Below are 1153433 nucleotides of genomic sequence, written 5' to 3' on the forward strand. Positions count from 1 at the left end.
TTTTGCTCTAAGAAATCATGTGATCACTCATATCTGTGTCCTTGTGGACTTTGAAGACTTTCTCTGTTAAATAGGTATCAGGAAGGATAAGACTTATAGGCCCAAGAGCTGATTAAGATATAAATCCAGAAGGGTAAAATAAACACTGGGGCTAGTGTATTTCTTATATGAATATCTGAAGGCTTCAGGAAGGCAGCTATGAAACTGAAAAACTGGACAGCAATGTTTGTAATCATTGGAGTCAAGGCTGTGCAATGGAGGAGCCCATGACAAACTTTCAGCAATTTCATCAGGGCCCCATCTACTCTATAGATGTAGTGAAAAAAAGGTCCACATGCACCCCAATGTTCATGGTAGCAATGTCCACAATAGCCAAACTGTGAAAGGAGTCAAGATGCCCTTCAACAGTTGAGCGGATAAAGAAGATGTGGTCCATATATGCAAGGGAATATTACCAAGCCATCAGAAAGAATGAATACCCAACTTTTGCACCAACATAGATGGGACTGGAGGAGATTATGCTGAGTGAAATATGTCAAACAGACAAAGACAATTGTCATATGGTTTCACTTATTTGTGGAACATAAGGAATAGTATGGAGAACATTAGGAGAAGGAAGGGAAAAAATGAAGGGGGTCTGATCAGAGGTAGAGATGAACCATGAGAGATTATGGACTCCAGAAATCAAACTGAGGGTTTTAGAGGGGAGAGAAGCAATGTGGGATGGCTGAGCCCAGTGATGAGTATTAAGGAGGGCACATATTGCATGGGGCACTGGGTGTTATATGCAAACAGTGAATCATGGAACACTACATCAAAAATGAATGATGTACTATATGGTGACTAACATAACATAATAAAAAAAGTATTTAAAAAAAGAGTAAGGGTGAATAACAGTCAAAATTGAGATAATAGTGAACAGAGAAATATACATAAAGGGAACCTAGACAATTTATTCAAGAGAAAGGTCTAAAAAAAATCTATTCTTACTACGTTAAAGGAGAAAAATGACAAGATGAGAATCTCATCAGAAAGCTGGAAAATAATGAAATTAGCAAATATAAATTCTAGAACTGAAAAATATAATAACCAAAATTAAGAACTCAGCTGGTGGCTTTAATAATATAAGAGACACAGCTGAACAGAGATTAAGTGAACTGGAAGATAGATCAGAAGAAAATATCCAAAATGCATACCAGACTCATAGAACAATATGGAAGACCTATAGATTACAGTGAAAAGAACTAATATAAGTGTGACTGGAGAAAAAAGTAACAAACTGTGTGTCATTATCAGCGTTTAAAGAGTATTTGTGTAAGAGAAAAGAAAGGGAGAAGACAAGGCGGATAGGGCACAAAATGACAGAGGTAGTGATTAGAGTTAAACTGCACAACCAAGAGGAACATCTGGAGCCACCAGAGGCTAGAAAAGTTGAGAAAGGATTCTCCACTAAGGTCTTCAGAGGGAACATGGCCCTAATGATCCACTTAATGTTGGACTTTTGGCATTCCTTATAGGAATGTATAGGAATGTATTCCTATAAGGGAATACATTTCTGTTGCTTGAAGTCAATAAGCTTGAAAAACTTTGTCATGGAGGTCCTAGAAAACTAATATGAGACAGTAAAGTCAGAGTGAAGAAAGCAATTAGGCTTTTTTTTTTTTTAATATATTTTATTTATCTGAGAAAGAGAGAGAAAGAGAGAGCACAAGTAGGGGGAAGGGCAAAAGGAGATGTGGGGCTTGACCGCAGGACTCTGGGATTATGACCTGAGCCAAAGGAGGACACTTAACAAACTGAGCCACCCAGGTGCCCCAGAAATTAGTCTTTAATTGAAAAATGTGAACTTTGTTCTGGACATGCTTGACAGTAGCCTTGTAGCCATGAATAAGTCACTTGGCCTCTCTGGGCTGTTTTCCTTCGCAGCTCACAAGAAGGTGGGACTGAATGATCAGTGAGGCCTCTGCCCACTCCAAGGTCCTGGGAGTTCCTTTCAAATTCTTTTCTGGCTAGCCTCAGACCCCTGGTCTTCCTGAGGCTCTCAGGAGCCTGGGCAGTGGGCTGAGGCATGGCCTCTCCCTATAAAGTGACCATCAGGGCTTAGATGGCAGGCATTCTCCCTCTAGAGACCAACATTGGGCCTAGAACTCAGTCTTATTTGATGGGACACCTGGATAGACTGATATCATAAGTTTCCTTTTCATAGGATACCAGGCTGAAAATAGCCCAGCCCTGTACACAGGGAGAACAGTTTTCACTGTGTGGAAGCTGAAGCTTAAATCACAGTCTGCTTTATTCTCTGGACTTAGTGGCACTGGTGGAGTGTCACCAGTCACTACTGTGGGGGAAAGGAATGAGGTGATGACTGAGATTGCAGAGACTGTCTCCATCTCCCATCATGGGAGTCTGGCTTGGCAGAGAAGAATTTTAACTCAAACAGTGTTCCTTAGAAGCTGTGGCCCTCTTTGCCCACCCCTCACCCCCATAACCATCATCTTCCAGGCTGGCCCATGGCAGGCCTGTGCCAAGTGTATGATCCTCCACTGGGGTGGAATCAATTATAACTGATTGAGTGAAGAGGATCCTGGGGCTTGGTTTGGGGTAGAAACAGCCATCCTTGGCCACTTCAAAAGGTCGAGATTGTTCCTGCAGACTTATGCTGGAGTGCTGCACACCAGGGCTGTGCTCTGCTCACACCATTATGGAAGTGTGAGGTTGAGTCAAGGCGGTCTGTGCTTCTAGGCCCTAGGATGCGCCAGGTGGCCCAAGCTGCCCTGTTTCCTAGGGGGTCTGTAATTGTTATATGTTAACTTGGTACTGTAACCTCAAGTCCCTGGTCAGCAAACTAGAAGCAGCTGTCATTAGGGTAAGTCGCTCTGGTACAATTTGTGTCATAAAAATCATCTTTGAAGTGTCATTACAGCCAATGCTTATGGAGCAGTCACTGTGTACAACCCTGCTAAGGCCTTTCATAGATGGTCTTCTCCATCATCACAAAAATTAAGGGAAGGTACTATTTTTATCAACTCTATTTTACCGTGGAGGAGAATGAGCCACAGGGATGGGAAGTGACCAGCCCACAGTCCCCCAGCTAAAAGGTGAAAGAATCAGAACATGAAGCCTGCCAGTCTCTCCCTAGCCTGGGCTCTCAATTCTCAATAACAGCAAGATATCTGGGGCATTGTAAAACAATGCAACACAGCACATTTAATCAATATATAAATTAAATATATATTCTCCCTCCCACAAGACTTCCCAACAAGAAATGAAAATATTGTGTCCATGCTACTTTATTTTTTATACAACTGAATATTCTAGTGAATAAAGAGCAAGAGAATTATCTTTTATCTCTCACAGAAAGTTGACATGTGTTCAAAATAATCGCCCAATTTCTTTATCTAATCCAGTTTCTCTTTGCCACTGAATTCTGAAAGAGAAGAGAAAAATGCAGTGCTTAGATCAAATCATTATCAGAATCAAGAAAAGGCCTGTGGCCATGTTATTGTACAACATATTTTAAAATTATGCCTCAGTCTGACAAGTCATAAATGCCCCAAATCGGTACTTATTTATTTTTGCAGTATCTAATTGGGCCATTTAAGCTGAGTGCCATGGCCTCAGAGAACCTCTTCCCCAGCTTTCAGCTGTGGAGCTCTGTCTCCCAGCATCTGGACAGGTTTCTCAGGTACCCTGGCCTGCCCAGGCCCTGGCTGGTTAGGATCAGGCTCCAGGAGGGAGGCAGTGACACCTCCGAAGGAAAGCCACCTCATGTCCCTGGAACCACACCATCATGAGAGGGAGTGGAGGCCCAGAGCTGTCCTTGTACATGGACTTCACCTCCATAGGCCTGAAGACCAAGAATCCCCGCAGATTTAAACTCTGGGTCTCAGAACACTTTTGAATGGAGGGAGTAGCCTTGCCTCAGAGATGTTCCCACTCTAAGGTATTGCTCCTCCCCTGCCAAGCCTACCCAGGACGGGGTGTGCTTTTCCCTCATCAGAAGGGTCAGGTGAGACGTCCTGAGGATCAGCTGGGCCACATGGGGCTCTTACTCCCTCATAGCTCTTGCTGGAGACCCCTGCAAAGAGCCAGCAAGCAGGCAAAGGCTGCTTTGGTGTGCTCGGGACAGCTTCTACCAGACTGCGGTGGGGGTCTTTGTGGTGTGGAGCAGGAAAGGGAGGGTATGGAGGGCTTCTGACATTCCACGTGGCCCTCCTCCTTTTGAACTGCCACCCCTCTGGCTGCCTCTCCCTCCCCCTCGGTCAGACACGTTTTCTTGGAGAACAGTTCCAACGGCGCTGACCTCGGACTGTCCTACTGGGTGTTATCTTCAGTGTTTCTTCCGTTCCTTGGCTGGGGAGGAAAAAAAGGAGCAACTTACAAATACTGAGAAAAAACTGCCTGGAACCTGCTTCTGGGTTTCAGATCCTTCCTCAACTGGGCCCTAAGATCTTGTTCTCCCAGCTGGGATGTCAGCAGCGTCCTTGGGAGTTCACCTGGGAAGCCCTCGCCCAGGGGAAGTATGTAGGTCCCCTGTGGCAGAAAACCAGGACCCTTGCTGCTCCTCCAGCCCTGACACTGTCCCCTCCCCCACCCCTCCACCCCCCAGCCTCTGTTTATGTGGCACTATGGTCTTCAAACTGTTTATTACAGGACTTCTCACCCTGAAGACATCGTGGAGACCCACTGTTTCTCAAAGTACTTTCTAGAGAACAACCACTAATAGGTCACACAGGAGGCGGGGAGGTGGAAGAACTTCCATGATCAGACATGGAAGGAACTATGTTTCTCACAGCTTTCTCACACATGCTGGTGTATACTGTGAATCTCCAAGAGTGTTGGGTGCACTGTTTCACAAACTTGTCTGATCTTTGCAGAGTAATCTCTTAGCACCAGTGACCTGCAGAATACAGTTTGAAAGGCAGGAGTCCATCTAATTCATAGTCTGATTTTTTAGATGCAAACCCTTAAGGCTCTTAGGGGATAGAGCATAGCTAGTGAGTGGCAGATCACAAACTAAGACAGTTTCTGATTCTTTGACCTTTGCTTGAGGATCCAAAGGGAGGAGGAGAGGGTGGTGCCTATACTATTTGAGGGTATCTTGGACCTTCATGCTCAGGGACACAGACACCAATTCTGGTTGGCCCCCATGTCTGTCCATCAGCAGCATTCCTATCACCCAGTCATGCTCACAGAGCTCTAGTTCTCTCAGCCTATGTCCTTCTGAACCCTTTCTTCTATAAACATCAAGTTTCTAGGAGGAGACTTTGAAAGTCACTCCTAAGGAAAGGATGAGAAAGTCCCCATAATCATTCACCAGCTTGCCGTGGGGTGCTGGGCTGTGCTCATTCTGGAGGAATTCATAATTGCATGCCAGAAGGGAATTGGAGTTAAAAACAGAGAAAAAGGAATACTATACCCTGAAAAGGAAAAATGGTCGTCCCCAGGTGGCAGTGTGATCCTGCAACATAAAAATCAAACCATTATACAATCACTTTGTGCTCAAGTCTTCTGAAGATGTCATGACCGCAGGTTTCAAACTGTGGTCCCCAACCAAAAGCATCAGCGACACCTGAGACTTGGTTAAAAATGCAAATTCTCAGATCTCTACTGACTACCTGGAGTTGGGGCCCAGCCATCTGAATTTTATAAAAACGTCCTGAGGTACGGATGACTCATGGTCAACTTGGAGAGTCAATTGCTGGTAGACGGGGCTTACACACTTGCAGTACCTCTCCCCAAGTTTGTACAACGGCCATGTGGGCCCCTGAGTCACATAAAGCAAATCCTAGGGAACAGATGGGTCCAGGTGACTCATCTGCAAGGCTGGAGATGAAATATCAACAGCCAGAAGCATTGCCCAGTGAGTCCTCACTGCCTCAGCAAAGCTCAGGAAAACCTGCAAGTAAACGCTGAGACTCAGAGAAGATTTTCAGGGGGCATACTATGATACCAGCTCTTTCCTAAAGGGGTGACAAGATTACCCAGCTCCAAGCACTTCTCTTGCAGATTTGCAAGAGTTGGAGTTGGGTTCTCCACAGGTCTTCCATACCTTCTTGGTGAAATCCACTGCAGCAGTCCCTGAATCCTGTGAGTGAATGAGGCACAGGTTAATGTAACAGGAACCGCATCCCCCAGGCTTACTGTCAGTTGGCTGTGACCCCGTGCCTCCTGGTACCAGAAATCGGATGCAAAAAAGCAGTTAGGGAAGGGCTAACCATGTAGCCAATTATAATTGCCTGTTCTGGAAGACAGGCATGTTCTCTTGATTGAGGTACCATTTGTGTCCAGGACAATGGACACATTGGCTTGCTCTTCCCAACAGTGTCAACTTGAGATTGATGCCCCAGTACAGAGGTATGTCCTGGCAGCTTCCTAACAACGGATCAGACTCAATCTGGAAGGCTGCAGGCAGCAGCTGGATCAGACAAGACACACTGCTGCTGGTGCTTAAAATGACCAACCTATTTTCCAGGAACTGAGCAGTTTCCTTGGGGGGGTCTGGGGATTTTCAGAGCTAAAACTAGGAATGTTCTGGGCAAACTGGGATGAGTTTCAGCATTTGGAAGAAATGTTCTTTTTCTAAGAAATACTCTTTTCTTCCTTCCTTCCTTCCTTCCTTCCTTCCCTTTTGGGCTACAATGTAATAAAACTTCGATGGGCATTTCAATCAACTATACTTACTACTGAAGCTGGTAATTTCTAAAACCCAAAAACAAAACAAACAAACAAAGAACTATATTTAAAAGAAACAAAGTTCCGAGATAGGACAAAAGGACAGGTGGAGGAACAACGGAGAGCCCAGGGAATCACCAAGGCAATGTCCATGTCAAGAGGAAGAGAAATGGTCGGGGAAAGTGAAAAAACAGCATGGAAATGAAAAGGAAATGAATGGAAGATGAGAGCAGAAGAGAAGAGGATGTCTTTATCCTAGGGGCCTTCCTGGGCCTGCAGCCACTCTGTAGGGAACTGTGGCCCAAGGCTGGGCCAGCTCTCCTTTCCAAGGTGGAGGCTGAGATTCAAAGACAGCGTGCAAGTGAGCCCCACCCCCCCAGTCCCCAACCCAGTTCTCCCCTCCCCCAGCGCCCAGCGCCCACACGCATTTACCACTTAAAGTGAACTTGCGGTGGCATAAAAAGAAGGCCCAAGAGAAAGTACCTACGCGCTGTTGCAGAAATCTTTTCACCTTCCGGTTGGCGAGTTGCGCAGCCATGCGCATTAACGGGTGCACGGGAGGAAACTGCAACAGAGGGGGGGGGGCGGTTGGACGCCTGCCGGGTCTCAGCCCAGGCTATGCTGTCCTCTCCATGCCCTCCCTTAGACGGATTGGATGTCCAGAATAAAATCCATGTCCAAGCCTAAACTTGAAACTTAGGTTTTCACTAAAGAACGGCTTGCCTTTATAGCAGGTTACAATTCCAACTCATCACTTACAAATATTTCCTTAGACTGAATCAGATTTTTCTTTGCCTTCTCCCCAAGTATTCTGTCCTTCTAGGGTGGAGTGCACCGTCCTTTTTCGCTCCAGGCCTCTCTCCTAGTCCAGGGGAGGAAGTGGAAGGACAGCACCCCAAATGTGCTTTCCATAAGGTGTTTGCTTTTCCTGTCCCTGTCTGTGATTGTGGCACACATTCAGAAATACATACCTGTGTCTTACTCCCAGTTTATGTGAATCCTCCCTGAGTATTTTGGCTCAGAGTAAAGGTTCATTTGTGTCACAGAGTTTTTTTTCCCTTCCATTGTCTTTTCTCCTTTTATAGTGTCCTTGGCCCTTCCTGATACTATCCTCATCCTCACTTGGAATCCTCATTCCTAAACCTACACTACAGATGAGACTATGCCTCTTAGGGAAAAAACACTTTACTAGTATTTTTTTTAAGGTGTTCTTGAAGACTTGGAAAGCCTTGATTATGTAAATAAGTGACTTTCGAATGGTAGAATTTCAGTTACTGTAACAGAGCCCCTGAATTAAAAAATATTATTTTTTTAAAAGATTTTATTTATTTATTTGACAGGCAGAGGTTACAAGTAGGCAGAGAGGCAGGCAGAGAGAGAGAGGAAGAAGCAGGCTCCCCGCTGAGCAGAGAGCCCGATGTGGGGCTCGATCCCAGGACTCTGGGACCATGACCTGAGTTGAAGGAAGAGGCTTTAACCCACTGAGCCACCCAGGTGCCCCCCAAAATATTATTTTTTGACATTCCTAATATTCCTCAAGTCATACCCTGCAGAAATTCACTTACACACTCTGCTTCTGAGAGTAACTCAAGTTTCTAATAACAACAAGGTGACCCACATTATTCCCATAGCACATATACACAGTGATGGCTACAGAAGGTGCCCTTGCATGGATCACTATGTGGGATAGGGCACTTTACACATCACAAAGCACTTTTTAAAATAAAAATAAGGTAATATGATAAATGTAAATTGAGCTCAGTATTTATCAGGCCTTTCTCAAACATCTGTTAAAGTGCATAATAAAAAGTTACTCCTCACTTATTTTTCCTTTTCTGGAATATATGCTCTAACTTTTCAGATCTGTCAGCGTCTTACCACCTCCAGTGCAGACTGGGAGAGAGAGAATCCCTGAAGCCCCAGGAAAAAGCTCTTAGAAAGCTATTACATAGACAGTGTCTGCAAGCCCCCAGCTTTTCAGCTTATTCGCACATATTAATGAAGACAGGATAAAAGACAAGCAGACAAGAGTCACATTTACAGAAGGATGAGTATAGTAAAATACTGACCCCACTTTTAACTGGATGTATTGGCTTCTGAGTTCTGGAGTAGTGAAATAAAAACTGAGTTAAAAAAAAAAAAAGTTGAGTTTAGCACAACATTACTTGTTATCAACATGAAATTCATATGCCTGCATTGCCAGAGGACTGGGTGGTACTCACCCTTTTGTGTATGTCTTGATCATCCTAGAAAGAGAATTGTGAGGGTAAGTTACATGGAATTTTACTGAGGCAGGCAATTGATGAGGTTTTCAATACAAGTTACACCATGGACCTTATTGAATTTAATGGAATATTATGAAATAAATTGGCAGTCTAAAATGAAATCCAAACTTAATAAGACTATAGTTGATGCTGGGTCTTACAAAAGAGCAAGTTGCCAGCAATACATCATTATTTTCAGACTGAATCTAATTTTACCTTTCTAATCTTGGGGAGAAAAACATGCTCTGTAGTGGATAGAAGCAATCCCATAAGCAATTCCCAGATAACCATCAAAGAGTGGGAATAAAATTAATGATAGCAATTTTTAATTTTTTCCTGGGTGTACTTTAGAATTCAGGTTTTTGTTTTTGTTTCTGTTTTAGGGTTGGCTCAAATCGACCAAAGTCTCCCCCTGCAAAACAAAGCCTTCTACATGAACATCCACTCTTTTTGTAGAAAGCCTAACTCTTCTTTTCTAAATCCTTTTTAGAGCACCATCTTGCCCTTGTTTGCACAGATGACCGGTGGGGATGGTTGTATTTGCAGGATATTCTACTCCAGGATCCTATTGTGAAGAAGACATCTTACAAAACAATAAATCAGGTTTCCATGCCCGCATTTTGTAAAATTACTTGAGATGATTACTGTGAAAGATATTTTAAATAGGCTGATCTGGCTAATATAGATCATTCACATCTCAATCACACTGAAACATTTTTGAATCAGCTCACACTTCAATCAAGACAGAAATGAAATTGTTAATAACATTTTTAATTTGTGGCTGTTGATACAATTACATCATCTTATAAAATGTAAAGCTTCTATATGGGAAGCAGCCCATGCTTATGTATACTACACACACACACACACACACACACGCACACACCTGCCTTGTTGTGTGTGTGTGAGTGTATGTGTGTTTTCTGGACATGTATTGGGCAAACAATTGATTTTATGTACCATATTCATCAGCTTTATACTGTTATGTTTCAAGCCAAAAAATAACAAGGAATATGAAGATGCTTTTCCAGGTGCTCAAACTCCACATTTCATATGCACCTTCCTTGCTTCAGTTTTTTCTTTTTACAGAGAAAAAAAACATTTCAAAATGTACTTACCTATCTAGTTTATTATTTACTTCCCCAACAGAACTTAAGTTTCATGAGAGCAGATAGTTTTGTCTGTTTTGATCAGCACTGAACCTTTAGCACTGAACACACGGCATGCTCTCAATAAGTATTTATCTTTGAACGGATGAATAGAACTGCATTGACAAGAATCTATTGCTCCCTTTCCTATCTAAAGTTCTGATCTCACCAGAAACATAAAACAGAAGACTTTTTGCAGGTGCCATTATTAGTAGAATGTAACTCTGCTTTCTGAATTGCTTAAAGATAAAAGTGCCCTGGAGGCACAAACCTGGCTTTTCTGGATCCCAGAATGGGAAGTGGACTTAGAGCCCAGGTAGCTCATCTGGACGTGGAATAGATGAGGGAACCAGAGTTCCAGGAGAGGAAGTGACAGGACAAATGCCCTATTTTAATGCAGTGGCAAGACCAGGAAGAGCCACAATGTCTCTGATAATTGATGTAAAATATTGATAGTTTTGTTCACTGAACAACTTTTTGCTCTTCTATAACTGAAAATGATAAAGAGGTCCAGCTTTACGAAAATGGAGAAAGTGGAAAGAAATTCATTTCAGGTGAGCCCTTGCACTTGGGGAAACCCACATGTGACAGCTACACTTCCACTTCTTCTGCTTTGCAGGGGACACCCTCCCAGCCTTCATGTGAGGGACAGGGAAGCCTATCCTGTGTGATGTGAAGAGGCAGTAGCAAAGAGATGGAAAACTTTGAATCTTTGCCCTAAAGTTTTGCTCTGGGTAGCAAGGCTGTAAAGATTAGTTTTAAAGATAAGAGATGACAACCCTCTTCAGACATGTGCATAAGGATAAACTGAAAATAAGAAGAAATAGGCATGATATACTTATGAGGTTGAAGAGAGAAAGTAAGGGCACCTGGGCAACTCAGTCCATTAAGCTCAGGTTATGATCTCAGCCAGACTCATGGGATCGAGCCCTGCATCAGGCTCCTGGCTCAGTGGGCAGCCTGCTTCTTCCTTTCCCTCTGCTGCTCCCCCTGCTTGTGCTCTCTCAATCTCTCTCAAATAAATAAATAAAATCTTTCAAAAAATTTAAAAAGAGAGAGAAAGTAATGTTCGAGACTAGAGAAATGGCCATTAGTTTTATCAGGGACAATGGTAGCAGCTGGTACTGGAGTGCTTTCATTTACTGTGTTCTAGACACTGTTGAAAACACTCCACAGAGATTCAAGCACTCAAACTCCACAATGACATTATGAGGCTAGTAAAACAATTATTCCCATAGGACAAATGGGGAAACCAAGACAAAGAGAGATTAAGAAACTTGCCAAAGCTAAGGAGATAGAGGTTTTGAACCCAAGTACTTTGGTTTTAGAGTCTGAGCTCCTAACACAGCCTGCAAAGATATTTTTGGCTACGGAAAAGCCTGTGCACAGTTACAAGGGCCTGGTGCATTTGGAGAATAATGAAAAGTTCAATGTGGCCAGGATGCAGTATGCTGTGGCTTGGGAGAGGGGAAGGAGAAAGAAAAGATATAGCTCAAGGTGAAAACATTAGAAACATGAAAACATTCGGTTTATGCTTCAGAATCATGGACTCCATCCTAAGACCACCCTCTTGCACTTTTGATTGAATCAACATTTTTGTTGATTTTTGTATCAACTTTGTATCCATGGAAACATTTCTGTTGTGGTTACTATCACTGTTAGGTCCTTTACATGAGATCTACTGTTTTTGAAGAACTATTATATTATAGTGTATCAATCTGTAACGTATGTCACGATATGTCACAACATACATAATTAATGTAATTACACATATATACATTATAATGATAATTGTAAGAATATACACGAACTACCCATAGTTTATAGTATTTTGTATTTGAGAGATTCACTTGTTATTTACTAAAATTGCATTCTTATCCACTTACTTAGACACACACACAGATTTCTCCTGTAAGCAGCAAAAAAGTATGCTTTTATTACAGATATCAATTATAGTATAAACATGTTCACTTACAACTAAAAGAATTATTACATGGGGGCACCTGGGTTGCTCAGTCAGTTAAGTGCCTGACTCTTAATTTTGGCTCAGGTCATGATCTCAGCACCCCCTATTAACAGGGGTCCTGACTCTCTTTCTCTCTCTCTCAAATAAATAAATAAATCTTTTTAAAAAATAAAGATAAAAAGAAAAGAATTATTACATATATATTATTTTTCTTTTACCTTAGGTTGCCTAGAAAGAGCTGCCCAATATGCCAGCCGCTAAAGAAAAATACGAAGAATGAATCAAAGGTTAGTATAAATTCCTTAGTCAATAGCAATCTATTAAAACACACATAAAATTCTAAAATTGCCCCATTTATGAACTTTGCAATATCTTCTCATACAATGCCAGTGAAATTCAACACAACTCTCAGGATGCCTTAAATGAGGTCATGAAAATGGCAACATGAGTTCCTGCTGCATCCAAGAATCTGATCCTAAAATCATTTCAAGTGAACATTATCCACAAGATATTCTCAAGGCCAAGACTAAATAAAAAATCTCACATCACTAAACAGCATGTACCTCAAGCTGCATGATATCCAAGCCATCTGGGGGATCAGCTAGAGGTCGAGGAAATCCTATTGTGAGAAATCATAAAAGTATTAATGGGGGGGAGTCATAGCATTAGTTTTTAAATTTTCATCATGAAAAACCTATAGAGATTCTAAAAATACAGTATTTTTTTAAAGATTTTATTCATTTATTTGACAGAGATCACAGGTAGGCAGAGAGGCAGGCAGAGAGAGAGAGGAGGAAGCAGGCTCCCCACTGAGCAGAGGCGAGGCTCGATCCCAGGACCCTGGGACCATGTCCTGAGCAGAAGGCAGAGGCTTTAACCTACCGACCCACCCAGGCGCCCTCAAAATACAGTATTTTTTAAAGGATTTACACAGAAAACACACTTTTACCTACCAACAGTAAATTGAGATTTGTACCAAAATTAATGAAAAACAGTGTTTTTTTATTTATCAGGAGTTAGCAGTATAAGAGTTAGTAACTCCAGAAAAAGGGAAAAGACACCTGGGTACAATATAATTTGTATTTTGATGCAATTTATGAAGATAGACTATCAGGAAATGTGGGCGCCTCGGTGGGCTCAGTGGGTTGGGCCTCTGCCTTTGGCTCAGGTCATGATCTCAGGGTCCTGGGATCCAGCCCTGCATTGGGCTCTCTGCTCAGCGGGGAGCCTGCTGCCCCTCTCTCTCTCTGCCTGCCTCCCTGCCTACTTGTGATCTCTGTCAAATAAATAAAATCTTTAAAAAAAAAAAGAAAGTATGTGCATCAAAATCACTCTTGTAACTTTTAAGAAATACAGATACTCATCTCTTTACCTCATCAGACTCTTCAGGGGTAGATTCTGGGTAAGGGTGTTACCAGCACACAGTGGCACCCTATGCCAGTCAATCTTTAGCTGACTTAAATGAAGTCTTCCTCTCATTGGTGCATGACACAACACTTGGGAGAATAGCTAATACAGCAACTGAAGGAATAAATTGGATAGATGAAATTAAATGGGATAAATGCAAACCCCTGAACTTAGATTTTTAAAATGTAGGACAGGCTCAAGATTAGTATAGATCTAAAATACTGATATTTTACTTCTTGAAATCTCTCTAGGAGCCAAGAAAAAGCTGAGGCAATCTTGTGCTATACAGAAATAATAGTATCCAACTTTGAAAGGTGATAATCCTACTTGAAATGATAGAATATGTAGTTGAGTTAGAGGTACTAAGAATAGTCCTCTTTGGCAAAGAGGAAAATTAGGACATGCATGCTAACTGCCTTCAGTTATTTTGAGAACTGTCATAAATACAAGATATTAGTACTCTTCTGTATTCCCAAAGGATAGAACTAGGGCTAATGGTTAGAGGTTACATGTAATCAGATTTTAGTTTAGTGTAAAGAAAATTTTGATGATTAGAGCCATTCAAAAATGCAAAGTAATTTGAACGAATCTTATAAGGATTTATTAAGAGGTTCTGTGTTAACAGTACAATCATAAGACCGTAGGGACCTACTCTTGGGAAACATAAAATCAAGTAGGAAAAAGGGGAAGTGGATATAAATATATAGACAGATAAAAATTAATAACAAATTCCCAAAAGTGTAACACAAACAGATTCTACTGGACCCCAGAAGAGGCAGCTACTTGTTCTCTAAGTTTGGTAGTGAGTTGGGTATCACAGAAAGTAATCAAATAGGGAAATCACAGATCCCTGCTCTCCATGAAAGGTTAAATGATTTCCAAGGTTCTTTACAATGCCTAGGTTTTGTGGTTACACTACAGAACATAGCAAAACAAACATACTGTTTAAAAATATTTTCTGTTTGAATATATTTTCAAAGATTTTTCTACACCCCTAGATCAAATTTCTAATGGCAAAATCTGAAATTCTGAAATAGTTACTGCTTCCAATTGGAGCTACCATTACATACTTCCCTGCATCATTTGGCAAATTACCTTGAAATGGGTAGCACATTCCAACAACTGACTCCACACCCCACCCTTCCCTTGTCCCCTGCAATCATACTGATTCTTAGAAGCTAATGAAGCAACACCCCTGTCTAGTCAGCACCTCGGACAGCGGCCACACCCAGGAAGATTCTGGGTCTCTGACGGTCTTTTGGGGATCCTGCCTCCAGGAAGCCCACAGAAAGGCTATGAAAATACTCCTTTTTTCCCTGTTTCTGCTTCCTCCCCACCCCTTTCCAACTGTCCCTCAGTCCTCAGTCTTTGGGTCTGTAAATACTGTTTCACTGTCTCTGTTCTCCTCTCGTCAGAATTCCCAGAGTATAAATGGCTAAGACATTGGGGTCCCAAATCATATCCCTCACAGTTTCAGTGACACATCTTTGGGACAGCCCTGAGTCAAGAATTGTTTGAAGAAAGTTCCACAAGGGAAAGTTTTCTCTTTTGGTAAAAGGCTGCAGCATCTAATTCTGTCCACCCTTTCTTAAAGATTAGAGACAAATGAGAAGCCATTTCAAAAGGGTGGAAATGGGGGTAGGTGAGGGGATTATGTTTGACTCCCTCCAGAACTTCCCTGAAGGATCAAGGTCTGTCTCAGTCTTCCTGAGAGCTCAGGCTAGATGGGAGTCTGATGAAGGGGTCCCCTTACCTGAAGAGGGAATCTGTACCATGCAGAAGCAATAGATGGCCAAGATGGAAGGGAATTGAGGAATAAAGTGCTTCATCTTCAAAGCCCAGTTTCTCTTTGTTGACCACAGATGTAGTCTGCTAGGCCAGGAGTTGGAGCATTTCCTGAAGTTTCATAGGCAGAGGCAACACTCTGCCCTGCTTCTGATCAGGCCCAGTGGAAAAGGTACCTTTATTTGCAATGCCTTGGAACCCATTGGCTGAGCACCAATCAGTTTTGCACAGAAGGACCCTGGCTTTCTCATAAATGTCACGCTGGGCCCTTATTTGTAGAATAATATCCTCCTGGTGTAGGCATTGTACAGAGTCATCTTTTTCAATCCAGCAATAAAAATAAAAAGTGGAGAGTCATAATTGTTATTCTATAGTGGTTTGAGAAAAAGCCGGAAAGGCTTTTTCTCTTTTTTTAATCAAAGAACTGGACATAAATCTATATACTCTTGCATGATGAAGTCTTATTTCCTAAGAAGCTATTTATTTTCCACCATTAACAAAGGATATTTTAGTCTTTGGTTCATCTGAGAACAAAATTTGGAGTCCTAGATATAATATTACAAGAAATTCAAACATTCACATAGATTTTTTAAAAATCATGGTTGGAAATTAGACTCCTTGAGGCAGACTAATTTCCATGAACAAGTTAAATATTTCAAATTATATCAGTATGCAAGAAAATATGACAGTGTTTATTAGTAATAATAATATTTCATCTACTGAGCTCCTATTTAGGATTTCATATAAGTTATTTCATGTACTTCTCATAGAAAATCCATAAGGAATGTATTATTATCCTAAATTTATGAATGGGAAAATTGAGGATGAGAGACAACAAGGAACTTGCCAAGGTCATCAAGCCATAAAGGATGCAGAGCAGGGATTTAGACATAAGGGTATCTGAGCCCAGTCATGTCTGTAAAAGTCTGGGATTTTAGTCAATGTGCTCATTTTTTTGTAGTAAGACCTCCCTTGACAGAGAATTCACTCAATCTATAGATCACTTTGCATGGTTTGGACATTTTAACAATAGGGTATTATGCTAAGTGAAATAAGTTAGACACAGATAAAGACTATATAATTTCACTTATATGTGAAATCTATAAAACAAAACAAACAAACATGTTACAACAACAAAACCCAGAAACAGATAGACATAAATACAGAGAACAACCTGGGGTTGCCAGAAGGAAGGAGGGTGAAGCAATAAAAGGGAATTAAGAGGCACAAACTTCCAGTTACAAAATAAGTAAGTCATAGGATAAAAAGCATAGCATAAGGAATACAGGGAATAATATTATATTATAATTTTATTACATAATATTATAATAATGTCATATGGTGACAGATGGTACCATAGTACCATAGTGAACATTGTGTAAGATAAAAAGCTGTCAATTCACTACGTTGTATACCTGAAACTAAAATAATATTGTGTGTCAACTCTACTTCAATAATAAAAAAGTTTTAAAGAGTCTCCTTGTGATTGGATATGGATTAGAAAGGAGAAATAATGAAGTCTTCTTTCTTGCAGAAAGGGTAACCTATATAAGGCATATATCAAGTATCCTTTTATCATCATGAGTATCTTTAATTTTTGCTCTTTTAAGGATTAGGAGGTAACTAACAATTGTTGAAAGTTTACAATGTGCTTAAAACACATTAATCCTTTACCTAAGTCATCTTATATCATTTTTTTCAATGAATGAAAGTTTTAAGAATAATTTTCAGTGGGAGTTGCTCAGAGTAGACTGTTTGTGACTTAAAATGTGGTATTTTGCCAAAAATTTCTAATTCATAAGGGAGTAGGAATTATAAACTACTGTGTCACCATAATATTTCACCTATTTCCTTGAGATAGCAAGAAACTGAGATTTGCTTATTCCAGCATTTACCACTTTAGTTCAAGGAGAATAACGTAAGGTCTTCAAATACCAGGAAGGGATGATGTCTTTGTATTGAAGAGGGTGCACCCACTGTGCAACTGCAAATCTTTACTAAATGAATAGGAAAACATGAATGACTGTTTTTTTTTTTAACATAAACCACTTATCTGTACGGTATTAAACACAATTACTTATGGACATTTTAGACACAACACACACATAATAACAAAGTTTTGTGGCAGTTTTACTGTCAATCAATAAGTATTTTTTAATTTTGGTCTGTCTCTTCCATGAACTAGGTACTCTATGCACAAACATATCTTTTTCAAATAAACCTATGTGATAGCTCTTATTTATATCAAATTGATTTTGTTTCTTTTGCACATTTTGCCCACATTATTTCTCAGATATTCAATAGAAAATAAAAATATTATTTTTTAAACCATTTTTTAGAAGATTTTTTTTCTAAGTAATCCTTACATTCAATGTGGGGCTCAAACTCACAACCCCAAGATCAAGAGTCACATATGTCGCCACTGAGTTGGCCAGTCACCCCTAAAAATATTATTTTTAATGTTAATTCAGAAATGGGATTATAATGATATCCCAGAAATGGAGTATGTTGAAGCTCTGATCCCTCGTGTGATTGTATTTGGAGATTTGGCCTTTAAGGAGATAATTAATATCGCCTTTAAGGAGATAATTAATATCTCCTTTAAGGAGATAATTAAGGTAAAATGAAGCATAAGGATGGGACTACTCTGTGAGAACTCGTGTCTTTGTAAGAAGAGGAAGAGAAATACCAGAGCTCGCTCTCTAAGCGCACACAGAGAAGGGGCGAGGAGAGGATGGTGAGAAGGCATTGTCTGTATGCTGAGGAGTGAGGGCTCATCAAAAACAATCTTGTTGGCACCTTCATCTGGGACTTCCAGGCTCCAAACTATGAGAAAATATATTTTGTTGTTTAAGCCACCAGACTGTAGTCTTCAGTTATGACAGCCTGAGCTAATATGAACACACAGGGGGTTTTTAGCAAATTCAGTATCAGAAAAAAAAAAAGTAAAATAATGAAATGAAAGGTAAAATAAAAATAAGAAACTCTCATGGTTTTAAATGATATGATTATCTACCCAGAAAATCCAAAGGAATCAAGTGGCAAATTCTTAGAATGAATGAGTTTACCAAAATGGTCAAATTTAAAGAAAACTATTTTCAGGATTAATTTTCTCAAACATGAGCAAAAATAAATTTTAAAATGTATTAGACAGGGGGAGGAGGGTTTGGAGAGGGTGGTGGGGTTATGGACATTGGGGAGGGTATGTGCTATGGTTAGTGCTGTGAAGTGTGTAAACCTTGCGATTCACATACCTGTATCCCTGAGGCTAATAATACATGATATGTTTACAAAAAAATTTTTAAATAAAATAAAATGTATTAGAAAATGTAAATAGCTTTAAAAAACCATGTAATTCAGAGAACTAAGTCAATGAATAAGAATGCAATATATTAAAAAAGAAAACCGTAACATTTTACCAAAGGACATAGGAAATACGTGAAAAGGCATATCATGATCATTGACAACAAGAGTTAAGGTTGTTAGAAGTTCAACTGATAGCAAATTAATCTATAAACTTAATGGAAGCCTTATGAAAATTCCAGAATGACTTTTTCATGGAATTTTAACTGACTCTGAAATTATTTTGAGAGAGAAAATACTTAAGAATACTTAAAACATTTTTGAAAAGTATATTTTGACAATATCAAAACATACTATAAAGCAGTATGTTACATTGTAGTGCCCTTTTGTTACTGATCTGGTAACAGGCTACTAAGTAGATCAATGGAACAGAATAGAGTCTTGAAGCAGATCATCTAAATGCAGAGTGGAGGTGGTATTTCAAATCAGTGCAAAATGATTTAACTACCTTAAATGGTGTTTAGAACATTTGGCCATCCAGTCGACAAAAATATTCACAATTTCACACTATAAAGTCAAATAAATTTCAGAGGATTAATGAATTAAACCCAACACAACCACACATACATATAGATACTTACATAAAATTCTGTCTTAGAAAGAGAGTATATTTATGGTTGGGAAACTGCTCTTGAGCAAAATTTAAAATAGGGAAGCCATTAAGAAAAAGAGTGATACATTTTATTATATTTTTAAAATGTCTATGAAAAAGATAACCCTTATAAGCCAAGAAAAGACAGAGTAGGGGAAGTATACAACAACTATAGAGATACTTACAATACAGTAATAGAGGGGAGATGGAGAGAAGGAGGCAGGCACAACCTAAATGTCTGGCATAGAGCAAATGATGAACTGTAGAATATCCAGAAATTCATGAAATCTAGAAATTCATGTAACTCTTAAAAAGAAGAAGATGGATCTTTATGCATTGACAAGTCAAACTCTTTGTAACATAGTGAGTAAAGAAAAAAAGTTATTAGAACTACATACTATATGGTCTAGTATCAGTTTGCTTCTGCTCATAATACAACCAGTCTCCACACTTAGTTGTTTAGAACAACCATTTATTTAGCTCAAAATTACGCAGGTCAGTAATTTGGACTGGACCCAGCTAGGTAATTCTTACGGTTTGGCCAGGGCTCTGCTAATCTCAGGTGGGCTCACTTAGACCCTTATATTCATCTGGTAGATAGACTAGAGCATCTGGGACCTCTTTCCATGTGGTCTTCTGGTCTCCAGATGGCTAGTCCGGGTTTGTTCCCATGCTGGTTTCTGAGTTCCAAGACAGTGACAGTAGAAGCTATGAAGCCTCTGGGTTTGGAACTAACAAAACATCACATTATATTGGTCAAAAAAACTGCATTATATTGGTGAAAGCAAGTCACAAGGCTAGCTGGATTCAAGGGGTGGGGGAAAAAAAACTCCATCTCTCAATGGACGTAGCTGAAAAGTATACAGCCAATTTTGCAATCTATAGATCTCCACTTCTGTACACATGTTTTTCAAAATAGCCCATGCAATTCCACGAATGCATATGTTGGTAACACAAAGAAAAAGGGTCAGGATGTCACAAAGACACACAAATAGCAGTGGCTCTAGAGAAATGGGATTGTGAGGGGGTCATATAAACCTTTTACATTATCTGCACTTTTGAATTATCACACTGGCTATCTGTGAATTACCTGTATGAGTAAAACTAAATTTTAAAAATATAATAAACTTCGGGGTGCCTGGGTGGCTCAGTGGGTTAAGCCTCTGTCTTCAGCTCAAGTTGAGATGTCAGGGCCCTGGGATGAGTCTTGCATTGGGCTCTCTGCTCAGCGAGGAGCCTGTTTCTTCCCCGCCCCCTGCTTGATTCTCTGCCTACTTGTGATCTCTGTCAAATAAATAAATAAAATCTTAAAAAAAATAAAAATAAACTCCAAACACTATTATATTATTTCGTATTTAAACTTCTGAACTTACATATATGAAAAAGCAACTTTCTTTTAATTATTTTTATTGTGTTATGTTAGTCACCATAACAGTACATCATTAGTTTTTGATGTAGTGTTCCATGATTCATTGTCTGGGTATAACACCCAGTGCTCCATGCAATCCATACCCTCTTTAATACCCACCACTGGGGATGCCTGGGTGGCTCAGTGGGTTAAAGCCTCTGCCTTCGGCTCAGGTCATAATCCCAGGATCCTGGGATCAAGACCCACATCAGGGTCTCTGCTCAGCAGGGAGCCTGCTTCCTCCTCTCTCTCTGCCTGCCTCTCCGCCTACTTGTGATCTCTGCCTGTCAAATAAGTAAGTAAAATCTTAAAAAAAAAGAAAAATACCCACTACTGGCTTAACTCATCCCACAACCCCTTCCAACCCCCCACCTGCTCCCCACCCCCGCCTTCTAAAACCCTCAGTTTATTTCCTGGAGTCCATAGTCTCTCGTGGTTTGTTCTTTATTTCATTACATTTATTTTTCCAAAGTCTGTCCTTTGTTAGGCATTATTGAAAAGGTTGCAACCAGCGGATTTGTCAGTTCCAAGCCAACTTAATGAGGTATCTTTTTTTTTTTTTTAAATACATGAACTCACCATGGGGAGCTCCCACACCATTTGAAACAAAACTGAAGGCCGAGAATTACACTAAAAATTCCTCTACTTCCCACATCAAATTAGCTCCCACTTTGTAAATGGTTATTACAAAAAAACTCAGCAGGCGTTTAAGGAACTAGACTTTAATCTGTAGGCTATTTTGAAGAAATGTAATTTCAAAATTGATTATAAGTTTCTGTGTTCAAAACATAACTTCCTGAGTTCTTCAGTGGATTCCAACGTCCTTCGAGAACCCTCTGAGACTACAGCAAGTGAAGATGCAAGTAGGCAGATTAACGTTTAAGGGCTTCTATCCCTAGCAGGGTTTCACAGAAAGTAGTGACAGGTATATTTGAGGGGCGGGCTGTTAAATTCCCAAAAAGCTGTCTGGTGATGGAAAAGGCCAGCCTCCCACATCTGTTAGCCCCGTTCCCACTCATCTGAATGGACCCTCTCTTGTCCTCCCAGCTTCTGAGCCTATATCCTGTCCTCTTCTCCTGGCTTTTACATGCTTTTCTGGTGGGCTACTTAGTGGAGGCAGGGGATGGGAGAGCTGTGTAACCTCAGGAGAACCAGGGTATGCTATTGGACCAGATGCGTGAAAGTAAGAACCATAGCTTTACTTACTGTATATTTTCCTTTGCCTAAAGAGTTAGAAACCTACAAAATAAACTCTCTTCCCAGCTGGCTTCCTGGTAGTTTAGAGGATGGGAGAAGCTTGGAAGACAGAAGGGAGAGCCATTTTTTTTTTTTTTTCTGCTTTGGGTGACGCTCCCAGCAGAGACAGCTCTCCAGGGCTCCACAAGCACCCACAAGCAGCAGCACTTACACATGACTTCACACTCCTGTGGTCCTGTGGTGTAAAGAGAGTGTGTGCCCCTGGCTTCCTGGAGAGAAGGAGAAGTGATAATTGAAACAGCAGTTCTCGTAGAGACCCCATTAATCTTAGTGACCAAGGAACATAGGCTCTGTGAACACCATTTTTCTTTGTGTTCCTCCAACCCTAGGGGTAAACAGGGGCTCTCTGCAGTTTCTAATCTCTGGGTAATGTTGCCACTTTTCAATTCCAGCCTCCTTTTGAGATTATTTATTTACAGTTTTATTGAGCTATATCACGTGTATTTAAACTGTATCATCTGATGAACTTTAATATAAGTATATGCTGTGATACCATCATCACAATAAAAATAACACGTTATTTCTCATGCTCCAAAAGTTTCTCATGCTCCTTTGTAGTCTCTCCCTCTTCTGACCCCACCACAGATCTGTCTTCTGTCACCATTGCTTGTGTTTTCTAGAATTTTATATAAACAGATTCATACAGTATATGCTGCTTCTTTTTAATTTAAATTTTTTAATCAGCATAATTAAACTGACCCATGTTGCATATTTTAATCATTCATTCATTCATTTTTTTGTTGCTGGACAGTATTCTGTTTATTCTATTGTATATATGTATCACAGTTTGTATTTCCATTCACCAATTTTTTTTTCCCCAAGGAAGAGAGCATGTACCTGCAGAGGTGGGGGCAGAAGGAGAATGAGAGAGAAGATCTTAAGCAGGTTCCATACCCAGCATGGAGCCCCATATGGGGCTCAATCTCATGACCCTAAGATCATGACCTGAGCTGAAATCAAGAGTTGGACATTCAGCAGACTGAGCCACGCAGGCATCCCTTCATTCACCTTTTGATGGACATTTGTTTGTTTCCAGTTTTGAGCTATTACTAAAAATAAAGCTATTTTGAGCTATTACTAAAATAAATAAAGCTGCTATGATCATTTGTGTATGAGTCTGTGTACGAATATCTGCTTTCATTTCTCTTAGGGAAATACCTAAGTGTGTTTAGATTATTAGGGTATTAGATTATTAGTGTATTAGATTATAGGGTAGTAATAAGTCTCACTCTTTAAGAAATAGCAAAGTAAAAAAAAAAGAAAGAATGGAAGAAAGAAGGAAAGAAAAAAAGAGAGAAAGAGCAAAGTAATTTCCATAGTTGTATTATTTTCATTTCCACCAGCAGTACATGAGAATTCCAGTTGCTCTAGATCCTTGTCAGCCCTTGATATGGTTACTATTTTTAACTTTAGCCATTCTACTCCTCCCAACACTTTTGTAACCAACTCCCTAAATTAACTTCCTCTGTTATTGATACTTATCGTGATGTCTTTTTTTCCCTGGTTGGGTGCAGGTTCAATATAAAAATGAAGTGACTCCACACTCAATATGTATTAAATGAATGAATGAATGAAAAACTTATTGAGAGGAAAGCTCTCAGGACTATGAAAGGATGAAAAATCAAGTATAATGTCTAGGATGAAGTGAGCATATGAAGGCTCTTTTTGAGGTGAAGGCACAGGAGGGAAGCAAGAATCTCTAGCAAACACATAGGGGGAAGGTCCAGAGGTATCCGATGGGAAACATTTAACAGAAAAGAATAAATTGCTAGTGTTTAAAAATAGAGACCAAATAATGGAAGAGTATAGATGAGAATCAGTAATTTAGCAAGCAAGAGAGGGTAACTAGGAATGGCAATCAATAGAAAAGACAATGGCTTATGTTGAGTGGAGCTCTATATAAGGATAGATTTGAATAAGAAGGAGGGGTTTCATGGGGGCCAATTAAAATAACTGAATATAAGAAAACATAAACAAGCAGCCCACATGTCCCAGCAAAACCTCAGGAGATCAGAACAGTAAATCTGATGGTGACATAGTCCCTGGCTCTAGTGGCTCTCCCAGCCTGTGTCTTCTGCACAGGTGCCTGGGGTGGGTGGGTGGTGGGATGAGTCAGTTTGCTGTGGGCAGGCACACAGGTTCATCTAGCCTGATGTTTCAGGAGCTGGAGAAGGAAGGACTACCAGAGCGGGAAAGAAGGGATGACTCTTGTTTGGAACATAGAGCAACCTGAAACAGTGCCTCCTCTTAACTGCTCAATTTATTAGTTGATCCCACTGCCTTGTCTGTCAATGGCATCTGGGACAATAAGAGTCACTCACTCACTCATTCATTCTTTTCTTTACGCATTTACTGAGCTCCAACACTATGCCAGGTACCAGGGATAGGAAGATGAGTGAGAAAGACTGAGCTCAAGGAGGTCATGGCATAGCAGGAAAGGCAAACACATCAATAATTTCCTAGGAGAACCCTAGAGAAGGGTTTCCATTACAGGGGAAGCAGAGAAGATGCCACAGTGGAGTTGGTTTTGACAGGCGGTTTGAAAGTCGAGAGTTTGCCAAGCAGAGCAGGCAGAAGAGGGGGTAGTATCATAGGTACATAGGTGGGAAAATAACAGGCAAAAGTGAAGTTTGGTGTATCCAGGGGCTGGGACAGAAGCATGGTTGGTAGCTAGAGTAGGAGGAGCGATAGCTGTGGCATCTTTTGGAAGGTTCTCATGACAATGACAAAGGTATTAAGGGAAACAGAAGGAAGGGTGCAAACTTATAGAGAGAGTAAGAAATGAATGGTGTCATTTTTATAAGCTAACTTTCTCCCTCTGCAAGCAGAGTGCCTACTACCAGCTGGGTACCTCTGATGTTAGAACTTGGCCTCACTTCTGATAGAGAAGGGAAGCGAGAAAAAGAGAATCACACTGGTTAGAGACATGGAATGCTGTACTGGAGAGCCCAATATGCCATTTCAGGAGTGGGCTGTACGGTGGACATCTCAGGAAGTTATCAAGGGTTAAAAGCAGGGGTTGTGGGATCTGACCCATCTGTGGTTACAGAGAGATGCTTACGTGGAAATCTATCAGGAAGCATCTGCAAGTGAAAAATAGTGAGCACCAGACCCAAGGTAGCGTCAGCAGGAACAGAAAGGAGGGGGAGGACTCAGACATTTTAACTGGAGAACTGGCAAGAATAGGGGATGATTATCTGGAGGCTAAAGGAAAGGAAGGAGCTAGAGAAGCCTCCAAGGGGTCAGGTCTGTGATATAAGAGCAGAGAGTGGCCGCCTTCACAGAGACTGAGAATGGAGGTGTCCAGGATGTACCTGGAGATGAGTGGCTCATGCTTAAGAAGGAAACTGAAGTCACATGTGTAGATTTAATCATCAGGAGCATGTGTGTGGTGGCTGATGTCACTAGAGAAGATGAGATCGCTTTGGGAGAATGAAGGGAGTGAAGGAACAAGAGACCCTGGTGAATATCTGTGCTTGAGCAGAAGCCAAGAGGCAACTGTCAGGGAAAGCCCCCTGCAGGAGAGAAGTGGATTTAGTGGTTAGGATGTCCCTGGTGAGCAGCACTGGTAGGGGCCAGCCAGGTTGAGGGTGTGCAGAGAAGGACAGAAAGTGTAGGGCTTGGAAACGAGGGAAGCTTTGTAATAAACGCAGGATGAGGGAGACGTGAACATGCAGACATGCAAAGGAGAGGAAGGGGGCACACAGGAAAGAGAAAGGAAACTAAGGAGCCAAAGTCATGGAGTAATTGAGAGGGATATAACCACAGGCCAAGAGGAAGGATGAGTCTTCTACTCCTGAAACAGGAGGAAGGAAGGTAAAGACACAAGCAGATCTGGGGATGGTAGGAAGGAATCTGAGCAGGCCATCTGATGGGGAACTTCTCCTTTCTTTGTAAAGAAGAGGCTAAGTTACCTGGTTGGAAGCTGGCAGGAAGAAATGGGAAGCTAGAAAGGGTAAGCTAGCTGCTCAACTTCACATACTCCATAACCAATTCGTTAAATTCTTTCTTTTTCCTGCTCTGTGTTTTAAGGTGTTTTTTTTTTTTTTAAATAGACTTTATTTATTTATTGGAGAGAAAGAGAGAGAGCATGAGCTGGAGGAGGGATAGAGGGAGAAGCAAACTCCCTGCTGAGCAGAAAGCCCAATGGAAGACACTATCCCAGGACCCGGGATCATGACCTGAGCTGAAGGCAGATGCTTAACTGACTGAGCCACCCAGGTGCCCCTATATTTTAAGTTTTTAAATATATTAATAAAGCAGGTCCGTATTATTTCTTACAGTGTTAAGTAAAGGAAATCAAAGTCCTAGAATAACAGACCCTTTGAACGGTGGGGGAGAGAAATCTCAGCTAGTTAAGAAGAAAATATATCTTCTGGCTGAAACAAACCAAACCAAATGAAAACACAAAGAAATTATCCTTTGACATCTTTAACTACACTTGCCATTGTTATTTCTAACTCAAGAGTAAAAAACACGGGATGCCTGGGTGGCTCAGTTGGTTGAGCAGCTGCCTTTGGCTCAGGTCATGATTCAGGGTCCTGGGATCGAGCCCCGCATAAGGCTCCCTGCTTAGCAGAGAGCCTGCTTCTCTCTCTCTAACTCTGCCTGCTACTCTGCTACTTGTGCTCTCTGTCAAATAAATAAATAAAATCTTAAAAAAAAAAAAAAAAAGAGTAAAAAACACCTGAATTTCAGAGTTCATTGCTATGACTTGAAGATGTTGCTGTAGCTTCCAGGAAGCTGGTAATCCTCATAGGTCTTGTTTAAAAATGTGTGGCTCTGGTAATGTTCCATTTGAGACATGTTCTTCTGAAAGCATACATATTTGTGAGCCTTCTGAGTCAGAAGAGGGTTATGGACACTTCTCTCATCTCTCATTTATACAAAGGTAAGAATATAATAATGATAATAATAATATTCTTTTATCTTGTTTAAACAGTTCAAAAGAATAATTCATGTAAATTAACAGTAATAAATGCTTAAGAAGTCATGTGGTAAATGAAAAAAAGAAGTCTAAAGGCAGACTTAAGGTGAGCATGGTCAATGGGGATACCCTGTGTAACTGTGGGCTGTTCTTTGCAGTTTTACATAGCCTGAGAGACAGGAGAGGAAGGTTCTAGAAGCTCAAGGAGCTGTGGAGGGGGCTCTGGAACTGAAGCCACAGGAATAGAAAGACCTCTTTTATAATCAGAACTTTGACTCTGAAGGTTCTTTTCCAGGCCCTGACCAGAACCAGCAACTAGGAGAGATCCTTGCTCCTCTTATCTTTGGAAGCCATTAGCAAGGCAGTCTGGTGCACAGAACTGAACTGCTATCTTTGTTTGCAGAGACAAGCTGCCTATCCTTCTCAGTAGGATGCCTCTTTGAGTCACTTTCCCAATAGTGACAACAGAGTCACAGAGACCTGGCCATTCTCTCTGATCAGAACCCTCTCAGGGCCAAGTATGTTCATAATTCTGTGAGATGCTGGATGGTTCTGGAGGAGTTACCTGAGGTTGGAGGTGGAGAGAAGTTAAATACCTTCTGTGAAAATAGAGATCAGATCATTAGCTCCATGGACACTGTATGCTATCATGATATGTAACTTCTGAGGGGACATGGATCCTTCTGAGTATGTGAGGAAAGGTATGGATTTTCATCTCTTAAAAATGCACAGGCATATCTAGATGCCAAGTTTTCACAGCATTTTGGGAGGGTCAGGTGTATGATTCTTTTCCATAGTCCTTTTTCATGAACCTCCACCACAAACAACCACCCACAAGCAACAGAGGGTTTCCTCTGAATATAGTATAGTCCCCAGACCACATGCTTCAGAAACACTTGAGATGCACAGGTTTCTGGATCCCACTCAGACTCTCTGAGTCTGAATCCCTGGGAGTGGGGCATAGGAATCTGCATTGTAAGCAAACTTCCCAGGGGATTCTGTACAATCTGAGTTTGAGAACTCCTACCTATGGGTTTAGACTCTAGGTGGAGAATCTCAGTTCAGCAGAATTAGGAATTTTCACGTTTGCTCAACAGCTCATTCTTAGCCCATTTGGGGCTCTTTCTGTGTTGTCTCTAGCCAGCATGTTCCTGGACTCTCCTCTCTCCATCACCTTAGAGACCTAAGGACACCCAAAGGTATTTGTATATTGGTTCTTGAGAAACACTTACAAAGATAAATTTTATACCCCAAATAAATGAGTAATAGAGGACTCCCCAGAAGCCACGTGGACTGTCTTGGGTGATCTGTGCCACAGCCTGGCTCCATCACAGCTGCTGGCATCCATATGATCTGTGCATAGCCATCTGTACATGTAAAAATATCGTTTGTGCACTTGCCTAAGCAGCCCTGGTGAATGGAAAGTTTTGAGAAGCCTTTGATGAGTACAATTTGCCATTTAGAGAAGCATTATGCAAACAATACCCAAGAATTGCTGGCTGCTCTGCTTGGTGGGTATCCTGGCCTTTCCATTTTATGACCTACTATGAATAATTCTCACAATGCTCCATCTCCCTATTAGCTGTCACAGATTTTTTTTTCATCCCAGAGCCATATTTTAATACCCTGTAACGATGCTCTTCCTCAGGATTCTGTGTTTTTATTATCCATTATGACTCCATAGGAGCATGCTTCCCAAAAGGCACTAAGGGACCTGTTGACCATTACTAAGGAAGCAATCAGTTCATAGGAAATTAAACTGGACCTGGGCGCCTGGGTGGCTCAGTGGGTTAAGCTGCTGCCTTCGGCTCAGGTCATGATCTCAGGGTCCTGGGATCGAGTCCCACATCAGGCTCTCTGCTCAGCAGGGAGCCTGCTTCCTCCTCTCTCTCTCTGCCTGCCTCCCTGCCTACTTGTGATCTCTCTCTGTCAAATAAATAAATAAAATCTTAAAAAAAAAATTAAACTGGACTATAACCACACATTGATTCCTTCACTACTCATGTTAATAATTTTCTTTGTGGAGAGTTTGGTGACCAAGTCATAGACTGACTTAGTTCCCTACTGTGGGAAGGCTACAGAATTATTACAATTATAATTACCCACTATAATATGTGACACCACTATATTTATCAGAAGGCACAAATCCAAGTCCTAAGCCCATGTCATACCATTAGGCATCTGTATAAAAAGGCTTTGGATGGTGTTATGAATCTTTAAAACCTGGAATATGTCATCAAAAGGAAAATGAGGATTTAGTTTCCTTTCACTTCAACTCTGAAGCATTTGGATATTGATGTTTAGAATCCACAAACCAAAATCAAGATGGCCAACATTTGAAGTTGTCTGTTAGCTATTGTATTATATTATATTATATTACATTATCTATTGTATTCACAGACATTGTCTATAAGGGGTATTTGGTGTGGAAAATGTTACTAATCATGGGGAAGGATTGGTCAATAAGTGGAGCTGGGGGTTGTCTCCTAGCACTGTAATTTCAAGGATGCCCAATTTGAAATGGAATAGAACGTTCACATTGTACCATATCTTTATGATACCACAGGGTCATCCTTAAGTGTTGATGCGACACGCCCCACCAAAGCCCTCTCAATTTCCAAGGTGATATAAAAGGCAAGCTGCCTTGATTCTATAGCCTCTGGCACTTTTCCCTCCCTGCAGGCTGCTGAGACCACCAAAATTCAGAGGCACTTCCACACTGACAAAGGAAATTTTGGAGAGCTATTTCCTCAAAAGCGTGTCCTTAAGCTCTGTGTCCCTTTGTCCTGATTGTTGACTGGCTCAATAATAAACAAGAGAGAAAGTAACCCAAGCTAAGTGAGATCACCGTTCTCACCTGTCCTACACCAACAACGGTGGTCTGGCCTTGCTCAGCTTTCTACAAGGAAACAAATTAGTTGTATACTTCCTGACACCATATCAAATAAACTCCAGGGAGGTTAAATATCTAAATGTGAAATTTAGAAATTTTAAAACAATGAAAGAAAGTATGTCATAACATTTTATTAGGTGACAGAAAGATGATTTCTTTATAAAGACAGTGGATGGGGTGCCTAGCCGGCTCAGTCAATTCAGCATCTGACTCTTGGTTTTGACTCAGGTCAGGAGATAGGGCACCCACGCTGGGCTCCCTGCTCAGTGGGGAACCTGTTTTCCTTTTCCCTCTCCTTCTGCCCCTCCCCACCAATCATGCACACATACGCTCTCTCTCTCTCTAAAATAAATAAATAAATCTTTTGTTTTTTTTTTTAAAAGATTTTATTTATTTATCAGAGAGAGAGAGGGGGAGAGAGCGAGCACAGGCAGACAGAATGGTAGGCAGAGGCAGAGGGAGAAGCAGGTTCCCTGCCGAGCAAGGAGCCCGATGTGGGACTCGATCCCAGGACGCTGGGATCATGACCTGAGCCGAAGGCAGCTGCTTAACCAACTGAGCCACCCAGGCGTCCCTAAATAAATTTTTTTTAAAAAGATGGCATAAAATATTTATATTGTTACAAAAATGTTAAACTAAACTAAACTAAAATAAAAATGTTAAACTCCTATATGATAAAATATGTTATAAATTAAATTTAAAGACAAGCCATGTCAGAGAGAACATATTTATAATGGAATGGATGGGAATTTATATCCAAGTACAAATTAATATATATGCTATGAATTAATAATAGTTAGCACACTTGAAACAAATGAAAAAAAAAAGAGCCTCAATAAAGAAACAGAAAGTCTCAAAAAAGAAATAGAAGATATATATAGGAAGCAAATAGAAATTTTAGAACTGAAAAACGTGATAACCAAAATTGAAAACTCAGTGGACAGAGGGGAGAAAGGAAATAATCAGTGAACGGAAAAAAGACAATAGAAATTATCCAATCAGAACAACAGAAAGAAAATAGACTGGGAAAAAAAAAAAAAGAGCAGAGCCTCAGGGATCTGTGAGACTATTTAACAAAAGATCTAACATATAAATAGAGTACTCAAAACTCAACAATAAGAAAAAATCCAGTTAGAAAATGGGCAAAGGATTTGAAGAGTCATTTCGATGAAGAGGGTATACAGATGCCAGTTAAGCACATGAAAGGTATTTAACCTCATCAGCCAGGAAGGAAGAAAGGAACCATTTATTGAAGACTGGTGTGTTAGGTATTGTACGAGGCATTTGTGGAGAAATCTTGGGCACTAAGACAAGGATCCTTCTTTCAGGGTCTTTACAGTCTACCAGGCCAGGGAAAGTCTCAGAGAAATATTATGTAAAGACAGAAAGTGGTAAGTGTCCCACTGGGGAGAAAATAAACCCTTTGGGGTTCAGAGTTTCTAGCCAACATGGACCAAGAAAGATGTTGTGTCATGGCTGACATCTGACATACAGAATGAGTAGGTCTGGGGCAAAAGGAAATGTGGGAGAGAAGATGTTTCAGGTGGAAAGAGAATCAGAAGCAAGCCTTGGAATTAGTACAGTGGAGAGGGTTCATTTGGGCTGGTGCAGCCAGGATGAAAAGGAAAATGACAAGGAAATGCTGAACCAAGTGAGACTGGAAAGATAGGAGGGAGCCAGAGCCTGGAGGACTGTACAGATATTATTTGGAAATGTGCTCCTTGTATGAAAGTTGGCATGATCTCTGTTGGTTATGTATGAAAATAACTTCCTTTGGTAACTATTCCACAGTAGCAAGCTAAATGGGTCTTCTACTCTTAGGCTACTCTTAAACTTGAGAAGAGAGGTGTCAATTGCGGATACTATTGTTCTACTAGGATAAAAATGTAGATAAAAATACAGAGCCTGGAGCTAATGGAGGCAAGCTAAGGACACAAAGAATATGTATCCATCTTCTCAAGAAATATATGCTGCAGCCAATAATCAATCTGTTATAGATTCATTTGATTTCCAAGCTCCTCTTAAAATTCAAATACCCTCAGGATTTGGGGATTGAAAGAATGGTGGGTTAAATAATTTCTTGAGTTGGGCTTTATCTTCTTTGACTAATTTTTTTTTCTAGTGGCCTGTTCCATTTGCAAGTTCTTAGATAATTCACCATATTAACAGGTAAGAACAAGATCACAGACAGCTCTCTAAAAGGAATTCAATCACCCATGTTGCTTATGTCCATGGAGCTTTCAATCAACCTCAACATAAATTTGGGTAATAAGTGTGCTACTCCAAGCACACAGGAGAAACAGATGCTGTACTGGAAGCTTAGGTTAACCACTGAAAATCAACAAAGCCACCTTCCTATCTAGCTTAGCAAATAATTAGTTTCAACACTGAATATAAGCGTATTTGGTCTCCCAACACCATTATAGAGCAGAATAGTGTTGTATGCATAACAGCACTTCTCAAACTTTAAGGTGCATGCGAATTACCTGCTGATCTTGTTGAATTATAGATTTTGATCCAGTAGGTCTAGATAGGACCTAAGATTCCACATTTCCAGCAGCTCTCGGATGCTGGTACAGCTGGTGTGTGGACCACACTTGAGTCCTGAAGATAAAGCCTAGGTTTGGGCACCAGACAAAACTTCCAGCTATACAACTTATGAGTTTTGTGGCCTTGGGAAAATCATTTAACTTTTCTGAGTCTTCATTATCTCATCTGTAAGATACAAACATATAGACTTATCTTGCAGAGTTAGGGAGAAAATGAAATAATATGTATTAAAGCCATTTGGACAGGGGATGACACATAGTAGTGATTCAATCATGACAACAGGTAGGACTTAGGCTCAGTGAGCAGCATTACTATATATTTGCAGCTGGGTGGAGGAGAGAGTTGTGAGTTATTCTTTAAGTACACAGATAAGAGACATATTATCATTGTTTCCCACTGGGGAGAAAACTTCAAGGTATTCATTTGTTTGTTAGGACTATTGACATACCCTTATGAGCTATTCTCGGCTTATATACATGTGTTCCTGTGTATCAGACCTTAATATTTTATGCATTTTAACAGTGAGCAGTATATCTATAATTTTGAGTTGGCCTTTATCTTCTTTGACTAGTTTGAGCAGCATAATATTTCATGCTTAACAGTGAGCAGTATATCCATAGGAAAGGTCTATGTCAGAGAAAAGTGAACATAAAACAACTTAAAATGATGATATAAAATTAATCCTAACATTCACCCAATAATTTTATGTCTAGTCTGTCTCATCTTTACCCCTATATACATCCAAAGCAAAAAGGGGCTAGTGTTGTTTTTTTTATTATCTTGGAGAAGTCTGGAGAGCCATACAGGATAGACAACTTGCTCATGGCCCTCCAGTGGGTTAGTAGCAAATAGAGGACATAGTGTGTCAAATGAATAAATAAAATCTTTTTTAAAAATCTGCATAACTTTTGACTCCCCCAAAACGTAACTACAAATAATCAACTATGAATACTTGACCAGAAGCATTTACGGAAACATAAACCACTGATTAATACATATTTTGTATGTTATGTGTATTATATTATATACTGTATTCTTATAATAAAGTAAGCTAGAGAAAAGAAAATGTTAGTAAGATAATCATAAGGGAAAATACATTTACAGTTTTGTATTGTAAAAAAATTCACATGCAAGTAGACTCATGCAGTTCAAACTCATGTTGTTCAAGGATCAACTGTGTGTCTCTACCTGGTTTGTAGAGAGTCGAGTGTGGTTGCAGACCATGACTGAGACTGCGGTTCTTCCCCCCACCTTGGTGTGAGGAAGCAGCCAGACCCTCAGCTCTTCCAGCTCCAGCTGCATTCCTCCTCAGACTTCTGGGTGTTCTCCCTCCTGCCAGGGGCACATTAGCTTTGTGACAATGGGCACGAGTATCTTCTTCAGGTCATCACTGAAGTCAAAGGAATGAAGGTGGTGAAAGACTGATATGGGTTTTAGTTCACTCTTGCGGGTTCCAGTTTGTCCCTGCTCTCTCTCATTTCATGCTCTTTCTTTCCTCACGGCCTTCCCTACTGACATGAGGCCCAGCTCTAGATACAGAGGCAACCTCTGTATATTAATTAGCTCCCACAATGGTGTAAGGCCAAATTCCTATAATAAATCCTATATTCTCTATCACTCCTACTGGTATGCTGCTCTGATTGGACTCTGATGGAAATAACCAGATTTTTCTACCTTCCATAACCATAATTATGATTAACAATCTGTCAAATACCTTCTTATCTAGGCCTACAGAGAAGGTAATTCAAAAGGAATTAAACACTTGGGGTGCCTAGGTGTCTCAGGCAGTTAAGTGTCCAACTCTTGGTTTCAGCTCAGGTCATGATCTCAGGGTCATGAAATTGAGCCCTGAATGGGTCTCTGGGCTCAGCTTGGAGTCTGCTTATCCCTCTCTTTCTGCTCCCCTACCCCCAGTTTGTGCTGCCCTCTCTCTCTCTCTCGCTAAAAGAAAAAAAAAAAAAAAGGGGAATTAAACACTTTAAAATGTCAGTCAATGTCAGATACCAGAAAATTCTCATTCATCTCTCAATTGCTCTAAAGCAATTTATAAAGCAATCGCTTCTGTTTTTCCGTATCACAAACATAAAGCATGGACTTTTTTTTAGAAGTTATTTTAAGCTGCAGAGAACCCAAAAGACAAATATCACCCATATTCCCCACTCTAAGAGATAACCACTGTCAACATCATATATCTATTCCTCATGGTATTCTGTCAGTGCTTACAACATATAATGTGCCATGTGCCCTTTAAAAAAAATAATAAAAATGGAATCACATCATATATGATATTTTTCTCTTTAAAATATAGTACGGATGTTTTCTGTATCATGATATATTCAACAGAAGCATTTTTGGCTTTATCATATTCCAATATGATGAATTTCTATTACCTAATTGAGAATACCTAGGCTTTTTAAGTTTTTACAGAATTCTAAGCCACATTACCATGGGCATCCCTATAGTTAAATCTTCACACACATAAATAGTTATTTCCTTAGACCAAATTCTTCCTAGGTATGGAATTACTGAATCAAGGAACTGCAAAATGTTGTCTTCTGAAGCAAATACTTTGACTTCCAACAACCAAGATCATGTCCTGCTGCTTCCTAAAAACTTTGTACTGCAATTAACTGGGCCAGTGTTTAATCCCACTGGTGAGTTGAGTAAAGTGGTATCTGTTTCAGGATTTCCTTTAGTGCCCAGAAGAGGCAGACTAGATGAAGAGTGGTAGGCAGCAATGGAGAGTTTATTGAGGGATAGTAAAAGGTTCCAGACGAGGAAGGGGACCCTAGTGGATTGCTGCTAGAGTTTCTAAGTCCAGGGTTTTTATGAGATTGTTGGCGAGCTGTTTTAATCTGATTAACCCTCCATCATCCCACCCAATCAGGATTTGTCCACAAGCTCATCTATCTAGAGGTAGTTGTTCATGTGGGAAAGGGTGGAGGGCTCCTTTCAGGGTGGCAGACTAACAGGATGGGGTCTTTTTCCTTTTAAGGGTAGCTTCCTCTTAGGACAGGGCGCTCCTTGCCCTGCCTGTCTTTGTTCTGACTATCCTCTATTATCTTTTTTTTTTTTTAAGATTTTATTTGTTTATTTGACAGACAGAGATCACAAGTAGACAGAGAGGCAGGCAGAGAGAGAGAGAGAGAGGGAAGCAGGCTCCCTGCTGAGCAGAGAGCCCGATGCTGGACTTGATCCCAGGACCCTGAGATTATGACCTGAGCCGAAGGCAGCGGCTTAACCCACTGAGCCACCCAGGTGCCCTATCCTCTATTATCTTTATCAGAGGGTAAAACTGTTCTTTACGGGGCATTCCATACATGAGATAATGACTCAGAATTATTGAGACAAACCAGCTCCACTTGCTAATAATTCTATTCTACCCTCTTTTCATATTATAAGTTTTGAGCCTCCAAGGGTTGCCTTTTTCTCTCAGTGCTAATGCAATTCCAGTATTTAGCCTTGAGAATGCAGACCCTTCTAGCTATGGGTGAGAGACATCGCAGGAAGAAAAGAAAGCAGAATCTTGTTTGTCTCCCCACCTCTGGGTAAACAGATTGTTTAGCATAACAAAACTATTCTTACAGGGGTGCTTGGTGGCTCAGTTGGTTAAGCAACTGACTCTTATTTTGGGCCAGATCATAATCTCAGGGTCCTGGGATCCAGCCCCAGGGCCAGCTCCTCACTCAGCAGGGAGTCTGCTAAGGATTCTCTCTCCCTCTCCCCCCCAATCATACATGTACACTCCCTCTCTCAAATAAATGAATAAATAAATAAATAAATATATTTAAAGCTGTTCTTACAGATATTACTGGACTTCAGAAGTTGTTACCATGAAAGTAAGCTTTTATATCCAAAACTCTGTAATTCCAATGGGATATCTTTACGTTTTGCCCTGACTATAATATTTAGCATTTTCATTTTCTAGAAAGTTTAAATACATTGAGTTTTATGAATTAAGACAAAAGAGGAGGGACGCCTGGGTGGCTCAGTTGGTTAAGCAGCTACCTTCGGCTCAGGTCATGATCCCAGCGTCCTGGGATCGAGTCCCGCATCGGGCTCCTTGCTCAGCAGGGAGCCTGCTTCTCCCTCTGCCTACCATTCTGTCCGCCTGTACTCGCTCTCTCTCCCTCTCTCTCTCTGACAAATAAATAAATAAAATCTTTAAAAAAAAAAAATCATTAAAAAAAAAAAAAGACAAAAGAGGATCATTGTCATGTCCTTATTTGCCCTAAGAGGTTAAGAAGAAGCAACACTTAATAGTTCATATTTTTAAACAAGTTTGAAATGTTATTTCTCACAGATTTTAGAGAAGCAGGGAAGAATCAAAATGTGCTCTTTGTAGAGGCTACTTTTAGGCAGCAGGCTTGAGCACTGGAAACCTAATGGGGCTCACAGTGACCACTAAGCTGAATGCCAACAGGCTCATTAGGTGATCCACCCTAAAAAAGCCATACACCCTAGCTGACCAATGGGTTACTTACAACCGAGCATAGTTACCAAAAACGTAAAATTCCGTATGTTCCCAAACCTCCTCACTCCCTCTGGTAACTACAGCCCCTCTACCACTGCTTCCTGGCAGATAGTCTCTTCTTTGCGGTTCTGTCCACTGCTCCCTTACAAGGTATTCAATAAGCCTCTCTATATTTAGTTCTACCTTGGGTGAATTCTTTTACTGCCTGTGCTACTGGCCTCCACCTAATCAGGTCATCCCACACTCTCCTGATCAAAGCCATTTCCTAAGATTCGATGCCAAAATTTGTTTTGTTAGATAGATATATTTTAAGTAAAAAAATGAAAGAAATTAAATAGAACAAATCAAACAGAACAAGCATTGGATTATTGACGCTAGAAGGCCAGGTACAGGGACCCAGAGGGGGTCCTGATAGACCAACCTGCAGGGTCCTTGGCTTCATAAAGTGTAGATAATCAAACACAAGCAAGCAGGAAGTGAGAGCGGAGTTTATTGAACATACAGAGAGAGCAGATATAGATGAAGCATCCAGGAGACTTGAAAAGGAAAGGAGCATCAGTCTGATCTTTGTTTGGGTCTGGGGTTTTTTAACTGAAGATTGTAGCCTCATTTATGTGTCCTCTCAAGCATCCAAGACCTGGTTACAACAAAAACAGGGGCCCAAGTGTTACTCCTTGGAGACAGGGGGCCTTGCCATTGAGATGTCTAGTACCTGGTGGTCTAGAATACATAATACGAGTGGTCTTGACCAGTCATTCTCACCTGGCCCTTCCTTGGATGTTACCTATTCTATAGAAATCATTAACTCCTTATCCCTTACAAAGAGGACATACACTATTTGCATGATGAGGCATGTGTGAAATGAGGGTGCAGGTCCTAAACAGAAGCAGGAAAAGGAGCAAAAAGCAGATTTTTTTATGGAGTCTTTCAGTTTCCCCGTCTCATTATGACCTGTAATATTTACACATGCAAAACTTACAGAATGTAACCAAAGTTGTATTAAGAGGGATATTTATACCTTTAAATGTAAATATTAGAAAAGACAAAAGTTGAAAATAAATGATCTAAACTTCTATCTTAAAAAGAACAGCAAATAAATAGATAAGAAAAAAGATAAAAACAGGAATCAATAAATAGAAAGCAGACATGCAAGAGAGAAAAATCAAGAAAATCAATTTAAATAAACAACACATTTTTAGAAATTAATAATAAATTGTAAACATTAGCAAGACTGGGCAAGAAAAAAAGAAAGAAAACACAAACAACCAGTATCAGTAATGAAAAGGGAGACATTAATGTAGATTCCACAGATATTAAGATAAGATAAGGTACTATGGATAACTTCAAGCAAATAAATTTGAAAATTTAGATGAAATGGAAAAAATGCAAAATGCAACCAACCAAAAGACCAACTTACTCCAATTCAACCAACCTACACAAAATAAAACAAAAATTCTGAATAGTCTTATGTCTGTTTAAAAATTGAACCTATAAATAATGCATATTAATGCTTCTAATAATAATGTTCTAGATCAGTGACTTTATAACTGTTTTGACCAAAACAATAGGAAATACATTTTATATTGTGACCCACTGGACATAGATGCATATGTGTATGTGTTTATTGTTGGGTTCCCCAATAATGGGTCCATGATTAAAGGAGCGATACTGATACAAAGCAAAGGTCAAGCAAAGCTTTATTTCGTACCAAGCAACGAGAATCAAACCAATAGGCCGGGGCCACGCCTCTTACAGAGAGCTTGACCCCTCCCTGCCTCACAGACTAACTTTTATAGAGCAAAGGCCATGTGGTTGGGCCTGGCCATACACAGGTGGTGAATGAGATTGCAAAGCACAGAGGAAGCTGCACAGTCATGCTAGGTCACACGTAAGTGACCAATTGAATTAAATTTACCCTATAGTAGACATCTGAACTAGTCTAATACCTTGGTGAGAATTGGTGCCCAAAAGGTGGGGCCCACACTCCTTGGTAGCTAGGGAGACCGTAGGCATGCTTTACTGACTGAATGTCTCTACCTAACCCGACTCATCCCTGCATTGGGCTGTTATCTCTACCTGGCCTGACCCACCCTTGTATTTGGGCTTTGTTACCTGGGACTGGTTTCCGGGACTTGCTTTTAAATAAGTTTCCCTGGAGGGGGGGGGGCAGGGTCAATTTAAGTTTTACTGCATAAACAACAAAATGGCTGTTCAACCAAGGTGGGGCCACTCTGGCTAAATAGGCCCTTACATTTATGAAATAAAAGTTTTATGAAACCAATTCTTACTGTTGTTGAGAAGGAAGAATTTCCTCTGCCCTTCAAGATCCTTCTACCTGGACTAAGAATCAAGTTGACTTGACACAGATTAACAGGAAAAAATCAAATTTAGTAGTGTACACATGGGAAATCTACACGGACATAGAAATTCCAAAGACAATGAGGCAACATGACACTTATATAAGTGTATATGAGTTCATGAGTGAGTTCATGAGAGTTCATGTACATGAGTATATGAGTTCTTGGACCCTGAGAACATGACCTGAACCAAAGGCAGAGGCTCAACCCCCTGGGCCACCGAGGCGCCCTTCATAGGTGCCCTGTTATGCAAATAACATTCTTAGGTCAAGAAGAATCTCTGTTGATAGCTCTCTTCCTTGTACTAGCAGGCAGTAAATGGGGAGATATAGAAACTTTCCTCAATCTGCTGGGGTTTGATCGCTTTTAACTCAAAATAACGTTCATGCCAAAATGGCCCATTTGGGTGCAGCTGGCAGTAAGACCTATCATCTTAATATGAGGGAACCACCCTGTTACTTCAATTCTCTTATGTTCTTTTAAATGATGGTTCTGAAGCACTAAATTGATTTTGTGACCCACTAATAGTTTGCTATGTGCAGTCAGAAGAACAGTGCTTGCATGTAGTAGTCACTACATAAATATTTGCTATGATTACTATTATTCATCTAGGGATCTCCAGCATTTGTGTAATACCTGGCACATAGTAAGTATCTGATAAATGTCTATAAATTAATTAATTTTGTTATTACTGGCCTTTAAGAGAGTCTCAATAAAGAGTTGGGAACAGTAGCCCCTCTTAAGACATTCTTCTTCTTAACTTCTACTAGGAACTAGGGTATCACCAACATCCATATCTGCCTCTTATAACTAATAGCAAAAGAAATTTGCCAGCCATTTGAATGAAAAGGAGGCTGTCATGTAGTTGTTATTGGCTGTGCTTGTACAAATTCACGCAGACAAGGCATCTGTTCACCCCACTGTCATCTCCAGTAAATTACTTTGATGGCCCCAAATGTGGCTGAATTCTAACTTGAATTTGGATTACCAATTTCCATTAACAAAGAAAAGGCTTACCACCATGATGTAGTATTGAAACTGGGTCTTCAGGTATACAAAGCAAGTGAATTCAAGACAGAGGGAATTATCAAACCTCTCAGATCAGAGAATTTTCAAAGCTTGGTAAGTTAATTGTAAGCAACACATATATTGCAATAGTCTATTCCAATGCCTTGAACTATCCTCTGTCAAAAACTTTGAAGAGGAACATTTAAACATCCAGTCATGAGTGAGTCAATTAAGGGAAGAGGAAACAAAACAGATTTTAACCAAATGGAAAATACAAATAAAACACTAGTATTCTTCAGTGTGTCTTGAATCACTCAATCCTAAGAGTTTTCAAGCAATCAAGATCATGAGCATAGGTTAATAATGGCAGCTTGTTTCCATGCTGCTGTCATTACCAGGGAATTAGTAGACTCTTAAGACTCTGGAAACAGAATTTAGGCTAAAACTTTGAATGTGGTGCTAAAAAAGGAAGGGTATGTAATTGTATGGGTGCATGATTACTATTTTCACTTCATAAAGAGTTTTGGTACAATTAATACAGTGTTTCTCTGTCCTGTACCCAAAATTAAATAGAAATTAACATAGTTTAACTGGGGCACAAGGATGCAGTAGCACCTGGCTCTCGAATGGACCAGGTTCAGCCCACTTGCAACTGATAAAATCCAAAGGCAGAGAGATGATTGGCAGTGGAAGAAGGAAAGAATTTATCTCAGTGAGGCAAACACTAGGTAGACATTGGACTATCATCTCAAAGACTTCCTCCAAAGTTCTGAAAATACTTCGAGGTTTACGTAAGGAAAATGTGGGACAAAGGTCAGTGGGTACATGCTGGGGCAATAAAAGTCAGGTTGATCATCATCTTTTGGAGTCAAATAGATGCGGCCTTGCCGGCAACATGGCAGTAGCTATTGCTACAGCTGTAGTTTCCATTCCCATCATGGGATGCTTTGCCTGCTAGGTCTTTTGCCTGAATTAAGAGATAAGCTGGAAAGAATAAATTAATCAATTAGAAAGTACAGGCTGAGGTCAAAATGAAGGTGGTTGAAGTCCTCCATCAATAGTATTTTACAGTCTGCGGGCTCTGAGTACTAAGGATATCCAGTAATTCAAGGCCTTGATTTGATAAGTATTCCCAAACTTGATAGCTCATAGTCATCTGAGAAGATTTTAAAAATTAAGGTCTTCAGGGGCAACTGGATGGCTTAGCTGGTTAAGCGTCTGCCTTCGGCTCAGGTCATGATTTCAGGGTCTTGGGATCGAGCCCCACATGGGGCTCCCTGCTCGGCTAGGAGTCTACTTCTTCCTGTCCCCTCTTGCTCCTCCCTGCTGCTCATGCTCTCTTTCTCTCTGTCAAATAAATAAATAAAATATTAAAAAAAAAAAATTAGGGACTCTAGTCTTTTTACCTGGACCTATTGAGAAAGAATCCCTAGGGAACAGAGCCACTGACCTGTATTATTTTTAATACATCTCCCTGATGATCGGCAAGATTTGAGAATCAGTAGTAGATGGGAACCAAGTAGTGCTCTCCTGGTCTGAAGAATCAATGCACCTCCCTAACTTATTACTAATGGAAGATTTGGATGGTAACGAAAATAAAACAGATGTGTGGTGAATTTCCAACTTTCCACCTGACGTAGAGTTTTTCTGATAACAATCCTAAAACAATCTTTAGTCATAAGACTTCAGGAGTTTGTTACTTCTTGATATTCTCAGCCTATGCATGCTGTTATTAACATATCTTATCTGAGAATGCTACATTTTTCCATGCTTTGTAAGTTCAGTATCGGAAGTGAGGACCAGTTTTTCAAAGGGCCGTCCTAGAACTACATTACTTACCATGTTGCCTTCTGAGAAGCATTGCCTATATAAAAAAAGAGAACAGTAACTTTATTTTAACTGGCAGTTTCTTATCATAACTAAGAGACGTAAAAGTAGGTCCCATCTTGCAATGACTGAAAAGAAAATAGTAATTATATTTTCAACCAGCTGGATGGATAGTTAATTATGTAACCGTATGCCACATACACAAAAAAAAATTACTTGTTTTTTTTTAATCTCCTTGTTTTTCCATATTATTTTCTTCTTAGATGAATGCTTCTGACATTTTTCCTTCCACACTTTGCTATTTTCGTTACAGGACTTAAACCCAGATATAAATGTATATCCCCCACAACAACTCTTCACAGATTCAGATCTGGCTTCCATAGAATAATTGGCTATTAGAGCTGGAGGGGAACAGAGCAGTCATTCAAAATAACAGTCTGATTTCCTATTAGAAAACTGGGGCTCAGAAGTTAAGTGATTTACCAGACTACATGAAAACCAGATTGGAAATCACATCTAAGTATTAGCTGAGCATTTTTCCACCTACCATTCTGTTCAACAGATACAGACAATGAAGCGAACTACAATATATGTGAAAAATATATTTTTCTAAATCATTACACATCCACATTTTAAATTAACATTTTTATTGAGCTATAATTCACATACCCTAAAACTCATCCATTAAAAATTCAATGGCTTTTGGTATGTTCACAGAATTGTGCAGCAATCACAATCTAATTTCAGATTATTTTTATTCCCTGTTTCTATTAATAGTCACTCCCAATTCCTGACCTCTACTCCAGTCCCCAGGCAACCACGATTCTACTTTCTGTCACTATAGACTTGCCTATTTTGGACATAGGATATGTGGTCCTTTGTATCTGGCTTCTTTCAATTAGCATAATGTTTTTAAGGTCCATCCATTCCATTCTTTTTTTTTTCTAAGTCATATTGTACTGTATAGATATACTACATTTTGTTTATTCATCATTTGATGGACATTTGTTTCCACTCTTAGGCTATTATAAATAGCAATGTGAACATTTACGTACACGTTTTTGTGTACACTTAAAAGTCTTCATTTCTCTCAGGTATACACCTCAGAACGAAATTGCTAGATTATATGGTAACCTCTCATCTAACATTTCAGGAACTGCCAAGTTTTCTGTGACAGCACCATTTTATACTCTTACCAGCAATGTACAAGTGTTGTATTTCTCCACAACTCTGTTTTCATCTTTTTTGATTTTAGCCATTCTAGCAGTATCTCCTTGTGACTTTGATTTTCATTTCCCTACTGATTAATGATGTGGAGAAACTTTTCCTGTGCTTATTGGCCATTTGCATATCCTCCTTGGAAAGATGTCCATTCAGATCCTTTACCCATTTTTATTGAGTTTTTTATCTTATTGTTATGGATTTGGAGAAGTTCTGTATATATTCTAGATACTAGTCCTTATCAGATACATGATTTGCAGAAATTTTCTCTCATTCTATAGACTGTCTTTTCATTTTCTTGATAGCATTCTTTAAAGCACATTTTTCAATTTTGATGAAATGCAACTTAGCTATTCTTTTTTTGACCCTGTGCTCTTGGTGTCATAACTAAGAAACCATTGTTTAACTCAAGGTTACAAAGATTTATGCCTATTTTTCTGCTTGATTTTTAGTTTTGGCTCTTGCAGTTAGGTCTATCATCCATTTTGAGTTAATTTTTGAATATTTTATGATGGAGGGGTTTAAATCCATTCTTTTGCATACGGATACCCAGTCATCCTGACACCATTGGTAGAAGAGAAAATTCTGTGTTCATTAATTGTCAGAAACTTTGTCATAAATCTATTGACCATAAATGTGAGAGTTTATTTCTGTACTCTCAGTTCTACTCCATTGATCTTTATGTCTCTTCTTATGCTCGTACCACACTCTCTTGATTACTGTAGCTTTGTAGTAAGTTTTAAGATTGGGAAGTGATTCCTTTGACTTTGATCTGATGCTTTAAGATTGTTTTGACTACTCTGGAGTTTCTTGAATTTCGAAGAGAATTTTAGGATCACAGTGCCAATTTCTGCAAATAAGCCAGCTGGAAATTTGATGAGGATTGCAATGAATCTGCAGGTCAATTTGGAGAGTATTGCCATCTGAACAGTATTAAATCTTCTGATACGTGGACATGGGATGTCTCTACACTTATTTAGGTCTTCTTTAATTACTTTCTGAAATGTTTATAGTTTTCAGAGTTTTAGTTTTGTACCTCCTTTGTTAAATTTATCTGTAAGAACTGCATTACTTTTGATGCTATTATAAATGGAATTGTTTTCTTAATTTCATTTTTGGATTGTTCATTGCTAATCTATAAAAATACAATTGATTTTGTAGGTTGGTCTTACATGCTGTAACTCTGTTCAACTCATTTATTAGTTCTAATAGTTCAGTGAAATTGTTAGGATTTTCTGTATGCAAGAGTGTGTCATCTAAAATAGAAATAGCTTTGCTTATCCCTTTCCAATATGGATACTTCTATGCCTTTTTCTTGGCTAACTGTCCTACCTAAAACCTCCAGTAAAATGTTGAGTAGAAATAATAAGAGAAACAATAAAAACATCTTGTATTGTTCCTGATCTTGGGGGAAAGCTTTCAGTCTTTCACCATAAGTATGATGCTATCTGTGGGGCTTTGTAGATGCCATTTATCAGGCTAAAGAAGTTCCATTCTCTCCCTAATTTAGTGCATGCCTTTCTCATAAATGGGAATTGAATTTTGTCAAATGCTTTTTCTGCTTCTAGTTAGTCATGTGATTTGTCTTTATTCTATTGACATGGTTGCATTACATTAATTCACTTTCAAATGTTGAAGTGATCTTGCATTTCTGAGCTATATCCCACTTGGTCATGGTGTATAATCCTTTCTATATGTTGCCAGATTCAGCTTGCTTTTATTTTGTTGAGGATGTGTGTGTCTATAGTTATAAGAGGTATTGGTCTGTAGTTTTCTTGTGATGCCTATGTCCAGTTTTGGTATCAGGGTAATACTGGCCTCACAGAATGAGTTGAGATGGATTCTGTCCTTTTCTATTTTTTGGAAGAAATTATGAAGGATTGGCATTAATTTTTCTTTAAATGTAGAATTCAACAGTAAAATCACCTGGGCTTGGATTGTTCTTTGCAGGAAGTTTTAAAACTACTAATTCAATCTCGGAAGAGATTGAATCCATTCAGATTTTCTTCTTGAGTCAATTCTAGGTAGTTTGTGTCTCTCTAGGAATCTGTCCATTGTGTTAGCTTATCTAATTTGTTGACTTACAATTGTTCAAATATTCACTTATAATCATTTATATTTCTATAAGTTTGGTAGTAATGTTCTCCCTCTCTTCCTGATTTTAGTGATTTTATTCCTCTCTTTTTTTCTTGGTAAGTCTAGAAAAAGGTGTATCAATTTTGTTTTCTTTTCAAAAAAACCAATTTTTTGTTTTGTTATTTTCTCCATTTTTCTTCTATTTTCCTTTTCATTTATTTTCACTTTAATATTTATTATCCCCCTCCTTTTTCTTGCTTTGGGTTTAGTGTGCTGTTCTTTTGCTAGTTTCATAAGGTGAAAGGTTAAATTTGAGATCTTTTCTCTGTTTTAATGTTCTCATTTATAGTTATAAATTTCTGAGTACTGCTTCCTTTGTATTCCCATAAATTTGGGTATGCTGTGCTTCTGTTTTCATTCATTTGAAAGTATTTTCTAATTTCTTCTTCGACCCATTCATTATTGTATTATTTAATTTTGTGTATTTCTCAAATTTCCTCCTGTTATTTCCTTCTAATTTAATTCCATTGTGGTTAGAGAACTTTCTTTGTATAAATTCAACCCTTTTAAATTTATTAAGGATTATTTTGTAGCTTAGCGTTCAGCATATATATCCTGGAGCATGTTCTATGTATCCTTGAGACAAGTGTGTATTCTGCTGTTATTGGGTGGAGTGTTTCATAGATGTCTATGAGGTCTGAAGTTTGATAAGAAAAATGAGATACAGAAGGTATTAGTGGATTACTCAATGTTGCATATCTACCTGATCACAGAGGTGGAAATACTAGGGTGAATCGTGCCATTCTTGAACATCAAAAATGAACAATTACCAGCAATTTCTCATAGTTCAACTTCACACAACTTAAGTCTCCTAACTTTCAGTTCAGTGTCCTCATCATTTAACCAGAATATTATGTTAGGATAGGCTGTGCTACATAAGGCATATGCCCTGAGCTATTCTTGGCTTACCACAATGAATACTGATTTTGTGCTCATCTTATTCTATTCAGGTACTGCAGCTCTCCTCCAAATGGTGACTCAGGGATCACAGCTGCTTCTATTTTGTATGCCTGCCTTCCAGGGGCACATGTTGGGGGAAGAAAACTTCAGGATCGCCTGGCATGTTCTTAATGGTGAGCCCTAAGATGGTGGCTTAGATAACTTCTGTGTACATCCTGTTGGCCTAGTCCAGGGCCCAAACCTACTCTGGATAGCCGCCTTACTTACAATGTAATCTCCTATTCTTCAGCCAATTACATGGAGAATGTAGTCTAACAGTGCAGCCAATTACATGGAGAATGTAGTCTAACAGTGGGGTGTGCCTTCCCATCTCAAAAGTCCAGCATCTCTTTGGCTTTCCTCATTTTAATCATATTTAAATATATTTTCAACAATTCAAAATGTAGGTCTTAAAAATGCCTCAGAATTAAAATATGAAACAAATCCTCTTGGCAAATTTTTTCTAATGGGAAGCCCTATCATATTTTAGCTAATTTAGGAGAAACTATTAACAAGATAAAACCACCCCTCATAAAGACTGTAATAAACTCACTGGAGGTTTTCTGAGGGTCAGAGCCTGGAATCCAGCCTATTTCACTCCACTGCCCCCTGGTAAACAGACGAACAAATGAAAAACCTTTGAATTACAGGGCCAGCTATAAATTGGAAAGGGACACCAACTTCTGGGGGTCTGAATAATCCCTACCTCTCTGCAACATGTCTACTGAGAACCCTCTAAGTAACTGAACATTTCACAGTTCTAGGGCTACATAGAGATGCCTGATTGTGGCCACTACAGCTCTTCTAAAGCCTCAGCCTGGGGGGAAAAGAATCTCACTTTGACTCCATTTTTAAAAATCTCATTTTTACTCTCCTCATATACCCACCAAGGGAGCCAAGTGCAATTTTTCAGTGCATTCGGGAAAGGAACTTGGATGTGTGCTTTCTGTATGCAATTTTTCATTGCCTTTACAGTCCAGGGTGGCTGAGAAATAATATCCAAACACATTCTTTAAAAGAAAACCCCAAGTAGCCTGTGAGTGGCTGGTGTCAGTTGTGAACACTGAGATAAGAGCTCAGGAAGGGGACAGCCAGTATTGTGGGAACTGTCTCCTGCCTGGGTTGACATGGACAATGCCTATGGCATAGTGAGAAGACGGGAAAGTGGTAAGAAGAAAAACAATGTACCTAACATTTGGACCCCAAGTCCACTTGTGCTTAGGCCAAAACAAAGTACTGGAGAGAAATTTATAAAATCTTATTACCATAGAATGCTCAGAGGAACTGGCAAATTCTTACTTTCATAGGATGTTTCTTCATATATAACCCATATCCCCATAAGGACACCTAAGTTTAGAGAAATAGATGTATCTATTTGCTTATTTCACTGATTTGATTCAAACAGATGGTAATATTTTGGGTCAGTGGTTAACGTCCCTTATTTCATAGTATCATCTCCAGCTTTGACTTTAAAGATATACACTTGGTAGTTGTGGAAGGTGAAAGAATCTGGTACATTTTTCTTTTACCATTAAGAATCTGGGTTTCTTTTAGTACAGCAGTTCTCAAGTATTTTGATCTAAAGATTCATTTACAATCTTAAAAATTATCAAGGAATGCAAAGAGCTTTTGTTCATCTGGATATCTATCTTAACTTACAGATTCAGGAATTAAAACTAAGGAATTTAAAACATTTATTTATTAACTCACTTGAAAATAATAACATTCCCATCATATGGTACCATAAATAACATACTTTAAGGAAAAATAGCTATATTATCTAAACCAAAAATTTAGCATTATCTTTTTGCAAATCTCTTTAACGTCTTGCTTACTAGATTTCTGGATTCATATACTTCTTTCTGCACCTATCTGTTGCAATGTTATTTTGGACAAAGCATATGAAGAAAATCCTTTTTCATGCAGGTAAGTAGAAAAGGAAGAAGTATTTTAATCTTTCAGATAATTTTGAGTGTTTTTCTTTAATACTAAACCTGAACTCAGCAAGTCATAGTTTCTTAAAGTTTAGTATGATATGGAATCTAAAACCCTGTCAATGAACTTTCATACTCTGTGACATTAAAATTCATCAGCCTAGGTGTTTTCTAACACCAAAAACCAATTCTCTGATTCTCCAGACACTAACTGAATGTCCTACAATTCAATTCTATTCAGACACTTCCTGGAATTAGCGTCAAACTCCACAAGATTAATGGCTCAGTCCCACAAGGATGTTCCCATTTCAGACGCTAGTCACAAATACTGGGTCCCCAATTTAGGACTACAAATCAGAGGTTCCCACAACACCTTCTTCTCACTTTTGTTTATACTAGAATGGCTCACAAAACACAGGGGAACTGTTTACTTATTATTACTGATTTATTATAAAGGACACAACTCAGGAACAGCCAAATGGAAGAGATTCCTAGGCCAGGTTATGGGGGGCTGTGAGCACAGAGCTTCCAGGCCCTTTCTATATAGCCACCCTTCCAGCACCTCAATGAGCTTACCAATGTGGAAGCTCTCTAAATCCTGTCATTTAAGTGTTTTTATGGAGGTTTCATCACATCAGCAGGATCGATTATTAACTTACTGTCCAGCCCCTCAACTCTTCCCACAGGTTGGTGAAGGTGGGGCTGAAAGTCCTTGGCTTCTAATCAAGGTTTGTCCTTGCAGTGACCAGTCCCCATCTGAAGCTAGCTAGAAGAGTTGCCTCATTAGAACAAAAGATACTCCTATCACCCAGGAAATTCCAAGAGTTTTAGGAGCTTTGTGTCAGGAACCAGAAACAAAGCCACCTATTAGAACAAAAAATGCTCCTTTCACTCCATCATTCAGAGGAAATTACAAAAGTTTCAGGAGCTCTGCCTCAGGAACCCGGGAAAGGGACAAATATTTCTTACTGAGCCACAAGCTACCAGCATACAATATACCAAGAAAGAAAGAAAAAAATAATGAAAGAAAAAGTTGTTAGCATCACCACTGATTTTATCAGAAAAACTGTTAAATATTGGGATGCTGTCAAACTCCTAGTGGCGGACACAGGTTTTCCAAAAGCTTGAATTTTCACTTGAAAGCCTGAATTTTATCACTGGTAACAGATACCATCAGTTGTTTTGCTGAAGTGACAGGCTCATTTAATTCATTTTGGAGAAAATGTCTGCCAAATACCCAAGACTGTGTAACCACAGTTTGTCTGTCAGTTCTTCTTTCAAGAAAAAATGTTCTTCCATGAAAAAAAAAAAAAAAGACATTGCAAACCATCACCCAAGAGCTCTGCCTCCAGACAACCACCATACTTTTGGTATGCAGCAGGAGGCCTTGTGTATACTTCCCATCCTGTTCCAAAGGGTATGACCACTTCATGGAGGGCATTCTTCAGTGACATTTTTTGTTTGTTTTTATTGTAAGTGTTTGGTGGTGACAAATGCAATGCCTACCAATCCTCTTTTATTCCATTGCCTAGATTCATGTTAACTGTCATCAATTTCACCCACCATTAGTTTTGTTCCATTAGGACAGATGTCTAAATAGTGAAGACAACCAAGGCCATAGCATTACTGGGAAAACAGTCTTGACATTATAGACCAAAGGGTCCAAGGATCACACTTTGAGAACCACTACATTACAAACTATCCTCCGGGAATAAAGACTAAATGTTAATACTTTCCTGAAGCCCATTTATAGAAACAACAAACAAAAAACTAAAATAACTTGGTAAATACACTAAGAAAAATACTCAGTTAGGGGTGCCTGGGTGGCTCAGTCAGTTAAGGAGCTGCCTTCCATTCCGGTCATGATCCCAGGGTCCTGAGCTCCTTGCTCAGCAGGGAGCCTGCTTCTCCCCTGCCTGCCTCTCCCCCTGCTTGCGCTTGCGCCGAGTGAAATAAACAAATAAAATCTTTTTAAAAAGAGAGAGAAAAATACTCAGTTACTTTAGTCACCAATATGGAAGCCCTAAAAAGAACTGTATTTTTTAATATTCGAACAGCACCTTAGGAATGCAATAAATAAATAATAACAATAAAAGTAGTTTATCATAATATTTACCACTGGGAGAGAACTGTGCTATGCATTTTTCAATGCATTATCTCCAACATTCTCTAGTACCATATCCTCACTTCATAGCTGAAGAAAATGGGGGCAAAGAACAATAAAAGAATTTGACAGGGTCACAATCTGTATGTGGTGCAGTAAAGATATGAATCTGCAAGGCCTAATTCCCAGAGCCTGGGCCCTTCAACCTTGCATTATGTTCTGTCTCATCTGAGCTCCAAACTTACTAATTGTGTTTCTCCCGTGTCTGTGTGTCCATTGAAATCCTCAAGGAAAAAGGAAACGGTCTCCTGTCAACCATAGCTCCCAGAGAAAGGGCTGAATAAATACCGGGATGAGTGAGCAAAAGACCAAGTAAACCATCTTGCCGTCCTGAAGCTACAAGGGTCAGTAACCATGTTAAAAGTGAAATTTTGAAATGGGGTACCCCATCCATAGTACGTTTAACTTCTTAAGAAGGGAACCAACAGGGTAGGCAAAAAACAGCACAACACACACACACACACAGACACGAAACAAAAAACAAAAACACCTGGTTCCTTGAAAGCTTGACAAATTTTATGTGTGCATTCACATATCTATACTACTTCGTTTGCTAAATGGATACAACTAGGGAGTTAACAAGCATGCAGGTTACAGCAAAACAAAACTAGTTTACCTTTTCCAGGGCAATAACCGCCCCCCCCCCAACTTTGGGACCGCCTTCTCTACCAGGCTCTAAAACCTCAACGTCTTACTTCTGCAGGTTAAGAAGGCACAGCGCTATAGGGCAGGGGACTGCTCTGGCCTCTCTCAGCTGTGCATTAACCAACTACACCCAGACAACAGTAAACATCCCCTAGACTGTCAGCTGAGGGGGGTCTGAAAAGAACAGAAGGTCCTGCGTTTACTAAGAAGGGTGATCCGAAGATGCTGGGATGTACCCCAAACTCAAGCAGTTTTGCCTTTTTCAAGTTTGGATTTTTTTTTTTTTTTTCTCTTCATTTTTCCAAGTTTGGGCTTTTTTTTTTTTTTTTTTTTTTTATTCTCAAACATCGTACCTGTGTTCTGAATGCAGACCTGGCGGGATCTGGTTCGGCCGCACATCTCTCTCTAATTTCCTGGGATGGAGTTTCTTTACGGCGGGGAAGACGAGAGGCACAAGGACTGGGCGCACAATCAGACCACGGAAACGCGCGGGGGTAAACCGAGTCCTGGAGCCCCTGGGCCGCGTCTCCCCGCGCGGCCTCGGGCGGCGCGCGCGCGGTGAGGGAAGGGGGCGGAGGACGGCGGCGGGGGCGGAGGCGCGCACACTCGGCAGGGCCGCGCGCTGGCCGGCGGGCGGGGGCCGCGTGGGGCGGCGGCGGGCCCGCCCCCCCCACCCCGAGAGGACCTCGCGCGCGGGGCTTTCTCCTTCCGGCGCGCCGCCGCCACATCCCGGGCCGGGCGGGCCGCGGCGCGGAGGCCGCCGGTGGCGGCGCCCAGGCCTCCGGGCGGCGGGGCGGGCCTCCCGCGCTCCCGGGACGCCAGGACCCCGCGCGCTTCGCCCCAGGGCCCGCGAGGTCCGGGCTGAGCTTCGCGGCTAGCGGCGCGGAAGGGCTAGAGGACCCCGGCGAGCTCGGGCTCCGCAGCGGGTGAGCTCTGGGACTGGCGGGTGTGGGTTTCGTAGACCCCGGGGCCCCGGCCCCCACCCCATCCCGGGTGGATGGGAAAACGGGGCGAATCGGCGTTACTTTGTGAGCACCATCCCTGTGTGTTTTGGTGACTTGAGCACCTCTCTAGTTGGTGGGATTAATGAGAAGAACCTCCATCACGTTAATTATGCAATAAGGCGGCGTCCTTGTTGCGCGGTGGTGTGACCGGTGAAATGATAGATACTTGGTGATCTGTAATTTACTTCTTTCATTTTTGGCTGAGACTTTGCATTTGTGATTGGGTGCAGAGAGGAAGAAAATGTTCCTCTTGGGTGCAAAGAACATGCAGAGAGAGAGAGAGGGCAGGGAAGAAGGAACGTGTACACCCTTTCCTAAGTGCACTGTTAAGTATGTCTTTGGCGGGTGACAGGGGAAAGGATGGTTGGAAATGCTTGTTTCCTGCCAGAAAGGCTGCAGAGTGCCCTCAGCCCTGATTTTCACAGTCGAGAGACTGGTCAGAAGTTGGAGGTTCAAGTATAAATTTCTGCACTTCTGGCTGGGAAGATGAACCAGGTTTTCCAAAAGCTGTCGTTTTTGTTTTCCAAGTCTCTGAAGGCAGGAAAGGGCTGGGCAGTGAATAGAAAGCAGTGCAGCCAGGTTCTGTCTGGTTAGCTAAGGGGGAGGACTGTCATAAAGGGCTTTTTTGTCTGAAACACCCAGAGAGTCTGGGGCTTTGGGCCATGAAGAGTTGGGTATTGGTCAGTTTTAACTGCCAGGATGAGAAATGTCTCAGACATTCTTAAAATTAGGCAGCTCACTTTAGGTCCCCTTGCTGATGATCTCCAGTACCTATTCACTCTGAAATTTTCAGGGTCGGGGTGAAAAAGAAAAGATACAAGGAGAGAAAATAGTCTTCTCTGTTTTCTACCACTGTAATGATGAGTCCATCTTGGCTCAAAATTGGAATTTCAAGATGGAAAGAAAAATCTTTCCATTTTTGTTCTTGACCCCAAAGAAGAGAATCTCAAAGAAATACCTGAGAGAAAAATCCTTTCCTTGCCCAATATGAAAACTGGAGGGTTTGCAAAATTGAACAAAGGAGAGAATGAATCAGGCAATCTCTTAGGCAGTTTGCAGGTATATTCAGATCTGTATTCAAATGCTTGAGGTTAGACAATAAAAAGGTGGGAGAGAGCCAGAATAGAAACGAGAGGGATGAATTCAAGACCTTCAAGACTGCAGAAATGAAGAGTCTTTTCTTCTGATACAGGTCTGGAAGAATCTGAATGTTGAGTACATAAAGCTTAATCTTTCCATCTGCATAACATGAAATTGCTTTTAGTTTTAACACTGAGCTTTTCAGAGTAAAAGGAAACACAGCTAGACTGTGCTACATGTATCTCAGGCAGTTTGGGCTATATTATGTGTTAAATGAGTTGTATGTTTATTTTGCCAGCCGACTCTATTAAATTTGTAATCTCTAATTCCACAAGTTCGGCTTGTTTCCAGTTATTCACTCATGATGTGTCATTTGGCTAGAATTTGCCAGGGTGTTAAAGCCTAAAGAAATTCAAAATCCAGAGAACATCTTGCATTGGAAGATTTCATCATCCCATCATCCTGTATAGGAATTCTTTACCCAATGTCAAACATATTTAATTCTTTTTGCTACAAAACTTATTTCATTTTTCCTTTGAAGTTACAGGGAAAAGTCTTTTAAACACGTATCTCTTTTGGCACTTTTAGAATATTTATTCATTTGCCAGGAATTCCAGGTATAACCCACCTCTGTAAGAGACCTGTTGTGCAAAATGCACTTGAATAATCAAAATGGTTAACTATTTCCCAAGTGTAAACCAAGTTGTACTAAGTAGGTCAATCTTATCACTTCTAATGGTGCTTATTTTTTTTTTTTTAATTTTCCAGTACAGTGACGGGAGGAACCAGGAATCTCAGGCAAAGCAAATACTGCAAGCAAATGTGGATCCCAGGCCTCAGAAGGTATGTGAAGGAGAATGTGAGCTCACTAGTTATTTGAGATTCATGTCATTCACTGATCTCATTGCCTCTTGCTTATAAGGAGATTTTATGAAATTTAAAATTCTTAAATAGGAGTGTGTACACTTATACTTAGAAATCTTTTCTTAAATATAATAGTAGAAGCATCCTCCCAGGCTGTGGATTAGGTGTCTTTGGTTTGCTAAGAGCAGTGCCTAACATGTAGATAACCCCAGGAAGTTTATTATTGTTCATTATTGTTACTCATGAGAATCTTTTTTTTTTTTTTTTAAGATTTTATTTATTCATTTGAGAGAGAGAGCAGAAAGAGAGACAGAGAACATGAGTCGGGGGAGGAGGAGAGGGCAGAAGGAGAGGGACAAGGAGACTCCCCACTGAGCACGGATCCTGACCCCAAGGCCCCTGAGATCATGCCGAGCTGAAGGCAGAGGCTCAACCAACTGAACCACCCAGGCACTCCCATGAGAATGTGTCTTAATCTCAGATACATCCTTCAGCTGGACAGAGTAAGGAGTGTGTTTCCATGCTGATAACTAAGGAGGATCAGTTATTCTAAGACAGTAAGTTGTAATGATTATGACCAAGTAGACAAAGTTCCTGAACTTAGATTGAAGAAACCCTATGAATTTAAAAATCACCATGAGTGTCGTGGCACTTTACATATTTTATAAATTCACTTGCAGTGTTTTATCACGTTGTAATTTAATAATTTTATTGATTAGGTGGTAACATTTTAGTTCAAAATCCAAAGATACGGAAAGTTTGATTGTAGAATGTCTCTGGTTGCTCTAGCCCTTAACTACTGAGTTTCCCTTCTTGCTAATCCCCCACCCCAGGGCTACCAACTCCTTGTGCATTACCAGGCTTTTTTTGTGAAGTTTCCTTTAGTGCCTGGCTGTATTTTGAATGAATGTTAAAAACTGAACACCAGATACGTGGTTCTTTCCCTGGGTTATGTATGTGTGGGGGTGGGGGATCCAGGAGTTTCCAGCTCAGTAAAGGACCCTTGACAGGATTCTTTATCTGGGCTACTCGGCATGAGGGTCACTGTCTCCTTGCTGCTTTTGGAACCCTGGGACACAGACCAAGCTGCTGCAGGATTTCCCTCACTCTGTTCCGTCTCTTCTCAAGATTCCCCTTAACCATGGCCCTTCTTACTTTGTGTAATCTTATATATTAACAGCTCTGTTTATTTCCCTGTCTGCCTCTATAGAAGTACCATGAGAGCAGGGTGTATATATGTTGCCATATCCCCAGGGCCTAGAACAACTCCTAGCTTAAAGTGGGCACTTGGTCAATAATGCTGAATGAATGACAGACATTTGGAGAAAAGCTATTTAAACAATTAAATGAGCTTATTTACCACAGAACTTTGCAGAACTTTTAATAAGTGAGTATGCATAGCAAAAGTAGAACAGGGCAGGTGGAAGTCAAGCTCTTCAGCAAAAACCCAAAAAGGTTTTGATTTGTGCTTTTGGAGGACAGCTCAAACACAAGGAAAAGCCACTGCCAGAAATATTATTGGCAGCTGACCAAAGTGGATTTACAAGCATCTTTTTGAAAATGTAGAGGAGAGAGAATTTGCACCAGAAGATGGTAACAATACCAAACCAAATCCATTGTTAGTCATTACAAACATGAAAATGTGTGCTGTCTTCTTTAGTTTAGAGGACCAAAAAAAAAAAAAAAGACTGAGATTTCTGGTAGGTTCAGCTATATTTTTGCTTCCCTAACCCTGCTTTCCCCGTAAGAAGGAAAACCACCTTAACCATCATTTCTGACTTGTGGGTTTTCTAAGAGCCCAGCCCTCTGGCTTGGTTTCAGAACCTGACATCTCCAAGTGAAAAATCTCATTTAATGACTGGAAATAGGAAAGCTCAGAAGACAGGTATGCTGACTCCTGGGGGCCCCAGGGGCTCAGTACAGGGCAGCACACCATGACCAACAGGGGGCCTGGGGCACACTCAGGTTTGCCACCATTAGCTGCAAGAGGTAACTTGGGAGTTGTCTTGGCTCCTTGAACAAAGGAGAGTTAATTACAGAAAATGTCAAGCTTTTTAGAGGGCATTTGTCACTGGGCTGCAGGAAGAGCAGTGGCCCTTGGCAGAGCCATGTTGGAAGGACTGTTCATTTCAGGCCAGTCTCTGCACACAGAAATCATGAGCCTTGAGGGTGTCATCTTTGTACAGGAGGCAAACCCCATGGAGAATTGGTATATTCAGGCAAACAAGGCAGTTAGTGGGGTGGGTTTAGAGGGGCTGGGCCTAAGGGAATTTGGAATGCCTTTCATTTTGTTCAAATAAATAGGGCAAATTATTATGATTTTTCCAAGGTCAGACCAAATCCTAATTCTACACAATCTAGTTACCTATAGGTAGGAGGGCTAGAAAGAAGAGTAAGTAGGAACAGTGATGGAGGTCTTTGATTCTAATTAAACCTTCTTAAGCTGTTTTACCGTAGCATCAAAGGATGCTCCTTGACAGATATGATGTTCTTTTGCTACTAGTTTTCATTCTTATAAAGGAAGGAGGTGGAAGGAGAATGGTTCCTATGTCAGAAGGCCTAGAATCTGCATTTTAAAGGGCTGGGGGCTTGGACCAGCAGTTCTCAGCCCTGGCTGCTCATTAGAATCCTGTGCAGAGCTAATAAAACAAGCCCTGGATCCATCTCCAGCGATATGTGTTGTCTTGGGTTCACTGTTCTTGGGGCCCAGCACACTGCTATATTTTTTTAAGCTCCCCAGGTGATTCCAGGGCTGGAACCTCTGGCCTACACATACAGTTAGCCATGTTAGGTAGATACCTAGGTACAGAGTACATGAATTTATAAAGCAGAAGCATGCTATGGCTAACTGGAACCCCTAGTCCTCAGGATTTGTGAAAACCCAACCTGTCAGATATTGTGGATCTTACAAGTTTACATGCTAATTTTTAGAGACCTTGATGGAGATGATGATGATGATGATGATTGTGGTGGCGGTGGTGGTCGTCATTGTCTAGGAGGTTAGGTCCAGGTGGTGATGTGGAACACTTAGCTGTGTTAGAACGCTCCTGCTGCACTAATGGAAATGATGTTGAGGCTGGGGAATGGCCAAGTGGATAGTGCTTTACATTTTTGACTGTGCTGTCGGAAAAATACCTTCAAAATTTAAATCAGAATCATGACACTGCTACCGTTCTTCTCATGGAAAACTCTTCACTGGCTTTCTATTGCTCACAAGGTGAAACTAAATTCCATAAATGCCCTATAGGAATCGGTGTTTTCTGACCAGAGCTGCTTTGGCTCATCTCTAATGTTGACCTGGAAACTCCAGCCACTGGGGATTTCTTTGGTTACTCAAGGGCCCCTGTCTTCTCCTGCCCAACACCCAGGTCTCCATTCCCTGCTGGTCCCCTGGTCTGGGTACCTCCTTACATAACTGCTGTCCCTGACCTCTCCACCCAGGTTCTGTCCTTTCTTCCCTCTCATAGAGCCATGTGTCTACCTCATACTACTTCTGGGATAGACTCTTTGATGCATGTGGGTTCTCTCTTGTCAGACAGCAGGCTCTGTAAGGACATAAACTGCATATGTGTTTGGTTTGGAACAGGGTCGTATCCCTGGCACCTGTTTTGTGTGGTGGATGAATATACCTTTTCATGATCAATTTGGCAAATAATTATTTTTTAAATTGTGTCCTTAAAAGTATATGCAGATATACATCTACTTGTGTTTGTGTGTCATATGTTATGAACTATAGCGATATTGGGCCTAAGGGGAGGGGTGCTTGAGAGGGACCAGGCTTTATCCTTACTGGTTCTGGTTGGGGCACGTAGTACATGACTCCGTGAACAAGTCCTGGTTTATCTAAATTTTTGCCTCAGCAGCTCTTTTCTCTTAAGTCTCTGTGTAATGTGTGAATTTTTTCACTATAGACCATGAAGGGGAAAAGGTAGGCACTTAAAAATAGTGCATCTTTCCACCCTAGGCTTTCTTCGCCCAGCAGGAGCCTCCTAGAAAGCTCCCAGGCCCTGGGTGAACATGCTTTCCCAGCTTCTGCAGCCAGCCCTGCCTTTCTCTTTGCAGGGAAGACCATCTTCCAAACCCCTGCTGCTGCTTCAGTCAGAGGACTTGAGTCTGACAAAGTGAAAAGCCTTTATGGAAGAGTAGGTCTGGGGTGCAAGGAGATTAGAGCCAGGTGGGGGCAGAGAGGGGCTCCAATCTTCTTTTCTTAACACTTTCTTTCCTTTAAAAAAAAAACACTCAAGTAAGTACAGCAAAACTATTGATCCAAGAATCTGTTTTTGTTACAGTAGTCTCTGTACTTTATGTTTTAAATGTTAGATCATTTTTAAAAGCTAAATAAAAACTAATGAAGACGGGTGCCTGGGTGGCTCAGTTGGTTAAGCAGCTGCCTTTGGCTCAGGTCATGATCCTGGGGATCAAGCCAGAAATCGGGCTCCCTGATCAGTGGGGGTCTGCTTCTCCCTCTGCCTCTCATCCTGCTTATATTCTCCCTCTCTTTCCCTCTCTCTCAAATAAATAAAATCTTAAAAAAAAAAAAAACTAATGAAGACAGAGATGTGTTTACAAAATATTCAGATACATGTTGATTTTGTCACTTAACCACATTTTCTCTCAGCTAGGAAAGTATTTACCATCCTTTCTCACACTTTACCAACTGGTAAGGAAACTGCAGACAGTAGTGATTAGGTAGGAAAAATAAACAGCAGAAATAAAACACCAGGGGACATGTATATGAGTTGCATCTTTTATATTTTGTTAGTTTCTACTATAAAATGGAAACATGTTTGTTGCAAATTTTTTTAATATGTAAGTGTGCAAAGCAAAAAATAACTGCTTTCATTGTCTCAAGATTTTATTCTGTGCATTATATGCATGTATGTATTTGGATATGTATATAATCACATACATTCACAAGTATAACTTTTACAGAGAGGCTCATAAGTCCAATTTTGCAAGTTGCCCTTTTCATTTATGGATATAAGTTGACATTTTGGATCTCTGTAATTGGCTTGTCCTTCAGCACATGGTTTTATTTAAAATTTAAAAAAAAATTTTTGGATTCCAGTGAGATTTCTTAACCACCCCTCCAGTCAGTATATTTCAGTTGTATATCTGTTCAAATGCATGTTAAGTGCTGTGATTTATAAAATGTAATTTTATTTCCAAGTAATACTGAAGTCCTAGTAGCTTTTGTTTTCTAGTCTCAGATAATAGGTATTAAATATGTAACTACTTTCATGTGGATACTGGAGAAATATTTTGAGGTTGTTGAAATTGGTGGCTTCATCCTTTAAAGAGTTTGGGAACTCTCAGATAGAAGGTTGGAAAAGGTGCCTTCAGAAGTACCTTTTAGCTCTCCTGAGTTTTCCTAATAAGTTTCTAGGTGGATATAGGCATTCAGCAAGTAATGGTTGATGTTTTAATGAGTTCCGGGCACTATTTCAGTCCTTGGTGTACTCGGGGGCACTTAACATTCTAGGGGGGTGGTGAGGGCACAGATGGTGAACAAGTGAAAACAGGCTGTGGTAGGTACAGTGCAGGATGTGAAACTAGGTAGGGTGATGGAGAGAGGCTTTGGGGGTTCCAACAGAGTGGGTGGTAGAGCTGCATCTTCCTGTGCTGTGCAGGGGTGGGCCCTGCTTACTTCCCATTTACAGAAGCCAAGCCTGCTGGCCAGCACAGAGCACTCCCTCCCTAGCTGCCTTTCACAGTGACCACTCTCAGGCAACAGGGCTCAGAGTCATTGTCAGACTTCTATCTAGTCTGGGCAACCCTACCCAAGACACTGGTCAGGGCCTGTGACTTTATAGTCCTTTTGTCAAGAGAACATTTTTTGGCAGGGGGTAGGGCTTATGCACATGATCCTTTCCAAATGTGCTGCCCTTATCAGGGGCCCCAGATGTCTTGGGCTGTCCCTGCCCTGTCCGGGTAGGCTGTGACAGGGATGAAAGGGAGGTGGGGGCCCTTGCAGACCTGCCTTCTCCTGACTCGGTGCAGCGGCCAGGCACAGAGCAGGAAAGGGCACTCTAGATGTCCTAGTTTAGTAGGGGTTTACTTGAATTCACTTTCAAAGTTGAATGTGTTTGAAGTAAAATTCCCTGTTGGAAAGAAGACATTTGCTTGATGGACTGTAAGTTGTAGAGGAGGTACTTGGGCAGGCTCTCTTTCATGGGGGCCTCACAACACACTGGTAGGTAGGTATACAGTGGTTTTATCCTTACAGATGTGAAAAATTGGGTAGATTTTCTGGGAGAAGAGAATTAGACCCTCCTCACCCCCGACCCCAGATCTGAGTGAAAGAGTAAAGCATCCCTGGCTTGAAATTAAAATCCAAGCCTTAGGAAGGCAGGCATGGCCTCAGCATGGTGCAGATCTTACATCTCAGTGTACCCAGATATAGAAATCCTATCCCTGAGCCGCTTGGCTTCCTGAAGAACAGATGATATGACCCTTCATTTTCATGTAAGTCTCTGTTTATTCATGGTCTCCCTACTTTTTTGTAGAGGTGAGCTCAGAGGGCACACTCAGATCCCTTCAGAGGACTAGCTCCCACTGGAAAGATTAGATTCTTAAGCCATAAACACCTCCCAGGTGCCGGCTTGATGCCCAAGGGGGTGCCTAAGGGATGGATGTCTAGGTCTGAACAGAGCAGGGCACCATGAGCCAGCAATGCCAGCAGGCTCTCTTGCTCTGCAGAGTAAGTGGGTGTGAGGGAGGCAGCCCCAGGTGGCTCCCCTCATCTGTATTCGCTGGTTCACAGCACTTCTTGTAACGAAGCATGGGTTGCAAGCCCCAGGCCACTCAGCGCCCAGAGTGTTCCTCAGCCTCTAAGGCTTCCCTTAAACTGGTACAAGGGAACAATACCCCTGTGTTCTGGTTGCCTACCTCCTGCCTGGTACTTGCCTCCTTTCTTTTTTTTCCTATTCCAGTCCACACTGGCTCCTTTACCCCGCTGCCCTTCTGTTAGAAAAGGCCTGCATTTGGGGTTTCTCAATGGAGTGCTCCCACTGTGATCCATAGGGATGGACCCCTCTGAGTATCACTGTCTTATAGGGAAAGGACTGCAGTGCCCTATGCTGCCGGGCACAGTCTGTGCCTCACTGAAAAAAAAGTGCCTCACTTTTATTGGCGGGGGGCAGTCTTTATTGGAGCTGGAATGTCACTGTGAGTGACCTTTCTCAGAAGCAGCCTGTGCGGAAATGAGCAGCAGGGAAGTGGACACCTGGCACGGGCTGTCTAGGCTGCTTGGGAGACCCTGCTCACCTGCAAGCAGTACATGGACATACGCACACATGCACACACTCCCACACAAACTCACACTCTCTCAGGGGTTCTGAGGCCAGGCGCCCTGCCTGCTCCGTGGGCTCCCTGCCTCTGGGACAGGACTTCTCCCCTCTGGGAGGGACCTGCTGAGCTGTGACTGAAGGAAACCTCTTGAAGACAAGGTCGAAGGAGCTAGAAGCCACAGGCATTTAGCAATTTGGGGGAAGGGGGATCCAGGAGGACAGGAGAGATTGTCAAGGGCCAAGCAAAGGGAGCCCCACCAGGCCAGGGCATGGGGCAGAAGATGCTGGAGAGCAGCATGCAGGGGACAGGGGAGGAAATTCTTCTCTGGAAGAGAAGAATTAGGACCCTGAGTCCTCTGGGATGAGTCTGGCTTTCTTTTCCCCTCTTCTTGGGGCAAACTACACTGTTACATTAATTTCTCACCACTACACTTAGAAGGCTATTTTGCAGATCAAATTGGAAAGTCAGAGAGGGTCAGTTTCTGTTCATAGTGGCAGAGATACAGGCCATTTAATCCTCACAACCACCCTAGAAGGAGGAGGGCCTTGTCTCAGAGGTGGGAAATCAAGGCTTAGGGAGGTTAAGTGACTTCCTGAGTCACAGAGCTGGTGAGTGGTGGGGCCTTCTAGGCGCTCTCTGTGCCCTGCTGCCTCAGAGGAGCAGGACTGAGGGAGGAAGGGAGACTCAACTCAGGCAGGCTGGTCTCAGGCAGCTAGAGAGGGGTGGGCATGCCCTGTGTTGGGCACGACAGCCAGAAAGAATCTGGGACTCCCAGTAAAATTTGAAACTTAAGAGAGACAAGTCACTCTTTAAAGTGTAAGTATATCTCATAAATATTTGGGACATACTTCTACTAAGACATTATTCACAGTAGTCCCCCCTTATCTGCGATTTCACTCTCCATAGTTTCAGTTACCTGTGGTCAGCCATAGTCTGGAAGCAGATGATCCTCCTTCTGACGAATGGTCAGAAGGTCGGTAGTAGTAGCCTAACACTACATCACTGTGCCCACGTCCTTCCTCTCACTGCCTCTCATCTCATAAGCAGTTTACCACCTCACATCATCACAGGAAGAAAGTAAGTACAGCACAATAAGATATTTAGAGAGAGTCCACATTCATGTTACTTTCCTTATGGTATATTGATGTAATTATTCTGTTTTATTTTTAGTTATCATTGTTAAACTCTTACTGTGCCTCATTTATAAATTAAACTTTCCCATAGGCATGTATGTATAGGAAAAAAACAGAATATACAGGGTTCAGTACTATTCTGCAGTTTCAGGCATCCATTGGGGGTCTTAGAAAGTATCTCCACTGGATAAAGGGAAGCTCCCGTATTTATCTGACGTTCAAAGCTAACTAGTGTCCTACATTTTTATGCAGTTAATCTGGCAACCCTGTTTGCAGACCCCAGGAAACACTCTGGGTCTCATGTGTGGCACATGAGGGTGCCAGGATGGCTCCCAAACCACCCAGTAGTGTACAGGCTGAACTCAGGTGGTAAGCTCCCCACTACAGGATATATTCAAGTCTAGGTGGATAACCACTTGGTGGAGGGAATTCAGGTTTCAGATGCCTGGTTCCAGTGAGATTTTAGGAGGTAAATGTTGTTGAGACAAGGAGGAGAGTTGTTTGCCTGGGTCCCCACTGCTCTCTGTCCCCATCTAGCATTCAGAAACTTTCTGAAATCATATGTTGGCACCACCTCGTTGAGAGGACCAGTTCTCCCTGCTGCCCAGGAGTGATGGCCTCAGTTGGCTAGTGGAAACCAGCCCAGTCCAGCATGGTCTCTTTAAGTGTTTTGGTTTGGCTTGAAGAAGCACTGTGTTAAAGGTGAAATGAAACACGTTTGTTTTTTTTTTTTGGTCTCTCTTGCCAAGAATTGACTGACTTCCCGGCTCTTTGTGTGTCTCCTTCAGCATGACCTGCTGAGGATTGGCATGCCGTGCCTCACTCCCGGGCAGTGACAGCATGAAAAACACCCACCCCCAGGGTTCTGCGCAGACTCTTGCAGGCAAGTGAATGGAGATAGAGATGCTCTGGTGTTGATTTTCACTGCTGTAGAGATTCTGGGTTTGGCTACATCTATCTTGTCAACATGTCAGGATTTTACACAAGGCCTGCTTGTAATTGTCTCAGTATGGCTTCTGCCCTCTACAAATTACCACAGCAAAGGTCTGACCCTTGGCAGACTCCTGCCTTCCTGCTTCCAGGTGCCGGCTCTTGCTGGGTACTAAGAGTATGCTTTGATGTTAGCTTGGGCCAGAAAGGAGTTCCGAGGCAAATCTGCAAAAGCAAAATCTTATTGTGTATTCCAAAAACAAACAGAAATGGCTCCTTTCCACTAGAGTATTTTAAATTTGCTTGAATTATCAGATCGATGGGTTCATATTATTAAGAATAAAATTTAAATACTTAGTAAAAATACCCCTGTATCAATAGAAAAATTATTTCAAATTATTTGTACTGAAGCTGTTAACTAAAGTCACCTATTCTTTTTATTACTTTTTGTTTAATTGATTTATTTATAAGCACCAGGGTCATCTCACTTTTGTTTTCCAGGAAGAATTACTGAATGGCTGACATTTGACAACATGCACCACCAGTGGCTTCTGTTGGCCGCATGCTTTTGGGTGATTTTCATGTTCATGGTGGCTAGCAAATTTATCACGTTGACCTTTAAAGACCCTGATGGTAGGTATGCTTCCTCATGGAATGGATTTCACCTAACCCAGACAGTGCTGTGGTATTGTTCCTAGGTACAGGCACAGATGACCTTTGTGCCAGAAGTGACCTCGAAGGTCATGGTATCCAAACCCTTCATGTTATAGAGGTGCAGAAGAGGAGGTGAAAAAGGACAAGAGTGTCTTCCCTGCATCTCCCCGGGGGATGGGTGGAGCATGCTTTCTCTGTGGGCTTCTTTGGCGGCCTCCTCCCAGCAGTACCATTTGCCAGGACATCTCCTGGGCCACAGGTTTGGGACTTTGCCCTGCTCGGTATCATCATGAGATGCTGCCGTGATTGACCAGCATCCCCATGTTCTAGCTGGTGCTGCATGCTGGTAGTCACATGGTTGAAGGTCACCTTCACTTCACAAGGAGGTGATTTAAATATTGTGTCTGGTAGTCTTTGAGATAACTCCCCTTGACTTGATGATGTAGGTGGTCAGATGAAGACATCCAAAGAGCAAACCCAGGTTCAGAAGAACTTACTTTAGTTTATGCCCTTGACCTTTGCTTACCTTGGCGTTAGTGGTTTTTTTCCCTACAAAATGGACATGCTCTGACAGCCCCAAGACTGACCTGAGTACAGTGAGGCTCTCTGATCTGTGCGGTTGCAGGTGTACCTAAGGAGATGCACCTGCCACCCCAAGGCAACTCCTTTCACAGCAGAATGAGGCAAGGCAAACAGGAGATGTTGAAAAGACTCACAAGCAGCTTCAGGCTGGCCTGACCACCTCTGCCTAGTAGGGAGGATGCTTGTGGACGTGGGTGTGCACAGCATCTTCACTCCGTACAGTCTTCACACATCCTCCTGTAGGTGGTGGCCCTTAGGAAGAATATCCTACCCTCAGGAGAATATCCATCCATTCCAGCCATTCTCCCTGCTTTCTCCCAGCAGTTGCACGAACGGTGCCCTCTGAGTGGCCCTCAGGCTCTGGGCTCCACTTCAGCCCAGAGAGCTCCCTTCTGTGCCGAGGCTGCCCAGTGCCCCACCCGTCCTGCTCCCATTCATTCTCTTTCTTTCTCCCTCTCTCACGCTGTTTGTAGAGGAAAAACAGGGCTGGAAGGCAGATGTGTAGGCCAAAGATGGAGGCCCTAAAATTAATCACAAGAGGTGGTTCTCACCTCTAGGGTTTCCACTCAGTAACTCAGCCTCTTTGTGCTCAGGCCTGGCAGGCCTGACAGGTACACACTCCCACCTTCCAGGAGCTCTTGGGAGAACCTGAAATGTTTTCACAGCCTTGGAATGGGTGTGTCAACTGCAGGTATAGAGGGTGGTCAGGAGCATCACAGAGCATTGTGGGTAATCACAGATAATGATGGCTCCCACTTGGGACCTGGGCCTTTGTTAGAACAACAGGTACCAGATCTGCGGGGGTCATTGGACTCAGATGATCTTAGCTTGACCATTTAGATGTTTCTCCAGCTGCTTCAGTCCAGTCCCACTTACCTCTGATGGAGATCCCTCATTAAGAGTTAGAGCAGTGGTTCTCATCCCCAGGACACTTTAGAACTATCTGCAGGACTTCGTAAACCTTTTTCTCCTGGCTCAACCAGAGACCAAGTGAGTTAGAATCTCTAGGACTGCAGCTCTAGAGAACCGCAAATGTAGAAAAAGCTGCAGCTGCTCTGACTATGAATTTGTTGTTACCCCAAGTCCACACGCTTTACTCATGATTCCCTTAAATGTCACTTCCTGGTAAGGAAGGCACTTCAGAGGCAAGTCACGAGGTCATATTGTTTATGGTTTACTTCGTTTTAAAAACTAGGAGTATAGGTATTGTATTTTATGAGACTTCCACCAAAAATAACTAAGTGAGATGTGTGGCTTTGGATTACAATGTTTTCTGGCAGAACTGCCTCTGAAGAGCACATCATTCCTCAGTGGTATCTGAGAAGTGACATGTCATTCTGCTAGGATGTGGCAAGTTTTATGCTGACCACTTTCAAGAAAGTGTAGAAGCTCTAGAGGGTTTTATGATATGTGGAGCAAACAGTTAAAGGGGTAGAAGGTGAAACCTACAGGGAAGGATGAAAAGCTTCAGGATTTTAAAGCTGGAGGAAAGATCTGTGGTCATCTTGGGTGCTGCTCACCAACTAGTTCTTGCACCCTTGGATGTTCAGTGTGGACCTGTGGTTAGTGAATGGGAGCACAGTGATGCAGACAGCTTCTGGTGGGAACCCTTGAGCCAGTGCACACTTGCCCCACTGCCCTCTCCCACCTCCAGGAAGCAGGGCGGCTGCCAGTGAGGACAGTGTTAGCCCCATACTGTGCAGGAAACTTAAGAGTGAGAACCCTTTGTTGTCAGGCCCAAAACATTACCCAGCCTTTCTTGAGCACACAAAACTTATCTAATTGTCCCTAAGTACCTGGTGGGGATCATGAAGATGGATGTTTACTGGCTGAGTTCTGAATGAAGGAAATGAGCTTGCATGCAGTGTGTCTTGCCAGTCTGGGTGACTGAGCAGGGATGGAGCACCCATGAGAAGTGAAACACACAGTCTCCGAGGAGGTCATCCGAGAGGGCATCTCCTGCCCCTCTAGGGCTGTGGTTTCGGGGGTATAACCACTTAGCCTTAGGGGGCCCCTTTTGTCCAGGGAGGCATTTAAGCTCCCTGGTGGATCTGGGAGTTATACAGGAAACTGAAAGATGTTTGTAAACATGTGTCTGGAAGAGATTTTTCTCAGGTGCCGGGATTTATTTCGCTCATGTTTACAATGTTTTGGTTTTGGAATCAAAAGCCCAATGTGAAGTGTCATCACAAAGAAGAGACTGACAACACAGCAGTCTCCCAAATGGTGAAGTTCCATTTCCTGTAAAGCAGATAGCAGATCTTGGTTTCAGCTTCAGGGAGCCGATTGTAACTCCGGTGTCTGGGGCTGCTCCTTGCATCTCTGACCTCTAGGATCCTAGCAGGGCTCTCCTCCAGTCTGTTGCTGTGCGTGTGTTTTCTTCTCACCTACCTGTTCCTCGTGATTTTCCTGCCACTTAAACTGATAGGAAGAGATTTGTTTTGAAATGCTGTTTAAAGCCTTGCTTACCTTTTTAAATTTTTTTATTTAGTGTTATGGTCTGTCTTCAGCTCAGCAGTGAAGCCACAGAATTATTTGTAGCAACGACTCCCCCTTGCTTAACAAACCTCAGTGTCCTGTGGAACCAAGTTTCCGGTGTTATAACTAGACTGTATCACAGGGAAATAAAGCCCATTCAGTGATGGGAATTTGATGGCATGGTGTGGTGAGACAAGAAATTAAAAACGACATCCAGTTATGAATCTGGTATGTATGTGTAGACACTGATTTTTATTCTCAGCGCAGTTCAACTTCCTAATCCAATCTTTTGTCTCCGCTCAGCCCCTCGCTTTGGCTGTAAGCTACTTAAGGGCAGAGCCCATGCCTTGAATGTCTTTGCCTGACTTCTGCCAAGCATGTGATGGGGAGGTGACTGACATTGGGGGACTGATGCAGGCTAGTCAGGGAGATTTGCAGATGTGTTCACTTCTAGAGGAACAAGGTGGTGCATCCCTTGGCACTTGTAAAGACATTTTGTAGAACACTGTAAATATAACAATGAGTGTAACAAAGTGATCTGAAACGTTGAGGACACCTGGCCATAACTACAGGCTGAGAATCCTTGATTCTGGAGCTGGAGGCTTGCTCCTAAGGGGTCAGGATGGGGAAAGAGACTGCTCTTCAATCATAGCAGGGGTAACAGAATCAGCTGAAAAGAAATGGTTGTCAGCAGAGCAATAGAAACAAACAAAACCAAATGTAAACCATGTTACCACTTTTACTTGAAGCTACTTGAATGAGGACCCAGGAGAGGGGGGGGAAGCAAAGGTCAAGAAGTTCAAAATCATAAAAACTGGTGGTGACTGGCTGGTGTGTGTCATGTTGGAAGATGAGATGTTCCACGGCTGCCAAAGCCTGTTCTCTGTGCTTCCGAGTACTGGAAACAGGTTGGTTCAGAAATTCATTGATAAGTCAACTGTTTAGAATTCAAGATACATTGTCCCATCTAAAATGTTATTAAGGAAGGTTAGGATTCTGCAAAACCCATTCAGGCCTGGGGCAGAGCTAAGCATTGCAGTGCTCGTCTTAGAAGACACTGTCAGAACACGAAGTGACCAGACAAGCTTAGAATGTGAATTTTCTCGTTAGCATGTGAGTGCTCAAAAATGACAGGGTTGCAGAGGAGGAGAATGGATAGAGCATGGTCTCTTGGAGTCCTCAGAGTGCATTCAGGATCTCTGGGGCCTGAGGGTACTGATGTTTTTTCTGTTTCATACCGCAGATAGGGCTCTCTGACCTTGTCACAGCTCCTGCGTACAGCTTTGGCTGGGATGGTGTTTTGAATCGCACATAGAATAGACCAGAGATTTTAGTGGCATTGCTAAAGGTGTGTGGCAAATGTTTATATTGGAGTCTGATAACCTAAAGGTATTTAATGAGTAGGGAGATGGGATAATTATTGTTGTCGGATACTTGGAAGATGTCTTTACCCTCCCTTAGGAGGGAGGACACCAGGCCATAGTGTGTACTTACAGCATGCAGCTGGGACCTACGGGAGGTGTAGCAGCCTAACCTGTGCAGGTGGAAGGCTGCAGGTCAGTGTGTGTTCATGACCAAGAGGAGGAGGTTTTGATTGTTTTTTAAATGAAATAAATGTGCCTTTTTTCATGCTTTGTTACGCTGATTTTTTATGTTTTCTTTTGCTACCTACTTTTTCTAATTATGTTTTTAGACATTGCACAGTTTCCAAAGTAAATGTTTCTTTGGTTGTAGAGATCTGAAAATTATCTTCAAATTCTACCCAAGTGTTTCTCCCAAAGCAATTTTTTGTAAATTATTACTCTGGACTAGAATTTTATAAGATTGGTCTGATCTCATCTCACTTTGCATGAATTTTTAAACTAATGTGTAAATACTAACTTGACTGCTAACTTGGGTTTATGGTTTTTGGTTTTTTTTTTTTTTTTTAAGATTTGAGAGAGAGAGAGAGAGAGAGAAGTGGGGGAGGGGCAGAGGAGGAGAATCTCAAGCACAGAGCCCAACTGGAGGCTCCATCTCACAACTCAGATCATGACCTGAGCCAGAACCAAGAGTCGGACACTTAACCAACTGAACCATCAAGGCGCCCCTAACTTGGTTTTTTTAAATTACACCTTTAATTTTGAGATCACTGTAGAGTCATATGCAGTTGTGAGAATGCAGAATCCTATGTACCCTTTACTCTACCCCAACAGTAACATGTTCCAGAACTGTAGTGCAGAGTTGGAATCACAGTATTGACATTGATACAGTCAAATGCAGAACATCTCCATCGCCACAAGGAGCCCTGGGGTGCCTTTTTTCCTTTTTCTTTTTCTTTTTCTTTTTTTTTTTTTTAAGATTTATTTATTTATTTATTTGGGAGCAAGAGAGCATGAGGAGGGAGGCAGAGAGAGGCAGAAACAGACTCCCTCTGAGCAGTGAGCCCCATGCAGGGCCTGATCCCAGGACTATGGGACCATGACCCAAGGCAAACACAGACACCCAGCCACATGAGCCATCCAGGTGCCCTGTAGCCATATCTACCTCCCTCTCCCTGTTTCCATCCCCTGGCCCCTACCTGCCTTGGAAACAACTAGTCTAGTCTCTCCCTAATATATTTTTTAAGAATGTTATATACAGGGGCACCTGGGTGGCTCAATGGGTTAAGCCTCTGCCTTCAGCTTGGGTCTTGATCTCGGGGTCCTGGGATTGAGCCCCACATCAGGCTTCTGCTCAGCAGGGAGCCTGTTTTCCTCTCTCTCTCTGCCTGCCTCTCTGCCTACTTGTGATTTCTGTCTGTCAAATAAATAAATAAAATCTTAAAAAAAAAGATGTTATATACAGTATATGATCTTTTGGCCTTGGCTCTGTTTGTTCAGCATAATTTCCTGAAGATTCATCCAGCTATTATTGTGTGTCTCGATACTTTGTCCCTTTTTATTGCTGAGTGGCAGTTCATCATATGGATGACCCACTGTTGTTTATCCATTCACCTCATCTGGGGTTTTTTTCCAGTTTGGGGCTATTATTAATGAAGCTGCTATAAACATTTGTGTATAGGTTTTTATGTGGATATAAGTTTTCATTTTTCTGGGATAAGTGCCCAGGAATGCAATTACTAAGTCATAGGGCAGTTAAAGGCTTAGTTGTTGTTGTTGTTGTTGTTTTTGTAAGATTTTACTTATTTATTTGACAGAGACACAATGAGAGAGGGAACACAAGCAGGGGGTGTGGGAGAGGAAGAAGCAGGCTTCCCATGGAGCAGGGAGCCTGATGCAGGGCTCGATCCCAGGACCCTGGGATTACTACCCTAGCCAAAGGCAGACTCTTAAGGACTGAGCCACCCAGGCACCCCTAAGTGCTTAGTTTTTAAAGAAACTACCAAACTTTTCTAGAGCACCTATTCCATTTTACATTTCCACCAGCCATGTAAGTTCTTCAGTTTCTCTGCATCCTCATTAGCATTTGGAGTTTTCGCTATGTTTTATTTTAGCCATTTTGATAGGTGTGTAGTAGTATCTCATTGTGGTTTTCATTTGTATTTGCCTGATGACTAATGACATTGAATATCTCTTCATGTTTTATTTGTCATCTGTAGATCCTTTTTGGTAAAATGTCAGTCCATGTCTTACCCATTTTCTTGTTTTTATTTTTTTTTATTATTTTTTTTTAAGATTTTATTTATTTGACAGAGAGAGAGAGAGAGATCACAAGTAGGCAGAGAGGCAAGCAGAGAGGGGGGGGGAAGCAGGCTTCCTGCTGAGCAGAGAACCCGATGTGGGTCTTGATCCCAGGACCTTGGGATATAAGTTTTAAAAAAGTTTTATCACATTGAAGTGCTGATTCATTTTGAATTTGTTCTTAAATAAAGTGTGAGGTCAAGTAAAGGTTCTTTTTTTCTATAGATGTCTAGTTGCTGAAGAACCATTTGTTGAAAGGACTCTCCTCCACTGAACTGATTTGGCACCTTTGTCAGATGTCTGTCGGGCATATTTGTGTGGGCCTATTTCTGGGGCCTTTGTTCTGTCCTGCTGATCTGTGTGTCTGTTATTCCATGAGAAGACACTTTAACCTCTCTGTCTCTTAGCATACAGTGCCAAACAGGAGTTCCTGTTCCTGACAGCTGTGCCAGATGCGGGGAAGTTGCCTGGAGAGAAGCACTTTCCTGAGGAACTGAAGGTGGGCACAGCAAGGCAGAGGGCACTGTCCTCTGTGACATGGTCAGCGTTGGGGGAGGTGCAGGGTTGATGCTTCCTTAGTGAGCTGTGGTGGCCCCTTCTCACCCCCTGTGGCCCCAGGGGGTACTCTTATCACATGGAACTAGCCACATGGAACTAGCCTCCCCTCTGTCTATGCTCACATCAGCTGGTGTCCTCTGACCGTCACATTCTCCTGCTGTGGAGTTGTGCCTTGTGTCACTTCAGCACATTTCCGCTCATCTTTTTAGCTTCTCCTAGGAGGTGGCATGGTCACATCTATTTTTATGTTCCTCAAAGCACTTTGTACATCATGGATCCTCTGTAAATGTTGATTATGTTGAATCCCTGACCAGCGGAGAAGGAGCCTTGCGGGGGAATGGAAGATGTTGGACTAGGTCAGGAGAAAACTAAGGGAGTGGGGAAAGGTCTGTGACCCAGAATCATGGACTTTTCAAATTAGAAGTGTTCTTGGACAGAAGAGCAGCCAGTCTCACCTCTGGATGGCATGGATGAAAGAACAGAGTTTAGGAAAAAGGCTAATTATTCCAAATTGTGTGGGACTTAGTGGCAGGGCCCAAGGCTGCTGACTTTTACCCAGGACTCACCTTCCTTGGTATTCTGACTCTTTCTCCTCAGTCTCCTTTGTCACAAAAATTCCCAATTGTTCCCCAGCCGAGATGCAGGGCACACTCTTGAGATTCCCCTCTCGCTCCCTACCCTACCCTACTCTGGGTCTGGAAAGTTTGGGTTGCAGGTATGTCTAAAGGAATGAAATGGGTAGATTGAGCTATAAGACATTTACCAACCCAGCATTAAGCCACAGAGAAAGAGATAATTCCCGTCCTTGATTTGCAGGATAAGGATAACAGATTAGAACCCAACAAAGTCTAGTGAGTATGCATGTGGTCAGAGTGACATGCTGTTGGAGTTTATAGGTAGCAAGTCACTGATTGATGGGTTAAGTCTGCAGAATTCCATGAAGCAGGCCTGGAATGTGGCTTTTAGGTTGAGGCTTTCCAGGATAAGGAAAGAGAGTGGATAAACCCCAGAGACAGGAAACCAGAAAAACCGGTAGGAAGTAATAGGGTGGCCTTAATAGAAGGAGGTAAGGAAATAAATGTTTAGTTAATGGGATCAGTAGTGACCAGGAGGTTGGGCAAGAGTTTGACAAGAGGAATAAGGTGCTGTGAGACTTCAGGGGTGCTGCTTGGCTGCTGAGGCTCGTAAAGAACAAAAGTGACCATCCTGGGAGGTCACTCTTGAGGGACGGAGGAGCACTCTTCCTGCAAAGACTGCGGGCCTGCGGAAGTAATCGTGGTTGGAAATACTGCATCAGAACATGCCTTGTGGTCCACAGAAGACTTCACTGGGTTTTAATCTTACTGGTCCTCAAAAACAGCCCTTTGAGCTGTAAGTATTTTTTTTTAAAGATTTTATTTATTTATTTGAGAGAGAGAGAGAAAGTACGAGTGGGAGGTGAGAGTAAAGTAGGCTCCCAGCTGAGCAAGGAGCCCACGTGGGGCTCGATCCCAGGACCATGGGATCATGACCTGAGCAGAAGGCAGACGCTTAACCAACTGAACCACGCAGACACCCTTGTGCTGTAAGTATTTTTACTCTCATTTTGCATTTGGAAAGTGTGAGGCTCAAGGAACAGAGCCAGTATGTCAGGGACAGCAAGTAGTGGGCTGGGACTTTCAAGTACATGTCCTCTGTTCCCTGTTCTTGCTTCCCTGTCCCCTTGATGCTCCCGAAACTCAGATGCAAGATAAAGAGAGTAGGAAACAGCGGTCAGACATAATTCTCTGAAACCAGGGGTCATTAGATGTTTAAACTCAGCATCTGTCTTTCCAAAAGAAAGGAGACTTATAAATGTAATTAGGTTGTGTAGCTTGCCTTTAAAAGTCTATTTCGTGCAGCTGTCGAATCAATGTGTTTGTATACCTGAAACTAATATAATGCGTTTCTCTTAGTATATTTGCAAAGAAAGAAAACAAAACCATGCCAGTCTATAAGCACAACTGAATGAGAAATGGTTTTTCTCTATATACAATGCTTAAGCTTGAAGAAGAACAGCTTTGAAAATGAGGGAGATTTTTCTACAGTTTCTCAAGAGCTCTTGTTTGGAGGTGCCCTGAGAAGCACAGCTCCTGAGTGTCATCCGCAATTCAGGTTAGAGCTAAGGTTTGAAGCAATTGGAATAGAGTGAGGAGAGGAGAGAAGTGAGGAAGAGTTGGGGTGAGGGAGGGAATGAGGTTAAATTAGACTCCATTTATGAAAGCAGGAAGGCAGGGGCCAGGGTGGCAGGCCTGTGCTTGTGTGCCCTGGGGAGGAAGGGAGGTCCCTGTGAAGGCTCAGAGCCAGGTAAGTCTGCAGGTGCCCACCCTCACTTCCAGAATGTGTTGACCTAAGGAAGACACTTCCCTTCACCAGGGAAACCCAGGAAATTGAGTCATACATGTGAGAAACTATGTCAGGGAGTTTGGTTATGGTATATCCATGAGGGAAGACCAGGGAGCTGGGGTGGAGGGGTAGAAATCTCTGTTATCCCAGTATTTCCAGGGTCCTTGTTCTCATGTGTTCTGGAAGAACATGCTCTTCTCCCCATTTTGTAACTGACCCAGTCCCTGGGGGAGGACTGGTTTTACAACTGCCCCATAAATTGATTGCCTAAATACACTAGTGCTTTTTTTTTAACCCTAGTGCGTTTTAACAGACAAAAGGGCATTTTGGTCCATTTAGTAATGTTAAGTTAGGGGACCCTCTGGTGTGAATTCTTGGGAAGAAATTCTGTGTAACTTAAAGGGAATGACTAGACAATAAACAGCAGCAGAAACATTTCAAGGAAAAGGGCTGAGGAAAAGGGCCATGACTGAGGTTGCCAAAGGAGTGGACTTGGAGGAACAGACTCTATTCAGAACTACCTTTTGGGATGCTTCTTGGAAAGCCAGAAGATCTCTGTGGGCAGACATTCCACCATGATGTGAATGGGGAGGGGTTAATAAGTCACTGAGGACACAGTGGCACTGAACTACTGGCATGTCTCCCACTGACCACTCTGTCTTCTTCACCTCCTACCCCCACCTCTGCATGTACACACACATACGTGGACAGTGCCACATGTTCTTCCTCAGCTGAGGCTTTCCCAGTGTCTCCACACAACACTTGCAACTACATCCAAACACAGAGTAAAGACTGGTAAATATTTTTCGAACAGTTCATTCTGCCGAGTGACAGAGCAGTAGTTTTGAGTCAAGTGTTAACAAAAGCCCTTTTCTGTTATAGATACTGTGTTAGGTTCTAAAGCAGTCCCAAAGTGTATCTGGCATGATTTGGAACTTGAGCTTTTTCGTCTTTTTTGTTTTTTTAAGTCAACTTTCTCATAAGAAGGAAAGTCAAACCCATTTTGCGTCTCCTTTCCTTGCCAACCATACTGACTCATCTTTGATTTATGGGGCACTTCAGGAAGTGGCTAGAAATAGTGGCTGTCTTTCTGTAGAAAAGGGGAAGAGGGAAAGATGAGAAGGGGCCCATGGCTATTAAGAAAGGGACAGGTAAGCCCTGGAAGGAAATTCAGAGGGTGTTCTGGCAGAGTTGTGGCTTTTAGTTGCTGCAGATCATGCTGAAGGAAGAGAGACATAAATGTGTTTGCAGAGCCACCTTTGGATACAAAAAGTACCCAAATGTGGTAGAAATCACTCACAGAGGACTTGAAACAGTTTAATAGAACTTTGTAGAAGTCATTATAGGTGCTCCCCCACCAGCTAATATTTTTAAACCAAGTTTTTTTTTTTTTTTTGATGAAGAAGGAAGATATACTCATGTATTTTAAAGAAATATCCTGCATTATAAGGAAAAAACAGCAACTATGGCCCATTGCAATCCATAGCTCTCTTCAACCACCGTCAGAACTTTTGTATGTCTCCTTTTTTAAAGACGTTCATTGAGGTATAACAAATATATGGTATAAGACTCCCATCTCCTGAGTAAGCACACAATTATACCTCTTAAACTATTTGTAATCAGAGGGGACAGGTTATACTTAGTAGTGGTGTCCATCGTATGTAAGCATAGCCAATGTGAGCAAATGCTGGGGTACATTGGTGCTGGTTTCTGCTCTAAAGAGTCCTCCCACCAGGTGGGAAAATCTATGTGAGATGCGGGACACTCTGACCCAGAAACCCCCACCTACCTCCTAACCTCAGATGACTTCCATACTCTGCCACATGTGAGCTCCACTCCTGCCTAAGCATCCTGAGGAAAAAAGACATTTTCTGAGCTGAGGATGCAGGTAGACAGGGCTCCCTGCTTTCCAGGAAAATTGGCAGAGAAGCCCACACTGATTTATCCTGGCAAAATGTGTAATGTTCTGGAACATTATGGAAAAAACCTAACCAGCACCTAGGTATTAAAAATGGGTTGCCCACAAAGAGTGGCAGTTGAGGCAGGGGTGGGTAGGGTGGGCTGCGGACAACCGCTGCAGTGTTGGGTGCCTGCTGGAGCCCACATAGGGAGAGTGATGACTCCGTGTGTGCAGGCTGCAGAGGAACCATCCTAGCACACACACACACACACACACACACGAAATTACACTGGTTTTGAGGGGGAAAGCTTCTGAGAGACCTGTTTGAGATAACTCCGAGGTGATCAAACACTTCAGAATCGAGACGTCACAGAGTAAACACAGCCCCAGCAGTGCCCTTGTGCAGGTGCACCCAACCTCAAACCCAGCTGGAGACCATGCCCCCCCCCCACCCCCAGGCCCTGTGGTCCACGTCTGCTCACTTCCAGGCCTGCTTTCCTGGCAGACAGGGTTTCTGGATCAGTGTCTTTGGCCAGTGCTCATATGGACTTCCCCGCCTGGTAGGAGGACATGGCAGAAACCAGCACCGGCATGCTCCAACACTTGCCCACAGAGGCCATGCTTCCTGGACAGCAGACACCACTACCACACAGAGCTCTCTTCTTAAACTGCATGCCAGAGAGGCATAACTACGTGCTTGTCACTGAGGAGATGGAATAATGGCTTCAGCATTTTGAAAACTCATACTGAATGACCTAGGGTGTGTTTCTCTAGTTAACAAACCATTCTACCGGTGTACCAGAGTCTTTGAAACAGCACATATGTAGATGACTGGTCCTCACGTACTGTCCGCACATGTACACTCAGAATTATGTGGAGGGAAGTGCTAGGGAGAAGGAGGGGGGTGGAACCTGGCCTTCACTGAAATCCCAGAATGCAAAGTATCCTGCTGTGTCCAGGACACTATGGGCCCTAATGCCTACCATCAGCAAAGTGGCAGGCAGAACTCAGCCGCACCTCCTCCTCGGTCTGAGCCGCTGAGGGTGAAGGAGCCTCCTCGTGTCTCTGGCTGAGCTTTGGTCCAGCCCATCCATGTCACCTGAATGCCAGGCCCCTGAAGGAGTCTCCCCTATTCTCTTCCCCCAGCTCTGGTTCTCACCGTTGCGTGTCAGCAGGCAGCATGAGGTCAGGGGGCAGGGCCTCCCTGGGGGGCTCCTGGGGCTCACTACTGTTTGCTATTGACTGAGCCCGTGGGCTGCTTCTGTCTCCTTGTTACCTGCAGCCCACCGGGAAGGTGCCTTCAGACAACCGGCTTGTTCAACCCCTCGTCTATGTGGAGCGCCTGGAACTCATCAGAAACGTCTGCAGGGATGAAGCCCTGAAGAATCTCTTGCACACCGCGGTCTCCAAGTTTGTCCTGGATCGGATATTCGTCTGTGACAAGCACAAGATTCTTTTCTGCCAGACTCCTAAAGTGGGCAACACCCAGTGGAAGAAAGTGTTGATCGTGTTAAATGGTGAGTGCAGGGCTGGGTGGATGTCTGTGGTCAGTGGACAGCAGGGTTTGCCTGGCTGGGGGCGTGGGGTCTGGGGGGCGGCAGCTTGGGACTGGGCAATGGAGGCAGCAGAGCGGGGCCAAAGGCAGGGACAGTTGTGGAAGGGCTGGTAACCTTATGGATGGTTCTCTGGAGTGTTTCCCCTGTTGGTGTTTACTTCTGGTTTAAAGCTGGTGGCTTGAAAGTTTTATATACTGAGGTTTTCAAAGGGCCACATCTGTGGTTGGAATCTCCTTTCCTCACTTTCCAGAATGGAATTCCTGACTCAAGCAGCCTGTCCACCCCCCTCCACCACCACCCTCCCCTGGGCTGATCCCTTTTCTTCTCTTCAGTGCACTGCCTTGGCGCCTTACTAGTGGTTAGCTCTCTCCTGATACGTTGAGGCTCCACACTCACTGGCCTCCCGGCTGCCCCTCTGTAGGGGAAACGCCTGCACCCATGCCTGGAAAGGGAGCCCTGTCAGGTGGACCTGGGGGCCCCTTCACCCACAGATGAAGTATTCTGTGCAACATGGCTAGAAAGAAGGGTCCCCATTTTATACTGAGCTTCCATATTCAGAAGATTGAATCAACTTGCTTCAGGAAATCAGATGTTTATTTGGGAACAAATTAGATCGTTGAAAAGTGACCTCATACTCTACTGGTTTTGATTACTCACTACTCTTTTCAGATACCATGTTTGTTTGTTTAAATCCCAATTACCCTGAGTTGGTCCAAGATAATTATGGGCTCTGTCTATTAACTTCAGCCTCAAAAGGAACAGAATTCCAGTCGACAGCAGTTGACTTCAGGACCAGGAATCAGCCCTCAGAGCTCTGTGGGAGGTGGCCCTGTGGTCTCTCTCCTCCAGCCCACCACTCCTGCTACTGTTCTCAGAGTTGGTGGTCAATGGTCCTTTTCCTGGTTGCTTTATTCGGCCTTTTTGTGGCTCTTTGGGGCGGGAGGTCGGGGGGAGACACTTGCCTCATCTTATGGTGTATAACTAATGTGTTTCTTGAGTAATCTGAGAGTGTATTGGATTTTTGATATCAAAAAAATGAGGTCACAAATCAAATTTAAAACAATGAATACACAAAAGTCTTATAAATCTGCCACCACAGTTCAAAACATTAGACTTTAAAGAAGTAAACACCAATTTATAAGTACAGGATAAAAATAGGGGCAGGTTTGCCAGGTCATAAAATAGAAGATGGGCCTTGTGGCTCTCTTCAGTCATCCCTAGAGACGCTTGCATGGGGACAAGTACTTGAGCAGGTCCAGAGCTAGTTCTTCCATTACCCCTCGAGAGCAGATGTTTGTCTTGCTCATTTCGTGGCCATCCATAGCACTTAGCACAGAGTTCTGGAGTGGTGCTTACATACTTGGGAGGAGGGGTGAATCAAACAGTCAAGCCAGTGGCTGCTGTGTAGATGGCCCAACAGAGATCCTTCCCTGCCAGACTTCAACACAACAGGATTAAGACAACGATAGATGGGAAGGTTTGTGGAGGCTTGGCTAGAACCTTTGTGGATACCGATGCTTTGTGTCTGTTTGTCTTGAGAAGAGAATGAAAAACCTGCCCAGTCCAGCAACCTGAGGATGGGGTCCACCCAAGACCCCAGCACTGACCTGGGTGCTGTGGCTTTGATCCTGTCCTGCCTTCCTAGACACTTTGTCTTCCTCGTCCCCTGCCTCAGCTATATCACACTATTCCCACAGCATTGGTCAGGTTTTCCCAGCACCAGTCGGCTTTGCCACTTATAGTCTGGTACATGGTAACATTGCCTAGGACCACCTTAGGCTTAGGGATGTGGAGCTGGGAGAGCCAGGCCTATTGGAGATGATTGGCCCCCAATGGGGGCATCAGCCAGCAGTATTTCTTGGTCCTGCTGCTCTGGCATTTTCCCCCAGTTTCAAAGTAGAATGAGTATTGCTCATTTTAGGAATCCTTTCTGCACACAGGGATCTTTTTTAAATGTACAATTTCACCTAATTTAGGTGTTTTGCCAGGGGTAGGTATTAGCAGTGTTTACCGCCCGCCCACCCCCGTTTCCTGCTCTCCCCACCCCAACTCGTCTGTTTCCTCTAGTTGGCTTATGGATTACCAGAAGATTTTCTTCACTCTCTCATCCTGCTGGCAGAAGCAATTGGAATTAAAGACCTAAACTGGGATTTAAGGGGAGCTTGCAGGGAACATGGAGGCCAAAGTAAGAGACCAGGCATCTTCCTTTAAGGGTAGCACTGAGGCAGCCAACCTGTTCTCCCATGTTTCCTTCCCAGGAGCTTTTCCTTCCATTGAAGAGATCCCTGAAAATGTGGTTCATGACCATGAGAAGAATGGCCTCCCTCGTCTCTCTTCCTTCAGTGATGCAGAAATTCAGAAGCGGTAGGAGTAGGTTCCTAAGGGGAGGGGAATTTGGGTAAGACCCGAGGCTCATGTCTGTCCTTTCCATATGCCTCAGATTGCTCCAAGGACTGCTGGGGGCTTTTGGTTTACATTTGTGAGAGGCAGCTGAGCATATGGCCCATGTTCAGTGCATTTAAATTCACAAAACTCTGTGAGAATTTCAGAAAATCTTCTCCACCCTTACCTTCATGCAGTCCATTGAAACAAAGGTTATATAATTTTCTTAATAGAAGTGAGTAGTCATTTTTGTTCTGCTTTGATTCTGTTAAGTTTTATGGATTCTTTATTGAATATAACCTTTAGGTCACAGGGAAGGGATTTGGATTACAGGGGAACCCCACTTAGTGTTTGAATTTTTTTCCAGAGGCCTTGCACCTGCTTCCGTGGTAGCTGCCCAGAGGACAGGTGGTGGGGACTGGACCTAACACAGGCAAAAAGAGTCAGACCTCACTGATCACAGTGAGGATAGAGACTAGCTAGGCATGTTAAAAATGACTTAGCTAGGAAACTGAAAATTTCTTGTTATTAGCTGTGAAATGACACTGCAGAACAAGACTCAGAAGGAATCTGAACCCTTGAGCAGCAAGTCGATGTCAGGGCACCAAAGGAACTTTGACCTCCCTTGCTTTTTGGCTATTTGATTCTCATTACTTCTAGTGCTGGTTGTTTAGTCTTCCCAGTTTGTGCAAAACCTGTAAAACACAGGTGTTAGGCAGCATCTGAGAGGCCCCCAGCTAAGTGCGGGCCTCTCTGTCCAGCTGAGCGCTGGTGTCTTGGGAGCTCTTGTGAGAGAAATGAGCTCAGGCGTATAAGGCCATGAGCCATTTTCCAGTATGGAGTAGGCGCTGTAATTATGGCAGTGGCCAGTGTTGTCATTATTCTGTCAGCACCATAATAGGCCTGTCCCGCAGCTGCCTCTGCGCCACCCCCACCACTGTGGGCAGTGCCCCGGTCCGCCTTCCTGCCAGCTAGAGCTACAACCTCGCCGCTCCCCCTCTCACCTGCACCCTACTCTGGCTGGCCCTTCCCCTGGCAACTGCAAATTGTGTTTATACAGAGATCCCTTAGAGTATCTTCCTTTGGTCTCCACCATTCCTACCTCACTCAGGGTTCCTGACCTTTTCGGGTCTGTACCCCAAAACAAGTCTTTCAGACATCTTTGAAGTTTTGCAATATTTGTGTATCTGTTGAGCTAAGTAGTGTCTTCACAGTGGCCCTCTGGGGTGATGAGTCCTGTGGCCTGGGACAGTTAATGGTTTCTGAACCTCTCTTTCCGCACCATAAGGTGGGCCAGTAACAGGCTTTGCTGCCGGAGGCAGCTGGGTGGATTCAGAAATGTGTGGAACTCGCTCCTCACCAGAGGGCGCGTTCTGGCCACCGCGGCTATGGCTGCTCCAGCAGGCACTCTGCCCTCGTGCCCCCTCACCCTGGCTACCACTGGCAGCCAGTGGCCTAACTGCATGTTTCTCTTCATTTCTCTTCTTAGCTTGAAAACGTATTTTAAGTTTTTTATTGTCAGAGATCCCTTTGAAAGACTGATTTCTGCATTTAAAGATAAGTTTGTTCACAACCCCCGCTTTGAGCCATGGTACCGGCATGAGATTGCCCCGGGCATCATCAGGAAATACAGGAAGAACCGCACGGAGACCAGGGGCATCCAGTTCGAAGATTTTGTACGGTACTTGGGCGATCCAAACCACAGATGGCTGGACCTTCAGTTTGGGGACCACATCATTCACTGGGTGACATATGTTGAACTGTGCGCACCCTGCGAGATAAAGTACAGTGTGATCGGTCACCATGAGACCCTGGAGGACGATGCCCCCTACATCTTAAAAGAAGCCGGCATAGACCACCTGGTGTCTTACCCCACCATCCCTCCGGGCATTACCGTGTACAATAAAACCAAGGTGGAGCGCTACTTCCTGGGCATCAGCAAACGGGACATCCGGCGCCTGTATGCACGTTTTGAAGGGGACTTTAAACTCTTCGGGTATCAGAAGCCAGATTTTTTGTTAAACTAATATATAGAACTGTGAATTCAAATATCTGTTAGACCAGAGGCTAACCAGGTGGGAGATGGGAGTACAGAAATGTCCTGTCCTCCATTCCACTCTTTGTGGAGACGCTGCAGCCTCGCATGGACCTGGGCATGCCTCAGCTGATGAAGCTGGACCCTGACCGTTACAACTTAGTTTGGACATAAGATGCACTGAGGGCCCTGGCAGATCCCCCCTCGGTTCCCTCCCCTATCAATGCCATTAGGCCTTTACTCTCCTCAGAAGAGGAATGGGACCAAACATTTGCAGTTCAACAGTCTGGGAAGAAAAATTACATGGTGGAGGAGTCATTTCCCTCTGTCAGACCCACTGGAGGCTCCCCTGGAGAGGGAGGTGGTCCCGCCTGTCACTGAAGGATTGCAAGAATGGCACCCAGCACTTTGAGGAGAGATGGAGAAGCTAATGATCTGCAAAAATCACACAGGGCTAATACAGGATCAAATCTGAGTAATAAAATTACACCTGGCTTTCATCTTGGCACTGCTGTAATCACAGAGGCAAACCATCCTTTCCATGACTCTTTTGTTCCTGTGAAACTCAGAGGTGACCCGAGGGTACTTTTCGGCAGTCCATCTTTCCAGGATCTATGCCTGGGTACCTCTAGTCCATGTTTCTAAACTGCCTGCCAAACAGTTGTCTCCCCTCAGCCCAAGAGATGCAACTTTGGAAAGAGTGGTGTGTATATTCTTTCCCACCTGAGAGAGGGAACATCTTGGGGGGCCTTACGGGACATGTAGCAGGGGGAAAGGGAATGCTGGTTGGGTTCTGGCGCTCCAGCTGCTGTGGGATTGAGCACGCCTGCCCTGATTATTCTCCTCTTTGTCGCCTCTGGATGGACAATGCCTATCTCCAGGGCCCTTGGAGGCCCTAGGCAAGCCTGGGCCCCAGGCTGGCACCGCAGCATCAGTGCAGTGTACACATGCCAGTTTCCTTTCATCTCCTCAAAAGGCTTACCACTGGGCCCATTTCTGATAAGGCCATTTCTCCTGGACTCTTAAGTTGGATAATCAAATTCACCAGCAATAAAACCCCGGGCTGAGGCGTCTTCCAGGCATGGAGGCTTCCAGGCTATAAGCTACTATTTCAGATGTCTGTGACAGTGAGGGCTCCGGGGAGACTGGCCAGGCTTCCCTGCGAGAAGTCCTGAGTGCCCAAGTCTGTCTGGTGCCCACGCGCCCAGGTTTTCTTCAGGCACCCTCAACCTCCCCCTTCTCCAAATGGCTTCCTGAGTTTGTAAATGTGAAAGTAAAAGGAAATAAAAAATATGTGCCAAACCTGCCATGTGCTGCAGTTTCAGGGAATGTGCTCTGTGGCTACACATGGTCCCTGAGGCCCGGCGAGAGTGAGGGGCGGCTCTGACCGCTTAGGTGGCTGCTGGAGACAGGACTTGTGGAGGGGAGGCAAGGCTTGAGTGTGACCGTTGGCTGCATTGACGAAGGGCAGCCAGTGTGGTAAGCCTTTCATCCTCAACTGACGCACAAAGGATGTAAAGGAGTTATTTTCTAGAAAGTTTTAGCGGAGTCTTGTTAAAATCATTTCATACCTGATGAGCTGATTATCTCTTTCTGTTTGAAACATAATAGTCTGAATAACATATGTGAATTTAAGTTAAAAGTTTAATGATCATAGGCTGACTTAATAGGGTTGTATCTTAAGTTGCTTTCTCTTACTGGATTTCTCTCCTCACACGTTTTAGTTTTATTGGCCTTAAAGTCAGTCCTAATTTAAAAAGATGGCACTTCCTTTTAGAAACAAAAGGTTGGACACTGGGGTGCCAGCCCCACCCCCTATATCTGGCATTTAGATTTAGGTCATTTTTCTCTAGCATTTGGTTCATTTTCCTAACATTTTGCCAAAGGAGTAGAGACTGCCACCACAACCTCTCCTGGGCATTCCACAGTGTGTCCAAAACCTGCATTCCTGCAGCCCTCCCTACCCAGCGGGGCTCCTGACCCTGCACGGCCCCCTGGAACTATGCAGCCCCTTAGCCCTCACCCTTCACTGAGGTCGTCTGGCTTCTTCGACCTCCAGAACCCACTGCCTCCCTTCGGAGCCTGAGACAGCGTCCATGCCTGTCTCCTGAAGCAGCTTCCCCCCGCCCCACTGCTGCTCAGAGGGAGATTAAGGGCAGAAACCTGGAACAAACCTGACTGCCTCCTTCCTGGTGTCCTTACTGGCAACAGTCAGGACCTCCCTCTCCCAACAGTCCCAATCAATGGGGGCCTTCTCCGCTGCCCCCCAAAATCCCCCACCCCACCACTGCTGTGGGGGTGGGGCGAGGCCAGGCCAGAGGGGTGCCCCACCTGCCAGGGAGCATGTCCTCTGCCTCTGGGTAAGGAAGAGATGGGCAGCCAGAGGGCAGCCCCTGGGAAAGTCTAGGTGAGAACTCAGAAGTAACATTAAGCCTGGATTTAAAAGAACTAAAAAGCCACTCTGCGTCCCAGGAGTGGTCTTAAGATAGGAAGGGCAATCCCTAGCTTAAGTTTAAAAGTTTAATGATCATAGGCTGACTTAATAGGGTTGTATCTTAAGTTGCTTTCTCCTACTGGATTTCTCTCCTCACACGTTTTAGTTTTATTGGTCTTAGCTCCAAAAACCATTACAGTGAAGGGTTGAGAGCCAAGATGAAATTTGATTTTCATAGTGGCTAACTGTACACAGAGATGCAGCAGATCACCACATGCAGACAGCCTTTAATGCAAGGGTGTGGGAGGAAGAGCCTCTGACCAAGGAGGGGTCCCAGAAGGTTTTCAGGGATGTTGGTTTCCCGTGCCCCACACTTGACCCTTCACCCTTTACCCTACTCCCCCCGCACTCACACCATATCCCTGCTTCTCCCCTCTAAACCCCAGTATGGCCTGTTCAGCTGGAATCTCCAGAAGCAGGAAACAGCAGAAACCTGGATTAGGAGAAGGGAATAATCAAGACGGTGGCTATGTGAGAGGAAGCAAGCCTCGCCACCCCAACTGGATGAAATTTAAGTTGTTCAAGGTACATTTTCTGAGCCTTACCACCAGGGTTGCGAGGTTCCAGACCTGAACCCGGGACAACAAGCTCACAAGAGAGGAGAGGTGTGGGAAGTGGTGCAACAGGGCAGCACAGGCCCTCTGGTAAGTGGGGAAAGTTTCAGGTAGAAGCAGCAGGTATATGGGAAGGAGCAGGGGAGGTGTAGGGAGCAGAAAGTATAGCTTTGCTTCCTTGCCCCCAGGGCAGTCTCCCTGTCAATAGTTGTTACCTTAAAGCCATCTTAAATAAGGCTTGGATGAGAATATCACATCCATAATCTTTCTTCTCCTCAAGCTGAGTCACTGTTTACCTGACAAATCTAAATGGACCATTGTTTCAGGTATTTTTCAATCTTATTTCCTATTGTCTGGAATCTTTAAACACTCAATTTTTATAACCAAACAGTCTGTTTTCTTTTTGTCATTTTTATCCCAGGTGACAGTTTCACTCAGTATTGTACCACAGTGTGACCTGAGTCTCAATCCTTCTAGTCTATAGTATCTTTTTCTTTTTCTTTTTTTTTTTGGCACCACTGAGCACCTAACTAGTAGGTTATGTATATAAGTAACTAGCTCCAGTATTAAGGTATTAATTTCTTTATTAGATAGGATAACACTAGCTGTTGTAACAAACACCAAGATTTCAGTGGCTTAAGACAATAAAATGATTTTCTTGCACACATAACAACCAGTAGTCTTCCTTGTAGGCAGGGATTTTTCTTCCATCATATAGTTCCATCATTTCCAGGGTCTCATCCTCTCCTTCTAGGAGAAGGGTAATGAGCATGGAGGAGCATTGGAGACATTATTATGGACCATTTGGGCACATGTCTCCTACTTCATTCTTCGGGAACAGAACAAGTTCAAGGGAGCTAGGAAATGTTATTCCTGGCTTAATAGTTAATTCCTGGTGACAACTCCACAAATTTGTGGGGGATGTTGACAAGTTGGTAATAACCCCTATGTAACTTAGTGCTTTACCATTTATAAAACATTGTAAAGTAAATAATAACATGAACGAGGCCTAAAAGGTTTATTATCTCCATGTCATAAAGGAAGAAATGGATTCAGAGATGTTAACTCTGAAAGACCGTTTTCAGGGAGGCTTTGATGTAAAAATTGAAGTTAAGAGCTGATCACAAGCACAAATCTTTCCCACTAGCCATTTAAAAAGTTAAAAAAAAAGATACAAAAAACAAAAACCTACTAGTCTTGAATAAACTGTCATACGTATGGGACCTACACTTAATCTATATGCTTTACACTAGCTTTCTGCATTTAATAGGTTAGAATGTAAATTTAAAGTGTAGCAATAGCAACAAAATATGCTACTGTAAATGACAAAAGAAAAAAATAAAAATTGAGCCTTGGGACGGGCCCATTTTTACTGTAAATTATGATTCCATAACTGACTCATAGTAAGCAGTGTTTCTGGCCCCTGAGTATTGCTGCCTTGTGGATCTGATGTGATGTACAGTTCTGTAGGTGCACACTCTGGTCATTTCTCAAGCCATGTTTATTGCATCTGTTTTCTACTGTATGTGAGCAAGGTTTGCTGTCCAAGGTGTAAATATTCAATGGAAATAAAACTGGCATGGTACTTTAAAAAAAAAAAAAAAAGGATTATATAACCAGACGCTGGTTTCAGATCCAATGTGTAAAGAGCTTGCAAGTTATCGCTCCTGCCCTTATGACAATAATAGCAAAAAATGAAAAAGAAAAAAAAAAGCCCCTGAAAATCAATACCTTTTCTTGTACTCATCAGAGATGTGAGGTTGCAAGAAAAACTGCTGTCGTGAAATTCGTAGGGAAGGGTGAATACAGAAATTCACAGCTGAGCTCTCCTTACTTAAGGTAGAGGCTACCAGAGTCAAACTGGCAGGATCACTCAGATGGCAATTTTAACAAATTACTGGGTGCTGAGTGTGGGCTAGCTTGAAAGTGAGAATTCCTGGAGGCCACAGTCATAGGGGATTTTCCAGAGTTTCAAGGGTTTTACCTCCAGGAATTCCACCAGTTTTTTAAAGCAAAGAGTCAATAGATGCTTCCTGCTGGCTCTGGCAGGTGGAGGAAAAAGATAACCATTTTGAGATATGCCCTAACCATTCTCCGTGAGAAAGCCCTACTTTCTAGGAAGAGACTTTAGCAGAGCCTTCCCTTCCTGCAGGGAAGAAGGGCTTTAATCCAATTCCAGCCCCCTCACGCCTTCCTATCTCACCCTAATGGTAAAACAACAACATCAATAATAATAGTAATACCAAAAATCCCTTGTGAAGGTCAAAGCCCAGAGACACAGGCCCTAAAAGACTGAGATTTAATTATTAGAATTGTAGAATGCTTTCACTCCGCGCTACAGCTTGCCACCATATCAACAGGAATCAGATATAAATGAGTTACAACTGAAAGAGTGGAAAGAACAAGGTGTAGACTGTGAGGAGGAAGTCTTAGGGAAGACCCAAAACAACAGAGGACACAGAAGCAGGGACCATAGAGGAAGCTGAAGCCTCTGACCCCTGCAGTTACAACAAAAGTTAAACACAGTCCAGCTCCTAGCCAGATTAACATAAACCTTCACAGTAAAGGCCTTTAGGGCTGGAGTTTAACAAAAAATCACAGGGCATGCTAAACAAATGAAAAAAACCCACAATCTGAGGGCATTGACACCAAACTCAGATATGACACGGATGTTGGAATTATCAAACAAGGAATTTAAAACAACTGATTAATACACTGAGAGCTCCAATGGAAAAAAGTAGACCCCATAAAAGAACAGATGGGTAATGTAAGCTTGGAGATGGAAACTAAGAAAAATATGAAGAAAATACTAGGAATCCACAAAAATGTAACAAATTAAGAATGCCTTTAAAGGGCTCACCAGTAGACCCTGAAAGGTATCTGCAGCTCTAAGGTGCTGTTTAAAGGCAGCCTTAGGTTATTTATTCATGTATATGCAAACAAATTTAAGGACAATTGCTAAACAGTTTAAAAAGCAAATGTAATTGATATTCTAAGAGAAGAGATAAAATGGAGAGAATAAGACTAAAGAACTAGCCTTAAGCATGTTGCTCTGAGAAATTATCTGGAAACTAGAAGGATGATAAGAAAAATATCAGTGATGTATTCTCCAGTCTCAAGTGGGTCAGTAGATACTAGACAGTTGTGACCAAAAGCTGTGGACTTCCAGGCCAGGGACCACCCCATAGGAAAGCGTGATCACCCCCATGTAGGTCAGGAAGTCGGGGGAAACCCCAGTACCTCCAATCCGCTATGGCAGAAAGAAGTGAAAACCTGTTTCACCTCCCCCAATATATATGCACGAAACCTCGTTTCCTGATGTTTCACAATTTGGGCATTCCCATTGATGGTATCTCTTACTGATCTTAAAAAACAGCCAAATATGGGAACACATAAAATTTTGGATAAATCTCTAGTGGTTCCTTAGAAGGAAAAGGTCAAGAGCCTCTGATCTGCATGGTATTATTACACTCTCAAGTATAAGAAGATGAACAGGAAGACTGATGTGAAAATACCTATTTTACAGTGGGGGATATCACAGAACAAGAGCTGCAAAAGTTAAGGGGGCTTTAGGGCCACCCCTCATCCACCAGCAGTTTCTCCGCCAACTTTGTTTCACCAACTTCCTCCAGGGGGTGCTGTTTCCTATTCTCGATCCCCCACGCCCCTGCCTGCCCCAAACCTAGGTTCCCTTTAATGTAGGCAGGGAAGTTCCGTAATATTCTTAGCACAGTCATGACTGTTCAAAACACTACTGTACAGAAATTAGGCCCAGGATGTACATGGACAGATTTCTCTCTGCTAAATTACCCGTAGAGAATAAGAGGTCACATCAACAGAGGGATCACCGAAAATCTCCGAGCCATGGAAAAGAAATCTTGTCTATTTCATTAAATGGTAAACTCTAGAAACAAAGAGTGGAATCTTCCCTTCTCAGGAGGTTATTCTTAGTGGAAAATGCTGAAGCTTGCAGCTTTTGTTGTTGGGTGGGGGAGGCAATGGTAATGGTTCATTTTAAATCTGGAACCCATTGCTTTCGGTCTTCATATGATTCCCCTGTGATTTTACTCATGCTCACCCCAGGGATAGTTGGTGCAAATCAAGCTAACTGTATGTCTTGTTCAGAAAGGAATGGGGACTGACTGGGAGTCCAGAGCAGCTGTTCTGTTTGTGGAGGCTGGTTTTCAACTGCAGTGGAGAAAATGACAGTCCACTGCAGAGGCTCAACCTGCCCCTGCCTGGGACACCTCAGTGGCTCAGTTGGTTGAACAGCTCCAGTCAGGCTCAAGTCATGATCCCAAAGTTTCAGGATCGACCTCCCACATGGAGCCCTGCATGGGGCTCCCTCCTCCCCAGGAAGCCTGCTTCTCCCTCTCGAACTCCCCCCCCCCCGCCCGCCCGCTTGTGTTCCCTCTCTCGCTGTGCCTCTCTCTGTCAAATAAATAAATACAACCTTTATAAAGATGCTTCTGCCCAAACAGACACTCCTCAAGGCTTTGGTGTGAATTTCAAAAGAAATCTTTCCCCATGTCTGTCAACAATTGCATACTCACTGACGTCGATAAAACCCAGCTAACTGAAACCAAGCAATGAATGGTTAGGCATGTAGTTGTGAGCAGTTTCTTATTCGACAGCTTCTCAAACTTACAGATAAACTAATTATTCTACAGAAAGGCTTTCCTGCTTAACAAGACCCCAGCAACCAGTAAAAATAATATATGCAGTAAAAGCTTTCTGTGTGTGTGTTTGTCTGTGTATGCATGTGCATCTATCTATAAATATATGCACATATCCCTCTATCTGTAGTTACGTGTAATTTAGGTTCATTTCAGCAGGCCTATAGGTTACAGTCTTGGCAAACAGATAGGAAATGCATGCTTTACTTTCATGCGCTCACTGGGGTTTTCCTTCTGTAAAAGCTGTGTGCTCCACACATTGGCTGGTGTGTTGCTTCCCCTGTTACTGCATGGACACTTCACTGACAACCTTCAACCTGTACCACCTAAGATAATTGTCTCCTGCGCACAGAAGTCACAGCATCCTGTTGATTTCGCCTTCCCAATATTAATGGAAGGTGGCTTTAAAAATGTAGGTGGGAACCTGAATGTGAATGCAGTCACCTGGAGAGGCCTGGTGGATACAATCCTTTAATGCCATAAAGCAAAGAGGAGATAGGTATATAGTGAGTCCAAGAAGTGAGGACATGGTTTTTTCAGAAAGAGCTGTGAATGAAGACAATATAGAATAGGTATGATGGCTTTATACCTTTAATTTCTTCTTAGCCTACTTGCTTGGTTTTTACCAGATGATTCTGGAGATTGGAAATCAATTGCTAGGTGGCATATGAAACCGAGTTATATATTTAAAGACTACTTTGTGAAGAAGATTTGCTAGGGCATTTTGGAAAGTATTTGTGAAGAGAAATGTCCATTGTAACTCTGTGCAAGCTCAGGCTCAGAGTTTCCAAAGAAGAAAAAGGCCACGGAGTTTTTGTCCAATCAATAGCCTCATTACTGCTCAGCCAATAACTCCATTAACACTGAGAGCTGGTTTCCGCTTTTGGCAACAAGTTCTAAGTTTGAAGAATGACTGATGGTCACTTTCTACCGGCATCCACACTATCTCCTGCTCACTGTGCATCTGTGTCCCAGATGGTTGCAATGTTTCCCATAGTTTATTTTTATACTCTATGAAGCCTGTAAAATCTGTGCCTGATTTAAAAAAAAAAAAAATCTGCTAATGGCCAGTATATAAATGAAGTGATAGGGGATGTTAACTGTGTTGATCAGCTTTCACATCACCGTCCTATAGGAATTCCTCATCCATCATTCAGCTTTTATTTTTTTTAAGATTTTATTTATTTATTTGACAGAGATCACTAGTAGGCAGAGAGGCAGGCAGAGAGAGAGGAGAGAGAGGAGGAAGCAGGCCCCCCGCCGAGCAGAGAGCCCACAGGATCCTGGGATCATGACCTGAGCCGAAGGCAGAGGCTTTAACCCACTGAGCCACTCAGGCGCCCCCCATCATTCAGCTTTAATGCATAGAGTGTCCTACTCATTTCGGCATCAGCGTGTCTTTGCAATACAATTGTAGTGTAGGTATAATTGTGAGAATAAGGAGCAAGTATACTCAGTGCTCATCAAAGGTTGGCATCAGAGTCTATTGGGTCGAATAGGGGTTTCCCCATACAAAACATCTTGTTTTATTTCTTTCCCGCCATTAGCACATGATTAATTACCTCACCACTGTGTGTTCCTTTTGTTTTTGTTTTTGTTTTTCAATAAGAACAATAATGCCAGCTACAATGCTGGGATGTGATGCTATGAAACCCAATGACATTTCCTCAAGTGTTAGTATATAAGAGGAGATACAGGCTAAAAATACAACCAGGAAAACCTTGGATGCTTTAGTATAATAATAAAGCTATAGAATTTATAATGAAAGCATTCTTCACTTTAAGGTTGATAAATGGACACACCAATAGGCTTTCCAAAGTACTGTCCGCTCAGTGACCCTATCAGAAACAGAAGGACACACTGAATAGAGCATCCCAATATTCTTGCCATCGTTACCATCAAATAGGAATCATTTTGCTATCATAAGATCATTTATGCTCAACATAAGATCCACAAAGAACTTGTAATCTAGTGATAGAGCCTATCTTCAGGGAACATACACTCTAAATCAACTAACAGTGTCCTTTGGGTAAATGAGAAAAATGTAAAATTGAGCAAATATAGTTTTGGAGAAGTCAAACCTCTTATAGGAAGTAATCTCAGGATGGCTATTTAAATGCCAGCACCATAAGTCTGTAGTGGGATGAAGTTAAAGTAGTTGAAATAAGAATAGACATAAAGGTTGGATCAAGAGGGCTGCCCAGCTCCCCAGGGAGCAAGTTTTCCTTCTTCCTCTAAAATATTAGAGGCAGAGTGCCGTAAACAAGAACAGCAGCTACTGACATGTGAACAGGGAAACCTAACGATGAATGGGAATACAATCAAGAAACATCAGATACGTGGAAGAAAACAGCACAATCAAGGGGAAACCAAATTCCCTAACAATAACAGAAAAAATTGTATATTTATAGAACAAATCAATAGTAATGCCAGAGAGAGAGAGAGTATGAGTGGGGGCAGGGGTAGAGGGAGAGAAAATCTTAAGCAGGTTCCATGCTTAGTAGACCCCAATGGAGGGCTCAGTCTCACGACCCTGAGATCATGACCTGAGCTGAAATCAAGAGTCATGTGCTTAACTGACTGAGCCACCCAGGCGCCCCTGACAGCTAATATTTTAAACCAATGATTGAAATCAAGAAAGATAATTTTCTTATCTTTCTTTGTCTCATCTGAGCATAAAGCAATGTTGCCCATTATTTTCTGTGCCCTGGAACAGTTTGTATAAGATATTTGTTCCAAGAAATTTCAGAAACTACACCTAAACTATTAAATGTACCTTAAACCTTTGGCAGGGAGAATAGCATTTTGAATTTTATTTCATTTTTTTCCTATGGTTATTGGTCTGTACAAACTTTTCACTTTACTTTCAGCCAACTTTGATAATTTCTATGATCATGTTATCTCTTTCATCCAACTTTTAAAGTTAATGAAATAAACTAATATCTATTTCTAATTTAAAAATCTTTTCTGTATCTGAACTTAAGGCTTACAGATATCTCATTCACCAGCTTTTACTTTTAGGCTTTAGGGTTAGTCTGCTGACCTCCTCAGGCAGCTGTAAATTGAGCAATTGCTTCTAAATGTTTTCTACAACTGCCCATAGAGGACAGGCTTTTCTGTACTGGGTGAGCTACAAATCATGTCAAATAAAGATAACCTTGTAAGTAGGATCTTCTAGAGAACCACCAGACTTGTTAATAATGACAGTTCTCTATGAATAAGGCTTTAAAGGAACTCCCTAATCCCATTCTTCCTTCTTCAGTGGCTGGCAGGTGCTAGGTTTCACTGTGATTGTGGACTCTTGCTTTTCAAGGTTACTCTGGGGCTGACAAGAGCAGAGGGGACTGGGGCACCTTGCTGGCCCAGGCAGTTAGGCATTTGCCTTCAGCTTGGCTCATGATCTCAGGATCCTGGGATTGAACCCCAAGTCGGGCTTCCTGCTCAGCAGGGAGCCTGCTTCTCCCTTTCCCTCTGCCTCCTCCTCTGCCTGTGTGATCTCTCTCTCCCTCAAATAAATAGGCAAAATGTTAAAAATAAATAAATAAAATAAAATAGAAGAGGAGGGAGGAGTGTAGACCAAGTTAAAACACCAAAGAGCTCAATGTTCTTACTGAGATTCCAACATTTAACTTAAATACATCCTGGATTGCTGCAAAACTTTGCCAAAGTTCCAAAAAAAAGTTGATTCTGAATATTTTTTTTTTTTTGCCAGTTTTCTCATTGCTTTTATGGAGAAGATAGTGTTTGAAGGTACTTACTACTACATTTCCCTTCATGTCACCCTCTTATTAGCTGTTTAATGGCTGTAGAATCTATAGTGATGTCCCTACTTAATTTCTGATGTGTGTCTTCCTTCTTTTTTATTGTTGTCCATCTTGCTAGAGCTTTATTAATGTTAATGACTTTTTTCAAATAAGCATTTTTTGTTTCATTGATTTTTCTCTTGTTTTCCTATTTTCAATTTCATCATCTTCTACTCTGATCTTTATTTTTGCCTTTCTTATACGTTTTCTGAAGTTATTTTTCTCCTCTTTCTTTCCTTTTTTTTTTTTTTGTCTTTGTTTTTTTGAGATAAGAACTCAAATAACTGATTTGAGACCTTTGCTCTTTTCTAGTGTCACCACTTTAGTACTATGAAATTTCCTCTCAGAATTGTTTCCAGGATGCCTGAGTGGCTCAGTTAGTTAAGCATCCGCTTTTGGCTGAGGTCGAGATCCCGGGGTCCTGGGACTGAGCCCCACATTGTGCTCCTTGCTTGGCAAGGAGCCTGCTTCTCCCTCTCCCTCTGCCTGCCACTCTGCTTACTTGCGCTCTCTCTGTCAAATAAATAAATAAAATCTTTAAAAAAAAACAAAACTGTTTTCAATGCATCCCACGTATTTTGATATGTGTTTTAATTTATTTTCAGTTCTGCATATTTATTTTAAATTTTCTTTGAGACTTTCTCTTTGATCTATGGGTAATTTAAAAACAAAATTTTTTTTAATTAACATATAATGTGTTATTTGCCCCAGGGGTACAGGTCTGTGAATCATCAGGCTTAAACACTTCACAGCACTCACCATACATAGCACATACCCTTCCTAATGTCCATAAACCAACCACCCTATCCCTCCCCCCTCCCCCCTCCCCCCAGCAATCCTCAGTTTGTGAGATTAAGAGTCTCTTATGGTTTGTCTCCCTCCCAATCCCATTTTGTTTCATTTTTTCCTTCCCTACCCCCAAGCCCCCCACTTTGCCTCTCAGATTCCTCATATCAGGGAGCTCATATGATAATTGTCTTTCTCTGATTGACTTATTTCACTCAGCATAATACCTCTAGTTATATCCACACCATTGCAAATGGCAAGATTTCATTTCTTTTGATGGCTGCATGGTACTCCATTGTGTATATACACCACATCTTCTTTATCTATTCAACAAACTTAAAATAAATTGCAGCATAAAGAATATATTTTCTGACCATAATAGACTCAAGCTACAAATTAGAACAACAGAATAATTAAACAACACACTTCAAAATTACCCATAGGAGACCTATATTTAATTTCCTCGTGTTTATAACTTTTTCTGTTCTAAAATTTGTTTTATGACCCAGGTTATGGTCTAAATTATGAATATTCATGGGTTTTTTGGGGGGAGAAATGTGTATTCTGCTGTTATTGGGTACAGTATGCAATACATATATCAATTAGATTCATTGGTCAATGCGTTATTCAGATTTTCTGTATCCCCACTAATTTTTAGTCTGGCAGTTCTATTAGTTGCTGAAGAAGGATATTAAAGTTTCTAAATATAACTGTGGATTTGTCAGTTTCTTCTTTTTTTTTTTTTAGCTCAATAAGTTTTTGTCTCATTTCTTCTAAATGGTTTGGCTGATACACACTTAGGATAGTTACATCTTTTGGTGAATTGATTCTTTTATCATTATGCAATTCCTTTCTTTGTATCTGGGAATTTTCTTTCCTCCAATTCTACTTCATCACATATTAGTAAAGTCCACTGTCTAAAAAACTAAAATTCTAAATTAAAAATAAGTAAATTTTAATCATTTAAATGTAATATCAAGAATGAAATAGGAGATATCACTACACATATTTTTAATAATCTTAAATTTAATTTTTAAACTGATGTTTCCATGGGATATATTTTTACATCCTTTTACTGTCAACCTGCTTAATGTTATTGAATTTGAAGTGAATTTCTTTTAACAGCATATCATTAATCTTTTTATCAGACATTCTGCCATTTTCTGATGTTGGATAGCATATTTGCTAGTGACAAATTCCTTTAGTTGTCCTTCATCTGAGGTCTTTATTTCCCCTTTATTCTTTAGATCTCACTGGTGATAATGAATTTTGCAGCTGACTTTTTTTTTCTTTCATCACTTGAAAAATATGTGTCACTTTCTTCTGGTCTCCATGGTGGCAGATGAGACCCACTGTCATTTTAATTGGTGCATCCCCATAGGAAGTGCTTTATTTATCTGTGCTTTCAAGACTTTTTTTTCATTGCTTTTGGTTTTCAGAAGTTTAATTACAATGCCTGTGGTAGGCAAAATAACACCTCCAAAGACATCTAGGCTCTAATGCCCATTACCTGTGAATGTATTACCTTACATGGCAAAGGGGCTTTGTAGATGTATTTATTAGGTTAAGGTCTCTGAAGCGGGAAGATTATCCTGGTTTATCTGGGTGAGTACAACCAAATTTTCCCATTTATAGTCAGAGAACAATGTGACAGCTAAAGAAGGCACAGAGAAATGTGACATTGCTGGCTTTGAAGATGGAGCCAAATAACATGGGCAGCCTCTAGAATCTGGAAAAGGCAAGGAAACACATTCTCCCCCAGTCTCCAGAAAGGAACGTAGCAACCTGATTTTAGTCTGATGAAATTTATACTGGATTTCTGACTTACAGAACTATAAGGTAATAAGCTTGTTATGTTTTTAATTTGTGGTAACTTGTTATGACAGCTATAGAAAACTAATACCATATGTCTTGATTTCATTTTCTTTGGGTTTATTTTATTTGAGATTCATTATGTTTCTTGAATCTGCAAGTTTGCATCTTTCACCAAATGTGCACTGATTATTTCTTTTATTCTTTTAGTTCGACTTCCCTTCTTGTCTCTTTGGGACTCCAGTGATAATAATGCCAGATCTTCTATTATTCATAATAATTCTGTAGGGCTCTGTCCCTTCTTCTGAGTCACTTTTCGCTGTTTAGTTTGGGAGAGTTTTATGGATCTATCCTCACATTTATCAGTTCTACCCCCTGTCATCTATGCTATTAGAGAATATACTCTGAGCTTACCCAGGAACTTTGAGACTGTTCTGTTCTAATTCTGTAGAGACTACTCCCATTCTGCCAATTTTTTCAGACCCACTGTACAGGTTTCCACACAAGTGGGGGTCCATTGTTGCACTCTTCTTTCCCCTCCACAAACTGCATATCTCATGTGGGACCTGTGAAGGCCTTCTTTTTGGCAGATGGTCTGTCCTACTTATACATACTTTAGGTCTTGTGGGATATCTTGCCACTTAGTTTTACTGAAGATGTGGTCCATGGGTTTTCTTTTGCTGGCTTCATTTTTGTGTCCATTTTTAGGAGGAGATTTAAAGGAGAGAGAAAATTATGATGCCATTAGAATTTTGCATCCTTCTTTCAGAATAAGAAATCCTTCTTTTTATTTTTTCCTCAAATTTATTTTTCTGAACTTAGTCTTGAGTTGGGATTTTTGACCCTGAGATTCAAACTTTAATTCTAGCCCTTATCCCTCAAACATGGGTTTATGTTGGCCTTTCTAGAGCCCGAATGTGGCCATTTCAAGCAGATAGACTTGATTTGCCCCTTGTTCTGAATACTTCACCACAGAACCCAGCTCTGACAGTGGGTATCCTGTCCAATTCAGCTATGCTCCCAGGTTCCCTCTGAGTCTCATCATTTTATTTATTCTCCTTCCTATAGATTAGGAAATTTAGGCTTAAACAAATTAGGAAAAAAATGCAGATTCCCAGAGTTTCTTCATAACAACATGAACTAACTTACTAGTTTATCCAATATGAACCAGTAATCTCTGGCAGAAATCAGTCCCGCACTACTTCCCACTGAGCCTGAATAGGACCACAAAATCCTCATGAACACAATGTACATGGCATTCACTTTTAGAAACTCCTAACCCCTATCCAGTGCTCTTTTTTTTTTTTAATTTTTTTTATTTTTTATAAACATATATTTTTATCCCCAGGGACAGGTCTGTGAATCACCAGGTTTCCAGTGCTCTTTCTAAAACACACTGTATTCTTGTTTTTAACCATGACAATAAATACACTTATTTTTTACACTTAACTTTTATCTAAGTATACCATAATACTGCCTTAATTTTTTGTGTGTGAGGTTCACTATGAATCCTAGATCCTTTTCTTTTGTTATCTCAAATAGAAAGTCCCAATTTTTTTTTCCCCACAGTTTCTCTTCCTCCCCTTCCTCCTTCCTCATTTGTGTACTTTTTTCTTTTTTCTGAGCATTCCTCCCCCAGCCTTTTTTAAACAACAAAGTGAGTGATTTAGAAAAGGAAAAATAATTTAAAACCCTAAATGTGTTCAAAATTGCCCACCAACATCTGTGAGCGATCAGCATATTTTTTTTCCCAAGGCATTTCATAAAATCTTTTAACAATATCTTCAGCATGATTTACATGGATTTGAGTGTTTTTTCCACCCACTTGTTAAGCCATACTATTTATTAAATTGCACATTTTTATGCTTCAGCACATCTTGTATTGACTATCCAGTGAGAAGAGGCTTTTAATGTTTTATTAATGACTCATTCACTTGTGGCCCGTACCTTCCTTGCTCTCACTGTTGTTGCATTACGGGCTGCATGAATGAATATTCATTTGGCTCAGCATGTAGGTTTATAAAATCTGCTACCTAAGTCTTATTTTGTAATCAGAACTTCTCTCAGTGATTTTACCTCTTTTCTTCCAGTTTATTTTTTTCTTTCCTTTTTACTCGACTAACAATAATACATATAAATTTTCTATCCGCCTCATACGCTTGATTTTTTTTTCTTTTCTTTTCTGGTTTTCTGCTGAGACTTGCAATATATCAAAATACCTGAATCCCTTTTATATGATCAAGTTAGCTATAAAATAAAATTGAGAGGAGTGTATCTAGGTCCCTTTGGGCTGAGAAAAAGCAAGTTCTCCATGTTAAGCAATATTGCAGAAAACATATAAATACCTGGAGAAAAGTGAGGGAGTTTCATATTTTTCAAAATTGAAAAGATGATTTTCACTTTTGTCTTGGATCTTTCTGGCCAGTACAGGGCTGGGATGGGTCCCTACTCTTGGGCACATTAACCAGAACTCCACCCAAAGACCTGAAAATGACTCCTTTCTAAAAGAGACTGTTTGATGTTACAAGAGACAGGAGTTATATCCTGCAGCATTCCCATGCCCAAGAGTGCTGCCAACCCCAGGCCCTGCTACGAGCAACATCATCTTGCATTGAGGAATGAAGGAATGAATTATATACTGTACACTGATGAGGGTGCCAGGTAAAGCTGGTGTTTTCCAGCTGTCTTGGCTGATTCTCACAACACCCCCCTTTTAATCCTATTTTATCAAAGATTGTCAACAAAATTGAAGGCATGAAACTATTGAGTATTAAGGTGGAAACAAAATTCAAAGCCAGGTCTTTTAATTCCTTATCTCAACTTTTTCCCACCATTCCTCTGTGATGACATCTTCTTGACTGTTCTCCCTGATACCAAGACGACAAACACTTAACAATAGAGTATATAACTGTTGTCTATTTTAATGTATTCTTATTCTTAGATTTTGACTTTTCTTGGCTTTTTGGTATAAATCCTTGCTTCATTCTGTACACTCTTGCTCATTTTGATCTTGTTTAAGTGTGTTAGATGAATATTGCTGTTTTGAAATTAAAATTATTCAGAAACCAGGGTTTATTCATATTAATATGTCTTAGAGCTTATTTGGGTAGGTGGGCTGTCCCACTCAAATTGTCATTGCCCCACTGTTGATAAGGGGAACTTCCTCTGCAGGTAGTTGGAACCCTCTGGTTCTGGCCTTGAGAGTGATCCACTGCCTTTCCCTTCAAGCCGGTGGTAACTGTCTCCCCCTTCATTCCTCCAGCGGTCATTGTCCGTTTGATCTCTTTCTCACATTGTGGGAGTTGCTGTCCTTGTATGCTTGCTGGTGCCTCTGGCAACTTTCCACTGCTCTCTGAGGGGTATGGCTTGGTCTAGAACAGAGCTTCTCAAACTCAAAGCACAGCCACTCTGGTTAAAATGCATAATCTGATTGAACATATCTGAGGCAGGACCTGAGATCTTTCATTTCTAAGTCGCTCCAGGTGATGCCAGTGATCTGGTTTGTAGACCCCCTCCTTCTGAGCAGTAAAGTTTGAGAAACCCCACTCTGCTTTCCCTATAGTATAGGCTATTCCCCATTATCCAGATTACCAAGGGGGAGCCAATTTACAGATAATCAAACATCATGGTGAAAACAAGGCCATAGTCAGCCCTTGATTATCCAGGAGTAAATTAACTGTGACAGCTATAGCAGGAACCTGGATCAGAGGGGCCGATCTCCCTAGCAGGTGTCCTTAATTAGTTGATAATTAGGCAGCAGTTAATTAGAGTTTCTGACTGTCACAGTCCAGAAGAATGCCAGCTGGTTGGGTGGGCAGCCCAGGAATGATACTTCTTAATGGGGGCGGAACAATAAGGAGACGACCTGAAGTCTCCTCAGCCAAGGATGTTGTGGGAGGGAGCTGGGAAGGGCCATGAGCACTAATTGGGAAGGACAGAGCTTGCTACAATAGTAGCAAAGGAGACAAAAGGAGTCTTTAGAACAACATGGAGGAGGGGTGCCTGGGTGGCTCAGTTGGTTAAGCGACTGCCTTCCGCTCAGGTCATGATCCTGGAGTCCTGGGAGGGAGTCCCACATCAGGCTTCCTGCTTAGCAGGGAGTCTGCTTCTCCTTCTGACCTCTCTCCTCTCATGCTCTCCCTCAAGTAAATAAATAAAAATTCTTTAAAAAAAAAAATAGCACAGAGGAGAAAGCATTCAATAGGCTTATATCTGAAAGTTGGCTTCTGAGGGGTCCTATCATGACAAAAATAGGGGTACCTACAATCTGGCCTTGGAGTACTTGCCTACCACTCTGCTCAGACTCTGAAACCCTTGTCAAGGCTACTGACCCTTGCCATGTTCACGATGTTTAATCTGACTGGCTTCTCCTAATTGGACGTGTCATTATGGATGCCTTAAATTACTCCCAAAATGATTTAATCTTGATCATTCTAATAATCTTTCAGTCTGACCCTTCCTTTATAGTTTATAACCACTTCCATGTATACTAGCTTATTCAATCCTGAAAACAGTTTGGGATTGGGCAGGACATTGGTCAGTGCCTCATTTATAGATAAGAGAATTGAAGCCATAAATCACAGAGTAACAGTTTATAATTGAAACTAGAATCTAAGTTTCTTTATTCTCAGGCTGGTCATCTTCCCATCATGTTTCCTGCATTGTCATTTCACTTAACATCCATGCTACACTGAAATAGTTTTAAATTAATCTTACTGAGTGAAGATGCTGAAGAAAACTTTAAAATATCAGTTTCTTTTTTCCCTCCTTTTCTTCTGGAATGCCTGGGGGAAGAAAAGTTGTTTGCTTAAATAGCTTTCTTCTATGGGTTTACTTCATCTACTCATCAGATTAACCTAAAGCTTAGAGAAAATTAGATTCTAAAATAGGAGAGGGGTTGTTTCTGTTTCAATAGTAAATATTGTATACATGAGACAGCTTATTCTGTATTATTCCATTCATGCAAAAAGTATGTATATATTTATCCCCATAATATCCCAACCATCTACTTGTTTGGATCATGGAATGGGGAGGGTATCCCAAACATAGAAGAAAACTCTCATGGAGTTTAGGAAACAGAGATAGGAGTACAGGCCACTAGAAGTTGTGGGGCAGAGTACAAGAGAGAAGAGAGTAACAGAATGAAAGAGACAAAGGGCCACAGAAATTTGCATGGATGTCTCCTTGAGTCTTTCCTGAATAATAGGATATAACTCCATGAGGCAGGACAAAAGTCAGAGAGTAATGAGCTGAATGGTTCCCAGAATTCAGACAGTCCTAGAAATTATGTAAATTCACCATTAGCCAGAGTAAAGAGTCCTCCATAATCATTCAAGCCATTCAATAGAAACTTCAAAAAGAGGGGTACCTGGATGGCTCAGTGGGTTAAGCCTCTGCCTTTGGCTTGGGTCATGGTCTCAGGGTCCCGAAATCGCGCCCTGCATCGGGTTCTCTGCTCAGTGGGGAGCCTGCTTCCCTCTCCCTCTCTCTCTCTCTCTCTGCCTATTATGATCTCTGTATGTCAAATAAAGAAATAAAGAAATAAATAAAAAGAAACATCAAAAAGAGCCATATCTTAGAAGCAGGCCAGCCCTTAAATAAAAAAATAAATAACAATTTAAAAAATAAATAAAATATTTTTAAAAATATATTTTTAAATGAGGCTGCCCTATCCCTAAAATAAAAGGCAACTCCAGATGAATCATAACAAAACTTAAAAAAAACATCCAAAAGAGTTGAAGATAACCTATCAGAAAAATCCCCTACACACATTTAAGAACAAACAAAAATCCAGACACTCATCAAAATAAAATTTACAATTTCCAGCATCCAATTAAGAATTACCAGACATGCCAGGAAACAGAAAAATGTGACCCATAACTAGGAGAAAAATTAGACAATAGAAGCAGGTCCAAAAATTATAGAAATGATGGAATTGACATTAAAGTACATTAAAAGAGCTACTATAATTCTGTTTAAATTAATAAAATATTAATATAGATTAATATACTAAGGAAAGAAGTAAAAAATATATAAAAGAACCAAATGGAATTTCTAGATATTAAAAACAATCTTGAGATTACTAGATGGGGTGGGGGTGAGAGGTAGGGAAGATGGTGGAGTGAGAGGACCCTAAACTTAACTTGTCCCATGGATAGAACATAACTCCAAAATAACCTCCAAAATGATCTGAAGGCTGGCAGAACAAACTCCACAAATAAAGAGAGAAGAGGCTACATCAAGGAAAGTAGGAAGAGGAAGATATGGTTTGGGACTGAAATGGACCGTGGCGGTCCGTGGTGTGTAGGGAGCAAGTGGCATGGAGAAGGGCAAAACAGACTATCACACTAGGGAGTCTGCACTGGGAAAACAAATCCCCATAACATTTGGCTTTGAAAAGTGAGAGGGGCCAAATCTCATGAGTTCTTATAATCAGCAGGACTTAGGGCCTAGAATTTTAAAAATTAGAGGGCTCGGTCTGGGTGAGTCTACAGGGCATTAAGAATCTGAGACCCCATTGTTAAGGAGACAGCATTCAAATGGCAGAGATATAGCAGGGAAGAAGCAGTTTGAAAAAATGTCATGGGCAGACTGGAGGGAGAGTGTTTACTCATCTCGGAGGGTGGCCCAGAGAGGCAGGAATCACAGGAAGACCCCTCCAGGAACAAAAGAACTGTCAGGCACCTTTTCCCTCCTCTGCCCCCAAGCACAAACACAGTACCACTTGTGGGAGCCAACATGGCACCAATATTTCCTACCTGACTTGCTTACACCAAGTTAGCCCCCCATGATGCTTCAGCAGATCCCCACTTCCCAGTCATGTTTGCCTCAGTCCTGGTGCTGCAGGGTTCCTACCTGAGAAGCAGCAAAAAACTTGCCAGCACCCTGACTTCCCACCTGCAGTTTTGGCACGGCCTTAGTTCCAGTGGCAGTGGTAACAGGTCTCATTTTGTAAGCCGACCAGCACAAATCTTGTTAAAATGTACTCCACTTAGCCAGGGAACAAACACTGCTCACAACAGGCAAAGAGAGCCTCTCCAGACAACTGGATTGAAGGGTAAATATGCCAGAACTAAACAGTAGGGCATGAACAACACACCCAGGAATCACTCTGAAGTACCATTCCCTGGGGAACAGGACACACTGCACTGCAGGGCACTACAGGACCTCTTTTTCATAAAGTTATTACTTTCAAGGGCAAGAGATGTAACCTACTTTCCTAATACACAAAAAATAGACATAGAGTTAGACAAAATGAGAAGATAGAGGAATATCTCCCCAGTGAAAGAACAGGACCAAACCACAACAAAAGACCAAAGTGAAAATGATATAAGTAATACGCCTGATAGAGATTTTAGAGTAATGATCATAAAAATACCCACTGAACTTGAGAAAAAGTGGAGGACATTAGTGGAACCCTTTATAAAGAGATTAAAAAAAAAAGAACCAGTCAGAGATGAAGAAGATATAAATTCACTTTAATATACACTTGATGAAATAAATAGAAAGCTAGATGAAACAGAGGAATGAATCAATGACCTGGAAGACTGAAAATTGGAAATTAATAAATCTGAGCAAATTAGAGTTATGCAAACTGAGAATAGTCTTAGGGAATTTGTAATTTCATCATACATAATAGCATTCATAATATAGGAGTCCCAGAAGAAGAAGAAGAAGAGAGAAAGGGGAGTAGAAAATTTATTTGAAGAAATAATAGCTGAAAAATTTCCTAATCTGGGGAAGGACACAGATATCCAGATCCAGGAGGCACAAAGATTCTCCCTAAAAAAACTGACCCAACAAGATCCACATGACACACAATAATTAAAAGTAGTGATAAAGAAAAAGTTTTAAAGGAAGCAAGAGAAAAGACAGTTAAATACAAGGGGAAATCCCAAAGGCTTTCAGCAGATTTTTCAGCAGAAACTTTTCAGGTCAGAAGAACTTGGCATGATATATGCAGAGTGCTGAAAGGAAAAACTCTGCAGCCAAGAATACTCTACCCAACAAGGCTATCATCAGAAAAGAAGGAGACATAAAGAGTTTCCAAGACAAACAAAAGCTAAAGGAGTTCATGACCACTAAATAAGTCCTACAAGAAATATTAAAGGGGACTTTTAAGTGGAAAGGAAAGACCAAAAGTGAGAGTATGAGAAGTAAAAAACAAAGCAGTAAAAATAAGTATTTCTGTAAAAATCAGTCAAGGAATTCATAAAAACAAAAGGATGTTATGATGACACCATAACCTAGAACATGGGGTAGGGAGAGAAGTAAGAAATGGGTCCAAACTTGAGCAACCATCAAAACTTGCAGAAGTTGTTATATATAACCCTATATATAGGTTATATATATAAAAGATTATATATATATATATATATATATATATACATATGAACCTGTATAAGGTTATATATATATACATATATATGTATATTTATAACATAAATACATATGTATATATATACATATACATGTATATATATGACCTATTATAGGGTTATATATAACAACTTCTGCAAGATATATATATGTATATATATATAACCTTACATAGGTTCATATATATATATGGGTTATATATAACCTATATATAACTCTATATATACTCCTATATATAGGGTTATAAAACAGAATATATATATATATATATGTGTATATACATATATAAAACAGAAGCAACTTGCAGAAGATGTTATATATAAACCTAATGGTAACCACAAATCAAAAACCAGTAAGAGATATGCAAAGAATAAAGAGAAAGGAATCCAAGTATATCACTAAAGAAAGCCAACAAACCATGAAAGAGAGCAAGAGGAGAAAGGATCAGAGAAAAACTATAAAACCAACCACAAATCAAGTAATAAAATGGGAATAAATACATATTATCAATAATTACTTTGGGGCGCCTGGGTGGCTCAGTGGGTTAAGCTTCTGACTTCGGCTCCGGTCGTGATCTCAGGGTCCTGGGATCAAGTCCCACATCAGGCTCTGCTCAGCAGGGAGCCTGCTTCCCCCTCTCTTTCTGCCTGCCTCTCTGCCTGCTTGTGATCTCTCTCTCTGTGTGTCAAATAAATAAATAAAATATTATTTTAAAAAAATAATAATTACTTTGGATGTAAATGGACTAAATGTTCTAATCAAAAGACTTAGGATGATGGAGTAGGCAAAATATAAATAAAATAAATATAAAATATAAAATAAATAAGACCCATCTATATGTTGTCTACAAGTGAGGAGATGAAAAGACACATATCATGCAAATGATGTCAAAAGAAAACTTGGGTAGCATTACTTATATCAGACAAAATGGACTGTAAACAAATACTGTAACAAGAGAAAAAGAGGGATACTAAGTAGTAAGAAAGGGGACAATCCAACAAGAAGACATAGAAATTATATACCGAACATAGGAGCACCCAAATACATAAAAGTTAATAACAAACATAAAGGAACTAATATATAGTAACACAATAGTAGTAGGGGACTTCAATAATCAATCTACCTGGATGGACAGATCATCCAAACAGAAAATCAATAAGGAAACAATGGCTTTGAATGATATGCCAGACCAGATGGATTTAACAGATACATTCAGAACTTCTACAAAATACACATTCTTTTCAAATGCACATGGAACATTCTCCAGAATATATCACATATTAGGCCACAAAACAAGTCTTAACAAATTCAAAAAGATTGAAGTCATACCATGCATCTTTTCTGACCACAACACTATGAAACTAGAAATCAACCACAAGAAAAAATCTGGAGAGAGCACGAATACAAGGAGGTTAAATAGCATGCTACTAAACAATGAATGGGTCAATCAAGAAATCAAAGAAGAAATAAAAATTTCACGAAAATGAAAACACAATGGAGCAAAACCTTTGGGATGCAGCAAAAGTGGTTCTATGAAGGAATTTTATAACAATTCAGGTCTACCTTAAGAAGCAAGAAAAATCACAAAAATCACAACCTAAACTTACGTCTAAAGGAGCTAGGAAAAAAACAAACAAAACCTGAAATCAGCGGAAGGAAGGAAATAATAAAGATTAGAACAGAAATGAATGATTCAGAAACTAAAAAAACCAATAGAACCAGTAGATGAAACCAATGAAACCAGTAGATGATTCCTTGAAAAGATCAACAAAATGGATAAATCTCTAGCCAGTCTCATCAAAAAGATGGGGGGGGGGGCAAATAAACAAAATCAGAAATGAAAGAGGAGATCTAGCAATAGACACCACAGAAATATAAAGTATTATAAGAGAATATTATGAAAAACTATATGCTAATAAATTGGACAGCATGGAAGAAATATGTAAATTCCTAGAAACATATAACCTACCAAAAGTGAGGTAAAAGAACATTTGAACAGACTGATTACCAGCAATGAAATTGAATCAATAATCAAAAAACTCCCAACAAACTAAGTCCAGGATCAGAAGGCTTTTAGGGGCAATGATACCAAATATTTAAAGAAGAGTTAATCTTTATTCTTCTCCCAACTATTACAAAAAATGAAAAAAGAAAAACTTCCAAATTCATTCTCCAAGTCCATTATCACCCTGATACCAAAACCAGATAAAGATACCAAAAAAGAGAGAGAGAAAGAGGCAGAGAGCACACTACAAGCCAATATTTCTGATAAACAAAGATGCAAAAAACCTCAACAAAATACTAACAAACCAAATCCAAACCAACAAAATACTAACAAACCAAATACATTAAAAAAATCATCCACCACAATTAAATGGAATTTATTCCCAAGATGCAAGCGTGGTTCCATATTCACAAATCAATCAATGTGATATATTGCATCAATAAGAGAAAGAATAAAAACTATGTGATCATTCCAAGAGATGCAGAAGAAGTATTTGACAAAGTCCAACATCCATTCATGATAAAAACCTTCAACAAAGTGGGCTTAGAGGGAACATACTGGAACATAATAATGGCCTTATATGAAAAACCCACAGCTAACATCATACTCAATGGGGAAAAACAGAGCTTTTCCCCTAATGTCAGGAACAAGACAGGGATTTCCATTCTCACCACTTTTATTCAACATAGTACTGGAAGTCCTAGCCACAGAACTAGACAATAAAAAGAAATAAAAGTATCCAAACTGGTAAAGAAGTAAAACTTTCACTATTTTCAGATGATATACTATATATGGGAAACCGTAAAAACTCCACCAAAAAATTACTAGAACTGATAAATGAATTCAGTAAAGTCACAACATAAAAAATCAATGTACAGAAATCTGTTGCATTCCTAAACACTAATAGTGAGGCAGCAGAAAGGGAAAGTAAGTAAACAGTCCCATTTACAACTGCACCAAAAAGAATGAAATGTCTAGGAATAAATTTAACCAAAGAGGTAAAAGATCTACACTCTGAAAACTATAAAATCTGGGCAAAAGAAATTCAAGACAATGAAAAGAAATGGAAAGACATGCCATGCTCATGGTTGGAAGAACAAATATTGTTAAGATGTCTAAACTACCCAAAGCAATCTACACGTTTTATGCAGTCCCTATCAAAATACTAACATTATTTTTTCACAGAGCTAGAATAAACAATCTTAAAATTTGTATAGAAACACAAAAGACCCAAAGTAATTTTGAAAAACAGAAAAAAAAACTGAGGATACCAAAATTCTAGACTTCAAGAGATATTTCAAAGCTGTAGTAATTAAAATAGTAATATACTGGCATAAATATAGACACATAGATCAATAGAACAAAATAGAAAAACCCTGAAATATACCCACAATTATATGGTCAATTATTCTTTGACAAAGCAGGAAAGAATATCCAATGGAAAACAGAAAGTCTCCTCTACAGATGGTGTTAGGAAAACTGGACAGCTACATGTAAAAGAATGAAACTGGATCACTTTCTTAAAAAACACACAAAAATAAACTCAAAACAGATTAAAGACCTAAATGTGAGACATGAAATGTAAAATTCCTAGAAGAGAGCACAGGCAGTAATTTCACTGATATCAGCTGTAGCGACTTTTTTTTTAAAGATATGTCTCCTGAGGTAAGCAGAAATAAACTATTGGGACAACATCAAAATAAAAAGTTCCTGCACAGTATAGGAAACAACAAAACCAAAAGACAATTTACTGAATGAAAGAAGATATTTACAAATGACATATCTGATACAGGGTTAGTATCCAAAGTATATAAAGAACTCATGCAACTCAACACCCCAAAACCAAACAATCCAATTAGAAAATAGGCAGAAGACATGAACAGACACTTGCCCCCCAAAAAGACATCCCACTGTCCAACAGACACATGAAAAATGCTCAACATCACACATCATCAGGGAAATACAAATCAAACCTACAATGAGAAATCACTTCATACCTGTCAGAATGGCTAAAATCAACATCACAAGAAACAACAGGTATTGGTGTGAGGATTTGGAGAAAAAGGAACCCCTTGTGCACTGCTGGTGGCAATGCAAACCCATGTAGTCACTATGGAAAATGGTATGGAGGTTCTTGAAAGAGTTAAAAATAGAACTACCTTACAATCCAGTAATTGCACGAGTGCGCATTTACCCCCCAAATACAAAAATACTAATTCAAAGGGATACCTGCCCTCCTATGTTTATTGCATCACTATTTATAATAGCCAAACTATGGAAGCATCCAAGGGTCCATCAATAAATAAATAGATAAAGAATGGTAATATGGGGCACCTGGATGGCTCAGCCATTTTGTACTGCTTTTTAAAAAATGAATTGTCGGGGTGCCTTGGTGGCTCAGTCAGTTAAGCGTCTGCCTTCAACTCAGGTCATAATCCCAGAGTCCTGGGATTGAGCTCTGTATCAGGCTGCCTGCTCAGCAGAGAGCCTGCTTCTCATTCTGCCTCCTGCTCCCCCTGCTTGTGCACGCTCTCTCTGTCTCACTCTTGTTCTATCTCAAATAAATCAAATCATTAAATAAATAAAAAGGGATTGTCATTCTTACTTTGAACGCAATATAATGCTCTCTGTAGAAGTTTTGAAAGTAGTAACAGTATAAGGAGACCAGAGAAACAGTTAGAGTACTCATATGATCCTGTTTCCTGGGAACAACACCCATTCTTAATATTTGCAATATTTTCTGCTGGTCATTTTTCTTTGCATTTTAAAATTTGAGGTCAAATTGTATAATTTCGGTTTTATTTTTTAATTTATGCTTTTAATGAATATATTTTATTGTGTATCATCTCATAAACTATGTCCTAAAAAATCCTTTGTAAATCTCACTTCTAATAAGTGCATAACATTCTTTAAGGGGCAAAAAAAACTCTGAAAATTAAGAAAAAATCACCGGATAGGAAAAAATGTATGGATTAGATCCTGCAAAAGAATAGATTAGTGAATTTAAACACATAACAGTAGATGGTAATAGTATCCAAAATGCATATAGAGTATCCAAAAAACTATCCAAAAGGAAGCACAGGGATATAAAAGACTGAAAATAAATGAACAGGGCCTCAGTGACCTATGGGGATAATATCAAGTACTCTACTGTACTTGAACTACTAGAAGGAGAAAAGGAGGGACAGAAACATATATTTGAAGGAATAATGGCTCCCTAATTTCCCAATTTGATCTAAACTATATACATTCATTGAGTCTAAGAAGCTCAATTAACCCAAAAAGGGAAAATAACTACCCTCCAAAAAACACAGTAAGACACATCAAATTCCTGAAAACAGTGTTAAGCAGAAAACCTTAAGAGTGATCAAAAGAAAAAAAAGACATCTTACCTAAAGAGGAACAAAGAATAATCATAGATTTCTTATCAGAAACTATGTAAGCCAGAGCAATGGAAAACATTTTAAAATTGCTGAAAGAAAGTAATTCTACTTAGAATTCTGTGATCACTAAAAATAATGAAAGGCAAAATGAAGGTTTTTTTTTTTTTCCAGAAAAAAAATCTAGGACAGAATAGCACAAAAGGTGGGATGGAGAGTGGAAGTATAAGTTTCTTATGTTATTATTGAGGTTGTACAATAACCTGCTATAGGTTAACATAACAACAAGTGTGAACATTTTCAAATGTAAGTCAAATCATGTCAGCTCTCTGCTTAAAACCCTCCAATGGCATTCTGCTTCACTCAAAATGAAAGCTACAGTCTAAAACATCATGTGAAGTTGGGTGTAATCTGAACCGACCCTCAATTCCCACTGCCACTGTGACCTCAATTAACAATACATTGGCAGACAAAATTAACAAGACAGTAAACAACAAGTGTTGGAGAGGATAGGGAGAAAAGGGAACCCACACTGTTGGTGGGAATGCAAGTTGGTGCAGCCACTTTGGAAAAGAGTGTGGAGATTCATTAAGAAATTAAAAATAGAGGGGTGCCTGGGTGGCTCAGTGGGTTAAGCCGCTGCCTTCGGCTCAGGTCATGATCCCAGGGTCTTGGGATCGAGCCCCGCGTCGGGCTCTCTGCTCAGCGGGGAGCCTGCTTCCTCCCCTCTCTCTCTGCCTGCCTCTCTGTCTGCTTGTGATCTCTGTCTGTCAAATAAAGAAATAAAATCTTAAAAAAAAAAAAGAAATTAAAAATAGAGCTTCCCTATGACACTGTAATTGAACTACTGGATATTTACCCCAAAGATACAGATGTAGTGAAAAGAAGGGCCATCTGTACCCCAATGTTCATAGCAGCAATGGCCACAGTCGCCAAACTGTGGGAAAGAGCCAAGATGTCCTTCAACAGAAGAATGGATAAAGAAGATAATGTCCATATATACAATGGAATATTACACCTCCATCAGAAATACCCAGCTTTTGCATCAACATAGACGGGACTAGAAGAGATTATGCTGAGTGAAATACGTACATGAAGCAGAAAGAGTCAATTATATGGTTTCATTTTCTTGTGGAGCATAAGGAAGAACATCAGAAGGAAAGGAAAAGTGAGTTGGGGGAAATCGGAGGGGCAGATGAAGCATGAGAGACTGTGGACTCTGAGAAACAAACTGAGGGTTTTAGAGGGGAGGTGGGTAGGGGGATAGGTGAGCCTGGTAGTGGGTATTAAAGAGGGCAAGTATTGCATGGAGCACTGGGTGTAGTGCATAAATAATGAATCTTGGAACACTGAAAAAATAATAACAATAATACACTGGCAGAAATTAATGTTTACGAGTCTTCTTTCTGTTATAAAGTTTCATCATAATTCATGATTATCTTTTCCTTGGAAATTATGAAATATTCTTTTTAAGACTTAAGGTACATGCTAAATAATACTACTTTCTTTTTCCTTGTCTGTAATTCACTCTAACAAAGAATTTCTTGCAAGTTCACATCACTCCCACTTTGCCAAATAGTCCTTCCTCCTAGAATTGAGGTCAGAGCAGAAGTTCCTGCTTGCTGGGATTTTGGTTGAGATAGATTTGAATTCATAAATCAATTTAGGGAGAATTGACATCTTAATACTGATTCTTCAAAATATATGAAGCAAAAACTGATAAAACCGTAAGGTGAAATAAATTCATAATTATGGTTGGAAATTTCAATATCCTTCTCCCAACAATCAGTAAAACATATATACTGACCATCAGTAAGGAAGTAGAAGACTTGACCAGTATTACCAACCAACTGATTAACATATATAGAACATTCCACCCAGCAACAGAATACACATTCTTTCCAAGTGCACTTGGACAATTTACTAATATATTACACAGTTGAACGATAAAACAAGTCTCAGTAAATTTTAAGCATAGTCAAGTCATAGAAAGTATGTTCTCTGACCACAGTGGATTGAAAATGGGAATCAATAATAGAAAACTACCTAAAAAATCTCAAATATTTGTAAACTAAGTAACATACCTCTAAGTAACCTATGGAATGAATAATTGGATTCTATATACTAGCAACAAGCAGAAATTGAAATTTAAAAAACAATGCTATTTACACTATTACAAAAATTATGAAAATTTTAAGGATAAGTGTGAAAAAAAGTATAAGATCTGTACACTGAAAACTACAAAACATCACTGAGACAAATCAGAGCAGACTTAAATGGAAAGATGTGTTAATCTTTAGCGTATGGTCTTTGTAGTACTAACTTCTCAGCTTTTTTCTCCTAGCTTTCTGTTGCTGGTTGTGAATTTGTTAAATAAGCAAACTTCAAGTAAATGAATTGTTACTGTATAAAAGTAGATTTAAAAACTCAAAAGTGATTAAAAAGAGAGTTTGGAATAATTCAGTAATGAGAAACACATCAAAACCTACTTTACTGTAACTGTTATTGGTCAAAATAGAGACCTTCGCGCGCTGTGACCTTGGAAATCATTCATGGAAGGGGCTGGGTAGTCGTGGGATGTACCCTGCATTGATTATAGGACTAGAAGGTTGGCCAAAATTGTCTCTTTTTTCCCTTTGTAAAATAGTCTAATTTTTCTCTCTTCACCTAAGGAGGAGGCATTTCCCCTTCCCCTCAACCAGATTTGATTAAGGTATTTTATATTTTCTTAGTCACTAGCTTTAATGTTAAGCCTCACAAATTTAGAATAAAGAAATTTCGACTTGACATAACGAACATACAGATTTTGGCATATTGCATTTAATTGCATTCAAATACATAGAATATATACGGTGGAACAATAGAGAAACAATAGGCCAGGTCTAGTGAGGAATTCTAAAAGCTGGGTAATGAGCACAGACAGGACACCATTGCTCATACACCAATCTAGCTTTTAACTCCTTCTTTCCAGCAACTTCTGTCTGCAGTACTCCAAGTCAGGAGACATTTTTAAAAAACCTATTTCTGCTTTTCTAAATCTAGGGCGCAGTACAATTGCCATTTCTCAGACTCCTCCTCCCAGCACCTAGCACAGGATTTCTTTAGGCTCTCTATTAAAACTACTGTTCTAGGGGCGCCTGGGTGGCTCAGTGGGTTAAAGCCTCTGCCTTCGGCCCAGGTCATGATCCCAGGGTCCTAGGATCGAGCCCCACATCTGGCTCTCTGATCAGCAGGGAGTCTGCTTCCCTTCCTCCCTCTCTGCCTACTTGTGACCTCTGTCTGTCAAATAAATAAAGAAAATCTTAAAAAAAAAAAAAAACAACAACAAAAACTACTGTTCTAAATTCCAATCCTAAAATATCCGGCGCAAAATTTAGAGTTCCATTAGGAAGCTTGCTGGAGATCTGTTCAGTGCCCATTCAGGCTCTCCTGTCACCTAAGAGAGTTTCCTGAATCAAATTCGTGACGTGCTTTGTAACTGCCTCGGCTAGAGGAGAGCTGGGCGCGGGGCCGGCACCCGACACCTGTTCCGGGCGCGGCCGCGGCGGCGGGAAGAGAGCGCGCGGCGAAGGGCGCGTGTAGGCGAACGCGCACGCACACGCGCGCCCGGCCGCCCTGGGACCAGGAGGGAGAGCGTTTCCAGGCGACGCGGACGTGGGGAGGGGGTCGCCACGTTCTCACAGGCGGCCTGGGTTACATAAGCGAGCGTGGCGAGGAGGGCGCTCGGATTGCGCGGGGACTCGGGCTGTGTCTGCCCTGCCCCCGCCCGGGTGGGGTCGTGGCCCTGCGGGACTGGCCTCCCACGCCGCGCGGGGGACACCGCCCCAGCCTTGCGCCCGCCTCCGCCAGTGGTAGCCGCGGCCGCGAGCGGCCGCCCCCAGACGCGCGTGGCTTTCTGCGAAGGCGGCGGCCGCGGTCCCGCCGCCCGGCCCCAGGCAGCGGAGCATCCTCTCGCCTAGGCTTCTTCCGTCCCGGCCTACAGCGCCGCAGCCTCGCAGCTATGAGTCCCGAACCGGTCCCGCCGCCGCCGCCCCCGCCGCAGTGCCCCGGCTGCGACTGCGGGGAGCCGTTCGCCAAGCGCTTGGAGAAGGGCGACGAGGCCTTCCGCGCCGGAGAGTATGAAATGGCAGCGGAGCTCTTTCGCTCGATGCTGGCCGGGCTGGCGCAGCCCGACCGCGGCCTGTGCCTGCGGCTGGGGGACGCGCTGGCTCGCGCGCGCCGTTTACCCGAGGCCCTGGGCGCGTTCCGTGGCGCCGCGCGGCTCGGGGCGCTGCGGCCCGAGGAGCTAGGGGAGCTGGTGGGCAGCCTCGCGTGCGCCCTGGGCCGGCGCGAGTGGCGGCTGCAGGATGGGAGGCCGGGCCGCGCCCCCGAGGAGCCTCGTGAGGAGCAGCCGGCCTCTGCGCCCGTCGCGCCCCGTGACCTGCTGGGCTGTCCGCGCTGCCAGCGGCTGCTCCATAAGCCGGTGACCCTACCGTGCGGGCTAACGGTGTGCAAGCGCTGCGTGGAGTCGGGGGCGGCCCGGCCGCAGGCCCGGCGAGTCAACGTGGTGCTGAATGGCCTGCTGGAGAAGTGCTTCCCGGCCGAGTGTCGCGTGCGCAGGCTGGCGGGCCAGGCGCGGACTCTGCAGCGCCAGCAGCAGCCCGAGGCCGCGCTGCTCAGGAGCGACCAGGCTCTGGATCTGGGTAAGTCGGCCTTGGGAGCTGGCCCGCCAGCCTTGCCCACCTGTCGAGTAGCAGAGGTGGACATGGAGAGGTTTGTTTAGGCTTAGGGGCTGTTTTCTTCCGAAGATGGTAAGGTCAGACAGCAACCGGGGTGTTTGGTGTCAGAGGCCAGCTGGGCCTCCGTAGTCCTGTCTTTGGCAGAACCTGCGAGGCCAAGCCTGCCTTTCACTCCCATCTGAGCTGTCTAGAAGTGAGAGGATGATCAAGTATTTTTATTTGTCCCGCAGGAAAATGCAAATAACTAACACCGTCGAGGCGCACAAACGGAGGGCCTTGGTGATGAGGATTTGCTCTGGGGGTTTCAGCTAAAGAATTCAGGAAGGATCCCCTTCTGCTTTTATTACTTGCACATTCTCTCTCAAAGTGCATTAGATATTGTTATGAGGTGATTAGCTTATTAGATAGTTGTATTAACTGGTGTCTCTGTTTAATTTTTAAAAAATAAAATCTGCGACCACCACCAGGCTCTTTGTCCCCTCCCCCCACCTGTTAAGAATGTGTAGTTTAAAAGACCAGGTTGCTACAGGTTGTATGTGATTTAAACCACTAGCCAAGAAGAATTGGTTTAATTTTTTGTTACTAAAAGAATCTTGTGTGCTGTAGTAGTCATTATGCATTTTATTTTAAATTTAAATTTAGAGTTAAGGTTTTCCCTTTTAGCGGGTGCACCTGTGTTTAAACTGGGGGATTAAGTACAGCAATGAAATTGCGTTATATAACAAGTATTCTGTACTATTTTTGCTGCCAATATATCCACACTTAGCAGGCTGATTATTTTTGAATTTTCATCTATCTTGTTTATGTATATGTAGCATGGAGCAGCACTATCCAGTGGAAATACTGTGTAAGCCACATAATGTAGTTTTAAATTTCCTTTTAGCCACATGTAAAAAGTGAATAGAAGCAGATGAGATTTATCTTAATATTTTTAAAACATATACATCCAGAATATTATTTCAACATACCTTCAATGTTAAAAAAAATGGAGATTTTACTTAAAAAACCTTTCAAATGCATTGTGTATTTTACATGTGCTGCCTACCCCAATTTGGATACAAAATTTTCATCAGAAATACTTCCTTTATATTTTAGTTTCATAGAATTTAGAGTTGAAAAAGTGGATTGTCATACTGAAATTGTTCCAAATTCAAAGTTTCAGCTTTTAAATTTAAATTTAAATTAGTTGAAATTAAAAAGTAAATATCTCTGTTACCCTGTTGCTCCAGCCCCATTTCTGTTGCCTGCTAGCCACACTAGTAGCTAGTGGCTACTGTCTTAGACAATAGAAGTATAGAATTTTTAAAAACAGTTGTTGGGGTTCCTGGGTGACCAAGTCAGTTAAATGGCCGACTCTTGATTTTGGCTCAGGTCAGGATCTCAGAGTCCTGAGATCATACCCAGTGGCAGGCTCCCTGCTCAGTGGGGAGTCTGCTTCTCTCTGTCTCTCTCTCTCTCCCCTTCTCCCCATCTGCCCCTCCCCCTGCTCATGCTCTCTCTAAAATAAATAAATCTTAAAGATTACAAAGAAAACAGCTGCTGGAAATGTAGAAGATCACAATATCAACTGTTGGAGATGATGGAGAAAATGAGAACTATCATATGCTACGGATGGTCTGCAAATTATACACCTGAAAAATTGTTTGGTAGTATTTGAAATGTTAGATAGGTCCTTTGAGCAGTTTCAGTAAGGTTTGCATGTATGTGCACTGAAAGAATGTACAAGAATGTGCAAGAGTGTATATCTTTAAGTAGAGATAGCCCTGAAGGGGAAGCAACCCAAATGGCCAATAAGAATGCAGTAAGGGACTATATTATGATGTCTTTTGAAATACTATACAGAAAGAAAGTAAACCAGCTACAGTTGCACACTACAATGTGAAGAAATCACAAACACAATGTTGGGTGAAAGAAGCCAGACTCAAAAGCATTTCTACTGTCTATTTCTATTTGAAAATCCAAACAGGGAAAATTACTATAGCATATTATAAGTAAAATTACTATAGCATATTATAAGCAATGGTTACCTTTGGGAAGCAAAATATTAGCAGACTGAATCCAGTGGTACACTTAAAACACATCATAATCAAATAAAGTTTTCATTTAATCCTTGTATATCTGCCAATGTAATTCATACATCTATAGAATAAAGAAAAATCATATGACCTGTGTTAACATCTTTTAGGAAAGTAGGAATACAGGGGGACCGTCTTAATATATTAAGGAATATCTACAAGAATCTGTAGCAGGGAAATACAAATCAAAACAATGAGATATACCACACAGTTGTGAGAATGGCTAAAATTAACAACTAAGGAAACGACCGATGTTGGCGAGGATGTGGAGGAAGGGGGACCCTCTTACATTGTTGGTTGGAATGCAAGCTGGTGCAACCACTCTGGAAAACAGTAGGAGATGCCTCAAAACTTTGAAAATATAGTTTCCCTATGACCCAGCAATTGCACTACTGGGTATTTAGCCAGAGGATACAAAAATAGTAATTTGAAAGAGCACATGGACCCCACTGTTCATAGCAGCAATGTCTACAATAACCAAACTATGGAAAGAGCCCACATGTCCATTGACAGGTGAATGGATAAAGATGTATATATATGAAATGGAATATTCCTCAGCCATCAGAAAGAACGAAATCTTGCCATCTCAAATGACATGGATGGAAATGGTATTATGCTAAGTGAAATAAGTCAGAGAAAGTCAAATACCATATGATTTCACTCATATATGGAATATAAGAAGCCAACAGATGAATATAGGGGAAAGGAAGGGAAAGTAAAATAAGATAAAAATGGAGAGAGAGGCAAACAATCAGAGACTCTTAACTCTAGGAAACAAACAGGGTTGCTGGAGGGGAGGCGGGTGGGGGAAGGGATAGTTGAGTGATAGGCCTTAAGGAGAGCACTTGATATGTGTAATATATGCAGCTGATGAATAACTAAATTCTACCCCTAAAACTAATAATACACTGTATGTTAACTAAATTGAATTTACATTTAAAAAAGTCTTAAGCAACCATCATAATGATGAAATACTGACTGTTTTCCCACTGAAGGAAAAGGTGACAATGGTGTTTGCTGCCATCGCTGCCATTTTGAATTGTGTTAAGATTCTAGCTGGTGCAACGAGGAGAAAAAAGATATTGAGATTGGAAAAATAAAACATTATTTGTAGATGACATGTTGGAGTACATTGGTACTTCAGAGGAACATTTGAACTCTTAGAAATTATAAGTGGATTATCAAGATTGTTGACTAGAAGGTAATACAGAAAGATCAGTGGTAATTATATATACTTAGTAAAATAAAAAAGAATAGAAAATCCACTTATGTAATTATGTAATCAAAAAAATCATCAGAGTAGATCTTGAAATACCTGAAAGTTGTTCAAGAACTTATTTCGAGAAATTAAATAAGTGAAAGACGTCAGTTTTGTGCATATTGAACCACAGATTCAGTGAATTCTCAGTCAAAATCTCAGCTCATGGTTTGGGTGGAAATTGATGAATGGCCAAGGCAATAATGAGGAAAAAAATAAGAAAGCTGGAGAACTGACACTGTAAGATACAGAGGCTTAGTATAATACAGCTACAGAAATTAGCACAGAGTTGTATTGGCCCAAGTATAGATAGATAGAAAAGAGGGGTGCCTGGGTGGCTCAGTGGGTTGGAGCCTCTGCCTTTGGCTCAGGTCATGGTCCTGGGGTCTTGGGATTGAGCCCCCCGTCAGGCTCTTGGCTCTGAAGAGAGCCTTCTTCCTCCTTTCTCTCTGCCTGCCTCTCTGCCTACTTGTGATCTCTGTCTGTCAAATGAATAAATAAAATCTTTTAAAAAATTAAAAAAAAAATAGTCTTAGTCTGTTGCTTATCCATTTGGGAAAAAATGAACCTAGATGCTCATTGCACATCACACATGGAAATTATAATCAGATTATCTAAAAGAAATCATAGAATATTTTCATAAACTTAGGGTAGGTGATACTTTTTAAGACACAAAAATCATAACCATATAGGAAAAGATAGATAAATTTGATTTAATTAAAATGAATAATTTCTGTTCCTCAGAGACTTCCGAAAAGAGTAAAAAGGTGATGGGTATTTGTAATATGTATCTAAATGAGAATGTCGTTTCAGAATACTGTAAAGAATGTGTGTACTTCAAGAGCAAAAAAGGAAGTCTGTCTAATAGGCAGAGTTGAACAGGTGCTTTGTAAAACTAGATATCAAAATGGGCAATAAGTATATGGAAGGGTGACCAATGTAATTACTTACCAAATGCAGATTTAAATCATACCTGAAAATGAAAAAGAGTAACTGTATCTAGTATTGGAAGCAATCGAAACTCTTACATTGCTGGTGGAATGAAAACTGGTGCAAGTTAAGTATGTTTGGGAGTGCCTACTAAAGATAAACATAAACATAACTTCTGGCACAGTATTTCCATTTTTTAGTATGTGCCAAGTAGAAATTAATGCTTATGCCAACAAAAGACATCTGTAAGAATCTTCATGGCAGATATATATACACACGCACACACACACACACATATATATATATATACACATAAATATATGCCAAAAATATTTCGATAACAACCCACCAGTAGAATGAGTATATAAATCAAGTCATACAGTGTATTATGCAGCAGTCTTTTTTTAAAGAAACAGACATACAGCAATATGGAGGAATCTCAGAAAATGATAGTGACAGATACAGAAGAGTACATTCTATTCATATAACCTTGTGTATAAGTTTAGAAGCAGGTGAAAGTAATCCATGGTGATAGAAGTCAGAATGGTGGTTACCTTTAGGAAAGGTGTACCACCTTGGAAAGTATGCAAAGGAGGCTTCTTAGGCCCTGATCTGGATAGTGATCACTCAGGTGTATATGTATATAAAAGTTCAAGATACACACTTAAGATTTGTAGCCTTGACTTTGTAAGTCCTACATCATTTTGAACAACCCATGAGGAGTACTGCCGTTTATTCTTTCTATTCACCACGACCACTACTTAGCTGTCATTGCTTTGTGTATCAATTCATTCAACTCTTCCTAAATAACACTTGTGGAGTTCTCTCCTTCTCATCACTGCCTACTCATTTGACACATCTTAGGGTGGTAACTCTAGATCCCAGCATGATGATGACCCTGGGTTGCAGTTGGAGAACAGTCTTTGATTAACCTTAAACACAAATGTAGAGAGTAGACTTTCTCTTCTTTGCCTTACAAAGCCTGGCTCTCAAACCGTACTCTTGTTGACTCCTTTCCTCATACAGGGGATAACTGATCAACTGTTCGGATATTTTTGTCAGTTTCTTGGAAGGTGTGCACATGCAGTTTTCTTCCATAAGCTGTCTCCACACAAAGAATTTTAAGTTGCTTTTCCTTTTCCTTATTTTTTGTGATTCCTCCAAAAATTCCCTCAGTTTTATTAAACTTAAGGCCTAATGCTTAGGAAATGTACAGAGATTGATTTGAAATGTTTTAAAAGATTAAATTATGAAGTTCTAGCTTCATAAATGGATTGCCAAATGGTGGAAGTCAACAAAGAAAATGGTTTGATTCCCTGGATGGGAAGTGATTGTTTTGGACTTGAGTAAAAAGAGACTTTAGAATGTGAGGAGTAGAGGGGCACCTGCGTTGCTCAGTGGCTTAAGCCTCTGTCTTCGTCTCAGGTCATGATCTCAGGGTCCTGGGATCAAGCCCTGCATCAGGCTTTCTGCTCAGGGAGCCTGCTTCACTGTCTCTCTCTGCCTGCCTCTCTGCCTACTTGGGATCTCTCTCTCTCTCTCTCTGTATCAAGTAAATAAATAAAATCTTTATTTAAAAAAGTGTCAGAGTAGAGGTTTAAATGTATTCATTAGAAAAGAATGGTTAAAAATAAAGGTAAATGAGGAGTGTTTTTAACTCCAAAAATTTTGTCAAGATCAAGTAAGCTAACATAAATGTAAGCAAAGAAATAATGCAGAAAACATGAGTGAAACAAAAAGCAAAAAAAAATTGAGTTGGCTAAGAAGTCAGAAATTGGTTACAAAGACCAATAAAAGAAATGTTTGGCAAATGTGATGAAGAAAAAGCATAGTTGCAGTTATAAAAGAATATATCAGATTTTAAAGTCTATGTGAAAAGGACAATTTTGAGGAAACTATAAATTATCATAATTGACCCAAGAAGAAGTAAAAACCTGACACTGACCAATAATCATAAACAAAATAGAAGTGTTACTCAGGGCTTTTCTCTTGAAAAAGACACTGGTCAAGCAAGTTTTCACAAACTGTCAAGGAAGATTAACTTTCATCTTATTTCAGATCATAGAGAGATATGGGATATTTTGCATTTAATTTTGTAAGATTAATGTAGTTTTGATACTATAATCAAGTAAAGCTTAAGGGAAAATTTATAGGCTAGTCTTAACGTATGTACATGAGTTGCCAAAATCTTAATTAAATTTCTTAGTATTTGAATCCAGCCATACAGTAAGACCGAAGGTCAAGATGAGCTCATCCCAAGAATTTAAGGGATTTAATAAATTTCAGTATTAGACAAATTATTCAATGTAATTCACTATAAAGACAGATTTAAGGAGATACACTCCCAAGGAACCTCTCACATACTGTTACAATGCTTTCGTAGAAAACTAGGAATAGAAAAAAATGTAACTAATTTGATGAATATTCTCTGTCAGGAGCTTACAGTAAACATAATTTATGTTAAAACATTCCACGTGTCCTTTTTTAAATTCAAGAATAAGAGAAAAATGTCTGCTATCACCACTGTTACAGCAATGTGGAAGTAAAAAGAAATGCAAGAAATAAAACCTAACATGCCAGAGCATGCCATGCGCATAATATGGTTGTTTAGAAGAGTATAGAGAATGAACTCTGGCAAAGTGGGAACAAAGTGAGAGATCTTCAGTCTCACCCCATTTGCAGCATGAGTATTTAAGTTCGAACTATAGTTCTAGCAGGCTTTTTTTTTTTTTTTTTTTGAGATTTCCAAAATCTCTACAGGTTATTTCTGTATTTGAAAGTAAATTTAATTGTGCATTTGAGGAACTTTCACTTAGTCTTCAGTTGGAAATGATTAATCTGTAATTATATTTACTGTATAATGACATACTCCAGAGATAAATCTGAGAAGAATCTAATAGAATTCTATAAAGAACTTCTAAGCAACAAAATGCTCATTTTAAAACCATATGCTTGTAGATTGACATCCATATTTCATATTCTAAGATGAAAAACATAAAATCTCATTAGAGATCATAACCAACACATGAACATTTTCAATTTATTTTGATTATAGGGAACACCAACTTTGAAATTTAAGGAAATGTCCCTTCTCCCAAAGAATTCCATTCTTCTAATTAGTAGACCAATGTTAACAAAAAAGTACTAAATTATTACTGTTATTTTTAAATTTTGTCAATAAAAAATTTTGTGTGAAAATTTGTTTTCTCTTTTGTTATATAAGTACGTGTACAATAGCCTTAAGTTTCTTCCTGGCCTACAAAACCTAAAATACTTACTGTTTGGCTTTTTGCAGAAAAAAAGTTGTTGATCTTTACTCTAACCAGTCAATGTTATTTTAAAAGATTCAACTTTTCTTGCTAGATTCTCCATTTCTGCCATTTCTTTCCTCTTTTTCCACTTTTTTTCCTTGTCAGATCTTATATCACACATATGTAGCAATAACACAGTCATAAGTAGTCCCACCATGTCTTGATATAATATCCTTTTGCATGAGTTTGTTATGTACACTTGCTCACTTACCTGCATAAACTAAGAGGAGACATGGTGGCATTTGGAAAGTAACAAGTGCCTAGTTTGATTGAGCGTCAGGGTCTAGGATTTGGAGCAAACTGAAACAGGTATTAGGTAGAGAAATGAGAACACATTAGGTACTTAGAATATTTATTGTCAATTAAAATGCATGCTGTTGCTCTATAACAAAGATGCTGTGATGAGTATAGATAGACTGAACCAGGTCCATCAGTATGAAAATGGCTGTGATGGTTTTCCTTTCATGAGCTCTGGCTTTGTCACTTTCCCATTGTACCTTGCCAAATCAAGGACTTCATGTACCATACATCAGCTCACAGTCACTTTTGACTTCTGTGTAGGTAGGTGTTTCCCCATAGTCTCATACGAGCAGTTTTCAAGCTTTCTTCTGTTTGAGAAAGGTTTTTTTCCCCTTCTTTTCTCACTTAAGAGGACGTACTGTAGATACAATTATGATGGTAAGTCCACATCCGTGCAGTTGTAGAAGAAAACAAATTATGCGTTTTTGTTTCTTGAGTATGAATTTCCTTGTGTACTTTCAAGAAATTTATTTATTAAAGATTTTATTTATTTATTTAACAGAGAGAGCACAAGCAAACAAAGGGAGAGGGAGAAGCAGGCTCCTCACTTAGCAAAGAGCCTGATGCAGAGCTTAATCCCAGGATGCTGGGGTCATGACCTGAACTGAAGGCAGATGTGTAACCCTTTGAGCCACCTAGGCACCCCTCAAGAAAGTTATTTTAACTCTTCATTTTTAAGGCCTAGTTATAGCATTAAGATGATTCAGCATTTACTAATTATTGTAGATTATGCTATGCCTAGTGTGTTTTCAGCAGTCTGTATTTCTTGGTGCATTTTGAAGTCTTGTTGATACGCTTTCTGTTTTCCTGAGAGAAGCTATGTAAAGTATACTTACCAAGCTATTAAACCAACCACATATGATTTGAGGGAGGAAAGATTTATTTTGCCTTTATGTTTATTTTCCAATTTAATTTAATACTTTTTAGTGACCTAAAGATTTATTTTTAAATGTAGTCATTTTAATTTTTTTCTATTGCCCATGTCTTTCAGCTCCTAGAGATAATTCGTTATTGCTGCTGCGAGCAGAGTTATATTTAACCATGAAGAACTACGAGCAGGCTCTCCAGGATGCCAATGCAGTTTGTCAGAATGAACCTCTCTTAACTAAGGTATTTGACTAAGGTATTTGTTGGCTTTGGAGATAATAAATGTAATTTTATGGGATTTTCTTAAGAATAAGCTAGTGATTGTGATTAAGTACCTACACACAATGTTCATTTCTTTCATGATAGTAGTCTAAATGTAGCAATCCACTTCGTAATAAGCCAACTCAGTTTAAAAGACCAAAAAGTCTCCGAAATGGATTTAGTTAAGAAACGCTACTGGGTATTTACCCCAAAGATACAGAGGTAGTGAAATGAAGGGCCATATGCACCCCAGTGTTCATAGCAGCAATAGCCACAATAGCCAAACTGTGGAGAGATCCAAGATGTCCTTCAACAGACGAATGGTTAAAGAAGATGTGGTCCATACACACAATGGACTGTTACTCAGCCATCAGAAAGGATGAATGCCCAACTTTTGTATCAACATGGATGGGACTGGAGGAAATTATGCTGAGTGAAATAAGTCAAGCAGAGAAAGTCAATAATCATATGGTTTCACTTACTAGTGGAACATAAGGAATAACATGGAGGACATTAGAAGAAGGACAAGAAAAGTGAAGGAGGGGGCATCAGAGAGAGAGATGAACCATGAGAGACTGTGGACTCTTAGAAACAAACCGAGGGTTTTAGAGGGGAGGAGGACGGGGGATGAGTGAGCATGTGGTGGGTATTAAGGAAGGCACATATTGCATGGAGCACTGAGTATCATATGTAAACAATGAATCTTGGAACACAACATCAAAAACTAATGATGTACTGTATGGTGACTAACATAACACAATAATTAAAAAAGAAAAATACTTTGATTACTTTTAGGAGATATTTAGCTGAATAATATGACTTTTTAATAAGTGAAGATATAAACACAATGATAAAATTAGATAAATTTGTGAGTAAAGGGGAAATGCTTAAAATTACACTTTAGTAAGTTCCTATAATAATCATGATTAACAGTTGGGCCCTAATATGCATGGAACATATATATGTTGTTAGTGAAAGGTAAGTGTTTTGTATGTATTTTGGGATAATTTTAGCCTATGTGGGAAAGGTCTAATATTGCTTTCTGTGATGACACAAAATAAACTTTGTTAATATAAAAATGATAGCTGAGAGGTGTTTGGGTGGCTCAATGGGTTAAGCCTCTGCCTTCAGCTCAGGTCCTGGGATCGAGCCTCACATTGGGCTCTCTGTTCATCAGGGAGCCTGCTTCCCTCTCTCTCTCCACCTGCCTCTCTGCCTACTTGTGATCTCTCTCTGTGTCAAATAAATAAATAAAATCTTAAAATATATATATATATAGTTTAAGTTGTCACTGAGGATTAAAAAGATAAACAATGATAGTTGTAGCTTTTTCATGAATCTCTGGATTTATAAAACCCAAAAGAGATTTTAAGGTTTTAAGGAACTCGTAATGAAATTAACGTGGATCACATGCTGTATTAGCTAGTACGTAAAAATACTTTGTTCCTCTGTATTACTTTTTTTTGTTTTAGAAACATTGAAGAGGCATTAACTCATCTTAATAGAAAAGATGCCCTTCTTTCCTTCCTTCTATCCAAACTTCCCCTCTTTAAAACAAAATGTTTTCATCTTAGATTGAGTGTTAAATTGGAATTGGGGATTAGCCCAAGAATGGGAAACAAATGTTTGTTGGACTAAGCCCAGAAATCTGTTTTTTTGCTTGCTTGCTTCACTAAAAACACTTTCTCCTCCTTTTTCTGATAACTTTTCTCCTGTTCCTTGATCTACTAATCTTCTGAGTTAATTTCTGTCAGTAATGATTGAGCCTTAATTGTTATGAATTATAAGTTTAGTATTTCTGACTGACAGTAGACCTGTATTATCCTGTGAAGCTTGTTTCTTCTCCACAGTATTGATTCTTTGAGCTAAAAACTTGGCAGTGTCTCTGTGGTGAAAGATAGACTTAGATATTACAAAGTTACATAGGTAATTTTAACTGTAAGAGAGCCAGAAAAAGAGTAACTAGTTTTGGTGATTTGGATTATGCCTTTAGGGTTTATTGCAAATCTGTGGACCTCAATTCTTGGTAAGTGCCTAGTGAAAAACAACGTTAATAGAAGTATACCCTAGTAAATCAACTTAAGATAATGAAGGATAGAAATTTGTTTCCAGGTTAATACTATACCTAAAGGATTAGGGCAGAAGTGACTTTGGAAAGAAAGTAAGTTGAAAGGACTGAGGGAAGGATGAAGTGTTTAACTGTGGTTGAGATGACGGAAGCACTTGTAGAACCAACTTTGAGTTTTCAGTTGGAGACTCCTATACCAATGTGTTTTATCTAGGCAAAACCTGTCCTTTCAAGCCATCCATCATGGCGGATACTGATTCAAAGCTTTTGGTGCAAATGGAGATAAACCAGTACTAACAAAATATTTGCCCATATGAGAAATACAAGTAGGCATGTGGTAAGTTTGATCTTATCCAAATGGGTAAGCATACCTGTGCTTTTTATTTTATTTTAAAATTTTATTTATTTATTTGAGAGAGAGAGACAGTGAGAGAGAGCATGAGAGGGAGAAGGTCAGAGGAAGAAGCAGACTCCCCGTGGAGCTGGGAACCGCATGTAGGACTTGATCCCAGGATTCCGGGATCATGACCTGAGCCGGAGGCAGCTGCTTAACCAACTGAGCCACCCAGGCGCCCATACCTGTGCTTTTTAATGCTCATAAAGTCCTATGCTGGTAAAATAAGTCTCAACAGATTTCAAATTATTGAAATCTTGAAGAGTATGCTTTCTGATAATAGAATGAAAAGAGTAACTGATGACAATAAAATATTCAGGAAATCCTTAGATACCTGTTTTAATCAGATTACCTCTAAACAATCCATGGAATAAAGAAGAAATCACAAAGGAAACTAGGGACTATTTGAAATCATTGATAATAAAGGCACATTACATCTAATTAGTCATATGCAGCTAAGCAATTCTTTGAGGGAAATTTATAACAATTGTAAATGATTAAATAAGTAAGGTCTCAAAAGAGTGATCTGTTTCCTCCTTAAAAAACTAAGAAAAGAAGAGCAAATTAAAATAAAAGTAGAAAGAAAGAAATAGAAGAGCTAAGAGTCAATAAATAGAAAACAGAAAAACAATAAAGAAAGGCCAATGAAACAAAACCTATTGTTTTGAAATGATCAGTGAAATTGATATACTTCAGATTAATCAGGAAAAAAGAGAAAAGATACAGATTACTAATATCAGAAATAAGAGGAGCTATCACTAAAGATCCCACAGACCTTAAAAGAGTAAAAAAAAAGGAACAATTTTATGAACAACTTTATACCAATACATTCAACAACCTAGAATTAACAAAATCCTTGAAAGATACAAACTACCAGTATTCATTCAAGAAGAAATAGAGAACCTCAGTAAACTTATCACTCTAAGTTGTAGTTAACCACCGCCCCCCAACAAGATATCATGACCAGATGGAATTACTGGTGAATTCTATCACACATTTAAGGACGAAACAATGTCAGTCCTTCCAAGACTCTTCTGGAAAACAGAAAAAGAAGTAACACTTATTTTATGAGAAAAGCATTATTATGATTAAAAAATAACAGGCAAAAATATAAAAAAATTTAAACTGATATCTCTCATTATCTCATTTGAAAATAAATTTGTATGTATTGACAGAATGAAAAAAATGCAATAAATGAAGAAGATAAAGCACTTGATAAAACTGAATGCCCTTCATGTTAAAAACTTTGTATGAACTAGAAATGGGGGATTTCCTCAGTCTGATAACCATTATCTATGAAAACCCTTACAGAAAACATCATACTTGATGGTAGGGAATGGAATGCCTTTTTGCTAAGACCAAGAAAAATAAAAGGTGTTTGCTTTTACCACTTACCAATAAGGTACTGGAGGTCCTAGACAGAATGGTAAAACAAAAACAAAAACAAAAAACAAAGATTAAAAAAAGAGAAAAGAAAAGAAATAAAAGACATAAATAAGAAAGAGGAAAGTGTAATACGGTCTATTCACAGTTGATATAATTGCTGGGAAATCTCAAGAAATTTACAAAAAGCTTGCAGGATATGAGGTGGTATGCATAAATGAAACTAATCATATTCTACTCACCAACAAGAAACAATTATAAAAATGATATTTGAAAAATAATACTGTTACAGTAGTTTTTAAAAAATGACATATTTAGGGATAAAGTTAATGAAGTACCTACAAGATCTGTATACTGAAAACTACAAAACATTGCTGAGAGAAATTAAGTATCAGTAAATAAGTATAAATATGGACAATGTTCATGGATCAGAAGACTCAATGTTAATAAGATGACAGATTCCCCAAATAAAAACAACACAGCCCCAATTAAAATTCTCGTATTTTTCTTTGCAGATTTTGACAAATTGGCTTTAAAACATACATATATTTATGTTTGTATATATTTCCGCACATTTATGGAAATACAAGGGACAGAAGAGCCAAAACTATTTAAACAAATAAGAATGGATTGCAGGAAAGACACTACCTGATACCAAGACTCACTATAAAGCTACAGTAATGAGACCTGTTTAGATTACTAAAACAGAAGACGGTACAGAAATACACCTACACATAGGTGGTGAATTAGTTTTTTACAATAGTGCAAAAATAACTCTACAGGGAAAGGATAATTTTTCATGATTTTAGTAGGAGACAATTGAATATCTATTTGCCAAAAAAAATGAACCTCAACCCTCTCTTTATATTGTATATTAAAATTAACACTAAATGAAGCATAGACTTAAACATATAGTCTATAACCATAGCATATCTGAATCAAAACATAAAAATCTCTGACACTTTTTGTAAAGCAAAGATTTCTTAACCAGGACACAGGACAAATTGTGAAAAAAAAAAAAAAAAAGGTAAATTTGTCTTCATCAAAACTGAAAACTCCTTTCTTCAAAAGATGTTGCTTCAAAGACAAAATGGCAAACAGAATGGGAGAAAATGTTTGTAAGACATATATCTGGTAAACCATATATCATATATAGCGCATATAAAGAACACTTACCAATTCAGTCATAAAGTAAATAACCCAGTTAAGTAATGGGCAGGGACAGATACTTCACTAAACAAGACATAGGAATATCAACTGAACACATGAAAAGAGGCTCCACATGATTAGTCACTAGGAAAATTGCAAATTAAAACCTCAAGGAGATACCACTAAATACCCACCAAAATGGCTTAAACTTAAAAGATGGATCATACCAAGTGTGAATGAGGATATACAATGTGGTGGGAATGCAAAATAGGGCAGCCACAATGGAAGACAGTTTTGGAAGTTTCTTTAAAGTTAAGCATACAGCGGTGTCTGGGTGGCTCCGAGGGTTAAAGCCTCTGTCTTTGGCTCAGGTCATGATCCCAGCGTCTTGGGATCAAGCCCTGCATCAGGCTCTCTACTCAGCAGGGAGTCTGCTTCTCTCTGCCTGCCTCTCTGCCTACTTGTGATCTCTGTCAAATAAATAAATAAAATCTTTTTTTTAAAAAAAGACTTATTAAGAAAAAATAAAGTTAAGCATACACTTCTAATGTGACCTAACAATCATGCTTTTAGATATTTTCCCAAGAGAAGTAAAAAGATGTTAATGTGATATTTATAACAGCTTAATTCGTAATAGTCAAAGACTGAAAATAATCCATAGGCCCCCATCAACATTTAACAGAACATTTGTCAGCAAAAAAATTGCAGACTGGGGCGGGGGGGTCCCAACACTCATTTCCCCCACAAAATCAACAAAAACAATAAATAAACAACTATAAAGCAATGAAAACAGCTCTGGACTACAGTAAAGCAGCAGCAGCAGAAACTCTGTAGAGCCCCAGAGCTAAGGATGGCCTCAAAGAAAAGTGTAGGAAGTATTTTACCTCTGTCACTCCATCTCCCAGTCCAGAGCAGCTCAACAGCAAGAAGAATCCCCTCAGAGGAATTTCATCCCATGGGGTAAAGAGAACCAGAGGACTCTTTTAATCCTTGTCATCACCATGAGCTTCTGCAGGCTTTGCTATTGAGGACCGCAATACTCTTGAACCAATGCTGAACCCTGCTGATGGAGCTGCCCAGAATTCTGCCTCAGGGTTTCCTTCCCAGGGCTAGCATTGTTGTTGTGGTGACACCTGCCCGCTGGAGTCCAAGTTACTGCCCTGCTCTCCAGGACTAGAATGCTACAGGGCCTCACCATCTACAGGAAGCAGAGCTGCCTCTGTGTTGTGGCCAACCCCCTCAGTCCTAAGCCTTGTCACTGACCTACCATTTCAAATCTGAGCTTCTGCTGCTCTGCACCCTGCATTCTGGGTCCGAAGTGATGACTTTGACCTGCTACCATTGGGTCAGGCTGCCATTGCTGTGTATCCCACCCCCTTGGTCCTGAGTTGAGGCTATGTAGCTGCTGTTGTGCCATCACTGGGGGCCATATAGCTGCTGCTCTGTGCCCCACCCCCTTGGTCCTGAATTGGGATACCTCTTTGCCCTGTTACCACTAGGCTATCTGCTGAGGCATCTCACTCCCCTAAACTCAAGTCACTGCAAGAAGGTCCAGAGACCCAGATGCCAGTTCCACAGGTGATCTGCACACACTCTTATACCTCAGATAATGTCATCAGAGCTAAGGGAGTCTGTGACCCAGACCATGGGCTGAGGTAGTTCTGCATATCACTGAGCCTGTGACCCCAGCTTCTCTGCTGCTGTGAATGCCAGCACACCATCACCAAAGGGGATCCTCTTGGCTAGAATTTAACACCCATGGACAACATAGAATAGGGTGATCCCTGCAGGCTTTACCACCAAGGACTCCAACGGCCCTAGCCATCACTGCTATCACAGACACCCACAGGATGCCTACGGTCTTGGGTGCTGAGTATTCCCACAGCCTTCACCAGTGTTGGACTCCATTGCCAGATCTGCATGGAGACTGCCACGGCACCCTAGCCAGCCTGTGCCCTTGCAGCCAACTTTAGAGGAAAGTCTTTCCCCCTTGGATCTACCTTGTCCAGTCAGAAAACCAGTAAGGAAATAATGGACTTGGACTACATTTTAGGCCAAATGGATCTTATAAATACATATAGGATATTCCATCCAAGAGCAGCAAAATATATATTGTTTTTCAAGAGCAAACAGAACATTCTCCCGGATGGTTGATATGTTAGGTCACCAAACAAGTCTTAACAAATTTAAGAAGATTGAAATCTTCTTATTAATTAAATCAGGTATTCTTTCCAGACAAAATGTCATGAAACTAGAAATAGTAACGGGAAGAAAGCTGGAAAATTCACAAATATGTGGAAATGAAACAACAGACTTATAAACAACCAGTGAGTCAAAGAAGAAATCAAAGGAGAAATAAAACTTGAGACAAATGGAAATGGAAACACACATACCAAAACTTATGGGGTGCAGCAGACGCAGTACTAATAGGGAAGTTTACACCTACATTAATAAAAAATACTTTAAGCAACTTAATCTTATTCCTCAAGTAACTAGGAAAAAAAAAAACTAAGCCCAAATTTAGCAAAAGGAATAAAAATTAGAGCAGGAACAAAATAGAGACTAGAAAGACAATAGAAATGATCAATGAAACTACGAATTGGTTTCTTGAAAAGATAAAACTGACAAACCTTATGCTAGACTAAGAAAAAAAGATGACTCAAAAGAACGAAATTATAAATGGAGGAAGCATTACAACTGATGCCACAGAAATACAAAGGATTGTAAAGGACTTTGAATAATTATATGCCAGCAATTGACATAACTTCAAAGAACGGGCAAAAATTCCTGGAAACGTCCAACTTACTAAGACTTATGAAAATATAAAAAATCTGAACAGACCAGTAATGAGCAAGGAGATTGAATCAGTAATCAAAATCTCCCAAAAAATAAAAGCCCAGGACAAATGGTTTCACAGGTAAATTCTACCAAACATTTAAAGAAGAACTAATACCAATGTGTCTCAAACTCTTCAAAGAACTCAAGAGGAAGGAACACTTCCAGACTCATTTTATGAGGCCAACATTACCTTTATCCTGAATCCAGATAAAGACACTCCAAGAAAAGAAAATTATAGGCCAATATCTCTGATGAACATAGATGCAAGACCCTCAACAAAATACTAGCAAACAGAATTCAGGAACATCTTAAAATAATTGTATACCATGATCAAGTGGATTTATTGCTGGGATGCAAGGATGACTCTACTGTTGCAAAGTAATCAATGTGATACACCACGTTAACATAATGAAGGATAAAAATCATATGGTCATCTCAATAGATGCAGAAAAATATTTGACATAATTCAACATCCTATCAGATAAAAACTGTCAATGAATTAGGTGTAGAAGGAATATTCTTCAACATATTTAAAGTTATATGTGCAATCCCACAGCTAACATCATACTCAACAGTAAAAATTTAAAAGCCTTTCCTCTAAGATCAGGGATAAGATAAGAATGCCCTCTCTTACCACTTCTGTTCAACATAATACTGGAGAAGTCCCCACCACAGCAATTTGGCAAGAAAAGGGAGAAAATAAAAAGTATCTAATCAGAAAGGAAGAAGTAAAATTATCTGCTTGCAGATGACATGGTTTATATATAGAAAACCCTGAATACTCCACCAAAAAACTGTTGGAACTAATCAATGTATTCTCTAAAGTTGCAGGACACAAAATCAGCATTCCAATGCTATCTGAAGAGAAATTTAGAAAGTAGTCCCATGTACAATAACATCAAGAATAAAAAAAATAGCAAAAAATTTAGCCAAAGAGGTGAAAGACCTGTATACTGAAAACCGTAAGACATTGAAAGAAGTTGAAGAAGCAAATAAATGGAAAGGTATCCTGTGTTCTTAGATTGGAGAGTTGATGTTAAATTGTCCATACTGCTCAAAGCAATTTACAGAGTCAATGTAATTCCTTTAAAAATTCTAATGGGATTTTTCATGGAAGTAGAAAAAACTATTCTAAAATTCATAAGGAAGCACAAAAGATCCTTAATAGCCAGGGCAATCTTGAGAAGAACAGAGCTGGAAGCATCACGCTTCCTGATTTCAAATTATGTTGAAAGTTACAGCAAGCAAAACAGTATGGTACTGACATAAAAAATAGCCACACAGACCAAGAAAACAAAATTTAAAGCTATAAATATACCTATGCGTTTGTAATCAACTAATCTTATGCCAAGGTGCCAAGAACATAAAGTGAGAAAAGGATTTCTTCAATAAATAGTGTTAGGAAAACTGGATATCCATATGCAAAAGAATGAAACCGGGCTCCTACCTTATACCACCCACAAAAATGTGCTTGGTTTAAAGACTTAAATGTAAAACATGAAACTGTGAAACTCCTAGAAGAAAACAGGGAAAAATCTCCTTGAGATTGGCCTTGGCAGTTATTTTTTGGATGTGATCCCAAAAGCACAGGTACCAAAAGCTAAAATAAACAAGTAGGAGTGTATCAAACTAAAAGCTTCTGCACAGCAAACAATAAACTAAAAAGGTAAGCAATGGAATGGGAGACAGTATTTGCAAACCATATGTCTGAGAATGGACTAATATCCAGAATATATGAAGAACTCCTCCAACTCCATAGCAAAAATTGAATAGTGAGATAGACAAAGGTCCTGACTAGACATTTTTTCCAAAGAAGATCTACAAATAACAAATAGGTCCATGAAAAGGTGCTCAACATTACTAATCAAAGATGCAAATCAATACCGCAATGAGCTAGCACCTCACAACTTGTTAGGATGGCTAGTATCAAAAAGACAAGAGATAATAAATGTGGGCAATGATGTGGGGGAAAGGATACCCTTGTCTTCTGTTAGTGAGAATGTAAATCAGTACACCCATTATGGAAAACTGTATGCAGCCCCTCTTCAGGTAAAAAATGGAACTACCATATGATCCGGTAGTCCCACTTCTAGGTATATAGAGGAATGAAGCCAGTATAGCTATACTCAGTTAGTTAACAGATAGCTACACTCCCATGTTCATTATTGCATTATTCCCGGTACCCAAGATATGGAAACAACCTAAGTGTGGGCAATTTAAGAAGGTGTCACACACACACACACACACACACACACACACACACACACACACAGGATATTATTCAGCCTTTAAAAAGAAGGAAATTGTGTTATTTCCAATAATGTGGATGAATCTGGCAGGTACTGTGCTAAATGAAAGAAGCCAGACAGGAGATAAATACTGTATAGTATTTGTCAAACAAAAAGTAATTTCCTAGAAACAGAACAGAACAGTGATTGCCAGGGCCTGGAGGGAGGGGAATATGGGGAGATGTAAGTCAAAGGGTACGGAGATTTTGAGGATCCAATATACAGCATGGTGACTATAATTAATAATGCAGTATTACATACTTGAAATTTTTCAAGAGTACATACTTGAAATTTTTCAGGAGTAGATCCTCACTGCAAAAGAAGGAAGGAAGGAAGAAGGAAAGAAGTTAAGTATGTGAGGTGGTGGGTGTGTAATTACCTTGATTGTGGGAATCATTTCACTGTGTATGTGTATATCAAATCATCATGATGGATGCTATATTTTATATACATTTATATTTGTCAGTTGTTCCTCAATAAATCTGGATTAAAAAATGAATTCAGCTATCATTTTGAGGAGGTTAAATTCTTAGTTTTGGGCTTCATGACAGTATTTTTTTTTTCCTATTTGCTTTAACTCTCAAAATGTATCATTCTGAGACATTTTGAGGGGATGAACAAGGTAAGCTGTACTATGTACATTACCTATCATAACTGCCATCTGAGTAAGGTTACTGGCCGGCAAGTATCAGGTAGCTTAAAAATTTCTGGTTCGGGACACCTGGGTGGCTCAGTTGGTTGAGCAGCTGCCTTCGGCTCAGGTCATGATCCCAGCGTCCTGGGATAGAGTCCCACATCGGGCTCCTTGCTCCGCAGGGAGCCTGCTTCTCCCTCTGACTCTGCCTTCCACTCTGTCTGCCTGTGCTCGCTCTCACTCTCTCTCTCTCACAAATAAATAAATAAAATCTTTAAAAAAAAAAAAATTTCTGGTTCACCATATAATTCACTTGCCTGAATGAAATACTATGAAACTAATAATATTTCTTTTTAAAAATTAAAAAATATAAATAAATAAACAGATTTTAGTATAATCATTCATTGACACCTACTTGGTAATAGGGAATAATGAAGTATTGATCCGTTCAGCAATGTGGATGAACTTCAGAAGCATCGCATTAAAATGAAAGAAGGCACACAAATACATGTGTGATTTCATTAAGTGAAATTCTCAAAAAAAAAAAAAACTGTAGTGACTGATCAGTGGTTCTTAGACTTGGAAAGAGGTGAGGATCGACTTTGAAGAGCATGTGAGAACATTCTGGGGTGATGGAAATGTGCTACGTTATCATTGTGGTTGTACTTACACACTGTGTACATTTGTCAAAAGTCCTATATTATACATTTAAAATTGGTGAATTTTATTATATATAAATTACACCTCCATAAAACTGTGGCAGCAAGAAAGTATAAGCAAGTATAAGTCTACCACGGAAGAGAATAGGGAATATTTATGGGATGAGAAAGCTCAGCAGATTTTTGGGATGCAGGTAAGTGGACGAAAAAACAGAGAACATTATAGTTCAAATAGTTCAAATGGGAGCTGACCTCATGTCCTAAAACAAACTCCAGAGAAGATTCAGTTTAAGCTCTTGGGAAAGGAATGAGAAAGGTGGGTTGCTTGAAACACCAGTTCATCCTGCCATGCAGAACAGTAGTGGGGCAAAATAAATAAATAAATAAAAATTAAAAAATTAAAAAATAAATAAATCATATTGCCCCACCCCCACCTCCTGCAAAGAATTTGGACAGACTGCTTGGGAAAAGTATGGCTGGCAATGCATGCAGGAGGTCCCCCGGCCCCCTAAGTAAGCCCCTCTAAATCCTGATACATGGGGCTTCCAGCCTAAGGCTTGATTTCCCTACTATATACCTGAAAATCAAACCTCTCAAATAGATCCCCCTTACGTAGATGAAGGACCCAAAAAGTCTTCCATTTGGCAATGAAGTCTCTATGAGGTCAAGGGTCTGACTCAATGTGAGATAAAACCAGTTGGAAACAGCACATCTTTTTAAAAATAAGAATGAAGAAACAGGGACTAACAAGAAAAAAAATTCAATAAAATAAAGAAGAAAAAGACTAAAATGCATGATCAGGACTGACCCAAATGGAAATATATGAACTGACAAATTACAGTATTGACAATACAAAACAAATTACAGTATTTACAATGATTTGAGAAAACACTGCACTCACCACAAAAAAACAAAAAACAAAAAAAACCTTCTGGTGGAAAATACTGATCCATATTGTATTTTGTTTATTTCTGTTGTAGTATTTTGTATTATATGCTTTATGTTATAGCTATTTCTGGTCATATTGGTCTTCTCTCACAAGACTATGCTCCTGAAACACAGGAACATGGTTGTGATCTGTGATGACTGAGTATCTTTAAAATTGGTAGATAGCCACTTCTCTCTTACTTAGCATGGCCCTTGAAACTGCCTTGGGCTCAAATTCCTGGTCTGGTGACTTCTGTGTTCTGTTTATAGATTGTGTTTATGAAATACTCGGATTTGCTCCAGTTCCAGGGTAGTAGACCTAGAGCCATTCCGGGTGGGTTTTTGTTTATTCTAGCTGATATGAAAATTCAGTAGTTCTAATGATTTTTTTCTGGGGCTCTTTGTATGCAATTATATTATCACACTTTTAAAAAATGTATATCTTGTCTTTTGATGAATCCAGGGACATCATATGAAGGCTCAGGCTCTTTCTGGATTGGGAAGAAGTAAGGAAGCATTAAAGGAGTTTCTCTACTGCCTTGCTTTAAATCCTGAATGTAACTCAGTGAAGAAAGAAGCACAGAAGGTGTGATTTTTCTTTAAATGAATTTCTTTCTTAAGTCTCATTTATAGCCTTGATGTCCATGCTGAGTAACTCCTGAATGTCAGGTAAACAAAAAATATAGTTCTGAATATTCATGACAATGTGATTAAAAACACAAGGATTAATGATGAGTTTCACACGTTTGATAATGTTCATCCAGGGATAAAACACTACGTATCATGAGATAGCACTAGTACACTCCCTGCTCCACTGAAGTAATGACATGAGCTAAGGAGGCAGGGTTGATGTGTGAGGCTAGGCGAAGCAGAGTGAGTTTTCTTAGAGTTGTAATTTCAAGCGTTCTAGTTTCTATAGGAGCCCTATAAAAGACATTGTGATAATATACAAAATATACCAGTTCAGCTGGAAAGTTTGACTTAAAATTCTCAGCCACGCTTAGTCAGTATGATGCAGAAATATCTTTTCTCTTATTCAGGTCTTTAACCCAGTCATATTAAAGGTCACCGAGTCACATTTACTGTGGGAATCCACCCTATGTTTAAGAGGCCTTACAATAGTTACAAGGTTAAAAGGTTTCCTCCTTTGGATGCATTCTCGTGTCCCCCAGCATCCACATCTGACAGCGACAGATATGTTTCCCTTTTGTTCATACCATGAGGTATGTTTTTTTGTTTGTGTTTGGTTTTTATTTTAGGCTAATACCATCACACTCTTGGCTCCTATAGGAACTGTAGTTAGCCCAAACACCTAGATCATTTTTTGTTTTCTGTGAGAACCTTCTAGCAATACTTTTTATCCTTGTATTGTGCAGGGCACTGGTCTTTCTTAATGCTGTCAAATGATCACTTATGGGTTTTGGCCATTGTTTCAACTTGTCAAAATAATACTGAATCTTAACATTGGCTTTTCTATCCCTGACTGCTTTGTCCCACCTGCAAATTTCACAGGAACCTTAAAACATATCTCAACTGCTCCTTATAACAGCTTAAGAAACTCAGCCTGAACTCAAAATTAAGCAGATTTACAAAGGTCTCAGTGCCACAGTCCAGGTCTGGTGATGCTTGAGGTGCTTCTTGTCTTTGTGGGTGATACTTTCTCCCTGTAGCATTCTGTGAGTGGTAGGTATCTTCTATCTCAGTGCCCGAACACTGCCAGCCTGTTGATGCCCATGAAATGCGGTCATCTCCTGGGCAGACTTCTGCTGCTTTGTTGGAGCCCCTCAGAGCCAGTGCTGGGGACATTGATGTCCCTAATGAGTGCTGTTCCTTCTTTATACAGGGGTCATGGGTGCGGATGCACTGACCTGTCACATGAAGAACAGTGGCAGGTTCTTTATTATGTTTCTGTTTCTCCTTTGTACCTCTCTTAGCCTTTGGATTCAGCTGAGTCCATGAGGTTTGGCAGGACAATCAAGTGACTGGCAGTTACTTTCCACCACCACCAAAGGCTAGTTCATGGCTCTTGAACTAGAATTATAGCTCTTCATCTGGTCTCCCTTAAAGTTCTTTATTGGGTGGCTCTTGTGGTTCTCTTGTACATTGAGCGGTGTTCTAGAAATATCTCAGTCCTGTGGGTGATCACAACTCGAATTTAATTTAGGATCCTTGCAACCTTTGAACCTCTAATTTTCTCTCTTAATCATGAGACTTTTAGGGGTGATTTTCTGTAGCAGGTGTGTAAGGACCCAGCAGGAAGAAATGGTAATGTTCATATTTTGTAACTGATAAGGCTAAGCTGGGAAGGGACTGGTAGATAACATGCCTCATCAATGCTTTATAGTTTCAGAAACTTGAGTTTTGAAATAGTGGCAGTTGGAATATGGCAATTATTCTTTTCAGTGTGTTAGGTCTACTTGGCCTTACAGTTTCCTTTGGATCTCTAAGGTATATTATGTATTTTTCAAGAGTTTTAAAATAGTTTTTTTTTCTTCTTGGAAATTTTATAGGTAATGTGTGAGGTATTTTTTCCAGCTTCAGAAAACACGCATCAGAATTTGACATCTTCCATCCAAAGCAGAATATTGAACAGCAGGCTAAAAGCTCAGTGTGCCAGCCATGTAAACACCCAGCTTCTGGAAGAAGGCAGCGGTGCTGGGGGTTCTAAGGTAACATGTGTGTTTGTCAATATTACCTTGATTAACCTTTACGTAATTTGTAATTTTGAACACTTATAAGTTATTCAGATTGTGGCATTATGTTAGTTGGAATTACTTCTCAAGACTGGTTTCTAGCTCCTCAACCTGAAAGTTGAATCTTTTGAAGGAAGTTGGTGGAAGTAATGAAAACAACTGAAAGAAACATGTAGAAGCATTCAGGACGTCACATGTTGAGAACCCGAGGCATCAGGAGACTCGTTAATTTTGGCTTGGAGAAAAGAAAGCAAAAGGGTGATTTGAATATACAAAGATTGATGTTCAGTTAATCTGTCTCAAAAAGAATTATTCTTTTTTTTTTTTTTTAACCGTGGGAAGTGTAAAGCTCATCTTCAAAGTTAACAGATGAAACCTATCATGAAGGAAGAGCATAAGCCCTCTTTTTTTCCAGAGATTTCTAAGAAAGGCCACTACAGGATTCTTGTTTTCTGTTATGCTATGATTTCTTAATACTCAGGATTCTTTTTTCCTATTTAAACAGAATGCATCTGAGAAATCTGATGTGTTTAGAAATACCAATTCTTCAGTTTTGTATTTTATACTGGGTCTGCACTTTGAAGAGGATAAAGAAGTGTTAGAGAGCATCCTTCCAGTAGCACCCAGCACCGGTTTAAAGAGACAGTTTCCAGATGATTTGGAGGACATGCATGAGCTGAATGGCCCTGGGAAAGTACCCAAGAAAGGTCAGCAAGTGATTTTGTCATGGAGTTGTATGACTCCAGAGTGATAGACTGTTAGTTAACATTCAGTATATTAAAAAAAATTATACAGATAGTTTAAAATGAATAATGAAAGGAATAGATCAGCTTTATGATGATAGAACAATTTAAAATGACTAAGCCTACAAAGGCTTAATAGTCAGAAATAGGGAAAATTGAGTTAAAACTTTAAATTTTATTCATGCTTACGGTCCAGATAAATTATTGTTGTCTATGGTTAATCTGATAGGAAACATCTTACCCAGCATGATTTGTTATATTGGTGTGACACATTTTAGCCAGAGAAAATGCAGTTGTTGCATGTTCTTGTCCAGGTGAGCAATGTTAATAATAGCATTTTAAACTTTTTCAGAGGCAGATTCCTCACCTCAAAGGAACATGACCTCTAACGTAGGAGAAAGTCCAGAGCTCTCCATAGATGTAACTGACTTTGAGTGTGCCCTCTGCATGAGGTAAGATGACAAAGAACCTGTGTAACTCTTTGAAAAGCTCATCCTTTCTGAATTGGATATCCTAACCATAATGGGCTTTTTATTATCAGAGAAATTATGTATACCTTAGTAATGAGTGATTTATTTTCTAAAAATTTGATAAGGAAAATCTCAATGGAAAATGGATATCAGTAATTTCTGTAGTCATGAGGGAATTTTCTTAAGGAATTCTTTGAAAATAAATAGATTATTTGAAGATCTCTTTTGGACACTTTCGGCTAAAAACTCAGATATATTTTCCAGGTTGCTTTTTGAGCCTGTTACTACACCATGTGGACATATGTTTTGCCTGAAATGCCTTGAGCGCTGCCTTGACCACGCCCCACACTGTCCACTGTGTAAAGAAAAACTCTCAGAAGTAAGTATTTCTTCTGAAACAACAGGACCATTCGGCCCCTCTTCTCATCCCTCAGTAGATGCTCATTTCTGGGGTTGGCTTTGCTTATACAACCCATTTACTAAAGAAAGTTGGATTTCTCAGTCAAAGAGAGGTCTTTTCCTCTCTGATTTCTCAAAAAGAGAAAAGGGAAGTTTAGACACAGAAGCAGTTAAACTTGAGGGAAATTTTTAGGCATGAATTGTAGTTGAGATACATTGAAAACGGGTAACATAATTGGAGCTCCTACAATGTTATAAATAGTTGAGATAACAATATTGAGTCCTCACCAGGTGTTAATCATAAAGGGATGAGATAACATTATGGCACACTTAATATGTGCTAAGGATTCTGTCCTTTACTTCATCTCAAGGGGAAGCCATATTGTAGTACTCAGTTTTGCATAGGATCAAAGACTTGATCAGTTTTGACTACTAGGAGATTGTTTTGGTGTGTTATCAGTTGTGTCTTTTGTCTGTAATCAAAGCCGGTAACACTTGAGATTCCATGGAGGGAAGCTATTTAGTTATGTCTAACTCAAAAATAAACTGCTAAACCCATACCTTACGTATGATAAATACAAAAAAATAACACTTAAAAGCTTTTAAAGGCTTTCTGATCAACTTTTCAAATTGTGGATATGTATCAACTCTCTTGGGCTCTGGTGCCACTAACCTTCCATGAAGCAAATTATTTAACTTCTTGGAGGGGGGGAGTTTAATCTATAAAATAATACTAATAATATTTTCCTTAATTACTTCTAGAGATTATACTCAATATATTTTAAGTAGGACAAAGTGGTGTTTTAAAGATTTATTTGTCTATTTTTAGAGACAGAAAAAGAGTGTGTGTGCTTGCGTGGGTGTAAACTGGGGGAGGAGAGTGGAGGGAGAGAGAGTCTCAAGCAGACTCCCCGCTGAGCATGGGCTCTGATGTGAGGCTTAATCTCAAGACTCTGAGACCATGACCTGAGCTGAAATCAGAGTCAGATGCCTCACCAACTGAGCCACCCAGGCGCTCAGGGATTAAGTGTTTTTTTAAAACAAATGCCCAGTAAAATTAATTTTAAATTTGATATGGTAGGGCATCTGGGTGGCTCAGTGGGTTAAAGCCTTTGCCTTTGGCTCAGGTCGTGGTTCCAGGGTCCTGGGATTGAGCTCCGCTTCGGGCTCTCTGCTCAGCGGGGAGCCTGCTTCCTCCTCTCTCTCTGCCTGCTTCTCTGCCTACTTGTAATCTCTGTCTGTCAAATAAATAAATAAAATCTTTAAATAAAAAAATTTGATATGGTAAAGGAGATGTTATACGTATGTGAATTTTTAAATAATTATAACTTCGTTTACTGCCAAAATTTGTTAAAATAAGTTTTTATAATTGAAATCTTTGTAAATCATTCTATGTACATACTTGCTTTTTTAAATTGCATACATCCTGAAACTCTAGGTTAATCACGGCTCTCATCATGGGAATGAATCATTGTACTATGCACCATATGTCATGATGGTGGGTGATTTTGAGTCTGTGTGACAGTTTCCTTTGGCGGTTCCTCTGCAGGTCTGCTGCACTGTGTTTGCTCTCTCTTCTTGTTAACAGTAGAATAACATTTGGCCTCTTGCCTTGTTGCACCCATGCTTGTCTGGGCTGGTGGGCCTGGAGGGGGTTTATTCTCAGACAGTAAAATGCATGTCTTTATGACCACTGTTTGTAACACAAACCTTTGGTTCACTTCCGTGTTTGGTACTCTCTGATATAGAACTATGTGATGAAGCAGTGTGTTGAGGTTGACACTGTCGTGTAAATTCCTTAGGGACAGAGACAACCTCCTGTCTTGTTTTCACTCTATTTCCAGGGCCAGAACACATAGCAGTTCAGGAAATCCGTGCTGAATGAAAGAGTAAATGAACAAATGAATGAGTGAATGATTGAGGGCAAGCTCTGCATAGATTGCCATTGTGTAGAAATTAGAATATAACAAAACTAAGTAAAATAAAAAGTCACAACTCATTCTTTCTTTGATGCAGAAACTGCTTCATGAGCTTAGACTTTCTCACATGCATTATCATAAACATGAACCACCAGCTATCTAGGTATGCATAGAAGCCTTGGGTAACATAATGCCAAATAAAGCAAGTTGTTTTACTCTACAAGAAAATGGTGCCATAAACTAACCATCTAAAACACAGATGTCATTAATAATACTTACTGTGAATTAAGTTAAACTTGTTTCTGCTGGCTATTCTGTTACTGAGTGTCTCAAACACAGTTGTGTCCCCGAGGTTGAACTCCTAGTTCTTAGTGACAGCAATACCCATAGCTTGTTTCACACAAGCTTAAGGGAGATGAGGCAGGATGTCTAGGACTTGCCCAGATGTAACTGTTAGAAATATGTAGAGCAGCCCAAGCAGAGGAATGCGACAAGTTAACAAAGCAACAGCAGCACATTGAAAACTACCAGCCTTGAGGTCCTGGTGCCACTGTGGCTTGAAGCTAGTCCCTAACCTTTCTGAGACCCCCTTCTCTACTGGTGCACTGTATACATTACTTCTGAAATGGGGCTCTTTTAAGGCCTAACTTAATTTATATGAAGCATCTGCATTTGGTATCTGATATATATTAGGGTGTTAGTGAAAAAAGCTCTTATTTGCAAATTTGTAGGCCTAAGATTAAAGTAGTGCACACACATGCTCACACAGAATAATAATAGATCCTCAGCTACATAGGACCCCTCCAGCCACTGATCCTGATACATTTTAATTCAGGTTCCACCTATTTCCCTTCTCATCCAGCTTGAATTCCTTGGTCCCTCTGTCCCTTTCCCAATCCAGATAGAGTCAACTTTGCCTCTTGCACATGTCCAGATAAGTAACAAAGCAAAGCTAGAGCAAAAGCCACAAAATTGGGAAGATTGGTTTCAGTTTAAATTCACAGTCCTAAATCTTAGACTCAAAACATTAGTAGTCATTCTTACTGTGTGTCTCTAGTAGCTTCAATTTTCCACTTTCTCAGATGATTATTTCCCATTTCTCTTCTTTTGCAACATATCCTACACGCTTCCTCTCCCTTCTCTGACATTGTGATACTTGATTAAGAATGCAGAAGCTAGTCAGGCTGGGATTCACTCATCCTTCCTCCAGGTGATGAACACCTTCTCCTGCCCTTTCATCAGAGGGGAGGAACTGTCTTGCCCCTGTCCCTACCCCAGGCTGGCTGACCTCCAGGCTCTCCATCCCCCATCTCTTTGTCTTCCGAGAGACTCTACCCCTTTCCCTCTTTTTTAACTGTTTCTATTGGGGAGAGAGTACTTTGTCCTCTAGAATTAATTACCATGTGGTATTACTTAACATTTCCTTTTGTTACAGTTGTTGGCAAGCAGAAACTTTAATATAACTATTCTGGCTGAAGAATTAATATTTCAATACTTATCTGATGAACTCTCTGATAGGAAGAGAATTTATGATGAAGAAATGACAGAACTATCAAAGTAAGTTCTCAAGTTGTATGTACTTGGTCTTGAGTTCAGATTAAAGAAGGAAATCCTTGCTTTCATAACTTTATTTCAGGTACACACACCCAGCAGAGAAATTAGACCTAAAATTAGAAAAAAATATCAATTGCAAAAAATTTATAGAAATTTAATTGAAAAGGGTCATAAAAAATATTTCAAAAGTATGTCTTCATGGGACCCCTGGGTGGCTCAGTTGGTTAAGTGTCTGACTTTTGATCTCAGCTCAGGTCTTGATCTTGGGATCATGAGTTCAAACCCCATTTTGGACCCCATGCTGGGTATGGAGCCCACTTAAAAAAAAAGTGTGTCTTCACAAAATTATATAGTTGCTTTTTGAATCTAAGTAAGTGGTACTGAATTTTTCAGAATTGAAAAGACACAGTATATAGAAACAGGAGGGAGAATAGGATTATCCCTTGAAATAGGCTTGAGGGTTGTTTTTGTCTTTTAAAGTGATCAGAGTTGTGTGTTGTAGCAAACTTTAACTATTGAAGTCTTACAATTCTTCCACTCTTTTTTATTTAGAACTCATTACCTTTGACTACTGTGTAGTTTTTGCTTTCGTCAGAACTTTTTTCTCTTCTTATTATTTATTTTTATTAAGGTAAAATTGATGCATAGCATTATATGAATTTCAGGTATGTAACATAATGCTTTGATATTTATATATATTACAAAATGACCATCACATTAAGTCTTAACATTCATCACTAAACATAGTTAGCAAATTTTTTTTCTTGTGGTGAGAGCTTGTAAGATCTGTTCTCTTATCAACTTTCAAACATGCAACACAGTATTATTAACCGTAGTCAACATGCTGTGCATTACGTCCCAGGCCTTTTTATTTACAGCTGGAAGCTTGTACCTTCGACCCTCTTCATCTGTTTCACCCACCTCCCCACCCCACCTCAGCCTCTGGCAACCACCAATCTTTTGTCTTTATCTATGAGCTTGCTTTTGTTCTTTTTGAAGATTCTACATGTAAGTGAGGTCATTCAATATTCATTTTTCTGACTTATTTCACTTAGCATAATGTCCTCAAGGTCCTTAAAATTTTTTTGTTATCATAGTTGTAAGCTGTAACTTTTTCTAAGTAAATTAATACAATTCAGCATGTTCTATCTCATCAAATTAAATACGACAGGCTTGTCAGGAAATCTGGTAAGCTGAGAACTTTCTCATGAGGTGGTCCTTGGCTTCCTTTCCCCACTAAAGACCGAGACAGGCCTGAGGGTTTTCTGTTGTAAATGAGGAAATTGAGGTTGGCTAGCTTTTGCTATGTTACAGTGACTAATATTCCCTTTTGTTTCTAACGGCTCCTATTTATAAGTTTACGTTTTCCCTTACCCAACAGTCTGACGAGAGATGTCCCCATCTTTGTGTGTGCCATGGCCTTCCCCACCGTCCCGTGTCCACTTCATGTCTTTGAGCCCCGCTATCGGCTTATGATAAGAAGATGCATGGAAACTGGCACCAAACGGTTTGGCATGTGTCTGTCTGCTGAGCACGCAGGGTAAGACTTTTCAGCATCCAGAGGGTCCTAAATAAATACGTAATTTTTCATTTTTTCTCAAAGAACAGTTTAAGATGATGTTGAAAACTTCCAGTGGCTCCCATTACATAAAAATGTGTAAGTCCGATGTTGCATTATGATGTGAGCCCAGCCTTCTTTCTAGCATCATCTCCTACTCCTTTCTCTCAGACATCATACTTGCTAGTCCACTATCATATTGTTTGCTTTCCTCTAAATACAGTTCATATCCATTCCTTCATGCTTCTCTCTGGCTATAATTCTCTTTTAGTTCATCATCATGCAAACAAATCTAATCTAACTTTTAAGGTCTAAAAAATTTGCTAAAAAATTAGTTGAGGGAAATTGGAGGGGGAGACAAACCATGAGAGACTGTGGACTCTGAGAAACAAACTGATGGTTTTGGAAGGGAGGAGGCTTGGGGGGGTTGGGTGAGCCTGGGGCTGGGAATTAAGGAGGGCATGTATTACATGGAGCACAGGGTGTGGTGCATAAACAATGAATGCTGGAACACTGAAAAGAAATAAAACAAAATAAAATGGAAAAAAATTGAAGCCTTCATCTACACAGCCAGGCAAATTTCAGTCCTACAATAACCGCAGCTCTTAAGTTTTTACCTCTCCTTGTTTTACATCAAATTGGCAGGCAGCTCCCTCCATGGCTGCTCTGGGGTCTCTGCATTCTTCCCAAACTGTTAGATTCCTTAACCCCTAGGGCTTTGTTGTTACTGCATGGTTATCATGAGGTCACTACATGCAAGTTCTAGCTAGTAGAAGAGACACATATGCTCCAGGATTCTGGAGAAAAGGAGGACTCATCCCTGTTGCTCACACCTATTGGAATGGAGGCTGGGAAATGTAGCCCAGCCATGTGCCCAGGAAGAAAGGAAGAATGGATATGTAGAACCACCCTCTAGTTTCTACTATATATACCTAGGAATAGATCTTTTGAAAGATTGGTGTAGGACCTTTATAGAAAAAAATCTACAGCTTTATTGAAAAATATTTGGGAAGATCCAAATAAATGGAGAGAAATAACGTTTCTGTGAATGTATGCATAGACTTGAATATCATGGAAATATTAGGTTTACCCAAATTAGTCTATAGATCTGAGGTAGTTTCAGTCAGCATTCCAAGAGGGTTTTTTCATGGAATTGTTCAAAATAATTGTTTAGAATTATTATGGAAAAGCAAAAGACCAAGACCATGACAGTTTTGAAGACATCAGTTGAGTAAGATGGGAGAACACTCTCATAATAAATTTAGAAGTCCTAGTAAGTAGACCACTAATATAGAATATGAAGGTAAGAAATGGATCCACGCACAAATGGACCCATATTTACATATAATTTTGTGAGAAAAGGCAAGCTGCTCACTTAAAAGGTGCTTAGAAAATTAGTGGGCAGTCCAAATGGGAAAAAATAATCTTTTCTCTGCCTTGCACCATATACACAGATTACACGTTATTTACATTTTCAGTGTGAAAAACAACATATAAAAATGTTAAGAGAAAACATTGGAGACTATAATTAGGAAAAGGGAAAGAATTTTTTAATACAAAATGCTGAGAGCACATACTATGGAAGAGGAAATTAATAAATTTGAATATATTAAAATTTGATTCATCAAAATCAGCAAAAGCAGAGTGAAAAAAAAAGTTCCAGCAGTTGTGCTTCCATAAATGATACAGCACACTAAGAAGAGCATTACGCCAGATAAACCACAGGACGTAAGTTTCCTGAACTCGTCAGTGAGCAGATGTTGCTCACCACACATGCGGAAAGCCAAGTCCCTCCAGGGAAAGCAGCAGACAAAAGTGTGGCTTACCTGTGGCACAGCCCAGGAGAAGGAAACCTGTAAGTGTGTGGGAAGAATTCATCTAGTTTTGGGGGGGCCATGTTCTAACGACCCCATGTGGACAAGCTTTAGAGTACAGATGCAAGGACAAGTTCTTATCTACAGACAGGAAAGGACAGGACGCTCATTAGAAAGACAGGTGCTGCAGCGGAGATAGGCTTTGAAGGAGCTGACATTTGAAGGCATTTTTCTGCTGATGGCTGGGAAGTCCTCCCTTGAAGGGGGTCTTCAGGGCACCTCCATCCATGCCACGGCCTGTTAGGTAAGCAGGAAGAGATAGTTTTAGGAGAGATCCAAGAAGAGGTGTCCAGCCGTATAGCTGGAACCATCACTCATCGTTAGCTTGAAGGTATGTGATGAAGTTGTTCATTTAATTTCGAATCACATAGCGTTGGGTTCAGATCTCAGGTCTAAATCTTACTGTGGCCTTATGTATATTGTTTGGTTTTAACCTTCCTGCTTTTGTGAGGCCTGAATGAGAACATATTATAAACTGCTCCATATAGTGCTTGACAGGAAATGGGCTCAATTATTAGTGTCCTCAGGAAGTTAGAGTGAGAGTTAAAAGAGTGAGAGTGGTTAAGATCACACGGGAGAGCATCGGAGTGAGGATGCCACCCTTAGCGGGCCCTGTGAGTGAGAGACATGTGGAGGACGGAGGAAAGCTGTGAAGGGCTACACTGGTCAGGGAGGGCACCGGAGAGCAGCAGAAGGTGTTGGGTCAGTGACAGATCAGCAGGCTCATGCCAGAGTCATGTGTGACTTCCAGTGGGGTTATTTCAGTGGAATGGAGGGGTATGGAGGGAGCAGGAGATGAAGGCAGTGACTGTAGATGCCTTTGCATAGTGGTTTGTTGGGGAGGACAGGGCTGCATCATTGGAAAATGGCGGCGGGGGGGGGGCAGAATCTGTGAGGGACACGGGGGCCCCAGACATAACTTGTGCTCTCTGTACCCCTTGACGGTACCCTGACCAAGAGTACTGAGGATTCTCTCTCTACCTCTCGGGTCCTTCCAAAGCACTAGCCTGTTTGAAAGACGGTGGCACAAGGGCCGTTTTCCCTCCAGCCCTCCCCATGCAGCCCTTGTACACCCGTATGTTTTGCATTTAACAGAAGGAACTGTCTGCAGGTATTATTAGAGAAAATAAGCTTGCTGGTCCCATGTGGAGACACCATTTGTTTTGTTTGGATCTTCTGCATTTATAAAATCGTTGTTATTTCTCTCAACTGTCCTGTCAGAATTTCGGAGTACGGCTGCATGCTGGAGATTAAGGATGTCAGAACATTTCCTGATGGGAGTTCAGTTGTGGATGCCATTGGGATTAGTCGGTTCAAAGTTCTAAGCCATCGTCACAGAGATGGCTATAACACAGCTGACATCGAGTATCTCGAAGATGAAAAGGTGAGGTTGATTTTACAGCTGTGTGTTCAGAGGTCAGTCACCTTGTTTTCCTGTGCATGTGGAAAAACTTGGTCAGATTTTTACAGATAATATTACTTATACCTTCCCTAATTCAGCACCTCAGTTATTTATTACTTCAGTGAATTTTTCACCTGATTTGAAGCTGGTGGACACGTGTCCTCCTCAGAAAAATTACCTTACTGCTGCACATTGCAAAATGCCTTTGTGGTTTGTTGTCTTGGCGTTCTGGCTCAGGAGTTGGCAGACCTTTCCCACAGAGGCCCGTACAGTCAATACCAGAGAATTTCCAGGTCAAGCAGTCTCTGTGGCAACGACTCAGCTCTGCCGTTGCAGCACAGAAGCAGCTGTAGACAGTCTGGGAATGAGTTGGTGTGACTGGTTTCCAAGACAACGCTGTTTATATAGACATACGCAGTGAACAGGATTTGACTTGTGAGTAGTAATCCATCCCTGTTCTGGATCCTGGTGTTAGTTCAGAATGAGATATGATATAAAAAACAATGCTTAAAAATGCCTTCTAAAGTTCAGTGTAAAAGGTTTAGATCTCTTACCCCTTGAGAAATGTTAGTATGTCTAATAGAAATATCAGAACCCATATTTTGACAGATTAACAAAATGTTTTGAAGGGATTCTCAGAAAGATGGGTAAAAAGATGTCCCTAGCCATCTTATCATTTATGGCCAAAACCAAGAAATAGTGCAGAGACTCGTCAGGAGAAGAATGGATAAACAAACTGTAGTCCATTTCCATAATGGAGAACTACTTGGCAATAAAAACCAAGGAACTGATCACACACAGAATAATGTGAAAGAATCTCCTAGGTCTCTCAATGAACACGTCTCTCAGTGTGATGCTAAGCCAGGGAAGCCAGACACACAACCACACATGCTGTGTGGGTCCATTTATATACTTCCAAGATGAGGCATCACTTGTCTCTGGTGTTAGAGGGCAGAGACTGGCTGGGGGTGGAGGGCCATTGAGGGTGATGGAAATGTCCCCTGTCCTGTTGAGGACTGTGATCCCACTGGTGCATACAGCAGACAGTACTCTGAGCTAACCATTAAGATCAATGCATTTTTCTGTATGTAAATTATCCTGCAAGAAAAGCATTACAACCATCTAGAAAGAGGAAATCCTTGGAATTATTGTATACCCATTTTGAATTCTTTGGTTAACATTTAGAAACATGGAAAGTGAGAGTCTTCAGCTATCTGATATCACACCGGAAGTCACTTTGGGGACAGTGATGTACATTCATAAGGCCCATGAGGAGAGCCACACCCCCAGCACCAGCACCTTCCCTTTTCCAGGTGCTGGTTCTGGTCATCCTGAGGACAGGACCTCACAGTGTAGGGGCCAAGAACAATGAGTCAACCCTAACATCACAGGACCAGGGAGTGGGGGTTTAAAGGATGTGACTGAGTGTGATTGTTCTCGGGGTCCCTCTGCTGCCCCAGTAACAAATCTGAGAGGGTTTGCTGACAGTTGTTGTGAATGGCAATTTTTGGTGGTATATGTTTTTAAAATGGACGCTTACATAGCAACAACATGAAATAATTTTGGTGGTTTTTAAAAAAAAAAAAAAAAAAAAGAAAATCCCCTTCTACATATGAATATTTAATTTGTGTAAGTCAAAATGAGAATGGTTGTATGCATTATAATCTAATTCCTCAGTTTATCCTAGTTTTCAGAGATAGTGGTATTTTACAACCAGAGAGCACCTGAATGGTGAATTCCCATTTTGTAGATGAAAAAAACCCCTCCCCTCAGGAGGCTGTGTGACTGGCTCATGAGAATGAGCAATGAAGCCAGAACACACCTGGGTTCCCTGGTCCCCAGCCCAGTGCTTTTCCCACTTAGGTGTTTCTGAGTAGGACTGGGGCATACTTAAAATGAATGACTTGGCAGTGAGGTAGGCACCCAGAAGCAAAGCATGGTAAATCTATAGCATCAGGGCCTACTGCTGCATAAGGCTAATGAAGGGAATGTGTGATTGCTGGAATATGTCTTTTGGAATGTAGTTTGGTGATAGGGAATGCAATATTTTAAATGTCTCCTTCTTTGACTTAGCAATTCTATTTCTAGGAGACTGTCCTGAGGGAATGGTGGTCCCTTCTCTCACCTCCACCAACAAAAATAAAACAACCCCCCTTCCCACATTTGCTTAAATATTTATATTGCTGTGTTATTTTTAAATATATCTTATCTGGATGGTAGAGTAAATTTTCCAATGTAGGATTGCATGTAGCCATTGAAAATTGTTCATCGTAACCTGGGATATGTTTACATTGTTAAGGGAAAAATCAGGATGTTATAGATAGACAAGGCAGATAGATCTTCATTGTACAAGAAAAGTACAGATTTGTATGTTGAGCCTATAATAGGTTTATAAACACTAATCAGTTATCTAAGAAATAAATGCCACAAGTCCACTTAGCAAATGCGGCAGATGTCACTGCGTAATAAGGAACTGTTGAAATGGTGGCCCTTTTCCCTTGATCAGGTGGAAGGTCCAGCCTATGAAGAACTTACCAGCCTTCATGATTCAGTTTATCAACAGTCGGTTTCCTGGTTTACTTCACTTCAGGATCACATGAAAGAACAAATTTTAAGCCATTTTGGGTTAATGCCAGACAGGGAAGCTGAGCCTCAGGTATAGTCTCCTTATTTCTTTTACAATGCTATTATTTGCTACTGTAATGTGCTAAGGCATATTATTCTGAAGGAAAGTTAGGCAGTACTATGCTGCCATCACGATCACTTATGAACCAATTCATCTATCAATAGAACGAAGAAGCACCTAGTATATTAGCATGTGCCTTGAAGCAAAACAGTCAATGCTTTCTGAGTAATACTGCATAAAGGTAATTTGTTTTCTATCACAAAAGAATTTATTCTGATTGGCTGTCAGCTTTAGTACTTCTATTTCTCTCTAACTATTTAATCTAGCTGTTTTATTTCTTCTCCCTCATTTAAATCAGCTGTTTAAATCATTTAAGTCAGCTGTTTAGAGAGTAGTAAGCCTTGTATACTGGCTGAACCCTCTGTGTTTTGCCCTTAAGATTGCCTTGTACCTGGTAAACAGGTGTTGAATAAATGAAGAGAAAATCTAACTCTTGTTAAATTAGAAGTGTTCCTGCCTTCTATCCAGCCTGGCTTTCTCTGGTGCTCCACAAGTGTGGAGCTTTCTGGGAACCTGGCTCTTCAAGCAGTGCCTGGCTTCAGGCTGTGAAGACGTTGTAAGTGCAAACGAATCCTCTCCCCCTTCTCTGAGTGACAGAGCCAGGCAAGGATTGCTTGGGCTTGTGGCTGAGAGTATGGATTTCCTTCCACTGTGTGTGCTCACCTATCTTGCAGAGAGAACAGGGCTGGAGGACCAACTCTCAGCAGGTTTGGGGGAAGACGAACTGTCCTTTGTATTTCCCATCCATTTTTTTTTAAGATTTTATTTATTTATCTGACAGACAGAGATCACAAGTAGCCAGAGAGGCAGGCAGAGAGAGAGAGGAGGAAGCAGACTCCCTGCTGAGCAGAGAGCCCGATGTGGGGCTCGATCCCAGGACCCTGGGACCACGACCTGAGCCGAAGGCAGAGGCTTTAACCCACTGAGCCACCCAGGTGCCCCTCCCATCCATTTTTACATTCTTTTTCTATCTCTTGAGGATTTCTGCCCACCCCCCACCTATGTCTTTTCCAAAACTCAGGAGCATCCTCCTGTAAGCCAAAAATTGTCTCAAATATAATAATCCTGGTCTTTCAGTAGACTCTTCCTCTCCTAAGGTAAATTGACACTGGTGTCCACCCTCTCAGTTCCCAGTAGGGATTCTGTATAAGTCTGTATACATTTGGGGTAGGATTGGGGGAAGAAGCCAGGACAGGAAGCAGGGAGGCCTGGACATCTTGGCTCTTAATGCCAGAATTACTGAGAACAACTTTTTGACCAGCTTTACTTAGAGCTCAATCCAGAAATGTGTGCTTGGGTATGTGAAGTAAATGCTATCAGTTAGCATAATAATTCTTATACAGTTAATTCATGGTGATTCCCATATATATAAATCTCATATATATATACATATAACTCATATGTAGATTTTCATCTATGTCTGCACATTCATCACATAGCTACTAAAAGCTTTATTACAAATTTTATTATAATAATCAAACTTGTACACATATTTTTAGCCTTCCTAATATAGAGTTTTCTATGATGTATTTAAAACTTAAAAAACAAGAACACAGAATACTGGGAATAGATTAAAAATTATGGTCCCCTTGTCTGAGTGGTGTATACTCCCAACTAGAGCTTTGAGAGAACAGAAGCAATTAATTTGTGGAATTTCCCCATGGAAGTTGCTTCTCCTTGCAAGCGCTTTGTTTTGTGAGTTCTACAACATTTAAATGTGTAACAGGAAAGTACTTTCTATGTCAAGGGCTAGATGGATGGGAAATAGACCTAAAGTAGAAGGTGGCATTTAATTCTGGCTCCTGCCTTGTTGGTGGAACAAAAGGACAGTATTGGGGAAGGAGGAGACTTGTATTTTAGGTGATAATTTCGTTTTGCTTTCGTTTCTTCTGCAGAGTAACCCTAGCGGTCCCGCGTGGTCCTGGTGGATCCTGGCAGTGTTGCCGCTGGAACGCAAGGCTCAGCTGGCTATTCTTGGCATGATCTCCCTGAAAGAGCGTCTCCTCGCCATTCGGCGCATATTAGTCATCATCACGCGTAAGATGAACAGTCGGCAGGAGCTGGTTAATAGCAGGGAGAGAAATAATTGATTATCTCTCTCTGTCAAGGTTTCTGGAAGCACTTGTACTTTTGTGAGGAGCCGCTAGGCATGGAGAGTAGTGTCGCATTCATCATGCTCTGTAAAATGCTTGTTGATAGGGTTACAAAATGGAACACTTAACAAACACTGACTCCTTCTCAAATCTTAAAAGTCTGTGCCTCGTGGAACCTGACTCTGTGCAAGGTTAGCCTGAAGTTTGAATGGAGCTCATGATTGGAAAAGAACCTAAGAGAATCTCTCTGAAGCATTCGCTCAGGGTATCGTTCGCCGACAGCAGGGAACACCACAGGTGGTTGGCAAGTGGTTTAGGTTTTGCAAGAAAAAAAGGACCCCCTCCCTGGTACAGTGTCTTGCTGCACCAAATGAAAACAGCATACTTTGGTGGCTAGACAGGATAGGGGAAACCACATTTTTATCTGGAATCATATTTCTCAGAGCACAGGCTAACTGAAAATCCGCTTAGGCTTTGTGTGTCGTTGTGAAGTTGTCTGTGAAGTTGAGGAATCAAACTGTGGTCCTGTGCAGGAGCCCAGATTAGTCGTCACCCAAGAAGTAGCGGCTGCCAGATAGAACTGCATTTTGTGTCCTGCGGTAGTTCAGATGCTGTGCATTGCATGTTGTAATCAAACGAACGTCAGAATACACAAAGGTGTAGAGAAAAATCTGAGAACCAGTGTAGTTGAACTGAAGATATATATCCCTACACACTCAAGAAAGAGTGAGCAAAAGTTAGCTAAAACTGTATGTGCATTGGGGTGTCAAACATTCAGCCAAACTAGCACAAAAAAATTCCTTGAAAGCATAACCCTGTCTCATTAATTTGGTGGGTACTAAGCATTTAGGAAATTGCCCTCTTGCTACTAGGATTTGCATTGGAAATTAGGCCCATCAGTCATTTGAGTTCACCATCCATCCACTCATATACGAAGATGTGAAAACCTGCTATGGAATGGGCATCTATTCCAGGAAAACACACCAGGACAATATGCAAGAAGCGGGAAGTAAGAATAGGATGTAAAGATTCAGCAAATTTTTCCTCCATCCTCAACCTAAAACTTGTCTTTGTGTCTTTTAAAAAGAAGTTTTAGAAGTGATCAGACCTGGTGTTATCTATTAAAGAACAATATATGACAACTTTAACCTCTGATGCAAGTTGGTAGTATTAATTGGGATAAACATTTGAACCTGAAATACTGAATAGTTCTCACTGGCCTCACCAGCTTGTGCATTGAGTTAGCTTCTTGGTGTATGATATGGATATTCTTAATGGAAAGACGATGAGAACCAGACCAGGGAATAAATCACAGCTGTAAGTTTTGCTTTATTCGTTCAAGGTGTATGATATTTGAGTTTTAACAAATATATTTCACAGTGTCAAAAGTTGGTTGTTTATCAGTCCACCAAGCATTTTATTATGATCGTGTTTCACTGTAATCATTGGAGTTTTCAGTAGCTAAAGGTCAGTTTCATTATGGGAGTGAGAAAATATTATTCTTATATAACTTAATCACAAAGAGAAAATGTGAAAGTACTTCTAATCAGATGTTTCTAGTGCCTCACTTGCTGCAAATCTCAAATCTCATCTTGAATATGTTTTAAAGGCAATTTGGCCAAGTGATTTCTAAAATATTTTATTGATTTATGTGTTCAATAATATTCAACCTTCTTAGGCATTGTATCTTAGCCTGATCATCTAAAAGAAAGCAGAACTGTGTCTAGTATGCCAGAGGACCTTTCTTGGGAATGGTTCACGAAAATAGGTATGCACTGACCATTCTCTTTCTTTTTCTTCTGAAGAATCTTTCCTACCTTAAAACATATCATTGCTGTTTCCAGTGAGAGTGTGTAAAATAACCACCATGTGATCAGTTTCCCCAGGAGCCTTCCTGAAGTTAAGTCTCTGCGCTCAAAGTACCAGTGCTTGTCTTGTATGCATCAGATGCTGTTGCTTTCTCAACCTTACTCTGGAGATGTCATCACTGGCCCAGGTCTCTGACCAGAACCACTAACTTATCTCTTCCTGATTCTGTCTGCCTCTTTCTGAGTTGTCAGCTTGTTCTGAGTGTTCTTGTGTAAAAGCCTGTTTGGCAGTAATGATGTAGATAGAACAACAAAAGTTTCTGTTGTCTTTGTCTTTTGACACCCAAGGGAATGGACTGTGACTGCTTCATGCTCTGTCCAGTGTCTCACCTCTGCTTAGAGCAGAGCAGCTGATGGACACTTCCTGAGCACTTAGATGGTTTCCTTTTTTTTTTTTTTTTGAAGATTTTATTTATTAGAGAGCACACGCTCAAAAGCGCCCAAGTCGGGGGATGGGGAAGGTTCAGGGAAGGAGAGGGAGAAGCAGGCTCCCCGCTGAGCAGGGAGCTTGACATGGGACTCAATCCCAGGACCCCAGTCATCACATGAACCGAAGGCAGACACTTAACAATTGAGGCACCTGGGTGCCCCTTAGATGACATTCTTAATCAGGAAGGTGGGCCAGGGAAATAATATCTCAAGTCGTATTATAAGGGAAGCTAACTTTTACAAACTTTAGGAAACGTAAACTCCAGTTTGCTACAGATTTGCTACAAATTTAGCTAAAGCAGTAGAACAGATCCCCCTACGGCCCCCACAGCTCTTTTCTATCGTGAAGATGTCATTTCCAATATTTCTCAGAAAATAAGATCTCATTCAGCGTCAGAACATTCAAGTTTAATTTTACTGAAAATGTTCCAACACTAATGGTCTAGTTACATCAGAATAAAAACAGAATCTACTTAGAGAGTAATAATAACAGTGTGGGGGAGTAATTTTTCGTCCTTAAGTATATTACTTGAAGTACATTCTGTACACTCTGTTAGGTGTTTTTCCATTTCACTCTCCTTAGTGGCTTGACTCATAATTCCATCCCTGCCTGTGTCTCTGGAATACAACTGATACTCTGACCAGCAGTATTTTGAAAGCTCATGAGATTTTTAGGGTATCACATTCCCTATGTGTCTTCATCTTCAAAATTGAAAGTTAGAAAACATTTTTTTAAAAAAATTTTAAGATTTATCCATGCAACCACGTACGTAAGTGGTTCATAACAAATTTATGTGCCAACTTTTGGAGTGCTGTCCTGTTTTTATAACCACAAAGGTGTCCTTTCTTCTCTTAAACATCACCCCTCTTACCTCCCAAACCAAAAAGCACCAAAACTGTTTCATAAGTTGTATCTCAATTATTAACATATATCAAGTCTTACTATAGGACTTTTGAATCATCAAGGAACAAAATTATAGATGGTAGCATTACCATGAACTACGATAGTATCACTTTGTCCTAAAATTATTTGAAAATTGGTAGTTGTTGTAATCAAATAGTCTGTTCCCTGGACTAACTGTATTACATAGAAGTCATTATGATTTTTAAGTTGCCTTTACCAAGTACTCATCTGTTTCTTCTTCCTTTCTCCTTTGATATTAAATTACTTTGATAGATACCACTCTAAATTTTAGATGTTATCTATAAAATAATGTGATAGATATGAAGAAGAAAGAGCATTAGGAGGGAAAATAAATGTGGGTGAGTTTTGTTTGCTTAAGGCATGAGGTTTTATTTTTCCTAAATACCCCCCACAGAATAGGGTAGAGAGGTCGCCATCTCCAGTTCTCAACATGAATAGCAGGCACAGCTTGCAGAAAGCTCTTTTTCTGTAGCTCTGCCCCAATGAGAAGATCCTGTACTGATTCTGGGTTCATCAAAACTAAAAAACCAGAGAAGCTAAATCTGAATGAGTAGAGAGCTGTGCCAGCCATCTGAGAAAAATTGAACCCTGACTGTTGCCCAGTATCGCCTTGTCCCTACTGGAGCTAATGCTTTGTTCTGAGCCATTGTCTTCAGACTCATAGGAGGTGTTACTACCTTTGCAACTCATCGCCTTAACTTCTCCTTAACCTTGGCCTCTCAACCGCTAAAAAAAAAAAAAAATTACCAAGTCTACCGAATTCCATCAAGTAGCTTTTAGTAGTGGATCTGCTTTTAGGTGAATATTAGCATATTGAGTATTAGAATATTGCCATAGCATAAGCTATTGAAGAAATTCATGAGCCACCACTGTAGATAGACCAGTTGAGGATATAGCTCTGATTTGTGCCCAAGACTTAATTTCTAAAGTTGGCTGGGTGACAATGCAGAGAAGTCCATGCCGTTGGAAGAAAAATTTATTGTTACTCGTATTTCTACTAGAAATGAGAGGCATGCACTCAGGGCCACATGGGGAAGAACCAGAGCCAGAAAGCAAAAGCAGGAGTGAGGGTGAGAGCCTTTATTGTGTTTAGTGGGAAATACCAGGCAGGGCAGGGGAAATAGCTTGGGATTGTCTAGTTTGGATGGTGGTGGTGGGTTCTGGGCTATAAGGGCAGGTTCTATTTCTCTGGTATTGAGCTCTGGTTGATTAAGGCCAACGACTCTTTTCTCCTGGACTGTAAGAGCCAAACAAAGGAGGTGGCTCAGAGTGTGGGCTCTGGATTGATTGGTTCTCATATGAAAGGTATGGACCCTTCCTTATGGACCCTTTGCTGCCTCTGACTGGTCAGCCTGTACGGGGCAGTCTTACCAATTGGTGAGGCCCTCAAAGATATCAAAACATCATAAGCCTTTTTTTAACACATGATTAATATGATTGTCCTCTGATGTTTTAGCAACATATTAAGGAAACTTTGGAGTGATGATAATGGAGACATTAAAGAGTAAGTCATACATTACCTTGAACAGCACAGAAAGCATTTGTTTGTTTGTTTGTTTTTTAATGTGGCATTAGTCACCATAGAGTACTTCATTCGTTTTTGATGTAGTGTTCCATGATTCACTATTTGTGTTATAACACCCAGTGCTCATTGCATCAGGTGCTCTCCGTAATACCCATCACTGAGCTAACCCATTCCCCTACGCTTCTCTCCTCTGAAACCCTCAGATGGTTTCCTGAAGTCCATAGTCTCTCATAGTTGTCTTCTGCTCTGATTTTTCCCCACTTCAGTTTTCCCTTTCTTCCCCTAATGTCCTCCAAAGTGTTTTATTATGATAGTTCAAAGGAGCAGCATGGGGGGGGGGCGGTGCAAGGAGTCCTTAAGGCCGGTCCATAACTAAGGTTTCCATTTATATACATTAGCCAAGATCATAGATCTGGAGTCTTGTGCGGGGGGTGGAGGGGGGGGGGGAGTCTTCAATGCTGTCTTAGCAGAGTTGTAAAGTATGAGTGTGATAATAATATCTTGATCTATTTCTCGAGTCCAGACAGCAGGTCCAACAGTTATGCTCTTGGAGTATATAATTTAGTAAATACATTAACAATTAAGTGGTAAGTGCTTGTAACCAAGGGAAAGGAGTGTTACGATTTGAGACACAAGGTAGGAGGTGCTGGTGGAAAGTTGGAGAGGGCAGCAGAAGAAGGCAATGGAGAGTGAGTGAACAGTCCTCTCCCAGAGACTTGAGGGGTTGACTGAGAGAAGGCAAAGTGCTTCCTGAAGGAAGTAATAATCAACATTCAGTTTTTGAATAGTACAGATAGTAATCTCCAGATTTCTCTCTGGAAATCTTTTAAGCATTTTTTTAAGCATGGGAGTGTAGGGGTCTGTGTTTGGGCAGAGAGCAAGGAATATACCATGGTAATGTGCTAAACAGGCAGCAAGCTCAGAAATGAAATAGAATCCCTAATTTTGGAGGAAGAGAAGCAAAAATGCCCTGTATCCAATTTGTGGCTTAACAAAGGCAGGCTATGGGCGTAAGTTCTAGTGTCCAAAGCAGAGTTGTCTCCAGTTAGCAAGCTCATGGGCTGGGAAATGTCATCTGAACAGTGAGCTTCTGGGCCAGAGTGATGTTGTCTGGGGTGTGGGACTTGGGGTATTCATTTTAAGTGGGTACCCATTCAGGTTGATGTGGGTCTCAATGTTTGCTATGTTTGCTTGAAACAGAGGTTTACTTGAGGTGTTTGCAAACAAATGAAAGCAACCAGACCAGCAGTAATAAGACCAACAGTCAGTAGAAGAGTGAATAGCTACACCTGGCAGAGTTTTTGTTTTTGGTTTTTGGTTCAGGTTCACTTGGGTCCCTTATCAGTTGAGCAGCTGCCTGACCTATGGGAATATCTGTGATTAATGGGTCCCAAGAAAGTACGTGCTCTCAGTCTGGCCTTTAGCACCTGTGGGATGGGGGCAAGATACAAAAATTTATAGAGAATGAGAAACCTTGTTAAACAGACTAACATGTAATGAGTTTCTAATATACACGAAGGCAACACATATCCCCCTTTAATTTTTTTAATTTAAATTTGAGGTAGTTAACATACAGTACAATACTGGTTTTTGGAGTAGAATCCAGTGATTCACCACTTACATACAATACCCAGTGCTCATCACAACAATTGCCCTCCTCAATACCCATCACCCATTTAGCCCATCCCCCACCCACCTCCCTCTATCACCCCTCAGTTTGTTCTTTATCATTAAGAGTTTTTTTTTTTTAAGGTTATTTATTTATTTGACAGAGCTCACAAGTAGGCAGAGAGAGAGGGGGAAGCAGGCTCCCTGCTGAGCAGAGAGCCCGATGCGGGACTCGATCCCAGGACCCTGAGATCATGACCTGAGCCGAAGGCAGCGGCTTAACCCACTGAGCCACCCAGGCACCCAGGGTAACTCTATTTTTAACATTTTGAGAAACCTCCATACTGTTCTCCAGAGTGGCTGCACCAGTATGCATTCCCACCAACAGAGCATGATGGTTCCCTTTCTCTGCATCCTCATCAACACCTATTGTTTCTTATGTTGTTAATTTTAGCCATCCTGACAGGTTGAGATGCTATCTCTTTGTGGTTTTTATTTGTATTTCCCTGAGGATAAGTGATGTTGAACATCTTTTCATGTTTCTGTTAGCTGTCTGAGCACATACTCCCCTTTAAGTAGAGGAGAGTACAATTAGAACATTTTTTTCCAGCTTTATTAAAAACAGATAAATATAATTACATACATTCAAAGTGTACAACATGATGATTTGATATATATGTACATTGAGATAATTAACACATCTGTCACTTCACATAGTGTGTGTATGATGAGAATGCTTAAGATCTACTTACTTTCAGTCACTTTCAAGAACACAATACTATATAATTAACTAGTCTCTGTGCTATATATTAAATCCTAGGAACTTTTATAACTGAAAGTTTGTACCCTCTGACCTACATCCTCCCATTTCCCTCTCTCCCCAGTCCCTAGCAAACACCATTCCATTCCTTATATCTATCAAATCAGGTTTTTTAAAAAATTCCATATATAATGATACCATACAGTATTTGTCTTTCTTTGTCTGACTTGTTTTACTTAGCATAATTCATCCCTGTTGTCACAAATGACAAGATTTCCTTAAGACAGAATAATACTCCATTGTGTGTGTGTGTGTATGTATCAGATTTTCTTTATCCATTCATCCATTTAGGTTGTTTCCATATTTTGGCTGTTGCAAATATGCTACAGTGAACATGGGAGGGCAGACATTTCTTCGAAATATGAATTTTATTCCTTATGTGAGTTCATTTAATTTCCTGTATGGTTTATAAATATTTTTCCCTATTCTATAGGTTGTTTTTTCAATTTATTAATTATTTTCTTTGCTGTATGGAAGCACTTTAGTTTGATGTGGTCCTACTTGTTTATTTTAGCTTTCCTTGCCTGTGCTTTGGGCATCTTATCCAAAAAGACATCATTCCTTCTCTTCATTTTCTTCTTTGAGATTTATGTTTTCAGATCTTGCATTTAAGTCTTTAATCCATTTTGAGTCAGTTTTCATGGGTATAAGATAGCTATCCAGTTTCGTTCTTTCGTATGTGGATATCCAGTTTTCCCAACCTCATTTATTGAAGAGGTTATCTTTTTCTCATTTTGTATGTTTTCTTGGCACTCTTGTCAAGGTTATGTGTCCATCTCTGCATGGGTTTATTTTGGTGCTGTTTGTTCTATTCTACTAGTCTACATGACTGTTTATGCCAGTGTGACACTATTTTAATTATTGTAACTTTATAATGTTTGAAATCATAAATATAATGCTACCAACTTTATACATCTTCCTCAAGATTTCTTTGGCTATTGGGGTATTTTGTGCTTCCATATGAATTTTGGGATTCTCTTTTCTATCTCTAGAAATACCATTGGAATTTTGATAGGGACCACATTGAATCTGTAGATCATTTTGGGTAGTATGCACATTGTTACAATACCTATTCTTCAAATGTAAGAACATAAGATACCTTTCCATTTATTTGTGTCTTCCATTTCTTTCCTCAGTGTCTCATAGTTTTCAATGTACAAGTCTTTCCTTTCCTGGGATAAATTTATTTCTATGTATTTTATTTTTGATAAAATTATAAATGGGATTTTTTAAAAATTTCTCTTTCTGATAGTTTGCTGTTAGTGTATAGAAATGCAACTGATTTTGTATCCTGGGACTTTACTGAATTCATTGATTAGTTCTATGAGGTTTTTGGTAGGACATTTGGGGTTTTCTATTTATGAGATAATTTTACTTTTTCCTGTCCAGTTTGAATGCCTTTTATTTCTGTTTCTTGCTCAATTGATGTGGCTAGGATTTTCAGTATTGTCTTTAATAAAAGTGGCAAAAGTAGGCATCCTTGTCTTGCTCATGATCTTAGAGGAAAGGCTTTTAACTTTTCACTTTTAAGTGTGTTGTTAGCTGTGGGCTTGTCATACATAGCCTTTATGATGTTGAGAAACATTCATTCTACATATAATTTGTTGAGAGTTTTTATTATGAAAAGATGTTGAATACTTTTCCTGAATTATTGAAAACATCACATACATTTGATCTTTCATTCTGTTAATGTGGGTATCACATTGGTTGATTTGTATATGTTGAACCTTCCCTGCATCCCAGGGACAAACCCCTCTTGATCCTGATGAAAATAACTTAAATCATGGGTAAATCTTTTCCACGTGCTCCTGAATTTGGTTTAATAGTATTGAGGATTTTGTGAATCTATCTTCATCAGATATATTGGTCTGTAATTTTCTTTTAAAGTGTCCTTACCTGGTTTTGTGTCAGAGTAATAATGCCCTTGTAAAGTAAGTTTGGAAATGTTCCCTTTTCTTCCATTTTTCAGATAGTTTGAGAAGAATTGGTATTATTTAAATGATTGATAGAATTTGCAAGTGGATCATGACCTGAGCTGAAATCACGAATCGTATGCTTAACCAGCTGGGAGAGAGAATCTCAAGGAGACTCCCTGCTGAGCCTGGAGCCTGTTGTGGGGCTCAGTGTCACAACATTGAGATCATGACCTGAGCCAAAATCAACAGTCAGACGATTAACTGACCGAACCACCTAGTTGCCTCATCTTTGTCTTTCAGTTTTGAGACTTTCCTTATCATGTGTCTCAGTGAAGATCTCTCTAAGTTGAATCTGTTTGAGGACCTTTGAGCTTCATATACCTGGATGCTCCCTCTCTCACAGTTTTGGAAGCTTTCTTCCATTATTTCTTTAAATGATTTTCTGTCTCTTTATCTCTTCTCCTTTTGTGGTATTCATAATATGAACATTTAAAAAATTTTTACTTATTTGAGAGAGTGAGTGAGAGAGAGGGCATGAACTGTGTGGGGGAGAAGCAGTGGGTGAGGGAGAAGCAGACTTTCTGCTGAGCAGAGATCCTGATGCAAGGCTTGACCCCAGAACCCAGAGATAATGACCTGAGTGAAAGGCAGATGCTTAACTGACTGAGCCACCTACGTTCCCCAGTGTGAACATTTTTTGCTTACTGGTGTCTCATAACTCACATAGGTTTCCTCTAATTTTTTCTTGCCTCTGATTGGGTAATATCAATGCTCTGTCTTTAAGTTCAGAGATTCTTTTTTCAAATTGTTCAGCTTGCTATTGGAGCTCTCTGTTGCATTTTTCATTTAATATACTGTATCCTTCACATCTAGAATTTTTGTGTGGTTCTTTTTTTTTATGGTTTCTGATTTTTTGTTGAAGTATTTGTTTCATTCATGCATTATTTTCCTGAATTCATTGATTTGTTTTCCTGATTTTCACTGAGATTCCTTAAAATAATTATTTTGAATTCTTTTTCAAGTTACTCACAGAATTCCAGTTCTTTGGGGTCAGTTGCCAGAAAGTTTTTGTGTTCTTTTTGACATGTCGTGTGTACTTGTTTTTTGAGTGTGTTTCTAGTGGGTTTATATTGGTATCTGAGCATTTGAGGGAGAATTTACTTCCTCCAGCCTTTTTAGACTAGCTTTGGTGGGGAAAGACTTTTACCTGAATGTGGGCTGTGAGGGCACTAGCTGAGTAGGGTATATTTCTGTTCTGGGAAGAGGACTGTGGCGTAGTCTTCATGTGGGTCTGTTAGATGAGATCAGTGTCAGTAAAAGCTGTGGGGCTCTTTGGTGGCCCAAACTGTGGAGGGCTTGCTGGTGTCAGTTGTGGCTAGGGCTACTGCAATCCTTGGTGGTAAAGGCTGCTGAGGTTGTCCTGTTCTCCTTTGTTGCCCATGGAAGGAAGTTCTAGTTGAAAGCATCCCTTCTGGCACCAAGTCAGCGCAATGATCGTCCTTGAAGCTGTGTCCAGAGCTGGGTTGCGTGCACAGCCACCATCGTGCCTAGGTCCTGAGGCGAAGGAGCACATGCTACAGTTGGGACAACCACATCTTAGGTTTTGGCATTTGCAGCTCTCCCATGGATCCAGGATCTGGGTCTTGGCTTGTGCATGACTTGAGCCCCAGGTGCATGGTATGCAGTAGTGGCACAGAGCCTAGGATGAGAGAGTACAGCAGTGGCCTGGGCCCAGGGGAAGGGGATAGTGTCAGTACACCCTGGGGAGAATGTGAAAGTTCCAACTCTGACCCCCGGGGGCAGAGGGCACAGTAACAGCAGCCTCGCCCCAGTTATGTTGGATCGAATCTCTAGCTCAGGAACCAGAGAGAGAACACAGAACTGTAGTGGTGTGGCCTGGGACTTGGACTTGGGTCAGCACCTGGACTTGGGACTTGGGGGCAGGGCACAGAGCAGTAGTAGCAACAGCACAGCTCCTGCATTGGAGAACCAATGCCCTAACTTAGGACATGGGAGGTGAGTCAGAGGGTAGTGCAGCAGCATTCCAGGGTCATGGCAGGCCGAAGCTGTGACTTGGGGTCCAGCAGCAGCAGCTCGGCCTGTGATGGCAGGTCAAGCTGTGACATGGGGACGAGGTGTAGAGCAGTGGCAGCTCTACCCCAGTAACCGTGGGTCAGAACCCTGACTTGGACTGCTGCAAGAACACAACTGTGTGCTGGTGGGTCAAAGCCATGACTTAGGAGCCTGGGGGCAGCTCTCACCCAGGAAGGAGACCCTGTGTGACTCTGAGCAGCTCCGTCCACTAGACTCAGCATTGGTGAAGATTGTTGGGGTCCTCAGTAGAAAGGCTATAAATGTCCACTGCTGGAGGCCCCTGCTCTCCTTTGCCTGTGGGGTGCAGTACCTCTGAGGGATCCCTCCTGGTGCTGAGCAACTCTGGACTGGGGGTCGGGATAGTGCAGGTAAAAATGATTCTCACACTTTTCCATGTGGCCGTCCTTTGGTTTTGAGCTCTGCAAGGTTTTTTGTTGCTGCTTTTTTATAGTCTAGAGCTTTCCCAGAGCTGTTTTCATTGGTGTGTAGTTATTTCTTTGTTGCCTTTGTTGTTTTTGTGGGAGAGATGAGCATTGGGACCACCTATCCCAACAACTTGCCAGATACTTTGGGGGGAGTTTTTTAAGGGTTGATTGAGGGGTGAATCAGCCACGATGTCCTGAATTAAGAGACATTAAGTTCCGGGGCATGATTGGGCCTCTTGAGGGTCTGTTTGCTAGACTCGAATTTGAAAAGGAACTGAGGAGATCATTATTTTTCAATTAAACCGGTTATCTGGAACCTAGCAGGGACATGAAAGTTCTATTGAACACCTTTTCCAAAAGCCCAACATTGCATATTCTGAGAAGTGACGTGTGTGTCTTGATTCCTATTCATAATGCCTGTAACCTCCAGCGGAGTAAGGAGTGTCCTGGCAAGGACTTCTGTTGTGTGCCTAGTATATGTGTGAATTTTGTTTGTATTGTAGATATCTGTGAGAGACAAGATTCCCAGAGATTTTTATCCTGACAAGGACAACCCTTAGGCAGTAGCAACAGGTGTGATATGGTCACTGAGCAGAACATCTAGTGCTAAGATGACTGCCTAAAGTTTAGCCAATTGTGCCTACACTTGGGGTCCCATCTTTTAGTTAGAGGGACATCCTGGTTAGGAAATAGAAAGTTGCTGGGTTCCTCTGAGTTCTCCATCATTTTTATAAAAGTGGGCAATGCCATTTATATGGTTTATGAACGTTCACTGCTGTTCACTAAGTTAATCCTAAGGGCTCCTCAGGTAGTCAAGGGTCTGGGGAGGGTGACCTCCTCCAGCCCAGTTGCATCTGGCAAGGGATTGAGGACAGGGGACAGCCCCCACCTGTAGGTGGCCTGTATGTATTCCTGTAGAATGGAGCCTGAGTTTGGCTTCATTCTAAATCAAGGAGGACTCACTACTCATGCGGGCCTTGGGGGGTGCTACTTTCATGACCTGGGGGCATCTGGATCCAGAGATACAGCCCAATGTCTTTGAGAACCTCTGTCTGCAGGAGAATCTGGCATGTGGCCAGTCATTTTTTGTTTCAATGGAACATAGCCTGAGGCTGAAAGGGTCAGTTTCTTTCATCTAAAGCCTTTAGGCCACTTAACAGTCACATCAGGGTCCAGAGATGCCAGGTGACCGGAGAAGAGGTTGCCCAGATCTGTTGAGTGAGGGAGTCTCTGAGGGCAGTGCCTATTGATGTTAACTTGGTCAGATTTCAGAAGTTTTTTCCGAGGGAGCCCCATTTAAGGGGGCTGATTTGTAAGTAGCAGCATCAATGAGATTAAGCACAATTTGTAAATGAGGACTCCATGGTCATCAGAACCCAAAAAGTACTGAAAGATGTTAGGCCTGTATGTTTTTGGCGAATATGTCAGATGACTCGCAAGGTCCTTGTGATGCCATGCCTGTGCTCCTGGAGAGGATGAGTGGAGAAAACATCTTGCCTACAAAGTTGCTGTGGTACCCCACAGGGAGCCTGGAGAAGGTGGCTATGTCCCTCCAAGGTGAAGGTGAAGTGTGCTTGAGAGACCGTTGCATTAGGCACTGAGTAGAGTGTACTAGCTGAACGTCTAAGAGCGAGATATTTACCAGTTACTGATTCAATAGAATTAGTGATTTTAAGAATATTGAATATTGGGTATCAGGGACCTAATGTATGGGACCACAGCAGTAGGATGGCAGTGATCCATCATGAAGGACCTTTATGTTCCCTGGGTTTAAGAACAGGCAAATTTGGGCTATAAAAGTGGAGAAGCAACTGTGATAATCACCCCTTTGTGAATTAGGTTTTGTAGAATAAATTTTAATTCTTGAAGAGCCTTATTACATTGGGCTAGGTAAACTATTTAAAGGGTGTGGGGGAAGATCATGGAGTCCCATTTTTATCAATCTAATTTGTAAGTGACAAAGACTTACATTACTTTTAATTTATTATTCATTGTGTTAGAGTGTCTATACAGGTGGTATTTTAGGGGAGTTGGTACTGTTACTACAGGAAATTGAGACAAAACTACAGTTATGGTGAGGCAGACCTATATTTTTTTCTGTTTCCTATTCAGTTACTTTTTTTCAGATTATAAGAGCTGTAGTGTCTAAACTTAGTAGAATCCTCAGGTGTAATTCCCCCTGCCGTATTGATTAAGTCCAAGAAGTTTTGTCATTGAGGCACTTTAGCAAAATGTTCAAGTTAATTTAGAACCTACATCTAAGGTTGTAGAGGCACAAAAACCAATGAGCACTTTTTAAATTTTCTGGTTATAGAAATCTTCTGGTATATAAATCTTATATTTGCTCCATACATAACTATGCTGCATAATTTGTTACGTAAAATTTTGTTATATCATCTGCTGTTGCATCCAAGAGAGTGGTGCTGGCAGTATCCTGAGTTTGTGACCATGTAGATTTAAGGAGGAGGCACGTATCCTGTTGATAGGCAGCAGCACTTATGAGTGCCCAGATGTACTGGCCAGGACATTTGCCATCTTGGATGAGTTGAGAATCTTCCTCAGGTCCTAGGGGAAGCAGGAACAGACTACTTCTCTGCCCTTGTCCTTTTTCTTCTTCTTTTTTTTTTTTTTTTTTTTTTTTTTTGAGATGGAATCTCCTTTGAACATTGAGCTACCAGTCTCCTTGGAAAGGATTCTTTAAATTGCAAATCACAATGACAGAAATGTAAGTGACAACAACAAAGAGATCTACCCTCGAAGTAACTTTTCTTTTTTAGAGAGACAGAGAAAGAGCATGAGTGGGGGCGGAGGGAGAGAGAGAATCTTAAGCAGTCTCCACACCTAGTGACCCAATGTGGGGCTTGATCTCACAATCCCAATATCATGACTTGAGCTGAAACCAAGAGTCAGATGCTTAACCAACTGAACCACCCAGGTGCCCCTTGAAGCAACTTGTTAAGCCTTATGGGGACCGTGGTTTCCATGAAGAGGGCACTCAGCCTCATGTCACCAATAGATTGCTATAGTGTACTGGCGACTAACACTTGGACTTTTGCCAGCGACACTTTCTAAAAGGGAGATAGTCTGGAAGAAGTTGGCATCAGTGTGATGGGATCAGTTGAGAAGGGAGTTAACAGTTGAGCAGCCCCGACTGACTTTGCCATTGCTGGCATAGACAATCGGCTCACATCCCAGTACAGTCTGTTGGAGGAAGTCACTCAATGCTCCTGGTTGGGAAAAGCCTCTGCCCTGGGTGTTGGGCAGTTATCCTAGTCCCTGAGGGGTCCTCAGTCTAGAAACAAGGCATATCAGGGCAGGGAATCATGTGGGAGCTATGAGTCCAGTTATTTATCCCACAAGGTGCCAAGTAGAGAATGTGGGTTACCATCAGCTTAGGCCACAGCACTTGAGAGTGAATGAGGACCATGGACATGCACGCATTGAGGTCCTCCTCCAAGTTAGGCTGGAACGCCATGTCAGCAGATGGTAGCTGACAGGGGACACATGTGCCAGCACCTGGCGGTATAGACTACTTAGTGAGTCTGTTTAGTAGATCAGGAGCAGTAAAGAGGAGGTCCCTCTGTCAAAGCCAGTCACCCTTCTTGCTCTACCAGTTGCAATAAACTCTACCTACAGGATTTTAATTTATGGAGGTGACTGAGTGACAACATGGAAAAGCTAATGCTATGCCACAAAAGGCCACAGGGAGATGCCAGAGCCACTCAGGAGGCAGCAGTAGGAATGCTGGGAAAGTATGGGGGGAGAGCCTTTAGTGTTTTTGCAGGAAATGCCAAGCAGGGCAAAGGAACATCTTAGGATAGGCTAATTTGGGTAATGTCAGGGGCTCTTGGCTATAAGACTGACTCTTGGCTGATTGACCTCCAGTGGTGTGGTGCTGATGCTGGGTGATCAGGACACGAGGACTTTTGCCTCCTGGCATGCAAAAACCAGATAGAGGAAGCAGCTGAGAGTGGGGGCTCTGGTTTGGTTGGTTTTCATACAGAAGATATGCACTGTTTCTAAGACTTGGCCAGACCAGGAGGAGCAGTCTCTCCGTAGTCAGGGAGGCCCCAATGTTGCCAAAATGTCACAAATATTTCAAAAAATATGATTAAAGGAGCTCATTCTAGCATTCTAGCTATAGCCTCTGTAATAGAGTCATACTTTCCAATGAGTAAGTATCTCTCTGCAGAAGTTGGACCCTAGACCCATGAGCACAGGCCTCTGGGTGTGTGCAGAGCTCAGGAGCAGAACCGCTGTTGTCGTCTTGCAGCAGGGGAACAGCTCCCCAGAGCAGGGAGGCTCCTTGGCATCAGACAGCCCCTGGGTAGAGTGCGATCCTAGGTCTCAACGGAATCCACTGAGGGAGTCTAAGTCATGAGGCTGAGTTGGCAGATGTGGCCCTTAGGACAAAATGGCGTTTGCAACATGGATTGTCTCTAACCTTTTACTTTGAGGGATCATTTGAAATATCGCACTGGGGCCTTTGTCATTTACCGTAGTCTTTTAACTTGAATGGTTTGGTCAAGTTTTGTATGCTAGCAGTTTGATCAGTGACCGGCTCATCTTACCTCTCATACTACTCATCTCCTACCCCCCAACCCATACACAGTTTTCCACTGAACGCTAGAAAAAATAATTGTTAATAGGTTGGAAAGCTCTATTTGTATATTGTTCTTTGCTAGTGGAGGGTGGTGTCAATAACATCTTTTATAGCTGTGAAATTATTTTACCAGTTAAAAATTTGATGTGTATTTTTTCTTCTTAATTAGAAGAGCAGGTTTGAACCAATAAGTTGCTGTAGATAAACTTAAAAATTATGGCTTTTATCTGTTTAGAGATAAATAATGTGTTATCACATTCATGTAATGTAGATTATTCTTTGGGACTTTAATTTTTTAAACTTAAGTCAGGGTTAAAGATGTAGTAACAATATTTGGCATTTCCTGTTGCTTAAGTGAGGCCAGTCTTAAACGTTACGATATTTACTTCATGTATTCTTGTACTGTTGATTTTCATTCGTTGGAATTCTAGATCTAAGATGTGATATTTGGACTAAATAAAACTTACAGTGTTGTAAGTGCTCTTTAATAAATAATTACACCCAAGTAATAGGGTACAGTGACTGGAAATTAGATCAATTCAATACATAGAATATTGTATTCATTTCCTATAGCTGCTTCAACCAATTACCACAAACTTGGTGGCTTAAAACAACAGAAATGTAATCTCTCACAGTTCTGAAGACTTGAAGTCCCAAATGAAGAGATCAGCATGGCCACACTTCCTCCAAAAACCCTAGAATCCTTCCCTGCCTCTTCTACCTTGTGGTGGTTGCCAGTTGTCCTTGGCTCATGGCAGCCTGACTACATGTCTCTGTCCCTTTCACCACATGGCCTTCTTCCCTGTGTGTGACCATGTCTCCCTCTTCCTATAAAAGGACACCCATCATTGGGTTTAGGGCCCACCCTAATCCAACAGGATCTTAACTTGATTACCTCTGCAAAGACTGTTCCCAAAGAAGGTCACATGCACAGTTCGAGATGGATATGAATTTTGGAGGATCACTACTCAACCCAGTACAGATATGGAGCTATTCCAGGTTCATTCAGTATTAGAAAAATCAGGGAAGAGGCCATCAGTGGCTTTGCCTTAAAAACAAAAATTACTTTTTAAGAATGGGCCTATCAAGGCATATAAGATTTTATCAGAACTGAGGCTTATACAGTGTTTTGGGGAATGAGTTGCAGGGGGAGATAGGACTTCATAAGAAAAAGAATGTAGAAGTCCAAATACAGAGGTAGGCTATGAAAATATCTATTAATGTGAAATTTAGAAGGAGTAAGTTAAAAATTTTAAAAGTGGCATACCACACTCATTGCTAAATACTGAAAACTATTTTTATTAATGGTCTGGAACCTTCAAGATACATTTTCTTCCCTTTTTTTCCCCTCTTTGGTTACATTTACTCTACATTTACTCTGATCACACCTCTTCCTATGATAATTCTGTATTAGTTTCTCAAGAGAATGATATTTAAATTCTTCCTCTCTTGTGGTTGTTGAAAGAACTTTATGATTTAGAAGTTTCTTTTAGTTTCCACAAGTTGTTTGTTATGCCATTTAAATTATTAGGATTGCTGCCAAATTTGGGAAAACCTAAACTGATATTCTTCTATATATGAACTAGAAGATTCAGGCATTTGCCAAGGTATTTCATGAAGTGCCTAATCTTAAATTCTTTAGCACTGTCCCACATAATTTTCTGGAATGATGGAAAGGTTTACTTGTACAGTCCAGTATAGTCACCACTAGCTTTACGTGGCTGTGGAGCACATAGGCTGTGGTTAGCATGGCTAAGAAATGGAATTTTTTATTTAATTCAGTTTTAACCTTGGCTTTTCATCCAGACATCTGCCTACTCCCAGGCCTTTCAGTCCCCTCTTTTGGGCCTCCCTCCATGCCTGGTGACTGTGTTAACAAACTGGGGCCTGGGCCAGTGAATTTGGTAAAATTAACCAAGGAGGTATGAAGAAAATTGTCCACCTCACCTACCTGATGTGTGCTCAGAATGTCTATTTAATCAACATGTTTAAAAAAGAAAATGCATACCATTCTGGGGAAAAAGTTCCTTTTTATACTCTTGAGACTTGAAAGATCTTTTCCCTTCTTTCAGCATAAAGTCAAATATGTCCGTCAGGATAGACTACATGATGCTGCAGGGACAACCAGCTCCCCAATCTCAATGTCTTCAAATGAAAAAAATCTATTTTTTTATTTACGTGATGTATCTACAGAGGTAGATTAGAGATGATAAAAATGCTCCTTCCTATAGGGGCTAACACCTTGTACCCCTCAGGATCTTCTGATACCCCTTGTTCCCCACTTACCCTCTTGGTCACTAAGCCTATAATAAGGTTAAATCACAGTAAAATTCACCCAGGGATATTCTTGAGTCTGATAAAGGGGTTGGGGAGAGTACTATATCCCAAAGCAATAGAAAGACCTAGCCCATGTGTACGAGCAGAAGGCAGGAGGCTTAATGGAATGGGATTCTGCTCCATCAAAGGGATTGGAATATATCCTGCTTAAAAGAAACCTGGTCAATTTGAGAGCAGTCTCCTAGGATTCGGGATTTATTTAACACATTAACAAGGAACCTAGGAGATGGGAGAGTGCCCAGTGAAAGGAGTCCCAGCAGCCCTAAAATCCAGCCCAGACCTATTGATAGGAAAGGGCATTAGAGAACCCAGCCCACTGATGGCAGTTAGGATTATGGACTTCCAAAGCAATAGAGGCCATGTGACAGCAAGGAACAGCCAGCAGCCAGGTGAACAGTTACCATTTGTGGTGGCGGTGGCCAACGTGTGGAGGGAGGGATACTGCTGACCCATAGACATGAAGATGGATATCAAAACAAGGTATTTCTAGGGCAAAATAGACAGACATCCAACAAGAGAGCTGCTCCGCCTATACTACCAAAAGAAATCAGAGGTGAAAGAGAGTTGCCCCAATACAGATTCACATTCCTTTGCCCAACTTTCATATCTAGTTTCAGGCCCAGAACCTGTTGAATGATGAAGATAACCAGCTCTCCACGAGGGGAGGGGACTGTAACACTATGGTAAGTTTCCCCAGGTCCTTCTCCAAGGACACTTTCAGACATTCATTCAGCTCACAGCACACCAGGAGAAGAGGAATACTTGACATTTCAAGGACTCTTGGACACAGGATCCCAGTCCATATTGTTACCCAGGCACAAGAAGCACCATTGTGGCCCTTGGAGTGAAGCAGATGAGGACCAAGTAGTAAATGCAATCCCGGTCAGGATCCAGGTCACCATGGGTCATTTGCTTCACAGACCCTCCCAGTGGCCATTTCTCTGGTGGCTGAGTGTATAAACAGATTAGACCTACTTTAGTGTCCTTGGCCTGCAAGGTCAGAGCTATCTTATTGGGGAGGGCCAAGTGGAAGCCTTTGACACATTTCCCCTCTCCCTCAGCCAAGATGGTAACTTAAAACAATATCCTATCCCAGCAGGATAGCAGAAATGTATGCCACTGTTCAATATCAAAAGTGTGCAGAGACAGTGGTCCCATCATTTCTCCATTTAATGTACTAGACTAGCCCTGGAAAAATCCTGGAAGATCCTGGCAAATGAGAGCAGACTCCGCTAAACTCAACCAAGTATTAGTCCTGACTGCTGTCTGCCATGCCCGATGTTCTGTCTTTGCTAGGACATGGTCACTGTGCTGAGGTACATGGTATACTGACACTGATTTAGCCAATGCATTTCCTATCAGAAAAGAGGCCCTTTGCATTCACATGAAACAGGTTGTGCATACATCTGCAGTCTTGCCTCTGGACTAATGTTGACCTTCGGTCCTCTGTCGTAAGATAGTCTGAAGCACCCTGGGCCATCTAGGAGCTCTACAGAATATCATAGTATCCCCGGCATGACCAATCCGATCCCAGTCAAACTGGATGAGCAAGAATGGAAGGTCCAGGTAAAATACGCATTCCAGAAGTTGGGAGAGAAACCCCACAAAGACCCAGGGCTTAGAACAGCAGTGATGCTCAATAGGGGTTCAATAATGAGAGGCATCCAGGACATCCTGTCCGAAGTACAGGACAAATTATTGCACCTCCCACTGTGAAGAAAACACAGTGGGAGCCTTAGATTGAAAGTCTTAGATTTTGGAGACACCATGTTACATATCTAACTCACATGCAAGGGGAGACATGAACTGCCGGCTCTCGGTGGTGCCCAGAGAGGACAGGGAAGGCCCCTGCAGGGATCCCTGACCTTGAGGCCAAGAACCAGGCAGTGTGTCACTGCTGGGTAAGGAGCTGGGCAGAATTTATAGCAGACCACAATAGGAGAATCACAGCACACATGCTCTTTTGGCCCCTGGAGAGCAAACCTGTACCTTTTCTAGCAGAAAACTATACATTTTAAAACAAACAAAAAAACCCTCCTGACATGCGAGTGGGGCGAGTGGGCCCCGACAGAGACAGAACACTTGACCATGGGGCATAAAGTGACCACACTGCCACACATGCCTATGGTGAGCTGGGTTCTGACAGACCCAAGTTGTAAGGTTAGGTGGACTGGCAAGAATCCATTTGAAGATGGACATGGACATCTACGGTCACACACAAGCAAGAACAGAGGACACAGCAAGGGAAACAGCCAGTGGCCTTAATCTCTTCTTCAGCCCCCACCACCTGCACCAGCACAGCTTTGCAGCTCCTACCTAGGTCTGTTGTGGGAATTCTGTATGACCAGGGGGAGGAGGAAGGAAAAGTCCAACCTTAGTTCATGGTCAGGTAGGCTTCATAGGGACATGTAAGCCAAAAACAGGTGTAGCTGTCTCCAGCCTCGACCAAGGGTGGCCTTCAAAGAGTAAGGAGGGGAAAACCTCTCAATGGGCAGAATTTGAGGCAGAATGCCTGGTCATCCATTTTGGTGGAAAAGAAATGTAGGCCCAAATTGGAATATATATGGACTCATGGGCAATGACAAGTGGCTTGTCTGGCTTCAAGACAGAAAGGGCCAGTAAGACACCCTGACAGAAATAGACACTCTGGGTATTGATTTCCCTTTCCCAACAACAGAACAACCATTACGTGCTTAGGGAGTATGTGATACACAGCATGGGGGGGTGGGTCACACATCACAGAATGCTCTAGAGACCTCTTCACAACAAAGAGGCAGGGGTGGGCCTGTGCCCATGGATTCCTAACCCACTGAGGCCCTGATGGCAACTTGTTATGGCCTGTTACAGGAAGAGTGCTCCTCAGAGGCACTGCTTTACATGAAAGGGACGCCATCCCCTGGGAGGTGGGATACACATGGGATCTAGCATCTTTGTGTGGGGCATGTTCCCAGTGGAAGAATGTACACGTCTGGGAACCAAGAGCTGAACTCCCAGTGAGCCACCTGGAGCATCCCTACTTCCCATAGCCTTGTTTCAAGCTCTATAGTTTGAGGTGTCCTGGTTCCAAAGGCAGATTTCTTTCATTTTTTTTAAGATTTTATTTATTTATTTGACAGAGATCCCAAGTAGGCAGAGAGGCAGGCAGAGAGAGAGGAGGAAGCAGGCTCCCTGCTGAGCAGAGAGCCCGATGTGGGGCTCGATCCCAGAACCCTGGAATCGTGACCTGAGCTGAAGGCAGAGGCTTTAACCCACTGAGCCACCCGGGTTCCCCCTAAAGGCAGATTTCTGCCTGGGAACACCATCAGACTCATTGGATCACAAGCTGCCATTTCATCGAGAAGCAACAAAGTGACCAGCAAGTAGGAAGAGAGTCCCCATCCTGATGGAGGGTAGCTGACTCCGATCAGAAGGAGACAAGGCTGTTACACCCTGAGGAAGAGAGGAATGTGCGTGAAACCTGGAGGATCCACAGGCGGTGCTCCTTGGAACTCCCTTGCTCAGTTTTGATGGAAAATGAGGAAGTGCCGCCACCCCAGCCGAAGAAGGGTGTGTAGACCAGGGGTGCAGTCTTCCGGGTCAGTAAAGGCCTGAGAACAGCAGAGGCGCTGGCAGAAGTAAGGGAGTGTAGAGTGGATGGGGCAGAAGGGAGATGCTGATCTTTGACTATGGCTTTGGGCCCAGCAACAGAGGCAGGAGCTGCAGAGCACCCTACCTGTCTTGTTTTCAGTTTACTCCAGGAGAAGAGGCCCTCCGGAATCTGGGAGGAGCTGCTTTCCAAACAGAATATGGACAAATGTGTCTGAGAGGCACAAGGCATGAGCTGCCGTGAGACTGGGATGTGCTACCCAGCTCCCTTGCAGTGGAGGACCGGTCTCTCTAGTGACTGGGAGCATTGGCAGCACGTAGCCTTCAGCCCTCGGACCCTGGGAATTGTCTCCAGTGCAGAGAGCCCCCCAGGAGCTCACATCCCACGACTGACCAGTATGGGAGAACAAAGGCCTGACCCTCTCTGCCACACTTGGACATCTCTCAGGGATCATTCTGGCTCCAGAGCTGTCCGGGGGAGTCAGTCCAGGCTGCTATTGCCTTTGCTGGGATTTGGCTTCTCCCTCTGCCCACTTCTGTCTGCTTCCTTTCCCTTCCATAGTGTTGATTCCAGGTACATTCCTTAATAAACAATCTGCACACCACACGCATCCAGAGTCCGTTTCCCAGAACCATGCCTGCCATGTCCCTCATATCACTCACATCAAATCAGACATTCGGTGCCATTAGCGACCAGGAACAGAACAAGGGGGCAAGGCAAGGACTGGATGGGCATCTCTTGGCCAAAAATATTTCCTCAAATCCCAGACTGAGCCATGGAAGAAAGCCTTACTTAGGTTCCCATGCTCCTGATGTCTCACAGCCTACAAGCTCAGTGCCTGGCTAAGCACCTACAGGCTGACTATTGGGAGCCCATGGGGTAGGCAGAAGAGTGACCCCCTGAAGATGTCCTTGTCCTCATGTCAAGACCTGTGAAGATGTTTTACACGACAAAGGGACTTTGTGCAACTTGAATGAATTAAGGATTTTGAGATGAGACTGGCCTGGATGATCTCAGTGGGCCCAATATAATCACAAGGGTCCTTAAAAGTGTAAGAGGGGGACAGGAAAGTCAGAGGAGGAGAAGGGGTAACAGAGCAGAGGCCAGAGGAGGAGAAGGAATGACAGAAGCAGAGGCAGAGTCATGCGGTTGCTGCCTTTGAGAACGGAGAGCGGCAGCCTGGAGAACCTGGCCAGGGAGAAGCTGGAGATACTGGAAAGAGGGTTTTCCCCTTGATGCTCCAGAAGGAAGGCAGCCTGAGGGCACCTGGATTTGGGCCCAGTGAGACCCATGTCGGACTTTTGACCCCCAGAACCGAAAGATAAGGAATTTTTGGTCATTTGTGCCAGCAACAGCAGGACACTCCAGAATGGCTGTTTCTCCAGGACCTGGTGTACCCCCTTTGCCACCCTCCGGGCAGGAAGGGTGAGACTGCTCTGTCAAAAGAAAAAGCGACTTCTTACCCCTTGACTCTTCACCTAAGATTGCTTTGAGATGCACAGCCTGGCACTGTCAGCGCTCTACATTCAAGTGAAACCTGGGAAGCTGGCTTTGGAAAAAGAAAGTGATGGGCCATTGTTTCAGAAAGAAGGGGGAGAAAAGAAACGGAGGGGCTTGGACAGGAAACAGAAGCAGGCAGCTGATTTCTTCCTCTAGCAGCCACAAAGTGGCTGGCTCCCCCAGACAGAGCCGTAGGTCAGCATCAAGTGCAGGGGCTTCCCAGGGACAGGCGCCACCACGAGGAAGCCACACAGGAGAGCAGGTCCATGCTATGTTTCAGGGTCCCTCTCCCTTTGCTTCTTCGCCACCTCAGGACCCTTTCAGAAATGCATTTTTGAGAAAAGGGCTTATTTCCAGTAAAAGCCTGAGGAGCAGAGCCTAGCACATAGCACAAACACAACCCTAGAGATAAACAGCAGATCCTTAGAAGCTCAGCATACCACTGAGGGCACCAGAATCCAACCCATGTGGCTGGAGATTGGGCTTGCAGCTGGAGGGAGGGAGCAGGTCCTTAGGTTGGGGGATACCTGGTTTGTACCCAGAGCTGGTTCTATGGTGCTTTTTTCTGGCCACCCACCTCTGGACAAGGCAGGACCCTGCTCCCTCCGGAGCTGCTATTTACAGGAGAACAGGCCCTGGGAGGCCCTGACACCCTCCCTAGGTCCCTGTCGTAATTAAAATCAACACATGAATAAAGCTACATACAAGCAAAATGTAGCACCAAATAAGTTACGATTCTGGACTGTTCTTCAGCATCTGGCCCTTTGAGCCATTCCTGTGCATGGTTGTGAGGGGAGAGCTGCAGAGACCATAGGAGATGAGCTAGCAAAGCACATTCTGAAGCCTCAGCTCGACTCAGGGCAGGGTGCATCAGCAAACCCAAGAGGAAAAGAAGCTCAGGGACATCTCCTCAGTGTCCACCCCAGCCGAGTGACTAAGCCACGTCCAGTGGTGTCAAGGCCCCCATATCCAGCTAGTGAGAGGGGGGCCTTAGGCTGGGCAGAAAGAGAGTCTGCCAGCCCAATGCTCTGCTGAAACCACTTGAGGGTCCTCAGTGTCCCACTCCTGGAAATTGCCACACCCAGATCGGTGGGAAGAGAAGGATCCTAAGCCCCTGTGTAACCAAAAGTGCCCCTCCTTGAGCTCCACTGGATCTGGGGGCACTTTAGTCTATGGACACGTGGAGCCATTGTCAGTGATCACAATGAGTCTGGGGTCATTAGTATGTTGTTTTGTCAGTTTAGTGGGTTGTGATCATCATTTCCAAGCAATGACCTAGAACAGAAGAGAATAGAAAACTGCAGAATGTGTTACATACAGAATATGTTCAGCTACAGTCCTGAGCAACTATGGTATGGCATGGGTTGTAACGTGAAATGTATTTTTTTAAAGATTTATTTATTTTAGAGCATGAATGGGGGACAGAGGGGAAGAGGGAGAGAATCCCAAGCCCACTCCCCACTGAGTAGGAAGCCCGATGTGCGGCTCAGTCTCACACCCATGTGATCATGACCTGAGTAGAAACCTCAACCGACTGAGCCCACCCAGGTGTCCCCCCACATATTTCACCAGACTCACAACTTGTCCTGCTGGATACTCGGGTCAGATTTCCGTTCTTGGAACCCACTTTTCTTCTTCCTCCCAGTCGTGAAATGGGGGCTCTGACCGCAGCATCATGAATGCTGGGCTCTACTTCTAGAGAATAAGACAGCGGCCCCAAGAGCCCAACTGGCCAGGAAGGAGCACATCCCTCACCCCTCCATACTCAAGGAGAGTGAGGGTCCTGGTCCCCCATAGGCCATTGTGCCCTACCATGGCACTGTAGACACACTCTGTGGCACAGAAGAGCAGTTACCACTGCCTGGCAAGCAACCGAGCTACCAGCCACTGAATCAGAACTAGCAGCCCCACAGGCCTGCAAAGGGCCAGATTCATGTATTGGTCCAGGTCCCAGACATGGAGCATGAGGTACCCTCAAACCCATGTTCTAGACGGCACAGGCTGGTCCTGCCCCAGAGCGCACTGCACCTGGTGGATTGTCTTCCACTGTCACTGGACCTGGGAATCAGCATAAACCTGGAGGATGGTGGGGACGGGGGCCCAGGGGTGGGGTGCACAGGGGGGCGGTGGAGGCAGGGAATGGCCTGAGGCCTCTGTGCCCCCATCTGTGAGCTAACACAATTCCTATCCCAAGGATGCTCCTGGAAGAGCGGAGTGAACCTCCCTTTTCAGAGGCACACCCTGTGGTCTGACAAAGTGCTGTTCATTGCCTGGGAGGACATCCACAGAGCCACAGAGCACTGCTCCACGAGAAAGAGGGTGGCGGACTCTTAGATGGCGCAGCCACCTTCTGCAGGGTGTGAGGAGGGCCTAGGGAATGGATCCGTGGTGTGCTGGCTGCTGCTTCCAGCAGGAGGAGGAGAACTGGGTTAGGATTAGCTTAGAGTAGTGTGCCCTCGCAAGCAACAGCAATTCTGCTTTTGGGTGTCCCTTGGAGAAGAGGAACAAAGTGGGTCTGGGATGTCAGAGGTTCGATGGCATTTTCCTGTTGCAGCCTGACCTTTGGAAGAAATGCTGTTTCCCGGGAACCCTGCTGCTGGCTCTCTGAGTCTGTCCTCGCAGCCTGGCTAACATCAAGGCTGCTTTTATCTTAGCTGGCTTTACAATTTCAGTTCTGACAGATTGTTACTCTCTCCCTGGGGATGGTATTCAGAAATACATTGAACAAGTATTCACACTAAGCACAACTCCCTAGAGCACAGGTGTGTTCTTGTACCTATAACGGACCTCTCAAAACAAGGTTGGTCTTTTTAACTTGGTTACATACAGCAAATGCTTATGTGAGTTATAAATCCATACATGGGAGAATGAGTTACATGTGTTAAACAACATTTGGAGGATTTTTATGTGCTAAAGGCTTCATATATATTAACTCATTTATTCCAACTCTATGAAAACCTCATGTGGTGATCTACTGTATCCCCATTCTGTGGATAAGGAAACTGAGGCTTTGAGAGACTAAGGCATTTGCACAAGGTCACAGTAAGTGTGCAGTTGGGGCCTGAAGACAGACAAGACAGATCTAACTCCAAAACCTTGGGCTGAGCTCAAGAATACTTCTACTCCCTTAGCAACCTGTCAGCCTCAATTGTCATATTTCTCTTCACATGCTCTGGGCTCCTCAAAGGCAAGGACCTTGTCTTAATTCATTTCCCCACAATCTTGCACAGAGCTTAGCTTAAGGCTTTCATAGATATTTGATGAATCAATGAATAAAAGAAGAAAGGGAGGGACAGAGAGAAGGGAGGCAGAGAACAGAAGGGAGGAAAAGAGAGAGGGAATACGGGAGGAAATATCCAGTTTTAAGAGCCCTTCAGAGGGACAAGAGATGTCTTGCGCCATCTGCTGGACACACTGCATACTGCAAAGGCTTGAGTGCATTTGCCCGCCGGCGTTCCCGTCAGGATGGCCGCCTGCCTGCAACTGATGGTTTTTCAAAGAATTTCACCAAAATAATAAAGGTCTTAAGTGAGATCCCATGACAAATGGCTTTAGTAGAACAAAGCACAAACGCCATTGCCCAGGCAATTGATTGTGGAGCGGAGTGCTTCGAGAGGCCTGTGTGTCAGCGTTTCTCTTCATGATCAGAAATGCAGGGCAGTGTCGGACTTTCCCTTATAGGAGAGATGAGTGGGAAAATTCTGGTTGAAAATGCAACTCCATTTTCCCGCTGATCTATATTGTGCTGTGTTGGGATTTCCATTTGATCATCACTTTGGCAATATGTCACACAGTCTCATTTTAGGTTTCTCTGTCCTAGGGCGATTTTGCCAACTAGCTAATACTTTAAAATATTTTATACTCAAAAATCCTGGAGACCTCCAGTTAAAGGAACCCTAGAAGGAGTTCTATTCCGAAACCTTTTTTTTTTTTTTTAACAAGCAAAGGATGGGTCTATTTTATACATTTAAATAACTTCTTACAATTCTGGACTGAAGTGTCCAAACAGTAAAAGATGACAGGCTCTGAAGGAATGTCAACCTGAAATAGCCGAGAGTCATGTGGAAGGTTTCACGGTGTTACAAGGTCAGCAGAAGAGGAAGTGGAGGAAGAGTCTGGATGAAATGCACCTGGGCGAGTTCATTTAGACCAGGCTTGGATTTCATGCTCTGTCCTTTACAACAGTGGTGGCAGCAGCAGCAGAAACGCCCTACTCAAAAAAAAAGAGTGTTTTAGTGTGGTTTCTCACTGCTTCAATGAGGGATCAGTGATGACTGCCACGGATAAATCAATGATAAATGTCCAGGGAGCAGCTGTGGAATGGAGCCCTTCCAGCAAAATTCACGGTGGAGTCCTACGGTTCTGCCCCTGCGCCTGGTGCTGTAATGTTAAGACTGTTACCGAAAGCCAAACTCAGCTGCTCTTTGCTCAAAAACCAGTACTTGAAAGACAAGCATTGGTTGGAGAGGAAAATTGCTTTCTACAGGAGGCCAGCAAACTGGGGAGACCGCAGACTGATGTCCAAAGACCATGTCCCGGGCTCTGGGTTTTTTAAAAGGGAAAATTCAGGGTAGGAGATGAAATATGTATTAATGAGAAGGGCAGGAAAACTTAGGACTGCTCATGAGGAAAGATGGAGTGCACGCATTGAGCAAACATACAGGCAACATGCATGTCATGTTCACTTTTGGTGGAGATTTAAAATCAGAACGAGGTGGAATTCAGCTCTTGACATCAAGAGGGGTTATTGGCATGCTCTGAAAACCAGTATAAACTGGGTGGGTCTTGGGATCCTTATCTTGGATAAGAAATAGGAAACCTTGCTTGTTCCCAGGCTGGAACCCTATCAGCTGACCTCTCCCTCTTTCTTTCTTAGAAATGTGCCCCGCTTACAAAACTACAGTTCCAAACCTCTTTTTTGCACATAGAGCTGACCAATAAGAAATAAGGGAAGTTATTAGAAAATAGGAAAAGCTATTCATTGATTTATTGATTTTTATGTTCAGTTAGCCACTGTATAATACATCATTAATTTTGATGTAATGTTCAATGATTCATTAGTTACCTATAACATCCAGTGAGGAAAAGCTATTTCGAAGGAAGTTTTCACCTCTGGCAATTGAGGTTTTACTCTTGCTCTTTCTTTTTTCTTCATGGAACTCAAAACCAATGGGTGAGTCTCTAGCAGCCATATTGTGACCATGCTGTAACCCTGTAGATAGAATTTATTCTTCAGGGATGATGAAGCAGAGGTCAGAGGAGCTGGGGTCTCAGATGACACAGCAGAGCCACCATAACAGTCCTGGGCTCCTACCTCTGAAGGACTGCAGTTAACATGGAGTCAGACAAGCTGGGTCTGAAGGACCAGCTGAAATGGTCATTTGCTTTGCACAGGATAGAAATCAAATGTGAATTGGAGAAAGTGAAAACAGAGTTTATTGAATAGTGATAGAATGTATCAGACACAATGTCTGGGAGACTCGGAAAGGAAAGGAGAAGGAGTCTCCCGGTCACATGGGTTTAGGGGTTTATATGAAAGGATATGTGTTCCTTCAGGAACCCAGTGTAGGGTCCAATCAAAGGCAAGTGACAAGTGAATGATAGGTGTTATTTCATAAATCACCAACGGCAGGGGTTATAAATGTCAGCATCAGCCAAGTTTTGCTCAAAGCTAATGTCCTGGAACATGTTTGGAATCTGGCTCTTCTTACATGTTATCAGGTGCCTGAGGGCCTAGGACAAAACTCAGAGAATGATGAACTTTCTTGCTTTCCCCTTGAAGTGGGATCATGGCTTCCTTGGTTTATTCAGATGCAATATATGGAACATGAACAAATAGGGCCTAGCAGAAAACAGCAGAGAAGGAGCCTTTCTAAAAATGGAGTCCCTTTTAGTTTCCTCATCTCAGTATGAGAGAAAACAACCCCTACCTTCTTTAAGGCACTGTGACTTGACAACTGTATGCAAATCCTTGCTGGGAGGCTTTAAGGAGAGACTTCCGAACACTTGTGGCCCTTACTTTTATTTATAAAATAAAGGGGTGTCTTAGATCACCCTCATGGGCCATCCCAACTCTTGCTTGACAGGCCCCCATTTCCACTTTCTGAGTTCTGGAAGTTCCAGATGCTTCAGCCTGGTCTGGGGTGGGGGCGGTGGCCTTGTGGAGGAAGGAGCCAGGGGGAGGGGTTCATAGAGGACAGAAATGGACCCGGAGGATAGGCGTCCACAGCATCACGGTGTTGCTGTACTTCCAGTGCTGCCTTAAGGGGACGCCCTCAGCCTACTGCCTGAGCTCAGGGGTTCCCGTGGTTAGCATGCTGGAATGCTATTTGTTCTTGAAAGTTCAGCCTGTCTCTTCTCAGTCAGAGCTATTTGTTTTGCCTGCCTCCTTGGTGGAATGAAAGCAAAACTTCTGGCCAAGGACATCAATCTTAGATTTTTTAAAACAATGAATTATCAGCCAGTGGCTGCACTGGGAAATGGCCACATGGGGTCACTGCACACTCAGGAATCAAGGGACACCAGCTTGGGGGGGCGGGGGGCGGGGGCTGTCAGGCAGGGCTGGATTTGAGAAAGAAGCAGCCATGGAAGGGATGAAGATGTTCCTTTTCTGCAAAGCTGAGCTGACCAGGACACAGCTGAGCCCCTCCCTAAAGTCAGGGGCCAAGTGTCTTAGTGTAGAAAACAGGCTTCTGGAATACACTGTTTTATTATTTTCATTGTTATAGGATTTTGGAATTCCTTTGTGATCTTTTTTTGGCTCACAATGGATAAAAGCTATCAGTCTTTTCTCTAAAAAGGTCGAATATCCACTACAATAAGTCAAGGCCAAAGCCCTTGACTCCAAGAGTCCTGACATGAGTGAGTGTCTGGCTTTGTTTGCTGTGTGGTTGGTTTTGGTGAAAATGATTGCTATGCCACCCCAGTTATGGATTTGAATCTCACACTGGCTGGGTGACCTCATCTGAGACCTTCCACTTCTTGGAACCTTTATTTTCTCATTTACAATGTGGGAAATCTTTTATCTACTTTGGTTTGGAGTTAATGTGCAGAGAGCACCTGTCGGTCCTAGGCTCACGGTGAGCAATCAACATGACCACCTTGCTCCTAAGGTAGGGAGCCCAGAAAGAACACAGGTCTGGGGAAGAGAATGGCGGACTTGGACATGAGTCTGGATATGTTCGCAGTGTCCTGGGAGGCACAGGTGGGGGAGCAGCAGACAGAAAGCTCAGGATAGCTGGGACGACTTTAGGGTGGTCCAGACACCTCTGTTGATGTCATTACTGTTAGAGAAACACTGGTACAAAGGAAGTGTGGGGCCCAGTGCCCATGCTCCGGCCATCCTTCTGCTGGCAGAGGTCCTTCTAGGGCCATTCTCATTAGTGGTTCTTCTGTGTCTGGCATCCCAGCCCCCAGCCTTCCCCTGCCCTCATCAGACTCCAGGCATTGCTCTTTGTCTCTTAGCTCCAAGCTCGGGCCCTTGGCAGTGGATAGGGAAGGGCTACCCAGGCACACTTATTTCTACTGGTCCCATAAAGTGAGTAATGAAATTCTCTCTCAGATTTCCACTTGCAACAATGCATGTTTCCTTAAGAATCCTAAAAAGCAGGGGCGCCTGAGTGGCTCAGTCGTTTAAGTATCTGCCTTCCACTCAGGTCAGGATCCCAGGATCCTGGGATAGAGTCCCTCATCAGGTTCCTTGCTCAGTGGGAAGTCTGCTTCTCCTTCTGCCCCTCCTCCTGATTGTGCTGCTCTCTCTCTCTCTCTGACAAATAAATAAATAAAATCTTTTAAAAAAGAAAGAAGTAGGAGCCCACAGGGCTAGATGTGGATGCTGGGATGTTTCGTGGCCTTCTGACACATTTTCAGTGGCTAAAGGTAACGGTCTTTATTGGTTGCACAAGTGATGATAGCAGTAATGATAGCAGGACAACAAAAACAGCCAAGGTGTCTGACATTTGTAGGTACTTTCTGGGTGCCAAGCCACTGTTCTGCAACTTACTGGCCACGAGCCACAAGGTTCTCAGAACTGTTATCCCATTTTACCCAGGAGAGCAGGGAGGCTTGGAGAAGTGACCTGGCCCTCATTCACACATCTGGTAAGTGGGGGAGCCGCCTTTGCAGCCCAGCTCGGGTGACCCCTACCCCACACTGACCCCCCCATCCCAGCGCTCTGCCCACGGGGCTGCATGGAGATCTCTGAGGGGACAGTGATTGTAGGACAACTTACCAGGACTGATCAGGTCTACACCTCTTAAGTTATCCAGATACTCCTGTCAACTGAACATCCTCCCCATCCTCATCCTCCCCCAACTGAACATTCTCAGATCTAGAAAGACTTTGTGGGTTCTGGGTTCCCATGTCTTTCGGGAGGCAGCAAAGATGGCGAATCAAAGCACAGACACGACTGTTACACTTGGGAGGCACACTCGGGTCAGCTTCTCCCTGCACTCAGGTTCCCCCTGTAAAATAGGGATGAGAACGGCGCCTGCTTTTCTAGGCGGGGAGCATCCGTGAAGCATTCAGTACAGAACCAGGTATCTAGTTGTTACTATGGGCAACCAGCCAACCATACTATCAGTCCTTCCTGAGCAGCCTGGTGCCAGACAGAAACTTGGTTCTCATCAGACCCCAGGGGTCCTTGTCATTGAGCAGAAGAGAGGAAAGAGGCTCCTGCATTCCCTGAGCTCATTGTCCCGTGTCAATGTTGCCGACCACCAGCAGTCCTGAGAGCAGAGCCCTTCCAGAGCCCCTGCTCTTGTCTATAGACAGCCACCATTCTGGCTTCATATCTTGGGAGCTCGGGGCAGGGAAGCCAGGATAAAGGAGGAGGGCAGCGATGGCCTGACTCGAAGAACCAAAGGTGGGGGTGAGTTGAGCGCACTTTTTCTGTGCGGGGCGGGCCCTGATGCCCATGGCTTTACTCCAGGCCTTGGGGAGACCTACCTGTCCCTTGTGGGCATTTTCTAGGTGTCAGGTGTTTCTCTTTATTTGCTCGCTTGCTCTTCCAACTGCATGTGTCTTCCATTTATAGCTTTATTGTATCCACCATGCCATCCAGGGAGAGAGTTCGTGAAACTCAGTGATGTCTGGAGTCTTCAAAGGATTTGCAGCCTCTGGTGTGGAATCTCAGCCACGGCTGCGACCTGGTAGCCCTGCAGGGGACGTCCAACTGCTCCTCAGCATCTAGCCTTGTCCTTTGCAAAATCTGATCCCAAATTCCTCATCTCATCACCTGCTTTTCAAGCTTGGGTACCGCACTAGGGTTTCATACCAGTCCCTGACTTGGGCGGTTCACTTTTCAATTCATCGGGGTAGCTTGCAGAGCAACCCGGAGAAGCCAGATGAGTCCCTGCATTTTGATCACGGCTGTGATCACTATGAACACACCTGCTGGGGTGTGGCCATGTGGAGTAGGGCCCTGGCCCTCCACTGGCAGGACTGACAGAAGCCAGGCAGACACGCACACAGGGACGGGTGGGACTCACCAGGGACGGGGGCTGGTGACCATCTCAGGTGTTCTAGATGGGATGTTCTAGATGTTCTTTGATGGGAGTTTACAAGTAGAATATTCCTCAACACAACTGAACGTATGTCTACTCAGATAAATGATACAGCAGTTCATGCAAACCATGGTTCTAGAAACAAAATGAAAAACATGTCCCAGCACTACCAAGTGTTCTGGTGACTTTTCCAAACACCAGGAGGGGGTTTAGTGCAGAATGAATAAACAAGAAAAAATAGGTACAATGATATATGCATGGAAAAGAGTAATAAGAGAGATAAAGAAAAATATTATAAATAAAACATAATAAATATTAAATAATACATATAATTATATTAGTTATATATATCTATATGTAAATATACACACACTTTATCTCTTTCTCTCTCTCTTTTTTTTTTTTTAGAGAGAAAGAACAAGAGCCTGAGTGGGAAGAGTGATGGAGGGTGAGGGAGAGAGAATCTAAAGCAGGCCCCCTGCTGAGCACAGAGACCTACGAGGGGTTCAATCACAGGACCCCAAGATCATAACCTGAGCCCAAAAGACTGCATCACCCAGGCGCCGCCCCCCTCCCTTTCAAAGGAAAGCTAGCCCTATTATTCTACTTTAGGAAATCCTTACTACTCTTCGGTGCTGAAAATGTCCTTTCTCTCATGAAGTATCACTGAAAATTTATGGTAGTTTTCTTTCTTTTTTTTTTTTAAGATTTTATTTATTTATTTGACAGAGATCACAAGTAGGCAGAGAGAGAGGAGGAAGCAGGCTCCCAGCTGAGCAGAGAGCCCGATGCTGGGCTTATGGGATCATGACCTGAGCCGAAGGCAGAGGCTTTAACCCACTGCGCTACCCAGGCACCCCCGATGGTAGTTTTCTAACATCCTCGCTCGGTGAAATCAAAAAGTTAGCAATCTTAGGACTCTCTCCCCAGATATTTCTGAAATTTGACTCGTCCGTTAAATCTAAATCTGGGTACTTGTCCCAGGGCCCCTTCCTCTTTCTAATTTCCTCCCACAGCCCCTACACCCACTGCCCAGGGCCTGCCCTGCTAGCACTCCAGCTACAGTGAGGGGTCTGCCGGACCCCAGAGAAGTACCTGTCTGGAACTAGGTGCTAAGGAACATGTGTACACCACCACCCACACACCCCCAACCCTGCGGAGCTCCACAGCCTGTGGGACTATCTGAAGATCTTGGCTATCATTCTCCCCATCCTCCTCCAGATGGAGCTCAGTGCAGTGAATGGGCAGATGAATGGTTTTCAGTATTCTCTGCATACAATCCAGCCCCAAGCATGCATTTCACATCTGCCTCATGGCCCTTGCCACCTTCTCATAAAATGAGTACAAGCTGCTAGGCGAGGTTCCGAAGCCAGGCCCATGCATTGCTGAGGGGGCTCCTGTCCAGGTCACTCTTTGCTCCCTAGGAGTGCTTCGCACAGTGTCTTGGGCTAGAATCAACTGTGCCTGACCTCCAGAGCTCCGACTAGAAGACATAAATGCCAAGTTTCAACAGCCATTCTGGGAATAAAGGCACTGATTTTCTTGTAGTCACCCACGCTGGAGTGGAGGACTCGGGTTTGTCCTGGTCCCCTCTGAATCTGTCTTTTTCAGATCCAAACCCCAGAGTGGTGTTTCAGCACAATGTTGGTGGGTGCCTCCAGTCAGAAACACCCCAATGCCAGAGAAAGGCCAAGGCAGGAAGCAAGAAAGAGGGGGTTGGCTCCACATCTGCACGGAAGCCATCCCATTTGCCTACCCTGTTTCCTGGACCACATTGTCACGTGGGTGGAAGGACAGCTGAGAAGGAAGTACCAGCTCCTCTCCTCTGCAGGGAAAACTGGCCCTGGGCCCCTGAGAGCACAATGAGCATGGAACCAAGAGTAAAAGTTGGGAAGGGAGCAGGGTGCCCACCGGTGCATGGCGCCAGGCAGATGTTAAATTCTCACCTGTCAAATGATGGGGGCCCCCTCCCTGGTGCGAGAGAGGATGGGAGATTCCTTCCTCTTGAGCCAAGAGAAAGGAGAGAAGCCCCCACCCCCTATCCTGTGTGCAGTAGGTGCTCAGTAAATACATATTGGACCCATGACAGTTCACCTACACAAGACCCCTGGGGTCTGGATCACTCCTTCAGTTTTTCCTGCAGTCCTGGTTACTGAGGACTCTGCTTCCTCCTGCCATGAAAAGGTGCCTATTTTAAGCTTCAGTTCTCCCACACAGCCGCACTATTGTATCACTTCAGACACTCAGCTAGGAGGAGTTCAATTAGAGAGCGGGGTGGGGGCAGGGGGTAAGCCAAGTTCAGCCTCCTGGACATAAAGGCAGGGTTGGGAAGAACCTGGGACTCAGGAGGTGCAGGAGCGTAGGGAATGCCTGTGCCTTGCTGAGGAAGTGGTTCTAGGCCTCCTGGGTAACTGACCCACACCTGTGTACCTAATCCAGGAAAAAGCAGGTTTGGGACACAGTTTTGCAATCTGATGAAAATCTGCCTTCAAAAGGCCCTGGACCCAAAAGTTAAAATGCAATGAATGAAGCTGCAAAGCCACAGGAAGTAATCGTGAGCTTAATCAGAATCTCCCCCCCAGCCACACTATAAAACTAACAATGGTGGCACCCAGGACGCGGGGGATGGTCCTGAGCACTTTACATGTGTGGCCTGTAGGTGGATAGGATCACAGTCCCCGTTGTACTGAAGGGGATGTGGGCACAGTGAGGGCACATGACCTGCTCAGGATTGTGCAGCAGGCAGTTCTGTAGCTAAGAATTTGAGCCCATATAGTAGGCTCTTCCTTTTCTTTTCTCTTCCCTGGCACTAGCCTGTGAGGTGCTGTGAAGGTTCATTCTACGTGTCAAATTGGCTGGACCCTGGTGCCCAGATATTTGGCCAAACATTATTTTGGGTGAGTCAATGAGTGTTTTGGATGAGATTAGCATTTGAATTGGTAGACTTTGAGTCTACCTCCATAATGTGGGTGGGCCTCAACCAGTCAGTTGCAGGCCTGAATAGGAGGAAAGACCGAACCTCCAAGGAAAAGGAATCCTTCAGATGGTTAAGCGGCTGCCTTCAGCTCGAGTCATGATCCCAGGGTCCTGGGATGGGGCCCCGTGTCAGGCTCCCTGCTTGGCGCAGAGCCTGCTTCTTCCTCTCCCTCTGCCATTCCCTCCACTTGTGCTCTCTGTCTCTATTTCTCTGTCAAATAAATAAATAAAATCTTTTTTAAAAAAAAGAAAAAGAAAAGGAAATGGGATGTTGGCTCTTCTTGGTTCTACACAGCTTCTGGACTTTGGACTTGAACAGGGACATTGGGTCTACAGATTTGGGACTTGCCAGGCCCCATAATTGCATGAGCCAATTCCTTATAATAAATCCTTTTCTATTCATACACATCTTATTGATTCTGTTTTTCTGTAGAACTCTGACTAATACAGGAGCCTTTCCTGAATTCGATGCTTTTTATAGCCCCAGGGCGCTTAGTGTAGCACCAAGCCCATGGTGGGGGCAACAACTCCATTTTGGAGGGTCAGTGGGCATGTGGGGTCAGGAGAAGTCAGTGAGAAACTCAAGTTGGAGAGTCAGTGTTCATCTGAGGAGTGGGGGGCTATAGGAGACATTCACGTAGGCAGGAAAGAGCTATCCATCCCTGACGTTGCTTATAGTATCAACCTGATTGTGATAATAGAAAGCAGACTGACCTTTGGTTGAGTTTTATTATTGTTTTTGAATTTCCTACAGACATTACATCCCTAATTGGCCACACCAGGGCAGCCAGTCCTACCACCCTTGGGAGAAAACCCTTGGAATATCTGGGTCATGGAAGCCAAGTGTTTGGTTTAGTGGTTGTGATATTTGTTACTCATTTAAAGCCTGGATTCTCTTGGAATATATAGGTGAATATTCCCTTAAAACAACTGAAGCGGGCACCTGTTGCTCCTCCATATTCCGCCCTATGAATACACAGAGGCATTGAGGCTTATGCTTAAGATCCTTAAGATCGGTGAACTTGATGTACCCCACTGTTACTGAGTTTCCCCTCAATTTACAAGGTTTAAAAAGCCATGTGAGGGAGGTGTACCACTATGAACAAAGGCAGACAGCTGCACACAGCTGAAATGCTGTCTCACTCATTTGAATTCTAGAAGCAAACAATCTCTTCATGTCTATGGAACCTATTGGTTTCCACCCTGTTAAGAGTTATTTCTCTGCATCTTCCATTCTGTACTGTTAGATCCTAAAGGGCAGGCAGCTTAGAGGCTTGGTATCAGTGGTGTGATGGTAAATGATCAATTACTGACTCTCCAAAGTAAGTGTACATAAGTACATATAAATAAGTTGATTATAAATTTTACTGATATAAAGGACATATAGCACACAACTTACAAATAATTTTAAAACATATAATATTCTTTATTATAAATTCTATATAGCTAATTGATTCTCACAGACTTAAAAAAACATTTTTCTTGAACCCTGTATCCTCAGCCAACCTGTGATTGCATTTCAACCGTGAGTTGACAAATGGAATTGTTTGGTACCTCCCGTGATGTTTGTTTTTATTTTCTATACCTGTTTTCACCTTTTATTTTTGAAACTTTAACAGATTACTCTTCATTTTGGTATTTTAGGGGTCCGGCTCTAGAAAATAATTTTACATTTACAGTGAAATTCACACTCCTTGAGGGTTAGCAAAAATTTTTCTATCAGTGATATTGTTATTTAAGTTTAGAAATGATACGATTTTCCAGTTTATGTATATAACTTCAGTGTAACTTGCTATTTCTTGTAAAATCTACTACTACAATAGTGTAAGAAAATCAGACTACAAATAGATGCTTGATACTATCTGATTTGGCACAGTAGTCACTTATGACATTGTAAACGAGTGTAGTTTCACTGGAAATGTTGGTTGATATTTTTGTTTTATTAAGTTTTTGTTTTTGTTTTTTTAAGAGAGAGAGAACAAGTGGAGTGGGGGAGCTGGGAGAAGGGGAAGGAGCAGAGTGAGAGAGAGAGAGAGAATCTTAAGCACACTCCACATTGAGCATGTAGCCTGACTCAGGACTTGATCTCATGACCCTGAGATCATGACCTGAGCCGAAATCAAGAGTCAGATGCTTTACCTACTGAGCCACCCAGGTGCCCCTATTTTTGTTTATATTAATAAGAAGGTGAAACAACAAAGATGGATATTAGAAATTTACTCACTTGTCCATATGAGCAACTTCTTTGCTAAACTGGATAATAGTTTTCAAATACTAGAGGAATAATTTTGCAATTGTAATAGGTACAGGTACAACTACACAACTTCTTCCCCATCACTTTTTCAAGTCTAGACAATCATCAGAATAATACACCAACCCTTGGTTCACATTATTTGCCAATTTCCTCGGTGTAAATACTCCCATCATGGTTGATTTCAAGATATTGACATGTCACAAAGAAGTGACATCTAAGCTCACTTTTTAAGTATAAGCAAGGGTTAACTTGATGGACAGAGGAGGAGGTGCATTTCAGGCAGAAAGAAAGGCATGAGAAAGTGTGTGGGGCACAGACAGAGCATGAAAGACTGTGTCCAGCCCCTGGAAGGCCTTGTCTACCCACCAGAATTGATAGTAATTGAAGGTTAATATTCACTGAAAGAGTACACTGTACCAGTCATTGTACTAAGGATGATTTCGCTTGATCCTCATTAGAACCCTGAGATAGACTTTTTTGTTACTCCTTTTTGCACACAAGGAAATTGTTGTGATTTAGAGCAGATGAATAACTTACCTGTAGTCATTTAGCTAGTAAATGGCAGAGCTGAGATTTGAACATAGATTAGTCTGACTCTAGAACTCTGAAGTTCCCTACAACCTCCTTATAGAAGTCCAGGCAGAAAGTGTTGGGGCCTGAACCAAAGCAGGCTGTGATGAGGGAATAGGGAGGAGGGAAGCAATAAAGAAGAAATAGCCTCAGACTAAATCCATAACCAACAGGCTGAGGGAAGTAAGAGAGAGGAGGAGGGAGGACGACAGCAGAATTTTTAACTTGAACAGCCAGGTGAGCACTGTTGCCATTAACCAAGGTAAGGAGTAGGGGAGAGGAGGTAAGTAGAGGAAGTGGGTAGGGAGTGTTGAAGTGGTTTTGGATATGCTGAGTGAAAGGCATCCAGGTGGAGAGTGTCTAGGAGACTTTTGAAATATGGCCTGAACATTTGGAGGAAAACCTGGCCTGTTGGTCTGGAAGTGGGTGTCATAAATAGTGGGTGGTAGTCTCACCTGTGAGCATGTGAAATCCTTCAGGAGAAGTGACAGCATTTCCCTTTGGTAAACAAACACGAAGAACCAACATGGAAGGTTGGAAGGATATCTCTCACATCTTGGTATGTTACTACTTGGTTGAGCATTCCTGGAAGACTAATTTTAATTACTACAGATTCTATTAAACATTAAGAAAGCAATCTTTCTGGGAGCTGCTGCAGTACTTTATTTTCAGAGATAAGCCATCTGTTACCTTTCACTTGAATGTAGAGCCTGCTCCACAGACCCACACTGAGGGCTGCCTTGCCCAGACCAAACTCAGAGGCTATTTTTCTGAAGGCTCTCGTTTCACTCGGTCTGGGGAAGAAGAGGGAATGGGGGACTTGTGATCCTGCTAGGCAAAAAGGGAAGATACTGCAAATCCATGAAAGCTCTCTGATGGCCACAAATCACAGAGAAGAACCAAACAAGACCCACCACCCCCACCCCAACTGTGGTGTCCATAAGGTGCTGATTTGTGTGATACTCCAAAAATTCTGATGCATTAAGTCTGGAACAGGGCTGAAGAATCCACATTTTACTGACTACCTGTATCAGTTAGTGTTCTCCAGAGAAATATGTATATATAAAAATATTCGTTGTAAGGAATTGGCTTATAGAGGCTGAGAAGTCCTCCAATCTTCTGTCCGCAAGCTGGAGGCCCAAGATAGCTGGTGGGATGATGCATTCTAAGTTCAAAGACCTGAGAACCAGAGGAGTTGATGGTGAACGTCTCAGTTCAAGAGCAGAAGACTGATGTCTCAGCTCATGCAATCTCTTAGAGTAGGCACAAATTCTCCCTTCCTCTGCTTTCTGTTTTTATACAGACCTTCAAATGTTTGGATCATGCCCACCCACACTGGGGATGGCCATCTGCTTTACTCAGTCTACTGATTCAAGTTCTAATCTCATCCAGAAACACCTCACACCTACACCGAGAATGATGTTTTACCAAATGTCTGGACACCCTGTGTCCTAGTCAGGTTAACACACTTAACTTACCATCATACTACGCCGGGTGAGTCTGAGGCTGGGCAGTCCTGAGAGGACCATGCTGGGAGAAGAGGAGAGAGAGAGAGAGAAACTAGAAAGGATATTGAAGAGGGGCAAGCAGAGAGTCTGAGGAGGTTTGCATCCTTATAACCTTGGGAGGGTGTCAGGAATGGAGAGAGGTCAACTGTATCAAGAGAACTCAGGCCAGGCAGGACTAGAGAGGGTCTGTGGACTCTTGCCACAGAAGGTCACTGAAGGGCTTGAGTCAGAGCAGCCTTCATGAGATGGTGGACAGAGACTGACTGGACTATGAACTGGGGTGAAGAGTTGGCCAGGAGGAACAGATAGTTTCAGGACACTAGCCATGAAGAAGAAACACAGGGTCATGGCTTGTTCTGTCACCGAATGCTGAGGAAACTGAGGAGTTTTCCACTGCTTTAATTCTAGCCTGGCTCCCCAGCTGGGGTGGGTATAGGGTGGGCATAGGTGTCTCTGTGCCTCTCTCTTTCCTTTCTCTGTCATGGTAGGTCTGGGGGATTCAGTTTCCCTCTCCCACCTCTGGGAGTGGTCTTCTCCAAGCCGGCTTGCAGAGCCAGTAGGGGCTCCCTGGCACTCTTTCCTTTCTTCTGACCCCCAAAGCATAGAGACAGGGCTCCTCTGTATGGAAAACTGCCTTGATAATCCCTGCAATGGGAGACAGGATTAACTTCTATTTGGGTTAACAAATAGAGAGGTGACAGATTGACAGGACCTAAGGACAGATTTTTTTTAAGTAAAATATTGCATAATACAGAAAAGTGCTGAAAATATATACCACACCATTGGCTCCATTATCAGCTCAGTCAGATTCTAACAGGTTTCCAGTATTTGATTTGTATTTATTTCTAAGAAATGAAAAGTGATAATAGGTGTTTAAGTGCTGGTATATTTTCTCTCCAAAGCCTTTTTGGGGGCACGAGGGTATGTGCCTGTGTGGCCCCGTGCGCAGGCATGTGCTCACGCACTATCTCTCTCTCTCTCTCTCACTCACTCCCCACTAGGCAGTGAGTGCTAGGATCCAACCTTCTCTTTCTCTAGCCTGGTAAACTCTTCCTTCTGTGTAGAGTACCAAGACCACTGAAGGTGGGGCTCTTTTGAAGAAACAAACAGATAAAAAGGAATCTTAGCCGCTCGCTTTATGCTTAAACTTGGGTACGGCCTTTGCACTGTTTGTCTGCTGTTCCTCAGTAAAACAAAAAGTAACCTTACCCAAGTACATGTTTTCGAACCTCGGCCACCTTTCACATTGTCCTGCCTCTTTCCCTCTGCAACAGGCTGCCATGCTCAGCTTTGTGGGGAATCCGTGGTATGCGCCTATGCCTTGATATATAGATCCATCCTCTCTGATGTATGTTTAGGTTTTTTCTATTCACTGTACTAAACAAAGCTACAGTTAACATCGTTTACCAGCACTGGGCATTGTTTTTAATTTCAGATGATCTGACTTGATGGAAATGGTGGCTCCCAAGAGTTTTAATTTGCATTTCCCCACTCCTGGTGAGGTTGAGGATCATTTCATGGGCTGTTGATCATATTACTTTCTTCTGTGAACTGCCCGTATGCCCTTGGTATGGATAGTTTCTTCATGTAAGAGAGTGTCCATCCATCGTGTTTCTGTCCCAGGGGAAGTCACTATAGAGAGGGAGAGATGATAGAGACTGGCTAAGGGTGAAACATTGGTCCTGAGGAGGCAGAAGCAGATGGGACCCAGAACCCGAGAGGAAGGTTAAACTTGGATTGGAGAGAGGAACATTCCTCTGCCAGGAACTGTTCACCAAGTGGAAGCCCCTGATGGGAAATTGAGGACACTCAGCCTGGGCCTCCATTATCTCCACTTGCGTGGTTGTGGCTGGATGTGAGGCAGGCTGTGGGACTAGAGAAAGACCCTCTGGGGAACACAGTGGGAGAAACTAACCGGGCTGTATAAGAGAAGGACCAGGTAGGCTTTGAAAGGCCTGTTGACAGTTTGGTTTGGAGCAACATTAAAACCAGTGTGTACTCCTTAGGTACCTTCAGTAAAGGTGTGAGGGGGTTTGTCCGGTCAGTTCCCCAGGCACCTCTTCCTTTCACTGGAAATAATTTTCAGGTGTTCTAATAGACTGGGGCTAATCTTGATTTCAGTCACGGTAATTCCACTGAATACTTCCTCTTAGGAACATTTATAGATGAAGCCAACTTGTGTTTTAAAAGTGAGCATGTCTTCATATAAAAGTATTTATATTTGTTTCCTGAATGGCTACCAGAACAAATTACCACAAAATGGGTGGCTTAAAACAGCAGGAATTTATTCTCTCACAGTTCTGGATGCCAGGAGTGAAAATTCTAGGGGTTCTGTGGCTGGGCTCCTTTTGGGGGCAATAGGAAAGAATCTGTTCTTGGTCTCTTCCAGCTTCTGGTGGTTGTTGGCCTTCCTTGTCTTGTGGCCACATTTCAGTCCAGTCTCTGCCTCTGTCTTAACATGGGCTTCTCCACTATGTGTCTGTGTCTCTCCTAAAAGACACCTGTTACACTTCGGTAATTCAGAATGATCTCATCTCAAGATCTTTAAATTAATTTCATCTGTAAAGACTCTTTTGTTTTGTTTTGTTTTTAAAAAGAAGTTCACATTCACAGGTTCTGGGGATAAGGATGAGGATATATCTTTTTGTGAGCAACCATTCAACCCAGTATACTACTTGCTTAGGCAAACCTTCTAGAAAGCAGATGTAACCTGAAGCATCTAAGATATGTGACTCAGGGTCCCCTGCAAAGTAAGAGCTGTTGGGGTCCTAGAGATGACCACATACAGTCCCACTGTACAGAGGAGAATGTTGAGGGCACAAGAGGGGAAGTGGCAGAGCCCAAGAGAGGATGCTGATATTTCCTCTTTTCAGAAATAAATCTTCTACCTGGAAACAACATTCACTTGCACTGTCTGCAAATGGAAAACGTTGTTTGAACATCTTTTCCTCAATCCAGTAGTCAAGGCCATGAGCAGACTCTGGCATATATTCAGGGCCGAGTATAGGGAATAGTAACATATTGATTTTGGCTGAAGCTCTTAATGCTTCTTGGCCCGTGTAAATGATTGTCCTTCCCTTAAATTGATGCCTGGAATCTGTTTGATTTTTCTTGAAGAGCATAACTGATTTTAAATGCCATGTGTTACAAACCCCTATAGCTAAACTGCAGTGTATGTCAGAACAAAGGCTTATTTGTCATCGTGAGATTTTTATAGAGGGAGGTAGGGAGGTTGTGTGACAATCTGGGGGAAGGACCTGTGTTCTAAATCATCTCTGATCTTTTAATTACTAAGCTGTGTGGCCTGGGCTAATTAATTAACCTCTCCAAACCTCTAATTCTCCACCTATAAAAGGGTGCCAGTGACCCCTAGTTCTCAGAGTTGGCTCCAGGATTGGTGAGACAGTGGTTGTGAAAGCACCTGGCATGTAGCCATGACTCAACAAATTACATTGAATTTTGCTTTTTAAAGGAATAGTGGTTAAAATCTAGAAAGGAAAGCAAGATGCGGAAACTGAGGCTTATGGCAGTGAAGTGATTTGTCCAAGGTCACAGAGCTCTATTAGAGCTGAGACTTGATCTGAGGCTAATATACTCCTGAGTGTTGCTCTGTGCTGCCTCTCCAGCATTTCAGAAGGAACATGCTAAAGGAGGTGAAAAGATGCTCAGGGTAGATTTGAGGGTTCAAAGCAAGAGGATAGATCTGGTTGAAGACATCCGAGAAGGCTTCAGGATGCTGGTGGCATTTGAAGTGCTGGGCTGGATTTGAACAGACATGGGTGTGCAGCATGAGCTTTTATATCTCTGCACATGGACAGGGTGGCTCCTTCTCTTACCAGTGCATCTGTTCACACTACCTCATTTTACCCTGACTTTCCAGAACTTCAGGAAGCACACTTAGCTCTCTCCAACAGGAGTGGAGATGCCTTAGACTGACCAGAATTCAGAGGCCAAGGAAATGGTGCTATCCCTCAAATCTTCCTTACCAAGTAGGGTGACCATAGTTATTGTCCAAATCAAGACTGTAGAGTTATTACTCCAGGACAAGAAGTGTCATTGGAGACTGTCCCAGCAAACTAGGCCATAGAGTCATGCTGTCCCTGAGCATCCAGGTGCTTGGGCCTATAGAACATACTGAACCACAGTCCAACACAGCCCCTCTTGACAGTGTGCTCAGTTTCAGGGTGGCAGGCCTCTCTGGGGAATGTGTCCAAACCAGACAGGATGTGGCTGACAAAAGGGTCTTAAATGGCCTTTGCTGGGGGGAAGCCAGGGAGGAGTGAATGAGCCTCACCACCCTTGTCACACTGTAACCACACCCTGCAGCCCCTCTGTGCTTTGGGAATTGAGAGGAAGGTAGCCCAGGTATAAGATCTCAAGCCTAAACTTTCCACCAACAAGGGACTTTCTCACTTGTGAAAGGAAGACACCACTGGGGTGGTTATTTGAGTAATAGAGGCAGAAAACCCCCAATGTCTGCTTCAGTCAATAGAATAACAGGTAAAAATAGCCTTGTGGGTTTCTTTACTTCTTTTCACTCCACAGGCCTTTGAGAGGTTTGTGGTATGCCCCACGTAGTGATGTGCCCCAAGAACTCTCAGTTCTCTTTTTCAGTATCTCTGAAGAGGAGAAGTGGCGCTGCTCCTGTGTCCCAGGAGCCACAGCTGTGCCTACACCCCTCTCTTCTTGTTCCCACCCAGCAGCTAACACCCCTCCAGGAGGCCCTGCCTGCAAAAGGGGATCACAGGCAACCTTGTTGTTAAGTACTTGTATGTCCCTGAGGGGAGAAGAAGACCAAAGCAGGGCCCTGAGGATAGGATGAGGACAAGTTAGTTTTGCTGGAACAGAGAAAGGGTGGGTGATACTGGGGTGGAGAGGAGGAGGGTGGAGATGACAAACTTCCTTCCTCACACTGGGTCCCCAGTCACAGCATTAGTGAAGGACAGGAGGAGAACAGGTTCCTGAATTTTCCAGGGTTTGTGTGGTGGAGTAGGAGCAGGGCTAGTGGACACCAGCATAAGGACTGAGGCCTTCCTGCAAGTCCTCACCCATAGCCCCACTCCACATCACTGAGCCCTTTCTGAGACCACACTGTGGTATGACTAACACACAACAAATGCTTGAGCTTCTCTCCGGAGCAGAATTTATCCACTTACCCTCGGCATCCCATGAATTTGCTTTGTCTCCTAGGGAATAATTAACTAGTGTTAGTATGATATCAGAAAATTGCTAATTATGGCAATGAGCTAGCACAGCGATCTGAGAACTTGTGGAGCTATAGTTAGTGATGACAGAAGAGGAAAATATTTGACTGTTTTGTGCTGCACCCAGGTTCTCGGGAGGAGGTGAAAGACAAGGCTTGGCACAGTGCCACGCATGGCACCCTGATCCCCTCCATTTCCTGAGAGTGTGAGTTTGGAGCAGAGATAGTTAGCTGGCAGTACAAGATCGTGTGAGGAATGAGGATGGTTGGGGGCTTCTGTCACTGGGACTTGTCCACACCCCACATGCTCAGTGTTTCACGCACACTCACACACACACTCACATTCATTTACACTCTCACACAACCTCAAGTTTATATACCATAGTGACACACACTTGCACACTTATTCTCAGCTATACACATTCACCTGTACTTACACTCACAGTTCACACACGATCACACATATTTCTCATGCTCACAGGTACTCACGTAGTCTCTCTCTTTCTCACATACATACACTTCAGATCAGATTAGAGTTCTCTTCCTGGTCCTGGAAAGAAAATGGTCACCTCAGTGTCTTGGGATCACCCACGACTTGGCGTTAGATCCTGACCTGACCTTGGTGCCTTGAGAGTAATTTCTCCATCTTTCATATTCTTTGGGTGTTGAGAGAAGAACTGAGTTCTGGGGGTGTTGGGGGGAGGAAAGGGGGTGGAGCAGGGAGAATTCTAGCCACAGCACCAGATGTAAATTCTGCTAAGATACTTAAACTCCGGGAAACATTGGTATAAATAGTATTTACAAATTGCTGCACAAACAACAAAAAACCCTTCAGATGAATTCGTGGGTATCTTATGTGGTAAATGTTAGGGTCCGTGATCAAAGGAACGAGACTGATACAAAGCGAAGGTCAAACAAAACTTTATTTCGCGCCAAGCATCAAGAATCAAACTGACCGGTCAGAGCTATCTCTTACGAAAAGGCGAGGACGATGATCCCAACAAGGTCACTCCCAAGAAGGCCGCTCTGGACGAGGCCGCTCCATGATCGGAGCCTCTCCCAAGAAGAGGCCACTCCCAAGATGAGGCCGCTGCTCCATGAGGTTGTTCCCCAGACAGGGCTGCTCCCAGGAAGGGGCCTTTCTGGACAAGACCGCTTCCCAACGAGGACGCTCCCGGCGTCAAAGAGGCAACAATGACAGCGACGATGACAAGGAGGACAACCCGGATGACACAGACTCTGCTCCCCACAATGCCACTATGACAAGGTTGCCACCCAGAGGAAGCCACCGCTGTGGACAAGGCCGCTCGTGGCGGCAAGGCATTTTGCGGCAAGGCTGCTGGTGGCTAGGGGCCGTTGACATCTCTGGGCCACTGGCATCTCGGGACCGCTGGCATCCAGGGGCTGCAGGCATCAGGATCGCTGACCGCTGGGCTGCTGGTGTCTCTGCACCGCTGACGTCTAGGGGCTGCAGGCGTGCGGACCGCTGACCACTGGACTGCTGGACCACTGGTATCTCAGGACCGCTGACCACTGGGCCGCTGGACCACTGGAGTCTCAGGGCCACAGGCATCGAGGGACCGCTGACAGCTGGACCACTGGGGTCTCAGGGCCGCAGGCGTCGAGGGACCGCTGACAGCTGGACCGCTGGTGTCTGGGAAGCTCGGGGCTGCTGGAAGCTGCATGCGGCTGAAGGCTGCAGGTGGCTCAGGACTGCCGAAGGTGGGGCCTCAGGCAGCTTGAAGCTGCAGGCGGCTGGAGGCTGCAGGCGGCTGGAGGCGGCAGGTGGCGGCTCTGGGCCGCCAGAGGCAGGACGGCCGGAGGCGGGGCCTCAGGCTGCTGGAAGCTGCAGGCGGCTGCAGGCTGCAGGCGCAGGGACCACCGGTGGTGGGATGGCTTGCAGCGGTTATAGCTCTTACAAGAGCTGTTATAGCTCCTCCACTCCGCCGACTCTTCTCTCCCGTCGACTCTTCTTTTGCTCCCGCGCAGCTCTCCTCCTGCTCCCGATGCAGCTCTCCTCCCGCTCTGCTAGCCTCGCAGCAACCTTTATGCGGTTGGTTGAGACCCACCCCTATACAGGTGGCCAATCGGATCTCAATCCACCCGAGTGGATATACACATGCTGCACCGATTGGACATCTCCACCTGGCCTGCCCCACCCCTACTTCGGGGTCCACAAGCAAGTTCCTCTGGGAGGGGCAGGCCCTTACAGTAAATACTTTTGATATGTTAAGTGTTGCATGCTGTGGAGCCTCATGGACCTATGGGGAACCAACTGCCATGCTGTAGTCAACACTCAAGGTGCTTATTTATGTGTAGTAAGGGTTGAGAACCATTGTGAGTTTAGCCTGTAGCTCCCCGACTTTATTGCACATTAGAATGACAAATCCTGATGTCCAACCAAGCACCTGGATGTGGGTTTCTAATATCCTCCAATAAATGAACCATGGCTCGTTGAATAAATCATTGATTATGGGGTTGGGACAGGAAAGATTCAAGATAAGCCTGGAGCATCTTGTAGTATCAAAGAATAAGGAAGTATTCACTACAATGATGGGGATATGTCAAAGGGGCACAGGAACCACCTGATAGAGCACCCAGTGGCCAGAGCTGGAACAATTTGGGCAATGAGATATTAGACCATAAGCAGTGTGTAAAATAAATATCCATAAGTCCATACCGATACAAATAAATAATTGAATAAATCAGTCAGAGAGTAGACAAATCTCTCATACAGAAGAATTCCAAATAATTTTTGTAGGTCCTCCTCCTACGAAGGGGTAAGAGTTGTGTTCCACCTCCTAAGTGTGGGCTATGCATAATGACTTCCAAAGAGTCTAATATGAAAACAGGGGAAAAGAGTAACTTTATTTTGGAGAAACCTGACAAGCTGAACCTCAGGCAGGTGACCAGAATTAACATAAACAGTGGTAAGTCATGTATCTTTCGTTGGTGGGGTTTTCCTCCCCAAAACCCATTAATCCAGTCTAACCATGAGATGAACATCAGACAGACCCATGTTGATGAATAGTCTATGAGACACCAGACCAGTGCTCCTCGAAACTGTCAATGTGATCCAAAACAAGGGAATTCTGAGACTCTGTCACAGTCTAGAGAAGCCTAAGGAGACATGATGACTAAGTGTAATGTGGCATCCTAGGCAGTACTCTGGGATAGTGAAAGGACACTAGGCTAAAAACTGAGGTCCTCTGTATAATGAACAAACCTTCATTAGTAATAATGTGTCAAAATTGGTTCAACAGTAGTGACATAGTAATGTGAGAGGTGAGAGGTCAACAGTAGGTGAGTAGGGAAAACATGGTGAGGAGCATATGGGAACTCTCTGTACTATCTTCTCAACTTTCCTGTAAATGTTAAAGTATTCTAAATAGAAAAATTGAGTATTAAAAAATCCTGATTCCGGGTGCCTGGGTGGCTCAGTGGGTTAAAGCCTCTGCCTTCGGCTCAGGTCATGATCTCAGGGTCCTGGGATGGAGGGACCTGCTCAGCAGGGAGCCTGCTTCCCTCCCCCCCTTTCTGCCTGCCTCTCTGCCTAGTTGTGATCTCTGTCTGTTCAAATAAATAAATAAAATCTTGAAAAAAAAATCCTGATTCCCAGCATACCCATATCAATGAACCTAGAGTTTCTGGTGTAGGAGTGGGCATCAGGACTTTTTAAAGCCCCTGGATGCCTTTGATTTGCAGCCAAAGTGCGAACCTTCAAGCCTATTTGTGCTATAGCAACAAAAAACTGTAAAGTGTCAGGTACTTAAAACACAGATTTTTAGATTTTTAGATTTTTATGCCCCTCCAGCTACACAAGTATTATGGGAGGCAAGGGCGTGCTTTTCATCATAAATGACTCAGAGACCCAGCCTGGTTGTGGCAGCTGTCTCCAGTGTTGAAGGAGATCTCCTAGGGTCTTAGACCAGTAATTCCAGACTCTGGCAGAGGGGCTGCCTGCCACTGGCTCTCACGACTCATTAGCCAGACTAGTCACGTGATCCCATCCAACCACAAGGGGGACAGGAAATACAATCCTACCATATCCTCAGAAGGTGGTGGAGAGCAAAAATATTTGGCAAACGCTGCAGTGGCTACCACAAACATGCAGCCAGAGCTTAGCAGGAGGGATCTTAACAGCAAAGTCATTCTTCCTGACCTGTGGTATTGACTGAGAACCTGGATCTGCCGCATGCCCAAACCCTACCTCATACCTTGTTGGTGGAAGATGGCTGCCTATCTTGTATCCTGTGCCCCTATCTCTGTCTCAGTGCCCTATTTAGAGCGCCACCTGGCCCAGCAACTGGGGAATGAGGTCACACCATCTGCTGACCCTAAGGCTGCCAGAGACGCAATTTCTGATGAGGGTTTGCTCTGAACTCCCTATTCTTGGGCTCTGCCCAGCTGTCAGCACACCTGTGACTGCGCAGAGCCTGCTGACCTGACAGCTGGGCTGAATGATTGGCCACCTCTTGTCAGTGCCCACACAGCAACTGCCACATGCTGCTGGGGAGACCAGATTCCTTCTAGGCACAGGACCACCCCTAGGATCTGCCCCATCCTAAAGTTCTGAGTCCTCCCATGTTCTGGGGGTTCAAACTACATGCCTGGTGGGCTCCTGAAACATGAAGTCCTTTCTTTTAGACAGCTCAGGGAGGCGCACGGTCAAACTGATGACAAGCAAGGTCACATGAAGAGGTTGCTGCATAAAGCCACACCTACATTAGTTTCAACCTTCGTACAAATCTTTCTGTGCTCCCTCCCTTGATCAACTAAAAATCCAACATCAGTTTAGTTCAGTTCTGAAGTTGAACATGATGCCAGACATTGTATGAGTGCCTGGGACCAATAGTGAATAAAAGACATGGTCTATATCCTTGAGGAATTTAGTCTGTGGGGAAGATAAATATTAAACAAATGTGAAAATATGAAAAGTGGGGGCGCCTGGGTGGCTCAGTGGGTTAAAGCCTCTGCCTTCGGCTCAGGTCATGATCCCAGGGTCCTGGGCTCTCTGCTCAGTGGGGAGCCTGCTTCCCTTCCTCTCTCTCTACCTGTCTCTCTGCCTACTTGTGATCTCTGTCAAATAAATAAATAAAATCTTTAAAAAAAAAAGAAGAAAATATGAAAAGTGTGTGTGTGAGAGCGAGAGAGTACGAGAGCACTATACAAGCATGTACAAAAAATACGATTACTGGGGCGCCTGGGTGGCTCAGTGGGTTAAGCCTCTGCCTTCAGCTCAGGTCATAATCCCAGGGTCCTGGGATCGAGCCCCGCATCAGGCTCTCTGCTCAGCGGGGAGCCTGCTTCTCCCTCTCTCTCTGCCTGCCTCTCTGCCTGCTTGTGATCTCTCTCTCTGTCAAATAAATAAATAAAATCTTAAAAAAAACAAAAACAAAAAATGATTACTGTAGCCTAGGGGGTGATTACCCTTGCTTCCCTAAGAAGATGGCATTAATATGAAACTGAAAGCATCCAGTAGTGCTTGGCCAGACAAACAGGTTGTGTGGTTTAAAGATGGTCACAAATTCTTTGCTCCTCCTCCCACTGAAATATAGAGTCTAATTCTTCTCTTCTTGAATCTGGGCTGACTGATAGAATGTAGCAGAAGTGATGTTCTGGATCTTCTGAGGCTAAGTCATAAGAAGTCTCCAGCTTCTTCCCAGATCTTTTAGAACATTTTTCCAGGGGGAAGGCAGATGCCATGTATGGAACACAATTCCTCTGAGTCCACCCTGCTGTGAGGAAGCCCAGCTAGCCTCAGAGAAGAGCAACATGGAAGGAGATATTCAGTCAGCCCCTGGCTTTTGTACCCATCCCAGCAGCCCTAGACATGGGAGTAAACAAGCCTTTTAAGCATTCCAGCCCCAGCCTTTATCTGACTATAACGGATTAAGAACTGCCCACATGAGCCTAGTCAGCTCACAGAATCATGAAAAATAGTAACAAGCTATTGACTTAACCCATTGTGGTTTGGGGTGATTTGTTTTGCAGCTATGGATAGCTGGATATTAGGGGGTGGTAGAGCATTCCAGGTAGAGGAATAGCATGGGCAAAGGACATTCTGTGCCCTTAAACTTTCTGTAGAGAATAAGGCATCTGAAAACATATTAGAACCAGCTCTACAGGACCAGTTGCAGTTTGCAGTATGTGTCCAGGCATAAGCTGTCCTACAGAGGGATTTTTAATCCATCCATGGATGGATTGGGGAGAGGAATGATTCACACATCCCTTGAGACTAGGGCTAAATTAACTTGGGTATGGGGGCACTAAATTTCTTCTGGGCAGAGGGTCCCCCAGATTTAAAAGGAGTCTGGGTACTCTAAGAACCAGGGGTGGTGTTTTAGATTTCTAAAACGGTGTTTTCTAAGCCAGCCACAATTACAGTGGGAACTAATAAGACACACTCCTAGCTGGACACCAAATAGATTCTTTAAAAGAAGAATCAAGAGAAGCAATAGTGTTTGGGCCAGGAAGTATGTGTTTTACACTTACTCTATGTTGATTTAGTTTATAAAAATAAACTGTCCCTCTTGGAGTTCTAAGAGTCTGTAGGGTTAAAATACATTTGGTAAGACTAAATGTGAAAAAAAGAACAAAAAACAATATTCGAGAGGAAGCTGTCAGAACTCGGCTCTGCTGGCTTTTCCCTCTGTCCAGCTTGCACTTGGGGCCTTGGGAGCAAGGGACCTTGGCTGTGCTTGAGCCTTTCCAGGGAGGAGGGCTGAGGGCTGAGGGCATGAGGCTGAGGCTCCTAGGCCTCACTAAAGCAAACAAATGAAGGTGGGAAAAGTGGACGCGATCTGGCTACAGTGCTTGTTCTGGCCCGAGTCCCTCCGAATATTTAGCCACTTCTGCCTCTAGGTGGCACTCTGTAGCCACCTACTGCTTCTATAGGAGCGACAGCCTGGTGACCCCCATCAGCCCTCAGACAGTATCTACCAGAGAACCTGGGGGCTAAGCCGTCCTGTGGCAATTAGGAAACTCCATGCAGTGCTTTCCAGAAGTGAGGGGGAGAGGAAGGTAAAAAGGCATCCTGCTTTCTCCAGGCGAGGTCCCCGACTGAAGCTTTGCCTTGGGTTTTTTCTTCCTGAAGTAAAATAATTCACATCTTAGACTCTTTCTAGCCAGCAGAACTAGAACATTCATAAAAGGGCCAAGCCTGTCTGATATTTGCTTTCCTTTTCCCACCCTGTCACATTTTCTAACTCCTGGGCAAAAAGCTCTTTCCAAAGCCAGGAGGGATTGCCAGCTTCCTCCCTTTTTTATTCCCTTCTATCAGCACCTCCCATCCTTCCCAGAGGTCACATTCACTTGCTTCCCCGAGTTCTGAACACCCAACCACACAGCCAGGATGGCTGCCTCCACCTTCTTTTAGCTCACACTGCTTCAGACAGGAAGTAGTTAGTGAAACCACAGTGCTGCCTGAAGGAAGGGTGTTTTGAGTTCAGGAAGAGAGAGGACACTCTTTCTGTTCCATGAACCTCTTTTCAGCTCAGATTCAGTCAGGAAGCACCTCTTCTCTGCAGAGGCAAAGGATGGATCTCCCCTCTGGTCTTAGTAGCAGGTCAGCGCCTAGAGCAGGGACCAGAGATCATCAGACCCAGGGCAAGCCTGGAGCTATACAGGCTGCTGGGGATGCCAACAGGGGAGCTCCAGACTTACTTTGCAGAGAGTACTCGAGGGAACCAAGCCTTTTAAAACACTGGGGCTCAGCTTTGAACTTGATCCTAGAAATGACATCCTAGCACAAACTTTGTAGGACAAGCAAAGTCCAGAGGAGAGAAAATGCAGGACTGCCCAATGAAAAAAAGCCAAGAAATCTGGACCAGCCCAGAGCAAGTACAGTATTTTCTCCACACAAGGTTAAAGAGGTTCTCATGTGTGAGGAACTGAAAATTAATATTAGAATCTTTTTACATTACCTAGAGATAGTTTTGTGTAATTATACATAAGTAATAAACTATCTTTTGCCCTCAATCTAGAGCAAGAGGCAACTGTTCTTTTAGAGTCCTTATGGAACCCATGTTCATCGAAGCTCTTCTGGGATTTGTCACAAATATATTTTTTGGTTCGGGTATCCAGAAGAGCAAAATGAGCCAACAGTTATGCTTATAGAATGTCACTTTAAGAAGCCACATTCTTATCTGATTCTCCAGGTAATCCATACGTGTAGTAGGGAACATTCAGAAACAACCTTTTTCTTCCTGTTTTCCCCCAAAGTACATCCCACAACAAGAGTTGATATGCAGGGATGTGGTCCCAAGGAGAAGGAGGGAAGGACAGGGGAACGGCTTGTCATTAAGAGGGGGGCACTACAAAGGATCACCAGATGCTTGCTCTTTGGAACTCTGAAGAATCTTCTGGAGTAGGACTCAGAACTGTTCACCTGAGCAATGAAGGAGGAGCACTGCCTCCCCCTCTCATGCCTCACAGGTCAGAAGGCCCCTCACAGGGCATTACCTCTTTGCACTTGTAGGTGGTAAGTGTGTGAGATAGTTCCCAAGGGGCCCACAGCTCAGCAGCAGTGAGAAGACCTGAAACAGTTGTGGTGAGGGAAGAAGCTGGCAGTTCACTCCTGTGGGAAGTTGGTTGCAACCTGCAGGGACCTGCTTTCTATAGCAGTGGCTGTAGAAGGTGAGGCTGACAGGAGGGGAGGTGATGGACAAAAGGTGGCCCCCTCACAGGCACCTAAGCAGTGTAGGGTGATCGGTTGATGTTCAGACCACACTTCTCCATGGAGAGTATTACAAATAAGTGGTGGCTAGCTTTCCTGGTGAGCCAGCTCACAAACAAGCTGAAATCTGGATAAACTGCACAGGGAAATGTAACAACACCAAGGATTTTAGTATGGAAGACAACAGAAAAACAATCAGTGAGTAAAATAGTATTTTTAAAGTCTATCTTGAGTACTAGTGTTTGAAGAAAGCAGGTTTCCTTAGTGAAATAGAATGAGGTCATTAAAGACTCCTGGAGATGGAAAGGTGCTTCTGGGGACTTCTGAGAGCTTCAGAAACAGCCCTAGAGTGTCATCACGTTTACCTCCAAGGCAAATGCAGGAATGTCCCTTTTCTGGATGCATTTGGATTATCAACGCCACTTTTATGTCATTCACCCCTAATTTTGGTTAATATTTTTTTCCCAAATGGAAGGGAAAGAGGATTAGAAAGAGGACAGAGATTTGTCTAATACAGAAACTCCAATGAGTTGCAAGAAAATGAGGAGGGAGAGGTTCAGGAAAGTATGGATGGGCATATGAGAGGGAGAGTGTCCATGGGGAATTAACTAGTTCTAGATAATTGTTTACTGTATACTTTAAGACCCAAGGGCCCCAGTGGGAAGAATGAGGACTGGGGAGAGGCATGTGGTGTACATGGGCCCTCCTCTCAGAAGGAAGCAGGGAAGCAGTGGGGAGCCAGCTCTAGGAGCTGGTACTAGGGGGCACTGTGGACCTGGGAGAGCTTGGCTGGTGCCTGCCAGATGGGTTAGCGGGACTTGGGATGCAGGGCAACTGCAGTAATCGTTCACGTGAATGGAAACATGTTTCTTAGGGTGATGATGCAGGGCATGTGAATCCCAAAGGTTAACTTGAATTTTTAAAAATGTTATGCTGATATCGCAATGCAGCAGAGGAAATGCTTTGGGTGTTCCATGGAGTGTGGATTCTATCTCTGAAATGTTCTCACAGGTAAAGATTTACATAAAATGCCCAGAGGAGGCTGTAATAGATTTTGATACATATTTCATATTTTCAAGCCTACCACTTGATCTCACAAACAGATTTATGAAAATGCAGTCTTTATTGTACAATAGTCATGTTTTATTAAATGTGATTACATAGCGAGGAAGGGAGAGCCGCGTAGCAGCCTTGCTACAGAGCTGGAGTGGGACCAAGCTCTCAGAGGCCCAGGTGGGACCTCCCTCCTTGGGTTTATAACCTTGGGGTCATCCTGCCTTGAGGAAGTCCCTGTCTCTTCTGACTCTCACTCTGGAGGAAAAGAGCAGTACTAACTCCTTTTGAACCAAATAAGAGTATTAATAACACCTTCAGAGACCGAGGCCTCATTCTTATCTGAGGTAGAAAGGAGTTTGGTTCCTTATGTAGTCTGCGGCCCTCGGCTTCTCTAAGGAACCACAGAGCCTGGAATTCCTCCTTCAGTACACACTCCCAGCTCCCCAGCAAACCTTCCCTTCTTGGAAACCTGAGAGCGTTCGCTTCAAACACGGCTTTCTGGGCCTGGAATCAAATTGGCCCGGCTCCCCTCTGATCTCCCCAGTCTGTGAGCAGGGGGTCCAGGCAGCTGGAGTAACTCTACCCTACACAGCCTGACTTCTTTTCTTTTCCTGGACAAGATTTATATGGCGGGTGTAGTCTTACCACAGACATTCCCAAGAGAGGCCCTGAACACCCCCAGCCCCCCAGCTCCCTGCAAGTTAACTTTAAGATGGGGTTTTTAGATAAAGTTGGATTGATACTTAAGGAAAATTGAATTTCTGTGTGATTGAGAAGCCACTTTATACAACTTGAAGGATTGTGTGAACTCTTATGGCAGGGGTGGGGGGGTAGGTGGGTTGAGGAGAGATGAAAGAACCCAACCTACAGCCTGCCGTTTAAGATGCTTTGTCCTCCTCCTTGCTGAAACACAAGCCTGGGCTTGGAGTCAGAAATGAGCCAGACTGGAGTCCTGGCTACCTCAGTTACTGGCTGTGTGACCTGAGGTAGGTGACATACCTGCCCTGTGTTTAGTTTGCTAACCCGGAAGATGAGGAGAATGATGTCACAAGGTTGTTGTAACATAGTGAATGTTAAGCACAGTCCTTGGCACAGAGAAAGATGTCAATAAATGCTAGCTCTTATTATGAAGTCATTAACTCATTTAAGCTCCAGAGCGAATGGCTTTACTATTGTTGCTTGATACAGGTCGTTTTTGACAAGTGGTCAGTGTCACATGCTGGGGATATGAGTCAGGGAACCAAGAAAGAGACTCCGAGGTTGTTACCAACCCCCCGCCTAATGCTAGAGTCCAAATGGGCCAGGCATTTGACTATGGTATTGGGGGTAGAAGAAGTGCTAAGTGATATAAAATAATCAATCACATTATGTACAAAGTGTACCCTTGCACCTGGGTGCCAGAGACATTTTCCACAAGATGGCTATGGAGGCTGGGGGTGCATACATACACTGTTTCCAAGACGGGACATAAGAACATGCACAGTCTATAGTGAATGCCCTTTTATTTACCTGGAGATGTCAGTTCCAGACAGCCTGGGCCTCGCTGCTGATCTGAATAGTAATCAGATTCACATGTCTCCCTGTCTTTACAAGAGCCTCAGACACTAATAGCATCCCCAGGGAGGGGTTGCAGTTTTCCAAGTGTCTGCCACGAATGTACAGTTGCCTTGCTTGTCCTCATAGGCAGCAGCCGGGGATAAAACGGATTTTTCAGTGTGGCTGGCAGTTTCATTTGGAAAAACAAAACAGAATAAACACTTGTTTCTGTTGGACATAGTGGAGTGATATTTGTATTTTTAAGCAATCACTCTAAATTACTTTCGATGGAATCTCAATTTTATTTTGTTTGCTTTTAAAGTCACCCCAGAAAATGCCTGCCCTCTACTGATTTGTAGCTCAGTGCCCTCAGAGACTGTGACGACAGCCCTGTACCATACCGTAGGACTCATAGACAAAGGGTCCTGCACTGGAGGAAACTTCACTGTGTACAAACACCTGGAGAAAGGACCAGAGCTGTGGTAAGAATGGTTTTATTTTAGGATGTGAGGGCGATCTGGCTGCGACATCTGTCACCCCATTGATCGCCAGGGTTGATTCGGCTGATCTGGCTGGCTAGGCGGGTGTCCCCTTCCTCCCTCACCGCTCCATGTGCGTCCCTCCCGAAGCTGCGCGCTCGGTCGAAGAGGACGACCTTCCCCGATAGAGGAGAGGACCGGTCTTCGGTCAAGGGTATACGAGTAGCTGCGCTCCCCTGCTAGAACCTCCAAACAAGCTCTCAAGAATGGTTTTATTTTAATGTCCATGAAATTAGATCTAGCTACACTTCTATGCAGCATGTGTTTGCTGTGTGCACACCTGGATGGATTGGGCTCTGCCCTCAGGGCTTCCATTCAAGGCAAGAGTCTGGAAGCTTCAGCCTGAAGATCATTTGAGCACTTCTTGCTGCCCAGGTCCTAGTGTTCAGGAGCCTCTGTTAACCCCCCCTCCCTAGCAGGTTGTGCTGGGGGTGCAACAGGGGAAGGGAGGTGGAGTGCTCAGGAAGGAGTTTGGAGGCCCTCTCCTCTGTGAAGCTGGGGCCTCCCTGTGGACTTCAGGCCTGTACCAGGCCTGTCTCCCAGCCCCTGGAAGAAGACAGATAATTGCTGTGGGGACCTCTGGAGAGGTTTCCATTCCCACATCTAAATTTATTCCATCCGAGTTTTTTCGTTGCCTAAGTCTAATTGGTGCAGTCATTATGTCAGAGCGAATGTTATTATTTTAGTCAAAAGCAGTAAACTAGGAAAGACATTCTGTATGACAGTTCTTTCTGTCCTGAGGTCAGGAGCTTGATGAAAGAGTCGACATGACCTGATTGTGTACCATGCCCACCGTACCAGACCTTCCCTCAAAGAACAAAAAGAAAACTGCCCCCAAAGAATCTTAAAGGAGGTGGTGAATCTACACATACGTGGATGACATCTGCATTGATAGAAAAAGGGCTCTGCCTCGCTTTACTGCTTGGGTTTGTTTATTCTGTCCTGCAGGGTTTTTTCCATATGGAGCGCCCAGCACGGTCACAGGGAGCAATGTGTGTGTGTTGAATGAATGAATGAAATATGCAGTGTCCATGTGTGTGGCTCTGTGCCATGTTTGTGCTTCACAACGCAAATTAAACACTAGCCTCACCTTTTAGTGAGCTCGTGTCCTGACAGCCTGTCAGGTGTTGTATAACATGTACCAGTGATGGAAAAAATACAAAAAGGAATTCATGTTTATCCTTTCAGCCAGCAACATGAATATCAGATTGCAGAAGAATTAAAATGTCTGTGGGTAAAATTACAGCACAAAGTTTTATGAAGTCATCAAGGTAAATCCTACTTTGCAAAATTGCTTCAAAATTGTGAATGTTCTCATGGCCCTAATTCAAGATACATTCCTAAAACAAAGAACATCTTGGTTTGATTCCATTTGTTTTGAAGCCTGTATTCTACAGAATTATTTCTTCAGTATGGTATATAAATGTAAGAAAAATTAGATCATTTTGCCAGATGTATAGCTTTTCAGTTGACAGTTATGGAAATGCTTTGGGTGTTCTGAAACATGGTTTCAGAGGGCGCTTCAGAGAGGGCTGAAACATGGCTAAATGCAACCAATATGCATTGAATCTAATTTAATATTTGGGACTGTATGCTTCAGGTATCAGCTCCCTGTCTTTTTGTTTTTATTAATAATTTGCCACTTAAGACTCAAATCTCTCCCTTAGGTGACATAATGCTGCCCTCAGTGGAGGGGTGGTTCTTGGAAGCCTTCCTAAGAAGTGAGGAAAATGTCATGGAAGGCCCATGGTCCTATTTTGGGTTGAAAACACATAACTCTACCTTTACTGTATTTTAAAGATTTATTTATTTGAGAGAGAGGGAGAGAGAGAGAGAAAGCATGAGCAGGGGGAAGGGCTGAGGGAGAGGGAGAAAGAGAATATCAAGCAGACTCTCCACTGAGCACAGACCCCAATATGGGACTCTGTCCACAACACTGAGATCATGGCCTGAGCCGAAATCAAGAGTCAGGCACTTAACAGACTGAGCCACCTAGGTGCCCAGCCTTTGCTGTATTTTAATGTGTAGCTTTATACCTGAAAACTCTCATTTAACTCTTTAGCACACTTGCTCTCAAATTGTGTGCCTCAAACCTTCACTGCCAAATTGTGATCAGTGTGTGGATTTTTTTTAAAGATTATATTTATTTATTTGAGGGAGATAGAGTGAGCAAGAGAGGGAGAGAGCAGAAGCAGCGGGGGAGAGGAAGAGGGGGAGGGAGACGAAGACTCTCCGCTGAGCAGGGAGTCTGATGTGGGGCTCAATCTCAGGACCTGGGATCATGACATGAGTGAAGGCAGATGCTTAACTGAGCCAACCAGGCACACCCAGTGTGTAGATTTTTATAAAAGTATACGTTTGTTCTATCACCCTGCTGGCTCTCAAAAGGAGTATTGTGTTGGTGGGCCTGTGAGCTGTGGTGAGAGCCGGCATAATGTGCGGTGAGTAAAAGCTGAGAGGTGGGAGATAGGGTTAGGCACGTTCTACTTCCTCCGTGTAGATGGTGGGAGCTTGGAGTGTGGATGGTCCCACTCAAACAGGGATGTGGGTCTAAAGCTGAAATGACCCGAGATGCTCTTTTAGGTTCTGAGAAACATGTGACATAGTAAGAGTGATTGCTTTGTAATTACTGCAGAGGTTTCTAATTGATTTTTTGAATATCGATTAAGATTAACCTTCTAGTATGTGCAAAAGGACATCACAAACAGAGATATATGGAAAAAGCCTGCTTTTGGCATGTCCAGCTTTCCTAGTGGTTGGCTCACAAGTGTAAGACAGTATTGTGAGGCCCAGGAAGGAATGGGAGATATGCCTGGAAAGAGCCAAAAATCAAAGACCGCAATATCAGAGCTAGGGGAACCAGGTGAATCTGGGTTTGAACAATGACCCAGTTTCTTTCTGGATGGATGACTTTGGACATCTGACCTCCCTGACCAGCCGTGACCTCCTCATCCATTCAATGCATGTTGTAATGCCTGCCTCATGGACTTGTGATGAGGGTGAGGCTGGCCCAGAATGTCCACAACGTCCACTACAGTAGCTCTGATGTCACTGACCACATCGTTCTCTCCAGGCCCAGCCCTGGTGGCAGTAAAAGCACAAGCTTTGCAAGGTTGTCACAGGTTCCCTCAATGCCTGTGTACTGTCCTTGCTACAAAAGCTGTTCTTACCATGAAAGGGGCCTGGAGCTGCCTGATCCAAGGGCTCCTGACCTGCCATGGAATTCTGCAGTTCCGCATGCATGACCAGGACTGCACAGCTTCCTGAGCAACGGGGGGTAGCTGTGGGCAGGAAGGGGAAATGAGAGTGGCCAAGGCTGTGCACACCTGGGCTGCATCAATGGCCACGTTGTGGAGTAGGACCTCCAGGGTGGCCTGGAACGTGGGGCTCTGGAGCTGTGCGTCAGTCATCACCTCATTGGGCCTTGGTCTGTTTTACAAACTTCTGTTTGTGTGATTTACACCTCTAGTAACTCATCTTAACTGCCCTCCCTCCTAATGACTCAGTTCCCTTCTTCGTTTATATTTTCTTTTTCTTAACGCATGCGCGCGCGCACACGTGAGTGTCTTTCTCAGTCTCTCCAGTTTTCTTTAGTCATAATAGATGGGGAAGCAGAAGGCCTGGGATGGATGAGAGAAAGTACTGGAGTGGGAAAAGCCACCTAGGTTATTCGAGAAAGCTCTGAGTTTAGCTAACTCAGAGGAGGACTGTGAGCTCTCGTGGCACTGGTCCTAGCTGACAGGAGCAGCAGGCAGCTGCCATTGCTAGGAGGCATCACTGCCCACCCTCCACTTAACTGTCTGCTGAGCCCCTTTCCAATAGACCTTAGAAGGCCCATCTGCAAGATACAGATAAGGAAACAAAGACTTCAAGAGACTTAAAAATTGTATGTTCAAAGACCTACAACAAGTGCAGTTCTTGATGTGGGGATCTAAATAAACCTGGCAATATAGACTTGTCCATATGGCTCCTTATTTAGTCACACTAGAAACTAGTGTCTTAAAGCCTCTATGAAGTGTCACTTCATATGCCCACATGTTTACAATTGTCATGAATAAGTCTTGCAAACACTCATCCAATGGCTGTGTGTTTCAGAACTACCCTAAGATGGGCTTTACCTCTTTTTTTTTTCTGATTAAATCGTGCACATTTATGTAAAATTCCAAACTGTGCAAGAATGTACATAATCTCACTTCGAGAGACACGCTGCCAAAAATTGGTGCAAAATTCTCCATCCTGGGGTGCCTGGGTGGCTCAGTGGGTTAAGCTGCTGCCTTTGGCTCAGGTCATGATCTCAGGGTCCTGGGATCGAGTCCTGCATCGGGCTCTCTGCTCAGCAGGGAGCCTGCTTCCCTCTCTCTCTCTCTCTCTCTGCCTGCCTCTCCATCTACTTGTGATTTCTCTCTGTCAAATTAAAAAAAAAAAATTCTCCATCCTTTTTTTACAATGATATTAATTCTTTCTGTTGATTATTTTGGATATGAACTGATACCATTAATGCAGTACTGAGTTTGCATGTTTCACTTTCCACATTAATACAAAAAAGTCTAATGCATTAAGTCATGTATAGTATTCCACTGTGTGGACATCCCAACATTTACTTAATTTTCAGAGTTCATCTGGGTTAATTATATGTTTATAATACTTTTAAGTTTTTTTTTTTAATTTTTTAAAGATTTTATCTATTTGACACAGAGAGAGATCACAAGTAGTCAGACAGACAGACAGAGAGAAAGGGGAAAGCAGGCTCCCTGCTGAGCAGAGAGCCTGATGCCGGGCTTGATCCCAGGACTGTGAGACCATGACCTGAGCTGAAGGCAGAGGCTTAACCCACTGAGCCACCCAGGTGCCCCAATACTTTTAAGTTTTTAAACAAAGCCACAGGAAACATACTTCAGTCTTCTAGCACTTATAGAAGGGTTTTGGAGGCATAAATCCTAAAAGGACAAAAACAGGTTGAAAAGGTAGCAACTTTTAACATTTCAGTAGATACAGCTAAGTCACAAAAATGTGTATGGATTTACACTTGTACACTAGTACCACCAAAGGACCCAGAGCACCCATTTATTTCCTACACCCTCACCATTGCTGAGCTTCTTCAGCCCATATTTAGCTGTGCCAATCTGATAAATGAAACAATAGGTCATTGTAGTTTAATTTGCATATCTTGACTATCTCCTCAGGAAAATGGTGGCTGGGGCTTTGTGGGCAAGGGGTGATTTCTTCCTCCTGGACAGTACCTGCTTCTTGACGCTTTTCTTGTCCCTTAACATGTATGTGAACGTTGGAAACATATACAGGAAGTGCCTGTGAATTTTTTTTCAGATTGCTCTTTATTTTTTAATTTTTTTTCTTAATCTATAATGTATTATTTGTTTCAGGGGCACAGGTCTATAATTTATCAGTTTTACACAATTGCCTATGAGTTTTTAATGGAAGCCTCAGCAAAGCCTAATCAGAAAGGCAAATCTGATTCAAATTCATACCCTACAGCCATGTTCACCTCTAGAATTTTGATGGATTCTTGCCTTACAGTGAGGCCTTTCATCCATTTTGAGTTTATCTTTGTGTATGGTGTAAGAGAATGGTTCAGGTTCATTCTTATGCATGTGACTGTCCAATTTCTCCCATTTATTGAAGAGACTGTCTTTTTTCCACTGGATATTCTTTCCTGCTTTGTTGAAGACTAGTTGACCATAAAGTTGAGGGTCCGTATCTGGGCTCTGTATTCTATTCTGTTTATCTATGTGTCTGTTTTTATGCCAATTCCATGCTGTCTTAATGATCACAACTTTGTAATGTAGCTTGAAGTCAGACATTGTGATGCCCCCAGCTTTGATTTTCTTTTTCAACATTCCCCTGGCAAATTGGGATCTTTTCTGATTCCATACAAGTTTTAGATTGATTGTTCTAGCTCTGTGAAAAATGTCAATGGTATTTTGATAGGGATTGCATTGAATGTATAGATTGCTCTGGGTAGTATAGGCATTTTAACAATGTTTATTCTTTCAATTCATGAGCATGGAATGTTTTTCCATCTCTTTGTGTCTTCCTCAATTTCTTTCATAAGTGTTCTGTAGTTTCTAGAGTATAGATCCTTTACCTCTTGGGTTAGGTTTATTTCTAAGTATCCTCTGGTGTTTGGTGCTATAGTAAGTGGAATCGTTTCCTTAATTTCTCTTTCTTCAGTAACATTGTTAGTGTATAGAAATGCAACTGATTTCTGGGCATTGATTTTGTATCCTGCCACATTGCTGAATTGCTGTAGAGTTCTAGGAATTTGGGAGTAGAGTCTTTTGGGTTTTCTGCATGAACTATCATGTCATCTGCAAAGAGAGAGAGTTTGACATCTTCTTTGCCACTTTGAATGCTTTTTATTTCTTTTTGTTGTCTGATTTCTGAGGGCTTCTAATACTATGTTGAACAATAATGGTGAGAGTGGGCATCCCTGTCATGTTCCTGACTTTTTCCCCATTGAGAATGATACTCACTGTGGGCTTTTCATACATTGCTTTTATGATATTGAGGTATGTTCTCTCTATCATTATACTTTGAAGATTTTTAATCAGTAGAGGATGCCGTCTTTTTCAGTATCAGTTGAGAAGATCATGTGGTTCTTAGCTTTTTTTTAATTAATGTGTTCTATCACGTTGATTGATTTCCGAATGTTGAGCCACCCTTGCATGCCAGGAATAATATGTGCAATGGAATATTACTCAGCCATCAAAAGGATGAATACCTACCATTTGCATCGACATGGATGGAACTGGAGGGGATTACGCAAAGTGAAATAAGTCAAACAGAGAAAGACAATTATCATAGAGTTGCACTCATATGTAGAACATAAGGAATAGCATGGGAACCACAGGGGAAGGGAGGGAAAACTGAATGGGAAGAAATCAGAGAGAGAAAGATAAACCATGAGAGACTCTGGACTCTGGAAAACAAACTGACAGTTACAGAGGGAGGAGGGTGGGGGATGCGGTAACCAGGTGATGGGTATTTTGGAGGGCACATGTTGTGATGAGCACTGGGTATTATATGCAACTAATGAATCATTGAACACTACATCAAAAACTAATTATGGTACTATATGTTGGCTAACTGAGCATAATAAAAAACAAAAAATAAAAACACAAATTCGTCCTTATAGTCCAAAGCAGAGATTAAGTGACTCTCAGACTAGAGGTACCAGAGGTACTAGAGGTGCTTCTGTTAGCCCAGCTAAGAAATAGGAAAATATCTTTATAGCTCATCACTGAGACCCTTTCTGGTGGTGCCTTGATGCAAATGTGAATGATAGTAGAAGGGATGGGAGCACTAAAGATGATTCTGTTTCATACAAAGGTGTCTTCTCTCCTGCCATTCAGGTGGCCATTCAAATAACCATTCAGAATGTGATGTCCCATATCAAGTCAGACTGGTGCGGGGAGGAGCATAGCCATAGAGACTCAACCCCACTAGACTGCTGCCACGTGACCTTTCCAGTCTGTTTCCCACCTCTGACCTGTGGAATGACTTCTCAGCTCAGCACAGGCATGTGCTCGCTCATTGTTTCCTTTGACAGCTGTGGGTCTTACCTCCCTGAGACAACTAAAATTCTTGAGGGCAGAGACCAGCTCCCATTTTCATTCAGCACCTACCCAACCCCAGCACACCTTGTGTGTGCCAGTGGTGAAGAAAAGTTGTGGGGTGGATGAGTTCTAGTTCTACGTTGGATCTGAGGGCTCTGATGTACACACTGTCCCACTCTGTCCAGATTCTCCAGACAGTTTGACCTGCCTTTCCTCTCACTGGCTCTAATTTAACCTCATTTAATTAGGCCTGGAAATGAGCCACTTCCAGAAATGGCAAGAAACCTGACTGGTCCACATGGCCACAAGACCACCCCCAAAGCCAGCTTGGACCTCTGCCCCCAAGTGAAATTTTTATAAGACATGTTCTGTGTTTCTCGTCTCAGACACATATTCCTGAAATTAGCATGTCACCACCCTCATTGGGGTCACTGCCTGATGGAAGACAAAACTGTATATACTCCTGTACCTGCAACTATATCTGATTTTTTAAAAAAGAAAAATGTTCACATTTGTATCACCACATATATTTCTTTAATTTCTGAAGATTAGTTTTTAAGTTCCATGTTGCTTTCATAGTACTTGGCCTAAGCATAATTAAACCTACTTTAGCTAAGATTCACACTTGAAAGGTGTGAATAACATAACTCATTCAATCCCACTTATAAAAAGAGGAAACATATGCAAAGCTCATTAGAGTTTCTCAGGCATTCTTTCAGGAATTAATTGCCAGATTTTATACCCCATTAGAACCATTCCAACTCTCTTTAGAAGCCATTCCTAAAATGAGGACTTTATTAACATTTTTGAGCACACTTGCTCTATGACACCTTCTAAGAAAGGAAAAATTCCTCTCCTTAAATTTTCATGCCTACATAAAAATATTGTGGACTATAATATGAATGAGAACTTGTTGAGGGTTATTCTTGGTGAGGAGAGATTGTGTTGCAAAGAACCTAAAAGATGATCGAGGGATAAGAAGATAAAATGGCAAGACACTGAATAATTCAGCCTGAGGAAGAAAGGCCCCAATGAGTGACTTAAGCCAATAAAACTCATTTAAGTTCTCTTCACTATATAGTTAATCATGCTAATTTTAGAGAAGAAAATTTAGAAAGAAGGAAGAAGAAAAATATCCATGAACCACCATATAAAGATTACATTTTAACATTTTCTTTATTTACATCCAGTCCTTATGTACACACATACTTTTTACATTGTTGTGATTAGATAATATGCATGAATTACAGAGTCATGTCAGTGTACTCTGATTTAGATTGCCAAGACAATTTGTTTCATGATTATGGCTGTGGTTGCCCACCTCAAACCCTGTTCATTTATTTGTTCATTCGATAGGTATTATGGAGTCCCTTGTTAAGGGCCAGCCAGGTCTTGAGAATACTGGAGTGAACAAGACATAAAGATTTTTCTCTCTCATAAAATACATAATCTATTTGGAGAAGATGCAGTAGATGAGCAAGCAAATGTGAAGGGTGATGCTAAGTCACTAAAAATTTGTGAGCAGGGAGTAGCATAATCTGATTTATATTTTTAAAAATGATGTCCTTCCATGTGGGGAATGGCTCATAGTTAGAGAAGACCAGAAACAAGGAGAGCAGATTACAGTCATCTAGATGAGTAAGATGGTGGCAGAGATGGAAAGGAGAGGATTGTTTAGGTAGCTGGGTCTATGGAGCTTGTCATGTGTATCATGGATGTATTATGGATGTGAGGCAAAAGGAGCAGCCCATATTGGGTGCTAGGATTCTGGCCTGAGTAACTGGGTGAATGAGGGTGCCAATTTCAGGAGAAGATTGAGGAGAAGCAGATTTGAGGTAAAATCAAGAGTCCTATTGGAGATGGGCAAGGTGACAATCAGACATCCAGGTGAACATGACAGGATTGCAGTTCGATGAATAAGTCTGGAGTCTAGAGCCTTGAGTTGCCTAATTAAGAATTACTGATACAGGGGTAATATTTATAGCCGTAGAACTGGTTGAGGTCACTTGGTGAGAGAATATAGATGGAGAAGAGAAAGGCCTTGTAAGAAGATACATTAACTTTTAGAAACTGAGTAGAAGAGGAGGAACTTCTTGCTTTTTGCTCCAACCACATGCTTCCTGACCCCTACTAACAGGCTAAGGGATTATGTGAAATAGGAGATAGGCTCTCTTATGAAACAGTTATCCTATTTTTTTGATGAAGAAATATGTTGCAAAACCATCCCAGAACCTCTTAAAAGTGTGTGCATCAAGGCAGTGTTCTACAATTTTGATTTAAAAAGATGACGGGTATATATTTACAATCTAGTATTTAAATTACATAATAAAATATATTGAAATTATAACTCTACATCATAAAAACATTTTATTTTCAAGAGGTGATTTTAAAATTGGTGAGCATGTTCATGCCATTCTGTGTATATTTTAAAATTTCCTGTGAGGTTTCCTTTTTGACCAACAAATTGCTTAAAAGTGTGTTGTTTAATTTCCAACTGTTTAGATATTTTCCCCATTTTCTTTATCTTATTAAGTTCTAATTTGATTCCATTATGGTCAGAGAACATAATGTGTATGACTTTAATGCCCTTAGATTTTTAAAGATTTTTTTTATGGTCCAGGATATGGTATTTAGTTCTTAGTGAATGTTTCATGAGTGCTTGGGGAAAAAAAAAAAAAAAGGATATTCTGCCATCATGGAATGGAATATTCTATATGTGACAATTATGTCATATTGGTTGAGTGCATGGTTTAACTCTTCTCTATTCTTGCTGATTTGCATTCTAGAAATTTCATCAGTTGCTGAGAGGAAAGAGTTGAGGTTTCCAACTGTTGCTATGGCTTTGTCTATTTTTCCTTTCAGCTCTATTAGTTTTGCTTCATGGATTTTTAGTCTCTGTTATTTGGTGTGTGTACACTCTTTAGGACCATTTTTTTTTTTCTCAGAAGATTGATCCTTTTATTGTAGTGTAATGTCCCTCTTTGCTTCTGGTGATTTTCTTTGCTCTGAAATCTTTTTTTAAAATAAGATATTAATATAACTACATCTGTCTCCATAATACTGTTTATATGCTATATATATTTCCATAGTTTTGCTTTTAACGTACCTATATCATTGCATTTGAAGTGATTTTGAATTTTTAATTTTGCAGAGAGCGCTATATATGTGTATGTGACTTTTTGCAGTGTACTGTTATCAACATTTTGCCACTTAAAATGCGATGTAGAAACACTACTTCCATAGAGGTCCCTTAATGCCCCCACCACTGACTTAAGTATCAAATGGTGTCATTTTCCTTTCTGTAATCAAATATGATTTATGAAACTCATATGGAGAAGGATGTCTGTTTTATGTACCCTTATATGTTCTCTTTCCATTGCTTTTTCTTCCACCCTGATATTCCAAGATTCTTTCTTTTATTATTACCTTTCTGTTTGAAGAAATTGCTTCAGCTATTTTTTACAGGATTTATTTTAAAAGATGTATTTATTTTAGAATGATATAGAGAGAATACATGCAAGCTGGGGAGAGGGAAGAAGAAGAGAGAAAATCCCAAGCAGGTTCCACATGCAGCACAATGTAGGGCTTGATTTCACTACCCTGAGATCATGACCCGAGCCAAAATTAAGAGTTGAACACTTGGCAGACTGAGTCACCCAGGTGCCCTGCTTAAACCATTCTTTAAGGGTAGGTATGCTAACTTCAAATACTTTTTGTGCTCTAGTGTCTGACATTTTGGTTATTTCCTCTTTATTCCTGAAGTATATTTTGCCAGATATAGAATTTGTGGTTGGTAATTTATTTTCTTCAGCCTTGAAAAATATGCCACTTCCTTCTGACATCTGTGGTTTCAGATGAAGACAAGTTCACAATTTATCATACAATTGTCGTTCCTTTCTAGGTAATTTATCATTTCTCTGCCTGCTTTCAAGTGTTTTTTTTTTATCGCTATTTTTCAAAAGTTTAATTATAATATGTCTTAGCGTGGATTTTTTTGTTGTTGTTCTGTTTGGAAATTCACTTAGTGTCTTGAATTTGTAGGTTGATGTCCTTTGCCAAATTTGGGAAGTTTTCATCCATTATTTCTTTGAATTATCTTTTAGCCATGGTCTTTCTCCTCTTCTCTGGGACTCTGATGTTATAAATTTTTGAATCTTTTGTTATTGTCATACAGTTCTTTGAGGCTTTGTTCATTTGTTCTTTCTTTTTCTGCTTATTTTCTCTCTTTTGTTCAGATTGGGTAAAATCTGTTAATATCTCCTCAAGTTTATGAATTATATCCTCTTGCATCTCTACTATTAAGCCTAATACTTTTTAAAAAATTTTTAGATTTATATTTATTTATATATATTTAGATTAAATATTGGAGTTTTCAGTGCTGTAACTTCCCATTGGCTCTTTTTCATAAGTTCTGTTTCTTTACTGAGATATTTTTATTTTTTCATTTGTGTCAACAGAATTTCTAATTGATTATTGAAGCATTTTTATAATGACTGCTTTAAAATCCTTGTCTAAAAATTCCAGCGTATGATTTATCTTAGTATTGACATCAGTTGATTGCCTCTTTTCATTCAAGTTGTGATTTTCTTGGCTTGTGGTATGCCTGGTAATTTTTTTTATTGTATCCTGGACTTTTTAGGTATTATTAGCAGACTATCATTTTAGGTTTAGCATCCAGACTACTTATTGTGGTCTGTGGTTACAAAGATAATTTAATTTCTGCAGGCTTCGTGGTGTTATTTTGATCTGCTTGGTTTCTCTGGTGCTGGTGGAGCTCCCAGTGGTCCCTCCTGGTGCTGTCATGGGGAAATTGTCACTAGGCTGGTACCTCTCGCTAAGAGACAGGCCCTCCAAACCCTGGAAATAAAGAGTGCTTCCTGGGCAGGATCCCCCTTGCTGATGCCACCCTGCCATCTGGTGTTTCTGGGTGGGAGAAAGAAGTCTCAGACCTTGGAGACAGATTTCCTGGACTCAGAATTCCTATAGCAAGATCTCCCTTGCCAGTATTGTTAAGCTTCCTGGTGATTTTCAAGCTTATAGGGGGTGGGGGGAACCACTTCTTTTAGCCACTTTTTGTCAGCAAGGCTCCTGACCCATCCCTTTCAGCCCACTTGGGTGGGTCTCTTCTTCCATCCAAGGGAAGAGTGAGCTACATGGGCCATTTTCTGTTGTAGAGTTGGGACCTGAAACAGGGACCTGAGTCACTTTCCCCTGGTGGGTGGTAGATTGTGGGGGGGGGAAAAACCAGCCTGTTGTTCTTTCAGTTCAAAGTCTCTAATCAGTTCATCTCTTTCTACCTTTCAGTTTACCTTTCTTTTTTCCATGCTCTTCTTTGGTTGCCTCTGACATTAAAGAGAAGATGTAACTTTTGTTCAATGAAAGACCATGTGAAGAGGATAATAAACTATAGACTTGGAGAAAATATTTCCAAACCCCTATCCAATGAAGCAGTAGTATTTCAAAATTCAGTAGTATCAAGAGAGTGAGAAGACAAGCCACAGAGTACGAGAAAATATTTGCAAAAATCACATTTGATAAATGACCATTATCCCAAATATACAAAGAACTCTTTAAACCTAGCAATAAGACAAGAAGCAACCTGAATTTTTAAAAATGGGCAGGCAAAGACCTGAACAGACACCTCACCAGAGAAAATATACAGATGGCAAATAAGCATATGAAAAGATGCTCTACATCATATGTGATCAGGGAATTGCAAATTAAAACAGCAATGAGATATTATCACCCACTTATAGAATGGTCGAATTCTAAATCTTTGACAACACTAAATGCTAGTGAGGTAGAATGACAGAACTATTCATTCATTGTTGGTGGGAATGCAAAAATGGTATAGCCACCTTGGAAGACAGTTTGGCAACTTCTTAGAAAACTAAACATACTCTTACCATATGTTCCAGCAATCCTGCTCCTTGGTATTTACCCAAATGAATTAGAAACTTATGTCCACGCAAAAACTTGCACACGGATGTTTAGAGCAGCTTTACTCACAATTGCCAAGACTTGGAAGCAACCAAATTGTTCCTTAGTAGGTGAGTAGATAAATAAACTGCAGCACAACTAGGCAGTGGAGTAGTATTCAGCACTAAAAGGAAATGAGCTATCAAATTATGAAGACATGGAGGAAACTCTAGATGCATATTACTAAGTGAAAGAAGCCAATTTAGAAAAACTATATGACATTCTTAAAAAAGTATAACTATGGAGATAGTAGAAAGATCAGTAGTTGCCAGAAGTTAAGGGAGATGAGGGATTAGTAGAGCTCAGAAGATTTTTAGGCAAGTGAAAGTTTTCTGTATGATACTATAGTGGTAGACACAGGTCAGTATGCATTTATTCAAATCTACTGAGTGTATAGCACCAAGGGTGAGCCCTAATGTAAGCCATGGACCTTGGATGATGAAGTGTCACGTAGGTTCATGGATTGTAACAAATGTGTCACTCCAGTGGAGGGTTTTGAGAATGGGAGAGACTGTGAGTGTGTAGGGACAGAAGTATATGGGAACTCTGTACTTTCTGCTCAAATTTTCTATGAATCTAAAACTGCTCTAAAAAAATAAAATCTAGTTAAAAAGCCCTAAATAGTAATAAATAAATAAATTCAATAATAAAATGAGTAAAAGACCTGAAAGACATTTCACCAGAAGGTATACTGATAAATAAATATACATATGCACACAAATAAACCTATGCAAAGATGTTCAACATCATTGACTTCCAGGGAGACACAAATTAAAACCACTACAAACCTATCCAAATGGCTAAAATAAAAAATAGTGTGACACCACCAAATACTGGTAATGATGTGGATAAACTGGGTCACTCATACATTGCTGGTGGGAATATAAAATGGTGCAGCCATTATAGAAAATAATTTGGCAGTTTCTTATAAAACTGAACATGCAGTTACCATATGACCTAGCAACTGCACTCAGACATTTATCCCAACAAAATGAAAATTTGTATTCATAGAGGACCCTTCTCATGGATGTTTGTAGCAGCTTTCCTTATAATAGCCAAGAACTGTAAATAACACAATGTTCTTCAGTGGATGAGTAGTTAAACAAACTATGGCACATCCATGTCATAAAATATTACTCAGCAGTAAATAGGAACCAAATATTGATATATGCAACAATTTAGGTGAATCCCTTGGATCTGAGAAAAGTAAATCTCAAGATGTTACACATTATATAATTCCATTTAGATAATCTTGTTGAAGTGAAAAAAATTAGAAATGGAAAACAGACTTGTGGTTGTTAGAGGATAAGGACAGTTGGATCAGGTGAAGGAAGTGGATGTGTCTATAAAAGGTCAATAATGGGATTCTTGTGGTGAGGGAGCTATTCTGTGTCTTGAGTGTGGTGATGGAAACATGAACCTACACATTTGATAAAATTGGGTAGAAACACACACACACACACGAGTACATGTAAAACAGCAATCTGAATAAGATCAGAGTGTATTATCATCAATATCCTGATTGTGGCATTGTACTGTAGTATTGCAGAATGTTATCACTGGAGGAAACTCCACAAAGGCATGGTTATTCTAGTTATTTATTTATGTTATGTTATGTTAGTTACCTTACAGTACATCATTAGTTTTTGATGTAGTGTTTCATGATTTATTGTTTGCATATAACTCCCAGTGCTCCATGCAATCTGTGCCCTTATTGATACCCATCATGAGGCTCACCCATCCTCCCAACCCCTTCCCTTCTAAAACCCTCAGTTTGTTTCCTGGAGTCCATAGTCTTTCATGGTTCATCTCCTACTCCTATTTCTCTCCCTTCATTTTCCCCTTCCTTCTCCTAATGTCCTCCATGCTATTCCTTATCTTCCACAAATAAGTGAATATGATAATTGACTTTCTCTGCCTGACTTATTTCACTTAACATAATCTCCTCCAGTCCCATCCATGTTGATGCAAAAGTTGAGTATTCATCCTTTCTGATGGCTGAGTAATATTCCACTATGTATATGGATCTCATCTTCTTTATCCATTCATCTGTTGAAGGGCATCTTGGCTCTTTCCACAGATTGGCCATTGTGGCCATTGCTGCTATGAACATTGGGGTGAATATGGCCCTTCTTTTTACTACATCTGTATCTTTGGGATAAATATCCAGTAGTGCACTTGCTGGGTCATAGGGTAGTTTGATTTTTAATTTTTTGAGGAACCTCTGCACTGTTTTCCAAAGTAGCTGCACCAACTTGCATTCCCACCAACAGCGTCAGAGGGTTCCCCTTTCTCTACAACTTTTCCAACATTTGTTGTTTCTTGCCTTGCCAATTTTTGCCATTCTAACTGGTGTAAGGTGGTATCTCAATGTGGTTTTGATTTGAATTTCACTGATGGGAAATGATGTTGAACATTTTTTCATATGTCTGTTAGCCATTTGTATATCTTCTTTGGAGAAGTGTCTGTTCATGTCTTCTGCCAATTTTTTGATTGATTTTTTGGGTGTTGAGTTTGAGAAGCTCTTTATAGAACTTGGATATCAGCCTTTTGTCTGTAGTGTCATTTGCAAATATCCTATTCTGTGGGTTGCCCCTTTGTTTGGCTAACCGTTTCCTTTGCTGTGCAAAAGCTTTTTTCTTGATGAAGTTCCAAAAGTTCATTTTTTGCTTTTGTTTTCCCTGCCTTTGGAGACTTGTCTTGGAAGAAGTTGCTGTCGCTGATGTCCAAGAGAGTACTGCCTATGTTCTCCTTCAGGATTCCTGTCTCACATTGAGGTCTTTCATCCATTTTGAGTTTATCTTTTTGTATGGTCTAAGAGAATGGTGGAGTTTCATTCTTCCATATATAGCTGTCCAATTTTCCCACGACCATTTATTGAAGAGACTGTCTTTTTTCCATTGGATATCTTCTGTTATAAAACAAAACAGGATATCCTGTTTTGTCGAAGATTAGTTGACCATAGAGTTGAGAGTCCATATCTGGGCCCTCTATTCTGTTCTGTCCATCTGTATGTCTGTTTTTGTGCCAGTACCATGCTGTTTTGGTGATCACAGCATTGTAATATAGCTTGAAATCAGGCAACGTGATGCCCCCAGCTTTGTTTTTCTCTTTCAACATTTCCTTGGTGATTCAGGGTCTTTCCTGGTTCCATACAAATTTTAAGATTATTTGTTCCAGCACTTTGAAAAATACCATTAGGACTTTGATTGGGATGGCGTTGAAAATATAGATTGCTCTGGGCAGCATAGACATTTTTTTTTAATTTTTTATAAACATATATTTTTATCCCCAGGGGTACAGGTCTGTGAATCACCAGGTTTACACACTTCACAGCATAGACATTTTAACAATGTTTATTCTTCTGATCCATGAGCATGGAATGTTTTTCCATCTTTTTGTGTCTCTGTGGTATTCTAAATGTGAATCTAAAATTATGTCAAATTTTTTAAATTATTTTTTAAAAACCAGTGAGCCATTCAGTTTTTTAGGTGAACTGAAGCTGAGATCTGTGTATGGGTGCACATGTGTGCAACAGAGAACAAAGCCTCATGTTTAGTATTTATGATTTTGGGATTCCTTCTGGCTACCTGGAAACTCTCTTGTCCCTTCAATTCCTACTGGATTTTAAGTGGTAGGAAATGAGAACATATGATGAAACCTGTCTTTGTCACTTCTCCTCTTTCAAATACCATTGATTCCAACAATCCATACACACAGGAATCATTACCAATCCTAAGAAGAGAGAACTTGTTCTAAATGAGGCTTTTCCTATAGGTAATACTTTTCTGTGGTTGTTTGCATTAATGAGAAGAATGGATGCATTATAAAAAAATTAAAGTTTATATATTTTAAAATTCATTTATAGATGTGAAATATTATTACTTACTAAAATGCTAATAATACTTTATAGTTTAAAAATTAAACATAAAACCTCTGACATGATTAACTTAAATAATTATATGTAGTACTAATGAAGAAGGATAGCAGTAGGAAGTGCATAGTGGAATCTTTATCTTTTATTTGTAACTGAAAAGAGCTCAGCCAAAACATTGTGTGAATATACAATAAAACTTTCAGAGGCACAAATAGAAAACATCAAATAGAAATAGGCACAAATAGAAAAGGCACAAATAGAAAACAAGTCAATAATTTTGAGCAAAAGTAAAAATTCTCCAGGCTCCTACAGGATCTTTGTGGATGATTTTACTCCTTATCTGGATAATCTAGTGTCTTCTCCAGGGCTGATATTTTAAAATTTAGTATCATATGATGTTGTCAACATTTCTCCAAGTCAATAAAACCTTTAACAAACTTAATTTTAGCAGCTTTATAATGTTCAATAGAGTAGATACATCATCATGTTCCTAACTATGAGACATGCAGATTATCTGATACATATATCTGATATATTATCTGACATATTGGCTGATATATATTATCTGGTAAATACATACATTTCCATAATATTTATCATGTTCTTATGTGATATTCCCAGCAGAATTACCAGATGAAAAAGAATGAACATCTTGATGTGATATTACACATTTTTTGGTGCAATTTTTTTCCCAAAGGTGTTCTTTAAATTTATATTCCCCAGGAGAGAGCGCAGCACCAAAAAGCCTTTCCAGAGTCTGGTGGTGTTTGTTTAAAGAGAAACATGTGTTAATTTAGTAACGGGAAAATGGTATCCCGTAGTTCTTTTAAATTGCTTTTCCTTGCTTGCAAGGTGGGTAATACTTTTCCCCTGTGTGTCTGTTAACAATTTGGAGTCTTTCTGAAAATTGTTCATGTCTTTGAGTAATACCTGTAAGTGATTCCATCAATTTTATTGATTATCTAAAATTCTATTGAGAAGTGAAACTGTAATTTAATCATTTTTCTGCTGTTGGACACAAGTTTTTTGTAATGAATTCTATTATAAATTAATTATTTTATTCATACAGAAGATGTTAAAAGGGTGTCTTCTATGTGTTAGTCGCCATTTTTATAGCAGTATACCAGTCAGGCAAAGGGATTACTTTCAAGGAGCTTACATTTCTCTGAAGGTAGGTAAGAGAGACTCGAAACAGATAAGCATGTGATATGTCAGCAGAATCAAAGTTAGCAGGGCCAAAGTACTATGAAGACAAGTAAACAGTGTAAGGGGAATTTGGGGGAGTGGTTGGGTAGGTGGAATCTATGCTGTTTTACAGAGTGTTTAGAGAATGTGTGACTAATGAGACAGAAAAAAGTCGGGGAACAGCAAGGCAGATGTCTGGAAGAATGTATTCTGGGCAGAGCATACAACAAATGCAAAGGCCCTGAGGCAAGTATTAGAAAAAGGTCAAGGAGACTACAATCTAGTTACTTTGAAGAAGGAAGAGGACTCAGTTGTAAGAATCAACTCTGTGGGGTCTCTGAAGGGGTGCCTTGATTTTTTAAAAGAGCTCCCCAATTACAGAAAAAAAAAAAAAACCAACAGGAAAATCTGAATATTCAGACCTATAAAAGTAGAAGGATTAAATTAGTAAAGAGAAAGCTACCCACTGAGAATGGCCCATGCCCAGATGGCTTCCCTGGTAAATTCTACCAAATATTTGAAGAAGATTTAATGCCACTTCTTCTTTTTTTTTTTTAAAGATTTTATTTATTTATTTGATGGAGAAAGATTGCAAGTAGGCAGAGGGGCAGGCAGGGGGAGAGAGAGGGTAAAGTTAACTCTCTCACTCTCTCCCCGCTGAGCAGAAAGCCTGATGTGGGGCTTGATCCCAGGACCTGAGCCAAAGGCAGAGGCTTAACTCACTGAGCCACCCAGGCATCCCAAATTAATGCCAGTTCTTAATAAACTCTTTCAAAAAGCAGAAAAGGAACACTTCCCAGTTCATTTTATGAGTTCTTTATAATCTTAACATCAAAACCAGACTGAAGTATCACAAGAAAATTACAGATCTATATGTCTAGTGATCTGTGAATATGTCTAGTGATTCTAGTGAATACAGATGCAAAAATCTTCAACAGAACACTAGCTGATCAAATCAGGCAACATATAAGAAGAATTATATACCATGGCTTATCACAGGAATCCAAGGTTGATTTATCATCTGAAATTTGATCATGTCAAACACTGCATTAATAAAATAAACGATAAAAACCACATGATAGATCAGTGGAGGTGAGGAATAAATTGTACAAAATTCAACACCCTTTTATTGTACAAACAATTGACAAATTAGAATAAGAGGGGAATTTTTTCAACTTGATGAATGGCATACATAAGAAACCCCTTCATACTTAATGGTAAAAGACTGAATGATTTCCCCCATAAAATCAGGAAGAAAGACAAGGATGCCCACTTATACGACTTCTATTCAACATTGTCCTAGAGGTTCTAGTCAAGGCAGTTGGTCAAGAAAAAGAAATAAAAGGCATCAGATTGGAAAGAAAGAAGTAAAACATGTCTATTTGTAGGTGATATGATCTTGTATAAGGAGTCCACATGAGATGTAATAAAATGAGTAAGGTTGCGGGATAAAAGATCAATCTGTAAAAATTAGTTGTTATTTCTATACACTTGCAATAAACAACCTAAAACGAAAATTCCAAAAATAATTCTATTTGTGGTAACATCAAAAAGAAAAGTTTCCCACTGTTTTCTCAGAATTTGGATGTTGACATTAGGGTAAGGAGCCTCAGTCAAGACCACAGCTGCAAGTAGTCCCAGTAAGGTGATATTCTCAGCAGTTGTGAGATAGAACTGGTTCAGATGTTGGTGAAAGTTACTCTGTGTTTTTGTGAACAATTTTCAGATCATACCCTTGTGACCCATAGGGATGTCCATAAAATATCCATAAGCAGGTAGTTACCTATTGTTAGAATTTGGGGAATCCAGTATGCCTCCCTACCCTCTCGCCCCAGTCTCTCACTCAGAGAATTTTAGCACTATAAAGTCTTTGTTCCTATGACTAAGAAAAATGTTTTTGCAAAAGACATTTATACCTTAGTATGAATGAATTTATGATTCACTTTATGCTTTATGCAGAGATGAAAATGGGAAGAGATTGGCTATCTCTGAGTACCAAAAGATAAACTGGGAAGCAAAGCAGGATAAAAATAAACTTGATTCTCAGTGTTGATTTTGACCTTTCTACTAGTGAATAAAAAATAAAGGAAGATCCCTTATCCTTAGATAAAGTTTTATGGTTGATAAAGTATGTGCATGATCTTATTTGGTCTTTATAAATAAGTCAGTGAAGTAAGCATGAATGTGATTCCCACTTACAGGGAAGGAAAGTAGAACATGAAATGTAATGGCCACCCAATGCCACCCTGCCACTAAATGGCAGAGTCAGGACTTAAGCCCAGGTCTCTGAACTTGAGATCATGTGCTCTTGCAACTACACTGATGTGGAAAGAATCTGCTCTGTTTACATTTCCCCTAAGGATTAAATTATAGCTAGTACTCTTTAATACAATTTAATAATTCTTTAAAAATAATTTTTTTTCTTTTTTTTTATAATTTTTTTTTATTTTTTATAAACATATGTTTTTATCCCCAGGGGTACAGGTCTGTGAATCACCAGGTTTACACACACTTCACAGCACTCACCAAAACACATACCCTCCCCAATGTCCATAATACCACTCCCTTCTCCCAAACCCCCTCCCCCCAGCAACCCTCAGTTTGTTTTGTGAGATTAAGAGTCACTTATGGTTTGTCTCCCTCCCAATCCCATCTTCTTTCATTTATTCTTCTCCTACCCCCTTAACCCCCCCATGTTGCATCTCCACTTCCTCATATCAGGGAGATCATATGATAGTTGTCTTTCTCCAATTGACTTATTTCGCTAAGCATGATACCCTCTAGTTCCATCCACGTCGTCGCAAATGGCAAGATTTCATTTCTTTCTGTGGCTGCATAGTATTCCATTGTGTATATACACCACATCTTCTATATCCATTCGTCTGTTGATGGACATCTAGGTTCTTTTCATAGTTTGGCTATTGTAGACACTGCTGCTATAAACATTTGGGTGCACATGCCCCTTCGGATCACTACGTTTGTATCTTTAGGGTAAATACCCAGTAGTGCAATTGCTGGGTCCTAGGGTAGTTCTATTTTCAACATTTTGAGGAACCTCCATGCTGTTTTCCAGAGTGGCTGCACCAGCTTGCATTCCCACCAACAGTGTAGGAGGGTTCCGCATTCTCCACATCCTCGCCAGCATCTGTCATTTCCTGACTTGTTGATTTTAGCCATTCTGACTGGTGTGAGGTGATATCTCATTGTGGTTTTGATTTGTATTTCCCTGATGCCAAGTGATATGGAGCACTTTTTCATGTGTCTGTTGGCCATCTGGGTGTCTTCTTTGCAGAAATGTCTGTTCATGTACTCTGCCCATTTCTCGATTGGATTATTTGTTCTTTGGGTGTTGAGTTTGCTAAGTTCTTTATAGATTTTGGACACTAGTCCTTTATCTGATATGTCGTTTGCAAATATCTTCTCCCATTCTGTCAGTTGTCTTTTGGTTTTGTTAACTGTTTCCTTTACTGTGCAGAAGCTTCTGATCTTGATGAAATCCCAATAGTTCATTTTTGTCCTTGATTCCCTTGTCTTTGGCGATGTTCCTAGGAAGATGTTGCTGTGGCTGAGGTCGAAGAGGTTGCTGCCTGTGTTCTCCTCAAGGATTTTGATGGATTCCTTTCGCACATTGAGGTCCTTCATCCATTTTGAGTCTATTTTCGTGTGTGGTGTAAGGAAATGGTCCAATTTCATTTTTCTGCATGTGGCTGTCCAATTTTCCCAGCACCATTTATTGAAGAGGCTGTCTTTTTTCCATTGGACATTCTTTCCTGCTTTGTCGAAGATTAGTTGACCATAGAGTTGAGAGTCTATTTCTGGGCTCTCTATTCTGTTCCATTGATCTATGGGTCTGTTTTTGTGCCAGTACCATGCTGTCTTGATGATGACAGCTTTGTAATAGAGCTTGAAGTCCGGGATTGTGATGCCACCAACTTAGGCTTTCTTTTTCAATATCCCTTTAGCTATTCGAGGTCTTTTCTGGTTCCATATAAATTTTAGGATTATTTGTCCCATTTCTTTGAAAAAGATGGATGGTACTTTGATATGAATTGCATTAAATGTGTAGATTGCTTTAGGTAGCATAGACATTTTCACAATATTTATTCTTCCAATCCAGGAGCATGGAACATTTTTCCATTTCTTTGTGTCTTCCTCAATTTCTTTCATGAGTACTTTATAGTTTTCTGAGTATAGATTCTGTGTCTCTTTGGTTAGGTTTATTCCTAGGTATCTTATGGTTTTGGGTGCAATTGTAAATGGGATTGACTCCTTAATTTCCCTTTCTTCTGTGTTGCTGTTGGTGTAGAGAAATGCAACTGATTTCTGTGCATTGATTTTATATCCTGACACTTTACTGAATTCCTGTATAAGTTCTAGCAGTTTTGGAGTGGAGTCTTTTGGGTTTTCCACATATAGTATCATATCATCTGCAAAGAGTGATAATTTGACTTCTTCTTTGCCGATTTGGATGCCTTTAATTTCCTTTTGTTGTCTGATTGCTGAGGCTAGGACCTCTAGTACTATGTTGAATAGCAGTGGTGATAATGGACATCCCTGCCGTGTTCCTGACCTTAGCGGAAAAGCTTTCAGTTTTTCTCCATTGAGAATGATATTTGCGGTGGGTTTTTCATAGATGGCTTTGATGATATTGAGGTATGTGCCCTCTATCCCTACACTTTGAAGAGTTTTGATCAGGAAGGGATGCTGTACTTTGTCAAATGCTTTTTCAGCATCTATTGAGAGTATCATATGGTTCTATTATAAGAACATACTATGAGCAACTCTACGGCAATAAATTTGACAATCTGGAAGAAATGGATGCATTCCTAAAAACATATAAACTACCACAACTGAACCAGGAAGAAATAGAAAGCCTGAACAGACCCATAACCAGTAAGGAGATTGAAACAGTCATTAAAAATCTCCAAACAAACAAAAGCCCAGGGCCAAACGGCTTCCCGGGGGAATTCTACCAAACATTTAAAGAAGAACTAATTCCTATTCTCCTGAAACTGTTCCAAAAAATAGAAATGGAAGGAAAACTTCCAAACTCATTTTATGAGGCCAGCATCACCTTGATCCCAAAACCAGACAAGGATCCCACCAAAAAAGAGAGCTATAGACCAATATCCTTGATGAACACAGATGCGAAAATACTCAACAAAATACTGGCCAATAGGATTCAACAGTACATTAAAAAGATTATTCACCACGACCAAGTGGGATTTATTCCAGGGCTGCAAGGTTGGTCAACATCCGCAAATCAGTCAATGTGATACAACACATCAATAAAAGTAAGAACAAGAACCATATGATACTTTAAAAATAATTTTAAGGGGGTTTCTTAGATTGACTGGAAAATGAAGGGAAGAAAAATGACAGTACTCATTTTATAAATTCATCACTAAAATGTTTCAGCCATTTTTTGCCCCAAAAGGCCACATCCTGTAGAGGATATAGAAAATTGTTGTGCCATGAGCCTGTGTTTGAGAATTTGTTGAGTTAATTCAGGACCTAGATGCAGCAGCCATGTTCTGACAAGTGAATTAAGGTGTGTTTCAGAAGCGGCCCTTGCTGGGAGGGGCTTTGATTGAAATACTATCAGCCCTAGGAGAAATGTTAATGATACTAGCATTTTGTGCTGTTCAGAGTCAACAGGAATCTGCCTTACCCAGGAGTACCTGTGTTGGTGACCTGAAAGTGGGTCAGGAATTTTTTTAAGATAAACTTTCTTATATTTCCATATTAAACACTATGTAGGTCATTGCCTTCCTAAGGGCTCTGTTGATACTGAAGCTGCTAGAGTCAGAATTGTGTGTGCTTCTGCTACACCAGGGTTTGGTGGCTGAGTAAGAGGATGCATTTGTTATAGGGGGTGGGGTGCAGTGAATTAGGATGGGAGAAATAAGAGAAGGAAGTGCATGCCGATCCCAGGTCCTCCTCCTGATAAGCAGCAGCTCTGAGAGACACACAGTCTCTAGTGTAGGGCACTCAGATAAAACAGAACCTCCCAACCCTTCATGAGCAACTACAAACCATACCCTCACCGCAGTAGTCCCTGGTCATCTCCATCCTTTTCCTTTATCTGGCAAGGGGGCTCCTTAGGGGGCCTCAAGGGGGGCCACTGAACCTAGAGAGGAGTGCATTGAGTTTGGGGGTGCTATTAAGGGATGAACTGGGCACTCATTTAGCAATGCAGTTTGGAATCTCTGCTCCTCTGTACATAGGAGCCTCGAAGTGAAACCTGGAATCTTCCACCACCCTAGTTAGGACTCAGGTGATGACAACACCAGATGGAGGGGAAGGATGTCACCTCCTTGCCTGCTAATTAGGTTTTCTGTGATCTTGGGGTTTCCTGTCTGCCTTTATTAAAACATTCAAATTAGAGAAAAGCCATTCTGGAAAACAAAGGGATGTGTGTGGCATTGTGCTTTTACTGAAGCATCTGGCTGTTTTGTTTTTTAAGATTTTATTTATTTATTTGACAGACAGAGATCACAGGTAGGCAGAGGAGCAGGCAGAGAGAGGGGAAAGCAGGCTCCCTGCTGTGCAGAGAGCCCGAAGTCGGGCTTGATCCCAGAACCCTGGGATCATGACCTGAGCCGAAGGCAGAGGCTTTAACCCACTTAGCCACCCAGGTGCCCCTGGGTGTTTTTTGTTGTTGTTGTTGTTGTTTGTTTTTGTTTTTGTTTTTAAACGTACACCTTTAGAGAGTCAAACTTCCAAGGAGTGGAAAAGAACAAATCATGTAAAGTAACCTTGGCTATGTGACTTTATTTCCTCAATTTCTTCATTAGTAAAATGAGGAAGATTTAGACCAGCTGGTATAATATCTGGGGGATTCCCTGAAGACCTTCTTCTGCTTAGGAAAGCCTGGAGTGTAAGTATGTCAGGGGGATGATGGCCAAGCCCTTACACTGAGGCAGTACATAAAATTATGGAGAGGACTCTGCATGTTAGCAGCCTATGTGACACCCTGGATGGCTGAGACAACGTTCCTCTAATGCCAGCTTCAGAAGGATTGTTTAGTTCTCTGCACCTGGTCTCCCTTTCGTAGATGGGACCCAAGACCCAGCTTTCATAGTGAGCTCTTCTAACTCTGGTGAGCAGCAGGTCAGATTGGCCCGAGTTTTCATTCAGCCTCGACTACCAGCTGCATAGGGACATGGGGCAACTTGCTTCATTTCTCTGACCATCTCTAAATCTCTTTATCTGTAAAATGGGATAAAGATTTTGTAGATTCTACTTCATGGGTATGTTGTGAGGGTGAAATACACAGGAACTTTCTAAGTAGAGGGCCTGGTATATAGAAATTTTTTCAGTGACTAATAGTCATAATAGTGACCTTAGACAACATCAGGCACATTGTAGATTTGAGTCCATAGAAAGGTCACTGCCTCCAAACATCTGCATGACCATTACATGGGAGGACCTTAATAGTGGCCTTTGGGGTCTTAGCTCCAGCACCAGGTACAAATGGCCGAGGCCAGGCTGGAATTTGGATCTTGCTTTGTGGGCATAAAGGAAAATGACAAGGATCAGCCGGGACATCTATGCGCCTTCAGTGGCAGAATATGACCTTGGAGGAAGGGCTAGATGTTTCCCCAGCTGAATGGTCCTTGCACATCGAAGAGGTTATACTATTTAGTTGCGAAGAATTATGGAAGGGGATGAGAGCTGGAGGTCATGAGAACTTTAGTGGATTGGATTTGGATTATCCTTCCAGCCATTGGGGGAGAACAACTGCCTGAGAAAGTGGACTTTGTGTTGTTGGCTTCAGCAACAGGTACAAAAAGGCAAAGAGTTCTGAGTGTAGGACTAAGGGCAGTGTGGGATTTGGCATTTGCCTTTCTGGGCATAAAGAAAAATGACAGGGACCAGACTGGACATAAATCTTTCACAGATTCAACCCTCATTTAAAAGAATGTCAGCACCCACAGCTTACCTCTTTTCAGCCCAGCAGGCTGTCCTCACATCATCGGAATGAAATGACCTCCAGGTTTGAATGGTTCTGCTGTTCATATTTCCTGCCAGGCCTTTTACTCCACATAGATTTTTCTGAAGAGGTAATTTACACAGGTTATATTGAAAAGCATGAGGGTCAAAGATTATTTGCAACATTCAAATGCAATTATCAGAGGATGTTGATTCCGATCCAAAAAAGGAAAAACCTCTAATCGACTATTAAATATTTATAGGTCACCTTATTATTAATTTATTTCAGTAGGAACTCAGGAAAGCACCCAAATTTTATAGCTGAGCTAGTCATTCAGGTCTGAGCCTGGCCACACAAAATGAGTATGAATCATATCAGGAACTCGAGCAGTGAAAAATTCAAATGTCAGTTTTACAGTTCTCTTAGTCACTTCATTAGCTGGCTTGCAGCCTTGCACCCAAACATTTTCTCTCTCATCAGTCCTTACTTCAACAAGACCATAGTCAGGGCAACGTGCTCAGAGAAAAGCATGTGCTTTGGGGCACACAGACCAGTGTAGGCATCTGGGTCCAGCACTGGGTAGATCTGTGACCTCAGGCAAGATGCTGCCCCTCTCTGAGTCTCAACCCCACCCTTGCCAGTAAAAAGGGGGCTTAAAAACTCTTTCCCCAACAGATTTCTTATGGGGCTCCTGACATGGAAGTTGCTAGCACATAAAGGGCTGAACAAGTGACTACTATTCTTCTATCTTCCAATGGGATTAGCTGTACCTGGGTGCACAGTATGCAGTTAGCTACCTGCTCCTGCCCACAATTGGCTTAAATCTCCAGAGCCAGAGGAGTACTTGTTGAGGGTAGATAGGGTATGACGGTACTTACCACCTACCCTGGGAGGGAGAAACAAAATGCCAAAAGACAGTATGAGAAAGCAATTAGCATTGAATGAATGGCAAATATTAGTATTCCAGGATTAATATTCTAGAAGTACAAGACCTTGGAGGCCCAGGATGGCTTTCTAGGGCAGTGGTTCCTACAGTAGTATCATCTCAGGAAACTAAAAAGAGTGCCAGTGCCTGAGCCTCACTCCCAGGAACTCTGATTTAATTGGCCTGGGGCAGAGCCCAGACATTTGTATTTCTTTAAATCTCTCCCTTGATTCCAGTGTGTGCCAGGTGGGAATCTGCTGTGCTAAAGAACAAGGTCTGGAAAAGGCAGGATTTATTTACCTCTGACATTTGAACAGCACTTTCCCATTCCAAGCATTCTCACCTACATGGTTTCAAGAGACCCAGACAGGTGGACAGAAAGGGAGGAGCTGGAGCAAAGGCCTGAAGGCCAGTATGTCAGTGGTGTTTCCATTCTAGAGTCTGGGGCTCCGCCTTGGGTTCCCTCCTCCTGAATGTTTTCAATTCCACTATTAGCACTTATTCCTTAGGGAGGAAGGACTGTCCCTTCCAACAGGTAATTATTCCATAGAAAAGAACAAATGAATCCACATCTTTGGACCTTACGCAGTTTGAGGATGCCCTCTCAAACCAATGATGCAAAATTACAACTGCAAAAATCTTAAGCCTCACTAATTTAGAATAGACTAGCCCTTGGGAGGGGATAACATACATTTAGTTTCTCATCGGGTTAAATAACTGCCCAAGGTCCTAGCTCTAGTAATGAGTAGAACTGGCATTGGAATCCAGGTCTAACTTCAGAATCTTATAATCACTATTGGAAACAGTATTTGCTCTATTTTGAATCACTGAACTATTCTTATTTGAATGTTGGTACCACAAGTAGAAATTATTGCTCATTCACAGTGTTTCAGATGAACGTCCCTGATTTGAGTCCTGAGTTGTAATTTCTATTTTCCCCCTAAGTACCATCCCAGAGGTACTTCCCAGGAAAGATGCCAGAAAACATCTGTTACAGTGCACAGCTCATGTCTACACTCTAAAGCCCTCCCTGAGAAAGCCACCCCAGGCAGAACTCCAAAGCAAAGCGTGCAGGGGCAAACCTCTGGTGTGGCTGGCTGTTGCCTCCAGCCAAGTTAGGGACATTTATGAGCTAGCCCTGCCAGAAGATTTTCTGGGATTTAAAAGCTGAGAACTGGAACTAAGTTTTTTAGAAGCCAGTGAAGATGTCTCTGCTGGCCAGCAGGGAGCTCAGGGCCCTGCCTGAGGAGCCCTCCCAGCACTGGCTGGTGGTGGAGGAGAGAGGCCTGTGAAAGGACAAGTGGGGCTGGGCCAGGTCCAGGGACAGGAGAATGTCCCTGCCCTGAGAACACAGGCCAACCCAGGTGATAGGAGCAGGGGAATGAGAGCACAATGCCCCTCCCCTCAGCTTTTTGGTCTGTAAGGGTCCTTTGCCTCCCTGCAGAGGAGATTCCGGCTTCAGAGACTGTGGGTCAAGGGGCAGCTCTCAGCTCTCTCGCTTCCAACACCCTGAGTGAGATTTTAGGTGAGACTGCCTCTCTCTTTTGCCCCATGTTTTTCCACTGAAAAATGGGAGATGAGTATAGCTTCTTTGCAGGGTTATAGAGGAAGTATGCAAGAGACTGGGCATGGATCAAGGTCTCAGTAACCCCCAGCTACACTTGCAACTAGCTCTTTAGGAAATTGTATTTATTATTTTTTAATGAGAAAGGAGTAAGCCTGCTTACCTTACTGTGAAATAGACACTGAGGACTTCAGGGCAAAGATGGGGATTTTGCCCCTTGGTGAATCAAGGCAGCCTCAAGAACCTAGTGCCCCTGCAGATAGGCGTAATGATCATGAAACTTTTACAGATTGGCTTAGAATTAGCAGTGTGCATGCTCAGAACTTGTGGAGCCTGTGGCAGGGTATGACTGCTAAACTACAGCCCCATCTGGCAACACAGAGTCAAAAGGCTTGTAGTAAAACCTGTGAGCCATGGTACTGGGGGAGCATGCCAGTGTGAGCCTGGGCCAAGCCACACCAGGGAAGGCTTTGGAAAACCTCTTCTGTTAATCTTTTTGGCATCTTATTACAAACGGTCCTGGTGAAAGGTATATGATGTGGAGGACTCTGAGCCGGGAGGGCTGGAATCCAGGCCTGCCTCTGCTTCTGGCCAAGTGTGTGACCTTGAGATGGCATGCCCCTCACTGAGCTCCAAGGGATGTCATTAACCAAATGGAGGAGTGGCTTGTATGATCTCCAAGCTGCTCATGCACTTTATCTTACCTATTTGAAAAGCTCGAGAAAATGCATTTAATAAGCTAACTTTGGCTTTATTATTGAACAATAAATATGTCAATGAATGAATGAATCAACCAAGTAGGTACTTATAGAGGAACTATTAAGGGCCTAGTTGGTATTAAACACTTTGGGCATCCTGGAGAAATAACTGCCCACAGCTGGCCTCCTAGCCTCTAAAGAATCTATGGTAGAGCTGCTATCCATTGTCCCATCCACTGCAGGGGCCTTTCCACGTTCTGTTGCCCACATCTTCGCTTGAAACCCTCTCAGGCACACTGATCTTGGTTTCTAAATGTCATTCTCTGATCCAAGGAACCAGGGCTCCTTGAAAAAATGACTGATTCCAGGGCTGAGGCAGGGACGTACACATGGACCTGGATCATCTTTTTGTGCCAACAAGTAAGGGGATATGTTAAAAGGACTCAGGAGATAGGAGCCACCTTGAAAGTGTTCCTGCTGATGAAATGTGGGACAGTTTGAGCATCAGAATAAATAAAGACAGTAATAAATTTTAAACCAATAAAATAATTGGAATCCATGAGTCCGTACCTGTATATACATACCCACATACAAATGTACATATATATCCACATACATACAGGAAGAGGGGAAGTCCTTTCCTACTGTAGAATAATGCCAGCTAATAAAAGTGGAAAGAATGATGGAATTTACAAAACCACCATTTTGCGAAAATCATGGTAATTATTGATGCAGGCAAAGAATCATCAATTTTGTTAAAATTATTGGGTGAAAACTTGATGAATAGCAGCCTATGACTTAATAATTACAGAGGGGGGGCACCTGAGTGGCTCAGTGGGTTAAAGCCTCTGCCTTCGGCTCAGGTCATGATCTCAGGGTCCTGGGATCGAGCCCCACATCGGGCTCTCTGCTCTGTGGGGAGCCTGCTTCCTCCTCTCTCTCTCTCTCTCTCTCTCTGCCTGCCTCTCTGCCTACTTGTGATTTCTCTCTATCTGTCAAATAAATAAAATCTTTAAAGAAAAAAAAATAATTACAGAGGGAACATTGGTAAACTTACTACAGATGAGAAATCTAGTGATACTTTCTTCACCAAATGATCAGAATTCATATCACTGCTAATGGGACAAACTGACAGCAGGTGCTGATACATGGAGAAGGAATAGTATCAATGTTAAATGTCCTGAATTTGTTAATGGTATGTTATGGCAGACAGACACATAAGGTGCCCCCCATGATCCTTACTTCTTATGTTATTGTCTTGTATGATCCTCTCCCCTTGAGACTGAGCAGGACTAATGACCTATTTCTAACCACTGGCTTCTGACAAAAGTGACTGGAGGTACGAGATTACATGTCCATCATTAGATGGTTGCATTACATAGGACTGTAGCCCCATCTTACTGGAGTTTCTCACTCCCTTGCTGGTTTTGAAGAAGCAAGCTGCTGTGGTTTTGAAAAACAGGCCTTTGATTTATTTAATCATTTCCTATCCTTTCCTGTAATTAGGAGGTAAATTAATCTTATCCTGATTTCCTATTTGCTAACATTTTGAATTTGAGTTCACCTTGATTGTCCATTCTACTATTCATTTGTGTTTAAGGGTCATAGGTTGAAAAGTTCATCTGAGGCATTGTGGTGAAACTTGAACACCCCATTATTTTCAGTGTTTCAAGGAGAAGAGAGCAGGCGTTCATTGTTTTTAAAGGCACGATTTTTGTAAAGTCAGTTGGGTTTTACAGAATTGGGCTATTTAATGCAGTGGTCTGTAATTTGGGGGAAGGTTCAGGCCACCTACCGGCTCAGGTCGCCCAGGGAAAGCCATCCTCTGCCAGACTTGCTGTGGATAACCCTCAAACGCCAATCAGAGTATTTTTGTTCACACTATTTATGCAAATTTTGCTCCTGAAGGCTTCTTAGAACCATTCTAATAGGAAAGCCTTCCTGGCAAGATGATGATGATACCAGCTGAGGTCATTTGAAACAGCTGAGAAGGGAAAGTCTAAAGAAGAATCCCCCTGGTCATTGAAATCAGGACAAAGGGAGCTGAGCCCAGCTGTGGAGGTTCCTGATCAGTAGACAGAATGCCATAGGCACTTAAGCACTTTTCAAAAAGAAGTGTCACAGAACTTCAGTGAAGATGGAATCTAGGGAAGGAGGGGCTCAGGAGAGCTAGATAGACCAGGATGTGTGGTAAATGAACTTCCCCAAGATTACCTATGCATAGGTGGGTCATCTATGTGCATGGTCCCTAGGAAGGCAATGAAAATGAAAGGCATTTGTGGCCCTTGCAGGTGAGGCAGAGCAGAAATAGCTGGTCAACATTGCCCCAGCCTCACCCCTGCTCTTTGATCCGCACCACGCTGACTCAGACGCAGCTGTGGGTCCTGGATACTAGGGCTCGGGAGTGTCTGAGAAAGGGTCATTGGCCTTTTAGTCCATTATGAGCCAATGGCTGGCTGTGCTTTTCTCATGGAAATGATTCCTTTATTCCCAATGCTCCAGTTTTCTGATAACTTTTACACATGGATGGGTGTTCCTTTCTTTTCCTGGACAGATGATGGCATCGTAACACTTCTGTAGGAAACAAAGCCCAGCAGCATCTTCCTGTGTTTAATTGAATCCAACATTCTGGAAAAGCCTGAGATTCACTGTTTTGCCTTTCATGTTCTGGGAGAAGCAGATGAATGCCATAATTTGTGTGTTTTCTGAAAGGGAGATATGAAAATCTTGCATTTATACTAAAAAGTATTCTCACCTCATTGAAATTCCGGCTTGAACTATCCACCCTGAACACGTCCAGAAGCCCTTTTCTCTAATTTTGGAAGCAGTGATCTCGGGAGAGAAGTTTTCCATCTGTCTCCTTACGATGCTAAGCTGTTTGTGCAGTTCATTATTTATTACATCTTCCACTTTATGTTAAATTATGATTTTCTTTTTTGCTGGGCTTTAAGAATGCAGCCTGTTTGGTATAAAAATAGGGTTGGCATCTACTTTGCAGACTGATTTTTTGAACAACATATTTTGGAAGAGGTTTGTAATTATGCCCAAACTGCTTACTTTCTTAGCCAGTACTTGATACTGTTCACACTCATGCCGATTTGTCTGTATGATGTGTGTGTGCTCAGAGTCAGCAGCACAGAGCCGTGTCTTCCAAGGCTCTGCACAGGTGTTGGGGGCTGGAAGCAACAAGGTGACATGGGAGCTTGTCCACACAGCACAGTGCAGCGTCTCACGCAAATTCATAGCCTCTGAGCAGGCAGTCTGTGGCAGGTACTTTGGAAAACAAACACATCAACAGACAAAACAACCGACATTCAAAATGTCCGCTGGCCTTCCACGGCAGCCAGTGATGTGGCAAGGATGTGTTTATCAGGGCGAAGCTGCCCGGGCCCATGTGGAAAAGGATGCTGGGCCTCTCTGGCCTGGTGCCTGTAGCTGGCTAGTGCTCTCCAGGGCAGCCTGCCCTTCCAGCCTGGCAGGGGCACAGCTGAGCATACCTTGGGGCGAGGGTGCAGTCCTGCGCCTTCTAGCCACATCGGTGAAAGCTCTCTCGGGGTCTGGAGGAAAGAACTGGAACCAAGAACACCAGCATTCTTACAGTTAATTCATTACTATCCACTCCTTACGAGCTCGACAGTTCTCTTCATAGCAAACCCTGGCCACTCATGTCATGCTGACAGAGGCTGAGGATTGTAGAAATAGCTGAAAAGGATGATTATTTCATTGCACTGGAATGGGATCATTTTCCATCCAGCATCTTGTTTATAGAAATATCCTATCAGACCCAGGGAGGGAAAGATCGGTATGTTTTGCACCATAATTAACGTATCACTTTTCTCAATGAAATATTATTTATAGATTATTCCTAACAAAACAAAACACAAAAAGCCATGTTTACAACAGTGACTATAAATGTAACATTGCCAGTTTGAATTGTATAGAAAATGTGAGCTACCGCACAGCTTCCCACAGTTGTTCTTTTGATGTGCTAGTTCAGAATAAACAGACTTATCTTTCCTGTCATACAACACTGTCTTTAATTTAATGGAGATGTTATTAAGATAAAATCTCTATTCAATTCCATATTGTACCATATTAACACACACAATTAGTAATGCTTTATCAGTTATGAAGAAAGATGATGACTGCTTTTAAGCTAAATTACCTTTATCATGGTAGCACACGAAGGAAACTACAAATATTTACCCGAGTGTATGTTAATTCTTATTTAATTTTAACGCTGCTTTTATCAACCAAATTAACCAATGAGTTTTATTAAAGGGAATGTTATTATAGGAGAGAGCTTCCAATACAGTGTTCCATCTGCTTTTATTTATATAATTTTGATGGTTTCTTTTTCCCTTTCATTTCGTTTTTAATTAAGAGGAACACATGGGAAATTGAACATTTGGGCTTTATTTTAGCAGAATTTGGAATAATTAGACCCATGTTCTTGCTAAGATGAAGATTGTCGGTGTTGGGACTGCAGGGTCCATATCAGTTCATTAGAACCCTTGGAAAAGACGGCCAGTAAAGAGGATGGGGTGATGGTGGGGGCCACAAATTTAAACCGTCAAAGAACATGTGGCTAAATAAATAAATAACTAAATAATTCATCTCAGTGATTTTGCCCTTTAAGGAAGCCGAGCAGTTCCTGTCTATAGTTTAAGAAATGAGAATTATGGTCTAAAGGAGGAGAACATTATGGCAGAAAGCATCTAAAAATTCAGCAATATATAAAGAAATTTTGTTTCCTTTGGCTCCAGATCTGCCTGGGAACTTAGGATTCTACTATTCTAATTGTAAGGTGTATATGTAGATGGGAGAGACTGCAATACAAGAAAAACTCTTATATTTTGTTTCTTGGACTAGAACCTTTTCGACCTAAATTTTCTTGACCTTTTCTTCCCCAAATAAAATATCAAGTGTATGAACAGCATGTTGGTGGGAATAAATATGTTGTTGGGGTAGCAGTTTGTAATCAGAATACATGAGCTCAGATCTTAGTGTACTTTAGATTTTGAATTATTTTGAATTTTTTACTTGCTTTTTGGGAACCTTCTGAGAGACAGAACTTATGCCCACCTTTAACTGCTTTTAGGAAAGAAAACCAGAATGACTGAACTCCTCGAAAAGTGCCTCAGCTCAGACTCAGTGAGTAGGTGGCCTTCAAGGCCCTGGGATGGTGGGGGTACAGCTGGTGTCCCACTCCCCAGACATTGGGGAGTGCAGTTCGCCTGTCTGAGACATGTTTTCACCTTCATCAGATGCTAACTGTATAAAAAATAGGCACTGTACAATGAATTGGGTCCTTTGCATGGGCCTGGACTGACCAGATCTAGAACTAAAAGTTGTGTGCTTATGTAAGATTGGTTCTCAGAGAGATTGTGATGAAAGTGTATATATTTTTTAAAAAGTTAGTGAATAGAATGATGTACACTTTGCATCAGAGTCATTTCATGCTACGGTTGAAAGGTTGCTGCTTAGGAACCTGGATCGTTCTAATCTTATTGTAGACACTTGCATGACCTTGAACAAGCCATGTGGTCTCTCTAACCCTCACTTTCTTATCTTTAAAATAGGACAAATAGCTGTCTAATCTACAAAGCTTAACAGCACATGGTCTCCTGTTGTCCTAAAGAGAGAGTAAGAAAATGAAATTGTTTTTGAATAGTTGAAAACTCTGTACAGTGTAAACTATAATTGCCATTTTTAAATGAAATCTGAGTTATTTCTTACTCTAAGCTAAAAAGACCTGAATATATTATTGAAAAATAAGTTAAAAACAATGTCTGTGGGGGCGCCTGGGTGGCTCAGTGGGTTAAAGCCTCTGCCTTCGGCTCAGGTCATGATCTGGGATCAAGCCCCATGTCGGGCTCTCTGCGCAGCGGGGAGCCTGCTTCCTCCTCTTTCTCTGCTTGCCTCTCTGCCTACCTGTGATCTCTGTCAAATAAATAAATAAATAAAATCTTTTAAAAAAGAAAAAGAAAAAAATCTTTAAAAAAAAATGTCTGTGAAGAAAATCAGGTTTAGTTACAGAAGAACCAAAGCATAGCTCTGACAATTCTTCTCTTGTTAGGATGCTCAGGACATTAATGTTATAAACCTGAAAATAACCAAAGAATGCCTTATCAATTGGAAACAATTTAATCTAGTTCATACATGCCAATATTGAAGTAGCAATGTGCTAGTAGTTGTAGTAGGAGTAGGAGTAGCAGTAGCAGTAGAAGTAATAGTAGCATCAGTATTTCTGTTGAGTTAGGATAGCCCACTGAAAGCCAGAGTTATAATGGGCAGCCTTACAAAACTTTATAGCAGTCCTAAATAATAATAACAGCATATCCAAAGCCTCTCTACCCCTTACTTAAACTAGTACTCCACAGCTATGGAAGACTCATAAAATTCAGAGCCTGGAAATTTATTCTTAATCTCTATGAAGATTCTGTGTTCAGGGAAGATCCCCACTCCATGAGATGGCATTTGAGCATCAACATGTTCAGCTGGATAAAATGGCTTATCCATAGTGAATGTATTAATTTGACCCCCAGGGAAAGAAGGTGAGAGTAAACTAGAGCAAGCCATTTACATTTTTTTTCCCAAAGAGGAACACTTCATTTATGTTCATCCTATCATCAGGCATTTGCCAAATACACAAAAATCTCATTTTCTATCACTACAGCCTGTGTGTCTCCTTACTTTGATATGTCTTGTTTTTAGGAAATAGTGATGTTATAAAATTACATTTTAAACAGGGGGAAAAAAATCAGTCTCCATATAATTAGTGAATGTAACCAGATTACTTGCAATCAACATCTACTTAATGCCTTATTACCCTAATGGAAGTTATTGTAAGTGATGATAAAATTGTCAGAAAGGAGTTATGCTAAGTGATGATAAAATTGGCATTATTAGGTGATGAAAACCTTTTACGTTCTCCTTGGCTTTTTTTTCCTTTTTTTTTTTTTTTTTCATCTCTAATCTACCCAAATTCATTTCTAATGAGAGAACCTGGGAGACCCATTTATGTCATTTTGTCCAGCGAAGATGCTATGGACTGAATGTTTATGTCTTTCCAAAATTCATGTCAAAGCCCTCCTCTCCTCTGGGATGATATTAGGAGGTCAGACCTTTGGAAGGTGAGTAGGTCACGAGAGTGAAGCCCTCATGATGAGATTAATGCTTTATAAGAAGACAAAGCAGAGAGGTGATCTCCTTCTCCCCCTTGTGAGGACACAACCAGAAGGCAGCCATCTGCAAGCCAGGAAATAGGTTTTCAGCAGGAAGCAAACTGGCCGGCAGGCACTTTGATCTTGGACTTGTGAGCTTCCCAAACTGTGAGAAATAAATGTCTGTTGTTTAAGCTGCTGTTAGTTATCGTCGCCCATGCTGACTAAGACAGATAGGAGTACAGCAGTTTTTATCTGCAGGCGATAGAAGGAGTCAGAAGACAGAGGTGAGATGGACAGTTGGAAGAGCTCTCCTGCTATTGTCAGTGTGTTTTGTGTGGTTTTGCCCATTGGTGCATTTCTCTTTGTTCCTGATCTGCGGTTTTGCTGTGGTTGATCTATGACTACTAGGCTCTGGGTCAGAGAAGGAATCACAAACAAAATGATTATTCCATAGGCAGAAGGAAAACAAAAGCAACCGTGTGTACCATGTGAAAGAGGGAGGTCCTCTGGTCAGGTGAGATGGCCCCAGGCTAGGAAGGGACAGCAGAGGACTTGCTCTCCCTCTGAGGAGACTCCCTCACATGCATCTGGTACCCACGTGACTCCCTCTCTTTTTCTTAACACTTACTTGATTAACTGAAAGGAAAAATAAATAAATACAGATTTCTAAGTTAGTCCCAACTGACTCCCACTCCTCCGCTAAAAGCCTTGAAGCCATCTTCATTTCTGAGAGAATGACATGGACGATGGAAATGCTTTTGTCTTCAGGGGTGAAATGAACAGCAAGTGCCTGGAGAAGGGTTTGTGGGGGAGTCTTTGGCTTGCAAGGCCTGAGTTATGATGCTCTGTAAAGAAAAAGGAATGTGATTTGAAATGTGTTCCCTGCTTGAGTATAAGCTCTGCCCATCCTGTTTGTCCGCTCCTTACTTCTCAGCACTTAGGACAGGGTGGGGAGGTGCGCAGCAAATATATACTTTTTGAATGAAGGCTCCCATGATGATTACTAGCACACTGTTTGAAAATCAAGAGTGAAGAAGCCAATTATCTAGGCACCCTGGGTGGCTCAGTCCATTCAGCATCTGACTCTTAATTTCGGCTCAGGTCCTGATCTCAGGGTAGTGAGATCGAGGCCCGCCTGGAGCCCTGCGTCAAGCTCCGTGCTCAGCATGGAGTCTGCTTGAGATTCTGCTCCCTCCTTCTTTCACCCCCTCTACTTCTCCCCCTGCTCCTCCACTCTCTCTCAAATAAGTGAATGAATAAAATCGTTTAAAAAGTCAATTGTCTCCTACTTCCAAACTTCACATCTTTTCATCACTCCTCCTTCTGCCTTTGTTACCTCTCTGCCTTTTGAGAGGCCAGCATTTGGAAGCTCTGGGTCATTTGTTCTTCTTCTACTCACCATGGTTCATTAGTTGGCTAGTCTTGCCTTTTCTGACATGTGGTGCCTTTATTTCCCTCCCCAGTGGCCCTGGGCCCAGCCCTCTTGCCTAGCCAGTGGCTCCAGCGTTCTCACCTGTCCCCCTGCCTCCACAGTGCCTCCCACAGTCTGAGGCCAGATGGAGCTCTCTCAGCTATAGCTGAGATCATTCCCCTTCACTCAGGAGTTGGCTGAGGTTCCCCACTGCCCGTGGAATGGCAGGCATGTGAAGGCCCTACCTCATGGAGCTCAAACTCACTTTCTGAGCCTTGCCTTTTCTGGGTGTGTGACGTTTTGTGGGGCTACTTTGATGCCAGGGATATTTGACAGGACTGTTCTAAAATGGAGATTTTATTATTATTCAGGTATGGTGAGGCCAATATGTTATTTGAAAAGATAGTTCATTAGGTTCCTTAGAGGAGAGGGGGCATGCCATGCTAAGCAAGGCCACATGGGAAAGCCCATGTGAGTCAGGAGGAAGAGGGAGTGAGGGGCAAATGCAGGTGAGCAAGAGACTTTATTGTTGTTCCTGTAGGAAGGAACAAGTGAGGCAGGGTAAACACCATAAGCAAGTTTTGGATTCATTGTCTTAATAATTTCAAGGGGTTCTTGATCATAGGGGCTGTACCCTAGTTTTCTGGTACTTAGCCCTAGAATTATTCTTTGGGCAAGGGAACAGTGGTCCTGCATGTAAGAGCCTATAAGAGGAGGTGGTTGGGGGTGATGGCTCTGTGTATGTTAGTTTTCAAATGAAAGGCTTGCTCACAGGCCCAGGAATTGTCTCACCCTGAGGAAGGGTGTTCTCTCCAGACTCATTCAGGTCCCAAGAAATGAAAGCATCAGGAAATACAGAAAACAAATAAACAAACCAACCATGATTAATACAGTGGTCTAGGGGTGCCTGGGTGGCTCATTTGGTTAAGTATCGGTCTGCCTTTGGCTCGGGCCATGATCCCAGGGTCCTGAGATAGAGCCCCTCATTGGTCTCTCTGCTCAGCAGGGAGCCTGCTTCTCCTTCTCCCTCTGTCCGCCGCTCTGCCTACTTGGGCTCTCTTTCTCTGTCAAATAAATAAATAAAACCTTTGAAAAAAATACAGTGGTCTAAACACCCTCTTTCCCATCATCAAACTATTGAATAATACCTATAACAGTGAGCCTCCTCCCATTAGTGGGCTTTGGCCATTCCTAAGACCCACTCCAATGTGGACATCCCCATCCCCACCCCCCAGTTCCATCTGGACTTAAACTTAATTTGCTAGAAAATGCTCAACAATTGATGGGAAGTAATACTTGGCTTTTCCTGTTTGCTCCCTGGGGAATTGCTGATCCTTACACTTATATGGACCCCAGGCCTCGGTCTCTGCACTGACTGCCACGTCTGTGTCTGAGAGCTTGTCGTGGTCCATTTCCTTTACAACTGGCTATTAAGAATTCAAACCAGTCATCTGTTCTGCTAGGTATTTGCCATTTGCCAAATCATAATGCTTAAAATAGTAATCTCAAACTATTTTGTTAATTTTTAATAGACTCTGTCTGTGCTACTGGACGCTGAGCCCTGAGAGCAACCACTCTGCTCAGCCTCCTGATTATTTAGGGACTTGGCCAAGCCCCCAAAGGCTTTTTTTCCCATGCCATAGACTTTTATTCCAGCTTTAGAATAACATAATTTCCACCTGATTACTCACTTCCCTATTTTGCTCACACTTAGTCGTTAATCAGTTTTATTGAAAATGGTGATGGATCTAACTCACCACTGCATGTAAACATCGTTTACCTGCAGAGTTTGAGGGGCACCCATTAATGGCTAGCTTCTTATTTCAGGTGTTTTTTGTTTGTTTTTTTTTTTTTCTTTGTTGTTGTTTTTCAGAATACATGTATGGGTAATAAAATGATGAGTGTGGGAGATTGTTGTTTCTTAGGTATTCTTCAAAATCTTTCTTAAAAGAGGTATGCTATTCTACCTTCTTAATCATTTTATTGTATTTCAGTAGCTTTTATAAAACTTCCTATACATGTATGTGAAACAGAGGTCAAGCAGACTTATTAAAAACTATAATTCCAAAGGGAAAAAAAAACTACAATTAAAGTCTATTCCCTAATCTGACATTTATGTAGAAGAATAGTTGTAAAAAAAAAAAAAAAGTTTTATGATTGAATTCTTCTCATCCAAATTTCTTATGTAGCTGAGGTTGAAAAACACTCTCAGTATAATTTTGTTATCTGCTATTCACTATGATGGTGTTTTTAGTGCTCTGTAGGTTTCTAGTCTGTGTGCAGATGCATATGAAAAAATAAAGGACATCCAGGTCTGAGCAGTTAATCCCGAGGATGCAACCATTGCACAAAACACATAGGATCACTTTATGTCGAATTTGCTTATTACTGACGGTGGTCAATGTGGAACAGAGCTTGCTTGAGGGGATGATGATAATTCTGGTCACCATGCCAAATATCTTTCATAGACCTTCTCATTTAATTTTCAAAATAACTCCATGAGGGTAGGTACCCTGATGATCCCCATTTGACAGATGAGGAAACTGAGCTGAAGCTCAGAGAGACTGGTCTCCTGACTCTGCCAAGGACGGAGGGTCCTCTCCACTGGGCTCCCTCCATCATCCGACTGAGAGTCAGCCATGGCCTCTTTCTCACTGCAGACATGTTTGTGCTCACCAGAGGGCACAACTTAGCATCACAACAGGCCTTTGAAGAAAATAATATAATTCATTAGAAAATGACGGGGAGATTTCAGGAATACACGTTGGTGGCCATTTGGACAGGGAACTGTAGCACTTTGATAGTCCCCCTATAAACTAAACTCCCAGGGGTAGGATATATGTGCCTCTTTCTTTTATCCCCACCAGCCATCAGCCCAGTGCTGCCCATGCTGCAGTGCTCGACTGAGGAAGACCGTGTTTTTGTGGACAGAGTTCCTGTCTGGGAGATCACACAGGAATCATAACCCCTGCTTTTGACTCTTGGCTCTATTCTTCGTTGTGTGACAATAGGCAAGTCACCTAACCTCTTCCAATCTCAGCTTTCTCATCTCTAAAGATGGGGATGAAATCTGCTTCCTGTGATGGTTGTGAAAACAAGTGAGAAAATTATTGTGGAAGTGTTTTGTAAACTGTAATTAATATAAATATAAGATTGCAAATTCCAGGGCGCCTGGCTGGCTTAGTGGGTTAAGCCGCTGCCTTCGGCTCGGGTCGTGATCTCAGGGTCCTGGGATCGAGTCCCACATCGGGCTCTCTGCTCGGCAGGGAGCCTGCTTCCTCCTTCCTCTCTCTGCCTGCCTCTCTGCCTACTTGTGATCTCTCTCTGTCAAATAAATAAATAAAATCTTTAAAAATAAATTTAAAAAATAAATAAATAAATAAAAAGATCGCAAATTCCAGTCAAGTTGTGACACACTTTTGCCTAGGCATGGAGACCTCAAGCCACCTATTCTCCAGGCATCTTTACAGCCCCAGAAACCCTGATTTCTAAGCCCACAATAGGTAGGTTCCCTGGGAATGCTAAGAGTAAATGTGGATATGCTTGGAATACTATAGGAACACCAAGCCGAAGCTCCACACAGCTAAGTCTACTGTCCATACTCTGAGGTGGCATGAATTGTGATCTCTAACATTTACTGTCATTGTCACTCACTGCAGGCTAGCCCCTTCTCATGACCTAGCACTTTCAATGGCCAGATGAAGCAAATATTATTATGATCCCCATTTAGAGGTGAAGGGACTAAAGTACACAGAGGCTGAGAGGTCGGCCAAGGCCATGGAGCAAGGAAGAGGCAAATGTGGTTTACTGATCAGTAGAGTCCAGTTCCAGAGCCCCTGTACCTGACCACTGGGCTGTAGATGACCTATGTCAACTCTCTAAAAGCTTAAGTGATAGAGGGCCAGGGAGACCTACCTATTCACGGGGGCCCAGTTATATAGGGGATGGGATGGCACAGTTACCACTGGCTCCTTAAAATCGTAACTTCCCCATGCATGTCCTTACTCCCTGTCCCACCTCACCTGAGTCCCTGGAACAGAGAGAAATATCACACTTTTCCTCTGACTGACCTTTGTAGAAGGTGGATCAGGCCAGGCCCCATAAAGTTGGAGCCCTGGAGGCTTTTGTGTAAGCAAGTGTGGGCACCCCAGACCTGGGCGCAGGGGCGCGGTGGCCAGCCTGGGAGAGGGCAGAAGACTGAGGTGAGGGAGTCTGGGCTGTGCTGGAGGGGAGGCCCGGAGGGGAGGTGTTGGGTTTTTGCTTTACAGTAGGATGACATTCACAGAACATACCATGAACTGCTTTAAAGTAGCATTTAGTACACAGTGTTGTGCAACCATTGCCTGTGTCTGGTTCCAAAACATTTTCATTACCTCCGAAGGACATCTTGTGAGGGGAGGTTTTGAAACCGCGAGCAGTGAAGTGTATGATAGAGCTCCCCAACTGTATCCCAACCTCCATCTCCAGTCAGGCCCTCTTGGCAGCTCGTCGTGCTGTTTCTGCGTAAATGGATTCTAGTGGGGGACCCACAGGGAGCTCCCACCTGACCCCACATGAAGACTGAGAACATAAGAGATGAGGCATTTAAGATCCAGACTGAGAGGAAATCTGGGGGTGTTCCGAAGTCAGCAGCAGGCTGCTGAGGATTTGGGAAGCTAAGGTTACCTCAACTCCAAGGTTAGCGAGGCCCCAGCTGACATCTGGGTTATATAAGCAATTTGTGTGCTTTTCAAACTAGGCACAGAACGTCTCTAGTACATAAAATGCCTTCCTCAGAGCTGTACCCATTATACCTTGCATCACAGAAGCAACTGTGCTTCAGACAGCTGCCGTAAATTGTCCATGAAGCAAAGGCTGTTTTCCGATTGGCTCTAGGATCATCTGCAGGGCGTACTCCCATCTCTCACTGTTTCTGCCTTGGGCTGATAATGGTGCAAAGCAGACAGAGAGGGAGGACGGGAAAGGAGCCAATAGCTCCTGCCCTCGCTGGCAGTGACCCCCTTGGGCAGGTGTGGTCTCTGGCTTCCTGGGGCCACAGACAGTTCCAGCGACAGAGTAGCAGACTTCCTTCCACAGCCAGGCTGAGGCCAAGCTGTACCCATCCCCCAGGCTGCTGCTCCTGCCTTCCGCCAACATCCCCCCCCCCCCCATTCCCTCCTTGTCTGGAGTCTGAGCCACATTTTTTTTTTTCCCTTTTGGTGCATTTCTGGTATTTCTTAGTTGCTTTACCAAAAGTCACTTTGAGGAGCATCTCTATTCTTTAAAGCAAGGCATCCTATGTCCTCCTGAGCTAAAATTGTATTTTATTGAGGATGCCCTTATATTGTGATTATTTAATGAACAGTCTGCCCTGCTGGGAATGGCAGCAAATACAACTGTTGGCACACACACACACGTGCACACACACACAAACGCAAAAACAAAACAAAAAACAATCATGCACTTTCTGAGACACATTTGGCGAAGTAAATCCAGCTTCTTATAAGAAAAGAATGTAATGAATTTTTCTCTATTTTTAGTCATGCATAAATCCCTTTAATACGTTTGAGCTCAAAACTCCATATTTTTCTTGGTTTGGGGTTAAATCTACAGGATAAGTTTAAAGAACAGCGTATTTGTCCAATGCAATGTCTCAGGGCTCCCCAAGTGGAACGAGAGGTTTATAGGGGTCTGGTGTCATGGCAACCCCAGAACTGGGATCCTTGAACACATATGGGGTGGGAAGGAAAGGGCTTTCCTGGGAACAGACAGGTTGGAGACAAAGTACCCCCTGAGGGCCTGAGAACTCCCAATTTTGATATCCAGTCAGCATAACTGGGAGAAGATGATTTTGAACTTGGCCCCTAAAGATTTAAAAGGAAGTCTCAAGTGGCGGAGGAAGGGAGATAACTATATTGCAATGGAAGATGAAGGAGAGCTGTAGCACAAGGATCCCTTAAAGCTCTAAGTCTTTTTATTTAAGGATTAATTTTGTTTAATTAGTCACAATTAGATGGAGAGCCCTTGCCTTACCCTGTGGTATGGACAGGCTCATGTAGAATAAAGGAGGTGTGTGCACCTTGGCAATCAGAGGTGTGACTACATGGGATTCATTAACACGGAAGGCCAAGTCATGACAAAATCCAGAGCTGAGCAAGGGCCACACCATGTTGCTGGCCCCACAGCAGGCAGAGGAATGGGGTTGGGAATAGTGACCAGGGAAATGGGCTGAGAAAACGGACTCCAGAGGTGAAAGTTTCCAAAAGATACACATACAAGGAACCACAGAACCCAGCCAAGAATCTAGAAAGACTTTCATGTGTATTGGGGGAAAGAAGAGGAGATAATAGGCTAAGGGTTCAGCAGACCCACAGCCCCTTGATAATACCCTCAGGTTGCTTGAGTTTGAGAGCTCCACCCATATATTTCTATCTCAGGGCACCAAAATTGGAATGGAAGAAAAGCACTATAGCTCGGGTTGTCTGTAGTCCAGAGGTCTCCTCACATGTACTGTATTTAGTGGATACGCAGAGTTCAGAGTGTCTCAGACCCAGAAGATTATGATATCACTAGCTGGAGAGTATGCCAGCAGCTCACCTTCCTCTCCCAATCTAACAGGCTGTTTGGTACCTGCAGCAGATGCTCCTTGCAACAACGGCCCCATCCTACTGCCCTCCTCCCCAGGAACCAAATCATGTTATACCAGTATGTCTGGCAAACAGGCAGATGAATGGTCCTGTTAGCTTGGGTGATGCTCTGTGCTTCTTTAAGCACCTGAACACGTAGGTTCTCATTCTTTCCCTGTTGGCTCCAGATGAAGCAAGAGAGGCAGAGATGTTTATCTGAGCAGTCAGGCCACAAAGAGGCTCAACCATTTGCCCAGGGTCAAAAGTCTTTTGGTAGAGCACAGGTTACTCTCGCCTTTTCTGATGGATTTTCCATGGCCCCACCCTGAGTACAGGGACATAGGTATCCCATTGGAGTGATTTTAAGAATATCCTTTTGAAATGTACCTGGCAAGGATTAAAAAACTAATTTTTAAAAAACCTCCATAAATGTAAAGATGACAAAATACATAGACTATCCTCTATGAGACTGTTTGCTATTGACAGCACAAACCAACAGAAAATTGGAAATCAATCAATTTGCCAGGTGAAAACACTTTAGCATAAGCTCCCATTAAAGCCTTTTAAAACGTACCTTTCCAAAAACAAAACAAAACAAAATGTACCTTTCCTACTACCTTCCAGATCTTTAAATGCCTTTGTCTTCTTACTGAACATTAAGTGTAAAAAGCAACACCCTGAGCCCTTTTGATGTGGTCACCAGGTGTGACTGCTGGTCTAGCCATGGCTAGGAACCTACCCCCTGGATTTCTGAGGGGGAGGCAGAACAGTGCACAACTGTTGGCTGGTGTCATTACCAGCCAAGTATTTTGGTCCATGTAGAGTAGACATAGGGTTTGAGCTTTCTCTAACTGAATCACAGTAAGGAATATGCTCCAAATTTTACATCCAAACTTGCACAATTTGAATAATAACGAGCACCTGAATCCCTCCCAGTCTACCGCCATCTTCATTCCCTTACGGACATAAATTGACCTTCTGTTCTTTTTATAAGGATGAGAGAACCACATCCTTCACAAATATTCCTTCTTTTATATGAGCAAATAAAATAACCTAATCAATCCAAAACTCACTTCTTATGGAATTAAATTTTGAGATGAGGACATTTAGGGATGTTTTCTCTTAATTCAGAGCTAGAAGGAAATCTAGATCATGAAAGTAGTTTCCAACCTTTCCTATAGTATTAAAGACAACACATGTTATGGGTGTGCCTGGGTGGCTCAGATGGTTAAGCATCTGCCTTCAGCTCAGGACATGATCTCCAGTTCCTGGGACTGAGTGCCACATCAGACACCCAGCTCAGCAGGGAGTCGGCTTATCCCTCTGCTCCCTCTCCCCCCTGCCTGTGTTCTTTCTCTCTCTCAAATTAATAAATAAAATCTTTTTAAAATAGTAGTAAATACAAATAATACAATACATATGCCATTATTGATGCCTGCCCTCTAGCTAATGTACCTGGTACCTGAAGAAACAAAATCCCAAAATCACTGAGTACTTTTAATTAGATTTTTATTCCTAAGACCAGTTGTTTAAGTGCAGATCTTCTGCCTTGTGAATGAACGTGTAGCTGTGGTCTGCAAAAGGCAGCTGCCTCAGCAAACTCACTTACATATGCTAATAAGTGCAAACCAGGCAGAAACAGATATATATATAAAATAACCAACAGATAATCCAAACTACTACCATCACCAACAACAACAACAAAAAACCCCTAAATTAAGCGAAACAAAAAATCTTGAAAGCAGTATTTTCCCTCCCAACTTCAGCCTCAGCTCCAGCAGGACCTTTCCTTGGAAAGACTCTTGTATTAGCCGTCCTCTGTTTACCTGCCATCTTCCAGGTCCCATCTTTCCCCTCCTCTACCCTGTTTTGTGCCCCAGGAGGCTGACCTCTATAGAATAAATCACTCTGACACCCTTCTTGGTGGGTTTCTGGTTGGTTTGAGCCAATGGGAGAGACTGTTAGGAAATGGGAAGGCAGAAAGAGAGAAAGAGAGAGAGGTTGGAGCAGTTCTTTCGTTGTTTATCTCATACATTGGTATGAGGTAATTTTGCCCAGGTCCCCCAATTCCAGCTCTTATAGGCTCCAACAGCATCATTTCTTCTTCTAGTCCTCTATCCCTAGGAGAGGGAATGGCTTCCCAGTGTAACTACAACAGCCCTTCCTGGTTCCTTAACTTGCCCACAACTCTGTGTCTGGTCCCTTCCCCAAACTCTTTGCTTGAGCCATCTGGAATGAATTCTGTTTCCTGCTGGGACGCAGACATAGGTTCTCTTTACCACCCACGATAAATCAGTCACCTATCCTCCAGTGCCTCTCCACATTCTTCTCTGATCCCATTTATCACCTCCATTGTAAACATTGCCTTTTTTGGTGTGTGTGTGTGTGTGTGTGTGTGTGTGTGTGTTTGTCTCTGTATTAGACGATGGCCTCACTGAGAGCTAAGCCTGACTTATTTGCCTTTTCCCCTCAACATCTAGCTCGCTATCAGGCCTATAATGGGCAGTTAATTGATATTGCTTCAGTGAACATGTAATTGTAGGTTAAACAAATAGAGCCTAAATGCTCTTCTGAGACAAACAACATACATTGTACTTTTCACTTTCGTCTGTACATGCACTAAGTACCTGCTACATGCCAGGCCCTGGGCTAGGTGATAGGGACAGATTCATGAGCAAGACTTATAACCCTCAAGGACTTTATAATTTAAGGGAGTATTAAGGGAGCTGACCAGAAAATGGGTGGCTACGATAATGTGATAAGGGTTTTGAGTAGGGGAGGGAAGGGTGCTTTGTAAATAGCCAAGGAGAAACCCAATCCAAATTGGAAGCTGGCTGTCGGGGCAGTCTAAACCAGGATTAGGGGGCACCTGGGTGGCTCAGTGGGTTAAAGCCTCTGCCTTCAGCTCAGGTCATGATCCCAGAGTCCTGGGATCCAGCCCCGCATCGGGATATCCACTTCTCGGGGAGCCTGCTTCCTCCTCTCTCTCTGCCTGCCTCTCTGCCTACTTGTGATCTCTGTCAAATAAATAAATAAAATCTTTAAAAATAAATAAATAAACCAGGGTTGGCCACCTCCAATGCCTACAGGGCCAGGCAGGCTATAGAGATGAGTTAATCCAGCCAGGTGGGAGCTTCGTGAACTTGAGGGAACGTGCCCCATTTACAATGTGCCACTGCCTTCAGCGTGAGTGATTGGAGTTCTGGAGCTATGTGGTGCTAGAGTCTCTTCCCAATTTTTTTCTTAAAGATTTTATTTATTTATTTGACAGACAGAGATCACAAGTAGGCAGAGAGGCAGGCAGAGAGAGAGGAGGAAGCAGGCTCCCTGTTGAGCAGAGAGCCTGATGCGGGGCTCAATCCCAGGACCCTGGGATTATGACCTGAGCTGAAGGCAGAGGCTTTAACCCACTGAGCCACCCAGGTGCCCCTCTCTTCCCAATTTTTAAGGGAAGTGAAAAAGCTGGATTTTTATTTTTCAAAGTCTAGACTGAATCCAAAAATATAAAAATACTAAGGGAAACAAACAAAATGTTAATAGACCAGGTGCTGCCAGCTTTCCACTCCTGGCCTAAACCATCATTGCTCAACAGAATGAGCAAGAGTTAACCAGGTGAAAATCTCTGTGTGTGTGTGTGCGTGTGTGTGCGTGTGCACGCGCGTGCGCTCATGCTTGTTGGGGGGCAGGAGGCAGCTGCTGCAGTGAGGGTTCCAGTTAAAAGAAACAGCATGAGTGGCTACCCAAAACAGAATCACTCTGCTAGATTGAGAAATTTTGTGTAGCTAAAGAATAGAATGCAAGAGAGATGTAGTAATAGAGAAGGCCAGATACATAAGCAGGGCCAGATGATGAATAGCCTCACAGGCATGGTGGGTGGGCACTGCTGATTGTCTAACTTCTGAAGCCATCCTTCTTTGCTATGGGCATCTCTACGTTGTTGAGCTACTAGGTAGCATGTGATTGAGAGAAGTGAAAGCCCCTCCAGAGACCTAGGTCTAGGCTAATCATGATAATCCCATTAGCTTTCCAAGGGTTGGTTTAACATTGTCAAAACTGCAGTTCTTGGCTGACAAGACCGGAAGGAATGCTCATTCAGAGAGGTGCTTAGAGGCAAATGTAACTCCCTCTTTTACCCTGTGGTTATATCCTAGTTCAAAAGGAAAAGCAACTCCAGAAGACAAATCAATATGCTGGAAAGACAAGACTAGCCAGATGGAGAGATCTGCTTTCATGGTGAGATCAGTGGGCTGATGAATTAACCAGAGGGCCAGAGCTTCTCTGCCTGGGACTTCTGGTTATATGATAATACATTTTCTTATTGTTGGCCACTTCTGAGTCATATTGTTTAATCATTACTGCAGGAAGGGTATGAAGTGAATCACCAAGTCAGTGAGTTTAAATTTTATTCTGAGGGTAGCAGGAAGCCACTGAAGGATCTTAAGGAGACAAGTGTCATATTCAAATCTACGTTTTAGAAGGATCACCCTTGCTACAGTGAAGATAAATGATTGGAGTCAGGCAATACTAGAGTCAAGGAGGAGCATGTATGTTTCATTTGGCCTAGGAAACTCTAGATTCCTTGAGAGTAGGAGTCAGGTTTCATTAGTCTGTCACAGTGCTTTTCATATGGTTGGCTCTCAGTGTTTGTTCAGTGAACAAGGCCAGTTACTAAGTGATGTGCTGTACTCCTTCCTTTACTGTGAGAACAGCTGCAGGCTGACCTCCAGCTGGGTCACATAGAAAATACCTAGAGGTTTCGTGCCAAGAATTGCCAGTTAACTTTTTTAATTTGTTCTTTCTTTCTTTCAATTTTTAGTATTTCTTCGTTTTTTTTAAAACTTAATTTAATTTTGTATTTAAATTATTTTTATATTTTTATTATAATAAATTATTTATATTTATTAAATTATATTTATTTCATTTTAAATTATTTATTTATTTACTTGCTATTTAAATTATTTTTACTTTATTTTATTTATTTCTCTCTTTTTCTCTTTTTTCTTTTAAGGTGTGCAGTATTCTTACAGTCTAAGACAGCCACATAATTTATGGCACCCAATGCAAAATAAATATTATAGGGTGCTTTGTCAAAAAAGAAAGAGAAAAGTATCATTAAAGATACTCAAATGTATAGGCTTTCTTTTCTTATGTGGATCTCTCTGTCATGCATAAGTGCTGTTAGACTCTACTTATAAAACACAAGTTTAAAAAGTTACTAAGAATTTAAAGATGGTAAGAACAGAGCCTTAGATCCCAACCCTGAGACCCATTTGAGTATGGGGCTCTGTGGATTGCTCAAGTCTTACACCCATGAAACCCATGCTGCCTCAACTGCAAGGTACACGGTGAGATAAGAGGGGGTGGTAATGGGGAAGGGCACACAGGGGTGGGTCTCTAGAGTGCCAACTACATTCTTGTTCGTGACTTAAATGGCTTTATAATTACTGTTTACTGCAGATGTATTTTTTATGGACTTCTATTCATCTTTGTGTATTATATTTTCCAATCATAAAAATTTAGGTGAATGACAAAAATTAAAATTTGAGTGAGGGTAATTAATTTTCTGAATTTCCCTCTTGGGGATCTTTCTCTTTGTTTCCATGATCATCTGGGGTCTTTCTACCTTTTCATTCATTCCCTTCTAACTTCTCAGGAGTAATTCAGACTGGTAAGTCCCAGGTTGCACAGTTCTTTATGATCCTACCCTACAATAAGTAAATCCAGAAGGGAATACAGGGAGGGATTAAGGGTTTAACCTTTTCCAGAAGCATTGCCAGACCAAGAAAGAACCCTAGAGCACAACCTAGGCATAAGCAAATCTCTTCAAGGCACAAGCAATGTTTGTTCTGCCCCCTCATGGCCAAAAGAGACCTTCAGTGTTTCTTCCATATAGGCCTTGTTTTTCAATGAAGGACTAGAATGACCTCCCTGTCTTAGAGTAATAGGATCATCAGTCATCCAACAGAAGGATTTTGCATCCCCCCACCCTGCTGGTGTAAATGGCCCTCCTCCATTTGTGGAGAGGACACTATTGTTTCTGTCCTTATGGGTCCAGGATAAAAAGTACTCTAGTCTTATTTGTTGGGGGCGGGGTGTGGACTCTGTGCATCTTGCCCTCCTAAGTTATTAAATGATAATTTCAAAATGAGGGAGTTGGACTTAGAGCAGAGTCTCCATATCAAGTGATTCATGTACGAACATACTTACCTGTCACCCTTAATCAATATTTGTCATCATTTTGACAGCACACGTTCTTTTTTATTTTTATTTTAACCTTTCTGAAATTAAGCTTTGCGACTGGTAACATCTCACCTTCTTTGGCAATGGAGAAGACATAGCTGCCATTGCCTGGACAGGCATTGATTAAAAGCACCAGCATCAGAACTTGCAAAATGGATATCAGTGGCCTGGAGGAAAATCCCCAGATCACAGCAGACCACTGCATTCCTGTGAACCAAGTGGCTACCAGGACATGGTGGGGGAGGAGGTAAACCGGGCTAGTTAGCAACATTCTCGAAGCAGGCATCACAAATGTGCTGACTCTACAGAAAAGCAATATTAGCTGAGGAGCCTAGGACCACTTGTGTTTAGCGCCTGTTAAAGAATGCTGCATCATCAGTGAACTTGATGGCCCTACAGCATAGGGTTTAACATTGCATGGGAAGCATCATCATCTTTGACTCACAAAGTGACTCAGGAAAGCCAGACAATATGAAAAAATTTTAAGAATGTCTGAAACTATTGGTTTTGTATTTTCCTTTTTATGGATGCACAAGGGTAATATATGATTTTTTAAAATCTACATTTAATTAGAATGGCTATTAAGAAAAAGAAAAGAAAAAAAATAACAAGCATGACAAGAATATAGAGAAATTGCAACCCTTGTACATAGCTGGTGGGAATGTAAAATGGTGCAGCCGCTGGGGAAAACAATACAATGAGTCCTCAAAAAAGTTGAACACAGAATTACCATATGATCCCACAATTACAGTTGTGAGTACATGCCCCAGAGGGTTCAAAGCAGACTCAAACAGATATTATGCACCCATCTAGGTAGCAATACGTAATTCCCAACAGCTAAAAGGAGGAAGCAACCCAAGTGTCCTTTGACAAATGATTGGATAAACAAAATGTGGTATATGTATATACAGCAGGTTGTAATTTATCCCTAAAAAGTAATGAAATTCTGATACGTGCTACAATAGGGATGCCTCTTGAAGACACTATGCTCTATGAAATAAGAGAGTCACAAAAGGACAAATACTGTTTGAATCCACATTTGACTGGAGTACTCAAATTCATAAAGAGGGGAAGTTGACTAGTAGTTTTATCAGGGAGCTTTGTTGTGGGGGGACATGAGGGTGACTGCTTTATAGGGGCACAGTTTCAGACTGGGAAGATGAAAAAGTTCTGGTGGTTATATGCAACAAGGTGACTGTATTTGATGCCATCGAACAGTACGATTAAGAAATGACTAAAATGATGGGAGGAGTCAAGATGGCGGAGAAGTACCAGGCTGAGGCAACATCAGGTAGCAGGAGATCAGCTAGATAGCTTATCTAAACATTGCAAACACCTACAAATACAACGGGAGATTGAAGCGAAGAAGAACAGCAATTCTGGAAACAGAAAATCAACCACTTTCTGAAAGGTAGGACTGGCAGAGAAGTGAATCCAAAGCAATAGGAAGATAGACCACGGGGGGTGGGTGGGGGTGGGGTCTGCTCCCGGCAAGTGGCGGAGCAACGGAGCACAAAATCGGGACTTTTAAAGGTCTGTTTGGCTGAGGGACATCACTCCAGAGGCTAAACCTGGGTGAAGCCCACGCGGGGTCAGCGTGGCCCCAGGTCCTGCAGGGTTACAGAAGGATCGGGGGTATCTGAGTGTTGCAGAACTTGCAGGTATTAGAATGGGGAAGCCGGTGACAGAGACGGAGCTGAGGAGTGAGCTCTCAGCTCAGGGTTGCCTTGAACTGGTTGCATCCTGGGTGAGCTTGGAGCGAGCCAGAGGCCATGGAGACGGGACTTATTGGGTGCTATTCTCTGAGGGCGCACTGAGAAGTGGGGACCGAAGCTCTTGGCTCCTCTGGGCTGGAGACTGGGAGGCCGCCATTTTCATTCCCATCCTCAGGAAATCTACAGAAAGCGTTCAGGGAACAAAAGCTCCCAAAAGCTAACCCAAGCAGATTACTCAGCCCAGCCCCTAGTAAGGGCGGAGCAATTCTGCCTGGGGCAAAGACACTTGAGAATCACTACAACAGGCCCCTCCTCCAGAAGATCAACAAGAAATCGAGCCAGGACCAAGTTCACCTACCAAGGAGTGCAGGTTCAATACCAAGGAGAGCAGCGGAATTCCAGAGGAGGAGAAAGCAAAGCACTGAACTCATGGCTTTCTCCCCATGATTCATTAGTCTTACAGTTAATTTATTTATTTTTGTTTGTTTGTTTTTTTAAGACTTTATTTATTTATTTGACAGACAGAGATCACAAGCAGGCAGAGAGGCAGGCAGAGAGAGAGGAGGAAGCAGACTCCCTGCTGAGCAGAGAGCCCGATGTGGGGCTCGATCCCAGGACTCTGAGATCATGACCTGAGCCGAAGGCAGCGGCTTAACCCACTGAGCCACCCAGGCGCCCCTCTTACAGTTAATTTAATTGGGTTTTTTTTTTTTCCAAATTTTTTTTCTTATTCTAAATTTTTTTTTACATTTTACCTTGTCTTTTTAAATGTTTTTTAACTAGTTTATCTAATATATATATGTATTTTTCTTTTTTATATTTTTTCTTTTTTTTTTGTTTAATTGTTCCTTTTTTTTCTGAACCTCTTTTTATCCCCTTTCTTCCCCCCACAATTTGGAGTCTCTTCTGATTTGGTTAAAATGTATTTTCCTGGGGTCTTTGCCACCCTTTTAGTATTTTACTTGCTCCTTCATATACTCTTATCTGGACAAAATGACAAGGCAGAAAAATTCACCACAAAAAAAAAAGAACAAGAGGCAGTACTGAAGGCTAGGGACCTAATCAATACAGACATTGGTAATATGTCAGATCTAGAGTTCAGAATGACGATTCTCAAGGTTCTAGCCGGGCTCGAAAAAGGCATGGAAGATATTAGAGAAACCCTCTCAGGAGATATGAAAGCCCTAAAATCTAACAAAGTTGAAATCAGAAAAGCTATTAATGAGGTGCAATAAAAAATGGAGGCTCTCACTGCTTGGATAAATGAGACAGAAGAAAGAATTAGCAATATAGAAGACCAAATGACAGAGAATAAAGAAGCTGAGCAAAAGAGGGACAAATAGCTACTGGACCATGAGGGGAGAATTCGAGAGGTAAGTGACACCATAAGGCAAAACAACATTAGAATAATTGGGATTCCAGAAGAAGAAGAAAGAGAGAGGGGAGCAGAAGGTATATTGGAGAGAATTATTGGAGAGAATTTCCCCAATATGGCAAAGGGAACAAGCATCAAAATCCAGGAGGCGCAGAATAGGTCCACACCGCGTCACCTAATAGTAAAATTTACAAGTCTTAGTGACAAAGAGAAAATCCTGAAAGCAGCCGGGGAAAAGAAGTCTGTAACATACAATGGTAAAAATATTAGATTGGCAGCTGACTTATCCACAGAGACCAGGCAGGCCAGAAAGAGCTGACATGATATATTCAGAGCACTAAACGAGAAAAACGTGCAGCCAAGAATACAATACCCAGCTAGGCTATCATTGAAAATAGAAGGAGAGATAAAAATCTTCCAGGACAAACAAAAACTGAAAGAATTTGTAAACACCAAACCAGCTCTATAGGAAATACTAAAAGGGGTCTCTAAGCAAAGATAGACCCTAAAAGTAGTAGATCAGAAAGGAACAGAGATAATATACAGTAACAGTCACCTTACAGGCAATACAATGGCACTAAATTGATATCTCTCAATAGTTACCCTGAATGTTAATGGGCTAAATGCCCCAATCAAAAGACACAGGGTATCAGAATGGATAAAAAAACAAAATCCATCTATATGTTGCCTACAAGAAACTCATTTTAGAGCCAAAGACACCTCCAGATTTAAAGTGAGGGGGTGGAAAACAATGTACCATGCTAATGGACATCAGAAGAAAGCAGGGGCGGCAATCTTTATATCAGATCAATTAGATTTTAAAACCAAAGACTATAATAAGAGATGAGGAAGGACACTATATCATACTCAAAGGATCTGTCCAGCAAGAAGATCTAACAATTTTAAATATCTGTGCCCCTAATGTGGGAGCAGCCAACTATATAAACCAATTAATAACAAAATCAAAGAAACACATCAACAATAATACAATAATAGTAGGGGACTTTAACACTTCCCTCGCTGAAATGGACAGATCATCCAAGCAAAAGATCAACAAGGAAATAAAGGCCTTAAATGACACACTGAACCCGATGGTCATGACAGATATATTCAGAACATTTCATCCCAAAGCAACCGAATACACATTCTTCTCTGGTGCACATGGAACATTCTCCAGAATAGATCACATGCTGGGTCCTAAATCAGGTCTCAACCGGTATCAAAAGATTGGGATCATGCTCTGCATATTTTCAGACCACAATGCTCTGAAGCTAGAACTCAATCACAAGAAGAAATTTGGAAAGAACCCAAATACAGGGAGACTAAACAGCATCCTTCTAAAGAATGATTGGGTCAACCAGAAAATTAAAGAAGAACTGAAAAAATTCATGGAAACAATGATATTGAAAACACAACGGTTCAAAATCTGTGGGACACAGCAAAGGCAGTCCTGAGAGGAAAATATATAGCGGTACAAGCCTTTCTCAAGAAACAAGAAAGGTCTCAAGTACACAACCTAACCCTACACCTAAAGGAGCTGGAGAAAGAACAAGAAAGAAACCCTAAACCCAGCGGGAGAAGAGAAATCATAAAGATCAGAGCAGAAATGAATGAAATAGAAACCAAAAAAACAATAGAACATCAACAAAACTAGGAGCTGGATCTTTGAAAGAATTAATAAGAATGATAAACCCCTGGCAAGACTTATCAAAAAGAAAAGAGAAAGGACCCAAATAAATAAAATCATGAATTAAAGGAGGAGAGATCACAACTAACACCAAAGAAATACAGGCAATTATAAGAACATACTATGAGCAACTCTATGCCAACAAATTTGACAATCTGGAAGAAATGGATGCATTCCTAGAGACATATAAATCACCACAACTGAACCAGGAAGAAATAGAAAACCTGAACAGACCCATAACCAGTAAGGAGATTGAAAGAGTCATCAAAAATCTCCAAACAAACAAAAGCCCAGGGCCAGACGGCTTGCTAGGGGAATTCTACCAAACATTTAAAGAACTAATTCCTATTCTCCTGAAACTGTTCCAAAAAATAGAAATGGAAGGAAAACTTCCAAACTCATTTTATGAGGCCAGCATCACCTTGATCCCCAAACCAGACATGGATCCCATCAAAAAAAGAGAACTACAGACCAGTATCCTTGACGAACACAGATGCAAAAATTCTCACCAAAATACTAGGCAATTCAACAGTACATTAAAAGGATTATTCACCACGACCAAGTGGGATTTATTCCAAGGCTGCAAGGTTGGTTCAACATCCACAAATCAATCAATGTGATACAATACATTAATAAAAGGAAGAACAAGAACCATATGATACTCTCAATAGATGCTGAAAAAGCATTTGACAAAGTACAGCCTCCCTTCCTGATCAAAACTCTTCAAAGAGTAAAGATAGAGGGCACATACCTCACTATCATCAAAGCCATCTGTGAAAAACCCACCGCAAATATCATTCTCAATGGAGAAAAACTGAAAGCTTTTCTGCTAAGGTCAGGAACATGGCAGGGATGTCCATTATCACCACTGCTATTCAACATAGTACTAGAAGTCCTAGCCTCAGAAATCAGACAACAAAAGGAAATTAAAGGCATCCTAATCGGCAAAGAAAAAGTCAAACTTTTATCACTCTTCGCAGATGATATAATACTATATGTGGAAAACCCAAAAGACTCCACTCCAAAACTGCTAGAACTTGTACAGGAATTCAGTAATGTGTCAGGATATAAAATCAATGCACAGAAATCAGTTGCATTTGTCTGCACCAAGACAGAAGAAAGAGAAATTAAGGAGTCAATCCCATTTACAATTGCACCCAAAACTATAAGGTACCTAGGAATAAACCTAACCAAAGAAGCTAAGAATCTAGTCAGAAAACTATAAAGTACTCATGAAAGAAATTGAAGACACAAAGAAATGGAAAAATGTTCCATGCTCCTGGATTGGAAGAAAAAATACTGTGAAAATGTCTATGCTACCTAAAGCAATCTACACATTTAATGCGATTCCTATCAAAATACCATCCATTTTTTTTCAAAGAAATGGAACAAATAATCCTAAAATTTATATGGAACCAGAAAAGACCTCGAATAGCCAAAGGAATATTGAAAAAGAAAGCCAAAGTTGGGGGCATCACAATTCCAGACTTCAAGCTCTATTACAAAGCTGTCATCATCAAGACAGCATGGTACTGGCACAAAAACATATACATAGATCAATGGAACAGAATAGAGAGCCCAGAAATAGACCCTCAACTCTATGTTCAACTAATCATCGACAAAGCAGGAAAGAATGTCCAATGGAAAAAGGACAGCCTCCTCAATAAATGGTGTTGGGAAAATTGGACAGCCACATGCAGAAAAATGAAATTGGACCATTTCCTTACACCACACATGAAAATAGACTCAAAATGGATGAAGGACCTCAATGTGAGAAAGGAATCCATCAAAATCCTTGAGGAGAACACAGGCAGCAACCTCTTTGACCGCAGCGGCAGCAACATCTTCCTAGGAACATCGCCAAAGACAAGGGAATCAAGGACAAAAATGAACTATTGGGATTTCATCAAGATCAGAAGCTTCTGCACAGTAAAGGAAACAGTTAACAAAACCAAAAGACAACTGACAGAATGGGAGAAGATATTTGCAAACGACATATCAGATAAAGGACTAGTGTCCAAAATCTATAAAGAACTTAGCAAACTCAACACCCAAAGAACAAATAATCCAATCAAGAAATGGGCAGAGTACATGAACAGACATTTCTGCAAAGAAGACACCCAGATGGCCAACAGACACATGAAAAAGTGCTCCATATCACTTGGCATCAGGGAAATACAAATCAAAACCACAATGAGATATCACCTCACACCAGTCAGAATGGCTAAAATCAACAAGTCAGGAAATGACAGATGCTGGCGAGGATGTGGAGAATGCGGAACCCTCCTACACTGTTGGTGGGAATGCAAGCTGGTGCAGCCACTCTGGAAAACAGCATGGAGGTTCCTCAAAATGTTGAAAATAGAACTACCCTAGGACCCAGCAATTGCACTACTGGATATTTACCCTAAAGATACAAACGTAGTGATCCAAAGGGGCATGTGCACCCAAATATTTATAGCAGCAGTGTCTACAATAGCCAAACTATGAAAAGAACCTAGATGTCCATCAACAGACGAATGGATATAGAAGATGTGGTGTATATACACAATGGAATACTATGCAGCCACAGAAAGAAATGAAATCTTGCCATTTGCGATGACGTGGATGGAACTAGAGGGTATCATGCTTAGCGAAATAAGTCAATTGGAGAAAGACAACTATCATATGATCTCCCTGATATGAGGAAGTGGAGATGCAACATGGGGGGGTTAAGGGGGTAGGAGAAGAATAAATGAAAGAAGATGGGATTGGGAGGGAGACAAACCATAAGTTACTCTTAATCTCACAAAACAAACTGAGGGTTGCTGGGGGGAGGGGGTTGGGAGAAGGGGGGTGGGGTTATGGACATTGGGGAGGGTATGTGCTTTGGTGAGTGCTGTGAAGTGTGTAAACCTGGTGATTCACAGACCTGTACCCCTGGGGATAAAAATATATGTTTCTAAAAAATAAAAAATTAAAAAAAAAAAAAAGAAAGTGTCTTGCCCAAGGTAATTAACAGCATTTTTCTTTTTTAGTAATAAATAAAATAATGATACATCTTCCACCATTGTCATCCTAGATTTGTGAAATATGGCTGTTGCTTTCCTTTACCTCCTCTCTCCAGGTAAAAGGGGCCCATATGAGAGGGAGCTTTGAAGAGGAAAAATTGTGCCCTGCAACTTTCCCTCTGATCAATTGTTAGGCTTTTCTCCTTGTTGAGCTCCATTCTGGGAGCTAGGATTAGAGACCTATTCTTGACCCTGATGAGTATGATTTGTCAGGCAAAAATAATGCAAAATACTTGGAAAGAATTGTAAGCTCTGGAGGAGGAATGGGTAGAGCAGAGTTCTAGTCTAAACTTTGTATTGGGCAAGTCCCTTTGCTTCTTTGGGCCTCGTCTGTAAAAGGCAGTGTTTGCACTGAACTTCTGAGCTTCCTTGTTACTTTTATGCATCTGTGGGAATAATTAGACAAAATATAATCAAAGTGAGACATCAAAGAATTTAGCAGAGACCATGCTTATGTGCATCATGAATGGGGCCCTTTTCCTCCTAGGGAAATAGCACAATGACATCTCCCAGTGTCCCAACAGCTAATAAGTATGGCCAGGTGACTCATTTCTGGCCCAGGGAGCCTGGTCAGAAATTAAATATGCCCCTCTCCAGCCTGGCCTCTGGAACATCCCTGTGAGACCCTCTACTCTGTGTCCTACTATAGTGACTTCAGATGCCACAGGTTGAAGATGGCTGTGTTGTGATGGAGGGTGCGTCATTCTGGGTCACCATCTGGAGAGGTGCTACCTAACCCACGTGGACTGCACTATGAGCAGGAACTACATCAGCATTATTTTAAGCTATACAGATTTTGTTTTGTTCATTTGAATTAACCTACAAAAAGCAAACTATGCGTTCAATAAGAATTCTTGAGATTTGGGAAAGATCAGAGGAGCTGACATTGACACTGGCCCTGAAGGCACAGTCAAAAAGGGAAAGGAAGGCATTCCAGCTCTGGCAGGAACAGGATTCAGAATTTGGAGATTTGAATGTGGTTTGTCTGAGAACTAGAGATGAATGGTTGATGTACTAATCTGTCTCCCTCCATGTTCCTTCCCCCACCATACACACACATCCAAAGATCTCCATCATCTAATAGTATCACCTGAAAATAGTCCAGTGACTCTGAATGGATCTGGTAACATGGTAACAAAATATGAATCATCGTGAAGAAGCCAAGGCAATGTAGAGCCTGTGTATTAACTGTGTAGGTACTGACAGTGCGCACCTGAAATCAGTCTTCAATAGTATAGGCCAGCAGTCCCAGACTGAGAAGAGGAGACCAAACAGAGACTAGATGGAGTAGATGAAATGCCAGAGGTACATCTTGCTAGAGGTCTTCCCGTGAAGGAGAAATCTGAGACCCCCTATGTAATTAACAGGTAGTGTTGCCCCTGAGAAAGAGAAGTCACATCCACAAAGCCTTGCCATGAGGACCCACCACCCCAAAACTGGGTCACTGGGTTCATCCTGGGGCACCAGATAGGGAATGGGAGGGGAGTGCAGGTGAGGGAAGGAAGGAGGGAGGAACAGAGGAAGAGAGGGAGTGGGAGGAATAAGGGAAGGATGGAAGGGAGGGAGTGAAGCTAGTTGAGAAGAACTGACTTGATGGAAGAAAGCTTGTTAAGATCTTAAGTAAAGGGGAAAACCTCCCTAAATCTTTCAAGAGAAGATGTCCAAAAGGTTTTTTGGCCCCTTCTCCATGACCAGTCAACCTACCTATATTAGTAAGAAGAGTCAACATCTAGATAGAAAACAACAAAGCTGGCTTCTCTTAATCTACATATAAGCTTTTGAGCTCTGGCAGCTTCTGGGAGAGAATTTGGCCATCTAAACCCTTTATGATAACCTCAGACCCAGAGGTGATGGTGAGAATAAACAATACTTGCACAGGTGAGCCATGACTGCAATGATTGGCTTTGGCCAAGAGTGGAAAAAGGGATGGGGCAGTAAATTGGGATCAGATTGGGTGGTAGAGATGGCAGACAGATTCCTTGAAGCCTTCCAGCTCAGGACCTTTGCACTTCTATTCCCTTTATCTAGAAGAATCTTCCCCATTGGTATTTGCATGGCTGGCTCCCTCATTTCTTTCTGTTCTCTACTCTCTGACCACTATTAGGCCATTTCTTCACTCTGCTTTAATTTTCATTTATGATATTGTTTCCCCTATCTGACATTAAATCATATACCTATATATCTGTCTTCTCTCCAGGCATGGGCTTTATTGTGTTTTCTGCTATGTCCCCAGGGCTTAGAAGAGGTGGTTACAACATAACTGGGTTCAACAAATTCTTACTTGCTGAGCGATCTTACTTGCTAACTCACATCAGTAATTAGTGACCATTTGGAGGGCTGTGTTGAGACAGATTTGGAGCATCAGAGAATGGTAATCAACAATTGATATTTTGCCCGGCCATGGGGAGGTGGAGCCAGAGGGTAGGTTGGCAACACTTTGGTCTGGTATTAGGATTGAAAATGGTGTTGAGTTTGGCTATCCTAAATGCTAGCTGGTAAGTCAACATTCTAGCTTTTTTTTTTTTATTTTTTTTTTATTTTTTATAAACATATATTTTTATCCCCAGGGGTACAGGTCTGTGAATCACCAGGTTTACACACTTCACAGCACTCACCAAAGCACATACCCTCCCCAATGTCCATAATCCCATTCTAGCTTTTTGAGTGGGAGAAATATCAATGAAATCTGGCAGGGGAAGAGCTTTCAGCCAACAGGGTTCATAGGTCAGAACAGAATGGAGGGAAAAACCGTGGGCTTGGGAGGCTGCAATGGGAAATAAGCCAGGTCTGGGGTGATGAAGCTTTCCGCAGAGAGAGTGCTCTGAGGCTGCACTGGGAGCAGGGCTTATTTGAGATTTTGACTGGGCTTTGGGAATGCGAGTTGAGACAAGGAGGGACCATTCCATCCACTACCATCTCGGCCTCCATGGCATCCTCACATCTTGCATGTGAGGCATCTTGCCATTCAAAGCAGAGCTATGAAGAGTTTATGAAAGAGGAGTAAGCAGGGAATAAATAAACCCACAGGTTAATTTGTCATTGGGTAATAGCCTTCAAATACTTCTTAAATTTGGACCAGTGGCATGATGTCTCTTGTCCCATTAAACAAAACTGGACAGAAAGGAAATCTCCCTCTCCTTTTTGGCTTAGCAAGTCTGCCAAGGCAGGCAATGCCAGATTTCTTTTTCATCATATTTTTAATGATAAATTAATTGTGAGCTCTAGAATTATTGTCCTCAGAGTCATGACAGGACTCAGCATGATGGTGCTGGCTTCTCAGGGCTGAGTGGCTTTCTATCTTGTCTCTGTCTATCTCTGTCTGTCTCATTCTCTCCAAAACAAATTAATGAACATCACTGAGCATCTTGGAACTGCATCACCCAATTTCTGGGGTAGGACACAGAATGGATGGGTACATCTTAATTTCTCCCTACAATATGCATTCTTGTGGAATAATCTCCTTCCCATTTCCTACAGTCTCTACCAGCCAAACGATGACGCATATAATACAAACACCACTTGCAGAAGTGATGGTCTTTTATTAGTTCTTAGAAAGGCCTTAATTTCCTTTCAGGCTCATCTTCATAACTGGGAACCAGCTGATGTTTGGGAATGAAGCAAATAGATCAGAACAGTAAACACCAAGTTTGAGAAATATGGTTATGCTTCTAATGGTAAAATAATTACAAGCAGGGACCTTGAACAGGCTTTAGTTTACCCCCAGGAAGAATTAACACTATTATGGTTTTATGCTAGATTAAGATTGGAGTTTTAAATGATTTGTGTCTCTCTTGAAGTGGTGCCACTTTATCTTTAGGAAGAGGGAGAAAATAATACTTAGTTTCATATTTATAACTTTTTTTCCCTAAATTGTTTGGATTTTAGAACCAGTTTCCTGTGCAGAAGAGACATGGAAATGTCAGGAAACTATGCAGAGTTCCATTTTAGGGATCACCACTTGGGATGATTTAGTCAGATCTAATGATCAGAATTTCTGGTCCTGGTACATAGGTTCTTTTTGTGCAAATGGAATTTTACACAAATGATCCTAAATCCCATGTTATTTATTTCTCAATTATTTATTGTTCACTTTTAAGCCGTTGAGCTTAAAACCATCCTAGTTATAGACTGTACATATAGTTCATGCCACCTGCATACCCTCTTTCTGCCTGTGTGACTTGGTGATGCTACTTGAAATTAGCAGCCATTAGGATTTATTTCTGCAAATCTATGTGCCTCAGCCCAGATATTGCAGATCATTAGCAGGTGCAAATTGAGGCTTAGAAAATGAGCACCCTCCAGCACTTGTCACTTCACTTTGACTGTTGTGTGGTCTGATAAAATGGAACAAGCCAGCAAGTGGGACTTTTCTTCCAGCCGAGGCACTGAACATGAGACAGTGCACTGGGCCAAGGCAGTAAGATCTCACTAGAGAGCCTGGCATAAAGGTGCCTCTCCCCAGCCACTCAAGGAAAAGATTCTAGCAGATGGCAGGAGGCCAAGTGACAAGGAAAGCTAAGGGCACAATGGGAAATACCATCTGAAGCCACACTCTAAAGAGGTGAGAAAGACACTCACAATGGACCAATTACTAAAAAGAAATCAGAGGCACTGGCTGTGTCCCTGGCACTGAATTTCTGAGTGACTTGCCGAACAGAATGGCTAGTCCAGTGTGCACTAACAGATACAGGAGGTGCATGTGGGCATCATCTGGGCCTTGACTGATCTGTCCTTTGTCAGGCCTGTGCTGAGAGAGCCACAGGAGAAGTTCCTGCATGGTCAGAGAGGTTGGACCTTCTGGACAATGTCTGCCACTCCTAAAGACTTTCTCTTCCCTGGGAGAACTCTCCATCCACCCAGCTGTGTCTGCAGTGGGTTAGAGAGCTTGGGGATCTGCTTGCCTACACTCTGCACTCAACATTAAAACAAAACCATCCCAGGATGGGAGCCACCGCTTAATGAAAAATGAACAGGGGCCATTTTATTATATGATAGTTATTAATTAATGCCAGAGACAAAATGTAGAAATTACTCTGGTGATGTGTTTGTTGACAAAACAAACTGGTAGAAGTCCATAGAGGTAAATTTATTCATTCTTTTGTTTGTTTGTTTGTTTTCATTTTATGTAGGTTCTGTACCCAACATGGGGCTTGAACTCATGAAATGTATTCATTTTAAATAGGATTCCTTTTAGGATGACCAACCATCCTGATTTTCCTGGGATGTTCCCAGTGTTGGCTCCTGACCAAACTGGGGTGGCTGGCCACCAGCCAATGTAGCTAGTTTAGGATAGTGTAATATAAACAATTAGGTTTATTCAAACCTGGATAACAAAAATCTAACAGTTTACTCCTTTAGCTTTATCCACAGAAATAAATGCCTTGAGAAAACCCTCTGTGAGTCAACTGAGCACATAAACCCCAGTGACTGGACTCAGCTACAGGCACTTGAATTTTGGCTTCACCACTTACTGGCTGTATTAACACTGGCTAGTTACCATTCAATCGTTTTGTGCCTTGGTTTCTTTATCTGAGAAGTGGGGATTATAGAGCATATTTCAGAGGGTTGTTATCCGAATTAAATGAGCTAATATATGTAGGAAACTTAGCACAACACCTGGCACACAGCCAGTGGTTAATATATCTTGGTGTGATGATGATGATGATGATTATATCTCTTTTCATAGGCCCTGAATTACCACCAAATACAGCAAGTGTTAAACAACCTCTAAATACTCAGTAAGGTTTCATGTCATTACTTAACTGTGTAGTCCCTATGTCATTCAACATTATCTTCTTTGGGACATAAGATGTGATTTTTTTTTTTTTTTCCTTCTTGACTTTTCCCTGGCCTGAAAACTTTTCATATCCTTTGGCAGCATCTGCTTCATCCTGCTCAAAGAAAAGCTTCAGTTAGCTTCCTTTTTTTTTTTTTAAAGATTTTATTTATTTATTTGACAGATAGAGATCACAAGTAGGCAGAGAGGCAGGCAGAGAGAGAGGAAGAAGCAGGCTCCCTGCCAAGCAGAGAGCCCGATGCAGGGCTTGATCCCCGGACGTTGGGATCATGACCTGAGCCGAAGGCAGAGACTTTAACCCACTGGCCCACCCAGGCGCCCCATCAGTTAGCTTCCTAACAGCCCCTCTGCCAAAGCTTACTCCTTAACCTTCAGTCCAAACATCTTTAGCCCTGCTGTGGGGGCCTAGCTGCCCCTTCTACATACGTATACACACACCATACATGCACACACACCCATATCACATGCACGTGAAAGCACATGCATACAAATATATACACATAATGTTGTATGCCACATTCCTAGTGAGCTCATTCTCAGCATAGCAGAATGATGTTTTTACCATTTCCATATGTAAAGGCAGATCTTTTCCTAATGAATCTTTAGGAAGGAAAAAAAAGACACAAAAAGAAATTATATGTGATTTTCTTTACTGTCACTTTACAAATATCAATTATGTAAAAGACTATTGCAAATATCAAAACTTTTGTGAACATGCTGGTCATTTACTTTAGCTAAGAAATACTCACAATTTCATTGTTTGTCTATAGCACTTTATAGTTTACAAATTCTTCCTGAAATATCATTTCATTTAATGAGGAACGTCATGCAAGGTACTTCATGTAACACTGTAAAATTATCTGGCCTTGGAGTGAGTGTGTGTGCTCTGGGGCAGGTCAAATGTGAAATATTGTGGGTAGGTAGAGGTCAATAATATCGATTGGAAGTAGAAGGGAATGAAGACTGATGTAGCTCAAAAAGTACAGTTGCCAATCAGGCATCATGCAGGCCTGGGTACAGTGGTTCTGATTTTAGAAATGATCAGCTCCAAGTGACTAATCAGGTAGCTGAGGGAAAGTATAGGAAGACTGTGTCCTGGCTCCTGCTGATCTGCCCATGGTATCTAGAGAAGGAGATTTGAGGACTTTGAGCCATGAAGAGTCTAATAGCCAGGTGGGCTAGATCTCAGAGCAAGACCAGTGACAGATGGAAATCAAGGAAGGAGAAGACCACAAAAAGAAGCTCTAGGCCAGACAGGAGCTGGGAAATACGCAGGTTGTGTGGATACTTTTGGTTCTCCAAATCCTTATCTGAAAGGAGAGGGACAGGAAGGGTGGCAGTGGCATTTTTGGCTATAACTTCCATCTACTTTATCTCAGACCCAAGCATCCCCAGATGGGGGTTGGAAACTATCTATCTATATATTATTGAGGGTACCAACAGGACACAGAGAGCACATGCAAACATGATAATTAGGCAGTTTAATAAAAAAAGCTAATTGTAGTGAGAAACTGAGAGCTTTCCCTCTAAGTTCAGGAACAAGGATGTTCATGCTTGCCACTTTTGTTCAACATAGTGTTGTAAGTCCTAGCCATGGCAATCAGACAAGAAAAAGAAATGAGATATCCATATGGTAAAGAAGAAGTTAAACATTTCTGTTTGTAGACCACATGATGTTATACATAGAAAATTCTAAAGATTCTACTGAAAACTACTAGATGTAATAAATGAATTCAGTAAAGTGACAAGATAGAAAATTAATACCCAGAAATCATAACATTTCCATACACTAACAACAAAGTTGCAGAGAGAGAAAATTTTTAAAATAATGTATAAATGCACCAAAAAGAATAAAATACCTAGGAATAAACTTAACCAAGAAAGCGAAAGACCTGTCCTCTGAAAACTATAAAACAATGATACAAGAGATGAAAGATGACACAAGCAAATGGAAAGATGTTCCATGCTCATGGATTGGAAGAACTAATATTGTCAGTGTCCATATTACCCAAAACAATCCACAGATTCAATGCAGTCCCTATGAAAATACCAACAGCATTTTCACAGAACTAGAACAATGATACTAAAATTTGTATGGAACCACAGAAGACCCTATATAGTCAAAGCAATCCTGAGAAAGAAGAACAGAACTGGAGGAATCCCAATTCAATATTTCAGAATATACTAAAGCTGTAGCAATTAAAGTAGTATGGTACTGGGCACAAAAATAGGCACATAGATCAATGGAACAGACGATAGACCCCAGGAATAAACCCACATTTATATGGTCAATCTGTGACAAAGAAGGCAAGAACATACAGTGGGGAAGACAGTCTTTTCAATAATTCGTGCTGGGAAAACTGGACAGTTGCATGTCAAAGAATGAAACTGGACCACTTTCTAACACCATACACAAAAATAAACTCAAAATGGATTAAAGACCTAAGCATGAGACCTGAAACCCTAAAGATCCTGGAAAAGAACACAGGCAATAATTTCTCTGACATCAGTCTTGGCAACATTTTTCTAAATATGTCTTTTAAGGCAAGGGAAACAAAAGCAAAAATAAACTATTGGGAATGCATCAAAATAAAAAGCTTTTGTATAGCACAGTAAAGGAAATCATCAAGAAAATGAAAAGACAACCTACTGAATAGGAGAAGATATTTACAAATGATATATCTAATAAAATGTTAATATCCAAATATGGAAAGAACTTTTACAACTCAACACCAAAAAAAGAAAGAAAATCAATCTGATTAAAACATGTGCTAAGGACTTGAATCGACATTTTTCCAAAGACATACATATGGCCAATAGGCACATGAAAAGATGGTTAACATCACTAATCATCAGGGAAAAGCAAATCAAAATCACAGCAAGATCCCGCCTTACACCTGTTAGGATGGCTAAAATCAAGGGGTCCTGAGTGGCTCAGTTGTTTGAGTGACTTTAGTTCAGGTCATGATCTTGGGGTCCTGGGATCAAGCCCTGCAATAGTCTCTGTGCTCAGTGGGGAGTCTGCTTGTCCCTCTCCCTCTGCCCCTCCCCCTACTCATACTCACTCTCTCTCAAGTAAATAAATACAATCTTAAAAAAAAAGAACGGCTGTAATCAAGAAGATAAGAAACAAGTGTAGGTGAGGACGTGGAGCAAAAGGAACACTTGTGGACTGTTGGTGAAAATGTAAATTGATACAGTCACTATGGAAAGCAGTATAGAGGTTTGTCAAAGAATTAAAAATAGAAATACAATATGATCCAGTAATTCCACTATTGAGTATTTACCGGAGAAAAACAAAAAAACTAGCTCAAAAAATATATGCACTCCTATGTTTATTGCAGCATTATTTACAATAGCAAACTAAGTGTCCATCATTAGATGAATGGATAAGGAAAATGTAGTATGTGTACACCACACACACACACACACACACACACACACACACACACACAGGAATACTACACAGCCATAAAAAAGGATGAGATCATGCCATTTGAGACAAAACGGATGGACATAGAGGGTATTATGCAAAGTGAAATAAGTCAGACTAGAAAGACAAATACCATATGATTTCACTTATAAATGGAATCTGAAAAAATGAATAAACAAAAAGCAGAGTCAGAACTATAAATACAGAGAACGAACTGATGGTTGCCAAAGGTGTGGAGGGGGTGCTGTTAGGCGATTGGACAGGATGGGTTAAGGAGAGTGCAGACCTGTGGTTATGGAATGAAGATGTCATGGGAATGAAGAGCAGAATACAGAGAGTACAGTGATATTGTGATAGCAATGTAGTGGGACAGATGGTGGCTATACTTCCAGTGAACATAGCATAATGTATGAACTTGCCAAATCACTGAGTTATGAACCTAAAGATAATGCAACATTGTGTGTCAACTATACAAAAAAAAGTTTTTTTAAAAAGCTACTTACAGTTATGGGCAGATTTTAGAGAAGTCAACAAAGAAGAGAGAGGTCCCCAGCATCCCTAAGCTTGAGTAGAACCCAGAGAGAGTAGTGGTATATGGAGAAAGCTGCCTGATAAAACTGTGGCTTTCTGTGGAGGGATGCAACCAACCCAAGACAATTCAGCATAGCAGGAAAGTGCCTCCACTTCACTTTTCTCCCATCCTCTGATCCTTTTCTGGTGCCTTCTATTGGCCAAATGAACCAAAAGGCAAAAAGCAAGTATGTCTGTTTATATTCTCCATATAAGCACAGAATAGGGAGGAGAAGGGTGGACAGTGGAGCTGAAAGGACAATGGAAAATAGCTAAAATATTGCACCTCCTTTGCATCTTAGCTTCCTCACTGTCTTTTATTTTATGGGAAATAATTGGTATCTGCAACACAGACTATATTTTGATGGGAATTGGGAGATCTGACATAGCTCATAGATCTTAGTGATGTGACTATTCTTTTTATGCAAACTGATTCTGATTACCTTGTTGATGTGAATGAGAAAAAGATTTGCTGGGACATAGGATTTGCTACATAGCAGATACCAGGGACCATGCTGATTTGCTTTAGTAATTATAGTAATTATACCACAACCAGAACCACAGCTGTGATCATCATCACCATCTGGTTAAGTTTGTGATCATCTCAGTTATTCTCTAGGAGATATCAGTCTGTTTCAACAGGTGATTTAAATAGAGATATGGCTGGATGTGTCAGATCCTTGATAGCAGCATTAATCTCTGCAGTTCCCAGAGACATGGCATTCCTTTAGTTTATTTTCTTGATGATGGGGTTGGGAGCACTTTTAGGGACTTGGCTCTTCCTATCATAATAGTCTTCATTTCACAGGTTGAGGAACCAATGTCAAGATTTGTCTAGTTACTGAGTACATCTAGTCATGCTCTACTTCTCATGGTGGGAAAATTAACCACAAAATGGGCGGACCCACTAGGAGACAGATTAAAGACTTTGTCTATCACTTACCTCGCAATATTTCCACTGTGACTTTTTGGTTCTCCAAGGATTCGTACCACTTCAGAACAAGTATCCAGAAAGTCCTAGAAAGTCTGGTTATCTTGGGGCACAATCCTGGAAAAAGGACCGAGGACTCTCTGGGAAAGGTTTGGAAAAATATTCACAAATGTTGTATTTCTGTGTACATATCACTTGATCCTTCCTCAAAGGGACACAGTCACCTCCCTGATTTGAGGTTTTTGATCTGTGAACTGGCCTATGTCCAAGACCTGTATAAGAGATCTTGAATTCCCACTATGGCAACCCAGGTTGGGTTTTTACTCATCAGACCTAGAATTTTTTCACCTATATATGTCAAGCAGCATCCTAGAAAACTGTTCATCTATTTAATCTCTAGGGACCCGAGAGACCCACCTCTTACATATTCAGGTAAAAACATTCTGATAACAGTTCTGTCTCTTTTACTTATTGTAATCATTATATTTACCTTGCTGTGAAAGTTAAACAATACTACCTGGTCTCTAAATCTTCACGTTCTTATTGAGATCAGAAAACCCAATAAGTTGCTACATCAACCAATATCTCCACCCTTTAAAAGTTCCAGAGGAGGGGCACCTGGGTGGCTCAGTGGTTTAAAGCCTCTGCCTTCAGCTTAGGTCATGATCCCGGGGTTCTGGGATTGAGCCCCACATCGGGCTCTCAGCTCAGCAGGGAGCCTGCTTCCTCCTCTCTCTCTCTCTCTGCCTGCTTGTGATCTCTGTCAAATGAATCATTAAAAAAAAAAAAAGTTCCAAGAAGAATCACCTATCATTTGTCCTGTTAGTCATCATTTCAAGGTTTCACTGAGCCACATAAAAAAATGAAATAACTTGGCTCTGTTGAAGTCTAGAAATAAAAATATCCTCGAGAAGCATTCATGAAATCTCTATTACTGGAATGTGCATTAAAAATACTTGCTGGGTGAGCTGCTAAATCTTTACACATGTTTAGGATAAAGCAGAAAAGAGAAAACCATGTTCAATTCTGCTCTTATATTTTGGCTAACTGTGTTATTAATTCTCTCCTGCTGAAATATAAATGTTACAAACAGGACAAATGACTGCAGGCCACATGGGTGAAACCACTGTCCTACTGTACTTGGGGTAATTTTTCCTCAAGGTTCTATGCTCTCCATTTCTCTCTGACTCTTTCTCACTTTCTTTCCCCTGCCCTCTCTCTCCCACTACCTTCCCTTTCTCTCCCTGCCCTCTCACTCATGACAAGGAAAGTCAGTATTTTGAGTATTATTATTAAACAACTTTATAGTGAATATAGGTCACAACACAATCTTCTAGGCATGGGCTGAGGTTTTTACTAATTAGGACAGCTGAAAAGCTGGTATAAAACAGCAATGAGAAGAAAATAATTAAATTGTTGGGTGGAGAAACTGGACTTTCCAGATTTTTACATAAAATACTTCTTGAAGTATAATATATAGCAGATTATACAAATCATAAGCATGTAATTCAATGAATTTTCACTGAATGAATCATGTGTAACCACCATCCAGGTCAAGAAATAATATTGCTAGCCCCTTAGGAACCCTGTTTGTGCCCCCCCCCTTGATCATTACTCTTACCTGCAAAAACCCCGCTATCAAGATCCTTAGTTTTTTAGTTTTCCTTACAATGGTAAGTATGCACTCTTGTGGGGATGGGGGTTCCCTCATGTTAGTGAAATTAGTGAAATTCATTCGTATTATTGCATGTGGTAGTAAACACTTGTTGGTCTAGAGCGGGGGACTGGTAGACTAAAACCCACTTTAGCTCTTCTCGTACAGCCCACAAGCTAAAGACTGCCTTCTACATTTCTCAAGAGTTGTGAACAAATGACACAAATACGTAACAAAGGCAATTATACAACTTGTAAAACCTAAAATAGTTATTCTCCAACCCTTGACAGAAAAGTTTGCCGACCCCTGCTATAGAGTGTTGTGTTATGGGAATATACTACAACTTACTATTGCTTAATTCCACTACCAAGAGATATTTGCCTTGTTTTCAGTTTTAGCTATCACAAAGAGTGCTGCCATGAACATTCATACACGTGCCTTTTGATGTACATGTAGACACCTGTCTCTTGGGGATAAACCCACAAGTGGAATTACTGGAGCATAAGGTATGAGGATACTCAGTGTTAGTAAATATTGCCAAGGAGTTGTACAAATCAACACATTCAGTAGCCATGATTGAGAATTCCAGTTGCCCCACCTCCTTGCCAACACTTGGTATTGTTTGTCTTTTTAATTTTGATCATTTCGGTCTATGTATAGTATTATCCTCTTGTGGTTTGGGTTTGTACTCACCTGACACCTCATGATGTAAGCACTTTTTCATGTGTTTCCTGAACATTTGCATATTCTTTTCGTGACATAGCTGCTCACATGTTTTGTCCACTGTGGGTCTGTATTTTCCTTATTGACTGGTTGGAGTATCAAAGTCTTTGTGAACAATGAGTTACAGATACCTTACTGTATTCAGTGATCTGCATTTCCACTTCATAGAGGTATCCCTTGACAAATAGAAAGTCTTACTTTTAATGTGGTCTAATTTATCAGTTTCCCATTGTGGTCAGTGCTTTTGTATCCTTCTTAAGAAATCTTTGCCTACTTTTTGTCACCAAAATATTCTCCATTGTTCTATTCTGTGTGTGCTATTGTTACCTGGTACATTTAGATCTAAAATTCACCTAAGTTTCTTGGTGTGAGGTAGTTGTCAAGATTAATTGTAGTCTCTTTATCCAGTTGGTCCGGCACTGCTTTTGGGAAAAATTATCATTTCTCCCTTCTACTATAGTGTCATCTTCATAATAAGTCAGGTACAGAGAATGTGCAAGTCTGGCTCTGGGCTCCTTAATGTGTTCCATATGAATTCATCTATGGATTGGCAAGAATGTAAGCTTTCTTCTTCAAGATTGTCTTGACCCTTCTTGGCCCTTTCCATTTCCATATAAATTCACTGAATTGAAGAGGAAGAATGAAATCTTATAGTAAAAAAATGAGGGATGCCTGGGTGACTTGGTCGTTAAGTGTCTGCCTTAGACTCAAATCATGATCCCAGGGTCCTGGGATTGAGCCCCACATCAGGCTCCCTGCTCAGCAGGAGCCTGCTTCTCTCTCTGTCTGGTTTGCCTTCTGCTCCCCCTGCTTGTGCTTTCTATCTCTCTGTCTCTCTCTCTCTGACAAATAAATAAAAGTCTTTAAAATATAAAAAGTAAATAAATAAAATAAAAATGAAGATGATATATCCTTCCATTTATTTAGGTCTTCTTTAATTTCTCTACATGCTATTTTGTAATTTTTAATGCAGAGCAATTATATAACTTTCATTAACTTTATTTTTAGTTATATGAAATTTGTTGATGCTATTTCAAATGATATTGTCTTAAAGTTTTATTTTGTGATGTTTCCTGATGTACAGAAGTATAGTTGGTTGTTGTATGTCGATCCTGTATTCAGTGGTCTTGCTAAATTCATTATTAATCCTAAGAGTGTGTAGAATCTTTTGGCTTTTCTACAAACACAACCATATTGCTGTTAATAATATGTTTTATTACTTACTTTCCAATTCTTGAATTTTTTTCTTGCCTTCTACTGGTCGTATTATACTGTAAAATATTAAATAGAAATAGTGATGCTGAACAGCATCTTTGTTTTATTCCTGATCACAGAAGGAAAACTTTCCCTATTTCACCATTAAGTTGTCTACTACAAATTTTTTTGTAAATTCTCTATTGTATCAAGGAAGTTCCTTTTTATTTCTAGTTTGCTAAGTGTTTGGGTGTTCTCTTTTTTTTAATAAATACATAGATGTTGAATTAGGTCAAATACTTTTTATAGATCTGTTCAAATAATAATATGATTTTTCACATTTATTCTGATAATTGGTAATTTTTCAAAATGATTCCTGCAACCCGCCTAACTTCTTTGTGACATGCTACACTTTATATAAATTACACTTTGTGACATGTTACACTTATATATAAATATAAGTTTGCTAAAATTTTTTTTAGGGTTTTGCATTAAAAGAAGGATTTGGCTGGCAATTAATTTTTTCTGTATTACCTTATTTTGTCTGCTTTTGGCATTAAGGATATGCTGGCCTCACAGAACAAGTCGTGAAGTATTTCATTTTTTATCTCCTCTCTAAAGGAGTTTCCATAAGATGGGTGCTATTTCTTCCTTAGTGTTTAGAAGCATTCACTGGCAAATACATCTAGGCCTGAACGTTTCTTTGTAAGAAAACTTTTAAATTAATATTTGAAACAGGGTTGTTTTTTTTTTTGTGTGTGTGTGGTATAATTGACAGAGAACAAACTGTATATACTTAAAGGGAATAATTGGATACCTTTGAGTATAGGTTCACATGCATGAAGCTGTCAACCAGTCACCACAATCAAGATAATAGAAATATCCATTATTTCCAAAAGGTTCCTCAAAGTCCTTTGTATTGCCTCCCCATCCCCGTCCTCCAGCAACTCCTGACCAACTTACATCACTCTGGATTATTTGCCTGATCTCAAATTTTATAGAAGTAAATTATACGATTTCTTCTTCTTCTTCTTCTTTTTCTTTTGGTCTGTCTTTTTATCCTCAGCATAATTATTTTGAGATTTATCCATGTTGGGCTGTGTTTTAACTCATTTCTTTTTAAGCTGAGCCGTATACTACTGTATGTACCTACCACAATTCAGTTAGCCAACCACCCATTGATGTATATTTAGGTGTTTCCAGCTTGGGGCTAGGATAAATAAAGCTGCTATAAATATTTACGTACAAGTCTTGGCATGGACATATGCTTTCTTTTCTATCTGGGAGCAGAATGGCTAGGTCATGGGGTGGGTAAAGCTTACCTTTTTAAGAGTCTGCCAAACTGTTTAGCAAAGTAGTTGTGCCATTTTACATTCTCATCAGCAGTGTACAAGAATTACAGTTGCTCCCCATCTTCTCCAATACTTGGTATGATCAGATATTTTAAATTAGAAATTCTAAATTCTGATTACCTGAGGTTTTATTAGCTTCTCTTATTTTGGTTTCTTAAGGTTTAGTCTTTGATTTGAAATATGTTTTCTTGTCTAATACAGGTGTTTAGTATTATGAAATTACTTTTAAATATAGCTTTAGCTGCATTCCACAAATTTTTATAGTTTGTGTTTATTTTCATTCAGGTAAAAATACATTGTAACCTCCCTTTGTATTTCTTTTGTCTAAGATTCACAGGTTATTTGGAAATTTCTTAGTTTCTAAATATTTGGGGATTTTCTAGGGTCTTTTGTTATTTATTTCTAATTTAATGCCATTGAATAGAACATACTTGGGATGACTTTGTTACCTTCAAAAATTATTAAGAATAGTTGTATGGCCTAGAACTTGATGTGTTTTGGTAAATGTACTTGAAAAAAATGTACTTTCTGCTATTATTGGTAGTGTCCTTTGATGTAATGAAGGTACATTGATAGGGTTGTTCAGATCTTCTGTAAACATCTGATGCTCTATATACTTTTTCTTTCAATTATGGACACATAGGTGGTGAAATCCTCTAGCACAAATGTGAATTTGTCTCTTTCTCCTTGAAGTTTTTTCAGTTTTTGCTTCTTATATCATGAAGGTCTGTTTTAGAAATAGAAATGTTAAAATTATATATCCTCCTGATGAATTGATCTTTTTATCATTATAAATGACCCTCTATGTCCTTGGTAATTTTTTTCTCTGAAATTGACTTCACTTGATATTAACATAACAATTCAAGCTTTCTTTCAACTATGGTTTAATGAGGTATATGTTTTTCCATTCTTTTATTTTTTACTTGTTGTCTTTACATTTTAGTTTTTTGTAGTCACATATACTTGGGTCTTGGTTTTTTTAAATCCCATTTGACCTGTGTCTTTAAATTAAAGTGTTTATGCCACTGAATATGATTTTTTTTAAATTATTTTTATTAACATATTATGTATTATTTGCCCCAGGGTTGCAGGTCTGTGAATCATCAGGCTTACACATTTCACAGCACTCACCATCGCATATACTGTCCCCAATGTCCATAACCCAACCTCCCTATCCCTATCCCCCGACCCCTGAGCAATCCTCAGTTTATCTTGTGAGATTGAGTCTCTTATGATTTGTCTTCCTCCTGATCCAATCTTGTTTCATTTTTCTTTTCCCTACCTCCCACAACCCCTCCACCTCTCAAAGTCCTCATATCAGAGAGATCATATGATCATTGTCTTTCTCTGATTGACTTCTTTTGCTCAGCATATATCCTCTAGTTTCATCCACATCATTGCAAATGGCAAGATGTCATTTCTTCTGATGGCTGCATAGTATTCCATTGTATATATATATACCACCTCTTCCTTATCCATTCATCTGTTGATGGACATCTAGGTTCTTTCCTAGTTTGGCTATTGTGGACATTGCTGCTATGAACATTCAGGTGCATGTGCCCCTTCAGATCACTACGTTTGTATCTTTAGGGTAAATACCCAGTAGTGCGATGCTGGCTCATAAGGTAGTTCTATTTTCAACTTTTTGAGGAACCTCCATGCTGTTTTCCAGAGTGGCTGCACCAGCTTGCATTCCCACCAACGCATTCCCACCAACAGTGTAGGAGGGTTCCCCTTTCTCCACATCCTTGCCAACATCTGTCATTTCCTGACAACAATTGTTAATTTTAGCCATTCTGACTGGTGTGAGGTGGTATCTCACTGTGTTTTTTTTTTTTTTTTTTTAATTGTATTTCCCTGATGCTGAGTGATGTGGAGCACTTTTTCATTTGTCTGTTTGCCATCTGGATGTCGTCTTTGCAGAAATGTCTGTTCATGTCTTCTGCTCATTTCTTGATTGGATTATTTGTTCTTTGGATGTTGAGTCTGATAAATTCTTTATAGCTTTTTGATACTAGCCCTTTATCTGAGATGTCATTTGCGAATATCTTCTCCCATTCTGTCAGTTGTTTTTTGGTTTTGTTGACTGTTTCCTTTGCTGTGCAAAAGCTTTTGATCTTGATGAAGTCCCAGTAGTTCATTTTTGCCCTTACTTCCCTTGCCTTTGGCGATGTTTCTAGGAAGAAGTTGCTGTGGCTGAGGTCGAAGAGGTTGCTGCCTGTGTTCTCCTCAAGGATTTTGATGGATCCCTGTCTCTGAATGTGATTGATTATTGATATAATTGGATCTTACCCTGTCTTCTTATTATTGTTTTCTGTTTGTCCTCTAATATTTTGTTTCATTTCCCTCTTTTTCTGCTTTTTTGGGGTATTAAATGTGTGTATTTTACGTTTTATCTTTTTCATTGGTTATTAGCTAGAACACTTAGTTATGTTATTTTAATGGTTGCTTTTGGGTTTATAGTACACAGATTTTATTATCATAATCTGCCATCAAAAGGTATAGCATTTTACATTACTGTTTGAGAGTCTTTCAAGAGATTATTTTAATTCCTCCCCTTCTGGCCTTTGAGCTGTTGCTGTCATATATATATTTTCCTACATGTGTTATAAAACTCACAATACATTGTTACTGCTATTTTTTTCACAGATATTCCAATAATAAGAAAATGTCTTTATATTTACCCTTATACTTACGTTTTACTGGTGCTCTTCTTTCCTTTGCTTAGATCTAGATTTCCAACTCCTATAATTTTCCTTCTCCTTGAATAATTTCCTCTATCATTTATTATAGTACAGATCTGATTGTGATGAATTCTTTCAGCTTTTGTATGTCTGACATATCCTCATTTTTGCTGAGTAAAGAATTCTACATTGACAGATTTTTTTTTCAATTTCAGCACTTCAAAGTTTTTGCTCTACTGTCTTCCAATTTGCATTGTTTCTACCAAGAAATCTGCAATCAGCTTTATCTCATTTCCTCTGTACATAATTTGTCTTTAGCTGGAAGCTTTTAGGATTTTTTTTTCTTTTTCATTGGTGTTAAACAATTTGATTGTGATATGACTAATTAACAAATAGTCATTTGTTTTTGTTACTATTATTGTCCAGGTCTTTCTAGTATTTTGCCCAGAGTTTGTAATTTTTATCTGTGGGAGGGTTAATGCAAGTTTCTCCACCATTACTTGAAATAGAAGCTCTTCTTAATCGCTTTATAGTATTTATTGATTTCTATTACAATTCTTAGACCCATAAATTATTTAGAAATTTTAAAAATTTCCAAACATTTGAGAATTTTCAAGTTATCTTTTGTTACTAACATATGGCTTACTTTCACTGACAAATATTATACTTTGAGTGATTTCACCCCTTGTTTTATGGACCAGAATATGTTAAATTTTAGTAAATATTCAATATGCATTTGAAAAGGTTAGCTATCCTGTCATTTTTGGATGCAGTGTCCTATATAGAACAATCAAGTCAAACTTATTAATCATGTCGTTCAAGTCTTTTATGCCCTTACTGAATTTCTGGTTGACCTGTTCTGTCAGTTAATGACAAATGCATGTTTAAATGTCCCAGTAGAATTGTGGATCTGGTTATTTCCACTTTTAGTTCTGTCAAGTTTTGTTTTATGTATTTTGTAACTATGTCATTAAGGGCATACAAATTTATAATTTTTGTGTATTTCTTGATGCTTCATCCTTTTGTTATTATGAAAGTCTCTCCACACTTCTGTTGTTGTTTCTTACCATAAAGTCTGCCTTGTTCCTTGATTAGTACTTGGTAGATTAGACAGCTATATCAGCTTTCTTCTGCTTTGTGTTTGCATGGTACAGTTTTCTTTATCTTCTAATTGTCACCCCTTTTGCTTTGTCCTTATACTAAAATGTGTGTCTGGTTGGCCACATATAGTTGGTGCTTGTTTTTCTGAAATCCAGTTCTCTACTAATTTGCTTGGGTAGTTGCCATCCTGCCTTTATCTTTCATTATCTTTTTTTTTTTTTAACCTCCTTTAGACAATCAAAAATATTTTATTATTTTATAATTTTCATCTTGCTTTTAGTTATGTATTCCTCTACTATTCGTTAAATGACTACCTTAGAGAATACTCTCTATGCTTTTTACTTCTTAAAGTTCAATATAAATTAGTTTGTTTACCATTTCTCATGCTAGAATTTTCAATTCCATTTATTCATTCTCTGCTTCTTTTGGTATGATTGTCATGAATTTAATTGTACAAACGTTTCAAATCACATGAATTGTTGTTGTTGTTGTTGTTGTTAACATTCATTTGTGTGTATCTCCTTTATTTATTCCTTTCTATATTTCAATCTGGATTTATTTTCTTTCTGCCTAAAAAGCCCAGTTTAGTGTTTCTTGTGTGGTACTCTCTGGCAAAAAATATTCTGTGTTTATCTAAAAAAATCTTTATTTTTCCTTAATTTTAAAGAATATATATATATTTTAAAGATTTTATTTATTCATTTGACAGAGAGAGACACAGCGAGAGAGAGGGAACACAAGCAGGAAGAGTGGGAGAGGGAAAAGCAGGCCTCCCGCTGAGCAGGGAGCCTGATGTGGGATTGATCCCAGGAGCCTAGGATCATGACCTGAGCCAAAGGCAGATGTTTAACAACTGAGCCACCCAGGTGCCCCAATAATGTATTTTTTTATTATAAAATTCTAGTTTGGAAATTACTTCCTTTCAATAACTAAAGCTGTCTTTCCGTTGTTTTCTGGCTTCTGAAGTTTCTACTGAGAAGTCAGATATTAGCCTTATTGTTCACTATTTGAAAGTGTTCTTTTTTCCTTTGGCTGCTTTTAATAATTTTCCTTTGTCTTTAGATTTCTTCATTTTTACTATGATGTAGTGAGTATATAGGTTTTTTAAAAAAAATTTTTATTTTTTATAAACATATAATATATTGAGTATATAGGTTTTATTCATTTTAGTTTCTTTATACTGCTTGAGGGTTAGAGTGATCCCTGTACCTGTAACATAATGTATTTTGTAAGTCCTGGAATGCTGTTAGACATTATCTCTTTTAAATATTACTTTTTGGGCGCCTGGGTGGCTCAGTGGGTTAAGCCTCTGCCTTCGGCTCAGGTCATGATCTCAGGGTCCTGGGATCGAGTCCTACATCGGGCTCTCTGCTTGGCGGGGAGCCTACTTCCTTCTCTCTCTCTCTGCCTGCCTCTTTGTCTACTGTGATCTCTCTCTCTGTCAAATAAATAAATAAAATCTGTAAAAATAAATAAATAAATAAATAAATATTACTTTTTCCCTAATGTCTCTATCTTCCTCTGAAGTCCCAGGTACACATATTTTGGGCCTTTTGGTTATAATTCTTATGTTTTTAACATTTTTTTCCTCTCCATTTTTTCTCATTGTGTCAATGTGTGTATTTTTCAACAGATCAATCTTTAAATACACTAATTCTCTCCTCAGTTGTTTTCAGTCTGCTGGTATACCTATTTATTGAGCCCTTTCTTAATTTCAGTTATATTTTCAATTTTAGGAGTTTCCCTTTAGTATATTACAATTCTCTGTCGAAATTTATTCCTCTTAGAGTCTAGTTTCATAAACATATTAATCAGATGTGTGAATGCATATAACTGAAATATCTCGATCACCTCTATTTCTATTGCCTATTTTATATTGCCTATTTCTCTCTTGACCTTGTTTCCTATATACTTGATATGTTTAATTGAATGTCAAATGTGTGAAAAATTGAAGAGGGTGAAGGTAATTTTTTCTGCTTCAGAGAGGATTAGTGCTACACTCTGCTAGACAGCTCAAATATGGGCAGTTTACCTTAATCCTTGGTTCAAAGCCATGTTGTAGTCTTTGTAAGATTGAGTTTATTTCTGATTCAAACCTACCTTTAATACATACTCCATACTCTCATTGAGACTTTGGGTGTTTTGCTAGAGCTTAGAGGGTATTGGGCTCTAATTTTCATTTCTCCATATATACATGACCAGTAAGAACTTTTGCTATGTTTTCCTGCTGTTTTTTTCAGGGATTTCTGAGCCTTTTATTTTATTGCAAAAATTCTATCAATCAATCAATCAATCAATTAATTAATTTTATTGCACAAATTAAGAGTCAACAAATGCCTCGAGGGAGAAACTACTGTGGAATATCAGGCTTACTTTTCTGAGCTTCTCTTCTCTTTGAGTGATTGGTCTTCATGTCTTGGCTATCTTGGCAACCCCAAACTCTTGTTTTCCATCTCCATTCCTGTGAGATTATCAGACGTTCTTCTGGTTTATGTGATTCTTGGTAGTTTTCTTTTGCCTAATTCAACTTTACTTTCTCCATGTCAGGAATCAGCAAGTGTCCTAAGAAGAATGGAATGAAAATGGTTAAGTTCTCCTCAGTGAGCTTCCCTTTTCTCTAGGACCTTGGCCCCTTCAAGAACTGGCACCTTTCCCAGCATTTCTCCAATGCTATCAAACAAATTTACTTTGTATTTGCTTTTCCACTTGTTTTCAGCTGAATCATTAGTCCACTCTAACTCATTCTATCGTAGCCTGTAGAGCTATTTTATAGGATTTAATAAAAGTTTAATAAAAATATTTAATAAAAATAAGTTTGAATGGTAAGCACACAGATGTCAAAAATTATATTACTTTTAATTTGATTATTGTTTTTCACATTTATTAGTACTAATGTTCATGAGTGTTGTCACAATAATGTTTTCTGTTGCACCCACGGTAATAAAATAACTAATGGTAGTATAGATAACAACAGTGGTGGATTCTATAGAAGGATAAAATTTTGAGATAATAACTGCCTCTCCAATATTTCCATCTTTTGCTTTTATCCATTCATATAGATGGTTTGTTCTGTGTTCATTGTCCTGTGTGAAAATATGATAGAATAGAGAGGTAGGGAGGTATGTAACTCTCTGACTTTGGTGGTCCCAAAGCCTAGGCCTTTAGGACAACTTAGAGAATGTGAGGTCTCAGCAAACTTCTTGAGAGAAACGGGTAGAGAGTAGAGGCCTCTCCAATCCAAGACAAGAAAATAAATCCTCTGAGTTGATGACAATAGGGAGAGAGAGAGAATGATGGGAGAAAGAGTCTTGGTGTAGCAGATATTGGTGCCTTGCCCCTGTACCCTGGCACTAACTTACTACCTTTGAATATGCCAGTCTGATTTCCAACTGCCAATACTTTTCTTTTTCTTTGCTTTTGTGCTTCTTTGCTTGAAGGTCTTCTCTGGCCTCCAAATCCCACTTTGCCTTCATCTTTGGCCAACTTGAAATGCCGGCAAACTAGTGCCTTCAAGTAGGTTTCAACCAATGACAGAAATTGGCATAAAAATACTCCAGCTTTCAACTCTTGAGTTGTGTGTTCTACACTGGCTCCCAGGTCATTTTTTCAAAAATTAGGTTCTCCTTGGCTACAGTGTTTTGATAATATCTCCTTTTGGCTGTTTTCTCTTCCCTATCTCTCTTCCAGCTCCCTCCTGGTGACTTCTTAGCCTCCCTAAAAAATAATTTACACTAGAATCCATGTCTCAACATCTGCCTGTGGGGGAACAAACTATGACTTGGCTTAGACTAGTGAAGATGCAGACCTGGCTCCCAGAGGAGATAACAGGACTTCAGAGATGAAAGGGTAGAGATGCATGAGGTTTGGGGGGCATGGGCCATTTCCTAGTTTTCTGATTGAGTGGGTAGTGATAAGTTACGTCTTGAAAACAGGTGAATGACTCGCCAGTCAAAAACAAGTGTTTTTCTCTACAACTGTAGCCTAGACTAAGCTTTTTGTCAGAATGATGTGTTCTATTCCTTTCGCCCTTATTGGTCCTGTTTTAACCATTAGAATATTTAAAAACAGGCAAATTGTCCTGAATGTATGGAAGCAAATAGGGATTAGTGATTATTCTAGATAGCATTCATTTCAGATCTCCTGAAAGACTTCAGAAAGGAGCCAGAAGTAACTTTTTTTTCTTTAAGATTTATTTATTTGAGAGAGCAAAAGAAAGAGAAAGCACTCATGTGCATGAGAGAAGAAAGGGATGGTCAGGGGGTGTGAGAGGGACAAGCAGACTCCACTCTAAGTATGGGTCCAGAAGCGGGACTCAATCTCATGACCCTGGGATCATGACCTGAGCTGAAATCAAGAATTGGACACTTACTGACGGAGCCACCCAGGAGCCCCTGTTTTTAAAAAAATTTTTCTTAAGTCATTGCAAATGATAGAAAATGGAATGATTTCCAACTTAATTTCTTTCTGAAACTTTCATTTTGCTCCTTAAACCTGGTAGGTCAAGTGAGATCATGAAATTGGTAGTTAAGTGAAGGCTTGAAAGTTTAAATATGGTCTCTTGGATTCAAAATGTCAGAAAGCATTTTCTAGCTATTAAAATGTCCTTTATTTCTAGCTGACTCAATAAATTCACCCATGCTGTATAGAGATATTTTTCTGTTATGTGTGTGTATATATGTGTGTGTGTGTGTATGTATGTATATATACGTGTATATATGTATATATAGAGAAACACACAAATATGTCCCCAAAGCACATGTGTTCAATCTACCCCTTGTTCAATTTCTTCTCTTCAAAGTAGAAAGGAAACTTCAGGAGATCAAATTAATCCAATATTTATCATGCAGATTGCTCTGGTTATGATGTAATATAGGAAGGACAAATTAGAAAACTAGAAGATCCATAATGAATTGAGCACCTGTGGGGCTTGTTCTCATTCAAATATCACTCTCCACTTAATATCAGAATCTACTGAGTCAACAAATCAACATGTCTCTGGTCAATATGATAGATACTTTTATTTGTCCCCCTAGATCCAATCTCTCCTTTTCTACCTCTCTTTCTCCTGAGAGGCTAAACTCTAGAAATGTATTCAGTGGGCTCCCTTCCTCTCTGGATTCCATCTGGGTTTAGCCAATGGATGTCCCTGGCAGGTGACCAGAAGACAATAGAAGAGAGATAATAAGATAATTACTGATAATTACTCTCCCAGCTCCTTCTCAACTGGATTATTGTGAATGGCCTGTGTCTCTCTACCTAAATCACAACTTCTTTTTTTTTTTTTAAAGATTTTATTTATTTATTTGATAGAGAGATAGCATAAGAGGGAACACAAGCAGGGGAAGTGGGAGAGAGAGAAGCAAGCTTCCCAGCAGAGCGGGAGCCTGATTTGGGGCTTGATCCCAGGACTCTGGAATCATGACCTGAGCTGAAGGCAGAAGCTTAATGACTGAGCCACCCAGGTGCCCATAAATCATAGCTTCTTTGTCACAGCCCTCTCCTCTGGCTATAGCTATGTGTTTTGGGTCACAGGTAGGGGTGTGGGGTTTACCTGTGGCTAGCAATGGCTTCCTGCTATTGTTAATCCTCATATCCTTCAGTATCCTTTACTGGTTTCTCCAGCCCTGACCAACAACATTTTTAAAGGTTTCTTTATTAAACTCTCCTCAATTACACAGTCTGAGTGAGTATGCCATCTGCTTCCTATAGGACCAAGTCTGGTACAGTGTGCCCCTCCCCATTTGTCATATATAAGCAGAACAACACAATGTAATACAATGGATATAAGATGTAAGTCCATTGCAGAGTGAAATTATACATTTTGCAAAAGATGGTAAAATTTCATGGAGCAGATGGAAGTGGTGTTGCGGAACTGCTCAAGTCACATGTAAAACAATTATCTAATGCAGGTTAACAAAGTTTCTCCAGTGAAAAATTGAAGAGAAAATTAACACTTAGACATTTCAAAAGGGAGTGATTTTAATGTCAAAGGATTAAAAGAGACATTAGGCAAATACATGAATTCTTTGCTGCTGCTCCTTCTCTCTCTCTCCCTCTTCCTCCTCTCATTCTTCTTCTTTTCCTTCTTCTTCTCCTTCTCCTCCTCTTTCCTCTTCTTCCTTTACTCCTCCCCCTTCTTCTCCTTCTTCAATAAAAGAGATTATTTCTTTATGTTTATACCATAAAACTACGTGAAGTGAAGGATGTCCTTAGGTAGTACCCTACTCTTTTATCAAGAATGTTGCACCAAAATAGAAAAAGCCACCCAAATAGTACTCAGTTTCTGTCTTCTTTGTCTTAAGAATTAGCATATAATTACAATTACAACCTACATTTTAATAAATGTAGAATAAACTTACTTTCACAGTTTTTCTTTTTTTAAAATAAAATCACAATGAAACTTCTTCTCTACTGAGTATCAAATTTGGACCCCTACTTTATTTTTTTTAATATTTTTAAAAATTTATTTGACAGAGAGAGATCACAAGTAGGCAGAGAGAGAAGGGGAAGCAGGCTCCCCGCTGAGAGAGCCTGATGCGGGGCTCGATCCCAGGACCCTGAGATTATGACCTGAGCTGAGGGCAGAGGTTTAACCCACTGAGCCATCCAGGATCCCTGCCCCCCCCCCTTAAATGGATTCACTGTAAGTGGCTTTTTTCCAGGATCAATTATCTTTGGCTATGAGACCCTCTGAACATCCTTGATTGAGTTCTATAGCGGGTCACTGGGGCAAGAGAGGACATCGCTTCCTTAAAATATTTTGAGGCATCCCTTTGGATTTGGTGTTGGCCTCTGTAGTCACACAGCCCAGGGTTTAGATCCCTGCTTCATCTACTGATAACCCCTTGGACTTGGCTAGGCTTCAGCCTTGGGAACCCCACCACTGAGTTCCATCTTTGAAAGACTTGACATAGGTTTCTGATATGTGTAAGCCCTCAGTTAACATCAGTTCCTACCAGAATTATTGAAATTATCATGTCATTAGTAGTTCTATTTAATATGTTGCTCTATTAAGCATTTTATCCATCTTACTAAAACTAAAATAGTAAATAATGCTTAATGTTTTTGTCAGTTTCAAAATGACTAGACTTAAAGTACAAAAGACCAGTGAAGTTAAAACTGAATTTCCACCTTTCAAAGAGAGTAATGCCTAATTTATATAGAAAAATCAAAACAAGAAATATAAAGAAGGAGAAGCCTGAAAAATAATGGAAGAAACAATAAGTAAATTAATTTAGACAGTAAAAGTAAATAAGGGAAGCCAGGTAAACAAATACCAGGTGAAACATAAACTCTTGGGTGCCTAAGTGGTTCAGTTGGTTAAGTGTCCTATTCTTGGTTTCAGCTCAGGTCATGATCTCAGGGTCATGAGAAAAAGCCCTAAGTCGGGCTCCACACTGAGTATAGAACCTACTTGGGTTTCTCAGCCTGCCTCTCCTTCTGCCCCTCCCCCAACTCATGTGCTTGTTTTCTTGCTCGCTCTCTCTCTCTCTCAAAAAACCCCCAACAACATAAAGTCTAACAAACTACTAGGCTCCTAATATGTAAACCAAAATGACAAAGAAATGTTAAAATTAAACAAGTAAAGACAAGGAAAATGCTAAATATAAGGAATGTGATATTTCTATTCATACAAAGTCAAATTTGATGTCATGTGCACTACAATTATAATGAAAATTGAATCATCTTATAAATTAGTATAAGGTATAATCAATAACAAAATTAAATATTTTACAGGAATATCTATGTGTCCAAAAAATAGCATAAAATATACAAGCACCTAAATGTCTATCAATAGATGAGTGGATAAAAAAGATGTGGTACGTGTGAATACACACACACTGAATATTATGCAGCAATATAAAAGAATGAGATCTTGCCATTTGCAAAACATGGATGGACCTAGAGAATCTTATGCTAAGTGAAACAAGTCAGATGGAGAAAGACAAATACCATATGATCTCACTCATATATGGAATTTAAGGAGCAAAACACATTAACAAACAAAGGAAAAGAGAAAAACAGACTCTTAAATACAGATAACAAACTGGTGGCTGCCAGAGGGGAGAATTATCAGGAATGGGCAAATGGGTAAAGGAGAGTAGGAGGTGCATACAGGCTTGCAGTTGGGGAATGAGCAAGTTTGGGGGATGAAGGATACAGTATAGGGAATATAGTCAATTGTATTATTATATCATTGTATTGTGACAGGAGGGAGCTACACATAATGGTGATCATAACATAATGTATAGCATTGTTGAATCACTGTGTTGTACACTTGAAACTAACATTGCATGTCAATTATATGTCAATAAAAATATATAGAAACAAACATCTTCAGATGATCAGAGTAATTAACAAAGTCCAAATTGAGGGATATGATAACATGCAATAATATCTTTAAAAATAAAAGTTATTTTAGCAGCAAAAACTGGAGTTATTTAGGAGTAGCAGGGAATTGCAATCAAGGACATGAAGGTATGGCAAAACCATAGGCAAGTCCAGCAAACAAAGGAGAGGAAAGTGTTTTTATGGAGCAGAAGTTTGGAGTTTTTGTTTTGAACAAAAATCCTTTAGAAGAATCACAAATTCAGGGTGATGGTGGTTTCTCATTGGCTGAGTTGAAGGAGTAGTCGAGACGCAGTATATAACTTTCCCTGGTGGGGTCCGTAGCGGATGATTCTTTCCTGTTGATGATTCTTCCATTGGGTCTATAATTGACAATTCTTCCTATAATTGATGTTAAATATTAAGGTTCCCCTAGCCTCCCAACTTCACTTTAGTGAGATGTCCCTTTATTAATATTCATAGTATGTGTCCCCTAACAGCATATTGAGCATGAAAGTAATAACCAACACTTAGCTTCCAAATTTTAGAACAGTGTTTCCTGACCAATAAGCACTCTTGTGCCTTGGGTCTCCTGAGCCGTGAAGCCATCTGCAGAGATGAAGGAAGCCGAAAACTTCAGGTTAGCCACCTCCAGTCTTGAGTAGCCTTCTCTGGCACTCTCAGGAGAACTGCTTGAGTAGATGGGAGTCTGATGGCATGCCCCACAGTACCTGAGATGAGATAGAAAATACAATGAGTTACATCTGGCTCTGTCATGGAGCAGGAACATTCAGGTAAGGTGTCCAAGCAGCACGGAACAAACTACAACAAGGATGTAGCTGGTAATTGGGGAGGATGAACAGGGATACACCCAGGCCCCAGCCCCAAATCTCTGTCATGGGTTTTGGATACTCCTTTCCCTTTTGGTAGATTTGCCTTTCAATGCTAGCAACTGAGTGATTCCTCTAATGATATATGCACAAACCAAAAATGAGCGCATCATCACTATTTTCAAATATTGATATGAAGTTTCATTTGATACAAAATTCACTTCTACTTCACAATGTATTTCACCAAAGCAACTTTCAAGACAAGCAAAAGAAGACTTTTGGAGTCCTTAAATATCATTTTAACTATTTTAGAAGTTTCAATGGTTATTTATAATGGTTTAAATAATGGTTATTATTAAATAATGGTAGTAAATATTAAATAATATATAACTAAATATATAACTAAACATATAATAAATATATTTATATTTATATATTATATATGTTATATATAATGTGTTATATATATGTATTTATATTTGTATATTTTATACATTATATAATATAAATATATAAATATAAATAAATGTTAAATTAAAAATAGCATAATGATTATTTATAAAAGTTGAATTTTTTCTGATCTATTAATGTAAACAAAGTTTACATCAATGGTAATGATGAAGTATTTTGAAGAAATTATTCTTTAAAAGTTTTGTCTAGGAATTGCACACAACATATAACAAGAGCATAAAAAATAGTGTTTGTGAAAGTTAAAAGAATGATTACATTTAACCTATAGGAGAACTAATAATCTAGTCTTTATGTTAAAATATTAGTTTATAAAATAATAAGGCCAAGCAACACAAATAACAAGATAGACACATACAAAATATCAGCTAACTTTCTGAATTGAAAGCCACATACCTGTTTTAAAGCTCAGGAGACCATTTGAAAATTTATTTTTGTAATGTAATGTAGTTAAACCTACATGGTATCAATTTAATGATTGTTTTTCCCACTGACATGATTTAATAACACGTATGAGGTCTTATCACTGTCCTGTTCCTGTATTTTCAGCATCTCATTTGTATGCAAATTCTCTGGCATGCAACTTACTCTCTGGTAAAAGCAACCAACGGATTGAGTGTCTCCGTAATTATGTTCCATCCTTGTCTACCCTATTTGTTTCTTATTATATCACTGCAGCACTCCCTGCTTCATGTTCCAACCATGAATTACAGAGTGGATCCAGCGGTAATTTTTCTTATGGGTGATGGGCCACTCTACCTCCTTTGCCTTAAAGCGTTACACGCTTACTCATACTTTCAAGACCAAGTGTATGAAGCTTGTTCCATCTTCCTTCTGATTGTTTCCTTCTGTTGCTTATTTATTTCTTAGCTAGAAGTCTTTTGGTTCTAACAGAGAGAAGTTGTCCAACTAATTAATTTAGCTCCTTCCCATCCCCTCCTTTGGTTTGATTTGTGTGATCCTGACATATAAGGTAAAATTACTATATATAAATGTGTATGTTTTGGGGTGCTCACTAGGGCTGAGAAATCTAATGAAAATTTCACACAGGATAGCCATGCCAGGAATAAACATAATGCACATAGATTTGCTTATAAATACAAGCACAATGTGTCTGCCTGTCTTTACATAAGCATGTAACAGTATATGAATAAAGTATGTGTGTGTGTGTGTGTGTTTAGGGAGACTGTATGTATTCTGAAAGAGTAACACCTGTGTTTGAACCCTGCATTTCATTAATTATCTGTGTGACCTTGGGCAGTTTCTTAAACTGGGGTTCATTTTCCTTATCGGCAAAATAAGGATAGGAATAGTATCTATCTCATAGGATTTTGGAGAATTAAATAAGTTAATACAAAGTGCTTCTTGGTACAGCATAAGCATTCAGTAATCGCCCTCAGTGATTTCTATTATCACATGAGATAAATAATAGATATAGACATATACACATAACAGACATTGAGGAGATCGGATCCTACCTATTCGCTCAGCCAAAATTTGCAGCACCTTCTGAGTGCCTGATGCCATACTAGAGTGCTTGGGGATGCAAAGATGGAGAGTCTCCGCTCTCTGATGTACCTCCATGATCTTGTACAGTCCTCCCTGGTGTGGACCCCAGTGGGCCTTCTCCCTTGGGACTTATCCTCTCTACCTATTCCAGCTCTCAGACAGGATAGGCTGTCGGCACCCATTCTGGCTGAGAATTACAGTAGAGGTCCCAGGCAGCACTAATTAGTCCTTCCTCACCCTAACTACCACTCTAGCTGTTGACCCAAAAAGGAATTGTAAGATTCCCAAACACACTTCTTCATCCCAACTCTGTGTAGAGATTTACTCAAGAGGCCCCTCGGTGTCCAGTGAGTACACCCAGTTTGGGCTTCTTTCCAGGTCCTGGCGGACAGGATAAGCCATATTTCTTGTGCTCTTGTCCCCTATCACAAAGCAGAGCCGCTTTCCTCCAGGGAGGCCTCCAGAATTTTGCATAGTAAACAGAGAATGGGCTCAGGGGAACAGCAGCCCCACAAACACAGCCTTTCCTGGTTCAGAAGTGAAATCCTGGCTTTCACGCTGGAGAAGTAAGGTGTCCTTGGAGTAGGACATTCTGCCACTAACCTGCTTAGGCACATTTGTCCCCATCTTCTTTGCAACCCTCTATCATTGCTTCTTGCTTCCAGCTCAAAATACACCCAGTGGCATCGGTCTTGTAAAGGGCAGGCTTTACAGTTTATGACCTGCCTTGGAAACGGCTCTGTTCCCATGAGAGGGTGTGTTTTGTGCTTCCCATTTTATGAGGCAACTGAGCTCTGAGATACTACAACTTGCTCAAGGCCACACAGCATGACAAGGTTAACACATGACAGAATTTGAGGTCAACTTTGGTTTTACACAACTGCAGTTTATTTTCATTCATACACTCACTCAACAAATTTATTGAGGGCCCACTATGTGAGACAGAGACCAGTACCAACTTTACCTGGCAGAGCCCCTGGTCTCCTGGAGAAGATGCTTGAATAAGTAATTGATTGTTATTCAGCATGTTGGTGTTGTGTCAGAGGAAGTACTTTTGTTAAACATTGTGCCAGAGATCTTGCCAGAGGCTGGAAAGAAGTTTACATGAATGCCCTGCCTCTAGGGACCTGTTGCTCCTCACATCCTATGTCTGCCTTCTCTTCTGCCCACCTGTTCACCCAGGGCGAGGCACATGGGGATGCTCCCTAAGAGGAACACAGGTGGGCTCCCCACCAGTGTTGGGGCAGCAAGCTTATAAAGAAGCAAAGTGGGGAGATCAGCCACTAGTGTTCAGCAACCTGCCAGTTGTGGGTTATTGCTGTGTGGGTGGTGAGAGGGGCCAGGAGGAGGAAAGGGGAGGAGGCGTGGCTGGGAAGTCCGCAGAGGTCGGTGCATAAACAGCTGGCAGAAAATGCCTTCTTTGAATTTCTGTTACAAATCCACACTAAAGAAGTAATTTTTTTTTTTTTAATAAAGTCATTCTGCCTCATTGAGAGTAGGTCTCCCTTGGTAGGAGATTTACAAAATATTCAGAGATTCAGAATAGTAAGAGAAACAATTGTTCCCCTCTACTTATTGAATACTTATCCCATGCATGCATGATGTTGTTTAATTTATGCAACTACTCTGGCATGGGTATTGTAGAGGTGAGGAGATTGAGCTTAAGTAATGTACTTAAGGCCACCCATGGAGAACATGAAACACTAGTTTCCACAGCTAGTAAATGGTAGAGGCAGGACTCAAACCCAGGTCTTTCTGATGTCAGAGCTCACCATCTTAACCACCAAATTGCCCATGATACCCTTCAACATGGAGACAAATGCTGCAGGGCTCGCTGGCATGTGTCATGAATGACACCTCAAAGAGGAGTAATGAGGAAGGATTTTTAGTGTCTGTGGGGACTTGCCAGATAGTCCATGGAAGTAAAGGCATTCCCCAAAGAGGAATAACATGGGAAAAGAGTGACTTAAAGTAGCCTGGATGTTCAGGAAATTGCCAGTGGTGTGGTCTCGGGTGTTGAGGAAGGAAGGAGGTAGCGAGCGTGACAAGAGATGATACTGGAGAGAGGGCAGAGGCTACTGCATCAAACACCTTGTCCCCCAGTGCTGGAACTTTGGGATTTTCCCATAGGTGATGGGGAGCCACTAAAGAGTTTAAGGACTGAGACTGGGGTGCAGGGATTGTAATGTTACATCATTTTTGCAGTCATTTCCAAAGAAAATTTGGAGACAGTTTGGAAAGCACTCTAGAGCCTGTCATCTGGGAGATGAGTTTAGAGACTAAATGTGTCCATGTTTCCTATCATGCATCCTCCTCAGTAAAGAAGCTTTCATGACAGATTCCCAGTGGACGTATGACTATTCACAAATGGTCACAATACAACTGTATTCAAACATTACCTGCATTAAAATGTACACAAAAAGAAGACACTAAAAATATAACATAAAAATAAATGTGAGTCTGGGACTAGATGGAGCTGATAGTTGCACAATATTGCAAGTATATTCAATGTCACTGGATTGTACATTTTAAAATGGTTAATGGTTAATTTTATGTTATGTGAATCTGACCTCAATACAAATAAATCAAGTAAGCATGAGTAGATATTTAAGACTTTTCTTACCCCAACTCTGAATGTTCTTGCACACCTTGGGTACACATGCCCCTTTGGGGGTGGGAGAATTGTTAATGAGACCTGAAGTCAGGGCCTGGCTATAGGAAAGGAGAAGAGGGAAGAATTTGAGGTGTGGTTTAAGAGGTCAATTGACAGGGCTTGGTAATGAAAGGTTGACAGGTGTGTGAGAAAGGAAAGAAGGCAGGAAGACTCCCCATTTCTGGTTTGAATATTTGAATATAAGAGAAAGAAAGGTTTTCCCCTGGTTACCAGGGACCTGATGTGGTCAATACCTGGATAATTTCCCTGTGGTTGGCATAGACTGGGGTGGGCAGTTTCTAGATATGTCCAGAAGTGAATCCAGCCTGAGGATACAGATGAATGGCCCTGTTTGGACAAGGGTGATTGAGGGTCAAACCTGAAGAAGCTGTTTTAGCCAAGAACAAAACAAGAGGCCAGAAGTGGGCAAACTCAGGAGTGGGAAACAGGAGCAAGTTGGGAGCAAGGCAGGAAGGATTTCACAGGTTTCATGGAAAGGTTAGAGGCCAGGGTTTCACCATTTGAGCCAGGGTGCCTGGGGAACATCCTGGGAGAATAGCAGAGACTTGTGAATATATGGATGTGGGCTTGGGAAGAGCCACTTGTGGAGAACATTAACCACTAGACTAAACATAGAGCCCTGGGGAAGGACAAAAATTAAGATGTTGGCAGAGGAATGGAAACCTAACAATGAGAGAGATCACCTGACCTGAACCAGGAGAGGGGAGGGAAGGAAAGAAATGGTTCCTGGTGTCAAACACTGCAGGGGGACAGATAAGATAGGAACTAAGAAAGTGTCCATCTGTCAGCTCCTTGGTGACAGAAAGTATTCTAGAGACGAATGGGGTAGAATGGAAGGGTGTGGGGCAAGAAGCCCTACTATTGTGTGTTGACTAGTGAATAGAGGTGAGTTGGTAGAAACCCTGCAAATAGAGCAGTCTTGGGTCATCTGATTACTGATCTGGTGGTTCTCTTTCTCTGGGCAACACCTGCATTTATTGTTTAGTTGTGTCATGCATAGTTTTCATTTATTTTGCATTTAGAAAGTGGATAAGTCTTTTGGTTCTGGTCTCCTATGTATGGGCAGTTTGAGAAGCCAGCAGTTTCAGACAAGTCAAGTAGGCCATTTAAATCAATGTACTTGATGATAAGAATATATTTAAGGGATTCCAGAAATGTTCCTGGGATTCTTTTAAGGAGTCTGCACAGAGTTAGGGAGAGGCAGAATTGAAGAGAACTTCATTCCTGGCCTCCATGACCAACCACATTCTTCTGGTTTATGTCAGGTGGTCCCCCAGAATGCTTCCAGCCTTCTGGCAGACCTTGCCCTACAGTGGGTAACAGGAGGGCAGTTGGGTATCTGGTGAGGAAATGCCATCGGCTGGTTTAGTCACTCGCCTCCACACTTTCACATCCTCTATCAGCACCTGCACACTTTAGTCGTGACCACACATACTCTTCCTGTTTATACAGAAAGTGTCATTCAGATAGCTTGCCAGTGAGACAGGAGCTCCACACACAGCCTCAGAAGAAAGAAGCTGAACGACTTATCTGAGAGGGAAAGAAGAGGAGCCTGTGAGTTGAGAGGTAAGATCAAGCCGGAGAGCATCTGGATCATCTGGGCTGCCATGGGTGGAGAAGAAGTAACCCTTGCTTTGTACCTTTTTTGGGGGTTGCATCAGAGTAGCCTGGCAGCAGGGAGCACCCCATTGCACCCCATAGAGATAATTCAGCCTCGGGTGAATGGCTGGATAAACTGCTGAGACAGACTCAGAACGCTATCAGAAAAGGTCACAGGAGGGGCGCCTGGGTGGCTCAGTGGGTTAAAACCTCTGCCTTCGGCTCAGGTCATGATCTCAGGGTCCTGGGATCAAGCCCCACGTCGGGCTCTCTGCTCCGCAGGGAGCCTGCTTCCTCCTGTCTCTCTCTCTACCTGCCTCTCTGCCTACTTGTGATTTCTCTCTCTGTCAAATAAATAAAATCTTAAAAAAAAAAAAGAAAGAAAGAAAGAAAGAAAAAGTCACAGGATTCATGTGGGCACACATGTGAGGGATATGTAGTCTTGGTATGGACATGCTGATACCCTTCATGATGATAGCTGGACATATGGGCCTTATGAACGGTGTGTCTGAACCTTATTTAGGCTGTTAGTTATACCCCCAAGTAGAGCCTATGACATGGCCACAGACTGGACCCCAGTGAATGGTCACAGAGAATGACCCAGAGGCCTGATTACAGGAAGGAAAGAATTGTGTGTGTTTTACCTTAAGGCCACCACTGCTTCTGTGTAAATAACTCAGAACAAATGACCTTCTCAACAATAGGGTCTGACAGCCCTAGCTCCTATTCTTTGGACAGCACATCATGTACACGCATGTATGTATGCTTGGGTGTGTGGACGTAGTGCATATACATATGGTACATTACATGTAATGTACACACACTTGTGTACACACATAGACACACATCTAATACAAAATAGCAATAGTGACAATATTTTTGAAACTAATGGTGTGATAAAGGATTTTTCCCCCTACTATATGAATTCCTTGCTACTCATGCTCTTACAAATGTAAAAGTGAAATCATGTTTGGATATGCAGTTCATAATCCCTTTTACTCAAAGGGCTGGAAATTCTGAGGTAGAACCTGTTCAGGTACTCTGTGACCTGATACTACCACTAAAATAGCGTAAGCCATCTGTTAACTAATACCCACAACAGCAGAGAAGTGGCAGTAAGCTCGTTCTTTGAGTCTCGAGTGTACAACTAATTTTTTTTTTTCAAATTATGCTCTCTGCTTTTCTCAGAAGCATTTGCCCCTTAGTGCAAAGTGATAAAGAGTTCCTTCCTTTACCTAGGTCCATCAGGGTTTCTCACCTCAGTGCTGATGTGAGGTTATTACAGTGAAAGTAACACAAACAGTATGCTAAGGTTTGGGGTTTGCTTCTTCTGTGGTTCTCTTTCTCTGGGCAACACCTGCATTTAGTGTTTAGTTGTGTCATGCGTAGTTTTCATTTATTTTGCATTTAGAAAGTGGAAAAGCATACATTGTTCAGTCACTGGATTTCTGGGTTCCAATCTTTACTCTGACACTTGCTGTGACTTTGGACACGTCATTCATTGTACCTCTCTGCATCAGAGTACTGGCATCTGTACAATGGGTATAACAATAGTCTCTACCTCTTAAGTAAGGTTTAGCAGAGTGCTTAGGAAGGTGCCTGGCTTATTGAAAGGGCTCAATAAGTCTTAGTGATCATTATTTATTATTATTACTATTAGTAGTAGTAGTAGTATCATACCCTTTGCTGCAATTAAGCTGTCAGATTTGAAGGGAAATGGTAGGTGAGTGGGAAAGATTGAAGGTGGAGTGTGGGGTAGGTAAATGAGTGTATGGGGAGATACAGAGGAGGTCAGAGCAAGGATACCCAAGTGCAAGCCCTAACAAGGTGTAGTGGCGGGGGTGGAGGGTGGGAGGGCTGGCTAGGACAGGAGCCCTGGGCAGACCTACCCCTGAGTCCTGCTGGTGATCAGAGCAAGCTCTGGAGCTTAGCAGATTTGATAACACAGACTTCCATGTGCACAGCAACCTGGGCGGTAGAGACCTGTAACTGGCATCCAAATGAGAGTACATGGCATGGGGTTGGTGTCTGTCACGTGTGTGAACATGTTACATGTCATCTCATGTTGTTGTGTGAGAGCCCTTGGGATTGTGCCTAATTTAGAAGATAGCCAATAACTGGCCCAAGGGTGCAGAGCCAGGTGGGACCAGGCAGAGCTGGGTGGGACCAGGCAGAGCAGGGGTCTGACCATCTCCGACTCTGTGCTCCTGGCTGCCAGGATCACCTCTACAGTACTATGTGGTATTGAACTGTGACTGATAAGAAAGCCAGGTCCCAGAGAATTCAGGAACAAGTTCAAGGTCATGCTGAGATTTAACACTCTGGGGAGGAGCTAGATGCTGGTCTCTGATTTCTAGACCCTTTATTCTACACATTGGTTCACAGGAAGAGCTTGCATCCTTGCATCCTGCCTCCTGAGGTTGACAGCTATGGGACTCCTTCGATAAATCACTTTCTCTTCCGCGCTTCAGTTTCTTTTTCTGTAAATTCGGTATAATAGCCTGTCCTACTCAGTGCACAGGGTTTTAGGAGATTCCAGGGATGGTATATTTGCAAAACATGATTCTATTATTTCTTATTCATGTAGGAAAAACATGTGGAAAGTCACTTTCAGTCCAGGCAGTTAAAAGAAAAGGGAAAGGGAAAGTATAAATGATAGTGGTTCTTAATGATGCGTCATTAGGTACGATTTAGCTCATTCTTTCAAATAGCTGTTTTGCTCCCTGGTACTGATGTTCCATAATCTGTTGAGTCATTCCCATATATGGAAAGTTAATTTATTGCCAATTTTTGTAATATTACAAATCAAACTGCAGCGACTGTACTACAAAACCTGTAGTACATTCTACCAGTTCTATTTTTTTGCAGATCTGATCAGCAAATGGTGTTCTCATTTTTGTTTTCATTGGCTTTTCCTTGATTATCAATGTGTTGATTACCAATGTTTTAAAACATAACTTCAAGAAAATAAAAACATTATCCCTCATCCAAAAAACAGCCCCAATCCATGTTCCTTTTAAAGTGAAGTAGCACCATTTTTCTCATGATTAAAATACAGACAGGTGTTTGTGTACAAATATGAACCCATTGAAAAGCGCCTTGCCAGAGATTCCTCTTTATACCTGTTATTGGTGCTAAAATGGGGGGGGGGGCTATCATGAATACAAGACAACAAGACTCCTGCAATAACTAATAAACATGACAATTTGATTTATTAATGGTCCTCTGCTGTAGTCTGTTGACAGATTTTTCTTTATGGAAGAATTACCATAGTTTAAATATCTATCATATGGCACTTAATTCAATTGACAATATGTTACCAATTAGACCCTGCTTAAACTACCATCAGCCAGCAGACCAGGGAACATGTTAAGTAGGGTGACAATCAGATAACTAGTAAATGCTGGTGGCAGCTTTCTCAGGCCCAGGGAGCAGTGCTGAAACAATGGAAAATGGAGAGTGGAAAGGCAAATCTAGCATTTACTTTTCCCCATTCTGAACAAAGAAATTATTTCAGGTTCTCCTGAAAACGTATGAAGCCTTTGGGTTTGAGTTGATCATCACATGTGTGGATACTCACTCTCTCTTTTCCACCCCTCCATCCTCTTGCCTCCTTTGGTGGTAAATTTGCAAACTGAAAAGCATTCTACTCCCAAATCCTCTCTAAGGTGATAATGTCGAACTTCAGCTCAGTCATGATGTACCATTTAGTCATGTGTTTTATGAGTGCCCCTTTCCCCAAGCACCAACTGTTGACCATGGTAAGAGAATTCTTGCTAAGTGGGATGAGCTGCTTTTCTTACCTTTGTCTTGGAATCTGGCTGTATCAGTCATGCGCTGTTGCAAAAGAGAAAAACCAAATTGAGTTGTGCTAAACAAAAAGGCAATCTTTTGGAACAGTTTGGGGGACAGGGGTTGACCAGATATAAAGGAGAGCAGCGAGCGGGTCTGAAAGCCAAGTAGCCAAAACCAGTAAGAACACCATTAAGAACCACAGTAAAGGAAATGTGAACACTGTCTGTGTCCTGTAATATGGCCACCACTGTGACAGATATGACCTCAGTTGTCCCCACTGATGCACACCTATAGTGTGCATTTCATAGTCAGAAAATTTGTCATTTTCTGACTATGAAATGCACACTAGCCACAGCTTAAAGCTGTGTAGGCCACAGCCTTGCAAAGTAGATATTCACATAGAGAGAATAGAGGTTCTGAGGTTAAGTGACTTGCCCAAGTGTGTACAGTTAGAGGCAAGGTCCAAACCCTGGCTTCCTGACTCTGAAACCTTCCACACTAGCCAGCCTTAAGGTGATCCTGAGTCCAGGCTGCATAGCAGCCCACATGGCATTATTTGAATTAAACCCTTTTTCCTCCAGGACACCACTGTGTGTGTGTGTGTGTCTGAGTGTGTGCACGTACACACATGTGTGTACTCTAGGCACATATACCAGGAAAAATGCTAAGAGGAAAGTTAGAGGCTCAGAGGAAAAACATGCCATATGTTATAACTTTGCCTGGGCTGTCCCTGTTTCTAAATACCGTGACAATATTTTTTGAAGCAAAGATCAAAGGACATATGGTCTGACTCGTGGGTTAACAAAGGGAAAATATTTGAAATTGGAAATATCTGGGACAATTTGAGATGTGAGGCTACAATCATTCTCAGAGCACCTGGAAATCATGGAGTTCTTTGTGAAACACTTTGAAATACTGGCATATTAAATCCCATTCTTCAAACTAGGAATAATTTTATCAGCAGAAATTAGGACAGCCTTATACACTGGCTATTTGATTCCATAGCTATGAAATTTTATGCCCATGAAAATAATAAAGGTGTGAAATCTGTTTGCATCACCTGTAAAATCATTAGAAATAATAAGAGAATTCTTCATACAAAAACAGGTTTCTTAGAGCAAAAAAATAGCCAGTAAGAAAAACATAATGAGAAAAAGGGGATGTAATTCACAAAAGCCACAGCAATTTAAATACCTAGAAAAGAACTTAAGAGAAAACACATGAGACTATATGAAAAAAAATCTACTTAGGTTTGTGAAACATATAAATGGAAACACATAATGTGTGGAGACTAGATAAGCAGACTCAGTAATCACTCTCCAGACTAATTTGTATGCCAAAAATGTATAAAATAAAATTTCCAGTGCATTTGGGGAGGAAGGGGAATTGAAAAAATTCCAATCTAAAATTCTGATGAATTTTAGATTAGAATAACCAAGATATTCTTGTGGGGGGAGAAGAAAAAGGGAGGGGGCAGGCATGGTGCTTGCCTTGTGGAGTATGAAAGTTTCAGTGGTCATATGATTCCAGATGGTTACACATATCAACGGGAGAGAAGAGAAAGTTCACACACACATACGCTCACACATAGGCAAATTTAGTATATGATAAATATATTGAATTGGTAATATCAAGAACAAGGACAGTAATATTGAGAATGGTCTGTTCTCATTTGACTGGATTCTCTGGCAGATCTGACACAGTTATCACTCCTTCCTTACCAAAGCAACTTCCCCTTCTGTCTCCAGAACAGCACTTCTCTTCCTATCTCACTGGCCATCCTCTTCACTCCTTTGCCCCCTCCATTTTGGGTTCCTTCTCCAACTCTAACACATCCATAGAAGGTGGAGTGCTCAGGGCTCAGCCCCCCAACTTCAGATTTAATCCATCAACAACTCCCGTCCACGTGTCCTTTGAAATATATCCAGAACTGGATCACTTCCTACCTCATCAGCCTCTACCACTCTGGTCTCTTACCTGTTCTGCATACTGGTTTCCTTTCCACACTCTCTCTTCTTCCCTCTGTTCTCAGCACAGACCCAGAGGAATTCTTATAGAACAGTCAAATATTATGACTGCTCAAACTCCTCTAAGAGCTTTCTTCCTCATTGTTCCAGTTCTCTATTGCTGCATGACCAACTATCCCTAAACATGGTGGCTTAAGACAACATTTCAGTTTTGCTCAAGATACCATGGATCAGGAATTGAGGCATTTAGGTGTTGGACAGGCTAGAGGATCCCCTTCTTCTTCTTCACCCATGTGCCTGGTGCTTTGTGGCTCCTTGGCCTCTCTTTCTCCTTATGTGGCATCTCATTTTCCAGGGCTCCCCATGTAGCTTGGGCATTTTTTCCATTGTGATTGTCTTCTATGAGGCAGGAAGAAGCTGCCACACCAGTTAGGGGCTATTCCCCAAACTGTTACAGCATCTCTCCTGACATATTTTATTGGCCAAAGCGGTTGCAAGGTCTGCCCAGATTCAGAGAGGTTGAGGGTACGACAATGCCTTATTGTAGACAAGCCCACAAGTTGTGGCTGTGGCCATTTTTGGGAAATGTGATCTGCTATGCTTATCCAGGGCCCAAATCCATTTTGCTTATAATAACCTATCAGATCCTACATAATCTGACTCTGGCCATCCCTCTGACTTCTTGTAGTACTGTCTCCCCTAATTTGTGGTACTGCTTCAGCTAGAGTGGTCTCTTTGCCATTCTTGGAACACAGCAAGTATAATCTGACCTCATGGCCCAGAACCTACTGTTCCCTCTGCCTGGAATGCCCTTCTCTGGGTACACAGGTCACCTCTCACTTCCTTTGGGTCTCTACCCTAATATCACCATTTCAGAGAGACCTTCCTTACAGACCTTACAGACCTACCACTCTGTGTAAAATAGCCATTCCAACCCCACCTTGTCCTCTGCATTTAACACCATCTAGCATACTTTATGTTTAGTTGCCCTTTTTGCCCCTCCCCATTATAATGTAATGTATCCCCTGGACCTAGAAAAATGTCTGCTCATTATAGGTTCTGGATAAGGATCTGTTGAATAAAGTTATGATTGGAAAAGTAACTTTCCAGTAAACAATACTGGGATACTGTCTAATTGTTGGGGGTGGTCAGCAGTAGAGTAAAATTAGATGCATACTAAACTAAAATGAATTCTAGAAAGATTTTAATGTATTAAAATAAAGCTTGAAAATTACTGGAGAAAATTTAGGTGAAGATTTAATAACCTTGGAGTGAGAAGAGTTTCTGTAAGTCTGATACTAAATAAGTGAAATATAAATAAAAATAATGATAGATTTGACTTTGTCAAAAACACCACACACACAGAAAATTAACAGCAAACTTCGAAAAATACTTCAATATATACTGTGTACATACTATCATTAATAGATATGAAGCTTTATCAAATAAACTCAGATAAGTATATATAAAAGACTAATAAGCATTTGGGAAGAAAAATCCCATCAGCTCTGAGGTGGTGGGCAAGCTACACAGTTCTGTCAAAGTTAGTGCCATGTGGCTTCAGTGAGCAAATATCTGTCCCTTTCTTAGAATAGCACTTGGCATATAGTTAGTGCTTAATAACTACTGGCTTTTCCTATTATTATGATTTTCTAATGCCATTCATGACACAGAGATGGATCTTCTAAGTGTTTATTAATTGTTTCATTCCTTCATTCCCCGGGTGCACCTGTTAGCTGACTTCAGAGGCAGCACTCCGCTTTCTTCCGCCCATTGACTCATAAACATAATGAAGAGAAGGTGAAGTAGAAACCCTTTTATTCTTGAGAAATCTATTTTAAAAGGCAGCCTCTCTCAGGAAGACTGCATTTAAATCAAATCAATAATACTGACCTGAAAATCATACTCATTTGAGTAGTTAAGGGCCGAGAAAATACCATGTCATGCACTGAACCAATACTTCCTCTGTTTGGTAAGATCATCATCATCATCATCACCATCATTAAGTGTGTCTGTGAAGTCTGAGTTGCACAGGAGTAGTAGGCTGCCCTGCTCTTAAAGATATTGGGGATATGGGGCGCCTGGGTGGCTTAGTTGTTAAGCATCTGCCTTCAACTCAGCTCATGAGCCCAGGGTCCTGGGATCAAGTCCCACATCAGGCTCTCTGCTTAGCAGGAAGCCTGCTTCTCCCTCTCTCACTCCCCCTGCTTGTATTCCCTCTCTCACTGTGTCTTTCTCTGTCAAATAAATAAAATCTTAAAAAAAATATTGGGGAGCTGGAATGTTGAGTCCATTTTTTTTTTTTCAAATGGCATATTTACAGTCTGAGGTCTGAGAAGCTCTGGGCTGAAAATGTTGCTATGGAATTTCTGGCCATTAATTTTATGAGCCTGTTATTCAGTCTTCATTGTTGTCTGACCTGCAATTATATTTTTGTGCTTTAGGAGATGCTCAACCATCTTTGTTTAGAAATAAAGAGTGAGCAGTTAACCTTCCTGACTGGTAAATGCCCTTTTGTTGACTCAACTGTCTTTGAGAATTGACGATGCCTCCATTGGGTTGTCCCATGAGGCAGTTCAGTGATCACGTCTTCCAAAACTACATGGAAGGACTTTGCTCACAGACCTTCTGAAAGAACCCCAAAAAACTTCGTACTTCTAGGCTTTCTGGAAATCAGTCTTTGATACTGCCCCTTAAAAAACAGAAAGCCATGAGCCTTTGTTTCAGGACAATGAACATTTTAAGGATTGTAATAAGATTGGTGCAGGCAATGACCTGCATAGTGGCACACTGCTGAGTGTGTGAACAGGACTAAGATTCAGCTCACACTCCATTCACTCAGAGAAAAGAAAGTGTTTCTCCAGTTCTCGCGAAGGCCTCAGCATCTCACTAAGCCTCTGCCCACTGGCTACACCCTTGGGAGTGGTGTCTCTTATGCATGTACACAGGATAGGCATGGGTGAGAGGAGTACCCTATATGGTAGAAATCTGTGGTGCAGGGGAGGCAGGAATGGAGAGATAGCATGGAGCCTTGCCCACAGAGCAGTCTTGGGCAAATCAGTTTTAGAAAGGATGACATCCACAAACAGAAGATAGATGTAGATTCCATGAACCCTGATTGTATCATTGAGCTTCTAGAAACTTTTAGAAAATTCTTTGCATACCCTATTCAAATTTGGAGAATTCTGTGTTATTCATTATATTTCACATGCTACATGCCCTACCTAATAAGGAGCTACTGAAGGTGTGACGTATGCAATATGCCTCCCTTAGGACAAGGATTCCTGCCAATGACACCTGGCCATGACACACCTCTTTCTCACAGACAGTGTGATTTGTATGAGGCAGAACAACATAGAGGCCATTGTAAAGGCTTTGATGAGGTTACATCTCAGCTCTAATCCCAGCTGTGCCTCCTAGTAAAAACTAACTTTAACAATCACTCATCTAATGCTTCCTATGTACCAGGCACTAGGAGCTCTGTAACCATGGGCAAATGACTTTCCTTTCTGAGTCTCAGTTTACTCTTCAGTTCAAATAGAGATAATAGTACATCTGGGTTGTTGTGAGGATTTAATGAGGTTGTGTGCAGTGCATTCAGAGTACCTGGAACACACAGAGCACTCAGTAAAAAGCAGCTATTTTTTCTTATTTAGACACTGGACCCGTATCAACTTTAACGTACCTATTACTTGAAGACCAAGTAAATTAGACATGTTGGGAAGAGGGTTAATTCCTGAGATTGGTGGAGCATTTTGTGAATAACAATAGTAATTTTCTAAATGGCTCTGAGCAACTTGGAAAAGAGCATGCATCTAGCACAGGCCCTGGTGGTTTCCTAGAGAGTAAATTACCCATTGGAATGGCCTGACCATTACTTGCTCATAATGTGGACTGTTTTATATATATACTTAGTTATAGCACATTTGCCGGGAAAACTACTAGGGTGATGTTTTTGCCTAAATAGCCAATTTTTTTGGTCTTGAATAAAGTGTCAAATAACTGTATATGATTTAGATTTTATGTTCAGCTGATTATTTACATCAGGAAGCATCAATCCAGAGTAATTGGCAAGTGGGTACACATTCAAATGATATGATGATATCTCTGCTACATTTTCCTACGATTCTGGGGAGAAAATCATTAGGGTTTCTTGTTTCAGAATCTCATCAAAATAGATCCTTTGGTTTTGTTAAGTGGTTGCTGCTGCAAAGATTGTCAGTGGTGGGAATGTAGCTGAAATCAGGAAGACTCTGACCCATTAGCTGTGGGCCTGTTTTCTGCCCAGCTGCTCTCTTGGTGCCACATTCCTCGCTGGACTTCGTGGATGAACAGCTTGGGTTAGCAAAGGCGACAGATGGACTGAAGGTGCGTGACCATTGACCCTGACCTCTGACCCAATTCCTTCTGTCTGTACTCCAGAAATGTGTTTATGGAAAGAATAAACAAATTGAATATCTCAGGGTTGAACCTTAGAGGTCATCTGTTCTAACCATACTCTCCTTTTCCAACACATTTCAATAAATGGTCATCGATTCAGTTCAACTATCTCTGGCAACAAAAACCTCATGGCCCCTTGATATCACCATTTCTCTTCCAAAGAGTTCCAATCACCTGAAAGTTCTGCATTTCAAAGCGAAATCAGCCTTTTTGTCATTTTGACTCTTGTTTCTCATTTTGCCTTCTGGTGTAACAGTGAATAAATACAAGAATATGAGATTGACTTAGGCAAATCAGCCAAGCATCCTCTGAGCCAAATAACAATAACCAACATTTATTAATCTCCAGTGGCATGGGTTGGAGGAAGCAGGTTCTGGAAAACTCATTGCTTGAACTCTGAAATTAACCTTCCTTGAGTGGGTCACTCTGGTCATCTTTAACCAATCACAAAAACTATCTGAAGCCCCTTGAGAGTTTTTCCTATGAGAATGGGCAAGGCAGGGAGGGAGAGGGTAGAGAGAGAGAGAGAGTAAAAGAGAGAAATGAGGGGTGTTATAGTTCATACTAAGGGAACTAGCAAGAGAAGCTCAAAGAGCTACCTACTTCATGATTGTTTTCTGACTAATGCCGACTCCTACATGAGATGTACACCTTCCTGAAAGTTACTTTGCCACTAGGTAAGTCATCAGCATCTAGTTGGGAGCAGGAACTTTTAGGGGATGGTCTTCCCATGCCATGTTTGTTCAGACTTTCAGAACACTTGTATGGTAGGAGTGGGGTGCAATGGCTGAAGCTGAGAGATCAGGCAAAGTAGGGCCTGAGGTCACCTGAGGTCCCGGAGTCAACAAGAAGTGTCTGCAAGGAATTGAAAGACCTCAAGCCTTGTTCTGACTCTACTACCCAGCAGCCATGTGACCTTAGGCAAACATCCTCAACTTTTTTTTTTGAAGAAATTATTTATTTACTTGTCAGGGAGAAAGAGCACAAGCACAGGGAGCAGCAGGCAGAGCAGGCAGAAAGAGAAGTGGGCTCCCTGCTGAGCAAGGAGCCTCATGTAGGACTTGATCCCAGGACCCTAGGATCATGACCTGTGTCGAAGGCTGTCACTTAATGGACTGAGCCACCCAGGGGTCCCATCCTCAACCTTTTTGAGCCTAGTGTTCTTTACCTTTAAAAGGCAAAGAACCACCACCACCACCTTCCTCTCTAGGCCAGAGTGATGATGTGAGAATCTTAAGACAATGGGAGTAAATGACAACGAGCACCCAGCTGAGGTGACAGAGGGATCAGAACTGAACTTTTTAATTGAAATGTGAGAAATGCAGATCAGGCATCTTGGATTTTCTAAATAGCTGAGTCATGGGCACTCAACACTTGGCTGCATCATTTATTTTTTTCTCTGGATGAGTTGTGATTGCAGACTTACCTCCCAGTGATGATGGAATGATGAACCACTGTGCCACCCCCCAGGATTGCCAACAATTTTCCTATAACCTCATAAAGCAGCTGGCAGCTCATTGAAACAAATTTATATGCATCAGCACTGTTTTCATCTTATACTTTAAACAACTTTAATTAATAATACCCTCCTTTCCCAGTGTGTCAACAGAACTCCACCTTTTCATTTCGAAAGAACTTAAATAAATATAGAAATAGAATATTCAATTATTGGAACTAGAAATGAGAAAATATAATTGATTTGAGAGGTTTTTGCTACAAAAATTCCCCAGGGCCACTGACTAAATTTTATTAAAAAATATCACACACTTATATTTCTACATTTCTTATGTAATAATTTTGAGTTTCTCAGGGGGAAAATAGCATTATTGAAGGAAAAATAATTATGACAAGTGTTAAAGATTAGTGAGACAGATTCCCCTGGTGTGCAACCAACATCCTGGGAGTAAGTTAAGTGCCTTAGGAAGCTACATGAACTCTTGTCATTGAGTAAATTACTGCTTTGATGCACTAACAAGGACCCTAGTGGATTGGAAGAGTTCATTCAGCTTCCCAGAGCACCAAGCCTAATCCCTGTGCAGCATTTGTGCTCTGAGAGAATCTGGATCTGTGTTCATCCACATCTATTTCTGTATTCTAAGAATAGGCATTTCTTCAGGGTAGCACCCATATCTTTACAATTATCATCGGCATCTGGCCTGGCCCCATGCTCCTGAGAACCCAGTGAACACTCCACTGGCTTCTTGAATAGAATGTGCCTTGCTACTGATCAATGCCTAAATTGCCCTCATAGTGTTTCTCTGCCTCCCTGTAAATCAGTACCACAACTTCCTGACAAGCATTAAAACTTGGATGAGAAAATCCAACTCTTCCCCACAACATTCTCTGCACATCCTCTTCGACTTATGCAATGAAGACACATAGTATGCTAAGTGGACCATATTCTACTTAGTCACTTAGTATGTATTATTTTCTCCTTCTTTGGGAATTCAAAGTTATGAGATACTGAAAATCAAGTCCAGGAGACCAGTGCATTCCCGAACAGAGTTGTGTGCAAGCTGGTCCCAGGTGTAAGCACAGAGCCAGGAGAACCCAGCCTCATTGGTGATAAGGAAACAGAGAAGTCAGAGGCCTCACTTCGTTTTTCTTAAGCAATTCATCAGCATCCCTACATGGCCTGCCAAACCCTGTTAGACTTGGCCCCTGCCTACTTGCACAGGCTCACACTGAGCCTGCCATAGAGCACTTTTGCTCTAGTCACCTGGATCTTTTCTCCACCCAGGGTCTACACACGTGTTCCCACAGTCTGGAACTCTTTTTCCTCACCTGACTGATTTCTTTTCCAGATCGCCTTACTTTTCAATTCCCCAAGGAGCATCCCCATTAATGGCATGCTCCATTCTCTTGTGTTCTTTCACTATTATATATTTTTTTCATCAAAATAGTACCTTTATCTGGTAACCATTCAGAAGCCTCTGACCCTTCTCCTCCACACTCATATATTGTTTCCCAGAGTCACCTTCTTCCCACTCACCATTTATTAGTAGGTAGGTGTGCCCAGTGCCATTTTAGGCACAAGGGATACAACATTGGACAAAGGAGACAGACAATGTCCCGTTCTAAGAGGTCATTTCCATTTTCATTTCTTCTGTGCTTTGCTCTATATAGATAATATGCCTATAACTCTATTTTTTTAAACATGTATCAATAAAAGACATAATTTACAGACTCTTCAATATGAAAGTTCATCATTTGGCTAAGTTCTACGACCCTTGCCCCTTCTGCACAATCCTAGACATTCCCATTTATGGGCTACATTCCCATTCCCTTTTATGGGACACATTCCCAAAATAAATGTGTCTGACATTTATTTTGTTATCTTTTGTTATATTTGTTGTCTGTTGTTCTTCCTGTGTTTGGATTTGTAATATAAAATATTATAGTAAATCTATTTTCTGTTTCATTAACTTTTGATAATACTGTATCTCTTGATTTCTCACTTTAAAAAGTAAAATTATTGATGACCCTACCCTTTTACCCACCTTCCAAATCTCATTTTTCAGGTAAACATGTGCCTTACATTTTGTCCAAAAGTCATAGCCTAATCTCCATGATTCATCCATAGATTGATCAAGTCATGTGTTAGGAGTATTTTTAAGAAGTCTAACATTGTAAGGCCTGGGCCCATTGAGAAAGGATGTTCCCAGACTAAGGTTCAATGGAATTTCTCTCTCTTTGTTTTATCCTACAATATTGCCATGTTTTAGTTTGCTTCATGTGTGAATTATTATTTTATTAAACATTCCATTTTATTATACATTCTTTACCCTACCAGTGATCTCTGGAGTTTCCAATGGGTGCTTTTGGGGGTCTTTTTAAATTTTTGTCTTTGTGAATAATTTTCCCTAAGCCTATCTTTTCTATCAAGTCCCCCTTTTCTCCTAGAGACCTCCAACTCCCTACCATCCTTCTGTTCCAATCTGTACTTGTAGCTCTCTGTGCCTTCTATTCAATGGTCATGGTGCCAATTTTTCCCACTGCTCTCAGGAGTCTGCATTGTAACTACAGATTCCTGGACCCTAAAACCTTCTTCTTCTTCTACTCTTTAGTTTCTCTGGGTATATATTCAAATACTTCTCAAGGAAAGGATGTATGGTAGATAAAGTTTCTGAGACCTTTTTGCCAGAAAAAATTATTCTGCCCTCATACTTGATTGACATCTGGCTGGGTATAAAAGCCTTTAGAAGTTTCCATTTATCCTTGGTATTCTGCATATCAAAGGTGTTTCTAGGTATAGCTTTGTTTTCTTTAGTTGTTCTGGGCATTCAGAAGCTCTTCTAGTTCCGAAGAATTTTGTCCTTCAGCTTTGGAAATTTTTTCTTCAACTACTTTTTGATAATGTTTTTCATCTCCAAAACTGCATGAGAGATTTCCTAGGCTGAATTTCTGGTTTCTAGACTAATCTTTTCCCTCATAGTTTTCAGTTCTTTATCTTTTCCCCTCATGTTCTAAGATAGTAGGAAGAGTCTTTAGGTTTATTTTCTAGTTCTTTTGTAATTAATTTTTTTCTCAAACAGTACTATTTTTTAAAAATCTACAAGTATTTTCTTTCATTCTCTAATTGTTTCCTTTTCTTAGCATTTTGTCCCGATTTTAAGGATATCATATTTTCTCTAAAATTCCCCTTGCATATTAATTAGAGTGTTTTTGGTGTTGTCTTCTATTCCCTAATTGTCTTTTATCCCCCTTTCTGGGTTAGTTTCTGTCTTTTGTTGTTTTGTTGTTGTTGTTGTAGGTGGTGGTGGTGGAGTGTGTGTGTGTGTGTGTGTGTGTGTGTGTGTATGTGTGTGTGTGATTTTGGGGTTTTGTTGTTGTTTTGTTTTTTGTCTTTTTTTTTTAATTTAATTTTATTTTTTCAGTTTTTTTTTTCTTTTTTTTTTCATGCTGCAGTTTTCCTTGTATGCCTGGTAATCCTTAGTTTCACATTTCCATTTAAGGGAGAAGGATTAAGTGACTTGTGTATTTCAAGTGTTTATCATTTGTAGGTCTATTTTCTGGCTGGATCTCTCTCCTTTAGAACTGTGAGTGGGATGGAATAGGGTGTGTCTGCTAGAAAACTTTTCTTTAGGGTAGCATGAGGGTGAGCTAAAACCATCCTGAGGACTTCTAAATGCTAAAATCAGGAAGGCTTTATTCTAGTTTTCCAAATTGTAATGCCATTTTACAAAGAGGAAACTGAAGCTCAGAGACTTGTCTGTGCTTAAATAGCTAGAAAGTGATTAAGTCAAAATCTGAAATGCAGTTTGCCTGATGAACACACTTATTCTCATTTGACAAAACTAAATAAATTTCAGTGTAAATTGAAAATTAGTGTTAAATGAATAATTAGTTCTATCTTCTGTGTGAATATACACTTTCATATGCTATCTACATCAGGCTTCTGCCTTGATGGTCATATCTACAGTGGCACACCAGGGACTCTGTACCTTTCCACCCATGTAACAAGCCATTTTTTCTCTTGAACAATTAATCTACTCTCTGCTATTAAAGAAAATGAGATAATTAAATTTCACTCACACTCAGAAGGTATCTAAGCAGAATTAACAGTTTCAGAGGAACTATATGCTATGGAACTGGAGGGAATAATTTATCCCTGAGATGGTAGAAATTTCTTTAACTATTTTTAGTAGATGTTAAGAAAGCCACATTCTTTCTAATTCTAAGGTTCTGTCCTGATTCTGAAGGTCATGGCTATTTTGCTTTTTTAAAATCTATTTTTTGAGAATACTGTTGATAACAGATAATGATTTTGTTATTTGAAAATTACTTGTAAAAATTCAAAAATAAGTTTTATTTATCACCTAGTTTGTTTGAGACACTATGAAATTAAACATGGTTTCCTAATTCAACAATTCCCACAGCTTTCAGGGAAGTTGTACTAGATGTTCCATGACAAATACATTCCAAGGTCAAATAAGTTTGATCAAATTTGGATAAAATAAAGTTAGTTTTCCTTTGCTACTGGTGTTCTCAGAGCTTTTCACTGCTAATATTTAGCATTGTGAACCTTCAAGAGAATCTCTCCAGGAGATTTGGGAAATGCACATTTTGGGAAATACTTAATTTAGAAAATGCACATTTTGAGAGACATTGACTTAATTTATTAAAGAGCCATTCTGCTTTTCCTCTCCTCTCTAGAGACATGTTCTCAATTACACATGCTCAGGCCGTGTCTCCCAGCCATGTGCATTTCATTCCAGAGTAATATTCAGTTTTCACTACTTTGGGTTGGGTAACCTCACTACTATATTCACCTTTATTCTCTGCTTTTGTCCTATGACTATCTTTTAATTTACAATTGACATCTCTCCCAAACCCGGCACTCTGTCTACATCCTTGAATGATGCTGTATTTTAATATAGTTCCCTCATCTACAAAATACCAACACACAAACACATTAGGCTTTAGTGAGAAATAAAAGAAATAACAGCCTACCTATTACATGAAGGTGAAAATAAGATCATTGAAATAAAGTTTTTGCTTTTAGAGAGTACTCTCATTCCATCTTAATTTTTAATAAACAATATCCCATTTTAGTACGCAACAAAATCAAAACAGAGCTCTAGAATAATCAGAGAGTGACCAATAAGAAAGGTTACAAGAGGATTTCAGTTGTGTAAATATGGAGAAAGTAATTTGAGAGAGTAAGATCAGCAAGATGCACCAATCTCTTCACCATGAATTCCCCAATTTGTGACAAAATATCATGTGTTTGTTATTAATTTGACTGATGCCTCTTCCTCCATCCATCACCTTGTTTAGTTTATGGCACCATTGCCCATCCATCTGCCCGAGTGGGAACTTCAACGTCATCCTCATCCCTTTGTTTGCCTCTCTGATTTGGATGAATCTCTTCCTCACTGGCTAAACTCCTCCTTTAAGATCCAGCTCAAAGCCTTGACCAGTTCACTTTCTAAGTAAATGTATTCGCCCAACAAGCATTCTTTGAGCATTTAGTGTTCCAGGCATTATCTAGGATTGCTGACTGGTAGTATGCCCAGTAAATACACAGAAACTTCGTTTTTATACCTTCATTGTGGGAAGCCACTGCTATAGATGATATGATTCCTCCTCCTTCATCGCCATCATCTTTGAAATGGTTATTTTACACCACTTTACCTTCACACCTAAACCTTGATATTAGCAGTCCTTAAATCGATTTCTACACAGAGTGATCACATTAGATTAAAAGGCTAAAGTGAAGGAAGTATTGTTTAGTTTCATAATATCTTTCAAAGCTATATTTTAATTGTTTCAGGATGTTAAAGGTGGAATTTATTTCCATCCCTCAGGTAAATGAGGGTAGCCAGACTATTTGGGAAAATGTGGGCCTAACCCTTCAGATTCAGTCTTTTACTTGGTTAAGTATTCATAGGAAAAAAACAAAATCAAAATCAAGTCTTAGTAGGCAAGGCAGCAGAACCATTAAGTAACTTAATAAATTTTATTCTTATTATAATTTCATTTCTCCTCCATAAAGAGCCTCAAGTGTAATGATTTGGGTGGAAGGCCTTGGTTTGGGCTTTTAGAATCCTTAATGATGGTAAATTCTGTAATATGGTTACCCACTGAATGTGTCTACTGAGAGATTTTGTGGAAACACATATTTCAGTTGGGCCTAGAAAGTTAACTTTTCACAGTCTTATACTGACAAAAGTATTACCTTTCATTTCGTCAATTATAAGCTTCTCTAAGAAGCTTCTCAAGACCTGCTAATGCCTCCTCTTCTGGATTTTTATTGAACATCATCACTTACATGACCAGGTGCTTTCCAGACTATTCTGTCCCTGTTCTTATGGGTCAGTTTTGATGCTTGCTAACCTAATTGTTTTTGTTAGATCCTTAGTCTTTATTCTTAACAGGATAGTCTTTGAAAGCATAATCCGCCTCATTTTAACAGAGCAATTCTGTGGGATAACTACGGACCTATTAATTTGCTGGATGTTCCCTCAGAGCTTCACGACAGCTTTCTCTTCTTGAGTTTCCCTACCTAATAGTCTACATGGAGAGCACACAGATTCAGGAATGACTGACATGAACCCTGTGGCTGGTTTGTGGCCTCAGGTTAAGTACTTTGCCCCTGTAAACCACAGTTCCTCCCCTTTAAAGGAGGGGTAATGACAGTGCCTACCTCATTTGGGTGTTATGTGACTCAAATGACCGCATGTGTGCATATTATCTGCTACATTGTAAAAACTCAATATTTGTTAGCAAGCAACTATTAAGCCATAATTAACTTTTGTTAAACCCTCTCATTGTTGTGCAAAGTCTGCCAAGAATAATATGACATTGTTTGCTACTTTTATTGACTTTTCACAAAGTTTTGCCGCTAAGGTCAAGACTAGGTTAAGACTTAAGCAGCAAGAGGTCAATGAAGACTCCTAGTCATTGATGTTTAAATGAACCTGCTTTCAAGTGCCCAACAGGCAGAATTGGCAGGAATAGTCTCCTGATGAGTTGATAACCTCTAGATGTATAAAAACAGGGTCAGATAGCTTAAAGTAGGGCTATAACAACGGCCTCCCTGAGGGTAATCATAGGGAATTTTTGCTAGTGCACCTTTGGCTTTACCTGTATGTAAAGAGGGAGCTAGTAAAGGCATTAAAACAATTAGGGCAATTGTAGAAACTTAAACACTTGAACTCTTACACATCTGTGCACAGAAGCATGCTTTAAGGCTACATGTGAGGAGAGCCAGAAATTTCCTTAATTGGAGTTTTTAATTAACCCCAGGATGCAAGGAAGTATTCCACTGGGTTCCTGACTTCTACAGAATAAACACTGCTAAGATTTGGGTATGGAAAAATTACAAAGTGGGTATTGCCAGAACCCCAAAGCCATGACCTAAGAGTTCCTTTCTGAAATACAACACCAGGAGAAGAATCTCATCATTATAGTCATTTTAAATCTAAAATAGTTATCCTTGGTAGATGTTATTAAATATTTAAATAGTTCATGTTAGTAACAATAGTTGCCATTTGATGGTGCTTACACTAGATGCCAACTCTGTATTATATTTTTGCAATATTATTCTATTTATTCGTCAACAAAGCATCTATAATCATCATTTACATTTTACCAGTGAGAGCAGTGGGAATCAGAAAGTTTAAGTAAGGTGCCAAAAAAATCACACTGCTACTAAAAGCAAAACAAGGATTTGAACCAGATTTGCTGGCTCCAAATCCTGTGCTCTTAACCACTCTACAGGATAGCTTACATTCATCTTGTGAAGGTCATTGTCAGAGCAAATTACCCAATACAAATAAAACTATTTTTCATAGCACATATGCATCTATTCAGTTAATCTAAAATGTTTTTAATAAATCAGGACATAAATTAAAGATATAAAAATCAAATGAAGAATTGCAGAGAATTTCTCCAGAAGGAGAAAGACATTAAGGAAAGTGAATTTGGTATTTAGGGTTACGCTTCCCTGGAGGACAAACCCAGTTTTGGAGGCAATGGTTGAAAGGCTAACACAAGCTGTTGACAGCATTTTGGGGCTCAAGTGATGACAATAAAGTCAGAGTCCACAAAGGAAAAACAGCATAGTTATTTCCCATTATTTGGATTGGAAACGTGAAGAGTGTACCCTAGAAGAAATGGAAACTTGAAAGTGGATATACCCCTAGAGCAACTTTAGCATAAATTCCCCTCAACTTGTGAAACTATATAAAGATAATCCTTAATTGCTACTGCTTCTAAGAACCTGGCAGAAATAGACATACTTTTTTGGAGAAAGATAACATTACTGTAATCCTCAAATTATTTCCAAAACTCATTTTGCAAATGCTGTGTCTACCATATAATTTAAAAGAATAACTAGATATAAGGAGGTTAGACATTATGAATGACATGCTCTCAGAAACAAACAAACAAACAAACAAAAAACAAATATGGAAATATAGGGGTTCCAGATAAAAGAGCCATGATACACAAAGTTTAAGATAACTATGTTTACAAAGTCTAAGATAAGATAGAGAATTTGGGCAGAAGATGAGAAACTACAAAAAGGAATCAAATGGGAATTCTATTACAAAAAAGCATGATACTCCAAATGAAGAATTCAGTGAATGGGTTTAGCAGCAGATTACATAAAGTTCAAGAAAGAATTAGTTAACTGGAAGATATGTTAGAAGAAAATATTCAAAAAGAAGCTTTAGAAAAGCAATAGGAATTAAAATTTCAAAAGACAGAGTAAAAGAGAAGACAGAAATTCTAATGTGCATAAAATTGGAGCCTCAGGAGAGGAAAGAGAGAATGAGCCAAACTCAGTAACTAATGATATAATGGCTAAGAATTTACCAAACTGCTGAAAGATGTCAAACTCAGATAAGAAGCCCTATGGACCTCAAGTAGAATATAGAAATAAGAAGCTACATTTACACACATCATAGTAAAACTTCTAAAAGCTGAAAACAAAACAGATAATCTTAAAAGCAGATAGAGGAAAAAGGAGGGTTTACCTATACAGGAACAACAATATAATTGACAGCTGACTTTTTAATGGATGTGTTAGAAGCCAGAAGACAGTGATATAAAATCTTTAAACTGCTGGAGAAAAAAATTCTGTCAACCTAGAATTTTAAACCTAGCAAAATTATCCTTCAATAATAAAAGTAAAATAGAGACAATCATGACCGAGATAATGAAGGCTGCTTCCCTCCTCCCATGGCAATACCAAATGTATACACAGCAGATACCTCTGAAAGAAATAGAGAAACTATCTGAGAGGCTCCAATACATTAGGCAAATGAGAAAACACTCACATTGGAATGGGTAGGAAATGTTGACACACACTCTTGCCATAAACCCCACCCCTGACACAGCACCATACAGTTGGATGGGAACGCCAACCTCCATATTCCTACCAAGGAGTGAATGGTTTGAACACCGCATTTAGCACCCCAGCTTTTAAGACTCCCATCTGAAGGACAGGCCTGCAAAACACCTAGCTCTGAAAACTAGTGGACCTTGTGTCCTGAGACCCACAAGAAGATAACAAACAAAGAAGCAATTATTAATGGGCATGCAAGCGCTTGCTGTGGCTATCTCCCCACGACTCAATGCAGAAAGAGCAACGAAAATCACCCAGCTCCAGGTCTTCCTGAAGGGGACCATCTGCATACTTTGAAAGCTATTGCCTCAGGATCACACTTCTAATTTAGTATACATCTTGGGCTATTATCTGTTCTTAAAAGTAGAGAAACCAGCAGACACCTCCTTTTTTCTCCCTCTAGCATGCTCCAACTTACCAGTATCTCCCTGGAAGGAATGTGCACACACATCTGCATCCAGTTTTTGCTCTGCTGCCTGAGGGATGAATTCCCAGATCACCAAGCTCTGAGAGCCAACTGGGCTTCCATTCACAAGTCCCACAAACACCCCACTGTACACCTGGGCCCAGCGCAAAGGGAGTAGACAATAACACCCTCCCAGTTTCTGCCTGGAAGAGGCTTAAATACCTACTTTCCTGATTCCGTTTGAGGCTCTAGCTTCTGATTGTACTGCATCTAGTTGTTCACTACAATTCTTCCATTAGGACACTGACAGGTCTTGATACACCCTCAAATACAGAGAGCCACTTAGAATAAAGAAAGCAGGTTGGACAATCACAAAAGTTTGAGACACAATCAGGAGTTCAGGCCAGGCTGATTGACAAGTTTTATCTCCTAGCAAGACAACTCTGTCAGGACTGGGAAGAGTGGTTGTTTTATGTAATACACAAAAACCAACATAAAAAGTCAAGAAAAATTAATAGAGGAAAATTCCTTAACATAAGATCAAGGTAAATCCCCAGAAACAGATCTTAATAAAGTGGAAGTAAGTGATTTACCTGACAGAGAGTTCAAAATAATAGTCAAAGGTGTTGTCTGAGGTCAGGAGAACAACATATGAACAAAGTGAGAATTTCAACAAAGGTATAGAAAACATAAAAGAACATCAAACAGAAATCACATTGCTGAAGAATACAGTAATTGAACTGAAAAAAAAAATCAGTGAAGGAATTAAAGAACAAACTAGATCATTTAAAAAAAGGATAAAAGAGCATGAAAATAGACAGTAGAATTCAACCAGAAGACTAATAAGAAAAAAGTATGAAAAACACAGAAAGATAGCTTAAAGGACATATGGGAAACCACCAAACAAAACAAAACAATATACACAGGGGTGCCTGGGTGTCTCAGTCTGTTAAGTCTCTGCCTTTGACTCAGGTAGTGATCTCAGGGTCCTGGGATTGAGTCCCTCCTCGTTAGGTTCATTGTTCACCAGGGAGTCTGTTTTCCCTTCTCCCTCTGCCCCCAATTGTGCTTTCACTCTCTCTCTCAAATAAAGAGATAAAATCTTAAACAAAAAATACACATTAAAGGGGTCACAGAAGGAAGGCAGATTGTTCAAAGAAATAATGGCTGAAAATTTCCCTAACCTGGGGAAGGAAACAGAAATCCAGATCAAGGAAGCCCAAATAGTACTAAATAGATGAATTTAAAAAAATAATAACTTTTTTCACCAACACATTATAAATAAAGGGTCTAAAGTTAAAGACAAGGAGAACATCTTAAAAACAGCAAGAGAAAGGCAATTTGTTACATAAAAAGAACCCCTATAAGACTATAAGCAGATTTTTCAGCAGAAATCCTATAGGCCAGAAAGAAGTGGGATGATATATTTAAAGTGCTGAAAGAAAAACACTGTCAATCAAGAATACTCTACCAAGCAGAGTTGTTCAGAACTAACAGAGATAGAGTTTTTTCTAGGCAAACAGAATCTGAAGGAGTTCAGCACCACTAAATGGGCCCTACAAGAAATGTTCAAAAGAGTTCTTGAAGCAAAAAATGGAAGGGCACTAAATAGTAACAGGAAAACTTAAGAAAGTATAAAACTCACTGGCAAAAGAAAATATGTAGTTAAATTAAGAGTACTCTAATGTGATGGTGGTAGGTAAATCATTTATAACTCTAGAGTGAAGATTAAAATACAAAAGTATTAAAAATATCTACAATTACAATAATTTGTTAATGGATACACAATGTAAAAAGATGTAAATTGTGGTACCAAATACATAAGATGAGGGGAGGGTGAAAATGTAGAGCTTTTGTTTGCATTTAAAGTGGACCTGCTATCAGCTTAAAGTAGACTGCCATAAATATAAGATGTTTTATGTAAGCATCATGGTAACCTCAAAGGAAGAGCCTGTAGTACATACACAAAACAGAAAGAGAAAGGAATTAAGCCCATCACTACAGAAAATAACTGAATCACAAAGATCGAGAGGAAGCAAGGAATAAAGGAACAAAGACATTACAGAGCAACCAGAAAATAATAAAATGGCAAATATAAGTTCAAACTTATCAATAATTACTTCAGATATGAATGGACTAAATTCTTCAATCAAAAGATGTAGAGGAGGAAGAAGATGTAGAATGGTTAAATGGATTTACGAAACAAGACCCAGCTATATGCTGTCCACAAGAGACTTACATTTGCTTTAAGGATTAAAGGTACTGAAAGTAAAGGGATGGGAAGATGTATTCCATACAAATGGAAACCAAAGGAAAACAGGGAGGGCTGTACTTATGTCATATACAATAGACTTAAGCCAAGAAGTAACAAGAGACAAAGAAAGTCACTATATAATGATAGAGCACTCGATTTATCAAGATGATGTAACAGTAAATATCTGTGTACCCAACATAGGAACACCTAAATATATAAAGCAAATATTAATATATTTGAAAGGAGAAATAGCAATGCAGTAATAGTAGAGGACTTCAGTACTCCTCTTTCAACAATGGGGAAATCATCCAGACAGAAAATCAATATAGAAAAATCTTATTGAAACTACACATTGTATCAAATGGACCTAACAGACATTTATAGAACATCACATCCAACAGCAACAGAATATATATTTTTCTCAAGTAACTTGGAACATTCCCCAGGATAGATCAATTGTGAGGCCACAAAACAAATCTTAATAGATTTAAGAAGATTGAGATTGTATCAAGTATCTTTTCTGACCCCAATGATATGGAACTAGAAATCAGTTACAAAAAGAAAACTGGAAAATTCACATATATTTGGATACAAACATGTGCTACTGAACAGCCAGGGAGACAAAGAAGAAATCAAAAAGGAAATTAAAAAATATCTTGGGACAAATAAAATTGAAAACACAACATATCAAAGCTGATCAGATCCAAAAATTGAGAAAAATTGAGAAAAAAGAAAGATCTCAAATACACAATCTAACTTTGTACCTCGAAGAAGTAGTAAAAGAAAAACAAACTGACCTCCAAATTAATAGAGTAACAGAAATAATAAGAAATGGCAATAAATGATGGAGATTAGAAAGAGAATAGAAAAGAATTATGTAAATAAGAATTGGTTTTTTTTAAAGATAAACAAAACAGACAAACCTCTAGTTAGACTTACTAAGAAAAAGAAAAGAGAACAGACTCAAACTATAAATGAAAGAGGAGATAGTATGAATACCATATAAATACAAATGATTTAAGAGACCACTATGAGCAATTATATGCTAACAAATTAGATAATGTAGAAGAAATGGACATATCCTAGAAACATACAACCTAACAAGATTGAATCATGAATAAATAGAAAATCTGAATAGGCCAATTACTAATAAGGAGATTGAATCAGTAATCAAAAATCTCCCAACAAAGAAAAGCTCAGCATTGACTGGTGAATTCTACCAAACACTTAAAGATTTAATACTAAGCCTTCTCAAACTCTTCCAAAAAATAGAAGAGGAAGGAATACTTTTGAACTCATTTTTGAGACCAGCATTATGCTGATACCACAGCCATACAAAGACACTATAGGAAAATTATAGACCAATAGCCCTGGTGAGGACAGATTCAAAAAGTCTCAACAAAATATTAGCAAACTAAATGCAGGAGCACATTATAGATAGAGAATTTATTCCCAGGATGCAAGGATAGTTCAACATTCACAAATCAATGTGATAACCACATTAATAATATGAAGGATAAAAATCATATAATTATCTCAATAGATGTAGAAAAGTCATTTGACAAAATTCAACATCTTTTCCCAATAAAAACTCTCAACAAACTGGTTATAGTGGGAATGTACCTCAATATAATAAAGGCCATATATGACAAACCCATAGCTAATGTCACACATGATGGTGAAAAGCTAAAAGTTCTTCCTCTAAGATCAAGAAGAAGACAAGGATGCCCACTCTCACCACTTTTCTTTAGCATAGGACTAGAGGTCCTAGCCAGAGCATTTAGGCAAGAAAAAGAAAGAAAAGGCATACAAATTTAAAAAGATAATGAAAATTCTGTACATCAAAACTTTTGTCTAACCAGAACTTTAGCTGCAATATATAAGGTTTGATGTACAGAGAGGGAGAGAAGCCATAAATATGTGAAGAAGGAATGAAAAGGAGCTAACTACCAATCTGACAGATATTAAGGAGTTATTAAGTAAATATCATAACTTATGGCAATCAACTTGAAAATTTTCATAATTTAGACACCTTTCTAAGATAATACAACCAAAATGGACAGAAAATTGACTTAAAATGATTAAAAATTGAATTTGTAATTTAAAATTCCCTTCAGGGATGCCTGGGTGGCTCAGTTGGTTGGGTGGCTGCCTTCGGCTTGGGTCGTGATCCCAGCATCCTGGGATCGAGTCCCGCATTGGGCACCTTGCTTGGCTGGGAGCCTGCTTCTCCCTCTGCCTCTGCCTGCCACTCTGTCTGCCTGTGCTCACTCTCTGTGACATATAAATAAAATCTGGAAAAAAATAAAATAAAATAAAATTTCCTTCAAAGAAAACTATAGACTCAGATGACTTTACTGGTAAATGCCACCAACTTCTTAGAGAATAATCATGCCAGTAGTACACAACTCTCCCAGAGAATATAAAGAAAAAGAGGTAAATCTCCTCAATTCATTTTCAAGGACTTTCTTGGCAAAAGCTAATAAGGTCACTTCAAAATAGGAAAATTGGACTCACTTATTCATGACCGTTGGTGCAGAAATTCCCCCACCTTGGTCAAGTAGCACATTGATTCTAACAATAAATATATAACAGATAATGCATCATCACTATGTTTTATTTACTCCAGAACACGAGGCTGGTTTAACTTTTGAAAATTAATCAATGTAATTAACTTCATTAACCATTAACAGAAAAAAAAGGGAGTCGAAGAGTAGAATCATTTCAACAGGCCACAGAAAATATTTTTTAAAATGCAGCATCAATTTATGATTTCTTTTCTTTCTTTTTTTTTTTTTTTTAAAGATTTATTTATTTATTTGACAGACAGAGATCACAAGTAGGCAGAGAGGCAGACAGAGAGAGAGGAGGAAGCAGGCTTCCTGCAGAGCAGAGAGCCCGATGTGGGGCTCGATCCCAGGACCCTGGGACCATGACCTGAGCCGAAAGCAGAGGCCTTAACCCACTGAGCCACTCAGGCGCCCCTGATTTCTTTTCTTAATAAATATTTTATTTATCTGTCAGAGCCCAAGCAGAGGGAGTGGTAAGGGAGAGGGAGAAGCAGTCTCCCCATGGATCAAGGAGCCAGATGTGGAACTCTCATGACCTGAGCTGAAGGCAGACACTTAACAGACTGAGCCACCCAGGTGTTCCCAGTTCATGATTTCAATAAACAAACAATAATAGCTATAAAGTTAACAAAGGTGCAGAAAGGGAATTTCTTAATTTGATAAAAGTTCTACAAAGAATCCTTAGTTTTGAAGCCAGGAATAAGGCAAGGGTGCCCATCATTACTGCTTCTCTCAATATTGTACTTAAAGTTCTAGCTGATAAGTTACAGTGTCAGGATTGCAGAGGGGGAAAAAAACAGCTATCATTCACATGATGATATTGTTGAAGTATTGTGTACATAGGAAATAATAAAACCACAGAAAAATTATTAGAATGAATGCATTTAATCAGACATCTAGAGAAAAAAATCTAACAAATTATATGTAAGATCTCAACACAGAAAGATGTGAAAAATTAATATAAATTTATATTATATTAAAAAGGGAAATCTAAATAAACAGAGGCATGGTGCATGTTCAGGTATAGGAGACTCCGTATTGTTGAAATACTCTCCCCAAGCTATTCCTGTCAAAGTGTTACCATATTATTGTTGTTTTTTTTCTGTGCATGTGTTTGTGTGTAACCTGACAAGCTGATTCCAAAATATTACTGAAAAACAAAAGAATAGGAATAGAAGATTTCTTTCTTTCTTTCTTTCTTTTTTTTAGTATGTATGTATGTATTTATTTATTTATTTATGTAAATAAATTTCTACACCCACCTCACAACCCCAAGATCAAGAGTTTGCATGCTCTTTCAACTGAGCCAGCCAGGTGACCTGAAGATTATCTTAAAGAAGAACAGGTGGAAGTAACTGGCTCCCCCAGTCATCGGAGTCTTTTTCTAAAGCAACAGTAGTTGACGTGTAGAACTGACCCCAAGGGTAGACAAATAGACAAGGAACCAACTATCATCTGGAGAGCAAAGAGACAAATAGACCAAGGGCCACCAAAGAAAAAGACTTGGGCTAGGGCCAAAATAGAAGCCTTATCCCGGCCAGTGGTGTGATAGCTTCCCTCAGTCAGGGACTCTCCAAACTATTTCACACCAGTTCATCCTCATGCTGTCTTGGGGTGGGGCAGGCCATTGGAATTTTCCCCTAGATAACTCTGATCTGCCGCTGTTTGAAAACCATCTCCCCTAAAACACACACACACACACATACACACACCCTGCCTCTGTCTCCTAAACTTCATTGAGCAGTGCAGTTTTTTATTTGAGGCTCATTAAGAGGCTGGAGAATGCAATTACATCATATTCCAAAACTTTCTGAAATCCCATTTAGATATTTCTGTCTTTCCCCAAATTTCTACTCCTTTTAGTTGCTGCCCCTTCTTTTCCCTTTCTCCTCTGGCCAAGTTCTTCATTTCTCCCTTTACGCCTGTCATTTTTTGTTTTATTTTGCAGAACGATTTCCTCCTTCCCTCAGTTTCCCTCTCCTCCATTTCTATCATCACCTTGCTTAGCAAACCCAAGTCTTTTTGAGGACCTGCTCTTATAAAGGGGAGAGAAAGATTGAAAGTACTTCTCGTTTAATGTTTCCCTCTGAGACATACAGCTGGGCATGGCTTGAATTGTACTCCTTGGTGCATATTTTCAATACTATCAGGAAAAAGAGACTTTTTCATTTTGGAATGAGCTCAAGTGCAGGGGACTTGCCTGGTGCAAACTGAATGGGTGCAGTGCTATGTTCTCAAGGCACTTCCCAGCCAGTCCTGTGACAGGCCCCAGAGAGCCAGCATCCACTCACGTTGTTAGTGAAAAGTTGCCCCAGAGCACAAAAGTACCTCGGCAGCCCCAGGTTTGTGAACGTGTGATCCAAGCAGTCCCACAGGACCCCACACTTAGAAGGGTCCTGTGCTTGTCATTCTTTGAAATTCTTACTAATTTATGCACAAGGGGCTCAACATTCTCATTTTGCTCTAGGCTCTGCAAATGATGTGGTCAGCCCTGTGCTAAGGAAAGGGCTTTATAGTCTTGCTTGATTTTACAAAAAAAAAAAGAAAGAAAGAAAAAGAAAGACAGACAAACCTCTGGGCTGAGTGCTTTGTGAAATACTTTCTCTGGTTTCTCAGAAACCATTTCCTCTTTTCAGCTCTCAGTTGTCCCCTGGGTTTGGCAGCTGCTGTTCACTCACATGCTCCTTTACTGAATCTCTGATGTTCGTTTCCTGCTCCCTTAAAATGTTTTCACAAGAGCAAAACAGGGTTTTTTTTTTTTTTGTTTTTTTTTTTTACCACCTGGCCCCAATCTCTTGCCCTGTTCTTGGCTCCTTTTCCCTTCTCCCTTCATTCTACTTCTGCTCCCACCCAAACACGACCTACTGAATACTTCAACCCCCTCCCCCAGCCCAAGGCAGGCTTTGACCACACAGAGCCTTCTCTGTCATTGGAACATTACATGTTTCTCGCCTCTGCACTCTGTCGTGTACTTTTCCTTCTGCCCGGAATGCTCTTCCATCACTACCAACTACCCAACTTAGCTCTCATTCTTTTAGACCCAACCTAAATGTTCTTTTTGCTACTAAGCCCTTTAAGAGTGCCTCAGGCAGAAATCATCACCTACTTGCTCTAATAGCTTTGAAGACACACACACCTCTCTCATAGCAGGTGGCACAGAATGGCATAAAGAGGTTGTTATGCTTTTTTGTCTTCTCCCACCCACCTTATGCTGGAAAAGTCCATTTATGACCTGGAACACAAGTCAGTCATTCTTTCTAGAAAGATCTTCCAGGGTATGTGCACTTCTCTCATCATAGCACTACTCACATTGTAATATAATCGGTACCCCTCCTCACTGAGACCATGTCTGTTTCACTTAGGGTGGTAACGTGAGTGCCAAGCACAGGTTTGAGCACAAACCTGGCTCGATAAATATTCGTTAATAAGTAAGTGAATGAAGATATGTGTATTATTGTCTAGACTGTGGGCTTTGTGACTTTTTTAAAAAAAATTATCCTTCTCTCCTTATTTCTTAACCCAGTGATTGGCATGAATTAAGTATTCAGTAATGTTTGTCAGGTAAATAAATATCTGCAGGGACTTATCTGGTCATGCAGCCGGACCCCAAGGCTTGGGCTTGGGTAAGTATCCCCAGTGACTTCATCCTTGACTTGGGGTTGTATTCTTGAGAGGGAGACAACAGGGATGACAACACAGGGATCTGGGCTGATACTCACTCAGGACTAAGAGGAAGAATCTCCCTTTATGTTTTAATAAACCTCCTATTGTTGTCTAGAGAATGACAGAAAGCAATGCTAAATTCATAAAAATGTAACTGTTTAGGTATATAGAATTATAATAAGCATCACAGGAGAATTGGAGCTTTGGAAAAACATTGGGAACCATCCCTTGAAGGAGCTGCTGTCATTATTTAATGTTGGGCCTGACCCTTAGACTCATAGGTTTAATCAAGGCTCCTTCCTCTCCTCACTGTCATCCTCCTCCTATGATCTTGGACTTCTATTTTCTACCTCCCAGTGTGCAACTTCTTCCCTGAGATCCAGCAGGGAGGTATCTTTCTTTTGAGGAGTTTCCTGATGCCCTCTCTGCCCTCCATCTTGTGGTGTGCATTTTCCTTCTTGTGGCCAACTTAAGTTCTTTTGAAGCTCCATTCTTTCAAGGAACCAACTATTATTTGGAGAAAGGTGGGGTTTCTCTCATTCCCCTGTTCATGTGCTCCTTTTGAGAGCCTGGCTCTCCTTCTCTGTATAGTATTCCCAACTGGGCAGGGAATTCCCTCTTCCAAAGGTGCCAGTGAAATTACTTGAACCCACATGTCTCAATATATGGAGCACCCAGAGAAGGAATTCAGTGAAACTGAGCTTTAATTGAGTACTTACTGCAAGTTAGTAATATGTTAGACAGTTACAAGGAACTCGATTTGGGATTCGTAAATATAAGGAAGAATGTTGTTCTGGAATAGGAAGCCTTTCAACAGAGTGAGCTACCTATCATTAGAAATGCTCATTTGTAGGCTGAACATACCAGGGCTGATCTGGAAGTAATTCCTCTATGGGGTGGAAGGTTAGCTAGAGAGTGTCTCCATAGTTTCTTCCAAATTTCAAGCTTTTGCAATTTTATTATAGGGTTCTAATTCTGTTATGTAGTTTATATTTCAAAATACTGTGCTTAATTAATTGTTTTTCTAAACTCCTTCTGAAGTAAATCAGCTTCATACAGTGGTAATTAGTTTATTGGTAGAAACAATGACTGAGTCTGAAACATGCATATTTTTATGTATGTGGCAAGGACACAAGAAAGGCTGACTATTATTATTCCTGCACTATTTTCCAGAAATGAGATTTTCTAGTATCCCTGTGAAGATGTGACAATAAATTAACCAAGTTAATAAATAACACAAAAATAAAGAGACAGTTATTAATATGGAATATTTTAAAAAGTGCTGAAGCCAGATTAATCAGTCTTCAGACAACCAAGCATAGTTTCTTACAAGTGGAGTGAACCCAGAGGATTCTGGCAGGATTATGCTTAGGAAAATAAATGTAAGCTTCTCCGAATCATGGTTGGGCCTCTTGCAATGCTGCCTCTGCTGGGGCATGTAGGCTGGGGCACATAGGCTAGGACATCTGGAAGACCTGACTATATGTGATAGTGTGTCAGGCACATTGGAGGGACCATGACTTACTTCTCTATCTGTTAGCTGTAAGAACCGAAACATGACTACAGTGGCTCAGCCAAATAGAGTCTTGCTTTGTCTCCAAAATCCAGAGATAGGTGGTTTGAAGATGGTATAATTGTGTGAAAAAAAAAAAAAACCCAAAAAACAAACAAACAAAAAAACACCCAGGTTGTAGCTTCCTTTTAACTTCAGTTCTGTAAACCCTAGTCTGTGGTTTTTGCCCTTAAGGTCCAAGATGGCTGCTCCACCTCAGACATTTAAATACATTCTGGACAAGAAGAAGGAAGTGACCTAGAGGAAGAGATGGTGCCTATTTCAGGAAAGCAAAGACTCCGAAGAAATTCCAGAACTTGAACTATGTCTCATTGGTCCAAGCTGTGTTATAGGCTCAGTTCTTGCTATAATAGAGCAAGCTGGGCTTATTAGTTCCCCAAACACAACTTGGGTTTTGTTTGTAAGTAAGAGGAAGATGCATATTGGGTAGGCAACTGGCAGTGACTGTCATACTTGTTGGTCTCCTGATGAGGTAGACTCTACTATTTCTTTTTTTCTGGATGGAGGACATTCACTATGGACTTTGACCTACAGGAGATACCGCTACCTGAAAGACCTTGTGAGGATCTTATACTGTTGCCCTTTGTCCACGTCAATATTTAACCCATCAACATATAATTTTGGAATTTCTGTGTCTTCAGGCTGTGAGCCATAGTTGGTCCATTTGCAACTCCAATGTCCTCCACCGGCTCTATGGGGACCGTCATTCCATGCCTGAAAACCTTCTGGGGTGCTATAGAGCAAAAAGTCTGACACCTTTAGTCATGTTATGACTTCTTTCTCACATTTCCCCCCAGACCAAAGTCATGTCTCTTCCTCTTGGGAACACTGGTCTTGCTGTCTGTGAACACTTAACAGAACAGCAAGCGCTCTTGTTTGGAACAGACCAACACCTTGATATTTGTTTAAGCCAAGGAGGCGGTCCTACCTTTAAACAAAAAAAGATTTATGGCTTTCCTGATGTACTCCAGGGATTCCTGTCTGGCAGTGCTTAGGAGGAACAGCTGAAACTAGAATTCTAACATTTTAGAACTGTCAGAGACAAAATCTGACAAAGACAAAGAATGGCCAACTCAGCCCTCTCGTGTTGCAAAGGAAGACACTGAGACTTGGGAGAGTGTGTGTCTTTCTCCAGCTGTGGCACGGCAGAGCTCAGAGGTCAAAAACTAAAGGAAAAATTGTATGGAGAGAGTAGAGGGCTCTCTTTTACCTTCTGAGTGGGTGCATATTACATTCATTCTCTAAGCATCTGCAGGCATAGAAACACTCCAGAGCTATAGATTATTTAGCGAAAGTTATGGAAGGTGGTGTGGTATGTGGCTACTAGGTCTAATCCCCTATCTGCCATGCTTTGGTTTGTGATGCTTATCCATTCCTTAAGTTTACTCACCTGTAAAATAAAAACAATAGTAACACCCTGTGTGGTGTTAGGAGGAGAAAATGAAGTTGCCACTTAGAGCAGTACCCAGCGATAATATGGAAATATTATAATATGTAAATGTTTGTAGTCATTATGATTAATTGTTTCCTATTCTCAATTTATTAATAGTCTTTAAATCTTGCACGGATGGCCAGTGCACATCTTGAAGAAGTACGCCAAAGAGTCAGTGGGGATATTAAGTTTTAAACTTAAATCAGGATGGTTGGTTCTTGTTACCAGCACTAAGGGATTCTTGAATCACAAACAAGGGGATTATCCCCCAAGTAGGTCAGTGTGGCATGAAATACATGATCTGTGATAAGGAATACTTTTCTGATCTACTTTAATGACTAGCCTATGCCTTTTCTGCCAGTATTTTCATCTTCAGTAGATATGCCTGCTTTGTTTCTTTTCTTTTTTAAAATGTGGTGTGCTTCACGCACTAGTCTTTTGTACCAGCTATATAAGGAGCAACTAACACCAAAGACACATACGCGGAATTCTTCTACCAAATTAACTTTTTTTTTTTTTAAGAACTCTTTAATTGGACAATACTTTAAATCTCTAAACAATGTTATGGTAGTTGACCACATTTTGAAATTTGTCTTATTTGGTACTTGAATGGCATGAAAAATTTCCCTCTGCTTCCTTACCCATCTCCCAAGGGGTCATTTTCCCCGCTCTTTTTTCTGCCCTGCCTGGCCTCTGACCCTGCCCAACTCTGCTGTTTCCATGGACTTCTGAATCTAATTAATGTCTCAGTGGCTATATAAGTGAATTATGTAGGCAAGAAGATGTTGGAAAGTTTGAGGAAGGTACATACATTCCTTAGAGAAAACCTGGTTTTGTACAAAGGAAAAAAAGGAATGCACTTGGAGGAGGTAGCTTGTCAATAAAGTGTATACAACACTAGTAACATGCTTACATTCATTAAGTCTCTTGCCTGATGAGCAGATGCAACCTTAGGAGCATCTCTTTCGACGTCTGGGCAATAACCAGCCATGACAGCATCTGGCTGAGGGGACAGAAAATCTAAATATGCCACCATTGCAACACAACTGCTGCACAACTAGGCTATCAGCACTCCTTCCCCTCCCCCTTCTTTCTGCAGTCAGTTCACAACCACTTGTGGGGAACATGTCCTCAGATGATCTCTGAAATGACCCTGGCTACCAGGGCTACAAGTCCTTCTCAAACTCTGCAGGATGTGGGCAGGCAAGGGGGAGGGGGCCAGAGTGCTTAAGTTCTCTGCCAGAGGATACTGTCAGAGAGCCCAAGGCAGAGATGGTCCCTATGCCCCGTGTTTCCATGGCAACATAGGAGGAGTGATGACAGCCAGCACAGCCACACCATCTGCTCGGGACCTGGTGAATGATGAAAAAAAAAAAAAAAAACAAAAAACCAAAACCACAGAAAAAGAGAGGCATCTCAAATCCCAGGCTAGAACCACTCAGATACCAGTGCAGAGGGAAAGGCCTGAAGACATTAGAACTCCGAGATGGATTAAAACCGAAGCTGCCCTGGAGCTCGACATATTAGCATGTAATTTGCAAGCAGAAAGCCTAGAGGGTTTATCCTGCAATCCCTAGATACAGTTACAAACACTCAAGAAACCTCTGAGAGAAGCGGACTGTGATGTCTGCAGCCTTGCTGGAACAGGAGAGAAGGTGCAGTGACAAATAATGCTGTACGACATGGGGTGGGGGCTCCTCTGACCTTCTGGCAAGAGGGCCTGCCCATCTGACTTTTAGCCAGGTGTATTTTTCTAGGGGAACGGTGAGATTATAAAAGGAAAATTCCCATCCAGTCACTTGAGTTGCAGCCACATCTTCAGAATAAAGCATGAATTAATAAAATCCGTGCTAGATTTCTCTCCTTTCAGTTTGTATCCAGAAGGAGATCTTAGGTGGATGCCACAGATTTGCATCTGGGTCTGTTTTGGAGGCTTTTAACTCCAGGTTGGTGGAATGTGAGTGGGGCCCTTGCTGAGTGCACTTCTAGGCCTGCCCCAGACTGAGGAGGATTCACTTTTCAGTCCCTTCCATTCATAGATTTAACTCAGAAAAACACCCCTGATCTAGGAGCCTAAGCTCCTCCCTCAGCTAACTCCTCGCAGGGACTCTGCAGACTCCAGAGCTGGGGGGTTTCATTCAGTTCTCTGGAGGGTTATCTGCCTTTGTCCCCAGAGAAGAGTCTCTTAAGTCACCAAGTCTTTAACATGCACAGAAACTCCACCCCCTTCAGAGGAAACACTAGCTTTTATTATTTTTATTTTTAATTTAGGTAGTCCCCTATTCCTCTACAAGTTTAAAAAAACAAAAACAAACAAACAAAAAAACCCCAAAACCAAAACCTCCAAACCTCCCTTTTAGTTCTGGAATTTCTAATCCCAGGAAGTCCAAACTTTTTGCTTTTTATTAAGAATTTAACATTTTGACAACTGGATTAAGCACTTGTTTTGGTATAATGGCAAACATCTTGCTATACCAGATAAATAAAAATAATTTAAAAATAGAAAGATTAATAAAAAAATAATAAAAAAGATCACCATATAAAGGCTCTCATTAACTGTTCTACATTTTCCTTGTAAATATTATTAATTTAGATTTATTTTCTATGACAACTTAATAAAAATGATATCTATGAGTATGATTTGGGCTTCTTCAAAAGACCATATTCTCCAACTGGATACTATACACAAAAACATACACTGGAAGTGAAAGTATTAATGCAACTTCCTTTACGTTAGGAGGCCCCAAACAGAAAATAAAGGCTATTCCTGAAGAAAAATATTTAAATACCCACACTGAAATTGCGTTAGGCTCAAGTACATTCATATATTAACACGAGGAACTGTGTTGAAATTCAAATACAAATCTACCCATTCCTATGTGGCTTTGGGGAGAGGCCTTTTATGAGTAAACCACTCCACCAGCTCTATACCCCTCAGTGCTTTCCCTCTTTCCTTTTCCTGGGCCATCTATTTATCTTCAACCTCTGTAGTGAAGGCAAATCTGCATCTTAAGCTTCAAGCTTAGGATGGGACTCCCAGTAAACATGGTTCTGTTTTTCTCCAGCTGCCCTCCTTTGTATAAACAGATGTGGTGGGAAGGGAAGGAAAGCCAGGTCTCTGTAAGGGGTGGGAGGTCTCCTTTCTGGAGAAGCTTCCAGGCTGCAGCCATGAGCACAGGACAGGATGCATTTCTTGTTCAGGCCAAGGAACTTGCAGTTCTTCCAGAGAGGGGCTGTTCTTTCACTCTCCTCCACCCTCCACCCCCATCCTTTGTTCCTGGGAATGCTGTCTGGATGTCTCAGGCATCTCACTTTTGCCAGAGCAAACATTTCCAACAAGGCTTATGCTAAGGAGACATTAGGAAGACAGATTTTTTTTTCTTCTCTCCAAATGCACTGTAGGCTGGGATTTGGGAAGACAGCCCTTCACACCTGTACGTTCTCCTCTATTCACATTCTCTTTGTTCAGTTGTAGCCTTGTTACTACCTTCAACTAATGAGGGAGGTTTTTAGGGGCTGGGAGTTGTCAGTTTGTAAAATAACAAAGCCATTTTCTCAAACTATGTTAATACTCTCTCTTAATTTAGTGTTTTACATTTGCACACTAGTTACGGATGCTAATAAAGCAAAATACTTCAGAGCTAGGGGAAGAAAGGAGGGCTGAGCATTTTGTAATCAGATCCCAAATAGGTAAGCATTCTTATTGGTCTTTTCTTCTTCTATGTGTTCTCAAAACTTCATTTGCTAATAATCCTCATTCAGAGGTCAGGGAAGTGAGGAGGTTTGATGGAGGGATCCTGTGACTTTCACACAAGAGTCTAGATTTCTGGTGGCCCCAGTCGGTGGTCCTTCTTGAGAGTGAACAAAGGGGAGAGTATCGGAAAGGACTTATGTGCTGCAGAAAATTAGGGGTTTGGTGCAAGTGATGAGATATAACCACAATGCTCTTGTGGCACTCTCTCCAGGAATTCTCTGGAATCCTGAGCGAGGCTTCCAGAACTGTGGCCAAGAGGATGAGAGAGTCAGGGAACTGAGAAGGGGTTTTGATTTTGGCCAACTGTGGATAAACAGAGCCATGGCCCTGATCTAGGCATGGACTTCTCAGCATGTCTGTAAAAGTGAGGAGGGGGGTGGGGATGTTCTTTACAATCAAGGAAGTAATAATAAAAAAGACCTGAATTTTAGGAGCCACAATGATACTCTATCATCCTCCAGCTGACAGTTTTGTCACTCAGGAGATGGGGTGAGAAGTTAGCAGTCTACACCCAGAGGCCTGCCCCACCCCCGTAAGAAAGAAAAAGGAGGTTAGTTTTCAGGGACGGCCAGTTGGAGGATGGTGGGGCCCCCACTGTAGGCCAAACTGCAGGTCCTGTCAGAAGAGGTTTCCTCCCTTTCACTTAACTTACTGACTCCAGATATTTTAAACGATTTGTTTACAGCGCGGCTGCAGGCAGTTCAGTTAACTCTCCCCGTGCCTGGGGCGGCCAGGGAATTTCCCAGCACCCCCTCCAGGGCTGCAGCTGGCACACCGCCCGCGGGGGCGCCTGGCAGGGTCGGGGGAATTCTGGGCCCTAAGAGAAGTGCGTGCTGCCTGGCCAGGGCCGGGTGGGGTCGGGCGAGGGCGAAAGGCTGAAGATGCGGCAGGCCCGGCCCGGCTCAGCATCCTCCTGCGCTCGGCACCATCGCCTTTCCCTTCGCCCCGACTCGCGGGACTGCCCCGGGCGGCCCTGGGCGGCGGCGGGTCAGGCGGGTGGCAGGGTCGCGGGGCGAGGGGGCGGCGCGGCCTGCGAGCGCCGCGGGACCCCGGGGAGCCGCGCGGAAAGCGCAGGGGCGCGCGGGGCGGGCGCGGCGCGGGGCTCACGGCGCGCGCGCGCCTTGGCCTCGCCCGCGCACACGCGCCTCCCCGAGGAGAAAGAGGCGGGCGGGCGGGCGCAGAGCACCGCGGCGGCGGCGGCGGCGGCTGCAGCGGGCCGGGCCGCCGGGAGGGAGGGGAGGAGGGGCTGGCGCGGGGAGGGAGGGGGGCGAGGCGGCGGCGGCGGCGGCGCGGCGAGCTCGCCGCTCTCTCCTGAGTGTGCCTGCGCGCGAGACGAAGAGCGGGTGAGTGCGCCGGCCGCTACCGCCCGCACGGCGGGCTGGGAGTCGGAGGCGGGGGACGCGGGGAAGCCCGACCCGGGGGCGGGCAGGGGGCAGGCGGCGGCCGCTCCGGCGCGGCCGGGATGCACCTTGAGCGGCGCCTTTCCTTGCAGCGCGCGGGCGGCCCGAGCCTCGGCGGCAGCGGCGGCAGCGGCGGCGGCGGCGCTGACACCTCCCACCATGGACAGCTTCGACTTAGCCCTGCTCCAGGAATGGGACCTCGAGTCGCTGTGGTGAGTCCCTGTGCCGGCCGCCTGGGCAGGCGGGAGTGGCGAGGGGCGGCCGCGGCGGCCCGCGCGCCCTTACCTGGGCTGGGGGCTAGGAGCGGTCGGCCGCCGTGGGGGTGGGGTGGGTCGGGGGCGCCCCCCGGGCCCCCAGCTGGCTCCTTCCTGTCTCCCCTGGGTGGATGCACGGCCGCCTCCCCGTCTTCTTGCCCCCTTTCCTGTTCTCTCGCCCGGTGCTGCCGCCCCAGCCCAGGCGCTGGTGATCTAGGGAGCCGGGGGACAGAGCGCAGCCATGGAGAGAAAAAGACCCGATTTCTAGAACGTGTCACTAGTGCCTGGGGATCCACCCCTCGGCCCCCAGCCCCTCTCACCTCCCTTCGCTTCATTTGCGCCCTCCCTCTTCTTTAAGAGCCTCTGGTTCACACCAGCGACCCCCTGGAGTTGGTGCTGCTGCGAAGTGCCCTTAGAGGATGCTCCAGCCTCCTCCCTGGAGGCGCCGGGTCTGGGAGGCTGCATCTTCTCTGTCTGCTACCCGCTCCCACCCGAGATGGAAAGTGAACACCGGGGGCAGGGGGCGAGTGTTTCTCCGTGCGGGAATTCCAGAGGCCTTGGCCCAGGGAGACTCATTTCCTCGAGGTTCACAATTCCTTTGGGTCCTTTCTTCACACCTCACTACAGTTATACTCCTCCTCCCCACCCCGGCTCCCCGCGTGTCCCTTTATTCCACGCTCACAGCTCGTAGCCTGGGGAGCGGGCGGGCGGCCGGGGAAGCACTCCGGGATCTGTTGCTCCGCGTTCTCACGTTGAAGAGCTGCTGTAGGTAAATCGCCGCTAGAAGCAGTTTAATTCTCGTTGCGGGTTTCTTAAAAATCCCATTGGCTGCTTCGGCATCCCTCTTATTCCCCCCCCCCCCCCAAATGTTTCCAACCAGCCCTATTCAGGTGGTAAAATCACTGCCCGCATATTCCTGGAGGAACTTGTTTTATGTTTAATATTTACGGGAATGAACATCTGCTGGAACAAGCATATTAACTGCACTCTGTTCTGCCTCTGGTATTTTTTTTTTTTTTTTTTTTTGCTTTAATTCAGTAAAGAGTTCACATGTGTCTAAAACTGCAAGTGGTGTGCACATGAATATGCAATGTACAATTTTAAAGCTAAACTGTTCTAAGATTTATAGATTATGTGGATGATATGTGGGTTATTTCCAGTGATTTTTTTCCAGTGATAGCCTTCTAGTGACTTTTATCTTTCTAAAGCCAGGTGTAACAAACTAAACTGGACACAAAGCTAGTGCATTATTGAGCAGTTTCTTATAAAAGATCTATTGATGAGTAACTACAGCATGCTCTGCATAATGCTGGTGCTTATAAAATACACAAGGATGGGCCCTAATGTAATAAAACTTTTATACATTACACTGGAAACTTCAAAGAGCCAGTGTAGAAAGAATATGAAACACGTTATTACTCTATAAAAGTTGCTAATTACTGTCTTGTTGCTCCTGGGGTTATTTCAGCCTTTCATTTACAGATACCCATTATTTTACAGGTTTACATTTAGAAACGTCGGTTTCTGGCACAAATTCAATAGTTTTCTAGATAGAAACTGTGCTTTAAAGATGACTTTTGCTTTTAAAAGACAGTGTTTCAGTCAAAGGGAAGAACTTTTATTGCTTTGGCATGTTTTTATGGTGCTTGTCAGTTTGCTGATTCAAATTGAAACCCCCTCATGACTTTTACAAGTAATATTTTGAAATTATCAGCTCTAATATGTGGGCTTTTCCAGCACAGGGTCTAAGCTTTATTTCTCTTTGCATCCTTAGCTGCCAGCTGGGTTACCTGGAGCACAGTTACACAGTAAATATCTGTTGCATTGACTTGAAATTTACATTACCAACAGTACATTTATTCTTTTTTTGAATAAATATTTCAATGAAGTTTTAAATGAAAAAGTTTTAAGTGAAAGAAAGTTTCATTTGTTTTAAATGAAAGAAATTAAGCATTTTTAAAAAGTTGCTGTACATGTAATCAGCACTTAATCAGTGCATCAGTTTATCTTTGGCTTACAAAAATGTGCAGGCCTTCTTGCTTACAGTATAGTGGGAAATTTTGGCTTGACAGAGAGTGTTTCTAGTTTGCAGATGTAAAATTTACATTTTACAAAAGCTTATATAATTCTGATAGGTTAATGATAAACCATCCTTCTTGAGGATGCATTTCTAACATAGATATGTTCTCAATTTAGGGATGAGTTTTTGCATAGTATTTTCTAACTTAGTGTTATGGTTTATTTATAAGTTTATAAGTGATCCAAAATAACTAACATTTGAGTACTTTCTGTGTGTCACATGTTTTCTTAACCATTTTTTTCTTATTTGAATCTTATAATCTTGGAGGTGATAAGTTATAGGAATCCCATTTTATAGATAAGGAGATGGAGTTTTTGAATGGTAAAAGGACACTACTGAGACCATAAAACAAATGAGAGAGGAATTTTTTAAAAAGATTTTATTTATTTATTAGAGAGAAAGTGTGCACATGTGTGTGCACAAGTGGTAGGAGGAGGGGCAGAGTGAGAGGGAGAAACAGATGACACTGAGCATGGAGCCCTGGACCCTGAGATCATGACCTGAGCCAAAGGCAGATGCTGAACTGACTGAGCCACCCACGTGCACTGAGAGCAAAAATTTTAAACTAACATTGGCTGATTGCTTACCATGTACCATGCACTGTTCTAAGAGCATTACATGTTATAGCTCATTTAGCTCTTACAGCCACCCTAGGAAGGATTATCTGTTACTATTCCCATTTTACAGATTGGCACATTGAGGGTGGGGACAAAGGGGTAATCAGCCCAAGGTCACACATCCAGAAATGGAGCAGCCTTTTTGGAACCAACCATTAACTTCTCAAAACTCAGTTTTCTGACTCTAAACCCTGTGCATTTTCTACAGTACTGCAGATGTTTCCCAGTTTATGAGGGCGGCTCTGAAGTTAATTACAAAACAAAACCTTGATGGACTGGAAGTTAAGGTTCTATTAAAATACCAAAGAAAGAGAAGGTCAGAACCCTAAAGATTCTGATCTTAAATTAAAAATCTGAAAAAAAAAATACCATGATTTAGCAAACCATGTCTGCCTGACATGAGTTAACTTATAAATATCTATAAATTTAAAATAAACACTAAAAACTTGTTTTTAGTTCATTAGGAAAAAATGTTTCTTTGTATAGTGTGGGGGAAGGTACAGGTTAATGGCAAAGGAGAATGGTATTTTAATTCCTAATAGTTCTTTCCAGTTGGTAGGCATTGTCTTCCCAAAAAAAAAAAAAAAAAATTGTGGTTTATTAGTTGTGACTATGGCTTTGAACCAGACCTACCTGAGTCTAGTGGCCACAAAAAGTGCCTCCAAATGACTGTATAGACAGTCTGAAGAGAAAAGCTCAGTATCGTTGAAAAAAATCAAGTAATTCAAGAACTATCTCCTCCACCTTCTTGTACCTGCCCCCCATTCTGCCCAAACACCCATACTTATTTTTCAAAGGAGGCCTTTTGGTCTAGATAGCTCTTTTAGTTTTTCCTTTCAGTCTTAAAGTTGAAAAGGGTAACCCTAATTTCTACTTCTAATTTCACTTTACATTTCTGGTTTAAAGCCAGAGTAGAACTCTTGGAACAAGGTGAAGGCACTTATCCTGCACCTGGCTCCATAGCTTCATTGGATAGAGTTGGGTCTCCAAAGAGTTGGGGATTCAGTAAGTTTGCAGGGACTAATAGCCTGAGGAACAGCACCTTTTGTCAAATTCTCACTCTTTTGCCATCTGCTCCTTTCTGTTCTCCACCAGCTTTTGATAAGCTGCTGGACATAGATGCCTTTCCTTAGGGCCTTTGAAATAATGCCCATCCCTTTTAGCAGGCTAACCATTACTTTAATTTGTTCACTTAAATATTTGTTCACTTTAATATTAATTTGATCACTTAAATATTAATTGATAATTTCTTAAGTGTATGACTTTGTGCTGATTGCTATAAGGAGTACAAAGATGAGTGAACTGTGGGTTATACATGTGATTATCTAGTGGGGAATGAGAGGAGTATACAAATAAAAAAGGAAGTTTTCAACCCTCGTGGTTCAGAAAGACCATATTTGGGACGAGGGTGGCTGGTAGAGGAAGAAAGAGGAAAAATTGAGTTAAAACAACAACAACAACAACAAAAACGCTTCCATGGAAAATGTGGCCTTTGAACTAAGCCTTGGAAGATGAATGGGATTTTTACAGATGGTGGGGGTCGGAGTATTTGGGCAAAGAAAGAACTTGAACAAAGGCTTTCATGCTGTCTCTGAAAGATCCTTTTATGAATCATGATGGAATTACCTATACCAAGCATTTTAAAGATGCAGAACTTTTGTAATCAGTAGGTAGTTTCAGTGAATGGGAAAAGTTTTACAAATGAAGTTGGACAAAATTGTCTTTAATCTTCTTTAAATATAAAACATTTTAGTTATTGGGGGGAAAGTCCATCGAAATACAATAGAAATATTCAGATTTCTCTTACCGCACTCCCCCATAGCTTCCCATAGGCCAGAATCCATCTACTTTTGTTCAGATAGGCATTATACTTTATATTCTTTCAAATTGGAACCTTTGAAGTTGTGATAAATGGATTGTTTCGTATTTATCAATTTGCTCATTCAGCAAGCATTCATAGAGTATTAAGCATTATTATATGATAGGTACTATAGAACAGTGGCTTTCAAACGTTTTAGACCATGACTCACAATAATAAATCATTTAACGTTTTGACCTTTTGTGGGTACACATACACATAACTGCAACAACTGTCACAAAATAACACTTATCCTTACTATGTGTGATGCACTTTGATATTTATCTTCTATTTCCATTCTATTTTTTACAGATTTTTCCATCTTCTCATGGGTTGAAAACCCTTTGCACCCCCATGTTTCTATGGGGGAGGCGGAGTGAAGCAGAGCCACTAACAACACAGGGGTGTTTCCCAGTAGTACCTACTGACACATTTGGTCCTCTTCAAATCAGTTGCCAGTGGACATGCCCAAGCCATGGCTTCACTCATGCCTTCTTAGTTAGGCTTCCTGGGTCCTGTATAGGGTCAGAAAACTGCTCCAAATTCCTCACCTTGACCCTCAGCTACCTTGACCCTTTTCCTACAGCCCCAGCAAAGCAAACCTTTTAAGGCCTACCACTCTCCCTGTTGTGGTCTCTTGGGGTTAAAGCAGTTCATTAGAACACAGAAGGCAGGAGAGAGGCAGGCAGGGACCCTTCACATGCTCTCTGCAGGGTGACTGGTAGAGGGCAGGCGGGTTGATTGTGCTCATTCTGAGTGGCCCACAGTGGCTGTATGGTTGTCAGCAGTGGTTCTCTTTGTTTGAGAACCCCAGAGCATACCTGGAGCTCAGGAAAGACCTTAGCATTTGCAGGGATGAAAATGTTTCTACAAGTGACTTTCAGGGCTAGGAGCTTGAAGCGGGGCTGTAGGCTGCAGCCTGGAAGGGGTCTGGTTGCCTAGGTGCAAAAGGCAAGGAGGTGTCCATAGAAAGCTGTGGAGTGCTGGGGGCAGGGTGCTGAGTGCTGCTCCCATCTGTAAGGAGCATCAGCCTGGCTGTGGGTATGTGTATTTTGGAGAAAACCAGGTGGGAAGAGTGGCTAATGCATGGTATTGAAGTGGAGGACTCAGGCTTTGGCTGGGGGCCACACTGACCAGAGAGGATGCACACTGGATGTGCAGATGAATTTTAACCACATGCTTTCTGATGACAGTGAAGATGAGTATTATGTGTGGGGAAATGGTTCCTTCCTGTGTTCTAGATTCTCTTTTGTGAAAATGTAGGAGGGTTATAAAATGCTCAGTATCTATTTTGGGAGAATGTCTCTGTGAACCAGAATGGGTCTAATCAATGACACTTTAGATGGAGCAACTTCTACGAGGCCCTTTGGCATAATACTGGTTAGCTTAGCAGTCAAATTAGGGAAAAAATAATCTCAAAAGGAATGCAAGATTTTTTGGGTATAAATGGAATTTTTAACCTGGAATAATTTTGCCTGTTTAAATTTTCTTTATTTTGAAAATAAAGCCTTGGTAGCAAAATCAAGGCCATAAAAGACTATTTTAATATCATTTAATGGTAACATAATGTTTCCTTGTTTTATTTCAAAGTGAAATCCATAAAACTTATTTTAAATGTTGCCCGTTTTCTTTTGTCTGGGAATTTAATTGAGGTTTCTGAATTCAGCTGGCTCCAACCTTGCTTTCTGTTTGGCCCTGGGCAGCTCACAATTTTTCTCATTTCCTATTCTCAGTCTTGGTTTAATCACTTATAAAATGACAGCACTTATACTGGCCAACCTCATAAGGTTGTGATGTTAAGTAATAAAAGTGTCAATTGCTTTGTGAATGCCAAATGTAGTTCTTTTAATATCCTTCGCTTCCTTAAAAAGTCTCTTTATCATAAACAAGGAGGGATACAGAAAGGCCACGCTGGGTCAGGTCATCCATCTGGTATAGAATTCTGTCCCTGGCAGTGGGATCCAGGGGCGATTTAGAGTGGAGGTTGGTAGTTTTTCTTAGTTGTATATCATAGTCTAGCAGACAAATATACCCTTACTTGTGGTTGTATTACTAACATATGTAGATATATTAACCATTACATAATCTTTGATGTTTCACTGAGAATGTATTGAATTACCACCCATTACATCAAATGACTTCATTTGGCACTGTGGGTCTCATTAAATTATGTCAGGCTAATCATAATTTAGTTTCAATAGAAACAAAATACACAATTATTACCAGGGTAAGAGGACACCACACCATCCAAGAAACGAAATGGGTTTAGTCCATAGAAACTAACCCCAGGGGACATGATAGGGGCCCTGGAGGGGTTGAAGGAGTTTCACTGGGAAGGGAGCCTTGAGCTGTTCCGGGTTAAGGGCACCGGTAAGGTCAGTGGGTATGAGAGTACCTGAAGGGGTTATTTCCTGGCTGTCTTGGAGGGTAACAATTACCTATCAATATGAAGCTATAGATGCCCTGCTAGCTACATGGTAGAAGAAGATTCCTGGGTCAGTGGACCCACAACAGTAAGTTATGAGTTCTTCCAACTTAAAAATCTTTGATCATTCCTATTGTAGGAGAGTGGGAATCAAAGTACAGACGTCATTAATTTTCTCTTATGTGTTTTTCCCCTTTGTAATTCTCCACTCACATGTGGAGGATGGCATAGAGGATACTTAAACTTCTTCACATAATTTCTTCCCAGGGGGCTCATTGTTAGCTGAGGTAAACAAAAGGAACCGTAATTTGAAGACCACTAATATAACAGCTAAGCTTAGAGTTGTGTGTTACCTTGACGCTGAAAATAATGTTAATTTTCTTTTTTTTATGGACAGGAAATTCGTTTTCAGAAATCCTTTGGAGTGCTGTAATATAAGCCTGGTGGTCTTGGTTAAATTTTTGTTGTCATGCCTCTACTGTTTACCTGAGTTATGAAGTGACAGAACAAATTTTCTGTCAGTGTTCATTGAAATGTTAATTAGTTACATGGCAGTTTAGATAGAAAAAACCTTTAGTGGATCATTACCAGTTCTGGGTAATAATCTGTTTTTATTTTCCAATTTCAAGATATATTTGTTTTTTCTATACGATGTATCTTGAGAAAGAAAAGACTCCGGGCTTAGAAAACTATTCTAAGAACACAGGTCAGTGTACTTAACTATCATCCAGGCCAGTGCTTCTCAGACAGTAACGCGTCTTCAGATAGCTTAGGGATCTTGAGAAAATATACATTATGATTTAATAGGTCCAGGGTGAGCCTGTGATTCTGTGTTTCTAACCAGCTCCATCGTAAACTGCTGGTCCATAGACCAAGCTTTGAGTAGTGAGAACTAAAAGGACAAAAATTTGTTTAAAAAGAAGCTCTTTTAAAATACTGCTTTCTTCTCTTTATTTTGGGGGGCAGGGTTTGCGTTATAACACTACAATTCCATAATGTCAGGAATTTACGTTTAGATGCAGCATTTATTTTATTTTTGTGCGTCTTTCTGATACAACTTTGATGAGTGAGGGGGTGGTTAATTGTATCCTAGTGGGGATACAGTGGTAAATAAACATAAAAGCCTGAGTAAACAAAGTTTGTGATAAATAGGCTAATCCCTTTTTACAGCTTTACAGTTCTTGTCAGTCCTTCCGAAGGCCAGGCCCTTTTGTGTCAGGAGCAGGCCAGGCCCTTTTGTGTCAGGAGCGAGTGCTCAGAGTAACTGGATACCTACCAGGTCTTATAGGCACCTCTGGATTTGTCAGGGAATCTCAGTCCTTCCTGTAGGTGCCCAGGACTCAGACCAAATGTCTGCATTCTCTTCCAGCCACTCTCTCTTTGGAAGGGAACTGGGGAGGCAGGGTGTGGAGGGAGAGGGAGGTGGCAGTGGTGGGGAAGAGGGGCAGCTATTTGCAGAATGACGGCACTACCCTGTGGCCATAGCTGTAAATTGCAACTTTCCTCGTGTCCTGGGAGAAATCAAAACTCAAACTCTAAGTGGAACCAAGGACGAGTGTCTGGCACCTCAGGTGGGAGCCTTCTCTCCAGCGCTGCCAGCTACCCTCTCCCTCAGCCCTGACCACAGAGTGCCCTGAGTCCACCAGGTGGTCAGATAGTGCTGCAGTTTCCGGGCTTAATTTCCAGTCCTATTTCATTAGAAAAATAAGTGCCGATAGAAATGATTATGTGAGCAAATACAGCACAGTTGACTTTGAATGTGCAGTGAGACTGGAAAGGAGTTTATTTACTTTATCTTCTTAATGAGGTTTTGTGTGTGTGTATGCGCGCGCGTGTGCACACATACCCATTTCCATTCTCTGAAATGGCATAGGAGACTGTTGCTGATAGGAGCAAGCCACGCTGGGTCTAAACAATTATGACTACTTTAGATTTGGAAAAGAAAGGTGGCTTCTCAGGAGTAATAGTGACCAGTTCAAATCTTGCAGTCTTGGGACTCATGTGAACCGACAGAGGAAATGCTTATGGTAACTTTTAGCCTATTGTTCGTGGCAAGACTCATTTATACCTCTAGTGGACATGGTGCTAATTGTGTTTAATAATTTCTTGTAATTATTCCACTAATTTAACTTTTCTTTAAGATTGAGGAAGGGAGGGAAATGATTTCCCTTAAGCATGAAGATAGATCAGGCCCCTAATAAGGAAAGCAAGTGTTTGGTTTTTGCCTTGGTTTGTACTAGTATTACCAAATTAGTGTGTTTTCTTTTACAGGAGAGAAAACACTGTTTATTGGCTGTCAATATATAATACAGATAGCAGAATAGTCAGGTAATTTGGACAACTCTCAGGGGAAAAAAAGGACTCTCAGAGTCTGGGGTGTGTTCTCTTGGGTCTGGAGAAGAAACACACAAGAGTTCCTTAAGAACTCCTTAAGAACCTTAAGAAAAGCGACTGGTGATGGTCAGCTAAATCCTGAACTTTGGTTACATTATTCAGGCTTTTGGCCTTTGAGTGAGAAGACAGGCCATCAGCATGGTCCTTCCTTGCTTGTTCCCTTTTATACCAATGATATTCCATGGCAGGGATCTGACTGGTGTCATTTTTCAGAATTGCCAAGCAGGAAAATGCTGTTGGAGTTTGAGGATGTTACCTCAGGCTAAGAACCATGTATCTTCATGGTGCATGGACTCTGCATGCAGCTCACTGAAACAGAGGCTTGGGTTCTGGAGTATTTTGGTCCATCTACTATCTGGATTGTCCTGTCAGCCCTTCTCATGGTCTGCAGTGGTGGTAGAAATGAGAACTTACCTAATGGGAAGGTGGGACACTTTGAGCAAAATATATGGGTTGTCTGTTGTCCTGAGGAAATATGTAGTAGCATCAACAGTAATGGGAAAACCATTATTCCAGCTGACATCCGTATGTGATAGCCTCCTCTTTTTGATGTAAAATCAAATGGTTTAATAGTTTACTGTGGTATACCAGTTGTACCTCTGGATGTATAACTCTGTAGGATGAAGCCTTTGACCTGGCCTGTATTGTCTGGGCTCAGGTTAGGGTGATGCAGATAAAGTCCATGCTGCGTCTGAGCACCAGACACATCTGCTGCTATAGCATATTCAGAGCTCAGGACAGATGTTGTGTGCAGAGCCTGCTGAGTCCTCAGAAGTGTGTCCATGTGTAGGACAGGATTGCTCAGCTGGTACGACATGGACTCTCCTACTTCTTTTCCGTTCATTGAAGATTGGTCCTTCTCCAGAATATGGCATGGCTTCCCCTGAGAACTGAATCTTTAAGGTGACTTTCCTTTAGAGTGTTTTTTGTTTTGTTTTGTTTTTAATAAGTAGAGTTTAATCTTTTACTGTGAGTGCAACACCTGAAAAAGGTCTGTTGTGGGAAAGCTGGCGTATTTTACCTGCTACCTAGCCGTCCTTCCCCTCCCTCCCCTCAACTTGAATGAATACTCCAAGGCTGAATTAACAGTTCTCAGTACGGAAATTAAATGTTTATAGTCTAAAAAGGAAGTATGGTATTTTAGTTTCTAATATTTAGGTAGATAATTAGTTACATAAATTAGTTTCTATTCTTTTCCTAACTCTTATTCCTCAGCAGGACAAAAGTAATATTTTAAAGTCCTAAAACATATACAATAATGTAACACAGTATGGATGCTTTAAGCTGCTCTTTGTAACTTTCTTCCTCTAGATTTATAGGTTTCTGGGTTGAGATGAACAACCATTTATTGAACCAGACACAAAAGTGAATAGATCACTTTTCCAGACCTTGGTATGTTTATGCTTTAGCCTGGAGCAGATTATTTCAAATAATCTCAGTAGAGTTTTTATATGATCTAATAGGGAATCCTGTGGAGTACATAAAAGGATGCCCTTCCCAGTGTGGGGTTTTAGGGAAGATTCCTGAAGATAATGACATCTAATTAGAGTTTTACAGGATGAATAGGAGTTAAGCTGGGAGTAGGGGGAATATGGGTAGGTACTGTAGTGCAAAGGGTAAGCAAAGACAAAATGTGGAAAATAGCATGTTGTGAACAATGATGAATGCAGGTAAGTTGCCGGTGTGAAGCATTTAAGATAAGGACTAGCAGGGGAGGAGTGGGGGGAAAGGATCTCTGGGAGCCAGGCCTCGGAGAGCCTTGCTTGTCATTCCAAGGAGCTTCAACATTTTCCAGTAGGTGATAGCCTGCTATTGAGGGCTTTGGGTAGGGAACAAAATAGTCACATTTGCATTTTACCATTATTTCTAGAAGGCATTGTCCTTGGTTGAGTCTGGTGACTGTAAGGATCCAGAGGTCAGTCAGGGAATCGATTGCCACCAAGTTGAGGCCAATGAGGATGGAGGGGAGGGGAGGCCGGGGAGATGTGTTTAGATGATTACGTGGGCAGAACTTGGTGACTGACTGAGTAAAGAAATGAGGGAGGATGAAGAACCAAAGATGCTTTTAGAACTTTTAGCTTGTGTGATGAGGTAGGGAATATAAGAGGAGGAGCAAACTGAGTGGGGAAAGATGAAGGGGTTGGAGTTAAATAGGTTGCACTTGAAGTGCCTTGGGCCATCCAGGTAGAATTGCCTGTAGAGAGTTTACTGTATGATAATGATGGTTGAGAAGGTTAGGACAGAAATAAAGATTTGGGAGTTATCTGCATACAGGCGCTGATGAGAGCTGTGAGATTGGGCAAGATTATCCAGGAAGAGGGAGAGAGAATGGGAGTTTAGCTGAGGACACAGAGGGGCAGTGGGAGGGAAAGCAGCCCTTGAAGAAGGTTGAAAACAAATGGAGAGGTAGGAGACCATGAGAAAGTGGGGTCCCCTTGCTCAATTGCTTTAGAGAGTTAACACGAGAAGATTGAGGTGGTTGAAGGGCTGGCCGTGGGGGTGCAAGAATGAACAGGGAGTGGGGAAGTAGAGATTAAGAGGGGAAAGAGGGGGCAAATGGATGGAGGCATGTCTCAGAAAAGGAAGAGGGCAGGCTGGGCCAAGCCAAGAGGAAGAGCTCGTGGGTGGTTATAGATATCGATACGTTGGGGGTGGCAGAGACTTTTAAGCAAATATCTGTGAGAAATGGAAGTTTTGGAGCATGGAACCATAGAGAAAAAGATAGTATCAAATATTAGACTCTAAAATGTAAATAATAAATGCTTTATGGACAGTTTGGAATAAGTGACTAATGAATGAAAAGTCTGCGTACACCACTTTAGCATAAATCTCTGTCACACCATCTGTAATTTAATTAGAGTGTTTTTAAAAGTAATTTTGATTTGGAAGTAATTGGATGAAGCTCTGTAGCCAGGAAAAAATTTGTAGACTTTTCTAATTGAGGACTGTTTAAAATGGATTTTAAAAAAGTGTTTTCAAACACACAAGACTGACAGTGAGGTGCCCCATGATGGTATTCTGACACTTAATAGCTGTATCTCCTGAGAAGGACACTTAGCCCATCTGGCCTCAAGAATTCTTAGTTTTTCTTATATGCAAGGAAGTGTATTGAACCCTTTACAAGCATTGTATCTCATTTAATCTTCATAACCTGTGAGTAGGTTCTGTTATTCTCTATTTTATATCAAGAGCAGGAAACAAAAGTGTGAAGTAACTCAATCTAAAGGCTCATAACTAGTATTTATGGAGCTGGGGTTTTAGTCCAGATGGCCATGCTCCAGGCCTTGCATGTGGTCACCAGCAGAGAAGAAGCGTCTCTTGGTGACAGAATCATAGGGCACGAGTTCTGAGGTCCCTCCCAGCATTACAGTGTTTGTGATTTCATGTGCATTTATTTATGGTCTGTAGCAGGTACAGTGAAGTACATATGAAAAAACATCTGAAGAATGAGTTTGAACTTTTTAATTCAGAAGGAATAGTATATTGTGACCAAGTTATTGTGTATTTTGGACTAGAATTCCAATTAAACAGGTTTTACTGTACAAAGATTGTAATTGCCATTTCAGCTACTAGTTTTTGTCAGTGTTTAAAATGTATAAAAATATATCGTCTATATCTGTTTTCTCTTAATTATTTGTATTCTCATAAAGCCGCTACTTTGACAAGCTTAATGGATGAAGAAAATGGTAATAACTATTTACCACAGCTGGTCAAATCTACCATTAACCCCTAAATATAACTTTATTAATAATGATAATGATGATGCAGCAATAAAATGATTACAACTACTATATGAAAGTAATCTGAGATTGTGTGTGAGGTGATTCTTTTTTATGTAGATTATTCTACAATTTCTTTTTCATTTCTACAGAAATACTGTCTCTTCTAGCTATAGGAATGGTTCTGTAAAAAGTGTTGCTTTGATAATGGAAAGAGTAAATGGGCTTAATTTATGTCAGAAGCACTTCAGGGGAAATAAAATTAATAGATTCTTGGCGTAAGGAATGGTGACATATTGAGACAGATGACAAAGATTATTTTAAGTCTGTAAAAATCCTGGAATATAAGACAAATTAGACTTCAAGGTAGGTTAAAAATCTACTTGGTGACAAAATTTCAGAAAGACACCATTTGATAATGGGAAGGCCAAGGGCTTTGGAGCCAGCATGCGGTGGGTTCAGATTATGACTGTGCCATCTTCTAGTTGAGCAAGTGACTTAACCTTTCTGAGCCCATTTCCTCCTGTATAATATGGAGATAATGCCTGTGCCACTGATGCATCTTGAAGGTTAAGTGAGATAATAAACACAGATAGCCTGGCACATAGTGGAGCCTCAGAATATGGTAAATTTATTATTAATTCTTTATTCTTTTCTCATGGTTACTTAATGTTTTTATTAGTAATTGTTTTCAAAGGCTGTATCCATTCTGTGGATTAAAACATTTAGAAGCATTTATGTGAGTCACTCTTTCAGTTTGTATCTTTTTTAAAAAAAATTGATAAATTTTTTTTCAGGTCTGGGCTTATGTTTATTTAATGACTACAGCAGATAAGAACAGAAAATAGTCCAATATTTTCTTCAGTTGAGAGTAGAAATATTTTCTTGTGACTTCACAATCCTCTTTAGTGTTAGTATAAGGATCCCTTTGTATGTGCTAAGAAACATCTATTTTTTTAAAAAAAATTATATGCATTTCAATTAAAATAAAAACCAATTAAGACAGAGAACTTGAAAATTGGTGAAGGAGTCATATTATTGAATTGTTTTAGGTGGACTTAGGAACAATGACTTTGGATAGTCCTGGTGACAAAATTTCTAGTAACTTTTCATCAATACCAAACTGAGTTTTTTCTACTATTTCAGATAGATGACTGTACCTTGACCTCATATCTATGTCTGTTTTATCTATACCGATATGATTGCTCCCCGGTTTCAGATTTAGAATGACCTCAGATTCTCTAGCTGGATGACAGCCTGTTGCAATCTGTCCAGTGAACCTAAGTGATATATTCATTGTTACTGTAGACTTTGGATTTGGGTGCTTTCTGTTCTCTTGATTCCCTTCTCTTATCACTACATTAATTGCTGTTACAGAATATAGGGATAGCTTTACATCAAATTGCTTGATTCTGGCAAACTAAGATGAGTCAGTACATATTTCTTTCATACTGAATTGTGAAATCAACATTTCCTAAAGGTGGTTTATGACATCCCTCAGGTCTTTCTACTTACAGATAAATTAAAATGACAAAGTGGGTTAAGTGCTAGGGTTGTAGTTTGTATTAGTCAGCTTTTGTCAGGCAATGCTGTGGTCATAACCCTTAGATCTCAGTGGCTTACAATCTCAAAGTGTAATTCTTACCCATATTACGTGGCAATTGAAGGTCAGCTGTGCCCTACTGTGCCTTTTTCATTCTAGGACTTAGGCTGACAGAGTATACCTTTTTCGGAACATGCCATCTTCTTGGTGGAGGGAATGAAAGAGCTTTTGCAGTATGTGGCATACATCATTAAGGCTCCCATTTCATTGGCCTAATAATCAGTAATAAGCCCAAGCCTTATATCAGTAGGAAATGCAGATACCCTCCTTTGATAAAGCAGTCCAAGTTTCCATGTTATCATCTTTACAATAGTAGGGAGATTATTTTTGAAAGCATATGTTTACTTATATTTCATTTTTAAGCAATTTGCCTTATTTTATATATGTAGAATATGTTCTATATATGTAGAGAGAGAATATTATTATTTAATTATTATGTCCAGGTTCTTCAATTAATAACTTGACTTTGTTTGCCACTTAATAATAAGAATCAAATTGTGAATAAAGAGTAAATTCTCTATATAAATTGGAAGGGAATCAAGCAATAAACTACCTGATTTATAGGAAAAGAAAACCTACATTAATGTTTTATTTAACTGAAGCTTTGCTTATAACTTGGGTCTGGTTTTGATTTTTGTTTAGAACACAATTGAACAACAAAAGATGTGGTAACTTATAAATACAGAGGGAACGATAACTGACCATTGATGTGAGTGAATGAATTTGTGTTTATTGAGATCCTGTGGATAAAGGGTATGAAACGATTTTTTTGGAACCTAGCAGGACCCCCTCAGAGCTTAGGCTTACTCTTGGTTCACTTTACACCTTCTAGATTTTAGAGTAGGCTGCTTCTGTATTCAGATCTTCAGAAAAGAAACAAATGTAATGCTTTTCTGAAATAATGAACAATTTTCCTTTCTATGTATGTTCAGTTTGTGTTATCTAAGACACATGTTCAATATTATTGGAATGAGATACCACTTTTATGTTAATTCTAATGAAATTGAAGAAGGAAACAGTCCACACCAATATTATGAAGTACTTAATGGTGTTTAGAATCTCTGGGAGACTGGGCCAAAGTAAGAATATAAACAAATAACTGAAAATGTAGCCATTACTTTCTAGTTTGTATGAACACCAAGATGCAATATTTTGAACTAATTGCAACAGCTCTGGAGTATTTTGAAGAAAACCTATTAGAAGAAAAGTAAAACCTGAACAGCTTAGGGTTCTTTAGTGAGCCTGGAAGAATTTCTTTTGTTGCTTCAAAATCTTTTCTATTTCTCACTACTTAATTTTCTTGGCTCTATAAACAAAAGTATCTTTCCCTCCACATTTTCCAGAACTGTGGTTATACCAGGAAACATTTCTCTTAATCAAATATTATAGATAGTTTTGAAGCCAAAATAAATTCTGAATTTTATATTCTACATCTCAGGTTGAGATTAATGAAATTAAAAGAATAAGCTTTTTAGTTGCTAGTATTTAGTGATGGGATTGTGGGTCCCTGATATTTTTACTTTCTTTTTAGTATATTGATCTTGTGTCCTGCAACCTTGCTGAATGTGTTCATTAGTCCTGATGAGTGTGTGTGTGTGTGTGTGTGTGTTTGTATATTCCTTAGGATTTTAGATCATTTGATCTGTTAATAGAGATAGTTTTGCTTCTTCCTTTACAATTGGATACCTTTTATTCCTTTTTCTTGACTAATTGGCATGTTAGAATGTTTAGTACTATGTTGATTAGCAATGGTGAAAGTAGACATATTCTTTCTTTGCTTATTCCTGTCTTAGAGGGAAAAACATTCAGTCATTCACTATTACCATACTGTTTGTGGGTTTTCATAGATGCCTTTTATCACGTTGAAGAAGTTTGTCTCTGTACTTCTGGTTAAGTGTTTTTATCATGAAGGGTGTTTGATTTTGTCAAGACTTTAGACATCTATGAAGGCAACCCTGTGGGTTTTGTTTTTTATTCTATTTATGTGGTCTATTATGTTGACTGATTTCTCATATGTTGTATCAACTTTGTATGCCTGGAATATTTCACTTGGTCATGGCATATAATCCTTTTGTATGTTGCTGGATTCATTTTGCCAGGATGAATAACTTCCTTTTTTTGGGAAGACTTTCTGCCAATTTATTATTTGATATTAGAAACTCATGAACACTGGAGAGAAAAACAGAGGAACATGAGTTTCCCAGGACTTGGCCCCATGGAAATATGGAAACTTCATTTCTTTTTTTTTTCCCCCAATATTTTATTTATTTATTTGACAGAGATCACAAGGAGGCAGAGAGGCAGGCAGAGAGAGAGGAGGAAGCAGCCCCCCCACACAGCAGAGAGCCCGATGTGGGGCTCAATCCCAGGACCCTGGGATCATGACCTGAGCCGAAGGCAGAGGCTATAAACCACTGAGCCACCCATGCTCCCCGGAAACTTCATTTCTGAACATACTCCAGATGACTGTCCTTTTAGTGATAATCAAACTTCAGAATATGCCAACCTAAGTACCCAAGTTCAGACACTTATGTAATGGTTATCTAAAAAGAACGTTACCTTGGCGTATGCTTAAAAATTCCCACATCATGTTATTTCTTACATGACACATTCAGATTTTAGGTCCTGACCCTGTGGAGGTCACTTTAATTTTTATTCTTAGGTTAGTTTTATAATCAGTAAACAGAATTATGAGGAACAAATAAAATATGATATGTGAATGTTCTCAAAAGATATTACATAATATGGTAAGATACAATTATTTATATTTATATAAGCAGGTAAATATAATTAGCACAGGGGCACAAATTCAAATAACTTTAGGTGCCAAAGAGACCAAGTAAATATCTGGAGCAGTTACATAATTGGATGTGATGGGGCCTGTGGCCAGTTGGAAATTTTGCAACCTTGCTTCAGTATACCCAAATTCAAAGGAAAACAAACAAAATAAAATGAGCAAAGCAAACTCAAACCCCCACTGTCCTGGCCAGGTATCACATATCTGCCTCCCCTCTGTGATACTCCGATTTAGTGATAGAATGTGAAGACCTGGGGTCTCATTCCAGTTCCACCATTGAAAAGTTCTTAACCTCTCCTAGGCTTCTTTTCCTCATTTGTAAAATGCAGTTGATGTATGTCTTGCCTGCCTCTAAGGGCTGTTGTGAGAGGCTTAAGGGAAATAACATGTGAAAATGACACAAAAACTATTCAAGCCTATATCAATGTAAGGAACATTATTGTTTCTTAGTTTCTGTAAACCTTAACTTTCCAGTGATGGCACACTTCTTTGTTGAAAAGGTTTCCTAGCCAGACATTGGGAAACTCCAAAATGCCAGCTGGAAAAGCCTCTTTTTGATAGAGTGAGCATGGTAATAGATGCAAGCCCGTTTAATGTATTTTCTGGACTTAAACTGTTACCTGGATCATACCATTATCATTATGGTAAAAAGAACCATTGTCTTGTTTTTCTCACTATTATCTTCTATTAGATATGTGAATTATTATGACAGTACAAGAGGCTTCATAATTCTCTCAAATCAGTTATGTTATTCATAAGGGTTTTCTGTGGTTTCCTTAACAAATAAACAAAGTCAAAACTGGTACTTTCTTGGTACCCTAAGGTTAGAAAAAGTGATTGCTTCAATTTTCTGACTGTAGTCAGTCAAGTGCTCATATCTTGAAGCCTCTGTAGGAGATGATTTTGGAGCAAAATGTAAACCAGCATCTGCATAGCATTTGCCAAATAGCCATTCAGTGGCATCTGTGGCTCAGCTTACCAGTTCTCCTCAGCCAGCAAGACATAGTCATAGTTACTCATGATCCTAAGTTTATTGAGCTCCTACTAAGTGTAAAGCTAGCTTGGAAACACAGAAGAGTAATGTGGCCCCTCCTTTGAAGAAGCATGAAGTTTTGGTTGGTGAGCAAGCACTATCTATGAAATAGCTCTAGAATCTGGACTCACAGGCTATTAGCTTGTCTGGAAGAAGCCCTGGAGGTCATCCACCCAACTATTTCACCCAGTTTACAGCAAATAACACTGAACCTATCACTAAGTGTTAATATTTATCTGGTAGTCCAGGTGTTCTCAAATCTAGCTGCTTCCCAGAATCATGTGTGGATACAGTCTCCTGGTAGGGAACCAGGAGTTCATAGTGAAGTACAAAAGATCTATAGTCCTGGAAGATTCTGGCAGACCCATTTTGCTTAATGGATTTGGGAATGGTACCAGTCCTGTGGTGTTAGTGGTTTTGGAATTTAGGGTTTAGGGAGTTCATTGAAAGGTTGGTAAAGGGCCTGATGAGGAGCTTTCATGTTGTAGTAATGGGTGGGTAAGATTGAGGTGACTAGGACCGTGGGTGAGGGCATGGAGTTGGGGATTGGCATGGCTGAGGCGATGAGCGAGATGTTTTACATCATTGTCCCTCTTGAATAGCAAGGTGCTGTAGGGGATTTCACACATTTGCTTTGAAAAAGAGCTATGACGTGCTCAAGACAACCTGATAGTTACTTGGAGTTTTTTTTTGTTTTTTTGTTTGTTTGTTTGTTTGTTTTTGGTGAGTGTTTTAATAAAGTGTTTGATTGAATTACAGGTAATTCTATAATCCTAAGCTTTTTTTCTAGTTTATTATTAGTATCATGGTTAGTATCTTCATTGCCTTCCCCAAATTGAGATGGACATCGATAAATTTGTATGCTCCTTTCCTGTATTTTTTGGTAATAAAGTAATTGACATGCAGTAGCCTAATAAATATGTCTGGATAAAGAAGTGTACTATAAACAGCCAGTAAAAACATTAACTCTTATAAACTATTCTTTGTTGAATATAATTTCTCTCTCTCAAGAAAGTGAGTTATCTCTATGACATTTTAAATATTATTAAGATACTAGTGTGTATAAGACAGCACAGTTTCCTTTTTGTAAAATGTCTGTCCACTTTATATTTATATGTATAGTAATTTTGTAGTTATGCATTCTGTATGCATTTTATAATTTCATTCATTCCACCGTCAAAATGTTAAACAGTTTGTTTTTGTACAGCAACAATTCTCCCTAGTCTGTGAGTTGGTTGAAGGCAGTAACAACATGGTAATGATTAAAAGCCTGGACTTTGAACCAGATGATCTGAGTTGTTATACCCTGCTTTGTTGCTTGCTAGTTATGGATAACTCTATTTTGTCAACTGTGAACTCTGGAAAAAAATAATACCTATCACAAAGGATTGGTGTCAGGATTAAAGGAGTTAATCTGTGTAAAGTGCTTCAGTTATCTGGTTAATACCCTTCCTTTTATACATTGAGGAATTGAGGGCTTATTCTAAGAACTCACTCAAGATCATTAAGAAATGATAACCTGGACCAGAACCCAAACTATCTGATTCCCAGGCTAGGTGAGAAGGGCAGAAAGTTGCTTCTCTCTGAAGCACTTTTTTCAGTGTGCTGTCACTTGGTCTGGCTCTCTCTCTGCGTCCCTCTGGCCCTCCTCCCCACGCCCACCCTCCTCCTGCAGCTCTCACCTCTCCTCTCCATCCCATTCTTCCTCCGTAGCCTTATAAAGCCAGATTTTAAACCTGGAAGTCAGGGGAACCCCTAGCATCATATGCACATTTTTATTTTTCTTTTTTCTCTTTGTCTTTTCTGAGAAGAGAGCCTACAGAGAGCCTTCATTAGACTCCCCAAAGCAACTGTGCCCCAACTTCCCTGAGTATGGAAGCGGCTCTAGCTGCAGATGGTTTCCATTATGAGCAGAAGCTGAGGTGGTGCTGGAGAAGTCTAAGAACCATATTCCTTTGTTAGTGTTTCCAGCAGAGGAAGGAGTGGGCACTAATAGGGCTGCTGGACAGAGCCGTTCTGCCAGGCAAAAGTGATTTTATCCTGAAGAAACAGCCGAATGTCTTCTTGACTGTGTGAACAAGTGGGAGGCTAGGAGTCCTTCAGCCAGAACATAAAGACAATGCAGGCTGTGGTTTGGAAAATAAGCCTGTAAGAACTTAGAGCCAATCGGGCACTCTCTTCCCCTGTCACTTGGTTAAGGTCACGGCTGGAGTCCAGTGGCTTAGATTTGCCTTCATTGCAGGTGAGCTGATCAACCTGGGCTTTCTCACAGTGATACATACCTGGTAAAAGATAAATTCTGCTGCTCTGTGTTTCACATAAAATGAGGGAATCTGTGTTGTGTTTAAGGACTTAGGAATTCAAATGCATTATGATGTTAGAAGAGCGATTTTACAAGAATGCATACCATCTTGTATCCCAAGGCCTTCTCAAGTTGGTTGTTGTTTGAGTTATCCTGCATGTTAGTACTCAATAAAATCGTGACCAAATAGCTTCACCTGTGCCTTTTGTAGCTATAAGGTAGCGTAAGATTTTCTCTTTCATTGTGTAATATTCAGATTTATCACACAGTAGCTTTAGCATATCTGATGGCAATGCACATTTTGTTGCAGCGGTGGGATCAAGGACATTTTAATATAGTCCGGCTAGACCCCAGTTGTATAGAAGTGATCCATTTCTTCCCTGGCAGTTAGGGGGGAAAGAAGACATGTTGGGGGCATTGAGTTAAGCATGGCTGGACAGGACGTCTTTATCAGGTTAACATTCTTTTGCCAAGTATGTGTGATAAAGTCAGGGTTAGGCTTTAGGAATTTGGGCCTGGTCTGTAGTTAGCATCCAGAAATCACTATGGGGCTGTCATTGGTTGGGAGTTCCCAGTCACCGTTCTTGCTGAAGTTGGGTAATTTAGGGATTTAGGACAGCAGGGCACTGTTCTAGAGTTTGTTAGTTCATCCATTCTTTCATCAGTTTATATTTCATCATGTCTCAGTTTTTCCTGACATCAGTTTTACTTCTAGGGCACTTTTACAAGGATCTGAATAATTTTTGAGATCATGAGAGAAACTCATGATGAAAAATTAAAATTAGGAAAACATTAGAGGGCTTATATACTTTCACAAACCCTCTTAAAAAGCTTTCCAAGGAAATAGATATTAAAAATTACTAAATGAAAGAAAGAAATGTCAGTAGGAATTTTTTTATTTAAATTGATTTTTTAAAAAAGATTTTATTTATTTATTTGACAGAGAGAGAGCACAAGTAAGGAGAGCAGCAGGCAGAGTGAGAGAGAGAAAAGCAGGCTCGCTGCTAAGCAGGGAGCCTGATGCAGGGCTCGATCCCAGGGCCCCGGGATCATGACCTGAGCCGAAGGCAGCTGCTTAGCCAACTGAGCCACCCAGATGCCCCATTTAAATGGATTTTTGAAAAAGCCCTCAGATACACAAGATCTTTCAGTTAGGTTACATCTCATTTTTTCCCCAATAGAGGTATTTTTGGTTCTATATAGGTTGCCTGTTGACTGTTATGGGAGAGTTGCTAATCATTGAAAGGTCAGATATGGGCTTGACTTCTGTCCATGCCACTCATTACAATCTGATTCTTTATTTCTATACCTATAAAATTGGGATGGTGATACTGTTCTGTCTACCTCATGAAGTTGTATGAGTATTAAATGAATGAGCAGTGCCTTACTCCCAGCCCCTGATAAGTTGTAACTATTTTTTCCTCTCAAAGATTCTGTGCATCAAAAGGCAAATCAGTCAACTGTGGAGGTCCTATAACCCTAATCAAAGTTGTCTCTCTTCTCCTTTTATCTGTGAATTTAGAATGTGAGTGGGTTATGGGCCAAACTTTTGCTAAGTCAGCTGGGAGAGGGACTGTGCAGGCCAGTGGAAATCTGGGAAGGTAGACCAAAGTGTGGATTTAACCTATCTGTGGGAGGAACTCATTAGGTATACAGGTGGTCACTGAAGTTGTGGGGTATTTCTTGTTCTTCCAGCTCTGTTTGATGTGGCTGTCCAGGGACTTTCCTGTCTCTAGATCTGAATGAAGGGGAGAAAATTGCTTTTAGGTAGAATCCACATGCTGTAGTGTGGAGATAACTTCACGCTAGAGAGAAAACAGTCCTAAGTATCAGGATCTTTTCATTTATTGAAACTGAATCACCCCCCTTCCTGAGGCAGTTTATGGGATTGTGCTTGTAGACCGTGGGCTTGACTTACTCTGTAGCTGGCCCTGCTCCCTGTGGTAAACTTAGCAGTATAAGCTCTTGTTCTTTCTGTGGCTTTTGGACCGCCGTTCAGGCTGCATTTCTGGTTTCTACAGGTGTCTGCTGTTACCTGACTTTTTCGCTGTCAGCTCAATCCTCATTTCTAGCTTCTGGATTCCCCTCAATTCTAGCTTCTGGATTCCCCTCAATCTACTCATCTCTCAGAAAAGTAGAAAAACTTACCCACTACTCAGAAAAACCATCTCACCGTTGGTTCTCAGCCTTGTCTTGATCATCGCCCTTGTTTCTTTAGAGCTCTTCTCTTTTGGAGAAGTATAGACTTCACTCTCAAAGTCCTTTGGCAGCACCCTGGGGCAGGGAGCGGCATTTATGTGTTTTCCTAGAGGCAGAGGTGAGTGACCCAGCTGACAGGTCGCAAGTTAACCTGAATGCTTATCATAGACAGCTCTATGTGGAGGCTCTCTGTCCCACTTGACAAATGGGGCCAACAGGACTTTGAGGGATTAAATACATGTTTAAGTGTTGCTGCCAATGAATAGTGGAATCAGGGTTACATCCTTGTTCCTGTCTGATAGGCAGACAGCTTTTCTTCCCTTTGTCCCCAGGAGAGGACAATGCCCTCCTGCTTTGAAGTAGACATTTACCTGAAAAGTCTCCCAAATGCACTGATTCTTTTTTTTTTTTTTAATTTTTATTATGTTAGTCATCATACAGTACATCATTAGTTTTTGCTGTAGTGTTCCATGATTCATTGTTCGCGTCTTAACACTCAGTGCTCCATGCAATCCGTGCTCTCCTTAATACCTAACACTGACTGGGCTGATTCTTAATCTTTATGTATGAAATGGTCATTTAGCCCAAACAATACAAACTGTTTCCTCCAGAGAGAATAACTGAGGCAAACTTGTTAGAGCTTGGTGTGTGTGTATGCTTTTTTTTTTTTAAATCAGTTTTACTTTTACCTATTTTTTTTTTTTGCACTTTCCTTCCTCTCTGTCCTCCCCTTCTTTCTTCTCTTCATTTCTTTCTTTATATAGCCAAGATGGTAGGTTTTACTTTGGCCTCTATTCTCCAGGTTTCAAGAAAATAATTTATTGAGAAATCTGCATGTGATTTTTTTAAAGCTTTAGTCAAGGCCTTGAATAAAAATGTAAAGGAAAAGAAACCTTTCCAGATATACCATGTTAATGGTTTAATTAGAAGTAATTTATTCTTTGACAAAGCTAAGCAAAATTGCAAAAAATCCATGTAATACTGTACAAATAACAATGATGGTTAAGAGCTACTAATAATTAATAGCATCCTATCTACATTCTCCCTAGTCATCACAATAACATACCCACAGCAGGGAGAACAGGTAAAGAAACCAAGGCACAGTTAGATTTAAGCCCAATTGTGACACTGGATATAATGTCATTGTACTATGTCATGCGATTTTAAAGCAAAGCAGGTGCTCTGTCTCATTGTTTTAAAGGACATTGCAGCTTTTGTAATCCTTTTTTTATATGGTGGTTCTTGGTCAGTTTGCTCTGAGTGCTAGATATCTAGCACGGTAGAGTGATAATGACAAGAGTAACTGTGAAGGGTAGGGTTAGTCAGAGCAGGGAAGCTAAGACCAGGGTTTTCTGTCTACATGACCAGGAGCACAGGAGCACCAGACTCGAAGGAGACTGACTTCTTACAGTGAGTCTGCTGCACCCCATTCACCCAGAGCTTAGATGCAGCAGACTAATCTTGGACCCGGATGAAAATAAGCTTCAAGTTAAGGAACACACACTGGTACAGGAACCTGGACCACCACAGAAAGTTTAGATCGCTTGGGCAAGTGTTTATGAAGCTGGGGAACTTCAGTGTTTATGAAAGCCAGAAGAAAGCACAGTTCACATTGTGGAGCTCTTCCCCTTTCTGAGAGCAAAGCGGGGACGGACCAGTCCATCCCAGTCGAACTCACCATGTCCTGGTCATGGGCCCATCATAAAGTAAGGGTGGCAGGCAAGAAGGAAGAGTGTGTCCAGATGGTGGCTGCCCGGAGGAGTTTACATAGTAGCCCAGAAACTTCACATCTGCTAGTTTGCTTGTTTCTAGTGGGCTTTCCATTTTTTCAGGCTAGTATACTCTCCTATACACAAAACTTAATTTCATTTGACATCATATCATTCTCAATTCAGTTTTTATTCTTTCTTCAGGAGACATTCAGGAGTCCATGTGACTCCATTCAGTGTGCAGCCAAGTGAGCCTGTTCTCTGTGTTCTCTTACACCCCTGCTTGAAGGCAAGATGTGATGCTGCGGCTGGGAGCAGAGCCCTCCCAGACATTGTCTGAATTGTGCTTCTGAGTCAAGACTGAGGCATACATACAGATGAAGAATCCTCAAAGGGAGGATTCTTTGACTAAATGAAAGATTGAACTGATGGTCTTTAAGTCTCTTCCAGCTCTAAAGATATAATTTTGATTAAAAATAATAAAAACTAAGAAGCCTTGTAATAAGCTGCGAGTTTAAAGTGGTAAAAACGCTCTTTAGTGTTTCAGATGGTGTTTGTAGAACCAACAACTTGACAAACCTGTCCGTTGATTTACAAAATCTTCTGCATTTCAGCAGAAGCTGAGTTCACCTGACTTCCAAAATGTCTGTCTCTGGCATCATAGTAGTCCTCCTCAGTGCATGAGCTGACCTTCTTTCTGTCTGTCTGGCTGGTTATGGATTTGCTGGCCAGTCTCTATTGGTTCCTAGCTGGAATATGCAAAATGTGTACACTTTACTGATTGCAATATTTATGTCTGAGAAAAATTTGCCAAGGGAAATCAGGGAGGGAAGAATGTATTCCTGAGGGATGGAACTGTTCACAATATAAGCAGGATATAGGAAGTTGAGGAAACTGGATCAGAAAATGAATATAAATCAGCAATGGACTGGGTGTCCATGGGAGTTCTGTGAACCTCTTTGAGTTCTTATTTTCCTCTTGGATAAAATTATGGGTTTGGCTTATCGAATAGATTCTCTAGCCTTAAGAATTCTGCAGTTCTCCAAACAAAGCACACTGTACCTGGTCAGTTTCTGTTGATGGAACAGATAATCCAGAGTTGGAGTAGTAGACAAAGAGTTTGGGGATTAGCTAGGTGCTTCCCTCACCTGCTTCCCCAAAACTCCTAGATTGGATTAGTCAGGACGGAGGAAGTAACATCCTGTACTAGTTTCTATTGCTGCTGGAATAGATTACCACAAACTTACTGGCCTAAAGCAACACACAGTTATTACCTTATAGTTCTGAAGGTCAGAGGTCTGCAGTAGGTTTCACTGGGCTAAAATCAAGGTACCTTTCTGGAGGATCTAGGGGAGAATCTGTTTCCTTGATTTTTCCAACGTTTGGAGGCTTCCACATTCCTTGACTTGTGGTCCTTTCCTCCATCTTCAAAGCCAGCAGTCACCTCTCACTGACCTTTGCTTCTCTGACTCTTCAGCCTCCCTCTTCTAAGGACCTTTGTGATTAGATTGGGCCCTCTGGGATTATCCAGGATAATCTCCTCAGCTCAAGATCCTTAACTTAATCCCGTCTGTAAAGCCCCCTTTGCCCTGTAAGGGAATGTATTCACAGGTTTGGGGCATTAGGTGGTGGACATCTCTGGGGTGCCATTTTTCTACCTACCACACATACATGATGTTGATAGTATTGCACTGGCCCAGGAGACCATGCTTCTCTCTCTTGAAATATTGCTAGCAGATTAAATCATTTTTAGCATTCACAAGAGACCTTCAGTAGCACTGCTCCAGCCTCTTGTGCCTCAGCAGGAAGTTTATTAAAAGGAAAAAGAGGAGAAAATGGGAAAAGAACCACACAGCTGGGAGGCAGTTTTATCAACTCAAATGGAGTCAACATCAAGGCCTTCAGAAGGAGAGTGTACCATATGCTCTGATTCAGTTGTGCAGAGAAAAAGGCAAACAGGTTCCCAGGGTCAGAACCACAGGTATTTTGTGACTTGTCTCTTAGGAAATGTGGTCAGATATTCGGTTTTAGGCTCTCTGGGAGTTCAAGCTTAGTGGGCACTTTGCATTTGAGGTTGAGGTAATGTGGATTTACTTTCTGGTGGTAGGGCTTTTTCTGGGAAGGCTTTTTTCCTGAGAAGGTGTCAGATCCTCAGTGGGAAAGAAGCCCCTGCATAAAGTCCAAATGTGACACCATCAGTGTTTATAGTTCTCTAAGCAGAAGCCACAATGAATCTGTGTTCTTAGTATCTCAAGAGTGACATTTTAATTGTCATGGCATGAGATAAGGCGTTATCTCGGTTTGTAGTTACAGACGTAATTGAGGACAAGTTAGAATGTGGAGAGCAGATGAGTGAGACTGACGCCACATCTTTCCCCCCATAAACTCCAGCCAGTTCACATCCGTACTCTGATTTGATGGAGACATTCATGTCACCAGAAGAAACTCGTTTGGTTCCTGAGGAGTTTTGTATTTCTCCAGTCCTGTTTGACTTTCTGATGTGCTTCAATAAAGCATGCTAAGCTGCCTGCAAACACTCTCTGGTAAGCGGTGGGAAGCACAGACTGGTGTATCAGAGCAGAGTCTGGGCTGTATTCAGGTGTGGGGTGTGGTTGTGTCCAGTTAGCCAGGTGATCTGGGCTCTATCACCTGAGCCCCAAGATGTTCCAACAACACAATGCCTTCAAGGTGTAAAACATCTTACAGAGGAGGGAGCTGCAGAGACACTAGCAACACGAACAACTGGAATATGATATCCTGTTTTTGCCATCCTTTGAAACATCATCAGATAAATGTATGCTGGGAATTTGGCCAGAACCTCTAGGGAAAAGTGAAAGCTGGAAACATTTACAAAATACGATGGTTTTACATTTTCCCTAATTATAGAGAAATTTTCTTAGCTATTTCCCTAATTAACAGGTTTTTTTTTTTTTCATTCTAGAAGTAAATGTAATCTTTGAAACCAGAAACAAAAAGGTCTTTATTTTATTTTGTGGCTTGTTTTTTATTTATTTTCTTTTATTGAAGTATAATTAATACACAGTGTTATATTGGTTTCAGGTTTCAGTATAGTGATTTGACAATTCTGTACATTTTTCTGTTTTCATCAAGATAAGTGTCCTGGTAATCTCCTTTATCTATTTCACCCATGCCCCTGCCCACCCTAAGTTTTTTGATACTGTTGTTGCTATGTTTAGAAGTAGGATTGTTCTGATCTGAAAATTTCTAGGAAACATACATGCTTATTCTTCAAGCTCTCTCTTCATTGTGCTCTGTGGAAGGCTGTTTTCAGTGAAGAATCTTGAATTGGGCATTCTGAGAGAAGCAAACAGCCTTGGCCATCATTTGTTGCTCTGTGTATTGTTTTCCTTCAGTTCTCAGAGCTTTAGTATAAAGGAGTAGTTATGCCCAGACATAACTATTTCCCTAAATTTTGTTGTGCTTCTTATGGAAGGCATTGATTTTGGTGTTTCTTACCAGGGTTTTAGAGGAGGTTGGTTGAGGGCACAGGGATGTTTGCCATATTTTACTTGGGAGCCTTGACATTTAACTTAGTCCATGGCCCACTTCTGTGCACCTGCTGTTCGCCTAAATGGGTCTGCTCTGAACTTATCTGATCACCCACCAAGAAACATGATCAATTAGCTCAGGTTATTCTTTTGAAAGCAAAGGATACTCCCTGGAGCAGAGAACTCTATTCTGTGTTTCCTTTCTATAGGGGTTATATTTATAGCTCATTGTCATATAATTAAATGCTTTATTTACTGGCAGGAATTAAGATCCAATAATGGTTCTTTTGAACATTTAAATTAGAAAATTTTTTTCAATCTATCCAGGCTTCCTGCTGCCACCCTTTACCGCCTTCTCCACCAGTGCCTCGAAGGTGGGCTTTAATTTGCCTCCGAGTGGCAGGGACTGTCTCCAAAATATTCCTTAATTCTCCAAGGTCAGAGTTTGTGTTCTCAGGATAAACAAGGCTAACAAGCACTCTTTTGGGCCTCTGCCCCTTAGCTCTTCCCATTTGTTCAGTCTTAGGGAGAACCTGCAGATCCTCATGTTGGTTGCTATTAAACTCATGTTGCCTGTGTTGTACCCCTCTGATTCAAAATTGAGAGGCAGAGTGGGCTTTAACTTTTTACCAGGTAAAGTGAGATGAAGACATCTGCTAAATGGAAGAATACTATAAACAAGGTGCCAGGATGTCTTAACCTTCTTTGAGAGACTAATCTAGTCACAGGCCATTTTCCAAGTCACCTTATCGCTTTATGGCGTGTTGATCCTGTGGTGGATCAGCTGTAAAAACACATGTAAAAATATGCAGCTCTGAGTATTTGTAGGTACCAGGCATGTTGCTAACATGCTACGATCATTAGCATAACTGTTCCCCAGAGATCACTGCTTGGGAGCTATGAGCTAGGTTGGGCCTAGGAGTACAGGCTTGGAGATGGCATGGCACATAGGGTACAGGAGGGAGAGTGACAAGTATGAAAGAGAGTGAGAGGTGTCCCTGGCAGGTGGAGGAGGAAAAGATACAGAGACAGGAGGAGAGCCAGGAGGGGACAAAGTCCAGAAGCCCAGGAAGCAAGAAATTTCAAGGGTGTGGGATGGGGGTGTCAACAGAATAAAATGCCACAGAGTCACCAGTTCAGTCAGATCTGGAAAGTTTGTGTTGAGTTAGGTGGCCATACCTGAAACATTTGACAGACCCACATGAGGAAACCAATACTCAGAATGAGTAAGTGTCTGATCTATGTTGAGACAGGGCCTGGTAGGGGTCTTCCTTCTAGAACTTTCTATTCAGTCTCCTTCATATTATGGGACTGGCTCTTCTCTTATGACTTGTTTTCAGTGCTCCATTATAGAGGCCACATGTTCTCATTTTTCATAATTTAAGAATTTCTCATTTTATTAGTCTCCCCACTAGATATATAGTGTGGATGGAGTAAAATGCTGCTTTTTTGCACAGTAAGTTGCTTATTTATAGTTTTAAGCTTAGATGTAACACTTTAAATGTAAAATAAAAAAGGTCTGATTTCCATGAAGTAGCCATCTGAAACTCTGTCAAGAAGCCTTTGTGTTGTAGGTGGCAACAATTTTTAATTTTTAATTCTGATCATGATGTAAGATCTTGCTTATATTTGTTAAAGAAGTTGGTGTCTTATTTATGTGGCTCTGTGTTGTGTTTTATTAGACCAAATAACACATTTTGTTGAGCACCCTGGGTGAACAGAGAAAGTGCGTGGTGTGTGTATTAGTTTGCTAGGGCTGTTAAAGCACCACAGACAAGAAGGCGTTAACCACAGAAATCTATTGTGTCACTGTTCTGGAGGCTAGAACTCTGGATCAAGGTGTTGGCAAAGTCATTCCCTTCTAGAGACTGTGGAGGAGAATGTCTTCCTGCCTCTCTCCTAGCTTCTTGTGGCTTGCTGGCAATAGTGGCTTTCCCGGGCATGTGGAAAACATCACACTGATCTCTACTTTCATGCCCAACTGGCAATTTCCTCTTTTTGTAAGGATATCACTCATAGTGGATCAGGGGCCCACCCTACTCCAGGATGACCTCATTTTAACTAATACAGTGGCAGTGACCCTGTTTCCAAATAAGGTCACATTCTAAGGTAGTAGGGTTAGGCCTTCAGCATATGAATTTTGGGGGACACAGTTCAACTCATAATGGACTACAGCAAGTAAGATTCTCTGAGACTGAGGTTAGGGGATCTGTCCTCAGCATTCAGCCTTCAGGTGTAGGACTTCATCTTCGCTGAAAAATGACATTTCAGTGAAGTTTGACAATAATTTCTTCATATTTGTAGATTAATTAGCCAAATCAGTTAATATGGGAACAGAAATAGGGGAAGAAAGGACTCAGTTAAAGTAGGGATGGCAGGAAACAGAAATGCAGATAAAATGGCAGAGATAAAGAAAACATATACTTGTTTTGATGAGCACTGAGAAATGTATAGAATTGATGAATCATTATATTGTATACCTGGAAGTAATATAACACTGTATGTTAATTATATGTCAATAAAAAATAAAGAAAATACAAATAAGAAACCCCAGTGATGGTTATGTTTGGAGCATATTTTGGATGGAATTTTCTGTGTCCAGAAAATCTATGAAGTATTCTAAATACACTTTATCGTCAATGTTTATGCTTTGTTGTGGTGGATTCTTGGCATTTGTGATGTTAATCTCACATGTAATAAACAAAAAGCCCAAAGTGTAGTAATTAGTATTACTTTGGAGATATTTCAGTTCATTAATAGCTCCCTTCCTAGTCTAAGACTAGCGCTTTCCTGGAGTGGGGTTTGGGGGCGGGGATGTGTGTGGTCCAGCCTTTACCAATAGAGCAGGTACCTTACACTGTGGCCCAGTCAGCAAGTCAGCTCCAGCTGGACTCACCTCTCCATGGGTCCTTCTCTTCAAGGCCCATATATATTCCCTTAAAGCCTGAGGGGTCATTTAGAGGACAGCCTGAGATCATGGACAGAGGGAGGCCAAAATATCTAATTTTGTGGTTAAAACAGAGGTGATTTTTCTAGCCACCCTATCTCATAGATTAGAAATCTCCAGTTGTCAGTGACTCTTCCCTTGTTTATATTTAGTAACAGACGTCAGAAGGCATAAAAATACATGATAAATGCTGTTTAGTTGAGCAAGCTGGATTTACTGACTGTACTACCTGCAGATAACCACATCTGCTGTGCAGTATGTGCCTTGAATATATACTCACTGAGCCTCTGAAAGGGAGAGGAAAAAGGCACAGGAAAAATGCCGCTGATTCACAGGCAGAGAAAGGAAAAATAAGACACAATTATGGTTTCTTAAAGAAAGTGCCAGCCAGGGGCGCCTGGGTGGCTCAGTGGTTTGGGCTGCTGCCTTCGGCTCGGGTCATGATCTCAGGGTCCTGGGATCGAGCCCTGCATCAGGCTCCCTGCTCCTCAGGAAGCCTGCTTCCCCCCCCCCCCTCTCTGCCTGCCTCCTCTCTGCCTACTTGTGATCTCTGTCTGTCAAATAAATAAATAAAATCTTTAAAAAAAAAAAAAAAGAAAGAAAGTGCCAGCCACTTACTTCATCATTTGGTATTTATCGACAGTTCTGCTCAGAGCATTTTTAGGGGTGCTCTTTTCAGTTCCTTCCAGTACCCATGCAAACACCAACCCCTTTAAAGGCAGACCCTAATATCGAGCCACCTCATTTGTTCAGCTTTAGGCTGGAGCCGAAGGTTGGAGGTTTCTTCAGACCAGAGGCCTCACAGAACCACATTGCCTCCTCCAGCAGTGTTTCAGAGGTAGACAAAGTGTCCATCCATATGCTTCAGTGCACTGTGACTTTGTTCCAACCCAAGTCCATATTTGTAGAGTAGAACGTCATGGAGGCACCTCAGTCGCAGGTGGTTTGGGTTCTGTTTCATAATTCATATTTCGTATACTGTTCACATAAACCCCTGGAACTTGGAACTTCAAAACCCTCCTCTATCTTTCATACTTTCATTACTGTTGACCCTGGAACTCTGCAGGTCCACTTCTACATGGATCTTTCCCCCGATTAATACCATGTAGTGCTATAAAGGTATTTTGTCTTTCTTATGATTTCTGAATAACACTTTCTTTTCTCCAGCTTACTTTTTTGTAAGAATACAGTATATAGTACATATAACCTACCAGATATGTGTGTTAATGGACTGTTTATGTTATTGGTGAGGTTTCTGGTCAATAGTTGGCGACTAATTAGGTTTTTGGGGGCTCAGCCATTATATGTGGGTTTTTGACTATGCAGGGGACTGGCACCCTGTACCCCAATGTTGTTCAGATGTCAACTATAAAAGATACCTCAGGCTTTTCTCCTGTCAGCCATTTTTGTTCTCCATTTTCTATGACAATTACAGAATTAAAAGCTTTTGCATGCATGCTTATTTTTTTCTTTTAGAAATAGGCCATATGCTCTTAGATCATTGTTGATAAGAAGAAATTTATGTTATTAAATTGTAGCATGTTTCAAGTCAAGTGTTTTAATGTTATAACTTCTAACATGTACAATCCTTTTAAGCAAATATTTGAGCACTTGTGTTATCCTGGACAAGAATAATACTATAATTTTATCCTATTATGTGCCTTCATATGTTATAAAATGTTCATGCTTACCAGTAACTTTAAAACTGAAAACCAGAAACAGTATAATTCATTTTAAGAAAAACCTCTGTTTATTAAAATTAAAAATGATCAAGCAAGTTCACTAGAGATGGTGATTTACAATAACAAAAAGATTTTACAAAAACTGTCTTGAGGGAGTAGAGCTTTGAGGTGTTATATACAATTACTTCATTCAGCGAATCTTGATCAAGCGTCTACTGTAAGTCAGACACTTGTAATTACGCGGTAGAAGCGGGCATAGAAAAGTAGGAGGAAGCAGAAAACTGTAGTTGCTGTGGCCAATTAGGAGAACTCAGAAACGAAGATAATGCACTTCTAAAATTATCATGTATGGAACAATGTGAAAATATAACTGATGATTAAAATTCAATTTATAACTTTTCAAGAACCCATCTGTAGAATAATGATGAACGCTTTATAGTAATTCAGGGGAACCAGAGTGTAAGCGTAAATGAAAGGCAGCGATTCTATCAGTCATGAATGGGAAAGTTGACCCGAGGCATAAAATGACTGCTCCTAAATGTGATGTATCTTCTAAAAATGCTCAGATTTCTGCTTATAACAATTACAGCAACAATGATTTCACATCTGTTAGTCAGAGGGTTTTAATCTGCAAGAGGTGAAGTATTTGACAGTTCCTTGTTCTCACATACAGATGAGCTCCTTGGAGTTTAACCTTTAGACTCCTTAAGCAATCACGCTTCACAATTTTTTTGTACAAACCACCCAAACAGAAACAGTCTAATAACTCACAACCAGGAATACAGAAATCGGGAGACATTTTTTCATTTCGTATAAATTTCTTCAATTAGTTTGTTCTTTCTTTCTTTCTGGGGCTATTTTTAACATTCACCCTAGTGTCTAGGGTGAATGTTAACCTTTAGCCTTACAATTAAAGAATTGAAGCCATTTGTGCTGATAGAAATGTCAGAACAGGATAATTCTTGCATTTCAGTGCTTTGCAGGATTTTAAATGAGTGACTATGGCTGTTTGATACAGGGAAGATGAGAAATGGGGTCTTCTTTCTTTACCCGAGTATGCTAGAATAAATATGAACTTGAAACTCATCTATGGAGAGAATTTATATCTTGAGCTTTTTATTGTTGTGAAAGACCAAAAAGTCATAAGCTTTATATAGTGCTACAGTCAGTTTTCAAATGTAACTTTATGTTAAATTGATTTTAAGGCAATATTCACATAGATAAGACATTTCAACTAATTCAAATTATGTTGCATCAGGTGTTGCTCATGTTGCCAGAAGAACACAGGATGAGAAAACAGGAGATGGCCAAGCATTAACTCCACATAAGCCACATTGTCTTTATTTTTAATCAATGAGTGCTCTTAAGTTAAACTTGATCATGTACTATGGAGAACACATTTTTTAAGGGACACTGAATGTTTATTAGAGATAGGCACCAAGCTAAGTATTTTACATGTTATCTTACTTAATTATCTCCGACTCATTTAGGCAAAAACTGTCATTAAGTCTGTTTTACCAATAAAGATGTAGGCTAAAAAAAAAGTTTATCAGTGGTCCCCAAATTGGTCTGCTAGCAAGTCCTGAGGGGAACTTTTTAAAAATGGAGATTCTTGGACCAACTTCTGGTGGGTAGGCTTTAGAAGTTCTAGAGAATAGGTCTGAATGTCTTCATGGATCAGTAGTTTCCCCAGATGATTCTAATGAATACCCAGGTTCGGAGGCCACACATTGTTGGAAGAGCTACCACGTGTCACACAGCTGTGAAACAGTGCGGCTGAGACCGGGACTCAAATCTGTGTGATTCCAGAGTTCCCATAATTTGGAAGTAACTGCCATGGGGGCCTGTGCAGAGATGTTTTAAAACCACCATAGAGTCCTAACATTTGAAAGAATCCTAGGTTTTATTTTGTCTGACATTCCCAGTATGGAATTCCCCTCTCAATGTCCTTTACCTTGTGTTTCTGAGCTTCTGCTGCATGCAGTTCGAAGATGAGGCTCTGATTTTTCCAGGCAGCCCCTGCTGTTGCTGAGCAGTTCAGATTATTCACAATGCTCTGCTCTGGCTGCTTACTGGGTTTGCCCCCTGGAGCCATCCAGAATAAACCCACTCCTCCTTATGCATGACAGCCTCTGTGTTATTAAAAAAGATGTGGCTTCATCCTACTGTGGCTTTCTACTCTAGGCTACCTGTGTCAGGAGCCAAATTCAAGTCCCCTGCAAAAAGAAACCACTGCAGCCCCCACCACCAACCACGATCTCAACCATGGACTCTCCCCACTCCTTCAGAAAGCAGGTATCATGCTGTTTCCCATTGAATTTAATGTGATATTTTCTCAGCCTCCTTAGATCCCCAGTTAATTTTCTTTTTCTTTGGTATCACTTAACTATGTCAGAATTAGGAGACTTGGTCATTATTGATAACACAAATCAAAATTTTGCTTGTTGAAAGAGATCTCTCGCATTCCAAATTAAAGATGTGGTTCAATTGAAAGCATGAGAACTTGGGACTTTAAGAGAGGAGTTAGTTGTGCTGATAAGCAGTAGGTGTCTTGGTTCCATTTTGCCCATGAGCTTGTGGCTCTCTGCAGCCCAGGCCAGCCTTGGCAGGAGGACAGGCTCTTCCTGAACCGCTCCTCCACTGTAGTAAAAGCAAACATATTTTTCTCCTATACTGAACCCTTCAGCCTTTTGTGTTTAAACTACTTCCCATCTTGTTTGAACTATTTTTTCTGGAACAAATATTTATTGTAGGCAGTGTAAATAACAGCTGACACTGTTTGTGTTGACTTTTCTATGACTCTTCTGGGCCTTTATTTAGTTAGCAGAGAGTTTGGAGACCTGAATTCATGTCTCTACCTTGTCACCAGTTTCTAGCTTCGACGAGTCTTTTAATTTTCTAGGCCACAGTTCTTTTGTGAAATAGGGCTAATAAATACCTTTGCCCTATCTTGTGGAGAGAGGTGTTAAATGTACCTAGAGACCTGAGATGTCCAGAGAAATGAGTTTACATAAAATGATGTGGTGCCATTGTGAATATTTATTAGCCATTACTAGAAATGAACTTATTGGCTTATCAGTGGAATTTAGACCCTTTCTCTAGCATGCCATTTAGGGTTTTTTGTTTTGTTTTCTTTTTCTTTCTTTTCTTTTTTTTTTTTTTAATTTTGCCATTGCGGTTAGTTTAGACAGGGTGGAGTTATCAAAAATATGTACCAGAAAGTCTGACCTTTCAGGGAACAGACTGATCACTCTGAAACAACTCCCTTAATTGATCTCAGATGAGCTTGGAGAGGGGCGTGCGTATGTGCACACACACACCCTCGGGTCTGTGTGCTCACCCCATTAGCTCTCAGGAAGGAAACAGATAAGAGGCCCTTCCCCTGCAGGTTTTTCAGCTCTTTTCTTAGCTGTGGACTGGACTGGAAGAAGTGAACTTCTCACATTTCCCTGGGGACAGGCAATTTAAGGTTATCTGTCTGGCCTTTTGAACAATACCTTTTTTTTTTTTTTTTAAGCAAGTGTTAAAGTATGAACAGCTCTCCATGTTTGCTAGCTGGGAGGGAGATAATTATGAGGAAGATGGTTTGGATGAAGATGCAAGTCAGTGAATCGCAGTTGCCCAGGATCACGAGTAGTAAGTAGTATTTCCTTCCAGATAGCACCCTAGAGTTGGAGATATGAATAAAAGTGGTTCCCTCTTTTGCAGAAGCCCTCAGACTCTTGTCACATTTTCTGAATCTATGTCCCCACTTCTCTGTTCTGTAAAACTGTCATTTTGGACAGTATTTCCTCCAGCAGTCCTTGCCGAGATGCTGTGGGGGGTTCAGTAAATAGAGCACTAGCAAATGCTTTGACAATCAAAAGGTACTTCAAAAGTGGTGAACATTGTTTGGGGCTCATTTGGAGTGAACGAGAAGGATATCTCGTTTCTCCAGAGTAATTTAAAGAAGATGAAAGAGAGAACATTCCTTGCCTTGTAGTGATATGAGCCACTTTGTCTCAATGCACTGCTTAGGTTGTATTATCATGTGCAGGCTCTAGAAGTGAGAAATAAAGGGAACCTCACTGGGTCCGCCAGAACCCTTCGACTGTAGGCCATTACAAACGCATTCCAGTATGATTGACATCTAGTAACTGTATACAGTGTGCCAATTAGAGTATTTAACTGTGCAGTAAAAAAGGAGTTAATGAAACACACCTAAGAAATGGGAAATAAGATTAGAAGTGGTGTTTTGGCCTTTATTCAAGTGGCAAGGAGCAGAAGAGGGTGTGGACACCATGCTTGGCTGACTTCTTGTGTCTTTATTTACCACGGGCTTATGCATTACTAAGTGTCTATAGATACATAGCTATCACAACCTCACCCCAAATATCCTGGTCTCAGTTTGATTCAGTACTATTTTATTGTTCAGCAATGTATGGAAATTTTTAGAATTTAGATTCAAAATAAACAATAAAATGAATTAAAATGACAATCCATTGATTTCTTTGTTGGCTTTTCTGCTTGTAACACACATTGCATGTAACACACATTTCCCTCAGAAGTCACTATGGACACCCCCCTCCCCCCAAAATACCTAGAGATGGGATTTAAAAACTTTTTTTTTTAACCACAAGTGAACTGCTGTTTAGCAACATTGACTACAAGTGTGCTTCTCGGAATTTCACCACTATATAATTGCCTTCTTCATTTCTTTTCTGGCTTAACTAGTGTATATAATCACTGATTTATAAGTGTGAGCTGTAATAATGTCAGCTGTCTGCTGGCATGATTGGAGAACGTATTATGAAATGAAGTTAATTTTCTATCTTCTTTTCTTGGAGACTCTTTTACACTTAATTTTGAGCAGATAAGTGACATAAAAGACCAAGCCACTTGAAGATAATGCATTTAGAAATTACTGATTGATGAGCTTATGCTTATCTAATTTTGTTTTAAAAAGATCCTAATATATCTTTTGAGAATAGATTTTTTGAATGGAAGAACAAAAATACTCCAGGATAGGTGGATAAGATACCAGAAAAAGGAACGTTGAAGGGCTCTGACTATGTTTTTCTCTGACCAAAAATTATTTTAATATTAATCCTGGAATGCATGTTTTAGTCATGGCTGTCAGTGGTGGAAAATATTATTTAGCTTAATAGTTTTAATTAAAATAAATGTTTGTGTTTTAAGCAAAACAGTTTATGTTGTAATAAGATAATAGCAACATTTTATGCATCTCTTTCTTTGTTGGATTATCTTTTGAGATAATGATCTTTTGGGCTCTTTTCCATAAATATGCATATCATACTCATGTTTTTCTTTAAATGCATGCATGAGTAAGAAGCACTGAATTTGATTAACTTTATTAACCGTAAATAATGAAGTGTACTCTTTTATGTTAACCCTTATTTTATTGTGTATCAGCCTTTAGACATTTGGCTATCTGGACAAGCAATCATTTATATCCTTTTAAAAAATATTTATGGCTTCTTTGACTAATTGCTTCTTATACGACTTAAAGCCTTTTGCAGTGGTACCATTTGTTAAAACACAGCCAGAAGCAGGCAGAGCAGTGTCATTTTTCAAAAATTTAGTGTCATTTTTATAGACAAATAACACTTGTAAATGATGGATAATAGCTAGCAGGATGCTGCATGGTATAAAACGTGCATGAATTATATTTTCTGGGAGTTAGAAGGTTAACTTGCCTATGAACTAATTGAAGAGCTTTATGGTAAATGCAAAATGTTGTATGCACATTATCAGCAAGACTTAAACCAGCTGAAAAAGGGATTTCCTTCCCTTGGGTATTATTCATTATCTCATCCCTTTTTCTGGCTAGATAGTGTGTAAGGAGAGCATCTGATCATCATGCATCTATAGAATTTATAAAAGAGAGCACGGCATAGATGCTTTTCAAAACGATTGGCAGATTAATACTTTGCACATTAGAAATGGGAGTGGAGGTGAATGAGGGCACTGAAATTATCACTACATAATGATACATTTTTGGATTTACACAGAACGCGTTTATCAGGCCAACTGTGGTTTCTGGCCCTGGGAAAACAAACAGTGGGAGATAGTGCTGGTCTCTGGCAGCTTGCAATATAGAAATAACAGGAATTTATCACCTCCTTTCTGTTGAGGAAGGCTAACTCACGGTTCTCTTTTTATACTTTTTACACTGGACAGTTCTGTTAAGTTGAAAACACACTGTCTCACTGTAGTAACAGTTAGAATGCTCAATAAACTATCATATTATGTTAGTGAAAACCTCAGAAACTTCACTTGTTCAAAGGTGAGACTCTTCCTGCCCAGCTAAGACCTGATTGTAGACATCCATCCATCCATTCTAATTATGGGAGAAGAGGTGCATTTGGTGTCTTTTTCATTTTTCCCTGCATTTTAACTGCTCCTTCTCAATGGGTTTGCGTTGGGGGGAAAAGGAGTTGAGGGAAAGAAGGTAATTATATAAGAAATGGACAGGATTTCTTACTTGACTGGTCTGGTCATAAGCTGGCTTTGCGTTTTCTGGGCTTAGTTGCTGTTTAACATCCTTTGTCTTTGGGGCTCTTCTGTTTCTCTACAATATGTCTAGATTGGATTCCTTTTTATTTACCCTGATTAGTTTGTCCGTGGATTCATGTCCTACCACCTTCAGGAAGGTCTCATCTGTTCTCTATCGTTTCTGTTCTTTTCTTCTAGGACTGTGATTAGACTTTTTTTTTTTTTTTAAGGTTTTATTTATGTATTTGCCAGAGAAAGAGAGAGGGAGAGAGCATGAGAGTATAAGCAGGGATAGTGGCAGGCAGAGGGAGAAGCAGGCTCCTCACTGAGTAAGGAGCACGACGTGGGACTTGATTCTAGGACACTAGGATCATGACCTGAGCCGAGGGCAGATGCTTAACAGACTGAGCCACCCAGGCATCCCAATGTGATTAGACTCATGTTAGACCTTCTCATTGTATTCAACCTGTAGGTTAACTTATCTTCTGTATTTTTCATCTCCTACTCTCCATGGATGGCCTTTTAGGCAACTTCTTTAGCTCTTTCTTCCAGCTCATTAATTTCCTTTTCAGCTTTGACTGATATGCTACATAATTTTGCTAGTGCATAGTTTCCAATAGTTATAATTTTTTTAAAAGTAGGTTCCATGCCCAGCAAAGGGTCCAACGTGGCACTTGAACTCATGACCCTGATCAAGATCTGAGCTGAGATTAAAAGTCAGACACTTTACTGACTGCACCCACCCAGGTGCCCCCATAACTATAATTTTTATTTTTAAATGTTTTATTTGGTTCTTCTTAAAAATGCTGGTCTTAAAAAAAACAAACAAACTGTGGTCTACACACAAGACTTACCATCTTAACCATTGTTAAGTTGTACAGTTCAGTTAAGCTCAGTTATTAAGTACATTCACATTGTTGTGCAACCAATCTCTAGCACTTTTTTATTTTTTAAGATTTTATTTACTTATTTGAGAGAGAGAGAGAGCATAAGTGGAATGGGGGCAGAGGGAGGCAGAGGATCAGGCTCCCCTCTGAACAGGGAGCTCCAGTGTAGGATTATTGTTTTCTTAGGCTCATAGGAAGCAAGAACATGACTTGAGTGGAAGTCAGATACTTACCTGACAGCCACCCAGGTGTCCCTCTAACACAGTTTTAATCTTGCAAAACTGAAACTGCCTGGTCATTTTTGAAAGTCACTTATTGCATGTTTATTTTTATGATTCTATCTTTTTGCATCTTTAATATTTCATATATAATTATTTTATAGGCTGTCTCTGGTAATTGAAACTTCTGAAGTCCATGGCCGTCTAAATCTGTTGTTCGCTATCTCTTCTGACTCTCATGCATGGCGTTTTGTTTCCGTGTGTACTTAGTAAGCCTTGACTGCTAGTTCATATTTGATTTGATTGATCTTAATCTGTAGATGAAGCCTTGGGACTTAAACCAAGGAAGCTTTTCTGGGAGAGTATTTGCATTTGCTTCTGCAAGTAGCCCTGGGGTACTGCTGTCCTGTGACAATTTCACCACCTTCCAGGTGTCCCCAAGCTTTTCTTGATGGCTCCAGCCCAACCACATGCATCAGGCCTTCCCTAATGCCAGTTTGAAACAACATTGTCCCTTATAGGACCCTTTCCTTTCTTGTGCTCATTGCCTGGGGTTTTTGTTTGATTGTTTTTTCCTTTGTGCCTGTTGGTGATTTTGCTTGCTTCCTCTGAACATAAAAAAACAATAGTGATTGCATTTTTATCTAGAATATGATTGTTTGACCGGTAGGCCCCAGAGTAGTTGGTCTGCCATACTTCTGGAAGCGTTAGCTGCTTTTAAAGCACCTTTCCCATGGACACTGTTTTGGTTCCTCTCCTGGACCCATCATACCATAGCACCCTTGCTAGGGCAGGATTCTCCTTCAGTTGCATCCAAGCTTCTGACTTTATAGAAGTCTGTTCTCCCCAGACCCTGTTGGGATAACCTTATCTCCTGGAAGGAAGTCTGTGGGGCAGGATGACCTCTGGCCAGCATTCCCACCATAAATTCTATTTCTGGCTCCCCAGATTGAGTCACCTTTGTCCCACTTTAGGCTGATAATGGGATGCGGGCACTTCTCTTTGCAATTTTTTGCTAGCCTGGGGTCCTCTAGCTGTGTGTCAGCTGCCAGTCCAGTAGGCCTCCCAGATTCTAGGGAAATCATCTCAAATGCTCTTCTTTTCTACCTTCTTTTCTTTCTACTTTCTGCTTTCTTGACTCTTTCTTTTCACTGAAGTGAGAGCAGGCACTCAGCCCCACCCTGCTAGCCCTTACTCTATTGGTAGTGGTGGGTCATAATCATAACACAGCTTTTTGTTCTCAAAGAAATATAAAATTCTCTGCTGGCTTCCTTTTTTTTTTTCCTACTCTGAGTGGGCAAAGCTTATGTAAAATCATGAAATCATTGGATACATTAACTTTGAAAAGTTCCTTTAAAAAACCTGATACCTGGGCGCCTGGGTGGCTCAGTGGGTTAAAGCCCCTGCCTTCGGCTCAGGTCATGATCTCAGGGTCCTGGGATCGAGGCCTGAATCGGGCTCTCTGCTCAGCAGGGAGCCTGCTTCCCTCTCTCTCTCTCTGCCTGCCTGTCTACTTGTGATCTCTCTCTGTCAAATAAATAAATAAAATCTTAAAAAAAAAAAAACCTGATACCTCACTTTCGACGTTTATATCTATATGGCTTGATAGGCTCATTTGAAACTTCCGGTTTAATATTTGTCCATACAAATATGTACAGCATGTTTCATCTCCTCTATCACAGGTTATTTTTTTCCTTCTTCTGCCCTCCTATTGTCTATTAAACATCTTCTAGAATGGAATGTATTTTCTACTTTCTCTGCAAGTTGGTTGGTTCACTTTTTTATTACATTGCAGAAAGTGTATTTTACTCCAGTGACTCTGAGACATGAGAAGCTGGACAAGCAGTGAGCCCTCAGAACCATGACAGGGTCACTACAAACAGCGTGGGGCAGTACTCGATCATTTGGCATGTTTCATTTTTTTAAAATGTCATGCCAGATTAACTCCTTTGAAACTAAGATTATGGTTATATAATCCCGCTGCCTCCCTAGGAGATGGAACCTAACTCCCCATCCCTAAAGTATGGGCTGCATTTTGTGTGGAGTGACAAATGCTTCCTCAGCCAGGTGATCCAGGTGGGTATTAGCAGGGTAAGTCATGGAGATAGTAGGTAACCTTGATAAGATATGATGACAATGACACTTCACCTCCTTTAGTCTTCTAAAAACCTATAATCTTGTTCTAACAACAAGAGAAAACACCAGTAACACCCAAAGCGAGAGACATTCTACACAGTGCCTGACTAGCACTCTTCAAACTGTCAAGATCATCAAAAATAAGAAAAGGCTGAGAAACAGTCGCAGGTGAGAGGAGGCAAAGGAGCCATGGCCACAAACTATAATGTGATGGAATTTGGGAACAGAAAAAGGACATTAGGAAAAAAATGTGGTGGCATTTAGTTAATAAAAGTGTGTTATTGTTGGTTTTTTAGTTATGGAAGATGCACAGAGTGACGGGAGATGTTAACAGTAGGGTAAACTGAAGGATGAAGTATACAGGGATTCTTCTCGCTGTCTTGGCAACTTTTCTGCACACCCAAAAGTATTGTAAAGTAAAAACGTTACTCAAATTAAAATTTTAAATAGATATCATTAAATAAAAATAGGTATTTAAACACTTTTCCTAATAATGCTGAGAAATACTATATATATTATTCAGAAGAACATTCGACTGTTGTCTAGAAGAGATAAGAAATTCTGGTGGAAAAGCACATAGCATAGGTGAGCTGACAGCAGTTAGCGTGGTGATGAAGGGCATGACTGAAGCCAGACTGACAGGCTTTGAAGTGCAATTTTATTCCTCTTAGCTGAGTGACCTTCGGCGAGTTAGCATTTCCGTGCCTCAGTATTCTCACCTACAATATTATTATCCTACACTGAGTGGTTGAGGACACATGAGATAACACACATCGAGCTCCCTGGCATAATCCACATCCCCACTGTAGTGCCAGGACTTTCACTCTATTCCTCCGACATCTCTACTACCTATTCAGAGGACTCTGAGACAAGTTAGTGGATAACCAGATAGAATCCAGGCAGGTTAATGTGAAAACGTCTGTTCTCAGAGGCCGGTGTTGAGCTGAACAGGAATAGAGGGTGTGTTTCGCACAGTGTTTGGTAATAACATCATCCCTTGTGTGTCTTGGATCCTTGGGGTACTCTCTAAATGTTAATGAATGGATCAGATTAATACATCTGGTCATAGGCATTTTGTGTTTGTGGTTTTGGAGAACTTAATTTATTTATAATTTTGAGGAAACCCATCATATGGCTGGGATCATAAAGCTTATTCTGTGGACACTGCTGTGTTTCATGCCAGATAAGCTTTCATTGTCCTCTTTCAAAGGTACTTTGCAAGGCATCAGTGCCAGATCTGGGGTCATCTTCTCGTCCTGACATCTGGCTTCTTGGCTGACTCTTTAACCAGATGGGAGCATTGATGTGGCCTCTGGATCAGAATTAGCCCTGTTTTTCTCATTGCCCTTCTGTTAACTTGAGTTGGATTAGAAGAAATGAAGACATAAAATTTTCTTTAAAAAATAGCTGTATTGAAATATAATTCACATACTGGTACAACTCATCCATATAGAATATATGTTTCAGTGGTTTCATTGTATTCACAGGGTTGTGTGACCCTTTACACACTCAATTTTGTGACACCTTCATGATCCCCAAAGAAATCCTATATCCTTTAACCATTGTCCCGTCTCCCCATCAACTTCCAACTCTAGAAAACCACTGATCTACTTCCTATCTCTGTAGATGTTCCTGTTTTGGACCTTTCATGTAAGTAGAATCCTATAATATGTGGCCTTTGTATCTGGCTTATTTTGCTTAGCATAACATTTTTAGGTTTTATCCATATTGTAACACATATCAATACTTTGTTACTTTTTATTGCTGAATTGTATTTCATTGAATATACCAATGTTCTATACCATGTTTTATGTATTTGTTCATCAACTGATGAACATTTGAGTTTTTTATACTTTTTGGATACTACAGTAATGCTTCTTTGAATATTTGTATACAGGTTGTTGTGTGGATGAGTATTTTCAGTTTTCTTGGGCATATGCCTAGGAGTAGAATTGTTGGTTAGTATGTTGCAACTATATGTTTAGATGTTTGAGGAACCACCAGACTGTTTTCCAAAAGAGCTGCATCATTTTATATTTTCACTAGTAGCTCCTTAGGGTTCTAATTTTTTACATTTTTGTCAATACTTATTATCTTTTTGATTATAGACATCGTAATGCTTGTGCAGTGGTATCTCATTGTAATTTTGATTGGCATTTCCCTAAAGACTAAGTATGATGACGCCTTTTCATGTGCTTATTGACCATTTGTGTATCTCCTTAAGAGAAATGTCTATTCATATTCTTTCCTCATTTTTAAAGAAGTTATTTTCTTTTTATTATTGAGTTGTATGAGTTCTTTGTATACTCGAGATCTAACTCCCTTATCAGAAATGTGATTTGCAAATATTTTCTACCATTCTGTGTGTCTCTTTTTTTTTTTTTTTTGATGATAGTCTTTGAAACACAAAAGATTCTGATGTTGATGAAATCCACTCTATTTTTTGTTGTTGTTACTTGTACTTTGGTGTCATATCTAAGAAAGTTCATGAAGGTTTACTACTGTATTTTCTAAGATTTTTATAGTTTTAGATCTTACACTTAGGTCTGTGATCTCTTTCACATTAATTTTTGTGTATGATATGAGGAAGGAATCTCTTGCTTTTTTTTTTACCCAGAGGGTCTGTAATTTTGGTGTGGGCTAGGAAGAAGGTGCCTCTGAGATCAGCTTTCCTTAAAAATCTTGGGTGCCTGGTCTCTAATGGGCTTTCTTGGGTAGAAGCATTGTACACATGTTGCTACCTTTTTATTGCTGGGAGAAAAGTGTGCTCTGTGTGACCCCTCATGAGAGGGAGAGAGCATAGAAAGTCTGCACATGGGTTCCTTCAGACTCCCTTGTGTCTTTTCCTCTTATGATCTAGCTTTGTATCTTTACTATGTAGCTGTAACAAATCTTAGTAATGAGTGTGACTATACACTGAGTCACTGTCCTTTTAGCAAATATCTGAACATAGTGGTGGTCTTGGGTCTCCATTACACAGGGTCCAACTTCATTCTTTTGTATTTTGATCTCTAGTTGTCCTAACATTATTTATTGAAAGAGGACATATATTTTTTTAGAGAGAAATTTAAATCCGGAGGGCCCAGGAACACCACATGTCTTATACAAAGTCAAACATGTAGCAAGTATATTGACAAGGATAGGAGCTTATCTTAGTTCAGGCTCCTATAACAAAAGTATCCATAGCCTGGGTAGTTTAAACAACAGACATCTGGGCCTCACAGTTCTGAGATCTGGGAAGTCTGAGATAAGGTAACAGGCAGCTGATTCCATTTCTGAGGAGGCTTCTCTTTCTAGTTTGTGGACACGTCTTCTTGCTGTATCCTCACATGATGGAGAGAGGGGTTATGGATTCTTCCACTTCTTATAGGTGCATTAATCTCATCATAGAGGGGGGGCAATCCTACCACATGACCTCATCTAAACTTTATTACTTCTCAAAGACTCTGTCTCCAAATACTGTAATACTGGGGACTAGGATGTCCACATTTGAACATTCAATTCATAACAGAAACCCATCTTCTAAATTTAAGACCAACCCTGGGCCATTTCATGATGTTTACCCACTTTCTCTTTGGTACACAGGATGAATCAAAGTGATACCTTTCTTGAGTCTCCTGGAATTTTACTTCATTGTAGTTATCTGTTTCAAAGTACTGGCCTTGTGTGTATTATATAAGTCTTATGTTAAAAAGCACCCTTGGGATACCTGACTTTCATCACCAAAATTATTGATTAAAGTCAGCTATCCATTTAATTAACAAGGTTTATTTATTTCTCTAAAATACATAAAAGTCTTACTAGTTTTGTGTTTTTCATGGAGGCTTTCTATTTTTTCAACTGTGTCTAAAAACAAGTTTGAATTGTCTTCATAAAAAAAGGCCTGGTATATCTGATTTTGTGTGCAAAGGACCTGAGGTGAATGCTATTCCTGCCATTTATTAATTAGGCACCTTGGGTGTGTGAATCCTCTGAGCCTCATTTTCCTGCAGAGATCCTGAGAGGAATAGGTGTGATAACATTTATAAAATGCCTAGGTTATCATGTCTTGGCATGTAGTAGTCACTCAATAAATGGTTGCAAATTTTGTAGTTGACACTGAAACCCCAGCAATCACTGTTTTCTGTCTAGCCCTTTTTCTTTCTTTCTTTCTTTTTTTTTAAAGATTTTTTATTTAGGGACACCTGGGTGGCTCAGTTGGTTAAGCAGCTGCCTTCGGCTCAGGTCATGATCCCAGCGTCCTGGGATCGAGTCCCACATCGGGCTCCTTGCTCAGCGGGGAGCCTGCTTCTCCCTCTGCCTCTGCCTGCCATTCTGTCTGCCTGTGCTCTCTCTCTCTGATAAATAAATAAAATCTTAAAAAAAAAAAAAAAGATTTTTTATTTATTTGCCAGAGGCAGAGAGTACACACAAGCAGGCAGAGAGGCAGGCAGAGGAAGCGAGAGAAGCAGGCTCCCTGCTGAGCAAGGAGCCCGATGCGGGACTCGATCCCAGGATCCTGGGATCATGACCTGAGCCGAAGGCAGCGGCTTAACCAACTGAGCCACCCAGGCGTCCCTATCTAGCCCTTTTTCTAATGCCCTTATCTGAATATGGCTTAGGTCAGTCTTTATTCTCAGAAGATTAGTATAGTCATACTATCCAGCTAGAGTGATTTACTCTGGCTCTTTGAAAGTTGAAATCTCCCAAGTTTTCAGGGGGTGTTCCCAAGGAAACGATGAAAGAGAGTATATTATCTGGTTCCAGGAAATAAAGATGCTGAGGGATTCATGGAATATGTGTGTGCATTCCTGCTATAGTAGCTCTCAAATTATGTAGGTTATAGATACAGGTTGCTTCTTTGCCAGAGGAGAAACTTCTCTGCATGTTGTAGCTTTCTTTGTCTCTAGTGGAGACAAAGATTTCTTCACCAGGATTGGAGAGACTTTACAAGACTGTGGGGAGGTAGACTTTAAATGGATAGAAAGAGATTGGTGAGAAGAAAGAATGTGACTATGGAAAAGGAAGGACAAACCCACAGTAGAGGGTTACATACTGTGACCCTGTGGAGGGGGTTGAGGAAATTAATAACATTAGCAATGATGCTTCTAGTAATAATAGATAACATTTACTGGGAATCTGCTCCATGATATGCATACAGTGCTAAGTGCTTTGATCATGTTATTAGGTTGTATAATAAAAGGTTCCACAGAATCTAGTCAGTAGTTAAAGAGAGTAAAGAACTCATTCTGAGATCACACAGCTAGTAAATGGCAGATTCAGGAAATGAATCCTAGATTCATTTCTAGAATCTAGAACAGAGGCTAGAGACAACAGAGATGTTTTTCTCTTTTGATTGAGTGCGCGAGAGAGACCCGAAAACTCATCAAGCCTGTGAAATGCGGTCTACCTCCATTTCCTCAGCTTTTGCTATGGAGCCAGCTGTTCAAACTGGATACTTTTCCGAGTAGAAAGGGCTCTATTAACATTTACCTGAAGGCAACAGATATATACCAGACTGTCCCAGGAATGTGGTCACCTGTGTGTAGGGATTTCAAAACAAGCCATATGAAAAAGAATAAAAAAGACATAGCTTTATTTACAACAGATGATGGTATGGTATAAACAGATGACATGGAAAAAGCCGAACTGCTTGACTCCTGCTTTGATGTTGCCATATTTATCAGGAAAAATGATTTTGAAATTGGTATGGGTAGAATGAAGATGGTTACAAGAAATTAAAGCCAAGATAGAAGAGATAATGAGAGCTGCTAAAAATGCATTTAGGTCTCCTGGGCACTGAAAGAACTTGCAGATGTGATTGTGGAACCACTTTAGATAATATTTTGTGAATCAAGGCAAATAGAATGCCAGAAGATTGTAAATGATTTCAGTGAACATGTATCAGTTTTCAAGGGGGAAAAGCGTAGTTTAGAGACTACAGATGGGTGAGCTTAAGTCAGTGTCTGATGAAATTCTAGAAGCAATATTAAACAGATGTTTGTGAACGTATAAAAAGGCAGCAGTGATTACTGGGAGACACAAAGGATTCTCTTAAGAACAAGTTTGTTCCTGTTTGGATGGGATCAGTAGTGTGACACAGGAAGAGGTTGCCAGATAGTGAATATTGATTTTAACAAGACATTTGAGACTCTTTTGTGACATGGCAAGATGGAGAAATGTGAGGTAGGTGATAATGTAGTTTGATGAATTTCTTTTTTTGCTGCAGAGAGAGCAACAGCCATTTTAAAACTTGTGAATGGATGAGCTGACAAATATGGCCTATGGGCCAGTATGGCTCACTGCTTGTTTTTGTAAATAAAGTTTTATTGGAACACCATCAAGCCATTCATTTCTATGGCTGTTTTTCTGCTAAAGGGAGCAATTGAGCAGTTGTGACAGAGACTATATGGCCTGCATAGCCTAAAATATTTGCTATCTGGCTCTTTACGGAATAAGTTTGCTGAACCCTGGCCTGGAAAGAACACTGGATTTCAGACCAGCTGCGTATTAGAATCACCTAGGTTCTTATTAACGTCCTAGCTTGTGTTCCTCACCTCCCCCAGCTGAAAAAGAATCTCTGAGGCTAGGACTGTCTTTTGTTGTTGTTGTTGTTTGTTTGTTTTTTTTAACATTTCCAGGTGATTCTAATGTGTAGTCAGTCAGGGCTGGAGACCTTTGACCCAGAGACAGGGTATACTAATGGGGAGTGCTGTAGGGGATCAGGAGCCGTGTCATGTTTCTTGTTAGAGCTAATGATATATAATTAGTCTCTGAATGACAGAGAAGGGAGAGGAAGAGATAGTTCTCTAGATGATGGGATAAGAATTATGAACTTTCTGCCCCTAGGGTAAGAAAATGATGTTGGGGGGCGCCTGGGTGGCTCAGTGGGTTAAGCCTCTGCCTTCGGCTCAGGTCATGACCCCAGGGTCCTGGGATCGAGCCCCGCGTCGGGCTTTCTGCTCTGCAGGGAGCCTGCTTCCTCCTCTCTCTGCCTGCCTCTCTGCCTACTTGTGATCTCTATCTGTCAAATAAATAAAAAAAAAAAAAAAAAAGAAAGAAAATGATGTTGGTTATAGTATTAAATGCAACGCGCTGCATTTATATACTAAATGTCCCTGTGTAAGTATTAGGTGATGATTTAACCTCATTGTAATTCATGTGAAAATAAGCTAAGGGTTAACTGCCAACATTATGATATAACCAGGAAAACCAAAATGAAACAAAGTCAACTATAACAACCAAGGTGGTCTCAGCCTACATTAACCTAATTATAATGAAAAGCAAAGATACTATATGCTGTTCAGGTCTGATCACATCTGTTAGAAGTAAGCTCCTTATGGCTGAGTATATGGCTGATTCAGCTTTGGATTCATCCCAGGGGTGGGATGAGCTGCCACAGGAGACAAGGAGGTCTCCTCCTCTTTGGGAGGTATTCAAGGGAAGATTGTATGACCAGTTGGCATGGGTTAGAATTGAAAATGTTCTTGGTGATTATATTAGGGTTCTCCAGAGAAACAGACTCAATAGGATGTATGTGTGCATGTCCATATATTCATATATTTATAAAGAGATTTATCGCTCATGTGATTATGGAAGCAAGGAAGTTCCAAGGTCTGCAGGGTCTGTCAGCAAACTGGAGACCCAGAAGAACCAATGATGTAAGTTCTAGTCTGAGTCCTTAAGGCTTGTGAGCCAGGAGAGCTGTTGGTGTTAGTTTCAGTCAAAAGGCTTGCATGCTCGGGGTGCCTGGGTGGCTCAGTGGGTTAAAAAGCCTCTGCCTTTGGCTCAGGTCATGATCCCATGGTCCTGGGATGGAGCCCCGCTTCGAGGTTCTCTGCTCCGTGGGGAGCCTGCTTCCTCCTCTCTCTCTCTGCCTGCCTCTCTGCCTACTTGTGATCTCTGTCTGTCAAATAAATAAATAAATAAAATCTTTAAAATTAAAAAAAAAAAAGGCTTGCAGGCTCAAAATTGAGGGAGGTGATGTTTCAGTTCAAATCTGAAGGCAGGAAGAAGCCCTCGTCCCACTTTGAAGGTAGTTGGGCAGAAAGAATTCCCTCTTCCTCAGAGGAAATCTGCCTTTTTGTTTTATTCAGGCCTTCATTGGATTGGATGAGGTTCACCCACATTGGGGAGAGCAAACTGCTTTCATTAGACTCCTAATTCCAGTGTTAATGCAATCTAGAAACACCTTCACAGACACACTCTAAATAGTGTTTGACCAAATGGCCAGGCACCTGTAGCCTGGTCAGACTGACACATCAGATTAGCTGCTATCACAGTGACCATCTACTCAATGTCTTCGTGGAAAAGAAAGCAGTCGCAAAGGATGTGACTTGCCCAAGGTACTCTGGGGACCAGAGCAGCTCTAGAATTTGGGTCTCCTCAATCCACCGGCCTCTGCTTTTCTGGCCAGACTGTTTAGTAGATATAGATGGTGTGTCAGTGACCTCCAAGGGTCCTCTCTTAGTTCTCAGGGTTAAACTGACCCTGTTAAAAGAAATGAAGAAGAACTGCCTAAGGGCGAGAAACCTTAACCAGGACAAAGCACTGCAGCCATTGGACAGTAGTGTGCATTCTGAGGAGCACACCTGTCAGCTAGATACAGAGGTGGTCCTTATCCACCCAGGTGACAGCCACAGGCTTATTTACTTGGATTTTATCCATAACCCCCCTTCTGGCCTCTCAGGGAGCCCCAAAGGCTACTAATCCTTTAATACTCTGAAGTGGAGGAGGAAAGGGAATCTCTAGATAGGATTTCATGCTGGCATGCATAATTAGATGAGGGGCAGTCCATCAGCAGGGGTGGGGTTATAGGGGCAGCTCTGCATCTGACCTCGTTGTGATGAATTAGCAGGGGATTGGCCAAAAAGATGCAGGACATTCAGAGGGGAGCTCTTCCTCTAGGATACTGCTCCTGACAGCTGTCAGAATAGGCTAGGCACCTACCTGGCATCAAATACCCTTCTAGGTACTACACATACATTATTTTTCCTAGTTCAGAAACCGCTCTTCGGGGCACCTGGGTGGCTCGGTGGGTTAAAGCCTCTGCCTTTGGCTCAGGTCATGATCTCAGGGTTCTGGGATCGAGCCCCGCATTGGGCTCTCTGCTTGGTAGGGAGCCTGCTTCCTCCTCTCTCTGCCTGCCTCTCTGCCTACTTGTGATCTCTATCTGTCAAATAAATAAATAAAATCTTTAAAAAAAAAAAAAAAGAAACCGCTCTTCAAGTGCCCATTGTCATCGCCACCCCACAGACAAGAAGACTGAGCTCTAGGTGCATTTTTCTTCATTTTTGAAGAAGGTCATTGGAACTGACAGCCTAGATTCAAGCTTCTAATGTAATGCCCCTGCATGTTTCCATGCTGCTGGCGCTGAGCCCATCTGATTTTAGGGAACGATAATAATGCAGTTATTCAGAAGATTGCTTTCCAAGTCAGCTCCCAGTTACTGTCAAACAGCAAAATTTGAAATTCCACGGTGGCTAACCTGCTAACACCCAACACAGTTCAGGTGTTGTATAAATAAAGTCAACAGGCTGACTTTTGAGTAAAACATAATTTTTCAACTGCTGCCAAGAGGAAGATAATTGATGATAAAAGGCAAATATAAATGACTTTCTGATTACCTGTTGTTTTAGATTACCTCGGCTTCTCTTCATCATTGCTACAGAGACTTAAAAGCTATGCAAAAAAGCCTCTTAGTATAAATTTCCCCCCTTCCACTTCCCCTCTTGTCACATTTCCCCACACCCTTTAATAGAAGCCCTACTCTTGGGGAAGTCAGGAATTAGTTGCTTAACTTTCTAATTATTGCAAGTATGTTAAACAAATCACTGGTAAGAGGCTTGCATGTTGCAGGTGCCTATGCCCAAGAAGATACTTAAGAGGGCTGCTGGAGAAAATGCTAACAGGTGCTGCTGCTCCTGTCCTGCAGTCCAGGAAACCTAATTTAGGTTGATAGTGGGTGGACTTAGAATGTTTTGGAGAGTGTTCTGTCTAGAGGAACAAATGCATTATCTTCAGACTTTCAACCATACGAATTAGTAAGTCAGCCCACTACGCTGAAGGACGGTCCTAAACCCAGCTCTTGCACTTGAGTAGGCAGTCGGAAATTTTGATTGTTAGCATGGGACTCTTCTGGATCCATTCTCAGCGAGAATAGTCTTAAAAGGCAGCTCTAGGTAGTCCCCAAACAAATTGAGTATGGCATCCCCTTTCTTTCCCCTCCTCCAAATTCATTCCTGGAGGACAGATAATATGTGCATGGGGTGGAAGAGAGATCTGGAGTTGCTTCTGGCATTTTACTTTAAAACTTCAAAATTTAGGGGTGCTTAGGTGGCCCACTCAGTTAAGGTTTGGCTCAGGTCATGATCTCAGAGTCCTGCAGTTGAGCCCCACATGGGGCTGCCTGCCTGGCAGAGAGTCTGCTTCTCCCTCTCCCTCTGGCCCCCACACCCTCACTTGCCCTCATTTGTGCTCTCTCAAATAAATAAATAAAATCTTCTAAAAACTTCACAATTTAAGTTTTGTCGATTTCTTAAACTGTAAATAGAAATCTGATTCTTTCCCCTATCAAATTAGACTCAACATTGAAATCTTAAATAGAAACTGAATGGCATGGCTCCTTATCCCTGGATTAAAGCTTTATGGTAAAACAAATTTAAGTTATATGAACTATAAGACAAATGTGAACATAGCACACAAAGGAGGGAAGGAAAAGAAGACTCCATATAGCAAGCTTAAAACTGGGTTTTCTTCCTTCTCCCCTCCCTCTCCAGTTTTCTTCCCCAGTCTGTGATTGAACATCCTAAGGTCCTTTGAAAATCCATTTGTGTTTGCTGAATGCATCTTAGGTCTTGAGGACTCACAGCCTGGAGAAGTATTGATTGCCTTTAAGGATCCATTACTTAGGTAAACCAAATTATGTAACTGATCTTGGCTCTAATTGATCAAATCTCTCCCACAGTGTTGGAAAGATTGTAATCTAATTACTCCAGTTACCTGGTTTCTAGGCGAAGGTTACATTTTGCTGAAACTTACCTTGCTTCAGCAACCTCTCCTTATCCAGGTTTCCCTTCTTGAAACACACAGTGTCTGTTGTACAGCTATAAACTGGGAGGTACGGACACACACACACAATCTATGCCCGTAAAGCTGCCTGGGTTTTATTTTCAACTCTCTCTGTAAATGGTAGATTAGAAACGTAAGCCATCTTCATTTTTTACCTTTTTCCTTTTAACTTTACAGCTTGGTAAAGGGGAGTTGGGTCACTATTAGCCTCTCTTGTTTCTCCTACTGAGCTTTGCCTCAACCCAATACTTTCCTTTTCTGGAGCCAGAAGTTGTGTTTGCAGTTTTAGAACCTGTAAGTGCAGTGCGTTTGAAGACTGTTGTTAAAAGTTGCTGAGCTGCCGATTTCTGCATGGATTGGCTCCCTGGTCTTAACTTGTTTTTTACCATCAGCCCTCTGTACCTTCCTGAGAGCCATTACATTGGCTCAGCTTGGCTTTTCCCCGTCGTTTTGCTTCCTTAGGTAGGCCTGGTCTACCTCACAGGTTAAAATCCAGGGCTGGGCTAGGAGTGGGTTGACACTTAGCAAAGCAGCTTGTTATCTATCCTACCCAGCAGGATAACCATATTTAATGAAGACTGCCAGAATGACTGAGTTGGAAGAAAAAGGCCCTGCCAATGGAGAGAAATCAGACATTTAATTAAAAGATAACTTCCCTAGCATTCCTAAAAATGCCATCGATTATTGGAAAGCTTTGCGGCAGGCTAAAACAGTAGCAGAGAATGTACTGTATATAGTTCCTCTGCCTGAATAGGGGAGGACTGAGGACAGGGCCCCTCCTCCTTCAGTGGGACTGTGTCACCTTATTGGCTGTTAATCCACATGAATCATTGCAGCAGGCATGTCCCCAGCAGAGATCCTCAGTGTCACCTGCTGTGAGGGAATGAGTGGGTGTCCAGCGCATGTGCATTGATAGGAGCCATGGGAATAGAAGCCGGGACTTACTGGGGATGAGCAGGGAGTGATCTGACTTCTAGGGTTCTGGGGGAGTTCTCTTGGCCAAGCAAGCCCTGTTTGCTTTCCTTTATTGAGATGTTTGCTTTCCTTTAAGAAAGGGTGTTTCTATAAATGCAGAAACTGTGTTAGGGAACTTAGAGTAACTGTCTTAAAATTAAAGAACACAGACTCTAAAGATACTTCTTTTCTGATAAAACTAAGTACTAGACTTCTCACCTGGGCTGGTGGAATACATGTCTTTAGTGAGAAATATCTCGGCTGCTCCACATAGCATGGATTCTTTCTGGGGCCTAAAAACATAAGGTGACTGGAATGTGCTTCATGGGAACGTTTGAATCAATACATTGAGACACAACTGTGAAGCCATTTTTAAGTGTAACTCTGCCATTTTAATGGATTTAATATTCATGCTAAAAAGTTTAAATTCGGAGTAGTGCAATAATGTTTCTTGCAACTCTGTCTCTAAGAAGTTGTATAGAGAGTTTTCCTAGCTGGGCCTCCCATTCTGCCAATTGGAGCTCTCATATTTTACTAATTTTTGATATCAAGCTTATAGAAAAGTTGAAACAAGAGTGTAATGAGCATGATGGACTTTTTACCCACACCCTGCCTCACACCCCTGTGTATCAGTCGTTTTGCTACACTTGCTGCATTGCTCCCACTTTGTTCTGGGAAAATTCGAAAGAATGCAGACCATGACAGTTCATCCCTACCTACTTCAGGTGTATCTCTTAAGAATTAGGTTTTCTGGGACACCTGGGTGGCTCAGTGGGTTGGGCCTCTGCCTTCGACTTGGGTCATGATCTCGGGGTCCTGGGATCGAGCCCCGCATCGGGCTCTCTGCTGAGCAGGGATCCTGCTTCCCTCCCTCTCTCTCTGCCTGCCTCTCTGCCTACTTGTGATCTCTGTCAAAAAAAAAAAAAAAAAAAAAAAGAATTAAATTTTCTGTTACAGAATCTATTACCATTAAAACCCCAGGAAAATTTAACTTTAACATAATAATATCATCTAGCATAAGTTCATATTTAAGCTTCTCAGTTTTGTTGTTGTTTTTTAAGATTTTTATTTATTTGATAAATCACAAATGGGCAGAGAGGCAGGCAGAGACAGAGAGAGGGGAAGCAGGCTCCCTGCTGAGCAGAGAGCCCGATGTGGGGCTCGATCCCAGGACCCTGAGATCATGACTTGAGCTGAAGGCAGAGGCTTTAGCCCACTGAGCCACCCAGGTGCCCCTAAGCTTCCTAGTTTTATCAGTTATTTTCCTTATAGCTATTTTTTAAAAAAACAATCCAAGATATAGTCAAGGATCACATATTGTATTTAGTTGTCACATTTCCTTATCTCATTCATTCATTCATTCATTCATTTATTGTGAGTGCATGTACTCCCCATGAGGGGTGGGGAGGGGCAGAGGGAGATGGAGAGACAGTCTTAAGCAGACTCCATGCCCAGTGTGGAGCCCTATTCACGGTTCTATGTCATGACCCTGAGATTATGACCTGGACAGAAATTAAGAGCTGGCTGCTTGAGGCACCTGGGTGGCTCAGTGGCTTAAGCCGCTGCCTTCGGCTCAGGTCATGATCTCAGGGTCCTGGGATCGAGTCCTGCATCGAGCTCTCTGCTCAGCAGGGAGCCTGCTTCCTCCTCTCTCTCTCTGCCTGCTGCTCTGCCTACTTGTGATCTCTCTCTGTCAAATAAATGAATAAAATCTTAAAAAAAAAAAAAAAAAAGAGCTGGCTGCTTAACTTACGGAGCCACCCAGGTGCCCTGCCTTGGTCTCTTTTAACTGGTCCTTAAGTTTTTTCGTCTCAAAGTTTTTTCAAAGTCTTTTGCGACATCAGTATCTGTTCAATTGTTTCTTCTTATAGGATTCAAGAATGCTACCTCAGGAGGGTTACCTTCCTGTGGCGATGCCTCAGGAAGCACAGAAAGTCCGTCTGTCCCACTGATGGTGGTGTTGGCTTTGGTCATGTGGTTAAAGTGCTGTTCATCAGATTTCTCACCTGTAAAGACACTTTATTTCTCCTGCAATTAAGTAGCTTGTGGGGTGCTATTGAGACCAGGTGACTATCCCATTCTCCAACAGTCTTTCCCAGGAGTTTTAACATCTACTGATGGTCTGTGCCTAAATCAGTTATTGAATTGGTGGTTACCATACCCCAATTTTGGGAAAGAAAAAGTCAATTGTACTTGGGGTACCAGAGAAATGACTCTAGAGAGAAAAAAATGCATGTCCTTTTATTAAAAACATTAAAAGTTTTTTCCATAATTTAAAAAGCAGGTTTAAAAGAAATTTGTGAGTGTGACTATCAAATAAAAGCCTGCGTTCATTTTGAGTGCAGATCATAAAATTGGGAGTTTATAAATTTATAAATTTTGTACATCATATCTTAAAATTTGCATCAAAAATTTTAGGGTTGAATTCTTGTTGCAGTATTTAGAACAAAAGTGGGAAAGTATTCTGTGCGCATGAGTGAAAGATCTCCATGTAACTCTCTCTGTCCCTGTAGAAATATCATCTAAGGAATTTACAAAACTCTGAACCAATCTGTTGTATTTTTTAAGCAGCACTCATTTGAGAAATTGCTTGTGATAAATGGGCTTCACTAATTAAATCATACACTTCCATAGTACATTACATATAAAACTAGACTAGGAAATAAATATAATTAAAGTAAACATGCCCTTCTAATTAGTAATTGTTTCTGCCATTTTAAGCAAATTTCGGAGTCACAGAGAGCTGCTCCACTATAAACCTAATAATGAAGCTTGTGATAACAGGTGTAAATTAACACAATGGAAAACATTTACACTGTAACATGCTAAATTAAAAATGACATTAACAAGTCTCATTTTCAAATTCTGTATAATTAACATTTGTTCAACCCGGAGATGAATAAGTGCAGTACAATGGTAGATGTCTTTATTTATAGCTTATAATATTTGTCATAGCTTTATCTTTGTTAAATTGTAAACAACAGAGATGCATTCCTTCTTAAAATATATCATGTTTATATAATCTGAGACAGTTCTGACAGAGGGTAAAATGTGATTATTTACTGGTGTCATTAACCGTGGGTAATATGCAGGTGTGCCACCAGAATGGCTCTGGTCGAGGATAGAGATAGACATGAAATATTGAGAGTGGCTTGAGTATGGAGATATGCAGGTACTACAGTAATCATATACACGACATGATAAATATTAGGATTCCCTTGAGTGTTTCCCCTCAATGCACATATGTGCTTCTAAGTGCTTTGAATCAGTGTTTGTTTCTGCAAATAAATATTATCTTAAAGGCTTTCTTTTATGGCACTCGTTAATATAAGCTAGAAACCAGAGAACAGAGGAAACAGCTTTGTAGCTTAATTTGTCACAAAGGACATGATGTTTTACTCCTTACAGAGAATTTCATCACTACACTAATGATTGAATGAAGAATTAAGTGTTATTGCATTACATTGGCTTAGATCTTATAGTTGACTTGTTTTTTTGTCTGTTTGTTTTTGTTTTTTATAGTTGACTTTTTAAAAACTCAAGATTTTAATTACTGTAACTGAATTAAAAAATTGTCAAGGACACGTGCTTTGGATTATTTTTTGAGGTTTTTTAATTTTTTTTTAAATTTTCAGTTGATTTTATTTAGGTTGCTTTGGGGTTTGTCCTACAGGTATGGAGGATGGGAAGGTTTGTAAGGACAGAGTCTGCATTGTGTCCTTGTTAAGCCTGGCCTATAGCAGCTACTCAATAATACTTGGTGAATTTTAAGACTCAGTATCTACAAGTTCTGGAACTTATAGTCTCATGGAGGAGCAAAAAAAGTAAAACAGTGATTGTTTTACACCATCGGCTCTCCTGGTCCTCAGGTCCTCAGACTGAGACTGGAACTACAGCATTGGCTTTACTGGATCTCCAGCTTGCCAGCTCACCCTGCAGATCTTGGGACTTGTCAACCTTTATAATTTCATGAGCCAAGTCCTTTTAGTAAATCTGTTTACAGCACACGCACATGCACACACACCCCTTGTTGGTTCTATTCCTCTGGAGAAACCTGATTAATAACCAATAGAACAGGATTGTAAGGTAGGTTAGAAATTATGACTATCTATCTAATATATATGTGTATGTATATATATATGTATACATACGTACATATATATATATGTCAGAATAATAAATATTTATTGGTACCCTTAAAGGGAAGATTTAAGGCAGCTCTTAGCAGAATAGCTGACATGCAGTGAGCACTCAATAATGGTGGCTGTTCTTCCTATTAAGAAGTATATTTGTCTGCAGTTGCTTGGCCATTTTCTGTGCTGCTTAAAGGCAGAAAAAGAACGCTGGTAAAAATACGATTGCTGCTGCTGGAGAGTAGCAGCTCCATAACTCATCGATCGCTTGCTTTTCTGAGGTGATTTCACAATATTCTTTGGCTACCACTAGCCACCTCATGAAAGAAAATAGTCAGATTCCCCCCTCCTCCCATTCTTGCCCCCTCCTTTCCCCCATGGCCATGGCATATTCCTTCCCTTCCATTTTTTCTCCTTTCAGACTGATGATTATGGCCCCAAATTTGGTGAAGATGGCTGGTTAGGCTGGGGAGGTGCATAGGAGTCCCTGGGCTGAGGCTCTTTCTCCCAAAGCAGATTCCTGTCCTGTACTTGTTACCCTCCACCTACCTTGTTCCAGCCCATCTCTTTAGGTCTGCTTCACTACTTGATGTCTGACCTGCAGGATAGTGAGACAGCCGTGGGATAGAAGGAGTCAATGAGCCCCTGAATGAACAATACTAGTTTGTTTGTTTTTTTCCTCTTTGGCACAACCATAGGTATTTTAGAATGAATCTAAACACAACAATCTGCCCCAACCTAAATCTCAAAGATCAATCAAAATTGAATACCATGTCAAACTTCTATTAGCCAGTGTACCGGCGAATTGTTGGCTAGCCCATAGTGAAAAAAAAAAATGAGATAGTATGCATTTCTGTTTATTTTTTAGGGAACTCTCCTTAGCTGTTGGCATTGGGCCAGGAAAGTGAACTTACACTGGATGTTGAGGATGAAAAATATCTTGAAAAAGGACCTTGAGGTTCATTGCACTCTTTGACTCCTACAGACAGATTTAAAGGAACAGAGCAATGGGAGCGATTCTGATTAAATTCAGTATTCCCATCTAGAAATTTTTTCCTTTGTACCATCCCCAATATTTAGAGGACAGGGGCAAATAAATACAGAAAGACCTATTTCGCTCAAAACATGTAACTGTCTATGAACATATAGACATTATTACTGCTGGGAAGTTAATGTTTTTCAGCTGTCTTCCACAAGAGGAGATTCTGCTAGGTGCACAGAGAGAGCAGAAATGGAGGATGTGTTCCTGCCCTCCAGGCACTCACCATGTAATTGAGAACCTGGCCATCCTGAGGCAGAGAAGGGCGGGGAGAAAGGGCAAGACATCAGTGCTCCCCACAGTCACGGCTCCTAAATATGTTCAGTCCCGGCCCAGTGGCCAGACAGGAAGGCAAGTGCTGCCATGAGATCTAATTACCAGAGACAGAAATGCTCAGGTGCGAGCTGCCTAATTATAAAAGCCCAGGGCACACAAGCTCTCATAAGACCGGCCAGTGTTAAAGATACTGGAAAAAATAATTTTGGCAGCAAATTTAAACTCAGATGAACTCCACTAGGAGCTGCAAATATGGGAATGAAGACTAGGTATTCTTAAAAACACACAAAAACCTCAGCAACAACTACAAAAACCCTTTGGCTGCATTATTTCAAGCCAAATCATCATTCTAGTTTCACAAGCATGTGTGAAAAATGAATGCACATGAATAAGTCCTTTTAAATGCTCAGAATTAAGGCAAAAGATCACACAGTTGATAGTTTGGTAGATGGCAATGGTAAAAACAATTGCTTTTTGTTGTATATAGTGGTTAAAAAGCAAAGTTGTATTTTCTAGTATCCTGCATCATGAAACTTTTTTTGAATGTGGCTGGTTTTTTTTCTTCAACTATGTTCAGCTTTTCTGAAAATAAAACTCTCAAGTGTGATGAAGCTATTTTGCATCTTTTCCAATGTAATGTGCTCCCCATGTGATGGTGCAGAATTCATTTTGCATGGCCCCAGACCAAATCCCTCCAATTCCTATCCTCAGATACAACAGAGCCATGTGTTTGGCATGTGATGCCAAGCCTGGTAATAACACAGTGTTGCTGTCAGAAGATGCTTGCTAAGGGGACTGGGATATGCATTGTATACCATGTCATTCCACCTGCCCTTCCTGTTTGGGGCGAAGGCCACAGATTCGTTCCAAGCCAAACTGATATTCTCTTGAAACAATTATCTGGCTTGTTGGCAGCTCCACAGAAAGTTATCTTGGTCATTTGAGAGTTTCTTCTGCATTTATCACATATTTTAGATATTGAAAGGATTCCTGGCATTTTAATGTCCCAATTTCTGGGCATGAGAAATGTGAAAAAGCTGAAGTCTGTTTGCACTTGCAAAGGCTCTTTGAAATTTGTAGGGCTTGAAAAAAAAAGTCTTCCAAGTTGTATCTTACCTACATTCATGGATAGTTCTTCTACTGCCTAATTTTAATATCCACAAATCTGGTATTTATGCTGGAGAGGAACATCAGTAGGAATTATAGAGAAGTGGTCTTTAAAAATATTCACTGAGAAAACTATAATAACATTTTAGGTTTTTCTTAGTTTGAGTATTTCAAAATTCAGTGATATTTATTGAACAGCTATGATATTCCAGGCAGTAGGTGCCATACCAGATACTTTGTGTATTAGTCAGCTTGGACCACTGTAACAAATGTACCATAGACTGGGAGATTTCAACAACAGACATTTATTTTTCACGGTTCTAAACGCTGAAGTCCAAGATCAAGGTATCAGCAGGTTTGATGTTTGGTGAGGTCTCTCTTCTTGGCTTACAGAAAGAAGGCTGCCTTCTGGCTGTCCTTACATGGAGAGGTGGGGAGAGAGGGGAGGTGGAGAAAGAGATGTTGTCTGGTCTGTTTCTCTTCTTATAAGGACATTAATCCCATCATAGGGGCTTTACTCTCATGACCTCTTCTAAACCTAATTACTTTCCAAGGGTCCCACATACAAACACCATCTAATTGGAGGTTAGGTCTTTAACATAGGAATTTGGGAGAGATAAAAATACTCAGTCCATAAGATCATGTTAGAAATTTCATCAAGTTCTTTGTTATTAAATTTCAGAAAGCCTTCCTAGTCCAGGCCACTTACATTTCCATGTGACCCTTTCTTCTTTGTTTATTTTTTTAAAGAGTTTATCTTATTTATTTGAGAGTGTGTGAGAGAGAACATGAGCAGGGGGAGAGGCAAAGGGAGAGGGACAAGCAGACTCCTTGCTGATCAGGGGGCCTGATGCAGGGCTTGATTCCAGGATCCTGGGACCGTGACCTGAGCCAAAGGCAGTTGTTTAACCAACGGAGCCCCGCGACCCTTCTTTATTTTATTAAATAATTTATTCATGTTGGATACCTTCAGCTGACTTTGATTAGTCATAATTTAGTGTCCAACTGCTAAATATTTTTCTATGTTTCCATTTATTTCTCAGTCATTAGATAGTTTCAGGCATGTGGATTGCCACATCTGTAACTTGCTTTATCTTCCTCCTAGCCCAGCATTCATTTAGGTAACAAATACTATTGTGGACTTATTGTATGCTAGGCAGCTTCCAGACTCGGCAATAAAAAGAAACAACTTTCCTATTGGAACTCACGTTTCAGTGGGCTTTCAGATTAAAATATATTTGTGCTATAGAGAAAATAAAATGGGTGACAAGGGACATGGTAGAGGGTGTTTGCAATTTGAGGACAGCAGTAATTAGGATGGCCAGGGAGCCCCACTGATGAGGTGACATTTGACCTAAGAGGTCTTGGGGAAAAGCTTTTCAAAAAAAGGAAACTGCAGGGATGGGGGCTTTTTTCTAGCTCATTCATGGGACAAAGAGCAAAGAAAGAAGGCCAGCGTGCCTGGTGGGGATGGGTATGGTGATGAGTGATGGTGGGACAGGGCTGGGGGCCGGTGAGGTTGCAGGATGGGGTGCAGGTGGTATGAGTTGGGCTCAGAGAGTGGACAACAGCTGGAGCTTGGGGGGCAGTAGTTGAGGAGTTGGACATTTAGTCCAAAGGCAGACAGAAGCTACGTGTGGGTTGAAAGCAGGAGAAAAATAGGATTTTATTAATGCTGCAGGTTTATTTGGTAAATTCCATGATGATAGTAGTATTGATAGTGGGTATATAATTACGTGTAATAATAGCATATGCACTTGCTAGGATGTGAAAACTCCCTCAGTCTGTGTGGTTGAAAACAAAAAGAAACGAGTAAGTGAATTATAACTCTCTGTTTCTAACAGTTTAATATTCATCATTTGGATAAGATATATACATTTTTATCCATGGGTAGGCATAAATTGTTCATTCGAGTAGGGCATGCCAATTTTAGCTAGGGTCTCCTCTTAATTTTGATTGTATATCCCTTGTGGCTACATGTCAAAATATGACATATCAGCATAAGCCAACCTGGATTTAATGAATAGGAAACCATGGAATTTATATGATTTGGGGGCACATGGGTGCTTTTCTAATGCCAATTCCAAGGATAAGTGCCAAGGAGGTTATTTGATTAATTGGACAAGCATAAACTCTAGGTTCGGCTGCCTGCCTGTCATCTGAACACAAAACATTGAAGATTAGTTGACTTAGCACTCCAGAATTAAAATCATAATACTCCTTTTACTGTTAACAGAATATTTTGCTTAGCTTTACACTGTCTTTTGGATAAGCACTGACAGTACCCTGAATATATAATTTTTACTTACAAGCGAGGTATTTTCTGAGGTATATTTCAAAAATACTCTGCTCCCTGAAGTTCAAGGGTAGTCAAAGCCATTCCTTTGAGATGAGACCTGATTCTTCATTTCTGGTTACACCCACATGCTGCTTTTGAGGAACTGGAGGATGCCATATGCTCAGGAAGCTCTTCCTGAACGCCTTTGCTGACATCTTCCTGGCAGAGCCATCAGTCATGCACAGGACTTTTATCCTCATAAAAGGTGTGGCCTAGCCCTTGTGTGACCTTGTTGCGGAAGACCCAGAGACCCAGATTGGCTTAACTTTCAAGGTGGTGAGGAAGGAGGCTGGAGCCCTGATAAGAACCCGACTGGGCTGAAGTGATCCCGAGTGCCACGCTGATCCCCTGGGATGATGCAGCCCTTGGCCTCAAGAGGTAGTGTTGAGTTTGGCCATTTCTCACCTCCAGGGACTAAGAGAAATAAAGACTCTGAGACTTACCCAGTTGGTAACCCAGTCCCTTTTACAATCATTAAGAAGATCCACCACTGAGACCCTCCTAATGCATTCAGATTTAACTCATATATGTTTTTAAATTCTGAAAGTTGGTGCCTTTTTTTTTTTTTTAAGTAAACTCTCTCTCCAATGTAGGCTCAAACTCACAACCCCAAGATCAAGATTTGCATGGCCTACCAACTGAGCCAGCCAGGTACCCCCCATGAAAGTTGGTGACTTCTTAAGAAACACAGAAATAAAATTTGGTAGTTGTTGAGACAAAAACTCATAGCCGCTTGACAGAACCTTTCCTACAGATTTTACTGTTTTGTTATTAATATCAGTTTTTCTTCCTTGCTCAACTGTATTCTGCTCTTTTATCTGAAAAATGTTTTACAGCACAGGATCAATTTCTTATTTTGTCTTTTCAGACATACTCAAATCATATAGAATATCAGCATTATGATGGCCACCGTAAAGATAAAAGATACTGATGGTGTTTCTGAGGGAGCTGTCCATCCATCCAGCAGGTGCCATCCCTGATGTGAGGCTATCAAGCATTGTGCTTTTACCACCGTTCCATGCTAAATTTCAGTTTGCCGGAAGAAATTTGCCAAATGCCAAAGTCCACAGAGCTTACCTCTTTCCAGTTTAGAAGGTGGCATAGGATAGTACAGGTTAACCCTTAGCATTTTAAGATTTCTTTTGCACTGCTTTGCTGGAAGTTCAAGGTGGTCAAGAGGATGCTGTCCTCAGGATTGGGGACTGTCTGTGTTGAGATTGAAGTTTCTCTCTTTTAGAATTCGTAGACTAAAATATGATGTGATTTGGTTTTTGCTGTATTCTGTTAAATTGATGACACATAGAAAGATGGTGGGATAGCATGGGATGGTAGTAGAGGGAAGGGGTGAAGAGTAGTTGAACACTGTTTCCCTTACACATCTTTATTTTTTTACTTCTTACTGAGAACTCTCCACTTTTCTGTTTACAAATCCTAATAAAGTGGGGTGGGGGAGACACAGTGAAGAAACTGGCCACAGTAAGAGACAGACTACAGTTGGAACACAGTCTGACCCTGTCACGGAGCACATTCCCCAGCTGACGGGGGCTTTTACCCTTCTTGTTCTCCTTCGAGGGTTTATCCAGGTGGAGCTCTCTCCCTCCGTGTGATTTGTCCTGTCATCACTGAGTCTGACTTCCCAGCTAGCCTGGTAAAATGACACATCCCAAGCCCTGAAACCATGTTTCCTAATACTGCTTTCACTTGAGACTATCCATGAGCAAATCTCTTGAAGGAAAATCAGGCCTGTAAGTATCAGGGGAATGAGGCAGGTGCTTCAACACCCCAGCTCGGCACCGGTCTTGCCAGATAGGTGAGTCAGATCTGGTGAGACTGACAGTGACTTTAAGTACTGCCTCAATGTCCTCCTCTCCTCAGGGGTTCCTGGTGGTCCTCTGGTGTGACTGAGAAGGATGGAAAACTAGGACATTTTCTCCTACAGTTAGTGACTACAAAAGGAGTCTGTTACATATTATTTTCCTTTACTGGTGAGAGGGAGGTCTCCAGGAGCATTTAGAGCTTCTGCAACTCACTGATGTGTATTGGCCAAATTAGTAAAATGGTTGCATCCCAGCTAGATTGAACTCTTTCTCGGAGCAAAGGGATGCTGTGATCACTGGGGTGGAGCTCTTTCTGTGGAGTGCTGTATCATGGACTACAGGAAAATGGTGCTCTGAGTAATTTGTCATATTTTCTCTCTTTCAGGAGATTATAGTCTGATGGGGAAGGTTTTAAGTAGCAATTGCCAGAATGCTTATTAACACTGGGCACACAGGTTCAAATGACTACAGATTTCGAGAGGTCCAGCAGAGAATGTAGGGACTGAAGAGCTTGTGGGGTTGGGGAGGATGGAAGGGAAAGTGCTCTGTGAAGGAAATGACAAGGGTTGTGAGGAAGGGGGAAGGTTATGTATCATGCAGGTAGATGGAATCCCACTAAGAAAGCATGGCAGATGGGGCGCCTGAGTGGCTCAGTGGGTTAAGCATCTCCCTTCAGCTCAGGTCATGATCTCAGGGTCCTGGGATCAAGCCCCGCATTGGGCTCTCTGCTCAGCAGGGAGCCTGCTTCTTCCTCTCTCTCTCTGCCTGCTTCTCTGACTACTTGTGATCTCTGTCAAATAAATAAATAAAATCTTAAAAAAAAAAAAAAAGAAAGCATGGCAGATATGGTTATTGGGTTTGAAATGGGCAGTAGCATTGAAGCTAGGCTGAAGTATTAGAAATCTCCGTATGCAAGATGTCTGTGAATTAGAACAGTTGAGGTGAAAACTTAATTTAAAAAACATTTATTCCATGCCCCTTTGAGCTAGATATTGAGCTAGGTTCTGGGGAGAACAGAGATGAGTATGTGCTCCAGAATTCACAGTCTCCTGGGAGAGAGAGAAAATGGAAACTAATCTGGGCTGGATGGGAGCCCAAGGCACCCAGATCAAGGAGGAGGCAGCAGTGGGTTATGTCAGGGACTGCTTGCTAGAGCGGAGGGACCTTCCAGCAGAGCTGACAGTGAATAGGAGGTGGGGAAACAGATGGAAGAGGAATTTCAAGTTAAGTAAGAAGCAAAGTTGTTAGCAAAGGTGTGTATGTGAAAAAAAATACAATGCCTTGGGGAGTAGTCCCATGTGTCCGCTATATGGACTGGACACATGCAGGAGGATAACTTCTGTAGAGCTAAGGAGGGAGACATGTAGGTCAGCTCTGGTGGGGAGAGGCTTGTATGTCATGCCAAGGCTTCTGGGTATGCTCAGGTCTGAAAGAAAATACTCGAAGCCTTGTGGATTTGATAGGGTAACTCCTGGTTACGAGGAAGCAATTGTAGATTTTTGAGCAGGAGAGTGACATAGTGAAGCTGGTATTTTATTTAACTAATTTAAAATGTAAACACTGTTACAATAGTTTTCTCTCATTAAAGTATGATAGATTAATTGCAGAAAAATTCAAAAGTAGAAAAACTATAAAGAAGAAAATAGATATGTTGCATAATCCCATGACCCATTTATAAAAATTAAGCCATTTGAATGGTTTGTTACACTGCGGTCTTTTCTAAGCATAGACGTGGCGCTGGTCAAATCATGGGAAGATTTTGGACTGGTACCCAGCCTCCTTCTTGCCCCAACCACAAGCCGCGTGATGTCTTTCACTTGCTTTCTCCAATGCTTATAAAATGCATGAGAAATAACATCAAAGCTCTCTTTGTATTATTAATCCACAAAATGGTTGACATTGTTTACTCTTTTCTGTGTCTTTCTGTAAGACACTTTTTTTTTTTTTTTTGCAGCTCATCTCTTTTTGATATATACATAGTTGTACATTGTTTTTTTAAGGGTTATTGATATCTCCAGATTGTTTTTCAATTTGAGGAAAATTTAAGTCAATTTGTTAGATGCTGGAAGGCTGGAGTCCTGGAAGGAATGAAATAAGGGGCTACAAGTTCTCTTTGGCTGAAATCTTTGGGAGTAAGACCACACAACAGCCTTAGTGTCGTGTGGTCTTACTTAACTTAGTGTGGTAGGAAAGTAGTCAGGGTTTAGGTACACTCGCTCAAGTGTCCATGGGTGCCTCCTCTGTGTCTTGTATCCCTTGGAGGACTACAGGGGGCTCTGGTGGTCCTTCTCTTCTTCTGTCTTGGACTTCATTGAAGAATTATTCCTGTATTGTATTTGCTTTTCTCTTTCTCTTTCTTTTGTCTTCCCTTAATGATTTTATTAGAATTTTTTAGAGGGGAGTGAGAATAAATGTATCTTAGAGTTTTATAGTTTGAAATACTGACTTTGAAAGTATTTCTTCTGCCCAAGCCATTTCAGAGTCTACTGAGACCCAGATCAAACAATTACGAAACAAAACAAAAAAACCAAAACACTCCAAGTTGAAGTTGAGAGTGCTGTTCTTGACTTTTATATTTATAAAATGTGTTTATTTATATTTGCACCTTCCCCCATATTTGGATTATCGCCAATATAGTTTTGAATCTTCCATTTTTACTAATATTGTGGTCACTTATTATTACATATCATTACATTTCCCTTGAAAACAGATTTCTAATAATTATATGAATATACCATAACTTGTTTAGCCATCTTCTTATTGGACATTTAGGATTTTTTCTCTTAATATTTTAGCTGTTACACAAACACGTGCGATGGTGAACTTTAATGTATAGGAGTCATTGCACATATTGCCAGTAATTCCTTATTGGAGGATGTGAGCTTTTATATAGTTTTTGATATATTGCCAAATTTCCCTTTAGAAAGATTTGACCTGTTTTGCTACCAGCAGGAGCATATGAGACCTCCTGCTGCACTGTACAGTTGTCTGTATTGAGGATTATGCTTTTTAGTTCTGTACCTATTTGGTAGGGGAAAATGGTATTTATTGTTTATTTTTTTCTTTTTAAAAATTACTGGCGATATGCTATTTTTTTCACAACAATGGTTATTTTTGCTTCTCCCTATCTCTCTTTCATTTTTTAAATTTTTTTAAAAAAGATTTTACTGGGCGCCTGGGTGGCTCAGTGGGTTAAGCCACTGCCTTCGACTCAGGTCATGATCTCAGGGTCCTGGGATCGAGTCCCGCATCGGGTTCTCTGCTCAGCAGGGAACCTGCTTCCTCCCCTCTCTCTCTCTGCCTGCCTCTCTGCCTACTTGTGATCTCTCTCTGTCAAATAAATAAATAAAATCTTTAAAAAAAATAAATAAAAAAGATTTTACTTATTTATTGGACAGAAAGAGAGAGCACAGGCAGGGGGAGCAGCAGGCAGAGGCAGAGCAAGAAGCAGGCTTCCTGCTAAGCAGAGAGCCCGATGCAGGGCTCCATCCCAGGACCCTGAGATCATGACCTGAGCCAAAGGCAGATGCTTAACAACTGAGCCACCCAGGCACCCCTCTCTCTTATTTTTTATATTTTTTTGTCACTTAGTGTTCATGTCCTCGTTCACTTCTATCTGATTTTTTAAAACAATTTTTTTTAAAAGATTTTATTTATTTATCAGAGAGAGAGAAGGGGAGAGAGCAAGCACAGGCAGACAGAATGGCAGGCAGAGGCAGAGGGAGAAGCAGGCTCCCTGCCGAGCAAGGAGCCCGATGCGGGACTTGATCCCAGGACGCTGGGATCATGACATGAGCCGAAGGCAGCTGCTTAACCAACTGAGCCACCCAGGCATCCCTAAAACAATTTTCTATAAGGAATTTTTATATATAGAATAAAACTATTACTCTTTTCTTATATGTTTTACATCTTTTCTCAGTTTATCTTTTAAAGATAAATTTGTGGGAATTTTATGATGTATAGAAGCATATAATTTCTACATGATCAAATCCGTCTTTTTTTTTTTTTTTCATTTTCTTTCATTCCTTTAATGATTAGGAATGCCAGCCCCTTCTTAGATGACATATTTATATTGTCTTTTTGTTGTTTTATTGTTGCTTCATTTCATTTTATTTTTTAAAGATTTTGTTTATTTGAGAGGGAGAAAAAGAGAGAGAGGGAGCTGTGGGGAGGGGGGCAGAAGGAGAGGGACAGGCAGACTCTGCGTTGAAGGTGGAGCATGACAGAGGGCTTGATCTCATGACCCTGAGATCATGACCTGAACTGAAAGCAAGAGCTGGATGCCTAACTGACTGAGCTACCCAGGTGCACCTATTGTTGCTTCATTTTAAAACAGCTATTCTTCAAACGGTTAGAATTTATTTGTAAATATGTTATGAGTAGGATCAAACATTTTCTTTCCCAAATACTGTACTTATTATCCTAAAACCCAAAAGTGGATCTGTAGTGATATGTTAGGTTTTTAGAAAGCTAGTAAGATAATGATGGCCTAGGACACTATGTGGGGCAACCCTAGAATTATTAAAGAGAAGAAATTGAATGTAGCAGGTGGATGGCAGGCACTTCAAACCTATGGCATTTTGAGGATGGTGGTACCATCCATCTTAATGGGGAATTCATGGTGGGAGAGATCATCTGCAGGAGAGAGTTTGATAAATTTTCCTCAGTACTTATTTTTCAGAGCCCTAATTTTAATTAGAACCATATCGTTGCCGTCTTTCAGTGGATAGAACATCTTTGCGAGCCAAGATGTCGATTAAGTGGTCTAAGGGACAGAAGGGAAATCTGGACTTTTGAAAGCTGTGTTCCTGGAAGGTTCTTCATTGCTACCACTCCATTTCCAAGAATGCTTCTTTACTTACAACTTACCTTTGTAACATATTTTATATGTAACAGATGAGTTTCATACCTATTCATTCCCTTGGTTCTCACAATAACCCAGTGTAGGAGGTACATGTGTATTAATTACTATGTTCTTGTTGTTAGAGATTTGGAAACTTATATCAAAAGACATTAGGTGCCTAAGGTCACACAAAGAAAATATGTTTTCCTGTTCTTTCATTGAATAAATATTTATCAAGGGCCCATGGTTTGTTGGGCATTGTTAGGTACTGAGGACACATAGAAGGGAAGGTTCTTGTTCTTAATCGAAACAAGGAAGAATCAGACCCTTTCTTTGGTCAGATTTCACTTTTTAGAGCCAAGACTTGGTGTTTGGCAATACCCAATCATTAAAATAAAAGATGATTTATATGAGGCAATTAATGTGGGTGACACTGAATACTTCATACATGGTGAGCTTGAGTGGTCTGAATGGAATGGGGGAACTTGGGTGGTAGTAAGATCAATGTATTATGTTGCTGTCTACCATGGTATCCAATGTATACCTTCTTGAAACTCTTTATTGGTTCAAGATCAAAAGCTAGCTAATTTCTTGGTTCTTTGTTATGTAAAGTGTAACTCAGGGTTACACTTGTGATTGCCAACACTATCATCCCTCTAGGTAGTTTAGTGTTTGCAAATAAAAAAAAAAAGAAAAGAAAAATTGGATTTCTGTGGACTTTCATTGTAAGAGGAAAAACTGGTTTTTCTAATGATTTTTTTTTTGAATTCTGAATTGAAAAGAGATTGTTATATTTGAAAACTAAAGATGGGAGTGAGTTTGTTCAACTGATTTTTGACAGTTTAGTTTTAACTTCTGTATTTAATTCCTTTTTTTGCATGTAAGTCTATATATGTGTATTAATTCTATTGTTACGTATGTATATTAGTATGTAATGCCATTTTATATTTCCATTTCATCTTACATTTTTACTCATTATTCTTTTATGTGCTCCAATAAAGTCATTTTTTCTTTATGTGTTTTCTGATTGACAAGTTGAATAAAGAAATTGATTTTCTTTGGCGTAAAACTAAGTATTGAGTCACACAGGAAAACCTTTGGAAAACAAATAGAGCAATCCTTTTGTCAATGCTAATATTTCAGTTTTTCAAGCTACTTGCAATGACTAGAGTGATAACCGATCTTAGAACAAGCATTTGATATTGATTTGCCAGTCTAGAGTAACAAGTTACCGCTTCACTTCTTATCAAGAATTAAATTGAAATAATCCTGTGCCCTCTATGATATGTATCTTGAGAGTTCTCTTGCATGATTTATGTGCTGCAGTGTAGCAGGGATAAATGTCGAAGAATCATATGACTTTAGATAAAGGTTTTATATTATTGCTACATAATTTTATTATACAGTAAATCTTAATTTGATATACACAAAAAGCTGTTGCAGAGGTTCTTAAAAAGTTAAGGGGCACATTGTATTATAAGAATTTGCATCTTTTTTTTTTTTTTTATTAATCCTGATGAATTCTTAGCCCATAAGGCTTTTATTGCCCAATAAAAATCCCAACTGGGAAATACTGATTTGCTTGCAAAACATAGACCTTTTTGTAAATCAGAATTGATTATCATTCAAAGCTGATATCAGGAATAAAAACTCTGTATTGTTTCCTCTTCTCAAAATTAAAATACGAGGTTATAATTAGGTACTCTGTGTTTCATATAAAAGTCAGATAGTATTTTTTTTTTTTTTGCACATTTTAAATTTATTTCCAGGATTTACCATCTGGTAAATGGTTTGAGTTAATTTCAGAGAGTTGCAAATAACTCAGATGTTTCATACAGAAATAACAATTCATGTATCCCATATTTGTGTGTATGAGTCTATATGCAATAAGCTTGTTGTAGCTCAGATATTTAAAATAAATCCAGAGTTAATATTGGATCTTTTTCTTATAACTCCTCTTCCTACCCCAAGGCCATAATATTTTTAGCATTTTTAAAAAAATTTTTTATAATGTAGGTCTGTTTCTTGCTTATGCTACACGTTCGTGTCAATGGGAGTGGGGGCTTTTTGTGATGGCAACCCCATTCAGGCACCCAAGTGAAGGAAAACTACATCTTTATGCTTCCATATTTGGCAAGGGAGGAGATGTGGCTGTGACATATGGGAGGGTATGCATATCTGTTCCTAAGTGAACTCCTAGTAGTTGTGTGTGGAATTGGCAAGCTGGTTCTAAAATATGTATGACAAATACAAAGGGTCAAGAATACCAAGAGATACTCTTGAAAAAGAATAAGGTTGTAGGACTTACTTTCCTGGATATCAAGACTTTATTATAAAGCTGTAGTAATTAAGCCATATAGTGTTGGCACAGGGATAGGCAAATAGACAAATGGAATTGAAAAAGGAGTCCAGGAACAGAACCACACCTATATGGAGACCTGATTTATGGCAAAAGTTGGCACTGCATAGCAATGGGAAAATAATGGTCTTTCCAACTAATAGAGCTGGGTCATTTGGCTTGCCATGTGGAAAAAAATGAAACTAATCACTATATCACATCAAAATCAGTTTCAGGTAGTTTTTCGCACTCCCCCCTCCCTCCTGAACTGACATTGGTTTTAGGCATAGTATGAAGTAGTGGTCAATTTTAATTCATTGAGTTGATTAAATCACTGATAGAACATAGATCGTTAACAAGTTTAATAGAATATTGCCAAGATCTCAGAAATCTCTCCTGGGCATCTTTCCAATCATTATTCTTTTCCTTTTTTCCCCCAGAGATAACCATTGTCCTGAATTCTAATACTGAGGTTTATGGTTACTTGTTTTGTATATCATACAAATGGAATTATATAGTAGATATTCTTCTTTGTATTGCTTCTTTCACTCACTATTGTGTTTGTGAGATTTACTTATGTTATTGGATATAGTTATAATTCTTAAAAAGTACGGAGTTATGTTTCTCCTGCCTGGAGGTGGAGTAGCTATATAAATTATTTGGATTTATTTGTTTATTTAGTGTGGACTCATAGGTATTTTTTTTTTTTTTTACTTTGGGTTATATTCCAATACTATTTTAGTTATTTTCTTGTCCAAATTTGCTCCAGCAATGGAAGCTTTTCCAGTTGGCTTCCAGATTTCTTTGACATTTGCCTGTCGGTGGTGGTGGTGGTCTTTTTGGTGCTGCAAGTTTGTTCAAATATAGCTTGTATTTTTTGTGTGTCGGTCCTAAAGTCAGACATTTCCTCAAGAAGCTCTGGTTTCTTTCAGTGTAGAATGGTTTCGGAAACCAAGATTTGGAGACTTGCTCATTGCCACTGAGGGGTTGATGTTTCTTAGGTCCACTGACAAAACAAGAACAAGGACATATATGGGTATATCCTAACCCATATATGGGTTATATGTGTATATAAATACATATCTATAAATATTTCTTTATTTATCCACCTGCATATATATTAAGTAGACCAGAAGTTGAGGCTGATGTCTCCAGCTCTAACCCATTATCACATGGATTGCATAGATCCTTCCAGCTTCCTCCCCTTTCTTATATAAAGAAGATTACAAGGTTTTTTGGCCTGTTGGAAGAATGGTGTTGCTATTTACTAAGATGAAGACTACATGGGAGCAAAATTGTGGTGAACTTCTAGAATACTGTTACTCTACTGTTGAGTGACATGAATTAAAGAAAAAGTACTTTATCATAAATATTAATAAAATATGTGTATTTATAATTGTGAAATAATTTTATTTATTTATTTATTTATTTGACAGAGAGAGAGAGAGAGAGAGAGAGATCACAAGTAGGCAGAGAGGCAGGCAGAGAGAGGAGGAAGTAGACTCCCTGCTGAGCACAGAGCCCAATGCGGGCCTCCGTACCAGGACCCTGAGATTATGCCCTGAGCCGAAGGCAGAGGCCCCAACCCACTGAGCCATCCAGGCGCCCGTGAAATAATTTTTTAATTCAGATTCCTACTTTCTTTATTCTTAAATTATAGTAAAATGCATGCAACATAAAATTTACCGTTTTAATCATTTTTAAAAATATTTTATTTATTTGACAGAGAGATCACAAGTAGGCAGAGAGGCAGGCGGGGGGCGGGGGGGAAGCAGGCTCCCCGCTGAGCAGAGAGCCTGATGTGGGGCTTGATCCCAGGACCCTGAGATCATGACCCAAGCCGAAAGCAGAGGCTTAACCCACTGAGCCACCCAGGAACTCTGTTTTAATCATTTTTAAGTGCACAGTTCAGTAGTGTTAAATGCAGCAAATCTCCAGAACTGTTGTCATCTTGCAAAGCTGAAATTCTCTGTCCATTAAACAGTTTGCCATTTGCCCCTCCCCCAGCCTTTGGCAACCACCTTCCACTTCTGTCTCTGAATTTGACTGCTCTGAGTACTTCATGCAAGTGGAATCATACAGTATCTGTCTCTATATGATTGGCTCATTCGCTTAGCATAATATCCTCAAGGTCCAACCATGTTGTATATATTAGTTTGCTAGGATTATAGAACAAAATACCACACACTGGTAGTTTACACAGCAGAAACTTATTTTCTCACAGGGTTGGATTTCCAGGATCAAAATGTTAGCAGGTTGGTTTGTTTTGAAGCCAGCTTGCAGATGGCTTCTGTCTTTCCACCTCTTCATGTGGTCTTTTCTCTGTGCATGGGCATCCTCGTTGTCTCCCTGGTAAGTCCAAATTTCCTTTCTTGGAAGGACACCAGTCAGATTGAATTTGGACCCACCCTAATGACTCATCATAACTGAATCACTTCTTTAGAGGCCCTGCTTCCGTATACAGTCACATTCTGAGGTCCTGGGGCTTAGGGCTTCAATGCAGGAATTTAGGAGGGACACAGTTTAGCCATAAGATTGTAGTATATGTCAAGTGTCAGAAGTTCCTTATGAGGCTGAATACTTTTCCAGCATATGTGTAGACCACATTTCATTTATCCATTCGTTGCTTCTACCTCTTGGATGTTAAGAATAATGTGGCTCTGAACGTGGACGTACAGATAGCTCTCTGAGACCTTGCTTTCAATTCTTCTGGGCATATGCAGAAGTAGGATTCTTAAGTCCTGTTGTAATCCTGTTTTTATCCTTTTGAGGAACTGTCATACTGTTTTCTAATACAGCTGCCTCATTTTACATTCCCACCGAAGAGTGCACAGGGCTCCAGTGTCTCTGCATCCTCGTCAACACTTGTTATTGTCTGTGTCTTAGAGCTGTCACCCTCACGTGTATGAAGTGTGTGAAGAATCAAACACACCAAATAAAAACAAAGGAAAAAGAAAGTTTTATTTCTTCTATTTCTCAGGAATAGCCGGCATTAACATCTTGGTATTCTTATATATAAAATCTAAAAGAATACCAAGATGTTAATGCCGGCTATTGTAATGTATGTATCTGTATATGCACATACAAATATACTTTTGTATAATTTTAACAAACTTTGATCATTTGCTTATGTAATTTTTATCCTGTTTTTTTCCTTTAACATTATGAGTATTTCCTATGTCATTAGGTATTATTGAAATAAATGAATTTTAATGGCTATAGTAAGTAATGATTTAATAATTTTCTGATTATTGCACATCAGGCTGCTCCTGGTTTCCTCTCTTGTATATAGTTCTCCAATGAAATTTAATCTGCATAAATCTCTGCATTTCTGACAGTTTTCCTGAACAGATTTCTAGGGGGAGATTAGCGAGGTAAAAGATTCTGAATTTTTAAAGGTTCTGAATATGAATTATAAAGTACAGAACTGTTTTCAGGAACTTGGTTCTGATCTAGGCTCCCTCCAGCCACATGGGAGACACCACTATCATCCAACACTTAACGGGATTGAATATAAATTTTCCAGCTCACTTAAAAATTTTTTTCTAATTGGTTAGGTAAAAATGTTTTCACTTTGATTTGCTTTGCATTTCTTTTTTAGTGAAGATGTGCCATTGTTACATATTTAGTATTTCTTCTCTTGAGAATTTAATGTGCCTGATAAAATAATTGACATGGATAGAAAATGGCACATTGAATTTGCAGAATTATCAGTATTTTCCTAGTATAAGAATAGTATAAGAAGATGCTATCAGTCATAACCTTTAATGTTTAAGAATGTATAATATGCCTAGTATTAAGAGATGATGTTGCATTTATTAATGGTAATTTACTTGTTTTATAAGCTGTAAATACTAGACAACCTTTTAAAATATAAATATTTGAAAGTGGAAATGAATATTATAATCTGAAGAACAATTCATTTTTATCTAAAATTCCAACATTATTACTTACTAACTTGAAAATAATTAATACAGTAAATACTGTTTCGCAAACAGCAAACAAAATTAGACTAGATAAGAGCTAAGGAGATAGTCTGACACAAAAACCAGAGAAAGTACTGATGAAATTATAGGGGGGAGGGATTTGGAAGCGGATAGTGCAGATGAGGGAGTAGAATGGACAATTAACTAATTTGTAGCCAGGAGAGCAGAATTTGGAGTTCTTGGAGGGCTTTGGCAAGTCAGTAAGCCCTTTCTGAGTTAAATTATTATCCTCCTATAAATTGAAAGTCTCGGATGCCTCTGTACCCAGGTTTGTTGTATTGAGGTTCTGTATCTCTCTGGAAAAGCAGACAAGTTGAGTTCATAAAGAGATGTTTCCAGAACTGGTAGGATATGACCTGGTGTCTTCTGAGATATCCCTGGGAATTATGCAGATTATTTGTCTGAAACGCAGATTGTTTCAGTGTAGATGCAATTAGATGCTAGCAGGATGAATACAGTGATTTTTTTTGTTGGTTTGGCATGCTTAAGTACAGGGGAGTTACTGACAGATTCAGAAAGTCTTTGATCAAAGTGGGGTTTGGTTGAATTAAAGACTACAGGTTGGGTTTGTGGGGAGATCTGTTCAGTTCATCCTTGGGAAGTGAGGGAGGAGGAGAATGGAGCCCAGCCTGTTTGGGAGAGCCAGGATCCCGGTAGAGTGTCGCATATAAACCGGTGCTCTATTTACTAATCGTTGCCTTAACTGTATGTTTTGCATGTTTATAGATACTTCGGAAGGAAGAAACAAATTAAAACTTAACACTGTCAATGTTTTTAAAATATGCTTTGTATTAAAAAAGTAATGTGCTTGTAAAACGTCTAAGCTAGACAGAAGAGTATAAATTCCTTCCTACCCCCTGCCACTTCATTGTTCACTTCAGAGATAAGTATTTTAAGATTTTCAAATGTCTGTAAAAGCACACATGTTACTTTACGTAAAAGAGATTTTATCATCTATGCTGTTCTACAGCTTATTCTTTCCGCTTAATATGCATGTCTTGGATATTTTCCCATGTCTGTACATTTAGACCCCCTCCATCCAATGGCTACATAGTCTCCCATTGTATGAAAAACAAGGATTTGTTAACTAGTCTCCTAAGAATGATATTTAATTAACTTCAAATTTTTGTTTTACAGTTTAAATAATGCTGCAGTGACATCTTAAATGTGAATGGTATATTACTAAATATGAAATCCTCAGGTCAAATTCAGTATTTAATGACAGCCTGAGAGGGATAAAGAGTGGTATTTCTTTCTGCATAGTGGGTATTTTAATCTCCTCTGTTCAGGCATTAATAATCTTTTACCTCGGAAGAGCACTTTAATGAAAGCAGTTTCATAACTTCATTTGCTGCTTAGAACCAGTGCTCAGTGTACAAATTGGTTTTATTGACCCTGTTAAGCCATGCAGTGGTTCCTGACTTGTCTGTATCTGGACCTTACCTGGATCTCCTCATTCTTGGCCTAATATTAATATCTTTGGTAGTAGTGGAGGGTCCTTGTTATGGGCCCAGTGGTAGGAAATTTCTGCTTATTCAGTGGGATGCTAGCATTGCTTCCCTTTTCTATCATTCTAAGTTGACTTTGAATCATTAGCTTTTTATTAAGAAAACATTAAGTTCAGTGATTTTCAGTAGGTTTCCCACTGAGATATTACAGTATCTTCTTGTATTCTTGATATTACAGTATTAATACATGTAGCCTTTTAATTCTAAAGGGACAATATGACATTTCCATGTTTCTTTATGCCAGTTGTTTAAAGAATTATTTGGTAAAACCTGCTTTATCAACTCCTTGAGGCTGTTGCTTTCAGAATGTATCTGAAAGGCCTTTGTGTGTCCTAGCATATGCTTTACTGTCCTGAGAAGACCAGGTAAATCTACTCACTGTATTGCTTATCCTTACTGGTTATTCAGTGAAAGGAGGGGTTAAGTGAAAACGAACACTGGCAATTCAGCCCTCCATCCCTTCACTCAAGAAATGGTTAACTGTGTGCCTATTGTAAGCCAGGGTATTGTCCTCAGCTAATTCAGAGAGGTATGGATGCTATAGTCTAGGGGAGGGAGACCCTTGGGCACTCTGAAAGCTGGGCAGTCAAGATGCAAGCCCACAGAAAGGAATCATCCTGCTAACTCATCTGAAGGTTAATTGATTCTGAATTGCCAGATAGCAAAGATGAGAAGAGAAGTCACATGTTTCTTCTCCTGTCTCTTCCTCAAGTATGTGCCACTTGTTCTGCCCACCCTTGTTCTGGGCACAGCATTTTGAGAAAGAAGAACCTTCTTCCTAGACTTTCTTCATGTAAATTTAATGCCACAGAGCTGCCTATATTGCCTGTGACATTGGGTTTACTCTGTTGTGTATCGTAGTATATTAGACACATTCAAAGAGACAGAAAGAGTAAGGAGTGAGGGAGGGCAGGAAAGGAAAAGGGGAGGAGGGCTATTTTAAGCTGACATGAAGCAGGGGCGCCTGGGTGGCTAGTCAGTTGGGCGTCTGCCTTTGGCTCAGGTCATCTGGGTCCTAGGATCAAGCCCCACATCGGGCTCCCTGCTCAGCAAGGAGTATGCGTCTCCCTCTCTGCCCTGCTCATGCTCTCTTTGGCTATCTCTGTCTCTCTCTCAAATAAATAAATAAAAATATTAAAAAAAAAGATAACATGATACAGATATCTTGGCAGAGTATGAATGAGTGTCCTCTTTACATTTCTTAAAGAACTGTGATAATTACCATCATGTACACGCAGCCCCATAATATATAATATTCCTAATGTTCTAGGGATCTAATAAAATATTTTTATGATAGATTACATGTCTATTTAAAATTGGGAACTTGTGAATGATACATCAGCCATAGGAAGACCCCCTTGGTTTCCTGACACTGTGTTATACAGATATTTAGAATTAATCATCTTTACTGTCACTAGCACCTAATGAATTATAGAACTATAGAGTTCAAATAATTCATAATTTTTAACATCTTCCTCTAACTTAAGCTTAATCGACTGTAGAGCTTTCAGCATGGTAAGTTAGAGAAATGTCCCCCAAAATGGGTATTTTTTCATGTCTAGCTGACATTTTTTATATAGTAAGTGTTAATTAATTTTTTTTAATAGAAATATACTTTTAAACACTTGAATTGTTTTTAATATCCAGAACTTCTGTGGAACTTAGAATTTTAATTCCAACAGTTACTGTTTAGGCAACTCATTTAAATTTTCTAAGCCTCATTTCTCTATTGAAGACAGGCGTTTATCTGTAAAATGAACAGAAGAATGTTTATGGCACACAGATTTTGTTTCATTTTTATATTTGCATGTTCATTTATTAAAATTCTGTGTTTTTCATAAATAAAGGCTACATAACAGTTTGTTGAGAGAGATAATAAAATAACAAACTTTCTTTACAAACTTTCCAGCACCAAAACAGTTGCTCAGTATTACTATTAATATGATTCCCATTGTTATACTCTACAACCACAAAGAACATTTTAAGTCCCAGGCTTTGAATGGATTTTTATTTTGATTGTTCAAATTGTGGTATGTATATAGGCTAAATTTTGAAAAGGAATGAGAAGAAATTTAAAAAATCATTTGCCATGTATTTTTAAAGTACTTGGAATATTATTTTCAGTGCCACCTCTGTGCCAGGCAGTGTTCTAAGTGCTGGAAATACAGTTTTACAGAAAGTAGATACAGGTTCTCTTCTGGGGTGCTAACCATTCAATGGAGGTTTCAGATTTATGTAAGAAATGTGACTGGAGGGAGAGTGTGGATTCCATGTAGGACATAGGTCACGACTTGGGTCTGTTGAGGGTGCCAGGGAAAGTTTTCGTGAGGGAAGCATCACTAAATTGAGATTTTCAGGATTAGGAGGAGATAGGCAGGTGGAGAGCATAACCCTGGACTCAAAGAGAGGCCATAGTGTAGAGACTGAGGGAGATTTGAGCTGACATTGGAAAGATAAGCAGCGACCAGGTCCTGCAGGGTCATGGATTCTGGATTTGGATTCTGTCCAAGGGAAGGTGGAGCATTACAGTGACATGATCAAAGTGCTATTTTAGGAAACACCCCTTCACTGGGGAAAAGCAAATGGCAGGAAGAACAACTGGGTGGCCCTACAGGAGGCACTGTGAAGGACTAGGAGAGAGCCACTGGTGGACTGGACTGAGGAGGTAGCAGGGGAGAAGGAGACAGACAGTTGAACAAATTTGAGTGATATTGACAGGACTGAGGGGTTGACTGGATGCCCTTGTTTCTGACCCAAGCAACTGTGTGGGTAATGGTGCCATCCACCCACATAGGCAAGAGACTGAAGGCAGATGCTGGGCTCAGGGAGTGGCAGTAAGCTGTGTAGAGTTGCTGGGCTCTGTATACTGTGGGAAACATGACTTAAAAAGATCAGGTGGATAGTTTGATAATTGGATCTGGAGGTGAGAAGAGAGATTTGGGTAAATCTTGGAGCCTTGCATATCACTAAGGTAAAAATGGCACCTGAGGCAAGGAATGAATGACATCACCAGGAAGACTGTCACATGAGAAGAGACCAGGCTTAGGCAACAAGGTCTTGCCCAGAACCCTGAGTGGCAGTGGATTCTAAAGGAGTGGCATAAAAGTAGAGACAAGCATAGCACACTCAGGAGTAGCCCAAAAGGCAGTAGGTGAATCACAAATACAGATTTCCATAGAGCCTAGGGAAGAAAGCTTCTTAAGAGGCAATGGTAGCTGTGTGGGAGTTTGGGGAGTGAAAAGTATCCATTGACTGCCTAGTGGGGAAGTTGTGACCTTGCTGTGAAGAGCAGAGCCAGATCACATGTGTTTAGGAAAACCAGGAATCAGAGAGAGACAGCAAGTATAAGTGGCTCTGCAGAAAATGGTGGCTGATGGAGAGCAACAGCCAGAAGGGGGCAGAGGGTCAGGAAGGACTTGTCGTTTTCATTTTTAGAAGATAGGAGGGCCTTGAATGGGTTTATTAGCTGATGAAAGAAACCCAGTGGAGACCAAGAAGCGACTAAGTAGAGGAAAGTAGCATCTGTGGGAAAGTGGAGTTGGGGGCAATAGGCTTCAGAGTCCAAATGGGAGAGTTAGCTTGGGGAGGAGAAAAGAAGCAGGGATGGGGGTGCAGGATGTAAGGCCTGAGGTGGCAGGTGAGGTAAGAAAGGTTGGAGGATGGGAGCTGGGGAGCATCTGCCCACTGGCTTCTGTTTCCCTGTGACTGAGGACGGAGTCCAGGTCTCATACTCCAGACTTGCATTCCTGGTGACATAGAGCTCCATCCTCTCAGTGGTTCTGTGTTCTCCTGCAGACACTGAGGATTTAACATCATACCTTCCTCCTCCCTTTACCCATCAAGACGCTAGCTAAGCCGATAGACTGCCCTGTACGAAAATAGGTCATTCTCATCTTCAAAACAGGATCTCTTTCCCTCTCAGATAAATTAATAGGTCTATTATCGTAGCTGCCATTGTGTTTCCTACATGGAAGACCCTAATGGTTGGTCTGTCAGATTGCTTGGACATCAGAAGGTATTTGAGGACACACATATTCCTTTAATTCTCTCTTTCCTTAAAGGTGGCTCTGTTTGCTTTCATTCTAGTTTGGGGTTAGTTCCGTACCCCCACAGGTAAATTAATTCAGTTCAGCAGATGGAAGTGGCTCAAGTTAATTCTTAACTCCTTTTCAGAAATCCCATTTCAACCAGGGACTGCATGTCATTAATGGTTCTGGGAGGAAAAGAAGTTGAACAGTTGGATGCAGGGAGAACAGGAGCCATTCTTTAATGGCTGGTGTTCAGGGTCTTTAGGCTTTCTGTGTCCAAAAGCCTGACCCAACTGATAGCAGGAAGTTATATGAGAGGACTCTGCCACCTCTGCCCTCTGGTGTAAGGCATCACATCCGTGACCCTAAGTGGCTACACAGGGATTGTACGGAAGGGCATCATAGTTAAAACATAAGCATGCTATTAAATGTGACTCCTCCTTGTATATGGCTTTACAATTCCTAGGGGTGGAAGTTTAGAAACTGATGCTATAAAATAAAAATGAAATTTAACTGAGCGGTTGGTAGAGGAAAAGTACTTTATTGGCTCTAACATCAAAGTCCTGGGAGTAAGCAACCTTCTAATAATGGACACTGTGATTGATGCCAGCTTTGTGCTGCTGTTGGCTAGAAGTGAACTCTTTGAAATAGCATAGTAGGGGCTTTACAGGTGGGTCTCATTTGGTTAGGTTACTACTGCTTTTGTGAAGCTCTGCTGCATCTTTATATTCTAACAAGGAGAAGATGGCAAATCAGAGTAATTGCTTCATCCCAAGGTGCTTTTATATTGTAAAGGAAAAAGGTCATGTTAAGAAACTCGAATTAACTTCTCTGTTTATACTATGCAGAAAGCCTCTTTGAAAGCTGCTTGTCATACAACCTGGTGGTTTATTTATAATGGAACAATTCCATTAGAACCTGACACTTGTTCTCATGGCACCAAGACTTAAGATCCCTCAGGAAAAGCATTTAACCCTTCGAAATGCAAAGCTGTCATTTATCTGTCATCTCTCTAAAAACTCACTGGAGGGTATCTACAAAAGAGAGTTGGAGCAGTCATCATTTCCACTGAGTTAGAAATGGAGTTTGGATTCACTAACTGATCGGCAGAGAACTAATGAATGTCCAGCACCATGTTGCAGAAGTATCTTTTCTTTGTTGGTGTGATTATGGTATTCCCTATTTTTTAAGGAATTCATTGTACAGAATTCTGGGACTGGAGTGTAGTTAATTGCTAGTGCGGACTCATTTGAATTGCTGATCCCCGTTGTTGTTTTTTGTTTGTTTGTTTGTTTGTTTTAGAAGAATTCTTAGAGTTAACACTTATCAACCAAGGAGACTGAGCAGATCTTAGAAGAAAGAACTGAAATTGTCATGATCTGAAAATTAACACCCTTCTGCCTAACATTTACTAGCAAAAGATGGGGATACCATTTGTCAAAGCCTGCCAGTGAGCAGGTTCCCCAGGAAGCCAGAGGAGCAGAGTCTAAGAATTCAGTTTCTGATGACAGGCTGCCTGCCTTTGGACCCCAGCATTGTTGCTCACAGGCTGTGAGGCTTGCACAAGTTAGTTAACCTCAGAGCCTCTTATTTCTTTACTGGTAGAGGGGGATAACGTCTCTTGGGGTTTTGAAAACTACTCAGTGAAATAATGCACGTAAAGATCTTCATTCAGTGGCTGTGTATAGTAGTAAAGGGTTGTTGGTATTAGCAAAATTTATTTTGGGCCTGATGGGCTCGGGACGATGTTATAGATGATCCCAAAATGTTATTTTTCTTTGGAATATTTGTGGGCTAAATTTGTCTGTGGGTGTTCATTATTTTGTGACTTTCTTCTGTTTCCTACTTTTACTGAAGCTGGGGTATAGGACAAGTGATTCTGGTATAAACCACCCCCAGTTCTTTTCCCATTCTTGTAGAACAGATCGGCAGTCCAGAGGCAGAGATCTGTAAATGCTCTCAAAGAGAATTTCAAGATGAAATTAAAATTGACATCACCTTTTTGATCAGAGACAAACAAGTAGGGTTGGACTGACCTTTCCAAGGTATCTGTGGTAGAAATAATATTGGGGGTCATACTTACAAAGCTGATGGCAAAGCCAGTGGTATAATGCTGTTGGGGGAAAACGGAGTAAAGAGGCGTGAGAATGGAATTACTTGACTCTACAAGAAAAGCCTAGTAAAAGTGAGCAGGCAGAGTGATGTTCTTCAGGATTTAAGGGTTTGTTTTATGCACTGTTGACCAGTCCTCATTCCTCAACAGATCTTTAACTACCAGCCTCACCACTGTTCTCACCAGCACCACCACCATGCCACCACTAACACTCCTACCACCACCATCGCTCCCATGACCACCATCCCCATGACCGTCATTACCAGCCCCCTTCAACATCCCAACCCCTCTTACTGCCACCACTCTCACTACCCCCTTCCTCCCCTCCCACACCCCCATCATCACCACCATTACCTCCATCATCCCCCACCCCCTACCTCCTTCCTCATTACCCCCCCACCACCATCACCCTCCTGCACCCTACCCCTCACCCTCAGTACCAGCACCATGTCTATAACCATTCAGGGCATTGAAGGACTCCGGTTGGGGGATCCTTGTTTCTTTACCAAGCTGTGATTCCAACCCACTTTGTGTCTGTCTGACTTGCTTCTTTTATCTGCTCACTCTCTGACCACCTTCCTGTCTTTCAGTCTCCCAGCTCTGTCTAAAGATTAAGAAAGGAATTCGTATACTTCAACAGTCTTGCTTTTCTCTGACTGAAGAAGGGATTACTGATGTTTTATCATTTGCTTTATAAATAAAGAGAGATGATAATTAGTTTGACTCATAAAGCAATTGTTATAATTTTGCAGTGTTTGATTAAGTTTCTTTAATTACACACAGTTGTTGATGTTGTTGCTCCAAAGAACAGGAAAGTTTCTGCGAAAGGTCTTCTCTCTACCTTTTTTTCCTGTTTGCCCCTGTGGCTGCCAGTGCACACTCCAGGGGCAGGTTAGCATTTTGTCTAAGGACTGTGAGTGCCTGAAAAGATTGTTTTCTCTGTGCTCAAGTTGTTCAAGGCCCATCCTGATGCAAACTGTAAAGAAAGGAATAGGGTGTCTTTTATTCCTCCCTGCCACCACCCTTCATTTATTTACTCCAAATCAAACCTGCTCTACAAAGGGATCAGCTAAACTTATTTAGGGTAAGGAAGCAATAAAGGGTAGCAGTGGAGCAAACCAAACAAATGATAATTTAAGTGTGGAATTCCAGCTGGTTAAAGACCTGGGCTGGTGTGGGGAGGGCAGAGGTCACCCCTCCAACTACTCTCAAAGGCCACTTAATAGTAATTTGCGTGTCTTGTACTTTTAAGTCCTTCTTCCCTCCACTGTCCTCTACCTGCCCTTCCTCAAGACCCAGCTCAAATGAAGTCTTTTGCAGGGAGCGCTCTGGATTCCCTGTGCTCCCTTCTACAGTGCCCCAACCACATGCTGTCAACATGCTCTTTTAGAATGGGCCCCTTCCCTCTTTCCCTGTCTCCTGAACCACAGCTTCTCAGCAGAAGAAAAGGCTGCTCACAGCCCTCGTTGTCTCCCCTGCCTCAACATCTTGGCTTTCAGAAAATCATTGTGGACTGAAGTGAATTGTATTTCTGCTGTATGAAGGGGAGAATAGTTTTTAGCCATGGAGAACATGGTGACTTTCTCCAAAAGATCGGTAAGAGGTGGTTCTCTCTCTCTTCCTTGAACTGGCTTGTTTTTCAGACCTCAACTCTGGAGAGTACATGCCAGTAGGTAGGATAGTTGTGTGTGTGTGTGTGTGTGTGTGTGTGTGTGTGTGTGGTGTGTTTAAAGAAGAACACACTTAGACAGTTCTAGTTAAGGGGTGCACTTAGCTATATATACCCTTGGCTATATATACCATTTCCTCCTTGGGAAATGCAGTTTGTTGGCAGCTAATGTTCAGATGTAAACAGGCCGCACATGGATGAGTGCTGGAGAGCAGGTAGAAGGTAGCCCCTCTTGACCAGCCAGGCCTTCTGGGTCAAACCTAGGCTCCATTGAGCGGGCAGCTCCACCAGCTCCAGCACCTGTCCCCCACAGTAGGGCTGTGTAGGACAGTGAACGGAAGAAGGACTTAAAAGTACAAGACACGCAAATTACTATATGGGCAGAGACAAGAACAGGCTGAGGGATGGGTAGGATTTGATGAAAATGGTGTTACTAGGGGCGCCTGGGTGGCTCAGTGGGTTAAAGCCTCTGCCTTCGGCTCAGGTCATGATCCCAGGGTCCTGGGATCGAGCCCCGCATCGGGCTCTCTGCTTAGTGGGGAGCCTGCTTCCCCCTCTCTCTCTCCCTGCCTCTCTGCCTACTTGTGATTTCTCTCTCTGTCAAATAAATAAATAAAAATATTTTTTAAAAAATGGTGTTACTAGCAGCCCTAGCTGGCTTATTACTTCAGACTCTGTAATTTTTAAAGCCATTCATCTGTGCTGTAGTCTACTCTTCTGTATTAGGAGGATATCCTTTTATCTTGTAGACTGTGGGAAGAAATTGATATTTGTCTTTTGTTTTTTGGGGACTGTAAACAATTTTAACAACCCAGACTTTATTCTAGAATTCTTCTTTTAGATCTTTCTGAATGCAAAGTAGCTTCCCTATGTCTCATTTGTCCTGTTTTGCTTTTGAGAGGCTCACATTTATTGTTTATTGATAGTGTGAGCTTGTAGACATCAGGGTTTTAGGAAGTGTGCCCATCTCTCGCTACTGGGTCGCTCCTCTTCCATGGGTTGGCACTGCTGTCCCTTCTACATGATGACTTCTTTTTGACATTGTTTTGGTGATTGAACTCTTACCATAAGTTCCTTGATCTTTAAAAATGTTAGTCCTGGGGGCACCTGGGTGGCTCAGTGGGTTAAAGCCTCTGCCTTCAGCTCAGGTCATGATCCCAGGGTCCTGGGATTGAGCCCCACATTGGGCTCTCTGCTCAGCAGGGAGCCTGTTTCCTCTTCTCTCTCTCTGCCTGCCTCTCTGCCTACTTGCAATCTCTGTCTATCAAATAAATAAATAAATAAAATCTTAAAAAAAAAAACAAAAAAAGTTAGCCCTGCAGTGATACCCACCATCTTTGTCTTTCTCCAAGGGACATTGTAAGGATAATTAAGGGACCTATGTATAAAATGTTTTGAGCTCAGTGGAAGGGAGAAACCATCTGACTCAAAAGTTTTACTATTATTTAGTCTCATACTGTTACCATGTGATCAAGAATACATTAATTGGAAATGGTGATAATTTCATGTTTGGAATTCTATTCCTACCTAATCAGCATAATTAGCTTTGGCCTGAACCCTACCCTTACCTCATTTTATAGATTAAAAACAAATAAAAGGAAATGATCTGAACTGTTTTTACTACATTTTTCATTGGCTTTTTTTTTTTTTTTAATTCTAAAAATAAATAAGTCTTTTAAAGGGAGTTGATTAAAAAGGTTCATTTCCTGGGAATGTTATGCATCTGCAATAAATAATAAATAATATTGTAGCAGTTGGCTGCCTCCACTTTCATACAAAATAAATAAATACATTTGGTGACATACATTTGAGGAGTGTGATTCTTATAATTTTCACGGAAATAAGGAATAACTTTACAGATGATAGAGATTTTACCATCTGCTAGTAACAACAACAAAAATAACACAGCTCATAGGACGAGGCTCTTACTGAGTCTAACATATATATTGGCATGCCAGGAATTTTCTACAACTTTAGTCAACCATCTCCAGGGAAGCTGACCTGACTTTCAGCCTTTGTTTCTAAAGCAAATGGCATGGTCTTTACTTGCTTGAATGGCAGAGAAGGGAAGAGGACTGAGTTTTAATGGTGAGAGATCAAGAGAAAGGCACTCTCTGGAATTGTAAGTATCTGCACAGATTTCACTGGTAATTAGTGGAATGGTGACTCACTGTCGAGAAGATACTGTCTTTATGCATTAAAACATTTAGTGTTGGTAGAAAAGATAAGAGTTTCAGATGCTTAGAGAAAGATGGCAGGTGGCAAGTCCAGACTTTCTCTACAATGACATTTGTTTTAAGCAGATGACATTTTAGTTTCCAAGGCCTGATGTGACAGGTGGGAGTTGTGGTTCTAGTGGAGGAGAGGGAGTCAGGTGGGTCACCATCGGCAAGAGTTAAATGTTCAGTGAAGGCGACAGAGCTGCCTTCCAAGGAAGGAAAAGAGAAACCAAAGGGAAGGCATTGAAGAAGTACTGGCTCTCTCTTTGGGTTTCCTTTGCTCTATTCTGGAGAAGGTGGGGATGGTTGTCATTTTTGGTCTTTCTGGTTTCATCTGGTGGCATGGAGGGTACTGCAGGCACAAGCATCATGGCAATCCCATAAAAGATGACCAGTGCAGTTCTATTAGCAGGCTATATGTGGGTGGTCCTGGGGGTGTTCAGTCCTTCTTAGTATGAGAAGCTATAGTCTGGGTGTGAGGCAGAGCCTTGTTGGAGAGCTTTAGCAGCAGGGGTGTGTATCTTGGAGTGCTTTTGGTTACCTTTAAGTGGATTGGGGAATGAGGCAGATTTAACTAAAGAAGAGCAGCTTTCCTCTCACCTCCAGCTTCCCCATATTTTGAAGTGATTCTTACTGTAACCCTGACCTTGAAAGTGTAGCAAGTTTGATAGCTGCCTAATTGATGATGGCTTTTAGTCTAATGCTAAACATCTTCACCACGGGGGGAAGTAGGTAGAGTTTATGAATTTGTTTTCATTGCTAAACTCTACATGGTTCCTCCTTTTTTGGTTACACCTCCTATTTGGACCTTGTTTGGACCCTGATGTCCTATGTCTTTCCCCTTGGCCTTTGGCAGAAGGGCTGACGAGCTCATCATGCATGTTAAGATATTAAGGGCTGATCAGGTTAAAGTGTTTCCCCTTCTTGTGGTGTCTACATTTCTTTCAGGGGTGAAGACATCTTAAACCAGAGGAATGACTCTCTAGTTGTGGAATTTCAGTCATCAGCCAGCAGATGCAGGAGGTACTATTTTGGGCATGGGGACCTCTCAGAAGCCCTGCAATCATCCTTAATGACCACCTGCCTGCTCCATGTCACATAAGGCCACTTCACGCATCACACCAGTTTTGTGTGTATGGTTGGTTTGACTTGCCCGAGGATAGCGAACATGTTTGTGGAAATCTCTGTGCATGGAGTTCTGCACACTAGATGCTTCCCAGATGTCCGCATGTGTCGGAGAGGGGAAGAAAGGCAGTGCATGCAATGCAAGCTTATTTTTCTGACTGCAGATGCTGGTATTGGCCCCAAAGGGAGCAAGTTCATACTAAAACTCAAATCCACTTCTTGGTTAAAGCTCACTTCATGCCCATCCACAGCATGAGTTGTGTGTCATCAGAGTGGTCTCCATTTGAAATCCATGGAATGTTCATGAAAGATCTGGGGTTTCATACTGCAAATGTTCACAAGCAGGGCAGGACCATTTTAGCCTCTTCATTTAGCCTCTTCTTTGAACTGGAAGACTGGTTCTGGGAATAAGACTCATTTTCATTTTCTGCCTCCCTTCTGCCAGTTGCCATCACCATAGCCACCCAGAGAATTCATAGTGATGGCGATGTTGGAGCTGTGAGCCTCTCAGTTGGTAAGGCTGTGGCTGCAGCCTCGGTTTATGTCAAGGTCACTGGTTGGATTCCCCAATCTAATAACCTTGGGTAATGTACTAAAGATGAATTAAAATGCTAATAGGTGACATGTTCTGGGTATTTTAACATTGCCTAATCTTAAATTTAAATGAAATGCCTTAGGTGTTCTCACAGCCTCGCTGGAAGTGCATTTAGCATTGCCCCTTAGCGAGTTTAAAGTATATTCTGTCCACCCGGACAGAGCTAGAAGGATAAGCAGTATTTGTTTTATGATCATTTTATTTGTGTCCTCTACAGCTACATGACACGATATCCTCTCTTGTACTCGAGATAGCAGTTTAGCTAAAACAAAACACTCTTTTCTTATGTTTCGGTGAACCCACAGCTCCTTTCATTATTAACAACATTTAAAAGCAATACATTGGAGTCTGGGCACCTATAGCTCTTCCAAAGCCATTTTGTAGATTACCTTCATGTTTAAACCTTACAATGCCATTTAACATCCCTGTTTTATAATGAAGGCACTGGGGTGCAGAGAGATGGTGTGGCTTTTCCATCATCATATTGCTGGTATGGGAGAATCACAGTCAGTAGGCAGCTGTCCTACCTCCCAGCTCAGGTGTCTATACAGTAGACCAGGTGGGAGCTCAAAGCAAAACAAGGTCACTTAAACCAAATGCTTCTGCTAGGAAATGAAGACAATGCTCATTCTAAGGGGCACATCAGTTCTCCGCTGAAGCCAGATTTCTTTATATACTGAGCTGAAAAAACAAGTGTATTTCCTTCCTTCAGTAAACGGGTCACTTCCTTATTATTAGTTGAATTAGCCCTTTTACTTTCTCCTTATGAGGGGGAAGGAACATTATTTCTCTCTTAGTCCTCCCAGTTATCTGGTGTCTGGTCACTTCATAATTGTATTTTGGGAGAATAGATATTAATTTTCTTTAACAAAAAGGCTGAGATCCTTGATGAAACACCATAATTCAATTTCCGTTCTCTCCCTGCGTTGCCTGCACCCCTTCCTCCTGGCACATTTTTCATAGTTAGGAGGAGTGATAGTGTCAAATGTATCAGAAGGAAGAATTGATTCAGTAGTAGTTTGACGACTTGACTGATTAACAGAGATCAGAAGAAGGCTCATAACTGTGAAAACCATTGCAGCATGGAGTTTTAACAGCTCTTTAGGGAGCTAGTTAATGAAAGAATCACTACAGAAACAGCCATGCAAAAGAAAAAAAAGAAAGAAAGAAAGGCAAGAACAGGAGCATTCCCATATAACACTCAGAGGCTTTGTCATAAGGGGAAAATATGCTCATAATTCCTATTTACACTTTGCTGTAATTACCGTCTGCCTTAAGATTACTTTCAGTCTTCTCCTGTCAAAGTTGCTTAGATATTTCCTGTCTTACATATCAGGCAAAGTGGTCTAGTACTGGTTGGAACTTGCCCTAAGGGTTTTTTTTTTTGCTCCTGAAGAATGTAATTATCAGACACCCAAGCTCCTACTGCTTGATTATACTGGCTCTAATCTGATCCTTGTTCTCCCTATCACGGCCATTCGTCCATGACCCAGACTTCTGTGCTCAGGTGAATGTTCCACTGAGCTTTAGCCTTTAACTTTTTCCTATGTGGTTGTTCTCTTTTCTTTCTCCTGATGCAGTGTTTATGAACCAGACAGAAATGTGTTACGGAGGAAAGAACGAGAAAGAAGAAATCAGGAAACTCAGCAAGATGATGGCACGTTTAATTCGAGTTACTCCCTCTTCAGTGAACCTTACAAGGTAGATGGTTTTCAGTTGTTCATCTTCTCCCTCACTTGCACCTCTCCCCCTGTGATGGCAATCTCTCCTGGAAGAGTCGACTAACCAAACTTCAGTTGCTTTTCTGCCTGTTCAGCTCTTTAGGGAGCCACTCAGCCACTCAGCCACTCAGAATGAGGTCTTCTCCCACAAATCTTGGCATCCAGTTCACACGACTTGACTGCCTGTTCCTTCAGTAAAATGTAGCTTTTGCTTAATAATGAGAGCTGCTTGCTGTGATTTTTATCCATAGTGTAGACTTCATTTCTGCATTGATTTTCAAAGCCAATGCCACTTGTAATTTTTTAAAAATCTACGCTATTAGGAAATAAAAAGAGGTTGGGTAACCTATTTGCCCCACATGGGTCATGCTGCAGTCAGGCTACCTGATGGGGTAATGAGAAAAAAAACTGCTGGATTGTTTCTCATTTACACCAAAGGCCAGAGATACAAGCTGTCTCCCAAAGCAAAAGGCCTGAGATTTCACTGAGGCCTGCACAGAACCTTGGGTAGTTTAGGCAGGTGGCTCCTTGCACATCAAGCCCTGTGTGCATTTTAAGTTGTATGCTGACTTCTTCTGCCTATCCCTCTGGGTTTCTGGCAAGAATCATTATATATTTAGAAATTGTCAGCAGAACAATTTGAGCCAAATTTGAATTTTCAAGAAAAGCTTCCAAAGGGACTATAAAAAAGAGAAGAAATCCCAATCCTGGAAAGCCTCAATCCCAACAGTTTTGCAAAGCTGCGGTGGTTGTTTCCCTGATATCTGTAGCGGCATCACACTGCCACGGGTAGGTTCCCTTTTGATGCAGTCTGAGGCTCTTAACGGCTTCCTGGTCCTGGTGCGATGCAGTGTGGACAGACTTCAGAGATGGCGACTTTGATTTCATCTCCCAGCTCTCATTCTGAATGTGACAGTCCTGACTCTGTGAGCCATCAAGGTACCTCCCCGTGGTCTCCTGCGTTTCTCTTCTCTCTAACAACAGGGTGCTTGTTGTGTTTTTCTTTCTCCAGACGAACAAGGGGGATGAGCTCTCCAACAGGATCCAGAATACTTTAGGCAATTACGATGAAATGAAAGACTTTTTAACTGATAGATCTAATCAGAGTCATCTCGTGGGTGTTCCCAAACCTGGGGTTCCTCAGGCTCCTGTGAACAAGATCGATGAACATTTTGTTGCAGATTCAAGAGCCCAGACCCAGCCCTCATCTGTCTGTAGCACAGCTTCTTCCACACCAGCAGCTGTCCCCACGCAACAGAGTAAGAGGGGCACCATGGGCTGGCAGAAGGCTGGGCACCCGCCATCGGATGGTCAACAAAGAGCAAGTAAGCACGGACACAGATTGCTTGATTTGAACAGATCTGCTAACCCAAAGAACCATAATAAAAAACCTAACCAGTCTGTGTCCAGCCCCTCATCCTCATCTTCCTCTTCTTCTTCCTCTTCTTCTTCCTCTTCTTCTTCTTCCAACTCAGCACAACAAGGCTCTCTCAGGACCTTGCTTGGAGATGGTGTTGGCAGACAGCAGTCACGAGCCAAACAAGTGTGCAATGTAGAGGTGGGTCTTCAGACCCAGGAAAGGCCACCTGCTATGGCAGCCAAGCACAGCAGCAGCGGACACTGTGTTCAGAATTTTCCTCCATCCCTGGCTTCAAAACCCAGTCTGGTCCAGCAAAAACCCACCGCATATGTGCGGCCGATGGACGGCCAAGATCAGGCTCCTGATGAGTCTCCAAAACTTAAATCATCCACAGAAACCAGTGTGCACTGCACGTCGTACAGGGGAGTCCCAGCCACCAAGCCAGAGTCCGCCAGAGCCAAGACCAAGCTTTCCAAGTTCAGCATCCCCAAACAAGGAGAGGTGAGTCTCTTGTCAATGCCAACTACATACATCTGAGTAGTTCTCAGTGATGACTCGGCAGTTATAAATCCAGTGCCCATGTTTCTTAATTTTCAGTGTGTGAACGACTTCATGTGGTAGGATTTGTAGCCATTGCTAAAGGAGGTTATACACATAAATAATGATTTCTTAAAATATCAAATTGATTACCACCATTTTTTTTTTAAGTTCCAACATATTTGGTTATGTGTCTGTGTTCATCCGGGAAGGAATTTCCTTCAATACAGTTCATGGGATTTTGTGTGTGTGTGTGTGTGTGTGTGTGTGTGTGTGTGTGTGTGTGAATGGGTCAGAGTCGACATGGATATTATATATTAAGAGTAGAAGTATTGTAAAAAAGAGGTTAATTTTTATGTAAAAGAGTTCAGAAGTTTAACATTTTTGTCAGTTTTGAAATGTTCCAAGACATAAAGGAAACCTTATAATGATTTTTAAATTAATTGTTAAATGACTCAGTATTGAATATGGTGAATAGTCAAATGTATCAGATGTCTCATCCATATTGTAATACCTAAAATTCAGGTTAATTGATGTTAATCAAGTAAGGACTCGCCTTGTCCTGTGAAAATAATCTTAGGTTATATGAAGAGAGTGAAATCTTTTAGTTCAGATTCTTGCATCTTAAATTTAATCTGAAGTGTTTATTTATTGCATTACAAAATGTGTAGACTAGATGTGTGGAATATGAGAACTCAAAAAGGCAAATCACATAATCGCAGAGGAAGCAAAGAGTCTAGTCTACTTGAACAGTAAATCTGGATGGAAAATGAAGTCTTGTTTTAGAGAAGCACATTTCCTCCTATATTCCAAATTGATGGCACTTGTCAAGAGCATATGAAAAAGCATACATGCACATTTTTTGTTTGTTTGTTTTGCTATGATGTGGTATACTAACCAACATAAAATGTGAATTCTAGAGCATTGGACTTAGGAACCATTCAGTTTCTTTTTCCTTTTTGACATACTCGGTTTTAAAGATGGAATAATACTGTGGCTAGCATATTCTTTGTATCTTAATTTGGTTTAATGACCAAATAAAAACACAAATGACTTGATATTTTTTGTTGGAGTCTGACAAGGCTGAACTTAATAATTTATGAGCTGAGCTCTCACGTCAGAAAGCACTGTGCACCAATTGGGAGATCAACATATTGCCCTTAGAGAAGATGTATTTTTTTAAATTCTGAGATGTTTACACAGGTTCTAATGAAGAAACTAAGTGACATGTACATCAGTAACTCCTTTTGATCATTCATTTATGATGGATCCCATAAAGTATTCCTAGGAATTAATAGAAGCAGCATATAATTTCTGCTAGCATTTGTGGTTTGAAAAGTTTGTGGGAAACGCGTATTAATATCCGCTTATAAAACTGAATTTATCAGGCCCTTTGATTTGTGTTATCATCATCAAATGACCTGGCAAATAAAACATGGCTTATCCTTGAACAGAGGTGGCTGTAACTACCAGGAATCCATTATAATTGTAATCCCAATTGATTCCTTGTTAAAATGATTTTTACGTGCCAGAGAAACTTCAAATTTATTAGGTAGTAATTCATTTATTTACTTTATAACCCAATGAGTTGATAAAGCCCTGGTTAAAAGCCAGTTTTTGATAACCAGTACAGCCTTATGCAGATAACAGTACAGTTTTCATTAGGCTTTTGGGTGTGTCATTAATAACATGGACATTTTCAGGACGTCCTTCCAAGACCCCAGATTGGGAATGACACATTGTACTACGGTTCGGTAATCACAGAAAGAGGGAAATGCCTGGGATAGAGAGTCATACCAAGAAAAATTAGAGCTTTTATACAGGAAGTGTTTCATTTCCCCCATGTAATGACATTTAGCCTGTCCACTTGCTTCTTCCTAATACTCTATACTGAATACGTTAAAGAGGCCAATCATGCATTGATAGAAAAGAGGTAAGAAGTGTTGCTTGCAGAACAAAGTTTTAATTGGCAGATCTGCTTTTTGTTTTGTTTTGTTTTCTTGGTGTTTTTATTGTAGGGGAGATAATACAGTCCTTATTTTAGCAAAAAATTGCATATTATGGAAAATATGATAATGTATATTTTGCAGCACTTGTGTGTTGCTGTCTAGTTTATTATAATAAGAAAATGACTCTTTCCCAGTTAGCAGTAGGATAGTATCTATAAGTTATATTTCCTATCCTTCAGACTCAAAGAGTTTGTTTTTTTGTTTTTGTTTTTAAGATTTTATTTATTTATTTGACAGAGAGAGATCACAAGTAGGCAGAGAGGCAGGCAGAGGGGGGGGGGAAGCAGGCTCCCCACTGAGCAGAGAACCCAATGTGGGGCTCAATCCCAGGACCCCGGGATCATGACCTGAGCAGAGGCTTTAACCCACTGAGCCACCCAGGCACCCCTCAAAGAGTTTTTTTGTTTGCTTGTTTGTTTTACAGTACTCCAAGAGATTAAAAAATATCTTTTGCGGGTATGTCACTCAGTGTTTATAGGGCATCCCTATAAAATCCACAGTCATAGCAGAGAAACTGAAGAATTTTATCAGCGAATCAGGTTTTACTTTTTGAGGGTACATTTGCTTTTATTTTTTGGAGAGAATAAAACAAACATGGCAAATAAGAACTATTATTTTAATTATTATTTTAACTATTGTTTTTTATAAACACAGATAGTACCTAGATGAAAATGTCCTCTTGATAGTACTGACATTAATTTCCAGTGAGGTAGGGAATGCATTTTTTTTAAGGGAAATTTACAGAGGCTGTGAACTAAAGGAACTTTTGTATGACTTGATTATAATTTCCCAGGACATTAGCTATAGAGCAAGATTTATGCCAGTGTAAAGGATTTGGGGGCTAGAAGGAAGTGTTGGGTAAAAATGATGTAAAGACAAAGGAGATGCAAATATAGCTGCGTATGGCATTGTGGAGGTACAGTACTCATAAGAAATCAAATCAATGACTAAATGCAATGTGATAGGGGAAATTAAAAAAAAAAGCTAAGACTTTTTCTGCCTGCAAGAAATTTTACATGAATTAAATAAATTAGACTCTATAGCACTTAGCTTTTAATATACAGTTTCTCTTATGTGCAGTCCAAACTAAATTTAAAATTGTCCTCCTAGTCCTAGAAAATTTCCTCACTTTCATAATCCTTGTAGTAGAAAAATCTTTGTTATTTTAAAAAATTGAGACTTTGTGAATCTCTTTTGCCTGATTTTAGACTTCATAAGTTCTTCATTCTTTTTCTTACAACATCTGCACTCTATCTGCTGCCATGGTGAATTATTTGTTATAATTCTTTAGTCTTCAATAATAGGTAATTAGTGTGGAAAAATTCAGTGCAATTTGATGTGGAAGTTAAAGACCTCAAGGGAGTTCTTTAACTGCTACACCTGTCTCCTGGCTGGTTTTTCCCAGCTCAGTTTTGTGTTTAATGAAAAACATATTTTTGTTATTATAGCTGAGATTTTTATTCTTGATGCCATCCCTCATTAAGTGAGCCTTCCCTGGAGTGCCACTCGGAAGGGTGACTAGTGTTAGGTGTGAGACAGAGACATAAGAAATGACTGCAGATGCATTCTACAACATTCTAGGGTAGGGAACACTAAATCTTATTTCCAGTTGAAGCAAATTTTTTTTTGTTTCACATATACACACAAAATAATTGTTTTGCCCTCAACATGTAATTCAAGATCCAGGCACTGGGGACCATTAACCTAGTGGGGCAGTTACAAGTTTTGTGGGACCGAAAATGTATACCATCTTGGGGTTTTTCTTCAGGAAAAAAGGAGTAGAAAATTATCTTATACTTGAAATTTTTTCAAAAACAAGTATTAACTCATTGCTAGAGACCCTCCTGAGGCCTTAGAGGAATCTTTGCTTAAGAGGCCCTGGAGCTTATGCATCATTAACTTCATGCCATATCTGTCTTTGGCTCATGGAATAATAAGAAATTGTTATTGAAATGATAATTTTAGATTTGAAAAGAGAGCTTTATATTGGCCCCAAACTTAAAAATATGTATGTATATGCTAGGTGATATAGGAAGGCAGAAATGGGACAATTCTATAGAAAAGGCCCAATATACAGTGCTGTTGAGACAAAATATGGGAATATGGGTCTCATGGGCCATGAAGTCAGTTTGTTTGGCAAGTTTCAGCTTCAGTGGTACTCTAAAACATAACCCATTTTAGTTTCTGTTTGTTATTAATTTAATAAGTAGCGGTGATTTAAGATGGCTCTTGCAGAGGAGCTCTGATGGCTGAGAATAGAACAGACCTAAAAAGCCAGGGAAGGAAGAGAGGAAAGCAGGGCCTGCTGCTCTTAAGTTTAGTCAGTGATAAGGAAGGAGACATGTGCATTTGAGTATCAATTAATAGACTGTATGTATATTAGGATTGTATGTATGTATATTCGTAGTGCTTGATAATTAATCCACAAGAACAGTGAAGCTGTTTTTTGGTTGATCAGAGTTTTATTTGTTAAAATAAGTAATTAAATAGTTTAAGGTGTATTGATTAATCAGTGTATTTACGCCAGGCACTTAAAAATCACCATTTATACCATGAATATGAGCAGAAAGATAAAGCACCGTGATTCCACAAAATAGCTTCCTAGAAAAGCAATTAACTGATTTTTTCCCCCTAAGTTCACAGAAGATAAATGATGTAGGCTTCCTATTTCCTGTCACTCTTGGTTACCTTTGTATGAAAATGGATTTCTTCCAAATTAAAGTCGGCACCAGCCTGTCGGACGGGAAAGGCATCTGCAGAGCAATGTGTACATTACATATTCATGCCAGTCTAAATTTCTTAATTACATTTGAGATATATAATGTTTTCAAATGGAAGTATGCTATCTGATTGCTCATTGATGAAACGAGGGTGTGTGGCCAGGCTGGAGGCTCGGTTTCCCTGTCTGTTGTGGTTTCATCCTCCCCATCATCATACCTCCGTCCCCCTTTACCCACTGCAGACTGAGGCCTCGTCCTGTGGGACAGCAGGGCTTAGTAACAGCACAGATGGTTACGCTCTGTGCTTCCTCCTTTCCCTGTAACGTAGGCCGTGCATTTTCTTAGCAAGAATGCGGGCAGCCTGCACCCCTTAGACTTGGAAGAGTGAAGACCCACAACTTTGATCTCAGATACTGGATGAAAGCACTTGTTTTCCATCCTACAGATGGGTCACTCTGAAGGTCATAATGAAGGCTGGCAAGTGGGAATGTTTCCAAATTTTTCGGTACTTTTATGTTCAGCTGGTGAGGCCCTAAAGGTAAAGCGCTTAGCCACTTAAAAATAGCTTCTGTTTCCATAACCCTTTATTGAAAACTCTGAAGAAAGCGTATTAAAATGTGTCTTGTGTAAAGGTGTCCGTGTCCTTTTCCATCCCCTTTCCTCTCTGGGCTCCTTTAGTTCATATTATAAAACCACATTTTCTAGCCATGAGGTAGGAAACTACTCCCAGGGATGTAGGTGTTGAGAGTGAGACCCAGAGGGAGGCCATTAGAAAGCCCCACTTTACTTTCCCTGTGTATTTTCTCAATTCCCATAAAGTTTCCTCTCCCAGAAAGCATCTGGCTGGATTATGGGACTATTTGCCCTTAAACTGCAACCTTATGTGTGTTGACTCCAAACCTGGGGCTAATCAAGAGTCCAGGCCTTCTGTGTTTGGAGTCACTAGAAGAGATGTTATGTGATCCAAGAGCCTCATCCACCCTGGAAAAAACATCGCTGCACAGTCCAATGACAAAAGCCTCTTGTTCTGTATTTCACCCGTTCATGCAAACTTTCAGATACACAGAGATACACAATGGCATGATGATGGCTCTGCCAGAGGCAGGTTCAAATCTTGGCTCTGCCACTCATTAGCCATGTGGCGGAGAGCAAGGAATTTGACTTCTCTGGGCCTCAGTTTTCTTATGTGTGAAGAAAATGATAATATCTATGTGGCAGAGTTACCAGAAAGAGGAGTCAATCAGTGAGTTCAAGAATGTCATGTGCTTAGCACAGTGACATGTAGTAAGCATTCAGTAAATATTAGCTATATATCGTTACTCTAACAATTTCTAATAGAAATACCTCTGAAACGACAAAAGTAAACAAGATAAAGAAGTGAGGATATTATTGGAACTGGTTTTGTGTGTGTGTGTGTGGGGGTGTGTGTGTGTATGACTGAGAGAGAGAGGTGGGAAGGAAAAGAAAAATGAAATTCTGAAAGTTCTTTTTTGTTTATTTGTTGGAAATAATGGCAATCTTGGAGACTGGGATCATCCTGGATTAACAGAGCAAAGGCTGAGTGACATGATACTCCCTTATTTAATGCTTAGTCCCCTCCCGAGATTTTATTGCCAAGCCTGGGGTCAAACGTTCTCTTTCTGTGGGCTTTCCTGAGCTATTTTTACCTGTAGTAGAACATACCACACTTGAGCTTTATTTCCAGTTAAATGAAATATGAAGTCAACAAAATATGGACTAAGGAAAAGTATTAAAATTTTCAGGAAGTAAGTATTTAGAATGACTCAGTGAAACTGATCTCTTTGAAGCCACACAGTATTAAATAACATGTTTAACTGGGCCGAGCAGAAGACTCACTTACTACCTGATTAACCAGCATTAGCAGTGCCTTTATAGAGGAGAGTGCAGGGTCCCTGCTGCTACTCACACATTCCATCCTGTAGCTGCACATGCGACAAGCCTTCTGCGGCCACCCCTGGACACAGCAGTTTTTTATTTTGGCCAAAGGTCAGGCTTTAGGATCAACAGACACTTGCATGAGGGGTACTGACTGGGACCTATCTCTGTATAATTGGTCTGATTTTAGAACAGAATGAGGAGTGTGTTTTCGGGAGCTAGATTGTCTGACTTGGACTCTTAGTCCCTTGGCTCACCAGATGACCCTGTGTCTCAGTGGAATCATGATTGTACCTTTATTGTGCTAGGACTGCCGTGAAAAAGTACCACAAATTGGTTGGCTTAACACAACAGAAATTATCTCACAGTTCTGGAGGCCAGAGCCCTGAAATCAAGTTGTTGGTAGGGTTGGTCTCTTCAGAGGGTTGTGAGGGAGAATCTGTCCAGGCCCTCCTTCCCTGGCTTGAAGATGGCTGTCTTCTCCCTGCATCTTTACATTGTTTTCCATCTATGTGTACGTGTGCCTACATTTCCTCTTTTTTGTAAGGACATCAGTCATTCCAGATTAGAGCACTCCCCCAAATGACTTCATTGTTAACTTGATTAACTCCATAAAGACCCTATCTGTATCTAAAATTTAAAATTGTGAGGGACACAATTCAATATAACAGTACCTGATAGCATTTGATAGCATTTTTTATGACTACTTAATAGATGTACAGTGCTTAGAATAGTGTGCCTGGTACATAGTTAGCACTTACAAATCCATAACAATAATAACCTGTGATTATTATTATAATTATTTATATAGTTCTCTTTACCTCACATTTACTTGCTAATGTGCTCAGCCCTGGATGGTTTTAGGGTTCAGAATCTGGAAATTGAGGTGAGGTGATGAATTTCACTAGACTATGAAGCAGTAAAAACAAGGATTTTGTTTTGTTTTTTACTGCTTTGTTTACTGAAGCGTCTTTAACTATACCTGGCACATAGTTTGTGCTCAGTAGGTATTTGTTGAATTAGTTAACTTAAGGCTATGGGGTGAAGGAAGTCACTCCCCTCCAACCACTGACCTCCTGTCCTTGGGGCCTCAGTAATTCTTGCCAAACCTTTTATGAGAAGAGAAAAGCCAAACACTTCCAACATATAATTTATAGCTGCTGTTACAAAGAGAAATGGGAACCATATTTACTGATGTATGTAAACATAGCCCATGTAAAATAAACCAGAGAGCTATATGCTGGCCTGAGAAGCAAAAGCCTAAGTCAGCAGTGGCTCTGCCGAGGATGTTATGTGCTCTGCCTCTTTTTCCTTGCTCTCCTTTGTTTGGTTGTTGTGAGCAGGAGCCCTGGCCTAGGGGCGGTGTGTACGGTGCTGTGAATGTGCTGCAAGCAGATGCTTCTCTTCTCTGGCCACATGATGTGAGCTGTAGCACAGGGATGTGGGAATAAGGAGCGTGAGGAGAGGAAAAGGGGACAGTGTTGGGGGAGACCACATTTTCAGACTTCCTGCCCTGTGAATTAAGTTTTAGTGGATTTAAAATAGCCTGGTGTACATGGAGCTCTTAGAGGTACTCCTTGATGACAATGGATACTGATTCCCAGAATGGCCCTTTATCCCTATATGTCTTCTTGTGCTTCATGGATCTTGTTTCTGTCATGATTCCTATTCCACTTATTCATGGTAATGTTTTATTTCATAACCTATGCAAACATAATTCATATATTTACTCAGAGCTCTATTTATTTGTTGTCTGGGAGACATATCCTTCAGAAACATTGCCGGTTACATAGCATTTGGGTCCACATAGCCAGAGGCATGCCTTTAATACACAGTAAATGTTTGACTCCTTATCTGTGTGACAGAAGGCTAAGGAGTAGAAAATAGAAAAATGTGTGCATTCTGTTTTTGATCTGTAGAAGCCCTGGAAACAAATATGGATCAGCCGCTCCCCACCCCCCCATTCTTGGATGTCTTGACAGTCTCACAGAGAGAGAGAGCATGGGTGATGGAAGGTCTCCTCCAGACCTCCTGTGTTTGACTCCCCTCTGTGACATCCCTAGTGAGGCTCCTCCTGTGTTCAGCTCCCATAGCTAAGAGGGAACTTCCTACCTCCTTTAGGCAGCTCTCACCCTTGCTTATGCTGACCTACAAATCAACCTTCTAGTAACTTGAACTTCTTAGCTGCCAGTGTGCCCACTGGGATTTCACATTGCTAACTATTTCATTTGTGTTTGTGTTTTATTATCAGTTCCTATGGGTTTGGTCCTCTGGACAGTGCCTCCCTCAGGGTCACTCCGCCCTTTCCCAATGGCATCAGAGTAGCTTAAATACAAGTTTTCAGAGGAGCATTCCTTGCTTCAGCATTGCGTGTCTCACTTGCTCCTTTATCATTTTGGTTTTTACCCTTTTATGATTTGTGATAAATATTATGGAAAAGAGTAAACGTTATTGGGTTCACACCCATAAAGGAGTGCAGACGGGTTTGAAAGATAGGGAGCAGGTTGCACTATTAAAAAGGTTAGTTAAGGGGCTCCTGGGTGGCTCAGTCAGTTAAGTGTTTGCCTTCAGCTCAGTCATGATCCCAGAGTCCCAGGATTGGGCTCCACATAGGGCTTCCTACTCAGCAGGGAGCCTGCTTCTCCCTTTGCCCCTCACCCCGCTTGTGCTCTCTCTCTCTTTCTCCCTCTTTCTCAAGTGCGCGCTCTCTCTCTCTCTCAAATTAATAAATAAATGAAGTCTTTTAGAAAAAAGTTAAAATAATCCTCATTAAGAAAGTGAGATTTGAGCAAGAAGAAGGTGAGGCAAGATTAGCAGGAAGGTATCTGGACAAAGAAGGAGTTAGCTGGAGTAGAGTGGATAGCTCAGCAAAGGCCCAAGTGAGAACATACCTCCTCACCCTGTGACACCAACAGGACAGGGCGCTGGTGCAGAATACACAAGGAGGAAGGAGGCAGGAGAGGAGCCCACATCACATAAGTCCTTTAGGCCCCAGCAAGGATCTTGGTGTTACTGTGAGTGAGAAGGGGGAGCCCTTGAGGAGTTCTGAGCACAGTGTCATGGTCTGACTTGGGTATTACAAGGATTGATCTGGCCATCAGTGTTGCGAATAAACCATGATGGGACAGAGGTGGAAGCAGGAGATCACTTGGCAGATTATTTCCCTAATCTGGGGGAGAGGTGATAGCAGTTATGGGAATTAGGTGATAGCAAAGATAATGAGAAGGCTGGATTCTGGATATATTTTGGAGGAGAGTCGGTAAGAATTGACTGGTTGGGTGACAGATGGAGAGGAATTGAGGACAAATTTTTGACTTCTACCTTTGACCGAAAGATAGAAGCTGGTTTCAGCTGAGATGGGAAAAATGATATATGAAGCAGGTCTTTGAAGAGAAGTGCAGGAATTCATTTAAGCTTATTGAGTTTGGGGTGTCCAAGTGGACCTGATGAGTACACATGCACATTGGAGCCACAAATGTGGAATTTGGTAGAGAAGGAAATATATATCTGGGCTGGAAGGTATAGATTTGGAAGTGGTCAGCATATGTGTGGTAATTCCTTAAGGCTGGATATGGTCACTCAGGGAGTGAGTGTGGCTAAAAAACAGGGCTGAGACCTTATGCATCCCTACATCAGGGGATTACTGAGAAGGGGCCAGCAAAGGAGACAGAAAAGAAGGGATCAGTCAGTAGGAAGAAATCAGTACTGTGTCTAGGAGACATGAGGAGAGAGGTATCAAGAAGAGAAGGGAATTACCGATTTCAATTCTGCCGATGATGGATTTAGTAACATGAAATTCATCAGTTACTTCAAAGAGTGTTTTGTGGGCCCAAGTCTGAGTTTAAGAGAAAATCAAGAGGAGGAATTAAAGACATTACATATAGACAGTTCTTTCTAGAAGTTTTGCAGCAAGGGGCAGGAAAGATTTTTGAGAGTAATATGTCTTCATTATAAAAATTCAGGTAAGATTAAGAACGTAAAGGAGAAAAACTCACAGTTCCTGCAGTCTGGAAATAGTCACAATTAACATTTTGGTGTGGATTCTTCTGGTTTTTTTCTATACTTAGACCTTCTTTACTGAATCAGGATGAAGTTATCATATATAGTTATTTTCCCAATTATTCTCCTTGCATGATATAACCACTTTGCCATGTCACTGAACAGTCTTTGGCAACATTCACTCTATGGTCTTTGCATCTCATTTAGTTGAGAGTTTCAGTAGTTTTTATCCTATGCAGATACCATAATTTATTACAGAATCCTTTTGTTAGGCATTTAAGCTGTTTTCAGTTTCTTTGCACTATTGTAAATTACCAAGTTATGAGTTTTTTAACATTAAGAAAGTGCACCTTTAAAAAATATACTGTAAGCAGTTCTCCCAGTTCCTTGATTAACTTTTGCTTATAATGTAGAAATTAAATTTTGTATCTTTCTTCCTTTTTAATTATGGTTAAAAAGGCTATTTCCATAGATACGTTAAAAAGTTAAATCTAATGTATAAAACCATAAAGGAACTAGATGAAAAGTTAGCCATCTGGAATTTATTTTAATATAAGGTAAGCCTTCACTTACTTGTTTATTTTTCCCCACAGTCATATTCCAGCATAAGTGATGACTCAGTCTGCCTTTTCTTTATAATTCAGTATGAAAAAAAGATAAATACTCCATCTTTGTGGAATTGTGAGGTAGCTGCGGGTGGGGATCTTACAGTGTAATTTCTTGAGAGACTGGAAATCTTAAATCAAAATGCTGTAGCCTTTCTTCAAGAGCCTGGCCTAAGTCATGCCACTTCCACAGTCTGCTCCAACCATCAAAGAGTTTCCTTTCTTTTAAGTTCCTATAGGGTCCATGCGTGTTATATTACCATGTATTATTATTTGCTGTTTTGCCTGTCTAGTGTCACAAATACATTGGAATCACCTTGAGCACAGGCGCCGCTTCTCATCTGTTTGTGCCATTATTAGAAGAGGGTTCTATTAGATCCAGTACTTAATTATCTTGTCCCTGAGGTTTGGACTTTGAGTTTTTACACCTGAAAAACAAGGACAAATATGCTATAACTGGTTTGAATGATGTTAGGTAGATCAGTGACAGAAATAAAGACTAGAATGAAATGCAAGTATAGCATATAATCTGACCCAGGCATCATCCCCATCTACCTACAAGACCTCTTGCTGTTTCCTATGCATGCCATTTCCTTTCATAAATTCCTGGCTTGGCTTATGCCTGGAGTACTACTCTTTCCCAGTTTGCCTGCCAGGTTCCTCCTTCAGGTCCAGTTCCTCTTATAAGAAATGATAATAATATTTAGAAATTATAAAGTCACTACCCAGAATTGATTGTTATTAATGTATTGGCATGTTTGCTTTCCATCTTATTCTTCATATTTTTCTGCTTACCTACTCATTGTTTTTGTTAACATGTTATATGCTTTTTCAAATTATCTAAATAATGAAGAAAAAACAAATTTAAAAATCAAGTCAAATCCTACCATCCAGAAAAAAATTCCACAAATATAAAATGAATTTCATTCCAGACAATATTTTTTCTTTTTTCACCTTTCTCTCTTCTTATATTTCTTTAGTTTCACCAAATTTGAAGATTCTCTTGGGCTTCAGTATATATATTCTTCAAATATGCCCATCCTGTTACTTCTTGAAAATAGTTTGCTCTGTCTGTTTGAATACCTAAAGAATTATTTCTTTAAACTTCTGCAGCTTAATCAAAATATGTCTCAATATTGAGCGTTTCTTGAAACATAAATTGCTCTTTCAATTTTTCCAGATTAGTACATTCTTTCAGTTCAGGGAGTTTTGTTTTGATTCGGTTTGTTTGTTTGTTTTGTTTTTATTAAGTGTTTACACACATTGTTTGCACACACTCTTCTTGATTTACCTCTCAAGGAATTACTCTTGTAATTACTCATCTTTGTCTTTCTTATCTATTAGTTTCATTCTAATTGCTTTGACCTGTATTTTTTTTCACCTGTATTCACTACTGTTTTCCTAAGCCTCTTCTGCAGGTCGATGATCAATTCTTGATACCTATTCTATTTCTTACTATGTTGATTTTTTATTTATTATTTATTTATTTATTTAGTTAGTTAGTTAGTTATTTTATTAACAAAAACTTGTGCCGCCGCGATTACTTTTTTTTTTTTTTAAAGATTTTATTTATTTATTTGACAGAGAGAAATCACAAGTAGGCAGAGAGGCAGGCAGAGAGAGAGAGAGAAGGAAGCAGGCTCCCTGCTGAGCAGAGAGCCCGATGCGGGACTTGATCCCAGGATCCTGAGATCATGACCTGAGCCAAAGGCAGCGGCTTAACCCACTGAGCCACCCAGGCCGCCCCCCCCCGCGATTACTTAAGTCATTCTCTTCTAAGAATTTGTACAGTTTTACTTCTCAGTTTAATTTTATTATTTGTAAAATTAGTTTATTGTTCTAATTCAGGGTTTTATTTTTCATGAGAAAGTTAGAAATCAGGCTTTTCTTCTCTTTTACTATATAATTTTGGATCTTCCAATTAATGGACATTTTCTAGTACCAAAATTCTCAGAAGAAAAAAGAAGTATGAACATGGTGCTGTTTCATGTGAAGGATTCTAAAAACAGCAACTTAAAAACAAGATAAAAGCTTATTTTTCTTAAATTATAGATCTGAGGTAGAATGGTGGTTCTGGTCTGTGACATCCTGTCATGGACTTAGGTTCCTTTCATTCTATAGCTCTACCATCTGTAAGAGTGCTACACTTGTCCACCTGATCCAAGATGGCCCAGGTTCCTTTTGAGCCCTCAGGAAGAGGAAAGGGAAGGGGGAAGGCATATCTTGTTCTTCAAAGTTTCAACCTAGAAGGACCACAGACGATTTTCCCTCACATCTCATTGATCTCAATTAGTTACCTGGCTGTCTTAGCTTTGGGGAAGGCTGAGAAATCCATCCAGACTTTATGCTGGGTCACCATGTGTTCAGATAATTTTTTTTTTGTGGATAAAGGCATGAATAGATATTAGGGGAAAAAAGCAGCCTCCGCCCTCTCGTACTTATTACTTTATATCAGTGGTTATTTAAGGGTTTGTCTCATGATTTTTGTGAGCCTTTCAAAAGAAGGAATCCTTTTCTCCATCCTCATTTCCCCAGTGCCCGAGTCCCACATATAATAAGTTGTTCAATAGTTTTTTGTTAGATAGTTGTTTTTGAATTAAAATGACACAATCCATATAATTTTTTGAATTTCTGGATGAATGGGGTCTATAAACTCATAAAGTGTTCTTGGAACATTATAGAAATTTTTGACAAAGAGGACAGGGCTCCCTATTATATTATTCTAGTTTGATAATTGTCCCCGAAATCAATGATAGCTACAAAGTATATGAATTTGATTGAAGTAAGTATAAATATCACCAGTAATATAGGCTCTTCTTACTCAATATGAAAATGTCTTTGGATAATAAGTGGATTCCTATCTAAATTCATGAGTTTTCTTATGACATTTGGGTTAAGCCTGAAATGGATTAATCTTTTTCTGATAAAGTCTCATAAGCTGTGATTTCTCTGGTGACCACATTTAATTAGATATTAAATAAACTGCTTATCTTTATACCAACAGGTTTTATGACAGCATTTTTTTCCTGAGCTGTATTTCACAGATTAAGTAGCTAGCAGTAGTAAAAAATAAAATAAATTTTTTTGGTAACCATAATATCCTTAGATTAGAAATTAAAATATGCCACTTTTTAAATGAAAAATAAATATCCAAGCTTAGATTTAAAGAACAGAAATGGTAAGATAGTTTAAATATATATACATTCAGTGCAAGTAAATTCACGTTGTTTTTCTGAATACTATTTTACCCCTAGAAATTGGCTTTTTTTTTTTTTTTGTAGTGGAAAAAATTCCATTTAATCTGCAAAGGCTGAAACATTTTTGTGATGAGGCTCTGAAGGTTTTAATTAAAAACTTGAATTTTCTTTCTTTCCTTTTTTTAATGCTAGACATTACAGTAAGGTTCTCCAATTCCAGTATACCAATGACATCCTTACCTGTTTTTCCCCCAAGTGTTGGTGTGAAGAGGAGAGACTTGCAGTTCTTGTGGATGCTAATTTAATCTGCTGTTTTAGCAACTGGAACACCACAGAGATTGATTTGGAAACACCAGATGACCTTTTGTACAGATCAGAGCAGCAGACTTTCTGAGTTGCCTTCAGTACTGAGATCCAAAAGGAAAAAAAGATCAGCAGTTGTCAGATTGCCTAAAGGCATAAATTCTATAACAGGTTTAATTTTTCTCAGTTCTATTCTGTTTCCTAGAGCACAGCAAAGTTTTAAAAGAGACTGTTTCACTCTCCAGAAGTTTCTTTAGTTCCATCAAATTGAAAGTGAAATGATTTTTACTTTTCGTTGTCAGTCCCTTCACCTTCCCCAGTGTACTTCAAGTGACGGAGGCACAGGGAGAGTGAGTAGTGCAACCTTGCTGGGGCAAAAGCTGATGACTGCACTGGTCGACTGGGCTTCATCTGAAGTCCTGGCTCAGACTTAGCTGGCATATATCTCACTCAGATTTGGTATCTTCAGACCTTGGTGGTTAAAGGTTAAAGAGCATCCAGACTGTGGTGGTTTTTTGTTTTTTGTTTTTTTTACTGAATGCTTTCTGGGTATTTTTATTTTAATGGTTTAAACTCAGGTCGACCGCAATAACATGGTTCCAAGTTATTACTGGAACTTGATGTGCTGGGATCATCTTGGACTCCCTTTCTTTATCCATACCATCATATCTTGTTGATTTTTTTTGTTTTTTTACAAGTCTCTCATACCCTTCTAAATCTTAGTGCTACTTTCTTATTTAACTTTCACTTTGTTACTAGCTTTTCTAGCTTTTGAATGTTCATCTTGTCAACATCTCTTTAACAAGCTCTGAGTAGCACTGTCTGTTTAATTAACCTAAAGATCCATTCACCTCTTTCTCACCATCTGAAAATGGTGGACAGCTCCCTATTCCTTGTAGGATATGGAACATTTTATGGACAATAGTACGTTAAGGTAATTTGACTTCATAATGCCTTTAAAATTTTTTAACTGTGATGAAAAACACATAGCCTAAAATTTGCCATCATAACCATTTTTTAAGTACACAGTTCAGGAGCATGAAATATATTCATGCTGTTCTGCAGCAATATTTTATAATTCTTGAAGGTTTTATTCCCCTCTGTACTGAAGAAAAATGTAGATTCTGTTAAATCTAACATAGATTTTAAAGGATTCTATATTTGAAGGCTTAAGAACTTTATGCCAATCAACTGAAATAATGATGTGCAATTAAGTAGCGGCCGCTGTAGTCTTCCTTGACTTCAGTTATGATTGTGCTACTCACTTTTCCTTTCTCTGGTGTATCTCAAAAGAGCAAGGATGAGCTTCACTCATGTTTGGCCCTTAGTAACTTTTGTTGATTGGCTATGTGGGATGCTAAGACCATTGTTAATATGGTCTTTTCTTGACCATCTTTCCAAGAATAAAGGGTAGTTTCATGATGTTCTTTTCAATGAAACACAGTTCAACTACATCAAGAAAAAATGGCTAATATTGTTAACAGTCTTCCATCATAGCAATTAAAATGAAAAAGAGAACATGTGAAAGTTGGAAAATGCTTTTCTAATATCTGTTAATGATCTTATTTGAGTGAATTACTTGATTTCATTTGCATTCTTACATGCCTTAGAACCAAATGAAAGAGAAAGTTGGATTTTGAACCAATTTTTAAATAGTGGGCTAGTTGCAAATAGAACAACTCACTGCAAGTCTTTGGTCAATTCTCTGAATCTCTCTGGACTAAAGGTGTATTTAATTAGACTCTGTTCCAAAGATTTTGATTCCTTTACATGATGTACCAGTGACCAAAGTAATAATATAAAACAGTGTCAGGCTTAGCACTATATTTTGTTTCTGGATAATGCAAAACAGAACCTTTTACATTACAATAAAACCTTAAGATTATAATAAATTACAATAAAATCCCTTAAGATTATAGTATAAAAAATGTCACATAAGAGATCAATTAACTTTGCATTTTACACACTGAATTGTTGGTATTCTGGATTCTTACTCTTTTTGCCCTGTGCATTTTCCCCAGAGTTGGGAGGGGGATGCTTTATTCATTCCAATGATTTCCTAGACCATCTGTATGATTACAATTATGTATCTCTGGTCCTGGCCTTCCTTCTAAGCTGAAAGCCATATTTTTAACTGCTTGCTTTCTTTTTCTTCTTAATTTTTTTTTTCATTTGAGTATAGTTGACACACAATCTTGTCTTAGTTCCAGGTATGCACCGTAATAGTGCTTCAACTTCTCTATACATTATTCTGTATTCACTAACTGCTTTCTCAGTATGCCCCTATAGATGTTTTTGTAGGCACCCCATACTTAAAATGACCAGTACTGATATTGCCTTTCTGCAGAGCAGACTTGTTTGAAATTCTCTGTCTTGGTTAAAGGAGCACCTTCCCCTGGGTCTCTAGGCTAGAACCTTTGAAGTCATTCTCATTTGCTATGTTTCCATAATTCTACCTTTATTCTATCATGAATCACTTTTTTTTTAAAGATTTTATTTATTTATTTGACAGAGAGAGATCACAAGTAGGCAGAGAGGCAGGCAGAGAGAGAGAGAGGAGGAAGCAGACTCCCTGCTGAGCAGAGAGCCCGCTGCGGGACTCGATCCCAGGACCCTGAGATCATGACCTGAGCTGAAGGCAGCGGCTTAACCCACTGAGCCACCGAGGCGCCCATATCATGAATCACTTTTAATCTGAGATAGCCTCTTGTGTGGAGTGGCCATCCCTGTGTTTTGTCACCTATTGGAGTTTTGCTATGAAGCTCTTTCAAATTTAGTGCAACATCCACATCATTACCAGACATGAACTGCTAAAAAAAAATATTTTGCTAATGAAGAGGAAATGAAAAGGAACAAATAAATCTGATCATGTTACATTCTTGCTCCAATAGTTTTTTTGTCCCCCCACTTTCCTAGAGCAGCATTTTACCAAATGTATATTATGAATCTCTGAAAGGACCCTATAGGATGTAGCATTTTCTAAACTTATTGATCAAAAAGCATTTCGTTCTTTTGGGGTGTGTGTGTGTGTGTTTTCCCCCCAAAGTGACTGAGGGAATTGGTATTCTGAGAAACATATGCTAGAAAATACCCATTTAGAGATAAAACAAAACAAAACCAAACCTAACACTTAGACCTAGCATACAGCCTTGCCGATCTTATATCAGCTTACCCCTCTAGCTTTAACCTCATGACACTCATAAGCCAGGTTTCCTACGCTTTAGCTACCCTGAACTTGACGGCTGTGTTCCCACCCCCAACCCCGTACACAACATGCACCTTCCTGCCTTTATTCTTTTACCATCGGTTTTTCCATAGCAGACATCCACTCACCCCCATCAAGGTGACTGTCACTGAAGCTCTTGATCATCTCCTCTGTGAAACCTCTGCTCCTTGTGGAATGACTTGCTTTCTGTTTCTTCACAGAACTTCTTGTCTCTACCGGCTCCCCCCCTGCCACTGCCGCCCACCATGTATTAGCTATCCATTCATCTATCCGTCCCATTATGTTTTTATTAGGTTCACAGAGTTCTCGTTCATTAGTCTGTGAGCTCCTAGTCAGGCTAGTCCCCTGTTTTCCTCATCTTTACATCCTTGGCATAGAGTACAGTGCTTAAAATGCAGATACTTCATTAATTAATGTCCAATTAGATTTTTAAAAAAAAGGAAAAGCTTTAAAATATCACATAGCCGTTCTTTTTAACCAAGGATTCATAATGTTTATAAGCAAGCATTATCCTAGCCTAGAGTTTGAGAAAGTAATATACCTTGCATCTTACAGCCTGTCAGCATTCTGGCTGGACATTCAATTCTTAAAGAACAGAGAATATGGGAAGCCTTGGTGGCTCAGTTGGTTAAGGGACTGCCTTCAGCTCAGGTCATGATCCCAGAGTCCTGGGATCGAGTCCCACAAAGGGCTCCTTGCTCAGCAGGGAGCCTGCTTCTCCCTCTGCCACTCTGTCTGCCTGTGCACTCACACTCTCTCTCTCTCTCTGGCAAATAAATAAACAAAATCTTTTAAAAAAGAAAAGAAAAGAACAGAGAATACATTTTTAAGAGGCATAGGTAGTGCAGGAGAAAGCTTGTAAATATAAGCTTCATTTGACTATCAGTGGAGAAGTGTCCACACTCTTAAGAGTGAAGAGGAATTTGAAATCGTAATTCCATTAAGGATACAGATCTAGTTTCCTTAAATTATAATTACAATGGAGTTCTTTAAAAGAAGTAAATGCCCATAGTTTGGCATAAGCAAAAGTTCAAATAATATTGAGTACTCATAAATCAAAATTTAATGAGCCCTGCATGGTCCTGGGTCACAAGCTAGATCTTGGGCTGACAGTCAGAGGGGATGTGTGGGTGGATCTAAAGGAGCGGTCACCAGGTTGGCTGTTTGAGGAAGCACTGCATGGGAAAGTGAAACCTGGTGTTATTTCAGCCCTTCAGCAGAAACCAGCTTGTGGAGAGTTCCATCGTGCTACATCCAAGTTCTCTGGGGCTCTTACTTATAAACGTGAACCCCAAATCGATTAACAAAAAGACTGTGAATAATGTTTTCCATATCCCTTCTTTTAGGTATGTTTTAATAGTAATTATTGTGTAGGATCAAGCTATCAGAAGAGAATTCAGCCTTGGCAACAATGTTGAACTAGACGAACAAACATGCAGAAAGAGGTCAGAGAGACCCTCCTCTTAGGCTAGGAAAGTGTTTTTATGTCTTTGACCCCTGGTTCATGCACTGGATGGTCACTGTTTGAGAAGTGCAGCTGTGAAGCCACTTAAAGTAAAGGGCACGTGATTATGTTTGTAAATCAGCTGCCGGTGTTGTTCAAAGCCCTAGCTGGGAGGAGAGTGCAGGAAACACCGCCCTCCCCATCAGCCACCACAGCTTGTTTAGTAAGTTTATGATACTCTGATGCCTTAATACTTATTTACAGCTTAACTTGCATCTGTAAATTCTCAAATTTGCAATTCTGAATGGAACTGCCACCACTATTTAATCTACCAGGTATACATTCCTGAACTATATGCATTAGATATTTTGGTGGGGGTACTGTTTTAAGTTTAATTTTAAATATGAAGACTTTTAGAAAATATGATGTCAACTTGGTTAGGTGTTATGTTTTATGTTCTACTTTCAATTAGTTTATTTATATCTGTGGATTTCTAAAAAGGATTATTGTTGGGGGCGCCTGGGTGGCTCAGTGGGTTAAAGCCTCTGCCTTGGGCTCAGGGGTCGTGATCCCAGGGTCCTGGGATCAAACCCTGCACCTTGGACTCTCTGCTTAGCCTGCTTCCTCCTCTCTCTCTCTGCCTGCCTCTCTGCCTATTCTCTCTCTCTCTCTGTGTCAAATAAATAAAATCTAAATAAATAAATAAGTAAAAGGATTATTGTTCTTTGGGTAAAGCAGTATAATAATATGTCATTTTAAAAATGCTCTTAGAACCACTTTTTACTGAAAATTACATGTTTAGAACTGCTTCTTTGCTTTAAATTATAGTACTGGTAATGAAATACACAAAAATTGATTTAACATTCTTACCTTTTGGGAGGATAATCAGTTTAACATATTAGACAAGAGACTTTCTTAGAACATTGTGCTGTTAATTTAAGCCTAAACATTTGGCCAATTTAGGCATTCAAAAAGAAAAACACATGACTTGATAAATATTGTTAATAAGGACACTACTGTAACAGTGTCAGGAAGCTTGTGAACACTGCATGGATTGGGTCCTATGAAAAGGTTAGGACTAACATTGGTGAACAGGTACTTATTGTTGATGTTGAAAATCGTGAAGTTCGGTCCATGCCTTGTCTATCTCTTTTACTTTATTTCAGTTTATATTTTTTTATTTCTTGTGGAAGTACAATTTATATGTAGAAAAATGATCCTGAGAATACAGCTTGAGGAATTTTTACAAATTGAACACATCTGGCGTAACTGGCATCCACAGTAAGAAATGGCGCACTACCAGACCCCAGAAGCCCTCTTCTGCCCCTTCCCAGTAATGACCCTACTTACCCAAGGGGGACCACTATCCTGACTTCTAACAGCAAAAGTACTTTTGCCTATTTTTGTACTTTATATTATTGGCTTCTTTTGTTCAGCACTTTGTATGTGAGACTCATCAGTGTTGTGTGAATTGTAGACCGCTTTCTCATTGCAGTGGAGTGGCATTCCATTAATTTGTCCTTACCTATCTGTTTTTATTATAATTTTATCATTTCATTAATTTTATTTCTCTGATTTAATGTCATACCAATCTACCTTTAAAAAGTTCAAATGCTGGGACGCCTGGGTGGCTCAGTTGGTTGGACGACTGCCTTCGGCTCAGGTCATGATCCTGGAGTCCCCAGGATCGAGTCCCGCATCGGGCTCCCAGCTCCATGGGGAGTCTGCTTCTCTCTCTGACCTTCTCCTCATTCATGCTCTCTCTCAAATAAATAAATAAAATCTTAAAAAAAATAAATAAAAAAAAATAAAAAGTTCAAATGCTATTCCTTTTACTGCATGTGCCATGCAATCCTTTAAAACATGGATAAATGAGGCAGCAATAAATTTTGCAAATTTTACAAGTAAAAGAAACTGGTAGTGCATTTTCATTATTTGAGAGAGGTCATGTCCATGGCAGTGCATTGCAATTTTGAATATGTAAAAAGAAAGTGAATCTGGTAGAATGCCAAAATAAATTTAGTTGAAAGACGATGACAGAAATATATTTGTACTTAAGGTTTGGACATTGCCTTATACTTTACCATTGACTAGATGATATTTTCAAGAGAGTATCTTAAAGCAGAAAAGGTAGTTTTGGTTTGGTTACCCAGTATGAAATATCCAATATGTAAATGCCTTACATCTGTGTATTTGTTTTGCTGCAGACATAACCAGCAAGAGTTTAGTGATGAAATCTGTTCTTAATTATGAGAACAGCTGTTGGAGTGGTAGCCATTTTTTTTTTCCTCCTGATGTGAAGTTGCCTGATTTACTCATTTTTGCCTGCATTTTTCAGGGCTGCTAGTGCAGAAAAGGGCCCCTTTGTGAGAGGTTGCAATTTGTTTTCTGTATGAGAGCCAGTGCAAATGGACTGAATCTGCACAGCAGGGTGGTTTTATCTGTCCTCCTCATGCCCTGCAAGCTGTCCTACCTCTGCTCAGCACCAGAGAACCTATAAAACCACCCTGCAAATGAGGGGCCCGTTAAGTGTTCTGGCAAGAATCTCAGGCAGCAAGCAGTTCAAGTGAATTAACTAGGTCCTTCTGATGGGGTGGGGGGTGGCAGAGTTGGACGATACAGAACTGGAACAGATGGTATTAACATACTATTTTGTTTTTAGTTCTGTAGATTTATTAACATACCTCTTTCCGTTTCTATTCAGTTACTTTTCCATCCATAGGGCTATAGTGTATTTATGATCATTTAGGTTACCAAAATAAAGCAAAAACACGGTTAGATAATCTTTCAGATTATTTCATAAACAATCTGCATGCTAAACCCAGGCCTTCACAGAAGGGGCCTATTTAATTTCTCTGGATATTCACAGCATACTAAAATGAGGACTTGGGATGACACTGAATGTGGAAGCTGAGTGAAGAGGAGCTTTCATTATTAAAATTTTCTACTCTGGTATATAAATAGACCTACTCTAGGTCTGAATTTAAAAGCTTCATAGATTCCTTTCATATACAGAAATCAGTGAATTGTTTAGTTGAAGTGATTGATACCTATATATCAATCTTAGTTGCATTGAACATTTGTTCACTCTCCACACTATTTCAACTCTTGTCACAATTGCCTTAGCGCTTGAAGCCTGACGTTTGAAATATTAGAGGGCAATTTCTGCTACACTGTAAAATTTAAAAAATAAGAGACAAAAACAGAAATGCAAAAACAAAGCTTACCCTTGACAAACTGGGAGGAAAACACTTTTACATTTTATTTTATGTGAAAGGGGAAAGAATGTTTCTCATGCTTGAAAACCAGTGTTTTTGTAAGCTTTGTGAAGTGGATTTCTTCTGAAATTAGTGAAATTAAAACTAATGTTGTTTAGATGAAGTTTTCTGCTCTACTGGCACTTTCTGGAGCCATGTAGTCCTATTGCAAAACCTTTGAGTGCTCTGTACTCTAAACCTTCTGGAAAGTGCTTGCCTGGCAGCGTTATTTCCTTTCTTATTTTAATTAAATACAGACAGGCACAGAACAATTATCTGAGTAATTCAGTCCATTAGTGTTGCTTTTACAGAAAGAATTCAGGGAAAGGTGAGTTTTTCTCACCTGAATTGTCCAGATAATGTTTCTGTACTTCTGAAGTCAGTGGATAAAAGGACACTGGTTCTGTTGCTCTTTCAGTCAGCCTTCCCCCACAGACGCTGCACAACTGCAGACCTGCAGCTCAAGTCTCTGCCTCATTAGCAGGGATTTTAAGTATTTGATGTTGTTTCAGGATATATTAATAACAAGAACAGTAATAGTATTAACAAAGACATTTAAGAATAATTCACAAGTGATCCACCAAAAAGTGAATTATATCATCTTGGATTAAGGAGAATACAGAAAGATAATCCAAGATATATGGAGATCATCCTTTACATGAATTTTGAAAATTTTAAACCATGTTGGAGAGTGGAGGAAATGGGTCAGATGAAGAGTAGGCCCCATTCAGTTCTGTTTCCTCTACCATTGGGATAGATGGTGACTGTTGGCTTGATGAGATGGTCCTGTTCAAGGAAAACTGGATTAATCTCACACTTGTACAAGGCTCCTCTGATTAAGCAGAACTTATATTTCATCTAATATATTTTAAATCTCTTATGGTTGGGTTCTAGTCAGGCATGGACACATGAGTAGTTCTTAAAGGGGCTGAAACTCTTGTCTTTATTACCGGTTTGTGGATTATCCCGTGTATGTCTGGTTTGTCCTTGCATGAATTGTACGTACACATTGTGACAAAGATTATGCCCTGTCCCTCAAGGAGACTATCTGTATGTAGCAGTAACCTGAGTAATTGTCAGAGAGTGAACAGAGCTCAGAAAGCCCAGAATGTTCTTTTTCTTCCATTGTTAAAGCCTCTTCTTTTCTTTAATTAGGAAATATTTTTGTGTCCTTTTTGATTTTATGTTATTTTTTATCTTAGCTCTCTACTTGATTGCTTGGTTTTCAGTTTCAGTTTGAGTTAAATGTTCCATGTTTAATGTTTTCTGCAAATTTCTAGTAAATTTAATATCCTGGGCCCGCGGTGTGAGGGAAGTTGGAACATCATCAGACCTGGAGAGTCATAAGGAATACTGCCAGTAGTTAGTTAACATGCCAGAATGAGACTCAGAAATTCAAGTAACTTAGTGAGTGTGGTTGCTCAGGCTGGACTGCCTTTTTCTGTTATGTTTATGTTCCTCTGGTTAGGTCGCCTTAGAAGTCTAAACTGAATCCCAAAGGATGGCCCTTTGTCCTCGACTGCCTTTGCTTGCTGGTGTGTGGCTCCTGTGACTTGAGTAAGAGCACTGTAGAGCTAGTGTCTTTGAGGCATTGCTGGGTCCTGATTGTGAACAGCAAAAAAACAATAGAAATTACTGGCATTTTTTTGTCTTCTGATAGTTGTCAGCCAAAGGCTCTCTTTTTCAAAAAGTTTTAGTGGTTTTATATTTTAGGTGTTTAATTGTCAGTGGACAAGTTCAGAACATTAAATATGTCTGATTATTTTAAGTGGTATAATTTTCAAGGACACTTTGAAATTCAGATGAAAAATGACACAGATATAAAGGCCTATTCATTTGAGTTTTTAAAACATGGTATCAGGGGCACCTGGGTGGCTCAGTGGGCTAAAGCCTCTGCCTTCAGCTTAGGTCATGATCCCAGGGTCCTAGGATAGAGCCCCATATCAGCTCTCTGCTCAGCAAGAAGCCCCCCCGCCCCCCGCCCGGCCGCCTGCCTCTCTGTCTACTTGTGATCTCTGTCAAATAAATAAATAAAATCTTAAAAAATACATTAAAAGAAAAAAATATCAGATTTAAAGACGAATGACAAACAGGAAAATTTACAGTCTGTTAATTACTTGAAAACAAAGGATTCTTAAATATTATTTAAAAAATCACCACAAACATTTGCTCTAAAAGAAAAATGGGCAAAAGTCGTGAATAGATAGCTCACAAAGAGAAGATATTCAGCTGTCAAAAAAAATATCATATGGAAAATAAACATAAAGACACACGAATGAAAATATCAGTGTCTTAATATGTTGCCCATCTAACTGGCAAAAATTTAAAAGCTGTGAAGGATTGGGAACAGTCATTCTTGTAGATCCTTATAGAAGTCTACATTGTTAACTTTCTGAAATGTGATTTGGAGTGTGAGTGAAGAAATTGAAAATGTTATCTATAGGAATGTGTATCACAGTTTCATTTAACACATCAAGGAAGTGGGAAAAAAATCCCTCAGCCCTATGTGACATTAAAATATGATTTTGTGGGACGCCTGGGTGGCTCAGTTGGTTGGACGACTGCCTTCGGCTCAGGTCATGATCCTGGAGTTCCGGGATTGAGTCCCACATCAGGCTCCCAGCTCCATGGAGAGTCTGCTTCTCCCTCTGACCTTCTCCTCGCTCATGCTCTCTCTCACTGTCTGTCTCTTAAATAAATAAAATCTTTAAAAAAAAATGATTTTGAAAAGAACTTAATGTCATGAGAAATTTTTATGATACATTAACAGAAAAATAAATATATAGAATAGTATGTAGAAAATGATCTCGATTTTATAAATACATAGTCTGTTACCAGGGCTTACTTTGATTGGTGGCATTATAGGTTATTAAAATGTTTCTACTCTTTTTCAATTTGTTCTTACAATGAACATGAATTACTTTTATAATCAGAAACAACTCATGCAATTAAAAAATAACCCTGCAACTTAAAGTTCCCTTAAGTTGACTATAAAAATGTGTTATGTCAACAAATATTTTGTTTAAATAAAATACAGTGACTGAAAGACACATTTTTTTTTATATAGTATTGATCTGGATAAAAGAAAACTGATACACATAGCAGTTGCCCAGGGAGTACTAAATAAGAAGAGAACACCTGGCCCTGTGCTTACGGTTAGCACACCTGGCCTTAATGGAATCAGGAAAAGAAAGGCAATTGCCATAAATCGAGTCCTTTCATAGAGTGTCTGTCCTCGAAATCTGAAAATTGCCATGTATTGAGAAAGAGAAATCATTGCCTTTCTTCATGTCCTTCCAGTGCAGTTGTCCCACGGCGTGTCCCATCTCTAATTGCCACCCCATGCACAGTCGTGCCAGAGTGTCATTATAGCTGCAGTTAGAGCAAAGAAAACATTGACACTGTGTCTGTTAGGGCTCCTTTTGTGTCTTCTGTCCTGGCACAAGGGCCAAGTGTGCTAGACAGTCCTTGAGGCTGAAATGAGACTGTGGAACAGCGGGGAAAGGCAAGCAGCACAATATTTATTTCCGTAAGTGACATTATAGCAATGAATATGAGACTCAGAGTCCTCTATTAAGTTTAGTCAAGCAATAGCTGAGGGTGAATAGTGTGCTAGAACAGTAATGGGTTGTAAACCCAAGGAATTGTCATGAGTTTTTACATTATAAAAAAATCAGCCAGAAACTTACATTTAATTAAGGACACATGATTATTGCAAGAAGTGTACTTGAAAACAGGAGATAGTGAGCAATATAGACAGTAAGATATTCGGAGCAGTGTTTGTTTATCTACATTGCTTGTATTATATGGAATTCAAGTTCTTACTGATACTTGAAGTTCAAGGAATGGATTGGCAGCAGGAAAGAAAACGTTTAATATAGAGATAGTAGAACTAAGGAGCAGCTTTTTTTAAAGGTAAAGAATATAATATAATATAATAAAGGGAAAAAGGAACCTTAAAAAAATGAGTTTTTTCTCTCTCTCTGTGAACTCTGGCTGGTCCTTTTTTTTGTTTTGTTTTGTTTTTTAAGATTTTATTCATTTGACAGACAGAGATCACAAGTAGGCAGAGAGGCAGGCAGAGAGAGAGAGGGGGAAGCAGGCTCCCCACCGAGCAGAGATCCTGATGCGGGGCTCCATCCCAGGACCCTGAGATCATGACCTGAGCCGAAGGCAGAGGCTTAACCCACTGAGCCACCCAGGTGCCCCCAGCTGGTCCTTTTTCATGGCTCAGGAGCTTCCTCCCTGAATCCAAATATTCTCACTCAGCCTTAGATGCATAGCTATTCTGAGCTTACCAGCCATCTCACTCTTTTCCTACAAAGACTCCTCTAACAGAACACCTCTGAGTAAAATGAGCTAGTTCCCAGGCACTGACTTTTCCCTGCAGAAAATGCAGTCTAATTCAGTTTAAATGTGTGGGGAACACCTAGTAGGTACAAGGCCCTTTGTATGCTCTGGGTGATACAGGCATAACTTTGTCCCAATCCTTGTCTTTGAAGAGGTGCGTAGGCAATACAAATGTATTTATTAATGAAATGTTCCCTTTTTATACCTATCCAGATTTTGAACAGACTTAAAGCATCTTCATTCCCTCCCTGTATTCCTCTCGTCTGGTTGAAGAGCCCTATTTAGTTAGTCCTCTGACCATCTTAATCATGCTAGTTGTTCACCTCTTCTTTCTCTACCATCATACACATGGTGCTGTGGTTTCATCCAGGAGGAGGAGAATGTCCTCATTCGCTGACGAGGTCTAGCATTTCTCTTCCTCCTGTGGGCCACAGGGCCTTGTGCTCTCAGAGAGAAAGAAATCAATAACGACTTCGAAGCCCTTTCATGTTCTCACTGAGGCTTTGAGGTTTGTTTGTTTGTTTGTTTGTTTAATTAACCAATAAGTAATTCTGACATTGGCAATATTAATAAAACTATAATGCAAGTGTTTTCTACCCATTTTTCCCATATTGAGCTTATTAGCCTCTCCTGGTTTCTGCTGGGTTTGTAGCTTTCCAGTAGGTATCCCCACAAATACACATTTTTTAAACCCTATTTAGATTTTTCTGAGGATATGAGTTCTGTGAGCCGTCTTCACTTTTAAAGTATATTTGGGCATACTTTTCAGGTCATTGTGCTTCCAGGAATTCTGTTCCTGTACCTCTGAGGGAATGTGTGTTGCAGCTCTCTTTGAATTTTAACCGCCCAGGCAAATGTCCTGCATTTGGATCTTTGGATGAAGTTTCCCAAACTAGTGTGACATGGACATGTAGGGAAGGCAGGTTTTAACTGAGCTCTTTCTTTCCTTTAGAGCAGGATAGCGGGAATGCTTTGGGACAGGCTGATTGCAAACAATGAGTTCCTCCCCCTTGCAGAACAGGGCAGGAATAGGGTGATCAGTTGGGAGCTGTGACTGAGAGGGATGCATTACAGATACTAGTTGATCAGATATTTTCCAGGATCCCTGAACAACTCAGCATCTCTGAGCCTGTGAGAACAGGACTGGTGGGAGCTGCACCGTCCAGTTCCTTAAGTGTCCCCTGGGGGTCCCCTTTAGGACCCACACAAAGACCTTTGAGGCCAATCTAAAGGTGTAAGGCTATAAACATCTTCTCCACTCTAAGTTGAGGCAGGATTGCCTGGCAAAAAGGAAGGCAGAGGCCAGCCCCAATCTTTTAGATGGTTGTTTTGGAAGCAGAACTGGGTTATTAACCGGTTCATCAAAAGAAGAAAAAAAAAGTGTGCTGCAAAGCTAATAGAGATTTAAAAAAGTCTGGCATTCATGTAATTTCTGCTAAACAGCATCTGAAGTCTATTTTGTTTTTCTTGAAAACGTAGGAGCTCCGTGGAGTTGGTGGGGTCTGGGGCTAGAATCTGGGAGCAGTGCTCTCCTTCATGTTGGAAACCCCTTTCCATCCTCAGACAAGGGCAACCTCTGGTTACACTGGGACAGTGGTGGCTAGCCAAGAGATGGTGAGTCTGTGAGATCTATTAGTTGGCTCCTGCCCCCTCCCCTGTCAGAGGGATGACTGTGGACTTCCTGAGCTAGTGCAGAGTTCTACCAGTTGTGCCCTTGGGGTCATAGGCCGGGAAGGGACCACTGGTGGTAAATTTCATCTTCCTGCAGGGCCACATCGAAGCCATTTCAGACATTCAAGAATCTATCTGGTTCTTAAACTGTCCAGAAACTATCTCTCATTCTCTCAGTTTAATGTTATGAACTCTTTATTTTAGGAAATTTAGCTTTAGAGCAAACTCACATTCTTCATCCTTTTAGTTCAAAGACCATTTCCTTTGGCGATCATCCTCTCTCTGAGTACACTTCTTGTATTTGAAAACCAATATGAAATTGGCTTTCAGCTTTCTCTTCTCCCCAGGTGGAGTAATTTCAGTTCCAGTCACATGAATTCAGAAGAAAAAGCTTGCTAGACAAATTTAAATCAAGTAAAATATAGGCCTTTTTATAGGGATGGGAAAGAGAAGAGTGAGAAAAAGGTGGGGGGTGGGTGGGAAGAGAAAGAAATAGTTTTTATGCTGATAATATGCCATCTGAAGTTCAGGCTACCTGAAATGAGGTTTTATATTAAGTTTGCATCATTGCCGAATTAATCAGTTGCTGTACATTCCCCTTCCAATGGGAGCTGGAGTTTACTTTTCTTTGTAAGTTTTCTGGATTTCCTTTGTGAATTTAAAGGTAATTGTGTGAATTGAAGAGATTTAGGAGCTGTTGAGAGAAACAAGATTGCGGAGTAAGGATTCCTTACTTTTGCCAAAACCTCAGTCCTCTTTGAAACAGAAGTTATTAATCTTTGGGGAGAGTCATAGACCCATTTGAAAATCTGATAAAAGCTAAAAATGCTTTCCTAGGAAAAAAAAACCAACACATGTATATACAGGAACTATGCCATATAATATCGTTGAGTCCCTGGACCTCAGATTCTAATCCCCAAACCTAAAAGGGCTGCATTTTAGTTAGAAGTGAAAATGAATCATTTTGCATGAAACACTTAATTTATAAAAAGAAAGGAAAAAGTGAATTTTTCTTTTTATAAAAGGGTAGAGTAAAACAGATTCCTATTGAAGTATAGTTCTCTGTGACATAATTGGATATTTAATTTAATTTAAATTGAAAATGCTTTTTCATTTCTGAAGTATTCCCACCAGAAATCCGTAATATCTAGTAGAATTTAATTTTGAATGAAAGTTGGTATTAACCTCCTCCTTACAATGCAGTGAGCCACGTAAAGAAACCCTGGCTAGGGGCACCTGGGTGGCTCAGTGGTTTAAGCCTCTGTCTTCAGCTCGGGTTGTGATCTCAGGGTCCTGGGATCGAGCCCCACATCCGGGCTCTCTGCTCGGCAGGGAGCCTGCTTCCCCCTCTCTCTCTGCCTACTTGTGATCTATCTCTATCAAATAAATAAATAAAAATCTTAAAAAAAGAAAAAAGAAAAAAGAAAAAGAAACCCTGGCTAGGCACCAGGATAATGGATTCTTTTCTTGCTTTTCCCCTTGGCTGGTTGTAGGAACCTGGGTTCATCTGTCACCTTCTTGGGCTTTCTTATCAGTAAAATGCTGCCTTTGTTAGTTAGCTTTGTTTTTCTGAATTTTAGTTTTCCATTTTCATGGCTGTACTTTTCCAGAATTCAGTGAGATGTTCCTTGATGTACCACTTTTATAATTTAGTAGGGCGGCTTGGCAAAAATGAGTGGAGGAAAGGCTGTAATGAGTTCTTGGCACAAAGGGCTGCCACCATAATTGCTCATCAAAACTCATATATCACTCATTCCATCCCAGCCAACTGGGTTCCAAACATTGTGGAGTAAGCTGGAAACTCTAGTGTCCCCTCCCTCTTAGCCCACATAAATACTTTTAAGGATACACAATGTATGAGAATTCAGATTTCCTAAACAATTTCCATCATTTTCACATATGCAGGCTGGGCCTGAGATCCCAGAGCGGATCTCACAGGACAAGCCAAGAGGATCCTTGGCTTCACACAGGATGGAAATCCATCCTGAGCCAGGAAGAAGTGAGAGCAGAATTTATTGAATAGTGCAAGGGATAGAGTGTAGCAGACAGAGTGACTGGGAGACTAAGAAAGGGAAATGGGTCTCCTGATCACTTAGGGTTTAGGAGTTTATATTGGAAAGGCAGTCAGGGTACCTGTTCCTTCAGGAATCCAGGGTAGGGTCTGATCAGAGGCAAATGGCAGGTGAATAATAGGTATCATTTCCTAAGTCATTGAAGGTAGCAGGGGTATAGATGCCAGCATCAGCCCAGGTTTTCTTCGAAGCTAATATCCTGGAACATGTTTGGAATCCATCTGTTCTTTGATGTTATCACATGTTTGCGAGGCTTAGGACGAAAGTCAGAGAATGATGAACTTTATTGTTTTCCCCTTGGAGTGGAAACATAGCTTCTTTGTTTTACTTAAATGCAAATATAGAACATGAGTAAATGGGGCCTAGCAGAAAAACAGCAGAGACTGAGACTTTCTAAAAATGGGGTCCCTTCGTTTTCCCCATCTCAATTTCCGTCCCACAAAATGAGCCATAGAAAGTGACTTGATTTATAGAGACTGACTGTCAAGAGAGAAGACCCACAGAGCGTGGTGAAACAAACTCAAGTTTACCTGCGAGTAAGAGTAGGCAAGTGTGATTGAGTAGGCAAAAGGTGAAAGATGCCTTCCAGTTCAGCAAGCTTCTTGGTTGGGCTCACATGCTCTTGGGGCAACCAAGTGGAAAATTTTAGTATTCCCTTAGTGGTTGAAATTTTATGTTTCAGGACGTACATTATTAATGATCACTACCTTGAATTGCAGTTGGATGATATGATTCCTTAGTGTCCCCACTGCATGGCGGGGCTGCCTCATGATGCACCCCATCACTGGCCCTGGTCCAGGGTTACATGTGTCCCAACTTAGAAAGACATGTGTCTCTAGTCTTCACTGGTATCAGAGGGTGGATTTGGGGATAAGGTGTTCAAACAGATCTCATTAATTAGCCTTTCTTTTCTGCAGTGTGATGACAAATGTCAGCTTTTGCATTTATTTTTCACTCAGTTGCTGAAGGAAATCTCCACACTCGGAAGAGATCCTTCATAGTTGCAGGTGCGGTGGTGAAAAATCATTTTCATTTTTCACTGGTCAGAAAGACAAAAGGTGGTCAGATTGGGCCAAGACAGGTTTGACATAAATGCTGAAGTACCCCGCTAGTGAAGGAGAGCAGGTTATCTTTGGATCCTGGCAGCGATTACTCATGCTTTTAGCGGTGTGCCTTTCATCCCTACAATTAGCTTCTTGTCTGTGAGTGTTTGGATACAGAATCTGTGGTTGTCATGCAGTCATTGTCAAAATCACTCAACACTGTGCTCACTTTTGTGCTTGAGTACACTTATTGATGAGCACACAGGTGTTAAATTAGATTGGTTTCAATCCATTGTATGAAGTGGCCAGACACCAACTAATCCTCCTCTTGCTAAGGTTTCTGAAGTGTAGGTTACAGGAAAATGAAGAGTGATCAGATAGCTTTAATCAAATAGGAATGATAAAGATTCACTTAATTTTTAAAAAGTCCCATCACATTTCACCTAAGGGGAAAAAAAATAAAAACAACCTGTGGTAGAAAACAGGCATTTAGATAAAACTTATACATTTTACATGACAGTGCATTTGACTTTCATTTATCTCCATTGTATTAACATAATTTGTACATATTCAACATCTAAACTCCCTTACTCCCCAGCTCAGGAAATCACAGGTGAAATTGTTCTTCAGGAGTTATGTTTAAATGCAAATTAGAAAGGCAGGCTCAGAAATGCAGGAGCATTTCTGCTCCTTGGGGCATCTCCGGTGCTCTGACTCCTGGCTCAATACAGGGCTCTTATTATGGAAATGGCTCATTACTGCTTGCATTCCAGAAGAAGAACCCTCTGCAGGCACCCCTGCCCCAGAGCAGGCCACAACAAAGGGCCGGCCTACAAGCAGGCAAACTAATTAAAACAATAGCTGCAGAGACAGAATAGAAATTGGAGACCTGTACCTGTAGCAAAAATTTTCCATTAAAGGTCTCATTTCTTTAAAAAAAATGAAGACTACCTAGAAAGGGGAAAACATTGAGAATTAGAATTAGGCAATTAGGGCTTATACAGTGTAAGTTTGAATACCCAGGTCAAAACTGAAGTATTTCAGTGGACCTGAATTTGTATTACAGTTCTGTGCAGCACAGATTTGGGGGTATCAAACCTAGGAGAAATTTGGGTCCATTTTAAGTGATTCCTGCCACGCCCTCCTCCCCCTCCCCCGCCCCGGACCCCAGCTCTGAGCATAGAGTAAAGTATAGCCATCCCTCTAAGGTGTCAGTCTGAATCTATGGGTAAAAAAAATACAGGAAGTTTTCTGCACTGATATAGGTGGTGGGAAAATGGAACCAGCAGAACACCTTGCTTATCTGCTTCCATTGTCTACCTTATACTTACCAGGATTTCAAGAGACTGAAAGTCCCGAGGATCTATGTTTTCCCTCCTCCTATCTCATCTTAACAAAGAAGTATTTTTCTAGTGAGTGGGCAGACTGCTTTTTAGCTGCATCTGTGCCCTGATAACAAAACACAGGGCCCCAGTTAGTGAGAGGTAAGTGCTACTCATGAATGCTAAGCAGCAAACTTTATCTACAGAGAACACTTTATATAGAGCTAAAGATCCTGTGAATTTAAGGGTTTGGAAATTATACAAGCCATAACAGGAAAAAAATTAAAGGTGCCATGTGTTGTTTTAGGGTCCATTTCTGATCAGATCAAGTATGTCAAAAAAGCATACTGTTACATTAAATAAAATCACCAAAGGAGAAAAGCTTGCCTGTTTATTTACACTTAACTGTTTGTAGGTGAAGAGGCATAGCTTTCTTACGATGGCGCCCAGCTTAACAAAGGAATAAAAAGGCAATGCAGTATTTTTGCTGAGCATGATTAGTGCCAGAGCGACAGCTAGAAAAGGTAGCTTCCTCCTCTAGGAGTTGGGTGAAGAGTGGTGAGAAGGAGTTTGGAACACATCTTTGCCTTTTTTTTTTTTTTTTTAATTGACTGGACTTAAAGTCACAATCCTTTTTAACCCGCTATAAAGTCTTTACATCACTTACCATTTTCTGTAATTATCTTACTCATTTTCTGGTTTATTGCCTGCCTCCTTGATACATGAAGAAGACTGTATCTCTCTTGTTTACTATGGTATCCTGGGGTACCTACAGCAGTGCCAGACATCCAGTAAAGGGCCAGAAACTATTTGTCAAATGAGTGAAAATACCATCCATAACGAAAAGCAGGGTAATACAGATAACTCTATGAAACTACATGGTGTCATTATTTGTCTTTATCTGATACCTCCTCCTTGCTGCCCACCATGATTTCTATAAAATTACAGGAAAGGACATTGCTTGAGGCTTACCTGAATCAAGAGCTAACCAACTATAGCAGCTGTGGATACAAGTAATTCGTTTGAACTTGATCCTGTTCAGCTCTTCTTGCTAAGCAGGATAGTCATGTGGATGACCAAGGAGTCAGACTGTGTCTTCTGAACCTGGCATACTCCTTGTAACTTCTGCACTGGACTCTCATTGACCCCAGGTCCGGGGCTTGGGGTATATTCTGGGAGACACCAGTATGATAGCTTCCTGTTCTTAGTGCCCAGTAGATTCATCAGTGCCACTAGCCTCTGGCAGGTGGCCAGCAGGCTTTAAGGTGGGACACTTCTGTGCTACTAGAAAGGACACCTACTTAATGTGGATCTCTACTTTGAGTTGTTTCACCTGTTCCTGGATTTAGTCCTCTTCTATCTTTACAGTGTATAGACATGTCGAATTCTTTTGGTTTCCTGCTCATGATTTAGATAGTGGAAATCAATCCAAATCATTTTTTTTTCCACCATAAAGTTTTGTTAACAGAGCCTCAAGATATGTTTCCAGATCAATCATACTGAGCTGAAACCTCCAACTAATATATTTTTGTTGTTCATTTTTTGGTTTGGCCCTGGGCCTGACTCCCCAGTGTAGGGCTAAATGATGAGTTATTATTTAAACCAGAATGGGCTTCAAATGATATTTTATGGTCATATTACCCTGCTTTAAGTTTTCAGTACAAGATGGATCAAACACTACATGTTCAGTCAACAGTGGACTCCACAGTGTGGATTACACAAAATAAATTTAAGTCATGTTTTTTAAATTATATATATATTTCAAGGAGCTTTCAGCCTCAAGGGGAGACATGACATTTACATTTAGTAGTGGGTTGTGGGTTTGGATTAGTTGGAGATAATTTTGATTGCAGGGATTGAAAGTCAGCCAGAAGTTTGAGTCTGGATATTTTCCTAGGCAGAGTGGGAACTGTAATCAGTTTAGGAAATGGGAAAAGATGTGGTAGAAGTTAAATGTTGGGAAGATTAATTCTGGGGGTAGCATAATGGAGTGAAGAGGGAGAAACAGGAAAATGTCTGAAGTAAGGAACTATTGCAGGAAGCAAGTACTGGTGGATGAAGGACTGAAAGAGTGGAGAAGAAATGGACAAGCACAAAATGAAGGAACTGTGACATGTCTTGAAGGAAGCGATAGGCCCTGGAGATGCTCTGTTTGGTGCAGGAGAAGGAACAGCAAACTAGAGATGTTGACCCTGTGACTTAGTAAAGGAAGGGCTGTTCAGACAAATGGGGTTGGGAGAATTGCTATGACAACATGTTTGGTATTTATAGCACTCTGTGGATGTGAAGACCTTATGACCATCTCTGGACTAGTCAGGAAAGATCTTTTGACTCTCATATTGTAGTTGTAGATGCTTAGAGAACTCAGAAAATGCAAGGCACATGGTTAATAAAGTGGAGAAGCTGGCATGGAACCTAAGTTCCCTGGGATCTGGTCAAGAATGTGATAAATTCGGGACGCCTGGGTGGCTCAGTTGGTTGAGCAGCTGCCTTCGGCTCAGGTCATGATCCCAGAGTCCTGGGATCGAGTCCCACATCGGGCTCCTTGCTCAGCGGGGAGCCTGCTTCTCCCTCTGCCTCTGCCTGCCATTCTGTCTGCCTGTGCTCGCTCGCTCCCTCTCTCTCTCTGATAAGTAAATAAAATCTTAAAAAAAAAAAGAATGTGATAAATTCTTATCTGAATATGTTGAATTTGAATTGATGGTGGAAAATCCAAGTGGAATGCTGAAGAAGCATTTGGAGATGCAGTGTAGGTGCATGAGACCAAAGTCCTCAATGTAGTAATTATACCAGTGAAACAATCATTGAGTCTCTTTGGGAAGGAGATACAGAGAAAAAGTTGGAGGCCAAGAATTCTGCATTGAAGACCCTGCATCATTAGGGGGCAGCAGAAGACCCCAGTAGGGACTACCTACAGAAGAACAAGAAAAAGGGATGTGTAGTATCTTAAAAGTGAAGAAAGGGGAACATGTCAAGAAGGAGAAGGGCAGTGTCACAATGCTCTGATTATGAAGAGACTCATTTCCTTGGCAAAAGAAGGTCACTGTTGACATTTGTGAGGGTAGTAAAAATAGTTTGGTAGGAACCTGGGCCAGGTGGTGAAAGATCTCATACAAAATAGAGATTTTTGACTTTAAATCAACATTAATCATGAATAATGATGGAAGGAGGGAGATGGCTTCCAGAAAAGCAGTAGGAACAGTCAGTGGGTTTTTCAAGCTATGGAAGATCTTTGGTTGTTTGAAAGGGAAAGGGAAGGAACTATTGACAGAAGAGAGTCAAGATGATGGGCAAGAAAGAGAAGCAGTGGTCTTTAGAAGGTAGGAACACTTGGTCCTTCAGGACTGTAGGGAGGTGACTCCAGTTTATTGTCAGCTGTACAGTAAGTGCCCTGAAGGAAACATGTGGAGCACATCTTTTCATGTCTCTGACTTTTGCCATTTTCTTCCTTTTCATCCCTATCAGAAAATTTATTTACTTCTCACAGAGATGCACCATTTGTATGCTATTATGCGCTGTTATATTTGTTTTCAGTACAAAGAGAAGTACAAAAACTGAGACTGAGGTAGATAATACTTATAAATGTTGAGTGGTTCTTAAGAGGAGAACATTACATAAATGTATGGTACTGTTGTGGTAATTCTGAGTATTATTTTAAAAATCCTAATTATAAAAAATGTTAAATATTCAGGCTTAGAAATACTAAAGTTATTTGATTTGGTAGGTGTTTATTAATTTTTAGATACAGATCTGATTTGGTAGAAATGGTATGGATTTTCAGTTTACTAACTTTCTATTAATAAAAACGTAATCTGTCTCCATAGACAAGGGAGTTGCCTTTTTTTTTTTAAGATTTTTATTTGTCAAAGAGACAGAGCACAAGTAGGGGGAGCAGCAGGCAGAGCAAGCAGAGGGAGAGGGAGAAGCAGCCTCCCTGGTGAGCAGGAAGCCTGATGTGGGACTCTATCCCAAGACCCTGAGATCTTGACCTGAGCCAAAGGCAGAAGCTTAAGGGACTAAGTCACCCAGGTGTCCAGACAAGGGAGTTTAAGCTTCCCCACTCCCCACATACAGATGGAGCTCTCCAAACATGGGTCTTTCCACCAATTAGTACATTTATTTCTAGGTAGATTGAGGTCACTGTTCACCAAAAGAGAAATTGCATGTCTGCATTGCCTCTGAAGGTGGTAAAGGGGGATTGAGTGATCCTGTGGCCTGCCATCCATGGGGTTTTGAATATGTGACATGCACGCATGAAGGGCCCCTGGTAGCCATCCCCTGACCTTTGTCCCTCGCAGAGGAGAGAACTAAGTCAGGAATCTGCTCCCACTCTTTTTCCTCCGCATCTTAGTAAGGCAGTGAGTCTGTAGGGAGGGAAGCAGTTCATTCTAACGCCCTCCAGGGCCTGTATTCTTTCTACAGCCCTTCTCCCTAGGCTTCATTTTCATCTCATCTCAGTTACGACCCTGAAGTGTCTGAATCTTTTCTTTTGCAATGGAACATTGCTAAATTTTGATACATAGTTAAGAGGATATTGCTTTAGCTGCCTTAGCAGTAGGGAACAAAGAATAGAGGGAAATAAAGGCTGAAAAAAGGGGTAATGGGAAAATTGTACAAACCCGGCACTGGCCAGACCTATCAGGGCTTCCCATGGGTATTTTATAACAAGCCAAATCTCCTTTAGGCCACTTACCTCTTTGCTACTCACTTCCTGTTTTACCCGTTATTGATACATGTTGAGGGCATTCCTGCTCCTTGTTTCTTGATGTTACTGCATGCTAAATTATTCCAGGGCAGTCTCAAATCCAAGTTGTACCAAAGCAGAAATGTCAACTGAATTATCTTTAATGAAATCATTTTCTTTTTTAATCATAGAGTCAACCAAAGGGAAAAAAAGATTTGCTTTAATTGCAGGCACTTGGAATACCCAGCCTGAGGTTAAATATCCTTTCATCTTGCATGATTGTGACAGACAGAGTAGGCATTCTTAACTCTATAAATGCTTATGGTTTGGGAATAAAATTGGGTTCGGGAGGCAAAATGAAGGAAATACATGGTTGAAAGGAAAATAGAATCTCTATCAGTTAAAGGCAAAAGGAGGTTTTAAAAACTGATTTAAATGAAGTTGATTGCTTGCCAAGTTGAGTACATATGAGACCCTCGAGCATAGAGCTAGAAGAAGGAGTAGTGAAGTAGTGATGCAAACAAAGGTTGTGTAAGCATAAAAGAGGGAAGATTTCCTTCTTACTGGGGGATTATCAAAGGGGCTTCTCAGCTGAGTGGGCCTCGAGAGGAGGATGAGGGTGAGGACATGTAAGGTTAAGGGAATACAAGGGAAAACCACAGATGGGAACATAGAGGCATGTATTACTGTTCTCAGGGAACACAGAATGATCTACTGCGTTTTGAGCTTCATTCCTTAGAAAATGATGAGATATCGAAGCAGAATTGAATGTACCAGGCTGTATTTTAAAGGCTAGAATCCTGTGGCCATATGAGATGGATTGTATAATCAAAGACTAGTCAGGGGGACCAGTTAGGAAACTACTGTAATGCTGTAGGCACACACTGGTGGCGGTTTGGATAAAGCAGTGTCTTTGAGTGGAATGATGAGCAATAATACAGAGAAATCCTGTTTTCCAAGGTCCCCGATGAAGATAGACACACCAAAGCTGATTCCCACCTTCTGACTTTGGAGTTGAGAAGAAATGTACACAGTCATTGTACAAGCTGGTTTGAGCTGGCCCCAGACAGCGCAGTGTCCTGTAGGTTGTATAGAAAGATGCTAGGTCCAGTTTTGAAAGGTTTGAATTCAGTTACCCATGGAACATCCACGTGACATTGGAGACATAACTGGCACTCCAGAGAAAGGGCAGAGTGAGATACGGAGATTGATGTCATGGGCATTAAAGTGGGGGTGGGGAGAGGATGGAAGCAGGAGAGGGAAAGTGGCTGGAGGAAGGGAGGGACAGGGAGAGAGAGAATTTATATAAGTGGGCTTAGAATGGAACCTTGGGGAATACTTAGGTAGAAGGGGTGAAATGTGAAAGAAAAACCACCCAGAAGTGAAAGACTGAGAAAGGGAAAGCAGTGGGGGTGAGAATGGGGAAGAAGGAAGGATAGCAGCATCTAAGGTAGCAAAGAGTTTATGCAACGGCATGATGTCATCAGGAGGATGGGATATTTAGACTCCCAGTTTATGAACATAACATTTTAATCAGAATTGGCCCAGCATGAATTAATTTTCATGAAGCTCCTGAGGGAACATCATTAAGCCAATTTAATTCCTTCCCATAATCAATTTTCCATAGAGTGCTCTTAATCTGTTTCTAGTTTTTTCTGTTTTCATATTTATCTTAATAAAACTATTTAAATCAGGATCGGTTATTTTCCTCATCATGGTAAAGATTTGATTTATCAATAACTTTTTAAAATTTCTATTGAATTTTACTGAATACGTCCTTTGGTGTTCATTTTCTTTTGAGGCCAATGTCTGTGGATCCAGTTCCCCTGGGTCCTTTTTTTTTTTCTTTTCTTTTTTCTAACCATTAACAACAAACAGATGATCCTTAAGGTGATATTTCATCTCTATAAATTTTAGTCTGTGGTCATTATAGCCATGTAAGTTTTACTTTGTCTTCAAATGTAAACCCATTCAGTTTTAGTTAGTTGATTTTTCCCGACAGCTCACTTAAGCACAGGACAACTAAAAGTCTAGGTGGGACCCCTAGGTAGGAAAGATGATGTGGTTTGGAAAGCTCTTTCTCTAGTCTTCCATATCATAAACTCGGCAGACTTTTAATAAGTCTTGAAGTCTGGTATTGGGAGAATGTAACTTCATGGTCTCTGTTAGATTAGTTTCAAAATTTCAGTTATTTTATTTGGTAGTCAAAATATAATAAAAATCTCACGTATATTTCCATTTAGTGTGTGGCAATTGTGTTAATACAGTCAAAGAAAAAAGCACCGTATCTAATTTAAGATTGTGGGCAGAAGAAGGACTAGTGGGTTCAGAAAGATCACAATGGACCACAAGACATAGAGTGGGAATGATCATCGCCCAGTTCCTAAAAGACCACTTGTGGTTGGCACCATTTCGGTAGTAAATATGCTGATTTTGCCACCAAATTTTTAAGACTGGACTCACCTGTATTAATGTAACAGGACTGACGTGTGAAACTAGAATGTCCATTTATTCATTCCACCAGGAAGAGAACTACAAATCTAGGAAAGAATATAGCATTGAAATGTCATGGGCTTAAAGGGGAAAAAAGGAAAAGTAGATGTATATGCAACAAAAGCTTGCAACTAGTTGTCATCAGATGCAGGTTTACGGTCGATTTTTAAATATTTTAATTTATTTACCACACAGCCCAGGTAGGGGAGCAGGACCAGAATATGTGAAGTCTAATAAGTATAATTCCATCAAAATTGTATGAATGCTTGCCTACTAACGGTATCAGTAATAGATTTGGATAAGGCTGCTTCTTCCCTGGAAATGGCTGGGATGGACACTATACTCTTATCTTTTTTTCTTCTGTGCTTGGCATGGTTGTTTCAATCACCCTTCTTAATTAACCACATGGCCTTATTTTAGATAGCTTCAGTCAGATCACAGTACAGTCTTATCAGTCTAGAATTCAGGGTGTTTTTAAAAAAAATTATATTTCATCTTTCATTCATTTTTGTGTCATTCTAAAAGTTGAAACCTCAGAGAACAATCTCCAGTTCTAGTTTTGGAGGTATCTAATCTCTAGGAACAAACAACTACCACACTTTCAGTCTTTCATAACATAAAAATCAGTTAATGATTGAGCTGAAATTGCGTTCAGCACCCATACATATTTTAATTACACTTTTCATTTTGCAATCATTGTGGATTCACATGCAGTTGCAAGAAATAATACAGAAAGATCCCTTGTACTCTCTACCCATTCTTACCCTGTGGTAACATGCAATGCTGTGGTATAATATCACAATCAGAATGACATGGGCATAGTAAAGACACAGAAGAATTCTGTCACCACAGAGATCCCTTCATGTCGCTCTTATATCCCCAGAATAAGTTTTACTTGGTCATGGTGCATAATGCTTTTTATACATTGCTAGATTTGGTTTGCTAAATTTTTATTGAGGACTTCTGCATTTACTACTTGAGATCTTTTGTCTTTTCTAATGTGGGTCTTTAGTACTATAAATTTCTCTTTCAGCACTCCTTTAGCTGGGTGCCACATATTTTGATATGTTATATTTTCATATTCATTTGATTCTATGGATTTTTCATTTCCTTTGAGATTTTGTTTTTGACCCATGATGTGTTTAGAAGTGTTCTCTATAATTTCCAAGGGCTTGGAGATTGTCCTCTTGTCTTTCTGTTATTTTCTAGTATGATTCCATTATGGCCTACATATGGTTTTAACTTTTTTATATTTGTTGAAGCTTGTTAAGCTTCAAGATAGGGAAGTTCCCTATCTTGATGAATGGTCCATGAGCACTTGAAAGAAATGTTTATTCTGCTGTCATTGAGTATAGTTTCTGTATATGTCAAGTAGATCTTGTTGAATATGTTGTTCAATTATTCTATATCCTTTTTTATTTTCTGTCTTGTAGATCTAACTATTGCTAAAAGTTTAAGTCCCCAGCTATAACTGTGCATATTTCACCTTTCAGCTCTATCACTTTTTGTTTCATGCATTTTGAGGCATTTTGGGGTGGTTTGGTGCATGCATGTGCTTTTTAGGATTGTTTTGACTTCCTAGTTGACTGATTGTTTTATAATCATGTAATAATGCTCTTCATCTCTGGTAATTTTCCTTTAGGTCTGTTTTATCAGTCTAATGATATTGATACAGCCCTTTTCTGCCCTTTCTTTTTTTGATTAATGTTTGCATGGTCTTTTTTGACCAATGCATAGTATTATCCGTGAAGAAAGTTTCATGCAGACAGTATATTGTTTGCTCATGTTATTCTATATACTCTGACCATCTGTTTTAATTGGTTTATTGAGGCCATTTACATTTAAGGTAATTTTTGACGTTTAAGTTTATGCCTTCCATTTTGTGATTTTTTTCTGATTTGTTTTCACTGTTTCTCATTTGTTTCTCTAATTTTTTGTAGTTTATGTGAAAAATTATTTAATGATTCTGTGTTGATTTGGTTATAGTTTTTTTCTCAAAGCATATCAGTTTGTATAGTTTTCATAGTGGTAGTTGTAGGCATTAACAATGTACCTATGAAAGAAACATCATAGTCTACTGGTATCAAAGTTGTACCAGTTTCATTGAAATGTAGAAAACTTACTGTCATTTTGGTATCTTTATACTTCCTCTCTTTAAATAGGATTGTTTTAAGTGTTTCCTCTTTATACGTTGTGCACCACATCAGATGGTGTAATAATTTTTGTTTCCACCATCAGTTTTACCCATTCTAATATTCTTTTTCTCTGAAGCTCCAGATGTTCTTCTGTTATTTGCTTTTCTAACCATTCTATAGGGGTAGGTGCAAATTCTCATCAAATTTTCTTAGTTTTTCTTCATCTGAGAATGTTTTTGTCTTCCCCTTTCATTTCTGAAGGATATTGTTGCCAATAGAGAATTCAAAGTTGACAGTTCTTTTCTTTGAAAACTGTTTTAAGACTTGTGCCATTTCCTCCTGACCACCATGGTTTCAGATGAGAAGGTTATTTTCATATGGATTGTTATTCCCTTATAAGTAATGCAACTTTTCCCTCTGGCCATTTTCAAGATTTTTTCATTGTCTTTAGCTTTCAGAAATTTAATTGTGATATGGCTTGGTATGAATTTCTTTGATTTTTTTTCTTATTTAGGATTCACACAGTTTATTGAATCTGTGAGTTGCATGTCTTTCACCAAATTTAAGAAGTTTTTAGCCATTATTCTGTTAATAGCCTTTCATCTATATTCTTTTCTCCCCTTCTGGTGCTCTGATGAGGAAAAAATATAGGTTTTTTGTTACAGTCCCACAGGTCTCTAAGGCTCTGTTTTTGTTCTTTTTTTTTTTTTTCAGTCTATTTTCTCTCTGTTGCTCAGATGGAGTCAATTCTATTGCTGCATCTTCAATTTTATTGATTTTATTCTCTGTCATCCCCACTTTACTATTGAGCTTATTTAGTGAGTTTATGTTCATTATAGCATTTTTTATTATACAATTTCAGTTTTGTTCATTTTTACAACTTCTAATTTTTTTGCTGAGATTTTCTGTTCTTTCATTTGTTTCAAGAGACTTTATTGTTTATTAGATTGTTGGAGCATTTTCATGATAACTGCTTCTAAGTCCTTGTCAGATAATGCTAACATCTGATCATCTCAGTGTTGGCATTAGTTGACTATTTTTTCTAATTCAACTTATGGTTTTCCTGGCTCTTAGTATAATGAGTGATTTGACAATTTTATCCTGAACATTCTGGCTACTGTAAGTAGTGAGTCTCTGTTTTTAGGTTTAATGCCCAGGCTACTTTTTTGGACTGTGGTTACAATGACAATGATCAGAGCTGCTATATTGTTTTTTGATCTGTTTGGTTTATTGGGCCCTGATGTTGCTTGAGAAAGGAGTTTTTGCAGGCTAGGTCTCCTGATGCCTTTAGGTCAGGGAAGGGAATATTTGGCTCATGGGAAGGACATGGATGAAGAATGTTTCCCTGGTCATGTGCTTATTGTGGTGGGATCCCCTTTGCCTGGTGTGTCTGGGTGAGGGAGGTCAGTCTTGGGTCTGGCAGGGTAAGAGAACAATTCTCCCAGTGGGACAGCTGATCTGTCCCCCTTACTGGTTCTGCCTCACCTGGCATTGTTGGTAGGACTCTTATTCTATTCACAGAACCAATGAGCCTACCTGGGCTGCCTTCTGTTCCTACTCGTTGTGGGTTGGGAAACCCCAACTCCGAGAAGCCTTCTATTGGGTGGGGTGGTCCTTAGGTGCTTTGCTACTCTGTGGACTTCTGGATCTCGAGTCCCTAGCCAGTTCACCTAACTCTTGACACCTTTTAGGTGTTTCCTTTGGCTACCCTTTCTGTTATTTCCAGGGTCCATTGTTTTGCTCTCCGGAGATAGGAAGAAATAAGTCTGTATCATTCTTGATGCCCACAGATCAGTGCTCTAATATTTCTGAGAACCACTTTGTAGAGTCTGTGGGAAAATGTAGAAACACATAATCTACATAATTTTTGTCTACTGTGTGGACTGGCCAATTGGGAACAAAGAGCCTAAAGAAAATGGCAAAAGGGAAATCTCAGGTGTCTCATAGCAAAATGTGATTGATTGCCAAATGAGAGATACATGCAAGAAACACTGGGGAATCAGAGGAAGGAGAGATCAATATATCTCCTAGCTTGACCTGAGCAATTAATAACCACAGTTTTTCAATGGTTGTGACAACCATAGGATATGATTGTCAGGTTAATGAGGTTTTCTAGCTGGTAATACATAACTGCCAGCTAGAAAGCAACATCTTAAAACAAGACCTCTTTCCCCAACTCATCTAGTCTCTGCTTTACCAGGTACTGGGGGAGTGGGAAGCAGGGTGGTGAGCTATCAGTGGGACATGGGCATTGGGGAAGACTTTGGGAGGATGGCTTTCAAAATGCCTACACATGGTGACTAAAAGTCCAAAGGCAGTGACTGAAATGCTAGCAAGGTATGTGTGTGGCTGGCTCCATGCGATTTCCAGTTTTGAGAAAACAGGTATCGGGCCCACCATGGAGAAGAGCATGTGACTGTGGGGACAACAGAAGCACGGGGCTATGTGAAAGTAGGTCACAGGTTTGGCAGCTTTATCAAGACAGCTCAGAAGGAAGGAGCACAGTGTTCTGGTGACTTGCGAGAGGTGGAGGCCAGATCCTTACTTAGCCTATCAGAATGCTGGGAAGAAGGCCTGAAAGGCCCACCTCTTTGATGTGTGCTGCTGTAGATACGCACTCCATTTTGGAACCTGCGAATGCCCCTTCCCCAACTGTTCTCAGCACCTGGTCCTATTTGGAGGGTCCCTGTACTAGGTAGTAGGCAGACACGAGGGAGAGGAGAGGGAGGGAAGGCAAATAAAAAATATAATATGACATAGATGGCAAGCTTGATTTTTTAATAAGAGGTCTGGGTATGAAGCACAGCACTTGAGGGAAGGGAAAATATTTGGGAGTTATTGTAAGGATAATAGGATTTGCGTATTATTTATAAAATGCAACATCCCAGCGGGATATCTTGGAGTTAGTCCATATGGCACTAGTGTTGTTTTTTTTTTTCCAGTGAACATAAAAACTAATTGTAAGTAGTGATATTAAATGAAACATCAGATTGACTACTTTCCTTGTAATGGCTAAGAAAGTATGAAAATATATATGACCAGCAATTTCTAGTTGAGTCTAAAAAAAATCACAGTAGAGAAACCTGTAATATTGTCATTATTTAAATACAGTTGAGAATTTAAAGATGAATGCTGGCGGAGAAGGTGCCCGGATGTTAACAACTCTAATGCCCATCAAAGAAGGAAAGGTTTACTCTTTTTAAGCATGAACTTCTGCATTTCATTTAGTATAAAATCTTGATTGTGACACTCTACCAGTATTAGATAATCTTAAGAAGCAAGTAAACAAACAACAAGACTAATTTTACTTTGGCTTATTCTGTTTGCTTTATCCAACAACAAAATATTTGTGGATCACAGACTATGTTCTACATACTGTTCTAGGCACTGGGAAATTGTTCTAGGTAGGCACTGTGTTTAAACAGAACACGTAAAATATCTGTCCTTGTTCATTTCAGGTCTGGGACACTATTCAAGTACCCAGGGACTATATTTGGGCGCGGGTCTGACTGGGTGTGGTAGGGAGAAGCCATAAACTATGCTGCGTGACAAGGAGTTTAAAATGGGGCTTAAATCCTGTATGGGAGTTAAAATCATGCATTTGACAAGAGTGGGCTGGGTTTACAAACAGAAAGAAAGGGGAGAAGTAAATGATGGATTTTAGGAAGAAAATTGCTAATAATCATATGTATTTATTCAGTAAACTATCTTTAAAAATATAAATTTATTTATTTTTTCATTTGGTTCAGCAGTCTATTATTGAGTGCTTAAAAGGTGCTGGACTTAAAAGGATTACTTAAGAACTGAGGGGTTGTGAGGAAGAATTCTTGTGCTTCAATTCTCTAACTGTAAATGCTATATGTGTTAGCAGTACAATAAAAATTTTATTTAAATACAACTATTCCTTGCAAATACATGTTTCACATACCAATCTTACACTACTTTCTATATCATATTGTACTTTCCAGGCAACGCTAGTCTTTTCCTTCCAACCTCATACATTTTATTTTCTGCTTGGACCTCTTTGTTCATCCTATTCCTGATAATGTCCTTATTCCTTACCTGCCCCTCAGAAAAATCTCTGGCAATCAAAACGTTATCCATCTCTCCAAAACGTTATCCATCTCTCCAAAATGTCTCTTAGTGAAAAATTATCTTTTCCTTCCATAGGTCAGGCCTGCCTTGGGTTGGTTATATGTTTGTTTACAACTTTTCTCTGCCCAAGTTAGATTGTAGACTCCCTAAGAACAGCAACTGTTTCTTGTTTTTTTCTTTTTTTCTTTTTTATAGACATATAGTATATTTTTATCCCCAGGAGTACAGGTCTGTGAATCGCCAGGTTTACGTACTTCACAGGACTCACCATAGCACATACCCTCCCCAATGTCCATAACCCCACCCCCCTTCTCCCAACCCCTTGCCCCCAGCAACCCTCAGTTTGTTTTGTGAGATTAAGAGTCACTTATGTGAGATTAAGAGTCACTTTGTCTCCCTCCCAATTCCATCTTGTTTCATTTATTCTTTTCCTACCCCCCAAGCCCCCCATGTTGCATCTCCACTTACTCATATCAGGGAGATCATATGATAGTTGTCTTTCTCTAATTGACTTATTTCGCTAAGCATGATACCCTCTAGTTCCATCCTCGTTGTGGCAAATGGCAAGATTTCTTTTCTTTTCTTTTTTTTTTTAAAGATTTATTTATTGATTGGACAGAGAGAGATCACAAGTAGGCAGAGAGAGGGGGAAGCAGGCTCCCCGCTGAGCAGAGAGCCCGATGTGGGGCTCGATCCCAGGACCCTGAGATCATGACCTGAGCTGAAGGCAGAGGCTTCAACCCACTGAGCCACCCAGGTGCCCCAAATGGCAAGATTTCATTTCTTTTGATGGCTGCATAGTATTCCATTGTGTATATATACCACATCTTCTTTATCCATTCATCTGTTGATGGACATCTAGGTTCTTTCCATAGTTTGGCTATTGTAGACATTGCTGCTGTAAACATTTGGGTGCACTTGCCCCTTCAGATCACTACGTTTGTATCTTTAGGGTAAATACCCAGTAGTGCAATTGCTGGGTCATAAGGTAGTTCTATTTTCAACATTTTGAGGAACCTCCATGCTGTTTTCCAGAGTGGTTGCACCAGCTTGCATTCCCACCCACAGTGTAGGATGGTTCCCCTTTCTCTGCATCCTCGCCAACATCTGTCATTTCCTGATTTGTTAATTTTAGCCATTCTGACTGGTGTGAGGTGATATCTCATTGTGGTTTTGCTTTGTATTTCCCTGATGTTGAGTGATATGGAGCACTTTTTCATGTGTCTGTTGGCCATCTGGATGTCTTCTTTGCAGAAATGTCTGTTCATGTCTTCTGCCCATTTTTTGATTGGATTATTTGTTCTTTGGGTGTTGAGTTTGCTAAGTTCTTTATAAATTTTGGACACTAGCCCTTCATCTGATATGTCGTTTGCAAATATCTTCTCCCATTCTGTCAGTTGTCTTTTGGTTTTGTTGACTGTTTCCTTTGCTGTGCAGAAGCTTCTGATCTTAATGAAATCCCAATAGTTCATTTTTGTCTTTGCTTCCCTTGCCTTTGGCGATGTTCCTAGGAAGATGTTGCTGCGGCTGAGGTCGAAGAGGTTGCTGCCTGTATTCTCCTCAAGGATTTTGATGGATTCCTTTCTCACATTGAGGTCCTTCATCCATTTTGAGTCTATTTTCGCGTGTGGTGTAAAGAAATGGTTCAATTTCATTTTTCTGCATGTGGCTGTCCAATTTTCCCAACACCATTTATTGAAGAGGCTATCTTTTTTCCATTGGACATTCTTTCTTCCCTGCTTTGTCGAAGATTAGTTGACCATAGAGTTGAGGGTCTATTTCTGGGCTCTCTATTCTGTTCCATTGATCTATGTGTCTGTTTTTGTGCCAGTACCATACTGTCTTGATGATGACAGCTTTTTAATAGAGCTTGAAGTCCGGAATTGTGATTCCACCAACTTTGGCTTTCTTTTTAAATATTCCTTTGGCTATTCGAGGTCTTTTCTGGTTCCATATAAATTTTAGGATTATTTTTTCCATTTCTTTGAAAAAAAAAAAAGGATGGTATTTTGATAGGAATTGCATTAAATGTGTAGATTGTTTTAGGTAGCATTGACATTTTCGTAATGTTTGTTCTTCCAATCCAGGAGCATGGAACATTTTTCCATTTCTTTGTGTCTTCCTCAATTTCTTTCATGAGTACTTTATAGTTTTTTGAGTATAGATTCTTTGCCTCTTTGGTTAGGTTTATTCCTAGGTATCTTATAGTTTTGGGTGCAATTGTAAATGGGATTGACTCCTTAATTTCTCTTTCTTCTGTCTTGTTGTTGGTGTAGAGAAATGCAACTGATTTCTGTGCATTGATTTTATATCCTGACACATTACTGAATTCCTGTACAAGTTCTAGCAGTTTTGGAGTGGAGTCTTTTGGGTTTTCCACATATAGTGTCATATCATCTGCAAAGAGTGATAGTATGACTTTTTTTCCGATTTCAATGCCTTTAATTTCCTTTTGTTGTCTGATTTCTGAGGCTAGGCCTTCTAGTACTATGTTGAATAGCAGTGGTGATAATGGACATCCCTGCCGTGTTCCTGACCTTAGTGGAAAAGCTTTCAGTTTTTCTCCATTGAGAATGATATTTGCGGTGGGTTTTTCATAGATGGCTTTGATAATATTGAGGTATGTGCCCTCTCTGCCTACACTTTGAAGAGTTTTGATCAGGAAGGGAGGCTGTACTTTGTCAAATGCTTTTTTAGCATTTATTGAGAGTATCATATGGTTCTTGTTCTTTCTTTTATTAATGTGTAGTATCACATTGATTTGTGGATGTTGAACCAACCTTGCAGTCCTGGAATAAATCCCACTTGGTCGTGGTGAATAATCCTTTTAATGTACTGTTGAATCCTATTGGCTAGTATTTTGGTGAGAATTTTTGCATCTGTGTTCGTCAAGGATATTGGTCTGTAGTTCTCTTTTTTGATGGGATCCTTGTCAGGTTTTGGAATCAACGTGATGCTGGCCTCTTAAAATGAACTTGGAAGTTTCCTTCCATTTCTATTTTTTGGAACAGTTTCAGGAGAATAGGAATTAGTTCTTCTTTAAATCTTTAGTAGAGGGGCACCTGGGTGGCTCAGTGGGTTTAAACCTCTGCTTTCGGCTCAGGTCATGATCTCAGGGTCCTGGGATCGAGCCCCGCATCGGGCTCTCTGCTCAGCAGGGAGCCTGCTTCCTCCTCTCTCTCTCTGCCTGCCTCTCTGCTTACTTGTGATCTCTGTCTGTCAGAAAATAAATAAAATCTTAAAAAAAAAAGAACAAAAAATCCTTTGGTAGAATTCCCCCAGGAAGCCTTCTGGCCCTGGGCTTTTGTTTGTTTGGAGATTTTTGATGACTCTTTCAATCTCCTTACTGGTTATGGGTCTGTTCACGTTTTCTATTTCTTCCTGGTTCAGTTGTGGTCATTTATATGTCTCTAGGAATGCATCCATTTCTTCCAGATTGTCAAATTTGTTGGTATAGAGTTGCTCATAGTATGTTCTTATAATTCTCTGTATTTCTTTGGTGTTAGTTGTGATCTCTCCTCTTTCATTCATGATTTTATTTATTTGGGTCCTTTCTCTTTTCTTTTTGATAAGTCTGGCCAGGGGTTTATCAATATTATTAATTCTTTCAAAGAACTAGCTCCTGGTTTCGTTGATTTGTTCTATTGTTTTTTTGGTTTCTATTTCATTGATTTCTGCTCTGATCTTTATGATTTCTCCTCTCCTGCTGGATTTGGGCTTCTTTCTTGTTCGTTCTCCAGCTCCTTTAGGTGTAGGGTTAGGTTGTGTACTTGAGACCTTTCTTGTTTCTTGAGAAAGGCTTGTATTGCTATGTATTTTCCTCTCAAGACTGCCTTTGCTGTGTCCCACAGATTTTGAACCGTTTTGTTTTCATTATCATTTGTTTCCATGAATTTTTTCAGTTCTTCTTTAATTTCCTAGTTGACCCATTAATTCTTTAGAAGGGTGCTGTTTACTCTCCATGTATTTGGGTTCTTTCCAAATTTCCTCTTGCTATTGAGTTCTAGCTTCAGAGCATTGTGGTCTAAAAATATGCAGAGCATGATCCCAGTCTTTTGATACCGGTTGAGACCTGATTAGGACCGAGGATGTGATCTATTCTGGAGAATGTTCCATGTGCACCAGAGAAGAATGTGAATTCTGTTGCTTTGGGATGAAATGTTCTGAATATATCTGTGATGTCCATCTGGTCCAGTGTGTCATTTAAGGCCTTTATTTCCTTGTTTATCTTTTGCTTGGATGATCTGTCCATTTCAGCGATGGGAGTGTTAAAGTCCCCTACTATTACTGTATTATTGTTGATGTGTTTCTTTGATTTTGTTATTAATTGGTTTATATAGTTGGCTGCTCCCACGTTAGGGGCATAGATATTTAAAATTGTTAGATCTTCTTGTTGGACAGATCCTTTGAGTATGATATAGTGTCCTTCCTCATCTCTTATTATAGTCTTTGGTTTTAAAATCTAATTGATCTGCTATAAGGATTGCCGCCCCTGCTTTCTTCTGATGTCCATTAGCATAGTACATTGTTTTCCACCCCCTCACTTTAAATCTGGAGGTGTCTTCAGCTCTAAAATGACTTTCTTTCTTGTAGGCAACATATAGATGAGTTTTGTTTTTTTATCCATTCTGGTCGTTTTACCCTGTGTCTTTTGATTGGAGCATTTAGCCCATTAACATTCAGGGTAACTACTGAGAGATATGAATTTAGTGCCATTATATTTCCTGTAAGGTGACTATTACTGTATATTGTCTCCGTTCCTTTCTGATCTACTTCTTTAAGGCTCTCTCTTTGCTTAGAGGATCCCTTTAAATATTTCCTTAGGGCTGGTTTGGTGTTTGCAAATTCTTTCAGTTTTTGTTTGTCCTGGAAGCTTTTTATCTCTCCTTCTATTTTCAATGATAGCCTAGCTGGATATAGTATTCTTGGATGTATGTTTTTCTCGTTTAGTGCTCTGAATATATCCTGCCAGTTTTTTCTGGCCTGCCAGGTCTCTGTGGATAAGTCTGCTGCCAATCTAATATTTTTACCATTGTATGTTACAGACTTCTTTTCCCGGGCTGCTTTCAGGATTTTCTGCTTGTCACTAAGACTTGTAAATTTTACTATTAGGTGACGCGGTGTGGACCTATTCTTGTTGATTTTGAGGGGGGTTCTCTGCGCCTCCTGGATTTTGATGCTTGTTCCCTTTGCCATATTAGGGAAATTCTCTCCAATATGCCTTCTGCTCCCCTCTCTCTCTTCTTCTTCTGGAATCCCAATTATTCTAATGTTGTTTCGTCTTATGGTGTCACTTATCTCTCGAATTCTCCCCTCATGGTCCAGTAGCTGTTTGTCCTTCTTTTGCTCAGCTTCTTTATTCTCTGTCATTTGGTCTTCTGTATTGCTAATTCTTTCTTCTGCCTCATTTATCCTAGCAGTGAGAGCCTCAATTTTTTATTGTACCTCATTAATAGCTTTTTTGCTATTAATGAACTTGGTTGATTTTAGTTCTTTTATTTCTCCAGAAAGGGCTTTTATATCTCCCGAGAGGGTTTTTCGTTTATCTTCCATGCCTTTTTCGAGCCTGGCTAGAACCTTGAGAATTGTCATTCTGAACTCTAGATCTGACATATTACCAATGTCTGTATTGATTAGGTCCCTATCCTTCGGTACGGCCTCTTGTTCTTTTTTTCTTTTTTTTTGTGGTGAATTTTTCTGCCTTGTCATTTTGTCCAGATAAGAGTATATGAAGGAGCAAGTAAAATTCTAAAAGGGTGGCAAAGACCCCAGGAAAATATGCTTTCACCAAATCAGAAGGGATCCCAAATCGTGGGGGGGGAGGGTAGAAAGGGTATAAAAAGAGGTTGAGAAAAAAAAAAAGAAAAAATTAAAAAAATAAAACAAATAGAGAAAAAATATAAAAAAGATAATAATATGTATATATTAGATAAACTAGTTTAAAAATGTTAAAAAAGAAAAGGGTAAAAGTTTAAAAAAATTAGCAGAAGAAGAAAAAAAAATTCAAAAAAAAATTAAATTAATTGCAAGACTAATGAATCATGGGGAGAAAGCTATGAGTTCTGTGCTTTTCTTTCTCCTCCTCTGAAATTCCAGTGCTGTCCTTGGTATTGAACCTGCACTCCTTGGTAGGTGAACTTGGTCCTGGCTGTATTTCTTGTTGATCTTCTGGGGAGGTGCCTGTTGTAGTGATTCTCAAGTATCTTTGCCCCAGGCAGAATTGGACCGCCCTTACCAGGGGCCAGGCTGAGTAATCCGCTTTCGGGAGCTTTTGTTCCCTGAGCGCTTTCTGTAGAGTTCCGGATGACGGGAATGAAAATGGTGGCCTCCCAGTCTCCGGGCCTGGAGGAGACGAGAGCTTGGGGCCACACTCCTCAGTGCGCCTTCAGAGAATAGCACCCAGTTACCCCATCTCCCTGGCCTCTGGCCGCGCTCCGAGCTCACCAAGCCTGCGACTGGTTCAAGGTAACCCCGATATGAGAGCTCACTCCTCAGCTCTGTCTCTGTAGCTGGCTTCCCCGTTCTAATACCTCCAAGCTCTGTGACACTCGGACACCCCCGATCCATCTGTGGCCCTGCGGGACCTCAGGCCATGCTGTCCCCACGTGGGCTTCACCCCGGTTTAGCCTCTGGAGCGATGTCCCTCAGCGGAACAGGCTTTTAAAAGTCCTGATTTTGTGCTCCGTTGCTACACCGCTTCCCGGGAGCTGGCCCCTCCCCCGCAGTCTATCTTCCCATTGCTTTGGATTCACTTCTCCGCCAGTCCTACCTTTCAGAAAGTGGTTGATTTTCTGTTTCTAGAATTGCTGTTCTTCTTTTCTTCAATCTCCGGTTGGATTTGTAGGTGTTTGCCATCTTTAGATAAGCTATCTAGCTGATCTCCTGCTACCTGAAGTAGTCTCCGCCTGCTACTTCTCCACCATCTTGACTCCTCCTCCGTCAGCAACTGTTTCTTACCAGTCTCTGCATATACTTCCAGGGATCATCTGTGTGTAAGTTACTCAGTAAATATATTTGAATTGTATTGCATAGTCAGCCATCAAATTTTTTTAGTATAACTATTCTGTTCCACCAGTTTTTCCAGACTGTATATCTACGTTTCTTGAGACTCCATGTTTCCAAAGCCTTTTTCTTTCTGCGAGCTCTTTTGCAGACATCTATCTGACTGTGTCTAGAACTGAAAACAGTATTCTTATTGGGGGCCGATACAGCACAACCATCAGTTTTCTCAGTAGGATTGTTAGAGGGGCGCTACCCACCACTCTGAGAGTCATCTTTTTTTTAGTTATCATGGGAAAGTCAAATGGACCCCACATTCTTCGGACACATAGTGAGCATGAGTCACGCTTTCAGGCCTTGTGGCCAAGACAGCCCCTGGGCCTACTTCTAAAGTGCTGTTCCTTTTCTACCGCCAAAAGACTGACCTGCCTCCCTTGCTGTCAACCTTGAGAAAATGTCAGACAGAACAGGTGCAACCCTTTGCTGCACACACTGAGTGGACTTCTCCTGAAAAAGACTGAATGTGAAGACTTAATCTTCCACAGGTCCTGAGAGTTTGCTTTTCTTTGACCCTTACATACTGCTTTATCTGAAAGCCCCCTCACCTGCATTATCCCGTTGCTCCTGTTAACACTTCACACCATCTTTGGAGACAGTGCCGCTTTTTTAACACTCTGTTGAGGCTGACATTCAGTAAGTGTGCTGTGTTTTGTGACTCTGTGCTGTGTCTTGTTCTCTCTGTAAAGAAATAGACCGGCTCACTTCCGTTTTCTCCTCTTTGCCTCCTTCCACAACCCACACACATACATAGATAATTTTCTATTTAACAGGCTGTCTGTGGAGATAAGTTTAAGTGGATTATTATCCTTTGATTTTAATCTGTTCCTGCATGCAAACCTAAAGTGTTAAGTGTAACCGCCTTTCCTGTAAAAGAGTGATGATTTAAAAAAAAATAACTGTGGAATGCCCTCCCAAATTTCTATGGGTTAACATTTAATTAAGTAAGGAGTCTAACGGGTCTGTAACTAATGGTGCAGGGAAACACACACATACAGCTTGTGAATGTGACAAAGCCTTTGTGGTTCATGCGCGGTAGGGCCCTTTTCAGATTTTGTGGGCAGTAGAATGCATATTGTCTTTTCATCCCAACACTCTGATATGGGGCCTTGTGTTTACTGGACACTACTCTCAGCTGTTTCTGCTGAACATTCCCTAAGTTGTAATTTCTATGTGTAGGTGCTTACATTATTTTTATAGTTAACCTACTTTTACGCTGTGGTTCTTATGGCATGGAGATCACATTTCATCTTCTGTCAAAGGCAACAGGGTGAATTGGCGATGTATATCCATGAGTTCCTTATTTCCTATCTGTCTAGGAAACTCCTTGCTATACTCCATGATGCCAGGAAGTACTGCCATGAATAGAGACAGGTGACAAACACATGTGCCTCTGAAATTTCTTTAGTGGCATAATTTTGGTCAAAATCAGGCATATTGAAGGAATATTGCCAAATCATTACAGTTTATTTTACTGTTAAATCAAGGCATTGCAGGTGAGGGATAACTTCCATATTCATTTAAAGTCAGGTGCTCAAACCATAACTTGCTTATTAAAACTAGATGTCTGGTTTTGTGTCAGTTAGCTTAAGCTAATTGATGCGGTAACAAACAATGCTTAACCTAGTTACTACTTTCACTGTAGTGGTTCACATTAAATGTTCCATTTAAGTTCTGCTTCAGGAAATATTCCTTGGACACTTGGGCTTTTTTCTCACATTAATATGGGAGGGCCACCATGCTTGCTAGCTGTGTCTTCCTCCTCCCTTTCACCTGATGTCTCCCTGTAGTGTTGCTGGATTAAAGCAATATTTTAAAGTATCATTTGTGAACAAACAAAAAAAAAGTATGACAACAAAAATTTGTGATTAGACTTTTGAAGGCTTTTCTACACATACACATACACATACATACGGAATTCTCAAACTTACTGCTTTCATTTTGCCTATAGTTGTATACACCTATTTTGACTAGGAGCATCTTCATCTTTGACTGGTTACAAACTTTATCAGTGTAAAAACATGAAATCCTAGCCTCCCCCCACGGACCCTCTGCTGCAGTGTAGAGAAGTTTGTTTACAACTGCCTATATGTAGAGAATTCTCTGGACTCTCTGAATATGCTGTGAAAAGGCCAAAAGGAGAGATTTTTATGCCCTTTTAAAAACCTAATGCTTCCCATAAGGACATTGGAATGGCTTTATGGAATGGCATCCTAGTTCCTTAAATGATAAATAGACAAACTGCTGTAAAAACTTTGGTATGATAATTTTTAGTAAAAATATATTCTGCCTGCATTTTTGAAGAATATTATTTTTGCATTAAAATTAATTTCTTCCTTCAGCTTTAACTGTACTCTGCTTTGGTCACAAGAGCATTGGACATTTCTAATCAGAGCAAAAGTCTGCCTGTGGGCACCAGAAATGTGACAAGTGCAGCAAAGTCCTAACTGCATTAAAATTCACTTCTTGTTTGTTTATAACACAATCTTTGAGTTTATGGCAATGTTTCCCATTAAGATGTTAAACAATCATGAGAAGCTTTTGGAGACAGTTCTCAGTCAAACTGTCTTGAGTTCACAGTAGTAAAGCGTCACAGAAGAAACTTAACAGTTTTCTATAAATTTAATTGCTGCCTTGAAGTAATTATGTCTAGAGAACAGAATACTGTATATATTTTATTATCCATCAGTTTCCTTTTTAATAGGAGTGCTGTGCTTTGTACAAGTCAATTATTTTTGATGGTTTCTGTAATTAATGTTTAATTATATTTTATTATCCTCATTTTACTATATCACCTTGGTGATAATTGAAGCATTTCTAAATACTCTGCTTCCTCAGAGTGTTTTTTATGTGTATATACTATTACCTTGTTAACATTTCTACAGGGTTTCAGGATATATATGTGTGTGTGTGTGCATGTATATGTGTGCTTATGTATACAAATATATGTGTATACACACACACACACACACACACTTGTCACCATTTACTGCAAACTATATGAAATCCATTTTCTCTATACTTGGAAGTCAAAGTAGCCCTAAAATGTGAATAAAGATAGGGGGAAAAAAAAAAAGAAAAACCTAGGCACTGCCTTCTATTTATATTTATCAGCATGGCAGATTGCTAAGTAAGAGGGTGTTTCTTCTGTACCATAGGATTTTAATATCCCCACATTTCTATTTCTGTAAATGTGTATGAAAAGACCTCACTGACAGAGCTGTCTACTTACTTCATCGGGAAAATTTATTTTTTGAGGATTTGGGGTTCATGCACAGGAGGAGTAGAGAATCTGTATCATTCCATCATCCTCTCGCACTCACACACAAATTCCCTGCACTTTGTAAACAGAGCAAGTTTTAAGCCATGGCCTTGATGAAGCACCCAAACCCAGAAGAACCTCTGTGTTCTTACTAATCATGTGTTGATATGTCGCAGTGACTCACTCAGGTGTATTGGCCCGAGCTGTATCTCTCCCACTGTGGGCCATTATCAGAGGGAGTGCAGGATCATGGGAGCAGGAGCCAGTGGGGGAAGCCCAGTTCCTCACTTCGGTCCTTCCCACACCATTATCTCTCTGTCTCCCTGTTTGCAGTTGACTATGTTGGTTCTACAGTTGTGGCCAACCATCACTTTGTCTCTCATTTTCCTGCCTATTTTAAACAACTGGCATTTTTCCTCCTCTTCTGTATAAAACAGTCCGAGAAAGGATATTATAAAACAACTTTCTCAGTTCATTGGTTAGCCACTCTGTACAGAAAGAAATAATACATTTTGATGAATTTGAGAAGTTACAGCCATTACTGACCCTTAGTATTCAAAGACTTGTAGTTTGACACAGAAGGACTTAAAAGTATCCAGAGTGCACTTTTATTTAAATGGCTCATCTTCTAGGTATTTGCAAACTGAATTTATTATCTTTTTTCTAAGGAAGGGAAGGGGAATGAACATTTCTGGAGTAACTCTGTGAAGCCTGTTTTAGATGCCTCCTCAAATATGTTTTGTATATAATCATTCCAAAACCTGTGTGAGTTAGCGAGTATTGTCTCCATTTTTTGTAGTGGACAAAAGAAGTCTAAAGGCATTAGATACTCCATCAAGAGTCATACAGCTGCTAAGAGGCACAGGTGGCCTTGAGTGTCTGTCCCTGCTTCCCTATCCCAAATCATACAGCCTGTGAAGGTCTTGCAATACAGACTCCTTTTTGGATTTCAGGGCCAAGGGGAATGCGTATTATCTCTGTATCCCAAGGCTCTAAGAAGGGGCCCAGTGTTCACTAAGCACTGGATGGTGGTTGAAGATCCCTGTAAGGACTCACATTTAGTGCTTACTGAGTACCAGACCCTTTTTGAAGCACTTTACGTATATTAGCTTATTTAATCCTCTTACCATTTTGCAAGGAAGGAAACTGCAGCACAGAGAAGTTAAACAATTTGCCTGAGGTCACATAGTAAATTAGAGCCAGGATCAGCACCGAGGTGCCTGCTCTCAACACCCACACTCCTAACCACTGAGGGGCATCTGCCTTGTATCAGTCAGTCCTCTGAATAAGGAACACAAGGGCCCTGGCAAAGGAAATGTGTGGAATGAGAGGGCGTCTTACACATGTGCCCTTTTCTATCATAAATAGTGTATTTCAGTACGGTTTTTAATATTAGATAGCTAGCTATGTTCCTAATAGAGCTTAGAAACGGTAATACACAGGATTGGAAAATCATGGAAGGAGGAAAAGCAAGATATTAGAGGGCAGGTGAAGATGAATGTTTTCAGAGAGCAATGGGACAGAGGGAACCAAACGAGGGTTTAGGGTTTGGGTGTTTAAAAAGCAAAGGACTTTTCTGAAGTGGAGGAGAAGAAACTGAATTCACCTGGTGCCTCTTGTTCGCTAAATAAGGCAGGCTAGCACCTCACTTTCCATCCTCCAGGCAGTCATTCTCAGAGAACCAAGTCAGTTTCAGGGTTGCAGAGAAAATGAAGTCATTGTGGGGTCCCTGGGTAGCTCAGTCAGTGAAGTGTCTGACTCTTGATTTTGGCTGAGGTCATGCTCTTCAGTGTCATGAGATCAATCCTGTGTCTAGCTTCCTGCAGAGTCTGCTTAAGATTCTCCTCTCCCTCTGCCCCTCCTTCCCTCTCTCTAAAATAAATAAGTATATTAATTTAAAAAAACACAAAGAAAATCAAGTCATTGTAATATGACAGTATTTACAAATGAACTGACCATTTTAACATGAATTTCTGTCCTCTTTCCTAACATTGCCTCTGTTTATCTGTTCCTCCTAAGAAGTTGTTATAAACATTGGACAATAAATTGCAAATGCGATGCAATTTGGAATTGTGGTGTCCATGTCATTATTTTTTATTTTTTGTTTTTTAATTAACATATAACATATTATTTGCCCCAGGGATACAGTTTTGTGAATCATCAGGCTTACATATTCCACAGCACTCACCATAGCACATGCCCTCCCCAACCACCCTATCCCTACTCACTTACTGCCCAGCAACCCTCAGTTTGTTTTGTGAGATTAAGAGTCTCTTATGGTTTGTCTTCCTCCCAATCCCGTCTTGTTTCATTTCCCCCCTACCCCCACAACCCCCCACCCTGCCCCTCAAATTCTTCATATCACAGAGATCATATGATAATTGTCTTTCTCTGATTGACTTATTTCGATTAACATAATACCCTCTAGTTCCATCCACGTCATTACAAATGGCAAGATTTCATTTCTCTTGATGGCAGCATAATATTCCATTGTGTGTGTGTGTGTGTGTGTGTGTGTGTGTGTGTGTGTGTATCTCACATATTCTTTATCCATTCATCTGTTGATGGACATCTAGGTTCTTTCCATAGTTTGGCTGTTGTGGTGTGGTGTCCATGTCTTACCAAAATATGGGATTTCAATGAAGTCAATGAAATTGATGTTGGAGAACTGGTCAGATCACAGGCAGAACCATTAGCAAATGACCATCTGCCAGAGTTAGACAAGTTAGTAATTAAAAAGAAAATCAGCCAGGATGATGGCATGGTAGTTGTTTTTTGTTTTGTTTTCATTTGGGTTTTTTTGTTATTGTTGTCGTTAAAGGGAAATCCTGGTAAGAGTTATAGACTCAATTAGTTTTTGCAAAAAAACCAGGTGCAGAAATCAGAAAGATGTCCTAGAGGGCAATCATAAAATTTTTTTTTAGAAAAATTATTTTGTATATGTGCTGCTGAAGCGAGCACTAGAAAAATTATTTTGGATAATAATTATGCCTTGACTCATTCTCTGCTTACTACTGAGCGGGTGGTTACAATTAGAACATAAAATTTGTTAAGCTATAATATAAATAAATTTTCTTTTTTAGTTTTTTAGGCTAACCAAAAGTTCATTTAAGTATTTCATATAGTATCTTAGCCTCAGTTTTTGGTAGATTAATTTTACCTAGCCCCTTTGGCACTAAGTCAGATTATATGCGACATATGTATACCAGGCACATATATTTGGATGTAGGAATATATATTCTCATTATTATCATATTTCCTGAACAGTAGTTTTCTATCTACAAATGAGATTTTTTTGCTGTCCCAACAAAAAGTATGTCTCAAAGTTCTCAAAAATTTATCACAGTACTAGTAGGGCACAGAGTGTATAAATAATACCCAGTTTTAAGTAACAGATTGATGTATGAGTCTGATTCTCCTGTTGTAATTATGCTTAATAGTTATTTAAGAAACATTTGCCAAATAGATGGATAAATTCTTTATCTAGGAGTTTGAAATAGTTAAACCTAATTTTTAAATCCTTTTTGAAAAATAAGATGATTTTGTGGATACACACCAAAAAAACTCACTAAATTTTTATTTGGCCATAATATTTTCATTATTTTTAGTAATAATGAATTGCTGTGATCATTCATTCAAAGGACAAACATCAACTTGTCTCCCATGACCCAGGTACTGAGGGTACAGAATGCAGTGGCTTTATATCTCTTTTACCAAACAGAATATTCAGAATTCAGCAAATATTTCCATTCTTCCTTTCCTGGAATCTGTCACATATTCACCCACACATCGGCACTCCTTAATTTGTCCCCCCCCCATCTTTTTTTTTGACAGGTTATAAAACAAAGCAAAATCTAGAAAACAAACCACTAATGCAGAAATACTCGGCTGAGGAAGGAGCATAGAGATAATCTATTTAATCTTACTGTTATGTTACATTTAATGTTACTGCACGATTAATCATGTAATTATTTGTCCAAACTGAATTGATGCAGCTGCACATGTAATTAAGGTTTAGCTATAAAATCACTCCGTTAGTAATGCTTTCTTGTCTTTTATAAATCAAATTGCTAGTAGTGATTTGATTTTTAAAATTTCCTTGTAATGGCTAGGAAAAGTATAAGAATTGTTTATTTAAGTACTTGGGAAGAGTGAAAAATATCATTTCATGGTTATTGTGAGAAAAGACATTTCATCCCATTCTATTTTTTGATATTTGAAACATTATTTCAGTAGCTGTAGAAGATGTATATCGATGCCTGTGAGAGTTTTAGAACATTCTGTACACCAGATAGAGTTCACATACTTGCCCCCAAAGTTCATCTTTTCTCCTGCCTTCAGGTGAACTAAAAGGAAACAAATGTTTCACTTGAGATGGAAACAGTGAAATAAATTAAACACTTTAGATACATGAATGTTAGCAGCAATAAGATATCCTAAATGGATGGGTTAAGTACTTTTATATGCATTACTTCATGTAATTCTTGATCACCCTTGTAGGTTGGTGCTATTATTTTTCCCGTTTGCTGGGTGAGAACTCTGAAACCTGAGTAACTTGCCAAGGTCACTTGGAAAGTGACCTTAATTTTTTCCGACAAAAATTTTAAAGTTTTATTTGGAAGAGTTAAATTGAGGATATAGTCAGAGGTTTTCTGCCCATTTCTTTCCTAGGATTCGTATCTCTCTAGTTGGAAGAATTGGATTGGATGTGGTCATGAGCTTGTGGTAGGGAAGACACAGCAACATTTTTTGTTAATTTGTTTTTTGTTGTTGTTGTTGTTTTTCAAAGATTTTATTTATTTATTTGACAGAGAGAAATCACAAGTAGATGGAGAGGCAGGCAGAGAGAGAGAGAGGGAAGCAGGCTCCCTGCTGAGCAGAGAGTCCGATGTGGGACTTGATCCCAGGACCCTGAGATCATGACCCGAGCCGAAGGCAGCAGCCCAACCCACTGAACCACCCAGGCGCCCTGTTTTGTTTTTTAAGTTTATATATTCTTTAGTCCATACTACACCGTAACATTTTTTTTAAGTTAGACAAAAGAGCATATTAAATATCAAATGTTCTGTCGTAATGAATTTTTAAATTTTATTTCCAGGGTAGTTAACATACAGTGTTTCAGGTGTACAATATAGGGATACAAGAGTCCCATATATTACTCAGTGCTCATCAAGACAAGTGCACTCCTAATCCCCATACCCTGTTTCTCCCATCCTCCCCCACCCCGTAACCGTCTGTTATACGCTAGACTTAAAGAGTCTGTTTTTCTGGTTTGTCTCTTTTTTTCCCTCCTTTGTTCATTTGTTTTGTTTCTTAAATTCCACATATGAGTGAAATCATACAGTATTTGTCTTTCTCTGACTGGTTTATATACTTAGGAGGTCTTATTTTCATTATTTATTTGTTTATTGACACAGTGGTTTTAGTTCTCAGAAGTTTTCCTACACAGACCACAGGTTTAGGGTGAGAAAAGGCTTCTCATGCTGCTATCTCCACCCTGGACTTCCAGGAGCTGTCTTTAGGACTTCTGTTCTTTCTCAGAATTAGGCAGGGAGGTCCATCTGGGGATAGCAGGAGAAGCTAATTTGGAGTAGGCAAGTGAAGGTGTCCTTTCAAGAAGGTCCTTGCCATCCACTGTTCTCATTTATCATCCTTTTTCCTTTGAGTCTTTCGATTCCAAATGAAATACAATAGACTACAGCAGTAAAGAAAAATTCCCACTGTCTGCACACAAAGCAAGACCCTCAGAGTGTGCCACAGAAGCTGGAAGGTGTCAAAGTGGATGGAATGGGGGGCAACATATGGAGTTGTCTCTGGATCCATTTAGTGTAAGATTCTCTCACACTTTATAAAGGGGTGAGTTCCTTTTTTTTTTTTTTTTTTTTTTTAAGATTTTATTTATTTATTTGACAGAGATCACAAGTAGGCAGAGAGGCAGAGAGAGAGGGGGAGACAGGCTCCCCGCTGAGCAGAGACCCCCCCCCCCCAACGTGGGGCTCAATCCCAGGACCCTGGGATCATGACCTGAGCCGAAGGCAGAGGCTTTAACCCACTGAGCCACCCAGGCGCCTCAAAGAGTGAGTTCTGTAGGAACTGAGCACTGCAGGCAGAAGGAGGCCAGGCCTTCACCTCCAGAACGAGGTAGCCCCAGCCAGCCATGAGCTCAGAGTATCCCCGAATCGGTGACCTGTGCAGCTGAGTTTTATTAATGCAGACTAGTGTTGGGAGAAGTCAGCCAACCTGAATGAGAGTTCCCCAAGTTGCAGGGGACTAGGAAAATAATGTGGTTTTATTGCTCTTCCATACAACTATCATGACTACCCTTACTTTAAAAAGTTCTGCCACTCACTTCTTATGGCCAAAATCTAGACACCTGTTCTTGGCTGTAGGATAATCCAGGCTACATCCCCATTCTGTCTTCCCAGCTTTACCCTCCACCAGTCCCTTCATTATTTTGTGCATTGAAAAAACCAAATGTCTTAGTATTCCTTGTGCATTCCCACACCATGCTTTCTGCCCTCATTGAGCTCATTTCCAACCCTCCCATCTCCATATGCCTACTTGTGTATGTCCCGCAAGCTGGTCCTAAGTGCCTTCCTCTTGCTCCCATTGGTCAGATGCTACTCCCACTTCCTCTGATAGCTCTATGCAGTTTGTCTACATATAGCCACCCTTCGACTTTATTTACAGGCACTTGCTTAGATGTGTTGTTTATATTTACATCCTGTACATTATACAGGGCTTTGCAAATAATAGGTATTGAATAAATATTTATGTAATGATCTGACTGAAACAAATAATACATTTGCTTGCATGAGGAGAACAAAATATTGGCAAATAGAAACCCCTCAGGTGACATATTTTTATTAGGGTCATTTTATCTAGGATGTAGTGAGTACAAGGCTATGACTGATACACAAATGAAAAGACATAAATCACTACCCTAAAGATTTGAGATTAGTGTGTTATTCGTATATGATTGTGGATTAAAGGTGGCTGAGGTGCCATAGTCTCCTAAATATGTTAGTTACTTAAGACCCACCCACTTATCAGCTGTTGGTATTGTTAGTTCCGGTAAACAACCATTTTACACAAGTGTCAAACAATGTGACTTTGGCCTAATTCCTATTCGTCGATTATTGGTTTCTAATTTGGGTGGCCCAGATGAATTTACTTTCCTTTATTCTTGATGAGTGTCGGTCTGCAAGAGAAGTTCCATGTCTGAGCTTGGGGCTTGTTATGGAGAAATTCAGAAGACAGTGGTGCACCTCAGGATGTCCATCAGAGCCTCTCTCTGGACCATCAACCATCTTTTAGCGACAGTCGCTGCATGTGTCATCTCCCAGAATGAAAGCACTTCTTCATGGTGGGGGCTGTACCTGTTACAGAGCCTGGGGGAGGATTGCTTGGGGGACCTGGTTCTTGAAGTTAATTTTTCTATGAAACATTTAGAAAATCCCTAAAATAAGTAAAGGGGGGATTTCTGTTTGTCAAAAATGTGGGCATCTGGCTTTACACGTGCATCGTCACTTGTACTGACTGTTCAACAAGTGTATTGAATGTCATCCAGGCTGTGCTGGGGTGTGTCTGACCCCCATCGCATGCGTCACAGGTTTCCTGAGTGGCCGGTAAGATTTTTGTTGACAACCTCTGCTTTCTAACCCCAAAAGCATCTTGCCCATGTGTGGCTTACTTTCCATGATTACATATCCCAGAGTGCAGAGCTGAGCCATGTCTGAAAATGCCTGTAGTCTGGGTTTTGGAGACAAGAGAAGTTGTTTGAAGAAATCATTGTTGCATAACCTGGACCCCATAGGGTTTCCTCAGTGAGGATGAGATGCGTAGTGAGTTTCTTGTTTCTCCGGGCTAGATGGTGGGGACTTTAGAAATTGGACAGATGGAAAAGCAGAAACTCACCATTCCCAGTTGCCTTCAGGAAGAGGAGAAAGGGCCAGAACCGACCACACTGTGGCAGGGTCCGCTGGGGTGACTAGGAGGGCAGTGTGACTTCATAGGTGAGAAGGCGCTCAGTGTGCTCACTGTGTACTCTTCACTCCATCTGTGGAAATGGTGAGAAGGTCCTCTTTGCCAGGAGTCCTCAAGGAAAGTGTTAGAGTTTTCTTTAGAGTTCGCTTAGGCTAGTGGTTTTACCTAGTCAAAGAATGGTTTTCTTGCCTTGTGTTTTGCTAATTAGATAATGGAGACTTACTCCTTTGTACCTTCTGTGTACATATAGTCAAGAGATCCTGACAGTATATGAACAGAGAGAGAAGGAGCCACTGTTGTTATTGAAGAGTAGAAATTACAACATGAATTTTTAATAAAAGTATACAGGTCTTAGAAATCACATGTATCTTTTGAGAACCAACTAAAGGCCAGATCTCTGGTTCCTTCATGTTTGGGTCTGTTTTTGTATCAGCCCGCAGGCACTGAGTCTTGTATTCTGAGCTATCTCTGTATAGTCACTTATTTCTGAGGACAAGATATCTCAAAAGCAGGGATCATGTCTTGCCTCTGTAATGCCAGCTCATACATAGTGGTGTCCGTTAACTGTGGAATACTTAAATGGGTGAATGACATTAGAGTTTATGTCAGAGAATCACCCAAAGCCCCTGTGGACTATTTTCTCTAAGTCTGTTTTAAAGTACTCAACAGAGGGACACCTGGGTGGCTCAGTTGGTTAAGTGTCTGCCTTTGGCTCAGGTCATGATCCTGGGGTGCTGGGATCAAGTCCCATAGGGAGCCTTCTTCTCCCTCTGCCTGCTGTTCCTCCTGCTTGTACACTCTCTTCCTTTCTACCTCTCTCTCTCTGACAAATAAATAAATAAATAACATCTTTTAAAAAAATTAAAAAGTTAAAAAAAACCTCAACAGATAACCTCTTAAGGTCCATTTCCTTTCTTAATTAAATGTAAATGTCTATTTTATAGTCTGACGATTACATTGCAGAGTAAGCTCTTTCTGGACTTGGGTCTTGTGGGCCACCGACTATTTGTCACCCTGGCTACAGAGGAGCTCCTTGGTTAGCTCTGTTACTCACTGCTTTGTCTTTTTCTTCTTTGTACCTCTGGGGTCAAGCATGGTTTGTAGCACGTAACTGCTGAAAAACTTTAAAAAACAAAGAGTTATAGAGCATGTTTACTCATCCGTAGAGTGTAAACTTCTTGACCGCCTGTGAAAGAAGGGCGACTCCCTCCATGTTTCTTTCCGTGCCTGAACCCCTAGCAGGTGGTGTAATTTGATGAAGATGGGAAGCTTTGACCAACCTCTGCACTTTGAAGAAGTGGGAGTTTATGTTCCTCACCACCATCCTTTCTTGGTCCGCTTTGCCTAAAGTTGAATTTTTGTCTAATTAATCCCACTTGACTTATTAGGACATTACTACATATGGATGTTATTCCTGATAGGGGAACAGATAATAACATTTAAACAGCTTTAATTTTATAATGAGAAATATCCACACTGAGAGAATGTGGAAAAAATATAATCCACTCCACCCCAAGATCATCAACTCCAATCTCAATTTGGGCCATTAGAACAAAAAGTCAATATAAGTAGGCTTATTTTGAGCACAGAGAACTTACAGAAGACAACATGGATTAGGTTGAGAGACAACATTCTGTCTAATCTAGATGATCAGGCAAAAATTGCAAATAGAGTCATCAGTGGGACAAATGATCCACTAGTCCTAGTTTTATGTAAAGTGCTAATCTGAGAGAAACATGTAAGAGGGAAATCACCAGAAGACTCCACAAAACCATCACCAACTCTACTTTTAGATGAGAGACTGAACAGTCATCAGAAAGGTAATAGGAAACCAATGAGAAATTATTCTTCCATGTTCAGCTTCTTTTTTAACCAAGTAGAGTTCATTAGAAATAGATCACCAGGTAATAAGTTGACAATTATTGAGTGCAATAAATCTATGAAAAGAAAGGATCTTCATTAAAATGAAGAAATACCTTTTCACTTGATAAGCCCACATATTTTCCCCCAGAGGGAAAGAGCACCTTTTGGTTTGAGAAGAGGACAGTGTCACGTTTTCTTTTATTGATCAAAGAATTGTCCATATGATAACATCATCATTTATTGAAAATTGGATAAATCACCTCGGAATCTGCTAAAGTCAGTGGACTGGTGTTTTTCTACACTTCCAACTGTTTGAATAATGCTAACTAAACCAAAAGATTAGTGTGACGTCCTCATCTGCTTGGTAGTGTCATGAAGCCATCGGAGGTTACTCGGGACACAGGTGCTGTCCTGCACACATAGGCGCATGTTCCTGGGGCCGCATAAGGAACTAGGGTGGGGTTTTGGAGTAAGGGGCCTGAGTTTGCCTCAGTTTCTCTTGTGGCTTTGAGGTTCTGGGCTCCTTCTCTTCCACACTCGCTTGGCGTCTGGCCAGGGAAGCTGCAGTTGACTCTTCTGAACTGAGGTACCAGGCAACATTTGAACAGGAATGGTGTTAGTGAACTTCTACGTGGCCATTGATCTGGGTCCAGGCTGGGCCTTCCTCCATCATGATGACTGCTTCTAAAGTGCCATTGCTGCCAAAAATTACTTTCCCCTGATATAGAAGGAAAAGGATGGGTTTCTTCGGTTTGTTTCGTTTGTTTGCTTGTTTATTTTTCTCTGGGTCTTGTGGGATAATTTCTCAGTGAAGGAAAACAGGTTGGGAGTGAGGCACAGATAGTGGTGTGTATTGCTGAGTAGGGCATGAGGAAGGGTGTGGAGAGGGGGTTCCGTCACTGTGCTCTTTTTCTGCTGGGAATTCTGTGCTCTAGAGAGAAGGACTTGGCTGCAGCCCAGGCCAACTTGGGAAACGTTAATTTCCCCCTCCCTCACCCCAGTCAGGACTAATTTCTCTCTTGGAGTTATTAACACCATCCTCCAACATGCTAAGCCTGTACCTGCCTGCGACACTTGCAGGAACTCTGCCTCTTGCCAGAAACATTCCTCCCCCAGCCCTCCACAAGGCAGTTTTGTTCTTTTTTTCTTCTCTCTTTGTTCAGGATCTTGGTTTAAATTTGCAGGTAAACTTTATTTATTAAATATTACCTTTACAGATAGGCCTTTGCTGGCTACAGGCTGTCATTCCCTATCACAACACCCCTATTTTCTGACCTTGTCTTGTTCATTAATCTTACTGTTTTTGGTTTTGGTTCTCCAATTTGCTCTTCTCCTTGCCATTTAGATATAAACCCCTTACTGTATCCCTGGGAGAGTATCTAAAACTTAGTGGGACTTAATAGACCTCTTTTGAATGGGTTAATAACACACATCTTACTATCATACAACATGCACCCTGCACCTTACCTGAATGTTTCCCCCAGAAGACTGTTAGCTCTGTGAGGGCATGAAGTATGTCTCACCCTTCTTGCTACCTTCAGCACTTGGTTCACATTAGGCACTCAGCAGAGGCTGAATAATTGACTAGGAAAAAGGGTGGTGACTGCAGCTACTTGGGAGATAGATTGCAGGGATCTTTAAATGATTGATTGATTGATTGATCGATCTCAACAGGCTGCCTAACCATAATATTATCATGCCTCAGGCCCATTTTTTTTTTTTTAAATTACCATCCTTAGTGCATAGCTTTTATCCTCAGTGCTGCTTCATTGTCGCAAGGTAGTTGCTGCAGCTCTGGCCATCACCATCTTATTCCTGACAGGAGAGGAAGAAGGGGGATGGGCAGACTGGTGACTGCTAGCTGTGTAAGTCCCCTCTTAAGGAAGTTTCTCAGAAGCCCCACTAGGTAACTTTTTACATTCCACTCAGTAGGATTTAGCATATGAGTAGTCACAGCAGAAACTAGGAAAAGTGGTTTTTAAAGTGGGTACATTGCCTTGTCCAACAAATCTCAGGTACTATTAGTAAAGAAGTGAAAAATGGACTGTGATAAGCCGGTACCATATATAATTGATATTACGTAAAACTGCTAGATTTCCTGAACGTAGTATGCTAGTTGCTCTAATAAGCCCAACACATAACAATAAACATAGTACTTGTTAGCCCCTAACACAAAAGTCCAAGAAAATTTTCAGGCAAAGCCTCTCGTAGCAGGAATGGCTGCTGAATCTTCTAAGGAATTCCTCAGTCTTTGTCAATTTAGAACAGGGCTAGGCCAGTTTCTTTTTCTCTAACTGCCAAAGAAACTCCCCTTCCGGTCCCGTCCCTACCATAATGAGGAATGCTCAGCAGGACCCTCCTTGGCAGGGCTCACTGGATGCTGGTTTACTGTCAGTAGAAACAGAAGCTCATTTAACTATTCAAGGTTTCCGAAGTGCATCCTGGGAATGCTCAGAGTCCTTGTTGATTCCTTTTATGATGGACCTAGAAATCTGGAACTTGAAGAAAGGGAGCAAGGGGGGGTGGTCATGAAGCAGATGAGAACACAAGGGACAGAGAGAAAACATGACAATTTAGAATTGCCTCCTAGTTCTAGTTCTAGTTTTAGAAGCAAATTATCTGGGAAGATAATTTAGAAAACTGGAAAATTCTACCTACTTCTTCAGAGGGATATTTTTCTAATTAATATGTATAAAACATTTTATAGTCACAGAGGAAAGCCCATAAACCCCATGCACACTCATATGCAAACACACACAGAAACTGTGGGACACCAGGGTCTCCTGATTTAAGTTATAGCACAAGTTTCCTGCTACATCAGACATTTAAATTTGGAGGTAAACTTTAGTGAAACATATGAGATCTCAGTGGTTGTAGAAGGCTACTTTTAGCCTAAGTTGGCTTTTAGCTCAATACAGAATAACACATCCAACTATAACCTCAATGCTATGGGCCCCTTCAGAACAATGTAGTCATCATTTGGAACAAGATTTAAATATAAAGCTCTTATGTACTCTTAATACCTTAGATTTATCCCAATAGAAAACTGACAATAGAGTAGTTAGCAAAGCAGTTCTGATTAATGCCATAAGCAAATAATGAAAGAAATACAAATTTCAGTTTTTGTATTTCAATTATTTCATTAATCTAGCAGAAGTAGTCAGAATATTGGATGTTTAGGGAAGCTTAGTTTTAACAAGTATCTTTATTTGTCCCTGTCTGGAGATATAAAGAAATATAAAGAAATATAAAGAAAATTGTTAGTTTCTTAATGTATCATAGCCTTTCTAAAGCTGTATGGAGTTGGATTTTTCTTCTAGGACAATTCATTTGCATTTGTTGCAAATATTTAAATGTTCCTTAGATACAGGGTAAGTCTAAACTGATAGGAACTATTCCATAGGAAAGAGCTTAGGTGTTCTTTAACAAAGTGAAGAGGGGAACTGAGGGATGCCTTTTTCCCTTTTAAATCCAAGAACTGAGTTGTGTTTATATGAGTAAGTGAGTTGGGTGTGAAGACCTTTGCCCCTGGTGTAATCAAGAAGGTTAAATGTTACTTGTTTATTTTAATTAAACATTTGTATTTATTTTCTTATAGAAAGGAAATAACTAGGTATGCATTAAGTAAATTATCCTCTTCACATTCTGCCAGTTTCTCAGGGAACCAAGATCAAACAGGATGGCCTTACAAAAAACGTTAGTCAAGTTGAAATCTTGTTTATAATATTGATCCCTGGTATATCTCTCATCTTTTTTGGTCATGAAATAATAATAAAAGAAAATATCATTTGTGTTAGGGTCCTCCAGAGAAACAGAGCCAATAGAGTGTGTGTGTGTGTGTGTGTGTATGTATGTGTGTGTATACATATACCTACATACATATTTTACATATATATACATATAGTAATAGTACATACTATGAATATATACACATATTCTTTGCATATATATGCAAAAGTACACTTGGTATCTATAAATATGTATATGAAGATATATATGTATATATGTGCATCTATATGAATATATATAAAAGTATGAAGATATATATATAGAGAGAGAGAGATTGAGATTGAAATTAAGAAATTGGATCCATGATTATGATGGCTGACAAGTCTAAAATCTGCAGGGCAGGCCAGCAGGCTGGAGACCCAGAGTAGACTTAATGCTGCAATCTGCCTGAATGTGAAGGAGGTCAGGAGGCAGAATTCTCTCTTCCTCAGGAACCTCAGTTGTTTTCTCTTAAAGCCTTTAACTGATTAGATGAGGTCCACCCACATTATGGAAAGTATCTGCATTACTTGAAATCTCTTGACCTAAGTGTTAATCCCCTCTAAAAATATCTACAGTACCTAAAAATAGCAACATCTAGAATGGCGTTTCACCAAATATCTGGGTATTGTGGTCTAGCCAAGTTGACACATACAATTGAACATTACATAATGTAACATAGATCAGCCACAGTTCAGTTTAAAAAAGGTTAAAAAAATTAACCATTACAACAGTATCATCATCCTCATTAGTGTCAGCACCATCATCATTATTTACTGTGTGCCAGGTACTCTTTTAAGTACTTTACACGTATTAACTCATTGGATCCTTCAACACAGCCACATCAGATACATACTCCTACTATAGCCGTTTTATAAATGGTAGAATTGCATTGAGGTCAACTCACATGCCCCCAGCTCTATAGCTTACCTAATTTCAAGTAGACAAGTATACTTGTCTACTTTGCCTATGAAATTTCCTTGAAAACAGGGCTGGTACTATTCTTTTTTCTTCTCCCTCCTGGCCTTTCCAACCTGAACATCACTGATTTTTATGCCTGTCCATCATGGAATTCATTGTACTTTTCTCCTCTTTTCTTCCTGAATATAAATAATCATTCTTGAATGTTACTTTTTGGGTTTAGGAATGCATCAAATAGTCACAGATGTCCTGTATTAAACCTGAGCGTCTGAGGACAGTGTTGGCAAGGGATGATGCCACAGATATACCCAGCTTGGACTGGGGTCTGGACTGAGGTCAGAGAATGCAGGCAATAATTACTGAAAGCAGAAACTTCTTCTTAATGAAGGTCATTAGTACTTTAAAGAGTGTTCACCTTTCCAACAAGTGTGTTCACACTTCACTAGTCCAGTAATTTCTCACTGGGACCAGCATCTTCAAACCAAATGAATGCACCCTAATCCTTTCTTCCTTCCTAGGGACTTCTGAGTTTGAAGTTGGACTTTGTTCCTGAATATTGTATAACTTCTTCTTCTTCTTTTTTTTTTTTTTTTAAAGATTTTATTTATTTAGTTGACAGACAAGAGATTACAAGCGGGCAGAGAAGCAGGCAGAGAGAGGGGAGGAAGCAGGCTCCCCGCTGAGCAGAGAGCCCGATGCGGGGCTCGATCCCCGGACTCTGAGATCATGACCTGAGCCGAAGGCAGCAGCTTAACCCATGAGCCACCCAGGCGCCCCAATATAACTTCTTACTGTCCTAAAAAAATTAGAAGATGAAGTTACAAGCTGTAAACTGCAATAGCACACAGTCCCAAATGGCATTTCCTCCTGTCTGTGTAGGAATGTATATGGATTTGACAGATAAAAAGAATGCCCTTTTTCTATAATCCTCCTGTAGCTTCATGGACATGTCCCTGAAACTCAGCTGGCTTGCTTGTCCCTGCAGTTCCTGGGTGGTCTGATGAGGGTAAAACCCATCATCAAAGCAGGCCAGGTGCTGACATTCAGCTTATGAAGCTGTCAGGAAAAGATCCTCTCGATTTCTTGGAATTCCTGCCCGCACAGCACCACCAGGCCATAATAGCCCCCGGTGCCTCAGGTGAGGGATTAGCTGAGCATCGTGTGGCCAGCTCTCATTAATCCTTCCGTACCAGCAAACCTAGATCCTCTAATTACTAGCCAGCTAATACCCAATTCCGTTTCTCCGAGGGCTGTAGTCTCTGAGGGACAGAGGAAGGAGCAGAATGGGGGAAAAGAAACAAAAATGAAAAACACGTGAATGTTGGGTTACATTTATTTTTCCTGTTAAGCATCTTGGAAAATTCCCTCTCTCTCTCTCTGTCTCGCTCGCTCTCACCATGGATACCTACCTACCTACCTACCTACCTGCGTACATTCCTGCTTACCTACCTACTAAGCTGCAAGATCAACCAATTAGTTTGGGAGGTTTTCCTCTTCTGATTTTGGAATGTAAATAATGGAGGGGTTTGGGTTTTGTTTGAATCCATATTCTTCCCACCTCCTTCCATTTCTTTTGCTTCTGTTGACTGATGTATCATGCAGCTCCTGTGATTGAGGGTGCTTGCTGGGGTCACTTACCAGGAAGCATGTTTATTTGCAGCTGGGCTGCATCAAGCAGAGGTTCTCACTTCCTCCTTGCAAGTTTGTCCGTTCTCCCCTAACATTCTTAAGTGGAATAGAAAATACTGAAGTGGTTTCAAATTGAGGTGTATTCAGAATGGAGAAGTGGTGTTAGAATTTTAGGACAAACCATAGGCCTTTGGATATGGGCCTATTTGTAGAATCCTGAAATACTCATGATGGGACTAAGGTCTCAGGAAGTTCTCTGTTGTCATATGGAACATAAGATCATCACACACCCCTGGCAGATGGTCTGCCATCTCTGGGAATATTTGAACTTTTCAGTCTCTTTCTTTCCAAACTATACCCCTAGCGTGGTGAGAGTATGTCCTCTCAGTAAGGTTCATGGTACTTTTTTATCCTCAGTACTTCATTATTTTAAAGAGGTCCCATAAAGACAATAACTGTTTTCTGCTCCCCCGTTTGAGTTATAAATTACTCATTAACTATTTGTACAGTGAGTGAATGAATGATGACCCCAGATAACATTTCTGGCTAAGCAGAGTAAGAAGTTCTTCAGAAAGGAATACAGCGAGTATTACCCAATATGTAAAGGTCTGGGATAACAGATAATTTCATGTCACAGTGGCAGTTTATTGGTGGTGACAGTCCATGTGAACACTGTGTCAAGAGAAATTCCAACTTGTCTCCATGGCTGAGGATAAAGGGAGGCCACACAAAGGGACACCTGGGTGGCTCAGTCAGTTAAGCATCTGCCCTTGGTTCAGGTCATGATCCCAAGCTGCTGGGATCGAGTTCTGCATCAGGATCCTTGCTCCGTGAGGAGCCTGCTTCTCCCTCTGCCTGCCACTCCCCCTGCTTCTACGCTCTCTCTCTCTCTCTGTCTCTCATTCTGACAATTAAAATCCTTTAAAAAGTACAGGGGGGCAGTTAATCCAGCTTCTGCTAGGAGAAGCCAGGCTTCCCAGAGAATGTCTCAGAGAAAGTTACATGGAACAGGGGTGTTTCGCACACTCCTAAAACTTCTCCCTTCTTAACTGCCTGTCAGTAAAAGACCCTCAAAGAAGACATGGCTTCCAGAGAAGAGAACACGAAAAGGACAAACAGAACGCTAAGAATAAGTCAGTTGGATGCACTTAAACTGAACAAGGCCCTGGAGCAGCTAGTTTGGGTCCAGTTTTCTCAGTGCTTTTATCGATGTAAGCCAGGGCTGTTAGCCCACTCTGAACCAGAGGTAAAAGCATTCTTGTGGGAATTCACCAGCTACTCTAAAAATGCCACCGTGGGACAATCCATTTTGAATATTCGGTACAAAAATGATTTTTCCCCAAAGCTGAGGTACCAGCCACCAAGTAAGAATCAGAAGCTGTGGTATGCTGTGTGTACGATTGGTGGGATGTGGCTGGAAGAGTGCTGCTATGACCTCTTACGAAACCATCATTTGGCATCATTTGGGAAAGCCAGGCAGTGTATGAATATCATGGTTGGACTTTTTAAATTGGGTGGGCTGATTAATTTCCTGATTTTCCTTCAGAGGGGCAAGTTTGCAACTTTGACAGAACCTCTCCTAGGCATTCATTCTGTATTTTGCAAGCCCCAGTATTTGAATAAGAAACTTCTCTGACATGATTTTGCTGAGTTTCTGATTTTCCTCTTACCACTTAATTTTTTTTAAAGATTTTATTTATTTATTTGAGAGAGAATGAGAGAGAGAGCATGAGAAGGGAGAAGGTCAAAGGGAGAAGCAGACTCCCCATGGAGCTGGGAGCCCGGAGCGGGACTCGATCCCGGGACTCCAGGATCATGACCTGAGCTGAAGGCAGTTGCTTAACCAACTGAGCTACTGATGCTCCCCTCTCTTACCACTTATTCATATCCAGAAATTGATAAGTTGTCTTCATGGTGTATTCGTCTAACTAGTGCTCCTAATAGTGACAACACGTTATCCACCAGCGGCAAACAGTGTTCTCTGTGTGGAGAGTGGCCCACCATGCCTCAAACCATAGGATGTGAGCATATCTTCTCTTATTACTGCGTTAAAACTAGTCTCTTATTTGACATGTACTTTACTTGTCCTAAGTGTGGCACAGAGGTACACAGTGTGCAGCCGCTGAAACCAGGAGCTGAGATGTCAGAAGTGAAATTATCTTTAGAAACTAAGATTGTTTCTCTGAGGAAAACTATTATGTTCAAGTCCTTAATATTAGTCATCCTGCGCATACTGTTCAGGTGTCTTTTATGAGGGGATGTGCTTCTCAGCCACTGTCTTCTGTTCCTTTCCAAGCATGACAAAATTCTAATCATTAGAAACCACATGATTCTGAATATATTATGTAAACAATGAAAAAAAAAAAAGAATGAGCTCTGTTTACAGCAGTTGCTCTTTAAAAAAAAAAAGGCCACACATATGGGAGGTGACAGTGGACATTGGCCATTCCCTTGCTAAAGCTAAACATTAGGAAGCCTCCTTTTTTCAAACATAAAGGTGCCGGAATGTGAAGAGGCATGTGAAGAGATGCCTTTTGTCTCCTCCTGAATCTAGGACTAATTGGGAAATAGGACATAAGTGACAGTCACATGTAAGTCAAAATCTCAGCTGATCAAGTGGATTATAGAGGGTGGCCTTCAATCTCTGTTTCTTCTCCCAGAAGTCAACATTCCAGTCCCAGTGGTCTTGGAAAATACTGGAGCTTCTCCTGAGAGGCAGGCCCTACCTAGCTAAGCTTTCTACATGGCAGGAGAGCAGAAAAAAATGTAATGACATTATGGTGACAGAATGCTAACTACTCTTATGGTGGCAAGCACAGCCTAATGTATAGACTTGTCGAATCCATGTTTTACACCTGAAATTAATATAACATTCCAAGTACAGTATATCAACTGTAAATTTTAAAATGCACTATTGTCATAGAAAGAGCCAAAATAGCAGAGTGACTAAGGCATGTTGATCCTTCTCTCTTAAGCAGTGATAGGAAAATTCTCTCCAGCCCAGGGAGGGAGTCATGAGGGAGCAGGCTGAGTGAGGATAGAAGTGCTCTCTCATGACTGGCTCCTTCTCAGGAATGGAGTGCAAGCTTTTTCCTTTTGGGGGCAGATGAGAAGAGGGAATATATCATATCTATTCTAATACAAGTTGTCCAGAAAGTCTGCCTGGATCTGGCCTTTTGTTCTGTCTAGGTTCATTGCAGCCCTGACTGTTGGATTAAGGCCCGTGATACACTTTGCCCCATCGCCAGGGTAGAAGTCTGCAGGACATCCTTCTCTGTCCTTACCCTGTACCCCTACTTCCTGAGAGCTGATTTGCTTTGTCTTTAGCTGCCTGTGAGGCACTTAAGGACACCTGTGTAGCACCTTTGTGGCCCTGTGTCACTATGTTGTTTTAGAGAATTGCCTTTGTAGTTCTTTATATGCTGGGTCACAGAGGAGTCTTCCCAGAAATTTCCAACTTCAGAACTTTGTGAAAACTCACATAAAATACTTACATTCTAAACCCGCAGAAGCCCTGTTGATAGGTTAGTGTCCAATGTCAAGCCATGGAACTGAAAGAGACCACATACTTGATCCAGACAGCGCTATCTCCACCACCATTGAGGGTATGAAGGAGCTATGCTGGAAAGAAGCTTCAGGAGTCCAACTTTTAATGGGCAAAGGTTCAGTTCTTCACCCACTCTCTTTTATACAGGGTCCCTTTCATTTCCTTGTGCTGTTGTTCTAAACCCATCTACGGGGGTTCCTGGCTGCCCAAGAGATGCTGGTGCTGCCTCCCCAGGCTGGAAGCACACAGTGGGTGTTTGTGCTGAGGAAGTCACAGGACCCAGGGAAGGTAGTACTGCTCAGCCGGGGTTGGTACTAGAGCTGAAGTCCACTTCTCTCCTGGGACCGTCTTATTATTAAATACCTCCAGCTATCTTTAGTTATCTTTTCCACCAGCTATCAGATCTTGTGTTTGAGAGTCTTCCAGATGCTTAACCTAAAAACCACCACCTCTAGTTTAAGCTTGTTACTTTTTTGCTAGGTCCTCAAACTCATTTCAAGCCTTTACTATTCTGAATGTTGTATTTTTCTGAAAAAGATCTCAGGTGAAATGCATCACTAATTGCATAGAGCTCAGAATTTCTGTACCACCTTCTTCATTTCATTATGCTCCTTTCTGGAAAGATAAATCTCTTTTAATTATGAACATACATTTATTTATTATCTGACATGCAAATCTAGTTTTCCTTTCAGTGAAATTAGTTCATTGCAATGCAACTTCTGGGAGCTTATTTAACATCAATTAAAAAACTCCACATTATTGAAACTGTACATTAGGATCAGGAATAAAACAAGATCTATGAGCACTGTGGAAAAGTTAATTGGAAAATATGATTAACTATGAAGTCCACAGGGTCCTATGGAGAATGCTGACCTTGCTGCCTCTCTGTGTAGCCTTTTAAACTCTTGGAGTTACATTCTCAGATCCTAAGAGCATGGAACTAACATCAAAGAGCATTTTGTACCTGTCAGACACAGATTAATGCAAGATGCTGTCCCTGCCCACCTAGTTCCTGCAGGGTAGCTGGGCAGGTAGACAGTTTGTAAGGTGACGTAGGGTTCCAGTACAGCACTGCCCCAAGCAAGAAGAGTCAGCAGGGTTTGCCAGTGGGGCTGTGGGAGAGGCCACTGACACAGGGGACAGCTGTGGAGCAGAACAGTTCTCCTGGTGGTGGCTGTTACTTACCCCACATAACTGGAGGGTGCTCTACTTCCAAATCATGGTTTGTTTTTTTTTTTAAATCAGCATAAAATCTGGAATGAAGAGAAGTATCTTCTGAAATGCTCTCTCACCATGAGAAAAATAAGGAGAGTGAGCTGTTTCATCTGTACACTGATTGTAGTGCTAAATTAGGAAAGATAAATGAACCTCATCTCTATCATTACCAGGACTGTGCTTTTGTATATCTTGTTCTTTGGGGTCCCCATGGACTGAAGAGAGCACATGGCAAACCTTGCAATACAAATTATTTATACTTATGTTTATATAAATGAAACAACAACAGAATTATCCCAGTGATCTTTAACCAGTACTCCATGACTAATGGTGATTTGAAGTACTCATTGAAGTGAAAAAGGAAAAGAATCCAACAGTGCTCTTCTAACACCTGATCGCCTCTTCAAAGCTGGAGTCCTTCTCAGTTTGTACCCAGAAGGGTCCGCTCTGCTTCCTGGCCATATAGATCCCTGAAAAAGGAACTATTGCGTATGGCTTCTCTTGGTGGCCAGAGTCTGAGTGCTACATGAGGTCAGCATGTAGCTTGCTATTCTTAACATCTCAGCTAGTGCTGTGAGCTCAACAACTAGTCAATGGATATTACTCTTAGGTCCTGACTCTTCACACCCAGAGATAAGCTGACCAAAAATAATGAGATGGGAAGTATGCCATTATTTCTGTTTTATTATGTTGTTGATTTTGTTACAAAGCAAACTGATCCTAGGGTCATGATCCTAGGGTCATGATCCTAGGTCATGAAAATTGACCCTTCGTGATCCTAGGGTCATGAAAATTAATGCTTATTCTGTGTTTAAAACTGTGAACCTTCTATGATGTTGTGAAGTTTAAAAAAGCCAAGACTCGGGGCACGTGGGTGGCTCAGTGGGTTAAAGCCCCTGTCTTTGGCTCAGGTCATGATCCCAGGGTCCTGGGATCGAGCCCTGCATTGGGCTCTCTGCTCAGCGGGGAGCCTGCTTCCTCCTCTCTCTGCCTACTTGTGATCTCTGTCTGTCAAATAAATAAATAAAATCTTAAAAAAAAAAAAAAAAAGCCAAGACTCACTCAGCAACTTCAAACTCTATTATCTATGAATTTCAATTCTAAATCTTAAACTAGTGGTTGCTGGAACTTTAGTATTATAAAAGCTTAGGCAAGTAAGTCATCCCCAGAAGTGCTGTGGGAGCCATTATAAATGGACAGCTCTCAGGTCTCATTAAAGACACAGGGGAATGGAATATGTCCTTGGGAACCATACATTGGAAAGTACCTGTATCTGAGCTTGTGTTTTGAGGCTAACTTCCTGAGTCCCGGGGGCAAACAACCCGTCTGCAGCTAATGCTTTAAAAAAATATAAAAGCCATTAGGCTGGTCACCCCTGTCTCACAGATTTGCATAGTAGGTGCACGCATTAATCAACACTTTTGGACCCCTGTCACTTCTGCCTTTGATCAGAAGCCTGGTTTGTCCCAGAGTGCCAAACTGTAGGAGTTGAGTGAAAGAGAAAGAGGGAGAGAGAGGGAGGGTTGGGTGGAGAGGAGAGTAGCCTATCTCACCTACCAGACAGTCTTCTTCTCCCTTCTCAAAGCAAGTTCCTGGCACATTCAGATGGCTTCAAGGTATCCATGGCTGGGGTCAGGGCTTAGTCTGCACTCTGTGACAGAGGGGACCAGCCTACAGTGATCACACTGAAGACCCAGCTGGCAGTGCAAGCTCAGGTCACCTATAACTTTGTACTTGCATCCCTGCAACATTGCCGGGCTCTTCCCGGGACCAGCTATTTGCTTAGTTCTGCTTGTCTGTCTTGTTAGATTGCAATCCTCAGAAAAGGAAGTATGACTTTTTATTTCACTTTCCATGTATAAACCTTCTCTTATCATTTCTTGGTGGGAAGTCATAGGGTCTGGGTAAACCAAGCTTATCCCCTTGACCTCACCTGTGCACTGAACACTCTTAGCTAGAGTCAACAGTTTCTTAAAGTTAAGAGAGATGCTAGTATGGTCTGTGGCAATCTCTATATAATCCAGAAAATACTTTATTTTAATATCCCAGGATATTCTGCTTTCCTGAATTTGAAACATGAAAAGAAGTCAGATGTACATTTAAATAAAATAAAAATTCGAAATGGATGATAATGAATTTACCCCTGATTCTCCTTCACTGAACATGTCAAACTGTATTTTAAAATGAGGCTCATTCTCAGATATATGTTGGCACTGCAGCATTTTCATTTGTTTGGAAATACTGTTTTCAAGCTATTTTGGTTGTGAAATGTTATACTCAAAACGTATTTATTTTAACATTTTTGGATTTCTTTTTACTTTATTATAGTATGGACTTAAATCAAGTAAGAGCAATGCAATGTGATGTCAGAAAATGCTTTGTTCCAAGAGAGCATTTTTCTGTAAATAGATATGCTTTAAGGTAGTTTTTTCAGATGATTCGTATGAGAAGTCCTAGGGACAGAGAAACCAGTTATTTAAAAAAAAAAAAAAATAACCGAGGTCAACATAAATTTAACATGAAACTATACTGAAAGAGGTAGATGGTCAGACTTCATGATGAAATGAAGGAATATATCCTTTTTTCTTCTTGAATGGAGTTGATCCACAGGCTTAATTGGTTGTGAGTTTTCTCTTATTTAATAAAGTTTTTACTGACATTTACCCATATCATTTCTTAAATCATAGCCTGAAATATATTAAACTGGTCTAAAATATTTTTTGTGCTTTTGTAAAAATTAGCTTTAATATACAGCATCTAATCCAAGTCCCAAAAGTTTGGTTTCTGTGGCATGTCTGTGATTTGTATATAGACACTGCTGTACCAGGTGTTTTGTGACCAGCATTCTTATAGTTAGAGGCTATGGCAACTCCAAGACAATTGATCTGAATGGACTCCACACTAATTTGACAGGTCCCTTCGAGCTGGGGTGATGCAATTCTTTGTTCAAATGAATTGAGGTTGGGGCCATCACAAACCACAGCAGTGGTATCACCTTACCCAACAAATTGCCAAGGCTTGCCTGTGCAACTGTAACTCACTTCCTGGCTTTTTTCTGTGTCTCCTGTTGAAGACTGAGCAGTAACAGCCTTATTTACCTGAAGCAAGACGCTAAAAAGAGTAACTCAACTTGGTTTATGTAGATACAGTTACTTAGCTTTTGAAGGAGGATTCTTTTATCATTGCTATCTTTCAAATTCCACCTGATACTGGTGAACAAAGTCCAGCCTGTTCTTGTTATATAAATATAATTAGGTGACGATGTTCTGTGAAGATGACCTATAAATACCAGCCTCTACTTGCAAATATTTATAGGACAAAGAGCCTTTGGAAACATATTCAAGGAAGGATCTCTGACTTCATGTCGTGCATATTAAAAAGACTTACATAATGCTGTTTAACTACCATTCTGAGGTTTTTGTGAAGTTATTTAGCCTTGAACTTTAATTTTCTTTCCCATATTAGTACATCTGTCCCACAATAGCTTTGTGGGCTCTGAAGCATGAAATAGCCTCCCACGTGCTCTGTGGTTTCTCAGTATACATTCATGGTTCTCTGATTAGGACACTTTAATATTTTTAAGGTTTAGAGCTCTGGAGGGGCGCTGGGGCTGGATTGCTTCTGGCTCATTTGGAGTCCTTTGGAAAATTGTTTAATTATTTATCTCCTTCTAACTTTTGACTTTTAAGCAAGCATTGCCTTGTAAAAGTAGGAGCATGAGAAGTTAAGAGATGAGAGATGCAACTTTCACCTCCTTTCCTTCAAGGAGACAGGGTTCCACTATCAAGAGAATTCCAGTATCAACTTACACATCAGCTTATACCCTGAGCCTGTGTGAGACCATGGGAGCTGCTAGGAGATGTAGCAGAAATTAACCAGGGTTAGCAAATGGGCTGTGATGCTTTTGTTTAGATTACTTGGAGATGTACATTAGTGGGCAAAATTCTGATTGGTTTGACTTCAGAAATTTTATTTTTAATTGTTGATTTATTAATATGTGCAGAGGAAAGAAATCAAGTTCCTAGAAGGAGATCAGTTGGAAGCATTATTAAGTGTGTATGGTGTTTTTGAAGCAAGTTGTTGAGTAATAAAAGCATAGATCCTTTTTGATCCCCTGCAGCCCTGGAGACACATCAGGCTTGTCCCTTCATCCAGGTGCGGATATTAATTAAACAGCTGCGTGGTTGCCTATTGCATAAAAGGGACATAAGCAGTTCTTGATCCATAGTTGTGAGACTTATTCCTTCATAACAAAGCAGCTCCCTGAGAACGGAAGCTCAGCTTAAGGGCCTTGGAATGATATATGCCATTTGCTGTGTGTCTTCTGTGTGCTAAGCTGATATCAGGGTCTGAGGTTTCCAGTCCTGTTCTGTGTGTGCCCTCCACAATGCCTTCCTCCACCTGTGCTTGGCCTCTGAGCTGCTCGGCCTGCCAGGACAGCCTCACACACTGGGCCCCTGAAGAAGCAGAGAAAAGAAAGCTGAACGTAGGGGAAAGCTGGGATTTTAGCATGCTGTCTTTCTTCATTTTTCCTTGTCTTTTCATCTGCCCAAGACTAAATGTAGGGCATCCATTCTTTAAACGGTGGTTGAATACCGACTATGTACTTTCAAGAACACAGCACATGAATGTGTGGTCCTGGACCTCAAGGAGATGCAAAGCAACAGACATAAACTCCTAGATGGTGCTCTGGGCTAGTGAGAATCACTCCTTGGAATGGTTTGTGTTTACCTAAATTAATAAACATAATTTGTAGGAAAATATTCTCATTGAGCTTGAAAAGAAATAGAGATTGGTCACCTGTGCCAAGCCAGAAGTAAATTTGAATCAATGTGAGCACAAAAGGAAAGAAAATCTGTAATAACAATAATATTAATAATAAAAGCCTTAGTCATTTGCTTCAATGGTTTAGTTCTAAAATAGAAATTCTCTTTTAGAGTCTGTGGACGTGGGAAAACTAAGTTGATGAAGTAGCGTTTTGGGTTTTATATATCAGTTTAATAGTTTCTAAATCTGAAACATAGCATGTGATAGAGTGACCTTCTGATGTTGCTATTTTTGCCAGATTAATATGAAATGTACAGCAATAAGCAAATGTAAAGTGAAGTTTGAATTTGTTACATAATATGGCAGACCGAGGAATGGTGATAGTAATTAAAGAAGGATATTCACTACTTCACCTTCCTGTTAGTGATAGTCTTCTTACATATCCCAAACCTAAATGAAAAGCTCAGGAATTCAGCTCTTATTTTGCGAGTACTAACATCATTAGACGTAAACTATAGATCATAGCAGTATCAATTAAGAGCTATAATAGAGAATGCAAGTTGGGATGTGAGTAGGAAGCTTGATTTCTTTGGGAACACCAGGAAAGCAACTCAAAGGAAATGTTACCCAAATAGAACCTTGAAGAATATTTAAGATTTGTGCTAGCTGAAGGTGGAGGAATTGTATTGTTTTCTGTATGTGTTGTGTGTTGTGTTTGTGTGTGTATGTGTTTTCTTTCCAAAAATCTTAAGTCCCTGAGGCATGTCTTATGGGGAAAAACAAACATCTTCAATCCCCTGTCCAGTGTAGGGCACAAAAGTTTTTTCAGTGGTACTTGTAAGAGGAAGGACAGGATAGGGAAGCTCAAGGGGAAAATGTTACAACAAACCTACAGAGAATACCTTGAATTGGGTTGGTATCTGATCTTCTTCTTATGAGGGTCATATCTAGCAAGGTGATTCATAGATAAGCTCACTCCCTACATTAAGCTATCTGCTGTAATTCTCTCTTGCCCATCCCATAGTCCAAAACCAGAGATGTTTCTTAAAGCAGGACTTGGTTACCCTTTATATGTAGGTTTAATAATTTAGTTCTTTAATGTGGTTTAATTGTAACTGTAAGAAGTGCAGCATTAAAACTGAATCTGTAGTATAATTTTATAGAGGCAAAAAACACATTTAATATGCTTAGTACATGCATAGTGGGGTAGATCATAGCATGTTCTCTCCCCTCACCACACTTTTTTTTAAGGTCCACAAATATCAGAAATGAAGGATGCAGAAATTTTCTATTTTGGGAATATTTTTCCCAAAGCAAAATTGAGTTTTTATTGCCAAAGAATGATAGACCAAGTCCTTTAAAATATCTGATTCGATGAATTAGACCATCAGCTTTATAGATACGCTCATATGCTGTAGAACAACTATTGTCACTATGTGCTTTATCTCTCTTTTTTTTTAAAGATTTTATTTATTTATTTGACAGAGAGGGATTACAAGTAGGCAGAGAGACAGGCAGAGAGAAAGGGGGAAGCAGGCTCCCCGCTCAGCAGAGAGCCCGATGCGGGGCTCAATCCCAGGACCCTGAGATCATGACCCGAGCCGAAGGCAGAGGCTTAATTCACTGAGCCACCCAGGCGCCCCGCTTTATCTCTTTTGAATGAGTTCATTGGACTTCACTTTCCACCCAACTACTATTCAGAAATTCCTAGTCATCTTTAAATGTTCCTTTTGCAAAAATACAAATTAACTTCTAAGTTTATAGAACTTGTAATTGCAGCTCTTGAGAATACTTGGATAGAATGTGAAATAAAGTACTTACGGATTCTTAAGCCGAAAGCATATTTCTTTCCAGATACAACATACGCTTTTTAGCATTGAAAGCTTTTATCTAGAAATTGACAGTCTGTACTCTGGTAAGCATCACAAATGTTCAGACCAAAGTCTTTACCAACCCTTTGTGTGCACAGTCCCATAACTTGTTAAGGAGCCATTTAACTTTGAACAACTTGGCATTTGGTTCGAAGAGATGGCAACTGTAAGAAGATCCTGGTAGATCAAGGTTAAACAGAGCCCCGGTTTCATCTTATCTTCAGATTTCCCCTATATTGTCCTATCAAAAATGGAGCTAAGTTACTGTCATGCTTCCTGTGGAGGGAAGAAAAGTTTGCTTAAAACATACTGAATTTGGCATGATGGTTTAAAACTCCCCCAAGAGAGGGGTGATGGTGGAACTCTGTTCTTTTTAAAAGTTTCTAAAACATGAAACATTTATGAGGTTGATGCTCTGGATGGCTGTGTTGGGAGTAAATAGCACGTGCATGAATATTCTATATTACATTTGAGAAGCCTTTCAGGGACACCTGGCAGAGGAGTAGCTTGGCCTAGCTGAAAGCTCCCAACAGGCTGGGCTAAAAAATACCACCATTCCATGAGAAGTGGCCAAAGGACTAGAACTATGAAAAAGGCTTTTTTCATCCAGAGGTAGGAAAGACCTGAAGCATAAAGGAAAAAAGATGTTAACTAAGAACTTATAATGATTCTTAATTCTTAGGAACTGTGTTACCTTTTTCTTAATTGAGGTATAATTTGCATGCAGTGGAATGTTCAGTTACTAAATGTACCTTTCAATCAGTTATGATAAATGCAAAGGCTAAAGGCATCACCTCCATACTCCCTTCCAGTCAGTTTCCCTGGCTCCCAGAATCAAGCCTTGAACTTATTACCCACTCTAGAATTTTGTAGAAATGGGATGTATGTATTTCTAGTTTCTGGCTTTTTTTTTCCTCAACATATTATTTTTGAAATTCATCAGTAGTATTGTCAGTGGTTCCTTTTCTCCTTGCAATTGTTGGGGGAAAAATACACTAAATAAAAAATTAAAAATACACTAAAAAAAGATACACTATATGAATGTATCACAGTAGGTTGATCCTTTGATGGGAATCTAGGTTATGTGTAGGTCTGGGTTATTATGAATTAAATAGCTATCAACATTGTAGTACAAAACTTTTTGTACATCTATTGTTTGACTTCCCTTGTATAAATAGCTAGGAGTGGAACTGGTAGGTTGTAGAGTAGATTGTGTTTAACTTAAAGAAACTGCAAGAGATTTCCAAAGCAACTTTACCATCTTATACTTGACCAACAATACTCAAGAATTTTCGTATTGCGTATTCCTCCTCAGCCAGTTGGTGATGGTCGTCTTTTTCATTTAATCATTTTAGTAGGTGACTGTAGGCATCTCGTTCTGGGTTTAATTTGCATTCCCCAAATGGAAATGATGTCAAACACTTTTCCATGCATGTATTGGCAATTTGCTTAAACGCCATTTGTGAAATGGCTCTCTTCAAGCATTTAGCCTATTTTATTGTGCTGTTATTGTTGTTTATTAGGTATCAGAGTGCTTGTTGTGTACTAGATAGAAGTCGCCTCTTAGATTGCATTGCAAATTTTCTCTCCCATTCTGTGGCTTACTTGTTTATTTTCTTGATGGTACTTTTTGATGCACATTTTTAATTGTGATGAAATCCAAGTTATCATTTATCATTTTTGTTCTTCTACATTTATTCATTTCTAAGAAAAATTTCTCCTCTGAGAAATCTTTGCCCACTTCACTTTCATGAATATATTGCTACACTTTATTACCATTTTACAACCTTTTTACTTTATTTTAATTTTTTAAACAATTTTTAAAAGATTTTATTTATTTATTTATTTGACAGAGATTGCAAGCAGGCAGAGAGGCAGGCAGAGAGAGAGGAAGGGAAGCAGGCTCCCTGCTGAGCAGAGAGCCCGATGTGGGGCTTAATTCCAGGACCCTAGGATCATGACCTGAGCTGAGGCTTTAACCCACTGAGCCACCCAGGTGCACCCCTTACCATTTTATTTTGAACTTTAGATTTACAGAAAAGTTGCAAAGATGGTGTATCAAGGGCCTATATACGCTTCACCCAGCTATCCCTGATGTTAACATTGTACAGTTCTCAAAACTAAGAAATTAACATCAGTACAGTATATGGAGTATAGACTCTGTTCAGATATCATGAGTTTCTCCCTTAATGTCTTTGTCGAGGATCCAGTCCAGGATACCACGTTGCCTTTAGTTGTCAAGACTCCTTAGTATTCTCTGGTCTCTGAGAGTTCCTCAGCCTTTACTTGTCTTTTATGACCTTGACACTTTGGAAGACTACTCCAGAGGTTTTGTAGAGTATCCCCCAATTTTATGTGTCTGACATTTTCTTCATGTTTAGACAGATTATGGATTACTTGGAAGAATGAATGGTAACAGAAGTGGTGTATTCTTTTCACCATTTCTAGTAACTTGTTTGTTGTAGCTTTTATGTTGGGTTCATAATTATCTCCTATTTTAATTTTGTGCCTTTTCTTTGAAGAAAAGCATGCTGAGATTTTGACTGGCATTGTACTGAATCTCTTGATCAATTTGGGGAGAATTAACATCTTAACAATACTGAGTTTTTCAATGTGTGCATTTGTAATATATCTTTCTACTTATTTAGGTCTCCTCTGGTTTCTTTCAGCTGTGTTTAGAATTTTTAATATAAAGATCTTATATGATGGGGAACCTGGGTGGATCAGTTGGTTAAGTGTCTGCTTTTGGCTCAGGTCATGATCCTGGGGTCCTGAGATTGAGTCCCATATTGGGCTTCCTGCTCAGTACAGAGTCTGCTTCTTCCTCTCCTTTTGTCCCTCTCCCCTGCTTGTGCTCTCTCTTTTTTTTTCTCACTTCTGCTTTCTCTCTCTAATAAATAAAATCTTTTTTAAATGAAGACCTTACATGACTTTGGTTAAATTTATTCTCATGTCCTAGATATTTTTGATACTTGTGTAAATAGTATTTTTAGCCTTTTTATTCCTAACACATTGACTTCATATGCTACAACATTGCTGAATTCATTTATCAGATCAAGTAGTTCTCTTGCAGATTTATTCTTTTTATATATATGTAACATGTCAGCACTGAATAAGGGGGGAGGGTTTGCTTTTTTTTCAGTTTTAATGCCTTCTATTTCTCTTGCTGGTCTGATTGCTCTGGCTAGGACCTTCAGTAAAATGTTGAATAGAGGTGGTAAGAGTATACATAACACATTTCTTTCTCATTCCCAACCTTAGGAAAAAACATTCAATATTTCACTGTTGTGGTATGTGTTCTTAGCTATAGACTTTTCCTTTTTTGATGTCCATTATAGGCTGAGGAAGTTATTTTCTATTCTTAGTTTACGGAATGATTTTTACATAAGTGTGTACTGCATAAATGAGTTATATATTTAACATAAATGGTGTGTCAAATGCTTTCTCTGCATCTGCTGAAATGATCATATAAATTTTCCCCTTAATGTGTTAATATAATCAACTACATTAATTTATTTCCAGCCATTAATCCCTGGAATAAGCCCTACTTGATTATGGAATATTATCCTCTTTATATATTTCTAGGTGATTTAATATTTTGTTAAAGGTTTTATTTTCCTTTACATTGCTGTTCATGAGAGATTTTGGTCTGTAACTTTCTTAGCATGTGTTTAGTTTTGTTTTTTTTTTTAAAGATTTTATTTATTTATTTGACTGACAGAGATCACAAGTAGGCAGAGAGAGAGGGGGAAGCAGGCTTCCTGCTGAGCAGAGAGCCCAATGCGGGCCTTGATCCCAGGACCTGGGATCATGACCTGAGCCAAAAGCAGCGGCTTTAACCCACTGAGCCACCCAGGTGCCCTGTGTGTTTAGTTTTGATACCAGGATTATAATGACTTCACAGGATGAGTTGGGAAGTATTCTTTCCTTTGTATTCTAAAAGATAGTGTATGATTGATATTATCTCTTTTATTAATTCTTGGAAAAGTTTAACATGGATACATTTAGTTCTGGAGTTTTCTTTTAGAAAACTGTTTAATTATAAATTCATTTCTTTAACAGTTGTAGAGTTCTTTATTTTTTATTTATTTTTTCTTATTAAATTTCTTTCTTTTTTAAAATTAACATTAATGTATTATTTGTTTTAAGGGTACAGGCCTGTAATTTATCAGTCTTACACAATTCACAGTACTCATCATAGCACATACCCTCCCCAGTGTCCATCCCCAGCCACCCCAGCCCTCCCAGCCCTCTCTATTCTACAAACCCTCAGTTTGTTTCCTTAAATTAAGAGTCTCTTATGGTTTGTCTTCCTGTCTGGTTTCATCTTGTTTCATTTTCCCCTCTCTTATCCTATGATCCTCTCTCTTGTTTCTCAAATTATTCGTATCAGTGAGATCATATCATAATAGTCTTTCTCTGACTTATTTCACTTAGCATATTACCCTCTAATTCCATCCATGTTGCAAATGGCAAGATTTCATTTATTTTGATGGCTGCATGGTATTCCATTACACACACACACACACACACACACACACACCACTTCTTCTTTATCCATTCATCTGTTGATGGACATCTAGGTTCTTTCCATAGTTTGGCTATTGTGGACATTGCTGCTATAAACATTGGAGCACACGTGTCCCTTCAGAGCACTACATTGTTTTATTGGAGTAAATACCCAGTAGTGCAATTGCTGGTTCATAGGTTAGCTCTATTTTTAACTTTATGAGGAACCTCCAACTTTCTAGAGTGACTGCACCAGCTTGCATTCCCACCAACAGTGTAGGAGGGTTCCCCTTTCTCCACATCCTCCAACATCTGTCAATTCCTGACTTGTTAATTTTAGCCATTCTGACTGGTGTGAGGTGGTATCTCACTGTGGTTTTGATTTGTATTTCCCTGATGCCAAGTGATGTGGGGCACTTTTTAATGTGTCTGTTGGCCATTTAGATGTCTTCTTTGCAGAAATGTCTGTTCATGTCTTCTGCCCACTTGATTGGATTATTTGTTCTTTAGGTGTTCAGTCTGATAAGTTCTTTATAGATTTTGGATACTAACCCTTTACCTGATATGTCACTTGCAAATATCTTCTCCCATTATGTCAGTTGTCTTTTGGTTTTGTTGACTTTCCTTTGCTATGCAAAGGCTTTTTATCTTGATGAAGTCCCAATAGTTCATTTTTGCCCTTGCTTCCCTTGCCTTTAGCGATGTTTCTAAGAAGAAGTTGCTGTGGCTGAGGTGGAAGAGGTTGCTGCCTGTGTTCTCCTCAAGGATTTTGATGGATTCCTGTCTCACATTGAGGTCTTTCATCCATTTTGAGTCTTTTTGTGTGCGGTGTAAAGAAATGGTCCAGTTTCATTCTTTTGCATGTGGCTGTCCAGTTTTTCCAACATCTTTTGTTGAAGAGACTATCTTTTTTCCACTGGACATTCTCTCTTGCTTTGTCAAAGATTAGTTGACCATAGAATTGGGGTCCCATTTCTGGGCTCTCTGTTCTGTTCAAGTGATCTATGTATCTGTTTTTGTGCCAGTACCATACTGTTTTGATGATTACAGCTTTGTAATAGAGCTTGAAGTCCGGAATTGTAATGCCACCAGCTTTGGTTTTCTTTTTCAATATTCCTCTGGCTATTTGGGTTCTTCTCTAGTTCCATCCAAATTTTAGGATTATTTGTTCCATTTCTTTGAAAAAAGTTGATGGTGTTTTGATAGGGATTGCAGTAAATCTGTGGATTGCACTAGGTAGCACAAACATTTTCATAATATTTTTGTCTTCCAATCTATGAGCATAGAAAGTTTTTCCATTTCTTTTTGTGTTCCTCAGTTTCTTTCATGAGTATTTTATAATTTATTGAGTACAGATTCTTTGCCTCTTTGCTTAGATCTGTACCTAGGTATCTTAAGGTTTTGGGTTCAATTGTAAATAAGATCAACTCTTTAATTTCTCTTTGTTCTGTCCTGTTGTTGGTGTATAGAAATGCAACTGACTTCTGTACATTGATTTTATATATTGACACTTTACTGAATTCCTGCTTGAGTTCTAGGAGTTTTGGGATAGAGTGTTTTGAGCTTTTCACCTAAGGTCAGGAACACAACGGGGAAGTCCACTGTCACCACTGCTGTTCAGCATAGTACTAGAAGTCTAGACTAGACTAGAAGTCTAGTCTACTGAGGCTAGTAGTTTCTAGCCTCAGTAATCAGACAACAAAAAGAAATAGAAGACATCCAAATTGGCAAAGAAGTCAGACTCACTCTTTGCAGATGATCTGGTACTTTATGTGGAAAACGGTTATAGAGTTCTTTAGATTTTCTATCTCTTCTTGTGTCAGTTTTGGCAAGTTGTGTTTTTAAAGGAATCTATTTCATATACATTGTCAAATTTATTGGCTTAAAATTATTTATTATCCCCTCATTATGCTTTTAATTTTTGTATAATCTATAGTATGTCCACTGTTTTATTCTTAAACTTGATCATTTCTGTTTTGTTTTTTCCAAAATCTTGTTTAGTATTTCTAGGTGCTTATCAATTTTATCAGTCTTTTTAAAGAACCAGTTTTTGGCTTTGTTGATTTTTTTCTGTTTGTCAGTTTTCTGTTTCATTATTTTTAATTATTTTCTGTGTTCCACTTACTTTGGGTTTAATTTGGGGAATTCTATTACTTTTAACATTTGCTTAAAGGAATTACTATTAGTAAGGGAAAAATATTTATCAGTATGAAATCTTTTTAAATAAGGAATAATTGTTTTATAAAATATTGTCGGTAAATTGAACATTGATAGTAGTTTTTGAATATGAGTAAAGTTTGCCTGTTAGATCTAAAATGATCTGAACAGGCATAGTTGCTCTGGTCTTGGTAGCAACTGCCCAAGGATTTGGTTTACTTGTAGGAGAAACCATTCCATACTCTACAACCCATTCTAGAATTGACAAAGAAATGCCTCCTGAAAGGTGGAGGGAGGGTATACAACAGATCTTCTTCACACAATTAAATTCATTCAAAACATGAAAATGATATGTCTAGTTTTAATTGATGTGTTCAGCTGTGGGCATTGAGGTGAGAAATATGGTAATTTTACTTAAGAGATTATCATTAATAATTTTATGCTCTTGGATCTTCCATAAAAGAATTAGGTGCCCCAAATGTTTTTCATCCATGTCCTTAATGGGGGAAAACATTACAGTGCAGGGAAATGGTTATATACTGCTACTGGGAATTAATTATTGTTGTCTATATTCATAAAAACAAGACAGTAACCTAATGTATATCATAAAGCAATAACAAATAATGATTAGGATTAATAGCACCTCTTGCTTTCCAAATCAGGAGAGCCAGGCATTTTCATACCCGATATGAAAATCACCTTTTCTGGGTGCCACTGGGGGATTTATTGGTTTTATGTAAAAGTGGTTTTAGATGACAAAGTAGGACTTAAGGTATCAAAGTTTAATCTTCATACTAAATTTTTTCTACTAAAGGTAGTATTTTTATTGCTGCTTTTAAAATAATTACCTTTGAAAATAAGACTTAAGTATATGTAAAGTTTGTCATTGGAAGCTGCTTCTATTAGGTTTTGGCTTGGTTTTGGTTTATCCTTCATACTGCACTTAAATACCACTTTAATGAGGTAGCTTGTAGGTTAGCAGTTCCTATGGCAGTCATGTAATGCTTATTTGTGTTATGTCTGTCCATGTCACCTCATAAATATTTGTTGTTAGAATGAATGAATGCAACAACCAAAGTTGTAAGATTGAGTTAAAGACTGGAGCAATTAATATTACCAACACTGGTGCCAGAACAGATGCTTTTATGATAGTGGCACCATTTTTGCAGGAGGCAGGAGGTGGAACATTATATATGTATGGTAATTCTGACCCCTAGTGTGTCTAAAGAATGAGGAATGGGGGTCAGGGTGATGTTTATTAGTAGACTTTTAAGGACATGAATTGTGATGTACAAGTGGTCTAATTTAAATAATTCCCAATTGTTTTAAATGCCCAAGATATTTCCAGGATATTTCAAGCTTTGGATTGATTGCTTTTTTCTTGTTGTCTCCAAAACAAGATGATAATGTTTCAAAAAACTTTTCTTTATGACTTCTGAGTTATCAGTCTCATAATCAAAGGATATATAGCAATGTAATAGGCAAGCCAGAAAAAAAAAAAAGCTCTAAGTTTTGTTTTGTAACTGCAATCAGAATATATTTTTCAGATAACAGGAGACAATTGCTTGGTTGAAGGAATAGCATATTTATTCCCTTTAGAAAACTACGCTGAAAGAGAAAATCTGTTTTTTTCTTTTCTTTCCCCCTTTTTTGTATCAGGATTGATTGTGCACTAGCATTATTACTATTCAATCCTATAAGAATTTGTTAGGATTTTTTCCATCTCCTAAGGTTTTTATATCTGTAATATTTTCATATAATGGCCAAGTAGTAAATATCCAACAGAATTTTTTTATGCTTTTTGTGGAGCACACAATGCAGTTTTCTTGTTAAATAGTGGACTACTTTCATCATTTATGTTTCTTACTAGGTTATGTTGTAACCTAGTAAGAAATGTATATGAGTTGCTGCAGAATTCTGACTTCTATTAATGAGATAGATAGTGCTATCTCATAATCAGAGTATCATGAATTCTTATGCCTTTGGGTCATTTTTAACACCAGAAAATCTGACAGCCTGTTTAGTAATCTATCATATGATCACTAAATTATTGTGATTTTATGGTATGATATATGATTATGTGATAATCTCTTTTGGGGATGCAGGAAAAATAATATATAATCCCTTATCCTGAAGAGCTTAAGAGTCAAGCTGAAAGATGCAAGGCTAACACACAGGAACAAGGATTGAAAGCTAACAGGAAAGGTTATAATTGTACATCTCTTGTTGTAAGTATGTACAACAGAGAAAGATGATAGTCAGTATTTAAAGTCCCTTCTATTTGCTGTCCCAGATCCACTCTTACCTCTTCTTCCAGCTGCTTAGTGCCAGGGAAGTGCCTGCAAGAACTGCATCAGGCTTTTCTGCCCTGTGGCTTCTTGTTGAGCTCAGCAAGTAAGGAGATCAGAGGGAGGAAGGAGAATCAGGTCCTATCTCCTCCCCTTCCCTGCAGTCAGGCTCTGACCTTTTGGGCCAAGGAACGGTCATTAGCCCTTCTATACCTAACCTTAGGCTGAGTGCTGTAGAAGCCTATGGATCCCATTCCCCTGCAATGGAGTGCATAAATAATCCCTGTCTTAATCTCTTATCTTCCAGGTCCTTGCTCACCCAATCTTCCAGAACCTTCACTATACAGTGGGCTTCTGTAGTTAGAGCAGGTTTTCTGAAGGGAAGCTTAAGTTGGGCTTTGGAACTCAGGTGTCCAAGAAAGAGGATGTAGCATGAACAGGAGCAAAGACACACAGAAGTGCAAATCTTCTAGAGAAGATTTTTGCTTAACAGAAGCAGCATTAAGTGTCAGGTCCTGAACTTGCAAGACCACCCTGAAATGAAGATTTGGGCCTACCAGAATTGATGACCTAGAGATGTTGCTGTCCCTGAAGAGGTAGCTCATAATTCTGTTCAGGATTGTTGCCAGGAGATGTTTCCTAAGGACATGATTGGAGAATGGGATCTCCCAAGGACCAGGATGTCCCTAGCTTCCTCCAAATCCATGCTTACATGCTTAGTGCATCCTGCAAGCTCTTGGAAAATCTTACTCTGAGCTTGTTACAAAAGCTTGGACACTTTTAGGTCTCTATATGTCTGCATATCTTTCTCTCCTTGTCTCTATTTCTCATTCTAGGCTTTTTGTTTGTTTGTTTGTTTTTAAGATTTTATTTATTTATTTGACAGAGATCACAAGTAGGCAGAGAGGCAGACAGAGAGAGAGAGAGAGGGAAGCAGGCTCCCTGCTGAGCAGAGAGCCCGATGTGGGACTCGATCCCAGGACCCTGAGATCATGACCTGAGCTGAAGGCAGTGGTTTAATCCACTGAGCCATCCAGGCGCCCCCCCCACTCTAGGTTTATTTTTTGATGGACATTAGATACTTGCTGTGTGCCAATCCCGTTTAAGTTGGTGGAAATATGGAAACCACAAGGAATACAGAGCTACTTAGCTCCAGGGTTTGTATTCTAATGAAGGAGAATATACTATGTGTAACTACACAAAGAAATGATAGGATTTCAGAGTAGTAAGTGCTATGACAAAACAAAGTGAAGAGATGAAGGGAGGAATCATTGATAGAGTGGTTAAAGAAAAATTTGAAGAGGTAATATTTCAGCAGAGAAGTAAATGCAGAGGATTTGGACAAGGGAAAAGTGCCCTATGCAGAGAACTTATCTTTTAAACTAAACTTCAGTTTAGGGCAACCCAGCTTTGCAATTCTGAATATAGTGTTGTCATTGTTGTGTTTTTCAAGTTTTATCACCATAAACTATACTAGTATCTTAAGATGAACTTGTGAAAAGATCTCTTTTTAGCTTGAAAAAAATATTGAAATCCTGAGAAGTACATAGAATAACACAATAAACACCTGTGTATATGTCATCCAGAAATGGCTAATTTATCTTAGATATTTTTTATGAAAGAAAGTGTTGTAACAACTTGCGGAGCTGCATAACTTACGGAGCTCAGTGTAAAATGAAAATTTGGGTACCCATGTTTAAAAATTAAGAATTTCGGGGCGACTGGGTGGCTCAGTGTGTTAATCTGCTGCCTTTGGCTCAGGTCATGATCTCAGGGTCCTGGGATCGAGTCCCACATCGGGCTCTCTGCTCAGCAGGGAGCCTGCTTCCCTTCCTTTCTCTCTGCCTGCCTCTCTGCCTACTTGTGATCTCTCTCTATCAAATAAATAAATAAAATCTTCAAAAAAAAATTAAGAATTTCACTAAATGACAGAGTAATGTTTCACCTGTATGTTTTAAATTATGTAAATGATACTGTACTGTCCATGACATTGTTAACTTGCTTTTTTTCACTTTAAATAGAGTCTCAACATCTATCCCTACGGATACTTGTGGCTCTGTATTTTTTTCATGTTAACTGCTATTAGAGGTTAATATATAATATTTTAATTAATCTCTTCCATTATTAAGCCACTGTTTTTCATCTTTTCACATCAACATAATTTTTTCTTTTTTTTTCTTTTTTTTAAAGATTTATTTATTTGACAGAGAGAGAGTGACACAGAGAGAGCACAAGCAGGGGAACAGCAGAAGGAAAGGGAGAAGCAGGCTCCTACCTGAGTAGAGAGCCTGATGCAGGGCTCAATCCCAGGACCCTAGGATTATGACCTGAGTGGAAGGCAGATGCTTAACTAAGTGAGCTACCCAGGTGCCTCTCAAAGTATTCCCTACAGCTTTCACTTGGATTCCCCAAATGTTAATACTTGATCACATTACTTTGTTTTTCTCTTTTCTTTTACTCTTCTCTTTGGTCCCTGTAAGTGTGTATAATATAAAATATATGGCCTTAGGATATATACAGTGTAGACATGATGCTCATTTGTTCCTAAATACTTCAGTGTGTATTTTCCAAAAAAGCAAGAGCATTCTCTTACCTAATCATAGTACATTGATCAAAATTAGGAAATTAACATTAATATAAGTCTAATGTACAGTCCTTATTTTAATTTCTCAAGTTGTCTTAATGATGTCTCTTTTCTTTTCCTGGTCCAGGGTCCAATTCACGATCATCCACTGCATTTAGTTGACATGGCTCTTTAGACTCCTTCAGTATGCATTATTTCTTCTGGCTCTTTTGGAGGGGGGCAGTTTCACAGTCTTGACATTTTTGAGGACTAGAGGCCAGTATTTTATAAAGTGTTCCTCAATTTACATTATGTAATGTTTTCCAGTGATTAGATTCAAGTTTTGCATTTTTTAGCAGGAATGCCACAGGAGAAATGTTGATTCATCTCAAAACATCATGTTCAGAGGCTCATGATACTGACTTGTCTCATTACTGGTGATGAGAACATTCTCACTTGGTTAGGATAGTACCTGTCAATTTCCTCCACTGAGATTATCAATTAGTATTGTCAATAAGTATGTTTGAGACTGTAGACATTTTATATCTTATGAAGCTTTCACTCACTAGTTTTAGCATCCTTTGATGATTCTTGCCTGAGTCATTTATTACAGTGGTGCTTTCTAAACAGTGGTTTTCTAATTGCATTATTGCTTCTACATTTATTAGTTGACATTCCTATGTAGGGAAGAGCTTTCCATTTTACCTTAATTATTAACTCAATCAGTATGGACTCTTATTTTATTCAATAGGTTATAATGGATCATTCAAATTATCCCAGATATGGTTAGTGAGATTCCCAATACACAGGCGTTTTCCCACATGCTGTATCCCCTTTTTTCCTCCATTATTCCTTTTCTCTGATACAGCAAAATATTCTAGAATAATTTTGTAATTCCCCAACTCTAGTTCTGGAATCAGCCATTTCTCTAAGGAGGGAGCCCTGGCTCCTTTTATTGAAGTTGTGGTATTTAGAAACCAAGATCTGGGTACTGTGTGTGTTCACTGCTACTTGGGTGTTATTGCTTCTAGGCTTTTTAATTGGAAAGAGGTAGTAGACTCTCTCTCTGTATTTATGTCTGCCACTTATTCTGAACTTATGGTTCAGAAAACAATCATATGTGCATATGCTAGTATATACAAATACATATACTATCACTGTCTATTTAACATATACAACTGATAGATACCTAAGTATCTATCTAATATTTATCTTCCATATATCTATCTACCTTTCTCTCCAACAAAAATCAGGGATCATACTGATACCTCTAATTCTAATCTGGTTCCACAGGGCTCATTCTAGCCTTCTCTCTTTCTGCTTTTATAATTCCCTTTTCTGATATTGAAAAGCTTTGTTCCTAATATGCACAATATATTTACTTATTCATTCAATATTAGAATGCACACACAAAAAGATTCAAAATTGCTAACATTACAATTGTGAAAAACATACTATCAGGAGTTCAGTATTTATTTAATATATTTATGTGAGGTTCCTATTATATTAGACACAATAGTAGGTATAGCTGAGTAAGACACGGTCCTTGTCACAAAACTACTTTAACTCTTCCACTTTCTTCTCTCTGAATGAAAGAAGTGAGATATAATTGGTTTTGCCCTAGCATTTATCAGAACATCGTAAGTGCTGCAGAGTCCAGGCTATGAGGCAGCTAGGAATAGTGGGAGTGCATGTGGAGGTTATACTTGCTCTTCCCTCTTTTGGTGCTATGTCGGGCCTGTCTCTACAAAAAGGACATCCCCTCACATGTAACTTACTGCTGCCCTCATAGAGAGTGTTTGGATTAGTTATTGCTGTATAACAAACCACCTCAAAACTTAGTGCCATAAAATAAGCATAATAATTTATCTTGCTTATGGATAGATATGCAATTTTGACGGAGCCAAGATCAATCCCTAATACAGAAAGAGTAAGTTAAGAATTTGTTTCCCTGTGTTATATTTGGGAATGTATGGCTCTGTGAGATTTTGTCCCTCATTAAATTTACAGTTTTCTGAGTTAATATGTAGCCTCATGTCTTTTTCATACCCTAGAGATCATTTGGTGAGAAATACAACTATATTTATTAGGGTTAAAAATATGACCTTTGGAAACCTCTGTACGATTGGAAGGTACCCTAATGGAGAAAAATCTTCATAATCATTGGTGCAGAGAAGTAATTTATTGGGTCTTAATGAGGACATACAGCATAGTTATAAATATGAGGACATGTTGTAGCAACATATGTGGTCTTTGGAAGCATGTGTGCCCCAACTATGACTTTTGGCCAATAATTTTTACCAATGCAAATTATCAAATATCGTCTATGGACTGTGCTTGTCATCAAGCATAAAGCTTTAGGTAAATCTAGAACTATTGATCGTCAGTTTCATAGGAAGATTTTTCTCCCATGAGTCATAGTGGATTTTTGCCTTAAGCCTCTAATAAAGCTAGGTTCTTACATTAATAAATAAAGCAGTCTTCCTTTTATAGGCTAATCACTTGGAGAAATCAAGACTCAACATTCCTCAGTAACATGAATGTAACCTTGTTCTCCTTTGGGCTAAAAAGTAATCTGTTACTCTCATTGAACTCTGAATTACTTCCACATGCCAAGGAATACTGTGTCTGGGGCTTGGTAGCCTGGCTGTAGATGGGTTCTGCTTCTTTCTTTCTTTTGGGCACTTTCCCCTGCCAGCTATTTTTTTGTGCTTGTAAATTCTGCCACTTTCAACAAGACAAACCTGATGAATCATTAGGGAAGTTTACCTTTACTATCCAGAGCTTTTAAAATGTTCAGTTGCTTTCAGATACCCGGTTCTTCTTGGAACTTCACATCCTAGCTGTAAGTAACAATGTGGGGTTCTTTACCACCTACCACAGGTACTCGTTTTCGTCACTGTGGTACATATCTTCTTTCTAGGCTCGGCTGCCAGAACTCAGTTCACCCCATTCACTTACCATACAGCATCCTTTCAGGCAGCTGTTGCTGGGTTCAACAGCTTATTTTTTAAAGGACCAGTTTGCAATAATATATAACACCTGCATTTACAATCTGTTTTCATATGCAATTCAGGTGTTGATCAGAAAATACACAGGAAACCTCTGATGACTATTGAACCTTCCTACTTGGAATTTTACTCTATCAGAGTTGTCAGTGCTTACCATAATAGCCAGACCCCCGTCCTTTCCCCTGCCTGTTGGAGTGAACCTAAAGTGCACGCCTTTAAATGGGGACAAATGTTTGACAAAACCAGTTAGATTTACTGGGGCAGATAGTTTGTAATTTCCAGTTTCTACTGAGCTTTTGAGAGGAATCCTTTTCTAATAAAGAAAAAATCTTTTTATACTAAATCTTGGTACGTGCTTACTCTTGTAAAAAATAACACATAGAAATAAGAGATCAAACAATGATTGAAAGATCTTCGGATGTGCTAGTCACACACAAAACCACATAGACCCTTGATGCCATACTTCCTATAATACAGGCCAATCCACTGTCAAAGACAGAGCATCAGACAGCTGGCAGAATAAATGGACTAATATGCTTCACCCCAGGAAGCCCACACCCCAGCAGCTCTGACTCAGACATCGCGCTGGTTTGTTATACTGTATGCACAAATCAAAAGCATTTTTTATGCCTTCCTTACCATTTATGTAAAAGCATTCTTTCAAGATCCTTCAGTAAACTTCACCAATCAGAAGTGTGGCCTTGGATAGGGAGGAAGGAATTGTAGAGTCCCTAATTCAGTATTTAGAGTAATACATGGTGTTAGCTCTACTTACCTGATTTGTGCAGCCAGACACCAAGCTGGTGAGAGCTCCTTCAGTGATCATATTTAACTTACTTAATCAAACCATAGTACTACTCAAATGTCTCTTAGTCCAAAAGGGATCTAAAGCAACTTACTAAAATTCATACAATTATTATATAGTAAATAAAAGTAACCAGTAATTGCCTTTGAGTTCCCTAGTGGCCAAAGTGAAGAACTTCAGGAATCACTTCGTCCTTAAATATAAACTTAGGCACTTAGGACAAGCAGATACTTTGCTTATATTGTGGTCAAAGAGACGTTTCTCCTTATCTAGCTCATGGGTAGTGATATAGAAGAGAAGACTGTTTATAACAGTCTTGTAATAACTAGAAACTTTCATCCAGCTGTTTTTGTTGCATTCCTTTGTGCAGATAATGATCACAATGCCAAAATACAGTATATAGTAGAGTGGTGATAAAGGATGAAAACATTGTTATTTTATCTCTCCGCTATCTAGATTTTTCCTTAATGCTTTAATACAGTATCCAAATGCTGCCGCATAATACTGTATTTTAAATTATTAATCAAGCTAGTTTTGAAAAATATGCTTGGGAATGAAAACAAATGAAAAATAAAAATGTTAACCAACAGTAGTTAGTAAATAAATTATGAGAGGGTAGTTTTCTGTCACTGCCTAAACAAAAGTATGTTTATTCCCAAATCAAGTATTACAAGTGCTTTCCTCCTGAATTGTCATTTGAATGCAATTAATGTTTAGTGAGTAGTCTCTGTGACAGAGCACAGCATGTGGTTATGCTTCTTTTAGTCCAAATCAGCACATTTTATATTTTGGATTTCATCTCAGATAGAACATATGGTGCTATCCATGAAATCATGACTTTTAGACATCTTTTTGACCAGGGACATGAGTGAAGGATTGAAAATTATGTTCAGTGGCACATAGATGACCTATTATTGACTTTAGACCAATAAGCAAGAGGTAAAATAGCCAACAAGTACTCAAAATTATTATGAGAAATGGGAGAAAATGGGCAAGCATAAGCCTACCTGAATTAGAAACAAGTATCAGGTAGATACTTTTATTAAAGACAAAAGCTAAGCTGTGAGAATCCCATGGTCATAAGGCCAGGACTCATTCATTTCAATGAGGAGGGAGGGTAAAGCATCAAGGTGCCTTTTGCTTGGTGAGAAGAGAATGAGAGGATGGACTGCAGTGGTGTGGGGATGGGTAGAGTAAATTCCAGACTGAATATGGTTGGTGAACGGAATGTTTGTTTCCTGGTAAGAGCAGCATTCCTCAACAACTCAGACTCTCTTATTAGGAAACAGAATCTAGTATCAGCTTCTTAGGATGAGAAAAAATAAATAGTAAAAACTCCCCAGGCAAGCCAGTGAAGTAATTGCAAGACTGAGTATGTGATTCACGTTGAAGCAATAAGGGAGGGTAGATTATTTAACCTGGAGAGAAGAATAAGCTTTTCTAAACTAGTGTCTGAGGAATAATATTTTGGTAATACTTGAAATATTTCACTTTAATCTTGCACATAGAATGACTGAGTTTTGCATGAACTTGTTAATTATGTAAAATGGTAAAAATTGTACACAGTGCAACAGAGTTGGGCCACTGTTATCTTATTGCATATTTTACATAATTTTAACATTCTTTTTATCAATGATATGATTAGTATATGAGTGACTTCAAATAAATAAGAATGAAAGTTGTTTTTACCTCAATTTAGGACAGAAGGAGCTCTAAATTACAAAAAAAGAAATAACTGTGCATATTTTTAGAATTCATTTGCTGACCATTAGGGATTTAGGGCATTGATCTTCGAAACTTTGGTGCATCCAGTGTTTGCCAGGTGTGCAGTATATAAATGGGCTTGCTGTCTAGTAACAGGTGAGAGTGCTTAGCACAATATTGGTATATGATAACTCCTTAACCATCAGTATAGTTCTTAGATGGTCTATCAGCCATGGTTCCAGGAGAGAATCAGAAACAGTAGGAAATATATGGATATATATAAATAAAAGATAGATGATAGAGAGATAGATGGATGGATGGATGGCAAGCAATTGGCTTATGAGTTGTGGGGAATGGCTAGGCAGATACAAAATCCATAAGCAGGATATCAGGAAGAGCAGGCTGGAACCCCCTGGTCAGGAGCTGATGCTGGTCAGGAGTTGTCCCCAGGAACAACTGGTCGATAGAACTTCTTTGGGAAAACCTCAGTTGGGTTCTTAAGGTCGTTCAGCTGATTGGATCAAGCCCAGTGAGGTTATCCATGATAATCTTTTCTAGGTAAAGGCAGCTGATATTGGGTGTGAATCACATTGACAAAATATTTTCCAGCAATACCTATTTAGTGATTGAGTGAGTAACTAGGGACTATAGCCTAGCCAAGTTGGTACATACAACTGACTACTGCAGATGGGTAAGGGTAGGATTATGATTTGGGCTTACATGCTATTGCTAACACACCCCCTTGGTGTTTGGGCAGTCTAGGTCTGAAGCCCAGCTCTTGTCATATCCTGGTTCTGAGCCTGCCAAGTGTGTTTCCAGACCTCTCCTTGATTCAGCTCCTTCATATATAAAATGGGGATAGTAATGCTAACATGTCAGGATCAGGTGAATATCTGATATGATAAAAGGACACAGTTAACAGTAGCTGTTGTGGTTTGTAATGTTTTAAGGTTTAAGGTGCAATTTAGAGAGTTTTATCGTCATACTTTTTGGAATGACATCCAAAAATGTAAGAATGCCTAAAAGCATCTGGATGGGTCACAGGGAAGAAGTTGGAGTATTTTGGTGTTGGGACTTATAGAAGTTTCTTCTCATGTCTACAGTCACACATTAGTCAGGCCTGGTTTTAATATTCTTTTATTGCGTAGAGCAAAGATTATCAGCTTATTTATCAAACACAAGGAATAAAAAAAAAGTGAATGGGAATGATTCTCTGATGGCAGTAGAGGGCATGAAAAATGATAACGTCTGTATGAATACCAAATGTGGTCATTAGGATCTATGCTGCTGGTATGGGTACTAACTGAATTCATAATGATGGGACTCTTAAAATAATGTATTACTTAGAATGTGAGGAAGTGGAGCACTTAATTTTTCCGTTGGTCTATTGCAGCCCTTAAGAAGCATGGCTGCTAGTAAGTAGACAGTTAAATTAAAGTCATGAATATCTGTTATAGTTTTTAAAATGTAAAATTGAAACAAAAGCCTTGTATTGCTGTTTGTACCAATGTACTGAATGGCACGAAGCATCTCTTTCTTTTTGTGGGTCCGAGGCTAGGCATAAACACAGGAGAGCAAAGGGGACAATTAATCATAGTGATTTCTCCTTGTCATTTGCAATAATCAGTGTCTAAGACGATAAGAGAAAAAACTGTAACTAATGGTATGATCTTTATTTCTGAGAGAAGGGGAAGTAGGGTGGGGACACAGACAAGACACATTTGGACCAAGAATATGAGGCAGATGACTGTCCTTACCTTTATGTGCGGAGAGTCACTGAGACCAAGAGGACTGCTACTAAGCTTTCATCAGAAGTCTTTCCCAAAACTAGGTAAGCTGATAGGAACTTCAACAGACATCTTCAGGGCAACCCCATGAAGACTTGGGTACCAGCAGAGAGAAAGAGCAGCAGAGATTTCTGGATGGCACACCATCATCAGATGTCCTGCAGAGTGTAGGCAAGAGAGGTCCATCCCTTGAAGACCGGCCTTGGGGTAGAGAGCCACCCCAGTGCTGGAGCCTCTGTGGTAGGGAGAGTGGAAGGGGAAAGTTCAGGTGGGTGACCACCCAGAGGAGGAAGCCAGGAGGTGTAAGGGGATGGAAGAAGCCAGTAGCAGCAGCAGGCAAGGAGGGGTGGAGGATAGAGAAGGCAGGAGAAGGCAGGATGGGGGTGTCACTAGGCCTCCATGCATCATCCTGGAGTAGCCGGCAACCATGGCCACAGGGAGGGTTGCAGACACTGGAGGTGTGGGGAGGGCCGTTACTCTAGACCTTAAAAAGCTCCTGAGAAAGAGGACCAAACAGATTATGTTAGTGTTCTAGACCATTTTAAGACAGACAGGCTTATAGAACTGCCCCTACTCGTCTGAGACCTTCCCCTTTCCAAAGGGGAAAGGACTCCTGGGGAGTCTGGAGAACAAGGCAAAGGCAAAGTCAATTATTAAAGAAATGAAAAGAACAAAACAATGAACAAGATAGGGAAACATTGTTACTGAGATTACTTGCACCAAATGTATCAATAAAGAGAAAGCCCTCATTTAATTGAGAACTTCACAAGGCAACTCAATCAAGCACTGAAGCATTTCAGATTTCTGGGCCTGATACTGCTATTTCAACTCATGTTGGCCTCATCAGATACTGAGAGGAAAGGGTGTGAGATAAATTAATTCAAAATCAAATGGAAAGGGCCCCAAGCCAGAGTGTATTTTTAGATAGGACTTTTTCTGCACTCTAAATTTAACCAAGTGGAATTCATTTATAAGTACTACCCTATTCAACCTTTACAAATGAAGAATTTGCCATTTAATGTGAGATGTGCATTTTATTGTACAGATAGAACATGATGTCCTTGCTTAGTTATTCTCCAGAGGTCCAGGCACTGTTTTGCACTGTGTATTGATCACAGAGGAGACACGGATTTATCCTAGACCCAACAGACTCGGCACTTATACATGAACATCAAGGCTTGGGGAAGTGGTAGCTTCCATTCCCAGTGGAGTGTCAGATGGCAGAACTCTCATAAATGACCTAACTAGTTTCTGGTTTCATACTCATGAGCCCACGAAGGTGGAACAAATGAGGAAGAAAAGGGACATTTTCAGGTGAAGGATAAAATCCATAACGATGTGAAAGCAATCCACTAAAACCCAGCAAATTTAAGCAACAAACAGAAGTCGTTGAATTCCTGTTTATTTACAAAACTGCTCTCTGCTGGGAACATCTTAAGTTGATGTCAGTCAAAGAAGATAAATATAATAAAGGAAGAGTATTCATGAAATATATTTGGGAAGAAGGTTTGTAATTGACAGCATTAGCGGGTTGTCCACAGTTGTAAAATAGGACATTTCCTATTCATATTGACATGACTGCAGACATAAGCCTAAGGTGTGTTTGTTCATTCCCAGTAAGATACCCCAGACTTTGAGATAAGTCTGATATAAGTAATGAACTTGAAGTATAACTGAAAGGAAACTCTGTTATAAACCATACCAGAAAGGCATAGCAGGGCATTCATTTTAAAATCTAGTTAAAAGTAATCTCGTCAAATTTATATATGATTTTGTGTATCTTAAACCTGATAGTTATCTATTTAATGGAAAATTGTAGAGAGGTTATTATTTCTATTCTAATTTCCTGAACTGCAATTTAAAAGAAGAAACAATTTGGTAATAAAACAACTGCTCCTTTTTAAAACTTTTTTTTTTTTTAAAGATTTTATTTATTCATTTGACAGAGAGAGATCACAAGTAGGCAGAGAGGCAGGCAGAGAGAGAGAGGAGGAAGCAGGCTCCCTGCTGAGCAGAGAGCCCGATGCGGGACTCCATCCCAGGACCCTGAGATCATGACCCGAGCCGAAGGCAGCGGCTTAACCCACTGAGCCACCCAGGCGCCCCATCCTTTTTAAAACTTTTAATCAGTGCCCACAATTTCTCTCATTTTTCTTTATGCAAGGCATTTATTTATTCCAGTATGTTTTAAATACTCACTGTTTTTCCAGCCACTCATCAAGTATCTATAGTGTTTACAGTTGCCAAACACTATTCCAAATACTGAAAATAAAGCAGGAAAGAATCTGTTACTTTATATCACTGATTTCAGGATTCACATTTTTTCATATTTTAACATCTTCAAAGTTGGAATGTGTCTCACAATCTATTATGTGTCATTGTTTAGGTTGACAGTTTTTCTTCCCAAATAGCACACAACATCGTGGTGCTTCTCACAGTTAACAGCATCTTATAATTGTTGAAGTAGAGTTTAATGATATAATTACAGTTATACTTATATGTATTGGTGAAACTAGATGGCTCATGTTTATTTATTATGAAAATTGAGATTATTCTTCCAAGATTATTTCATTGTTGTGGCTCTAGAAAAAAAAAATAGCTCTACTGTCCTTGGTAGTTATAAATTGAGAGTAAAAAGTTACTTATTGTTAAAACAGGATTCAGAAGAAGAGAAATACTAAGTTTCCCTTTATTTCTTCCCTCGTTATGTATGAAAGTTCTTTAGAACAGCTTAATCATCTCAGTGTTTGTATTATATAGGATGTTGGCAATGTGTGTGTACATATATTTCTGTTTTTTCTTTTTTTAATTCTGTGACTAAAATCAATTATAATATTGCTGTAAGTAAATCCAATTATGAAAGTCTGGATTACTCAAGAAAGTTAAATTAGAAGGTGATTCTTCTCTTAAAACATGGAATTACTGTAGAATTTGCTCAAATGGGGCACTTAAAATCAATTTCAATTCACAGAAATTCAGTTGGCATGTAGTTTTCAAAGCGTGCCTGTCAGGTAAAACGAGGTACAGCTGCACCAATGCTACACCTGCCTCATTGAGCTGAGTCAACAAGTGAATTCAGCAGAAGATACTCAAACACATAGCTGCTAAATATGTATTTAAACATTATTCCAAAGTGTCACCCACTGGGAATTAGAATTTATCACTCATTGATTTTAAACAAATGTTCAATTTCTCTGACCCTAAAAGAGAAATATTTCCTCCGTTGTACATGTATAACAAGTCAGTACTAATTGTAGTATGTGACTTCCAGATTTTAAGAATTTATAGGGCTATAAATTATTTATACTATTTATTGAAGTTTATACTTTTTTTAGTGTGTGAGCTTACAGTTTAAATAGTCATGAGCAAATATACATCCAAAGACATCTAAAATCTCTATTTCCTGAACAGTAGTAATGACCATCACACATGAGGTCCTATAGGAGAACCAAGGAGGGACCTCTCTTTCAGATTTAAGGAGGAAATTACACCCAAGCAGAGATTTCTGTGATGCACAGGGGCAGAGGGAAAAGTATTTGCAAAACCAAGCAGTGTAGGTGAGAACAGAAAGTGAGTGAATGGGGGTGTTGTGAAGGGAAATAAAAGAGGTTAAGGTAAGCCAGATGTGGAAATGCCTTCTTTCACTGTGACAAGCAGTTGCCCTTTTCTTCTAAGGGCACAGCCACCAAAGTGTCTCAAGCAGGGGAGCGACTTCTGAGATAACTCTTAGAAGGTCCCTATGGACACAGGGAGAGAACCCACTAGAATTGGACTGAATGCCAGGGGACTGGTCAGGAGATGACTGCAGCAATTGAAGAAGAAAGAATGGAGTGTGAGCTAGAGACTGTAGGGATGGAGAGGGAGTGTCCAGAGAACAGAGCTCTTCAGGAAGAGCTGGTATTGCACTGGATTGAGGTGAAAAGTGGGCAGAACTGTGGTTGACTCCCAGAGCACCAGCTTAGGCTGGAGAGCTGATGATACCGCTCTCTGAGAGTGAACACTTGAAGAAAAGCAGATTGCGAGCAGGGGGTCAAGATGATGAGTTCAGTCCAAGTGGAGATTTCCCACTGACTATGGAGAGAGAGGGAGACGAGCAAGGTTTAGCAGAGCCAGTAGAGTTTGGTGGGATCTGTTTGGAGAGTGGGAAAAAGCTCAATGGAGAAACACAGATTCCTGCACGGCCCAAGCACCAGGGTGAGGAGCCTGTCTCCCAGGTTACGATGAGAGTTTTCTCCAGCTATACTACCTAACTGACAGGTAGATGACATCCTGATAGAGGGATGGAAGCCTCAGTCTGATGTGATGCATTGGGAAGACAAGTCCAGGATACTCAGAATGATTGGAAGGAAGAAAAGAGAAAAGAAAACTTCCATTAAATGAGATTTTGCTTTACTTCCTTAGTGCCATAGTATCAGGGAGATTTTCTGCAATAAATTCAGAGCTGATGGCGTGTGTGCACACACGTACGCTCGCACACCCACTCTGTTCCTTCAAGTGTCAACGAGGGATGCTGCCGTTAGAGGATGCATTTCTACAGATCTGTGGCTAATCCTGCACTTTCAACTCTTCAGGAGGAGCAAAATGAGTAGCATTGTACACTCTGGACTCTTTCCTGTGACCTGCCATTACGGGAGTGTGCCAGACCTATTTCATAGAGATTGTCCAAGCCTGCCAGACAGCCTTTCGTCATGGGCATTTCCCCCTTTGACTGTACCCATGGCTACAGCTCTGTTCCTGCCCAGGGTAGCTTTAGCAGCTGTTAGAATCACACTGCCAACATCCTGTGACCCCCAGAGAATCCCAGGCCTAGTCTGGCCACCCAGACACTTTCAGTCAGTAAATGCCATTGTATCCAGTGCCCACTGTGTCCTGCTGGGCATTGCCCCAGCCCCCAGGAGATACCCTCCTTTAAGCTGCCTCACCAAATTCCGAGCAGGCTTGCCTCCAACAGGACCCTGAAAAGCGTCTCTCTGGGCAGGGGTCTTTGAAGGCAGCAGTGGTTTGTGTGAAGGAAAGAAGAAAAATAAGGAACCCCTGAATGGGCGCCTCGTAGTTAATGAAAAGAAAACCAGGGCGGGCTTGGATCTAAGAGCTCCGTATTTGGATTGGATTTTTTTTTTTTTTTTTTTTTTTTAAGTTTGAGAGCCCTTTGAGAAGTTGCCTGCATCAAACGTAAAATCTTTAGCAGTCTCTGTATGCTGACAGCCATGCGTCTCCCTGGGGTATGGTCATTTCTGAAGTCCTTGTTGGGCTGAAATTACAGTAACAACGTGGGAACTTCCATCATCATCGGTCCCGTCGCAAGATGAAAACGGTCGTGCTGCCTTCACACGACCACAGTAACATCTTCTTGCCAGGGTAATTTCTCAGGGTAAGTTATCGCCTCTTCACAGGGTTCCACTTCTCCTACACCTCAATTAAAATTCTGTAGGAGACTTAATATCCTACCAGAGCCCTGATGTTGTGGGCTTTCCATTGTGGGCCTTGCATTGAAATCTTTACAGGACCGTCGAGGTGCCATTAAGTGGTTATTGGTGCAATAGGATTTAACAATAAAGCCCTAAAAAGCCACTTGAGAGCATGTCCCATTCTGATAAATTTGCCACAAATTTGCCACAGCTCTGCAATTCCCAAACATACCTTCAAAATATCCAAAGACATTTGTGTACCTTAGGGACTCTAGCAGTTACTTTCTGATAAAAGGGGGATTGGGGATCTCTCTCTCATGGAGGCTTGACTTGTGGCCTCACCTCTGTTTTTCTTGGCCATGTGGCTCAGAATTTTACTTGGGCCTACACGGATTATGTAGAATGAGTCAAAAAGGATGTTTCTTTGTGGGCAGCTATTATTAAAAGTGCTAAAATCTTAAGCCAATCGTGTATCTTTCAGATAGCAAAATTGTTCTTTCTTCCTTCAGATCCTTATGTCAGTAATACTTCTTTCATGATAACATTTATTTATCAAAGTTTATGCTACTTTGACTTTTTATAAAATACCAGTGAAGATAAATGGATCGATTGACCCCAGGAGCAGTTTATTTATCCCCTTAGTCACACTTCAGTAGCAAAATCAATACCCTTTTGAAATATCTGATATTACAGCAGTTCCAGTAAATAGTGACATTCCTGAGCTATGTGCAAGGGGAACTAAAATTTATTATCAACTTAGATTTTAGTACCTGTATTGATTTTCCTGGAGATGCTTGTGAATTTTTATTTATCTGTAGCTGAGCAAGTGACCTTTGTTTCAGAAAACTGCAGTTTAAACTTGCCAAGATTAGTGGAGTTGGAAGGACTTGTGTGTATTTGGGAATGTGGGGTGAGAGAAAAGAAACTGTGGAGAGGTTTTTTCCTTCAGCAGTGGGCTCTTTGATCTTCTTACATAGTCAATGTTTTGCATTCTGCGTGTGAGTGTGTGTGAGTGTGTGAGTGTGTGTGTGTGTGTGTTTGTTACTAAATCCACACGTTCCGAGTCAACACCCTTGTGGCTAGCCCTGTGAGAGGGGTTCTGGAGAACATGGCACTGGAACCATTCTTGGTTCTGACAGTGAGGTTAGCGTGAGCAATGGGTTGTACGAAGAGAAGGCACTGAGAACAGGAAGCAGGAAGGAGGCTGGTGTGGAAGGAGAAGTGAGGGAGGACAAGGGACAGATGTAGCCTGCTGGAGCAGAGGCAGTAATGGGAGATGAAGGTGCCAGTCAGTGCAGCTGTGGATTTTAGGCCTAGAGACAGTGGGGGCTCTTCCAGAATTTTAAGCTGAGGTGAAAATGTATTACCAAAAAACTGGACTGGTCATTGGCAGTATGCAGCATGGATGGTGGAAAGAGGCTTTCATGAGAAAACCTAAGGAGCTACACCAGAAGCCCGGTAGAGCCGCGCAGGCTGGAGACGACACACAAGCGACATGAGCCAGTGCGGGACTGAGGAAAGGATGAGTGATACAATGCATGGGGGGAGAAAAACACAACAGCACAAGAGGAAGACATGCAAGATTCTCTTGCTTGTGGAAGTGCTCTTTCAGATGACTTGTGAGTTTGCTCTTGAAGTTTAACGTGACAGTTTCTCATGTGTGTGAGTCTCGGAGGGCTGCTGTCAGTGTCGAGAACTAGGGTTTGGGAATCTGAGGATGGCTTGAGCACACTGGCTGTGAGCCCCCCTCACTGCACCTCAGCATCCTCATCCGAGTGCCTATCCTTTGGGGCAGGAGAGAGGATTCAGTGAGGAACTATGGTAGAAACATTGGGCATCATGGTTGGCCGAGGGCCCATGCTCAATACGTGTGAATCGTTACTATTCTGAAGATTATATAGGGGAGGTGTTAACTCTTGGGAAAATTAAAACAAAAGCTAGGAGGATGACAGGAGAGGTTTCTCTCACTCTGAAAACACATTTGATAATGAGTGGGGAGTAAAGAACACACTTTTGTCTGTATTCTGCATTTAACTTTGTAATGTACTCAATGGAAATTGCAGAGAAGATAGGAAATAGAAAAGTCCTAAGACTTACTAACCTAGCTTATCAGGTAAGTTCTGCAGCATTTTCCAGAAGTTAATCTTTTGAAAGAGTTGGGTTTTTCTTACCAATTCACAAGTAGTGTGTTTTTATTAAAAGCTGGCAGATCATAATTATACTTTGTGGCTTATATATAATATTCCTTTACTCTGCCTGTATCATTTTTTCTTACTAGACATTTCAATTCAGCATTTCCCAACCAAAATTTATCACTATACGGGGCAAATTAAAAGGTATAAGATTTGTATTTTATTCCTAAAGGGTATCTCTTCAGAAAGGCAAGATTATAAAATGATGATATAAGAAAGTAAATGAATAAAGACTGAAAAGGAATGGTATAGACAGTAAGCACTGCAGAAGGGGTGACAAATTAGAATTGTGAGCTAAAATAATCAGAAAAGACCTCATAAAGGGAAATGAACTGAGCTCTGAGGAGGCAGTGAAGCGTGGGCCATGGGAAGTAAGTGTGAGGAGAGATGACCAACAGAAGAGGGCTTGCATGTGGCCTAAGTCTTCACAGAATGATGTTGACCCCCTGGTTAATGAGATCCTTTGGATCAACTCAAGGGGGACTTATTTCCATAGTCTCCTAGCACTCTGTTTCATTCCGAAGTTTCTCAGGAGAATCTATTAAATTTGGGTGAGTGGTGGAGGCTACTTTTAAGACAACATAAATTAATTGCAGATGACTAAAAATGAAATTATATATGATTACAGTGCAATTTGTCTTATAGTCATCACAGGATAAAAACTTCTGAAATACAGTTTGAAATGTTTATTCTTTATTGTCCTAAAATGGAAGTCATACCTATGGTAAATGGGGGTAAATTGACTCTTCTACTGATTTTATAGTGAATGTCTGTTTCATTTAACTTTGGCAGATAAGGTAACCACCTGTTACTCAGTTTTTAAATAAATCTTAAGAATACAATTGAAAAAAATAAAATAAGAAGAAATAATTTAAAATATTTTAAAGTAAATCCTTCCTTTAAAATTATAGGGTGTGCTTACAAAACAGTTTATTTACTCCTAGGTTAGAGAAATATTGAATAAGAATGCATTTTTGACAAGGGAAAAAATGAACAAATGAAACATCTTGACTAGTAGTTTTAAGTACTGTGACTTAACTCTGCTTCATGTCAGATGGAAACTTCTGACAGGTTCTTAGATAAAGCCCTGGGGAAAAAGCATCAGGTACTAACCTAGGAAAATGCTTCTAGCATATGGGAAGCCTGCAAAGTAGCAGGAGTGTCATTGTGGAAGCAGTTACCGTAGGCTTTTCAGCATTTCTGGAATTGGGGTTGATAGAGCTGTGCGTCAGATGGTGTTAGATGGGAAGTTCTTTGACACAGAGTGTTTGGTTCATTCCATTGTACCATTTCATACCAATTTACAATATCGCATATTCTGTGTTTGTCAGACAACCAACTCTGTCCCTTGTTTATTCAGAAACTGAAGGTGAACAGAGTTTTGTGTAGCCACGTGATTTCTCAGTGGGGATCTACTTTTTTAAAAAGGGGGTTCGGGGAGGAAGAAGAAAAAGACAGAGTTGGAGGTGAAGTGGTTAGGGGAAGAGAAAAAAGAAAGAGAAGAGACCACCCTTTTATATGGTAGAAGCAGCTGTTAAGGGTGTACAAACATGTTTTATTACTTTAATCAGTTCACCTTAAATCCTTTCATCAGCATATAAAGAGTGTACAGCCCTGGCCTTTATTGCACTTGGCACCATGGCTGTGGTGAGGGGCTCGGCTTGCCACTGTCAGAGGTCATGGTTTACAGAGTAACGAGCCTCTCTGCAGTGAGCATGATGGCCTCTTTATGAAACCAACTTCAAAAGGTTATATGAGTAGATACAATTAAATAATATATAAGTAAAGGCTAAGACTCTTGTGCTCCAAGAATATCTCTGTGCTCTTAGCATATCTGAATTTCAGCATGTCATCTGCTTAAAATCAAAGGCTTGTTTCTATCTCGTGTTACTGAATTGCAGTTCTACTTCAAAAACACATTTAAATTTTCAGATGGTTTTCATATTAATTTTCTCCTGACGTATGGGGAAATGTTCTCTTGGTGGGATTGTAAACTAGCATTGTCTTTTCAAAGTGCAATTCGGCAATATCTGCGAGCATTTGAAAATATGAGCCCTTTAGGCCAGGAGTTCCGTTTCTGAGAACATTTCCAACAGAAATACCCACATGTGTGCTCAAGGAACTTGTAATAGACAAGTATCAACCACCCAAATGCCTTTCCTTTGGGAAGAAGTCAAATTGTGGTGTAAAAATTTTGTGCCAGTTACACAAAATGAAAACAAATCAATATGTACTGAGCATCAAGAAATGTTAAAGGAAAAGAAGTTGTAAAACCAATAAGTAATATGATTTTATTTTTAAATAAAGGCACACAAAACTGTTAATAATTGGTTATTTTTGGAGAGAGATACAGGCAAATGTAAAAGTAAAGCAGGGTTTACACTTTAAAATCTACATGCTTTTTTACTTTGTAAGGTTTTTTTAAAGCACAGACTTGCGTATTATGTAATTAAGCTTTTTAAAAGTATTTTCCTGACATTCATCAGAAAAAGCATTGATCAAGATGCCTACTAAGTACCGGACACTGTCCTTCCTTCTTTTTCCTTCATAATTTATATTCTCAAGTTTCTGGAGGCTGGAAGACTGAGATCAGGGTACCAGCATGGCAGGGTTTTAGTGAGAGCCGTTTTCTTGGCTTGCAGATAGATGCCTTGTTGCTGTGTGGTCACATAGTGCAGAGAGGGCAAGCAAGCTCTTCAGTGTCTCTTTTTATTTATTTATGTGTTTGTTTATTTTTAAGATTTTATTTATTTATTTGTCAGACAGATTTTATTTATTTATTTGTCTCTGTTAGGCAGAGAGGCAGGCATAGAGAGAGGGGGAAGCAGGCTCCCTGCAGAGCAGAGAGCCTGAAGCGGGGCTAGATCCCAGGACTCTGGGATCGTGACCTGAGCAGAAGGCAGAGGCCTTAACCCACTGAGCCAACCAGGCACCCCTCAGTGTCTCTTTTTAAAAGAGCACTAATCCTATGATGAGGGCCCCATCAGATCTCATTACCTCCCCAAACCCCTCCTCCAGCACCACCACATTGTAGGATAGGGCTTCTACATGTGAACTTGTGGGGACACAATCATTCAGTTCATAACACTGTCTAAAAAGAGATTGTCAAACTTCCAGTCATTCAGTAACATTTACTAAATATTTGCTTGGTATAGCACACGGTGAAGTACTTCAGATATAATTGTAAGAGAAAATTTCTAGTGTGGGAGATGTTGAGAGCGTGTGACCCATCATTGTCCTGAGCAGAGAGTTTGACAGCTTATGTCCTTTTGGTGGCCCTACCTCTTTCCTGTTGAACATATTGAAATACACCCCCATCCCACATTAAGTACAATAATGCTTTATTTTAATTCTTTAAAAACGATTATTATTATTTTTTTAATGCTAGGCATGGAGCCTAGCACAGGGTCTGAACTCATGGCCCTGAGATCAAGACCTGGCTGATATCAAGTGTTAGACATCTGACTGACTGAGCAACCTGACACCCCACTTTAAAACTTTTGAGAAGGCTTTTACAATCTTTATTTTGAAATTATTTGACTATAACTAATTCATTTGATTTATAATTGATTTCCGTGTAATAATCAGGCAAACTCAGGAATTCTTGGAAAATGAAAAAAATCTAAGCTATACATTATTTTCAAATGTATTGGATTTTTAAAATGAATACTAAACATAACAATTAAAAATGACTTAGTATGTTTTTGGATACTATTTTAAACATTATTAATTTTGACATTATAGTTTTTTTTTTATTTTAGAGCCTCTATATCTACTTCATCTCACATATTTGTGTGTGACCTTAAAAATCGGGTAGACTTTAAGCTCCATGCCTTAGAAGATAGAATGTCCCAGGTCCTGGATACAAATCCTGGCTCTACCACCTACTAGCTGTGTGACATTGGGAAAGGTTGCTTTCAAACTCTCTGCCCCCCAGTGTCTTCATTTGTAAAATGAGGGTAATATTGCCTCCACCAGTGAGGACATGTCTACTGTCTTGGTGTTGGGTAAAACATCTGCCAGCAACTGTCACCTGTTTGTCACAGGGAAGGCTTGGTAACCCTCCTAGCTTACACCTGAAGCGGGGTCAAGCATAGTCCTTTCTTCCCTAGCAGCAGAATTCTGAAAGCTAAATGGGACTCTGGCTGCTTTTGCTATTGCCTGCGACATTACCTGCCTGCTGTTCCTTCCCTCCTGTATCAATCAATCACGTCTTTTATTTTATAAGTTTGATGCTTTGACATCTTGGGGCCTTGCTGACCCTGGCTAACTGGTTCTTAGATATGTAAATGATTGGCGTGTTGGGAGTGCATCTTTTTTTATTTTTTTATGTTAGTCACTGTACAGTACATCATTAGTTTTTAATGTAGCACTCCATGATTTATTGTTTGCGTATAATACCCAGTGCTCCGTGCCATATGCGTGCTCCTTAATACCCATCACTGGGCTACCTTTTATATACCAACCAATAAATCCAGAATCCGCACCCCCAACCATCTCCTTTATCAGGTCACTGTCCTTTGCCCTAATCACCCTGTCCTTGTACCTAATCACAGGTACCAGACTACTAGGGGCAGCTCTATACCGCAGATCCCACTACAATTCTAACTAGCCAGTCCTAAACCTGCTTTACCTGCCTCCATCATCCCTCCCCTTGTAAAGCACAGTAAAGCCACACTTTCCCCGTGCTCCCTCTGCGTCCTGACCAACCCTGGTGCTTTCATGTGTGCCCGCCATGTTGTGGTGTGATCCCTCCACTAGGGACCTGTGAATAATATGTTATCCTTTCAATGGCTGTATCCTCTGTCATCATTCCTGAATAATAATAAACCTTCATTTAAAAGACACCACTCTTGGGGCAGGCAAATCCCACAGAGCAAAGAAACTCTCGGTTTGCTTGGATTCCCATGATTGAAGTGAAGAAGATCCAGCTGACAGGACTTGATCCTGCATCTGGTAGGCCAGGGGCATGCAGAGGTCACATCTACCCAGACCAAAGCCTTTCTCTGACGCCCCTGCTGTTTGAAGGACAAGAACAGTGGGGGAGGGGCAGCTATGTAAGAACAAGGTAATGGTGAGAAAGTGCCAAATTCTTAGAAGTCATGCGCCTCCACCTGTGCCAGGTCTTCTCCCCACTCTGATCCAGGAACATTCTTTGCCTGGCCAGAGCTTGTTTTGTTTTTGTCTCAATTAAAATGAGATGCCCAACCATGTGTCTTAATAAAGTGTTAAAATCTCAGTACTTGTTCTGGCTTCTGCTTCCTCTCCATTCTTTGTTCTTTCTGATGAATTTTTCATTGAAAATCAATGCTAGAAATAAATGATTAGAAGCAAAACATGAAAGCATATAAAGCCAGTTCAGGAAACTTTGAACATATACCTAATGATAACACTGTCGGCTGCCAACGTTGTGTAAAAAATCAGAAAGCACTCCTTCACCTGCTGTGGTGTTTCCCTCACTGCAGCTTCATTGGCTGGCAGTGGCCTCCTGCAGTTTTCCAGAATGTTCACAGAACCATGTGGGCTGAGCTGATGTTCGACACCTTCTCTCCCAAGGCATACTCGGCCACACTGATACAGAATAGCTGGGGGTGGTCAGGGGAGGCAGCCGTGGAAAAAATACCAAACGAAAAACACAGCTCATTCAGACTTGCCAGTGTACGACCAAAATGAGACTTGTGTATTCAGTGGATGAGGCAGGAGTGGCTTTATCACTAATTTAACCAAGCTTTAATATCAGGGCTCCTGGGTTGTGTGGTCCTCTTATAAGGCTCTGTACCTAATTTCATATTTATATTTTGCATTTTTTTTTTTGAAGGCGAGCTCAATAGCCTTTAGGACCCAGAAGACTTGTGTCTGTCCCTGGGAAGGGGATATGTAGTTAGGTGGGTGTTATATGATGGTTTTACTCCTTTTTGTATAAATCTGTCATGATGAAAGCACATGTTGAGACAACATGTGTCAACATCATTCAAAAACAGTGGCATCAGTATCGCTGATAATGAATGTATTTCAAATATATTGTTCATTACATCTTAACAGACTTGGATTGAAACCTTTTTCTTTTCTTCACGACATTGAGATCTGTTAGAAATCTATTTAGACTATGAGGAAAAGAAAGAATTGACAAATCAGTGCTTTTATTTCTCAGCAATATGTCTGTCCTTCTGGGTTTTAAACCTAAAAACGAATTTTTAAAGACTTACAGCACACAGTTGCATCGTTATTTTTATGACCGTCAAATTAATTCTTTCATCTACCGCTCGAAACCAATGGAGATTGACGGTCCCGTTTTCTTACTTTAATGATGTAAACCTCATTGAAAATGAAGATTCTGGAGGATAAAAAATGGTGCCGTGACTGCTATTGATTAACTGTCTTGTTGGCTTCATTGTTCAGCCCTCATTGGCCTCTTGGGCAGAAGGAGTCCCAAGAATAACATTGCTGACATTTCCTTGAAAAGATGCAATGCTTTGACAAAGATAGCTGCATGCTTTAAAAAGATACAATTTTGATGTACATGCTTTAGTCTTTTCAGAAATACGAGTGATTGATTACAATGCACAAAGAGGGAGATCTGAAAGTTATGTCGTGTTAAATGTTTATCTGAAATACTTAAGAATGAAAGTCATTGTAAAATGGTGATTTGCAAAAACCACACTACTACAATTTTTAGAAAGAAATTGATGAAGTGGGAAGAAAACAAGGAAAAATAATATACTTATCCACAAGCACTAGAGTAATGATAACATCTAATTTAAATAAACATTTCTAGTCTTGTAGCTGTGAAATCCTGAATGTAGTTTTTCATATAACACAGAAAATGAAATGCTATCTTAAAATGGCAGTGCTCAAATATTATATAACATGCTGAAGCTTCTACTTAATTGAGTTTTATTCACTTTACAGTTTTATTCACTTGTAATTATATATAATGTCATCAGTGTCTATGCTTTATAGGTGAGATCTGTTTAAATTTATCCCAATACTTTCATCACCTACTCTCGTCATTTGTTCTCAAATTACAGTGAAGTTTTATTGTATTTTTTGAGTTAAGCTTCCCATTCCAGTATTTTATTGGGAATATACTTTTTTCCATCCCTTGCTTTGGAATTATCCAAAGAACCTATTTGTATTAGGTTCATTACTAAAATACTCGATGCAAAGTTTTGACTGTGCAGGACAGTGTTTGTTATGAATATAACACTTGCTGAGTATGGTTACAGAGAGTAAGTGCAGAGAGGTCACTCTTAGAATCATGTATGTTCATAGATGTTTGGTGCAGCCTGGAATAATGTGCCTGTTTGGAGTTAGACCCAGATTGAAGTGTGTCTCTCAACCTTACGGCAGGGTGATCTGGAACAAGTTACACCTCCCTTACTAAGCCTTGTTAACTCATCTGTGAATGAGGGGAAACAAGACTCTCTCATAGGGATGTGATGCAAGGTCAAATCAGATAAAGCTTAGAAAAGGGTTTAGTGCAGGGCCTTTTACAGTAAGAACTCAGTACTTGTCATCAAGTACAACAATAACAAAGATGTATATTTATTAAATACTAATCGTGTTCCAGATACTGTATTACGAACTGGGATGTTTTTGAAAAACAGAATGAGAGAATAACCCTTAACATCAAAGAGCTTATATTTTCTGGTAAAATTACGTCTGTTTAAGTGATAATTATAATGTAATGCAATAACCACATTACTGCAAATATACAGTATGATATTTGGCAAGCAGGGATGATGTGTTGCTTAGAAAAAACAGTGAACTTCATAAACTAGGCAGATGCTGAATTAACAAGCACAACACCAACCCTACCCTGAATAATCAGTTATAAGAGAAAGGCTCAGAGTCCTGGAACAATTCATGGTCTTTTTGTACCTGACGGTGAGTCTAGTAACAATAGTTTGGGGTTTTTTTTCTCCCTGATCTGATTCTGCATTAAAAAAAAAAAAAAAAAAAAAAAAGAACTTTTACCTTTTCTGGACTCAGAGACTGGTTCTCTGGCTTAGGGCTGAATTTGTGGTTGGTCTTTGCCTTAGCTTCCATTCTATAGACATTCCATTCTAGAGACTGAGGCTAAACTGAACATGACAGGGAGGTTCAGGTGAACAGATCAGCTCAGCTGTCTTCCACCCGGACACCTGTTGCTCTTAGAGTACCTGCCCCACCCACCAGAGCAGGGAAGCAGCTGTGACCTGTGAGGGCCAATCAGGATTTCCACCATTTCTGTTTCAAACACTGACTGGTGATAGAGGTTTAGGTTCAAGAGTAGTTCAGCCATCCCATGAAGGGATGTTGAGAGATGGCAAATGATGAAATTTTTAAAAATTAGGTGTCACTGGAAACTGAATTAAGGAAATTAAATTTTGCTGTTTCTTAGAGCATTGGGTACAAGTTTAAGTTGATATTTTAAAGATAGTTTTTCTAAATTGAGGTCCTAAAAATAAAACTTTTAGGAAGACTCCCAAATTAATATCGTACAATGTTTTCATGAATACTATTGTTCTTTGCCATTCAAGAAATCTACAAATCAAATGTTACAATGGAATTTCTTCCACGGAAGTCATTTTTGCATAGTCTGCCTTACTGTCATCAATTTTTTTCACTTTGGGTAATAAAATTTCTTCTGTGGTTTGTGGTGTACAAACCTTTTTTGAAAGGACCTTAATCCAATGGACTTGAAGTTAAAATAGTCCAAAAGCAATTAGAGATTTTTCTAATGACAAACTTGCATCCTCTGCATTTCTCCAGCAGGGAGGGGAGACAGCAAGGGGCTGCAGATGCTATTAGCTCTGTCCCCAGGCCTGACATCATGTGAATGCAGCTACCCTGTGTTAAGGAGGCTGTCTGACCTTGCATGTCTCTCCTTTGTTCCTGAAAAAAAAAAATTGCTTAGTGACTCCAGTGTATTAGTTTTAATTTATTGGTGGGCATCTTGGAGTATGCATGGTTTGGGAGTAGGCTAAGCCCAATCTGAAGAAAGAGTTGCCCTGCAGGAGCTGGCCAGGTATAAGATGAATGGTCTCCCAGTTGTGGGATATGGGTGGAGAGTCATAAGACCTATCTAGTGTGAAGCTGAGCACCTACCTTCAAGGTCATGGAAACCTTTCCAAAATGGGAGAGAGACAGTAAACCTGAAAGGCACAATGTAAAGGAATAAGATGTGAAGAGGTTTGGATGTCACAGAGGGTACATAAGAAGTATGTTTAAAGGATATTTTTAAATTATTTTGAGGATTCAGGAAAGAACTGTACACATGGTTCAGGTATTTTTCTGCCTTTTCCTGATCAGTCACTAAGTAATCTGGATCAATAAGCTTTCCCTGTCTACATGTTCCCTATCCCGTCTTTAGACGTAGGAGATGAAATACAACTGGTTGACAACCAGTCATAGCCCCTTGCCTATAATGTAGTGAGAGAGAGTAGATGGAGAAGACTTATCACATAAGAGATTCTAAAGCTGGCCATCTAGGTATGGTCTACCCTTCAAATGAGCTTGTTCAAATGGCCCAAGTGAGTGGTTGAGTTTCTCTCCCAAGTAGGAGTAAGACACGGTGAATGAGCAGATCCACTACAGACAAGTTAGTAGTTATTGAACAGGAAAAGAATTCTGTGTCTTTTACTACCACTGAAACGTAGAAGGGCTTAGTGTTGGAATTTTGGGGACTTAAAAAGCTTCTGTATCTTCCTCCCTGGAACTGGCAACCACTGGGCATAAACACAAATTTAATTTTTTTAAAAGACTTTATTTATTTATTTGAGACAGAGATCACAAGTAGGCAGAGAGGCGGGCAGAGAGGAAAGGAAGAAGGCTCACTGTTGAGCAGAGAGCCTGATGTTAGGCTTGATCCCAGGACCCTGGGATCATGACCTGAGCTGAAGGCAGACCTGAGCTGAAGGCCTGAGCCACCCAGGCAGCCCCATAAACACAAATTTAGAGGTCTGCAGCTTCTCTCTGAGACTCATATTTCCCCAAATTGAAGGTGGAGTGGGAGTAGGAAAATAATCTTAAAATTTAAATCTTAAAATTTAAGGGGGTAGGAAAATAATCTTAAAATTTGAGGAAAATAATCTTAAAATGTTTTTTATTTGTCTTTGTGGACAAGGTACTAGGTTGTGTGTAGATTATATGCAAGGGAGTCCAGACACAATTCCCGCTATCAGAGACTTACTGGTAAGACTTTAGTAGAACATTAAAATAGCTTAGTAAGACAGTAGTATAGTCAGTTAGCTCAGTTGGTTAAGTCCTACTCCTGATTTCAGCTTAGGTCATGATTTCAAGGTTGTGAGATTGAGCCCCGCATCAGTCTCCATGCTGGGCAGGGAGCCTACTTAAGATTCTGTCTCTCCCTCCATACAACCCCCTTTAAAAAAAAAAAAAAAAAAAAAAAAGCTCAGTAAGACACAGAAGGGATTAAATATCAAGGGCTGTGAATTTGAGCTCCATGTTTGATGTAGAGATTACCTAGAAATAAAATCTTTAAATAAAAAAAAGAAGAAGAAGATGAGAGAAAGTCTTTATATTGTGAGGTATGGTTTGAGCAGACACCTTCAGAGGAAGAATTTGAGGAGGAGGAAAAAGGGGGGCTTTCAGCAGGAACACACAGACAGTTTAGAAGGAAGGGCCCAAGTGAGCGAGACAGGAACAGGAAGGCTTTAGTAAGGGGCTGCACTTGGCTCTATGGACGGCAGAGAGCATGAAGCATGGAGAACTGAATGGTGACAGCTCTATTTTAAGATTAACCTAGTAGTAGAGGATGGAGTTGTTTGGAAAGGGTGGGTGGCAAGCAAGCTTTTAGGTAGTTGTTTCTGGCTGAAGAACACCAAAAATGAAGAACATGGATTGTTCCAGTTAATGCCCTTGATAGAGAGGAAAACGGGTTCCAGGATGGTAGGAAAAGCAAATATAGTGAAGCCAGAAGCCAGCAGTCCCTCAGCAACAGTGTGTCTCCTCTGCTACCTGCCTTGTGTGGTCTTCACTGTGAAAGTTGGTAGACAGGATAGACTCATCCTGCTTTAACTAAATATCTAACTTGGAACATCCAGATTAATCAATACGCAAATAAAGGAATAATTATTTGTTTTTCAAAATGGTTCTTTGCTAAAGAAGGAATTATGGTGGCATTGCTTTATAGACCAAACTCTAAAATATTTAAGCCACAATGTCTGTATCTTTAGTATCACACACATTGGATGAAATGAGACATTTATCTTTACTACACATAGACCTCATCTCTTCATTTGGCCTATTAAATTAATTAACAATATTAATGTTTGGTAGTTTCTTTGTGGAATGATCAAGCCGCATTCTGTGTCTATATGAGGCCTTTTGCAATGAAGAACAAAATCCCAGCCGTTTTGAATTCAGCAAAATTTTATTGCCTGCAGTGCTTCCTTCTTCCTGAAATTTATAATAATTCCATCTAGCCTTGTTTTTATTTTCACTTATACCTGAAACTAAATTTTTGTCCCTTCCTGATTCAGTAGATGGCTATCCGTTGATTTTAGATTTAGGATGTTTCTTTTTTTCTCTTTTTTTTTTTTCAATTGAGGACAAAGAAGCCACCTTGAGGGCGAGACTGAAGAAATGACAAAAGAAAATGTATGTTATATCTCTTCTCTCCATGAAATCATGATGTGTCAAAAGAAAAAAGACCTTTGTGAAACGCAGTGGTTCTCTTCCATATGAAATTGAAGGGTCACTCCAAAGATTAATGATTCTGAGATGTTAATTCAGAAGAGAATTTATTTTTAAGGGCTGAGATTTATTCTGAGCCAGAGGATTCTGAGTTCAGCTGGGGGACTAATGAAGCATGTATTTTATTTTGTGGAGCTCCTAGTGGTACTGTCAGTCATTTAACATGGGGCCTATTTGCAGGAATTTCAGATCTGGTTGAAAGTCTAGACATTCAAACGATGAGATCCTGCTTCATTGGGAATTTTCTCAGAAAACGTTTAGGGGATAACTTATTTCTTTTATATTTGAAAGGTTTTATGTGTGAGTTCTGTGTTTCTGTGAAGGTGCCATATTGATGTGAATTTATATTATTAACATATTGCAAAGGTTAAAAGGCACATTCTTCACAGTAGGGCACCTTCCAGTCCCTGGGTTCTACGTTGTTTTTCCTGCCTGGGGTCAAAAATAAAACAATTTATCGATATCCTAACCATTTATCTTCCCAGACTCCGGGTGAGGATTAAATTTCATTTAAAAATATGTCTCTGAATGTACCACGCTTTTTCAGAGTTAAAAATTGCATGGAATAACACCTTGTTTTTCTTTGTCAGAAGTAATCTTTAGTTCATCTCTCAAACTTCACCCCTTCATTGGCTTCTTGCCCCTTCTCAACAGCACTTCTCAAGGTTTCTTTGACACATGGCATTAGCTTCTCCCTCCCTGATTAATGTTGTTATTAGATCATAAACCAGTCAACATGCCCATCAAAATGTGCATTATTAGGCCATTGATAGGCAGAAATAAAGTGGCCATGATTTGGGTTCTGACTATAGAGTTTCTTTATGAGGTCAACTATCATTTTGACAGTCTTGAGCCTTGCATTGAATTCAGCTCAGTCACGTTATAAAGAAAATTCCCTGCTAGAAATAGCCAAATAAATAAACTGAAACAAGATATCCAGTAGAATATGCTGGCTTTACTGTGACCTACCATTTGTCATAATACATTCTTTCATTAACCAGACCTTCAAAGAGAGATGCCACTCATCTAGAGATGGACCATCATGGGCACTGCTTCCCAGAGACAACAATGCCAATGAAACAGACTGGCTTTGGGGGTGTACCTTAAGCCAGGCCAGCAGTTTCCACTAGTCATTGAAAAACTCAGGCTTCTATGTAATGCTGCCACTAGATTACCTTTTCCTAGCTGGATGGTCTCAGTCTCTGCTCTGGGATACTTCTCCTGCATTTTATCTCATAAAATATAATGTCTTTAGAATAACTAGATTGGTTAATTATAGTTTATCCTGCAGAAAGGGGCTATAGAAACCCCCTAGTGCAGTTTAATGGCTATTCCCTAGACATTAGGTAAACCTCAACAGTGTAATTATTTGTATCTTCATTTTACATACATTTGCTCACACATACACAGAACTGAGAGCTGGAGAGGCACATGGGTCAACTGAGCTCTCACATAAGCAGGGACAGCCAAAGCATGCAAAGAATGATTTATATGTTGCAATAAGAGAGGATGGGTTGGTGAGGGGAGATATATAGAGAGAGACAGAGAGAGGCAAATGAGGACCAATCATGCTGAAATGAGACATGATTTGCTGCTATTTTCCTTTCTCAGTGTATTTTTTCTGGATGCCTCCCTAGCAGTGCTGTTCAGTTACTTCTGTTGTGTGTGTGTGCTTGTGCATAAATTCAGGTCAAGTACAAAACCCCGATTTCTCTATTCATCATAGGAACAGGTAATGTTCTTACCAATACATAACAAGAAATAGCAACTAATTTGGCTCATGACCTTATTCTTTTATCATTAATGGTTGAAATGGTGTTTGCCTAGCCATTAATGCATTCAGTTCAGTAAACTAAAGCTGTTTGAAATTTTCACTAATCCTTTCCCATTGAGGGCTTCCCTGAACCAAATCACTTCTGAATAAAACAACAAAGCAAATGCATGCACAGGTTTCTAAGATTTTCTGGATCAGACATAATTTACAGGGCACAGCATTTTAAAATGGGATTTCTTTCTTTCTTCCTTCCTTCCTTTCTTTTTTTGAAATCACAGAACCCATAGTACTGGAGAATGAATGAACTGTTTCCTGAAAATATGAATTGCATGAACTTACCCCATAAAGTGTTCAAGTATTGAGAGCTTATTTTTTTCCCAATGAAAACATGAACCAATATATAGCATAAAAGTAGAAAAATGGTTTAACACCTAACACAAAGATGCTTTTCGAAGGAATCCATCTTTGCTATTTAATTTACATTTTGAGGGCTCATTAGGATGATGAATGACACGACTGGGGAATAAAACATACTTCCTGAACAAAAGACGATCTCTGTAGCCTAATAACATTTTATGCCAGCACTTACATTTGTCAGAAGTGGATGCTATTTATCCCTATGATTATTTAAAAATCATTTTTATTGTCCTTTGTGCTGTGTCCTCTTCTGGGAATTTTAATTCAGAGTTTGACACCTACTTATTAACTTCGGTGAAGTATGGAGTACAAAGGCCCATACTCTATAAAGAATTCTAAACAACCATGTTTATATTGCCTGCAGCTGTACACAAATTAGCTCAGTTTGGATTTGTTTCGATCAGAAACAGAAAGCCTGTTGGAATAGCATGTAACCTCCGCTTCCTGGGCGAAGCAAGTGCTCTCTCCATCTGAACCAAGCAGGGCGGACGCAGTCGACAGAAGGGGCATTTTCCTAATTATGCTGCAGCCCTTATGCATTACTTCCATTTCCCTGGCCTCCTCCAACTGCTCCTCCCAAACAACACGCTGTCATCTGTCGCCACGTACTGATGCCTGTTCTCTCCTCTCTGATCTCCTCACCCAGCCTGCACTCCGACTCCCACACCCTCACTATTATTCCAGATTGCTTCTTCCTAAGCCATCTGTTTCCCTCACGGTATATTTTCACATCTCCTCAGTGGGCTAGGTTTTTTGTGGGGGTTTTTCCCCCCCCCAAGGGTGGGTAGCACCCTTTTGAAATTGAGTGGGAGTCCTCACTGCATGATGAGATCCACACGAGGAATCCTAGAGCAAGGGATTCTCCATGTGGCACAGCCATAAAAACCCAGCCCACACTGCCTGGGCAGCAGCTTGCAGGATCATCCGGCCCAGCACACGGCCCTGCTGCAAACCCTGATCTCCACCCGCCACCTCAGAATGCCAGCTGATTTTAGCAGTGACTCATCTTAGAAGGTTTTGTTTTTTTTTTTTTTTTTTATAAAGGGCAAGTGTCTGGTCTTTCCCAGGAGGAAAAACTCTGTGAGTCAGAGCCTTAGAATGAGCTGGGGGTCCCGGGAGATGCCTCAGTGGGACTCTCCTTGGGCACGTGACCTACAACAGGACAGCGTGCGGTTCACTCCTATCGACTTTAATGTGATGTGCAAATGTTTCATCATAATTCCATTCCTCCAGCTAGACTCAGGCCTGCTCACTTCAGGGGACCTTACATTTCTTAGTGGGTTAGAAATGGAACCACTGGCCACAAAATTTCAAAGACGAATTCTTGGAAAGTAAAATCCTGGTATTAATTTTATGTGTCTCTGATCAAATGATTTTGGCTGATGTACTTCAAATCGATATTCTGCAGGGAACCCAGCTTTGAGTTATTGGTTGGGCTTCATTAGCAATTTAATGAACATAAAACCATCTTACCACTTTCATTGTTATTTTAAATGATATTAATAAAGGAAACTATTTCTATTTGGTCCTTAACTACCTTAATATTTTAATGAAAGTTACAGTGATAATTGATGATAGCCCATACCTAAAAGACTAGTTACTTTAGCTGGACATTAATAATAATTGAAAAGGCCATAAAAACCCATGAAGAGGTGAAGACACGATGATCAGGCTTTCCATGTTTTCACAAGAACACGGAGGTGGCCCTTGGGCACGTTGGCAAGACCTGAGTGCTTGTGAACCCAGCCACGTGTGAAATGATGACGAGTTTCTTTTGCTCCCTTTTACAAAACATAAGGGATTATAAAGACCAGTTATTTATGCCCGCTTGACTCTGAGTAAACTATCCGGGAGCTCAGAATTACCTTCACAGGAAACTTCTGACCATTCCCCTACCTTGAATTAAGAGGAATTTTTTAAAAGTGGCTTACTGCACCTCAAGGAAATGGAAGAAAAACTGATACACACTCTGTGTAGTTTTTATGTAATGCTTCATTACTCTTATTAATATTGTTGTTATATAGACATTTATGGAGCTACCAGGAAGTTGATGAGCGTGGCTCAGAAGATACAAACATAGCCCCTGTTCACGAAGTGAATTTAAATAAGCCTGGAGATGGATAGTATAAACATAAAAATTCAGGTAAAGGAAATGATTTCAAGAAAGGAATTCCATGAATCTGCAGAACTCATTATGGACTGCACGGGGAAATCGCTGACTTTTTTCAGAAGCATAAATAATAGGTATCTTTGTTGAAGAATACAATCTGGAAAACAGTTTTAGAACTGCACGCTCTGCGTTTCCATCCCCATGACCAACTCTGGGACTTTCTTCAAGCCCTATGAGTTATTACTTAATTGCTTCTAGCCAGCAGATTCCTGGGCTGCCCTGAGTGTTGACTTTAGGCACAAAAAGAAAACCTGACATCTCTGCCAGTGACCTAATTCTTTGGCCTTTGGTTGTCTAGTTTTCTTAACATCTGTCCACATTAAGTTCAGATATTTGAAACTTATTTCATAGGCTTACAGAATCAAAGGGGATGAAGAGGATTGCTGCTTAAATCTGTGTGAAGTGTCCTGACCAGGATGCTGGTGGACAGGAGTTATAAAACAAGGCGTGTTGGCAGGCAACAGGAATCACCCATCTACCCACTCTTTCAGTTGAGAGATTTCATCTTGCCAAACCAAGAGTTTAGTGACAGCTTTCTTAAGTAATTGATTAAATGCCTTACATGTTCTTAAATTTACTCTTATCATTGATTATTTTTAGATTGTATCAATTTTAATAGAAGTACAGCCCACAGAACATGATTAGAATTGGAAGATATATGTCAGTGCCTACTGACAGAACATAATTTTGTTGCCTTCATTTTTATGAAAATTTACTTATTATAGAGTAACATATTAAAGGGGGAGATCATGAGACTTTGGATTATTTTGGAAGGCTCAAATTGTTTAAAAATCCACTATGAAGGTGTAATAAATACTCCTATATGTGTCCCAGTAAATAGATGAGTATTGAATGGAATTTTCCCTTCATACTGAAGTACAAAAAGGTAAATAAATAAAAACTGAGACTGAGTCTAATCACACAGGGAAGAGCATTACATGGCAAGAACAGTTTCTCCCCAAAGTTGCGTTTTAGGCAACTTAAAATTCAACCAGAGGGTTTTATTCCGAGGTCAAGATGCCCTGCCTTGATTTTTCTTCTCAACTCAAGCTAAGCTTTTGCTGATCTGCAGAATATTAACCGAGAGGTTATGCAAACTCCTTTTTCCCACTGTTTTTTCCTACATATTACTTCAGAGCTGTGTTTTATTGGATGTCTGTTTCAATGTAGAACTTAAGTGTGAGGTACTTTTGCAGTGTTTAATGCTAGCTAATCAAGGTAGGTTCACCTATAGCATCACATCTCTGGCATTGGGAAGAAGTGCTGAAGATGGGGTCTAATAATGGGGTGATTTTCTTTGGCACATCCTTAAGCATACATTGTATAAATACATATCTTTCTTACCACTTTATCTCCAGCACCTGGATAGTGTCTCTCCCACAGTGGACTCAGTGAAACTTTGTTGAATGAATGAATGAAGAATATACTCTTTTGTGAATTACATTGCTTTTGCATTGAAGGAAATGAGCACCTAGTATCTAGTTGATAGGATCTAGTCTCTAGTATAAGTGGCAAACAAAGGGTATAGTTTGCTTCTAAGTAAACTTGTATATTATGCTTGTGAAATAGTTCCATGTTTCACTTAGTGTTTTCACTGCATTCCAGAAATAGTCTTGCTGGGTTCATGTGTTATGTGAACGTGCAATGAATGTATGGCTACAAAATAAGGGTTTTCAATAAAGTGCCAATGACAATTTTCATAAAGGAGTTTCCCTGTCAGTGGTGCCAACAGCTGTAACAGCTCCCACCACCCATGAGCTCTCAGTATCTCCTCCACGTTTCTAGTTGGCTCCTTTGTTCATTTCTCACAGTGGTGGTTCCAGGCTGCTAGGATCCTACAAAGGCCCCAACACAGCAGGTGATGGATACCTCTACCTGATGTCTTATTGACATGCCAAGTGCATATCCCAAGCACCCCAGGTAGGGTCATTAAGGATTGTTTCTATCCTGAGGACCATAAAAAAGCCACTGAATGGTTTTAAGCATGGAAGCAACATGATGTGATTCCTCTTTTACCAAGCACACTCTGGCTGCTGTGTGAAGCTAGAGGTGGGTAAGGAGGGAGGCTAAGAGGCAGATTGAGAGAGAGGTGATGAGACCTTGAGCTAAGGTGGTGACATTAGAGATTGGTCAGAGTACACAGATGTCACATATCTCTTGGAGGTAGAATCGGACATGACTTTGAAGTGATCGTGACAGTAAGACAGTAGGACAGTAAAGTGGGTTTACAGGGTGGGTGTTCCCTGAGGTGACCAGGACAGAGGGCAGTTTAACAGAAAAGCCCAAGAGTTCAGCTATAGCCATTCTGAGATTTCTGTGAGATATTCAAGCAGATGCACCAACTAGGCAGTTGGATCATTGAGCCTGAAATTCAACAACAAATCTGGGCTAGACATACAGATGGTATCTGTAGCCAGAAGAGTGCATCACACAGCCTAGGGAATGAGCGTGGCGTGAGAAGTGAAGGAGGCTCAGGACTGAGTCTTTGGAACCAAATGGAATAGTAGGGATTGGGGAGGAGTTGGCAAAGGAAAGCGAGATTCAGGGAGACACCAGAAGTCGCTGGTGTCCTGGAAGCAAGGAGATGGGAGAGCACCCTGAGCAACAGGTCTTGGGCAGGACAGATCCGGGCCTGTTTGAGGCTCAGAGGGGAGGCCCCAGGTTGTGGTGCTCTGAGCAGGACAGGAGGAGGCCGAAGAGATATGTGGAGCAAATTGCCTGTGAGCACCATCATTAATAAGCACTCACAACAGAAGCAAAAAAGGTCTCCTAAAAATTCATTTAATTTGTATTTCACAGTATACATCTGTGTCTGCTTTCATTTTAAAACATTAAGCATTAGTACCATCAGGAATAAACGAACCCGTATCAGTTTCCCATCTCGCTAGCTAGAGGGACAGAAGTTGTGGTGGTGAATCCGCTCGTTTTTACAAACCAATGCTACACTGCAGAGAGTTGATACCACGCAGCACACTTGGGGTCCAGCAATCTCTCATCTCTCTCTTGTGTCACTATATTGTGAGAACCCAGGCACACATAAAAACAGAAATATAAGTAAATGTCAACTTTCTTCCTCTGGTATTTTCAGTGATTCCCTGTCAACCCCTAAGAAGAGTTGCTCAGAGAGTCACACAGAGGTGGGGAAGGTAAACTTCTCAGGCCACATCTGAGGCAGTTACAGTGAGAAGAGCTTTCTAGAGTGGTGTCATGTTTGTGGCAGTTGAAGGAGTCTGACCAGTTCATCTTTTGAGCCACCTCTGGGAAGTACTCAGCTTTTTCAGTGAAGATGACAGAGAGATGATCTTTTTAACCACTGAGATGGTTATTTTTATCACAGCTGAATGAACCAAGGGTCTCAAGTGATCCCCAGACTCCTTTTAGGCAATCTTTATATGACACCTACCCAGGCCAGCTTTATTCTTTGGTCTGTACCAGATTTGTTCTGTTTAGTCCTTATAACAACACTTTGGGATATATGCCATGAATTATCTCCATTTTACAGATAAGACAACCGAAGCATAGAGAGATGAAGGAATCTACCTGAGGCAGCATTTTTCAAATATGTAGTCTCTGATGGCCTGAGACCCTTAGGATGGGTACACAATACCAAAACCATCTTCACAATAATACAAAAATGTTATTTTGTCTTTTTTTCCCCACTGTGTTGACATCCAGCTAGGTGTGGAAACAATGGAGGGTAAAACTCAGGCACCTTAGTATGAATCAAAGCAAGGCCACCAAACTTTGTTAGTAGTCATTGTACTCTTCATTGTCATGTACTCACAGTTAAAAAATCAGAACAAAAACCGTCCGTTTCATTTAAGAATGTCCTTGATTAAAACACATGGAATTCTTAATTTGATCTCAATGGCTTGTGTACATGTCTTTCTAATACTCTGTAAAAGTGGGAAAAATGTGTAAGATGCTTTGACTCCCTGCCTACCCAAGTAGGGGAACTGTCTTGAGAAAAGCCACTTACTGGCCCTAAAGTAAAATGGAAAACACAGTTTTAACTTAAATGGCTGAGAGACTATGGTTCTCAAACTTGGGTATTTGGCATTTTCCTGAAAGTAAAAGAAGTAAAATTGCCACTTCAAGGAAAACTGTATTTGTTGCTAATGAAAAACCTTGAGCTCTGAAGCCAAAATTAAAATTTTAAAAAACTTTTATCTACCACAGGGGGCTTGGCAACTACTTTAACACCGAAAGACTTTTTTAATGAGACTGTTGATAATATAACCAAATGTAACATTTTGATCTTCGGTAATGAAATATGTTAATATAGGAAGATCTGTGTAATTCATTGAACCAATATTTTCCAAATGACCACTGCATGTCACACAATTGGGCATATGCAAAAAATTGATCTAAAGCATCAGGTAGACCAATGGATTTTAACGTTAAAAAAGTTGGAAAAGTTCATTGCTGTGATTTCAGAGTTTGTATTAAAAGTAACCTTGGTCATTTATTTCTAAATAAATTTTTTTTCTATTGATGCCTTTTAATCAGGAACAAGATGCCGACCACAGGTAACAGTGCTCACTGTTGGCAGAGCCAGAGGAGAGCTGAGGGAATGAGCTCACCCTGGGAAGGGCTTGAAGGGCTTTCAGAGGCTAGGCAGCTCTGTGTGGCCCAGGCACTGGTGTTGAAGTAAGAGATAGACCCACAGAACCACCAAGCTCACATTTCTAAATTCTAAATTCATTTCCTATAAAACTTACTAATGAGATCCCTGCAGATAGGCTGAGGACTCATGAGTTCACAGCCCTGGCTGATGTCATGTCCTCTAGCCCTTTGTGCTTTGCTCACTTTGGCGTGGTGAACTCCATCATGAGGGTTCTTCGTGATCCAACCCATCTCTCACTGCACATAAAGATTCCTGTTCTTTCTGAGCTTTCAGGAAAGGAATGAAATTGGTCACAAAGAAGAGCAGAATTTCCCCTAGTAAAAAGTTTTAAAGAATATCTCATTCCCCCCTCATATCTTTCCATAAAGCTTTGGCTTCGATTGCAGCCTGGCACATCACTGCGTCCACTGGGTTGTTACTTGGGATAACCCAGGACAAGCTGTGTTACCCTGATATTTCTCGAAAGGGCACGATGGTGACCTCTCTGGCTGAAAATAACACCTTTGAATACTTCTTGTTCAACATTTCTTATTAGTTAAGTAAGTCCTGTGTCACAAGCCCAACACTTCCTCAGGACAGATGTCATCATTTCAAGGTAATATTGCTGGAATTTTATGCTGTAGGAGCTCTATCCTAGTCGTATTAATTCTCCCTTTCCATCTCCTGCTTCAGCCCTACACAGGACACATGAGCATAGTAGGTGCTAGGTTTATTGGGGCAGTGCCTTCTTTTATGGAAGGTCTTTTCTGAGATTTAAAAAGTCCTATAATTCTATCAACCAAGCCATTACAAATAAATTGGGTATTTTCTGGGAAGATTGCTAATATCATCTGTTCCAAATCCTGGGCATGTGCTGAATGAATAGACAGACTACAGCCCTCTGTATAGGCTTCCAGGGGGCCCACTTTGCTTGGGGTCAGTTTAGTGAGACCCTGAGCTGGCTGGGGCCAGGTGGGTGTGGCAGGGGCCACCTAGAAGTCCAGAACTAGGAACTTCAATTAAAAATGGGACTGTTGGATCTTCGCATAGCTCCCTTTCTTCTTTATACAAAGAGCAGCCTCATACAAAGAGAACACAGTGTCCATCCAGAGAATAGTAACTTTATCCTCTTTGCCTCTTTGATTTTGTTCAGGGGATCGTGGGTGAAACTGATTAAAATGCTCAGGAAGCCACAGGGTCATCGAAGACAGACTCATGGTTCTCAGTACTCTTCCTCCATTCCTCATTATCTTGCTGTTTCCATACAAAAACTCCCAACCCCTTCTCTAGAACTTTCATAACAAGATAAAAGACCCCTCCCCCAAGTCCCTCCTGCTTCAGGATGCATCTCCCCTCAGGGCACCACCTGTCAGACGCCCCTCTTGCTTGCCCTGCTGTCTCCCCTTCTGGCCCAACATTGAATTTCAGTAGGTTGCGGCTAATGTTGAATATATTTCAAATGCTGTGCCCTTTCTGTGAACTATGAAGACAAGATTAGCAGATACAATTAGCTGCTATAGGACTAAAAAAATTTAAAAAACAACATTTTAATTATTGCCCTATTGGTTATTACTACTTGGAACATCATCTTCTGTGATAGTCTATTTCTGAAGCAGGAAGAGAGTGGGAAATGGGTAGAAATTAGAATACAGGATTTTTTTTTTTTCTTCTGAAGGAAAGAATCCCAGCACACTTTCAAAAGCTGTGAAAGCGTTCTCATGATCTGGTAGATCCCATCTGTGCATTTTTCAATGACATACTTCAAGTACACAAGCTACAGTCAAAGGACCTAAAAAAAAAAAAAAAAAAAAAAGAGAGAGAGAGAGAGAAAGAAAGAAGGAAAGAAAGACAGAAATGTGGGTGTTAATGAGAGGTCCCAGCTTGACAGCTGTGGGGAAAGCTAATCTCTCTCTCCACGTGCCCACCTGTCCCAGGGGCCCGATTAGCATGCTCACACTTCCTGGAGGAAGTCTGGCATTCTGAAGTGTCACCCAGAGTCCAGAATGCCCCAGTGGATGCATCACGGTGGTGTGAGGTTACCCTGGCTCTGACCCCCAGCACTGTCCTTTGGAAACCACAATGAAATTGATGGAAGCGATGGTGAGCCCCTCCTCTCTGTTTTCCTTACTGGGTGGTGGTGCGGTTGGTGGTGGTATGGTTGGAAAGAACATTCTCAAAGAACATTCTGACTGTGAGATATACGACATCTGCAATTCTCACTTATCTAGGGAGGTTATCAAATGACCTTCCCTAGAGGCTTTTAGAGAAAGAGGGCTGCCAGACACTTTTTTGGAAATGCAAGCCCTAGGGACACTCTGTGATGGATTTCTTGACTGCTGGAGGTTTCCTCCCGTCCTGTGATACTAGTAAGTTATTCTTGGTCACTGCTGCAGTGATTAGTTTTCCAACAGGCTGACTTAAAAACCCATCTGCCATAATACAACGTGAAACTCCCTGGTTTCTCCTGGGTTTTGCTCCTGTTATTAATTCCATTCAAACCCACTATGACAATTCTTAATCATTGTTAACCATATTTGTGAGTGACCGTAGCTATCAGAATTCTTCCTAAAAAGGGATTCATAGAAGCAAACACTCCCTATAATATTAGGGAAGTTAATTTGCCAACTTATCTTTTGGTCTTCTGTTTCAGTTTTTGGCTTGGTTGAAGTATCACTGGGAGAAGAATTGCTATAGCTTCCTTTGAGTGTTTTTACATCACCGTTAGATCTGGGGGACTCTCAGCACCTGAACACCCTCATAGACTCCCCTGTCTTATGAGGCAGAGCCCGCCTGTCAAAGCTGAAAATGTCAGATGCTTGATTCTCCAGTTCCTCTTAAAGCTGGAAATTAGACCTGTGATCCAGGCTCTGCCTGTCCAGTTCATTCCCTCCAGGTGTTAAATTAGAGGCAGGTAATGTGAGGAGGTCGGGAATGCATGGAATCTGTTCCAGTGGGGAACGGGTGCGGGGTGGGGGCAATGGTGGCAGTTTGCTGCAGTTTTCAGGCCATGTTTTCTTGTAGCACCATCTTTCCCATCAATAGTGATGTGAGCTCATCATTCACAGCAGAGGTGTGCCCCAGACCAGCTTTGCAGTCTCTTGGAGAGTCTATGGGACACCCAGTATCCTCTTTTAATAAATGCCCTTTCTGTTTAAATTCACTAGTTTTGGTTTTTTGTTTACATTCTGCTGAAACCACGTCAAGTGAGTTAGCTTCTTCCTTACCGTAAGGAAGAACTGAAAAAGAGAGATGCACAGTGTAGCATATTGATGGTCGTAAGCCACTCTGAGGGAGGGAGCTTAAAATTCATGTCTTCTACTTTCAACCAGTCTAAGACTGAAGTGTGGCTTCCAACTTTTCCTTAATATCTTCAGCAAATATGTGCTCACTGTCTTCAGAAGGCAGCCCAGTTTATTTGTGGAAAGCTCTGAATACTGGGGGGAAATTTCTCTCACCTTAGAATTCTGCTGCCTAGTATAATGCCTGACTCATGATAGGAGCTCAACAGATATTTGTTGAATGAGTGTTTAAAGTGTAATATCCATTACTGGCTCTAATTTTGCCCATAAAAGCCTCATAGAGTAACTCTGATCTCTTATCTGTATCATAACCCTTCAAAAACATGAGGGCTTTCTGCTGTCCTTGAGTTCTCATATCTTCTGAGTGAGCATTTTCAGTGATTTCATGTGCTCCTCTTCTTTGGGCACCTTCTTAATAGATGCATCTGAAACCCAACACAGCTCACTACCTTTGGTGCGTAAATAGGGTTATCCTCCTCCTGTCCTGCATAATTAATCAAATTAATTTGCTGATTAACTTTGCTTCACTATAGACTCCCAACTGCAACTTTTCCAAGTCTTATCCTCCTGAGGCTATTAAGCTGTGGCTCATATATTCTTGGAGTTGCATTTTTGGGTCTAAATATAATTAAGACCCATGTATCTCTCTTAAATTCCATTTTGTTGGAACAGCCCATCGAGCTCAGTGAGATCATCCTGAATTTAATCTGTCATCAAACATGAACTATGTGTGGTTAAATAAACAGTGGGACAGCCAGGACCTTCCATGCTCTTGTAAATAATTCTTTGGTTTACTCTTTAACCACTCTCTGTTTCCAGAGTCTATTGCTCATAGGCCAAAGCTGCCTACATTTTTCCTTGAAGAGTTCCAAAGAGTCTGCTCAAAAAAGCTGTCCTACTTACCCTGCCCAGGATGGTCCCTGTTGCTGTGTCCCCAGCACTTGATGGCATGGCCACTGCAACTCGAGCTGTGCCATTGTGCCCTTGGAGCATTTTATCTGCCCACACAGCTTATGTTCACTTCCATTCACCATCTAACCTGAGGATTGCTTCACTGTCTGATTTCCCTCCACTATGTTCTCAGCAGCGTGAGCTCAGCAGAAATTATTGTAGTGTTGTTAGATTGACTCTGTTTAAGAATCTCTATTCTTTCTATTTAATGCTACAGAAAGTTCATAGAGGATACTAATTAAAATGCCTAAGAAGCAACATGTGGCATCAGTATCATCTCAGTCTCCAGCTGCAAAGAAGGTGTGACTCTTTGCCCTTTTGTTTTTTTTTTGTTTTTTTTTTTTTTTTAAATATTTTATTCATTTATTTGACAGACAGAGTCCACAAGTAGGCAGAGAGGCAGGCAGAGAGAGAGGAGGAAGCAGGCTCCCTGCTGAGCAGAGAGCCCGATGCGGGGCTCGATCCCAGGACCCTGGGATCATGACCTGAGCCGAAGGCAGAGGCTTTAACCCACTGAGCCACCCAGACGCCCCTGCCCTTTTGTTTTATTGGGAGTTTTGTGGGGCCTTAATGTTGCTGAACTCTTGTCTGTCACACTCCCAGAGAACAAATCAGCCCTTACTTAACATTTCATTTTCAGTGAACACATTGGATTGTAAAGCAGAATTGAAGCAAAGCATCCATTTCTTTCCTTGATGAAGTTCTTTAGTCACTTACAGGACTCTCTGACATCGGCTAATGCGTTAACCTCAGGCTTCTCACTGCCCATTGTAGGTGCATTTGCAGCAGAGCGGTCATAGGGTATGCGAAGTGGGCTGCATTCAGAATAGTCGTGAATAGGCAGCCTTTGAATAGGTCATATGGGTGGTCATAAGGACTTTTCATGACATTTGTAACCTATTAACTTGAGAGATTTTTCCCGAGGACTAGATGCACATTATACCAGTCTCCATATCAGTGTTTGTGCTTTTAAATACAACTGTATAAAATAGATTGAACAAAATGGAAGCCACCATGGAACTCTGCTCTCCTCCAGGCATGATGGGGATGATATGTGTGGACGTTTTTGCCACTCCTGGCCTTGTCGTCATGGAAATGACTAGATAGACTTTTAAGATGTGTAAACTTTTATCAGTAGACAAACTTATCGAGACCCCAGAATCCAAGTCCAGTAGTGATATCATATGCCCTATATCTTATCCCCTGTCTTTTTTCAGTCTGTTATGTAGCCATTATTGGGTTTCTTGCATCATAAAGCAAGGAAAAACTATATAAATGAATTCTCCAAGACCACAGTGGGTCCCATTAAGAAATAGCTCATGTAGTCAGATGTTGCCAGCAGTAGCAAACTGTCAGGACCATGGTAACAACTAACTTCCTTGGCTTCCCTTGAGAAGGTGGTTCTGTGGAATTGAAGTACCAAGTAGATAATTGGTGTCTACCCTACTTCCCTGATACTCTGACGGCTTACAAGGTCCACAAAGTAGCTTTCTTTTGTCTCCTTTTTATTTTATTTTTTCTTTTTTTGGTCATTCTAACATGGAGCTTGCTCCACTGGTGTGAAAGAAGCAACATCTTTGTGGTAGATGGATTTCAAATAGAAATTGATCATGAGCCTATCATATTCTTTCATTTGATGCTTCTATCCTAATCTGCCTCTAAGCAGCTTGGTTAGGATGCTGTCAGCTGACTTGTAGGGTTGTACCACATTCGTCCCAATAACTTCTGGATAACCTTGTTAACATTAGGTGTCTGCTCTGTGGATAAATTAAGACTCATTAAATAACATTTTTGTATATTGGGACCGAAGCATAATATATACATTATTAGTTGATTTTTTTAAATGTTCTCTACAACATTGAACATAAAGAACATAAATCAGTAGAGGATTCCAAATATTTTCCAGCATCTCTAAGTCATACTTATATTTATCTAAGATACTTTATTTGATGGCTAAAGGATTAGGATTGGGGTTATGTGAACTCCTTTCTGAAATTTTTCTTAAAAGAGGAGACAAAATAAATAGTCTGACTCTAATGTTTGTATGGTTTAAATCAGTCATCATCTGACTTCATGGCCCATGAGAAAGTGGTATATTTACACTGAAATAGTTATCTTCAGAGCACAGAAGTGTTCTTTTACTCTGAAATAGTTATCATTTTTTGCACAAGATAAATTTTTACTTTTTTTGTCTGAAACAGGCCATGCAGAAGCTTCTTTGTGAATGACAAAAACATCTACCTTTTAAAGAACTTACTTCTTCTCAGCCTCTGTTATTACCTACAGAAATCAATGGACAAAGCAAATGAACAGTAGAGTCTTTATTGAGCAAGGTGGATAGATTAGTTTTGAATTTCTGTGGTTCTTTTTCCTTTGTAAGAAAAACATCTGTTGAGATATTTTATTGAGTGTTCCCATTTAAAGCTATATTTATTTTAATAAAAAATCCTTGTAATATTAGTTTGCCAAAATGGCATCATTAGATGATAGGAAGTGGGTGGAATAGAGAATAGTGCAGAGAGACCAAAGGGGTCTTTTTAATTGCAGAAGGACAGAGAAAGGAAACCTTTTGGTGCCTGGCACTAGATTTTAATTTAAAAGAGGAAGCTGAGTAAGTTCAGTGACAACCTCATTCAATTCCTTTTGCAATGCCTTAGCCTTTGGCATACTGACACATCAAATAAATTTCAAAGATCCCTTTTAAGTTTGTAAAATATTAATTGTTTTTTACTCAGCTCTTACATAGGATAAAGAGCATAAGGGATGAGATGAGACTGTGGAAATGCTTTGCCTCAGTCATTCAGGCCAGTGTCAGTACCACATCATGGAACATTGGGCCAGATGAGTGATGCTGGGCATTACCCATAACCATGGCCATGACACTGGATGGTTAAGGGAGGGAGTTTTGAGGAGGGTAGAGGAAGCCTTTAGTAACTAAGCAGTGGTGGAAAAAAATTGATGATCGTGGGGAACAAGACATTTCTCAAAATCTATGACAGTCTCCCAATTGAGGAAAACAGAAGAGCCTTAAAAAGATGGCAGATGGAGAATGTTAACAAGAAAATAGAACATAAAAGAATTCATGAACTTGGAAACTTTCTTTCAAAATAGTAAGAAACAAATAGGTAGTAAACTCATAAAGAAAAGCGGGGGAATGACAAACACATTGGGAATAGTGAAATGAGGGTGCTAAGTAAGGAGCACAATAGTTTGAAAACTTATTTTACAATTCCATATCTGAAGCTGTTTGGGTACACAAATACATATTTTACTGTTATTCCTCAAAATGTGCATATACATTATGGATACTCTACTGTACGTAATATATACATATATGTATATATAAATATGTATACTATATTACTATATAATTATATATTATATTTATATATGTGTATATATGTATATATGTGTGTATACATATATATATTTATATATATATATATATATATATTTTTTTTTTTTTTTGAGAGAGAGAGAGAGAGCATGCCAGCATGTAAGCTTAGATAGAGGGGAAGAAGGAGAGGGAGAGAAAGAATCTTAAGCAAGTGTCATACCCAGCATGGAGCCAGAGGCGGGACTCTGTCTCACGACCCTGAGATCATGACCCTGAAATCAAGAGTCAGATGCTTAACTGACTGAACCATTCAGGCGCCCCTATATGTATGATATATTTTTAAATAAAACCTCTGAGGCGCATCTGTCTGGCTCAGTTGGTAGAGCATACGACTCTTGATCTCAGGGTTGTGAGTTTGAACCCCATGCTGGGTATAGAGATTACTTAAAAATTAAAACTTTAAAAAAAAATAGAACTTTAAGAAAATGGGAAGAAGTGGTTAACCGCAAAAGAGCCCAACTAAAGATTTATAATGGTGCCAAGAATATACTCAAAGTAATAATGATAACAGTTTTCACATCTTGACTTCTAGTGAAGCATGTACTATTCAAGCATTTGTAGATGCAATTATTCATGTAACAGACAGGCTTGTGTAGTAGTACGTCATTGTCATCCCTATCTATGTAACGGGAAAATTGAGACACAGAGTGTGACCAGGATCAAATCCAGGCACTTTGGCTCTGAAGCCCATGCTCTTAGCCACTTTTTTACACACCCATCTAGTATTAAAGAGACTAATAAAATATTGCATTGGTCCTTATACAGAAAAGATCGAATTGTCTTTTGAGTCTGAAAGGTTGGAAGCCACAGATGGAATGAAATCAGAGATAGCACCAATTCTGGAGCTATTGACCAAAACCATCATGTAACTGGCAAACTGCTGAAAACTAGTTTTAAATAGCTACCAATTTAACTTCTTTCCATAAGGAACTCATTAAATTAAGATTTGTGAGTCACTTCCTTCCAGTGAACTCCATTAAATGCAAAATGCAAGAGCTATGTTTTCAGGGAGGGGTAGGGCGTGTGATTTCTATGGGAAAAATTTCTGACTAACCCAAGTACTACATTTTTGAGAGAAAATGTACATTTGTTAATAGAAGCCATTGAAATAATGTATTTAAATTATTAAAAGGCCTTTGAAAATGCTGGGTACAAGGTTACTAAAAAGAAGATTGAGCTTTCATATAATTAAAAGATGCAGGGAAGAAAAAGTAACATTTTGAAGCAGACAGAAAATGAACATATAGAAAACAAAGGATAAAGAGGTACATTTCTGGTTAATGACAGATCATCATTTAAATCATTTAGGACTAGGTATTGGCTTGAAATCTGGTTAGTTAATATATTCACAGTATTGAAATATTTTGCAAACTTCATTATAATATAAGAATTTCCTAGGGAGATTGTTAAAAATGTAAATTCCTGGATCCCAACCCAAAGATTCTGACTCAGCGAGTTTGGAGCTGTCCCAGAAATTGGTAATTTTTTTTTTTTAAGATTTTATTTGTTTATTTGACAGAGAGAGACAGAGAGGTCACAAGTAGACAGAGAGGCAGGCAGAGAGAGAGGGAGAAGCAGGATCCCTGCTCAGCAGAGAACCCGATGTGGGGCTCAATCCCAGGACCCCGGGATCATGACCCGGGCCGAAGAAAGAGGCTTAACCCACTGAGCCACCCAGGCGCCCCCAGAAATTGGTAATTTTAACAAGAGTTCTAGGTGATTGTGCTGCAGATCATTCCTGACACCTTTCAAAAAAAAAAACCCTAAAATCCTTACCACAAATGATGTGATTGTAGAAGACAAGGTACAGAGTGACATGTTTGCAGATGACCCCAACTTTTCTGAAAAACAGTGGTAAGTATAAATCACAAAATGATCTTAAGAGACTGGGCAGGAAAGAAAAATAGCAGCTTTAATGTAAGCAATAGTAAGATTGTGCCATTAATGGAAAGCAATTCAAACTCAATTAGCACTGTCCTTAATACATAGGAGAAGCAGATCTATCTTATTTTGGAGAGTATAGACATATTCATAGAGGATGAAAATCTCACATTAATAAATGTATCAGTCAGTGATTACTGAGGAACAAACCACCCCAAAACTCTGGCTTAAAACAAAAATCATTTATTCTTGCTCCTATAGCCAGTCTAGGCTAGAACTGGCTAGAACCAGCTCCATGTTGAATGCTGGGTTCAGATGTGCTCTGTGAGTTAATTCTCTTTCAACCACATATTCTCTGGGCTGTGTCCTTTTCATGGTGATAATAGGAGTTCAGAAGAGCAAGTCCTGATGAACAAGCATGTTTGAAGCTTGTGTCATGTCCACTGTATCCCATGTACCAAAGTAAGTCACTTGGCCAACAAAATCAAGGGGTAGGGAAAAACATTCTACCCACAACAGGAGAAAAAGGGGAATGAATATTTTCTGGAAAGTAACCTAAAAATAGCACAGTTGATCTACCTTTCTTTAGTTTATGTCAGGGAAAAAAGCTATTAATGAGATATCCCATAGGTTCAAGGTCAAGGTATGGAGGAAGACTTAATCAAGTTAAAGGTAGGCTTAGGGGAAATATGACCATGGAGGCCCAGGCAGAGTACTTGGGGGAGAATGTAAAAAGAGAATTATCAACTATATTTAGGATCATCCAGGAAGGTTGAATTGACTGGGGTTTGTAGGATGGATAGAATCTTTGACCATCAGAAACTGAAAGCTGATCTGATCCAAGCTGGAATTTGAGTGTCTATGCATTCCGATGTTACATTTCTCTATCCTTACTGTTCCTTGCATCTAAAAATCACAACATATATTCACTGCAGCTTATTTTTCTAATGAGCTATTGACAGAATGACTTGGAAAAACCTCTAAATTCTTGGAAATAAAGCAAATATAATGAAATAAAAAGCCCTGTATTTCAACATCCAAAAATGCAAAGATTTTATTAAACATTTTCTAAATCTTAAAAAAAAACAACTAAATATACAAAATCATTTGATAATCAGCATAATTATTTTAGGATTAAAAATTATTCAATCTTGTAAACAAACTGTGACAGTCGATCACAATTAATGCTAATAAGAAGGTTGCAGTATTATGTTCTGGTTCACTCAATTGTGCCTCTAAATGAGTGCCTCTAAATGGTTTGTAAATGAGCTCCCAAACATAGATACCAATTATGATTGTTCATTCATTTAGAATGAAAGAAGATCAGTTTTACAGATCTTCCTTTTGAGAAAATAAATATTTTTTAGGACAATCTTCTTGAAACCTATGTACGCATGCCCCTTGCTAATAGCTTAGTGATCAGGAAAGATAAAAACTAGAGCACTCTTTGTCTCCATGGTTCTTTCTAGGAGAGACTGAAGGATTTAATGAGAGGTACTCTATAAAAGTAGAACTCACTAATTTCTAACAGAATTTCAATGCCAGAAGAGGGGAGAGAGTGTAATAGTTCCTTCCTGCATGTCCCATCTCAAGACAACAGCTGAGTCATCATTTGGGAATTTATTGAAAGAGTAACCTTGCTCCAGATGTGTTATCTTCAAAATCCTTTGAGAGATGTTAATAGCATTAAGATATGCTTAGGTATTATTTGATACCCAAGTAATCAAAAGTCTCACATTCCTGGATTGAAGATGGGATCTGTACTACATTTTCTAAAATGTTTGGTCACCAATCTGAGCAAGGACCAGGTGCCGAAAGATTTTTTGCCTTTGGATTATTTGAAACTTAGAACATAGTTTCTCAAAGATAATGTTATGAATAATGGTTTAGTTCCAGAATAGTCTATAGGAATCAATACATCTCACACTGTAACTAAAATAATACTAGCATAAGATTTCAGCTGTATCAGCACTCCTTTTAGAACTTACTCTGGCTTTGTTCATTTTTCAAGGTCTAATTTTTATGTAATAAAACCTACCAATTATAAATGATGAACAACTCAATGAATTTTGATAATTTCAACATCTGTATCACCTCACCATTGGCCTTTTCTTATGTGAATTGAGATTTTCTTGGTTCTTCATATGCTCAGTAACTTTGGATTATATTTTGGACATTTTGAATATTATACAGTTATGACTGGTTCTTGTTTAAACCATATGGAGAAGGTTGATATTTTTGTTTTAGCAGGCAGTCAGTCAGCCTGGTTGGATTGAGGCTTTAGGTTCTGATATACCTTCTGAATTTTATTTTTATTTTTATTTTATTATGTTATGTTAGTCACCATACAGTACATCATTAGTTTTTGATGTAGTATTCCATGATTCAATGTTTACATGTAATACCCAGTACTCCATGCAATATGTTCCCCCCTTAATACCCATCACTGGTCTAACCCCAGACTGCCAAGGAAATGTCGAAAAAGAAAAAGCTAGGGGCAAAATGTTATCTGATTTCAAGCTATATGATCACCAAGACAGTGTGGTACTGGCACAAAAACGGACACATAGGCCAATGAAACAGAATAGAGAGCCCAGATATAGACCCTTAACTCTATGGTCAACTAATCTTTGATAAAACAGGAAAAAAATGTCCAATGGAAAAAAGACAGTCTCTTCAATGAGTGGTGCTGGGAAAATTGGACAGCTATGTACAGAAGAATGAAACTCGACCATTCTCTTACACCACACACAAAGATAAACTCAAAATGGATGAAAGACCTCAATGTGATACAGGAATCCATCAAAATCCTAGAGGAAAATGTAGGTAGTAACCCCTTCTGTGAGTTTTAGTTTCAATGCCAGTTCTGTTTTCAAATCATTAGTGTGCTATTCAGACCATTCCTGTGCATGTGCCATCCAGTGTCTACCAATCCAAGAGTTCGACCTCAAAGTCTGTGGTATGCTGTTTAGAGTTACTTACTTAGTTTTACTTTGTTTTTACCTAAAATCTCTTTTATATTTGAAGATCTCATACAGGATGTCATACATTAAGTTGTCATATTTTCTTAGTCTTCTCTAAACTGTGAGTTTCTCAGACTTGCCTTATTTTTGATAACCTTGACAGTTCTGAGAAGTACTAGCCCAGTAGTTGTAGGAAACCCTCAATTTAGGTTTGTCTGATCTTTTTCTCATGGTTAAATTGAGGTTAGGGGTTTAGGGGAACAAGACCCCAGAAGTAAAGTGCCAGTTTCATCACATGATATATAGGGTACAGACTGTCATCATGACTTACCAGTGTTGACATTAACCTTGATCATTTCACCGGTTAGTGGTGTTTGCCAGATTTCCCTCCTGTAAAGTTACCTTTCCTGCCTTTGTCCATGCTATACTTTTGGGTCCATGCTATACTTTTGGGAGAAGAGTCCCTATGTAGAGCCCACACTTAAGAAGTGCGAGGTTATGCTCCATATCCTGGAGGGCATATTAGCTACATAACTTATTTTAATTCTTATACACTGAAGATTTATCTGTTCTAACCCATGAAGAGGTTGTTTTTTTTTTTTTTCAGTCATTTTAAAATTTTTTTTGAAGATCTTATTTATTTATTTGATAGAGAAAGACATAGTGAGATAGGGAACACAAACTGGGGGAGTCAGAAAGGGAGAAACAGACTCCCTGCTGGAGCTGGGAGCCCAATGCAGGGCTCGATCCCAGGACCCTGGGATCATGACCTGAGCCGAAGGCAGACACTTAGCGACTGAGCCACCCAGATGCCCCTTCAGTCATGTTTTTTATAATCAGTATGGAATCATGGATATTTATCTCATACTTTGAGTTACAGTCCAACTACTTTATTTCGTTATTCCAGCTCTGGCCATTAGGAGCTCTTCCAGTTGGCTCCTGTGTCCCTTTGATATAGCTCCATCATTATGTTTTTGCCCATGTTTTATTGAGTTGTCTTCTCATTATCAAATTGTAAGAGTTCTTTATTTTGGCTATAAGTTTTCTATCTGATAAATGTCTTACAAATATTTTCTCCCAGACTATGGATTCTGTTTTTTTCCTTTTTTCCCTCTCTCTCCCTCCCTCCCTCCTTCCCTCCCTTCCTTCCTTTCTTTTTTCTTTCTTTATAGCTTTGTTGAGATATAACTTATATACCATACAATTCACTCATTAAATGTGTATACTTTTTAGTATATTCAGAATTATGCAACTATCATCACAGTCAATTTTTGAACATTTTCATCACCCCCGAAAGGAACCCTTTATAAAGGGTACCCTTTATCTCTTCATTTTTCACAACATCTTTTGAAGAAAGAAATCTTAGTTTTAACAAAATGAAATTATTTTTTTCTCTTGAAGTTTTTGATTTTTGTGTCTTAGTTAAGAAACATTTGCCCCATCCAAGGTCATTTAGATTTTCACTTATGTTCTAGACATTTTGTATCTTAGTACTTATATTTAGGCCTAAGAACCATTTTGAGATAATTTACGAGGTATGTGGCAAGACTCAAGGTTTATCTGTTTATATATGGATGTGCAGTTATTCTAGCACCATTTTTGCATAGACTCTTTGCCTCACTAAATTACCTTTTAACAAATTACCTTCTTAATATGTAAATTGACCATTTATATGCCAGTCTTAACTATCATTTAAAAATTTTTGTTAATATTTTAAAATGCCTAAAAATGTACAGCCTACCAAGACTGAATCATGAGGAAATAGAAAGTCTAAACAGACTAATAACAAGTAAGGAGATCCAATAAACAAAGATGGCATCAATGGTAAATTTTATAATATTTAAATAAGAATTAATACCAACCCTTCTCAAACTCTTCTGAAAAAAATGAAGAGGAGGGTAGAGTTCCAAATTCATTTTACAAAACCATTGTTGCCCTGATACCAAAGCCAGATTACAAGGACACTACAAGGAAAGAAAATCAACAGAACATTAAGAGGATCCTACAACCATGATCAAGTGGGATTTTATCCGTGGGATAGAAGGATAGTTCAACATATACACATCAATAAATGTGATATGCCACATTAACACCATAAAGGGTAAAGATCTTAAAATAAGCCCAGGAGATGCAGAAAAAGCATTTGACAAAATTCAACATTCTGTCATGATAAAGACTCTAAACAGGTTAGGTATAGAAGAAATGTATCTCAACATTATGCAGGCCATATATGATAGCCCCACAGCTGACACTATACTCAAAAGCTAAAAGATTTTCTAAGATTAAGAATAGGAATAGGATATCTACCCTTGCCATGCTATTCAGCATCGTACTAAAAATGCTAGCCAGAGGAATTAGACAAGAAAAAGAAGTATATTTCCAATTCTGGCATCCCAAACCTTATCATTCTTATTGTAGGGACTCTCTGGTAAGTAGAGAAGAAAGGGGCCAAGCTCTATCAACAGGCAACTATATTCTGGTTATATACTTTCACTTCTGCAAAAATAAAATGCCCCTCTAGGCCAAAGATTTACTAGGTGTCCTGAATATAGGGGACAAAGGCAAACATGATTGAAGGTTGCGAGCTATAACCAATGTTTATGTGTTTATGTGGATTTGGTTGTGTGGATTTTTCTGCAATAAGTTTATAATTACACAGCTATATAACATGCTGATTTGTCTTGCCTAACTTGTTTTTATATTTATTCTTTTTATTCTGTTTATTACTCTGGCTGCATGGGACTTAAAGGGTTGCTAAAGACAATCAAGATTGCTAATCAGTCAAGACATAAAAATCATTCATCAAAAGAAATAGACAAATGAATATGAAAAAGTTTTAGAAGACCACAGAACTTTCTCCACTGGTAGTAATGCCCATGGCCATGTGCATCAGGAACCCCTTTGATGGCTGATTGGTAGACACAATTAAAGAGCAGTAGATTTGCAGATTATTGGAAATCACTGAATACAGGCAAATCTATTCCTATTGCAGTTTTTGCATTTGTTAGGGTGATGTTTATCATTTATATCATTAAATTTAGAGAACTTAAGTGTTTGGCAAATATTCCTATTGCTTGACTTCTTCGGATTCTTCCTAAACTATTCATTAAGTTGTTTAAATATGCTTCATTACTTTAAAAAGTCTTCTATGTTTCAGATACAAAAGCAACTTTAGCATTTAAAATGTATCCACCAGACCCTGACCATTTGAGGTAACACTGATTTTTACATATGAGTTAATCTGGTAATCCAATAATCATGTATCAGGGTCCTGCTGTATCCATAAGACACTGTATGAAGGTGCTGAGTTGAATGGAGTTAGTCTCTAATTCATTTGAAACCCCAGGGATTTCCATTATAAATTTGTAATTCTTTAAGTCTTTGTACATTTGGTAATTTGACCAAACACCCAAGGAATGGGTTTATGAGATGAGTTAATGAACTATAATATAACTAATGGGCTTCAGGTTGCTTTTCTATCTTACAGATTAAAATATTTATCACCAGCTCTTTACTTGACTTGCCGGATGCAGATCCTCAATGTTAGTCAGCCACTGTATCAGGTGCAATTGGCCTGTCCTTGGACAAATGCTCGGAAGTGTACTCTAGCATAAACTCTGCTTCTGTGACTGAATTAACTCATTTCTCTGGTGGTGGGTGCTTTCGGTTAAGCAGTAAGGCATATGCTCTGTTGCTGACAATGTAAACGATAGCTTTATAAATGTCACTTTAAAAGTTAACCTGAAACTTTAGATCTCTGATGTATTGTGGGGCAGGTTAGGTTTTGTTGATCTTAATCTGAGAGGTACTGAGATCTGAGAAGTACTAGCCCAGTATTTGTAGGAAACCCTCTCTTTCTCAAAAACTGCATTCTCAAAAACCACGCTTGCAGTGTTAACCACTCAGACCCACTCAGTGTCCTCCATTTGTTCACAGTTTTCCCAGCTCTGGCTGTCATTTTGTTGTGTGCTTCTGGAAGAGTTTGCCTTTAGACTACCTCTGTTCTTTAGAGTTTCAGGCACTTCTCCAAGAATCTCTTCTTGATGAGGCAAGAGAGCTCTTTCTACCCCAAACATATATTGTTCATTTCTTAACCTTGAAAAGTCAACTCATTTGTTCCCATCTGAACAATAAAGTATTGCACATAATAGCATTTGAGAGCTCAAACTTGGCCTGCAAAGTTGGATTTGGACTGTGGCCCTTCCACATCCTGGTTGTATGACCTGCAAGAAGCTCCTCTTCTACAAAATGTGGATAATAACAGTATCCACTTTGTAAAATTGCACTAATTGAATGATATGATGAATGTAAAGCACTTATAACTGTGCTCAGAAAACTGCGGTACTCAATGAAGTTAGCTTATCAGTACTGAGGTTGTGAGATCAGTAGGGATAAATCAATAAACCTAAAACAAGATGTGTTCCACAAGTTATATATAGTCACCTACATGTCCCTTTTCCTGGAAGAGTTGACTCAGTCTTCCTCACTACATTATCTTCTGCGTCAGAAAGGGTGAAATGAATAATACAGTTTTAGGTATAATTCAAGAAGCTGTAAACACCAAGGAATTTAACAGAAAAAAAAAAAGTACTCAAATAGGAAAAAGAAACATGTTTTGGAAACCATTGGGTTGAAGTAGAAAATGCAAGCAGGGTAATTTTTTTTTTTAACCTGCTGTAGGGCCATATGGTTGCTGAATGTGTTGATGCTGGTTTTAAGATTCTTGAGTATTTTAAACTTGACATGTTATTTTTTTAATGATTTCAAACATCATTTCTTTCAGAGCCTTTTCCCAACGTTGCCGTAATACTGAACAGATGGCTCAGCAGCATCTACATTTGCATTTTGCTATACTGCCATGTTATTTGCAAAATTTCTTATCAAAAACCTGTGATTCTTTCTCTACCTTTTCAGAATGGCTGCAATGAAACTGTAAATAGGTTCTTCCCAGAGTCTTGGGGATGTAGTCGAAAGGGAGATCACATATTGTATTTTGGGGTTTTATACCTACCATTATTAGTATACTCTCTCATCTTAAACCGCCCCTTTTTTCCAAATGACTACAAGTCCTCATCATACCATTGTGATACAAGTAGAAATGAGGTGATGTTAGCGCTGAAAGGAATCTTGAAGATTATACCAGCTAACCCTTTCATGCCACCTGTTTACTGTTCCAGCAATTGCTCGTCACTGTCTGAAGCTGTCCTGTTTATTTCCTTTATTTGTTGTCCACCTCTTCCATAGAATGTAAGCTCCACGAGAGCTAGATCTCTGTCTGATTTGTTTATCACCTACCACCTCGTCCCTAGTGGGCACCCAGCATTGGTTCCCAGTGCTGGCTCAGCGTTGGTGCCCATTAATAAGTAATTCTCTAGATGCTGAAATTCTTTCACATGCAGAATATGAATTCTGTGAACATAATAGCTTTCCCTAATCTTTTTACTTTTATTTTACCTAGTTATAGTTTTAAGAAGGCTTTTCCAGGAGTGTTCTCTTGATAGTCTTTACTTCCTTGTTTTTTATGGTTGCTTTTTTTTTTCTTTTTAAATAAAAAATGACTACGTGCATAAAAACAGGTAGTCCTGTAGGAGGTTTGTGAGGGTTTTTATTTTTATTTTTCACTTTGGGGGCACAGTGGGATTAGTGCCAACATAAAGGCATTTTCTTGCTTAACAGATTGAAAAGACATGGGAAGCAGGAGGAGCTGTATTGATCAGAGCGGACTGTAGACCTTTACTTTTCAATGCATGTGATGATGAAAAATAAACCCACCAATATCTCTATTAAGATTCTTTGATTTTTTTCTCTTCAGTGAGGACTGCTGGGGTGCTTCTTCGGCTCAGAGGGTGGTTAATGCAGCAGGTCATGCTATGTCTGACTGCTGGCTTCCTGGTTCACAATCATCGGGTTTACCCTTGATTGTTGCTGTTCCCAGCCCATGACCTGCCTTAAATATCTCTGTGACTTCAGGCTAGGAAGTAGTCTGAGATGTGTTCAGTCTTAGCTTTGCATGTAGAACAAATAGAGAACATTTTAATATGGAAGGTCATGCGATACTATATTGAGAAGAAGATCATTTGCTCTAATTATTGCAAAGTGTTGACAGGTTATTTGTCAGTCGAGTAACAAATTCTGTCAGCTCAGAGGTACAGTGGGAGGTGAAGAACCACTTTCATTGGTACAACCATGTGTCTAGAAAGCATTTTAGGCTTCATCAAGTAGGTCTTTTTAGATATTAGAGTTTCTGTGAAAAGGGACAGGAGCTTCATCTCCGCCGAATGAAAACTTTGATTTTTCTAAAGCCAGAATTACAAAAGGATTTTAAAAGTGAGAGTCTTTGTACTGTGGTTTATATTTCCCACTTCTGAGCCTAGATTTTGCCACAGGCAAGCCCATGAGAAACCTCCAACAGAGCTCGGAGTAGGAGATAAAGTGGCGTGGAGAATAAACTCCAGCCCAAATGCAGGAATGAAAAAAAAATTTTTTTAATACTTTTTTTCTGGCCTTCACAATACACCAAATGGTTTTCATAAAACATTTATGCAGGTAAGATTTGAGGAAACAGGGAGAGAACATGAAAGTCAGCAGCTGCAGCTCAGCCCTTAGCAGTACGGTAGGATTAGTTAAGTCCTGCGGAAGGAAGTGTGGTGTTTCGTGGGCTCCCTGTTACTCACTACCTCACCTTGGACAATCTCACCTGTCTTAACATGAAGCTTTACTTATGATGAGCCCTCAGGCAGGGCTCTGCCTTACAGGGTTAAGTGTATAATAAGTACTGCTTTAAGCGTTGTAGTTTCCTCAATGAGCTTAACCCTTTGTTTGCTGCACCCTGTGGCCGTGTAACCTTACCGTCTGTGTAAATGAATACTAATTATCATTAAAAGCCATTCTTCTCATTATGTTCCAATGGATGGCATCTTTTATAGCTTGCTAATTATAAGCACACAGAACTGAAGTGCTTGAAGTTAAAGAATGTAAACAGAGCTGTAGTAGATTTTCATGCTGAATTCTTTTATTGATTAATTGTTAATTAAAATTTCTCCAGTCTCTACCCAGTTAATCCATTTAATTTATTAAATACTGTAATAACCCTGATTCTGTATTTGTGGATTGTACTTATGGAATATTCTTTTTATTCTCTTAAGAGGATTTATTCATAAATAACTCATACAGACTTAAAGTACTATGCTAAACCAGAAGGTATAGAAATTCACCATTCAACATTTTATTAACCAATACTTGGTTAGAAATGACCATAATTACAGTCTTACAGTTGGAAAGAATCTCACACTGAGAGGTGTGAGGTAACAGCTAACTTCCATTCAGAGTCATTTAACTTCTGGTTGAACATGTAATCAATTGAGGAATCATAACCATTCTCTTTATGATGAGGGAGCAGGAGGCTGGCTGAGGACAAAGCAAGAGCTGGCGCCTTGCACCCCCCCCCTTCATCCGCTCCCCTCCATATGTGTGGCATTCCTTAGGCACCCCTGACTGCCATAAAATGATAAATAGTTAACTTGCTGAGATCACAATCCTGCAAGACAGGAGTCTCCCTTGGTTTGCAAATGTCCTTGAGATTACAACAAAGAAGTTACCTTATCAATAGCCCAATTTCCAAAGACACAGAACTCAGTTTCTCAAGCCTAATGTCACCCTCCCCTCCATAAAAAACCAAAGGAGGTGGAGGTAGAAGGAAAAGTAAATAAAGTTAAATTTCTTCTAAACCTAAATCTCATTAACAAGGATGCTTGATAGCAGGAATGTAACATCCCACCAGACTTCCAATTGTCTTTACTTGATAGCAACTAAGCCTTCAATATCCTGATAGTATTCTTTGCCCCAATAGCCCTTCTTTCTTTAGTCGTCACCTCCGAACCTCCTCACCCCACCGAACCTGACTTAGGTTCTGGGACTTCATCATTTAGATGGTCCTGCTTGTGAAAAAAAACTTTCAAGAAGCTAAAATGACCCCTGTACCTTACCCTCTTTGGCCCATACTGCCATGTCTGGAATGACCCAGAATAAGCTTAACCTCTTTTCCCTAACAGTGCCCTTTAGATGTGTAAGATGTCTGGTGTGACCCATTTAATTCTTCTCTCCATGACAGATTATTTCTATTTTCTTCAGCTAGTCCTCAAATGTTGAGACCCTTCAATAGTCCTGTCCTTTTCTAGACTCATGGAACTTTCACTCAGCAATGAAAGGAAAAAAGAAACACACAATGCTAAGAATAATGAGATTCTCATAATGGAAGGAAAAAATACTACAGATTTATAGGTAGGAAAGGAGATGAGGGAAGGAGCAAACCTGGCCCAGTCTTAAAACCTCTCTAGATCAGCATAGATAACATGCACACCCGATGAACAGATTATATATAAACATAATGCCCCATCCCACATTTCCAGTCCTTTTACCCTGTTCTTATTTTCCTGCATAACATTGCATCTTCTAGTATACTATATGATTTATTTGTTTATTATTTTATTGTCTCCTTTCATTAGAATCTAAACTCCATGAGGGCAGGAATGTTTTCTGCTACATTAAGTTATGAATCCCTAGCATCCAGATCATGCTAGACACATAGCAAGCACTCAACAAATATTTAATGAACAGTATTTATTGCTTAGGTATGGCTGTTCAGTTAGCTACCGGTCCATCTAACTAAACTAACAACCAATTCATATGTTTCTGTCTTGCCCTCTGGGAGCTTTAGTAAGACCTTGACAGATGCCATGCAGAAATCCTGATATATTTAAGATGGGAGGAAATTGTAGAGATAGCATCATCTGGTCTTTGCCCACTCATGTTGGCTCCTGGTAATCATTGCTTTCTTTTCTAAGTATGGAAGTATTCTTTTTGTAATTCTTATAAAATAATTATTCAGATGTACTGTTCAGCTCTAATGTCGAAGGAAACCTGTTCAGTGACCTTTATAATGGTATTGGCTCATTTAGTCTTTACCTCATATAGTCCTTATATTTAGAAGGTACTAGTATCATCCCTGTTTACCAATGAGATTAGTGTGGTCTAGAGAAGTTAGGTAACTTTAGGGCGGGGCAAATGTAAAGTGGCTAAAAGCATTCTCTTAGTCTTGCCTCCTAACCCACACTTAAATTCCCTCCTAGTTGGTTCTATGCCTTTTCACTTTGAAGATCATCCTTGATGTGAAAGCAGAAGATAGAAGTTGAATTATTTTTTTTCTGTCATCTGTTGATGTTGTGATGTTTCACACACCACCATCTCCCTAAGCAGTGACCATCCTTTATTTTTTTTTTTAATAATTGAAGTATAATTGACAAACAGTTATATTAGTTTCAGGTGTGTAACATATTGATTCAACAGTTCTATACATTACTGAGTGCTCACCACAGTAAGCTGTAGTCACCATCTGTCACCACCTGTTCTTACTCTTTACACTACCTTACAGGTTTTTCAAGGCCCTCTCTGGTTGCATGTTACATTAAACAGTCTGTATCTTTTAGTCCTTTACAACTGTTAAGTTTCTAGGTGTCTCTTTCCTATTGCCTAAAGAAAGTGGTTTCTAAATATCATCTACTTTCCTAGTGCTAGAGATCAAGTCCATAATCAAACATGGCACATTTTTTATTGGTATTATATTAGAAATGAGGGCTTAACTGAATGATTTAAGTAGGCCTTTAAGCCACAGTTTTAAATAGAAAGTAACTGTGACTAATATTCATTCATACTTTGACTTAATTTGACTGCTCTTGTTGGCATATATGACAAAATGATCATTTTTGGTTAAGTTGTTCCAACATAATCTTGGATATATTTTAATTAGATTTCGAGCCTTTTATTTTATACACACACATATACACAGTGAAAAACTTTCTCTATTGAATAGAGAGACATTGTTGATGCAGAAATTTGCCTTATGTATCAATTTAATACTCTTAACAGTCTACTAAGAAAAGTCCGAGAAGCAAAAGGTTGTGAAATGAAAAGTGACCTAGGCACAGAGTCTTGTTCCCAATGTTTCCCAGTTTCTGAAGATCTCACACACGGTGTTAGCTAACATCAAAGAGGGAATGTCTGCATTCTGTCCAAACAGAATCTTGCCATAATGATCACAGCACATTTAGAATGTGGTATTTATTTCTTATTGAATTTTTGTTTAAACTTTTGTTTTTCCCCCTCTGAATAACAACTCCAAGGGATTTTGTGATACCAGTGAGGGTGTGAAGATACAGAGAGATTGTCTTCTCACTGGGCTTTGCACAGAAGCTTTGGAATTGGGATAGAAAACATCTCTGCCATCTTTACAGTAGGGTCACAGGAGCTGATGTGTCTCTTCTCTTCCTGAATTCCCCAGCAAGGACCACCAGAGTTTGCTTTATCGGGTGACTTTTACACAGAAATTCAGGTGTCAGTAGACACTTCAGGGACCTTCTGAGTTCTGCCTTGATAGCAGAAAGGGCAGATGTATGGATTAATGTTCTAGGTTCAGCCTCAGGGACACCAGGTTCCACAGGTGAACAAACTCACTCTGTCTTACACTAGGGCATACATACAGGTTTTGAAGGAACTGAGTATTTTCTAGGAGTGGAAGGGGAAAGATAAAATCCATTGCCATTATGACATGCCTCTTTCAATAGCCTGTAAATATTTTCGAAGACTAACAGTTAAAGCTACATCAGAAGAGTTCAGAATAAAAATGTTGTAAATGTGCACAAGTAAAAAAAAGAAGAAAATCTTTAAGAATGGCATTGTAGGTGGATTTTTTCTAAAAAATATAAAACTTTGAGTGTTAAAAAAATCCTCACCAGCTAATAGAAATACATACCAGTTTCTCATTCAGGCTTTTCAGGGCTGCCTGCTCCCACCTCTCAGGTCAGCCTCATATTCAGCTGGATTTCTTCATTTAGCTTTTATTTATAGCCTATCTCCTCACTGAGCATGCACAGAAGCAGTTGATGTCAGACGCAAACGGGATGAACTCTGTTCTGAGGGTCAGCCAGACCTGAGACCTTTGTGAAAAGGTGAGACAATAATGAAGAAAGATTTATGGAGAAACATGACATACTGAGAGTTACTTGTGAATCTGTCCTTTATTTCTTTTATCCAAGTACATAATTAAAATTAATAGAAAGTGCAAACAGAACATAGTTAAATACATCGTGCCACTTCTGCCATTTACAACAGTCCTTTCAATTCATGGCTGAAAGAGTGTTGATCATCTCTCTTACTGTAGGATACCAGGTAGAGAAGCCCTAAGTATCTTTAAGTGGCTAATTTCTTCAGCCACATCAGATTACTCTCTCCATCTTGTGAGCTTTTGTGTTCAGAATTTCTTGATTGGAAAAGAAAGCCATGCTCCCAACTATAAATGATACTCAAATGTGTTTTTTCCTCTACATTTCCCTCCATCAATTAAGGGGGGAAAAGGAGGAGATGTTAAAGGGAGGCACTTATCAGCAAGTCTTCTGCTACGTACAAAAAAACACGTGATTTGTTGTTAGATTACATAGATGGGGCACAGGATGAAATTCAGGAAGATGTTAAAAAGGAAGTGGTATGTTTCCGAAGCCTCACTGAAGTCTGCCTATCATGTGAGGGTTTAATAGCATCAGCATTGTCACTCGCCTGAGCCCATGTGGTGTTCTTCTTGCTCAGAGTAATGACTGCACAGTTGTAGATGAAAGAACACAGAGGTCTTGAAGTGTTCTTGTCAATGTCAGATTACAGGTGGAAGGCACATGTTCGCTATTACTGTTATGTGGTTTCTTTGCCCAGCTTTGACAGGACAGTGGAAGATGGCTCTGATATACATGACTCAGGCACTTTATTGAGACATGACCCCATGGAAAGCACTCAATATCAATCAGTAATCAGGATGTGGAACCACTGTCTCTGGTTCTAATGGCTTTATGCCATCAGTAGATTTTTGACAAGGTCAGTGCACTGGCAGACCACTTACCTTTCTGACAACCAAATGCACTTTTAACAACAAGCTCTGATTGAGGTCACTAATTTTCATTATATAAATGATAACATAATTGAAAGACCTTGTCCTCTAAGAATCTGATAGAAAATCAATTATTAACTCTTTAATAATATTGTCTGTTGATAGCAAGCTACTACTTGTTCTCTAATTTACAGATAGCAGTATGAAAATTAGGGAAGTCACATAACTTGCTAAGGGCTTTTGCAGTAATATATATAAGCTTAATTTTGATGAAGCAAATGTATGTTGTTGTTCTAAGAATTTGTTTTTAAGTTAACTCTGGTGATTTATTTGGGAGGGATGGGAAAGGTAAAGCAAAGACATCCCTTTGTAATGTAGATGACCAGCCATATTACATATAAAGTGCAAGAATGTTTTTTTTTTAAAAAAGATTTTATTTATTTATTTGACAGCTCACAAGTAGGCAGAGACACAGGCAGTGAGAGTGGGGGAAGCAGGCTCCCTGCTGAGCAGAGAGCCTGATGTGGGGCTCGATCCCAGGACCCTGAGATCATGACCTGAGCGGAAGGCAGAGGCTTTGACCCACTGAGCCACCCAGGCACCTCATGAGACTGTAATTTTTTTTTTTAAAGTCTCTTTTTAAAAATATATTGGCTTCTTATTTATTTATTCATTCAACAAACATCAACAGGCGCCTATGACACTGTACCAGGCACTCTGCTAGGAACTGATCAGAAACATATAAATGAGAGATACTATTTCCACTGTAAAATCTACTCATATAAGTAAATGATACTTATCAATGGTTTTCTCATTCTATTCTTTTCAGTTCAGTAAAATATTTGTTAATACAATAAAATCATATTTAAAAAGCTAATGTGAAAGGGAATGGAGAGAAACTGCTTAGTAGGTACAGAATTTCACTTTGAATTGATAGAGATATTTTGGAATTAGGCAGAGGTGATTGTCATCTATAACATTGTGCCCTAAACGTTTGTACTAAATGCCCCTGAATTATACACTTATTTAATGTGACTGATTTTCTGTTATGTGACTGCCATCTCAGGTTTTTTTTTTTAAGTTAATGCAGTTTGTGGTTTATTTCTCTTGATATTATTTATTTGGCTTTGAAATATATATATTGGAGTGGAGAAATCTAGCTTAGCCCCTTTCAGGTATTTTGTTGTTGTAGTTTTCAAAAGAATTCTGAAGATTTTTCTTACAGGTCTTGAACATTTCTAGTGAAGGCTCTTACTTATTTTTCTGGATATTGTTAAGTGGGATTTTTTTCATATTTTTAAATTCTTTATTGCTGCTACACAGGAGAGCTCTGGAGCTTTGACGTTTTAGTTTACATCCAGCATGTTTTAATCTCCCTGTTTAATAAGACTCAGTAGAATCTTGGATTTTTCTAGGTATCTGACCAAACATCTTTAAGCTGAGATGATCCTGGTTTTACATATTTTCCTTAGTGATGCCGTACTCTAAAAGTTCCCTAATATTGAATATTAAACCATTTTGCATTCCCTAAAATGAGTCCCACTAATTATTTTGATATTTTATTGAATTATATTTAATAATCTGTTGACGATTTTACATTTATCTTCATAAGGGGGTATTGATTATTCTCTTAGGTTAGGTTTTTATACTAATTTAATAAAATCACTCATAGCTTTCCATTACTGACTACTCTGGAAGACAAAATATATAGAATTAGGTTCCCTTGAAAGTTTGAAATGCTTCACTCTAAAACTATCTGACTTGAAGCCATATTTGAAGATAATTTTTAATTTAATATAATCTGTACTCTCACGGTTATGGTTACGCTCTCTTCTTTATTTCTTAAGTGCATTGTTTTGTTTTTTAGAAAGTTGCTAATTTCATCAAAATTTTTCATTTCTTAGTATTGTGTTCTTTTTAATATTAATATTAGTATCCTCTTATAATTTCTTTCATATAATTTATCCTTCCATATACTTTATGTTTATTTGGGCTTTCTTTTTACTGAACAGATTTTTAAGTGACTGTTGTTTTAGGTGGTGTGTTTTGTTTTTAAGAAATTACATTTTAGCTTTGTAAACTCTACTGATTTTTCATGTTGCAAATATTTCGTTGGTTTTCTCTTTGTGTTGTTTCCTCCTTTTTGTATCTCTTTTGATTTTAAATTTTTAATTGAGTGCCTAGCACCTAAACTTTCTTTTAAACCATAATGAAATTTGTGTGTGTGTGAATTTTTCTATAAGAATATTTTGGGGTATCCCATAATTTTCTTTTGTGGTATTTTAATTTTACTTTTCTGGGGCTATAAAGAGTTATTTATAAGTGTGTGATATTTGTTTTATTCCAAGAATTCTAGGAGATTTTTATGCCTGTACAGTGTTTAATTTATAGCTCCATCGTTTTGATAACTTATGGTTAAAGAGTCTGGGCTATAAAACAACTACTTTTTTGGAATTTTTTTGAGCCCTCTTGTAGCTCATTATATGACTGCTGCAATGACTGCCACCATGGTAACTGTCTCACGTATGCTTGAAAAGCTGGGGTTCCTGCCTACGTTCATAATGTCTAACAATTTAGGCTTCTTCATCTTATTTAATTTTTCAAATTTTCTGTCTCCTCATATGGAGGAGGGTGCAACATCCTTTTTCTATTAGGAACAATACAGGTAGATTAAACATTTCCAAATGCAACAATTGTATGTCTCTGCCTTTCTCCTAGCATACCTTATTTTGATGCTCTATTAATGCCTAGACTATTTTTTCCTCATTCTGTATTTTGCTCTCCAATTCCTCTTTTTTTTTTCTATGAACTGTCCTTTAGTTGATATTAATATTGTCACTACCTGTCATCATTTTGTTTGCATATTTGTCATACTATCTTTGTACATTTTTCTTTTCTTATTACTCTTTTTGCTTATTTTTTCTCTCATTGTATAAATACCTTGATGATAGCGTAACAGTAGAGTCAGAGAGGAAAGGATGGATGTGAGTGGCAGAGAACAAGGTGCCCTGTTTTGCTGAGCAGATTCAGGGGATAAGAGGGGACTGATGAGGGATAAAGCAGGTTTTCAGCTTGGGTGGTTGGGAGCAGAGTATAGCCTCAAAATGGGAGATACTAGGTTGGATGTAAGATAGGCTGAATTTGAGAGAGAGAACTGACCGGGTTCCTCCCTATCCGTAGGTGACACTGGCCTCAGGTAAGGCTGGGAATACAGCCAGTGGCTGGGCTGCATGTAGAATTACGGTCATCCCTGAATTCAAGCTTAGATCCTCACCCACTGCTTTGGTGGCACTGATGGCATATCTCATTTCTTTGTAACTCAGTTTTTGTTTTTTTTTAATCAAGACTAGTAAGACTTATTTAAAAATACTTCTGTGGAAGAGTTGAAGAGCATGCATGTGATAAACAATGTTTAAATGCTTGAGGGCCTTTTGAGTGCTTGCAGACAAACAAAGGCATTGTAACTGTGAAGTAGCGCTATTTTAGAATGAAAGTTCCGCCTTAAGTGTGTCTGATGAAGAGTTAAACTATTTTTGAAAATAGGACGTGTACAGCTTCATCTATGCAGTGAAATGCCATTTCCCACTGATTTGATCGAGCCTTTTCTCCTTAAGCCTTGCTTGCTTCTTCCAGTGCTCTGTGCTTGGCATGGTAATTAGGGACTTCTGCTCTCAGTGATAGGATGCTCCTGGCTATTTCTCCAGCTCGACTTTCCCACAGCTTAGCTCCTTACATTTCCCTGGCAGGGTGCGTGGTGTGTATTTTTAAGTGGTAGGATTTGGGGAAAGCAGTTCTGTGAAGAAGGAACGTGATAGACGGGGATGTAGAGCTGGAGAATCAGCTGGGGTTGCTAGCTTTTAATTGAAGTTTAGTTGGAGGTTCAATGAGGTGAGACTGTTATGACAGATTTCAAAACATAATGATAGGAAATCGGCTGGGTTCATCAAAGTCGGAGTAAATACGGAGCAACGGCTCAGCAACTCAGCATGAAACAACAGCTACAAGCCCTCAAAAAAATATAGAGTAATTAAAATTTGCATTGTGCAGTCCTCCTTCTCAGTGGGTACCTTTCCAGGGAAAGCAATAACTTTATTGTGAAAAATATAAACACAAATTTAGAGATGTAAATTACATGCATGTTTTAATCTTGTTCATAAACACTGGAAGTTTTAAAAATGTAAATATAATCAAAGCACACAACTGCTCCTAATAGCAGATTTGAGAAAGACCTCAAGAAATGAAAGGCCCTCCAGTCTCCCCCAGCCCTTACCTCCTGCCCATACCAATCCTACCTGCCTATCTTATCCCCTTTTGTGTATTTGGAAAAGAAGATGTGGGGTTCTGTCTTCCAATTTCACGGGACACAAATGCTTGTCTCTAATCTGTTAATATCACAGGAGAGATGTTGGGTTTAACCCTTTCCACTTCCTCTCCTATCTCTTCTCCCTTTTGTCTATGCATGTGATGTTGGAGGTTAGTAAGACACATGGGTGACTAAGTGTTGGATGATTTGCAGCATGGAAATTTACCCAGATACTCTGCAAATTCTTTTATTTCCATACGTCAAGCATGACAGTGACCTTAAGTTGAGCCAGTTCTAAGGGTTGACCTTAGAAAGACAGTATGACATAGCAGAAGATTCACTGACCTGGTCTTGAATAAATGAGTATAAATTCTGTCTTGACTGCCTCTTGCTGCCAGAATGATTTTCAGAAAAGTCTTTCACTTCTTTGGACCACAGTTTCTCCATCTGTTAAAGTCACTGAGTTGGCCTAAAATGAGCTCTAAGGTCCCTTCCAATTCAAACTTTCTGTAATTTTGTGTCTCATAGACACCCACTGCAATCCAAATGGGGTCCTAAAGATTCAGATTCAACACGGTACCCTTCTTAGGTCCATAGGTGGTGTGCTCAGGAGTAAGAAACTTTCCAGAAAGTGCCCAAGGACTCACCATACTGTGATGTAAGGCCAGGGTTTCCGGAGACTGTTACTAAAAGTTCTTTGTCCCGGCTCCACTTCTGACACTTTCTCAGCTTTATAAGGGTCTCTCCCAGTAGGGAATGACCTGATATCTGTCCAGACCATCAAAACTCATGGTTGGAGCAGTCATTGACATGACCCAAGGTAGTAATCTTACACACTCCATCTACAGTGAAAAGAGAAGTATTTAAATAAGCAACTATAGTCTATGTCTCTCTCAGTGGATTCCCTTTTTCAGAGTAGGATAGTGGAAATTTAAAGGATGATAGGAAGAGATATTTATCAGAGCAACCTGTCATTTATATAAATCCCTTCAAATGAAATCAAAGTATGGTATTCAAGGGAAATAAAGCTTTAAGGAATCAAACCCAGAGTTTAATTTGAAGAGTCTTTTTAGTATGTTGTGTACCTGAGTGAGTCTCCCAGGTAAACATGGAGTGAAGTTTTTCCTGCTCAACAGTTTTAAGGTGGAAAATAGAAAGTGTATGAGAACTTAGCATTTGCTCCGCCAGTATGTAATATGGTAGGAAAAATTGGGACTTGGAAGTAGAGTAAGCGAAGTGGTTGTGAGTTTGAAGACAAACTTTTAAATGAGACCACTCATCCCCACCACTGAACTCCAAAAGAGATGATTCTAAACACTTTTGAGCCCTGGCATGACCCTGGCAGAGACTTTACCATACAGCCTTTGTGATGATTGCCTTAGGCTTCCCTGGAAAGAAAGTAGGTTTGGGGCAAGTTCCAAAAAGAGCTCTCTGATCCAATTTGATTGGAGTATTAGAATACTGCAGTTTCCAGAAATGCCTAGGTGGCTCAATTGTTTAAGCATTTGACTCTCAATTTTGGCTCAGGTCATGATCTTAGGGTTGTGAGATCGAGCCTCTATCGGGCTCCAAGCTGGGCACTGAGCCTGCTTAAGATTCTCTTTCTCCTTCTCCCTCTGCCCCACTCCCCACCCCTCTTGCTGTCTTTTAAAAAAAAAAAATAGGGAATGGTGAAGTTTCTAGAGCAGTCCTGGGGTTGGGGGTGGCATTGGAGTTGGGAGGAGGGGCTTATGACATTGTGTCACCAAACTGGAACTTTTGGGGAAACAGGAGGGATGGATGTAATGAAATATTGGGTCTCCTAATCCTGTCATACTATTTAACACTGTTTTTCTTGATTTTAAGGATAGGCATGTATGTTGTGCTGAGGCACCATGAGCAAGAGTGGCTGTCTGTGCCTTAAATATTTTGTTATTAATCTTTAGTGATGGGACCAGTGTGAAGTAATTTATACAAAGATAATTTTCCTGTTTTAACTAAGACATACCAAATAATAAGGAAATATAATTCACCTAAAAATTCTCAAACAAATGGATTAAAGACCTAAATATAAAAACTAAAACTGTAAAACTCTTAAAAGAGAACATGAGCACATCTCTCAGAACCTTGGATTTAGCAGTGGCTTCTTAGATATGATACCAAGAGCAAAGGAACAAAGAAAAAGAATAGAGTGAAAAATTCATCAAAATTAAGAATTCTGTACATCCATGAACTACCAAGAAAGTGAACATACAGCCCACAAAATGCAATAAAATATGTGCAAATCATTTATCTGATAAGGGTCTAGGACTCAGAATATATAAAGAACTCTTACAACAAACAATAAAGAAGACAAAAAACTCAATAAAAAAGTGGGCAAAGGACATTTTTTCAAAGATATGCAAATGAGCAACACGCACTTGTAAAAATGCTCCACATCAATAGTAATTAGGCACAAGCATATCAAAACCACAATGAGATAACCATTTTTATACCAGTAGGATGGCTACCATCACAAATAAAACAATGCAAAACCAAAAATAACAAGAGTTTGTGAGGATACAGAGAAATTATAACCTTCATACACTGCTGATGGGAATATAAAATAGTATGGACAGGACAGAATGTAAAATAGTATGGAATGTAAAATAGTATGCCAAAAACAGTTTGGCAATTCCTCAAGAAAGCTAAGCATAGAATTGCCATATGACCCACTATTTAAACTCCTAATTATATACCCAGAAGAACTGAAAGCAGGCATTCAAACAAAAATTTGTATATGGATGTTTGTAAAAGTACTATCATAATAGCCAAAGTGGAAATATCAAAATGTCCATCAACAAATGAGTAATTTTTTAAAATGTGGTATATCCACATAGTGGAATATTATTTGTTCATAAAAAGGAATGAAATACGATACATGCTATGATATGGAGGAACTTGAAACCATTATCCTAAGTGAAACCAGCTAGCCAGACATAAAAGGCCACATATTATATGATTCTATTTACATAAAACATCCAGAATAGAAAGATCCATAGAAACAGAAAGTAGATTCGTGGGTACTAGGAGCTTGGGAGAGAGAAGAATGGAAAGTTCCTGTTCAGAGGGCATGAAAACTTCATTCAGGGTGATGAAAAACTTTTAGAACTAGATAGTGGTGGCATTGTGACTATATTTAGTACCAGTATATTATACACTTTAAAACTGTTAAAATGGCAAATTTCCTGTTATATGTATTTTACCACACACGTGAGAAGTTCCTAAACCATATAAACCTTGTAGAAACCCTGGTAATGAAATACATTTGACGAATGAGTTTAGGTTTGCTAAGGGATTAGATATATTTCAAGGGCTGCTTTGGGACTGGGGGAAAGCTTCTGGAAGTGAAAATGTGCATAACTAAGGGTCAGGAGCCCTTTGTTCTGGTCTAGGCACTGCTGTTATGTGGTACAGGGTGAGTCATGTAAACTTTTAGGTCCTCAGGGGACTTGGACAAATTTTCTCAGTCATGTGTGGGACCTTTTCAGACTTCACATAACTTTATACACCCTGGCCCCCTCCCCAGTGTGAAGGGTAGAATATTTCAGACAGAATACTCTGATAACAGGTAACAGGGTGGCATGGTGCACACAGGGGTGGGGAGGGTACAAAGGTGTCTTCTTCCGTAAAGCCTTTGCAATATTGTGAAGTCCTGAAGCTGATTACGGTAGTCCTCACATTCCCGAGACTAGAGGAAGAAGCTCATGTCTTCACATAGTGTGCACTGGGCATTTACAGCACATGCCGAGGACGTGTGAAGTATAGCTGAAAGACACAGAGCCCCTTAATTTGTGGAGTGTATGTTCTAGAGGGAGGAGATATCATTAAAGAGTTAAGTACTGTATGAGGTAAGTACTCTGAAGAAGTAAATGATGCTGAGGCTTAGGGACAGCTGCTCTGAGGAAGTCATGAGTGACCTGTGATCTGCAGGATGACTTAGAATTAACAAGAAAACATGGAAAGGGGCAGATTTGCTTCCCTGGTGGGGAGAGCACTGTGAAGACGATGGGAGAATGGGCTTGGAGAAGATGGTGAATACAGCCTCATTCTCGAATGCCATGCTGAGTTGTGGCCAACATCACTGAATTAAAAGGCCAGAGAGAAGTATCTCCCTGAGACCACCACGGGCACTTCTACCAGCAGCTGCCGCTTTCATGTCCCCACCATACCACTTCCTGTGCTCCGAGCTATGGAACCAGCAGTAACCACACAGAATCTCTGGAACTGAAAGTGCTCCCTGGTGTCGACTGCGACCCGAAGCCACCATTCCTCAGAGCCCTTAACATCTCCACAGCACAGGGCAGTGTGGGTCGCAGAACAAGTGGCTCTGGAGTGTGACACCCAGCATGCTGTGCAACTGTTGAGAGGATATTTCTCCTTTTGGTCTTTCAGTTTTCGGCTCATCAAACCAGTAAATCTGGGCTTTGAGGATGGTGAAACTACCAGACTTCTACTTAGAAAGTGGGGACAGTCTTTTGCTTAAGCCTTAGCAGCCATTGTACTCGGCCAAGCCATTGCATGTGTTTGGTGGGTGAACTGGTCCCACTTTTGCAGTGGAGACAGCATTTCCACATGTTGATGGAGCCTGGGGGTGCATGGGACAGTGCTCACACCTGCCGCCAGTTAGTTGGCTGCTGGCCTCCTAGGAGCCTGCCCCACCTAGCAGAGATGCAACTGGGGGGCCCAGAGCTGACCTGCGGGTGTGGGCGGTGCTCCTGGCTGGCATATTTGCTGGGCTGCAGAGAAGGCAGCAATCGTAGCCGCGACTCAGGCTACCCTGTTAAGGAAAAGAGCTCATCACTAAGTCCCACATCAGCCACTTCCAGTACAAACTCAAGTTTAGACACTTACGTGTACTCTTTTCTTTGTAACCATAAATCTATGCTATCGGGCTTATTTTTTTTTTTTCCTTTGCTTTCAGGAGAGTAGATCTGGAGACACAAACAGCTGTGTTGAAGAAATAATTCGGGTAAGGACTATTTTTTTTTTTTAAACAAATCTTACCAACTGGTTGGACGTAGATTCCAAATAGAACAAGGCATGTGGCTATGTTGTCAAAGGAACCTATTTTCTGTTTCTTGTTTGACGCTCATTTTTTCTGAGGGCAATCATGGAAGTTGCCTAAATGCCACTTTACAAAAACATCGCTTCTTTTTGAAATCTAGGAGCTACCCATCAACCTGATGCCTTTGTACAGGCTGAGGTGACACTGTGTTAAAGTGATCGTCTGGAAGACAGAAGAACAGAGTTGAGATGAAAAATATGGTTGTGCACACATTAGATGCCCCCATTTATCACCCTCCTGTTTAGAAGCATCCTTTAATAGTCTGTACTTTCCACTCAGGCAAGGGGTGCCTTGTTATTCTTCTCCTAAACTTAATTAGAATCAGGAGCACTCTGACAAAGAGGTAATGCTCAGTGTCTGAAAATTTATTTCCACATTGTTTTTTTGCATCTTACTGTGTTGCTAGTTACTTCCTGTAAGGCTGTCTTTTTCCTCCTCAAAATCTCTAGTAGATACCCTCCATGAACCAGTTTCACACCCAGATTTACTCAGGTTGGGCTCTTCCGCCATATTAGTGTTTTCCTGAGTACTCAAACTTATAATCAGGATGTCATCTTCAACCCATATTTTTTCTTCACTCATATTTTTTCAGGGGAGTAACCTAATAATTTACATTCTCAGAGAACTGATATTATGCTGGGCAAAACACCAAGACAAATTAGACCAGATGGGATGGCAATTCCCTACAAAGAAAACACGTTTATTTTAATATGTTTCTAACTTTTGGACATCCTACACACTTCTTGAATTGCTAGTGAATGACAGTAATATAATTATTTGGTTTAAAAATTTGCATTTATCATCAAATTGTTTTCAGAGGCAGGGTTGTTTTTTTTTTTTTCCTTCCTGGAAAGCATTATTTCATAAATAAATCTTTTAACTCTCAAGTTGACCAAAATAAGGAAATTTGTTCTGTTGCGTTCATAATAATTTTTGTTTTTCTGGCAAAGATTTATATAGAAAACAGCTGTCATAATGGGTAGCTTCATTTCTGGCATTTAATATATGTTAAAATACATGTTGTATTTTATATATGTGTTGTCTCTAACCCGGGGCTTAGTTTCAGATTAAACAACAAATAGAGTAAAGTATCAATATAATTTTCCTGTTTCTCTTTTGACATACTTTCATGTTTGGAGTCCAAATATTCAGTGTTTAAGCCTTCTTAAACACTGGTTTATTGGTTATGGTGTTTATATCAGCAAAGTGGTAATACTGGAACACAACAAATCCCTCTTTGGTTTCCCAATTTATAAGATCCTACCCATTCTTATCCTTTCTTCTCTTTTCTGAGGATATGGTAGAAATCTATCACCTGACCTTTCTTTTCCGTACTCTAAGTGGAGCCCGAAGTTTGAATAAGGGCTTGAGTAATTCACACAGCAAAATGGTATCATTGAGGTAACATAAAATTTCACCTTAAATACAAATAAATGCTGCAGTCAAGGGTTTAAAGCATTTTTTTTTTTTCCTCAAGAGAGCTGATCAAAGCCTTATGCCCCCTGCTACCACATCTACTTCCTGATACTGGCCCTAATATTCCACGGTGCTGTCGCTGCCATGGCCCACGTTGAATCAGGCATAGAACAAAAAGAAAAGCCTGGACCAAGCAGATAATTGATTTGGAAACACATGCAAGGTTTAGGGAAATGGAGATGATTTCCTCAGAAGGCAGCTGAGCCCTCTCCAAGTTCTCATCTTCCCAGAGCCCATGAGTAGTGGTCAAATGGGAAATGGTATAGGCTTAGTGGAAACAGAGGTGTTGGTGGGCCAGGTGGGCCTTTTCTCTGCCCTCACCTGTCAGCTGGACAGGTAGTAATAGTTGGTACTGAGGGAGCTCCTAGAGGATCACATCAGTGTTCCCAGTTTTGCCCAGAATGTTTCCTTGGTTGTCCCCTGCCTCTCACTCACCAGTCATTTTCCAAGATTGTCTTTTTCTCTTGTACTAAGCATTTCCTCTCCTCCAAACACAAGCATGGGGCTCCTTCTCTGTGGTATTTATTGTGCATCTGCCACATTGGTCTTCCTCCCACACGGTGCCCCTAATGTCTGGAACTGAGAATTCTTGATTTTGTAGAATGAATAAATGAGTGAGTGAGTGAATGAAGGAATCCTCTAAGGAAGAGTGAGTGATAGCTCACAAAGAGATTCCATTTGCTCTAAATCATGGACATGACTTATTGGTCTTTTTAGCACTGGGTTCCCATGGATAGTCTTTGTGGAGCCCAGTTTTCCTTATCACTTTCTCTCCCTTTGTGATCAGTTTATGTAAACCTGATATAGTCACAGTCACCAAGGTACTTGTTACTTAGAGCTATAACACTTAAGTGGTGGCTCTTATTGTGGAGAAGGAGCAGGTCATGAAGTTGCCTTAAAATAATGAAAATTGAGAAACTCACTTAACAGGTGTTAGCATGCCCTTTCCATATGGGAGGTACTGGGAAAATAATGGTGGGCCCAACAGACATGACCCTCTTGAAACCGGCCCTGTGCTAGAAGGAATAGCTACTAAGTTTTATTTTTTAGTCATTTATTTAGACATTTATTTATAAATGTCTAGTGTTAATTGCGATAAGTACTCAGGGTTCTTGAGAGCCCACCATAGGGCACATGACCTCAGTTCACGTCAAGAGCAACGTCCCTGAGGAAGCAACATTTCGACTAATGGTTGGAGGATGAAAAGGAAACCGACCTAAGGAGAAGAATATTGAGGCTCCAGGCAGAGAAACAGGAAGGGTTTGGCTAGTTAGGGACCCAGCAAGGACAGTGAGCCCAGAGTGGCTAGAGAGTAAGTGGCAAAAGCCAGGCAGGACAAGCCAGGGATGGCTGTGCCTTCTCAGCCCTGTCCAAGATAAGCTTAGGGGGACAGTGAAGGACTATGAGCCAGAATGATGTGATCAGATTGGCCGTTTAGATACTCTACTCTGGCTGCTAAGCAGAATGGATTGAGGGGAGGAGGGGAAGAAGAGAAGAGTGAGAGGCTGTTGCAGCTGGCCCAGAGGATAGATAGATGCTCGGTGGGGCACTCAAAGGCCTGGGAATATTAAGGGTGATGCTATTTTGTGGGGGTGGGATGAAATCCTGCATTAATTTTTTGACATGTTGAATTTGAAATACCTTTGAGACAGTCCAGGAAACATGGAGAATGTAGATGAGCATACATTGGTTTGAGGTTCTGAACAGAGGTCTAAGCAGCAGGCCAGCATTTTTTACTAATTATCACATTGGTAATATGATCATAGACATGGGTAAATTTGCCTGGAGAGAGACAAGAGACTGAGAAGCAATGAGAACCAAAATTCTAACACTTAAGGGCCAGGGAGAGTAAGATCCAATGGCCAGTGAAAGGGAGAGGACACAACTGGGGAAGTTGAGGGATAATGGCCATCAAAGGTTCTAGAAGTCAGAGAAAGAGGGTTTCAAGCTCAACAGTGCACAGGACTTCTGAAGGGGAAAGAGATACAAAGATTGAAAACCATCCATAGACTGGACAACAAAAAACTCATTAGTGACTTTACTGAGTGCGATTTCTGTGCAGTAGAGGGAACAGCACCTGGACAAGACAGAATAGAAAGTGAGTCAAGAGACCTTTTGTGAGGAGAAGCCATAGTTTCCATTCAGGGCCTCTCCATTTGCAGTCCTGTAGGTAAGAGCAAGTGCCAAATGATGGTGAGCTAACATTTATGGAGTGCTCATTACAGATGAGGGACTATTCTCCGTTTCCTGCATGTATAAGCTCCTTTAACCATCACAGATCCCCCATGAGGCAGGAACTGTTAACATCCCCATTTTACAGACGAAGAAATCGAAACACAGGTTGCCCAAGGTCACACAACTAGAAAGTGGTAGAGCTGGGATTTTTTTTTTTTTTAAGATTTTATTTATTTATTTGACAGACAGAGATCACAAGCAGGTAGAAAGGCGGACAGAGAGAGAGAGAGGAGGAAGCAGGCTCCCTGCTGAGCAGAGAGCCCGATGCGGGACTCGATCCCAGGACCCTGAGATCATGACCTGAGCCGAAGGCAGAGGCTTAACCCTCTGAGCCACCCAGGTGCCCTAGAGCTGGGATTTTAACAAGCACCGTCGGGCCCAAGCACCCTCTCTATCTTCTCTACTAAGCTATCTTATTAAATGAAGAAATCCCCCTGGTGCAATAATGAAACCACTCAGGCATTTTGCCGTGAAAGGGAGGTTTCCCATTTCCATGTGTTTATGGTTTGGAAGTGCCAAATCATGCATTTGTGCACTTGAACTCACAGAGGTTTTATGGCTAATGTTATCAGCCTCATCTTTAAGCTTCTTTTTCCTCTACCCTCTCTTATTTTTGCTGAGGTGACTGTTTTCAAGTCATTTGAATATTACATTATATTCTAAAGTGTAATTATTTTTTACTTTTACTCAGAGGATTCTAACCCTGGGACCTAATAAATCTGTGTATTATTGCAAATTTCAGTTAACCGAGGGAGAAATTACAACCGAGTTCTGTGAAGATGGGCAATAAGAGCTAGGAGCCCTCATGGCTGACATATGTTTGTAACAGACAGTTTTGTAAGTTACACTATATTTCATTCTTAAAGGTTCCAGTGCTGTAATACTTAGGTGCTTTTTGTAGCATTATCCATTAACGTAGAATGGCATTAACATTTGTTCAGCAAATAAAATCCGTTTACAACTTAATGGGGTTGCGCAGGGCTAGAATCTAGCATGCACAAATTTTATGCAAGACAGCTTTAGATAGCAGTAGTTGAGGGACACTACTTATAGCGTAGTGAGCCTTCCTAATAAGAGACTATTGTTGGAGATCCTGGTTTGGACTTAAAGGATATAGTTAAAGATAATTTCAGTGTGACATCTGAGCAGATTATCTTCTTGGTTTTCACCTTTAGTCACTAATTTAATTCCAATTTCCTATGAAATATTTAGAGTGAATATTTACATAGAGTTGCATTTCTGTTGATAGGAAGGGGGTAACTCGTACTTGTTTAAATTCTGGGGGCCCAAATCAGTTTCCTGACATTACAATTGAACAGACTTACAGCAAATGAAGGAACTCTTTTCCTAGATACTAAGGAGCCTTCTGGATAAGATTTTTGGTTTTGATTCTGGGAGATCTGTGAGTGAAGAGAGCGTTTAAAGCACTGCTATATGAAGTGTCCATTATTATGACTCCCTCACTGTTCAGACCTGCATGGTAGGCCAAGACAAACCTTGTGCTTAAATGTCTATATGCTCCTTAACCCAAAGGAAATTATGTTAACCAGTCTATAGAGAAAATAGAGGACAAAGAGACAACTTGTTTTAAGTGACCTGTTTGGGTCATTTGCAGAGATGAACCTCAGTCACATCTCCCTTACTTCAGACCCAACAGGCTTTTTCAAGCTCACACTCATTCCTTTATCAATTATTTCATTTGTCTCAAACAGTAACGATTTTATTAGTGACAAAACGAAGCCCACGAATGACAAAATCAATCCAGGTACAGCTGCAGTGGAGTTCCATTAATACATCCCATTACTTGTTGCAGTGAAATAAAATCAAAGCTGGAGTAAACCTGATGTAGACCTAGAGAAATTCACCAGACAAAACTTACAAGTCTTACCCAAGACAAAATTATTGGCTGGTAGTGTTTTGTGTTCATTTCTCTTTTTGCATTTGGTCATCTGAATGGTTAGAAACAGAAATACCACAATGTATACCTTATTTTACAACCATAGATGCATTTTTAAGAGATGTAATTATGCTAGTCCTTCTGGCTGAAACCAAAAGCCCTACTTAAATGACTCCATCTCTGCTTGCCAAGGGCATCCTTGTGCCTTTGAGGGGTATCCAATGGCCTGCTTCTACATCCTGGGGCCATTTGGCTATACTTTGTAGACTTTGTGATCACTCCAGTGATGTGCAGTTTCTAGGAGAGGTGGGGCAAGAGACCACTCTAATTCAGGATCTATTATTCAGTGATGGCCAAAGGAACCTTACAGGTCTGGAAGCTCCTGTTGGGCACTAATAGCTTTGCCTCTCTGTGTTTGTCTTTCTGATGCATATCCTTAGAAATTACAAAGGCATTTACAGAACTATGGGGATAGAAGACCAAAGGAATGTTAGCAGCCCATTTAGCTAGAGGTCTGTGGGAATATACTTTCTGCCCCCAGTAGTCAAGAGTGAATTCTGATACTTCAGTTGATATCTTTTCATGGGTGTTGGTCACTATTTTACTCTCAAGGTGCTGACTGAGTGAAAAGAGGAGATACATAGATGGCATGTTAACAACACCTAGATGCCACTGGAAGTCATGGAAGCTAACGGCGCTGTGTGCCTCCTGCTGTAGCCAGGCTAGTAAAGACTTGGAGACATACAAGGGAAGCATGTGTCAGCCAGACTTGTCTTCAGGCAAGGTCAAAGACCCAGTTTCACAGTTTCTCATGAGGATACTTGTTGAAGCTCAGCATTACGTTAGAGGACCAAGGCATTAAAAACACCTGATTTTGTATATTTTCTGTTGCTCTCGCCTGATAAGGGACATCAACAGAACAAAAAAATAAGAGATCGAATGTAACTCAAAAAGCAGTAGATTTATGCCATGGCTTAAAACATCTGCCAGACACACAAAAGGGACAGATGCTTATAGAATGAGTAAGAGAGAGAACGTGGGGAGGAAAGCAAATAGAGATGCATTCCTTTCGATGCCAGTGCTCCTCTGAAAGGTGCCTTGCAGAGTCCTCCCCTGGCAACACAAGAGTGTAGGAGGGTGAGACAGAAGAAAAGACAGTCGCTGCCTGACAAGCGTATGTGATCCATCAGACTAGACTTTTCACCCGTGGTTGCCACTCAGGCTTTCACAGCACCCTCATGGTAGTCTGCTTCTTTGTGCATCGGTAAATCCTCATTCTCAGAAAAATAAGTGCTTAACCTTGGATCACCTAGAACAAAGCGTGTTCTCTTTATCTATGAATGAAGTTTATGATTGCAGTGTGGTTTTTATTTTACTTCTAGAAAATATCAATACACATGAGAGTCTAATATCTGATAGTACTTTCAACTGTGTAAATTCCCAAAGAACACACTTATGTTTAATCTTGGGTTCTCTTAAGTGCTGCTCTTCAACAGTGAAATGCTAATAGTACCAGCCACTCGACTTGCTTCATGTTCTTTGCTAAATTTACCTAACAGAATGAATGCAATTTTATTTCCCCTTTCCCATTTCTATACTTAAGTATAATATAAGCATGTGTGCTCATTGGACTTTGAAAACCATCCAAAGATGGTAATTATTAATGGAATGATTATATTAAGTCATTTAATAAAGAATATTTTGGAGTGCTAATTAAGAAGCACAAAAACATTAGAATATTTGCTGAAGTGATATTAGTACTTAACATGTGCAGACAAATAAGATCCTCCTTGTTTCCCAAAGTATTTTTAGACTGTGAATGTGTGTCTGCATGTGTGTAACCTTTGTGTCAGAAAATTTCTAGCATAAAAGGCCCTGTGACCTTCTTCATCTCTACCCTATGTTTTTTTGCTTCTCTCTGTAACCTAGAAATTCTCTCAGGCAGCTGATCCATGCAAACAGGTCCTTGAGTACAAGTCACTGAAGACCTTTTACCATTGTTTCTGCCCCATCAAATTCTCTAAGGGCACAGTCATCTTTCCCCCAGAAAACTGGCCAGTTTTAGCCTATGGCTGAAATCGCCATGTGTGAGGCATTACGTTCCTCTGAGGCATGTCCTCTTTGATGCCCCCACCCCATTAGCAAGGCACCATTGTGCTTGGTCTCTTGTCCACCTTTAGAATCTACCCCACCCCCAGTGCCTCCAGGACTTCCAGGATGGGGCAGTGAAAACTTTTCTCTAGCAGTCAGCTCTGGGGCCTGGATCATGGAACCCTCTAGGCATCCAGCTTGTTGTGACCTCTTGTTTATGCTGAATCCCACTTTCAGGCCAGGATCACGGTAGCTGGCTTGTGCTGTTTATCCTGCTATCCCCTTCCAGGGAATGTTTAGACACTCTTCCTAATTGCTGCCCCCCCAAATTCTAATAGAGCAAATATGCCATACATCTGTTTATGGTATATGTATCTGTGATTTATACAGAGAAAGACTTTTTCATCCCCAAGAACCAGGTTAATCTGGCATAGCCAAACCATCCTGCTTGCTCTATACCTCTGACATCTGGACCTCCTTCCTGCCTCAGCAGGAGCTTCACGGACCCAGACGCTGAGGAGACAGATGCTATTAGCATGAGCACCTTGGCCTGCTGGCTTCATTGGCCAATGTGCCAGGCTCTGTACTAGGCACGGGGTATATAACAGTGAACCAAACAGGCCTAGATTCTGTCTGGCCAACCTCTTGCATTCTGACCTGGAAACCTGCTGACAGACCTGGAAACTTACCTGTATCTCATGCATCCCTCCTTCTGTCTTTCCTGACTTCCGGCCTGTTCAGGAGCTGGTGGTGCCGTCTCTCTCAGGTCTCCTTCAGCTTGGGGCGCTCAGAGTGTTTTGTCCTCAGGGTAAGTGTGTACTCCTGCTTTTCAACTTTGAAAGAGAACATCTTTTCTGCTGCACTCCTTGGGGCTCTTTCTCCTTCCTCGGTTGGCTCCCTTGGCCAGAGCCGAGGTGTGCCTTCACCTCCACTTCCTCATGATCCTAAAGCTGTCCGGTTCCTCCTCCTGCATTCCCCTGAAACTGCTTTTACCAGCATCCCACTCCACGCAGGCCTCTTCTCGCTAAGCACAGAGACTGTTCCCAGTGTGACCATTCCCATGTGACACTGGTGGGCGTCCCATGTGCTGACTGCAATGTTCACCTCAAAATGATCAAGCCTTAGCCTCTCTCACCACACCTTCCTGGGTTTATTCCCACCGGGTGGTCATTTCCTCTTGGGCTTCTCCATGCTTCTCTCTTCTTGTAACTACCCCTTATGTATCAGGATTCCTTGGACTTCTGTCCCATCTCCCTCTTTTTCTAGAGCCTACAGTTTCTCCAGCTTCTGGTGGCATTTGTGCTGTGGTGGCGGGCAAGTGTATATCTAGACCCCAGCTGTTTTCTGAGTTTCATGCTCATCTATCAGGTGGCCCCAAATTGCTCCACTTTTTAAAAAAGATTCTACTTATTTATTTGAGAGACAGAGAGAAAGCACTAGCAGAGGGAGGAGCAGAGGAAGAGGGAGAGGCAGCCTCCCTGCTGAGCAGGACACTTGACATGGGGCTCCATCCCAAGACTCTGAGATCATGACCTGAGCCAAAGTCAGATGCTTAACTGACTGAGCCACCCAGGGCTCCAGTTGCTCCCCTTATGTGTGTCGTGGACACCTCCACCCTAATGCCATCTCGCACATCCGCTGGCTCTGCCTCCAGCATGCATTATTGTCATTCACCTAGCTGCTCAACCCACTGCACTCTCTTCACTCTCACCACATTCGGTTCCACACCAAGCTGTCAGTCTGTCTTCTGAATCACCCTCAAACAGGTCTGCTTCTTTCCATCTCTGTGCTACCCTCCTTGTTCAGTCCATCATCCTTTCCCACCTAGATTATTCCAGAGACCTCCTCCCCGGCAACCTGTGTATTGGCTGCTTCTAGCCAGCTCCCCCAATGTAGGCAGTATCAACTTTCCAAAGCATGTGCACTTTAAAAAACATTTCAGTGACTCCCCTTTGGGTTAAGGACAGAGTCAGATTTCTGGATGAGCCACACACATCCTAGCCCTGCCTTGTGTTCCAGCATTATCTTTCCCCACTGCCTACCTCACACTCTATATTCCACTTCTGCAAGAGTGATATCAAGCACCTTGCCCTTGCCTCTGGGCTTACCTTGTGCTCTTCTGTCTACAGAACATGCTCCATCTACCCCTCACCCCAAATTCAGCTGTTTCCAAGCCTCCCTTGAGAGGTCACTCCTTGCAGGAAGCCTTCCTGATTCCCAAGTCTGAGTTAGATGCTCCTATTCTGTCTTCCCCAGGAAAGGGACCCTTTTTTCTTATCCCTCCACTTATTACATTGAGTCATAATGATCTTTCATGTCCTCATTAGGCTGTTACCGTCTATCCCCAGGGACTATCAAAATGACTGTCACATAACGAATGTTTAATAAATACTGAATAAATGGATGGGGAATAATGAATGGATGACTTTGACCTTTTACTCAATGTCTGTTCTTCCTCTCTATCTTATTGTCCTTCCAGTCCTGCAACAAAAAATATTAAGGTGGTAGCTCCCCTAGATATCAGCTCTCCAAGGACAACCAAGACTGTTTGTGACCTGGGAGCATTAGGACACATCCTACAATTAGCTCAAATGCAAGAGAGATGAAAATTCACCTCCTAACCCCTAACTCCTGGGGGTTGGGAGTGAAAAGGAGTCCAGCAGCTCTTGCTGGGGTATACGTCAGGAGAGCTTAGCCCTTTCTATCTGCTGCTTGTATTCTCATTATCTTTCAGGAGACGGAGTTTTTCATTTTGATAGATAATGAGTGTAATGTACAAGTTGAAGAAATCAAGATAATAAATTCGCAGGGATAATTTGGTTAATTATCATTTTGCTGCTCATAACATCAAGGGCTGGAAGTCAAAGTTCTTTCTACTGCTAATATGCTCTGTGGAAGGCAGTTCCTAGAACAATTAAAACACATCCGCCTAAAAGCAGTCAGCTCAAGACACACATTTAAAAATTGTATTTATTATCATGAAAACCACACACAGTGTTTTCCTTTACTTTTTCAAATTGAAGGATGTGAAATTACAAATTTGCTACAAATTTGTATCCACATAAGAAAGTTGAAAATAATTTCTTAAATAGAGATAAGGGCCTTAAAAAATTCAACCATCTATCTAGATATTAATCTACATTTTCTGTAGTCCTTATATTCATAATTATTTAGATCAGCATAACCTGAGAAGATTTAGAAACCTTATTTTCCCTTTCCATTTCATTTGTATGTTGTCTTACAAGTTCTGAAAAATGTGATTTGTAGGTGTGCAAGTCTTTTCTTTTATGTTGGTTGGATGCAATGCAGTGTAAGTACTTTTTAAAGGTAGGGATTGGAGCTCAGACATTTTGTATAACTTTTAGAACGTGCTCCATACTTAGAGGCATCTTATTTTGTTCTGATTTTGAAAGCTATCCACACAGCCTGTAATTTCAGAATAGGTAACCTAACATCGGCCTTCTAACTAGCTTGTGCACATGGCGTATTTCCCTGTTTGTGCATTACCATGGTTTTGCACATGGCATGTTGTCCCATTCTTGTCCCCACTTGGACCTTAGTATTTCTGGAGAAGTACTGTGCTCAGTACCACTACTCACACCTCCACTCTCTGGAGACCAGCCCTTTACCAAATACTGCTTTCCTCAGCAATTTAAGTTTCTGATGATAAATCAGGAAAGGTATACCTCTTCCTGTCCCTCCAGGTATCAGCTTTGAGAACAATTGTTATATACTAACAGTAGGGGATTTATTTTCTTTAATATACCTTTCCTCCATCCCTCCTCTCACTAAAAGGATGTGCCTGTTTGTACAAATGTGTATCTTTCTCTCCCCATTGAATTTCCCAGGACATTCAGAAGTTGTGACCTATGGGCAGTACACTGTTTGTTATTACAGATTTTCAGTATAATATAGATTTTATTTCAGTGCCTTTTTTTTTTTTGCATGGTATTCCTAAATAATTAGACATCTGTGGTTCTGTGGAATTAAAAATATTAAAGATTTTATGTTATTTTTTAAACAAAGTATATCTATGAACATTGATTGGGCCTCTGAAATGTGATTAAAAATCTTAAGATCAGCATGTTTATTATTGACATATTATGCCATAATTTAAACTCTATCCTCAGCTACTTGTAAATATCTTTTTAATAGTCTCAAATATAGATTAATTCTGTATGTAAAGTACATATTTCTTTTAAAATTACCCTGGGATTCTATATTAATTCATTTAACATTACTGAAATACGTGTATCTGCATATTTCCTTTATGAATCATTTTAATCTTCCCTTCCCTGCAATAACTTGTGACCTAGCAGTATTTTGGTCCAATTTTTAAACACATTTTTTTTTAAGATTTTATTTATTTATTTGACAGACAGAGATCACAAGTAGGCAGATAGGCAGGCAGAGAGAGAAGGGAAGAAGCAGGCTCTCTGCCAGAGCCCTATGTAGGGCTCAATCCCAGAACCCTGAGATCATGACCTGAGCCGAAGGCAGAGGCTTTAACCCCCTGAGCCACCCAGGTGCCCCTAAACACGTTTTGAATTCAGTGTAATGCTGTATATCTGGGGGCGGGGAGAGCGGGGAGTAAAAAAATAGGCTTTTCAAAACAGAACCTTTAAAGTTAGCTAAAAATGTTAGTAATAGCTTCTAAAAAATGACCAATCCCTGAAAACCTACCCAGGCTGCTTCTCTGTAACCAAATTTCAGATTGAGATCCTGGTAAGTCTGAGACTGAACTTGAACTACAAAAGCCATTTGAAAATTCCATTGCAAATAACTGGAAAGAGGCAGGGTGGGGGTGAGAAAACCCAGCCACATGCAATGAGGAAGATGAAATCAAACAATGAGGTGCAACAGGTTCTCTCCAGACTGTGAGCAAAAAATGTCTCCCTTAGTCTGTAAAATAAGTGTTTATCATTCTGACTTCTTAACTTCCTATTTCCTTGTGGTTTTTTTCCACCGACATCTCTCACCAACTGCTCCATACACATCCCAAGCCCAGACTCTGGAAAAACACGTGAAATGAACACAGAGTTCTTTGGGAGGTCCACTAGTTATTGTTGTATGAAATGAGGAGCCCACTGTGACATGAATAAAGACTCCAAAGCAGATTCCTAGCATGTTTTAAATGGTGTGGATGGTGGGGGAGGAGGGGTCATCGTAGCTGGCATCATCTAGAAAGATCATCAGCAACCCTTGAATAGTTGAAATGATTAATCACTTCAGCACAAAAGAACACAAAAGGAGATTGGTTAAGAATAAGCAGGGGACAGAGTGCTAGCTCCAAGGGTGACATGCTTAATAATGTATTTTTAAAGTGTGTGCCACATCAAAAACGAAGCACATGCAAATGGAGGAAGGAAGACAAAGCAGTGAGCAAAATATTTGGCGAATTAGACCAAATGTTTAGGAAATTAAATGAGCGGTAATTTTGCTTTGAACATTTAAAAAATGCATTACCTCTCCCGTTCTCCCCACCCCCAGTATCTTAGGAGCATTGGGAAAGCTTACAGGATGTGTTCTAGACCTTTATCACTGAAAATGAGGAACAGTTAATCAAATCAATATTGCTTCATAACCTCCCTGTCTTTAAGGCACAGGGATTTGAATTGACTCCTTGGATTAGAGCAAACTACATGACTTAAAGCATCAGAAAGCATCATAATGGCCTTGCTTAACATATATTGATGGCTAACTATGCCCTTCACATCTATTACCTCTTTTAATCCTTGCAGTAACCCTATATGATGTCATCCCCATTTTACAGAAGAAGCAACAGAGATGTAGAGAGCACTTAAGATCAGGGTTAGGGTTCAAACTCGGGTCTCCGGAGCCCAACCTCATAAACACATACAGTGCAATTTTTTTTAAAAAAGTCTGAATATTTTCAAAATGCAAGACTGACCCAATTCTTCTTGTGAGGGTACAAGACAAAGGGGTGTGTGATGGCTGCGGTTGTTGCCGCAGTGCTAAGAAGCCGCAAGGTGACTGGAAGGAGTTAGATTGAGGATCGGTGTGTGCCGAGTTGCATGAGGGATGTGTAGCGAGCGTAGAACGACCACTTAGAGTTCCTGCAGAGTGAGCTCAAGTGCGTGTTCATGTATAAGCTAGTTACTGAGTACTGTGCTGCTGAGAATATGGTTCTTTTGCATCAGCCTGTGTTATACGCTGCCTTGCATGGAGCTGTACATTACTGACAACTCCTGCCCCTATTAGCCCTTGTATGAGCAGCAACAGTCAGTGCTGTCCTCCTCCTCACGAGAGAGGTGGGTAAAGATGGAGAGTCTAGAGACAGCAAGAGTTCCAAAGGACAGAAACCCAGGCACCCCTGACTGCACAGGCATGAGTGGCCCCGGAAATTTGAGCTTTTTCAAAAACTCCTGTGTTCGACAACAGCTCTGCCACCAACTGGCCAGGTAACACCAAGCTAATGTAGGTTTCAAGGCAGTGTACATTTTGCCCAGGACAGAAAAAAAGCTATTGTTCTCACTTACTATTTGATATGGCTGTAACATCTCTTGCTGGGTAAATTTGTGAATACACACATCTTAGTGAGTCAGCGTCTAACAAAATATTTTTGTTCATCAAATGCAGTTCTGGAGGTAAACCAATTTTGTAAATCTGTGATTGAAATAAACATTTTATTTTGGAACTGATGACTGTTAGCTGCTGGTTTTCTTGTTGTTAGGATAATTGAGTATTTTCAAATTCATTAGAGACAAGGTTCACTTAAAGAAATTTCTATCTAGAATATCTAGCTGTAGAATATTTGTGAGATTATCTTTACTGCTAAGAAGCAATTGCTTTGTGAAAGTATTCTTGGCTATGGGAAAAAACGGACCTAGAATTAACTCCCCTAAAGAACCTAGGTATCTGTTTACAGATTCTTTAAAACCCAGCATTAATAGGAAAACAAAAGTGTTGAAATCACTGAATTTGACTGACAAACAGTTAAGCTTGGAATAAAATAAAAAACCAGTAGGACATTATAAATTGCTTTACAAAAATAGAGTTTTTATACAACTATTAGGTGCATATACTAAGTAAAGTGGCTGCAAAGGGAATAAATGCAGACTACACCCCCTGGTGGAACATTTGTTTGATAGGTGGTTGATAGCTTTTTAATCTCCTTCAGTACAGTTATAGTGTTTATTTGATTTCTTTGCCTTTTTGGTTGATTATAAAACTATGTCAACTTGTGCCTATAAGTTGCTTTTACAAGGACATGGTTTTACTAAATATGCCTAATTATAAATCAAATTAGTCAGGCAAAGTAATGTTTATAATATGTGTTCTAGTCTACTGTGTTCCTAAAGATTCCTTTTGAGAGCTCATAAAGGATTAAAAATCATGCAGAACTTCCAACTTAGAGCAGTACTTTCACAATGAAATACACTTGGTACATTGCTTGGGACAGCTGGTAAATGACATAGAACCCTCCTACTTAAAAATAAATCCTTTCCACATATACTTATTCAACCAAGGAGAGCAATGTAAAACCCAGAAATCTACTTGGACTTGAAAGGACAATGAATTATAATAGTGGAAGTCTTCAAAGGGGTGGGTTCAGAAAAACCTCAGCTTTTATATAGACCCTTAAAAGAAGACATGAGAAGGAAAGTGAGTTGGCATTTTTATACTATGTATGAAGGATTATTTCTTTTCAATATTTTTCAGTATTGTGCAGACTTAATTTTATTAGAATGAGATTGCCTACATGTCCGCTTGATTTCATAGCACCCAGCAATCATCTCAATAAGTATTTGAATGGGTTATTGAAAATCTAACTTCATGAAAAAATGGACATATTCAATATTTAAAGGCATCTTATATACTTTCAAGTATGTGACATAGTGCTTGTTAAATTGTTTTCAGTGCCTTGAGTTCTTACTATTAGAAAACCAGAAAATTCTAAGGTCCAGAAATGAATACCAGCTAAAATTTTACATATAGAAATTCATGACTTCATGGGAACTCAGAAGCATCTAAACTCATAAACTTAGTGTTACCTCTGATAAGAATCTACTCTTGAGTGAAGTAGGAGTTTACGATAATACCTAATACTTGAAGATGAAGAACTGGCCATCCATATTCGGCATAGTAAATAGTAAGTTTTCTAGCCAATTTTCTTGTCTGGCTGTGGCAGCAGTAACATGAGCTTGACCCAGGTTGGTTGTGTAGTTTAAAGAAGATTAAGGATTGCACGAAACATGGTAAAGTGCTGTTAAAAACAGTAATGCTTCTGCACAGAGCTACAGAAAGAAGATAGAGAGCTAGAGGATGCATTGCTTCACTCAAAACAAGAAAAAAGCTAGAGAAACGATTTAACCCTTGAAAGAACTGACATTGTAGGGCAAACAATTAACCTGAAAACGTGATCAGAGCCAGGCACCTTCAGAAAGAAATGGGACCTAAGCATTCATATGGGACACCACCCTAGTCCGTATCAACCAGTAGGATGACTCAGCTTGAAAACTGTAAAGAATTTCTGAAGTCGAATGTGGGCTCACAGGAGAATGCCATAAACACAGGAAGGGCTGTGGTCTCCTACAGTTTTCTCCTCCACCAGGCACTCATAGGAAAGACCTGGGAGCATACTGAGAAGCCTCTCTTTTGGTGCTGGCTTGGGGAGGGGAATATCAGTCACTGCTCAGCCACCATCCAGACCCAACTCCTCTGTCTCTCCAGCTGCCAACTCCGACTTGTCATCTGTGGGAAGAATGGCACAAAGCTGCAGCCCTTCTGGTGTATTCCTTGGTGAGACAGGGAAGGAACCCACCTCTGAAACTGAACTGAGACCCCATTCCCTCTCATTCTTAAGAAACAAATCTCTAGGAGGAAGGACTACCAAAATGTATTCTGAGGTCAGTAGGGGAGACCCACTATACCTACGGAAGAGAAAACAAACAGCTCTACCCCCAGGGAAGGCATCAGCACATGTGCTACATAACACTACTTCTGGAGGAAGGCTACACCACCGAGACTCCTGTTCACAGTGCGCACCGGCAACCAAGTCTGAATCAGAGCATCAGTGCCCATCTTCCCTCCCCCAGTTCTCCAACCTCCACACTAGCAAGCACTGAGTAATGGTGGCATACAACTAGAAGAGCCGTGCAGAGCTAAGACCCAAAGTCAAGTGGGGAGACTCATAGCCAGAGAGCAAACTTCACATCCAGAACAGCTCCTGACCAGATGAACACAAACCTTCATGCTAAAGACCTAATAGAGGAAAAGGCATCCTCACATGCAAGCACAGAGTCTGCTGCCCTATGCAACATGCGTGGCTTTCAAAAGGAACTTAGGAGACCAGTGAAACAGTTTCAGAAGAGCACAGTCATCGGACGAAGCAGTCATCAGAACCAGAATTCAATGTGACACAGACATTAGAACTTAAATGGCTGCAATTAATACAGTAATGACTCTGAAGGGAAAGGCATCTAAAATTATGAAGTTAGTTTTTACCTCTGATAGGAACCCAAAATTATCTGTGCAGAATCATAGGTAATTTCAGTGGGGAGACAAGATCTATAACAGAGAAAGCCCATGAAGAAATGGGGGAAATGGAAAATGCAGAGAGATGTAAAATGCCTTTGATGGGTTTGTCAGTAAACTGGACACAGTTGAGGGAAGAATCAAAGAGTATGAAGATAACTCAATAGAAATTACTCAAAATGAAAACAAAGAGATAAAAATGTGAGAAAAAAAAGAATAAGCTCTGTAGGATAATAGTAAATGGTGAAATATTCATGTAATTGGAATCTGAAGAGGGTGAAGAAAAGGCAACAAGACAAAACAAGTGATGGCCAAGAATTTTCAGTATTAGCGACAGACCCCCAACCCACCTATCCTAGAACCTCAGCTAGCTATGCCTAGCAATATAAATACCAAGCAATATAAACACCTAGCAATATAAATACCATGTACCCACCCCAAGGTATATCATATTCAAACTGCTGAAGACCAAAGACAAAGAGAAAATCTTGAAGTCAGCCAGCCAGAAAAAAAAGACACATTCCCAACAGAGGAATTCAGATGAGAATGACAGAAGACTTTTCATCAGTGGCCAGGGAAGCAGTAAGACAATGGAGTGACATCTTTGAAGTGGTGAAAGAAGAAAAAAGCTGTTAGCCCAGACTTCTCAGCAAAAATATTCCTTAAAAGTTAAAGAGAGGTAAAGAGTTTCATAGACCAACAAAAAATGTAGGAATTCATTACCAACAGACCTACTTTATGAGAAATGTTAAAGGAAATTCATAAGCGGCAGGACTGTGATGTGGTCTGAAACTCAGATCTACACACACAAAAATAAGAGCATCAGAAATGGAATAAGTGAAAGTAAAATAGCGACAAAAGCATGTAGTAAATTCCAAGGCCAAGAGCCAGGTCTTATGCTGAGTTCTTTTATTTCCTCTTTAAAGTGCGACTATTACATATTATTTAATGGAAATGGAGCTTCAGTTTGGAAAGATGAAAAGGTTTTGTGGATTGATGGTGGTTACACATCAATATGAATGTAAATCCACTGAACAGTATACTTAAAAATGGGTTAAAATGGTGTATTTTATATTATATATATTTTACCACAGTAAAAAAAAAAAAAATGCTTCTGTTACATCCAAGGAGTACTCAACAGGATGTAGACATAAAGCCCAAAAGCTTTTGATCACAGGGTCTCTTGAATTCCTTTTCATGGGCTACTTTTCCTGCCCTTAAATTAAATCTCACTAGTTTCCCAGACACTATTAGATGATTCAGAAGCTCTCCATTCACTCTGAGAAAAAAGACAAATCTCATTTTAGTAATTAAAATGCCCAGTTATAGGGTATCATCAAAGCTCTGAACTCATTTAGAGCTAAATATTTCCTTCCCTCAACTTGGGCTTCCTTCAGGCTGGTGTCCTAGGGGGGAAGGAGGGACACGGGTGTTCCTTCTCTATTTCACTGGCTTGCATTGCTTTCTTCAGCGGGGCTTTCTGGCTCCCCCAGGGCTAGAGCTAGAGCTAGAAAGTGCTAAGGGCCCAAGCAGTCATACTTGGCTGTCCTTAGGAGCTGGCACTGGTGCTTTGTGGAGTTGGCAGGTCTCTATCTTTAGGAAAGAGCACTGGTTCCTTGTGGGGTGCTTTCACAGTTCCAAAAAGATATTTTTTTTCCTCTGTGAATGTCCACTTCTAGCTCCTTTGATGATGGTAGTGCCTCTTTCTGTCTTCCATATGACCCCCTCTTCTCTCCATGTTCTTGCCCAACCCAACTTCTGTAAAACTTCTGTCTTGTCTCTCTGTAGGTCGAAGTTCAGTCCACATGTGACAGAGCCTTCTGTGCTACCATGTCAGTCATTCACTGCTCCCCTGATGATTTTTTTTGGCTTAATTTAGGTATCCCCAAATGCCCAGAGCAAATATTAAGTCCTCTGAGGGCTATTGATGTGTACACGAATATGTATATGAAAGCCCTTTCAGTTAGGCTTGAGGTGAGGAAAAACTAGCTCCCTTCCCCTCCCCCACTTCAGATAGGGAGGAAAGCATCACAATATTACAAAACCTTTCTGCAAGGAAATTCTCTTTTTGGGTCTCAGGATGAGTAATACTCTCTTTGAGCCCATATATTGCTTTGTTTTGCCTGGATGCACTTTCCTTGGATTGTATGACATTTATCATTTGTCCTAAATCAAAAAACAAAAATGAGTTCCCTTTTCACATCCTGTTCAGTAGTACTCAATTTTAGCATGATCAGGAGGCACATGTTTAGCTAGAAGGTACACTTAATAAGAGGTTTACCATTTTGCTCTATGCTACTATATGTAGTGTCTACCATCTAGGTTACAAAGCACAGTTTTGTTGGCAAAACTGGACATCTCAGACGGACAGTGGCTTTAGCTAAGTAGAAATAAGTCTGTTCTCCTCTGATTTTCTCACATCCTTAGGCTTCTTAATCCTTCCATAGTTTTCCCTTGCCTTTGGTCTCAGGGTACACAGACCTCCCTGAAATCATGAGCCAACATCTGCATGAAGGCTGGAGTGCCCAGGCCTTATTAAATTGTCCCAGTCAGAATTTGGATTTGTAACTTCAGTAGGCCCAGCCAGAGGACAAAATTAATTCTTATTAAGAGCTAGTTCTCTTTCAATTTAGTAAATGTTTCTTACCCTGGGTTCCCCAGCACTACTTAAAGAGCTATTTTTAAAAGATCATTTTAGCTTTGGAATAAAACTAGTACAACAATCCACTTACACAAATAGTATCTTTGTTTAAAACGAGAACATCACAGTGTGATTGAGCTATAGTTGGAACTGGTACGTCCCAATCTTTAGAGATGTCTCCCCTGAGCAGCACCAGCGCCTCCCCTCCGCAGTGCTCTTCCAACCTGGGCCAACAACGGCTGTCACAATACACAGATTAACACGGCTCCCTAAGATGTCCTTGAACTACTTGCTGTTTAGAGTGTGTTATCACATGGCATGAGAATGTTGAAGAAGGGAAACACAGACTTTTAAAAATATGCCAGTATTTCCTGATTATCTTTTTTTTTTTTTTTTTAGGTCAAACCCTTCATTTTGACACTTAATGAATAAAATGCCCACATGGCAAGAAATGAGATAATGAATTGTAAAAAGACATAATCAGCAATGACTAAATAATTAAGGGAATTGAAATGCAGAGTCATTTGGGAATGCATTAATAATAACACTATTTGGGGCGCCTGGGTGGCTCAGTGGGTTAAGCCGCTGCCTTCGGCTCAGGTCATGATCTCAGGGTCCTGGGATCGAGTCCCGCATCGGGCTCTCTGCTCAGCGGAGAGCCTGCTTCCCTCTCTCTCTCTCTGCCTGCCTCTCCATCTACATGTGATTTCTCTCTGTCAAATAAATAAATAAAATCTTTAAAAAAAAAAAATAATAACACTATTTGTTCCATATGCTGAAGAATTCTGTTTTTAGAAAATCAGTCAGTTGCTACACATGCTCTGTAGCAAAAATAAAAAAAAAATTAATGTTGACTAATAGGAACTGTAATTAGATGTTCTGCTTTTAAACAGCTGAATAAAAGATGAAATCATATAGAAAGTATATTTAGATACAAGTCAGAAAGTAAACTGATTATTATTCATAGTACTGTTAATAGGAACTATAATTTATGCATCTAGTGGGAATTGTGTTAGGCAATTAAGGTAGGGAGTCACACTTGACTTCCCTTTATACATTTACATTTATGTATTTTCCTGTATTATACGAGGGACTATCTTTCTCATCTTTCACTAGCTTAACCATTAAAGTCACATCTCAAGGTAGTGCATAGTGAGCATTTGGGCTTCTGGGGCTTGGAAGGTCTGCCCTCCAGAGGGTGCTGCGTCAGGATACTCCTTGGCCGGGGGGTACCACGCACCTTTGTGAGGCACTGCCAGCGGAGGATTGTGACTTTCCAGCTTCTCTTAGTGTCTCACCTTCAGAGGTGTCTTCAGAGGTTACTAGGTGGAAAAGAGTAATACCTGACTTGGAAAGGCTACAGTGGGTAGCCGCTAAATAGAGAAAATAGGAGATAATGACGCCATGCCATCTCCGTAGACTAGCTCTAGCCGTGCACCTAAGCCAGTCATCAGGGGCAGCCACATTCACCAATCATTAGCATATCCCTTTAGCAGGATACAAGAATCATTCCTTTTCTTTTTCTTAAGGTGTGAAACAGAGCAATTCTGAGAGATCATGGTTAAAATGAACAAGTTTCTGATTTTGGATTTTCCATTAAAGTGATGTGCCTTGGGGCACCTTGATGGCTTAAGCATCTGCCTTCATCTCAGGTTGTGATCCTGGGGTCCTGGGATCAAGCCCCCAATGAGGGCTGCCTGCTCAGTGGGGAGTCTCCTTTTCTCTCTGACTCATGCTCTTTCTCTCAAATAAATAAATAAAATCTTTTTTTAAAAAAATGATGTACCTTTTTCGGGGCACCTGGGTGGCTCAGTGGGTTAAGCCTCTGCCTTTGGCTCAGGTCATGATCCCAGGGTCCTGGGATTGAGCCCCGCATCGGACTCTCTGCTCAGCAGGGAGCCTGCTTCCTCCTCTCTCTCTGTCTGCCTCTCTGCCTACTTGTGATCTCTGTCAAATAAATAAATAAAATCTTTAAAATAAATAAATAAATAAATAGATAGATAGATAGATAGATAGATAAATGATGCGCCTTTTTGGAGAATAAAATAGCAGACAGGCGTGAAGATTTTAAGAAAACTCCTCAACCTCTCTGGCCATGTGTGTTTATATACATAGTCACCAGTGTGCACACAGGCTACAGCTGTCCTATGGGTTCATTCTTTTATTCATACAAAAACAAGACAAAACAAAAACAAAAAACAAAATCTTGAACCATAAAGTGAGCAATTCCTTTTAACTATGGATGTGAGGTATATACATTGTTCTGCAGTATCTCAGCACAGCGATGACTCAGCCTTTACGAGCCATTCCTCCTGTCCTCTCCATTCATTATTGTGTCACTGTCCCCAGCACACATCAGGAGTCAGCTCTGAACTGTTGGGGAGAGAATCTCCTCAGCTCTGGGGGAGGCATGCTTTGCATTCTTAAGTTTCTGAACAACCTCACGTCTCTTTTTCCTTCTGTAGATTAGAAACAAGCTCTCTTGCTACTCCTTTGGGCAATATATGTTGATAGGACATATACCATGAGGGCTTTGCAGTATGGGTAATAGAACACATCTAGAACTCTGCATATCTGGGTTTGAATCTGATTTTGTGGCCCTAAGGAAATCCTTCTGTGGCTCAGTTTGTGTATCTATAAATCAGAGATAACTCTGTTTTCCTTGTCTGCTCTGCAAAGTAGTTATGTGGTTCTAATTTAAAAAAAAAAAAAAAAAAAAACACATGTCAAAGTGCTTTGCAAACCATAAATCATGTTATAAATGTCAGGCTTGTTTTTGATTGTAGGGTTAATATTCTATATATATATTACCTTCCTTAGAATATAAAGCTCTAAAAATAGTAGCCTTATAAGGACCCTGAGCTATAACCATAAAATTTATAACCCATCATTGCTCTTGATATATAAGTAATTACTCAAAAACACACACTGTGGTAGGCAGAATTATAACCACCCCCCCCAAATGTCCATGTCCTACTCCCGAAAACATGTGACTATATCAGGTTATATGGCAAAGGGGAACTCAGGTTACAAATGGAATTAAGGTTGCTAATCAGCTGACCTTGAGATGTGGAGATTTTCCTATATTATCTGGTTGGGTCAAATGTAATCACTAAGGTCCTTCATGAGTAGAGGAGAGCGGCAGAAGAGATCAAAGTATGAACTGTCCTGGCTAGATTGGAAGATGGAGGAAGGGACCACAAGCCAAGGAACATGGGTCGTCTCTTAAAGCCAGAGCAGACAAGGAACAGTTTCTCCACCAGAGCTTCCAGAACACAACACAGCCCCGCTTGATATTAGCCCATTTAGACTTGTAAGGTTCTGAACTGTGAGATCATAAATTTGTGTTGTTTTAAGCCACTAAATTTGAGATGATTTGTTTGTAGCAGTAACAGAAAACCAACACACACACACATACACACACATTCTGACTAAAGTCAGTAGATAAGATTATTGAGATACTAATTTAAAATGCCCCAAAGCCTCAAGTGCATAAGGCCACAATCTCCTGGAGGATTTCAAAGCCTAATACTTCTACTTGTGCCTCGTTTGCCCAGGTATTTGAGCTAATCCTCTGCTTTGCTTTAGCTTTATTTCCTGGCTTAAAGAAGCAGTAAGTTTATTGCTTTGTGCCCTGTGGGTATTCCATAAATGCTTGTTGACTACCAGACAGTGTGTTGTAACTATTTCCTAGGTGAGGAAACAGGTGAGGTTAGAGAGACCAGGTGAGACTAGGACCAGCTCTAGGGTTGCATAGCAACCAGGAGGATGCTCGGCTGCCTTCAAGTAGTCTTCACCTGTAATCGCCCACGCTTGCAACTAAACATTATACTCCCCTTCAGATTTGTATCAGTGATAATGGACCATTTTGCTCACCTCAGGCTGTTTTACAAGTACCAGAATTCATTCAAGCCCCCAGCAGATCCTGAGTAAAAATCACTGGTCAATCAGGCTATGAGGGAATCTTCGAAATTCATGAGTTGACCTTATACATAGTTATTGAGCACTTATTGTATTCCAACACAGGTGATGGAGATGATAGATCCACTTCTGCAAAGATTTCATAAAACTGAATGTCCTTTGTCCCTTGAGTTGCCCAACAATACTTACCAAAGGTATCCTAAATGAGATGCTCTATTTAGCAGAAAATAATATGTTGGGTTTTTTTAATGTATTACATGACCCCAAAGTAAGGAGTTAATGATGCCACATAACAGTGAATAAGAAACTTGCCCAAAACTCTGGGAGCATGTAAGTTAACAAATGTGTGCATAAATATGGTGCAGTGTGATCAGAGCCTTATCAGGAGAGTTTGGGGGTTTTCTGTTTGTTTGCTCCTTTTGGAGGATTGGGTTTCTACCTTCACACCTTGGTACTAAGGGGCAGCAATCCCAGAACATCCTGCATGGCAGGAACTCAGTAACAGCCAAGTGGAGCAAAGATGAGCGGTGGCTTTGAAAAAAGATCTGGTTTTGAATCCCAGCTTTACCACTTACTAGCTGAGTGATTCTGGCTAAATCACTTAATCTCATTGAGCCTATTTTCTGCTTCTATTAAATGAAATCATAGGAGGATGAAATGAGATAATATATGTAAAGCCCCAGCTCGGGGCAGACCTGCTCCCCTTCTCACCTGCCTGAGCAGTAGCTGCATTAGGAGTGAGGGTTCCCCGCACTGAGGGCTTGTCCATGTGGCCAAGGACATACTTTGGAACCCCAAAGGCTTTCTGCCTTCCAGAAACTTCTTTCACATTCCAAAGAAAAAATTTAAAAATCACCAAGAAGCATTAATTCTACCCTTTAACTTCATTCGTCTGCTTTTCCTTTAAAACACACACAAGATCACTCCTTACCCTGTTCTCTCCCCTTTTATATGTAAATTCCAATGTTTGGATTTTAGTGCTATCCACTGCTATTCCAATGCTATCTATTGAATTCCCCTGGCCTGGGAATGAACCTGTGAGCTTAAAATGGAAACAGAAAAACTCCTCCCTTTTCTATAGCTGCTCCTTCACTGAGTAGTCATTAAGTAAATTCAGTGTTTTAATGCACTAAAACACATGATTGTTTAACAGAGTATATTATGGAAAATGGTGGCGTTAATAGTCTCGGCGGAGTTCTAGTTGGGGAAAAGTACATTACAGCATTGCCAAGGCAGGGAGCTGTTTTTGTACGTGACGATAAGTTACTGACATTGTACATCATTTTTATATCTTGTTGCTAGGCAACATTAAGAAGGTGGTTATTGCCAGTGTGTCTGCTTTTTTGTTTTAAAAAAAAAACGCCACTTCTTAATTCTGTTAAATTAGCCCTGTTATTGATTCTGTGCTCTTTCCTGAGTGTATTGATTGAGGTTCATCCATTAGCTTGGCGTGGGATGGAGGAGGGTAGGCGGATTTGCGTCTGTAACTTGAACATAAACATCAGTACTAATCACCAGTTCTCTTGTTCGTCACTCTTTGTTTTCATACAGAGACAGGTAGAGTTTTGGTGTCCTGAGATGCGATATCCAGTGAACTAGAGTAAGATGTGGATGGAAACTGCTGGTGAATTAAGTGCATGATTATACATTTTCTAGAATATATTTTTTGTAACCAGTGGTCTTGAGACCTCAGAATATTTCTTTGTTTTCTTTTTCCTCAAATGTGACTCGTGTTTTTCCTTCCCTCTTCACTTGTTTTGTTTCCTAATCTAGTGTTACATCAGTAGCCATACCCACAGTCACTTAAGAAAACTCAGAAGTGGTATTTAGAGAAGATGTAATGTGTGAGGAAATGTAATTTTTAAATTCACATGAAATCGAGTTCTTCTGGCCTCTGTTCCGCCCACTTCTCCCAGGTTCATAAGCCCTCATATTCACATACAGCTGCTTTGACTATCTCTACTTCACCCCATGCTGAGGGAGGGACTCCCCCTCCCAAAGGAATGGGACAGCCGAACACATGACACTGGACACAGGACAATTGAGCTCAACAGCAGTTTGTTAGTCCAGCAGATGAGGATGCAGGGCCACCTGGGACAATGCCCTGGGACAGAGTGAACCAGCAGGGGCAGTAAGAAGCAGGCTTCATAGTAACAAGGGGGTAGGTACAGTGTCCCCAGACTCCCACAGGGGTAAGATTGGCTTGTTTGGATAATTCTGCAGGCTGGCAGGGGACTAAATCCATTACTCAGGGATGAGCAGGAACTGCGCCTATTCCCCTTGATAAGAAGGGTTGTTTGGCTAGGGGACCTTAGCCACAGGGGCAGAGTACTTGGGGGATTTGTGGTTAGACCATATGAGGCCCCCCCCTGGTTTCGCCAGATGTCAAGGTCGCACATAATATTATATCTTAATTCTAGGCCTCACACACAGCAGCAGATGATTACATTGGGTCTTCTCAACGTCAGCATGAAAAAAACAGGACCAAGGAGTAGAATTTGTAGTTTGGGGCCTATGAGGAAGGATCTGTCAGCTAAGGTATCAGAAAACTAATCATCTTTTTAGGAGCATGACATTTTCCCATCCTAGCAAGAATAGAAGCTGGGTATTTGATAAGGATTCATGCAGTAGGGTCATGGCTGGTCCAGAATCCTGAGACTGGAAATTCTATGATCTTACAGTACTTCAGGAACCAACCAACCATGTAGCAATCCAAAAACTAAGCCATTTTCTCTTACCTCTACTGTGTTCTGTCCCTTTCCACCCAGAATCCCAATTCCTCATTTCTAAGGTGACACCCACTAATCTGATCAACCAAATTTACATTCTTGGGTGATACGTTTCAGTTCATACACATGTCAGTAGTGGCCTTCTATCAGAATTCACTGACAAATGCAAGGAGGAGCCCTAGTGATGCCAATAATGTCACACAAAGCAAGGAACGTTTAGGGGTTAGGCTAAGATTTACATCCCCTTCTCAGGCCTTCTCCAAACCTCAGTGGAGCTTTGAGGCCTTAAACATGGCTCTAATAAACTCCTGAGGTCATGATCAAGTCCATGATCCATGATAAATTAGAAGATTTCCATGTATGACCCCATTTCAGTAGTATGTCTCTTCCTTCAGAAATGATGAAAAATACTGAAAAAAACCACTCACATGTATTATACCATGGATTATAAGGGATACCCATGTAACTTATGGATTCAGCATTCAGCATTGAATGCTTACTATTTGCCAGGCTGCTGCTGGACCCCAGCCTACCAGTTTATTTCCCAGCAAAGACACATTAAGAATAATGCTTATGAATTTCTATCTGGAGCAAAGGTGGGGTGGGTGGAGACAGGTGTATGTGGGAGGCAATGGGATGTCTCCGAGACTAGCAGATCCACTCCAGGTTCCGAGACATTGGGGCTGTTCTGAGTTACTTGCTCTATCATTTGAGTTCAACTTGGATTGCCCCCATTAAATCCGGAGTGACTCTCTAGAAGAAACATATAGGGAGTTAGATCCCCAGTGCACTGTGTTGACTCTGTCAAGGAGTACCCATCCTACTCCAGACACCGGAGGTCCCCATAGTGTCATCGTGCATGTGCACTTACATTTGCTCCTGTGTTTGCCCCATCCCGGGAACGTGAACTCCATGAGGTTATCTCTTGTACCTTATTGCATCTTCTGTACACAGCACACCACTTCACATACAGTAGACAGAAAGAAGATCCATGAATGTTGACGGGAGTAATTAATGAATGAATGGAGCATTAATCTGATGCAGATGAATTCACAAGATGACCAGTGACAGAGCAGTCTGCAGAAACTGGGCTCCTCTTGAAACCAGGCTGTGGTTGACTATAACTATTCTCATTTTTTCCCTGCCATCTCTGTGAAGCATATTCTTTATTTTGTGCATGTGTTTTCTTTTTTGGTCCAAGAATAACTTATCATTTGACAGTGATCTTTATGAATATTTGCAATTTAAACTGTTGGGTTTTGAAAGACATGCTGGTTATGTGTGTTGTCAAGAGACTTGCTTCTGTGAAAAGGGCAGGCGGATGTTACTTTGTTGTGTGTGTGTGCATGTATATGTAGAGAGGATATCCCATGCAGGCATTAATACATGTGAGAAAACGTTTCCTGCACTGAACAGTTTCCCTCCTGGAACTTACATTCTAAAGAAGCAACTGACGTATACATAATTATGAGATTATAGGATAAGTGCATTATTATGAAGTCTGTATGAAGTGTCACGGGCCTGAAGAGGAGCAGAGATTTTCCTGCACAGAAAGTAATCAGCTGGTGGGTTGGTATGGATCAGAAAAACCAAAGATCAGTTGCTGATTTAGAGGATGAGGATTGTCTCCTCAGGCACCAAATTATTATTTAGTAGATTGAAAAAAAGTTTTCAAAAGCTATTCCTCCCGCATTCTCTGTGTTTGGTTTATTGGCTTGTGTGTCTCTCTGAACAACCTAAGATTAGAGAACATATCTGATTCCTCTTTCCCATCTCTGGCATAGTTGAATGATTATCATAATTCCAATGATGTAAAATCCTTCTAACTTTTAAAAATTTTTTATTCTTTAAGTGAAATCCATATAAATAGAAGTGGATTTCTCTTATTATCAAGCAGATATATAATCGACATTTATTTTTAAAGTAACATTACACCTTTGAAACCAAGCATAGATTTTGGGGGTGGTGGGGGGAGATGGAATACATGGTTTCCCAGGTTCACTGAAACACCAGCTGGGTAATGACTTTCACACCAGTCATCACTGCTTATTATTTGCAGTCAATTACATTAAGGAAACTTTTAATATATCTATAGGAACAGGTTAATAACGCAATTGGACCTCAGGTACACTTAACGAGAGCCGCCTTTTCTTTCCCTTCTTTATCCTGCAGTCATATGCTGAGCTCTTGAAGGTTTTTAATATTTTAACAAAATAAAAATCCATTAAAAATTTTCATGTATCTAGTACATCAAGTGAAATAACTAGCTACTGGATTTTAAATTCTGTTTTCAGTGAAAATGATTTTTAGAAGTCCTAAGACGTGAACTTCAACAGTTGACTACTCATACATGCATTATTCATTTTAAAAAATAATTTCCATAACTTTTTAAACTTAGTAATTACATGTTTTAATTATGTAATTACACATTCTAATTATGCAGTTAAATTCGATTACAGTAATTATGTAATTATATGATAATTGATACATAATACACATGTAAAAACCTGTATAAGCATGTATTTAACAAAGGAAATAGTTCTGAGGAAGATAGTTACGGTAAGAGTTGCAAAAGGATTGGCTTACAGAATTTGGCTAATTAATGACTTGAGATAATATAGAGATATGTCCTACGCTTATATAAAAGTAGTCATGCTATAGCATCTGTGTTCAGTTTCTACTTTTCTGGTCACAGGCAAAAAAACATGAACTAAAGAGCGGGGACTAGGGGTTGAGTGAAAACGGGAGATCCTATAACATGATAGGAAAGGAGCATCGTTGGTAAGAACTTTCTAACAAAGCAGGATCTGGATGGCTCTTCCATCCGGATTGGCCCTAAGGAAGGAAATAGAGGCCCTGTGTTTTGGTGACAGGAACTTTTTGTTGCCTGCCCCGAGTCCCCTGCTGGGTCAGTGGCTGCCTTACTCTGAGGGATCACTTCCACCTTTCCAGTTAGCGGTGCCAGTAGCTTCACTTTCCTTACTGTAAGTATTCACAATCACTAAAATCCTTGACATTGAAGAGCAAGTTCATGAAAACACGAGAAAATACCTGGTAGCTAGCTGGATGAAATTTAGAGAAATAAAAAGGTAGTCTATACAATTATAAGAAGTAATTGATGTTGCCATACTTTGAAATTTCTGAAAAGTTTCTCAAAATTGTTTAGCTGATTTTGCTGAAAGAAACCCTGCTAGGAGCTTACAGAAAGGATTACGTGTATAACATCCAAACTGTATAGATTTGCAAGGAAATAGGAAATTTATTAGTTGTGCATTTCTTCACAGAAATGTAAAGAAATTTCTAGAGGTAAAGAAGAAAGAGGTAAAGAAGAAATTTCTAGAGGTAAAATTGACATACAATGAATTGCATATATTTAGAATGGCAGTTTGATACGTTTTCACATAAGTGCATGAAGAGAAGCTCAAGACACCTGTAAAAACATCACCACAATCAATATAATGAGCATGTCCATCACACCTCAAAGTTTTCTCAGACTCCTTTGTCACTCATCCCTTACTCTTGAATGTCCCCCCTATCCCCAGGCCACCCCTCATCTGCTTTCTGTCATCATAGGGAAGTTTGTATTTTTTTTACACTTTTATATAAATGGAATCATATATGTACTCTTTCTTGCCTTCTTTCAGTCCACATAGTTATTTTGAGATTCATCCATATTTCATGCTCATTCTTTTTTTTTTTTTTTTTAAAGATCCCATTTATCTACTTGACACTTGCTGATAATCAACTGTCCATATATGTGTGATCTGTCTCTGGATTCTTTATTTTGACACAGAGAGATCACAAGTAGGCAGAGAGAGAGAGGAGGAAGCAGGCTCCCTGCCGAGCAGAGAGCCCGATGCGGGACTTGATCCCAGGACCCTGAGATCATGACCTGAGCCGAAGGCAGCGGCCCAACCCACTGGGCCACCCAGGCGCCCCCTCATTCTTTTTTATGGTTAAGTAGTAACCCACTGTATGGCTGTCCCACCACTTGTTTATCCATTCACTTTCACAGGACATTTAATTTGTTTCCATTTCTTGGCTAGCACAAATAAGTCTGTTACAAATATCTGTGCACATGTTTAGAACATACAAAAAGCCTTTGTGTGAAATTATGCTTTCTTTTCTGGAATAAATACATACCAGTGGAATGTTTGAATCAAATGATAGAAGTATGTTTAAAAAAAAAAAAAAAACACCAAACTGTTCTCCAAAGTGCTTACACCATTTTTCATCTCCACCAGCCATATATAAGAATTGTGGTGCCTCTACATCCTTGCAAATACCTGGTCTTTTTAATTTTAAACATTCTAATGTGTGTATTAGTATTTCATCATGGTTTTCATTTGTGTTGCCTGAATGACTGTCTCAAGTTTCTCTTCACACACTTATTTTTCATCCATACATCTTCTTTGCTGAAGTATCCAAAACTTTTGTCCTTTTTTATTGTTTCATTATTGAGTTTTGAAATTTCTTTATATAAATTTTCTATACAAATCCTTTATATACTTTGCAGATACATCCTTTGCAAATATTTTCTGTTAGTATAGGGCTTGTCTTCACGTTCTCTTTAACAGTGTCTTTCAAAGATGACACTGTTAGATTTTTTGAAAATTAATTCTGATGAACTCTAATTTATTGTTTTTCTTTATGAATCATGTTTTAGTATCATAACTACCATATCTTTCCCTAATCTAAGATCACAAAGACTCTTTGCTAATATTTTTAACTTTTGCTATTTGAGATTTTACATTTGGGTTTAAGAGCCACTTTAAAGTGTAGATGGATGAAAGTTCACTTTTTGTACATGGCTATCCAATTGTTCCAATGCAGATGGTTGAAAAACCCTATCCTTTCTCTGTCGAATTGCCTTTGCACTTTTGCTGATAATCAACTGTCCATATATGTGTGATCTGTCTCTGGATTCTTTATTTTGTCCATATATATCAGTCTTTACACCAATATCACACTCTTTTGGTCACTGTGGCTCTATAATAAGATTTACTAGCAGGTAGTGTTAGTTCTCCAATTTCATTCTTGCTTTTTCTAGGTTGTTTTGGTTATTTTTTCACCTTTGCATTTCCACGTGAATTTTAGAATCAGCTCATCAATTTCTACAAAAAAAAATGCATTCTGGGATATTTATTGGGATTGTATTGAATCTACAGGTCAATCTGGAAAGAATCTTAACAGTATTGATTCTTCCAAGCCACGAACACAGTATATATCTCCATTCATTTAAATCTCATCTAATTTCTCCCTTCGATGTTTAGAATTTTTAGTGTACAGGGCATGAACTTCTTTTCTCAGATTTATCCCTAAGTATTTCATATTTCTTATACTACTGTACATGATATTTATTTTTAATTTCAATTTATATTTATTAGTTGCTAGCATATAGGTATATAATTAGTCTCTCTTGATCTTACCTCCTGAAATATTGTGAAACTAACTCATTAATTTTGGTAGCTTTTTTTGTAGATTCCATTAGATTTTCTATAAAAACCATCATGTCGTAGTATTGCTGTTTAAGATTGCGTTGTGACTGATTTTCTTCCTACTTATTCTGTCAATTACTAAGGGAGGGATATTGAAATCTGAAGATAATTATCGGTTTGTCTATCTCTCCTGACGGTTGTATTGGTTTTACTTCACAGATTTTGAAGCTCTGTATAGGAAGTATAGGCATTTAGACTGTAATGTCCTATTGATGGATTGATTCCTTGAACATGATATAATCTCTTTAACCCTGGTTACACTGAGATATGCTTTGATATTAATATAGCAATTCTCACCATTTTTTATTCATGTGAGTATGTAATTTTTATTTCTTTTTTGTTTTAACTCTTTTTTTGTATTTTAGGTGTGGTTTTTATAAGCAGCATGTAACTGGGTCATGACTTTTTATGCAGTGTCGTGATTTTTGTCTTTTAATTGGGATTTGAAAATGTTTGCATTTAATGTGACATTTAATATCTTAACATTTAATATGTTAAGATTAGTTGTTGTCCTGCTACTTTCTAGTCCTCCTATATTTTCTTTGTTTCTCTTCTCTCCTTTTCTGTCTTCTTTTGTATTGAGTTGTTTCATTATTCTACCTTATTTACTTGTTGGCTTAGTAACTATAACTGTTTTGTTCTCTCAGTGGTTACTTTAGGGTTTACAATAGACACCTCTAACTTACTGCAATCTGCTTTCCAGCAACATTATCCCATTATCCCATCCAGTCCAAGACCTTTGCAACAGGATCCTTTCGTTTTCCCCTCCTAGCCACCTATATGCTATTTTTGGCATATATAGTTACTTCTTTATGTTATAAACTCCTCATAAACTAATATTGTTGTTTAAATAGACAATTATATTTTAAATGCATTTAAATAATTAAATATATTTTTTCTATCTCTTTGGTTACCTTTTCCAGTTCTCTTTGCTCCTTTGAATATATCTACATTTCCATCTGTGAGCATTTTCCTCTGCCTGAAAGACTTCCTTTAACATTCTTATAGTGCAGATCTTCTGATAATGAATGTCAGCATTTGTGTATTTGAAAATGTCATTATTTTACCTTAGTTTTTTTTACAGATATTTTTGCTTGTTATGTATCACTGGGCTGGTGTTTATTTTCTTTCCATATTTTAAAGATGTTACTCTACTGTCTTTGCACTTACATTGTTTCCAATAGGAAATTTGTTGTAATCTTTATCTTCATTTCATTTTACTCTTGTCTGCTTTTAGTTTTTTCTCTTTGTTGCTGATTTTGAGCTATTCATTATACTGTATCTTCTTATAGCTTCCTTCATGGTTCTCATGTGTAGAGTTCATTGAGTTTCCTGAATCTACAGGTTTGTAATTTTTATCCAGTTTGAATTTTTTTCTTTTATTATTTCTTCAGACATTTTTCCCACTGCCCTGTTCTCCTTTAGAGACTCAAATTTCATGTACATTAGAAGACACATTAAGTTATCTTACAGTTCAATGATACTCTTGGGTGTTTTTTTTTTTAACTATTTTTTCCCTCTGTATTTTATTTTGTGTGGTTTCTATTCTAGTTCATTAGTCTTTTCCTCTATAATCTCTATTCTGCCATCAATTGCATTCAGTGTATATTATTATCTCATACATTGTAGTTTTCATGTCTAGAAATTTGATTTGGGTCATCCATGTATCTTCTATGTCTCTCACCTTTTTGGACATATAAATTACAACTATAATAATTGTTTAATTTATCCTTATATATTTATTTTAACATCTGTGTCAGTTCCAAGTTGGTTTTTATTGATTGTTCTGTTCACTGTGGGTTGCATCTTCTTGCTTCTTTAGGTCTGGTAATATTTGTTACATTGTCAGATGGTGAGAATTCTGCCTTCTTATATTTCTATAAATATTGAGCCTTGTTTTGGGGTACATTTAAGTTGCTTGGGAGCAACTTGATCATTTAGGGTCTTATTTAACAATCTGTTAGGCCAGAAAAGAGCAGCATTTAGTCTTCTGCCCACTACTAAGGCAAGGTTTTTTCAAGTTCTCTACCCAATGTCCCATCATTTATGAGGTTTTCTACTCTAGCTAGTGAAAACAATTACTGTTTCAGGCCTTGGGTGAGCACCTGATGTCTTCTTTCTAATCTAATCCTTTCAGATGATTCTTTCCCTAGCCCCAGTTTGTTTTCTCCTTGTGCTACTCACGACCCTATTGAATACGCAAAGGGACCATCTGCAGATCTCCAGGATTCTCTCTGTGCAGGAATCTCTTTGGCATTTTGTTCTGCAAACTCTAGTCAACTTGATCTTCCAGACTCATCTCAGTGTCCACTGGGCTCTACCTGGATTCCCTTTCTACCACAGCCTGGCAACTCTTAATGCAGTAAGCTGGGACGATAGTGTAGTTTGCCTCATTAGTTTTCCATCTCCCAAGAATCAGTGTCATTAGTTGCATAACATGTGTCTTGGAAACTTCTGTTTCATATATTTATCCCAAATAGGAGACTTTTTGAATTAAAATATATCATGTTGGTTTTTGTTCCTTCTTTTTTAAAGTGTAGTCGACACACAGTGTTGTATTAGCTTTAGATGTACAACATAGTGATTTGACAGTCTGTAAATTCTACTATGCCTACCACAAGTATAGCTACCATCTGTCACCATATGATGCTATTACAGTACCATCAAACTATATTCCTTATGCTCTTATCCCTGTGACACCATGACATTCATTCCATAGCTAGAAGCCTACAGCTTCCTGAAGAGGAGAAAGACATTATGACACAATATTAAGCTGCAGAATTTTAAGTCAAATAATGTGATTGTGAGCACAGTGGGTTTATATATATCAGTTGCATTGGGTACTGCAGTAGGATATTCAATATAGTTAGGTGGGAAAATTTGCAGTTATTTTCCCAACATTGAAAATTTTGGCAGGTTTGCTTAGATCATAAAATACAGAGAGTCTCCATTCTGAGAGTGTCACACTTAAAAGTTCTGATTTTCTGAATAGGTTTTCACTGTAGTTAAGAATCTAACAAGAAAAAGTAGGATGATTTGATGTTAAGAGGACTTCAGACTTCTTTATTTTTGAAGGTTGACATTAACTAAAACAGTAGATACAAAACAATTCTCTAAATTGTCTCTATCATATATTCTTTACCCAATTTTTAAAAACAAGTGCTCTTTCTGGATTAATTTTCTAAAACATACTTCTTGATTTTACACTTTTTCAAAAACCTAGTTTGTAAGGGGCAAAACATAAACAAATTAACAGAACTCCATGAGGTACATGCTAAATGAGGTACAGCACTACCTAGACATAGAGGAAGATAATGTTTTTACTGCCTGAAGGAAGGAAGAAGAATTTACTAGATGGACAAGATAGGAGATGTGCCATAAGTGAAGGAAAGAGAACTGTCAAACTATTTAAGAAGGAGTAAAAGTTGGTGGAAAATGGGGGAAGGGGCTGTGTAGTGAGACCCTAGAAGCTAAGCAAAGATACACGACAAGGACAGAGGTCCTAGGTTTCCTGTGATCATCCTGCTTTATGTCTATTATCATAGCACCCTCTTCTGATGAACATATTAGCCCTTCAAAAAATATACCTTTATAGACAATAAAATATGTAGTCAGCTTGGAAAGATTTTATTCTAGAGAGTGACATCACCAGGTTTGTATTTTTGAATGGTTAATCTGGTTCCCTCCAATACAGTAATACATGGCATAGAATTTGTTCATCTGCCATAAACAAATAGAAAACAGCACAAAATATGTAAAAGACTATTTTCAGACATGGGGAAATAGTCCATCAGAATGGTGAGTTTATGAGAAAGAAAATAAATTAGGTGACTACTGCATATTCCCTTCAGATTTATACGCAAAGGTGCTTTCCAGACTGCAGTGAAGACAGGTAGATTCAGGCAGAACATACAGTCTCACTGAGATGAAGGTAAAGAGAGGCCTAGGGAGCTCGATTTTGCAAGGCAGAATACAAAAGTGGAGGCATTCAGAGAAAGAGTTCCAGGAATCTGCAGAGGGAGCCCCTTGAGTCTTTGGCTGAATACTAATCCTTGCATACATAATGTGAAAACTCCACAAGGCCATGCAAATAAAAATTTCCATGGAGCTATAAACTGAACAATTCCCAGAGCTCTCATAGGGCAGAGGTACATTTGAATTCTCACAAGCCATAATGGAGAAATCTCATTAAAAAACCAGAACACTAAGTAGAGTCACCAGAAAAGTCATCCCTTAGTAGTAAGGCTAAAATATCTCCAGAGTAAAGACTTTTTTGGACCCACCCTAACAAACTTTAAAATTAAGCCTTGGAAGGATAAAGCTGATCCACAGATAACAAATTTCATCTTTGAAGAAAGAAAAACACATTTCCAATACCCACCTGTTAGAAAGGCTGTCATCAAAGAAACAAGAAATAACAAGTGTTGACAAAGATGTAGAGAAAAGGAAACATTTGTACACTGTTGGTGGGAATGTGAATTGATGCAGCCACCTGGAAAACAGTATGGAGGTTCCTCAAAAAATTAAAAATAAAACTACCATGTGGTCCAGCAATTCCACTTCTGAGTATTTATTCAAAAGAAGACATCAACTCAGAAAGATATATGTACCCCCATGTTCATTACAGTATTATTTATAATAGCCAAGTTGTGGAAACAACCTAAATCTCCTTTGACAGATGAATGGATAAAGAATACACACACATACAGACACACACACACGTACACATACCTATACACATAATGGAATATTACTCACCTGTAAATAAAGGATTAAATCTTGCCATTTGCAACAACATGGATGGACCTTCAGGGCATTGTGCTAAGTGAAATAAGTCAGACTGAGAGGGACAAATATTGTATGAGCTCACTTATATGTGGAATTTTAGAAACAAAACCAGGAAACAAGCTCATAGATACAGGGAACAGGTTGGTGGTTGCCAGAGATGAGATGGGAGTTGGTGAAATGGTTGAAGGGAGTCAAAAGATACAAAATTCCAGTTATAAAATAAGTAAGTCATGTGGATGTAATGTACAGCCTGGTGACTACAGTTAATAGTGCTGTATTGCATACTTAAGATTTACTCTCTTCACAACTTTTTAAAGTTCTGATCACAAAAAATTCTTTACTTATGGTGACTGATATTGACTGGACTTGTGGGGATCATTTTGCAATATATACACATAACAAGGCATTATGTTGTATACCTGAAACTAATATAATATTATATGTTAACTATACCTCAATTTAAAAATTTGAAAAATAATTACCAATATAACATTCACATAGTTATGCATCTTAATACAAAGACATAAAAAAGAAACAGCAAAATGTAAAAAACAATCTTACTGATTTGCATCACAATATCTGGGTATTTATCATATGTGTACTTGCCATTACAAAAGGAGAGGAGAAAGAAAGGGGCAGAAAAAAATATTTTGAAGAAATAGCAGCTGAAAGTCTCATAGTTTCTTAAAGATTTATTTATTTGAGAGAGAGAGTGTGGGCATGTGAGTGGCGGGAGGGGCAGAGGGATAGACTGAGCTGCCCAGGCGCCCCATGAAAGTCTTTCCTGTTTGACGAAAACTATAAACCACAGATCTAGGAAGTTCAACAAATCCCAAGTAGGATAAATACAAAGAACATAACATCAAAGCAGATTATACTCAAAATGCTAAAAATTAGTAATAACAAAGAAAACAGTAAGGCAACTAGAAAGAATAAAAGGAACACTATACACAGGGGAACAAACATAAAAGCATAACAACCTTATTGTCAGTAACAGTATAAACAAAAACACAGTGGAACAACATTTTTAAAGCATTGAAAGAAAAAACATGCCAACTCAGAAATTAATATCCAATGAAAATATCTCAAAAACAAATGCAGGGTAGAGCTTTTCAAATAAAAGATGAGATAATTCATTTCCAACAGATTGGACAAATATTAAAGAGTTTTTCATACTTAAAAAAATAATGTCAGATGGAAACATGGCGCTACATAAAAGAATGAAAACCTCCAGGAATGGTAGAAATACTAGTAAATATAAAATATTTTTCTAATTTAATCTGATTTTAAAGATAACTGGCAATCTAATACAAAATGACAGGGGTGCCTGGGTGGCTCTGTCGGTTAAGCATCTGCCTTCAGTTCAGGTTATGATCCCAGGGTTCTGGAATCCAGCCCTGCGGTGGGCTCCCTGCTCTGCCCCTCCTCCCATTTACACACGCACACGTGCACACTTTCTCTCTCTTTCTCTCAAATAAATAAACTTTTAAAAATAAAATTAAATAAATAAAGGAAAAAGACAACAATTTATTGAAGTGTTCCTAACACATGTAAAAGACTAAATGACAATAATAGTACAACAGACTGATGGGGGGAGTAGAGGTTACTGCTGCAAAGATCTTACATCAGAAGTAGAGTGATATATTACTTTATGACACACCATGATAATAATGTATATTGTAAACTAAAGAGCAGCTACTTAGAAATTAAATGGTGATATAGCAAATAAGCCAATAATGGAGGGAAAAAAATGCAAGAAAGATTGAATTAATGCAAAGGAAGGTGGGAAAAGAGAACGAAAGGAACAAAGAATGGACAGGGACATAAAGAACAACTATCAAGATGATATATTTAAACCAAAGACTAATGAAATATATAGTTAATGTTAAACTGATGTGATTTTATAATTATATTATGAAATGCTACAAACACCCTAATTAGAAGGCTGAGATTGTTAGGATATAGTAAAAGTAGAAAGGAACCGTATGCTATCTAAATGCTTTATATTTAGGGAGATAGGCAAAGTAAAAGGATGAAAAATTTATGCAAATATTAATCTAAAGAAAGTTTGAGAGGCTACGTTAATATCAGCCCAAGTAGAATTCAGGACGAATATATTGCCAGGAATGTAGTGGTATGTTTTAAAGTGATTAAAAAAGTGGTATGTTTTAAAGTGATTAAAAAAGCAAGTGATCAGAAGTACAGAGCAATCTTGTATATATATGCTGTTCACAACAGCATCAAAATCACAAAGTACTTACTGATAAAATTGCAAGAATTATACTCTGAATGCTATAAAAGGATTACTGAGGGAAATTAAAGAACAGCTAAATAAATGGAGAGCTAAACTGTAACGTTTTGCTGTCGTGTCAGCGAAACAGACACTAACACAGAGATAGAAACACAAGTATAATAGAGTCTAGTGAAAGACCCATGTATATTGTCAGTTCTCATTATTCATGGTAGTTAGGTTCTATAAAGCTGCCATGAATATGGAATTTGCAAATAATTGAACCTCAGGGAAATACAGTGTTAAGTTCCTGCAAGCCTCTCCGGTCATAAGACTTTCATCAACTCATCAATACATAACCTTGTTTTTGTGTGTGTTTTTGTTTAAAGACACCTTATTTAATAATGAACTCGTGGCCAGCACTCCAACTCCAGACTGAATGAAGCTTATTTAACACACATATCTTCTCTGGAAGGCACATCACAGCTTTCTTGCACCTAGGAACATTAGACAGCACTTCAGCTCTACACTTGGGGCTATTTAAAACAGTGAAACCACCAACAAGTAAAAAAGCACAAAATTACAAAAAATTTGGTGCTAAACATACCACAAAAAGGTCATTTGTTTGTAGTATAAGAGCTGAAAGACGGCAAAGCCTTTATTGGACCTTAGCTGGGAACACGAACATTGCACAATTCTGGGACAAGTACAATGATGTTCTGAATTATAATAAGGAATATATATATATACATATATATATATTGGTCTTCATCCCAGTTCCTGGCACAAAGCTCCTAAAACCTTGGAATTTCCTAAGTGATCAGAGAGGTACAGGTTTCTTTTGTTATTCATTATAAATCTCAGCCACATCTAGGCTTGTTAATGAGGTGATTTGGGGAAAGTCTCTAGATTATGGAAGGATGAAGGCTATTTGCCAGGAAAACCAACCTTGTGTTTAGAGGGTTGGAACTTTCAACCTTACCTCCTGACTACCAGGGAGGGGAGAGGGGTTGAAGATTGAAGTGATCACCAGTGGCCAATGATTTAATCAATTGTGCCTACGTAATGAAACCTCCATAAAAACCCAAAGGGATGGGGTTCAGAGAGCTTCCAGCTTGATGAATTAGAACTCATCCTCGTGCTGGGAGAGTATCGCACCCCAAATCCATGGGGACAGAAGCTTCTGTGCTCAGGATCTAATGAACATGAGATCTAATACATCTAATGTATCTCTTCACCCTGCTGTTCATTCATGGATATATGTTTTCCTTTATCTTGGGTCAGTACGTACCTAAGGGTAGAGTTGTTGGATTGTGTGTTGATCGTAGTTTCTGACTTGGCACTATTCACATTTTGCACCAGATAATTCTATTTTGTGAGGGATTGTGCATTGGAGGATAAGTTCAGCAGCACCCCTGTCCTCTACCCCCTAGGGACCAGTAACATCCTCTTAATTGTGTCAACCAAAAAATGTCTCCAGACATTGTCCCTGGTTGAGAACCACTGTAGAATCTGGTAGCCACTTAGTGGGGATTGATAAAAAAAAAAAAATTGTAAGACCAAACAGTGCTCAGTAAAGGAAATATTTTATCCTCAGACACATGAATATATCCCATAGTTCTTTACCAGGGAGAGGCAAATCTTAGGTCTCTCACTCATTCACAGAAGATGCTGTTTAGGGCATTTCATTCAAAAATTCCAAAGCATTAGTCCCATTGTGTTTAGATATTGAAAACCACATGGTGTTTTTATTAAATTTTCAGTAGTTTCATTATGTGTGTTCCTGGTAGACCCCCTAGTCACGCAGGTGCCTGTTCTTGGTCATGTTGCAGGCTGTTCTCGTGGCACTTCATTTACCGTCTAGGCTTTCAGACAGTTTAAGACTCTGATGTTGCTGTCCCATTTCTTCCCTTATCTGTGCTGCATACACATTTTGGACAAGAAACATTAGCTTGCAGTATTTCCTAAAGCAGGTTGGTAAATGCTTGAGTAGTCACTTTGTTGGAAGAATTTATCCCAGGCCAGAGAGTTTCACATAGAAATGTACGTATTTTCTGATGAGCCATCACTTCGCATTTATTTTTGCAGGAGCTGCCACCCAGAATCTAATTTTAGGTATCGTCACTAGCGTCCATGCCTGTGTAATTTTGACTGGATCTACATTCCTTTCATTGTTGAAATTAGTTGAATGATTCTGTAATTTGCTTTAAAATGCAAAGAAGATAATTTTGTAGCTATATTTTAATTTGCAGAGCTTGTGTTTCTGCCACTGATGTTTCTTTTTCCTGACAAGACTTCAAAAAGTGTGGGAAGGACTCAGCACTGTAACTTAGCCATGGGAGCAACCCGATCTGTGAGCAATCCCTCTCCAAGCTTCCCCTGCATGACCTATTCTCAGCACCCATGGTCAACATTTCCAAAGGAAAGTCTCTCCTAAAGTGGGAGGCAAGACGAGGCATGGCTGTAGTCCATTGCCTGTTAATCTTGCTGGTATCCAGAGAGGCCTGATGGGAGTTCTGAGAGCCAGATTGTCATTCTGGTCACATACACATGGTTATGAGGGTCCCTAGGAAAGGAAATGCCCATGGTCTGAGTCCTCAGCAATGATGAGAAGTGTCATACCAACTCTAGGAGGCATTTTGCAGATGAGGGAATGGACTCAGAGAATGGCTAGCTCTAGATCACAGAGCTGCTACCTAACCCAGCAAAGTCAAAACCAAGCCTCTAAGTAAAATCCAGGGGTTTTTTTTTAATTTTTTTATTTGTTTTGGGGTTTTTTTTTAATCGTTGTTTTTTTTCACTCTGCCAAAACTATCTCCATCGAAATTTGAAGCCCAGCCTAATGATCTCTAATCAAAAACATTTAGCCTTTTAGAACAGCAGCCCCGATCAGAGCTCTCCAGGATATACTTCATGGGGAACTGATTATTTGTTGGCTAGATGTGTTCCCAAGACAGAAATTTATGACCTGTCTGCAAGGGGTGAGGAGAGGGCAGGAGATGGTTGGGGGAAGTATATTGCCTTGAAGCCCTATAAACTAAAGAGCCAAACTGTGAGGTTTTCTTAGCAAAGTACACCACTTTATGGTGCATGAGTGCAGGTGTGGTACCCAATAACAATGTGGGAGTTGCAGCTATCCAGAGAATGTAGTCTCTAGAGAATACCCAGATTATCACTTCTGTGGGCTTTCTACCCTCTGTGCTTTAGCCTGGCACTCACTGGCCTCTGATTTAAAGGGTTGAGTTTGCAGGCAGTTTGCTAATTACGACCCAACGAGGCACTTCTGGCTTTGGTCGAAGTGAGTGGATGTGAGCCAGCATGCAGCCGTGGCCTCCTATTGCCATCTGTGATTTAGAGCAAAATCTTTGAGAGAAGTATAACTGCCTGAATTACTGCTCTTTTATATGTTTTTAAATGAGAATGTAAAGGCCAAGGGCATTTTTTCCCATTTAATACTATTAAATCCATCATTAAATCTCTCGCTGAACACTGGCTGATTTTAATGATGCCCTCCAGTCCCGATCCTGATGCTTGACTGTGTTAATATTGTTGTATATATAGATACAATAAATAATGCTTAGCTAAGATGGTATGAGAAGCACTGCTATGTGTATCAATAAAAATAGTCGTGCTAATGAGACCAAGTGTCAGGAACAGATGGTGTGGTGGGAATCCAGCCACTGGCGCTTAAAGTACAGTAAAGGACAAAGCTCCATGGCACATTGAATCTGTCACTAAAACCTGCCCGAATCCTCTAAATATTTTACAGCAACTTGGCATAAAAGGATTAATTTGAAGTTATCGTTTCTATTTTTACTATCTTACTTTATAGTACCATGACATAAAAACCACAAATGCTTTCCAGGGTCAATTCTATTTACTGACTCCCATACCCCTGGCTCCTGGGCAGTCCGAGATACTTACCTGCCTGACTGCCTTACTATGTTGTTGAGTGACACTCACCTTTTTGTCGTATAAGACCAAGCAACAGAAGGTAGGAGCTCTTGATTTTCATTTGTAAACATCTGTCATTCTGAGGATGACACATTATTTTTGACCCGGTTATCCAATATTACGTCCCTCACTTTCTGACAGCTTTGATTTTTGTAGCCACCACTCATATCTAAGGTCTTATGAGGAACTAGTGGGCCGGTGTGGTTTGGGGGCTAACATTTCATTTGAGCCTCCCATCGACCCCATGAGTCAAGTACTATTCTCATTCGCCACTTAGAGATTAGGAAATGGGACCCGGAGTTGAAATAACCTTCCAAAGGGCATAGGGCAGAAGTTGGCAGAGCTGGGGCTCAGACTCCACAGTCAGATTATAGAACCCAGCCTCTCGACCTCTGTGCTGTCCTTCTGCCTAACACAGCAGACATTGTGGGGTGAGTATAAAGTTTCAGAGCAGGCTCAGAATGGGTCCTCACCAAATACATGTGGAGTGGAGCACAGAGAAATATGTACATGGTGCGTACGGCACTAGGTGAACTCAAGTTCTTAAATAACTCCTTGAAAGTTTATACTGACTCCAACTCCCTGAATTTCTGGAGTGTGTGGAAATGCAAGTTTTCTAAAGACTAGAAGAAGATACAATAGAGAAACCTTTCATCTATGATATTTTTTAGAACTTTTATTTTAAGTCTCTACCAGAAACCTGAAGTGAAATAAAATGTCCCTCTTTTATTGCCTTTATAGAACTTCTGATAAGATTCTGCTATAAAGAGAGAAAAGGAATAAGGGGAGAGTAAAGTTTTATTCTTTTTAAGCTAGTCTTCCTATCTTTAGAAGTCGTAACCTTTACAGGTAATTGTGAGAGATTTGGATATAATTTTTGAGCTAGCACTGTCCTTTTAAAAGAGGGGAGAATCCACCTCTGTGCTATTATTTTAGATTTAGAAATGGCCGCTTAATGTGAGTGTGGCACTAAGCTGGTGATATATATAATTTCATTACTCACAGACTCCATTCCTGTATTTCTCCATTCTCTGTTTTATTCTCTTCCTGTTAATACAGGTCCACAAAGATTAGAACTTAGAATGACTTAGCCAGGGTATGATTAGGAACAGACAAACCAGTCCAGGCTGACCCGAAGTAACTCTGACTCATTCTTCTGCCTCATCCTACCTCCGTGTCCTCTTGGCAGCCAGGACACAAGTAGGGAGGCAAAAGGAGAGAAAGTGAATAAAACCTCAAAGGGTTCCAACATCTCCTCTGTGCATAAACACTAAACAAGATTCGAACAGTTTAGGAAACTAGTTAGAATTTCCTCAGCAGGTCATTTCGGAGGAGTGAAGAATCGTGCAAGGAATTGTGCAAAAGAGCACTGAGAACACATTCACAGGAAAACTAACACAGCCATCTTATTGGGTCATTATGAATTTTTAAACTCTAATAACTTAGGATGAACTCATGATAGAAGCAGCTTCTGAAGGTAATTGAAAAGATATGGACTAAATTTTAGGGCAGTACCATTATATTTCATATATTCTTCAGATCCTGAGATAAAAAGTGGCTCAAAAAATCAAAGTACTCACATTCAGTAAAAAAAAAAAAATTGCTCTTGTATTTGGTTCCAAGTATGTATAGCGCTTGTTCCCCTTGTGCCAATAACCTAGGATTTTAAATTTGAGAAGCTGAGTATCTTAATATTGCACAAAGCAGTATATTTTTCTAGTATGCGAATAGAGAGTATGTACTAGCACACGCAGTTTTGTTTGCCAGCCCATCTGTCTTTGGTCTTTCCTTTGCTCAGAGTCTGTTCCTGGCCCCTGTAGACATGGAAATCTCAGGCCTTGCGCCTATCATCTCTATTCTCTGGGCGTTTGGTGTGACCCCAAATTTGGAGTGTGCGGAGGTTTGACAGAGTATTACTACTAACACACACACACACACTCTGTGAGAGATCTCACACACTGTGTGAGAGATCTCAGACCCTCTGGAGACCTTCTGTGCTGGAGACCGCATTTCCCCGCCAAGACTCACTTCTAGGCAGAGAAGTATCCAAGACGACAAAGTTCTGGAAAGTCTGGGCTGTGTGGGCCTGGTTGTGATCAGTAGGTATTGCCTCCAGATTCTCAGGACTACCTCAGTTTCCCTGGGGGGCCTGGACTTAAATAAACCCCTTGCTAATCGTTCAGGCCAGAGCAACGGGTGAAATAAATCCATATTTTCAGCAAGGCATCTGTGGAGGCTCCTTTGAGTGTTTTCTTTGAGGACTATTGGGAAGTGCCTGGTTATACCTAAAAAGCACACTTTCAATCAAAGTTAACATAGCTCCCAGAAGGGCTTGCGATGGATGGGATTGATGAAGTACAGTATCTGTGCTTAGCACCTTTAAGTGCTCGAGGGAATGTTGATTTGCTGCCCTGAAGACCCTCTTGAATGACTTTCCCTTTCCATGAGGGCCCATCTGGTCCTATCAGAGCAAGAATACGGTATCTTAGGAAAGAACCTTGTTTTATACCTTCAGGGTGGTCTTTTAACCATGCTTTCCTTTTCTGGAAATTTCTGAAAATGGCACCCTCCACATCACAAACCATGTCTGGGTTCTCGAAGACAGTCAGGCCAACTGACTTATTACAGAAATGTTTGGTGGAGAAAAGAACACGTATTTTGTCGGTGACCAAGCTTGACTTAGTCCTTAGGACAGCATGAGGTTGCAGTGAACCCTCTCAGGCTGCTCCGGCGTTTGCTGTTGTGTGGTGTCATTGGCTGGTAGATGTCAACCACCCTTGAGAGAGAGGCCTGAGTTACACATGCTGAGATGGGGTGGGCTCTGTCCACTGTAGGGCAGGAGAAGAGCTGCTGGCACAAAAACTGCAGTTTTTATCTGTACCCTCACCTTGTGTATCGTCTACCCAGAGTCCCCGGACAGTGACAGCACACGAGCCCCCGGAGCACACAGAACCCCCTTGGTCTGCCACCACTTTTCAGAATCTCCACAGTTAGGTTCCAGGGCAGAGGGAATTTCTCTCCCTCAAATCTGGAAGGGGACATTAAAGAATATTTGGAAGGTGAGAGTTGGGAATGCATGGGAGTTACCAGACTCTGAGAGCAAAAGCTTTATTGTCATTGTGACATAATTATTATCATTTTCTCACTTTAATCTCTGCTTATTGTTTTCCTGCTGGGAGTGATGGATTTTATCTCCCACCGTCTTCTGCAAAAAAGATACCAAGAGAAGAGGTGGCCAGCCTGGACTCAGGGTTCCAAACCGTCATTCACTGTCCTCATACTCTATGTAACTCTGTCAAACACCTTAGAAACTTGTCTGAAACAATAAGGCAAAATAGGCTTTTGGATGTTGAAAATGATTTGTCTAGAATATATTCAAACTTAAAAGAGATTCTCTATGTACTCACAGGCCAAAATAAGCATTTGTGGCCAGCTGGCCTGCCGTCTTTCCTTCCTTCCTTCCTTTCTTCTTTTTGCTTCTGGATATCCAAATGTCATTAAAATATTTTGAGTCTTGGTATAGGGTTGTATAGCACCAATTTTATCTTCGGAAGTCTTGTCTCTGAATTTGCCATGAGTGCTGTGTGTGTGTGTGTGTTTAGGAGCAGAAATATTGGTCCATAAACCTAACTACCAGTTTAAATGGTCAAATATTGGTGGAAGCCCAAACCCTTGATATTACACAAAAAGGGCACAGATGGAAATTAGTGAATGCTTTTCAAGCTGGGTCTTTTGAGAACCAGTATTGCAGGTCAAGGTTTAAAAAGTTTCCAGAGTACTTTCAAATGGATTACCATGGAAAACCTTTGCAGGGTCACTGTAGGTCCCTTGTCCTACAGCGACAACAAAGGTCACAGCTCGGACAGTATGTCCCCTAAATGTTCAGTGGGGACTTTGTACTGTCTTTTAAAATTCTAATACTGACCTTTCCTTTTTGGGTTCTGTTCCTTCCTCTTTCTCATGCTGGCAGAATTAGTGCCTTAAAAAAAAAAAAATAACATCATAAACCTGGAATCCTGTTTCTTTATTTTATAATGTTTGCTAGCATTTTCAGATGTTTGGGCTACAGGGCTTTTGGTAACATCTATGTTAAGCCTTTCAAGTGCACTCTGTTTACAAGTCTTAAGATATGAGGACCCTAAATCCAAAAGAAGACTGTCTTCATGCCCAAAGGGAAATGGAAAATCAAAACATGGGCCAGAATAATTTAAAGAAGAAAAAGAGAAAAGAACCCTTTCCTTCTAGGTTTCTGATGCCATAATTTTTGGTATGTGCATGTTTACTTATTTGGACAAAAGTCACCCAGATAATAAAGCCCTCATGGCCTTGAATGTCACACAGGCTAGTGGTATTCATCTCAGTACTTCTCCATCACATTGGAGAAAATATATTGTATTCCCAATGTACAGAAAAGAGAATTCTAAAATATCTTTTATATATATTTGGATTTTACTACGTTCAAATCATTGTTTATATTTTACTATACTTGGCTAATCTAGTAACAGAATGCAAATACCTTTTTGCTATGGGATTACTTAACCCCACTTCTTTGCTTCTTTTTTCCTGTCATTAATTAATTCATTCATTTGTCCATTCATTCATCAAACAAGTGTGTTCAGTACCTTCTACCATATGCTAGCAGAGACTGCTGGGCCTCAAAGCAGGAGCCAGTGAACTTTGTCCATAGAGAGCTGGGTAGTAAATATTTTAGGCTTTGCGGGCCCTACAGTCTCCATGGCAACTACTTGGTTGTGTCCCTAGAGCACAGAAGCAGCTGTAGAGCCATAGTGACTGCATGGATTTAGTTATGTACCAGTAAAATATCATTTACAAAAATAGGGGACAGGTCACTTTCATCTGGAGGTCATTGTTTACTGACACCTGCTCCATGATACAGTGATGAACTAAAAAGAGAAGATTCTGTATTCTTAAGAAATTTACAAATTACTAGATGGAGGCAAGAAACAAACCAGAAGATATAAAAATGTCAGGTAGGTCATAAGTGCTGAGAAGGAGGCAGGGTGAGAGGATGGGGAGCAGTGGGGCAGGTGTTATTTAAGACAGAGCAGGCAGGGATCCCTCTCTGTGAAAGTGACAGTGAAGCAGAGACATAACAAATGAGGGAATGTTGTTGCTGTTGTGGAGTAGAGTAGGCAGGCTACAGTTACAGTAAGTGCAAAGGCCCCAAGGCAAGAACTTATTTGGCTAGTTTGGTGAAACAAGGAGGCCATTGTAGCTAGAGTAAAATAAGTAGGGAGACAATAATGGAAATAAAGTCACAGAGAGAACCAGAGGCTAGATCATATAGGACATTAGAGGTTATTGTAAGGACCTTGGATTTTATCTCTATGAGATAGGCATTCATTGGAAGTTTTCATCAGAGAAGTGACAGGATCAGTTTTGTGCTTTTTTAAAAAAATTTTTTATTAACACATAATGTATTATTAGTCCTAGGTGTACAGGTCTGTGAATCACCAGGTTTACACACTTCACAGCACTCACCATAGCACATACCTCCCCAATGTCCATAACCCAAGTACCCTCTCCCTAACCCCCTTCCCCCAGCAACCTTCAGTTTGTTTTGTGAGATTAAGAGTCTCTTATGGTTTGTCTCCCTCCTGATCCCATCTTGTTTCCTTTTTTCCTTCCCTAACTCCCACACCCCCCACATTGCCTCTCAAATTCCTCATATCAGAGAGATCATATAATTGTCTTTCTCTGATTGACTTATTTTGCTCATCATAATACCCTCTCGTTCCATCCATGTGGTCGCAAATGGCAAGATTTCATTTCTTTTGATGGCTGCACACACACACACACACACACACACACACACATCACATCTTCTTTATCCATTGAGTTTTGTGCTTTTAAAGATCACTCTGATCTGTTTCTCTAGTGTAATTTTACTGTGTTCATCTAAAACATCCCTCTGGCTGATGTATGGAGAAGAGACTTGTCAGGAGACAAGGATAGAAGCAAAAAAAAGGAAAAAAAAATGAAGAAGAAGCGGGGGGGGGGGCGGGGGGGAAGAGGAGGAGGAAAGAAAACCTTAATAAAAGTGAAATAGGAAATAAAACTGGCATGTACTGGGATAGTAGCAGTGGATGGTACAATTGGCTGGATTCTGGGTACAAGCTGAAGGTTGAGCTGACAGGATGTGCTAATAGACTGCATGTTCAGTTTGAGAGAAGAAGAATCAAAGTGACTCCAAGGTTTTGATATGAACAGCTGGAAGAATGAAGTTGCCATTTACTCAGATTGAGAAAGCTGTGGGAAAAGAAAACCTGTGGTGGAAATCAACAGCTCCGTTTTAAATGTATTAAATTGGGGTGCTATTCTGATATCCATGTGGCGGTCATTGGGAAGCAGTTCAAGATACAAGTTTGGAATTCAGGAGAAAGATATATGTTAGCAGGATAAATGTGGCCAGGATGAGATCACTTAGGACAGAAGTATACTTGGAAAAGAGACGTGGCTGTTGGGCTGAATCCTGGTTCATACAATTCCTCTTGCAAAGGAAACTGGGAAGGAATGGCTGCTGAGGAAGAAGGAGAACTGAAGGAAAGTGATTCAATGACCAAATGCAGAGATTCATGAAGGAGAGAATTCTCAACTGAAACAGAGTGCTGAGAGGTCTAGTGAGATGGAGACTGAGAATTGGCATTGAGAATGCCAGAGCAGTGCTGGAAATGGCAGATTCTCATTTGGCTGGAATTGGCAGATTGAGGAGAGAAGTAGAGACAGAGAGTATCAATAGCTCTTCCATGGAGTTTATGTAAAAAGGAGCAGAAAAATGGAACAATGGGTAGTGTGCTGAGATCAAGGAAGTGTTTAGAAATGGGACATACATTTTGCTGTTTCTATAGTGATAGGAATGACCCATAGAAAAGGATTATGAACAGATAACCATTAAATGTTTCAGTGGTGCTTTAGATGTTGGGATTCTAGTTTTGAATGGGATGTTCCTTACCTTTTCATGTAATGATACTGTGGCTATCCTTTCAGTATAATTAAAGGAGACTGTCTATGTATGTGTCTGGAAATGTATGTGACTATATGTGACTGGAAATGAAAAGACCTAGAGCCTGGACCTGGCTTCACCATTTGTCAGTGTTATCCTTGGGAAAAGTTCTGAGCTTCAATTTCTTTACTTGTAAAATGAAGTTTAATAATAATAATGACTATGCTGTCACTTTCCCAGGGTTTTTTTGTTTGTGCAAATTCCATGAAAACTGTGAATCACCACAATGGTATGTGATGCTAAATGCATATCGATTATCTTCCTGCTGTTTTAAGAATTATTTTTTAGGGATTTATTCTAAGCAATTTGAAGTTGGTTCAACTTATGAAAATCAAATAATATATAATAACTATAGAACAAATGATTAAAACCACATGATTATAAATAAATACAGAAATCCAGCACCTTTCATGATAAAAATTTTCAACAAACTAGAAATAGAGGCAAACTTCTTCAGCCTATAAAAGGATGTCTGTGGAAAACCCACAGATAATATCACATATAATGGTAAAAAACTGAAAGCTTTGCCCCATCCAAGAACAGGAACAAGTCAAAGATGTCTGCTTTGATGGTTCCTATTCAACATGAAGTACTCTGTAGGACAGTTAGGAAAGAAAAAAGAAGCACCCCGATTGGAGGAGGAGAAGAAAAACTATTCACTGATAGCATCATTTTCAATATATAAAGCCCTAAAGAACCCCACCTCTAACTCATACACAAAACTATTATAACTAACAAACAAGTCAACAAAGTTGGAGGATACAAGACTGATATACTAAAATAAGTATTTCTTTACACTAGCAATGAACAATCTGAAAGTGAAATTTAAAAAAATTTGGTGCCATTTACAGTAGCATCAAAAGAAGAAAATACGTTTTTTTAAAAAGATTTTTATTTATTTGACAGACAGCGATCCCAAGTAGGCAGAGAGATAGGTGAGGCGGGTGGGGCACAGGCTCCCTTCTGAGCAGAGAGTCCGATGCTGGGCTCGATCCCAGGACCCTGGGATCATGACCTGAGCCAAAGTCAGAGGCTTTTACCCACTGAGCCACCCAGGTGCCCCAAAAGAATAAAATACTTAGAAATGAAATTAAATTGCAAACTACAAAACAATTCAAAGAAATTCAAGGCCTAAATAACTGTAAAGACATTTGGTGTTCATGAATTAGAGAAGAGCTAATATCATCAAGATGGCAATACTACCCAAATTAATCTACAGATTCAGTACAATCTCTATCAAAATTCTAATCACTATTATTGCAGAAAAGGACAAGCTTAAAATTCATATGGAAATGAAAGAGACCTCCAAAACCCAAGAAAAATCTTGAAAAGAACAAAATTGAAGTACTCATATCACACTTTCTGATTTCAAAACTTACTATGAAGCAACAAAGTATAGCACGGGCATAAGGATGAACATATAGATCAATAGAGTAGAATTGAGAATCCAAAATTAAGCCCATGATTTTATGGTCAAGTGATGTTTGGCAAAGATACTAAGTCCATTCAATGAGAAAAGAGGAGTCTTGTCAGCAGTTGTTGCTGGGAAAACCAGAGATCCACACACAAAAGCATGAAGCAGACCCTTACCTCACATCATATACAAAAATTAACTCAGAATGGATTAAAGACCTAAAATTTAGAGCCAAAACTATAAGAACATTAGAAGAAATCATAGGTTTAGATGGTTTTTTGTCCTTGGATTAGGCAATTTTTTTTCGTAAATATGACATGAAAAGCACAAGCAACCAAAGGAAAAATAGCTAAGTTAGACCTCATCACAATTTAAAACCTTTGTGCTTCAAAGAAAGTATTTGCAAATCATGTATCTAATAAGGGTTTAGTATCCAGAATATGTTTTTAAAAACTCTTAAAACTCGGGGTGCCTGGGTGACTCAGTGGGTTAAAGCCTCTGCCTTCGGCTCAGGTCATGATCCCAGGGTCCTGGGATTGAGCCCCACATTGGGCTCCCTGCTCAGAGTGGAGCCTGCTCCCCCCTTAACCCCCTGCCTGCCTCTCTGCCTACTAGTGATCTCTGTCTGTCAAATAAATAAATAAAATCTTAAAAAAAAAAAAACTCTCAAAACTCAACAATGAAAAGAAAACTCAAACCAAAAAAGGGGCAAAGGATTTAATAGACATTTCCCTTAATTTCTCTAAAGAAGATAAACAAATGGTGAATAGATACATGAAAAGATGTTTGTCATTAGCCATTAGGAAAATAGATCAAAATTATGAGCTACCACTTTCTACTGCTAGAATGGCTAAAATGAACAAAGTATTGGCAATGATGTTTAGAAATTAGAACCCTCATATGTTGATGGTATGAATGTAAGATGGCACAGGGACTATGGAAAACAGTTGGCAGTTCTCAAAAAGTTAAACATAGAGTTAGCATATGACCCAGCAGTTCCATTCTGAAATATATATCCAAGAGAATTAAAAACATATGTTCACACCAAAACTTGTACATGCATATTATTACCAGCATTATCTGTAATAGCCAAAAAGTTGAGACAAGCCGAATATTTATCAACTAATGAGTAGATAAACAAATTGTGCTATAATGAAGCATTATTTGGCCATAAATAGGGACAAAATCCTGACACATGCTCCTACCTGGATGAACCTAGAAAACATTCTGCTAAGTGAAAGAAGCCAGACACAAAAGGCCACATATTGTATGTTTCCACTTATATGAAATGCCCAGAATAGATAAATCCATCAAGACAGCAAGTAGCTAGTGGTTGCCACGGGCGGGAGGAGAATGGAATTGGAAGGGACAAGGTTTCTTTGTGAGATGACAGAATTATTCTAGAATTAGATGTGGATGGCGGTTGCACAAAATCATGAATAACATAAACCCACTGAATTGTCCATTTTTCAATGGTTAAAATAGTGAATTTTTATCTTGATTTTTAAAAAGTTATTTCGTAGTTCCCAGTAAAAGTAACATAATAGGAATTTCAGACGCTGAGGTAACAGAAAAATGCAACAGTATTACACCCTTTATTAGGAAGTGGCCAAGTTTTCCAGGATGGGCCTCTCTTAAACACATACACACATGGATACACACAAACTGTAAACATCTTTTCTTTCCTATTCTTTTCTTTCTTTTAATCATGAAGGTAGACAGTTGAGACCCAAAAAAAAATAGTAAAAAAAGCTTTCACATAGGAAATACAGTTAAGTTCTGTGGTAAGTGCCTATTGCCCTAACCATATGTGGTCAATTTCGTCTTACAGCCTCATTACCATCTTTTTCCTTTCCCCGAAACCTATTAAAATTCCAAGTTCTGGAAGTCAAGAATCAACATGTTTTTCTGTAGCAATTAGAATTGGAAATGATTTAAGATCCTTAACACCATCCCTGCTGGACATGCGAAGTTAGCCACCAGTAGAAGCCCTGAATCATGCCACCATTGCATCAGTGAGAGTCCAGGGAGAATCTTTCTCAGTGCCTCTTTTCTCATTGTTAAATTCAGGGAGATCCCTAAGGAAGGACTACATTGTTTTCAATGTCCTTCTTTCCCTGATTATTAAATGTGGCATGTTCATTTAAAGGTGATACTGAGTGTTTAAAAAACAAAAAAATGGGGGAGGGTCGTTTCCTTGTCAAGAAATCCTAAAAGCGACAATCCTTGCCTGAAATATTTGAGGAGGAACTGCTAAAATGGAGATGGCTTTCTCAGCTCTGTGTGTGTGTGTGTGTGTGTGTGTGGCACACACATGCACATCTATCATACTGACAGAGATGCTCTCACAAAACACTCTTGACAGATACATAGATATATAGATAGACACACAGATACACAGACAGATGGGCAGCCATATGGATCATGCTGATACTCATATTAAAGAAAAGATGGAGGTGCCAGCCCTGTCCCCGCCCGTTATTGTTGAGAGCTGGGAGAAGCACACTGGGGATATGTACATGAATACTTCTGTTGCTTTCTACATCTGGTGTTAACCTCCCCCGCTTGCCTCCATTTCCTTTCTTCCATCCCAGTCCCTGCCTCTCTGGGACACCTACCATTTCATCCCTTTCTGGTCTCTTTGGGACATTCCTACGTTTACTAGTCCACCACCTGCGGACCTTCACTCCATGCCAGGGACTGTGTAAGATGCCCAGGAAAAGCCACAGACCTCTAGGAGGTGAGAGCCGAGGAGGAAGAGGGACAGGAGAAGGCTGGATGAAGAGGAAAGAAGGGGAAGCGTGCCCAGGCAGTGGGGAGGCGGGAAAGCCCAGCAGGGGACTGGTGAGAGCAGAGCCCAGGGGTCACTCTGGCTCTGATGCTTCGGCCACTGCTCTGTGTTTGGCCCTCTGCTTTCTGGCAAACCAACTGAAAAGGTCTTTATGACACAGTCAGACCTGCAAGGGCTGGGCCGTATAGACACGCAAGCTGCGCATTGGAACTGGCAGGGCTTAGAACTCATTTTTCCAGGTTTTGGTTCTGATTTTAAAAGACTAGCTGGGGCCTGCTCTGTTAATGCTGTGCAGGCTGAGCCTGACTTGGTGGGGCCACATCGGTCAGGTGTCCAGCTACAGTGTGTCTTCTCTGTGCAGCCCCTAGGGCTTGGTGAAGGTGGCTTACTTGTCCATGTGCATGAAGGCCACGCCTGCAGGGAGATTGCCTGATAGCCACCAGCTCTTCAGGCTGCAGTCTTCAGGCTGCAGAAAAGAAAGGAACAGTGTAGAAAGCCTGCCAGATGCTCGAGGTGTCAAGCTAGCAATCCGTATCTGAGGTAATATAACAGTTCTGAAGGAGGAGCCTTGTTCTGTAGTGGAGAAGCTCGCAAGGCCAGGCAGTGGGAATGTTTAACCCAGCCTGGCAAAGCAGAGGCACAGGTCCAGTGCCGTGTCTTCCCTCTATGAGGAAGAACTGGAGGACCACTCTCCCGCCACTGGGCACTCAAGCCCAGGACGCAGGGTGGTCAGTCTGCGGATACCCACAGTCAGGGGCAGACTGTACCAAACAGCTGGTCCTTGAGGTTGCACCCACCACTGTCTTATCAGCTCGTTTAAAGGCCACAGATAAGAGACTCAGGTATCAGACATACAGCCAGGTAGGGCCAAGACAATGTTTTAGAGGAATGGAGGTTTTTCTCTGTGCAGAAAGAACAGACACTCTTGGGGCTCTTTCCTAAGACATTCCTGGGAAGGAGGCAGGTAAATGAGAGAACCAGTGTGCTGTGTAGGGACTTAGCATGGGGTCTCACATGCGTGGGCTCTCCTCACTCTCAGCTCTCCTCACATAAACGTCAGTGTGTAAACAGAGGCACCAAAGCTGCAACTTCCTTGAAAGCCTGCTTGTGGCAGAAAATCATAGGCCCCTTCCTCTAGGCCAAAGGTGACTTTATGCCCATACACCCCCTTACCATCACACACCCCCTCACCAACAGTCTCTATCGGAAAGCACCAAGTTCCTTGCAGCAAACTGTGCTTATAAAGTTGCAGTTGTGGAAAGCAGATTTCCCCAGAACAGTCAAATTCTCCACGTTTCAGAAAGTGAGAGACAAAATGGGGCCCGTGTCCCCTCTGGAAGCATTCACCGTGGAGCCTGAGAGATCCCCCTGTACCCCTCTGCTCCGCAGCCGCAGCCAGGGCTTGGTCAGTCACAGAAGGCATCTGCTGACGGCCATGGGAGCTCTGTCAGCAGCCACCTTCCCACCTCCACCAGTGGGAGGCATAGAGACAGGGTGGCTCAGACGCGGGTGGAAGCATTGGTCCTTTGCCTCCAGGCTCCGTGACCCTGGGCAGGTTCCTTAACCTCTCAAATTCTCAGTTTCCTCATCTTTCACGTACCACTTACTCACGGCTCTGAGAACAACATGAGATAAATGTCAAGCAAGTGCTTGGCGCGGCTCCTGGTGCTCAGTGACCATTCAGTTCATGGCACCTTTGAAAATCTCTAAGGTATCTGCGTTCTACTCAGTGGTGGCCCAAGGAGCTGAACTTTCTAATCTCACCCTTGAGCTGGGAATTTTTAGCTGTGATCACAACTGCAGTGAAAGGTGACCAGTGATCACACTAGCCATTCTCCATATTGTGTTCATTCTTCGTATGTCAATTCAGACACAGTCTCTCTTCCTCCAAGCCTGACACTTCCTGTTTTAAACTCTTCAATAAGGGGAGAGCAAGGCTGCTCTGCTCCTTTGGGGGCTCTTTATGCTTTTTAAAATTGTTTGGTCATAGATTCTGAATGTCTCTGAAGCCCTCTGATCTAAAATACATAAGGTTGCCGTAAATTACATGCCATTTTGTGATGCTCAGTAACTAATGTGTGTTCCCGGGCCTCCAGATTTCAATGCGAGTCTTCTTAGGGGAAGGGCAGTGGTTTACACACGTTCTGTATGGCCATAGGCCAGGCAAAGACCATACTAAGCCTCTAAATGCAGTTGAATAAATCAGACAGGTTGGTATCTTTCTTGTTTACTGAACTCAAGAACAGACTGACCAGGTCCACTCCTATCTGCAGTAGTAACTGGAGAACTCAGGAGAGCACAGGGGAGCCTGCCCTGACCTGGTGGTGCCTGGGGCAGGGCGGGGCTGGGCAGGGATCTAAGAGCTGGGACCAGGATCCATCTGAGCCTGGGCATTGTGCCCTCTTAAAACTGCCTTTGAAGAAACCTGCTCTAAGGTCAGAAGTTGGCCCTGCAGACTCTGTGTCCTCTAAAAGCAGTTCCTGACTCTGATGCTAAAACATCTGATATTTCCCGAGCCGATCACCTCCTCATTCCTCTCCTATTATAATTCTACTTCTCAACTGTTTTAAAAAGCTTTTTCTTCCTAAAAGGCTTCCTTCTCTCCCACTGTCCCCCATCCAAATTGTGTGGCACAGTACTACCGGGTTGCTCTGCCCAAAACAGCACCTGGCATGTCTGACCCCAGGTCCAAACACTCATAACGTACCACCACCCACCCACCCTCCATGGCCCAATCTGGCATTCAAAGCCCTATGGAGACCATGCTCAGTACTCTCCACCACTCTCCACTTGAGCCCTGCTGATTTTCACGCATCCCTTCATCCCAGCTCAGGTTCCCCATCAGCCTATTCCTGGGATTACCCAGGTCTCACCTGTTCCTGGCTTGCTCACAGCTCACCTCCTTCATGGAGCCCTGAACATGCCAGCTCACAGTGAGCACTGCCAGCTTGCTGGGTTTCAAGCATCACCGCCCATCCTACATTTGGAGCTTGCCACATACGCACAGGGACGGTATTTTTTCTGTATAGGTGTGTTTGTAGATTCCCACCTCCCCAGTCATACTGTAAGTTCCCTTACAGCAGAGCCCGTGGTTGCCACTTGCCATGCCCCTTGCCATGCTCAGCCCTGTGCCCAACACCAGCCAGCTCTCCCTTGATTCCGTAGACTGTGATCATGACACTCCTGGTGCTCTGGTTTCTACCTTAGGTGGGGCTGCTATTAGATGCCTCAGCGCTGAGCCCTCTCATTTTGGCTGGAGTCTACCATGGAGCCCCAGACAAAGCTATTTGTTGTGCAGACAGGAGTAATAAAGGTGATTTTAGCAGTCGTACCAACAGCCCTTCGTCTCCATTGCAATTAGGAAGCTGGCTTGTTTGAAATATAGTTTCACAGGTGCAGGATTCATCCTCGACAGGTGATTATGTTTTGATTTTTATCATCACTTATAAAACAGAATGGGGAAAGAGATTTCAGACCATAAAGCATATTCCACTGCAAATGAGATATTAGTGTTAAAAATTCGCCAGTGTTGCTAAATATTTACCCAATACAGGGTTTCTACCTTCTGCCAACCTGAAGCATTCCCTTGGCAAGTGTGCTTCGTAGAACTTTGGAAGTCTTTCTGCATTACTAGTCTAACTACATAAATACAACCATCTGTCTGTACTAGGTAAACAGACTGACCTCTGTTCTTCTTTTTTTTAACCTTTGTTTTAATTTCTTGAAATTTGTCCAAAATAATCCTGATTCTGCTGTTGGTTCTTTGTGTGGAGCCAAAAAGATACAATTATAAAGAACTCCAGAAACATCTAGTACATTCCTTTTTTTTCTCCATGTAATTTGAAACCCCTCTGAGAATTGTAATTTAGAAGTTCCCCACACTACCCTTCCTCCCAAGAAGTAGCCATGCCTTTTCGTGGGTTTCTTACTGTTGTGTTGTTTTATTGTTTTATAGAATCTTGGAATTTTTAAAGCATCAAATTTATTTTAAAGTTCTTATTTGCATGGAACCAAACTACAACCAATAGTAAAATTAGGTTAGAGGGTATCAATTTAGTTCCTACAATGTGCTTAGTAGCTAGGTTCATATGTGGAGTATTTTTAATGCTTTTAAAGGCATCATTCACTGTCCTTCCAAAAGTCATTTTGGGAAATTAAATACTCATTCTAAAATGATGTCATCTCTCAGGCATTCCTAGAACTATTTTCTTCTTGAAAGCAAGGAGGATGAACAGAGAAAAACCAACATCCTTACTTGGTTTTTAATCCAAAACAGCTCTTGTTAGTTAGTCATGAGCTTATATGGGATGGAAGGGTAGGGATGTGGATGGGGAAGTGAAGGCAGATGGGGGAACACTAGCAAAGACCTGCAGGTGAGATGCACAGAGCCTCCTTACTGTGAGTGGCCAGGGGAACCTGGCTTGCCTAAATGAACACTCCTAGGAGAAACATGCTGGACATGTCACAGTGAGGCAGGACCCAAGTTAAGACTGAGAAGTGGGACCTGCTCTAATGGGCAGTCAGGGATCCTCTCAACTGAGGAGACTCTTAGAGAGGCAGGTGGTATGATAGAGAAGGTGTTTAGGGAAGATTAATGTGGCACCAGGATTAATGACCTTTCCCCTAGCTGCAGTTGCCCTAACTTCCTTGTGTTCAACTACATTTTATGACAGATGGTTCTAGAATTACATGTCGGAGACTTGGTCATGAAATTTCCCAGGGTGGGGAAGCAATTTGAGAATTGGAGCATGGTTGTTTAACTCTGGAGTAAAAATGTGCTTGGCCTAACTAAGCCCATGCCTTGATACTGATCAAAATAAATTGTTTTTAAAAAATTGTCACCACGTTGTCCTGAAGAGATACAAAAGAAATAAAAAGAAGAGTGAAGAGGCAAATGCCAGAGAATCTGAGAACACTAAGACCTTGGCTGTGTATTGAAAACAGGTTTCCAAAATAAATATTTTCCATTTCTATCACTCAGAAGAGTTGAATGTAGCTGGGCAATTTCTGTGTAAACTTCCAGCAAGAATCTTGTTATGTGTTTACACAGTTGCTCTTGAGGTAGAGAAGGATAGACTCCATCTAACTCCTTCCTTTTGAAAACTCTTTGATTATTGCATTTCTTTTCACAGTATTCACAGATGAGAAACCAAAGGCCCAGCAAAGTCAAGCACACATCCTGGTCAAGGGCAGAGCAAGGTGTCCTGATGCCTAGCATACTGGTCTTCACCTGCCCACCTCACCTAGTTCTGGTCTCTGCTTTCTCCTTTCCTTTTCCTTTTCAGTCTCTTGTCCCACTTCTTGTTTATTTTTGGTGGACCAAAGGTAGGAAAAGTTGGGACCAGGCTCAAATAAGAAACATTAAGAGAACAAATAATGCTATAGTATATAGATTACATTCACACTTTAAAAATACTGCTACTGAGAAGGAAGGGGAAAATGAAAGTGCGGGGTGGGGGGGATCAGAAGGGGAGATGAACCATGAGAGATTATGGACTCCGGAAAACAAATGAAAGGTTTTAGAAGGGAGGGGGTGGGGGGCGGGTTGGTCCGGTGATGGTTATTATGGAGGGCACGTATGGCATGGAGCCCTGAGTGTTATACACAAACAACAAATCATGGAACACTACATCAGAAATGAATGATGTACTGTATGGTGACTAACATAACATAATAATAAAAATAAAATAAAATATCCTCCTGTTATTAAAAAAATACTGCTAATGATGGGGTACCTTGGGTGGCTCAGTTGGTTAAGCATCTACCTTTGGCTTAGGTCATGATCTTAGGGTCCTGGGATTGAGCCCAGCTTTGGGCTTCCCACTCAGTGGGAAGTCTGCTTCTCCCTTCCCCTTCACTTGTGCTCTTTATCTCTCTCAAATACATAAGATCTTTAAAAAAAAAAAAAAAAGGAAAAAAGTACTTTGGATGCATCTTGTTCTACATCAAGTAACATACTCATGAAGTAATATCAAATACAGTATCTCTACTTCTGATCAAACCCCAGTTAAATGATCTTATCATTACTTTACAAACTGAAAGAAAATTGAAGCATGCAGAAGCCCTAGTTTCACATTCTAGGTGACCACAGAATGACTTGGTGGCCTTAAGCAGATAACTTATCTGGGCCAAGTGCTCTCAGCCCCTACCCCTCTGGTTCCGTGGCTCCCTATGGCTCTGTGACCAGCCTCAGTGTCTCCTCACACTGAGTCCAGGGCTTTATCTGTGCCTTTTTACACACTGTTGTTCTCTTTGTTTCTGGGGGCTCTGAAGCATAAAGTTTTAAAATATAAATATGCTTTAAAAAAGGTAGCATTTTGTGAGATTAAGAGTCACTTTAATCTCACAAAACAAACTGAGGGTTGCTGGGGGTAGGGGGTTTGGGAGAAGGGAGTGGGATTATGGACATTGGGGAGGGTATGTGCTTTGGTGAGTGCTGTGAAGTGTGTAAACCTGGTGATTCACAGACCTGTACCCCTGGGGATAAAAATATATGTTTATAAAAAATAAAAAATTAAAAAAAAAAAGGTAACATTTTAAACCTGTTTAGTTGGGATTTTGCAGCTCTAGCAATTTCTCAATACATCCCGCTAGTGCCAACCTTCTTTCTTATCAAAACCACTCCTGTCATGGCCCCTGGGCTTAGATCTCCTCATTGGCTAAATTGCTCCCTTATAGGCTTCCATGATCTGGGTGCTTGTTACCTATTCCAGATTCATCTCTCTCTGTGGCAGAGCACTCCTTACCCCCCAGCACCACCCTCCCTGCTTCCCCCGTCAAGCCAGGTTACTCACGCCCAGGACCATCTGGGCCACATTTACGTGGGTTCGGACCCTCCATCAGAAACTGCTACTCCTCTGTGGCTCCTTCCCTAAGTCAAAAACATCCTTATCTTCTCAGTACTGCTATTCTACTCTAATCCTGAGCACTCTCTAACTCCCCCTTTTATGACTTTATTGAGATGTAGTTTACATATCAAAAAAAGAACCCATTTCCAGTGTGTGATTCAGTGGTTCATAGTAAATTTAGAATTGTGTCACCATCACCATTATATAAATCATTATATACATCGTTCATCACCCTGGTGAGATCCCTCATACCCATCATTTAGCCAACAGTCATACACGAACTTAGACATACACCTACCTGCTGACTCGCACATTTCCTCACACACAAACACCGCTCAAACATCCATTGGTTCAGCTGGAATATTACTATCCTGTTCTATTTTGGCTTTTATTACAACAAATACTTTTGCAATCAGGTCTCAATATTTAGACAAGTTTGCTGCTATACAATAAAATTGCCACATACTTTGTAATTGTATTGAATATTTTTCAGAGATAAAATTTGTATTGTTCACATTTTGTTCTCAAGAGTTGTTTTTCCTTCCAAGTTTTCTCATGCATTTTTACTTTAGGAATTCTTTCCATACAGATATGATTGGAAAATGTATTTATGTGATAACCTGACGGATGAGACAGAGCTAATTTCCAAAATACTCAAAGGGATTTTTAAACAACAATAGGAAAAATATATACTTTGATGTCAAAATGGGCAAGGATACAGAAAGTATTTCAGGAATGGGAAAAGAAGACACCTAATAAATATGCTACACTAATAATTAGAGATGCAATTAAAGCAACTGTTCAAGGGATTCTTTTCCTATAAAATTGGCAGTGAGGTAAAAAAATGGTTGTTTGTTGAGGTGTAATTGACAAAATTGTCATGTATTTTAAGAGACCAGCATGATGATGATGAGATATACATATACATTATGAAAAGATTTCCACCATGAAGTTAACACTTCCATCATCTCACATACTTACCTTTTTTAAAGTTCTATTCTCAGTAAATTTCAGTTATATGATACCATATTTATAGTACATTATTAGCAACTGTGCATTTGGATCTCAGACATAATTTATCTTATAAATAGTGAGCATTGGTACCTTTTACCAGCCTCTCCCTATTTTCCCCAAACCCCAGACAACCACCATTCCACTCTCTGTTTCTATGAATTCAACTTTTGTTTTGTTTTAGATTCCACCTATAGTAATGCTATATAGTATTTTTCTTTCTCTGTTTGGCTTATTTTATTTAGCATAATTTCCTCAAGGTCAATCCATGTTGTCACAAAAGGAAAGATTTTCTTCTTTTTAAGGCTGAGTAATAAATAGTCCATGGTATATACAAACCACACTTTCTTTTTCCATCATCCTTCAATGGACACTTAGGTTGTTTCCATTCTTTGGCTTTTATGAATAATGCTGCAATGAACATGGGAATAAAATTATTTCTTTGAGATAATGATTTTGTCTCCTTTAGATATATACCTAGATGTGGGATTATTGAATCATGTAGTAGTTATAATTTAATTTCTTGGGGAATCTTCATACTGTTTTCCTTAGTAGCTGTACCAGTTTACATTCCTACCAACAGTATACAAGGGTTTCTTCTTTCTACATCCTTGACAGTATTTGTAATCTCTTGTCTTTTTTATAATAGATACCTTCACAGATGTGAGGTGATAGTTCATTGTGGTTTTGATTTCTCGTTTTTTCTGGTTTTTTTTTGTTTTTTTTTTTTTTCCTGACCATTAGTAATGCTGTGCTCCTTTCCATGTACCTGTTGTCCATCTGTATGTCTTTTTTATGAAATGTCTGTTCAGATCTTTGGATTAATTGGTTTTTTGCTTTTGGGTTGTATGAGTTCCTTGCATATTTTGGATTTTAATCAGATATGTGGTTTGGAAGTCTCCTGTGCCAGAAGTTGTCTTTTCATTTTGTTGATGTTTCCTTTGCTGTGTAGAAGCTTTCAGTCTGATAGAGTCTCACTTGTTTATTTTTGCTTTTATTGCCCTTGCTTTTTTTTTTTTTTTTTATATTTCAGTAGCCATTTTTATTTCATCAGAATTTTTCCATCATTTCCTAGCAAACATGCAAAGAATTACTAACTAGTAACATCACTTCCTGAAATTACATGCAGCTGGAAATCCTGCCAGTTCCCAAAATAAGAAAATGAGAAATCTTTTCTTCACCTTTATTAGATTTGCAGGCTGCTTTTCTTTTTTTTTTTTCTTTTTTTTTAATTTTTTATTTTTTATAAACATATATTTTTATCCCCAGGGGTACAGGTCTGTGAATCACCAGGTTTACACACTTCATAGCACTCACCAAATCACATACCCTCCCCAATGTCCATAATCCCACCCCCTTCTCCCAAACCCCCTCCCCCCGGCAACCCTCAGTTTGTTTTGTGAGATTAAGAGTCACTTATGGTTTGTCTCCCTCCCAATCCCATCTTGTTTCATTTATTCTTCTTCTACCCACTTAAGCCTCCATGTTGCATCACCACTTCCTCATATCAGCGAGATCATATGATAGTTGTCTTTCTCTGCTTGACTTATTTCGCTAAGCATGATACGCTCTAGTTCCATCCATGTTGTCGCAAATGGCAAGATTTCATTTCTTTTGATGGCTGCATAGTATTCCATTGTGTATATATACCACATCTTCTTGATCCATTCATCTGTTGATGGACATCTAGGTTCTTTCCATAGTTTGGCTATTGTGGACATTGCTGCTATAAACATTCGGGTGCATGTGTCCCTTTGGATCACTACATTTGTATCTTTAGGGTAAATACCCAATAGTGCAATTGCTGGGTCATAGGGCAGTTCTATTTTCAACATTTTGAGGAACCTCCATGCTGTTTTCCAGAGTGGCTGCACCAGCTTGCATTCCCACCAACAGTGTAGGAGGGTTCCCCTTTCTCCGCATCCTCGCCAGCATCTGTCATTTCCTGACTTGTTGATTTTAGCCATTCTGACTGGTGTGAGGTGATATCTCATTGTGGTTTTGATTTGTATTTCCCTGATGCCGAGTGATATGGAGCACTTTTTCATGTGTCTGTTGGCCATCTGGATGTCTTCTTTGCAGAAATGTCTGTTCATGTCTTCTGCCCATTTCTTGATTGGATGATTTGTTCTTTGGGTGTTGAGTTTGCTAAGTTCTTTATAGATTCTGGACACTAGTCCTTTATCTGATATGTCGTTTGCAAATATCTTCTCCCATTCTGTCAGTTGTCTTTTGATTTTGTTAACTGTTTCCTTTGCTGTGCAAAAGCTTTTGATCTTGATGAAATCCCAGTAGTTCATTTTTTCCCTTGCTTCCCTTGCCTTTTGCATTGTTCCTAGGAAGATGTTGCTGCGGCAGAGGTCGAAGAGGTTGCTGCCCGTGTTTTCCTCAAGGATTTTGATGGATTCCTTTCGTACATTGAGGTCCTTCATCCATTTTGAGTCTATTTTTGTGTGTGGTGTAAGGAAATGGTCCAATTTCATTTTTCTGCATGTGGCTGTCCAATTTTCCCAGCACCATTTATTGAAAAGGCTGTCTTTTTTCCATTGGACATTCTTTCCTGCTTTGTCGAAGATTAGTTGACCATAGATTTGAGGGTCTATTTCTGGGCTCTCTATTCTGTTCCATTGATCTATGTGTCTGTTTTTGTGCCAGTACCATGCTGTCTTGATGATGACAGCTTTGTAATAGAGCTTGAAGTCCGGAATTGTGATGCCACCAATGTTGGCTTTCTTTTTCAATATCCCTTTGGCTATTCGAGGTCTTTTCTGGTTCCATATAAATTTTAGAATTATTTGTTCCATTTCTTTGAAAAAGATGGATGGTACTTTGATAGGAATTGCATTAAATGTGTAGATTGCTTTAGGTAGCATTGACATTTTCACAATATTTATTCTTCCAATCCAGGAGCATGGAACATTTTTCCATTTCTTTGTGTCTTCCTCAATTTCTTTCATGAGTACTTTATAGTTTTCTGAGTATAGATTCTGTGTCTCTTTGGTTAGGTTTATTCCTAGGTATCTTATGGTTTTGGATGCAATTGTAAATGGGATTGACTTAATATCCTTAATATCTCTTTCTTCTGTCTTGCTGTTGGTGTAGAGAAATGCAACTGATTTCTGTGCATTGATTTTATATCCTGACACTTTACTGAATTCCTGTATAAGTTCTAGCAGTTTTGGAGTGGAGTCTTTTGGGTTTTCCACATATAGTATCATATCATCTGCGAAGAGTGATAATTTGACTTCCTCTTTGCCGATTTGGATGCCTTTAATTTCCTTTTGTTGTCTGATTGCTGAGGCTAGGACCTCTAGTACGATGTTGAATAGCAGTGGTGATAATGGACATCCCTGTCGTGTTCCTGACCTTAGCGGAAAAGCTTTCAGTTTTTCTCCATTGAGAATGATATTTGCGGTGGGTTTTTCATAGATGGCTTTGATGATATTGAGGTATGTGCCCTCTATCCCTACACTTTGAAGAGTTTTGATCAGGAAGGGATGTTGTACTTTGTCAAATGCTTTTTCAGCATCTATTGAGAGTATCATATGGTTCTTGTTCTTTCTTTTATTGATGTGTTGTATCACATTGACTGATTTGCGGATGTTGAACCAACCTTGCAGCCCTGGAATAAATCCCACTTGGTCGTGGTGAATAATCTTTTTAATGTACTGTTGAATCCTATTGGCTAGTATTTTGTTGAGTATTTTCGCATCTGTGTTCATCAAGGATATCGGTCTATAGCTCTCTTTTTTGGTGGGATCCTTGTCTGGTTTTGGGATCAAGGTGATGCTGGCCTCATAAAATGAGCTTGGAAGTTTTCCTTCCATTTCTATTTTTTGGAACAGTTTCAGGAGAATAGGAATTAGTTCTTCTTTAAATGTTTGGTAGAATTCCCCCGGGAAGCCGTCTGGCCCTGGGCTTTTGTTTGTTTGGAGATTTTTAATGACTGTTTCAATCTCCTTACTGGTTATGGGTCTGTTCAGGCTTTCTATTTCTTCCTGGTTCAGTTGTGGTAGTTTATATGTTTCTAGGAATGCATCCATTTCTTCCAGATTGTCAAATTTATTGCCGTAGAGTTGCTCATAGTATGTTCTTATAATAGTTTGTATTTCTTTGGTGTTAGTTGTGATCTCTCCTCTTTCATTAATGATTTTATTTATTTGGGTCCTTTCTCTTTTCTTTTTGATAAGTCGGGCCAGGGGTTTATCAATTTTATTAATTCTTTCAAAGAACCAGCTCCTAGTTTCGTTGATTTGTTCTATTGTTTTTTTGGTTTCTATTTCATTGATTTCTGCTCTGATCTTTATGATTTCTCTTCTCCTGCTGGGCTTAGGGTTTCTTTCTTGTTCTTTCTCCAGCTCCTTTAGGTGTAGGGTTAGGTTGTGTACCTGAGACCTTTCTTGTTTCTTGAGAAAGGCTTGTACCGCTATATATTTTCCTCTCAGGACTGCCTTTGTTGTGTCCCACAGATTTTGAACCGTTTGTGTTTTCATTATCATTTGTTTCCATGATTTTTTTCAATTCTTCTTTAATTTCCCGGTTGACCCATTCATTCTTTAGAAGGATACTGTTTAGTCTCCATGTATTTGGGTTCTTTCCAAACTTCCTTTTGTGGTTGAGTTCTAGCTTTAGAGCATTGTGGTCTGAAAATATGCAGGGAATGATCCCAATCTTTTGATACCGGTTGAGTCCTGATTTAGGACCGAGGATGTGATCTATTCTGGAGAATGTTCCATGTGCACTAGAGAAGAATGTGTATTCTGTTGCTTGGGATGAAATATTCTGAATATATCTGTGATGTCCATCTGGTCCAGTGTGTCATTTAAGGCCTTTATTTCCTTGCTGATCTTTTGCTTGGATGACCTGTCCATTTCAGTGAGGGGAGTGTTAAAGTCCCCTACTATCATTGTATTATTGTTGATGTGTTTCTTTGATTTTGTTATTAATTGGTTTATATAGTTGGCTGCTCCCACGTTGGGGGCATAGATATTTAAAATTGTTAAATCTTCTTGTTGGACAGACCCTTTGAGTATGATATAGTGTCCTTCCTCATCTCTTATTATAGTCTTTGGCTTAAAATCTAATTGATCTGATATAAGGATTGCCACTCCTGCTTTCTTCTGATGTCCATTAGCGTGGTAAATTCTTTTCCACCCCCTCACTTTAAATCTGGAGGTGTCTTCGGGCTTAAAATGTGTTTCTTGGAGGCAACATATAGATGGGTTTTGTTTTTTTATCCATTCTGATACCCTGTGTCTTTTGACAGGGGCATTTAGCCCATTCACATTCAGGGTAACTATTGAGAGATATGAATTTAGTGCCATTGTATTGCCTGTAAGGTGACTGTTACTGTATATGGTCTCTGTTCCTTTCTGATCTACCACTTGTAGGCTCTCTCTTTGCTTAGAGGACCCCTTTCAATATTTCCTGTAGAGCTGGTTTGGTATTTGCAAATTCTTTCAGTTGCTGTTTGTCCTGGAAGCTTTTAATCTCTCCTTCTATTTTCAATGATAGCCTAGCTGGATATAGTATTCTTGGCTGCATGTTTTTCTCGTTTAGTGCTCTGAAAATATCATGCCAGCTCTTTCTGGCCTGCCAGGTCTCTGTGGATAAGTCAGCTGCCAATCTAATATTTTTACCATTGTATGTTACAGACTTCTTTTCCCGGGCTGCTTTCAGGATTTTCTCTTTGTCATTGAGACTTGTAAATTTTACTATTAGGTGACGGGGTGTGGGCCTATTCTTATTGATTTTGAGGGGCATTCTCTGAACCTCCTGAATTTTGATGCTCGTTCCCTTTGCCATATTGGGGAAATTCTCCCCAATAATTCTCTCCAGTATACCTTCTGCTCCCCTCTCACTTTCTTCTTCTTCTGGAATCCCAATTATTCTAATGTTGTTTCGTCTTATGGTGTCACTTATCTCTCGAATTCTCCCCTCGTGGTCCAGTAGCTGTTTGTCCCTCTTTTGCTCAGCTTCTTTATTCTCTGTCATTTGGTCTTCTATATCACTAATTCTTTCTTCTGCCTCATTTATCCTAGCAGTTAGAGCCTCCATTTTGATTGCACCTCATTAATAGCTTTTTTGATTTCACCTTGGTTAGATTTTAGTTCTTTTATTTCTCCAGAAAGGGCTTTTATATCTCTCGAGAGGGTTTCTCTAATATCTTCCATGCCTTTTTCGAGCCCGGCTAGAACCTTGAGAATTGTCATTCTGAACTCTAGATCTGACATATTACCGATGTCTGTATTGATTAGGTCCCTAGCCTTCGGTACTGCCTCTTGTTCTTTTTTTTGTGTTGAATTTTTACGTCTTGTCATTTTGTCCAGATAAGAGTAAATGAAGGGGCTAGTAAAATACTAAAAGGGTGGCAACAACCCCAGGAAAATATGCTTTAACCAAATTAGAAGAGATCCAAAATCGTGAGTGGGGAGAAAGGGGATAAAAAGAGGTTCAAAAAGGAAGAAAGAAAAAAAAAAAAAAAAAAAAAAAGAAAAGAAAAGTATATTTTTAAAAAAAGAAAACACCTAAGAAAAATGTAAAAAAATATATATATATATTAGATAAACTAGTAAAAAATCGTTAAAAAAGAAAAAGGTAACAGTTAAAAAAAAATTTTACCCGAAGGCGAGAAAAAAAAAAAAAATGAAAAAGAAAAAATTAAATTAACTGCAAGACTAAAAAAAATCACAGGAAAAAAGCCATGAGTTCCGTGCTTGGCTTTCTCCTCCTCTGGAATTCTGCTGCTCTCCTTGGTATTGAAACCGCACTCCTTGGTAGGTGAACTTGGTCTCGGCTGGATTTCTTGTTGATCTTCTGGGGGAGGGGCCTGTTGTAGTGATTCTCAAGTGTCTTTGCCCCAGGCGGAATTACACCGCCCTTACCCGGGCCCGCTCGGGTTTGCTTTCAGGAGCTTTTGTTCCCTGAGCGCTTTCCGTAGAGTTCCAGAGGACGGGAATACAAATGGCGGCCTCCTGGTCTCCGGCCCGGAGGAGCCGAGAGCCCAGGGCCCCACTCCTCAGTGCGCCCTCAGAGAACAGCGCCCAGTTACTCCCGTCTGCCTGACCTCCGGCCGCGCTCCGAGCTCACCGAGCCTGCGACCAGTTCAAGGTAACACGGAGCTGCGAGCTTACTGTCGGCTCTGTCTCTGTAGCCGGCTTTCCCGTTCCAATACCCGCAAACTCTGCGACACTCAGACACCCCCGATCCTTCTGTGACCCTGCGGGACCTGAGGCCACGCTGACCCCGCGTGGGCTTCGCCCCGGTTTAGCCTCTGGAGCGATGTCCCTCAGCGGAACAGACTTTTAAAAGTCCTGATTTTGTGCGCGGTTGCTCCGCCGCTTGCCGGGAGCCGGCCCCTCCCCCCGGGGTCTATCTTCCCGTCGCTTTGGATTCACTTCTCCGCCGGTCCTACCTTTCAGAAAGTGGTTGTTTTTCTGTTTCCAGAATTGCTGTTCTTCTTCTCTTCGATCTGCCGATGGATTTTCAGGTGTTTGCAATCTTTAGATAAGCTATCTAGCTGATCTCCGGCTAGCTGAAGCAGTCTCAGCTTGCTACTTCTCCGCCATCTTGACTCCTCCCCCTGCCCTTGCTTTTTGTGTCAAAACTGAGATAACTCTGCCAAGACCAATGTTAAGGAGCTTATTCCCTGTGTTTTATACTAGGAGTTTTATCATATCAGGTCTTACATCCTCTTTTCCATTTTACATTTTTATTATATTGTGCACTTATTAACAAATTATTATAGTTATTTTTAATACTTTTGTCTTTTAACCTTTATACTAGAGTTATGAGGAATTTATGCACCACCACTATAATATTAGAGTTTTCTGAATTTAACTGCATATTTACCTTAACCAGTGAGTTTTATTCTTTCATATATTTGTATGTTATTAATTAGCATCTCTTTAGCTTGAAGAACTCCCTTAAACATTTCTTGAAAGACTGGTCTAGTGATGATAGTTAGAGTATTCTCAGGTGGCAGGTTGTCTTTTCTCTGTCAGCACTTTGACTATGTCATCCCACTCACCTCTGACTTGCAAAATTTCTGCTGAAAAAATCTGTTGAAGTATTATGGTGTTTCTCTTGTATGAAACAAGTTTTCTTGCTGCTTTTAAGGTTCTCTCTTAATCTTTACCTTTTGACAATCTAATTATAATGTGCATCAGCATGACTTTCTTTGGATTTCTCTTCTTTGGTACTTTCTGGCATTCCTGAATCTGGGTATGTGTTTCCTTTTTTGGTTTAGGGAGATTTACAGTGATTATTTATTTGAGTAAGTTTTCTGCCCATTTCTCATTTTTTCTCCTTCTAGGACCCCCATAATGTATATATGTACATGTAACGGTGTCCAAGAAGTCCCTTAAGCTATCTTATTCTTTTTTATTTCTTGTACTTTTTATTAGATGAATTCCAGTGCCCTGTCATCTAGTTCACTGATTTTTTTCTCTTGATTTAGTGTGCTGTTGAATCCATCTATTAGATTTTTTTTCCCAATTCGGTTATTACATTCTTCAACTCTGTGATTTTTTTTTCATACTTTTAAATATTTTCTGTCTCTTTGTTGAGATTATTTGTTCATAAATTAATTTCCTGACCTCAACGAGCATGGTTATGAACATTATTCTGAACCTTCTATTGGGTAAATCACTTCTCTGTACTTCATTAAGATTAGTTTCTGAGATTTATCTTGTTCTATCTTGTTCTTTTCTTTGGAACATACTTCCCTGTTTCTTCATTTCTAAGGTATTCTGTGTTTGTTTCTGCACATTAGTTAAAACAGACAACTCTCCCTGGCTTAACAGGCTTGTATTGCATAGGAGATGAATCTCATTAACCAGCCAAGCTCAAGCTCTTGACTACTGCTCAAACATTTGTGATTGTCCAAGCTGCCATTTTTGCTCTTAGTGGCTCCTGGTAGTTGAGAGTGTCCCAAGACTTCTCAGGGTTCCAAAAGGGACGACTATAGATAGCACTTAGATGCATGTTGATCAGAAGCCAGTCTCTCTCACAGAGAAAGTATATATTCTTACTCCTTCCAGGGAGAAACTGGGAAATGGGCATTTTTGTCTGTCTGCCACCTCTGCACTGTGCCCAGGTGTATAGATGCAAATGCTCCTGCATCCTTTAATGACTGCCTCTTTGTTTTCTATGATCTTCATGAATGCAAGCCCTATGGGCTATTGGAGTTAGGTGATTTGGGGGCATTCCTTAGGTGGTGGCCTTCAAATTTGGAGTGCCAAATTTGTGACCCAGACCCTCTGCTCCTCGGAGAGAAGCTGGGACTTGGGGACTCCCTCCCAAGTATATGCTGTTCTAGGAAAGGGATTAATAATATGAGTCTCAGTCTTTTCTACCTGTTTCAATGTGTATATTTTGTCTGTCACTTGGTATGTAGGATTCGCTTATCTAGTTCCTGGATTTCTCTCAGAGGAGAGTGTGCCATGTGTAGATGTATGTTCAATGTGTCTGTGAAAGGAGAGAAATTCAGTAGCCTTTTAAGTGGCCATCTTGGTCTAGAAGCCACTGCAAATATGACTTTTAAAAAGAGTATTAATAAAGGTGTTTAGAAACAGTCACTTTCATATACTGTTATAGGACATGTAAATAAATAGACAATTTTTCGAGACCAATTTGACAATATATTAGCATTTAAAATATTTATGCCATTTGACCTAGAAATTCTGTACAAGGAAGGAAATTATGTACTGGAAGACATACACAACCATGAAAAGACCGCTGTACAAGGATTTTTGCCAAAGTGTGGTTTATAGTCATGAAAAAAAAAGCAACAAATCAACTTTCCATTAGTTAATTAAATAAGCTATAATATTTCCAGGTAGAACAAACTATACTTCCAGGCAGTGGATTGTCTGTATAGCCTTTCAAAAGAAGATACATTTATATGTTGTGTTGGAAAAGAAGAAATGAGAAATAAAAAAGATAAAGTCACCAAACAGTATGACCTCATTAAAAATATATGTATAATCCCCATGTTAGTGTGTATGTGTGTGTGTGACTTATCCAATTTATATATATATATATATCCTATATATATATATATATATCCTATATATCCTATATATCCTATATATATATATATATATATCCTATATATCCAATATATAGGATATATATATATATAAATTGGATAAGTCACATATATATATATATATATATATATATATATCCAATATATAGGATATATATATATATATAAATTGGATAAGTACCTGGCACTTAAAACTGTTCACTGTGGGCATTAACCATAGGTGTTGGGATCCTGGGTGGCTTTCACTTTCCTGCATTTTGTACTTTTGCAATGCTAAACTTTTGAACAAGAAGCATATATTATTTATGTAAGCAGAAAGATGCAGTGAAGATAATTTTTCAATTAAATTAAAATTTAAAGTGAAATCATATGTTCTTAGCCTAGCAGAGAATACAGGTGCAGTTAAGAACTTCACCAAGTCACAATTAGAGATGGACAGAGAGGTCAAGGTTTGCCTCATGTCTCCCCATGCACCCCCACAAAAGTCAGAAAGAAGTAGGTATTCCAGAGACTCCTCATTGTTATGATTTCAAATACTTCCATGATAAGCAGCTCACCATATTTTTAAAAAACATGTTTATTTATTTGTCAGGCAAATTTTTTATCTGACAGGCTCAGCTTTCTGCTGAGCAGAGAGCCCGAAGCAGGGCTCGATCCCAGGACCCTGGGATCATAACCTGAGCGGAAGGCAGAGGCTTTAACCCACTGAGCCACCCAGGTGCCCTAGCAGCTCACTGTTTTAAGAAACAGCCAGTTTAGCACTGAGTAGTTTTAATGGTTCTTATGCTGACTTAAACTGCATTGTGTTGTTATGTTATATAATGCTGTATAAAGTTGTATACATGGTTACTGTCTATCCCACTTATGCCAGAATATGGCATCCATGAGGACATGGGACCACATTTGTAGCTGTGTCTCTAGCACTAAAGCAATGCTTAGCACAAAGCACCGGTGGAATATTGTCAGAAATTGTTAGAAAGTTTATAAAAATCAAACTCTTCCTGGTAGCTTTAACTAGTGGACTCTAATTGTGGTTGCTTGTCTCCATAAGCCACCTGTAATGGTTTTTCCACAAGGTAGGCCCTTGAACGTCTGACACAGCAACTTAAGCTTCTTTTTCTTTCTTTCTTTTTTTTTTTTTTTTTGGCCAAACCGCTTAGACACATGAGACCAGTGGAGTAACCATGAGGAATATGATTCCTTGAGCAGCATCCATTAAGGCCCGGATGGGCATTGGAGGCTGGGGTGGCTCCATGAGAAATAAAACCAGAAACAAAAACATGGCAACCATGAGGAATATGGATGCCTTGTATATGCAGTGTTTGTTCGCCCCACGGTACTCACTGTTCCATGTCTGTTGTATTCCATGTTTTATCCCCAGGACATTTGCATTGCCTTGCACCACACAGTGGATGCTCAGAAATGAGTTCAGTTGGATGGACATCTGGATGCACTAGTAGAGGCTGAATTGATTGGTCTAAGTCATAAACTATTCAGCATGATTGCAGACCCCTTCTCAACTATGCCTGGAATTGTCAGCAAAGATCAAGGAATAGAAACATCTGTCTCAAATTTGTAGATTGTCCATTTGCTTTTGCGTATTCTGAATCGTCTTTCTCACTTTCTCCCCATGGAGACTTCTGTGAGATCATCTTTGCTTCCTCATTGCCTTAAGTTCTTTTCTTTCCCCATTTAAAGACATAGCATCTGAGTTCAGGGTCTTCCTTAGATGTCATTAATTTGGCGCCTGCCTCTTTTAACTTCATTTCTGTGTTCTCAAGGAATATCTTTTCCCAAGGGGTAAGCTCTTTACCAGGCTCTACTAACCCAGTCTTTCTTGTTGCTTTCTTCTAATAAAAGTGGTTATCCTCCTGTTTTCATTTTGGCCCTAACTTCTCTTTTCTCGCAGACCTATAAACTTCTGGGGGGAAATATTTTGATCTTCTGCTTCTCCAATTTGAGGATATTTTGACCTCATGGTTTAAAAAGCAAACAAAAAAGATTGTTTCTTTCAGGCTCCCCAGCTTTCCCTCCTCCTCTGGATTTGGCTGTCTGTATCTGGAGTATGTCAGGAGACATTACCTGTCTTCTGTAAAATCATCCTGCCTTTTACATTCATTCCTAAGATGAAGAGACATCCCTGCTAGACTAGGGTGGTGCCACTCAGTGATTTCTATAAATCACCTCTCAAACTGAGAAGAAATACTTGAGTGAAGCTCATAGAAACCTGCGTGGTGGAGGGGAACTTAGCTGGGAAAGGGCTTGAAAGGGAGAAAAACGTGCCCCATTAGCAAGGTTGTGCTAAGGGTGCCACAGCAGCTGAGACTTGCCTTCCCTCTGGGGAACCGGACAGCCTACTATCCCAGGGACTTTTTATCTCAGCCCCAGTGGCTCTCAAGGTCTTTTCTTGTCTAGTCTGCCTACCTTGCTCTGTGCCCTGCCTCCAGGCTGACTCCTGCCCCTGTGACCAGATTACTTTCCACCCCTGTATTCACCTTTTCCCATTGGCTCCATCAGGTCTTCTTAGAAGAGCTCTCAAGCCAGTGTACCAGCTGAACTGCCCTAACTGTTGGCCAGGGGTAGTCTGTAGGCATAAAGACAACGCTTCTAACTCTTAAGAACCCCAAACCAAAAAAAAAAAAAAAAAAAAAAAAAAAAAGAACCCAAACCAGCTTTCGGAAAGGGAATGCATTCTGCTTACTAGTAATTGTACCATTTGAGAAAAATACCAGATGATGCGACAGCACCCCCTCCCCTCTGTGCACATGGTGCCCTAGTGGCAAAGGGAGTGAGGGAAGCAAATTATTGTTTAATAAGCACACTTTCATTATGCCTTCTATTTGACTATGAATAATTAACCAGTTAAATATTAAATAATTAACGGAGTGAAATAGATTAAAAAACAAACTCATAAATGTCTTCTCCTATAGTCATCCTCTTATCTTCCCAAAGTCCAAGCCAAAAGCTGCCAACACTAATTATAAAAGTAGTGATAACAGCACTGATCACCTTCCGAGGGCACCTACTTCATGCCAGACGCTGTGCTGGGTACTTTGTCTGTCACTAACCGATTTAGTAATCCTGCAAGATAGGGTGATTAACACCAATTCACAGACAAGGACATCAGTAATCAGCAAAGCAAACCTGCCCAGGGTCATTCTGCCAGTTCACAGCAGGGCCAAGATGACACGTGGTTTCCCAGATGCTGACTCCAAACCTGTTTTGTTCTGCCATTCCTCTTCTCTGGAATTGAGAGATTTTGTCAAATGCACATTTCTGATTATCTGTGGAATTGGGTTGGGCAACATGGTAAAAGGAAAGCATGGACAAGAATGTAATTATCACCCTCTTACCCTTCTGGCTTCCATAGTCTTTCTCTCTGTCCCAAATAATACCTTCTCTACCCTTAGACACATATGAAAGAGCTGTTTCATTATTGCAAAACACAGCTAGTTCTGAGATTAATTACAGTCTATATGTCTACTAATAGGGCTTATTTCTGGTGTTTGTGCTGTCACGAAAAGATATTATGTAGGTCAAAAATAAGGTGACAATGATAACATTAATAAAACGACCTTTCTCATGAGCTGGTCAGGAATTTGCCTCAGTTCTGCTAAACCGAGGCTTAATATGACTTATTCTTAGAAACGGTACAGGAAAATACCAGCCTCACATTCAGAATTTGGGAAATCCTCTTACTGCCTCCAAACACTTTATTTTTTTAAACCATCTTTTAAAGTTAGACTAATCAGTGCTTATCAACAGGAGCACAAGGCTCTTAAGAGCGCAGGAAACTGGCAGGTGTCTGTGTGTTGCAGCAGGAACTCAGGAGTGAAGTTTTCACCTGGGTTTAATAAGAGTCATTAAGTTCCTGCAGCTGTATACTCAACATTAAAACCCTCTTCTTTAAATTCTGAGAACCCAAGTAGATTTTGCTATCTTTTTTTTTGTTTTTTTAGATTTTTTTTATTTATCAGAGAGAAAGCGAGAGAGAGCAAGCACGTGCCCGCATGCATATGCAAGGGGGAGCAGCAGAGGAGAGGGAGAAGCAGACTCCCTGCTGAGCAGGGAGCCAGACACAGGGCTGGATCCTAGGACTCTGAGATCATGACCTGAGCCAAAGGCAGATGCTTAACGACTGAGCCACCCAGGTGCCCCAGATTTTACTGCTTTTATTATTTTAGCACAATGTTCAATTCTAGAAACAATCCACAGTTAAAGAAGAGGAATTGAGATATTTTTAAGCCCAGGGGGAAGAATGAATATTGAAAGCCAGGCAAATCTAAAAATGAATTATAAAATGTACGGTTCTTATTCCAGAAGACTCCAAGTTAATAGATAAGACAGAATGCACTTAACACAGAGGAACAAGAGAGTAAGACAGGTCACATCCACCTTCCTGCCCCGAAAGAAAACTTGAAAACGGTAAAGCTGCATCTAGAACAAGAAATCTTCAGAAAAGTCTAAAATGAAGGTTCTGGCATGAAATAATTTTTTTTTTTTTTTTTTTTGGAATAGCCGTTGTATCTTGGCTTCTCTCCGAGCTCCTATCCTTTCGTTGGAGAGTCCAGAGTTCGCAGGGATGCTGAAGTCAGGGAGATGAGATGGGTCTGTAGTACACAGGATGGATTTCATTAAAAGCAGTCACTCTTTACATGTGAAGGAAATAGGAAAGGCCAGACACTATATGGGCATGGGAGAACTGAAAATCTTATGGCCTGAGAAGGAAGTGTGATGCACACCCTTCAGGCCGCCTTGGAATTTCCAGGTTGAAGGCTTGCTTTTGTGTTTTTCCATCCCCACCATAAGCCCATATTGTTATCTAATACACGTGTTCTCTTTGTCTTGCCTGGTCTGTGAAAGCTGATTTTTTTTTTTTAAGATTTTTATTTATTTATTTGACAGAGATCACAAGTAGGCAGAGAGGCAGGCAGAGAGAGACGGAGAAGCAGGCTCCCTACTGAGCAGATAGCCCGATGTGGGACTTGATCCCAGGACCTTGGGATCATGACCTGAGCTGAAGGGAGAGGCTTTAACCCACTGAGCCACCCAGGCGTCCCTGTGAAAGCTGATTTTAAAACTTTCTCAATTTGATTCAATTATTCTTTACTACGTGGTACACCCTCTGTTTTATCCATTGGTGATCAACCTCATTGAGAGCCAAGGGATAGGCTTAAGTTAGAAAGTACTGGCTGGTGAGCGCTGTGAATGCAATAAGACTGATGAACCACAGACCTGTGCCCCTGAAACAAATAATACATTATATGTTAATAAAAAAATAAAAATTGTTAAAAAGGACTGGCTGAGATTAGTTAGTGTTCCAATCTGAGATTCTCCCACCCAGGGGACATGGAGGAGACCAGAAAATATAGATATGGCTCCTGGGAATCCCCCTCTCAGGTCAATTTTAGTTCAAATTGGACATATTCCTGAGTTTTCAATATAAAGAAACAAGATTTCACTATGATTTTTGGTAATGCTGCAGTTAGACATTTTTATTGGTTATTTGCATACTTGTAATTTTAGTAGCCTAAGCTGTACTATAAAAAAAACAGAAGGTGCTTTTCTTTTCCAGCCACCACTGTTTTTCTAAAAGCTTTCCATGAGTAGTATTTCCATGAAAATAATGATCATTGTTATTCTTAATGGACATGAATACACTATATTTACCATTATTTTGCAGACTCTAGGTCCTTCTTCTATAGTAACAAAATGAGGATGTTCTTGAATTTTTGTTGATTTAGGGGGTAACTTCAGCCTTCTTATTTGAAGCCCCAATCTGCCCAGCCTTCAAGTCTGACCCTGGAGTCTGTTGAAGTCTAGGGATGCAGGCGCCTGGGTGGCTCACTCAGTTAAGCATCTGCCTTCGGCTCAGGTCATGATCTCAGGGTCCTGGGATCGAGCCCTGTGTCGGGCTGCCTTTGGCAGGGATATACGTCTCTCTCGTCCTCTATCCCTCCCCATGCTCATGCCCTCTCTCTTGCTTGCTCTTTTTCTCTCTCAAATAAATAAATAAAATAAAATCTTTAAAAATAAATAAATAAATAAATAAATAAAGCCCAGGAATGGACTGACAGTTAGAATGCACTCCCCACCCTCATGAGGTAAGAATGAGGGTGCTGCTTCCGATTTTTCTTACTCGAGGGCTGGTGCTCTGACTCCCAGGTATGGACCTGCAGCAGCATTTCCCTTCACCAGACACAGTGCTCTTGTTAGCTACCCGTATTTAAAGGATATGCAGTGTAATAAAAATTACACTGTTCTGTTGTTGGCAGCACTTATCTGAGAAGAGTGTCATAACATGAATAATACGTGTGAAAGAACTGAAAAGCTGAGGGATTATTCGGATACGGAAACTGAAAACAAAGTAATGCTCTGATCTGCAGCAGTCACTGCCACGTATAAAAATTGACTTTGGCATTTTATATTTTTATTCCCAAGTGACAGAATTAATCCTGTGTTTTATTTTGAAAAGAGTGAGTTTCTGAGCACAAAGAATTCTGGAGTTAGCTGTGGTCATTTGCCAGGCCTGTGGGGATAGACACCCCTTTTTAGCAGACCTCAGAGTTGGCAGCAACTGTTGAAACATTGCTGAAAGAGAAAGAAGAATTTCAGTCTCTTCTGATTCTGGCAACCATCATATGTATTTGGTAGGACAAGTATAGCTTATTGGTGCCATCATTTTAAAAGAAGAGAAAAGAGAATCCCAGAGAAGTTAAACGAATTCCTATTATTTTATCCATTGTGCTGGGCCTCCAAAGAGCTACAAGAGAGTTTCAAAGGCACAATCCCTTCCCTCAAAGAGGTTCTAAACTAATAGCGGTTTAAAAAATGTTTAGTTTGATAGTGGTAACATATGAAAGATAAACTCACAGCCCAGGTAGCGTGGAAATGTGAAATAAGGGACACAGGTGCTATGTAATGCAGAGTGCTTACTAAGGATCACACTGGTCAGTGACTTTCGTAAGGAGACAAGGCATGAGAAAGAAGGAAGAGGTAAGGGACGCCTGGGTGGCTGAGTCATTAAGCATCCAACCCTTGATTTCGGCTCAGGTCGTGATCTCAGGATCATGAGATTGAGCCCCACTTTGGGCTCCCTGCTTAGCAGGGAGTCTGCTTGAGATTCGCTCTCTCCCTCTTCCTCTGCCCCTCGTCCCTCCACTCTCTCTCGCTCACTCACTCTCTCTCAAATAAATGATTTTTTTTTTTTTTTTAAAGAAGAGGTAAGTGAAGTTGGAGTAACATGAAAGGAAAAACAGAAAATGTCGGGACAGGAAAACATAGGACAGGACAAGAAGTAAGCCCATCTGGCAGGGAGGAGGGGAGGACCATATAGAAAAGTAGCAAGCAGTAACATTGCAGTGTTTCTTGATGGCGCCATATGACAGAGCATCTTGAATGCTTGGACCAGAGTCCTTGGGAGCTTTTGAGCAAGTGCGGTGTAGAACTATTTTAAATAAAACACTTTGTTGACAGTGATCAAGATAGACTGTAGTGGGGCGACAGAAGACAGGGAGAGAGACCAGGGAAATTATTTCTCTATTCGCTGATTTTAATAAGAAAATTTAAATATTGTTCAGAATTTTTCTAATTTACTCTATTTGCAAACTAAATATACTGTGCAGATCTTTATACTACAATATATACATGTTGAACTCTCAAGATTTCAGACTAAAATTTAACTTTCATTTCTTCTCACCTCAAATAATAGTCACACTGTGTAATGAATAGATCCCCAAACCTCTGACCATTTATCCTCGGACAGGCAGATTCAGGTGATGCCAGAGTAAGTTGGTAGCTACATAGAAGGGAGAGGGTTATGTAAAATGAGTACATGAAAGTCTGCTCACCTTGATGTTCTGGATTCCTGGGACTCAGGGTCAAGCTTGCTGCATAATAGACATGAAAACGGACACTGGCCCATGTATCCCATGACCTTCTAAAAACTGTTATATAGAGGATAGAGAAAAGTTGGACAGTTAATGAAATGCAGTATCCTATACTGTTATCATTTAACCATCTGTTCCTTCATTTAGCAGAAGAGTGAGTGTATTTACTATAAAGAGACTTGGCATTTGAAGCTTATCTAAAAAATAAGAAGACACCCTGAAATATGTCCCTTGGGTAACTAGACATCTGCTTAAAGAAATGGGACTGGTGAGGCTGTGTTAAGACAGATATGTCTGATTCCACATCCTACCATTTGGCTAAGGAACCCAAACTCAAAACTGGGGCCCTCTTAGTGTTGAGGAATAGGGTGTGACCTCATTCCTAAGGGACAAGAAATCAAAGAGGAACAAAGGCAGGCAGATCAAAGAAATGGCAAGGGACTTTAGAAGATCAGAAGGTAGCTCCCTAAACTCTGGAGTAGTTGGCCTTATATTCTATTGTCATCCTGTTTTAGATAAACTCACAGCCTGTGGTCAGGGACACAGTAGCCTGTGGCTACTGGAAAGACAAGTGGGGGAAGGAGGAACAGTGCAGTGATGAAGGACCGGTTAAGACCAGAGAAGTCAGGAGCATGAGTGAGGGTGGAGAACAGTGGACACAGTGGCATGGGATTGACCACCTGACAACAGACAGGAATCTTTCCTGTGAGAATGCTGTGAGATAGACTAAGTGAAATGTTAGCAGTTATGAAAAACTTTACCTTTTTTTTACATTTTAAACTACTAGAAATAAGGTACAAATTAAGCACTTCTTTAAAAAATCCAAATCTTATCTCATTGTTATTATGTCAAGGCTCTGTTCCCATGAGAAAGCTTAGGGATATTTTCTCCAATGTAGAGTACAGAATATACTTAGGGATCATAATTGCTTTAAATAACTTTCTGTTTTAATACTACATAGTTTGTATTAATTATTATTAGGTTAATTGTGGGTTACATTTGCATAATGCTTCATTTTTTTATAAAAAACTTTCCTAGGGTGCCTGGGTGGCTCAGTCAATTAACCATCTGCCTTTGGCTCAGATGGTGATACCAGGGTCCTGGGATCAAGACCTGCATCAGACTCCCTGCTCAGTGGGAAGTCTGTTCCTCCCTCTGCGCCTACCACCTGCTTGTGTTCTCTCTCTCTCTCTCTCTCAAAAACAAATATTAAAAAAAAATTTTCCCATATATTCTCTCATCTCAATTTCCCGATATCTAAAGCTCATAAAGAAATTCTGTTTCTCATTTTAGAGATAAGAATTTTGAAACTCAGTTTGGTTTTAAACAGTACTGTCTTTTATTGAATGATTAAACATAAGGGAACCTACGCTATGCTCTTTAAATATATTATCTCATTTAATCTTCATAATTAAACTTTGAGATCATTAACATCGCTACTTCCTCTGGTTCTAAAATACCACAAGCTGAGATTTGATTGATTCCTAAGTCTGTAGTTTGAAGTCACTGCAGTTTACTGAAGATGTGATTTACCTAAGCTCACTGAGCTAGTAAGTGGCAAAAGAGGAAGTAGAAATAAAGTATACATTTAAATAGTTTTAAATAGTAAAGAATTTAATTCTTTAAATAGTAAAGAATTCTTATATTTTTGGAAATTCTAAAGATTTAAATGTTTTAAGCAACCCTGTTGTCTTTACCCTTCCTTCATATATTTAGCAGACTTCATTAGATGGAAAAGTCACATGGAAATACTTAGCTAGAATTAAAATAAAGGTAGTAATTTTGCATTGAAATATAGCATTCAGTTAATTCAGGGAGTTAATTTTGAGTGCTTAGTATATAATGTGCTTCAGTCTATACAACGATAAGTAGGCACTGTCCCTCTTGAAGAAATTTTGAGTCCTTCTTTATAGGATTATGTTTAATAGATCTGAATGTTATTGAAAGAGATTACTGAGATTCTAAAGTATGATTTCTGTTCTGCTTTGGAGGAAGGATATCAGAAGAGGGAGAAATGGTTTTGTGCAGACTGAGGTGTATACTCGTAAAGTTGAACACAAAAAAGAATCTGACCTTTACTATGAGAGAGAAAAATAAGTGCATTGGAGGAGCATGAGAAGAAAATTGTTGTATCATATTGAAGTAGAAGGGTAATCAGCAAAGGCCTCAAGACATAGATGATGTTTGAAATGAGCCTTCATGAGTGGATAGAAACCCAAAAAGCATGTAAGAATAAGGCATTCACACACAAAGAGTAAAATGTAAGTGAAAACAAAGACTGTAGTTTCCCCTATACACAGAGTGCATGTAGACTAACAAAAAAGACACAAGGCTGAAAACCAGGAGCTCGTAGAAGTTCTTGAATATGAGGGTGAGGTCTTTGAGAGCAAATGTAGTGGAGTGAAAAACAAATACTGGGCTGGAAGTATGAGAATTATGTGCAAATTTCAGTGGTGACATTATGAATTCAGTGAACTTGGGCAAATCAGTTCATCTCTTTAAGCTTTGACTCCCTCACCTGCAGTATGGGCATAGTGGTGATTAAAGGTTGAGTGTGAATTTAAAAATTTGTTAAGTTTTTTAATTAGCCACTTGGGTGGCTCAGTTGTGAAGCATTTGCCTTTGGCTCAGGTCATGATCACAGGGTCCTAGAGTTGAGACCCGCATCAGGCTCCCTGCTCAGAGGGAAGCCTGCTCTTCTTTCTCCCACTCCCCCTGTTTGTGGTCCCTTTCTCACTATGTGTCTCTCTCTCAAATAAATAAATAAAATGTTAAAAAAAAAAAAAGACTTGTACGGAAGTGCTCTGAAAGCGGCAAAGCACAACAGGAGACATCATGGCCATGGTCACCATCATATTGTGTTATATATATATATATATATATATATATATATATATATATATAAAAGCAGTGAAGCTTTTTGTCTGCATCTGTAGTCTAGGGAAATTGAGTTGGCTGGAGTATAGTGGATTGATCAATAACAAAAGAAACATAACCAATAAGGGAGCTATTAAAGTAACTCGGGTTAAAAGGTATGATTAGGATGGCAGAGATATTGCAGAGATACTATTCAATTTGGCATTCATTCAAAAATATACTGAGCACCCACTTTGTTCCTGGACACAAACTCAGCAGTCCTGCTTAACAGCCTCCTCCAAAGAGACAACAGGGATAGATACAGGATAGAATGGGAAGATACTTGGGGCTCTGGGGAGAAGAGGTATGGAGAAGGGAGGGATGGAGAGGGATGGAGAAGGTCACTGGATCTTCCTTTGCTTTCCATTGGGGAAACCTTTGTAATAGCAGAATGGGGGGAACATCTCAAATGCTTACAAGCTTAACCCACCTATGGCGCAGGTGTCAAGGTGGGCGAGAGATGATAAGTAAATCCTTCCAGGTGGATTTGACCTTCCCCTCTGCTCCCTCTCTGTGTGGCTCTGCATTATCCAAGGAGCTGAAGGAGGAGACTTACCTTAAAAAAAAAAAAAAAAGTGCACCTGAATGTTTAAGCATCAGTGTCCATGTAGCCAAACTATAGAAAGAGCCTTGCTGTCTGCCAACAGATGAATGGATAAAGAAGATGTGGTATATATATACAATCAAATACTATGCAGCCATCAAAAAAACCAAAATCTTACCATTTGCAACGACATGGGTGGAACTAGAGGGTATTATGCCAATTATCATATGATCTCTCTGATACGAGGGATTTGAGAGGCAGGGTCGGGGTCGTGGGGGGGTAGGGAGCGAAAATGAAACAAGATGGCACTGGGGAAGGAGACAAACTATAAGAGACTCTTAATCTCAGGAAATAAACTGAGGGCTGCTAAAAGGGAGGGGGTTGGATAGAGTGGCTGGGTTATGGACATTGGGGAGGGTATGTGCAATGGTGAATGCTGTGAATTGTGTAAGACTGATGATTCACAGACCTGTATCCCGGAAACAAATAATACCTTATATGTTAATAAAAATAAAAGTAATAAATAAATAAATAAATATTTTTTTAAAGGCACAAAACCACTCTTAAGAATCTCTTTGATTTGAAAAACCTGACAGAATCCCTTTTCCCCAAGGGAGGTGAGAAGATGTCTTCACCTAAAAAGAGTTTCTCACTTTTCCTAAAATGGATCAACTACTGCTTCTATGCTTGCTTAGGTTTGAAAGAGGAAAGAAATTTAAAAAAGGGGGGGGGGTTCAAAACTTATCTGTAAACTCCAAGTAAGTTTGCTGGTAATCAGAAATTGATTGATCCAATTTAATTGTACAATCATTTAGTAAATGCAGGTACCTTCCAGGAGATGGAACTGAGGAAGAAAACTTCAAGTGTATAAACAGCGCTCACCCTCTCTCACGGTTTAGTGAAAGTTTCTGTCAGAAAGCAGATGACAGATGATTGTGTGTTGAGCTAAAGTTGTATTCTTAATACTGTGTTATGAAAATGACACTTCTCTCCCTCCGTCCCTCCTTTTCTCTCTATTTCGTAGGTGTGATTTCACTTCTCCCCGAAGGAAATTTTTATGAAGACCAAAGTGTTGTGTGGGGCTTATTGGAAACTCATCCTAATACTAGTTTCTACTGAAATAAAGATTCCTCTCATAATGACCCTAAAGTCACTTTGTACATTCCTACAGAAACACCCTGTGAATTTTTGTGGGATTGAGTCTAAGAGATACAGCCCCCTTTGTACAGTGTTTCCCATAGAACTTTTACTACTAGGTTGTCCCTTTACTCAGGAGCTTAAATGAATCGAAAATAGGACAGCCTTGCAGACTTTTTTAAGATACAAAGGGAGCATGGGGATAGCCATGGAACCAAGAGTTGGTAAAATTAGGAAAAGAGATCATGAAAGCAGATCTCACATCCTTTTTTTAAAAAAAAATCCCTTTTATTCTTTATTCATCTCTTCATTTCAGTCCCTTCCCAGTGTTATTAAGGCAGGCTCTGATAGCTACTGACTTTAAATACTCCCTATATTACAGTGCTGTTTGTTTTTTCCCACCATTTAGGAGATGACCTGGCTCCCACCACTTTCTGCAATTCCAGCACCTGGCAAAGTGGAACCAAACAAATTTCCATTTCCAAATAAGGTGAGATCTTGTAACGCTCAGGAGCAGTATGTTTTACTCACATAGAGATTTCATAGTGGATAGTGGGTTTTCCCATATTCAGGCATATGGCTGAATTTCAACAGTTTGCAAGCATGTATTTATTCATCAAAGGGAGAAAATAAAGCTTCCACTTCCTTACTCTCGGCAAAATGTGATGCATATCATAATTGTCATTTTTAAAAAGATTTTATTTGTTTGTTTGTTTGTTTGTTTATGTATTTATTTATGAGAGAGAGAGAGCATGAGAGGGGGGAGGGTCAGGGGAGAAGCAGACTTCCTGCCAAGCAGGGAGCCTGAAGTAGGACTTGAACCTGAGACTCCAGGATCTGAATGCAGTTGCTTAACTAACTGAGCCACCCAGGTGCCCTATAATTGTCATTTTATCTAAAAACATTTGTGAAGTTGAAATGCATCATATAATCATCTTATACATTCAGTGTGATTGTCTCTTTTTTTCCCTGAAAAACTATTATTAAATTAATGGTGTATCTTAAAATCAGTGTCTTGGAATTGAGGACATGTAGTATGTAATTCCTCTTTGGTATATTTTATAAACCTTAAAATATTTTCTAGGACTTTAAAAAGCAAATTTTCATTTTCTAAGGACAAGCACACACTCAAAAAATTAGCCACAATATATTTAAATTATACATGAGTCTAATAGGTTTTATCTTATGTTTTCTAACCATGTAGCTAATATATAACTACATATTCATAAAGATGAAATTATGCAGATAGAAGAAGCAAAATATGAAAGTGTCTGGTACCCTCATCCAGATTTTATTTCTTTACCCAGAATTTACTCTCAGGAGTTTGGTGAATACCATTCCACTCATCTTCCCTGTGCATGATAGACATAAATGCTCATAAGCAGTTTTTAAAAACTCTTAGATGGTATAGTTCTAAAAGCATTTCTTCCAGGAGTTGATTCTTTTTGGATACCATGAATGCATATTATTGCTAAATATTAACACTGTAACCTTTTAAAGTGAATTATTAAAATAACAATTCATTATAATTATCACAGTGGTAAATTTCATTCTGAGCTGATTTTTACTTCCCTTAACAAAAGGTATTTAGAGATCTTTCCAAGTAAAAATATAGAGATGTTCTTCATTCTTCTTAATTGCAGCAAAATATTTTACAGTATGAATCCGTCATAGTTTATTTAATCAAGCTCCTTTTGATGGACACTGAGATTGGTTAGGGTTTGTTATCACAAACACTATTATAACGAACATTATTTCTATAAATGCCTCTTTATATACCTCTTATTGAAAGTCTCTAGTGTGGATACCTAGAAGAGGAATTGGGTACTTGGCTGTGTTTCAGCAATATTTCTTTATGCACCTTGGCCAGTGTTTAACATTATCTGGTTTTATATAATTGTGTCTGTAGTGTGGATAAAAAATTGATATCCCATTGTTTTAATTTGCATTTCTCCAATTACTTCTGAATTTGAGCATTGACTATTTTTCCTTTACAAATTGCCCATTCATATCCATTATCACTTTTAAAAAATGATTTGTACAAACTCCTTATATCTTATTCATTTGTCTGTTATATATGATGCAACTATTTTCTTGCAACCTTATTTATGTACGTTTTATACTAGCAAAGTGTTTAATTTTTATGTCAGAGAAAAATGATTTTTCCTACTCCAACATTCTAACAATGTTCTCTATGTTATTATCATTTTATAGTTTGATTTTTTATAGATGGTATAACATAGGATTCTAGCTTTATTCTTTTCAGTGGTTAATAAATTATTGTAACACTATCAACTGATTAGCCCATGTTCCCCTCAGTGGTTTGAAATCAAACCAAATCAACAATTGAATTTCTCATAAATACATGGATTTGTTTCATGACTGTCCAGCCTCTTATTTTCAGAATATTTATCTAATTCTTTCCCCATAACTCATTTTTGAATCAGAGGTCAACAGGCTTTTCCGTAAAGAATCAAGATTGTAAATAATTTAGGCTTTGCAGACAATACCTAAATGAATAAATGTGGCTATGTTCAGAGAAAATTTTATTTACTGAAATAGGTAGTGGCACAATATATAAAGAACTCTTATAACCCAACAATAAAAAGGTAAAAGAATGGGCAAAGGATTTAAATAGACATTTCTCTCAAGAATGTCTACAAATGCCTGATACGTATATGGAAAGACACTGTCAGCATTGTTAATCATTAGAGTTTCAAATCAGAACCACACAGAGGTACTTCTTCATACCTACTTAAATAGCTAAAATCAAAGACAAACAATAACCAGTGTTGACAAGAGTACTGAGAAATTGGAACCCCGCTATCAGTTGCTGGTAGGATCCAAAATGACGCAGCCTCTTTGAAAGACACTTCAGCAGTTCCTCAAAAGGTTAAACATCTGGTTATCATATGACCCAGCAATTCCACTCTCAGGTATATACCCAAGAGAACTGAAAAGGAATGCTACCAGGTGTTATATATTTATTTACTGAACTCCTTTTGATCCTGGGAGGTTTTTGTTTTGTTTTGTTTTTTTATTTTTGTTGTTGTTGTTGTTGTTGTTTTTGGTGCACTTACATTTTCCAAAGTGGGGAGAAGAGAATGCGTAGCAATAAAATATATGGCATGTTAGATGATGGTATGTAGTGAAGAAAGGTAAATCAGGAGAGGAAGATAATGAATGCTGATGGTGAATGGAGATAGATGAATTTTAAATAGGGAGCTTAAGAAAGACCCTCCTGTGGAGGTGACACTTGAGCTGAAGGTAGAGAAGGAGTAAGTCATGCAGACTGTGGCCAAAGAATTCTGGCAGTTGGAGGTCAAAGTGCCTGGATGCAGGGGGAACATCAAGAGCGGTGGAGTCAGAGCGAACCAGGCAAGGAACAGTAAGTGACACCACATTGTCCTGGGCCAGTAGGACCATGGAAAGGACTTGGACTTTATGTGATCTGAGAAGCTGTTAAAGAGGTTTGCAAATAAGAAATATGTTGCATTTTACCCTTCTTTTGTGTCAGCGGGAAGCTGTACATCTTTGCCATATTCATGACATTAACAAGGATGATTCTAATCATTAAGGGTAGTTGTTATCAGTAGGTATAAGAATTGCTTATTGTATGTCCATCTCAGGTAGATTCCTTCTATTTCTAGCTTTCTGAACATTTTCATGGATTGGTTTATTTTTTTCATTTGTAAAGCTTAAGGTAAAATTTGCAAACAGTATCTTGCAAGTTTTGAAAAATACATATGCTCCTGAGACCATCACACTCAACATAAAGAAGGATTCCATCACCTATGATTAGTTTCCTTGAGTATAGTGGATTGTTCATTTGATACACTTTTGTATTCAATATGCCAATTTAATTTAGGAATTTTACTCCTGTGTTCATAAGTCACCTTGATCTAGGTATCTTTTTGTGTATGCTAGTTCAGTTTTGACACCAGGAATATAACAGCCTTCTATAATGATTTCTTTAGTGCTCGCTTCGGCAGCACATATACTATAATGATTTCTTTAGCTTTCTACCTTTTTCTGTGTTCTGGGATACTTTATATGACCTGCCCCTCCTTAAAGACATAGAATAACTCAACCATAAAACATACTGTCCGTAGTTTTCTTGTAAGAGTAAGTCTTTAATTGTATTTTCATTTTCTTCTATGCCTATTGGCTTTTTCAAATTTTATACTTCCTCTTAGATTAATTAATCTTTGTTTTTTTCCCCCTCTTTGGGATTTTCAAACATCTACATAATACTCTGTTTTTCTAGTAATTGCCTTCAAAATTTTTAATACATTAACCTAGTTAAACTCATTTTTAGCAATACCTATAATTAACTCATATCTATATTCTACCCCAAACTATAAAACAGTTAGTTTTACTTTGATCTCCCTCATCATCATCTATCTCTCAGTTTGAGATTACAATATTTCAAACTGTCATTATTATAACCATTTTTAGCATTAGTTATTACTAATAAAATAATTAGTTATTATTTAAATAACTTAATATTTGTTAGTTTCTAAATTGGTCATTGTTTCTTGTGTCTCAACGCTTCCTCTTTTTAAGATGTGCTTATTATTTTTGCTAGAGTGTATTTTCAAGCAGGTTTTTAGTCCAGACATGACCTACAGTCTCTGATAGTCCTTTTTCTACACTTACCTTTTATCCTTCCATATCTCCTCTCTGTTTGTTCACTCCTTTGTTTATTTCATCTAATTATTTCATCTAATTATTGCTTTAAGTGTTCTCTGTGCCAAGCTTATGACTTCTGATTTTATGTCTATGGCCTCTTCTCCATCCTCCAAACTTCATACTTGATTTCTGCTTACTTACTCAACATCTCCACTTGGATACCTAACAAACATCTTAAGCTTGATACATCAAACACTGAGCTTTTAATCCCCTCGACAAGCCTTTTAACCCAGTGTTTCTTAGTAAGTGATTTCTCCATTTTTGCATCTGGCTCAGCCCAAAAACCTTGGAATCATCTGTATTTGTTTTCTAACACACCTGTAACAAAATACACAAAGTGGGCAACTTAAAATAAAAGAAAGTTATTCTCTCATAGTTCTGGAGGCTGGAAGTCTGACATCAGGGTGTCAGCAGGGCCAGGTTTCCTCTGACGGCTCTAGGGAAGAATCTTTCCTTGCCTCTTCCTAGCTTCTGATGACTTTCATTTCTGCCCCTACATACATAAGGCTTTCCTACCTCTGTGTGTCTCTGTGTCTATAAGGACAGCAGTCATTAAATGTAGGACCCATCCTAATCAAGTGTGACCTTATCTTAGCTTGATTTTACCTGCAAGAACCCTATTTCCACATAAGGTCAAATTCACAGATTCTGAGTGGACATGGGCTTTTGGAGGATGCTGTTCGACTCAGTATACCATCCTTAACTTGTCTTTTGCCCATATCACACATCCAGCCCATCATTAAATCAACTCTACTCTTTCAAAATATATCCCGAATCTAAATGCTTCCCCACCATCACAGCTACCAGCTTGGTCTACACTATCACCTCCTGCATTAATTACTGCAATAGCTCCCCAACTGATCTTCCTGTTTCCACACTCACTCTACCTGCCATCTATTCCAAGCCATCATCCCTTTAGTGTGGACTCTTAGAGTGCTCCAGCCATTCGTCCTAGCCTCTAGCACATAGTCTCTTTTCTAAACAGTAGCCTCAACATTTTTTCAAGTCTTGTTTTTTAATCAATTCAGCCACTCTGTGTCTTTTGATTGGAGAATTCAGTCCATTTACATTTGAAGTAATTTACTGATAGCTATATGCTTATTGTCATTTTGTTAGCTGTTTTCTAGCTGTTTTTGAAGTTCCCTTCTGTTCCTTTCTCCTTCTTTTGCTCTCTTCCTTTGTGGTTTGATGACTTTCTTTTTTAAAATATTTTACTTATTTATTTGAGACAGTGAGGTAAAGGATGAGAGGGAGGAAGGTCAGAGGGAGCAGATTCCCCATGGAGCAGGGAGCCTGATGTGGGACTCCGGGATCAAGACCCAGGTTAAGGCAGTTGCTTAATCAACTGAGCCACCCAAGCACCCAAAGACTTTCTTTAACTGTATGCTTATATTCTTTTGCCTTTATCTTTTCTGTATTTACTGTAGGTTTTTATTTTGTGGTTACCATGAGTCTTACATGTACAAGTTATATCTGTAACAATCTATTTTAAATTGATAACAACTTTGATCCCATTTTAAGCTGAACATTTTACCCTCCTCCTGTCATGTTTTGGTTTTGGTGTCACATTTTACGTCTTTTCATCTTGTGTATCCCCTAGTTATTATAATCATAGTTATTTTTTACCACTTGTGTCTTTTAACCATCATTCTACCCTTATAATAATGAATCCACTACCTTTACTAAAGATTGATTTTTCCAGTTGAATTTTAGTTTCACCTGTTTTCTTGTTACTAATTAAGCCACTTCTTTTCAGCTTCATGAAGTCCCTTCATCATTATGTAATGAATTCCTTTAGCTTTTGCTATCTGGAAAACTTGATCTCCTTCAGTTCTTAGTGAAAATTTTGCGGGGTAGAGTATTCTTGGTTAGATTTTTCCATCAGCACTTTGCATATATCCTGCCACTCCCTTCTAACCTGTGAAGATTGTGCTGAAACTCTTATGGGGGATCCCTTGTACTTAACAAATTATTTTGCTCTAGCTGCTTTTTAAAAAATATATTTTATTTATTTACTTCAGAGAGCAGGAGGGGGGTGAGGGTCAGAGAGAGACGTAGACTCCCTGCTCAATGCAGGACTCAATCCCAGGATCTAGGATCATGACCTGAGCCAAAGGCAGTCATTTAACCAACCAAGCCACCCAAGAGTCCCTCTCTTGCTGCTTCTAATATTCTTTTTTTTTCTTTAACTTCTGACATTTTAATCATAATGTATCTTGGTGTGGGTCTCTTTGGATTGATCTTTTTTGGAATTCTCTGGGATTCCTGGATCTGGATTCCTATTTCCTTCCCCAAGGTAGGGAAATTTTCAGCCATTATTTCTTCAAATATGATTTCTATCCCTTTCATTCTCTTTTTCTCTTGGGAACCTTACAATGAAAATGTTATTCTGTTGTCCAATATGGCCTTTAAGCTGTCTTCCCTTATTTCATTCTTTTTTTTCTTCTTCTTCCTCTGATTGGTGAGTTCCATTGGCTTATCTTTGGGTAGAATGATCCTTTCTTCAGCTTCATTTATTCTGTTGCTGAACACCTGTGGTGTATTTTTCAGCTCAGTCATTACATTCTTCACCTCTATGACTTCTGTTTGGGACACTCATATATTTTCCATCTCTTCATAGAAATTCTCACTGTGTTCATCCATTCTTCTCACCTGTTCAGTAAAGATTTTTTATTACCATTACTTTGAACTCTTTATCAGGTAAATTACTTACCTCTGTTTCATTAAGGTTTTTTTTTTCCTGAGGTTTTGTTTTCATTTGGAACATATTCCTCTATCTTTTCATTTCGCTTGATTCTTTATGTTGATTTCTATGTAGTAGATATATAACCACCTCTCCCAGTCTTGAAGGAGTGGCCTTGGATATGAGATGAACCTTTTTATTCAGCCCGTCTCCAAATCTTGTTCATCTCACAAACCTGTGTGCTTGTCCAAGCAATGTACTATATTTTTAACAGCTCCTAATAGTTCAGGATGGGCCAAGACATGTCAGTGTCCCACAGGGTAGAATTTCAGCACCTAGGGGCGCCTGGGTGGCTCAGTGGTTAAGCCGCTGCCTTCGGCTCAGGTCATGATCTCAGGGTCCTGGGATCGAGTCCCGCATCAGGCTCTCTGCTCAGCAGGGAGCCTGCTTCCTCCTCTCTCTCTCTCTCTGCCTGTCTCTCTGCCTACTTGTGATTTCTCCCTGTCAAATAAATAAATAAAATCTTTAAAAAAAAAAAAAAAAAAAAAAAAAAAAAAAAAAAGAATTTCAGCACCTAGATTCAGGCTGACTAGACAGCAAACCCACAGGCTGCAGGGCTTTTTTGTTTTTTGTTTTGTTTTGTTTTGTTCTTAACATATAATAAATTATTAGCTCCAGGGGTACAGGTCTGTGAATCGTCAGGCTTACACACTTCACAGCACTCACCATAGCACATACCCTCCCCAGGGTCCAAAGCCCGACCACCCTCTCCCTACTCCTCTTCCCCCAGCAACCCTCAGTTTATTTTGTGAGATTAAGAGTCTCTTATGGCTTGTCTCCCTCCCAATCTCATCTTGTTTCATTTTTTCGTTCCATACCCCCCAAACCTCCTGCCCTGCCTCTCACATTCCTCATATCAGGGAGATCATATGAATATTGTCTTTCTGTGATTGAATTATTTTGCTCAGCATAATACCCTCTAGTTTCATCCACGTTGTTGCAAATGGTAAGATTTCATTCCTTTTGTTGGCTACATAGTATTCCATTTTATATATATACATACACACACACACAGACACATACACACACATACATACATACCATCTCTTCTATATCCATTCATCTGTTGGTGGACATCTAGGTTCTTTCCATAGTTTGGCTATTGTGGACATTGCTGCTATAAACATTCAGGTACACATGTCCCTTCAGATCACTACGTTTGTATCTCTAGGGTAAATACCCAGTAGTGCGATTGCTGGGTCGTAGGGTAGCTCTATTTTCAACTTTTTGAGGAACTTCCATGCTGTTTTCCAGAGTAGCTACACCAGCTTGCATTCCCCCTAACAGTGTAGGAGGGTTCCCCCTTCTCTGCATCCTCACCAACATCTGTCATTTCTTGACTTGTGAACTTCAGCCATTCTGACTGGTGTGAGGTGGTATCTCATTGTGATTTTGATTTTTATTTCCCTGATACCAAGTGATGTGGAGCACTTTTTCATGTGTCAGTTGACCATCTGGATGTCTTCTTTGCAGAAATGTCTGTCATGTCTTCTGCCCATTTCTTGATTGGATTATTTGTTCATTGGGTGTTGAGTTTAATAAGTGCCTCCTAGATTTTGGATACTAGCTCTTTATCTGATATGTTGTTTGCAAATATCTTCTTTTGGTTTGGTTTATCTATTTTATCTTTTGGTTTTATTGACTGTTTCCTTTGCTGTGCAAAAGCTTTTGATCTTGATGAAATCCCAATAGTTCATTTTTGCCCTTGCTTCCCTTGCCTTTGGTGATGTTTTGAGGAAGAAGTTGCTGCAGCTGAGGTCGAAGACGTTGCTGCCTATGTTCTTCTCAAGGATTTTGATGGATTCCTTTCTTACATTGAGGTCTTTCATCCATTTGGAGTCTATTTTTGTGTGTGGTAATAAGGTAGTGGTCCAGTTTCATTTTTCTGCATGTGGCTGTCCAATTTTCCCATCACCATTTGTTGAAGAGACTGTCTTCTTTCCATTGGACATTCTTTCCTGCTTTGTCAAAGATTAGTTGACCATAGAATTGAGGGTCTATTTCTGGGCTCTCTATTCTGTTCCATTGATCTATGTGTCTGTTTTTGTGCCAGTACCATACTGTCTTGATGATGACAGCTTTGTAATAGGGCTTGAAGTCTGGAATTGTGATGCCACCAATTTTGGCTTGCTTTCTCAGCATTCCTCTGGCTATTCGAGGTCTTTTCTGGTTCCATATAAATATTAGGATTATTTGTTCCATTTCTTTGAAAAAAATGGATGGGATTTTGATAGGGATTGCATTAAATGTGTAGATTGCCTTAGGTAGCATATTTGTTCTTCCAATCCATGGGCATGGAATATTTTTCCATTTCTTTGTGTCTTCCTCAATTTCTTTCATGAATACTTTGTAGTTTTCTAAATACAGAATCTTTGCCTCTTTGGTTAGATTTATTCCTAGGTATCTCGTGGTTTGGGGTGCAGCTGTAAATGGGATTGACTCCTTAATTTCTCTTTCTTCTGTCTTGTTGGTGTAAAGAAATGCAACGGATTTCTGTGCATTGATTTTATGTCCTGACACTTTACTGAATTCTTGTACAAGTTCTAGCAGATTTGGAGTGGAGTCTTTTGGGTTTTCCACACAAAGTATCATATCATCTGCAAAGAGTGATAGTTTGACTTCTTCTTTGCCAAATTGGGTGCCTTTAATTTCTTTTTGTTGTCTAATTGCTGCGGCTCGGACTTTCAGTACTATGTTGAATAGCAGTGGTGATAATGGGCATCCCTGTCATGTTCCTGATCTTAGCGGTTTTTCTCCATTGAGAATGATATTCACTGTGGGTTTTTCATAGATGGTTTTGATGATATTGAGGTATGTATCCTCTATCCCTATGCTTTGAAGAGTTTTGATCAAGAAAGGATGCTGTACCTTGTTAAATGCTTTTTCAGCATTTATTGAGAGTATCATATGGTTCTTGTTCTTTCTCTTATTAATGTATTGTATCACACTGATTGATTTGTGGATGTTGAACCGACCTTGCAGCCCTGGAGTAAATCCCACTTGCTTACAGTAAATAATCATTTTAATGTACTGTTGGATCCTATTGGCTAGTATTTTGGTGAGAATTTTTGCATCTGTGTTCATCAAGGATATTGGTCTGTAATTCTTTTTGATGGGATCTTTGTCTGGTTTTGGGACCAAGGTAATGCTGACCTCATAAAATGAGTTTGGAAGTTTTCCTTCCATTTCTATTTTTTGGAACAGTTTCAGGAGAATAGGAACTAATTCTTCTTTAAATGTTTGGTAGAATTCCCTTGGGAAGCCGTCTGGGCCTGGGCTCTTGTGTTTTGGGAGATTTTTGATGACTGCTTCAATCTCCTTACTGGTTATGGGTCTGTTCAGGTTTTCTATTTCTTCCTGGTTCAGTTTTGGTAGTTTATACATCTCTAGGAATTCATCTATTTCTTCCAGATTGTCAAATTTGCTGGCATATAGTTGCTCATAATATGTTCTCATTATTGTTTGTATTTCTTTGTTGTTGGTTGTGATCTCTCTTCTTTCTTTCATGATTTTATTTATTTGGGTCCTTTTTCTTTTCTTTTTGATGAGTCTGGCCAGGGGTTTGTCAATCTTATTAATTCTTTCAAAGAACCAGCTCCTAGTTTTGTTGATTTGGTCTACTGTTTTTTTGGTTTCTATTTCATCTATTTCTGCTCTGATCTTTATTATTTCTCTCCTGCTGGGTTTAGGCTTTCTTTACTGTTCTTTCTCCAGCGGATTTGAGACCTTTCTTGTTTCTTGAGAAAGGCCTGTATCACTATATATTTTCCTCTCAGGACTGCCTTTGCTGTGTCCCAAGGTTTTGAACAGTTGTGCTTTCATTATCATTTGTTTCCATGAATTTTTTCAATTCTTCTTTAATTTCCTGGTTGACCCATTCATTCCTTAGTAGGGTGCTCTTTAGCCTCCATGTATTTGGGTTATTTCCAAATTTACTCTTGTGATTGAGTTCTAGCTTCAAAGCATTGTGGTCTGAAAATATGCAGGGCATGATCCCAGTCTTTTAGTACCAGTTGAGTTGTGATTTGTGACCCAGGATATGATCTATGCTGGAGAATGTTCCATGTGCACTAGAGAAGAATGTGTATTTTTTTGTTGGGGGATGGAATGTTCTGAATATATCTGTGATGTCCATCTGATCAAATGTGTCCTTTAAGGCCTTTGTTTCTTTGTTGATCTTTTGCTTAAATGATCTGTCCATTTCAGTGAGGGGTGTATTAAAGTTCCCTACTATTATTGTATTATTTTTGATGTATTTCTTTGATTTTATTATTAATTGGTTTATATAGTTGGTTGCTCCCATGTTAGGGGCATAGATATTTAAGATCCTGTGGGACCCAGAAACACAAGCCCTTCAGGGCACCAGAACCAGGTGATTGAGGGGCATCCTCTGGGCATCTGCTAAAAACACCAGGCACCAGATCCCCAGAAGGCTCCCCTCCAGGAAACATGGCATTCTGGAGCACAGCTGGGGTGCAAAGATAGAACCCACCCTCTGAGATAGTTCAAAAAGATTAGGTTCAGCTCCTAGATGTGTGTTTAATTAGTAGCCAGCCCCTCAAGGCCACAGCCAGGATGATCAGCTACTAGGCCTCCTTCACAGAAAGACTGGGCTTCTGGGTCTATTGCTTCTTGCTGTGACCTGAGAATAGTAGAAGTTTAAGAACTCTTCTATATTGTTTACAGTCCAGTGGGGCTCACAGGTGTGAGGTCACCCCAGCCAGGTGATACAGATGTGTGTCCCCTGATAGCAGAAGTTAGGGCATCATACGGGTATAAGCTTCTTTGTGGATGACACCTACTATTACAGTCCCCTGTGACCAGATCACAAGGTCTCTGACCTTTGTAGCCAAGAGACCAAGAAGCATAATCTAGGCAGAGCCACTAAAATCAGGGCATCAGACACATACCAGAGCTCCCTTCTGGGCTATACTGGTGCTTTGGAACATGGCAAAGGGAGAGCAAGAAAATGGCACCCACCAGCTGACCCTTGAGAGTGTTCCAGCAGGCTCCTACTTGTGTGTGTTAAAAGGCACCTGCCCATAGGTGTGCCTCTAGAGGAATTCTAGGCATAATCTGAGCAGGGACCTGGCCTTGGTGACTCGGAGTACATGAGCCCTTTAAGAGGCATTTCTCAAATCACTACTGTGTTGTGGGTCTTGGAGTTCGAGCCCCACTGGTTTCAAAACCGAATGTTTTGGGAGTCTATCTCCCAAATATAGCCCTAAAATGTTGGAGTGCTCAGTATGGACTTTGAACCCTTTGCTCCTCAAGGAGTTCAGAGTTCACTTCCAGTTTTGGGCTTATGGCGAGATTGTGTCCCAATTTCTCCTACCTGCTTTGATGTAGTTTTCTTCTCATTTGCTGGATGTGTCATCATCAGTCAGGAAGCCTTTAGATTTCTTTAATAGGAAATGTGTAGCTCATTGGACTCATTGTGTCTGTGGGAGTAGATGAGTTCAAGATCTTCTTATGTTACCATCTTTAACCAGAACCTGCATGTCACTCTTCCAATGGCATACTGCCACACAAAATACAAAGCAGAATCCTTTTCATTTTTGTATATAATTTGGCCAAAATAATGACTTCACCCAAAATACAACCAAATACGTATTTTATTTTTATAAATATATCCATCCAATTTCTGATGTAATTGAGCACACACCCCAAGGCACACTGGGTTCTGACTTTTCCAAAAAGTTTGCATAAATTTGTTTTGTTGAATGTATATAGTTTAAGTAATAACTTATCTCTATAGTAAAATTGAAACCTTAACTCATTATTGCAAATATATATTTTTCAAGGCAGAAATTAAGTTGTAAGAATCTTATCTTCCATCCAAAAAGGTACATTATCAAATATCAGTTAAGGCACAGAATTTGAAACTATATGTTACTTAGGATTTTTATAGGATTTGTGTGGAGTTATGTCACCCCTAGATCCCTTAGCCTTGCTCAAAAAAGAAATAGTAAGGGGCGCCTGGGTGGCTCAGTGGGTTAAAGCCTCTGCCTTCGGCTCAGGTCATGATCCCGGGGTCCTGGGATCGAGCCCTGCATCGGGCTCTCTGCTCCGCAGGGAGCCTGCTTCCTCCCCTCTCTCCCTCTCTGCCTGCCTCTCTGCCTACTCGTGATTTCTCTCTCTCTGTCAAATAAACAAAATATTTAAAAAAAAAAAAAAAGAAGAAGAAGAAAGAGTAAGTCGTTCTACAAAGTATAAGAACATCGCATGGTTTTAATAATGCTGTTCTTTCAAAAAGCTTGTAAGTACTATTAATTCTTCTTGTACAGAAGAAATAATCCAGGATAATCTCCCATCTCAGAATTATTAACTGAATCACATCTGCAGATCCCTTTTGCCATGAGCAGCAGTATATTCACAGAGTCCAGGAATTAGGATACAGACACCTTTGGGAGAGCCCTACTCTGCCCACTGCAAAGATTGTTGCTAATTTTCACACACATTATATCTCTTTTAACCTGTATCTCAACTAATCAGTGTTCTGACAATTGGGGACTTGCAGTTCATTCATTAGGTTATTAATGTTTGAGATTATCAGTATTCCTAGTGTATAGGAGTTAGAATTATTTATGGAATTTGAGGGGCAAAATCTCCAAAATGACTAATAAGTAACAAAAGTAGGCCCTCATTAAGATTGAAGGGGCAATTTGACCTCACAAGGGAAGTCCTTTTAAGTGGGTGTTCTGAGTTACCAGTACCACGAAATTAATTAGCTAAATGCTTATGAAAATTCTCCCAATTTGTCTCAGTGTTAAAAGACATAATGTATAGTAAAATTCATTGATACTGTATTTGGATATTTTTGTTCTGTTCTCTGAAATCTTAATTTGTAGTCACAATTCCTTAGGCAAAAACTACCAGACATGTTCACCTCATTCTTTAAATCTCAAAAGTAATTGAATTTGGTTAAAAAAAAAAAAAAAAAAAGACTGTGTGCCATTATCAGGTATTTCAACCAAGAAAAAAAAATTGAATTTGATTTGCCTTCTCATCATTTTTGTAGAAGTCTCATAAGTTTTGAAATGCAAATAAAGGACTCAAAGTTGTAGAACCTTTTCCATCCTCAGAAGGTGTATGTGCAAACCTAACGACATTTCCCAGATATTTCATGTGGCAATGGATGCTGGCTCTGGTGGGAACAAACCTGGTCTGGAACTATTCTTACTGATCAGTGTTTCAAGCATTATACAAGAATTCTAGCATCATTTTAGAAAGGATACCCTATTGCCTCTTTGTACACTAGAAGGAGAAGAAAGGCAACAAGTGTGAGGGAAAGTGCTTTAAAAACAGAAAGTTCCTTTTCTGTCTCCTTCTAGGTGTTCCTAACATGCTTTAAGTTGTAGCACAAAGTATTTGGACTAAAACTCCATGTTTTAGCATTACCTTGAAAGAAACATTCAAATTAATTATAAATTACCTTATTTCAGCTCTTTTGAGCTTTATTGAAAAGAATGAGGAGAAAGTGATGGATGGGGTGAAGGGAGACCCCCCCAAGTCAGGAGACTCCTTTTTCTATAGTAACTAGCTTCAGGCATGGGTCTGAAAATAAGAGAAATATATTTCCATTTCTTGCCTTTTATAATTCTAATGCTGGATTGAGAGACAAGCAGGGAGAGAACTGAGTGGAGAAGTCCTCAGATGGTTCCAAAGAGCCATTTTTAAGTAATAAACCTTCATAGTATGAGGATCATCCTTAAGCTACATGGCTTAAGAACTGCTGTATTTTACTGATGTAGATTTTTTTTTTTACATCTTTAGTTCCCTAAAATCAGAATTTGTTTCCTAGTTGGTGGCGTCTTAAAATTAATTGGCATTAGTGTTCTTTCATAGCAGCATAGGAGGGAATGTAGCCTCAGACAGTTTCAATGGCAGGTTACACATGACAAAATACAGTCTTCATTATAGTGTTTCATTGAACGGCTTTCTCAGACACCAGAGCACTTGGTTATTTCTATCTTTAGCCAAATGATATGTACAAACTTTACTTCCCAGCTAAACATGACATTTAAAGAAGGTTTAAATGTACTAACCAATAGGTGTTGTAAATTCAGGACTTGAAGGTGGAGAAGAATGAATTCCCATCTGTACATATTCTTGCAAGTAAGCTGAAGTGGCTGTCCCTTTTGTGCACGTGTCAGAATGACACACACTTGATGAATGACACTGGCAAACCAGAAGCAGTCGATTAACCTTAGCAGTGTCCTGTTACGGGATGACAGGCAACTTTTTTGTTGTTGTTTAATACCTTACAGCTTTTCTGAATTTTCTTTAATGAACAGATATTACTGCTGTTTGTTTCTTCAAACAGTAAATGCTCCTTAACAAGACAGAGCCCCCCTTGGACCAAGACAATAATCATAGTAGCATTCTTTTTATGATATTTATCCAGTTGTGTGCTTTAAATATGTGTGATTTATATCATGTAATTTGTACCTTAGTAAAGCTTGGGTTTGTCTTTTTTTGTTGAAGAGTCATAGTTGAAAAGATAATTTCTGTAGTGGCAGTGTGATACAGTGCAGTGAAAACATAAAGCACTTGTGTCCTTCTGAGATTCAGGAAGGTTTCAAAAAGCAGGTAACCCTTGAGGGGTTTTGTTCTGAGCCTTGAGGAAAGAAAGAAGTTTGCCAAGCAGAAAACAGAAAATGGCAGGACATACATCCCAAGGACAAGGAGAGGTTACAAAGGTTTAAAGTAGCCTTGCAGAGCCGCTGTGACATCCCTTTCAGCCCTGGGTTATAATATTTTGTATACACATCATCTTCCCTGCTAACTCACCGGACCCCAGGGCCCTGTAGGCAGAGATTTTGTACCTCACTCTGCAACCCTTAAGGTGCCTGACAGAACCTTGCAGTCCTTGTAGAGTGCTCCCAGAGGGGGCAAAAATAAGAATGTGCAGATGGGGTTAACAACTCCCCAAGCATCTCCTTACAGAAAGCAAGGGTCTTTGAGACAAAGGAGGGAAGAGACCGAGAGAAAGCCTCTGAGACAGAAACTATAGGCGAATGGGTTCCTGAGTGGCAGGAAATACAAAATGGGAAGGACTTAAGTAAGTGCTTGGGCCCTTTGGGAGGGATGGGCTTTGTTTCCTTCTGCACTGAACCCAGCCTGAACCTGGCTCAGTGAAAGATGAAAGGTCTGTACATTCTGTGGCAGCCCCAGGGTTTTGCAGCTACCTCGCAGGGCAGGACTCCTTCAAGAAGCTGCAGCCACCAGCCCTGTTGTTGGCCAGCAGAGGCAGAATGAAGACAGGGTCCTGTGGATGTAATCATGAGAGGAGCTTCATAAGGTAACTTATGCTCTCCACCAGCCCTTTGGCTCCGTGCTGGCCATATGTCAGTGAGAATAGTAATGGGGTATCATTCATACCCACAGAGTGGCATGATCTAGAAACACTGGGGTTACAGTCAATATTTTCAAGTTAGTAAGCTTGAAATCAGAAGATGTTGGTTGCAAACACAATATTACATATTAAGACAAAGTCTTTGTTTTATTTTGTGTCTCCAGAACTCTCTTTCTCTCCAGAAGGGCAGACTTTTATGGTGATTTTTTTTAAACAATTACTTTAACCATTTTCTGCCCCTCTTCACTGCCTACACAAAATAGAAATAGTAATCACCATTAATTATGCAAATATTTTAGGTAAAATTCAAAGTCTGGCAATCTCTGAAATACATGACCTCTTAGTATGTAATTATAATTCAGGTTATCTGTAGGCTTCTTTTTGGTTCTCTGCTCAAGGGTCTATGGTCTGTAGTCATTGTCTGAGCTTTAGGATGCCTAAATGCACCAAGAAATAGAATGAGATCTTTCAAAAGTATGAGCAAACAGTCTCACAAAAATTCGTACTTTTTCTTTTAAGAATGAACTTAATGCAAGGCACTTGGCTCAGTCGGTTAAGTGTCTGACTCTTGATTCCAACTCAGGTCTTGATCTCAGGGTCATGAGTTCAAGCCCTTCATTTGTTTCCACACTGAGCGTGGAGCCTACTTCAAAAAAGAGAGAGAGAAAGAGAATGAACTTAACGCTGAGAAGTATCTCAAATGCCATTCTTATCTATTTGATGGTGAGTGAATGTTTATCTGTCTAGTACAAGACACCGGCAAAATGTCAAAATCTATAGACCTCTCAGAGAAGTCAACTACAGGGGGCTCAAAGTACTTTGCACATATCAAAGCTAACACTAATTTATGTTCAAATATAATCTCTAAATTAATTAGAAAAGATGGAAGCATACCAGTCCATTTGGAGGATTTAATCATGGATGTCTTTTTAATAACAACTATCCAAAGTAGGCCCAAATCACTTTTTTATGAGAATTATACTTTAGCCCATCATTTTAGGAATAATATTTCATCTTAATACACTGTTTCCAAAATTTGAATCTCAGACTGAGAGTTGAGCTTGTTCCTTTTCTTCATATGAATAGTTCATCATTACTAGCATTAACATTAAAAACATCTGTGTATGACTCGGTCTGTTAACAGAGGGGGGAATCCCTTCCCTCCCCTATTTTCCCACCCAGCCCCTACCTAGCAGTCTGTCTGATTTTATACTGGTCCAGTGGAATTCCTTTTGAAAACCTCATCTAGATTTGAATATGCAACAAGTCATAAAGGACATCTCCTGTCCCACGACAAACATATTCATGAAGCAAAACTCTAGTAAAATACATTAAACTATGTAATAGAAGTTAATTCCATTTCACTGGATTTGTGTCCCATGCACTGAAATTATAAAGGAGTTTCACTGGAATTTATGTGCAGTCCCTTATTCTTTTACATTCCTGCCATCTCGATTAATTCATCCTTTTGTAACTGTCCTTTATATTTCACACTAAATGGGAATTTAGCAAGTAAAAAGGATGTGAATTCCCAAAGCAAAAGTTAGCATTTCACTTTAGTGCAAGTAAAATCAGGTTCAATTGCTATTTACCTAAACAGTAACTAAACTCAAAATACTACGTAATTCTGACTTTCCACCAGCACTTACCATTGCAGGTAAGTGGAAATCTGTAATAATCTTTTCATCCACCAATGTGAGACTGACAACAGTTGTTCAGTGGATTGTCCCTGGTGGGATGGTTGCCAGCCTCATCTGTAGAAAGGTGATGAGAGTAAATGTACATCGAAAGGGAACTGGGTTAGATTAAAAGTCAGTAATATAATAAATCCTAAATATGCAAACTAAAACCATAAACCTCATGGAGAAAACATAGAAAGACATGTATGACTTTGGATTTGGCAGTAGATTCTCAGATATAATACCAAAAACTATAAAAAGAAAAAAAGTGGACTTCATTAAAATTAAAAACTTTTGTGCATCAAAGGAGATTATCAATAAAGTAAAAAGATAACTGACAGAATGGGAGGAAATGTTTGCAAATCATATGTCCAGTAAGAGTCTATGATCCAGAATATGTGAAGAACTCTTTCAACTCAGCAACAAAAAAGACCAACAACCCACTTTAAAATGGGCCAAGTCCTTAAATAGATATTTCTCCAAAGAAGATATACAAGAGCCCAACAAAAACATGAAAACATGCTCATCATCATTGTCATTAGGGAAATATAAATCAAAACCACTGTGAGTAACTGCATATGCTAAGACAGCTATCATAAAATTTCTCCAAGTTAAGGGAATATAACAAGTATTGGTGAGGATCTGGAGAAATTGGAGCCTTCATATATGGCTGGTAAAAATGCAAAATGAGGGGCGCCCGGGTGGCTCAGTGGATTAAGCCACTGCCTTCGGCTCAGGTCATGATCTCAGTGTCCTGGGATCAAGCCCCGCATCGGGCCCTCTGCTCAGCAGGGAGCCTGCTTCCCCCTCTGTCTCTGCCTGCCTCTCTGCCTACTTGTGATCTCTCTCTCTGCCAAATAAAATAAATAAAATCTTTTTTTAAAAAAATGCAAAATGATTCGTTCACTGTGCAGAACAGTTTGGCAATTCCTCAGAAACTTTCATATAGAATTACCATATGACTCCATAATTCCACTCATGGGTATATTTCCAAAATTTGAAAACAGGACTGAAATAAATACATACACTTGTGTGTTCATAACTGCCCTAGTCATAATGGCCAAAAGGTGGAAACAGCTGATATATCCATTAATGGATGAATGGCTAAACAAATTGATGTATATATACACAATGGACTATTATTTGGCCATAAAGAGGAACGAAGCACTGATACATGCTATTACATGGATGACCCTCAAAACATTATGCTGAGTGAAAGTAGCCAGACACAAAAGGTCACATGTTCTATGATTCCCTGAGATATCCAAAACAGATAAATTCATAGAGACAGGATACAGATTTGGTGATTGTCAGGGACTAAGGGAAGTGGGAGAATGAGGAGACACTGCCTGAAGGTTAAGTTTTATTTTGGAATGATGGAAATCTTTGCAACCAAATAGAGGTAGTGGTTATACAACATTAGGAATGTACTAAGTGCAACTGAGTTTTTCACTTTAAATATTTTTTTAAGATTTATTTATGTTTATTTTTTTTCAGATTCTATTTATTTCTTCGACAGAGAGAAATCACAAGCAGACGGAGAGGCAGGCAGAGAGAGAGAGAGAGAGAGGAAAGCAGGCTCCCCGCTAAGCAGAGAGCCCGATGCGGGACTCGATCCCAGGACTCCGAGACCATGACCCGAGCCGAAGGCAGCGGCCCAACCCACTGAGCCACCCAGGCGCCCCTATTTATGTTTATTTTAAAGAGAGAGAACACAGGGGTGGTAAGGGGCAGAGAGAGAGCACACAGGTGTGGAGAGGGAGGGAGAATCCCAAGCAGACTCCACACTGAGCATGGAGCCGGACACGGGGCTCTATCTCACTATCCTGAGATCATGACCTGAGCCAAAATCTTGGACACTTAACTGGCTGAGCCATGCAGGCATCCCTAAATTGCTTATCTTAAAGTGGTTAATTTTATGTTATGTGAACTTCACCTCAATAAACAAAAAGTCTACAATACAAAAGCAAAGAGACTGTGAACTACATTTCCAGAACTGCTTAGTAAGCACATTGATATAAATGTTTCTCATTACAGTGCCTTGTACAGATCACGATTAGTGAATTACTGAATGACCCATAGTATGTCTAATATTCAATTTAGATTTTTAAAGTCAAAATAAGAAAATTAATTGATATTTCTTGTTCTTTTAGGACTCTCAGCTTGTTTCCTCCGGACACAATAATCCAAGTAAGAAAGACTTCTCTCTACAGTTTCATTTGTGGATGGTGGAATATAGAGGGGGTGAGAAGGAAAAATGCATGCAATAGACTGTAGGTTGAGAAGAACTTCACTAAGAAGCAAAATCAGGTGGGGAAAAAGAGGGTCATTTGTTCAAGTACTGCCCCAATGGATAAGATTCTGGAGTGCTCCTCTAGCTTTATTCAAAGGAAAGGAGGACCAAAACATAAAATGGTAAATTTCAAAGCAATCCTGGGAGGAAAGAAGGTTTTCCTTTATTACAGTCAGTCTCTGGTATATGTGGAGGGGAAAAAATCTTTAAAGGCAACTAGTGAGTTATCTAAATTGAAAGAAAATGATTGGGCCAGGAGAACCAATCAGAAGACCTCAAGATAAATGACCTTAGAATCCATAAAGAAATCTTTCCCTCTTCCAGAGATAGACAGGGTGCTTCTAGGAAGCAATTTTCTTACTAAACCCCTATCTAATAAAACGCATGGGCTTCTTCATCAAAGAGAAGATGTTATCATTCCACAAAGTAGTGTTTTAATTCTCTTCTTTGGCACTAGTAATTGGTGTTAATATCTCCTTGAACATTAAAAATTCATATGCTACCCCATTCATGTCGTGAAAGCACTCACTCACCAAGACTGGGCATTGTTAGTCTCATGGCCAGCCCCTCAGTTGAGAGCACCCCTTGCCAATTACAAAGCTATGTTTGAACATGAAAATCACTCTGAGCTAGTAAACGTATCTTTGGAAGTGAGACTCACCCACTGAGCATCTGTGAGGCAGAAGGCTTGAGGAGAAAAGACTACCAGACAAATGTGTTAGAAAGCCCCAGAATTTTAATGCACAGCTAGAGAAAGATTAAGGTTGGGGGATGGAGGCGTCATGACACATAGGCAATGTCACTTAATTATCCCACACTCTTTGGGATTTGCTGAGCACAGGCACTGGTAAAGAGGTAAAAGGCCAAGGGACTTGAAATCTAAGGAAAATGATAAATTCAATGATAAGAAAGGGACTTAAAAGAAATGCCTGATTAAGTCCATGAGATGTGCAGTATCAGCATCACATGCCTTGTAATTGTAACTAAAGAACACACTAGAAACTAGAGCTTACTGAAGAGTTGCTATTACTTTTCTCACTACTTTCCATTTGAAGTTAAACAATTCAGGGTAAAGGGAGAAGATGTACATTCATTGTACTTGCTTGAGCTTAGAAGTTTTGACATAAAGAACAAAGGAAATAGCTGTTGAGTCTGTTCTGTGTCCCAGTGCCTTGACATGTAATTACACTGAATCCTAACCATAGGCACATAAGGTAGGCATTACCATCCCCATTTTGCATGTAATGAAAATGAGATTTTGAGCTTAATAACTAATCTGAGGTCACATGGTAAAACAAAAAATGACTGCCAGGATTTGCATTTTGGAATCTCTAGACCAAAAACAACAGACTGTATCCCATTACTTGACCCCTAGAAGGTTGCTCTGTCATTTCACTGTGAGTTTGAATTCTTGACCAAGAACTATATACTGTGATTTGTTTATGTATCAGTGGATTTTTATGGCATGTCATAAATCCATGTGCTTATACTGCAATGTAGATTATGTAAACTGAATCCATCTTCTATGGAATGATGGGGGCACCTGCCTTGTGTGGTATACTCTCTGGCATTTCATTGTCTATGGAAGTTTGTGATTGGCTTCCTCTTTTCTAGAGATGGGGGATATTTTGTTTTCCTCTTTTCTAGGGATGGGGGATGTTTTGTTTTCAAATAAATCCCCCCCCCCAAAGTCAAGCACATCTATAAAAAGGTAATACTGCTATTTAAAAATCTGAGCTTTTTCTGTAGATTAAAGTGCATTTGAAGTTTTAGGAGAGCTGATGCCATCAGCATTTCCAGTGCTGTTTCTTGTATTTGGTTTGGAATCATTACAGTTTGGAATATGTTTGGAGTTCTGACTCCAGCAAATATGTAGAAAATAGAAAAAACTGAACTTCAAAGACAACAAACAAAAATGTGTATGTGTGGATTGATGGACTGTCACTTTTGGTCAGTGCTTTTCTTTTCTTTTTGAAATTAGAAAAAGTATGTTATGTACATAATTAAGGTAAAAGAGTGTGTAAATTGAACAGAAATTCTTTTCAATCCAAATCCTTAAAAGATAGATGCTGTAGTCAATTTGTTGAATTAACAATTAATTTAATACTATAGAAGTTTATTAAGTTTAAGACACTTAGATATTAAAATAGATGACATATGTCTGTGTTTTTCAAAAGTTCTCAGTGCATCCTGTTCAATAGGAAGACCATGTGTGAGCACTTCTTCCCCTTTCTTCAGGATCCACATTTAAATAACCAAAAGATATAGTAATGGGAAGAAATCCATAATAGCACAGAGAACAAGAAGGGATGCCATTAACAAACCAGAAATTCAATTGAGTTTTTGGAAAACAGAAGCAGAAAGGTTTGACAATCCTGGCAGAGAAAATCATGACCCAGAAAAAGGAAAATAGTGAAACAAATAGGAACAAGCTCTAGTAGTGGTGGGAACTATTTTAGGGAGATCCCAGAGAGACTCCATATTTCTATTCAATCCCAAGAAAGAATACATAGGCATGGATTGTGGGCAATGACAGGAACACCTGGACTATTATTCCCCTGATTACCTCCACACCCATCCTAACTGGTTCTCATAGAGAGCATTCAGTATAGTTTTTCGGCCCCCACCCCCAAAAAAGAGAAAGTAATATTTACTAAGAAAATGAACAGCTGACTAGAAGTCCTAGTTGGGGGGCTGTTAACTAAGAGAGAAGCAGAGCAGATTCTGAGATGATACCAGACCTTAAAAATAGACATTTATGGGTTGTAGAAGAAGAGTCACATTTTCTCAAGAAGGAAATAAAAATACTACACACTCAGAATAAAGTACTTCCTATTTTTGTTGGGGTGTAGAGGAAGGGTCAGGGCTCCCAGCTTACCCTGAGGTCTCTCTTCTCCTGAACCCTAAATGAAGGCTTCCAGTCTCAGTACCCTGTGCCCTTACATACAGAGAGCTCTAAATCAGCCCTTCCCTACAAGGTAGAGGTATGTTTGGAAAAGAGATCAATATACTAATACAGGGAATTCACACCAATTACCTTAATTAATCAACCCATTGTCATTCAAAAATGAGAATATGTAACAGAGCACCAAAGAAAAAGAATGGCCCTGAGGGAAGCAATCTATTAATTCAAAGAACAGAAGAAAAAATTTCAAGTGTCATTACAATCTTCAGAAAAAAATGAAATTTTTTTGTATTAAATACAAAGAGAACAAATTGGCATGAAAAAGAAGTAGTTGCAGAATAAATGAGCACTTGAGAATTTAAAATATAGTCAATAAAATTTTAAAATTTAATAGAAATGAGTAATAGCTGATGTCTGGAATCTAGAAGGTTAAAAACATTTGTTTTCTAGATATTAAGCAAAAGACAGATGGAAAATATGACAAGAAGGTAAGATTCTTGGAAAATCAATCAGGATGGAAAGGTCAAAATTCAGCTAATAAGAATACCAGAAAAAGGGGGAAAAACAGTTAATAAAGAATAATAAAAATAGAATTCTAAGGGAAATGAGCAACTCACTATCAAAATCACTCATATACTAAAATTTAAAAAATATGGGCTTCTGGCTGGCTCAGAGAGTGGAGCATACAGCTCTTGATCTTAGGTCATGAATTCAAGCCCCACATTGAGTATGAGATTGCTTAAGTACATATACTTAAAAGAGAAAACCACTCATATACAAGAAAACAAGAGACCATTAACAAGAGTAATGAAAAACAGAGAATTAGACCTGCAAGGATTTGGGAGATTGAAATTACCAAACCCATCACTTCTCAGACTTTTGGCTAAGATCAAGTGGAATAACCAAGCCCAAAATATAAAAGAAGAGTGCTTACTTTAAATTCCAGAAATAATAATTTAAAAAAAAAAAAAAGATTGACAATGTGGTAAAGAACAAGAAGATCTGAAGAAGTACTTATCAGAACCTCTAGAAATGAAAAAATAATAATGGGAAATAAGATTTCCTTGGTCAGGTTTAACAGCAGATGATTGGACTTCACTGAAGAAAAAAAATAATGAATTGGGAAATTGGACTTAAGCAATTATCTAGAGTACAGCTTAGAGAAATGGCAAATACAAAATGGAGGTTAAGAAACATGGGGAATAAAATGAGAAGGTCCAACATACATTTAACTGGAGTTTTCCAGAAGGAGATAAGGGAACAGAGGAAATATTAAAGGAGAAAGTGGCTGAGAATTTTCCAGAATTGAAAGATACTAACCCACAGACTGAAAGAACTCAATGAGTACTAAGCCAGATAAATAAAATAAAAAAGAGGTCCACACTAGACACAATATAGTTAAACTGTAAATTACAAAGATAAAGAAGAATTCCTTTTTTTTTTTAAATTAAAAAAAAATTTTTTTATAAACATATAATGTATTTTTGTCCCCAGGGGTACAGGTCTATGAATCACCAGGTTTACACACTTCACAGCACTCACCATAGCACATACCCTCCCCAATGTCCATAACCCCACCCCCCCTCCCAGCCCCCCTCTCCCCAGCAACCCTCAGTTTGTTTTGTGAGATTAAGAGTCACTTAAGGTTTGTCTCCCTCCCAATCCCATCTTGTTTCATTTATTCTTTTCCTACCCCTCAAACCCCCCACATTGCAAGATAAGGAAGAATTCATAAAATAACCTTTATTACCTTTAGAGAAGCAACAATTAGATTTCCAGTTCACTTTTCGACAGCAGCAGTGGGACAGTGGGATCCAGCAGACAACAAATATATAACTTCACTTGTATATATGTGGAAATTGACAAGCTGATTCTCAAATCTATTTGGTAGAACAAGGGCTAAGAGTAGCTCAGATACACCTGAAGAACAAGAAGGCTGGGGCCTTACAATACCAGTATTAAAAATAAATACCTATTTTTTAGCTAAGTAATGAAGATAGTAATAGACAAATTGAGCAATGAAATAGAATAGAAGACCCAGGAACAGACCCACAGAGGTATGAAAACTGGATTTAATACAGAGCTGATAATGTAGACCAATGGAGAAAGAATGGGCTTTTTCATAAATAGTACCAGAATAATTGGTTATCCATAGGGAGAAAAATGAAATTAACTCCTACCCTATAGCATATACAAAAACCATTCCTCATATTTTTTTAAGATTTATTTAATTTTATTTTTACGGAGAGGAGGGGAAGCAGGAGAGGGAGAGAGAGAGAATCTCAAGCAGACTCCTCACTGAGCATGGAGCCTGACACAGGGCTTGATCTCACAACCCTGAGATCATGACATGAGCCAAAATCAAGAGTTGGACGCCTAACCAACTGAACACCCAGGAGCCCCTATTCTTTGTACTTTTAAAAGACCTAAATGTTAATAGAAAAAATATACACTTTCAAAAGATAACATAGAATATCTTTTGATGTATTTCTTTTTTTAATTTATTTTTAATTTATTTTTTATTTATTTTCAGCATAACAGTATTCATTACTTTTGCACCACACCTAGTGTATTTCTTAAGCCAAAATAATAAAGGGAAATGCTAATCAATTCAACTACATTAATATTGAGAACTAATAATCATTCAAATATTCCAGAAAAAAATTTTGAGTAAAAAGATTCATACTGGGCACAGTTATTCCCTGGGGTGTGTGTGTGCCTATATAATGTGGCAGAAGACTTGTATCAAGAAAATAAATTTTTTTTTTAAGAATTGACAGGGAGTATCACAAAGAGCAAGCACAATATATTTACCCCACTGGCACTCAGAAACGCAAACACCAGGGGCACCTGGGTGGCTCAGCGGGTTAAAGCCCCGCCTTCGGCTCAGGTCATGATCCCAAAGTTCTGGGATCGAGCCCTGCATCGGGCTCTCTACTCAGCAGGGAGCCTGCTTCCTGCTCTCTCTCTCTGCCTGCCTCTCTGCCTACTTGTGATTTCTGTCAAATAAAAATAAAATCTTAAAAAAAAAAAGAAATGCAAACACCACAGTGAAATTACATTTTACATTATTAAGTTGAAAAAAATTTTTTAAATTTTTTTAAATTAACCATAAGTTAATGTGGAAACCAGTTTAGGATTCCCTAGTAAAGTCAAGAATATGTAAGCGTCATGTCCCAGAACTCTTAACATAAACAAGGAAGGAAGTTCATGAATGTTTGTAATGACATCATTCTTAATGAAAAAATGAATGTCCATCAAGAGTCAAATGAATAAGAAAATCATGGTAGATTTTTATAAGGAAATATTGCACAACAATGAGAATGAGTGAACGTACAACAATACATCGTGATGGCTGAATCTAAAAACCATAACACTGAGTGACAGAATAAGTCTCAAAAGAATGCAATGGTGTGATTCCATTTATGTAAAATTTATATAAGGAAAAAACTAAAGAATCTACTAATAAATACTTGGGTGGTTAAAAAAAAACCTTAAAAAAAGAAAGGTAATGATTAACATAAATTCCATTTCTAGATAGCTGGTGGGGAGGGCAGAAAGGTGATGTAAGCTTGGGAAGTTTCTGGGTTATTTCTTGACAATACTCATTTCCTGGTCTGTTTTCACAGTTAACTCATTTTAACCTTTTAAGAACTGCATATATAACTTTCATAGACATATACATTGTATGTACCTTAAGTGGACGCTCCATTTAACATTTTTTAAAAAGTTTTATTTATTTGAGAGAGCTCGAGAGAGAGCATGTGTGGGGGGAGGGGCAGAGAGAGAGATGGAAAACAGACTCCCCGTGGAGCAGGGAGCCTGACAGAGGGCTCCATCCCAGGACCTCTAGCTAGGATCATGACCTGAGCTGAAGGCAGATGTTTAACCAAATGAGCCACCCATGTGCATCTTTGTTCAACATTTTTTTAGGAAAACCATAGCCTTTCATTGAGACAGATTAACATGTGGCATGATGAAGATAAAAATGGAAATACATTTGACCTAAATGCCAAGAACACTTGCCTTCATTCAGAGTTAGTGATGTTCCCTTCTATACACGTCTAGTCTTAGTACTTTGTTCTTTAGTGACTAATATTTAATCATTATAATATTATAAATCTGACTATTGGTTTGTAATTTTTCTAATGTGCCTACAATTACAAAAATTAAATCATTAATTAAATTACTATTAATGAGGGTGACTCATTAATAATTACTGAACAGAATATAAATGTTTTAAATCTTGGCTATGTGGAAGGAAAAGTATAGCTGTACAGAGTTGTGTGCAGTGAAGGGAGGGAAGAACAAATGAGTGAATTTCCTCATTTCACATAGTATAAAGGAAAAGATACTGTCAGCAGTTGATTAATCCAGAAATAGAAGGTTAAACTTAAAGTTCTAAATACCCACTAGAGACATTACAAGTAATAACAGAACCAGTAAGAATTGTAAGCGGAGGTGGTAGCATCTTAAGTACCTTATCTCTTGTCTTTTATATCAGAAATCAATACACACTGTCTAAAGTTGATATATCTAGAAACAAGTGTATCGCTTACCGAAGTGGGTGAAGGCCTTACAGAACTAAAAACAAAAGCAAGCCAAGTCATTACCATGAACATGGGTTACTTTTGTTAGAAAGTAACCCATTCAACCAGTGAATGGTTGAAAACTACATCAAAACCAATGATGTACTCTATGCTGGCTAATTGAACATAATAATAAAAAATAATAAATAAAAATAAATTAAAAAAAAAAAGAAATGTCATAGTATAGCAAAACTTTCCTCTGCAGAAGAACAAAGGCTACTGCAGGTATATTTTGTCCCTTTTCAACAGTCTTTAGTCCACCCTGTAGCCCTGTTGATGGAGAGTGCATACACTAGCAGTGCTGTCAAGCTATGTATTTAAAGGGAATGAATTAGGTATTATTTATCTTCATGTTACCAGAATGCCCAGTGTATAAGTCCTCAGTGCATTGATTGGATTAAAAATGTAGCTACTGTAATTTTTTTAAGTGGCTTATTGGGGCCATCAAGCTGTTTTATACCTCAAACTATATCCATCTCCATGGTAAGTGCCCCTTTCTCCTCTTCTCCCACTGTATTTATGAGAGGTCAGGAGACAGAGGACATAAACTGAGCATGTAGTATATGTTAGGTACCGTGGAAAGCTCAAGAGGACAAATAGGGAGCGTCAACCTGAAAGTACACATATCGTATATGTATATACATATATACATTTAGTGTGTGTACAGATATATATATCCTATGGCTCATTTTTTTTTCTCTGTCTTCCTCTCTGTAATTAAATTTCCACATGCAAGATGACCACACTGCTCCTGAACCATTTTTTATGTTCAGTTTCTTAATGATCAGTGCAGGTTTCCCCCAAAGAGACGAGTGTGGTATCTGTCATGAAAACAGCTGAAATAACCAGGGTGACCCCAAACCGTCTTTTTTGTTGGCTGCAGGGAAACATCTCCTGAGCACCCAACTAAGAATTTGGGGAGGGGGGTGCAGTTTCTATTATACATTGATCATTCCCTTGGGTCCCGATAAAGAGAGTATGATTCTTAATGGCTGATGCACTTGAATATTTCAAATGCACTTCAGAAATTGCATCACCTAAAATTTCAAGATGATGGGGACAGTTATGCATTTTATTCTTTCTGAACAACAAAAACAGCTTTAATCCCTGTCTTCATTCTGAGTTTACTTTTCCCCTGAAAGGTTAGTTCATTATCAGCAATGAAGTTGCCAAGAACACTCACTCTCTGGCCGTCCGTAAATGCCCCGTTTGGCCCCACTGTGTCCCTCCTATTCTGTTTTCCCTGTTGCCACAACATCAGTGCTGCTAAGAGCAGAGGTAATCAGCTGCGGCTTCGTCCCTGTGCTGATCCAGCCCACAGTTCCTGCAGCCCCCAGATCCCATGCACAATGAGGCCTGTGCCCTCTCAACCTACAGGCTACTTGTCAGCATTGTTGGTCAAGGTAAAGCATCCTTATTCAGACATCCAATTAACTGTCTCTGTTTGTATTACTGATTTCCCGTGTCTATGACAGAAGTTGTTTAGAACTGTTTACCATTGCCTGCTGCTCCGGAAGCTGCCGTTTTACGTCCTTGATTATGATTGTATGTGGGGTTATTACTGGCGGCTATAGACTTGGGAAAGTAACCAGTTGTTCCAAATTCAAGGGGAAAAAAACATCAATATGGTTGAGAAATTAAGCCTCCAGTTGGGTTTGTCTTACAGAATGCAGGTGTTACAGCTCTTATTTGGGGATCCTGGCAGGAATCGTGGTTACTTAGCGGGAAAATGATTTTGGAGAGTACTAAATTAGGTTATTTTCCAGCACTAATGCCAGCTGATGAGGCCTTACATGTCTCCTACATGAGTGCACCATGGACTGGCCTGGAAAACAAAAATATAGTATAAAAGTATGAGCTTTAAAGCAAGTTTGTGAATTTGCTGCCTCTACTTTTATTTCAGTATGGTTTTGTCCATGATGGGGCCTTGTCTCATCAGTGTTTGTGATCAAGGCACTTAAATAAATTTTGTGGCTTTTTAACAGAGTGACTATCCCCCGTGGTTTTTCTGGCACTGCATACACATATTAACACCAAGTTATATATGAGCTAGATGTGTGAACTACCTATGTAACTATGCCTTCTCTTCTTCACAACTGTTTAATTTTCTATAAGAAAAAGAGGAGATAGTGTAAAGTTTCCTCTGGAATTCAGTTTGGATGATATCTTTGGGATGTGTTCATTGTGTAATTTAGGGGGTCATTCCTGAGACTCAGTGACCACGAAGCTAATGTCATGCCATAGGCCTGAGGTTCCACAAGATGTTCAGGCCTGACGTGAAAGAACAAAGCAATGCAAGTTGCCACCATCAGGCCCATTTCTTACATTCCACAACCTTCTCTAGGGTTTACTCAATTTCAGCACCACACAACCATCGAAACATAACTAACTCACACGTGCAGTCTTGACCCTTGTCCTTCCATCCTCTAGCCTTGAGGAAGCACATTACAAAAAGGAGATGCATAGCTCAAGCCCTCAATGGTCACAGTTCTAAGAATTACATTATGTGTATTCTAGAATTTGTCCTTTTAAAAACTATAAAAAGGGAAATGTTTCCAGGCTTCCTTAATTAAAACCTATTAAGTCTTCAATGACCACAGACCGCAGAAACATTTCTGTAGCTAGACTTTCAGATGGTCTGGAAGGATTTCTGGTTTCCATCTTACTCTGCATTAAAGCAGAGCTCACAAAAGGTGTTGCCAGGGCTCTCAGTAGGGTAGAAATTTTGGGGATCTTGGAAGCTGTGGTGCAGCCTTAGTGTTCTGTAAAATTCTCTCCTCCAAGGGCTTACACAGTCTGCCCTGGTTTGGCTTATGTTAGCAGAAAGGATCAAAGTTCAAAATGCTTTGCCTATAGAATGCTAATGGAGTTTATTTCCTTAAATTTTCTGTAAAATGAAGTGGAAGGAAACAGGTTCCATCTGTAAGATATTCATCTTTTGGCAAGGTCTCCACTCTGAACCTCTGGTTGTTTGCAAACAGCTCCTTAGTACCTACTCACAGATCCGTGCCTGGGCAATTGGAACACAGAGAAGAAATTACTTGCAAATCCGGTTCTCAGACAATAAAAAAAGATGTTTTAAAAGCCTCCTGCTGCGCATTTTGAAAGATTTTTAATAGGAGCATGGAAATATATTTAATCTCTCTTAAATCTTAAAGACCATAACATTCACATGTTGGTTTTTTTTTTTTTTTCCTGCTTCCTTTTTAAGAGAAAGGTGATGCTGAGCCAGAGAGTCCAGACAATGGCACATCGAATACATCGTAAGTCTCTTTCCTGTTTCTATCCAGATAATATGCCTGTAATATGAAACAGTGCTAGTATCTTGTAAGAGTAATCATAATAATAATGGAAGGAAGCCTGTGGTTCTCTTTCTCATGATGATGTCTTTTTAAGTGCTTTTGGGTACGGACACAATTTGAGGTCTTTCCTATGCTTTATCACAATAAGAGTAATCTTAAAAGTACAAATACTTCTCCTTATAGAATAGAAATGTAATAAGATTTCAGGGTGTGTATTGTCAGGGAGAAAGGAGGCAAACCCTTTAGAATTTCATTGGAGCCTTTCAGCACTGTCATAAATAATTACAAGACTTTTCACACATACTGGGAGATATTCTGTCCTACATACCTGGGCAATACCAATGTCATTTTAAAAGCCTGCCATCTCCAGCCTTGGAATTATGTGAAAAATACAATAAGAAATACCTCTGGAATCCCAAAAATTTGTTATTTTTTTGAATTCAAAAATAACCTAAGAATTTTTAAAACATAAGAAAAAGCACTTAGAAAGCATGTGTTCCTCACTCCATATTTTGTCTTTCTCCTCTTAGTCCTCAAAGAATTCAAATGGGTTTTCAGTGATTCATTTGCTACCAGATTTTTCCACCTAAGTTTAAATTAAATAATTCACAAGTTAACAAATTACATTAGCTTCACAGGAATCAGTAACGGGTTGGTTCCTTAAGAATCTTTATTTATCACTCTGAGGGGTGAGATATGTTTTCTTAGTATAAGACAGCTTTGTGAATTTTCCTATGTGTGGGCCATGGGTCATATTACTCAGCATCTAAAATGCTACTCGTTAGAAATCACACTTTGTGATAGGATATTACCGAATGTCTTATTTTGTCCAAGATCTGTTTCTCAGTCTGGGAAGTTCCTTTGGCTTCCATATGTATTTCATAAAGGATGTAGTTATATGTTTGTCTTTCTTAAAATATTGCCTTAGAGGTCTAAATAGTCCTATTGTCATGATTTCTGGTGAAAGAATGAATGTGACTAATCTTAAGTGGTTAAAATAGCACTAATTTTTTAATTTTTGTGCTGCAAAATATAATGGAAAAAGGGTTTTAATGCCATCTGGAGGCATTCTAGAGAACTGAAAAGGGTAGAATCATTTAAAAATTTGGTTCTTTTTAGTAACACTTGAAACTGGATAAGAATCAATGCAACTAGAATGTAAGCTATTTGGGAATAAGTGGTATTTTATAAATAATTGTTATAAAAGTGCTAATTATTGTAGGAACAACAATTTTTCAAATTCCCATTAACAAAATCATTTTAAAAATAGACAGAAGATATAAAATATGTTGAACAACTGCTAACATTCCACATTTAATTTTATAAATTTTAAAATCACATTTAATACATACCGCAATCTTGTTAATGCAGTTTGATATGCCATTAGTTCTTCTTCCCGTAAGCATTTCTAAAAAGCTTGTTCTCTAAAGGAATTGGTTTCCATATGTTAGTCTCTTATAAAAATAAATATATTGTTTGAGGAATTACTTGTAAACCCTCTGGAGATGTCATAATGTTAAAAGCTTGAAACATCACCCCATATTCATCATTTGCCTCACATCCTGCCTCTTGAACTAGAAATAGTGAAATAAAGTCTTAGGTTGAAAGGATTTCTCTTTAAAAAGTGGAGAATTCTGGGGATGCTTGGAGGGAAAAGTCAGTTAAGCATCTGACTCTTGGTTTTGCCTTGGGTCTGGATGTTGGGGTCATGCTCCATGCTCAGCACAGAGCCTGCTTGGTACTCTCTCGTCCTCTCTCTTTGCCCCTCTCCTCTACCACCACCCTGCTCTCTCTCTCTCTCAAATAGATTAACCTTTTTTATAAAGTGGAGAATTCTGACTTGAGCCCTCTAACAGTGGTTCTTTTGTAATTAAACAAGAGAAGGAACATATTATGAACAAAGAAAAAGGACTCAGGATGCCTGAGATTTGTGCAGTATTTTATATGCTCTTTGCAGTATCTTATTTGAGCTTTATTTAGGTAGACAGGTAGGTAAGGACAATATCCTTATTTTATATACAAGGAACCTAAGGATCAGAAAAGTCATTCAAATTCAGTGAAAAAAAATTAGAACATATATCACATATTTTGCTCTTCTGACCATTTACCAAACCAAGGGGTGAGTAGATCTTAAGAGACAAAGCAAAGCCTTGAGTCAGAATCAAATAGAAAAGTTAATCAGATTATTTGTTAAGAGGTAAGTATATTAGTTTACTAGGGCTACCATAACAAAGTACCACAGACCAGGTGTCTAAGACAACAGAAACTTCTTGTCTCACAGTTCTGCAGGCTAGAAGTCTAAGATCAGTCAGTAGGGTCAGTTTCTTCTGTGAAGAAAGGATCTGTTGTTTCAGGCCTTGTTCTCTGTTTAACAGATGGCCATATTCTCCCTGTGTTTCTTCACATAATCTTCTTTCTGTGTGTATCTGAGTCCAAATTTCCCATTTTTATAAAAAATGCCAGTTATATTGGAGTAGGGCTTCATTTTTTACCTTATTACCCCAATGGAGACCTTGTGTCCAAATAAAGTTACATTCTGAGGTACTGGAGGCCAGAGCTTCAACATATGAATTTTGAGGGGTAAATGATTCAATTCATAATGTTAAGGTTCAGAGCAACCAGAATGATTCAGAAGCCAAGTTGAGAGAACAGAGAGTATATGGATGCTTGAAGATGAAAAAGCGTGAAAGAACCTAAGTAAAACAGACAAAAAATGATGAACTCCATGGCAGGGAAGGCGTGAAGAAGCAGAGCAAAGAAAAGTATAAATAGCATACACATAAAACATGAGGAAAAATACCTCTTTCACATTCATGGTTTAGTGGGACAAACTCAGCTTCAGTAATGCTTATACATCCATCTGTCTCTATAATTCAGTGACCCTATGAGTAATTTAAAGCCATTGTATGGGTTTAAATTATAGTATATAATAGGGAGTCACCAGACAGGGAACTCATTTCCTGAAGAAGCATCTTTCTTCCCTGGCCTCTTTTAAAAGCAAGACATTAGCATTATTTAAAATGGTCAAGACATGGATATAAACTCAGTTACCACTACTGAATGAAATGATAAAGAAAATATGATAAATGCACACATGCAAACAAACCCATACACATACACATACACACACTGGAATATTATTTGATCATAAAAAGAAGGAAATCCTGCTATTTTCAACAACAGGGGTGGACCTTGAAGGCATTATGCTAAGTGAAATAAGTCAGACAGAAAAGGACAATTGCCATATGATCTCACATATATGTGAAATGCTAAAAACAAAACAAAACAGATTGGTGGTTTCCAGAAGCAGGGATGGGGGTGGGGCCGCAAGGATGGGCAAAATGGGAGAAGGTAGTCGAAAGGTACAAGCTTCCAGTTGTAAAATAAGGAAGTCCTGGGGAGGTAATGAGCAACATCCTGACTGTAGTTGAAAGTACTCTATAATATATTTGAAAGATACTAAGAGAATAGATCTTAAAAGGTCTCAAAACAAGAAAAAAAGTGTAAGTATGTATGGTTGTGGATATTAACTGGACAATGTGATGATCATTTCACAGTGTATACATTCAGTTGGCTTCTAAACAACACAGATTTATAATGCATGAATCTGATTATATGTGGGGTATTTTTTTCATAAAATAGAGTACAGTACTATAAATGTATTTTTCTTCCTTATAATTTTTAATAAACTTTTTTCTAGTTTACTTTACTATATGAATACAATATATAATACATATAACATACAAAATATGTATAATTGACTTGTGTGTGTTGTCAGTAAAGCTTCCAGTCACAGTAGACTATTAGTAGTTAAGTTTCCGGGGAGTCAAAAGTTATACACGGATTTTCAACTATATGGGACTTGGGGTATTGACTGAATTCTTCAAGGGTCAACTGAATATTAAATCATTATGTTGTACACCTGAAAATAACATATGAATAAATAAAAACAGGAGATTAAGCCTGACAAATTTTAGAGTCATTGCCTGGTAGGACAGAGTTGCTTGGATAATACCTGAGGATCCCTTCAGGATATATTATTTAATGATCCTATGAGTATTCATTGAGATGAGAGATAATTTATTCTTAATATACACGCACACAAACCCATAAATTAAAATTTCTGTGAGAGAGTTTCAGTTATGTCAATAGTAAAAGAGCTTACATTAGATTAACTTTCCTATGATAACTATTATAAACTCTGAACAAAATATTCTTTAAAAAACTATTTGAAGACATTAGAGGTTGACTAAAAGAAAGCAGATAATGTTGGGAATTTGTTCCTTGAAAAAAGGAAATGGACTAGTTGAGATCTGCATTTATACAGCTTCTCCCCTGAGGGCACTTTCAATCCATAAAGAGCAAGGAGAATTCAAGGACAAAGCCACAGTCTTATTTGCTTGAAGTGTCAGGAAGTGGAGTTCAGGGATGCCAGAATAGATGGGCTTTAAGGGAAGAAATTCCAGAAAGCAAGGAGCCATACAAAATAGACTTCTACTTCTTTATATAAATTTCTCTCAATCCTTTGATGATCCCTAAACTGCATATGTGTCAGCAAGATGTCAGTGAGCCCAATGGAAAAACATAAATAAAAAGCTGAAAGGCTGAGCAGAGATTTCAACTGCTGCCTAATACCTACAACTACTGCCTGTAAAGTTTGGAATTTGAATCCCATCCAATTATAACAGCTTGGTAAATACCTTGAGTTTTGTTTTTTGGGTTTTGTTTGTTTGTTTGTTTGTTTTTGGAAACCTCAGAGAGGCTATGCCTTAAGAATAAAGGAGTCAACCTGAAAACTAAAGACAAAACCAAAATGGATCATGACAAAGTATAACACTGAGTACCCACAAATTTCAGGCAATAAGCTAATAATTTGTCTGATAGAATAGAAAAGTCAACATTTTTAAAGGAAAAAAACAGCCTCTAGACTCTCTATAATGTATCATTGACAATATTCATTATCTAATAAAAAAATTAAAGGATAGGGGCACCTGGGTGGCTCAGTAGGTTAAGCCTCTGCCTTTGGCTCATGTCATGGTCTCAGAGTCCTGGGATAGAGCCCCACATCGGGCTTTTTGCTCAGCAGAGAGCCTGCTTCCTCCTCTCTCTCTCTGCCTGCCTCTCTGCCTACTTGTGATCTCTGTCTGTCAAATAAATAAATAGAAAAAAATTTTTTTAAATTAAAGGATATGTGAAGAAATAGGAAAATGTGATCCATAATCAAGAGAAAAAGTAGTCACTATAGTAGAGCCTGAGGTGATCTAGATGTTGGAATTTTCAGACAGGAACTTTCAAGCATCTATTATAATATGTTCAAGGATGTAAAGGAAAAAAATCATAATGACCGAAAGAAGAAATATGATTAACTATGACTAAATGGGGTTTATCACAGGGAAGCATGGTTGGTTTAACAGAAAAATTATTGTAATCCACCATATTAATAGAATAAAGGAAAAAAAACATATGGTCTTCTAAATAGATGAAGATAAAGTATTTAGCATAATTAACACCCATTCATGATATTTTAAAAATCTCTACAAAGTAGAAGTAAGAAGGAAGTAAGAAGGGAACTTAATCAACCTGATAAAGGGCACGTACAATAAAAAACCTACCATTAATACTGTATTTAATGATGAAACACCAAACATTTTCCTCCTAAAATCAAAATTATGGCAATAATATCTGCACTTACCACCTCTATCAACATTGTATTGGAAGTTCTAGTCAGTGCAATAAGACAAGAAAAAGAACTGAAAAACATAAAGTTTGAAAAGAATTATTGTTTATAGAGAAAATCTTCAGAGATCTAATAAGCAACTAGTAGAATCAATAAATGAGTTAAGCAAGGTCAACATACAAAACTCAGCTGTGTTTTTATTTATTAGCAATATATAATAGAAAAATGAAATTTTAAATGGAATTTCACTTATAGTGACAAAATACATAATAAATTTAGCAAAAGACATAAGATCTGTACAGTGAAAATTATAAAACATTGGTGAGAGAAATTTGAGACCTAAGTAAATGGACAGATGTTAATGAATTAGAAGATTTTAATTATGTTAGTATGTTGATTCTTTTCATATTGTTCTGTGGATTCAACACTCTCTTGATCAAAAGGCTAGCAGGACACTTACATAGAAAATGATGAGTTCATTCTAAAATGTTTATAGAAAAGCAGAGTACCGGGACGCCTGGGTGGCTCAGTTGGTTAAGCAGCTGCCTTCGGCTCAGGTCATGATCCCAGCGTCCTGGGATCGAGTCCCACATCGGGCTCCTTGCTCCACAGGGAGCCTGCTTCTCCCTCTGACTCTTCCTTCCACTCTGTCTACCTGTGCTCGCTCTCACTCACTCTCTCTCTGACAAATAAATAAATAAAATTAAAAAAAAAAAAAAAAAAAAAAGAAAAGCAGAGTACCTAAGTAGCTAAAACAATCTTTTTTTTTTTTTTTAAAGATTTCATTCATTTACTTGACAGAGAGAAATCACAAGTAGATGGAGAGGCAGGCAGAGAGAGAGAGAGAGAGGGAAGCAGGCTCCCTGCTGAGCAGAGAGCCCGATGCGGGACTCGATCCCAGGACCCCGAGATCATGACCTGAGCCGAAGGCAGCAGCCCAACCCACTGAGCCACCCAGGCGCCCCTAGCTAAAACAATCTTGAAGAACAAGGTTGAAGGCCTTATAGTTCCTAATTTCAAGGCTTATAAAACTGAAGTACTATAGTGCATCATTGACATAAAGATAGACAAATAAATCAATGGAGCAAAATAGAGTCTAGAAATAGGCCCCTACATGTATGGTCAGTTGATTTTTCACAGAATTACCAAGCAGTTCAGTGGCAAAACCCAAATGCTTTCAACAAAAAGTGTTGGAGCAACTGGTGGGGGAAAAAAAACAGGACTCTCATACCACATACATTTGAGATGAATCATAGACCTGATTATAAAGGCTAAAATTACAAAGCTTCTAAAAGAAAACAGGAGAATATCTTCACAGCCTGAGATAGACAAAGATGTCTTACAGAGATCACAAAAACATACAAAACAAAATCCTGAAGAACTAGACTTCCTCAAAATAAAAATATCTTCTCATCAAAATGACAAGGCAAGACACAAACTGGGAGAATATATTTGCAATACATATATCTGACAAATAATTAGTATCCAGAATACATAAGGAACTCTGACAATTCAGTAACAAAATGATAAAGAAACGAATATTTTAAATGAGCAACCTTTTCAAACGACAAAAGAATATACATAAATGGCTAACAAGCAGCTTAAAAGATGCATTTCACTTTAATGTCTTACAAGATGTCATTTCAATAACATTCTTCTTCAGGGAAATAAAAATTAAAGCCACAATGAGATACCACTACACCCACCCGCTAAAACTGAAAGGACTGACACCACCAAATATTGGCAAGGATCTGGAGCAGGTAGAGATCTCATGCATTGCTGATAGAAAAGTAAAATGGCATAACCATTTTTGAAAACGATTTGACTATTTCTTATACACATTTATTGCTTGACCAAGCAATTAAACATGTAGTTATCGCATGACCAACAATTCCCTTTGTAGCATCCATGCAGGAAAAATGGAAAACATGTCCTTTAAAAGATTTGTACAAGAATATTTTTAGTAGCTTCATTCATAATAGTCAAAAACTGGAAGCAACTCCAATATCCATCAACTAATGAATGGATAAATAACTGTGGTATATTCACACAATGGAATACTTCTCATCAAAAGTCACCAAACTGAGCTGGAGAGCTGGAGCAAATAATCCAGAAATTTGTATGGAATCAGAAGAGACCCCGAATCGCTAAGGAAATGTTGAAAAACAAAAATAAAACTGGGGGAATCACGTTACCTGATTTCAAGCTTTATTACAAAGCTGTGGTCACCAAGACAGCATGGTACTGGCATAAAAACAGACACATAGACCAGTGGAACAGAGTAGAGAGCCCAGATATGGACCCTCAACTCTATGGTCAATTAATCTTCGACAAAACAGGAAAAAATATACAGTGGAAAAAAGACAGTCTCTTCAATAAATGGTGCTGGGAAAACTGGACAGCTATATGTAGAAGAATGAAACTCACCATTCTCTTACACCATACACAAAGATAAACTCAAAATGGATAAAAGACCTCAACATGAGACAGGAATCCATCAGAATCCTAGAGGAGAACATAGGCAGTAATCTCTTCGATATCAACCACAGCAACTTCTTTCAAGATATGTCTCCAAAGGCAAAGGAAACAAAAGCGAAAATAAACTTTTGGGACTTCATCAAAATCAAAAGCTTCTGCACAGCAAAGGAAACAGTCAAAGAAACAAAGAGGCAACCCACGGAATGGGAGAAGATATTTGTAAGTGACAGTACAGACAAAAGGTTGATATCCAGGATCTATAATGAACTCCTCAAACTCAACACACACAAAACAGGCAATCATATAAAAAAAAATGGGCAGAAGATATGAACAGAGACTTCTCCAATGAAGACATAAAAATGGCTATCAGACACATGAAAAAATGTTCATCATCACTAGCCCTCAGGGAGATTCAAATTAAAACCACATAGAGATATCACCTTACACCAGTTAGAATGGCCAAAATTAACAAGACAGTAAACAACATGTGTTGGAGGGGATGTGGAGAAAGGGGAACCCTCTTCCACTGTTGGTGGGAATGCAGGTTGGTGCAGCCTCTTTGGAGAACAGTGTGGAGATTCCTCAAGAAATAAAAAATAGAACTTCCCTATGACCCTGCAATTGCACTCCTGGGTATTTACCCCAAAGATACAGACATAGTGAAAAGAAGGGCCATCTGTACCCCAATGTTTATAGCAGCAATGGCCACGGTTGCCAAACTATGGAAAGAACCAAGATGCCCTTCAACAGATGAATGGATAAGGAAAATGTGGTCCATATACACTATGGAGTATTATGCCTCCATCAGAAAGGATGAATACCCAACTTTTGTAGCAACATGGACGGGACTGGAAGAGATTGTGCTGAGTGAAATAAGTCAAGCAGAGAGAGTCAATTATCATATGGTTTCACTTATTTGTGGAGCACAACAAATAGCATGGGGAGTTAGAGAGGAGAAGGGAGTTGGGGTAAATTAGAAGGGGAGGTGAACCATGAGAGACTATGGACTCTGAAAAACAATCTGAGGGTTTTGAAGTGGCGGGGGGTGGGAGGTCGGGGTACCAGGTGGTGGGTATTATAGAGGGCATGAATTGCATGGAGCACTGGGTGTGGTGAAAAAATAATGAATGCTGTTATGCTGAAAAGAAATAAATTTAATTTAAAAAATAATAATAAAATTTAATTTAATTTAATTTTTTTTAAAAAGTCACCAAACTATCCAAATTGATCTGTAGAGTCTATGCAATCACAATCAAAATTCCAGCAAGTTATTTTGTGGATATCAACAAGCTGATCCTAAAGTTTATATGGCGAGCCAAAAGACCCAGAAGAGCCAACACAATATTGAAGGAGAAGAGCAAAGTTGGAGGACTGAAACTACCCATGCTAAGACTTGCTACAAAGTAACAGTAATCAAGACAGTGTGGTATTGGCAAAAGAATAGAGAAATAGATAAGTGAAACAGACTAGACCCACATAAATATAGTCAACTGATATTTGACAAAGGAGCAAAGATAGTACAGTGGACCAAAATCTTTTCAACAAATGGTGCTGGGACAGCTGGATATCCACACAGAAATAAAGTGAATCTAGACTGATCTTAGGCCCCTCATGAAAGTTAACTCAAAACAGGTTACAGATCTAAATATAAAATACAAAACTATAAAATTCCTAGAAGATAGCATAGGAGAAAACGATCCTTTCCATGTATATAGATGACCTGGGGTATGGTGATGACCTTTTAGATACACCACCAAAGGAATAATCCATGAAAGAAATAATTGATAAAGTGGATTTCATTGAAATTTTAAAATCTGCTCCATGAAAAACAATATGAGAAGATGAGAATAAGAAGACAAGTTAATATCAGGAGAATAAGACTGGGAGGAAATACCTGTGACAGACACATCTGATAAAGGACTGGTATCCTAAGTATACAAAGAATTCTTAAAACTCAACAGTAAGAAAACAAGCCTATTTAAAAATGGGCCAAAGACCTTAACATGAATAGATCCTCTTAGTCCATATGTTACCAGGAAAATGCAAGTTGAAATATTGAGATACCACTATTAGAATGGCCATTAGAATGGCCCAAACCCAGAACACTGACAATACCAAATGCTGGCAAAGATGTGGAGCAACAGGAACTCTAATTCATCACTGGTGGTTGCTATGAAGGGCTGGGGATGGACTGGAAGGGGTCATGATGAAATTTCTGAAGTGATGGAAGGGTTCTGTATCTTAATTTGGGCTGTGTGAGAAGGATATACATTCATCAAAACCACACGGAATTTTAAACTTAAGTTCTGTGCATTTCACTGTCCATAAAATTTACCTCAACTAAATAACAAGATTAATTTACAGAGAGGATAAATTTATGTGGCAGCTTTTCTACCGGGTGATAATTGACCTGCTTTGAGCTTTAACCTTGACCAAGTATGATGCTAAACACTTACCATGTTTTATCACCTCTAATTTTTAGTAAAAATCCAATAACACCCTATTTTACAGGAAACAAGAGGAGAATTTAGGTTTCTGCTCTATTTAGCTTGAAGTGGGAAAGCCAAGATTTAGACCCAAGATTCAGAACCTGTAAGCCAAGTTCTTAACCTCTCTGTCCCACTCTATTGCTGTCTGTGAGCTCTTCTGAAGTTTCACTGGACACAATAACCAGGCTAGGAAGAGCAAGCAATTAAGGTGGTGCCTGCAGAGGAAGAGTAGATTGAGATCCTGCCAGACTGTTATCTGTACTAGAAAGTCCTAGGAATAGTGAGCAAGTGGAGATGACCAAGATACTATGAAGGCCACAGTTTGACAGTCACTGTGCTTGCTTAATCCAGACTTGCCAACCACTAACAAATCCACTCTCAAATGAGAGGTCAGTGGCATACGCTTTTAAGAATTCCAAGGCAACACCCTTCTACATTTGTTGATGATCCTTCATTGAACAAAGTACCTATAATGTTAAAAACTTCTTGAAGATTTGAAATTGCCTTCATAAATTAAAGAAGTGGGATCAAGCACAAAGTATTTACCTCCTAGGATAAAGAAATAAACAAAGGAGACAGAAAAAGAAAGGTCCATCAGGTGTGCACATGGTACACTAAAAGACTTGGAAATCATAAGCTCAAACTGAATTAGAATGACTCGCATGATGTTCTTTCTCCAGAATTTATACAGTAGTTGAAATTAATGTATAGAAAGTGCCTGTTACCTGGTCGGCACCAAATCAAGTTATTACTGCAACCCTAACAGGATTCATGACTTACAAAAGATAGAAAACAACCATGTCTCAGCAGTTGGTAATGATCAGAACTCAGTCAGAATTTAAATCTTTCCTTTAAAAAAAAAATGTAAACTTAGAAGGGGTGAAGGGTGATAAAAATGAAAGTTTCAAAAGGTCTTTTAGTGGAGCTGAGGCCGTGAAGAAGGGCGAGTGGTGAGTCTACTCCGGAGATGTTTACTAGAGTGAGCTCTCCTCCAAGCCTTCAGACAGTAGGAGCATAGGCAAGGAGCACATGGCTTTCTATCTTCCCTGTGAAAAATTCACCACTGACTTCTGTTTTTAATTGTCTTAGAAGATGTGGCTGTCATTAATTGGTAGAACAGAGTGGGTCTAGATGATCCCAACGATCCTTTCCATGTATATAATGTCCAACTCTGTGAGTCATTTTACAAAGATGAAAGTCCATATCAATGAAAAATATTTGTCTTTGTCAGTTCAGGTTGTTAAAAACAAACTACCATAGACTGGGTGGCTTGTAAACAATAGAAATTTACTTCTCACAATTCTGGAGGCTGGGAAATCTAGGATCGAGGTGCTGGCAGAGCCAGCATCTGGTGAGGGTCCACTTCCTGGCCTGCAGATGGCCATCTTCTTGCTGTGTCCTCACGTGGCAGAAAGCAGAGAAGAGAGAGGAAGCCAGCTTTATTATATTCCTTCTTATAAGGGCATGAGTTCTAAGTGCCTCCCAAAGGCCCTCCTAATACCATCACTTGGGGGTTAGAATTTCAGCATACAAATTTTGGATGGACATAAACAGTCCATGACCATATTCATTTAACACTTTTTATGCCCATTGTAGAGCTCTCTTAGAAAATGTTAAATATGGAGGAAAAAATATACAGAGAAACAATTGTATGCCAAACACAAAGAAATCTATCATGTATGCATGTGCATTTAATAATAAGTTTATTCAAACTGATCGTATAATAGGTTCTGGAAGTTGAGAGATCAAAGTTGATTTGAAAACTGTTACCAAAAGATGGTTCTATAGATGGGGCGTGTGTGTGTGTTTCCAGAGAAGTTTGAAACCTTCCTGATATTTATTTTGGCCACAGAAATCCGTATCTAAAATAATGAACTGTGGCTGTTCTTTTAGTCTGTGAGGTGTCTGTCCCCAGAGACTTCCTTTCCGTATCTGTTTAAGTTATTTGCCAGGATTCTGTCTGCTAAGAAAATGAGAAACCTGGTGTACAGACTTTGCCTAGAAAAAATTGGCCAGATTCTGTTTCTTCAACTCTTGGACACCAAGAATAAAAAATATAACAGGAAGGGCCTTTAGGGCTCCTGGGACCCCCCCTCATTATGTAGATGAAGAAACTCAGGCTGAAGGCCTTTGAGAGGTATGTTTTATTCAATAAGGAGGGAAGGCCCTGACCCAACACTCAGACACCAATGAGTCCAAGGCTGGATAGCCTTGTTGAAAGAGAAGAGATATGTGTATCAGTTTTATCTGAAGGGGAAACTAGGCATTATTATCATATTGGTTGTACTCTCAAATTAAATGAAATGAAATGAAACCAAGAATGTAGGTTGGAAATTGTGCTATCACAGAACAAGATTACAAACTTTCTCTTTTGTGTTCTTACACCAGACTGCAAGGCCAATGGTCCCAGAGGTCACAAAAGAGAATTCTTCAGAAAAACTAGAGACTGTATTCCCTGACTTATTTGGTTCCCCAGAGACTCACGCTTTCTCTTTCCTTTATGCCCAGGCTCCATCCAAACACACTTCTCAAAGTGTTATCTAGGTCAGGGTTACTCAGTATGTTCTTTTTTAATTTAATGTCTTTTTAAAATTGTAATTGTGGTAAAGTACATGTAACATAAAATCTACCCTCTTAACCATTTTTAAGTGTACAGGTTAGTAGCATTAAGCACAGTTACATCACTGTGCCATCATTACTACCGTCCATCCACAGAATTCCTTTTATCTCCTCAAATGGAAACTCTGCTAATACGCTGAATTAATGAATTGCCATAGCTAGTAACTCCCATCTCCCCTTCCCCTGGTCCCTGGCAACCACCACTCTACTTTCTATCTCTATGAATTTAATTACATCAGGGATCTTATATAGGGGAATCGTACAGTATTTATCCTTTTGTGTCTGGTTTATTTCACTCAGAATAATCTCTTCAAAGGTTTATCGGTGTTGTACCTTCTGTCAGAAATTCTTTCCTCTTTAAAAAGGAATTTCCGGGGGTGCCTGGGTGGCTCAGCAGGTTAAAGCCTCTGCCTTCGGCTCAGGTCATGATCCCAGAGACCTGGGATCGAGCCCCGCATCGGGATCTCTGCTCAGCAGGGAGCCTGCTTCCCCCCTCTCTCTCTGCCTGCATCTCTGCCTACTTGTGATTTCTGTCTGTCAAATAAATAAATAAATAAATCTTTTTTTTTTTTAAAGCATTTCCTTCTTTTTATAGCTGAATAATATTCCATGGGGTGTGTGTGTGTGCGCATGTGTGTGTGTGTATGCACACTCATTATGAAATAATATTCCATGGTGTGTGTGTGTGTATAATGAAATAATGTTCCATGGTGTGTATGTACACTTTGTGTTTCCATTCATCCATCAGTGGACACCTGGGTTGCTTCTACATTTTAGCTGCTGTGAATAATGCTACTTATGAAGATGAGCATATAACTACCTCTTTAAAATCTTGCCTTTAGTTATTTGGAGTTTATACTCATTTCATCCTTTTTGAACATAACCTACACAGTCTGAAGTACATTTTACATCATGTCCTAGGAAAGTGTATGTATTAAAAGAATAATATCACAAAACATTGCCTACAACTACTCTGACATCTTCTACTCTTACTTAATATTTTAAAATACAGATCAAGGGGCACCTGGGTGGCTCAGTGGTTTAAAGCCTCTGCCTTCGGCTCAGGTCATGATCCCAGGGTCCTGGGATCGAGCCCCTCATTGGCTCTCTGCTCAGCAGGGAGGCTGCTTCCCTTCCTCTCTCTCTGCCTGCCTTTCTGCACACTTGTGATCTCTGTCAAATGAATAAATAAAATCTTAAAATAAATTAAATTAAATACAGATGAAGCCACACCAATCCACTTGCCAGCCAATGTTCATAACACACTATAAGTTACGACCAGTTAATGATACATAATCTGTGCCAAAGGAGTGAGGATGGAGGAGGGACTAACGTGCCCTGGCCTTGCCTTATTTCCAGCCCTTGCTCAGTCACCTCAGGTAAATGGCTTCCTCAGACCTCCCTGCAGCCTCCAAAGGAAGTTCTTCCTTCCTTATCTTACAGATGAGGAAACTGAGACTGAACGAGTATAAGAGCTCGTCCAAAGGTTTGTATCCCACTCAACTCTGCCACAGGCCCATGCTACCAGAGTGCGACTAATTTATACCCTGCAGTACACCCCTCAGAGAGGCCACAGGCGTTCTCACTGGGCCAAGGAAATCTTGATCTCAAAGGAGGCCTGACAACTCAGAAAATTTTAGGACCTGTTCACAGGCTCAAGAAGGTAGATAGTTGGAGTGTACGTTACAGGAGAAGGAAGTTTTTCAGTGATGGCTAATTAGATCACATAAGCAACTGCTTCTTTGACTTAATGATTAAGGTGGACAGTCTCTAGACCTGAGTTTGGCACCTCTGCAATGAACAATTCCAGTCCACAGAGACATTAATTGATAAACTTTAGCTACTCTGTACTCACTGTGACTTTGGCAGATGGCAATGTTTTTCTGAGGAATCACCTGGGCCATGGGAGAGAGTGATAAATCAATAAATATTACCATATTTATTGATTGCAGTGGGTAATCAATAAATATTGCCTGGCATTAAAAGACTGATTATGCTTCCTCCAAATGTTTTCTTTTATAAAGCTTCTTCATGCTCTTGTGCTGAAGCTTTGCCCAACTATTTAGAACATAATACCTACACAATAAGAAATTCTTGCTTTGAATCAATGAACGAAATGTGGAATAACACAAAGGATGATTGGAATACAGTTGCTGTGCATTTTCTATACCTTCTTTCAGAAAAACCACTAGCGAAATTTGCTTTCTCTTCTACAGATTTTAATTAAGATGTAAACCTCCAAAATGCAGAGCTTATATATTTACATACTGAATTCTCCCCTCTCCCCACCCCCAGATCACACAGATTCTCTTTGCCTCTAACGCTGATCTCTTCCCAGGCAGCCTGGTACCATTAGGATATTTTCCAGGCATTAAATGCCTATTTTGTGCCAGACTCTGTACTGGACATGTTGGCTTATTTAATTCTTACAGTAATCCAATGAGGTGTATTATTGCATTATTACATCCCATATTACAGAACAGAAAATTGGAGTCTCAGAGTTGCAGGTTGGCTCGAGGAGATTTTGCACTTGGGCGTGGCCTAGATTTCAGTAGGTCAGCAGGCTCCAGAACCACTTGCAGGAACCACTTTCAGTCTACGGCCTGGTGTAGAGGGCATATGAAGCAGAATCAAGTTTAAGGGAGAAATCCTGTTTTTGCAAGAAGGACTAGTATTTCCCTAAAAGCCCTTAATCCCTGCCCTCCCTCCATATCATTAAGAAGATTATACCCCAAAGAGCTGAGAATGAAGCAGGAGGAAGTCTGGTTGTAGACAGTGAGCAAGAGTGGTGTTACTGCCCGGTATTGGAGATCTTGGAAAGAACAGAGGCTGGAGTCTGGAATTCATTGACAATCCAAATAACTGGCAGAGGTAAAAAGACAGCTTCCTAGCCCTGGCCCACCTGCTCACCTCAAAGGGCCTTCTGCTGTTGGCAGAGTGTATTTTACTAAAGCGGAGCTCACATGATCCTACCAAAGCATGTAAAATATTTAAGCCTCTGCCTTCAAGGTTCTACCACAGAGCTCCTGAAATAGCTGAAATAGACTTAAGGAACAGGGAAGGTAGGGCTAGTGGGCAGGTGACCAAAGTTTCACACACATGCACGCACTCATCTTTCTATGTTAAAAAGGCTATTCCTGCTTCAAAAATGAAGACTTGGTGGGACTTAAAGTATTTCTTTAGAATAGTAAAGGTGTTGGTATGTCATGATTAACATCCTGAATAGTAACTATCCAGTCCGTGTGCTAAATGCCTGATAAAAATCGGATAACTATATAATCTAAGAGTGATGTTAGGAAGACAGGTATAAACCGAAACATAGGATCACCCTGTAGATGAATCAACGCTTTGAATCTTCATAGCAACCGGAAAAAGTAGACAGCATTAGAATCTCTCTTTTTATAGATAAAGAAAGCGAGTCTCAGGGAGCTCACACAGGTAGTGTGGCCCAACCAGGATATTACCTTAGAGTTACCTGACTTGAAAACACTCTTTCTTTGCCACTGCCTCAGACTACAGACACCTGAGCTGCGTTGAGAATAGACCCAGCCCTACTGGACTCCATTCCTGGTTCGAAATACAAACAAATGAACTTTAAAGTGAATAGATGGCAGAAAATCCAGTGACTGGGGACTATTTCATTTGAATGTCTGTTTAACATGAAAGCTAGAAGATTGGGTTAGATTAATTGGCTTGTAGGGATGGGGGAAAGAGTTATTCATTTGCTTTTGGAGTTGGGGTGAGTGAAGAGAATAATAAACAGGGTGAGAAAGAAAAACAACCAATAGTTGGGTAGAACTGTTAACCGAATAACTTCACTTCTTAAAACAATCTGATACTAATTTCACACAACCCAAGAAGTTGTATACTCTGAAAACAAAGATTTTTTTTAATGGGTAAATATATAAAATACTGGTCTTTATAATTTTGAAAATTTAAATATATCATCCATTTGGCCACAGGGGGGAAAAATCATTTTTCTCCTGGGCCAGTTGTAAAAATGAAGCCAATCTCTGATTTTGTGAGGTTTGTTTTCCTGTTGACAGTTTGAGCTATGATCCTCACCCCCAAAATTTACTGGGCACTTTACTGTGTAGTAGGCACTATTCTAAGCATTTTACTCATATCATTCTCGCAGCTCTCTGGAATGGTTATCCCCATTTACAGATAAGGGAAATGATGCACAGAGAGGGTAAGTAACCTGCCCAGCGTCACACAGCTAGTGTGTGACAAAACTGGGATTTGAACTCAGTTTGATCCCTGAACCCATGCTTTTAACCCTGCTTTCATACATTCTCCATTCATCAGACTTCAACATATTTTTAGAATACTGAATATTAATATGTCTTTGAACAAGAGAACATCATTTCTGAATTACATGCCCCTCCCCTTGGGTGTACTTAAATGTTGGAAAATACACTTGAATTAATAATTAATGTAACTAAGATCTTCATCTTATCTTAAAATGTCTGGAGTTCAGTATTTTCATCTTCCCTTTCAAAATGTCCAAGAGGTGATCATTTTATTATGTTTTGGAGTACAATTGAATTCTGTTGCTTTTCCTAATAATTACTGTTACTAAACATGCTAAATTGCCTCAGAGTGAGAACTATAGAGAGAAAACTCTTTCCGTGCCTTTGAAAATTTTAAATTCGATGTACAAATTTCAAAGAAGAATGGTTGATTACAACTTGAGTATTTGTTTGGTTTTGTGGCTGGACTGTGATCCCATGCTGTTTGTGGGACCCATTTTGCGGGTTCTGGACTCGGGTGATCCAGAGCTGAAACCCTGTGGACTTCTTCAGACAGCATCAGGATGTGGAATGCTCTGTGGAGCTGTTACTAAAACTGGATGGGTCAAAAATAAACCAGTGCCATAGAGAGTTATACCTAGACAAATAGCATTCAGAAGGATAGGAATGGAAATTTCTTTTCTTCCAGTTGTAAATAGATGTCTTTGTTGTTTTTCTTCTTCTTCTTTTTTTTAATCCCTTCTGTTTAACCTCCAAACAGTATTGCCAGTTAAAATATGAGGCATAGAGTTAAATTTGAATTTCAGAGCAGCAAGGAATAATTTTTTGGTATTAGTATATCTGATACAATATTTGGGAATAATTTTATTAGTATAGGTATGTCCCATGCAATATTTGAGACATATTTATATTAAAAAATTATTTGTTTTTTACCTGAATTTCAAATCTGACTGGGCATCCTGTATTTTTATTTGCTAATTCTAGCAACCCTACCAAACACCATGTAAGTATAAGTCCAGCTGGACTTTAATTTAAATCCATACTTTATCAAAGAATAGAAGACAGGCAAGGTGAAGAAGGAAGAGAAAAGAAAAGGGAGAAGAGATAAAGAGAAGAGAGAGAAAGTAAGAAGGAATTCTGGCGATCTGCCAACTAAAATAACCAACATTTTGCAAAAAAGAAATCCTAAAATTGAGGTCATAGGATGGAAAAAGTCTGTTTAGTCTGAACACTGGCCAAAAAAATAAAAGCAGGCATCCTATTAACATCTGAATACCAAAGCTCATCCAGGAATGGAAAGATTTGGAATTTGAAGATCCTTAGCTTCCAGCTTTGTTAGAATACCACAATTCTTTATTAATTACAAAGAGGATTTTGTTTTGTTTTGTTTTGTTTTTCAGTGAAATGTGTAGGTAATTCTATATCAAAGAAAGCTAACTTCATTTTCTGTTACTAAAATGCATTTGAAATTTGCATAATCTTGGATAATCTTTTGTTTGCTTGTCTCGTGCTAAAATGCAAAACAAAACAAAACTACCAGATAACCTGATATGGAGAAGAATTTACCTCTGTTTAAAAAAATCACACGGTTCTGCTGAGAAGCGTGAAGATGGCATTTTTTTTTTTTTAGTTAAAAATATTAACTGACAGCTTCAAGACAGATTTTTTTCTTTAATCTCTAACCAGACAAATTACTAGGAGCAAGAGACCTCTTGCCTTAATCTGGACACGTCACAGATGTGACAGTGTTCTGTAGGAGATGGCTTTTTAACTGTGGATGAGGGAAAATAACCTTTGGAATTTTTAGGATGTTATTACAAGCAAGTTTACTAGTTTTTGACTTACTAAGCCACAGCTGGAGCCAGCCTTCATCGGGGTAAGAATATTTTCATGCTACTATTATATCTTTTGTATTTCAAGAGTAGGATTATTGCATTTGGGGGAATATGGCCTGTGAGGCTTGTACTGTCTGTTGAATATGCAAATGTGAGTGTCCTATAAAAGGGGAGAGGAGATGACAGTTTCCTTCTGTGCCGTAAACTTAAAGACTCCAACAGATGATCTGCCGGGGCTGCTGGAGCAGGAATTGGATCACACCATCATGTGGGATAAAAGAGAATTTTGTATTTCTTTGAGAGGCATTAAAAGGGCTGGGCTTAATGGCCTCCCTCAGCGCCAAAGAACTATGTGCCAGGCTCTCGTTTCTGTAATTGTTGTATTGTTTCTGTTGCTTTAAAAAAACAAAAAAACAAAAGCAAAAAACGAAACGGTGCAAGGAATTTTCTGGCCAAATTCTGAAACTGCCTGGCAATATTTTCTTTCCGATTAATGCAGTAGGAACCATCATTGCTTTTTCTATCCTCTTTCCTACATTCTGCATCTTTGTTTCTTTTATAAGGTACATTGTGCCGTGCTATAAGGTACATTGTGCCGTGCTATAAGGTACATTGTGCCGTGCGTGAGTTCAGAGAACGAAGGATGTACAAATGATGTTATTCTGTATGGTTTCCCTTAAAGAGACTTCAGAACATTTTAAAGCCAGGCTGTCTCCACAGAGCCACAGATGGCATCCCCACAGGCTTGGTCGCCTGTAGAAATGTGCTGAGAAGCCACAGAGAAACACATCAGTCCACCTGTGACAGCCAGGTTAGGACCAGATGCCATTTCGATAGGAGAAATGTCCAAAGGAAATTGTCAGGTGACATAAGGAACAGAGAACCAATTGGTACTGTGAATTTCAGTGTTCTATCCAACCAGTTGTTGTTGTTGTTTCCATTGTTTTTCCCCATCCAGTCTCTTCAGTGTGCTACTTATCCAGGGTGCACATCAGATCATCTGGGGAGCTTTTTGAAATTTGAATAGCTGTGCGCTGCAGTCTGTCAATCAGTGCCTGCCCCTGTGATTCTGCTACATATGTGTCCTTGGTTGGAAAACCATACTCAGAGGTCCCAAACCCAGCTAACCTTCAGAATCACTGAAGGGCTTTAAAATGCAGATTCCTGGGCCACTCTACCAGAAATTCTGACTTGGTGTGGCTGGGTTTGGGCCTAGAAAAATGTACTTTTGAAAAGTTTCATAATTAATTTTGATGATTAGTCAGATTGGGAAAACCACCTTTGCCCTGAGTCATATTAATTTCTGCAAAAAAGGGGTTTTTGATTAAAAAAGAAAAATAATCTGGTCGTGAGTACAGTATCTTTGGAGCAACACCCTATGTTCCCATTGTTTCCACCTTAAACTTTTTCCTAGCTTTATCCTGGCCTGCCTCTCTCCCATCTTGGTGAAAGAACTGTCTGATCTCTTTCTCCTCTGGTGCCCCTCACCCCATCTCCTCCCTCCTATCTTGTTCTTTTCTTAGGTATTCTTCCTATCTGGGCCTATAACCTATTCATATTTTCCCAAACAAAATAACAATAGTCATAGCTATCAACCATATAGCTACTCTGCTCTCAAGGGTCCTCTTCCTGGTCACCCTACCTCTATGCTACTTGAGGCCACCATGACCTATTTGTCACTGGGCCAAACCAGTGGCCCTTTCTGAGTCTTTAACCCCCTTGATATCTTTGCAGCCTGGGACCCTCTTCATTGATCATGCCCTATTGAGCCAACTGTTCCTTGTCTGCCACCCTACCAGGGTTCAGTCTTTGGTCCGTTTCTTTTTCTCTACATCCTTCTCATAGTGATCTTATCCATTCCCATAGCTTTAACCGTCATCTCTGTCCAAATGCCTCCCAAATTGAGATCCCTAACTTTGATGTCTTCCTTGAGCTTCTAACCAGTCTTTCCTGCCATCCACTGAGTTCCCAGATCCTACATATTCAGAATCTAATACTCCTCTCCATTCTTGCCCCCAGCTGTTTCTTCTATATCACTTACTTTTGCTAACAGTGACCTCCAGACTCAAAACCACAATCTCTCTCCCCTTCCTTGGCCCCAAGACTTGGTTACTTGCTATATCCTATCAAGTTTTATGCCACAGCTTCTCCTACATAATTCTTCTTCTGTAAGTGCCTATGGCCACCTAAGTTTAGGTCTTCCCTTTTTCCCTTCCCTGTCCTCTATAGAAACCTGATCTCCCCACCTGCCGTTTCTTCATACCATCTCTGTGAAGCTGCCAGATTAACTTATCTAAAGTACAGGTCTAGGAGTGCCTGGATGGTGCAGTCAGTTAAGCTTCCAGCTCTTGGTTTCTGCTCAGATCATGATCTCACGGTCATGGAACCCAGCCCCACGTCAAGCTCTGAGCTCATCAGGGAGTCTGCTTGACACTCTCTTCTCCCTTTCCCTCTGTCCCTCCTCCCTAGATAAATAAATTTTTAAAAATATAGTTCCGATCATGCCACTTCTCTGCTCTAAAATATTTGGTTACTATGTACTACCAAAAATTCAAATTCCCAACCTGGATTTTAGAATCTTTTGTGATCTTTCCCTATTTCTCTTTCTAGCTTCATCTTCCACTACCTACCCTCAATCCCCACATACCCAGAGTTCGATCCAAACTGGTACTTGGTCTTCCTCTGTCATGCTCTAGGATCTTTCTTCTCCCTATCTCTATTCATGCCATTCTCTCTGCTGAGAGTGCATTCTTCTAATTCTCCTGAGAGTCTCTCTCGGTTCTCACATGAGATCCTCTCCTACTTCTGTATAATGTTACATGAGTTTCAAATTCTAGCTCAATTTCTCTCCCTACCATTACACCAAATATATATCTGATTTTGCTTCTAATATATTTCCTCATATTAGTAATAAATATATGATAGGCATATATAATCACTACAAAATGAAAATTCACCATAGTTATTAACTGAACATTTTGAAATGTGGGTATTCAGGCATTAACACAGTGACGTAAGAACATAGTACATCTCATGATCTAGAACTGTATACTTTAATCCACTGACTAAGTGAACCCAGCGGCTAGAAAAACAAATAAAGGGCAAGAAACATGATTAGTTGCTTTGTTGGTTTTAATTCTAGAATTCAGAGATAAAATAGGAACTGAATTCTGAAAGTCGAGTGGTTCGCTGTAGTGAAATCCATACCTGTCAATACCCAGTACTTCTTTTACCCAATTGCAACCAAAGACATGACATGGTATATTGATGCTGACCTTCTGCCTAGGTCTTTTGTGTTACATCTCAGGTCTGAGCCAGAGTCGGTGGCTATAATCTTGTGTTTTTTTTAAAGTACATCTATAGACATAAAGGTGGATGTGTTATGTAAGATACCTTTAGGAATGGTGCTACGTCAATAAGGTATTCTTGGATGCAGTAATGGCTCTGAGATCTTAGAGTCACACTGGAAGTTCAAAGACCACAGGGCCTGAATATTTCAGACTTAAACTTCTAAAACTATTCCAAACCCAGGTGAACTGGTGAAGATAGTTTTCACAGCAGAGAGGATAAAGGAACTTAAATGGCATTACAGTTTCCACATTTCACTCAAAGTGGATACCAGGCTGTGATAAGTGATCTGTGTGTGGTAATACTGAGAACAACACTTAAGAAAACAATACAAGCAATAAACTCAAAAATACTATAAATCTATCAAAATGGAACTCTAAAAAATGTTCAGGCCATTCACATGAAGGCAAAAAAAAAAAAAAAAAAGAAAGAAGAATGAGAAACAAACGATAAAAATAGTAAGTGATAATACAGCAGACTTAAACCCTAACATATCAATAATTACATTCAATGTAAATGGACTGAATACATCAAGTAAAATATAGAAATTGGTAGAGTAGATTTTTACAAAATGATCCAACTACTTAGTGTCTACAAAAAACTCATTTCAAACACGATGGCTTATGTACGTTGAAAGCAAAGCTATCAGAAATATACATCATGTAAAAATTAATTTTAAAAATTAGGAATGGCTATATTAATATTTTAAAAGTAAGTTTCAGAGCAAGGAAAATTACAAGGGACAAAGAGGGAAATTACATAATGAATCCACCAAGAAGATAAACCAACCTGAAATGCATATTTAGAATCAAAAGCACTTCAAAATACATGAAGCAAAAAAACTGATGGAGCTGAAAAGATAAATAGACAAATCCACAGTTATAGTCACGGACTGCCAAACCCCACTCTGCAATTAATAGATTACTAGACAGGAAATCAACAGTAATTAGAGGAATTGACCAATACCATCAAGCAACAGTATCTAACTGACATTAATAGAACCCTTCACCCCACAACAGTTAGTATACACGTTCTTTCCAAGTACCCATGGAACATTCACTAAAGTAAGCCTTATTCTGGGTCACAAATTTAAAAAAAATAGTTAATAAATTTAGACGAATAGAAATCATTTACAGTATATTGTCTGACCTTAACAGAATCAAACTAAAAATAAACAACAAAAGGCCAGTAGGAAAATCTCCAAACACTTGGAAATTAAACAACTTACTTCTAAATAACCCCATAGGTCAAAGAGAAAATTTCAAAGGAAATTTATAATAAATATAGAAATGATTGAAAATGAAAACATGACATATCATAGTGTTAAGGGATGCAGCTAAAACAATGTCAAGATGGAAATTTATAGCACTAAATGCTTACATTAGAAATGAGAAAAGATCTCAAATCAGTTGTCTAAATCCTGCCTGAAGAAACTAGAAAGTGAAGAGCAAAATACACCCAAGGCAAGCAGAAGAGAAGAAATAACAAGGATAAGAGCTAAAATTGATGGAACTGAAAACAGTAGAAAAAATTAATAAACAGAAAGCTGGTTCTTTGAAGAAATTAATAAAATCCCAGCAAGACTGAAGATAAAAAGAGAAATTAGAAATAACCAGTATCAGGAATGAACGAAGGATATCACTGTAAGACACTACAGATGTCAGAAGGATAAGACAGTCCTATGAACATAACTCTACACACAAAAATCTGGCAATTTACAGGAAATAGATCAAATCCTTGAAAATGCACAAATTATCAGAACTCAGCCAAACTGTAGTAGTTAACCTGAATAACTGTATAACTGTGAAAGAAGTTTACTTTGTAATTTAGAAGCTCCCCCAAAAAAGAAATTTCTAGGCACAGACGTTTTCACTGGAGAATTTTATTATTTATATAAAGAAAAGTTAACATTAATTTTGTACAGCCTTTTCCAGATAAGATTCCCAAATCATATGAGGCCAAAATTACGCCGATGTCAAAACCAGACAAAAACAAAATAAGAATATCTTGACCAATATCTCTTGTAAACTTTAAAATTTTTTAAAAAAATTTTTTTTTCAAGAAAATTTTAGTAAGTTGAATCCAACAATGTATAAAAATAATACATCATGCATCCCATTTATTTCAAGTATACAAGGCCAGTTCCATATGTGCAAATCAGCCCATGTAATCTGTTATATCTATAAGGTAAAAAGGAAAATGCATATAATCACATGCATTGATGGAAAAAAAACTTTACAAAATTTGACACCAGTCTTATTTTATGTAACACTGAAAGTTCTAGCCACTGCAGTATGGCAAGAAATAGAAGGCATATGTATTAGAAAAGAAGAAAAACAGTTCTCTTTATTTGGAGACAACATGCTTGTCTGTACGGAAAATCTCAGAGAGCCTATCAAATAGAACTAACAAATGAGTTCTGGAAGATTATAGGAATCAAGATGAACATACAAGAATCAATTGCATTGCTAGGTACTGGCAACAGGTAGAAAGAAACAGAATTAAAATGTAATACCATTTACAAATGCTTCAAAGAAAGAAAAGTACTTAAGTGTAAATCTAACAGCATATGTACAAGATCTCCATGATGAAAATTACAGTATAGTGATACCCAAATGCCTGAAATGTTCTCACTTGGTGTCCACAACTGTATGTCTGTCAGCACTGTGGATTAGTCTGTCCTTGCAAAAGCGTGCATCTACACTGATACACGTTTTCCACTGTCTCAATAGCAAAAGCCCAAGAATGCCCAGATTCCCAAAGTGAGTCGGTGCTTGGATTGTTTCACATGAATGTGGTTAGCCAGGATCAACAGCGTTGGACTTGAACTTAGGTGGAATTTCCAAATTTTTAAATGTTTGGCAACAGCCATCTAGCACCCCAATGCTGGGTTGTCCAAGACATGAGTCACAGGTAGACTCTTGAACAGACAGTGAGCACTGAAGAGATGCCCAAATTGCACCAAAACTCCATTATTAATGGTGACGCAAGTTACGCAGCTGCCTAAGGGTCCAGGAGATAAGCTTTAAAAAAACACAAACAAGCTGCTGAAACGGTGGTCCAAAGGCAAAGAACAGAGATGCCTGGTTAGAGAATGTTGCTGCATAGAACAGAGTTCTCAAACTGGGAAATTTAAAGATGTTCTGATTCCTGGAACTTTGGCTTAGCTCCGCTGTGCTACTGCCCAATCCTACATATAATACATCCTTGGAATTCTATTTTGAACAACCTGGGAATATACAGAGAAGTTTTAGAGCAAGAAAAAGCAGACGTAAGCATCATAGAACATCATAGATGAGACGTCATGATATAGGAAGTAGATAGCTTGACAACATGCAAACACACACTTACTGCCTTATTAATGTTCATTAAGCAGTGTTTTTCAAGACACTTTCAGTTCTGTTACATCACCCTGTCTTCAACAACAACATGAAAAAAGTATACTTGGTTTTCTTATTCCCCTTATAAGTACTGAACAGAGCCGGGGAGGACCAGCCCCTCAACTCTGAGACACCTGGCAGAGCTGTCTGAGCCTGAACTGAGTTATCAGAGCCTGGATCCTTAGCAGGACCCATTCTTCTGTTTTGATTCCAAGAGCCCTTTTACAGAACAGAATATCTTGTCTATTTGTTGAAGAAGAATTAGCCTTTACAACAGAAGTGTGTATGGAAACCTAACTCATGACCTTACTAACTGCTCTTCCTTACCACAATTGCTGTATAGAGCTAAAACTTGTTTTTTTGTTTGTTTGTTTTGTTTTGTTTTGTTTTTCCCGTCTCTGATAAACTCTAGGCTTTTACAGAGTCCTTGGGTTGGAAAGTCATATAGCTACAATCTCAAATGCACGCACACAAACACATATACACACACCACTCTCCTCAGCCAGAGCAGGAATGGACAGAAGGCCATCTCATTCATCTGCAGTGCTGCCCAGCTAAGTAAATGGCAGGACCCCACATGGCATCGAGATTTCTCGAATCTGCAGGAACCTGATCATCCAAGATCTTGTGGAACTCTTCCTCTCCAGCTTTCTCCTGCTTCTGCTCTCTGCCTATGAAGAGCCCAGTGACCGTCTTTTCCTTGGGGTGGGAAGCAAAAAGGAGTTTCTGATGCCTTCAGATCTTGCAGGCATGGAAAGGGTCTCACCCCCTCAGAAGGAACAGAAGAAGAGGAGAGTAAAGGGAGCAGTGAGGCTGGCCGGCTTCTTCCCCATAGCCATGCAGAATTCCACCAGTGCACAGAAATCCCACGCTGCACTATAAAACGTGCAGAGCTTTTGTTAGTCCAAATTCTGGGCTTTCAGAGACCACATGTCTAGAGCAGAAGGAAGAAAGAGCAATAGGGTAGGGCAATGAGTATAACTTGATTCTCTTTCATGGCAAATTAAGTGGGCACAGATAAAACTGTGTAGACTGGGGACAAGGACCCTGGATTAGGCCTTTTACATTAAATGTAACACAGAGTTTAAATAATAGAAGCATAGGATAACCCAGCTTACAATAAGTACTATTTGGCTAAGAGGCAGTAATATTTAGCTTCCTGGGCACAAACTTCCCAGTCTTGCTGCTGTAACATGTGGTGATGTTTGTATATGAAACTGTCTTAATGAAACTTTTTACAGTTCTTCCAGGCAGCCAAGATTTTATGTGATAATCTGGCAGATTGATTTCTTGGGCAATTCATTTGTGAATTTTATCTGCACACTCACCAAGAAAATAATAATAATAATAATAAATTTTGTTTTAATGGGTTTGGACAGCTGACGGTTGTGTGAAACCATCAGGCTGTGAAGAGTGAGTGTGCCCCTGGTGTTCATAAGTGCCCTGTTGGAGTGGTTTGGGATGCCTCCCCATGCAATCAAGCTTTTCACAGCTTCTCCGGAGTTCTTTGGCCAGAGAGAGGGACTCTGTGATTAATCATCTTTATTTTTCCAGACACTTAATTTCAGCTTCTTTATCAGTTCTCCTATTTTATGGCATGCAGCTGCTTATATATACATGCTTGCAAATTCTCAGAATTCTATGTTACAAATGTAATCCCGTCTCTAGTGAAGATAGAGTGCTGTGTTGTGAGGTTGAGAAATATTCTGTTTATTAAGGTCATTGGAACTAACCATGGTCATTTAGAATGAAAAAAGTGGAGGTAGGGTTATCCCCGCCTCCTTCTGTGTAGCTCTGGGTATGCACACAAACTAGAGTATTTACAGAAAAATACATTTCCCAGATTTTTTTTTTCTTTGTAATTTAAAGGCATACTTCCAGCCTATCTCAAGAGCTCTCATGAAAAAGAATATATTTATGCTCATAAATGTAGTTACCTGGCATTAATCCTCTAGTCATTGGTAAGCTAGTGAATTAAATGAGTTAAGCTGTGTGTACTCAGGTAGAAGTATGGAGGGTACTAGGGTCCCACCTGGGAGATTCACCTGCAGGGAAGCCTAAGCCATCTGAGGTATGAGACTGGCCCAGCTGTGGCATCCAGAGCTTACCCAGTCCAGGAGCCCCCAGGCATGGGTAACTGTGGAGCACTGGAATGTGGAGAGTACACACCAGGTGTTAAATACTTTGTACTAAATAAAGAAATAAATATAAGAAATGACAATATGTGGTGTCTAGTGGGTTAAATAAATATATTATTAAAATTAATTTCACCATTTTTTTAACATAGATACTAGCAATTTTTAAATTACATAGTTGGATTCTATTTCTATTAGCACTGGCGTGTGGAATGGGCAAGGAGAGGTCTTATGGAAAGCAATGCACACAATTTCAAACCAGTTACTAGGTGTTCCTATCCTAATAGCCCTGGGCAGCACTACCCAGGGGATTCTCCTTGACTGCCCTTGGTAGCTTCAGCACACATCCAGCACAGCCAGTGGCCAGCTTCCTTCTCCTCACCAGTTACCTGCCACCCTTCTGAGCCTGTCCCTCCCTCCAGCATGGCCGCACGCTCCAGACAGCTCACATTCTATTGGTCTGAACATTTCCTCTCTCTGACTTCTCACTCACTCCTCTTGAAGGGCTCAGCAGAGAACAAGTCTTTGCTTAACACAACCCTTCTTCCTTAGAAGGCTTTCCTTTAGAGTATCAACCCACAGTCTCTCCCTCAACTCAGATGTTTTAAAAGCTCTGAATGCCTGAAATTTAAAAACAAAAAACAATGACAAACAAACTCACCTGGTAGAACTAGCTCCAAGCTATTTATAGCTTTGATCTCACTTCCTGTAACTGTTAGTTCAACTGTCCCAGACCCTGCCCAGGTGTTGTACAGGTGTGTGATGGAGGCATCAGTTTGCCTTTCTAGAAAGAAGTTCTGAATCCCCAAACATCCAGACCTGAGAGTTTCAGAAGGCATTATGGACCTGAAGCAGTTTTTCCCTCCCTTGAAAGCTGGCTTCCCTCACCCATCTAAGCTTACTTAAAGATCTTCCTGCCAGGCAGTCTTAACCGGGTCACTGTCCTCCTTTCAGTCCTTTTAAGGACTCCCACGGCCTACAGGGCCAGGTCCCAGCTCCTTAACAGCAGTCCTGGCTCCTCATCAGCAGGTATTGGACCCCGCTACAGGGGGTAGGCCCTCAGAGAGGGGCTGTGGGGCCCTCAGACACTTGAAATATAGTCTTTGACCTTAGAGAGGGGAGTGGAAATACCAGCAACCACAGTGAGCAATAAAAGGATTAAATGCAAAATGAAGGAAAGCCACTGCAAGTGCAGGAGGAATGAAAGAAGTCAGAGAGCAGGTCAGCAGGGGCTCTCCTGTCCCAGGCAGGCTGGAGGCAGGAAGAGGATGGGGGACGGGGCAGCAGAAGTGAAGGGAAGCGCAGTTTCCTGCTCTCCCACCTGGATGTCTGCCTTCTCCAGATAGTTAATGAGGGTTGGCCTATTGCCTGCTTTTCCAGTGGACCCAGGGGACACCCGAAGGATCCTGCCTTCTAGAATCAAATGTGTTCCCTGTGTTTTGTCATTTGAACTGATTCCTTGGAAACACATAACCAGATGTTGTAGTTCATTGTTTTCATCCCTTTGTCATGCTGAGCCCAAATCAATCTGCCAACTCTGTTTCTCACTCTCCCTCACCTCTGGACTACATGTCAAGTTGCCAGAGGAATTAGTGGTGGTTGTTGGGTATGCCTTCCTTTCAGTTCCCATTTGTTGAGGTCCTACTGCACACGAGGCTCTGAGCCTTCACTGTTGGAATCCCCTAGCCCTCAGTCCCTAGAATACTTATTCTAGGCACTTTAAAGTTTGCCGGATGTTTTTGTCTATATGATCCTATTCAGTTCCCCAATAATCTTTTAAAGAAGAGGAGATGTATATTATTCATTCTCAGTTTACAGTCAGAAATGGAGGCCTTGGGGCGCCTGGGTGGCTCAGTGGGTTAAAGCCTCTGCCTTCGGCTCAGGCCATGATCCCAGGGTCCTGGGATAGAGCCCCGCATCGGGCGCTCTGCTCCGCAGAGAGCCTGCTTCCTCCCCTCTCTCTCTGCCTGCCTCTCAGCCTGCTTGTGATCTCTGTCAAATAAATAAATAAAATCTTTAAAAAAAAAAAAAAAAGAAAGAAAAAAAAGAAATGGAGGCCTTAAAAGGCCCAATAATTTACTCAGGCCATTAAGCTAATAAGTGACAGAATTAGACATCAAAAATTAACTGGGTGGCTCAGGGGGTTCAAGCCTCTGCCTTCAGCTCAGGTTATGATCCCAGTGTCCTGGGATCGAGCCCAGCATTGGGCTCTCTCCTCGGCGGGGAACCTGCTTCCTCGTCTCTCTCTGCCTGCCTCTCTGCCTACTTGTGATCTCTGTCTGTCAAATAAATAAAATCTTTAAAAAAAATAAAAATAAAAATAAATGGAATCATACTATTTAAAAAAAATTAACTGCATACAAATAAATAAATAAAATAAATAAATAAATAAAATCTTTAAAAAATAAAAATAAAAATAAATGGAATCATACTATTTAAAAAAAATTAACTGCAAATTTAGCACGTTTTCTAATACAGTAGTCACCCATTTCCTATCTCACTAGAGAGGCTAAAAGCTTTATTTGGGGGGTAACTGGATTGCTCAGTAGGTTAAGTATCCTGAGCCTTTAGCTCAGGTCATGATCTTGGGGTCCTGGGATTGAACCCTGAGTCAGGCTCCCTGCTCCATGGGGTGTCTTCTTTTCCCTCTCCCTCTGTGCATTCTCTTTCTCTCTATCTTTCCAATAAACTTAAAAAAAAAAAAAACACCTTTATTTTAATTGACATATTGCACATTTGAAGGTCATTGAGTAGGTATGGACGCATGCCCACTACAGGCCCAGACATGGAACTTCTCTTACCAGTTCCCGAAGCAACAATGGCAACATTCATCCACTTTCCAAAATAAATCTTAACAGCTAAGCTAAAGAATACCCCAAATTTGTCAACAAAATGTTGACCCAGCCGTGTGAAATAGCAGAATGGAGCAGGGGAGGCAGCAAATAATTTATAAGTATTGGTAGCGAAAATGACCCAGGGTACTGGATCAGTTAAAAAAGCAGCACTCTTGTAGGTAAATGAAAGGGAGGTGCAAGGCTTTCCTAGATTAGTTCCAGAGTTATGAGATTACAGCGTATCATATAACAAGTGACAGCTTTTAATGATGCTTTTATTCCTGGCAGCACAAAAGCACAAAAAGAAACCCATATTGTTTCTCAGAGAGAGCCACAGTTCTGAGAGTATTTTCTTTTCCCCTTTATAGAGAAGGAAACTGACAGTATTACCGGCAGGTCCCCGAGCAAGTAAAGAACGCTGGGGAGCAAAGCCAGAACCTTGTCCATTCCTGCTCAAAGCCCCTGAGTGGCCATGTGACTAACTGCTCATGGCTCCCACCACCTAAGCTCGGGCTTTACACAGCCACCCGTTCAGGGGGTCAAGGGTCACCAGATAGACCTTCCCTCAGTCAGAATTTGGCCTGAGTCCATAAAATCCTTTGAAAGTCTAAAGCACCCATTTCTACTTTCTGGTCTGGAGAGTTTCGAAAAGCACTGAGAAGTAAGAAACATGTATTTGCACAGTGAAAAAGGCTGCTTTTATATGGGATCTTTTGGCATTGGAAATAATGATACAGCAGGAAATGGAAGAGGTGTTTTGAGTGCTTTTCTTACTTACCAACTTCAGCATATAAATAAGGTACCAAAAATCACTGGCTTTAGAGTTCATTCTTTTATTTAAAAAAAATAGATTAAAAACTTTGTTTTTTGGTAATAAGGGGAAAATAGAACCAAGTATGTGTTATCACAGGACAAAGAGTCACTTCTGGGAGCCATTCCCCTGTTATTGAGAAACAAGCCATAAACCTAAGGTCTATATTACAGGATCCAGGAGGAAATGTCACTTTTCTAATGCCCACAACTCTGTAATTTTTCTTTGGTTGAAATCACTTTGACTTCTATAAAAAGCATAAGTGTTTTTCATTAATAGGAAAGATTTACAATTACTGTAAATGATTATACTAGACAAGAAATCTTAGTAGCCTATCAACTGTTTCCATATGAAAATTAGGTTTGGGCACATCCAGGGTTTGCAATATCTGGGGAAGAGAAAGAGGGTTACTTCAAAGAATCTGACTGAAATATACACAGAGAAGAGCTGAGATTTTTCTTGCAGAATCCTATTTAAAGTTCACCATTCTGGGGAGTAATGTTAATGTTACTATCAGTTAATACTGACTTGAGTTGCAGTCAAATAACAGAATTCCCGTCTCATTGTTTCTGATCCTCCTCTGATCTTACTCCGCCACCCATTTTTTTTCTCTGTAACCTCATAGGGGTCTCTTCATTTTCATTTGCCTCACTGGAGAATCTGTTAATTTGTTAAGTTCCTGCTCTGTCCCGGGCCTCGCATTGGAAATAACAAAATAAACCTGGGACTGTGGCATGGCCTCTGCTCAAAATAAGTTCACCCTGCACAGGGTGAGGCTGAGACATAAGGAAGGCATTTCAGTGGAAGGTGATGGCCGCAAGAAGCTGAGCTGGCTGCAGACTTTCAGGCTGAGTCTCCTTCTGCTGCATTGAATCTGGTACCTGATAACCTGACTTTCCAGAAGACACAAGAGTGTTAAGCATCGTCTCTGTCCTGGAAGTCTGGAGAATGGGAGACTGCACCCAGCGTAGACAGTGAATCTTTGATGGGGTTCAGAGAAGAGGGGACACCAGGGAAGGAGGATCATCTGGTAGACTTCCTAAAAGAGCAGTTCTTGGGATGGACCCTCAAAGATATGTGTGATTCAAATTGCAGAGGAAGGAGGCCTAGCATTGCAGGTGAGGACAGAGCACACAGCACTGTGGGGGATCTGGTCATGCTCCCTTTTCTCCCCTCCCAGAAAACTCCTCTGAGGCCTTCATCAGCCAGTCTTCCTCTTGCCACTGCATATCCCAGGCACAGACACCACCTCCAACCTCTACAGAGCCTAGTAACCTCTTCCTAGGTGTTGCTGCTGTAGATAAGAGAGAAGAGTAGGAATAAAGGACAGTGTTGCTTCAGAAGGGGCTGGGAGCCAGGGAAGGGACAAGCAGAATTCTCTGTCTCCTTGGCTCCCAGGGGGCCAAGGGGGCGCCCACAGATGAAAGATGTCAGCAAAGGCCAGAACCGGATTTAGCAGCTAGGGCTTTTCTCTGCTTTGGGACTCAGTGCTTCAGGAGGAAGAGTTAACAGTCATCGGCTCTGGCAGGAGGAGGGCTCAGCCCAGAGGAGGAGGTGGGGGGCCAGGCCAGAAGGCAACACCCTCCATGGGCTCCAACAAAGCCTTGCCCTTGCCCTTGCCCCTCTGGCAGGCTCAGCCGCCAGCCCCTGAGCCAAGGCCAGCCACCAGGGACTGCTTCCAGAAGCTCCACCAAGAAGGGCAAGAAGGCTTACTCAGAAGGGTCCTTGACACACACCTTCCATATTTTAGATGGTATTAATTACATGAACTTAGTCCTTCCCTGGGCCCTAATCACTAATTAAATATCCTCCTGAAACAAGACCTCCCTCTGAATGAATTTCCACCTTCTAGCCAATAGCGTTCCTACTGGGGGAGATTTTCCCTTGAGTTCATTTTTCTCCTGACCCAGTCACAGGCTTGTAGGCTCTGCACAGCTTGTCCCACGTTCCATGGCCTCTCACTGATGGCAGGGTGTCTGCTCGCTTTGTCACTGCTGTTTCCTTACAGGAGGGAAAAGTGGCCGATGAACTTATCTGAGGCCTCTGCTCGCCTGTCAGGTTTTCCTCTGAAGAAAGAGTTGAGGTGCCACCGCTGACACCAACAGTTTATAAACCGCTGGTCTCGATTGTCACCAAAGCCTCTTCACCTCTAAAATCCCTTTTGAGAGGATTTTATTGGCACACAAGCCCCTTTACAGTTTGAGTTTTCTGACTGTAGTCTTGGTGAAGGATTCCTTTGGGGCAGGAAGCTCAGAGAAAGCAGGGAGTTGCCCCAGCATGGACACCAGCTGGGGACAAGGGCATAGGAGCATCAGCAACACTGGGTGCTCCAAAATAACACCCCTAAACTGCAGGCCACATGATTTCATGCATTTTCGGCAGAACTTTATTATGGTGTTTGTATTTTTCATGAAAATAATTCAGGCACAGATGCACTGACAGATCCTATACAAATAAGACCAAATTTCCCCCAGAACATCCAACTCAGCATGGGAGGAAGAAGCAGTCACTGGGCACAGCCTTCTGTGGAGACTAGCCTTGGTGATCAGGCAACCTGAGAATTTTCTGGAGCAGGGAGTGTGTTGCAGGTGAGAGGTGAGAAAATCCTGGTCAAGATTGGTTTGGTAAAGAAAAAGAAAAGGCAGTGAGGGAACCTTTGATAGGGCTAAAAACTACCTGCTTGGCCCAGCTTCTGAAGGCACTGGGCCTCTGGCCCCAAACAACGTCAAGGCAACGTCAGGGTGAGTCCCTTTAACACATATTCCCCACGTACTGTTGTCATTGCCTTTTTGTGCCTCATACCACAACATTAAGACAGAATGCGCCCCATTTGCCTGACACCACATCCACACTGGCATCTTTATCCTTCCCCATGAGGCTCTTCCTGGCCTTCCCCATCCTGCCTTCTCCACCAGGGAAACTAAAAGAAAGAGAGTCCAGGGCGCTCAGGTGGCGCAGTCAGTTAAGCCTCTGACTTCGGTTCAGGTCGGTATCTGAGAGTCCTGGGATCAAGCCCTTCAGGGGGCACCCTGCTCAGTGGGGAGTCTGGTTCTTCCTCTCCCTTCTGCCCTTGCCCCACTCATGCACAGGCTCGTTCTCTCTTTCAAATAAATAAAAAAAAAAAAACCTTTAAAAAATCCACCATGCCTACATAGGAACTCTTCAAAACAGAAATTTAATCCTTTTAAAAAAGATTTTATTTATTTATTTATTTGTTTGTTTGTTTGTTTTAGAGAAAGGGAGCCCAAGCAGGGGGACGAACAGAGGGAGAGAGACAAGCAGACTCCCTGCTGAGCAGGGAGTTCAACGAGGGCATAATCCCACCACCCTGAGATCGTGACCTGAGCCAAAATCAGGAGTCAGAATCTCAACACTGAGCCACCAGGCACCCCTAATCTTTATTTTATTGTTATTATTATTACCATGTATTAGGATACCTTTAACCAAAATATATTTGTCAAAAGCTAGATCTTTAGTAGGAAAAGATCTGGATAAAAAATAGCATACACTATGCCATCATTTCTACAGGAATTCTAGCAGCAGCACATGGCCATGAGCCTAGCACCTTTTATTTAATAAACAGGTACACAGTCCACTAAAGCCCTGGGCATCTCCAGCTTCCATCTGAGCCCTTTCTATTGTTGCTTTTTCTGTAGCAGACAAATTTGCCCAGCCACTTTCTTTTGTTGAAGTTAATAGGCAATAAACCTTTAAAAGTGTTGTTATTATAAATTCAATTGCCTCTTAAAATAAATTTTTATATAAGTTATTTTGAGCTCATTATTTTTCAGCCTTCTAAAAGCATATTTTAAATGTATTCCATTCCATTTGTAGTCCTGGATCAAGTTCTGTGCAATTACAAGTCTTGTCTCTTACTAAGGAGGGGCATGTGCTTAGGACTTTTCATTAAATACTTGTGTGCTCCTGGTGCTGGGGACACAGAAAGGAATGAAGCTGGCACTTCCTTCAAGGAGCCTGTGAGTCAGGTAGATGACAGACTCTGAAGACAGATAATTACACTCCAGAGTGGCAAATATGCTAATAGACATACAGAAGAGGGTAATTAATTAAGGTCACTGGGCATCAAGAAAATGTGCCATTTGGGGAAGCATTTGAAGGATGAGTAAAAGATGAAGGCAGGGAACAGAAAGAAGGGCATTTCAGGCAGGAGGAGAGGTCAAGGCTGAAGGTCCGACAAGAGGAACTATACAAAGCTTGCACTGTTCCAGTATTGCATCCAAGGGCTAGAACAGGCTAACAAATGCAAAGAGCTGAGCCCAGGCCATGAAGAGCCTTGTAGGCCCTGATAAGCAGCAGGGATTATGAATTTCGATTATGGGACTTCTGAAGAGTCCACCCATAATCTGCTGCAAGATGGGCGGCAGAACCTGGAGGAAAAACTGGAGGGAGGGAGTTGCTAAGCTATTACAGGGGAACCAGAAGTGTGAATTAAAGCAGTATCGTGAGGGATGGAGGAAGATGGGTTCAATAGAAAAGTGAAGAAACTGAACATACACCTCTAGGAGTTTTGTTTTCTTTTTTTTTTTTTTTTAAGATTTTTTTTATTTATTTATCAGAGAGAGAGAGAGAGAGCGAGCACAGGCAGACAGAATGGCAGGCAGAGGCAGAGGGAGAAGCAGGCTCCCCGCCGAGCAAGGAGCCCCATGTGGGACTCGATCCCATGCTGGGATCACGACCCGAGCTGAAGGCAGCTGCCCAACCAACTGAGCCACCCAGGCGTCCCCATCTCTAGGAGTTTTATTGTCTGTAAAGAGGAAAGGGAGGAAGTCAGCAACCACGTGCAGATGGCCAGGTAGATAGCAGTACCACAGACCCGGGCACCCAATTAAGCATTGCATGTTGGATTTTAAGTGGGGAGTTGAGGGACTCTAGTTTTAGGCAAATTAGGGTGGAGGCACATTCAAGCGGAGATTCATTGATTTTCTTCTCAAACATTTGTTGTGTGGTTATTCGATGTCAGGCATTTTGTTAGACACTAAAGCTGCCCAGTAGGATAAATGTGGTCTCTGGCCTCCAGGAAGCCATCGTGCTGAAAAACCAAGGCGCACTTGGGCCTGTAGATGAGGTTGTAGATGTCATCCTCAGGAATGGATGAGGAGGTGAGATGGCGGAGGAGAGACAAACACTGCAGACAGGTTCCTAGGTGACATTCAGCCTCTGAAGAGTGGCAAAAGGGATAGATTCATCAAAGGAAATGGGAAGTCAAAGATAAAAAGGACCTTAGGGACCAGAGAAGCTGGGCAAGGAACATTTTGAGGAAGGAGTGTTACATGAATGTCACATAAATCCATGTGAGCAAACAAGACAAAGAATCAAAGGTGTCTGTTTCATTTAGCAACTGAGTATCTCTGGATGGCCCTAGTGTATACACAGGAATATGCAGACGTCTATCATTTAGAAAGAATTCTGTCCTTGCTGATCTGAATCTGAATGCCTTGCTGGGACTTAAAATGTCTCTTTGGCCAGATTTTAACCACTTTGCACAGATAATGACAAGCCTTTGATTTATGTCTATAGCTACCATTGGCAACACTGTGACTCTGCCACTTGGCTCTATCTATAGAGTGTCAGGACTACTCAGTCTAGTACTTTTTAAATGATTAAGAAATAATTGAAGGGTGCCTGAGAGGTGCAGTCAATTGAGTGCCCGACTCTTGATTTTATCTGAGGTCACAATCTCAGAATCTCGAGATGGAGCCCATTTTGGGTTCCATGCTCAGAGTGGAGTCTGCTTGACATTTTCTCTCTCTCTCCCTCTGGCCCTCCCCTCCATGCTCTCTCTCGCTCTCTCTCAAATAAATAAATCTTAAAAGAAAGAAAGAAAGAAAGTTGACTAGTGTTGGATTATAACCCAGCACAGAAAGTAAATATGCAAGAGTCCATATGGATATAAATAAGTGGTTGAAAAAACAAATAGGTGAATTTCTTATACAGAATAATACCAAATAATTTCTATGGCTACTGTCCCTCAAGGAGGTGCCTCTTAAGCACTTTATTTAGTGACTATTGTATGCAGTCTGGAAAGGGAGGAAAAAGAGTAACTTTATGGTGGATAAATCTGACAAACACAATTTCAGCCAAGTGATTAAGCTTAGCATCATAAATGATAGGTCATGTTGATAACAGGCACTCTTGATATGGTGGAATAAGAATGGCACTTTATCTCTGGGGTCTTCCTCCCCAAATCCAGAACCCCAGTCTCATCAGGAGAAAAATCTCAAACAAAATTCATGGCAAATAATCCTCAAAATGGTCAAGGTCATCAAAAACAAGGCAAGACTGAGAAATTGTCACAGCTGAGAAAAAGAACCTTAAGGAGACGTGACAACTGAATGTCACGTCTGTTTATCCCAAGTGGAATCCTGGGACAGGAAAAGAACGTGCTGCTATGAGAAAGGGAGAGGGTACACATAAAATGGTAGAGGCTGCTAAAACACAAAGTGCACTTTCTTTGCAGTGTTGTCTAGTGTTGGTCCTTAGCTCAATTGATTTCCTACCATTTTAATGAAAAACTACCAACCAGGATTCTTGACCCATCTAAAATTGGAAGAAACTCAGGAAGTCTGCATTGGACTGGGGTCCTGTCTTCTGTCAAAGAACAGACCCACATAGGCACGATTTACACCATGACCTCTAGGATAGTAATTGTATTTATCATGATTATTGCTAGTTCCTTTTAAAATTATTATTTATTTACTTGAGAGAAAGAAGGAAAGCAGAGCAAGCAAGAGAGAACACAGTGGTGAGTGAGGGGCAAAGCAAGAGGGAGAGGGAGAAGTAGGTTCCCCACTGAGCAGGGAGCCTAATGCGGGGCTCGATCCCAAGACCCTCTTATCATGACCTTAGCCAAAGGCAGATGCTTAAACAACTGAGCCATTCAGGTGCCAACTGGTTATTTTCTTAAGCAGTAAGTAGAACAAACACTACTCTGCAGTCACATTCTGTTTCAAAAATATGCACTACCACTTAAAATTTTTCACATGAATTATTTTCTTTGCACTTGAGGTTTCTTTCTGCCACCTGAAAGTCAAAGAGATGAATATGTAAAAAGCTGGGTAGGCAACAAACAACTTGATTCTGCAGTTTTACTCATCTTGACTTAACCCCAAAATATACCTGATCTAAAACCATGAAGAAATGCTGAAACTTTTTACAAAACAAGTGACCTTAACTGGTGCTTGTGACCTTGTTTCCAACCCAGTGGATGGAACCCTCCTTCACAATAGACATGGCAGGGTTTAATGTGCATGAGTTGTTTGATCCATTCTGTATCACCATATGCAGAGTAACTCCCGAAGGGATGTAATTGGTGGATAGAGATGCATGTTGAATGGGTGATTGTTTCCCATTGCAAAAATCAGTTGTGCATACCTGAGAATGAGTATAGAACATTGAATATATTTGGCCTAATTTTCAACCCTATGCACTTAAAAAAAAGTACTGAATTAATCCTGGTGTATATGAGATTTTTTTTTAATTGGGGTTATCTGTTTTATATATTCAGACCACCTGGATTAGTTTTATAATGAAAAATTCTAGAAGTATCAGAGATAATATGTGAAGTACTAAAAAAGTGGTAGCATTAAGCTGAATTTATGGAAATGCCTTAGTTTGAGGATCATATACCAATCTTCCAATTTAATGAATAGCTAATAGGATGCTTTTTCTCTAATTTGAGACATGGATATCCTCTTCTCTTCTTTACATTTAAATGATCAGCTTATTGTGTTTGTGGCAAAGAGGGTTAGTGGCTTTAGTGTAAAGTCACTAACAGGACTTTATACTGGCATTGACTGCAGCCAGTCACAGGGATTCAGACTCTGAGGACGTATGTCCCAGGGGACTAGACAACTTGAGATAGGCGTTTGGCTGGATCTGTACAGTATCCAGTTCTGGCTTGGTCCCCTCCAACAGTCACAGAAGCCAGAACAGTCACTAGGTCCACAGAGCCTAGGGCAAGGTGGTTAAAATTTGTGATGAAATCTCAAATGATCTGTGGGTATCCTGAACAAAGAGGCAGATGGACAGGGAAGGAGCAACTAAATGAACAATGCCAACATAGGACAGGTGTTTCTCCCACTCCAGCTAATATTGATAAAGCCTGTATAGTAAATTGTGTCCCTCACAGGACTCTGTACATTCAGAAGGATGTCAGAGAACTTACAGTAGACACAGAAGTGAACTACAGAGATGTTTCGAAGCCCAGAGATAAAACCTACGAGGAAAAATAAAAGGGGCCAGCACTGTCTGACAAAGAAAGAAGATAGTTATTTGGGCTCCCACTTTTTTAAAAAGATTTTTTATTTATTCATTTGACAGAGAGAGATCACAAGTAGGCAGAGAGGCAGGCAGAGAGAGAGGAAGGGAAGCAGGCTCCCCGCTGAACAGAAAGCCCCAGGACCCTGAGATCATGACCTGAGCCAAAGGCAGAAGCTTTAATCCACTGAGCCACCCAGGCGCCCCAAGGGCTCCCACTTTTTGTTACTTTGCTAGGTTTACTTCTCTACCTTTCCCTCCCAAAAGCAGTGAGTCACTTGAAGGCAAAGACTTTTTCAACTTTATATCACCAGCAACTAGAATATCCCTGGCTCTTTGGAGATGGTCAATAAATTAAGAAGTTTATGTTTGCTCTTAGAAGAAGTGAAGTGATCCTAAAGTATAGCATGCTGATTGTTACAAGGTAGTATGGGTAATAAAATACCAATATAATATTGCATGTTTATTGAGTGAGCCCTGTGTATCAGGCACTGTATGTTTTATGCATTTTCCCTGTATAATTCTCACAGTATTCCTGGGAGCTAAAGACTCTAATTTTTCTGTTTTAAAGATGAGGAAACCAAGACACAGCAGGGCTGGGTTCTTTGGACAAGGATACACAGCTAGTATGTGGCAGGGCCTCGATATACATCAATAAATCAGGCTTTCTGATTCCAGCATTCATGCTCTTAGTTACTGTATATGTAAGTCAGAGTTTGATCTGGGAAAGAGAAACCACCCTATGTATTTTAAGTAGAAAGGCACTAACCATAGGGCATAACCCATCAGGAGGGCTAGGCAAGCTACAAGCACAGAGCCACCAGGAAATTACAGCTGGAATTACAAAAAAGTGGAATTACAGAAAACTTCAATTATAAAAATTACAAAAATCTCCACCAGGAAATTAAAGCTGGAATTACAGAAAACTACTAACAATAACCTCAGAGGTCTGTAGCACCTACACGTGTTAGAGAAGATTGCCTAGAAGCCAACCAGTGGAGAGTACATCTGCCATCTGCTGAAGCTTATACACCTGCTTTTGCTGCCCTGGGAGCATTAATGGCTCCCATTACTCTTTGACCTCCCAAACCTGATTCAGTGCCTTGTACTGGCGACATCTAGCCAAAAACCCTGCTGGCAGGGAGTGTGTGGTTCCTAGGCCTCTAGCCCCTGTGGTGCAGAGTAGTACTTTGAAAGGGAGCTGAGATGTCAACTGTGCTATTTTGTCTTGAAGAAAGTTCTGGGACTTCCCCAGAGAACTAAAAGGCAAGATAAACTATACCCTTCTGTATTTCCTCCAGGGGCTGAAGAATAGGCCAGAGAACAATCTCAAGTGCCCCCAGCACTGTCCTTGGTTTCTGAAAATCACTGCTGAAGAATTCTCAAACACTAACATACTTCCTTAACTCATTAGTAATGATGGGTTTGTGCCTTATTCTAGGAAACACAACTCTCCCTTGGAAGCATTCTTACTCAAATGGAAGGTGAAACTTGGAGCCAGACAAATTGACAAACAGTCCTTAATTCTGTGCAAAATTAGATAAGATGGGAAGAATTCTGTCCTGTGGATTGTCGATGGCTTTAAAGAGGTGATCATTCACCTGGAATGGAGGCAGTGGTTTTTAACCCTGGCTGAACAGTAAAGTCCTCTGGGTTGCCTGTCAAAATACTGATGCCCCGGGGTGCCTGGGTGGCTCAGTGGGTTAAGCCACTGCCTTCGGCTCAGGTCATGATCTCAGGGTCCTGGGATGGAGTCCCGCATCGGGCTCTCTGCTCAGCGGGGAGCCTGCTTTCTCCTCTCTCTCTCTGCCTGCCTCTCTGCCTACTTGTAATCTCTCTCTGTCAAATAAATAAATAAATAATCTTAAAAAAAAAATACTGATGCCCCTGCCCAAACCAAGACCAATTAAATCAGATTGTTGGAAATGAGGCCCATGAGCCAGTATTTTTTTTTCTTTCTCCTTTATCTGTTTCATTCATCTTCTTCACAAACCTACCCCAAGCCACCACCAGTTTATTCTTTGTGTATAAGTCTATTTTTTTCTCTTTTTTCTTCATTTGTTTTGTTTCTTAAATATAACATATGTGTGAAATCATGTGATATTTTTCTGTTCATCTTACTTCATTTGCATTATACTCTTTAGATCCATCCATGTAGTAACAAATGGCAAGGTATTCTTTTTATGGCTGAGTAATATTCCACTGTAGATATACACCACATCTTCTTTATCCACTCATCTGTTGGATACTTAGGTTGCTTCCATGTCTTGGCTATTGTGAATAATGCCACAATAAACATAGGGGTGATATATCTTTTTGAATTAGTCTTTTCATTTTCTTAGGGCAAATAACCAGTAGTGAAGTTACTAGATCATATGCTAATTCTATTTTTAATTTTTTGAGGAACCTCCATACTGTTTTCCAAAGTGGCTGCACCAGTTTGCATTCCCTTCAGTAGTATGTGAGGGTTCTTTTTCTCTACATCCTTGCCAACGCTTATTATTTCTTGTGTTTTAGATTCTAGCCATTCTGACAAGTGTAAAATGATATCTCATTTTGGTTTTGATTTGCGTTTCCCTGATGATTAGTAATGTTGAGCATCTTTTCATGGGTCTGTTGGCCCTTTGTGTGTCTTCTTTGAAAAATGTCTATTCAGGTCTTCTGCCCATTTTTTAATTGGGCAGTTTTTTAATTGGATTATTGGTATTTGGGTGCTGAGTTGTAAAATTTCCTTATATATTTTGAATATTAACTCCTTATCAGATCTATCCTTCGCACATGTCTTCTCCTATTCAGTAGGTTGCCTTGTCATTTTGTTGATGGTTTCCTTCACTGTGTAAAATGAGTCTATCTTTTAAAGGACCTAAGATAATGCTAACCCCATTGCTGGGAAGCCCCTATAAGGCTTTGCAGTTTCCAGTGTGCTTTTACCTTTATTGGCTAATTTGAATCAACTATCAAACCATTTTATTTTTTTTAAGGTTTTATTTATTTATTTGAGAGAGAGCGAGCAACCACGAGTGGCGGGCAGTGAGGGACAGCGGGAGAGGGAGAAGCAGATTCCCCGCTGAGCAGGGAGCCCAGTGCAGGGCTTCATCCCAAGACTCTGGGGTCATGACCTGAGCAGAAGACAGAAGCTTAACTGACTGAGCCACCCAGGCACTCCTGTCATCCCATTTTATTAATGGGTAAACTAAAACTTCAGAGTTTAGGTCCAGAACTGTTGAAGGCATGCAGCTCTTCTGATTCTTTGTCCAGTTCTGTGTTAAATAGTACCTCCCAAACTCTGCTGTAAATCAAAATCACCTGGGGAGCTTTTAAAAAACCTGGATCCCCAGATCATATCCCTGTTACATCAGAATATGAGGGGTGGGGTGGGAGCCAAGCATCAGTGTTTTTCAAAAATCCCAAGTGATTCTGATGTGCAGTGAAGTTTAGAGACCCCTGCATTATGCCATTCACAGGCAACAGATAAGGCTGGCATAGCTTAAAGTGTATGTATTTGCTAGTGGTTCTTTTCTCATTCTAACAATTTAGCAGTTCAAATATATCTCCCAATTAGGGACTCTCCTGGCAATTAACTTATTAATAACAATAGCCACAAAAATGCAAAACCTGGTATCATGAACTGACAAACAAATCTTAACCTAGCAGACATATGACCCTTCTAGGTTCAGTGCACACTTACTGTCAAATGTAAACCATTAGTTAAAAAACGGAATAGGTGGGCGCCTGGGTGGCTCAGTGGGTTAAGCCACTGCCTTCGGCTCAGGTCATGATCTCAGGGTCCTGGGATCGAGTCCCGCATCGGGCTCTCTGCTCAGCAGGGAGCCTGCTTCCTCCTCTCTCTGCCTGCCTCTCTCTGCCTGCCTCTCTGCTTACTTGTAATTTCTCTCTGTCAAATAAATAAATAAAATCTTAAAAAAAAAAAACGGAATAGGCAACCAGCTTACTAATTAATTGACAACCAATTAATATCCAAACATGAGCCATATATGGACATACCTCATTTCCCCTCTGGTTAAGTATACATTCCTCTTCAAATAGAATAAGTAAATAAATGCCCATCATCGGATCTGTGAAGCCGAGAAAACTTTATGTTCCCAGTCAGGGTCCTCTGACCTCTCTTCTGGTGTCTACTTGGAAAAGGATCTCATTCTTTCATGCGGTGTACTTGAATTTACTCAGAAACTGAATCCTCTAATACCAAGAACATCAAGTTCAAAAACTAATTTTCTAGAAGTCCTTGTAACAAACAAGGATAGGAATTTTTAAGCTGTCTTTGAGGAGAAATCATTCCCTATTAAAGTGCTATTTCTAAAGCCTCGGTTGTTTTTTGAGAGAAATGATAGAGAGTACCTACAGCCCTCTTCTCCTGTAATGCTTTCTGGGGGAAGCAATTTTAAAGTCTAATGTGTTCAGAGAATCCTCCTTTATAACTGTGGACTGCATTGCCCTAAAAGGAAAAGCTGGAGCATTTTCATATTTTCACTGTCACATGAACTGTATGTGGCACTTATATCCATCTGGGTGCTTTCCATCCATGAGATGTTCAAGGAAAACAGGCCCAGCTTTCCATTTCTCCTAGACAGAGAGTTCCCTCTGGGCCACTCAACATCCCTAGATAGAGCTGCAATTCCAAGTGAAAAAAAACAACCAGCACACTTATAAAAATACACAACTCAAAAAAAAGAGAATATTTTAAATAGCTTTTGTGAGATATGTCTTTAGTATGTAAGAGAGTCTCTTTATGCAAGAGAAGTAGGTAAGAAGTGAGTCAGAGCAACAAGTGTTCAGAGTTCTTGCCCAGTCAGCATCTGACCTGTGTATTTGCAAGGCAACCCATTGTTCTCTTTTCCTAGGCCATGGCTCCTAAACATGTTGCCCTAAGCATACCCCTCTCATAGGCCACCTGCAGCTCTGTGCAGCTTCCTGCCTTCCACCTTTTCCATGAAGCCAGAGTCTTCCATGTACATTGTGGAATGTCACGCCACATGTAATTAGCATCATCAGAATTAGAAGCAAAATGGGTCATTGAAACATTTGGAACATGGAACAAAATGGGCCTTTGGGATCCCAGTCTCCATGAAGGATCATTAGTGCGGGTATGAGTTTGCAATGATTCTGACCAAAGCCTTCCCTGTCTCCTCCCTCACCTCCTGCACATGCTAAGTTACTAGGACCTTTGCTGTCACAGACTTGTTCAGTGTACCGTTAGGCAGGAAGCATTAGAGAAGATTGACATATGAAAGAAACAAACAGGGACTGAGGGCTGAGTGGGGATGGAAAAAACTTAACACCTCCTGGAGATTTGAACACCCCTCACTTTCTAAAATAGTATGAGCCTGCATTGCCCAGTATAGGAGTCACTGGTCACATGGGCTAGTGAGCATTTGAAATATGTATATTATCATGTTGATACATGTTGGTGTAAATAAAACTTACTATTGAAGTTGGTTTTACTTATTTCTTTTTACCCTTTTTAACATGACTTTTAGAACTTTTTTATTACCTTTTAAGCCCACCTTATACTTCTGCTGGATGGCTTGAATAATGGCTACTAATGCTTTTAGCTCAAGCAGCTGAGAGCAATCTTGAAAAGGGACACACTAAATATTTAATATCATCTGCCAGCATATGAATTACTTATTGATGCCTAACGAATTACCCCAAAACTTAGTGGCTTCAAACAGCATTTATCACTCTACAGTTTCTGTCAGTCAGGAATCTGAGCATGGCTCACCTGGGTCCTCTGGCTAAGAATCTCTCATAAGAATCTCATACCACAAGGTGTGGATGGGTTGTAGTCATCTCACGCCTTACCTGGGGAGAAACCCTCTTGTAGGCTCACTCATGTGGTTTTGGCAAAATTCAGTTCATCCTGGGTGGCTGGGCTGAGGACCTTAATTCCTCCTTGGCTGTTGGCCAGAGGGCCCCCCTTTACCCCCCACCCCCGTTCCCTGCCATGGGAATTTCTCCATACGGCAGCTCACAACATGGCAGCCTTTTTCCGTCCAAGCAGGCTCGCAAGAAGAGTAAAAGAGTGTGCATGCCAGCAAGCAGGGGTCACCTAAACTTGCAAGTAACATCCTATCACTTTTGCCCTCCTCTGTTTACTAGAAGCCAGTCACTAGGTGCAGCCACACTCAGGAGAGGGGAGTTCCAGGGGCATATCAGGAAGCAGGGTCACTGGGAGCATCTTAGAAGTTGCCTGCCACAGCCAGATAATTAGGGTTCCAGTTAACATAGTTGTTCTTTAATGTCATGTACTTACCCTGAGGGATCTAATGCGCTGCATTCATATTTATTTGTTAACACATAAAGAAACTCTGAGGTAATATTTAAGAAGCTACAGCCAGGGGGTGACTTTGGGGGATGAGAGCATGAAATATGAGGGTAGGAAGAAGGTCAGGAGGGAGACATTTCATTGTATATCTTAATACTATTTGGGGAATTCTGAACTATGTGTTATGTATTATCATACCATGAGAATAAGGGAAATAAACAACCTCCATTCCCACTCTGTGCTTGTCTGTCACCCTTCCTCTGTGGGGCAGGATAGACATCCCTGACTTCATCTGCCTCCTGTAGGACTTGAAGCCCTTCAGGTACTCCCTCCTCCTTGCAGCTTTTCCTGAGCCCCCTGATCTCCAGAACTCATCCCACCCCACACTCTAGTACCACTGACTATGTTTTGTTTTGTTTTTTTAATTAGTGTTGGTTTCCAGTTTCCTTTGATTGCTATTTATTCAATATTAATGTATTAGATTTGAGTCCTATTGGGAAAGGCAGTTGCTTGATTGAGATTTTGAAGGCACAGATTCATCTTGTATCTCACCAGGGTTTAACAGGTCTTCGAAATGAGGTTGGTTTTTTGTGAGAGTCTTAAATGGTTGGAAATGAGATGCTGGCCCCAGGGAAGACAGACCTGTATAGAAGGTGGCAGGTGCACTCAGCTTGTAAGTGGGAGAAAAGGACCATGGGAACTTACTGTTCCTAAGAAAAAGTAAGGTCATAAACAGAAGAGCTACAGTGCACTTTCATCCTCTGCCACAGGATGAACGTGGCAGAATCAGATTATTTGCCGATTTCATGAACAATTGGAATAGTCCCTGGAAGAGGAAGTCCAGGAAGGAGATACGTGTGAGCTAACACCATCTCCCTATGAACCACCATTGGTTAAAAAAAAAAAAAAAAAAAAAAAAAAAAAAGATGTAGATATGACACCCTGATAGGAAAATATCAGAGTTGAAACTCCTAGGTCATCTAGACCAGCCCCTTATTCTTATTCCTGATTTCTCTATTTGCTTCCAGACTGTTACTTCATTTGTGCATTGGATGCACTAAATCACCAGCACCCCACTGTGATCCTGTCCTAGCCTTCCTGCCTCCCAGTTGACTGGAATGGCATGAGCTAAACTCTTCTGAACAAATGCAGAGAGAAGAGTAGTTACCTGTTTGTGAAAATAAGCCCAGACAGATGGTAGCACTGACCCTCACAGAGCAGTGGACTTCAGACAGAATGAAAGGTGTTTTATAACTTCCTTCTCATGTTCCTAGCAGTAGAGATGATGGCTTGGGGAGTACCAGCAGAGGGATGCACTTGCGAAACGAGTAGGCTATCCTGCACAGCTAATTGCTAGAGTAGATATTTGCATATATGAATATGTTTAATGGGGAGTCATAAACATTTGTCTTTGGCTTTAAATCTCATATAGTTGGAGACAGTAGTAGAACCAGCTATAGAAGCAAATCTGAAAATCAAACAGCCCAATTAGAAGTCAGATTTTTTAAAAAGCCATTAAGATCAAGCAAAATGAAATGAACTTTAAAGGGCTAAAGGATTCAGATCTCTTAAGGGCCCCAAATGGCAAGTAATTCCAGGGAAATCCTATTAATTAAAAACCACTGCTCTGTGAAATGACTGCCATTACATTTGAAGGTAGTTAATGTGCCGGTTCGCGATACCTGTGAAGCAGTACAGGAGCATGAGAAGCAGTTGGCCATCTGCTGAGGAGAGGGTACTCTTTATGCTCCCTGAGAAGTGCTGTACCTCGGAAACCTAAGGACTGGCAACAACGGAAATGTGTCTATGGCTCAGTTTTTAAAATACCGCACGTGGGCAAGTTACCATCATCAGCTCTTACTGTGTCGTGAGGGTCCTAGTTCTCCCCTTCCTGAGCGCTACCGCAGAGACCAGCAGATGAGGCAGCTGAGCTGAGTTCTGTGAGAGTTGCGTGTGCCAGAGCATTTTTTCAAATGCTCAAGTGGCAGTGCTGATCTGAATGTAGTACGTGAGGGAACCGGCCCTTGGACCGTGCGCCCGCCCCGCCTCCCGTTGCCACGTGACTACAGGGCCACGCACACGCCCCACCACCACGTGACTACAACAGTGCGTGAAGTCTGCGTGATGCCAGACTTCCGGCTGGTTAGCGGGGTAGTCCTACTGTTCACCCTTCACTACCTGAGGTAATACTCGGCAAACCTCAAAGGGAGCTGTCTGTGCTTGCTTCCCTCGTCAGAGCTCGGAAGCCACTGCGTCGCGCCCTCCCTTGGAAGCCATCCACGCTTGTCCCCCTCCCTGCGTGAGAGCATGGGACCTTCAGCCCGCGGCTCAAAACCTCGGGACCTTTGCACCAAGGTGCTCCCCGCGGCGTGTGATAACAAGCCTGGGACGATCATTTTCAGAAACTGTTGTCTGACGCAGTTCCCGCGTGAAAAATAGAATCTTAATTACCGAATTGCATGTTTAAAAATCCTGCCTGCGGCCTCTCACGCCTCAGTGCTTGGTTTACCTGGCTCAGACTCCGTGGTAAGTCACCATCGGGCACGACCTTGGAGTGCTTCTGACAGTAGTGACAGCACATCAGGTGTTCCAGGCACAGAGTCCCAGGTTCCTTGGCACCTCTGGCTGCATCTCTGCTCTCTGGTCTTACTTCAGAAAGTTCTGTTTTATTGTCTGTTTTGTTTCGCATCCCCTTTGTCATCATTCCGTGGGTCCTGCTAGGGGACTCGGGGCCATTTGGCTGGCCACTGGCCTTCAGGGCAGATCTTGTGCTTCGAGGCTGACAGGCATGGGTTGTGTCCACTGTAGCAGTAAGCCACCTCAGATCAATCAACCCAGTGGCAGTTATAAGCTAAAATACATTACCCCATTCACAACCTCTGGAAAATCTTGTCTTTTCTTTTTAGAATGTCCAGAAAGTAGAGCAAAAGGCTTAGATTTAAGGTGTTATTAAAGGAACGTCTTTTCTCCCAAATTGTTTCCCCATGCAAATTCCTTAAATGCCCTAAGGCTAAATTACCTCCTGAGATTAAAAAGAAGGAATATTAATAAAAATGAACCTTTACTGAATGCTTGCTCTGTTCCAGGTTTTGTGCTAAGCACTTTGTAATGATTGCGTAATGATTTCTCTGGAAGACCCATCGAGGCAGGTATCGGGTCACTCAGCTAGTTGAGTGGTAGAGCTAGGGTTCATCCTGGGCAGTCTGACTGCAGAGTCTGAGCTCCGAGCACCACGGCCTGCCTGCTGCCACCGCAGTGCCCAGCTGGAGGAATTGCATGGGATTGAACAACATAACATGAACAAAGTGCTCTTAGCCGGCCTGGCATGAACATCCATTCAGCACTCAGTACTGCTACTAATCAACAGTCTGGGCACCTGGGAAGGCTCTGAGGAGCTGAGAAGGGGAAGGGCTCAGGAAACATGAAAGGGAGCAGCTCTGGTTGGGTGGGCATCACTGGCTGAAGGAAGGTCCGTTGGTGCTCAGATGAGGGGTGTAGGGGTGCGGCAGGGTACCCCCTGGAGCCAGCACAAGCCCAAAGCACAGGCCCTACGCTGATGTACAGATGACCCATCCCAATTCTGCTTCCAGCCCTTCAGAGCATGGGAGACTTTGCCCTACTTTTTTCAAAAATGGAGTTGGAGATGCCCGCCTCTGCCCCTTGACATCACCAACACTTAATTTGGATTTTCTTTTACTTCTGGTTTAAACCTTTGTCTTTTGTTCTTGTTTAATATACCCATGCCAGTCTATTCCTTTCAGAAATAGATGATAAAATGTTCTCAAATGTATAAGATTGGAGTTGGGGGCACAGTTGCCACGGTGTATTTACATGGAGCTAATCCCAGCTTCCTGTATACCTGTCACTCTCCACACACTGATGTTTTTTAGGATCTTGTGGGATTACAGCATTTTTCTTCTCCAACCATGCTTTGTTGTTCAGCTCTAACCTCAAATATCCACTTTGGCTCCTCCTCCTCAAGTGTGTTGGGCCAGGCCTAAAGAACACAGTGAATGTTGAGTCACGGAGGCTCCGCCGTGACCGTCAGAATAAAGTACAGGGGCTGGACGGTGTTCCTGAATGGCCTTGAGCTTCTGTTCCCTTGGTGCGGTGACTGCTGCTGACTGGGCACAGAGTGGTGGTGACTGACTTCTCCAGGTCTGTGGCTGGGAGTGTTGGTGATAGCAGTGTCCCAGGACTGCTGTCGGATGTGTAGGAACTGTTGGGCTTAGTGTTTCGGTACCATTTCCTCCCATTCAAGATTTGGAAGTTTAATTGGATTCTAACTTCTTGGGAAGTCTCTCTTGAATGTGAGGTATTTTTTACATTTGATCATTTGTTTTTAGATCTCAGCCAGAAACATAATAAAGTCATTTTTTTAATATAAAAAATTCACAAAGCAGTGTGGATCTCTGACTGCTTTTCTTCTGGAGACGATGGCAAATATAGAAATGACAAAGCTGAGGCCCAGAGGTGTGACCTACCCAGGATCGGGGATGTGAGAGACAGTATGAAATTCAAATGAACACCCAGTGATGTGTTTACATACTTAGCACATGCTTAAAATAAACAGAAATAAGCTGTATTCTCTACCTTAGAAGAGAACCTCACATACTGTTCTTACTGTTGTGGTTCCTTTCAGTGTTGCCAGCCTTGTGTGGTGACTGAGTCACATGGCTGGTTTGCAGCCAACCTGAGATCCCTTGCTTTGGGGCATGTTGGGGTTTCTTGCTCTGGTTGACAGTGGCCTTCATTTCAAGTCTATGTATGCTATTGGCCATATAAAGATGAAACTTCTCAGTCACCCTTCACATGACCTCTATCCAACAACAACGGGGTTGTTAACGTTGATTGTGTGTGTCCTTACCCCTCCTTCTTCCCACCCACTGACAGGACCACCCACACTTGGAACACCCAGTGCTCGCAGGGCAGTCCTTGCAGCTGGCAGTTTACCCCTGAAGAGAGTGAGGGGTGGAGGCAAGAAATGGGCCTGCTTCTCTGGGCTTTTTCATCAGAAAGGCATTTGTGCCTTTTGGTAGGAAAATGGGCTTTGGGAAAGCACCCCAGCCCAGCCAACAAACTGGTATTATATTCTGTGCCGTCACTGTGCTAGTCACTGGGGACTCGAGGACAAAGAAAACATAGTCCCCTTCCTAGAAGGTTCTTCCCAAACAATGCTGTAATAAATCACCACCATGTCTCTTTTCCTTGAAGCTAAGGGCAGGAGTTTGTGAGGTCAAAGGGAATGGAGGGTAACACCCAACAGAGACAAAGGGCAATTGGGGATATAGCTCTGCAGTCTTCTCTGATGTTTTCTTGGTTTGCCTGTGGCTGAAATACTAAAAGAGTGATACTCCTCCATACTGGTAGAATAGCCATCGCCTGTGAGGAAACAGATCTGGTGTCCTAATGGTTATGGTTTAAATGATACATCAGAAATTGCTTACAATATCTCAGCTGTGCTCTCTACGACAAATACAAGAGTTTTTCTGCTTTACGAAAGAGGAGGCGATTTTATTCCCTAAACTCCTGGAATCTAAAGCAGGACTGGACTATAGAGATAGCCCAGTATAACCTGTCATTTTACAGCTCAGGCAACAGGACCAGTGGTGAGGGCATTAAGTGATTTTCTCCAAACAAATGGCCGTTTGGGGCAAAACTGGGTCCATGTGCTTCCCTGGCAAATCTTTACCCCAAGTTCACCGCAAAAGTCAGTGAAACTACTTATAAAAATATTCAGAGGAATATACTGATGATGGGCCTGTAATTGGCTTTTAAAGAAATGAGACACAGTTTAGGGGACAGTCTTTGGAAGGTGACTTCAAGGAGGATAGTGAGGTCTTTGAAGCACATGGGCTCTGTGGCCTTCACACTGATTCCTGGAGCACTGGGGTATGTCAGCAATAGACTCTTCCCCCACCCCCCGCAGAGCACCTCTGCCTGCATTCATTTGCATTGTAGAGTATCCTTCTGAGTGAGATTTCTTTTGAAATGAATTAATCTGAAAACTATTACCCTGTAAACAATTCAGCAGTGCTACTAAGAATACAATTGTATAATCTTCAGAATTAAGAGGGCTTGATTTTCCATTTGCGTGTTTTTACTTTGGACTCTGTGGACCCAAAAGTATTCTTCCCCACCACCTCCACCATGGCAAATCTGACAGAGCCAGAGGGCACTTGAGTGTTGCCTTCACAGAGTCTTTTAGGAAAGTTCTCTCCCATTTGGTCTTCCTCATCCAGCAGAGTCTTCGGGCAGATGTCTTCTCCACATCTTTGACTGATGGAGACCTAAGCAGCTCCAGTTTATTGTGTTATTGCTGTCGGCAGAGTTCTACCTGCTCTCTCATTGTTTACCACAAATAATCATGGAGACATAGTGCACCACCTGTCCTGCACCAAACATTGAACAAGCAACTGGAATTCAAACTTTGCAGGCGTAAAGCACCTATTTGATTCTCTTGGTTTACAACCTCATATTCTTGAAGCAACCCATCTGATCCAATGAAGGACTGTTGTGAGTGGTTAATTGGCTTTACGGGGCAGTTTGTTATTTCCTAAGGACATCAGAAGAAAAGCCTTAAAAGAAAAGAGTTTTTTTTTTTTTTTAATTAATCAGGAAATATACTTACTATTGCAACATTAATAAATGTATTTTGGTGCTAAAAAAAGATATTTTGGTGCTGAATTATTTTGAATTTGTTAAGTATCTGTACTTCTTTGTTCCTTTTTTCAGAATGCTAGAAGATGACCTTAAGCTAAGTAGTGATGAAGAGGATAATGAGCAGGTAAGATTTAGTTATATGTTGCTGTCCTTCGAATGTGACACTGCGCCGCTGCCCAGTGGGCTGTCCTGGGAGCTGACTGAATCATACACACTGGAAATTGTGGTGCTCTAGGATGCTGGGTGCTCTCTGGTAATTATAATCTTCCATGCCATGGGACCAGTCCACTAAAATATCTTGGGCTTACTTTCCCTTAAAACTGTGATGCTGTGATTTTTGTGTCATTGAAACCAACAATGAGAACTGACAAGGAAGCGGACTAGCATCAAACTTCAATATGAAATAGACCCTTTTTTGTTTTCTTTTTCTTTTCTTTTTTTTTTTCTTCTTGGCAAAGCCCACTGGTCTTTTAGAGATCAAGCATGTGACCTGACCTTATCGGCATGCAACGAGCAAGCTGTAACATTAAATATTGAGAAGTCTTATACAGATATTATTAACATTGAGAAGAAGCAAACGTAGAGGTGAAACTTAAATGATGAATAAAAAATAATCATGCTCTGAATAGGCTGTTTGTCTTAGATGATAAATGTGCTTAAAGTGTTCTCCCATGGTGTTGATTTACAAGCTTGAGACATCAGTCAGAGGTTTATAAATACTATTCTGATCAGTCAGTTAAGGTACAAAAATATCCACATAACATTCATCACTTTCAGCTTCTGCATTGCAGGAAATGTTTGTGTTTTAAAGCAAGTTTGAAAACACAAAAGATAGATTTTCCTCTACTTCTGTTTCCTTTTTCTTATTATCTATGTGGTATTTTGTCAAGTTTGGACAAATGTGGTAGGTATAAAGACAATCCAGAGAGGTTTTTCCAGAAGTTATTTTTACATGCAATAGGAGACAGCATGTGGTTGGTCCTGGAATCATGAATTTTATACAAAGGAGTCATGGAATGCTATACAGGCAATGCAGCTGTCTAGCCATGCAAATGCACATAGTGTACAAAGTGTGTAGAGGTGAAATAAGTCAAAGGAACATTTCCAGGGAGAGCATCTAAGCAGAATGTGGCTGTGAGGTCACAGAGGTGTTTGTTCACCTTGGGGAAGAAGGTGAGGCCCCAAAGAAGGGCCTGGGTGTGAAAGAGAGCTCTCACTGAAGCTAGAGTAGCAGCAAGTGAAGAAGGGTTAACTGAGCAAGGAAAGCTGCTCATGCTTCAGGTTTTGTAGAGACGGATGACTTTGTTTCTAGGTGTGCACACTAAGACCGTCAGATATCCATAACAGCAATCTTGGCAGAGCTGATGATGACTTCACTCCTAATTTTGGTTCCTCATCTATGTAACTATCAGCCAATCACGTCTTTGTGGATTTCCCAGTGACAGTTTCAGATACATATATTGTGGATTAAGTCATATCAGATGTGTAGGCTGTGTATCCTTTAGATTAGAAAGGAGATTCATAGAGTACTGCATTCAGCAAGCTTTCTTAATTTGAAAAGAATTTTCCAGAATTATTTCCAGGAAATATTTCCACTGAAAACCCAATTTAAAAAAAATTAGGTATCAAGGATGAACTAGACACACTTTTTAAGGCAGTAAGAACTTTAAGTTGAATCATTTAGCTTTATTAGCTACTGCTTTTTAATCTGTGACCATGGATAATGAATGTTATATTGCGAATATACAGGTTAAATTCTTTTTTCTTACATTTTGTCCCTATGTGCGTACACCTTTCCACCATTTGCAATGAGAGCAGCTGATAGAATGAATAATTTTTATACAGTAGTATAATTAAGACTCCAGACAGTGGTTTGTATGTGGTAGTTTAAGTGATTGCTCTAACACTAATTATATTAAGTTATCCTGCTTTGGCCTATAACTATAGCCTGGCCTAATCACAAAATCATAATTTCTGTGCTTTTAAAAAAGACTAATGATATGGTATTTTTTTTTCCCCTCCAAGACCAAAATATGATTGTTCCCCTGAAGAGTAGAGCACATGCACACACACACACACACACACACACACACACACACGTGCATGCAGGCACACATGCACACACACACTGCATTTCTCTGGCATTGAGAGATAATTAAATGTTTCATGTAAATGATTTTGCTAGATATCATCAGAGTTTATCCCTTAACCCAAAATATTTCAAAAATGTATTGTACATTTCCCTGCCTCAATAAACAGAGCATACTAAATTCCTTTGCCTTCTACATGACATCTGGCTGTCCCTGTGAATATTGGTCACTTGCTGTGACAAAAAGATACCCACAAGAGTTTCAAGTTGCCTTGCCTGTTTGCCTTTCCTCCAGTCGCCTCAGACTCACAGCATTTGAACACTCTACTAATGCTTCCTTTATCCTCATTGACTTTGCACTCTCAAGAATGAAGAGACAGGCTAGTTTAGTCAGTGAGCCCAGGCTCAGCAGCCCTCCTGGGTTCAAATCCCTGCTCTGCTAGTGACCCAGTAGCTTTGCAGCCCTGGCCCAGTCCCCAAGATGTTATCTACTTCAGAGTCACCATTTATAAAATGGGAATTAATGTTAGATCCCAAAGCCTGCCACTTCCTTGGAACCTGGGCTCACCTGTTATCTTCATGTTACTGGATCCAGTAGGCTTTTGATTTTTTTGCTTTTAGTCAACTGAAAACTGAATATACCATACACAGAGAAAAGTACATTAACCTAAGAATACAATGTGATGAATATTCATAAACCACACACACACCTATGTAATTAGCACTCAGCTCAAGATATAGACGCAGCCAGCCTCTGGGTCTCCCACATCCCCATCCAGTCACTACCCTCCAGAAGAATAACCACTCCTATTTTTCTAACACCATAGAGTAATTTTGCTTGTTTTTGAACTTTATATCAATGGAATCACACAGCATGTGCTCTTTTTCCTTGGCGTCTTTCACTCAGTATTATGTTTGTGAAACTCCTCCATGTTGCATGTAATCAAACGATATTCATTTTCATTGCTCCGTCATATTTCTTCATGTGTATATACCTTCATTTACTTAACCCATTCTACTCCTGATGGGCACAAAGGCATTTAGGGCTATTAGAATAGTACTGCCATTGATATTCTTGAACAGGTTTTCTGGTGAGCATGTGGGAACATTTCTAATAGGTCTATGCCTAAGAGTAGAAATCAGGGCCAGGAGAGTATATGCATGTTCCAACTGAGTAGCTCATCTCAAACCTTTATTCAAAGCAGTTTCACCAACTGTCACTCTCATCAGGAGTGTAAGAGAATTGGAATTGCTCACATCCTCACCACATTTGTCTTTTTATGGTGGTGAGCAATATTGTTCAGAAAGTTCCTTTTTTTGTACTATCTTTGGTTTTAAAAGAAGGGCATTAGTGTTTCCTGCACTTGTTTTTTCTTGAAGACATTATATAAAGTTAATGTTACTTTTTCTTTAAACACCTGTCAGATTTCTCCAGTGAAACCACATGTGTCTGGAGACTTTTAACACAAATTCTATTTTCTGAATAGTTAAAAGGCTCTTCAGGTTATTTCACATTGGGTAGGTTATGGCAACATGTGCTCTTTAAGTAATTCATTTATCATGTCATTTAAGTTTTCATATTTATGTGTAGAAAGTTCTATTCTTTTATTATTCCTTCAATGTCTGGGTTCTATGGTGGTATCCCATTTCATCTTGAAACTGATTTTATGTTTGTTTTCGTCATCTTGCCAGAGGTTTTTCAATTTCATTGATCTTCTCAAAAAAACAAGTTTTTTGTTTCATTGATATTCTCTATCAATTTTTCTGTTTTGATTTTATTGATTTCTTAACTTTATTATTTCCCTCCTTGTGTTGCTTTGGGTTCATTTGGCTCTTCTTATTCTGGATTCTTGAGAGACCTTAGATTACTGAGTTGAGACTCATTCTCTTTTATAGTATAAGCATTTAGTGTTATACATTTCCCTTTTAGCACACTGTAGCTACATCCCACAGATTTTGATATGTTTTGTTTTCATTGTCCTTCAGTTCAGTGAGACTTCCCCTTTGGTATATGGATTATTTAGAAGTGGGTTGTTTCATTTCCAAATGTTTGGAGAGTTCCTGTAATCTTACTTACTGATTTCTAGTTTAGTTCCATTGTGATCAAAGAATGCATTCTGTATGATTTCAGTTCTTGGAAATTTACTAAGTATTTCTTGTGGTCCAAGATCTGGTCTATGTTGGGATATGTCTTATGGGCACTTGAAAGAATGAGGATTCTTCTGTAGTTGGGTGGAGTGTTCTATAAATGTCAGTCAAATCCTTTTGGTTGATGTTATTATTGAGCTCTTCTAGATCCTTTCTGACTTTCTCTCTAGTTTATCAATTGTTGGGAGAGGAATGTTGAGGTCTCCAGCTATAATTGTGGATTTGTCTGTTGCTCCTTTCCATTCTGTCTGGTTTTGCTTCATATATTTTACAGTTCTTTTATTTGGTACATAACATTTAGGATTGCTGTGTCTTCTTGCTAGAGGGACTTTTTATCATTCTATAATGTTCCAGTATATCTCTGGTAATTTTCTTTGATCTGAGGTCTACTTTATCTGATACTGGTAAAGCCACTGCTGTATTCTTTTGACCGATATTCTTTTACATTCAAACCACCTATACTGTTGTATTTGAAGTGAGTTTTTTACAGATACTATATGGTTGTTGTATTTCTTTTTATCTATTTCACCAATCTCTGTCTTTAATTGATGTATTTAGAACATTTGCATTTAATGTAATTACTGATATATTAGTCCTTAAGTCTGTCACTTTATTTTTTCTTTTCTGTCACTTTCCCTTTCTTTCTGTTTTCATTTTTTTTTCTTTTCCCTGACTTCCTATAGGTTTCTTGAACATTCTGCAGAATTCTTTTTTTATTTATCTATCATGTTTTTAGTATATCTCTTTGCATAGTTTTTCAAATGGCTGTTCTAGGAGTTTCTCTCTCTCTCTCTCTCTCTCTCTCTATATATATATATATATATATATAACTTATTAACAGTCCATTAGTGATAGCATTTTACAGGTTTTCTCCCTGAGTATTCTCCATCACAGAACTGATAATATGTGGATAATGGAGGATTTTGTTTTCTATCTTTCTTTTTGAGTAAGCAATCTTATTCTATATCTTATTCATCCTAGTGCATACCCTGGCTGACTGGCATCCAATAGGAAAGCCTCATCTTCCCATAACCAGATCCATACAGTATCTTTATATTCACTCATCCCCTCCTTTACTCCTATTACATGAGACCACTGCTTTCTTTTTATCAAGTCTGTCCCATTTCCTCTCAGTTACTTGAGGCCTTGTTTTTTTGACTCCTTTCTGCCCCATTACCCCATCAGAACTATGAATTGAGTCACAAGTAACCTCCACAGAGCCAAACATACTGGGCTCTTCTCAGTCTCTTGTCTTACCAGAAGACTTACCACATTAAACTATTGATCACCCCATTTTTCTTGAGGTGCCTAACACTAAACTCCTGGTTTGCTTCCTGCCCTTCTGACTGTTTCTTCTTAGACTGCTTTGCTGGCTGCTTCTCCTCTGCCCAAGTTTAAATATTGTAGTCTCTCAGCATTTATTCATGATTGCTGTTCTCCACTTCCTTTTTCTCTCTCCCTCCTTTCCTCTTTCTCCCTCTCTCTCTCTCTTTAGGTGATCTCATCCATTCCCATGACCTTCATTCTTCATATGCTTATAATTTCTAAAGTGATATCCTCAGCTCAGAACTCTCTTCTGAACTGCAGACCTACTTGACTTTTCCACTTGGATGTGTCACAAGCATTTCAAATTCAATTTGTGTCGAACTAAACTTCTGGTCTTTGATACCCCTTACCCACCTACGCACAAATATATTCTTCTTGTGATTGTTTCCATTTCTAAAAGTAGCCCTGCCAGACACCCAGTTGTTCAAGCCTAGAAACGCCAGGCTCATCCTTGACAACTCCCTGTTCCTCACTTAAATGTTAATTTTATCTCCAAGGCCTATAAATTCAGCCTCCAAAATTAAATACTAGCCTTCCCTTCTCTTTCCATCCTGGCGAGTCTAAACCAATGTAGTAGACACTAGCATATTTCTATTCTTTCTCTCTATAATGCAACCTCCCCACAGTGATCTTTTAAAAATATAAATCAGATCAGCTCATTCCTTGGTCTAAAACCTTAAATAAGCTTTCTGTTTCACTTGAGATAAAATCCAGAGCCCATAGCATGACTAACACTATCCTAGACTAAGTCCAGCTTCACCTACTTCTTTCTCTTCACTTCACATTGAGCTCATTCATGACACGTTAGCCAGATGGGCCTTCTTTCATCTCCTATAACAAGCCACACTCAGCTGTCTCAGGGCCTCCAAAGGCCTCTCCTTCCTATTTTATTTATTTATTTATTTATTTAATTTATTATTATTATTTTTTAGTCTGACCAACACCTTCTCATCCTGAAGTGTAACATAACTTTTACTTTCTCAGGGGGCCTCCCCATTATCTACATTGGACCTCCCAGTTAGTCCTTCTCCCAATCATCTTAGCCTTTCTTCTTAAGTCTCATCATAATTTTAGTTATGTGCCATGTTTACTTCTTAAAATATCTGTCTCTACCAATGAGATTGAAAGTTTCCTGAGGGCAGGGACTATGTCTGGCATAGCAGTAGTGCAAAATACTTGCTGAATGGATACATGAATACATGTACAATGTTGAGTTGAATTGACCATATTTCCTGCTTCTTGTTTTCCAGTATCAAAGATGACTTTTGCTCTACCTTTATTCTTTTACTGTATGCTATGTTTTTTCGAATTAGTACTGTCCAAAGTTCAAAGGTGTTGACAGAGAAGACAAAAATGTAAGACCTAAAATCTTAAGGTGGCTATAGACTAATGTACAAATAATCTACCTATTTAGGAGGAAAGGTCTATCCCATCTCCATGGAAATGTCTATAGCCACTTCTTAAATATGCTTACCATCACGCCATGTTGAATTTACAAGTGTTCAGAATTTATCTCAAACAGAAGCCTCTGAAACTAAAAGAATGGGTTTCTCTATACCCTTCCCTTTCAAGGCAAGCAGAATTTGACATCTGGAGCTGAGATTGTGACAAAGTTCACCTAGACAAATTCAGGTTATAATTAAAATGGAAGCATATTCCTATGCTCGCTCTTACAATTTTCATTCTTGATGAGGTTCAAAGAGGGACTAGGATAAATAATATGAGAATCCATTTTCTTGTTTAGGTAAATGAAAGATACTGATAGGGTGGTAATTTATTTAGATTCCCTTTTCGGTAACTGTTGGCTCTAACATTCCAAAGGCCAATGTTATTATGTAAGATTGCAAAGAAATTAGAAGATTTAAGACAAAATTATTCCTGAAGTCTCAAGTACTAAAGGAATTTTTTTAATGGACTTGAGAGATTAATTATATTTCACGTTTCCCAGTTTGGTAAAAAGAGGAGCTCTGCCTCTCAAGTCAGGGAAAGCTTGGGAAGTCAGACACAGCGAATATCTAGATGAAATTATTATAGCTAAGGCTTGAGGAGAAGATCAGATGATTAAGACTTTCAACAAGGAGCAGTGGAGAGAATGTCAACTGCAGACAGTGTTTTAGAGATGACAAATATATAAGCTCAGGGAGAGTAAAGAAGCAGGGATCCAAATTGAATGGCTACATATGTGCCTGCAGCTTCCAGTAATTACATTATCCACACATATCAGGCAGTCTTTTCATTTTAATTATATAACTGCATTTTTCCTCTTTAAATGAGCATGGTTTATCCACTCAAACTGACAATTTTAATTTTACAGGCACAGATCATTGGATATAATCTGTAGAGGGAAATTTTCCTACTCATGTAATTTACATCTTACAATGAACAAAAGTTACCTTTTAATCCCCAATCACTATTTGGAGAGCACATGATTAATTTAATAGATATCTAGGTAGTTAACATAAATCTCCAAGTTAAAGAGCCAGTTCTTTTTTTATTATTAATGCATGGAGTACTAATCGTGTCTCTCAAAGAGAATCCCAGCCTTCTCAAAATGAATCTAAAGCCTTGTTGCATCGAGATGTCAAGATTATAGGTGCTATTGCTCAGAGCACTGAATTGCAGTTCTCATTGCTTTTTGTCGCCTTTGGTTTCTAATGGGGAGGCACAGAAATATTCCCACTCAATTCTCTGCTTTTTACCATAGAGGCCATTGGGTAACACACATCAGTGTGGGGTGTAATATTGAAAGCAGATTACCAGTCGTCGTAAGAGGTGCTGTTCATTTTTTCCCTTGTTACTTTTTAATATGACAATTGCATAACAGAAAGCAGAGCTTTCAAAAAGAACCTCTGAAGCCATTGGCAGTGCATGTGTATCAGTGACCAAATGAATTAGCTAAATGATATGCAGACGTGGAATAAAAACATAGGAGGTTTGTGCAGCCCTGCTCCACTTCCCTGGGTGCATTTTTCTTCTCAGGATCAGCTTGGTTGATGCCGGAGTTCTTGGCCTGTGAAAATTTATTACCCACAGAGTCAATCTGCATTCAGGCAGCCAAGTCTGAATAAATAGAGTCATTGTGCTTGTCTGGGATTTGTGGCCAGAGTTCATCCAGTCAGCTTGACATTCACATCCCAGGAGATTCATAAAAGCCAACACCCTGGTATGTGCTCTTGAATCCTGCCAAACTTGTGTAGAATTATATAAACAGGAGTTGAAACAGTAATCAAGACCAGGTTTGAGGGGCAAAGCTCCAAAATCAAATTTCTCCTACATTAGAAATGAACTGTATTGTAGATGTTATTTGTAGTCAAACAAGAGCTAAAATATTTTTACATAAGAGTCATTCTGAGAGTCATCTTGAATGCCTACTAAGTACCAAAATCAAATAAGACACATTAGCGATATTCATTATGGTAATTTAACTTCAGACATTTAAGGTAGTTTTTAAATGGCAGAAAAAATGCTGCCCTCAATGTACAAAAAGAAGCATATATTGCATATATTAAACTTCTAGCAAAGTAGAAAAAAAAGAAAGAGTAGTTTGTATTTGTTTTTATGTTTAGTCTTGCATTAATGTTATCCCTAAACTAAATATCCAATTTAATCATATTGATGAATTGGTTTCTTTTTAATATATAAACTCAAATTGAAAACGACTGCCTGTCAGGCCTTTGTCATGTATATGAAATAAGCACCTATTTGCAACTTCTGTCTCAGTTAGCAGAAACTCAGATGTGTACCAGGACATTTTTATTTAGATAAGAGTCCTAAAACTTAGTTAAGTAATCATAATACATCAATAAAATTTTAGTGTCACCAAAAGCAAATGCAAAATTCTCTTAGTATAGCCAATTTTATTAAATCATGCCACTCTTCATACACATTTGTGCAAAACATGAGCATAGGTAGATGACCAAAAATGTAATGGCCTTTGTTTCATGTTAATGAATAATAATTTCCAAAATTGAAATTATCAGCTGAGTTAAATGTCACTGAGCAAGATGTACAAAGGCCCACAACCCTATTTCCTAAAATGTTTCCTAGACATCTTCTGAGGACCCGATTGAGATTTATGTAGGTTTAGTTGTGTCAAACCAGCCTGGACCATAGGATGTGACTAGTTTCGGTTGGAAGACCCTGAACCAAATCTGGGAAATGACAAAATTATATAAAAATTAAAAGATGATCCATTAAATTTGGGCAACCATACAATTAACACAAAAACCTCGAATCATTGCTTTTGTTAAGTTCAAGAATTCATAGAGGAAATACATTCTTGAAACTAAGCTAAGTTTTTGTTAATGGTGGGTATCAGTACCAACAAAATGGATTCTTCATTTGGAGAACAGAGGAAAGGCCATGCATCAAGAGTTGATAGGCAGGCTCTTCTCAAATACAGCTGCCAGCAGAGCTCCTGGTTGGCAGAGGAAGTGGAATTCTCCCACCAGAGGACGAAGCTATTTAACTCAGAGGAATAGTCCTTTGTCCTGTGACTTTAATGGTTTTTGTCTTCAGTAGCTTCTTCAGAAGTATAAGCTCCTTTGAATATATGCTATCACTCAGATCCAGGCTTGAGTGGTTTCATTTAGTGAGGGTTTACCTAGTCACTCAGGTGTTTGGTCCAGATATGCACTTGGAAAGTTTTATTTTTGTTTGTATTTTTCCAAATCTTCCCCAAGTGGGACTGGTTATCTCATAGCACAGCTCTTCTCAGGAGACTGTCAGCCTGTTGTTTCTACATGGAGCATAATCATTTGTGGTAATTCAGCGCCCCTTGGCACTTGCCAGTTCCATCCTGACCAGATTTGCAGCCAGCAGGTTGGGCTGAGTCAAAGAAGACCATTTTAAGAAGCAGACCAAACAGTTCCCAAAATGTCAGGCCATCAGGCAGTCCTCTCCACACTAGAAAAGTACAAATTAGATAGACTGTCTCTCTGGGGAGGTCAATTCAACAATATGTCTCTGGATATCCCTTCTTTCAAGGTGGGATTCATTCTTAAAAGTCCAGAGCCATTCAAGGAAGAGTATGTGATTACTACATCTTACATGTGAAAACACTTTCACATATAAACCCTGAGGCAGTGGTTTTTTGAGAGGTAAAAATGCCAATACTATTAAGAACACAGAATCGATTTAACTTTATTTTATGTTAAAAAAAATTGGTTTGCAAAGCGCAATTATAAGACTCTTTCTTAACCATTACAAACCTATTTTTACCTTCAAATATTGCTATTATAAGACTCTTTCTTAACCATTACAAACCTATTTTTACCTTCAAATATTGCTATTTTGTCTGAGTAAGGTAACTTAAAGTAACTTAAACACTTAAAGGTGTTTAACTGAATTATAAAGCCAGACTTAAGATGTTGGTTATTCAAACATAGGTTGCATTACAACAAAACTATCAAAACATTTGTGTAACTCTCATCTTTATACAATAACAAAGTCACATTTGTATTCCACACAACTTGGGCCCCAGTTGCATTCATAATAATCAAACACCTACCAAGGCTGGTGGAAAGTGAACAGGCCTCCACCAAAGCACTCTGTTGGGGTAGCATAAAGATTTTGTTGAAAGCTTTAAAAAGCATTTGGCAAATGCAACAAAGTAGGAAATGACTGAACCTAACATCTCCCTGTTATGCCAAAGATGAGAGCTGTTAACAGGCCATCGCCTTCTTGGCCATGCTCGAGGTCTGGCCTGAACTGAAATTGCTCTGTGGGATGAGTTCTAAGAAGCTTGCCCCTGTGTGTCTTAGTGTCCACTCAGCATCCCACCAGTGCTCTTTACGCTGAGAGTGGCAGAATTCCAGATTTCTCTTGCCCCCTTCCCTTCACCCTCTGCCAGGAATTGTCCAAGGTGAGGCAGAGGCAGGGCTGGAGTGCTCTCTGGTACCTTGATGGCCTGGTTCCATTACTTACCAGCTCTGTGACTATAAGCAAGTCAAACTTACTGAACCCCTATTTCAGTATCTTAAGGTAACTCAGCAAAAATACTAAAGTAGATTAATAGAAAACATTTTATATTAACATAAGAATGTATTACTGTAAAACTGTTAAAGTACACATTTTAACATCCTCCCCTCTCCCTTCTGCCTCTTCTCCTCTCCTTTCTCCCCAGGAATGTTCTTCATTTGTGTTACTGGAAATTTTTTAATGCCTATTTAGTAATAAAAGGAGAGGAGTACAGGAAGAAGCCAGGAAAATTGATTTATATCAGAAAAGGCAAGAAGATGATTATAGAAAAATAGATCTGGAAGGTAGGAGGAGAAAAAGGGGAGAAGGTCTGGAGTTTTAGGGGAGAAAGTGAGGAAGAGGGAAGGAGGCAGAGAAAGAAGAGGAGAGACACGGCCACTGCCTATACTATCAGTTAGACCTTCTACCAAGTGTTGTCCAGTAAAGTAACTGGTGCTCATTTCTTGTCCTTAAGGAACTGGTGTCTAGCCTTCCTAAGACTAGCCCTTTATGAGGTAAGTGTCCAGCTGGCCAGGCTGCAGCTACTTGCCACGGGACAGCAACGCCACATCACTGGAAGCATAAGTTGTTCCTTTGACCTGACTTGGGGCTGGATATCACTTAGCTTACTTCTGCAGCCACCCCCCAACATCGTGCTGAATGTTAATAGCTTCATACATGATCATGGCTCTTCCTACATTATTCCTGCACTTCACAGTGACCTCTTAACACTCCCACACCAGCCTCCCTACCCCACAGACTTCCTCCAGGAAACTGCTGGGACCCTCTGACCTATGATGTTGCCCTTGTTGCAGTCAGTATGGCCCACTGTCTAAGGTTGTATCTTCCAGGCCCTAAGCATAGCCCCAGCCTTCCGACATCAGGAGTCTGATGTCAGTCACAGTGGATGGGAATAGCCCCCATGGCATGTGCTCACATTGTCCCCACACCTTTCCCTTCTTTTTCCTAACTCCTAGTGGCTGCCCCTCAATTTTCATTTGTGAAGACAAGTCTCCAGGACGTAGAGGCAGGAGCTGGTCATCCTGCACAGCAGATGTCACAAATGGTTCATTGTTTATCTCCAGTGAGTAGAATGTCTGGGAAATGCTCAGTGAAAAAAAGCATGTCTCTCTTAATCCCTCTCTGAAGATCTGAGTGGCCAAATTAGGACTATCCTTCACAGTCTGACCTCAAACAAGCCCCCAGATCTGTCAGCTAGTTCAAGAAGCCAAATTATGAGATATCATTATATAGGCAGAATTTATCTGGTATTGTCAACCACAATCAGCATTTACCATGGGATATAATAGGTGCTCAATAAATACTTGTTACTGTCTTTATGGAATATATGGTAGACATAAACAAATCTAAGCAATCTGGTGTGGGGGAAAAAACTAACCATCCATTCTCCAAAGAGGAAAGTGTACCCTAGCTTTTCAGGAAAGTGAAATAAAGAATATACAGCAAAGAAAAAGATGTATTTCAACAAATCTTTTAGATTGCTGCTATGGCAAATAGTGGCAATAAAGCATCCCCATTAAGTTACTCACATCCTGCCTCTGAATCCCACTGCAAGTGTTGTTTGTCAGCCTCCAGTAAGCCCTTTCCTGTGAGGGGCAATGGGCTCGGGTTTCCACCTTCAGTGATCCTCAGGGAACTGGAGGAGCCACGATTAGAATTCCCATGAAGCAGATGGCAAACTCCTCAAGAAAGAAAAGAACCTGGTGCTAATACATGCTCTGGGCTAGGAGTTCCGAGAGAGAAAGAGCAACAAAAGCCTTGGTCAAGGAGCACTTATAAAAAGGATGAACTGGACCTCATATTAGGCAGAATCTAAATGAAAGGAGGAGTGGCTGGGAAGAGAACAGGAAAATGATAGAAACATTGGCTTGACTTAAAGAAACAAGAATGCAAGTAATTTGCCACTGCTAACCCCATTCCACAGTTTGCTTTCTTTATTGACAAGCTCCTAAGCCCCTGAAATTCTGTCTTCTTGTCCTGATCTTATTTATATTTGTGCAAAGCTGTCTTAATTAGGGCAGCCATACAACCCAGCATGCCCAGAAAAGCAGGGTTTTCTCCTGCTGCCCCTGACTCCCATCTGGGTAGCATCCCCTTCCATTCTCCAAAATGTTCTTATTTAGGTCATCAATTACATTATCTTCCGTGACTCTGCCTGACCCCTGCAGAGAACAGGATAAGGTCAAAGTCTACTGAACCAACTGCTTCTTGTTGGACAGACCCTTTGAGTATGATATAGTGTCCTTCCTCATCTCTTATTATAGTCTTTGGCTTAAAATCTGATTGATCTGATATAAGGATTGCCACTCCTGCTTTCTTCTGATGTCCATCAGCATGGTAAATTCTTTTCCACCCCCTCACTTTAAATCTGGAGGTGTCTTTGGGCTTAAAATGAGTTTCTTGGAGGCAACATATAGATGGGTTTTGTTTTTTTATCCATTCTGATACCCTGTGTCTTTTGACAGGGGCAGTTAGCCCATTAACATTCAGGGTAACTATTGAGAGATATGAATTTAGAGCCGTTGTATTGCCTGTAAGGTGACTGTTACTGTATATGGTCTCTGTTCCTTTCTGATCTACCACTTGTAGGCTCTCTCTTTGTGTAGAGGACCCCTTTCAATATTTCCTGTAGAGCTGGTTTGGTGTTTGCAAATTCTTTCAGTTTTTGTTTGTCCTGGAAGCTTTTAATCTCTCCTTCTATTTTCAATGATAGCCTAGCTGGATATAGTATTCTGGGCTGCATGTTTTTCTCGTTTAGTGCTCTGAAAATATCATGCCAGCTCTTTCTGGCCTGCCAGGTCTCTGTGGATAAGTCAGCTGTCAATCTAATATTTTTACCATTGTATGTTACAGATTTCTTTTCCCGGGCTGCTTTCAGGATTTTCTCTTGTAAATTTTACTATTAGGTGACGGACGGGGTGTGGGCCTATTCTTATTGATTTTGAGGGGCGTTTTCTGAACCTCCTGAATTTTGATGCTCGTTCCCTTTGCCATATTGGGGAAATTCTCCCCAATAATTCTCTCCAGTATACCTTCTGCTCCCCTCTCTCTTTCTTCTTCTTCTGGAATCCCAATTATTCTAATGTTGTTTCGTCTTATGGTGTCACTTATCTCTCGAATTCTCCCCTCGTGGTCCAGTAGCTGTTTGTCCCTCTTTTGCTCAGCTGCTTTATTCTCTGTCATTTGGTCTTCTATATCACTAATTCTTTCTTCTGCCTCATTTATCCTAGCAGTGAGAGCCTCCATTTTTTATTGCACCTCATTAATAGCTTTTTTTATTTCAACTTGGTTAGATTTTAGTTCTTTTATTTCTCCAGAAAAGGCTTTTATATCTCCCGAGAGGGTTTCTCTAATATCTTCCATGCCTTTTTCGAGCCCGGCTAGAACCTTGAGAATTGTCATTCTGAACTCTAGATCTGACATATTACCAGTGTCTGTATTGATTAAGTCCCTAGCCTTCGGTACTGCCTCTTGTTCTTTTTTGTGTGGTGAATTTTTCCGTCTTGTCATTTTGTCCAAATAAGAGTATATGAAGGAGCAAGTGAAATACTAAAAGGGTGGCAACAACCCCAGGAAAATATGCTTTAACCAAATCAGAAGAGATCCCAAATCGTGAGGGGAGAGAAAGGGGATAAAAAGAGGTTCAAAAAGGAAGAAAGAAAAAAAAAGAAAAATAAATAAATAAAAGAATTTTTTAAAAAGAAAAAAAATAAAGAAAAATATAAAAAAGAAAAAATATATATATTAGATAAACTAGTTTAAAACTGTTAAAAAAGAAAAGGGTAAAAATTTAAAAAAAAATTTACCAGAAGGTGAGAAAAAAAAAATGAAAAAGAAAAAAAGTAAATTAACTGCAAGACTAAAAAAATCACAGGGAGAAAGCCATGAGTTCCGTGCTTTGCTTTCTCCTCCTCTGGAATTCTGCTGCTCTCCTTGGTATTAAAACCGCACTCCTTGGTAGGTGAACTTGGTCTTGGCTGGATTTCTTGTTGATCTTCTGGGGGAGGGGCCTGGTGTAGTGATTCTCAAGTGTCTTTGCCCCAGGCGGAATTGCACCACCCTCACCAGGGGCTGGGCTGAGTAATCCGCTCAGGTTTGCTTTCAGGAGCTTTTGTTCCCTGAGCTCTTTCAGTAGGTAGAGTTCCGGAGGACGGGAATACAAATGGCGGCCTCCTGGTCTCCGGCCTGGAGTAGCCAAGAGCCCAGGGCCCCACTCCTCAGTACGCCCTCAGAGAATAGCGCCCAGTTACTCCCGTCTGCCTGACCTCCGGCCGTGCTCCGAGCTCACAGAGCCTGCGGCTGGTTCAAGGTAACACCAAGCTGTGAGCTTACTGCTGGCTCTGTCTCTGTAGCTGGCTTTCCCGTTCCAATACCCGCAAGCTCTGCGACACTCAGACACCCCTGATCCTTCTGTGACCCTGCGGGACCTGAGGCCACGCTGACCCCGCATGGGCTTCGTCCCGATTTAGCCTCTGGAGCGATGTCCCTCAGCGGAACAGACTTTTAAAAGTCCTGATTTTGTGCTGCATTGCTCTACCGCTTGCCGGGAGCCGGCCCCTCCCCCTGGGGTCTATCTTCCCATCGCTTTGGATTCACGTCTCTGCCAGTCCTACCTTTCAGAAAGTGGTTGTTTTTCTGTTTCCAGAATTGCTGTTCTTCTTCTCTTCGATCTGCTGATGGATTTGCAGGTGTTTGCAATCTTTAGATAAGCTATCTAGCTGATCTCCTGCTAGCTGAAGTAGTCTCAGCTTGCTACTTCTCCGCCATCTTGACTCCTCCCAAGAGACAAAGAATGTACAGGCAGGTCCTGTACATCCTTCACCCAACTTCCCATAATATAAATCCTTCAATGACTTCTTATTGCCCTTTGGATAATATCCAAAATCCTTATTCTGACCTCCAGAGCCCTTGAGATCTGCCCCTGCCCCCACTGTTCACTGAGCTCCCCCACAGTGTCCTTTCTATAGTTCTTCAGTTGAGCAAGGATCTAGGCCTACCTCAGGCCTTTGCTCCCAAACTGTCTTCATTGCCTGGACCCTTTCTTCACCATTCATTCCTGTTTCTCTGGGTCAGTAATTTCTTTATCCTTTACGCATCAACTTTTTTGTGTGCTTTGTCTAGTTTAGCAAGCTTTCCCTGACCATTCATTCCAAATGAGATCTCCGTCATAGTCTGTCTCATAGCTCTTGTCATCTAGAATGTTTGTGTATGTTTAACTTTTCATATCTGACTCATTCTAGACCTTAAGTACTATATGAGGAGGGTTTTGTCCATTTTTCCCTGTCACCCAAGCCGAGACCATTATCTGTACATTGTAGGTACTTCAGATCAAATTAGAGAGCTGTCCGCATGTTAGTCTGTTTCTATCAAGTAAAAGAGAAATTGGATCATCCTGAGACTCTTCTGAATTTCAGCCTCTTCCTTTCATTCTCTTCCCCACTCCAATTTCCATAAACTTGTTCTATGCACAACCCAATTACAAGAAGGGCACTTAATTTCCTCTTTGAGTTCTCTTCAGTAACAGATTGTGACTGGTAATTCATTTAGCATCATTGAAACCTGAATGTCTACTGATTATGTTCCAAAACACCAAGCTTACTGTAATAAAGACAGAGAAAACATGTCATCTCCTGGAGAGAACCTGGAAAATGATTATTTCTGGTGGAAGACTTGTTTTGTCTCATAGACTTATGCTTCAGAGTCGTTCATGAATGAGTAATGAACTCAGGAGAGATCAATGAAGCATTCACTTAACCTTCTCACCTTGTTTTGCTGAGAACTGAATAAGAGGAAAGTTACTAGAGGAGATGATTTAGGAAGAGAAAAATATGGTTGCTGTAATGTACAACTCTTGAAAGAAGGAAATTGGGCAGTTCATCTAGTTTACTATAGTAGTTTTTCAGGCTTCAATCATGAGTCACCTAAGTAATTTTTTCTCTGCTCTTTAATTCCAGTGTTTATTTATTTTATTATTTTCCAACCATGAAGTAAAATAGCATGCAAAATCCAACCTACTTTTAAGAGGCGAGGCAATTTAAAAAAAAAAAAAGTGGGCTTTGCCTTGCTATATGACATACAACTTTAATCTAATGCCATAAAGCTTTTATTTTCTCAAGGAATTATTTAAACTGGTTAAAATACTCTCATCTCTTTTCCTGATGGATGATGTGTCACCCTCTGTAAAGTTTTTAATGATGTAGAATAACTGCAAATTAAATAGCACAATCAAAACCAGGCACTGAAAATAGTGGTGCAGGCAGTCAGTGGCGCTAAATACCATGGCATGAAGTGGGTGATAGCACGTGTTGTGTGGACAGATTGAAGAGTGACTGTCTCAGACAGACATTGCTTAGTGACTGGTGGGATGACCAATGTCTAAACCTTCCTATGTCTGTGACATACGTTAAAGCCTTTTAGCCCCATCATCACACCCATCTGCTAAGGGAAAAGCAGCCCCTGCCCCCAGCTTCCAGGTCAGCTTATGTGAGGAGCACTCAGCCAACATCAGGCCTATGGAGACCTTCTCAACAGGTGCCACCGCCTGGGATACATCACTCTAGTGATGGCTGAGTGGCTAAGTTTCTCATTTTTGTTTGTTTTGCCTTTGCTTTTGCTTTCTAAATAATTTTCTTGTAGGCTGCACATCAAAAAGCATGGTGTTTCCTTATCGCAAAAGTCCACAGGAAGTATTTGGAGGCAGGAGAGAAAAGAGTCAATAGACTTTTTAAACACTGACACCCATGGCTAGGGGAAACTTCAGAGGCTATTTGAGAGGTTTCTGTTGAACTTGTAGTCCCATCCCTCATGATTTCTGTTATTTCAGAAAGAGTCCATCTCCAGGGCCTCCTGCTGAGATGATGTCAAGAGACTGTACTAATAATGCATGCCATCTTTCCTTTGGGGAGTTCCAAATTCTTTTTGTATATTTAGCCAGAGTCAAGAGTAGAGACTTCTGTTCTTTTCAAGGATAGCTGCCAAAAGGGAAAGCCATCTTGCTGAGCAATAAGAGAACCCTTTAGGAGGCAAATATGGGCACAACGATGGCGACCTGTCACTTGCTGGGTACTTTTTGTGGGCATGCTCCTAGGCTGGCCCTCCAGAAGAGTGCTGACAAGGGAGTGTAAGAGAAGGAAGTATTCCCATCCCCCCGAGGTATCCGAGGGGACTCCTGGGCTCCAGGTCTTCCTCAGGCTTCTCACCTCTTCCTGCTCCCTCCAGTGTCCTCACCAAGAGATGATCTGTGGGTATTCTTCTTCCCTCTCTTGGACTAATTATGTGACACTGGAATGCCAGGATATTTGGGCCTTAATTTACTGGAAACCAGGGGGAAGAGGGAAAGCAGTAACCCCTTAGATCGTCTGCAATAACCTGGACATTGACCGACTTGCTCCCTCGTCATCCCCTTCAGGGAAGGAGAGGGCGATTTGGAAGCAGACCTAGATTGAGGGCTACTCTATGGTTGCCATTTGCAGTTCCACATACTTTGTTTTTTCTTAAATCCGTGTGATTATGTCATTTATGGAAATTATTGAAGTTCCTCTTGTTTATTTTCCAGTACCTTTTGCCAGGCCCAGAAGCAAATCTGACTTATTTCAAATCTGAATTTCCTTCCTACTTTGCTCTAGTGCTTCTCCATAGAGTTACCCTTGTGATTTTAAGGGAACTTGTCCTCACTGTACATGGGCACTTCCTGATCTTTGAAAGGTTTTAACATTCCCAACCTCAGGCAGTAAGAGCCAATAGTGATCCCCCCCATGAATATAAAACGAAGAAACACCTCTACTCAATTCCAGACATACCTTGTCTTTAAAGTTCTGCTCAAATTTCAGTGGGAAGGATTCCCTAATGGATTCATTCATTTAGTGTTTACTTTGGATATTTACCAAGCACATGCTAACAGTTCTAGGCACTGTTTGAGGTGCTACTGGTCCACCAACCATTAGTTGTCATTCAGACCTGCATCTTCTTAACACTGTCCTAGCTTAACCTTTTCATTTACATGTTATTTCGTAAGTGCCCTCAAGTCATCCCTGGATCTCCAGTGTGACTTCCTACATAGGGATGAAGCTTCTCCAAGACAATGACTACTTACTGGGCTTTTGTTTTTGTCCCTCCTGGAGTCCAGAGCCACTAGTCTCTACACAGTAGCAATTCAGTAAATGTTGGACTGACTGAACCAAGGACATGAAGCTCCCCACCAAAGTTGTATTTCATTTCTACAGTAGGGTTGATGATGCTGATGTTTCATTTTCTTTTTCTAATATGAAGATTCTGTCTATTTTGTCTGCTGTCTAAATGGAATGAGGAATAGCATGGGAAGCATTTTGGTGTCCCTGGTAAGCAGTAAACTTGACATGTGTAACATACATGAATTTTATGCACTCTTTATTTCCTGGTGCATCCTGAGATAGCCTTGGTCTTACAGGCCATGTTTTGATCCCCTCCCAATTAGAGTTTCTGAGACAGAGAACAGAGTGTGACCTTGGCCTTCTGAAGTGTCAGAGTGCTCATTAATAGAAAGCCAGTGTACAAAATTATAGAGAAGGCAGACAAAAAGTTATTACAAACCTGAGAGAATCTGATGGAGAAATAATGGCCTTTTTTCTTTTCTTTTTCTCTTAGTTTTGGTAGTAGGAAAAGTTTCAAAAACATACAAAAATGCCCAGAATAACATAATAATTCCCAGTGTACTCATCACTTAGCTTCAACAGTTACCAACCCAAGGCCATCTTGTTTCATTTATAAAGGCCCGCCCACTCTACCTTTCTTCCAAATGTAATGTTTTATTTTTATTTTTTTTATTTTATTTTTTTAAATTTATTTATTTATTTGACAGAGAGAGATCACAAGTAGGCAGAGAGGCAGGCAGACAGAGAGGGAGAAGCAGGCTCCCTGCAGAGCAGAGAGCCCGATGCGGGGCTTGATCCCAGGACCCTGAGATCATGACCTGAGCCGAAGGCAGAGGCTTTAATCAACTGAGCCACCCAGGCGCCCCCAAATGTAATGTTTTAAAGCAAACCCCAACATCATATAATTGTACCCATAAATATTTCAATATGTATCTCTAAAAGATTTTCTTAAAAATTACCCCAGCGTCATTACTATGTCTTCAACAAATCAATAATCTCATAATATCATCACATTTCCAGGGGCGCCTGGGTGGCTCAGTGGGTTAAGCCGCTGCCTTCGTCTCAGGTCATGATCTCTGGGTCCTGGGATCGAGTCCCGTGTCGGGCTCTCTGCTCAGCAGGGAGCCTGCTTCCCTTTCTCTCTCTCTGCCTGCCTCTCCGACTACTTGTGATTTCTCTCTGTCAAATAAATAAATAAAATCTTTAAAAATATATATATATCATCACATTTCCAGTCGGCGTTCCAATTTCTAATTGTGGTAACTTTTTTGATAAATCTGAAAACTGAGTCAAAAATTACACTTTCGTTGAGAAGGGAGCCACAAAGGAGCCAAGACAGATTTTTTTCTTAGAGGAAAGTAGAATAAAACCATGGGAAAACGATTTTGGAGAATAAAAGTGCAATAGCTCTGATCCTCTCCCCTGGTCTCCAGAGACTGGTCTAACCTCACCTGCCAAGTACTCCTTGCCTCCCCGTGCTCGCCCCCTGGTGGCAGGTGTCCGCTTCGGGGGGGAGAGGAGGGGCTTCTGTCAACTCTTCTGGAAACCTTCATTTCTTAACATGATGGGACTCGCTACTATGTTGCTAGTAGTTTAATATTTGGCAAAAATGTGTGACCGGATTTTTTAAAGTGTTGATTGAGTACATAATTTAAAGTCAGAATATTAAATAAACATCTCTGCCTTTCCTTCCAGCAGGCAGCCCAGAGAACAGCTCTCCACACTCTGTCTGACAGGTACATTTTGTCATTTTTATGAACTATAAATTGCTTTATGAAACATTGAGCCCTATTTATTGTGGCATATAATTCATAATCGGATTTTGTCCCTAAAGTATCTGTGAACTGGGATGTTAAACATTTTGCATGCTTGGATTTGTCATGCATGTGTGGAGTTTATTACTGCAAAAATCGCCTTGTTGTATTTCATAGAAAGTATGAAGAATCCCTTGTTGTGTAATGAAACAGGAGACAAGTAAACTTAGAGGGAAAGACCTGCATGGGGCAGTAAATTCTGAACTTTGGAATTGGTGGAGATCTAAGCTCATTTTTCAGCAATAAGTGCTTCATTTATTTTGAGGTGTTTTCTTCAGACTTTTTCCATAGTGTTTCATCAGTAGCTGTCTGTCTTTTGATGAAATTCTCACTTGAAGTACTTCGTGCACATATCCCAGTTCATGGTCCCAAGTGCCTGACTTTTTACTCCTGGCTTTGGCTTGTGTTTTCAGACTTGTGTTATTGAACGAGATGTATAAACCTAATCAATAAACACACTCAAGGTGCATTTCACATCCTGCTCTGCCCAAAAGGCCCAAAAGGCTGTGTGTGGAGATAGCTGAACAGGGATATACAGAGTTCCCTTCAAGAACAGACCAGACTCTTTTTGTTTTGGTTGGTCTTTGAGTTTTCATTTACTAAGATTGCGGTGTGTGTGTGTGTGTGTGTGTTTCTTAAAGAACTGTCAGGAGGTGAAGAGGAAGCCCCAGTTGCTGTCCACAAGGGAGGTTCTTGCTGTGTTAGAAGCAGCTGGAGATGTTCCCCTGGCTGGCTGGTTGGGATGTCAGCATTATCTAGCTAACTGTTACCACCTTCCTTTTCTTCTCAGTTCTTTTTTTTTTTTTTTTTTTTTTGAATGAACAATAATTGACTGTGTCGACTAGCTCAGTTCAGTGCTTCTCCAAGGCAAATCCTGTCACTTAGGCAAATTATCTGTGCGCATGGGTGAAAAGCATTTTCTCTATGGTGGCAGGCTGAGTATGAGTATTTTTATTGCAGTTGAAAAAGACTTCCCCATGACAACCACACAAGCTTGTGTGCTCTGAGAGGGGCCACCACATGATCTCCTGGAATTGCTTCTGGGATTTTCACAAAAGCTGCAACTATACTGCTTCTGAGTCTGTTGGTAGGAAGGACACACTGTATCAAAATATTGAAAATCTGACACATTAATTCCTTTCCTCCACATGTTTCTTTGAGTAGTTGAGTAAGAGTTTCCTTCAACAAAATGCACTGAAAACCAAGTGAAGGCCCTTAGTTGACAATATTATGTTATTGCCAATGATTAGAAGATTTCTTTTGGAGGCATTGAAAATGTGATAAAATTAGATCTTGGTGATGGTTTCACAGCCCTCTGCTAAAAGCCATCAAATTGCATATTTTAAATGGATGAACTTTATGGCATATAAATGATATTTCAGTGAAGCTATATATATAAACACAAAACCTCATTATGACCTTTGGTAGAATGAATAAAAACCTACTTCAGGAAGATAGGGAATTCCTTTGAACACATGGCTGCAAATACAAAGACTAGAACTAATGCATTCTAAGGCTGCTTCCCAAAAGACACATGATTCTGTCCTGGATAGAAAACGTGCATGATTTTAATGATGAACAACAGTACTATTCCCTTTGACTTTTTCTGATACTATATCTAAAACCCCTCATCAAAACCAACAGTTAGTCAACTAGTAGTTAACATCTTAGCCCCTGTTGATTGTATCAGTGCTAATAGCAGAATACTATGAAAAAAGAAGTCCATTCCCAAGAAACAGGTTCCCAATGTAATCTCTCTTCTTATGAATTTCTCCATCTTTAAATGTAATAGAGGATTTCTCCCTTATGTCTAAAGGTTTTTCTGTTCAAAATTGGGGGAGTTTGGCTCATTTTAAAGTAATGAGTTGACTTCACTGTTCTAACAATGCAATTGTGTATACCTTCTCTCTATTCTGTTTTCCACAAATTCAGAGCCACACAAGTAATTTCCCAAAGTGAGAAGTATCTGTAATCATTTGGAGATAGAATTTAAAATCCTTTTTTAAAATAAGGACTTAAAACACCTACTGAGGGGTGCCTGGGTGGCTCAGTTGGTTGGACGACTGCCTTCGGCTCAGGTCATGATCCTGGAGTCCCAGGATCGAGTCCCACATCAGGCTCCCAGCTCCATGGGAAGTCTGCTTCTCCCTCTGACCTTCTCCTCACTCATGTTCTCTCTCACTGTCTCTCTTTCAAATAAATAAATAAAAATTCTTTAAAAAAAAAAAAAAACACCTACTGAGTTCATGGGATTTCTATTTTCTATTTTCTTAAATTAGGGAATGCTAACTTACCAAGTAATAGACATCATTTTCTAGCACATTACTTATTCTGTTGAGTAAACCAGTATTTTTTAGAAAATGATGAATGTGACTCTGGATCACACTATGGCATGTCTCGCCCAATATCTGCCTGTGAGAGGAACCACCCCAGCACGGCAATGGGATTAAGCAAAAATTTCCCTGGGTACCAGGGCAGCTCAGTGGGTTAAAGCCTCTGCCTTTGGCTCAGGTCATGATCCCAGGGTCCTGGGATCCAGTCCCACATGGGGCTCTCTGCTCTGCGGGGAGCCTGCATTCTCCTCTCTCTCTTTCTCTGCCTGCCTTTCTGCCTACTTGTGCTCTCTGTCAAATAAATAAATAAAATCTTTAAAAAAAAAATTTCCCCCAAGTTGTGACCTTCCTAAGGTAGAGATCTTACCCTTGTATCTCTGGCTACTCGGAACAGGGTATGAATCTATTCTACATTCAATGACATAAACTATTCTGTTTTCCTGAACTGTTGTTTTCAGTCTGTTATCACTTCATGCTATAAAATTCCATTATGATGAGGCAGCACTTTTCATTTTGTCCTAGAAAGTGGCAGCACTTTTCAGACCTTAAAAGGTGCTTTCCTGAGTTCTACAGTTGGACAGAATAGTCCGTGTTGGCTCAGGCTGTGCCACCATGGACTTCTTGTCTCCTTTCCTGCTAATCTGTTCACATGTGGGCCCCTTTCACTTCCCGTTAGCCTTATAACCACCTTGAGTACCTGGTGAACACAAGGATATTTGATACAGGAGTAGAGTCATTTTGTTTCAAGATGTGAACTTGATGATGACCTTGGGGTCATTGGTAGGTATGAGCATATACTTAAGGAAGCCAGGGGTTGTTCTCTGCTTCCCTGTGAGAAAACCTGCATCTAAGTCTTAGAGACCTGACCTGATAAGACAAGTTATAAGAAAGAGGGTTGGCCTTTCCCGTTTCATTTCAATGGCAGGTAGAAATCTTGTCCCTTTGGGGTATCTAAGATGAGAGAATATCCAGATGTCTTTTGAAGGCCAATCTTATCTATCTTTTCATTTCTCTAGTTTCTTGGTTTAAATAGACATTCCAGCAGAAATCCAGTATCTGACAGTTAAGACTGTGCTTTAAAGTTCTGTGCTTTACAGCAATCAATGCACAACCTTGATAAATTAAAACTGTGATATTTTCCATTACCTAAAGGTAAAAATCTTCTGTAATCATCTCCAATGAAAGCCTGTGGCCTTGTTCAGTTTTGCCTGAACAATGGGCTGGATTAATGGTTCCTCCAAAATAGCCAGAGTGTTGAAGACTGGATCACACCAGGAAGGCAAATGTGGGCTTCAGCCCAGCTAGCTTGTGCCACCTGCAGTGACAGGAAGCCTTGAGTGAGGGTAGAATGGCACTGTTATTCTTTCCTACTGCTGACTGTGGAATTTTTCATCTGTTTTATGCCTTTGAGTGTCAGCTGGCCTACCAGAGGCCCACTGATTCCCCAAATCATGAAAAAAGGAAGAGACCAGGGCAGGAAGAGGTCAGAATTCTCAACAAGGTCAAACAAGCCAATTATAAGAAAACCTCAATCTATAAAGGACACTCTCTTTCTTACTTAGTCACTCCTTAGAATGTGCCTCCCAGGTTTTTTTTTTTTTTCTTCTCCTTATGGATTATTGTACCAGGCAGGGTAGAGAGAGGCAGAGGAGAATAAGGATAAATGGGCACGAGGCTCATTTATAAAGGTGTGTCTTTGCTGTAGACTCGCTGCACTGTGAAAGCTGCCACATCCCTGTAATGTGGAAAATATGCAAAGTGCTGTTCAGAGAAGGAAGGGTATGCATGCAGCATATGAAGTGCCTCTGAATATGATTAACTTCACCTCATAAGTAGTAAATAGTAGATAACTGTGATCAAAAAAGGGATTCGTGTGATTTATCAAGCTGAGCAACTGTGCATTTGCAGGGAAGCTGGAGGTCAATCTGGAAATCTAGGGCAAGAGGAGCACTAGGAAATTGCCAGGACTAAGAAGTTAATCATACCCTTGGACTGCTTCCATCTGTCTCCGAGCGACAGAGCTGCTGCAGAACGAGCAGGGATGCTTTATAGCAGGAGATCAGGAATTAATATTTTCTGTGAAACCTCAAGCATCATTTGCAGTAACTTGGGTTTTATAAAAATGGAGCATAATTTCATATGAATAAATCACATTCAGCTGGAAATAAGAGGAGCTGGGGGGGGGGCGGAAATTGTGCCCGACTTAAAAAAAAAAAAAAAAAAGGAATGAGTAAGAAAGCCAACATGAAAACAGTTGTTGAAGCGATGGCACTTGGAGGGCACGAGTGGCTGTGTGGTTAAATTGTGCATATAATCATCTTCTGAAATGTCAGTGTGTGACTCCAGAAACAGCTACATTTTTATAGCCTTGGAGATGCATCACCAGACTGTAACCTGTCTGCCCATCTGGCAATATCTCAGGTCTAAGATCCATTTATATTGAAATCCAAACAACTGCCATTGATTGATTCACTTGTGCCACGAGCAGTTAGTGAGCACATCCCACGTGCTCAGCCAGGTGCAGAGACACAGTGGTGAGCAGAAATGGCCGTGCACCTCTGCTCAGGGCTTTACTGTGTAAAGTGATGCTGGCTTTACAAAAAGAAGGGCCTCTTTGGGCTCACTCAAATAAATCTCACCCATCAAATCTCCTCCTCCCATTAGGGAGAATGTAATAGAATTAAGGAAATGAGAAATAGACTAAAAGGAAGGGGTTTTCCTTCCACACGGGGCTGGTGTTTGTCCAAAGGCAGGACTGGAAATGGCCCCAGAGCAAGGTGAGGAGGATGGGATGATGCATCGGACTGCAACGTGGGGGTTTGCATCCAGCTTCCTCTTCTTGACCCCTTGCCAAGTGGACCTCTTCAGCCATGCAAAGGAAGCATGCTGGGGGTGGCCACCAGCATAGAAGTGTAACTTTCTGGTTAACATTTTACACAATGTCTCTAGTGTCCTGAGAAGGGGGTCACAGTTACCATGTACTTCTAACAGTTGGTCTCTTCTCAAAGGTTCCAAAAAGGGGTGGGGGATGCAGGACTTTTTAAGAAATTTTAAATTTCCTTTTTGAACATGCTGCTAGCATGGTTTTCTAGAGGGTGTCTATCAACCCTTCCCTTGAGACCCATAGCATTGTCTAGTGCAAGGGACTTCTTACTTATACTGAAGTCTTTTTGGTATACCATGTAAATTAAAAGGAGCTTTCGAGTTTAGAAGCACTATCACATTGACTGTCTCATTTTGTGATCCTCACAACAACCTCATGAGCTAGGAAGCCCATTTTACAGAGAAGAAGACTGAGCCTGAGCTAGGTGATGTGACTCATCCAAGGTCACAAGGTAGGATGTGGCAGAGCTGGGACTAAACTCCACATCCTCTGATTCCCAATGATTATGATTCATCTTCCACCGCAGTAACAAAGCAGATGTGAATGGGGCCAGGCGCCATGTTCTACATTCTAACAAATAGTTAACTCACTCTGTGCTAATACTTTGTTTCTACTAATAGTTCTAATAATCCTGATGTTTCTGGCTTGGTTACCTTTTTATGCCAAGCACCTAGCATAGCTCCTAGTGATTAGAAGACACAGGAAGTCACTTGAAGAATGAATGAAAACAATGAGCAAATAAATGAATGAACTAGGACTGATGTTTTGGAGTTGAAAGATGACAGCTTTGGGCTGAAATTAGAAAATACTTTCCTGAAACTGGCTATGTACCACTGCAGCAGACCACCCAGGAGACTGAGGTTGATGGTCAGGGGCTCACCACTAACAGGTTAAAGCAGGTGTTCATGCCTGTAAGATGCTACAGAATTGAGAAACACTATTAATTGGCACACAGATGAAGAGTGGCAAGAAATGAATGATTTCCAGGGGTATCTGTTTAGTGTCTGACTCAGTTTTGGCTCAGATTGTGAACTCAGGGTCGTAAGTTTGAGCCCCGTGTCTGTGGGGAGTATGCTTGAGATTCTCTTCCTCTCTCCTTGCCCCTCCCCCACTCGTTCTCATTCTCTCTCAAATAAATAAATAAATCTTTTTTAAAAATGGTCCAAAAATAGGCAAGAGATTAGTGAATGGATAAAGTAGATGTGAAATACATAAATAGATAGATAGGTATCACAGTGGAATATTATTCAGCCATAAAAAATGAAATCTTGCCATTTGCAACAACATGGATGGAGTTTAGAGGGTATAATGCTAGGTGAAATAAGTCAGAAAAAGACAAATACCGTATGATTTCACTCGCATGTGGAAATTAAGAAACAAAACAAACAAGCAAAAGGAAAAACAGAAAAGAGAGAGAGAGAGACTCTTAACAACAGAGAACAAACTGATGGTTACCAGAAGGGAGGAGGGTGGGGGGATGGATGAAATAGGTGAGGGGGATTAAAGAGTGTGGTTGTCATGATGAACACAGGGTAGTGTATGGAAGTATTGAATCGCTATATTGTACACCTGAAATTAATATAGCACTGTAGGTTAACTAACTGGCATTAAAAACTTGGGGAGAAGAAATTCAAAGGATTAAAATCATCTAGTGCAATTAAATTAGAGTGGAATTAAACTAGAAATCAGTACCAGTGGAGTCACAGTGTCACAGAGAGGGGGAGAGACCAGATGCCCTCCAGCCCCTCACTGTCTCCCCACCCCTCTCTTCATTTCTGTGATTCTTAACCACTGCCACGACTTAGGGTTCTCTCCCATACTGTCTCCGCCAGTGATTCCTGCTCCTTTTCTTCCTTCATTCATTTGAAGTATGTCTTCACCACTGAGCCCTTGCAGCGGGAAAGGCATTGTGCTGGTCTCTGTGGGAGACACAGAAATTCATTACCCATTGATCCCAGCCTCCAGGAGCTTACAAGGTTGTGGAAGAAGCTCAGGCATCTGTGTAACTGCTGTGCACATTAAACGTCGCCATATGCACACCTGACCATAGGTCTTCCTAGCACAGCAGTCATCTGGCGGTGCTACGCTCTGCCTTTCCTGGACATCACTTCATTTACTCCTCACAACAACCCTCTCAGCTAGAAAGGAGGGATTCAACAGAAGTGTCTTGAGGAGATGGCATTTTCAATGGAGTTTTAGTTGATTTCATTTCCTAAATACTCTCTGTAAAATCCTAGTGAACTAGATGACCAGAGACACATCACTTACCTGAAGTCTTACAGACATAAAGCCTCAGGGTGGCCTGACTCTGGTTGATGATGCTCGTAGCTGCTTCTGTCATCGCCCTTGCCCCCCCCCCATCAATTTATGAAGAAATCAAAGCCACTGGAGGGGTGCAATGAGGCCCTGAAGTACTCTCCGAGCAGAGGAGAGGAAGCGGCAGTGGGGGAGGTGTTGGGAATAGCATATAAAGGATGGGTAGGGGTGCCTGGGTGGCTCAGTGGGTTAAGCCTCTGCCTTCAGCTCAGGTCCTGATCTCAGGGTTCTGGGATCAAGCCCTGCATCAGGCTCTCTGCTCAGCGGGAGAGCCTGCTTCCCCGTCTCTCTCTTTGCCTTGCCTCTCTCCCTACTTGTGGTCTCTCTCTCTGTCAAATAAATAAATAAAATCTTTAAAAATAAAAAATAAGAAAATAAAAGATGGGTAGCATCACCAGACCCAAGAAGGGAGAAGGGAAGTAGGGACCTTCTCCACAGAATGAACTGTCTTGGTCTGAGCAAGCAAGGCAGTGGGAGTGGACCGAGAGCTGCAGGCCCCTCGTTCTGCTGGGGTATAGATGTCTAAAGGGAAAGGGGTCTGAGAGCCAGCTCCAGACAGCCACCCCCACCAAGGGGTGGGGTCGCCTTTTACTACACAGTGTTCCCTTCAGACGTGGGATTGAGTGTCATCTTCCATGGAAACCTTAAATAACCAATACCTTTTCCATCAGCACCTCATGTAATTGTTGGCAGAGGCCCGCTTCCATCCTTTGCTCACCTTCTTTATTTATGTCTGGTCTCAACAGCAGACGGGAGAATAGGAAGCCCATCTTAAGTATTAGGTAGTACTTTATACAAAAGGAGTACTCAGTAAGACTTTCTCAGTGTCTTTCAAACGATAAAGGCCAAGAATTCAAATTAGGCCCTCTTATCACTGCTCTCTGGAAAAAAAATACCAAACCTCTGGCCTGGCTCTCCCTAACCTCTCCTCATTATGCAGAAAGGATGGGATTTTGAATCCTTGAACTTGGGCTAGAGTGTACTTCATGCAAGCTATTTACCCATTCGCGTCTGAACTTCCTCAGTTGCATAAACAGGATGATAGTAACGCCGTCCTTCTTAGGTTTATGTCCAGATTAAATGAGGTAATAAATGGAAAAAGTGCTCTGTTAATCTGTCCATATAAGAGTAATTACTCTGTCACACCACTAAGAAGAGTCACTCATCAAGATACCAGGAGATACTCTCTGATTTAAGTCCTACCAAGAGGCCTAAAAGCCAGGGGAGGAAAATATTACAGTATGGATTTAATATATGAAACTCTAAATAGCTAATAGTGTGGGTCATGTTCTTACATTGATGTTACAGAAAAATAAACATCAACAAATCCCAAGATCTAGGCATTACTGTTGCTTATACCATTCCTATTTTGTAATATATTGTCATCTACCCTGTTCTCCTCCAAAAGCCAATTTGTGGGTCCTAGATGAGGCTCTGAGCTGTCTCTACCACATCATCTTCCTACTTCAGTCACAGAAAAGTCAATCTGGGTCAATTCCTGACACCTTTGTTGGCAGGACTCCAAAGAATTGGTCTCATTTATTGTTTCAAAGTAAATAATCCATATTTCAAAAGCAAACAGTGTTTCTTAGATACTGTGAGGATCCCTGGTAGAGATCTGTTCAGGGGGACCTTGCAGAGGGAGAAAAATTGCTAAGTCTTTGAGCCAGTACTCTCCTAACAGGGCCCAACAGTACTCATATATAGTCACAAAAGTGGACCCCCTTGGCCTTATCGCCTCTTCTGGAGAGGCCGTGTAAGCATCCCCCACCGCCTTTGGGTGGCTGTTAGCTCAATTGACTGCAGTTAACAGTGTGAGCAAACAAACGCAGGCTGTCGGGTCTAAAACTCCGCTTTTAAAAAGCCCCCCTAGTACTAATTTCCACAATAAAACTGAATGGCTCCAGAGAAGCCATTGAGTTCTATCAGGTAAATAACACACATTTTAAAAGGTCCCAAACATGTATTTCACACAATAGAACAGAGCAGCCTGGAAGGAACTGTTATAGTCTTTTGAGTAAGTAAACAATGAATTGTATGAAGCCACTAATTGCGCTTCAAAATGGTCTAGTGGGTCTGGGGACACCTGAGGGTTAGTGGGGATCTGCTTCCTCATGTCTGCACATGGGGATGCCATAGGAGGGACCTCTGAGTGAAAGTGAGTGCCTGTGAGCCCACAATTATGAATGCAACTTTCTTAAGAGTGTGTGGTCTCTTTAAAAAAGACTGTTAGTGGTGATAGTCACGCAACCATGTGACTGTACATAATGAACCATACACCTGAAAATAGTTAAAATGATAAATTCGATGTTACATATATTTTACCACAATTTAAAAAGCTAAAAAAAAGATAGAAATGAACGTATGTACTAATACACCAAACTCTTCAGGATATTGCCCTTTCTCACATATCTCTGGTCGGAAGTACTGCTCTCTGCTCTCCATCCTGGGTTTGAGGTGCTGGAGTTCTAGTCTGGAGATTCTTTCCTTCCTTGTCTGCTAGCAGGAAAAGCCTCTCGCAGGTGTGTTTTGTCCACAGTGGTGAGGAGACCCGCCATCCCACCCCTGCTCCCGTAGCCAGGGGGAGATCAGTGATTACCCAAGAGCACAGCTAATCATCCACATTACCTGGGTTAATGAGCCTAAGGAAGGGGGGATCAGAAGAACCAGACACCTATAGAAGGCATCCCCTAATTATTATTACCATAATTTAAATTACCAGCTTTGACCCATTGCCATCCACACTGTGTTCCCCTCTGCTGGACTCATTCTCTCAGACTAAATTGATAAAGTTATGAAGGCAGAATATTTAAATAGCAGAACTCTAAGTTATTTTTATGAAGGTCTTTGTCACCATGTCATATTCCTTTGAGCTCTATATAGCTTTCACTTCTAGACCAAGAACAACAATATAGCGTACACTTGTTAATTTAGTTAGTTTTTTTTTTTTAAGATTTTATTTATTTATTTGCCAGAGAGAGAGAGAGAGAGTGAGAGCACATAGGCAGGCAGAGTGGCAGCAGAGGCAGAGGGAGAAGCAGGCTCCCCACAGAGCAAGGAACCTGACGCGGGACTCGATCCCAGGACGCTGGGATCATGACCTGAGCCGAAGGCAGCTGCTTAACCAACTGAGCCACCCGGGCATCCCGTTAATTTAGTTTTTTAATGCATCCAAAAAAGTTATTTATGTACTCAATACACAAGACATCTCAAAGTTAGCATTAAGAGAAATAAAACTCTGGTGAAATTAGCATAGTTTTCAATATTTATTACTGCTATCTACTCTTTTTCTTTTTTAACTGAAATACAGTTGCCACACACCTAGTTGCATCAGTTTCAGGTACACAATATAGTGATTCAACAAGTCTGTTCATTCTGCAATACTTTACCACAGGGGTAGCTACTGTCTGTGGCCATACAACACTATTAAAATACCATTGACTATTCCCTAGGTTGTACCTTTCATCCCTGTGACTTATTCCTTCATAATTGGAAGACTATACCTCCCACTCCCCTTTAGCCATTTTGCACATCCTCCCACCCCCCCCTTCTCTCTGGCAACCATCAGTTTGTTCTCTGTATTTATTGGTCTGATTTTGCTCTTTATTTGTTTGTTTCTTTATTCGTTTATTTTTCAGATCCTACATGTAAGTGAAATCATATGATGTGTCTTTATTCTGTCTGATTTTTTTCACCTAGCATAATACCCTTTTCTTTTTTAAAGATTTTACTTATTTATTTGACAGAGAGAGAGAGTCAGGGAGAGAGGGAACGTAAGCAGGGGGAGTGTGAGAGGGAGAAGTAGGCTCCCCACTGAGCAGGGAGCCTGATGCGGAGCTGGATCCCAGGACCTCGGGATTGTGACCTGAGCTGAAGGCAGACACTTACAACTGAGCCACCTAGGCACCCCACATAATACCCTCCAGGTCCATCCATGTTGTTGCAAAAGGTAAGATCACATTCTTTGTTATGGCTGAGCAATATTTCATTGTGTATATATACCACATCTTCTTTATCCATCCATCTATTGATGGACACATAGGTTGCTTCCATATTTTAACTCTTATAAATAATGCTATAGTAAACATAGGTGGGCATATATCTTTTCCTTTAGGTAAATAACCTGTAATAGAATTATTAGACTGTAATTTATTTCTATTTTTATTATTTTTTTAGAACTTTCATACTGTTTTCCACAGTGACTACACCAATTTACATTTCTACCAACAGTGTACAAAGCGCAATCTTTGCCAATGCTTTTTTTTTTTTGTATTTTTTATTCTTGCCATTCTGACAGGTATGAGGTAATATTTCATTATGGTTTTGACTTGCATTTCCTTGATGATGTGTGATGCTGAGCATCTTTCTATGTGTCTGCTGACCCTTTTTGAGTCTTCTTTTGAAAATGTCTATTCAGGTCCTCTGCCTTTTTTTAATTAGGTTATTTGGGGTTTGTTGGTATTGAGTTGTAGAAGTTCTTTATTTATGTTGGATATTAATTCATTATCAGATATGTCATTTGCAAATATCTTCTCCCATTCAGTAGGTTGCCTTTTAATTTTGATGATGGTTTGCAATGCAAAAGCTTTTTATTTTTGTGTAGTTCCAATAGTTTATTTTTGCTTTCTGTCTACTCCCTTTTAAAAATATATATTTCTGAAGTAGAATTACACATACACCCTCTTGAATAGCTAGTTTTCATTAGGCTCTTGCTTAATTTTAAAATTTTAAAAATTTTAAAAATTTTAAAATTCAGTCCTACACCAAATATGTTGATGTTTACTAGTTGTCAGTTCTTTTAAAATGTTTAAACTGATTACACAGGAAGAAACAATCTGTAATCACCCCCCCCCCACACACCTTTATTCATTTTATGTGTTCACCATTCTCACTGACCCAGATCTGGGAAACTGAACTGAACATAAAAGAAACCCAAGAGCAACAAGTAATATATCTTACAGGTGGGAAAAAAAGATTATTCAAAAATACAAAGTACATTTTAGTACACATGTATATTTCTTAACACCCTGAATGCCACTGTCTTTAGATATTTCACCCATGTCTATGCCTTTATTAAGTGGAGAGCCAGTTAGAGAAACATTGTGGTAAGTGGATAGTTTTCAAGCCAATAGATACATGGCAGGGAGGAGAGTGTTTTGTTTTGTTTTGTTTAAAACCAAACTACTTAGCCACTTTTAATGGAAGTTTATTTAAGTTATGATACCACCAATATTTTTTGCTTTTTGTTTTTGTTAAATCTCCTTTTAGTGGAGAAAACTAGCCAAAAGCCTAGAGCCTTCCTTCTCTGCTTTAAGAGCCTTTGGGCCAACACCTCCCACCCATCTACTCCCCCAGTAAATTCCCTCCCAGACAGTCCCACGCTGGCATTTCACTCTAGACACACAGAGCCAGCTGGAACAAGCTTCCCCTCCAGCTGCTAACTCTGGGCACAGGCCTGCCCCTCCTCCCTTCTCCTCCTTTCCCCAGTCGGCCTCCCCATGACCCACTCCTCTGACTGCCCTCCCAGAGGCAGCCTTGGGCCAGCACTGGCCAAGCCGCCTGGCTGATGTTTAATGATTATGTTTTGGAGCCCGATGAGCTCCCCTGCTGCTGTTGAAAGGTTAATGTGCTCCCCGTCAACTGGAGCAGCCTGACCTTTCTTGACTTCATCCAGTTCCTTTCCCCATGCTGGCTCCCAGGCAAGTGACTGGCAGGCCAGCTGCTATACCATATCCTCCCAACAGCCCAGAGAGTGCAGCACCCATCTCTGCCTTTGACAGCCAGCATCAGAGCCTGGACATCTGCACCCGTTATTCTGACACCCATCAGAGCTGCTGAATTGAGTAGCGTTCCCTGCTGTGCCTGCTCCTTCTGTGATTTCTCTGGATGTGAGTTTTCATGCTGCCCTCTTCCTATTGCCCCTTTCTTCCTGAAAGTCTGTGTTCAGTATGTCCATGCTCGTTAATTAATTATAGGTCAATTAGATGACAGTGTTGAAACCAAAGCAAGTACTTATGTGGGGACAGTGTATGGCCCTTTTTCCATTTCACAAACCAGTTCTGCCTGCTCACTGGCCCTGATCCAATTCATTGGACAGGACCTCCATGAAGCCTAGCCCAGCCCAATAGTCTGTAGGCCCAGCAGCTCCCCAGGGACTTCCCTATGGCCCCATTTGCCCTGTTCACAACCAGTGAGTCAGAGGGCCACTTGAGGCCACAGTTCCTCATCTTACAGTGGAGACAATAACCTCTATTCAGCTAGCCAGTCCTGGCGTTGGGCAGGAAGAAGGAAAATGATGTGTGTGAAGGCATGAATGTTACCCAAGCACAGAGAATTAAGGTATTTATTAGTTTGCTGAGGGAATATGTGAAGGAGGTCCCTATTTTCTTTGAGTCATAGCCCCAGCCACTAAGCTGGTTAGTGCAGTTCTAAAAGGACAGTAGGTGTGGGCCTTTGCTATTGTTGGAAGGGGAGCACAGCGTTGAATGATAACCCACCCTTCCCTGGCAAAGGCATGTAGTCATTGGGACATCATGTTATCCTCTTTCCTCTTGGAGTGCCTTGCTCCTGCCACGAGCACTGTGCTCGGGCTTGATGTCTTTAATCCCATTTCATCCCCACGACAAGCTCTGGGGGAGGCCCCACTACTATCCCCATTTTACACATGGGGAAATTGATGCCTAGAGGGATGAGTCACTTGCCTAAGGTTGAGGAAGGAGTAGAATCTGGCCGGAGCCCAGATTTTCAGGTGGAAGTGTGGCCTTGTGCAGGGACAGCCTGGCACACTGAGCTGGTGATGAAGGCACATTGCTCTGGTCACCTAAGGGCCTCATCCTTGCTCCACCCCCACTGCATCCCCTTAAAAAGGCAATCACACCTGCCACAAACTTGTGTTCACAGCACAGGCTTGAGTGCTACACACCAGACCACGGGCTGCTCTTGCCCTTGTCCATATGTCAGAGCATCAGAACATAGGTCCATTTAAGAAGAGCGAGCTGTGTGTTGGTGCCATATTTGAGCACAGAACAGGAAGGAACATGCATCCCTGCAAGTTTCCACTAGGGGCTGACTGGATGGCACATACCTCATCAGCTTCTGTTCTCTCCAAGAAAGTAGTTCTAGGGATCTTAGCCCTCCTTCTGTGCTCTGCACTTAAAACAGAAGATGACAAAAAACTTGAAAAGTGCCCCGGTCGTGCTTAGATTTATATGATGAGGAAAGGAGAGTCAAACCAACAACATTATTTCCTAAGATTCTATTTCTTGAGTGTTTTTTTTTTCTTCCATCTAGCTGGAGAAATACTAGTTATTCACTAACATTTCTAAATGAAGGCCAAATTTTGCTCACAGCTCTACAGCGATTCTGTACCTCATGGGTCTTAAAAGTGAACCCAACCCATGTATGGTTCCTGTGGGCACTAGTCATCAGTTATCCCCATTTCCTTGCCTGGGTCAGGGAAAGTGAAGCTCTGGGCCATGGATACCACACAGACTTTCTAGATATCAGAAGTTCTGGAACAGTAGAGATTCAATCAGCGTGATTCCTCCTGTCCCAGTCAAGCCCTGGCTCTGTCACAGACTCACTGTGTCACTCCAAGCACAGAAATCTTACTTCTCCCATACCTGCACACACGTGGTTTCTTCTGCCTGGAACAGTTTTCCTCTCCTCCACACCCTCCTCCCCTCCAAGTTGCCTGGCCTACTATCCCCAGCCTAATACCAGGTCACAGCTTAAACATCCTGTACCCCATTAGGCCTTACCCCCTTTTGTCATCTGTTGTGAAGTGGTAATGTTTGCTCTATCTGCCTCAAAGCTTTTGTCAGTCCTTATGGGGTTATTTTTTGCAAAAGAGCTATGTAAAACAAAACTTATTACAAATAGTACATATTTTTAATAAAACAGCCACTCGGAAGGAAGGAAAGATGAGGAAGGAAGGAAGGAATAAGGAAGGGAGAGAGGGAAAATCTTGAATTGCTTCTACCACCCTTTGATGAGTAAAGAAAGGCAAAGTAAAAACGATACATTCCATCCATTACACTTAACCCTTTACCCCCAACCTAAGGATGGCTTCCAGCTTTTCTCCAACAGTAATTAGTAAAATAAGTTATACAATGGCAATGGGTAGTAAATATTATAATATAAAAGCCATTACTGAAGAGGCAATTTTAATTCAGAATTATTTTATTTACATAAGACTCCAGTTTATTTAAAATCCTGGCTCCACAGAGCCTCCTTGAGCTTCCAAAACTGTCACCACCTTGGCTACCCAAAGGCAATTTGCCAAATGTTTTTCTACCTTTATGTTAATGAGAAACTTGGGGAATCCAAGCAGACAGGTAGCTGGGTAAATTATAGGCAGGAACTGAGCCTTCTCAGAAGACTGTTGGGCTACTCTACAACAAAAGCTTGCATTCTGGGCTTCTGGACCAATAGATCTGGGGCCACAGAAGCAACATTTCCCATGTGATTCCCTATGCTGATTATAGCTGCAATGAGCTTACATCCCAATGATCACCCATGCTCCATTATAATTTCATACTAGTGCCTCCTTTACTCTTAGAAGTGTTCTGGTTTAAACCACAAGGAGATATTACTTCACACCCGTTCACATGGCTACTATCAAGAAAATAAGAAATGAAATAACAGAAAATAAGCGTTGGCAAGGATGTGGAGAAATTGGAACCCTTGTGCACAGTTGGTGGGAATTCTAAAATGGTATAGCCACTATAGAAAAAATAGGCAGTTCTTCAAAAAATTAAAAATAGAATTACCATATGGTCCAGCAATTCCACTTTTGGATATTACCCCAAAGAATTGAAAGCATGGTCTTGAAGAGAGATTTGCACATCCATGTTCAGAGCATCATTATTCACAATGGCCAAGAGATGGAAGCAACCCATAGATGGATGAATGAATAAACGAAATGTGCTCTAGACCTGCCCTAGGATATATTCCGATTTAAAGAGGAAGGAAATGCTGACATGAGCTGTATAATATATTTTGAGGACACATGCTAAGTGAAATAAGCCAGCCCCCAAAAGATAAATACTGTGTAATTCCACGTATCTAGAGTAGTTGAATTCAGACAGAAAGTAGAAGGGTGGTTGTGAGAGGCCAAGGGGAGGGGAAAATGGGAAATTAGTGTTTATAGAGTTTCAGTTTTGCAACATGAAAAGAGTTTTGGGGCTGGATGGTGGTAATGGTATGAAACAATATGGTACAGTTAATGCTACTAAGCTATACACTTAAACAGGGCACCTGGGTGGCTCAGTCAGTTAAGCATCCCAACTCCTGATTTCAGTTCAGGTCATGATCTCAGGGCCATGAGATTGAGCCCCACATCAGCTCCATACTCAGCAGGGGGTCTACTTAAGATTCTCTCTCCTTCTCCTTCTGCCCCTCCTGTGCACACATTCTCTCTCTCTCTCTTAAAAAAAAAAAATTGTTAAGATTTATGTTATGTGTATTTTAACACAATTTTTTAAGTGTCCTGTTTTAGACCAAAATTTTTTGACCACCCTAATTATAACTAATCTTGAATTCACATCATTCAGTGTTACTCCAAGAAACATTTTCAGTGTAAGCTTTTTATTTCCAACTGTGGAGTGGAAGGCTCTCATGAAGGACTCTAACCTCTCAGCAGGCAGATGGGGAGAAGTTTGAAGGACATCTATTTGGGTTGGGTGGCGTGATTCATGGCGGTTCACACGAGCATCAGGCTACCAGTGCAGGGAAGTCCAGCTTATTCCTTTCACTGACATGGAGCTGGGGTTCTCTGAGAAAGACAGGGTCCTTGCAGTTTATAGAGTGCTTGTCCCAGATCTGAAGCGGGCCACTCCCATGAGCTAGAACCCTCACTGAGCTGTTTCACCACTGGACTGAGCCCCCTTCCCTGTTCTGCTCAGGCCAGCTTTTCTGCAACAGCGCACAGCACTTGGGTCTAACAGACTTAGCTAGTACTACCTCCTCCTGACAGGCCTCCCTGCCCTTTGCCCTCACAACCCTGTGTTCTCTAATAGGTCAGCTCTTTCATGAGGGGAGCCCAGGACATGTTAGGCCTCTCTCTTTTCTCCATGGTGTGTGGCCTCATAGCTGTGTGAAAGTGCCCCTGTCAGTTCTCCCCAGGACAGTGATCCTTTCTCCATGGGCCTCATCTCCTTCATCAGCTAATAAACTGCCAGAAGACAGTGTGAAAATGGGGTCAGAAAGTCTTCTCCTCATTTCTGTGACAGGTGTTCAGGAGCTATTGCAGGCTTTATTTTCTGTTCTCTAACATGATTGCCATGACTTTAGTTAGTATTTAACTTTGCTGGCTGACCTTTCCCCCTTTTCAGGCTTCATACAATGTACCCAATCAGGCTTCCAGTGTTATTTTTTTCTCTGAACTTTCTAATGAAGATCGTCTGTTGGAAGTCTTTTTTTTTTTTTTTTTTAAGATGTTATCTATTTATTTGACAGAGAGAGAGAAAGCAGCATGCACAAGCAGGGGAAAGTGGCTGACAGAAGGAGAGGGAGAAGCAGGCTCTCCGCTGAGCAGGGAGCCTGATGTGGGACTTGATCCCAGGACCTTGGGATTGTGACCCAAGCCGAAGGCAGACGTTTAACGGACCGAGCCATCCAGACACCCCTTTTTTGGGAAGTCTTATTGCTAAAACCCTGGTAGAGGCAGAGCTCCTAAAAGAAGTGCAAGTCTTCATGAGCTCTTGCTTCTGTGATGATTGCATTTCTAAGGGGGTTGGGTCACTCGCACCATAGGCAGCCCCCAAAGAAGAGTCAAGAGGGAAACCTGGGGCCTGGAGTCAACCTTGTCTCTCTCCCCATCCTACCAGCTGTTCTAAATAGGTAAGCAGCATCTAGTACAGTAGGAAAATCTAAATAACAGGGTCTAAAGGAGGATTGCTTTCCAGAGGAATTTTCTACCTTTTATGTATTATGAAAATAAAACTGGCAACAACAACAAACGTGAGCCTGGGACATAGTCTCTATGTTTGCAGATGCCACTGTCTTTCAGTGAAACACCCCAGGGAGGGTATGTCTTATTAACTTCCAGCATTATGACCAAGCCTGCTCTGTTGAATAAAATGTCCTTCCAATATTCTGTTGTCTGTAGGCAATAACACACAGTTTAGGATGGTGGAGTGTGGCTAGTCTGGATGCACTAAAGATCCTTCAGTGTTGACATTCTCCACACCTGCCCTGGAAGGCAACTCTGTGTATCTCTTTTTCTAGAAACTCTAATCTTTTCATATGGTGGCTTTAGGATTCTCAACTAGCTGGTTAGCATTGCATTCGTGGAGATATAAACAAGTTTGCGTATACCAAGAAAATGGTTACATAAGGCTCACTTTTCATCCTCTCAGCTCATTCAGAAGTATTAAAGGCAGTATTTTAACCCTGCACTTTGTGACTTTGAAATAGACTCGTGATATTTTATTACCCCTTTATTTCATCATCTAACAGTTCTTCTATCACAATGTCCGTTGTATTACACCACTGTTAAAATACAGCCTTGGCAACCTGCAATATGAATTCTCAGGTCTCCAAACTTCCAGATCTGTGATGAGTTGCAATTAATCTTCTCACGTGTCATTCTGTCTAGCATCCTATCAAGAACCCAGAAGGGACTTTGCAAACTTTCAAGCAGGAAATCCCTGCACACTACTTAATGGTGGTGCTGTTTGCCAGGTGTCATGCAAATTTAAATAAGTCATCCACAAACATTCCAGGAGCATCTTCTTAGTGCTTTGCACCAGACATTTTCATGTTGGAGAATAAGAAAGATCACAAACCTAAGATTGCTAGGTTTAACAAATAAAAATATAGGAAGAATGAATAATTCTTTAATATAAGTATGTCCCTCATATTGCATATTATTCGTTGGTTATCTGAAATTCAAATTTCATTTGATCTAGCAACCCTACAGAAACCAAATTTTGGCCAAAAGACCATTGTGTAAAGAAATATCCCATAAAAGTATTTTATCTTTGTTGGCAATCACGTAAAAAAATGCCAAGATCTTGGAAGGCCATCTCTATACAAACTGTGGATACAGCTTAAATCACAGTTCTATCTGCTCTTTAGGAGAGCTTCCTTGAAAATGGATTTTCTCTTTTCAGTAGAATAATCCTTTCCCTGCTGAAAGCAGTGCACCTTGGTTCCTCTCGATTTTCCATACGTGTGTTTGTGTGTGTGTCTGCAGTGAGGGCCGTACTTGCCGCAAATGTTGGACCTGTTTGGAAATCCAGGTGGGGGTGGAACTGTTTGCAGTTCAGGGGCATCTGGCTGAACTCCTGCCCCCCAACCACCTATCATATGTGTCGTGATGGAAGACATCAGACTTCCACTTTCTATGAGGCATGGAGAGCACCGTGTTGACCTTTTGGTGCCCTTCCTAATTTGTATTTTGCTGAGTTATTTGTGCCAAGGACTGTCTGTTTTGATAAAGTGGAGACTTTCTTGCTGCCACTGAGGAGTTTCTGACCTGTTTCCACATCTGCAGTGAGGCCAAAGAGAATTTTCTGTTGACCTCTGAGAACAGCAGGCGATAGACTCCGAGCATCCCCTCTGAGCCTGTGGCCGTCAGGCTGTGAAGCTCTCATTAACAGGACTGCGTGTGGGTGACACTTTCTCTCAAGCTCTGTTTCCTAACCACCATGACTCCCCCGGTTATCACATCCTATTAATTATTCATTGCCAAGCTTTTTTCCAAATGTAATTAATGAGTTAAGTTACACAATGGCAATGGTAGTAAATATTATAATATAAAAGCAATTACTGAAGTGGCAATTTTAATTCATTATTTTAATTACATGGGACTCCAACTATTTAAAACCCCATATCCACAGAAATTCCTTTGAGGTTCCAAAACTGTCACCACCTTGATTACCTGGAATTTTCTTTTACCTTAAATCAGTGAGCAGCTCAGGGAATGCAAGCAGAGAGGCAGCAGGGTGGATTACAGGCAGGAAACGGCTCTCAGAAGACCACAGTTTAGAAGTCTGGATGACGGCCTGCATGTTGGGCATTTTGTTTTAGAGAAGGACGAAGGTAGAAGACCTAGGACTTGAGGCCCCAGGTGGGATCACTTCCTGAGCCAATGAACTGTGAGGTCTCAGAGAGCCCCGGGATCAGATGGTCTGCACTTAGTTTAATGCTTTGTGATTGCCCTCTGAAATTCTTAACAGTTTGGTCTTTGAATTTATGTTTCATAAGCATAGGCCAAAGAAACAGTGGCGTGTGCAGCAGCAGCTTGGCGTCTTGGGTCACATGCCTTCCAGGGAACTGCCTATTCCCCTGCCTTCTGCCCTGGCCCCACTCTGTGTTCCCTCTCCACCATGAGCAACAGCTGCTGCCATCCTGCACCTCAGAGGGAGCATGGATGCACTGGGGGTCGGGGTAGGGCACACATGCCTATGGCACTGTGGTGGCCCTTACCACCCCAAGCTGGCAGCTCCAGGTTTATTCAATGGTAACTCTTCCAGAATGAGCCTCTCCTCTGGTGCAGGTGCCTAGTATATCCTGTGCAAAGGTCACAGTACCCTTGGGCATCACTCTTTGTCCATCGTAGTTGGGCCAGCAGGCCATGGAAAGGGGAGATGCCTGTGAGGGTCTATACTCGCCCCACAAGTACCCTGGTGCCCAGAAAGCACAACATGAAATAGCAAATAAAAAATACCATGATGCAGGGCACCTGGGTGGTCCATTAAACATCTGCCTTCAGCTCAGGTTGTGATCCCAGAGTCCTGGGATCAAGTCCCATATCCAGCTCATTGCTCAGTGGGGAACCTGTGTCTCCCTCTCCCAATCCCCCTGCTGTGGTCTCTCTCTCTCTCTCTCTCAAATAAATAAATAAAATCTTTTTTTTTTTTTTTAAATGCCATGACCAGTTGAGAAATCATGGAAGAAATAAGGGAGCTTTATATTTTAGTACTTGTAATTACACCTTTTTTCCCCTGCTTTTTGAACAAGAGGTTCACATACTTATGCAATGGGCCGTACAAACCATGTGGCAGGATGGGACCCTAAGCTCCGGGACTTCGGCAAGCTGGGCCACTGACTGGCTTTTTTGGTATTAAGTTCCTAATGGAGTGTTTTCTCTCATGTGACACTCTGAGGTCCCACATGCATATTGCTCCTTGAAATTAACTGAGGCACACACTGCCATGTGTACCCTGATGGCTGCCTGCATACCTCCCTCCTGCCCACTCTTCCTCCTGCAAACTCTCTAACTCATTTTTCCTTCATTGGAAAAAAGTGAGACTACTTGAAGCAGCTCCTGGTCAAAGAGACAAGCTAGAGCTTCCAACTAGGAGCTCCCTATAGACAAGGACTGTGTCTAGTTCCCATTTCAGTGCTCCAGCCTTTTACCCAGAACCCATTTGGGGCCTGCCTGCATTTCCTGACTCTCTGGTATGTGTTCAGTGAAAGAACAGGCTACAGCCCTGCAGGCCTGGCTTGTCCCCAGCTGGATGCCTGGGACCATTCAGACCCTGCTGGGAGAACACCATCAATTCAGGTCTGGCCTGGGCTGGGAGTTTTATTGACCTGTTGTACAAGGCTTGGTGATGCTTCTCCTTTTAGTGGGAAGCTCGTTTCTGGAAGCAGGATGGCTCACATTTTCTGTGATGGTGGAGCTGGGGAGTCACAGAACTCAGACTTATTGGCACCATCCTCAGGAATATTAAACCAAATAAAATTATATTGACCACATTTCAGTTTATTTCATTCCCCTTTCTGTTTCTTATCCGCCCCCTTACTTTTTCCCTCTTTGCTCAGCCTGCCCATAAAACAACCTCTCTATTTCAGCAAACCTTAAAGAAACAAAGGCCTTACTCGAATGTTCCTTTCCTCGAATAAAATGTCATCCTTATAATTTCCCTCTCGGTTCAGCTCATTCTCGGCTTCTGCACGTGAGAGTCACTTAAAATCATGAGTGTCTCTCAGGGGCAAAGCATCCACAGAGGATGTTCTGAGGGGACCACAGTGGTTGAAGGAGACCGCACCACCCTGGCTCACTTGTCCTCCACTCCCAACAGCAAATGGACCAAAGTGGGGCTGGAGACCTCCATTCCAGCATTTCTCCCATGAGCCTTGCACTCAGAATGGGTCTTCCTATTTTAAATCATGTATATTGGCTCATAGAATTTCTGCTTCACACAGCACAGGAAGTCAGTCAATCCTGATCTATTTCTTCGGCTCTTTTCATCACTTCTTGTGTGTCTTCATAGAAGGCCTACTTGGTGCTGCACTCTGTAAAATCGAAAGAAAGATAAATAGTTCCACCCCTAGTCTGAGCCTGTTTTGACTTCACCCTGCACAACTGCCTTCTGTGAATCTGTTTCCTGCTAGCATCTGGATTCCCACCCATAATCCACCCCTTTGGCTAGAGCTTGTCCCCTTCTCTGTTCTCCTAGCTAAATCCTCCCTTACACTTAGGGCCCTGCCCAGGCACCACCTCCACCAGGGACACCTACCTGCAAACTCCAGCCCTCCTGGAGTTTCTCTAGAGTTATTCTCCTGGTCTCTAAACCCTTACAAGTAAGAATTCTATCACAGAATTTAGTACTTGAAATATACCATCTTCTTTTGAACATTATTCTAGGCCCTCCAACTTTGAGGACATAGATTAACGTGGTGCTTCTTGCCCCCCCGCCACCCCGCGCACACACACACTCAGAATAGTGCCAGGCAGGGAGTGTGTATAAAGCAACAGCACAGGGCAAGAAGCACTTAAAAAATCTTAATGGCAGAAAAATCCTCATTGACCTTAAACTAAAATGGGAAGTGCTCTGGATATAACTGGCTTCAGGCAGATAATGCCTTTGGCTCATCCTTGAAGTCTCTTTACACACAGCAAGATAAGGAATTTCCAGCCCCCAGCACAGCACCTGGTATATCAGAGGCTCTGCTCATAGTTGTCAGGGAAATGTTGTGATTGCCCAGACTCCTAGCAGTAGGAAACCTAGGAATATGGCATACACTCAGTGGTTACAGAGGAATGCACAGTCAGAAAGAAAACACAAAACAGCTTATCGTCAATCGTCAACTCAGGACTAACTACCAGTAGCCAATCATCTCTGACTTCTGATACTCATGTCCTCTGGTTGTTTTCCTGGCCTCCCCACTGCTCATCATCCCTAATGGGGGAAAAGAAAAGACTTACCATAGAAATTACCATAGCTTCTAGTTAGAAATTCTGATATAAGGCATTTTTGGAGATAAGTGATGAAAATGAGGGCCACCAGGGTTTTCTTTGTAATTAACTATAGATAACTGGAGGTCAGAGGAACCTCAGACATCATCTCATCCATGCCTGTCTCTTAACAAATGAGGAAGCAGAGGCCCACAGGTGTGACTAGAACCCAGACATGCAGGTGTCGGGGCTACACAGCTCTCTGCTTAAATTGTAGCTGAGATGATCTATCAAGCTAACCTTGTATCTGGCTGATTGGATTCATTGCCATTTGTTGTATATACTGCATTAATGGGGCAGGCTTCCTGTATGAGGAAGACACCGTTGATTGCCTGTCCAGCAGCCACACCCCACTTACAAGAAAACCCCTGTGGGTTCACCCTACACTGAATAGCATGTTCTCAGGGGAGTCTGGTCAGTCTCCAGTCCTAAGGGGTGACTATTGATGGGTTTAAGCTGATTGTAACGGTCTTAATGGCCTTATTAGCCTTGCTATGAAACTGATTTAGTCATGGGCATGTGATGCAGTTGAAGCCAGTGAGGGGTGGCTTCAAATGCAAAGAGGAATACCGAACATCTTTGTCTGCACATGACTGCAGCAGCCACCTTAGGGCAGTGAAGACAATCAGCCTGCAGATGAGCTAAGGATGGCAGTGAGAAAAGATGCAAAGAACCTGGGTCCTTGGCGAGACCACCAAGCCACTGAATTAGCCAGTCCTGGAAATGCCCTTCCCTGGGGCTTCTTACTAGGAGATGTGCAGGTCCTCACTGTGTTTACATTTACTTTGGTTGGAGTCCCTGTTCCCTGCCACCAGCCACAGTCTATCAGCCACACTCTGTTACATAGCCTTTGAAAAGGCCCTTATAAACAGCACTTCCTGCAGAAACACCTGAATAATGTTTTACACATTTGCCCTGAGAGTCCTTATTCCAAGGAACAAACCTGGCTCTGTTAACGACAGCTAACAAGATCACAGCTTGAGCTGATACGGCCCGAGTCTGTGTCTCGGATGCTGTAATTTGGTTTCCATAAAAATCTCTTTTGCTCATCATCCTTAAGTCTTGTATTCCTTGGTGAGATGCAAATTAAACACCACATGCTGCTGACATTCAGAAGCTCGCTTTATTTGCTTTAAACACAGGAGAGAAATGGAATTGGTTTATTCAGACAGAGATTGGGTGAGGAGGATGGTTTTCAGGAACCAAACATTATCCCATCCTAAGACTGGGGTGCTGCCATCTCTCGGAGCCTCTCCAGCACCCCCATGGGTGCTTTTTAAGCTTTGACCTTGTTCAAGATCAGAACTGCCTGGAACTTGGCACTAAAACTACCAGGTTTATGGAAAATTGAAGAGGACACATCTGAGAAGTAGTGCTAGAAAGCTCATTTGCCATGTGATTTTGGACACACTGGGCTACACCGCTTCTCTGGAGACCCAGACTAGTTGACCTCCCAAGTTCCTTCTTGATCACATATTTTAAAATCCCATGAAGTGACCAGATAGGTAATGTGAGTTAAGAATGCAAGTAAACTAGAGGAATTCCTACTTGTTTAGGCTACAGTGTTGGAAGAAGTAATAGTTATTAAAAATTAAAGAATTTTAAAAATTAAAGAATTAAGTTAACCTGTATTTATTGAACACTTGCTCTGTGCTGGGCACTGTGCTAATTAAGAACATCACATACATTTTCTCATTTAGTCCACCTAGCAACCCTCTGAGATTGGCACTGTTATTACCCCTTAATGCCAGTGAGGCAGCTGAAGCTCAGAGAGGTTAAGTAATCTCCCCCAAGGTCACACAGCCAGCAAGCCAAGGAGATGAAATGCCCACCGGGCCTGTCTGATTCTAAAGCCTTTATACCATTCTGTCTCATGTGGCAAAGCTATCTAAATGTGCCTGACTGAAGCCAAAAAGTCTGATAATTTACCCCCCCTCGCTGGGAAAGTTTGGCTCCCCAGAGAGCACAGGTTAGCATTAAGAGCCCAAGACCTGGGTCAAAACATCTCTTGTGCAATGCTGAGTAGGCAATTTAGCCTCTGTTTTACCTTCCATAAAGTGGACATAATGATACCTGACTTTCCTATATAGGTTAACTGTGAGGCTAACAGGAGGGGCTACCATTAATAATGGTCTACCATTATTTATTTAACAGTCCGCTATTGTCAGGCGTTTGGTTGTTTACAAATCCTTTCCTATTGCAAATAATGAAAGAGCATATATCCTTTAGAGAAATGTTTTTAAACCCGCCTAATTATTTTGATAGGGCAAATTTCTGGAACAGAAACCCAGCCCTGTCTCTTATTAGGGATATTGTCCTCACCTATAAATAGAAAGAATGATGCCTATAAGGAGGCAACAATGGTATCAATTAACAACAGCAACAAAAATGTTCAGGGGTCTAGGGTCATGAGGGAAGTATAGTCCAGTTGTGCTGAATCACCATTCCGTGTTGTATATGTGGCTGTTTCCTTCCACTCGGATACTGGCTAATCCAGTATGACTTATTTATAGAGCTTTTCTTTGATTTTCTAGATTAATGAAAAGTGTGCACATTTTGCATGGTCATAAAGTAGTACTGTAACTTGCGTTACAGTTTTCATAACTGATTTTGTCTGCTTTTTATGATTCTATACTGTTTCTGATAGTTAAAATTTTTCTTTGATGAAACCAGAAGCAACTGACCCCACTATTGCAGGTTCTTTGCTGTCCTGAGGGCCTGTCAGCTGCTTCCTTTTTTGTTTGATGTAGTTTCATTTGTTTATCTTAGCTTTTGTTGCCCTTGCCTGAGGATACTTGTCCAAAAAAAATATTGCTAAGACCAATGTCAGAAAGCTTACTTCCTGTGTTTTCTTCTAGGAGTTTCATGGTTTCAGGTCTTACATGCAAGTCTTTAATCCATTTTGAGTTTATTTTCGTACATGGAGTAAGAAAGTGGTCCAGTTTCATTCTTTTGCACCTAATTGTCCGGTTCTCCCAACACCACTTGAAGAAACTGTCTTTTCCCCCATTGCATATTCTTGCCTCCTTTGTTGTAGATTAAGTGACCATACATGTGCAGGTTTACTTCTAGCCCATTAATCTAGGAGTCTGTTTTTGTGCCAGTACCATACTGTTTTGATTATTATATCTTTGTAGTATAGTTTGAAATCAGAATGATGCTTCCAGCTTTGTTCTCGGGGTCTTTTCTGATTCCATACAAATTTTAGGATTCTTTTTCTAGTTCTGTGAAAAATGCCTTTGGTATTTTGATGGGGATTGTATTGAATCTATAGATTGCTTCAGATGGTATAGCCATTTTAACAATAGTAATTCTTCCATCTGTGAGCACTGTGTATCTTTCCATTTATTTGTCTCACCTTCGGTTTCTTTCACAATGTCTAATACTTTTCAGAGTACCAGTCTCCCACCTCCTTGGTTAAATTTATTCTTAGATATTTTATTCTTTTGATGCCATTATACATAAGATTGTTTCCATAATTTTTCTCTTTGATAGCTTGCTATTAACATGTAGAAATGTAGCCAATTTCTGTACATAAATTTTGTATTCTGCAACTTCACTGAATTCACTTATTAGTTCTAATAGCTTTTTGGTGAAATCTTTAGGGTTTTATATAAATGGTATCATATCATCTACAAATGGTGACAGTTTGTTTCTTTCTGATCTGGATGACTTTTACTTATTTTTTGTGCCTAACTGTTGTGCTTAGGATTTTCAGTACTATGTTGAATAAAAGTAGCAAAAGTGGGCATCCTTCTTTTCTTCCTGATCTTAGAGGAAAAGCTTTCAGCTTTTCACCATTCAGTATGATGTCAGCTGTCAGTGTCATATATGGGCTTTATCATGTTGAGGTTATGTTCCTTCTATGCCCACTTTGTTGAGAATTTTTATCATAAACAGATGTTGAATTTTGTCAAATGCTTTCTCTGCACTGTTGAGGTGATGGTAGGATTTTTATCCTTCATTTTGTTAATGTTGTATGTACCATGTTGATTAATTGGCACATGCTGAGCCAACCCTACATTCCTAAAATGAATCATACTTGACTGTGGCTTGTGATTCTTTTAATGTATTGTTATATTCTGTTTGCTAATATTTTGTTGAGAATTTCAATTCTTATTCATCAGGGATATTGACTATAATTTTCTTTTCGTGGTGTCTATGTCTAGTTTCAGTATCAGAGTTCATAAAATGAGTTTGGAAGTGTTCCTTCCTCCACAGTTTTTTTCAGTAATTTGAGAAGGAGAGATACTATCTCTTTAAATGTTTGGTAGAGTTCACCTATGAAGCCATCTGGTCTTAGACTTTTGGTTTTTGGGAATTTTTAAAAAATATTGTATTATTTATTAGAGAGAGAGGAGAGAGAGCACGAGTGGGGGAGGGGTAAAGGGACAAGCAGACTCCCCACTGAGTGGGGATCCTGACGCTGGGCTCAATCCCAGGACCCCTAAGATCATCCTGAGCTGAATTCAGATGCTTAGCCAACTGAGCCATTCAGGTGCCCCTGTTTTTTGGGAATTTTTAAATTACTGAATCAATTTCATTACTTACAGTTGGTCTGTTCAGATTTTCAGTTCTTCGCAATTCAGTCTTGGAAGATTGTGTATTTCCAGAAATTTATCTACTTCTTGGAGGTTTTTCAGTTTGTTGGCTTATACTTTTTCATAGTAGTCTCATGGTTTTTTGTATAGCTGTGGTATCTGTTGTCGCTTCCCCTCTTTCATTTCTGATTTTATTTATTTGGTCCCTCTCTTTTTTTTCTTGATGAGTCTGGCTAGAGATTTATTGATTTTGTTTGTCTTTTTGAAGAACCAGCTTTTAGTTTCATTGATTTTTTTTTTCAATTTTTTTACGTCTCTATTTTATTTATTCCCATTCTGATCTTCTTCCTTCTACTGAATTTGAGGTTTGTTTGTTTTTCTTTTTCTTTTTCTACTTCCTTTAGGTGTAAGGTTGGATTAATTGAGATTTTTCTTGTTTCTTGAGACAGGCTTCTGTTTTTCTGAGAACTGCTTTTGCTGTATCCCATATATTTTGGGAAGTTGTATTTCCATTTCATTTATCTCAAGGTGTTTTTAATTTTCCCTTTGATTTCTTCATTGATCCATTGGTTGCTTAGTAGCATATTGTTTAGTCTCTAAGTGTTTGTGGTCTTTCCAGTTTTCTTCTTGTAATTGATTTCTAGTTTCATACCATTCTGGTCACAAAAAATGCTTGATATGATTTCAGTCTTCTAGAATTTATTGAGGCTTGTTTTGTGGCTTAGCATGTGATCTATCCTGGAGAATGTTCCATGTACAATGGAGATGAAAGTGTATTCTGCAGTTTGGGGATAAAATAGTCCATATGTGAGTCCATCTGGTCTAATTTGTTGTTTAAGGCCAATGTTTCCTCATTGATTTTCTGCCTTGGTGACCTACACATTCATGTAACTGGGGTATTAAAGTTGCCTAATATTATTTTATTACTGTGAATGTCTTCCCTTATTTCCATTAATATTTCCTTTATATATTTAGAGGCTCCTATTTTGGTGCACCCAAATAAATATTTGTGAATGGTATGCCTCTTCTCGTATTGACATGGTGATCCTTATGTAATGCCCTTCTTTGTCTTTTGTTACAGTCTTTGTTTTAAATTCTGTTTAGTCTTGGAGCACCTGGGTGGCTCAGGTGGTTAAACATCTGCCTTCAGCTCAGGTTGTGATCCCAGGGTCCTGGATCAAGCCCCACAATAGGCTCCTTGCTCAGTGGGGAGTCCGCTTCTCCCTCTTCCTCTGCCTGCCACTCTACCTGCTTGTGCTCTCTCCCTGTCAAATAAATAAATAAGGGGCGCCTGGGTGGCTCAGTGGGTTAAGCCGCTGCCTTCGGCTCAGGTCATGATCTCAGGGTCCTGGGATCGAGTCCCGCATCGGGCTCTCTGCTCGGCAGGGAGCCTGCTTCCCCCTCTCTCTCTCTCTCTGCCTGCCTCTCCATCTACCTGTGATTTCTCTCTGTCAAATAAATAAATAAAATCTTTAAAAATAAATAAATAAATAAATAAATAAATAAATAAATAAAATCTTTTTAAAAAATAAACTCTATTTAGTTTGATATGAGTATTGCTGTTTCAGCTTTCTTTTCATTTTTATTTGCATGAATATCTTTGGCCATCCCTTCACTTTCAGTCTCTGTATATCTTTAGTTTGGAAGTGAGTCTCTTATAGGTAGCATATGAGTGGGTCTTGCTGGGGTTTTTTGTTTGTTTCTTTTACCCATTGACCCAATTTTGATTGGAGCATTTAGTCCATTTACATTTAAAGTAATTAATGATAGGTATATATTTATTGCCATTTTGTTCATTGTTTTCTGGGGTAGTTTTCATTCCTTCCTTTTCTTGTTCTCTTCCCTTATGATTTGATAACTTTCATTAGCTTTATTTTTGGGCTCCTTTCTCTTTATTTTTTGTGTATCTATTGTAGGTTTTTGTTTGTGGTTTCCATGAAGTTCATATATACTGACCTTTATTGTCATATATATATAATTAGCAGTGTATTTTAAACTGGTAATTGCTTAAGTTTGTAAGGTAATTGCTGTAAGTTGTAAGGTGATATTAATGGTGATGAACTCCTTTAGTTTTTGCTTATCTGGGAATCTATATCTCTGTCCTTAAATTCTGAGTGATAATCTTGACAAACCATGGTTTCAGTTGTCAGTTTTTCCCCTTTTTCAGCACTTCAAATATATCCTGCCACTTCCTTCTGGCCTGCAAAATTTTTGCTGAAAATCAATTGATAGACTTAAGGAGTTTCCCTTGAAAGTCACTATTTTTCTCTTGCTGCATTTAAGAATCTCTCTTTAACTTTTGCTATGCTAATTATAATTTGTCTTGGTGTGGATCTCTTTGGTTTCATCTTATGTGGGATTCTCTATTCTTCCTGAGCCTGGATGTCTGTTTCCCTCCCGAGAATAGGGAAGTTTTCAGCCATTATTTCTGCAAGTAAGTTTTCTGTTCCTTTCTCTCTTCTCCTTTTGGGACTGCTATAATATGAAAGTTAGTATGCCTGATGTTCTCTTGAAGGTCCCTTAAACTTTTCTTTCTTTTTCTTCTTCTTCTTTTTTTTTTTTTTAAGTTCTAATGAGGCAATTTCCACATTCTGCCTTCCAGGTCACTAATTCATTTTTCTGTATCATCTAATCGGATGTTGATTCCCTCTAGTGTATTTGTCACTTCAGTTTTTACATTCTTCAGTTCTAAATGGTTATTTCTTATATTTTCTAATTCTTTGTTGAAGTTCTCACTATGTTTCTCCCCATTCTTCTCTCAAGTTTGATAAATGTCTTTATGACCATTACTTTGAACTCTTTTTCAAGTAAATTACTTACTTCTGATTTGCTAGTGTTTTTCTTCTTCTTTTACTTCTAGTGTTTTACTTCTTTTCTTTGGAACAAGTGTCTCTGTCTCTTCATTTTCTCTTACCTTCTGTTTGTTTCTATTGGTTAGGGAGAGTCACTATCTCTCCCAGTTTTAAAGAAGTGGCCTTGTGTAGGTGCATCCCCTTTATAGACTGCATGTGCCTGGTGGCTTTGGCAGGCCAGTTGGAGCAGGAGCAGTGCAGGGGTTCACAGGGCATGCTGCAACAAAACTGTTCTGGTGGGGTGGGTAGAGTTGGAGTGAGCACAAACTGAAGAGTCCCAGGACATGCCATACTGGGAGCTAGTGAAGACCAGGAGGTCCTGGATCACACTGTACCAAGGATTCCCCAGCAAGACAGATGGAGCAGGCATGAGCAGGGGTGACCTGGGGTGTGCCATGCCAGGGCTACCCCGGTGGGATGGATGGAGCAGAGCAGGTGTGAACCAGGAGGTCCCTAGACATACCATGCCAAGGATGCCTTAGTGGGATAGCTCAAGCTGGAAAAAGTATGAGCTAGTGGGATCCAAGGGCAAGCTGCATGGTGTTGCCCAAGTAGGATGGCTGGAGTTGGAACAAACATGAACCTGGCTTCCCAAGGCGTGCCATACTGGAGCCATTTTTGAAGGGCTGTAGAGTTAGTGTAAGCCAGAGGCCTGGGGCACAATGGGCAGCACTATCCATTTGGCTGGAGTGCCTCAATCCTGTTCCCACCTGCACTATCAAGGAAGAGGAACATAAAAAATGGCATTTGTCATCACTCCCAACCCTGTAGAGAACTCCAGCCATTTCTATCCATTGGCAGATTCTCTATAGTTAGTAAATGGATTTCCCTCACTTTAGTCTAGTTGCCCTTTAAACTACTGGGGTTTTTGCTGCCCCAGGTGGATGAGTCTACCCATGGGCCCTTTGATGATAATCCTCTCTACTGCATGTCCCCATGTTAGGGATGAGGTTTCCATCATTATCATGTCTCTGTCTCTCCTACTCTTCTCTGGCTAGTCCTTCTGCTGTTTGCCATGAAGAAACTCAATCAGCCCTCAGTTGTTCTTCAGGAATAATTACTCTCTATGTAGGTATAGATTGTGTGTGTCCATGGGAGGAAGTGAGTTCAGAGTCTTCCTTCATAGCCATCTGGGGCCACCCTCTCCACAAAGTGGATTCTTAACAAATGTCACAGCAATATCATCTCTTACTCCCATGCCGTTTACTGTGAACAGAACTTTTCCATTACTCACCTTTTTATCCTTAACATTTTTACAACCTCATTTTGTGTGAGTCTTTTTTTCCCATTATGATATATGCACTCTTTAGTGACATGATCTTTCTAGCTTTGGTACGTAGACTTTTAAAATCTGAGCTTAATTTCCACAATAAATGGTTTTTAAATAAATGAATTAATGCCTGACAAATTTGATAAAGTGGGCAGGGACTATAGCAGATACCTGCATGGTTGTTTCATTCATCAATTTTGATGCAATTAACCAGAGCAGAGGCTAGAAGTATTGAGAGAGAGAGAGTTCCTTTCTACTTGATAAATATCAAGTAGGTCTTTCCCATTCTGGGACAAAATTCTGACGTTCTGATGTACTTTTCCCAATCTTATCTGCTAAATACAGCTAAAATCCTTAGATATTATATATAAAACAAACATAAGACTATAAGATAGAGAGAAGGCAAATCAGTTAGGGCATTAAGGCCCAAGAAAGGCATGGCAGTTGGTTCACTGGATTTGCACTGGGTTTGCATTTTTCCTCATATGGCTCAGATGGATGCTGGAAAAGCCAACAACCTGGAAATGCGAACAGGCACAGATTGTTTTTTAAATATATATATATATATGATTATTTTATTATATAGTATATAAATTTTATATACAATATTATATATTTTTAATTATATATTATATTATATAAAATTATTTAAAGCCCCAGGAAAGCCAACTTTCCCTAGTCAATGAACCAGGAAGTGAGTATTCTAGGAAGAAGAAAACTTTTAGACGAAAACTACTCTGTTCCAGCCAAACACCTCTGGCGGGGGTTGGGGGGGGGGGAATGGCCGCATTTCCACCCTCATCAGGAAAAGCAAAGTTAAAAGCCTCGACTTCGTTCTCCTCTTGCCCAGCTGTAAGGAAATACCCTTCTGCCCCCTTGCTGGTTTTGTGTTAGTGGATGCCTACTAAAATAAGTGCTTTTTCTGAAATCCATCGTCTTGTAATACGAAGGTGTTCAAGATACAATAGAACATCATTCCTCATATCAAGAACCTGGAAAAATCTCAACTTGAACGAGAAAAGACAATCAACAGATGCCTATAGTGGATGACATAAATATTAGAATTATCTGGACAAGGATTTTAAAGGATCCATTATAAAATGCTTCAGCGAGCATTTAAGAACACACTTGAAACAAATAAAAATATAGTCTCAGCAAAGAAATAGAAGATATAAAGAGGAACCAAATGTCAATTGTAAAACTGAAAAATACAGTAACTGAAATTTAAAAATCCAATGTATGAGCTCAAAAGTAAAATGAAGAGAATAGAAGAATCCGTGAATCTGAAGATAAAATAATAGAATAACAGTGAAGCATAGACTAAAGGAAAAAAAAAAAGGACAGAGCCTCAAGAACCGGTGGAACTATAACAAATCTAGCATTTGTATCATTAGAGGTCCAGAAAGAGAGAAGAGAGAGTAATAATCGCTCTAATTTTTCCAAGTTTTACAAAAGACTTAAGCCTATGGATGGAAGAATCTGAGCAAACCCCAGACAGAATAAACCCAAATAAATTCATGCTAAGACACATCATAGTCAAGGTTCTGAAAACAAAAGTCAAAAAAGAAATCTTTTTTTTTTTTAAGATTTTATTTATGACAGAGATAGTGAGAGAGGGAAAACAAGGAGGGGGAGTGGGAGAGGGAGAAGCAAGCTCCCCACTGAGCAAGATGCCCAATGAAGGGCTCTATCCCAGGATCCTGGGATCATCACCTAAGCTGAAGGCAGACGCTTAACGACTGAGCCACCCAGGCACCCCAAAAAAGAAATCTTGAAAGCAGTGACAAATAAACACCTTACTTATGGGGTAAAATGACAAAAGCAATTTGAATGACACAGGAGTTAGAAACCATGGAGGCCAGAAGAATGTAGCACATCACTTTTTTTTTTTTTAAAGTGTTGCAAGAAAAAGAAACTGTCAACTTAAAATTCTATATGCATTGAAAATTTCATTTAGAAACAAAGAACAAAGGACATTCTGAAATTATCAAGTATTGATGGCCAGCAGACCTCCCCAAAAAGAATGAGTGAAGGAAGTTCTTGAAGCAGAAAGGAAATGGTAAAAGAAAGAACCTGAACGAATGAACAGTGGCAACAAAAGTAGGGTTAATACAATAAATTTTTCTTCTTCGGGTTTCGAAATTGTATTTTGCAATTGAAACAAAATTTGAAATGTTGTTTGGTGTGATTCTCCAATGTGTATAGGAGAAATACCTAAGACAACGAAGGAGAAAAGTTTTCTGTACTTCACTCAAATTGGAAAAATGACAATACCAGTAGATTGTGATAAGTTATATGTAATGTAGCATCTGGGAAAACAATTAAAATTCTGTACAAAGAGATGAATTCAAAAACACTGAAGGAAAATAAAAATATAATTCTTTTTATTTATTATAATTCTTTTCTATTCTTGTGGTTGCCAGAGGTGGGGGATGGGAGGGTGAAATAGGTGAACTGTCTTTGGTTTTTAAGTTTAAATAGAGTGAGTTTAAATATATATACATATATATACATACTCACATACATATAATACCTATAATATAATTACAGATATATATAAGTATAGATATATAATTCTAAAACATTTTAGAGATTGTCAAAAATGGGAGAAATTTGTTATTTATAGCTGAGTTTTAGCTAGACCCACTGAGGTGAAGATGGAGATTGATTGAGGCCAGATGCTGAAGATCTTCAAAAAGCCATGTTTAACAGAAGATTCGTTCCTGGTGCTATAGCAGAGGAAACAAAACCATATCGGCAGGACCAACAGTCCTATCAGTTTTGTGCTTTTGAAGACTATTTCAGCAACAGATAACCTCTTTGCACAATCTTTTACCATTTTCATTTCACATAATTTAGATCAATTAGTATCAACAAAGATGCTATCAAAAAAGGAACACTGTTGCCAGAGCACCAATCACACTTTGGAAATTGAGCATTTGGAAATCAATACTGAGTGTTGAATGAGAAGATACTGTCGTGCCTTCTAAAATATCATCTGGCCATTATGAGTGGAATGGCCACAGGAAGTGAGGCCCCTGCTGGGCATCACAGCTGTCCACAGAGTGCCAACCAGGCAGAGAGCCTGCCTCCAAGTTACTTGTGAGCTGAAAGCTTGTGGACAACTTTGGGTATTTATCCAGGCCTCACAATACACTGGGCAGGCATGAGCACCTTTGACTGAGAGATCCAGGAATTGTCATTTAGGTTCCAAATCTTTTCTTTTACTGTCTGTATTCAGAATTCGCCCAGGCCAGATTCTGAAAGGAATGTGTCACCGAAGGCAAAGGAGGGAACACAGCAAATAGATCGTTTAGAATAAACCCAAGACTCCCCCACAGTTGTATTTGGTCTAGACCTCTCACGAAACCAGCAAAACATTGCATGAAGTCAAAATACAAAAAAGTAAATAAACCATCTAAGAGATGGTTTCTCTGAAAGGAAGAAGTGTTAAAATTGGAAGATCACAAGAGGTGCTGAAGTCCCCTTAAATTCGTTATTGGAGAAGAGAGATTATAAACCTTCTGAAAGGTTAAATCCTTTGTTTCAAAAAACTCGTTAGCCCAGTAATAGATTTTCTGTATTGATTTTCCATTCAGCAGTCATATGCAAATGCCCGTTATGTCCCAGGCACGGTGCTAAGTTTGATGACAGAAACACTTTTATTCCATTATCTCAATAGTGTTGTCACAACTGCAAATTCCATGCCACTGTGTTCCTGAAATAGCATAGGGTCCAAAAATTCTCCTAAAAATTGTCTAAGACTGTGTCATCATCTCAACTAATCTGTGTTACCATATAGGAAAAAGGTAATTTTTAACTAAGTGAAATTTTTTTTAATATCTTCGGCATGAAAACATGACAGGTTGGCACACTAACGTACTTAGTCTACAAGGAAATATTTGAATCTAAAGTCTTCTTTCCAGAAGGTCTTTCTAATACATCTTTGTTCATCTTCTTGATTTCCTTGACTCCCCAGAGCCCTCCTGGCTTAACCAATATCATCCTTCGGTTAGTACTAGTTGGTAGTGATGACCATACCCTGGCTTCCTCACCTCTCCTGCCACCCTCCCCTCCCTGCTGCAGAGGCCAATGCAGCAAAGCAGCTGCCCACACTCATGGCAACAACATCCGCTATGCTGAGGCTGGAATGACTCAGTGTCCCCCAAAGATCAGCCTCAAGATGAGTTACCAGAGCAGCTTTCATGGAGGTTGGGATAATTACCTCGATCCCACGACTGGAGCTAGAACAGTCTTACCTTGGTCCCATCCTTGACATGGATTGTTTCTGGTGACATATTCTTTACCCAGACCATTGAAACACAAATATATTCAACCTTGCCCCCAGAAGCATGGTCAGCCTCACAGCCCTTACAACCAAACCACAAAGAAAATCCTAAAATTCTTGGCTATCTCAGTTGTTTTAAAAACAAATAATAGTTATACCAGTAAAACTGTCATTTTAAGGGAATTTCCTAATTTAAGGAAGGAAAACATGAAAGTAAAAGGCTTTTCTGCCAATCTAATTCAGATCAGAGATTCTCTCTCCTTGGGCCAGTATGTCTCATTACTAGAGGACAGCAGTCATAAAAGGAAGGCAGTGTGGTAACTGTTTAATGGACATTTTCACAGAAATTAAAGTGGTACTTTTCAAAAGACACTCAGTCACTTTGTGGTGCAAGCCCCAGGGGACTGCACACACATTGCTGTTTCTGCTGCATACACAATGCCCAGGTACACACAGCACCAGTATCACATGTCCTTTGTTGCTTGAATTAAAGCAAGTGGAAGGTACTGCTCAGTGATCAAAGTCTTTGACATCATATAAAATCCATCAAAATACTCTTTATTCATCCTCATTTCCCTGTCTTTGGCAAATGTCATTCCAGAGTATGGCAAGGAGACATATCTGTTTCCTCCACCATACATTGCTTTGCATTTGTGGGCTTAGGGTTTGGGGTTATTTGGGGGGGTGTTGTTTGGCTGTTTGGAGTTTTTACATCCAGTGTTTTGGGGGTTTACTGACAAAATCTTATGGATCTCAGATGTTTGTATTTGGTCCGAATCTAATAGGGTTTTTTTGTTGTAGTTTTTTTGGGGGGTTTTTTGTTTGTTTTTTTTTTTTTAATGACCCCACTCTCTGGAGATAGTTTCTTGTCTTGTCATTCTGGGAGAACCAAGTCTCTAGTGAATATTAACCCCCCTCCCTGTCCCTACACTGAGGATCTATGAGAATCTGTCCTTAGGCAAAACACTTGTCAAAGATTTAAGGGGTAGGTGAAAGGGTCGTTCACCTTGTCCAGACTGCTTTGCGCTTAAGGCCATAAACCCTGACAGGCTCCCCCCACCCCTGGCCTTCACTAACATCCAGTCCGGATAAAGCAGTAGTCACAGCGGGAAGTGGCAAGCAGATCTTTGCTGACTCAACATTAAAAAGTGATCACTGCATTTTCTGGGTTCAGAATTTGACCTCAAAAGAACAGATTCATGCATGTTGCAACACAGTTAATAAAGGACTATGAAGATGTTGAGTATTATGTGAGTCCCGAAACTTTCTTTTTGACTTGAACTAAGAGTTGGTGTATTCCATCTGAATTTTTGTGGTTAATTAATTATGATTAAAATATGTCCATTTTTTCTGTTATCTTTGAGTATATAATGATTTCCGGCAAATTTTCAGCATGGATATGAATGTCAAGGGTTTGAACATGTGAAACATTTGAACATTTGAAATGCTGTTACTATAAGCCACTGTACTGGGGTTAAATTTTAAAGTCTGGAATATATAAAACCGTGTAAAGGATGGATCTTCAGTTATTTAACAAAGAGCTCAAAGGAAAGTTACTGTTTATACAGCAAGCCAGCTCCTGCAAACACTCTAGCATTCAACTCCCTGGGCAGGAAGAGGTAGGAAGCAGGGCTGTAACTTTGATGATCCCACAGGCTCCAGAACCTTTCCGCAGGCCATGAAAGCACAGAACAGAATGCTGTGCCCTTCCTCACAGCCCACTTCCTAAAATAAAGCAAACAGACATTTCCAGTCTTCACAAAATATTTCAAGCATTTTGGATTTCCTTGCCTTTTTGTAGCTGATCGGATTAGGGGTGCATTAGCAAAGCTGTTCCCAGAAACATTCATTCTGAAATGACACCACCCTCCCTTCTGAAATGACCCTCCCTTCTGAAATGACACCACCCTTCCTTCGAAAATGACTACCTGATTACCAGCTTTCATTCCCAATTTGATTTATATACACATTTTTTTTTCTTTTTTAACCATTAGGATGCCTGTGACCTGATGACTATTCTTTAGGTTCCAGGTGATGGTTGACAGATGGGCAGACCCTTAGGCACCTCTTCTCTCCTTTGGTCGAATGACAGCTTGCTCCGTGGTGTTTTGTGTTTGCTCACTTGGCTTTCCTTCCCTCTCCTTCCTGGGGGGGCCCCGCGGATTGGCAGTGCCGTGGTCCAGCAGGCCAACTGCAGAGCCTCCGTGCCTTCCAGCAAGGGCAGCAGCAGCGGCAGCAGCAGCAGCGGCAGCAGCTCATCTAGTGACTCAGAGAGCAGCTCTGGATCTGACTCGGAGACTGAGAGCAGTTCCAGCGAGAGTGAGGGCAGCAAGCCTCCCCACTACTCCAGCCCCGAGGTAAGAAGAGCCTCCCCCTCCCAGCCTTGCTTCTTAGCTCTCCAAGGTGAGCACAGTAAATCCCTGGAGTCTAGTTCTCACACCGGTCCCCTCCCCCACTCCCCATCTCCCTGAGCTCCAACTCAGGACTGGCCTGGAGGCCACCACCACTTGGCAGCCAGTTAAGGTTTGTTTGGACTCATCATTTTCACCACTCTGCCATCTCCTCACCGTTCTCCTAGCAGAGCTCCCTTTGAAGTACAGAAACTTCATCTTTCATTGTCCAAAAATCTCTGGGTTAACTTCCAGAAATTTCCAAGTATGCTGTACACATCATCACCTGGAAATAACCTCTGGATCCAGTCTCCCTAAGGGTTAGTGGAGGCAATAACTAGACAGGGCAGTTCAGCCCCTGGGAAGTGTGGGCACCCATAAATCAGGGGGAAAGGAGTTTTATGGATTAGAATTGGTTAGAGTCCTACCTTTTTGCAGTTTGTCATGGATTAGAAGAACTAAGGCTATAAATATTAATAAAAGCTTGTTAACTGTGTTTTCTTTGTGAAAATATAAAAAGAAAAATTAGCATCAACCTACAAATAATAATGAAACCTTTTATAGCCATGATGAGTATCTATGTGGAAGATTTAGGTGCCTCATATAAAAGCATTATAAGGTACCAATAAAAACCATTGCTGTTTTTACTTTAAAGGGGAAAAGGGGAAATCAAATAGTAATTCAGCACAAGGAGGTTCGTGGGAGAGGGTTGAAAACAAACTTCTCAAGTCCCTGGTTCTGTGATTGCCAGACATTGATTGCTAACGGGGGCATAAAATATGGTTGCTTCTTGGGTATATAAACATTTGACATTACCGTGGATCACAAGATTTACATTTTTGGCCTACAAGCCTTTGTACCACTTTGGGGCCAAAAATTCCAAATAGGTTCTGAAATAAAATTGAAGCCTCTGGGGTACATGGGTGGCTCAGTTGGTTAAGCATCTGCCTTTGTCTGGGATCAAGCCCCACATCAGGCTCTCTGCTCAGTGGAGAGCCTGCTTTTCCCTCTGCGTGCTACTCCCCCAGCTTGTGCACTTTCTCTGCCAAATAAATAAATAAAATCTTTAACTAACTAAAAAAATAAAACCGAAGGCTCTTTTGCAAACCGTGGCAGTGAGAGAGGAGCAGAACAACCTTAAGGGGCTGTACAATCCAAGGTTTCAGCTTGATACTTGTGCCTCAGGACATCCTCACACCCTAAAGCAATTGTGTTTTTATCTGCAGTTCAGAGACTGGCTCTTAAGTTCCCTCAGGTATTTCCCCTTCTCGTCCCCTACCAGGAGACTGAGGCTTTTTGCAGAAGTACTGAGAATTTCTCCACACTGTTCATTCCTTTGTCAGCACCTTTTTGCTTTGCACTGAGAGCTCTCCATTCACCCTCAAATCCGCCATCTCTATCTTTCTTGCATTTTCTCTCCTTTCCATGATGCTCACTCTCCTCCTCCGCCATCCTTCTCTCTATTTCTGTCTACCAATATAAGGGGAAGGTCCTTAGCAACATTAATCTGTAATGGTGATATAACCCTGACTTTCCCAGAAACTAAATTATTATTCCTTCTTTATAATTTCATTCATTCACTCATTTAGTATTCATTCAACAAATATTTACCAAGCATCTGCCACAGACTTACTGCTTGGCCTTGGAATACAGCAATTTTCTGACAGAAAATGTCCCGATCTTCAAAGAACTGACATTCTACTGGGAAGAATTTGAAACAAAAAAATACAGGCGTTAAACAGGCTTCTTCAAAGCCAACTTTATGCTATAATTTGTTGAGAAACTCCAGAATATTTAGTTATAAGAAATAACTGGGTACCAGAGATATCGCAAGATCCAAGGGGGCCAGTAGAGGTGCTTAAAAAGTATTAGTGTCCGTGAATAACCCTTCCCCTCCTCCAGTCTCTTTGTAACTTTGAAGGTTAAATTTATGAATGTTAAGTCTTATTTTCATGCTGAAATGTAAATCCTGGAGCTACTGGCTAAACCTAGTCCAAGAGAAGTACAGTTAAAAAGTGCTTGAAGCACATTCTTTCTAAATGTCATTGAGATAATTACAAAGACTTGAACTCCTTGGTGATGAAAGGAAGCTCTTGTCTAGAGAGCTTTCAGCAGCTCTCAGAGGCCTTTCGCCAGAGGGAGGGAGTGTAAGTCTAGTAAAGCTGGCGAAGAAGTTTAAGTTGCCTGAAGCCACAGAGTTTCTGCTGCTCTAGGCAGAGGGAATGCAGAAGTGACAAGTGATGTATTAGCCATGCTACATGGTACTTCTTCCACTGGAATGGAATGTATCAGTTGGAGTAAAAGTAAGGTTACTTTTAACACTTCTCCCAACATTAATACAGACATTCACACTTGAGAAATAAAATGTGTTTGCGGAATGAAAATTGCAAAGACATGAAGTAGCATTATGTGACCGACCCTCCCCAGTGTCTCTCTCTTCCTGGACTGAGCTGGCCCTGGTCATCTTTTCTTTTCTTTTTCTTTTTTTTTTTTTTAATTATTTATTTATTTATTTTAATTTCTTTTCAGTGTTCCAGAATTGTTTATGCACCATACCCAGTGCTCCATGCAATATGTGCCCTCCATAATACCCACCACCAGGCTCACCTCCCACCCAACCTCCCACCCCCCGCCCTTCCAAAACCCTCAGATTGTTTTTCAAAGTCCACAGTCTCTCATGGTTCATCTCCCCCTCCAATTACCCTGACTCCCTTCTCCTTTCCATCTCCCCCGGTCATCTTAAGGAGAGCAGTTAGACCCGTTTTCCTGAACCCCACGAGACAATGGGACTCTGTGATATCCACACACTTCCATTCCACTACCCGGAAAGTTCATGCTGCTGCTTTGCAGCAAAATGCTTCTGGCCCTCCTTTCCCTCCCAGTACCATCCTGCTATGGAAGTAGAAGGAGGTACTCATGATGTTCCAAGGCACCTGCGTGCTCCCTTTTAGTGTGCCAGCACTGGAAACCCACTGGGCCCAGCTGAACTGTTCTTAATGGCTGTGGTTGTAGAAAGCCACTGCATTTTACATGAATCACCATAGGTAATGTCCTAGCTGCCACCAGCATGAAAGAGCCACCATAATCTGCTTCTGTCACTACAGATCCCCTCTCTATGGCCTGACATTTGCTTACTTGTTCTCAGGCTAGTTTTCTTCACTGGAGTTTTGTCTTCTTTCCTGGCGTGGTACATCCTTTCCTCTCAGAGCATTCCAGAGGGCAGCACCTTCCGCCTCAGCTAGCACACACATAAGAGCATACAGAGCTCCCTAGATCAGTGATCCCCAAGTAACAGATGCTGTGTGGGACAAAGAGAGCCTGGTCCCATGATTTTGAGGGGTGTCAGGATAAAGTCAGTTTAATTCGTCTCCTTAGGGAATCACCCAGCCCTTCAGCCCTTCCTATTGCTCATGTAAACTGAACTATTCTCCATTGCGACATTTCCCAAACTTACCTGACCGTGGAAATTTTCTTCATGTAAAGTATGAGCCAAATGCACATTTTGGAATATGGGGCCCTAGACCATTCTTGAAAATAAGCATAAAAATGTGATGCAGTTCACTCACTAATTAAACAGGCTTCTCCTTAATTAGGCATCTGTGGGGTACATGGGCGTGGGTGCTGTGAAGGATGTGGACAAAGCAGGGACTCAAGTCCATGGTGGAGAGCTTGTGTGTGAATCAGAAGGAAAGGAAGATTAATCAGGGAGGAGAGTAGAGGCTGAAAATACAAAGCAGCCAGCAAGCAAATGGACAACACCAGGCGGAAACCCTGAGGAAGTCCACCACAGCCAGCAGCATACCAATGAAGGACAGCCCAAGCCCTGAGTTTTCCCTCCTCTGCTGCGCTTAGCTCCTCACCATTTAAGCTTCCATGGCCGCAATTGCCTCAGCCCCAAAATGGTGGATAGTCCTGTCCTGCCTAATCTGTAAAGCTGTTCTGAGGAATAAATGATAATAATTTGAGCAAAAGCCCGTTCTAAATTGTTCTTAGTAGCAGCAGAGTCTCCCTACCCTATTACAGACACTGCAAGCCATACAAAGAAACAGAGTCCTGGCCTCCCCGGAAAGAAATGTTTAGCTTTGTTGAAGACCCAAGATGTATACATGTGAAATGAATATGAACGTCACAAGACTATGCAGTTAAAAAAAAAAAAAAAAAGGCTATGCAGTTGAGGATAATAGAGGCCAACAGGAATTGTTTGGAGAGTCAGTGGTGTTCTCCAAAATTAGATCTAATTCTGTCATTTTAGGTTGAAGACCAACATTTCTCAAAGGAATGAGGCCCCCCTTTCATGAGGCTAAGTCAGTGAGAAATGGGAGATTAGACAAAGCAGCAGGGTTGAGAATCTGATTTTTATTTTTTTTACTGATTTTATTTGAGTGTAGGTGACACACAATGTTACATTAGTTTCAGTGTATGACGTAGTGATTCAACAAGTTTAAGCATTCTGCTATGAGAATCTGGTCTTTAAACTTAGATATGGTCTACGCCCATACCACCCTGAACGCGCCTGATCTCATCTGATCTCGGAAGCTAAGATATGGTCTTAGACAGATATGGGTTTAGCCATGGTAGTGCTTGGTAGCTCTGCAGTTTTGGACATGTCACTAAACTTCTCTGAGCCTCATCTACAAATTAGGAAAAATAGTATTTCTTATCTGTATGGATTAAATTAGATGATATCTGTAAAGTGGAGTGCACAGCCATGTGTTCAGCCATGAAAGATGACTGTAAGATGAAGGATGCTCTTGAAAACCCGTCCAAGGCATTTGAATTTCCTTTGAGAGGCAATAGGAGGTCATTGTAGGTCCTTTAGAAAGGGAGTGTGATTTAGTGATGTGTTGAAAATGGTACTTTAGACTGATTCTTTTTAGCTGTGAAGTGCGGAAAAAAATGACATGATCCTAAAGCATACCAGGCAATGGGCCCATACTAAATCTATTAAATTCTTCCCTTTACTGTCAATGCTCCCATCAGAGAGTTTTAATGCAAATCTCCCTGTATGCAGCTGCATTTTTGGCTACAGGCATTTGTCTGTGTTCTCTCACCTAAGACCTGAACTGTGGAAGGCCCACGGTGGTGGGGGTGAGGGCAAACTAGTGTTAAACGTGGTGGTAGGGCCAGTGTGAGTGCCTGCTTTGCCATAAATATTTGCACCCTCTCCCCAAATGTGGCCCCTTTCTACAAGAGGTCCCTTCAGCATCCATTCATACTGACCGTGTCCTATTACACTAGGGCAGCTGACGCACACAAGTCATTAACGTGCCTATGGTCACGTTGGGAGCTAAATGGGGCAGGGAGGAGACACTACCAGAAGCTATAAATTGTTTGCCACCAAATTCACTTTCAGCCACACTCAGCTAATCCCAGTGAAAGCTTTCCCCTGGCAGCAAAGCTGTTTGTGTCCTGTTGTCCTGCTTTCTCTATTGCATGCATCTCCCATTGCAGTATGGACTGGGTGTGCTCTTAGGATTCCTGGGTTCCTTTCCTCTGGAAAAGCCAAAATAAAGCGAGGTCAGACTTTACATAGAAAAACTTAGAGGTGCAAAATGATAACTTTTTGCTTTTTTTGCATCTTGCCCTGGTCCTTTTGGTACACAAAAACAAAGGAAAGACAAGTAGAAGGACAGACTCCCCAGAGGGGCCATAAGTGTTTCCCCTCCCATGCCTGTGTCCCTGGGGGGAGGCCTCTCCATCCTCACTGCCTGCCCTGGGAGAAGGGCCCCAGATCCTTAAACTGGCCTCCACTAAATGTGGCTTGTCCTTCCCAGTCACTGAACACCTAGTGCTGGTGTTCTCTGAAGTGCAGTTGGCTTCATCTCTTTTGGGGGAAACAGCAGGTTGTCCGTGATTCCTGGCACAGCTCTAGTGCTTGGTGCCCACACTCTGTGTCCTCTTCATCTTGGCTCCAGGCCCCTCTGGCCCATCATAAGCTTCCCATGTCCAAAGCTATGTCTAGCCCCAGCCAGGGCCAAGACTGCCTGTTCCACTCCCCTCAGATCCTTACTGCAAGGGCTTATGCCACAGGTTCTCTTAATCTGGACCTCACTGTTGAAAAACAAATTCTGACACATAATAGTAAGCTTTAGGAAATTATTATGTTTTAAGAAAAGGGTTTTCAGGTGCCTGGGTGGCTCAGTCATTAAGCAGCTGCCTTCTGCTCAGGTCATGATCCCAGGGTCCTGGGATCAAGGGCCGCATCGGAAGCCTGCTTTTCCCTCTCCTGCTCCCCCTGCTTGTGTTCCCTCTCTCTATGTGTCTCTCTCTGTCGAATAAATAAATTTTTTAAAATCTTTAAAAAAAAAAAAAAAGAGGGTTTTCTCCTACAAGGGAGCATGACTTGCTCTGGACTTTAACCAATCCAGATTAAATGCAAAGGTAAGCAATGTCTTCTTTGTTTTAAGCTGGAAAGTCGTCTTTTCAAACAATAGATGCCAGAAATTCAGAGGGTGGGAGGCCATAGGGAAGGAAAAATCCATCACTTGAAATAGCCAAAGTATTTTCCCCATGTCACGCATGGTCACAAATAGAAAACACTCTGCCTAAAGCTTTACACTTACCAATATACTTCTTTTCTATTAATAATCACAGATGCTGGAAAAATGAACTTGTATTAGAAATCAACAGCACTTACCCTCTGTATACTCATCAATTCTTAACCTTTTTCTGAGCCATAGATTCCCTAGAGACTTGTGGACCTCTCTCTGAGAAAAATGCATCTACACAGCACTCTGATTCAGGACATTCCCTTACTCTCTGGAACCAAACCATGGGGCAGAGTGTAAAACCTAGTGTCCATGATTTGTCCTAAGGTGATTTTTCCTCTAGTGTCCTAGAGTGTCCATGATTTGCTCTTAGTTAACAAAACTGCATGCAGGAAAAGTTTCCATCGTCATTTCCATTTCTGAAACATTTCCAGCAAAATGGAATGGAAGCAGGTTGAAGATGGACTAACCAAGTCCAGCTACCAAAGCATACGTGGCACACAGAGCTCCTTTTGAAATCCTTCTCTGCCACTAAACAAGCCATCCCCCCAAAGTTATTGCTTCTGCTGTTAAATTACCATAACCTACTTGCCTTTACCACATTAATTATATGTTAATTGCTTGTGATTATAGTTTCTACTTAGTCCCCTCTTTTAATCTCTTCTCAATTTTTCAGTCTTACCAAAAAAATGAATGTTTTAACACTCAGGGTCTTCATACTATTTCCCAATTAACTTTCCTGGAATCCCAAGTTTATATACATATGAATAATTATAAAAAAATATACATTGTGTAACAATCAAAAGTGCTGGAAATGGGTTCTAATGAAGCGCAGGACTATCCCCTTATTTTTTCCAAATAGGCTTCATGCTACTGCGCTGACATATAAGTGCCTTGGGACAGAAAAGGGATGCCACCCCTGCCTCCTGTGTGCCAGGCCAGCAGTCACTACACACACTTACTGCTTACATATTCCTTTTGCTTGCAACCCATTGGTTTCCTGTTCATACACCTAGGGGAGTAAGTGAAGATTAAAAACAGCCAAGCCTCTTTTAAGTGAGTCTAATAAAAGATGTTTTGTTTGTTGCCGGTATTCTTCTTTTAGGCTGAACCAGCGTCTTCTAACAAGTGGCAGCTGGATAAATGGCTAAACAAAGTTAATCCCCACAAGCCGCCTATTCTGATCCAAAATGAAAGCCACGGGCCAGAGAGCAATCAATACTACACTCCAGCAAAAGAGGAAGTGCAGGACTGTGGGAAACTTCCCAGCGTTTGCCAAACCAGCCTGAGAGAGAAGGACATCAAGAGCGCTTGCAAGGAGGAGCAGAGGCCAAGGACAGCGAACAAGGCCCCAGGGAGTAAAGGAGTGAAGCAGAAGTCTCCTCCAGCGGCCGTGGCTGTGACTGCAGCTGCCCAGCCGCCCGCCGTGCCTGGCGCGCCAGCTGAGAGTGTGCCCACGCCCACCCGGAGGTCTGTAGGAAAGAAGCCCACCAGGCGTACCGAGAGGACCTCCGCTGGTGACAGCACCAACTGCCATCGGCCCGAGGAGCCCGCAGCCACAGACACGCTGGGGGCGAGCGTGGTGATCCCTGCAGAGCCCACCAAAACCAGACCCTGCGGCAACAGCAGAACGAGCCACCGCAAGGAGCTGCGCTCCTCAGTGACCTGTGAGAAGCGCCGCACGCGGGGGCTGAGCAGGATTGTCCCCAAATCCAAGGAGTTCATAGAAACAGAGTCGTCATCTTCCTCCTCCTCCTCAGACTCGGACCTGGAGTCAGAGCAGGAGGAATTCTCTCTGTCCAAAGCGCAGGCCGTGGCCGCTGCTGCTGCCGCCTCCTCTGGGAATGACCAGAGGCTGAAGGAAGCGGCTGGCAGCATCAGCAGTGGCAGTGGCCCCCGAGCCCCTGTAGGCTCCATCAACGCCAGGACCACCAGTGACATTGCCAAGGAGCTGGAGGAGCAGTTCTACACACTGGTCCCTTTCGGGCGCAATGAACTTCTCTCCCCTTTAAAGGATAGTGATGAAGTCAGGTCTCTCTGGGTCAAAATTGACCTGACCCTCCTGTCCAGAATCCCAGAACACCTGCCCCAGGAGCCTGGGGTCTTGAATGCCACTGCAGCCAAGGATGCTGAGAGCACACAGGCAAGCCATCCATCTGACACTCCAGCCGAAAAGGCTTTGCCAAAATCCAAGAGGAAACGCAAGGTAGGCCTTGGGCTGAGGGCCTGGCAAGGGAAGGCGGGCTTTCCCTTAAGTTGTGGGGAAATGTTGAAGCCCACAGGGAACACCGGTCTGCATTGGACAGGCAGTAAGTTTTATGTGTGTCCTTACTCAACATCATTCCTCGAGTACTTCCTGTATGCCACATGCTTAAGTACCTGACATTGATTAACTCCCCTAAATCCTTAGAGCTGCCTGATGGGAGAAGCACCATTCATAGTTCCATTTTGTCATTATAGATAATTCAGCCCTGTCCAACCACATGGGAAAGCAGGCATATGGGAAATCCTTACCAAGAGTGTGCAGAGGCAAGCTGGATCCTGGGGCCAGTAGAAAGCTAAATATAAGGTGACCCTCACTCTTAGCTGGAAGGGACAGGGTGACAGTGATCAATCATAGACCTAAAGCCAATAGCCTGACAGAGTGTAAGACTGTGACTGGGGTGAAGCAGGAAACAGGAGTGTCGGCCACCAGGCCGGGGGTGGACAGGCCGAGGGAGGGGAGCACTAGCCTGCAGCGTCCACACCAGTGGCTGCTGCTCCCAGTACCCTTGACCAAGGAGAAACTCTGTGTTGGAGAGGGACTGGGAGCAAGGCCCTGAGGAGGACAAGCATGGAGCAGTCAGAGAGCCACGGAGGTAAACAGGGTGCACCAGGAAGGCAGGGAGTAAGAAAGGAGGCTCAAGTGCTGGGGGTTGGGGGGGTGGAGCAACTCTCCATCTGGAAGCAGCCCCCACTATTTGCCATGTTTGCAGACTTTTGAGGGCAGAAATAACTTACTCATAAAGCCAATTTTGAGGAGTTTGGTCCCCTCCCATTATTGTTACCTTCTGAAGTAACTCGGGCCACAGCAAAACACACACAGGTGACAAACCAAAGATCTCACTATCATGCATAGTTCTAAATTGAGGACAAAATCATTCACAATAGTTAACATACCTATGATGTCCCCATGAGGGATGCTACTCTAGGCACTTTGGACCTATTAAATCATTCAGTCCTTACAACTTAATGAGGCAAAGTTTGCAGATGAGGAAACTGAAGCTCAGAGATCCTAAAGCCTCATGCCCCAGATTCCCACAGGTGATAAGGGGCAGAGTCAGGAAGGAACCCGGAATGTCCGGCTTTGGGCTCTCCCAATAAAACATTAGTCTGAGGGCTGTGTAGTACTCTCCCCACCAGCCTCTGGCCAGAAAGGCTCTATGTCTGGAATTTTTTTTTTAAAGATTTTATTTATTTATTTGATAGAGTTCACAAGTAGGTAGATAGGCAGGCATAGAGAGAAAGGAGAAAGCAGGCTCCCTGCCAAGCAGAGAGCCCCATGCGGGACTCTCCCAGGACCCTGAGATCATGACCTGAGCAGAGGCTTAACCCACTGAGCCACCTGGGCGCCCCTATGTTTGGAATTTAATGCTTGAGGTTGCCATCTTGAAATTCATTTTATCTCTGATTTTGTGTTTTTGTTTTTTAATTTTTTTTAAAGATTTTATTTATTTGACAGAGAGATCACAAGAAGGCAGAGAGAGGGGGGGAAGCTGGCTCCCTCTTGAGCGGAGAGCCCAATGCAGGGCTCGATCCCAGGACCCTGAGCCAAAGGCAGATGCTTAATTCACTGAGCCACCCAGGTGCCCCGATTTTGTGTTTTTAAGTGAAGTGCGATGGACGGGATGATAGAACCCAGGCTCGCGGGAGGAGTGTGGAGCTCTAACTCACATGTGGTCCCCCATCCTGTCTGTTTCCACACCATGGCTTCTGCCAACCTTTTGGCCCCTTGGCCCTCCAAAGTTTGTCAGAAGGCTTACAGGAAAAGTTTCCATCATCACTCCCATACTGAAACACTCTGGCAACACAGTGTAGAAGCAGGCCCTGTGCCACCCTCTAGTCCCCATCTCCTTCCAGGGACCTGTGCTTCTCCTCTAAGCCCCCAGGGGCCAAGGCACATCAGGTCAAGATAAGCATCTCACCCAGCCCTCATCCAGGATGTGAGAAGTCTCAGAGCAGGGGACTACAATCTCCCAGGAGTTGTAGGTTGGCCTTGGGTTGAGGAGTGGGCCATGGAAAGGAAATGTCGACTTCCCTAGCCCAATACATCTGACAGGCACGGGAAAACCACTGTTGGGCCTGTGCATGCATATAGTCACGGGACTGGCCTGGGCCCTTCAGTCTGCCTGTGACCCCTACGTATCCCCATGCCTGAAGAAACATGATATGAAATGGTAATTAAAACATCACCATGATAATTCAAGAGAGAGACTTTGACAGACAGGAAAATGTTTTCTACTTTAGTACTTTATAACATTATTCTTTTCCTGCTCTTTTCTTCAGTTTATCTTTTGAGGCATAATTGACATAACATTATATTAGTTTCAGGTGTACATCATAACAGTTCAGTTTTTGTATGTATTGCAAAATGATCTCCGCAATAAATACAGTTACTATTCATCATTATACAGTTAGAATGTTTTTTTTCTCATGAAAACATTCAAGATCCACTCTCCTAGCTACCCTCAAATATGCAGTAAAGTATTATTAACTACAGTCACCATGCTCTGCATTACATTTCTATGACTTATTCATTTGATAACTGGAAGTTTGTACATTTTGACCCCCTTCACCCACTTTGCCCTCCCCTCACCCTCCCCTCAAGCAACCACCAGTCTGTTCTCTATATACCAGCTTGGGCTTTTTTCTTTATTTGGGCTTTGTTTTTATATTCCATATCTAAGTGAGATCATATAGTATTATTTTCTGTCTGACTTATCTCACTTAATAAAATGCCCTCAAGTTCCATTCACGCTATTGAAATGGTGGGGTTTCATTTTTTAATGACTAAATAATATACTAATACACACACACACACACACACACACACACACCACATCCTCTTTACCCATTCATGCATTGTTTCCATGTCTTGGCTGTTGTGATAAATGCTACAATGAACATGGGGTTGCATAATACCTCTTTGAGTTGTTGTTTTCCTTTTCTTCAGATAAATATACAAAGTGGAATTGCTGGATCATCTGATAATTATAGTTTTAATTTGGGGGGAAACCTCCATACTGTTTTCCAGAGCAGCTGCACCAGTTTACATTCCCACCATCAGTGCACAAGGGTTCCCTTTCTCCACATCCTCGCCAACACTTGCCATTTGTTATTTTAGCAGTTCTAACGGGTGTGAAGTGATCTTATTGTGGTTTTGATTTGCATTTGCCTGATGATTAGTGATATTGAGTGTCTTTTCATGTATCTGTTGGCCATTTGCATGGTGTCTAAACATCTGTTCAGATTCTCTGCCCTTTGTTTAATTGGGTTGTGTTTTTGCTATTGAGTTGTAGGACTTCTTTATATATTTTGGATATTAACCCCTTATCAGATACATATTTGCAAATATCATCTCCCATTCGGTAGGTTGCCTTTTCATTTTGTTGGTGGTTTTCTTTGCTGTGCAGAAGCTTTTCAGTTTGATATAGTCCTACTTACCTACTTTTCCTCTTGTTGTCTTTGGTTTTGGTGTCAAATTCAAATAAGTATCACTAAGACCTATATCAAGGATCTTTTCTGGTTTTTTGATCAAGGGGCTCAGTGTTTTCACTTTGCACTGAACCCTGCAAACTATGTAGTCAGCCCTGGCCTCCTGGAGAACCTTAATCAGGTGACCTTACCTTCTCTGTACTTCAGTTTCTTCATTTGTGAAATGGTGACATCTTTGCAGAGGTGTTGTCAGGTATAGACCATATAATTCAGTTATATGGGCTAGCTCACTACTTCTTTATCCCTCTTCCCTTCTGTTTCCCTCTAGATAAACTGCCCCCCTCATTATTTGTGGGACTGATGGGTAAATGGATAGACTAATGGAAAGAAAGACAGAAAAAAAATAGTTTTTTAAGAAATATGCATAGCTAGAAATTGATAAACATAGATTGGAAATACATATAGCATACATAAATAGATGTACAGAAAGACATATATATAAATTCCATAATATTCTATATTTAAATAATTTTATTATGGCATTTCTAAAAATTTTTAACTTAATGAAACTTCATTTACACCAAGCCTGACACCTAGCCCTCCTCCTAAAATCTAGTGAGTCACCATTAAATACAGACACAGAGAAGTGAAAGAACATTTTCATAACAATCTTCACTCAGCATCTGGGGTGTTAATACCCAGCTCTGGGACACCATAGACCTGGCTGCCAAAGGTTCAGAGTCTAGCCCTGGTAGGAACCCAGAGCAGAAGACTAGGGATTCAGAGCTTTGGTTTGGGGTCACTTGGGGTCAGCTTCAGTGTAAGCATCTGAGATCCTGTGACAGAGGCTGTATGACAATCCCAGCTAGAGAGAGAAGGTCAAAGTCTTTCTATCTTTGAAGTCAGCACTTACGTCCTGGAAAACACTGCTGAAAGCCCTGAATATACTGTAACTGTGTCCACTTTCTCACCCAAAATGGAACTTTGTTGAGTATTTACATTGTACCCTAAAAGTTAAACACAGGGCACCTGGGTGGCCTAGTGGGTTAAGCCTCTGTCTTCGGCTCAGGTCATGATCTCAGATTCCTGGGATCGAGTTCCACGTCAGGCTCTCTGCTCTACAGGGAGCCTGCTTCCTCTTCCTCCCTCTCTCTCTGCCTGTCTCTCTGCCTACTTGTGATCTCTCTCTGTGAAATAAATAAATAAAATCTTTAAAAAAAAATTAAACACAGTCATGGAAACAAGAATTCCATTGAAATACTATTTTTTAAATGTAAATTCAATTAACTAACTTATAGTATATCATTAGTTTCAGATGTAGTGTTCAGTAATTTATCAGTTGTGTATAACACCCAGTGCTCATCACATTCCATGCCCTCCTTAATGCCCATCACCCAGTTATTCCATGCCCCCCACCCACCTCCCCTCCAGCAATCGTCAGTTTATTTCCTAGAGTTAAGAGTCTCTCATGGTTTTTCTCCTTCTCTGATGACATCCCATTCTATTTTCCCTCCCTTCCCCTACAGTCTTCTTCCATGTTTCTTATATTCCGCATATGAGTAAAACCATATGATAATTGTCTTTCTCTGATTGACTTATTTTGCCCAGCATAATACTATTTTATAATAAAAGTTACATTAAGAATTCTAAGCTGTCATGGGATAGAAATTGTTAACTAGAATTAAGACACCAAGAGGTAACAACATTTGCTTGAAATTCATAAAAGCCATATATTTCAAAAAAATGTCTAGGCTTGTCATTGTCCTTATGGCATTAAGCCCAGGTTATGGTAATTATACTTTATTCAGATGCCAAGAAATGCTAAAATGAGAGACACTGGAGGTACAGTGTGAATTCAGAAGAGGTCGTCTTTGGAGAACTAAGTCAGATATATTGATGACAGACCAGTTTTCATCATTCACAATGTTCCCTCTCTAATGTTGATCCTGGTGTCGTGCTTTTCCTCTCAATAAAATGTCTATAGTAAAACTGACAAGATTTCATTCTTGTTGGTTGAAGAGCTGACCAGTAACCTAGAACAGGGACAGGAACAGTGCAACCACATTCCTGTTGGGATACTCTCTGGAAAAGCCGAGTAAGCTGGTCTCCTGGGAGCCCTTGCTCTGCAGAAGGTTTTGGTGGGAGCTCATTATGATCCCTTGAAATCCAGAGCTGATTAGTTTTTGCTTATTTCCGTGCAGTGTGACAATGAAGATGACTACAGGGAGGTCAAGAAGGCCCAGGGAGAAAAAGAGAGCTCTTCACGACTGACTGCCTCTGCCAATAATACTTTACCTGCAAACCACTGCAGCATGAATATCAACAGGTATGCATGTTCCACTGAAGGTACAGGTAAGCCCAAAGGATCTCTGGGTCCAAAAGGCAGGTGCCATATTTTAATGACTGCTCTGGTCTGGGTCTTCAGACTTGTTTCCCTTGATTTAACTAACCTAAGGCTAACAATTAAGCCTGGATGTGTGTTCCTGTCAGAACCCCCAGAGCCACTGTCAGGACTCCTTTTTAACAAAAGACCGGGTACTAGTTATACTCATTCTGTGCTCTCAAAGACACACCTTCCCTCTGAAAACTCAGTAACTGGATTTTCAAACCATTATTTTAATAGCCACTAAACCCATAAGAACACTAAGCCTATTAACATGAATGAAAAAATATAAACTGAGTTTAATCTCTTGGATATAGACTAAAATCATGGCATTAGACAGGATCTGTGTCTCCAAGGTTAAATGGCACCAAGTCACTCCTCTAAAGGGGTTCCAGATAGAACCACATTGCACCAAATTCCCTCTCTGACAAATGGCTTTCTAGCAAGGCAAGGTCCCCCATATTTATTAGAAGTGAGTAGCTTATCATCAGTCATAGACGCTCTTTCCATTTAGAAATACCACAGCTCAGAAACCACTTTTCCTCTGCTAAGACAGTCCTCACTCTCCCTAACTGTGTACATAGAATTTTTAAGGGGAGATTAATGTTTCAGCACGACACATAAAAATGTAAACTGAAAGGTTAGGAGAAGATGTAGAGCAATACTAAACCTCCAAGAGGAAATTGGAGAGTGAGGGCACACAAGCACAGGCCCACTGCAGTGTGAGAGTCACCTTGGGAAGAAGACGAGGGCTCTTAAAGGTCTGAGCAAGAGGGAGAGTATGTGTGTAAGCTGGCCTGGCCTAGCCCACAGTGCTCTGTGCTTAGTGGGTGGCACTGTGCCTAGTGGGTGCCCAGAATCCTGGGGAAATGTGAATAGGAGAAATGTGGCTCCAAAACGTCTTTTAAATATGTGATATAGTTGTAAACGTGCTTCTTTGTTAATGCACTGAAAACCTTTCTAGCAGATCCTAGTAACTGCCATAATATCTAAGTAGCGACAAAGAAAAATAGAAGCAATATTTCAAAATGTCTGCAACCGCTGTGACATGACAGGAGAATATCTGTGATTTCCTGCTGATGACACAATCACAGGCATTGTTAGCACAACTCCCGCTAAACCACTACTCTGGAAATGTTCCATTTCGGTGAAAAGTTGTAACTTTTTCCCATCCACATTCCCAGACCCCAGGATAAAAGCTCTTGTTCTAGAGCCTTTGTCTGGCAGAGCCTTTAGCTCAGATAGTTTTATTCATGTTACATAATTACCCGTGCATATAAAAGTGCTTCAAGTTCTTTCTAAGAAAGGTGGTCTGTGCACCTCAGGAATGTATATAAGGGGATCAGCTATCCCAAAGATGAGATCCAAATAAAGTTGGTTTGGTCACCTTGAGTATGTAAACTTAGAATGATGGAGAAGAAATAATCCTATGTCCATGATAATGTTTAGTGTAATAATTTGGTTTTCCGTGAACATTTCAAACCACATAATATGTAAAATAATATTTAGAAATATGACTTTGTTTGCTTACTTGTCAAGACACAATTATGTACAGACTGTTCACATCTACAACATCAGTGTTTTCATTATCCCTGAGCCACTTTTGATTTGCCCAAAAGAGTTTTCCAGAACACATCTCACTTCTGGGTTGTTAGACACACAGTACTTTTTGAACCAGAAATCTATCACCAGAAATTCTGTCCCTACCCAGATCTATTTGCATAACAAAAAGAGCCTTGTTATTTTAACATTAAAAACTTTGGCTTTATTATCTGTTCTAGAAGCCTGTGTTTCTAATTTCTACACTGTGACCACCAACTAAGGAAATTGCTTTTTGAAGTGACTTGAATGGCTTATTTGCAATGATAGCCAACACATGCAATTAAGAAGTAATAATTGCAGGACTAGAGACTAAGTCTTTGTTAAATGGATTTACCCTTTTTAAACTATCTATGTCAAGTGACTTCTCTGAGCATCCCAAATTAGCAGTGTTTGAGTTTATTTCAGGTTAATGTGTCTTCCCTCATTTTTTTTTTCAGAGTAAAGTAATGGAGACAAGCCCATCAGTATTAACATATATAGCAAAGATTCAAATATAGGTGACTCTTTCTCTGATGGTTAATTTTGGGGAAGAGTTATATTCAGGGATAGACCATAGTTTTATTCATTTGTTTGTGGGCTTTTTTGGTTTTAATTGAAGTATAGTTGACATACAATATTTTGTTAGTTTCAGATCTACAAGGTAGTGATTCACCATCTGTATACATTGTGAAATGCTCGTCATGATAAGCACGGTCACCATCTGTAACCATCCAGAATTATTATTGTATTACTGACTTTTTATCCCCACAGTTTATTTATTTTATAACTGGAAGTTTGTATTCCTTAATCCTCTTCCCCCCACACCCCCTTCTGTCCAGCAACCACAAGTTTGTTCTCTGTATTTATGAGTCTGTTTCAGTTTTTTGTTTGTTCATTTGTTTTGTTTTTTAGATTGTACATAAAAGTGAAATTATATAGCAATTGTCCTCCTCTGGTATAAACAATTAATTTTGGATGTGAAATAAGGAACTAGAAATTAGAAAATGTTACTTTTTTTTTAGAAGGGGTGAGGGGCAGAGGAAGAGAAAGAATATCTTAAGCAGGCTCCACACCCAGTGCGGAGCCCAGTGCGGGGCTTCATCTCACAACCCCTGAGATCATGATCTGAGCTGAAATTAAGAATTGGATGCTTAACCAACTGAAGCACCCAGGCACCCCCGGCAAATGTAACTTTTAATGACAGTTTTCTGTTCTGTGTTTATTCTGATGAATGTTTGGTTAGCTCAGAAACCTAACAACTGAAAGTTGGCCTCACACTTTGCAGATTATTCTGTGATTCTGCTATTCTTCATATAATAATTTGTATAAGTTCAGGTGTTATAAAAAGTCCTTTTACAGGTGGAGAACTCATATATCTTGTGATTGACTTTCCCATTATTTGCTACTTCGGCATGTTAGAAAAACAGTAAGTTGTTAAATGTTTTGAGATCCTCGGATGAAAAACCCAGAAAAATGAAAGTCTTACTAGTGTTAGTCATTTAGCACTAGAATTATTATTCATCCTAATAAGATGAGTAAGGAAATAATGAATAAAATTTACTTATTGTTTTTTATGGTCCTAAGGCCATAAAATTGTTTCCTGGTATAATAATTCCCAATAAACGCCTTCCTACCAGTAGATTTTAAATGGGAGGTTTGGGTCATATATAAAACATTTACCTTTCCCTGTGCTGACTGTGTGACATTCCATTACTGTGATTTCCTTTTTCAGTTTGGCAATACCAATAAATAAAAATGAAAAAATGCTCCGGTCACCCATCTCACCCCTCTCGGATGCATCTAAACACAAATATTCCAGTGAGGACTTAACTTCTTCCAGCAAATCAAATGGCAGTGGCTTGTTCACTTCTGCCTCCTCCAACAAAAAGCATAAGGCTGAGAACCAGCTGCAATCTCATGCCGGAGACCTCGCGGTATGTTGATTCTCTTCCTTTCCTGATAAAAATAAAAATGAAATTGAGCACACCTCTATACTCATCTGTCTCTAGCCCGGTACAGTCTAAACACATGCTTGAGGTCTCGTAAAAATCCCTAAATGCTGCTCTGGAAAGTCCAGGTGAACCAGCACACCCCATTACTTCTTCCCACAGAGAATGACAGAAGAAGAAACCAGAGGAGACATTGTAAGCCTCTTCTGCTTAGGATGTCTCTTTGTAGAATTGCATTTCCCACTCTGAAGAGAAATGACCCCAAAGGATTACCATCTGGAGACACTGTAAATTGGGAGTTTGGAACCAACCAGCCCTTTCATTTGGGAAGATTCCTTGCCCCAGGGCAGAGTGAAATCTGGGACTGACTCTAGGCCAAAACTATGGGATTTCTCATTCCAGTTTAAGTGCAGTGGCCAAAATGTGGGAGCAGGCCCCTACCTCTTTTCCAGCAACTTTCCCAGGGGTGATTCCAGCTGCCTGTGTTGCCCTGGAGTAGGGCAGGGGTCTGGGGTCCACAGACTGTCTAACCTCATATCTAGTCCAAATGTGACTTTGGCCAGTTGCTTCATCTCTGAGCTGGTTTCATTGGCAAAATGGTGGTGAGAATATTTAAATGAGCTTGTATTATCTGAAGAACCGATACCTACAGATACCTATGTAACTAACTCTACATGTTAGTTCCTCTTTATGGCCACTCCTTCTAACAGCTGGTGGCTCTGGATCCTGTGGGGGCACATCCTCCCAAGTTCTCTCACATCACCACCATGCTGTCAGTACCAGCAGGGCTTTGTGAGGCAGGGAGAGAGATGAGGCATGAGAAGAGGGCTCTGCAAAGAAAGATGGGGGAAGGCAGTATTTAATGTTCCATCCCATGAACTACAGAGGTAAAATAGTTGGTAGAAGGTCCAGCAAGAGCCAAAATCTTGTAACATCAGGATATTAATAACTAGCTGATGCACCCTTATTTGAGAACAATTATCTTTAATTCTAGGCTCAAAGAGTCTAAGACCTTACTAGAAAAAACTGGAATAAAAAAACTACCAATTAAAATCAAAACACAAACAAAACGTTTCTTCACCACTAGAGCCCAACATAAAAGCAACCATGATGTCCAGAGAATTGTAAAATAATTACAGACTTTATTCAGTCATTCTTTCTTTCACCAAACAGATGTTTATTGAGCAAGTACTTACTGTGTGCCATACACTGTGCCAAGCAATAGAGAGCCAGTGATGACCTAACATTTATTCTGTGCCTGTGGGAACAGTCTGGCTGGGCAGAATGACATAGACAGGAAATCACACACATTGGTAATGGCTGCCGTGAGTGCCAAAAAGGAATGCAGAGACCTGGGGGCTCTTACAACCAAGAGGCTTGACTACACATAAAATCAGTCCATATTTATTTATTTTTTTTTTTAAAGATTTTATTTATTTATTTGGCAGACAGAGATCACAAGTAGGCAGAGAGGCAGGCACAGAGAGAGGAGGAAGCAGGCTCCCCACTGAGCAGAGAGCCCTATGCGGGGCTCGATCCCAGGACCCTGGGATCATGACCTGAGCCAACGGCAGAGGCTTTAACCCACTGAGCCACCCAGGTGCCCCAAAATCAGTCCATATTTAAAGAAGCATTCATACATACTCAACACATTTTAATTATTTCAGAGGAAACTGTTTGAATTTTGTAATCAAAGTTGCTTTATGATTCATGGGTCTAGCACACAATAGGTGCTCTATAAATATTTGAATCTCCAGGGAATGTGATTTCTTAATTTTTCCACAGATCAATAGTGTTCCTTTTAAAAACACATTTTAAATAATTTCTAGTTATTCCCTTTGCCTTTTCCTGCTTTTCATGGACAGCTCATGAGAATCAGTCCATTTGTGACCTGAATGACTTCTCTTTTGAGAGGGATTATAAGCCAGCAGTTCTGAAAGCTTGGTTCCTGGATCAGCATCACTTGGAAATTGCTAGAAATGTGATGTTCTCAGGCCCCACTCCACATTCTAAATTCAGCTCTGGATGGGTGGGGGTCCAGCAGTCTGTGTGTTGACAGCACTCCCCAGGATGATTCTAATGCAGACATCATCTTGGAGAACCACTGGTCTCCAACCACTGGTCTAGCCAACTGGGAAAAGTAGGGGCTTGAGTCCTAAGCCCTGGGTGTCACCCACAGTAGTTATTTGAACTTGGGGAAGTTTCTTAACTTCAGCTAGCCTCAGTTTCTGGATCTGTGAGTGTGGGTCATTAAGAACTTCCCTTCTGATACTGTTACAAGAATGCCATTTGACAACACATGCAGAAGCCCTCAGCATGAGAACTGGAACACACATATTTCTTTTTCTTTATTTAAACTCAAGGGATCATCAGTTCTAACCTAGAACACAAAACAGCGGGTTGCCCTTTCAGCCAGGTTTCTGAAAGACTGGTGTGTTGTTTTTTTGTTTGTTTGTTTAGAAGGCCGCTCACAACAATTCCGAAAACGTTCTCCACAAGTCACGGCCACAGACAGAGCCATGGTCTCCAGGTGCCAACGGCCACAGGGACTGCAAGAGACAGAAACTTGTCTTCGATGATATGTGAGTGTGGACTCTTTGTTGATGTGGTAAGGGGCAAGGTAAAACAGAAACTCCACAAGTAAGAGGGTTATATGCATGACTTGGTCAGGTGAGTGTTGCTTTCTCAAAGGGAACTGGAGCTTAACTTTGAATGCACCTCAGAGTCCTCATGGGATTTTTGAAAGGCTACAACAGCCAAAGCTACTGGGGCTACATCCAAGATGTCAGGAAGCTAAGGCAAATGGCATCCATGAGCCTTACATTCCTGAGCACCTGCATTTTGGACTGTTGGCAGTTGTATGCTCCCAGAAAGAGAAGCATTTTTGTTTTAGTAAATTATAATGGGCAAAGAATAATAGCGATGCACTCCTGGTTTATTTCATTCTAAAATGCTGTATTCTTTATAATAGCATAAACAGGTCTTAAACAGGAAAATAAATATCCTGTCATCCTTCCCAGCCCTAGCCCTTGAAACCCCAAGTATTGCTTCCATTCCCAGCATCAATTTAAAAGGAGAAGAAACAGGAGAAGAAGAGGAATAAAAATAACATCCTGGGATGCTCTTGAGATTCTGAAAATGATAAAGGAGAAGTGATATAATGATACTGGAAATTATTTAGGCCCTTAAGGAAAATAAATATGTGCCCAGGACAAGTCTGGAAGACAGAAGATACGGTTTCAAGAGTTTGGCTTGAATCCTGGTTTTGACGTTAACTATTAAACACATATCCAGTGCATGTCTGTGTGGGCTCCCCACTAAATCCCAGGGTGGAACAGTGTGCAGCACTGAGTCATCCTGTCCTCTCATTGCTTACAGTCTGAGGGGACAGACTATAATCCACTAACCCCACCCAAAACTGGAAAAAGTAAGGGGTGCCGAATGTCTTCGACCTTACTGGGAAAATGGTAATCATGATACCTCTGTCCCAGAGGTTCTCCTAAGACCCGGTTAGATGAGATCTCCTGAGAGTGACCATCTGGGCAGAAGTAATGACTCCTTCATCCCCATCTTCCACCCAACCTCTTCTCTGGCCCTGACTTCACCCAGGGTATAGACACACTCTATTTATTCACCCCATAGACATCTCAAGAAATGAGAATATGAAGTTATAGTCCTGAATTTATGCTTGGACTTCAGTGAACTAATTAAGGGTACAGAATTGGGGAGTTGAAAGCCAAATCCACATTTTTGGTTTGTTCCACTTACTGAACGCATTCCAAGATAATTGGATTTATGGAAGTTTAAGGGTGGCCCAGGAGGGCGAATGTTTTTCTCTTCTTCCCATAGCGGCTACAGCCGCACTCAACCCCCGCACACTCTTCTGGCCCTCACCATCTCGCCTTCCCTTGGTTTCTCCACTGCCCTAAGCATCAAGTGAGGGAGGTGGTAATTAATCCCTGAGGTGGGTGCATATGATGGAAGGACAGTCCTCGGTCAACCACATATAAATTAGGGTTTGGTGGTATAAATCATTCTCATGAGCTCTAACAATTTGTAAAAACAGGAGATTAAAATTGTGTCTGATGACAACATGGCAGTTTGCATTCAGAAGCCGTAATCTAACAATGCGATCAAACACAATGTGTAGTAGACCCTAAAGTGCTTAAAACCTCCCAACATTTCCAGCAGGTGATGTTAAGGGCATGATATTTAAACACACACACAAGGGTATCACATATATTAATACAATGATATTAAATATACATATGGAAAATTTACATATAAGAAATTTTCCAGTATATAGACCAAAAATCTAAGTCAGAAACAGTGACAAGTAAATGGCCATATTCTGATCTGCAGTTTCTCAGACTACTTACAAAAGGAAATGTTTCTGAATCTGCTGGGGCTATTGGGAATATAATTTTTTCACTTTCTGTGTCAACAAAGCTAATGTCTTCCTATTAGCAATATGTATAATTTTTCTGGCTGACAGCTACAGTAAAACTGTCTTTTTACGGATATAGATATAATGGAATAAAAAAGCACTCTTACATATCCATCATATGGAGAGATAGATGTCATGTTCCAATTGCCATGTGTCCTAGTTGATTTGAAATCCTTAACAGTAAAGTAAACATGCAACTCCAACAGCCAGTCGACCACTGAACTAAGAAAGTCTTGGGAAGATCCATGAAGCTTGAAAAGCAAAACTAGGCATTGTCTCTTCCTTAAAACCATAAAAATCCATGTCCCTCAAGAGATGACTGGACTAGGAAGTCACCCATACTGATGCAGAATGTCTCCCAGGTCCAGTTCATATGTGCTGAGTATTTTTACTAAGGGCCAGGTACATTGGCTAGAGTTAAGATATGAAATTAATTAATCCTCAGTCATTAATTCAGGGCATAGGGAGGCACATGGCTGGCTTCTGCAGGAAGGTGCCTTGGGACCCCAAAACTTCCACCTCCTGCTCCTCTCTGTTCTACACCAGTTTCCCCACCAGCAGCCTCTTTGACAGACAAGGACCTGGCTCCTGTCACTTTCCTCTACTTCTCCTCGCTGAAAGCGTCCACAAGCAGTGAACCAACCAGACAAGCCACCAGTGGGGAAAAAAAAAAAGAGCGAGCTAGAGAAATCGCTCAGGAGTAATTTAGAGTTGATGGAAATCCAGCTACAGTGATCCAAAAAGGAACAGATGCCACACTGTCATTTAATTTTTAAAGCTGCATCATGTAGCTTCTAGATAAAAGTAAACTCATCCTTTTGTATTATAAATACTGGTTAATGGTTGAATAAACATGCGATTCAGACAACAGCTGAATTCAGTGGGCGCTTAATAACAAGTGCTGAATGAACACAACTGAATGAGAATAACATTCCCAGAAGAGTAAGGCCTGCAGTTTTCCCCCCCAGTGAATATAAGGAATCTAAATGCAGGTAAGTTTAAATTCATGGCTTCTCAACCCCTTCTCCTATGTTACTTACCAATTAAACAGGCACCAGTTTATGTCTTCGGGATGTAGAGGGAACCAAACAAAATAACACTTATTTTTAAAAATGTGATCTAGGTCAGCTTGTTCTGTGTAATTTGCAGGCTCAGATTGGTGGCAGAGTGGCTGCACCTCCCTGACATTTAGCCATGCTCAACACTCACTACTTGACAGCCACGGTTTTAAGGTGATGCTGGTGTGATTGCCAAACTTTTGTTTAAAAAAATCTGTAAGAATTTATGTCAATAAGTGACAGCACTTGATTCAACTCAAAGCCTAGAAACTGATCTTAGTAGTGTGAAGCCATGAGCTGCAGATTTCTTTGTGTCATAATTAGTGTCAGGGGAGTTCTTGGCCCAGGAACATCAAGAGAGAACAACTGTGTCGTGAAGGCCTCAGTACAGAAGTCCTGAGCAGAGCTGAGTGGTGAAATGCTTGGCTGGGAAATCAAGTCCCCTTTCCCAGCAACCATATTGCTGTGTTGGGGAGCCAGCGAATCCTGAATGCCAGGACTGCCTGCTGCTCCCAGAAGGATGTACTGTCTCCTGCCCATATTTCACAAGGAAGAGTCAGTCACGATCATCACATTCAGCACCACCACCAAACATTCCATCTGTCCCTGTGCACCCGTAACAGGAACCCAACTACTTAAACCCCCCGACATTGAGAAAAGACTCCCTCAGCCACGTGGTGCTGAAGGCCATGGAGTGTGAAATGTGGCTGGGAAGGAAGAAGGATTGGCATTTGTGATATAATTATGCTCAGCAAATCTATAGCTGAAAGGATTTAATTTTTTAGAGGATAGGAAGAGTTGTGTATGTAAAAGGTCAGATCTCTTCTGGCATGATTTAGTCAGAGGACACCAATTGAAATCCTTGAGGTGACAGTATGTTGAGGCAGGTGCTCCCACGGAGGGCTTACAATTACCATTTGTTTTTTCCTGAAGGTCCCCCTTCCCCACCTTTCCTGGTAGACCATTACTACACCTTTTTTTTTTTTCCAATATTTTATCTATTCATTTGTGATAGAGAGAGTACACAGAGCGAGAAAGAGAGGGAGAAGCAGACTCCCTGCCGAGCAGAGAGCCTGATGCGGGACTTGATCCCAGGACCCTGAGAACATGACCTCAGCTGAAGGCAGACACAACCGACTGAGCCACCCAGGTGCCCCCCCCATTAGTACACCTATATGTTCTTTATATGTAATTCTCTACTTTATGAGATCCCGGTCTCTCAGCCAAGTTATTTTGTTCTAACTGGAACAGTAATAGAGAGAGAGAGAAAAAGGGAAAAAGACTAAGCTCGGGGTGGTGGGGAGTAGTGAAGGACAATGCTTCAGACCTCCCTGATTGAAATCTTAGTTCTCTGATCACTTTAAGAGTTTTGTAAAATTATTTTATTTTAAATGTCACACCCAGAGAAGAACAACAAAGTGATGAGTTTCCGTTTCAATAGAAAGTGGCTTTTGACTAAATGACAAAAACCTGCAACACTTAGCCTGTGCATCCCAGAAAACATGCTGTTTTCTGTGCATGACCAGGAGAGAAGCAGTCATGGGCAGGAGCCCATGGCCTGCATGAGATGCAATGAGTGTTCACTTGTGCTTCTGAGAAGCCGGACTCTGGAGACCCTGGGGCCCCAGCCAGCATCAAGCTAATGGAAACCAAAAGTGCATTTGAATCCTTGCTGCTTAAATGCAGTCTAGTCTACCTGCTTCCTTCAAGAAGCACTCATAAAGTCAATCCCAGCCTGCCAGAGACCCTGACTCTAAAGTGCCCTCCTAAATCATGTTCACTTCAGTGGATTAAAAAGAATTACAGTTTCCCCCACTAGCTGAAGATAGAGCATTCATATGAAATCATTTGTAAGCCAAAATTGTGTAATGCAAAGAGTATCCCAGCTTTCCGAGAGCTCACCTTGCACTACTACTTCACTTGGAAGAGAGACCTACCCTAGTACAGTAAGGTTTTTTTTTCGGATACATTAAGATCCTCTCCAGATTAGCAAAAACCATTCTAGGTCTTTCGTAAAAGCCAAGTGGCTTGTACCGCAAACTTTGAGAAAGCAGGGGGTTGCCTGCACCTAACTTCTTACACATTCTTCTTTGTAAAGAAAGTACTTCAAAGCTGAGGGACACAGTAACACCCATGGGACTTATCAGATGACAAGCTGACAGGATCTCGGATGATGAATTCATTTGGTATGCAGTTGCCTATCTGTCTGATTTGGACTCCAGCTTCCCTAAGAAAATTATCCAGATTTCTGCTGTGCCAAGGAACCTGTTTGTTCAAACACATTGAGCTCCCATCCCTGCCAGTTTTCACAAAACAGGCGGCTCTGCTGGGGGGGAGGAGAGGGAGGGTGAGGTGGGGGGGTGTATCTCACAGAGGTAGGAATTACAGAAAGAAGGCTGCCAGCCTCTCCGTGGGAGACCATTCAACTCTATCTCAGCCTTGGAGCAGAACAAAAAGCAAGGTAGCTTTAATGCTTCTCTGCCAGAAGAAATACCAGGGTGGCTCAAACCCTGTTGCTGCTCAGAACTAAGGCTGCGTGTTTATAGGTGGGGTAGTGGGAGGGTGAGAGAAAAAAAACATTCTATTTGGATCAAGTGTTGAGTTTTTTTTTGTTGTTGCAGAGAGCTCTTACAACAAAGATACACATGGCTAAGCCTTGGCTTTTAAAAAGATCACTCACAAGCCCCATTTCTGAAGAACCAAAGATACACAGTTAGTTACGTGTGTGATGTTTAATTGAACTTCTGTTAGGTTCATTGATGTATCATCATAAAATACCATCACTGTGAAAAAACAATATGAGGAGTGTTATTATCTAAATGAAAAAGGAAAACTCGAGGCTTTTCATGTTAAAAAAAAAAAAAAAAAGATTGGATCACAGATCTGTTTGAACACTGAAATAATTAGATTTTATTGTAGTAAAGACTTGGCCAAGTTATAGTCTATAACTGCCACAGTGGTGATGACAGTTCTGCATCCCTCCTGACTTGTACATTGCCGTCAGAGTGGTGCCTTCATGATAGCATGCGCCCACTACACTACTGGACAGTGTTGGTGGCATCCCATTGGCCCCACTGCCTCTGTAATGTTCTGGTCTAGGAGCGGGGCACTGGAAATCACCTGAAAGGAGAAAATGAGCCAATTATCCTGCAATCTTCAGTGACTCAGTGTAGTGAGCCCTCCATTACATGCGAAGATAAGAATTCTTACTAATGTGTTTGTAAATGGCCTCTGGATGGTACACTTTTTTCCCAGCATCTCAGGTTAGTGTCAGCTGCTATGATACAGTCAGAAAATTAGATGTGTTACTTATCCATGTGCACTATTATGAGAGTTTGTGACTCAACCTCTGTATCAGGTCTAAAAAGTACATTCATAGGCTGCAGATAAGAACAGTGGTGATTAAGGAACATGTATGAAGAATTAGGAGATCCTACTGTCCCTAAGGGTAAGTTAGAAGGCTAGTTGAAACTAAGATGCCATACCTTATTGCTGGGAGAATTCTTTCTTGAAAATGAAGTGCATTTGAAATGATGATCTATTAGTGAAAAGGTTTGCAAAACCAGGCAAAAAAAGATTGACCAAACTCATATACTAGAGTGTGGAGTCGATAATGATGTGGAGAATTTCAAGTTGCCATGGAGACGTTCTCTGGCTTGTTGGCTGTGATGCTGCACCCCATCAGAAGCCACCACTCTCTTCTAAACTCAAAAATGAATTCAGCTATTCAGGGGGGATTCATGGACCTTCTACCATGTGCCTAAAACTATAGGGTGGGGAAGGTCAAAGCATAGGCCACAGCATAGGCCCTGCTGAATGTGTACCAGCTACAGAGCTGCCCACATGCCAGGACTTAGCCCTACAGCTCAGGAGGTAATTAAATGTCTAAAAGTGTAATGTAAACAGGAAGGGGCATCCAGGAAGGACAGAGATGAGCATGGATCAAGTTACCAAGAGGATCTCACAACATAAGAACTTGGGGGAGTGGTAACTCATAGAAGGAACTCAGTGAATATGCACGAAGTGAGCAGAGTATTCCAGGTGGGAGGAAAAGGATGAGCAGAGAGGTTCTAAGACAGAGATGGCATGTAAACACCACAGCAAGGAAGACACCCATGGCTGTGGTTGAGGGCCTTGGGGAGTCATTGGTACAGTTCAAGAGTTAGGCAAGATCTTTGGCGGGCTGAACTGAGATTGATTCTTTGGGAGCTGGAGATTGATTTTAGGTCTATGAGTAGGATGGTGATGTAATGAAAGCCATGTTTTACAAACACAGTCAAGGTTTGTTAAAGCTCAGGATAGGTTGGAGGGAAGTAAAACTGGAGGTCAATAGAGGTGATGAAAGCCAGGCCTGGGTGGTAGATGTGGTCCATAAGGAAAGGAAGGATCTTTACAAGGAGAATGCGCTCACAACATCTGATAACAGGGAAGAGGAATAGATGAAGATACCGGAACTCCTCTCCTGAGCAGATAGGCTCTGTGAACTCATCTGAAGCTCAGGAGTCAGGTCTGGGTGTGGGCTAGAGGTAAGGTCTGCCCTTCTATGCTGGGACATTTAGCAACAACACAACAAAAAATAATGGAGAAGATTCTTAGGACAGTGCAACTATTCTCTATGATACTGTAATGGTGAATAAACATCTTTATACATTTCTTATACCCCACGGAATGCACAAGACCAAGAGTGAACCCTAATGTAACTATGGACTTTGGGTGGTAATGACAGGCCAGTGGAGGTTCATCAGTTGTAACTAATGTGCCTCTCTGGTAGGGGATGTTAAGGAAGGTAAGAGAGGCTGGTGGGAGAGGGGCAGGAGGTATTTGACAACTCTCTATACTTACCATTTAATTTTGCTGTAAACCTAAAACTGCTCTGAAACATGAAGTCCATGAAAAAACAAAAACAGTAGCAACACGTATTTAAATTTCAGAATTGGAGTCTAAGACCAGTATTCAAAAGTCAGTGTTCAAAGGTCAATGCGTGGGCAAGGAAGGGAAAACCACATGTAAAGTCAACTAAAACCCATTCAAATGGAAGAAGTGTGAACATCTAGGAGATGAACTAGAGAAACAGAGCCAGTAGGAGCAGGGCCTTCCTATGAAGGACACCTCAGGCCCCACTGCCATGGAGATCCCCACTCCCAAGATGAAGGAAAGGTTTCAGGCCTAATGGCAAGAATGATAGAGGGATGGTGAGCCAAAGACGGGGAGTTTCATTTTACACATTAAGGAAATTCTGTAACTATGTCCCTTATTTCTTTGTTGGGAAAGTTAAATATTCTCAGCACATTACCACAGTAATACAGTGTTTTATGGGGAAGTAAAAGAAAACCAAGGTCCTTTTCTCACCTCCATCATTTGCACTTGAAACTAAATGGTTTGTTTATTTGTTTAATTGATTAAAACCATTAAGATGAGGATAAACTTTTGGGATTGTCACGGTGCACATGGCATTTCTAAGCATTTTTGATAATCCCCTTTGAGTAAAAGGATTCTCTGACCACCTAATATTGCGGTAAGGGAAAAGACCAATTAGAATCTGAAAGAGGAGCGTTCAGAATAAGCATGTAACAATAGGTGAGTCATTCTGTGATTAATATCACTATTTACATCTTACCTCTCGTTTGGGGAGTCCTGGCTTATATTGGATATTCATGAATAGATCAAGTTTATTGATTATATAAAGACCCATAATATAAAAAAGTATATGTGTACCTAGAGTATGCAGATTTTTAAAAATCTATCAGACTAAGCATAAAAGGTACTGTCTGATGAGTAGCTTAGCATAACTTGGAGTCATTACACACACTCGGATCTGTCTCTGTATGAATTACCTTCATCTCCCAGCAGAGTTAGTGCTGGCCAGGGTTATTGCTTTAATAATGCACATGTCTGCTGTTAATGTTTACCAGCTAGCTAATCAGAACTCTGGAGAATACATGCCATGTTTGCATTGTTACAAGGTAGACATCACTTTACAATTAACTTCATTACAACTGGAATATAATGATACAGTGTTACTTCTTTTCATGTTCCACAGGGAAACCCTAAAATAATTATATATAGATACATGCAACTGTATTTATGCATATAATGACATGTACTTTCATAAGAATACATAAACATACATCCATACATGTCCATACAGTTATTATTAGGTATATTTATGATCTTTACATTAAAAAGGGATTGTTGTATACAAATATTGTGTAAAATAAGATTTTTTACTTGTTTTCTTAACCATGCAATAAGAAATCTGATTCATAAATTAGGCACTGGGGAACCATGTTAAAATCACTATAAATGTAAACTATCTGCATATATTGAGTGTGTTTTTAATAGCTAATTTAAGAGAAAAAGAATTGTGATATTTCACATATACACAGTAATTTGGGAATGCAAAAGTGCTTGATTCTATATTAAACAGACTTTGAAAATTGTGATTCAAGTTTGAGTAAAAGGGAAGAATATTTTCAAAAGATCTTGCACTTACACAATAATGGCATTTAATATTCTCTCCTATAGGCCACGCAGTGCAGATTATTTTATGCAAGAAGCTAAACGGATGAAGCATAAAGCAGATGCAATGGTAAGACCCTTTTCTCTCCAGATATGTTCTTCCAAATTATGTTTGTACTGCAGCTTCATCACTGGGGCCATATAACTGGGGTAATTATAAAATCTATTACAAGGATGGCTGGGTCTGTTAAATGGAGAAATGTTTATATAATCAAGTGTTCATAGCCCAATAAATTATGACTTCAACCAATAATGTCTGACTGGGAGAAAGTCCTGGATAAATGAATATTTCAATTTAGTTCTAAAGTTTGAATAGTAACTAGAGGCAATGGAGTCAGTGGGTGGTAGTATTTTGTTCCTTTAAAAAAAAAAAAATCTAGGTTTGCATTTTTCTTTCTTATTAGCCTGGCCAGCCCTTGGCTTGGTCCCAGGATCAAATCCCTTTTCAAAAAGACTCCTGTTTTGCCTGTCTATCTGCCAAAATTAATACTTCCTCTGAAACTGTATAACACAGAAACTATTATGCTGCATATAAGACCCTAAAGTCACCATGACTTGATGTTTAAAAAAAAAAATACAACTTAGTTAGATAATCTCCTGTCTTGGAAAGCTTGACTATTCCAGGCAAGACATAGAAAACTTCTAACTTTTTCTATGAGTAATCACATTGTTGTTCCATCTTACGGTCTCCTCCAAAGAGACTTTTTCCTACCTAGTAATTCCAGTTCTGTTCCCCTCCAGCATTCCTAACTGGCATCAGGGTGCTGCAGATGAATAAGGCATTTCAAATGCCCTTCAGGGTATTATTCCAGTGTTGAAGATGCTGAAACCAGAAGCGTACTCCTCCCAGTGCTAGTGATGTTGCCAATCAAACATTTATTTGTAAGAAGATCTCTGCCTAGGGACATGGGGTTGCAGGGGAGATAAGCAGAGTTATCAGAAAATAGACAAAGGAAATGGAAGGTCTAGTTCTTCTCCTCACAACCCCACAATGTGGTGGAGAGTTCTTCACCTGAAGAAGCCGATGCCTGGTCACTATTAAAGAAGAGCACCGAATGTTAAAGCAGAGTGGGATTTTCCTCCTGAATCACCCAAGGTTTACCAAGATCATTCCTTCTGGTCGTGTTACCAAATGTGGCCTTGCCTATCAACATGCTGTTCCATCCAAGCTGATGCCCTCCCAGCCTCTGAGCACACCTCACTCATCCCAGTGCAGGCTCCTGCAGCCACAGAGCCTCACACAGACACTCACAGCTACTCACACCTCCAGCTTCCTCACTAAACCCAGCCAAATCATACCCATTCCTTCCTACTCTCATTTTCAGGTCTCCCCCCGAGGCCTCCGCAGCCCCTCTGAACCCCTGACTTGCTCCCTTCCTACCATCTCTTTGCATTGGACTTTTGGCTTTGCATTTTCTCAGTTAATCACAGACTGCCTTGTACTTTGAACTATATTGTGGGTGCACGTTTTTTCTTTTCAGATATATTCTGGGTTCCTGGAAGGAGCTTTTGTGAATCAAGTGCACACTACACAGAACTGGGTGCTGTAGAAAATACTTGTTGAATGAAATGAACTCCTTGGTCTGAAAGCATTGCCAAGAAATATTCCTCTATGGCCTATTAGATTTATAAGCTGTTTAAAAACTTGGTTTGCCATGGAGGGAGGGTTTTGCTCTCCATTGGTGTTTTCTACAGTATCCACTATGAATGAGAATTGTTTTTAGAGGCAAGACCTAGTATAATAGAGTATTTGTGTAATTCTGTTTGTGTTGATGAATGAGTATGTGAAAACTGGGAAGATTATACAATCCAAATTTAGAATACGTAATTACCACAGAGAGTAACAATATATGAAAGTAGGAACTTGATATGTAAGTTCAGATTTATGAGATGCTGATTTCCTCCTCAGTGATGTGGGAGGAAATTAGCATAAATTGGACAACTTGAGGTCATCCCCCAAGTTTTTTTTTTCTTATTTAGCATAGCATGGAGGGACAAGGATGGAAGTTGCCCAGCAATTACGGGTTAGAAAGAGAAAGAGAAATTAGAGCAACCGTGTAGTTCTGACCAATTCTGATTGGCAGCTGTTGTATGGATTTGGGACATAGCTGTCTGTAACCATTCATTCACCTACCCTCAGCCAGTAGCAATTTGTGAAAATAACTAGAGAAGGAAGCATTCTATTTTTTTCTTCTCTCGGCTCCATTCACAGGATTTTGGAACTCAAAGTCGGGTTTCTCAAATAAAGCATATAGACTATGTGACAGTGCTGTTTAAAAAAAAAAAATTGTACTTAGGAAAGACACTCTATTAACTCTGTTGATCAGGTGGAAAAGTTTGGGAAGGCTTTGAACTATGCTGAAGCAGCTTTGTCATTTATTGAGTGTGGAAACGCAATGGAACAAGGCCCGATGGAGTCGAAATCTCCTTATACAATGTATTCGGAAACAGTAGAGCTCATCAGGTAAGCACTTTGTCTTGTTGGGGAAGTGGAGGGGGTAAGGAATGTATGTCAGTTCTCTGAAAACAGAGAAAAGAATCCCAGCCTTCACTATCAGCTACCAAGAACTAAGGTTCATCCTCACAAAGAGGAATGTAAGATTTTGCAAGGCACTTTAACACACCCTGCTTCCTTTGCTTTCTTTGTGAGTGAGTAGGAGAGCTCTTCTAACCCTCGATTGCTACAGAAAGAAAGCTGAGTCCAAGTGAGATGTGACATGCCTACCTCACCCAGGTGGGAGTGGCAGATTTTGAACTGATTTCACCTTTATACTGTCTTTTTTAAAAAAAAAGTCTGATTCAGGTTAGTATCATAAAAATCCTAACTCTATCAGTAAATGATTCAGGAGTATTCAATGAGAGAAAAGATTCAGGGGTATTTTAGGAAAGGAAATCTTTCCAGTGATATGCTGTCTCAGAGGATACTGATGTTTTGGTCTTAGACCTGAATAGGAACACCATCCCTCACCTGCAGTGAGACATGTAATGTGAACAGAAGCAGGGTTCTAACATGGGCACATCAAGGGATTGGTTGGGAGACTCTTGTCTTCCATCATGGAGACCCAGAAATATACATCTTTAATGTGTTTTTAAGGAACCCTTAAGGAAATCTCATCCATGAACCATACTGAGAACTTTGTCATACAGTTTATGTCTCTAGTTAATTCAACTGCTTGGATAATATTTAATACCCACAGGTAAAACTATTCTTCTCCAAAACTAACTTTAAGAGACTTTTCTAATTCTGGAATTCTTTGCAACCTAAGATTAGGTATTTACTCTGTCACTCCAGATGAAAGATTTCTAGCCATCTTAGGTCATAACCTTTTTGATCTGCATTGGCCCAAAGATGCAAGTTGGTATTGTATACCACTTTCCTTCAGTAAGTAGTTTCCAACCTTTGAAACTGTCATCTCAGTATCAGAGTACACGTCATCTTCATAAAATACCTCTTAATAATGTTTTTTAAAAATTTTTTAATGTTTTGAAAGTCAACACTGTTCAGTCACTTTTCTTATTAAAATATTTCTACTATATCAATGTATTGGTGATTTCCTCATTCTATTTTCTTTTTTTTTATTTTTAATTTTTTATAAACATATAATATATTTTTATCCCCAGGGGTATAGGTCTGTGAATCGCCAGGTTTACACACTTCACAGCACTCACCAAAGCACATACCCTCCCCAATGTCCATAACCCCACCCCCCTTCTCCCAGCCCCCCTCCCCCCAGCAACCCTCAGTTTGTTTTGTGAGATTAAGAGTCACTTATGGTTTGTCTCCCTCCCAATCCCATCTTGTTTCATTTATTCCTCATTCTATTTTCTTAAATGGCATGCTCTTTTTGTCAGTGAAGGCAAGAAATCACCATAGTAAAATACTTAAAATTACTCTAAGAGATCCTAGATTCTTCCATTGCTTCCTCAGAATAAGGCACAAACTCATATCCACAAGCACGTAAGAAAATGGTGACACTGGATGGGCACAAAGAAGTAAGGTGCCCTAGAATGCAAGTATGCAAGTGCCTCCAACACAGGGAATTGGGAGGGGGTGTTCTGGTTTGTTTGTTGATATATCCCTAATCCCTGGAACAGTTCCTGCAATGTAGTATGTGCTCAATAAATATTTGAATGAACAAATAAGTCGGAGGGCCTATGGTGAACTGGAGTGTGCATGACCCCCTTTAAGGCATTCAAATTTTAAAAAATAAATAAACAAATGCAAACAACAATAAAGCCTGATGTCAGTCAAATACACCTGGAGGTGTGATGTGCTACACTTGCTCCACACCAGGGTTAGGACTCTGGTGTGTTCACTGATGCACGTGTCATTGCATGTTGGAGAATATAATCTATCTTCTAGATAACTCAGACTGAATAGAATCCCTTAAACCACTTAGAAAACTAAGACAAAGAAATTTTTCTTATCTGAGTTGGAAAATAACATTAATTCACCACCTTAAATCTGCATGTTGCCAACCAGGCTTAAGATTCTTCTCCCACACTGAGAAACACCGGGAGCTGGGAGCACTGGCAAGGGAGATCTCCTCACAACTGTCCAGCTCAGGGTACCCTCTTTGTCCCCAGAGGTGGAGAATTCCTTTCTCCCCAAGAGATACCAAGCACCACAAATCAAAATGGCACCACAAAGACTCTGAAAATTAAATTGTAATTGGAACTACAGCCCAGAAGTAGGCCAGACCTACCTGCTAAACCTAAACAGTGTGACTTCCTTTTAAAAGAGAAGATTTAGATAGGATCCAGGGTCTCCTAACATAAGAGCCAAATGTCCAAGTTACAATAGAAGCTCACTCATCATACCAAGAAACAAGAAATGACAACTGGAATGAGAAAAGATAGCCATTTGACACCAATCACCAAGAAGAATCAGACACTGGAATAATCTAACAGGGATTTTAAAGCAGCCATCATAAAAATGCTTCAACAAACAATGATAAATTCTCTTGAAAGAAACAAAAAATCAAAAATCTCAGCAAAGAAATATGTTATTTTTAAAAAAGAACTAAACATAAATTGCAGAAATGAAAAAGATAGGAGAAACAAAAATCTCACTGGATGGGCTCAGTAGTAGAGTGGAGATGTGTTGGTGTATAACCCTTTCAAGAGCTTCCCATATGTAATCTGAATCTTCCTCCTACACATTGTGAGTGGGTAGACACAGGGGGAAAGGGGCAGACCACTCCAGTTTGGTGGGTGGCAGGTTAAATAAGCAAAGAGAACTTACTCGGGTGGCCAGAAGATGAATGGATCCCTGCACCTGCGCACCAGATCTTAAAGTTTATATAGAGGCCTTAAATGGGCTCAGCCAATACCCTGTGCAGATATTCTCCACGCCATATCACTATCTCAAGGTGTATCCTTGCAGCAGCCTCTGGGAGCAGAAAAGGAAGTAGAACCCACATTTCAAGGACAAGGGAGGAGGTGAAGAGCCTCCAGTGACCTGGGACCAGCTCACAGGGTCCAGGTCAACTGGCAGTCACAGCTTTTTGAAGACCTTTCTCAACAAAACAACAGAGGATAGAATTAGTGATCCTGAGAACAGAAAATAGAATTTACCTAACATGCACAACAAAAAGAAAAGAAACTGAAAGAAAAAATGGATAGATCCTCAAGCACAGGGACAAAAGATCCAACGTGTGTATCATTGTAGTCTCAGGAGAGGAAGCAAGTGCGGCTCAAAGAGTATTTGAAGAAGTAATGGCTGAAACTTGCCAAGTTTGGCAAAAGACATAAACCTACAGTTATAAGAAGCTGAGAAAAAACCCAAGTAGGACAAAACAAAAAAATGCATGCCAAGACACATCATAACAATGTTTCTGAAAACTAAAAACAAAAACCAAAAAATCCTGAAGATAACAGGAGAGAAATGACACATAACCTGTAGGGGAGCATCAGTTCATATGACAGCAGACTTCTCATCTGAAACCACGGAGGAAAGAAGAGAGTGGCATGACATTTTTCAAGTGCTGAAAGAAAAAAACCCTCAACCTGTGAATTTTAGATTCAATGCAACTTCATTATACAGGGATGAAGAGGAAATAAAAATATTCTCCAACTAAGAAAAACAAAATGCTTGTTTTTAACCTATGAAGATTGACTAAAGGAAGTTCCTCAAACAGAAAGGAGATGACAAATGAAGGAATCTTGAAGCATCAGAAAGGAAAAAGAACAACAGAAGAACAGAGATAAGGATTCATGTCATAAACTATCCTCCTCATGAGTTTTACAAATCCTATTCAGTGATGAAAAGAAAAATTATACCACCAGCTGATATTCAAGATAACATTATTTAAAAGGGAGTAAAGTAAAGGGACCTAAAAGGAAATAAATTCTCCACTCTTCACTCCAAGTGGAACATGTTAACACCAGTGAATTTCAGTAAGGCACATATGCATTTGTAAGAAACCAAAGCAACTACTAGGAAAACTGTGCACAGAGATAGAGACCTTACAAATCTGCATGGTGGGTAGGGCGCCTGGGTGGCTCAGTGGGTTAAGCCGCTGCCTTTGGCTCAGGTCATGATCTCAGGGTCCTGGGATCGAGTCCTGCATCGGGCTCTCTGCTCAGCGGGGAGCCTGCTTCCTTCTCTCTGTCTCTGCCTGCCTCTCAGTGTACTTGTAATTTCTCTCTGTCAAATAAATAAATAAAATCTTTGAAAAAAAAAGAAAAAAAAAAAAAGAAAAAAAAAACAAATCTGCATGGTGGGGAGCTAGTATAATAACAGTAACATTTCTTAAGTATTTACAGTGAACTCTACCCATACATCCTTTCAACAGTGCTATGTGATCAGCAATATTAGTCTTATTTTATTGGTAGGGAAATTGAGGCTAAATTCCAATTTGAACCCAGAACTTTCTGACCATTCACCTACTGTCTCAGCTCTCTCAAAAAATCTGCAAGTAACTTGGTATATTATTGGGAGAATGGGATGACCATAGTCCCCTTGGTTTAGAGAAATAAGAGGGATTACGTAAAGTGCATAAATGCCACTAGTTGTGCACATGGGACACTTACGCAGCCATCAAAGTAAGAGTTCCTGAATAATGAAAGAGGCGTAAATCCAAGCATTCATCTGAGTACAGGGAGTGAACATTTTTCTGGATATTGGTTTAGAAGGATTGAACTTCACTCCATCTTGTCAACCACTCAGCCATAAGTCTAAATTAGTAAAAATGGATGTGTCACCTTGACTCATCTTGTATTACTCTCAACTGTCTGTAGCATTTGGACTTGTATTGTTGAGGAACAGAAACTGTCTAGATGGTCCTAAAAGTTATTTTGTTCTAGTTGTCATAGTAGTGTCATGCTTCGGGGAAAATGGGGCTACTTCAGCTAGCTTTTAAGAAAGAATTAACAAATGGGGCACCTGGGTGGCCCAGTTGGTTGGGTGCCTGATCTCAGGGTCCTGAGATCAAGCCCCATGTCGGGCTCCATGCTCAGCGGGAAATCTGCTTGAGATTCTCTCTTTCCTCTCCCCTCCCCCCTCCCTCTTTAGAGAAGGCAGGAAGGGAGGGAGGGAGGGAAGAAGGAAGGGAGGAAGAGAGAAAGAGAAGAGAGAGAGAATTAACAGCAAGTACTATGAAAAACTAAGTATTGGGCAAAGAGAACTTCAGTCATAAAAGATGTTTTATTATTAATGAGAAAGCTTCTTTAAAATTTCTTTTGTTGTTGTTGGTTTTTTCCCCCTAGGTATGCTATGAGACTAAAAACCCATTCAGGCCCCAATGCAACACCAGAGGACAAACAATTGGCTGCATTATGGTGAGTGCATAATATCAGCTTAAAACACCTTTCTCGGGGCGCCTGGGTGGCTCAGTAGGTTAAGCCGCTGCCTTCGGCTCGGGTCATGATCTCGGTCCTGGGATCGAGTCCCGCGTCGGGTTCTCTGCTCGGCGGGGAGCCTGCTTCCTCCTCTCTCTGCCTGCCTCTCTGCCTACTTGTGATCTCTCTCTGTCAAATAAATAAATAAAATCTTTGAAAAAAAAAAAAAAACACCTTTCTCAGCCTTGTATATGTTCATTGGTAAACCAGGTGCTGAAAGGCATACGTTTTTCTAGTGTCTTCTGACATGCAAAACCAAATGCAGTTCTAATGGTGACCAGGGAGAGTCCTCACTGTTTCTTGTTGCTATACCATGCATGATCTGAATTCACAGTGATTGAGAATCAACAGGTCCATTACACAAGAATAATTGTTACTCTATGTGATTGTGTATGTCTCTGTGTGTGCCTGTGTGCACACATGCATGTACCTATCCGTGTGTGGGTATGCACACCCAACTTTAAAATCAGGTAGGTCTGTGCTTTAATAATTTGAATGTGAATTGTGCCAAGTGTCATTTTTCTTGTTTAACACTTTAGACACAATCAAAATAATCCATTTGTCTATGTACATGTGGGATTAGTATGACTGAATCAAGATGATGGGCTGAAGTTCTCAACACATCAGTCTAAGGAACAAGTTCATTACACTGTAATAATAGAAGAATTTCTTTTAAACTGTTCCAATATGTAATAGATCTTTTGTATATCTGTAATGATTACAGTGGTACTAATTATGTGAGGATAATAGTTTTCCCCATTACATTTCCTTGGGACATCTCATCCCACTCTCCCAAATCACAGGACACCTACCTGTAGAAATCCAACATTCTTTGCTCTATGGTGATTCACTCCACTCTAGAACCTAATCTACAAGGCGGAGAATCAAGTGTCAAGGAATGTAACATCAACATACACAGAAGAGAGTGTCCTCGGGTAGTTTTCCATCATCTGCAATCTGATGTGCTCAGAAGAGACTAGAAAGTTATATGTGGTATGTTGGCATTCCAGCATGTCAGCACCAGATCTGAGGTAGCAAATAATTATGAGTGAAAAGCTCCAAGGAAAGGAGGGTATGTCTCAGGAAAGGCTTTCTGCGTTCTTTTCAAAGTTCAATACTAGGATTAACAAATTAATAATGATTAATAATACTTCATATTATATAAGATAGAATACTAATATGTAAATAATAAATATAAAACAATAAAATAATAACTACTCTCAGCATTGAATTCTTTCTGCTTATAAGACATTTGTACCTGTTATTTTATTTGAACTACTTCTAGTCCAGTAAAGTAGTTTAAAAATAAAGGGAATACAAACAGGTAAAGAGCTATTCTTTCAGCTAAGCCAACACTGCTGAGGTCCTGGGCACCAGGGGGCAGTCAGAAAGGAAGGTGGCTCCGGCCAGAGACTCACCCAGCCATGGTGAGAGCTGTGTGTTAGCACTCCCTCACTCCTCCCATGGAGAGAGACTGCCCTCTAGTGGCAGAAGAAGAAAATGGCCTGTCCCTTAGCACCAAGAAAGAAGCAATAAAGCGAGGATCTAGTGTAAATGTATTTATGGTGTACTCCTTAGAATTTTGAATTAGATCTTTTGAACACAAGGAAAGTCAGATACTTAGCAGACATAAACATAAGTATAATAATATTTCGTACACATAATCGTGAAATAAATATGGGGTGCCTTCGAACAACAAGAGTTTTTGTTTAAGTCTTGTTGGCAGAGGACACACTCATGCTCCCAGCACCCATTTCTCTCTTTCCGCCTCAGTTACCGCTGCCTGGCTCTCCTGTACTGGCGGATGTTTCGGCTCAAAAGGGACCACGCTGTGAAGTATTCAAAAGCACTTATCGACTATTTCAAGGTATTGTCTGACTAGTGGGCAGCATTGTTGCTTGTGCCCAGTGGTCTCCCGGTCAAGGACATTTTTGAGGAGCCTAGTAGAATCCCTGGCTTTGGGGGGCATACAGGACCCCTCTGATATCAACAGTAACCCCCTTTATGATGTATTCACGGTGTTCAAGTCCCAGAAAATGACCTTGTCAGCCTGTCTAATTTATCCCCCTGCCTTGTGTCCAAGTACTTTCACAGTCTCAAGAGAAAGAAGATCCAATTACCCACTCCAGTGTCCTAGGAAACTCCTCTTCATAGCTAACAAATTCCTCATGTTCGTTTACAGCTTCTTCCTCTTGGAAGTAACTACTTAGAACTTCCTCATAGCTCCCTCCAGTAGCTCATTTAATTTTTAGTAAGGGTGTTGTTTTAAATGACAAGAAATGGCTCAATGGAATACAGAGGCACTAGGACAATGGCAGTAGGTAAATATAAGGGTAGAATTGGAAACCAGGCTAACTTCTACCTATCTCAGGAAATGAAATCATTTTCACTGGGGGAATGAAAAAAAAAAATCTTATCTGCTGTACTTGTGAAATGGACATGAAGTTATAATTCATTTGAGATTTCTCGGTCTCCTTGCTGTCCATTTATCTTCAGAAACAAGAAATGTATACCACTTCCACCTCTAAGAACCATTTGTCAGATATACACCATCATTTAGTTCCTTTAATTTACTGCCCAACCTCCACTTCTTAGAGATCACCTCTGTTGACCAGGCTGTGTTGGAGTTTCCATGGGCCGTGTCCAGCATGCCACCGGTTTCCTGGTCAAGCATGTAGAGTAACCAGGTGCTAATGCAAGGAGAGAACTGTTTTGACACATTGACCGTTCTGTGTCATAATGACAAGAACAGACACAAAGCCTATTCCTTTACTTTGGGGGCCTAAGGCCAAGAGAGGTTGTTTCCAAAATGTCAGAACCTAAGAGCTAATACTGAAGAGCATTATTAGAGTTTTTTTTTTAAATGCTTGAATAAAAAAGGAATCTGAATTCTGCAAGCCACAGAGCTAACAACAGAACTTTTAAGGGATACAAAAATTTCTTAGCACGTATGAATGCCAAAGAACACAACATAACGTATGAATGGGCAAAGAACACAACATAAACATCTGGGTTTCCCCTCCAGAGGTTATTAGTATTTATCCTTAATTAAAAGCCATTTAAATGGTACTTAATGTTCAGAGATTATAGGAGTGCCTGGGTGGCTCAGTCAGTTGAGCATCTAACTCTTGATTTCAGCTCAGGTCATGATCTCAGTGTTGTGGTTTTGGGCCCTGCCTCAGGCTCTGTGCTTGGCATGGAGACTGCTTAGGCTTCTCTCTCTCCCTCTTCCCTTGCTCTTGAAAGAAAAGAGGGGGTCAGGGGGGAGAGGTAGAGGGTAGAAGGGAAGGAAGGAAGGGAGGGAAGAAATCTTAAAAAAAAAAAAAAGTTCAGGGATTATGAAAGCTTCAGGCGGCGATGATAATTTGTCCATAAAGACTGTGTTTTATCAATACTGAGCTGCCTCTGAAAAAAAAGACTTGGTTCTTGCATATGTTTTTACAGTCACAGGGCTTCCTGGTAATAGAAGAGGCCTGAGGGCAATTCCCCAATTGCAACCTGTTAGGCCATTTCTTACCATTTTGGTAACACCTCCACTAAAAACTAAAAATCACTCACCACTTCCTAGAGTCCTTTTTAACCAAAAGAAACACCTTGTCTCTGGGGAACCACACTCAGGCTGTTTTAGAAAATTCACATCAGTATCATAAAGACCATTCTTTTTTTTTACTAGTCCCTTAAAATTACGTGCAAGAACACATTATCAGGCTTTCAGAGGGGAAATCTGTCTGTACATTTAGCGACTTTCCTTGCCACAGGCAGAACTTCTTTTCAATGCGTGATGCAGACAACCAGTTCATGTAACACAACATCCTAAATCAAAATATTCAGATTAATCAGTTTTTGAATACTCTGTTAAGGACATATATTTTAATCTTTCTTTTAGAAAAATTCAATAGCAATTTCCTTCAAGAGAAATAATTTTAAGCTTCATAAATCAAAACAATAGAATTTGGTGTCTCATATATTTTCAGGCATTAAATGTATGTCAGTGGTTTCTGTAGATATGCCCTACATTTAAATATAAGGTGTTCTCAATGGGGTGGTAGGTATGGGGGGTACTCCTGCTGGTTTTTTCCTTTTAAGGAAAATTAAGCTAGTTGAAAAAATTTAGGCTGGCTTAGGATTCAACAGACCCTCAGGATTATTATTTAATTTGGTACATAGAATTTGGTGCATGAAAACCCAGGCTGTGGAGTAAATTCTCCATTATAGCCCACTGTGAAATCCAGCAGGCCATGCACCTACCCCCCACTAGCTTCCAGAAAAAAAAAACAGTAGCCTAGTAATTTTAACTTCCCAGATTCAGTTTCTCTGAGTCTTCATTTTATCTGCAGTCTTTGCCATTACTTCTCTCAGCGGTCACCTAAGAACATGTTACTATCAGCTGTTTAAACTTAAACAGATGGACTCACTGTTAACATTTTTATTTTCCTGCAGAATTCATCTAAAGCTGCCCAAGCCCCATCTCCATGGGGGGCCAGTGGAAAGTAAGTGCATTTCTCCAAAGTAAAGGTGATAAATGAGACACGGCATGATACTGGGCCATGTGTTGCTTTGCTTACAGTAGTGGGGGGTGGGGAAGGGCTGTTCTACCTCACCCGGTACCAACCTCCACACTCTTGTGTTTTTCTACACTCTCATCTTCCAGGAGCACTGGAACCCCATCCCCTATGTCTCCCAACCCCTCCCCGACCAGCTCCGTGGGATCTCAGGGGAGCCTCTCCAATGCCAATGCCCTGTCCCCTTCAACCATCGTCAGCATCCCACAGCGCATCCACCAGATGGCAGCCAATCATGTCAGCATCACCAACAGCATTCTCCACAGCTATGACTACTGGGAGATGGCAGACAACCTGGCCAAGGAGAACAGAGGTGTGTACCTCCAGGGAATGTGTGTGTGTTTCCATCACATCTCGGTGAGCCAGCCTGATGCTGGACATCATCAAGCAAGTTTTCATCATTCACCCGAGAAGACGTAATAAGAGTTGTCACTTACTATGTAAAACTTTGCCTGACCTCTCCCCCTCATTCACAGCCTCCTGTGCCTTGACCGACCTTAATGTTGACTGTGGGAAATTAGAGATGGAGGTAGAGATAGTCACAATGCAGGTACATAGAAATGACGTAGACACCTGTATGGATACACACACACGTGCGCATGCGTGCGTGATTTTCCCTTGAGATGGTGAGCTCATTGAAGGTAGGGGTAATCTTCTATTCAGTTTAGTGTTCCCAGCACCTCCACAGTACCTAGAACATAGCTGGGGAGCTGGAACATTGAATGAATGAACTGATTAATTAATGAGGACGAATGTTCCTAGCTACTTACGTGATAGGCACCTACCACTTACCACTGAAAAGGGAGTGTTTTCTAGATAGCAATAAGCTCTATTTCTCTTTAAATAAGGTTTCTCTTTTCACAGATTATAAGACAAACACATGTCTACTGTGGCTAAATTTGTAAAATGTGAAAAACTACAGAGAAAAATATTTTTTAATTATCAGTAATCTTATCACCAAGAAATAATTACTCTTAACATTCTACTGTAGTTTCTTCTAGGCTTCTCCAAATACACACAATCTTACCAAAGTAAGATTGCAGTCCATATGCATCCTGTTTCCATTTAACAATATATCAGGCATTTTTCCATGTCACTCACTTCTTCAAAAACATCTATGATGGTGGTTCTAGAAAACTGTCATAATAGTGCTTATATAGTCATAAAGTATCATGATTTCTCAAAACTGCCCCCTTCTTGTTGGAAATTTATGTCACTTCCAATTTTTTATACTATTACAAATCGTGTCATGATAAATATCTTCATATAAATCGTTGTCCATATTCTGATTATTTTCATCAGAGGGAGAATTTGGGTGTCAACAGGTATAATAGATTCCTTTAAGATACATATTATTATATATCTTAACATATATTATAAACTTTCTCCCAAAAGATTATACCAATTTACTACTCTCCCTCCAGCAGCAGGTGAGAGTGCAAATCTGACCTCACTTTGAAGCCATGAAATGTGAATTTTCAGATGATATCATAAGCTTCTGAGAACAAGACCAGAATGTCCACATTGAGATGAGGAATTAATGGCACAGATAAGCAGATGGGTCCTGAGTACATGAAATTGGTAATAAAACTGGATAGTACATAACACGCATCCCAGAATGCATTTTCATGGTGCCCCATGAAAATCTAATGGGAATGCCAAGGGAGGTCAATGCCAGGGTACTGAGGCCACCAAGAAAGGCTTGTTAGAGGAACTGGTGTGGGACAGGATTTTGAAAAACAAATAGTTTTGTGGCTGATTATGGAGTGGGATGGGCATCACAGGTGAACAAAACAGAAGGGACAGGACAAAATTGACATGGCCAGTTTGGAAGACCCTGAGCGGGCCATGCTCCAGATGGCACTGCCAGCTGTCTACTGGATGTCTCCTACCAGAGGGCTCAGTACTGCACGTCCAGTGCAAAGTCGGCATTGCTTCCCAGACCCACTCCTCCTCCCTTCTTCTGCTCCTGGATTCCTGCTTTAGCTATCCTCCCAGCCACCTGAGGGTCCTCTCTAACCTCTCCCTTGCCTTCACCAGTAGGACTTCATTCAGCATGTATATGAGCACCTCTGAAAAACTTCTCCCAGATACTTACCCTTAAGGTGTTGTTCGGTGATCCAGTTATGACAGCATGAGAGCCATACGAATTTGTCTGTATTAGCCACTACACTGGGATCTCTGGGAGATCTGAGAGCCTACACATTATTCCCCATGGTATACTCCCCTACCTCTGCCCTCCTGTGCCTAGAACAGTGCCTTGGCACCTAATAAATATTGAATGAAAGGACAAACCTAGAGACTGTCTCGGGACTAAAATGTGACTTCAGGAGGATTTTTCAGAACCCTTCTCTGATTTGCCTCCAGGGGACTAGAGCCTCCTCCCTTGGACTCACTCCAGGGGTTCAGCACATACTACAGTTGAGCCCAATATAAGGGGCAACAGAGCCACAACCCCCATCCAGGGTAGGAAGCGTTCATGCACACAGACAATGCAGTCTGAGGAAGTAAATTTTCTTTGCTCTTTGGCTCAGTAATTGTTATTCATTTAAATGAGAAATGGACAATAGAATCCTTTGGATATATAATGAGTTCTCCACCTGTGGATTCTGTTCCAGTGAATGCTCAAGTTGCATGATGGAATAGAGAATCCTTGATTTCTATAAAGACGAGAAAGGGAATTTTTTTTTTTTCTTAAGTCACTCGGGTCTCCCAGGGGAGCACACTTATTAGCCTGTGTGTCACTCAAACAACTCTCTGTATTCCCTAGAATTCTTCAATGACCTGGATTTGCTCATGGGGCCTGTCACCCTGCACAGCAGCATGGAACATCTGGTCCAGTACTCTCAGCAGGGCCTACACTGGCTGCGGAACAGCACTCACCTCTCATAGGGACCTTGCCCATGAGCTGGATTGTGATCGCGTCTCCACAGACGGCTCCATGTGTCTGGACACTGTGCTACTGAAGTCCCCAGCCACAGCATTTCCCAAACTGCGGTGAATATTTCCTCAACATCAAACAATGGTCTTTTCCCAGGGCATGTGTGTTGGTACGTGTGTGTGGGTGTTGAAGAATCTGCCTGTGTGTGTGTAAGATACACAGCTCTTGAGAACACGTTTTCTTCGTCTAGTTTTCGTAATCCCAAACTAGGCAAAGTGAGCAGAGGTTTCTGATTAGAGAATATACACTTACACACATGCACACAAAATCACACACACACACTTTCTGTTTCAAAGCTAAACCATGACTTCTAGAACATTCAACCAAAATCTCATGGGTTAGTTAACCAGGTGCAAGACAGCACACCAAAAGCTTGACTGCCAGTTAAGATGAACCTAGTTCTTACATTGTTGATTACTTTCAGTATTAATATACTATTCCCCCAATTAATTTTTAATTGTGTGTATTTATGGGTAATTGAATAATGAAAAGAAGTCAGTTATTTTTGTGCCTGATGTTTACTAGATTGCATGTGACCAAATACCTTGCCTTTTGTCTATTCCCCACCCCTTCCATCCAACTTATTATCACCTAAAGGCATCATGAGCAAATGGATCAAATCCCACAGGCCTGCCCTCAAAAGCATATGTACATGGCACTGGGATCTGGCAAAAAGTCAGTGTCTTTGAAAGCTAACCGACACTAAAAGACAGCTGTGCTCGGAGCTCAGTCAAGAGTTGCAAGCTTCTGCATGTGCCATGACAAGCCCACCCAGCACATGTGTTGTTTCTTCCTGCCACTGTGACACGGTGGCCACAGAGCCACATGGCATTCATCAGCCAATATTTTTCAAGTCTTTTCTCTCTGTGATAGCCCTCTTACAAATGTTCTTGGCCAAATTAGGACATTTCCTAGAATGTCTCTTCACTAGGAGTCTGTTTCAGCTGCTTCTCAGGCTGAGAACCATTCGCTATCACGAGACTGATCCTCTCACTCTTTAGGCAGAACACAGTCCTTTAATGCAGTTCAATCTGGGGACTGTGTTTCAGGATTTGATTAGCAAGCTGCTTACTGTGCAGGGTAAGTTATTTTTGCAAAGACCGCTAATCTGTTTGGGGTAGCAGCGACTACAGCATTGTGCTTCCATCCCGAGTGTCTGGTATGTTTATGTATTGCCCTTGATTCCTTTTTTTTTTTTTTTTTAAATGAAGTTTACATTTTAGTTTTTTGACATCTTGTTTGTTTACAGTTTTTGTCTGAAACTTTAATAGTCTCTTATCGTGCCCTAGATTTAGTTTTTTTGTTAAATATACTTGGATATAAAAAATACTGGTAAAAAGAAAAATTCCTACAAAAGAGGATAGACCTTGCCATATCCTTAAAAACAAAAATAATGTCCTTGAAGCCTCTCATTTGACAGAATTGCACCAGGATGGTCTGAAAAAGACAGGTGCATGCCGTATATGGAACACTCTGTTTTCCAAGGTGATGGTGGCACAAAACATTTATAATAGATAGTGATATATGCTCCCCCTGATGCTCTTACTGGTTTGGTTATAATGGTCATATTTTTGTCACCTGACCTGTAGGTGGGAAATAAGACTGCTGTAATTCTAAGCACTGATTCAAAATGATTGAGCAACTTTGGTGATCTTAAATGAATCAAAATTAAAAGGGTTCAAAGGGAAATGAAGCCAGTGAAATATTTATAAAAGTTGTATTTGGCTTCAGCCCTGAAGAAGCTAGAAATATTACCGATATTTCTATCTTACTTTTATATGAGGTGTTTCTCACATCCCTTTCACTAGTTGTTGGCAGAGTTCATGATCCCCTCCTATGTTGGAAATTTGAGTCTAATTTAGGAAATTTTGGATTTTTTTGTTTTTTGTTTTTTGGAGGACCAAGGCTTATTTCTACTTCTTCTTGCTGAATTCGGATGAAAAGTTGAAACTCACGTAAAGGGATGATGAACCTCAGGGTCCACATCATGTATCCCCGGGGTGCTTTCTGGCCCTGCCCATCCTTAAAGTCACAGGTCTTACAGGAGCCCCATGATGTGCTTACCCACAAAACCCCAGGGTAAACACAGCAGTGGCCCCTGGCTGATTGTGCCCACAGCATTTTAAGCACTTAGGTGGCCCATGTTTCCCAGCAAAACTTGGAACTGGTTATTTTGGGAATGGTCAGAACATGTAGGTCCCTCCCTGTCTTTGATCTCATCAACAGACCATGTGAGGAGAGCAGTTTTTGTTTGCTTTGGCATATGTGATTTTGGTAAGGAACCATCTTCTGGTTGTTGTTTGTGAAAGTCATTCATAACTTGTTCCTTTTATTTAGCTTTGTTCAAAGTAGGAATACCTTTCTTGTGTTTTTGGATTATAAAACTAATACAAGCTAGTTGTAAAGATTCAAACGAAGACAGCAATGTATAAAGTAGAAAGTAGTATGTCCCATCCCCCGAAGACAACCACTGCTCACAGTTATTCATGTAGATTCTTCTAGAGATTCTCCCATTTAAACATATAATGTCTGTTATCATTTTTTTCTATTTGAAGACACATTATTTCCTCAGAAGTTCAACACAAGTTCAGCTGACCTTATCCTTCCATGACCTGAGTGGATGCCTTCCTTTATCACAATATTAGAGTTACCTTTGAAAGAAAGTTACCCAAATACATTCCTGATCAAAATCTGGAATTTGTTACTGCTCTCTATACAGATCAGACTTATGTGCAGGATTGTGCCTGGAAATAAAGGCTTGGTTAAAACACATATTTCTGGAAACATTCAAATTGCAAATGGAAACTCGGACCCACTATCTAAAGAATGTACTGGAAAAATAATCTGAAGAGTTGACAAATTGTGTACTAGATTGAACACATGGAATGCAATGCAATGAGATTTTTCTGCACTAAAACTTATCCTAGTATGTAAAACAATGATGTGTGTATTATATAACAGTGATATGTACATTTCTGACATCCCATACATAATATACACAGTTTGTATAAATGCATACATTTAAAAATATATATGTACAATACAGCTAACATAAAACTGTAGTATGCCTGAAGGATATTACTAGTGCCTAACATTGAGTATAAGTCACTGCGTGTTCACATCACCTTGGAAGTGCAGTAATTGTTACAAGATTAATCAGTGCAGCCAACATTATTTATGAATCACATCTTTGAAACTGTGCAGTAGTATATACATATATATTTTTAAATAACATTTTTCACAGTTTTCCAGAGTTACTGTTGAAATCTGTATCACCAAAAAGAAAAAAGCAAGATTTTTTTAATAATGTAGACACTCTTCAGACCCAGTAATCTGTGTGTGATTTCCTGTTTGTAGATACCCAAGAGACTTTAGCAGTCACCAGCCTTAATGCATGTACAGGATATTATTGTGACTTAATTTATCTGCAGTTTTTAATCCATGTGAAATTGGAATTTATAAACTGACCTGGATTAAATATGTCTGCCTTTCTAAGGTTGCAAATGTTACATTAAATGATTTATGTTGTAAATGAGAGAAAACTGAGTTGTATGTTAAAAAAAAAAAAAAAAAAAAAGTCCACCAATCTCTGTGAATATTTTTCGAGGAAACTGGATCAAAATATATTCAAATAAGTATTTGGGTCCCCAGTTCATAATCTCTTCAGGAACAACCTGTTGTTTCATGAATTTTTTAAATGCAGCTCCCATAGATTATCATTACTAGGTCTGATATTTTCCAAGGGCAAGACAGAAGCATGGTTTTCTTCATTATAACTACAGCTTACTACTTGTCTTTCCCATTTCCAAAGTACATATGCACACACACATGTGCAGAAGGACACAACCCAGTGTCCCAGAAAATGCTGAATAGGAAACTTGAGTTCACTGATGCTTGTCCCACCAGAAATCCTGGGACATTGGGACACTGTTTTACTCAACATCTCTTAACAACGCAAGTTAATTCCCTAAGTTATATGTGCCATGTTTTTTCAACTCAAACCAACATGGTGGAATAATGCTTGCAAATATTTGGTTGAATCAAAGAAGAGAATTTTGAACTAACAAAGATGGAAATATTAGAACAACGGCTTGCCACTATCTGTCCCCATGTGTGGGAGGGTTTTTTGTTAACCTTATTTTTATTCTTCTCACAACTTTTGCAGTCCATTCCTTCCCAAAGAAGCAGAAACAGCAACAAAAACAGAATAATTACTCCACCTTACCCAGCCCGTAGCCTTAGATTCAAATGTTCTTGTCAGGCAGCAGGACCCTAGCTTGGGGCCACCATGGAGACCACCTCATCCTAGAGATGGCCAGGACAGGACCTGGCCATGCTTGCTCCAGTGACCTTGATGCTGTTTTCAGAAGTGGTTTGGGCTAAGATACACTCAACAGTCTTCCAAGAACTGTCTTTCTCTTATACAGCTTGCCTGCCATTGAAGTCTGTTATATTCAGAATCCTATTTTTAAGAAGTAACACATTTTCAATGAAATTTGGGTCAACCGGAGTCTTGAAAGAAACTTTTTTAATGAAAGAAAGAAAAGTTAACAACATAAACTGCATTTGTGACAATTCTCCAAGCACAGTTTTCAATAACCCAGCTTCCTGGCAAAGAGAACAAGAAATGTTCAGACGTGAGATTTGTGTTCTCTTTGTCCAAATTGAATTATTCTGTATATGTCATCAGAAGGGTCAGTTTGTATGGCATGAGGAAAATTACAAAAATCTGTTCTCAAACTAATTACATCTGACCACAGTTTTGGCTTTTATGATTTAATTGGCATTCTGAGGCACCAGGGGGTAATTTTGAGCTGGCTCCAAAGGACACTTAGATTCACAGCTCTTACTCACAGTAATGGGAATCAGGGGATTAAATCCCTATGTGTTATTTTGAAAATCCGCCTCTTAGAGCCAGTTTTAAACACCCTGATCTGAGGGATGAATTCGAAGTACTAATTGCAACTCGAAACAAGGATCAGCATTTGTCTTTAAGCATCAGGAAGTAACGATGGGGCCTGAAGAACTGAATCAAGGACTTGTTTTCTACTCATTTCTGACATAGAAAAAGCCCATCAGAGAATATTTATATCCAAAGACAATGTAAAATAGTACCAGTGTATAGGATTTTCAAACAGTGCTGTTTGGTGATAAAAATAATCACAATATTCTGCTTTCTGTGTTGTTCTTCAGCCCTTCCTCAGTTCTCCATAAGACAAAACTGACTCTTCCCCCAGTGTTTATCATCTGTTGATTTCTAGATGTCCACATGAGCAAAGAGAACATACTTAACGCTGAGAAATATGCACTGCTTGACTGAACAGCTTTCTGTCCACAGTAGCCAAAGGTATATGACTTCTTAAAGAACACTCTTTGAGTCTTCTCTGTTACCTTCATCTTCCAAAATGAAAGATCACAAAGCCTCAAGTATGGCCATGTAGTTGAGATGTCAAAAATTCTAAGCATATAACATACTGATTTAGTGATAGATGCTTCCATAGCATTGCCGGCTCTCTCTGAGGCCTACCTGTGTGGTGAAGTAACAATATTAACTCTTTCCTTTGAGTAATCTGCAATCTGATTATTAATCCCCTGTAGTTCTCAGGGCTGCCGACTCAACCCAAAATGTCCTTCTCTGTGAACTGGGTTGATTTTGTTGCTCCTTTGGGGGTTTTGCCCTTCTAAGTTCTATGAGTCAGGTTTAGTATCTTGACTTTTTAGTATTAGAGGCAGTCAGAGGTTTAAGGAAACAAGGACTCAGTATGAGAACTCATGGATGTTGGGATGAGAAGTCAGGAAAATAACTGGGGTATGCAAACCTTCCTCTCCATTATCTGCTGCACCTGATCCTTGAATAAAGCTCCTTTGCATACTTCAATTTCCTCTGTGTGAAATGCAACTCAGAATACCCATGACCTCAGAATGTGAGGATCAACAGATTTGGGCCAGTGTTTTGAGATCTCCAGCTGTCACATGCAGCAGGGGTAACGCATGGTTGTCAGAATGGAGACAACAGAACTCTACTGTATCTACAGGCACCAAGATACAAAGGAGTGTGATGTGTAGCATGGTACTCTGTCCCCCCTGATAAGGTTCTAGAGGACCCAGAGGATGGCAGTGGGGTAGCCACAGCCCCCTCCATAAGATTCTTCAGCATTTATTGTTACCACTTGGAATCCTCCTGCCTCTAGGCAGAGCTCTAAGACCCCTGACCGGATGAAGGGGGGTGGGTCTGTCCTTGCCAGGAGAAGCAAGTCTGCCAGGTACCCCAGCTGCTGGTACAGCTCCACCCTCCCCTTTCTCATCTAGTCCTGAACCTAAGAAATCAAGGATTTTCCAGATGGAAAGAGGAAGAAGGAACACTGGGTCCAAGCTTCCGGAATGGGCCATCTTCCATGAGAAAGTAACTTGCCTTTTGAACACCATGCTTCAGAAATCTTTGGGAGAGCCAAAGAACACAGCACAGTCTCATTTTCCTTGCTCTCGTGGCTTTCCTTTGAAGCTGAGTTCCAAGGAGTGGGTCTTGTGCCTTTGATGGTATGTTTGTATGTTTGTTTGTTTGGGGCCAGGAGAAGGACAGCTGCTCTGGGACATTTGTCCCTGAGAAAGGAGATCTGTCCTAAGGGACTTGGGTATGTCCTAAGCTTCAGGAAAGAGGAGATCTCTCTTGAGAGAATAGATTGATGTTTTCTCTAGTGAGTTAGGTTACCTCAACATGATCACTTAATTGCAGGCTACACCTTAATCAGTGTACCAGGAGAGAGAAAAATCAATATAAGAACTTAGAGATTTTTGTGCTGCCCACCTAGAAATTTGTACATGCCGGCCCCAGATGTCAAAATAAAAACTGGAAGTCTGACCAATAATCTGCATGTTTCATACCACTGAGGTCAAGGCCCTATATGTTGGATTGAAGTTTTGAGCTTTTATCTAGAATTTATATTATTTAGACACAGCACTTCCTTGTGTCCCTAAATCAGTGCTTTGATGTCATCAAAATAATCATGAAATACTCATTCTAAAGGGTCCTTTCTTTTCATACTCACTGGAAAATCCCTAGCCTTTCTCCAGTACAAAAGGGTCTTGAAGATCCATTCTCATTAAGGCCCAAATTGACACTAACACCCTTTCCACAAAAGCATAACACCTTGTCCAGTGTGAATTCTGAGTTTTTAGATAAAAAATTCTAGAATGGCAACATAGGTTTTATTAGCATGAGGAGGTGCTGATACACTAGCTAGACTCTTGCATGTCCCATTTTCTCAGGCAGGATGTTCTGGAATAGACACTCCTACTACAACATAAGAAATACCTGCTGACTCCACAGTTCTGTGGGATCAAGTTGAAAGTCACTCCTATGTAAGTTTCCCTGGATCGCAGCAGGGATTTAAAATTCCACCGTTGTATACTGTATCATCTTGGATGTTTATGGACCTGGCAACTCTAATTCAGTATTCCTGCATAGTGTGTCACATCAGACACCTTTTCAAATTCTGAATTTTGGGCTCAGGAAAGCTGTCAGCAACTTGGGAACCTACTTACATCCCACAAGACTTTTCCACCGATCCAGTTTTAGCAGCCACAGAAACCGATTACAGGGCCTTCATCTCCTCTTCCAGGAATTGGTCTCACAATTGTTGCCAGGATTGAAGAGGATTTTTTTTTTTTTTTTAGATTTTCTTTATTTATTTGACAGACAGAGACCACAAGTAGGCAGAGAGGCAGAGAGAGAGGGGGAAGCAGGCTCCCCGCTGAGCAGAGAGCCTGATGCGGGGCTCCATTCCAGGACCCCAGAACCCTGAGTTCATGACCTGAGCTGAAGGCAGAGGCTTAACCCACTGAGCCACTCAGGTGCCCTGATGATTGAAGAGGATTCTAAGTAGGACAATTCTGTTCAGTAATTTATGCTATAAAAATGTACCCATTATAGCATTGATTAAAGTGCTGTATTTATAAGGTCGAATACTATTTTCATTTGTGTCTAGTCATTCAATATTAAAATAGCTTAAGTTCATCTTCGTCATGTGACACTTCTTTGGGACTTCTTGTTAGGCCATTTGGATATGGTCCTGGAGAAAGTCCAGAATCTCTGTTGATGGCCACTATTTTAACTCAAGTAGTTGTAATGGTCTATTAAGCATCAACATTACCAACACTATTACTGATGAAACCATGTGCTCTTGTCTGTGTCTTTAAGTGTGTGATAAAAATCTTAACCCAAGCAATGAATAAAGACCAGTGGCTTAAGTTCACTTTAGTTTACTTCCTCCAGCTTTTCTTCTCAAAATTCTTTAACAGTTTTTCCAAGGAAATTCCAATGCATCCCATGAGGGGCCCCAGATCTCTTACTCCTCTAGAGGGTCTCTTCTCCCAGGTTGCTTCTAAGATGTCTGCATTCATGAAACCTAAAGGACTTCATTTTGATAGTGGCTCATGTCTGCATAAGGAAGGGTAAATACTAAATTCCTTATCTCTCTTTAAGGAAGAAGTTTCTTTCACATAGCATTATTTATCATACTGCAAATAAGCAAAACTCCACATTCAAATCATGAACAATTCAAGAGTGAATTATTTTGGCAAGGCATTAGGAAGGCCTAGTTGTATAGGGAGATCTTATATTTTGTCTGAATTTAAGTTTACGTGTACAAAGATGATGGAATCATTAGCCGTTATTTTATTGCATGAAGATTTTGCTGTGTCTATCTAGAAATCACATAAAACTTGGGCAGAACACTCTATGGAATGGAGAAGCGTCTTACTATACAGTAACAGAATGAGCCCTAAGGATTTTGAAGAATTAGCAGCTTTATATTTGGAGGTAAATAGTAATGCATCCGTGAAGTTACTTTTTAAATGTCTTAATAAACCTTGAAATCAACATCATTCTGTCTCAAAAATATTCTCCTGTCTCTTCCTAGAACTTCTGAGTAAAGTGTCCTTTCCCATATGTTACAGTATTTTGTTTTCAATGCAATCAGCTAGTCACAAACTTATCTTTTTCTCTACAAAAGTGTGACCCTATCTGAACGGCTAGACCAGATGAGCGCATTTTCCAGAAAGGAACACCAATCTGAGAATGCTCTTGGCAGGTAATGTTAAGTGTCACCTTAGAGTAAAAGACCAAACGACCTACAGGAAAGCCTGGAATATTCTTGCTGAGAGAGGTTATGATTTTTGTGTCTTTGGCTTTTTACATGCCGAGCTTTGTTTACTCTAAAGCAATGCCTAAGTGTAAGCTGTTACATTGTGATATAGTTCGAATACAGCCGACCAACAAAAATGTTCCATACTGAGTTTGGACTCAGCCATTTGTAGTTCACTGTATTTCTTTTTCCGCTTTCTTTTTTAAAAATTTATCTTCAAACAAACAAGTAATATGAGAATACAGTCTTTAAAAGATAAAAAAGTTTGTGGGGGTGCCTGGGTGGCTCAGTAGGTTAAGAGTCTGCCTTCAGCTGAGGCCATGATCTCAGGGTCCTGGGATCAAGCACCACATTGAGCCCTTCATTGGGCTTCCTGCTCATTGGGGAGTCTGCTTGTCCTTCTCCCTCTGCACCCGCCCCACTTGTGTGCATCCATGTGTGTGCTCTCTCTCTCAAAAAAATAGAATTAAAATTTAAAAGTGTGTGATGTAAATAGACAAGCATTGCTTAACAGCAATTCATCCTTTAAAATGTCAAGTGTGTTGGTTTTTAGTATGTTCACAACGCTATGCAAACATCACTATTATCTAATCATAAAACATTTTCATACCCTCCAAAAGAAATCCCATACTTAACAGTCACTCCCCATACCCACTTCCTCCAGCCCCTGGTCATCTCTATGGATTTGCCTAGTCTGGACATTTCATATAAATGAAATCATAAAACAGGTGGCCTTTTTTTGTTGGACTTCTTTCACTTAACATAATGTTTTCAAGGTTTGTCCCTATTGTAGCATGTGTCAGCCCTGGCATTCTTTTTTATGGCTAACAAGATTCCATTGTATGGATACCACATCTCATCTGTTCATCAGTTAATAGGTGTTGGTTGTTCTCACTTTCTGGCTATCATGAATGATGATGCTATGAATCAGTCATAGCACAAGTTTTATGTGATTAAATGTTTCCAATTCTCTTGGGTATATACCTTGTTGAGGAATTGCTGGGTCATAGGGTAACTCTCCATGTTTCATTTTTTGGGGCGTAACTGCTGATAAGTGCAGGATTTCTTTTTTGGGTAATAAAAATGTTCTGGAATTAGCTAGTGGTTATGGTTGCACAACATTACGAATATACTGAAATCCACTGAATTATATACTTTAAAAGGATGAATTTTATAGTATGTGAATTACATCTCAATTTCAAAAGTCATTGGTATTTATTTAGACTTAACATGAAGGCTGCCCAATTGTTTATTGCTTCTTGCATCCTACTTCTTTCAAATCAGATCTGAGTTGTAAAATTTTTGAATCTTTGCACGTCTGAAAGAATCTCACTTTGTGCCCGCACACTTGTGTCCTAGTTTCACCTACCATGGAAGGCTAATTCAAAAGGATTTTGCTTGGAAGTTTGAAGATACTGTTCTAGTTTCTTCCTGCATCTCATGTTAATTTCTAGTAACAGAGACTCCCCTCTCCCCATCCCACTATTCCCAGAAAGTGTTCAGTCCCTTTACCCTCCATGTCTGAAAAGTCACCATGACATTGCTTGATAAGAGTCTTTTCATTTTATTTATTCTTGATTCTGTTCATCAATCCATGAGTCTCCCACCTGACCTTACCCTAGCACACTATCTTCTAATACTGCTGAGTGTACTCTGTCCTTAATGCCCTGGGCAATGCATGTTGGGAACTTCTGGGTTCATCTTCTGATTCTCTTGACCGTTACGTTTTCTGTCCTCCTTGTCCATTTTTGTTATTCCAAGAGAATTCCTTGGCTCAGCCTTTCAACTTACTCTCTTGTTAGCTTCCCTGCTTCTGCCCACTTAGAGAGAATTTTACTTCAATCGTCAAATTTTTCATTTCCAACATCTCTAAAGCATTCCTTTTTATGGGTGCAATATCATTTTATTTCCCTCAAAGGATTCTAATTATATATGTGCCATTTTCTTGTTCTCTTTGCTCTGTTAACTCTGCTTCTTTGGATGTAAACTTTTCCATTTGCTGGGGTTGGAACCTCTCTCTTATGACTTTTTCCAAATGTTCAGGGGTTATCAACTGTGTGCTACACTTCACATTTGAACTCTCAGTTTGGCCAATGTTCTATTTGCTGCATCTAGTCTCCTGGATGTAGAGGGCACCCCATCCCTCCTGAGGGTTGCCAGGGCCCCATCTGGCCTCTCCATTACCACTATCTGAACCCACTGGTCCATACTGGGGCGGGGGGGGGCTAAAACCCTCATGCCTCTTTCTTAGCTTGAAGGTGGAGAGGTAGCCGCTCCTGTATGGTATCCTAAGTGATTAACCACTCCCTCCAGGGTACCTCCCAATATTCTTGACCTCCAAGCTAATCAAATCTTAGATCAGCCCTCTATATTTTTAGTTCTACCCAACCTCAGCACTGTGGATTTTCTTCTTTATGATGATCCTAAGCGTCTTCCATCCTTCAGAGATGCCTCGACATTCCTAGACCTTTTAAGAAACCCTTTGTTGTTTTTTAGAGCTCTTGTGGATTTGATGTTGCTCTTGTTATATCAAAGAGATGTCACTTTAACAAAGTCAAGTACTAAGGTTTGTCAGGGGTGGGAGAATTGCCGTATAGCAGTCAGGCTTGATGCAACTCAGTCTTCCTTATGGGGTGTTCTGCATGTTGCTTGTCCTCTTATTCCATTTGACTTGCTTTCTGAGATGGCCTTGGACCTCTGGACTCCACATTACTGGGACAGTCGCTGCTCAGCCCTTCAAAAACCACTTGCTTATTCCACTGCCCCTGCTGCATCAAGCCTCCAGTCAGTCTACACAGTGGTGCCCTGAGAGGTCTCTGCCTGAGGGCTGTTGTTGGCCTTTGTTTCCTCTACCACACCCGTGAGCCTCTGTGAGGTGGGTTTTTGGCCTCCATCCCTAATATAACCTTAAAAATACGCCCGGAGACAGAAATTTCTTCTCCATCATAGACCATGTGGAGACCATTTCTATTGTGGCTGTAAAGGCGCCAATTGGAGAAACCAGGTCAGATGGTTCCAAACCCACTGCTGGTCAACACAGCACCTCAGACCCTGGGTATAGACCAGGGACCAGTTCCAAGAACAGTCGCAGAAACCAGTTATTAGTGCTGGCACAGAAGAGCTGGACCAACAACAAGGGGACTTGACCATGAATTGCCTGAACACTGAGGTGTGACTCCTGACTCAGGATAGTTCAAAATACAGAGCGTGGGGTGGATGTAAATAATCTTGAATGGGGTTTTTTTGTTCTATTCTGTTTTGTTTGGGTATGAAAATGAGAGCCTCAAACCCCAAATTCAGCAATGGCCAATATACATACCAAAGAACATGAGCAAGACATGAACACAGGGTTTTCAATGGTTTTGATGTATTCACTCCAAGGGTTTGTGAGGCACTAAGAATTCCAGAATTCCACTTCCGTGGCTTCAGTTGTGGAGAGGGAAAGGCTAAGAGGTAGAGAGAAAATAAAGGGGTTCTGTCACTTTCGCTGGACTGATTTTTTTTTTTAAGATTTTATTTACTTATTTGACAGACAGAGATCACAAGTAGGCAGAGAGGCAGGCACAGAGAGAGGAAGGGATACCGGACCGATTCTAACTGAGCTTGTTGATCCAGAGAACTGTTCTACATTCAGCCAGTTAGCCCAGGACATTTCCAATATGGGACTTGGAGACATCTCAGTTGGTGGTTGATGTCATCTCAAAGCAAGTAAGTAAGCAAGGTAAGTAAGGCATGATCTGTGAGAAGTGTCCAGGGTGTTGTGTATGGGTGGACATGTGAGCCTTGCTACAAGACCACAGGCCAAGCCCTTTGGGGAGGTAGAAGCTGGTGACAGCCAGGTAGTAGGATTCATGGAGCACTGGAAGAATGTTTTACCTCCCTCAGTGACTAGAAACCCCCAGAAGACCACCTCCCACCTCCTTTTATAAAAAGCTTATATTCCCCTAACATGTCACACAGGAAGTCCCTCACACATCCCTAACTTCTTATCACACGGTTTCCACTGATTAGCAGGAGGAGACTGTTGGGAGGCAGAAGTACCAGACAGGGAGTGTCCAAGAAGGCTGAAGCAGAGAGAGCGAGCCAGGCTGAGCAGGGAAGTTGGTCTGTGGTCACATTCAAAAACTGCCACAGTGCTGCTCTCAACAGGTCTTTTACCTGAGGTCATCTGCCTTTGAATTGGGCCCTCAATGACTACTTGAACATTCCTGGCCTGTCCTTCCCATGCACCAGATTCCATTGCTGGAATCTAAGTGGAAACTCCCCACTGGGTGAGCATCACTGACTTCCTGGGAGAGCTCAACGTGTTTATCTTGAGCTTGAGGTTGTAATTAAGATTTCGTGCAATGCCACTTTGGAATGTCTTTTTCTTCGTTTCATGTAAATTATGTTGCCAGTGCAGGTGGGAATGCACGTGTCTCTATTCCTGTGGGGAGCTGGAGAATCCAATAGTTATTGTCTGGGAAGTGCTCTGCGGCTAAAAAGCTCTCCAGAAATGTGAGGTATTATTATTAGGTGCCTTCAATTTGTAAATAATCTTGAATGGGTTTTTTTTGTTGTTGTTGTTCTATTCTGTTTTGTTTGGGTATGAAAATGAGAGCCTCAAACCCCAAATTCAGCAATGGCCAATATACATACCAAAGAACATGAGCAAGACATGAATACAGGGTTTTCAATGGTTTTGATGTATTCACTCCAAGGGTTTGTGAGGCACTAAGAATTCCAGCAAAAGCACTAAGAACTCCCAGGCTTTGAGAAGCCCCAAGAACTGTCCTGACCTCCCAAACCAATGTGCTGTCCGGAGCTGTGGGAAGCTGCACAGATTGTTGGCAAAGAGAAAGGCTTTTGTTGATGCATGAATTTGTTGGTAATTCCTATCCTCCAGACTCTCTATCTAGAAAAATGGTGCATGTTTCTTACCAAGATGAACTGTCCTAGGTTTCTTGATTCATGGACCCAGCACAAAGAAACAGGTCTTTCCAACAGACTATATTTGCTCCAAAAACTGAAATTGACATAAACAAAGACACAGATCATTGAGCATTGGTATATTTATAGCCAAAGGAAGCCCTGATCCCTGTACATTATGTCAAAAGCCATCTTCTCGGGGTGCCTGGGTGGCTCAGTGGGTTAAAGCCTCTGCCTTCGGCTCAGGTCATGATCCCAGGGTCCTGGGATCGAGCCCCGCGTTAGGCTGTCTGCTCCGCGGATAGCCTGCTTCCTCCTCTCTTTCTGCCTGCCTCTCTGCCTACTTGTGATCTCTGTCTGTCAAATGAATAAATAAATAAAATCTTTAAAAAAAAAAAAAAAGCCATCTTCTCATCTGGATCTTGCAAATTAAGTGGCCAGCCCTGGGAAGCTATCCTGTGCAATGTAGGATGTTTAATGGTATCCTTGACCTCTACCCACTAAACATCAGTAGAGCTCCTCTCCGGGTTTTGACAATGAAATTTGTCTCCAGATATTACCAGGTGTGTCTTCAGAGACAGTCTTCCCAAACTGAGATCCACTGCATTTGAAGAAAATCCAACTGGTTCGATACATGAGACCCTTAGTGATCTGGCCTTTGCTTCTCTTTTCTGAGCCCGCTCACTTCTCATACAGGGCTCCAACCATGCTGAGCCTACTTGAGGTTCTTGAACCAAGCCACACTCACGCCTCCAATGTCTTTGTAGAACTTCTTCCCACTTCCTAGACCACCACTCTCCAACTTCACTCACACAGACATCATCCAGCCCACTCATCCCCAAATCCAACCTTCCTTTACTTCTCTCCCTCTCACCTTATGGGTGAGGGGCCCCCTTTGGACTCCCAAGGCACCTTGTTCAGAGCTTCACCTGCCCCTTCCTGAACTACCTGGTAAACACCTGTGTGCACACATTGTTGGCACTGGCTTGTGAGCTAGACTGTGAGGCCAGGGTGGGACTCTGTTTTTATCTCTGTACCTGCAATGCCTAGCACAGTGTCTGGCACATAGTGATGCTGAGTAAATGGGTGTGGGGAGAGGGAAGAGGGAAAAGGAGGAGAAAGGCTGTTAGGGATTTTCCTAATGTTCCAGGAGTAGTAAATGTTGCTGTCGATATTCAGTTTCTACTTCTAGAAGTCCATTAACTCAGCCATAAAAATAAATGCTGGTCCCTCATAAAAACTATATATGTTAACAAACTTCAGGCCTTTAGGATCAGTTGCTGGGCTTATTGTTTGATTTGGTTTGGTTTGGTTTGGTTTGTTTGTTTGTTTTTTTAAATCCCAGGCAAAGTGCTTTACCCTTTCTCTGATTATTACTGCTTATTCCAGATGGTCCTTATTCAAACACTGGCCTTTCTCTGGTGTCCCTCCTTGCCTGCCACACTGAGAGGCTGTGGCCGCCTCTGAATGAGGGGAGCAGGACCCACTAGTGCCCAGCCACTCCCACCAAGGCCCTTCAGACCTGCTTCCCAAGGTGAGCATTCCCCACCCACCCCCAGATTTGCCCGTTACTCACAGACTGTTCTGTTTATTCAGTCATTTCTGAACTGCACTGGCCATCTGTTGGATCCATCGATTAAGTGATCAAATTCCCTTTGAATGTTGCAAAGGAGTTCCCCCTCCCTCTTGCTCTCACCAGATCCTGAAGTAGAAACTGCTGAGGAGGCTCCTAGGTGTGGTTGAACTGATGCACTTCTGAGCAGAAAATGGGCCCTTAATCCTCTGGCTCCCCTGAAGTTGGGGTCATCTTCCTCTTCAAAGTAAAGTAGCACAAAGCAATATGAAAATAAATTCAGGCCCTGTACCCAGAATGGGAAAATCGTTACGAATAAGCCAAAAGAAAGAAAGAATCAGGCAAACAACATGCAGAAAATCAGCAGAAGACCTAAAATGAATGAAATGTTAACTTTTCTGCTGACATAGTACTTTTCAAGGTAGTTGTCAATCGATTCCACTTTGTTTTCCACCTATCACCTGCCACACCCCAGCACTGAAGCGCGCCAGGCTACTTCATGCTCACCATGTCCAGGGAAGGATGCATCAGGCCGAAGAGGGACTTGAGCACTTGAGCTGGGGCTGGCCTGGGTTGAAATGTGCTGAGTAAAGCATGCCTGCAGAGTCTGAAGACTTAGTATAAAAAAGAAGTTAATCATGCCATTAACAATTTTGTATTGACTGTATGTTGAAATGATAATACTTGTGATATATTGGGTTAAAATATTATTTAAAATAATTTCATCTGCTTCTTTCTGCTTTTTTAATGTGGCCCCTGGAAAATTTTAAATGATATATGTGGCTTGCATTATATTCCCGTGGCCAGTGCTATCCGAGAGGAAAAGATAAAGGTGAGGCCTTCCAGCCCTGCAGCAAACAACAGTGTCCGCCATCCGCACATCTCCGAGATTCTTCTCGTAAGCTCAGAACCAGTATTCTTGACATGAATGATCACCCAAAGTCTTCTACTACTACTTTATTATTTATGGGATACATTTAAGGTTTTATTTCATGCATTCGGGAGCAGCATAAATGGATAAAATGTTAGATGATGGGAGTCTGAACATATCTAACTATTTTACATTAATTCTTAATGGAAATAATTCCCTCTCTCTAGTCTCCTCACTGAAAGTTGCATTGTCTTCTAATATAATATGTATATTGTGGATCTTCTATTTTAACTTCCTAATTCTCTTAAGATGAAGTTGGAATAGAGTTTTCCAGCGTGGGCAAGATGCAAGACTCATCTCTCCTCACTCCTCCAGCTAAGTGTGACTATAAACCCTGGAAACAATGCAAGAGGCCAACAAAGGAGAGGTTTAAGAGATGGAAAGAGGAAGAACTCATTATGGACCCAGGACTGGAGAACCAGGATAGCAGCAGGGTGTCTGCCAACTGACCAACCACCCAACAGAAGAAGGCTACCCAGGCCTGTCCTCCCCTGACCCCCAACCTAGCAACAGAAGGTGACAGACATTTCACTAAGGTGAAATGCATAGCAAATAAGAAAACAAGTCCAATATCATTAGCAATCAAGGATTTGCAAATTAAAAATCATGTTGATAACACCGCTACATACCCATCAGAATAGCTAAAACAGCACCCAACATAGGAGCACAAATGTGGGCAAGAATGTGGAGAAATAAACGGAATGGCCACCCTGGAGAACAGTTTGTCAATTCTTATAAAACTAAACATGCAACTACCATATGACCCAACACAACAATTGTGCTCTTGAGCATTCATTCCAGATAAATGAAAGTATGTTTATACAAAAACCTGTACTTAAATGCTCATATCTGCTTTATTCATAAATAGCCAAAACCTGGAAACAGCCTAGATGTCTTTCAATGGGTAAATGGGCGGAAATGGAATACTATTAAGCAATAAAAATGAATAAACTAGTGATACACATTACAAAAGAATGAATCTCCAGAGAATTATACTGAGTTAAAAAAAAATCTGAAGAAGGTACATGATTATATTTATATAACATTTAAGTAACACTTTGATGACACAATTTTAGAAATGGATAATAGATTACTGACTGCTGCGGGTTAGAAGCTCAGGAGGAAGGAATGGGAGGGAGGTGGATGTGGTTATCAAGGGGCAACAGGAGGGGTCATTGGAATGATGGAACTGTTCTGTATCTTGATCATGGTGGCAAATGCATGAACCTACACATAGTCTAGAATTGTGTAGACCTACATTTGCATACCCACGCACATCAGTACAAGCTGATGATGTCTGAACAAGACAGATGGATTGTGGCAATGTCAAATCCTTGTGAAACTGTCCTATAGTTTGTAAAACATTAGCATTGGGAGAAACCGGGTAAAGGATACACAGGATCTCTCTCAATTGTTTCTTACAAGTCCATGTGAATGTACACTCTTCTCAGAAAAGAGTTAATACAAAATAAGGGGACGTATTTTACTCAATTAGGACAGCTTAAAGTACAGGAAATGGGTAAGAACCTTTTGGAAACTGTAACACAAGTCTTTCATATAAAAACAAACAGACAAAAACAAAAACCTGGACCTTGATTCAATCTTGCAAAAAGTGAAGAAATGAATCCAAAGAGTCTTCGTCAATAGAATAACCACATTAAGACAATATTCTGGTTTAGCTCCTGGTGTTCTGATTTCTAATGCCTTTTCCGCCTTTCTTTCTTGGTGATTCAAAGGCAGTAACTGCAGATATGATCCATAAAAAGTTGGTTTGCAAATATCCCATTCCATGAACTTCAACATTTGGCTGAACATTTTGAAGTGGCTTTAGATACCCAAAACGAAAACAAGCAAAGTTCATCGTGTTACAATTAAAGCAATTACATCTACCCTCCTGTCCCTCAAGAGACAATAAAAACTTTCCCTTTGACAGAGACACTTGCCAATACAGTAAGAAAAAAAAAAGGAGAGGGAGGGACTAGGCAGTTAGAATAACTGCCTCCATCTTAACTAAAATGAAACAGAATTGTGTGGCCTCCTTGTTATTCCAAACAGGAATAATGAAGGGACTCTGAGGGGTAGTGTCATGCCCAATTCCCAATGATTCTTTTAATTCAATAAGGAGGATTATAATAATAGAAAGACAAGGATGAAGCGTTCTGCTAGATATACGTGCTACTCTGTTAATTATTGGTTCTACCACCATCTCTACCCATCTTCCTCAGAACGATTCACTCTTCAAGAGTTCCAAACAGTTCAACTCTTCCCATGACCCAACCTGTGACAGTAAACCGTGGCCCTCTCAGTAGTCAATATGCATTTCCTCTATGTAACACCATACCAGGAAATCTTATGAGGAGAAATCTTTTATGTAAATTGAACTGCCAACTCAAATGTTCCTCAGATGGACTTTTGCTAGGAACACCTGAAGACTCTCTTATGCATAATCCTTTAGTAGTGTAACTTAGATGGCATCTAGCCTGTCCCTGAAAACTTAACCTAATCTCAGTTTTAACAGTTTCCTGAAGTCCCTGATTGACTCTAGGACAACTGTTGCCCCGAAGAATTCTGGAAACCAAACCTATCAAAATAGAAATTGACTTTTCTAAACCCTCACCCATCATTATTCAATATCCTTCCAAGCCCGAAGCTCAGGAAGCATTGAAGCCCACTGTGGATGAGTTTATGAAGCAGGGGTTCATTATTCCTTGCATCAGCCCTCATAATACTCCAGGTTTGCCTGGTAAAAAGCCTCATGGGCATAGATATTGATTTATTCAAGACTGCAGGACCTTAAAGAAGATTGTGATTCTGGGGCGCCTGGGTGGCTCAGTGGGTTAAAGCCTCTGCCTTCGGCTCAGGTCATGATCCCAGGGTCGAGCCCCACATCAGGCTCTCTGCTCAGCGGGGAGCCTGCTTCCTCCTCTCTCTCTCTCTCTGCCTGCCTCTCTGCCTACTTGTGATCTCTGTCAAATAAATAAATAAAATCTTTAAAAAAAAAAAAAAAGAAGATTGTGATTCCTCTTTTTTCACTGGTCCTTCATCCAAATTCTGTTGTGTCCTCAATACTACTTGAGGCCACCCACTTCACTGTGATGGACTTATGTTTGTTAGCATCCCATTAGAACCAGGCAGTGTTCCTTTCTCATGGAAAAATTGGCCATACACCTGGACTACATTGTCTTGGGAATTTATTGATGTTCCCCTTATTTCTCTCAGATTCTTAATTGGGACCTTGAAGGTTTGAGATTTCCTGGTGATTCTGTTCTAATATAATATGTAGATGATCTTTTACTATGTTCAAAAAAGGAGCAAAACTTTAAGATTGATTCTGTACACAATTCTGTGACAACAACAACAGGTGCATTATTTAGGGAGTACAATATCACAAGAAGGCAAATCTCTCACTTTGTAAAAATTCCAAATGATTCCGAATTTTCCAAGACCGAATTTTCCAAGACTGGGGATTTCTAAGATGACTGTATATTGTAGGCAGGAGGTGATTATCTTGTCCAACACTGAAGCCCTTTCTGTGAGCTAAGCCCTCAGGCCCTGAACCTCTTGCCCTAGGAAGATAAATAAGCCTTCTGAAACCTATAAAAAGTTCTACAACCACCTCCTCCCTTGGGGTTGCCTAATTAGCATAATCCCATTTCCCTTTTTTTTTTTTTGAGAGTCTTCTCAGACGGCCCATGCTGCAATGAGCAAGGGCCTCGATGGAAACCATGTGGCCACAGAAGACAGGAAACAGACAATAGAGATAGCGTGGTGATGGAAAGTGAACCCAAAAGGCCGTGGTGGCAACTGTCCACAGGCTGTTCGAGGAAGGTCGCTCTGCAGTGTTGACCGGTGAACTGAGATTGAGCAGCAAGCATTTTAGGCAGAGGGAAACATGAGGACCCAGACGCACAGGCAAGGAAAGACACTACACTTGAGAGGTGGTGGGCCCACAGGAGGCAGGTGAGGTGGGGGGCTTTCAACAGAGGGACACCAGTGAAGAACCAGGACCAGATACCACAGGGCCTTATATGTCAAGCTAAGAATTTCGCTATGGACAGGGAGCCAAAATGCAGAGACGCTGTTGACCTTGAAAGTCCCTCTCCTCACCATTTTCTCCTTTCCTTCTGCCCTTCCCAAGTTCCCTCTTGGTGTCTGGGCTTTCTAAGCAGTGGTGTCCTTGTCCCAGGGCCATTGATAGGCCACCTTCCTACCTTTTCCTGGTTCTTAAGTAGTACAGCTTCCTTGCTTATGACTCAGCATTTGAAATTAATTTCCTATACAGGAATTTATGAATAATCCTTACTAAAAATTAATGTGTGATGAACAACCTGGACTTCAGCTTCCCTTCATAATTCCAACAGTAACTTTCAGAAATACCTGATATTTGGTTAAGTGTGACTAGTTAATGTCTAAAAACAAGGCCAAATTATGCTTTTAAAAATTCCAGTTACTTTCCCACAGCTTTCTTGGCCATTTTCCTACAATAGATTTTTCATTTGCCTGAGCTGTTGTATATTCTGATTTGGTCTTTCAGTTTTTGTTTGTCTGTCTACTTCAAGATAATTGTGCTTCTTCCCACTTTGGAATCTTCATTTTATATGGAGAAAGAGAAAGCCTGCATGGGGGAGGGAGATGGGGAGAGGGGCAGAGGGAGAGGAAGAATCCCCAGCAGACTCCCCATTGATAGCCCAAATGGGAGTGGGGGCTCAATCTCACGACCCTGAAATCAGGACCTGACAAAACCAAGAGTAGGACACTTAGCAGGCTGAGCCACCCAGGTGCCCCCTTTCTTTCTTTTTTTTAAGTAGGTTCCATGCCGGATGTGGGGTTTGAACTCATAACCCTGAGATCAAAATTCACGCGCTCTATCAGCTGAGCAGACAGACACCCCTGGAATCTTTCTTTACATTGGCTATCGGGGGAGGAAGGTCTATATTTTTTTTTCAAGCTTCATTCTGTATCTCTCTGACTATTTGCCAAACACCTTTGAGACAATAATATCTGGGCTTGGTGCACTGCTTAGCTGAAACGCATTCTGACTGCTGATAATCATTTCTGCCATCAACACCCTTTCACACGGTCCCCTGAATATCAGCTGTGGTTGCTAGATATAAGGCTCTTCATTTTGGCAATTTGCCACTCTCGCCCTCTGTCAGTAATGAAATGGTCTGCTCAAAATCTGCTCTTCCTTTACACCTTTTGTTCTGTGAGCCCCCTTTCCCCCCATGTGAAAATATTTGATGTCTGGTGCATGTGGTTTACAAGCCTATGATTAATCTCTCCCTGATTAAACTCATATAATGATTAATTCTGCTTGTCTTTTATAATTCCCTTATTTTTATTCTGGCTTCCTCAAAAAAAAAAGAAAGAAAGAAAGAAAGAAAGGCGAAAGAAAGAAGAAAGGAAAGGAAAAAACCAGGCCAGAAGCAAAAGGCGTCTCCATTGTTCTTTAATTGAATATATTTCTGTGACTATTTCAGCTTTTTAGAATTGTATTAAACACATTGGATTATTTTAAATATGTCAGTACTGCATGATACAACCAGCATTCCAATTTATTTTATTCAGTTTTTAAACCTTTAAAATTAAGCTTTCTTAGAATTTTAGAACTAGAGAAGACACTGTTTACTGCATCCCTTTCATTTCACAAACCAGGATTTTGAAGTCCAGAGAAGTCAAATGACCAGCCCCAAATGAAGCATCTCATTAGGGGCAGAGTCCAAATCAGAAACCAATGCTGTTTCTACAACCGAACTGCGTCTCCATTGCAAGGGCTGTTTATATGTCAATTCTATCTGTGTATGAATACACAGAACATGTGTATTCATCTTTTTTTTTTTTCCCCTTCAGTATTTGTATTTGGAACACTCACAAAAAGGAAACCTTCCAATAAAATCTAGGAACAGACTCCCTCTTTGAAGGTCCCTATAAGTCCCTGGAGTCGTTAATGATAGAGGGAGTAGTAAAAGTCCCCAGGTTTATTTTCAGTTCTCCCGCTGATTTGGTGTGTAACTTTGGGAATATTTTTCCCTTGGGCTTTCCCAATGGGTTGGATTCTAGTTATAGACGGATCCTGTGAAAGACCTTGTCTAGCAAAACAAGACATACAGCATCATGTTAGATATTAAATTGGGGGGAAAATATACTTTTGGTCCAGAAATGTGATCCTCGTGTTTCTCATCTAGTTCAAAGTACATCTCTGATCCTCTCCCACTTAGCCCAAGATTCAGGGCAAATTCGTGTTCCCTGGGTTTGCTTACTCTTCCAGTGAAAGGGGCAAGGGAAGTGCTGGTAAGTTAGGCCCATGTCCTTACGCAGCTTTCTCCATTTGGTGGGAACAGCCCCAGAGATCAAGTTAAGCTACAGCCCCACCACTGGCCCCAGGTCATGGGAATTTGCTAACCCCTAGGAAAGTTTTGTTGAGAGCCATATCGTCCTAAGTGCTGGCCTTGTTCTTTGTGATATCAGTAGAGAGAGATCGACTGCTCTAACACTCCGTGGTAAGTTTGACCAACCTTCCAGACCAGTGAAACACAGATCTTTAATCTTAGTAGATGTCCCTTGGCTGCTAGTTACTGATGCCAACTTGAGTCAGCTCAAGCTGGAAAGACAAATGCACTCCAAGGACACAAGCCTATGTAGTTCTCTCCACATGTGGCTGCTTTGCTCTAGAAATTTGCTGCAAGAATCTACAAAAATAAGCTTCCTGACCCCAGCCTATACATTGACATGGAGCTCTTGAGTTTGCCTGCCATTTGAAGATTCCCTCTCTCTGCTCTGATTCCAAATTCTCTGGGAATTTCTTCTCAGCTGAGACTTAAGATAAATGGAGGTGGAATTATGTGTTAACAAAGTTAAATCTATGTGGTTCTTTGTGACTCTCTAACCTAAGAATAAATGTTCATAAGGGCATACCCACAAATTCAAAGATATACACAGATCCATACACACTCGCAAGTGCTCACATTGTTGAGCTAAACACTCATATTTTTAAATGGTTATGGTATACTTTTTTTCCAGGCTGGTGCCCAGTGGTAGTGTTCCCAAACAACTTGTGATTAAAATGTGTTGCTTCATGCAAGAGAAGAAGAATGAGGGGGTAGGCAGGAAGAAAAAATCTATCACTCATATAGATTGTTGATTTACCTCAGTCAGAAAACACAGGCTCTGAAACATCTAATATAAGCATTATGAAAGACCAACTGACCTGACCAAACTAGAGAAATAACCATTTGTTAATTTAAAAATTAAAAAAAAAATGGGTGTGCCTGGTTGGCTCCGTTGGTTAAGAGTCTGCCTTCAGCTCAGGTCGTGATCCCAGGATCCTGGGATAGAGCCCCACATGGGGCTCCCTGCTCGGTGGGGAAACTGCTTCTCCCTCACCTTCTCCCTCTGACCCCGTTCGTGCTCTCACTATCTCAAATGGACAAAATCTCTTTTAAAAATAAACAATAAACAGGGAGACTTTCTGTTAAACTTTGGGTAGAAGACATTTTTCCCCGCCCTTTTCTAAATCTTAAAAAATGACTATGAAAGGCTTTGTTTTGTTTTGTTTTCTAAAAGGGACTCAAACACACAAGAGCAGAACAGGAAAGGAGAGACAGCAGCAGAAGTTTGGAAGCTGGAAATCAGAAGGATGCATAACGAGTCACCTGGCCAGCCAGGGGCTGGGAGAAGCTGAGTGCCAAGAGCAGGGGGGCAGGGCAGCAGGAGGCGTGCTCTAAGAAATCTCAGGCATTGGGAGCACCAAGTGCCTCTGAAGGTAGGGGTGAAGGTGAGAGACTGGAAACAGGAAGATTGGTTGAAAGTCTGATCCTCTCCTTCCTCCCCATTCTTCTGGTTGTTCAGGCTGAGAACCTACTTCATCTCTGACATGCTGTACCCCACAGGCAACCCATTAGCAAATTCCATTGCTTGATCTTAAAACTATCTTCAGAGTCTGGTCATTTCTCACCACCTCCACCACAACTGACCTAAACCAGGCCATCATCACCTCTCGCCTGAATCCATCTTCTTCCTCTCCTCTCATTTGCCATTGTGTCAATTAAGACTTTCCCCACCAAGTCCCTAGCGACCTCCACACTGCCAAATCCAAAGCTCATTTTTGGTCTTGTCTTCCTTGAATTATTAGCAGTGTGTGGCTCAGTCAATTTTTCTTTCATCCTTGAGATATTCCCCAACTCCATTTTTTTTTTTGTCTTGCAGATTTTCTCTTTTACTTCTCCTTCTACCTCACTGAAAGCTCATCATTTTCAGCTTCTTTTAATGGATCCCTATCCCCTTGACAACATCCTCTATAGTAATGCTCCAAATCTCAGTCACCAAACATCTCTCTATATACTCATTCCCTAACTGATTGCATCCAGCTGCATGGATTTAAACATCAGCCATAAACTAACAACTCCAAAATGTAGCTCCATTAATGCAGACATCTTCCTAAACTCTACGGTTGGATCTAACTGCCTGTTCAACATCCCCATGTGTGTATCTGATGGATATCTTGATCTTAACATGACTAGATTCCCCTCATTTGGCTTTTCCTCTAATCTTCCTCACATGGAAGCCACAGAAATTCCTCTAAAATATGCCACTCTTCAGGTTAAAACCTTCCAGTGGCTCCATCACATCCAGCATGCAGGGCTAGGGCCCAACATAATTGGCTTTGTGCCACCCCCTTGTCTTCCTCTTCAGTCATTCCCTCTCTTTGTCGCTCTCCTCCAACTTCACTCTCCTTAAATACTGAAGCATAGTCCCCACTCAGGACCTTTGATCTCCCTGTCGTTTAAGCCTGGAATCCCCTTCTCCAAGATACCTGCCTGGCTTCTTTCCTTACTTCCTTCTGGTCTCTGCTCAAAAGCCTCTTTACCAAAGAGGGCTTTCCTTACCACACCTCTAACACACCCACCCTTCCCCAGTCTGCCCATCTTCCCTGTTTTCCAATACTCCATATAGCTCTCCCCACTACCTGGTGTTTTGCTGACACAGCTTTTTATTTGTGTGTTGATTACTTTTACTTACTAGGAAGTAAGTGCCATGAGCACAGGAAATTTGCCGGGTTGTTGGCGGCTGCAGGTACCCAGCACCCAGAACAGACTTGGAATGAATCTATAAAAAAGCAGATAAGCCCTTTAGTTGGCCTCAGAGCCTGTGTACCCAGATGACACCTCTTCCCCGCCCACAGTGTAAGAGTAGAAGTTTGCTCCTGGAAATGCTGATCTGAGAAGCTCTGGATTCAAGGATGCAAAGCAAGATGAAGGAGGGACATCCTAATGAAAACGGGATTAAATGAAAGCGTATGCAATAGAGATTGAGACTTCTGGGTTCCTGCCCACCCCCACTTCTGCCCTACCTTGGCTATAGTAGAGATCTTCAGCCAGGCCTAATCTCCTTTAGCAGGACCAACGGTCTTCTTATACAAAGCATCCTTCTTAAAAGGCCAATATTCCCTGATATTTCAGGATCTTGCATCCAGCAGGTAGCTGACCCTTTGGTTATCTGGGAAGGGAACCCGTCATTCAACAGGTCCTTCTATGTCACATGGTTCTTTTAAGGCCTCATGTTTAGATATGAGCAGATAGTCATAATTATCAAATTTGAGGAAGGCGTCTGTAATGGACTAAATTTTGTCTCCCCCCAACAAATTCATATGCTGAAACCAACCCCTAATGTGACTGTATTTGGAGGTAGGTAGGACCTTTAGGGAGGTAAGTAAGGTCAAATGAAGCCATCGGGAGGGGGCCCAATGAATAGGATTGGCATCCTTACAGGAAGAAGAGACTCCAGGTATGCATGTATATACACAGGGAGAAGGCTGTGTGAGGACACAGCAAGAAGGTGGCTGTCTGCAATCCAAGGAGAGAGGGCTTAACAGAAACCAACCCATTTGACACCTGAATCTTGGACTTCCAGCCTCCAGAACGGTGAGAAAATAAATTTCTGTTGAAAGCCACTCAGTCTGTGGTATTTGTTATGGCAGCCTGAGCAAATGAATACAGTGTCTAATGTGAAAGATAAGAACCAAACCAAAAGGTGAAGAGAACATATAAAGGGACAGAAGGGGAATTAAAGGAAAGAAAAAATTTTGAAGTGGTTACTATCATTAATATCCATTGAGAAATAAGAAAATATCTCTGCAATAAGAATAAAAATGGTATTGTTAAGCAAATAAGGAACCTTAGTGGTACAAAAGGGAGCTCTTAGAAATGTAAAATATGACAGTTTGAAGTTTTGGTGTTGGTTAAGATTTAGAAGATAAAGTTGAAGAACCCCCTAGAAAGGAGAACAAATGGACAGAAAACAGAAAAGACAATTTTTTCCAGCTTTACTGAGGTTAATCAACAAGTAAAATTGCATATATTTAAAAGGTACAATGTGATGAATTGTTATATGTATACTTCATAATATCACTATCAAAATCAACTGAACACATCCATCCCCTCACATAGTTCCCATTGTGTGTGTATGTGTGTGTTTGTGGTGGAACAATGAAAGTCTGCTCTCTTAGATCTGTGTTCATTGGGGATATTGGCATGTAGTTTAATTTTCTTACAGTGTCCTTGTCTGACTTTGGTATCACATAATACTAGCTTCATAAAATAAGTTTTGAAATGTTCTCTTCTCTTCAATTCTTTAAAGAGTTTGAGTTTGAGGGGGATTGGTATTAATTCTTTAATTGTTTCATAGAATTCATCAGTAAAGCCAACAGGTCTTGAGCTTTTTTTTTTCTTGGAAAGTTTTTGATTATTGACTCAAAGGAAAAAAATGAAAACTGATACACTGATTATAAAAAAATTATGGCCATATAAATATATGAGTCACCTCTGAATGCTAATTTAAATATTCACGATAGGGGCACCTGTGTGGCGCAGTCAGTTGAGCATCTGCCTTCAACTTGGGTCATGATCCTGGAGTTCCAGGATCAAACCCCAAGTGGAGCTCCATGCTCAGGAGAGAGTCTGCTTCTCTCTCTGCCCCTTCCCCCACTCATGCTCTCTCTTTCAATCTCTCAGATAAATTAAATCTTGAAAAAATAGTCATGATAATATAAACAATAAGCATTGATGTAACCAAATTTTGTAACATAACCTAAAATGAGAATATATGAGGTGAGAAATGTGTGTTTGCCCATAAATCCTCACTTGAGACAGTCAAATACACATATTTCATAGTAAGAAATAAGTAGCCTAAATCTAAAATTGAAAAAGCAAGTATTAGCAACATAAACATGCTATTGGAAACATGAAGATAAATTGCACAAATAAATTGTTGCAAATATTGACAGTGTTGGCTTGAAAATCAGAAGTTAAGGGTCAGGGAGAAGCTACAAGCTTTTGATAAAAGTAATTTTAAGTTTAAAAATGATCAAATAAGTTAAACAATTTTTATGCCACTAAAAATTGGAGATTATAAGAATATAAGAGAATATAAATGTAATATATGAGTTGTAAATATATAATTCATTTGTTTGAGAAGAAGTTCCTCTCTTCTCCTGGTGCTAAATTAAAAACAGCATGAATTAAAGTGTTCATTTAATTTGAGACAGGGTGATTACAATGTACATGATACATTAATAATAATTAGCTATTATCTTTCTATTTAAAATGCCACTGATGACAATTCTTTTAAGTAATCTTTAAGCCCAAAATGAGGCTCAAACTCACAACTCCAAGATCAAGAATTGTACTCTCTAGAGGCACCTAGGTGGCTCAGTGGGTTAAAGCCTCTGTCTTTGGCTCAGGTGATGAACCCAGGGTCCTGGAATCAAGCCCTGCACTGGGCTCTCTGCTTGGCGGGGAGTCTGCTTCCCCCTTCTCTCTCTGCCTGCCTCTCTGCCTACTTTTGATCTCTATCTTTCAAATAAATAAATTAAAAAAAAAAAAGAATTGCACACTCCACTACTGAGCCAGCTAGGTGTCCTCATTGATGACTTGATTTCTTCTTATTTTCATTTCAAATTCCAGTTATTCTTTGCTGATATGTAAAAAAACCAAATGACTTCTGTATATTGACCTTGTATTCTGTGACCTTGTTATACTCACTTATTGGTCCCAGGATATTTTTTGTAAATTCTCTTTTAGGTTTTTTTACATAGACATTTATGTCATCTGCAAGTAAAGACAGTTTCATTTTCTCCTTTCCAATCTGCATAATCATATTTTCTTTTCTTGCCATATTGCATTGGCCAGGAATTCCAGTATGATGTTGAGCAGCAGCCATGAAAAAGGATATAGTTCCTTTGTTCCTATTCTTAGAGGAAGCATTCAGTGTCTCACCATTAATATAAACTATAAGTTGTTTTTTTTAAAGATTTAATTTATTTATTTGACACAGAGAGAGATCAGAAGTAGACAGAGAGGCAGGCAGAGAGAGAGGGAGACGCAGGCTCCCGAGAAGAGAGTCCAATGTGGGGCTTGATCCCAGGAACCCGAGACCACGACCTGAGCCAAAGACAGAGGCTCAACCCACTGAGCCAACCAGGTGCCCCTAAGCTATAAGATTTTTATATATACCCTTCATTAGCTAAAAAACTTATCTATTTCTAGCTTAAATTATTTTGAATGTTTTCCAACAACTATTGTATAATTATATGGGTTTTCATAGTCCTTTAATATGATTAATTACATTGAGTAATTTATAGATATTGAACCAGTTTTGCATTCTTAGAGCAAGCTCCATTTGGTTGTAATGTTTTACCTGCTTTATATATTGCTGAATTCAATTTGCTAATATTTTGTTCAGGATTTCTGTATCTGAATTAATGAGAAACTGTAGTTTTCCTTAGCTGGTCCATCTTTAACGGGTTTTGATAATAAAACAAGTTAGGAAGTGTTTCATTTTTCATTTTCTGAAAGATACTGGGTAGAATTGACTTTTTTCCTTCAAATATTTGGTAGAATTCACCAGTGAAACCATGATGGGCTGGCATTTTCTTTGTTGGGAAGACTTAAAACAATTTCTTTAATAGACATAAAATTGTATGTTGAAAAGACTATATACTTGAGTGAGTTTTGGTAGTTTGTATCTTTCAAAGAATTGGTCCATTTCATCTAAGCTATCAAAATTGTTCATAGTATTACCTTATTCTATTTTTAATGCCCATGGGAAATGAAATCATTACCAATATAATTCCTGATATTGGTCATTTATGTTCTTCTCTCTTTTTTCTTGGTTAGCCTGGCTAGAGGCTTAGTAACTTTATTGATCTTTTCAAAAGAACCAAATTTTGTTTTTATCGATTTTCTGGTTTCCCTGTTTTCAATTTCACTGATATCTGCTCTAATTTTATTATATTCTTTCTTCTGCTGATTTAATTTTTTCTTATTTCTCAAGTTTCCTAAGGTAGAAAACTACTGATTATTTATATTAGATCTTTCTTCTTTCCTAATATATATTTGATTCTAAAAATTTCTCTCTAAGCACTACTTTCATTACATCCCACACATTTTGTGATGTTATATTTTCATTTGATTCAAAATATTTTTAAATGTTTCTTGAGACTTCTTTGATCCTTGTGTTATTTAGAAATGTGTTGTTTAATCTCCAACCATTTGGAGATTTTCCCAGCTATCTTTCTGTTATTCATTTCTAGTTTAATTTCATGGTCTGAGAACTTACTTTGTATGGTTTCTATTTTTTTTAAATTTGTTAAGGTATATTTCATGACCCAGAATGCTGTCTACCTTGGTGAATGCTTCATGTGCAATTGAGAAGAATGTATATTCTGCTCTTGTTGGGTAGAATATCCTATAAATGTCGATTAGATCAAGTTGATTGATAGTGTTGTTCAGGCCATCTATATCCTTACTGGTTTTTTCTGTCTGCTTGATTTATGAATTACTGACACAAGGGTGTAGAAGTCTTCAACTATAATAGTGGATTTGTCTATTTCTTTTTGGTTCCATCAGCTTTTGTTTCATGTATTTTGACACTGTTTTTAGGTACATGTAAAATACAGATTGTTATATCTTCTTGGAAAATTAACACATTTATAATTATATAATTGCCCTTCTTTAATCCCTGATAATATTACTTTTTTGAAAGACTTTTGCGTTGAAATTAATATAGCTATCCCAACTTTCACTGGGTTAGGGCTAGCAAGGTATACCTTTCTCTATCCTATTACTGTTAACCTATCTGAGTCTTTAATTTGAAGTGCATTTTCTTGTACTTAGTATCTAGTCTTGTTTTGTTTTAAATCCAATTTGAAAATTTCTTCTTTTAACTGATGTGTTTAGACCATTCACATTTAAAGTGATTCTTAATATAGTTGAATTAAAATCTATGACTGCTGCTCCCAAGTTTCTCATTCCAAACAGGCTCTAGCAAGTCATCAAAATTTCCATGTAAGTATTCTTACTATCTTATGGCATCCAATAGTTTCTGCTCTAATACTATATACTCTGGATATGCTTGTCTCTAGATTTTTGAGGTGGTGTTCTGTCATGTGATCTCAGTTCTCTGATACATCTAAAAATGTCACTAATTATTGTAAGTATGGGAGTGATAACTTCTAAGATCTCTACAGGTCAGGTGAAACTGGAAGTCCAGATTCCTTTTAATATTCAGGATCATACTTAATATATATCTTAGCCTCAAAACTACTATCTTACTTAATGTGAAACATTGGACCCATGACCATTAAAATTAGAAACAAAGCAGTTTCCCACTATATCAACTTATCAAATAAGAGAAAAATGATAAGAGAAATAAAAACTGCAAATGAAGAATTAAAATGATACCGGTATGCAAATGATATGATAAATGACTTGAAAAACACAAGAAAATCAATGAAAAGTACCAATACAAACAATAGGCATCTTAATACAGTAGAAGAATGTAAAATTTACCTATAACAAAAGAATAGATTTCATATAAGCAATTGCCAGTATGAAAAGATAATAAATAAGAAGACTATTTACTATAGTAATAAAAACACATACATAAAGTATATAAAAATAGAAATGTGTACAAACTTATGTAATCAAAATTTTGGGAAACTTCTGAAAGACTCCAATGTGACAAGGAATAAATGGAAAGATGTCCCATGTCCTTGGATAAGATGTCTGTCCACCAAAAATTATCTCCAAGTTTATGTATAAGCTTAATGAGATCCCAATAAAGATATCAAGTTCCCCCTCCCCAGAGAACTATAGAAGTTGATCCTAAAATGAAAAAATTAGCAAGCAAGAATAGCTAAGAAAACCCCAAAAGAGAGGAGTAATAGTGGTAGCTTTATTTGATTAAAAAACAAAACAAAACAAAATTTTAAACAGTTACTTGGGTGGAGGCACTTGGGTAGCTCAGTTGGTTAAGTCTCTGACTCTTGATTTCAGTTCGGGTCATGATCTTTGGGTCTTGGGTTTGAGCCCCACATCAGGCATCTGTGCTCATCAGGGAGTCTGCTGGAGATGATTTCTTTCCCTCTGCCTCTGCCCCTCCCCCACCATGCCATAAATAAATAAATAAATAAATAATCTGAAGAAAGCCCAGAAAACAAATATTAAAATGTGTTACAGGACATAGGCAGCAACTTGAAGGGGGTATAACTGGCCAAATCTGGGACAATTTACACATCAAAAAGAATGAGTATGATAAATTGCAAGATTATAATAAATAAATATTTATGAGTATTTTTGCATTTTGAAGAAATGAGGAAAAACAAAGATAAAGCTCATTTACCACTACTGGAGGTAACTATTAGGTAATACTTTTCTACAAATATTAGTAATTAAATGGAAGGAATTAAGCATTTACCCTCCTCCAGGAGAAATGATAGTTTATCCCCAGTTGATAGGGACAGTTCTTTTTTCCAGAAAAATGCCAACTAATCAATGTGGGAGAAATTATGGAATTAGAAAATCCTTTCTTTGCAACCCAATAAAACAACTGATTCAGTCCAAGATTATCCACGAATACTGAAACCATAAGTTTAAAAAAACTGTTGAAGAAACTATTCACTTGATAAAATGTACTGCTCCACAGTATGGGGAAGACATGCTTTTACAATGGAGAGATCTGGCTGTCACCACCTAGCTTGGTATTTAACTTATTTTCAGTAGGAAAGGGACAAACTCAACTTCCTGTTGTTTTTATTTTTCTTTTTTCCTTTCTTTTTTATTCTTCTTCTTCTTTTTTTTTTAAGTAGACTCCATGCCCTTTGTGGGGCTTGAACTCATGACCCTGAGATCATGCTCTACTGATTGAGCCAGCCATACACCCTTATACCTCCTGTGATAATGGAATATGAAGCAATATGTATGAATGGTTTTTGCCAGTGTGGAATGGGAAGTGAGGATGGCAATATCCAATTCGATCCCATAGTCTGAAAAGTTTTACATTGCCCGATGGGCACATAGTTCCCATTGAAGTAAGGGTTATTTAGAAATGAAATTCAAATACTATTTTTGCTTTCACTTTCTGTGTATTATTTTTTTAAAATGGCAACTAAATTGTTATGTCATAAATGCTTATTGTTTGGCCTTACCTTGTTTTTTTAAATTTAATTTTTAATAAAATTTTCTTTTTATCACCCAGGTACCCCATTCCCCCAACCCCCTTCCTTCTGCAACCCTTAGTTTGATTCCTGGAGTCCAGACTCTCTCATGGTTTATCTCCCTCTCTGATTTCTTCCCATTCACTTTTCCTTACCTCCTTTATAAATGAAACTTGTAGGTATTTCTTTTACATAGCCTATTTCTTTTTCATAGCCTAAGAATGCTATGAAAAAAAATTACTGAGACTCAGTTCCATGATCAATCAATATAATCCCTCCCTTGAATACATTCTCAATTTCTTTGCGCTTTTTTCCATGCATTATGATTGCTTTGCAAAACCCTTACCCTTGTCAAATTCAACCCATTGCCTTCTCTGCCTGCACCTGGGCTCCTGGATTAATACAAGACTTCCTGACTGCCCCAACCCTACTTTCCACACAACAGCCAGAGTGATTTTTCCAAAGTCTCTTTACCTGTTAAAAGCCTTTAATGATTTGGGGTGCCTGGCTGTCTCCGTTGGAAGAGCAAGGGGCTCTTGATCTCAGGGGTTGGGAGATTGAGCCTCCTGTTGGGTGTAGAGTTTACTTAAGTAAATTAAAACAAAAACAAAACTTAAGCACTTCAATGATTAATTGCTGGGCAGATACAGGCAAAACATATTTGTACACTCTAAGAGGCCGTTTATGTTCTGACCCCTTCTCGCTTCTCCAGCCTCCTTTTTTCAGCATACCCGCCCCCATGTCCCTCTGTACTTCCCACTCTGTGGTTTCTGGAATGTTCCCTGTTCTCCCTCCCTTCTCTGGCTTTGCACATGGTACTCCCTCCATGGGGTGGAGCATTCCCCTAGCCAACTCGACTAGGATCTCAGTCTTTGCTGAGATGTCACTATCTTGAGGAAGTCTCCCTGACATCCTTTCTATGTTCCCATAGAATGCTTGCCAGTAGCCACACTTAACCTGTTCTGCAGAGGCCTCCCTTCCTACACTGGAAATTTTCAGGAGCAGGAAATGCATTTTGTTTACCGTTGACCAATTCAGAATGCTCATCATAACTTACTTGTTGAATCATCCTCAATTTTGTGAGCTATGTTGTTTAAATATAGATATATATAAATACCTGTCCATGGTCTTTTTTTATTCTGTAGGAACAGATAATTTGTTTAGAAGAATTAAGTCTTGGTAGAACAATTCTGGTTCCAAATTCCTTTCTAAGCTTCTGGGGTCTGTGCTCATTCTTCCTTGTCATTATTTCATTGTTCAGCATAACGTGCTGAACGCCTTACAATGATCAGCACGATTGTTCTTTCCCATGAGTAAATCACAGGCGTTACCGTGTGTGTATCACCCGAGAGACTTGAGTACAAATCTATGTTTTTTAATGGTTTCATGTTCTTATTTTCTGTTTTTGGTATTTGAGACTAGGTGTGGATGTTTTGAAGGAAAGTTTCTGCCAGATACAGAGGTTAAAAGAGAGCAGAGCCATGTCCTTTCCAGGGCTGTCCTTGCAAGGGTCTGCACTTTCATAGGCCCCTTGAGATGTCAGTAATGACAGAAATCTCAAAAATAAATTTTAATGAAGCTCAGAAAAGAGGAATAAGGTAAAGTACTCCAAAGTATCTCCCAAGTGTGGGAGTCCAGAGTGGCTCGCTCAGTTGCACTACCCAAAGGTCAGGCCAGCTCCCCTTAGAAGGGAAAGATAATTCTCATGAGAATAAATGGAAGTGAATGAAGGAATGAATGTAGGTGACTGGACAAAATGGAAAGAAAAGGCTCTTCAGACGCAATATAATCTATTATGAGAGAGCATAACACAGAACATTGTAGAATGGGCAAAAATGAAAGGAAACTGACAAACTTGTATGAAGGATTTTAGAGTTTGTATACATTTTTTTGATGTACTTTTCATCTCTCTTTTTTGTTCTATTTTATCTGAAGAGCAATGTGATTGTTTTTCCTCCTTATCAGAGGCTTTCCACTACTTAGCACTAAAGGCGTAGCACTAAAGTGTGGTCATACCATCTTACCATGTTTTATAAAGGTGTTGCCAAGACCAGTTAGCTCAATGTTTGTGTTCCTTTCTTGAGGAAAAAAAAAATCTTTGACTCTAAAAGGAAAGAGTGGGGAAAAAATGTCAATTGAAACACAATGGTACATTTCCTGTAGAGTTCCCACTTCTCTCTTTTTCAATTTGAAAATCGAGTTTTGGCATTTTTTTTTTTAAGATTTTATTCATTTATTAGACAGACAAAGATCACAAGCAGGCAGAGAGGCAGGAGGAAGCAGGCTCCCTGCTGAGCAGAGTGCCCAATGTGGGGCTCATTCCAAGACCCTGGGATCATGACCTGAGCCCAAGGCACCCGAGTTTTGGCATTTCTTATTAACAGAAGGCTGCCATTTAGAGATACATATTTAAAAAAAAAATTAGTAAGAGTTGTTACTGTTTTTCTGTGGGATCTCAGCAGATGAGGATATCCTAGTTGCAGTAGACAACTGATTGTGAGCCTGCAGAAATTACACCATGTGTATTAAATTGTGACGTCTCAGAAAAACATGCCACCTGATTTTGCTAGGTTAGAGACAAGAACACCGAAATTGAAGGGCATCTATAAGTCTATAAAATGGCAAACCCCGAAGTCTAGAATAAAAGAAGCAACTCATTTGAATATCCTCTGAATTACCAGTAAACAAGTCTCAACTCTGAAAAATAAGTTTTCAAAACAGTAGTTTCCTAAGCACATGCAAACTCTTCAAGTATCTTGGGTAAGGGAATAAGGAAAAAAAAGTGTTGAGCTTTTGCACAGAGTTTCGCTTCACGTTTGTTTATTACAACAATTAAGACTATTATAACAGCATTGTGAAATCCCTTGGCAAAGCGACACTGCCAAAAGGGGGAAATGGTCCTTATGGAACAACTGTCTATTGCCGGGAGGCCCTCAATTAAAATTTGTATTTAAGCATACACAATATACGTTTTGTTTTTAACTTTAGCGGAAAATTGATTTCACGTGTAACCCCAGCGCTGCACGTGGGGTGGGATACCTGCTGTAGGTTTACAAATATCCAGGTGCAGGTGCAATCCCGGGAAGAAACTCAAAGGACGAGAAATGGAGTTTGTGTCCCTGCGGGAGCTGGCGATGAATCGCTCACACCCGCTGGCGCAGTGTTCATTCTCGCTAACCTACGTGGACCACGATTCTCGGTTGCTCCCTCGCATAGAAAAGTGTCAGTTCCTGTGTGTCCCTTTCTCCGCTAGATGTCACTGTAAATCAATTGCTTGTGGACGGGGACCCGTGTGTTTCTCGTTATCTTCAGACAGCACCAGGGTTTAAAGCATGGTCGGTCCCCACACTGGTCTCCTCCCAGAGTGGGGAGTCCATCGGGGGACGGGGGCAGCGCGCCGTCGGCAGAGGCAACCGACGCGCCGCGACCCAAGCAAGAGGCGCGCAGCCTGCGGAGTTGCAGGGCAAGCTGCGCGATGCGGAAGGCGGGCCAGCGCAGCACTTCTCTCCGCCCCAGCGAGCGAGACGGTCACGTGCCGCGGAGGCGCTGCCCTCTGCAGGCGGTGGCGGGAGGGCGGGGCGGGGCGGGGCTGGCACCAGCGGAGCTCCGTGGCGCCGCGCCCGCGGTGCGGGGGTCGCCCGGGGCAGGGTGCAGACCCGGCAAGTACGCCGCGCGGGGGGTGAGTGCGAGTCGGGGCGGGGACAGGGGCTCGCCAGGCGTGAGCGCGGGGCAGGTGGACGCAGGCGGGGAGGGGGAGAAGGAGGAGCCAGGGAGCGCGCCGGCCGTGGAGGGGGAGGGGCGGGGCGGAGCTGCGGCGCGCGCGCCCGCCAGAGAAGGGGAGGGGCGGGAGCCGCCGCTTAACGCGCGCAGGGCCGGCCGCCGTGAGCGTGGGGCGAGCGTGGGCCGCGGCGCGGCAGTGTGACTCCCTCCCGCGACCCTCCTTCGGGCCCCGGGCGAGGGCACTGTGCGGCGGCCGGAGCGGCGCCGGAGCCCGCGAGGCTGAGCAGGCTGTCGTGCCCGGGCATGGTGGTCCGGGGCAACGCGGAAGGTGAGCGACCCCCGGGCCGGCGGCGGGGTGGGGGAGGGGTGGGACCGGACACGCGTCGCCCGGAGGCGCCGCAGACCGGCCCGGCGGCGGCCCGAGCGCGGACGGCCTGAGGCGGGGCTGGGGAGGGTGCGCCGGCCCGGGCACCGCAGGCCGTCCTCTCGCGGCCTGGGCGGCCCGCGGCGTCCCCGAGCGCGGCAGCTGCCGGGTTATGTAACGCGTGACCTCCCCTTCCCCCACCGCCATGGCGCGGCCGGCCGGGCGCAGCCGACCCTGCCGCCGGCCCACGACCGCCCCGCGCGGGAGACTCGCACGGCGGTCCTTCCCTCGGTGCTCTCTGGGTCTAGCCGGCAGACGCCACCCCCGGCCCCGCTCACACCGCGCGGCAAACTCCTTCCTCCTGCGTCGGCGCCTGGGCCGGCCATTCAGCCCCGCGCCATTCATTCATGCGCGCGTTCGGTCGTAGGTTCGTGAAGCATCGCAGGATGTCGGTCAGGGCCGGGCGCGGGTGCTCTCCGCCCGGCTTCCCGCCGCGCCATCCTTCCCCCCCACTCGTGACCCCTACATCAGACGCCCCTCCCCCGCACTGGGGTCCCCAAATCGATGTTGGACTAGCTGAAGACAGTTTTTATTCACTTAGTTTTCCTTGTTACCTGTTCCCTTAATATCCAGGGCATCTTTTCCCAACTGTCCTTATAAGTGTCCTTTTCACACTTCCACTCACTCTTAAAATGATTAAGCCCCTGAGTAGACCGAAAGGGGCCTTTCCTTGTGTATTTCACTGCACTTACTACCTAAATCCAGTCTGTGAGGAAATGAAATCCCTTAATCTAACACCTTTATTGAGTCCCCCTTGTTTAAAACAAAATAATTGCAGATGGTATAAGTTTACTGTTTGTCTTTCAGGCCTTCGCAGGTCATGTATAGAGTGTGAATGGCTTCATTTAGGTGAAAATAATGTAGGCTAGCACATCCCATAAAAGCACCTGTAACTAACTTTTAAGGACTTTAGTGTAACAGTTCTTAATTCTGTGTGTCTGGGCTGTCTGACCTCTCTGCTTTAGTCTTCAGGAGTTAGCTGCTGCTGCTTTAGGGTTGGTCACACCATTACGTTGGTTCTTGCTGTGGAGTACACAGTAATCCAGCCTTTGGGGGAACCTGCTTCCCAAACTTCCCATCTTTGCTTTCTCACATATCCTTGTCTTAGCCAGTGCCAGTGCTGCTAGCAAGTGGTTCCCCTCCCATGTTTCCTAGGCTGGATTCTTGAGAGGTTCATCTAAAGTAAGTCCCTCTTCGATGAATTTTTCTCTGGTTTAGGAGGATCTCATTCAATTCTTAGGATATTTGTCACTCAGATTCGACACGTGTCTTGAAGATTATCTTTTTGTGCATATCATCTTTTTCTTTATCCGTCCATACCCAACTCATCTTTTGTCATAAAACTTTACTTCTATTTTATGGTGAACAATGCATAGTTAAGATTTTTTTTCCTAAAAAGGTAAGAATCACTCTTAGGATTAATATTTATGATATTTCAAGTGGAAAATAATTTTTCAAAATAATGTGTTTGAGTCATTAGGATTACTCCTTTTTCCCCCACTCCAACTGCAAAACTCAGTTCTACGCAAAAGAAAGAAATCCTGTCTTCACCAGCAACAAGCCAGTCATTAATAATAAGTTGGGAAGACTACATGTATTTGATCTTAATTTGACAGTTGCTGTACTGGAAAGATAAAAACTTTAGAGTTAGATGTAAATTTAAATTCTGGCTTATTAGCTGTGTGACCTTGAACAGTTTAAGTTACTAATATTTGATTTTATCCTCGGGTGTAGAATGAAGATATTATTTCCTCCTTTGGATAGTTAATGAGTAAATAAGTCTTTGAATGTAAGGCATCTCTTGAGTACCTGGTACACAGAGATGTTCAGTAAATACATACATATTCCCCCTGGTATACTTTTTATTTTTTTTATTACAATTCAGTCTAGAATGAGCCAGGATATGCTGGAAACAAAGTATGAGAAGAGAGCTGATCAGAAGACAGACTGATTACTCCTTTTCTCCAGGTTAATGAATGAGCTCTGAGCTAAATAGTAGTAAAGCTCTTTACTTTCTGTTTCTTAAGAATGTATGCATGTGTGTGGCGTATTATACATTATAGGATATTGAGCAGAATACTTACAAATGAAGCAAATAGGTTTTTGTTTGTTTGTTTGTTTGTTTTTGAGAGAGAGAGTGTGTGTATGAGTGGGGCCTGGGTAGGGGTGCAGAGAGGGAGGGAGGCCGTCTTAAGTAGGCTCCACTAGGAGTTTGAGCTCACAAACCTGAGATCATGACATGAGCTGAAATCAAGAGTTAGACACTTAACCAACTGAGTCACCCAGGTGCCCCTGAAGAAAATCTGTTTTAATCTTTTTTCTCCTATATATAGTACCAACCGAAGCATTAACTTAGATATTAAAAAAGAATTTGAGTTTTTTTCAAAGTCAAGTCAGGAAGGGGGGATGAAGATGAAGGGAAGAAGCATACTTTTAAAAGTCTTTTTTTAGAGACTGTTGGGTCGCATGTTCCTTTAGTGCCTCTTTTACTTACAAACAGTACATAAATCCTAGTCTGAGTTATAGTCGGAACAGTGCCTCCCTGCTATCCCTTTTTCTCTTGCTTTTCTTTCTGACTGATCCCCACATAAGAATCAGAGCAATCTTTTTATTTTTTAAATTTATTTGAGAGAGAGAGAGACAGAGCGGGCATGGGGGGGGGGCGGTGGAGCAGAGAGAAGGAGAGGGACAGGCAGACTCCTGGACCTGACACCGGGCTCCATTCCAGAACCCTGCGATCATGACCTTAGCCAGAAGTCAGACGCTTAACTGACTGAGCCACCCAGGCGCCCCCAGAGAGAGCTTTTTAAAGATGTTAGTCAGGCTGTCATTCTTGTGCTCAAAAGCCTCTGAAAGCTTCCTGTTACCCTTAATATTGAATCAGAACTCCCTACCACAGCCCCTTGGGGCATGACATGATTTGGCAGCTGCCAGTCCTAATTGGACTTCTTACCATGTGACTCTTTGTCACCCTGCCCCAGTCCCCTGGTCATTTTGCCATTTCTCGAACTAATTAAGCTGTTCTTAGCTTAGGGGTATTAAACTTGCTATTCTCTTAGTTGGGCCACCCCTTCCTCCTGGTGGTTATCTTGCCTTTACATCTTTACATCAAATGTCATCACCTCAGCAAGACCTTCCTGGATTTTTAAAATAGAAGCCAGTCCCTCCCTCAGCCACTTTTGATGCTGTCATTTTGTTTTACTATTATTTTTTTAAATATTTTTTTTAAAAGATTTTATTTATTTATTTGACAGACAGAGATCACAAGTAGGCAGAGAGGCTGGCAGAAAGAGAGGGGTAGGCAGGCTCCCTGCCCAGCAGAGAGCCCGATGCAGGGCTCTATCCCAGGACTCTGGGATCATGACCTAAGCCGAAGGTAGAGCCTTCAACCCACTGAGCCACTCTGGTGCCCAATGCTGTCATTTTAATTTTTGTTTGTAGCACTTATTGCTAGGTGAAGATACACTGTTCACTTACTGATAAATTTTCCCCACATACTTGTTTGCTCCAAGGCCTCTCTTCCACTTGAAGGCAGGGGCCTTGTCTAACTTGTTCTCACAGCTCTATCCCCAGTGCTTAGAATTCTACCTGGCAGGTGCTCAACAAAACTTGTTAAATGAATAATTGGTATACCTAATTTAAATATTGTTCTGGAATCAGACAGCCTGGGTCAGAATGATGTCTCCTACTATTTACTGATTCTTTAGGCTTGGGCAACTTAATATCTTTTGATGCCTCAGTTTGCTCATCTGTGAGATAAGGACCATATGTATGTTTTAGGATTACGATGAGTAATAATTGAGTTAATATATGTAAAGTGCTTAGAACAGGGTAATTTTTCTTTATTTTTATTTTTTTAAAGATTTTTGTTTATTTATTTGACAGAAACAAAGAGATCACAAGTAGGCAGAGAGGCAGGCAGAGAGAGAGGGGGAAGCAGGCTCCCCACTGAGCAGAGAGCCCGATGCGGGGCTCGATCCCAGGACCCTTGGGATCACGACCTGAGCCAAAGGCAGAGGCTTTAACCCACTGAGCCACCCAGGCGCCCCAGAACAGGGTAATTTTATAGTCTCTAGAAACAGTATTTGGAATTAACTTGGAAATTGATTTAGGATTTTGTGTTTTTGCATGAGACAAAGGTATAATCATTGAATTTTGTGTTTATTGTGGTGTTATTTTTGGCTACCAAAAATGTTTATGGAACTCATACTTAAATACATTTTGTGGATGCCTAGAATGGATTAAAAAGTAAGCAATTGAGGATGGAGACTAGTATTGGTCTAATGTGGAATTCAGCCTTTTCATTCTCAGATCTGTGGAAGATGGAGAGATTATCTTAGCAGCTACCCACCAGAGTAGCTTTTACGTATTTCCTTTTGAAGTTGTGCTGGAGATAGGACCGTGGAGATAAAAGGACTTGCTGGAGGCTGAAGACAGAAAATCCTTGAAGATCCAGTTGAAGGGTGAATCCTGTAGTATTTGGGAAAGGAGAAGTGTTTTATCATCTTTTATGTTCAGTTTCTGCTGTTTTTTGTTATGGTTCCCCCACCCCCACCCATTGTGTTTGGTTCTTAATGAGAACTTAGAGTGACCTAACTATATTTCATATATATATTTTTTAAAGATTTGTTTATTTTGAGAGTGCACACACTTAGGGCAGAGGGAGAGCGAGAATCCCAAGCCAACTCCACACCAAGTGTGGAGACCAGCCAACCAGAGGCTTAATCATGACCCTGAGATCACCATCCTGAGATCATGACCTGAGCCAAAACCAAGAGTCAGACACCCAACCAACTGTACCACCGAGGTGGCTCTACATCATATTTTTTTTTCCTTCTGTTCATCTTTTCATAATGTGATTTTATTTTTTCTTTCGTACTTTCCAGAAATAGAGAAGAAAGAATGGGGACAAATAATAGCTTTGTAATAATAGATACTTTCAGCTAATGCAACTTGAATTGTTAGAAACTAAGATTTTCCATGTAGTAACTGCACTGGCTTGATACCAGTTATTTTTACTTAGTCTGCATATCTTTAGTAAAATGCCTCTTCTTAGGAATATGTTTTTTTTTCTTAGTTTCAACTTTAACCAGGAGGATCCTATCTGTGGGCCTTAAACTTAGGGAAAATCAAAATATTGCTTCTCTGTGTAACATTTGTTCCAAAATTTATTTTTATTTATTTTATTTATTTTATTTTTTTTTTTTTAACTTTTTTTTAAAATTTTATTTATTTATCTGACAGAGAGAGATCACAAGTAGGCAGAGAGGCAGGCAGAGAGAGAGAAAGGGAAGCAGGCCGCCTGTTGAGCAGAGAACCTGATGTGGGACTCGATCCCAGGACCCTGAGATCATGACCTGAGCTTAACCCACTGAGCCACCCAGGTGCCCTTGTTCCAAAATTTAATAACAATTGCTAAGTTACTAAACATTTACTGTGTGTCAGGCTCTTTGGTAAGAGCAGTGTTTCATTTAATATTCATAACCACTCTGAGGTAGGCACGGTTATAAAAATACAGACTCAGATAATGTTCCTTGGGGCCTATCACACAGGTAAGAAAGGAGCCAGGATTTTCATCTACTCCTACCTCATTTCATAACCTGGGCTCATAACTGCTATGCTTTGAGGCACATTAAAACAAGGTTTCTGTTTGGAAACTTGCTATTATGTTTTATTGTGTTATTTGTGTGTGGTGTTCCTCAGACTACAAGTAATTTCATTATTTGTGGTTAAGTTTTCTTTGGATTTAACTATTACACATAAATGAGTATATATTCTATAAGTGAAAAATGTTTTAATAGGTTGATGATAGGCAAAATCATTTTTTTTTCCTCATTACATCGTTACTGAAATAAGTCAAAGCATGTGTGCCATGGAAGGTCAGCTTGTAAATAGTTTGAAAAAGTTTTACGTTAAAGATGTGATGCATCAGATTTAAGAAAATACGGATATCTTTAAATTTGCTTAAGGCTAAAATTTCAGGTAGCATGTAAGCAAAAATTAGTGATGTGTTTCTCCTGATTATGGAACAAATCTTTAATTCTTTATGTTTAGTAAGTAAGGAGGGTATTAGCCATTCAAATTAAAATGTGCTTTCTCGTGTAGCCAGGTAGCTGTTTATGCATACAGGTTAGTTTGAGTAATTTTTTTTAAAGATTTTTTTAATTTTTAGAAACAGTGTGAGCATGCAAGCAGGGGGAGGGGCAGAGAGAAAGGAACTTAATGGGGACTCCCTGCTGAGTGCAGAGCCCCAAGCAGGACTCCATCTCAGGGACCATGAGATCACCACCTGAGCTGAAACCAAGAGTCAGACACTTAACTGACTGAGCCACTCAGACACCCCTAGTTTGAGTAATTTTTTCAAGGCTTTATGGTTGAATTAAAGATTAGTTAAGGATGGGCAAAAAAGTTGGTTGTGATGTAAATGATTTTTTTTTTTTTTAAAGATTTTATTTATTTATTTGACAGAGAGAGAGAGATCACAAACAGGCACAGAGGCAGACAGAGAGGAGGAAGCAGGCTCCCCGCTGAGCAGAAAGCCCGACGTGGAGCTCTATCCCAGGACCCTAGGATCATGACCCGAGCCGAAAGCAGAGGCTTAACCCACTGAGCCACCCAGGCGCCCTTTTTTTTTTTTTTTTTTTTTTAAAGATTTTATTTACTTACTTGACACACACAGATCACAAGTAGGCAGGGAGGCAGGCAGAGAGAGAGGAAGGGAAGCAGGCTCCCTGTGGAACAGAGAGCCCGATGCCAGGCTCGATCCCAGAACCCTGGGATTATGACCTGAGCTGAAGGCAGAGGCCTTAACCCACTGAGCCACCCAGGCACCCCATGATGTGAAAGATTTTTACTTGAATCCAGTGTCTGAGTAACCAAAATGTTGCTTAGTGGCTTCAGTCATTCCTGAGCATAACCAAGGTGAAAATGAGCTTTTTGGAGATTGAGTTAGAAAGTAATAGCTGAACCTTATGTTTTTCTGAAGTCCATAATGTCTATACTTGAGATTACTAAGAATGAACTTAATATATTTTAATTACTTAGGCATTGGTCTTAATTATGATTTAGATTCCTTTCCCTTTTAAATGTTTTTCATCAGAGTTCTGAATTATATCTTAAAATAAGTTCTGTTAGTTTAAGCAGTTCTTTGAAAAATTAAATTGGACGATCCTGAATTAAAAAAACTTTTTAAGTTTTTTCTTTAATATTTTTGAGAGAATAACCAAAAATGTCTTTTACTTTTTGTAATGGTTTATGCCTTAAAAAGTACTTCACTTGGCTCTTTTTTTCCACTCAGTTCCTATAAGAGAGAGGTCAGGCAGTGTATCTTGTTAAATGTATAGCTGCAGTATGATTCTGGCACTAGTTACTCAGATTTAGGGCACCTGGGTGGCTCAGATGGTTAAGTGTCTGCCTTTGGCTCAGGTCATGATCTCTGGATCCTGGGATTGAGCCCTGTGTCTGGGCTCCCAGCTCAGCAGGGAGTCTTCTTTTCCCTCTCCCTCTGCCTTTCCCCCTGCTCATGCGTGCGCGCGCTCTATCTCTCTTTCTGTCTCGGGTGAATAAATAAAATCTTTAAAGGAAAAAAACTACCTAAAGTTAGGGCAGACATCATCACAGGTTAAGGGCACAGTCCACAAGATTCTTTTCACTTTAAGGTACTCGTTGCAAACTCCAGGGTTTCGGGGCCACCTGTACTTCTGACCAACTGGCTACAAATTTGGGAGTTCCCACTACTCCCTCAGATTTGATAATTCGCTAAAGTGACTCACAGCTCAGGAAATACTTGCACTCACCATACTTGGAATTATAGTTTTATTATAAAGTATACAAATCAGGGCAAGCCAAATGGAGATATACCTAGAGAGAGGTCTGGAAGGGTCCCAAGTATAAAGCTTCCATGTCCCAGGACACGTTATCCTGCCACATTGATATGTAATTACCACCAGGGAAACTCATCTAGGCCTTGGTGTCCAGAGTTTTTATTGGAGTTTTATTACATAGGCATGATTAATTGAATTATTGGGCACATGGTGAATCAGTCTGCAGCACCCCTTTCTTCCATGAGGTCAGACTGATCTCATGTGGCCCAAAGCCCCAACCCTCTGATCACTTGAATGGCTTTTCTTTTCTTTCCCTTCCTTCCTTCCTTCCTTTCTTTCTTCTTTTTTTCTTTTTTACTTTCAGATTTATTTATTTGAGAGAGGGAGAGAGAATCTGAAGCAGGCTCAGTGCTGAGCAGAGCTGAATTCGAGGCTGGACCTCACAACCACAGTATCATGACCTGAGCCAAAACCAAGAGTTGGATGCTTAACCCACTGAACCAGCTGGGCACCCCTCACTTAACTGGCCTATCAAGTGTGGTTAGCCCCATCCTGAAACTAGGGGCCCACTGAGAGTTCTATATTAATATAAAAAGATGTCCTAGGGGCCCACCAAGGATAACAAAGATTATTCCTACTAGTGTAAAATTCCTAGGATTTAGAGTCTCCATCCCAGGAATCAGGGACAAAGGCTATTCAGATTTTGTATTGTACAACAATAGCTAAAAAGGTGTGAACAGACATTTGCCCAATTTGTGTCGGTTGAAACTAAAACAGGTATGTTTCCTGAGCTCAGTTGTAGTAGACTGAGTTCCCAATTCATCAGTCAGTAGTAGACTGCTGATCTTCATTACTAAAGATTGTAACAGGTTGCATTTGAATATATGTATGTAGAAAGATTGCCTTCTGTTTGAAATTGTAACGTTTTATCGATACAGTTGTGTTTAAAACCTTGGGTGGATGTTCCTTTATATACATAAATTGTGTTGTAGGTTAAGTTTATAAACTACATATTTTTCAGTATTTTCAAAATTAAATAAATTTGGCCATCAGAGTTTTGTTTTTGGTATATTTGAATTTGTAGTTTTAGACTTGGGTTATTACTAGTGTTAAGTGAGAGGAAACGTAAATCTGAGGTGTGATTTTGCTAGTGAGGATTGTTGATAATATATGGATTGATTGTTAGTGTTACAAAGTATTTTTAGTAACTTAGTTGCCATTTTGAGTTTCAGCTCTGAGTTATAGCTGTTCAGGTTTATAGTGTTGAAGGTTGATAATGTTCTTTTGCATATTATGCCCCAGTGGAAAATCTTACTTCTCATTGTTTCATTTGAAGGTTATATTACATTCTCTTGGGCTCACTGAATGTTTCTTAAAAATAGAGTTTATTAGCTAAATAAACTGTTTCATTGAGTAAGATTCCTAGTGCTTTTTGAGGAATGCAGTATCTCCTATTTGGAATGTCATTTCATCTTAAAAATTAGTGGGTTTTGTTGTTGTTGTTTTCCAAGATTTTATTTATTTATTTGAGAGAGTGGGAGAGAAAGCTTGAGAAGGGGGAGAGTTGGAGAAGCAGGCTCCTCGCTGAGCTGGGAGCCTGTTGTTGGGGCCCTATCCTGGGACTCTGGGATCATGACTAGACACAGGAGGCAGAACTTCTTCCTGTCTGTGTGCCGGCTTCCCCATCCTCCAGTATTCACATATACACGTTTACTCTTCCATTCCTAACTTTTACAAGGTAAGGTTCAAACTCCTTAGTATGATATTCAGAACCTTCTGTTACATTTCTTCAACTACCTTACAAGTTATCACTACCTCTGTCCATGTGTCAGTCCAGAATGTTGCCTTAATTATTTTTTTTCTTTTGTTTTTGCTCAGGAATTTCCTTCCTGAAATCCCCTCTTACCCTCTTCTGCCCTTTAAAATCCTACACATTGGGGCGCCTGGGTGGCTCAGTGGGTTCAGCTGCTGCGTTTGGCTCAGGTCATGATCTCAGGGTCCTGGGATCGGGTCCCGCATTGGGCTCTCTGCATAGCTGGGAGCCTGTTTCCTCCTCTCTCTGCCTGCCTCTCTGCCTACTTGTGATCTCTCTCTGTCAAATAAATAAATAAAAAATATCTTTAAAAAAAAATAAAATCCTACACATTGTTCTCAGTGCATATCTGGTGTAGACAGCAGAGGCACTGACAAAAAAGAATAAATGCACAGAGAAAACAGCAACAAATCTCATGTTGGAGAAGAGATCCAAGAGGGCTTCACTGAAGAGGTAGATATGCACTACAGGTTTGTAGATTAGGCTCAGGAAGCAGAACCCCTCCTTGTCTGTGTGCAGCCATCACCATCCTACGGCATTTACATATATACATTTACTCTTCTTTTCCTAACTTTTACAAAGTAAGGTTAAAACTCCTTAGTATGATACTCAGAACATAGATCAGACCTGGAATTTGGGGAGAGGCAGTGCAAGGCACAGGATGGGAGAGATGGAGAGATCTTGTTACCTGTAATCTAATCAAAACCTTGATTTTGTAAGTTGCATTTACTCCTGATACTGTGAAATCCTTTCTATTTAGTGTACACTATAGCAGCTTTTCTTCTTGGTATACTTGGTCTCATCTGAACTTCTCCTGTACTTGTCTCTGCAGTTACCACTCAAGATACACTGCAGGCAAAAATCAGTGGCTCTCCCACATGAGCATTACCTGGGAACTTTTTAGAAATGGAGATTCCTGGCCCCACTCCAGACCTATCAAATGAGAAACTTTGGAGTTGGGAATTCAGTAGTCTTTGTTAATTGGGCCTCCAAAATATTCTGGTGCATGCTCAAATATGACAGCAACTGAAGATATAATCCCCTTTCTTTGATTTTACCTTCTTTTTTCTCTAGATATGTCCTGTCCTTGTTTTACTAAACTTATGTGGCCTTCGGAATCCTTGATGTGCTGCAACCTTGAACTTTCCAGTGGATAATTATTTGGCTTCCTGTGAGAATATACCACTTCTTAGTGAAGATCACTGGCTTTTTATTCCTTCTTCTAGACTCATTTTTTAACCATGTCATCTGCAGAAGAACATTCTTTTGTTTTACTTTGTACCTTGAGCCCTGCTTTTGGACATGCTGACTTTGTGATGTATGTGGGACATCCTAGTGGAGATGTTTGAGAAGCATTGGGCCACATGGTTTGGAGTTCAGAAAGTCAGGAAAATTGAGAGAAGGTGTTTAGAAACCAGTTAATTTCGTTACACCCTGGAGAGCCAGAGAAGGTGGTTCTTTGTACTTTATTAAAATAGCAGTCTTCATTTCTTTCTTTTTCCTTCTATGGAAATCTGTAATTATAGGGAAGAAAATTATTAGTAGTTCTTTTAGAATGCCTCTTTCAACTTGTATTCAAATGACTGATTTTGTGAAATCAGTCATCTTTCTGTATTTTTTTTATAACAAAGAGAATAAGAGAGAAAATTCTTTGTTATATTGAGTTGTTTGGGATAGAAACTTTCTTTTTAATGAGATCAGTCTCAAACTGGGACATTACAAATATTTGTTGTGCATTTTCAGTTTTAATATATCCAAATATTTTTCTTACACATCATGTTTTTGTCTTTATTTGTATGTAGTTTAAATGCTGACTCTAAATCATGATTTTAAAAAGCTGAAATATATTTATTAGGAAACAGGCTAAACTGCTGTAACAGGCTAAGCTTTTGTTTTTTTAAACGATTTTATTTATTTGACAAAGAGATCACATAAGTAGGCAGAGAGGTAGGCAGAGAGAGAGGGGGAAGCAGGCTCCCAGCTGAGCAGAGAGCCCCCTGATGCAGGGCTCTATCCCGGGACCCTGAGATCATGACCTGTGCCAAAGGCAGAAGCTTAACCCTCTGAGCCACCGAGGTACCCCTGTAACAGGCTGAGCTTTTGAACACAATGATGCAAACAATATTGAAGTTTTTCTCTCTCCTGTAATAGTAGGTGGGCAGTCCATAGTAGGTGAGGGAGGCAGGGTTTTTTGTTCTTTTTTTTTTTTTTTAAAGGTTATTTGTGGTCTCATTTCCCTTGTGTTTGCTTAGCTATCCCCTGTGGTATTGTTCTCATTTTCAGGTTAAAGCCAAGTTACCTCGTAGCTGCATACCATAAAAAGAAATAAATACTTTCCTTCAAGAAGATGGCACAGATTTTTTTCTCCCCATTTGTTACTCTGCTCCTATCACTGGCCAGAACTGATTCACATGGCCATGCCTGATTTTGAAGAAGACTAGGAAATGTAGTCTCTAGTTGGTAACTCTGCTTCCCACTTAGGGGGTAGGAGAGGTGTTCTATTATTAAAGAAAGGGAGAATGAATACTGGAGGATAGTTGTCATTCTGCCACTCCAGAGTTTGGGAGTTCCAAGACCACTCTTATTTCTGATACCAAGTGCAAGTTTGGGGATTCCCCAACCACCCTTAGGTTCAATAATTCACTAGAAGGACTCAGAACTCTTGAAAAAACTATTGTACTCATGGTTATGATTTATTCAGTGAAAGGTAGAAATTTAAAACAACCAAGGGAAAAGGCACTGGGGTACACAGGTGGAACTTGCAGTCCTCTTCTTACTGGAGTCTAGGACAGCACTAACTTCTGGCAGTGAGTGACAATACACACAAAGTGTTGCCAGCCAGGGGGACTGACCCAAACCTTAATGTCCAGAGTTTTTATTGGAGTTTGGTCATACAGATATGGTTGGCTGCCCACATGTCTAACCTTTAATCTCTGGTCTCTCAGGAGATTGATGATGCATGACCCAGAGCTTCCACCATAAATCACATTGTTAGACTGTTTGGAGTGGCTCATAGTCCCTAGGTAAAGAAAGACATTTATCAAGCAGGGCATTCCTGGGGCTCAGAGATCACCTCCCAGGAACCAAGGGCAAAGGCTCGACCTTTTTGAGTAAGGTTAATTCTTTACTAGATAGCGACTTCTCTGAATAGGCACAGCTCATTTTCTGGAAGTATAGACAGAGTTGCATAATATATATGCTTTCATTCCAAAGCTTTTTTTCTTAAGTGAATAGATGTATAGAATCATATGCATTCATTACATTATACATACAATGTATACATACATTACAAACTGCAAGAGACTAGACTTTGTCATGTTCTACTCTATCCACAAACTAAGGAACTGGGATCTGAGTGCTTGTGACTTGCTTAAGGTCAGAGAACCAGTTAACAAAGTTGATAGTGTATCTGGATCTCTACTTAAGAGTATGGACTACTTACAGTTAGAGTCTAGATGGAACCAACCTTATTTGTAGGAGCTATTTTCTTTCTTTGTCCCTGCATATATATACCATCTATAATCTGGGAGCTACTGTACCTGACCCAGACAGGTGCTGAATTTAAAGCTTCTGTGTTGTTGCATTGTATTAGACTGGTTCAATTCAAAATAAGTTTTCTTACTTTTCAGAAGTTTATTATATTGATAACATTGTTTTTCCACCAAAGATTGCAAACAGTTTATTACAAGTGAAGTGTGATTTTGCACCACCAACCAGCAGTGCAGCCTTATTGAAAGCCTTTAGTCTTTCTATCCTAGGAGGAAACTGTGTGCAAAAAGACTGTAGGTAGGTATTTGGCCTACCTACTCCACAGATTGTTATGAACATAAATTGTAAAGATCTCTTTCAAACTGAGTACTGGAAATGTAAAATATTACTAATGATATGTTTAAATTTGAAGAATTTAAATTTAAATATTAAAAATTTAATACTGAGAGGAAGGAAATATCAGTTAAGAGGTGAATTTTTTTTTTTAAGTTTTTATTTATTTATTTGACAGACAGAGAGATCACAAGTAGGCAGAGAGGCAGGCAGAGAGAGAGAGAGAGAAAGAGAAACAGTCTCCCTGCTGAGCAGACAGCCCAATGCGGGGCTCGATCCCAGGACCCTGAGACCATGACCTGAGCCGAAGGCAGAGGCTTAACCCACTGAGCCACCGAGGCACCCCAAGAGGTGAATTCTTTAAAGATTTTATTTATTTGAAGAGAGTGCGCAAGTGCGAGTGGGAGAGGGAGCAGAAGGAGAAGCAGGCTCCCTGCCATTTTGGGTGCGACCACGAGATTATGACCTGAGCTAAAGGCAGATGCTTAACTGCTTGAGATACCCAGGTGCCCCAAGAAGTGAATTTTTTTTTTCTAAGATTTTATTTATTTATTTGACAGAGAGTGAGATCACAAGTAGGCAGAGAGGCAGGCAGAGAGAGAGGAGGAAGCAGGCTCCCCGCTGAGCAGAGAGCCTGATGTGGGGCTCTATCCCAGGACCCTGAGATCATGACTTGAGCCGAAGGCAGAGGCTTAACCCACTGAGCCACCCAGGTGCCCCAAGAGGTGAAATTTTTTAAAGATGGTGAGAATATGGTAATTTTCTCCCATTTTCTATTTCCTGTATTTCTCAGTTTTCTGCAGTAAACATGTAATTCTTTTAGAAATAGAGCAGGAGAACTTTTTTAAAAGGGACACTTAGTGAGACCAAATACCAGCAACATGACAAAGCAGTGTATATACACAAGTCACGAATAGAGTGGATAATAGGAAACTTCTCAAGAAAAGAAAGATCAGACTCCCTTCTAGATAAGGTTTATGTACCCAAGTCTATCATCTGTTCTTTAGACAGTGCTGTGTATGTTATAGCCACTTTTATTTGGGTGGTTTAGAGTTCTTTAATTTCTGTTTATTTGGTGTTGATCAAGAAGGTCTCTTCTATAGTACGGGGATTGTTTCATTGCAGCAGGAAACAACTGGTCATAGGAAAATGTCTCTGTATTCTGAAGGTGAAATAGCCAGCTTGCGAAGTTTTTTTGAGAGGGTCCTGTTAAGTTAGGAATAATACCTGGTTGAAATATTTTGACGTTTTATTTTTAAGTATTTTTAGAGGTATCTTAAATACATACAATATTATCCTTAGGATGTAAACTGTCTGTTTGATTTTGAATCTCTAAAAGTGACTATGTGATAAAGTCTAGAGTAACTAGTTATGATTCTTGGAGATAGTTACAAGGGCTTAATGTCCACCACCTGGGTGCTGATTTTTGTTTTTAATAGATTGAGAAGAATCTTCAAAGTCAAAACCTGATAGGGTGTGCGATATGCTAGAAGATTTCTCCTTCCCTGGGTTCTGAAATTCAAGAATCTGTGCCCTTGTAATTTCAGCAGTCTGAGAACTGTGGACAGTTATGGTCTCTGTGGTTGAATCAGACCCAAACCTCAAAACAGCTGTATTTTTCTATTTAAATGTTACATAAAAAGCTGCTTATCTGGTATTAAAGCCTTTACCATTTAAGGACAAGTAAGAGCTGTCGAAGCAGGCATTGTCAAGTTGTGTTAGTGACTGTGCTAGCACTTCACTTACATAGTCACTTGTAAGGGCAGTACTTGGTCTTAGTAAATTAGTTTTTCAGATGGCGTCCCACTGCCTTCTCCAAGAAAAATAATTCTATATACTGCTATACAGATTTCTTGGAGAAGTAGCCTCTTGCCAGTGTTGTACTCCAGATGAACATCACAGTTACCCTCTTCCCTGTGGCTTGCCTCTGTGATTCCAGCTGCTTATGGAATGTTTCCAGTGTCAGAATCCATTTTTTTCTTTGCTTATTTTAAAAAATTATATTTTTTAATTTTTTTTAAAGGTTTCATTTATTTATTTGACACAGAGAGGGAGAGAGAGATGGATCATAAGTAGGCAGAGAGGCAGGCAGAGCAGGGAGTGGGAAACAGGCTCCCTGTTGAGCAGAGAGCCTGATGGAGAGCTCGCTCGATCCCAGGACCCTGAGATCATACCTGAGCCGAAGGCAGATGCCCAACCCACTGAACCACCCAGGCGCCCTTGAAAAAAATTTTAAAAAGATTTTACTTACTTGAGATCGAGAGAGCACAAGTGGAGGGGGAGGGGCAGAAGGAGAGGGAGAAGCAGCCACTGTGGCAGGCTCAATCTCAGGACCCTGGGATCCAGACCTGAGCTGAAGGCAGATGCTTAACCAGCTGAGCCACCCAGGTGCCCCTGACCTCAGATATTTTAAAACTTACAAAGCCATATTGTTAAAATTGAAGTGGGTTTAGAGAGTGGAATTTTACCTGCTTGCTGTTTTACCCCAAATTCTGTTTCCTCCTTGCCACATTCATCCCATATATCCAGTTCATGGCTCTACAGGGATTTTACTGAGCACCAATCAGTCAAACTTTGTTTTATAGGTGAAGAGATGTGAGGCTCAGTGCTCTTGGACTCATCCCAAGTCATATAGCTAGCTAGGCAGTGGTAGAACTGGGATTAAAGATCTTGTGTTAGTAAATCTATTGCTCTTTCCATTATGTTGTACACTGTGGATAGCACATTTAAAATAATAATGTTGTGTACTTTATAATCTTCAAAGGGTTTCTACACATGTGGTCTCATTTGATTTTCAGTCTGTGACTTGGTAGGGTAGATTAGTATAATAGCAGCTGATGTTTATTGAAGGCATAACCTAAAAGCTAGGGATAAGGATACTTTTGCATACATGAATCATTATCTATTTCTTAACTAGTTTTTAAAAACCTTAGTTATTTATTGACTTCCATGTTGATGCTGGATAAGAAGTCCATAGGTTATTTTAAGTTGTGTATTACAGTTTTAGAAACATTTATCACTTTAGTCAAGGTCATCAAGCACTGTGGGGCTAGATAGCAACCCAGTCTGCAAGACTTTCATCTGGAAGACAGTTTTTATTTACAAGTTTGATAATTGGATGGCTTGTTGATAAAGGTCATTCTTTTCTTAGTGAGCAGGGGTAGACAAGAGGACATGTTGCAAGTCAGAAGGTTGCTTGAAACAGAGAAGATGAGAGGGTTTGTGTTATTTTTGAGTTATTTGTGTCAAGTTGTGGTATCTTGATGTATTGCTCTCCTCCATTCTAGGGTAAGTCCTATTTGAGAAGCGAATCAGTCATCTGGAGTGAAGAATTCTTGCCATGAATATGACTTGAGAGGATAGGTGCCTCTCTTTTGAAGCTCCTTACTGGTTAGCAGAAACATAAGCTCTGATTTCTGGCGTACCACTTTACGGAATAGGTTTTTACATTATCTGTTCTAATTTCACAATATAAAGGAAGCACTGTAGTCTGTAGAACCCCCTAAATGACTTACACTTAATTCCACCTGTTATGTGGTTCTCGTTAGCATCAGAAGTGTGTATCATTGACTAATCTTGTCTGCATACTATTTTGGGGGTAGGGAGGTATCCTATTTTCTGTCTGTTAAACAGCACAGAATGTGTGAATTTTGTGGCTCATCCAGCAGATCATGCGATTCTTGATCTTGGGGTTGTGAGTTTAAGCCCACATTGGGTGAATAGATTACTTTAAAATCTTAAAAAATAATAAAATGGGAAAAAAGTAGATAAGATTAAATATGCAGGGTACAGTTTAAAATGTAAATGTACCAGAGTATACTTTACTGAGACATTCCTATTCCTACTTTATTTCTTACATGTAAGTAAGTACATTGTTCATTTTCTTTATTTAACAAGAATTCATTGACTTTCGGGGCGCCTGGGTGGCTCAGTGGGTTAAAGCCTCTGCTTTTGGCTCAGGTCATGATCTCAGGGTCCTGGGATAGAGCCCCACATCAGGCTCTCTGCTCAGCGGGGAGCCTGCTTCCTCCTCTGTCTCTGCCTACTTCTCTGCCTATTTGTAATCTCTGTCAAATAAATAAATAAAATCTTTAAAAAAAGAAGAAGGAAAAAAGAATAAAGAATCGTTTTAAAAAAAAGAATTTATTGACTTTCTATCATATGTAAGATTAGTGGCTATTTTATATATATATAATATGTTCTTGATGTTTTCATTCTATAATGTTTTGAGCATGAGAAAGGAGAGATGTTAGGGTCTAACTGAAATAAGTGAAGTATCACTAGTGTTTGATGCTGTGTACATATGAACAGAAGTCTGATAAGCCTCCTTATTACTTGCTTCCTGACACCTGGATCTCTTTTATTGACCTTATGGTTTAGGTTGTCAAGTAGCTTTGCTGCATGCCAGCTTGGTCAGCTACTGCTCTTTGCTAGCATCATAGATGGGGGTCATGTAGTTTTCTTTGTGTCCAGATTTTGTTTTTTATCTTCCTGCTCTTTCTGCCTAAAATCTTACCCTTAAGTTTATTTGTAAGGCTAGTTAGTATTTCCGTAATTGGTACTCATTTCTTTTTAGATTGTAAAATTTTAGAACTCATACCAAAGTGTCTATAATTTCATTTATCTCAGTATTGCTTGGTAAATTATGGTGCTTTATACACAGTAATATTCCATTAGCTTTGATCTCTAGGTAGTGCAGTTTGGTGTCCCCTATATGCATTTCTGAATTATTTCTTAGATGCCATAATTACCTGTGCTATGAGAAGTATTCTACAGCTGTCTACTAATTTATCTAGCATCTACTGTCTGACAAAAAAGAGGTTATATAACTGATGACATACAACAGTGACAGGGCTGATAAATTGTCACTCCCAATATTTAGTAAACACCAGATTTGCAATGAGGTTTTTACCTCAATCCACTGTCATAGGCCATGTTAGTCTATACATAGGTTATTTAAATGAATTTGATAGTACAAGTTGCCTTAAATCTTCTGGAATAACTAAAGGAGATCTGCATAAATAAATACAGACATCAGCACTGTTATGTAATCAAATTTCTAAAATTTGTTGCTGAAGTATATGGTTATAGTGTTAATTTTTATATTTGATTTCTGTAAATAGGTCTTCAGTGTGTCTGAGAGTACAAAAGGGAACTGTGAAAGAATTTTAATCTAAAGTGGAATAAGAAGATAGGAAATGGAGAATCATAGGCATATGCCCTCAGAAAAATGATTTTAAAAATTGGGCTGAATGCCTGTAAATGCCTGATGTACAGAAGATGGAGATTCTCTCCTGACCAATGAGTATCTGCCAAGAATCTCTCCCTGTACTCAAGCCAGTGAACTTAACTGCTTGGACTTCCCCCCCCTTTGCAGCCCTTGCCTGTAAATACAGTCCACCCCAAACCCTCACCAGACATATTTGTAGCTTGGTACAGCATGCATTTCCTGAACTGAAATTCTTCTGTTCTCAAATAAATTCAGTTTCTGGTAATAGGAGCTTTATTCAGTTTTCCTCTTTATTTAGATTGACATCTAGTAGTCATCTACCCAAATCTCTTACAATAAAAGACCCAGACAATAAAATAATTCAGACCTAGGGAGATGGAGATGTAGATCAGAGATCAGTGAAGTGGCAGAGTCTGGACTAGAAATAATTCCTCTTACCTTTACTCTTTATTCATTATCTCTTGATTCACTAGTGCTATATATTATGTTATAAGCAATAACAGATTGGCTGTCCTTACTGTACTTTTATTCCATCAGTATTTAACATTGATTAAACCAGATATTTATTGCTTTCTTTGCTGCATTTTTTCCCTGTATTTTTGACCTTCCAAGATCATTCTTCTTCTACCTGAGGGATATATTTTAGGATTTCTTTAGTGCAAGTTTGCTGGTGGCATTATGTTCTGTTTTTATTTGCCCCAAATACCTTTATTTCATCTTTCTTGTCTGAATTTTTCTCTGGGTATTGAATTCTAAATAAGTTAATTATTTATTTCAGCACTATTGTCTTCTGGGGCTATTGTTTCTGTTGAAAAGACAGCTGTTGTTTAATTGGTGTTCCTTTGAATATTTTGAATGGAATCTCTGTTTTCGCCACCCATTGCAGCCCCTTATTTCCTTGAACATAGTAAGCATCGTACAATTTTTAAAAAAATTTTATTTATCTGACAGAGATCACAAGTAGGCAGAGAGACAGGCAGAGAGAGAGGGGGAAGCAGGCTCCCTGCTGAGCAGAGAGCCCGATGTGGGGCTCAATCCCAAAACCCTGGGATCATGACCTGAGCCGAAGGTAGAGGCTTTAACCCATTGAGCCACCCAGGCGCTCCAGCATAGTACCATTTTTAATCTGGGTTAAAATCAGTATCTGGAGTCTATGTAGGTCTGTTTATTTTGTTTCTGTTGGTTTTCACTTGTGATCTTACTACTTTGTGTGCCTGGTTATTTTAATTTCTGTGCTAGACTTTGTATTTTCAAAATGGTTTGCAAAAACATGGGAAGATTAGGATATTGTAATCCTCCACAGAGAATTTACACTGCTTCTGCCAGATGCTTTGGAGCACTGAGCAGTCCAGGGTCATCTTTTTTTTTTTTAATTATAATTCCAATATAATTCATATACAATGTTATATTAGTTTCCGGTGTATAATATAGTAATTCAACAATTCCGTATATCACTCAGCACTCAACATGATAAGTATACTCTTTAATCCCCTTTACCTATTTCATCCATCCCCTACCCATCTCCTCTCTAGTAACCAACACTTCGTTATCACAGCTGTTCTTTAGCTTGTCTCTTTCTCTTTGTTTAGTTTCTTAAATTCCACATGTGAGTGAAATCATATGGTACTTGTCTTTATCTGACCAGCTTATTTCACTTGGCATTATACTCTAGAGATCCACCCATGTTGTTGCAAATGGCAAAATTTTAATATTTTTTATGGCTGAATAATATTCCATTGTATATATGTATATATACACACATCACCTCTTCTTTATATGTTAATTTACTGGTGGACACTTGGACTGCTTCCATAATTTGGCTATTGTAAATAATGCAGTAAACATAGTAAACATAAACATATATAGGGGTTATAGGGGTATATATATCTTTTTAAATAGTGTTCTCATATTCTTTGGGTAAATAGTAGTAGAGTTACTGGATCGTGTAATGTATTTATAAAAATAATATTTATTTAAATAATCATGTAATTTTTTGAGGAACTTGGCATACTGTTTTCCACAGTGGCTGTATCAGTTAGCATTCCCACCAGCAGTGCAAGAGGATTCCTTTTTCTCTGTATCCTCACCAACTCTTGCTGTTTCTTGTGTTTTTGATGTTAGCCATTCAGATACGTGTGAGATGATACCTCATTGTGGTTTTGATTTGCATTTCCCTGATGATGAGTGATGTTATTCATCTTTTCATGAGTCTCTTGGCCATCTATATGTCTTAGTAGGATATCTGTGTCTTCTGCCCATTTTTAATTGGATTATTTGTTTTATTGGTATTGAGTTTTATAGGTTCTTTATATATTTTGGGTACTAGCCCTTTAATAGGATATGTCCTTTGCAGATATTTTCTCCCTTGTCTTTTAGTTTTGTTGATTGTTTCCTTCATTATGCAGAAGCTTTTATTTTGATGTAATCTCATTAATTTATTTTCACTTTTCTTTCCCTTGCCACAGGAAACATAGAAAAATGTTACTATGGCTGTGTCAGAGAAATTACTGCTTGTGCCCTGTTCCAGGATTTTTATGGTTTCAGGTCTCACATTTAGGATCTTAAAGCATTTTGAGTTTATTTTTGTATATGGTGTTAAGAAACTGATTCAGTTTCATTCTTTTGCATGTCGCTATTTTTCCCAACACAATTTGTTGGATTGTCTTTTTCCCATTGGGTATTCTTGCTTTCTCTGTCAAGGATTGATTGACCGCATATGTATGGGCTTGTTTCTAGGTGTGCTCTCTTGTTTCTTGATGTTTATGTCTATTTCTGTAGAAGTACCATACTGTTTTGATCACTACAGCTTTGTAGTGTATCTTGAAATCTGGAATTGTGATGCCTCCAGTTGTGTTTTTCTTTTTAAAAGATTGCTTTGGCTATTTAGGGTCTTCTGTGGGTTTTTTTTTTAAGATTTTATTTATTTATTTGACAGAGATAAGTAGGCAGTGGCAGGCAGAGTGAGAGTAAGGGAAGCAGGCTCCCTGCTAAGCAGAGAGCCTGATATGTGGCTCGATTTCAGGACCCCGGGATCATGACCTGAGCCAAAGGCAGAGGCTTTAACCCACTGAGCCGCCCAGGCATCCCTTTTTTGTGGTCTATCCAGATTTTAGGGTTATTGGTTCTAGTTCTGTGAAATACGCTTTTGATATTTTAATAGGGATTGTATTAAATCTGTAGATTGCTATAGGTAATATGGACACTAACAATATTGCTTCTTCCATCCATGAGCAAGGTATATCCTTCCATTTGTGTTCATCTTCAGTTTCTTTCATCCATGTTTTATAGTTTTTAGAGTACAGGTTTTTTCCCCTTCCTTGGTTAAGCTTATTCCTAGGTACTTTATTTTTTGGTGTAATTGTAAATGGGATTGTTTTATTCATAGCTCTTTCTGCTCCTTCATTATTAGTGTATAGAAATGCAACAGATTCCTGTGTATTGATTTTGTATTCTGCAACCTTAACAAATTCATTTATCAGTGAAGTCTTTAGGGTCTTCTACACATAGTATCATGTCATCTGTAAATGATGAAAGTTTGCTCGACTTCCAGTACTATGTTGATTAAAAGTTGTGAGAATGAATATCCTTGTCTTATTCCTGATCTTAGGGAAAAAGCACTCAGTTTTCACAATTGAGTATGATGTTAGTTGTGGGTTTTTCTTATATGACCTTCTTTGTGTTATGTTCTCTCAAAACTACTTTGTGGAGGGTTGTTTTTTTTTTTTTTGGTCATGGGTGGGTGTTTGTACTTTGTCAAATGTGTTTTCTGCATCTATTGAAATGATCATGTGATTATTTTCCCTTTTTTGGTTGATGTGAATATTGAACCACCCTTGCGTACCTAGGTAGATCCCACTTGATCATAATGATTTTTTTGTATTGTCTGATTCATCTTGCTAGTATTTTGTGGAGGATTTCTGTATCTGTGTTCATCAGAGATACCTGCCTTTTTGGGATACATTTTGCAACTGTTGAGGGACTTTTCCCTTTTATTGGTAGTGTTTGTATTTGGTTTTATATCTGGGTAATGCTGGCCTCAGAATGAATTTGGAATCTTTCCTTCCTCTTCAGGTTTTTGGGATAGTTTGAGAAGAATTGGTATCAGTGAGGGCATCTGGTTCTGGACTTTTGTTTGTTGGGAATTTTTTGATTACTGATTCAATTTCATTGTTGTTAATGTCTCTGTTCAAATTTTCTGTTTTTTCCTCATTGAGTTTTGGGGAGTTAGTGTTTCTAGGAATTTACTTCTAGATTGTCCAGTTTGTTGGCATATAATTTTTCATAATATTCTCTTATAATCTGGGTTGCCTGGGTGGCTCAGTTGGTTTAAGTGGCTGCCTTTCATTTAGGTCATGATCCCAGGGTCCTGGGATAGAGCACTACTATGGGCTCTCTGCTTAGTGGTATGCTTGGTTCTCCACCACCACCACCACCCTGCCCTGCTCTCTTGCATGTGCTCTCTCTCTCAAATAAATAAAATCTAAAATATATATATATATATTCTCTTATAATCCTTTTTATTTCTGTGGTGTTATTGTTTCACCTCTTTTATTTCTGATTTTGTTGATTTGAATTCTACCCCCCCCCCTTTTTTTTAAATGCATCTGCCTAAGGGTTTATCAGTTCTGCTGTTTTTTCAAAGAAACAACTTCTGGTTTCTTGATCTGTTGTTTTTTTTAGTTTCTATTTTGTCTATATCTGCTCTAGTCATTGTTGCTCCCTTCTTTGTACTGGTTTTCGGTTTTGTTTTTTTCTTTTTCTACCTCCTTTATGTGTAAGGTTAGGTTCTTGATTGATATTTTTCTTGCTTCTTGAGGTAGGCCTATATTGCTATAAACTTCCCTTTAGAAGAAGATTTGGGGCCATTGTGTTTTCATTTTCATTTGTCTTTTTGTCTTTTTTGTTTTTTCCTTGATTTTTCGGTCGACTCCTTCATTGTTCAGAAGCATGTTATTTGTGTTCTTTAGTCTAGGATGACCTTAATTTAGTTTCAGAGATTGAAGTAGTACAAGGCAGGGTATGTTTTTGGCAAAATTTGGCCTACTTCCAGTTTACTTACTCCTAGGATCCTAATCCTAAGTTTTAAGATATATATGGTTGGAGAGCCCTTAAATTCCAGCTTTTATTCCCTTATTGTGTTTGTTCAAAAACATTGCCCAGTCTCTCAGCCACTCTTTTGTAATTGCCACATGTTCTCAGAGGAAGAAGCTGTCCCAATCTGGGAAGGAAGGGTTTTCTTTTTCATCATCTTCAGGTTTTCTTTTTCACCTTCTAAATCTTGGCACAGTGATTTTTTCATTATTTTCTGGGCCTTCTATGCCTTTTTTTTTTTTTTTTGGTAATGTTTTGACTAGTTTTCCTCTTTCTCAGCAGGAAGGTTGATCCAAATACCTACTTTACTATTTGTTATGGGATTTTCTCAAAAGTAGAATTTGAATGTATAAAATGATTTTAAAAATAAATTAAAAAAAGAAAAAATAAATTAAAAAATAAATAAGAAAATAAAATGATTTAAAAATATTGTTTCTTTTCCCCCTTTTTCAGTCTTATTATTTGAATCCTCAATATGGGTTTGCTGTACTCGGTCAAAGTAGTAGAAATGAAGAAGTTACTAATTTCACTCTTATTCCCTTTCAGAGCTTAGACATTTGTCTGGAATAGCTTTATTACTTTGGACTAGAGGAAGAGCCTTTAGATTTTTAAAATTTATTATAACTTTGTTTCATAGTTTCCTACCTCATTAAATCACTGTTAATATTTCATATTGGCCCTTTGCAGTAGTTACCCAGTAGATCTTAAATGAATAAGGCTCTTAACTAATTGATTAGCCCACTGAATTAAACTTTGATAATATATTTTATTCTTTAACTTAATCTTCATTTAGCTGATTAATTGTTGTCTTTAATTTTTGTGAGTATGCATCCATAACATGTAGTGGCCAGAACTCCCAAAATGTTCACTTGTAAGGGCAGTTGTATAGATGCAGAGTTTATATGAACTCAAGAATTGTGTGTTAATACATTTCCCAGATTCCTTTAAGGTAAGGGGAGAAGTCTTGAGGGTCTAGACAAAGTGAGCCTCTTAAAATAGAAGTATTTAGTGTAGAACAAATATTGCAGTTCTGGGACTTAAAATTAACACATTGGGTAACCATGCCCCCCACCTTTGTCAGACTGAAAAGAACACCAGTTCTTCTCTCCACCAACATCCATGTCTGCTAATCTGGGTTAATCACCTGGCCTGTTTGCAGAGCTCTTTGCTCATGCCCCTTGTCTCTCTATCAGACTTAAGTTTTTAAGAGAATGTCTCTACATATCTTTTAGGCCCCTTTTAAGAGTAGACAATACAAATTCATAATATTAATGTCAGCAAGGGAAACCTGTAAATCACATAATATATCAAATGTAGAAATAAATTGAAAGAATATACCTGCTGATGTGTGTGGCTAAAGTGTCATGTTTTAAGTTGTCATTCAGTAACAAATTCTTATAAACCATATCAAAGCTGATTTGACTTGGGTAATGTGCAAAACTTCTCTAGTAGCATATTAATTGATAGAGTTTTACGTAGTAGAAAATAAATAGAGGACATGTTAATTTTGTGAAGGATAATGCAGTAGTGTCTCAAGATGTAGCTATATGACTAAAAGAATTTTATAAGGAATTTCATTTAGTGCCTGCTTTGACTTCTGAACCATTTTATATCTTGCTAGCCACTAAGCCAGCTGACACTTGGTATAAGCCATTATTTGGTCATTTTGGTTGTTGAATGGGATAGTGGGTCAAGTGTAGCCTTAAGGAGAATGCCAGATTTGATAGTTTAAGTGATACTCCTTCTACTTTATCTCCCCTAGATGTGTTGTTTTAATCGACTTCTTTTAGAGGTTTTGCATAATAGATGAATTACACTGTGAGTACACTCTTATGTGTCTAGTATGTAATAGCAAAGACAGAGTTTAAGAGCCATATTAGAGGGCAATTCATGAAGGAAAATGTTTTCTTGGGTTCTGTTAATACTGATTGTTAACAAGCATGGCCATGTTAGTCTAATTTGGTGATTCTTTATGCAAATATGTATTAGGTTTGGTGCTTAGGAATGCATAAAATTTTTTGCTATAAAATGAAATTTATAGTAGTTGTAATTTAAACCTGATACTTATCTACAGGAGAGTGTTTTAGGAACAGATTTCACTGATGCAGGAGAATATATGCTTTGGAAAAATTTTAACTTCCACCAGTTGAATATTTGAGTTTATTTTAACATCTCATTTTTCTTGATTTGAAATAAAATGTCAATTAATAGTACATATGTTATAAAATTCACAGGTTTTTTTTTTCTTTCCCCCTAATTACAGAAGCTCCACCATGAGACGAGGTGGATGGAGGAAGCGAGCTGAAAATGATGGCTGGGAAAAATGGGTGTGTTTTAAAAGAATAAAAATACTATATTTAATTGTTCAGGTATTTCTCATACCTCTTGTAGGTTATAGTGTGATTTAAGGCATCTTTTAAAGGTGCAAATCACTTTAGATACCAACTCTTCTCGGTTTTCACAATGTATTGAAAGCTTGTTTAAACTTTTTTAACACCTGAAATTTATTTTATCCTGAGGAAATAAATGTTCTGGCACACAGATACTTAGTTATGGTAATTTTATTGCAGCTTTGCTAATAATACTGAAAAACAGAAAAACATACTCTAGTAGGGGATTAGTCAAATAAACTACCTCTGTGTAGTGCAACACTGTTTAATCATTATTTATCTTTACATCTTTACTTCCTTCCTTCCTCTATCTCTCTCTTTCTTTCTCTCTCCGCCCCCTCTCTCTTTCTCTCTTTGGGAGAGAGGGGGAAGAGGGGCAAATAGAGAGGGAGGAATCTTAAGCTGATTCTGATGTCCCACCTGATGTGGGACTTGATCTCACAACCCTGAGATCATGACCTGAGCCGAAATCAAGAGTTGGGTGCTTAACCAATTGAGCCACCCTTTACCTTTATATTTAACTTGGCAATATGACCTTGACTAAAAGGTTGTGTTGTAAAGGGCTATTATATATGATCCTATTTTTCTAAAACCTCTGTATTCTGAGACATACTAATAAAGTTTGAAAATACTAGATCCCAAAATGTTAACAGTGAATGGAATCCTACCTCATTTAAGTTTTCTTCATATTTTTCTATATTTTCTGAAAAAAAGTTTTTTTTCCACAATGAGCATGTAATATCTGATTAGTGAAATAATTTCCATTTTGTAAGAAATACATGCCACTTCTAGATATATGTGGCTGTATTTTAAAGATCTAATGGATAGTTGTTTAGAGTGAAGTAAAATCAATACTTAATTGGTAATCCAAATAATTAAGCTTAATTTTGTCAGTGTTTAGGAAAAGTATAGCTGAATTCATATATTTATGTAGGTCTTGAGCCGAAATAATGTTTTTTTTTTCTGAAGTTGATGTTCTCTAATAAAAATTACTACTACTATTAAGTAGATTGCTTAGATCCCAGAATTTCACCACAGAATCATCTATTGTAGTAGCTACATGCATGGAGAACTGTACTGGTTTTTTGGATTGTTTCATTTTACTTTAAGTTGCTAATTTTTTAAACTTCTATATTCAGAAGATAGTGGAAGCCAGTCAAAAATATACTCTTACTGACCACCTGTCAAATTTTTAATTGGTTTAAACCTCCTGCCCAATTTTGTAGATAAGAACGATGTTTTGTGGCATTAAACATTATTCTTGAGTTACCTTCCTTCTCTTTTAAAGTAACTTACAAGAATGTGATAAAACAGTTAAAAATTGAATTGACAGAGGGAAAACTCTTCCTTGACCTGATTGTTTTATTGCCTTGCCTTATGGTTAATGTTTATAATTGTACCTTATGTCATCATTAAACCTTGGTCACTAGCATAGTGAATGTTTATTTATTTATTTGAATGTATTTTTTTTTTTAAGAAAGGGGGTGAAGAAAATACAACTTTTGTGATTGGTTTATCTTTCTTTAAATTCTAGGGTGGGTATATGGCTGCCAAGGTCCAGAAATTGGAGGAACAATTTCGATCAGATGCTACTTTACAGAAGGATGGAACTTCATCTACAATTTTTAGTGGAGTTGCTATTTACGTTAATGGATATACAGGTTGAGTCCTTTTTACTTTTTAGGTACCCTATTTTGGCATGTACTTTTATTAGGATTGAGAGTGATTTGTTTTAAATTGTTTTATTTATCTCTGTATAAAAATGATAAAGTCCTCTGCTTAGAGTCTTTTCCTTTTCATCCTACCTGTACTTTCCATTGTGTTTTTCATTTTAATTTTTATCAAAGTACATAGTTTTAAAAGCCAAATGACGTTTAAAATGGAAAACAGTAGTCTCCTTTCATAACCACCTGACGGGAAGATCACCACACATGAGTGGGGTATGTACTCTGTGAGGTTCAGTATAGTGGGAACTGGTAGGGCCATTTCATTGGTGAATTTCCAACTGTAATTATCCCTACGTCCTTTTGAGCTGGTGGGGAGGGGTTTGTGTGTGTGTTAGATTTCCCAGAATCTTACTTAGAGAAGATATAAACCTAGCTGCTGGCATTTTGGTTGCCATGGGGGAAGGATGGGGCCACAATGCTCACAGTTTAGAAAATAGAATTTCATTTAATCTTCCTCTCCTTTTTTTTTTTTTCATCCTCTGTGTCCACTTCTCCCCTCCTGTATGTCTGTTGTCATTGAGTCCACCCTCTGGAAGGGACATGATAATCTTTATTCTTTGTAAGTGGAAATAGAGATCTGGACTTCTAATCTGTCTCTTAGAATTTCAACCATAAACTTCTTGTTTTATCACCTGTTCATATGGCCCCTTTTGAAGGTGCTTAGTGCCTCTTTACTGGGCACTCAGTTTCTCTTGCTTTCTCTGACACCAAGCAGACTCTTCTATGCTTCCACATAGCCTGCTTAGATTTTATCTTTTATCCTTCTCTGATCTGTAAAGTCAGTTATCACTTGCCTGTTGGCTATCAGCTTTTATTACTAAAGTTTTCAGTCTCTTGAGAATTCCTCTCCTCTTAAGATCATTTTAGTGTTTTGTTTTGTTCTGTTTTTAAGTGAATGGCTGTAAATGTGTCATTCTGTGATATTTAACTCTCTCTGCTTCTCAGTTGGCTGTTACTCGCGTATCTGTGAGGTCTCATTGTACATCACTTCCCATAACTTGTCTGATTGTCTTCCTACTGGTGTATGTGACTTCTCATGCTCCTGTGGGACTATGACTCCTAAGTATCTAACCATTTATTGGATTTTATTGTAGTTGCCTGTTTACTGGATAAGAGCAAGAGCTCCATTTTCACATTTTCATTACTGTTTTACTGTGTCTCTACAGTGACCAGGCATTAACCACTCAGGAAATATTTATTGAATTAAAATAAAGTTTTAATTAACTGATACATTTTCTTGCTTGAGTTTTATCAGGTGTTGTTGACAAGGAATTTAGTCTAAGAATGTTATCTCAAAATGAATGCTAGTGCAGCTTTGGTAAAGTTCATCACATGCAACTTTTCTGCCTAAGTATTCTGAAACATTCAAGCTCAAAGACTTTTCTGAGATGCATTATAAACATTAAAAGTGTTAGAAAAAGAGAGAGGGAGGGAGGAAGGGAGAAGAAAAAAAGAAACAAACATTACTTATTACATTAGCCAGTAGTGGAAGTCCCCAATTCACGAGGGCACCCTTATTCATATAAGAAGAGATCCTTTGTGTGAGGGAGAAAAAAAAATGCTGTAGTGATCACTACTGTGGTTGAGAATGAAATTCTAATTCTACTTTTGTCACCAATTTTTGTGTGATCATAAGACATTTTCTCTGTGAACCCGTTTTATTTGGACCCAACTTTATCCCTATCTTTTTCATTATTATTCCTGTCCTTTCCATTATTTTCCCTATCTTTTTCTTTCTGAGAGGGATAAAAATACTAATTTTTACTATTACTAGGATTACATTATAATTTTACAAGTAAAGTTCCATTTTGTTGAATTTCCTAGGGACATGCAAATTGTGATGATAAAATTTTTTTAGAAAACTTTTCAGTTTTATTGAATATTCTTTCAGTTTGTAGACAAGAGAATCAATCTCTGTGTAATGAATTAGCAGTAATCAGTGCCTTAGATGCAGTAAGACAAGTAGGATATTATTATTATTGATTCTTAATCATGCTCCCCATAGACTTTAACATTCGAAGTTTTCTTGATTCCTTTAAAGTTCCCAGTTCTGCCAACTCTAAGTTTCTTTGGTGACTCCCGTCCTTTGCAACCCAATTATCATTGAACTTGAGATCAAGAAAAGAATCTACATCTTTTGGATATTGTGTGTCTGTCAGCACGTTCTTTTTTTTCTTTTTTTTTTTGTCCCCCAAAAGAGGATCTTTTTCCTGCCAAGGTTAACTTCTTTGACTTCCATCCTTTTTTTTTTTTTTTTTTTAAGATTTATTTGAGAGAGAGCAAATGAGCGCACATGTGCATGTATTCTCAGGGTTGGTGGGGAGGTGCAGGTGGGGGTGGAGGACAGAGGTAGAATTTCAAGCAGACTCCCCACTGAATGTGGAGCCTGACTTAGGGCTCCATCATGACCTGAGCTGAACTCAAGTGTCAGTTGCTTAACCAACTCAGCCACCCAGGTGCCTTCCTTGTTGTTGTTTTTGTTTGTTTGTTTGTTTGTTTTTAACTTTAAGATTTTATTTATTTGTTTGAGAGAGAGCAGAGCAAGAGAGGGCACACATGAGTAGGAATGGGGATTAGCAGAGGGAGAGGGAAAAGCAGACCCCCTGCTGAGCAGGGAGACCTACTTGGTTCTCGGTTCCAGGATCCTGGGATCATGAACTGAGCTAAAGGCAGATGCTTAACCAACTGAGCCACCCAGGTGCCCCCAATCCTGTCTTTTTAATTAAGTTTTATTTTTTTGAGATAATTGTAAATTCATATGCCATTGTAAGAAATAATAGAGATACCATGAGCCATTTGCCCTGTTTGTCTCCTTGGTAACATCTTATAAAGGATAGTACAGGTATCAACCAGGAAATTGACATTGATACAGTCAAGATAGAATGTTTCCATACCACAAAAATTCTTCACTCTGCTCCTTTGTAGCCGCACCTGCTTCCAGTTTGCTCTCAGCCCTTTTAATCCCTTTAATTACTAACCCATCTCCTGTTTCTATACTTTTTTCATTTCAGTGATGTTATGTAAAGTCTCCTGTTTCTATACTTTTCTCATTTCAGTGATGTTATGTAAATAGAACATACTGCATGTAACCTTTTAGGATTGGCTTTTAAAAAAGATTTTATTTTATTTTATTTTTTTTTTTTGAGCTCAGAGAGTGAGAGCACAAAGAGGGAATAGCAGAGGGAGAGGGAGAAGCAGGCTTCCTGCCGAGCAGGGAATTCGATGTGGGACTCCATCCCAGGACCCTGAGATCATGACCTGAGCTTAAGGCAGATGTTTAACTGACTGTGCCACCCATATGTCCCAGGATTGGCTTTTTTAAATTTAAATTTTTTAAATATTCTGAAGATTTATCCAAGTTGTATATATTGGTAGTTTTTTCCTTTTTATTGCTGAGTTATATTCCATTGTATGGGTGTTCCACAGTTTGTTAACCATTTACCTGTTTAAGAATATCTGGATTATTTTCTGGTTTTGGCTCTGAATATTTATATGTGGGTTTTGTGTGAACATTAAGAGTGCTATTGCTGGGTCATATAGATGGTGGTTGCCTGTTTAGTGTTTTTAAGAAACTGCCAAACTGTTTTCTCTTTGGTTGTACTATTTTATTTTATATTCCCACTAACAATTTATGAGTGGCCCAGTTTCTCTGCATTCTTGTTAGCATTTAGCGCTTTTTAAACATTTTAATAGGTGTGTCCTGATACCTCATTGTGCTTTTTATTTGGGTTATGATGCATCTTGAACAGTGATTGATGAAGGCAAATTGATTTTTTGTTTTTGATTTTTAAATTAATTTACATGTTCTAATAGATGTGTAGTGGTGTCTCATTGCAGTTTTAATTTGTATTTGCCCAATGGCAAATGATACTGAACAGCCTATGATTAGTATTTATTTGCCATCTGTATGTCCTCTTCAGTCCTCTTTTATATATACATAAAATACATGTCTTTTGCCCATTTTTTTCTAATTGGATTGTCTTGTATTCTTTTGAGTTGTGAGAGTTCTTTCTTTATTCCAGATACCTTTGTCAGATGTGTGGTTTGCAGATACTTTCAGTGAGTCTGTAGCTTGTCTTTCATCCTTTTCGTATGGTCTTTTGCAGAACAAAGTTTTTAATTTTCATGAGGTCCAGTTTATCTTCAACTATCTATCTTCAACTTTATGGATTGTGCTTTCAATTTAGAAGTGACTGCTTAATACTAGATCTCAAAGATTTTCACCTATTTTTTTTTCTAAAAATTTTCGTAGTTTTATATTTTGCATGTAAGCTCATGATCCATTTTCAGTTAAATTTTATTTATTTTTTTGGTGGCCTATGGATATGCGATTACTGTGGCTCTGCTTGTTGAAGAACTATTTTCCTCCACTGGATTACTTTTGCACTTCTATGAAAAATCAGTTGGACATATCTGGGTCTGTTTCTGGGTTCTCTGTTTTATTGTATTAATGCATTGATAGCATATGGTTTTGATTACTGTACCTATATAGTAAGCCTTAATATTAGGCAGAATGATTATTTCCATTTTCTTCTTTGCCAAGATTATTTTAGCTACTCTAGGGCCTGTGCAGTGCCTTTCCATATAAATTTTAGAATAAAGTTGTCTGTGTTTATAAAATAAATACCTTGCTGGGATTTTTATAGGAATTACATTAAGCCTGTAGATCAATTTAAGGAGAATTGACATCTTTACTATGTTGAGTTTTCCAGTCTGTGGACCTTTCATCCCATTTTGCTCTGCTTTAGTTGATCGGACAAATACATGTATCTCTTATGCTACTGGTGTGTTAGGAATTATGTTTGAACAGATGGTGGTTGATGGAGAATGTGGGTTTTTGTGATGAGTAAGTAATCTCTGAGAGTTAGGTATAGAGGAAAGTAGGTGGCCACACAGAAGTTACTGCCTCTGAGAGTTAGTGAGTCCTTCCTAGAGGGATTCACTTTTTAAGCTGGATCTTAGATAAAAAGACATTTTCTAAGCAAAAAAGGATAAAGTCATTCTTGTCTAATCCTGACCTACATTTTTCCCTTTTTATTCTCCAATTTTGGTCATTGGGCTTATTTTGATACTTTAGATTTTTTCTTTGTACTTTCTTATTTCTGAACTTCTGTTGGTGCTTTTGTTTGTTGTAAAAAGCTTCTTTCCTCACTTCTGTGAACTGGAATTATATTCATCCTTTAAGACTCATATTAAATTAAATTTTATCTCCTTCCCTAAGTAAGTCCATAGCATTTAAATTGCATAGCATCATTGTTAGAAACATTTACTTTGACACCTAAGTCTTATATTGTCAGGTCTTATTCATGTGTTAAGTTTTTAGGAGCTAGAAAGCCCATTTTGTGTCGTAGCACCTAGCCAAATGTGTCTCAGAGGTAGCACTGTAGGGCCTTAAATTTGCTTTTCCATCTGATGTCCCTAGGTCTTCATCATTCACATCTCTGATCAATTGTCACCTCCTCTGAGACTTTCCCTGACCCAGCCTTATCTAAGATAAATATACCTTGCCCTCCATTTTCTTTCCTAATCCTTTGTCCAGCTTTATTTCTCTTCATAGAATTTATTTGTACCCGAACTGGTATCATTTATCTGACTTCTTTTCTGTCTGTCTAGTGAAATAGAGGTATCATGGAGCACAGACGCAAGTCTTGATCATTGCTATATGCCAGGGGCTAGAACCTTGCATGGCACATTGTAGGATGCTTAATAAATATTAGTTGAGTAAATGAGTGAATAACACCATTTTGTACTTGTACATCAGAATGTTAAAATATTTTCACTCATATGCTAATTCAGCTCCGTCTTCTTAAATCTTCTTAGTTTTTAACTAAGAAATGGGCCACATTCTAGGCTTTTACTGAATTATAATCTCTGGGAGATCAGTCCTGAGCATGTTTATTTCGGTGAAAGCTCCCCAGGTTAGTTAGTGCTTCAAATCTAGTGAAATGTAATTGTTGTCTTCTCTGAAGTGGGATCAGGACAGTTAATATGGAAAGAGGTGTTCTGGTTATTTTCTGCTTTTTTCAGTATGTGGATAAAAGACCAGGTCCAGTGGCTTTTATACTGCTGAGGTTTCTGAAAAAATAGATGGGCAGACATAAACTTGGGCATGGATTGCAAAATGAACAAGGAAGTATGCAAATATGACAGACTTAAATTTTAAGTGATAAGGATTTGTTTAAAAACTTTAACAACCTTATTTTGTTGTTTTCTGGACATGTGAATGTGATGGTTTAGGAAAACAATACATTTAATGGTGACAAATCTAGTTTTTCAGAAATGTAGGCATTCCAGAAATTACTTTCTTTCTATATATATGTATCTTTTTTCATTTTTCTGTGAGACTTTGATCTTATAAATCAGAGATGTGGGAATTTCACCTCTAACATGGGAGAGACTTCTGTATTAATTTATGTCACCCACTGTATTTTTACCAGTGTTCAGGAGGAGGTGTTTGCACCTGATAGTTACTCAAAACTGTGTTCTGTAGTCTTTAGAAACTTCTTCAGTTTTTGTTTGGATAAGTGTATGTGACTTTTAGTTGAATGTGGTAAGTCCAAGGTAGTTAGGGAGGAAAGGAGTCAAGAGAGTAATCATGGCTACTGGAGGAAGAGTAGTGGGTGGGAGTCAGAAGACAAAAGGGTCTGCACAGTGGCTGTGTGATTATGGACGAATCACCTAATTTTTTCTATTTCCTCATAAGTAACCATGCTAAATTATCTTTTCTAATTTGTAGGATTGTGAGACTCAAATGAAATAATGAAATAATGAAGGATATTACTACTGTAGAACCAAAGGAGGTGTAAGCAGCCATTTGGTTTACTTCTTTCTACCATGTATGTAGCACAACCAACATTTAATCAAGTTCTTTGGATATACAGAATGAAATGGTGCGCATAATGAATATTTTCTCATTAGAGATTTGTCAAGGAAAACTTCTGTACAAGATTTAAAACTTTGTTAATAGAATTTGTTTTAACCAGATGATCTTACAAACTATGCCTAGGAACATGAAAGTGGTCTTTCATGTAGTTTTTGTGTTCTGTAATGGCATTTGCTGTGATGGGATTTCACTTGAAGAACTTTAGGATTAAATTGTGGTTCTGTGATATATGCCTTTTACTTTTACTGTTTGTAATTGTCTCTTACTAGGGTTGGTTTTAGTTCTGAACTTTAGTTGCATTCAGAACATTTTTACAGAATGTTCTTTAAAATTAACAGTAGGAATATGGTGGAATATAATTTTAAACTTTAAGAAGATAGTTTAGGATCCTAGAGTGTCTTCATTATTATCAAGAACACTCATTATTATTTTAAATAAGAAGTTCTGCTAAATAGTTTGAATTTTTAAATGCCGGAAATACTTCTATTGCAGTAGCAGTGCTTCTTCAAACCCAATGTCTTTATCCTTGTTAATACCATTAACTATTAACCAACCTGCTACAGCAAATTATCTGACTTACATATTTTTTAAAGTTTTAATTTATTTATTTGACAGAGGGAGAGAGATCACAAGTAGGCAGAGGGCGGGGAGGAAGCAGGCTCCCTGTTCAGCAGAGAGCCCAGTGCGGGGCTCAATCCCAGGACCCTGAGATCATGACCTGAGCCGAAGGCAGAGGCTTAACCCACTGAGCCACCCAGGCGCCCTCTGACTTACATTTTATTTCCCCTGCAGTATTCTACCTTAGACCGTGATGAAAAAGAACAACGGGGAGAGAAGCAATGGCTCTGATATCTCAAAACCTATTATAGAAGATTGTAAGCATTTAAAACTTTATGTAACTGGTATAAGAATAGGCAGATTAGTGGTTTAGAGTTGCTCAGAAACAAGTTCTGTGGGGGCACCTGCTTGGCTCAGTCAATTAAGTTTCTGACTCTTGATTTCAGCTCAGGTCGTGATCTCATGGTCGTGAGTTCAGGCCCTGTTGTGGGCTCTGTACTGGGAAACGGAGCCTACTTAAAAAAAAAAAAAAAAAAAAAAAAAAAAAAAAAAAAGAAAGTATGTTTTGTAAATTTGATATGTAAATTAGATAATCACCTGTGTGTGTTTATTTATTATAAGTTACATGCATTATTTTTATAAAACAGAACAGCCTAGCCCTTCAGCACTATTTTAAATATTGTAGGTTATAAAGATCCATTGATCAGTGGGGGAGAGGGAAGGATTATTCAATATAATTTGTTGCAACAAATCGGATGACTGGAAAAAAGTTCATACATCAAAATAATAGGAAATCTAACACTAACATTGCAATAGATTAAAGGCAAATTTCAGAAACAATTTATTTCAGGAAATAGACCTGGGTCACAAATATGGAAATATGTTCAACTTCACTTTTAGATAAATGTATAATGAGACAATAAGTTAATGAAAAGTTTATTTAAATTTAAAAAATTATTACATGAAATACCCAATACAGGTATAGATGGGTGAAAATAACTGCTTCAGTCATTGTTGGAGCACGAGTATGAGTTGGTAGACTTGCTTTGGAGAATGGCATTGCGAAACATGCAAGGGGCCTTTAATCTGCTTATAGCCTTTGGCTTAGTAATTCTTCTAAAAGTCTATTCTAAGCTGATAAGCCCGATTGGCCTCCCAGTATAGGTTTATAGAAGAGATCATCTTGTCATCTTGTTTTATTTGAAAGCCAAGCGTCATCTAAGAATAGAAATTCAGTTATAAATAATACCATCTATAAGGTGACTTAAAACAATTAAAAAGTAACTATGGATAATTTATAATAATATAGAAAAATTTTTGGTGAATGAGAAATGATTAAAGTATAAAATGAGAAGTAGGGGATGCTCGAACTGTTAGAAAAGAAAAGCACGGAGAAATATGCTAAGAAGCAAATCTGTCACAGTGGTAACTTTCTTTGGGTATAGAACTGAGTGTTATATTTTCTTCTCATTTCTAGAATTTTTTTTTTTAAGATTTTATTTTTATTATTTATTTGACAGATCAGAAGTAGGCAGAGAGAGAGAGAGGAGGAAGCAGGCTCCCCGCCAAGCAGAGAGCCCGATGCGGGACTCGATCCCAGGACCCCGAGATCATGACCCGAGCGGAAGGCAGAGGCCCAACCCACTTGAGCCACCCAGGCACCCCTAGAATTTTTTTATTCCAAGCATGTGTTTGGTAGACTAGAGAATAATTTTAAAATAATTCTGAGCCTTAATATTGTTTATCTTGGGAAACATGAAATTACTATAGTACCTTTGCTTTTTTTTTTTTTTTTTTTTTTGCTTTTAGGCTGAACATTGGTATGCAGCTATGCTACTGATAAAATAGTTTGTAGAAAAAAGGAAAACAAATTACGTAAATATTTCCAAATACATTATGTGGCAGGTTGTATTTTTGTTCACTGAAGTCTGCTTCCCCTCCCCAGGGGAGGATTTTATTTCCTTGCTTGTTGAAGTCAGGTCTGGCCATGTTCACAGAATGTAAGTAGAAGTGGTATATATCAGTTTGGGGATAAAGCTTTAAAAAAAATCAGTTTGTGCTTCATTATACCCTCTTTTCTTTTGCCACAGTGACTGACAGTGTTCTAGATAGAGGTTGTTCCATTAGTCTGGATCTCAGAGTAAAGATGATGTGGAGCATAGGAGGGACATGTTTCATGAGTGAAAAATAAACCTTTGTTGTAAGTCACTTATTTTGAGGTCATATGTTACTGCAGCATAATCTTCCTTTCCTCTCTGAACAGCATCTGATACAGCAGATAGGAGAAATACTTAGAACAAATAATATATTTTATTTTAGGTTCTAAAAGTAGTAGTCTTTGTTTTTAATTTTGTTCTTATTTATTTATTTTTAAAAAGATTTTATTTATTTATTTGACAGATCACAATTAGGCAGAGAGGGGAAGCAGGCTCCCGGCCGAGCAAAGAGCCGATGCAGGACTTGATTTCAGGACCCTGAGATCATGACCCGAGCCAAAGACAGAGGCTTAACCCACTGAGCCACCCAGGCTCCTGTTTTTATTTTTTTAAAAGATTTATTTATTTAGAGAGAGCACACGTGCCAACACAAGCAGGGGAGGGATAGGGATAGAGGGGAGGGAGAGAAGCTCAAGCAGACTCCCTGCTGAGCATGGAGTCCAGTGCGGTGCTTGATCTCACCACCCTGAGATCGTGACCTGAACTGAAATCAAGAGTTGGTCATCTAGCCAACTGAACCTGCCCCCACCCCCCCAGACGCCCCTCTGACTGTATTTTAGATCAGGGGTTTGCAGACTTTGTTTAAAGGGCGAGAGCTTTGTGGGCCACGTAGTCTGTTTGGGAACTACTCAGTTCTGCTCTTTTAGTCCTAGAGCTGCTCTAGATAATATAAAGGAATGAAAATAGCTGTATTCTAATAAAACCTGATTTTAAAAAAATGGAAGATTTAGCCCAAGGGCCTTAGTTTGCTGACCCTTGTTTTAGACCACAGATTCAGAATCTTGGGGTTAGAAGAAAATTTAAATCTTCAAATTAATCTTTGACTACATGAGAATTCCTTCTTCGGTGTTGCTGAGATAATGACAGGCTACCTACCACTCAGCCTCTTGCAGTGACTCCGGTGTGATGGTATATTGTCCTGGGAGGCAAGTGAATTCGTTTTCGAGCATGTCTGATGGTTTTAGTGAGCTAAAATGTGCATCCCTGTAGCTTCCATCCCGTGGTCCTAGCTCTTTTTTCCAAGACTCCAGAGCGTAAATTCAACTATTGTCCGTATCCTCTTGGTGTGATCTTCATGCTGATTCATTCTACAGCTCTCAAACTATATTATGCCTAGTTCTTTGAAAGGGTGCTTTCAATCCTGTGGCCACACCTCTCTCCAGGTCCTTAACAGCTTTTCTCATCTTCATTCCCAGCTTCTCAGAATGTCAAAATCCTACTTAGTTTCCAGGTTTAGTCAGTCAAATGTTGGTTGGCTCTCTCTTCCCACAGAACTTTTTTCTGATAAAATATCTTGTATTTAAAAAAGCATTTGTGGAATCCGTACTAAATTCTAAGTGAGATGCTTGAAAATATGGGTACTGAGGATGCACTCATGATTAAATAAGGTTCCTGTCTCTGTAAGTTATAAGTAATACCATAGTGCTTTTGGATGCTAGACTAAAGCTGATGGTTGTTTTTGAATTAGTTATTAACTTAAGTTCCAAAATAACCTAGGAGGTTTTATAGTCTTAAAATTATTTAAGTATTTTTAAGTACACTAAAAACAGATAAATGAAACAAATACTCAAATATGTTATTTATTATTATGTAGTTTCTACATAGATCTTGGAATATAACTTCCTTTAAATAGTTGAAAATGTTAATAGTTCTAATGTGTGTGAATCAGGATTTTCTCACTACTATGCTGAAAGGCAAATGGTAATAAGTGTATGTTACCAATTGAACTTTCAGAATAAAGTCTTATATAATATTACTTTTATATACTTATATAATATTACTTTTATTTGTTTGGTATTTGGGGGATTTTTTGGTTAGGGCTCATTTGAAACAGTTCTGCCATTTGAAAAATTGAAAACCACTAGTTAAATGTCTCCATTTTTCTTCTTCATTAAAGCAGTTTCTTAATTTGTTTCCTTTGGTGTTTTATACATGACTGAAATATCACTTAATGCTCATTAGCTTGTCTGACTTGATTTTGGTCTTTAGAGGATTTCTCCTGGTTGATTTTTTACTGTACTTTAATGAAGTTGGTCAGGGTCTAGCATATATTGAGTCATAAATAGAATCAAATATTCTAGGCATGTAGTCTGACCTCAGTGAGGCAGAGCAGAACCGTACCCACTTGTGGTCTGCCCTCTGTATGTCTGTGTTGTTTGAGTTCGTTATTTTGAGGGAAAGGAGGTAGAGTTAATTAAAAAAAGGCAAAGAGCTTTATTTAGCTTAGTCATTTGAGACTTCTTTGTCCTGTGTTGCCATTGTACCCATTTTCCTACATACTAAAAGGTGCAGTTATTTTAAAATAAAATGTGGAACCTCAGTTTTCACAGTCTGATTTTTCTCATTGAGGCATTTTTTGGCTCAGATTACTTTGTCTCTTACTCAGGTTAACTGTCTGCTTGCTTTCTCCCAGAAGTGAAACTGCCTTTTTGCTTATACTAAATTCTTAATCAGGTCCTGAGTTGAAATATTGTATAGTCTATGGCTGAGAACAAAGTCCCACAGCAGGCAGTAACCTCTCTGTAGGCAGGCACTGACTCTGCAGTCACTAGGCTTTTGGTAGTCTTTGCTGAGATACCACCATTGTCCTAAGCAGATACATTGTATATGTTTGCAAAGTTTTACAGCTATCTTTCCAAGATATCTGTAAAATTAAATTGTACGATCCTATTACTGAGAAACAGTTTAGGCGAAGAATTTTCTTGATCAGTTGCTCTTTGATGGAAGTTGTGTTTTGTCAAGAAAGGATACATAAATGCATGTAGAAAAGAAAGGAGTATATGTTGAAGCTTAAGTTTTAGAACCTAATTTTAGATTTACTAGAACTTGAAAATGATATTATCTTACAGGACTTTTATTTCAAACTGGTCTGCTTTATAAAAGAGCCGTGTTCAGGGTGTTGAAGGAGCTAATAATTTTGGCTTAAAAGGATATAATAGGAAACCTTTATGGTTTTACTTTGGTTGAAGTATTTCTAATAAATTTTCATGTAGCAAATACTTCTGCAGTTAGGTTGGCAAAGCTTTAAAAAGTTTGGAAAAGCTGGAGGCACCTGATGGTTCAGTCAGTTGAGTGTCTGACTCTTGGTTTCAGCTCAGGTCATGACCTCAGTGTCCGGGGATTGAGTCCTACATCAGGCTCTGTTCTCAGCATGGAGTCTGCTTGAGGGTTCTATCTCTTCCTCTGTGCCCCTCCCCCCACATAATTAAATAAATCTCAAAAAAAGTTTGGGAAAGATGATTGTATGTGTGCTACCTAGGATTAATATAGAAATTTTTATTCTGCAGATGGCTCCCTTTATCGTCATTGATCTTTTTCTGAAACTTTTTTCTGAAGTATAGAATGTAGATTTTCTTACTGAGTGGCTGTAAGCTGGAGAAGGAGCATGGGAGCAAAAATCAAGGCTTGGATTTTGTTTTGATTCTAGGTCTTTGTCACTTAACTAGCTAATCCCATCTCTTAAAGCTGTGAGATTTTCATCTGTTTCTTCTATTTTCACAGCATCTGTTTTCATAAGCATCTCTAAAGTGGTAGTAGTAATAATAATGTTCTACCAATTCTACCTCTTACAATTACAGGTTTTGCAGAATTGAAAATTAAATGTGAATAAAATTCAAGTTCATATCAGTATATGAATGATATTTTGCTTATACTAAATTCCTGTTTACATATATGGTACTAACTGGTACATTGCATATACACATAAAAGTTTATCACTTTAACTATTTTTAAAGTGTAAGTTTAGTAGTGTTAAATATAGCCACTTTGTTATACCAATTTCCAGAGCTTTTTTATCTTGTAAAACTCTCTGTCATTTAATAACTCTCCATTTCCTCTTCCCCCACCTGCCTCTCCCCTGGCAACCACCTTTCTACTTATTGTTGCTGTGAATTTAACTATTTGAGATACCTCAAAGAAGTAGGATCGTACAGCATTTGTTTTTTTTGTTTTTTTTGTTTTTTTTGTCACTAGTTTATTTAGCATAATAAATGCCTCAAGGTTCAGGTTATAGCATGTATTGGAACTTGTTTTTTTAAGGCTGAATAATATATCATTCTATGTATATACTACATTTGTACATGACATTTAAAACAGTCCGTGAGACTAGCACTAGCACCTTCATAACAAAACCTGGGTATTGAAACCGTGTGGCAGTGCTTTAGTTAAGAAATAGTTATGCAAATAATCAAAAAAAAATGCCTGTTTTCCAGTAAGAATAGTTTTGAAGTTAATAATCTCACACAGGGGGTGCCTTGGTGGCTCAGTGGGTTAAAGCCTCTGCCTTCGGCTCAGGTCATGATCTCAGGGTGCTGGGATTGAGCCCCGCATCGGGCTCTCTGCTCGGCAAGGAGCCTGCTTCCTCCTTTCTCTCTGCCTGCCTGTCTACTTGTGATCTCTGTCTGTCAAATAAATAAAATCTTTAAAAAATAATAATAATAATCTCACACAGGACTTGTGATGCCAAGACTAATTCCAGTGCTGGAATCACTGATGGTAAGGAGTAAGTGAGATAAGGTATGTCAAGGACTTCACTGGAATAGGCCCTAAATTCATCTCAATTTCCTTTCCTCAGGTTTTTACCTGCTTATGGGTATAAAGCAGCTAGTGACAGTTTTATTTTGCTCTGCAAAGCAGTGGATGTTTTTATTTGTTTTTGTTTGGTTTGTTTGTTTTAATTTTATTTATTGATTTGACACAGAACGAGAGAGCAGAAGTAGGGAGAACAGCACACAGGGAGAGGGAGCTACCTTGCTACTTCCGGAGCAAGGGACCCTAAGATCATGACCCGAGCAGAAGGCAGATGCTTAACCAATGAGCCACTTAGGTGTCCGAGGTGGATATTTTTAAATAAAATTGACATATATTGACCATGAGAAAGAAAAAAAAATGGTATTTTTAAGTTTTATTGTCAAGTATAAAAATTTACCCTTGTTATTTTGTTCAGTAAGCATGTATTGAGAGCACTTAACTTTTTAACAGGTTATGTCAAGTACTATGTATCTCGTAAAAAGCATGTTTTGTTAAATATAATGGCTTAGGGAATCTGGCATCTAATCAGATTTCTGTATCAGATATTTAGAATTATTGTTTGTAAAAATGCCTGTCAGATTGCTTTGTCATAGAGGAAATTCTCTGAGCGTATTGATCCTGTGTCGAGTTTCAAACCGCCACTGCATTGCCTCAGTAGGGAAGCCGCAAATGAAAAGAGTAGACTAGTTACACTTTTTTCCAAATGTCTTGATCTTCTGTGACTGTATTTATTTATTTATTTATAAATTTAATTTTATTTATGCATTTATTTATTGTGCCTGTATTTAAATGGACAATTTGGGAGTTGATGTAGGCATTTTGGGATGTATGAGTCTACACACATAGATACACATAAATAAATAATACCTACATATATGTAAATAAAGACATGGACAGTATTGCTTGTTAAGGGATTAATAGAAGTGAAGACCCCTTAAATCTGTGCCTTCTCTTCATAAATATTGTTTGCATATATTAGGATCAGGTATAGAACTTTGGTTACAGAGGATAAACTCAATTGAGCAGGGAATCTGGTAAAATAAACATAAAAGATAGTTTATTTTAACCAGGTCCTCAAGGCACTATTACTGACTTTTTGATGGATTGTAGAGTTGGTTTTATAATATTGACTTTTTCTTTTTTTCTTTCTGTGATGGCATTTAATGTGTTGGAAGCTACTGGTAATTGAGTATGAGGCAGTGATAGAAAATTTGTCAGGAATCGAAGTAGATTCATAGTAGTTTAGGTCTGAAAGGAGCCTTAGAAGTCATTTGCTCCAGTCATCCCATTTGACCTCTGTCACATTAAGCCATAAAGGTAGTAGAAACTTGTTAATTTTGGCAAAGCCAGACTGAGCTCAGGACTTTTGATCTCCAGTTCACTGTGTTTTTCTTATACCGTGTATTTTATGTTGGCCACAGTGAGACAATATTTACTTTTTTTTTTTTTTATTTATTTATTTGACAGACTGAAATCACAAGCAGGCAGAGGCAGGCAGAGAGAGAGAGGGAGGCAGGCTCCCTGCTGAGCAGAGAGCCTGATGCGAGGCTGGATCCCAGGACCCTGAGATCATGACCTGAGCCGAAGGCGGAGGCTTCAACCCACTGAGCCACCCAGGCGCCCCGAGACAATATTTACTTTTAAGTGCTTGCTATTACTTGACCTTAAACTTGCTTAATTTTATACCTGTTATATGTACAAGACATTGTGGTTTATTAGATAATCAATATCTGTGAGTTAGTGACTTTTTCCAATGTCTTGCTAACATACATATGTATTTTTTTTTATTTGTTTACATTTTTCTGCTTTAGTTTCTTTATCCATAAAATTGAGTGACTTGCTTTGTTTTCTCTCACAAACATGTGAATTAGTCTTCAAGTTTTGTTTGCTGGAGATAATGGTTTTAGTACATAGAATTAGCTTCTTATTTTGTAAAGAGGAAACAGGCTAAGTGGGATGAGTCAGTTGTCTGGGATGTTACAGCTTTTCAGTGTCACGCTGCAGCTGGAAACCAGGCCTTTCTATTCATGATAGCAGCATGTTAAGGTTGATCAGCTTATGAGTAAGTGGAGACGGAAACCTGGTCCTGAATTGTGGCTATCCCACCAGCTGTGTCTGACTTCAGAAATTTACCTTTGTCTCTGTGGTCCCTTGTTTTTCTACAAATTAATCTGCCTAAAGTTGATGCTATTTATAAGAAACCTTAAGTGCATTGATGAATAATTTGCTTGTTGAAAAATTTAGTATATCTTCAGGGAAATCATTCAGTTGGCATATATGCCTTTAAAAAAATGTTTCGTGGGGTGCCTGGGTGGCTCAGTGGGTTGAGACCTCTGCCTTCGGCTCCGGTCATGATCCCAGGGTCCTGGGAATGGAGTCCCAAATCCTGCTCTCTGCTCAGCGGGGGCCCTGCTTCCTACCCCCCGACCCCTCCCCTACTCTGCCTGCCTCTCTGACTACTTGTGATCTCTCTGTCAAATAAGTAAATAGAATCTTAAAAAAAAAAAAAGTTTCGTTAGAACCAATACTTTTTTTTCTTTTTCTTCTGGTAAAGTCATTTTTGGGAGCTGCTGAACCTCAGAGATACTCTTATAGGATCTTCACCAAGATGTCATTGGTAACCTATGGTGATGATTTTTATTGGTGATTAACTCTTTTATATCCTAATGTATTTAAAAATAATATGTTCAGTGAAGATGTATAATGAGGGTTGAGGAATAATTTTATCTACTGTTTGAATTGGTCTAGTTGGTTTGACTTGATTAAGCTTGTTTGTACTAATACGGAAAATGAAGTGGTTATTAGATTTCCAAAAGCTTTTTTAGTTCTGACATTCTCTGGAGGGTAACATTAGTTGCAGAGATTCGGGGGGTAAAATTTATCTGAATATTTTTTTGTTTGATTTTTGTTTTGTTTTCTTATCCTTGCTAGTACATCAAGGACTTTCTTGAACGAAAAGGTACTAGAGGGTGGGCAACAAAAGAAGAATTTATAGGTGGGATTATAAATTGAACAAATGTAATGATTTATAGGTATGGAGAATAGCCTCAGCCATGGAATTTCTTCCTTTTTGCTTTCGGGATAAGAAATGGTAAGAATAATAAAGATGCTGGTAATAGGTGACACACATTTCTTACTATGTGCATGGCACTTTTCTTAGCAATTTAGAATTTTTAGCTCTGAATCCCACAGCAGCTCTCTGAGGCACTATAATTCCTGGTTTAAATATGAGAAAAGGCCCGGTAAAGTTAAGTAACTTTATAACAACTTAGCAAGGGATTGAGCTAGGATTTGTACCCACTGAGTCTCGGTCTGGACCATGTGATATATGACTTAATTTGTTGAGTTACTGAATGAATATTTTGAGAACTGAATTGGTAATACTACTTACATTCCACTTTTGCTAGAATGGTGAAAACTCTGGGCAGTAGGCTTTGATGCATGGGAGATGCCAGTTAATTCAGTAAATGTGTACTGAACACCTCGTTTGTCCCAGACATCTGGAAGTGAATGAAACAGACAAGGTTCCTGCCCTCAAGGTGCAGCATGCTCAAGGGGGAAATCTGACAGTCATCAAGTAAACAGATAGGGTAATTTCATATTGTTATCAGTAATACGAAGAAAATTCCCTGGTCTGGTAGATTGCAGGGATGGAGTTCCACCAAGCTTAGTGTCCTAGAGATTTCATGGGGCTGGATACGGTCCCCCAAACATTTTTCCCTAATTAGTCCACATCTGCTGAATTTAAGGAGCGTGTTAAACAAGAAAAATGAATTCACTGTGCAAATCTTCAGAGCTGTTGTTTATATTCTTTTGAGCTGGTAATTGGGAGTATGTTCTATTATTGAAGAAATAGAGCCAGAGAGAAATAATATTTTAAAAATATCAAAAAGCTATGAAAATGAGGGTGGCCACCAGCCACTGTGCATGCCAGGCTGGTGGAGTGGTTCCTGGCTGTTGTCCTTAGTGCATTGTTGGCAATTCTGTGTTTGTTTGAAAAGTTAGGACTACCATGTGTCAGTATATGTGTTGTCTTCTGCCATTTTTTGTAGGTCTAGAGTAGGATCCTCAACTCATACATTACTTTAAAGGAGTTCTGCTATCATACTTTATTGTAATAATGATTTTTATGTTGAGTACTTCTATGTGCCAGACTTACTTGTAAAGAGGAGGAACTTTTTTAAAGGAGTTAAGTCCTTGTTAAACCCAGGTTGGTCTGATAGCAGAGTTCATGTGATCTTAACCTTTTAACTAGATTGGTTTTCATAGTTCACTTCACACTGAAGAATATGCAAGAGTTTGCAAAACTGAACTTCAGGGAGCCTCCTTAATTTCATCCTGTAGGCCAGTAAATTGTCCAGTTTTTCCAGTTCCAAATTTCTGCAGTAATTTGATTTCAGAGAGCAAGTAGTAGAAGGGACAGTGCTTTTACACCTATGTGTAGACAAAGGTAATGTGTTCTCTCAGCCTGTTTTCTATTTAAGTCATTGAATAAGAATTGGTTTAGGAAAATTGTAGATTAACTTGTAAATACTTTTTTGCATTTCCTTTTTATTGGATTTAGTGTCTGTTTGTATTATATTGTATTTATAGCCTTTAATTTGATACTTTATACTATTATGCCAGCCACATTTTTTAATTGTAGCAAAAAGAAAGTAAGTAAATGCTGGAGACTTAGTATAAAACAAACCATGTGAAATATCCTACTTTTTTATGTTGATTATATGTTGAAGATACTGAAGTGATAATGTTTTGGATCTGTGAGGTTAAAAATATTAATTTTACCTTTTACCATGTTTAGTGAGCTTCCTAGGAAATTTTAAATTATATGTGTGACTTGCATTTGTGGTTGACATTATATTTCTATTAAGCAGTGCTAGTATGTGCAATCAATAACATCAAATGGATTCTATACTATAAGAATTTACCAAGAATTGACCAAACCTGGTGTATCTAAATGTGCTTTGTTTTTTTTCTTCTGAAGACTAAAACTGTCCTAATTATACAGTTATTGTAATAAAAGTGATTACTTAAATACTGGGACCTGTATTGCTTGGGCTTAAGAAAAATCTGTTGCTTGGATAACAGTAGATTTATAAGACTCTTGTGATGTCCCCTCCCCCCACCCTGGGGTACAGCTGTTTTGAGGAAGGTATAATTTAGAGCTTTCATTAGTATAATGGATGGAAGAAACAAGCTATTGAAAATAACTAATGTGATGCCAGTAATACTGGTCATAACAGAACTTCAGTGAGTCAGACTTTTTATGGGAGAGCATAAACCACACTGGTTCTTGTTTTAAGGTATTTTTCTATAGTTAAGAAAAAATTTGAGGGATGGGTAGGAGGCAAGAAAAAAATTGAAACAAAATTGAAAAAATGATGTCTATTTTTGCATTTTTTTATATATTGGTGAACTTTATTTTTGGCTTTAGTGCAAGTTCATATTAAGAAACTGAGTAATTTTACCTTTTCTTATATAAAAATAAAAATTATTAAGCTTCATAGGAGTGAAGTCTGTTAATAGCCCTACAGTGAGTCTGCTCATAGTAAGTTTGAGCACTTTACCTGTCTACTATTGTATTATTCTGAAGGAGGTGTAGGATTAATTGGGGTCTCTGTAAACTGAACTATAAATGATTTTATGGGTGTTAAGTTTTTAAAACATAAGATATCAGTATCAAGGTCATGTAGTTAAATGTGGTCAGAAGTTTTAAAATGTCTGCTTTGTTAGTAGTATTTGATTCATTATGTGAGGTCCCTATCTGGTCTGGGCATCTCTTAGCAGTAGGCGCTTTATTGGTGGACTGTCTCCAGCAGGAAAGAGGGTGTGCTAAAGCAGGATAGCCTTAACACTTTGTAACCTACCTCCCAATTTTGTTCATTGGCAACACAGCCCAGGAGGAAGTGGATCAGTGATAATATTCTTTAAGTTAGGCTTTTGGAGGTGTTATTCAGCTAGGGTTTTACTTAAATATTAAAGTCTTAACATATTTTAATATGAATTTTACAGATCCTTCTGCTGAGGAATTGAGAAAGCTAATGATGTTGCATGGAGGGCAATACCATGTATATTATTCCAGATCCAAAACAACACACATTATTGCCACAAATCTTCCAAATGCCAAAATTAAAGAATTAAAGGGGGAAAAAGTAATTCGGCCAGAATGGATTGTGGAAAGGTAAGTTTAATTTTTAATTAATAAGTTTTAAAAATTGGAATACTTTTTATATTATAAACACTTACCTCACATTTCCTCTTCAGGGTGAATAAAAACGTCTTAAATAACATTGTTGTTACTCTTTCACCTCACATTGATGATTTAGGTAACCTAGTGCTTACAGCCTCAGCTGCCGGAAATTAGGGGAGATGACTCGGGTAAGCAGCAGGAAGCAGTGATGGAAAGGGTTGGGCTAAGCATAGTGTTCATTCAGTTAATGTTTGTACATCACACCTCTCTGATGGGCTGCGTACTTGGGAAATATCATTGAAACAAACATAGAACCATTCCCTACCTCTTGGAGCTTATGTTCCATTGAAGAAAACATAATAAAAAAATATTCTTAGCATATGAGTAAATTATATGTTAAAAGTTAATAAATGCTAAGGGGAAAAAAGGTCAGGGTATTGTGGACCTGGTGTACTGGGAGAGGGGACAGAGAGGAAGAGCAGTTTGCAGTATTATTAATAATCTGTTTTTTAGTTGTTACATTATGGTTCTTCTATTCTTCTATTGTTGGTTTGGAATTGATACTGTAAATCAGTGGCCATTCATACTAATTCCCTAAATTTATTTTTTATTTATTTATTTTTTTTTAAAGATTTTATTTTTATTTATTCGACAGAGAGAGAGATCACAAGTAGGCAGAGAGAGAGAGGAGGAAGCAGGCTCCCTGCTGAGCAGAGAGCCCGATGTGGGACTCGATCCCAGGACCCTGAGATCATGACCCGAGCCGAAGGCAGCGGCCCAACCCACTGAGCCACCCAGGCGCCCCTAATTCCCTAAATTTAAATATGTCATCTGAACCTTGGTGATGAGCCATAACTTAAGTGATTTATATTTTGAAGTGATATATAATATGTCTGAGTGTTTGCTAGATTTATGAAAATTAAAGGTGAAAATATTAAGATCCTCATTTGTAAAAAGGCTTAATATTGAGATGCTATGATTAGGTGATAACTAGAAATAATTTGTGCAAACTGTCTAGCACAATGCCTGACCATTTGTTAGAGGCATGATATATAAGAAGTTCCTTTGTTATTTTTATTCTATAAACATTATCAGGTATTGGAAAATAAAATCCAAAATATCCGAAGTAGAGTTTTAAAAAGTGAATTTGGCTTCCAGGAAACCAAATGTATCTTATAGAGTAACGGTTTTTTAAACCTTGGGGGATTAAGTTGATGGCCTAGCCATGGAACATCTTACTGATTCTTTTTGCTGTTTCCGCATGACCTGTCCCTTCGTTACATAGGATCATTGAACATGGCTTTCAGCTTAAGTTAGTACATTCCAGAGTTGAGCTGTGTGGTGTTATGTACAGATAGTCCTATCGTCATGCTAGGGCTAGAATTGGATCTGAGGATATTAGTCTTACTTTGGAGAGAATGGGAGAGATCCACAGATACTAGGAAAGTGGGCTGAAAAAGGTGCGGGGTAGAACTTGATTTGCTTAGAAAAAAGTTCATTACAGCTTTTTTTTTTTTTTTAAATATCTGTTCTTTCTTCTTTCTCTGAATACAATTAGAGAAAGAATACAATCAAGCAATTTTTGGCAGTTAAAAGTTTTAAAGTTCACTTGAACGGATTTTATTTCAGTTTGAAGTTGGGCTTAATGATTTATATTTAAATAACTGATTATTTGGCCTGTTTGCTTCATTTTATATATGAAAAGGCAGAGTTAATAAGGCTAATTCACCCACGAATAGCAGGATTCAGAGTCCAGATTTTTCTGACTCCTGTTTAAGTCTGCTCTTTGCCATTTAATTAAGCTTATTATAAATGAATATGCCCATGTGGAAATGGATCAGCCTGGGCATATGTCTTAATATATAACATAAATGCCCGGTGTCTATATGTCCTAACATGGAATCCTTTTGGGCAATCACAGTACTGTTTTCTTTCATACTCTTATCCCAGTCTTGTTCATCTCTTCTTAGTAGTGTTTATATGAAATTTTTAACATTAAAATTTTAAACATTATTTTAATTATTTAATGGATGGTACATGACATCTTTTCTTTGTTTTCCCATTTTTAGTTTGAGCAGTTTAAAAAGAAGCTCCCACTTCTAAGTGTATGGGGTGATAACTTTGCTTTGATTAGATTTCTCTGATATCTGTGTACATGCCATTAAACCTTAGTTAATGCAGGCATGATTATAGAGCTACTAATTCTAAGAGGCAGGGGGGGTCCTTTAATGGAGAAGCCTGTGTGCATTGTAGGTAGATTATTTTACTGAAACCTTTGGCTGCAAATTTTACACTTTTATACAGTATATTGTAAATTAAGGATTGTCAAATTTTTGTCATAATCTTCTTCAGACAATTTAATGTTGGCATTTGAAGGTTAGAATAGTTCGTGAGAAGGTGCTGTGATTCACCGCACTGCCTCCTCAAGCCTGACAATGCCATGGAGCACAGTTTGAAAACACTGTCCTAAGTTATTAAAGGCTGATTTTGTTTTTGTTGTTCTTCCTTTTGTGTTGAGTTTTTTGTAGCAGGGGACCCTGCCTCCTATGGGTAGGTTCCCACATGAATCTACTGGCAGTGAGAGATGATGATTGTTGCAGGTCATGCCAGCTCATCAGGGTCTCCTGTGGCTGTGACTGGTTGGTTCCCAGTCAGATCTGCTTTTTCTTTTTAAGCTCCTAAACTAAAAGAGTTAGCACATTTGTTAGGTACTTAGGATACTATGAAGAGCTTATACTTCATATGGGCTAAAACGTTGTTTCTAAGTATGTTTAATATTCATATTAGAGTGCTTATTCAACCACTTAAATAAAGTTAATTGTGATTTCATGTCACGATTGTTTTCATTTCTCTGTGGTTTTGTATCTTGCCTCAATTTAGTCTTCATGGAAAATGTTTATGACTCTAGTTTCAGGTATAGATTTGGCCTTTTTAAAATATTTTTAAAAATTTGGTGTCATGTTTTTCTCTCTAAAATTATTTTTAGAGAGTTTTTCTAAAATTATTTTTACTTGGCTAACTAGCCAAGAGACACATCTCATCCCCAGTGACTTTTAGATAGTATTGTATCAAAAAACAGTCTTGGTCATCAGGTGCTTAAGAATGAATAGTTTACTCTTAGTAATTGTAAATAAGAAAACATTCTGTACCCTGTAGGAGAAAGGGCAAGAGGTTGTATACATATTTTCATAGCTGTTTATTTCCCTTCCTGAGATCATAGTGTGGAAACTAGGAATCCTCATCCATTTTAGTTACTCTAGTTTGATACTTCATGTGTGAAATGAGATTTGAGAGTCTTGATGATTCTTTATGAATTGTTTGAGGGGGAATTGTGTTAAATATCAAAGTCATGATGATTAAAATATGTAAACTCTGCATGCAGTTTTGTCATTCTACCCTATTGTTATTTCTTTTCCCCTCATATAAGGTTGTTGGCTACTAACTTTTTAAAGTTCAGATGTGTGTCCTTTCATGGATAGAATGTCTTATTCTCAAGTGTTTAAGGAAGATTATGTTGCATTAGAGCCATTAAACCAGAGGGAGAAAAAATAAATGAGGAAAATAGGTGGCTCATTATTGGTGAAAAACTCCCATCATTCAGAGGTTGGTTTTTCATGAAGCTTATTTTCCCCAAGTACTGAACACTTAGTGTTACTTTTTATGTTTCAGTATCAAAGCTGGAAGACTGCTCTCCTGCATTCCCTATCAGCTGTACAGCAAGCAGTCCAGCATGCAGAAAGGTCTCAACTTTACTCCTGCGTGCAAAGCTGAGGAACCTGGACCAGGTCCAAGCAGTGTAGTCAAACAGCTCAACAACAGGGTGTAAGTTTGTCTACATCCAGGAATGCTGCAAAGCTGGGTTTTGGCAGTGGTTTCAGACCCTGCTTTGCTGATAATAGAAGCAAACACAAAAGTTGGCCATTAATCTCTGTCAAACATGTTAAAATATGTGTGTGGGTGTTTTACCTAAAAATTATTTTTATTGTGAAAGTTTCATAAATAAAATGTAAATAAGAAAGCTTTTTCCAGTCATTTTAGAGGCCCATGTTAAACTAATGGATCTTAAATTATTATAAGTAAAATTTTCCATGGATTTTCGTGAAAGTAATTATTTCCATATATGTAATTTGCTATGGAATGTTGCATTCTCAAAAAACCTACTTCTGTTTTGTGGTATATACATAATGAAAATGTTAACATTTCTAGGTGGTTTTTGAAAAATTCCAAATTCATAGCAAGTTGACATATGTAAGTATTTTTGTATCAGTAAAAATTTAGTTGGTGACTCAATGTTATGGTTAGAGTTAGCTCTAGACTTGAGTCCATGTGGCAGGTTTTCAAAAATACACTGATTAAGCTCTAATTGCAATAATCTTGGGTAAAGTGGTTTCATGATTAATTGGTGTGTTGCCCTAACGTGTATATCAGGTGGTTCATTATTGTTAGCCTACTCCTTATTAAATTGCTCGCTTTGGGAGTTGGATATATTTTTTTTAAAGGCCAGGCGTCTAATTAACCTGGGGGGATCCGATGTCACTGCCTTCTGTAGTTTTTGCTATTGTCATTTGTTGTTTAGCTTGTGTTCACTTACAAGCATATTCCCGTGTTTTTCACATTACCTGACACTTTTGATTTTTTTTTTTTAGTACCATCAAGTTGCACAACAAATAATATCAAAGTCTTTCTGAATGCACGACTTCATATCTTTTTCTTACCCACACTAATAAAAATAGAAAATACATGTTTTCTTAAAATTCTTTGTGCCAGTTTTAGCAAGCTCTTACCCTGTTAGATTATACTTTTTAATACATGTATACTTTTGCCTAGTTAATATATATTACCAGTGACATATTTCCACTACAGCTATTTCATGAGCATCTATTTGTCTAGGTTGAAAAACTGCAGTACAGAAAAAATGTGTATTAGCCATGTGTTTATTGCCAATATATGCAGTTCTGTTGCATATGTTGTTAGTATACATGGAAAGAATCTTTACTATTTGTGACACAGAAAACTAGACATCAGTCTTCTCTGATTTACTTCACTTTTGTTGCTCTCTGTGATCTTTATTTTTTGTTATATTCAGTACATTTTATAAATTCCCTTGAAATTCTTTTATGTGACTTCTTATTTCCTTGCTTTCTCTTTATTTCAAGGGCCAGACATGTAACAGATTAGGTTTTCATTCCTTCCTCTTTTTTTTTTTTTCTTCTTTCCTTCTTCTTTTAATTGTTTCCTGTTGGTCATCTTTTTCCCTTTCACTGGCATGAATATTTGTAAGGATTGGACCTAATCATAGCTGGCTGTCATATTCCATGAGATGGTCAGCCAGACAGAGCCAACCCAGAAATGGGTGGTAATGTTTTGTATCTGACTCATGTGTGACTTCTCTGTGTATTAAGTGCTTTGCTGTACAGTAAGCAGTCCAATATGCAGAAAGAAAAAAAGAAAACATTGAGTCACCAACTAGATTTTTACTGATACAAAAATATTTACATATGTCAACTTGCTATGAATTTGGATTTTTTCAAAAACCACCTAGAAATGTTAACATTTTCATTATGTATATACCACAAAACAGAAGTATACCTGGCACATTTAGTTTGGTTTTTTGAGAATGCAACATTCCATAGCAAATTACACATATGGAAATAATTACTTTCAGGAAAATCCAATAATAATTGTTAATAATGTATCATGTTGGTAGTGGGATGAGGAACTTTAGTGATATTGTGGTAACCTCACCAGTTCCTCAGTGCCATGTATTAGGCAACCTTCTCTGGAGCTTGAACTGTTATTGGATTAATGGTGTGGGTGTTTCTAAGTGGAATGAATTACTGTTCTGTATTTCAGGTTTTTGTATTTGTTACTTGGTTTTTGTGAGTGAAAATGGACTTTGTCTTATTATAGGGCATAACCAAGCAGATATCTAGTGGAGTCACAGTATGAATTTAGCAGAACATTTGTCATAGGTCCTGCATTTATAAATTTGTCGTCAGGAAAGTTGGTCCAGATTGCCTTGGACCACCCTGGCATCTGAATATGCTTTTCTTAGGAAAGAAATGCCATTTCCTCTGTTAATAAGCTAGTGTCCTCATGGTTCTAGGTATATTTTTTCCTGAATTATCCATACACATTAACCTGGTTCTTAACTTTTTATCTACTCATGCAACAATTGTCCCCATTACTGGATTAGTACATATAGTGTGTTGATCTTCTGAACGAAACTAACTGGCCCTAGGATTGTAGTAGTATTGGATTTAATGTGTTGAACAGTGCCTTACATAAAACTAAAACTAGGAATAATCATTCAAATTAAGTTTCTTATCCATTTTTATGGGAGTTTTTTATATTGAGTCCCATAATTTATTGACTTTCTAGTAAATGCCAGACACTGTGCTTCAAATGGGATATTTAGAGATTACAAGTTCCATTTAATTTTTAGTGGGAAAAGTAATTGAAAATAGTTTTTATTTTTCTTCAATCTGAGATTCCATTGTATTTCTTCTTTGGGAGTGTTTGAAGTTTGGGGAGAAAAAAGCCCTAAAAGACTGTATATGTTCTAGAATTTTCCTAGTTACCTTGCTCCTTTGGTTTAGCTGATAATTATCTTTTGTTGGAAGAGAAAGAATATAAAATTTATGGCTTAATTTTTCAGAGAAATATTGAAGTGCATATCTTTAAGACCATTTACATTGAAAATGGTTTTAGCCTGAAACTCGCATTAATTGAAATTAAATCTTCTTTCCTGCTATAGAAATCACATAATTAAGAAGATTGAGACAGAAAATGAAGTCAAAGTCAATGGAATGAACAGTTGGAATGAAGAAGATGCAAATAATGATTTTAATTTTATGGAGCTGGAGCAGATCTTTCCAGGAAGGAAACAAAATGGAATTCCGCATCACAGAGACAACACTGCCATTTTTAATGGACACACTCCTAGCTCTAATGGTGCCTTAAAGACGCAGGATTGCTTGGTGCCCATGGGCCACAGTATTGCCAGCAGGCTTTCCCCAGACTTCGCTCAGGGGGAGGAGCAGGCTGAGAAGAGCAGCACTGACTTCAGAGACTGCGTTGTGCACCTGTCGCAACAAAGCACTAGAAACACAGATGCCGTGCGAAATCCACACAGAACTAATTCTTTCTCCTTATCATCTTTGCACAGTAACACTAAAGTAAATGGTGCTCACCACTCCGCTGTTCAGGGGCCTTCAAGCACAAAAAGCACTTCTTCAATACCTACTCTTAGCAAGGCAGCACCTTCAGTGCCATCCAAACCCTCAGATTGCGGTTTTATTTCAGACTTCTATTCCCGCTCAAGACTTCATCACATATCAATGTGGAAGTGTGAATTGACTGAGTTTGTCAGTGCCCTACAAAGACAAAGTAGTGGTGTCTTTCCAGGAAGGGAAAAGTTAAAAAAAATGAAAACAGGCAGGTCTGCACTTGTTGTAACTGACACAGGTAGATACTAAAATTGTTTTCTTAAGAAACAATCATGCTTGACCATTTTGTTTTTAAGCTGTCATTGGTGCTTTGATCAGTACTAAGCTCTCATGATATAAAAGTCTTTAGAAATACCAGGATATGTAAGTTACAGTAAGCCTAGCAGATTAGAGAAAGCTTTCTTACTTTATTAAAGTATTTTTTACAAATTTAGATTTAAGTTGCTAAATGAATATTTTTAAGTAATTTAAACAGTAACAAGGTCGAGATTCTGAGCATTCATTCTTTATGTAGATTTTGTCAGTTGTTGAAGTTTTGAACTGTGTAAAATATTACTTGTATTCTATTCAGTGCATAAACTCCTGTAAGAATAAATTGGTTTGGCAAGAATAACTGTTAATTCCAGAAGCTGGCATCTTAATGATTTTAAAATTATTAAATAACTGACATAATAGCTATTGTAATTATAGTGGTAAACTTGTAGTGAGAGTAAGTATTTTCACACAAAAGTAGATGGGTTAATTGTATTTTGTTTTTTAATACTTGTCTTCAGAAGCAAACAAAACTAACAATTACAGGCTATATTTCTGTGCAGTCATTATCAATTAGTATCTGCTTTGAGGTTTATGATGCTTTTTTACAGAATATATGGTTTTGTTTTGTTTTTTGGAGAGAGATCTTAGATTATTTAATACTACCCCTGAACTTAATAGCTGTGGAAACTGAGGTACAGAAGGAAGCTCATGGTTCTGTCCTAGAAAGTGACAGATCCTCTCCATGTGGGTTTTTTTGTTATGTTTTGTTGTGTTTGATGTATTCCTGAATACTTCCTGTTTCTTATGAAATATTTCTGAATAATGTTATAGGTATTAGATTATTCATACATCATCCTTTGACCTTATATGTGATGGTCATTTAATTTTGAAAGCTTCAAAGAACTATTACAAATTAGTTTAATGAATGGGAATAAAATGATATAATTTTTATAGTGTAGGAAAGCATTGAATAGATAGATGGTATATGCATTCTGTACTGTTTGAATATTTAAAGCAGTTATTTTGGGTTGTTTACATTATGTTTATATAATACTTCTATACAGCAGAATTATGATTATTAAGATTTCTTTTATAAATAATTTCTTGAGATAATACAGGGCAGAGCAAGGAAGTACCTGGCTTTGGAGTTCCATGATATAGCCTGAATCCAAACTCTGGCTCTGCCACTCCTACACTGCAGGACCATGGGCCAGTTAGTTCATCTCTCTGGGTCTCAGTTTCCTTTTCACAGTGGAGCAATAGGTAGTCCCGGTGCCTACCTCATGGGCTTCTGAGCTTAGGGAAGATAACATGAACAAAAATTCAGTGCCTCTCATGTAGTGAGAACTTGGTAAATGCTTTCACAGTCACAATTTGGTAAATGGAGTAGTCTGAAACTTTGGGGAGTAAAAATGTAAGTTTTGGGGAAACTATCATGAAGACCTACCTACACGTACTAGTTTTTTTATCAGCAGAAAAACTCCTTTATGAGATTAGAACTTTTTATAAGTTCAGGGTTCTTATTTTCAAGACTTGTGTACCTTGGACCAGGACCAGGGAAAGAGCTAAGGATGAAACCAATAAACAGGATAGCTTCTTCTTGTGGCGGGATTGGTTAAATAGCCTTGGTAAATCAAAATATGTAGCTCAGAGGAATTAGAAGACAAAGGCTTTAGGAGAAGACATTCAGCTTTATCTTCTTGAAAGTGGCATATGTGCTTCAGAGCTGATTTTTAATAGTGTTCAATGGTCTAAGGAGGAAAGTGTTTATATGTACTTCTATATATATATAGATTTATATGTAGATTTCTGTTTTATAGAATTTTCTCGATATATCCAGGGCAACAGTGTGATGGCGTGAGGGCTCAAATCAGACGCCTTAGGGTTGATGACCAGCTCAACCTCTTACTGGCTGCATAACACAGTTATTAACATAACATAATATTAGTCTGTAAAATGGGCATAATAAGATTACTTATCTCAGCATTGTTAGAATTTAAATACACATTAACCTCTTATAATAGTGCATAATACCTACCACTCAATAACGGTAGCAATTTTTATTTATTTATTTTTTTAAATCAAGGAATGTTTGTAGACTGCATGGAATACATCATCAATATTATTATTTAAAGTTCCTTAGCTCCATGTAACCAAATATTTGAAAACACCTTATACATTTCAATTAAATCTTCAGCACACAGAAATAACTCTAAGATAAACATTTAGACATACTTTGGATTAAAGATTTAATTATTAGAATATAGGTTATCAAAACATGGAATCCTCATAATTGATCTCAAATTATGCTTGGAAACTAAATGTGTATCTCTGGATTACTTTTAGAGCAAAAGAAACTGAAATTTGACGTCTGTTGAGGTGTGATAGAAATGGTCTGTAATAGATTCTGTTTTTTTTTTTTTTTTTTTGAGACTTCATTCTTATAGGCACTTAAAAATACAGTTTCTAAAATTAAATAGACCTGATTTTTTTAAATATTAAAAATTAGTTTGTGGTTTGAATGTTCTCTTTTTCCTTCTAGGAAATATGTCAGTATTGAGTTCACCCAGGCATCAGAGCTGTATAATGCATGTTGATATGGATTGCTTCTTTGTATCAGTGGGTATACGAAATAGACCAGATCTCAAAGGTCTGTATTTTTGTTTATATTTTAAGAAAATTGATAATATTGTTATATGTTCTAAAGGATCTGAAAATCTTGAGAAATAATTTATCGTAATTTTCCTTGGCAAAATAAATACCTGCTTCCAAATTTTCTGGACTCTATTATAAAAAAAAAACGAAGGGAAATTAGAAATGCTGTTTTCTCTCCCAAGAGGTCAGGTCTTTAGGGAAGAATACTCCTCTTCACCTGAAGGGTCTGTCATCTAAGACTAATATAGACTGGTATTGGGCATTTTCCATATTTTTATATGTTTACTATTACTTTGGTACTAAATGGAAATTTTATGGTAGCCTATGTTTGCAGCTTGGGTCATGCTTTCTCTCTCTTGAGTAAATAACTTGACTAACTCTCCTGTTGCTAGTGTATATTTCAGCCTTTTGGTTGGAGAACAGTTTTGCATTATTGAATTGTTGATAAGACATGCTGTTGTCTTTGTTTGAATGGACTTTCTTCAGGTATTTGTGAGCTAGGCAGTACTTTTAATTATTCTGGGGTTTTTAGTAGTTCTCTCTGTGCTTGAAAGTTGTTAACTAGTAGCATTTTCTTCTGAGAGTCTGTCCTTTAAGGAGAGCACAGGAGCTGCTGGGTTATTACTGGGGCTTTATTTTTGTCATGAATAGCTACTGCTTAGGCTCTGAAAGGAGTATATAATGTTAAAGAATTGGGTTTATAGCCTGAAGAGTAACTCTGATGCATAATTTTTATTCTGACAACAAAAACATTCATTAACATATATATGCATTATCCGTACTATTGCTTTAAAAGTTAACAGTTATCGGGGTGCCTGGGTGGCTCAGTGGGTTAAAGCCTCTGCCTTTGGTGCAGGTCATGATCCCAGGGTCCTGGTATCGAGCTCCGCATCAGGCTGTCCTGGTATCAAGCCCTGCATCAGACTCTACTTGGCAGGAGCCTGCTTCCCCAGCTATCTCTCTGCCTGCCTCTCTGCCTACTTGTGATCTCTGTCAAATAAATCTTAAAAATAAAAAAGTTAACAATTCTCTTGTAGTGCACACAAAAGGAAAGGATATCTGAAAGAATTTAAACTAAACCAAAAACTGAGGGACTGTATTCTCACATTTGATCTTATAGTAGGTCAGATTGTAGTCCCTTTGCATATATATTTGTTTCTCTTGCTGTAAAATTGAAAGATTTAGAGGTTACCTTTTCTGATATGAGAAATATAAAACATCTAGATATAGGTCCCCCCCCCCCAATTCAAATCTAGGATCAGAGTTGACTTGTTTTCTACTGCAAGAAACAAAAAACAAACAATGGGAAGTAAAGGGATAGCATTGCTTTTAAGTTGAATAAATGTATCAAAGTTGTCAAATGATTTAATTTAGGGGAGTGTTGAGAAACTTAGATGATCTTTGTATGGTAATTGATAACTTTAAAGATACTATCTCCTTTATGGATTAATGCATCAAGAAAGCTAAAGAAAAAATTGTATTTTTTAAATCTTGTGAAGAACTTTCCATGTTGTCAGTGTTGTTAACATTCCCGTACTTAGATTTAGAAATAATTCTTTTCTTTTCCTCACAGGAAAACCAGTGGCTGTTACAAGTAACAGAGGCACAGGAAGGGCACCTCTACGTCCTGGTGCTAACCCCCAGTTGGAGTGGCAGTATTACCAGAATAAAATCCTTAAAGGCAAAGCAGGTACAAATGAGCTCTCTTTGAAGTCACAGTGCTCCTGTTGAAGACTCTGGATTTTACTGCTGGTATTCTTGTTACAGAAATGAAAGAGTTGAAATAATTAGCTTTTTCATTCAAGGGTTTTAAAGGTGTCAGTGACATCTTACAACAAAATCTCTAATCTCTATGCAATACAAAGGCCTGGTTCATAGCCCTGCTTTGTTGAGTTAGATGATGATATTTTCCTGGGACAGAGTGAAGAATGTTTTATAAAGGTGTGATTGTTTTGCTTTGTATACGTTTAGACTGAGGATGAAAAAAAAATCCTGGACATCATTTTGTGGAAGCCTCTAGACCGGAGAGGTAATTACTAGTTGTTTGGTCACTGATCACAGTAGATACTAAAGTTCCTGTTGCTAAAGATTTATGTGAATCAGTGGAATAAAAAAACAATAGGACTTTATTTATTGGAATAAGAAGATAAATACCAGAAATCATTCCCTATGTCTTTGCTGAACCTGCTTTAACATTTTCTTGCCTTGCTGGCTTTTGAATTTTTGCTATTAATAAATAAAAATTGTAACTTAGACTATTCACATTATTACTAAGATTTTTACAACTCTTTTTTTCCCCCTCAATAAATTACCTGAGAAATATTTTTGTAGAAATTAAATTCTTTGTCACTGATTAGTTTTCTCATGGATGTCTGCAAAGCCAAAAAAATTTTTAAATTAGTTTTCCAGAAAAATATTAATTAGAAAGTAGTCAGAAATTAGATATACAGTGGAATGGACAGCAAGCAGTTAAATTTCATCCCAATTATTTCAGGTTCCTAGTTTTCAGTTATGAAAACTTGGGATTATTTTAGAAATGATCTCATTGAAGTTAAGGCAAAAGGAAAGCCACTGGACATTTCTGAGAACCTTTTTTTGGGATTACAGTCTCTTTGTGATTATCTGTTTATATGGTATGAGTACAGAACATTAATGATAGATATGTCTTTATGCTTCATGTGTATCTGTTTTCCAGATTTCCTAAAGCCTTTCTTGGGTTCTAAGTCTTTTATTAAGATTTTTTAAGATTCGAGTATTTTCTGTGTCTTGAGTAGGTCTTGGGGTAGTCAGTATTGAGCTCGTTAACATTCAGGTGTATTGTGGTATGTGACAGTATGGGTGGTTTCTGAACTATTGGTTGTATGGTTTTGTTGTAGGTTGGTTTTTCTTTTTGTATTTTCTGTGTGAGATTAAAAAGTTGAGACCTTAAGTTCTGGAAAATAAGTAAGTAGCTTAAGGAAATGCATAATACTTGTTAACTATTGGGCACTCTGTAAAAAACTCTCTGAAGGAATGTTAAAAGAAGGAAAAATACCTTGGACATAGCATTTGGTAACATCAGTCAGTTACCCAGCACTCAGTTCCTCCAGCAGGTAGAATCTTGCGTTTGCCACACACGTCTGTAGTTTCGGCAGTCTCCGTCAAGAAGTTTGGCTTTGGTAAGCGCACATGCCTTACAAGTAGCAGAGATCAAGTCCTCTTACATCTTTCCTTCCTTCATAGGTGATCTGACCATAGGCAATTTATTAATAGAATACGGTTATTGGTTACTTAGTTATCTTCATCAGTTTAGCCACTGAATTTTCATAACATTGTAATGACCTTTTATAATTCACATCTCCTCCACCTCTAAATGTGGGTGGTAAGTTAGAAGATAAATATTAGGAAAAATACTGAAAATTCACTTGCCATTGAAAACTGTCAAAAAGAAATGTTTCTGTCACTAGAAAAGGTGAATATGATAACTTTGCATTTTATATTCTTTTTTTAAACTTGGTATCATTCACTTTTATTTCCTAAGCCTTTGACCCATTAGGAGCTTACCAAAATATTTATAACATAAAATGACCAGGTTGTCCTTTATTATAAAGTTTGGTTGCCACTAACCTTGTACTTAGAACTTGTTTTTTCAAAGACTTTGTTCTTCTTTCCTTATTATTTCCTGATCTTTCTTTCTCTGGGTACTTATCAGTCAGACACCAAATTTTAAAATATCGAGGATCAATTTAGGAATAAAACCTTTGGCTTCTGCACACTGGCTTTTAAAAAAATTCAGTTCTGATGTTTTGGCTTGTATGTCTGGGCAAAGTATTAGAACAGATAGCATCTTCAGCCCTTTATAGGTAGAAACTTTAGTTTCTTATTCGTCATATTCAAAAACTCTTTGTCTAAACGGACCAGCGTAACCAGGGCTCTCCATCCATGACTTCCTTTGGAAGCTGCTTCCTGAGCCATACTCACAGTGACACTTCTCATTGATAGCCCCATTATTTGGAATCCATTTATACTCAAGATTTTGTGGTTGGGGCCTTTACCTCTTCCTGGATTCCAGGATACAGATGTTTTCTTATCCCTTCGACAACTTCAGTGTTCGTTCTAAAGAACAACAGTTTTTAAAATCATGTTAGTTATAGATTTATTCTCAGCGATTTCTTTTTCACAGACTTGGGTCCTGGCTTCTGATTTCTCCAACCGTTCCTCCACATTCTTCATGTGCCCGTCTAGTTTGTCAAGTTTTGATGAGCAGTTCTCTACTTTGCCCTCCAGTGAGGACAGTGTGTCCCTGAATTTCCCTGAGTCTCCCTTGAAGCAACTCACTGCGCTCGTGGAGGGATCCACGCACTCTGCTGCACTGTGGAAAAGGTCAGCCAGCCCAGTGAAGAGAAAACATGAAGTGGTGCTTCTCAGGCAGGGCGTTGGGAGCCCAGGGACCACAGACTGTTCTCACCTCAAGCATGATTTTTTTCTGTAATTTTCAAGACAAGTATCGTAGATTATTTGACTGGACTTTCAAATATAAGTCCCCTAGCTCCCCAACTTTTAAGGCCCAAGGTCATGGTTATACCTGTGAAAGGCAGCTGGTTGTGGCTCTTCAAGCTTCAACTCTTTTTGTTGTTGTTTGGGTTAGTAGCAACCTCTCTTGAACTGTGATACTGACAATCCTGAAAGTCTTGCAGATCTTCAGCTTAGAATAATGGGCTAGGAAAGCAGATATTTAGCCTTCTAAGATGTTTCAGGGAAACAGGGAAGTCTGCTCTGCATTCTGTTTTTATTTGTCATGGTATAGCATATGTTTATCATAATATACCTGGAACCATGGCTCAGATTATATACTCTGCTGTTTTAATTTTTGAGGCAAGTGGGATTTGAGTGCATTAAGATATCCTTACAGTTTGGTTTGCATTTATGCTTTGTGTGTATGGGTGCCGGAATCCAAAAATACTTATGTGAGTTGCAGAATTGGGTAAAAGACATTGACAATTTCTGGAGTCAAACCAGGAAGGGCTATTTTAGCCCACAAAGCTAGACACTTTGCCATGTGTTTCTGGTGGTACTTTAACTTGGCTGATTTCTCATGGAATGTTATGTCTCTGAAATAAGCAGAAAAGAAGTACTTGGTTTGTTGCTTATATGTTGTCCTAATGTACTCAAAATAGGTTTGTCTAGAATTAATTGAAATGGTTTATCTTGCCTTATTTTACTAACTAATGGCATTTTTTGTTCATAGTATTAGAAGTATGAGTGAGATTGTGTTTTAAGAATATATGTTTTTAGAGTATATTCTTGGAACGTAGTAATATCTCAAGAGATCAGGAACTGAAGTTGTGTTATAATCTTTCTCAATTGCTGGTGAAGTTAGAGATGGTAATAAAAGTAAAGTGGCATGTAGTTAGCGCTCTCTAGATACATGCTTTTATAATCTTGTGTGAAGCTATATATTTAGCTTGGATACTAAGAAATACTAGTGAGTGGTACTACTTAGGCTTGAGTCGTTTTCTGTAGAGCAGTTGGTATTCTGATCACACTTGAATGTTTTTAATTCAACATGTGTTCTTAAACCATTAAGTAGAATTTACTGTGAGGGGGGGCGTATTATGAAGCTCTTTTACCTGATGTGTGTTCAAAAGAAAATTCTTTAATTTAGGATGAATCCTCTTGATGATATGTGACCTACTGAATTGTTTGATCGAATGACTTGTAGGAAGTTGGCGTTTGTTGTTTGTGGTATTAAATAGGTTTCAGTTTTGCAGATACTTTATTTAGGAAACAGCAAAGAACATTCAGAGAAATGTGTATTTTCCATTAACTGTTTCCCATTTCAGGGAGCTGTATAATCCTTTCGAGAATATAGGAAGGAATTCATCATCCTGATAACTTTTCATCTTTTTTCATCTCAAGAGACTGTTAAAGGGATAGTTTATATATATCTTTTGATACATTTTGTAAAAAACAACAACAACAGACCAAACATTTACTAATATGCAACACTTTGAATTTATTGTGTTTTTGTCTGACTGCTGGTGAAGTTTACAATGGAAGTAACCCATGTTAGAGCTATAGGTTTTATTTTATTTATTTATTTTTAAAAGATTTTATTTATTTTTTTGACACAGAGAGAGATCACAAGTAGGCCTAGAGAGGCAGGCAGAGAGAAAGGGAGAAGCAGGCTCCCTGCTGAGCAGAGAGCCCGACGTGGGGCTCGATCCCAGCACCCTGAGATCATGACTTGAGCTGAAGGCAGAGACTTAACCCACTGAGCCACCCAGGTGCCCCTAGGTTTTCTATTATTGAGTAAGACCAGTACCAATGGATGTAACTATATTTGGAATTTATTAAGCATTTGTATATGGAAGGAATGGAAAATACAATTCTTGAATGAAAGTGAAGAAAAACAAGTTTTTAATGTATAATCATTAAATTTTATATTTTTAAAGCAGAAATACCAGATTCATCGTTGTGGGAGAACCAAGATTCTGCACAAGCAAATGGGATTGATTCTGTTTTATCAAAGGCTGAAATTGCCTCTTGTAGTTATGAAGCCAGGTATGTGGAAATTAAATGTGTTGTAATCCTAATAAATAGTTACTTAATCATTTTTACAGACTCTTTTGAAGTGGATTCATATGTGCCAGTCAGGCCTGTGTTACACACGTTTTATGGGAAGAAATATTTCAGGGCTTCATCCCTTCAGTTCTTTTTTCCTTTCACAAATGCTAGATGACTTTAAGTAAATACTGTAGTTTCCTGAGGAATCAGTACATCCAACAGTGGAAATCAAAAGAAATTGGACATTGTCGTTTGTCTTTTTTAAAGATTTTATTTACTTTTTTGAGAGAGAGAGACACAGACAGAGCACAGGCAGGAGGAGGGGCAGGGAAGAGAGGGAGATGCAGACTCGCCACTGAGCAGGGAGCCTGAGGTGGGGCCTGGTCCCAGAACTTCGGGATCATGACCTGAGCAGAAGACAGATGCTTAACAGAGCCACCCAGAAGCCCTGTGGACATTGTCTTTTTAAAACCATTATCTTTTTGAAGTATGAGATTAAAATTAGATATTTTATTTTATTTTTTTTTTTTTTTTTTTTTTTTTTAAGATTTTATTTATTTATTTGACAGAAAGAGATCACAAGTAGATGGAGAGGCAGGCAGAGAGAGAGAGAGGGGAGCAGGCTCCCTGCTGAGCAGAGAGCCCGATGCGGGACTCGATCCCAGGACCCTGAGATCATGACCTGAGCCGAAGGCAGAGGCTTAACCCACTGAGCCACCCAGGCGCCCCTAAAATTAGATATTTTAAAAAGTTTTTTAAAGAATTTGTTTATTCATTTAAGAGAGTGTGGATGAGGAGAGGGGCAGAGCAGGAGGGAGAAGAAGGGAAAGAATCCCAAGCAGACTCCCAAGCAGACTCCCATGCTGAGTGCAGAGCCCAGCATGGGGCTCGATCCCATCACCCTGAGATCATGACATGAGCCAAAATCAAGAGTTGAACACTCAAGTCAACCACCAGGGTGCCCCCAAAGAATTAGATTTTTTTTTTTTTTGACAGACAGAGATCACAAGTAGGCAGAAAGGCAGGCAGAGAGAGAGGAAGGGAAGCAGGCTCCCTGCTGAGGAGAGAGCCCGACATGGGACTCGATCCCAGGACTCGGAGATCATGACCTGAGCCGAAGGCAGCAGCTTAACCCACTGAGCCACCCAGGCGCCCCTAGATATTGTTTTAATGGAAGAGGGCCTTAACGTTCTTCTGTCTAATCATTCTTTCTTATAGCTAAGAAAAATCCCTTGTAATTTAAAACTCCTCTAACACTTAGAATTTTCTTCACAATAATGTTAAAACTTGATCACCTAGGGATGCCTGGGTGGCTCAGTTGGTTGGGCTGCTTCTCTTGCTGCCTCTGCCTGCCTCTCTGCCTGCTTGTGTGTACTCTCTCTATCTCTGGCAAATAAATAAAATCTTAAAAAAAAAAAACCCACCAAAAAAAATTGATCACCTATTAAATTACAAGTAAATAATTCTGTATTGGTATATCCAATAATCTCCTTACTTAAAATTATAGAGTGTTGTCAACTCATTAGTACCAACTTTGTAGATCTATATCTTACCATAAGCTTAACTCTCAGTACAATGGGCTGTTTCAGTACAAGAAGAAACAGACATATGTATGTGTTCTTCATACTTAAAGAATCATTTAAAAATAATCAATTCTAATAGTTGTAAAACTAGAGGGAGTAGTAATGAGTTGATTATTTTTTTAAAAAAGATTATTTATTTATTTATTTATTTGTCAGAGAGAGAGAGAAAGTGAGCACAAGCAGGTAGAGTAGCAAACAGAGTGGGAGGGAGAAGCATGCTCCTCGCTGAGCAGGGAGACCGATGTGGGGCTCAATCCCAGGATCCTGGGATCATGACCTGAACTGAAGGCAGCTGCTTCACTAACTGAGCCACTCAGGTGTTCCTGAATTAATTAATTTAAAAGAACAATCTTTATGGTTTTTCTTTCCTGATAACTGAGCCACTCAGGTGTTCCTGAATTAATTAATTTAAAAGAACAATCTTTATGGTTTTTCTTTCCTGATAACTGAATGGATGTTTTTACCTTTATAACATATTGTTGGCAAGTGTTAAAGTATTTAATAATAAACAGAGTCCTCTACCAGTTTTATATTTCAGTCTTTTCTATTTATGGCTTTGTCTTTCATACTTTTCTTATTGAGATATAATTGACATATAACATTAGTTTCAGGTGTACAGCATAATGATTTGATATATGTAATATCTTTCAGTCCTGATTAAAAGTTCAAGGAAGTTCAAGGGATTGTTCAAGGAAGTCTAATAGGAACAAAAAATATTTCAGATCATCTAACTGAAATAGTTTTAAAATATTGCCAGTTATTTTATTAAAAAGATACTTAAGAAAACTTTATAATCAGACATTTTATAATTATAAAATATTTAAATTACTTTCCATTTATGACATGTGGAACTTTTACTCCTAGACTGACTTTGTCTTTCTTATTGACAAAATTACGTTTTAACCTTTTTCATTGCTTGTTGGTAATGTAGCCCAAGAATTGAAAACTTTAATAAAAATGATAAGACAAATACCAGATGCATTCTGGATTTTTTCTTTTTATTAGCCCAGGCAGTTCAGAGCTGATTTTGTGTTGAGCTCAGTAAGGCTAGTCTTTTTTTCCCCACTGAATTACTGTGTGACAATGTGTGCATCTGGTGGCTGGACAGTTGGGTTCACATCTGGAGGGTGTGGGGAAGCTTGGGAATGTTCTATCAGTGTTTGAGTTCTGCTCAACTGGTGGTGAAGTGAAAGCCCCACCCTCTGTACTGCCTGAAGGATGTCCCTTCTAGTTTGGCACCCCCAAGCTGAGTGCTGGCCAGCAAGTAGGGTTGGGTGGGAGGGATAAGAAGTCCGCTTCAGGGGTGAAAGTATTTTCCTGTTCCTGAGGGCTTTGGACTCAAGTAGCCACAATTGTGTCTAGGTGCTAGGCACTTCTGGTGTTTGGATGTTGTGGTCGTGTTGCATCAGAGATAGATAGTGTTGTCAAGCTGAATGTACTACAGAATAATTGGGGTGACAATATATGGGCCAAAAGCAAAATGCTTAGTTGGTGATTGTTTTAAGGACATACATAAAGTGATGAGAAAAGGAATTAGAGTGAAAGTTAGGAGGGAAAAAAGCCCACACAACCCACAGCAGTGGGGTTTCGTTTCTTTTCTTTCTTTTTTTTTTTTTTTTTTAAGATTTTTATTTATTTATTTGACAGAGAGAAAACACAAGTAGACGGAGAGGCAGGCAGAGAGAGAGAGAAAGAGGGAAGCAGGCTCCCTGCTGAGCAGAGAGCCCGATGCGGGACTCGATCCCAGGACCCTGAGATCATGACCTGAGCCAAAGGCAGTGGCTTAACCCACTGAGCCACCCAGGCACCCTGGGATTTCGTTTCTTAATTATGATTTTCATTTTGTAGAAAGCAGTTGATAATAAAAGTCTCTAGAAAACAGTTCTTAGATACCCTTTTCTTGTGGCTGTCCTATAATTATATTTTCCTTAGGTGAGAAGATTTTTTAAAAATATGTATATCCACAGTTTCATCAGAGAAATGTTTCTGGGGCTGGAGTGGGGACTAGATTGTGGGGATGATCATCCCAGGTTTATGCATTCATGAGTTTCCAATAGACACAGACCGATCATGGGTCTGCAAAGGATGGTGTGTGCCCACGAGATGGTAGAACTCATGGAGAGGTAGGATGTATATACAAAGGCTAGAATATGCATGACTGTTAGTCGTTTTGCTCATCAGAAAGAGCAAGCTTCATACAGAACGAGAAGGTAGATAGGCAGATGAATACGTAGTGATATACAAATATCTTTGAATCACATATTTTTTAAGATCAAATAATTTTTAAATGATTTTCTAAGGATGCTTTACTATATTTATTGATACGGATACCTGTTAACACACTGAACGGACAGTGACCTACATGTGCAGTGTAAGCCTGAGAATAATTGCTTTCTGTAGCACACGCTGATGGAGTATTGGTGGTTTATCCTGCGTGGGACCTAGTTGAAAGAAGTAGATAAGTCACCGTAGCAAAAAGTCATTTCCGACTGTTGGATATTTGCCCTTACTCCTTTATTTTCTATGAAACAAATCCGGTTTCCCAACTCCAACTCCGAGTGTTTTGCTTCCCTTAGTTATAGGAAATCTCTTAGTTTTCCTTTTTGTTTATAATTTCCTTACCATGTCTGGTGGCTCCTAAGCATTTCTCTCCAAGCTGTATATGTGCACAAGTACATAAGTAGTTGTATTATGTTTTCCTAAGTAATATGCCCTTGAAAATTTTTGAATAAGTGGAAAAAAATTATAGTAAATATAAATATAATGTTATTCATAACAATTATGTAACACATTTTTCAAAAAAGGAGTAATTACCTTTAATTTGTAAGCTTAGCTTTTGCATGCTGACCCTACATAGCAAGCATTATCGAAAATGTCTTAAATTGTATGTGATTTTATATAGACTTCAAAACCATTACATATATACCTCCCTGCCTTACAAAATAAAGTCCATTGATTATAATCTGTCTTGTGCTGGGTGAGTGCAGGGTCATCCTTGTGAACATCATGGGGTCTGTTTTGTTCACCATCTTTTGCCTACCACCTAACAAAATGCCTGAGACATAAATTTTTGTTGAATGAATGAAAAAATATTCTTCACCATGCTGTTTGTCACTCGTCACTTCTTTCACTGTCACTTTTCCTTCCTGTTAGAATATTTCTCATCTACTGGGAGCTTTGCAGTCAGATAATTTATACTGTTTTCGTGTCCATAAAAAATGCATATGATTTTGCCTTTACCTCTGAATAACTTGGGGCATTCTTCTCCGTGGTGGCTCTCAGTAGTGGTCTGAGATGGGGAGGGTGTTAGAGACCTCTGAGTAATTAAAGCCTAGTAAATATTTATTGCATGAATGTATAGAATAACTATTTGTTGTATTTACATAGGAACATATAATCTGGTGAAGTAGTGCTTCTTATTTCACTTGTGCTTTTACTTTGAGGTATTTTTTTTTTTTTTATTGATTCATTGCAAAGTCGTCAAATGGAATTTTACTAATTAAGTATAATTCCATGATTATAGTTTTTTGTTGAATGCTCCAAATATCAAAGGTAATGTGGGGCATTGATACACACAAAAGATTTAAAATTTACCATTTTCAATTAGGTCCCTCAAAGTTCTGGAACCCTGGCTCCTGCCCAGAGTGATGTGCTACCATATACAATGCTGTTGGCATCTCAACCACTGTGGAGCCACTTCAGGAGCATGGAATTGGTCAATTGGGAATTGGGTGGTAATAGGATGAGTACATTTTGTCTGTTTGTCACATAGCACTGTTTTGTGTAGTTCTTTAGTATATATTCTGTTTTTTTTGGGGGGGGACGAATCCTGGCCAAACTGTGCCATGTGTTAGGGGAAGAAAACCTCTTTTGACAGCACATTCCTGCTCTGAGGTGGTTGTGATCTCACCAGCATATGGTATGCTGGCATCTCTGCAAAGGGGCCAGAGCTCTGAGTCTTTGGAGAAAGCTTCATATACAGACAAGAGCCAAATCTGGTTTTTAATAACATTTTGGTACATCCACGTGTCATTTACACTAATCAGACCATTGTGCAATTTTCTTTTGGGAGGAAATCAAACTTACTAGTTTTCTTAATGCTTGTTGTTTATCCCTAATGAGAATTAAGTGAAAATTGTATATTGGTGGCATGGGGAACACACTGTCAATGTTTGATATTTGATTAAGCATTTGAAAATTAGTCCTAGTCTAACCTCCATTGTGTTTTATTCTTTCTCTAGACAAGTTGGCATCAGGAATGGAATGTTTTTTGGGCAAGCTAAACAACTTTGTCCCAGTCTTCAAGCTGTTCCATATGATTTTCATGCATATAAGGAAGTTGCACGAACAATGTATGAAACACTAGCAAGGTACAGCAAACACTGGTCACTTCCACGTCTCTTCTTCTTCTTTTATCTAATAGTGAAGAGGGTCTGGTGTTCTTTAGGGGTGTCCCGGCCACTTTTGCTGGATGCTTCTCTTTCAGGAGCCCTTTCCTCAGTCAGCCCAATAATCAGTAGTTCAGTCTTAAGGGACACGTTGGCCCTGCTCAGACTTTTCTAATGCTTCCTGATGTCAGTGGAAATTGATTCTCTGCCTGTAGAACTTCATGGCTCTCGTTTTCTTCCTCTGAAACCAGACTGACGAAGGATTGACATTTTTTAGCCTTGTCTTCTTTTATTACATTTGAATTATAGTTTTGTTTATAGAACTGATGGGTTAACAAGTAGAGACTCTAAAACCATTTATCTTCTAAAATTATTTAGGTGTGCCAAAAGTTAGTTTTTATAAAACTTAGTTTTTAGCAATAGTTTGTGGGTGGTTGATTAGTTGGCTTAAGAAAAGGAGATTAACTTTTATTTATAGTACAGGTATATTTAATATTCAAAGCTCAAAATTTAAAATAAGTCATGGCAGGCTGTGTATACGCTGTAGCAGAAGACAGAGTATTTTTTCTATAAAGAGCTAGATAAGGTCTTTGTTCCAGCTCTTCAACTCTGCTGTATAAAGTGAAAGCCACAGGGGCACTTGAGTGGCTCAGTGGGTTAAAGCCTCTGCCTTCAGCTTAGGTCATGATCCCAGGGTCCTGGGATCGAGCCCCGCATCCTCTTCTCTCTCTGCCTGCCTCTCTGGCTACTTTCGATCTATGTCTGTCAAATAAATAAATAAAATCTTTAAAGTGAAGACAGATACATTGGTGAATGGGTATGGTTGTGTGCCATTAAATATTTATTTACCTAGACAGGCATCTGGACAGTAGGCCAAGGTTCGTTGACCTTTGGAGTGTATTAATGTTCTAAGAGATACGTCTTGTACCTCTGTCTTCACCTCTTTCTCTCCCTTCTTATGCATGATTTTGAATATTTATAGAGTATCTATGACGTACAAATAGTTGTTAATACAGCTGATCCTAACAAAGAGAAACGAGATGCACTCTCTACTTGAGCAGAAGAGAGAAAATACAAGGAATAGATGAAACTTATCTTGCATTAGTATTAGTATGTAGGTCTGAGTGCTGAATGATAAGTCATTTATAATCACAGCTGTCCTTAAGATCTCACCTATATGAATGTTGGTGGTACCAAGTGGGAAGTGTGCTTTTTAAATCCTGTTCCAGAGCTGAGTTCAAGAGAAGCATCCAGGTGAGGGCTGGGAGTGGATGATTGAGCTGGATATGGTCTCCCGTGTTCTGTGTTCCAAGCATCATGACATTCAGGCAGCTGCCTGAATCATCAGGAGGATTTGAGAGAGAGCCATGACACATACTAGTCCTGAAATCCTTTTAGTCTGTGGAGACACTGTCGGTGGCATGTGGCTATACTTGGGGGAAAAAATGGCACAGTGTTACTCTTTTTCCATCCTTTGGAAATCCTTGGTTTCATATTCTCCACACCTTGGACAGCTTTCACTGGGAAGTAGAATTCCTCCTGCCAGGTATACCCTTCTGCTCTTACAGATTTCCCCCTTTATTTAAGTGTAAACAAAACACTCATTTCTTTCTTTCTTTCTTTTTTTTTTTTAAGATTTTATTTATTTACTTGAGAGGCAGAGATCAGAGGCAGGCAGAGAGAGAGGTGGAAGCAGCAGGCTCCCTGCTGAGCAGAGAGCCAGATGTGGGGCTCGATCCCAGGACCTTGGGATCATGACCTGAGCCGAAGGCAGAGGCTTTAACCTATTGAGCCACCCAGGTGCCCCAAAACACTCATTTTCTTAAATGAATACAGATATTTATTTTTATTTATTTTTTATTTTTTATTTTTTATTTTTTTATTTTATTTATTTATCAGAGAGAGGGCGGGGAGAGAGCGAGCACAGGCAGACAGAATGGCAGGCAGAGGCAGAGGGAGAAGCAGGCTCCCCGCTGAGCAAGGAGCCTGATGTGGGATTCGATCCCAGGACGCTGGGATCATGACCTGAGCCGAAGGCAGCTGCTTAACCAACTGAGCCACCCAGGCGTCCCCAGATATTTATTTTTAAATGAATCAGCCAATTATTCCGATCTGTAACCTGCAGCAAGATATAGGTGAGACAAGGCATAGTATATGTTACCATCTAGATTATTGAAGGTACGTTTTTGACCTTGAGGCATTTCTGGTTGCCTTCCATTTGTGTTTTGCATATTTAATTAGCTTTGGAGCCATAGGACAGCTGTGTTCTTCCTTTTCCTCTTCAGCTAATTAAAACAAGTCCTTTGTGTCAGTAGATCGTGGTCAAAACCCACAGTATTCCCACATTCAGGGAATGTAGTTGGTGTTCTTTCAGACAGGTATTTGGGGGTGATTGACCTTTATATCCTGTATTCTAGGCCTGCTACAGTAAAAGGTATTTAATCGTATTTTTATGTAGGAGATCATCAATTACTTATTTGACTTGATTTATGTGATTTTTCTATCTGTTCAGGATTCTGGTAAACCATGTTTGAACAGTTTTTAGATTAAATGTTCTGACAGTTCGAATTCGTCCACTACTTTTCAGCTATTCAGAGCTGTATCCTCAGCATAGGGAAACTGGTATATTTTTGGTAGTTAATATGGAAAAAGAAAATATCAGTTAATTAGTTCTATAGTTAAAAGTTAGGTGACTAATAATGGCACTTGGGCCACTTTAATTAAAATGCTAATACTTTTTAGCATTTTAAAAAGTCTTAAAAGAAAATGTGAAAAACGATGCCAGAGGAAGACTGGACTTTGCCACATTTGTGTCTCCTCGAGGGCAAGCTGCTGGGTGATGCATTGCTTTTGCTTTGTGTTGACAGCTACACACATAACATTGAAGCTGTCAGTTGTGATGAAGCACTGGTAGACATCACGGAGATCCTTGCAGAGACCAGACTTACTCCTGATGAATTTGCAAATGCTGTCCGCATGGAAATCAAAGACCAGACGAAATGTGCGGCCTCTGTTGGAATTGGTTAGTATCCAGCTTATCTTGTACCCTTCCCTTTACTCAAAGCATTGCTTTATGATCATTGGATATCATTTAATCTTTAGGAGTGATTTTTTAGATTTGTTTTTTTACCATACTGCATAGACCTGACATCTAAGACCCTTCTTAGCATCGCTCAAATTCATGCAATACGTGAGGTAGACGTGTTAGAAAGGCAAGTAAATGGTTGATAATGTCTTTGGAATAAACAAGTTGGAATATTTCTAGTTTTTCAGAAGTGGGGAGAAGTGAATTCAGTATTTGTAAACATTCTTTTTAAGTGAGTCATAGCTTCCTTTAAAGCAGGGTGGTTGGGGCAGGAGGGATATGGAGTTAAGTGTTACTGTGAGTCTTGGTGTAATTTAGTTACTTGGGAAACGTTAGCTTCCTAGAATGCTTACCAGTCCTTCCTTCCCTCTCAGTTCCAGAAGTCACCTTTAATCAACCAGTGGCTCTTAGTAATGGTGTTATCTCTCCCCAGCTCTTGTCGGTTTCATCTTTAATCCTTGTGCTTTGTTTCCTCAGCCCCTCCCATCATTTGTCCTTGTTTCGTTGGCTCTTGCTGTTGTGTCCTCTGAGCATCTCTGATGCCTCAGCTTCCCTGAGTCACCTCCTCCTTTTGGAACATACCCTTAGTAGCTCTTGCCGGGATACCTCTTTTACTTGTGTTTGCTCCTGTACTCTGTATATCCCAGGCTTGGGAGATAGATGTAACTTCCTCTTAGTTAGTCATTGTCATTTCCAACTACTCCTTCTCCATTTTCATTCAGAAATCCTCTTTCCCCTGAAGTTCCCCATCTCATTTGTACCCTTGGAATTGTACTTTATGGAGGGAGCTGAGTGACACAGAGCAGCCAGTGCCGTGGAAAGGTTTTTATTCCTTACACTTGCTGAGAAGAGGAGGAGGCATGCTCTACCACGTAGGGCCACATGGGGAAGCCCCCAGTTTTGGTCATGAGGCTGAAGCAGGAGTGAGGCCAGAACCTTTAGGGGTTTCTGTGGGAAAAGCTGGACAAATAAACAGCTTTGGATTCACTATTTTGGATAATCCTGTGGTCTCAGAGCTATAAATGGGGATCTCTTTGTACTAGTTGCCTGGTGTCCTGCCTGGATGATTTAAGGCAGGAAAATACTGTCTTTATTTGTGAGCTTGATGAGGAGATGGTTGGGGGTGGCTGGCTTGCATGTGAGAGGTGCGCTCCTAAGGGAGGTAATTGTGTTCTGTCCTTAAAAACCAGCTAGCCCTGGGAGGGCCATCTCCTTCCAGCCAGGAAGAGTTTTAAGATAGCAAAACATCATAACATACAGAAAATAAAAAACATGGTTAGTATATTCTTAGCATTCCTCCAGTTCTAGCTAGCCTACCTTTCTACTCCCCTGTGTTTGGCCTACAGATCTTTCTCAGTGTTCATTTAGAGCTTATTATCTGTATTCCAGTATCTGGCATGGTTCTAGTTGTTTAAAAAGTTCTTTTTAATTTACAGGTGTGACAATATGAGTGCATTCTTTTAAGTTCAGTCATTAATTAAAATGAAAATCCCATGTAATATTTCCACTCCTCAATCTTTTTTGCCTCTCCACAACACACCACTTTTATCATTTTGCTCTGACTTTGCAGAACGTTTTCTCTTCATGAATATCTACATATTTACCCTAGGAAAACACATAGCTGTTACAAAAGTCTTCTGTAAAACTGAGACATGTCCTTTTTATGTCTTCCATAAATTCCTCCTCTTACAGAGCCCTGACACCTTCTCTGTTCCCCCTCCCCCATTGTTTGGCTCTGCTCTGCTTTGCTTTTCCACGTCCACACCCCACTTGGGACCTTGTTGTCCCTCTCTGTTTGTAAGACTTGCCTATCCTTGGTTTCCACTGCACATGTTCTGATTATATAGTGAGACTTCGGGTTCTTAAGGCTCCCTTTTCCCCCCATCCAGGAGCCTTTGGCTTTATTTCCCTGCTCAGCCTGGACACATTGGTTGGCAGGGTGATGGAATTTCTCATCGTTACCCCCAGTGCCTGTATCTCCGATCGTAAGGTTAGGGACTGCTTTCTCCCATCCTACCAGGATAGGAGATGTTGAAATGACACTCAGTTTGGTAGCAAAGGGAAGCCTCTATCCAGTATCCATGCAGGTTATATGTCCTGTTTAACAAAATTCTGCTAGTTTTGTACTCTGTTTGAGATGATCAGAATTGGGAATTATTTATTTTCATTGGTTTTGAAAGAAATTTGATAGGTAACTTGTCTATAGGTGTCTTTGTTAAGAATCTTAATTTAAAAATAACTGTGGTGAATCTTTCTTGAAAAATTTTTTTCCTTTTTTTTTTTTTTAACTTTTATAGGTTCTAATATTCTCCTTGCTAGAATGGCAACTCGAAAAGCAAAACCAGATGGCCAATACCATTTAAAACCAGAAGAAGTAGATGATTTTATCAGAGGTCAGCTAGTTAGTAATCTACCAGGTAAATACAGATCTTTGTTTTTTAACTCTGGTTGGTTGTAAATATCTATTAGTGCTTTTCATAATTTTACAATGTTACTCTCTGTTCCAAAACATGTGAATTTTTTTTTTTTTTTTTTATTCATGATTGAGTGCCATGAATAACAGAATTTGGAATTCCTCAGTGAGTAAACCCTCAGTTGACTAATCAGGACCTGAATGTTACCTTTTATTTCTATTTCTCACATATTTTACTTTAAATATTTCTCAAATGGCAAGATCAGGGAATTCCTAGCAGTCATTTTAAAAAGAATATGATGAAGTTGATTTTTGGTCTTTTAAATAAATCTTAACTGAAATTATATACTTCTAGGCTAAATAAAAAATTTTGAGAATCGATTCCTCTGTTTATAAAAATGTACTAATGGGCTCATGACAGGTTTCTCAGTTTAGTAAGCAAATAGCTGTATAAGTAGAAAATATATTAATCCTATTAGGAAGAATAAAACCTAAAGACAAAGTATTATGTTGTGTTAAATCAGAGGTAGAAGTAAAATGTCCATCTCTACCTTTCTCTGCTAAGAGCCAGGATGTTTATTTTATATTATTATGTGGTTACTGTGTGGCTAACCTAGCTTGTAAATATCTTTCCATAGAGAAATCATCAAATATAATTAATTATAACTGAAAAACAGTTGCCCTTTTGGGACCTTGAGGAGATGTAATTTTTTGTTGTTGTTGTTGTTGAACAATTCATTTCACAATTAATAATTAAAGGATAGTTCCTTTCACATTTGTTAAATATTTAGATTTGCTATGGTAGATCTAAGAAATTTCTCTAAACCATGCAGTAATCCTTGATATTGTTTCAGATAATCCTATTTGTTAAAAAACACACTCTTCTTGTGGGGAAAATTCAAGACCGTACCTTTTCAGTGAAAGTATTTTTGATTCCTTTGCTTGTGAAAAGCGGATTTACTGATATTTTTAGATGTATATTCTTAAATCTTATAAAAGTAATTCTGAAGTACCTTAGAAATTTGTTATAGGCTATCAAATAGTAAATGACCAAAATGCCATTTTATAGTAGGTTAGTTTTAAAGCTTCCTGATCCCCCAGTAAATAACTTAAAAGAATGTATTAATGTTAGAATTGTGAAATAGGACATTTTGATTATCAGTTTGAGATTAAATTGGAAGAATAATCTTCTAAACTCAAACTAGCAAATTAGTTTTAGACAGTAAAATTCAAAGTTTTAATAACACATCTTACTGCAAGCTTCTAAATACACTGGTACAGTGTATTTAAAGCTGCATGTGAACTATGTGTTTGGACTTCCTGTGCCTAGCCATCTGCGTTAGCTTGCTCAGGCTGCCGTAATAAATGCCACCACTTATGTAACAGAAATTTATTTTCTCAAGATTCTAGGGGCTAGAAGTCAAAGATTGAGTTGTTAGGGTTGTTTTCTGAGGCCTCTCTCCTTGGTTTGTAGATTGGCCATCTTCTCCCTGTATTGTCACATGGTATTTTTTCTTTATGTGTCTCTGTCCTAACTTCTTCTAACAGGGACAGCAGTCATACCGGATTAAAACCCATTTGTAGGGGCGCCTGGGTGGCTCAGTGGGTTAAGCCGCTGCCTTCGGCTCAGGTCATGATCTCGGGGTCCTGGGATCGAGTCCCGCATCGGGCTCTCTACTCAGCAGGGAGCCTGCTTCCCTCTCTCTCTCTGCCTGCCTCTCTGTCTACCTGTGATCTCTGTCTGTCAAATAAATAAATAAAATCTTTAAAAAAAAAAAAAAAAGAACCCATTTGTATACAATCTTATTATCTTAATTACTTCTTTCAAGGCCCTCTCTCTAATTACAGTCACATTCTGGGGTATCAGGTATTAGAATTTCAGCATACAAATTTTAAGGAGACACAGTTCAGTCTGTAACACCATCTTTGACTGAATGACTTTGTTTGTTTATATACAGTGATGTATTTCCTGAACATTCCTGAACATTTCACTTTAGTTTGCTTGCTGGCTAGAGGGACTTTATTTCTTGAAGGGCAATTGTGAAGTTCTTGTCTTGGTTAAATTCTTAAGTATAGCCTTCCATTTCTTCAGGGATGTCTGAAATACAGTGGGAGGGCAGCAAGAGTGGCTCCCTCTGGCAAGCCACCTTCCCATGTGGCCTCCTCTCTTCTTCATACCCACAATTCTTCGTGATTTCCATAGGTCTTTTGAGTTTTATCAAATTCCCAAATTCTCAATCAGATCGATTGAGAACCTTTCACAGAGGCTTGCAGAATGTTGCTTTGCACTGTTGTTAGGCCTGTGTAGAAGATGGTGTTGCAATCCTCTTTTCCCAAAGTGTGCTCTACAGAATGCAGGCTGTTCTTTGCAGGGGGGGCTGGGGGGGGGGAGAAAAAAAAAAGTTTTCACATGCACACAGGAACCATCCCTGGTGGAGGGTCTGCTTAGTAAAAGTTGAGAATTGTTACAATAAAGAAACCTATTTATCTTTGTTAAAAAGTAGTAATTTCCTACAGATATTTGAAGATGAATATTATATTAACATCTTGTGGGACATGCTTTGGGGAAATTTTGCTCTCTAACCAATAGCCAGAAGAAACTCAGGATGACACCTCACTTGTCCTCTACAAGCTCTGGCCCTCTGTGCCTGTAAGTATTTACTTGGCACACAGTGTGTCCAGCACGCTGTACACAGTTATCGTAGCTACACATGAAGGAGAAAACACATTACTAAGTCAGTTTATGTTTTCAGGGACTCTGCAGAATAGTGATTATATGTTAGGCTAACAAATAATTACCTAATGAGATCTGTTTATTTAGTGAAAGAAAGGATCATCCCCATCGACTCTTTAACTGCAATAGCCTGTTTCTGTGAATTCTTTGAGATCTTTGCCAGGCCTTTCACCTCATGCTTGTGCCCCTACCGTGAGGACCTTCTGCACCTGGTTCAGCCCATGCTGGGTTTGGGGCCCCCAGCCATTCTCAGAGAAACTCGACAACCGTGTAGGCGGACATAAAGATCTGAAGTGTTGTCATATGGGAACCGGGAGCTAAGTGAAGGCAGTAGCATTTCAAATTAAATGAATTACAAATAAAATGAAAATTCAGTTCCTCTTTTGTACTAGCCACATTTCTGTGCTCAACATCCTCATGTGAGAAGTGCCTGTTGGACTGCACAGCACAAGTAGAGAACGTTTTCATCATTACAGAGAGTTCTGCTGGACAGTGCTATTTTAATGGTGAAAACCTTTTTCTTTAAAACTTGATTCTCCTGTGTCTTTTATTGTACTTTCAAGTCTGGATGCCAGGGGAGGAGACATTACTGGCAATTTTTAATTTAGAGTAATAGTTCCCCTTTAAGGAGAGAAAGCAAGTCTTTGTCCCAGTGGCTTGACCAGGAGCTTCCACATCTTTTTATTTTTTTTCCTCCTCCTCCTCTCCTTGGAGACTTGGCTCTAAGCTAGCATGTTTTCCTTCACTTTTTCCTTTCTAGGTGGCTGCACTCAATTTGAGTGCCCTTTGAGGGGACTCCTTTCTTTATAAATGCTTCCATGATACAGGCAGTTAAACTAAAAACCCTGTCAGGATTTTGGTGCTGATTAATTTTTCCTCCCCACTCAGAATAGTAGGGGCTAGAGGTGGGGCACCGCCCCCACTTGCCTCCCTCTCCCACTTGTTTCATTAGATGAGTTTGCAGCAGACAGGGTCTTCCCTTCCTCCCTACAGGGGCAATTCACTTAGATTAGGTTGATCATTGTTCATTTGGTGATACTTAATATGATAGCCTTTCTTTTGTATTTATTAGGAATAATAATTCTGTTCCACTGTATTGAAGATATTCTCAAAAACAGTAGGTTTTTCCCCTGCCCCACGCTACACACATAGAAATAACCCAGGATTATTGCCTCTCACTGATTTTGCAGGTCAGTGAGAACATATCAGCTTTACAGATCTCTAAGGGAATTATCACAGTTAGAGTGGGGTGTGGGGTAACAGAGACAAAAAGCCTTTCTTGAACGATGAATAGTGTGTAGAGTGTCTGACTTTGGCCAGCCTTGGGTATGATTTGCTTCTTACCTTGGGGTTCTCTCCATTTTGAAAGAAGCTTAGATGGGTTTCACTTAGAATTTTACCTTTTTGTGAATGGTATTCCTCTGGCAGATTTTGCTGATGTTAAAGCAGACTCTGGCAATTCTTTCTTGTTCTCTCTTTTTACTTGAACTTTAAAATGGCACAGATGGGAGGCAATGCGCTTAACACTTTTCATCTTATCCATGAGGGAAAAACTTTTCTTGTTTTAAACTTGTCTTGTCTATCTCCATGGCCATAGATCGTTTGAAAGGTTGGCAGCCTTCTAACCCTATGTCCTATGTAATTGCTCCGGGAGCTGCTCCTGGCAGAACCTGGACTGAAGACTGCTCTCAGAATAGCCGCTAGAAGAATGATGATTGATGGGATGCCTGGGTGACCCAGTCAGTTGGGTGTCTGCCTCCGGCTCAGGTCATGATCCTGGGGTTGAGCCCAACATCAGGCTCCCTGCTCAGCAGGCAGCCTGCTCCCCCTCTGCCTGCAACTCCCCCTGCTTGTGTGTGCACATGTGTTCTCTCTTACACAAATGAATAAACAAAATCTTAAAAAAAAAAAAAAAAAAGGATGCTCAAGTGATGAGCACAACGTAGCCACTGTCACTCAGCTGTTACGAGATCCTGCAGAAGACCAGAAACAGTCTTTTCCTTATTGGTGGAAATTACTGATTTGGTTGTATGCAGACCATTCTGATCAGAATTTTAGTTTCTCTGGGTTACTCTCAAATATCTCTCCAGATATGTGTACCTTTGTTAAGATTTGGGCCAAATTGAGAGCGACAGAACTCATCAGCATTCTCCAGGTGAAGCTCAGACCCGGTGTCTGGAAAAGAAGGACCCAGGGACTGCTGCGTGCTGTCCCAGCTGTGGGGGGGGGGTTGAGACCTTTTAGACAGATAGTCTTTGTTAGTAAAAGAAATCTATCTTGCCCTCACTGCCATGTTGTTTCATCCCCAAGTTACTTTACCAAGTGTGACAGCAGTAACATTTTTAGGTTTGGACTTATGTCATAAGTTCTTGTTTTAGTTTCCATTCATAGAAAGTGAGACTGAAACTGTCATGAAATTTGGCCATCACCGAAATCATAGTAGAATCCCTAACACTTGTGAGTCTCTTCACATGTAGGTCATACTGTAGGCCCATGTAAACAAGCCTATAACTTCATTTGCTGATTTTCTCAATAAGATGGAAATCTTACTCAGTAATGAATAAAGATGGCATTCTTCTGAGAACTTATGTAGTTTACACATATTTGAGAAGGTTCACCTATATCTGGAGTTCAGATTGAGGAGAGGATTCTAGAAATAACTTCATTAGCATTTGCACTAAACAGTTCTTTAAAGTCTATGAGATGTTTCAGTTACGTCACTTAACATTTTTGAGGGAGATTAGTTGTTTTGTGAGTGAATGACAATTATTTCTCATTGCTAAATTGTTTTTAATGGTTTATGTGCAGAATTAAAAATTATACATATCCCCTTTTCTAGGAGTTGGACGTTCAATGGAATCCAAGTTGACCTCTTTGGGAATTAAAACTTGTGGAGACTTGCAATATATGACAATGGCAAAACTCCAGAAAGAATTTGGTCCCAAAACAGGTCAGATGCTTTATAGGTTCTGCCGTGGTTTGGATGATAGACCAGTTCGAACTGAAAAGGAAAGAAAATCTATTTCAGCTGAGATCAACTATGGAATAAGGTTTACCCAGGTATCGATCTCTTAATGAGTTTTATCCATTTCTTTACTGATCTTTATCTCTCCACCTAGTCCCATCTCTCCAGCCAGCCCACAGACTCTTGTTGCTTGAATACTTTATACTCTTGTCCCTGCAGTGTTCAGGATATCAAGAGTGTACATGTTTGATTTTGAAAGTGAAGATACTTGAGAATTGTTCAGCGTTTAGAAAAACAGTGGAGTTTTTCTGTTTGTCTTTCCATAGCCAAAAGAAGCGGAAGCTTTTCTTCTCAATCTTTCAGAAGAAATTCAGCGACGACTTGAGGCTGCCGGCATGAAGGGTAAACGCCTGACACTCAAAGTCATGGTGCGAAAGCCTGGGGCCCCAGTCGAAACTGCAAAATTTGGAGGCCATGGGATCTGTGATAACATCACCAGGTAAGCTTATGTGTAAAAGGATTTTGGCTAATTGATATTCCAATGCAGGTTATTACAATTAATAATAGGAAAAAGAAGAAAACCAAGGAAGAGTCTAAAAGATCTGTACAATCTGGGGTTATCGGATATTATGCCCAAGGCCATTGTTGTCATACCACTGCCCTCAGGTTCGTCTGGTCACGGGAACCTGTGTGCCTGACCTTTGGAGGGAGTCTTTAGGCTGTGGACTTCTGTGCACAGACAGAAGGAAAGGGTGGTGACGGTTGTGGGTGGCAACAGGGTCCTGGAGGGAAACCTCAGCACAGTGCTTCAGAAAGTGATTTTAATGAAACATTTGCTTTATTTAGGGAGGTATAGGTTCTCTTTTTGAAATGATTAATTATTGTAGTCTCTGAAGACTGGGAGAAAGCATTTAACCCTTCCACCCCCCCCTTTTTTTTTAAATGTGAGGGCCGTGAATATGAAACTTAAGGTTTATGACCAGAAGAAAATACTTATTTTTGTGTACCATTTTATATACCAGTGGTACACTGTATTTTGTCTGACGTCTGACCTGAAAGCCATGCATAAGGAATTGTGTGTTTATTTTAAAAAAAAGTTTTTTAGCTCGTGCCAGCTGCACCAATTATGTTTTTGTGTGTGGTGTTGTTGACAGAAGTCACAAGAGGACTGCTCTCAGTCAAAGGCAGCTGCCAGCTTTGTCACTCACGCATTTGTTCACCATGAAAACAAGGATTATAAATTGTACGTGAAACCATATATTTATAAAATTTTTATGCAGTTGGTAAGATTTAGCTGTTATATTTACCTATTTTAATAAACATTTTGATATGTACCTGTCTTTCAAATTGTAGTTAGTTAAATACACTGTTAGTGATCATTTCTATAATAAGTTGGTTGTTAGGTCCTAACTCTGGAATAAAATGATCTTTTTACACACGGTTTCTGTGGGAAAAATCAGATCTAATTTATTAATTCCTTTCCTAAGAATGTAACCTGGAACTTGATTTGTTTAAGATACATGGGAAGGGTTATTCAAAAACTAAATAATTTTTCTTTGGGAAGAGAACTGGCACTGGTTTCCTCTTTTCGTATATGTGTTTTTAAATATCTTCAAGTTACTTAGCACTGTATATTTTGGGGGGCCACTCTAATGTAATAAGAAAATCAGCCTCATTCATTCCTTTTTTTGGAGAATCCAGGTACTCCAAAAATATAATTTTAACATGAAGAAAACTAGGATTAATTGTAACTTTATTCCCCCGACCCCCAGTTGAAGGATAATAGCCATTTTGTGAACACATTATGTGCTTGCTGTTGTTGGTATTTGTTCCATTTTTGTCCTGAACTTAAGGAGTTTCATTAAGAAAATTTAAAACATTTAAAAGTAGAACAGTAGAGTGAGCCCCTGTGAACCCATTACCTGATTCTAGTACTGCTGTCAGCGCCTCCATACCATCCTAACTCCCTTTCTTCCCAGTGATTTTGAAGCAAAACTCTGATACCAGCTCATTTCTCCCACAGATATTTCAGTGTTTGTCTTTAACGAGATGAGGATTCGGTTGAATAACCACAGGACAGTTCACAGTCTGCTATGCATAGCTGGGTAGTCAAGTGTACATTTTGCTGTGTCCTTAAAATACTTCTTTTGGAGGGCACCTGGGTGGCTCAGTTGGTTAAGCGACTGCCTTCGGCTTAGGTTATGATCCTGGAGTCCTGGGATCGAGTCCTGCAACGGGGTCCCTGCTCATCGGGGAGTCTGCTTCTCCCTCTGACCCTTCCCCCTTCTCATTCTCTCTCTCTCTCTCATTCTCTTTCTCTCTCAAAATCTTTCAGTAAATATTGATTTAAATAAATAAATGAAATTTTAAAAATATACTTATTTTGGAGAAGATGATGTAAAACAGTACATAATTTTTCAAAACAGATGTAATTTTATAAATATTAAGAACATTCAGATCAGTTTTAAACCATTAACTTAAACCTAACATCTCGGTGATGTTTTAACTGCATGAGGAATGCTTTAGGGGAGGGATTATGAAATACTCTAACTGACCTTGTATTTCCTCTGCTTCCGGGTTGACACGCTGTGTCCTGTGGGCCTTATCCAGCCTGGGGCTTGTTTTTATGTGGTTTGTGTGAGCCAAGAATGGTATTTATTTAAAAGTCTGTGCAAAGTGAAGACTGTTTGAGAGGCACCGTAAAGCACAGGTGATTTACTCTCTGGCCCTTTACAGAAAAAGTCTGTGGGTCCCTGCTGTAGTCCCAGCTATAGTCATGTTGGGCTGAATCAAGAAGTGGTACTCCATGTCTCATGATTCTGTTACCTCTGGTCATTAGCTACGTGGAAATCATGTGCCTCCCAGACTGTGATATGTTACAGTACTGTAAGACAAAGGACATGTCAAAGAGCCCTATGTAAGTTGAGATCTGTGGCTTAATTATCACATAGGGTGTTATCTTTTAACAGTTTTTCTTTCAGGGAAATAATTCCCCTGCCGTGGCTCTCTTTTATATATATGTGCTTTTAATTTTAGTTTTATAAACACACACAGAGTCCCCTGCACTACGTCTCTTCCACTGCCTGTTCCTGTTTCCCCTGATGCATTTCCTTTGCCCCCAGCAGTGTTCCGTGATGGTGACCCTGTGCAGCTGCACATGGTTGATCATAGAGTCTGCTATGACCACATTCCCTTTTTTTGTGGAACTTGTTTGTCCTGGAGTTACTGAGCTTCTTATTTTTTTTGTTGGCTTTTTTGTGAATTTGCCAAATTCCCTCCTTGTGGGTTTAATCACCTGGTTTGATCTTTTCTCTTGGAGCACTCTCTGGGGGCCCTCCAGTGTGCCAGTGCAGTCGGGATTAGACGTACTGCAGACTGGGACTGAAGGGGTGTCCCTTCTCTATGATCTGGGTAGGATCCTGTTTTCTTGCATCCCTTGTCTCCTCCTAGTATCTAGTGAGAAAGAAGGCATGGGTATATATTGTTATGAACCTATCGGTCCTCATGCTCAGCAGTTTTGCTGACTTAAAAGTTATAGTTAGGGGGCACCTGGGTGGCTCAGTGGTTTAAGGGCTCTGCTTTTGGCTCAGGTCATGATCCTAGGGTCATGGGATCGAGCCCCGAATTGGGCTCTCTGCTTGGCAGTGAGCCTGCTTCCTCCTCTCTCTCTCTGCCTGCCTCTCTGCCTACTTGTGATCTCTGTCTAATAAATAAATAAAATCTTAAAAAAAAAAGTTATAGTTAGAAATCATCACATTGTGGACAAACTCCATTGTCATCTTTTTTTCCAGGATTACTTTTGAGAAGCTCAGTGCTCTTTTGATGGCCTATTTCTTTTTTTTAAAAAAGATTTTAGTTAGTTACTTGACAGAGCCAGAGAGCACAGGAGGGAGAAGCAGACTTCCTGCTGAGCAGGGAGTCCAATGCAGGGCTTGACCCCAGACCTCAGCTGAAGACGCTTAACGGACTGAGCCACCCAGGTGTCCCAGGGGTTCTGGAATTTTATTTGGTCTTTGTTTCTGTGCCAGGTACTTCATCAATATTAATTTTTTATTTCTACCAACATTTTAAACTTCGGAGTATTTCTTAATTCTTTGTGGACATTTAAATATGAATATCTGTTATTAAACAGATGCTTTTAAATACTCTTCTGTTCCCTCTGTCACTTGTTTCTTCTGATACTTTTTTTTTCTTTTGATTGTTTTTATAATTAGAGGTTTTCTTCATCTGTCTGTGTGATAGTCCATGGCTGTCTGTTGAGACATGAACTTCTAAAATTTTATGTGGAGCCTCTAGATTTGTAGTGGGACGTGTGGACCAGTGGGCTTCATCATAGATGAGTTGTTGAGGGGCTTGGTCTTGGGTTTTCACAGCCAGTTGTATTTATGGTCTTTGCTGTTAAGCGTGTCAGTTTGCCACAAGAGAGGTCTTCCCATCTCCAGCCTGTAGTTGGTGAGCCCGTGTGAAGATGGCAGCTGGCATTCTGGTTTCTCAATGGAAGAGCAGTCTGGGTGGGAAGAGTGTAGTTTCTTTTGAGTAAGGCGCCTCCCTCCCCTTGGCCATGCATGATGTCCCCTGACTCTCAGCGTCGACATGCCAGGTATAGAGCATCCCAGAGGAAGGGCTGACTCTCTTTGGTACACACACGTTCTCTCCCCCTTCTCACCCCCCTTGCTGGCACCTGACACTTCCAATCATGGAGCGTTTCTGAGGTTCTATAACATAAATTGACTTCTCTCAAGCTGGTGCCTTGCTTTTTAGGCATAGCAGGCATATTTGGTAAACTTAGATTTTCTAATGTGCTTTCAGTCTTCTAGATCATGATTAACCAAAAAATAAGTAAATAACGATTGACCCAATACTTAAAAATTGTTTCCAAGACAGTTTAATGGTATTCTGGAAAGATATAAAGATAAACACATTTAAACCACCATGGTCCACTAAAAATCTTGTTCTTAAGTTCTTCTGGATTTATTTGTATGAAATAAACTTAATTGAGGCAAGAAATCAATGGGAATTTTTTGCAAATGGTTTCCTTAAAAATATGGGTAACTTTCATGGATATACATAATGTCCTCACATACTGAGAAAATTAAAATATAATAAAATAGTTTTTAACACATACTAATGCTGGCAGTCTTCCCTCCCCCTCCAAGAATTCTTAAAGATCTAAGAATTGTATCTTCCAGTCCCACTGGGTTTTAGACAGGGTACCGCTGTATTTCCTTTGTCATAGCTGCCCACACGTTTGTTGATTTCTAGAGCTTCTGAGAATTGTCATGCACATACTCACATGCTGAAATTATTCAGTGGCTTTACTTCAAACATAACAAAAGTCAAGAAATAAAACATGGGTATTCATCTTCTTTTCATACCTCAACATGGATAATCTTGGAATGTAAATTTTAATTTTTTAATGTAAAATTTAAAATTTCTGTTGGAATCTCAAACATTTACATTCATGCTTTAGTTGCAACATAATATGCATGTTATTTGTATCTATACATGTTAACTAAAATACATCTTTTTAAAGAATTTTTTCCAACTTATTTTCAGTTGGCCAGGTCTTCTTTAGTCTGTATCTCAAAGTTCGAGTGTTCTTTATGGTTTTTCTTTTACTCCTTGCTGTCAGTGTAATTAATTTGTTATTACTGGTTTCCTTGAAGGAAGACATTCTCATTCATTTTCAGTGATTATATTTAGTATCTAATTATTTAAACTTTTTTGTAACTTTCTTGACAAGTTTCCTGTGCCTTTTCAAATAGTTCAATACCTGTGAGGTACCAGTGAATATATATATGGGATGTAGCTTTTGTTCCTTTAAAAAAGTTAATTCTATCACTTACAGGACTGTAACTCTCGACCAGGCAACAGATAGTGCAAAGATAATTGGAAAAGCTACACTAAACATGTTTCATACAATGAAACTAAATATATCAGATATGAGAGGGGTAAGTACATAACATTTTCAAATTCTGCCTTTCTGCAGTGTTTTTCTCATTTAAGGCTTGATCTAAGAATGGTCATGAGGGGGTAATGGGTTTATGTGCGTATTTTCATCTTATTTGAGATAATATCAGGAGAATAGAAACTGAAAAATTGTTGGCTTTTTTAACTGATCTGATCCTGTTATTTTTCAGCATAGAGTCAAATTTGTTCTGAAAGCTCTTAGTTTTCTGTGTAGAATGATTTTGTTATCTTAAGTTTTTAGAGTATCTTTTAGTTAACCAAGGGCTTATTTTACCTACATTATCTTGCTTCCCATTCTCAATCCCCTGGAAGTAGATTGGACTGGGAGGAGTATAGAACTGCAAATAATTCTTGTACCTTTAAGATCCTTTTTAACCAAATTCATTATGATGTCTGTTGATGCTCTAGAAGGTAGTATTTACCACAGGCACACAAACATGCTTTTGGGACATGTAGTGAAATGGTATAAAAAATGTAAAAATCTCAGTTTTTTTTTTTTTTTTTAAAGATTTTATTTTATTTGACACATAGAGATCACAAGTAGGCAGAGAGGCAGGCAGAGAGAGAGGGAGGAGGAAGCAGGCTCCCTGCTGAGCAGAGAGCCCGATGCGGGGCTTGATCCCAGCACCCTGGGATCATGACCCGAGCCAAAGGCAGAGGCTTTAACCCACTGAGCCACCCAGGCGCCCCCCAAATCTCAATTTTCTTAAGGACGAACCTTGCAGGTTCCATTGTGTGTGTACACATATGTGAATAAAAGGCATTTATTGGTTTGGTGTGGCATTTTTGGAAGGATTAAAGAATTACTAAACCAGACATGATTAAAACTTCTCTCTGAAATACTGTTATATTAAGACTTTATGGTTGTGTGGGGTGTTGTTATCTAGACGCCTCAGGGTGTGGTGTACCCCAGGCACTGCCCATCCCCCCAACACCCATTTACTTGAGAAGTACTTCATTTTAAACAAAAATGATAAATGAAGTAAGGCTGCAAGTAGAATGCTCTCTATGGAGTTTTTTTTAATGTTAAAAATTTGGTTGATCAGAACTTTAGTGGGGTATAAAAGTATTGTACTTTTTTGGATTTTTCTGATTTTGAAGAGATTGCAATATATTTGGATAGAATTGGATACTCCCAAGATTGAGGTGAATAACTGCTTGCTAGCTCTTCAGTAGTTTTTGTAGTAAGTCGTAATAGAATACTGTTGGAATACTTTAATCTTTTATTCTAGAAATAGGACCTAGAAGAACTTTTAAAAAAGGAATAGCTGAGAAGTTTGCATAGTTAATTCGTATTCTTGCTTCAGTTTTCCTGAACACATTTCCACTTCTGGTTCTAGGTTGGGATTCAAGTCAATCAGTTGGTCCCAATCAATCCAAACCCTTCCGCATGCCCCAGTCGCCCGTCAGTTCAGTCAAGCCACTTTCCTGGTGGGTCACACTCTGTCCTGGATCTCTTCCAAGTTCAGAAAGCTAAGAAATCCATAGAAGAGGAGCACAAGGAAGGTCAGTGGTCATAACTGTGGTTCTTGTTTTGGTGATGCTTTTACCCTTGGGAAGGCTAATAAGTTAATCTAACAATTGTCTGGCATAGATCTACTTTTGAAGAAACACATTGACATTCTGGATTATAAGGAGTCAGTAGTATAAGTTTGTTTTTACCTACAGTGGATTAAAGTAATCCGTATTATCCCATCCCTAAGGACATGAAGAAGCTGTTTTATGTATTTTCTATACTTTCAGTATTTGTGGCTGCTATGGATCTGGAAATATCCTCTGCCTCTAGAAATTGCACTTTCATGCCATCTTTTTCTACACACCTGACATCAAGTGTCAATCCTGTTACTAGCAAAGCTGAGTCTTCAGGGAAATGGAATGGTCTGCATTCTCCCATCAGTTTAAAATCAAGACTTAACCTGAGTATAGAGGTTCCATCACCTTCCCAGGTATATTTTATAGTTCTAAGTATTATGTAAGTGCAAAAGCAGTTTCAAAGTAGGAATGACGTTTTTAGTTGTCAGCATAGCCAAGAAGGGGAGAGGGCTACTTGTCAGGTAGATCAAGGACACATCACGTGTTGACTGATTTCCAAATGAGAAAGATCACATTAGGAAAAAGGTGCTGCTTTTGGAAAGATCTGTGACTCTTGCAAGTTGTAGAATGTGGACGGAAGCCAGTTCTGCAGACTGCCACCAGTAGCCACTTCATCTCTTTGTAGCAGTGGTCATAATACAGGTTTAACACTGTTCAGTAATACAGCTTTGGTGCTCATTAGTAGGGGGCCTGCATCCAAGGTTTTTCTTGCAGCATTTGGAAACAGTTCTTTCTGTAGAGTGAATGATTTTCCTAACATAAGCCAGTAATCCTGTTGATGTGCACTGTAAATGTGTAATACGGTTGGAATTTTTGCTCCTTGTAAGGTTGACATAGCACTATAAGCTATATTGGGAAAGTCCATTTTTCTGCTCTACTAAATAGTGGGAGGCTGAAGGAAACCTACATGCTAGCTTTAAAGCTGGGAAAGGGACAGTTGCATTGGGTCCCAGATGCTAGTGAGTTATCCAGAAATAGTTGTTCCTGGCAAAGTACAACACTGGCCTATCCAGCTTACGGGATTCCATGCTGCTAAATGGAAGGGCACAGATGTCTAGAGGAATCTGGTGTGTAGGCTAGAGAAAAGTTAGTTTCTAGAATCCCTTTTTTCTTAGTGTTGTCAGATCCGGAATTATTTGTAATTGGGGGCAGATAGTCTACTGTGTGACAGGTAAACAGGACTCTGTTATTGCATTCCAGAAATCTGACATATCCCACAGGCACTGGCCCCTGACCCTGGGTGGGTCTGAGAGAAGTCTCTGTGCCGCGGTTGCCGGAGATCCAGGGAGTGTTCGGACCCGCCTGATCCGGCGGTACTGCTGGTGTAGTGGGTGTGCAATGTGCACGTGTCCCTCTGGACTCCACGTAGTACGAGCCAGGCTTCAATGGTGAAAGGCGAAAAACCTTCCGAAAATGTGCTGCTTCGGAGGGTTAGCTTTTCTAGCCTGCTTCTCTGCACCCTTTATTGGTTATCCAGGATGTTCAAATTGAAGTGAACATGAGAACACTAACTCTTCTAACCTCCTCTGTGAGCATGCTTTAACTTCAGACTCTTGTGGTATTTTATAGCTCGATCAGTCTGTTTTAGAAGCACTTCCACCCGATCTCCGGGAACAAATAGAGCAGGCTTGTGCTGGTCAGCAAGGAGAGCAGCATGGCGACAAAAGGAAAGAGCCAGTAAATGGCTGTAATACAGGAATTTTGCCACAACCAGTTGGGACGGTTTTGCTACAAATACCAGAACCTCAAGAATCTAACAGTGACGCAGGAATTAGCGTCATAGCCCTTCCAGCATTTTCACAGGTAAGTTATTAGAGACTTTCTACCTACATATGCTCCCCTGTCCTGCCCCAGCTCAGGGCAGATCTCATTTCCTCTTTTCTTTTGGACCCTAAACTCTCAGTATCCATATCCACTGGGAGCAGAGGGATTGGCTTATTTCTGCATCATCTAAAGGAGACAGACTGTCAGAGAAGAGGGAAGATAGGTTATGTGGGTGCTTGAAATCTCCACCCAGAAGTAGAACAGAAACGAATTGTTTTTATTATATTCGGCAGGGATGACCCTTGGGCCACACTTCAAATAACTGGGTGGAGATAGAGAATCACAGGCCAGAGACTAACACAGTCTAGGCATGGTGTTTAAGAAACAAAAACTTTGGGGTGCCTGAGTGGCTCAGTGGGTTAAGCCACTGCCTTCGGCTCAGGTCATGATCTCAGGGTCCTGGGATCGAGTCCCGCATCGGGCTCTCTGCTCAGCAAGGAGCCTGCTTCCCTCTCTCTCTCTCTGCCTGCCTCTCTGCCTACTTGTGATCTCTCTCTGTCAGCCTCTCTGCCTACTTGTGATCTCTCTCTGTCAAATAAATAAAATCTTTAAAAAAAAAAAAGAAAAGAAACAAAAACTTTGCAAATGAGCCTGCTTTCATTTTTTCCCCCCCCTCATTTTCTGGTAGTGCTGCTTGCCCTGATAGTTACGCAGTGGTTTTAAGTCCATTTTTAGCCCCAGATTTTCTTAATTTAACCTTAAAACCTTGTGATACAATAAGCTTTAATATTGAGGACCTAATAAGAGTTCATACAGATCAGAAAAGCATGATTTGAAAACAAAATGTTTTGGAGCATCAGCTCAGGTTTGACTTTGAACCTTCTTGTTTCCGCTAGGTGGACCCTGAGGTGTTTGCTGCCCTTCCTGCTGAGCTTCAGAAGGAGCTAAACGCAGCGTATGATCAAAGACAAAGGCAGGGAGAGAACGCCGCTCACCAGCAGCTGGCCACTGCATCAGGTAAGCCAGGGAAGAGCCCTGTAACACGACTGAGGACGAGAAAGGAGTTCTTGTGGGGTGAGCACTTCAGGTGGGCTTAGTGGCCAGTGTCTGAGCTGCTAGTCCCGCTGAGAGCTCTTGGTGTCGGAGCGGGATGAATATATGATGCAGGTAAGTGTTGTCACAGTCCTAACTGGACCTGTATCTGTAGCTTCTTGACTTTAAAACACCTTCATTTCAGAAAAAAGTCTGATTACCAGAAATCTTTTGAGTACTCGAGATAGATACATCAGAGTTAGGTTTAAAACAAAATATCTGAAGGTCTCTGAACACACATTACAAAACTGCATGCATACCTCACCCGTTGAATTCTCAGTCTTTATGGGCTTGTCCATACAGAACCCACTTCGTGACTAAGCACAGGGAGTGGGTGTCCCGCAGCCTGCGCTTGCAGCCTTGTGCCTTCCCCACGCACAGTCTGGCTCAGGGACCTGTGTCGGGATGTGTGCACGCACAGGTCGGGTTGTATCTGAGGAGGAGGAACAAGAACTCATTGTACTGTCCATACATACTTTGTTGAGGATCTCATGTTCATATTCTTTTAGTGCCAAAGAATCTGTTACGTCAGCTCAAACCAGCAGCAGTGAAAGAAAAGAAACGAAACAAGAAAAAAAATCCCATCAGTTCCCCCAAAAAGATTCAGAGTCCTTTGAAAAACAAGTTGCTTACTAGTCCTGTGAAAACTCTGCCGGGGGCCTGCGGGAGTCCCCAGAAGTTAATTGATGGGTTTCTAAAACATGAAGGTCCTGCTTCTGAGAAACCTCTGGTAATAGTTTTCATACTTTTTGAAACTTTCTTTCCATTGATCAGATGTTAACGTACTCACTGTTAATGTAAATATAGCACTTTTTATCATTTGTTTTCTTTAACAGGGAGAACTCTCTGCTTCCACTTCAGGTGTGCCAGGCCTTTCCAGCTTGCAGCCTGAGCCTGCTGCCTGCAGAAGACCCCCAGCACCCAACCTAGCGGGAGCTGTTGAATTCAGTGATGTGAAGACTTTGCTCAAAGAATGGATAACTACCATTTCAGGTTGGCTTGGCCGGCAGGACGGCCACAGACTGAGATGCAGTGGTTCTAGGATTTTAGAACAGGAACAGGCTCATCTGTAGAAACGGAGCTCATATTTCTAAATCTGGTAGGCTAAACCCAGGCACCCTCCCTCTAACCTTAAAACTCTGGGGCTGACTCTGAAATCTCCATACTATAGACCCTGTGTTTGATGGCTGTAAGTCAGTGGGGTAGTTAAGAGAAACGGAGTTATGTCTGCAAGTAGCTGCCTGCCTTCTGAAGGAGGTTGGTCCTTATTTGAGTTTCCCCCCTGACTCTTTAGATCCAATGGAAGAAGACATTCTACAAGTTGTGAAATACTGTACTGACCTAATAGAGGAAAAAGATTTGGAAAAACTGGACCTAGTTATCAAATACATGAAAAGGTAACTATTCAATACTTTTATCAGAAGGATAAATGGGGAGTCTCACTCAGCTACTCTGGTGAGGCATGGAGCAGCAGCTTCTCTGCTGTTAACTGTGGAGGTAGTGAAAGGGGGGTACCCTTCATTTTGAATCTCAAATGACGATCAAAAGGTTGTGCACCTTGAGATTTATAGTTTAAAACCCTCACGATACACTTTGAACGGATTCCCACGCGAGGAGTTGTTGGTCTTACCTGGTGTTTTTTCTTAACCCGCCTTTTAGGTTGATGCAGCAGTCGGTGGAATCGGTTTGGAACATGGCATTTGACTTTATTCTTGACAATGTTCAGGTGGTTTTACAACAAACGTATGGAAGCACATTAAAAGTTACATAAATCTTACCAGGGAGCCTGGTGCTCTCGGCTAGCTGTGCCATAAGTGCTTGTGAGGTATTTGCAAAGTGCATGATAGTAATGCTTGGAGTTTTTCTAAGTTTAAATTTCTTTTTAAGCAAGTGTTTTGTATATTTCTTTTCAATAAGTGCCAAATTTGTCAGTATTGCATGTAAATAATTGTGTTCTTTAATGTAGTATAGATTCTATTTACAAAATGTTTGTTTATAAAGTTTTATGGATTTTTACAGTGAAGTGTTTACAGTTGTTTAATAAAGAACTGTATGTATATTTTGTACAGGCTCCTTTTTGTGACTCCTTTAGGAAGCAAATCCTGCACTGTTTATTATATTTAAAGGCTGAGGAAACCTACAAGCCGGACTGTCACAGGCTCCATGCTAATCTTTGAGATTCCTGAGAGGTCCCAGACTGGGATTCTGCTTGTTCCGGGTAAAGCTTCTAAATAATCTTAATCATTCTTCTCCCCAAGCATGAACAGAGGAGCATGTTAAGAAAGTCTTCTTTACTTATTTTAAATTAAAAAACACACATAATTGAATATTAAGTTTTTTCCTGGGAAAATGGTCTCTGCTTCTACTGTCCCTTGAGAAACTTCAGTAGTATTGAAGAATGGTACAGATTTTCAGATGTATATAGGCTAGGCTAGGTTATACCATAATACTTGAAAAATATAACTTATAATCCTATGCCAGTGAATACTTGGGGACATTTTCTTCATACGCCTCCCATTGCCTTCAGTACTGTGCTACCAACATAAATAGGTAGTCTGATACTAGAGATCCTACTTTTTCGTGTGGACTTCCCACATTCTTGGGGAAAACTAGCAAAAACCCAATTACTGCCATCAACGAATCATGAGGTCTCTGCCACAGCTTCGGAGCACTAAGCCCAAGTAGTCTATCAGCTCCCTACTTACTGCCCCATCAGGAAACTTACGCATGATAGAATTCTTCTAGGACAAACTAGACCAAGATGGATGCACAAAAATTCTAACACTAACGTGCTGGCACACGAGGTATTACACTGAAGCTGATGACTCATGGAGAGAAGCTACGCTAGCATGAAGGCCTAACAGAGCTCACTGGTGGATGTCTGTTTTCTTTATTGGTAGTTCAGAATTGTGCTGATTACAGTGGACTCTCAGGACTATACAAGCAGTAAATAGCAGCCAGCTACGCTTTACACCATGGTTTCACACAAAGCAGATATCAGAGTGCCTAATTTTCTATTTTAAAAAATTCCTAAGGGTATACGGCAGAAGAATGCTGGAAAAAAAAATCACTGGAAGAGATATGCATAAATAAAGAAGTATTTCTTACATCAAAAAAGTCCCAAGAATCACAAAATCTGCAGAAGCTTGGTTAATCAAATACTGCAGTACTGATTTAATCAGTATAAAATTGAAAGAGCTTTAGATCTGTAATAAAAATCCAAATTTGGGTTAGGGCAAACTTTAAAACAGCAGCCGGTAGAGAAGGATTGGGAAAGGAAGGGGCAGGTGAACAGGCACATTGGAACTGTGGGGACATGTAATTGACCACTGTCAAACCAGTGTAAGTTTCTTGGTTTCTCATGGAAAACATTTTATACACCTATTTTTTTCCTTCCATGCTTAAGTTCATCAGTGTCCAGATACATCCGTTCCATTTTTGTCTGTTTTTTCTTGGTAATTTTACAACATAATATTGCATTTATTCCAATTCCTGCCCCATGTGGAAAAATTAGATGATTTCAAATACTTTCTTCAGCTCCACAATAAGCTGCCAATCACTCTTCTGCATCTCATCTCTGAACCAGTCTTTGAGGGCATCGATGGACTGCCGGCTGATCTGCAAGCCCAAGGCACAAAGAAGGTCAACAACAGTGTAACAACCATATGCTCCCCTCCTCCCAAAATGTGGCCCATGCCTGTCACTGGCTACTGCTCATTAAAGAGAAACCTTAGCCAAAATACAAGTGCAGTGCTTGTTTGCCTTTTAGAGGAGCAGATTCTCTGCAAGTCCTGTCGGGCACTCTCTGAAGAGGCCCCTTCCTCAACAAGACAAGGCCACATCATGGACCTGCCCTAACAAAGAATCTAGTCCTCTCAGACTGTGTATGTTCAAACTTCCAGTCCTCAGTGCTACTATAAAGGTAACCACAGAAGAACTGAACTCCCACTTTCTTAAAATGAGCCACTTTAAGGACACACTTACCTTACTGACAAGAATGTCTGTGGCTTCAAAATGTCTTCCATACATTTTGGGCGATTCACCAGGGATAGGTTCTATTTTGACACAGACTTCTTGTCCTTTTTTTGCAACATCCACTTGTTTATGGTTTATTTCAATACTTGTTACTATTCCAATGTCAACAAACTGTAAAATAAGAACTGTAGTGTAAGCAGAGGTATCTGGCCAGTCACAGGCACTACAACTGGACAGCTGAAATAAAAACTGGAGCAAAAGGGCCAACTGAAAAGCCTTGGCTCTGTGCCCCTTCCTGAGCACTCATCACAGTGTAATTTCCTCACTGGAACGGTAGGGAATGACCACCACATCCCCTCTGCCTGTCACAAGATGGCTTGTGAAGGAGGTCACTCGTATGCTAGACAACTTGGAAAGTACCCTGTCAACTTGCTATTTCTGCTGTACCCTTTCACATAGCAGGTGCCATAGTGAAGGAGAGGCAAGCACAAACCACCTCAATCGGAAATGAGCTTGGAGTGGTCAGAATAAGTCAGGATGGCAGCCAGAGACACATGATGTGGGGCCCCGTAGGCTGAGGTCAGAGGATAAAAGCTGTGAGCAGCCTCAGCTCAGTTACAGTGCAGGAGAAAACCACTCCACTGCCTGCCTTGTCAAGAGATAGAGGAGAGTAACAGTGAAAATGAGGAGTGCTTGGTGTGGCCAAAGCCACAGAGGAGATAACCACTGCAAGCAAATGTCCTACCATAGTCCACTAAAATGTTACAAAAGCAACAAGTCCTAGTGCTCAGATGACTTCTAAGTGCCACTTCCCATTAAAGGAACCAGGTCTGGGGCAGGTAAAGTGCTAGATGAGCCCGGAGCATCTTCCTGCACTAGAAGGAAGAAAATGCTCCAAGTGCTGAAGTAACCAGCTTGAATGGGCTCCTACTGACCAGAACAGATAATGGTAATGGATTTAAAACATCACATTTTTTTAAAGAAGCGAGTGTACATGAGTTACTTCCTGAAAAGTTTAGGGGGAAGGAAAGTTCTTTACAAAAGTATTTGGGGGCGGGGCTGGATCACAATGTTAACCAACATTTGTGCAACTGCCTTACAGGCAAGGATTACCAATTACTAAGCCTATCAGGATAAAGGTTGTTGAAGCAGGATATTCACAGGTACTCAAAGTGCCCCAGGAATTACTCAGTAATTATAAAGGGAGAAAGATGTGTTTCTAACAGCAATGCTGAGCCAACAGCACTTCCCCCAGTAAACGAAGATGGTATCGCCACAGTAAGAAAGTCTGTGTGATGGGGCTGGAGACAGGCAGAAGGACCTGTGCATACACTATCCGTTTCAACCACTGTAACTTCTGTCTAGCGAGGAGGAAACAATCAGACAAATTCAAGTTGAGAAATAATCTGCAAAACAACTGGACTCCAGAGAGGATGGGGGAGGGGCTGGTCCTACTGAGTCCAAACCCCTAATAACCAAAAGCAGTGCACCTTGAAGGAATCCTGGACCAGGTAAGCAGATGGCACTATGAAGGATACTTGGGACAGTTGGAGAAGTGTAGAACGAGAACTATAAATTACAGAACATTACTGAGTTAGTGTTAATTTTTCTTAGGAATATGGGTGTCCATTATTCTATTCTTTGAACTTCTCCCCAGGCTTGAAACTTCAAAAAACCTTTAAAAGGGCACTATTTCACAGTACCTTGCACCTTTATTTGCTGGTGCTAAGAATCGGGAACACTGGCCCTCCTCACTGAGGTATAAATCATAGAAGGCGACAAGCTCTGCTTGTCGTCACCACTCCTGGACTCCCCATTTTATTCCTTTAAGAGACCACACTTGTTTTGAAAGTACAACCAAAACTTACATTTTTGCTAGGGACGCACATGGGTGTCCCCTGTTTCACCTGACCTGCTTCCACAGTCACTCCCATCACTATTGGGTCTCGAGAATTAAAAATATACTGGGGGAGGATTTTCATCTTGCAGGGAAATACTGCTATGTGCCTAAAAGGAAAAAAAGAAAACCCAAAAATTTTGAAGCTGACAAAACCGCTTGAACATGAAAAAAGCAAATACAAGTGAGTATGAGGCTTCTTCTGTTGGCTGAAAGCAGCACTTCCCAGGCGGTGCCGGAAGAGCAGGATGGATGCTGTGGACAGCCCTCCATGGTGTCTGCCCTGGTCCAGGCCACCCGCCTGAGTGCTTCTTCCCCTCACCATCCTCTTCCCCTCCCTCCATCCATACTGTTGCTTCCCAAGTCTTAAGCTGTATCACAAGAACACTGACCCCTGCCCCTAAATTTAGATGGAGCTTAGAACGTTGACTGGACCCACGGTCAGGCACACAGGGAGCCTACTCTGGGGACCCAATGGCATCAAACCACAGCCACCTTCTCCATATCATGTCCCCAAATGAGGTGATCCAAAAGGCTACTAACCTTCCCTATCAAGCATGTGTTTGTTTCAAGTGTTCTCACTGTGTCCAGCTCTTCTTCAGCCCTATCTTTATACTTTCAGTTTCATGATTTCAAGTAAGCATATCCCCATCTAAATGCTACTACTCATCTGGCAATTCTACTTCAAATGTGCATGCCAACTTGAGCCATCACTGCATATGGACTTAGGCATGAGCCACCCTCATGTCTTGCCTGGAACACTGGGAGCCTGGCAAGACTACTCGCTGCCTCCCTGAGATCCCCCCCATGTCCTCCAGAGTCCTGCCAATTTCTCTGACCCCATCTCCTAACTACTCTCTGTCAGATTGAACACGGCCGCCTCCCAGTGTGCCCTTCTGCCTGGACAACTTCCCATGGGTCTGAGCAGCTCACTTCAGTCCTTCCAGATCTCTATCTGGATGGGAGATACATGGAGCTGAGCTGCTGCCCCGGCCACACTGCTTGTCACGGCTCTCCTCCTGATCTAGGCCTTCCCTGCTCTGCAGCTCTTACCCGACTTCCCATGCATTCACTGCTTGTCTCGCCTGAGCTGCGAGAGGACCTGGTCAGAGTCGGTGCTGACTCGTCTAGCACCTGCAGCGATGCCATGTACACGGAACAAGCTGTGAGGTGAGCTGCAGGAGCAAGGTTTCTTACCATGGAATACCTTGCCTCATTTCAGTCCCTCACCATGCACATTCCCATTTTGTTCCTTCCTTCCCATGTAATCCCAGACCAGAAACTCTAGCAAGAGGATTTTAGCAACTACTTGCCAGTTAATGAGACCCAGGCCTGCCAATTTGAAAATTAGAAACTGTAAGGCTACAGAGGATTAGTTTACATACTGCTGCAATGGCTCAGATGGGCACAATATATAGTTTTTAATACATTACTTCTGGATGAGCCAATGCCATTCTACTGTCCACACACCTTTCTGGCACAAGTATCCCCCACGTGGCCAAAGTTCACCTGATGCCACCTTGCTTTTACAACAGACCTATATTAGTACCTGCTTTCCCTAACCAAAAGAGGAGGATTTTTACTCTTATGACAAGCAAAAAGCCAAAATGTTCGGCGTTTGTTTTGCAGTGACCCATTAAGAAGCAGTGGGCACCCCAGACAGTGTGGCCCTGCCAAGCTTCTTTCCAGGGACCACACTCAGCATCGCACCGCCAAAGCGGTGAGCTGCTGTCTGGGAGTGCTCAAAAAATTTCCATGCAAATTAATGGTAATTGCTTCTTCACATTTTGGCTTACGGAAGGTTTCAAAGGAAAGCTTTACTTTCAGGGTAACAGGAGAAACCTGTATTTGGTAATTCTCAACCAACTTTGTTACCAAAGACCCAAAGTAAGTAAAATCACCAACTTACTTAAATTCTTCTTGTTTCTGTTTCTTGTAGTCTTGTCTATATTTCGTAAAGGCATCAAATAAATGATAAATAATTTCTGCACTAAAAATTCTAACTCCTAAACTATCGGCCATTTCTTGTGCATCCCGTTCAATTCTCACATCAAAGGCCAAAATTACTGCGTACCTGAAAGGTTCAAACACAACAGGGATCACTCGGTGAAACACAGAGTATGTCATAAAGGACAGGTAATATGAAAGCCTAAATAGAAAAGAAAAATTACTTACTGGGGATCATGTTCCAGCATCACCGAAGCCTTCATAACATCCTTTTTATGGACTGGACCAATGTTAATTCCTGCATACTATAGAAAAGGAGTTTCTGAGCTTAAGTGCCTGGGTGTCAGGTAAAAGAAACAGCACCACAAACCATGACTATCATGGACTCCTGTGGAGTTGGGAAGGATTACTTACGGGCACTTCTGATGTTTTTAGAAATTCAAGTAGAGCTTCCAAAGATCCCAGTGTAGATGCCTGGACATAGACTCCTTTTTCTTCCAACTTGATAGCATTTAGTGTCTGCTTTAACTCATGGATCAACTCATCCTTGAAAAGAAATTAAATTTGACAAGGCTGTAAATACATTTCTATCAGCAATGGCCTAGAATTAAACTGTCTTTCCCTTTTTAATTAAGCATTCACATGGAAATATGAAATCAAGGCTAAAAACGTAAGGCATAGCAGAACCTGTGCTGGAAAGGAGGAGGAGATTCAGGGCCACCACTGTCTTAGATTAATTAATGCGCAAATCTAGTTAACCTCGGCTATACTTGGCAGATAAGGAAGATGGGTGAGCAGAACAAAACGAGAACAATCTTTCAACATTAAAAGGACTACATCAGTGTAATGTGTCACGGTAGCCCACAGGGTCTGCTTGAGTGCCTTCACTGAAATGCCCTAAACTTGGAGTCCTCTTCCTCTGCCACTGCTGCTCCTTTACAGAGGAAGAGATTTCCCCCGGGGAACACGTAGGACAGCCGTGTCCTGGCCATGAAGGATGCAGCAGTCCCTGCCATAGTTGGGACTGGCCAAAGAGGGATGCCTACCCTCTTCTCACTGGCCCTCAGGTGGCCAATCCCCTGATGGCTGTGCTCTGGTTCTGTCTGAGCAGTAATGGTAGTCCCAGCATTCACTATGAGCCAACGTGCTGGGGAGAGTGCCGTCTTCTCTTTGGCAAATTATATGTAAACTGGACTCCAGTAGGAATGTGCTCCCACAGACAGGCACGCAAGCTTTAAAATGTCTCCTACTTCCTTATAAGATTTTCTTGAGTTCTGTCTGTATATTTGGATATCTGAAAACATTAGCACCAATTTCTGGGCCTTTGATTCATTTTATATTAAATAAAATATGTATTTTAGAATTCTAGTGTATATAAACATTATTTATGCTAATTCAGAGTACTGTGCATACTGAAGAATTCTAAAAGCATGAACTATTTGCTATGAGCCACCAGGTAAGACAGAGGTGCCTACTTTATTCATCGCTACCAACGTGTGCCCTGCTGACACAGCAGCAAGACTCACACAGCTTTGGAGGAAAAAAATTTTTTTAAGTAACTTACTTTAAGAACTGGGATTTCATCTTCTTTATAAGCCACCAGGAGGGGTAAACCAGCCAATGTCTTCTCTAGGTCTTTTCCAAGAATCTTTACCCCTTGAGCTGCTTCTACTTCTTTATGCTTTTCATACTGGTTCTGTAGACATTAAAACATTTGTTACCATATTTATTTGAAAAGTGGTTAGAAGTAGGAGATAATGACAATACTTTCAGGACTGTGTGGCAGGAAAATTTTTCTTCAAATAGACACAAAAAGCAATAAGCACAAAAAATCGATAAATTCAACATTAAAATTAAACTCTTGTTTCTTAAGATACCATAGAAGAGATAAAAAGGTCACAGGGAGACAGTAGGAGAAGATGCTGTGATGCATGTAAGCCACCAACAGACCAGTCTCCTGACTATACAGACCACTCCCCTGACTGTAATAGACAATGCTGGAGCACAGGGACATTTCACAAAGGAGTGAACGTCAATGGCTAACAAAGAAACAAAATAATGACCAACCATTTTTCAATCAGGCAAGTACCAAATGAAAGAACAATGAGCTACCAGATGGCAAAATTTAAAAAATCTGACTCCATCAAAGAGCTGACAGACGTGAAGTAATGCAAACTCTAATATACTGCAGTTGAAAGTGTAACTTGTTAGACTGTGAACAACAGTGTGGCCTTATCCAGTAAAACTGGGGCTCACAACTCACTCCTACGCATATACATAGCAGAAACTTGCACAACTGCACTAAGAGATAGCACAAGAATGTTCAAAGCAACAACACTGTTGTTAAGAGCAAAAATTTAAAAGCTGGAGATACACTATGCTTGCCGTCAACAGGAGAACAGATAAATCAACCCTGACATATTTATGCAGTAGAATACCACCCCCCAAAAAAAGGAACTACAGCTATATGCAACCATGGGTAAATCTTAAGTGTGTTTTGTTTTGTTTTTACCTAAAAGAAGCCAGACACAATGGAAATGAGAATGATTCCACTTATATGAAGTCCATACATACTTTTTTTTAAGCACATACTCAGGCATTAAAACTGTTTTTTAAAAAGGATATTAGTTACTATCATAAAAATGGAAGCACAATTAACTTTTAGGAAGGTGTGGGGGATGGCAAATATCCATGAGAGGCACACAGTCTTCCAAGGTGTCAACAATATTCTAGTCTTCATCTGTTTGTCTGCTTCCTAAGAATCTGCTAGACTTTTCCTCTACGTTTTGTATAGTTTTCTGCATTTGCTTTATTTCCTAATAAAAAATGTTTAAAAAAAAAAACTAGCAATATAGAACCAAAACAATATACTTCCATTCTCATGGAAAGCTTAGATGATGAGGAGCGAGGGTGTGTTAAACCAAGCAGCTCTCAAAGTGAAGAAGTGACCTCAACAGAACTCCTACACATTGTAAATGTCCCCATATGTCAACACTTACCACCTAGGCTTACCTTCACCCGTAATTCCTTCATTGGAGGGGGTAAAAGAAGGCCTCGAATCTGAGTTACAATGGGCCCTTCTACTCCAGGAACAATAATTGTATCTCCTTCTTTCAAACGCCCATTGATCAATATCACATCTATCGTGGTGCCCATTCCTGGGAGAGCCTTAACCTGAGAGACACAAGTGTAAAGGGAGTGAGATAGATGCTACACTATGTTGACTGAATTAGAGAGAAGACATCCCCTCCCAAAGTTCATTGTTAAAAGGCAAAACAGAAAATAAATTCAAAAGCTAATCATTACCTCCATAACCTGTGCTCTTAGCTCCTCACAGTGTGCAAGTCTCTTGCTCAACATAGTCTGAGTTAACTCGACAAGAAGGTAGATCAGACTTCCCATGCCATCACCAGTATGTGCAGAGGTAGGTACCAAGGACACAAAAGTACGGGGATCCTTATTCTCATAAAACAAAGCTGCATTCAAACCCTAGAGACATAAAAAGCAAAATCATTCCAAAAGGCCAAACTGTCAAAGTATCTAGGACAGCATGACTGATTGGACAACAGATAAGCAAATGGCTCGGACTTTCTGAAACTCCTCAAAAATACTCAAGAGATCATGCATATCCTGTATATTAGTTATATCACAGGAAAGTAGTTTCTTACCAAGTCAAATTCTTTTTTTTAGATTTACTTATTTATTTTAGTGGGGGAGGGGCAGAGGGAGAGAGAAGCTCAAGGAGACTCCCCACTGAGCACAGAGCCTGACAAAAGGCTTGATCTCACAACCCTGAGATCATTACCTGAACGGAAAACAAGAGCCAGACACAACCAACTGAGCTACCCAGGCGCCCCTCCAAATCAACTTTATTTTAAAAATTTAAGCGTTCAGAATACAAAGACAGATGTTTGAAATATTAGCTAATTTAAAAATAAAACCAGGGATAAAGGAAAAGAGTGGAGAACACTACTTGCCATAAATAAGACAACAGAACCAGCAATGGTGAACTGCTGGCTTTATTATAAGGACAGGAGAACAAAGGGAAAAAATATTCTTTTATATAAATTCTTCATTAATAAGGCAAGTTTTCTTACCTGCTGCGCAAATTCCACAATAATTGCCTTTGCTCGCTCCTCAAATTCATCTTTTGTATTCTTTTTCTGCTTCTTTAAAGTAGCAGCCACATCAGAGTCAGGGCTCTTTTTCCAATCATACAACCTATCAATCTGGACAAAAATTTTTTGTAAGAAACATCTTTAAAGCATTCAGAATACTATGGAATTTAATTAAGGTTAAAGCTCCTAACTAAAATTTCCTAATGTATATTATATACATTCAGGAGACTGAATTACTCAAATATTTTGTTATACCAAAAAGCCTGTATAACCAACCCACTTAACTGCATCCCCTCTTAAATTAAAAACTTCTGAAGTAACATCAGCCTCCACACCAGCTCAGGAAAGGCTGCCATTTGTTTGCAAAACATGAGATCTTAGAATTATCTTAGGACTACTAGTGTATTCTGTTGGAATTCCAAAATGGTTCTGTTTAGTAGTCAGAAATAAGAATTACAGCAAATATTATTACCAGGGAAATTATACACACACACACAAAAAAAAATCAAAAATCAAAAAAATCCACATCCTATCTCAGAGAACAGCCCATTTTAATTGTTTCATGGCTAAAATTAGATTTACTGTGTTAAATAAATCATGTATTCTCCTTCACTTTTCAAAGTGTGATAAATGGGTATAGTGAAGAAAAAATATTTAATAGTAAAAACAAAAAAGCAAAATCTGTTTCCTCAATCTAGGGTTACAATATAAAGATGCTGCCTGAATCTGATGCTAAAAAGGAGAAAAATTAGTTAGCAGAAACAGACCCAGACATGACAAAGATGTTATAATTAGCATGAGGTCCTTAAAATAGTTATTATAAATATATGACTTTATTTTTATTTTTTTCTTTTAATAAAGATTTTATTTTTTTATTTGACAGAGATCACAAGTAGGCAGAGAGGCAGGCAGAGAGAGAGGAGGAAGCAGGCTCCCCGCCGAGCAGAGAGCCCGATGCAGGGCTCGATCCCAGGACCCCGGGATCATGACCCGAGCTGAAGGCAGAGGCTTTAACCCACTGAGCCACCCAGGCGCTCCAATATATGTGACTTTAAAGGAAAAACATGAAACTTGTAGAACTAAAAAAGCATAGAATATGAAAGAAAAATTCACTAGATAACCTTAACAGCAAATTACATTATTACAGAAGACTGGAAGCCTTGACAATGTAGCAATAAAAACAAGTCCAAAGAAAGCATACAAAAAAAGTATCTGAATAACCAAAAAACTTTTTAAACTGACGAATATATAAATTCAAACATCTAGGGTGCCTGGGTGGCTCAATGGGTTGAGCCGCTGCCTTCGGCTCAGGTCGTGATCTCGGGGTCCTGGGATCGAGTTCCGCATCGAGCTCTCTGCTCGGCGGGGAGCCTGCTTCCTCCTCTCTCTCTCTGCCTGCCTTTCTGCCTACTTGTGATCGCTCTGTCAGAATAATAAAGAAAATCTTTAAAAAAAAAAAAAATTCAAACATCTAAGAAAATCAAACCAAAGTAGGATAAACCAAAACTATCACATAATTTCAATGATGAACCTTAAAAGTTCCAATCAAAGAAAAAGGAAGACTCATTGCACACAGGGAAACAAAGGACAGCTAGAGATAAAAGCCATAAGCAATGATGATGAAGGAAAACAATTTTTTTTTTTAAAGATTTTACTTATTCTAGAGATAGCAAGTGAGCACAAGTCGGGGTAGAAGCAGAGGAAAAGGGACAAGCAGTCTTCAGCGCTGAGCACAGAGCTAGACTCGGACCTCAATCCAACAACCCTGAAAGCACAACCTAAGCTGAAATAAAGAGTGAGACACTTAACCAACAGAGCCATCTAGGTGCCCCTAAGCAGGGCTTTTAACACTGTGCTAAACGGGGGTGTCTTGGTGGCTCAGTTGTTAAGTGTATGCCTTTGGCTCGGATCATGAGTTCAAGTCCCCCATCAGGCTCCCTGCTAAGGTGGGAAGCCTGCTTCTCCCTATCTCATTCTTCCTGCTTGTGTTCTCTCTCTCACGGTCTCCCTCTCTCTCTAATAAATAAATAAAATCTTTAAAAACAAAAACAAAACAGTGTGCTGAATGCAACCTTAAATATTTCTATTATACAAGAAAAAAATATCTGAAATCAACAATTAAAATTCCACCTCAAGTTAGAAAAAGTAGACATGAAAACCAAAGCAGAAAGAAGGAAATGATGAAATTAACCCTGGAAATCAAAGAGATCTCAGACAGACAAAAAGTAGAGAATATCAATGAGACAGAGCTAGTTCTCTGAAACACAAATTTCTACACTAAAAAGAAATGTAAAAAACCAAAATAACCTGTACCCGTTTAAAAGAAATTTTATGCAGATGTGGATTCCAATAAAGTTTACTAACTCTTACAGAAATACCATTTCTATACCAACTCTTTCAGAAAATAAAGGAAGATATACTTCTTACTTCATCTTACAAGGCAACATTACTCTGATAACAAAAGTAGACAAAAGATGTTACAGGAAAGGAAAACTATATAGCAAAATCACTCATGAACACAGACAAAAGAAATCATCAACAAAAACTTATCAAATCAAATCTGGCAATATATGAAAGAAAGAAAATACATCATAACCAAGTAGGGTCTATTCTAGTAATGCAAGGTTGGTTTAACATTTAAAAATTCAACAGTAATCAACAAATGGTGCTGGAACAACTAAACATTCACATGCAATAAAACTGAATCTAGACACAAAACAGGACCTCCATGTCATAAAAATTAACTCAGACTAATCATAGAACTAAATGTAACATATAAAACTCTAACACCTCTAGAAGAAAACAGAGAGAAAATGTGATGACCTTGGCTGTGCTGAGAACTGTTTAGATACCACATCAAAGACATGATCTATGAAAGAATCTGATAAGCTGAACTTCATTAAAATTAAAAACTTCTAAGAAATAGAGTGAGTCTAGAAAGTGAAAGAAGAGAGGCTGGGAGAAAACATATGCAAAAGACATCTGATAAAGAACTTATATTCAAAACATATTAAGAACTCTTAAAATACAAAAATAAGAAAACAAAGAATCCAATTTAAATGGGCCAATGAATTTGACACCTCAGAAATGGTAAATAAGCACATGAAAAGATGTTCCACATCTTAAAAGAGCGCTTTTAAGGAAACACAAATTAAAACAATGAAAACTGGGGCACCTGGGTGGCTCAAATGGTTAAGCATCTGCCTTCAGATCAGCTCATGATCCCAGGGTCCTGGGATCAAGCCCCATGTCAGGCTCTCTGCTCAGGAGAGAGTGTCTGCTTCTCCCTCTGTCCCACCCGTCTGTGCACTCTCTTGCTTGCTCTCGCTCTCTCAAATAAATAAAAATTTTTAAAAAATTATATGCCAGAACTTTGACAACTTAATTTGACAATTAAGAAATTAATAAATCAGGGACGCCTGGGTGGCTCAGTTCGTTAAGCGGCTGCCTTCAGCGTCCTGGGATCGAGTCCCACATTGGGCTCCTTGTTCCGTAGGGAGCCTGCTTCTCCCTCTGCCACTCTGTCTGCCTGTGCTCTCTGACAAATAAATAAATAAAATCTTTTTTAAAAAAAAGGAAATTAATAAATCATTAGAAACATATACTCTTCTAAGAGAGAATCAAGAGGAAACAGAAAATCCAGAAAGACCAGTTGATTACTAGTAACAAAATGGAACCAATAATCAAAACAGTCCCAACAAACAAATGTCTAGGACTTTTGAAGCCAAATGGCTTCATAGGTGAATTTTACCTAAATACTTAAAGAATAGTTCATACCTATTCTTCTCAAAGTATTCCAAAAATCAGAAGAGGAAGATTTCCGAATACATTCTATGATGCCAGTATTACCCAATTCCAAAACAAGACAAAGACACTACAAAAAAAGTAAACTGTAGGCCAATGTCTCTGATGAACACAGATGCAAAAATCCTCAACAAAACATTAGCAAACCAATTTCACCAATACACTGAAAACAATCATTCACCACAATCAAGTGGGATTTATTCCAGGGATGCAAAGATGGTTCAATATCCAGAATCAATCAAGCTGATACAACACCTTAACAAAATGAAGGACAAAAGTCATAAGATCATCTCAATAGATTCAGAACATGCATCTGACAGAAACCAATATCCATTCATGATAAAAACTCAACAAAGTGGGTTTAGAGGGAACATACATACCTCATGTAAAAAAGGTCATATATGACAAACCCACAGCTAACATCAATATTCAATGGTGAAAAACTGAGTTTTTCCTCTAAGACTGAACAGGGCAAGAATGTCCACTTTTGCCACTTTTATTCAATATAACATGGGAAGTCCCAGCAGTAGCAATCAGACAGACATAAAAGTCACCCAAATTGGTAAGGAAGCGGTAAAACCATCACTGTTAGTGCACAACAGGATAATATATATATAGAAATCCCTAAAGACTTTACCCCAAAATTATTAAAAGGCATGTATTCAGTAAGCTGGAGGATACAAAATTAATATACAAAGATCTTTTGCATTTCTATACACTAGTAAGTAAGAGAAAGGCAAGTTAAAAAACCATCCGATTTTCCAGTTCTACCAAATAGAATAAAATACCTAGAAACAAATTTAATCAAAAAGGTGAAAAACCTGTATTCTGAAAACTCTAAAACAATGATAAATGGAAGATAACACAAACAAATGGAAAGAGGTAACACTCTCATGGACTGGAAGAATACTGTGAAGAAGTCCTTTCTACCCAAAGCAATTTACAGATTTAGTACAATCCCTATCAAAATACCAGTAGCAATTTTCACAAAACTACAACAAATAATCCTAATATTTGTACAGGATCAGAAAAGACCCCAAATAGCTAAAGCATTCTTGAGAAAAAGAACAAAGCTGGAATTACCACAATTCGAAATTTCAAGCTGTAATACAAAACTATAGTAATGAAAATAGAGTGGTACTGGCACAAAAACAGACACAATTCAATGGAACAGAACAGAGAGGCCAGATATAAACCAACACTTATACAGTCAATCTATTACAAATGTGAAAGAAATATACAATGGAGAAAACACAGTCTCTTCAATAAATGGTGCTGGGAAACATGGACAGCTACATGTAAAAGAATAAAGCGAAACCACTATCTAAAACCATACACAAAATAAACTCAAAATTCATTAAAGACTTAAATGTAAGCCCCCATAAAACTCCTAGAAGAGAACACAGGCAGTAATTTCTGACATTGGCTGTGGCAACAATTTTCTTTGTAAGTGTCCTAAGGCAAGGGAAACAGAAATAAACTATTAGGACTACACCAAAATAAAAACCTTTTGTAAAGTGAGGGAAACCATCAACAAAACAAAAATGCAACCTACTGAATGAGAGAAGATATTTGCAAAGGATATATCCAATAAAGAGTTAATATCAAACATATATAAAGAACATACAAGACACAACATGCCAAAACACAAATAATCCAAATAAAAGGGCAGAGAACCTAAATAGACATTTTTCCAACAAAGACATACAGATGGCCAACAGACACATGAAAAGGTGCTCAATTTCACTAACCATCAGGGAAACAAAACACAATGAAATATCACCTTATGACAGAGTCAGAGTAGTTAGTATCAGAAAGACAATAAATAACAAGTGTTGCTGAGGATGTGTAGAAAAGGGAACCCTTAGATAAATGTAAATTGGTGCAACCAATCAATGTAGAAAACAGTATGGAGATTCCTCAAAAAACTAAAAATAGTAATACCATGATGATCCCGTAATCCCACTACTGGGTATTTACCTAAAGGAAGCAAAAACACTAACTTAAAGAGACAGATGCACACCTATGTTTCCTGCTTCATTATTTAAATAGTCAAGATACGAAAGCAACCTAAGTGGTCACTGACAGTTAAATGGATAAAGATGTGGTATGTACACACACACACACACACACACACACTCACTCACACTCTCTCTCTCTGGAGTATTAGTCATAAAAACGAATGAGTTTAGGGCGCCTGGGTGGCTCAGTGGGTTAAGCCTCTGCCTTCGGCTCGGGTCATGGTCTCAGGGTCCTGGGATTGAGCCCCGCATCGGGCTCTCTGCTTGGTGGGGAGCCTGCTTCCTCCTCTCTCTCTGCCTGTCTCTGCCTACTTGCGATCTCTGTCAAATAAATAAATAAAAATCTTTAAAACAAAAACAAAAACAAAAAACCGAATGAGATCTTGTCATTTACAACACGGACAAACCCAGATAATATTATGCAAAGTGAAATAAGCCTCACAGAGACAAATACTGTATGATTTCACTAGTCTGTGGAATCTAAAAAGAAAAAACCACAATAAAGCAAACACAAGCAAACAAGTAGAAACAGACCCATAAACAGAACAAAGTGGTGGTTATCAGAGGCAGGGCAGTGGCTAGGCGGGGGCTGGGGAGAATGGATGAAATGGGTGGAGTAGAATGTGTAGGATTCCAGTTATAGAATGTATAAATCACAAGAATACAAGTTAAAGCATACTATAATAGCACTATATAGTGACTGATGACAGATACATTTATTAGCACAATATAATGTATACTTCAATCACTATGATGTACAACTGAATCTAATCTAACATTGTGTCAACTGTACAGCATTATAAAAAAGAAATCAGGGGTGCCTGGGTGGCTCAGTGGATTAAAACCTCTGCCTTTGGCTCAGGTCATGGTCCCAGGGTCCTGGGATTGAGCCCCACACTGGGCTCCCTGCTCAGCGGGGAGCCTGCTTCCCTTCCTCTCACTCTGCCTACCTCTCTGCCTACTTGTGATCTCTGTCAAATTATAAAATAAAATCTTAAAAAAAAAAAAAAATCAATAAATTACAATATTTTTAGCAACAGGTTTTGAACCAGATTTTTATGTGGAAAAAAAGTGAATCCTGATCCTTAACTTATACTATGCATAAAAATTAACTAAAAATACCACAGATCTAAATATTAACCATCTAGGAACACTGAAACTAACTTTCATAAATTTGGGGTGATTAAAGACTACCAATAGAGAAGATAAGAAACACAAAATGTTAGAAACAATTAATGTATACACTGGACTTCACCAAAATTAGAAATTTCTGCTCTTCAAAACACATCATTAAGAAAATGAAAAAGCAAGTCCTTGACTACAAGAACCTGCAATAATACACATAACTGACAAAGAACTTCAATCAACAATAAAGAATTCTTAAAATTCAATAGTTAAGACAATAACCCAATAAAAAATGAGCAAAGATTTTAAAATAGTTACTTCACAAAGAAAGAGATGGCAAATAAACATATGAAAAAATTTTTGATGCCATTAGTCATCACAGAAATGCAAATTAAACCACAGTAATTGAGCATTACACACTTATTACATTATACAGTTTTTTCAAAGTCTGTAGGTATAAAGATCATTGGCAAGACTGTGCAGTATTGAAATCTTATAAAAAACTATACAACCTCTTTGGGAAAATGTCATTTTCTCTTTAAGTGGAACATATACACACAATGTGACCCAAGAGTTTTCTTTCTATATATTTATTCAAAGTAAATCAAAATAAATTTCAACTCAAAGATGTATGGGCATGTTGACAGCTGCTTTGTTCAGTGTGTAAATGGATAAAGTGTGATACTAATCAGATAATGAAATATCACTCATCAGTGAAAAGGAACAACCAATGGTATATGCAACAACATGGATAAAGGTTAAATAACAAGAGTAATGGAAAATGCCAGAGTCAAAAGATTACACACTGTATAATTCCATTAATATGAAATTATAAAACAGACAAAACTAGTCTACAGTGATAGATCAGTGTTTGGGGTTGAAAAAGGGGGCAGGCTTACACAAAAGAACATGAGTGAGCATTCTGGGAATATGGAGATGGTGGCTGTTATATGTGTGTATAAATTTGTCAAAATACATTTAACTTAGCATGAGTATATACTGTTATATAAAAGTTATACTAGGATAAATCTGTTTAATCTGAAAAAATTAAGAAGCATGTTTCCACATTAATTATTCAGGGGAGCTTACCTTATTGAGTGCAACAATAAAGGGACATTTTTTGGATTTTAGAAGGTTAATAGATTCAATTGTCTGGGGCTCCAAACCATGCATAATATCAACGACTAAAATGGCAATATCACAAAGAGAACTTCCTCTGTTTCTCAGATTACTGTTGAAAAGAGGGGAAAAATGCATAAATAGAAAACTTGAAATTACTCCTTTAAAGAAATGTTTCTTTGTAAAACCTAAATGAATAAAACAAAATGAAGCACATGCATTAAAAATTTAAGTGCCATTAGCCCTTAATTTGCCAAATGCTTATCTGACACAGTGAACTGATATCAGCTGGAGTAAGTTAATTCCAGAAGTTACTCCAATATTTCTACAAACTGTATTGGCCAAGTTTTTTGCACTACAGAATATAGCCAAGAGGTGACAGATAAGTTCCACATATAATGGTTTCACAGGAGACAGACCAAGTATGTATTAGGATTAGGTTTTTAAAAGTAGAAAAGATCTCTATAAAAAACAAGTATCCAAATAAATTACTACTTACTCAGTAAGGCACAGATAATGATTGGTAATTACAGGGACTACAGTTCTTAAAATACTACCCCAATGTTGATTAATCCAACTTTCTCATTCACTGAACCTTTAGATTTAATGGTCTAGCAGTTTGTTTGATGCCAAATAATGCAAGTTGCTCTTACCTGAAAGACTCATGCCCAGGAGTATCAATGATGAGCATTCCTGGAATTCGTACATTCTCTCTATCAAACTAGAAAAGGTGGGGAAAAGTAGAGAGCTTAAGGAAGCCAAAACAATGAAAGTTCCTTTATAAAAACAATTATTCAGCCATGAAAACTTAAAAACATCACCACTTCCTTTTCTAAATAAGTGGTTTTACAACAGTCAGTGAGTCAACCAGCAAAGCACAATAGTCAATATTTTCATTAATCAAAAGGAGTTTGCAGGAGGAAAAACGAAACGAAAAAATATTCTCTTTGTTCAGATCATAAAACTATAGTGTATTATAATTTTGAGCAGATTATCAAAAGTAACAAATGACATTAGTCATCTGAGAGTGATTATCTATAAAAAGGTAACATGCAAGAAGAGGTTCTGACTACTTAAAAAATGTATCTAGTCCAACTTTACAGCGGTTCTGACTACTTAAAAAATGTATCTAGTCCAACTTTATAGCAATTCTAAACTTTAAAAAATATCCCAAAGTATGTTTTAAAGAAAATTTACTACACCAATCTAAAATATTAAGACTGCCTTATTTAAGTATCATAAAAACCTTTCTTTAATAAATGGAAAAAAAATTAAAACATGCCCAATATGGACATTCTCTTTTACCCTAAATCGTGACACTGACCAGTAACTCTCACACACAATTTTGTTTACTTGCTTATCTACTTTTTGTCAATCTTCAAGTGATTTTTCAAAATCTTATCTCCTGATCTAGGTCAAAGTGATTCAAATGTAAAACATCTCATATTTGTATTCTGGTGATCTTAAATCAACATTAACTTAGCACCATAATTATTTCCACTTCAGTGTCTGGAATACAAACAATTATAATTGTCATATAAAAGCTATCCTGAGAATTTTAATACAGATCTAATAAAAATCGTGCTCTTTATTAACTGTGCTCTAATGTAACACCAGATTTCAAGTTCTGGCAACTGGTGGAATGAGCTGTTATAAAAATCCCCAATGACTAACACACAGAAATACCAGATAAATTATAACCAAGATAAATTTTAAACTATGAATTTGAAAAACTGTAATTTAAGAAAACTGTGCTAAAATAAAGATTTTAAATTACATACTGAAATGAAACTGGAAAATTTCCATATAACTAGAAAACTGACCCAGAACAATCAACCCCAAGATGCAGGAAGGCCACATTACTTATAAAAGGAAGAAAACCAGCTTATGATCAGACTTGAAAGGCAGTATTTTATGTGAGAAGAAATGAGAGTAACCTCTAAGATATTTAAGGAAAGAAAATGTGTCGGGATGCCTGGGTGGCTCAGTTGGTTGGACGACTGCCTTCGGCTCAGGTCATGATCCCAGAGTCCCGGGATCGAGTCCCGTATCGGGCTCCCAGCTGCATGGGGAGTCTGCTTCTCCCTCTAACCTTCTCCTCGCTCATGCTCTCTCTCACTGTCTCTCTCTCTCAAATAAATAAATACAATCTTAAAAAAAAGAAAATGTGAACTGAGGAAGCCAACTAACTTTCCAGGGTGAAGGCCACAAAGTAGGTATGCAAGATTCAAAAACTCAAAGAATATTATTCCCCTTATTCCTTCCTTAGGAATGTACCAGAAAACAAGCTTCATAAAACACAATCTCAACCAAATCCCACCCTCCCTGCAAACTGGAGACAAACTCATAGACCTTTCCTATATACAGAACTAAGACCAAATAAAGAATAAAGGGAAATGCTAGCATATAATAATTTATGCTGTGTGCGTCAGTTATCAGTTTTGTTACACCTTAGTTCCAAATTTATCTTTTTTACCTGTTCTGTGATAATGGAACTAGGGAATTTTTACGAGGCTCAGTTCCAGGATTAAAGCACAGTACATATAAGATGAGCCTAAAACATTCTGCTATATCAGACACAAGGATGTAACCAAAGACTACTAAAACTAAATAAAAAAGATTCAGGAGTCAATCACTGGAAGAAAACGAGACTCTCTCACCACAAGAATAAATGAATTAAAGCACAGTAAATATTTTAATCTAGGAGTTTATAGGAAACAAAACAAAACCACTCTTTATAAACATGGATAAAGGGTTTAGAATAACAACATTTTGCAACCTCTAACACACTAAAAGGGCGAGATTACTTTAAAAGTTCAGCCTGAGTCGAAGAGTGTTTCAATTGAAAAGGGATCTAACAGAGGTCTTCTGAGGTAAGGGCCAAGGTTCTATCTCCTAACATATGTGACACAAGAGTGTTTGCTTTATAATGATTCACTAAGCTTTACCTTAACCTTATGTGATTTTCTTTATTTATTTTGAATAAATTGAGTATGTCCAAAGTAAAAAATATTAGGGAGATAATGAAAATACAATCAATGTGATAGAAGGAGAAGAGGGTCAGTGAGTAAACAGTTTTTCAACATGGAAATCTATAGGAAAAGTGTTAAAACATGCAGGGGAACAATATACTCTAATTTCTAAATAGCAATTGCCTTTGGGAACAAGAGGAAAGGAAATGAAAAATGAAGGCTCCTATAACATCTAGTGTTTTCTTTAAAAAAAAAAAAAAGATCTTAAGTAAAATAGAACAAAGTGGCACAAGTGTTAATTATGAATAGCAAGCATAGGAAACTTTATACTATTTTTTTCTGTATCTGAAATAATTTATACCTTAATTTTTGTTAGAGATTAAAACACACCAAATACACTGTACTTACATTTTTAATCATCTTAGTCTGTTCATTAATAGCTTCCAGAGGAACATTGGTGGCCCCAATTTGTTGTGTAATGCCACCTGCTTCACCATCTTGTACATGTGTGTGACGAAGCTGGGATGAGACAGCAGATTCAGATTTGTATTTTGAAATATAAAAAGAAGCAAAAGCAGTAAGAAAGTACTGCTATTTAATGTAACAGAACTGCCTATCTGTGCTATGGTTTTTATTAGCTTTTTATAAGGTATTATTCACTTACTTAAATAGTTTTATCAATACTAACAGTATTTTCTTACTTTATCTAGAATTTTTGTCTTCCCTGTGTCCACATGTCCAAGTACACAAATAACAGGAGCTCTCAGCTTCTCTGTATTTACATTTTTACTATGTTCGAGGCGCCGTTTCTAGAAATTAAAAAAAAAAAAAAATCACAAGTTATTTCAAACCTTATCATATTGTTCTCTAAATTATGTTGCAAGAGAATGTCACAGCCTTTATCCAAGTTCTTTGTTGATTTAACTACATGTAATTGCATTTTACCACATAACCTTTACAATCTAATTCCAATCATAGCACCTCTGGACAAAGAGAAACCTGTTAAAATGAATTTCAGGACAACGCTGTTAAATAAGAGTAAAAATAGCGTGAAGTTTTGGCTTCAACTTTCTGAACACTTTTGTGCACTGCTTATTTAATAGAATATAAGAAAATGATCTTGTATTCCATTCAGGGCATATACAGTACATCCTCTAGCTTATGTGGGGTATTTGTATAAAAGGAGATATACTCTTGCAATCAAGTGATTTCATTAAAACTTCAAAACTACAAAATACTTTAACAACTTATTTTTAAACTTTATCTGGTGTACAAACACTACAAAACCTTTCAACTGAGAGATGGTTTACTTAATCCCCAGCCTAAGATGTCTAATGACATTTCCTACCTTCTTAAGATACCACTCATTAGGCATGAGAAGCATCTCCTTGCATCACAACACACTTCTCTTATAGCATTTACCTAGATACTTCAGCTTTCTAAGAACCAAAGTACACATGCCAGCAGCTCTTTGAAATGCTAACATTTCAAGTATAGTAAAGCTGGCATTCAAATGAGATAAGACTTCCATCAAAATTCTGAAGTAATTTACAAAATGTCTTCCATCTAAAAACCATTTTTGTAAACAATTCTTTACTTTCATTTCTACCACTGGACACTGGATCTTTCTATAGAAAATAGAATGAGAAAACATTTTGGAGTGTTAAATTCAGATGTGAGTGTTTACTAACAAAGAGTAGTACACAAGAGCTTTATATTCTGTGACTCAAATGCAAACGTCATGACCTTAGTTAGATTTGATATGGTTGAAAATTGTCTTTTTCTCCCACACTTGTTGTATCATTAAAATTTTCTGGAGGGCAATGCAGTAGACTTTAACTCAGAAATTCTACCTGTAAGTACTTGTCCTGAAACAATGACACAAGCATAGAGAAATATATGTATACAACAGTGTTTGTTCATTGCAGTATTATCTGTATTGGCAAAAATTAGTAACCACTTAATCATCTGTAGCTGGGGATTTCGAATGAATATTTCCTCAGTCCCAGGGCTGAAAACTATCTGGTTGCATAGACTCGTTTAGAGACCCCTATCCACAACGGAGATTATTACCTAGGACGTCTGGTATGGATTTTAGAAAATTATATAATAGCAAGGTTTTGGAACCATGAAATTTGTTATGGACTTATCTCTCCCAATTTCATATACTGAATCCCTAACTCCCAATGGGACTGTTATTTGGAGATAGAGCCTTTTAAAAGGAGGTAATTAAAGTTAAATGGGTAGGGCCCTAATCCAAAAGACAGATGCCCTTACAACAGGAGGAATAAGAAAAATCTTTCTCTAGGCATGCACAGAGTAAAGGCCACATGAAGACTCAGTGAGAAGGCAGTCATCTGCAAACCAAGAAGAGAGTTCTCACCAGGGAACAACCCTGCTGATGCTTTTATATTGAACTTTTAGCCTCAAGAGCTATCAGAAAATAAATCTCTATTGTTTAAGGCACCCAGACAAGAAGACAGAGAACCAAAAGACACCACTATTAACCCTACGGAAAAGAAGGATTATAAAAGGATACCATAAACAACTGTATGTTCACAACTTAGATGAAATACAAAATAGTTAGAAAGACAAAGATTACAGAAAATGACTCAAGATGAAAAAGAAAATATGGCAAAGAGATAACAATATAACAAGAAATTGAACTAGAAATTTATGTCTTCGAAAGACAAAAGCTTTGTTAGTAAATTTGCCAAACACTTAAAACAGGAAAAGAGTCAAAAACAATCTTTCATAAACCCTTGCAGAAAAAAGGAAGAAGGAACACTTTGTGACTAATTCCAGGAAGCTAATTTTAAACAGACACCAAAGCCAGACAAACAAATCCTAAGAGAAGAAAAGTTACTGATCAATATACCTCATGGGTATAGATTATAAAAACCTCAACAAAATATTACTAAGCAAATCTAGTAACATATAAAGAAGATTATACCAGGATCAAGTGGGATTTATTCTAGGAAGGCAAGGTTGGGCTTAACATCTGAATACCAATATAACACATCATATATTGGTATAAAAAAGAAAAAAGAATCTCTACACATAGAAAGGCACATTTCCATTCATGATAGGAACTCTGAACAAATCAGGAAAAGAAGGGAAGATCCTCAGACTAAAAAAGGGTACTACTATTAATACCATAGTTAATGGTAAAATCTGAATGCTATCCTCCTCAAAGGCTGAAAACAAGACAAGCACGTCTGCTCTTACCACTTCTACTCCATAATGTACTGTTCTAACAGGGAAATCAGGCAAAAATAAAAATAAAAGGAAATAAGCAGCAATGAGACTGGAAAGAATTACAACTGTTTTTGATAGAGAACATGACACACTGATTATAGGAAATTCTAAGGAATCCATAAAAAATTATGAGAATAAAAATATTTCAATAAAGTTACAGGACATGAGATCTATAAAACTCAATTGTATTTCTTTATACTAGAAATGAAAAAAATTTTAAAAATTGTGAACCCATTTTCAACAGTATAAAAAACAATAAAATACCTAATAATAAATTTAACAAAAGAATTACGTATCTTAAACTGTGAAAACTATAAGATACTACTAGAAGAAACTGTAAAAGATCCAAATGAATGGAGAATCAGCCTATTTCCAGAGACTTCAAGAATCAATACTATTAAAATAGATAATTATCCTTAAAATTGATCTAAAGATTCAACATAATCTCCATTTAAATCTAAGCAAGCTTTTTGCAGAAACTTTCAAGATGACCATAATATTTATATGGAAAAGCAAGTGACCTGGAAGAGCCATAACAAACCTGAAAAGGAATAACAACATTGTAGGACTTCTATTTCCCTACCTCAAAACCTACATTAAAGCTATAATAATCAAGACAGTGTGGTACTGGCATAAGAGCAGAAAATACAGATGACGAAACAGAACTGAAAGTCCAAAACTAAATACTCATATTTCTGAGAATGACTGTAACTGAAAACACAGATGTTAATACAAGTATTAGGATGTGGAAAAACTATCAGAACCCTCAACTGGTGGGAATCTATAATTGCACAGTCACTCTGGAAAATAGTTCAGCAGTTTCTGAAAAAGTTAGACACAAATTTACCATATGATCCAGCAATCTCACTCTTAGGAATATATTAAAAAAAAAAAAAATGAAAACACATTTCCATACAAAGGCTTATATGCAAATGTATATAGTAGTACCATCTGTAATAGCCCCAAACTGGAAACAACTCAAATGTTCTCTAGGGAATATAAAACAAAATACAGTATACTTATACAACAATATCTGAATTTTGTTGTATAAGTATACTGTACAGAATTCTTGTATAAGTATAAATTCTGATAAAGTCACCACACAAAGAGACTAAGTGAAATAAGCTAAACATAAAAGACCAAGTATTATATGTTTGAAATTTACAGCAGTCCCCTCCTTATGCAGGGATGATAAATTCTAATCCCCTTAGTGGATGCCTGAAACCAATATTTATGCTTTCTCCTACACGTATCTAAGATATCTAAGATATCTAAGATACAGTTAAATTTAGGGGTGCCTGGGTGGTTCAGTTAAGTGTCCAATTCTTGATTTCAGCTCAGTTTATGATCTCAGGATTTTGAGAAGCCCTCCATCAGGCTCTGTGCTGGGCATGGAACCTGCTTTTTTTTTTCTTTTTAAAGATTTTATTTATTTATTTGACAGAGAGACACAGAGAGAAGGGGGAGTGGGAGAGGAACAAACAGGCTTCCCACTGGGCAGGGAGCCAGATGCAAGGCTCGATCTTAGGACTCTGGGATCATGACCTGAGCCAAAGGCAGATGCTTAACAATTCAGCCACCCAGGCACCCCAAGCATGGAACCTGCTTAAGACTCTCAATCTCCCTCTGCCCCACTCTCCTAAAAAAAAAAAAATTAAAGTGATAAATCAGGTGCACTGAAAGATTAACAATACCTAGTAATAAAATTAAACAATGTTAAGACTATACTGCAAAAAAGTTGTGAATGTGATCTCAAAGTATCTTATTTTACTGTACTCACCCCCTTCTTTTTGTGATGATGTGAGATTATAAAATGCCTACGTAATGAGATGAAGTTCAGTGAATAGAGTAGTGTTAGGCTACTACTGACCTTCTGACAATCCAAGAAAAGAAGGATCACCTGCTTCCAGACTGCAGTTGACCACAGGTAACTGAAACCATGGAAAGCAGAACTGTGGATGGTGGGACTAGGAAGGCGGGGGGGACTGCTATATATGTGGGGCTAGAAATAGGGAATGTCTGCAAATTGTTATAAGAAATCTTTTTGGGATGATGAAAATACTTTAAAGTTGAGTTGTGATGCACAACTCTACAAATTTACAAAATGTCTCTGGACTGGATCAATTCTTTAGTATGTAAATCATATCCCAACAAGCTGCTTAAAAATTTGCTGGATGTAGAGGTCCAAAGCATACTGTTATGTGAAAAAATATATATATACTGGGAAGCATGGGTGGCTCAGTCAGCTGAGCATCTGCCTTTAGCTCAGGTCATGATGCCATGATCCTGGGATCAAGTCCCACACTGGGCTTCTTACTCAACAGGGAGCTTGCTTCTCCCTCTGCCTGCTGCTTCCCCTGCTTGTACTCTCCCCTTCTCTATGACAAATAAATAAAATCCTTAAAAATATATATATATATATATATATATATATATATACACACACATATATATACACACATATGTATATATACATATATATATACACAAAATATATTATCTGTTTTAATTAAACATTTTTAAAAACTTGAAGCTGGGGCGCGCCTGGGTGGCTCAGTGGGTTGGGCCGCTGCCTTTGGCTCAGGTGGTGGTCTCCATATCCTGAGGCTGAGCCCCACATTGGGCTCTCTGCTTGGCAGGGAGCCTGCTTCCACCCCCCTCTCTGCCTGCCTCTCTGCCTACTTGTGATCTCTGTCAAATAAATAAATAATAAAATCTTTAAAAAAACACACACACAAAAAAAACCTTGAAGCTCATGTACAGAACTATGCACAAGCCTAGGAAGTGAAATAATGGGGAAACTTCTTTCTGCTTTATACCCATTGTCTTTAAATCACCAAACACATTACAACTGTCTCTCACACACTGGTACAGAGCAAGGGAGTTGGCCAGAGTAGGTGCTGTGGGAAGCAGCAGTTACAATGGGGAAGAAGGGAGGAGAATGCCACTGGTATTTAGTGGGTGGAGGGCAGGGATACTGCTTACCATCCTAAATGAAGACGACTGTCCCCCACAACAAAATTATACAGCCTAAAGATGTCGACCCTGGCAGAGGTGAGAAATCCCAACTTACAACAATAGACTTTCTTAGTCCTTTAGAAATTCAGAAAATGTATCCCTTTAATAGACTTTACAGAAGGGTGAGGCAACCACTAATACATAGGTTATCAGAAAGGAAAAAAAAAAAAAAAAAGGAAAAAAGAAAAGAAAAAAAACTGAAAAATCAGAAGTACAAATGAAAATAATTTTTAAAAAAGAAAGCTAAAATTGTTTTTAGCTTAAAATACTTTAACATCCTTAAGCAAACCAGTTTTTAGTATATTATTTATACTAAGCTGACATAATTAAAGAAAACTCTCAAGTCTACTACATTAAATAGGAAAAATGTAGTAAGCTCACTAGGTATGCACACTTTGCTAAATCAAAAGATGCCTCATTAACCCATCAAATTTCAATACCTAAAGTCATCAGATGCCTCATAGTGACTAACTTAAAATACACAAGGCAAACACTAGTTTAACTAGTGTTTATGACTACAGGGTATATTTTCAGAATATCTCTGCACACCCTTAAACCATCATTTAAGGAGCACATCAAAATTCTGAGAAAACAAATAGAAACAATGAAGCAGTATACCATTCTGACTTAGGTTAAGGGAATAAGGTCCTTAGGTTAGGTCAATGTTAAAGGCCCAATGTTCAACCCAAGGTCATGAATATTTTGTCCTGTTTTTTTCCTAAATTTATACCTTCAGTTTCTTACATCTTTAGCTCTATCTGATCTGTTTTAAGATAACTTATACATATGATTTGGGGTCAGAGACTAAACTCCCTTTTTATTAATTTAACTAGCCTCATTGGTTGAAAAGCTATCCTTTTCCCATTGAATTGCTTTAGCATCTATGACTTATCAGTATATCAGAAATATAAAGATTTTTTGGACTTTTAGTTGTTTCATCATCTGCATTATTTGTTCTTATGCCAGTACCCACATTGTCCTTAGATCAGAGAACAGTTCTAATGATCCCAGATGAGAAGTGGGGGGTGAAGGAATAAAGAGAAAGGGAAAATAAATACCTCAATCCTCCGTTTGGCTTTGTCATAAGCTCTTTCTTCTTTAGTACGATCATCATCAGAGTCAAATTCAGATTCTGAACTCATTTCTTTACTTGGTTTTTTATCTAACATTTTCCCGGCATCCTTTTCATCTGACACCTTTTCATCCTCTTCATCACCTTCACTGCCTTCACTTTCTCCCTCCTCTTCCTCTTCCTCTTCACTCTCATCTTCTTCACTCTCTTCCTCCTCCTCTTCCTCCTCCTCCTCAGGGTTTTCTTTAACTTCTATATGTATCGTGTTTTCTTCTTTCAGGAAAAACAAATTTGGAGATTAAAAATGGAGATTTTCATCAATGTTGTAAGACCTTAAAGGGAAAATACTACTAAGGGTGCACTAAGTATGGCATTAACATTATAAAAACATCATGAATGCTAATTATTTTCATAAATGCAAAGTGTTGGTCACATATTTGCTACAATGAAGATTGTCATTTAACAGTAAAAACTTAGTATGTGACTGAACCACACTGTTAGGCAGAACAAGAACTAAGGGAGGGGAACACAACACATAGAATTTCTTTCCCTTGGGGTCATTTGCCAATTCTGCACTTGATCTTAGCCCAAAGACTGAGAAGCAATGGTCATTTGCTGTTTCTGAAGAAGGCATCTTAAAGGCTAAGCAGTGTTTAGGAGTCCAGGCACTGGGTCTATTAAAAAGAGTCAAGGAGGTAAGGGGAATAGACATTGCATAATACTGTTATTGTGGAATGAAGTCCCAAAGAACTGAACACTAGCAATTAGAATGAATAGGAAATAAAGAGGACCTCCCCATTATTGGTCAATCACCTCCAGATTCTATCAATTCTAAATCTAGAATAAAATGATTCTATATTGTTAGTTCATTCAGATTCCTGGTGGATATACACATAAATTCTCTCTGGAGAAAGAAAAACACAATCCCTGATGTCAAATTATTCCTTAAGTTTTACAAGTATACTATCCAGCACAATATATGAAAATAACAAGCCATGTAAAAAAACAATGCACATGATGGAAGCCAGCAAGCCCCCAAACTAAGGGATGCCTGGCTGGCTCAGTCGGTTGAGCATCCAACAGTTGGTTTTGGCTCAGGTTATGATCTCAGGGTCATGAGACCAAGCTCCAAGTCGGGCTCTGCTCTGGTGGAGTATGCTTAAGATTTTCTCTCTGCACCTCCCCCCTTACACTGTCTAAAATAAATAAGTAAATCTATTTAAAAAGTTGAAAAATGACTATGTTTCTAACATCTAGGGAGCAAAAGATTTAAAAGTTTATAAAGTAAAAACTTACCAAAAAAACCCAGTTAAACGGAGCATCTAAAACTAGAAAATACTGGAGACAGAACTAAGAACTCAAAAGATGGGCTTAACAGGCAAGTAGAAACAGCTGAAGAGAAAATTGGTGAACCAGAACACAGATCAGAAAAACAATCTAGAATGGGCCATGGAGACTCAATTAGATGGAAAACGTGAAAAGACATGCTACACTGATATAATAAGAAGGCATATCATAGGTGCAACTAGAATCCCTGAGGTGAAATAATAGCTCATAATACTGTAAATTCATAAAAATATAAAATCATACATTGATAAAGCTCTATAGGCCAAATGAACAACAACAACAACAATAAGCTCAACCCTGGCCACATCATTACTGCTGAAAACCAAAAGCACATGGAAACTTTAGATTGATATCTGACTTCTCAACAGAAACAATGAAAGCTAACACAAGGGAATAATATCTTCAAAATGTTAAAAAGAATTTCAACAAAGAATTCTTCACTCAGTAAAATGCCCTTCAAGAATAAAGAGATAAAGGTTTTTTTTTTTTTTTTGAGATAAAGGTATTTTTAGAAAAGCAAAAATGGAATGCCTCACTAACAGAATTATACTAAAGGAAATTCTAAAAGGTATTTTTTCAGGCAAAAAGAAATGACCTCAAATGGAAGATCAGAGATGCAGAATGAAATGAATTACAACAAAGAGCTGACAATATGAGTAAACTTAAGCTATGATGGGATATTACAACAGGAACTAATATAAATGGGAATAATGAACTGAGAACTGGATAAATTTGCTCATGTAGTCTATGGTCTTTGCAGTCTGGAACGAGTATAACATTAGACAGTGATAGTTCAAAGACCTATTTTTAAAGTCTCTAGAGTAATTAAAAAAAAAAATTAGTGAAAAAGTATATAACTTCCAAGCTCATGAAAGGAGGAAAATATGGAATTAAAAAAAAAAAATAAATAAGGGGTGCCTGAGTGGCTCAGTCAGTTACAGCTCAGGTCATGATCCCAGGGTCCTGGAATCTAGCCCTGCATTGGACTCCCTGCTCAGTGGAAACCCTGCTTCTCCCTCTTCCTCTGCTGTCCCTCCTGCTTGTGCTTTCTCTTGCTCTCTTCCCTATCAAATAAATAAAATTTTAAACAAAACAACAATCCCAAACATAGTAAAAAAGTAAAAAAAAGAAACAGAACCAGTAAGGACTAAACAAGATAACAAATACTCTTCATTAATTACATAAAGGGTTAAATGTATTGAGCTAAATCGTCTAGGTAAAATATAAAGATTGACAAACTGGATTTAAAAATCTCAACTAGGGGGTGCCTTGGACACTTAAGCATCTGCCTTTGGCTCAGGTCATGATCCCAACGTTCTGGACTGAGTCTCATACCTGGCTCCCTGCTTTATGGAGCACCTGCTTCTCCCTCTCCCTTTGCCTGTGATTTCTCTCTCTGTGTCAAATAAATAAATAAAATCTTAAAAAAATTTTTTTAATTAATAAAAATCCCAATTATGTGCTAATCAAGGAGAGAGAGAGTTAAAATTAGAAAAAGATCATGAAAATCAAAGCTATGTTGCTACGTCAATATCGGATAAAGTATGCTTTAAGGCAAAAAGCAAGTTAGAAATAAATTTTAAAAATATAAATAAAAAACAGAATTATCAATCAGTGAGTCAATTCATCAAAAAATATGAGTGTGTACACCTAATAATACAACTAAAATATATATAAAAAAATTAGAACACAGGGAAAAACAATCTATAATCACAGCAGATTTTAACCACCATTCTCAGTAAGAGAGAAAGGTAGTCCAGAAAAAAATCTCAGAATAAAAAAGACTTGAACAAGATGATGAGCAAATGTGATCAAACAGCTTACCCTTGAACAACAAAGGGATTAGGGAAGTCAATGCCCCCATGCAGTCGGAAATCCACGTATAACTTTTGACTCCTCAAAAACTTTACCAACAGCCTACTATATTGACCATAAACCTTGGTAATAACATGAAGAGTTGACTGACCCATGTTTTTATGTGTACTACATACCATATCTTAGAATAAACTAAACCAGATAAATACAAATGTTATGAAGAAAATCTTAAGGAAAATACATGTACAGCACTATATCGAAAAAAAATCCACATGTAGACTCCTGTAGTTTAAACCCATGTTGTTCAAGGGTTAACTCTACAGAGAACAAGGCACACAACTACTGCGGAATATAAATTTCTTCCAATCACATATTAAACACAGTAATCAACCATATGCCGGGTTGTAAATTAAGTCTCAACATATTTCAAAAGAGAGAACCATGTATGTTCTCTGATCTCAATGAAGTAACAAGAAAATAATTAGAAAATCCCACTTTTATAAATTAAGAACTACACTTTAAGCAATCAGGTAAAATATGTTAAAATGGAAATTAAAAAAACAACAAAACTTGTGAATTTGGTGGAAGCAATGCTTAACAAAAAACTTAGTTTTAAAAACATGTGTTCAGTGTTGGCAAGGATGTGGAGAAAAAGGAATCCTCTTGTGCTGCTGTTGGGAATGCAAACTGGTACAGCCACTGTGGAAAACAGTATAGAAGCTCCTCAAAAAATTAAAAATAGAACTACCTTACGATCCAGTAATCACACTACCAGGTATTTACCCAAAAACTACAAAAACACTAATTCAAAGGATTACATGCAACCCTTTGTTTATGGAAGCATTATTTATAATAACCAAGATAAAGAAGCAGCTCAAGTGCCCACTGACATATGAACGGACAAAGAAGATGCAGTGTATATATACAATGGAGTATTATTCAGCCCTGAAAAGAATGAAATCTTGTCACTTGCAATGACATGGACAGAGCTAGAGAATATAATGCTAAGTGAAACATGTTAGAGAAAGACAAATATATTATTTCACTCATATAGAATTTAAGAAACAAAACAAATGAGCAAAGGGCAAGAAAAGAAAAAGAGACAAACTAATAAACAAACTCTACCTACAGAGAACAAATTGATGGTTACCAGAGGAGAGGAGAGGTTTGGGGCAGGGCCTGACGAGGGGGGCAAGGGTTAAAGGGGTGATGGGAATTAAGGAGTATACATGTCCTGATGAGCACCAGGTAATATATGGAATTGTTGAATCACTATATCATACACCTGAAACTAATATAACACTGTGTGTTAACTAGAACTAAAATGAAAACATAAGAAGGAAAATGTATTAGGAAAAAACCCCTGAAAAACTAAATATCCATCTCACCCCCCAGGAAATTAAAACCAAAGAGAGCAGATTTTTATAACACAGGACAGAAAGTAATGACAAAGGAAAATTATTTATTAGGTTCTAATTGCTTGTATTACCTCTGTATTATATTTCAAGTTAAAGTGGTTTTTTTGTAGGCTAGCTTTAATAACCTAACCCCATTTACAATATCACTCTGAAAAAATGTTATTTTAAATCCTAGGTGCCTTTGAAAAACCATTTATTCATAAATGAGGATTAAATGAGGATCCACATGAGGATTTAGAAACCAAGGCAATGGAAAGATCTGAGACTGGTTTTTATTCCCAGAAATGTTCATATGGATTTCATAATCAGAAGACTATTTCTTTAAATATATACACCTCTAATAACCATTAGATTTGTCAACTTGTACTTATAAGTTATTCACCTTTTTCTCTCTCTTCATCACTGGCCATAGCTTCCCAATCATCCAATCCAGCATCTTCAGTTTCTTCTTCCTCTTCTATAAATAAAGGTTTTTGTTAAAGACATAGATATCACCCAGAAATAGGGGCTTGCTTTTAGGAAAAGTCGAAAATTTTGCTGCCATTAAAAAAATATTTTAATTATGCAATATACAATTTCATCATCTTTGGAACTACTTTCTCAACATAGCTACATGTTATAATTTAGTATTACGAAATGCTTCACAGTTTCCTAGTATTTTGAATAGACCAAATTAAACTTAAACCAGACTTCATATTTGACATAATTAAAATATTAGAAACTCAGTGAAATGTTATTGGATTTTGAAAAGGGTAGATGATGACTGCACTCAGTTCTTGTAGAAAAATGAAATTTCACAATAGTTCCCCCCTCCCCCCAACCTTATCTACAGTGTTGCCTTCTGCATTTTGTCACCCACAGTGAACTGTGGTCTGGAAGCAAATGAACCTCCATCCCTCCTTCTAATGTATGGTCAGAAGGCCGATGGTATTCTAACATTACATCACAGTGTCTACATCATTCATCTCACTTCATCTAGTCACATGGGCACTTATCATCTCCCACCATCTCAAGAAGAATGAGTATAGTACAGGAAGATATTTTAAAAGAGAGACCTTACATGCACATAACTTATTACAGTATATTGTTCTAAATATTCATTATTACTTACTGCTGTTCTTCTCTTGCTGTGCCTAATTTTTAAGTTAAACTCTCTCTCAGCTGTATAGGAGAAAACAGAGTTCAGTACTACCTGCAGTTTCAGGCATCCACTGGGGTTCTCAAAACATATCCTCCACAAACAAGAGAGGCTTACTTACTGTATCTTCATTTTGATCTTTCAAACTTGTATGTCATACCTAAGAATTTACTACTTATTTTATTGCTTTAACTTGTACAGCTACATACAAATACTACTAAAAATCATAGTTGTAGGTACAAAGCTATACCTCTATTCCAGTTGAAAGTAAGAAAAGAGGGGTGCCTGGGTGGCTCTGGGTTAAAGCCTCTGACTTCAGCTCAGGTCGTGATCTCAGGGTTCTGGGATCGAGCCCCGCACTGGGCTTTCTGCTCGGTGGGGAACCTGCTTCCTCCTCTGTCTCTGCCTGCCTCTCTGACTACCTGGGATCTCTATCAAATAAATAAATAAAATCTTTAAAAAATAAAAAAAACAAAAGAATATTTGCTGACAATCCAAAAACATCAGAAAAGTATAATTCTGAATATTAAGACTTATTATTAATATTAAGAATATTCTCAACAACTTTTTTTTTACTGAAATCCAATAAGGCAAAACTACTCTCAAATACAAGTGGGACAAGCAGTATTTGCTTCCCTGTAATAATTACTATTTGCCAAGATGTTTGGAACATCTTGAGAAAGAGGAAATGAGTCAGGTACATATACCCAAAATATCCTTCTAAATTAGCAATTCTTTCTACTGCTACATATGTCACCTAAAATAATGGACTGCCATTAAGCCTATCAACCTCAATTTCTCCAGTGTCATCATGCTGAGTTGTGTCAGGTAAATGATCCTTTTATACTAAGAAGACAGGGGGAGAAAGAAGGACAGGAACTATCAATGATATTTTTCACCACTGTGGGTGAATCTTGATACTCTCTTACTATTAATTCCCACTTCAAACTTTAAACAGTGAAGAGTCTTCTCGATTTTGTTAACTACGCATGTATAGTTAGCCTCTGGCTCGCCTATCAATATCTAGTCTAATGAATTAAAACAATGTTTATCTTAAAAAAAAAAAAAAAGCCAAGACTTTCTTCAACCTCAAAACACACATACACATAATTAATAAAATGAATCCTCTTGCTGATTTAGTAAATAGAAGCTGTCTTGTAAGAAGGTTTAAAGATGCCAATTTTTAGAGTACTCTTAAAAAGTTGTCATTAAACTCCTTCCAAAGGAACTTCAGGTCTTCTTGGTATCACCTAAGATTTCTGATTCACAAATGAAAACATAATAAAATAAAATAAAATAAAAAAACTCTCCACTCTCTACATTTTACTGGTACTACTGAAAATGAATTTCGAGTCTCACTCCTACAATTTTTTTTTTAAAGCGGAGCCCAGTTTGGAGTTTAAACTCACAGGGGCTCAAACTCATAACCATGAGATCAAGACCTGAGCCATGACCAAGAGTCAGATATTCAAACAAATGAGCTTCCCAGGCACCCCTAAACTTTTTCAAAATGGAAATGGAAAGAAATGGTTTAGAGAAAAGTATGAAGAATACCATCCTGCCAGATATTTGTTTTCCCCAAATTAATGATAATGAAGACAACTTCTGACACATCAGTGCTATTTAATAGGAAGCAATTAGTCAGTGCTACTGGCCTTGTTCAACAGGAGGTGGTGTCTCTTCCTTTTCTGGAACTCCTTGTTCTACATCTTCCACAGCAGTGCTTAATTCTATTGGTTCAGATACTGAAAAAAGGGCAGCAACTAAGTTAACAATACTTTTTCAGTGCATTATTTCTGTTGGGATACTGTTAAGAACTGAATGAAAACCAGGAATACAAACCAAAATTCTTTAGCAAGTTTAGAAAATGTTTAAATATTAGTCATATATTTTACAGGAAATAGTCTGCTCCAGGAATAATGTGAAATCACAAAAGGTTGAGAAGGAAACAAAGAAAAATATGATAGTTAGGAATAGCTGTTTGGGGGAAGATTTAGATTTTTCAAACAAAAGCACTTTTCCATTAACCTGTCATTGAAATCAGTTGAGAATGGTTAACAATAATAAGAAACAAAGTACAGGAAATAAGTTTCAATATTTGTGGTTTCTTTTTAAAAGATACTGTTTTGAAGATTATAGGAAAAAGGCAAATAAAATTATTTTTAAATCACAGGTCACTTTGTATACAAACCTTCTTTATTTTCTAGCTGCTGTAATGTTTTTTTCTTCTTTTTATCTTCATAAATTGGCCTCTTCTTTGGCAAAGAGTCTTTTGATGGCACTTCAACACCTAAGGGATAAAAATGAAAACTTCAGATTTATGCTATTTGTGTATCTCAGAAATGCTACTTAAAAAGATAACATTTCAGGGAAGTCTGGGTGGCTTAGTCACTTAAGAGTCTGCCCTCGGCTTAGGGCATGATCCCAGGGTCCTGGAATCGAGTCACACATCAGGGGACTCTGCTTCTCCCTCTGCCTGCCACTTTTCATGCTTGTGCTCATACGCGCTCTATCTCTGACAAATAATAATAATAATAAAAAGATATATTATTCACCTCAGAAATATATACATTCATGGAAAAATCTCATTTTTACATAAGGAGTTTGAAAATTTACATAAACTAAAGTACTACTTTCTTAGTGTCCAGTTCTGGGACTTTTGAAAAATGTGCAGAGTTATTAAACACAGTGAAGATGCAGAACAATCCTATCATCCTGTGCTGTTCTATGTAATCAAACCCTACTTACATCCTTTGCTCCTGCCAACCACTGATCTGTTTTCTATCTCAAAAGATTTGTTTTTTCCAAAATGTCACAGAAATGAAACTTTATAGTCTGGGCTGTTGTCATCATAAAAGATTTTAGAGTCATCCTCATTGTTATATGTACTAACTGTTGTATGTACTAATACTTCAGTTCTTTCTACTGCATTCCATTGCACGAATATACTATAGTTTCATTATTCTGTAGACAACTGAAGATGATTTGAGTTTTTTCCAGTTTTTGACAATTATGGATAAAGCTCCTACAAACATATATATGCAGGTTTCTGTGTGAACATTTCTCTGGGGTAAGTATTTTGGAGCAGGAATGATGGGACATTAGATAAATACGTATTTAATTTTATAAGAAACTCCCAACTGTTTTCCAAATTGACTTTACAGTTTTGCATTTCAACCAGTAAGGTAGATGAGTTCCAACTGTTCTGCATACTTGCCAGAAAAAGTAAGTTTTCAAAATTTATGTATTTCAATAAATATATAATGATATCTGTGGTCTTAATTTGAATTTCCCTAATGACTAATGTTAAACATTCTTTTCACTGCCTATAGTTCTGTTCAAGTCTTTTTTTTTTTTTTTTTTAAAGATTTTATTTATTTATTTGTCAGAGAGAGAGAGAGAGAGAGTGAGCACACGCAGGCAGAGAGGCAGGCAGAGTCAGAGGGAGAAGAAGGCTCCCTGCCGAGCAAGGAGCCCGATGTGGGACTCGATCCCAGGACACTGGGATATGACCTGAGCCGAAAGCAGCTGCTCAACCAACTGAGCCACCCAGGCGTCTCATTAAGTCTTTTGCCCATTTTTAAATACAGCTGTTGCTCTTCTTATTGTTGAATACTGAGTTAGCTTCACATATTGTGCATATTAATCCTTGTCAGATATGTGGTTTGCAGGTATTGTCTTTGAATTGACTCTCAGTGATGTCTTCTGCAGAGCAATTTTTAACTGGACTTCCCCAAATACGTTCCTTTTATGAATTATGCTTTTTAAGTTAAACTAAGCACTAACACAAGATCAGAAAGATTTTCTACTATTTCCCCCCTAAAGTTTTGTAGTTGTATTGCAGATTCAGATTTACGATCCTTTTGAGTTAATTTTTATATAATGTGTGAGATTTAGGACTAGGCTTTTGGGTTTTTGTTTTTGCATCTAGACACCCAACTGTTCCAGCAACAGTTGTTGCTAACACTGTATTTTACATACTAAACTGCCTTTTCCCCAAAGCTGACCGTACACAGACAATTCTATTAATCTGTCTTTATTGCTGCTTTTGCCAGTATCACCCTGTACTGATTAACATGGGTTAATAGTAAATGTTGAAATCAGACATTTGAGTACTCCAAGTATATTATTTCCAACAGTATTTTGGCCATTCTAACTCCTTCACCTTTTCATACGTTCACAAAATATCCTGCTGAAAGTTTGACTGTGATTGCACTGATTCTAAAGGTCATTTTGGAGAACCGATAATCTTAACAGTATCAAGTTTTCCAATTGTGAATGCAACATTTCTCCTTATTTTCATGTTTTTATAGTTTTCAGCATATAGATCCCACAAATACTAGAATTATATTGAAGAATTTCAATTTACTTTGGGGGTGCTACTACAAATAATACTGTTTAGATTTTCAGCTGTTAACTACTAGCATACAGATATACAATTGATATTTGCATACTGGCCCTATCTATAACCTTGTTAATTATTAGTTGTAGCATTTTGTGGGGTTTTTTTAGTTCTAGATTCCATGGTATTCTCTATGTAGGCAGCTATCATCTGTGAATAGAGTTTTACTTTTTCCAATCTGTATGTCTTTAACTTTTTTTTTTTTCTAATTGCCCACACTAGGATGTTCAGTACAACATGGAATGATTGTGTAAGAGTGGACACCTTGTTGTAATTACAATATTAAGATTTAACATCTATAATTCATCATTAAGTACAATGGTTGAATATTTCTATGTAGCTCTCTTTAGCAAATAAGGGGCTTTTCTATTTCCAGTTTGTGAATTTCTATCATACATGGATGCTGAATTCTGTTAAATGACTTTTCTATATCCATAAGATGATGTACTTTTTCTTCTTTAAATATATTTACTCATTCTCAAAACTGAGCCAGCCTTCATTCCCAGGAAAATGTTTATGTGTTTTGATAGTTTATATCTTTTAAGGAATAGCCCTATTTTATCTAAGCTTTTGAATCTATTAGCATAGAATTGTTCACAGTACTGCCTTACCATTTTAATATCTGTAATGATGTTATTCCTCCCCATTCTTTCCTCCCAGTATCGGTAATATGTGCCTTGTCTCCTTTCTTTGTTAGCTGGTCTAGTTCATCAAATTTTATTGATATTTTCAAGGTACTAACTTCTGGTTTCAATGATTCTCTATTAGTCTTGTTTTATACTGCACTGTTTTCTATACTTTCTTCTTTTTGCTTACTTTGCTCTCTTATTTTTTTAGTTTAAGATGGGAAGCTTAGACTATCGATTTGACCTTTTTTTTCTAAAGCAAGCATTTACTACTACAAATTCCCCTCTGAGCATTGCTTTAGCTACATCCCACAAACTTTAATATGTTGTACTTTCCTTTTTGATTTTTTTTCCAAATTCAAGATACTTTCTAATTTTCAGTAAGACTTCCTCCTGGACTCATGGGTTAGCTCAGTCGGTTAAATGCCTGCCTTCGATTCAGGTCCTGGGATCGAGTCTATCATCAGGCTCCCTGCTTAGTGGGGGGTCTGCTTCTCCCTCCACTCTCCCCCTCATGATTGCACTTGCTCTCTGAAATAAAATCTTAAAAAAATTTTTTTTCTCATCTAACCTCATAAGTGCAAGTCAAACTATTCCATAAAACTTTACTTAGATAACTTGTATTGGAAAGCAAGGAAGAGGTCTAAGAATACTGTAGTCTTGTAGGAAAACTCAAAGGAACCAACCTGAATGAGCTCGGGCTGGCCAAAGATGGAACATGAATGACTTTATGAGATAAAACCATGTAATTACAAAAACATGAATGACTTTATGAGATAAAACCATGTAATTACATAAAACCCCAATAGCAGAAAATGATATACATCCAAAAAACAAAATTACACTCATTGATCACCTCTGAAGTTGCTAAGACACTAATTTATTATTCTGAAAATTAATGAAGTATAAGAATTAAGCATTTATTCTAGCTTTTCTGCATGAATTACATTTCAGGGAAAGCTTTTCTTTAAAAGAATGCTAATAAGTGTAGAAGAAATGACAGAATATCAAAACTCTGCAACGATCACCAGCTGGACATTAAATTATTAGGCTGAATATTAAGTTATTATTAGAAAAAGTCAGTGGAGTACTTATATAATAGACAGAGGTGCCAATACCTAAACCCAATGATCAATACTGACACCACTAGAAGTGAGACAACCAGATCACATGCCTCCTGACATGAGGCAATATGAAATACACACCACCACTTGGAAGAAGTCAAGCTGCTATATCTAAGAAATTATAAGGAACAGAATGTCTATTAGCTGACACCAGGAAAACGGCATCATATAAATCCAGAATATGAGAAATTTTTAAGAATAATCCAGTATCTGTGACTAATAAAGGGTATGCCAAAAACAAGAATAGGTAGTGGTATCAGTGAGAGCCAGATATATCAACCAAATGCAATGTGTGGATCTAATTTGGATCCTGGTTTGAACAAATCAATTATTAAAAACATTTTACAGATAATGGGAAAAATTAAACATAGAAAGCCAAATGCTGTCAAGGAATTATGTTTATATAATACAAACTCTACTTAGCATTAAGAAGTATTTGTTAAAGATACATACTAAAGCAAAATACAAGTAAAACAGTGTGTTTAGAGTACATTTTACAGAAGTCATTTCCCAGAATAATCTATTTATCTAACCTATTCTTTATTTTTTAATTTATTTTTTTAAAAAGTAAGCCCTACACCTAGTGTGGGGCTTTAACTCATGATCCTGAGACTGAGTTGCATGTTCTACCAACTGAACCAGCCCGGTATCCCTATTCTTTAATTATTATTTGACTTTTTCCACAGCATTTTCTTTTCTGACTTAATTCAATTCCCTTTTCCATCACAGACCTATAGCTGTATGCCAGAAGCTTCTAGACTATTCAGTTAATTAAAAATACTACTTACCCTGAGCTTGTAGAAGTTTAAGGGTAGCCTCAGCTCTGGCTCTGGCTTCTCTCTGGGATTTAGTTAAAAGTTTCCCCTCTTTTTTTAGGCGTTCTTTTCTTTCTTTCTCTTTTTGCTTTTTCCTTTCTCTCTTTTCTTGTTCTAGTCTTTCCTGCATAAGAGTACATAAATAAGACAAAAATTATATTGGCATAATTATAAAATTTAAATGAAAAGAACCCAAACTCAAATATAAAGCTCTTAAGATACATGTAAAGTATTACATTAGGAATACCCAAATGAATATTTTAATGGTTGTACATGGTAAGTATTAATATCAGGAAGTAGACTAAGTATTGGCAAGGATAGTAACCAATTTCTGCATCTGAGGAAAAAGGTAAGATTTTCTGGATTGCTTCATTTTGTTTGTCTCAGAATAATAACATAACTGAATTACAACTATGACACTTAGAATTAAAAGGTTAACAATATCTTACAGACCAGAGACTTGAAGTTATACAAAACTTCATGAAAACATACCTCTTCTTTACGCTTAGCTTCTAACTCTTCAAGCCGCTTTATGCGTTCCTCCTCTTCTCTCTTCTGTCGTTCTTCTTCTTCTTTAAGCTTAGCCAGAGCTTCTTGCATAGCTTTTACTGTGGCTTTGCTAGGTCCTTTTTTCTTCTCTTTCTCTTTTTCTTCCTTTTCTCCTTTTTTTTTCTTCTTATCTTTTTTCTTTTTGTCTCCTTCATTGTCATCTACCAAAAAAGAATAGAGGCAAAGTGTTTTTTAAAAGTTGTTTCCTGGATACCTGGGTGGCTCAGATGGTTAAGCAGGTCAGGTCATGATCCCAGGGTGCTGGGATCAAGTCCCACATTGGGCTCCCCCTCTTCTGCAGGGATTTGGCTTCTCCCTCTCCTTCTGCTGCTGCTCCTGCTTACGTACACTCTGTCAGATAAGTAAAATCTTAAAAAAAATAATAAAAAAGTTGTTTCCTAAAACAGTTATATGCAAACCCCAGAATTCAAAGACCATATTGGGCCAAGGCTGATGCCAGCAGCAAGGTAAGGTCTATCAAGGGGGTACCCAGGATAGAATAATCAAACCACCCAGCTGCCTCCTTAGAAGCCTACAATACTGGTATTGCTCTAAATGGTCCTGCAGTATCCAAGAAGACAGGAGGATCCTGACAGCAGGAAGAAAATACACTGTATTTTTTTTTTTAAGATTTTATTTATTTATTTGACAGAGAGAAATCACAAGTAGATGGAGAGGCAGGCAGAGAGAGAGAGAGAGAGAGAGAGAGAGAGAAGCAGGCTCCCTGCTGAGCAGAGAGCCCGATGCGGGACTCGATCCCAGGACCCTGAGATCATGACCTGAAACCCACTGAGCCACCCAGGCGCCCCAAATACACTGTATTTAATGTATCTCTTAATCCATGATATCTGAATTCCTGCCTAAATTCTGTAGCTAGTTTTGCCTTTACAAAATGGGGATGATAGGAATGATGCCAACCTTAAGGGGATATTAGGACAAAATAAAAAAGACATTATATTTCAAGAGCTAAAGTTTATGAAGCTTCTTGTGGTGTTACTCCTCAAAGATGTCCAGACAATAAAAATTTGGTTAAAAAAGGTAGGTCAATTTTTCCATTAAAAGCTTTCTAGTCTAAAAAAAACCTATGTGAATCACTTGATCTTTATTCTCCTTCTGAAGGAGGAGGATTTTAGCTAGAAAACTTATTTTTCGTTAATTGGTTTTGGCATAAAAACCTGGCTCATGTTGCTTAAGATGTTAACTAATTTTAGGATGTTTTTACTTTTCTATTTCATAGACTGAATTGGGTTTTTAAAAACAGGAAAGTATTTATAAAAGTAAAAAAAAAAAAACAAAAAAAACCTTGAAACAAGAAAGAATTATTACCTGACACTGAGATATCAAAAGGAATAAACTTATCATTAGCCAACTTCCAGTCTTCATCAGCAGCAAAACTGTTTTCACAGTGAAATTCTTAAAAAAAAATCCTACTCTGTACACAAACTATTTTAAAGATATTTTATACAATACAAATGTTTAACAATGGAAATCAAAAGTACTTAGATATAACTTTTACAAGTCTTCTTCTTATAATTTAAGTCCCTGTACAACCAAGGGCAAAAAACAATAGGACTCTGGGGCAAAACTCAGACTATCAATCCAAGCCTTCAACCCTTTCCTTGGTAATATTACCAACCTTCAGCAGCTGTAGGAGTCTCTCCTTTCTCTTCAGAGGCAGGGATTGCTCCAATATCAAGGGTCACTCTGGATTTTACAGCTTCTTCTTCAGATTTCTTTTGAGATTGTTGTTTACTCTGATCTTTTTTCCCAGTCTCTAGCTCTTCTTTTTCTTTCAGCTTCCGCAGTTTTGCTTTTTCTTCATCTCGCTTTTTTCTTTCACGTTCTTTCTTTTCTGCCTTCTTTTGGGCCACTGTCTTAATTTTGAAGGAGGAGTCATCGTCTTCATTCCCACTCTCCACATTAGGACCTGGCTTATTTTTTTGATTTTTTTTCTGTCCTTTTCTAGATGGCATAAATTCATCTGATTCATCACCACTTTCACCTGAAGAATTTACTCTGGAACGCTCTTTAACTCTCTTACTATTATCCTCATCTTCTTCTGATCCATCCCCCTTTTTATTTGATTTCTGAGCTTTCCCTTTAGCTTTTTTAGAAAGTTTATTAAGATCATCATCATCATCACTCCCAGAGTACATTTCCACTTTTGGCTTTGCGGTCTTTTTTGATTTTGAATCTTTATCTTCCCATTCTTCACTATCATTATCATCAAAACTTTGTTTTTTGCCTTTCTGTCCTTTCTTTTTTTTATCTTGCTTTGAGATGGATTCTTCTTCATTATTTTCTGTTGGCTAAAAAATTTCCATTGTTAAAAATTTTAAGTTACATTTTATTTTTTTTAAATAATAGACTTCTTAATCACGTATTTTACTAAGTACACATAGAAAAGACTCTCAAAACAACTTCAAAATAAGGTCCTTTCTATAAGAATATAAAACTCAACCAAATACCAGAAGCTAGCCTAGGCCTCAGGCACATTTGACATTCACTGTAAATTTCAAAATCCAGGTGCTCTGAAGTACTAATCATCAGTTCACATTCATTACCTTCTCACATGGCATACAGAGCCTATGAGGAAACTGAAAGGAAAAAACATGCCTATCACTTTCCCATTATCTGAGGCTATCCAAATTCAAAGAATGAAAAACAATGAACACAGAACACTGGAGATGAGAAACGTTCTATCTCCAATGTACCAATTTTATGACTAGGCAACATACTACAAAATACCTTTAAATTCCCAAATAAAATGTTCTTAAATCTGTGAAAGGTTTTAAAACACATTATTTCCTTTCCCTCTTTGGCATCAGAATTTATAGAAACTTTAAACATATTCACACTGCTCAAAAGCTTACAACAGCAGCTCCCGACACAAAATAGGTAACAATGGTCTGTTTTTCACCTTTACTGCAGCACTTTCTCTGTCACCTTTGATGCCTTGAGCTTCCCAAGACAATTCTTCCAGTTCTTTCAGGATATCATCTTCACTAGAAAAGGATTAAAATCTGATTAAAATTAAAGGATTAAAGGATTAAAATCTAATTACAAGGCACTGAATTAGCTTAATAGGTCAATCTCATACCAAAACTTATAGAAATCAAATATATTTGAAATACTTACTCAAAGTCTGGCTTTCTTTTATCCTTTTTCTTTTTCCCCTTTGACTTTTGAGGTTCCTGTTCTTTGGCAGCACCAGCTCCTTCTATTTCTGCAGCCAAGGCATCAAGATCAATGTCATCCTTGGCACTTAAATGAAAACAAAGAAGACCTAAATGTTACTCAAGAGCAAAACAATCTATCACATTAACATCACATTTTGCTTTTTCTCATGTATTAGCAGTCCACTGAGAAAAATCATTTGGCAAGTTCTTTGATGAGAATATCCGAATTATATCTACTAACCAATCAGCCTCCCTGCATCTGTTTCAATAAAGTTACACTCAAATCAGAAAGAACTATAATGAACAGCTCCAGGAAAATCGAGGTAACAAGGAAAGGAAATTAACTTTTGTTGATACCGAAGTTTTTTGATGTGTGCCTGAGACAAATTATTTATAAAATGGAGAGAGATTAAACAATAAAACCAAGTATTATTATTTTATTATTAATAGCAACACCTAAATATTAGAAGAGCTATTCATTTCGACTTGGAATAGTAGAAATTTTAGAGCAGGAAAGAACTTTAGAGACCATCTAGTCTATTATCTCATTTTGCCAACAGGAAAACTAAGATGCACAAAGTTTGAATGCCTTGAGCAAAACATGACCACACATCCAAATCTAAATGAATCAGGAATGATTTACTAAATAAAACACATAAAATATCCAAAACCCAGAACCAAATCTGCTCATAATCTTTTATATTCTTGGTTTCATTTCCAGTTCCATCCCACAGTGTCCTCACCTTCATATACTGGAATAAACCAAATTATGTTTCAGTTTAAACTACAGAAAACCAAGGAGGTCAGTCAGTCTGAAATGTACAAGTATGAAAGGTAGGTGAATCCAAATAAATGATACAGTAAGAAAACAAAAACTTTTGAGACGCCTGGGTGGTTCAATCGGTTAAGTATGTGCCTTTGGCTCATACCATGATCCCAGGGTCCTGCGATTGAGTCCCGTTTCGGGCTCCTTGCTTAGTGGAGAGCCTGCTTCTCCCTCGGCCTTAAACTCCCCCTGCTTGTATGCTCACCCTCTCTCTCTCTGACAAATAAATACAATCTTAAGAAAAAGAACAAAGAAAACAAAGACTTCATGCAACATGACCCTCCACTTTGCATACCTTGTTATAAAGATGCTTCATTTCAGTAAAGAAAATTTCTTGAGAATAACTTTTAGGTCTATGATAAATATAATTTTAAGATTAATAAAAACAATGAGGATACAAAATTTATTCTCAAGGATCTTAGAAGAAAACAGCAAATCAATAAAACAGGAACTGCAAAATGCCAAGAAATGAAGGAATTTATGCTTTTATAATAGCTATCCAGAACTAATTCTTTTGTCTTATATTTTAGATAGTGTACTTGAGAAAGTTATATAACACTGAACTACTGCATTGGAGAGGACTTCCTGAAGCATGAAACCCACAATCAGAAAGTCAGACACTTCCTAGCAGAGGACAAGCCTGGAACCAAGTACTGAAGGAGCTGGACAAAGCAGGTATGCATATATCAGACACAAGAAGTATAAAAACCTAAAGATGAAGTACATGATGTTTTAAGAAGACTCATAAAAGGGTATCTGAACCAACTGAGACATTTTTCGTAAGTTATGGACTTCCTGACCCAACCTAAGATCAAGGGACCCAGGAACAGGATGGGAACTAGACACGGTATTTTCAGCAATCTTTCCAAGAGACTGTGGGCCCAATTTGAGTAGTTACCCTTTTTAATAAATGTAGAAACCAAGGCTGGGAGAATTCACCTAGGATCACACAAGGCAGAGATGGGATTTGAACCCAAAAGTTCTGATTCCACAGTAACAGACTATTAACTCTCCTTACATAACTAAATTTGAATTTTAGAAAGCTACCTCTAGTCGAGGGCAGTGGCTCAGTGGGTTAAAGCCTCTACCTTCGGCTCAGGTCATGATCTCAGGGTTCTGAGATGGAGCCCCACGTCAGCCTCTCTGCTCAGCAGGAGCCTGCTTCCCTTCCTCTCTCTCTGCCTGCCTCTCTGCCTACTTGTAATCTCTCTCTATCAAATAAATAATTAAAATCTTTAGAAATCTACCTCTGGTATGAGTGGAAGACTAGAATCCCAACTAGTTAGAGAGCTTTTATAGTTATTTATAATGAGAAATAATGAACCTGACTTGCAGCAGTGGCAGGCAAAATGATGTAAGATACATATTGAGGGGATCAATCAGCAGCATTTAAGTGACCAATTCGATATGTTGTATGTAGATGGGAAAGAATCAAGAACTATCCCTTAGGTCCCATTCCATAACAGAAATCTAAGCCTGGCCAAGTATCAACCAGCACTATCTCCAAAGGCATCTCTGCCAGTGTTTCACACCACAGAAGCTTCTAAAAACAAGGTGCAATGGGAAGATGGCTAATGACAGAAGCTTGGCACCTCACCTCCAAAAATCTGTCAGCTCTCACCTGAACTAAATTCGTCTTATCAGAATAGCTTATGACTAGCTAGATTTCCATAGCAGTCATTTGTTTTTATTTATCTCTATGATAAATATTACTGAAACAAACATCTCCAGGATAACAGTATATAGGACTACCTTTGTATGCTGTTGAGTCTGAGGCTTCTTCTGGCTAGTAATGAAAGACTGATGGCTTCTTTCTTTTAAAAATTTTATTTTATTTATTTGAGAGAGAGAGAGAGAATAAGAGAGAGAGAGCATGAGAGGGGGGTGGGTCAGAGAGAGAAGCAGACTCCCTGCTGAGCAGGGAGCCCAATGCTGGACTCGATCCTGGGACTTCAGGATCATGACCTGAGCCGAAGGCAGTCACTTAACCAACTGAGCTACCCACAGGCACCCCAAGACTGATAGTTTTTGAGTGCTTTTCATACATCAAAGCATTGTGCTGATCAACCACTATATATACTATGTATCATTTACTCCTCATAACAACTCTATGAAGTTAAGCTTAAAGACAAAGATAAAAAAGAATTTACAAAAGACTAGAAAATAGCACACCAGGAACTCATGGCCCAAATCTGACACCAAAATTGTGCTGCCTTCCTTAAAAATAGGAGATCATCATGTTTCTGAAGTTGTCTAAAAATTTAAACATACCTAACAAAATGTATCAGTGATACACAACACAACTTAAGTCTTAACCACAAGGGTTTATGAAGTGTTCCTTCAATATTTACAGAAGTTACTGCCCCAGACTCAGGAAGATGTCCTAAAAAGCCAAAGATATTACAATGACAGGAATGAAAGTAACACACACACAGTTATCAGTTGAAACTTGATACCTACACTCTCAGCACTACTTCTATACCTGCCCACTACAAACTACAGTTTTAAGATTTCAATAAACCAAAGATTCAAATCTAAAATCTAGTCATGCTGGGTAAAAAAAGCTTTAAAACCTTTATGGATTCTATAGAAGTATTTTTCTATAGGTATACCTTTCTGCAAACCACTTACTCTTCCCTTTAACAAAGCTATAACATTCCTATTAATATTTCCTATGACAGCCCCTAATCCTTTATCCTAAACTTACTACCGATTAAAAGAAATAAAAAGCCATTTTCTGTTGTACTGTGTTTTCACAGGCCACATTCCTCTATCAAAACAATAAAAATGTTTTAACTTAGTGACTTTAAAAAATAAAGCTATTGGGGCGCCTGGTTGGCTCAGTGGGTTAAAGCCTCTGCCTTCGGCTCAGGTTGTGGTCCCAGGGTCCTGGAATTGAGCCCCTTGTACAGCTCTCTGCTCGGCAGGGACCCTGCTTTCTCCTCTCACTCTGCCTCTTTGCCTGCTTGTGACCTCTGTCTGTTAAATAAAAATACGTTAAATATTTAAAAAATTAAAAAAATAAAGCTATTAAAAGTTATATGTAGACTGGGGCACCTGGGTGGCTCAGTCGTTAACCGTCTGCCTTCGGCTCAGGTCATGATCCCAGCATCCTGGGATTGAGCCCTATATTGGGCTCCTATATTGGGCAGGAAGCCTGCTTCTCCCTCTCCCACTTCCCCTGCATGTATTCCCTCTCTCACTTTCTGTCCTCGTTAAATAAATAAATAAATAAATAAATAAATAAATAAAATCTTTAAAAAAAAAAAGTTATACGTAGATTTTTAAGAAACAGCCAAACTATTTTCTTTCTTTCTTTCTTTTTTTTTTTTTTTTAGATTTTATTTATTTATTTGACAGATAGAGATCACAAGTAGGCAGAGAAGCAGGCAGAGAGAGAGAGAGAGTAAGGGAAGCAGGCTCCCTGCTGAGCAGAGAGCCCGATGCGGGGGCTCAATCCCAGGATCCTGAGACCATGACCTGAGCCGAAGGCAGAGGCTTAAACCACTGAGCCACCCAGGTGCCCCCAAACTATTTTCTAAAGTGAGTTTACCATTTAATATTCACAACACAATGTATGGAGATGTCCATTTTTGTCCTACATCCCAGCCAGTATTTGATATTACGGCTACTGTTCAAGATACTCTAACAGATATGTGGTGATATCTCATCCTAGTTTCCATTTCCATTTCCTTAAAGGCTAGAGTAATTAAAACATTTTTTCCTGCATTTACTTGCCATTCATACGTACTATTTAGTTAAATGTCTGTTTGTATCCTTTACCCATTTTATAATTGGATTGACTGAATGTTTGAGAACTAGTTTTATGTTCACTGGTTAAATGTGGTTTATATAAATTTTCTTCCAGACTGTAGCTCATCTTTTAACAGGGTTTTTATAATCAAAGGAAAAATTTTAATTTTCATGAGATGCTCTTTATCAAAATTTTCTTTATGAATCATGCTTTTGGTGTCATGACTAAGAATTTTTCACCATGCTCTAGGACTTGAAAATAAAACCTGTTACCTTCTAACAGTTGTGTGCTTCAATGTTTTATGTTTAAATCTATGATCCATTTTAATCTTTTTTTTTAACCTATGGGAACTCAGCTGCTCCAGCTACATTTTGAAGTATCCATCCTACACTAAATTGCTTTTGTGCTTTTGTCAAAAATCACTTAGCTGTACTTGCATAGGGCTATTCCTGAGTCCTGTATTCTGCTCTACTGATCTGTGTGTGTCTCCCTCTGATATTAACAATCCTGATTAATGGACCTATATAGTAAGTTTTGAAATCAGGTGGAATGACTCTCTCCCTTTATTATTATGAGAACTGTTTTACCTATTCTTAACTTTGACTTTTCAAATATATTTTAGAATAAACTTCTATGTATCTATAAAAAAAAGTCTTGCTAGAATTTTAGAAATTGTATTGATTATACACAGTTTTAGAAATTTGATTAATTATATACAAAGAGATTTGAAAAGAACACCTTCATTATGTTATATTCATAGACTGGAAGACAGTATGTTTCTCCATTTATTTACATCATGGATTTCTTCCATCAGTGTTTTGAAATTTTCACAAAACTAGTGTTTTTTAAATAATTGGAGATTTTAGAATTCAGTTTCTACATATTCATTACTAATGTACAAAAATATGATTAGGTTTTATGTTGATCTGTTACACTGCAACCTTGTTAAACTCACTTATTAGTTCTAAAGTTTTAAAACTGAGTTTCGGGACACCTGGGTGGCTCAGTTGGTTAAGCCACTGCCTTCAGCTCAGGTCATGATCCCAGGGTCCTGGGATCGAGTCCCACATCAGGATCCTTGCTCCGCAGGGAGCCTGCTTCCCTCTCTGCCTCTGCCTGCCACTCTGCCAGCTTGTGCTCTCTGACAAATCAATCAATCAAATCTTTAAAATAAATAAATAAATAAAATGGACAGTTTCTCGACGCATCATGCCGTTTGCATATGAGAACAGTTTTACTCCTTTCTGATGTGTTCCTTCATATCTTTTTTCTTTATTGCACTGGATACAACTAGTGCTATGCTGAACATCAGTGGTGAAAGCAAACATCCTTGCCTTATTTCCAATCTCAGAGTAAACTTAAGAGTTTTTCACCTCTAAATATGTAAGTTGCTGGCTTTTTGTAGATCCCTTTTCAAACTGAAAAAGTTTCCCTTTATTTCTAATTTTTTGAGATATATTCTGAATGGGTGATGTATTTTTGTCAAAAGCTTTCTGTATCAAATAAAAATAGAAAAACTGTTTTATGCATCACCTGGTGTAATAATTTTTCTTCTTTAACCTGTTAATGGGGTGTATTACATTGATCAGTTTCTATATCTTTCATCACCTGAATTCACTCCACTTGGTAAAGTGCATAATGTAGTTGTACTCAATTCTATTTGTCAATATTTCACTAGCAACTTACGCGATCTAGATTTATGAGGATTTCAGCTTGTAGTTTTCTTTTTTGTGCACACACTTTCAACTGGCTTTGAAATCAGGGTAATACTACTTTCATAAAAACATCTGGAAGGGTCTCTTCTTCCACTTTCCAGAAACGATTATACAGATCTGCTATTAATTCTTCTATAAATACTTGGTAGAAATCTCCAGTAAAACCGTTGGATTCTGGAGATTTATTTTTCAGGACATTTTAAATTATAAATTCCACTTCCTTAACAGGCATCATCAGGCTCTTCAAATTGTCTATTTCACCATGGTGAGTTTCAACACCTTGAGAACTTAATCTATTTCATCAAAATTATCAATTCATGTGTACAGAGACTATTCAAAGTATCTTTTTTCTTTATCCTTTTGATGTACAGCTATAATACTATCCTTTATTTCACCTTAAAGGCCTGTATCTTGTAAACACATTGAATCACTAATTTATAACCTTCCAAAAGAAAGCACTAGTCCCAAGTAATTTTACTGGTGAATTACAGCACTTAAGGAAAAAAAATTATACCATTTCTCCACGATCTCTAGAAAATAAAAGCAGAGCCTTACTAACTCATTCTGTGAGGCCAGCATTGCCCAAAAATCGAAACCAGAAACAATGAAAGAAAAAATTACAGTATCGCTCATAAACAAAGATGTAAAAATCCTAAAATAGTAGCAAATTGAATCCATCAATGTATAAAATGAGTTATACACTATGACCAATAGGAATTTGTTTCAGATATGCAAGATCTGAATACAAGAAATACTGCTGGGGTGCCTGGGTAGCTCAACTGTTAAGCATCTGCCTTCAGCTCAGGACCTTGATCCCAGGGTCCTGAGATCAAGCCCCACATCAGGCTCCCTGCACAGAGGAAAGTCTGCTTCTCTCTCCCTCTCTCCACTCCCCTGCTTGTGTTCTCTCTCTCAAATAAATAAACAAAATCTTAAAAAAAAATACTGTTAACAACTATTTGCCAACAGATTCAATGACTTAGATGAAATGGACAAATTCCTAGACAAACTACTACAACTGACTGAAAAGCAGAAAATCTGAATTCACCTTTAATAAGCAACTGAAACATTAACTTAAAAGATTCCCACTAAGAAAAACCCAGGCCCAGACAGCTTCACTGATGAATTCTATGATACATTTAAAGAATTAACTTCAGGGATGCCTGGGTGGCTGAGCCAGTTAAGCCTCTGCCTTTGGCTCGGGTTGTGGTCACAGATCCTGGACTTGAGTCCCACATTGTGCTCCTTGCTTGGTGGGGAACCAGAGCTTCTCCCCCGTCTGTGTGCATTCTCTCTGTCAAATAAATAAAATCTAAAAAAAAAAAAAAAAAAAAAGAAGAAGAAGAAGAAGAAGAAGAAGAATTAACTTCAATCCTTCACAAACTTTTTTGAGAGAGAAACTGAGAGAAAGGGGAGAGGGCAGGAGGGAGGGAGAAAGAACAGAACACTGAGGCCAGTATTATTCAGTAGCAAAACTAGATAAAGACAGAAGGTACAGATGAATATCTGCATGTACAAATAGTCTCAAAAAAAAAAAAATACTATCAAACCAACCACATGTAAAAAAGATTACAACAAGATGGGATTGGGAGGGAGACAAACCATAAGTGACTCTTAATCTCACAAAACAAACTGAGGGTTGCTGGGGGGAGGGGGGTTGGGAGAAGGGGGGTGGGGTTATGGACATTGGGGAGGGTATGTGCTTTGGTGAGTGCTGTGAAGTGTGTAAACCTGGTGATTCACAGACCTGTACCCCTGGGGATAAAAATATATTATATGTTTATAAAAAATTAAAAATTAAAAAAAAAAAGAAGAAGAAGAAGATGGGATCGGGAGGGAGAAAACCATAAGACTCAATCTCAAAAAACAGACTGAGGGTTGCTGGGGGGAGGGGGGATGGGAGAGGGTAGTGGGGATATGGACATCAGGGAGGGTATGTGCTATGATGAGTGCTGTGAAATGTGTAAAGGGGATTCACAAACCTGTACCTCTGGGGATAAAAATACATTTTATGTTTATTTAAAAATTTTTAAAATTAATAAAATAAACTGCTTAGTAAGTGCAAAAAAAAAAGATTACATATCAAAACCAAGAGGAATTTACTTTAGGAATGCAAGAAAAGCAATGTTATAAACCACATCAACAGGCTATGGGGAAAAAAAAAACGTATGATATTAACTGCCACACCAAATAAATTTTATGAAACCTAACACCTATTCATATAAAAAATACTCAACAAACAAGAAATAGAGATCAAGACCTAAACAAACAAAAAAATGGTCCAAGATCATGCAGTAGAAGATAATAGAGTTGTCAATTCTTTTCACTCTAATCTACAGATTCAACCGCTTTGCAAATATCAACAAACTGACTTGACACATTAAATGGAAACGCAAAAGACTGAATAGTCAACACAATACTGAAGAACAAAGTTGGAGGACTTTACCCTACTTCAAGACTCACTATAAAGCTTACTATCAAGACAATGGAGTTTTAAAAAAATGCAAAATCTGTTGATCTTGGGTGTGGAAATGAGGTTTAAGATAAAACAAAAAACAGGGGCACCTGGGTGGCTCAGTCGTTAAGCGGCTGCCTTTGGCTCAGGTCAGGGTCCCAAGCCCTGCTCAGAGCCCTGCTCAGAGCCCTGCTCAGAGCCCTGCCCAGAGCCCTGCCCAGAGCCCTGCTAGCCGGAAGCCTGCTTCTCCCTCCCCCATCCCCCTGCTTGTGTTCCCTCTCTCGCTGTCAAATAAGTAAGTAAAATCTCAAAAAAAAAAAAAAAAAAAAGATAAAACAAAAACCAAAAGCAGAACTCACAAGAGAAAAAAATGGTAATTTAGACTTTATTAAAATTTAAAACTTCTGTTTAGAAAGCTACTGATAAGAAAATGAAAACACAAACCACACAGTAAGAGAAAGAGAAAATACAAGCACACCTTCCTTTATAGGGCTTCATGGATACTGTTTACAAACTGAAGGGCTGTGGCAAGACTGCCTGGAGTATTTTTCCAATAGCACTTGCTCACATTGTGCCTCTGTGTCACATTCTGGTAAATATCACAATATTTCAAACCTTTACATTATTATTATATTTGTTACAGTGATCTTTGATCTTTGACATCACTATTTTAAATGTTTTGAGGCACCACAAATCACAACTACATAAGACAGCAAACTTAATAAATGTTGTGTTCAGACCCAACCAGCCATTTCCACCATATATATAGATATCTACATCTATATGTATCTATCTCTCCTTCTCTTTGGGACTCCCTATTCTGAGACACACCGATATTGAAATTAAGCCAATTGATAACCCTACATTAGCCTCTTAAGTATTCAAGGAAGGTATCTCTCACTTTAAATCAAAAGCTAGAAGTGATTAAGTTCAGTGAAAAAGGTATGCTGAAAGCCAAGACAGGCTGAAAATTAAGCCCCTTGTACCCAACAGTAAGCCAAGTTGTAAATGCAAAACGTAAGTTCTTAAATAGGAGTGCTTCTCCAGTCAACACACAAATGATTAAAAAAGAAAAAAAAAAAGTGAAACCACCATGCATCACTGATACAGAGAAAGTTTTAGTGGCCTGGATGGAAGATGAAACCAGCCACAACACTCCCTTAAGCCAAAGACTAATCAAGAAGGCCCTAACTCTATTCCATCCTATTAAGGCTGAGAGAGGGGAGGAAACTAGAGAAGAAAAGTATGAAGCTAGCAGAGGCTGGTTCATGAGGTTTCCTAAGGAAAGAAGCCGTCTCTGTAACACGAAAGGGCAGGGTGAAGCAGCAAGTGCTGATGTAGAAATTGTGGCAAGTCATTCAGAAGATCAAGCTTAGATCATTATTGAAGGTGGCTACACTGAACAACAGGTGTTCAGTGTGGACAAAACAGCCTTATGATAGAAGATGCCATATACAAATTTCATAGCAGTTCATGGATCAGAATAATTTTGGCTTACCAGGTCTCATTACGTAAGAAATACATTTTGTTAGCCTATACCTACCATAGACTGATTCCTCTGATGGATCTAAGCAAAGAAAACTGAAAACCTTCTGGAAAGGATCCACCATTCTAGGTAATAAAAAAACATTTATCATTCATGTGAAGGGATCAAATATATCAATAGTAATAGGAATTTAAAATGATTCCAACCTTCATGGATTACTTTGAGGGGTTCAAGACCTCAGTAAAGGAAGTAACTGCAGATGGTAGAAAGAGAACTACAATTAGAAGTGGAACCTGAAGATAAAACTGAAATAAAACCTTTAACAGATGGAGCTGCTGCTAAGAGATGAGCAAAGAAATGATCGCTTGAGATGGAATTTACTCCTGGTGAAGATGCTGCAAAGACTGTTGAAATGACAATGAAAGATTCAGAGTATTACATAAACTTCATTGATAAAGGAGCAACAGGGTTTGTTGCAATTTTGAAAGTTCTACTGTGAGTAATAATAGGCTACCAAACAGCATTGCATGCCACAGAAAACGGATTCATGAGTCAATCGAAAGACCTTACTGTTGTCTTCTAAGAAACTGCCACAGCCACTCCAAACTTCAGAAACTATCAACCAATGTGATCAGTCAGCAGTCACTGATATCAAGGCAAGATTCTAACAAAACAATTATGAATTGCTGAAAGCTCAGATGATGGTTAGCATTATCTAGCAATGAAATATGTTTAAGTTAATATATATACATCATCTTAGACACAATGCTATTGTTTGCACACAATATAGTATACTATAAACATAATTTTCATATGTACTAGGAATCCAAAAAACTGATTTGATGTGCTTTATTGCATTGGTCTAGAACCAAATGTGCAGTATCTCTAAGGTATGCCTGTATTTGCAAGACACTACTGGCTCAAGTACTGGCTCAAATACTCAAGTACTGGTACTCATGTACCAAAATATGGAAAAATAAACTTTTAAAAATCAACAATAAAAAGAATCCAATTAAAATATGAATAAATATCTTAACAGCCACTTGACAGATAAATGAAAAAAAGAAAGATAACATGCTCATTTGTCATTACAGACATGCAAATTAAAAGGAGATAGGGATTGCACTATTGTACTATAGTACAGACTATTGCACTATTGTACAATAGTACAGACTGCTCTAGGTACCACAGACATTTGAACAATATTTGTTCTTCAAATCCATGAGCATGGAACGTTTTCCCACTCTCTGTGTCTTCCTCAATTTCTTTCACGACTTTTCTGTAGTTTTCTAAGCACAGATTCTTTGCCTTTTGGTTAGGTTTATTCCTCATGGGTTTTGGTACAACTGTAAATGGGATCAACTTTAATTTCTCTTTCTTCTGTCTCATTGTTAGTGCACAGAAATGCAACTGATTTCTGTATGTTGATTTTATATCCTGTTATGTTGCTGAATTCCTGCTTTAGTTCTAGCAATTCTGGGGTGGAGTCTATTGGGTTTTCCAGAGTATCACATCACCTGCGAAGAGTGAAGGAGTTTGACTTCCTCGCCAATTCAGATGCTTTTTATTTTTTTGTTGTCAGATTGCTGATGCTAGGACTTCTAGTACTATACTGAACAACAGTGGTAAGAGTGGACACCACTGCCATATTCCTGACATTAGGGGAAAAGCTCTGTTTTTCCCCACTGAAAATGTATTCACTGTGGGCCTTTTCAAGATGAGTTATGATACATTTATGATACTGAGTTATGATACTTTTATGATACTGAGTTATGTTCCCTCTATCCCTACACTGTGAAGAGTTTTAATCAAGAAACTGTACTTTATCAAATGGTTTTTTTCCATCTATTGAGAAGAACATATGGTTCTTGTCCTTTCTTTTGTGTATACTGAACCACTCTTGCAGCCCAGGAATAAATCTGACTTGGTTGTGGTGAATAATCCTTTTGAAGTACTGTTGGATCCTACTGGCTAGTACCTTGGTGACAATTTTTGCCTCCATGTTCATCAAGGGTATTGATCTGTAATTCTCCTTTTTGGTGAGGGTCTTTGTCTGGTTTGGGGATCAAGGCAATGTTGGCCTCACAGAAAGACCCTCGAAGTTTTCCTTCCATTTCTATTCTTTGAAACAGCTTCAGAAGAATAGGTATTAGTTCTTTAAATGTCTGGTTCCCCTGGGAAGCCATCTGTCCCAGGACTCTGTTGGGAGATTTTTGATTACTGCTTCAATATCCTTGCTCTTTATGGGTCTGTTTAGGTTTTCTATTTCTTGTTTCATTTTTGGTAGTTTATACATCTCTAGGAATGCATTCATTTCTCCTGGACCTAATTTATTGGCATATAGTTGCTCATAATATATTCTTATAAATGTTTTGGTGTTAGTTGTGATCTTTCATTCATGGTTTTATTATTTTGGGTCCCTTCTCTTCTTTTTAATAAGCATGCCCATGGGTTTATCAATCTAATTAATTCTGTCAAAGAACCAGCTCCTAGTTTCATTGATCTGTTCTACTGTTCTTTTGGTTTCATTGATTTCTGCTCTCATCTTTATTTTCTTTCCTACTGGGTTTATGTTTTATTTGCTGTTATTTTGCCAGCTCTATCAGGTGTAAGGTTAGGTTGTTCATGTGAAAATCTTTCTTGTTTCTTCAGAAAAGCTTTTATTGTTACATACGTCCTTCTTAGGACTGCCTTTGCTTCATCCCAAAGGTTTTGAACAGTTGTGTTTTCATTTTTTTTGTTTCCATAAATTTTTTATTCTTTAATTTCCAGGTTGACCCATTCACTTTTAGTAGCATGTATGTTCTTTAGCCTCCATGTATTTAAGTTCTTTCCAACTTTCCTCCTGTGATTGAGCTTGAGTTTTAAAGCACTGTAGTCTGAAAATAGGTAGGGAATGATCCCAATCTTCTGGTACTGACTAAGGCCTGATTTGGACCCAGGATGTGATCCATTCTGAAGAATGTTCCATGTGCACTCGAAAAGAACGTGCTATTTGTTTCTTTAGGATGTTATGTTCTGAATTTATCTGTTAAGTCCATCTGGTCCAGTACGTCATTCAAAGCCCTTGTTTTCTTGTTGATCTTCTCCCTAGAACATCTGTCCACTGCAGTGAGTGGGGTGTTAAAGTCCCCTAATATTATTGTATTATCAATGTGTTTAACTTTGTTAGTAACTGTTTTATCTAACTGGCTTCTCCCATGTTAAGGGCATAAACATTTACAATTATTAGGTCTTCTAGTTGGATACACCCTCTAATTATGATACAGGTCTTTCCTCACCTCTTATTATAGTCTTTGGTTTAAAATCTAGTTTGTCTGATACAAGGATTGCCACCGCAGCTTTCTTTTGATGTCCATTAGCACTATAAATGGTTTTCCACTCCCTCACTTTAAATCTGGAGGTGTCTCTGGGTCTAAAATGAGTCTACTACAGGGGTGCCTGGGTGGCTCAGTGGGTTAAAATGAGTCTACTACAGACAGCAATATCAATGGGTCTTGCTCTTGAATCAAATCTGAAACCCTGTGTCTCTTCATTGAAACATTTAGTCCACTTACATTAACTATTGAAAGATATAAATTCAATGCCACTGTATTACCTGTAAAGTCACCGTTTCTGTATATTGTCTCTGTTCCTCTCTATGTTACTTTTGGGCTCTCTTTGCTTACAGCATCCCTTTTAATATTTCTTGCAGGGCTGGTTTAGTGATCACAAATTCTTTTAGTTTCCATTTGTCCTAGAAGCTTTTTATCTCTTCTATTTTGAATGACATCCTAGCTGGATATAGTATTCTTGGCTGCATATTTTTCTTGCTTAGTGTGCTGAATATATCACGCCAGTCCCTTCCTGTCAGGTTTCTGTGGATAGGTCTGCAGCCAAGCCAATCTTATGTTTCTACTATTGGAGGTTACAGACCTCTTGTCCCGAGCTGCTTTCAGAACTTTCTGTATCTGAGATTTGCAAGCTTCACTATCACATGTTGAGGTGTTGACCTATTTTTATTGATTTTTGAGGGGGATTCTCTGTGACTCCTAGACTTGAATGCCTGTTTCCTTCCACAGATTAGGGAGGTTCTCCACTATAATTTGCTCCAATATAGCTTTTGGCCCCCCTCTTCTTTTGGATCCCGATTATTCTAATATTGTTTGGCTTTATGGTATCACTTATCTCTCAAATTCTCCCCTCACGATCCAGTAGTTGTTTCTACTCTCTTTTTCTCAGCTTCTCTGTTCTCCATCATTTTGTCTCCTAGATCACCAATTCTCTAATTCTCTCTTTGGCCTCTTCTATCCTACCAGTTTGAGCCTCCATTTTTAATTGCATCTCATATTATAATAGCTTTTTATTTCAACTTGATTAGTTTTTAGTTCTTTTATTTCTCTAGTGTCTTCTATGCTTTTTTCAAGCCCAGCTAGTATCTTCAAAATTGTTATTCTGAACTCTAGTTCAGATATCTTACTTATATCCATACTAATTAAGTCCCTGGCAGTCGGTACTGCCTCTTCTTTTTTTTTTTTCCCCAAGATTTTTATTTATTTGAGAGAGAGACAGAGCACAAGCAGAGGGAGCTGAAGTAGAGGGAGAAGCAGGCTCCCCGCAGAGCAAGGAGCTTGATGTGGCACTCAATCCCAGGACCCTGGGACCATGACCTGAGCTAAAGGCAGACACCTAACTGAGCCACCCAGACATCCCTCCTGTTCTCTTTTTTTGAGGGGAGTTTTTCCATCTTGCATTCTGTCCAGAGCAGAACAGATGAATGAGAGAACAAAATATTTAAAATGGCAACAACCCCAGAGATATATACACTAAACAAATCAGAAGAGAACCAAAACAAAAATTTAAGAAAGAAAAAGAATATAATCAGACCAGTGAACTAAACAGAGCAGTACTCTCAATCCTCTATGTATTTTAGTCTGTTTGTTAAAAAGCTAGACCCCAAAAGTGTAAAGAAAGAAAAACTCATACAAGTACAAAAATAAAGTTAAATGCTATGAAAGGATAGAATGTAACTATAAAAATGAAAATCAAAAGACCAAAAAAAAAAAAGGGGGGGGGACTATAAGCAGACAGGTGAATGAAGAAATATACTATATCCTGAGTATATTTGGTAGGTTAGAAGAAACTACATCTCAAAATTTTAAAGAAAGAAAAACGTAAACACACAAAAGTAAAATTAAATACATTGAAAAGACAGAATGTAATGGTTAAGGATGAAAGTTAAATAAGACTAAAAAAAAAAAAAAGAAAAAAAAAAGAAAAAGAATATGATCAGACAGGTGAGAAGAACAGAGCCATACACTAGATTCTGGGTGTATTTTGGTCTGTTAAAAGATACTGCATCACAAAATTATAAACAAAGAAAAACTTATACATATACAAAAATAAAATTAAATACAATGAAAGGATAGAATGTAATTGTAAAAATGAAAATTAAGATTTTTTTAAAAAATCAATAAAATAAGAAATTGGTTGAAAAAGGAAAGTGAAAAAAATTAAAATTGAAAGATCAAAGAATCATGAGGGAAAAAAACACGAATTCTATATATTATTTTCTGGAGTTTTGCAGTTCTCTATGATTCATAAACTTCATCTTAGCTGGATGTTCTTGCCGATCTTCTGGGGGGGGGGGGGGCTATTGCATTGATTCTCAGATGTCTCTGCACAGGGCAAAATTGCCACCACCCTTGCCAGGGGGCCAGGCTAAGCAAACAGCTCCAGATTGTTCCATGAGGCTTTCGTTCCTTGAAGGCTTTCTAGAAAGTGCAGCTTTAGAGGATGAGAGTGAAAACAGCGGCCTCCTAATCTCCAGGCCCAGAGCTAAAAGCTCTGGGCCCCACTTTTCATTGTGCCCTCAGGGAAAAGCAGTCATGTCTCCTGGACTCTGAGCACTCTGTGTTCACCGAACCTGTGACCAAGCATGTTTATCTCAGACACCTGACCCTGTTTCAAGTCTCCAAACTCTGCAGACCCCTGTGGTATACACCTGCACCACCCCGGGATGGGAGGAGCATGTGACTCACTGCAGTTCTGCCTCTTACTGGGCCCCTGCTCAAAGACTGGTTAGCCAACGGGGACCACATTTCATGGCAACCTGGAGCTAAGAGGCCACTCCTGGGCTTCCTGATTGCAGCCAGCTTCCCTGCTCCAATGGGAACCCTGCCACACTCACGTACTCCTGGTCTTCCTGAGCCCCCAGGGATCCTGAGACCACACTGTCCCACCTAGGATTCCGCCCTAGTGTCGCCACCTGGACACCTTTTATACAGGGACATCCCTCACCACAGCAGACTTCTAAAAGTTCTGACTTTGTGCTCCACGGCTATATCACTCCCATGCTGCCTTACGTAGGCTCCCTCCCACCCCCCTCCACCGGTTTATCTTCTAATATATTGCCTTGAATTCACTTCTCTGCACCTCCTATCATGCAAATAGTTGCTTTTCTATTTGTAGGGTTGCAACTATTCTATCTTAGATCTCTGGCTGAGTTCACAGGTGTTCAGAATGATTGATAGCTATCTAGCTGAACTCCTGGGACCAGACAAAACTAAGGTCTCCCACTCCTCTGCCATCTTGGACTGTTCCAAATTAAAACAAGGAGACAGAACTTCACACCTATCAGAATAACTAAAATCCAAGAAACTGACAATATCATTTGCTGCTAAGAATGCAAAATAGCTGACTCTAGGCTTGGGGTAAGCCTGGAGCATCTTGTAATACCAAAAAGTAAGTGCCATTTTAGTATTTTGTTCTCTCATTCATCTGTTCTGCTCTGGAGACTTGAAACAGGGTCAAGTCTGCTCTGGACAGAATGACAAGATGGAAAAACTCACCTCAAAAAAAGAGAACAGTACTAGATCCCAAAGGTTTTTTTTGTTTTTGTGTTTTCTTTTGTTTTGGGGTTTTTCCCCCATAAAAGTTATATGTTTTAAATTTATGTCTGTCATGTATCTTGAGGTTATTTTTGTATAAGTAGTGAGTCTGGAGGGTTTTGTTTTTTTTTTTTTTGGTATGACTAGATGTCCATTTGCTCAAGCATCATTTGTTTTGTCCTTCCTACCTACCCCTCCCACCGCTACCCAAAACAATGAGTGTATAATCAAAGGAATATAGAAAGTGAAAGTGCACTCAATGGTCAAGAAGAGGAACAAATTAATTTCTTAATTAAAGTAACAATACTAGATTATAAGCCAAAGTATAAAATATTATCTCCAAGTCCATACTGTTAGAGATAAATGAATAAGTTGGGATGAGACAAGTCTCTCACACAGAAGAGTTCTAAGTAAGTTACACTGATATGCCATCATCAAGGAATTTCCCACTAAAGTATAAGCAACACACAGTGATTTGCTTTTGAAGAATATAGTATGGAAAAAGGGAAAAAACAGGTAATTTTACAATGTAAAAGTGTGACAAATACAGCCAAATGATCAAGGTCACTATCAGTGATATGTTGAAGTCTTCTCAAAGATAAGGAAAAATGACCATCATTTACAAACAATTCAAAGAAAACACTTTGCTATAAATCTTACACTTTGCTATAAATCTAATTTGTATGCTGAAAATTACAAAATGCTGTGAAAGAAATTCAACAAAACCTTATTAAAATGGTGAGATATACCATATTCATGAACTAGGAGATTTAACACAGTATGTCAATTCTCCCCCAAAATGACATTCAAGTTTATGCAATTCCAATCAAAATTCCAGCAAGACTTTTGGGACATAGCCAATATACATAAAACTACTCTAAAATTCATACAGAAAACCAAAACAAGGGGCGCCTGGGTGGCTCAGTGGGTTAAGCCGCTGCCTTCGGCTCAGGTCATGATCTCAGGGTCCTGGGATCAAGTCCCGCATCGGGTGCTTGCTCAGCAGGGAGCCTGCTTCCTCCTCTCTCTCTCTCTGCCTGCCTCTATGCCTACTTGTGATCTCTCTCTCTGTCAAGTAAATAAATAAAAATCTTTATTAAAAAAAAAAAAAAAGAAAGAAAACCAAAACAAGCAAGCAAGCAAACAAACAAGACATTTTAGGAAATGACTCAAGTAAAAAACTTAAGCCGATTTTGAGACTAAGTATGTCACTAGAATAACCAAGACTGTGGTTCTGGCAGACATACAAACAAATACCAATAGAAATGAGGAGGGAATCTCAAACTAGCCCCCAGAGAGGTATGGCCCAAGTCCATACTGTTGCACCTTTTTCAGAAATCAGTATGGACAACTGATTTCTGGAAAAGGTGCAACAAGCAATTGAAGAGAGGAATAATAGCCTTTTCAACAAATGATGCTTGAGCAAATGAACATCTATTCATACAAAAAAACAAAAAACACCACCAAACCTCCAAATTCACTAGTTATACAAAAAATGAACTTAAGATACATGACAGACCTAAATGTAAAACATTTAACTTTTAGGGGGGAAAAAACCCGAAACAAAACAAAACACAAAAACAAAAAAGAACCTTTGGGATCTAGTACTAAGCAGTTAAGACTTCCTGAAATTAAAAAAGTACAATCCAAAATAAATTGGACTTCATCAAAATCAAAAACTTTGGTTATGCAAAAGACCATCTGAAGAGAATGAGAAAACAAGCCAGAGAAAGGGAGAAAATATTTGTGAGCCACATTCTGGAAAAGGACTGGTGTCTAAAATGTACAGATAACTCCAAAAACTCAACAGTAAAAATCCCAATAATGTAAATTAGCAAACAGACAAATGCATGAAACGACATTTCACTGAAGAGCATTTACATACAGCAAATAAAGGATGCTCCACGTCATTAGACATTTGGGAAATGCAAACTGAAATCACTACACACCAATGAGAATACTCTCCTGACAAAAAACAGTGATAATAACCTATGTTGGTGAGGATATATGGGATCTGGATCACTCATACATTGCTGCTAGAAATGTAAACTGGTACACAGCTACTCTGAAAAACAGTCTGCCATGTTCTTAAAAAACTAAAACGTACTTACCATATGACCCCGCAACTGCACTCTTGCACATTTATCCCTGAGCAATGAAAATTTATCTCATGCAGAAACTTCTACACAAATATTTGTGGTGGCTTCATTTGCGGTAGCAAAAAACCAAAAACAACCTACATGTCCTTTAATGGCTGAAAGGTTAAACTGTTCATCCGCATTCTGTGGAGTGCTATTAAGCAATAAAATGTAAAGAACTATCAACACATGCAACAACTTCGATTAATCACAAGAGAATTAGGCTGACTGAAGAAAAGCCAATCCCCAAAAGTTACATACATACATAATTCCATATATACAACATTTTCAGAAGAAAAAATTTTACAAATGTTTAACAGATTCAAGATTACCAGGGGTTAGGGATGGGTAAGGAAGTGGAGGTCACAAGAACGAGATGAATATGGTTATTCATATATGTGAACAATATGAGGGATCCCTGCAGTGATGTTCTGTATTTTGCCTATGGTAGTGAACACACAAATCCACACAGGTGATAATACTATAAAGCACTAAATATGAATGCAAATGAAACTGAGCAACCTGAATATGGTCAGTGAACTCTATCAATGTCAATATCCAAGTTGTGGTACTGTACAGTTTTAGAAGATGTTACCATAGTGGGGAAACTTGTAGAAGGTATAAAGACCTCTCTGTGATATTTTTTTACAACTGCATGTAAATCTACAATTATCTTAAAAGTTTCAATTGAAATACCTGTGTCAAATAAAAAGGCAAGCCAGAGTGAGGAAAAAAATTTGGCAATGCATATATCTGATGAAGGATTTATCTATATTTTTTAAAAGTCCTACAATCCAATATTAATGTAATTTTTTAAATGGACAAATTATTTGAACACTTAACTAAATGAGATTCAAAAATGGCAAATTAACACATAATAAGATGGTCAATATCGCTAACATAAGAAAATGTAAATTAAAGCCACAATGAGATGCCACTACACAGACACCAGCATGACTAAAAAAAAGACTGAAAATACTAAGTGTTGAGAGAGGATGTGGAGCAACTGGAACACATCCCTAGAGGGAATGTAAAAATGGCACAGCCACTTTGGAAGACAGTTTGGCAGTTTCTTAAAGTTGAACATACACACTTACCATATGACCCAGCAATCCCACTCCTAGGTATTTACCTAAGAGAAATGAAAACATATGTCCACACAAAGACTTGTACTCAAATGTTCATAGCAGCTTTATTCATAATCACAAGCAGCTAGAAATAACCCAAATATCCATCTACCGGATAATTTATAAACAAATCATTACCTATCCATGGATAATCTCAGAAGTATTATATTAAATGAAACTCAGCCAGCCAATAAAGGCTACATACGCTGATTCTACTTTTATGAATTTCTGGAAAAAGGAAAAAACTACTGTGAGAAAGAAAGAGAAGAAAACAAAAACAAAAAACTACAGTGATTTCTGGCCAAAAGCCAGTTGCAGGGAAAAAACACTGCCTATAAATGGTCATAAAGGAACTTTTTGGGCTAATGGAAATATTCTATATCCTTACTGTGGTGAAGGATGCACCAACTGTATACGTTTATCAAAACTTATCAACTGCATCCTGGAAACTTGTGAATTTTCTGCCAACTGCATCTCAAAAAGTATTAATTTTCATTTCTAATATTGCTGTAAGAAGAGTTGAGAAGTTAGAGTGCATTCATAAGTTTAAACAAGTATGGTTAAAAGCATGTAAACGTCATATAGATCATTTACCCGTTTTTATAAGTTATGAAAATTAAGAACAAATAATATTCTCTAATACCTTAATTTCTGTTAACATGATATAATGTATAACTAAAATATTACTATAATGTAATCTTTTAAAAACATGGTATTTCTTGGGGAGCCTGGATGGCTCAGTCGATTGAGCATCTGACTTGCTTTCGTTCAGGTCATGATCTCAGGGTTCTAAGAAGGAGCCTGGCATCAGGCTCTGCGCTCAGCACAGAATCTGCCTGAGAATCTATCTCCTTCTCTCTCTGCCCCTCTTGCTCATGCTCACTCCATCTCTCTCCTTTTTTCTAAAATAAATAAAATATTTTTATTTTATTAACTGTGTGTATAAGCATACACTCAGGTATTTGGCTTCTTGGAATTAAATATCAAATATAAAAATAAAACAATTTATTTGAGATCACTATAATAAAGACTCTTTAAGACACAAAACATTACCCAAAAGAAGTTCACTGAAAAAATGTAAAAGGAAAATTGCCCTTATGTGCAAATCTCAATTCCAAAATTGGTAAATTTCATAATGACAGGCATTTTCCACTGAGAAGTCTAATGGAAAGTTAGACAAGAACACAGAAAATGCAACTCTGGCCAAACTATTCCACAGTTCAAAATCTTCAAGTTTCCTAAGACTTTCTCCTACCAACCCCTCTTCTTCAGTGTCTCTCTACTCACTGTGGATGTTTAACAATCTGGCTCAAAATTTCTCAGACACTGAGAGATGGGGATCTGTCACCTTCACTTTAACATGGGGCTGTGTGAATGATCAATAGACTATGGCAGAAATGATGCTATAGTTCCTGGTGCCCCACAAACCTGAACTTTTAAAAATATTACAGTTCTATTTGATACAAGTATTTTGGGTCTTATACTTGCATAAGAAATATAAGTTTATACCCAGTATTATGTCTATAGATATATATATAGATGCTCTGATAATTTAGGCCAACATTCTGAATCAGTATCTTAAGAAAGGACACAATTTATGGTCTAAAACAACTGCTCGAATTGAGCACATTTAGCAATTACTCAAAGTGAACTTCTAGGGGTGCCTGAGTGGCTTAGTGGGTTAAAGCATCTGCCTTCACCTCAGGTCATGATCCTGGGGTCTTGGGATTGAGCCCTGCATCTACTCAGCAAGGAGCCTGCTTCTCCCTCTGTTGCTGCCCCTTGCTTGTCCCCACATGTTCGCTTGCTCTCTCTGCTCTCTCTCTCAAATAAATAAATAAATGAACTTGTAGCCTTTGTTTTCTGTACAAGTCTGGTCCTTTAATCACTGGTAAAAGTATTACTTCCACCTAACATACTCTGTGTAGTAGCCGGCATAACCAAATAGATATTAACAAAAATTTTATGCAGGGAACTACTCTTAGGAGAGGGTACTTCTCAATAACCAACTTGCTGAACAACACTATCAGTAGAATGGTCAGGCTGCACCTGTCTGCAGAATTATTTGGCAATTGAGAAGCAAATGAGTATCCTGGATATTTTTTTGTCATTCATCCTGGTACTTGAGACAAAACATGCTCCTGTTCCTTCCAATTTGTCCTGCTCTGAGGGCAGTTTAATTAGAAAGGAATTTGAAAGACACATACATAATAATTTGGAGAGGCAAATTTACAATCTGAAGGGTGGCACTCCCCTAGTTAAACTAAATTCCACATTCTCTCTGCATCTCCTCACTGTATTATCTGTACATAGGACTATTTGCTGTAGTAAAATGTAAGATTCTTTTAAAAAAACTCCTTTTTGTATGCCCAACTTACTTTCCTACCTTCTACAATGAATGACGACCAAGAAATGTAACATATTCTTAATACTATTAAATAAAGAAAAAGCCCTATTCTGGAATAGCAACTACAACTTTCATATAATACAGAAGGCAGGTTCATCACAGCAGCTTAAGAAAAACCATGCTACCACTATAACAATTATTGAATTTATCTTGATCACTGAACTTTCAAGTTGAATTTTCTGAAACTAATTCAGTTAAAAATCCTGCTAAGAGAAAAGTGTAATGACACTTCATTTACCTGAACAAAGACTCTACTGTATGAGAATTTTTCAAGTGAAAAGAAATGCACCACTATTTAAAATGTTAAGATATAAAATCTTTCTTACAACTGATTAGGTAACCTTCTGAAATATTTGCAAATGTCTAAGGTTGTTTCAAAATGATGAGGAAAGGGGTGAAGGTGGCTCAGTTGGTTAAGCATCACCTCTTGATTTTTGGCTCAGGTCAAGATGTCAGGATTGTGGGACTGAGCCCCACACTCAGCTGAGTCTGCTTGTCCCTCTCTCTCTGCCTCTCCTCCTACTTGGGTGCATGCACACACACTCACTCTCTAAAATAACAAAATCTTTTTTAAAAATATGAGGAGGAAAGAACGGAGTAGGGAGAATATAGATGAAACAAGGTCATCCATCTGTAATATTTAAAGCTGAGTGATGGACACATGTGGGTTCAAAACATTCTACTTTTCTGGGTTTGAAACTCTTCATTTAAGAAAATTTACACTGTTGTAATCAAAATATGGTGGTACCTGCATAAGGCTCAACAAGACTAAAGGAATAAAAATTCCAGAAATAAATCCATTCATCATGGTCAGTGGACTTGACAAAACTGCCCAGACCAATTAATAGTGAAAGCAAGTCTCTTCAACAAATGGTACCAGTACCAGATATTCACATATAAAAGAAACTGAACCCTTAACTCATCTCATATACAAAAATTGACAAAAATTGACCTAAATTTCAGAGCTAAAACAACTGAACTCTTAAGGAAAAAAAAATACAGGTGAATCATCATGACCTTGGACTTGGCAATAGACTCTAAGCAAAAGTACAAGCAACATCAATGACCAAAAAAATAAATAAATAAAAAAAAGAGAGAGAGAGGCTTCATCAGAATTATGTTTTGTTTTGTTTTTGTAAAAAGAATACTACCAACACAATGAATAACAATCCACATAATGGAGGAAAATATTTCCAAATCATGTATCTGAGAAGTATCCAGAATATACAAAGAAGTCTTAAAACTCAACCTTAAAAATACAACTTAAAAATGAGTAAAGGACTAACATAGAATTGGTCCAAACAAGGCACACACATTGCTAGTGAATACATAAAAAAAGATGTTCATCATTAGTAACCAAGAAAATGCAAATCAAAATTACAATGGGACACCACTTCACAACAACTAGGATAACTACAACAACAATAACAAAAGCATTGGCAAAGATATAAAGAGATTAGAACCCTTTTACATTACTGGTGAAAATGTAAAAATGTTGCAGCCACTATAAAATGTTTGGTGATAACATTTTTTACAAAACTAAAACAACTAATATTAAAATTTACATGGAAACACAAAAAACCCCAAAGAGCCAAAGCAAGCCTGTGGGGGGTAGGGGAGGGTTAGGAGGGAGCTGTAGGTATCACAACCCCTGATTGATATGCTACAAAGCTACATAATCAAAACAGTACAATACTGGCACAAAAACAGACTTACAGATCAATGGAACAGAACAGCCCAGAAATAAACCAACACTTACATGGGTAATTAATCTATGACAAAGGAGGGAAGACTTTACAAAGGGGAAAAGACAATCTAGTCAATAAATGGTCCTGGGAAACCTAGTTACTATATATAAAAGAATGAAACCGGACCACTTTCTTTTTTAAATTAAAGATTTTAATTATTTTACAAAAGACAGCACAAGTAGGGGGAATGGGAGAGGAAGAAGCAGGCTCCCAGGACCATAACTAGAGCCAAAGGCATATGTTTAATTGATTGAGCCACCCAGGCACCCCAGAAAGTAAACTGGTGCAATTAATGGAGGGTCCTCAAAAAAAAAAAAAAAAAAAAAAAAGAAATACAGTATGATCCAGTAATTTCACTACTGGCTATTTATTCAAAGAAAATGAAAACACCAATTCGAAAAGATATATGCACCCCATTATTTACTGCAACATTATAATAGCCAAGATATGGAAGTAATCCAAGTGTCCACTAATAGATGAATGGATAAGGAAGATGTGGTGTATATATACAATGAAACATTATACAGTCATAAAAAAGGATGAGATCCTGCCATTTGTGACAACATGGATGGACCTAGAGGGTAATACGGTAAGTGAAAAAAGACAAATACTGTATGATTAAACTCATGTGGAATCTAAAAAGAAAACAAAACAAAACATGAGTAAATAAATAAAAAGCAAAACAGATCTCCACAAATACGGAGACCAAAATGATGGCTGCTAGAGGGAAGGGGGTAGAGGGATGGGCATAATAGGTGAAGAGGAGTGGGAGATACAGGCTTTGAGTTATGGAAAAAGTCAAAGGAATAAAAAACACAGCATAAGGAATACAGTCAATAATATTGTAATAGCAATGTATGGTGGTAGATGGTAGGTATGCCTACGGTAAGCATAGCATTATGCATTAACTTCTCCAATCACTATACTGTACAACACCTGAAACTAAATGTAATAATGTGAGTCAACTGCACTCAAAAAGAGTCTGGTGGTTCCTGAAAAATTAAACATAGATGTGCCATATTACCCACCAACCAATTCCATGCTTAGGTATATACTCAAGAGAACTGAAAACAGGGATTCAAATATCTGTACACAAACATTCATAGCAGCACTTTCCACAGTAGCCAAAAGGTAGAAACAATCAAAATGCCCACCATTGGATAAATGGATGAACATTATGTGGCATACATACACACAATGGAATACTATTCAGCTATAAAAACAAAATGAAGTGCTGATATGGTCGACAACATGGAAGAACCTCCAAAACATTACGCTAAGTCTAAGAATGCAGACATAAAAAGGTTACACATGGGGGCTCCCGGGTGGTTCAGTCAATTAAAACTGGACTCTTGGTTTTAGCTCAGGTCATGATCTTAGGGTCATGAGATTGGGCCCCATGTGGGGCTTCATGCTCAGCAGGGAGTCTGCTTGGGATTCTCTCCCTCTCCCTCTGCCCTTTCTCCATTTTGCACGCACACACATGCTCTCTCTCTCAAATGCATCTCAACAACAACAACAACAAAGGGGGGGGGGTGTCATATGTGGTGTGATTCCATTATATGAAATAACCAGAACAGATCAACTGAAAGACATAAAATGGATTAGCGGTTGCCAGGGACTCAGAGAATGGGCAAATGGGGAGTGACTGTTAATGGATACAGATCTCCTTTGAAGGAGATGAAGTATTTTGGAACTATACAGAAGAGACTGCACAATACTGTGAATGTATTAAATGCCACAGAATTACATATCTAAAATAGTTAATTTTATGTTATGTGAATTTCACCTCAAACTTCACAGAATTGATTACGTATCAATAAGAGCAAGTTAATATAACACTTCATTCATCATTCAGTATTAGTTAAGTTTATAGGCCTGAAAAACAATTTTGTCCTTAAACCAAACAGCAAAGAATGCACCTACCACTTATAAGTCTAATAATTTCCCCATCATATTACCAAGAGGCTGAGATAATAAAATTTTGATACTTCTAAAAAAGTTCAGAATGAAAGCATGGAGAAAAAATTTACATAGAAAAAATAATATTAGCCAGATTACCTATAACGAAAATGTGCATTTCAAAAATTTATAAGCTACACCACAATGAAATGCAGTGTAAACCTTGTCTGCAACCTGGTTTGAACACACTGGGAAAAGCCATTGTGTGGCTAGAAATTTGACATATGGACTGAATATTAAATATTAGAGAATTTGGGGGCTCCTGGGTGGCTCAGTTCGTTAAGTGACTGCCTTCGGCTCAGGTCATGATCCTGGAGTCCTGGGATCGAGTCCCGGATCAGGCTCCCTGCTCAGCAGGGAGTCTGCTGGATCCCACTGACCTCTCTCCTCTCATGCTCTCTCTCTTTCTCTCCCAAATAAATAAAAAAAATTTTTAAAAAGTCTTTGAGACATTTAAAAAATATTAGAGAATTTGTGTTAATTGTACTAGGTGGGAAAAGGATACTGTGCTTGTATTAAAAAATGTTTAGGGAGAAAATGTCAAGATGTTTATAAAATAAAGTACAATAACAAAAATAGGTACAAAATACTAGCAATGATTAGATCTAGGTGATGAGTATGTGGGGGTTCATTTTACTATTCCTTCATATTTTGTGTGCTGGAAATTTTTATACTAAAATGTTAAATTTCTATATTTTAAAAAATTACAAACTTTCATAAACAAAGTAAACTTTGGAATGAATCAGGAACCTATTACTTTGTCTCATAATTTCTGGAGTCTGGGAAGATAATGTCTTCCCAACATTTCATTCCTTTGAGACTCTTTTAGGTATTAGTACGCCTAAAAGAGGAAATTACTTTTCATTATTTTGACTTCAGAGCAAATTAAATTCTTGAAAACTGAAAATCCACTGAGTATGTGCCTATTTTTTATTCTAGGTTCAGTTCTGGCAATTAAGTAGTATCAAGCTTTAAGTAAAAGGTCTGGAGTGAAGGATTATAAAATAAAATGGAAATATTGGACAGCTGCATGTCCTAGTACTGTTTTATGGAGCATTAAATAATGACTTTTTATATGCAAGGTAAAATTTCAAATCTAACCACTTAAAAAAAAGTAAGAACAGGCTGTATAAATTCTAACCCAGGATAAAAGGAAGAAAATAGAAAAAAGGATGGCAGAAGTGGTACAAATGAAAAGAAAATAGATGGCTGAGGTAAGGTCAAATATATAATTAATACAAACAATATAAGTGACTTTAAACCCTTAAAGATAGGGTATAAAATCCTATTGTAAAAATTCAATGTTATTCTGTTCACCGAAAGATGGACCTTAAAACAGATTCAAAGAAAAGGTTAAAAGGGAAAAAATGGAACGCTCAACGAAACATTCAGAAACAAAATCTGAAAACATAAAAAGAATTATACATCACGACCAAGTGGAAGCTATCCTAGGATAGCAAGGCTGATTGAAAATAAAACACATGTAAACAGAAAAAAAAAGACAAAACAATATGATCATCTCATTAGATGAAGAAACAGCATACAACAAAATCCAACACTTTTTTCATCATAAAAACACTCTACAGGCTTGGAATAGAATAGAAATTCCTCAACCTGGAAAAAGGCATCCAGGCAAAACAAAAACATAGTTAACATCATACTTAATGGGTAAATACTGAAAGCTTTCCCCCCTTAGGATCAGAAACAAGAATGAATGTTTACTCTCCCCACTTCCAGTTGACATTGTACTGCACAACCCAGCCAGAGCATTCAGCAAGACAAAGAAGCAAAAGACATTCAGAGAAGAAACTATCTGAACCTGAAGATGACATGATCGTGTCCACAGAATACACATACACACAAAACCATTAGAGCTAATAAATGAGGGTGTACTACAAAAATTATATTTAAACAATGCACTAGTAATGACAATCTGAAAATGAACTTAAAGTAATTCCATTTGCAATAATGTAAAAAAGAATTAAATGCTTAGGAATAATTTTTTTAAAGATCTTATTTATTTGACAGAGAGAGAGCACAGGTAGGCAGAGCAGCAGGCAGAGAGAGAGGGAGAAGTAGACTCCCTGCTAAGCAGGGAGCCCAATGTGGGACTTGATCCCAGGACCCTGGGATCATGACCTGACCCGAAGGCAGACGCTTAACTGACTGAACCACCCAGGTGCCCAGGAAATTTTTTTTTTTTAAAACTGCAAAAACTGAACTCTAAAAACCATTAAAAAAAAATCACTGAAACTGAAGACCTAGTAAGTGGAAAGATATCCCACATTCATGGACCAAACGGCATAATATTCTCAATATAATGACCTACATATACCTCAATATACATATACCTATACATATACCTCAATATAATTGACCTACAAATGAAATGCAATCCCAATCAAAATCCTGCCTTCTTTTTTGTTGCAGGAATTAGAAAGTGATTCCTAACATCTGTATGAAAATATAAGGGACACAGAATAGCCAAAACCATCTAAAAAAGTTAGAAAAATCACACTTTCCAATTTGTGAACTTACTACAAAACTACAGTAATCAAGACAATGTGGTACTGCAATAAAGACACAAAATCTATGGAATATTGAGCCCAGAAACAAACCCCTACACTTATGGTCAACTGATTTTTACAAGGAATTAAGAAGAAAAGCCTTTTTATCAAATGGCACTGGGATGACTGGCTATCTACATGCAAAAATGAAGCTGAATCCCTACCTCACAAACAAAAAGTAACTCAAAATAGCTCAAACATCAAACTGTAAGAGCTAAAACTATAAAGCTACTAGAAAGAAAAATACCAGTACACAAATATTAGTATTTAATATTAAGTCACCTTTATGACTTTGGATTTGGTGATAGTTTCTTTGATCTGAGGCCAAAAGCACATGCAACCAAAGAAAAAATTAGAAACTTTTATGCTACAAAGGACACCATCAAGAAAGTGAAAAGACAGGGGCACCTGGCTGGCTCAGTCAGTACAGTATGCAACTCTTGATCTCAGGGTTTTGAGTCTGAGCCCCACTTTGGCTGTAGAGATAACTTAAAATCTAGAAAGAAAGAAAGGAAGGAAAGAAGGAAACGAATGAACAACCTCCTAAGGGAGAAAATATCCCAGAGAATGGGACAAAATATTTGCAGTCATATCTGATAAAGAATTTGTATCTAAAATATATAAAGAACTCATTCCTTAAGAATAAAGAAGTCAATTTAAAAATAGGCAAAGGATCTTAACAGATAGTTCTCCAAACAAGATATACAAATGTCCACTAAGCACATGAGGACATACTCAACACGTTAGGCCATCATGGAATGCAAACTAAAATCCCAGAAAGACACCACTTCACATGCATTAGAATGGCTATAATTCAAAAAGTCAGATGATAAGTGTTGATGAAGGTGTGGAGAAATTAGAATTCTAATACACTGTTGATTGGAATATAAAATGGAGCAGCAGCTTTGGCAGTTCCTGAAAAAAAGTTCAACTGCCTGGCAGTTTCTGAAGAAGTCAAACAATTTCACTCCCAAGCATAAACCCAAAGAACTGAAAACATATGTCCACATAAAAACCTGTATTTGTATAGCAGTATGATCCGTAACAGCCAAAAAGTAGAACCCCAATGTCCATCAACTGATGAATGGGTAAATAAAATGTACTACATTCATGTAACAGAATTTTAGAACATTATTCTAGACTTAGAAGAAATGCCAACTACAGTATCATCAGTCATACCTTTTAGCTTCATCAAAGTTCAGTACCTGAAACCCAATGACATAAATTTGAGTTAAAACTGTACTTAACTGTATTTTCAGGGATCGCTATCCAAAGTTTATGGTTTGAATGAAGTTTCAGAAAAGCCAAACAAGTCTTTTATATTACAATGGAAGGTATATGTCTATCACCAAAAGGAGGACTGAAAACCAATTATTCTGAAAAAATAACTGCTACCTGGTGAAAAAGAGAGATTCCTCTGAAAGAACTTATCTGAAGTTTTATAGACCATGTCTGATGGGAAGGTCTGAAACATTAAATTGTCACTGCTTTCACTTTAAATATACAGACATAAGTTACATAATTAAACTGGTTAAGGGAGAAAAATTCTTTAAAGAAATTTTGGCACTGACTGACCTACCAATAGTGGCTGTCATTTTTCTACTCTCCCTCCTTTTTTGAGTTCTTAATCTTTAATAGTTCTTTCACCAGTAAAGAGCAGATATTAATTTTTCTTTGGAAAGCCTGTATTTTGGAATATGGACATTTCTTAAATCAACTAGTACCCTACAGTGAAAAGCCATAGGTTCTAGAGTTGGATTTGGCTTAATAGCTGAGAGGTTTTCTAAACCTCAAGCACATTATTATATTAAATCCCACTTTCCTCTTCTGTATTATTATATAGTAGTTCTTAAATCTCTATACTTTCCCCCTTCATCCCAGATTCTCTAATTACAACATGGTTATTGGTTCTACATGAAGTATTTTAAAAATATTTTATTTATTTGTCAGAGACAGAGTGAGAGAGTGAGTGAGCCCAAGCAGGTGGAGCAGGAGGCAGAGGGAGAGGGAGAAGCAGGCTCCCCACTGAGCAGGGAGCCTGATGCAGAACTTGAATCCAGGACCCTGGGATCATGACCTGAGCTAAAGGCAGACGCTTAACCAACGGAGCCACCCAGGTGTCCCTACATGAAGTATTTTCATTAAAATCACATAAATACAGTTAGGACAAGCTGTGTTACTGTGGTTACTTCAATACTATTTAATAAGGGTTCAAAATACCTGTATATTTTGGACTATAATTTTTTTTTTTTTTTTTTAAAGATTTTATTTATTTATTTGACAGAGAGAAATCACAAGTAGATGGAGAGGCAGGCAGAGAGAGAGAGAGAGAGAGAGAGAGAGAGGGAAGCAGGCTCCCCGCTGAGCAGAGAGCCCGATGCGGGACTCGATCCCAGGACCCTGAGATCATGACCTGAGCCGAAGGCAGCGGCTTAAACCACTGAGCCACCCAGGTGCCCTGGACTATAATTTCTTAACAGTTCATATTTGTCACACGGCATAAATTAGAAAGGGTAAGAAAAAGGAGTCAATTCAGTGTCACTAACCAAAACATTTGAATGCTGCTATGTCTTTAATTTTCTCCCTTCCCCCTTTACTATTTACCTACTATCACAAACTAATAACCTAATCACAATTCAGTTGTCACCCTTTTCACATCTATCCTAATAACAGAGTTCACTAAGTTGGTTAGACACAAGATAACCATCTTAAAAGTTTTCTTATTAAGCAAAAAAAGAAAAATTACTATATTAACAGCAACCAAACTATAAGATGCCTAGGAAGAAGCGAATAAGAAATATTCTAAACAGTCAAATGAAAAAAATAAAATTTTACTGATATACAATTAACCAAATACAGAAGCATGTCTTATTAGTGATTTGTTTAACACTGTAATTTGAGTACCTAGAATAACACTTGGCACTTAAGTGATTAAACAGACAATTTCCTGAATGGGATGATGCAATGATGACAAGTGTATTAAATATTCTAAAATGTAATGGGACTCCCAATTAAAACCAATCTCAAAAGTTTTTAATAGAACTTGATAAATTTACCTATTACATTGAAAAAAGAAAACCTTAAGTGGGTAAAATATCAAGAGCATGAACACAACCACAGATGTCTTAAGCTGTGCTTCAGTACTTCTTAAGCATTTCTATTCTCTGTTAGACAAACACTCAGTGACAGTCAAAGAGCTTGGAAAATATCTCACAAAGGCCCAAATCCAGTTTAGGAATCCCTAAATCAGCTGTTCTCAAAGCAGTCCCCAAGACCTGTTCAGGGGGTCTAAACTAATTCAAGAGATCAAAAACTATTTTCAAAATAATACTAAGAGGCTATTAGACTTTTTCATTCTGATTTTCTCACAACTGCACAGTGGAGTTTCCCAGAGGTCACATGATGTGGTAGTGCTACAACACAAAGTGCACAAACAGATGAGAATCAAGTTTTCTTCTTACTACGCCAGACAGTAAGGAAGTTGCAAAACTGTTTAATACCAGTCTTCTCATTTGTTTTTTGTTTTTTGTTGTAAATGATTACTTAAGGATGTCATTTAAGTTAACGTGTTTATTGGTTTTTTAAAATTTTTATTTAAGTAAACTCTTTGCCCAAGATGGGGTTTGAACTTACCGCCTCAAGATCAAGAGCTGGATGCTCTACCAACTGAACCATCCAGGAGCCCCTAGTTTTATTCTTAAATTAATAATTATTTTAAGAACTTTCAATTTGTAACATCGTAAGTATCCATATAACACACAAAAAGGTAAAGAGGTAGTAGGACCAAAGTCTGAGGACTGCTGTTCTAACCAAACAGCTGACACTTGGTGCTTCAGTTAAACAATGCTTTGCTCACCTAATGGATCAAATTAAAGAACTGAAGAAACTTAGATGAATAAAGCGCAATTAGTGGGCAAGCAACATCAAAAATAACTGCATCAGCTCCCCAGAGATCACCACTATAGAAGGTTAAAGTTACTATAAGCTAACAACAAAAATTTATCATCTGCTTTCTTATTCATTTATGGCAACCTAGGACTTCTCTTCCGCCCATGTATTAACTTCCTAAAGTATTAGTACAGGAACAAGCTAAAGAACAGAACTCTTGGATTATATATCTTTTTTCTTTTTTGATCTAATATATGTAGATAGGTTTTTTTTTTTTTTTATTAATTCAAGTACATACAAATTAGAAATAAATTCCTTTGTTGAGCTAGACCATTTGCCACTTGATCCACTCCCTCTCTGGAAAGCTCTGGACTACCTGCTATACTCAGAGCTCCTTCTGGGCAGGTTCCTCAAGTAGATCACCATGTTTTCTATCATAGGGAGGGACTCCGGTACCCTAATCATATCTGACTGACTAGGATGAATGTCTGACATTAGGGCAACCATCTAACGGTTAGGCAACTGTCTGAGAGAGAGCTAGAACTCTCAAGACCAGGGGATTTGCCAGTAATGAAAGGAACAATATCTTGAGATAAAACAAGGAATAGTGGAGTCACTATACTGGTTCACTGCTGGTATAAAGAACCACAGCAAAAAATTACCTGATGCTGTACATACCCTAGAACTCTACGGAATCCTGAAAGACCTTCTAGTTCCTGAATGACACCCCCACCTCCATGATAGCTGATGGTGAGAGATAGATGAAATAATTCTCTTTCTTCCCTCTGTATCCTTTTTTTTTTTTTTTTTTTTTTTTTTGCTTTTGGTGGGGGTGGAGGAGTATTAATCCTATTAAGGTGACACACCAACTTCCTTATAATCTAAAAAATAGAACTACCACACTTAAGGGATCAAACAAAAAAGGGACCAGAAAAAAGAACTGGAGGCTGTGAAAAATGAAATAACCTAGATCTTTTTTTTCTTTACACTCATCAGTAAGAGAACATCAATCGTATTGTGTCAACAGAAACGGAAGGACATCACTAGAACACACAAAATCCCATAAGGTCCCATCATGTAAACTGATGATTGTGAGAATCATGGAAATACTGGTCTTATATTTTGTATGATCTACAGATATTGAATCCTAGCCCTCATCTCATCAAGAATTTCTCCAATCAACTGAAAAAAGGCAGAAAAACTTACTGAATATCTTATGAAATCTCATTCCCAGAATTACACAAGCTGGAACAAAATTTGATAACAGGTTTTAAACAAAAGTCACTGACAGAACAAAGCATATATTATCCAAATAAAATTAGATACTCAGATGAAATAAAACCCAATTTTAAATGAACATTGTGTGGCTGAGAAGTTAAAATAAGGATTAAAAAAAGGAAGTAAGGATTAAAACGATCAAGTATTTTTTGCTCTTTCCAACCTGAAAAGCGACTCAATTCCCTATATCTTGATAACTAATTAGCAGCTGCTCATTTCTCACCCCGTTCTACCTGGCCAGAAAACATGTTCAGCTTAACATAGCTTGCAAGGCAAGGGGTGGTGGGATGAATGCACAATCTTTAAAAATGGAGATCTTTATACAAGAGAATAAAACCAGACAAGTATCTCATTTTACACAAACAAGAATATTAGTCCTAAAAATACAGCTCTTTCTAGACTTTCTTCCTAGTGTATATTTTTGTTTCTTTTTAAAATATACAAAATATGCTTGAAGAAAACTGTATTTAAATATAAAGAAGGTCAAAGCAAACTAATTCCCAAGTAGTGGAACTTCCCTGCTACCCTCCTTACCCCCAAAATATCCTCCCTGTTCTTCTTCCCTCCAAAATATTTTACGAGGAATGCCAAAGTAAGAAGGCCAAGCCGTTCAAGTCAAAGGTGGACCTCTGCAAAACCCTGGAATTTCTTTGACATTACTGAAAGGCATTCAAGCAAAGGAGTCCATGAAGCATTTGAAAATAAACAAAACTTGACATTGGCATATGAGAAAATAAATATTTCGATTACATTGATACCATGTTCGCTTCAAAACAAGCCAAAATATAAGAGCACAAATTAGTCTGATGAGGTTAAAAAAAAAAAAAAAAAACCAGTAGTAGCATTCTTTCTATACTACCAAACCAATCACTTAACAGGCTCCAGTGTTTACACTTTTCATCACTCACCAAAATCTTCATGAATCAGTAAGAAACACTCTCTTCTATAAATAAACAAGAATAAATATCTCCCCTCTGAATAGCTTTATTCCATTATGAAAGAGCTTACAAAGCAAAAGATGTAAGGAAAAGAATAGCATATAGATGTATTTCTTTTTAAACTAAAGAACATGACTTCTGCAATCCTGAACCAAACCAATAAAAAAAAATTTTTTCAAATAAGACAATGAAATTAGAAAAATGAGTGGATACTCAATAATATTTAAGATACCCTTAATATTTCTTAGGCTTGATGATAACTGCAGTTGCTTTTCTCCTCAAGTGTTTATCTTTCATATACACCTGAATGATTAACACATGAAAACTGATGTGGCTTTAAAGTATCTCAGCAGGTGGATGGAACAGGAATGGTCATGTGATAGCCATGGTTGAAACGGCTAATCTGTATACGAAGTTTTATTATACTCCTCTTTCTGTACACTGTTTAAATAAAAATGTATCCTATGCGTCAAAACATCCTGTCAAAAGCAGAGAAATTTTTGTCCCACTAAATCACCCAGAAGTCTGCTTATTTTCTCTCATTTACCTGGTCTGATTAACAAGTTCTAGTCTGCAAACCAATTAACTTCTTCCACTAGATCCGCCTCTGAAATACAAGGCTCACCCTGGTGTCTTTTAATTCCGCTCATCAATGATGAGTGTCAGGTGAGCAAACAATCCAGGAATTATAATTAGTAATCTTATTTTAACATTAAAACCTGATACCCATTTTGAGTCAAAATGATCAGAGGTTGTTAGTTTGGGGGCTGTTGTTGTTGCTGTCTTGTTTTTTAATTTACCTTTATTTTACATTTACCTTTATCTAACTTTTAATTTACCTTAGTCTCCTAGAATTTAAACCAAGTTTCGCGAACAGATGTTCACTCTCAGGGAGTAAACTTTGAATGAGAAGAGTAAAAGGTCTCAATCGAATGGGACACAAAGAAATGGTGCAAAAATTTCGGGGTACGTAACTCTACATACACCTTTACACTCCCTCCCCCCAAAAGCCTTTTAAGAGATTAGAAAGGAGAGACCCCGGTTGGTTGGTTTTGTCTCCTCCTCCTCCTTTCTTAGGGGGAGGTGCTAAAAAGCAAAGAAATCGCCAGAAGACGGGCCGGAAGAAGGAAAGCGAAAAGCACGGAGTATGAACAACCAGACCTTAAATAATTGGAAACTGTAGCCAAATTAAATGAGGTTAAAAGGGTGTTACCTAGTAAACACCTTCCTGTTACTCCAACTCACCTGAGCGGCTCAGAGTTAAGAAACCTAGCTGTAGGTACACTCATATTCGAACTCCCCTCTCTTTACGTACTCACAGGTACAAAGGCACAAAAAGAACTCTTCCTGAACCTTGCCAACAGAAGTGCCGCAAAAACAACTCTCACGCTGGCCGGAGCCACGCTGGCCAGGCGTCCCCGGCCCAGCGAAGCCACCCGAGTCCCTCCCCATGGGGCAGGGAACCCCCAAACCACTGCCCCGCTCCTCAGGCAGGACACCCCTCTTTCCAGGCCGGGCGAGAGGTAGCGGAGGGACGGAGCCTCCACTGGAAGAACCCGCTCACCGCCGAGGCCCTCTGCGCCCGCCCGGAACTGGGGTCTTGGCCCCGTGCCGCCCATTCTGGACCCGGGCCCGGAGCCCCGTGGTGCCTGGCGCGAGCCTCGCCCCCGGGCCACCCCGCGCCGGAGGAACCCGCGCGAACCACTGAGCTGCGCCGGACGCCGCCGTGTGGACCCGGTCACTGGCTACCTGTCTTCGCTCTTGTTTTTCTGCTTCTTCCCCATCGTGTGTCAGCGGCGCTCGTAGCCCCAGCCCCTCTATTCGGTCTCTCACAGACCCACTGTCCCCCAGCCGACTTTGGTCTCTTTTCGGCTTGGCTCCCCTCGCACTGCCGCCTCTCGCACCCGGCTCTCCACAGACCCGCGCACTGGGACAGGGCACATATGGTGTGAGCTCTCAGTGCGCAAGCGCATCGCCTCGCCGCCTCGGCGTGGGGACGCAGGGCGCGGCTCATCGAGAGCTGCGCTTTGGGTAGAGCGTCTCCAGTTGACCCGCCAGCCAGGCGGGAGCCTGAGCGCCCCCTTTCCGCAAGCGTCTGCCGCGCACGAATAACAGCCGGTGTCCTGGTTCTAGAACCCTGAGACAAACAATGAAGCTGAAAATTCCCTATGTCAGCTCCATCTCTGAGGGGAACACAAACTTGGAGTTCTGGAGCTCCCCTCAGAAGTAAGCCTTGGGCTTTCCTTCCATCTCTGTATCTTTGTATTCTCAGCCGCACGCAGTTCAGTAACGAAACACAATGAACCAGTATAGGCGCTCCAGGTAATAAATCTAGGACAAATTGGGACTCTCAGTAACGCCCTTTAATTATAAAGTCTGTTCAGTCACTAAAAAATAATTACCATGAACAAGGACACACCCATTAATTCCCCGAAATAGAAATTAACCTTTACATTCAAAGTGAGAGCAAGATCTAAGAATTTGTGTTATGGAAGTACAAAAGGAACCGACTTACTAGGGTGGTAAACATGTTTAACATCCGGATCTGGACGGTGACACTACGGGTGTTAAGTATGTAAAAACTAATCATGCTGTGGAAGTTATACCTCAACTTAAAATTTAAAAAAAAAAAAAAAGTGTTCATTCAACACGACTGAAGCGAAGTTGGAGTGTCACTCCGGAGCAAGATTGTAGCTCGCTCTCTTCTGATGTGACATTGTGAGTACTGAGGCTCCCAGCCTAGCGAAGTCCAACACGGCCAGACCGAGCACTGATAAACTACAGCCTCCAGAATACTTTGCTCCCTCCCCCGTGGACGGTTTACCCAGAGCTAGGCTAAGAATCGGAAATCTTGGGGCGGAGGATGGGAGCTACGCACGCGCAGAAGCGCTCACCGTACGCACGCCCTCCTCCCCCGCCCCACTTCTCGGGCGTCGCAGCTTCTATCGCGTGAGGGCTGCAGCCAAAGCGGAGGCGGAAGTGACGGCCGGTTCGCAGCCACCGGCAGCAGCTGCGAGGGTCAAGCCAGAGTGGACTGCCTTTCTGGAGCAGTTCCTCATTCTCAGGTGTCACCGAGAGCTCAGGTGAGGCAGAGGATGGTGTGAAAAAACCGGCCGCCGCCTCCCAGTGCTGATGGACACTTCACTCAACGTCCGGCCAGGGCGGGGGAGGGGCGCGGCCCAGACGTCGTTGTCAGTGAGGCGGAGGCGGCTTCGGCGCATGCGCCTTGGGAGGTGTTGAAGATCGGCTGACTGCCTGTACTCTGACTTGGTCTGTCCCCATGGGCTCAGGGAATGGCCAGGATGCTTTTCGGAAGGTGTCTCGGGTGCAGTTAAGGTGTTTTGGAGGGTGCATGTAAGGGAGTCGAGGAAGCGGTTAGGTAATTTGAGGACAAGCCCCTTCCCACTGTTGCCGATGAACTGTAAAAAGGAAGGATCGGGTTTGTGGTTTGAAGAATGAAAAGTTACCGGGATCGCTACACCATCTCCTTTCCCCTTTGTGAAGGCGGTGACCATCACCTGTCCCCAGAACAGCTTTTGGTATTCGCTTCTGTTCCCGATTATCCCAGAATTAAATTCTGAGTTCATCTCATAAAACTCCAGGGATCAGCATCCGCTCCATTTCTGGTAAGAACAGGTTCTGACATGTAAGTCAGTGTCTTCATAACCAGTTTTCTGCCTCATCCGGCTCCAACCCTAAGGGAAACAGCCTCACTGACATTTTTCTTTGGAGATAGGAAGCATGAAATTATTTTACTATATTTGAAATATAATTCATTGAAAATGTATAGCATTTTCATCTTAAGGATAATGTGAACAGAAAGTAGGCACATGTTCCTTCACAGCATTTTTTAAAGGTTTTTATTTAAGAGATAGAGTGGTGTGTGGGGGTGTGTGCGCGCGCGCGCAGGAGTGGGCGCAGAGGGAGAAGCAAGCTCCCGGCTAAGCAAGGAGCTGGAGATGTGGGACTGGATCCCGGGACTCTGAGACCATGACCTGAGCCACTCAGGCCTCCCCATATTAACAAATATTTTTTGAGCACTTGCTGTGTTCCATTCAGTGCTACCTCTGGGGATACAAAGATGAAATCATTGCCTTCAACTGCTTTTCCTGTGAAAGAAACAAAACAAAAGTGAAGTTTGCAAGAAGACGACTTCTTTTCAGTTCGGTAGTTGTAGAGGGTTTGTGTGAGTCAGGCTGGGTGTCAGAGACCCACTCACTGTGGGTCAGTGAGTTCACAGTTTATTAAGATTTTTTTTTTGGTTCTTCAGTGGTATTTGCAACTGTGTCATAGTTAATTGAAATGCAACATCTTCCTGCTTTCATAAGCAAATTATAAATTATATTTCTGTAGTAATAACCCAGAGGTACACATAAAATTTCCATCTGATTGTTATTAATAGGAAATACTACATTTTATGACATGTGTTATTGAGATAGAGCTTCCTTTCCTATCTGAATTAGATTCTGTTTTTAAACTACTCTATGTTACATAAAGGAGTGATGGGAAAATCAGTATTTTTAACATTTGGAGTGATACTGTTTTACATCAAAGAACACTGTCAGTAGATCCATACCAGTATCAATCTTTGTAACATCATAGATTTTGTTAGGTCATAGCGAACAGCAGTGGAAATTAAAATTTGGGGAATACCAGGCACTGTTCTTTACATAAATTGTAAAGTACTTTCTTGGGAGTTAATCATTTAGGTAGAAACCTTGAAAAATGGGTTTTTGGCTGAACTCTGTTCTGTATTGAAGAAAAGTTTTGTAGATGTATGTGTAAAATCTCTCTACAGTTAACTTCATTATTCAGTAATTTCTGCTTTATTTTTCTTCTGGTTTAAGAAAAGTAGCACTGTTAATATATGACATTAGGTAGAACTCCAAACTCCAACTACCCATTTCTTTCTGGTCTTAAAGACTTGTCTTAAAAAAAAAAAGACTTGTCTTTGCTTTATTGTAATGAAACACAAACTAAGTTGGAAGCACCTAAACTATGCTTTAAGTAATCTTTTGAGTGGTGTGACTATAACCTGTGGAAAATTCAATTTTAAAACATTTCAGTAAGAGGCATCTGAGTGGCTCAGTCAGTTTCCAGGTGGCTTAGTCGGTTTCTTGATTTTAACTCAGGTCATGATCTCAGAGTGTTGCAGTCTAGCCTCAGGCTTCTCGATGAGTGTGGAGCCTGCTTAAAATTCTCCCTCTCCTGCTCCTCCCCTTCCCTTTCTGTCCCTCTCTAAAAAGAATAAAACATTTAGGGGTGCCTGGGTGGCTCAGTCTTTGGGGTTTGGCTTCGGGTCCAGTCATGATCCCAGGGCCTGGGATTAGGCCCCACATAGGGCTCCCTGCTCAGTGGGAAGCCTCGTTCTCCGTCTCCCCCTCCCCCTGCTTGTGTTCCTTCTCTCGCTGTCTCCGTCAAATAAATAAATAAAATCTTTAAAAAAATAATAAAACATTTAAATAAAAATTCTCATAGGTAACATGAAATTCGTTATTGTCACCAGAACATTTTGTGTAGCACAAATTATATATTTGTTAGAATTTTTGTAAAGGAGAGAAAACTTTACTTGTTTTTTTTCTCCCCCCCCCAACTTTACAAACATTCTCCCTAGCACCAAGGCTGAGCTATACCATTTAGAAGAATGGAAGCTAATGCATCTGTTGACATGTTTTCAAAAGTCCTGGAAAATCAGTTGCTTCAGACTACGAAACTAGTAGAAGAACATTTGGATTCTGAAATTCAGAAACTGGATCAGATGGATGAAGATGAATTGGAACGCCTCAAAGAAAAGAGACTTGAGGCACTAAGGAAAGCTCAACAGCAGAAACAAGTAACCTCTCTGCCCTGCTTTCTGAAATTACTTTAACAGTATGCTCCTAACAACTTACATATACATGTGCTGAAGTAGTTGTATTTCAGTCCTTAGTTTTAGCGTTGTTTTTGTTTTTTACTACAGAGCATTATAACTGTTAAAAATTTGCTGGGAAAAAAATCAGTTTTAAAGACATTAAAAATTAGCATGCTCAGTATGTTAATCCACAGGCAAGTAAAAGAAACACTGTGCCCAAGATCATTTTTTGAGCTCAGATTTTTTGCTTGAGGAGGAGCCTATGAAGAGCACCGGGAGTCAGTGGTTTCCCTTTTAAGTAATTTTAAAGCCAGTTATAATTTAGCTCTGATCAGTGCAAGTGAGGTGAGAGCTGTAAAGCAATCTACACAGAAGAAATTATTTCAGGCATTTCCATTGTAACAATTACATGGCTTATTTATTCAAAGGAATGCATGCTGGGTCACAAAGAAGGGTGGCCACAGCTCTATCCTTATTGGTCTTCTAGAGTGTGGAACAGCCTCATACACTCTAATCAAAACCAGTTGGCTTAAATTTTGTAAATTTAATTTTGATTAAAAATGTTTTCATTGCTTTTTGTCAGATTGAAATAGATTATTACCAATTCTGGTTCCTCTCAGTTGGCTGTGAATAAAACATGCACTTTTAACTTTTCCAAAGAAATAGGGAGTTTTGTTTGTGCTGCTGTAGCATCTCTTTGATAATGTTTATACTCTCAGTGTTTATAAGAATTGCTACAAAAAGGAAAGAATGTTTTGTAATGTGACTGAGTTTCTATTTTTATAGCTTGAGTTTTCTAAAATAGGGTGTGTGAGTGTAGTGTGGTTTTGAAGCCAGGAGACTTTTTTTATTATAATGCTAATAATTATCTAAGGTAATATAAGAGGAGATTCTGCTACAAACTCCTATTTCGCAATCACAGTTATGTAACACTACTAATTGCTAATAGTTCAACTAAAAATGTCATAACCAGGATCTTTTTGTAGAAAGACTAAATCTACCTGATTTGCAGTAAGCAACATACATGATGGCTTAAATGAAACTGTCGGCAGTTAAAAACAATAGTCTGAATATTTATCATTAAAAACCTAAGTCCTATAGCCTTTAGGGACTTTTTTAAAATTACTATGCAAATCAATTTAAAATTAATTTATCATAGAATAATGGAGAGGGTCTTATTTTACAGTTTTCACTGCATTGTAATAGATCTTTTTTATTAAAATGCTTTTTAAGGAAGTAGACAAGAAGCTTTAATGATATATACTCTTTTTGAGAGAGTACTATAGATTGCGTAGTAATTTTGATTTACTGATCTGTATAGGTATCAGGAAATGAGTATATGCAGTGACATAAGCACTTAATAGACCTATTTGAATCAATATGCCTCAGTCACCCGAGTACTCTCTTCTTGTTACAGCAGCTAGCGACATAGGACTTAAGTAGTAAGCAGTAGGACAGGTGAGAAATAAGAAGAGCCCATCCAAAGTCTTGGGTGATAGCCACTAAGCAAGAGCTAGGTGCTGCCCAGTTGCCAGGCCTTGGGTAGGCTTAGCCTGCACTGTGATCTCTACCCATCCTCCTTGATTACATTCAGCAGATGCCCTGCAGAGCACCAACTCTGAAAGAAACTGTACTAAGAGCACGGGGTATGCTGAGTGTCTTGGGAGAGATGCCATGTGTTGGAGGTTCAGAGTAAGATTGCCTCCCTCTTAGGAACTTGGAAAGGCTCAGGTCTTCCACCTGTTGGTTAAACATATGAGAATTAAAGAGCTTTTTAAAAAACAAACACTCTTTTAAGGGCAATGCTATTGGTGAGTCAAGAAAAGGCATGAAGTGGTACATGGGTGGCTCAGTGGGTTAAGCCTCTGCCTTCGGCTCAGGTCATGATCTCAGGTCCTGGGATTGAGCCCCGCATTGGGCTCTCTGCTCGGCGTGGGGCCTGCTTCCCCCATCTCTCTCTGCCTGCCTCTCTGCCTCCTTGTGATGTCTGCCGGTCAAATAAATAAATATTAAAAAAAAAAAAAGAAAAGAAAACACATGAAATGTTAACATGCCATTAAGGAGTTGTACTTGAGAGTTTAAGTTGTTCACAGATGTTTGACCAGAGAAATGTCACATAGGGAGAAACACCAGGGCTTCCTGTGAGTGTCAGCTCAGCATAAGACAATGTGAAATGGATACCAAAACTATTAACAGTCTGTGTTAGCTTAAGTCCAGAGGAAGAAAGGAGATGGCACTCTTGCCCCTTTCTCAGTAGGCTACTTCTGGAGGGCCGCATTCAGACTTCTGCCCCTTTTTAAAAGGATAAGGAGGAATTAGTCTCTGTTTAGAGGAGGATAATTAGAAAGTAAGATATGTAGAGATCATTTCATATGAGAAACAGCCAAAAGAAAATGAAGGGAGAGAGGTAGAGAAGATAGGATATTGGAAGGACTGATGTGTGAAAGACATTAGAACTTTTCTCTCTAACCTTAGGTCCATAGACCTAAGTGGTCCATAGATCCACAGACCAAATTTACAGATCTTTTGCAGTTCAGTGTGAGAAAATCTTTCAAACAGTTAGAGAGTATACATGCAATTGCTTTTTAAGCACCTGTGCCAGACACTATCATGTTGATGGTCTTACTTTTTTTACAACTCAGTGAGATGGTTGCTTCGCGATTTCCACTTTATAAATGAAGAAATGGAGACTCAGAAAGGTTATTAGAATTCTTAGCCTAATAAGTGGTAGAACAATTATTCAAGCCCAATGTTCCTTTTTACTAAAACCAGCTGAAAAAGGAAGCAAGCTTCCAGTGGAGATGATGAACCTTTCCTGTAGCAGGAAGCTTGAGAAACTGAAAAGTCTGTCAGGCATGATTGATGAGGGTTGATACACTGGGTTGAGAAGTTGGATAAGATGACAGATGGGATCTGTATTATTTCTGGACATTATGTGGAATCTGTATTGTTTCTGGACATCATGTGATTTTTTTCTTCCTAGGATACTCCCCCTTGGTGGCCAGTATAGAAGTGGGTCCTGCCTCTGAGCAAACTGGACTTGAGCTGCAGAGAGCTGCAGGAACCACCCCTCCCCTTGCCCTCCCTACAAAGACCAAGTAGCTTTATCTCATGAGCATTGTTTTTCAGAGCTTGGCATTAACTTGGACTTAATGCTTCTGATTTTAGTAGTTTGGGTATAGAGAAATTAAATGGATATTTACATTTTAAGTCTCTGAAGTCTAAATTTTTATTTTTGAAGTTCTGAGAAAATGTGTGTGAAGGTACCAAGAAAGATGATTGTCTTAAACACAAACTGTGCTGAAAGATAGTCCCTGCCCACAGGTTTATATCTGCACTAAAACTAGAGACATAGGAAATCACTAAGAGGAATTGATTTCTCTACACAATAAAATCAGCTTCGTTACAGAATATTATAGCAATTTAGACACAAAATAAATGTAAGGTGGTACTGAAAGATATTTCAAGTTTATAATATTTCCCTTTTCTCCAAATTAGGAGTGGCTTTCAAAAGGACATGGGGAATACAGAGAAATCCCTAGTGAGAGAGACTTTTTTCAAGAAGTCAAGGAGAGTAAAAAAGTGGTTTGCCATTTCTACAGAGACACCACATTCAGGTAACTTTGTTTACATCAGTGACTTGTTTAAAAATGAAGAGATCTTTGAGTAGAGGTACACTAACATAATAGGGAAATTAAAAAATTGGAACTATTTCTAAATTGTTTCTTTGTACTTATGTAAATGTCTCTGTTAAAGTTAAACAATTGTTATATTGAAGATTAACTTAAAAACCCATTGTACATAAAAATGTTTAAATGAACATTATTCTAAATCAAGATTATTTCCGTAGAACTGGCTATTTTCTGAATTGTATTTTCACGAGGTAACTTTAAAAACATGTAAGAGATGTACACGTAAAAATTTGTTTTTGTCAATACAAGAATTATTTCTCCCTTTTCTGGTACTGGTATGGTATAAGCGCAGTGTTGGGAGTGGGGCCAACACCAGCTTTGAATTCACTCACTCCTTCTCAGCCAGCAACTCGTGGGGAGACAGTGATCTGAGCAAACCTTTCACTAGAAGCATCATTGGGCGTGCCAGGCTTGGCTGGAAGGAGAGGAAAGTGATTTCTTCTGGACAACCCAGCTCTGCAAGCCTCTCTACAGAGGCAGAGTCCTTGTAAAATGAAAATACCCCTAGAAAAGGTCGTATCTTAAGTCTTTCTTTTAACCCCCAAATGTGATTAGTTGCAACTTCTAAAAATTAAGAGATACGATTTTTTTTAGAAGTCCAGATTTCAGATGTTTTAAGAAATCAAATAACTTAATAACAGACCTAGAATTCAGTAGAAAGGCAGTTTGCTAATGCTGAATAGCAGCCACCTCCCTCAGACAGACACACACTCCAGTATAGAGTCTCCGTCATTCATTGCTGTCTCAGCCTTGCCCTCTTCCCGCATTTCCATAGTCTGCTCGGCCCTTGTCTTAAACTCACCACCCAATAACTTCGTTATTAATTAACGTCTTTCAGGGATTGATTGCCTGGGACGCACTGATTAAGGTAATAAAAATGAAAGAAAATGTTGAGTTGGTAAAAACTCCTATAAGGGAAAGTATGGGAAGGGATTAGGAAAGAAAGGGTATTGGGGCACCTGGGTGGCTCAGTGGGTAAGCCTCTGCCTTCAGCTCACGTCATGGTCTCAGGGTCCTGGGATTGAGCCCTGCATCAGGCTCTCTGCTGAAGCACAGAGCCTGCTTCCCACCCCTGCCCCCGTCTGCCTCTCTGCCTACTTGTGATCTCTCTCTGAAATAAAAAAGTAAAATAAATAAAAATAAATAAGTAAAATTTAAAAAAAAAGAAAAGAAAGAAAGGGTATCAGAGAAGCCCTCTGTCACTGTGGTACTCAGTCCTCTCCAGTTGGCACACATTTCTCAAGTTGCCTACCTCTGACATACATGATGAGGTAGTATATTAATATCATTTTAGTCTCTAAGGTTGATATCATTTGATGTTTATTAGATGTTTTTGCCCACTAGATTGTTTTGTGAAAACAGAGTTTGCCTATATTGTGGTTCACCATTCTCCCAAGTTTTTACCCCTAGAGCAGCAATGGCTGACACATAGTAGGTGCTCAGTAAATATATCTGATGGTTCTATAAACAGTGCAATACCAGGAGTACTTACTTTGAAGCAAAAATGAAAAATCAAGAGATACCTGGCAGGCTCAGCCAGTAAAACATCTGACTTGATCTTGGGGTCTTGAGTTTAGCCTGATGTCGGATATAGAGATTGCTTAAAAAATAGAAAAAAAAAATCATTAGAAAATTTTAGATCTGTCAGAGTTCTGGGTACATAGTAGACTGGAAACTTCATGTATAAAATCCTGGAACATTGATGTGACCCTTTGAGGTAGTTATGTAGGTATAATTCCAAAGCTTCATGCATGGAGACCAAGAAGGGAGAGATTAAGTGACTCACCTAATGTCACTCGTCTACTAAATGACAGAAGAGGATTTGAACCCAGGATTTAAGCCTGCTGCTTCTGGATTTTTTTTTTTAAGTGAATTAACAAATGATACAGTTATAGATTTACCTAAAATAGGTTCCATATAACTCTAGTAAAACCATGGAGTTGACTTACCTACGAGTCTTTGAGAAAATACTTCGCATATAATGGTTCATTTATCATTTGTTCTGAGCTTCATTCAGGAACCATTTATTAACTTGTTCTCTCCAACTATTTTTCACTACACTCTCATTGCTATACTACATGGGTGATATATGAAAAGATGCATTCAAAGGTAGAGTGATGAGGCATCAAGGTTACCAGGAACTTGGTGGACCCAGTCCTAATTCAGGAATAACTTTACACCAGGAAGTATGCAGAAAGCCTACTAGTAATTTTGAAACATTTGATGTCTTCATCATCTAAAGCAGTAGTTATCTAACTTTATGGGACATGAGAATCACCTGTGTGTTTGCCAGCTCCACTTGCAGAGAATTTTAGATCATATATTTTAAAAGCTGACTTTAATGAACACTATGATTAAGAACTACTCAAAAAGGGCGCCTGGGTGGCTCAGTGGGTTAAGCCGCTGCCTTTGGCTCAGTCATGATCTCAGGGTCCTGGGATCGAGTCCCGCATCGGGCTCTCTGCTCAGCAGGGAGCCTGCTTCCTCTCTCTCTCTCTGCCTGCCTCTCTGCCTACTTGTGATTTCTCTCGGTCAAATAAATAAATAAAATCTTTAAAAAAAAAAAAAGAACTACTCAAAAAAGATTATTACAGTAGTCTGTTTCAGGAACACTAAAGTATCAACCAGTTTAAAATACATTTTAATTTTCAGAAAATGTCATTTCCATTTTTCTTTTCAATAGAAAGTGCCTTAATAAAAGTTACTATTGGTATTTTTCATTTCTTTAGAACCATATAACCACATTTATACCCTTTACCCTGTGCTTTTTTTTTTTTTTTTAAATATTTTTTATTTTATTTATTTGAGAGAGAGAGTGAGAGAGAGAGAGAGCATGAGAGGGGAGAAGGTCAGAAGGAGAAGCAGACTCCCCATGGAGCTGGGAGCCCGATGCGGGACTCGATCCTGGGACTCCGGGATCATGACCTGAGCCGAAGGCAGTCGCTTAACCAACTGAGCCACCCAGGCGCCCCTACCCTGTGCTTCTTAATGATAGTTGCAGTTAGAAGAATTCCTTCTTGGTGTCACCGTTCAGTCTTAATGACTTCCAAATATGGCACTGTGTGTACACTTCTAATGCTGAAAATCCTCTTCTGAGTTCTATCAAGTCAGATTTGTCACCCTTCAAGCTCTGTGTATGAGACACTAGGAAACATGCCTAAGAGAAGTGACAGTTTTTTGTTCTTACCATGAACAAGACAACTTCATGAACCACTTGTGACTGAAAGGGTGTATTTAGTATTTTGTTTTTTATAAGTATCATTAAGGCATATATGACTTTCTGGAATACTGGATGATTTTTCTGCCTCTCGTCAGTTAACCTATGAAATAAAATGAGGTCATCTGACACAAGCTGGCTGTCAAATTATGAGACTCAAGCAGAAAAACTATAAAATTAGAAGTACTCTAACGATATTTATTTTTAATATGAAAAATCTGTTTTAGCTTTTGATTTTCTATATGTTTTTATTTACAGGTGTAAAATATTAGACCGACATTTGGTGATACTGTCTAAGAAACATCTTGAGACCAAATTTCTGAAGCTGAATGTGGAAAAGGCACCTTTCCTTTGTGAGAGACTGCGTATCAAAGTCATTCCCACACTAGCACTGGTAAAAGATGGAAAAACACAAGATTATGTTGTTGGATTTACTGACTTAGGAAATACAGATGACTTCACCACAGAAACTTTAGAATGGAGGCTGGGTTGTTCTGATATTCTCAATTACAGGTAATTTTTAGCAAAACAACTGATTTTAATTCCATATCCAGTTGATATTTTTAGAGAAGTTTTTTTTTTATGTTAACATTCATTTTATGGAGCTAAGTAAGGTCTTCTGGGTTAGATGTAGAAAATGTTTCACAAATGAAAACACATTTCTTAAAATGTACGTTATTAGCATGATCTAACAACAAAATCAGAGTTACAGATAAAATTGAGTCTTGGAGTACACCTAACTATGCGTAAGTTTTCATCCTAACAGATCCTATTGAATCTAGTTTTCTGTTAGTCTGAAAACCCCAAATGACACTTTGGAATTGACTCTTCCCTGATTTAAACCAGGTTATTCAAATTGATAATGACTTACTTTTGAACATCAGATTTTTCAATTAGCTATTCCTGTCTTGTAGAATATGATAAAATGTATAATCTCATTTCTGTGATCAGCTTAAATTATTGTGGAGACAGTCTCAATTTGAAAACAGTCTAAAATCCAACTTCCATTTTCCATTAATCTCCTTGTCCACTTCGCCAAATGGTTTATCTGATTCCACAAATCAGAACCTGTCATTCTGCCTTCTGTGCCTGTTTTTGACTTGGAAAATTAACAGATAAAATTATACAATTATCATTCTATAGTCATAGTGCTTTTCAGTAAGTAGAAAGTTCTCTTTTCCCTGTTCCTTTTTCTCTGAATCTTCCCCTACACATGCCTAAATTATGCATACATTATAGAAATTGACTTTGGAGTTTTAGGTTTTAGTTTCTTAATAACAAAATACTAGTATTTATTAAATGTATTTTGAAATTATTTCAAGCTTTAAACAAGTTGAAAAGTAGTACAGAGAATTCTCATCTATCTTTTGCCTGTGTCTCTCAATTTTAAGCATTTTACATTTGCTTTATCATTCTTTTTCTGAATACACACTTTCTTTTCAAAACCATTTGAGTGGAAGTTGAAGATGTATTGTCCCTTTGCTCCTAAATATTTCCTTGTGTATTTTCTAACATTGAGGGGTTTTTCTTGTGTAACCTTAGTGCAATTATTAAGACAGGAAATGTTAGGTAGTTTACCGATCTTATTCAAATTCTGCGACTGTCCCAATAAGATCCTGCATACTAAAATGTTTCATATAGTTACTATGTGTTTTTAGTTTGCATTAATCTGTGACAACTTGTCTTATTTTTCAATATGTGGACATTTTTGAAGAATACAACCTAGTTATTTTGTAGAGCACCCCTCAGTTTGGATTTGTCTAACATTTTAAGTTTAGGTTTGGACTATGCATTTTCTCATGGGTACATGATAGAAGTGACACTGTATTCTTCTCGGCGTAGCACACCAGGAAGTAAAGAATGTTTTGTCTCATTTCTGGTGGTGAGCACTGGTTAACAGGTTGTGTACCAAGCCAAATAGTGATTTAAGAAGAACTTTTCCATATCCCTCATAATTTACTTTTTCATTTATTCATATTAGAATGGGCAGTAGCTTATTTTACCCAGTGGGTTATAGGTGGTTACTTATATTATTTGTTTTGAAGCCCATATTGCCCCATATTTGGCCAGTGAGATCCCCCTTCATGCAGGCTTCTATGTCCTTTTTACATGTCCCCACAATTTCTTTCTGGTGCAAGTAAGTCTTAGAGGGACTCTCCCAAGAATGGACTATTACCCAAGGCACTGTGGTTCCTCTCAGTGGCAAATGATATTTCATAACCAGAATCTCGGTGCCAGGAATCTTCCTAAATAACCTTTGAAAGAAGAAAATGTCTCAATTATTTCTCAAGCACTATTGAAAAATTTCATACCAATTCCAGGTTAATGATAATGAATTCCACGAGTTTTATTGATGTTTTTTTAAACATTAAAAGATGTGATACAGTATCATTACCAGCCATAATAAGCTGTAAAAAATAGATCATTTTGCTGTATCATTCTTATAGTGAAGAAGATCTAATCCAAGTTCAGCATCTCCAAAACAGATGGAAAAACTTTTTTGATCAAAAACATTTAGTAATACAAAATAGAGTTTAAAACTCTTAACCATCAATATGAATAATATATGTCTTCCTTGACACCAGCATTTTAAAGAAAACTTTACTCCATAGGTTAGGAAGAAAAGAGATTTTTGTGCAGGTTAGCATACCAACTGTACTATCATAAAGAATAAATGCTTTTCACATTTGCTTTATTTTTAGTGGAAATTTAATGGAGCCACCATTTCAGAGCCAAAAGAAATTTGGAACAAACTTCACAAAGCTGGAAAAGAAAACTATCCGAGGGAAGAAATATGATTCGGACTCTGATGATGATTAGAAATTAGTTATAATTCTTTGTAAATTGTCTTTTTATTTCTGCTTACTTCAGAATTAGATGTGTTTTCTAAATCCCATTGGTTTTGATACATTGGTCATCTAATGGTCATGTTCTAGAGTTTTGTACAGTTTCATCACATTGAAAGACATTTTCAATATTTTCTGTGTGGCACTCATGTTTAAGTTGAGGAAAACTTATGAGTTCTTAAATTATCCAGCAAGGTCTGGATTCTCTATTTTTGAGATTGATTTTATCACAATATTATTCTTATGTCTTTATATCATTCACAATTGTGTTTTTAATCTACTGGATTGGAAATAGGAATTCAGCAAACTATTCCAGGACTAATTCTTACGAAGCGTTATTTACTTTATACAACAGGCTAAACAGCATTTACTGGTGTAACAGACTCACTTGTAAATGAATTATAAACACTCCTTACTTCTGGAATATATTTAACTATTAAAGAACTGCCTATTTATTCTGTAGGCTGTGTGTTGATGATGAATCAACTGACGGCAGCAGAAAGCTTTTTCAGGTTTTGAGCATACTGCCTATGTAAAGGGTTCTGATTGCTTATATTTTAAAACATGCATTAAAAAATAATCAGGAAGGATCATCTGGGTGGCTTAGTTGGTTAGGTGTCTGACTCTTGATTTCGGCTCAGGTCATGATATCAGGATCCTGGGATGGAGCCCTGTGTCAGCCTCTGCGATCAGTAAAGAATCTGCTTAAGATCCTCTCCCTCCATGCCCTTCCCTCCCTCATACTCTCTCTCTCAAAAATAATTGGAGTGGCAACATGATCTGCAGACTCCCAAGTGACAACAACCATAACTGGTAAATACATGTATATTTTTTACTTAAAGTCTTGGGAATTGTCATAAAAGCATATAGCAAATAAAAACATTTATTACAGAAACATTTATTCAAGAAAAGACTAAAACTTGGTAAGAATAGTAAGTCTCTTTGGTATTTGAGCCACACCATTTCTCCCCCTAGCTCCCAATTTCAGCCCACAGTTTCTCCTTAGGATGAGCGGACTGCTAGCATTTCTCATTCTACCTGCCCCCTCCACGCAAGCTCTATGTCACAGAGCTCTATTTCAGGTAACAGTAGCAAAGAGGACTGGACCTTCCTTCCTCTACCCAGTCCCCACTTAAAGCACTGAAGATCTAGCCCAGGAATGGTAGATCAAGATGACTGTTTTCTGATCGCTATTGCCCCAGCTTATGAGTGGAGGTTCCATGCAAGGAAAGGCAAACAAGACCAGGAGCTGTCACACACTGCTCTGTTTATAGACCACTGCTCTATTTATCACTCCTAGAAAAGCAGGCTACTCTCCCCATCCCCAACTCTGAGACAGTAAGCAGACTGTAAACAGCTTCCATAGCATCCTCTAAGTTAAAGCCTAAGGGTGCTGCCATAAACAAAGGAAATTTAGAGTGGGAGTAGAGACAGACGAAGAGACTGGTAACTCTGTGATAGCAACAGGCAAAAGGGAAACCAGTGATAATCCTAACAGAGAATGAAAGGCAACTAAGAGTAGTCCTAGGTCTAGAACAAGCCTCAAAGAGACTATAAGGGCTGAATTTAATTGGCTCAAACTGTGTAGCCATTTGCACCCAAGTGCCCAAAATAATAGGCCCACCAACAATTAGTGGCTGTTAATTACAGTGTGGTAACAGTGGAGGCAAACTAGAACCCTTAAGAGGAGATTGGAGAAAGCAACCTAAATGCCCTTCTAAAACTGTCCTTGGGGTTGGAGGGAGGATTCCGAGTGACTGCACATTCTCAGGCTGTGCTCTCTCCAGAGGAGCATCAGATGCTGTACAGTGCAGGGTATATGGACTTGGAGAGTCTAGCTGAGTCACTAAAAAGCCTTGGGAAGAGAAGTGGATGAGTCTCCAGAGCTGCTGTATTATCTAAACTATCCAATTTTAAACAAAAAGCTCCAATATCTGTGGAGAAGCAGAGTAAAGTGTGTCCCAGAACCAAGGGGATTTCAAAACAGTAAAAAGAAACTGCCTCTGAGTGGACCCAGATGTTCGAAGCACAGAAACCTTCCAAGAAGCTCTCATAAGTATATTTTTTAAAAAACTAAACCCATGCTAAGGTAAAGGTATGATGATATTTCATAAATAGAAAACAAAGTATTTTAGAAGAATCAAATGATGCAGATAATAACAGCCTGAAGAGCAGGAGAAAAGGGAGTGAAAAATAACTGAGAGAAATATGAATCACCAACATATGTGTAATGGGAATTCCCAAGAGAGAAGAAAGAAAATACACATAAAAATAGTTTGAAGATTTCTTAATGCTTAAAAATCCCAAATCTGGTGGAAAACATGAATCTGAGAAAAATCAGTAAATTCTTAACAGAAAGTAGACCATTCGGTCTACACCCACATACATGTCAGATTAAAAATACTGAAAAACAGAGATCTTGAAGACAAAAAACCACTAGGTACAAGAAAACTCCATTAATGATTGATTTATCAGAAACAGACCAGAAGGCAGTGGGATGATAACATGCAGAGTGCTGGAAAGGAAAAAACCATCCATCAAGAATCTTCTAACAAAACTATCCTTCAGAAATGAAGGCAAAGTGAGGACATTCTCAGATTTTAAGAATTAATTCCTAGGAAACCGATCTTACAAGAAATAGTGAATTTTTTCAATCTGTAAGGAAGTGAGACCACGCAGTAATTCAAATATCCATGAAAAAAAGTGCTGAAGAAGGTAACTGTAGGAAATTACAAGAGGCATTGTAATGACCTATTCTTCCCTCAGCTGACTTAAAAAGCAATACTACAAAACTATATAATTGTGTTATCTATAACGTAGAAATGTATATTTGTGACACCATAAAGCAGGTGGTGGAAGCAAAACTGTATTTCAATAATGAATCCACAGGAAGAAATGAGAACATGAAATGGTAAAAAAAAAAAAAAAAAGTTAATATAAAAAACTATAAATAAGCAGGCACTAGGAGGATGTAGCTCCAGGTCAGGCCTGGGGGTGTCCAAGCCATTGCAAAGCAAGAGGAGTGGCCAGAGCTGCTTGAATATCTACGTTTCACTTTCTGTGCTTATCCAAAGTTCTAATTCTTCATGGGTAATCTATCACCAGAAGAAATTCAACTAAGAGTCCATCCACTCATCCAGTTACGGATGAGTTTCTGGAAAGTACAAGGAAAATACGGGGCTTAGCCCTTAATTCTCAGGATGCAGGAATCAAGACTGTCACTATGCTGGATGAACAAGGGGTGCAACTAAACTACATAGAAGAAGGCCTGGACCAAATAAAGACATGAGAGAGACACAGAAGACTTTAACAGAACCCAATAAGTGCTGTGGCCTTTGCGTCTGCCCGTGTAATAGGACAAAGAACTTTGAGTCTGGTAAGACCTGCAAGGCAACATGGGGAGATGGTGGAGACAGCTCTCCTAGCAATGTTTATCTATGCAGCCAGACCATGTGACAAATGGTCAGCTTCAACCAACCACTGGAGCAGCTAGCAGTGGATACATTAAATGTATAACCAACGATGCCAGAGAAAATGAGATGGAAGAGAACCAATTCAAGTGGGCAGTATACTAGGAAACCTAAAAGACTTGGCCCTGGACATGGGCAATGAGATTGAGGCTCAAAATCAACAAATAGACTGGCTCACAGAAAAGGCTGACACCAACCAAGACCATACCGATGTCGCCAATGCCTGAGCAAAGAAACTCATTGACCGTTAAAGCTGCTGCTGTACTTCTTTATCATGTATTCGCTTCTCTAGCTCCTCCTTCAAAGTCATTACCTTTTGAGAGTTCGACGTTTTGGTGCCATGCTCTTCTCAATCAGGAGATAATGTGCAAGAAGGGCCAAGAGTACAGATGCCCTATTGCTTTTTTATGTTTACTTTCCCTTGCGGGTACACTGCTGCTCAGCCTGCCTTCTAGTGTTTGTTTTTTCTTGGTTCATAATCTTAGATTGGTTTTTGTACATCATGTATTGTGTTAGTTTTCATCCTCCTCATTTACTCTAGCAGGTTCTTTTGCTTTGAAGATTTAGAAGCATTGCCAAAGACAGCCATGAAGAAAGAAGCTGGAGGCAGGGGGAGTGCAAGGAGGAGAGAGAGGCAAGATAAGGGGTTGTTACCTCAGTGAAACCTGTAGGCCCCAAAGCAAAAGTTGTATAGCCACAGTAAAGCTCTAGTTGGGTTTAATTTTTAATTTAAGTTGCAGTTACTGCCAATTTAGGCTAATACTTGGTTTCATAGCTCTTATAAACAATATTTTTGTTATACATCACAACTTGGCAACCTCTGCTCCAGAAAAATAGAATGACTTTTCTCAAAGTGGGCTCAGTTTCTGAACATTTGGTGATTTGCGTATGTACAAAGACAGTGATCCCATTTCATACTGCACCATACAGGAACACTTTGTATAAATGAATGACTTTTTACTTTCACATTATTAGTAGTATCATGGTCCCATTACATGCCTCTTAATCTTGTACATAATGTATGTGTAACATGAGAATTTCTAAAGGAGGGCTTAAATTTTTTTGGAAAAGTTTGACAAAGTATATTATGTGAATTCAGATTTACCTCAATGTCAAGAATCATGTTTAGATAGGATATAAGAAACTTGTTTTGATCTCAGGTAGAAAAACAGATTGCTTTGAGTTTTTTGTATATTTAGACTTTTAAAAAGCTAGAATTTATTCTGCTTAACTAAAAGTGATTTGGAAAATTGTGCCTTTGGTTTAATTATTGATGATTGCACTGTCATTCAGTTAGCCTTATGGATTGAATAATGTCCAGGATGACATTTATTTAGATCCAACAGTGTTATAAGAATCTGATTGGTATTTGTCACCTTTATTTAAGAACTAGTGTCTGCATATTTCACAGGTATTAATGTGCATTGGTTTGACCAATAACCACTGCTTGATCTTTACAATTAAATTTTATAACTAAAAAAGAAAAAACTACATATAACTTGTTCTTTCAACTATTTTGAAACAAAATTATGAAAATTATTGCAATGTATTGATCCATTTTTAACATATAAAGATGCAACATATTTAACAAAAAAAAGCTTTATAGGAATAACATTTCTATATTTCACTAGAATTAAATTACTATAAAGCTAAAGTAGATTCTAACAAGGTATATACTTGTAAATGCCTAGAGTAACCGCTGAGAAAGTAAAAAAATACAAAAAAATGATTACTAAAAGGAATCAAAATAATACACTAGAAAATATGAGTCAATTAGGCATCTGACTGTTGATCTCAGCTCAGGTCTTAATTTCAGGGTTGTGAGTTCAAGCCCTGAATTGGGCTCCACACTGGGTGTGGAGCCTACCTAAAAAATTAAAACAAAAAACAAAACTAAAAAACTTAAAAGTTAAGACAACAACAACAAACCCAGTTGAAAAAGAAATCAGAAAAAGAACAAAGGAAAAAATGGTGTATGACATATGTAAAAATTAAAAAGCAAAATACATAAATCCAACCATATAAATAGTAACATTACATGAGAATAGATTAAATATTGTCAGACTGGATTACAAAAACAAGATCCAACTATGCGCTGTCCCCAGTAGACACACTTTGGATTCAAAAGTTAAAAATACAATGAAAATACCATTGCAAACGGCAATCATCAGAGAGCTGAAGTGGCTAAACAAAGATATGAAAATAAAAACTTCCTACAGAAAGAGGTTCATTTTACAGTGATAAAATAGAATCCATCAAGAATCTATTAACAAGTGTAAACATCACACCTTACAACACAGCCCATAAATTCTTGACAATTCTATATTTTGCTGTCAGAATTCTGTAGCAAAACTTGACAGAATTGACAGGAAAATAGACATTTCAGCAATAATAAGACCCAACTTGCAACAATGAATAGAAAAAGTAGGAAGAGAGTCAATAAGGAAACAGAACACCTGAAAAGCACTATAAACCAACTACACCAAATATATCTATAGAGCATTCACAGACCAGCACAATTCTGAAGCTTGCATAAAATATGCTCCAAGACACATCATATGCCAGAACACAAAACAGGCCTCCATAAATGCAAAAATATTGAAATAATGAAAGGTCTGTTCTTTAGTCACAATGGAATGAAATTACAAATAAGTTACAAAAATCTAGAAAATTAAAAAGTGTGTAGAAATTAATGCACTCCATAAATTTGGTCAGTAGGTCAAAGAGAAAAATCACAATTAGGAAATCCATTGAGCTGTATGAAAACAAAAATGCAGCACACCAAAGCTTATGGAATGCCACTAAAACAGTACTTAAAGGGAAATTATAGCAGTAAGCACCTGTTTTAAAGGATACAAAAAAAACTCAAACCCTACCTTAAAAATATTGAGAGAGAACAAACTGAACCTGAAACAAGCAGGGGAGATAAAACCTTAAAGCTACAATAATCTAGACTGTGGTACATGCAGGCATAAAGATAAACATATAAATCAATGGAATTGAGTACAGAAATAATTTGTGGTCAGTTGATGCTTGGCAGAGGTGCCAAGACAATTCAAGTGGGAAGAATAATCTCTTCAACAAATGGCATTGGGACAACTAAATATTTACATGTTGAAGGATGAAGTTGAACTTCTACCTCATACAATATACAAAATTTTAAATGGATCAGAGACCTATATGGTACTCTATAAGGTAACTGATATATGCTATAATATCGATGACCCTTGAAAACATTAGGCCAAGTTAAAGAAGCCAGTGATAAAAGACTACATGTATGATCCTGTTTATGAAATATCCAGAAAACTCAGATCTATAGGAACAGAAAGTAAATTAATAGTTACTTAAGATGGGTTGCCAAGGGATGGGAGTGACCGATGTTTGTATGGGGTTTCATTTAGGATGGTGAAAATGTCCAGAACTTGACTTGTCACAATTCATTCTTTTAAAGTATACATTTCAATAAACCATTTAAAGGTTATAGAAACTCTAAAGGAACAACGAATAGAAAGGTGAATAACAAGATAATAGGAGAATATGAAAAAGCTCATAGAGCTCAGGAAAGAAAGAAAAATAAAAACGTTTCACAAATGAAGCTTAAAAGAGAAAAAATAACAGGAGGAAGTAGACAACAGAAAGCTTTAAAAGGACTCTTTAGAAAAAACGTTAAATATGGGAAGCCAGGCAAAGACCATAATTAAAAGAAGAAGCTGTGAAGAAGAAAAACAAAGGAATTGAATAGGAAGACATTCCCAAAATGATAACTGAATAAAACTCTACTGAAACAATGAGATTTGAACTTCTATATTAGAAAGCCATCTCATATACTAGTAAAACTGACCCATAATAGCCACTACTGAGAAATACTCTCATAAAACTACTGACCTTTAAAGGAGAAGAAGAAAGTAAGGTTTTGGTCATTCAGGCAAAAAGGCCAGGTCACTTATATGGGAAAGAAAATTGAGTTAACATTGGAATTTTATACACCACACTTGATGCCAAAAGAAATAGAGTGGCATATTTAATATATTTAGATGGGGGAAATCTGAACTAAGGCTTTTATATTGAGCCAACTAAACTTCAAGAAATAAGACCGTACATAAAATTATGATTATGCAAGAAATTAGAGAATATAATGAGTTATCTACTGAACAAGCTTCAGACACCAGGAAATGATTGGAGAATTTCCAGTATAAGGCTGAAAATATAAAATATATTTACCCTTCAAACTAAATCCAATTCTGGTCACCAGAAATTGTAGAGTTGCTACAAATTGTAGAGTTGCTGGGTGGCTCAGTGGGTTAAAGCCTCTGCCTTTGGCTCAGGTCATGATCCCGAGGTGCTGGGATTGAGCCCCGCATTGGGCTCTCTGCTGGGCGGGGAGCCTGCTTGCCCCTTTCTCTCTGCCTGCCTCTCTGTCTACTTGTGATCTCTGTCAAATAAATAAATAAAATCTTTTTTAAAAAAATTCAAGAACAGTAGGAATCTTTCTGCCATTTTTATTTGCCTTTGTCCCACCCCCTTCCTGAATGTGTGGTGGTCTTGAAGACAGTAGCCTGCATTCCCAGTGGAGAATCCTACTCCCTGATGCTGAAGAGAGCAGAACAGACCTCATTTGCAAAGATTTGTTTCTTTATCGACAGTACTTGAAGGACTGACACAGGGAATTCATTTCTGTTTTGCCTAACTCAGAGCTCAGGAGGAAAAGCAGCAGGCATTCCTTAAACTGTTTAAGGTAAATGAGCAATGTGCAGCCATTTGGGGCAAAACATTATAGTTGAAGCATACAAGAGAGTACCAAAGCCAGTGAAGAAAACTGAGGGAGAGCGTTTTTTCAGGAATATTAGGGCATTCAAAGCTGCACTTTTACACTGAGGAATTTCAAAAGTCCTATGAATATCCGAGGTAGGATGCATGGTCTGAAAAGACCAGAGAAGACTCTGAGCTTCCACTTTAGGCTGAACTCTGTGCTCAGTGAAAGCAAGAAATGAAGGCGAAGGCAGAGGTGTAGATATCCTAACACAAGTACCCCAGTACTAAATGACAAGGGCTTTTATTCTGCATTTTCCCCTCCTCCCTCTCTTTCTTTTGATATTCAAGGAAATTTCTATAAAAAGCTGAACACAAACTAAGGGTACAGAAGCTTCAAAGCACAAGTGACAAGAAAATAACCAACTTTTACAAAAATTGTTCAGAAAAGTCACTGAACAGCTACACAAATAGCATGCAATAGAAATAATAATTAAAAAAAAAAAACTGGGGGCACCTGGGTGGCTCAGTGGGTTAAAGCCTCTGCCTTTGGCTCAGGTCATGATCCCAGGGTCCTGGGATCGAGCCCCGCATCGGGCTCTCTGCTCAGCAGGGAGCCTGCTTCCTCCTCTCTCTCTCTGCCTGCCTCTCTGCCTACTTGTGACCTGTCTGTCAAATAAATTAAAAACAAAACAAAACAAACCTTGGGGAGGCTGAAGAACCTGCTTTCCCAACACATCATAATATTAAAAATGTCCAGTCATCAACAAAAAAATTATGAAGCATGTAAACAAAGTATGACAGACCCATTTACAGGAGAAATTAACAGAAACTCTCCATGAGGAAGTACACACATTGGACTAACTAGACAAACTTTAAATCAACTGTTCTAAATATATGAAACCACTTTTAAGTAAAACATGGACAAAAAGCTATAGGAAACCTGAAGAACAATGTATAAACAATATCAATAAATAGATAAAAGTTGTAAAAAGGAAATATTGAAGCAGGAGAGCTAGGTTCTTGTCTCATGGAGTCAAAGAATGAAACTCATGGGCAACAGAGAGTGAGTGAAGCCATAGAAGTTTATTAAGTGAAGATACAAAAAAATCAAGAGAGGAGTCTGGACAGAGTTGCCAATGAGGGCATTTATCTTTGGTCTTTTATAGAAAGCTAACCTGGGAACTTAAATTCTTCTAACATCCCCATCAGTATAACCATCGAGTAAGGACTAGTGATAAACCTTCAATGGCTTGCTTCCTTTTTAGGGTCTGGTTGCTCTTTTTTTTTTTTTTTTAAGATTATTTATTTATTTATTTATTTGACAGAGAGAGATCACAAGTAGGCAGAGAGGCAGGCAGAGAGAGAGAGAGGGGGAAGCAGACTCCCTGCCAAGCAGAGAGCCCGATGCGGGACTCGATCCCAGGACCCTGAGATCATGACCTGAGCCGAAGGCAGCAGCTTAACCCACTGAGCCACCCAGGCGCCCTCTGGTTGCTCTTTTTAAACACTCTACATTATTTAAGACAAATGCATAAAACAATAATTATGTTAGTGAGAATGTAATGAATAAAGATATAATTTATATAAGAAAACAGATATGGACAACTGTACAGAGGTTGAATTTTGTATATTTAAGCTAAGTTGTTACCAATTCTAACTAGACTGTTATATATTTAGAACTTTTTAAATAATCCCCATGATAACAAAGAAAAGAAATTTAAATACACAAGAGGAAATAAGAAGGAAATTAAAATATATACTATCAAAAAAAATCAGGTAAACACAAAAAAGTGCAGTAAAGGAGGAAATGAAGAACAAAAAATATATGACTCCCCCCTAAAAAATAGCAAAATGATGAAGTAAATTCTTCCTTATCAGTAATCATTTTAATGTAAATAGATTAAACTCTCCAGACAAAAGCAGAGATTATGAATATGGATAAAATCAAGCAAAATGAACAAAAACCCATGATCAAACTATATGCTGTGTATGACAGATTTACGTTTGATTTAAAGACAAAAATGGGGGGTGGTGCCTGGATGAGTCAGTGGGTTAAGCCTCTGCCTCCAGCTCAGGTCATGATATTGGCATCCTGGGATTGAGCCCCCCTCTCTCTGCCCACCTCTCTGTGTACTTGTGATCTCTCTCTGTGTCAAATAAATAGATAAAATCTTAAAAAAAAAAAAAAAAAAAGACAAAAACGGGTTGAAGGGCACCTGGGTGGCTCAGCTGGTTAAGCATCTGCCTTTGGCTCAGGTCATGATCGCAGGGTCCTCCTGGGATCGAGTCTCACGTTGGGCTCCCTACTCAGTGGGGACCCTGCTTCTCCCTCTGCCTGTCATTCCCCCTGCTTGTGCACACTCTTGCTCTGTCAAATAAATAAATAAAATCTTTAAAAAATCAAGAAAACGGGTTGAAGTTGAAAGCATGAGAAAGATATTCCATGCAAATAGTAACCAAAAGAGAACTAAAATGCTTATGCTAAGAGCAGACAATGTAGACAAGAATCAAAAGCTGTTAGAGAGAAAAAAGTATATATAATCTTTAAGAATTAGTTAATCAAGAACAATTATAAATATATGTCCACAACAATAGAACTCCAAAATAATGAAGCAAACTTTGACAGAAATGGAGAAATGGACATTTCTATTAACGTTTGGAGATTTCAATTATGGATAAAGACAATTAGGAAAGAAACTGAGAATTTTAACAACATTATAAAGCAACTAGCCCTAAGAAATACCTACGGGACACACCACATAAAAGCAGAATACATTCTTCTCAAATACACAGGAAACATTCTCCAGGATAGTCACATTTTAGGCTACAAAACAATTTTCAATAAATTAAAAAGACTCAAATTATACAAATTATCTTCTGTCCCCAAATGAGGCTAGAAATCAATAACAAAAGAGAAATTGGAAAATTTACAAATATGAAGAAATTAAACAACACACTCAACCAGAGGACAAAAAATCACAAGGGAAATCTGAAAATTTTTGGAGATGAAAGAAAACAAAAACAGCATACCAAACCATGTGAGAGGCAATGAAAGCAGAGGTCAATGGGAAATTTATAGCAGTAAACACATTTTAAAAAGAAGGATACTTCCAGATTCCAGTCCAACATGTAAGAAGCTTGGAAGTCACCACTTCATTCTAACAAGTCAAAAGCTGAACAGACTGAAAAAAAAAAAATTAACACTGTATCTATGAGAGAAGTTAGGTCAAACCACTGCCCCCCAAATTAAAGAGTCAATATAGAGTCAATATAGAGAATCACATCTTATAGCAATTTCTTTGAGAACCAGTGCTAGGGTAGTGAAACCTGAACTGTAACTGGTAGATTTCTCGAGGCATGTGGACAACTCTGAGAGTTAAAAACTCCAGGGGACCCACTCATGGAGGTGGAGTGAACCCAAACATTTTTAAGCTTTCCCTGGGTCTCTATCAGATTCTCAAAGTTAATATCAGAAAAAAATCCTCTCATGCTTCTGACAGGGAGAAAGGGAAAGGAGCCATTCTGAAGTATGCCAGAGCATTCTGTTCTTAACAAGGTTGGCTCTCAGGAAAACCTATTACCAAAGCCTAAACTGCTGGGCTTTTGTCAGAGCATAATGGCCCTGGGGAAAGAATATCCGAAACTCCAGCCCCTCTTGCCAACTTGTCCCACCCCAGAGAGCGGGGAAAGCATGCATGAAGTTCGTTTATGATCCAGAAGTATAGGATCAATAAAAGGTAGAGAAATAACAATAGGAACAAAACGCTTTCCTTCCTCTTACACCCTACTGCATTATTAAAGGTCTAAAGTTATTCTTTATAAGTTGGAAGAATGACACTAACTTCAAGACCTACCATAGAGCTGCAGTAATTAAGATAGTGTACTGTTGGTTGAAGAATAGACAAATGGATTAATGGTACAGAATGAAGAGCCCAGAAACAGACCCACATAACTGTACCTTACTGATCTCAACAGAGGAGCAAAGGCAATACAATGGAGCAAATATTGGGTTCTTCAACAAATGGTGCTGGAACCACCAGACATAAACCTATACAAAAAAAAAAAAAAAAAATTCTAAACCAGACTTAACACCCTTCACAAAAATTAACTCAAAATGGATCACAGAACCAAATGCAAAACACAAAACAATAAAACTCCTAGAAGATAACACAAGAGAAAATCAGACGACCTTGGGTATGGTGATGACTTTTAAGATACACCACCAAAGGCATGACCCATGAATGAAAGAATTGATAAGCTGGACTTCACAACAATTAAAAGTTTCTGCTATGTGAAAACAAGTGTCAAGAGAACAAGGAGACAAATCAGAAACTGGGAGAAAATATTTTTAAAAAGACACATCTGATAAAGGACCATTATCCAAAATATACAAAAACTCTTAAAAACTCAGCAATAACGAAACAACCCAGTTAAAAGAGTTAGATATAGTGCTCGCTTCGGCAGCACATATACTAAAATTGGAACGATACAGAGAAGATTAGCATGGCCCCTGCGCAAGGATGACACGCAAATTCGTGAAGCGTTCCATATTTAAAAAAAAAAAAAGAGTTAGATATACAGCAAAAAAGATATACAGATGATAAATATATATACACCAAAAAATATATACAGATGATAAATAAGCACATGAAGATTTTCCTCATCAAATGTCATCAGGGAAATGCAAAATAAAACAGTGATATACTTATTAGAATGGCCAAAATCCATGACATAACAGCAAATGCTGGTAAGGGTGTGGAGCAACAAGAATGCACACTCATTGCTGGTAAGAATGCGAAATGGTACAGTCATCTTGGGAGACAGTTTGGAAGTCTTTTACAGAACTAAACTTGCTCTTGCCAATACAATCCAGAAATTACACTGTTTGGTATTTACCAAAAGGAGTTGAAAACATTTCTGTGTAAAAACTTACACATGAATAGCATTCATATTCATATTCATATTCATATTCAATAGCATATTCAATAGCAACTCTATTCATAACTGTTAAAACTTAGAAGCCATGGATGTATTTAGTAACAGAATGAATAAAAACCATGGTGCATCCAGACAAATATTATTCAGTGCAGGAAAGAAATGGGCTACTAAACAACAACAACAACAAAATGCAGGAAATTTGAATACATATTACAAAGTGAAAGAAACTAATCTGAAAAGGCTATATACTATATGGTTTCAACTACATGACATTCTGGAAAAGACAATTTGATGGAAACAATAAAGAGAGTGGTTGCCAGGGGTGAAAGGGGAGGGAGGCATGAAAAGAGCGCAGAGGGTTTTTAGGGCAGTGAAACTACTCTGTATGATACTAAGAACACATGTTATTGTATATTTGTCCAAACCCACAGCAAAGTCAACACCAAGAATGAATCATAATATAAATTATGGACTTTGGGTAATAATGTTATGTCAATGTAGGTCATCAGTTGTAACAAATGTACTGCTCTGGAAGGGAATGCTGATAATGGGAAAGGCTATGCATAAGTGGGAACATGGAATATGTGGGAAATCTCTGCACCTTCCACTCAATTTTCCCATATACCTAAAACTTCTCTAAAAAATAATTTCTGGAGTGCTTGGGTGGCCCAGTCAGTTGAGCATCCAATGGGCTCAGGTCATGATCTCAGGGTCCTGGCATCAAGCCTCTCGTAGAGCTCTGCACTCAGTGGGGAGTCTGCTTATTCTCTCCCTCCCCCTGTGCTCCTGCATGCATGCTCTCTCTCTCTCTCTCTCTCAAATAAACCTTAAAAAATAATTTCTATTTTGGGGGTGCCTGGGTGGTACAGTTGGTTAAGCAACTGACTCTTGGTTTTGGCTCAGGTTGTGATGTCAGGATCTTGAGATCGAGCCCCACATCAGGCTCCATGCTCAGCACGGAGTCTGCTTAAGACTCTCTTCTCCCTTTCCCTCTTACCTCTCTCTAAAATAAACAATAATAATTTCTATTTTTTAGAAAAGAGGGAATATCTTAAATTAATAAGCAAACATCTTAATGAAGCCATGAAGAGCAAATGAAAAAAAAATCTAGCAGAAGGAGATACTAAAGATTAAAGCAGAGATAAATAAAATGGAAATTGATAAAGAGAATTGATGAAACCAAAAGTGGTTCTCTGAGAAGATCAACAAAATTGGCAAATTGATAGCTAGACCAATAAAGAGAGGAAAGATGTAAATAAATGAATGCAAGGTCATCATTACTGAAATTAAAAAATTATAAGAGAATATTACAAACAATTACACACCAACAAACTAGATAACCCAGATGAAATTAACAAATTCCTAGAAAATTCACAACTTACCAAAACTGACTCAAGAAGGTCTGGAAAATCTAAAGAGACCTATATTGAATAAAGAGATTAATCTGTTTTAAAAAAGAGACAGATTAGTTTTAGAAAAAATCTTTCAACAACAAAAAAAATCCAGGGCCATACAGCTTCACCGGTGAATTATACCAAACATTTAAAGAAGAATTAACACTAATCCTTCAAAAACCCTCCTAAAAAACAGAAAAGGGGGAAGCAACTTCTAATGTATTCTATAAAGCCATATTACCCTGATACAAAGTCAGACACACACTAAAGAACAAGAAACCAATGTCACTTGTAAGTATAGATGCACAAATCCTTTACAAAATACAAGCACAGGAATCTGACGGCATATTAAAAGAACTTTTTATCATGACCAAATATGATTTATTCCAAGATGCAAGGATGGTTCAACATTAAAAAGAAAAAAAAAATCAATGTAATAGAAAAAAAGTACCCAACATGGTCATCTCAGTTGGGACAGAAGAAGCTTTTGGAAATACCGATGCCATTGCACGATAACAACACTCAGAAAACTGGGGATAGGAAAGAAATTCCTCACAATGATTTATGTAAAACATCAAAGCTAACTTCATACTCAATGGTCAAAGACTGACAATTTTCCCCCTAAGATTACGAACAAGACAGGGATGCATACTTTGACCATCGCTATTCAACATTGTACTGGTAGTTCTTGTCAAGAACAGTTAGGCAAGAAAAAGGGTGGAAAGGCATCCAGACTGGGAAAAAAGAATAAGTTTATCTCTATTTGCAGATGACATGATCCTATAAGTGGAAAATCGCAAAAAATACATAAACAAGCAAAAAAAATAATAATAGAACTAATAAACTTAGCAAAGTTGCAGTATATAAAATGAACACATGAAAATCAGCAATGTATTGCCAGTAGATTAACAAAGAACAATCAGAAAGGAAGTTAGGAAAACAAGTCAATTTAGAATAGTACCCAAAGAATAAAATACCTAGGAATAAACTTAATCAAGAAAATGAAATGCTTGTACACTAATAACTATACAACATAGGTGAAATAAATTAAAGACGACCAAAATAACTGAAATGTACCTTGTAATCATGAATTTGAAGATACAGTATTTTAAGATGGCAAAAAAAAAAAAACTATCAAAAAGAATCTACAGACTCAATACAATCCCTATCAAAATTCCAAGGCTTTTTTTTGTTGTTGTTGCAAAAATGGAAAAACCAATCCTCAATGTAATCCATATGAATTACAACTCAACAAAAATAGGCAAGAGAGTTGAATAGCTATTTTTTCTTTTTTAAAAGATTTAATTTATTTGAGAGTGAGTGAGAGAACATGAGCAGGGGCAGGGGCAGAGGGAGAGGGAAAGCAGACTCCCCAGTGAGGAGGGAGCTGGAGGGATCCTGGGACCATGACCTGAGCTGAATGGAGAGGCTTAACTGACTGATCCACCCAGGCATCCTGAATAGCTATTCTTTCAAAGAAGATTTGCAATAGCCAACAAGCACAGGAAAGATGTTTAACAGCTTCAGTCATTAGGTAAATGCAAATCAAAATCACAATGAAATACCACTTCATTCCTACTACAACGACTATAGGTTAAAAAAAAAAAAGCAAAGAACAAGTGTTACAAGTGTTAGTATGAATGTGAACTGGAATACTTATACATCACTGGTGAAATGTAAAATGTTTCAACTGCAATGGGAAACAGTTGGGTGGCTCCTTAAAGAGTTAAACATAGATTTACCATATGAACCAGCAAGTGAATTCCTAGGTATATCCCCCAAATTATTGAAAACAGCTACTCAGACAAGTGAGTACTTGCATGTTCACAACAACATTATTCAAAATAGCCAAAAGGTGGAAACAACCCCAAAATCCATCAATGGATGAATGGATCAACATTGTGATATATATATATATATATATATATATATATATATATATATATATATATATATACAGTACAATATTATTAAGCCACAGAAAAGAATACATACTAATACAAATTATAGCATGGAATATAGAGCCTAAAAAGCATTATTCCACATGAAAGCTGACACAAAGGTCACATACCGTGGCAGTCTTTTTTTTTTTTTGTAAGATTTTTATTTATTTATTTATTTGAGAGAGATAGAGAGAACATGAGAGAGGTCAGCAGGAGAAGCAGACTCCCTGCCAAGCAGGGATCCTAATGTGGGACTCAGTCCCGGGGCTCCAGGATTGTGACCTGAGGTGAAGGCAGTCGCTTAACCAAATGAGCCACCCAGGTGCCCTGTAGCAGTCCTTTTATAGGAAGTATCCAGAGTAGGTAGATCCATAGAGCAGACTGGTGGTTGCGGGGGGCTGGGGGAAGAGGGCATATGTAGTTGGTATGAGGTTTCCCTTTGGAGTGATGAAAACTTTATGGAACTAGAAAGAAGTGTTGATTGTACAATATTTTGAATGTACTCAGTGTCATTAGCTTGTACACTTTAAAATCATTTTATGTTATGTGAATTTCATCTCAATTTAAACAAAAACCCTAAATTCAAGTTGTGGAAATAAGGGTTACAGAATAGTATGTAATCATTATGTGCTCTGACAATGTTGATACGATACACTTTTTAAAATAAGGAGAGGATAGAGACTATCCAGAATAAACTTTCTAATTGTCCTATAAGTGGGTATTAGTTCAAATTAGAAGCTCAGGGAAGGAAAGAAAAAAGATTATGACTGCCTAATTTCAATGTTGTTCAAGTTAGGGAAACAACATTCACTAAAAGAGAGGACTGAAGGTTTTTTTTTTTTTTAAGATTTTCTTTCTTTACTTATTTTTATTAAAACTATTTTTATTTTAGTTTTTTTTTTTTTATTTGTCAGAGAGAGAGCGAACAAGCACAGGCAAACAGAGTGGCAGGCAGAGGCAGAGGGAGAAGCAGCCTCCCCAACAAGCAAGGAGCCCAATGTGGGACTTGATCCCAGAATGCTAGGATCATGAACTGAGCCAAAGGCAGCTGCTTAACCAACTGAGTCACCCAGGCATCCCTATTTATTTGACAGGAATAGATCGCAAGTAGGCAGAGAGGCAGGCAGAGAGAGAAGGGAAGCAGGCTCCCTGCTGAGCAGAGAACCCAATGCAGGGCTCCATCCCAGGTCCCTGGGATCATGACCTGAGCTGAAGGCAGAGGCTTTAACCCACTGAGCCACTCAGCCACCCTAAAGGGTTTTTTAAAAAGGCTTTCTATAAGGATAACCATGAGAATAAAAATAGAAACATTTCTTTTAAAATGTTATATTTTATTAGTTATTTTAATAATTGAAATGTAGGGGCTCCTGGGTGGCTCAGTTGGTTAATCATCTGCCCTCAGGCAGGGTCCTGGGATCGAGTCCTGTGTCAGGCTCCTTGTTCATTGGGGTAGCCTGTTTCTCCCTCTGCCTGCTGTTCCCCCTGCTTGGGCTCTCTCTCTCTCTCTCTGAAAAATAAATAAATAAAATCATTTAAAAAATAATTGAAATGTATTCAGGATTTCTCTTTAGGAATATTGCCACATATGAAAATTCCTTTGAATAATATTTTCAGAGTTTTCCTTTCTCTTTAGAGTCAGTAACTGTGCCTATATATATACTCTGTGTCTATAATTTTCTCTCTAATCCTTATTAACTGTTTACTTTTGTTTAATACACTCCTCTTTCTCAGTTTTGTCCTTCACAGTCCTTTCCAACTTTTCAGACTTTCTTTTTTTGTGATTCCAGTATGCCATTGGTGGCAGACTAACGATAGCCACAATGTCTTTGATATGTCTCCTGCTAAGAGGTAGAGGTCTTATTCTCCTAATCTTGAATCTGGGTGAGCTGTAACTACAGCTGACCTTTGAATAACATGGAGGTTAGGGGCACCATCCTCCCATGCAGCAGAAGAGTCACATGTCACTCCTAACTCCCCAGAACTTAATCTAACTATTGTTGACCAGAATTCTCACCAATAACATAAAAAACACATATTTTGTATGTGATATGTACCATATCCTATATTCTTATGATAAAGTAAGCTAAAGGAAAGAAAATACTTTAAAAAACTGTAAGAGAAAATACATTTACAATACTACACTGTCAGAAATCTACATGTAAGGGGACCCATGTAGTTCAAACCTCTGTTGTTAAGCATTAGCTGAATTTTATCAATAGAAGATGAAGAAGTAACACTGCAAGTGTCAGGGTCCAGCCTTATGAGACAAACAGCTCCCCTTTCTGATTCTCAACTACTTGCTTTTAGAACATGGCTACCATGTTGTAGAAACAGGTCCAAGCAACCCTGTGGAGAGATCCATGCAGCCAACAACCCTGGCTTAGCTTTCAGCCACCAGCTAGTACCAGCTTGCCAGCCATGTGAGTGAGCAAGCCACTTAAAAGTGGATTCTCTAATCCAATTGGAATGCCTGAGCTGAACCCAGTCAAAACTACAGATTCATAAGAGCATATTTTGTTATGGTTTTAAGCCTCAGAGATTTGGGATGCTTTGTTATACAGTAAAACAGTCAAGACACCTTCCTTTTATTTTGCTCTTCAATGTGTTATCTCAATTTTGACAGCTCTCATTTTTTAAAATTTTTTATTTTTTAAATTTCTCTTCAGTGTACCAGAATTCATTGTTTATGCAGCACACCCAGTGCTCCATGCAATACCTTCCCTCCATAATACCCACCACCAGGACCCCCCATCTTCTCACCCCCTGCACCTTCAAAACCCTCAGATTGTTTTTCAGAGTCCATAGTGTCTTATGGTTCATCTCCTCCTCCAATTTCCCTCAACTCGCTTCTCTTCTCCACCTCCCCATGTCCTCTGTGTTATTTCTTATGCTCCACAAATAAGTGAAACCATATGATAAATGACTCTCTCTGCTTGACTTATTTCACTCAGCATAATCTCTTCCAGTCCCATTCATGTTGATACAAAAGTTGGGTAGTCATCCTTTCTGATGGAGGCATAATACTCCATAGTGTATATGGACCACGTCTTCCTTATCCATTCATCTGTTGAAAGACATCTTTGTTCTTCCCACAGTTTGGTGACCGTGGCCATTGCTGCTATGAACATTGGAGTAAAGATGGCCCTTCTTTTCACTCCATCTGTATCTTTGGGGTAAATACCCAGTAGTGCAATTGCAGGGTCATAGGGAAGCTCTATTTTTAATTTCTTAAGGAATTTCCACACTGTTTTCCAAAGTGGCTGCACCAACTTGCATTCCCACCAACAGTGTAAGAGGGTTCCCCTTTCTCCACATCCTCTCCAACACACCTTGTTTACTGTCTTGTTAATTTTGGTCATTCTAACTGGTGTAAGGTGGTATCTCAATGTGGTTTTGATTTGAATCTCCCTGATGAACAGCTCTCATTTTATTTTATCTTTTGACCACTTGTTTTAGAATTTTTTTTTTTAAGATTTCATTTATTTGTCAGAGAGAGCAAGCTGGGGGAGTGGCAGGCAGAGGGAGAAGCAGGCTCCCTGTTGAGCAAGGAGCCCAATGTGGGACTCAATCCCAGGACCCTGGGATCATGACCTGGGCTGAAGGCAGACACTTGACCAACTGAGCCACCCAGGCATCTCTTGGCCACTTGTTTTACAAGTGGTAACTAACAACCAAGTTCCAATAGCTCATTAAAAGGTTTAGGGTATGCAAGGTAGGATTGTTCTAAATTTTTATGTTCAGGGTGACTTTTTTCTGATGAGAGATCTTTATCTGCCATTTGTGTTTCCTGCTTTTTTCCTTTTATTATTATTTATTTATTTATTTATTTATTGAAACTGTCGATTCCTTTCTAACAGTTACGTTCAAATGAGAAGAGGTCTTCTTGAAACTGTCTTTTGCTGGCATTTTGGAAGAGACCAGTACTGGGTTCCAGGCTAGCAGGAATTCCCTTATGACACAGAAAGGTATGTGTGAAGGACATATATTTGCTTTCCATTCTCCCAACCACAAGAGATTGGGGTCTTTCATGCTGTTTACAGTCCAGAATCTCTGTTCCAGTCTGTTTCACCTGCTGCACAGAGCCTTAGTGTGTCATTTATCTTTGCCTCTTCAACATATTTTTGGTAATAGACAAAGCAAGGGAAGGCACAGAACACCAGGGTGGTTGGACTTTCCCATCAAGTGTTTTGCCACCCACCTGGGGCATTTCCTTGCATGACATACTGAGTCCCTGTGTGCAGGTGTGCAGGTCATTCCCAGAAGACGCTGCACCATATTCATTTCTTGGACATTTCTGTTAAAAAATTTTTAAATTTTTTAAAGATTTTATTTATTTGAGAGAGAGAGCATGAGAGCAAGAGCACAGGCAGGAGGAGTGGCAGGCAGAGGGAGAGGGAGAAGCAGGCTCTCTGAGGAGCAGGACTGATGCGGAGCTTGATTCTAGGATCCTGAGATCATGACCAAAGGCAGACACTTAACCAACTGAGCCACCCAGATGTTCCAAATGTATCTTAAATTCTTAAAAAAAAATTTTTTTCTTTTAAGTAGGCTTCATGCCCTGTGTGGAGCCCAACACAGGGCTTGAACTCACGACCCTGAGATCAAGACCTGAGTTGAGATCAAAACTCAGAAGCTTAACTGACTGAGCCACTCAGGTGCCCCAAATCTTTAATACTCTGAATATGGTGCATTTTATCAGTACCCATTTTATAACATTCTATTTGTGCTATAGATGAAGGAAGGCAATATAAATTGTTTTGTGCTAAGTTCAGAATTACTAAAAAAATAAAAATAAAAAAGTAATCATATTATGTAGATTAACTGGGACACTCAGCTGAGGAACAATGAGTCGGCTTCACTTAGGTACTGATACCTTCCCAAGAGCTAATGTCTCCTCTTCACTCTTTCCTGTCCCAGTACCTAAATGGTGATCAGACTGAATCCCAACACCGTGTTACCAGGCCTTTCACAGCCAGCCCTGAAGTGGTTAGTGAAGAATACAGCTAGGGATTCACCTGACTATTCAACACAGACTAGTATCCCAGACTTTCACTTCACCTCAGTTGAAAAAAATGTGAATGCAAACACGGAGTTCTTTCTTATTTTTAAGCTCTGTTTTCCCTTCACAGCTATAGTTCTCAACCCCCCATTCGTCTGAGAGATGTGCCCCTATCTGTCCGCACATTAACTGATGTGCCCCCATCTGTCCGCACATTAACTGTTACAGGGATTCTTAATCCCAAGCACAGTTTCTCAGTGTGTGTTCCACTGATGCAAGCATGCAGTAGAATCTCAGGTAAGCCTTAGAACAGCATTGTACTCAAGGGTTCAAAGACATAAGGTCTCACCTCAAATGTACTGGATCAGTCTTTAGGGTTGAGACCAGGGCTTTTACAAAAGTGCTTCGTCTTCAAGCTCAAATTTGAGAACCATTGTCTAGGACATTGATTCAGACTTTGAGTTTTTCAACTTCAATTTCTCACAGTTCTTATCTTCACCCCCATCTCTACCTCCCTCTGTGGAGAATCATTGTTCAGAGCAAGAACCTGCTTCTCTTTGGGTAGCTCTCCATCATCTCAGACAATCGCCATCCATGTTCCATTTCCGTTGCTCTTTAGCCTCCAGCAACGTGTTCCCTTGTCATTTTCTGTGTAAGTTGAGTATGAAGCCAAAACATGGCTTTCTGAACAACTAACAGTGTCTGATTCCTAAGGTACAAACTTGAGATTCTAATTAATTCCTATGAACAGAGTCCTCCACTTTCCTGAAAGTTGTATTCCTGTTATTTCATAATGTAATCACTTCCTTCTTAATAAAAAATAAGTTGAGGGGCACCTGGGTGGCTCAGTGGGTTAAAGCCTCTGCCTTCGGCTCAGGTCATGATCCCAGGGTCCTGGGATCGAGCCCCGAATCGGGCTTTCTGCTCCGCGGGGAGCCTACTTTCTCTTCTCTCTCTCTCTGCCTGCCTCTCTGCCTGTCTGTCTGTCAAATAAATAAATAAATAAATAATAAGTTGAACTTTAAAAAGACCAACTGCTTACATACTGGCATTTTTATTTATCTTTGATAAAGGGCCTACGGGGACTTTTTCAGAGAAACCTAATCATCAAAAGGTTACTATAACTCAAAGAGGAAAAAAAAACCTATGCAGAGACTACCTAAAAATTCAGAAACCTAAGTAATAAAAAGAAATTATAATACATCTTTTGTCTCATCGTAACATTTAAAAGCCATGCTTTAGGTTTGCTGTAGCTCAGTTCTATTTTAAACTTACTTCCTCTATTTTTCTTTCTTAGAGAGGGATCATTTGCTTTTGTGACAGGTTTTTGCTTTTCATGGGTAAATATTTCCATTCTGTTCCTTGGTAACTGCACTCTAAGAACATGATGTCATTGCTTGCTATTTTGGGTTTGAAACTATTTTTATACAATATTTGCCCTTGTCCTGGTTCTCTGGTTTTATCAACTGATTTAAACCAATGCCACTACTAAGTGTGGGCCAAACAAGATAGGCAGCATCAGCATCCTTTGGGAGCTTCTCAGAAATGCAAATTGTCAAGCCCACACCACAGAATTTCTGGGAGCTGGCATTCTCTGTTTCAACAAAGCTTCCGAGAGTATTCTACTACATGCCACAAGTGTGACAGAAGCTGTTATGAAAGGATTTAGCCTTGCATTAAGAAAAAGTGTTATCTATTCTTTCGAGGTCTATTTTTTAAAAATCTCATGCTTGGACAAACCAGTAGATTTTCACTGGAGTACCAACTCCCTTTCCTGACAAGTTTTTTTAGTGTGTGTATGTTGTGGGGGGTGGGGGGTGCACAGAGAAGAGCTGATCAAGGCACTTTATCTTTTCCCTGGTGACCAGAAAGTGACAGCTTTGAGATATAATTCATACACCATACAATCCACTTATTGGAAAAGCACAGTTCAATTGTTTTTAGTATATCCACAGATATGCACACATGTGGATACACAGCCATCTCCACAGCCAGGTCCCTTTCATTGGTAGGTAGTAGTTGACTAGAGTATAATTGTAAAGATTCAGAGGTCATAGTCAAGCTTGGCCAGGAAGAGTGCCATGATGGATTAGCCATGTCTGCTATGGTTATGGGGTTGAAGAATCATGGCATTTGGGACATTTATTTGCCCCAACAACATTTACTCTCATTTCAAATGCACCTAGGAAGGCAGCAGAATTTGGTTTGGGTGAAGGCAAACAAGACCAAGCAACCCTAAGACAATACCAATAACAACAAACACCTGTGCCTTCAAGCCGCAGAAGGAATGTGGAAGATTCTTGAGAAAATCATAAATGAGACTGAGTTGACCCAGAACATGTGGCCAATGCTTATGTTAACTAAAACTTACACCCCGCTGTGTTTATTTATGCTCAATATCATTTGGCTTGATAAAAACAGATGTTGAACACAGAATGATGCTGAATGATGTTTAAGATCCCAGTTGTTTTTGAAGTCTGTGTAAGCTTCTCTAAATGTCTCTAGATTTATTGGAATGAGTATCCTACTCCAGAAGCTATTTGTTAAAAACACAGAAAATACCCCTGGATGGTGATTTCTTTTTTTCCTCATACCATATATTTGCTCTAAGAATCAGGAGAAAAAATATTTTAGTCAAACTGTGACTTGGTATTACTTTCACATACACTATCCACTGCATGGGGGTATGGCCTGGTGAGATACTCTGTTAATCTGCACAAAACAAGAAATACCATCACAGAAGAATCTATTCTGGAAATGACCAATTTACTTAATTTTTGGATTCCCATTTTCAACTATTTCAGGACTCAATGAATAGACTTCATACCAAAATTATACTGAACATCGTCTAGTGTTTACATCTATAATTCCAAGAGTTTTGGATCTTTGCTCCTTTGGCCATTATTATGAACACTATCTCAGAAAATCATTAAAGATTATTTTGCTAATTGCTGATTTTGGATTATGCAGTTATAGGCTATCCTTATATAAAATTATTGTGATAAAATGACCTATATAGTTGTAGAACACTTTTTTTTTTACTTCAGTATATATTTTGAATAGAATGAGTTAATTACTCTACATTGTATCAATTGACTGTGAACACCTTGAGGGTGGGGACCAAGTTTTCTTCATTTTTCAATTTTCTCCTTACAGTGTGGACTGGTATGTAGACTAAAAAAGAGCTTAAAAAACGTATTGAATTAGAGTAAACAACAACAATAACAACAGAAAACTTATTCCAATAATAAATTTAATCTTGGCTTGATATATGGCTATATCGTCATAGTAATAAGCCCTATATACATATATAAATATCCTTGTATTTTACAAAGTGCTTTCTCCTAAGCTTTCTTATTTGGACCTCAGAAAGTGTTAGGTAATTAGGGAAAAATGAGAAAAATAAAATTCCAATAAATTGAATCTTTTACCCTGTAAGGTATCTATTTCTGGCCCCCAGTTTGTTCATCTGTAAGCAGGTTGGTGTTGGGGTGGAAGTTATGTGGCCTGTAAGTTTCTTTCCTTTAAATATGTTAGAGTTTTTTTTTTTTTTTAAATAAGTATGTTAGGGTTTAGTTATTATATTCCAATATTCAAAGTAGCCATGCAGGGGTGCCTGGGTGGCTCAGTCAGTTAATCTTCTGCCTTCTGCTCAGGTTATGATCCCGGAGTCCTGGGATCCACCCCATGTCTGACTCCCTGCTTGGCAGGTAGTCTGCTTCTCCCTCTCCCTCTGCCTGCCACTCCCCCTGCTTGTTCTCTTTCTCTCTGTCAAATAAATAAAATCTTAAAAACAAAAGACAAAAAAACCACAAAGTGGCCATGCAGATCAAATTTTCCCTGATGCCAGAGCAACCTTAGCCAAGTCCTCATACACAATTTTAGATAAAGGATTACTAATTACACTAAGTACAGGAAAATCAGTTTGAGTCAGGGCTTTTTAACCTCAGCACTATTCACATTTTGGATTGGGTAACCCTTTGTGGTACAGGAGGTGTCTGTCCTGTGTATTGTAAGATGCAGGTGCACTGTAGGGTGTAGGTGTTATTCCTTACCCCCTGTAAGCCCAACTGATTAATAGTGTGACTAACTGAGAGAAAGTAGTATGGTGAGAATGCAGACAACTGACCAGTGAGCTTTTCACAGATCAGATGAGGAAATGCACTTTGTTCCCCTGCACCTGAGCCCTTACCCTACTTATTTTCTAGGAAGTGTCCTGTCTGGATGACACCGATAGAGACTGTTTGACAATGTTTGCCACAACTGTGGGGGCAGAGGATGTATTGCCATCTAAAATATTACCTTCTAAATATGTTTCTTAAGAGTATTGCCCAATTCTTAAGAAACAAGTGTTCCTTTTCAGTCCAAACAAAGGCCACAGGACCATTCTAATAATGACTTAACCTTAACTTGTTCAGTCATAATCACTGAAACAAAAGAATACCCAATGGGTTAATTGAATTAACACACTACAAAGTAGGTGCTGCTTTGGGGCTTCCCAGAAACGGGCTCCTGGGAAGCTTGTCTTTATTCCTTACTGCTCAAGCCAATTCTGCCTAATGACCGAATTCTTTAGTCTTTATATAATTGCTGAGATTGGATAACTCACCTATCTACTTGATGGTCTTTCCACTTAATCTGTTAAGTTCTAGAAGAGAGGAACCCCTTTCTCTGAGTGTGGTTACATAGTTATCTCCACCATATTGAATGAAAACTCTTCTAGACAAGACCTAGTTTTAGGACTGATCAAAGAGACTGAGGCACAGTGGCAAAGGGTGTGGGTCTGAGCGAGGGCAGTACCAGAGAAGATGGAAGAAAGCAAAGAAAATTGCTAGAAATGTTTGCGGAAAGGGTAAGGTTTGGACGTTGATTGGATGTGATACTCAATTGCAGGAAGTGGGTAGAAGGGGTGCTTGAAAATAATTCACCTGAGTACCTCTCCTTAACCAGTCCAGGAGATCCAAGGAAAGAAGTGGTAGTGGGGTGTGGACAGAAGAGAATACAAGAGGAATTAAGAAACACAACAACAACAACTTGCAGTCCTAAATGCTTCAAAGGAATTAAGATGGATGAAGGTAAAAACAGACAATAAAGGTCATCAGCAGTTATCAAGGGAACAAATTCCACAGTGCCCTTAGTTAAAAAACAAAACAAAACAAAACAAAACAAAACAAAACAAAAACACCTATTTCATTACCTGTAATTGAAAAACATGGCCACATGATGGATTTTGATTGAGTTATGAAAGTGTTTATATGCATTCTTTCAATGGTCAAAAAGGGAATAGCCTCTGATGAATCACCATTACTGAATAAACATATATAATAAGATGGAACTGCTCTGGAAATCCCATAATGTACTATCATGATTGGGGCAGATTATAGGAATGAACTGAGGTGCAAGAAGGGACTAGATAAGGATATGAATAATTTTAGAGAAATGCAGAAGGAACAGGAGAAGCCACTGCTCAGATTGTCAAAAGCAGACTGAACTGCTCCTGCTGAGGGAGATCTGAGATAACCTGCAGAGGTCAAGGCAGCCTCTGGATGTTTGTTTGCTTGTTTTTTTAAATTGTTTTTGTTTTTAATAGAATATGCTGTTAATAAGTGACCTGCATGGGATGCCTGGGTGGCTCAGTGGGTTAGGCCGCTGCCTTCCGCTCAGGTCACAATCCCAGGGTTCTGGGGTAGAGTCCCACATCGGGCTCCTTGCTTGGCAAAGAGCCTGCTTCTCTCTCTGCCTCTGCCTGTCTCTCTGACTAGTTGTGTATTCTCTCTTTCTTTCTGACAAATAAGTGTAAAAATAAAATCTTTAAAAAAAGTAAGTGATCTGCATACTTTTCCTCAGACTAGCAATGATTTTGATGATTGATCTGCTAAGAGAAGATGTTTTGAAAGTAGATATTTGAGGGTAACATTGTAATGATTGAATTTGTAGGACCCAATTACTATATCCTAAATAGCTAAGAGAAAGTGGAGGAAGACTTGATTGGCTATTTTTATTGTTATTTTTTTTTTTTTGGTTTTAAGATTAATAAAGTAAACAACAGTCAATTACAGAAACATGAAACATGCCAAGTAGGAACATCCTGTAATCTCATCTTTGAAACAGCTTCAGAAAGAATAGGTGTTATTTCTTCTTTGAAAGTTTGGTAGAATTCCCCAGGGAATCCATCAGGTCCTGGGCTCTTGTTTTTAGGGAGGTTTTTGATCACTGCTTCAATCTCATTACTAGATATCAGTCTATTCAAGTTGTAAATTTCTTCCTGGTTCAATTTTGGGAGTTTATAGTTTTCCAGGAATGCATCCATTTCATCTAGGTTGCTTAACTTATTGGCATATAACTGTTGATAATAACTTCTGATGATTGTTTCTATTTCCTTGATGTTAGTTGTGATCTCTCCCATTTCATTAATAATTTTATTAATTTTGGACTTCTCTCTTTTCTTTTGGATTAGTGTGGCCAATGGTTTATTGATCTTATTGATTCTTTCAAAATACCAGCTTCTAGTTTCTTCTCTGGTTTTTACCTCATTGATCTCTGCTCTAATCTTGATTATTTCCCTTCTTGTGTGTGGAGCTGCTTAACTTTGTTGTTGATTCTCCAGTTCTTTAAGGTGTAGAGACAGCTGGTGTATTCTGGATTGTTCAATTTTTTTGAGGGAGGCATGGATGGCTATGTATCTCCCCCTTAGGACCGCCTTTGCTGTATCCCATAGGTTTTGGACTGAAGTGTCTTCATTCTCATTGGTTTCCATGAATTGTTTCAGTTCTTCTTTGATTTCCTGGTGGATCCAAGCATTCTGAAGCAAGGTGGACTTTAGCTTCCAGGTGTTTGAGTTCCTTCCAAACTTTTCCTTGTGATTGAGCTCCAGTTTCAAAGCATTGTGATCTGAGAATATGCAGGGAATACTCTCAATCTTTCGGTATCAGTTGAGCCCTGATTTGTGACCCAGTATGTGGTCTATTCTGGAGAAGGTTCCATGTGCACTTGAGAAGAATGAACATTCTGTTGTTTTAGGGTGGAGTGTTCTGTATGTATCTAGGAGGTCCATCTGGTCCAATCTATCATTCAATGCTCTTGTTTCTTTATTGATTTTCTGCTTGGATGATCTATCTATTACTGAGAGAGGTGTGTTTAGATCTCCTACTATTAATGTATTCATATCAATATGACTCATTATCTTGATTAACAGTTTTCTTATGTAATTGGCTGCTCCCATATTGGGGGCATACATGTTTACAATTGTTAGATCATCTTGGTGGATAGTCCCTTTAAGAATGATGTAGTGTCCTTCTGTATCTCTGACTACAGTCTTTAGTTTAAAATCTAATTTATCTGATATGAGAATCACTACTCCGGCCTTCTTTTGAGGCCCATTGGCATGAAAGATGCTTCTCCATCCCATTCTTTCAGTCTGGATGTATCCTTAGGTTCAAAATGGGTCTTTTGTAGACAACATATGGATGGGTCCTGTCATTTTATCCAATCTGCAACCCTCTGTCATTTTATGGGCTCATTTAGGCCATTCATGTTGAGAATGATTATTGATAGATACGTTTTTACTGATATCATGTTACCTTTGGAGTCTTTCTTTCTGTATATTGTCTTCATATTTCTGCTCAATGATATTCTTAGGATTTTTCCTCTTTTATAGAACCCCCCCCCCTTAATATTTCCTGCAGTGTCTGCTTGGTGGTCGCATACTCTTTTAAGCCTTGCTGGCCTTGGAAACTCTTTATCTCTCCATCCATTTTGAATGTCAGTCTTGCTGGGTAAAGTATTCTTAGCTGCATGTTCTTCTCATTTAGTGCCCTGAAATATCTTGCCAGCCCTTTCTGGCTTGCCAGGTTTCTGTGGACAGGTCTGACATTATTCTGATGGGCTTTCCTCTGTATGTAAGGAGCTTCTTTGTCCTAGCTGCCTTCAAGAGAGTTTCTCTACAATTATAATTCCTCATTCTTACTATCAGGTGTCTCAAGGACTTTCAAGAATCTATAATCTTGGGGGGAGATCCTTCTGCCTCTAGTACACGAATGCTGGTTCCATTCGCGAGATTGGGAAAATTTTCATGGAGAACTTGTTCCACTATATCTTCTAGACTTCTTTCTTTCTCCTCCCTTTCAGGGATTCCATTAATTCTGATGTTGGAACATTTCATGGCATCATTTATTTCCCTAATTCTGTTTTCATGGCTTCTAAGCTGTCTGTAATCTCATATTTCAGTGCTTACTTCTTTCAAGATTTGGTGCATTTCCCCCCAAATTTTCATTTTCTAAACATAGACTAACTTTTTATAAAAATGGGGTAGTTCAGTACGTTCTATTCTGCAACTTGCTTTTCACCATGTTTAACTGTATAGCTTGCAGATTTTCCCACATCAATACATGTAAAGCCACCTTTCTAAATGAATGCAAAGTATTTTATCATACAGTTAATATATATGAAAATATTTCCTAATCAGGCAAGTGTGAAGGAGAAAAACCTGGATTATTCTTTTTATCATACCCTAAAATCTTTATTTTATGAAGAACTTATGTCTTTGGCTCCACAGAAATAAAATGTGGACTTCTCTGAGCTGGCAAGCTTGGGAATGCCTTTTTTCCTTCTCTTTCATAAAAGAAGAGGTAACCAAGTCTCTAAATAAGATCTCTGGGGAAAAAAAATCTTGACCAAGTACCAGATTTTGTGTGATCATAAAATATAAAGTATATGTTACACATTAGGAAATAGCCTGAAGAATTATCTTAAATTTAATTATATGATAAAAATGTATCACTGAATATATCACGCCTACTGAAATGTCTGAGGCTGGGCATAAAAATTCCTTAGCGCTTCCAGTTTTAAAGTATGTTCCAAGTAAAAGGATTAACTGGGAAGCCATACCACAGAATATGGGATGTAGATTTTCCTGGTGGGAGGGAGTTGGCTAGGTGAGAGAGGACATGTGGCTTCCTTTGCTATTTCTTTGATGGTGCGGATCTTTTAAGTGGCTTCCCTGCCCTCAGAGATGACTGACAGGGTTTTTCCTCTCCACTTTCCATTCCTGAGTAGTTCCACAATCCTTAACCTCCTCCTCCCAGGTTCATCCAAACAAAGGAGGTAAGACACCTGTTTCATGAAACTACATACTTTTCTAGTCTTTCTCCCATTAAATATATTGGGGTGGGTTCTTTTGCCCTTTTTTCTTATACATGATACAAATTCTTACTTCATGTATTTTAAAACCAACTTAAATTTGTGTTAGTCCTTAGATTCCTTGTGAAGAAACTCTTTTTATTTGAAACCTTTACTATGTTTTAAATTACACAATAAAAATAAAAATTCAATCTTTTATGAAAACAAAAATATAAATAAAGCAGGCTGAATCTCATAAGGGGAAAATCCTGGTCAAGAAAACTGAAAACAGAGAATGACATCAGCAATATAATGGTATAAGATTTCCCTCATTTTTGTCCTTTTTAAAACAACTAATTAGGCATCCATCCACGAACAAAAGTGCCACTTTCCAGTTGTGGCACCCAGCACCAAATGCAAAAGGACTTGGGAGAAATCTAATTGCATCTGGTAATAGGCAAACAGGATATTTTGTACAGACTGTGGAATCTACAGGCTCAATATAGTCTGTGGAGCCAGCAGGAGTTGGAGAAACTGCCTCCAGCTCCTCTCAGGGAAAATTTGGAGAGCGCCAACAGGCTAACACTCTCAGACAAGAGACTTTGTAGAATTCCAGCCTTCACGAGGGGGAAGATTCTAACATACTATTGGAAAAATTATAAATTTGGATACACTTAAGAAAGCGAGAAGAATTTTGTCAGAATTTTGTTACCTGGCCTCCCAAGGTAACACAGCATGGGGCTGAACTAACAGGTAGTGACCTCTCCATCAACAATAAAGGAGAATGCTGAGTGTCCAGGCACCCCAGCTGTGTAGCACACTGCTGGAAAACCCATTTATCTCCAACAGCACCAACAGTACTCAGGTGCAACCTCTGTAACTGGGGGGGGGGGAGCAAGAGATCAAGGAAGAGGCTCTTTGTGTCAAGATGTTCTTTGATAAGAATATCAAAGAGGGTTAAAAAGGGAATGAGCCTCTGGAAAAATCTCACTTGAGGATGTCCAACTCAGCCTACAGGCAACCCCCATCACCCAGAGCGCTAAACTTCATGCTGCAGCTAGCTCTTTGTGGGTGCTCATGAGTGCAGCACCCAGATTGAGGTCCAGTGAGTGGAGTTCTCTGGGGGTGGTGGGGGGGTCGTGGTGGCGGTGGTGGTCCTGTGACCAGAATCAGACCCGTCTATGAAAAAGGGAGAAACCAGAGACTTGAGTGGTAGTGCCAACTCCTGGTAAACACAGGAGAGTATCCAACAGCCAACTTGCTGAGTTGTTAGAACCAGAGAAGACCAAAAAGCTTAAGAATTCTGCCTTAAGTGGGACTAAGAAGTATAAAGCAGGTGTATCCATGCAAGGTTAGAGAAAACCCCAGATATAACAGGGCCGACAGATAATATATTCCTTCTGAAGCTAACTAATAAAGATTGGAGGCATTCTGCTACTTGAAATGCAAAAACAGCAATGCAAAACTCCAAAGAGCATGATGAATTAAGGAAACAAGTCATCATCTAAAAGGTAACAATAATCCTCTAATAACTGAACTCAATGACATGGAATTTCACAATCAAGCTCATAAAGAATTCGAAATGGCTGTTTTGAGACACTACACGAGCTACAATAAAACAGAAAAAACAACTCAAATAAACCAGGAATACAGGGGCACCTGGGTGGCTCAGTGGGTTAAGCTGCTGCCTTTGGCTCAGGTCATGATCTCAGGGTCCTGGGATTGAGTCCCACATCAGGCTCTCTGCTCGGCAGGGAGCCTGCTTCCTCCTCCCTCTCTGCCTGCCTCTCTGCCTACTTGTGATCTCTCTCTGTCAGGTAAATAAATAAAATCTTAAAAAAAAATAAACCAGGAATACATAAACAGAATGATAATTTTAACAGAGAGGAATCACACACACACAGAAAAGGAACAAACAGAAAATCTAGAGTTGAAGAATTCAATGAATGAAATGAAAAAAAAAAAAGGCAAGTAAACCAAAGGGATGGTAGAATAAATGAGCAAGAGGATAGGAACTTCCAAATAACCCAATTAGAGAAGAACAAAGAAAAGAATGAAAAAGACCAAAGAAAGCACACATGATCTATGGGAATCCATCAAACATACAAATATTAGAGAGATTAGTATTCTAGAAGGAGAAGAAAGGGAGAAAAAGCACAGAAGTTTATTTAAATAGCTAAAAAATTTCCCAAGCCTGGTAAAGATTTGGACATCCAAGTTTACTAAGCTAATAGATCACTCTATTATTTCAGTGAAAAAGAGACCTATTCCAAAACTAGATGGTCAACTAGCCATCGACAAATCAGGAAGGAATATCCAGTGGAAAAAAAGTCCATTTCTTCAACAAATGGTGTTTGGAAAAATGGGACAATATGCAAAAGAATGAATCTGGACTTCTTACAATATGACATAAATAAATTCAAAATGGATGAAAGACTTAAATGTAAGTCAGGAAATCATCAATATCCTAAAGGGGAACACAGGCAGTAACCTCTTTGACATTGGCTGTAGCAATTGCTTACTAGATAGGTCTCTGGAGGCAAGGGAAACAGAAGAAGAAAAAAAAAACTAGTGGGACTTCATCACGATAAAAACTTCTGTACTGTGAAACAAACAATCAACAAAACTAATGGGAAACCTATAGAGTGGGAGAAGATATTTGCCAACTACCTGATGAAGGATTAGTATCCAAAATCTATAAAGGAATTATCAAACTCAATATCCCAACAAGCAAATAATCCAGTTAAAAAATTGGCAGAAGACATTTTTCCAAGGAAGACATCCAGATGGTTAAAAGACCAATGAGAAGATGCTCAACACCAGTCATCATCAGGAAATACAAATCAAAATTATAAAGAGAGATCACCTCATAGCAGTCAGAATGGCTAAAATTAACAACACAGGAAAGGTGAGGTGAGGATTTGGAGAAAGGGAAACCCTCATGCACTGTTGGTTAAAATGTGAACTGGTACAGCCACTCTGAAAAACAGTATGGAGTTTCCTAAAAAAGTTAACAATAGAAATACCTTACAACCCAGCAATCATACTACTAGGTATTTACACAAAGGATACAAAAATACTGATTCAAAGGGATATAGACACTTCAATGTTTATAGCAGCATTATCAAAAATACCCAATTTATAGGATGACCCCAAATGGGCTCATAAATGGATAAACGAGATGAGGTATACATGTACACAATGGAATATTACTCAGCCATAAAAAAGAGTGCAATTTTGCAATTTGTAATGACATGGATGGCATTAGACAGTATTATGTTAAGTGAAATAATCAGAGAAAGACAAATACCATATGACTTCACTCATATGTGGAATTTAAGAAACAAAACAGATGAATATGGGGTGGGAGGAAGAAGAGGCAAACCACAGAACAGTCTCAACCATAGAGAACCAGCAGGGTTACTGGAGGGGAGGTAGGCAATGGGATGAGTTTAAACGGATGATTGGTGATAAGAAAGGCACTTACAATAAGCACTGGCTGTTTTATTTAAGTGATCAATAGTTAAATTCTACACTTGAGACCACTACACAGTGTATTAACTGGAATTTAAATAAAAACTTGTAAAAAAGAAAAAACCCTCTAGGAAAACATTCTAAAAGTTCAAAATGTTGAAGGCATACCATGCTGTTTCCTTCTTCTTGTGGGGGAAAAAAAAAAAAAGAATTACCAGACCAGTGTGATCTTGACACTGAGCTGTTCTAGCTAGGGTAAAAGGTGGAGAAGGGTAAAAGTTTGCCTGTTTTTTAAAAAAATATTTTTACTTACTTATTTATCTGATAGAAAGAGAGCACAAGAAGGAGGAGTGGCAGGCAGAGGGAGAAGCAGGCTCCTGGCTTAGCAGAGAGCCTGATGTGGGGCTCAAATCCAGGACCCTGGGATCATGAACTGAGCTGAAGGCAGATGCTTAATGACTGAGCCACCCAGGCACCCCTTACCTGATCTTCTTACCCAATGAATGTAGTTCTTCTCAGCCTTGTGCTCATTTGGAGTCCTGAAACCTCTGGCAGGGATCTTGACCTCTAATAAAGGATTTTTACCCTTAAGAGGTTGTTAAGTTAAACTGATGGTTACCAGGGGAGATGTGCATTGGGGAATGGTTTAAATAGGTGATGGAGATTAAAGAGTGCACTTGTTAGGATGAACACTGCATGTTTTATGGAAGTATTGAATCACTATGTTGTAAACCTGAAATTAGTATTACATTGTATATTAACTAATGAATTTAAATATGAGAGATCTACTTAACACATACTATAATGAACATGTTAAAAATGAAAAATAGGGCACCTGAGTGGCTCAGTGGGTTGGGCCTCTGCCTTCAGCTCAGGTTGTGATCTCAGGGTCCTGGGATCAAGTCCCGCATCGGGCTCTCTGCTTGGTGGGGAGTCTGCTTCCCCCTCTCTCTGCCTGCCTCTCTGCCTATTTGTGATCTCTCTCTGTCAATAAGTAAATAAAATCTTAAAAAAAAATAAATAGAAAATGCTAAAGGCAGCTAGAGCTGGGGTACAGAGGAGGAGAAAAGATTCTAACCTACAAAGGAAACCCCAATTAAGCCTAATTCAACAGATTTCTCAACAGAAACTGTACAGACCATGAAAGAGTAAAACATCATATTCCAAGTGTTGAAATTGCCAACCAAGAATAATGTATCCAGTAGAGTTATCCTTCAAATATGGATAAAAAGGCTTTTATTTAAGCATACTAACATTTTCATTATACTGGGTTGCAGGGAAAAAGAGTTAGAGAAAGGGGCAGTTATCTTATTTGAAGAAACAACAGCTGAAAACTCCCCTAACCTGGGAAGGAAACATATTCAGGTGCAGAAAGCAAAGAGGGCTCCAAACAAGATAAACTTAAGAAGGCCTACACCAGGATATGTAATAATTAAGATATCAAATATAATCTTTTTTTAAAGAGTTTATTTATTTATTTGACAGAAAGATATCACAAGTAGGCAGAGAAGCAGACAGAGAGAGAGGGGAAAGCAGGCTCCCTGCTGAACAGAGAGTCTGATGTGGGGATTGATCCCAGAACCCTGGGATCATGACCTGAGCTGAAGGCAGAGGCTTAACCCACTGAGCCACTCAGGTGCCCCACAATATCAAAGATAATTTTAAAAGCAGCTAGAGAAAAGCAATTAGTTACATAGAAGGTAAACCCATAAGTTACTAGCTCATTTTTCAGCAGCTACTTTGCAGGTCAGAATAAAGTGGCAGGATATAGTCAAAGGAAAACTATGACAAGAGGGGAAAAAAAAACCCACCTATAACCAAGAAAGCTCTACCTGGCAAGGTCATCATTCAGGATTGAAGAGAGTTTGTCAGACAAACAAAAAGTTAAAGGATTTCATCACCATTAAACCAACCTTACAGGAACATTGAAGGCATTTATTTATTTATTTAATGGAGACAGACACAGCGAGAGAGGGAACACAGCAGGGGGAGTATGAGAGGGAGAAGCAGACTTTCCGCTGAGCAGGCAGCCTGATGTGGGGCTTGATCCGAGGATATTGGGATCATGACTTGAGTCAAAGGCAGACACTTAATGACTGAGCCACCCAGGCACCCATGAAGGTACTTCTTTAAGCAGAAAAGAAGAAAATTGTTAAAAGAAAATTGTTAAAGGAAAAAGGCTCATGGGTAAAAGTAAACATATAGTAAAGGTAATAGATCACTTATAAAGCTAGTATGAAGATTAAAAGGCAAAGTAGTAAAAAGCAGTTATATCTAAAAAATTAAGAATGATGGACATTAAGGAGGGCATGTGATGTAATGAGCACTGGGTAATGTATAAGACTGATGAATTACAGACCTGTACTTTTGAAACCAATAATATATTGTAAGTTAATTAAAAAAATAAAATATAAAAACCAAATCAGTTAAGGTATTCACAGAATAAATAATACAAAATATGACATATACATAAAATTTGGAGGGGGGAGTAAAAATGTAATACTTTTGGAATGTGTTTGAACATAAGTAACCACCAACTTAATATAGATTGCTATATACTTAAGATGTTATATATGAGCCTCATGGTAACTAGAAACCAAAAACCTATAATTGATGTGCAAAAATGAAAGGAATCCACACATAAACACCAAAGGAAGTAATCAATGTCAAAGGAAAAGAGCAAAATTATAGAGCTTCAAAAAACTAGAAAACAGTGAACAAAATGGCAATAAGCACATACCTAACAGTAATTACTTTAAATGTAAATAGATTATATTCTCCAATCAAAAGACACAGGCTAACTAAATGGATTAAAACAAAAACAAAAAACCAAGATCCATCTATATGCTGCCTACAAGAGACTCACTTCACACCTAAGGATGCATAACAGATGAAAAGTGAAGGGATGGAGAAAGATAATCCATGCAAATGGAAGTAGAAAAAAAAAAAAAGGCCAGGATAGAATATTTCTATCAGATAAAATAGACCTTAACACAAAGGCAGCCACAAGGGACAAAAGAGCATTACATAATGATAAAGGGATTAATCCAACAAGAGGGTATAATAATTGTAAATAGAATATGTACTATAAAGACTCACCAAAGATAGATTTTTGAAAACAAGTAAATGGAAGTTTATCCTGAATCTAACCAAGCCTTCATATATAAATTCTATTTTACTGTCAATAGAAAAAAGTTTTTAAAAAGTACACATAAGAAAGCAGTAAGATAAATCTAGATTGTTGTATACTCTGTAAGATATCTGGCTTGGTGTCAATGCAATGTCAATATTTTAAAAATAAGGAGTTAGGAATCTTGGAATGCTGAAAAAAATAAAATAAGAAATTAGAAAAAATAAGAAGTTAGGGAGCTCTTCTAGATTAGCAGACTGAAAAGACATATTGACAAAACATAAATAATTTTATATATTTTTTTTCTTTGGATTTTATTTATGTGACACAGAGAGAGAGAGATCACAAGTAGGCAGGCAGAGAGAGAGGGGGAAGCAGGCTCCCTGTTGAGCAGAGAGCTCAATGTGGGGCTGAATCCCAGGACCCTGACATCATGACCTGAGCTAAAGGCAGAGGCTTAAGCCACTGAGCCACCCAGGTGTCCCGTAACATAAATAATTATTGATTAAAAGGATTAATGGGATATGTTCTTATATGTATACATACATGAATACCAACACACATAATTACATCCATATGCATGTGTGCAGGCAGACAGAAAGGGAGAAGAAACAAATACAGCAAAAATAATGATTATTTGTCTATGTGTGGTGTTCATTGTGTTATTCATTCATGTTGCCTGTCTGATTGCAAATTTGTGTAAGAACAAGTATAAAAAAACAAAGTGTACTCAGATATGTTTCTTTGAAGCATGTAGACTATGTGTTGCCAAAATGATATGTAATTCAATAAAACTCAGTTTGACTTATTAATTTTATGTAAAGAATTTCAATAGGTGAAAGGTGCTACTCAATTTGAGAAGCTAAACAATTGCTTACCACATAGATTATGGTGCTAAAATAAATGAAAAGTGCTTCAGAAATGTTTCTTTTGTAAAATATCTCCATTTTCATATAGTTTTTTGAGATATCAGTTTACCATGCATTCCATCTGAGGATTCTAAACTAGGAAAACCTGGGTATAGAGAATAATGAAGACTTTTCCTGTAAGACCATCTGCTAACTTAAGGCTTAAGAAATCTCTCTACTAGAAACATTTTAGGACAGGGAGAGAAGTAGCCATATTTTCAATTGACATTCAGTATCTCCCTTATAATTTAGATAAAACACTGTTAATAGTCTCAAGTTCCCAGAATATGATCACGAGTTGATTAGAAACCAAAAAAGTGGGAAGAAAATAGGGATCCCTGGAATTACAAATGATAATATACATCCATTGGCAGTAGTGAGATTCTGACAGGAGTAACAGAAAATAAAAAGTAAATAACTAAATGGACATTAGTTTTTAAGGTTACATAACATATACAATACTATATGGTATATAATATATATTATAGCATATAGTATACACAGTAACATATAATATCAGCTTAAGGTAAAATAATATATATTCAAAAGGCTCCCAAGAATACATTTACTTAATAAGCAGTAAACAAATATAATGAATGCTGAAAATACACACTCTGATGGATGAACATTAAGAATAGGACAATGGAAAAGCAACCAATATAGACCTAATTACAATGGAAACGCAAGAGAAAATAAAGACATACACGGAGCTCACAGAAAACAAAACAAAAAAGAATAGGACAATGGAGAAGCCAGTGTGTTCTAGAAATCATTTTAAAAATACTAGCTGTAATGAGGTGCAGCCTGTGAAATTATAATTAAATCAAATAAATTAAGAGAGTAAAAGAACAAAGAAACATCCAAATAAGTTAATTTCTCTATTACCCTTAAATATTTTATGGATTTAATTCTGTATCATTGTACTAAGGGAATGGTATCAGATAACTTTTTATTTACTTTTAAGTTCATTCCTAAATTGCTGTATTACCAGGAACTATACCAAACTGCCTTTGTGTTTGCATAGACTGATAACACCTGAAGCTAGAAAATGCCAGAATGTGGGTGCCTGGTTGGCTCAGTGGGTTAAGCCTCTGCCTTAGGCTCAGCTCTGGCCTTAGTCTCAGGGTCCTGGGGTCAGGCGCCGCATCAGACTCTGCTCAGCCGGGAGCCTACATCCCTGTATCCTCCCTCTCTCTTGCCCACCTCTCTGCCTACTTGTGATCTCTCTCTGTCAAATAAATAAATAAATAAAATTGTTAAAAAAAAAAAAAGTCTGAATGTTCATTTTTTCAACCCTTGACAAAAATCACTTAATTCTTTCCTATTTTAAAAAACACTACATAAAGATGATTGTAAATATGCATCTAATACTTAATATTTACACCAGGAATATTCACCTTTATTTCCAATTAAATAAGTTAATTTTAAAACTTGTGTCTCCTGCCATCACCTGATGTTGTCTCTCTCATTATTCCTTATACAGAAATTTAGTAAAGGCGTGCCTGGGTGGCTCAGTGGGATAAATAAAGCCTCTGCCTTCGGCTCGGGTCATGATCCCAGGGTCCTGGGATCGAGCCCCACATCGGGCTCTCTGCTCAGTGCAGAGCCTGCTTCTCTCTCTTTCTCTCTCTCTCTCTCTCTCTCTGCCTGCCTCTCTGCCTACTTGTGTTCTCTGTCTGTCAAATAAATAAATAAAATCTTAAAAAAAATAAATTTAAGTAAAAACATTGAAAACTTGGACAACTAAGATTTCAAGGTAACCTATTAGTCGACACATCCAGAAAATCATGAGAGGTGAAGTCCAACTAGCTAATGTATACTGAACTATGTTTTCTTCAAATCATGAAAGAAATACAAATTAATATATTTTCTTGTATTTTTGCTAGTAAGAGTAAAAAGATTTTAAAGGAAATAATTTGTTTTGACATGGATGTAGTGAAGTAGTGCTTTCTATAATTAGGTAAAGAAGAATATGATACAACATATCTAGAGAGTGATATGTAAAAAGGATATTAGTAACATTCACATTTATTGAGAAAGTAATTTTACTTCTAGGAAACTAGCCTAAGACAAATTATTCAAGGCTATTATCTATTTCCTTTTTTTTTTTTTTAACAAATTGAAGTTGAATCCAGGGTTATTTATGGTAATAAAATAGAGACATTGGGAAAAATCCAGAAATCGGGAGCTGGGTATATTTTGGCTGTGAGAACCAATCAACAAATTCAGTAGTTTCAGGATATAAAATCATAAAAACTCAGTTGTGTTGCAAGATGCTAACAATGAAATATCTAAAAGAGAAGGAAAGCATTCCCATTTAAAACAGCATCAAACACAATAAAATACTTATGAATAAATTTCCTAAGAAGATGAAAAATCTGTACCCCATAAACTATAAGACTCTGATGAGGGAAATTAAAAAGACACAAACAAATGGAAATTCCGTATTCAAGGATCAGAACAATTAGTATTATTAAAATATCCATACCACACAAATCTGTAAAGAGAGACAAAGGAGGGCATTATTTAATAATAAATGGGAAAATTCAACAAGAAGATCTAGCAATTGTAAATATTTATGCACCCCACATGGGAGCATCCAGATATATAAAACAACTAATAATAAACATACAGGAACTAATTGATAATAACAATAATAGTAGGGGAATTTAATACCCCACTTACATCGATAGATAGTTCATCTAAACAGAAATTAAACAAGTAAACAATACCTTTGAATGACACACTAGACCAAATGGACTTAACAGATATATTTGGGACATTCCATCAGAAACAGCAGAATCTGCATTCTTTTCAAATACACATGGAACATTCTCCACAATAGATCACATATTATACCACAAGACAAATCTTAAAAAATTCAAAAAGATCAAAGTCATACCATACATCTTTTATGACCACAATACTACAACACTATAAAACTAGAAATCAACCACAAGAAAAAATCCAGAAAGACAACAAATACATGGTTTGGTTAAAAAGCATGCTATTAAACAATGAATGGGCCAACCAAAAACTCAAAGAAATAAAAAATTACATGAGGACAAACGAAAATGAGAACACAGTGGTCCAAAATCTTTAGGATGCAGCAAAAGTAATTCGAACACGGAAGTTTACAGCAATACAAACCAACCTGAAGAAGAAGAAGAAGAGAAAATCTCAAACAACCTGACCTTACACCTGAAGGAGGTTGAAAAAGAATAATAAACAAAGCCCAAAGCCAGCAAAAGGAAGGGATTAATAAAGATTAGGGAAAAAATGATACAGAAACAACAACAACAACAAAAGATCAGATCAATAAAACTAGGAGATGGTTGCTTGAAAAAATTAGTAAAATTGATAGAACTTCAGCTAGACTTATCAAAAGGAAAAGATAAAACACCTATTAATACTATATAGTTGGGGACTTGAACATTGCACTCATATCAAGGGACAGATCATCCAAAGAGAAAAATCAGCGAAGAAACAATGACTTTGAATTACATACTGGACCAGATGGATTTAAGAGATAAATTCAGAACATTCCATCCTAAAACAGCAAAGTATACATTCTTTTCAAGTGCACATGAAAAATTCTCCAGAACACATCACGTATTAGGCCACAAACATATCATTTTTAAAAAAATATTTTATTTATTTATTTGAGAGAGATCACAAGTAGGCAGAGAGCCAGGCAGAGACAGAGGAGGAAGCAGGCTCCCCGCTGAGCAGAGAGCCCAATGCGGGGTTCGATCCCAGGATCCCCGGATCATGACCCAAGCTGAAGGCAGAGGCTTTAACCCACTGAGCCACCCAGGTGCCCCAGCCACAAACATATCTTGACAAATTCGAAAAGATCAAAGTCATACCATGCATCTTTTCTGACCACAACACTATAACACTAGGTATCAACTACAAGAAAAAACCTAGAAAAACTATAAGTACATGTAGGATAAATAACATGCTCCTAAAAGAAGAATGGGTCAACCAAAAAAATCAAAGAAGACATTAAAAAATTACATGAACCCACAGCCAATATTACCCTCAATGGGAAAAAGCTCACAGCCTTCCCTTTGATATCAGGAACACAAAAAGGATGCCCACTCTCACCATTCTTGTTCAAATAGTATTAGAAGTCCTAGCAACAGCAATCAGTCAAAGAGAAATAAAGCGTATTCAAATTGGCAATAAAGAAGTCAAACTCTCTCTCTTCGCAGATGACACGATACTTTACATGGAAAACCCCAAAGACTCCACCCCCAAACTACTAGAACTCATACAGCAATTCAGTAATGTGGCAGGATACAAAGTCAATGTACAGAAATCATTGGCTTTCTTATACACTAACAATGAAAATACAGAAAGGGAAATTAGAGAATTGATTCCATTTACTATAGCACCAAGAACCATGAGATACCTGGGAATAAACCTAACCAAAGAGGTAAAGGATCTGTACTCGAGGAGCTATAGAACACTCATGAAAGAGGGCGCCTGGGTGCCTCAGTGGGTTAAGCCGCTGCCTTCGGCTCAGGTCATGATCTCAGGGTCCTGGGATCGAGTCCCGCATCGGGCTCTCTGCTCAGCAGGGAGCCTGCTTCCTCCTCTCTCTCTCTGCCTACTTGTAATCTCTCTCTCTGTCAAATAAATAAATAAAATCTTAAAAAAAAAAAAAAAGAACACTCATGAAAGAAATTGAAGAAGACACAAAAGATGGAAGACCATTCCATGCTCTTGGATCGGAAGAATAAACATTGTTAAAATATCTAAACTGGCTAGAGCAATCTATACTTTCAATGCCATTCCGATCAAAATTTCACTGGCATTTCTCAAAGAGCTGAGCAAACAATCCTAAAATTTGTATGGAATCAGAAGAGACCCCGAATTGCTAAGGAAATGTTGAAAAAGAAAAACAAAGCTGGGGGCATCATGTTGCCTGATTTCAAGCTTTGCTACAAAGCTGTGACCACCAAGACACCATGGCACTGGCACAAAAACAGACACATAGACCAGTAGAACAGAGTAGAGAGTCCAGATACGAACCCGCAACTCTACAGTCAAATATTCTTCAACAAAGCAGGAAAAAATACCCAGTGGAAAAAAGACAGTCTCCTCAATAAATGGTGCCGGGAAAATTGGACAGCTACGTATAGAAGAAGGGAACTTGACCGTTCTCTTCACCATACACAAAGATAAACTCAAAAAGGATAAAAGACCTCAATGTGAAACAGGAATCCATCAGAGTCCTAGAGGAGAACATAGGCAGTAACCTCTTCGACATCGGCCACAGCAACTTCTTTCAAGATATGTCTCCAAAGACCAAGGAAACAAAAGCAAAGATCAATTTTTGGGACTTCATCAAGATGAGAAGCTTCTGCACAGCAAAGGAAACAGTCAACAAAACCAAGAGGCAACCCACAGAATGGGAGAAGATATTCCCAAATGACAGTACAGACAAAAGGCTGATACCCAGGATTTATGAAGAACTCCTCAAACTCCACACACACAAAACAGATAATCATGTCAAAAAATGGGCAGAAGGGGCGCCTGGGTGGCTCAGTGGGTTAGGGTCTCTGCTTTCAGCTCGGGTCGTGATCCCTGGATCCTGGGATCGAGCCCCGTGTTGGGCTCTCTGCTCAGCAGGGAGCCTGCTTCCTCTCCTCTCTCTCTCTGTCTCTCTCTGCCTGCCTCTCTGCGTACTTGTGATCTCTGTCAAATAAATAAATAAAATCTTAAAAATAAATAAATAAATAGATAGATAGATAAATAAATAAATAAATAGAATCTTTTAAAAATGGACAGAAGACATGAACAGACAATTCTCCAATGAAGACATACAAATGGCTAACAGACACATGAAAAAATGTTCATCATCACTAGCCATCAGGGAGATTCAAATCAAAATCACATTGAGATACCACTTTATACCAGTTAGAATGGTCAAAATTAACAAGACAGGAAACAATGTGTTGGAGAGGATGTGGAGAAAGGGAACCCTCTTACACTGTTGGTGGGAATGCAAGTTGGTGCAGCCACTTTGGGAAACAGTGTGGAGGTTCCTTAAGAATTAAATAGGGCTTCCCTATGACCCTGCAATTGCACTACTGAGTATTTACCCCAAAGATACAGATGTAGTGAAAAGAAGGGCCATCTGTACCCCAATGTTCATAGCAGCAATGGCCATGGCTGCCAAACTGTGGAAAGAGCCAAGATGCCCTTCAACAGATGAATGGATAAGGAAGATGTGGTCCATATACACTATGGAGTATTATGCCTCCATCAGAAAGGATGAATACCCAATTTTTGCATCAACATGGATGGGACTGGAAGAGATTATGCTGAGTGAAATAAGTCAAGCAGGGAGAGTCAATTATCATATGGTTTCACTTATTTGTGGAGCATAACAAATAACACAGAGGACATGGGGAGATGGAGAGGAGAAGGGAGTTGAGGGAAATTGGAAGGGGACACGAACCATGAGAGACTATGGACTTTGAAAAACAATCTGAGGGTTTTGGAGGGGCAGGAGGTTGAATGAGCCTGGTGGTGGGTATTATGGGGGGCAGGTATTGCATGGAGCACTAGGTGTGGTGCATAAACAATGAATTCTGGTACACTGAAAAGAAATTTTAAAAAAAGAAAAGAAAAGAAATTGCAAAAGGAAAAAAAAAGTCGATTTAGAATAATACTTATGCATTAGAGGATGGTTTTTAGGAGCTAAGGAATTCAGGGACTAACTTCCTTCCATCTTACTCTCCCTTGAATCCCATCAATCTGAACCCATTCTACTACCTACTATCTGGAGAGTGGCCACACGGGGGCAGCACTGAGTAAGCAGTGCCCCAAACCCCACTGCAAAGTCCATTCTTTCTTCATCCTGTCAAACCTTGCTCATTCAATTCAATGTTTACAGATCATGGTACAGGTGATGAAAAGTGTGACTTTGTTGAATTTCTTAACAACCAAACTAATTCTTCAAACCTGTTAATAATAGATGTTTTCTAAAATCTCTGACTTGGAGAGCACGTGAAGGCCCAAGGGGCCTTGCATGGAGCACTGGGTGTGGTGCGTAAACAATGAATTCTGGAACACTGAAAAGAAATTTAAAAAATAAATAAATTTTTTTTTAAATTCTAAAAATAAATACATGAAGACAACTGAAAATGAAAACACGATGGTCCAAATTAAGATGCAGCAAAGCAATTCTAACACGCAAGTTTATAGCAATCATAGCCAACCTCAAGAAGCAAAAAATAATAAATAAATAAATAATCTCAAATTACCTAATGTTACATCCAAAGGAGCTATAAAAAGAACAAACAAAACCCCAAACCAGTGGAAGGATAGAAATCATATTAGAGCAGAAATGAACAATATAAAAACTAAAAAAAAAAAAAAAAAAAAAAAATGAAACCAGGACCTATTTTTTTTTAAAAAGATCAAGAAAATTGATAAACTTTTAACTAGATTCATTTTAAAAAACCCTGAAAATCACAAATGAACAAAGAGAAATAGTTACTGACACCAAAGAAATACTGACAATTTTAAGAGAATATTAGGAAAAATTATATGCCAACAAACTGGACAACCCAGAAGAAATGGACACATTCATAGAAACATAAACTACCAAAACTGAAGCAGAAAGAAATAGAAAATTTGAACAGACTAATTATCAGCAAGGACATTGAATCAGTAATCTAAAAAATTCCCAATAAATGAAAGTCCTGGACCAGACACAGTCACAGGATAATTCTACCAAACATTTAAGGAAGAGATAGTACCTATTATTATCAAACTATCCAAAAAAAATAGAAGAGGATGTAATATTTCCAAGGTCATTGTATAAGGTCAGCATTACGCTCATAACAGAACTAGTTAAAGACACTACAAAAAAAAAAAAAAAAGAATCACAGGCCAGTATCTCTGATGAACATAGATGTAAAAACCATCAACAAAATAATAGCAAATCAAATCTGACAATACAGTAAAAAAAAAATCATTCATTGTATCAACCAGGATTTACTCCTGGGATGCAAGTGCAGTTCATTATTTGCAAATCAACCCATGTAATTCATCAGTAAGATAAGGATAAAAACCATAGGATCATTTCAACAGATGTAGAAAAATCATTTGACAACATACAACATCCATTCATGATAAAAGCCTCAAAAATAGGTTTAGAAAGAACACAACTCAACATAATAAAAACCTTATATGAAAACCCCACAGCTAACATCATACTCAATGGGAAAAAAAATAAGAGCTTCCCCTTTAAGATCAGGAATAAGATAAGGATGTTCACTCTTACCATTTTTATTCAAAATAGCACTGGAAGACTTAGCCACAGTAATGAGACAACAAAAAGAAATAAACCAATCCAAATTGGCAAGGAAGTAATATTTTCATTATTTGCAGATGACATACTATATGGGTTTATTATAAACCCAAAAGACTCCACCAAAAAACCTACTAGAACTGATAAATGAATTCAGTAAAGTTGCAGGGTACGAAATCAATGTACAGAAATCCATTGCATTTGTTTACAGTAATAATGAAGCACCAGCAGGAGAAATTTAGAAAACAATCCCATTTATAATTGCAACAAAAGTAATAAAATACCCGGGGGGGGTGGGAATAACTTAACAAGAGAGATGAAAGAACTGTACTCTGAAAACTATAAAATACTCATGAAAGAAATTAAAGATGACAAAAAGGCAATTCATGTTCATGGACTGGAAGAACAAATATTGTTTAAAATGTCTATACAAACCCAAAGCAATCTAAAGGTTTAATGGAATCCCTGTTGAAATACCAATAGCATTTTCCACATAACAATCCTAAAATTTGGAACTATAAAAGATGTTGAGTAGTCAAAGCAATCTGGAAAAAGAAAAACAAAGCTGGAGGTATTACAATTCCAAACTTCAAGTTTTAATTACAAGGCTGTAGTAATCAAAACAATATGGTACTGGCACAAACACTAGGTATTTACCCAAAAGATAAAAAACAATGATTTGAAGGGATACATGCAACATGGTGTTTACAGAGGCATTATTAACAGTAGCCAAATTACGGAAAGATCCCAAATATCCACTGACTAATGAATGATGAAGTTGTGCTTTATTCATACATATATACATACAAATAATATGGTGGAATATTACTCAGGTATGAAAAAGACTGAAATCTTGCCATCTCCAACAACATGGATGGAGCTAGAGAGTATTACACCAAATGAAAGAAGTCAGAGAAAGACAAACACCATATGATCACTTGTATGTGGAATTTAACAAACAAAACAGATGAATATAGGGGAAGGGGTGGGGGATGAGAGGGAAGCAAACCATAGGAGACTCTTAACTGAGAGCAAACTAAGGGTTGATGGATGGGAGATGGGTGGGGGATGGGCTAGGTGGATGATGGCTGTTAAGGAAGGCACTTGCGATAAGCACTGGGTGATGTAATTAGGTGATGAATCAATAAATTTTATTTCTTTTTAAAAAGATTTTATTTATTTATTTGACAGGCAGAGATCACAAGCAGGCAGAGAGGCAGACAGAGACAGAGAGAGAGGAGGGAGCAGGCTCCCTGCTGAGCAGAGAGCCTGATGCAGGGCTCAATCCCAGGACCCTGGGATCACGACCCAAGCCAAAGGCAGAGGCTTTAACCCACTGAGCCACCCAGGCGCTCCAATAAATTCTATTTCTGAAACCAGTATTACATTATATATCAACTAACTAGAATTTAAATAAAAAGCTGAAAGAAAATATAAAAAGATGTGGAAGCAACCCAAGTGTCTATCAATTGATGAATGGATAAAGAAGATGGGGGTGGAATATTATTCAGCCATAAAGAAGAATGACATCTTGCCATTTGCAATGGCATGGACAGAGCTAGAAAGTATAATGCTAAGAGAACTCATTCCACAAAAGACAAATACAGTATGATTTCGCTTATATGTGGAGTTTGAAAAACAAAACAAACAAGAAAAAGAAAAAAAATAAGAGAGACAGAGAATGAGAGAGAGACAAAGCAAGAAACTGATTCTTCATTATAGTAAACAATCTAATGGTTACCAGAGGGGAAGGGGGTTTGGGAATTTGTTAAACAGATGATGGGGATTACGGGTATCCTTGCCATGATGAGCAAAGGCTGGTGTTTTGAGCTGTTGAATCACTCTATTTTATACCTGAAGCTAATATAACACTGTATATTAACCAACCGGAATTAAAATAAAATGTTAAAAATAAAAGAACTTACACAACTCAACACCAAAAGACAAATGATCTAATTAAAAAATAAACAGAAGACATGAATAGATGTTCCTCCAAAAACATACAGATGTCCAACAGACACATTAGAAGATGCTTAACACTATTCGTCATCAGGGAAATGCAAATCAAAACCACAGTGATATATCAACTCATACTTATCAGAATGGCTAAGATCAAAAACTCAAGAACAGGTGTTGGAGAGAATATAGGTAAAAAACCAAACTCTCCTACACTGCTGGAGGGAATGAAAAGCAGTACAGCCACTCTGAAAAACAATATGGAGGTTCCTCAAAAAGTTAAAAGTAAAAATACCCTATGATCCAGTAAGCACACTACTAGCTATTTACCTGAAGAATATGAAAACACAAATTTGAAAGGATATATACACCCCAAAATATACTGCATTATATACAATAGCCAAACAAGGGAAGCAGCCCAAATGCCCACTGATAGAGGAATGGATAAAGAAGGTGTAATATACATACACAATGATGTATTAGCTATAAAAAGAATGAAATCCTCCCATTTGTAACAGCATGGATGGATCTAGAGAGTATTTGGGGCACCTGGATGGCTCAGTGGGTTAAGCCTCTGCCTTCAGCTCAGGTCATGATCTCAGGGTCCTGGGATCGAGCCCTGCAGATCCCCACATCTCTGGCTCCCTGCTCAGTCGGGAGCCTGCTTCCCACTTCCCCTCTGCCTGCCTCTCTGCCTACTTGTGATCTCTCTCTATGTCAAATAAATAAAAATTAAAATGTAACTTTATAGAGAGTGTAATGTGAAGCAAAATAAGTCAGTCAGAGAAAAAAAATCATATAATTTCACTCACGTATGGAATTTAAGAAAGAGAACAAATGAACAAAAGGAAGAAAAGAGAGAGATGAGAGGGAAACAAATCAAGAAACAGACCCTTAACTATAAAGAACAAACTGAGGGCAGGTGGGAGGGAGGACGGGTAAAATAGGTGACAGGGATCAAGAGTAGACTTATCGTGATGAGCACTGAGTAATGCATGCATGGACATGGTGCATCACTATTTTGTACACCTGAAATTAATAGAACACTGTTAACTAGGCTGGAATTTTTTAAAACATGGCAAAAACAGTGAAATAGAGATTAAGAAATCTTCAGGTAGGCAACATGTGAGGAAATTCTTTTCAAGCAGTCCTTCCCTGCAGAAAAAAAAATCTTAAAGCAGTTTTTTTTTTTTTTCAGGCTAAAGGAAAATTATATAGTTCAGAAACGTGGCTCTCTCTAAAGAAGGACAGAAATACCACGCTAACACTGATCAAAAGAAAAGAAGGGTAGCTGTATTAACTTCAGATGAAGTCAACTTCAGGGCAAGGAAAAAAAAAGTTATCAAGAATAAAGTTCAAAGAGTAAGGTGGGGGACTATACAATGATATGTGGATCTCACAAAATTGTGGATTGTTTTTTTCTTTAGCAAAATCCCATTATCAAATCTAAAAAATG

At 39.7% G+C, this 1153433-nt stretch overlaps 8 protein-coding genes, 1 non-coding gene and 1 pseudogene across 40 annotated transcripts; 8 read left to right on the top strand and 2 right to left on the bottom strand.

The window, feature by feature from the left end:
- Positions 1–3272: 3272 nt before the first annotated feature.
- On the bottom strand, positions 3273–51518 carry NMS (neuromedin S). Of its 12 annotated transcripts, XM_045077705.1 has the most exons (15): positions 51294–51518; positions 41914–41938; positions 37131–37346; positions 33424–33625; positions 32172–32400; positions 13426–13574; positions 12617–12672; positions 12272–12310; positions 8898–8921; positions 8745–8798; positions 7163–7240; positions 6053–6171; positions 5420–5461; positions 4304–4353; positions 3273–3427 (listed from the first exon to the last, which is right to left on the bottom strand). In XM_045077705.1, the coding sequence occupies exons 7-15, from the start codon at positions 12626–12628 to the stop codon at positions 3399–3401; spliced, it is 447 nt and encodes a 148-aa protein (XP_044933640.1). In that variant the 5' UTR covers positions 12629–12672; positions 13426–13574; positions 32172–32400; positions 33424–33625; positions 37131–37346; positions 41914–41938; positions 51294–51518; the 3' UTR covers positions 3273–3398. The 12 variants fall into 12 exon arrangements, with proteins under 12 accessions (XP_044933640.1, XP_044933638.1, XP_044933644.1 ...); XM_045077703.1 differs by lacking the exon at positions 37131–37346; XM_045077709.1 differs by lacking the exons at positions 37131–37346; positions 41914–41938 and having other exon boundaries at positions 8745–8778.
- A 132-nt stretch (positions 51519–51650) lies between these two features.
- On the top strand, positions 51651–82719 carry CHST10 (carbohydrate sulfotransferase 10). Of its 4 annotated transcripts, none has more exons than XM_045077715.1 (8): positions 51651–51866; positions 53793–53867; positions 63061–63194; positions 63743–63874; positions 71025–71116; positions 76722–76956; positions 79254–79359; positions 80867–82719. In XM_045077715.1, exons 3-8 carry the CDS (start codon positions 63152–63154, stop codon positions 81402–81404), a joined length of 1146 nt encoding a protein of 381 aa, XP_044933650.1. In that variant the 5' UTR covers positions 51651–51866; positions 53793–53867; positions 63061–63151; the 3' UTR covers positions 81405–82719. The 4 variants fall into 4 exon arrangements, with proteins under 4 accessions (XP_044933650.1, XP_004753080.1, XP_044933651.1 ...); XM_004753023.3 differs by having other exon boundaries at positions 63100–63194; XM_045077716.1 differs by having other exon boundaries at positions 53798–53867.
- A 30470-nt stretch (positions 82720–113189) lies between these two features.
- Positions 113190–159197, top strand: LONRF2 (LON peptidase N-terminal domain and ring finger 2). The gene is made up of 12 exons (XM_004753021.3): positions 113190–113983; positions 122885–123003; positions 135825–135947; positions 137872–138030; positions 138560–138761; positions 139150–139249; positions 139532–139646; positions 143021–143142; positions 144521–144679; positions 147793–147955; positions 150480–150629; positions 152555–159197. The coding sequence occupies exons 1-12, from the start codon at positions 113302–113304 to the stop codon at positions 152747–152749; spliced, it is 2289 nt and encodes a 762-aa protein (XP_004753078.1). The 5' UTR covers positions 113190–113301; the 3' UTR covers positions 152750–159197.
- Positions 159198–303885: 144688 nt separating this feature from the next.
- Positions 303886–879857, top strand: AFF3 (AF4/FMR2 family member 3). Of its 7 annotated transcripts, XM_045077722.1 has the most exons (25): positions 303886–304014; positions 342249–342368; positions 431386–431460; positions 433738–433858; positions 434891–435203; positions 435354–435739; positions 600938–600985; positions 686074–686154; positions 706290–706326; positions 717135–717186; positions 734627–734680; positions 770383–770434; positions 791677–791717; positions 830642–830828; positions 838455–839555; positions 845245–845369; positions 848740–848941; positions 851417–851538; positions 860987–861050; positions 863308–863444; positions 868691–868762; positions 870596–870689; positions 873263–873312; positions 873474–873697; positions 876155–879857. In XM_045077722.1, exons 2-25 carry the CDS (start codon positions 342316–342318, stop codon positions 876274–876276), a joined length of 3813 nt encoding a protein of 1270 aa, XP_044933657.1. In that variant the 5' UTR covers positions 303886–304014; positions 342249–342315; the 3' UTR covers positions 876277–879857. The 7 variants fall into 7 exon arrangements, with proteins under 7 accessions (XP_044933657.1, XP_044933652.1, XP_044933653.1 ...); XM_045077717.1 differs by having other exon boundaries at positions 434891–435739; XM_045077718.1 differs by having other exon boundaries at positions 434891–435739; positions 791680–791717.
- On the top strand, positions 509671–514453 carry LOC101686272 (peroxisome biogenesis factor 2-like). Its single transcript, XM_013056365.2, is given in 2 exon segments — positions 509671–510457; positions 510638–514453. Coding segments are annotated over 2 exon segments (993 nt in total). The 5' UTR covers positions 509671–509862; the 3' UTR covers positions 511036–514453.
- Positions 879858–912951: 33094 nt separating the features above from the next.
- On the top strand, positions 912952–1008122 carry REV1 (REV1 DNA directed polymerase). 9 transcript variants are annotated; one of them, XM_004753017.3, is made up of 23 exons: positions 912952–913051; positions 939559–939622; positions 941220–941346; positions 961612–961780; positions 965459–965611; positions 968547–969256; positions 971816–971923; positions 973502–973618; positions 978363–978471; positions 984299–984427; positions 987313–987467; positions 989828–989947; positions 995517–995737; positions 995969–996141; positions 1001491–1001593; positions 1002953–1003118; positions 1003356–1003558; positions 1004775–1005008; positions 1005866–1005986; positions 1006571–1006791; positions 1006898–1007054; positions 1007356–1007458; positions 1007721–1008122. In XM_004753017.3, the coding sequence occupies exons 2-23, from the start codon at positions 939569–939571 to the stop codon at positions 1007830–1007832; spliced, it is 3765 nt and encodes a 1254-aa protein (XP_004753074.1). In that variant the 5' UTR covers positions 912952–913051; positions 939559–939568; the 3' UTR covers positions 1007833–1008122. The 9 variants fall into 9 exon arrangements, 8 of the variants coding, with proteins under 8 accessions (XP_004753074.1, XP_004753073.1, XP_044933659.1 ...); XR_006606003.1 differs by lacking the exon at positions 912952–913051 and adding an exon at positions 913192–913420 and having other exon boundaries at positions 1006923–1007054; positions 1007721–1007788; XM_004753016.3 differs by lacking the exon at positions 912952–913051 and adding an exon at positions 913193–913420.
- Positions 1008123–1009207: 1085 nt separating this feature from the next.
- On the bottom strand, positions 1009208–1089905 carry EIF5B (eukaryotic translation initiation factor 5B). Of its 3 annotated transcripts, none has more exons than XM_004753015.3 (24): positions 1089708–1089905; positions 1052760–1052885; positions 1052542–1052626; positions 1051258–1051930; positions 1049565–1049782; positions 1049046–1049196; positions 1044297–1044395; positions 1043761–1043850; positions 1041350–1041424; positions 1036374–1036660; positions 1029741–1029848; positions 1029448–1029558; positions 1026721–1026788; positions 1026038–1026179; positions 1017978–1018109; positions 1017187–1017369; positions 1016893–1017054; positions 1015445–1015576; positions 1014295–1014426; positions 1014109–1014185; positions 1013843–1014007; positions 1011905–1012043; positions 1010046–1010207; positions 1009208–1009679 (listed from the first exon to the last, which is right to left on the bottom strand). In XM_004753015.3, exons 1-24 carry the CDS (start codon positions 1089740–1089742, stop codon positions 1009572–1009574), a joined length of 3660 nt encoding a protein of 1219 aa, XP_004753072.1. In that variant the 5' UTR covers positions 1089743–1089905; the 3' UTR covers positions 1009208–1009571. The 3 variants fall into 3 exon arrangements, with proteins under 3 accessions (XP_004753072.1, XP_012911816.1, XP_012911815.1); XM_013056362.2 differs by lacking the exon at positions 1089708–1089905 and adding an exon at positions 1089204–1089661 and having other exon boundaries at positions 1036374–1036657; XM_013056361.2 differs by lacking the exon at positions 1089708–1089905 and adding an exon at positions 1089204–1089660.
- A 997-nt stretch (positions 1089906–1090902) lies between these two features.
- Positions 1090903–1104026, top strand: TXNDC9 (thioredoxin domain containing 9). Of its 2 annotated transcripts, XM_013056363.2 has the most exons (6): positions 1090920–1091041; positions 1091463–1091584; positions 1093573–1093791; positions 1097308–1097426; positions 1100977–1101231; positions 1103421–1104026. In XM_013056363.2, exons 3-6 carry the CDS (start codon positions 1093603–1093605, stop codon positions 1103536–1103538), a joined length of 681 nt encoding a protein of 226 aa, XP_012911817.1. In that variant the 5' UTR covers positions 1090920–1091041; positions 1091463–1091584; positions 1093573–1093602; the 3' UTR covers positions 1103539–1104026. The 2 variants fall into 2 exon arrangements, with proteins under 2 accessions (XP_004753070.1, XP_012911817.1); XM_004753013.3 differs by lacking the exon at positions 1091463–1091584 and having other exon boundaries at positions 1090903–1091041.
- A 2561-nt stretch (positions 1104027–1106587) lies between these two features.
- On the top strand, positions 1106588–1108525 carry LOC101684124 (annotated as a pseudogene).
- Positions 1108526–1116234: 7709 nt separating this feature from the next.
- Positions 1116235–1116341, top strand: LOC123391413. The gene has a single exon (XR_006606096.1). It is a non-coding gene; the product is annotated as a U6 spliceosomal RNA (small nuclear RNA).
- Positions 1116342–1153433: the final 37092 nt, after the last annotated feature.

Source organism: Mustela putorius, unplaced genomic scaffold (genome assembly GCF_011764305.1).
Source record: "Mustela putorius furo isolate JIRA1106 unplaced genomic scaffold, ASM1176430v1.1 tig00000224_pilon_pilon_pilon, whole genome shotgun sequence".
NCBI lineage: Eukaryota > Metazoa > Chordata > Mammalia > Carnivora > Mustelidae > Mustela > Mustela putorius.

Excerpts from the sequence above, each read along its gene's own strand:
- NMS (XM_045077708.1), bottom strand. Across the intron at positions 5,462-6,052 it reads CAGTGGATTTCACCAAGAAG|GATCACACTGCCACCTGGGG; the intron begins GTATGGAAGACC and ends TTTATGTTGCAG. Across the intron at positions 4,354-5,419 it reads GACCATTTTTCCTTTTCAGG|CCAAGGAACGGAAGAAACAC; the intron begins GTATAGTATTCC and ends TTTCCTCCCCAG.
- CHST10 (XM_045077715.1), top strand. The coding sequence starts at position 63,152 with ATGAAAAACACCCACCCCCAGGGTTCTGCGCAGACTCTTGCAG. Across the intron at positions 71,117-76,721 it reads ACTTTCCTGAGGAACTGAAG|CCCACCGGGAAGGTGCCTTC; the intron begins GTGGGCACAGCA and ends TGTTACCTGCAG. Across the intron at positions 76,957-79,253 it reads AGTGTTGATCGTGTTAAATG|GAGCTTTTCCTTCCATTGAA; the intron begins GTGAGTGCAGGG and ends TTTCCTTCCCAG.
- LONRF2 (XM_004753021.3), top strand. The coding sequence starts at position 113,302 with ATGAGTCCCGAACCGGTCCCGCCGCCGCCGCCCCCGCCGCAGTGCCCC. Across the intron at positions 143,143-144,520 it reads GAAATGACAGAACTATCAAA|TCTGACGAGAGATGTCCCCA; the intron begins GTAAGTTCTCAA and ends CTTACCCAACAG. Across the intron at positions 147,956-150,479 it reads AGTATCTCGAAGATGAAAAG|GTGGAAGGTCCAGCCTATGA; the intron begins GTGAGGTTGATT and ends TCCCTTGATCAG.
- AFF3 (XM_045077717.1), top strand. The coding sequence starts at position 342,316 with ATGGACAGCTTCGACTTAGCCCTGCTCCAGGAATGGGACCTCGAGTCG. Across the intron at positions 791,718-830,641 it reads CTCCACACTCTGTCTGACAG|TGCCGTGGTCCAGCAGGCCA; the intron begins GTACATTTTGTC and ends GCGGATTGGCAG. Across the intron at positions 873,698-876,154 it reads CCTGGCCAAGGAGAACAGAG|AATTCTTCAATGACCTGGAT; the intron begins GTGTGTACCTCC and ends TGTATTCCCTAG.
- REV1 (XM_004753017.3), top strand. The coding sequence starts at position 939,569 with ATGAGACGAGGTGGATGGAGGAAGCGAGCTGAAAATGATGGCTGGGAA. Across the intron at positions 961,781-965,458 it reads CCAGAATGGATTGTGGAAAG|TATCAAAGCTGGAAGACTGC; the intron begins GTAAGTTTAATT and ends TTTATGTTTCAG. Across the intron at positions 969,257-971,815 it reads ACTTGTTGTAACTGACACAG|GAAATATGTCAGTATTGAGT; the intron begins GTAGATACTAAA and ends TTTTCCTTCTAG.
- EIF5B (XM_013056361.2), bottom strand. The coding sequence starts at position 1,089,247 with ATGAGTGTACCTACAGCTAGGTTTCTTAACTCTGAGCCGCTCAG. Across the intron at positions 1,051,931-1,052,541 it reads GAGAAAGTGCTGCAGTAAAG|CCAACAGAAAATAATGAAGA; the intron begins GTGAAAAACAGA and ends GAAATTTTTTAG. Across the intron at positions 1,044,396-1,049,045 it reads TAAACTTCTACAAGCTCAGG|GTGTTGAAGTGCCATCAAAA; the intron begins GTAAGTAGTATT and ends TTTATCCCTTAG.
- TXNDC9 (XM_004753013.3), top strand. The coding sequence starts at position 1,093,603 with ATGGAAGCTAATGCATCTGTTGACATGTTTTCAAAAGTCCTGGAAAAT. Across the intron at positions 1,093,792-1,097,307 it reads AAGCTCAACAGCAGAAACAA|GAGTGGCTTTCAAAAGGACA; the intron begins GTAACCTCTCTG and ends TCTCCAAATTAG. Across the intron at positions 1,101,232-1,103,420 it reads TCTGATATTCTCAATTACAG|TGGAAATTTAATGGAGCCAC; the intron begins GTAATTTTTAGC and ends CTTTATTTTTAG.